The following is a 1,153,433-nucleotide window of genomic DNA, read 5'->3' on the forward strand; positions in this document are numbered from 1 at the left end:
TGTGTCTGACGCACAAAACTGTGTTAAATACATCATAAAAAGTGACCTTCTATGCTTAGATCAGTGTAACTGTTTTTAACAGTGTAACTTGAGAATCTCTAGTCATTATAGATGAAGTTCCAAACAAGGACAAATACTGGTAGTGAATTGTGAAGATGTCTTGTCAGTAATTATAGATTTCAATGTCAAAATCACATCACAGTTAGTATTCATCATTTTTTTTTTCAAAACTATAATGCAAGGAATGTTGAGTAGCATTTGATGACAAGGTCCCACATGGGAGACTTATAAAGAAGGCAAAGGCACATGGGATACAGGAGAATTTGATAAGGTGGATTCAAAATTGGCTTAGTTGTAGGACGCAGAGGGTGATGATAGAAGGATGCTTTAGTGACTGGAAGCCAGTGTCCAGTGGCGTACCACAGGGATCTGTGTTGGGTCCCCTATTATTTGTCATTTATATAAACAACATAGATGACTATGTAGGGGGTAGGATTAGTAAGTTTGTGGATGACACAAAGATTGGCCAGGTGGTTAACAGTGAGATTGAGTGTCTTGGGCTACAGGAAGATATAGACGGGATGGCCATATGGGCAGATAAGTGGCAGATGGAACTTAACCCTGAAAAGTGTGAGGTGATACACTTTGGAAGGAATAATTTGACAAGGAAGTATTCAATGAACGGCATTGCACTAGGAAGTTCTGAGGAACAAAAGGACCTTGGCGTGTGTATCCATAGATCTCTGAAGGCAGAGGGGCATGTTAGTGGGGTGGTGAAAAGTGCATATGGGACACTTGCCTTTATCAATCGAGGCATAGATTACAAAAGTAGGGAGGTCATGTTGGAGTTGTATAGAACTTTGCTGAGGCCACAGCTGGAGTACTGTGTGCAGTTCTGGTCACCACATTATAGGAAGGGTGTGATTGAATTGGTGGGGGTGCAGAGGAGATTCACCAGGATGTTGCCTGGGATGAAACGTTTAAGTTATGAAGAGAGGTTGGATAGACTTGGTTTGTTTTCATTGGAGCAGAGAAGACTGAGGGGCGACCTGATCGAGGTGTACAAGATTACGAGGGGCATGGACAGGGTGGATAGGGAGCAGCTGTTCCCCTTAGTTGAAGGGTCAGTCACAAGGGGGCATAAGTTCAAGGTGAGGGGCAGGAGGTTTAGGGGGGCTGTGAGGGAAAACCTTTTTACCCAGAAGGTGGTGACGGTCTGGATTGCGCTGCCTGGGAGGGTGGTGGAGGCGGGTTGCCTCACATCCTTTGAAAAGTACCTGGATGAGCACTTGGCATGTCATAACATTCAAGGCTATGGGTCAAGTGCTGGTAAATGGGATTAGGTAGGTAGGTCAGGTGTTTCTCACATGTCGGTGCAGACTCGATGGGCCGAAGGGCCTCTTCTGCACTGTGATTCTGTGATTCTGTAATTTTGTATGATTCATTTTATGAAAATGGACAAAAATAATTCTAAACTTAATAAGACAGTGGCTGATGGTAAGAATTGATTAACGTAAGAATTTCGAAGAACAGGTGAAGGCTATTTGGACCAACAGTTCAAAAGTTTCGACTACAGCTTTTCCTTCAACTTCGTCTTTGTCCAGAAACATATCAAATTTCCCCAAGGTAATTTCTACTGTTCACTTAAAAGTATTACAAATGTCTAATACCTTTTGTAAAAGAACCTTCTGCCTAACTTCTGACTTAACAACAACTTATATTTATATTGTACCTTTCACGTATTAAAACGTTACAAAGCACTTCACAGGAGTGCTACTGCTAACTCACAAAAAAAAATTGTGCCCTATCGTTTTGTTAATATAATTCAGTTCCTTATTTAGGTCCTTCACTTTGCCAAAGACTGTGGGACGGTTTCATGAATTTATTTACAAAAATTCTGAAATCTTTTCTCATCATTACATTGGGCAATGACCTGTATCTGCTGCTCTGGGCCTAGTTACCTAAACAGATCCCAATTCTGCTTCCTCTGATTGTGCTGCTCTCCATCCTGTTTAGGTATCACGTGAAAAGGTAAAGGGGTAGAAATTGGTATACATTGCACCTATTCTTTTGGATATAAAACTGGCACAACACTGACCAACTTAGCAGTGGGATGGCCTATACCCAAGCTATGCAGTTGTTCAGCCCACTACTAAATTTGTTAGGCCCATGTTTTAGATGTTCTAGGTGGCCAACTAAAAAAGCTGTTACGTACTTTGCATTTGGTAATTAGAGACCTGAGGTATTTTTAAAGGCCTGAGTGCCAAATTGGGCGACCATGAGTGGTACAGGGACTGGACCTACTATGTTCAGGTTTTCCAGGCTTCCATGTGCCCTATAAAAGTGGGCACCATGGAAAAGATAAGTAAAAATCTAAACTCTATTAGAAAAGCAGCTGAGGCAACTGAATGGATGGACTCAATCTTAATGAATTCAGAGAGGGCATGAAGGATCCTCCTCCTCCTTCAGGTACCATGCCCTATGAGGGCATTGGCAAGCATGGATTGGTCCATGACTATGCTTGACAAAGTACTGCAGTAATTTGCTATTGTTTTCTGCAGTAGGGCTGACCAAGAAATTCTCCTACTCTTGAACACCTGCCATCAGGCATATAGGAATCATTTGCAGGCTGATCATCAACCTGTTTGACCACCCTACATGGCCATTAAATCCTGAAATGGGACTTGAACCCAGAGGTGAACCTACTGAACCACAAGGCTTCCCACGAAGCGATATAGGATAGAAATTAGAGATAGATGCTGGTTAGGGCAAGGAAGGAGCCTGGCGTCTTATCGGGGGAGGAGAAAAGCAGCTGAGACAACTGAATGGATGGCCTCAATCTTAGTAGTTAAGAAATCCATGAACACCTCACATGTTATTAGAAGTGTGGGTGTAGACAAGAGAGAGGAGAGGTTTAATGAGAAGGTTGGCAGTGCAGAAAATAAGGCAAGGGTTTATCTTTACTTATCAGAATGGTCCTGGAATTGTGAACAGGTTTTGGCACAGAAATGAGGACCAGTAACCCAGCCAGATCCAGTGATAGCTGAACCAATTGCACGCAATTGCAATTACACTCAAATCTACACTGCTTATGCCTGAGCAGATGAAGTTTGGGACCCATAACAAAGGGGTTGACTAGATTGGGAAAGACTAAATGTTTTGTTTAACAAGGGATTAAAAGGTGGATGTGAGGAAGTGCCTGAGCAGATCAATGGCACCAGAACAATGAAGAGCCAAATAACTTAGGAATCCATTTTGGATTTAGAAAGTGCAAAGTAAGAATTGTTTCCTGGATTGACTTTCAGCTGGTCTCGTTTGAATTCTAAATTTTTATGTCACCTTCTTGTTGTTTTCCCTACTATAGCGAAGTCCCTTTCTAGTCCATGAACTCCCTTCATTACTTAAACCACTTCTTCTCCTATATGGCAGTGTCGGCCATGGCTCAGTTGGTAGAACCCTCAACTCTCAGTGGACTGTTGTGGATTCAATTAGCATTTTGGAGGCTTGAGCATTAAAATCTAGGCTGACACTTCAGTGCAGTTATGAGGGAGTACTACACTGTCGGAGGTGTGACACAGAACAAAGGCCCAGTCTGCTGCCTCAGGTGGATGTAAAAGACCCCACAGCAATATTTTGAAGAAGAGCAGGGAAGTTACCCCTGGCATCCTGTCCAATTTTTATCTCTCAATTGACATCACGAAAGCAGATTCTCTGGCAATTATCATATTGCTGCTTGTGAGATCTTGCTGTGTATAAATTGACTGCTGCTCTTCCTAGATTACAACAGTGACTACACTTTAAAAGTACTTCATTGACCGTAAAGCATTTTGGGACTTTGTGAAGTTGTGAAATGTTCTATGTAAATGCAAGTATGTGTTTTTATACAAAAGCTACTCATTGTTCTATGGATCATCTAGATTAGAGTCTGATGTAAGTCTGGTTGTGTATGGTCAGCACCGGACTAATTATTATATTTAATTTATATCCCATATTGTGGAGTGGAGGAGCAGAGGGAAAGATGTCATGCTGATGTCTCAGATGAGACAGCTCAATGAGCAGATGCACTGATTGAGTTGAAAATGTATTTCTACCCTTGCATCACATGCTTTGTTGATCATTCCGGCTTTGCCTAACATTATCCATCAACATAAATGCACTCTGAGGTTGTGTATTCCATATTGAGAGAATATGAAATGTAATATTTGGGGTTCATATCTATTCCAACATAATACTGATGTATCCCACATTATTTTATGCATGTTCTTCTAAGTGTATAGTTGATAATTTTCAGATAATAGGAATAAATAGGCAACCATAAAGCTTTATCCTCCAATGCAATTATATCATTGTCCAATGGCTAGGACCTCTCTTACCTGGTTCCACATCCAGTCATACACAGACAATGGCTTCTCAGCTGCTGTCACACCACCGAATCTGGACCCCCAATGATTTATCCTTCGCTCTTGTTTCACTTGTACATTCAGCTCCTCAGCAACAGAACATCAGGCCCCGCATGTTTGCTGATGACAGCCAGCTCTATCTCACCACCACTTTCCTCGGCCATAAGGGGAGGTGATGGCATAGTGATATCGTCACTGGACTAGTAATCCAGAGGCCCAGGGTAATGCTCTGGGGACCTGGGTTTGAATCCCACCAAGGCAGATGGTGGAATTTGAATTCAATAAAAATCTGGAATTAAAAGTCTGATGATGACCATGAAACCATTGCCGATTGTCGTAAAAACCCATCTGGTTCACTAATGCCATTTAGGGAAGGAAATCTGCTGTCCTTACGTGGTCTGGCCTACATGTGACTCCAGACCCACAGCAATGTGGTTGACTCTTAAAAGATGCCCTGGAAACAAGGGCAATTAGGGATGGGCAAGGAATAGGAGTGGGCCTAGCCAGCGATGTCCACATCCCATGAATGAATTTAAAAAATCCCCTACCTTTGATTTGTCACTCACCTTGTCTGACCGGATAAGCAGAAATTTCTTCTAATTAAATGCCAAGGACAGCGAAGCCAGGCTAGACATTCAGAAGTTGTTTCTCCTGGCTGGGGAATCTAGAAGGTGGGGGCGGGGGGAGGGTGCAGTTGCTTCAGGATAAAGGGTCGATCATAGGACCATAGAGAAGTTATGACACAGAAAGGGGCCATTCAGCCCATCGTGTTTGCGCGGCCAAAAAGAAAAAAAGGAACAAGCCGTTAATTTTAATCCCACTTTCCAGCACCTGGTCCGTAGCCTTGAAATGAGGAGGCTTGTGAACCAAAGAGTGTTATGAATGCTCTATCATTGAACATATTCAAGATTGGGATAGATAGATTTTTGATCTGCAAGGGGATCAAGGGTTATGGGGGAGAGGGTGGGAAAGTAAAGTTGCTGCAGAAGATCAACCACGATCACGTTGCACAGTGGAGCAGGCTTGAAGGGGCCAAATGTCTACTGCTGCTCTTACTTCTTATTTTCTTATGTTTTTGAATCCTGCTACAAACTCACATCCCCATCCATCGCTCTCATTGGCGACCTCCTGAGGCTAAACCAGATGGTTCACAACCTTGATGTACTGTTTGATCCTGAGCTCCGCTGCAGAGCCCGTTTCCTCTCTCTGAAAGTTCGGCGTTAGTGAAAAACTGGCGTGAGAATAGAAGAAGGAATATGTACTAAACAAGGTGCCCAAAGAACAAAGAAAAGGAACAGGCCCTTCGGCCCTCCAGGCCTGCGCCGATCATATTGCCTGTCAACTAAAACATTTTGCAGTTCCGGGGTCCGTATCCCTCTATTCCCATCCTATTCATGTATTTGTCAAGCTGCCTCTTAAACACCACTATCGTACCTGCTTCCACCACCTCCTCTGGCAGCGAATTCCAGACACTCACTACCCTCTGCGTAAAAATCTTGCCCCGCACATATCTCCTCTGTAGTTTTCTCCTCTCACATTAAATCTATGTGCCTTGTAATTGACTCATCCACCCTGGGAAAAAGCTTCTGACTATCTACTCTGTCCATGCCACTCATAATTTTGTAATATTCTATCATGTCGCCCCTCAATCTCCGTTGCTCTAGTGAGAACAATCCAAGTTTCTCCAACCTCTCCTCATAGCTAATAACCTCCAGACCAGGCAGCATCCTGGTAAAACCTCCTCTGCACCCTCTCCAATGCCTCCATATCCTTCTGGTAATGTGGTGGCCAGAATTGCATGCAATATTCCAAGTGTGGCCTAACCAAGGTTCCATACAGCTGCAGCATGACTTCCCAGCTTTTATACTCAATACCCCTGCCAATGAAGGCAAGCATGCCATATGCCTTCCTGACTAACTCATCCACCTGCGTTGCCACTTTCAGTGACCTGTGGACCTGTACACCAGGATCCCTCAACCCGTCGATGCACTTAAGGGTTCTGCCATTTACTGTATAATTCCTGCCTGTATTAGACCTTCCAAAATGCATTACCTTGCATTTGTCCGGATTAAACTCCATCTGCCATTTCTCCGCCCAAGTCTTCAACCGATCTATATCCCGTTGTATCCTTTGACAATCCTCTTCGCTATGTGCAACTCCTCCAACCTTAGTGTCGTCTGCAAACTTACTAATTAGCCCAGTTACATTTTCCTCCAAATCATTAATGTATACCACAAACAGCAAAGGTCCCAGCACTGATCCCTACGGAACTCCACTAGTCACAGCTCTCCATTCAGAAAAGCACACTTCCACTGCTACCCTCTGTCTTCTATGACCAAGCCAATTCTGTGTCCATCTTGCCAGCTCACCTCTGATCCCATGCGACTTTACCTTCTGTACCAGTCTGCCATGAGGGACCTTGTCAAAGGCCTTACTGAAATCCATGTATATAGCATCCACTGCCCTTCCATCGTCGATCATCTTTGTCACTTCCTCGAAAAACTTGATCAAGTTAGTGAGACACGACCTCCACTTCACAAAACCATGCTGCCTCTCACTAATATGCCTATTTGCCTCCAAATGGTAGTAAATCCTGTCACGAAGAATAATCTCCAATAATTTCCCTACCACTGACATAAGGCTCACCGGCCTGTAATTTCCTGGATTATCCCTGCTACCCTTCTTAAACAATGGAACAACATTGGCCATTCTCCAGTCCTCTGGGATCTCACCCGTAGCCAGTGAGGATACAAAGATTTCTGTCAAGGCCCCAGCAATCTCCTCCCTTGCCTCCCTCAGTACTCTGGGGTAGATCCCATCTGGCCCTGGGGACTTATCCACCTTAATATTCTTCAAGACGCCTAACACCTCCTCTTTTTTGATCTCAACATGATCCAGGCTTTCTACACACTCTTCCCTGGACAAATCGACCGCTAAGTCCTTCTCTTTGGTGAATACTGATGAGAAGTAATCATTTAATATCTCTACCATTTCTTCTGGCTCCACAAACAGATTCCCACCACTGTCCCTGAGTGGGCCTATCCTTTCCCTGGCTACCCTCTTGCTTTTTAGATATGTATAAAAGGACTTGGGATTTTCCTTAATCCTGGTTGCCAGTGACTTTTCATGACCCCTTTTAGCCCTCCTGACTCCTTGCTTAAGTTTCTTCCTACTTTCTTTGTATTCTCCACGGGCTTCATCTGTTCCCAGCCTTCTAGCCCTTACGAATGATCCTTATGATGGTGCCATAGCCAAAGTGACTCAGAATGAATTTGATGACTTCTTTGCAATGAATTTGACAGTTTTAAAATGCTTTGATTGTGGTCAAAGGTATCTTTGTACAATTAATTAATTCAATTAACCATTAATTTAATGTGAATAATTGGGTTTTCAGAGTGGCAACACCAACAGCCAGGCAATTCATATTTTATACTTGGCATAGAGGGTGACCCCTATGGGTCACCTCACCTTGGGATTTCAGCTCTTTTGTCCATGTTTGAACCAAGGCTGTAATGAGGTCAGGAGCTGAGTGGCCCTGTGGAATCCAAACTGGGCATCAGTGAGCATGTTATTGCTAAGCAAGTGCCACTTGATAGCACTGTTGATTGCCCCCTCCATTACTTTACTGATGATTGAGAGTAGGCTGATGGGGTGGTAATTGGCCGGGTTGGAGTTGTCCTGTTTTTTGTGTACAGGACATACCTGGGCAATTTTCCACATAGCTGAGTAGATGCCAGTGTTAAGCTGTACTGGAACAGCTTGGCCAGGGGCGTGGCAAGCTCTGGAGCACAAGTCTTCAGTACCATTGCCGGAATATTGTCAGGGCCCATAGCCTTTGCGTTATCCAGTGTCTTCAGCCATTTCTTGATATCAGGTAGAGTGAATTGAATTGGCTGAAGACTGGCATCTGTGATGCTGGGACCTCTGGAGGAGGCCAAGATGGATCATCCACTCAGCTGAAGACTGTCGCAAATGCTTAAAGGTTAATTAAAAGGTTAACTTAAAGGTTAATTAGGCTTGTTAATAAGCCCATTGACTTGAATAATATGCTAACCATCCCAAATTACATTTGGAGTGGGCAGTCGGGCAGGAGTGGACGGGCTGTTTTTTAAGGCCTGCATGAAAAAAGGAAGGGGGCCACTTCATTTGCCCAACTGACTAGTAATTTTGTCCTGAATCATTTGTTCTAAAAGTTTCCCCACCGCCAAGGTTAAACTGACTGGCCTGTAATTGCTGAGCTTATCTTTGCACATTTTTTTGGAACAAGGGTGCAACATTTGGAATTCTCCTATTCTCTGGCACAACTCCTAAGCCTCTACAATTTCCACCCTCGTTCCTTCTGTATCCTTGGATGCATCTCGCCCGGTCCTGCTGCCGGAACAACTTTAAGTAAGAACAGCTTATCCAACACCTCTTCTTTATCAATTTTAAATCCTTCCAGTATCTGAATTAGCTCCTCTTCCGCCATGACCTGTGTAGCATCTGCTCCTTGGTAAAGACAGATGCAACGTGTTCATTTAATACCTGTCATGCCCACTGCCTCCATGTGTAAATCCCCTTTTTGGTCCCTAATTGGCCCGACTCCGCCTCCTAACAACCTTTTACTATTTATATGGCTACTGAACACTTTTGGATTCCATTTTATGTTGGCTGCTAGTCTATTCTCATACTCTCTCTCAGCTTCTCTTATTTGCTTTTCCACTTTCCATCTGAACCTTCTATATTCAGCCTGATTCTCGGTTGTATTATCCACCTGACGTCAGTCATAAGCACACTTTATCTGTTTCTGAATCTCTATGTTCTTCATCATCCATGGAACTTTGGATTTGTTTGCCCTACCTTTCCCCTTCATGGGCATATACTGTGGATGGAATCTTTCATTCTGAGACTAAGCCCGGTGGCAGGTGGAAAAGTTGGCATGATTCCTGCTGGGTGGTGGGATGGGTGAGCATGCACAATCTTCTGCTTTTAAGTTCATTAATTATGCATCAGTGCAGAGCTCAGCGAATCTCGTGGGGGGACGGGCAGGAAGTTGGTCACCCCGCCATTACCTCATGGGCTCGCAGGTCCTGGCACCATATTTAAAGGGCACCCAGACAGACATTCACTCATTGCAGGCCAGGAGCTCCACACTGCTACTACAGAGTCCTGCTGCCTGAACAACTCAGAGTTAGGTTGAGTAGGTTGGGCCTGTACTCATTGGAGTTTAGAAGAATGAGAGGCGACCTTATTGAAACATATAAGATTCTTAGGGGACTTGACAGGGTAGATGCTGAGAAGTTGTTTCCCCTTGTGGGAGAGTCTAGGGCCAGAGGGCATAAGCTCAGAGTAAGGGGGCACCCATTTAAAACAGAGATGAGGAGGAATTTCTTCTCTCAGAGGGTAGTTAACCTGTGGAATTCTTTACCGCAGAGGGCTGTAGAAGCTGGGTCATTAAGTATATTCAAAGCTGAGATAGACAGATTTTTAATCAGTAAGGGAATCAAGGGTTATGGGGAAAAGTGGAGTTGAGGATTATCTGATCAGCCTTGATCTCATTGAATGGCAGAGCAGACTCGATGGGCCGGATGGCCTCCTTATGCTCCTACATCTTATTGTCCTATTATGGTCTTATGGTCCTTGCAGCTGCAATTTGTATTGGAGAAGTTGGCAGATGTGAGCAACAACATCCCAGGACATACAAGGGCACCTCCCATGTTGCCTTTCGCCTATCTATAGATGCGAACACTGCCAGCGATACACCCATGTTCGGGGCAATGCTGGCTGTTGCCGTGGTCCATGCTCACCAGCCTCTTGACCTTCTTGAGGCCCCGTTGCCTCTTGCTGCTCAGGCCCTTGCTCCTCCTTCCCTGCATCAACCTGCGATGGGCCCTCCTTCTCTTCATCTGGATGAGAGCTATCACCAAGGCAAGACACCCTACAGCTTCCATCATCGACACCTCAGTGGATGTGTGAGCGAATTGAAGTGATACATGAAGTGAGCATGTCCATGGGTTTCCCTCCATCTCAAAGCCAGCAAGCAAGTGCTAACCCTTTCACCTGGCCTCCAACTAGACATGGCATCCCCACTCCACCCCTTCCAGGTAAAGAACATTCTGGAGGACCAGAGATGGGTGTTCCTCCCGTTCATACATGAATGCATATGGTGACATTGCTTTTTGACCAGGGTAATGAGAGCCATGTGCAAGACACTTTTCCACTTGCCTCCACTGCCCTTGAATCTCAATAGTGAGACCATTGCCTTGGCAGCATAGAAAGACTAACCACATGATCCCTTATCAGCCACGACCATTCACCCGGGAGAATGAAGGTTTGGAGTGGTAAGTTGGCTGCCCTCCACCAGCCGTGCCCCTTGGAGGTATTCCATCTCCTTCCCTCCCTCCCTTCATCCCTGCCTCTGACTGCAGCTGATGGCAAATGGCACAGAACGAACAGCAGCTCCACATCTTGCTGGGATTTCGATTTGGGAACCACAAGTTGGGAACAAACCTGCTGCAAGGTGGACTTCATCATAGAGAGGAGAACACAAGTGAGAACCTTTGATATCCAGCTGCTTCATAATTATTAGGGTGTCCTTACAGTCTGACGTTGAACTCCACCCACCTGAAAAAACCATCCTCCCACATCTCTGCCTAACTGTGAGGTAAAGGTAACCTTGGACAAATGGTGTACATCACCTTATAAACTCACTCCACCACCTTCTACTTTCCCCCTTTCACCCACCAACGTCCCTCCATCACCATAGACCCAACCAATATCACCATTCCTCTCCCCTCTGCCACCCGTGAACCTCTCCCTTTACCCTGGACCCTATTATGATCCACCTCTACATGCCTTTTCTCCCCTCATAGCTGACACTCATTACCATCCCCATGCCGATGAGGCCTTCACCTACCAGACTCTCACCCTGGCCCTGGCACCCTATCGCACCCCACTTCCCCCACTGACTGTGACTGGATCCTCCTATCACCAGTATCCTGAGTTCTTCCCCCAGGACCCTACCATCGACACCATCGACCCCACCCTCTAAGACACCACCCACCGCACACCCCCCACCCCCTGGACACTCTCACCTCCCTGCTCCCCAGACATCCTCCCCTTTTCCCCTGACATTGCCACCCCCATTCCCCGAGCACTCTCCTCACCCTTCACCCATAAGCCTGCCTCCCCTGTTTAGCCTTTGCTCCACCCTTCCACACTATTGCCCCTTCCTGCCTTTGCCTGCCTCCCTTGTCCAGTCTCTTGTGTAACGTTCGCTACCAGCACTCGGTATGAGTGAAGTTACGCAAGGCCCCCAAGAACGGGAAAGCAACACCTATGGACCTCAAAGTTGTGGAAGGGATGAAGCTTGCCCAGTGCATGCCACTTATTTACAGTCGTAAAACTGAATGTTCTCAATTCTCGCTGGCAGGGAACTTAATTAGGAGGGGGAGCTTAATTCCAGCGAGGTGGCCTTTTAATGGATATGCATGAGATGCTAAAGCATGCAAATATGGATCCTGACATTGTTCGTCAGGAAGCTCGACCCGCCTTTAACCTGCCTTGAAAATCAGGAGAACAAAATTCCAACACTTTATCCCACTATCGGAAAACAGATTTTTTGCCTCCCGACAACCCGCCGTGATTCCTGCTGCTGGCGGGTGCGGAAAACTCCGCCCATTGACTGTACTTGAATATCTTTTCTTTACAGGCAGGCCAGTGTTCAGTTATAGTTTTGCCTGCTGATCTTCGATTCCAGTTTATCTGGGCCCGGTCCATTCTTATCCTATTCAAGTTGGCTTTCCCTGAGTTAATTAGTCTTACTCTGGATTGCTCCTTGTTAATTTCCATAGCCAACATAAACCTTATGATACAATGATCACTCTCCCTAAAAGCTCCCTTACTGACTCCTGATCCACTTGGCCCACCTCATTTCCAAGAACCAGGTCCAGAACTGCCTCTGAAAATCGTCTTCCTACAGATCCTTTTCACCAAGGATGAGAACTTGTATCACCATGGTTACAGTGAAGATGCAAGTTTATAACCTTATACCCAATCCCCATTCATACGTAAATATTGTCTCGTTACATTCTTTCAGACATGAAAATTTGCTTTGGAACAGGAACATCTGTTAACAAAAGAGTGCTCTCATCTCACCAGAGAGAGATAAACATTTCATATTGTCAGCAGATGGTGTTACCAAGAGAGCCTTCAATCCAGCCTTCACCACCATTCAGAATGGTCATTCTCTTGAATGCTTTTTAAACTCTGACTGTGGGGTTGATTTTAATTCAATGTGGGAATGAGATGGTTGGGGGTTAACAGTGTGAGCAGCAAGTCCCAATTAGGTATTATCACTGTGAAGCCTGGGCTTTTTTTTAATCACCTCAGTATTGTTAATATTTGAAGTACAGGAGTGACTCTGATCACCGACAAGATCTGACAGCCTAGCAATCTGCTGCGTGCTCTTTCTCCCATGATTCCCAAGGCAGACTTAAAGTGGGGGTGCACCTCTTAAAGTCAGGTTGGACCCCAAGCTTGTTTTTCTTAAAGATCTACTGTGGAGGCCTGGCTGGCTCAGAAGCAACTTGCTGTATTGCCCCCAACTTTCCTGATACCCAGTGGAGGAAGCTTAAGCCAGGCGGGAGACCAACAGGGATAAGTACACCTCTTTCATACTCCTTACCCCTGCCTTTCAACTGTTGCTCTCTATTGCATCCTTCAACATACAATCACAACAGCACACTGAAGAATCTCTCTCACTCAATCCAAACGCCTCCAACACTTCCCTTCCTCTCTTTACAATAACACTTTTCTCTTATTTACATATTATCACTTGCACAGCTGCCAGCTACTCTTAACCATCCTTCCTCACTTCACATCAGGCTGCTTCCTTTATATTCATCATCTAAACTTGCCAACATGTCCACCACATACAAAAGATCCAACACATTTACAACAATCTCAGTGCACATTCATTCTCTTTGTGTGAAGGAGAAGACTGCACATAATGTGAAGAAGAATAACAAAATGGTGGGAGAAACTTCCAACATCATCACCCTCATCACCAAGGGAGCAAGAAGCCTGGATATCACTGCCTGGGCAGGGTCATGAGTGGGGTTGTCCATCAGCGTGTCTGGACAGCACTCGTTGTTTAGGTGTTGGTTATATCTCACTAGGTTTTAATGAAGTCTTCGTAGCCTGAAGTAGGTTAATTGTAAGCCTCTATTAGCTACTAGAACTATTTCCAGATATAGTAAAGGGAACAAGCTAGGAGCTGTCTCCATGCTTGGTCTGTACGCAGCTGTGTCCAACACAACATTGATCCCTAGGTGTGGGTCATGTGTTCTCTTAAATACTGTGTAGGTGGTTATATACTCAGTCCCACATTAACCCTATATGTGCCTGACTCTTCACTACACTGGTATCCCTTCATTCAACTCAACACAGATGCAGGGAGCTAAGCTACTTCAACCTGTTTTCTCAAGACTGCCAGCTGATTATGTACAGCTTTTAACTCTCATCCGAACTCTTTACCCTTTTCTCTTTATTTTAGCTCCTCTTCAACACCAGAAGAATAGATTTCAGAGAAAAACTATCCTCCTGGGGATGGACATTCCAGCGATCCACCTCTTCCAGTCACCAGCTTGGATATTGTCACTCTGAGTGGGTTAGAGAGTGAACCAGAAAGGTCAGCAGCTGGTGAAATACGCAGTCCCAGTGAGCTGCAACAGATAGCAGTGGCCAGTACAGCCCAGGGTAGACTGCAGAGTGGCTTTTGCCATGTGAGACTACACCACAGAGACTGGATGCAGACTCCTCCATGTTCTTGGCCATAGGGCTGAAACCTTTTTGCGTTGGCTTCCAAAACCTTGTACAGCTGTTTGTGTGAGGCTAGCAGGTTTTTCTGAGGGACAACCTCCCTCAGCTCTGCTGAGGGCGACAGAAATAAGGACTTGGTGGGACCAGCCATGAGACGAAAAATGGTGGCCCACACAATCATCTTACCAAGGTTTCAAAAGGCTTATCCTAGACAGTTTCAACGCTATGACTTAGAGTGCGGAAAAGTCCGCATCTATCGCCTGTTGTGTCATATCTCATTACAACACCACTCTGTCATTTACACGTTCCATTCCAAGTCACTCACCATCCTGACTTGGAAATATATCACCTTTCTTTCGCCATCACTGGGTTAAAATCCTGGAACTCCCTTCCTAACAGCACTGTGGGTGTACCTACACCAATGGACTGCAGCGGTTCAAGAAGGCAGCTCACCGCCACCTTCTCATGGGCAACTAGGGATGGGCATTAAATGCTGGGCCAGCTAGTAAAACCCACATCCCGTGAGTGAATTAAAAAATCAGAATACCATTATAAGACCATAAGACCATAAGCCATAGGAGCAGAAATTAGGCCATTCGGCCCATCAAGTCTGCTCCGCCATTCAATCATGGCTGATAAGTTTCTCAACCTCATTCTCCCGCCTTCTCCCCGTAACCCTTGATCCCCTTACCAATCGAGAACCTATCTATCTCGGTCTTAAATACACTCAATGACCTGGCCTCCACAGCCTTCTGTGGCAATGAATTCCATAGATTCACGAGTCTCTGGCTAAAGAAGTTTCTCCTCATCTCTGTTCTAAAAGGTCTTCCCTTTACTCTGAGGCTGTGCCCTCGGGTCCTAGTCTCTCCTACTAATGGAAACATCTTCCCCACGTCCACTCTATCCAGGCCTTTCAGCATTCTGTAAGTTTCAATCAGATCCCCCCTCATCCTTCTAAACTCCATCGAGTATAGACCCAGAGCCCTCAAACATTCCTCATATGTTAAGCCTTTCATTCCTGGGATCGTTCTCGTGAACCTCCTCTGGACCCTCTCCAGGGCCAGAACATCCTTCCTGAGATACAGGGCCCAAAATTGCTCACAATATTCTAAATGTAGGCGGACTAGAGCCTTATAAAGCCTCAGCACCACATCCCTGCTTTTATATTCTAGTCCTCTCAAAATAAATGCCAACATTGCATTTGCCTTCCTAACTAGCAACTCAACCTGCAAGTTAACCTTAAGAGAATCCTGGACTAGGACTCCCAAGTCCCTTTGCACTCCAGATTTCTGAATTCTCTCCCCATTTAGAAAATAGTCTATGCCTCTATTCTTCGTACCAAAATGCATGACCTCACACTTCCCCACGTAGTAATCCATCTGCCACTTCTTTGCCCATTCTCCTAACCTGTCCAAATCCTTCTGCAGCCTCCCCGCCTCCTCAATACTACCTGTCCCTCCACCTATCTTTGTATCATCTTCAAACTTAGCCAGAATGCCCTCAGTTCCTTCATCTAGATCATTAATGTATAAAGTGAAAAGTTGTGGTCCCAACACTGATCCCTGCGGAACTCCACTAGTCACCGGCCACCATCCTGAGAAGGACCCCCTTATCCCCACTCTCTGCCTCCTGCCAGGCAGTCAATCTTCTATCCATGCTAGTACCTTGCCTCTAACACCGTGGGCTCTTATCTTACTGAGCAGCTTCCTGTGCGGCACCTTGTCAAAGGCCTTCTGGAAGTCCAAGTAGATAACATCCATTGGCTCTCCTTTGTCTAACCTACTCGTTACCTCCTCAAAGAATTCTAACAGATTTGTCAGGCATGACCTCCCCTTGATGAAACCATGCTGACTTTGCCCTATTTTACCATGCACTTCCAAGTATTCTGAAATCTTATCCTTAATAATGGACTCTAAAATCTTACCAACGACCGAGGTCAGGCTAATCGGCCTGTAATTTCCCATCTTTTGCCTCACTCCCTTCTTAAACAGGGGGGTTACATTAGCAATTTTCCAGTCCTCTGGGATCCTCCCTGACTCCAGTGATTCCTGAAAGATCACCAGTAACGCCTCCACTATCTCTTCAGCTATCTCCTTCATAACTCTGGAGTGTAATCCATCTGGTCCAGGTGATTTATCCACCTTCAGACCTTTCAGTTTTCCTAGCACCTTCCCCTTGGTAATGGCCACCAAACTCACCTCTGCCCCCCGACTCTTTTAAACTTTGGGGATGTTACTAGTGTCTTCCACTGTGAAGACTGACGCAAAGTACCTATTCAGTTCCTCCGCCATTTCTTTGTTCCCCACTACTACTTCTCCAGCGTCATTTTCCAGCGGCTCAATGTCCACTTTTGCCTCTCTCTTACCCTTTATATATCTAAAAAAATCTCTTGCAATCTTCTTTTATATTACTGGCTAGTTTACCCTCATATTTAATCTTCCCCCTCCTTATTTCTTTTTTAGTTGTCCTCTGTTGGTGTTTCTAGGCTTCCCAATCCCCTGGTTTCCCATTGCTCTTCACTGCATTGTGTGCTTTCTCTTTAGCTTTTATGCTGTCCCTGACTTCCCTTGTCATCCATGGTTGCCTCGTCCTCCCTTTAGTATGCTGCTTCTTCCTAGGGATGAATTTTTGCTGTGTCTCCCAAATTACTCCCAGAAACTCCTGCCATTGCTGTTCCACTGTCTTTCCTGCTAGGCTCATCTCCCAGTCAATTCTGGCCAGCTCCTCCCTCATGCCTCTGTAGTTGCCTTTATTCAACTGTAATACCGTTACATCTGATTCCAGCTTTTTCCTCTCAAATTGCAGGGCAAATTCTATCATATTATGGTCACTTCCTCCTAAGGGTTCCTTCACCTTAAACTCCCTTATCAAATCTGCCTCATTACACATCACTAAATCTAGAATTGCCTGTTCCCTTGTGGGCTCCACCACAAGCTGCTCCAAAAAGCCATCTCGTAGACATTCTACAAATTCCTTTTCTTGGGACCCACTACCAACCTGATTTTCCCAGTCTACCTGCATATTGAAATCCCCCATGATCACTGTAACCTTGCCTTTCTTACATGCCTTTTCTATCTCCTGGTGTATCTTGTGCCCCACATCCTGACTACTATTCGGAGGCCTGTACATAACTCCCATTATGTTTTTTTACCTTTGCCGTTCCTCAACTCTACCCACAGAGTCTACATCATCTGACCCTACGTAATTTCTTGCTATCGATTTAATTTCATTTCTTACTAACAAAGCAACCCCACCCCCTCTGCCAACCTGCCTATCTTTTCGATAGGATGTACATCCTTGGATATTTAGCTCCCAGTCCTGATCTATTTGCAGATGTCTCCGTGATGCCCACCACATCATACCTGCCAATTTCAATCTGTGCCACAAGCTCATTTACCTTATTTCATATACTGCGTGCATTCAGATACAACACCTTCAGTCCTGTATTTCCCGTCCCCTTTCTCATTGTCGCCCCTTTATCTGATGTGCTTGAAGTTAGATTCCTAGCCCTTTCCAAACACTCTGTCCTATTTTGTGTTCTGGAGACTTTAATAGCCTCTCCTGGGCTCTCCTTTCTTTTCAGTTTTTTTCATAATTTTCCATGAAATTGAATCCACCCCCCCCACATGCTAACCTGCTGCTTTGTTTCCCATCAGTCATACTTCTTGAAGTTTTACCCTTCCCTTCCCCCCTCGCTTCCTAGTTTAAAGTCCTGTTGACCACCCTATTTACCCTTTTCACTAGAAGATTGGTCCCAGATCGGTTCAGGTGGAGAACGTCCCAATGGTACAGATCCCTCCTGTTCCAATACTGATGTCAGTGCCCCACGAAATGGAACCCCTCTTTCCCACACCACTCCTTTAGCCACGTGTTTACTTCCCTTATTCTCGCGTCCCTATGCCAATTTGCACGTGGCTCGGGTAGTAATCCGGAGATTATAACCCTTGAGGGCCTGTTCTTTAATTTAGTTCCTAGTTCCTGACAATCCTCAAACAGGTCGTCTTTCCTAGTCTTACCTATGTTATTTGTCCCGACATGGACCACAACAACTGGATCCTCCCGCTCCCTCTCCAATATCCTTTCAAGCCGGTCAGAGATGTCCCTCACCCTGGCACCAGGCAGGCAACATACCATGCGGGACTCTCGATCCTGCTTACAAAGGATGCTATCAATTCCCCTAATGATAGAATCCCCTACAACTACCACTTGTCTTTTTGCTCCCCCCTCTTGAATGGCCACCTGTGCCACGGTGCCGTGGTCAGCTGGCTCATCCTCCCTACAGCCCTGTTCCTCATCCACACAGGGAGCAAGTACCTCGTACCTGTTGGACAAGGTCAAGAGCTGAGGCTCCTCTGTTCATGAACACAGGATCCCTCTACCTGCCTCACTTGCAGTCACACCCTGCTGACCCTGACCACTGACCGAACTTGAGGTACTTAATCTACCGGGTGTGACCGCCTCCTGAAACAAAGGGTCCAGGTAACTATCCCCCTCCCAGATGTGCCGCAGCGTCTGGAGCTCGGACTCCAGCTCATCAATTCTGAGCCGGAGCTCCTCCAGCAACCAACACTTGCTGCAGATGTGGTCACTGCGGCTCGCAATGGGATCTGCCAACTCCCACATCATACAGCTACAGCACATCACCTGCCCAGCCATCTTTACTTAGATAATTAATTTATTAATTATCTTTGCAGTGTTCTTTTTTCAAATTTGGTGCAGATTTCCTACCAACCAGTCAGGTCACAGCTTTCCTGTGATGTCACTTTTTCAGTTTTGGCTTCAGTTATTCTGTGCCCCATGGTCACCGCTCTGGTGCTCCTCCCGCTGAGTCTGCTCCCTGGAGACAAGGCCCCGAATCCCCGAGGTAAGCTAGATTTATACTCACCGCTCCGGTGCTCCTCCCTCCGAATCTGCTCCCTGGAGACAAGGCCGCGAATCCCCGAGGTAAGCTAGATTTATACTCACCACTCAGGTGCTCCTCCCTCTGAGTCTTCTCCCAGGATTTACTCACCAATCAGCTGCTTTTTCTTTAAACTCCACTTTCAGAAGAGTGTCCCTCACAGGTCTGGTGCACTCCTGAAGGCACTTCCTCTTCCTCTCTTCTTTTTTTTAGGTTTGAGGTGGAGGGAGGGATGGAAACACTACAGCAATGTAATGTTTGGGGCTTTTCCGTTCTTTGACAGTGGGTCCTCCTCGATTCCCTCCTGAGTCGCAGTGGCTGCGGCGACATCTCCCAGAATTTTTTTTTTTTTTTTTTTGCAAAAATATACTTTATTCATAAAATATCTTCAATCACATTCCAAACCATTTCAAAAACACCATTACAAGGGTACAATCCAGGTTAAACTTTTACAAAATGTATCACCAGGTGCATCAGTACAAACAATATTACAATCATTTACAGCCTTTCATTTTGAGCTGTACAGCCCGAGGGGCTCTAAACAGTTCCCAGTCTCTCGGTGCGCTGTGGCAGAAAGGTCTTAGACAGCAACCCTTCCCCATTGTGCCTTTGCGGCAGCTGCCCCAAGCTTTAGTGCGTCCCTCAGCACGTAGTCCTGGACTTTGGATTGTGCCAGTCCGCAACAATCGGTCGGGGACAACTCTTTGTGCTGGAAGACCAACAAGTTTCGGGCAGACCAAAGCGCGTCTTTCATCGAGTTGATGATCCTCCAGCTGCAGTTGATGTTTGTCTCGGTGTGTGTCCCTGGGAACAGCCCGTAGAGCACAGAGTCCTGTGTCACAGAACTGCTCGGGATGAACCTCGACAGCAACCACTGCATCTCTCTCCAGACTTTCTTTGCAAAGGCACAGAATGCTTCAGTCACTTCTCACCAGCGCCCTCTGTTGGATGCTCTTCCTCCTGTTGAGTGCAAGAGTCCTTCTCCTCGATTCCCTCCTGAGTCGCGGTGGCTGCGGCGACATCTCCCAGAATTTTTTTTTTTTTTGTAAAAATATACTTTATTCATAAAATATCTTCAATCACATTCCAAACCATTTCAAAAACACCATTACAAGGGTACAATCCAGGTTAAACTTTTACAAAATGTATCACCAGGTGCATCAGTACAAACAATATTACAATCATTTACAGCCTTTCATTTTGAGCTGTCCAGCCCGAGGGGCTCTAAACAGTGCCCAGTCTCTCGGTGCGCTGTGGCAGAAAGGTCTTAGACAGCGACCCTTCCCCATTGCGCCTTTGCGGCAGCTGCCCCAAGCTTTAGTGCGTCCCTCAGCACGTAGTCCTGGACTTTGGATTGTGCCAGTCCGCAACAATCGGTCGGGGACAACTCTTTGTGCTGGAAGACCAACAAGTTTCGGGCAGACCAAAGCGCCTCTTTCACCGAGTTGATGATCCTCCAGCTGCAGTTGATGTTTGTCTCGGTGTGTGTCCCTGGGAACAGCCCGTAGAGCACAGAGTCCTGTGTCACAGAACTGCTCGGGATGAACCTCGACAGCAACCACTGCATCTCTCTCCAGACTTTCTTTGCAAAGGCACAATCCACAAGGAGGTGAACAACGGTCTCTTCCCCACCACAGCCACCTCGAGGGCAACGTGCAGAGGGGGTGAGACTCCTGGCGTGTAGGAAGGATCTGACGGGGAGGGCCTTTCTCACCACCAGCCAAGCTACGTCTTGGTGCTTGTTGGAAAGTTCTGGCGATGAGGCATTCTGCCAAATGACTTTGACAGTCTGCTCGGGGAACCATCCCACAGGGTCCACCCTCTCCTTTTCCCTCAGGGCCTCTAGGACGTTACGTGCTGACCACTGCCTGATGGACTTGTGATCAAAGGTGTTTTTCTGCATAAATTTTTCCACCAGGGACAGGTGGTACGGCACGGTCCAACTACTTGGAGCGTTCCGCGGCAGCGTGGCCAGACCCATCCTTCGCAACACCGGGGACAGGTAGAACCTCAGCACGTAGTGACACTTGGTGTTTGCGTACTGAGGGTCTACGCACCGCTTGATGCAGCCACACACAAAGGTGGCCATCAGTATGAGGGCGATGTTGGGCACGTTTTTTCCCCCTTTATCTAGAGGCTTGTACATCGCGTCCCTGCGGACACGATCCATTTTCGACCTCCAGATAAAGCGGAAGATGGCTCGAGTGATCGCCATCGCGCAGGAGTCTGGAATGGGCCAGACCTGCGCCACGTACAGCAACAGCGAGAGTGCCTCACACCTGATGACCAGGTTCTTACCCGCAATGGAGAGGGAGCGTCGCTCCCACATGCCCAGTTTCCTTTTCACCATAGCCACTCGCTCCTTCCAGTTTCTAACGCATGCCCCGGTCCCTCCGAACCATATCCCCAGCACCTTCAGGCCGTCAGCCCTGACAGTGAAGGGGACAAAGGATCGGTCAGTCCAGTTCCCAAAGAACATGGCCTCGCTCTTCCCACGATTTACCTTGGCTCCCGAGGCCAGTTCGAACTGGTCGCAGATGTGCATCAGTCTGCGCACCGACAGCGGATCCGAGCAGAAGACGGCGACGTCGTCCATGTACAGGGAGGCTTTTACCTGAGTGCCTCCACTGCCTGGGATCGTCACTCCTCTTATGCCCGGATCCTTCCTGATGGACTCGGCAAAGGGTTCTATGCAACACACGAAAAGGACAGGCGAGAGAGGACAGCCCTGCCTGACTCCAGATTTAATCGGAAAGCTATCTGTTTCCCACCCATTGATTGAGACTGCGCTACTGATGTTAGTGTAGAGCAGTTGGATCCAATTTCGAATTCCCTCCCCAAAGCCCATTTTGGAGAGCACATCCCCCATGTAGGTGTGCGATATTCTGTCAAAGGCCTTCTCCTGATCCAAGCTGATGAGGCAGGTATCCACACCCCTGTCCTGTACATAGGCAATCGTATCCCTGAGCAGCGCCAGGCTGTCAGAGATCTTCCTGCCTGGCACAGAGCAGGTCTGGTCAGGGTGAATCACCAATTCCAGAGCGGATTTGACCCGATTGGCGATGACCTTGGACAGAATCTTATAGTCCACATTCAACAGTGAAATGGGTCGCCAATTTCTAATTTCCTCCCTTTCCCCCTTGTGCTTGTAGATGAGGGTGATGATGCCTTTCCTCATGGATTCTGACATACTACCGGCCAGGAGCATACTCTCGTACACTCCTAGCAGGTCTGGGCCGATCAAGTCCCACAGAGCCGAATACAACTCCGCCGGCAAGCCGTCGCTTCCGGGAGTTTTACTCTTCTCGAAGGACTCAAGGGCCTTAGTCAGTTCGTCAGGAGTTAGCGGTTTGTCCAGGCTCTCCCGCGTACTGTCGTCTAAGACCTCCGTGATAGAGGACAGGAAGGACTGGGAGGCCGTGCTGTCCGTGGGCTTCACGTCATACAATCCGGCATAAAAGGATTTGCTGATCCTCAGAATGTCGGACCGTGATGACTTTACTGAGCCGTCTTCTTCCTTCAGGCTGCTGATCACAGAGCTCTCTCTGTGTACCTTTTGGAAGAAGAAACGTGAGCACGTCTCATCCTGCTCCACGGAGCGGACTCTGGAATGGAAGATGATCTTGAAGGCCTCCGAGGCAAAGTGCGAGGCTTGCTGGCTCTTCACCTCTTGGAGCTCCTCCTTGACATCGACCCCCATCGACTGCAGCCGGAGCAGATTCTGCATGTTTGTCTGGAGTCGGGACATTTCCCTCTGTTCCTTTCTAGCTTTCTGGGTGCCTTTGAGGATGAAAAACCTCTTGATGCTTCCCTTGATCGCTTCCCACCAGTGTGTCAGGGACTCAAAGAGGGGTTTCACGGTTCTCCAACCTTTGTAATCCCTCTTGAGCTCCTCAATGTTCTCTGGGGTCAGCAGTTGCACATTTAGCTTCCATGTCCCCCTGCCCACCCTCAGGTCCTTCTCCAAGTGGCAGTCCGCCAGTAGGAGGCAGTGGTCAGAGAAGAACACCGGCTTGACCTCGGTGGATCTGACTGTGAATGCACGGGACACAAACAGGAAGTCTATCCTGGAACGAATGGACCCGTCTGGCCGCGACCAGGTGTATCTACGCTGCGCTCCGTCTGCAGGGTTGCTGAAGACGTCGTGCAGCTTGGCATCCTTAACTGTTTCCATCAGGGATCTGGACGTAGCGTCCAATCTGCTGCCGGCCCTGCCGGATCGTCCAGCCGCATCGATGATGCAGTTGAAGTCACCGCCCAGAATGACCGGCCTGGAGGTCGCCAGCAGCAGTGCGAGCTGCTGAAAAACCTCCAGCCGCTCAGCCCCTTGTGCCGGGCCGTACACGTTAATTAACCGGAGTGGAGCGTTCTTGTACATTACGTCTGCTACGAGGAGTCGCCCGCCCACCACCTCCTTGACCTCGGAGACGGTGAAGTTGCCTCCCCGCAGCAGAATACCCAGGCCGGAGGAACGAGAGTCGTTTCCGCCCGACCAGATCGATGGCCCGTGGGACCACCATCGTGACCATTGCCTGTAGGAGCTGAGGTGCGGTATCGCACACTCCTGCAGAAACAACAGGTCAGCTTTGACCTTGGCTAGGTAGTCCAAGGTCGCAACACATCGCGTAGTAGATTTAATGCTACGCACATTTATGGATACAATCTTTAAACCCATTTTAAAGCATTTATTCTCCTACCAAACCCACTGTCTCTGAGAGTCCCAGACCTTTAGTCTGCTCCTTCATACCCGTAGTGAGCTCAAATTCCTTCACTTTGGATGGGCTGAGGTAGATCTCCTTGGCCGTGTTCTGCTCCGGTGGCATCTGGAGGTTCACGTAGAGAGCGGGTTTTGAGATGACCTTTGCTGGAGAAGCTTCTCCAAAACTCACCCCCTCTGGGGTGTTGCTGTTCCCGGCTTCCTGGAGCTGGGGTGCGATGATTGCCTCACTGCTCCCAGATTCCAGGGGCTGTGGTGCACTGGCCTCCTCAGGTTGCAGGCAAAGTTGGGGTGCGCTGGTCTCCTTGTTGTCTCCAATTTTCTGGAGCTCGGGTGTCTCGTCCTACAACGCCCTGGAGCTTTGCCGCCTCTTCTGTCGGTGCCGCCCTGGCACTTCATCATCCGAAGAGCTGCTGCCCTTGTCATCCGTGTCGGATGGGAGACGCCTCTTGCCGCTTCTCTGGGAAACGCCTTTGCTTCTTCTTCGCTCCCTCTTACTTTTCTTGTTCTTGTTCTTCACCGTCCGCCACTCCCCCTGCTGCTTTTCCACTGCTGCCTCCTCCTCCATTGATTCGCTGTCCTGAGGACTGGGAGGTTCAGGGGGTAGTGCTGTTGATTGGCTCTCTGTTGCCTCAATCTCTTTCTCCACCTTGTCTCTCTCTGTGTCCTCCTTTGTCCCGTTGAGCTCCCTGGGGGCCTTGGTGGTTGGAGTGACACGAAACATTTCTTCTGCTTCCCCCTGGTCGGCTTTGGCTGCCTGTGCGTAAGTACGGCAGCGTTTGGGGCAGGTCCTGTAGAGGTGACTTGCCTCGCCACGCAGGTTGCAGCACTTGGCCTGTTTGCAGTCTTTTGTCTGGTGCCCTTCCTGTTTGCAGATCTTGCAGAGGGAGGCGCTGCAGTTGGCCGCCACATGACCAGCCTTGCCGCATGAGCGACAATGCTTGGGTTGCCCAGCGTAGACCAGGTAGCCACGGTTTCCCCCGATAGCGAAATTGGAGGGAGGGTGGAAAATGGCTCCCTTACCATTGGTCTTTAGCGTGACCTTAAACAGGCGTTTGCCTGTCCAGATCCCCAAGTCGTCTCGAATCTCGGTGCCGCTCCCCACCTTATCGAAGTACCTGGTGAGGAAGGTGACCACGTCGGCGACAGGGACAAAGGGGTTGTACACATGCACCATCACCTCACGTTCCCGTTGCAACGGCAGAGAAAAGTGCGGCTCCGCCGTCAGGATCTTCATCTCCGGCAGGTCTCTCTTCTCCTCGAACACCGTCAGGAGCCGGACGCAGTCTGCCACCCGCTTGAACGTCACGTCAAAATAACCGCCTTTGCGGGAGTCATGCAGGGTGAAGATCTCCGTAGCTTGGAAGCCGCACGCCTTCAACAGGATCCTCCTGGTGAAGAAGCCCCGATCCATAGGTGATCCTCCTTCGCTGTGGTTCACCGTGACTCGGACGGTGATAGGTAACCCACGGTATGGATCCAGAATGCTTCAGTCACTTCTCACCAGCGCCCTCTGTTGGATGCTCTTCCTCCTGTTGAGTGCAAGAGTCCTTCTCCTCGATTCCCTCCTGAGTCGCGGTGGCTGCGGTGACTTCTCCCAGAATCAGGGGAAACTCTTTCGAGTTATCAACAGTCACAGATTGCAACTCTTTTGAGTACAATCACAGTTCTTGGTTTCCGGGAGTGGGACATGAACCCACAACCCTCTGATTCAAAGGTGAGGGTGCTATGAACTGAGCCACAGCTGACGCGGTGACTTCTCCCAGAATTTTTTTTTTTTTTTTGTAAAAATATACTTTATTCATAAAAAATCTTCAATCACATTCAAAACCATTTCAAAAACAACATTACAAGGGTACAATCCAGGTTAAACTTTTACAAAATGTATCACCAGTTGCATCAGTACAAACAATATTACAGTCATTTACAGCCTTTCATTTTGATCTGTACAGCCCGAGGGGCTCTAAACAGTTCCCAGTCTCTCGGTGCGCTGTGGTAGAAAGGTCTTAGACAGCGACCCTTCCCCATTGCGCCTTTGCGGCAGCTGCCCCAAGCTTTAGTGCGTCCCTCAGCACGTAGTCCTGGACTTTGGATTGTGCCAGTCCGCAACAATCGGTCGGGGACAACTCTTTGTGCTGGAAGACCAACAAGTTTCGGGCAGACCAAAGCGCCTCTTTCACCGAGTTGATGATCCTCCAGCTGCAGTCGATGTTTGTCTCGGTGTGTGTCCCTGGGAACAGCCCGTAGAGCACAGAGTCCTGTGTCACAGAACTGCTCGGGATGAACCTCGACAGCAACCACTGCATCTCTCTCCAGACTTTCTTTGCAAAGGCACAATCCACAAGGAGGTGAACAACGGTCTCTTCCCCACCACAGCCACCTCGAGGGCATCGTGCAGAGGGGGTGAGACTCCTGGCGTGTAGGAAGGATCTGACGGGGAGGGCCTTTCTCACCACCAGCCAAGCTACGTCTTGGTGCTTGTTGGAAAGTTCTGGCGATGAGGCATTCTGCCAAATGACTTTGACAGTCTGCTCGGGGAACCATCCCACAGGGTCCACCCTCTCCTTATCCCTCAGGGCCTCTAGGACGTTACGTGCTGACCACTGCCTGATGGACTTGTGGTCAAAGGTGTTTTTCTGCATAAATTTTTCCACCAGGGACAGGTGGTACGGCACGGTCCAACTACTTGGAGCGTTCCGCGGCAGCGTGGCCAGACCCATCCTTCGCAACACCGGGGACAGGTAGAACCTCAGCACGTAGTGACACTTGGTGTTTGCGTACTGAGGGTCTACGCACCGCTTGATGCAGCCACACACAAAGGTGGCCATCAGTATGAGGGCGATGTTGGGCACGTTTTTTCCCCCTTTATCTAGAGGCTTGTACATCGCGTCCCTGCAGACACGATCCATTTTCGACCTCCAGATAAAGCGGAAGATGGCTCGAGTGATCGCCATCGCGCAGGAGTGTGGAATGGGCCAGACCTGCGCCACGTACAGCAACAGCGAGAGTACCTCACACCTGATGACCAGGTTCTTACCCGCAATGGAGAGGGAGCGTCGCTCCCACATGCCCAGTTTCCTTTTCACCATAGCCACTCGCTCCTTCCAGTTTCTAACGCATGCCCCGGTCCCTCCGAACCATATCCCCAGCACCTTCAGGCCGTCAGCCCTGACAGTGAAGGGGACAAAGGATCGGTCAGCCCAGTTCCCAAAGAACATGGCCTCGCTCTTCCCACGATTTACCTTGGCTCCCGAGGCCAGTTCGAACTGGTCGCAGACGTGCATCAGTCTGCGCACCGACAGCGGATCCGAGCAGAAGACGGCGACGTCGTCCATGTACAGGGAGGCTTTTACCTGAGTGCCTCCACTGCCTGGGATCGTCACTCCTCTTATGCCCGGATCCTTCCTGATGGACTCGGCAAAGGGTTCTATGCAGCACACAAAAAGGACAGGCGAGAGAGGGCAGCCCTGCCTGACTCCAGATTTAATCGGAAAGCTATCTGTTTCCCACCCATTGATTGAGACTGCGCTACTGATGTTAGTGTAGAGCAGTTGGATCCAATTTCGAATTCCCTCCCCAAAGCCCATTTTGGAGAGCACATCCCCCATGTAGGTGTGCGATATTCTGTCAAAGGCCTTCTCCTGATCCAAGCTGATGAGGCAGGTATCCACACCCCTGTCCTGTACATAGGCAATCGTATCCCTGAGCAGCGCCAGGCTGTCAGAGATCTTCCTGCCTGGCACAGAGCAGGTCTGGTCAGGGTGAATCACCAATTCCAGAGCGGATTTGACCCGGTTGGCGATGACCTTGGACAGAATCTTATCGTCCACATTCAACAGTGAAATGGGTCGCCAATTTCTAATTTCCTCCCTTTCCCCCTTGTGCTTGTAGATGAGGGTGATGATGCCTTTCCTCATGGATTCTGACATGCTGCCGGCCAGGAGCATACTCTCGTACACTTCTAGCAGGTCTGGGCCGATCAAGTCCCACAGAGCCGAATACAACTCCGCCGGCAGGCCGTCGCTTCCGGGGGTTTTACTCTTCTCGAAGGACTCGAGGGCCTTAGTCAGTTCGTCAGGAGTTAGCGGTTTGTCTAGGCTCTCCCGCGTACTGTGGTCTAAGACCTCCGTGATAGAGGACAGGAAGGACTGGGAGGCCGTGCTGTCCGTGGGCTTCACGTCATACAGACCGGCATAAAGGATTTGCTGATCCTCAGAATGTCGGACCGTGATGACTTTACTGAGCCGTCTTCTTCCTTCAGGCTGCTGATCACAGAGCGCTCTCTGTGTACCTTTTGGAAGAAGAAACGTGAGCACGTCTCATCCTGCTCCACGGAGCGGACTCTGGAACGGAAGATGATCTTGGAGGCCTCCGAGGCAAAGTGCGAGGCTTGCTGGCCCTTCACCTCTTGGAGCTCCTCCTTGACATCGACCCCCATCGACTGCAGCCGGAGCAGATTCTGCATCTTTTCCTGGAGTCGGGACATTTCCCTCTGTTCCTTTCTAGCTTTCTGGGTGCCTTTGCGGATGAAAAACCTCTTGATGCTTCCCTTGATCACTTCCCACCAGTGTGTCAGGGACTCAAAGAGGGGTTTCACGGTTCTCCAACCTTTGTAATCCCTCTTGAGCTCCTCAATGTTCTCTGGGGTCAGCAGTTGCACATTTAGCTTCCATGCCCCCCTGCCCACCCTCAGGTCTTCCTCCAAGTGGCAGTCCGCCAGTAGGAGGCAGTGGTCAGAGAAGAACACCGGCTTGACGTCGGTGGATCTGACTGTGAATGCACGGGACACAAACAGGAAGTCTATCCTGGAACGAATGGACCCGTCTGGCCGCGACCAGGTGTATCTACGCTGCGCTCCGTCTGCAGGGTTGCTGAAGACGTCGTGCAGCTTGGCATCCTTAACTGTTTCCATCAGGGATCTGGACGTAGCGTCCAATCTGCTTCCGGCCCTGCCGGATCGTCCAGCCGCATCGATGATGCAGTTGAAGTCCCCGCCCAGAATGACCGGCCTGGAGGTCGCCAGCAGCAGTGGGAGCTGCTGAAAAACCTCCAGCCGCTCAGCCCCTTGTGCCGGGCCGTACACGTTAATTAACCGGAGTGGAGCGTTCTTGTACATTACGTCTGCTACCAGGAGTCGCCCGCCCACCACCTCCTTGACCTCGGAGACGGTGAAGTTGCCTCCCCGCAGCAGAATACCCAGGCCGGAGGAACGAGAGTCGTTTCCGCCCGACCAGATCGATGGCCCGTGGGACCACCATCGTGACCATTGCCTGTAGGAGCTGAGGTGCGGTATCGCACACTCCTGCAGAAACAACAGGTCAGCTTTGACCTTGGCTAGGTAGTCCAAGGTCGCAACACATCGCGTAGTAGATTTAATGCTACGCACATTTATGGATACAATCTTTAAACCCATATTAAAGCATTTATTCTCCTACCAAACCCACTGTCTCTGAGAGTCCCAGACCTTTAGTCTGCTCCTTCATACCCGTAGTGAGCTCAAATTCCTTCACTTTGGATGGGCTGAGGTAGATCTCCTTGGCCGTGTTCTGCTCCGGTGGCATCTGGAGGTTCACGTGGAGAGCGGGTTTTGAGATGACCTTTGCTGGAGAAGCTTCTCCAAAACTCACCCCCTCTGGGGGGTTGCTGTTCCCGGCTTCCTGGAGCTGGGGTGCGATGATTGCCACACTGCTCCCAGATTCCAGGGGCTGTGGTGCACTGGCCTCCTCAGGTTGCAGGCAAAGTTGGGGTGCGCTGGTCTCCTTGTTGTCTCCAATTTTCTGGAGCTCGGGTGTCTCGTCCTCCAACGCCCTGGAGCTTTGCCGCCTCTTCTGTCGGTGCCGCTCTGGCACTTCATCATCCGAAGAGCTGCTGCCCTTGTCATCCGTGTCGGATGGGAGACGCCTCTTGCCGCTTCTCTGGGAAACGCCTTTGCTTCTTCTTCGCTCCCTCTTACTTTTCTTGTTCTTCACCGTCCGCCACTCCCCCTGCTGCTTTTCCACTGCTGCCTCCTCCTCCATTGATTCGCTGTCCTGAGGACTGGAAGGTTCAGGGGGTAGTGCTGTTGATTGGCTCTCTGTTGCCTCAATCTCTTTCTCCACCTTGTCTCTCTCTGTGTCCTCCTTTGTCCCGTTGAGCTCCCTGGGGGTTCTCCCAGAATGCTTCAGTCAGTTCTCACTAGCGCCCTTTGTTGGATGCTCTTCCTCCTGTTGCGTGCAAGAGTCCTTCTCCTCGATTCCTTCCTGAGTCGCGGTAGCTGTGGTGACTTCTCCCAGAATGCCTCAGTCACTTCTCACCAGCCCCCTCTGTTGGATATACCCAAATTCCCCACCAAGTTTCACATCATTCTGACTTGGGCATAGGTTACTCTTCTTTCATTGTTGCTGTTTCAAATTCCTGGAATTGTTTATCTAATAGCTTTGTGGGTGCACCTTCATGCAGCCTTCTGCCATTCAAAATAAAGGCTGCCACCAGGACAGGCTTTACTGGCAACATGCAAATTCTGAGAGTGCATTAGCTTTGGTACATCAAAATACTTATTAGCCAATCAAATGCCTTTTGCAACACTGGACAACATGGGCAAAAAGGCATCCCTGCTTTCTCGCATCGCTCTGGTGCAACTAACAGAAAACAAGCCTGATGATGCATTTTTATCATTTAAATCTCTTTGTAATGTCCCCTCCTAAATGTGGGTGGATGTCACTAAGAAATCCAACCAGCATGAAAATGAGTGGGGGCGGGGGAGGCAAAGCCTTGCGCATTTGTTATCGCTGTTTAGATCCGCTATGGGGAAATGAGAGGGTATGCAGTGCAATTCTATCTTGCACTTTATCATCTACGTTTCACTGTTTAATTCAGTGCTGCCATTGATTTGTTGTTAACTTTCCTGTTAGGTCATACTTCCAGTTGTTCTATGGTCATTGGCAGGAAGCTCCTGTAAGACACAGATATTTGATACAGCTACTAGATGCTTCAGGAAAGGTGTTCCTCAGACTCATTTAGGGGGTCTAAAATCTTATTTTGGGTGAACGAGTAGCATTTTACTTAAAAGTATCTGCTGGAATCTCCGTCCTTCCGGTGGTGTTCCACCCACAGCTTCTGTTAAGGCCGTGTCTTTTTCTGTTCTAAGCATTTGTGCCAGCCTTTCTCTATCCCTGTCAATCTAGATATCATCTGTTTCAAAGAGTGTAATTTGGGGAGAGGATTGTAGTAGAAGCTGACTCCTTTAATTACATTTTCCTGCCCTTTCCCTGTATCATTTTGTGTTCTTTCTTTTCAAAATCAATCCAAGCTTTTTCTTTCAAGTGATGTTACTGTGTCTGCCTCAACAGCCATTTTAAGTAAAGTATTCCTTGTTTGAATAAATTTTGAATTCACAAAAAAAAACATTAACATAACTTCGGCTTTCATTCTTTTGGTGATAATGATGAATTTATGCAATTTGTCACAGATTTGGCAACCCCTGGAAATCTCCCACTCTGCACCTCTCAAAAATATTCATCACCATGAGAACCTCTCTAAGGGAAGGATTTTCTCCCTCTTGGCGAGGGGGGGGTGGGCGGGGTTGTGCGGGGGCAGGTGGGCGCGCAGTTGATCGGCACCCCCGATCGGCTGGGCGCTGCCATTTTACGTGGGCAGGCCAATTAAGGCCCGCCCAGCGTGACCTGTGCCCAGAAACCCTGTGCGGACGTGGTGGGGGATTGCCTGAGTCGGGGAGTGTGCTCTTTTACGCATGCGCACAGAGGTGCCTCAGGGAGATTACTTTCACTTATAAAACATTGAATAAAGGTAAAAAAAGATTTTAAGGGCACATCCCCTCATAGGAAACTGCCACATGAGCTGGGACATGTCCATTAATTTTGGTACAAAAATTTTCAAACTCTTTAAAAATGTTCATGAAACCTCATCCCACCCGTGGATGAGGTTCTATGAAAAATGCAAAGGCCACCTGGGCTCTTCGACTGCCCGCCAACCTTAAGGTTGGACGGGCAGCTCAGCTAATTGCTTTATTGGCTTTTTAAATGGCCTTAATAGGCCTTTGACAGTTCGGTGGGCACACAGCCGATTCGGCTGTGCGCCCGCCAATTAAAAATCTAAATGACGTGCGGTGACATCAAGACGCCCGCCCAACGTCACCACGCGTCATTTTACACCTCGGCGAGTGGGCTCTGCCCTCGCTAGCCGAGCCAAAGATTCTGCCCTTAAGTCTTCCCTTTTAACCCTCTCTATTCCAGTGAGAGAGAAAAAAAACTTCCAAGCTTTTCCTCACAACTTTATCCTTTTGTTCCTCCTTTTGTCCCAATGAATCTACGTTGTACTCTTCTCATGGCACCAATGTACTATAAGGGGCAGTCAAAGAAATTGAAAACTTTAAATAGGTGGAGATAATAAGGCACTTCACATAAATCCAGTCCTTAAGTCTGAAAAGTAACTAGCCACAAAAGAAATTACATACCAAACCCAAAACAAATCCACAACAATGGCTAGGGCACAAATGGGAGGAGAATTGCACGAGGCATTGAAAATAATGCTGAACAACATTCTATTACAGCTTCACCTTTATTAAGATTGTATTAAGGTAAACTACCTACGCAAACTGGAGCAATGCAATCATGTACCTGAAGTTGGCTGTATCAGTACAAAAAAACAAATAGTTTTGAGAACATAATGAGATATGGGACAGAGCAAAAAATACATTGTGTCAGAGATATAAGTAATTGATTTGGTTCATTTTACTGTATAATAAATAGCATTTCTATTTATTGTGTCAAAATCCCACTTAAGAACCACCAACAATTAAATCAGCAATCTTCAATTATAAGAGTAACAAAATTATGTCAATATTTTTATTCAGTGAAAAGGGTCAATTTTAGCACCAATTAGGTAACTAAACATGATTTGAGAAGAGGCACCAACATAAAGATACATCACTGCTAATGTTTGTTGCCTTTTGAACCAGGAGGCAGTGGTTGGCATTGGTCACCTTGTTGATGGGATCAGTCGTGTTTGAGCACTTAACAGAGAGGACCATGTGAAGATTGACATCTTCATCCCTGCATATTAATGAACATCTCCAGAAGCTCCAGAGATGCTACTCTATGTCCAGGAACCTTTCCTGGTAAGTGGCTGAAACAGTCAGATAATCTTCATGGTGCAATGTATTGGACATAGACCAACTGAGTAAAGTGGTCTTGATGGTGGGTATTTTGGGGCACTATCCTTAACCTGAGAGCTCAAAGGCAGCCATCACAAGCAGTGCAAATAAACAGATCTCTGCAGGCTGTAAAGATTCAATGCAAAAGGCAATAGGGAAGAGTTAATGTAGTTCCCAAAGTACACGATTACCCCAAATGAACACAGAGTTGGTTATAGTGGACAGCAAAAATAGATTAAAAATGTAAGATGGTAGATACACAGTGGCAGAAATTTAAGGATATTACCTAACTCTCACCAAAGATATTTTCCATTGAGGAGGAAAACCTCTAGGGGAAGAATGAACCATCCAAGGATGACTAGGGAAGTTAAGGATGGTGTCAAATTGAAAAAAAAGGTGTATAATGCTGTAAAGATTAGTGATAGGTCAGAAGTTTAAGAAAATTTTTTAAATCGGCCAAGGATTACGAATAAAATAATAAGGAGTGAGAATATGGGAGTAAACCAGGAAAAACTATAAAAAGAGATAGCAAGAGCATCTACATGTATATAAAAAAGGAATAGAGTAGTTAAATTGAGTGAAGCTCCCTTCGAGGACGAGACTGGGAAATTAATAATGGGACCAAGAAACAAGAACAATGACTTTGAATAAATATTTAGTATCTGTCTTCACTGTAGAAGACACTAAAAGCATCCTAAGAACAGGAGAAAATCAAGAGGCAAAAGGGAGGGAGGAACTTAAAATAATCACTATCACTAGAGGAAAAGCGCTAAAGAAATAAGCACATAAGAACATAAAAAGTGGGAGCAGGAGTAGATCATTTCACCCTTCAAGCCTGCTCAGACATTCAATATGATCATGGCTGATCTAATTGTAGCTTTAGCTCCATTTTCCAGCCTGGCCCCATAATCCTTGACTCCCTTGTCAATCAAAAATCTAACTCAGCCTTGAATATAGGAAATGACACAGCTTCCACTGCTCGCAGGGAAAAGGAATCAAAACATTAACGACCCCCTGTGAGAAGAAATTCCTCCTTATCTCCATTTCAAAATTGGGAGATCCCTTATTTTAAACTGTGCCCCCTAGTTCTAGATTTCCCCACAAGAGGAAATATCCTCTCAGCATCGACCCTGTCAAACCCCCTCTGAATCTTATATATTTCAATAAGATCACGTCTCATTGTTCCAAAAGCTAATGGAACAAAAGACTGACTAGACTGATAGACATGATGGCCTGCATCGTAGGGTCTTAAAAAGAATGAATGCATTGATAGTGGATGCATTGGTTGCAATTTTCCAAAATTTTCTCCATTCTTGAAAGGTCCCAGCTGATTGGAAAACTGAAAATGTAACACCCCTATTCAACAAAGGAGGGAGACAGAAAACAGGAAATTATAGGCCAGTTGGCTTAACATCTGTCATTGCGAAAATGCTGGAATCCATTATTAAGTAATTGGTAGCAGGACATTTAGGAAATCATCATACAATCTGGCAGAGTCAACATTGTTTTGTGAAACGGAAATAGTGTTTGACAAATTTATTAGAGTTCTTTGAGGATGTAACAAGCAGGGTGAATAAAGGGGAGCCAGGAAGTAGGTGTAATGTATTTGAATTTCCAAAAGACATTTGATAAGGTGCCATATAAAAGGTTATGACACAAGATAAGAGCTCATGGTCTTTGGGGTATATATTAGCGTGGGCAGAGAGTCGGTTAACTAACAGGAAACAGAGTCGGAATAAATGGGCCATTTTCAGGTTGGCAAACTGTAACTAGTAGGGTGTCCCGGGGTCAGTGCTGTGACATCAGCAATTTTACAATTGATATTAATGATTTGGATGAAAGGACAGTGTGTGTTGAAACCAATTTGCAGGCAACGCAAATATAGGTGGGAAAGCAGATTGTGAGGTGGATACAATGCAAAGGGATAAAAATAGGTTAAGTGAGTGGAGAATATATGGTAGGTGGAACATAATGTGGGAAAATGTGAGGTTGTCCACTTTGGGAGGAAGAATAGAAAAGCAAATATTATTTGAAAGAAGAGATACTACAGAATGCTGCAGTATAGAGGGATCTGGGTGTCCTCGTACATGAATCAAAAAAAGTTAGCACGCAGGTACAGCAAGTAATTATGAAGGCAAATTAAATGCTGTCTTTCATTGTAATGCAGGTGGGATATAAAAGTAGGGATAAAAGCAAAACACTGCGGATGCTGGAAATCCAAAACAAAATTAAAAATAGCTGGAAAAACTCAGCAGGTCTGACAGCATCTGCGGAGAGGAACACAGTTAACATTTCAAGTCCGTATGACTCTTCAACAGAACTAAGGAAAAATAGAAAAGAGGTGAAATATAAACTGGTTTAAGGGGGGGTGGGACAAGTACAGCTGGATAAAGGGCCAGTGATAGGTGGAGATAGACAAAAAATGGCATAGACAAAAGGACAAAGAGGTGTTGAAGGTGGTGATATTATCTAAGGAATGTGCTAATAAGTGACATTAAGGGTAGAAAGCAGGACGAGCAAGGTACAGATAGCCCTAGTGGGGGTGGGGTTGGGGGGCAGGGATCGAAATAGGCTAAAAGGTAGAGATAAAACAATGGATGGAAATACATTTAAAAATAATGGAAATAGGTGGGAAAAGAAAAATCTATATAAATTATTGGAAAAAAGGGGGATCGGAAAGGGGGTGGGGATGGAGGAGAGAGTTCATGATCTAAAATTGTTGAACTCAATATTCAGTCCGGAAGACTGTAAAGTGCCTAGTCGGAAGATGAGGTGCTGTTCCTCCAGTTTGCGTTGAGCTTCACTGGGACATTGCAGCAGGTCAAAGACGGACATGTGGGAGTGAGAGCAGGGTGGAGTGTTGAAATGGCAAGCGACAGGGAGGTCTGGGTCATGCTTGCGGACAGACCGCAGGTGTTCCGCAAAGCGGTCACCCAGTCTGCGTTTAGTCTCTCCAATGTAGAGGAAACCGCATTGGGAGCAGCGAATGCAGTAGACTAAGTTGAGGGAAGTGCTAGTGAAATGCTGCTTCACTTGATAGGAGTGTTTGGGCCCTTGGACGGTGAGGAGAGGGGAAGTAAAGGGGCAGATGTTGCACCTTCTGCGGTTGCATGGGAAGGTGCCGTGGGAGGGGGTTGAGGTGTAGGGGGTGATGGAGGAGTGGCCCAGGGTGTCCCGGAGGGAATGATCCCTGCAGAATGCCACCAGGGGGGGTGAAGGGAAGATATGTTTGGTGGTAGCATCATGCTGGAGTTGGCAGAAATGGCGGAGGATGATCCTTTGAATGCGGAGACTGGTGGGGTGATAAGTGCGGACAAGGGGGAACCCTATCATGGTTCTGGGAGGGAGAGGAAGATGTGAGGGCGGATGAGCGGGAGATGGGCCAGACACGGTTAAGGGCCCTGTCAACCACCGTGGGTGGAAAACCTCGGTTAAGGAAGAAGGAAGACATGTCAGAGGAACTGTTTTTGAAAGTGGCATCATCAGAACAGATGTGACGGAGGCGAAGGAACTGAGAGAATGGGATGGAGTCCTTACAGGAAGCGGGGTGTGAGGAGCTGTAGTCGAGGTAGCTGTGGAAGTCGGTAGGCTTGTAATGGATATTGGTGGACAGTCCATCACCAGAAATTGAGACTGAGAGGTCAAGGAAGGGAAGGGAAGTGTTAGAGATGGACCATGTGAAAATGATGGAGGGGTGGAAAATGGAAGCAAAATTAATAAATTTTTTCAGGTCCAGACGAAAGCATGAAGCAGCACCGAAGTAATCATCGATGTACCGGAGAAAGAGTTGTGGGAGGGGGCCGGAGTAGGACTGGAAAAAGGAATGTTCCACATACCCCATAAAGAGACAGGCCCATGCAGGTACCCATAGCCACACCTTTTATTTGGAGGAAGTGAAAGGAGTTTAAGGAGAAATTGTTCAGTGAGAGAACTAGTTCAGCCAGGTGGAGGAGAGTAGTTGTGGATGGGGATTGTTCGGGCCTCTGTTCAAGGAAGAAGCGGAGAGGCCTCAGACCATGCTGGTGGGGGATGGAGGTGTAGAGGGATTGGACGTCCATGGTGAAGAGGAGGCGGTTGGGGCCAGGGAACTGGAAATTGTTGATATGATGTAGGGTGTCAGAGGAATCACGGATGTAGGTGGGAAGGGATTGGACAAGGGGAGAGAGAATGGAGTCAAGATAGCAAGAAATGAGTTCCATGGGGCAGGAACAGGCTGACATGATCGGTCTGCCGGGACAGTCCTGTTTGTGGATTTTGGGTAGGAGGTAGAAGCGGGCCATCCGAGTTTGGGAGACTATGAGGTTAGAAGCTGAGGAAGGAAGATCTCCAGAGGAGATGAGGTCAGTAACAGTCCTGGAAACAATGGCTTGATGTTCAGTGGTGGGGTCATGGTCCAGGGGGAGGTAGGAGGAAGTGTTTGTGAGTTGACGCTCAGCCTATGCGAGTTAGAGGTCAGTGCACCAGGCAACAACAGCACCACCCTTGTCAGCAGGTTTGATGATAATGTCGGGGCTGGACCTGAGAGAACGGAGTGCAGCAATTTCAGAGAGAGACAGGTTAGAGTGGGTGAGAGGAGCAGAGAAATTGAGACGACTTGTCCCACCCCCCCTTAAACCAGCTTATATTTCACCTCACTTCTATTTTTCCTTAGTTCTGTTGAAGAGTCATACAAACTCGAAACGTTAACTGTGTTCCTCTCCGCAGATGCTGTCAGACCTGCTGAGTTTTTCCAGGTATTTTTATTGTTGTTTTTGTTTTGGATTTCCAGCATCCACAGTTTTTTGCTTTTATCTTAGTCAATATTTAATGTTGCTTTTCAAGAAAGAAGATTGATATATTGGTATATTCATTATTTGTGATTTGCTCTGCTCAATATTTCGCCACTATGTACAGTATATTAACCTGTAGATGTGGCGAGCTTTAATACAAGGTAATTTGTGATTTAAAAAAAACTAACCCAAGCCAAGGTTTGGCAGATCTCTTTGCGGATAGTGAGTAAATATGGGTGAGTATGGTTCCTTTTTTCCCTGTGAACTAGAATGATTTTTAGGGCAGGTGACCTTTATCTCAGTGGTGCTATTCAGATCTTCCTGATGGACATTTTGATCCTCACTAACAAACTGAACTCTTTAAGTTATTTATTCTTTGAGACCCTCATTGAAATCTGCCTTCAGAGTTCAGCTGAGCTAAATGAGTGAAGACTTGGAGTTTGGTGAGTGGGGAAGTTTCAAGTGTTAATTTGGTTCTTAAATTTAGCTCTTAAAATCTAATTTAGTTTATAATTAGCAGTAACTGGAAAGTACTCTGTAAGCAGGCTAAGTTCTTTCTTTCTTGCTGTTCAGGCAGGGTAAACTCACTCTCAGCTGTAGGAGTGGAGGAGTTAATTAGCTAACCAGTTGAATCTGGTTACTTTAGTCCCAGTCCAGTTTAAATATTCCTGGGTACAAGGTGTTTAGGAGAGGCAAGAAGGTAAGAAAAGGCAGGGGGGAGGGGGTGCAGGGGGGAGGGGGTGCAGGGGGGAGGGGGTGCAGGGGGGAGGGGGTGCAGGGGGGAGGGGGTGCAGGGGGGAGGGGGTGCATGGCAATATTGATTAAAGGTGGTATAACAGTACCGGAGTGAGAGCATGGGAGGAATCATTCCAGATTTGTACTAAGTACATCAGTGGACAGGTAAAACAATGTTTTACCCGTCGGCAGCAATGTCAGCTTTTCACCCTGTACTGTCCCAAACCCACTGCATTAATTATATATTCACAGTAAACATGACGTTTCCATGGTGGGCTGGTGCTCATTCACCCGCCATGCCATCACCTTGCAGCTTCAGCATGCCAGGCGCCATATTTAAAGTCCAGCCGCAAGCACACTTCTCAATGCTTCCAGCCCACGACTACTGCAAAGAAGACATGGCCCCAAAAGGTAAAAAGGCTGCAGCCCCCAGGTTCAATGACGTATCCCTCGAGAGCTTTTTGCACGTAGTGGAGGCCTGCTGTGATGTCCTCTACCCTCGCTCTGGTCTCAGGATGGGCAGCAATGTCACTAATCTGGCTTGGAAGGCAGTGACAGCGGTGGTCAGCGCCAACGCCCTTCCAAAGAGGACCACTATACAGTGCCACAAGAGGATGAATGATCTCAGTTTCACCAGAATATTGAAGGGTACATGACACTTAGGAAGGACACTAAGTTAGGAAAAAGTGGAGGAGTAGCTCTGTTGATTAATGGTGTATGGTGTTATTAGCACATTAGAGAGGGATGACCTAAATTCAGGATACCAGGATATAGAAGCGGCTTGGGTTGAGATAAGAAATGATAAAGGCAAGAGGTCATCTGTGAGAGTCATGTACATGCCCCTTAATTGTAGGACAGAGTATAAAATAAGAAGTAATGGGGGCTTGTCAGAAAGGTACAGGAATAATCATGGAGAATTTTAATCTACATATAAACTGGAAAAATCAGATGAGAAAAGGTAACGTAGCTGAAGAGTTCATAGAATGCTTTCAGGATAGTTTCTTAGAACACCACACCCTGTAGCCAACCAGAGAGCAGGCTATACTAGACCTGGTGTTGAGCAAAGAGATAGGATTAATTGATAACCTCATAGGGAAGGCACCCTTAGGTAGCAGCGATTATAATATGATTGAATTTTACATTCACTATGAGGGAGAAACGAGTGCATCCAAGACTAGTATTTTAAACTTAAATAAGGGCAATTATGAGGGCATGAAAGCAGAACTAGCTAAAGTGAACTGACAAACGCGGTTTGGGATAGGTCAATAGAGGTTCAGTGGCAGACATTTAAAGGGATATTTTAGAACACACAGAATATATACATTCCAATGAGAAAAAAAACTTCCAAGGAGAAGGCCCGCCATCTGTGGTTAACTAAAAAAAGTATCAAACTTAAAGACAAAGCATATAATTACACAAGACGGATGGCAGGTCAGAAGATTGGAAAGAATGACAAAAAAGATTAATAAGGAGGGAAAAATTAGAGTATGAAAGAAAACTAGCTAGTAATATAAAGATGGATAGTAACAGCTTCTATAGATATTTAAGTAAGAAAAGAATTAACAAAGTGAGTGTTGGTCCTATAGAAAGTGCGTCAGGGAATTGATAATGGAAAATAGGGAGACGGTGGATGACTTAAACAGGTATTTTGTTCTGGTCTTCACTATAGGGGTCACAAGTAACATCCCGGAAATAGCTGTAAATCAGGAAATGAAAGGGATGGAGGAACTTGGGAAAATTACAATCACCAGGGAAGTGGTATTGAGCAAATAGTTGGGGCTGCGAGCTGACAAATCCCCAGGTCCGGATGGACTTTGCCCTAAGGCCTTGAAAGAAGTGGCTGGTGAGAGAGTTAATGCTACTGAGATAGTTTTAATTATCCAAACTTCCCTAGATTTGGGGAAGGCTCCATTAGATTGGAAAATAGCAAATGTAAATCCATTATTCAAAGAGGGAGGGAGACAGAAGGCAGGAAACTACAGGCCAGTTAGTCTAACATCTGTCATAGGGAAAATGTTAGAAGCTATTATTAAAGGTGTTATAGCAGGGCACTTTGAAAAATTGAAGGCAACCAGGCAGGATAAACATGGTTTTGTAAAAGAGAAATCATGTTTAACTAATTTATTGGAGTTTTTTGAAGGGGTCACATGTGCTGTGGATGAAGGGGAACTGGTGGATGTACTGTAGTTAGATTTCCAGAAGGAATTTAATAAAGTGCAACATCAAAAGTTATTGCAAAAAAATAAAAGCTCATGGTGTAGGGAGTAATATATTGGCATGGATAGAAGATTGGCTAGCTAGCAGGAAGCAGAGAGTTGGCAGGATGTGACGAGTGGCGTGCTGCAGGGATCAGGTCTGGGGCCTCAACCTTTTACAATTTATATAAATGACTTGGATGAAGGGGCTGAAGGAATGTTTGCTAAATTTGCAGACAGCATAAAGATAGGTAGGAAAGTAAATTGTGAAGAGGACATAAGGAGGCTACAAGGGGACATAGATAGGTTAAGTGAGTGGGCTAAGGTCTGGCAAATGGAGTATAATGTGGGCAAATGTGAAATTGTTCATTTTGGCAGGAAGAATAAAAAGGAAGTATATTATCTAAATGGTGAGAGATTGCAGAGCTCTGAGATGCAAAGGGATCTGAATGTCCTCATGCATGAATCACAAAAGGTTAGTATGCAGGTATAGCAAGTAATTAGAAAAGCTAATAGAATAGGAATTTATTGTGAGGGGAATCGATTACAAAAGTAGGGAGGTTATGCTTCAGTTGTACAAGGTACTGGTGAGACCATCTCTGGAGTATATTGTACAGTACTGGTCTCCTTATTTAAGGAAAGATGTAAATGTGTTAGAAGCAGTTCAGAGAAGGTTTGCCACGCTAATACCAGGAATGGGTGTTTTGACTTATGAGGAATGGTTGGGCATGCTAGGCTTGTATCCACTGGAATTCAGAAGAGTCGGAGGCAACTTGATTGAAACCTTGAAAATCCTGAGGGATCTTGACAGGGTAAATGTGGAGAGGATGTTTCCTTGTCATGAAAATATAATTATTTTTCATAATATTATCCTGATTTATTGTAAAGGTAAGTTAATTGTGGGGTTTGGATTAGTTTCTCTGTGTGGATGTGTGTATGTGGTGGATTTAATTGAATTGAAGACAGATAATCTGGAGCTTTGAGTTATCAAAAGGGAAGCTAGGTTTGAAATGCTAAATAAGTAAACATGGCTGAAGTTTTAGAATGTGAGGTGTGAGGAACATTTTCATTTTTAGATAAACCAGGGCAATTTGAATTTCAAAGAGAATGTAAGATGTTATACTTAGCCATAAGAAGTTAAGCCAAACAATGTGTTTATTTTTCCCAAAGGTTACTGTTAATGTGAGTACTATGAAAGATTTATATTATAGAAAAAGTAAAGTTGCAAAAACATATGGGAACAATGGAATTTGCATTAAAAGGGAGATACGTGTATAAAGGAGATGAGGTTATGTGTAAGGAGCAGGCATTCTAAGATCTAGCAAGTGTGAAAAGCCTCCAGCCTCTGGGCATCAAGTTGCTGTCTACTGGAACTGAAGCTAAGAAAACTCATTTTGAATATCACTGTCCAGTGTATTGTGTGCTTTGCGGGTCTGTTGAAATCTATGTTTTCTTACTGCTGCCTTTATGGAGGTATAGCTGGGAGCCAGGTCAATTAGCAGTTACCATAGTAGTAATTTGTATACCTATGTATGTGCTTAAGGTCTTTTCTTCTATTAATAAATGTTTAATTTAGTTTTGTAAAACCTCTTAGTCTTGGTGGACTTATTCCCACTGAATTCAAGGCATGCATCTCGAAATAAAATACAAATTGCAAAACAGTTGTGGCAGCTGTTTCAAGTTTCCCTCTGGGATTTGAGCAGCTCGGCATTTACCATCCACTGTGCCATAACATCCTCTTGTGGGAGAATCTAGAACTAGTGGTCACTGTTTAAAAATAAGACAGAGATGAGGAGAATTTTTTTTCTCTCAGACGGTAGTGAGTATTTGGAATTTGCTTCTTCAAAAGGTGGTGGAACTTTTTAATATCTTTCAGGCAGAGCTTGATAGGTTCTTGATCAACAAGACAGTGAAAGCTTATCAGGGATAGACAGGAATGTGGGGTTCATGTTACAACCAGATCAGCCACAATCTTATTGAATTGCGGAGCAGGTTTGAAGGGCTTAGTGGCCTTTTTCCTGGTCCTAATTCATATTTTTTGACCACGTTTTTAGTTCCCCACCTCACCCAATGGTATCTCCTTCTTTGGCTCACCATCCATTTCTTTCTGATTACACCTCTATGAAACACCTTGGTTTTTTTATGTTAATGGGGCTACGTAAATAAAGGGTATGCATAAATGCATTTAATGGGAAGCTAAATAAACTTGTGAGCGGGAAGGGAACAGAAGGTTGTGCTAATAAAGTTAGATGAAGAGGGGTGAGAAGAGGCGCATGTGGAGTATAAACACAGGCATGGACCACTTGTGCCTCTTTCAATTCTCTATATTTTATGTAATTTTATATCGGTTTGGTTTTAATAGTTCTCTACTTTTGAAAACTAATTTTTGGTCAATTTTAGAAAAACTTATCAACAACAATCAAAAGTGGGTATTTTTCCCCCTGTCCATAACTTAGATTCTCTTTTAATGAATGATCTCACTAAAAAATACCTTATACTCATCCACTGTTTGGTGCAATTTTACTTTAATTCATTGACAGCACAAAACAAGTTTGTATTTAACAAAGGTCAAGTGGCTCACTTTCAGTTGTCAATCTTTTTAATTATTTTCATTACATTAGATGACTTCATGTACTGTGTACCACAGTGGATTTACAATCATAAATTCAGTATATAGCATTTTATTACTTTGTTATAAGTGCATGTAATGACCTCACATTTGCCAACCCAAAATTCATACCTATTAATTTTAGTTAGGTCCATGTCCAGCCAATTATATCAAATCCCTTATTCCCCTTAAACTCTTAAGCTTCGCTACTACCACACAAAATTAGTCGAAAACAATTAGTAATATTATGAAGACCCTTGCTAAGGTAATGGAGGTAATGAATGGCGTTGAGAGATAATGCAATGGGTTGTGCTGCTATCCAATACCTTTTTCAAGTAGCTATACTTTGTGTGTGAGTTTAAGTAAGATCTGGTTATTCTACTGTGGGAAGAACCACAACTGATCTAAACCTTGTCCTTATCCAACGTCCGTGGATGAACATTGGTGGTTTACAGCAATTGCTGAATAATGATCTACAACTGAAAATCTGGTTGGTTTTCCATTCCGTGCTTCACAGACATTGGGGATAATGTGATTGTAATAATAGGAATTGGTAAGGCTATGTAATTGGTAGCTGTTCTCACATTGCTTATTTTGTACTATTGGCATAACCTAAAATGACTACCATTTATTCAGTTGTGGTGCCTTCGACAATCTCCTGGACTGCAATCAGCTTTCTCAAGTTGGGCCAAGAATTGAACCTGTGATCTTCATTTGCTGCACTTAGGGGTTATATATCTTTTTTCTTGTCATCTTTCTTGAAAAGCTTTTCAATTACACAAACACAAAAAACTATTCAGTAGCAATAATGGGAGTAATGGGAGACTTTAATTATCCTTAAATAGATTGAGATAGCCTTCATGTAAAGGGTAGGAAGAGAGCAGAGTTTCTGAAGTGTGCTCAGGGAAATTTACTGGGTCTGCAAAATGAGGAAGGAGGAAGAGGGCAGTGATACAAAAGCAAAATACTGCGGATGCTGGAAATCTGAAAGAAAAAAAGAAAATGCTGGAGATGTTCAGCAGGCTAGGCAACATCTTTGGAGAGAAAAACAGAGGCTGATAACATTTCTTCAGAACTGGGAAAAGCTAGGAATGTGATAGGGTTTTAGGCAAGTGAAAAGGCAAGGCTTGGAAACAGAACAAAGAGGATGGTCTGTGATAGAGTGGAGAGCAGGAGAAATTTAATGACAAAATAGTTGGTAGTACAGGTCAAAGGGAATAAGTAAAGAAACAATATATGTGTCCCAAAGAGGTGTGAATGACAAATTGATGAACAGCGGCAGTCTGAAAGCAAAACAAGGGGAAAACAAAATTAAAACCAAAACCAGCAAAGGAAAACAACAGACTCTTCACAGGAGCATAATAACAGTGAGTATGACAGTGAGTCAGATATGGACATATTAGATTAGATGACCAAAAGCTTGGTCAAAGAGGTGGGTTTTAAGGAGTGTCATAAAGGAGAAAAATGAGGTAGAGAGGCAGAGAGTGTAGGGAAGCAGTTCCAGAGTTTGGGGCCTAGGCAGCTAAAGACATGGTCACCAATGGTAGATTAAAATTAGGGATGCTCAACTGTCCAGAATTAGATGAGCACAGATATCTTAGAAGGTTGTGGGGCTGGAGAAGATCACAAATAGGCAGAGGGGTGAGTGGGGGTAGGGGGAGGGGGGTGGGGGGGTGTGCTGGTGTGTGGAGGAGTGGGGGGGCAGTTGGGCGATGGTGAGATCATGGAGGCATTTGCAAACAAGGGTGAGAATTTTAAAATCAAGACATTGCTTGGTTGGTTGTCATTGTAGGTCAGAGAGCACAGGGATGATAGGCAAACGTGACTTGGTGCAAATTAGGATACATGCAGCGGAGTTTTGGATGATCTCAAGGTTATGGAGGATAGATTGTGGAAGGCCAGCCAGGTCTAGAGGTAACAAATGCGTGAATGAGGGTTTCAGCAAGCAGATCAGCTGAGGTCAGGAAAAAGTTCAGCGATGTTACAGAGTTGGGAATAGACAGTCTTAGTTATGGAGTGAATATGTGGTCAGAAGCTCATCTCGGAGTCAAATATGACAAGGTTGTAAACAGTCTGGTTTAATCTCAGCTAGTTGCCAGGGAGAGGGGTGGAATTGGTAGCTATGGTGGAAGAGGAACCAAAAACAGTGGCTTCAGTCTTGTAATATTTAATTGGTGGAAATTTCTGCTCATCCAGTAGTGGATGTTAGATGGGAAATTTGACACTTTAGCAACAGTGGAGGAGTCAAGAGAGGTTATGGTGAGGTAGAATATATGAAAACTCATACTGTGCAATGGGATGATGTCAATGGGGAGAAGCATGTAGATGAAAAACAGGAGGGGGCCAAAGATAGATCCTTGGGTGTAAAGGAACAAGTTTTAACATGCTCTTCTGTGTCCATTCCAGTAACTGAATATCCTTCTCTGAACCCTAAGTTAAAGCCAAAGTTCTGCTTACCATTATATTAACATATTTGAATAACGGAAGTAGAGCCTGGATAACACTAAAGTTACATCTCTATCCTGCAAACTCTTAATTATGTTCCTTTTGAGGCTTTGGATTACCCGTTATCTAGATTAATTGCTTCAATCTGGACATATAGCACCATTTAACCATTTGACCTTAGCCCTCATTAAACACAAAACCACGCATTTTACCTTATCCCTTATCCCTCTATATCCACTTATCTAATTATGGAATCCCTCTCAACAGTTGCTGGCCCTGGATGAACCCCTTGTTAATAATTTTGGTGTTACATAAATTTCAACTGCTCTACTGTCATTTAGCAAAATGCAACTGTTTTTCTCTTCTCAACCTTTCCCGAGTCTTTAAGATCCTTTAACATTTATATTCACTTAAATAACAGCTTAACTGCTCATTAGCTTACAGTTTCAGTATAATTGCTTTTTCCTTCTATATGTCTAATCAAAAACATTTAGTGCAAATTAATGAACTCCTATAAAAAATGACCCAAATGAATATCTAATTAAAAACATTGCAGGCAGAAAGGAATAAGCTAGATAAATGGCTGATGCTACTCGATACTTATGTCAGTATCCAACAATTTCAGGAACGCATCAATATGATAGTGACAGGTAGACACTGGAGTAAATTCCAATCTACACACAGAAGATGCAATATTCTCTCAGAGGCTATCTCGGAGAGCTTGAACTCCGTACAAGCACAACATAGTTCCAATCCTTCGTAATACCAAAAGGAATATTGCTTATTGCTGTATTAAGGGAATATATGCTATTGGGATCACATGGTGCCATTCCTGGAAAGAAGATTGACGGGCACAGAATTTAATTGTAATTTACTTTATTGTGTTAAGTTCCTTTCTGGCAATTTTAGTTATCCCCATTGGGGAAGAAATTTTTTTATTCATTCATGAGATGGGGGCTAGGCCAGCATTTATTGCCCATCCCTAATTGTCCAATAAAAAGATTTATCTTTTTGCAAGTTTTAACTATGATTATTCATCTTTTTCAGACTGCACATCAATAGGTATTTCATTGGTTACAAGGTGTTTTGGGATATTCAGAGGATGAGATGGGCGGATAAATGCAAGTTTATTCCTTCTTTCCTTCTCCCCTTTGACAACTCATCAAGTGGGGCAGAGGACTATCATGAAGCGTAAAACTATTCTTAGCTTGTGGAATCAATTCTGTCTTGAAGGAGTTCCAAATCTTTTCTGCTATATCATCAGAGGTGCCATGGTCCAGAACAACTGATAAATTGAGGCTAACCTGTCAGTTCTTCTGGTTAAGTGAATGTTAAAGATCTCATAGAACCATAGAAAAGTTACAGCACACTATTCAAAGAGAATAAGGGAGCTCTAAATGAGTTTGCTAAAGATAAATCATGTGTTACAGACAGGTAAGAGAGGCAAACAGAACTCTATTTTTCTTGCTGTCTGTCGGTAAGCACAGGTTTTTTATTTTTTAAAATAGGCTGTGGCATGTTTCCCCAAACACTTGGTTTGTGAAGTCAATTTTAAAGTGACTCGCATCAAACTCTCTTTAGGGTTAAATTAGAAATATTGTTTATTCATACATTCAAATCCGTGGGATGGTTGTCACAACTACATACGCACACACAATCACACAAGAAGGAGATAGGAAAGAAAATAGGTTTCCAACTAGGAATAATTTAAATTTAAAAAAATTATATGGATATTAATTCAAATGAACATCAGAGTCTAGAGGGGTCCCTCACATAGGAGTTAAAGTCCATGTGGGTTCAGCTAGCTGAAAGCAGGAGTTGCTGAATTCCTTCAAAGTTGGTGATGATGCAGCAAGATATGATTGGTACACAGAGACTTGGTCCGCTCTACAGGTGATGGGAGGAATCTTCCAGAGAACCAGACTTTGAGGCAGGCTTTGTTGTCAGCCTGGAGTCCTGCTTTGGTGCTGACAGGCTGGATGTTAACAGCAGGCTGCCCCGTGAGCCCAGGAATGAATCATTAAAACTTTCCAAAGGCCAAAAGAGCTTGGGTCATGTAGTGTCACCCATTGATGAGTCAGTTTCAAGTTAACAATCAGTTTCTAGGTCTCTGGTCAAAATCCATTTTTCACCTTAGGAGATAGGTGGTGGCTATTAGCGCCTCTGCAGGTATAACAAGTTTTGATGGCTCTGTCTTTGTTATGTCCAGGCTGGGGGACAGACTGGCTGCTGCTCCCTTGTATCGTTAATTGTAATGGGTCCACACAATGATAGGTGTGGGATTCTACAAGGATGAGGGGTGAGCTTTGTCCTTTGGTTACTATTGGAGATTTGCAGAACTGTAGCCAACTCGCAAATTATGTGACCTGTAGCAGCCATGTTTTTGGACCAGCAAAGTCAATTTTTCAATAAGCAGAAAGTAAGATTTGTTTTACACGGTTTATGATTTCTTTCATGACTTATGGACATCACACATGTTTGACAAATTTAATAGTTGTTCACCGAAGTCACTGATTTTCCTGATAAAAAAGAATGCTGTAGATAATAGCGTATTTAGATCTTCAGCAGGCATAAGCTGTCTAAGAGTAATTTCATGTCAATAAGACATGAAAAGAAATTAAAACTGTGTGCCTCAACATTATTCTTTCTTTTTAAATTGATTTTTTTTTCAATCATTCACGGGATGTGGGCTGGATAGGCCGGCATTTACTGCCCATCCCGAAATTGCCCTTTTTTTAGAGAGCATTTTAAGAGTCAACCACATTGCTGTGGGTCTGGAGTCACATACATGCCAGACCAGGTAAGGATGGAAGATTTCCTTCCCTAAAGGACATTATTGAAGTAGATGGGTTTTTATAATGATTGGCAATGGTTCATGGTCATCATGAGACTTTTAATTCCAGCTTTTTATTGAATTCAAATTTCACCATCTGTCATGATGGGATTTGAAACCAGGTCCCCAGACCATTACTCTTCCATCCCCACCCCCTTTCCAATCCCCTTTTTTCTAATAATTATTATATTTTTAAAAAATATTTTTTTCTTTTCCCACCTATTTCCATTATTATTTTAAAATTTATTTCCATTGTTTTATCTCTACCTTTTAGCATATTTCGATCCCTTCCCCCCACCCCACCCCCACTAGGGCCATCTGTCACTTGCTCATTCTACCTTTAATGTCACCATTAGTACATCCTTTAGCTAATATCACCACCGTCAACACCCCTTTGTCCTTTTGTCTATGACATCTTTGGCAATCTCTCCTTTGCCTCCACCTATCACTGGCTCTCTATCCAGCTCCACCTGTCCCATCTCCCTTAAACAGCTTATATTTCACCTCATTTCTATTTCTCTTTAGTTCTGATGAAGAGTCATTCGGACTTGAAATGTTAACTCTGTCTTCCGCTCCACAGATGCTGTCAGACCTGCTGAGTTTTTCCAGCTATTTTTGTTTTTGTTTCAGATTTCCAGCATCCGCAGTATTTTGCTTTTATCCTCAGACCATTACCCTGGGTCTCTGGAATACTGGTCCAGTGAAAATACCATTATGCCACAGCCTCCCCAAAGGGGTCTTTTTGCTGAACCAAAAAGATGGCTGCTACAGGCCACATGACTCATAGGTTTGGCAATCTTCCTGGAAAATTCCAACAGGAATTAAAAGATCAAAAGACTCCCCCTCTCATCCTTGTGCAATCTCACAGTCCATTGTAAGGACATCATGATCACAAAACCAGGGGGCTCACAGAGTTCGAAACTCAATATTACTGCAGAGTTGTTAACAGACCTATCTCACACCTGGGACTGTCCAGGTCTATTTTAAAAGGGGACCGCAGATGTCATTTGCATCCTGATAAGCTTACCCCTCTAGCGGAGTTACCGGGTCAGCCCAGACAATGGCTGCCGAAGCAAGATCGTCAACATGGATGGTAACTCTTTCAAAGGCTAATGACTGGGACATTATAAGCCATAAATCAAAGACCAGACATAAACACCAGATAAATATCCCTTTTTAAATCATTATGGCGAAAGGAAGTCACATGACTTAAGTGACCATTTTGAAATCTCTATATTCATTTGAGAACTGAGAAATAGGCAGTCTGCTGATTAATTCCAACCAGAAAAGAACAGCTGCAGGGTTGCTGGCTGACAAAGCAGCTGGCCACCATCTCTCAACTTCTCAAAGCCTGGTTCAATTTTAAAAGTCTCTGATCATCACCTGCCAAGTGGTCTAAGGACAGAAATCCTATCGTGCTGCATCATCATCCATTTCAAGGATTTTTGTGCTGCTGTCTCCGGCCAGGAAATCATCTAAACTGAACTCTGCTATGAAGGCATCACCCTCTAAACTTGGACTTTCTTTACTCTGGAAATCATGTGAACTAATCATTTCTGTCGTTCTTTTACTGTTGTTATCCATAGTTGTAAAAACTCCCTCCTTTTCTATCCCCCTTACTGTGTGCATGTGTGTGTTTGTGTATAAGGTTGCAAATATCTCCCCTGGGGTTTGAATGTGAAATTAACTAACCTTCTGAGTTAATCACAAAGAGAATTTGCTACGCGTTACCTATAAAATTGGACCACACAAATTGAGGGTTTGGAGAAACAAATCACAGCCGACTTCAAAAATAATTCAAAAATTCCTCTGCTTACGGACAAAAGGTGAGAGAATAAGGAATTTCAGTTTGCCTCTCTCCTGTCCGTAACAGGAGGTTTGCTTCAAAAAGTGATGAACCTTGGTTGAGACACAATGGAGCAGCATACAGAGAAAGCTAGTTCACTGACAGGACACAAATGATTAGAGCTAATGATTGCTACACAGATGGTGTACCCCTGGGACCATTGCTGGATCTATTTTATTCTTCCTCCTTCTTCAGGCACCATGCCCTAAGAGGATGTTGGCAACCATGGACTTCCATCGGATTTATCCATGATTATGCTTGTCAAAGTACTGCAGTGATTTGCTGCTGCCTTCTGCAGTATGCTCAATCAGGAAACTCTCCCACTCTTACTCCCTATCATCAAACATATTGGAAGAATTTACAGGCTGATAATCAACTTGTTTGGCTACATTACGAACACGCCTTCCATGGCCATCAAGTCCTGAGGTGGGACTCCCTCCAGCGGGAGGGATGCTACCACTGCATCATAAGACTCCTTTCCGTTTTATCAGAGTATCAAATTTGTTAATGACACAAAATTAGGCAGGGATGACTTTAAAAGACTTGATTCACAGAATAGACTGGTCGAGAAGTTAAACAATGTATTTTGCGAGTGGTGGGGGTGGGTGGTGGTGAATCGAGGAATGGGAGTAAAAGCTCCATAAAAGATTCTGAAGGGGTGATGAACAGAGAAACTTATGGATGCAGGTCCAGTATTCCCTGAAAGTCTGATTGCAAATAAGTAAATCCATAAAATAAATCAATAGCATTTTGAATTTTGATCACAAGGTAACAGGGTATAAGAAAAGATAAATATTGGCCCAGATCTTCTGATCGGCATTGGAATCATTCCGTTCTACGTGATTACATAAAAAAGTAGAGATATACCTGGACCAGTCTTTTCAGGCCAGATTTCCAAGCATGGCCTGTCCCTGAAGCCTGAGTCGGAGCCAGCCAGGAAGGCCTTCATTGCAGTGCAGGAGAGTCAAAGCCATGCTCCCATGATGCGAGAGTGGCTGGGGATGCCCACTAAGGGCAGCCAGCAGATTACCTTGGGTTTTCAACTGCCAGGTACTTGATTCAAAATTCGGCACCATTTTTCATGTGTTACATTTTTGTTATTTTTTTTAATTTTATGCATTTAACGCTATTGTTATTCAATAATTCTATGTGTAATTGTTTTTTTTATTTCTTTTAAAAATTTAATGTTATTGTCACTTAATAATTCTAAGTGTAATTAACTTATTTTTATTTCTTTTAAACATTTAATGTTATTTAATCATTCTAAGTGTAGCCAACTGATGCGTACTCAAGTTTCCACATGTAGAGGGTGTCAGCATAGATTGTGCAGAAGAAAACTCAGAATTACTGAGATGAAAAAAATGAACATGCTCCTAAGTAAGGTGGAAGCAAGATGGAACTGAATCTCAGGAGGTGGATAGGCAGCACTGCCAAGGAAAGTGTAGTCTGTTGCCTGGAAGGAAGTAGCACCTGTGGTCAGTGTGAACAGCAGAGTGGCCCAGATGGTGGATCAATGCAGGAAGAAACTTCATGATTTGATGCCTGCTTCCAGGTTATAAGGTACATACGAACATACCTACGAACATACAAACTAGGAGCGGGAGTAGGCCACTCGGCCCTTCAAGCCTGCTCCGCCATTCAATAAGATCATGGCTGTTCTGATTGTAACCTCCTGCCTACCCCCAATAACCTTTCACCCCCTTGTTGATCAAGAATCTATCTAGCCCTGCTTTAAAAATATTCAAAGATTCTGCTTCCACTGCCATTTGAGGAAGAGAGTTCCAAAGATAAACAACCTTCTGAGAGAAAAAGTTCTCCTCATCTCTGTCTTCAATGAGCAACCCCTTATTTTTAAACATGGCACCTAGTTCTAGATTCTCCCACAAGAGTAATCATCCCCTCCACATGCACTCTGTCAGGGCCCCTCAGGATCTTAAAGATTTCAAACAAGTCACCTTTTACTCTTCTAAACTCCAGTGGATACAAGCTTAACCTGTCCAACCTTTCCTCATAAGACAACCCACCCATAACTGGTACTAGCCTGGTAAACCTTATCGGAACTGCTTCTAATGCATTTATGTCTTTCCTAAATAAGGAGACCAATACTGTAGTCAAAACTCCAGATGTGATCTCCAGTGCCTCGGACAACTGAAGCATAACCTTCTAATTTATTGTTTATTTGAGTGATTCTCTATAGAACTCAAACATATCAATGAGAAGCAGGAATAGGCCATTTGGCCCCTCCAGGCTGCTCTGCTAATTCAGTAACAGTTCCCTTACATTTTATTTAAGTTTCTGATGCTTGAATAACACATTGGCAGTAATATTTATAGAGTTTTCTGAAAAAAAAATATTTACATAAAAATAATGGAAAAGAGGTAAAAGATCTTAAATATTTGAGAACACAATAGTGGCAAGTAATATTCATGCCACACAAGTGTCAGACAATGACCATCTCCAACAAGAGGGAATGTAACCATCACCCCTTGACATTCAGTGGCATTACAATTACTGAATCCCCCACTGTCAACATCCTGGGGTTACCATTCACCAGAAACTGGGCTAGCAATATAAATACTATAACCACAAAAACAGGTCAGAGGCTAGGAATCCTGTGGCAAGTAACTCATCTCCTGACTCCCCAAAGCCTATCCACCATCTACAAGACTCAACTCAGGACCATGATGGAATACTCCCCACTTGCCTGGATAAGTGAAGCTCCAACAACACTCAAGAAGCTTGACCACCACCCAAGACAAAGCAGTCTGCTTGATTGGCACCCCATCAACAAACATCCATTCCCTCCACCACTGATGCACAGTGGCAGCAGTGTGTACCATCTACAAGATGCACTGCAGGAACTCACCAAGCCTCCTTGGACAGCACCTTGCAAGCTCATGATCACTACCATCTACAATGACAAGCGCAGAAGATGCATGGGAACGCCATCACCTGGAAGTTTCCCACCAAGCCAAACACCATCCTGACTTGGAAATATATTGCCGTTCCTTCACTGTCGGCTGGGTCAAAATCCTGGAACTCCCTCCCTACCAGCACTGTGGGTATACCTACACCACAGGGACTGCAGTGGTTCAAGTAGGCTGCTCACCACCACCTTCTCAAGGGCAATTAGGGATTGTCAATAAATACTGACCAAGCCTGCGACACCCACATCCCATGAGTGAATAATAAAAAACCATAACATTTTACCTGAACAGCTGAACTTTACATACAAACGTACAAATTAGGGGCAGGAGTAGGCCATTTGCTCCTCAAGGCTGCTCTGCCATTCAATAAGATCATGGATGATCTGACTGTGGCCTCAATGCCACATTCTGTCTACCCTGATAGTATTTTAACAGTAACTACCTGAAAAGTCTTTCAAGCGTTTGGTACTAGAATAAAGTCATTTGTTTACCTTAAAACAACAGTTCTCCTGGGACAGACAGGGAATTTGCAAATCTCAATGTCCAAAACGATGTTTTACCCACCAGCCGCAATGGCGGTTTTTCATGCCATAACAAGCCGTATTGATTATGCATTTCCAGGAAACACGCCGTTTCCATGGTGGGCGGGGTCTCATTCGCCCACCATGCCATCACCTCGCCGCTTCATCACACTGGGCACCATATTGAAAGCGCAGCCACATGCTCAGTGCTTCCAGCCCACGACTGCTGCACGCAAGACATGGGCCCAAAAAGCAAGAAGACTGCAGCCCCAAGATTCAATGATGCATCCCTTGAGAGCCTTTTGGATGATGTGGAGGCCCGCTGTGATGTCCTGTGCCCCAGCTCTGGCCACTAGATGGGTAGCAACATCACCAATCCAGCTTGGGAGGTGGTGGCAGCGGTGGTCAGTGGCAACCCTCCGCAAAAGAGGACAGCTATCCAGTGCCGCAAGAGGATGAATGATCTCCTCCGTCCTGCCGAGGTAAGTCACTCTTCTCATCTCTCTCAACTCACACACTCATAGACCCATTACACATCCACAGGGCCCTCACTCACTGGCAGTTCAAGGGACATCACCATTCATTCTCTCACATACACTCCCCATCCCATCCATGGGATCACTCACACACGCAGGCCAGGCATACTTATCATCTGGCCTGGCAGGCGTCCTGCTTACACTCTCACCATCTCAATTCATGCAGGACAAGATGACACACAACAAGAGGGACAGGTCACCCGCTGGTGGAGGAATGGCTGAAATCAAGGTCCTCACAGACTTTAAAAACATGCCTTCCAGCTGGTCGGCGGTGATCTGGACCATTCCTGCGCTGATGAGGTCGGTGGTGCTCTACCAAGTCAGGATCCAACAGTGCAACATCCATCAGACAACCATGCCGTAAGTGATTTGTCCTGTTTCACAGGCCATTGCCATGCACTTATTATCTCTCCTTGCTTTTGCAGGCACATCTGGGAAACTGCCAAGAGAGTCCGTGACCCAGAGCCTCCAATCAAGCTCTGAGGGAAACTCAGAAGAGGAATCTGCTGAAACACTCCCTGAAGACCCATCACAGCAGTCACTCACACCCTCCACCAGCGTTGAGATGCACAGCTCGGTGGGGCCTAGCTTTAGAGTAGCCTCAGGATCACAATCTGGTGAGCACATTGCACTGCCTGATCAACAGTAGGCGGCAGCAGGGACTTCCCAGGTGTCCGACACTAGGACAACTGCTGGAGGCCATAAACTTGCTGAGTCCAATCAGATGACGAGCCTCTGAACTTGGTGATGTCACATATGTTGGAGCTGCAAAGGCAAACTCGGGAACATCAGGAAGGGATGTCCGCTGCACTGCTTAGATTGCAAGGCACAGTGGAGGAGCCCATCCATTCAGGCTGAGGTGATAGCACCAGAATGCCAATGCTTCAAGGTCAACGCTGGTAGGATGGCAGCTGTCATGGAGACCTGGGTCTAGGATGTCGCTCCTGCATTGCTGTGCTGGTTGAACTCCATCGCCGATGCCACAGTTGGCCTCCAACAGTGTGTACATGAAAGGGGTGCGGGGCAGCCTAATCTCACTCCATCTTCCCCTTCTCCTCAAGGAGTCAGCCTGGAGCCCTCAGGCACCCATAGGGAGGAGGATCAGCAAGTGGACATTCCGTGGCCATCCACCCAAGTGACTCCGGGAGTGTCCGGCCCATCCAAATCCCCTCTTCCTGTGACCTCAGCAGCTCCAGCTCCACAGCTGGATGAGGGTGCTACTGCCATACAACAGGACCCAGAAAGCAGGCCAGGGGCCTCCAGGTATCAGCCCTCCAGAAGACACCCCCCCGGACAGGGCATAGCAGTCAGCAGGCTGACGCCACCTTCGCTGTGGATGCACCGGGAGCACCAAGACATAGTGGCAGGGTTAGGAAAGTGAAGAAGATGTAGTTGCACAACCTGGGCATGGGCATGGGTCTGAAGAAGAGCTATACAGACTCAAAACGTTAACTCTGTCTTTCTCTCCACAGATGCTGTCAGACCTGCTGAGATTTTCCAGCATTTTTTGTTTTTGTTTCAGATTTCCAGCATACGCAGTATTTTGCCTTTGTCTTAGTGTTTAATTCACTGCCACCTCTCTCCCAGGACTCCCTACCTTGAAGAAGCACTGCTCTTCTCTCCGACAGGATTTCCGCTTGTCTCTTTTGTCCAGCTCACCTTCATTGCTTTCCATTTCCCTCCTGGTGTTTGACAAGGTCTTTACTAAAACTTGCTTTCACAGCCATATCGCCTTCCTCAGTGACTGTCTCCATCTCTGACTTACCCCATGTGGATTCCAACTGAAGTTCCATTCCTCATGTTTTGAATTCACCCAGGATTACAAGTATCTCCGGGACATATAATGCTCCTCAGAGTGCTTTCTCACTGCATCCTAAGATTCACACTCAGTGCCATGCACCGCCATATGAACACACTCGACCTCTCCCTCCAGCAGCACCGACACGCCCTATTTCAAAGCTGTTCTTGCCCCCAGTTTCATTTTATTCTTCGTCTCATCCGACGCCTTAACAAGAAACTTTGCCTCTTTCTTTCAGGTGCTAAGGAACGCAAGCCCCAACAACTCATTGACACCAATGCCCATCCAGGACCCTCCACCCCTGCCCATACCTCAGACCCCATCCCATCCTCTAATTCCAGCCCTTGTCATGTATTCACCATACCCCCCGACCTTCCCCTCTCTGATGCTGAACATTCAGTACTCAGCAAAGGACGCAGTTTCATACCCTTATGCCCTTACCTCAATGAATTCCAGGCTTGGCATGATGCTGAACTCTTCTTCGGTTGCCTTCTTCTCCGTGCTCAGTTCTCTGGGCAGGAGTCCTCCCCCCGTCCAACAGATCCTTTCGTCCGCCTCCAGTATTCTTCCTCCACCTGGACCCCTCCCTCTGGTCTCTTACCTGCCCTTGGTCTTTTCATTAGTAACTGTCGGCGCGACATCGGCTATCTCAATTTCTCTGCTCCTCTCAAACACCCTAACCTGTCTCTTTCTGAACTTGCCACAATCCGTTCTCTCAGGTCCAACCCTGACTTTGTTATCAAACCTGCCGACAAGGGTGGTGCTGTTGTTGTCTGGCACACTGACCTCTACCTCGCAGAGGCTGAGCACGAGCTCTCAAATACTTCCTCCTACCTCCTCCTGGACCATGACCCCACCACTGAACGTCAAGCTATTGTTTCCAGGACTGGCACTGACCTCATCTCCTCTGCAGATCTTCCCTCCACAGCTTCCAACTCCCTAGTCTCCCAACCTTGGACAGCCCACTTCTACCTCCTACCCAAAATCCACAAACAGAACTGTTCCGGTAGACCGATCGTGTCAGCCTGTTCCTGCCACACGGAACACATTTCTTCCTGACTCTTTTCTCTCTCCCCTTGTCCAGCCTCTTCCCACCTACATCCACAATTCCTCTAATGCCCTACATCATAACAACAATTCCCAGTTTCCTGGCCCATCTGCCTCCTCTTCACCATGGACGTCCAATCCCTCTACACCTCCATTCTCCCACCCGGATGGTCTGAGGGCTCTCCGCTTCTTCCTTGAACAGAGGCACAAACAATCCCCATTCACCACTACGCTCCTCCGTCTGGCTGAACTTGTTCTCTCACTGAACAATTTCTCCTTAAACTTGTCTCACTTCCTCCAAATAAAAGGTGTGGCCAAGGGTACCCGAATGGGCCTCAGTTATGCCTGTTTCTTTATGGGGTATGTGGAACATTCCTTGTTCCAGTCCTACTCCGGCCCCCTCCCACAACTCTTTCTCCGGTACATCGATGACTATTTTGGTGCCACTTCATGCTCCCACCTGGACCTGGAAAAATGTATTAATTTTGCTTCCAATTTCCACCCTTCCATCACTTGCACATGGTCCATCTCCGGCACTTCTCTTCCCTTCCTTAATTCTCTGTCTCAATTTCTGGTGACAGACTGCCCACCAATATCCATTACAAGCCCAACGACTCCCACAGCTAAAAAAAAATACGGGTCTGAAGAAGAGTCATATGGACTCGAAACATTAACTCTGTCTTTCTCTTCACAGATGCTGTCAGACCTGCTGGACAAAATTTTACAGCAGCGGGATGTTCTGTTCCCGCCGAAGCCATTGAGGTTTAGAATGTCCCACCGCATTTTACAGCCCCGTCCCCGCTGAAATGGGGCAATAGAATTCTGCCCGCTGAGTTTTTCCAGCATTTTTTGTTTTTGATACAGGTGTTAATCACTTGTACATACTGTTCACTATTGTAAATAAATTCCCAAGAATGCCTCCCTTCCTCTTTGTCTGATGAGCAGTGTTCGTGTCACTCAGATGTGAAACCTTTCTGCACAAGATAAAGGCAGGTGTCTCAGTCCAGGGCCTCTTCCCTGTGCTCTGTGCAGCCTTCAGACCAAATTGATGGTTTGGCCTCACACTCCCTGGACACAATACTGATGCCTGCACCTTAACAGATGCATTTGTGGTTGGAGGCTTGTGATATCCCTCAGAGGTCACTTATGAAGCTCTGAAAGGAGCCACTTGAGTAGAAATTGAGCACCGCGGTCACTTTCACGGCCAGAGGCAGTGGATACCCTCCATGTCCCCGTGGTGCCAAATCCTGCAGCAGGTGGCAGATGCGACTGACCATGCGCAGTCTTCAGCAACATTGCTTCTCTGTAATCTGCAGGAATGAAAGGCGGCATCTATGGACCCTGGGTCTAGCTGGGTGCCAACATTTAATGGCTCACTGTGGCTCTTGAGCAGCATGTGCAGGAGCCCCAGGCTGCCCTTCTTGCTGAAAGTGGTGCTCCTCCCTCACTGTTGCTGTCTTCTCCTTCATCTCCGCTCTGCGTATGCCATGAGGCATACAGCTAGTTCACCAGGCTCTATGCTCCTGATATACTCCTCCTGCAGGATGAAAGAAAGAGACACGTGGTTTAGCTTGGATATGCTAAGGACCTCTCTTGGTTAAGTCTGAAGGTCTTTTAACGCATCCTGGAGAGTGTTGGCCACAGCTTTTAGTGCGCTGCATGGCTGCCTGAAACCCCAAACACCTCCGTCTCACTCCACCTGATCAACTGATGGCAGATTCAGCCACTGGACTGCAAACTGTGCTCTCAGCTCAGGCGCAGGCATTCTCCTAACCTGCGCTACTAGGTTGCACTGTTAGCTTGAACCATGGAGGAGACTGATTCAAACCAAAATGATGACATTGCAAGGGGCTGTGTGCGCCTCCACCAGTGACTGCTCCACAACCAGCTTTAACAAGGAGATTATACATCGTGCCCAGTCGTCCAACTGTTCTGCCATCCACTAAACGCTCATTAGTTTGCAGTCCAAGGGGTGAGAAGCTCTGGAGCACTGGGTGGCACTTGCATACCTGTGCATTGATTGAGTGGGCAGATAAGCTAGAGCTTACACATGTCAGTGTAGCTGCGCCTGAACCGTCTCAGCTGTGGAGGAATTGTCACTTTATACAGGTTTCCCTGATTTGTGGCCACTTCCCTCCTGCCCTGCATGTACTTGTGCACTACCTTCAACCGCAGGGCAGCCCTTGCCCCCACTCCAAGTCACCTCAAGCATAGGGCAGCGCTTGTCCCCACGCTTCCAACGTGCCTCAACTGTAGGGCAGCCCTTACCCCCACCCCCAAGTCGCCTCAACCGCAGGACAGCCTTGCCCCCAGGCCTCCAACGTGCCTCAACCTTGAAGTCCAACAGGCGACCCGGGCAAGCACTGCGCCATGTTACTGTGTACTCACCTCCGAGTTCACCTCAAAGTGCAGCCCACGAAGTGCACGCATTATGTATGCTGTTGTGAAACACACCAGCGTGCAATCACACCGACATGGGTGGATGATCCAGCGGGGGAGGGGGAGGAGTGGTGGGGAGGTGTTGGTGGGGTGATTCCGGCTGACTGGCCTTATAATGGTTTGTATATGTAATACAATGAGGTTCCCGACTTCCGATGACGAGAAACGTGGCCCGCCATCGACAGGCTGAGCAGATGATTGCAAACTGGTTTCACGACGTCATGAAACCGATTTTTTGGCCTTCTCGCCATATTCTCCGCTTACGCCGCAGAGCATGCCCGACGCCAACAGGCACGGACAATTCTGCCCATTGTTACATGTGTGCAGTTCCTATGCTTTGTTGCTGGTCCGTCGATATGGTGTCATCAGTGATGTTGTCAACGGGTATCCCTTATCACCCAGTAGCCATCATTTAATTCCCCATGAAGCAGTCATGGTCCGGTGCAATCTTGAGTTTGCCAGGAAGAATGATAACGCACACCTCCCTGGGTATCTGCATTTATGGTCAGGATTTTCATTTGGGAATCGCATGTAAATCATCACATTCAAAGTTTGGAAGTCCTTCTGGGAAACATGCTCATCTTTTGGTGCCTTCAGTGGAATATGCAATCTGAAGTGGGGTAATGAAATAATTTGATATTAGAACTGATATTAAGATGTGCATTAACAGCTTTAAAAATAGGCAAATGTAGTATAAGCATTCACAGCTCTAAAGTAGACCAGTGCAGACATGAGAGCTCTTTCTAAGCATGATGGGAAATATAGCCAACACATAGGCATGATGGGTATGGTACTGTGGGAATCCAACTAACAATCACAAGTCATAAAATGTAATGACCTTCACAGGATGGGTAAACAAATGTTAGAGAGATAAGAGCACAGACTGGGAGGCGTTAGAACTGAGTCATTTCCCAGCCTCCCAGTGAGGTAACGGAGACAACTGCAGCCTAAATAATTCTGCGCATTATGTATTTAACCAGAGGCTGTGCTAGGCAGTATAGTGAAATATGATAACTAAAAGATATAAATATGCTACGCAGCCTTTGTATCAGAGAGACATACTGAAGAACCAGGCTGTGTCCACCCAGCATATGCTTGAATAAAACCTTTGCCTAATGGAAACTCACAGGCTTGATTGGCCTCATCTTTATACCACAACAGTTCTATTGATAACCCTAATCCCTTGCAGGAAACCAACAATCTTGAAGAATGCAAGGGACCTCTCCATCATACTCACAGCAGACATGCCAAAGTTAATCTGAAGCCCGATGATAAATTGTCTCAGTAACCTGGTGAATGCAGACTGTGGCAAAACTCTGGGTGTCATACATCGTTGTTGCCTGCTGCGCCCTTCATAACCTGGCACTGCAACGGGGAAAGGAGCTGGCTGAGGGGGAAAAGGAGGAGCTGCACGTCTCCTCTGATGAGGAGGGGTTTGACAATCTTGAGAGTGAGGAGGTCCTCGAAGGCGAAGATGATGGCGATGAGGCCATTGCACTGGCCAGGCGAGGCAGGCAATTTCGGGAGACCCTCATAGCTCATATTCGTGGAGGACGATGATGGCATACAGTGACGAGACACCATAGATCTTCATATTGCATCTTTGGATGTTTGACCCTTATCTGGCTGATGGTAGTGCACATGCCATCTGTGATAAGGCTCCTGTCATGGAGATGCAGCAGATGCCCATAGTCCCTACATTCCAGGAGGGCGACGATGATATGCAGTGGGGACACGCCATAGATCCTCACATAACTTATGTGAATGTCAGACTTATATCTGGCTGATGGCAGATCGCTTGCGCTCTGTGATCAGGGTCGTATCATGGAGATGAAGTGGTGAAACTTTAACTTGCCCTGTGGCTGTCTTTGTGAGCTGAACCCTTCAGGACAAGACTGTCACCATACACAGATGCTGATGAGATGGGGAGCCAGCTGCACCTCAAAGATGCTGGGAGCACACAGAGAGAATGACGGAACTCTGTGCTGCCGGCCCAGGATTTTCTGGCAGCAATTATAAGCCCCATCGAGGCGCAGGCATGGCTGATGTGTCCAGCGACAGTGTAGGCGCACCATCAGTGTGCTGGGAAGGTTGCACAAAGCACAGGGAAGAGGTCCTGAACTGAGACACCTGTCTTTACCTTGTGCAGGAACCAAGGTTTCACATCTGAGTGACACAAACACTTGCTCATCAGAACAAGGAGCCATAGGCAAGGAGACATTCTTGGGAGTTTATTTACAATAGTGAACGTAATGTACAAGTGATTAACACACGTGCCCAGGCTGCATGACTGCATCTTCTTAACCTTCCCAGCCCTGCTGCTACAGCGGAGGTAGAGGCAGCCTGCTGACTGCTATGCCCTCTGTGATGACCTTAGCACGTGTCCTCTGGAGGGCTGAGACCTGGAGGGTGCCAGCCTGCTTTCGAGGTCCTGCTGTTGGCAGTGGTACCCTCCTTGGCCTGTGAGCTGGAGCTGCTGGAGTCACAGGGAAAGGGCATTTGGATGGGCCAGATACTCCAGGCGTCACTTGGGTGGATGGCCCCGGGGTATGCACCTGCTGATCCTCCGCCCTATGGATGCCCGAGGCCCCTTGGCTGACTCCTTGAGGAGAAGGGGAAGGTAGAATGAGATTGAGCTACCCCCTACCCTCTTACCGCATTGACACTGTTGGAAGCCAACTATGGCACCAGCAATGGAGTTCAGGCTATGCAGCAGTACAGGACACATATCCTGGAACAAGGTCTCCATGAAGACAGCCATCCTGCCAATCTTGACCTCAGCGTATTGGCATGACAGCGTGATCGATCATCTCGGACTGAGGGCGGACAAACTCCTCCATCGTGCCTTTCAATCTGAGGAGTGCAACTGTCATCCCTTTGTGCTGTTCCCATGACTATTGCTGCAGCTCCAACAACAGATTGAGGACCGAGTCCAGACGCTCATCATCTGACTGGGACTCAGCAGATCCCTTGCCTCTTACAGTCCTCTGAGTGCTGGCGACCTCGTGTGACCCTGCCTCCTCCTGCTGTGGAACAGATTGTGTGCTGTGCTCACCAGATATTGAACCCGAGCCTACTGTACATCTAGGTTTCACCTAGGTGTGTGTTGCTGCGCTGGTGGAGGATGTGGGTGAGTGCTGTGATGGGTCTTCAAGGGTGCTGTCCTCAGGGTCCTCATCCGAGATGCCGTCAGTGCTGGAGTCAGGGCCAAGGCTGTCTGAGGACAATGTGGCAGGTATGCCTAGGAGAGAAAGTGGAGATTATTAATGCATGGCCGTCACAGTACACAGAACAGTGAACTCACAGTTGAGTTACCAGAGGGTTGATCTGGTGCATGATCCTTGCCGTTGCCACAGGAATGGTCAATGTCCCCTCCGGCCAGCTGTTACGACAGGTCTTCGAAAGGAGTGAGGACTTTGATGTCCAGCACTTCACTCCCGGTGTGGGACTTCTCCCTTATATTGTGTGTGATCTTGTCCTGTAAAAAGACAGATGGAGAGAGTGTGAGCAAGGCGCATGCCTGGCCAAATGAGAAGGATGCCAGGTGTGCATGTGTGTGTGTGCTGAATGGAGCCATGGACAGGATGAGGAGGGAGCCTCCAGAGGAGATGAGGCCAGATGGAGATTTTAGGGTGCGTGTGAGAGAGTGAGTAGTGATGTCCCTTGAGCTGGCAGTGAGTGAGATGCCAATGAATGTGTGTTGGGCTTGTGAGTGTGTGAGTTTAGAATGATGAGATGGTTAGCTTACCCTCGCGGCACGGTTGAGATCGTTCTTCCACTTTCTGCACTGGGTGGCTGACCTCTTGTGGGCAGCACTGACCACCGCTGCCACCGCCTCCCAAGTCGGATTGGTGATGTTGCTGCCCCCCCTGCTGCCAGAGTGGGGGTAGAGGACATCACGGCAGACATTCACGGCATCCAAAAGGTGTCCTGTCACTGCATTGGGGAGCTGCAGTCTTCTTGCCTTTCAGGGCCTTGTCTTCTCTGCAACAGTCCTGGGCTGGAAGCACTGAAAGGCGTTCGCGTGGCTGCACTTGACATATGGCACCCAGCGTGAGGAAGCGGCGAGGTGATGGCGTGGCGGGTGAATCGGAAGCCGCCCACCAGGAAAACGGGTTTGTTTCTCGGGAATGCATGAATATTGAGGTGGGATTGGAACAATACGGCGTGATAACCCTCTGTCACGGCCAGCTGGTAAAACATTCTTTTTCCTGCCCACTACCACACTTAGTGCAAATCTGGGACGATTCTGCCCAAAGCCTTTTTAAAAGGTATTCTCAGCAGCCAAATTGCATGAAAACGTTGTCAAAGAATTGACATTTCTATCTCTTTAAATATTCTGCAGAATTACAGATTGTTGGAGCATTTATTAAACATCAAAAAATAATTTTCACTCGCCATCCCATTCTCTAGTATAGCTGCTGCCTCTCTTTGCTGCTGTTAGATATAGAATGAAAAACTCTCGAAATGAAATCCCTCTAATTATCTTCATCCAGTTATTTCCACCTTCATTAGGAGATTCTGCCTTTCAAGTCTGGCAGGCAAGAGGATTCAAAACCCTTGCTAACTTCTACATTGATAATATTTTTGCTTCTTTAGATTTTCTCTCTCAGAAATATAATCTGCCCCACACACACTTCTTTTGCTATTTACAAAGCAGAGATTTTGCGCGCAAAAAAATCACCCAGTTTCCTTTATTGCCCCCTAAATCACTGATTGATATTATGTTAGAATTAAATCCTTTTGTTAGGGGGCTCATTTCCAAATTGTATTTTCTAATTTTTTTCACGATACTGCCCTTCGATTTTTACCTTAAAGACTCTTTTGGAGCAAGATTTTGACTCAGGCTTATCAGAAGATAACAGGAAGTCTATTCTCTCTTGTGTACATTCCTCATCTGTATGTGCAAGACATGGGCTGCTGCAATTTAAAATCTTACATCGTATCCGTCTATCCAAGGTGAAATGATCTAAGGTTTATCCAAATTTTGATCTAACCTGTGATAAATGTCAGACTGCCCCAGCCCCTCTAATTCCTGTGTACTGGTTGTATCCTAAATTGGCATTGTCCTGGACAACATTTTTTACATCACTCATATTTTTAGTAGCAACATTGAACCTTCGCCTATTACAAGACTCTTTGGAGTGGAACCAAATGGCATCCCTCTTACAAAAATTCAGGCTAATGCAGTCGCCTTTTCAACATTATTGGCTAGACACATTATTCTATTAAATTGGAAACAGTCTGCCCCACCTTCGTTTACTAATTGGATACATGATCTTGTGTAGAATCTTAAACTCGAGAGAATAAGGTACACTGTAAGAGGCTTCACTGATGGGTTTTATGTAGCTTGGCAATCTTTCTTAGATTACTTTGAGGAACTACAGCTCACTACTTTCATATAACTGACCCTAATTAGGTTGTATGCATTATATCAAGTGAAAGTATATCTGACCTATGATTGTTGCTGATTTTCTTCATTTATTTTTTGGGGGTATGGGGAGGGTTTTTTTTCTCTTTCCTTTTTCTTCTTCCTCCTCTCTTCCTTCTCTTTTCCTTTCTTTCTCTTTCTCTTCCAAATGCAAGTGTATTGAATTATTGCTGTACTGTAAGCTTTTCTTTTTGTACAGTCACTCAACTAAAATAAAATAATTATCTTCCTTACATCGGCACATCCAGCCGAAGCCTCCACTGTTATGTACTTTTGAATGACTGCCTCATGACTGTTGTTTTAAGAATCGGGAGCAGTCAGGAAACTCAAAAAGTTCAATCGGAAATTCAAAACATGCGTGGATCTTCTGCACATGTCTGTGCGTTGACACTTCTGCAGGGTCCCGGCGCACAACTTCTGTCTGCCCTGCTGGCTCAACGATCTTTGGTTCAGGCGATCTAGTCCAGTAATACAATCATAGAAAGCGATGGTTAGTCCTTACTTTGAGCAGTATGTCGTTTTGGGTGCCCTATTACAGAAAGGATATTAACCATAGAAAACATACAGTGTAGATTTACCAGAACTATAAGCCAGGCTGCGAAAGCACAGCTAAAAGGAGAGAAAAATAATTAAAAGGAAAGTCTGAAAATGTGGTATGAGAACAGTGTTACAATTATGAGGTTTATAAGATTGTTATGTTTGGGACTTTGTCTTTAATTTAGGGTATAATGAAGGAGGGTCAGTTGACTTGTGCAGAAGACTGCCTGACAACAGGCCTGGGTGATGGGGCTGTTGAAGATTAAAGGAAGGCCCAGATTGTTTTACTTGGAAGGTGTAAGGCGTTCACACTAGGGCTGGGATTTTCTGGTCCTGCCATTTGGCCATTCTCCAAATTTTCCCGTCCCGCTCGCAACGATGCCCACCATGGCGGGACCGAAAAATACTGCCCTCGGAGACAATGGTAGCAGCATCTGTGCTTACAGTGGTCAGACTGCTAGTCTCCAAAGTCTCAGGAAGGTTGTCAAGGGCCTTCTCAAGGACAATTAGTTATGGGCAATAAATGCTGGCCTAGCCAGCAAAGCCCACATTCCATGAATGATTAAAAGGAAATAATTATGCTTTAAACTGTCCATATGATTCCACGATAGAATTGAGATGGGATCTAAAGAATAGCTAATCAGGATTTCTACCTGGATACAAGGTCCATGTGATCTATTCAAGTAGTCATGTTGATAAGTTTTGAGAGGGGAAAGGTGCAGAGGAAGCCATTCTGATATTGAGTTACAGGGTTTCATGAAATATTACTGAATATCACTGACAGGTTGAATAGTCTACCTGGGACCGGGAGAGAGACAGAACAATTAGAGGCTGAACGTCTCTATCGTTAACCACACAGGAATGCAGGTGGGAGCTCACACTCAGATTGGAAAGAACGAATTAATGAGGAGCTAAAAGGAGGCTGGAAAATTCACCCAGCGTTAGCTTGAGGAAGAATCTCTGAGGGAAAAATCTTACTGTGAAAGACGGTCCTGAGATTAAAAGTTACCAGGCTGAGAAATGAAAAGAACAGAAGTAAACATTCGGGAGCTAAGAATCACTTTGGATTGGTTCGGGGAGAACTGAATGTCTACTTAAAGACAATGTAAAGCATATCTGTGAAGTGTGCTTTTTTGGTTATGCTAAAACTAAAAAGGGGAAAGTTATGTTCTGTGGTTTAAAGTATAAGTTGCCTACAAAGATAGGGTTTGGTCAACCATGCTTTTAGTCTTCTGTTACAGTAAAAGTCTTAAAACTTGAAAGCTTATATAATCCCTTCAGCTATTAAATGGAAGTTTGAATTTATTTTTAAAAGCTAGTGGTCTCCACAGGATTGTTACACCATAAATGCTAAAAATTTACGAACATACAAACATACATACATATGAATTAGGAGCAGGCGTAGGCCATTTGGCCCCTCGAACTTACTCTGCCATTCAATAAGATCATGGCTGATTTGATTGTAACCTCCCTACTTACACCTGATAACTTTTCACCCCCTCGTTTATCAAGAATCTGTCGACCCCTGCCTTAAAAATACTCAAAGGCTCTGCTTCCAGAGCATGTTGAGGAAGAGAGTTCTATATATATGTCACTACCCTCTGAGAGAAAAAAATTCTCCTCATCTCTGTCTTAAATAGCTGACCCCTTATTTTTAAACAGTGACCCCCGGTTCTAGATTCTGGGACAAGAGGAAACATCCTTTCCACATACAGCATATCAGTCAGTATCAGCAATGAGAAGAACAGGCTGCGACATGTTAGACATGTAACCTTCATTGGACTGATGAAGGGAACACACTTGAATTGTCATAACCTGTCTTTTCTTATTGAATGGAAAAAGGTGTGAGAAGCTGGGAATATTTCCACTGGAACAGATAAGGATAACAGGAAATTTAATGGAGGTTCTCAAAAAATATGAAACATTTTAAAAGATGAACAGGGTAGGGCTATTTCTTCTAGTTGAAAATTCATTGACAAATGACCATCCATTTCTAATTACTGTTATGAGAATCAGGGGACAGATTCAGAGATATTTCTCTGTACAGAGGGTTATTGGAGCATGTATAGCAGAGAATCTTGTATTTTCAAGGTCAAAGCAGATATGAGCTAGTTACAGGGCTATGGGAGAGAATGTGGTTTGGATTAGCTTTGGGCCACAGTAGAAAGGAGCTGACAGAGGCAAGGGGCACGCGCTCCCTTCTGTGCTGTGAAACTTTATGATTCCCCACAGTCCTAAGCAACGTTCATTTCTGAGCCGCCACTGTAAACAGATCAACAGGACATTTATCTTATTAAAGCTAGTTCAGTTTAATGTGTTTTCCACTATCACAGCACTATACTTTAAAGGTTTTCTCTGCTTCTCCCTCAAAGGATTATATAAGGTTTGCAGATACATTAGTAAGTAACCCATCCAAGCAATGAGAAATGGCCCTTTTCTCCTTCCATTTTTTATAATGTTGGTCAACCTTGCAAGATGATTACTTTGCTCAGAAGTTACACATTGCTTTGTGAAAGATATTAAAATGTTTGCGGCTAATCATTGCTTGTAGCAGCTTAATCATTGTCAGTATGTAGGAATCACGTCAATATCTCCCTTCTGCGACCTTAACACCAACACATTTCCATGGAAAGGTTAAGTGTTATGTCACCCCAAGTTAAAATACGCCATTGATAGCAGTCCAATAATGTAGCATGTTGGTGGGCTTCCACCAAAATATCGAGGGCACATGCTTACAGTTGCCAGGAGCCTTCAGAAACAAGAGAATAGGAATATGTGCCTAATTAAAACACTACACCCTGTATCCCACCAGTTTGGTCTGAAATTTCCTTTTGAATACCTGCATTGAAATAATGGCGAAAATAAACCCCAAAACTGATTTTTGCTGCAAAAGATTGAGTAAATAGTTTTACGCTTTGCCTGAATTTCCTTGATCTTTTTGCACAATTCAACGCGAAACCTAAGAATTTTTTTGCTGATCAATATCATGGCTCACTAAATGGTTGTAAACTTTTACCAAAAATTGTAGGGATTGTCCAAAGTCATATTTTTAAGTATTTTATGATTATTTTCTTTAAAAAAAAATGAATTCTATTTTTATTTTTCCTTACTGAGACTCAAGCTGCTTTTTCTGATCTTTGAATGCATTGTTTTGGCATCAGGATGAATTACTTTCAAATTTAAACTGCTTCCATGATTGCATTTTTAAAAATATGTGCGCCTAATGGAAATAAAATAATAGTTTGTTGGTTTCAAACTTTTAATTTTCATAAAATGGAAGAAATGTGCTGTAAGTTCTGGGCTTTCCTTGAGTGAATGTTATTGTATCAGGGTTTACTGTAGATGGTGCCCGCCATTATGATAGTTGACATTGTTTGGCTGTAATTAGGACATGAAGGGCATTAAGAATGGCAGTCAGACTGAATTAGACAAGCCCTGACTTCCAATGGCAAGTTTAATTCATGCCCACCATGCAAGCATAGGAACTTCATGCTGTTCAATGTTTGAATGGTAAATCAGACAAAGCAATCGAGTTTTCATGAAATTAGGGCCTTGAAGGCAACTTCTGATTTTCGCATTTAACCATGCTTCTGCGCTTGTCTGAAGTTACTGTGTGATTTATACATTGATAACCATGAGCACTGTTCGCCTCACCACTACTTTGACAGTGAGTTCTGGTCAATAGTATACGTAGCCAACAGTAGGGGTTGTTGTAACTTGACGGTTATGCTGTTTTGAGAAATGTCAGGTCCATATGTCAGTTGTCTGATTTTAAAACGGCGGCACGGTAAGCTGAAGATCAATGAAAAAATAACTTTAGAATGGGAAATTAAATAAAATTGATGAGGTTGATTATAAATGACCACTTGTGAGATGTTGAGGAACAGTCCAGATTGATTCAACTCCTGATGCTCTCATCAGCGAGCCAAGATTCATTGAAGTAATGCTCGTTGAAAGGATCATTGTTAGTCTTCAACAGCAAGCCTGAGGTCTTCAGATATAGGAATCTTGCAAAATGCGCAAAATTGAATTTGGATAATAGAATCCTTTTGATAGGCTATAGTGGAACCAATAGTAAAATTAATTGTAAATCTTATTTTGCATCCATCCCATTTTCAGAAATGCAAAATATATGAAATTTTAAAAAATATTGTAAGTATGCAATGTTTTGTTCAGCATCCAAAAAGAAGGACCGATTCAGCTTTGGGTGCATGACTGTCTAATAAAACTGGCACATTCAGGCTTGAGATGAAGCTTATAATAAAATTGGCGATTTCATATTAGGGCAGCAGGGTCTAAACAACAAAGAGGGAAGGGAGGAGAGAACAATAGGCAGAATTCAACAATTCAAATCTATTAAATGCTTTCACTAAAACTAGCTAATTAGTTTTGTAGCCCATAAAGAACAGATTTCAGAACAGTGGAAAGGATTGTAAAGTGACAAAGCTTGAATCAAACAGTTTAGAAGCAGATATGCGAAAGGCAAAATCAAGTAAGATAGATCTGAGTCATAACTAGGTTCAAAATTGAAGGGAAAGCAGCAGGAGAGGACTGCGATCCACTAAGAGAATCCATCAACAATACAAGACTCACAACTAAGGTTGGATGTTGTTGAAGCCTTTACTTAACCAAAAACAGAAGTGTATGTAGACTTACTCTTTTTGAGACGTTTATGGAATTCATTCTGATTTCACCCAAAATGTACAACTTATTAATTAATGCAATTTTCTTTCTTGTCAAATTAAGGAGTGCCCAACACTTATGGGCCTTGATCCTTTGCTTAGATTTTCCAGTTTAAGAAAGGAAGCAATAATTAGCATTTGTGAGTACCTGGCACGAGAAATCAACTTGCAAATCACTCCTCCACAATCTTTGCACTAAACTTGTCACAATTATAACAAGGTTATGAATCAAAAGAAAAACGCAAAACAATTTGGAATAAATTCGGGAAAAAAAGCTTTTGGAAAAATGTCTAAAACAAATAGCAAGAATTCATAGAAAAATAAGTTATATTTAACATCTAGTATACTGTTAGCACATTTGGATGAGGATATATTCACCAATGGATGGTCTTCTGTTTAAGTGCAGAACATGAAGGTCAGATTTTCCATTTTTTGAGACTAAGTGTGGTGGCGGGCGGGTTTCACGATGCGTTTCCCGCTGGGCATCGCGGCAGGAACTCACACCCGATTTCATGCTTGGAAGCTCATTAATTATGCATGGTGGAAAGCTCTCCAAATCATATGCTGGGGTGGGAACGGATTCGTCTGCCAGGCCATTACCTAACGGGGTGGAAGGTCCAAATGTCATATTTAAACACACACATTTACTCTCTCCAGCCCAGCTATGTTAAGGAAAAGTTTCAATATGGCTGCGTCCAAGAAATAAGTTGCACCAAGGTTCAGCAATGACTCCCTCGAGGCACTTATCCATGGAATCTGCCAGCACCAGGATGTCCTTTACCCCAGGGATGGCTACAAGAGGCCCACCAGCCTCATTTCAGCACCCTGGGAGGCAGTGGCAAGGACGGTTAACTTGTTGTGCACCTACCCTGCAGGAAGAGGATGAATAATCTCATCCATTCCTCCAGGGTAAGTCAACCTTCAGCTCACTCCAATCTCACATGCTTTTAGTGGCATCATGCACTCAAAGGAAAATCTTTACAGTTCTGAAAGTGAGGGGAGAGCTTTCAAAGTGCTGTCAATGGAAATGGCAACAGGCTTGAAATTGAGATACCGGTTAGATAATCAGTTTGATTCAAAACCTGAATTCATTTGTCCACATTGGGCTATCAAATCCATTATGGGTCATAGCCCAAAAAAAAATCCCATTCAAATAACTGTGATTTAATCTTAAATGCAATTAATTCAAACAGATGTTATAACCATTTGTTGACTGATTGCTTTAGATATATTCCCAGTGATGCTATTGAAGGTTTCTCAAGTCACCATAACCTTGCTACTTTTTATAAGCACAACATCTTGATTCAGTTCTGAAAGCCCAGGGATCAATGCTCAGGGATCCCTCACTACTGCATTCAGTCAGTTCGATTTCCATCCAGCCCCTTCTGTGTCTATGTTTTAGTCTTCCATGTCAGACTCCATATTTCCCACCCTTGGTCTCCCCTCTGCCTGCCCCCCTCTTCAACCCCATGATAGTCCATTGTCCCCCATTGTCTCTGTTATTCTTCCCCCCTCCCTCCAATCCCACCATAGCCCATTGTCCACCATGTGTCCGTAATCCTTCCCCCACACCAACCACCCCCCGGCCCCTCCCACCCCGCCCCATCACAGTGCTGATCTCCATCTCACAGCGCAGCTCTCCTGAGCCCTCAGGAGTACGGAGGAAGCCAGTGAGCAGACCTACCCTACAGCCCACCAGTGTGGCGTCACTGTTATTGGTGAGAACTTGGAGCAGTGCTGCTGCAGGTAGGCTTTGAATGTTGCGCTCAGCTCCAAGTCACAAGAGGAGTGAGGGTGGGATGCTGCATGCCACTCATTTTCAGATGGGATGCAGACCAGTTTCAATTTTCCGCTGATGTGGCGCAAGATTGGGAGGTGGAATGTGATACGGTGACTAGCGTTTTTAAATGGCATTCCTGACCTGGATCAGCTGGAAACCCAGCCTGCCATCAGCAGGCCATGAACGTGGTGAGGGGAAAGTTCCAACCGGATTTCCCACTGGCAGAAATGCGATATTTGGCCTCTGTCCGAATTTTCTGCTTCCACCCGCCCCAGAACCCACCGCAGGCAGGACTGGAAAATTCTGTCTGAAGCAACTGCTTCTCACTGGAATTAAATCCCCTATCCTGTAAATGAGAATGTACGACAGGGATTTTCCAGTTCTGCCAGTGGCGGGAATTTTCATGGGTGGGAATAGTCTTGGGCGGGACTGGAAAATTTGGAGAGCAGCCAAAAGTGAAAATTGAATTTGGATGGGAATTTCCAGTCCTGCCAAATCTCACCCAAGGTTTCTATTCTTTTATCCACTAATGCTAGCGAACAAAACTAATTACCAGTGGATTTACTGTGTAATTGCAAACAGGATTGCTCCAACCTTATTTGGATCTGGGCACTTACAGCTTCCAATCAACTTGATTGAAAGTAGATTAATGGAACAGAAATTATTGTAAACTTTCATTGATTTTGATCTTCTACTCAAACTGGCTTGTGCACTAATGCTAGGAAATAAAGGAACATGATTTACAGTGCGAAAACCTGTGCTTGAATGGCATATAAATTAGCTTGAGCTACTTCTTTGTCTGTAACATACCACCACGCATTTAGTGCTGTTACTGGCTTTCAGAAGTGATCAAGATGTAGTGCTTATAAAAAGTAGCAAGGTTATGGTGATTTGGGAAACCTTCAATAGCATCACTGGGAATATATCTAAAACAATCAATCAACAAATGGTTATAATATCTGTTTTAAATAATTGCATTTAAGATTAAATCACAGTTATTTGAAAGGGACTTTTTTTTGGACTATGGACTATCAAATCCGTTATGGGTCAATGTGGATGAATGAATTCAGGTTTTGAATCAAACTGTGTCGCAATTTCAAACCTGTTGCCATTTCCATTGACAGCACTTTGAAAACTCTCTCCTCACTTTCAGAACTGTAAAGATTTTCCTTCACTTGAAATTTAATGCATCAAAACACCATTTCCATGAACTAATGATACATTGTAACTAATTTTAACCTTCTCTCCTAGAGTCAGTAGCAAAGGAACAGCACTCACTGTTATGGCAGTTACAGCTGACCATGGACATTTTGTGGGCTTTTGAGCAGCAACACATGGAGGTGATGTCGCTGCTCCTCAGCCCCCAGCTATAAAGTCAGGGGCAAGACAACCTCCACTTTGCCGGGTTGTCCCAATCCAATTTTACCATAGCTAGTCATTTCATTGGCTCAGGGTGACACTTACGCACCATTCAGAAGTCCTGTCTCCGAGAGCTGCCAGCCAATCAGATAGCTGGCAGCTCCCTACTGCCAGCAGTATCACTGGTGGCCACTGCTAGGACTGCAGGCAATTACAACAATTCTCAATGGAGCCAGACTAATTGGTAAGTTGGGGTCTTCTGCCAAGGCCAGTCTGACAGGCCCTGATGAAGAGGGTGGAGGGATTCGGGATGGTGGTGGAGGGGCAGGAACACATGGGGCACCAGGGAACACGGTAGGACTGGGAGGCCTCCAATGGGACAGGATACCTGAACAGGAGGATCCCCTGCCCAGCTCACAAAAAGGCCATCAGGTAAAACCTGGCGATCTCACCATGTGGTATGAACACCTTCCATGGCGGCAGGAGTGGCCCTTAAGTGGTCTTTACTTGGCCCCTAAAGAGCCTCAACTGGCAGAAGGGTGTGTGTGTAAAATACCAGTGGAAGCAGGTAGGAATGGGCACAGCGCCACCGCCATGGCACCTATTTTACAGCCACGCCTCCCCCCACCCCCCACCCCCACCCACACCTGTCAGCCCGCACCCAGTGGATCTATAAAATTCTATGCAGAGTTTCTCTTCAGCCAATCAAATCGAAGAATCCTTATTGAGACAGAATATAAACAAGTATGAATTAGAATATTTAATTCAATATAAAATGATGTACAGAAATAAAAAAAAGAGGGATTAAAGATTGCATTGGGAGAGATAAAAAGCGACAGAAAGAAAATGCAAACACATTTTAATTTTCATTTCAATAGTGTTAACATCTCCAATAATAAATTCTGAAGGAATGAGACTCCATAGTTGTAAAATTAAAATTTCAGGACCAGAGGGGTTTGTTGGCAGTAATTAAGACTTATCATACAGTTACAGATTCACTTACATCTCAAAATACCAGTGGGTAACTACAGGATAAATATTGCATGTTCACACCCTTCATGTGTTTTAATGCCAAACCTCTCAGTGAGGTACGGGTGTAGCAAAGCTTGTGGAGGAGCAAAGCAAATTGGATAGTAGCTTCTGGATTTCTGCATTTAACTCTGCATGTACAAACATCAGAATTTGCCAATTTACTCCATAACTACAGTGATGCTGATAATTCACCATTATTCCTATTACAAAAACTGGGCCAAATTATTTTGTCTGAACTCTCCCAAAAAGCAATCCTCTCAATACATTTTTTGTTTGCAGATGACTTCCGTAAAATTAATGAATTCGTGAATTCTAAGCTTCCTGGTGTGAATTTTCTGGAGCTTGAGATGGCAATTTGAGGATTTCCCCAACAGGTACTTCAAGCTCTGAGGTTCTCTGCATGACATAACATGCTCCACTTGATATCTCCAGGCTTCCTCTTACAGACATACAAGCTAAGCATATCTAGACCATGTTTTTGTATTTGAATACTCACCAATTTTTAAAAAAAGAGCTCATATTCCAGTGAACATTTGCCATTTTTTAAAAAATCACTTCAGTAACTTTATTATTTTACGAACAAGACTTTTCAGAAGAACAACAATTGTGCAAGATGTCATCATTTCCAATAGAAACACGTACCCTAGCATAATGGCCAGCTGAGGAACTATGAGTTTCAGTAGCAAAGAGCCTAAGGCGGCAGTTCTGCTAGTTGACGAATAAAGATAAATTCAGTACTTCTGTGCTCCCAGTGGGGAGCTTTGCTTGAAACGAGTATAGTGAGACCATTGAAACTACAATCTAGCACCCCACCTTGATTTGTACTCTCTGAGTGTGACATCCCCGCCCAGTAAGCAATGGGGTAGCTCAATTTACCATAACTTCAACATAAGCAATTGAAACACATCTGGCATCGCTTGGGCATAATTTAGACTTGGTGTAATAGTGCAAACTTGCGATCGCAAATCAACATTGATGCCAATGAAAATAGGAATAAAAATTGGAAGAAGGTGTAAACCAGGTGATCAATTCACTATCATCTATTTTACGTTATCACACAAAGTCAAATGTGTGAGCTAATGCTTTAGATATACTTAATAAAGCTGAACAATGTGAATTTTATACTTTGCCGTCCAGTTCAAATGTCATCAGCAAGAAGTATCAGAAAATTGTTTACTCATAAAGGACATTGCAGCTAAGTCTGATCCTGCTCTCATTTTAAAAAAAAAAAATTGTTTATGGAATGTGGTTGACACTGTCCATCTAGAGATATCCTGAGGGAATTATCCCAAATCTTCTTCTTGAACCACTGCAGTCCTTCCGTGAAGTTTCTCTCTTAATGGTGGTCAGTAGGGAATTGCAGAATTTTGGCTCTGCACTTGGTGATGGAGTGGCAACCTATGTCCAAGTCAGTCTGGTCTGTGCTTTACAGGGAGGGAATTTGAAAGGAAACTTGTCTCAGTAAATTTTGCAGTAATTCTTAAAATTTGTTTACTGTGCTACCTTATATCACAGCCTAATATTTTTAGAAACAATAAAGTTAGCAGGTTTCAAAAAGTGAATAACAATGAAACTACTGAACCAGCCATCATTTTACCCACGCTCCACAATGGTTTCTGAAATCTCAAATCATAACATTGCTGCTTTACACTCTACCCATAGTGGTTCTGATCTGTCCAATGGCAGTTCCTCTCGTTTCTTCACTCCTCACAGTCTTGCATTTTCCTTTTCAGTTGCTTGTAAGGACCTGGTATTTTCAACTTCAATGAGCAATGTGATTAGGGAAGGAAGACATGAGATGGTTTCCTACTGCTTTCCTCATTTTTGCTTAAAGGAAACACAAGCCCTCTTCCCCAAGGATACCCTGCTATCGCCCCTCGAGGTACTAGCTCTTCCGCCATCATAACCAAAAATTTGCTGGTTCCCCTCAGGCTCGTAACCCTGAGCTGGGGACACTGATCTGGACCTGGGGATGATGTGTAAAAGGGCAAGGACGACTATGCCCTGAGGAATGACCCTAACAGTTCTCCCCATAGTTCAGTAGCAAAAAACGTCACATAGACAAAGAAGGCAATAATGATAGTTCCAAGTTCAGTTCTCAGCTTCTGCTAAAAAGTTGATCCCAGTCAGTGTGGCAGTAAACTTGCATTTCAGCCTCGTCAGCTTTGGACTATTGAAGATGGAATTAAGCAGATCCTGCTTTTGATGACCACTCATTGATCCCTGTGTTGAAAGTGCAGTGGGTAAGTGGATGATCAGTTTCGATGCTTCCGCAGTTCAATATTTTGCCAACATGTGCAGGCTTACACACGTAGGATAACCAGGTGTGTAAGATTTTAGAAGCCCTGTGATCTGGCTCAAGCTCTCTTTCAAGTCTATTTAAATGTGATATTTCACTGCAGCCACGAATATGGAGTTCACACTGCCTCCACTGTATTTTATTGCAAGGAAACCTGCAAAAATGAATTACATATTCTATTTTGGTTAAAAAAAGGCAAAACAATTATTTGCCAAACACTGATGAAGACGATGCCTTGTGAAAGAGGAGGTACTGGAGGCTTTTGTTTCCCATCTTAGAAAGGAAGGGTTGTTTGACACCTAAAGCCAGCAATTGTATTATTTTATAAAACACGATTGATGCAATTATGAATGACGTTGTGATCCAATTGTTTTTTTTTTACAGTGAACATGATCACACGACATTTGTCAGTAGAACTCACATAAGCCAGTGAGGCTCCCACTGGTCCTGTCTGAGAACACAGTAATATTATAATATTCACATTGAATTAAAAAAAACCCTACCATTTATTACCAGCATTATGAATTGTTTGGAATTGTTTTTTCTCCTTCCCCCCCCCCCCCCCGCCCCCAACGACAATTATACGTCTGTGCAACAAATCACAGTATAATAAACAAATGTATCATTCATTTTCCGGTCTGACACCCACCCGCAGAATAGCCGGCTCCGCTCTGCGTCCTGGATGTTGTAGTTCCTCCGCTGGGCAGTCTCCGTGCGCTTCCTCACGGCTGCGCGCAGGCCGAGACTACAAGTCCCGACATCCACCGCGCCGCGTCTTGTGGCCCTTTGAAGCACGTGACCGCTTGGAAATTGCTGCTGGTTGTTCCTGCGTTTTGACAGCGCCGAGTCACTGCAGGGGTAGGTGATTGTTTTTGTGTTATAGGTTTAATGCAACAGAAAGCAAACATCGACAGGCATGTGTGTCTATATCCAATACGTTTACATATAAATATTTATTGCATGGGCTCGTTTGGAAAGGGTAGTGAGCTGTCTTTCAATTCTCTTGGTGTCACTTGGACTCAATAATTATTCCTACGTATTTACGAAGAAAAGCAATCGGTGCAACTGGATTTTTTAAAAAAAAAATTAAATTTTATAGACATTTTTTTGGTGCTGTTTTGGATTGTGCTCCGAGCTATGGAAATGGAGTGGGGGATACAAACAGAAACTAACGCCGTGCTTTTGTGTGTGGTGCCACTTTTGGACACACCTTGTGTTTTAAAATAAATAATTTATGCAAGGCAAAAGTTATCGTTGACTATTATATCCCTGGAAGTATTTTTAATGCTGGGACTTTGTGTACAAGTGTTGATTGATTGATTGATGTGGATGGAGAAATTGGTGTATATTAAACAGCAGCAGCAGCATCATATTTGAGAGGTTTGTTAGATTGCTGTGAAAGTTAACCAGGATTGGTGCTGCTAGTCGTGCAGTGTCTGAAAATGTTTAAGGGATATTGTAACTGTTGAGTCTCCTTTTTACAATCGATAATGTGCAGTTAGTTTGCCCTTATGGAATTTTCCAACTGTCTCTAATAGTCTGAGACATTTTACATTTTCAATTCCAAGTATTTTGGAAACTTTCAACACTGAAATGTTCTACCCCATACGTGATATTCCTATGATTGCAAGCCTGAATTATCATGTTTCTTGTTTACTGGGCCATCCATCAATTTTTCTTTCGAGTTATCAACAGTCACAGATTGCAACTCTATCAAGTACAATCACAGTTCTTGGTTTCCGGGAGTGGGACACGAACCCACAACCCTCTGATTCAAAGGCGAGGGTGCTATGAACTGAGCCACATGGGCCATTCATCAATGTTCTTTTCCAGCTTACTTACTTTTAACAAGATACCTGTTGTGCTTGCCTTTAGGTGAGTTCGCTCATGTAACATTTAATCACTTTTAGGTGTGTTTGAGTAAATTATCTATGCAAATGATGTGTCACATCCACATACTGCACTTGTTTCACATGCTAAACAACTTTTCTTATCTTAAGAAAATAAACCTCTTTAAACTGTGTGCTAAGAATAACAAGCACTTCGCAATCACCACAGTTACCAACAACTTCCCTTTTGACCTTTAAGTGTATTTACACTGATAACAATTGGATACTGTGATCCTAAAGTGACAGTGCTTCATCTTAACAGCACAATAGTGCATTGTATAACTTTCCTTTCCTGTTCTTTTTAAAACAGTGACCTGGAACATGGGGCTGGATTTTATGCTCCTTGCCAATAGACTTGTGGGCATGAGGCATGTCAAATCCAGCTTCCCACAGCCTTCCTGCTGCCTATCCACCCCACCCCTGGCCACTTAATGGCCTCAACCCACATTCCACTGTTGCTGGTATTTTACCCATAACATGCCATGTTGGAAGCCTGTGTGGGCTGGCATCGCCAGGATGGGATGGGGTGGGGTGGGGTGGGGGGCCTCCTTTGGGGCTGCTGGGGTCCAATGGAGGCAACTCCCCCTCAAAATCAGCTACCACCACCCTCCCCATCCATCTTTAACCGTGTCCTCGGCCTCTTGAACCTGGCCTCCCAATCCCACAAGACCTGGGCTTACCTGTCAGCCTGGGCTCCTCAGCATTGGGAATTGCATGTAATTCCAGTAATGTCTCCTGGTGGCACCGCTCAGACTACAAGATTAGCTGGCAGCTCTCTAAGGCGGAGCTTCTTCTGGAGAAAGGGTCTTACATTAAAGCAATTAATGCCACCGCCAAGATTAAATTGCTGCAGGGCTGTGGTCGGGATTGTGGGCTGGCTCTCTATTCGACTTTTTAACCAGGGGGTGAAGACCATGGCACCCTGTAAAGTTCAGCCTTGGAGTTTTGCTAGCTATATAATGCAACGGATATGCGAAGTCTACAATTATGCCCATTAAAGATTTAAGTGTCTCATTATCCTCCATTTAAAATTTCTGTATTGCACTTAAAAGTCAGTCAGGCCTCCAATTGATCTTAGAGGAATATACTTCCTAATTATACTTTTTGGTATAACTGAAGTCGCATAACAATTTGTGTTTCCGTAATACTTTTCTTGTACAAATATGTGATGGATTGACACTGGGCAAGTAATGAAACCATCATCAGAGCAGAGCAAATCAAGAGGATGGGGCCATAGTGTCCGAAGGCATGTAAATGGATAAGAGAGAAATTCAGTCACTTAAGAAATTCAAATTGATGTAGGAGTTAGCATGTTTAAAGCCAAATTGACCTTTTCAGCCGCACATGAAGAAAATATAGCAAATTGACCTGTTATTTGCCAGAACAATGGCAGCAAGAATCCAGAGTCATTACTTATCATAATCCTAAAGCTCATGGTTTTGTAGGCAAATTATTGACCTGTTTGGAGTTTGAAACAAAAACAGAATTACCTGGAAAAACTCAGCAGGTCTGGCAGCATCGGCGGAGAAGAAATCAGTTAACGTTTCGAGCTTTCATGGCCCTTCGGCAGAACTGAAGCATAGTTAGAAGAAGGGAGAAATATAAATTGGTTTAAGGTGGGTGCGGGGGTGGCGGGGGGGGGGTGGGGGGTGAGAGAGAGAGAGACATTGAGGGTGTGGTGATTGTGGAGATGAGCAGATAATCAAAAGATGTCACAGACAAAAGGGTCAAAGAGGTGTTGAAGGTGGTGATATTTGTCTGAGAAAAGTGCTAATTAAGAATGGAAGACAGGATATTCAAAGTACAACTCTAGTGGGGGTGGGGTGGAAAGACTAACAAGGTTTTAGTTTTAGATTTAAAAATAATGGAAATAGGTGGGGAAAGAAGAATCTATATAAATTATTGAAAAAAAAGCCGGGGTGGGGGGTGGGGGAAGAAACGGGATGGGGATGGGGGGAGGGGGAGTTTAAGATCTAAAGTTGTTGAATTCAATATTCAGCCCGGAAGGCTGTAAAGTGCCTAGTCGGAAGATGAGGTGCTGTTCCTCCAGTTTGCGTTGGGCTTCACTGGAACAATGCAGCAAGCCAAGGACAGACATGTGGGCAAGAGAACAGGGTGGAGTGTTAAAATGGCAAGCGACAGGGAGGTTTGAGTCTTTCTTGCGGACAGACCGCAGGTGTTCCGCAAAACGGTCGCCCAGTTTGCGTTTGGTCTCTCCAATGTAGAGGAGACCGCATTGGGAGCAACGAATGCAGTAGACTAAGTTAGGGGAAATGCAAGTGAAATGCTGCTTCACTTGAAAGGAGTGTTTGGGCCCTTGGACGGTGAGGAGAGAGGAAGTGAAGGGGCAGGTGTTGCATCTTCTGCGTGGGCATGGGGAGGTGCCATAAGTGGGGGTTGAGGAGTAGGGGGTGATGGAGGAGTGGACCAGGGTGTCCCGGAGGGAACGATCCCTATGGAATGCCGTCAGGGGGGGTGAAGGGAAGATGTGTTTGGTGGTGGCATCATGCTGGAGTTGGCGGAAATGGCGGAGGATGATCCTTTGAATGCGGAGGCTGGTGGGGTGATAAGTGAGGACAAGGGGGACCCTATCATGTTTCTGGGAAGGAGGAGAAGGCGTGAGGGAGGATGCGTGGGATATGGGCCGGACACGGTTGAGGGCCCTGTCAACGACCGTGGATGGAAAACCTCGGTTAAGGAAGAAGAAGGAGCAGCTTCCAACTTGATAGTCGCCTAACCTCGGACGGCCCGCTTCTACCTCCTACCCAAAATCCACAAACAGAACTGTCCTGGAAGACCGATCGTGTCAGCCTGTTCCTGCCCCACGGAACTCATTTCTCGTTATCTTGACTCCCTTCTCTCTCCCCTTGTCCAGTCCCTTCCCACCTACATCCGTGATTCCTCTGACACCTTACGTCACATCAACAATTTCCAGTTCCCTGGCCCCAACCGCTTCCTCTTCACCATGGATGTCCAATCCCTCTACACCTCCATCCCCCACCAGGATGGCCTGAGGGCCCTTAGCTTCTTCCTTGAACAGAGGCCCCAACAATCCCCATCCACCACTACTCTCCTCCGTCTGGCTGAACTTGTTCTCACACTGAACAATTTCTCCTTTAACTCCTCTCACTTCCTCCAAATAAAAGGTGTGGCTATGGGTACCTGCATGGGCCCCAGCTATGCCTGTCTCTTTATGGGGTTTGTGGAACATTCTTTGTTCCAGTCCTACTCCGGCCCCCTCCCACAACTCTTTCTCCAGTACATCGATGATTACTTCGGTGCTGCTTCATGCTCTCGTCGGGACCTGGAAAAATTTATTAATTTTGCTTCCAATCTCCACCCCTCCATCATCTTCACATGGTCCATCTCTGACACTTCTCTTCCCTTCCTTGACCTCTCTGTCTCAATTTCTGATGATAGACTGTCCACCAATATCCATTACAAGCCTACCGACTCCCACAGCTACCTCGACTACAGCTCCTCACACCCCGCTTCTTGTAAAGACTCCATCCCATTCTCTCAGTTCCTTCGCCTCCGTCGCATCTGTTCTGATGATGCTACCTTCAAAAACAGCTCCTCTGACATGTCCTCCTTCTTCCTTAACCGAGGTTTTCCATCCACGGTCGTTGACAGGGCCCTCAACCGTGTCCGGCCCATATCCTGCGCATCCTCCCTCACGCCTTCTCCTCCTTCCCAGAAACATGATAGGGTCCCCCTTGTCCTCACTTATCACCCCACCAGCCTCCGCATTCAAAGGATCATCCTCCGCCATTTCCGCCAACTCCAGCATGATGCCACAACCAAACACATCTTCCCTTCGCCCCCGCTGACGGCATTCCGTAGGGATCGTTCCCTCCGGGACACCCTGGACCACTCCTCCATCACCCCCTACTCCTCAACCCCCACTTATGGCACCTCCCCATGCCCACGCAGAAGATGCAACACCTGCCCCTTCACTTCCTCTCTCCTCACCGTCCAAGGGCCCAAACACTCCTTTCAAGTGAAGCAGCATTTCACTTGCATTTCCCCTAACTTAGTCTACTGCATTCGTTGCTCCCAATGCGGTCTCCTCTACATTGGAGAGACCAAACGCAAACTGGGCGACCGTTTTGCGGAACACCTGCGGTCTGTCCGCAAGAAAGACCCAAACCTCCCTGTCACTTGCCATTTTAACACTCCACCCTGTTCTCTTGCCCACATGTCTGTCCTTGGCTTGCTGCATTGTTCCAGTGAAGCCCAACGCAAACTGGAGGAACAGCACCTCATCTTCCGACTAGGCACTTTACAGCCTTCCGGGCTGAATATTGAATTCAACAACTTTAGATCTTAAACTCCCCCTCCCCCCATCCCCATCCCGTTTCTTCACCCCACCACCCCCCCGCTTTTTTTTCAATAATTTATATAGATTCTTCTTTCCCCACCTATTTCCATTATTTTTAAATCTAAAACTAAAACCTTGTTAGTCTTTCCACCCCGCCCCCACTAGAGCTGTACTTTGAATATCCTGTCTTCCATTCTTAATTAGCACTTTTCTCAGACAAATATCACCACCTTCAACACCTCTTTGACCCTTTTGTCTGTGACATCTTTTGATTTCTGCTCATCTCCACAATCACCACACCCTCAATGTCTCTCTCTCTCTCTCTCTCTCCGCCCCCCCCCTCCGCACCCACCTTAAACCAATTTATATTTCTCCCTTCTTCTAACTATGCTTCAGTTCTGCCGAAGGGCCATGAAGGCTCGAAACGTTAACTGATTTCTTCTCCGCCGATGCTGCCAGACCTGCTGAGTTTTTCCAGGTAATTCTGTTTTTGTTTTGGATTTCCAGCATCCGCAGTAGCTTTTAGCTTTTTGTTTTTATGTTTGGAGTTTGGGTGGGTGTAGAACATAGAGTAAGGAAAATAGGTACGTTAGATTAGTATATTACTCCAATATGATTTAGGAACTATGTGCTCATGAGTATGTGTACATAAATACCCAATGTGGCGCATCACTCTCGCTGCTGCGCTACAGTCAGGGTACTGAGCGGCCATGTATCAGTCCACAGCGCATGGTGTGATCTGAGAAATACACCCGATGAAGCTCCAGTAGTTGAATTTAAAAATGTGATTACTTTGAACTTCTGGGATCCACAAGACGCAACAAGGTATGTACTTGAAAAGGAAAGAAGTGATTAGTGACATTCCACAAGGATGGGTGCTGGGCCCTCAACTTTTCACTATTGTGTTTGTCTAAGTCATTAATAAATATGGAGAGCCATGTATCCAAATATACCGATGCCACCAATCCTTATGTCAGAGTATGTGGTATAAACAAGGGCATAAAAATTACAAAGTGATAAGATTGTGAGTGAGCAAAATTATGGCAGGTGGATTTCAATGCAGGGAACATCGCCTGCAAGTTCCCCTTCAAGCCACTCACCATCCTGAGTTGGACTATATTGATATTCCTTCACTGTCACTGGGTTAAAATCCTGGAATTCCCTACCATAGTGCTCTGGGTGTATCTACACCACGTGGACTGCAGCAATTCAAGAAATTGGCTCACCATGACCTTCGAGTGCAATGGGGGATGGGCAATAAAAATACGGCCTCTCCAGTGATGCCCATGTCCCGTGAAGGGATGAAAAACACCTCCACTCTCCAGGCCTATTCCATGTTTCTCTACCCTCCGGTGGGTTCAGCTCCCTGGCCTGGTAGAGGCATGGCGGGCTGGGCTCCGGCCCGCAGACTGCCTGTTGGACAAGCCTGACCTAGAAGGACAAGGGCAGCAGATGTATTGGAACACCAATAAGTTTCCCTCGAAGCCTTGCGCCATCCTGATTTGGAATTATATCGCTGTTCCCTCAATGTCACTGGCTCAAAATTCTTAAACAGGGCTGTCAGAAAGGCAGTTAATGTATCTACACCAGACAGAGTGTAGAAATCCAAGAAGATGGCTTCACCACCTTCTCAAGGGCAATTAGGGAGGCGTAACTCCCCACATTCCATGAATATAATAATCTAGTAGGTTAGGTTATGAAGCGATTGAAGTATGGTACAGCTATTCAAATCCTTACTTAAACCACATTTGAAGTATTGTGTTCAGTTCTGGGCTTTGGATATATTGGCCTAGGATGGAATGCAGTTTCACCAGAATGTTGCTAAAACTCTGGAATCTGGTGTAGCTGGATGTCCAAAAGGGTATTTAATAAGGTGCTGTTACCAAGGTTGCTTCACAAAGCAAGAGCTCATGCTGTCTGGGGTAACATATTAGCATGAATAGGGCATTAGTTAGCTAAGAGGAAGCAGAGAATAGAGATAAATGGATCATTTTCAGGTTGGCAAACTGTAACTAGCGGAATGCCACCCATGCTGGGCCTCAATTATTTGCAATCTATATCAGTGACTTGGATGGGGGACTGAATGTATGGTAGCTAAATTTGCTGATGCCACCAAGATAAGGAGGAGAGTAGGTTGTGATGAAGACATAAGGGGTCTGCAGAGGAACAGATTCAGTGAGTGGGCAGAAATTTTGCAGATGGGAGTATAATGTGGAAAAATATGCATTTGCCCACTTTGGCAGGAAGAATAGAAAAGCAAAATATTATTTAGAAGGTGAGAGAGAAAGACTACATAATGCTTCGGTGCAGAGGGATCAGGGTGTCCTGGTCCATGAATCACAAAATGTTGGTATGCAGGTACAGCAAGTGAAGGCAAATTGAATGTTGCCATTTAGTGCAAGGGGATTGTAGTAATTATGGTTTTATTTAATGTGTAATATACCTTTAAGAATAATATGTTAGGCAAGATCACATGGTCTATAGTAACCAATAGGAGAATAGCAGGGGCTACCTCAGGAGTCAGTGTAGAGTTGGAGTTAAAAGCACACATGTAGTTGATGCTGAGTATATTGTAGGTAAACTTAATTATTCCACCCAAGAAGTGTCTGCTGATCAACTCTGTCATTAATAGTACAACTTGGTCACCCTACAAAAGGAATCGAATATAAAAGTATGGAGGTTTTGCAACATTTGTGCAGGGCGTTGATGAGACCACATCTGGAATATTGTGTGCAATTTTAGTCTCATTAGTTAAAGGATTTAATTGAATTAATAGCAGTTCGGGGAAGGTTCACTCAACTGATTCCTGGGATGAAGGGGTTATCTTGCAAGGTGTTATGTTCTTCTATGGGGTCGCTTTGCTTTCGAACCTGTTGCACGCTTGTCTGTCGGTAGGTGAGTCGATTACAATATCCTGCAGACACAGAGACCAATATGAAATAAAGCACAAGCTATTTATTTACACAGACCATAGAGCACTAACATGATGTGTGCTTCCCCAACCAGACCCTACTGTAGACTAACATTAACATGGTAGCCCGCTATTGGGTCTTAGTCATGTAGTCAATCTGCTCACATTCTCGTAAAGGTGTATTACACCTCAGATTGCCACATGAGGAAAGGTTGGACAGGCTGGGCCTGTAACCATTGGCGTTTCGAAGAATAAGAGGTGATCTTATTGAACCACACAAGATCCTGAGGAGATTTGATAGGGTAAATACCAGGAGGATATTTTCCCTTGTGGGAAAGGCTAGAATTAGGGGGCATAATTTAAAAATAAGGGGTCTCCCATTTAGGACCAAGATGAAGAGAGAACTTTTCTGAGGATCATTAGTCCATGGAATTCTCTTTGCGAGAGAGCAGTGGAGGGAGTGTCGTGGAATATTTTTAAGAAGTGAGTTAGATCCGTGAATGACAAGGGAGTCCTAGATATAGAGGGTAGACAGGAAGGTAGAGTTGAAGCCACTAATAAGATCAGCCATGATCTTATTAAATGGTGAAGCAGGCTCTAGGGGCCTAATCCTCCTCATTTGAATGTTTATATGTATTTCAAGGGTTAACTGAGGACATATTACATAAACTTCAGGGAATACAAACTTAGTTTGTAAGTTTTTAAGGAGTGATTTTGTTTGAGGTCTTTTTTTTAGGATTTGGAAAGAAGTTACCATAGTGGATAGAAATAAAACCTTTTTCATTGATGGGACATCAAGACGAAAGGGTCATAACCTTAAAATCAGGGCCAGGCCATTCGGAAGAGAATTTGGGAAACACTTCTTCATCCAAAGGGTGGCAGAAGAACCAAAAGTAGATGTTGGTTCGCTTTCTCTTGAACTATAATTTCTCTCTCATTTTTAGTCATTAGTCATTTTTGGTTTCTAAAATCCGTCCAATCTTCTAACCTAACAGTAATCTTTGCAGAATTGTACACTTTTTTTCTTTCAATTTGATACCATGCTTAATTTCCTTGGTTAGCCATGGATGGTGCATCCCTTTCATAGAATTTTTCTTTCTCACTAGAATATATCTTTGCTGAGGGTTATGAAATATGTCCTTTAAATGTCTGCCACTATTTCTAAATTGTCCTAACTTTAACCTATTTTCCCAGTTCACTTTAACCAACTCTGTCATCATATCTTTGTAATTGCCTTTATTTAAGTTTAAAACACTAATCTTAGACCCACGCTACTTCATCGTCTCACCGCACAGTTCTAAAATAACCTGCTCTCTGGTTGGCACTAGAAAGTGCTGCTCTCAGAAATTGTCCCGAGTACACTCTATGAACCCCTCTTCCAGGCTGCTTTTTTCAGTCTGATTCGTCCAATCTATATGTAGATTAAAATCACCCGTGGTTAATGCAGTACCCTTCTCATAAGCTCCCATTATTTCATCCTGTATACTCTGTCCTACAGTGTAGCTACTGGTAAGGGGCCTGCAGACTACTTCTACAAGCAAATTCTTACCTCTACCTGTAGCTTTTGGATTCAAGCATAAGTAGGCTGCCTGGAAGCTGTATTGCCATTGTGGCCCTCAATCGTGGTGAATTTTTCAGTGTTCATCACTATTGGGACCACAAGATCCAGGCCAATATGTTTCGAAACCAACAAGGGAACAGACCATGCTAGATTTATTGGTGGGTAATGAACAAGAATTAGTTAACAATCTGATGGTAAGAAAAAAACTTTTCATGCAGAGATCATGAGCATGATTGCAGTTGATCAGTTTGTGGAGAAGGAGATGGATGCTCAAAGCAAGGTTTAAAACTTGAGTCTGGTTTCAAAGGGATGTCACATTTGCTGACTACAATAAACTGGGCTGAACTGGCAACAGGTTTACTCAAAGAAACAGTGGGAGGCAGTCAAGGAAGGATTTAGTACAATACAAAAGCACTACATAAAAGCCCATCTTGTGCAGTTTGCTCAACAAATGAGCAATAGCGTATCAAGCTAAAAGAGGAGACTGACGACAAAAGAAAAGAAACCTCGTGGACTTGGAAAGCTATAATAAGCAACATAGGAAAGCCAAAAATGTATTTGAGCTGCGAAAAGGGCAAACAAAAAAGCTTGCAAGGAATATCGAGGCTAATAGTAAAAGCTTTATATAAAATATATTTTTGAAAGAAGAAACCAGCTGAGGGAAATATGGGCCCATTGGAGAAGTGCAGGCGATGATGTAATTGACAATAAGAACATGGCAGACTTATTCAATGTGTACACTGAATATTTTACATCTGTCATTGTAGTAGAAGAGGACAAAATGTCAAAATGAATCTAAAAATAAGTTAAGGGGTGTAATTATTGAGTTTAATTAAAAAAAAATAGTAATGGGGAAAATGAGAAGACTTAAAACGGACAAATCTCAGGACCTGTATTAAAAGTATGCAAGGAAATTGCAGCTGCATTAGTCATCATCTTCCCAAGCTTTCCTGGTAGAAGTAGATTGGGGAAATAATAATTGAGACTCAATTATTTAGGATGGGAGTGACAGAGAAACTATGTAACTACAGCAATGCAAAAATAAAATACTGCAGATGCTGGAAATCTGAAATAAAGCAGAAAAAGCTGGAAATGCTCAGCAGCATCTGTGGAGAGAGAAACATTTCAGATCTTTGACTTTACATCAGGTGCCCATTGACCTGTCAGTTTAACCATCTGAGGGAAAGTTAGTGAATCTATCTCAAGAGCACCTGAACACTTGGACAAATATTAGTTGATCAAAGGGAGTCAGTATGCATTTGTGAAGGATAGGTCATGTTTGATTAATCTAGTTGTTTTTTTTAAGGAGGTCATTAGCATGTTCATTTATTTAATCATTCTCAGATGTACGCATTGCTAATCACTCTTGACAAGGTGGTGGTGAGCCGCCGCCTTGAATGACTGGTGTTAAGAGGTGTCAGCTGTGGCTCAGTTCATAGCACCCTCGCCTTTGAATCAGAGGGTTGTGGGTTTATGTCCCACTCTCGGAAAACCAAGAACTGTGATTGTACTTGAAAGAGTTGCAATCTGTGACTGTTGATAACTCGAAAGAGTTTGAATGACTGGTGTTGTGGTAAGTGAGGTACCCTGTCCCTTTAAGAGAATGCAAGAGTATTGATCATGTGACATCACTGACGAATCACTGTACGAGGCACGAGATTGTCCTGGTTCTTGTTCGCATACCGGACCACGCCCACATGACGACCAGCATTGCTCCTGTAGAACTATTAATGAAGAGACATCTCCGCACCCGCCTGACCCTTATCCGGCTGAATTTAGAAGGGAGGGTGAAGAAAAGCCAAGAGGCGCAGAAGACCAGGCACAATGGCCGTGGCCGCGAAATAACTTTCATGGTGGAAGATGCAGTCCTCGTGAAGAACTTTGGAGATGGGCCCAATTGGCTGACAGGCGAGGTGAGTGCAGTAGCTGGACCCCTCTCCTATAATGTATCGGTAAACGGCCGAATAATTAGATGACATGTGGATTATCTCCGCAAGAGAACGCCAGTCCCACAAGAAATGCAGTCTTTATCTACGCTTAAGTTTGTGCTGCAAGTAGAGGACAGGGTACCTCACTTTACCACAGGTGTCCATATGGTGATGGTACATTCACAGTGCTGCTGTGGGAGTTCCAGGGCACTAAAGATATGGCAGTGAGGAGGCATATCAAGATTTATCATGGGATTACCTAGGCTTGGCCAAGTTGCGAATATAAGTTTTAAAAGTCTTGCATTAAAAAAAAAACTAGAATGAACATGATCTTGAATGACTATCCTATGGGTCAGTCCTTGATAAAGCTAATGAATGTGACCTTTGAGTAAGGATAGAATAAGTTGATGAATGGTCTGAGTTATACTGTAATAAACTGATAACTTGATCCCAGGGTCAATATATGCAGATGACTAGGCACAGCAGCAAAATATCAGGATAGATGAGCAAAGTTTAAAGTTTGGAGTGAACTGTGGAACATCATTTGAGCTAAAGGTCAGGTCATCCAACAGAGGGCGCTGGTGAGAAGTGACTGAAGCATTCTGGGAGAAGTCATCACAGCCACCGCGACTCAGGAGGGAATCGAGGAAAAAGACTCTTGCACTCAACAGGAGGAAGGGCATCCAACAGAGGGCGCTGGTGAGAAGTGACTGAAGCATTCTGGGAGAAGTCATCGCAGCCACCACGACTCAGGAGGGAATCGAGGAGAAGGACTCTTGCACTCAACAGGAGGAAGGGCATCCAACAGAGGGCGCTGGTGAGAAGTGACTGAAGCATTCTGGGAGAAGTCATCGCACTAAAGCTTGGGGCAGCTGCCGCAAAGGCGCAATGGGGAAGGGTCGCTGTCTAAGACCTTTCTACCACAGCGCACCGAGAGACTGGGAACTGTTTAGAGCCCCTCGGGCTGTACAGATCAAAATGAAAGGCTGTAAATGATTGTAATATTGTTTGTACTGATGCACCTGGTGATACATTTTGTAAAAGTTTAACCTGGATTGTACCCTTATAATGTTGTTTTTGAAATGGTTTGGAATGTGATTGAAGATATTTTATGAATAAAGTATATTTTTACAATAAAAAAAAAAAAAATTCTGGGAGAAGTCATTGAGGAGCTCAAGAGGGATTACAAAGGTTGGAGAACCGTGAAACCCCTCTTTGAGTCCCTGACACACTGGTGGGAAGTGATCAAGGGAAGCATCAAGAGGTTTTTCATCCGCAAAGGCACCCAGAAAGCTAGAAAGGAACAGAGGGAAATGTCCCGACTCCAGGGAAAGATGCAGAATCTGCTCCGGCTGCAGTCGATGGGGGTCGATGTCAAGGAGGAGCTCCAAGAGGTGAAGGGCCAGCAAGCCTCGCACTTTGCCTCGGAGGCCTCCAAGATCATCTTCCGTTCCAGAGTCCGCTCCGTGGAGCAGGATGAGACGTGCTCACGTTTCTTCTTCCAAAAGGTACACAGAGAGCGCTCTGTGATCAGCAGCCTGAAGGAAGAAGACGGCTCAGTAAAGTCATCACGGTCCGACATTCTGAGGATCAGCAAATCCTTTTATGCCGGTCTGTATGACGTGAAGCCCACGGACAGCACGGCCTCCCAGTCCTTCCTGTCCTCTATCACGGAGGTCTTAGACCACAGTACGCGGGAGAGCCTAGACAAACCGCTAACTCCTGACGAACTGACTAAGGCCCTCGAGTCCTTCGAGAAGAGTAAAACCCCCGGAAGCGACGGCCTGCCGGCGGAGTTGTATTCGGCTCTGTGGGACTTGATCGGCCCAGACCTGCTAGAAGTGTACGAGAGTATGCTCCTGGCCGGCAGCATGTCAGAATCCATGAGGAAAGGCATCATCACCCTCATCTACAAGCACAAGGGGGAAAGGGAGGAAATTAGAAATTGGCGACCCATTTCACTGTTGAATGTGGACTATAAGATTCTGTCCAAGGTCATCGCCAACCGGGTCAAATCCGCACTGGAATTGGTGATTCACCCTGACCAGACCTGCTCTGTGCCAGGCAGGAAGATCTCTGACAGCCTGGCGCTGCTCAGGGATACGATTGCCTATGTACAGGACAGGGGTGTGGATACCTGCCTCATCAGCTTGGATCAGGAGAAGGCCTTTGACAGAATATCGCACACCTACATGGGGGATGTGCTCTCCAAAATGGGGTTTGGGGAGGGAATTCGAAATTGGATCCAACTGCTCTACACTAACATCAGTAGCGCAGTCTCAATCAATGGGTGGGAAACAGATAGCTTTCCGATTAAATCTGGAGTCAGGCAGGGCTGCCCTCTCTCGCCTGTCCTTTTCGTGTGCTGCATAGAACCCTTTGCCGAGTCCATCAGGAAGGATCCGGGCATAAGAGGAGTGACGATCCCAGGCAGTGGAGGCACTCAGGTAAAAGCCTCCCTGTACATGGACGACGTCGCCGTCTTCTGCTCGGATCCGCTGTCGGTGCGCAGACTGATGCACGTCTGCGACCAGTTCGAACTGGCCTCGGGAGCCAAGGTAAATCGTGGGAAGAGTGAGGCCATGTTCTTTGGGAACTGGGCTGACCGATCCTTTGTCCCCTTCACTGTCAGGGCTGACGGCCTGAAGGTGCTGGGGATATGGTTCGGAGGGACCGGGGCATGCGTTAGAAACTGGAAGGAGCGAGTGGCTATGGTGAAAAGGAAACTGGGCATGTGGGAGCGACGCTCCCTCTCCATTGCGGGTAAGAACCTGGTCATCAGGTGTGAGGTACTCTCGCTGTTGCTGTACGTGGCGCAGGTCTGGCCCATTCCACACTCCTGCGCGATGGCGATCACTCGAGCCATCTTCCGCTTTATCTGGAGGTCGAAAATGGATCGTGTCTGCAGGGACGCGATGTACAAGCCTCTAGATAAAGGGGGAGAAAACGTGCCCAACATCGCCCTCATACTGATGGCCACCTTTGTGTGTGGCTGCATCAAGCGGTGCGTAGACCCTCAGTACGCAAACACCAAGTGTCACTACGTGCTGAGGTTCTACCTGTCCCCGGTGTTGCGAAGGATGGGTCTGGCCACGCTGCCGCGGAACGCTCCAAGTAGTTGGACCGTGCCGTACCACCTGTCCCTGGTGGAAAAATTTATGCAGAAAAACACCTTTGACCACAAGTCCATCAGGCAGTGGTCGGCACGTAACGTCCTAGAGGCCCTGAGGGATAAGGAGAGGGTGGACCCTGTGGGATGGTTCCCCGAGCAGACTGTCAAAGTCATTTGGCAGAATGCCTCATCGCCAGAACTTTCCAACAAGCACCAAGACGTAGCTTGGCTGGTGGTGAGAAAGGCCCTCCCCGTCAGATCCTTCCTACACGCCAGGAGTCTCACCCCCTCTGCACGATGCCCTCGAGGTGGCTGTGGTGGGGAAGAGACCGTTGTTCACCTCCTTGTGGATTGTGCCTTTGCAAAGAAAGTCTGGAGAGAGATGCAGTGGTTGCTGTCGAGGTTCATCCCGAGCAGTTCTGTGACACAGGACTCTGTGCTCTACGGGCTGTTCCCAGGGACACACACCGAGACAAACATCAACTGCAGCTGGAGGATCATCAACTCGGTGAAAGACGCGCTTTGGTCTGCCCGAAACTTGTTGGTCTTCCAGCACAAAGAGTTGTCCCCGACCGATTGTTGCGGACTGGCACAATCCAAAGTCCAGGACTACGTGCTGAGGGACGCACTAAAGCTTGGGGCAGCTGCCGCAAAGGCGCAATGGGGAAGGGTGGCTGTGTAAGACCTTTCTACCACAGCGCACCGAGAGACTGGGAACTGTTTAGAGCCCCTCGGGCTGTACAGATCAAAATGAAAGGCTGTAAATGACTGTAATATTGTTTGTACTGATGCACCTGGTGATACATTTTGTAAAAGTTTAACCTGGATTGTACCCTTGTAATGTTGTTTTTGAAATGGTTTTGAATGTGATTGAAGATTTTTTATGAATAAAGTATATTTTTACAAAAAAAAAAAAAAAAATAATTCTGGGAGAAGTCATCGCAGCCACTATGACTCAGGAGAGAATCGAAGAGGACTCACTGTCAAAGAACGGAATAGCCCCAAACATTACATTGCTGTAGTGTTTCCATACCTCCCTCCTCCTCAAACCTAAAAAAAAAGAGAGGAAGAGGCAGTGCCTTCAGGAGTGCACCAGACCTGCCTTCTGAAAGTGGATTTTAAAGAAAAAGCAGCTGATTGGTGAGTAAATCCTGGGAGCAGACTCGGAGGGAGGAGCACCGGAGCAGTAAGTATAAATGTAGTTTACCTCGGGGATTCGCAGCCTTGTCTCGTGGGAGCAGACTCGGAGCGAGGAGCACCGGAGCGGTGACCTCGGGGCACAGAATAACTGAAGCCAAAACTGAAAAAGTGACATCACGGGAAAGCTGTGACCTGATTGGTTGGTAGGAAATCTGCACCAAATTTGAAAAAAAAACACTGCAAAGCTAATTAATAACTTAATTACCTAAGTCGAGATGGCTGGTCAGGTGATGTGCTGTAGCTGTATGATGTGGGAGCTGGCAGATCCCATTGTGAGCCGCAGTGACCACATCTGCAGCAAGTGTTGGTTGCAGGAGGAACTCCGGTTCAGAATTGATGAGCTGGAGTCTGAGCTCCAGACGCTGCGGCACATCCGGGAGGGGGAGAGTTACCTGGACGCTTTGTATCAGGAGGCGGTCACACCCGGTAGATTAAGTACCTCAAGTTCGGTCAGTGGTCAGGGTCAGCAGGGTGTGACTGCAAGTGAGGCAGGTAGAGGGATCCTGTGTTCATGAACAGAGGAGCCTCAGCTCTTGACCGTGCCCAACAGGTACAAGGTACTTGCTCCCTGGTTGGATAAGGATCAGGGCTGTAGGGAGGATGAGCCAGCTGACCACGGCACCATGGCACAGGAGGCCATTCAAGAGGGGGGAGCAAAAAGACAAGTGGTAGTTGTAGGGGATTCTATAATTAGGGGAATTGATAGCTTCCTTTGTAAGCAGGATCGAGAGTCCCGCATGGTATGTTGCCTGCCCGGTGCCAGGGTGAGGGACATCTCTGACCGGCTTGAAAGGATATTGGAGAGGGAGGGGGAAGATGCAGTTGTTGTGGTCCAGGTCGGGACAAATAACATCGGTAAGACTAGGAAAGAGGACCTGTTTGGGGATTATCAGGAACTAGGAACTAAATTAAAGAACAGGCCCTCAAGGGTTATAATCTCCAGATTACTACCTGAGTCACGTGCAAATTGGCATAGGGATACGAGAATAAGGGAAGTAAACACGTGGCTAAAGGAGTGGTGCGGGAAAGAGGGGTTCCATTTCGTGGGGCACTGACATCAGTATTGGAACAGGAGGGATCTGTACCGTTGGGACGGTCTCCACCTGAACCGACCTGGGACCAATGTTCCAGCGAAAAGGGTAAATAGGGTGGTCAACAGGACTTTACACTAGAAATTGGGGGGGAGGGAAGGGTAAAACTCCAAGAAGTATGATTAATGGGAAACAAAGTAGCAGATTAGCGTGTTGGGGGGGTGGATTCAACTTCATGGAAAATTAAGAAAAAACTGAATAGTAAGGTATTAAAGTATAAGGTATTAAAGTATTAAATATTAAAGTATCCAGAACACAAAATAGGAGAGAGTGTTTGGAAAGGGCTAGGAATCTAACTTCAAGCACATCAGATAAAGGGATGACAATGAGAAAGAGGACGGGAAATACAGGACTGAAGGTGTTGTATCTGAATGCACGCAGTATACGAAATAAGGTAAATGAGCTTGTGGCGCAGATTGAAATTGGCAGGTATGATGTGGTGGGCATTACGGAGTCATGGCTGCAAGGGGATCAGGACTGGGAGCTAAATATACAAGGATATACATCCTATCGACAAGATTGGCAGGTTGGCAGAGGTGGTGGGGTTGCTTTGCTAGTAAGAAATGAAATTAAATTGATAGCAAGAAATGATGTAGGGTCAGATGATGTAGAATCTGTGTGGGTAGAGTTGAGGAACCGCAAAGGTAAAAAAACATAATGGGAGTTATGTACAGGCCTCTGAACAGTAGTCAGGATGTAGGGCACAAGATACACCAGGAGATAGAAAAGGCATATAAGAAAGGCAAGGTTACAGTGATCATGGGGGATTTCAATATGCAGGTAGACTGGGAAAATTAGGTTGGTAGTGGATCCCAAGAAAAGGAATTTGTGGAATGTCTACAAGATGGCTTTTTGGAGCAGCTTGTGATGGAGCCCACTAGGGAACAGGCAATTCTAGATTTAGTGATGTGTAATAAGGCAGGTTTGATAAGGGAGCTTAAGGTGAAGGAACCCTTAGGAGGAAGTGACCATAATATGATAGAATTTACCCTGCAATTTGAGAGGAAAAAGCTGGAATCAGATGTAACGGTATTACAGTTGAATAAAGGCAACTACAGAGGCATGAGGGAGGAGCTGGCCAGAATTGACTGGGAGATGAGCCTAGCAGGAAAGACAGTGGAACAGCAATGGCAGGAGTTTCTGGGAGTAATTTGGGAGACACAGCAAAAATTCATCCCTAGGAAGAAGAAGCATACTAAAGAGAGGACGAGGCAACCGTGGCTGACAAGGGAAGTCAGAGACAGCATAAAAGCTAAAGAGAAAGCATACAATGCGGCGAAGAGCAGTGAGAAACCAGGGGATTGGGAAGCCTACAAAGACCAACAGAGGACAACTAAAAAAGAAATAAGGAGGGAGAAGATTAAATATGAGGGTAAACTAGCCAGTAATATAAAAGAAGATTGCAAGAGTTTTTTTTAGATATATAAAGGGTAAGAGAGAGGCAAAAGTGGACATTGGGCCACTGGAAAATGACGCTGGAGAAGTAGTAGTGGGGAACAAAGAAATGGCGGAGGAACTGAATAGGTACTTTGCGTCAGTCTTCACGGTGGAAGACATGAGTGACATCCCCAAAGTTCAAGAGAGTCGGGGGGCAGAGGTGAGTATGATGGCCATTACAAAGGAGAAGGTGCTAGGAAAACTGAAAGGTCTGAAGGTGGATAAATCACCTGGACCAGATGGATTACACCCTAGGGTTCTGAAGGAGATAGCTGAAGAGATAGCGGAGGCGTTAGTGGTGATCTTTCAGGAATCACTGGAGTCAGGGAGGGTCCCAGAGGACTGGAAAATCGCTAATGTAACCCCCATGTTTAAGAAGGGAGTGAGGCAAAAGACGGGAAATTAAAGGCCGATTAGCCTGACCTCGGTCGTTGGTAAGATTTTAGAGTCCATTATTAAGGATGAGATTTCAGAATACTTGGAAGTGCATGGTAAAATAGGGCAAAGTCAGCATGGTTTCATCAAGGGGAGGCCATGCCTGAAAAATCTGTTATAATTCTTTGAGGAGGTAACGAGTAGGTTAGACAAAGGAGAGCCAATGGATGTTATCTACTTGGACTTCCAGAAGGCCTTTGACAAGGTGCCGCACAGGAGGCTGCTCAGTAAGATAAGAGCCCATGGTGTTAGAGGCAAGGTACTAGCATGGATAGAAGATTGGCTGTCTGGCAGGAGGCAGAGAGTGGGAATAAGGGGGTCCTTCTCAGGATGGCGGCCAGTGACTAGTGGAGTTCCTCAGGGGTCAGTGTTGGGTCCACAACTTTTCACTTTATACATTAATGATCTAGATGAAGGAACTGAGGGCATCCTGGCTAAGTTTGCAGATGATACAAAGACAGGTGTAGGGACAGGTAGTATTGAGGAGCCGGGGAGGCTGCAGAAGGATTTGGACTGGTTAGGAGAATGGGCAAAGAAGTGGCAGATGGAATACAAGTGTGAGGTCATGCACTTTGGTAGGAAGAATAGAGGCATAGACTATTTTCTAAATGGGGAGAGAATTCAGAAATCTGGAGTGCAAAGGGACTTGGTAGTCCTAGTCCAGGATTCTCTTAAGGTTAACTTGCAGGTTGAGTCGGTAGTTAGGAAGGCAAATGCAATGTTGGCATTTATTTCGAGAGGACTAGAATATAAAAGCAGGGATGTGCTGCTGAGACTTTATAAGGCTCTGGTCAGACCACATTTCAAATATTGTGAGCAATTTTGGGCCCCGTGTCTCAGGAAGGATGTGCTGGCCCTGGAGAGGGTCCAGAGGAGGTTCACGAGAATGATCCCAGGAATGAAAGGCTTAACATATGAGGATTGTTTGAGGACTCTGGGTCTATACTCGATGGAGTTTAGAAGGATGAGGGGGAATCTGATTGAAACTTACAGAATACTGAAAGGCCTGGATAGAGTGGACGTGGGGAACATTTTTCCATTAGTAGGAGAGACTAGGACCCGAGGGCACAGCCTCAGAGTAAAGGGAAGACCTTTTAGACCAGAGATGAGGAGAAACTTCTTTAGTCAGAGAATGGTGAATCTATGGAATTCATTGCCATAGAAGGCTGTGGAGGCCAGGTCATTGAGTGTATTTAAGACCGAGATAGATAGATAGGTTCTTGATTGGTAAGGGGATCAATGGTTACGGGGAGAAGGTAGGAGAATAGGGCTGAGAAACTTATCAGCCATGATTGAATGGCGGAGCAGACTCAATGGGCCGAATGGCCTAATTTCTGCTCCTATGTCTTATGGTCTTATGGTCATCCTCTGATTGTTTTACAAATACCTCCGGAACTGCTGAGGTGATGAACAGGTCATTCGGTGTTTATGTTGTAAACTCATTTCTAATTAAGGATGCAAGAATTAGACATACAAGATAAGAACATTGAGTTAATGATGAGTTATTCCAAAGATGGTAAAAAAAGAATTTGCCTTTCAGGGCATTCTGAAAGAGCACTTCCTGTGTGTGCACACTTGTACTTAGTAAAGAAATGCTACAGTCGACTCATACTCTGTAACCGCAGTAACGGGGAGCTTGGAAGTTCTCCTGGTGCTAGAAATCCTTGCTTGCGTGCATGCTGCTCCAGCAATCAAGTGGAGAATAATCCATCTAACCTCCAGTATTTCTTTATAGATGTTGGAAAGATTTTAGGGTGTCAGGAGGGTCAGTTAGTTGCTGCAGGATGACCAACTGCTGTCATGCTTTGCACCCACAGTATTTATGTGGCTGGCCTAGTTAGGTTCCTGATCATTAATGACCCCCCAATGGTTTTAATGGTGGGGGATTAGACAATTGTAATGCTTGTGAATGTTAAGGGGCAATGGTTAGACTCTATCTTGTTTGGAGATGGTCATTATCTGAGCGGGATGATAGGGGAGTGTCTATGGATGTTTTCTGTATTCATCACAGACTTGTGATAATCTACACAAGAGATAATTATTAAAAATGAGAGCCTATGGAATTGGAGGTACCTTGTGACATGGGTCAGTAATTTTTTGGGAGCAGTAAACAAAAAGCAGGGGAAAAAAGGTTTGTTTCCTGATTGGGATGTTATGTGCATTAGGGTTAAGGAATATCCCAAGATCTACACAGGAGCCTCAGCTTTTCACCATATTGATCAATGACTAATATGATGGAATACAGAACTGACGTTCAAGTACGAAATAACACTAAGTTCAGTGGTACAGTAAGTTGTATGAATGGAAGTAGGAAGTTGAAAAGTCACAGAGACTAAGTGGGCAAAATTGTGGCCGATGGATTCAACTTGCGCGAGACAAATTGAGTGACTGAACTGTGGAGGAGCAAAGGGATTTACTTGTCCATCCACATAAATCGCTAACTGCTAGTGCACAGGTACAAAAAGAAATCAATAGGGCTAATGGAATGCTGAGCTTTTATCTCAAGGGGGTTGGAATTCAAAAGTGAGGAACTGATGGTTCAGGTGCACAGACCATTGGTCAGGCCTCATCTGTCATACTGCATTCAGTTTTGGGTATTGATCCTCAAAGGTATATTGGTTTTGGATTGGGTAGAGCACGGATGTGCCAGAATGATGCCTGCAAGGGACTCATAGGGTGAAATTATGAGGACAGGTTACATGAATCTGTTTTGCATTTACTTGAGTTTAGGAGATCGAGGGGTGACCGGATTGTAAATACCTCAATCATAAAGGGATTTGATTGGGTCGATACAGAGAACTATTTTGCGTGGGGAGGGGGTGAATTCAGAAAAGCGTAATCTTATTTTTAAAAATCCTTTAAATTAGAGCAAGGTTATCTCAGAGGGAAATATAGATTTCACAGGGTAATGGAAATCTGGAACTCGCTCCCCAAAAGATTGTTCGGACATTTTGAATTTTCAAGTTTGAAATTAATAAGATTTTTGTTGGCAAGGATGACAAGGGATCAAACCCTTCTTGGATTCGTCACCCACTCCCACCAACCCTGTCCATGTTAACAGGGATGTGATTAAAAAGTTTCAACCTTGCCTGGGGATGTATGCTGATCACAACTGTTGTCTTTATTTTGCTGAGTTCTCTGCTTCCCTGAAAGTACTGAGTCATGCTGGTACGTGACTCCTCAGATGCTGTCAACACCACTGCCTTAAACAGGTTAACATTTTAAAGTAAGTGATCCTTGGTAATAATTGGAGCGTGGCTATTGGACAGTAATGGATATCACATTCCTGTCCTCGCCCTTTTTTTTTGCAAAAATATACTTTATTCATAAAATATCTTCAATCACATTCCAAACCATTTCAAAAACAACATTACAAGGGTACAATCCAGGTTAAACTTTTACAAAATGTATCACCAGGTGCATCAGTACAAACAATATTACAATCATTTACAGCCTTTCATTTTGATCTGTACAGCCCGAGGGGCTCTAAACAGTTCCCAGTCTCTCGGTGCGCTGTGGTAGAAAGGTCTTAGACAGCGACCTTTCCCCATTGCGCCTTTGCGGCAGCTGCCCCAAGCTTTAGTGCGTCCCTCAGCACGTAGTCCTGGACTTTGGACTGTGCCAGTCTGCAACAATCGGTCGGGGACAACTCTTTGTGCTGGAAGACCAACAAGTTTCGGGCAGACCAAAGCGCGTCTTTCACCGAGTTGATGATCCTCCAGCTGCAGTTGATGTTTGTCTCGGTGTGTGTCCCTGGGAACAGCCCGTAGAGCACAGAGTCCTGTGTCACAGAACTGTTCGGGATGAACCTCGACAGCAACCACTGCATCTCTCTCCAGACTTTCTTTGCAAAGGCACAATCCACAAGGAGGTGAACAACGGTCTCTTCCCCACCACAGCCACCTCGAGGGCATCGTGCAGAGGGGGTGAGCCTCCTGGCGTGTAGGAAGGATCTGACGGGGAGGGCCTTTCTCACCACCAGCCAAGCTACGTCTTGGTGCTTGTTGGAAAGTTCTGGCGATGAGGCATTCTGCCAAATGACTTTGACAGTCTGCTCGGGGAACCATCCCACAGGGTCCACCCTCTCCTTTTCCCTCAGGGCCTCTAGGACGTTACGTGCTGACCACTGCCTGATGGACTTGGTTCAGGCACACACTCATTAGATAATAATTGTAAGTAGCAACCCTATCTGAGTTTCTCCATTTCCTTCCAGTCCCCCCCAGTCCTGAACCACTTTAGGGACATTGAAAACCAGGTGGTAATGCTGCTATATTGGATCAGACAACTTCAAGACAACGTGGCCATTCATTAAAGTAGTCTGAGTGACCATTTGAGATTTTTGAAAACTGTTTTTGTAAACAAACAAAAGTGAAGTGTTTCAAACATTCACAACTCCCATAATGGTTACATTGTAGAGGGAGGCCTTGTTGCTATTTGTGTCTATTCCGGCTCTCTGTAAGGGTTAACTTGGTTTGATCCACACCCTTGTCTTTTCCTAGTCACCCTGCAAATCTTTTCTCTTCAGATATATTTATCCAGTTGCCTTTTGAAGGTCATGATTGAATCTACATCCACCACAGCAGTGCATCAGAGATCCTTGTCATGTGCTGTTTATTATTTTTTCATAAAAATTCCTTGTCGCCTTTTGCCAATTAGCCTAAATCAGTGCCCTCTGGTTCTCAACCCTTCCGTCAATGGGACCATCTCTTCCTATCTACTCTGTCCAGACCCCTCATTATTTTGAACACCTCTATGAAATCACCTCTCAACTTTTGCCTCTCCAAGAAGAACAGTCCCACTTTCACCAATCTATTCACATAAATGAAGTTCCTCATCTCTAGAACCATTCTTGTAAATCTTTCCTGCACCCTCTCTGATGCCTTTTACAGTCTTCCTCAAGTGTGGTGCCCAGTTTTGGACAGAATGCACCAGTTGAGGCTGAAGCAGTGTTTTGTAGTGGTTCAGCATAACTTTGTTGTTTTTGTACTTGCCTCTAATTATGCTGAGGATCCCATATGCCTCATTAACTGCTTACCCATCTTGAGAGTTGTATTGTTTTTTTTTATTGCCTTTCCTCATTCTTCCTGCCAATTGGTTTGCCAACTGTGATTAAATGTATTCCTGGAGGCTTCATCAAATGACTTGCCCCCGTGCTCCAGCCATTAGGCAGCCAACACATCCATCCTTGTGATGTACTGCCTTCCTACACCAACTGGAGAGCAAAAAGACTCATTCCCAATTGGACGATGCTTGACTGTCAGCCAAATAGCTTTCTTTTTTGTCTTTTTCGATATTTTTTTTATCTGATAAAGAGAAATATTCAAAGAAAATTAAAAAAAAAACTATTTCTTATTGTCCCAATTTATTTTTCCCCTAGGGTTACACACAGCTGTGTCCTTGTGATTGTTCTTCAATTCCTGGAGACTCCGGGCCAAAGCTGGAGGGTTGGCAACCCTACCTACCACAATGAATCACTTCACACATTTCTGCATTAAATTTCATCTAATTTCATCTACGTGTCTGCCCATTCAAGTAAACTGTCCCTTCTTCTTGAATTTCGTCAATATCTTCCTCTCACTTCACAATGCTTCCAAGTTTTGTGTCATCTGCAAGTTTTAAAATTGTGCTCCAGGCCTAGGTCAAGAATATAGATCAAGAAAAGCAGTAGCCCCAATACAGACTCCTGAGGAACCCAACTATATGCCTTCATCCAGTCTGAAAAATAACCATTCACCACTACTTTGCTTCCTGCCACTCAGTCAACTTTGTATTCATGCTGCCACTGTCTCTTTTGTTCCATGGGCTTCAACTTGCTGACAAGCCAGTTTATGTGGCACTTTATTGAATGCCTTTTGGAAGTCCACATGACTCACTTCAACTGCATTACTCATTAACTTCATCGAAAATCTCTTGTCAAAATAATGAAACATGTTTTACCCTTAACAAATCCATGCTGCCTTTCCTCAGTTAATCCACATATGTCCGTGGTGGGATTTTCTGGTCCAGCAGCGGGTATCATCGTGGGCGGGACTGAAAAATTTGGAGAGCATTCAAAATTTCGGCAGGATTGGAAAATCCTACTCTAGTGCCTGTTAATTTTGTCCCAGATTATTGTATCCAAAAACCTTCCCACCACCTAGGTTAAACAGACTAGTTTGTAGTTGATGTGTTTTTTTGAACAAGGCTGTAACATTTACAATTGTCCAACCCTCTAGCACTACCCCTGTATCTGAGAAGGAATTGAAGATTATTGCCAGAACCTCTGCAATTTCCTCCCTTATTCCCCTCAGTATCCTTGAATGCATCTGATCTGATCCTGGTGACTTATCAACTTAAATACAGCCAGTCTCTCTAGTATCTCCTTATCAATTTTTAGCCAACCTAAACTTAAGGATACTGTGATCACTGTCCCAAGGTGTTCTGCTACTGACACTTGATCCACTTGTCCCAGGTCATTCCCTAGAAGCAGATCTAGCAGTACCTCCTTTCTTAACTGAAAGGATAGCGTTGTAGAAAATTCTCCTGAACACACTTTAGAAATTCTTCCACCCCTCTGCCCTTTACACTGTTACTATCTCAATCTACGTTAGGATAATTAAACACTCCCATTATAACTACAGAACATGAGGATTGCTGAAAAAAAGAGACATTTTTTTGGTTGAAGCTTTTTGTCTTGCGCTCATCAGGACAACTTACAAGAATACCAAATGTAAAAGAAACAACAATTTCTACTGTATGAAAATGGTGCTGATTGATTGACAGAGATGTTGCCATGGAGAACGCTGATTGGTCAAGGCATTGCCCTGAGGAATGAGTCAGTGAATGGCTGTCACTTATTTTGTTTAGCTGAAACAGGCACAATGTGTGCACGTGTTCTTTCAGTTTGCAAAGATCAGGGCCGTGTGTATTAATATAAGTAGCTGCCACTACACATAATTACACCATACTGTGAGCCCGACTGACAATCTTAAATTGGTTGTCAGTGTAATTATTAAAACATCGAGGACTATTTAACAAATGTTGTCCAATCGTGGAATCACATCTAATGTTGGACACTGTTTTGAGTTTTGCAAGCACAGGCTGGTTGGGTACAGTCTGTACATTGCCTGTTGCGAACAGTGGAAGGGACATGCTGTTTGATATGATCCACTAGTCTTTGGGATGTACGGCCTACATACCTAGCATCACGCTGGCACTGAAATTCATATACCATATTACTCATTTGTGTGATAGGCAGAACAACGTTTTGGCTTTACGGCAGCTTCCTGTTAGTGATGAATACCACTCATGTTGCTACTGCATAGTAGCAGCGTGAAACAGCTAGCTTCACCTGTTGCTCAAATTTTTGAGATACTTTGCCCTTCCAGGGTAATCGGGGGTAGACTGGGCAATTTTCAGGGCCATGATATAGTGCTGCATTTCAGTTTTGGTTCAGTTTTAATGACACCATGTATGTCTAAATACATGGGATCCCCTCTAGGCTCAGCTAAAACAAACATCTTTGTTGGGTTCCATGAGGATGGTATGGATGGAATGACACTTATCCTCCTACCACTTGCATATTTCCAATATGTGGATGATATTTTTGCTATATTTAAATCTGTAGCTTCATTTAATAACTTCCTTACATGTCTTAATAGGCTCCATCCTGTGCTCAAATTCACCATTTGAAATGGAGCAGTCAAATGAACTTCCTTTCCTTAACATACTAGTTGAGAAATCAGCCAGGGGATTCTCAACCACAGTCTACCGCAAGCCTACCTTCACTGGTCAATATATGCGTTGGGATTCTTATAGTTCCACGCACTATAAGATTGGGCTTGTTGGCAACCTTGTAAATAAGGCCTGAGCCATTTGCTCACCATGCAAGCTTGGTGCCGAAATAGGGGCATCAAAGGCAGGATAATGGCTACCCTGATCAGATCATTTTATGCTGTATATTGTGTAAACTCATGACTAAGGCTACCATTTTGGCCCTGAAAAGTGCCCAGTCTACCTTAGATTACTCCAAGTGGTGTTTGCCATTAAGAGGACGCTGCCATCAAGCTAAAAAGATGTTCTGCCTGTCTCATAAAAGAGTAATGTGGTATATGAATTTCAATGCTAGTGTGATGCTAGGTATGTCGGCTCTATGTCAGAAATTGGTGGATTGTATTAAATAGCATGCCCGTTGTGAACAGCAGAAGGGACAAAGTACAAACTGTACCCAACCTGCCCGTCATTGCAAAACTCAAACACAGTGTCCAACATTAGATGTGATTCCGCAATTGGACAGCATTTGCTAACTAATCCTCAATGTGCTAAGAATTACATTGACAACCAATTTAAGATTGTCAGTCAGGCTTGTAGTGTGGTGCATTTGTGTGTACTGGAAGCTACATATATTAATACATAGGGCCCTGTCCTTTACAGACAAAACACACTGTTCCTGTTTCGGCTAAACAAAAGTGACAGCTATTCGCTGATTCATTCCTCAGAGCAATGCTGTGACCAAACAGTCAAGCTGCCTGATTTAAATTTCAAACAGTGCTTGGCAGTTAACTGTCAGTCACTATCGATTAGCACATTTTATGTGGCAACACCTCTGCCAATCAGAGTCCACTTGCCAATCAATCAGCACTCTCTTCTCATCTAGTATAAATTGTAGTTCCCTTTAAATTTGGTATTCTTGCGAATTGTCCTAATGAGTTTTTTTAATTCATTCATGGGATGTGGGCTTCGCTGGCTGGACCAGCATTTAGTGCCCATGCCTAGTTGCCTTTGAGAAGATGTGGTGAGATGAAAAGCTTGGATAAAAAAAGTTGATTTTTTTTTCAGCTATACCCTCTACCATTTTCTTGTAAACTTGTTTCTCCAGATCTTACCCACTAGTTGCAGGTCGGTAGAATTCTTCCGGCTGTTTAAGAGTACGACTATTTTTTCTTAGCTCTAACTAAACAATTACTGTCTTTGATCCCTGTAAGCCATGCTCTCTCTAGCATTGAATATTGTTCTTAATCAACACTGCCACTCCTCCTCCTCCGCTTTCTTTCACTCTTGCTCTCTCTTGTGCTCTCTCTCGCTTGCGCACTCTCTCTCTCGCACTTGCTCTGTTGCTTGCGAGCTCGCTCTCTCGCGTGCTCTCTCGCTCTCTCGCCCGCGCCCTCCCTCTCGCCCGCGCCCTCCCTCTCGCCTGCGCCCTCCCTCTCGCCCGCAGCTCACCAGCCTTCTTTACCACACTCCATCATTACGTGGATGTGAATGCTTGGAGATGGAATCTGACTTTTTGCCAGTCAGAAAAACACCAAAACCTGAACCAAAGGGCCAAGTTATACCTGTTGCAGTTCCATTAGCTAATCATTTTTTGAAAATTTTCATACCATTTGCATTCTATGCCTTGATATGTTTCCCATGCCTGAACCACGTGTTCAGAGAATTGCATACAGAATTAGCTGACATATTTATTGTCATATCACATAAATAATATTATCATAAAAGCATGGGAGATGTGTGTGTCTTGGTTTGACTATGAAGACCGTAATTTAATATGCTGCTGAGAGCCCATAGATGCTGCCCTAGATCGAAGTACTGTATATAACAGAGGACCTTTTAAGTTTTTTTCTAAAGACAGTAAGAAAATGTTAGAACAATAATGTCCAAGTTTTCCTTTTGACAAATCAATTTATGAAAATGAAGAAACAAGGTATTTAAATGAAATATGAGCCACGTGCATAGAGAATGGCTCGATGATAGAATAACAAATTAATGACAACGGATATTTTTTGGCATTGTAGGATGTTCTGTTATGTCCTTTATTGCTTTCCACTTTGATATTATTTCTTTTATGCCCATAGTGAAATCATTCCTAAAAGTTAGCTGAAGATGCTAAATTAACGGACGTAGCAAACTGTGATGGAGCTTGCAGGAGGACAGAGACTGGTTAGTGGACTAGAGAGATCAATGATAGATCTAGCTCGATGTACAGAAAAATATGAAGCACATGTTAGGGGAAAATAAGTAGTCAGAGAAAGCAAACCCAAAGCAGTTAAACTCTTTTAAGGGTGGAAGAGCAAAGGGACCTGGGTGCAGTTGCATTGATTTATAAACATGAGTGTAGGTAGAAAAGGCTATTAAAAAGGAAAATGGAATTCAGCTGTTCATAAATAAGGGTATTAAATATAAAAACAAAGAATTGATGACTTTGTATGTGATTGGATCAGTCACAGTTCAATTATTGCATGCAACTCTGGACACTTCATATTATAAGACAGGTAATAAAGCCATGGAAAGGGCACACCAAAGATTTATAGGAAGGACATAAAGAATAGTAAGTTCAAGTTATGAAAAGTTCACAACATTGGAATACTTTTCATTGGAACTGAGAAGGTCAAGGAGGAGGTATTTTCTAGAGTTTTTAAATTATGGAATGTCTTGAGAGGATAAATGCTGCAAGATTATTTCTAGTAGTTACCAAATAGGTAATTAGGCTACATAGACAATAGGAGCAGAAAGAGAGGATTTTTTTTCTCAGTTGTTTATAATATTGAATGATTTACCACATGTGGCTATTAAGACTGAGCCTTTAATATAAGTTGAAAGGGAAATGGGTGAGTATTTTAAGTGTAATACCAAAAGCTTTGAGGAGAGGACAGGAAAATGAGATTAGAGTGGGCTGTGCCGGTCGAAGTGCTTGAAAAGACGTGATGGGCCAAATGGTTTCCTGTACTGTAAATTTTGAGATTCCATTGAGGTCACTGGCCATTCAACCTTTTTTGTTTTTCCAGTGCTCCAACTAAACTATGTTCATTCACATTCATATGCTCAAGTTGAGAAAATTCCTCTTATAACACATTCTCTAACAGCATTTCAAGTTGTGCAACATTTGCCCCCCTCATGTTTTCCTCTATTGTTTGGAGGTTTTAAAATGCAAACTTGACATCACCCATTCATTGCCATTTGATATTTCATTTACAATCATAAATCTTTATCTTGTAATCTGCGCAATTCATCACCTAGGTTCCTTTGTTTAAGGAGGAGCAGGTTTCGCTGTGCCTTTATAGCTGAATACTGTTGTATCGTTGTGCGTGATGCCCCATCCCTCTCACGCAATTTTACAGAATTACCCACCACTGTCTGTAGAAATTGTGCTCGTGAGGTCAGCCTTATTATAATTCTCAGTATGAGTCAACAGGTGAGAGCAGCATACACCTGTTGAGAATAATGAGAACTCCCCAGAGCACGTATGTGAATTCCTAACTCTTGTTATTCATGATGACTGACAATGATGTGTGTATCACAAAGGATGCTGCCTCTACTATTAAGCACACAAGAGATGATGATCTAGCTGCTTCTGAAGTGGAGCCGGAAGCAGACAATGAGCTGAATATTATTGGACCTGACCTGCTACATGTAGCTGCAAACAATGCTCGAGAATATTTTGAATATTTGTGGGGAAATTGCCTGAAAGTTACTGATGGTGTCACGGAAAATTTATTAATTACATGTCTTAGTTTGAAATCTTTGCAGCCTGAGGGGACAACAAGGCACACCATTAAAGTTCAGAACGGACTTTTCCCCAATAAACAACTTCATAGTAGTGGCAGGGAGTCAACTTTATTTGTTTGGATGTAAAGCTCGAGGCCTTAGTTTCTCCGCAGGAAGAAAAGTAATTTATTATGTTGCATTCAAACCTGTTCCATTTAAACAAAAACTCCCTTGATTTGCATTCATAACTAAACTTGGTGTTGAACTTACAGTATTACTGGGTGCCAAGTATATGGGTCAGGAGTAATTGGCTGCCACATGTGAGTTTTCACATCAGTGCGTGATTTCTATGCTACATCGATGCAAAACTACAACATAAATGGGGAATCAAATCTTCAATCTGTCACTGCCTCAAATTTGGGTGAACACTGTGAAATCATAACTAACACCCTCCTTTTTCTTCACTTTAGGTTTGCTGGTTACACTTTATGATCCCAGTAAGGACCATTAACGTTAAAAGAGAAAGTTGAATACCCAGTGATTAATTGAAGGAAATTAGACAACAAGATTTTTACGTTTTTAAACAACAGCAATCTTCTTATGTAATAAATTTAAAGAGAGTGCACATTACTAACTTAACACTATAGTTTATGACTACATATGCTATGAATCCAGTTTTATTTTTACGTCCATCCACCCCCACCCATCCCTAATCCGCATTCTGTGCAGTGAATGATAAAGTTAGTATTTTCTCTGCTTAAAGTGCAGGCCTGACTAATATTTACCTCCCTTTGCACTCCCAACTCAGTAAGCTGCAACCTGCACAAAGACTATATCTGCAACTGTTCTCTAAGAAAATGCCAGATAAATGAAACAAAAGAACCTTCTAACCCCCACAGGCAATTTCCATGACAATGTGGCATGCTTTTGGAGGTCCCAAACGGAAATGTAAAACAACTATTTGCCTTCAACACAACTCTTTTATTCTCATGGATTACATAATAATTTATATTCTAATGGAGTTTTATGACTCTCTTTCCTAGAATTGCCAGTTTTTAACTATCAGCCTTGAGTTGACAATGTACACCCTGGCTCCACCAAGATGTCCAGAGATGGGTCCTCCGTTGTTCAGTGTTGACATTTCTAACTCTGGTCTTATAAATACACATGGAACCCTCTGAGCCGCCACTACTACAGGTGTTCTGGAAATTTCTAAAGTTCTGCATTTTAATTATCTCACCCTTCTCAAAGCTAAAAGTTACCTCTAAAATGTGAACCATGAACTTGATGGTTATGAAAACTTGCACTGCAATACAAAGTGAACTTTAAAATCTTCGCCTTTTTTAGTGTTAGGAAGGAGCTTAATTGGCCTGTTTTTACTTAGCTCGAAACATCTTCCAATAGAAAATATGAAAGTGACTTTCATTCGAAGTGAAGTACTTTGGTCAAATGTTAAAATATCACTTCAAACATTATATTTGAAAAATTGAAACAAATACATTGAATAGGAAATATTTGAAAGGACTGAAAGATACCTTAAAATGTTGTCTCCTGAGAAATTCTGTTTCATTTGTGGAGTGGTTATAATTTTTCATTATTTTGTTAAGGAGACTCCGTATAAGGCCAAGACTGTTGTACAAGACACCACAAAGAAAAGATCAGAAGATAAGAGATATCAAGTATGATGGTAGTCCTTGATGAGCTCCAGTCTTGTCCAGTTAAATATTGCAAATGCAAAAGCTGTCATCTTGGGCCCTTAAAAAAAAAACTCTGTACCTTTGCCACCAGTCCCCTCCCCCTCCCTCTCCCCCTCCCTCTCCCTGACTCTCCCTATGGGTTTGAAACAGACTATTTTCAACTTTACAGATTTTATTGCTGTGTCAGACCCCATGTCTTTCCACCTCCATAACTTCACCGTAACCCATTAGCAACCCCATTAGTACACTTACTTAACCTACCTTTATCTTTACTCCTCTTGACAACTTATTTTCCTACCTATTTTGGTCTAATTGACAAATTTAGCCACCAGGTGTTCAGCCCCTTCCTCCATGTCATTGATTGTTAGCTTATAAATAGTTGAGGCCCCAGCACTGATACCTTTGGCACTCCACTTGTGCAGCTGGCCGACCTGAAAAAGACCCATTTATCCCTACTCTCTGCTTTCTGTTAGCTAACCAATTCTTTATCCGTGCCAATATGTTCCCCCTTACACCATGTAATCTTATCTTGTGTAGTAATCTTTGATGTGACACCTTATCAAATGCGTTCTGGAAATCCAAGTACAGTACATCTACAAGTTTCCCTTTATCCACCTTGCTTGTTAGTTCATTAAAATTTCTAATAAATTAGCTGAACACTATTTCCCTTTCACAAGCCATGTTGACTCTGCCTGATCACATGATGATTTTCTAAGTATCCTAATATAACTTCCTTAATAATGGATTCTCGCAATTTCCCTATGACAGATGTTCGGCTAACTGGCTTGTAGTATCTTGCTTTGCCTCCCTCATATAGGTAGGTAAAAAAGACAATTGTCAAAAGCATTTGTGAATTAAAGTAATTGGTTTATGCAATGATATGCATTCTATTCACATTATTTACATTAACTCTTAAATATTGTTCAAGTGTCTAATTTCATGATTCATATACCTTAGGAACAAAACATTTTTAGTTTGGGGATTCAAGTTTTAAGTGTAAGATAGTGGAAGCACTGGTAATGGGAGGCTGGTAAACATACCCAAAGTGTTTGCTATTTAAAGGGTGGCTTGTGCCTTTTTAATAGGGTCAGAATTGGAAGGGGGGAAAACACTAAACAATTGGTGACCCTTATCTGGGCTTTGCGATGGAGACAGGCTATCTCCAGCTATCTCAATAAGGGGTTTATATTATTTGTGTGGTTTCCTGGAGCAAAGGGAATGTTTGGAAACAGAAGAAAATGAGCTTGAATTTCAATCTGGGACATTCTGGGGTATCGTATGGCTGTGGGGGTAGATCGCAGGGATTTGTTTTTATTTTGTTCTGGGTTTTATCTGTGTTTACTCTCATGGAAGTAGCTTTGAGAAAAGTAAAGAATTGAAAATTTGCCAGGAGCTGTAGACCAAAATCAAAGGGCTATCAGAAATCCAAGAATGTGGATTTGGAGCAACAAAACAAGAATGCAGTGAGACCCATGCTTGCGCTGGGGTTTCCACAATTGTGAGGTGTTGAAGGAGAGTTAGAGGGTTGTATAGCCGGGTGCTAGTTGAAGGACCCCAGGAAATCTCATACCTCGGAGAATGGTGGGAACATTGAGGAGAATTAAAGTGAATTCCTGAGAGCTGTGGCACATCTTCGTTTGGCCTTGGGAGAAGTGAAGGAACTGTCACAAGGCCCTGTAAAATATAGGGGAATTCTTGGGTGGATATAAATGTATAACAGGCGGTGGTCCGTTGAAACTTTCATGTTTAGAATTTGTGTTTATGAAATATGCAGTGCAAATTTAATCGTACTTGCTTTGTTTAACTCTTTTTGTTTAAAATGTGAAACATTGTGGAGTAATTCTTACAGTTAATAGTTGGGAGTTCAACTTTCTTTTTGAAAGATACTGGTCTCCACTGAGATCATACCAGCACATACACAGAGTTGTCACTGAGGTCTATGGAGACTGCAGCCAGTAGACCTTCTAAATCTGTCGATTGTATTGGGAAATATGTTGGTTTGATTACTGTCCCTGTGAGGGGTCGGGCTTCATCTAGTGCCAGGCATGTGTTCCGTCACTATCTCCCCACGGATCCCTCAACTGAACCTCTGTAGGAGTTCCCTTGCCAAATGGCTTGCTGCATGGATTCCTCAGCAGGTCTCGGGCCCATCCTGCAGCACATCTGTCCTCCGCCCTGCGGCTCAGTTTCCTTGGCCTCAGACTCCTCTACCCTCTTCCTCCACCTCTTCCTCCTCTGAAGAAATGGGCCCTCCCTCACTCTCTTCCACTTCAAGCGCCACACCCCTTTGCTGCACTATGTTGTACAGCATGCAGCACATGACAACCATCCAGGATCCTTGGTAAACATGTATTGGAGCACAGTCTCAGAGCTGTCAAGGCTTTGGAATCTCATTTGTCAATGAGTGTCCTGGTGCAGGTGACTGTCATTGTATCTGTGACAGGCTTTGTTTAAGAATGCCTCAGTGGAGTTAGAAGCCACCTCCTCAGAGCGTTGTTTCCCAGAATCCATCTGTGGAGCTGGTGGGGGTGGGGGTGGAAGCTGAAGTAGCGTCATGGATCATGCATCATGGCAACTCCCCAGAAAGCATACACAGATGTGTAAGAAGTTCTTCCAATGGTCTCGCACCAGCTGCACATTTATTGAATGTATGCCTTCCTGTTGATAATCTGTGTGGATTCTCTGGTGCCTTAATGGCTAAATGTGTGCATTCCATGATGGCCTGAACATGGGGGAAGCTTGCTACAGAAGTGAATCATGTAACTCTCTGCTCTCTGCATTTTGTGAGTCTGTGATGGTCTAAAGTTCATGAAGTCAGCTACCCTTGCGAAGAGGGCATGTCTGCCTCGGTGAGATGCTGACTGGGAGATCCTGTACATGTCAGATGAGGAGTCTGAGGAGAAGTAGTTGAGGGCCATGGTGACCTTCAGTGCAACCGGCAGAGAATCACACTTTTGTTTACTTTACTTAAGGAAAAGTGTGATCTCTGTACGAACAAAGACTTCTTGTAATCCTAATTTCTTTTCCTCAGTCATTTTGCTAATCGTGTGACTTTAATTTTTGGTGGAGGCAGTGTTCAGTAAATTTCCATTTAATTTTAACAGAGTAATATACGAATGCTTTAGTTTAAAAAAAAATACTTTTTTTTCATTAAATATATACATTTGGATAAGGACATTTCTGAGAAAGTCATTAAAGATCTAATCTAATCTGAAAGAGTAAAATGACAGAGCCCATAGTGCCTTTCGCAACCGCAGGCCATCCCAAAATACTTCGCAGTTAAGGGAAGCACATTTTGAAGTGTACCCTGTTGTAACCCAACACTGAAGCTAATTTGTACACAACAAGGGCCACTAAACAGCATGTGATAATGATCATCAGACTCTGTTTTAGTGATATTGGTTGAGAGATAAACCTTGGCCCGGACGTAGGGAAGAACTCCCCTTCTCTTCAAAAGTGTCATGGGATTTTTTACATCCATCTGAGAGGGTAAATAAGGCCTTGGTTTAACATCTCATTAGAAAGACAGCACCTCGGACAAGCAGCACTCCTTCTATGCTCCACTGAGTGGTCACCCTGCATTACGTGTTCAAAACCCTGGAGTGGGATGAATCCTTGACCTTCCGATCCCGAGACAAGCATGCAACGACCAAGCACACTGCAATAAACGCTCTCACTCTTGGATCTATTCAGATTTAATGAAGGAGGATGTGGGAACAAATCGACTGAATGTTTGCCAGAATTAATCATTGATTCCTTCAGTCATATTCCAATTGTAGCCTCGTTTGTCTGCACATCTTGAAACGCTTCCTGTCCCTTCAGGGATGGATCTTGTGTAACTTTGGTGCACAAGTTTAATTTGCTCACAATAGTTGGAGTTCTGGGACAGCTGAGGCTGGCTTCCAGCAAAGCAACTCGGTAACAGGAAAATAATAACACTGTTTATCTTGCTAGTTGATGCTGCATGAGATATTCTTGCATTAGAGAAAACTTAATTAAAATGGTAAAATGATGCATTTTGCTTGCAGATAATTAAGGCTTTGCTGTAGTATCTGAGGAGTTGCGAGTGGTTCTGAAATATTGTGCAGTCATCAGCGAACATCCCCACTTCTGACCATTTATGATGGAAGGAAGGTCATTGATGAAGCAGCTGAAGATGGTTGGGCCTAGGATATTCCTGCAGTGAAGTCCTGGAGCTGAGATGATTGACCCCCAACAACCACAACCATCTTCCTTTGTGCTAAGTATGACTCCATCCAGGAGAGACTTTCCCCCCTGATTCCCATTGACTCCAGTTTTGCTAGGGCCCCTTGATGCCACACTCAGCCAAATGCGGCCTTGATGTCAAGGGCAGTCACTCTCACCTCACCTCAGGAGTTCAGCTCTTTTGTCCATGTTTGAACCAAGGCTGTAATGAGGTCAGGAGCCGAGTGATCCTGGTGGAACCCAAACTGAGCGTCAGTGAGCAGGTTATTTCTAACCAGTGCTGCTTGATAGCACTGTTGTTGACCCTTCACAGAATCACAGTGCAGAAGAGGCCCTTCAGCCCATCGAGTCTGCACCAACACGTGAGAAACACCTGACCTACCTACCTAACCCCATTTACCAGCACTTGGCCCATAGCCTTGAATGTTATGATGCATCACTTTACTCATGATTCTGAGTAGACTGATGGGGCAGTAATTTGCCGGGTTGGAGTTATCCTGCTTTTTGTGTACAGGACATACTGGGGCATTTTTCCAAATTGCCAGGTAGGTGCCAACGTTGTAACTGTACTGGAACAGCTTGGCTAGGGGCATGGCAAGTTCTGGAACACAAGTCTTCAGTGTAGCCAGAATATTGTCAGGGCCCATAGCCTTTGCAGTATCCAGTGCCTTCAGCCGTTTCTTCTTATCACGTGGAGTGAAGCGAATTGGCTGAAGTCTGGCCTCTGGTGCTGGGGACCTCCGGAGGAGGCCGAGATGGATCATCCACTTGGCACTTCTGGCTGAAGATTGTAGCAATGCAGCCATGGTGGGATTCGAATCCCAGTCCCCAGAACATTACCCTGGGTCTCTGGATTACTACGCTACCACCTCCCCTAACTCGAGGAAAAAATATTACTTTCCTTACTGATGCCTACAAATTTGTCTCTAATCCAAGTTATTTACAGTGTAGCCTTTAGCCACAGAAATTATTTAAGCCAATCCCTTTTCTTGATCTGATGCTTTGGTGGTTTGGCACTTTCCAGTGTGATGCTTTTGGTGCATTGAATAAGCAGCTGATGCAGAATTTTTAATTGAATATATCCAGTTGCTTAAGTTTCTCTGCTTCTGTACATAACCTGAATGATTGGCCAATTAAGCATGGTAACCGAAACTGAGGATGAATGTGATCAAATGTATTTACTTCAACCGGTTTTGCTCACAGCAAGCGATTTTTCGAAGAATGAGAAAACACGAACAATTAAGGTAAATATCATGTGTTTATTGGTGCTATGCCTTGTGCTCCCATTGTCATAGTAAACATTATGAAAGGCCGTTACCTGCTTTACAGCACCAGCCTGCCTATGTGGACAAAAAAGGCAGCATTCTGGTTGGGGGGCGGGCAGCTGAGGGTGAGGGGTTTGTGATCTGAAAGTTCTCTGCTCCCATGTAATTAACCTTTCCATGTGTCACAACAGCCATCCTCAAGGGCGATGGTGGGATTGAGGAGGAGATGGGTGTTGCTGTGAGATTTTGGTGTACATGTTTGTTTGTTTCCTTTGCTGAGGTCAGAACCTGGCTTGTTGCGCTGGGTTATGGTTATCTTGAGATATGCCTTTAAAGGGTAGCAGCATGACATCACTAGAAACATCACTAGAAGGGAAAGGCAAAATACTGCGGATGCTGGAAATCTGAAACAAAAACAAAAAGTGCTGGAACAACTCAGCAGGTCTGACAGCATCTGTGGAGAGAAAGACAGAGTTAACGTTTCAAGTCCGTACTACTCTTCTTCAGAGCTCTGAAGAGTCATACGGACTCGAAACGTTAACTCTGTCTTTCTCTCCACAGATGCTGTCAGACCTGCTGAGTTTTTCCAGCATTTTTTGTTTTTGTCATCACTAGAAGGGAAGTGTGTCATGTGATCCAGTCTTAATTTCGCTTTTGTTTTTGAGCAGAGCACATGCACAGCAGATGACTTCAAGCTTTCTACCTATGTATAAATGTTCTCACGTGCCTGTTCTAAATAAATGAATCCACAACATGCTTCTACAATCTCTTACGAGTGATTGGTGCCTATATCATTATAACAACACAACAGCTTTAGCTTGAGAGGCACTGCTATTCATCAAGCATGGATGGCCAGGTGTAACTCCTGCTCTTAACCATCTGCCGTGGACATGTTGGAAGGATTAGCAAGTTGATTATCAAACTGGCTGCATCATGAACACTCCTTCCGTAGCTAACACGCCATGGAGTAGGACTTGAACCTGGAGCTTCTGGTTCAGAAGCAAGTGTGCTAACTATTGAGCCACAAGACCTCCAGTATGCAATACATGACTGAGACTCTACTTAAAAAAAAAAGAAAATGCCAACGTTGGATACATTATATTTTGGAAAACAAAAATTGTGGCCTCTGGCTAAAATTGTCAGTAAAGTTCCAGAACATTTTCCTTACTTTAAGAATGAGCAAAATTGTTGCTCGTGTATGCTTTAGAGCTTGCATTCATAAGCTTCATAGGTCATAAGCTTTACTTCATCTTGTGATGTAAAACAAATAGCTTTCCAGGTAGGGTTGGCTGAACATACTAGCAGCAGATGAAGATAAATGAGCACTGATTGTCTTCATACATAATTTTACTCAGGTGCAAGCAGGGAAATGCAAGTGTACGGTAACCTAATTCACAGTGCAGGTGCACCTCACTTGTTCCTTTTGTGCTGAATAACAGTAGGTTACAGTACATGCTTTTTAATCTCTGCCAGCAAGCAGTCAATTATTTGCAATGTGTTATGTTTGCTTCAGTTGCTATCACACACATTGTGTTTACTACACAAATTATTGTGATCAGTATTACAAAAACAATTCACAGTTATTTATTATCTTTAACATGGAAGAATGCTCAAGGTACTGCACAGACAAACTCCGGATGAGATATTAATTAGGAGGGGGTTGATGACTCGTTTGGTCATAGAGGTAGCTTTTAAGGAGGGAGGTGGGGCATTAGAGTGATGTAGGGAGTGAATTCTAAAGCTTATGGTTAAGATGGGACATCATTGTTGGCGAGAAGGGATTTCAGGAGCCACAAGATGCTAGATATGGAAGAATATCAAATTCTTGAAGTGTTGAAGGGCTGTTGTAGAGTTTCACAGAAAGGGAATAAGCCATAAAGGAATAAAAACATCAGGTTGACAGACATGAATTATTGGTGCACCATGAGCCATTGTAGACCAATGAGTGGAAGAGTGAATGAATAGCACTTGGTGTGAGATAGGATATGGGTTGCAGAATTGCGATGAGTTGAAGGTTCGCTATAAGTGGAGCCTGGGGGTCCGTCCAGGAGTGCATTGCGTGTTTTAGTGAGTCTGGGGGTGACAAAGGCATGGATGCTGGCTGATGCAGGGGTGGATGTGGACCAAGTTACAGAGATTGTCAGGAGAAATACCTCCTGTTACTTATATGTTGTGGAAATTCAATTTCAGGTCAAAATAAGATCCTGAATTTGCCAATGATCTGGATCAATTCCAGATCGTTGCTGGGAGAGGGATAGAATTGGTGGTATGGATGCAGAGTTTTTGTCAGTGGCTGAAGACTGATTTTTTTTGTCATCCCAATGTTTCATGTCATTCAAGACTAGATTTTGGATAATGTTGTGATTGTCTAGTTCATAATTCATATACTTTAGAATACTACTTTTAGCTTTTCGAATTAAAGTCTTAACTGTAGAAAATTAAGGCACCTAGTTGCGGAACTGGTAAAAACAACTTCTATGTAAATGCAGCTCAAAGAAGCCTGGATTTATTGCACTTAAAAGCTGACCTATGTTTGTCTTGGAAGGTCAGAGTATGAGAGCTTGAACAATGACTGATCCATCCCTGAGCTTGTAATGGAGAAAGAGTCATACAACTCCATTAGAATTATAAGTTACCTATCTAGGTTGCAAAATCACAGTTGTGTTGATGGTAAAATAAGTTTTTTGCATTTGTTTTTGAATCATCCCAATGCATGTTGCCATAGAGATAATGATACAGGGTGGAGACTTGGTTAGAAAATCCGATTGTTAAATTTATCTGTGTGTTTCATGAGGGAAAAATAGCTGGAAGATTTGATCTAGCTTGCAGCTAGTGGAAGAAATCTACAGTGGTCCTCAGAGTCTTGTGGCAGAAAGTCCCTTGAATAGTTAGCTTGAAAAGATCTGTACAGAAGCCGTGGGGGCAGACTGAGGGAAAAAATATATAGTCCATGTATGTCTAAAGCCAGGATAAGGATCTGAAAAGTCCAGGTATTTAAAAAAAAATTTGGAGGTTAATTTCATCAAAAGCAAATGGAAGGATCTCTATGTAATTTGTCCATTGGAGTAGCTGAAATACTAAGGATAATTAAAGTAACTTCTGGAGTGCTGTGGCATACTTTTTTAGGTTGGTCCCAGGAAAAGTGAATGAACCTAAGAGAAGGGAACTCTTGGGAGGGAAGTATAAAGTAGAACTGAGTTTATAGCATCAGTCTTTATAAGCTGTAGTGTTAAGTTAGTTGTACTTGCTTTGTTTAATATCTCTTTATGCAATGAAGTCCTATTTTGTTTTTTAAAAAAAGTGAAATCTTGTGCCGTTGTTCTGTTGGTTAATTGGTGGATGTTTGGATTCCTTCTTTAAACATTAACGGTACCTAATAGGGTCATAACAATAAGAGCACTGACAACTCAGGCAGTGGAGGGCTCGAGTAAGGTGGTGGGACGCTAGAACCAGTGGTGTTAGTGTGTACAAAAGCAAAATGTTACAGATACCGGAAATCTGAAATAAAAACAGAAAATGCTGTAAAGTTTGAGCAGGCCAGGCAGCGGGCAGGATTTTACACCTCACAGGCGGACGCGTGCCCGACCCGATCGGGCGTAAAATCACGCGAGATGACGTTAGGCGAGCGTCCCGACGTCATCCTGCACGCGCGTAATCTTCAGGTCGGCGGGCTTGGCTCTGACACCCACGCTTGTGGCTTTCAATGCTAGTGCATATAAACACCCGTCACAAGCCCTTCTTTCATTTGGTGCTGTTCGAGGCCATAGAATGGCTAAACAGAAATAGATAGGGTCACTGGTGCAGAAGAAGGGTGCTGTTCTGAGACTCTGGGAGATGGAGGCATATTGATAATGTCACTGGACCGGTAATCCAGAGGCCCTGGCTAATGCTCTGGAAACACTGGTTCAAATCCCACCTTGGCAGCTGGTGGGATTTAAATTCAATACCTAAATCTGGAATTGAAAGCTAGTCTCCATGGTGACCATGACGATTATTATCGAGTTTTGTTAAAAAGAAAATCTGGTTCGGTTCATGAATGTCTTTTCAGGAAGGAAATATATCGCCCTTACCTGGTCGAGCCGACATGTAACTCCAGACCTACAGCAATATGTGGTCGACTCTTAATTGCTCTCTGAAGTGGACTAGCAAGCCACTCAGTTCAAGGACACTTAGGGATGGCCTAGCCAGTGATTCCCACATCCCATTAGAAATGAATTTTAAACAATTATAGCTGAGCCATCTCAATACTGCTGATTTAGAGGTACTGTCCATGTAACAGGTGCACCTTAGCACGCATGGGTGCATCTAATGCTGACAATGAGTGCCGAAGATGGAAAATTTTCCATTCAGTTATGTTGCTGAGCTCAAAAGTCGCAAGAAAAAGAAATTGGCATAAAAACGTGCCAGTAGATATAAATTCCGACCTAGGAAATTGGTAAGCTAAATTGTATTGCAATTTCGTGAGCAAGTGTTATGGTGAACAGAGCTGGGAGATATGAAGGAGATGGAACGGGAAAATAAAACTGAAATATTTGGAAATACAAGGACTAACAATATGCTGGGATAGGGGCAGAATTCAAAATTTGGCAAAAAGAAACGAGAGTGCGGTATGTAAACAAACAGGCAGGGGCTCATAGAGGTGTCTTCAATATTAGTATCAGCTCACTAGAAGGAAGCTGGAAAACTCTGGGCTAGAATTTTACTCCTTGCAGGCGGGCATGCGCCCGACTTGATTGGGTGTAAAATAGCATGAGAAGACATCGGGCAAGCCTCCCGGCGTCATCCCGTACGTGCGCAATCTTCAGGTCGGCACGCGCGGGAGTCGGAGTTGCGCCTGCCATCAATTAAGAGGCCACTTAAGGCCATTAAAAGCCCAGTTGAAGCTGATTTTACGTTGCTGTACGCTTTCGCGCTTGTTGGACGGGCAAAATGGGCAGGCGGGTAGCCCACATTTTGCAAAAAACTCATCCAAGGATGGGATAAAAAGGGTCAGTAGCATTGCCAGTGTGAGTAGTGAGGAGTTTAGGAGATAGTTTGCAGCTGGTTGCTTATTTGAACTTGACAGCTTCATCTCTGTTCTGAGCTTCATTCTAAGCATTTCTAGGCTCTATTTCGGGACTCATTGGTGTCTCCAAGGACCCCAGAGGATTTTGACTGTGTGGACCCTTCCAGGTATCAGACAACCTTCTGAGACCCTGGTAATCAGCAATGTGGTCTCTGTTGTAGGCACCTCCTCTGCGGAGGAAGAGAGGGCAGAAAGGAGAGGAGGCAAGGTGTCCCAATGCAGCTTCCAGGGGAGTGACTTGTGGGAGGAGAGGCGCAGACACAAGGGGCGCAGGGCCAGCATGTTGTCCAAGGTTGAAGGGGCCGCAGAAGATGCCACTATCCTGCTGCCAGGGTTTACAGGCGGCAATGCAGCTACCTCAATATGTCTGAGGTGCAATGCTGAAGGAGGCTCTGCCTCGCCAGGGAGACTGTGACCTCCATTTGTCAGATGATTGGGCCTGAGATCAGCTCCGACTGTGTGGGTGGAAACCCCTGTGGCCAAGGGCTCTGAGGGTCACAGTGGCCCTCAAGTTCTATCCCTCCAGCTCTTTCCGTGGTTCAGTCGGGGATCTTTATGGAGTGTTCTAATCAGCTGTCAACAGTTGTGTCAAGCTGGTGACAGAAGCTCTGTTCAGGTGGGTAATGACATCTATTCTTTTTAATATCCATTCATGGGATGTGGGTTTCGCTGGCTGGGCCAGTATTTATTGCCCATCCCTAGTTTCCTTTGAGAAGGTGGTGGTGAGCTGCCTTCTTGAACCGCTGCAGTCCATGTAGTGTAGGTACCGACAGTACTGTTAGGAAGGGAGTTCCAGGATTTTGACCCAGCGACAGTGAAGGAACGATGATATATTTCCAAGTCAGGATGGTGAGTGACTTAGAAGGGAACTTTCAGGTGGTGATGTTCCCATCCATCTGCTACCCTTGTCTTTCTAGGTGGTAGTGGTCACGGGTTTGGAAGGTGCTGTCGAAGGAGCCTTGGTGAATTCCTATAGTGCATCTTGTAGATGGTACATACTGCTGCTTCTGTGCGTCGATGGTGGAGGGAGTGAATGTTTGTGGATGTGGTGCCAATCAAGTGGCAGCTTTGTCCTGGATGGTGTCAAGCATCTTGATTCACTTCCTTATGGATGAGGACAACCAGGCTAAGCGAGCCAGAGGCTTTGTAGCGATCGCTGGGTTCCCCCACATCCAGCCATCAAGGTGCCAGCGTGTCAACTGGGTGACTTCGTCAACAGGAAGGGATTCCACTCGATGAGCGTCTAGATAGTTTGTGACCAAAAGACACAGATTCTGCAAGTCTGTGCATGGTACCCTGGCAGCTCCCTATGATGCTTGTATCCTCAGATGCTCTCAGTTGCCGAGGCTGTTCATTGCTTCAGCCCGACTGGATAGATGGCTGCTGGGTGACAAGGGCTATCTGTTGAAAAGATGGCTTATGATGCCTCTCTGCCACCCAATAACAGAGGCAGAGCAGCATTATAATAGCAGTCATGCCTCCACAAGGGTGGCGAAAGAGAGGACTATAGGTCTTCTGAAGATGTGCTTCCGATGCCTGGACCGTTCAGGGGGAGCACTACAATACCTCCCAGAGTGGGTGTCACTGATAGTGGTTCCATGTTGCACTCTCCACAATCTGGCACTGGCAAGGGGGACCCACTGGACGAAGAGGATCTTGAGGCAGCTCCACAGGCCACAGAGGATGAATCCAGTAGTGAGTCAGAAGAGGAGCATGGTGAGGAGAATGCTGAGGGAATGGAGGAAGGCCTCTGTATCCTTCAGGAAGGCAGGGACACCAGGAATACATTGATCCAAAGCTCCTGCAGCTAGGCTGCTAAAGATGTGCTTCCACCTCACGCCAGGGCTGTCACCTCCATCCTGGATGTCTGAAATGACCCTTTTATTTGAACCCAAACTCCACTTAGTGCCTGTGCAATAAAGTTTAGAGCCATTCACTTCCAGCATTACATACTGGCATACCCTGCACCAAAAAAATACAAAGATGAAGTATACTCAGCCCATTAGGACATAAACAAAATTTATCTCATTTTGACAATCAAAGACAATTAACGTAACCTTCTCTGGTCTTCAATCCCAGATCAGTAAACATAAACAAAACATTACACAACAGAAGATCACCCATAAACAGTCCCTCGTGTGCTCATGGTGCCTTAAAATTATTTGCAAGTGCTACGTCTTGGTGCCCCCACCCCGCCTTGCTGGCAGCGGCATTGGAGGCAGCTACCTGACTCTGGTGTCTTCTTGGCCTTGATCTTGACAGTCGTCCTCTGGCCAGTGGAGCCTGTGCTGGTCCCGCCTGGGAGGGAGCAGCCAGTGCCATGGCTGGCATCTCCCCAGTCATCGCAGCCTCATCGGATGCCTCGGTCACCAGCTGCTGCCGTCATCCAGAGCGCCTTGAGAGGAGCCCACAGAGATGACAATCAGCTTATGCGCCAATGTGAGGTCACTCTTGTACTCCCTGCTCACCATTGATGGATGGGCACCGAGCTGGAATACTGGTTGCCTCATCCATCTCCCACACGGACACTGACCATCTGAGGTCATTGCCTGTGTGAGGGTTTGCAGGTCCAAGCGCAACCCCAGGAACCATTGATTCTGTTCCTGGAATTGCCACTCTCTCAATGGAGGAGGCAGTCTGCTCGGCCATGAGAGTCAACGCAATGCCCATCTTCCACATGGATTCCTCCGTAACAGATTCCATGGGATGCATACCCTCATGGATGTCCGCCAGATCCTCTTACACATCCCGCTGGACATCCAGCATCTGCCACTTATGGACGACACCAGAGGCTCAACATCTTCCTTCGACAGAGCATCGTCCTGGTCCCCAGCAGTCCTCTGACTGCCGGCACCCTGGGCACTCTCTGCCTCGGCCTGCACCTTAAGCAAGTGTGAAGTGCCCTCAGCACAGTGCTCTGACATTTAGCAGAGGATCTAGTGCCCACCGAGGTGCTGCTATCTGCGCTGGTGCCTGGTTCAGAGAGTGGGTGTGACACAGGCGCATGAGAAGCCTGGCAGTCCTCCTGTGTCAGGCCGGCTCTTAGGGGTCCTGAGATTGAGTGTATCCTGGCAAATCTAAGGGAGAACAATGACACATCATTAGCTTAAGTCATCACACTGTCACTGTGCATGCCTGGCACCCTGGTGAGACATTTGAGATCTGCATCATGGTGCCATCGTCTTTCAATGATCAATGGGGAGTCCAGTTTTCAGGCTCCCATCAATGATGAGTCTACACAAGAATGTTTGTACCAACCGAAACTCTCACCCCTGTGCACTGCGCTCTTACCTTTGTCTGACATTCCAACCTCTTCATAGCTGGTTGACTGAGGCGCGTGGTGGCTCTCCAGCTCCAAGGTGTCCTGCTCGAATCTGGATAGGATTAGGAGGGGGGTGGTTTCTGTGACTTTTCTATGTTGTTATGAGTGGTCTTCTCCTGAAAGTGGAGCATGGATTAGCCCGCTCTCTACCTGTAGCACCATTGCAGCCTGGCCAACCCCAGCTGAGAAACACCTCACAGGGCACACCCCAGTCATGGCCTTCGAGCCGCAAGGCACTCAGTCCAAGCAGCCAGGGCTCACCTCATTGACCAGTTCCGATGTCATTGATAGTTGGCACTCAGACTCTAACACCCCTGAGCTCCATGGGGGGATGGCCAGCGCTTAACACTTCAACACATTGATCCATGCCAACACGCTACTTGCCCTTCCTGAGCGCAGCAGGTTGTTAAACCTTTTGTGGCACTGCACCCATGTGCGCCGCACAATGTGGTGTCTGCCGGCCTGCGCTGCAACCTCCTCCCATGCTCTTTTTCTAAGGTGCGGTGGCCTCCCCCATCCATCTCAGAAGGGACACCCTTGTCCCCAAGCAGCCACCTTCCCAGGAGGACCGTGAGGCATTCGTCCAAAAACTGACAAGTGCCCACCTGACCTGCCCTCCCATCTGACATCTTCAGCTGCACTTGATACTTTAACATCAATGTTCACAACGCAGAAGATACACTTTCCCCTGGCAGCCTTCAAGGAGTTGCCAGTGCTATTTTTAAAGCGGCCGCCGGGTCGCCATTGGATTTGGCAGTCAACAGGCCCCCTGACCCTGCCTGCCCCTTCCTGACCATTGGGAGGACACATTTCACGCTGGGTGGGCCTTAATTGGCCAGCCAGCTTGAAATCGCAGTTAGGGGCCGATTGCAGGCGGCGGCCCGATTCCCGACTGGTTGCGGGCCCACCGATTGCGCCTGCCTGCCAAGTGCAAAATTCAGGCCCTGGATTTTGTTCCCCATCTTGGATAATGAAAATTTGTTGGCCAGAGGTCTCCCTGCACAGCAGACCCTTTCCTCTGTCTTCAGAATTCTTATTCCACCTGGACCTCTCACTCTGGCCTCTTATCCTCTTGATCTTTTCATTGGGAGCTGCTGGCATGACATTCGCAGTGGAACTTTTCTATTCTGATCACTCACTCTTATTTATCTCCCTTTTAACTTGCAGCACACTCAGGTCCAAACTTAGTTGTCATCAAAACAGCTGCATTTTTTTGCCAAACAGGCTTCCACCTCCTCCTACCTCCCCCAAGACCATGACCCATCATCAAACATCAAGCCATCGTTTCCCAGATTGTTACTGACCCCATCTGCTTTGGAGATCTTCCCTCCGTGGCCTCCAACCTCTTAGTCTGTCGACAGTGAACAGCCCGCTTCACTTCTACCTCCTTCCCAAGATCCATAAACATAAAGGCACATTGTTCCAACCCATTCTTGTCCCTTGGAACTGATTTCTTCCTATCCTGACACTTTCTTTTCTCTCTTTGTCACTAACAGTTTCCAATCTATCTTTATCTCCATCCCCCACCAGTATAGCCTGAGGACTCTCCAATTCTTCCTTGAACTGAGGCCCAACCAATCCAGACCCAGCACAAGCATCCTGCCTGGCTGAACTTGTTGAACTATTGCTTCTCCTTTTGACTCCATTCACATCCTCCAAATAAAAGTGGAAGACAGAGTTAACGTTTCAAGTCCGTACGACTCTTCATCAGAACTTCATCGTTTTGATGAAGAGTCAAACGGACTCGAAACTTTAACTCTGTCTTCCACTCCACAGATGCTGTCAGACCTGCTGAGTTTTTCTAGCTGTTTTTGTTTCCGATTTCCAGCATCCGCAGTATTTTGCTTTTATCTCCGAATAAAAGTGTTGCTTTTGACGACCCTATGGGTCCTAGCTATGCCTGCCTTTTGGGGGATATGTGGAACGTGCTTTGCTCCAAACATACTTGGATCTCTTCCCTCAGCTCGTTTTCAGTTCATTGATAATTATGTATCGGTGACATTCCTAGCTTTCAGCCTGAACTGAAATAAGTCATCCTTGGTTCCAATTTCCACTTTTTTTTTCTCTCTTGCCATCATATGGTCCATTTCCACTTCATCTCTTTCCTGCCTCGAATTCTACCTCCATTTATAAGGACAGGCTGTCGACCAAAATCTACCATAGCCCACCCAGTCCCATAACTATTTTGACTACACTTTTTCCGGCTCCATTTTCTGTAAGGATTCTATTCCTTTTTCCAAAAGTCTTTCTCCATTAATTGTTGATAACCGATGAGGTTGTCTTTCACACCAGTGCTTCCGAGATGGCTATCCCTATCTCTATCTATCCCCCTATCCCTAGCCAAGGATTTCCCGAAGCCATGTCCTCCACACTTGCCTTTCTGCTCTTGCCTTTCCCTCCCTCACAAAACCACGACTGTTCCCATTCCATCAGCTTCCACCGCATCCTCCAGCATGTTGTCCTCATCAAACACACCTTACCCCCTCCTCTCGACTGACTATTATGAAGAGGGCTTTCACTCCGCGATACCCTGGCCAGTCCTTAATCATCCCTGCTCCTTTCCAAGGCACCTTTCTGTGCAAGCACAAGGGAGGCAATATTTGCCCTTTTTAACTTCTCCTTTTCTGCCCCCAAAGGCCTAATACACTCATTCCATGGTGAAATAGTCACTTACTTGCATTCCTGTCAATTTAATAAACTGCATTGTCTGCTCACGATGTAGCCCTCTTGCCAGTGGGGAGACCAAATGCAGGTTGGGTGATTGCTTTGCGATCCATTCAGTTTGCAAATGTAATCCTGATCCTCCCATCGCCTGTCATCTTAATTCTTCTCTTCACTCCCATTCTAACATCTCTGTACTTGGTCTCCAACACTATTCTAATGATGCTCGAGGAACTGCACCCCCTCTTTCAATTAGTCACTTTTACGCCTTTCTGAACTCCTTCAACAATTTCAGATCATAATTGCTGCTCCCGTATTTTTGGACAGTGGCTGCTGCTGATGGTTCTGCTATTGCCTTTTACAAATCCTCCTGACGCCTCTTTTGTTTCTTTACTTGCTCCATTACCACCCCCTTTTGGCCTTAATTGCCCTATTGTCTGTTTTTTCATTTAATCTCTCCTGCCTTTCATACCATCACAAACCTTCCCTCTTGTTCTTCCCTCCCCTCCCCTCCTTTTCCCTGCCTGCGCACTTGCTAAAAAGTGGTTACATATTCTTCTAACTTTTTCCAATGTTGGTGAAAGATCATTGACCTGAAACCTGCACTTTGTTTTTCTCTCCATAGATGCAGATAACCTGCTGAGTATATCCAGCATTTTTTTTTAATTTTCAGATTTCCAGCACTTGATATACCTATATATATATATATATATATATATAACTACAGCTGTGGGGGTGAATAATTCAGAAACTAGTTTGCTAAACAGTTTTGCTTAATTTATGCAGTCGAGAGCATTTTGTGTCCCATAGTTTTCAATTATTTAGCTGGGTTGAAGTATGAAAAGCTTTTTTGTATGGCTGTTTAGGCATGTTTCATTGTACACAGACCTCTAAGGTATTTTATGTTCTTAATGCTGCTGCTGTCTTGGAGATAGTTTCCACTTGATACATTCCCTTCAGATTGCCGGGCAAGTCATTATGTATTGGTCCCCTCTGTTCAGTTCTTTGTTAAATAAATGTAAGTGTTTTGCTGCAGTCATTTTGTTTGTTATCTCTTCTATTAAAGAAGAAGCTCTCAAACTGAGCACCATCACAAACAAGCAAGTTACCTGCAAAGTTTCTCATTAACAGGGAGTAATTAGTTTCTTAATTTATATTCCAGAGCTTCACTATGGGGTCCCGTATTTTGCCTTGTGTAATAAGTTGATGATTTGGGTTTAGGCTTTGGTTGAGGGATAAATCTTATCCAGAAGAAACTCCTCTGCTTAGAATTGTGCCATGGGAATCTTTACATCTCTGATTGGGCAGGCGAGGCCTTAGTTTAACATCATGCTTGAAAGCCAGCTCCTGCAACGGTGCAGTCCTTTTTTCACCCATTCATGGGATGTGGGCATCGCTGGCTGGGCCAGCATTTATTGCCCATTACTAATTGCCCTTGAGAAGGTGATGGTGAGCTGCTGTCTTGAACCACTGCAGACCATGTGGTGTAGGTGCACCCTTGGTGCTTTTAGGAAGGGAGTTCCAGGATTTTGACCCAGCAACAGTGAAGGAATGGCGATATATTTCCAAGCCAGGATGGTGAGTGACTTGGAGGGGAACTTGTAGGTGGTGGTGTTCCCATGTATCTGCAGCCCTTGTCCTTCTAGATGATAGTGATCGTGGGTTTGGAAGGTGCTGCCTAAGGAGCCTTGGTTAATTCCTGCAGTGCATCTTGTAGATGGTACACACTGCTGCTACTATGTGTCAGTTGCGGAGGGAGTGAATGTTTGTGGATGTGGTGCCAATCAAGCGGGCTGCTTTGTCCTAGACGGTGTAAAGCTTCTTGAGTGTTGTGGGAGCTGCACTCATCCAGGTAAGTGGGGAGTATTCCATCACACGCTTGACTTGTCCCTTGTAGATGGTGGAGAGGCTTTGGGGAGTCAGGAGGTAAGATACTCGTTGTAGGATTGCCAACCTCTGACCTGCCCTTGTCCAGGTCTTGCTGCATTTGGATGTGGACTGCTTCAGAATCTGAGGAGTTACGAATAGTGCTGAACATTGTGCAATCACCAGTGAACATCCCCACTTCTGACCTTACGATGGAAGGAAGGTAATTGATGAAGCAGCTGAAAATGGTTAGGCTGAGGACACTGCCCTGAGTAGCTGAGATGACTGACTCCCACAATGATCCTCATTTGTGCTAGGTATGACTCCAACCAGTGGAGAGCTTTCCCCCTGACCCCCATTGACTCCAGTTTTTCTAGGGCTCCTTGATGCCACAATCGGCGAGATGCGACCTTGATGTCAAGTGCAGTCACTCTCATCTTATCTTATCTCGGGAGTTCAGCTCTTTTGTCCATGTCTGAACCAAGGCCGTAATGAGGTCAGGAGCTAAGTGGCCTTGGCGGAACCCAAACTGAGCATCAATGAGCAGGTTATTGTTAAGCAAGTGCCGCTTGATAGCAATGTTGATGACCCCTTCCATTACTTTACTGATGATCGAGAGTAGACTGTTGATGCGATAATTGGTTGGGTTGGATTTGTCCTGCTTTTTGTGTACAGGACATACCTGGGCACTTTTCCACATAGCTGGGTAGATGTCAGTGTTGTAGCTGTACTGGAACAGCTTGGCTCGGGGCGCGTTAAGTTCTGGAGCACAAATCTTCAGTACTGTTACCGGAATATTGTCAGGGCTCATAGCCTTTGCAGTGTCCAATGCCTTCAGCCGTTTCTTGACATCATGTGGAGTGAATCGACTTGGCTGAAGACTGGCGTCTGTGATGCTGGGGACCTCCAGAGGAGGCCGAGATGGATGATTCATTCGGCACTTCTGTCTGAAGTTGGTTGCAAATGCTTCAGCCTTATCTTTTGCACTGATGTGCTGGCCTCCTCCATCATTGAGGATGGGGATATTTGTGAAGCCTCCAGTGAGTTGTTCAATTTCCCACCACCATTCACCTGGGTGTGGCAGGACTGCAGAACTTAGATCTGCTCCTTTGGTTGTGGGATTACCTAGCTCTGTCTATCACTTGCTGCTTATGTTGTTTGGTACACAAGTAGTCCTGTTTTGTCATTTCAGCAAGTTGACACCTCATTTTTAAGTATGCCTGTTGCTGCTCCTGGCATGCCCTTCCGCACTCTTCATTGAACCAGGGTTGATCCCTTGGTTTGATAGTAGTGATAGAGTGGGGGATATGCTGGGCCATGGGGTTACAGATTGTGGTTGAGTACAATTCTGCTGCTGCTGATGGCCCACAGCGCCTCATGGTTGCCCAGTTTTGAGTTGCTAGATCTGTTCGAAATCTATCCCATTAGCACGGTGGTAGCGCCAGACAACACCTCCCTTAGCACTCCTGTGAAGTGTGAGCCAGGATTATGTGCCCACAAACCTCTAACTTGGAGATGAGAGTACTGCCACTGAGTCAAGGCTGACAATTGAACAATGTAGTGTTAAATATTTGAAATTCAAAATTGCTGCACTACCTCGTATTCATCAAGAAATGATGGATATTGGCACTGTTTGAGCTAAAGAGATCTCTTATATTATGAGCTGATGATCAATGAAATTCTCTTCCTTTTGAAAGAACAGACATGGCTGCCATGTAAACTTTCACTCAAACTATAGAATTAAACCAAATTATAGCTATTTGGACAAAGGGCAATACACTATGTCCATTTTTCATTCATGAGCCTAGATGGCAAGTGACAGTATACTATTTAATTCTGGGATATGGGGAACATGCTGAGCTTAATCTGATTATTGTCTGGCACCCACCCACAAACATTCCCTTTCGAATAGGGATTTCTCCATAACAATCAGTCTATTATTGTGGCTTTATCTCAAATCTATTGCAAATAAACTGACCTGGAGCTGAGTTTAGTTTGCAGTTGGAGTTTGTGGCCTTGGAGGTATACAACTTCACTTCTCAGCAGGGTAATAATGCTGTGCATTACACGCATTGTATCATCCAACTTTAATGAGAGCCTGCTATGACACAGCAGAAGGTAAATGCTGAGCTGTTCAAATCCCAGAGGTAAATTGAAACAACTAATTTTCAAATTGTATATTTTGTGATTATGGGCTTTGAATTCAGTAATAAGACCACTGAGTCTTAAGAGGTTTTTGTAAAACTAAAATAAACATTTATTAATAAAAGAAAAGATTGTAAGAACATATGTATGTCTCCAAATTACTATTGCAATAATTTCTAAATCCCCTAATTAACTTAATTCCCAGCTACACTTTCGTTAAGGCAACAGTAAGACACACAGATTTTAAAAGACCCAGGCAAAGGAAACGATACCCTGAACAGTTAGATTAAACATGAGCTCTCTTAACTTCAGTCTCTGGAGGTGGCAGTTTGAGGCATAGATGCTGAAGGCTTTTCACGCTTGTAGAATCCTAGACTGCCTACCTTTACACACAGCCTGCACTCCTTTATACATATTTTCCCCTTTGAATGCAAATTCCCATTGTTTCACTATGTCTTTGGACTTTATCTTTCTGATAATAAAAATCTCTCATAGCACTAAGTTTTACCGGTAATCTTTGGGAAAAATAAACACACTCTTTCTAAACTTCACCTGGCTCGAACATTTCACTCCCTCTTTTGAAAACAATCTAGCCTGGTTTATTTAAAAATGCAAATGTTCCTTTACACTTCACATTCTCAAACTTCCCATGTTTACCTAAGTAACGTTTCAAACCTAACTTCTCTTGTTACATCAAAATACCCAGACTAGCTGCCTCTAATTCAATTAAGTCTCTCTCTCTCTCTTTCACACAGACACATCCCACTATTACTCTTTTACAATAAATTCCGATAACATTATGGAAATTATTATATCTTCCTGACAGAGCCATGGAAGATCCAAATGCATGTGTTATTATCCTATGTATATGTTCATAACACAATGGACACAACACAATTTGTACCATTTAAACTTGTACAGCATCACCCTCATTTGTTTGAAATGACTGTATTTTCTATTGGACGCTTGTACTTGTTTAGGAAGCCTTGAGTTCCAGGGACTTGCCATAACTATCACTGTCAGCTAATTATTCAATCATAGAACAGTATGGCACAGGAGGTGTCATTTGGCCCATCCAGTCTGTGCCCGCACTTTCAGTGCAGTGACTCCCATTGCCCCACTTTTTCCACAGAACCCTGCAGCCTTTTTCCTCCTTCACATTTTAATCCAATTACCTTTTGAACTTTACTATTGAATCTGAATCCATTACCCTATCTGGCAGTGCATTCTGAGTCTTAACTTCCCATTGTGTAAATAAAAAAAAAGCTACTGTTTTGTCTTGTTGCTCCTGGATCTTTAGTTAATCAGCTTAAATCTGTGCCCCCTGGTTATTGCCCATTCAGTCACAAGAAACAGGTTCTCTTTATTTACTCTATACAAGTCTTTTTCATGATTTTAAACAACTGTCAAATATCCTTTCAACCTATTCTGCTCTAAGGGGAACAACCCCCAGCTTCTCCAATCTATCCAAGTAACTGTAACCCCTCAACCTGCTGGAACTACTCTAATATTTCTCTTCTGTATCATCTCCAAAGCCTTCAGGTCCTCCCTAAAATTCTGCCCAGAATTGGACATACAAAGTACTCCACTACACTTAGGGATGTCTTTAAAGTTGTAAAAGGTGCTATAGAAATGTAAGTTGTTTCTTTAACATCCACTTGTGATGTCAGGTGGGGCCTCTGTTTAATGTCACATCCAAAAGCTGGCATTTCTGATAGCACCATGCTCCTTCAGTATTGTAATGGAAGTGTCAGATGAGATGATCTGAGCCAAATCTTCCATATTGGAACTTGAAACCACAACCTTCTGGTTTAGAGGTGAGTGTGCTACCAGCTGAGCCACACCTGACACAAGAGCAAGGTTGAAGGCTACAAGTTATATATTTTTTGGTATTTATTTACAGGATGTGGGCGCCGCTGGCTAGGCCAGCATTTATTGCCCATCCCTAATTGCCCTTGAGAGGGTGGCGATGAGCTGCCTTCTTGAACTGCAACAGTCCCTGCGGTGTAGGTACACCCACAGTGCTGTTAGGAAGGGAGTTCCAGGATTTTGACCCAGTGACAGTGAAGGAATGGCGATATATTTCCAAGTCAGGATGGTGGGTGACTTAGAGGGGAACTTCCAAGCAGTAGTGTTCCCATGTATCTGCAGCCCTTGTCTTTCTAGATGGCTGTGGCCATGGGTTTGGAAGGTGCAGTCTAAGGGGCCTTGGTGAATTCCTGCAGTGCACCTTGCAGATAGTACACACTGCTGCCACTGTGTGTTGGTGGTGGAGGGAGTGAATGTTTGTGGATGCAGCGCTAACCAAGCAGGCTGTTTTGTCCTGGATGGTGTCAAGCTTCTTGAATGTTGTTGCAGCAGCACTCATCCAGGCAATTGGACAGCATTCTATCACTTTCCTGGCTTGTGCCTTCTAGAAGGTGGACAGGCTTTGGGGAGTCAGGAGGCGAGTTACTCACCACAGGATTCCTAGCCTCTGACCTGCTCTTGTTGCCACAGTATTTATATGGCTAGTCCAGTTCAATTTCTGGTCATAGAGTCATAGAGGTCCACAGCACAGAAAAAAGCTCTTCAGCCCATCGAGCCTGCGCCAGTCAAACAAGTAACTAACTATCCTAATCCCATTTTCCAGCTCTAGGCCCAGCTTTGTATACCATGGCATCGCAAGTGCACATCCCAATACTTCTTAAATGTTATGAGGGTTTCTGCCTCTTCCACCCTTTCAGGCAGTGAGTTCCAGATTCCCACCACCCTCTGGGTAAAAAAAAATTTCCTCCCATCCCCACTAAACCTCCTTCCCCTTTCCTTAAATCTATGCCCCCTGGTTATTGATCCCTCCACCAAGGGGAAACGTTCCTTCCTGTCTACCCTATCTATGCCCTCTCATAAATTTATATACCTCAACCATGTTCCCTCTCAATCTCCTCTGCTCCAGGGAAAATAACCCCAGTCTATCCAATCCCTCCTCATAACTAAAACTCTCCAGCCCAGGCAACATCCTGGTAAATGGTCAATGGTAACTTCCAGGATGCTGATAGTGGGGGATTCAGTGATGGTAATGCTATTGAACATAAAGGGGCAATAGTTAGATTCCCTTTTGTGGTGAGGTTACAGATTGTGATTGAGTCTGCTGCTGCTGATAGCCCACAGTGCCTCATGGTTGCCCAGTGTTGAGTTGCTAGATCTGTTCGAAATCTATTCCTTTTAGCATGGTAGTAGTGCCACATAACACGATGGAGGGTATCCTCAATGTGAAGATGGGACTTTGTCTCTACAAAGACTGTGCAGTGGTCACTCCCACTGATAGTCTCATGGACAGATGCATCTGCGGCAGGCAGGTTGGTGAGGATGGGGTCAAGTATGTTTTTTTTCCCTCTTGTTGGTTCCCTCACCACCTGCCACAGACCCAGTCCAGCAGCTATGTCCCTTACGAATTGGCCGGCATGGTCTGTACTGGTGCTACTGAGCCACTCTTGACGATGGACATTGAAATTCCACACCCAGAAAACATTCTGTGCCCTTGCCACGTTCAGTGCTTTCTCCAAGTGGTGTTCAATATGGAGGACCACTGATTCATCAGATGAGGGGCTTGTGGTACGTGGTAATCAGGGGGAGGTTTTCTTGCCCATGTTTGACCTGATGCCATGAGACCTCATGGGGTCCAGAGTCAAAGTTGAGGACTCCCACCCAATTGTATACCACTGTGCCGCCACCTCTGCTGGGTCTGTCCTGCCGGTGTGACAGGACATACCCAGGGATGGTAATGGTGGTGCCTGGGACACGTTCTGTAAGTTATGTTTCCGTAATTATAACTATGTCAGGCTGGTACTAGCCCCCAGATGTTAGTAAGGAGGAGTTTGCAGGGTCAACAGGGCTGAGTTTCCAGGACCTAATCTCTATGCTGGGTGCTCCAGTTCCAGTTCCATTCCTTTTAGGCTTTGTAGCGGTTTGATACAACTGAGTGGCTTGCTCGGCCATATCAGAGTCAACCACATTGCTGTCACATGTAGGCCAGACGAGGCAAGGGTAGCAGGTTTCCTACCCTCAAGGGCATAAGTGAGCCAGTTGTGTTTTTACACCAATCTACAATGGTTTCTTGGTCATCATTGGACTTTCAATTCCAGATATTTATTGAATGCAGATTTCACCATCTGCCATGGGAAGATTCGAACCTTGTCCCCAGACCATTACCTTGGGTCTTTGGATTACTAGTCCAGTGACAATACCTCTACACTACTGCCTTCCCTGTATCAGTAAATGCAATCAAATACTTTCTTTGATTGACAGCTTTTTTCTATTCATTGCATGCCAGTAGTTAATGTTTGTGAGCCCTACAATCCCAATTCTTTTTAATGGTAAAGCAATACTGAAGGAATAGTGAAAGTACTTACCTTGTATTTACAAATAAGTAGATTGTAAAATTGACACCTTTTTCTGTGTGAGAACCCCATTTAGCCACCTAATTGTCCTTTTCAGTTGTAATTCTGCTTCTAAAGACCTATGTTGCTGCACTTCTATATCTATTCAGCACTCCATTGAGATATTTATTATTTAGAAACATAAGAGACTGTTTAACCTAGTGAGCTTGCTCTGCTGTTAACGTTGAGCTATGGCTCTTGAACCTTTTCAACTCCAATTTCCCAACTTTTTTTGTCTAACTTCCCCAATACCCTAATTCCCAGGTGAGGACCCATGTCCCTTTAATGTGTTTTGCATATCTATCCTTCTGAGACTATTTTTACAACATAATTTTGCATTTTGGTAAAAACAGAGTTTACCTACATGAAACTATTCATCATATCTGCCCACTCGCTTAACCTACATCTTCCTACAGATTTTTGCTTCCTCACAAGTCCCCCAGGATTGTGCGTTTGTGGATATTGCTTTGTTTGTCCCTATGCCTGCAGGGTTTTGTTTTAAATTGTATGACTGGAAGACCGTGAATTGAGTGAACTGGAGTCAGAAAATATGCAAGGTGTATAAGTTTTCGGAGACCGAGAAGTATGGGAACCAAAACCTTTATTATGGAATTCTGTTTGTATTTTTGTTTGGATGTAAACAAATATCAGTTTTTCACCTAGTTCAGATTTTGATTTTTTTTTTAACTTCACGTTTTTGCAAGGTAACATTTAGATAAGGATGGTTTTGAGGAATTTGTAGCCTGCGGTTTGACCTTGTTACAAATGCGAAGTTTGTAAGGTTATGTTTTAAACTATCTTTTTGTAATTTAATGTTAAACAGAATACCCTGGAAAAGGGGTTGGTAGGAAGTTGTACGGCGATAGCCCAGCTGGCTTGGTTACCATGTGGACAAGGGGGCCCAAGTCGAGAGACTTTCTGAGCAAGGTGCAAAATTCTCAGAGAGAGACAAAAGACTGCAGCCAATATGGACAGCAGTGAGGGGAGAGTTGTCCCTTCTGTGAGCTACCAAGCAGAAATGTGGGAGGAAAGACAGATGGCCACAGGATGTATCTCTTTGACCAAAGACTAGGGAATCTGGAAGATTCATCAGGCTGGGGGCGGGGGTGCCGTTACATAGAATTGCTGAAAAATGCCTGATGTTCTGTTTGGGATTTGTCCACAAACTGAGAGAAAGCAACTTTTGATGGTCCTTTGATGCTATGACATGACAAACCTATTGGAAGCTGGAAGTGTGTTAGACTGGGTCCTGTAAAAACTGCAATTCTGCGGATTGTAAGAAGTAACGTATAACTGGCGTGGGGTTTGGTCATGTTAAAAGTTAAAGGGGGCAATATCTTTGAAGTTACCAGTCTCTACAGGGGATTGTAACAACCACAAATGACAATTGTGACATTTCTTAGGACCTTCCAATTTATGGCAAGTGCTGAATATTTAAAATTTGTCTTATGAATCGCCTAATCTCATTTTGATATACATTCAGAGAATAACGACTAAACTGTATAGTTGCACTCTTGGTATTTTAGGGCGTGCCTTTGGGCAGGATGGAAGTGTGCTGCAGCGATCTGATCATGGTATCATCTGGCTGTGCTGCTTCACTAATGAAGGGTGTCGGAGAATAAATCTGAAACAGCTGCAGTTACAGACATCCATTTCTCAAGACACTGACAGCTTGAACGTTGTCAATGTTTGGATTATACTCATTATCTTATTTGACAGGCAGAGTTCTGACGAGTGATCCCAGTCATTCTTATTTATAAACATTGTGTTGGTATTAAAGATAACAGTGGGAAAACTGCAGCTTCGGTCCCTCTATCATCTTGTATAATAGTGGGTGTACAGATCAGCCATTACTGCTAACTGTGATCCTTGCCTGACAGCTATGCACATATACATTTCTTCATGGGTGCCCTGCCTGATATGACCATCCATAACTGGAGCATCTCTGGATGAAATGGCTAACTCAACACAGGCTGGGGATTAAAAATGCTGCCTATGTCTCAGGGCCACCCAGCACTGCATTAAATCTCAAAGGCGACAGGGTGCATTTCATTCTTAAGGCTGTGCCAAGTAACCATTGGACTGCTCTTCGTCAGTGATAATACATCTAGGTAACTTATTATTTACAATGTTAAAGAAAATGTCATCATCATAAAGAACATGCAAAGCGTATTTAACAGGGCTGGGGGGGTTGTGGGGGGAAGCAGAGGTGGAAATGGCTGTTTGTTTGTTTTTTTGGCACCCAGAGATCCAAGTGGAGAATGAGCAGAAAATGCTGAGTTTAATGATTTTAATTAGCTAAGCCACATGAATCAAAGAGTTGTAACATCAACTTCAACCTTGGAGGCTTGAGCACATAACCTCGGCTGACATTTCAACGTAATACTGAGGGAGAGCTGTTTAGTCAGAAGAGCTGTCTTTTGTTTGTTAAATTGAGGCCATGTTTGACTGCTCAGTTGGATGCAACCGATTCTGTGGCTGGATGCAAATGAGTCTGTCGCCTCCTTTTGACAGTACGTCTGACAATACAGCACTCCTCGCAAACGTTTTAGGTGACAGATTATCTAGTCGTTTATGACATTGGCTGTATATGGGACCATGCAGGATGCAAATTGCTGCTGTATTTGCCTATATAACTTAGCCTACACTTCAAAAATACTCCATTGGCTGTGAAGCATTGGGTATGTTCTGCAGTCATGAATGGCATTAAATAAATACACTTGTTCATTCATTCTTCAGACTAAACCACGTACTGGGAAATTGGAGTCACATCTAGGCAAGACTGGGTGGCATGTTTTCCCTGAAGGTTATGAGTGAACCATTTTGAACGTAGGAACAGAGGAAATAGGGGCAGGATTAGGCTGTTTGGCCTCTTGAGTCTGCTCTGCCATTCAACAAGATCATGGCTGATCTTCTAAATCAGTATCATTTTCCAGCGCTATTGCCCTATCCCTTGATGTCCTTAATATCTAGAAATCTATTGATCTCGACCTTGAATATACTCTGAGTCTCCACAGCCCTTTTTGGTAGAAAATTCCAAAGATTCACCATCCTTTGAGTGAAGAAATTCCTCCTTATCTCTGTCCTAAATGGCTGCCCCTTATTCTGAGACAGTGTCCCCTGGTTACATTTTGGGTTAAAACCATAAGACGTAGGAGCAGAAGTAGGCCATTCGAGTCTGCTTTGCCATTCAGTGAGATCATGGCTGATCTGATAATCCTCAACTCCACTTTCTTGCCTTTTCCCCATAACCCTTGATTGCCTTACTGATTAAAAATCTGTCTATCTCAGCTTTGAATATATTTAATGACCCAGCCTCTACAGTTGTCTGTGGTAAAGAATTCCACAGATTAACTACCCTCTGAGAGGAAAAATTCCTCCTCATCTCTGTTTTAAATGGGCGACCCCTTACCCTGAGATTATGCCCTCTTGTCCTAGACTCTCCCACAAGGGGAAACAACCTTGCAGCATCTACCCTGTCAAGCCCCCTAAGAATCTTCCCTATTTTCTAAGACTTCCCTATTTTTATACTCCATTCCCTTTGAAATAAAGGCCAACATTTCATTTGCCTTCCCTATTACCTGTTGAACTTGTATGGTAGCTTTTTGGGATTCATGCACAACGACTCCCAAATCCCTCTGTGGTGCAGCCTTCTGCAGTCTTTCTCCATTTAAATAATATTCAATTCCTCTATTCTTCCTGCCAAAGTGCATAACCTCACATTTTCCCACATTATATTCCATCTGCCAAGTTTTTGCCCACTCACTTAACCTGTCTATAGCCCTCTGCAGACTCCTTGTGTCATCCTCAGCACTTGCCTTCCCACCTATTTTTGTATCATCCGCAAATTTGGTGAAAATACATTCACTTCCCTCATCTAAGTTATTCATGTATATTGTCAATAATTGAGGCCCCAGCGCTGATCCCTGTGGCACTCCACTAGTTACAGGTTGCCGTCCTGAAAATGCCCCCCTTTCCCCAACACTCTGTCTTCTAATATTTAGCCAATCCATGCTAATATACTAGCCCCAACACAATTGGCTCTTATTTCATTAAGTAGCCTTATGTGTAGTACCTTATCGAACGCCTTTTGGAAATCCAAAAATCTGCTGGTTCCCCTTTATCTATCCTGCTTGTTACCTCCTCAAAGAATTCTAATAAATTTGTCAGGTATGATTTCCCCTTTATGAAGCCATGCTGACTCTGCTTGATTATATTATATATTTCTAAATGCTCTGATATTACATCCTTTATAATAGGTTCTAACATTTTCCCAATGACAGATGTTAAGCTAACTGGCCTATAGTTACCTGTTTTTTGTCTCCCTCCCTTTTTGAATAAGGGTGTTGCATTGGCAGTTTTCCAATCCTCTGGTTTTATGCTACTTTGGGAACGAGTCAGAAATTACGAGACTTACGTAAGTTTCAGAGCTTATAATGAGTTCTCATGCCACCATGGTTTTTGGGTTAGTCCTTAGAACCCTTAGACTACTGTGCTCTAGGCTAATAAGAGTGAGGAACACTTAAATATGGACAAGTTTCCTGTGTCTTTTGTATTGCATATCCTCATCCAAGATGCTGGGTACGGTCCCTTGTCCAAACTCATTTGGTTGCTGTTTTATAACCCATAAATGCTGGGGCATTTGGACGATGTGTCGCAGATTTTGTATTTTTTACCCTCATTCCCCCAGGCCCCTTCCTGGGGTTGTAGTTGCTTTAATGAAATGATCACCTCTGCCATGGCTGAAATCAAAAGCTTGCATGTGGAGGTTTGAAATCAGAAATTCATGTCCCTCCAAATTTAGAACATTCTTGAGTACTTTCTTTTAACGTTTCCAGCACTTTAGAATTTACTCAAATTCTACATTCCTAGCCAAAAATGGTTTCTGCTAAAATAATAAAAGGAAGTGTTACTACTGGCTACTGGCGTCAGAAGTCAAACGTAGCAAGTGTGACATAGGAGCCTACAAAAATGTAGCTGAATAATATATAAATAATAATGACTGTAGGCTAGATAGTGTACAGGGAGAGGTGAGTGAGCCCTCGGTGTCCTGACTTCCGGTTTCATCCGACTTCCAGCATTAGGTCCACACCAGCAGAGGTCTTCTGCCCGGGAGGATGCTAGGCAGGGGGATCCACTCATCCTGGTTGTACCCCTTGGAATAGGAGCCAAAGTCCTTGTTAGAACCATATGTACAAGAACTACATTTTATTTTAAAATTTTAAAGGACATTGCATTATTTGGACATTTGGGAGCTGACCTGGATTTTTTTTTTAAAAAAGATCATAAGTTCATTTTGACTGGAGCAAGCATGTCTTTTTCAAGAAATCACATGATGTCAGATAAATGACTGGCATGACATTTGTGGAGGAAAGCTATTTGTCTATTTGAGGTGTAGTGACTTTAATTGATAGAAAAAAAAATACTGTTTAAAAGGCAAAGGCCTGGTGATTTACTGGAAATCACCTGATGGAGGAGCTTTATGCTTTGAACTTGCTGTTTTGAACTCAGTTGAGAATGAACTGAGAAGGGGAAAAGCTGCCCAGCTCATGCTCTCCTTGCCTTGCTTGAAATAGTGTAGTTATCAGTATATCCATCTAGGAATCCTTATCTTGGGGGAACTTGTCTGTATTTGGAAACCCGAGAGGCTGAGGCAAGAACAATTGATTCAGCTCTCTTTTCCCCCTTGCTGAAGCTCCGTTGGTGAGAACTTCCATACATCTACTGGGACTAGAAACCCGTCCTTGCACGAGGGAGCACCAGATTGACAATGTCAAAACTCTTCGCACTTTATCCTTTTTATAATGTTTTCTTCTTCAACCGCCCACCTCTGCAGGGACCATATTTGTGTGCGTGTGTGCTCGAGGGAATTTTAAAAGGGATAGATAGTTACACTTCCAGATTAAAAATTGTATTAACCAGCTCTTGCAACTTGTTTTAAAAAAGAAGTTTCATTTTATGATGAATTAATCATTCCGGGTTTATTAAAAGAAGCCTGTTTAAATTCTCTCTTATTCTGGGTCTATCAGTGGCGAACATAAATAACTGGCCATTTTAGTGAGTGAATTAAACATTTAAATTAATGATGCAGCCTGTGGAGTAGTGGGGCTAGATAAACTGCACACTCCTCCCATCCCAGTTGTAATATCCTGAAGAAGCTGGGCGAGAGCCTAAGCCCGGAGCGCAGGCTGAAGGCAGATCCTGAGCCGGGAGCATGGGCTGGAGGAGAAGGAGGCACCAGAAGTCTCGTGAAGAGAGAGACAGAGCAAAACTGTAGCCAGGAGCTGGGCAGCAGAACAAGCCTGGTGAGTCACTGAGCTGAGGAGCTGAGGCCCTGAATAGGACAGAGGCCTGAGGATCAGCGGTGAATATCCTCCATAAATATTTGTTTCTTGTTTCCCTTGAAAGTTTATACAGTTTTGATGCTGGTAGAATAAATGAATTTGTATTTTTTCACCTTTATGCAGTCCTTAGTGTTTAGGTCACATTTACGCTTGTAACAATTAAATGATTTAGAAAGACATGCAAGTAATATGTTTCAATACAATTGACATTGGTGCTCTGGTGACTTGGATGAAACACTCTGAGAGATTATTGATCTCTCTGGTGCAAACTTCAACTCTTGTCATGCAGTGGATGGTAGTATTTTTTTAATGTGGATTCCTAATGTGGAGCTGAAGTAATGTCATCAAGCTGTTCAAGCAGCCAATCATGTTAAAGAATTTGCACAGTCAACTAGTAAATGAAAAGCACGAAGAATCAAATCATTTCAACATTTTAAGGGGTGAAATAACTATTCAAAGATATGAGGTTAAGGTAGAAGCTGACATATGAAGAAACTTTACTACAAAATTTATTAAAACCTAGCTTTTAAAACAATTGTAATTAATTGTAATGGAGATATATGAACATTCAACGAAGAAAATAATTTCTTTCAGGGGCAGAACTCTTTAGTAGTAGTTATTACTGAGATCACTGTTTTAAAAACCCAGTTATACCACCTTGAACAGGCTTAATGGGGCTTCTAACAACGACATGAGAACGGAACGGGGTAAGTTCTCGCCGAGTCAATTGATTTTGCAGGTTGCCGGCTGTGGTGTTGGGGAGAATGGTCCACAAGTTAGCTTGTGCCAGAGCAGTGAATGACGGACTGCAGCTTGCATGTTAATCTGCATTTGCACTAAATCCTGAAGTTTTGGTCCGATTCAGAGGGGTAATGACTGACAGTTCAACGTCAAAACCCTGTAAATTTCAGGCTGAAATAAAGACCATGACTTGTACTTCTAAAGCATTCCTCGGACATGTGGGTACATTAAGGAGGAAAAAAAGTGTCAGCTTGCAATGCACTTTACTTTTTTTCCAATGATAAGATAAAAGTTTACCTTAATAGAAACAGCCTTGTGATTCTCGCTCTTCCTTCCTTCCCCAGCAGAATTTAGTTGTAGGTTTCCTTTGTCTCCTGCCTGTTGCTAAAAGAGCTGGTGTTGGGAGTGTGTGGCTTTTATGAATCCTTCAGGCTCTCCACTAATGCTGCTATGGGTGGGCATAGTGCATGATCTCACTGATCATGGCTGAGCAACGTGCTGCACACAAGTACTTTCCAGGAGGGAGGAGAAGTTGGCAGGTAAATGGATTCAGTTCACTCTCGCCCACCTCCTAGTAGTAATTACAGTGCCACTGTCAGAAGCCTGCCCGTGTAGATTTTGGACCAGAAAGATGTAACAGTCTGAGGGAAGGAGTGGAAGGAAAGACAAACCAAGGGAGGAACACAAAAAGTGGCCAGGAATTGCAGTTCCCCTGCCCCACCGGTTTCTTTTTACAGATTGTAACTGTCAATATTGCAAACAGAACAAATTTTGTTCTCTCCCTGCCTGACTGACTTCATACAAAGGAACTCCTGAGCAGTTTCACATCAGATCAATTTCAGAAGAACTGAAACATCTGTATTTAAAGGGCGTCCATGTGAGAAACTAAGGCAGGGTAAAAGTAATCGGGCATACACAAGCGCTGGAGTGCGACCTGTTCTGGGATTACTAGGGTGATGTTCTAAGAGTAGCCTTGCAGCACAAGAGCATGATCTGGCATGTACATACATGTGCAGAGCAAAATTCCGGGGTGACCTGAGAACATGGATGTTCTGCAGCAATTTCTATTGATACACTGACATGTATGTGATGGGTCATCAGTGTTCTGTATTTGTATTATTTTTAAAACCACTTTTTAGTTGTAAATGATCAAATAATTTGGAGTTGACCAGAAGTGTGTTAGTGATAGAATCATAGAATGATAGAAGGAAGCCATTCCACCTATCGTGCCTGTACTAGCTCTTTGTAAGAACTAGTCAATTAATTCTGTTTCCCCTGTTCTTTCCTCATGGCCGTGCAATTTTTCCTTCAAGTATTTTGTCCAATTTCCTTTCTGGAAATTACTATTGAAGTTGCTTCCACCAGCTTTTAAAAAATGTAATAGCATGTCACCTCCAGTTCTTTTGCTAATTATCAACAATTATCTTAAATCTATGTCTGATGACAAATAAGTCTTGACAATTGGCCTGTGACAGCCCTGGGGATGGGTCCGGGAGTAAGACTGTGGGTTTGCTTGTCTGTTGAATTACATGCCTGGCTATTGTTTTTGTTTCAGCAGTGAGTGTTAGCACCTTCACTGTATTGAGCTGGGTGAGGAATTAATGAGCCAGTGCCAGGGAGCTAACTAACATCAGAGGGAATGCAAACATTAACCCTGGATGTCTCCCTGTGATCATGTCATCTGGATTGCACATGCATTGATTAAGCTCATTCATACTGTTGAGCACAGCGGTCCCTCTTAGTTAGCTAGTGCTTCTTCACTGCTGAAACCAAGGCCTGAATTTTCAGGATTGCTGGAGCTCGGACCCCCGCCATCTGAGAGGTCGGTGGGGAACACATCCTCGCTGACCCCGGTAGCCCCAATGCCATTTTACGCTCTAACGAGCATTGATTGGCATAAGGCAGGACTTCCGCTCCTCACTCGGGAGGTAGCCCTGCCTTGGAGAGCTGCTGGCCAATCAGATTGCTCTCCAGTCCCTCCAGGCACAGTGCTGCAGTGGTCGGAAGAGGCACTGCAGGGAGCTGCCTGGAACGAAGGGCAGGATATTTGGGTCGTCAGGTTGGTGGGGCGGGCGGGCCCAGGAGCAGCTGGGAAATGGCCTGCCCCCCTGCGATCGGCCCCCAAGCGCGGTTTCACGCTGGCTGGCCAGCCAATTAATGGTCAGCAAGCGTGAAAGGCGCGCTGAGATGCTCAGCACTGGCGGGGTAGTGGCAGGAGGAGGGCAAGTGCTGAAGTTGGCGCAAGCACAGGTGAGTGCTCAATGAAAGCTCCCTGAAGGAAGAGAGCTGGCTTGGGGAGCTGAAGTATTTCAAAACAATGAATAAGGTTTTTAAAACTCCAGAAAAAATTGTCCACAGAGTGAGTGAATTCACCTATAACATGTGGATTTGAAAAACTCTGCCCAAAAATGTTTGCTTTTTCTATTTCATTACAAAAACCTCATTCCGCCTATGGATGAGGTTTCCTTAAAAATACAAAGGCCGCCTGGCTGATTCGCCCGCCCGCCGACCGTAACATTGGACGGGCAGTGAAAAATACAGGTCAATGAATTAATTAATGGCCTGAATAGGTCTCTTAATTGTCGACGGGCACCTGCTGACTGAAATATCGCGCACTAATTCACACTCAGGTGCGTTGGATGTGTGCCTTCATGCCGAGCGGTAAATCCTGCCCTAAGTCCTGGCACTTGGAGGACAGGTAGGTGATGAGTCATTGGGCCGGGAGGGTAGGTAACATGTAGGGGATCGCTAAGTCGGGGGGGGTGGGGTGCGATTGGGGTCTCAGGGGAAAAGGCCAGGTTAGTGGGGGGGGAAGAGGGGGGCTGGGGGTCACCGGGCCCTAAGAGGGGAGCACCTCCAGTCAGAAGGGGCCCTCCTGATGGTGGTGTCCCTCCGACCCCCAGCCTTCCCGCCCAAGATTGAACTCAGTTTATTTCCAGCCTTCCCCCAACCCACCTTCCCCCACTCACCCCACAGCTGTCAGCCGCCTGCAGCCTGAAAATTGGGGCTGGGTGGCCACTTGAGTGCTTTAAATGGGGCATGGGCAGGCTTCCCATCCGAGACCCTGCCCGCCCCGCTGTAAAATCGCTACAGGGTCGGAGTGGGTGGGAACCCAGAGGGAACCCTGTCCATGCAATTTCACACTCCGCTCCCCTCCCCCCTCCGCCGCCTTATAACCTGGCCCAAAAGTGAAAACACTGGGAAAGCTCAAAGGCAAGGGGGACACAGAGAAAGGAACAGGCACAAGGAGAGTATTTGGGGGAAAAAATTTGCTATCAAAGCAAACAGCCAAAGCTCTTAATTAAATAAAAAGGAGCGGTGAAGTAGATAGAACCATAGAACACTACAGCACAGAAAACAGGCCATTCGGCCCTTCTAGTCTGTGCCGAAATATTATTCCGCTAGTCCCATTGACCTGCACCTAGTCCATAACCCTCCAGACCTCTCCCATCCATGTATCTATCCAATTTATTCTTAAAACTTAAGAGTGAGCCCGCATTTACCACGTCAGATGGTAGCTCGTTCCACACTCTCACCACTCTCTGAGTGAAGAAGTTCCCCCTAATGTTCCCCCTAAACCTTTCCCCTTTCACCCTAAAGCCATGTCCTCTCGTGTTTATTTCTCCTAATCTAAGTGGAAAGAGACTAATCGCATTTACTCTGTCTATACCCCTCACAATTTTGTAAACTTCTATCAAATCTCCCCTCATTCTTCTACGCTCCAAGGAATAAAGTCCTAACCTGTTTAATCTTTCCCTGTAACTCAACTCCTTAAGACCCGGCAACATCCTAGTAAATCTTCTCTGCACTCTCTCAATCTTACTGATATCCTTCCTGTGGTTAGGCGACCAGATTGTGATTCTGTTATGCACAGATATAGGATAGACCATAATAAGTACCAAGAAAAAGACAGACTTGTTCAAAGAATACTTAGGGCAAAATTTTTACCACGGTGGGCAGGCGCGCACCTGACCCGCGTAAAATGACGCTCATTGACGCCAGGCGAGTGTCCTGACGTCAACGCGTTGCCTGGCATTTCGGTCGGCAGGTGCATGCTGAAATTGGTAGCGCGCCCGCTGACAATTAAAAGGCCTGTTAAGGCCATTAAAGTCTCGATTAACTGACATTTTTCGCTGCCCATCCAACCTTATGGCAGGCGAAAGGGCCAAGCGGCTTTTGTACTTTTTAGAAAACTTCATCCACAGGTGTGGTGAGGTTTCCTAAAGCAAATAAAAATAAACTAAAAATTTTGAAATTTAATTAATAGCATGTCCCTGTTCATGGGCACACTGTGGGCAACAGTCACCCAGCACTGATTTCCTGTGAATTGGCCAATTATTGGTCAGAGGGTGGGCTTGCTAAACAATTAAGAACAGTCTCTCTAAGAGGGTGAATAGGAGGCTTTTCAGCTTGGAAGATGAAGCTTGCAGTTCAGGCCTCCAACTTCTAAACTGTTGAATTTGAAAAACGCCCTTTGCAGCTGGACCACTATTTGTAGAGAGGGATCAGGCGGGTCACAGCTGTGACCAAGCGGTGAGGGGGACCTCGAATCCTGCCTGGAGTGCTTGCCATCTCCCACTGTTTGCTGCTGGGAGGTCATTTCCAGGCAGTTGGCCTAGTCCCTGATGCCTCAATTTGGGGGATTGTGGTGGGGGAGTGGGGGTGGTGGCTTCAGGCTGAATGGAAACAGTCTCTGACGATAGGCCTCAATATACCCTTAACTGATCTTAAGTGCCTACCTGCTGCTTGTGAATTTCTGCACCACTCTCCCACTTCCAATCTCTCTCCAATCTCAGGTGAAAATCCTAATCAAAGTGACTGAGCACTTACAGTTAGCAGTTAATAAAAATAAGTTGGCTTGAATTTTTGATCAGTAGCTTATGGCTGCTTAATTTGTTCATTTTTTTTGTTCTGGAGCTTGCTAGCATTCTGGTTAAGGAGGGGGTTCTTATACATGTTGCCCATCTGGACTTCCAGTAGCCATTTGGTAAGGTTCCACACAAGAGATACAAACATATATACGAAATAAGAGCAGAAGCAGGACATCCGGCCCCTTGAGCCTGCTCTGCAATTCAATAAGGTCATGACTGATCTGTTTGTGTTTTGAGTTCCACATTCCTATCGACCCCTGATAACCTTCCATTCCCTTGTCTAACAAGAATCTATCTTCCTCTGCATTAAAAATATTCAATGACCACGTTTCCACTGCCTTCTGAGGCAGAGAGTTCCAATGCCGCACAGCCATCTGAGAGAGAAAATTTCTCCTCAACTCTGTCCTTTAAGGGTAACCTCTAATTTTAAAACTGTGCCCCCAAGCCCTGGACTCACCCACAAGAGGAAATATCCTTTCCACATCCACCTTGTCGAGACGTTCAGGATCTCATATACTTCAATCAAATCACTCCTCACTCTTCTAAACTCCAGTGGAAACAAGCCCAGCCTGTGCAACCTTTCCTCATAAGACAACCTGCTCATTTCAGGTTCAATCTAGTAAACCTCTTCTGAACTGCCTCCAACACATTTACATCCTTCCTTAAATAAGGAGACCACAATTGTACACAATATTTGAGATGTGGTCTCACCCATGCCATGTATACCTGAAGCATAACATCCTTTTATAATATAAAATAAAAATAGAAAATGCTGAAGAAACTCAGCGGGTTTGACGGCATCTGTGGAGAGAGAAATAGAGTTACAATGTTTTGAGTCTCTATGACTTCTTCAGAGCTTTACTTTTATCCTTACTTTTGTATTCAATTCCTCTTGTAATTAAGGATAGAATTCCATGAGCCTTCTTGATTACATGCTGTGCCCGCATACTAGTCCTTTGTGACTCATGCACTAGAACACCTAGATCTGCACCTCGGAATTCTGCAGCTGTTTTCCGTTTAAGTAATACTCTGCTTTTTTATTCTTGCTGCCAAAGTGAACAACTTCACATTTTCCCACATTTTACTCCATCTGCCAGATTTTTGCCCACTCACCCAACTTATCTATATCCGTCTGCAACCTCCTTATGTCTTCTTCACAACTTGCTTTCCTATCTATCTTTGTGTCATCGACAAATTTAGCTACCATACCTTGGGTCCCTTCAATTTATATAAATTGTAAGAAGTTGAGGCCCCAGCACAGGCCCCTTCGGGACTGCGCTCATCACATCCTGCCAATCAGACAAAGACCCATTTATGCATGCCCTGTTTTGTGCCAGCCAGCTAATCTTCTATCCATGTTAATATGTTATCACCTGCACCATGAGCTTTTATTTTCCGCAGTAACTTTTGAAGTGGCATCTTTTCAAATGCCCTCCGGACATCTAAGTACAGTACATCTACAGGTTCCCCTTTATCCACAGTGCATATCACACCTTCAAAAAAAACTCCAATAAATTGGTTTAACATGATTTCCCTTTCACAAAACCATGCTGACTCTTCCCGATTACCTTGAGTTTCTCTAAGTATCCAGCCATAACCTCTTTAATGATCGATTCTTACACCTTCCCCATGGCAGATGTCACACTAACTAGCCTTTAGTTTTCTGTTTTCAGCCTCCCTCCCTTCTTAAATAGAGGGGTTATATTTGCTCCTTAACTCTTGGGAATTTTAGAAAATTAACACCAGTTCATCTACTACTTCCATGAGTCACCTCAAGACCTGGAGATTTGTCAGCCCGCAGCTCCATCTGTTTGCTGAGTACTGTTCCCTAGTGGTTGTAATTTCACCAAGTTGCCCTCTCCCTTCCACCTCCTGATTTACAGCCTTCACTGGAATGCTTTTGTATCCTCTATAGTGAAGACAGGTTATTAACAAAAGTTGTGACCCTCCTATTCTACAGAACCTTTGCCAGACCACAGCTGTGGTATTGCATTGGAGGAAGTATATCCCAGATTATGTAGAATTCATAGTGCAGTTGAAGGCCATACACCCCAACTGGTCAGTGCCAGTGTTTATGCTCGACACTCATATTCTCTTGCCCTCTATCATCTAACTCTATCAACAGATTCTTCTATCACTTTCTCCCTCATGTTTATCTAACTTCCTTTTGGATGCATCTATGCTATTTGCCTCAATCACTGTAGTGGTAGCAAGTTCTACATTCTAACCATTCTTTTGGGTAGGGAAGTTTCTTCAAAATTCCTTATTGGTGACCATCTTATACTCATGAGCCTAGTTTTTGGACTCCCACACAGGTGAAAGCATCTCTATGTCTACCTATCAAGCCCTTCTATAATTTTCTAGCACTCTTTGGTCACCGCATACTTCTCTTTTCTCGTCAAAAGCATCCCTTCTTGACTTTTGTCCCCTTGTAGATCTGGCATCATCCTTGTAAATCTTGTTTGCACTTTCCTTGGGGCCTCTATATTCTTTGTCATATGGAGACCAGAACTCCAAGTGCAACCTATTCAAAGTCGAATATATGTTAAACATAACTTCTCTGCTTTTCAATTCTATTCCGCTGGTCCTTATTTGCATTTTTTTTCTAGCCTTGTTAACAAGTATAACTTTTAATGAATTTTGAATCAGTACTCCTACTTTAATGTATTTAAGTGCATTAATAACTTAATACCATACTTTGCTCCTCTACACCTAAAAGGCTTTTATTTTCCAAGGAGTATCTTATCTCCTTTATTCGTACTAACAAAATGTATTACCTCACATTTGTATATATTGAAACTTATTTGCCTTTTTAATGCACACTTTGCAAGTTTATTAACATTTTCAGATTTGCCAGAATGATTCTATGATCTGGCTTGAGGAATTATATGGATAGATTTCACAAACTTGGTTGGCACTCTCTTGAGTTGAAAAGCTTGAAGGCTGATCCAATGGAGGGTATTTAAAATGATCAAGCAATTCAGTAAGGTAGACACACACACATTTCCTGCAGTGGGGGAATCCAGAACAAGAAGGCATAATCTTCAAATTAGAACTAGGCATTTAGAAGTGCAACCAAGAAGTGTTTTTTTTAATGCAAAGGGTCGTCGAAATCCCACTTCCACCCTCCAGCAACAACCTCCCACCCACCCCCGCCAACCATCACCCAGTGCCCCCCAATCCTCTGCCACTTTGAACCAAGCAGAAGCTCAATAAACTACCCACTTAGATAATTTTAATGACAGATGGCTGATCTAACAAAGACCTTTTAATGGAGGACAGCAGAAGTTTCTGTTTAATGGCAGTATCCAGCTGGTCATAAGTAGAATGTTTGTGTTTGTTGCATTAGTAACTGTCTGGCAAAAGTAAGAGCAATAGATTGCGAGACAGCCACATGGCTGTATCTGATTTGCAATGGGCATTAGATGTGGTCCACATAGACAGAGACTGGAAAGTCTAGAGTGTACTGGTTGGCAACCTCAAGTGGAGAAGGCTCACAGAATAGCTGATTCTGCACACATTATACACGAGCTTTGGAGAAGATGGACATTTAAAAACTCATTCATGGAAGTAGAATCATTTAAAAGATCAAATCTTCTTTCTTATGGTGTAATTCCTTCATCCTGTTTTGTGCTAATCAGCTTGATGACAGTCCAGGAACTAGATTTTTTTTCCTGCCATTTTACACCTGAAGAAATTGAGCATTCTCTTCACTTTTAACATCTAAAAGCAATTCCAGAATATCCTTCAATGGAGAGAAAAATCGGGCAGTGTGTAAAACTTATTTTGCACCTGACCCGTCCTTTTTCAACCAGGTTTGTTTAAAATGGCTTTTTGTATTTAATGCAGTGCTGCAACATTTATTGTTACAATTATGAGGTTTATAAGATTGTTGTGTTTTGGGACTGCCTTTAAGGTAAAATTAAGGGAGTCATGTGAGGGGTGGGGGGCCATGTCTTGTACTGAAGACTGCCAAATAACCGACCTGGGGTACCTGGCTGTTAAAGATCAAAGGGAGGCAGGCCCAGGTTATGTTGCCAGAAAAAAAGTGTTAGGTGACACTTGGAGACAATAGTAGCAGCATTTGTGGTTTATAGTGGTTAGACTGCTAGTCCCCAAAGTCCCAGGAAGATGTTGCGAATATTAGGTTGCAAACAGCTGTGCTTTAAACAGTCCACTTACTTCCAAGATAAGAGAATTAGGGTCTCGAGGATAGCTGATCAGCATTTCTACCTGGATGCAAAGCCCATGTAACCCACATAGCCATGGAGATGGGATTTTACAGGGGAAACATTTCTAAGAAAATCCTGAAAACTCTCAGACTCAGACAATCTGCCATTCCTGGGAGAGAAGGAGCAGCGAGAGGCCAAAAGTCTCTTTGGGTCATGTGCAGAAATGTGATGGGAGCTTGCACTTGGATTGGAAGGACCAAGTTCATAAAGAGTTAAAACAATGCTGGAAGATTCTCCTCACTCATACTAGAGGGAGAATCACCAGGAAAAACCCTTACTTTGGGGTTGAAAGTTATCTGGCTGGGAAAAGAACAGAAGTGTAAACCCTTGGGAACTAAGAGCTATTTTGGACTGGGTCCTGGAAAATTGGATGATTACTTGAGGGACAGTGTAAGATATACACTGTGAAGTGGGTTTTTAGTTGTGTTAAAAGTTAACGGGGAAAGTTCTGTTTTGTAGTTCAGTGTGTAAGTTGCCTACAGAAATAGTGTTTTTTCAATAGTGCTTTAGTCTGTCCATTACAGTAAAAGTATCAAAACATGAAATCTTGAGAGTCATGCTTTCAGCTATCAATTAGAGATTTGAATTTCTTTTTTTTAAAAACTATTGGTCCCGGTAGAGATATTTGACAACAATTCTAAAATTCAGCTTCAAAACAACTTTGCTGCTACTGGGAAGTGAGTTTTTAGTTTCCAAGATGCTTAGTTTCACTATATTTAAAGCCATTCTAAATTGCCTTTGAGAAGGTGGTGATGGCTTTTTTTGGAGAAATGTGACTTCATTTGTGCAAAGAGTAGCCTAAGTCCATGGCCAAGAATTGGGCCTGCCTTTCTCCTTGTCCTGTTAGGCTGCAGGCGCTGACTCAGAATTGTTTCAGGAATGCTAGATGCTTATTGGTACCTTACTGAAAACCATTCCCCTGTAATGGAGATATTTAGTAGAGAAGGAAGGGAATGCTTCACAGCAGAGCCAATCCCCAGTCCTGAATTGAGATTTATGCCTATGTCTTGCATTGAACAGCGTACAATAAAGTTACATGAGTTTTCCTGGGCTGTACCTTCCACTATCCCATCTTCCCAGCTGCGGAGTTCTAATTAAAAAGGCACTGGAAAATATCTGCTAATGTCTCTGTCATTACTTTTTCCTGTTATGACGCAACAGTGCCTGGTAAAGCTGAGTTCTTTAAAAATCCCTGAGGAAACTTTAAACAACTGTCATAACCTATATTTTTAATTGGCATGTTTGAGATGCAACTCTAAGTTCAGGACACCGACCACCAGTTCTCAAGAGGTTTTGTATTAAACTAAATGAAACATTCTATTAAGTTACAGCACATTAAACACATATACATGGCTACAAATTACTGCTATCATAACTTTTAACAAATTCCTAAACTACTTTCCATTAAGGCAGCAGCACCCATAGACTTAACCAGACTCCAGGCAAAGCATTTTCACCTTATGAATTCAAAATGAGGTTCCCCTCATGGTTCCTCTGGAGACAGTTGTAGGCTTACAGCTACTTTGATCTTACATTGCCTATGTCCTGCACACACAAAACTGCCATCGGTTATATCCAGCACATCTTATTGAATGTAAGTTCTCATTGTAGCACTAGCCTCATTGAACTCCATCTCTTCTAACAATAAAACCCCTTTCATAGTACCGATTTTATTTGTGATATAAACATATTGCTTGGTCTCTGCTAGCTAGGTGCCAGATTTCACTCCACTTCTTGAATGGTCTATTCAAAAAAAAAAATGCAAATGGTTTTACCTCTCTTACATCTCAAAATTAGTACACATCAAAGCACCCAGACAAGCTGTCTTTAATCCAATTAAGACACAACCACAGACTAAATGTCTATATTAAAATAAAAATATTTTCCAATAATATATACATTATATAACCTCGGCTTCATGACATTTCCTTAAAAACAATGTGACAACAGTAACACTTCATGAGACATATACTGCAACTCGTGTGAGGGGTTGGGGAAGTGTGGGAGGGGGATTCAAGCTGCCTGTTTTAAATAGTAGGACATTATGAACGGTGTCCATTGATTTTTGAAGCTGACAGATAGGGCTTGTCGTTCTCTTATGTCATTTGTTTTGAATGAAGTACAGTGGAAATTTTCCATCATTGTCACTGGTCTAAGCCTGACAGCTGGATCAATGAGTTATGTATTTCAGTATATGGTAAATGGACCATGTTGTATTATTACTGCATGCAATTCGTAAGAAAAATAGAGTAATGCTACTTAATGGCACTTTGGTCTAGACATTTTAATTTTGAGGTCTTTTCTCCTTCTCCCTCAGCTTCATGATGCCTTAAGGATCCTGTTGTAATAAAAGCTTTTTTTATTCATTCACGGGGTATTGACTTTGCTGGCTGGGCCAGCATTTATTACCCACCCCTAGTTACCCTTGAGAAGGTGGTGGTGAGCAGCCTTCTTGAATCGCTGCAGTCCATGTGGTGTAGGTACACCCACAGTGCTGTTAGGGAGGGAGATCCAGGATTCTGACCCAGCGACAGCAAAGGAACGGCAATATATTTCCAAGTCAGGATGGTAAGTGACTTGCAGGGTAACTTTCAGGTGATGGTTTTCCCATCTGTCTGCTGTCCTTGTCCTTCTAGATGCTAATGGTCGTGGGTTTGGAAGGTGCTGTCTAAGGAGCCTTGGCGAATTCCTGCAGTGCATCTTGAAGATGGTACACACTGCTGCCACTGTGCGTCATTGGTGGAGGGAGTGAATGTTTGTGGATGTGGTGCCAATCAAGCAGGCTGCTTTGTCCTGGATGGTGTCATGCTTCCTGAGTGTTGTGAGAACTGCACTCATCCAGGCAAGGGGGAAGTATTCCATCACACTGCTGACTTGTGCCTGGACAGGCTTTGGGGAGTCAGGAGGCGAGTTACTCGTCGCAGGATTCCTAGCCTCTGACTATGTACTTGTTACAAAACTACTTGGCCAAAACGTATTCAAATCAGTTATAGCAGGAATCATAAAACAAAAACAGAATTACCTGGAAAAACTCAGGTCTGGCAGCATCGGCGGAGAAGAAATCAGTTAACGTTTCGAGCCTTCATGGCCCTTCGGCAGAACTGAAGCATAGTTAGAAGAAGGGAGAAATATAAATTGGTTTAAGGTGGGGGGGTGGGGGGGGGGAGAGAGACACATTGAGGGTGTGGTGATTGTGGAGATGAGCAGTTAATCAAAAGATGTCACAGACAAAAGGGTCAAAGAGGTGTTTTGTCTGAGAAAAGTGCTAATTAAGAATGGAGGACAGGATATTCAAAGTACAGCTCTAGTGGGGGTGGGGTGGAAAGGCTAACAAGGTTTTAGTTTTAGATCTAAAAATAATGGAAATAGGTGGGGAAAGAAGAATCTATATAAATTATTGAAAAAAAATAAAGCGGGGGGTTGGGGGGGGGGAAAGAAACGGGGTGGGGATGGGGGGAGGGGGAGTTTAAGATCTAAAGTTGTTGAATTCAATATTCAGCCCGGAAGGCTGTAAAGTGCCTAGTCGGAAGATGAGGTGCTGTTCCTCCAGTTTGCGTTGGGCTTCACTGGAAGAATGCAGCAAGCCAAGGACAGACATGTGGGCAAGAGAACAGGGTGGAGTGTTAAAATGGCAAGCGACAGGGAGGTTTGGGTCTTTCTTGCGGACAGACCGCAGGTGTTGCGCAAAACGGTCGCCCATTTTGCGTTTGGTCTCTCCAATGTAGAGGAGACCGCATTGGGAGCAGTCTCCTCTACATTGGAGAGACCAAACGCAAACTGGGCGACCGTTTTGCGGAACACCTGCGGTCTGTCCGCAAGAAAGACCCAAACCTCCCTGTCGCTTGCCATTTTAACACTCCACCCTGTTCTCTTGCCCAAATGTCTGTCCTTGGCTTGCTGCATTCTTCCAGTGAAGCCCAACGCAAACTGGAGGAACAGCACCTCATCTTCCGACTAGGCACTTTACAGCCTTCCGGGCTGAATATTGAATTCAACAACTTTAGATCTTAAACTCCCCCTCCCCCCATCCCCACCCCGTTTCTTCCCCCCCCCCCCCACCCCCCGCTTTATTTTTTTTCAATAATTTATATAGATTCTTCTTTCCCCACCTATTTCCATTATTTTTAAATCTAAAACTAAAACCTTGTTAGCCTTTCCACCCCACCCCCACTAGAGCTGTACTTTGAATATCCTGTCCTCCATTCTTAATTAGCACTTTTCTCAGACAAAACACCTCTTTGACCCTTTTGTCTGTGACATCTTTTGATTATCTGCTCATCTCCACAATCACCACACCCTCAATGTGTCTCTCTCCCCCCACCCCACCCCCCCACCTTAAACCAATTTATATTTCTCCCTTCTTCTAACTATGCTTCAGTTCTGCCGAAGGGCCATGAAGGCTCGAAACGTTAACTGATTTCTTCTCCGCCGATGCTGCCAGACCTGCTGAGTTTTTCCAGGTAATTCTGTTTTTGTTTTGGATTTCCAGCATCTGCAGTAGCTTTTAGCTTTTTGTTTTTATTATAGCAGGAATCATGTTGGATTAAGTAGCACTGTCCTAATTACTGAACACTAAATGTCATGTAGTGGTGGGAAGGCAATAGATTGAGTTTCACATTATCTGCTCAGCAGTTAGCCCATGCTTTTCAGTTAATTTGCACACACCTTGATGCCAGAAATAGTTTTCAAGGTGGCAACGGAGAGACAGCATTCAGATTGCACCATTTTCCAGGCCTGTCATGTTTAGCAGAATGTGTGCAGAAATAGTCCTGCCGTACTGACTTGATGCGTTAAAGACAGTAACCCAAGATTCGCCCAGCCAATACTATTCCACTAATGAACATTCATTTATAATATTGTCTCCACAAATTTTTGTCGTGGATTCAGAATGATTTTTATCCCTTTCTTTGCTTCTGCAGTGCAGAGTGGTATTATAGTGGTTGCTACTCAAATGTTTTCTTTTCCTTCTGCAACAGGTTGATGAGGGAAGTTTGTTACATGCCGCTCAGCACACACAATATAGGCTGACTGGCTAGAATAGCCAAGCAGCCTGGAGCCCCTTTCCGGAGGATGGTGCCACTCTCAAACTCTACAGTCTACACCTGCATAAAAAGGGATAGACATGATAATGAGCCAAACCAAACTTGTGTTACAGGCAATGGAGTGCACCCTCTGCATTCATATCGACTATGCTGTCCCCAACATCCGTACCCACCCGGTTCCTGGAGCATGTGAAAGATAGAGGATTGCATTTATATAGTGCATTTCACAACCGCAGCATCTCTCAAAGCACTTTTCCTACATTTCAACAGTGGCGGTAATGCAGCAACCAATTCGTGCAGAGCGAACTCTCACGTTAATGTGCTGATAATCTGTTTTTGTGATGTTGATTGAGGGATAAATGTTGGCCGGGACACCAGGGACTTCCCTGCTCCTCTGAAATATTGCCATGGATCTTTTATTTCCACTTGACGGGGCAGGCAGAGCCTCAGTTTAATGTCTCATTTGCGGTAGTTCCTCAGTACTGCATTGGAGTCTCAGCCTAGGTTGTCCTAGAGTGGCATTCAAAGGAATGGGAATGGTGATGTTCCTGACCAGTGCTGTCAATGAATTTCCAAAATGTGCTATATTCTGGGCGGGATCCATTAGATTAGCAAATGTAACTCCTTTATTCAAAAAGGGAGGGAGACAAAGCAGGAAATTACAGGCCAGTTAGCTTAATACCTGTCATAGAGAAAATGCTCGAGGCTATTATTAAAGGTGTTATGGCAGGGCACTTAGAAAAGTTCAAGGCAATCGGGCAGAGTCAACATGGTTTTGTGAAAAAGAACCCATGTTTAACCAAATTATTGGAGTTCTTTGAAGGAGTCATGTGCTGTAAATAAAACAGAACCGGTGGATGTTGTGCAATTAGATTTCCAGAAGGCATTTGATAAGGTGCCACAACAAAGGTTATTACAGAAAATTAAAGCTCATGTTGTAGGGGGTAGCATATTGGCATGGATAGAAGATTGGCTAACTAACAGGAAACAGAATAGGCATAAATGGATCTTTTTCTGGATGGCAGATTGTAACAAGTGGTGTGCCACAGGGATCAGTGCTGGGGCCTCAACTTTTTGCAATGTTATTTAAATGACTTTGATGAAGGGACTGAAGGTATGGTCGCTAAATTTGCCGATGACACAAAGATAAGTAGGAAAGTAAGCTGTGAAGAGGACGTAAAGAGGCTACAAAGGGATGTAGATAGGTTAAGTGAGAGGGCAAAGATCTGGCAGATGAAGTATGATGTGGGAAAATGTGAAGTGTCCATTTTGGCAGGAAGAATGAAAAAAGAAGCATATTATCTAAAATGGTGAGAGATTTCAGAGCTCTGAGATGCAAAGGGATCTGGGTGTCCTGGTACACAAATTACAAAAGGCTAGTATGCAGGTACAGCAAATAACTAGGAAAGCTAATAGAATTATGTTGTTTATTGCAAGGGGAATTGAATGTATAAGTAGGGAAGTTATGCTTTAGTTATACAGGACACTAGTGAGACCACATCTGGAGTACTGTGTACAGTATTGGTCTCCTTATTTAAGGAAGTATGTAAACGCGTTAGAAGCAGTTCAGCGGACTGCCTTATGAGGAAAGGTTGGACAGGCTAGCTTTGTATCCACTGGAGTTTAGAATAGTAAGAGATGACTTGATTGAAACATATAAGATCCTGAGGGGTCTTAACAGGGTGTATGTGGAAAGGATGTTTCCCCTTGTGGGAGAATCTAGAATTAGGGGTCACAGTTTAAGGATAAGAGGTCATCCATTTAAGACCAAGATGAGGAGAATTTTTTTTTTCTCAGGTTAGTGAGGCAGTGGAAGCAGAGCCTTTTAAGGCAGAGGTAGATCAATTCTTAATTAACAAGGGAGTGAAAGGCTACTGAGGGTTGCGGGAGGCGACAGTTAGATCAGCCATGATCTTATTGAATGGTAGAGCAGGCACGAGGGATTGAGTGGCCTATTCCTGCTATTAATTCATATGTTTGTATGTATGTTCGTATGTTGATGGATTGCATTTTTATCATGGAATTCATCACTATTGTGCAAGAATATCTTAAGCTAAACTTACTTTAGAAATTTTGTAATCTGAAGGGCAATATTAAACACAAGTCTAGGAATTATCCCACTTAACCCTTTGAAGGCTCCAATAGTTATGCCTAAATAAATAAGATTTTGACATTCTGCTGATTCCTGTTGATGGCTGATGTACAGACCTTATGCTATTGCAAGCATTTAATGCAAAGCAGGTGAATTTCTCACATCTGGCACCTCGGACCCAACTATTTAGCATTTCTCAATCACTAAGGGTGTGCGCATAGTAAATGTTGTGGTATCTTTGATGAACGGACCACAGGAGACTCAGGTCCAGGTTACAATCGTTTATTCAAGCAATTGCAAGGAGGGCACCATCTCAACGCAGCTTGAGACAGTACTCTGCTAAACTACAAGTGTTCACCATATTTATTGGTCACGTACAAGAACATCCTCCAGATTCCGATCTTGTCAACATATAGGTTTACATTAAACAGACAAGTCTCTGGTACAAAGGTACATGCATCATCTGACCCTGCTTTCACCCTGGCAGAGACCTGCCTCCCTATCTAAGCTGGGACCATCTGTTCTTCCCCTATCTGTTGAAGAGCACACTTAATCTATGTTATTGCCATCCTCTGACTCCAGTCTAACTCCCAGGACCTTGCTGGTGATTGCAAACTCTGAGGGTGTACAAAGTTTGAGAGTGTATAAGGTTCATCTGGTTTAACTGTTTAATTGTTGATTTACTGATTTGTGCTGGCCTGCCTATAGATTCTAATTTAAGTAATTCATTCCCTTATAATGAATTCTCCCTTACCATAAATTCTCATTTACTTTCTTCCCCCTAACAGTAAATCAAACACCTTCTATTGTCCATCCAACAAGGAACTGAAGTTCTCTTAGAGAAATTGAAGAGAGAGAGAGACACTTTGGTATTCTTAGGAAGCCCTAGCAACAAATTAGAAGGGATAGTATAAAGACTGTAGGCTTCTATTCACAAAGGAAGAACCTGACAGATGTAAGTGAATTGTTGCCTGGAAAGGAAGCTTACTAACATTAGAATGCACTATTGCATTGATAGTAGAAATTCAGGTGTTGCGCTTGACTACAGCTTCCAACATCACTTGCAGATGCTAAAAGAGCCCCAAAGCAGCTTCAAGGATTTAACTGACATTTTAAGAAAAATGTCAAGTTAGCTGCTTTCTGTGCTCACCTTTTCTAAGCTAAGTTATTTATAGTGAGACTGTGAACCACAGCTGAGAGAGTGGTAATTTACAGCGAGAATTTTCAAACCAAATTTTGTAACTTCCATTTCTCTGGACCAAACAAATGTCAAGAGAACATTTGACCACTCGTCCTCAGTGAGTTGAGCAAATATAGGCCATTATTTTGTAATTATTCACTTCTTAGGAAGGATTAGCTGAATAATATCTGGCTGCTACCGTTTTTCAAGAATTAGGGATTAATTTAAACAGGTTGACGTTCTCCTGGCAGCTCTCCACACAGTTGTGGTTTGTGTGGTGCTGAATGAACAGCTCGTGGTCAGGTTGCTCTGCCACTAACATCCTGCTTCCAGAAACTCCTTACATTACAAGTTGCTTGAAGGTCAGTTCTTCCAGGTCATGGAATTTACTGCTGGAAGCCCATACACGCATGGAAGACAGCACATATAACATTCAGACATAGCTCTTATTTTACTTTCGCCATAGATTTCATTGTAGCTATTCGTTGTTGACCATTTTTGCGTTTTGTTTTCAAAGTATTTTTGCATCCAGAGAAAATAAGTTATTTTACAGCACATTGTGTTTGCACCAATGACTTACATTTAGGGGACTTAATTAATCATTTGGGCCTGATGCTTTGTTTCACCAGTTGGCAACCAGCTCACTGGTGAAAAAATGTTTTAAGGGTATGTTTTAGAATAAGGCCTTGATTGGATTTATCTCTATGCATCCAACTGATGACTAATGCTTTCCTTCCAAAGGGTTTTAAAACATTTGCCCTCTGTTATGCTCTGATAAATTAAGATGGTAAAAGAAATAACTTTTTTCTTAAAGTTTGACACCCACCTCCATCTTTAAATATTTGGCGATAAAACTATTATCATCATTGGGCATGATGATCTATTACTGTTGAAGTTAATTGCTGTGGGCTTAGAAACTTCCATTAAACAATAGAATGGGAAGGATCTGCAATAGGATTGCAGGAGATTGCAACTAGCGGAGTAAAAGGTAGAGATAGTAATTAAGATAATGTAAGTCATCAAAACCATTGTTGGAAAATATGTTATGAATTTATTTTTTTCTGGGACATAATTGTAGAAACTGTACAATTATCTCCTTTCAATGAAAATGGCAGGTAAATTTTTAACATTTGCAATAAAACTGAATTGAGTTAGCTCAAACTGGAAGATCTGTTTTCAAGATTTGGTGTTGGAGACATTAATCTTATAATCAAACTTTATAACAAATCAAGAAATAACCAGATAAAATGAAATTAAAAATGAAACTTTATCTGCATATACGATTGGAGGCTCTTGCATTCATTTTTTGTTTTTGTTTTCAGGGTTATTTGAAATGCAGTTGTTTCTGTAGCACCTAAGATTTGATGCAGAGTTAAAAACAGAATTCAGATCCACCAGGCATCAAACATAGGAAAATCCCTTCACACAGAAAAACATATGAGCATTAGAATCATAGAATGGTTACGACACAGAACATAATGTAAGAAATAGGAGCAGAACTAGGCTATTTTGCTGCTCAATGTTGCTTCACTATTAAATGAGACTGTGACTGATTTGATTGCCTTAACTCCACTTTCCCATCTGCCCCTCCAAAACCCTCAACTCCCTTGTCCATCAAAAATCTAACTCTGCCTTGAATGTAGTCAATGACACAACCTTCACTGCTCGCTGGGGAAGGGAATTCCAAACACTACCAACCTTCTGATAGAAGAAACCCCTCATCTCCATCTTAAGTGGGAGATCCCTTGTTTTGAAACTGTGTCCCAAAGTTCTATATTTCCCCATGAGAGGAAACGTCCTCTCTGCACCTGCCCTGTCAAACACCCTCAATTTTTTTTGTTTCATTAAGATTACCTCTCATTCTTCTAAAACAAATAATGTGACTAAAGGCTGACAAGACCACAAGACCTGATGGCCTGCATCCTAGGGTTTTAAAAGGAGCGGCTTAAATGATAGTGGTTGCATTGGTTGTAATTTTCCAATGCCAACATTCTGCAGTGCCTCTCCATTTAAATAATATTCTGCTTTTCTATTCTTCCTTCCAAAGCGGACAACCTCATATTTTGCCACATTTTACTCCCTCTGGCAAATTTTTGGTCACTCTGTTTGCAGACTATGTATCCTCCTCACAACTTGCTTTCCCTCCTACATATCTTTTTATCTTCAGCAAATTTGGCTGTAATGCACTTGGTCCTGTCATCTAAGTTATTAAAGTAGGTTGAAAATAGTTGAGACCTCAGCACACACCCCAGTGGCACCCCACAAGTTACAGCTTGCCAACCTGAAAATGGCCCATTTATCATGACTATATTTTGGAAAGTGAGGGGTGACTTGATTGAAGTATATAAGATCTTGAACATTCTTGACAAGATGGATGTGGAAAGGATGTTTCCTCTTCTGGGTGAGTCCAGAACTAGGGGGCACTGTTTTAAAATTAGGGGTCGCCCTTTTAGGGATGAGAGATGAGGGGAAACATTTTCTCTGAAGGTTGTGTGACTTTGGAGCTCTGCTTCAGAAGGTGGTGGAAGCAGGGTCATTGAATATTTTTAAGGTGGAGGTGGATTATTAGGCAAGGGAATCAAAGGTTATCGGTGGTGGATGAGAATGTGGAATTTGAAACACATACAGATCAGCATGATCTTATTGAATGGTAGAGCAGGCTCGAGGGGCAGAATGGCCTACTTCTGCTCCTATTTCATATGTTCGTATGTCCTGGTAGTTAGTCAATTCTCCATCCATGCTAATATATTACCCTAACACCCTGAACTCTTCTGTGATAACCTTTTATGTGGTACCTTATTGAATGCCTTTTGGAAATCCAAGTACACATCTAGTGGTTCCATTTGTCCACTCTGCTTGTTACATCCTCAAAGAACTCTAATAAATTAGTCAAACAAGATTTCCCTTTTACAAAACCGCATTTGGCCCTGCCTGATTATGTATTATGATTTTCTAAATATCCTGTCCTTAATAATAGATTCCAGCATTTTCCGAGTGACAGATGTTAGACTAACTGATGATCTATAGTTTCCTGCCTTCTGTTTCCCTCCATTCTTGAATACACTTGCAGTTTTGCAATCCACAGGAACCTTTCCCGAATCTAGGGAGCTTTTGGAAGATGACAACCAATGCATGTGCCATCTCTGCAGCCACTCCTTTTGAGACCCTAGCCTGTAGGTCATAAGGTGCAGGGAACTTGTCAGCCTTTAGTCTAATTAGTTTTCATAATACATCTTTTCTAGTTTGTTTTAAGTTCCTCCCTCCCTTTTGCCCCTTGATTTTTCTACTGTTCTGTTTTTCTAGAATTTTGATTTTCTACTATTTTGTGTCTTCTACCATGAAGATAAGTACAAAATATTTGTTCAAAGTGACATGACTCACTGGGGATAGCGCGCTGTAATATCAAGCTCCACTGTTCCCCGAGCCACGACAAATATGAAAAGTTTGATCAAACCACTAGATTGCCCCAATTCTACCTAACTGTTTAATTTAAGTTAACAGAATACGAGCACCAGGTTTGTAAACTTAATAAGTAAATAACTGTTTATAGAACGAATTGTCTTTAACCAGTGGCAAAAGAAAGAAATATGAACTGCTAACTTCTAACACTATAGCTTAAACTCTGTTCCCTTCTTAAATCCCTATATACACATATACACACACAAGACACACAAAACATGAATTTTGAGGGTGGGATAAAACAGTTCAATAGCACCAATTACAGAGTATAGGATTTGATGGGTTGATTTTGATCGATGTCTTCCAAATTACTTTCAGTTCTTGATGACACGAGGTGGTCCTCCAGCAATTCCAGTACTTAGTTCATTGGTTGACCACTTGCTTTTCAATACCTCTAACAGTGATTTTCCCCTTTATCTCTTGACAGGGGTTTTCAGAGAGAGAGCAGGTTATACAGATATGTGGAGAAAAAGCTAACTAACTACTATTGTGGAATTACTGGAATCTTCCACACACAGGAGAAAGAGGCTTTAGGTCTTGTTTTCCTTTCAGGCTAGGAGCTATTCTTCAGTGCCCTCACATAAAACCTGGTCACCTGGTCAGGAGCCAATTAAAATGTTGTTGCCAGGCAGCTCCCTTGGTCCAGCACTCCTTGCCTGCGCCATCCTGTATTTCATGGCACACCATATTCCAGGACTACAACATTGTATATATCTCTCATCTAGTTCCAGCGGACATGTTTTTCAAACTGCAGCCATTGTAATTCTAATCTACAGTCCAACAGAAAATAAAAATATATGTTTGTTACAAAAGCCTTTGCCATTGCTATGTCTCCCATTATTAATTTCACATTCTCATCCTCTAATGGGCTAGCACTCACTGCAGCTACTCTTTTTGTTTTAAAAATACGTGAAGCTCTTAATGACTATTTCTATATTTCTTGTTAGCCTACTCTCATTTTAATTTCACATTCTTCATTTTTTTTAGTCATCCTTTGCTGTTTTCTAAAGTTTTCCCAAGCTTTCTGGCCTACCACTAATCTTCACAGCATTGTACGCTTTTACTTTCAATTTGATACCGTCTTTCGCTTAGTTAGCCAGGGACGGTGCATCCTTCTCGGTCTGTCTTTCTCAATGAAATATATCTTTGAGTTATGAAATATCTTAAAAGTCTGTCACTGCTTATCTTCCATCTTACCTTTTAAGCACTGTAGCCAACTCTGTCTTCATACATTTGTAATTGCCTTCTATTTAACAAATGAAAACTAGATAATAATAGTGAAATTAAAACAAGAGTAAACTAACAAGAAATATAAAAACAGACATTAAGAGCTTTAAGTATTTTTAAAACAAAGAGTAGTTGAAGTGAGTTTTAGTCTGTTAGAGGATGAGACTGGGGAACTAATAATGGGAAATAAGGAAATGGCCGAAGCCTTGAACAAACATTTTATATCTATCATAAACTTAAGACACTAGTTTTAGCCCCATGTTTCTTGGTCAAACTAAATGTGAAAGTCTGTCATGCTATAATCACTCTAGCCTTGAGGATCTTTCACTAGGAGATCATTAATTAACCCTGTCTCATTACACAATACCAGGTCAATAATAGTCTGTCCTCGATTGGTTCCAGGACACACACTTCAAGAAACTGTCCCAAATACTCTCCATGAACTCATCCTCAAGGTGACTTTTGCCAATTTGAATTGTCTAACCTATAGGAAAATTAAGATCTCCCATGATCATTGCAGTACCTTCCTTACAACTCTATTATTTATTGATTTACATTTAATGTTGCTACTGTTAAGGAGCCTATAAATTACTCCCACCCAGTGACTTCCTTCTTTTGCTATTTTATATCTCCACCCAAACTGATTCTACATCTTGATCTTCTGAACCAAACTGTACTTATCTCCTCCTTTGTTAATGGAACCAGCCCACCACCTTTTCCTATCTTCCTACATTTTGAAATGACACATACCCTTGAATATTCAGTTCCCAGTCTTGATCACCTTGCAACCATGTCTCTGTAATGGCTATCATAGCACAAGTAGAAATAAGTGAGTGTGATATCAATTCATCCATCTTGTTCTGAATGCTCTGTGGGTTCAGATAAAGAATTTTTAATTCTGTCTTTTTTTATCACTTTTCCCTACTCTGACCCTATTTGCTTGGACACTCTTCTGCTTGTGTACTCCGTACCTTCCTGTCATATTCTGGTTATCATTCAGTGTATCACGAGCCTGCAATATTGCCTTGCCTTTTCTCATTAACTTTCTCAATCACCCCTCACACGAATCCTTCCCCGCCTCTCCCTCCCCGCCCACATTATTATTTAAAGCCCCCTCTACAGCCTTGGTTATACATTTTGCCAGGACACTGCTCCCAACATGATTCAAGTTCATCCCAATGGAACAGCTCCCTCTTTCCTCAGGACTGGTGCTAATGCCCCATAAATCAGAACCCATTCCTCCCACACCACTCTTTGACCTTATTTACCCTATGCCAGTTTGCTCGTGGATGTGGTAACAATCTAGAGATTATTACCTTTTGTGGTCCTGTTTGTTAATTTAGCCCTTCAGCTGCTCATACACCCTGAGCAAGAACATCTTTCTTAGGAGGCTATTCAGCCCACTTTGTCTATACAGGCTCTCTGCAAGAGCGATTTAGCTCGCCCCACTTCCCTGTATCACTGCAATTTATTTTTCTTTTCAGGTACTTATCCGATTACCTTCTGAAAGTCGTATTTGAATCTCCCTCCACCACACTCTTTGGAAGTGCATTCCAGATCCTAACCACTTGTCGCATAAAACTCTTTGCTATTCATCTTTTAATTGGGATCCTCTGGTTCTTCAGCTTCCACCAATGGGAACAGTTTTTCCCTATCTAATGTGTCCAGACCCCTTATGATTTTTGAACACCTCTATAAATTGCCCCTCAACCTTTTCTTCTCTAAGGAGAATTGTCCCAGCTTCTCCAAGTTATCCAAATAACTGAAGTTCCTCACCCCTGGAAGATTCTTGTAGATCAGTTCTCTAAAGCCTTCCTGAAGTGTGGTGCACAGAATTTGAACAGTTCTATAGTTGAGGCCAAACCAGTGTTTTGTTAAGGTTCACCTTGACTTATTTTTATTCTATGGCTTTACATTTAAAAGGCCAGGATCTCACATGCCTTTAGTAGCCACTTTCTCAATCGGCCCTACCAACTTCAGTGATTTCTGCACATAGACCCCCATATCTCTCTGTTCCTGTCCCTCCTTCAGAATTACAACCTCTATTGTGTATTGCCTTTCTGCATTATTCCTACCAAAATTCACCACTGCACATTTCTCTGCATCAAATCTCATCTGTCATGTGTCCGCCAATTCCACCAGCCTGACCGTCTCCTCTTGAAATCTATCACTATCAGCCTCACAGTTTACAATTCTTCCAAGTGTTGCATCATCCACAAATTATGAAATTGTGCCTTCTACGTTTTTCAAAGGATTTTTTAAATCTCCCTAATTTACACCAAGCAAAGCAGTGATCCAAGTACCAACCCCTGGAAAACCCCATTGTCTACCTTCCTCCAGTCTGAAAACCATTCATCAACCATTAAAGCAAAAAAAAAGTTGCTTGGTTGGAATAGTTTTATGTTCTTCCTGCGAGGGAACACAAAAAGAAACCAGTAGGCAATGTCCTGACCTCAACACAATACAACCTGGATGGCCACAGGGAAAATCTGTGGTTAGGTTCACACTGCTCCTCTGCCTGAAGAGATGGCGGAGGTTGATGCTTCTGAATGGGAAACTGTCTGCTCTTATTGTCTTGGCTTTGACACACTTCATGCTGAATTGGGCCCAGTCACTCCAGTTACATTCTATTTTCAATGCCCCTTCCAACTATCCTGATGCAGCTGATGCTCCCTCGCGCTCGCCCCCTCCCCGTCCCTCTCCCTCGCCTTCTCCCCGTCCCTCTCCCTCGCCTTCTCCCCGTCGCTCGCGTTCGCCCTCTCCCTGTGCCTCGCCCTCTCCCCGTCCCTCGCTCTCGCCCTCTCCCCGTCCCTCGCTCTCGCCCTCTCCCCGTCCCTCGCTCTCGCCCTCTCCCCGTCCCTCACTCTCACCCTCTCCCCGTCCCTCGCTCTCGCCCTCTCCCCGTCCCTCGCTCTCGCCCTCTCCCCGTCCCTCGCTCTCGCCCTCTCCCCGTCCCTCGCTCTCGCCCTCTCCCCGTCCCTCGCTCTCTCCCCGTCCCTCGCCCTCTCCCCGTCCCTCGCCCTCTCCCCGTCCCTCGCCCTCTCCCCGTCCCTCGCCCTCTCCCCCATCTCTTGCCCTCGCCCTTGCCCCCGCCCTCGTCCTCTCTCCGTCCCACGCGCTCGTTCTCTCTGTCTTTCTTTCCATTTTGCAGAAAGTGCATGGGCCATAACAAAGCCGATAATCTGTTGAAACAAGGCATTTTATCCTTTAATAAAGGAGATGTTAATTCTTATGTTTCAGGCCTTCTCTCCTCTTTCCCTTAAGGGATATTGGTTAACACAGGAAGACATTTATCAGTTGACAGTCTAGGAGTAGACATTTAAAATTTAGCATCGTCAAAAGCTTTGAACAGCCAGCAATCCGTATATTCTTAACACCATTTTAATTCAATAGCAATTTTCAAAAGGGGAGGTGGTGGCTTTGTGATAATTCACTGGCCTAACAGTTCAGAGGCCCAGGCTAATGCACTTGGGACACTGGTTCAAATTCGAGCATCACAGCTGCCGGAATTTAAATTTCATTAATAAATCTGGAATTCAAAGCTAGTCTCAGTAATGGAGATCATGGAAACATTGACAATTGTCATAAAAATGTATCTGGTTCGCTAATATCCTTTAGGGAATGAAATCTGCCATCCTTAACTTGTCTGGTCTACATGTGACTTCCGAGCCACAGCAATAAATGGTTGACTTTTAAATACCCTCCGAAATGGCTTAGCAAGCCAGTCAGTTGTATCAAACCGCTAGAAAGTCAAGGAGTGATGAAACTGGATGGACTACCCCGACATAGACCTCGGCACTGGAAACGACAATGGTATACACAGCCATGTCGACCCTGCAATGTCTTCCTTACTAACCCCTGGGGGCTTGTGCCAAATTGGGAGAGCTGTCCCGCAGACCAGTCGAGCAATAGCCTGATGTCATGCTCACGAGGTCATACCTTACAGACAATGTCCCAGACACCGCCATCATCACCCCTGGGTATGTCCTGTCTTATGGTAGTACAGACTGACCAGATATGGTGGGACAGTGGTAAAGCATTGGGATGGAGTTGCCTTGGAGGACTTCAGCATTGACTCTGGAACCCATGAAGTCTCATTGCATCAGGTCAAAGAAACCTCCTGCTGATTAGCACCTTCCGTCCTCTTCCCCTTAGTATTCCTCCATGTTGAACACCAATTGGAAGAAGCACAGAGGGTGGCAAGGGCACAAAATATGCTCTGGGTGGGGAACTTCAATGGCCATCACCAAAAGTGACTTGGTAGCATAACTGCTGGCCAAGTCCTAAATGACATAGCTGCTAGCCTGGGTATGCAGCAGGTGGTGAGTGAACCAATAAGAGGGAAAAACCTACTTGATCTCATCCTCACCAATCTAACTGTTGTAGATGCATTTGTCCATGACTGTATCAGTAGGACTGTCCACCGCTTAGTCTTTTGTGGAGAAGTCCCACCTTCATATTGAGGCTACCCTCCATCATGTTGTGTGGCACTACTAGCTGTCTCCCTAGCCAAGCTGTTCCAGTACAACTACAGATAAAGGCAAAATGCCGTGGATGCTGGAAATCTGAAACAAAAACACAAAATGCTGGAAAAGCTCAGCAGGTCTAACAGCATCTTGAGAAAAACAGAGTTAATGTTTCGAGTCCATATGACTTCTAAAGAGAAGTAAAAATGTGATGAAATTTATACTGATTAAGGGGAGTGGAGCAGGTGAAGTTGGATGGCAGGCCAGCAATAGGTGGGGGCAAAGGAGAGATTGACAAAGTATGTCATGAACAAAAGGACAAAGGGGGAGTTAATGGAAGTGGTAAGGGCTAAAGGAGGTGCTGATAGTAGTGTTAAGGTAAGAAAGCAGAATGTGATAATAGCAGGACCAGGGTAAGTACTCTGAAAAGAACAACATGAACAAGTGACAGATGGTCCTTGTGGGGATGGGGTGGGGGGAGGGGATGATGGTGGGGAGAAAAAACCGAATATAGGATAAAAGGTGGGGATAAAACAATGAATAAATGAATAAAAATGAAAATAAATAATAAGTGGTTAAAAAAATAAAAATGAATATTGAAAAAGGGATAAAAAAGGAGTGAGGATAGAGGAGAGACAGTTCATGATCTGAAGTTGTTGAACTCAATGTTAAGTCTGGAAGGCTGTAAAGTGCCTAATCGGAGGATGAGGTGCTGTTCCTCCAGTTTGCGTTGAGCTTCACTGGAACATTGCAGCAGGCCAAGGACGGACATGTGGGCATGAGAGCAGGATGGTGTGTTGAAATGGCAAGTGACAGGAATGTCTGAGTCATGCTTGCGGACAGACCGAAGGTGTTCCGCAAAGCGGTCACCCAGCTTGCCCATGTACATCAAGGCCTGGACAACATTCAGGCTTAGGCAGATGTGTGGCGCAAATGTTACCTGCCACTTAAGTGCCAGGCAATGACCATCTTCAGAAAAGAGAATCTCCCATTGACATTCAACAGCATGACCATTGCTGAATTCCCCCACCATCAGCAATCTGCAGATTACCATTGACCAGAAACTGATTTGGACTTGCCATATAAATACTGTGGCTACAAGAGCAGGTCAGAGGCTGGGAATTCTACAGAAAGTTACTCACTCCTGACTCCCCAAAGCATGTCCACCATCTGCAAGGCGCAAGGCAGGAGTTTGATGACATACTCTCCACTTGCCTGGATGAGTGCAGCTCCAACAACACTGTTATGACACAGCTGATGGTAAATGCTGAGCTGCTCAAATCCCAAAGGGAAACTTTAAACAATTGCCACAGCTGTTTTGCAATTTGTATATATTTCGAGATATGTGCTTTGAATTCAGTAGTAATAAGACCACCAAATCTTATAGGTTTCTTAGAAAACTAAATTAAACCTTTATTAAATAGAAAAAAAATAATGATTTTAAGCACATACGTAGGCTTACAAATTGCTACAATGATAACTCCTAGCTCCCCTCGTTAATCTAACTCCCAGTTACACGTCCATGAAGAAAACAGTAAAACACAAGGGGCAGAATTTTTGGTTCATTGGGCGGCCATGCACCTGACCTGAACAAGCAAAAATTGACACACGATGACATCGGGTGACTGTCCTGACGTCATCGCACACTCGCGTCAGCGCGCAGAAGTCGGCAGTGCACCCGCTGACAATTAAGCGGCCTATTAATGTTCTTAATCAACCATTCGATAGGAATTATTCGCTGCCCATACAACTGTTCAGGTGACGGGCGGGCAAGAAGGCGAAGTGGCCTTTGCATTTTTGGCGAAACCTCATCCACGGGTGGGATGAGGTTTTGTCCTGTGGTTTTAAAAAAAAGCTTTTTGCACTCAGGGCAAAGCAATCCACTTGATTGGCACCTCATCCACCGCCACCTTCAGCAGTCACTCCCTCCACCACCTATGAACAGTTGCAGCAGTGTGTACCATCTACAAGATGCACCGCAGCAACTCACTTCGACAACACCTTCCAAACCCATCATGTATACCACCTAGAAGGACCAGGGCAGCAGATGCATGGGCACACCATTCGTTCATTACCCATCCCTAATTGCCCTTGTTCAGAGGGCATTTAAGAATCAACCACATTGCTGTGGGTCTGGAGTCACAGCAGCTGTCTGGACGACAACAGATTTTAACAACAGTCGCCACTGGTTTCATGGTCATCATTAGACTCTTAACTCCAGATTTTTATTCCACCATCTGTCATGGCGGGATTCAAACCCGGGCCCCCAGGCCATTAGCTTGGGACTCTGGATCACTAGTCCAGTGACAATACCACTACGCCATCGCCTCACCTCCTACTTGGAAATATATCACCATTCTTTCATTGTCACTGGAACCCCCTTCCTAACAGCAATGTTTTGTGTACCTACACCAAACTGATGTAATTGCTCAAAAAGACAGCTCACCACCACCTCCTCAGTTCGGGCAGTTAGATACGAGCAATCAATTCTGGCCTAGCCAGCGATGCCCACATCCCCCTGAAAACAATAAAATCAAGATAAATACTTGATGGGAAGAAAATTGCAGGTTTGTGGGAAAAGAGCAGGGAAATGGGGCTAATTAGTTGAACTTGCAAATTGAGGGCAGAAATTTTCGCTTGGCGGGTGGGCATGCATCCAACCCGCTTGAGTGTGAAATGACGTGCGTTGATGTCGGCTAAGCGTGCCGATGTCAAGGCGCAGTCGCGAATTAGTTCGGCCTAACGGTTGGCAGGCAGGTGAAAAGGCCAAACGGCCTTTGCAATTTTCTGGAAATCTCATCCACGGGTGGGATGAGGTTTCCAGAAGCAAATAAAAATTAAATAAAAACTTTAATTTTTCATTAATAACATGTCCCTGCTCATGTGACAGAGTCACATGAGGGGACCTGTTATATTACATTTTTATTTACTTCATTTTCTTTTTTAAAGACACTTCATCTCCCTGAGGCATCTCTGCACTCAGCTCGTCTGCCCTCTTCACAACCCACCCCCGACCACCCTCACTCCTCCCCCCACCCACACGGGCAGCGCTTAGTGATGCCGCTCGTGTTTCACACTGGCCAGGCCTTAATTGGCCCGCCAGTGTGAAATGGCAGTGCGATGCTGATTGCGGGCGGCGATCTGCTTCCCGAGCCTGCCCACAAGGGCAAGGTTCTCTGCCCTGTATATCTTAAAATGCAACTCCAATTCGGACCAGTACAAGTCATTTCCAGGTTTTACTGTTTTTTTCCTTCTAGGAGAGACATAGTACAGTCATAATGAGCCAAATTGCCTCTTCTGCCCTATATGATTCTATTAAAGTTTATTGAAGTGGGCCTATTGAAAAGAACTATTAGGTGTATTGTTGCTGTTCAGTTGGCAGATTAATGCATTCTTTGTTTATAGTGCAGTTACGGTAAACTGGCCTTAGAAACGGGAGCAGGATTAGGTCATATAGCCTACCAAGGCTGCTCTGTCATTTTGTGAGATCCCAACTGAGTTGCTCCATCCACTTCTCCTTCCCACCCTATTCCAAAATCCCTCGATTCCCTTAGTGCCCAACAATCTATCAAACACAATCTTGAATATATTGATTGAATGATGGTTAGCATCCCTTTGAGAATTCCAGAGATACACAACTTTAAATGAAGAAGTAAAAACAAAGTGCTGGGAAAACTCAGCAAGTCTGGCAGCATCCATGGAGAGAGAAACAGGGTTAACGTTTCGAGTCCCTTTGACTCTTCTTCAGATTTCCAGCATCCGCCGTATTTTGCTTTTATTTAAATGAAGAAATTTTTCTTCCTCTAAGTCCTAAATGACCCACCTGTTCTAAGTTGATGACCTGTAGTCGTGGACTCCCCAGCCATGGAAAAACAGCTTTTCAACATCAAGACTGTATATGCTGAGCTGTGAATTATTTCAGCCATGCTGGACAGATAGTGAGGGGAAAACCCATGTCTTGTTTCTAGACTCCGAATCGGCTACGAATTGGTTGAAGTTCCAGTTTGGAGCAGAATTTAATTCCTTTGAGTTGTTGATTGGAACATAATTACAAGAGTGGCTAAGTCAGACCTGTGCGCTTACAGCAGAAATCCAGGAGATGCTTTAAAAAGACCTTTGCGTTTGAGGGATGATTAAGTCCGTCAATGTACACTTGACCTCCAACACTGAAGTTTGTTTGGAAAGGGAGTTAGATGACGCTCCCTTTCCTGAATTTTTTGGGGATATGCACATCAGTGCAATTCCAGTAAAGAAGCTTAACTTCTGCCAGAAGACCTCTTCCCCCAGACTCAGGAGTAAATCTGGTAACTTGTGCTGTTGCACTAGAAAAACTAAGCATGCGAGTTGGCAGATTGTTATAAAAACCCACCTGGTTCACTTTTCTTTTAGGGTAAGGATTCCCAAACCTGTTCCACATGGAGGCTGACTCTCAATGCCCTTTGAAGTGACCTAGCAAACCACTCAATTGTGAAATTTATCACTAGTCAGGGCTACAAGGGCAATAAAGGCAACCTTGCTAGCATCACTCACATCCCAAGAACAAACTTTTTAAATAAAAGTGCAGAATTCCTCTTTGAAAAATGGCAGAATGCATGTATTTCTCTATGATTAATGATCCACCAACTCTAGTGTGTTTAGAAAAGTCAAGTTTCAAAGCAGTTTTCTGAATTTTGTCAGGTCATTTAATTATGACAAAAGGAAATGTATTCCCCAATTTTACATAAAAAGAACAATTTTTGGTCCCCCGAGGCGTTTTGATCTTGCAAATGGAGCAAGTTTCAAAGTCATTGTAAGTGTCAAACATTTTTCTGATAGCAAAATCAAGCCAAGGCACTTCACCGGAGTATTATGTTAAAGATGCAATGTAATTACAAGTTTTCTTGTGTAGGAAGGTGACCTATTTTCACTTAGTCTTAAGTTTTTCTCTTCCTGTTCCCCACCCCCACCAACTCCTATAGTGCATATTGAAATTGTGATGTTAAAAGCATAAGTTTAATGAGCATTTAGGTAAATGTATTTTTTGCCAGTGATTGTTGTTTATATTTTTGGTTTCTTTGGATCTGGGCTCAACGTTTAGTTCCCGTTCCCTCCATGAGAACACTCCCTGTACACTTCAGCCTTGCCCTTAGAATAAATTTAATCTGACACTAAAATATGAAAATGCTCGCACAAGCCGCAATGATACGTGGCTGACTGCATCATCTCATGTTCTCTGTGAAAATGTTTCTAACTTTGTCCCCTCCTCGCTAACTTTCAGAAGTATTCTGGTCCCAAAATTGAGATCTGGCAACATTTCGGTGATGAAATAATTCATGTGCTATAAGGAGGAAGTGACATAATCGCAGTGGACAGGAGTTATATTATACTGGAGTGAAAGAGCACTTATGTTCACTTCAGTGACCTATTGGTTCACAGGATAACCTATTGAATGATGCAGAGATGTGTTCATTTTATGCAGCAATTGCTCAAGGGCTTTTGATCGTTGGGAATTATGAGCACAATACAACCACAATAGAGTGCCCTTTTCAGTACAGATTACAATAACAACAGTACATGCTTTTATTGCAATAAGTGCATCTTCATAGAGCAGCAAAAAAACAATTTGCTTTACTTTGTTTCTATTGTGGCATCTTGTTTAGAAAGCACTAGATGCAGATCTTGAGTTGATTGGATATAATGAGCCACTTTTTATTCCCTGATTCATCTGTTTCAGTTGCACTCTGGTTCATGAGCTGAGTATTTGTGGAATGGAAGGGGGGAGGTGTGAGGAAGAGATCCAGTGTTTTGGTTAGTTTTTACATAAGTTATAATTTAAAAGAATTGGTTGTTCCTGAACAAAAACGGAATTACCTGGAAAAACTCAGCAGGTCTGGCAGCATCGGCGGAGAAGAAATCAGTTAACGTTTCGAGCCTTCATGGCCCTTCGGCAGAACTGAAGCAAAGCAAACTGCTTCAGTTCTGCCGAAGGGCCATGAAGGCTCGAAACGTTAACTGATTTCTTCTCCGCTGATGCTGCCAGACCTGCTGAGTTTTTCCAGGTAATTCTGTTTTTGTTTTGGATTTCCAGCATCCGCAGTAGCTTTTAGCTTTTTGTTTTTATGGTTGTTACTGAGTTTCTTTCCAAACAGTTTAAACTCCAAGGGGATAATTGTCATATATTTGCAGCACTTGTGCTGCCTCCTTTTATGGCACTGCTTTGCCCATTGGCATCTGCAAGCCTGGCAGTTGGCAAATGAAAAGGCTGGCACAGGATAGAGAGCTATGGAAAGACTGCTAAGGACTTGCCTTCGGGCAGACCACACATGATGATGATGATGATGAAGAAGCCTGGATATTGGATATCAAAGCTGAGTGTGGTTTTGGCCTCACACATACACTTTCCAGCAGCATGTATTGAATGATGTGTCCTGTTCAGAAGCACTGAGACCAGTTTTAATCCTGTCATCACCCTGACTGCAATCAGCTAATTCAACACAAACTGGTCTATTCTTAGAGGGTGTCTGAAGCCTTTGGAGTGATGTTTGGGTCAAGATCAACCATCTCAGCCTCAGAACATCACTGCGGGAGTTCCCCAGGGTCGTATCCTAGTCCCAACCATCTTCAGCTGCTTCATCAATGACCTTCCCTCCATCATAAGGTCAAACATGGCCATGTTTGCTGATGATTACGCTGTGTTTAGTCACAACTCCTCAGGGACTGAAGCAGCCCATGCCAGCATGTAGAAAGACCTGAACAACATTCAGATTTGAACGGATAAGGGGTAAGTAACGTTTGTGGCATACAAGTGCCAAGCAATGGCCATCTCCAAAAGAGCGCATCTCCCCTTGATGTTCAATGACATTATCATTGCTGACTCCCCCACCATCAATATTCTGGGGGTTACCATTGACGAGAAACTAAACTGCACCAACCATATAAATACTATAACTGCAAGCATCCAGGACAAAGCAGCCCGCTTGATCGGCACCCCAGCCACCACTTTAACGATTTACTCCCTCTTCCACAGGTGCAAAGTGCACTGCAGCAACTCGTCAAACCTCATTTGACAGCACATTCCAAACCTGCGTAGAAGGAGAAGGAGAGCAGATGCGTAGAAACATCACCACCTGAAAGTTCCCCTCCAAGCCACACAACATCCTTACTTGGAACTGTATCAACATTTCTTCACTGTCACTGGATCCAAAGCTTGGAACTCCCTATCATCAGATGGATGACGGTGGTTCAAGCAGGGGGGCTCACTGCCACCTGCCTGAGGGCATTTAGGCACGGGCAACAAATTCTGGCCTCGCCACTGTCAATTGCATTTCACGAAAGAATAAAAGAGACGTTTGTATTATGAGAGACTGAATAGAATTGACATGTATGAATGCACAGTTCAGCACAACAGTGATGCTTTTTTATATTTTCTACATAACTGGAGATCACACAATAGCTGTTAACCTTAACTATGTTGTGTCAATTCTACTGTTCACTTATTCTTTATTAAATTTGTTTGACAGGTAGACACAATGTAGTGTATTGTCTTCAAGGGCAGGAAAGATCATATGAAGGCATAAGCTAAAATCACGAACTAAGAGGCTTTGTTTGATCACTGAGTTGGCTATGAATTTAATTGGGTATCTAACAAAGTAAGATTAATCGCTTGGAAATAGGGAATGAAAGCTCAGCTACAGTCATGATGAATTCAAAAAATAATCTCCACGTAAGAGTGATAAGTCACAGGTGCATGATCCATATGATCTGAATGCACTGGGTCAGACTTTGTTATTGTGCTTGGATGTGTAGTATTGGCTGGTTGGAGTGCAAAGGGGTAAATTGGAAGACATGCCTGTAACAGTGTGCTCAATTTTCCAACCCATTCATTTAAATAAGAGCAAAACCCACGGCCAGCTCTGTTCTGGCTATGTGATCCTTCCCTGCTCAACCATTCTGGCCATGCAATCCTCCCCAGCCCAACTGCTCGGCCCATTTTCACCCAAGTTCAATAAGAAGAAAATCAGTCCCCTTCTCTTCCCTTTTGCCTTCTGTCCTGCAGGACACCTGGAGGTAAGCCATGAAACTGTTTAATTGTGTAGTTGTTGTATTCTAAAACTTGAGCAGACAGAAAATATTGCATGCATTATTAGACAAGCTAAAACATTTATTTAAAAATCAGATAGCGTTATCTGATACAGCAAATTAGAGTACAACACCATTTGGTTTAATAACATATGGTTCAGAAGAATTCTCCATATTGCAATGCTATACTGGCCGGTGCCCCAACTTTTCACCCTCTGTAAACTGGAGTACATCCAAAATTCCTCCTAAGGGAGGAATTTAATGCTCCCCTTGGGAGGGTGCATGGGGCAGTGTAATGGGGAGAGAAGGTGCAGGGCGGAGAGTCCGTCATGTTCCTGGCTCCCCTGATTAAATCCAGGACAGGAAGGGTTGAGGTTGGCCGAATCCTGCCATCACTGATATTCAGCCAGCAGTGGATGGGGGCCACACCATGTGGAAAAACCGCCAGGTAAACACTGGTGGCATGCTTGTGGTCTGGTTGGGGAGGTCCTTTCTTCCTGGGGATCATATGCCTAATGGGGGAACCTGCCACCAGCAAAGAGGGACCCTTGGGAAGACAACACCCTGCACTTCACAACCGCTCCTCGCACCTATCTTCCGCCTCCCACCCCTAACTCTGAGGTCACCCTAACATGCCCCAATGACCCCAACCCACTCAACTTTATCTGGGGGTCTCCAGCCAGTGGCTGAGCCCACCACTGAAACCATATAAAGTTCACCCAAAATCCCTTCACTCATGAACTGTTTTACTCACTACCCTACATTGGCCCTTTGTCTGGCAACACCTCATTTTTTAAATTCCCATCCTTGTTTCCAAATTCCTCCAGAGTTTCATTCCCTTCCCATCTATCTGTAACCTACAACTCTCCGAGATCTCTGTATTCCTCCAACTCTGTCCTCATGCACATCCCTGATTTTCATTGTTCAATCATTGGTAACCTTCAGCTGCCAGGGCCCCAAGCTCTGACATTCACTCCCCTAAATCTCTCGACCGCTTTAGCAATAGTACTGAAGACTTGTGCTCCAGAACTTGCCGCACCCCTAGCCAAGTAGTTCCTGTACAGCTACAACACTGACATCTGCCTGGCAAAGTGGAAAATTGCCCAGGTATGTCTCATCCACAAAAAGCAGGACAAATCCAACCCGGCCAATTACCGCGCAACAGTCTATCCTCGGTCATCAGTAAAGTGATGGAAGGGGTCATCAATAGTGCTTTCAAGTGGCACTTGCTTAGAAATAACCTCACTGAGGCTCAGCTTAGGTTCTGCCATATGGATCATGCAATCCCATGAATTATGCATTCAGATCATATGGATCATGCAATCCCATGAATTATTATTTTTTAAAAAGCTGTCTTTTCTCTTAAGGCCACCACCCCCGCTTAGCGCCCCCCCCTCCCCACCCTTAAAACCTACCTCCTTGACCAAACTTTTGGTCATCATATTTTGTTTGTGAACGATCCACTGAAGTGCTTTGGGATGTTGACTGTATTAATGGTGCCTTATAAATGTAACACGTATCCTTTTTCTCTCTGTTTTGAAAGGAGGCTTGCTATGAAACAATGCTGTGAGATTTGGCACTGTGATTTGTTAACAATTTAACATCCTTGTGCTTGTTAATGAAAAACAGGACAGTTTGCTTGATTGGTTGTTCTGTCATCAGGCCTACTGTCCACCCTTACTAACATCGGTGCCCTTGTAGTCACCGTATGTATGAACTACAGGATACACTGCAGCAAACCTCTCCCTTGAGTGTCCTATGTCACTGCAAAGGATGATCATACTGTTGAGTTGAACACCAGCACCTTCAATCGCACACATGTACGACATGGATGTATATCACCGTTGCTTTATTGTCGTTGGTCAATATCCTGGGATTGTGGAAGTGCAAGCAGCACAGGGAATTATAGCTGTTTTAGCACAAGACCTACTGTCTCTTTCTGGCACAGGCAGGATAGGCCAAATTTTTAAAAAATTCATTCATGGGTTGTGGGCTTTGCTGGCTAGGCCAGAATTTATTGCCCATCCTTAGCTGCTCTTGAGAAGGTGGTGGTGAGCTGCCCTCTTGAACCCATGCAGTCCATGTGGTGTAGGTACACCTACGGTCCTGTTAGGAAGGGAGTTCCAGGATTTTGACCCAGCAACAGTGAAGGAATGGCGATATATTTCCAAGTCAGGGTGGTGAGTGACTTGGAGGGAAACTTCCAGGTGGTGGTGTTCCCATCTGTCTGCTGCCCTTGTCCTTCTAGATGGTAGTGGTCGTGGGTTTGGAAGGTGCTGTCTAAGGAGCCTTGGTGAATTACTGCAGTGCATCTAGTAGATGGTACACACTGCTGCTACTGTGCATCAGTGTTGGAGGGTGCGAATGTTGGTGGATGTGGTGCCAATCAACCGGGCTGCTTTGCCTTGGATGGTGTTAAGCTTCTTGAGTGTAGTGAGAGCTGCACAGATCCAGGCAAGTGCGGGGTATTCCATCACATGTTTGACTTGTGCCTTGTAGATGGTGGACAGACTTTGGGGAGTCAGGAGGCGAGTTACTCTTCGCAGGATTCCTCGCCTCTGACCTATTCTTGTAGCCACAGTATTTACATGGCTAGGCCAGTTCAGTTTCTGGTCAATGGTAATCCCCATGGTGTTGATCGTGGGGGATTCAGTGATGGTAATGCCATTGAACATCAAGGGGCGATGGTTAGAATAATACAGGACCAAAATATCCCATTCCCAGAGAGAATCTGTGATTTTAAGGGTGACTAAAAATAGCTAAAAAAAATTATACCTGGAAGTATCTTTCACATCCAGAGAATAAATATAAAACAAACTGTCTTGGACCACACCCTTCAGTTAAGGAGATTCACATGAATTGCACATTTTGAGCTCTTTCATCTGAACAATTAGGATCCTGTAAGAACTAACATGCTGTTTTTATTCACTTATTTCTTTGAAAAAGGAAAGCAGACAATCTTTAATGATGCATTTTTATTTGGCAATACAACTTAATTAGGTTGCAGCTTTAGGATGACCACACTCGCGCACAACCAGTTACCCACCAAAACGGTGAAGTTATATATGAGCGTGATTTTATACAGTCATGAAATTACACAAACAATTCCTGATTCTGAAATGATTGGATGGGGCCCATTTACAAGCTCCCTCTCTGTCAATACCTGCAAAAAGCAGAATCTATCCTTTACAACTTTAACAAGTACAAAAGGAGCAACCCACATGCAAAATGAAAGAAAGTCATTTTTGTTTCCATACAGTGAAAATAAATCAGCATAGATTTCACAACTCGTGATAGATTCGCCCTCCAACAGTCTTGGGCTTTGACACTGAATTGCTGCTTTTTTATGTCCTTTGCCATTGTCTCTTTATTTTCCCGAACTTTGGTGCTGCGCTACAGCGTAGGCCTTGTTGATTCACCTCTATCTGCCAACAAAAAATTCCAACTATCGGAGTGCACGATGCAATCCAGGTTCGGGCTATGGAATAATTCTCTCTCTTTGTGGAAAACGAGGCAACTCCCACAATCGTTGATTGATGGAAGCTTGAAGTGAAAAACTAATGCTAGAAACATGCCAGCAATAATTAGAGGGCAATGTTCAGCATAACACATTGGACCGTAACCCCTGTTACTTTCAGTTAGGTAATTCAGCTAGTGGACCATGATTATTGAGAATTCTGCTGTGTACTGGCTTCTGAATATCTTTCCTCCCTCAGCACAGATCTCATTACCAGTTTCCACAATATTCAGGCCAAATGCCAGCTGGTCCCTGTTGCCATGTACAATAATGCAGCAATATTTCAATTGATTATAAAAACTAAGAGACCTGCCCGTTGATTATGATCTAGTTTTGGCCTGAAAGCTGTGTTAAATACACCATCCATTCGTATTGAGTCATAATAGCTCGTGAAGCCTCTCCATCTGCGAGCATATAAAGATACGAAAATGTTGGCCAGGGGAAAAAAAACTGGCTGGTGCACCAAAACTGCCCCACATAGTTAGGTCGCCTTATGCATTATGATTTATGACACTTTCCACACAACAACAGCCATGTAATCTCTTGGAAGAGGCATGCAAACCAGATCAAACCAGGTCGAGGCCAATTTAGGGATGAAAAGTCTGGGAAATTTCTCTCTCTCCAGGAGACCACATTAACCCAGGCCACTATTCCACCAACGTTTTGCATGCTGCTATCTCAGCCAGGAATTAGCCCCGTACTCTTTTGAAAAGGTATACAGTGAATCAGAAATTGCTGCAGGAACCAGAAGGTTGTTCAACGCTCAAGATCCAAAGTTGTTTCCCCTTCTGGGGGAAAAAAAGAATCTCATGACATTCGGTTGTCTTGCTTGGTTTTAAAACATTTCAGTTCCTCTCTCCTGTGCTCCATCCTTCTCATGGACCATTGTCACCTGATTATCTCTCACTTAGCTCTGTGGTTTTAAAAGCTTGACTCCATTGTCAGCTTTTAGTCAACTGTCTACCATCTTCCCCTCCCCCAGCGCAGAATCCATCATCTTAACTTGGTGAATCTCCCTACTGAATTCAAAAAATTGGAGTTGGCCTGTACAGCAGCCATGAGTGTAAACAACCATAACAATGTAATTTTTTTTGTCATCCCAGCACTCTGAATCAGACACTTGTCTATATTTTAACTTCAATTTGTGTGTCCTGCTGTCTTATATCTCTTGAGGGTGAATGAAGTAGCATTTTTTAATATATATATTGCAAAAAAGCCCTGCCATGGAGGTATAGTCATAGATCCTGAAACATGATGGCTGATTTTTCCCAAATTTGCTTTTGTGGAGGTGGGGGTGGGCCCATGTCTGATAACCGCAGCCAGAAATAATAAGATTGACTGGGGCCTGAATCTTGGCCTATCTAATTAGCCCCAAAAAGTGTGAGATTCAGATTTCAGTAGGGGTCATGAAGGCAAAACCAGCAAAACTTGGAAAATGACTGGTACCGGTCCAAATTGGAGTTTCATTTTAAGGTATACAAAGACCCGTTACAAGACCAGTACCACTTTTACTGCTTTTTCCTTCTGGGGAAAGAGGATCTAATGGTTAATAAGGGTTTTTTTTTATAGGATGTGGACATTTGTTGCCCATCCCTAACTGCCCTTGTTCAGAGGGCATTTAAGAGTCAACCACATTGCTATGGGTCTGGAGTCACATGTAGGCCAAACCTGGTAAGAATGGCAGATTTCCTCCCCTAGAGGAGATTAGTGAACCAGATGGGTCTGCGATGGTTTCGTGCTCATCATCAGGCTTTGAATTCCAGATTTTTTTTTTACTGAATTCAAATTTCACCATCTGCCATGGTGGAATTTGAACTCGGGTTCCTAGAGAATTACCCTTGGTCTCTGGAATACTCGTCCAGTGACGATACCAATATGCCACCACCTTCCCTTATATTTGGAGCACCACAATGGACTGACCAGGCAAGGGAGGTGAGTGATCACCCTGGATTCCTGCTCCAGTCTACTTTCCTGTCACTCCTGCTGGAAAAAGGGATTAGAGATCAGTTGAAAACTGAATCAGATTTATTATCCTGCTGTCCCAGTGGTTTGGACTTGCCCTTTGGCCAGGATATCGGGAGGTTCAGCAATGGCCATGGAACAGTCTCCAGGATGCGTCATCAAGGGGAGTGTGTGGGGAGCAGTTGCAGAGCTATACAAGAGGAAGAAAGGAAAATCAAATAAAGACTGCTTAATCGTCAGCTATTTAAAATTCGTAATCAGCTGATATCAGAGTGGCCACTAATAAAAAAAAAATACCCTTGGAATAAATCCAAGATTTGGCAGCTAACTTTTTTTTAAATGGAAATTCGATCAATATACCAGAAACTGAAAGCAGAATGAATTGTGCTTTATGCATTACTCCCACATGACTATCAGAGTTTTCACATCTCTGATATTTCCTTTATTACCTAAGTATGACTAGATGCAGAAAAAAAAGACTATGGGAAAAATACAATACCTTTCTTAGATTTGCTTCAAATGCCTCACTTGCGGATGCATGAAAAATGCCATTGTGATTATGTTGTAATTATTTTTCTCTCACATCTATGCTCAGTTTTATTGTTGTTTTCTCTCCCTGGTGTGGCATTCCTGTTTTTTTTGAAACAGAGAAAAGTAATTTGGCCCAGTAATCCCACTCTTTTTAATAGATTTTGAGAGCACTTTGCTCACGTTTCTTGCCAGATTGTTTGGTTTTCTCGTTTCCAGAAATGCATCTAATATTTTCTCTAAAATCATCTCGTCAATTCTCGTTACACACTGTTCTATCCTTTCTTTCTTTGCTGTTTCCCAAGACCCCCAAACAGCGGAACTTTTCAACAACTATTTATATTGTCTTCATTGTAATAAAATGAAGGTGAAGGCACCTCACAGGAGGCATTATAAAACAAAATATGGCACCGAGCCCCACAAGATACCAGGTCAGATGATCAAAAGCTTGGTCAAAGGGGTAGTTTTTAAGGAGTGTTTTAGAGGAGGAAAGTGAGGTGAAGAGGTGTTAGGTCCTTTCTGATATTCCTTTTGTTTCACAGCGTTTGGACTTTTAAAACTCAAAAATGCGGCATTGCCAGAACACCACTCTTGTCTAACTTAAGCGGCGAACCGAACCGGCTCTGAAGAGAGTCATGCGGACTGGAAACGTTGACTCTGTTTCTCTTCCCACAGATGTTGCCAGATCTGTGAGATTTTCCAGCATTTTCTGTTTTTGTCCAACTTAAGTTTAGTTTTGGGTGCTAGCAGTGATGAACCTGCAGTGTACTGAGATTTTCTCTTGCTGGACTTGCACGCATGGCTGACTGATTTTATGAGGTTAGCCTAATTAAATATTCATTTAGAACCTTGCTCAGAGGCCGGAATTAGTACAGGCCCTTCTCTCTTAAAAGGGCTGATGCCAATAATTAAAACGATCCAAACAGATGGCTTTGTGGGAGTAATATACATTTCAGTCTACCCAAAGGCTTTACATGATGGAGTAAAGAGGCAAATAAAAATAAATGTAGCACCAGGTCATGGATTCTCTGGAGAAACAATGGAGTGGTGGGACACTGGTCAAAAGGAATGGGGAAAAAAATCCTCAGTTTGAAAAATGCTTTTTGACTCAAAGACCTGCCTTGCTGTTTTGTTCCATGAGACTCCTTTTGCCCAATCCAACTTTTCAAAAAATCTATTTAGGGGATGTGGGTGTCGCTGGCTAGGCCAGCATTTATTGTCCATCCCTAATTGCCCTTGAGAAGGTGGTGATGAGTTGCAGGTACACCCACAGTGCTGTTAGGGAGGGAGTTCCAGGATTTTGACCAAGTTGACAGTGAAGGAACGGCGATATATTTCCAAGTCAGGATGGTGAGTGACTTGGAGGGGAACTTCCAGGTGGCGGTGTTTCCATGTATCTGCCTCCCTTGTCCTTGTAGGTGGTAGCAGCCATGGGTTTGGAAGGTGGTGTCTAAGGAGCCTTGGTGAGTTTCTGCAGTGGATCTTGTAGTACACACTGCTGCCACTGTGCATCGTTGGTGGAGGAGTGAATATTTGCAGAAGGGATGCCAAACAAGTGGGCTGTTTTATTCTGTATGGTGTTAAGCTTGTGTTGTTTGACCTGCACTCATCCAGGCAAGTGGAGTGTATTCCATTACACTCCTGACTTGTGCCTTGTAGATGGTGGACAGGCTTTGTGGAGCCTGTTGCTCACCTCAGGATTCCTAACCTCTGACCTGCTCCTGTAGCCACAGCATTTATATGGCTAGTCCAGTTTGGTATCTGGTCAATGGTACCCCCCAGCATGTTGATAGTGGGGGATTGAGCGATGGTAATGCTATTGAATGTCAAGGGACGATGGTTAGATTCTCTCTTGTTGGAGATGGTCATTGCACGGCACTTGTGTGGTGCGAATGTTACTTGCCACTTATCAGCCCAAGCCTGGGTATTGTCCCAGTCTTGCTGCATTTGAAGATGGATTGCTTCGGTGTCTGAGGAGTCGCGAATGGTGAACATTGTGCAATCTTCAGTGAACATCCCCATTTCTGGCCTTATGATGGAAGGAAGGTCATTGATGAAGCAGCTGAAGATGGTTGGGTCTAGGACACTACCCTGAGGAACTCCTCAATGTAAAGATGTGACTTCGTCTCCACAAGAACCATGCAGTGGTCACTCCTATTGATATTGTTATGGGCAGGTGCATCAGTGGCAGGCAGGTTGGTGAGGAAGAGGTCAAGTATGTTTTTTCCCCTTGTTTATTCCTTCATCACCTGCTACAGATGCATCTGCTACCGAGTCACTCTTGGCGTGGACATTGAAGTCCCCCACCCAGAGTACGTTCTGTGCCCTTGTCACCCTAAGTACTTCCTTCAAGTGGTGCTCAACATGGAGGAGCACTGATTCATCAGCTGAGGAGGATTGGGGGGTGGTAGGACAAGGTAATCAGCAGGAGGTTACCGTGCCCCTGTTTGACTGGATGCCATGAGACTTAATGGGGTGTGGAATTGATGTTGAGGACTTCTAGGGCAACTTCCTCCCGACTGTATACCACATGCCGCCACCTCTATTGGGTCTGTCCTGTCCCAGTGGCAGTTCAGACCCAGGGCAATGATGGTGGTGTCTGAGACATGATCTGTAAGGTATGATTCCGTGAGTATGACTATGTCATGCTGTTGCTTGACTAGTCCGTGAGACAGCTCTCCTAATCTTGGGTCAAGCCCCCAGATGTTAGTCAGGAGGACTTTGCAGGGTCGACAAGGCTGGGTTTTCTGTCAATGCCTGGTGGCCTCTCTGGTTTCACTCTTTTTTATTGGCTTTTTTGCAGTTTGGTACATTTGATAGGCCATTTCAAAGGGCATTAAGAGTCAACCATATAACTGCACATCTGGAGTCACATGTAGGCCAGGTGAGGGCAGCAGATTTCTTCCCTAAAGGGCATTAGTGAACCATTAGATGGCTCTTTACCACAATCGACAGTGGTTTCCTGGTCATCATTATATTGTTAATTCCAGATTTTCATTAAATTCAAATGGTGGGATTTGAATCTGGGACCCCAGAGCATTACCCTGGGTCTCTGAATTTCCACTCCAGTGACAATACCATTACACCACCACCTTTCCCTTCTGATTTCTCTTCAAATACAGCAGAGCCCCATCCCCAGAAGTTTGTTTTTGCTGTTTCAGTCTGCCTTGAAGTTCCTTTTAATTGGAGATACTCTTTGCTTGTATTTTGGCTCGAATATAAGAACAGACTGAGGGGTGTAATGTGCATAAATGATGGAAGGTGGCAGGATAGGTTGAGAGAGCTGTCAATAAAGCATACACCATCCTGTCCATAGGGGCTTAGAGTAGAAAAGCAAGGGAGTTAAGCTAAGAACAAAAACAAAAATACCTGGAAAAACTCAGCAGGTCTGACAGTATCTGCAGAGAGGGATACAGTTGACGTTTCGAGTCGGAATGACCCTTCATCAGAACTAAGGCATATAGAAATGAGATGAAATATAAGCTGGTAGAAGGGGGTGGGACAGGAGAGCTCGATAGGGGGCCAGTGATAGGTGGAGGCCAAGAAGAGACTGCCAAAGATGTCATAGACAAAAGGACAAAGGGGTGTTGATGGTGGTGATATTATCTAAAGGATGTGCTAATGGGGACATTAAGGGAAGCAAGCTAGTGGCAGATGGCCCTATTGCGGGTGGGGTGGGGAGAAGGGATCGAAATGGGCTAAAAGGTGGAGATGAAACAATAGATCGAAATAAATTTAAAAATAGGAGGGAAAAGAAAAAAATATAGTTGTAAAAAAAATTATAAATTATTGGAAAAAGGGGGATTGGAAAGGGGGTGAGGATGGAGGAGAGAGTTCATGATCTGAAATTGTTGAACTCAATATTAAGTCCGGAAGACTGCAAAGTGCCTAGTCGGAAGATGAGGTGCTGTTCCTCCAGTTTGCGTTGAGCTTCACTGGAACGTTGCAACAGGTCAAGGACAGACATGAGAGCAGGGTGGTGTGTTGAAATGGCAAGCGACAGGGAGGTCTGGATCATGCTTGCAGACAGACCGAAGGTGTTCCGCCAAGTGATCACCCAGTCTGCGTTTGGTCTCTCCAATGTAGAGGAGACCGCATTGGGAGCAGCGAATGCAGTAGACTAAATTGAGGGAAGTGCAAGTGAAGTGCTGCTCCTGTCCCACCCACTTCTACCAGTTTATATTTCATCTCATTTCTATATGTCTTAGTTCTGATGAAGGGCCATACGGACGTGAAATGTCAACTGTATCCCTCTTCACAGATGCTGTCAGACCTGCTGAGTTTTTCCAGGTATTTTTGTTTTTGTTCTAGGTTTCCAGCATCCGCAGTATTTTGCTTTTATCTTAGGAGTTAAGATAAGCCTGTACAAAATATTGGTTCGGCCTCTACTGAAGTATTGTGCCCAGTGCTGAGCACCATACTTGAGGAAAGTTACAAACATTTAAATTAGGAGCAGGTCACTCGGCTCCTCAGGCCTGCGCTGCCATTCAGTAATATCATGGCTGATCCACATTCCTGCCTTCCCCAAATAACCTTTCACCCTCTTGCTTTTCAAGAATCTATCTAATTCTGCCTTAAAAATATTTGAAGAGTCTGCTTCCATCACCTTTTGAGGAAGAGAGTTCGGAAGACACACGACCCTCAGAAAAAATTCTCACCATCCCTGTCCTAAATGGGCAACCGCTTATTTTTATTTTTAAACAGTGATTCCAGTTTTAGATTCTCCCACGAGGGGAAACATCCTTTCCACATCCTCCCTGCCAAGACGCCTCAGGATCTTAAATGTTTAAATCAAGTCATCTCTTACTCTTCTAAACCCCAGTGGATACAAGCCTGGTCTGTCCAATCTTTCCTCATAAGGCAACCCTCCCATTCCTGGTATTGGTCTAGCAAACCTTCTCTGAATTGCTTCCAATTCATTTACATCCTTCCTTGAATAGGGAGACTAATACAGTACACAGCACTCCAGATGTGGTCTCACCAGTATCCTCCACAACTGAAGCATAACCCCTCTACTTTTGCATTCAGTTCCCAATAAATGATAACATTCTATTAGCTTTTCTAATTACTTGCTGTACCTGTATACTAACCTTTTGCAATTCATGCACTAGAACACCCAGATCCCTCTGCATCTCAGAGCTCTGCAATCTCTCCCCATTTAGATAATAGGCTGTCTTTTCATTCTTCCATCCAAAATTGACAATTTCACATTTACCCATTTATACTCTGCCAGATCTTTGCCCACTCGCTTAAGCTATCTATATCCTGTTATGTTATGCCAGAAAATGCTATTCTAAGAAACTGTACCGAAAACATTCTATGAACTCCTTGGATTTTTCCAGTCTATATGTCAATTAAAAACCCCCATGATTAGCACCGTTCCTTTCTGATAAGCTCCCATTTATACCCTGACCTACCATGTGGTTACTGTTAGTGGGCCTGTACATCACTCCCACAAGTGATTTCTTGTCTTCATCATTTCTCATCTCAACCCAAACCGCTTCTACATCCTGCTTTCCTGAACTTAGGTCATCCCTCTGTATTGTGCCAATACCGCCATTGATTAACAGAGCCATCCCTACACCTTTTCCTAGCTTCCTGTCCTTTCTGAATGTCGCTTACCCTTCATTATTCAGGTTCCAATCTATATCATCCTGCAGCCATATCTCTGTAATGACTATCGGATCATACTTATTTGTTTCTATTTAAGTTCATCTGTTTTGTTTCAAATGCTACATGAGTTTAGATACAGAGCCTTTAGTTTTGTCCTTTTATTATTTTTGTAACATCTAGTCTTAACTGCTGATTTACTCTTAGATTTATACTCTATCCCTTCCTGTCATGGTCTGTTTACGCTTTCCCATATTAATACTTTGTTGCCTTGTCTCTACTCTTTCATTTACTACATCTTCCATGTTTTATCCCTTGCCCTCACTATTTAGTTTAAAACCCTCTCTACTTCCCTGGTTATCCAGCTTGCTAAAGCACTGGCTCCAGTACAGTTCAGGTATAGACTATCCCAACGATGCACCCTCGCTTTCCCAGTTTCCTCAGTACTGGTGCCAGTGCCCCATGAACCAGAACTAATTTCTCCCACACCAGCCTTTGAGTCACTATTTTTATTTATCTTATGCCAACTTGCATGTGGCTCAGGCAATTATTTTTGAGATCATGCCTTATAATTTAGTGCCTGGCTCCTCATACTCCCTGCAGAACCTCTTTCCTAGTTCTACCATGTAGTTGGTATCTGCATGGACCATGACAACTGGAAACTCCCTATCCCACTGCAAGTTCTTCTCCAGCCCTGAGAAGATATCCTGAACCCTGGCACCAGGCAGGCAACACAGCCATCTGAACTCACGCTCTCGGCTGCAGAGAATGGTATCTATTCCCCTGACTCTGCTGCCTCCTATCACTACCACATTCCTCTTTGCTCATCCCACTTGAATAGCATCCTTCACCATGGTGCATCCACTCATCCACCTTGCAGTACTTCTCATCTACACAGGTAGCAAGCATCTCATACCTGTTGGACAAAGTCAGGGGCTGAAGCTCCTCGATCATTGCATGCTGGTTCCCCTTACCTGCCTGACTCACAGTCACATCCTCCTGCACCTGACCATTGATCAAATCTAAAGTTCTGCTTAACCTAAGGGGAGTGACTGCCTCCTGAAACAAAGTGTCCAGGTAACCTCCCCCCTCCCTGATGTCCACAACTCAGACTCCAGCTCAGCAATTTGGAGCTGAAGTTGCCTAAGCTGCAGACACTTTTTGCAGATATGCTTGTCAGGGATTGCAGTGCAATTCCAAAGATTTCCACATGCTGCAGTCATAGCACACCACCAGCCCTGCCATTTCTGTCCAACCTCATTAATTTAATTTGTCAAATAATTAAATACTTACACAGATACAGAAATAAAAAGCTGTATTCACCTAGCCTGGAGACAAGGAAGGAAACTCACCAACCACTGGAATCGGAAAAAAAGCACCTCTTTTCCCCTCTTCCCTTAATTCCCGCCTGAACTAAATTCACAATTTCTCACTCAATCTACATCTTGCTCAGGCATAGTCTCATATTTCGCTTGCTCCTTTGTGCATGTGGCTTTTAAATCTCTCTGCTTCTGTGGAACCTCTGACTCACTAGTTAGCTCAACCTTCCGCTACAGTAATTAACGCCTATTGAGGGCAACTACTTTCAGCTGATTGACAGATAACTGCCACTTCAAGCAGCTCCCTGTTTAACTAGGCTATTAAACTAAATGTTTGAAAGCAAGAACGCAACTCTTAATTTTAATTTAAATTTAAATTTAAAGCAAAGAAAAGCTCACCAGAATTCCCAGCTGAACCAAATCCCCAACCTCTCACTCAATCTACGATTCACCCAGGACCAGTCTCATGTAGCGCATGCTCCTGATGTGAAGGCATTTGAGTGCAAAAAAGATTCACAAGAGTGGCTCCATGGTGATAAAGTCAGCTGCGTAGATAGATTCAAAAAGTTAGCACTGTTCTCCTTGGAGAAGAGAAGGTTGAGAGGAGATTTGATAGAGGTATTCAAAACCAGGAGGGCTCTGATCAGAGTAGATTGGGAAAAACAGTTTCCATTGGTGAAAGGATCGAGAACCAAAGGGCACAGATTTAAGGTAATTGGCACAAGAAGCAACGGTGACATGAGTACAAAGTTTTTCACGCAAGAAGTGATGAGGATCTGCAATGCACAGGGTTTGGTGGAGGCACGGTCAATTGAGGCTTTCAAAGGAGAATTAAATTGACACCAACTGAATTGACACCTGGTGAATTGTACCTTCTAAGGGCCAGCATAGGGAGGATGGGCCAGTGGCCTCCTTTTCTGTGATGTAACCATCCAAGATTCTATGTTTCTGAGGGCTCTGCTACTTAGGTGTGTCATACTGCCCTTTCCTCAGTGTGCTCCATTTACCTGCTCCTGTTCCCCCACTTTCTTCTATCAGCATGTGACATTTATGTCAGTCCATAAGCTTACAAAGTAGATCTTGCTTTCATTCCATACCGATTTGCAGTAGTGAGTTTTGACTCTTTCAAAATGGCGAAAAAAAACTCCATCATTGTTCATTTTGGAGCGCCCGGATTTGATGTCAATATGATTTGATTAACTGGAGTGCTGCATTTCTTGAGGCTACACAACCCATGGTATAATGCCGAGTTCAAAGAATGTGCACATAATGTTCCATGCACTCATGTTCAGATTAAAAGCTGAATTGCACAATGGCAACTTTTAGCTTCAAATCAAAGCGATTCATGGGAACATCCTGAAGTTGTGGAGTGCAGTACCATGCACCTAACTAAGTAGCAGAGTCCTCAAGTCAGCTACTATAATAGAAGCAATATGTAAGGAAACAAGTGAGTCCAATTAAAAGGAACTTCATGATAGGAGGCTCGATTGGCCAAATGGCCCACCCTTGCTCCTAGTTCTTATGATCTATATGGAAATAGCAGAAGCACACTTTTGAGGGATGGAGGTTTGATGTATTGGGAGAAATATCAGAACTAGTTGCATTGTATATTGGAGTTTCAAGGAACAAAGTGGCATTGAACTGAAGATTAAATGCCTTTTTAAAAAAAATTTGGAAATCAGATAATAGTGGTCTGTTAATCTTTAATTTGTACAAAGCTGCTCCTTTGTAACAAAAAAGTAGCATGTTTTAATGAGCTCTCTGTGAAATGTCTTGAGCTGCTTGCAGTCATGTGAAGTTATCTTTTCCCCCTCGAGGCTCCTCATCCGCAATAATCATATTTTTCAAGTCTGGCTTATCTTGATAGTGAAATTGTGAAGATTGCTCACTTCACAAATGTGACAAGAGCTATTGTATCAGAAGAGTGCGCTTATTATGAACAGCCTTGCTCTCCTGTCAATTGTAAGACCCCGGATTGTAGGTCGGAATTTAATGTCCTCCCCTGTGGCGAGTTTGGTGGTGGTGGTGGTTGCATTGAACTGGGTGAGCGGGATGGCAGATGGGGACCCCGCTGCCTTCCCAGCTCCGCTCTGATTAAGCCCTGGAAGGAGAGCTTGTGGACATCCTTCCTGCCTTGCTGCCAGTTGAGGCCTTAGGTGAGCATTTCATGCCCCCTTAAGGGTGTCAGCCCGCTGCCACGGATATTAACCCAGTGGTGGGCGGAGGACTCGTCGTGCGGGGAGCACGAAAAGCGAACCAGTGTGGGTGGGGTGGGGGGAAAGGGAGGCGGTGGGCAGTTCCTTATTCAAAGGCACTGAATGCCTGATCGAGGGACCTAACATTTGTGGGAGTGGGAGTGGTGTGCCCACTGATAGCCACCCCTCTGCACTGGCTGTAGACTCTCCTCACCCCTGTCTCCTTCATATTAACCCTCCTGCTAATACTCTCCTGTGGCTTGGAATCCAGTGGCAATCCTAGGCCTTGGGTAGGTGCCGTAAAGGCAGCAGCCACTGCCTCCCCAGTTGTCCTGCGGTTCAGCATAGTTGCTGGCCACTGGCTGGCAGCTCTCCATTGGCAGGACCTCTGCCCCTGGGGTCCTTGCTCCTGAGGAAAGCCCACTGCTGTCCAATTAGGTGCCTAAGTGGCACTAATATAGTGTGTCTTCCCTAAAAGAGGTGACATGGGCCTCATGCCAACTCTCCAGCCAGCTGGTGAGACACCAGTCATCTCCATTGAATACTGCCCCCTGGAATCTGCAGGTTTATGATTTGTACTTGATGTTTTTGAGAAATTACACAACACGCACAATTTTCATCTGTCGGATTTATTGTATTTTCAAGACACATTCAAAATCACCACTACCACACTACCTAACGTTAGTTATAAAAACACTACAATGAAAACACCACACCAATAATTTTACAAGAGATACAACCATACATTCAACCATCAATGGGTGATTAATCCTTGTTGATTATAGATATTCATGGGTGGGATGACTGGTCAAGTCACCACCACCTGATAGCAGTAAAAGGTGCTCTTTTTTTCACCATTCCCTTTTAAGTGGTGGAATTGAGTTGTGACATTGACAGGGCTTTATTGTCCTATGAGAGTTCTCCTTAATTCAACATATCCAGTGGTCTATCAAGTTCTTTGTTTAAACCATGGAGTGAAAGCCTGCTCTGACATTATCCACCATCCTTTATGCATTTCTGGCGCCATAATCAGGTTTTCTTTCCTTGTCCTGTACAATCCCCACCGATCAGTTTTTTATGACTCCCTTTCCTGACATCCCACCCCTGGCCTTCAAGCCAACTATCCGGGGTTTCCTTGTTCATGTTGACATGTTATCTGTTACTTATGTTTGGGCTCGTTCATAATTGCTATTCAAACCAGCCGTTGTCATTTCTCATAAAACTATTGAAACCTGTGTGTCTTACTAAGGCTGACACACTAATTAGCTTTTTGCATTCCAACGTTTCTTAATAAGGCCTTGGTTAACTGAAAGATTTAACACAATATAGCTGTCTGTTGTCTTCTTATGACAGTGGGCCTCACTGCGTACCTCCAGTGGCCTCCAAAGTGTTGTTTCCTGTCACAGTCGAGTGGTTCTTGTTTATCAGCAGAAAGAGAAGTCTACAGTCTGTAAGGAGGTTACTTTTAAAGCCTTTTGGCCTTGCAAAGCATACTAGTAAGATTTGGTGAGGTTATATCAAACCTGTATCCTACCACAGATCTGAGTCCAGTTGAGAAGAATCAGGCATCAGAACCTAGAACAACGTTTTTCTCCCCCCCAATATCAGTTACATGTAAGTAACAAGGGCAAAAGCGGTATATGTGTTTGTTTAAAAAAAAAACCTGTTTTGTTTTATAGATAGTAAACTAACTAGTTTTCTCCATGAAGTGTTTTCAATTGTAGTGGAGCTACCCAATTTCTATAACACTTGACTGATGGCATGATAGCATCTTAGCTTCAGTCCTTGTATTTGCTTTGCCGAAAATTAATCAAAGGACAAATAATTAAGTGCTCCACATCACAAGAGACATGGGAATAAGCGAGGGGAGAGGTGAAAATGGATTTTTGTTTGATTTCAAATAAAAAGGTCTTCTGATTAATGTGTTAGAAATTTCCAAACCGTGGGCCGAATCTTCTTCTGGGCTCGGGAAAACCCGACCTGTGTGATTCGCAAGCTCCGCACCCGACCCATATGTGACTTCTCGCACCATTTTTGTCTTTTCATACTGGAGTTGGGTTTTCAGTGTAGTTTGTGAACTGAGAACCTGTACAGAAGGACTGTTTGTTTCTGCAGAGGTGGGCTGGTTAGAAGGTCAGTCTCAGTCCTCCAACACAGTATCCCAGCTCCCAACAGTGTTTAAAGGCTGCGTAAGCCTCACCCCACACCTACCTCACCCCTCCCCACCCACCTAAATGCCCCCTTGCAGTTTTCATGCCACCTCTATGCCCCTATATATCCTCCATAGCTAGTGACCCACTATTTTCAGACCTTTGATTCCATATAATATCAATGGAAAACATTTTGCATTCCTTGAGGGGGGTGGGGGGGGGCGGAATGAATCTCTCACCATCAAATAAAAGTCTCCATATCATTGACACTAAGAGAAAATGCATTCTACCATGTGAAAATAATCCTTGTACTTCTGTTAGCTTGTGACAACAAACCAGGAACCACATCAAAAGCACAATTTGTTATTACAACTTCTTAAAACTGTCATTCATTAATGCAACAGATACTCTGTTGAAACCCATTAGCACTTGAAACACAGTGAACCATTGATAATGGCCACAGCAATCCAAGTAATAGACTCTCTGGGAAGGAAAGAACAGAAGGTGTTCATTTCAACCTCAAAGCAGGGTGACTGTATGTATATATATATATCAATGTAGGGAAGCAAATGGTTAGTTTTTTTTTAAGTGTCAAAACCAGGTTTTTTTAAAATCAGCCAGAGCTATTTAAATCACAGTAGAAAAGATGACAGCACAAGCTCGCGGGACATTTTGATACATTTTCAGTGCATTATAGTGCTTTTTCCATAATTTACATGCATTGAAATGCTTTTCAAAATACAGGAGGCTGGTTTATAGGACAGAGCCCTATGATGAATCACTGCAATAAAAACACATCTGCATTACAATCAGCACCGAATAGTGACAATTGAAGATGTCCAAATACTTCACACTTGCCCTCCAGAATGTTCAAGGCTCCTCAACAAGTTTTCCATGTTCAAGAGCACTCAAGCAAGTGTGATTTTGATGGGCTTCCAAAACCTGCATCCCCAGAGGAAAATGGTGTGATGGAGAAAATCCAATTTGCGTCCACCATTTAAAATGGGGAACCTGACTTCAGCAGGGGAACGTGTGTGTTTTGCACACTAGGCATTTGTGACCCACAAAAAGGCCTGGGGAATATGGCGAGGGGTCGGGAATGCAAAGGAAAACCTGACTTCCTCCGACAAATGCTGCGTGGTCATTCGCGCACCAAAATAAACCTCCGAACCCTGACAAAAATTCGCCCCAGTGTATTTTGTTTTTTTAAAAGCGGCTCTTTGGTACAAAAATGGATTGAAGTGACAAATCTCTCCCTTAATGATGACTGCTGGAAGGCTTGAAACTTTATTCCTAAATATAACACTTAATACTTCACCAAGACTGGAAACTCAGCAGGGCAGGGAAAATTAAATGCTGGAAAGACTCAGCTGGTCAGGCAGCACCTGCGGAGAGAGAAAGATCTGTGACCTTTTCCCTGAAATGTTAACTCTGTGGGCAGAATTTTACGGCGCCTCCCACTGGCAGGATTTTCCAGTCCCGCAGGAGTCAATGGACTTTAGAACATTCCGCCGCATTTTCCGGCCCGCCCCCCCATCGTGACAAGGCTGCAAAATTCCGCCCTGTTTCTCTATCAATCAGGTGCTGAACTTTTACAGCACTTTTGTTTTTACTTCAGATCTCCACAGTATTTTGCTTTTATTTTTGTGTTTGCCCCACTTGTACTGTGTTCCATGTGGTGCCATGTTTTGCCATAGGACAGTCTGTTGCATTGTACTTGTCAGTGCTTCACATTAAGGATGAAGCATATTAAACAGTCTATGCACACAATGGCATGATGTATGTCTTTGGCATTTGGGAAGCTCTGGTGCCCAGAAAATGAAAGTTACACGTTGGGTCTTTCAAACACTTTCATGCACATCTTATGCATACCTTTTGTTCTGGAAACTGTCTTGCGAAGTAAATAGAAGTAACGATGAAAAAATTTTGAATTGCACAGATCCGAGGACTTTTAAAAGGAAGGATGAGGGCTTGACAATATTAAACACTCTGTGACAGTTAACAACATTTTCTGTATACCTATCTTTTATCTACTGTTTTCTACCCTTGTCAGCCCCGTTCTCAAAAAGGTTGGTCCTGTATTTCTTGTATTAGCTGGTGGATGATGAACCTGTATGCAATTGACACAGATGCCCAGGATTTTCAAGTGCTGCATGATGTAAGCCATGCTTAAAGCACAGGTCCGTTTTATAGCTGAGGAATCAGAATTGCGATGATAACTGCCAGAGGGTGGTACTGGTAGCTCGATGCATTGATGGAGCTAGAGCTCAATGCTTACCAGTCCTGAATTTTGGAAGGATAAGAGGTGGTTGCTGAAACTCTCCACCAGCTCTTGATGAAATCACCACTCAGGGGAACATGGTCAAATGGCAATGCAGTGAAACATTTTGTAGTGAGTTGTGCTGTGCGTTGTGCTGCTTGTTGGAAGCTCTTTGTAACTGCTGCACATCTTGTGAGGATGCCAGCTGCTGCTTAATAGTTGTCGGACAATCATGTTGTTAGTACATTTTGAGGTGGGTGATGGTGGTCGAGAGGGAGCGAATGGCGGTAAGTGGGATCAATATGACTCCACGATGGGCCATTAATGTGAACTTACCAGTGACGTGCACATCCCGAGAATTAATATAACAAAGAAAACTGTTATTAAGCTCTATGGATGCCACAGGTAGATTTCCTGTTTACCCAATATGAAGTGCATTCAGAAATCCTACAAGTGAGCATAGAGTCCCAAGAATCTTACTTTGCCACCTTTCAAATAAGGCGTTGGTTACTGCAAGTATCAGATATCTGGGTTACCAAATACAAATTTACAAATTGCTCTCCATTCTGCTGAGTCTTAACTCAAAATGTTAACCCATCTATTCTCTTCTCAGATGCTGTTGGATCCTGTCTATATTTATTTCAAATTTCAAATATCGATAATTTGCTTCTACCATTGTGGATGGAATAATGGATGTTAAACGGTACCTTCTTTTGCTGCTATGCAATGGGTAACACTCAAATGTAGTTGTCTGGAACATAAACGATTTTAGGAAATGGGGTAGGAGGCTGAATCATGAAAGCTGGCTGCCCAAATTCCTCAATTGTCCCACATTGAGCACATTTGAATGTTTGGAAAGGATTATGTCAAGTTTCACCCTGTGTCTTATTATAACCCTACGCCTCCGTTAAACTTCAAAATCAGTAATTAATTTCAAATTGAAAAGGAAAAGGTGTTCAGGGCGACACTTTCTCCAGGATTTGATTGTTGTATAAAATTAACCTGTATATCTACTTCGGTGTGACAAAGTCATAAAAAATGACTTTATGAATTTACTTGGTTGGAAACCATTGATTGGATTTTAAAAAGACTGAAACCACTCTCTAATGACCTGAAACTACAGCTTCTAAGATGGCTGAGAATTTGCGTCACTGGACATGATAAATTCCAAAGCCATTAAGTGGAGCCAACCTGTCTAGAAAACCCCAGCAGATACAATTACCTTGAAGGAGTGTGAATGAGATCATCTCCTAACCCTGTTGGTAGAATACCCCAATAATCACCTGGGTAGGGACTACACATTAGATGTAACCAACTCAGGCAATGAACTCTAGCTGAGAAAGGAATCCACCACGGCCATAATCTAATCAAGTTGAAAATATCCACCTGGAATACATAGCCCTGACCATATTTGGGTCACTAGTCAGCTGGAGAGAGATGATCATGTGACAAGCCAGCTAATTCTTTTGTGTTTAATAAACTGTTTTCTCCAGACCAGAGACAGAAGCAGAATAGACACCAAAGTGGCAAGATCCCTGTCCGCCTTGTTCTCTTTCCCTCCCCACCCATCTTGCAAGCTCAAACCCTGTCTGCAGTTTGACTGTCTATGTGCTGCAGGCAGAGTTTTAAAAAAAGAACTCAACCCAGCAGCTGCTGTTTTTAGAAGAACAGATAAATTGTCCATTTATATCTTTAAACTGCTTCAATATCGAAACCAGCAGGACCACCGATCCTAGCTTGGATCCACCCAACCGGATCACTATAATCTTTTATTGGAGTGTGAGTGCGTCATATAAACTGTTAAACACACTGAATTGGCCAGCACATCCACCTGGTGCAGTTAAACGAGGAGTGGGAAAAGAGAGGGGAACTATGCTACCCCTCCTTACGTGATTGTAATACTTGGCTATCTTTGGTTTTGTGGATCCTGAACTGAAGAGTAGGAGAGGTAAGAGAACAGTGAAGGGACTTCTCAGGCAGATAGAGGAAAGTGGAAATACAAGCAGGGGGGAGATCGTAATATGGAAGATAAATTAAGTATTTTACTTTTTTTTTTAAATGGTCCCATTTTCAGCTTTTTATTTGTTTAGACTGACTTTTGAAGGCTATGCCTGTTAATGCAACGGCAGCTTTTGTTTATATAGCACCCTTAACATAATGAAATATTACGAGGTGCATTACAGGAGTCTTATCAAACAAAAATTTGACACCATTCCACCTAAGTTGACTTTAGGACAGATAACCAAAAGCTTGGTAAAAGAGGTAGGAGTAAGGAGTAAAGAGAGGTGGAGAAATTTTTTGAAGAGAGTTCCAGAACTTCGGAATGCTGAAGGCACAGCATCGGTGATGGAGCGATTAAAATTGGAGATGTGCAAGATACCTGAGGGCTGTGTGGCTGAAGGGGGTCACAGAAATGGGTAGGGGCAAGATTCTGGAAGGAAACAAGGATGAGAATTTTATTTTCTAGGCTTATCCTGAAGCCGTCAGGGAGCACAGGATTTGATGCGAGGCCGAATGTGGGCAGCGGAGTTTTGGATGAGTTTACGTTATTGGAGAGTGGAATTTGGCAGGCTGGCCAGGAGCATGATAGAATGGTCAAGTTTGGAGGTGACAAAGGCACAGATAATTTGGTAACCTTTTACTGGTTATCACTGTTTTTACTCTCTTTTGATTTGTGTTTTCATCATGGAAGTTTGGAACTGTATTTGTTTACTTGTTAAAGTAAGTTCATATTTAATGTTTTTGTTTACCTGTGTTTTAAGGGAACTCGAGCTGTGTCCATTATTTTAGTAAAAGTTTTGTAACAATGGTGAACTTTGGGTTTTAGTAGCCTTTTCTACATGCATTTTGTTTTAACCGCAGCGGATAAAACTTGTAACTTGCTTCTCTTTTTGTAACTTGCTTTCTGCTTTATTTCATTTTGAGGAGTAACTTTGAGAGCTGCGGTTGTCGCAGTGAAGAGAGCGATTTGAGCTGGCCAACAAGCCAGGGCAGCTGGATGACATTTGATTGGAATGCCGGGGCCTGTTTATTTCACTTTTTGTATTACCTGTAGCTGCGATGTTTGCCACCAGCCATGGTGGTCATTTTGATGTGCTGTGATGTGAAATGTCAGGGAGGCAGCAGTAGAATGCAAAACATGCAGGCGGGGAAAGATGAATCGGTTCCTCACAACACCGTGTATTCAACCTACCAGAGCTGATGTGTGTGTCAGTTCTCTGGCAGAGTACAATCCTGACATTTTCAGATGGAGATAACAGGGTCAAAATTTCTGTCTTTGCTAATTTAACTGACAATGTATACTAGAGTGAAAAGGGGCATTTAAAAAAAAAAATTACGTTGACTTTTTTGTTACCCTGAATTGATGGATAGAACATTTACCTTTATTCTAAAGTTTATTGGTATTTGGGATGTGAACAAATGTTAATTTTGGGAACTATCTTTTTTGAATGAGAACCTACACAAGATGGTCTTCACTTTTTCAATGTGCCTGAGTACCTATCAGGGGCTGGTCAATGTTCAACACGTCAGTATTCCTCCAGAAAATCTGCTTGTATTTTCCTCATGTGTAGCTTTATGAATATAAGATGATGATGGGCAGGAACAGACCATTTGGCCTGTCAAGCCTGCTGCACAGCCATGATGATCAGAGAATTGTGACGAGACCCTTCAAGGCCTTTGCTGAGAGTCAAAACAGAAAAACAGACAGCCAATAAGGGAAAAATATCAAGCCAATCCAGAGATCACACTGACCATGCGTACATTAACTGTAAGTCGCTGACCTATTATGATACGTTCTCTCACTCAGCCAGGAATCTATCCAGCTCGCTGTTGTGTGCTTCCCAAAGGCTCACTACTCACTGGAGGAAAAGGAACTGCCTATCCACATTATCCCTGCATAGTTTAAATGTGCATCCTCTGGTCCTCCCCAATCTGTCAATTTGAAATAATCTGTCATGGGGCACATATTCTAGCCCTTTCATAATTTAATGTACCTCTATCAGGCCTCATCGCAGTCAATGTTGCTCCAAAGTAAGTTTAGTGATCAGGGAATCATGATTTGCTGTTGTCCAGAATAAACCAAACTCACCTAATTTCATGAATGTGGGTGTAGACTTGCTCCTCATTCTGCTGATATCTGCACCACTCAGTACCGCCTGACAATACTAAATCAAACCCAGGTGCTTTCCTTCTATTTTCCAGAAGACAACCCTGTTATCTCCATCTGAAAATGTCAGGATTTTACTCTGCCAGAGACTTAACCATGCTTTGTTGATCTGCAACCACTGATAAAAAGCATGTTCCCATACATACTTAAGATGCCCAGCTTTCTACCCATTACCTTGTTTCCCTTTGCTTCAAATATTTCAGTTAAAAGGTGTAATGGTTGCAAGGTCAATCTCACCCAGTGATCTAACAACCCACTATCTCCTTTAAAGAAAAATCCTAATCTGCTCACTCCTTTGTGACCATTTCAATTTGAGGACCCCTCGTCATTGACCCTCTCTCAAAACCTTCACAGATTTTAAAGTTGTTTAAATCTCCTTTTGGCCTTTTCTCCGTTCCACTGGAAGTAGTGATAGTCTCTCCCCTTTCTCGATATCCTGGTCGAAAGCACAGTCAGGTTTTCAACATTGTAAAGCAACCGAAAAGGGAATAGCAGCTAAAGTGTCAACGTAAAAACGTCTTCCCTAAAGGATGAATGTTTGAAACTAGAGGAGTTGGAAGAGTTTGTCGGAAACAAATGTGATGTACAACAAATGGGGTCATTGAAAAAGCTTTGATGTTGCTAGGTGAACTTTGTACACAATTTGTTTACAAGAAGCCTAACATTAACTGGAATATTGGGGTTGCGTGTTTGAACCGTCTGAGCTTCCATTTGCAGAGTTAGGAGGTTGAGCAGGAAGTTGCCCACTTCCAGGTTTAGCCTACTTTACAACCTTAAGCATTGTGGTGTTATATTGGAGTGGATCCCTCTGAAGCCGAGCACCACACAGAAAGACAAACGTGCATATGGGCTGTTTTTTACAGGTCCCCGCCAGCATGTTTAAAGGCCGGGGGGTGGGGGGGAGCTCAAAGTCAAGCAGGTGGCCTTCCCACCATCTTCCTGCCCACCCCTGACCTGCTTTCCATATTAGGGTGGGCAGGGAAGGTGAGAGGCAGCCTGTTCACTCTGAAGCCTATTGAGGCTCTTGAGGGCTTCATCTGCAACCCCCGCTATTTTTAATGTGGCAGGAGGAGTCGGAGGCAAGGCAGGTAGCCCGGTGGCTTTCACTGCTCCCCTATGCCCATCAGAGGCAACCACCACCCCTTCTCACCCCCAGATCAGATCTCTCTTTAGCCTTCTGTGTCAGCCTCTCAAACTCAGCCCCCACTCTCTAACCCAGCCCCCACGCCCCCCCTTCACCACCAACACCGCCCCCCAGCCTCGCTGGGGTCTGCCAGCCAGGCCCGTCCAAAATAGTAGGACTTATCTCTGAGTCCGGGCTCCATGACTCTACTTCCTGTAGTCCCAACAGTGGCCACCGCTCAATCTTGGTGCTAATGGGTCTACAAAACTGCTGGCCTTTCAGAATGGCCAACAACTCTCTAGACTGGGACCTCCTCCCATTGGGGGGGCGGCAGTCCCAGTCTGAATCAATTAAGGCTACTCCCAGCATGATATTGCAGTGGGGCAGCCGGCTTCGGAGTCAGTAGGCTCAAGACTGACTTTTCTGTCGGCGGGGTGGCATATATCTCCATGTAACCCAGCTCTGAGAAATGGATGTAAATAGTGATCATGCTAATTTGAGAGAGGAGGAGGGGAGCTGGGGTGTGATTACACACTCAACGGAGAGGACAGAAAAAAGGCTACGTTTCAATGGAAGTGAAGACAGTATATGATGCCAGGCAGCTTGGTTTGGCACTGTGATTAATAGTTGCTATATTTCTTTGGCTGTCCAATGTTGGGTTTATACAAATTAGTCAGTGGTTTGGACATCACTCCTGAGCTGTGCTACCTTTTCCTGAGTACTTTTTAAAAAAAATAAGCACATGTGAAATGTTCATTGTACTCCTTTCTAACTTCAACCATCTTTTATTTATGAGGTTTGTCTGCCCCCTTCTATCTAGATGCTTAACGTTGTTTAAATGTTCTGTGGACTTTCAGACCGTGAGATTTCTGGTTCATTTGGGGAGCTGAGTTTTTGCCCTGTTTTCAGTTATTCCTAAATATTAGGTGGGTAGGTTAGAGCGTGAGGTGCAAGGAATACCTGGCTCTTTCAATTTGAATAATGATATTGTCTGTCATAAATTCCATCATTCCTGACTTCCCAAGTGTCCTCACAAGTGTGTTTATCAGGAACAGCTGCTCTGGCAGTGGGGTCTCTTAAATGGGCAATACTGAAGTTTAGATTTTTTTAAAATTACTGAGCGCATTTGAATTTGTTTTTCTTTTTTCTCTGGGAAACTGAAGCCGTGGGCTTCATTTGACCTGTATCTTTGGGTGACTCCCTGAAGGATATTTTTGTAAAAACCGTGGTTTGGTCTCTGAGTGGGGGGTGGATATGACCAGGGACTGCACAGGCTAGGAAGTCAGCACTGTGAGGGCAAGATGTGATGCACTGGCACAGATGTTATGACAGGGTTTCTTACTGTGATTAAATATATTGCTGGAGGTTTCATCACATGACTTGCCCCCACACTCCAGTCGTTGATGTGACACAATGCCTTCCTACACCAATTGAAAAGCAAAAGAGACTCATTACCCAATTGGATGATGCTTGATTGTCAGCCAATCAGCCTTTTTTTGACCCCCCCATTTTCAACATTTTTATCTCTAGTAAAGAGAGATGGTCAAAGAAAATGACCAAAAAGATAAAAGCAAAAAAGTGCGGATGCTGGAAATCCAAAATAAAAATAAAAATACCTGGAAAAACTCAGCAGGTCTGACAGCATCTGCAGAGAGGAACACAGTTAACGTTTCGAGTTTGTATGACTCTTCAACAGCCAAAAAGATCTTTTTTAATGTCCCAATGATTTTTCTCCAGGGTTGCACTCAGCAGTGTCTTGGAGATTGCTCTTTAATTCCTGGAGACTCCAGGCCAATCCTGGAGTGTTGGCAACCCTAATGACAGATGGCATGTGCCCAGCTCATCTCTGACCTTTGCTGCTCTTGTCAACTTTTCTTGTATTGGAGAACTATCTGAAGGAATCATGGACATGGCCACAATGCTCAGCCACTGCCATGCCTTTCCATGTAGCTTGAGCATCTGAGTGAGTTGATTATTTTATCATCTACTCCACAAATCGAATCCCTTGCTAAATTGCTAAAATATGTTGCCTGACATTCAACACCAATCATAGCTCCTGCTTCCCTTCACATTTCTAACTGCCATTAAAGGATGTCTTGCAAGTCATGGTTGATTTTGTAAATTCTTCAATAGAGCCAGGCCGCCACCTCGCTCAAGTTTTCTATCCCCTCTCTCTGGCTATATAATTGCTAGCAAGGATCTACCCTCTTTGTCTTTCCAGAAATACAATAATTAGATGAATCTGAGATTCCTGACCAGGAAAGTGTTGGCGGCTTAAAGTTCCTCGCTGTCTTACTGCAGCGGGCTTGACGTGTCGGCTTGGCTTATTTACCCATGTTCTCAAGTGGAGCTTCTCACCACATGCTTCTGAATTTGAAGTGAATGTTCTACCTGTAGAGCCAAGCTGACATCCTGATGCTTTGGTTATGCAGCTCACTGTTGACAGCTGTACCTTATATCAGGTAAGTTTACTAGCAAAGATGACAAGAGTATTTCTAGAGACTTAAATCAGGTGGTTTGCAGCATAAAGAAGGAGCTGTATATATTAATTGAAAAAATAAACAAAAAGGAAAGTTTTAAAAACCTGGAATGTTGTACCCAATTAAATAGCCGCTCTTTGATTTGATGGGTTAATATATAGATACAATTTCCTATCACTTCACATAGTTAAAAAAAACACATATGTGGTTGCTCAAGCTAACACTAACATTTTTCTTTCTGCAAATTGACAGTGTTTAATTATTCCATTCATATTAATTAACGGAAATAATATTTTAATGGGACGACAGTGAGGTTGCAGCCCAAGTGCTCTTCTGAAACTAATCTTTGTGTTGCTAAGAATGCTGAGTGGACACGATTTTCCATTGGTACTCTGCCTTTAGGTGGCACTTTGTGGATCACATTATGTAATTCATTAGATTAAGTGAGAGACCATGCTCCCCAGCATGACCACATGGCTGTTCATGGGTCAGAATACCCTGTGGAGTACAGTAAGAGGTGAAAACCTTGTTAGGAGAAACAGATACTGGAACTTTAAGAGGTGAATGTTCGAATGTTTCTTTTAAAAATGAGTCTCATCTTTCCTCTTGAAAATCATGCCTTTTTTTTTAATATTGTACTTGGTTCCTCTGTCAGGTTTGCTCCTGCAGTAATGTGCACTGTCTCTGTCATGTAGAACATATTACTGTGTATTTGGGCTCAAAGCTGTGGAGGAAGCAATTGTAAAGTTATTTTTCAAATTTAATGTTTCTACCTGTCAGGAGAGCTTCAGGATGTCTCTCGAATGTTGAGCTCTCTGATGCTTAATGTCAGCAGCCTTCAGTCCCAATGAAGGTTGCTCAAGTCTTGTTGGAACACTACCTGTGAGTTTGTGTGGGTAGAGCTAGCTTGGTGCCCTGCAAATTGGCTAAAGAATGTTCAGGGTTCGAGTTTGTTACTAATTTATTTTTAAAATTTATTTCCTTGACCCTGTGAGGTTGCTTCCAGTTCTATAACTTACCTTGTTCCTTTCCTTTCCTTGTTCCAGTCCTACTCAGGCCCCTTCCCACAACTCTTTCTCTGGTACATCGATGACTGCTTTGGCGCTGTTTTATGCTCTCATCTGGACCTGGAAAAATTTATTAATTTTGCTTTCAATTTCCATCCCTCCATCATTTTCACATGGTCCATCACTGACACTTCCCTTCCTTGACCTCTCTGTCTCAATTTCTGGTGATAGACTATCCACCAATATTCATTACAATCCCACCGACTCCCACAGCTACCTCAACTACAGCTCCTCACACCTTGCTTCCTGTAAGGACTCCATCCCATTCTCTCAATTCCTTCACCTCCGTCACATCTGTTCCAATGATGCCACTTTCCAAAACAGTTCCTCTGACATGTCTTCCTTCTTCCTTAACCAAGGTTTTCCACCCACGGTGGTTGACAGGGCCCTCAACCATGTCCGGCCCATCTCCCGCGCATCCGCCCTCACACCTTTCTCTCCCTCCCAGAACCATGATAGGGTCCCCCTTGTCCTCGCATCACCCTACTAGCCTCCGCATTCAAAGGATCATCCTCCTTCATTTCCGCCAACTCCAGCATGATGCCACCACCAAACACATCTTCCCTTCAGCCCCCCCGGTGGCATTCCGCAGGGATCGTTCCCTCCGGGACACCCTGGTCCACTCCTCCATCACCCCCTACACCTCAGCCCCCTCCCACAGCACCTTCCCATGCAACCATTGAAGGTGCACCACCTGCCCCTTTACATCCCCCCTCCTCACCGTCCAAGGGCCCAAACACTCCTTTCAAGTGAAGCAGCACTTCACTTGCACTTCCCTCACTTTAGTCTACTGCATTCGCTGCTCCTAATGCAGTCTCCTCTACATTGGAGAGACCAAACGTAGACTGTGTGACCACTCTGTGGAACACCTTCAGTCTGTCCGCAAGCATGACCCAGACCTTCCTGTCGCTTGCCATTTCAACACACCACCCTGCTCTCATGCCCACACGTCCGTCCTTGGCCTGCTACAATGTTCCAGTGAAGCTCAATGCAAACTGGAGGAACAGCACCTCATCTTCCGATTAAACACTTTACAGCCTTCCGGACTTAACATTGAGTTCAACAACTTTAGATCATGAACTTTAGATCCTCCATCCGCACCCCCTTTTTGATCCCCCTTTTTCTGATAATTATTATATTTTTTTTATATATATTTTTTTCTTTTCCCACCTATTTCTGTTATTTTAAAAATTTATTTCCATCCATTGTTTTATCTCCACCTCATAGCCTATTTCAATCCCTTACCCCCACCCCACCCCCACTAGGGCCATCTGTCACTTGCTCGTCCTGCTTTCTACCCCTAATGTCACCATTAGCACATCCTTTAGCTAATATCCCTACCGTCACCACCCCTTCGACCTTTTGTTTATGACATCTTTGGCAATCTCTCCTTTGCCTCCACCTATCACTGGCCCTCTATCCAGCTCCGCCTGTTCCACCCCCCCTTAAACGGCTTATATTTCACCACATTTCTATTTCTCTTTAGTTCTGATGAAGAGTCATATGGACTCGAAACGCTAACTCTGTCTTCCTCTCCACAGATGCTGCCAGACCTGCTGAGTTTTTCCAGCAATTTTTGTTTTTGTTTCAGATTTCCAGCATCCGTAGTATTTTGCTTTTACCTTTAAATTACCTACCTGAGTCTTAACCCAAATATTTCTCTCGCCTCTTGATCGAGGTAGCTCGGTGTAATCCTAGGTGCATTATGAATCTGATGTCTGCATGCACAAGCACCTGAAATTTATGCCCTGTCCAAACAGAAGCCAGGGAACTCTAACTCAGCTAATTACACCCCCTCAGCCTCCTCCCAATCATGGAAAAAGTAATCAGTGTGCCATCAAGTGATATCTAATCACCAATAATCCGCTCACTGAATCTTGCATCGGGCTGTATCAGAACAATTTTTCTTTGACCAGAGTCATGGATACAAGAGGGAATGTGAAAGTGGCTGCCCTCAACATTCAGGCAGAATTCAAGCAATTCTTTTGCATCAAGGAGCCTTAGAGAAACTGATTGTCGGTGAAGAAAATGTACAGTAGCTGGAGTCATTTGTGTCACTGGCTGTTAACTGGCAATTGCTACACACTACACATCACTTGTCAGAGTTCCACAGGGCAACATCCTCTGCTCACCCATCTTCAGTTTCTCAGCAATGACCTTTCTGTCATATTGCCAGGAGTTGGCTGTTTGTAAATGAATCCATGTTGTCCATTCTTTCATCGCTGGCAAGGCTAGCTGTTGTTGCCCATCCGTAATTGCTCTTGAACTGATTGGCTTGCTAGGCCATTGCAGAGGGCAGTTAATAGTCAACCACATACTGCTGTGGTTTTGAAGTCACATGTAGGCCAGACCAGGTAAGAATGGGAATTTTCTTCCCTAAAGGACGTTAGTGAACTAGATGGAATTTTTGCAACAATCAATGATGGTTTTGTTGTCACTGAGACTTGCTTTCAATTTCAGGTTCTATTAATTGAGTTTAAATTCCACCAGCTGCTGTGGTGGGATTCGAACCCATGTCCCCAGAGCATTAGCCTGGGGCTCTGAATTACAAGCTCAGCGATTTACCACTGTGCCACCATCTCCTCATTCGCATTCATATGTCCATTCATATCTTCTCCAGTAATGGTGTCGGCCATTCCTGCTGAAAATAGGACCAGAGTAACATTCAGGCTTGGGACAACAAGAAACTGGAAACATTTTCACCACCCCAGACAATGATCACCTCCAATAGGAAAAGGTGTAGTCACCTCCCTGTGAATTTCAATGGTACCATCATCACCCATTGCGCTACCATCAAGGTCGGGAGGTTTGCTATTGATGATGAACATAATTAGATCAATGATATCATTACATTAGAGAAAAGAGCAGGGCAGAGGTTGGATACTCTCATGATTGGCTCGCTGTTGACTTCTCAATGCCTCTCTATTATCTGTAAGACTCAAGACAAGAATGTGATGGAATACCTGCTACAGAAGCGAATTGATTGACAGGAAAACCCTCGAGGCTGTCACTATCCAGGACAAAGCAGTCTGTTTGATCAGTGCCTTAGCTACTGAATGTAATAACCACTCCCTCCACCACCAGAGCACAATCTATAGGAGACAATACAGCAATTCTCCTACTTTGACAGCACCTCCCAGCCCCATGATCTCTACCTCTGCAAATGGGAGTCATGACGTGTAACTCCGGAAACAACGTGAAGACTGCTGGGTGTGGAGGCAGGCTGGGCCTGCCTGGGTGTGCTACACTGACCCTTAGATGTTTGGCTTTATAAACCTTGGACAAAAAGTCCTCCAGCTCTCACCCATCAACCCACCCACACACCGCCCCCCCCACCGCCCCACACACACACGCGCACTCACACACTCTCCCTATGCCTCCATGCCAATGAATGCCACTTATGCCTTTTACCCACCCAAAATGGTCCCTCATATCTTGCACAAAAACTTATGTCCATCTACTCACCATCATGAGTCTTTATATCCTCCATGACAACCTGTGTGTCTCTACCCACACTTATAGCCCTTTATAGCCCCTATCCCAACTTGGTGCCAACTCACCGTTTTCCCTTATAGCCTCCATGCCAACTCATCCAGTATCCACCATGAGCAGAGCATGCCAAAATTAAGTAAAATGAAATTCTACATGTGTGTTCCAGACTTTATTTAAAAAACCTCTCATTCAAACATTTCATTCACTACATTTACATTCCTTCAACAACATAATCCCTTTCTTTCAGGTGCTTAATTTTCCTATGAGAAGAAACATTGGAATTCATAGTATCACTTCAAAGAGTCTATAACCACTTGCAACTGTTAATCACACTGTGAAATGGCAGGAACACCTCTGTGAAAATGGAAGGTTTGAAAGCAGTCATGCAGCCCTAATCCAGTAATGATAACCCTCAGGCTTATGTGAATCAACAGAGTGAAATAGCAAGCAATATTTTTTAAAAAACTGCTGTTTTTTTCAAAGATCCAAAGGGCAGGGGTTTTAAATGCCTTGGAAGCTTGACACTTGCTTTGATGGCTTTCTTGAAAGTTCCAATGATTTTATGCACTTTTTACACACACGTCCACTTTTAACAGTCCCAAAGGGCACCTAACATCCCCAAAGGTGTCCCAGGATCATATCCAAAAGGGTACCCCACCACTCCAAAGGATTTCACATGGCTTAGACCTGCTGCTACCAGGTCTAATCTGCACATGTTGTGTTTCCCAGTCCTGGCTAACAGAAATCAGACATGACTGGAGGTAGCTGTAGTTTTATGTGGGCTGCTGCCTCCATGAAATGCACATGTGCAAAGCCCAACCTGGCTGTATTCCTGTCCTTGCGAAAATGGAAGGTGCCATATTTGGGATTGGGACTTCTGGATTTCAGCATCCTCCACCTTTTTTGCAATGGTGTCAATGGAGAGTCTCTCCTTTGCTGCGAAAATCCATGCCTGCATATTCAAATATTCTACACTTCCTCATTGCTGATGGTGTTCAGTTGTACACAACACTTCACACAACAACAATGTTTGCGGTAAATGCATCAGTTGCAATGAATGGAATGAGGTGTTTTGGATTTGTGCTTAAGAACAGAAGCCCAGTTAAAAGGGGTAACCTGAGTTGCCTCACGCGCTGAGGAAGAGTCAGTTAATGCTATGTTTGCTACTTTGCTTTGCTACCTTAATCCAGCCAGCTCATTTAACCATTTACTGACATAGCTCTCAAAAAGCATTCTGGTAGTTTTCCTGACACCTCTACAGACAGCAGCGCTGGAGGAGTTATTTGTGAAGAAACACAAGGCGGAGCACTTCTTGCACATGCTCAGTGTCAGAGTGTCAGCTGGCTGCATTAAAACAAATAAGTTCCGGTCAGTGGCAGGAATTACAGTGATGAATTAATGGTCATTGATGGTAAATAATCTGAGAACATTCACACCATACAGTCTTTTTTTTGTCTCGTTCTCACTCTCCAAGGCACTCACCATCCTGACTTGGAATTATATTAGTGTTCCTTCACAGTCACTGGGTCAAAATCCTGGCACTCCCTAACAGCACTGTGGGTGTACCTACACCACATGGGCTGCAGCGGTTAAAGAAGGCAGCTCACCACCATCTTCTCAAGGACAATAAATGCTGGCCTAGCCAGTGATGCCCACATCCCATGAATGAATTTTTAAAAATCTCTCTCTTTTCTGCTCTCCTCTTATCCTCTCTGCTCTATTTTATTTCTTTTATTTTGTTACTTGATTATGTCATCTTACATTTTCATGGCCCCTCCTTGTTCTGCACTCAATTAAACATTTGCCATTTCTGTACTCCTTTGCTCTTGCCCCATCAGGTCTCTCTTACGATTCTCACTTGTTTCTCACTCATGCATAACAATTCTTGTCTCTTGATCTTGCTTGCTGTCCATTTGGGTTAACCTATTTATAACTTATTCAGGTTTTCTGAGCACACGCCCTGTTTGTCAAACTTTGGCTTCAAATAAAACAGGAAATCAAAACCGAAGAGGTAGGGAATATATGAATCAAATGCAAAGAAAGCAGCTGATAAACTATCCAGTAAGAAACTGCTATGGACTCCTGAAGGTGTTCAATGTCAAACAACAGCAGAATTTACCAAATTGGCTTGATTTAGCGCACATGCCAGGAAGTTTCAGTACAAAGTGTCGCTGCTCACAAGACACCTTTACTGTTCTGATCTCATTTCTGAGCTGTAGGCTTTACAAACAATTGTTCATTTGGATTGGCTGGGTGGTTAATAGTGAGGTTGAGTGTCTTGGGCTACAGGAAGACATAGGCGGGATGGTCAAATGGGCAGATAAGTGGCAGATGGAATTTAACCCTGAAAAGTGTGAGGTGATGCACTTTGGAAGGAGTAATTTGACAAGGAAGTATTCAATGAACAGCATGACACTAGGAAGTTCTGAGAAAGAAATGGACAGTGGCGTGTGCATCCATAGATCTTTGAAGGCGGAGGGGCATGTTAGTGGAGTGGTGAAAAAGGCATATGGGACACTTGCTTTTATCAATCGAGGCATAGATTACAAAAGTAGGGAGGTCATGTTGGAGTTGTATAGAACCTTGATGAGGCCACAGCTGGAATACTGTGTGCAGTTCTGGTCGCCACATTTTAGGAAGGATGTGATTGCATTGGAGGGAGTGCAGAGGAGATTCACCAGGATGTTGGCTGGGATGAAACATTTAAGTTATGAAGAGAGGTTGGATAGACTTGGGTTGTTTTCGTTGGAGCAGAGAAGACTGAGGGGCGATCTGATCAAGGTGTACAAGGTTATGAGGGGCATGGACAGAGTGGATAGGGAGCAAAACAAAAACAGAAATACCTGGAAAAACTCAGCAGGTCTGGATAGGGAGCAGTTGTTCCCCTTAGTTGAAGGGTCAGTCACGAGTGGACATAAGTTCAAGGTGAGGGGCAGGAGGTTTAGGGGGGATGTGAGGAAAAACCTTTTTACCCAGAGGGTGGTGACTGTCTGGAATGCGCTGCCTGGGAGGGTGGTGGAGGTGGTTGCCTCACATCCTTTAAAAAGTACCTGGATGAGCACTTGGCACGTCATAACATTCAAGGCTATGGGCCAAGTGCTGGTAAATGGGATTAGGTAGGTAGGTCAGGTGTTTCTCACGTGTCGGTGCAGACTCGATGGGCCGAAGTGATTCTGTGATTCTGGATTGAAGATGGAGATGGAAGCTTGAGAATTAATTATACTGAGTTTCTCTACCTGGGTCACTCCTTTTTAATGTGAGGAGTATGAGAGAGAGAGAGAGAGAGAGAGAGAGCTTGCACAGGAGCACAAGTCACTGGGTCGAAATCTCTCTATCAATGAGTCAAACATGCAATCTTCTTTTTTCCAATTAACAGCCACCAGGGAATGAGCAAAATTCACATTTTTGATCCCGTTTTGCTCACTGAGTGATTTGATTTGCAATTTTCTACATAGCCCTAGTTAGGATTTGCTACCCTTCTGATTTTAGGCAAGACATTCTGCTATTTGGGTGGGCTGATGAGGATTTTCTGAGAATTAATCTGAATGCCAAGTCTTTTTTTTTAAAAGAAAACTTCTCCCACCACTACCACCCCCACCATCCAATACATCTTTATTTCATTATGTGGAGGGATTTGTTAACATTTTTGATGAGGTTCAGTATATAAAAAAACACACAACCTGGCACTTGATGACATGATTTCATTGTTGTGCTCGTGCTTTGTTGGACTTGTTGATTTTGGTGAACTATCAGTTGACAGGCAAGATACACTTTAGGGTAAATTATTAACATTTTCTTAAACTCTATATAGTGCCACGTGAATAATGAGCTGGTTGGAGGGTAGGAAGCAAAGAGGTTCGGGTCAGGGGAAGCTTTCCAGATTGGAAAGATGCAGGATGGTTTCCACTGGAGTCTGTGCTGGCAGTGTTCATTTCACTCTGTTCATAACCAATCTGATCTTGGGAATTAAATGGTAGAATATCAGCATTCGCTATTTCAATAGTGGGCAAGGGTATGGAACATTATAGGAAAGGCAGAGACTATTGCCAAATGTTTCCTGAGATGGGTCCTTCTATCTAGGACTCTAGGCGTGGGTCTTGGTTCTTTCGACAGACAGTAGACACACTCTGGCATCTGCTTAGCACTTATTTATTAAACAGATTACTGAGGAGGCATGTTGCTCTCTGGCATGATTCCAATCTCATTCTCTCACTCTCAAGAGAGAGTCTAATATTTGACTGGTGTCAGTAGTGCATCATCTGTGTTATACATTAGCATATCCCATCTGTTAATCCTTTATACTACACCTCCCCCCAGTATACTATCCTACTTTTTCACAACAGCATGAAACTATGTCTTTATTTACAATATATTTTCAGAACTCCTTTTTAGAACGACAGATTCTAGCCAATTCCAGCTCCTACTCTCTCTTCCCCCCCCCCAACCCCAGTCACAGTCCTAGGGGATTAGGGAATTAGTACACCTTAGGGAAGATGTCTTGGAGACATGAAAGTTTCCTTCTGCACCTGGCAGGACGTCATCATCTTCAGCAGAATGGGACAACACTTTAGCAGCATTGCTGGGAAGCAGAGTGTAGGTTTCAAGATGACTGAACTGAAAGGACAATGAAGACATTTCAATGAAAGACTGATCCAAAAGAGAAGACTGAAGAGAATGGACCTCTGGACACTGAGGAACTTGTTCCTCCCTGGAAGGACTCTGGGAAGAAGCTTCAGGAGAGAAATGATCTTCAACTCCAGGGAAGACTATCACAGCTATATTATCAAAGACTGAAAAGGCACTGAAGATCTGAGATCTGAAACAACTCAGACGACAATGGAAAACAAGACCAAATTCCTGTACTACTGTCAGGAAATGAAGAAGAAATTATTTCCCAGTGATATTTTGGGAGAACAGTCTACTTTCTGTAAGCAGTGGTAAGAAGGCCACACTTCTCTCTGTGTGAGGTTGCTCCATTGTGGGCAACAGGAAGAATTGCTGAGAATACGGAGACAAGATAGCCTCATCTTCTGTAATGAGAGGAATTTGCTGTAGATAATCCACTCACGGACACAAATGCTGTATAGGATTCTGCAGCTTTAGAAGTGCTAAAGGTTCTGCTTTAGCTTCTGTGCTGACCTCCAGCTGTGAAGGGAAGAACCACCACCTGGAAGTTCCCCTCTAAGTCACTCACCACCTTGACTTGGAAATATATCGCCGTTCCTTCACTGTCGCTGGGTCAAAATCCTGGAACTCCCTCCCTAACAGCACTGTGGGTGTACCTATGGCACATGGACTGCAGCAGTTCAAGAAGGCAGCTCACCACCACCTTCTCAAGGGCAATTAGGGATGGACAATAAATTCTGGCCTAGCCAGTGACACCCACATCCCTTGAATGAATGAAAAGAAATGCTGGGACTGAAGTATGGGTGCTCTGGTCCAAAGGTGGACAAAAAAGCTGAATTCAAGAGATGAGGTGAGCATGACTGCCCTTAACATCAAGGCAGCATTTGACCAAATGTGGCATCAAGGAGCCCTAGCAAAACTGAGGTCAATGGGAATCAGGGGGAAAATTGTTCACTGGTTGGAGTCATACTTAGCACAAAGGAAGATGGCTGAGGTTGTTGGAGTTCGATTTTCTCAGTCCTGGGACATCGCTACAGGAGTTCCTCAGGGTAGTATCCTAGGCCCAGCCATCTTCAGGTGTTTCCCTCCATCATAAGGTCAGAAGTGGGGATGTTTGTGGATAATTCCACAATGTCTACCATTCATGACACCTCAGACACTAAAGTAGCCCGTGTCCACATACAGCAAGACCTGGGCAATATTCAAGCTTGGCAGGGCCAGTGGCAAGTAACATTCATGCCACAAAAGCACCAGGCAATGACAAACTCCAACAAGAGAGAATCTAACCATCGCCCCTTGACGTTCAATGCCATTATCATCGCTGAATCCCCCAATATCAACATCCCTGGGGTTTACCATTGACCAGAACCTGAACTGGACCAGCCATATAAATACTGTGGCTACAAGAGCAGGTCACAGGCTGGGAATTCTGTGGAGAATAACTCCCCTCTTGACTCCCCCAATCTGTGCAACATCTACAAGGCACAAGTCAGGAGTGTGATGGAATATTCCCAACTTGCCTGGAAGATTGCTGCTCCAACACTCTAGAAGTTTGATACCATCCAGGACAAAGACCCACACCATCCTGACTTGGAACTGTATCTCTAGGCTGAATTTTATGCCATGGATTTTATGGATTTTACATTCCCGCCAAAGTTAGTGGGGCTTAGAATGGCTCGCCGTATTTTACGGCCCCATCCCACCCCGATGGGGCGTACAGTTCCAGCCTCTGTTCCTTTACTGTCACTGGGTAGAAATCCTGGAACACTCTTCCCAACAGTGGATGTATCTACAACACATGGACTGTAAGGGTTCAAGAAGGCACACAACACCACCTCCTCAAGGGCAATTCGGGATAGGCAATAAATCCTGGCCTTGCTAGCAATGCCAAAATCCCACAAACAAATTAAAAAAATAGGAAAAATTGACTTCACCCTGGGAAGGTACCGGTTCTTAGCAGTGTGACCCTCTATGGACTCTAATCTGGACTCGGGCAATGAATTCTCTGTAAGATCCTTCATGAACAACGGGCAATAAAGCAGGCAATCCATTGGTAGATTTGGTAGAACCAAGTTCTGAATGCTGTTCAGCCTCTAAAAGCATAGCTGATTCTTCAAAAAAGAGAGAGACTTCATAAGGTGCACCCATCAATGGGAAAGATGACTCACTCTCTAGGACCTCAGTCTCTAAGAGGTCACTCAGTCATGCAAGGGATTCTTCCTCATCACTCTCTAGGAACAGCCAAGTCAAGTCTAGTATGTCATCATGGGGGTTGTCACCATCTGCTGCAGTGCCGTCTGTATCTACCACCCCTGGCCGTACTTCATGAAGAACTGAGATTAATAATTTCTGTGTCTGCCCTGGGTCTGGTGGTGGTGTTTCTATGAAAGAAAGGAACTTACTGCTGAGTGCATAACTTCCTCAGCTTCTAAAAGCTGAATTTCCACTGCTTCTAAATAAAGATTTTTGTGTGAAAAACAGTGAATCATTCAAACGATGAGCATCATGTGGTTTTCCCATGATTCCTAGAAGTGTGCCACTCAACAAGGGTGTACGTTGACTGTAAAGGACATAGAGAGAATCAACGATCTGTCACCCCTTGGAGTGAAGGGGAGCAATAATTCTGCCTTTGATTGATTGGAAGTTCTATGCCGCCTAGACCTTGTAACTTGATGTTTGATGGATAAAGGATTAATGGTTGAAGCCAGTCGAGGTCATCTGCTAATACGTTAACAGCACCAGTATCAACTTTAAAAGTAGCATTGAAGCTTTGAACTTGGACTGTAGCTTGATCCAAAGCAATATCATCCTTGGTCTGCAGAAAGTCTGAGAATTTTCCATCTCAGACTCCCACGATCACAGTCGTTCTTCAGTGCCCCATACCCACAAGATGAAGCTAGATGATATAGGTCGGTTAGGAATAATTCAGTAGATTTCTCCAGGTCGTTGCGAACGCTGGTTAATATGTGCTTGTTCAATTACTAAATTTTGCTTCAATCTAAAATTGGTGTCAAAGGCTTTAAGAATGGAGTAAAGTCTGTGATGCACACCCTGTCTGAGGATAACATTGTTTGTTACTGGACCTACTGCATAAACAAAGAAACTAACTTGAAGTTTTGGCTCTTTTTTTGTGAAGACTGATGCTGTTCAGTACTGGAGAAAATGATATTTCCATAACTCCCACTGCTGGCCTCTCTGCAGGACCTCTAGGCAGCCAAACAAGCAGGGACTGGTCACCAGATACAATCATCGTTATCTCTCTCCAGTGTGCCGCCTCCTTTGGCTGAAATTTCTCGAGCTGCTTTCAAAGATTTATTCACTCTGGTCCCTTCGATAGCACTGATATATTTCTTTCATTGATGTCTCCATGGCTGCCACCATGCTCTGAGATGGATCTTCTATCTTGGACTCTAGGTGTGGGACTTGGTTCTTAGGCACACTGTAGACATACTCTGGTATCTGCTTAACACTTGTCTATTAGTACTACATCTAAACAGGTTACGTGTTGCTCCGAGGCATGATCTCACTCTCTCTCTCTCTCTCTCTCTCTCTGTCTCTATCTATCTCTCTCTATCTATCACTGTCTCTCTCTGTCTCTCTCTGTCTCTCTCTGTCTGTCTGTCTCTCTCTGTCTGTCTGTCTCTCTCTCTATCTATCTCTCTCTCTCTCTCTCTGTCTCTCTCTCTCTGTCTTTCTCTCTCTGTCTGTCTCTCTATCTCTCTCTCCATCTCTCTCTCTCTCTATCTCAGCTGAGAGCATGGTGAAGCGTACATGATGGCAGAACAGTAAATACATCTCAAATGGTAAGATTTTAACGAGAGCAAAGGGGCAGAAGGATGATAACTGTGCAGGTATATGAATCGTTAAAAGGTGGCAGTTACTTGAGAAAGAAGAATGTTAACCGTATAGGGATTGAGCATGATAATATTAAACTAGACTGATCTTGTTTAGAGGAACACTGGTGCAGATCTAATGAGCCAAATGGCCTGCATCTGATCTGTGCTGCAACATTCAATGATTCTCGTGAAGAAAAGTCATATTCCCTCCTGTCGGGATGAAGATAGGTTACATTGGGGCATATGCCATGTCAATTCTTCTCTAACTGTGCATTTAGAGTCATAGAGGTCTACAGAACAGAAAAAGGCCCTTCGGCCCATTGAGTCTGCGCCAGTCAAACAAGTACCTAACTATTTTAATTCCATTTTCCAGCACTAGGCCTTGTATGCCATGGCATCGCAAGTGCACATCCAAATACTTCTTAAATGTTATGAGGGTTTCTGCCTCTACCACCCTTTCAGACAGTGAGTTCCAGATTCCCACCACCCTCTGGGTGAAAAAATTCTTCCTCACATCCCCTCTATACCTCCTGCCGCTTACCTTAAATCTATGCCCCCTGGTTATTGATCCCTCCACCAAGGGGAAAAGTTACTTCCTGTCTACCCTATCTATGTCCCTCATAATTTTATACACCTCAATCATGCCCCCCCTCAATCTCTTCTGTTCCAGGGAAATTAACCCCAGTCTATCCAGTCTCTCCTCATAACTAAAACTCTCCAGCCCAGGCAACGTCCTGGTAAATCTTCTCTGTACTCTCTCAAGTGCAATCACATCCTTCCTATGATGCGGATTCCAGAACTGCACGCAATACTCGAGCTGTGGCCTAACCAGCATTTTATACAGTTCCAGCATAACACCCCTGCTCTTATATTCTATGCCTCGGCTAATAAAGGCAAGTATCCCATATGCCTTCTTAACCACCTTATCCACCTGTCATGCTACCTTAAGGGACCAGTGGACATGCGCACCAAGGTCCCTCTGATCCTCAGTACTTCCCAGGGTCCTATCATTCATTGTGTATTCCCGTGCCTTGTTTGTCCTGCCTAAGTACATCACCTCACACTTATCCGGATTAAATTCCACTTGCCACTGATCAGCCCATCTGATCAGCCGGTCTATATCCTCTTGTAATCTAAGGCTAACCTCCTCACTATTTACCACCCCACCAATTTTCGTGTCATCTGCGAACTTACCGATCAACCCTCCTACATTCAAGTCTAAGTCATGTATATATACCACAGACAGCAACGGACCCAACACCGATCCCTGTGGAACCCCACTAGACACAGGCATCCAGTCACAAAAACAACCCTCGACCATCACCCTCTGCTTCCTGCCACTCAGCCAATTCTGGATCCAATTTGCCAAATTGCCTTGGATGCCATGGGCTCTTACCTTCATTATCAGTCTCCCATGTGGGACCTTATCAAAAGCCTTGCTGAAGTCCAAGTAGACTATGTCAAATGTATTGTCCTCACCTACACACATGGTCATCTCTTCGAAAACTTCAGTCAAATTGGTCAGACATCCTCCCCTTAACAAAACCATGCTGATTGTCCTCAATTAATCCCTGCCTCTCCAAATGTAGATTAATTCTGTCCCTCAGAATTGCTTCCAATAGTTTTCCCACCACTGAGGTTAGACAGACTGGCCTGTAGTTCCCTGGTTTACCCCTTCCTCTCTTCTTGAATAACGGTACCACAATGGCTATTCTCCAGTCCTCTGGCACCTCTCCTGTGGCCAGAGAGGAAAATTATTGCCAGCATCCCTGCTATCTCTTCCCTTGCCTCACTCAACAGCCTGGGATACATTTCATCCGGGCTTGGAGATTTATCTACTTTTAAGCCTGCCAGATCACTTAGAACCTCCTCCTAATTTCTTTTTCCTAATTTCTGCTAATTTCTTTAATTATATGACAGTCCTTCTGCCTGATTTCCATACCCACGTCGTCCCCCTCACTTGTGAACATCGACACAAAGTATTCATTTAGAACCCTACCTATGTCTTCTGGCTCAACACACAAATTACCACTATGGTCATTAATGGGCCCTACACTTTCTCTAGTTATCCTCTTACTCTCAATGTATTTCTAAAATAACTTTGGATTTTCCTTTATTTTACCTGCTAATGTTTTTTCATGCCCCTTTTTGCTTTCCTAATTTCCTTTTTAAGTTCCCTCTTACACATTCTATACTCCTCTGGGGCTTCTGCTGTTTTGAGCCCTCAGTATCTGCCATAAGCCTCCCTTTTTCTCTTTATCCAATCCTGTATATCCGTCGACATCCAGGGTTCCCTGGATTTGTTGGTCCCACCCTTTGTCTTTACTGGAATATGTTGGCCCTGTACTCTCCCTATTTCCTTCTTGAATGAGTCCCGCTGCTCTGACACAGATTTACCTAAAAGTAGCTGCTCCCAGTTCACTCTTGACAAAATCATATCTGATTTTATTAAAATCGGCCTTCCCCCAATTTAGAACTCTGATTTCTGGCCCATCCTTGGCCTTTTTCATACCAACCTTGAATCTAACAGAGTTATGATCACTATCTGAAAAACGCTCTCCCCCGATACCTCTACCACTTGCCCGGCTTCATTCCCTAAAATTAAGTCCAGGACTGCCGCCTCTCTTGTAGGACCTTCTACATACTGGCTGAAAAAGCTCTCCTGCGTGCATTTTAAGAATTCCGCTCCCTCTAAACCTATCACACTATGACTAACCCAGTTAATGTTGGGGAAGTTGAAATCCCCCACTATTACTACCCTATTATTTTTACACTTCTCTGAAATTTGCCAACATATCTGATCTTCTATTTCTCTCTGACTGTTTGGGGGCCTATAGTACACTCCCAGCAATGTGATTGCTCCTTTATTGTTTTTCAGTTCTACCCAAAAGGCTTCATTTGAGGAGCCTTCTAAGATGTCCTTACTGCTGTAATTGATTCCTTGATCAATATTGCGATACCCCCTCCTCTTTTACCTCCTTCCCTGTCTCGCCTGAAGACCCTATATCCTGGAATATTGAGCTGCCAATCCTGCCTCTCTCTGAACCATGTCTCTGTGACAGCAATGACATCATACTTCCATGTGTTAATTTGTGCCCTCAACTCATCTGCCTTATTCGTCAGACTCCTTACATTAAAATCACTCCCATCCAACCTTGCCAAACTCCCTTGTGCTGTAACTGGCCTATAATTTCTATGCCTTCCAGACTCTCTTGCTCTCTCTTCTAATTTTGGCTGTGCATCTCCCCCTGCTGAACCTCCTGTCAGGATCCTATCTCCCTGCCAAGTTAGTTTAAACCCTCCCCAACAGCACTAGCAAACCTCCCCGCAAGGATGTTGGTCCCATTCTGGTTCAGGTGCAACCTGTCTGCGTTGTATCGGTCCCACCACCCCCAGAAACAGTCCCAATAACCCAGAAATCTAAAGCCCTCCCTCCTGCACCATCTCACCAGCCACGCATTCACCTGGATTAGCCTCCTATTTCTATACTCACTAGCATGTGGCACTGGAAGTAATCTAGAGATTACTACCTCTAATCTGTTTCCTCGCTCCCTAAATTCTCCTGGCAGGACCTCATCCCTCTTCCTACCTATGTCGTTGGTACTAATACGTACCACGATCTCTGTCTGTTTGCCCTCCCCCTTTAGAATGCCCTGCAGCCGTTCAATGACATTTCTTTGTCTTTTTATTTAGATTTGCAATCAGACAGGGCCATCACACTATTCAAGAATTTTTATCTCTCCTTAAGATGTGAGCATCATTGGCAAGGCCAGCATTTTTACTTATCTCTAAGTGTCCTTGGTAAAGTTTTGATCCGCAGTAGGCCATATGGTGTGTAGGCATGCCCACGGTGCTGTTCGGGAGCCAGGACTTTGTCCCGGCACCACTGAATGAAGCAATTTTGTTCCAAGTCAGGATGGTAAGTGGAGGGGAACATGCAGATGGTGGAGCTCCCATGCATCTGCTGTTCTTGATCTTTTAGAGATTGGAAGGTGCTGTTGTCACGACAGTGGATTACAGCCCCTAATCACATATGGGCATATTGAGCTTTTAAGGATGACGTGTGTTTTTTGAAAAGACATACAAGCAAAGACACTGAGCAAAAGCTAGCTGGGAATGTGAAGTAACCACTTTCTGTAAAATTCCTATGTGGATTATACTTGACTGACTGACTAGTCCAGACAGAACATGGAATGTCGCACCTAAAAACGTTTCATGGTCTACTTTGGACAGACACTTGAAAGGAAGAGATAAAATGCAAAAGACTGAATTTTAATCTCCTATGGTTGCAGAGACAATGGGGACTGATTGCTACTTCTCAGCAGTAATCATCTCCTGTTGCGTTATATCTCAGGCTGTAGAAATAATCTGAGTTGAAAGAGAACAGACTCTGGGCGAAAGACATGTTTGTTTTTTTTCCCTTTCAGGAAAACACAATTAAATGGGTTAAAAAGCTAGCTGCATATCTGATCTGTGTGATCTGGTCCTGGTGTGCTAGTGAGAGTCGTAGCAGCAGAAGATTGACTAGGCACCACTTTGCAGCTTGCAGGCAAAGGCACTCGCCTCTCTCTCTCTCACTGGAGGCAAGTCAGAAAAGCCACAGTCAAAAAGGAAGCAGGATAGCTTCTTCAGCCAAACTGCAGAATCAAGTGCCTCCAAACCAACTGCTCAACTGCGAAAGTCATCTCCAGAATCACCCAACTTAATGACGGCAACATTTGCCATCTATGCCTCATGGGCAAGCCAAAGACTGATTCATACATCATTTCTTAACTTTAATTTGGACTCGACTTCTCATTTCTGATCTGTGTGTATTTGTGGTTGTGTATTTATTATTTTTTTCTTTGGTTCTTAGTAACTAATAAACTTTCCTTGACTAAAGAAAGCCTATTAAATTGGCTCCTTTTAAAACGTAAATACATTTGGACTAGGAAAAGGTATGCATGGGGTGGTGGGGGCAAGGGGCCCCTTTTTCGATTAACCCTGTTGCAACCAACTGAGGGGGTTGAATGAAGAAGGGGAGCTAGCACATCCCTCTTCACCCAGGAGCGTAACGAAATTGGGGTCCCGTTTGGGAAGTTAACTATTTGGGGTATCTTATCCGGGATCATAACAAATTTAGGGGACCTCGCCTGGGGACCAGTCTTAGCACTGTGGAGGGAGGCTTGGTAAGCTGCTGCAGTGCATTGTGTATTTAGTACGCAGTGCTACCCCTGTGCGTCGGTGGTGGAGGAAGTAGGTGGGGTGCTGGGAAAGCTGATTGCTTTGTCCTTAGTGTTGCCAAGCTTGTTGAGTGATGTTGGAGCTGTAATTATCCAGGCAAATGGAGAGTATTCAATCATACTCCTGAATGTGTCTTGTAAGATGGTAGACAGGCTTTGGGGAGACAGGAAGTGTGTTACTCACTGTAGAATTCCCAGCCTAGGGCCTGCAAGTACTTACATGACTGATCCAGTTCAGTTTCTGGGTCAGTGGTGATCCCCATATTGTTGATAGTGGGGAGTTCAGCGATGGTAATGCCATTGAATGTCAAAGGGAGATGTTTAGATTTTCTTTTGTTGGAGATTATCATTGCCGAGTATTGTGTGGTGTGAATGTTACTTGAGCCTTATCAGCTCAAAGCTGAATGTTGTCCTATCTTGCTGCATATGAACACAGACTGCTTCAGTATCTGAGGAGTTGTGAATAATTCTGAACATAACGCAATCATCAGCAAATGTCCCCAACTTCTGACTTTACGATGGAGGGAAGGTCATTGAAGCAGCTGAAGATGGGTGGGGTGAGGACACTACCCTGAGGAACTCCTGCAGTGATGTCCTGGTGCTCCAACAACCACAACCATCCACTTCAGTGCTGCCTATGATTCAAACCATTGTCGAGTTTCCCCCTGATTCCTATCAACTTCAATTTCACAAAAGCTCCTTGAGGCAACACTTGGTCAAATTCTGATTTAATGTCAAGGGCAGTCACTCTCACCTCGCTTCTGGAATTCAACTCTTTTGTCCATGTTTTACAAAGGCTGTAAAGAGGTCAGAAGTGGAGTGGCCGTGCCAAAACTCAAATTGAACATTGGTGAGTCGTCTATTGTGAAGTAAATTCTGCTTGATAGCATTGTTGATGACACCTTCCATCACTTTGCTGATGATTGAGAGTAGACCAATGGGGTGGTAATTGGCTGGGTTAGATTTGTCCTGCTTTTTGTGGACAGGACATAACTGGGTAATTTTCCACATTGTCAGGTAGATGCCAGTGCTGCAGTTGTACTGGAACAGCTTGGCTAGGTGTGTAGCTAGTTCTGGAGCACAAGTCTTCAGTACTACAGCACGGGCATTGTCAGGACCCATAAACTTTGCTGTACCCAGTTCCTTCCTCTGTTTCTTGATATCATGTGGAATATACCGACTTGGTTGAAATTGGGCATCTGTGATGCTAGGGTCCTTAGGAGGAGGGTGAGATGGATCATCCAATTTATGTTTTACCCCTTGGAGATATGCAGGTTCCATGTTCAACAGGTTTTTATTTCAAAAGCTTTAACATGTCAGTAGCTACAAGCTTCCTTTCAGTTTCTCTTTCTCTCTAACCACATCCACGGACTTGACTAATAGCACACAACACAGAGAACAGTCAACATACACACAATTAAACACCGAACAATTGAACTCAACAATCCGCTTGGCATTCCTCTTTGAAGATCACTGCAAATGCTTTAACCATGTCTTTGTGCTGCTGTGCAGCTAATGTTACACCCACCACCCTCCCCCTCTGCCCCCTCTTCCCCCACTCCGCCTCTGGATGTCTTTGGAGTCTCTTCCTCTGATTAATTGTTCAATTTTTGCCACTATTCTAAACTGGACGTAGCAAGATTGCGGAGCTTTGATCTGACCCATTGTTTATGGGATTGTTTTGCTCCTTGCATGCTGTTTCTGTTGTGTCTAATGTCCCCTGAACTTACCCTCAAAGAAAATCCATAACGGCATGAATTTTTTTGTTGTTTCAGTTGTCCATGGGGGAAGGGCAGATTAGTTTGTCTTGTAGATCTCTTTTTGACATGCCATGTATATTCTACATCTTTCAGTGCTATTTCTTCATGCCTCTTGCTATCTAGACCAGCTCTCATATAAACACATAAAGTGATGAGGTGAGAGTGACTACCCTTGACATCAAGGCCGCAGTTGACTGAGTGTGGCATCAAGGAGCCCTTGCAAAACTGAAGTCATTGGGAATCAGGGAAAACTCCACTGGTTGGTGTCATGCCTAGCACAAAGGAAGATGGATGTGGTTGTTGGAGGTCAGTCATCTCAGCTCCAGGACATCGCTGCAGGAGTTCCTCAGGGTAGTGACCTTGGGCCAACCATCTTCAGCTGCTTCATCAATGATCTTCCTTCCATCGTAAGATTAGAAGTGGGATTGTTCGCTGGGGATATTTGCTGATGATAGCACAATGTTCACCATAAGAACATAAGAACTAGGAGCAAGAGTAGGCAATTCAGCCCCTCGAGTCTGCCCCGCCATTCATTACGACCATGGCTGATCTCATTTTGGCCTCAACTCCAATTTCCTGCCCTCTCCCCATAACCTTTCAACTCATTACTAATTAAAAATCTGTCTATCTCCTCCTTAAATTTATTCAGCGTCACGGCTTCCACTGCACTATGAGGTAGTGAATTCCACAAATTCACAACCCCTCAGACACTGAAGCAGTCCATGTCCAAATGCAGCAAAACCTGGACAATATCCAGGCTCGGGCTGATAAGTGGCAAGTAACCTTTGTGCCATACAAATGCCAGGCAATGACCATCTCCAATAAGACAGAACCTAACCATCATCCCTTGACATTCAATGGCATTACCATCACTGAATTCCCCACTATCAACATCCTGGGGGTCAGTGACCAGAAACTGAACTGGACTAGCCATATAAATATTATGGCTACAAGAGCAAATCAGAGGCTAGGAGCCGTGCGATGAGTAACTCACCTCCTGACTCCCCAAAGCCTGTCCACCATCTACAAGGCAAAAGCCAGTAGTGTGATGGAATACTCCCCACTTGCCTGGATGAGTGCAGCTCCCACAACACTCAAGAAGCTTGACACCGTCCAGGACAAAGCAAAGCCCGCTTTATTGACGCCACTTCCACAAACATTCACTCCCTCCACCACTGATGCACAGTAGCAGCAGTGTGTACCATCTACAAGATGCACTACAGGCATTCACCAGGGCTCCTTAGACAACACCTTCTAAACCCACAACCACTACCATCTAGAAGGTCAAGGGCAGCAGATAGATCGGAACACCACCACCTGGAAGTTCCCCTCCAAGTCACTCATCATCCTGACTTGGAATTATATTGCTGTTCCTTCACTGTCACTGGGTCAAAATCCTGGAAAACTCTTCCTAACAGCACTGTGGGTGTACCTACAAGGACTGTAGTAGATCAAGAAGGCAGCTCACCACCAACCTCTAAAGGGCAACTAGGGATGGGCAATAAATGCTGGCCCAGCCAGCAAAGCCCACACCCCGTGAATGATTAATAAAAAAAATATTAATTAGGAGCAGGAGTAGGCCACTCGGCCTTTCGAGCTTGCTCTGCCATATAGTTAAGATCATGGCAGATCTGATTGAAACCACAACTCCAAGTTCGCGCCTACCCTCGATAATCTTTCACGCCCATGCTTATCAAGAATCCATTTAGCTCTGTCTTAAAAAAATATTCAAAGACTCTCTTCCTCAAAAAGCAGCGGAAACAGTTCCAGAGACTCACGGCCTTCAGGGGGAAAAAAAATTCTCCTCCTTTCTGCCCCAAATGGGCAACCCCTTATTTTTAAACAGTGGCCCCTAGCATTAAATTCTCCCACAAGAGGAAGCACCCCCCCCCCCACATTGACCCTGCCAAGACCTCTCAGTATCTTATGTTTCAATCAATAGCTCTTCTTCTCTCCACTTCTTGTCATGTTACTTGCTCTAAATGGTCAGAGCCTTCCTCCTCACATTCTTCTCTGGCTTTATTCTTCACAGATTCTAAGCCAGTGATCTTTCTACCTCTCTTCCCACTCAGCTAATTTACAATTATAAACAGTCCCTTGCTGTCAGCTCCTCTGTTCACCTCTTTCATATCTGCTATGCTCCTCACCTAGAAATATTCCCTGTCACTTCTCATTTCTCAGACCAATGCTGGAATTTAATTTTGCAGTAGTACCTTTGCCCTCATTCAATGATGAGAACTCGATCTCTGCCTCCTGTCATCCATAGCAGTGCCAGTCCCTGATGGTGATGGTATCCTGTCTGTCACTGCACAGCGTAAACCAGCTCTTTCCTGGTAGCCCCTGCTTTCTTTTGCATTGTCCCAGCGGCTCTGCCTCCTTCCTTTTGGTTTAACACTTATCCATTCGATAGCTTTTGTTTCTTTATTAAGAAATGTATTTTTCCCATTGCTATTTTGACCCAGGCTGAGGTTGGATTCTAAGGTGGAGCATAACAGTTTATCTTTTGCAGCTACTGCAAAAGTAGGTGCATGGGCCTCAGTAACCTCAGTGATGCTCATGTCTAGGATCGACAGACTGATGTGACTTAGTTATAAAGTTTGCGGGATGAATTCTAGAGGCTATATTTTATTCGCAGCTATATTTTTTTGCCAAGAGGAACTGAAATTAATCTCCAAGCCTAACGTTAACCTATTTAACCACAGTCAAACCTGAGGTCTGGCAGCACTACAAACACCAAGGAAAAGACTGCCTAGAATTAAATATTAATAGGCCTTAATGTTTTGTTATTTCATCGCTCTTTTATGATTATCTTCAGAGATCAGGGAAGGTTTTTTTTTAATATTTTCTCCTCTTGGAAATTTTACTAGGAATTGTTCACTGTAAGAGGTTAAATACGGGCAGGCTTTTCAACCCCTGCCAGTGCCAGGAATCGTGGCGAGCGTGGGCACTAAATTTGGTGTAATGGAAAAAGTGTTTTCCGCCGGTGGGAAATTAGTTTGGGATTTTGTTCTCCCAACTTTAATGGCAGGTTAAAAGCGGGTCGAGTTTCCCGCTGAGCTATGTTGGTAACCACATTTTAATTCATTTGCATCTCATGAATGCTTATTAAAAGGCCAACTCGCTGGAATTACATTCTCCCTCCAAGTTAAGCGCCCTACCAGTGGATAATTAGAATTGTCTGTTTCCGGACTGTATATAAGTGTCATGCACCTGGCAAACTTCAATTCTTCAGCAACTTAGAGGTACATATACGCTTCCTTTGCCTACTTTTTAAGAGAGTTTCTGCGAGATTTTGAGTGCTTATATCACAAGCTGTTCCAAGGCTGGGCAAAGGAGGCAATACCAATGGGGTTGTGGGAGACAGAGGCAGGAATGGGAGTTGTTGTGGAATATGGGCGAGGAAGGGGGAAGACGGAGGCAGAACTAGGGGGTGGTTAAAGAACAGAGTGGAGTATGGAAAGACTGTCTTGGGGCTGAGACAACGCTGCCGGGGTCATATTGAAGAGACTGTCCTGGGGCTGTGCAGGCCATGTTAGAGCGCTCTGCCTGGCACGCATGTCTTAGATCCAGTCTTGGGTAGGGAAAAGCCTCTCTGTGCAGTGATAGTCATGCACAGTATGGCGTGCAGGTTGTGGTCAGTCATCAAAGGATTTTAGCCCTGGGGGTTCGAGTCATGGTATTGTGAGGCAGAGGGCACAGTCATGGTCAAGGGAGGCAACTGTATTTTGTAAGTTGGTAGCTGAAAAGTCATGGGAGGGTTGTTGGATGGTCTCATCATTGGGTGGGAGGGTCATGGAACGCCAGGGCACATGTGACCTCAAGAAGGGGAGGGTCAGGTTGACATTAGGGCATGGGGACATCAAAGTTAAAGGGTTCAGGGGAGTACAGGAATATTAAGTATTCAGGGGTTCAAGTGTAACAGGAGGGGGCTGGGTGATAGGAAGAAGGGGAATTAGGAGGCGGTGAAAATGCAGCAGGATGGGAGGGACTTGGTCGTAATGGGGGCGGTTGGAAGCTGGTCTCCCAGCAAAGTCAGCAGCACCTTATTCAAGCTCACCTTACACTGACACAGTTTGCAAAGCAAGCTTTAAAAAATGGTCACTGAGGGGATTTGGGGTGCGTGTCAGAGATTCAGCGCAGTAAGAGGGACCAAGACCTCACGCTGTGTTTCCAAATTTTAAAACTGGACAAGATTCTTAAAATGGCTGAGATTCCAGAACAAAGAAGCCAGTTGGCAGTTTTGGGAGAACTCACTCCTCATTATCTCTGAGGAGCCACTAACAATCACATGGGGACTGCACAGCCCAACTTCAAAGGGAACTACTTCGAATGCCTTTTTGTAGTTGATAACCCAGGCTTGTCAGTGGAGATGGGATGTCTACTAAGACAATGGCCTCCCAAACATTCCTTCTGACCCATAATGGCAGGAATGTTTAGCAGTCCTGAAGACTAAGCTGAATTATAGACTCTGGATAAACATCCTCTGTTATAACGTCATATGACCTAAGCCTCTGATTGTTGAGCAAGTTAATAGTGCCTTGCTGAGCTGTATAGCTCAGTCTGCTCTTTAACATCTGATTAGCAGCAACACAGAAAGGAGCTCTGCCCAGTTTGAACAGCTGTCCCCATCTATACTACTACTGTTGGAAGTTCTGTGCCATTGCCTACAAGACTGATTTATCTGTGTGCACGCCAATCTCATCTTGTGAAGTCAACACCACCAGAAAAGTGATTTCTACAACATCGGTTTTCAGTCTGCTGACCTCCGTAGAGGAATACCTCTTTGGACTTTTATTCTGGACTCTGGAACACACGTGACCCAATATTTATTTTCTCTCTCCCTCCTTTTACTGTCTGAGTGTGGAGGAGACGTTGCAAACCAACCTTCCCACATTTTGACTGTGTGCAAATAAACTAACTCTTTGAGTTCACCCTATCTCATGTTTGCTGTGGGGTTATTAATAGAAACTTGGATTTCACAAAAACTGAGGGAAATATGCTACCGCTTATAAAGAGAGAGTTCGTCAAAACACCTTTCTGTTTGTGGATGGGTGGTGAGAAGGGAAATTAGTGCTCTTTAAATTAACCCCCCTCCTGTCCATAACAACAAATCTTGGCTGATTAAAGGGGTAAACTATAACTGTCCTCAAACCATAGAGAGCATGGTTCAGCTGTGTGCTGGACTTGAGGATCTAATGTATAGTGAAAGAGCTTGGCTCCTTTTCTAATGGTGTGCTTTTTGGTGACAATCCATTACGTTTAGTTGCTGCAGTGCATATGGTCTTACTTGGCATTTGATCCTTACAGAGGCATGTCAGAATGGATGTAGGGTCCTAAAATAAGTTACCAAGTCTGCTGTGCAGAGGTAGCATGGGCCCTACAAGCCTTCATGTTCCCAGTGTACTGGTCATGGCGTTCAAGGCACCGTGCTTGCAGTCAGGGTATAAGAACAAGTACTGGGTATCCATTGTTATTGTCAAGGCCACGGGAAGATGACCAACACAATGCTGTCTGTGGCTCCTATGACTTGGGTCATTTGACCTGAATTAAGACCCTTGCTGTGAATGCGCAGTCACCTGTCTTCCTCCAGGATAGTATCATCCTGCAAGGTGTGGCCCTGGTATGCAATGTGCAGACTAAGGAAAAGTCAAGGACTGGAAACTGCATTCGTGCCTTTTATATGGAGATACACCATCCAAAAGAACTACCATTGATTTCTCAATTGTATCCTTTCACATTTACAGGGAGCAGTGGAGAATGCAGGCTGCATGCAGTGCTGCCTTCTTGATAGCCATGATTAGAATGAGGAGGAGAAGAAGGGCCTTTCACTGATTGGCACAACTCAAGGAAAACTGTCGCTCTGAGGACATCTCCGCAGATTCGTCCTCTTCAACGTTTTTCTCATCTGCAGAGGCCGAAGATTTAGATGAGTCACATGATGCCATTGCATGGGCACAATGTGAAAAACATGCCCGTGACAACTTCATAGTTACAATATTCCAGGAGGAATAAAGTGGAGACAGTCACAAGTGCAGTTCTCTTCATGCTTCGATGCAAGTGTAGAACAACATCTTCATTGTCACTTTCAACATGTCATGAATGGTCAACAATCTCACAATGATCACTGAGGAAGTGTAAGTCACCTTCAACCCTAATGATGGGGTCACCCTTGGAAAGTGCAGTAGCCTTGGGAACATGTGACCGCTGTGGAGTATGCTTAGCACTCCACAAGCACACATCCTTAAGCAACGACACATAGTGCAGTCCTATTAACCATGGCGCCAACAAGTCAATGGCCATGGCATCCTTCAGGATGCTAAACGCTATTGTACACATTGCACTCATGCCTGCATGACAACAAGATGGTTTTACGATGAAAAACATTTGGCACTGATTAGCGCTTGACTGTCTCAAGCTACATCTGGACAGCACCATCTCTCCAAATGCTAGCTCTTGTGCATGATTAATGCAGAGACCTCGATACCGAGACCCAAGATACCAGTGGACATCAGGACGCAGTGTAACACGACAGCATACACCAAAGCTGGGAGTTAAAGTTAGCATTGTCCCCAGAGTGGGTCAGCAGGACCATCATGTGATTATTGGCAACCGCTCATTAAACTCTACATTCATCGGAAACCTGCCCTCATTGCCTTGCCATTTGGGAGAGACGTGGCCCAGTCAGTTTTGGCACAGCAGTCAATGATAACTTATTCCCTTCATCAATGCTGATGAGCACTCGAGATGTGCCGGAGCACCACTTCCACACCATGACAGCCCTCGACATTGTCCATCCCACAAAGGGCAATCGTTTATAAGAGCCCCAAGTCAATGAGTGCACGGCTAGGCCATTAATCACATATCAATTTGCATTCTGTGATCTGAGGGATTCCTTGAAGCACCGCTAGGCAGCCATTCAGGAGCAAACTATGATACTTACAGATCAGCAGATGGGTTCATCAGAATGAGCACCCATCTCCGAAAGTGCACATTCACTCCCATCTAGCAGGCATTTCCAATGTCACTCAGTGGAACCAACTTCCATTGTTCAGCGTCATGTATGGGGAGAGTGAGGCCTTAAAATGTAGTGGCGAAATTACGTTGGATGAAAAAACTGCAAAGCTGGTTCTGACAAATACTCATAACATCCATATACTTCAGATTTCAGTGCGACAGCATTAGGATAATCACTAACCTTGATCAGCAATTCTCATGGGGTCACAGTGTCTGCCTAAGTTGCAAGGGTTACATATATATTATCCAGTCATCATTTTGTTGTATGAAGTCCCTTTGTTCGTGTCGCTGATGTGAAAATAAAGGCTAATCAATGTGATGAGACTGAGTGAGACTTAATGAAAATGAGGGGCAGAATGGGATATAATGTTGGGGTGGGGTGTGGGGAAGGGTTCATTTTTTATTCTTGAATGAACACAGGACCTTCACATCGATTAACCATTCAATGCCAGAGACTTGGAGAGGGATAAATACAAAATATATTTGCAACAGTGAAGATTATTTACAGTGAACAAACACTGTGTATTCAAAACTTCTTAGTTTTCCTATCTCTACCGCTACATCTAGGTGCAGCTCCGATATCCACAGCAAAGATAGAGTAAGCCTACTGACTGCTATGCCCTGTTGTCTGAGATGACTTTGGCAGGCATCTTATCGAGGCCCAATGATTTTAGGGCCTCGGCCTGCTAGGGGTCTCCTGCTCTGGGGCAGGTATACCCTTCTCAGCCTGACCTGCTGGAGCTGATGGAGTCACAGGTGGAGGGGGTTTATAGCAGCAGGACACCCTTGGAGTGTCCTGGGTCGATGCCCCCACGGTGTCTGGCTGGCACTCCTCCTCCTGTTAGGTGCGCAAGGGCCCCTCCCTTACTCCTTGAGGAGAAGGGGTAGATGGAGAGAGGTCAAGGTGCTCGTCCCATGGCTGGAATGCGCCTATGGCTGGAGCAATGGTGTTCAGGTCTGAATGCAAATTCAGCAGAAACTGCTGGACCAGGGTCTCCAAGGTGGCTGCCACCTTCCAAGGGAGACTTTGACGCAGCCACGACATCAGACAGAACTCCTCCATCCTTCATTCCAGTCTGGTGACAGATTCTGACAACTTTGCCTGATGCTCCTTTCTGCATCTCCAACATTTCTCACAGGGCTGATTGCAGAGGCTCATCATCGGACTTGGACTGAACAGGGGCCTGGTCTCCAGCAGTCCTTCAAGTGTCGAAGACCTCGGATGTCACTGCCTCCGTCTGCTGTGTACCAGTGTCGGTGAAGTGATCACCAGACTTTGACACCCGAGCCAACTCTAAAACTAGGACCTCCCGAGTGTATCTGCGCTGGTGGAGGGTGCAGGTGAAGATAATGATGGGTCTTCAACAGATGCTGCCTCTGCCTCCTCATCTGAAGTGCTCTGGGGGCTGGTGCAGAGGCTTTTGCTGTAACTCTTCCTCTGCCTTTTCTGGCTGGTGGCTGGAATAGAGAGAAGAGATAATTAGCGGTTGGCTAGGCAGTCTCCTATACTACAGGTTACTCACAGTCTGAGGTATGCTGGATGAACCCTCAGCGGCGTATTCGGGGAGGTCGACCTCGCCTTCCACACAGGAGCAATCTCTGTCCTCTTCAGATAGCTCTACTGCTTGCTCCTCGTGGGAGGAGATATCCTGAGCTCTGGGGTTCCACTGTCCAGTCTTGGCACGCTCCCATTGATCATTGACAATCTTGTCCTGCATAAAGACAGATGGAGAGGCGTTGAGCAGTATGAATGAAAGAGCATTTCAGAAGCATGCATGCCTTTTGTGTGTGCTGAGCCCTCCCCAGTAAGGGATTAAGATGCCTGTTTGTGCAGGATTTTACAAGGGTGATCTTGAACTGGCTGCCAGATGTGCAGTACTGATGACCTGTCTGCTGCTGGTGTGTGACATTCCTGTGGACTCTAACCCTTAGGCTGCCTGATGCCCTTATGAGAGTGTGATCTTGGAGTGAGCAGAAGTTTCACCTACCCTGGTGGAGCACATCAGACTATTCATTCATTTCCTGCACTGCAGAGTGGTCCATTTTTGAGTGGCATGGACACCGACCTTCCTGGCGGTGACCTACTAGGCCGGGATTGTCAGGAGGGAGGACCTCCTGCTCACATCCCTCAGAAAGAGGACCTTCGGCCTTTCCTGGATCTCCTGAAGCAATCCTTGTCCAAATGCAGCAAAACCGGAACAATACCCAGGCTTGGGCTGACAAGTGGCAAGTAATGTTCGTGCCACAGAAGTGCCAGGCAATGACCATCTCCAACAAGAGAGAATCTAACCATTGCGCCTTTATGTTCAATGGCATTATCATCACTGAATACCCCACTGTACACCCCCCCTATCTACCCCCATCCTGGGGGTTACCATTGACCAGAAACTGAACTGGATTAGCGATATAAATACTGTGGCTACAAAAGCAGGTCAGAGGCTAGGAATCCTGAGGTGAATAACTCACTTCCTGACTCCCCAAAGCCTGTCCGCCATTTACAAGACACAAGTCAGGAGTGTCAGGAACACTCCCCGCTTGCCTGGATGGGTGCAACTCCCACAACACTCAAGAAGCTTGACACCATCCAGAAAAAAGCAGCCTGCTTGATTGGCACCACATCCACAAACATTCACTCCCTCCACCACCGATGCACAGTAGCCGCAGTGTGTACCATCTACAAGATGCAATGCAGGAATTCACCAAGGCTCCTTCAACAGCATCTTCCAAACCCACAACCGCTGTCATCTAGAAGGACAAGGGCAGCAGATAGATGGAAACACCACCACCTTGAAGTTCCCCTCCATGTCACTCAGCATCCTGACTTGGAACTATATCGCTGTTCCTTCACTGTCACTGGATCAAAACCCTGGAACTCCCTAACAGCACTGTGGGTGTACCTACACCACATGGACTGCAGTGGATCAAGAAGGCAGCTCACCACCACCTTTTCAAGGGCAACTAGGGATGGGCAATAAATGCTGGCCCAGCCAGCGAAGCCCACGTTCCGTGGCTGAATAAAAAAAAGTCCATGTGCTGTAGGTACGCCCACAGTGCTGTTAGGGAGGGAGTTCCAGGATTTTGACCTCGTGACAGTGAAGGAACACCAATATAGCTCCAAGTCAGGATTATGAGTAGCTTGGAGGGGAACTAGCAGGTGGTGGTGTTTCCATGTATCTGCTACCCTTGTCCTTCTAGGTGTTAGGTAGGGGTCACTGGTTTGGAAGGTGCTGTTGAAGGAGTCTTGCTGAGTTGTTACATGCTACTGCACTGTGGGTTGGTGGCAGAGGGAGTGAATATTTTAAGGTGGTCGACGTGGTGCCGATCAAGAGGGCTTGATTTTGAAATTTGTTCTTGAGGATCTGGTCAGATTTGAGAGACGGCAAGTGGGTTTGTTCAAATTGTTCCCCAATTGCAGTTATTCTGTCATTTATTTTACTTAGTCAGCTGAGCATTTCTTTCAAACAGACCTTTCTTTTAAAAAAAGTCAGCCTGGTATTATATAATGCATGATGTAATGCTGTTAACCTTGAGTAGCGTGTGTATTGTTTAACAGATGGTGAGCAATGTCCATGAGATAGAATGTTAGTATTGTCAAATTCCTCATAATGTCCATCAGCTTCTTCTACTGCATCATGCATTTAGTCAAAATAGATCTCTCAACTGGCTTGACTTAGTATTTTAAACTTGTCATCATTTTAAGTTGTGCATCTTGCAGAAGTTTTGTGACTAATTAGAGAAGAATTTCTGTCACAAGGACTGGAAGGTAATGGGGAAAAATTAGATAACACGACTTTTGAACTTGAGTCTTTGTCATGGGTCAGCCATATTATCGTATATCCCATGTTAATGTTACTAAACCATGTGTGACAATTATTTTGACAGTACCTGTTATGTAGTAATAGTTAGACTGATAAAGGGTGAGGTGAATTCGGTTGAGTTTACAGGCAAGTAGAAACTCCCCATCTCATGATGTTGCCAGATCAGACATTGGATGCATAAATTATTGTTTATTGCCGCTGTTAATTTTTAATATGTGTACATCAATTACTTGTGTAGATGCGGCTGTCACTTCTCTTTAAAGACACAGTTGCCCCATTGCTGACCTGCATCCGGCCAACAGAAATGCCAGAAAGCAAATCTCTGTTCCTAGTTAATAATTCTTGCCTTTTCTCCCCCCAGACTTTTCTGTCAACTTTAGTATCCTCCTCAGCAGGTTGCTATCAACAAATACAACTGGGGGAGTCGATGTCAAAACTTTCGAAATGTTTAAGAAGCTGTGTTGTGTGCAGTGAATTTACAATGGTATTTGCATTACAGTACAGTTTATGTTTTTGCAAGTACTAATTCAATTGAATGGGGCCTGTGGGTCTGGGCCATCTTTCTGCACATGAAATTGTGTAGTGACAAATTCCCTGACAACCAAATGATCAACTTGTTGTTTTTGCCTTCAGCTACCGTATGATGTTAAGTGGGTGGCTCCTTCGCTGTTGTCAACTTCAAGGTCAGGGGATGAGCTGGCAAATTCTGAAACACAGTTGTGAAGATTAGTTGACAAATAGCTGGTTGCAATCACATGGAAGGGAAATTCTGAGCTAATTGACAGATGTTTGCGTAGTGGGTAAAATCGTTTGCCTTTTATCTCCAGGCTAGCTTCCACGTATGGCTGATGGGCGTCAAGTTATTTCCCTGCTGTACAAGACTTACTTGAAACGAATTTAGACACAGAATTATGGAATCTTACAGCACAGAGGGAGGCCATTTGGCCCTGCATACCTCTGCCAGCTCTTTGAAAAAGCAAACCAATTAGCCCCAGCTCCTGCTATTTCCCTGCAAATGCTTCCTTTTCAAGTGTATATCCAATTCTCTTGTGAAAGCTCCTATTGAATCTGCTTTCATCGTCCTTGCTCTTTCAGGCAATGCATCCCAGAACATCATAGTGCACTGCATAACAAGAAAAAGCTCTCCTCATCTCCCCTCTTTGCAGTTCTCAATGGGTGTGGATGTTTCTCATTTGGTTGTAATTATCAGTTTTACTTACAATTGTCTCAAGGTGGCTGCTGTGTAAGTGAGAATAAAATATCATACTGTTAGATTCTGATCTGAGCTTGGGCACATGGAAGTTCATTTCAAGAAGAAAGATTGCAGCAGCCAACACACTCTCATGCAAGTTTATGGTTCAGACTCTCTGACCTACTGGGCTTCCCAAGCTTTGTGCATTGGATCAAAGCTCCCTCCTTCAGCTGTATTTAGAATGCTTATACACGGCAGGTTCTCAAGCAGTTGGCCAGTCTGGCAGGCCATTGAAATGCTCCTGAAGCTGATGTAATTAGCAAAGAGGCTTTGAAAATCTCAATTGAAAAAAAGCTGCTCATCTTACAACCCAATCGAGTGTCAATCAACCACAGAAGAAATTTGGACAGATGGCCAGATGTCTGTTTTTTTCCCCCAGATGGCCTCATTATGAATGCATGATTGAGCTCCGAGAATGGCTAATGGACTCAGCTCAGCAGGGGCCTGTTTACACAGATTGAAGTGGAGCGCTAGTTTTGTGTGATTGACAGCTTTATGAAGTTGTAATATATTATTCTTTCTGTGTGGCTTTTCAATGCTTGTTAATTTATTTGGAGAAGATTAAGAGGATTAAAGCGTTTGTCATTGATATTATGAATGGCTGTGCTCTCTCTGAATGGATGGTGCTCACACAGGCTTCCAAATCTTCACCCCATTGTGACAAAAGTAGCGTGGGAGACAACATTTAAATTTCCTCTAGGACTTTTTAGTGGTGATCCTGACAACACAGGATGTGCGTGTGGGGTCATGACCCAACACATTTCCCGGCGAGGGGAGGATGTCATGCGTCGGGAATGGAGGGGTAAGTTTGAAATTCTGGCCCTCAGCCTTCATTTTACCCATGTCTGACTCTATTCTGGGCAGATATGGGAGGGGAAAATCCAGCCCTCAGTATCTATTTATAAGTATTCATCACTTTTGTACCAGTAATGCTGATTTTGGCAGCAGATATGTGGTTCTCTTTCTCTAATTTCCCCCACACCCCACTGACGTCAGCACATAGTATGTTTTCAAACTGAGCTTGCTATACACTAAGTTATCTGTGCAAAGGACCTGGAGGTCAGATTTCTGTCCATCTCATCAGGTTTCTATATTTTTCTGTACTTGTTGACTTACTTGTACATTATTCCTGGGTTGTTGTGTACTCATCATTTTTTTTTTTGCAGTGGAAGCCTTCTTTTCTTTTGGTAGCTGACACTGACATTTGAAGGTTGGCATGGGGCCCCTGGGAGCAAGTCAATACTTGTAAAGCCTCACAGAAAGTATGTGACTATTTGAGTTGTGTTTTCCCTTCACTGCCCTGGACAGAAGTTTGACAGTCACTGACAGAAAGGTCCTTTTGGTGTCTCTGTTGGGATCTGACATTAGAGATCAAAGATGACAATAAATGCACAGCCCCTTGTAGAACTTCCAGCATGGATTGATCACAAACTAAGTCCTGCTTGGTTAAGGGTATTGCATTGAGTGCCACTTTCACAAGCTTCCAGTACTAATACAAACTTACCTATCATCGTCATTCCTTGATCATTGCACAATGTGTTAGTTGTGTTTTTAAATGACTCTATTATAAGATATAAAACACATAGCAGAGTGGTAGTTATGTTACAAGTTGCAGGAGGTGACCTGAAGCAGATCAGTGTGATTTTTAAGAGCATTTTCTGCTTGGTGTAAACTCTTTACTGCATAAAAATATTGCTTTCAAGTCATAGGCTGAATGGCCTCCTTCTGTATCTTTGTATCGTGCCTGTGCTGGGATGCTACGGAAAGCTAAAATCAAATTGCTGAAAAGCCCATGAATATTAAAGCTGCATGGAACGTTTGAAAGGTCGACAACAGAGAAGGTTTTGAGAATAATCTGGTGAATGAATTTTGCGTGTTTAATGAGGTAAATAGTCAAAAATGATTTTCATCACCGTGAAAGAGGGAGGCTAGAGTTTGGATTCATGCTAGTACCATAAAAGGGAGAGAGTTGAAGCAACTCCTTCATGGAAAAGGCTATTGGAATATTGTACACAGTCTCACAAGGGGCTGTTGAAGTTGAGACAATCAAAATATTTGAGGGAATCAAAGAAGCTTTTGAATTAAAATGTAATGGGGATTAAAATCAAACAGGGATGGGATAGGGATTGGAGTTGACTACTTCTATGGGGAACTGGTGTCAGCATAGGCACAATAGGCTGAATAACTGCTTTCTCTGTTGACATTTTCATGGAGAAAATGCCTCCGAATTTGCTGGCCGAGTGATATCCTCCTTGTAAAATGCAACAATTGCATGCTTGCTGGCTCTATTTCCAACAAAGAGGATGATTTCCTACATTACAGCGTGACAGCTGACATGTTTGAAGTGACACTTTACTATTGCAATTTTCTCCACAAGAATTGCATCAGTAAGGATACACACTCTCTCAGCCATTGGAGCTGAATAGTTAATTAGCTAACTGGTTGAACCTGGTTAATTTAGTCCCAGTTTAGTTTACTATAAATTCAGGGTTCTTTAGTGCAGCCAGGACAAATGGAGTGCAGCTGAGCTAAGTGATTGAAAGCTTGGAGTTTGGTGAGAGAGGGAGTTTGGTGAAGGGAGGGGGGTGAAGGAAATGTTTGTTTCCTTTTTCTATCTTTCTCACCCCATAGAAATTGGCTTTTGCTCTACTGCAGGGAAAGGAGCTAGCTGCTTGGTGAATACCTGGTGAGTAGCTAAGTTCTATTCTATCCCTAAGGTTTAAAATAGTACTTTTGGTGGTAAAGTTAATAAAATATTTAAAAAAAACAACTTTAAGTGTTAAATATAATTAAGTAATAATTTAAAACACATTAAGGATGGCAGGACAGGTGATGTGTCAAGGCTGCAGCATGTGGGAGCTCCTGGATAACATTGTGATGCAGGGCAAACACGTCTGCAGTAAGTGCCTGCGCCTTGAGGAACTTCAGCTCAGAGTCATTGAGCTAGAGGCTGAGCTGCAGACTCTGCGACACATCAAGGAGGGGGAAAGTTACCTGGATGCTTTGTGCCGGGAGGTAGTCACACCGCTTAGGATAGGGTCTTCTGATTTGGTCAGTGGTCAGGGACAGGAGGGTGTGACTGCGAGTGAGGCAGGTAAGGGGACCCAGAGGGCAGGAGTGTGAGCCTCTGCAGTTGTCCAATAGGTTTGAGATTCTCTCAGCTTGTTTGGATAAGAGCAGGGCTGCAGGGTGGTTGGGCAAACTGACCATGGCATTGTGGTACAGGAAGTCATCCAAGTGGGGGGAGCAAAAAGGAATGTTGTGGTAGTAGGGGGTGGTATAGTGAAGGGGATTGACACTGTTCTCTGTAGCAAAGAGCGGGAGTTCAGATGGCTTTGGTGCCTGCCTGGTGCCAGGGTTCGGGGCATCTGCTCAGGGCTGGAAGGAACCTGCTGTGGGAGGGGGATGATCCAGTTGTAATGGTCCATGTAGGTACCAACGACAAAGGTAGAACTAGGAAAGAGGTTCTGCGTAGAGTATGAGGAGCTAGGCACTAAATTGAAAAGAAGAACCTCAAAGGTTATAACCTTTGTATTATTACCTGAGCCGCTTGCAAATCGACATGGGGTACAGATAATTAGAGAAATGAATTTGTGGCTCAAAGACTGGTGTGGGAGAAGTGGGTTCCAGTTCGTGGGGCACTGGCTCCAGTGCTGGGGAAAGTGGGGGCTGTACCGTTGGGACGGTCTACACCTGAACTGTGCTTGGACCAGTGTTCTTACGAACTGCCTAACTAGGGAAGTAGAGTGGGTTTTAAAATAAATAGAGGGGGCAAGGGATCAAATGTGGCATATCAAAGAGTAGAGACAAGGTAAGAGGGGAAAATAGTAACATGGGAAATGTGGTTGGAGAATGGCAGGAAGGGACAGAGAGAAAAAACATAAATGTGCAAAGAATCAAGACTAGATATCACAAAGATAACAAAAAGACTAAACTAAAGGCTCAGTATCTGCGTGTAGCATTCATAACAGTAAACAAATTGATAGCGCACGTTGAAGTAAATAAATATGATCTGAGAGCCATTCCAGAGACCTAGCTGCAAGATGACAAGGATTGGGCCCTGAATATTGAGGGGTATGTGACCTTCAAGAAGAATAGGCAGCTAGGTAAAGGTGGAGGGGTAGCACTGTTATTCAAGGATGGCATTTGTACAATAGTTAGAGATGACCTTGGTTCAGGAGATCAAGAATCGGTTTGGGTGGAGATGAGGAATTGTAGGGGAAAGAAGGTACTATTGGGAGTGGTTTACAACCCCCTAATAGTAACCACAGTGTAGGACAAAGTATACAAAATAAATATTGTGTGCTTGTGATAAAGGGATAGCAATGATCATGGGTGACTTTAAGCTACATATAAAATGGAAAGATCCGATAAGCAGTAGTAGCCTGAATGAAGAATTCATAGCATGCTTTCAGGAGAGTTTCTTAGAGCAGCATGTTCTGGAACCTACCAGAGAGCAGGTTATATTAGATTTGGCACTGTGTATTGTGACAGGATTAATTAATGACCTCAGAGTGAAGGCACCCCTGGGTAGCAGTGATCACAATATGATTGAATTTTACATTCCGTTTGAAAGGGAGAAGAGTGGGCCTAAGACTAGTATTTTAAACTTAAATAAGGGCAACCTTGTGGGCATGAAAGCTTAGCTAGCTGAAGTGAACTGGGATATTAGGCTAGCAGATAGACCAATAGAGAAGCAGTGGCAGACATGTAAGGGGATATTTCAGAGTATTCAGAATAAATACGTTTCAACTATAAAGAAAAAATCTAAGGGGAGGATCCACCATCCGTGGTTAACTCAAGAAGTTAAGGAAAGCATCAAACTTAAAGAAAAAGCATACGACTCCACAAAGATGAATGGTAGGACAGGTGATTGGTCAGAATATAAAGAATGGCAGAGAATGACTAAAAGGTTAATCAGGAGAAATAAATTTTGAGTATGAGAGGAAGCTAGCTAGAAATGTAAAAATGGATAGCAAGTGTTTCTACAGGTATTTAAAAAGGAAAAGAGTACGTAAAGTGAGTGTTGATCCTCTAGAGAGTGAGAATGGAGAGTTAATAGTAGATAATAAGGAAATGGTGGATGAAATGAACAAACGTTTTGCTTCTGTCTTCACTATAGAGGGTACAAAAACATTCTAGTAAAAGCTGTAAATTGGGAGGTGGAGGGGGGAGAGGAACTTGGTGAAATTGCAAAGACTAGTGTGACAAAAGTATAATTTTCATAATATTTTTCTGGTTTGTTGTGAAATAGGTTTATGGAGATAAGTATAGTTGGGCCTGCCTGTGTGATTTAATTACATTTGGAATCAAGTAGACTGCAAGCTTGAAATCATCAAAATAAGCTAGGTGTTTGACATGCTAATGAGTAAACGTGGATAGCATGTAAAGCGTGAAGGGAATTTGCATTTTTAGATAAATGAAAGGATTTGTATTTCAAAGGGATCTTACTCTGTTTACAACTAGCCAATAAGCAAGGCTAAGGAGTGTGTTTATTTTTCTCAAAGGTTATTGACAATATTGGCAACAGGAAAGTTTTTATATTATGAGGAAGGTACAGTTTCAAAGGCATATGGAACAGTAGAATTTATATACTGAAAAGAGAGAAACATATATAAAGGAAAATGAAAGGTTATATGAAAGAAGACAATGTAAGATCTAACAGGAGTGTGTGAAATAGCCTTAACGAAGCCTCCAGCCATTTGTGTATAAGTCTGCTATGCAACGAAACTGAAGTTGGGGAAAAACCATTTGGAATTCCACTGTCAAGTGGGTGTTGCATTAACTGGCTGGTTCTGTTTTAAATCTAAAATCTATTTTGGACTGTTGCCTTAACGGGGGTTGGGTTAATTATGAATTTTAGGAGTTATTATAGTCAGAAGTAATTGTCGTTTATGTATGTGCTTGAAATCTTTTATTTTGTTAATAAATATTCTAATTTAATTTTTGAAACCTCTAAAGTATTTGGTGGACTCATTACTTCTGAATTCAGTGCACATATCTCATAATAAATACAAATGACCAAGTTTCCCTCATGGATTTGGTCTGCCTGGCACACGTTATCTGCCACCTCATAACACTAGTGAAGAAGTACTGAGCAAACTGATGGAGCTGCGATCTGAAAAGTCTCCTGGTCAAGATGGACTTCATCCTAGGGTCTTAAAAGAGGTGGCTAATGAGGTAGTAGATGCATTGGTGTTAATTTTCCAAACTCCCCTAGATTCTGGAAAGGTTCCATCAGACTGGAAAGTAGAAAATATAACCCCTCTATTCAAGAAGGGAGGGAGGAAGAAAACAAGAAACTGTAGGCCGGTTAGCATGACATCTGTTGCGGTGTAGTCGTTAGAATCGATCATTAAAGAAGTTATAGCTGGGCACTTAGAAAAGCTCAAGGTCATCGGGAAGAGTCTGTACGGTTTTGTGAAATCATGTTTAACCAATTTATTAGAGCTCTTTGAAGGAACATGTGCTGTGGATAAAAGGGAGCCTGTAGATGTGCTGCACTTGGATTTCCAGAAAGCATTTGATTAGGTGCCACATCGAAGGTTATTGCAGAAAATAAAAGCTCATAGTGTAGGGGGTAACATATTAGCATGGCTGGCTGGCAGAAAATTGAGCAGATGGGTCTTTTTCTCGTTGGCAGGATGTGATGAGTGTAGTCCCACAGGGGTCTGTACTGGGGCCTCAACATTTTACAATTTACATCGATGACTTAGATGAAGGGAGTAAAGGCATGGTCGCTAAATTTTCAGATGACACAAAGATATTGCAGAATCCGAGGTACAGCGGGATCTGAGTGTTCCTGTGCATGAGCCACAAAAAGTTAGCATGGAGGTCCAGCACGTAACCAAGAAGGTGAGTGGAATGCTCTCCTTTATTATGAGAGGAATTGAACATAAAAGTAAGGATGTTATGCTTCAGTTATTCAGGGCATTGGTGAGACTGCATCTCAAAAACTGTGTGCTGTTTTTGTCTCCTTATTTAAGGAAGGATGTAAATACGTTGGAGGTGGTTCAGAGGGGGTTTACTAGACTGATACCTGGAATGTGCGGGTTGTCTTATGAGGATAGGTTGGACAGGCAGGGCTTGTTTCCACTGGAGTTTAGGAGAGTGAGGGGTGATTTGACTGAAGTATATAAGATCCTGAATGGTCTTGACAAGTTGGACATGGAAAGGATGTTTCCTCTTCTGGGTGAGTCCAGAACAAGGGGCACTGTTTTAAAATTAGGGGTCACCCTTATAGGACAGAGATGAGGAGAATTTTTTCTGAGTTGTGCAATTTTGGAACTATAGCTCAGAAGGCAGTGGAGGCAGGGTCACCGAATATTTTTAAGGCAGAGGTAGGTGGATTCTTGGTCGGCAAGGGAATTGAAGGTTTTCGGGGTAGATGGGAATGTGGAACTCGAAACGCAAACAGATCAGCCATGATAATATTGAATGGCGGAGCAGGCTCGAGGGGCTGAATGGCCTACTTCTGCCCCTATTTCATATGTTCATATGTATGTTCATTGTTCCAGGAATGTTGGTAAGTTGGGGGGGGAAAGTTAACTTATGCAGAAAACTGTTGAAACGATTCAGAATACTTAAAGCTCATTTTTATGTAACTGCAGTACATACCACTACAATTCATGCTGTTGTTTTCAGCAATTTTTTTCTGAATCCTTCCAGCAACCCAGAGCCCCTGCACTTTTGCTTTTGACCACTTAAACCTGAAGCACTGTCAGCAGAATTTCAGTAATGCTGCTGGACTGTGGATAAAGGCAAGGACATAAATAGCAGATATACTTAAGTAAACACTAATACAGATGCATATTGAAAGTTAACATTATTAAATGCACTCTGAAATTCAATTAGCATTATAATCTCATTCTGAATATGCGCATCAAGCGATACAAATTGACCAGATAAATTTGCTACCTGCAACAGAGGACTCTTGGGCAAACTGGTCTGTACCTCTTCTGGCGATGCCTATCCAAGTGGTCTTGCAGTAGTGATGCTCTGAATCTTAAATGTCGCTCACAAGGGTACTCAAAAGAGTGGAACACACTACCGCGACGAGCATTTGAGCAAATAGCATGGCTGTATTTATGGGCAAGTTGGATTAAATTCATGAAGAAGAAAGGAATGAAGGATATGGTGATAGGGTTAGAGGAAGCAAGGTAGAAAAATGTTCCTGATATAGACCTGAGCATGGACCAGTTGGGCTGAATGGCATTTTCTGTGCTGTACATTGTCTGTAATGACCCAGCAATAGTGTTTGTTGTTTTGTTATGATGCTCACTGAAATTATATTGGCCCCTATGACACAGCAGTGGAATAGGTGAATGTGCTAGTGATTGATGGAAAAAGAAGTGCAACTCTACTGTACTGAAAAATATCTTATACTTCTGTCTTTTCTGCTTCATTTGATGGTGAGGGAACAGTTCAATATATTTGAAAGCATATTTTAGAAGGTTTGAAACTTCGTTAATTTTTGAACACTGCATGGAATCTTCTGCCCTTGAAAATTTTTCAGGAGTTGGAAACATTCCCAGGTCCCGATCTCATATGGGGCAGAGGTATACTTTTTTTATTAATTCATGAGATGTAGGCATTAATGGCTAGGCCAGCATTTATTGCCAATCTCTAACTGCCCTTGACGAGGTGGTGAACCGTTGCAGTCCAAGCGGTGTAGGTACATCCACAGTGCTGTTAGGGAGGGGTTCCCAGGATTTTGATAGTGAAGGAACAGCGATATATTTCCAAGTTAGGAGGCTGATTGGCTTGAAGTGGAAATTCCAGGTGGTGGTCTTCCCATGTGCCTGCTGCCTATGTCCTTCTAGATAGTTGTGGTCATGGGTTTGGAAGGTGCTGTCTAAGGAACCTTAGTGCGCTCCTGCAGTGCATTTTGTAGATGGTACACACTGCTGCCACTGTGCGTCAGTGGTGGAGGGAATGAATGTTTGTAGATAGGGTGCCAATCAAGTGGGCTGCTTTGTCCTGGATGGTGTCAAACTTCTTGAGTGTTGTTGGAGCTGCACTCATCCAGGGAAGTGGTGGGCATTCCATCACACTCCTGACTTGTGCCTTGTAGATGGTAGACAGGCTTTGGGGAGTGAGGAGATGAGTTACTCACTGCAGGATTCCTGACCTCTGACCTGCTCTTGTAGCCACAGTATTCATATAGCTCGTCCAGTTCAGTTTCTGGTTAATGTTAACCCCCAGGGGAATTCAGCGATGGTAGTGCCATTGAATGTCAAGGGGCAATGGTTAGATTCTGTCTTGCTGGAGATGGTCATTGCCTGGCACTTGTGTGGTGCAAATGTTACTTGCCACTTGTCAGCCCTAGCTTGGATATTGGCCTAGTCTTGCTGAGTTTGGGCATGGACTGCTTCTGTTTCTAAGGGGCTGCAAATGGTGCTCAACATTGTGCAACCGTCAGCGATCATCCCCACTTCTGACCTTATGATGGAAGGAAGGTCATTGATGAAGCAGCTGAAGGTGGTTGGGCCGAGGCCACTACCCTGAGGAACTCCTGCAGTGATGTCTTAGAACTGAGATGATTGACCTCCAACAACCACAACCATCGTCTTTTGTGCAAGGTATGACTCCGACCAGCGCAGAGTCCCCTCCCCCGCCCCCCACATTCCCGTTGATTCCAGTTTTGCTTGGACTCCTTGATGCCACACTTAGTCAAATGTGGCCTTGATGTCAAAGACAGTCACTCTCAGCTCACCTCTGGAGTTCAGCCATTTTGTCCGCATTTGAATCAAGGCTGTAATGAGGTCAGGAGCTCTTTGGCCCTGGCAGAACCCAAACTGAGCGTTAGTGAGCAGGTTATTGCTAAGCAAGTTCTGCTTGACAGTCAGAATCTTCTAAGTAACAGGCTGCCTCCATATTCGCCATCCAATTAAGGATGGTGGGTGGGTTTTCCAGGCAAGAGGCCCAATCGAAGGGGCTATGGCACTGAAGTGACATCAACAAACCCCATCCCCTCCCCACATCCCCCCCAGTAGTAGTGGATGCTGCTGAGGAAGATAGGTGAGATCAAGGATACCTCAAATGGAGGCAATCTCAAGCCTGGTTAATATTTCAAAAAATTGATTGCATACAGTTCCACAGGATGCACTGCAGCAACTCACCGAGGCTCCTTCGGCAGCACCTTGCAAACCCATAACCTCTACCATCTAGAAGAACAAGGGCAGCAGATGCATGGGAATACCACCACCTGCAACTTCCCTTCCAAGCCATAAACCATCCTGACTTGGAAATATATCATCGTCCCTTCACTGTCACTGGGTCAAAATCTTGGAACTCCCTTCCTAACAGCACTGTGGGAGTACCTACATCACAGGGACTGCAACGGTTTAAGAAGTCAGCTCATCACCACCTTCTCAAGGGTAATTAGGGATGGGCAATAAATGCTGGCCCAGCCAGCGAAGCTCACATCCCGTGAATGAATATAAAAAGAGGAGGGAGGTTGAGAAGGGCAAGAAAAATGAGACTTGGATGGGGTGCACAAAGTTTATTCAACATTATTGACTAATTTTCAAATATTTCTAAACAAAGCATACCAAAAATCACCATTTATCCCGTCATCTGTTGTAGTAGTTATAGTTACAAGGGGAACAGGATGTACTACATTCAAGCTTGTTCTTTGTTGAGTCCTAAATTCATTTTCTTGCTTGAGCTTTGACTGATGGGCCACAGTTGGTGTTTATCTCAAGAGGCGGAGATGCACCAGGGTAACAAATTGCATGGTTTGTCAGTCTTCTCCTTATCTCCTTTCTCTTGCTCTTTCTGATGTGCCTTTACTTTAGCCTTCTCTCACATTAACTTTTCCTGTTCTTTTTTTCACTCTCTTCCTCCCAAGCCATCTTGTTCACCCAGTCGCTGGCATTAGCCCAGCCCATTAATTCTGAGCAGGTTTTGGCTGCCTCTCTGTTGCACAGGCCGCAGAACCCTCCAGGCAGTGACTCTGCTTAATCGGAAGCAAATTTGGTTAAAAGCCAAGTGTTCATTACCTGAAATGGTGTATGATTGGGGGTAAATCATTGCTGCATGAATGAATTTAGTCAAACTATAGATGTCAGTGGTTTAGAATACATGTTTTATGATGAAGATCTGCATCTCTTGCAAGATTTGGTGCTTGGGCAGGAGCAGAGGTTTGTCCATCAGCAACATGCTGGACCACTGAATTCGAAGATAACCCATGCCAAATTTTTCTCATTTTCACAATTATTTTAAATATAAAATAGCTTGCATAAAATAGCATTTTCAACCTAGTATAAATGTCCCAAGGTTCATGGCAAGAACAACTATCAAAAAAAAAATTGACACTGAGCAACATGAAGAGATATTGGAACAGGTGACCAAAAACTTGGCCAAAATGGTTTGAAGGAGCGAGGGGAGAGAGGTGGAGATGCAGGGAAGTTTAAGAAGGGAATTCCAGAGTACAAGGCTTTGGTCACTGAAGCTATGGCTGCTAGCGAAAATCAAAGATATGCAAGGAGCTAGAATTGGAAGAGCGCAGAGACCTTCAAGGCTTGGCTTCAGGAGGTTGCAGAGACAGAGGGGATCGAGGCCATGGAGGGATTAGAACATAATTTATTCAAAAAAATGGATTCACATGCACTTAGTGAGACTCTAACCAGTCTGATCTACAGGGTTTTGGTTTTAAGCTTGATATCTTAACACTATATTTTGGTAACACAATCTTTTGTAATCATGGTGGATTTAGTCATTCAGCAAGATTTATCAGTGAAAAAGAATGTTAAATGCATTTCCTTTCTGTTGCTCACTTTTCCAAGGGTTTTATGGTAGGTAAAGCGCATTGAGTGTTACGTTTGTGACCTGCTGTTCAGAGTTGTATGCGGAGCACAATCTTCTCATCAGAGAATTTGATATTCATTCCAATTTATTCTGGCCCACGCACTCAGTAGGGAGTTCGATATGTTCTTAATGTGATGCTGTGCTTTGCTGCTTTGTTCACCTGAAACGGCACCTCCTGCACAGTTTACAGTAAATCATTCTAATTCGTTATAGAAAGGCTGGACTCTGAAGCAGTGCTTGGTGTCTCTACATGTAGATGGGGGTGGTGGCTCAGTACAGTTCTAAATCTGTGCAACACCGGCCAATTAGGACTTGTTTTTCAAACAGCAAATTTACCCAAGTGTTGACTGCAATTATGATTTATTATTGTCATACTGTGAGTGAAACTTTGAACATTATCTCTCCTGTACCTGCCAATACCACACCTGCCTCCTTTGCCACAAAGAAAACTTTACTGCACTTTTTGAGGTGCAATTAATTGCACATTAAGTGCAATTTTAAGCAAATCAATCTTGTAACTAGTTTATTTCCTTGGGGTAACGTAATCCAGCCCACATAGGACTAATACAACTAAATATCTATCAATAGGTCTAATACTATACAGAATATTTGTTCATTGCATGTGCCAAACAACCCTGCTCTCGAGTGAATGGTTGTTTTGCAAAATCCTCTTGATCAGGATGTATTGTAAAATGATATTCAAACAAAGCACCGTTTTTGTGGGATGCAGCTTTTTGTCAAACACTTCCTTGTCTTCATATATAAACGCATTATATAAACTTCATATATAAAATGAATGCAAATTCGGTGGTTAAATTATCCATTGGCATTGCTGTTCCTGATTCAGGAATTCAGGAAGAATATGCAGCTTGGCTGCATGGGTAGCCTTAGTAATTGCGTTGTCTAATAACACTAGCTATTGTAGGCTGAGGTAAGAGATCTGCGCAAGGTATGAGGGATGTCTGGGCCACAAGGTATTAAATTCCAACTTAGGTTGGCACATTTAGGGAGGAGGGAAGAAATTCCAAGTGATTCTTTCTGTTGCTTGGGTTTGTAGTGCCTTCACAAGACACATCAAAACTGAAGTTCAGTTTCTTTCTGAAAGAATAGATTCATTAGCCAACAGCTCCTCTGCACCTAAGCTAAACAAAATCATTGGGAATTTGGCACAAAAACCCTAAGAAAAGGGTGGATTAATTAAAAGAAGGCAGTGCAGATTGTTAAAGGCAAATCATGTTTCAACCAACTTGCTTGAGTTGATTGAGGGTAGTGGGGTTGCAGTGGTCTCAATGGACTTTGGTAAGGTGTTGGTAAAGTGCCACAAAGGCTTGCCAGCAAAGTGGCAACTTGGATACAAAGTCACCCAAATGATGATAAACAGAGAGTAATGGTGAACATTTGATTTTACATATGAGGGAGATATACTATGGGGTTCCCCAGGGGTTGGTCTTTTCTTGGCGTATATTAATGGCCTAGACTTGGCTACTCAAAGCACAATTTCAAAACTTGCAGTTGATTCAAAACTTGGAAATTTTGTGACCTGCGAAGAGGATTATGATGGATTTCGAGGAATGGACATTTGGTGGAATGAGCACATGATGGATGAATTTTAATGCAGAGATGTGTGAAATGATTTGACAGGAAGAATCAGGAGGAGCAATATAACGTGCAGGAATAGAGACACCTAGGACATGTCGTTGACGATGGCATGGCAGGTTGAGAAGGCAGTTAAAAAGGTATATTAGATCCTATGCTTTATAAATAGAAGCATAGAATACAAAAACATGGAAGTTATAATGAGCCTATACACTGGTTTGGCCTCAACTGTAAAATTGTGTCCAATTCTGGGCACTGTACTCTACTAAGCATGTGAAGGCTTTAGAGAGGGTGCAGAAAAGATTTATGAAAATCTTCCAGGGATGAGGGACTTCAGTTATGTGGATAGATTGCCGAAGCTGTGATTGTTACTTTTGGAAAAGAGAAAGTTGAGAGGAGATTTGAAGGAGATGTTCAAAATCATGAGGGGCTTCAGCAGAGTCGATAGGGAGAAACTGTTCCCATTGGCAGGAGAGCCGATAAACAGATGAGACAGATCTAAAGCGATTGGCAAGTGATCGAAAGGCAAAATGAACATGGCTTTTTTCAACCAGCGAGGGATTAGGATCTGGAATGCACCACTTGGTAGAGGCAGATTCAGCCATGGCTTTCAAAGGGAATTGGCTAAATACCTGAAAAAGGAAAATTTGCAAGATTAGGGGAAAGGGTGGTGGAGTGGGACTAGCTAATTTGCTCTTGCAGAGAAGCAGCATGGAGTTGATAGGCTGAATGACTCCCTTTATGCTGTAATCATTCTATGGTTTAGACCTTTTGGCACAGTGAGGTTTAAAGTAAATATAGGTCAGTTATAATGTGTACTCTCTGAACCCTTGTTACTTGTGACATTTTAATGCCTGTTTTTTTGAAGCCTGTCATTTTAGTGACATTGAGCTTAACTATTATTCGATAAATTGCTGGCCCCTCTATCATATCCTGTTTCACTTCAAATTTTCAAGGATGAAGTGGCATGGTTGATCTTCCTATTTTCCTCTCGGCTGTTTTTGTTTCTTTTAAACTTGAGAACGTATCATAGTTCAGAAGTGGGTAGCAGATTTCACCATATTTAAGTCCTTTTTACCATTTTTATGAGGATGTCAGTACTGGAGAAAGTCACGCATTTCATCTTTGGTATTCAATACTGACATTAAGCACTCCAGTGTCAGGTATAATACAGTAAGTAGCAGAGTAATAACAATAGCCAATTATGCCCATGTTCAAAGTATGTTTACATTCACCCTGCTGATGATGGACATACCAACCTCATCTATCTTCAATATATAGGATTTTATTTAGCTAACAACATAGAATGTGTGTAAACAGGTAAAAGGTAAAATAGAATTTGAGCTCGATTGCTGTCATGTTTTGCTGAATGTAAAACTGGCTGGGGGAAATTTGAATGGAATGGAGACTAATGGAGTTCGCTCAAGTTTGCTTTCATCTTTTTAGTTTTGGCTTCACAAGGAGATTGGGACCAAGAAGTTCCTTTAACCCGTAAATCTCAGCTTACCAGAAGACTGGAACACTGGTTTTCATTGCCGCATTTGATTGTTTTTAAAATGATTTCACCGTCTTGGCCTCAGTCTTTCATGGCAACTCATTCTAGTTGCTGCTCACATTCCATGTAAAGAAATATGAACAGATTTATCCTCTAAACGTGTCATTCACAACCTTGAATGTGTGCCCTCTTGTTGAGTATCTGAATGGGTTTAATTTCTGTTATTATCTATGTTGTATACCTCTATAAGGTCTCAAGTTTTCTTTAGGCTGAAGAGTGAAGGTTGTTCCTCATAGGCCTGACCTTGGGGACCAGTCAGGGTGTTCACTACAAACCTCCTTTGGTGAACAATGTTCTGTGCTACACGGTTTTCACTGTACATTTGCTAATACTTTGGGGGTCTCCATCACTTCACTGTTAGCAATTTGTGCCCAAGATCTCTCGAGGAATGTATGTTACTGCATGCACTCCATATTGAACAAAGAGAAATTTAGCCTTCAGTGAAATTCTTGCTGATTTGGTGACTCAAATGTGTTAATCTTTTGTAGTCTACCAGAAGGAAAATAATTGACAATGGAGAATAATGTCCACATATAGAGGTTTCAGCAATGGCTCAGTGATGGCACTTTTCTCCCCGATTGATAAGGCTCTGGACTCAAATCCTAATTTCAAGATCTGAGCATGTAATCTATGCTAACACTTCTGTGCAGTTCTGAGGATGTACTCTAATGATGGAAAGTGCTATCTTTTGGATGAGATGATAAACTGACGCCCCATCTGCCCCCGCAGTTGGATATAAATGATCCCATGGCACTATTCGAAGAAGAATACAGGAGTTCTCCCAGTGTCTTGACCAATACTTATTCCTCAACTGATAGCTGTAAAATAGATTATCTATTCATTATCTCATTCCTGCTTTGAGGGATCTTGCTGTGTACAAATTGACAGCCACCATTTCCTACATTACAACAATGACTACACCTTCAAAGGTATTTCATTGGCTGTAAAGTGCTTTGGTATGATCTGCAGATCTGAAAGACATAGAAATTCATGTTCTTCCTTTCTTTTCTTTTCTACTTGCAATCTTTCTCTCTTCCTAAGTTTAATTCTGTGAATATAATATTTTGATTGTAATTCATATCTGCTGTTGTTCATATCGGAGGTCTTGTGGCACAGTGGTAGTGTCCTTGCTTTTGAGCTACAAGCTTCAGGTTCATGCCTCACTCCAGGAAGGTGTGTTCATAACATGGCCAAACAGTTTGAGTATTAACTTGTAAATTCTTCCAGGTGGTAGGCTCTAAAGAGTGGGAGAGGTTCCTGGTCAGCCATGTGAAGGCAATACATTGGAGCCTCTACCATCACTATCCATAGCTCCAGCCAGGCTGCAACATGCATTTAAAAGTGTATGTTGCCACAGCAACTCTGACTCCTTGGTGTGGTTCAGTTGGCTGGATGGCTGGTGTGGATAAGATTGGTGCCAGCAACACAGAGCTCGATCCCCATTGTGGCTGGGATGGATTCGGGACCTGCCTCCCTTGCCGTACCCGTGGTGGAGATCATGGCACTGTGGGTCACACCTTCGGGCAAAGAACTGAAGAAGAAAAAGATAACTGTGTTTGTGGATTCACTAAAATCCAAAACACTGCTTTCATTTTTAAAAAAGCTCCATTTTCAACCCTATTCGCATTTTTGAATATATGAATGATGATATAGCTGTTACAGACTATATCTCTCCATTTGCCCCTTATTCAACGCTAAGATTCCTTCAAAATCCATTGTGTTCTAATTACTTTACCATTAGCACTTATAGTGGAGTAATATGACAAACACTATTATGAATTTTATGACTTAATATTCTATTAATTATTAATGTCATTAATGTTTTTCATTACCTTTTGCAGCTTCCACATAGCAAATGCAAATGAGAAAGGCATTGGCTTCACTCAGCTTTCTCCAACTACCTCTTGTTATTTCAATGTATGTCTCATGAAGACTGAAATGTTTACTTTCCATTAAATTTTGAGATAGGTGGGTCCTGCCCAAATATTGCAAAAGGTATTTGATAGGAATTCTCAATTTGTTCATAAATATGATGTAATGTTTGGCTCTAAATTCCCTTTGGCATATTAAATGGCCCAACACCATTCAAAGATGTGTTCGTCATCAGAATTTGACACCAAGACACACAAGTATATATTAGGACAGATGACCAAAAAACTTGGTGAAAGTGGTAGGCTCTAAGGAACAGCTTGGAGGCCTGTAGGCAGCTGAAGGTATGGCTGCTAATGGTGGAATGGCTAAAATTGGGGATGCTAAAGGGGCCAGAATTGGAAGGTTGCAGAGATCCTGGAGGGTGATAGATACACAGGACTTGATGGGAGTTAGGATAAGGGCAGCAGAGTTTTGGATGAGCTCTAGTTTATGTAGAGTCGAAGATGGGAGGCTGGTTTGGAGAACATAGCTACAATCAAGTCTAGAGGTAAAAGGCATGTATGAGGATTTCAGCAGCAGATGAATTGAGGCAGCTGGGGAGTCCAGCAATTATATTTGCATCTCTGCAAAATCCTTGATGTTAGTAATTAGCATTGTATTTTAACAAGTCCTGAAGCCATTCCCCAGAATTAGTGTTAGGGTTATAAGTATTGTGTTCAATTGTTCAGAGTTTAATTATATCCTTACTGATTGTTCACTGCTGTGTGCTGTCAGTCAAACCTGTGGATGTGGTCACAGTCATTTAAAAAACATTTCTAATATAGCTCCTGTTCCCTCTCTCAATCTGGTAAGAGCCATCTCTGCATATATCCAAAGCAGAAAACACAATAATGAGGATAGGCTAAAATCTTTCAACTTTGAAGTGGTGTCACATACAAGAAGCTAAGAAGGTAAATAAGTTAGTTCTGTGCACCGTGTTCATTCAATCTCCATAGAGAAGAAACCATAGATATACACTGGTAAAAACAACTCTCCTTACGTTTCCATCTCCCTACGCACCCACCTCTCTGCCCACTCTCCCTTTCTCTCAACTCTCTCTACCTTTTTATTTTACCAATACTAGTGTGATCATTGCTACTCTGCATTTTCCTCTTTTCCCTCTAAGCTGTAAGTAGTCCACTCTGCTGCTTGCTAATTTTTCTCCCAAAATCCCGAATGTTGAACTTGAGACTCGACTGACGCTGTGACTAAATCTCTCCCAGAACCACATACTCCTCTTGTATATTTTTCAGGGGTTTGTAATCCATGCTTGGAATTTCATAATTATGTTCTTGATATGCCTCAACAGCTACCCTCCTGGTGTTTTCACTTTGATGGTACTGCTAGATAATGATAATGGGAGGCTGACTGCATTTTTCTTTTTAAATTTCAAGATTTTCGCTATAATCTCACGCTGACTCTAGGAACTGAACTTAGATGTGAATGCGGGTATGAAAATTAGATTAATGTTTCAAATTTGGAGATTCCTTTGTCGCTATATCATTTGGTGCGTTTCTAGAGAAAATTGCGGTATAGGCTAAGTTGGTGAGGTTGCCATCTGAATGATTCTAATGTTCTATTACTAAACAAAACCTTCAGTTCCCTCCCATTGGTGTGGTTTTCTGTTTTAAATGTTGCTTGCTTAAAAAAAATTAGCTTGTATGAATCTAATTAATGGTTAAAATCACTGCAATCTTCAGGAAGAATAATCTTTTGATATATTTCTAATATCTCTCTTGACCTGTCTTTCTTCCAGCTGTTTTCTGAGGTGTATTCTTCGGAGTTCCATTCACACAGCAAAAATGTCATATGGGGCTATCGATGGCAGCAGCTTCAGTGGACACAACCCATTTGGAGGACCATCCAGGCAAGGGTACCAGCCTTTAGGTAAATCTCACCGTTTGATAACCTTTCTAGAATATTTCTGCAGTAATTTTAGTTTTGATAAACTTAGGACTGTAGCTTTGAAAATAATTCTGTTGTAAGATCACATGATCTGTGTAAGCCAATGAGTTAGCAGTGCGGGGAACCCCTCGGAGGGAGTTCTTCTTTAGTCATAGAGTTAGACACAAACATGTACTTGCTGCTGCTGTCTTATAAATAAAGTTCAATGTTTCCACCAAGAAAAGTTGCCTGGAAAATCAACTCCATAACAATTTCATAGATCATTTTTCTTGTTGACAATCAAACCCACAAGAGCCTGATGCTTTGTGTTTGTCTAGCGTCTGGAGCACCAGCAGGCTGCATCATTTTTACCATAATCCGAATATTCAGTCAGTTCAACCTTGAGGCAAGTTCAAAGCTACACGGCCCTACATCTGACACACTAACCCTGCCAGAAAGCAGCACTTCTTGGAACTATTACTACATTTCTCATACTATTAATGTGTCTTTTAGAGTTTAGTTTATGCACTTATCTGCATTACACAAAAACACCCACCTTCATTAGTGTAGCCTGCTGAAGAGGAGAGGACCACAGAAAGCGATAGTTTCCTGAGCTCCTCCAGGACTGGCAATGTCTGATATAAACACAAACCACAGTCAAAACTTCTTGGCCATGGACAGGCTGAGCTTTCAGATTGCTCACGGAGATCAACAATTTTCTTCCTATTTGCCAATTATATGAACCTCACATTGTGCAGTTCGGAAGCCAGAAATAAAATTTGCAAATTATGGGACTATTGTTTTAGTGAGCGAGCGGTAGAGCTATGGAACAGGCTCCCCTGCAAGATGGTGGAAGCAGACACATGGTAGTGATGCCTGAAATGGAAATTAGATAGTTCTTTCAAGAAACATTTTGGGCTTCAGTGTTTGATTAATTTGAGACATGATGAATGGCAAGCGTGGCATTCCGAGGTGGGCCTATGGTTCCCAAAGCACTCCTCCACTGGGGATTTTCCTTGTCTTTTGGCCAGGTCTATTATGGATTATTAGTGATTGATTGCTATGGCTAGTCAACAACTCTAGTATTGTGTAGTATACAACTATCAGGTGGTAGAAGCTGAAGTAGATGGATGTTTTTTTTTTGGTCCTGTTTCTCTGCTATGTCTGTCATGGAATCCATTGCACATTGTAAGACCGTGGATTCCACAAAGCTAGTCGTTTTCTTACATGTCACCACACCTCTTGTACAATAAATTCTGTAATCTCAAGAAAATAATCAGATCTGTTCAAAATATTTATAGGATGTTGGCAGTAACCCACTCTGATTTGTAAAGATGACATAGATATAAGTGGGAGGCTATTCGGTCACTTACGTCTGTAATTTCATTACTTTGGCGACACTAGCTTTTTAAAAAATTCTTTCACGGGATGGACAACAATTGCGAGACCAGCAATTATTGCCCATCCCTAATTGCCCTTGAGAAGGTGGGGGTGAGCTGCCTTCTTGAACCGCTGCAGATCATGTGGTGTAGTTACACCAATGGTGCTGTTAGGGAGGGAGTTCCAGGATTAACTGTGGAACGTGTTTACTTTTGTTCTTTTGCTTGTTTTTAAAAAGCAGATAAATAAATTTGAATTATTTTGCTCAAGTTAATGGCTATCTGTGTTGGAGATCGGAGCAGTCTTCTCTGCTTTACTCCGCTTTTCATATTCGGTACTTATAGCAGATATAACACGTTAGATGCAGAATATGATACTTCTGAATGATCGTATAAAATTCACCTTAATCCAAACCTCACAGGAACACTTTATTGTTGTTTTTATTGAGCTACCCGTTGTACAATTTCAGGTGATTATCAAAAGATAGAATACTGCAAATCTTTGAAACAAAAAGAGGAAATTGCTGGAAACACAGCAGCTCAGGCAGTATCTTTGGCAAAAGGAAAACAAAACTTATCACTTCAGGTATAACCTTTCATTGGAATTGGAATATATTGCAAATGAACAACTTATAAGCAGGAAGAGAGAGAGGGAAAGGGATAGGAAGACCACATGTACTAGTAAAAAGACTGGTAAAATGATGAGGAAGCAAACAAGAGATGGTTAATTAACAGAAGTGATAATGGCATTAGACAAAATTAGATTGGATAAGAAAAGTATAGAAGTAAACAGTACATATGAGACAACAACATAAATGACTGATTTTTTTTTATATAGCACCTTTAATGTAATGAAACATCCCAAAGTGCTTCACAGGAGCATTATCAAACAAAGTATGACAGAATCACATAAGATTTTTTTCATTTATGGGAGGTGGGCATCTCTGGCTAGGCCAGTATTTATTGCCTATCCCTAATTGCCCTTAAGAAGGTGGTGGTGAGCTGCCTTCTTAAACAGCTGCAGTCCATGTGGTGTAGGTACACCCACAGTGCTGTTAAGGAAGGGAGTTCAAGGATTTTGACCCAGCGACAGTGAAGGAACGGCAATATATTTCAAAGTCAGGATGGTGAGTGACTTGGAGGGGAACTTCCAGGTGGTGGTGTTCCCATGGATCTGCTGCTCTTGTCCTCCTAGATGATAGTGGTTGTGGGTTTGGAAGATGCCATCTAAGGAGTCTTGGTGAGTTCCTGCAGTGCATCTTCTAGATAGTACACACTGCTGCCACTGTGCGTCAATGGTGGAGGGAATGTTTGTGGATGTGGTGCCAATCAAGCGGGCTGCTTTGCCCTGGATGGTGTCAAGCTTCTTGAGTGTTGTTGGAGCTGCGCGCATCCAGGCAAGTGGGGAGTATTACATCACACCCCTGACTTGTGCCTTGTAGATGGTGGACAGGCTTTTGGGAGTTGGGAGATAAGTTACTCGCCGCAGGATAATCAAAAGCTTGGTCAAAGAGGTATGTTTTAAAGAGTGCCTTAAGGAAGGAATGTGAGATAGTGAGGCAGAGAGTTTAAAAAGGTATTCCACAGCTTGTGGCCTAGGCAACTAAAGGCACAGCCTCCAATGGTGGAATGATTAAAACTGGGGATGCACAAGGCCAGTATCAGAGGATAGCAGGCACCTTGGAGGGCTGTGGTGCTGGTGGTGATTCCAGAGTTAGAGGGGTGAGGCCACGGAGGAATCAGGAGTTAGTGTAGGTCAGTGGGCATAGGATTGATAAGGGAACGGGACTTGTAGTGAGTTGAAACATAGGCAGCGAATTTTGGATGACCTCGAGTTTATGGAGGGTATAATGTGGGAGACTAGCCAGGAATGCATTGGAATAGTCAAGTCTAGAGATAAAGTAAGCATGGACATGGGTTTTAGCAGCAGATGAGCTGAGACAGGTGAAGTCGGGTGAACTTACAGAGGTGGAAATAGGTGGTCTTAGTGATGGCATGAACATGAGGCTGGAAGTTCATCCTGGGATCAAATATGACACCAAGGTTGTGAACGGCTTGATCTTGGACTGTTGCCTGAGAGAGAGATGGACATGGTAGCTAGGGAACAGAGTTTGGAGGGAGGTGGGGGACTGAAATAATGGAGGAACTTTCTGTTTATGCGGATGTCAGATAAGCAGTCTGATAGTTCAGCAACAGTGGAGGAGTTGAGAAAGGTAGTGGTGAGACCCAGGGAATATAGAAGAGCTAAATCAGGAGAGCTAAATGGAAAGGCTCCAGTTGCCCAGGATTATGGTAGAAGAAAAAGATGAGCTCAACACCAGAGCTCCAAAGTATCCTGTCGGTAGTCTATTAATGGTGAAAGTTCTAGCTGCAGAAGTCCTGGTATACCCATCTGACATTAGCAGAAGCTATTGTCAAGCAATATTATAGGTGCTATGGTTAATGTCCGAAGTTGCTGAAGTCACTGTTAAGGCCAGAGCGCTGCAAAGTGCCTAATGAGAAGATTAAGGGCTGTTCCTCAAGCTTGTGTTGAGCTTCATTGGAACGTGGTAGAAGGGATTTGAAATTGACTTTGACTTCTGTCAAAAATTCTAGTGTGCCTTTGAGATTGAATGAATTTAGCAGTGGATGTGTATTTCCTCCACAGTTAAGCTTTGTAAAGTTAAGAAGGTTCAGTTTCTCAGTCAGATGTGCATTACTTCCAACCTGCATCCATCCTGTGTTGAAATGAATACCCACTATTCTACTCTAACTCAACTATTTTCTTTTCTATTCTGTTTCCTATGATACAGTCCTCTTTTCATGCCTGAGTACATACTTCTTAAGCCGTTCCTTAATTCGGAATCCTCTTTACATTGTGCTATCTGCTTGACTTGCTGTTCATCGTGTTCTGCACACAGAAATTTTCCTCGAACCTTGTTGCCCAGAACTGAACTTTGCAATCAGGATGTGCCTGAATTGGAAGCACCCTATCATTCCAACATAACTGCCTTAGATAAGTACTTTATTGGGTTTACAGAATAGCTCAGCATTCTGTTCACATTATTGATTGGTGCTCTACATCGACAAGAGATGTTGAATCTATAATCTTTCCTTTATCTCTTTTAGCCTCTGTTAGCCAGTTCAGTACTGTTCATTAAGTGTGTCTCGTATTCTTTCCTCAATTGTGTAAAACGTTGTACCTTTTCCATTGTCATCTCCTATAAGTAGTAGTTCACACTTTGCTCTATTTAGATTTCATCTGGAATAGTTTTGTTCACATGCAGATTTTAAAATCTAAGTCCTTCTATACGAATTCCCATATCAAACTGGACAGCCATTCTCTTTCCCTCCCTCCCTCCCCCCCTCCCTCAAACAAATATGCTATTAAGATGGCAGGATTGTCGTTATGTGGAGAGATTGGGCCAAATGGGCCTGTAGTCACTGGAGTTAAGAGGAATGAGGGGGGGATCTCATTGCAACATTTAAATTCTGACAGGGCTGGATAGACTGGATGCAGGGATATTGCTTCCTCTGGCTGGGGGGTCAAAATCTCAGGATATGTGGTAGGCCATTTCGGACTGAGATGAGGAGAAATTTCTCCCCTCAGATGGTGGTGAACCTGTGGAATTCTCTACCACAGAGGGCTATGGGGGCCAAGTTGCTGAATATATTTAAGAAGGAAATAGATAGATTTCTGGACTCTAAAGGTGTCAAGGGGTATGGGGAGAGAGCAGGAGTTTGGCATTGAGTTAGAGGATCAGCCATGATCATATCGAATGGTGGAGCAGGCTCAAAGGGTTGAATGACCTACTCCTTCTATTTTCTATGTTTCTATGTTTACTTCATTTAGAATCACCTGACAATTTAATCAAATTGCGTACAATAATTTATTATAAAGTTTCAGCCCTGGCTCATTCATGAGCACTCGCCTCTGAGTCAGAGGGTTGTGGGTGCAAGTCTCACTCTAGAGACTTGAGCACAAAAAGCAAGGCTAACACTCCCACGCAGTACTGAGAGAGAGCTGCACTGTCAGATGCTGCCTTTTGGATGAGATATTAGATCAAAGTCCTGTCTGCGCTCTCAAGTGGACGTAAAAGATCCCACAGTACAATTTTGGAGAAATATCAGGGTTATCCCTTGATATTTTGACCAATAGTTATCCCCCAATCAACATCCCAAAAACTGATTATCTGGTCATGATCACATTGCTGTTTGTGGGAGTTTGCTGTGCACAAGTTGACTGCTACATTACCTATATTATAACAGTGACTGCACTTCAAAACGTATTTCATTGGCTGTAAAGACTTTGGGACATTGAGTGGCCATGAAAGGCGCTATATAAATGCAAATCGTCTTTAGTATTATAGAATCCAGATTGTTTATTTAGTTTAGAAAAATCAGTCCTGGTATCACTGCCCAAACATCACAGTTGCCGTGATCTGAGTCAATTCCTTGCCCTTAAAAGTTCCAAGTTACACCTGGAATTTCCTTTTCCTTGAGCTTTCAGGAAATCTGGGGACATACTGTCACGGAGCTTCCCACCAATGACCTTCGAATGTTGCTTTCATGAAAAAGTCATTGGTCATGCAGGAACACTGGTTTCTGAAACCAAGTTGATTGCTGTTTACAAGGCTATTTTCCTTGAATTATCTTGTCTCCTCTCCTTCTGCTCTCAATCTTGGCGATACCTCCAGGCGCAGACTCGAGGGTTCTTTGTAATCAGAAAAATGTACATAACATCTAGGCCAGAATTTTTACCTTGATGGGCGGGCGGGCAGCCAAACTCTGCTGCCGAAATGGGACCCGCTGCCATTTTGAGTGGGCGAGCCAATTAAGTCTCGCCTAGCGGCCTGCCCGACAGGAAGCGCTATGCGCTTACTGTTCAGGGGGTGGAGGGATTCCCCATCTGCCAAAGCGCGCTTTTTTGTGCATGCATGCGAAAGAGTGCACATCTCCCTGAGACTAAGTGCTGTCTCAGGGAGATTACTGACAGTGTAAAAAATCTTTAAAAATAGAAAAATATTAAAATTATTAACATGTCCCCCTCATGTGACAATGTCACAAAAGATGGGACATGTTAATAAGAAGCACATAAACTTTATTGAAGTTTTTAAAAACGGACATGAAACCTCATCCCGCCAGTGGATGAGGTTTCATGTATTATCAGAAGCCCGCTGGGGCTCCTGGCCTAAGCATTTAATAAGCTTAATTATCCTGTCAATGGCCTTAATTGGCCATTGACAGATTGGCGGGCGGACAGCTGATTTCACTGTCCGCCCACCTTCCTCAATATTTAAGTGGACCGGGATGACGTCGGGGGTTCCTCCCGACGTCATCCTGCATCATTTTCCCCTCGGCGAGCGGGTCCCGCCCCCAAATCGCCGATGGGAAAATTCTGCCTCTAGTCTAAATAAACCTTCAGTTATTCCCATTCGACTCGTGATGATGACGTGACATTGTAAGTGAGTTGAATTTTTTTAACAACAACAAAAATATCGACTTAAGGATATAGGGTTGAATAAGTTTTTTTGATATTTTTGAGTATTTAATATATTGGGCTGGATTTTATGGGCCACCTGTGGGCAGGAACGATGGCAGGTGGATGTGTATAATAGAGCACCATGCCATTGATGGAGTGCTCGCTACCAGCCTGCCCATCCCCACCATGATTTTACAAGCAATTAGGAAGGTGTGGTTGGGCCAACTGCCCATTGCCCAATTGATGTCCCTAATTAAGGGTCTCATCCTGCCACTGCTCCAATTTAACAGTGGTAGGAGAGGCCTGTGCCAAACATGCTGCCCAGAAGTTCTGTCCCTGCTGGCTGCTGCTCAGTAAAAGGAAGAGGGTGGGGGGCAGTGTCTCCTTCCGGGTTCCTGGTGCCAATAGGAAGTGCCCCCCCCCTCCAAATGACAGTTTTCCTTCTGTGTGTTGACTCTCCCCACTGATGTGTCCACATTCCCCCTCCAACCCCTCTCACCTCCCTCACCATGGCCTGCCAGCCTGAGATCCTGGACTTAACTGGGGGTCTGGGTCCATCGCTGAATATCTCTTCTTCGGCCTAGCTGCAGTACTGGCAGTGGCCACCGCTCCTTTTGTCACTGCTAGTACTGCTATTCGGAGGTCAGGAGCTCTATGAGGTAGGCCGCCTTCCTGGAGAGGAACGGAAGTCTTGCCTTATAATAATTAAAGACCCGTTAGCTGAAAATTAAAAAGGGGTAAGCCAGCCAACTGGAGGGGGGCACGGCCCCGATATTTACACTGGGGAGACCACCCTTAGCGTAGCTCAATGTGTCTCAGGTATACCTTTGGCGAGTCATATCTAGATGTGAGCATAACCTGTTAAGAGCTAGCTGGTTAGCTTTGCTTGAAGGCTCCTTATCATTGATAGGGCATGGCATTTACAATTTTTGTGACAGGCCTCTTACTTATTCATTTCTAATTTTCTCTTAAATAATATAAGATAAAAAACAGAAAATGTTCGAAATTCTCAGCAGCTCAGGCTGTTCAACCTGTTGAGGTTGAAAGAGCTAAAGTGCTGGGTTTAAAGCCCCCCAGGAGGAGATTGGCATGCAGTCATAAAATTGGGCATCATGTCACAGGTACCGTTCCCAGTGCCTATCCACCTGCTCCAGTCGCAATTTTGCCAGCACAGGGGAATGTTTTCAGGAGCCGAGCCCCCCATCCCCAACCCCCACCACAACCACCCATAGTTCAGTTGAAGATCTTTAGTGGCCAAATGATGGCCACCTAAATGCTTCCCCCACTGGGATTTAACTTGTGGCAGGAGAGGACCATGCCACCTATGCAGCCTAGCAGCTTTCACTGTTCAGGCTGATGGGTGGGTAAAAAGGGGAGGTGGGGGGAGGGTGAATGCCTCCTTTGTGCCCATTGGAGATCTTCCCACCACCCACCCCTGCCACTCCCGTCCTGTGCACCATGGCCCTCCAAACCCCTCTGCCCCCCCCCACCCCTTACCAACCTCACCAGGCTGGCAGACCCTGGTGATAAATCCCACAGGCACATTTATTTTTGCATCCAGCTCCATCAGCGATCACATTTGGGGCTGAATGCTTGCCCAGCTGTGGCTACCGTCCCGGGCTATTAAATGGCAACAGGGCAAGCCCACCAAGCGGGAATTGGCTCGCCTGTGATTCTTACGCTGGGCAGCAAGCCCTCCTGCCCCCACCGTCACCCGCCATCCCAGCCCCATGTTTCAGATCAGAGACCTTTCATCAAGTTTCCTCCTGTTCGTGGAATCATCAGAATTGTTTGGACTATCCATTATTGAATGTCTGCTGGAAGATCCCAGGTTCATGTTCAGGACAGAGTTTTTTGGGGCAATGGTAATCAACAGGCTTCCCATCCCAAATCACTATCCAGTATCCTAAGTTGGTAATTGTAGATCTTGGGAAGGACAGCAGCAGCCTTGGATATTTTGCCTTCCATGTCAGTGTGCCAGCACACATGGGCACGGCTCATACATGAAGATTGATCATTTGGGTGAGGTACCAGGCAGCGGTTGGCGCTTTTAGAACCATACCCAAGCATGAGTCAATCCCTTCCAAAGAAAGAGAGAGAGAGAGTGTGATTATTATTGGAAACCTATACAAATGATTTATATAGCTCGCAGCAAATAGACAACGTGCAGTGAAATTAGGACATGTTTGTCCTAGAGATTTGAAGTCAAAGTCAATGTGTTAGAATTTCACAACCATTTACACTAAAGGGATATTAAATGTCCTAATATTCTTGTTCACCATTCTTAAAAGCCTGTAAGCTGATCTCTCCAAAGGGACTGGAATAACCAATCTCAGCGACACTCTATCAACAGTGCAGACAGTATCCAGGGCTCTGACTTAACCATTGCTTTTCCATGTCTGTGTGTATACAAACTGAGGCCAACTGAACTCTACCTATTGTTTATCCTTTCTCAAAAACCTAATTTTTGTATTAATTATGGATTTTTAATAGTGGAATATACATAATATCACCCAAAGATTTCACTTGGAAAGATTTGGAAACATTGCTGTGTTTTGTTTTTCGAACAATTGACCATTTATGCATTGGCTTCATTTAGCAGAGCAGATATTTCTTCATTTCCATAGGAATTTACAGCACTGAAAGAGATTATTTGACCTATTATGTTATTAGCATCACATGGACTGCAACAGCTCAAGAAGGCAGCTCACCACCACCTTCTCAAGGGCAATTAGGGATGGGCAATAAATGCTGGCCTAGCCAGCAACACCCACATACCATGAATGAATAAAACAAAATGTCTTTGGCTCTTGTTAGAGCAAAAATTAATCCCACTGCCTTGCTCTGGCTACGTATCTTCATACGCTTCAATTGTTTATCTGCCTTCCCCTCGTAGATGCAATGGTCTTTGTCTCAATTACTTGTTTGTAAGTACACTGTGGAATGAATCATTCATGAGTGAAACCATGCTGATGAAATGTGACACAATGGGCTGGTCGAAACGCTGGGCTGAATTCCAGGTCAGTAACCTAGAAGTGGCTGTTCTGGGACCCTGGAAGAGGTTTTCGAGGAAGTGGACAACTGTGAGGTAGCCTCAGAGAGCCACGTCCAATGAAGAATGGTGGGTGTGCTCCGCAACAGGGAGGGTCGATGTGAACGCATGAAGCTCTGGATGGCAGGCAGTCCAGTAGGGAGAAGTGGGTGCTGATGCTGCCTCAAGATGCCTTAAAGGTTATGGGGAAAAGGCAAGAAAGTGGAGTTGAGGATTATCAGATTAACCATGATCTCATTGAATGGCGGAGCAGAGTCGATGGGCTGAATGGCCTACTTCTGCTCCTACGTCTGATGATCTGGTCTCTGCATGGCAGGCCGTCCTGCAGGGAGAGGTGGCCGCTGATGCTGTAGGGGAGGGGCTGCAAGGGTACCTCAAAATTGAGGCACCACCTGAAGACTTGTAAATGATGCAAAATATACTGTGGCCCTTGCGGTCCATCAGATCCATACTGGGCTGCTTCTCAGGATGCACTGCTGGTCACCCTGGCCTGCTGCCAAGGGACCCACCGCCATTTCGTCTGCAGATTCCAGCCACATCAGGGGACCTGTCCGCCATCCGGAAAATCCAAGTGATGTGTGGAAAGTGCCCTAAATTGACACTACCCATCTCTGGAAATGGGAACATACCGGCAGACCTGGTAGCGAGAAATTGCTGGAATGCCTGGTGCCAAGACCACTTCCACCTTGCAATGAAAATTCAGCCTAATGTTTCCAGGTTTTATTTTCGCAAGCAGAGGGAAAGGCTTGCCAGTCAATTTTGTGATTTTAAAGTAATTTGCAATAATGTATCTCAGAAAATTATTCAATACTTTGCTCTAAATGGTATGAATACTTCAGGTCAAGTCATCGATATTTGCAGTGACGTAAGCTTATCTTAATAAATAAATAAATAAAAGAAGTGGCAATAATAATCAGTGAGCAGCAAACTTTTGGCAAATCACATTTATTGGTTTCAGGCTAACAAATTGGTTGGGTCAAATGTCAAGTAATGAACTTGATGTAGTGGACAGTTTCTCTCTTGAAACAGATATCTTTATTTACAGAGCTCTTTTAGAAGCTACATGCTTGAACCAGGTCCACTACTAGAAAGCTCCAACCCTAAGATTACCCTCACTTAGATCTCATTGCTTCAGTACAATCATATGACTCCTAAAGGCAGTAGGAAAGATTATACCTACACTCTACAATATCTTATGGTGATGACAAAGATAGAGGATAAACTTGGTGAAGCACTATCTGGTGAACATTAATGCCAAGTCCCGCTGAGCTCAAGATAAAATTTAAAACCGGGAGAGGAAAACAAAATAATAAAGGAACTTGCATTTATTCAGCACCTGTCATGACCTCAGGAACTCCCAAGGCACTTTACAGCTAATTAAAAACTTCTGAAGATTACTCACACTTGTAACATCGAGAAAACCTGCAGCCAACTCGTGTATGGCAAAGTCCCAAAGACAGCAATGAGATAATGACTAGATAAGCTGGTTTAGGAATATTGGCAGAAGGATAAATATTGGCCAGGACAGCGGGAGAACAATCCCCCTGCTCGAATAGTGCACCCGGATCTTTTGCGTCCATCTAAGAGAGCAAAGTGGACCTTGGTTTAACATCTCATTGGGAAGATGACACCTCCGACAGTGCAACACTCTGGCAGTACTGTACTGAGGTGCCAGCCTAGATTATATTCTCAAGTCTCTGGAATTGATCTTGAAACCACAACCTTGCGATTCAGGTGAGAGTCCGACCAACTGAGCTGAGGCCGACACTTTGAAGGATTATAACTATTAGTCCAGTTTCAGTGAAAGATAAAATAGCACCTTTCCTTAGCTGGGCAGAGGAGCACCTGTATACCATAACTTAAGCAACCAAGATGGTTATGAAGTGAGCAACCCTGTCTGAAGAACCTTCTTGATGACATTTTGTATGTGACTGATAAAGTAGCTAATGGCATTCCCTCTGGTATAGCTTCACAAAGCAAATTTCTGGAAACACCAGAACAGTGACCATTGTTATTTGTTAACAGCGCAATGAGTGACTTCAGAAGAACATAGGCAGATTAGTACATTGACCAGAATTAAGAAGCACTTTATTGTGAAGAAGTGGTGAGGTAATATATTTTGAAAGAATAAGAAGAAATATATACTCAGCAGCATAGCTTTCAAAAGGAATTGAAGAGAACAATAGACAGGGTGTGCAAATATTAAAACTTTTAAAAGTTGGGGAGCAAGCTGTAAAAGAAAACTAGATTAAAGCAGAGATGGGGCTCGGTTTAAGAAAACAATTAATAAGGCTGCAATGAAAATATTAGCATTAAAATTCTGCTCTTGTGTGCCAACGATGCAGGGAGCACACAGCCATGGGGAAAAGGCCTGATAGGTGCTGTTAACTCTTGTTGGTCTCTTTGCTCGGGTGATTAGGGTATGCAAGGACGAGTTGGACGATTGTAAGCATATGGAATGGCCACCAGAAAGAATGCGTGGAAGTTGAATCCATCATATTTATTCACTGCCCAGTAGAAATTAAATGGTCAAAGGAAAAAAATCCTTTTCCTAAATCCTATCAAATCTAAATCTAGGTTAGATTAGACAAAGAGAATCGGAACTCATTCAGAGAGCCAACATAGATGTGATGGGCAGAATGGCCTCTTTTTGTGTTGTAAAATTCAATGATCCTAAACGTTTGAAAAAGTGAAAGATTACTAATTTAAACTAAAGCTGTACAGGATCGAAATGTGAGACCGAATATGAAAAGTGACTCATAAATTGGAAGCGGAGGGGGAAACATTCCTCAAGTGCCATGAAATTGTAAACTTGTTCTGTGTAAATTATTATTATTTTTTTTTTTGCTGCTCATACCACATGGAGGCTGCCTTTCCTGAGAGCACTTGTAAATGCCAATTAGGACTCGAGCATTACATTGAGCCGCACAAGAATCGGGGTTTGCACCCCGATTGCTCCTTATCTATGTCAATGAAACCTGGCTGTAAACTGGTTAAATCTTGCTGATCGCACAAAAGTAAGGACAGTATTAGAGAATGAAGCTGCAGCAATAATTTGCAAAAAGGATTTAGAACAGTTGAGCAATTGGCAGACATGAGGCAAATGAATTATAGCATTAATAAATTTTAAGCTATACTTAAGCAATTGAAAAACTGTGGGACATAAATATGTAATGAATAAAGCTGAATTAGCACAAAGATACTTAAAAAAAAGGGCAATACTGATGCAGTATGGCAGATTGATTTAGAACAATAATAGAATGTGTGCATATATAGACAAAGCAGCAAAATAAAGTTAACAGAATTTATTACTAAGTTTTAAGAATGCACTGCTCAGATAACAGCATTTTTTCCAGTTTTGGTCAAAGCATGGTGAAAAAGATATGTTTGTCTTGATTAGTGCATTAATCCAATGAGGCAAATATGTCAGGGCTAGTGAAATACAATTGGATGAGATAATGGGAATATTAGGCTAGAGAATGAGACCATTTGTCCCTCTGTGTCTGTGCCTGTCCCAGAATCCTATTAGAGCTATCTATTCTAATATTTCTGTCAGTTTGGTTCAGCGGGTAGCAATCCTTGGAGACAGAAGCCTATGGGTTCAAGTCCCGCTACAGACTTGAGCACATAATCTAGGAAGACAGTATCCTCAGCGTCCCCACCACAAACTCCGTACCAATCACTGCCTGACCAGTGTCTTAGGCTGAACCAGACAGTCTGCAATCCTGGCATCTTAGTTGACCCTGAGCTGAACTTCAAATCACATATCCCCTCTATCACTCAAATATTCTTCCACCTCCAAAAGATCGCCCATGTGCATCCCTGCCTCGGCCCACCTGCTGCTCAAATCCTCCCGATATTCTGTAGTAGAAACAGAAAACGCTGGAAAATCTCAGCAGATCCAGCAGCATCTGTGGAAGGAAACAGCTGCTGTTTCCAATTGAGGGCCTTTCATCAGAATAGATCCTATCTTCATCCCTCTAGAACATCCTCTCACTCCAGCACTGCAGTGTTCTCCTGAGTGAATACTATTACCTTTCCTACTTTCTTCCCTTGCCTATCTTTCCTGAACACCGCCAACCCTGAAATATTTAGCACCTAGTCCTGCCTTTCATGGAGTCAGTTCTCCGTTATTGCTCCAACATCATATTTCCATGTGGCTATCTTCACCTGCAGCCCCAGAAGGGAAAAACAGTAAAAACTGGGAAATAAGAATACTAGTCCTAAAATGAAACACCAGTAAAAACTGGGAAATAAGGTTACGGGTCCGAACTGTGTTTTTTCTTCTGGGGCTTATTTATGGGGCTTAAACCTTATTTATCATGCTCTACATATTCACATACATGCCCACTAACCCTAATTTAAAACTTATGTTTCTCTTACTCTGACCCCAACTAATGTCTGTTTCCTACTCTAGTATTATCTGATTCTCCCAATCCTCTGTGCATCTTGGTGTTCCTCTCTAATATTACCTCCTGGCTCCCTCATCCCTGCCAAGTTAGTTTAAAACTCCCCAATTACACTAGCGAATTACCCTACAGGGACACAGATCCAGGTTCTACTCAGTTGCCACCTGTCCAACCTGTACACGTCCCATTTCCCCCAGAACCAGTCCCAATATCGCAGGAATCTAAAACCGTCTCTCCTGCTCCATCTCTCAGAATCACAGAATCTCACAGTGCAGGAGAGGCCCTTCGGCCCAGCGAGTCTGCACCGACACTTGGGAAACACCTGACCTACCCACCTAATCCCATTTACTAGCACTTGGCCCATAGCCTTGAATGTTATGACGTGCCAAGTGCTCACCCAGGTACTTTTTAAAGGATGTGAGGCAACCCGACTCCACCACCCTCCCAGGCAGTGCATTCCAGACTGTCACCACCCTCTGGGTAAAAAAGCTTTTCCTTACAAACCCCTAAACCTCCTTCCCCTCACCTTGAGCTGTGTCCCCTCATGACTGACCCTTCAACTAAGGGGAACAGCAGCTCCCTATCCACCCTGTCCATGCCCCTCATAATCTTGAACACCTCGATCGGGTCGCCCCTGTCTTCTCTGCTCCAACGAAAACAACCCAAGTCTATCCAACCTCTCTTCATAACTTAAGTGTATCATCTCAGGCAACATCCTGGTGAATCTCCTCTGCACCCCCTCCAATGCAATCACATCCTTCCTATAATGTGGCGACCAGAACTGCACACAGTACACCAGCTGTGGCCTCACCAAAGTTCTATACAACTTCAACATGACCTCCCTACTTTTGTAATCTATGCCTCGATTGATAAAGGCAAGTGTCCCATATGCCTTTTTCACCACCCTACTAAGATGCCCCTCCACCTTCAAAGATCTATGGACACAGACGCCACGGTCCCTTTGTTCCTCAGAACTTCCTAGTGTCATGCCGTTCATTGAATACTTCCTTGTCAAATTATTCCTTCCAAAGTGTATCACCTCACATTTTTCAGGGTTAAATTCCATCTGCCACTTATCTGCCCATTTGACCATCCCGCCTATATCTTCCTGTAGCCCAGGACACTCAACCTCACTATTAACCACCCGGCCAATCCAAATTAACAATTGTTTGTAAAGCCTACAGCTCAGAAATTAGATCAGAACAGTAAAGGTGTTTTGTGAGCAGCGACACTTTGTACTGAAACTTCCTGGCATGTGCGCTAAATCAAGCCAATTTGGTAAATTCTGCTGTTGTTTAACATTGAACACCTTCAGGAGTCCATAGCAGTTTCTTACTGGATAGTTTATCAGCTGCTTTCTTTGCATTTGATTCATATATTCCCTACCTCTTCAGTTTTGATTTCCTGTTTTATTTGAAGCCAAAGTTTGACAAACAGGGCGTGTGCTCAGAAAACCTGAATAAGTTATAAATAGGTTAACCCAAATGGACAGCAAGCAAGATCAAGAGACAAGAATTGTTATGCATGAGTGAGAAACAAGTGAGAATCATAAGAGAGACCTGATGGGGCAAGAGCAAAGGAGTACAGAAAAGACAAATGTTTAATTGAGTGCAGAACAAGGAGGGGCCTTGAAAATGTAAGATGAAGTAATCAAGAGACAAAATAAAAGAAATAAAATAGAGCAGAGAGAATAAGAGGAGAGCAGAAAAGAGAGAGATTTTAAAAAAATTCATTCATGGGATGTGGGCATCGCTGGCTAGGCCAGCATTTATTGTCCTTGAGAAGATGGTGGTGAGCTGCCTTCTTTAACCGCTGCAGCCCATGTGGTGTAGTACACCCACAGTGCTGTACTGTGGGCCAGGATTTTGACCCAGTGACTGTGAAGGAACACTAATATAATTCCAAGTCAGGATGGTGAGTGCCTTGGAGAGTGAGAACGAGACAAATAAAAAGACTGTATGGTGTGAATGTTCTCAGATTATTTACCATCAATGACCATTAATTCATCACTGTAATTCCTGCCACTGACTGGAATTTATGTTTTAATGCAGCCAGCTGACACTCTGACACTGAGCATGTGCAAGAAGTGCTCCACCTTGTGTTTCTTCACAAATAACTCCTCCAGCGCTGCTGTCTGTAGAGGTGTCAGGAAAACTACCAGAATGCTTTTTGAGGGCTATGTCATTAAATGGTTAAATAAGATGGCTGGATTAAGGTAAAGTAGCAAAGTAGCAAAGCAAAGTAGCAAACATAGCATTAACAGACTCTTCCTCAGCGCGTGAGGCAAATCAGGTTACCCCTTTTAACTGGGCTTCTGTTTTTAAGCACAAATCCAAAACACCTGATTCCATTCATTGTAACTGATGCACTTACCGCAAACATTGTTGTTGTGTGAAGTGTTGTGTACAACTGAACACCATCAGCAGTGAGGAAGTGTAGAATATTTGAATATGCAGGCATGGATTTTCGCAGCAAAGGAGAGACTCTCCATCGACACCACTGCAAAAAAGGTGGAGGATGCTGAAATCCAGAAGTCCCAATCCCAAATATGGCACCTTCTATTTTCGCAAGGACAGGAATACAGCCAGGTTGGGATTTCTTCCTGTCGTTCAAGACACTCAATCTCACTGTTAATCACCCGGCCAATCTTTGTGTCATCCGCAAACTTACTAATCCTACTCCCCACATAGTCATCTATGTGGTTTATATAAATGATGAATATTAGGGGACCCAGCACAGATCCCTGTGGTACGCCACTGGACACTGGCTTCCAGTCCCTAAAGCAGCCTTCTGTCATCACCCTCTGTCTCCTACAACTAAGCTAATTTTGAACCCACCTTATCAAATTACCCTGTATCCCATGTGCATTTGCCTTCTTTATAAGCCTTCCATGTGGGACCTTGTTGAAGGCTTTGCTGAAATCCATATAAACTACAGCCATGTGCTCACCTGCTCTTTCCTCCTATTTCTATACTCACTTATGCATGGTACAGGCATTAATCTCCCGATTACTACTTGTGGAGCCCTGCTTGCTAAATTATTTTTAGCTCTCAATACGTTGCCTGCAGGTCCTCATCCTTCTTTCCAACTATGTTGTTGGTGCCGATATGAACCACAACAACCACAGACTTTTCACCCTCCCCGCTGTGACAAACTTGCCCCTGGCACCAGGGAGGCAACATACCATCCTGGATTCATGTCTGTGGCTGCAGAAATGCCTGTCTGTTCATCTTAGTACCTTCAAAGTAGGAATGAGAAATTATAATTCTTGAAATTAATACAGTTTTTTTCTGGGATTTTTTTTTAAACTTGTGATTGACTCCAGATGACTCCTAGTGACTGGTAATGGTGATTGTTTTTTTGTGCCTACTCTGTAGTACCTTTTCTCCATATGGTAGCCTTATGTTGATGATCTTGGTTTGTTAATAATTTCTGTGAAAACTATTTGTCACTTTCTACTAAAGGGAAATGAGAAACTTTTTGTTTAGATGCCATTAAGCACAATGTGTAGTGGCAGGGCAAGAGTAGCTTTTCCAACAGAAAGCACTTAACAGTGGTGAGTTCTGCAATATTAAAGAGTGAATAATCATTGCCTCTTAGCTTATTGTCAGGAAACGTCAACACTTTGATCCATCAGAGCGCTTGAGCAGTAACTATTTTTAAGACAAGAGGCTATTCCTTCCCAAAAAGATTGGGAGAATTAGGAGAAAGTGTTTTGAAAATCTCTGCCTACAGAAACATTGCCAAGGTCATTAAGAAAATAAATGTGAAGCGGGCGGGTGTCTTTTAATGTTAGAATGTAGAATTTCATAACTGCACATTTCTCTTTGTTTGCAAATGTATAATCACACAGTAAGAAGGCAGCAGACGCCAGACACGGAGGGAGGGCATGAAACTGAGGTTGCACAATAATGGGCATTAGCGAATTGGCAGCCTGCTTTCCACCATGCTCAGTTTTCTTTTCCATTGACTTCAATGAAAGTCAGACAATTGGCTATCTATTGCCCATTTTTGAGCTGCTGTCCAAGAAAATTTTGTCCCTCAGCACATTTTCCTGGTACACATAACTGGCAGTAATCTGTATCCGGATGTGGTGCTGTGGGTAGGAATGGATAAAGTATTCACATGCTGGTGCAGAATACAGTCAGAAGGGGTTCATGAAGTTAAGTAGTGGAATCTGATGAGCTGGTGGCTGAACGTGCCCAGAAAAAGGGTGTTGATGTGTATTTGGGGCAGGAAGAGTATGAAACGCATTTGTGGAAGCAAGAATAGGAAGATCCCTAATGAGGCTGGAGTGAAAAGAAGAAAAATTGCGCAGTATGATGAGTACAGAGAGTGTCGTACAAGAGGAATTGGCATAAATTGCCAACCAGTATGCAGGGAAGGGTCCAGGTGATGGAAAACTGCAGAGGCTGCTGGCATTCTAGTACACTGGCTCCTCCTGATTGAGCAGCCTTGTTGTGCAAAGTGAAACCAGGATTGTGCTTGGTAACACCTGATGTTCTATGTGCTAAAAGAAAAAGCACTTTATGCTGGTCTTTTTTGGTAATCACAGAGCATAGAAAAAGGCCACTCTGCCCATTGGAATGAGCACCTCCCTTAAATCTTCCCTCACCTTTTCCCGCTTTAATGAGAACAATCCCAGTTACCCTCGTCTTTCTGGTTTATGCAAATTAATTAATGTTTCCGTCACTATAAAACCCAGCAGATGTGTTAATCAAAGTGTGTCAATTTGCTAATGGACATTCCTTCATTATGTACACAAATTTCATGTTATCGGTTGCAAAGTGCTCAACCTTAAATTTTCCATGTTTAAAACCTCTTTTCTGGTCTTCAACCCATCCACACAAGACAGCTAGCCAAGTGTTCTTTTAATTTCATTAATCTCTCTTTATGTTTCGAAAAATGTAATCATTATAAAAGCGATTTGGCTTCCGCTCTGGTTCTGTCAAATCATGCCCAGGCTAATTAGATGAAGACCTCCTGTTTTCTGGTTGTGAAGATTCCATTCCATTGAAGGTCCAACAGCCCGGGCCCCACACCCAGTGGGCGTGAGCTCACGCACACTATTGGCACTAACTGCAAGTTCCACTCAGAAGTCACAGGAGGCCAGTTGTGTGTGAAATAGAGAAATGTTATATGGGAACAATCGAAAGTGTTTGCTTGGACACGGGCATTTTTTTGTTGCGTTCATATAGCACTGTTCACGACCTCAGATGTCCTAAATCACTTTACAGCCAATCGAGTGTAGTTGTTCGCATTTTTTTTCATTATTCTTTCATAGGATGTGGATATCACTGACTAGGCCAGCATTTGTTGCCAATCCCTAATTTCCCTTGAGAAGGCGGTAGTGAGCTACCGCCTTGAACTGCTACAGCCCATGTGGTGTAGGTACACCCACAATGCTGCCAGGGAAGGAGTTTCAGGACTTTGACCTAGTGACAGTGAAATAATGGAGATAAATTTCCAAGTCAGGGTGGTGTGTGGCTTGGACAGGAACTTCTAGTTGGTGGTGTTCCCATGTGTGCTCTGCCCTTGTCCTTCTATATGGTAGAGGCCGTGAGTTTGGAAGGTGCTGTTGAAGGAGCCTTGGTGAATTCCTGCAGTGCACCTTGTAGATAATACACACTGCTGCTACTGTGCATTGGTGGTGGAATGAGTGACTGTTTTAAGGTGGTAGATGGGGTGACAATCAAGTGGGCTACCTTGTCCTGGATGGTGTCGAGCTTCTTGAAGCTACACTCATTCAGGCAAGTAGAGAGTATTCCATCACACTTCTGACCTGTGCCTTGTAAATGGTGGACAGGTTTTGGGAGTCAGGAGGTGAGTTACTCGCTACAGAATTCCCAGCCCCTGACCTGCTCTTGTAGCCACAGTATTTATCTGGCTGGTCCAGTTCAGTTTATGGTCAATGGTAACCTCCAGGATGTTGATAGTGGAGGATTCAGTGATGGTAATGCTATTGAACGTCAAGGGATATGGTTGGATTTTCTCTTGTTGGAGGTGGTCATTGCCTGACACTTGTGTTGTAAACATTACTTGCCACTTATCAGCCCAAGCAAATTCACGGGGTAACTATCCTTTGCTACAAGGTGCTGGTCAATTTGCATGTTAATAATTCTGTTACTATTTCAGAAAATTCTGGCCCAGTATTAAATAAATTCTAACAAATCTGAGTTATGCATTATGGGCAGAATTGTCACAGATTTGCGTGGAAATCAAGTTGTTTTACCCGTTGGGCGCAATGGTGGGTTTTCGCGCCATATTATCCCCTTCCCGCCTCATTAATTATGCAGCCACAGGAAACACGCCATCTCGCTGGCAGTTGGCCTCTGATTTGCCCGCCACACCGTTACTTTACCGCTTCCTCACGTAGGGTGCCATTTTAAAACTGTAGCCGTGCACACACTTCTCGATGCTTGCAACCAGGACTGATCCGGTGAAGACATACCCCAAAAGCCAAGAAGAGTGCAGCCCCCTAATTCAGTGACACATACCTGGGACACCTTCTTCACACTGTGGACACCCCCCCCCCCCACCCCGTAACGTCATCTACCCCCACTCTGGCTGCAGGAAGCCCATCAGTCTCACCACTCCAGCTTGGAAGTGGCGGAGGTGGTCAGTGCCAATACTGCACACAGAATGTTGGCCATTCAGTGCAGAAAACAGATGAATGATCTCATCCGTGCCTCCAGGGTAAGGCAATCATCTTAACGCTCTGAACTCTCACACTCACAAGGCCATCACACATTCACTGGCATCTCACTCACTGCCAGCTCAAGGGACAACACCACTCACTCACATACACCCTCACATCTCCATTTGGCCTCAAATCCTCTGGAAACTGCCTCTTCATCCCTCGCCATCTTGAGGCCACTTGCCCAGATCAACATGTGCCCCCCACACACACCCTGGGATACCCCCTTCCCCAGTGCAGCCCTCACCCTGCAGCCTCTTCCCTTGCTGAGGCCACTTCACCCCTTTCCCAAGCAAGCCCTAGCCCTGCAGCCATTGAAAAGCCAACCCCTGCCTTACGCTGGTCTGGTCAGTAGAGACCTGCCCGTGAGCCCCCCTAAAAGTGATGTGCTGCCTGTGAAGCCTGGCGCTAATGACCTTGAGTGTTGCCTGAGGCAAGGTGAGCAAACAAACTTCAAAGTCCCGAATGAAGTGCAGCTCGCCAGGCGCACGTCACTTATGTACAGTTGTGAAACACGTCAGCGTGCAATCATGCTGATGTGCCCAGATAATCCAGCGTGGGGGGGATGATTCCGGCGAGCCGGGCTTATAATGAGATGCTAAAGTATAGAAATTATGTTCCTGGCGTGCGGAGGTGGGAAACGCAGTCCGCCATTGACGGGTGGAGCGGACGATCGCAAACTGGTTTCACGATGGCATGAAACCGATTTTTGACTGTCTCGCCATTTTGTACCCCACTGCCTGCCATGACGCCCAATGCCAATGGGGCTGGAAAATTCCGACCTATGTCTTTGCATTGTTCAGGTGAATATTGATGTTCTTGAGCATTTTCTCTAAATGATAAATGCCTAGTGGTCCGTAGTTCTGTGATTCATATATCAATGCATTGTAGAATTTTAAGTCCGCATTTGCTTTTTCTCAGTCGTCTGTGTTGAATAGAAGCTCTAAAAGTGAATTAACCAAAGCTTCATTTGTCTGGGTTTTCTCCTTAATGACCCTGAGGTGGATCCAGTCTCCAGATACTTTGTCTTTCCTTGAAGATCTTCATAATACAGTATCTGCTTTATGATACCTATGGATAGATTCTGGAGCTGAAAATGTTTCGATTTGGAATTTGACTCATCTTCAATAATGAAGGCCAGCATGAAGAATTTCATTCACCTTCATCTCCGGACCTTCTAGATGGAATCAAATCCTAATTGGAGAAAAGAAAATACACTCAGAAAAAGAAAATGTTCTTTTAAGTCGTGTTCAGTTCCGCTCGCAGCTCTTTTAACCAATGAAACAGTTTGCAGCAAGACCCAGAAAACGTTTCGGCTTGGACTGATACGTGGCCAGTAACATTTGCACTACACAAGTGCCAAGCAATGATAATCTCCATCAAGAGAGTTTAATATCCTGAATAGTTGAATCTGCCACCGGCAACATCCCAGGGGCACATTGTTGACCTAAAGCTTAACAGGACTAGACGCATAAACCCTGTCATTGCAAGAGCAGTTCAGAAGCTGGATATTCTGAGATGTGTGACTCCTCTTAAATCTCCAAAGCCTGCCCAGCATCAAAAAGACACAAGTATTAATATAGCGATGTAATAATCACCACTTGCCTGGATGATTGCAGCTCCACTTGAGAAGCTTACTACCACCTAGGACAAAGCAGCCTTCTTGACCAGCACCCCATTCGCTACCTTAAACATTCACTCGCTCCACCACCGATGCAAAGTGGCAGCAGCGTGTACCATCCACAAGATGCACAGCAGTAACTCACCAAGGCTCCCTCGGCAGCACCTTCCATGGAAGAATATAGCCAGAGGGGGAAAAAAACATGAGAGTTAAGGAAGAGGCACATTTTAAATACATGGACAGCAGATGAGTGCATGACAAGAAAACATACAAAGAGTTTAGAGAGAAGTACAAAAAAAACCCAGAAAGAAAAAACAGTTCGGACCAGTACTTTTTGCTGTTTTTTTGCCTTCTGGGCAATTAGGAAGGTGAGCAGAACTATGAAAATATTATCAATGAGCAGAAAACAGAGATATTTAAGATATTTTTTGTATAGGCACATCAATGAAAAAAACAGAAGGTTGGGATGGCCATAGAATCAGGGGATATACAGAATAATACCAGAGGTAATGATCAAGAGATTCCAGAAATATTTAATAATTATTTTGTTTCTGTTTTTACCACAGTAATAGAATAGGTAAATGCCACAATGAATGATGAGCAAAGTAATGAGATATGTGCATTTAAAATTGTTTAAAAAGGCTGTAATAAATAAACTAATCAAACTGAGAGGATAAAGTTCCTGGTCCGGATGAATTGCATGCATGCATTTTAAAAGAGTCTAGTGTCCTGTTGAAGACAGGAAGGAAAATATATATCCACATCAACCTGGCTACTCTACAAAAATATTATTTTATTTGTTTTTAAAATGGACAATGGCTTTTCCCTGACTAGCCATGACTCATACCAGAGAAATTCCTAACCTTCAGAAACCAGCAGTGAACTGCTTATCTTTAAAGAGGCTCTAATGCTCCTGTCACTGCAGAAAATCAATTTCTAAGGCAGAGCCGGCCAACAGAGGCAGCATGTCTGCAAGGGCAAAAAGGACCCTGATTCCTCTATTAAACACATCGAGGTTCCAAACCTGGGAAAATTCATCCTTTGTCCAACATCCAGGAGATGAAGTTGGAGGTATGTCAGATGCCCACCACCCCCCATGCAATCTGTTAGAACTTGTAATATTGCCGTGTGGAACTCACAGTATCTTTACAATGCAGAAGGAAGCCATTCAACCCATTGAGTGTGCACTGGACCCCTGAAAGATTTTTCCACCTAGTCCCACTCCCCTGCCTTATCCCCGTAATCTTGAGCATTCTGTCTTTTCAGGTAGCCATCCAATTCCCTTTTGAATACCTCGATCGAACCTGCCTCCACCACCCTTTCAGGAAGTTTGCTCCACCCTCTGGGTGAAAAAAAATTTCTTCGCATCACATTTACTTCTTTTGTCAATTATTTTTGAATCGTTGAAACATTGGCCTGAATTTTGCCCTCGTCAGGCAGGGACGGCCGGGGAGCTGACCGCCGCCCGCGATTGGCTCTGCTTCCCGATTTCACACGGGCGAGCCAATTAAGGCCCGCCCTGCGTGGATCACGAGGCAGCAGCGCTGAGTGCTGCCTGTGTGGGCGGGAGGAGGAGGAGGAAGAGCTGGGCCTCTTGCGCAGCATGGAGCTGCCTCAGGGAGATTGAAGCACTTTTAATAAAAATTAATAAAAGTAAAAATTGAATGAAATATGTCCTCTCATGTGACTGTGTCACATGAGATGGGACATGTTTTTAATGTCAAAATAAAGTTTTTGTTTAATTAGCATTAGCTTTAGGAAACCCCATTCCGCTCACGGATGAGGTTTCCTAAAAAATGTAAAGGCCATTTGGCCTTTTTGCCTGCCCGCGAACTGTTAGGTTGGACGAGCAACGTAAATTTGAAGTTAATTAGTTTGTTACTGGCCTTAATAGGCCTTTCAACTATCAGTGGGCGTGCAGCCGACTCCGGTGCGTGCCCATTGAATGAAATATCACGAGACAGCGCGATGACGTCAAGACGGCCCCGATGTCATCGCGCGTCATTTTACTCTCGGGCGTATCAGGCGTGCGCCCGCACACCAAAGGTAAAATTCTGACCATAGGGAATAGAAACCAGGAGTAAGTCATTCAGCCCTTCGAGCTTGCTCTGCCATTCAATATGATCATGGCTGATTCTCTATCTCGATGTCATACTCCTGCTCTCTCCCCATGCCCCTTGATTTGCTTAGAGTCTAGAAATCTATCTGTTTCCTTCTTAAATGTGTTCAGTGACTTGGCCTCCACAGCATAGATTCACTACCCACTGAGTGAAGAAGTTTCTTCTCATCTCAGTCCTAAATGGCCTAATCCATATCCTGAGATTGTGGTTCCTTGTTCTAGACCCCCTCAGCCAGAGGAAACATCATCCCTAAATCCTGTCTGTCCAGCCCCATCAGAATGTTATACATTTCAATGAGATCCCCTCTTATTCTTCTAAACTCCAGTGAATACAGGCCTAGTCGGCCCAATCTTTCCTCATATGACAATCCTGTCATCCCAGGAATCAGTCTGTTGAACCTTCGCTGCACTTCTTCTATGGCAAGTATATCCTTTCTTAGGTAAGGAGACCAAAACTGCACACAATACTCCAGGTGTGGTCTCACCAAGGCCCTGTACAGCTGCAGTAAGGCATCTTTGCTCCTGTACTCAAGTTCCTTCACAATGAAGGCCAACATACCATTTGCCTTCTTAACTGCTTGCTGTACCTACAAGCTTGCTTTCAGTGATTGGTGTGCAAGGACACCCAGGTCCCTTTGTACATCAACATTTCCCAATCTATCACCATTTAAATAATACTCTGCCATTCTGTTTTTCCTACCAAAGTGAATAATGTTACACTTAAACCTCAATTTACTGCATCTGCCATGTATTTTCCCACTCACTCAACTTGTGTAAATTACCTTGAGGCCTCTTGACATCCTCCTCACCACTCACATTCCCACTTAGTTTTGTGTCGTCAGCAAACTTGGAAATATTACATTTGGTTTCCTCATCCAAATCATTGATATATATTGTGAATAGCTGGGCCCAAGCACTGATCCCTGCGGTACCCCACTCGTCACCACCTGCCATTCTGAAGAAGATCCATTTATTACTCCCCTCTGTTTCCTGTCTGCTAACCAATTCTCAATCCAGGCCAATATATTACCCCCAATCCCACGTGCTTTCATTTTACACACTAACCTCTAATGTGGGACTTTATCAAAAGCTTTCTGAAAATCTAAATACACCACATCCACTGGTTCTCCCTTACCTATTCTGCTAGTTACATACTCAAAAAACTCCAGTAGCTTTGTCAAACATGACTTCCCATTCATAAATTCATGTTGATGTTGTCTAATCCCATTGATATTTTCTAAGTGTCCTGTTATCACATCCTTTATAATAGACTAGCATTTTCCCTACTACTGAAGTTAGGCTAACCGGTGTGTAATTCAGTGTTTTCTCCTTCCCTTCTTTTTTTAAATAGTGGGGTTACATTTGCCACCCTCCAATCTGTTGGGACTGTTCCAGAATCTGCAGAATTTTGGGAGATGATGACCAATGCATCCACTATTTCCATGGCCACCTCCTTTAGTACCCTGGGATGTAGATTATCAGGCCCTGAGGATTTATCAGCTTTCAGTCCCATTAATATTTCCATCACTGTTTTAATAGTAATACTAATTTCCTTCAATTCCTCCTCCTCCTCACAAGGCCCTCGGTTCCTTCGCATTTCTAGGAAGTTATTTGTGTCTTCCTCTGTGAAGACAGAACAAAAGTAGTTGTCCAATTGCTCTGCCATTTCCTTGTTTTCCATTATACATTCTCCTGTTCCAGACTGTAAGGGACCTATATTTGTCTTCACTAATCTTTTTCTTTGTACTATAGAAGCTTTTACAGTCTTTTATGTTCCTTGCAAGTTTACTCTCATACTCTATTTTTTACCTCTGAATCAATCTCTTAGTCCTCCTTTGCTGAATTCTAAACTGCTCCCAATCCTCAGGCTTGCTACGTTCTCTAGCAACTTTATATGCCTCCTCTTTGGATATAATACTATCCTTAATTTATTTTGTTAGCCATGGTTGGGCTGCTTTTCTTGTTTGTGTTTTTGCACCAGAGAGGAATGTCTGACTGTTGCAATGCATACATGCATTCCTTAAATATTAGTCATTACCTATCCACTATCATGTCTTTTAATGAAGTCTCCCAATCTATCTTAACCAACTCACACCTCATACCTTCGTAGTTTCCTTTGTTTAGATTCAGAACCCTAGTTTCGGATTGGATGACTTCACTTTCCAACCTAAGGAAGAATTCTATCATGTTATGGTCACTGTTCCCTAAAGGACCCCGCACAGCAAGATTATTAATTAACCCCTTCTCATTGCACAAAACCAAATCTAGAATAGCATGTTCCCTAGTTGGTTCCTCGACATACTAGTCTAAAAAAGCATCTCGTACACACTCCAGGAATTCATCTGCCACAGCATTATTGCTAATTTGGTTTGCCCAGCCTATATGTAGATTAAAGTCACCCATGATTACTGTAGTACCTTTGTTATATGCATTTATAATTTTGTGTTTAATACCGTCCCCTCCCTTACCACTACTGTTTGGAGGCCTATATCAGCTCCCACTAATGTTTTCCACCCCTAGTTGCTTCTTTGCTCCACCGAGACTAATTCTACATTTAGATTTTTTGATTCAATATCCTCTCTCCTGATTGCACTGATTTCATCCTTAACTAATAAGTTAAGTTCTTTTGCCTGTCCTTCCTAAATATTGAATTCCCTCGGATATTCAGTTCCCAGCCTTGGTCACCCTGCAGCCGTGTCTCAGTAATCACAATCATATCGTACACCTATTTGCGCTGTTAATTTGTCTGCCTTATTGAACTGAACCCAGGCAGTCTACCATTTTACCATCTAACAGGTGGCAGCAGAAAGAGCTCTGTCAGGTTTAAAATTGCCTGTCCCTCATCTACATTGTGTACTACTGGAATATTGAAACTCTTGTATCGGTGCCTATAAGACTCATTCATCTCTACATGCCTTCCTCCATCATGGAAGTCCTGGCTTCTGGAAAGTCGTATCACCTTGCAACAGTTTCAGCCTGGTAACCTCTGAAGGAACACAGCACCACTGGACTTTTGATTCTGGACTCTGAACTCATGTGAAGTTGTAATTCTTATTTTTATCGTTGTCTTGCCCTGTACTCCTTTCTTTCCCTTATCCTTTTTTTATTGTATAAATGCAAAAGAGGCCAATGTTGCAAAACCCCTTCCCACGTTTTGTGTGTGTGAGAAAAATAAACTACCCCTCTTAGTTTACCTTATCTCGAGTTTGCTGTGGAATGATTAATAGAGGATTGGATCATTCCAAATTGAAGAGTTGCCAGCACTTATAAATGGGGAAATCAGAAATCAAAAAACCCCTTTCTGTTTACAGACGGGTAGTGAGAGGAGAAATCGGGGCTGTTTAAATTAATCCACCTCCTGTATGTAGCACTAGGGATGAAATAGCAGAGACAGTACTACACATTCATTCAAAAAAGGTGTAGTGCCAGAGGACTGTTGGATGGCTAACATAATTCTTATTCTGTTCCCCTTCTTAAATGTATGTCCATAGCATTAGAGATCAATCAGCTTAACATTGCAGGTAGGAAAAAGAATGGAATCTCTACTAAAGGAGAGAATAGAAGATCTAGAAATTATATACATAATAATGAATAGTCAGCATGGATTTCAAAAAGGAAAATCTTGCTTGACCAACCTTATTGAATATTTAAGGAGGTAACAGAGTGAGTAGACAATCGAAATGCAGTGGATTTGCAAAAGACCTTCGATAAATTGCCGCAAAATAGACTAATGAAGAAGGTCAGAGAGTACAGAATTGGGACAAGTAGCAGAATGGATTGTGAGCTAAGCAGAAAGCAGAGACCACTGCTGTTCACAACTTATATTAATGGTTTGGACTTTGGAGTCAAAAACAAAATTTCCAAATTTGCCGACACCATATTTGGGGTTGCGGGGTTTGTTGGGCAATACTGAGTAGGACTGCAAAAGGTTACAGGAGGACATTAATAAACTTGCAGAGTATTGCACTTTTGCTTGGAAGAACAGGGAGGACACTTATTAATTGGAAGGTGCAAGGCCAGGTGGTGGAGAGGAAGAAAGGGATCTCTGAGTACAAATACACTAATCATTAACAGTTGCACCACAGATTAGCAAGGGCATAAAGCCTAGTATTTGATTTTTTTATTTCTAGAGGAATAAAATTAAAAAGTAGAGATACTATGAAAAACCTGTATCAAACCATGGTTGGACCACACTTGGAGTACTGCGTGCAGTTCTGGTCATCGTATTTTTAAAAGGATGTAGAACCACATGAGAGGGTGCAGAGAAAATTTAGAAAGATGGTGCCCGAAATGTGTGGGCATACATATCAGGAAAGAATGACCAGGCTGGTTCTCTTTTCTCTCGACAAAGGAAGACTGAGGGGTGACCTAATAAATTAAAATTATGAAAGGTTATGATAGAGTGGATATAAAGAGAATGTTTCCTCTTGGAAGAACATAACTAGAGGCCAACAATATAAGATGGTCACCAAGAAATTCAACAGGAAATTCAGAAGAAACCGCTTTCCCCAGAGAGTAGTGAGAATGTGGAACTCACCATCACCGGAAGCAGTTGAAGTGATTAGAATAGATACGTTTAAGGGAAAACTGCATAAGCATATGAGGGAGAAGCGAATAGAGGGTTATGATGATAGAGTCAGGTGAGAAAGATGGGAGGAAGTTTGAGTGGAACATAAACTCTGGCATGGATTGGCAGGGCTGAAAGGCTCTTCTTTATGCTGGACAACCTCTGTAATTCCAATGGAATCCCAAATCTGTGACCTGTACCACCTAGAAAAACAAGAGCAGGAGCACAAGTGTGGGAATGCTACCACCTTCAGCTTCTCCTCCAAGTTACACATCATCCTGATTTGTAGGTATATCATGGTTCCTTTATTGTTGTCTGTTGTGGGCTTAGATTCCATCATTAATTTGGAATGATGGTTATATTTTGAATTTGTATTGGGTGTTTTTTGATCTATTCCAACAAATTGCTTGGCCTTTGAGGCTTCGTTTGTCCTCTCTTGTGGAGTTAAAGGAACCTACCTGCTCCCAACCCATTTAACTTCCTGAGGCAAAAGGTTTGCTTAAATATCTCTTAATCCTTGCACAGATTCTGAAATATTTTCCAATCTTCATACCTTTCTTAAAATTCTTTTTCACGGGATGTGGGTGCCGCTGGCTAGACCAGGATTTATTGCCCATCCCTGGTGGTGGTGAGCTGCCTTCTTGAACTGCTGCAGCCCATGTGGTGAAGGTACACCCACAGTGCTGTTAAGGAGGGAGTTCCAGGATTTTGACCCAGCGACAGTGAAGGAATGGCAATTTAGTTCCAAGTCAGGATGGTATGTGGCTTGGAGGGAAATTTCCAGGTAGTGGTGTTCCCATGCATTTGCTGCCCTTGTCCATCTAGGTGTTAGAGGCCATGGGCTTGAAAGGTGCTGTCCAAAGAGCCTTGGTGAGTTGCTGCAGTGCATTTTGTATATTGTGTACATTGCTGCCACTGTGCTTCGGTGGTGGAGGGAGTGAATGTTTAAGGCAGTGGATGGGATGCCAGTCAAGTGGGCTGCTTTGTCTTGGATGGTGTTGAGCTTCTCAAGTATTGTTGGAGTGGCATTCATCCAGACAAATGGAGAGTATTCCATTACGCTTCTGACTTGTGCCTTATAGATAGTGGACAGGCTTTGGGGAGTCAGGAAGTGAGTTACCCTCAGCAGAATTCCTAGCCTTTGACTTGCTCTTGTAGCCACAGTATTTATATGGCTAGTCCAGTTCAGTTTCAGGTTAATGGCAACCCCCAGGATGCTGATAGTGGGGGATTCAGTGACGGTAATGCCATTGAATGTCAAGGGGAGATGGTTGGATTCTCTCCTGTTGTAGATGGTCATTGACTGGCACTTTTGTGGCACAAATGTAACTTGCCACTTATCAGCTCAAGCCTGAATGCTGTCCAGGTCTTGTTGCATATAGACATGAACTGCTTCTCTGCTGTTCACTACTGATCTGCTGCCAGCCATGTAGATATTACTTCATCCCAACCCATAAGGACTACACCTTTTCAGGCCCCAAGGGAGAAGAACTTCTGTCTTGCAATAGCAACTATTTTTACTTCTGTACTGGAAGAATGGCAGGCTAAAAATTCAATGACAGCACACTTTTAATATTTTTAATGCTCTTTAATGAGCTTAGCTTCTGGAGAAACTTTCCGCTAAACAGATCTAGCTAAGAAAACACGGACGATATAAATATAATTCATTATGCAAATTTTTCTTTTGTGTTAATGAGTCCTGCCAGTCCCAACCAGGTGGCAGGATTGTATTTGTTTAGCATTTAGAAAATTACCATTTAATTGTCTGCTCCTCTTATTGCATTTTTATTTATGTAAGATATAAAGTGAAGAAAACGTGTAATTTATTGCACCCGAGGACATTGTTTTGTAGCCAAAATTAACTTGCTTTTTAATTTTTTGAAACTAGTCTGAGCTGTCTAGCACTTTGTAAAAACACGCGCCGCTCAGAAACCAGACATTCCCCAGAAATCAGCAGGACATTGAGCATAGGGTTTCAACATTCATTTCTCACTGTCAGTTTTATGTTGCAAGAACTGATCTTGGTAATGCAACAATAGAGTGACAACTAAATCAAATACACATTAGCATGTAGGTCGGAGCTCAATGCAGCAATGCTTACATCAGGCGGGTGGCGGTGTGAGACAATTATTTTATACTGAAGTGAAAAGGAGATGAATGCTCTGTGTTACAACAGTGTCCTGTCAACTGATAAAGTTTATATTTAGGCTTCTTTAGCACCTTTCAATTCTGAAATTTTCACCTTATGTTTATACAAATCTGAATCAAATGTTGGAGTTATGTTCGTGAAGTAAAAAGGTGCTTCCACTGTGCCTTTGACACCAGCACTGACCATTTTACATTCTTGGGTTTTATTTCCATTAATTTGCAATACGGTATCTTGCCTGCAGCCCTTTGGAACAGAGATCTTAAGGTTAAGCAGCTCAGTTTCTGAGTGCTGAAATTGGAAAGCAGTTAGGCTGTACCTTCAGTGCAGCTTGGCAGAGGTGGTTTAAGTGGTCCTATTGGCTCCAACACTTTGTGCTCCACCCTCACCATCCATAACATAATGTGTTTTCTCTTTTAACCGAGACCATACCCAAACCAAAAGCAATCATGAAGTTATTTGAAAATGCAAGTTTACATTGATTCTGCCTTTCACCAGAAGGTGCAGGAAACAATTCAGGTATTAGCCCATATGGAAGGAAGAAGAAAAGTAGAGTTAAGCCATTCTCGATCCCAATCCCAACTCACCACACTGCACCTTCAAACAATGAAATTGGGAACCAATGAGGCCTGAAAAGGTATCAAATGCTTTTCAGGTAGAGAATATATCGCGGCACAATAAAAATAAAACTGAAGGAGAAAAATGTAAAATACCAGCGAGGCAGAGGAAGATTCTAGTATTGACGGCTAAAAGAATCCTGAATCACATGGCCATTTAATCATTTCCTTGATGTCCAAAGTCACCAGACCAGGCCCTGCAATTACTAACCGAATTTGTGGCCATTGTTGCACTTTGTGACACGCTAATGTGAAATTGTGCAAAAATAATAGAACCGTGCTGACCTGAGGATCAAAGGTTCAATTCCCAGCATCCAACATCGCTTAAGTGCATTATTTAATCAGCACATTTTGGCTGCCTTGTCTGTTTGCAAAACCAACAGTGATTACACGTCAAAAGAATTCATCGACCAACATGGGCTGGTTGGGGCTGAATGGCCTGTTTCTGTACCATGTCTCCTATGAATGTGAAGAACCGTAGGACTTTCTGAGGATGTGAAAGATAATAGATAAATGAAAGTGTTTTGCTACCTTATTGGTGAATTAGCTGATTTTTAGCAAGAAGTAGGAGAACACTACAGTTGTCATTATTGCCTCTGGTCAACTTATCCTGATCCAATGTTCTCAAAGTGAATTGACACTGCACTTAAATAGCCACATTTAAAAGTTAATGGATAGAATACAGCACTTTCAGGAAGAAAGGGAGGGAAGATTTGGAAGGCAATTAATAAATATCATCTAAAATCAGTAATTTACTTTTAAATTAATAAGTTAAGTGATATCATTTATATTACAGTGAGAAAAATAATTTCATCAAATCAATAGCAACATTAAAAAATCTGTGGAGAGGTGGAAAACATATTGGACATTATTATATTGAAGCTGTAAGGACCCAATGTACTTTGTAGAACAGAGTTTCCATGATTTAATTATGTTACATTCACTTCTGAATTTATCCAGTATGATAGAATGCAAAACAGAATTAAATGTGTGCAGTATTAAGATCAAACTACCATGGCTTGGGCACTTATATAAGCGTGAGGGGATCTTTCTGCTGGTTAGCGTCATCTTCTGTTGTGGATGTTCAACACATGACAAAGTGAAACACCTGGGTCATAAATTCAAAACATTTGAATGAATTATTTTGGTTCTTAAATGTTTCTGACGTGCGCTCCTACTGCCAGCGCATGTACCTCATCTACTTTGGTGAGCTGTGTACTTTTGAACAGAAATGCATACAATAATGTGAGTCTATTAAGCCATTTAGCATACCAAAAAATAGATACTTTGTGATGAAGCCCCTCAGCTTATGTCTTCACATATAAAACACATCTTCCAGCTCCCCTGAGAAGTTTCTGGAAAGGAGAAGTAAATTATGATACACAGGTGCTAAAGTGAAAACCATTTGTTTGGGAACTTGGGGATGATGGAAGCAATCTTAAGCTGCTTGGAGAGGAAATCATTGTTCATTAGCTTTATTCACCTGGAATTTTTGTTCAGTGACCCTGCTACAAGCCACCTTCCTACTAACTTCAGCTGTCTTAAGATCTCAGCCACAATGCCACTCTGGCAGCAGCATTTGTGTAAATATGTGAACCATTCAAAAATGAACAGGAAGAGGCATAGTATGTAGTAGTGTTACATTTTACAACATTTCAGAGTTTAAAATGGGGTGTGTACTTCCCACAATGATGCATTACAGTCTAAAATTTATGCTGCATTTTTTTCTAAATAAATACTTTCGTGTTTCGATGTATAGTCATCGCAGTTGGTTATCCTTGATTATAGCCTGACATTCAGGTGAAGAGGCTGTCTTACCTCATTAGCGTTGCAACTCTGCCTTTGGAGGCAGGACTGTAATGTAAAAGAACAGGTGCATATGCTTCAGGAGGCACGGAATATCAGCTTGAGAGAGTTGCACGCTCTGCCTTTGGAGGGAAAGCACTTGGGGGTGGCAAATCTAAATGGTTCTTGCAGGCAGTGTGAATACCAAATTCCATTCTGTTTTCAGGGAACATTAATTGAAAATGTGAAAGCTCAAAAGCTGTTCCAATTGTACTGCTGATGCTGTGAGTCAACCCAGTGGTATGAAACCATTTGATTTCACAATGTCAGAATGCCTGCTATGTTATATAACCCCTTCCACTGTAAAGCACTTCTAATGTAGATATTGATGATCCCTGCAGTTAGCCTGTGTCCTATTTCCCATTTTAAAAAAAAGCACTACCTCCAAGGTGTCTTCCTGTAATCTTCATTCACTGCAATAATTCTTCAGGATGGATTGCAAAAAAGATGAATTGCACTGCTAGGACAAAATGTGGAGTGGGCATGGATTCAAAAGAATCATTGACCCAGTGAATCTGCTTCTTCCAATATGCCATGCACAGCATGCAGCATCACCTGCTTCCAATTTGCACTTGTTTAACATTTTGCTACGATATAGGCACGATATAAAAGCAGGTGTGGTTGTTGAATTGATGGAAGAAAATCTCTCTACAGTTTAAAATTACCAACAAAATGTGATCTAGTCATGCCCAGTAAGAATATCATATTCCAGACTTTTAAGATACGAACTTCAATCAACTTTTTGAAATTCTCTTTTAAAAAGTGGACAATGTCCATCAAAGGTCAAGTGACCATCTGTGATTTCTGCACATACTTCAAAAAGTTCTTAAAATGTAAATGGCTGTGTGTGGAGTGCCTTCCCTTGAATAGGCATGCTGGAGATGGAACTGGTTTGTGGTTTGATTTCCACTTTGGTGTTTGGATCTCTCTTTGTGTAACTCGTGGCTTGGTCTGTATTGGGAAGATTTCCCTCTGCTTATGTGTGACTTAGGTCTAACTCGTGTAGGTTTCTTCAAAAACTCCTTTATTTGCACTATAATACATTCTAAACTTCTAGGTAAGTACATCTCCCTCTTGTGCAGACTATTTCATCTTCTCTCCGTTTTCTCTTGTACATGATTGCTGATGTCACTGTTACATCATAACACACATGACTTTCTCATTACCATAACTATTAACCCATTAATCTACAGAAACATGGGTATTGGAAACAGCCCCACTGTTTAAGTATTTACCAAAATTCAAAATCAGTAGTCCCCTAGACGCAATGTCTGCAAGCTCGACCCTTAATGAAAAGAGGTGCAGAGAAACCAGTTTATCACAAGCAGGTGTGAACAGCCACTATTAAAGCTCCATTGTGTAGCAATGGCTTCTAACTTCAAATCATTTATGTGTCCGAAAGAATTAATGATCGTGGTCACATGATCAATACTAACTTCAGATAACAAGTTTATTACTCTAAGAGCAAGGCAGGGAAAATATCAGCCTGGGAACCATCAGGACAAGAGGCACCATTCCTCCAAGCAGAACAGAACCCTGCCTAACAACCAGTCAACTTGGGCAGTGCAAGGAGGACTCATTTGTTTTCATCTGCAAAGATTCTCTTCTGTAGACTTGGCCATAACCTTGTCTGAAAATCCAGAGACTTCTAACTTCCATTCATCTCCAAAGAACCATGAAAGAGAACCCATCCAGGTGTGCACCATGTACATTTTGAAGGACTATTTAGCCATGTGATTTGCTTCTTGTTATTCTGTTAATAATCTAGCTGCATGCTTTGTTCTCTAGAATCCATCTCTACTTAAGTGTGTGGGTGTCTGTGTGCTTGATGGTGAGTGCTTTTTGTTGCATTTACATTTCGGGGTGTTGTGTAAATAAAGATATCTATTCTTATTTTAAACTTACCCAGAAGCCTGCTTCATGTCTATTCCTAAAAGTCACAATACTCAAAAGGGTTTAAAACACTCGCTCTAAAGCACATAGCTTGTTGTGGACAACCGAGAGGTGAAGAGAAAGGAAAAAAGTTACCCCACCATCTCTCTTCCACCCGTAACATATCCTAAATTGTTTAAAGTAATCAAAGGCAAATATCTCCAACATTAGCTGGTCAATACGGTACAGATAGTTCAGTTTCCTGGTCAGGATCGCCTAGTCATTGATGTGGAAGATCTGACCAAACATTTTAGTTATTGATGCAAACAGCCAGCAAACATTAACTTCACCATAAGCATTGCTTGGCAATTGGGGCTGATAGATTTGTGAAACATTTTATTTAAAAAGGTAGTGATCTAGATATAATGTATTCACAATATGAAATGAATAGATTTTACTGGTAAAATTGCATTCCTTAATAAGGTTTCATTACCTGCAGTTATTTCAAGCTAAAGTTTAGTTTTGACACTCACCGTGGAGGGAGGTCACTTGGCAGTTACAGTGATGCACATCACTGTAAGACCAACAGCAAATCTAACATACCCGTCGATTATTTATTTGTAAAGCTTCAGCATAAATGTAATGACCAACATTGGTTGCATTTTAGCAACTGATTCATTGGGCTAGTTCATACAGAGGCAGTTTGACATTTCGACCTCTCCTTCTCCACCTTTCAGAAGGTGTTGATTATTGCTGGGATACAGTTTGATGAATTTTGGACATTCTATACTAGCTTGTCCAGATGGAAATTCTTCATATGTGACCCTCTGCAGGCTATTCAACCAGATAGTGAATTGCAACTGCCTGAATGGAAGCATATTGAACAAGAACCTTCAAAGAGAAATTGGATAGGCACTTGAAAAGGAAGAATAAATGCAGAGTTATGGAGAAAGAGCAAGGGAATGGGATTAATTAGATAGCTCTTTCAAAGGGCCTGCACAGACCTCTTTGATTCTATGCATTTTTTCAGTCACTTATAATCCATGCAACATCCATGTATGTGAAATATTGATGCTTCTAGGAAATTCACCCAGATGGAGTAAATTCAGGTAGCAGCCTACACATAAACATCCAGATAAACACGACTAAATGTCACACTTGTCTTGCCAAATATTAACAATGTCATTTGTTGGCACAGAACTTGAGTATTACTGAGTAAAGGGACATTCTGTCAAAGCTTTTCAGTCTACTTCATTTGTATGATAATAGTTGATGTATCTCCTGATATAGTTTAATATATTCAATCTATTTAGCTACCTACATGAACATCGTGAACTGATTCAATTTGGAATGTGCAGGCTGGGGTTTGCCTAAGCTTTGTTATTTTTTCCAAAGCTACATGAGCTGGCAGCTCCACAAAATGGACAGCCTCCTTGATTATGTGACTATTGCTGAAGTGGATGAAGACTACCTCGCCTAGCAGCTCATGCCTGAAATGTTTCCATTTTTTTTTAAGGTGCTGGATTAAATAATTTTCTTTACTGTGAATAAGGACTCCCAAGTAAATCCAACAGATTTGTAACTTTGATTTCTGCATGTCACCTTGAGAATCACCAAACCACAATTCCTCATTCCAAATTAAGCCTCAGTCATTTTCAGAGAATGGAAAGTCCAGAGTATTCCTAAAACCTTTGGCTCATCCAGTTTAGGTGTTCTTAGTTGCAGCTGGAATTTTGGACGCAAGATGATTTTGATGGTGATATACAAGTATCATATGAACTGAACTTCTCTTGGAAGTGAGCATGAGTCATTGGGGACTGGCCTGCAGAAAATAGCCCTATTTAGGTAATATTTTAGCAGCTATTCATAGTCAATGTGGAAAAAGGAGCCTAGGAAACTTGACCTAAATATTATCATTGTGTTGTTATCAATAATAGTCATAACAATTCACTGCCACTGAGTCAAAATCCTGGAATGCCCTTCCTAACAGCACTGTGGGTGTACCTTTTTACTCTTTTACAGCATGTGGGCGTCGCTGGCTGGACCAGCAGTTTTTTTATTGCCCGTCCCTAATTGCCCTTGAGAAGGTGTAGCTGAGCCGTCGTCTTGAACTGCTACAGCCCATGTGGTGTAGGTACACCCATAGTGCTGTTAGGGAAGGAGTTCCAGGATTTTGACCCAGTGACAGTGAAGGAGCGGCAACATAGTTCCAAGTCAAGATGGTGAGTGGCTTGGAGGAGAACTTGCCAATGGTGGTGTTCCCATGCATCTGCTCCCCTTGTCCTTCTAGGTGGTAGAGGCCGCGAGTTTGGAAGGTGCTGTCGAAGGACCCTCTGAGAGTTGGTGTAGGGAGTGGTTGTTGAAGGTGATGGACGGGGTGCTAATCAAGCAGGCTGCTTTGCCCTGGGGGGTGTCGAGCTTCATGGGTGTTGTGGAGCTGCACTCATCCAGGCAAGTGGAGGGTATTCCATCGTACTCTTGTCTTATGCCTTGTAGGTGGTGGACATGCTTTGGGGTGTCAGGAGGTGAATTCTACAGAATTCCCAGCCTCTGACTTGCTCTTGGAGCCACAGTATTTATATGGCTGATGCAGTTCATTTTCTGGTCCATGTACCCCCAGGATGTTGATAAGTGGGGATTCAACGATGGTAATGTCATTGAATGTGAGGGGGAGATGGTTACATTCTCTCTTGTTGGACAAGCCCTACGCTACATGGGCTGCAGCGGTTCAAGAAAATGGCTCACCACCATCTTCTCAAGGGCAATTAGGAATGGGCAATAAATGCTGACCTAGCCAGCGATGCCCACATCCTATGAATGAATATATTTTTAAAAAATCACTTAGAACAGTATAAATGCCTTAATTTTCCCATTAATTTAAACTGTTCATTTTATCACCTTTGCTTTTAAAAAGAAATATGAGAGTAACTCTTTGAGTGTAGCTGTGTTTATACTGCTCTGTGCCATAATCCACTCACAGCAGGAAATTTGTTCCTGGAGGGAGAATATTAGTTTCTTTTTAGGGCTGTGCAAGTTCGGTTAATGAAAACAAAATTGGGCCACTGGATCGTGGCGAGGCAGAAAATTATAGAGCAGCCCACATCTGATGTTGTTAGTGCAAGTAAAATAAATATATACTTTTGCGGGTAATTTTTTTCTCTGCTGACCCTAACTGGATCCTTTTTATTTTTGCAAAACTTGTCTGAAGTGATTTTTTATAATCATTGGGTTTACTATGCTCTGATGACGGAGTGTTGATACGTTCCAAGGACACATTACCCATTTCGTGCTCACCCGAAGAGATAGTATTATTTTTAGTAAATGTTATCTGTATTCTTATTCACAGCATGGCACACAACTATTCTGTGAAATGTGAGAGGCAATCTGAATAGCTGTAAATTCCCCGAGGCACCATTCTCAAACTATTATACATAAGAAAATGGACAAATGCACCCGCTATCTCTAGGCAATTGCAACTGACCCTAACAGTGCATAGCATGTGATACACTTCTATATATTTGGTGAGCCAAACATTGAGACTATTGTATGCTTGACATCTCTAATTACACTATGCTGTATGTGTTTTGTAGGAATTAACCTCTGTATTGCTCTTTTCATCTTAAAACACAAAACGAAAAATGAAATGATGAAACTAGATTGTAAACAAAGCCATCCTGCTTCTACAATTAAAGGATGAAAAGGCTCAAAATATGTACTTCAGTCCCTTCCTTAGAGCTAAAACCTGAAAGAGAATCAAGCTCCAGTCATAGGGAGGAGATTAATGGGCTGAATGACCTCAACAGAAGAGCGGCAACCTGTTCAATAATAATAATAAACGAGCCAAAAACAAAATAATGCAAGAGCCGTAGAATGTGTAGATCGCAAAAATGGTGGGAAAAATCAACTTGGAAATATCTCATTCAAGAAAAAAAGGCCAGAGGACAGAGAGGAAAAACTTGGAAGTTCCAGATGATCTGAAATAAAGTGTGGAATCATCGCAAATTGTGCAGTAGCAGGCAGGAAAAGAACATTTTACCCGCCAACTGCAATGGCAGCTTTTCACACCCCATTATCCCAATCCCGCTTCATTAATCATGCATTCCTGGGAAACACGCCGTTTTGATGGCAGGCGGGCTCTCAATTATCGGCCAGGCTGTCACCTCTCTGCTTCATCATGCCAAGTGCCATACCTCAAGTGCAGCCATGTACACAACTCTCAGTGCTTCCAGCCCAGGACTGCTGCACAGAAGACATGGCCCTGAAAGGCAAGAAGACTGCAGCCCTCAGGTTCAGTGATGCATCCCTGGAATGAGGGACGTGGAGGCCTGTCGTGATGTCCTCTGGCAGCAATCTCACCACTCTGACTTGGTAGGCGATGGCAGTGGTGATCAGTGCCAATGCTGCACAGAAGAGGTTGGCCATCCAGTGCAGAAAGAGGATGAATGATCTCACCTGTGCCACCAGGGTAAGACATCCATCTCATTACTCTAAACTCTCACACTCACAAGGCCACCACACATTTACTGGCATCCCACTCACTGCCAGCTCAAGGGATATCACCACTTATTCTTTTATACACACGCACAGACACTCACACCTCCATCTGGCCTCATCTCCTCTGGCGATTGCCTCCTCAGCCCTCACCATCTTGAGACCACTTGCATAGATCAGTTTGTGCCCCCACGCACACACCCAAGGATAGCCCCCCCCCACCCCACCCCCGCCCCCTCCGTTTCTCACCCTGCAGCCTCTTTCCTTTCCTGAAGCCACTTCTCCCCTTTTCCCAAGCAAGCTCTAGCCCTGCAGCCATTGAAAAGTCTTATGGCTGGTCTGGTAGGTAGAGACCTTCCAGTGAGCCCCCCTAAAGGTCCTGTGGTGCTGTCTGTGAAGCCTGGTGCTGTTGACTCCAGTGCTGCCCAAAGCAAGGTAGGCAAACAAACCTCGAAGGCTAATTTTACTAAGATGAGATACGATTTGGCCCAAGTGGACTGGGAGCAGCTACTTGCAGATAAAGCTGTGTCAAAGCAGTGGGAGGCTTTCAAGGAGGAAATAGTGAGAGTATAGGGCAAATATGTTCCCGTAAAGACAAAGTGGGGGGGGGGAACCAAGTGCAGTGAATCCTGGAAGTCAAAGGACATAAAGGTTAGGATTAAGAAAAAAGAGAGAAGCTTATGGCAGATACCGAGGGCTCAATACGACACAGTCCCTAGAGGAGTGTAAAAACTGCGGGGGGAGAACTTAAAATGAAATTAGGAATACGAAGAGAGTGCATGAGAAAGCATTGGTGGGTAGAATAAAGGAAAACACAAAGGGTTTTTTAAAAATATGTAAAGAGCAAGAGTATAACCAGGGAAAGGGTATGGCCAATTAGGGACCATAGAGGTAAACTTTGTGGGAACTGGAAGACTTGGGTACAGTCCTCAATGAATACTTTGTGTCAGTCTTCAATGGAAAAGGACGACACAGATATAGACATAAGGGTGGAGGACTGTGAAATATTAGAGGAAATTAACAGAGAGAGAAAGGAGGTATGAGCGAGTTTAGCAGCCTTAAAAGTGGATAAATCTGCAGGCTCGGATGAGGTGTATCCCAGGCTGTTGAGGGAGGCAAGGGAAGAGATATCAGGGGCTCTAGCATTAATTTTCAAATCCTCTCTGGCCACAGGTGACGTGCCAGAGGACTGGAAGGCTGTTAACATTGTCCCATTATTAAAAAAGGGAGGAAGCGATAGACCAGGAATTTATAGGCCAGCCAGTCTAACCCCAGTGGTGGGGAAGTTACTAAAAAGAATTCTGAGGGACAGATATACCTGCACGTGGAGCGACACGGATTAATCAGCGATAACCAGCATGGATTTGTTAAGGGAAGGCCATGCTTGACCAACTTGATAAAACTTTTTGAGATAACCAGGAGTGTTGATGAGGGTAATGTACTTGATGTGCTCTACATAGACTTTAGCAAGGCTTTTGATAAAGTCCCTCATGGCAGACTGGTCAAGAAAGTAAGAGCCCATGGGATCCAAGGCAGATCACGTTAGATCCAAAATTGATCGAGAGGCAGGAAGCAGAGGGTGATGGTAGAGAGATGTTTCTGTGACTGGAAGTCTGTTTCCAGTGGGGTTCCACAGGGCTTGGTATGATCAGTAAGCTCGCGAATGACATGAAAATTGATGGGCTGGTAAATAGCGAGGAGGATAGCTGTAAACTGCAGGAGGATATCAATGGGCTGGTCAGGTGGGCAGAGCAGTGGCAAATGGAATTCAACTCAGAAAAGTGTGAGGTTTTGCACTTGGGGAGGGCTAACAAGGCAAGGGGTTGCACTATGAAGGGTAGGACCCTAGAAAATACTGAAGATCAGAGGGACCTTGGTGTGTATATCTACGGATCCCTGAGGGTAGCAGGACAGGTAGATCAGGTGGCTAAGAAGGCATATGGGATACTTGCCTTTATTAGCCGAGGCATAGAATATAAGAGCAGGGAGGTTATGCTGGAACTGTATAAAACACTGGTTAAGCCACAACTGGAGTACTGCGTGCAATTCTGGTCACCACATTATAGGAAGAATGTGATTGCACTGGAGAGGGTGCAGAGGAGATTTACCAGGATGCTGCCTGGGCTGGAGGGTCTGAACTATGAGAAAAAATTGGATAGCCTGGGGTTGTTTTCCTTGGAGCAGCGAAAGTTCAGAGGTTTAGGGCGTATAAGGTTATGAGGGGCGTGGATAGGAAGGTACTTTTCCCATTAGTAGAAGGGTATATAACCGGGGGCATAGATTTAAGGTAAGAAGTAGAAGGCTAAGACGGATGAGGAGAAACTTTTTCACCCAGAGGGTGGTGGGAGTCTGGAACTCACTCCCTGAAAGGGTGGTTGAGTAAGAAACTCTCGTAACATTTAAGAAGTATTTGGATATTCACTTGCGTTGCCATAGTCTCCAGGGCTATGGGCCAAGTGCTGGAGAATGGAATTAGTGTAGTCAGATCTTTGTTGACCAGTGTGGATATGATGGGCTGAATGGCCTTCTGTGCTGTAAACGTCTATGAGTCTATGTGAAGTGCAGCTTGCTAGGTGCACGTTGCTTATGTGCTGCTGTGAAGCATGTCGGCGTGCATTTGTGGCAAGTGCTCAGCGCGGGGGGATGGTTCTGGCAAGCCGGGTTTATGATGATATGCAGATGTATTACAATGCAGTTCCTGACATCCGATGGTGGGAAATACGGCCTGCTGCTGAAGGGCACAGTGGACAATTGACAACTTTTTTTACTATGTTGTGAAACCGATTTTTGGCCTTCTCACCTTATTGTTCACTCACGCCACCTAAAACGACTGATGCCAAAGGGCACGGAAACTTATGCCTAAAGAAAATATGAATTGCTGGGGGAAAAATGGCCAGCACTCTGGATACAGGCTCTCCATCAAAGTTGTTGTCTTTTCAGTGTTCACCAGTGCCTCGGTATGAAAGGGTAGAGAGGCATTGACAAAGGTGCAAAAAAGATTTGCAGAGCTGGTACCAGAATGGATATGTTACAACTATCATGAAGTATGATATGAACAGGCTGGAACTCCTATCTCTGATAAAGAGAAAATTGACGTAACTGAAGCTGTTAAAATTGAGGTTTGATAGGTAAGACATAGGCCCAAATTCTAACAGTAATGGAAGCACCTTAGCCAGACTTGGGGCTTTGCCGCCATTTCGGAAGTCCCGCCAGTGAACCCAGCACCCACCATTTTCACCAAGTAGGGGAATGGGGCAGGTTGTAATTTGCACATCTGTGGTTCATGGAGGCAGCTGTACATGTAAACATGCAGCTGCCTTCAACAGGTGCAGTTTTTGTTAGTGGGATGTCCAAAGCACCATTTTGATTCTGGGGTGGGATGACAAGGGTGGGTGTTAACTTTAATCAGGCCCACCGACCCTGGCAACAGTGTGGAGACAGCCAAAAGGGCAAAAAACAATGAAACGAAAAGCCCTCACCCCTTCACCGCTTAGAGACTCCCTTTGCCCCATCCATGCTAACTCATGTCACCCCATGGCCCCTCATACCTTCCATGCCAACTTAGTGCCAATCATGCCAACCTGGGCCCTCCTACCCACTCTGCTTTGCCCTTGCACACTCCATGCCACCTCACCCAGTATCCAACATGGGTAGACCTCAGGAGGCATGCTGAGATGAAATGAAATAAAGATTGAAGTGTTAATTGATGACTTTGCTTTTTTTAAAAACACTCCCAATAAAACCTTCTTCAGTACATTTAAATTCCTTCAAGTACTTAATACATTATAGAAACAAACCTTTCCTTCAAGAACTTAATCGCACATGAAAACAAACATTTTTATTCATAGCCCCACATCAAAGACTTTAAAACAACTTGAAGCTGTCAATCAAGCTGTGAACCTACAGGCTCCTCGCTGTGAACAGTAATCCTTTAATGACAACCCTTATGCTTACATCAACAGACTGTTTTGATGGCTCAACAGTTCCACTGAGTTTATGCACTTTTTATACACATTCGTATCTAATTTTAACAATCCCAAAGCGCACCTGACCTCTTCCAAAGGGGCACTTGTCTTCTCCCACGGGACACTTTAATTCTCCCAAAAGGGTACCTAAAACTCTACAAAAGGACACCCTTTCTTTTCAAATAGCTCCAGCAGCTTTAGACATTTTGCTTAAATGTCTATAACATAAATAAGCCAAAAACAAAATAATGTCAGAGCAAACAAACGTGTAGATAGCCAAGATAGTGCAAAAAATAAATGTGGAAATAACTCATTCAAGAGAAAAAGGCCAGAGGATAGAGGGGAAAAAATAGAAGTTTCAGATGATCTGAATTAAAGGAAACATGAATTCCTGGGGGAAAAAAAAGGCCAACATTCTGGATACAGGCTCTTCATCAAAGTTGCCTACTTTTCAGTGCCTCAATATCTGAACATCTGGGACACTTTCTCCTGAGTTAGGTTTGCAGATTCAGGAATTGTCTCAACTCTGCACTCCCAACTTGGGAATAAAAATTGGTCCCTTAGGGAGGACGTGGGAAAGTCAAAAATGATGAAGGTGGGCCATGTTTCCCTTCGCTGTGCGTGGCCCATTTGATGCACTGTGTGGCCCCATTAAGACTGCCACACAGCCATATGTGCACACATCTTAAAGGGGATGTTGCTTCCACATGGCCTGTTTGTCCTCTGCGTGCCATGCCTGTACAGTTTTGAGGGAACATAGGAGGTGAGTCATCATCAGAGCAGGAGGGTGCTGAATTGGCGATAGCTCAGATGAGTGGGTTTACAGATGCACTCTTCATCGACTGCAGTGGAGCAGACAGCTCTTACTCCTCCTCCACTAGGATACGGAAGCAGGAGGCAGAGGTTGTGCTGTCTAGATCATTTGGGGAGTCCTGTGGTACGATCCAGCAAATGCCTTCAGGATCATAATGTTTTCCACAAACTGGCAATCAATGAGTTGGTAAAGATGGAGCAGGATGACTGGCCAGATGAGAAGAGTTGAAGATAGTCAAGTTTGTTCTGGCAGAACCGTCGAGAGAAACCTTATTTTGGTGGTATTCTCCTAAACATCTTAGCTATTGTAACACATTATTTCCACGCCTATCTCTTGTACAATAAAAACATTCTTGCAAAGCCAATCCATTATCCATCTCGAGATGTTCTTACTAACATAACATATGCTACAGAATTCTGGTCATCTGAATTTTTTGGGATCGGAAACAATTATTTCGAACAAACCCAATCTCCTGCTATTATTTTAATTTGTCTCATCACAATGCTTTACCTTTTTAACAATGGCTGTTTTTATGTGCAACTAACTCAATGTGAAAATCATCTGAGTTCCTACTGATGGGTATGAGGGTGGCAGTTGTGTGTCTCACTGTCTGGATCTGGGACCTGAGGGGACACTCAATCTTTGGGAGCTCCCTCATCAGATGGGGCAGCATTATGCTGCAGTGCTTCTGCTGCTGAGCGGGGGTGGGGGGTGGGGCGGGATGTGTGGAATGGGCATAGTTGGGCCCTGTCTGCTTTTTAGGGCATTATTGCAGTTATGCAAGAGGGGCTGATTGCTTGCTGTGGATATGGAACCATCTGGAGAGCATCAACATCGATGGCTTGTTATAGCCCTCTCCTACTCTTGGCCACCCTGCCCCCAAGTTTATCAATTGTCAGGGACCCACAGCTGAATTGACAGGGTGAACACCATTCAATGTACACATTTGCACTGTCTTTTGACAGCTATAGTTCAGCTGAGAGCCTGGATTACATTGTAAACATTCAGGATAGATCCCAAGAACGACAATGAAATATCAGTTTATAAGGAGCTGCACAACAGATTATGTTGAAGCTGCCACCCATTCCAAGGATGCCTGCATGCTTTCAACACTGTGCATCAGTGCCTTACATAAGCAACTTGTGAACTCTTCCTCACTTGTTGCCATGGTGTGCAAGCTGCTCGACATATCACCCAATGGCTGCAACAGTTTACCTTGATGTGAAAGCATGCTCCTATCAAATACAGCATCATGGTAATCTGGACTCAGTTCTGTTGCATCTGTGTGAGAAGGTATTTCACCCTCTGATGAGGCAGTGTCTCTTCCTTCTGCTCTTTAATGTTCAGCGGTTCCACATACCCTTCTTCCTAGCACTCTTGAGTTATATTTCTCCAAGAGGATATAGTTGGGTTGCTGCCTGCCAAGTCTTGGGATTGTGTGGGGGTGCAAGATGAGTTGCTCTTTGTGGTCCTACAAAGTGTCCATCTGCTAAAAAATTTACTTTCCTATAAAGATGTAAAGAGGGACAAACAAAAGGACAAATTACTGCTTGGTAAGTGTGCACCTGTGGACTTCATCAGTACTCTCTTCTGAAGGTAAGGGATAGACAGGCATTTCTGTAACTGTCATCATGAGTCCCACACAATATGTTACCTCCCTGGTGCCAGGTTAAAGGACAACATGGGATGGTGCAGAACATCTGCAGAGGAAAGGGAATGATCCAGAACATAGGGATGGTAGAAATTGAGGCCCTACAGTCAGACTTTGAGGGGGCTATGGAGGAAGTTTAGTAATCTCTGGATATTCCCAGTGCCCCACACATGCAAGAGCAGAAATAAGAAGATAGGGAGGATCAATGCCTGACCCGAGGCAATGCAAAAGGGAGGGCTTTAGATTCTTGGGACACTGGGACCAGTTCTGGAGCAAGAGGCACCTATACAAAGGGGACAGGTTACACCTCAACAGGACTGGGAACAGTGACCTCACTAGTGCGGGTGGGAAGGATTTAACCTAAATTAGCAGGGAAATGGGCGCCAATATATAGAAGTAAAAAGAAGGCGTAAGGTGCACAAAGTGAGAATGTTGGATAATACTAGGAGAAGGAAGTAGTGCTATATTAGATAGGACCAGACTTAGAAGGATTACAAGGAATACAAAGATAGGTTTACAATGTATGTATGTGAATGCACAAAGTGTGGTGAAAAAGACTGGTGAGCTACAAGCTAAAACAGCTGTATGGGAACATGATGTAGTGGCAATAATGGAAACCTGGCTTAAAAACGGTGAGGACTAGGTGCTTAATATTCTTGGATACGATGTGTTCAGAAAAAATATGGAAGGGAAAAAGGGAGTTGCAGTGGCAGTACTGATTAGGGAGGAAATGCTAGTGTTGGAAATAGGTGATGTCCTTGAAGGCAAAAGGATAGAATACATTTGGTTACATTTGAGAAGCGAAAAGGGAATGAGTGGGAAAGAGAAAGGAGAGAGAGAAGGTTTGCAAAAAGCAGATCATGTTTGACTAATCTGACTGTATTTTTAAATGAAATAACAGAGAAGGTTGATGAAGGGAATACAGTGGAAGTTGTCTGAATTGATTTTGAGAAAGCATTTGACAAAGTACCATGGAAGAAACTGATTAACAAAATTGTGGCTCATGGAATAGGAGGGTGTGTCAACTTGGATTAAACATTGGCTTAAGGACACAAGACAGTGAGTCATGGGGAATGGTTATTTTTCTCCAAGGTTCAGTGCAAAGACCATGCCTTTTTTTGATATATACGACTAGCAAATGGAATGCAGAGTAAAATTTCAAAAAGTGCAGATGATACAAAACTTGGAGCTGTGGCAAACAGTGAGGATGACATCCATTGACTGCAACCGTTTATAAATCGGCCAGCAGAACGGGCAGGCAAGTGTTGGATGGAATTTAATAGAGAAGTGTGAGGTGATGCATTTGGCAGAAGGGTTAGTGAGTGACAATATAGACTTCGCGGCAGAGTTTTAAAGCATGTAAAGGGACATCAAGACCCAGATGGGCAAGGGTAGTCTAGAGGAGAAGTTCGTTTTCGTTTAGTTTCTAGAAAAACTTGTTCTTGCACCAACCAGGGTTCAGGCTCTGCTAGACCTGGTATCATGCAACGAGATAGAATTAACTAATGACTTCATAGTGAAGGCGCCCCCTAGGTAGCAGTGATCATTGTATGATTAAGTTTTACATTAGTTTGAGGGAGAAAAGAGTGGGTCTAAGATTAGTATTTTAAACTTAAATAAGGGCAATTATGAGGGCATGAAAGCAGAGCTAGCTGAGGCGAACTGTTAAATTAAGTTAAAGGATAGGTCAATAGAGATGCAGTGGCAGACATTTAATGGGCTATTTCAGAATACACAGAATAGGTATATTCCAATGAGAAATAAAAATTCCCACCATCTGTGGTTAACTAAAAAAGTTAAAGACATTATCAAACTTAAAGGAAAAACATATAATTGTGCAAAGATTGGTGGCAGGTCAGAAGATTGGACAGAATATACAAATCAACAATGACTAAAAGATTGATAAGGAGGGAAAAATTAAGAGTACAAGAGAAAGCTAGCTAGAAATATAGACAGATAGTAAGTGTTTCTATAGACACTTAAAAAAAGAAAAGGGTTAACAAAGTGAACATTGGTCCTATAGAAAGTGAGTCTGGGGAATTAATAATGGAAAATAAAGAGATGGCAGATGAATTAAATAGGTATTTTGCTTCAGTCTTTAATATAGAGGGCACAAGGAACATCCCAGAAATAGCTGTAAATTAAGAAATGGAAGGGAGGGAGGAATTCAAGAAAATTATAATCAGAGAAGTGGGTATGAAGCAAATTGTTGGAACTGTGGGCTGACAAATCCCTGGGTCCTGATGGATCCTAGGGTCTTAAAAGAAGTGGCAAGTGAGATAATTGATGCATTGTTTTTAATTCCCAAAATTCCCTAGATTTAGAGAAAGTTCCATTGGATTGGAAAATAGCAAACATAACTTCTTTATTCAAAAAGGGAGGGAGGTCGAAATCAGGAAACAACAGGCCAGCTTAACATCTATCATAGGGAAAATGTTAGGAGCTATTATTAAAGACATTACAGCAGGGCACTTAGAAAAATTCAAGATAGAGTAAACATGGTTTTATGAGTAGGAAACCATGTTTAGCTAACTTATTAGAGCTCTTTGAAGAAGTTACATATGCTGTGGATAAAGGGGAACTGGTGGATGTGCTATACTTAGATTTCCAGAAGGCATTTGATAAGGAGCCACATCAAAAGTTTTTGTGGAAAATAAAAGTTTATGGTGTAGGGGGTAACATTTTGGCATGGATAGAAGATTGGCTAGCTGATAGGAAATCAAGAGTAGGTATAAATGGATCATTTACTGGTTGGCAAAACTTAAGAAGAGATGTGCCAGAGGGATCAGTGCTGGGGCCTCAATTTTTTACAATTTATATAAATGATTTAGATGAAAGGATTGAAGATATAGTTGCTAAATTTGCTGATGATACAAAGACAGGTAGGAAAGTGAGTTGCGAAGAGGTCATAAGGAGGGTACAAAGGGATATAGATAGGTTAAATGAGTGGACAAAGATCTGGCAAATGGTGTATAATGTGGGAAAACATAAAATTGTCCATTTTGGCAGGAAGAATAAAAAAGAAGCATATTCTCTAAATGGTGAGAGATTGTAGAGCTCTGAGTTGCAGAGGGATCTGGGTGTCCTAGTGCATGAATCACAAAAGGCTAGAATGCAGGTACAGCAAGTAATTAAGAAAACTAATAGAATGCTCTCATTTATTGTGCAGGGAATTGGATATAAAAGTAGGGAGGCTATGCTTCAGTTATCCAGGGCACTGGTGAGACCACATATAGAGTACTGTGTACAGTATTGGTCTTCTTATTTAAGGAACGATGTAAACATGTTCGAAGCAGTTCAGAGAAGTTTTACTAGACTAATACCAGGAATGGGCAGGTTGTCTTATGAGGAAAAGTTGGACAGGTTAAGCTTGTATGCACTGGAGTTTAGAAGAGTAAGAGGCAACTTGAGTGAAACCTTTAAGATCCTGAGGGGTCTTGACAGGATGGATGTGCAGGAGGACATGGATTAAGACCTGAATATTGAAGGGTACAGGATATTTAGGAAGGACAGGAAGCGAAGAAAAGGCGGAGGGGTGGCTCAGTCAGATTTTGAGGGGTCTTGACTGGATGGATGTGGAGAGGATGTTTCCTGTTGTGGGAGAATCTAGAACTAGGGGTCACTGTTTGAAAATAGAGGGTCGCTCATTTAAGACCGAGATGAGGAGAAGTGTTTTCCCTCGGGGGTGGGGGGGGGTGGTCGGAAGTCTTTGGAACTCTCTCCCTCAAAAGGCGATGGAAGCAGTCTTTGAATATTTTAAGGCAGAGGTAGATAGATTCTTGATCAGCAAGGGGTGGAAGGTTATTGGGGATAGGAAGGAATATGGAGCTGAAGTTATGATCAGATCAGCCGTAATCTTATTACGTGGCAGAGCAGGCTCAATGGGCCAAGCGGCCTACTGCTGCTCCTAATTCCTATGTTTGTTTGTTTGTTTTGTAACCCTCATTGTGCACAAGATTGCAGCATCATACATAATGCTGTTTTTAGATAGCTCATTAATGTGTCTGTTTGGAAGCACTGAGCTGTTGCCATGTGACTCAAACTGTGAAAATTCACACTATCAATCTCCTAGTGAGGTCAGTACACATATTCTGGCATGGCATGCATGTCCTTGGCACACCTCTGGTACTCTTACAGCATGACGAGAAGTGACAGAGCCATGAAGATGCTGGGGAAACAAGGCATCCTCCTGCCCTTTATTTCCTTCAATGGCTGTTAAACGACCGTCCCATCTCAATGTGGGGGACAGTTTTTCTCTGGTCCCATTGGCAGTGGCACTCCTAAACTTACTTTGTTAGGGTCTGCTCTAGACAGTAGAATGACCAGCTGAATCAGGCAGTAGGTCCCTTTAGCTCACAAACTGGGGTTGTTCAATGTACATTGACATTTTAATACACTTCTGGGTGGAGCATATGCTGCCCATGTTCCACCCAGTATCAGCTCATGTTTCAGCAGAGGGACCAGGACAGACCAGGAGGGGAAGAAGTTGCAATAAGTTGCTTGGAAGAGCGGTCTACAGCTACTTACCTTCCAGCCCGGAGTCTGACTGAGCTGCTGAATACTGCAGAATTCTGGAGCCAGCTGACTGCCCTGGGGCACTTGTTTTCCGCCTGCAGCCCATTGGTGTCATGTCAACGAGGCCTAGCCCCTGAACTGAACCATTCCTCCCATCAGGACTATGGAGCTGGCACAAACCCTTGTTCTTTTGTACTACCGCTAAAAATAACAATTTGTTATTGTTATCTGGCGAAAATCACTCTCATGTTCAACTTGCAGATTCTGAACCTATCCCTACTGTTCTTCCAGATTCAAAAATCCCTGCTCCCTCCATAAGTTCTCCCAAGGCTCCAAGATGTTAAGACCTCTTTAAGTAGCCACAGTTCTTTAACACCTTCATGTTCACATGTCCTCGTAAATCAGCAAATAGGGAGGCTTTGCACCCACTCACAAGATGCTTACAAATGCAAATTAGCCCCAACAGGACACCGGATTATTCCACACATAGCACTTATTCCCATACAATGCAGCAAAATTGGGCTTTCTTTTTCTGAAGTTAGCATTGTGCTTGGTTGGAATTGTGCAGTAGACCAATTGTCACAAGGGCTCCAAGGAGGAGTTATAGTGGTGCTATGGTGAGGACAAGGTTCCACATATTGATAGAATCAAGGAATTGGAAAGTAAATGCTTAATCACTGTGTAGCCTCTCCTATGTGGAGGAGGCTGCACCATGAGCAAAAGTATGGTAGATTAGAGGAAAGGATACATGCACTGTGCATTTTTTTCCCAAACTTGTGTTTGAGTGCCTAGATAATGGTGAGGTAAGAGATAAATTGAGAAGTGTTGCATCTATTTTTGGCCTAACGCAAAGATGTTATCAAGTCGGATAAAGACTCGAAGTATCCAGATGCCGTGTTCATTAGTAATGCCCTTTCCCTATAGCTGATTTACATTTTGAATTTATTAAAATTTCTGCCTAATCCAATTACACGACTGTACATGCTCATTAATCTTCCTCTTGTCTGGTATTTTTACGAATATAATTTGCTAAGTTATCTTGCCATACTTTGGAAGAATTTTAATATCTGGAAGAGATGCTGCATACTTGCGATTTACAACAAACAATTAGATTATCCACAGGTGTCTCGGGTTTTTGAATACAATTTCTTGTGTAGAGTGGTAATCTACACTGATGTGTTGCATGTAAATAAGGTGTACAGGGGAAATGGTCTCTGAAAGAATGTGGTTCCTTTTCTTCCTAATTGCTGGTTTTCAGTTGCACTGCCTTTCCAGGTGTGTGTAATGGTTTTGTAATTATTTTTTCCCTGTGCACATCTTTGAACACTAGCAAAATAGCAGCAACTGCTTCAATAATTACTATAATTTGACCCCCGCCATCAAAAATAAGTATTACAGGACCAATATGTTACCTACGCCATCAATGAAAACAGTGCAATGAATATCACAAAGTACAGAGTTTAATAATGTGGCATTTTGTGCTGAGAAATAGTGTTTTTTGTTCTTCAACTGTCTGTCATCTTGAAACGACTGCAGTTTTTCCCTATGTTTTAGCTGAGATCGAGGCCTTCAGAATCACAGAATTGTTACTGTATAGAAGGAGGCCATTCGGCCCATCGTGTCTGCACCGGCTCTCTAAATGAGCATCATGACTTAGTGCCATTCTCTTGCCTTCTCCCTGTACCCTTACACATTGTTTCTATTCAAATAATTATCCGTTGCCCTCTTGAATGCTTCGATTGAACCTGCCTCCACCACACTTCCAGGCAGTGTCTTCCACACGCAAATTGTATGTGGAGGCAGGAGAAGTAGCAGAGGTAATAAATTGAACCTTTCATCTGACTTTACAAAGGAAGAGAATGCTGCCCCAGCCAAGATGAGAGAGGAGGTAACTGATACACTCAAGGAATTTACAATTGAGAAGGGGGAGGTATTAGAAAGGCTATCTTTACTTAAAATAGATAAGGTACCAGGACCGGATGCGATGCATCTGAGGATACTGAGGGAGGTGAGAGTGGAAACTTCAGAGGCACCAGTGATAGCCTTGCAGTCTTCCTTAGACACAGAGGTGGTGCCGGAGGACTGGAGAACTGTGAACGTTACACCCTTGTTTGAAAAGGGGCACAAGGATAATGCTGGCAACTACAGTCCAATCAGTTTGACTTCAGTGGTAGAGAAACGTCTAGAAACTATAGTTTGGGACAAAGTCAGTAGTCACTTAGACAGGTGCTGCATAGTTAAGGAAAGCTAGTATGGATTCATTAAGGTCATGTTTAACTAACTTGCTGGAGTTTTTTGAGGAGGTAACAGAGAAGGTTGATAAGGGCCATGCTGTTGATGTGGTGTGTATGGATTTTCAAAAGGCATTTGATACAGTGCCACACAACAGACTTGTGAGCAAAATTCTAGCTCATCAAATAAAAGGGAATGTAGGCATTTAGATAAGAAATTGGCTGAGTAACAGGAAATAGATTCGTGATAATGGTTGTTTTTCAGATTGGAGGAAGGACTATAGTAGAGTTCCCTAGGGGTCAGTGTTGGGACCCTTGTCCTTCTTGATACATATTAATGACCTAGACTGAGGTGTACAGGGTATGATTTCAAAATTTGCGGGTGATACGAAGATTGGAAGCATTGTCAACTGTGATGAGGATAGGACATAGACATATTGGCAGATTGGGCAGATAAATGGCAGATGAAGTTCAATGCAGAGAAGTGTGAGGTGATTCATTTTGGCAGGAAGAATATTGAGAGCCAGTATAAAATAAAGGGAGAAACTCTACAGGAGGTGCAGGAACAGAGGGACCTCGGTGTACTTGTATGTAAGTCATTCAAGATGGCAGGGCATGTTGAGAGAGCAGTTAATAAAACATATGGTTTCCTAGGTTTTATTAATAGGGGCATTGAGTGCAAGAGTAAGGAGGTCATGTTAAGCTTGTATAAGACACTAGTTCGGCCTCGTGGAGTACTGCGTCCAGTTCTGGACGCCATAATTGAGGAAGGGTGTGAAAGCGTTGGAGAGAATACAGAGGAGATTCACAAGAATGATTCCATGGATAAACAACTGTAGCAATGAGGATAGATTGGAGATTTTCGGTCTGTTTTCCTTGGAGCAAAGAAGGCTGAGAGGAGACCTGATAGAGGTATTCAAGATCCTTAGGTTATGGACAGGGTAAATAGTGAGAAACTGTTCCCACTCAAGAGAACATCAAGAACTAGAGGGCACAGATTCAAAATAATGGGAAGAGGAGTAGAAGTGAGCTAAGGAATTTTTTTTTACCTTGAGGGTGGTTGGAGCATGGAATGAACTTCCTGAAAGGGTGGTGGAGGCAAGTTTGATCGAGATATTCAAAAGGGAATTGGATTGCTATCTGAAAAGAAAGAATGTGCAAAGTTACTGGGATAAGGCAGGGGAGTGGGATTAGGTGGAATGCTCGTTCAGTAAGCCAGTGCGGACTCGATGGACTGAATGGCCTCCTCCTGCACTGTAAAGATGCTGTGATTCTGTGACTCTTTAAAACACTCCAAGTTAGTTAAACACGATTCCCCCTTTAGAAATCCATGCTGGCTCTTCCTAATCAACCCACATTTTTCTATGTGACTACTAATCCTATCCTGAATAGTTATTGGTGCATTACAATTTTTTTTCGAAACACCTTTGTTCATTGGACCTAGCCATAGTCCCAAAGGACCATGGGAGTTGATCTCCATGAGATAGAGAGAGACATTTTGGCTACTCGTGGCTTGAGGGGTCCTACTTCGCAAACGTGGCGCAAGGCAAGGAGGCAGGGCCTCCATGAATTACCATTGTTGGTACAGGGATTGAACCTGTGCTGTTGGTGTCATTCTGCAACACACTGTTGCCATCTAGCCAGCTGAGCTAACCAGCCCCCAGTACCTTTGTTCATTAGTTATAAAGCTATTGGCAATCTTACTTGGGTGTGAAATCACGTAAAGTACATTTGGATATGAACAGACCTCCTTCATCTTAGGGCTTTTACAATATAGTACTGCCACATGCAGACCAGTAGGGCTCTGACTGTACCTGATAGTTTAAAGGAACCTGACTCTCTTGTTCCAACGTGACTCTAAGCCCATGACTATATTGGTCATGTTGGAAGTAAAGAGGCCAGTGTTAGTTCTGTGAATGCGAAGAGCTGGATCCATGTGTTTCCACCCTTTTGGGTGTACATGTGATAATGGAGCCAAACATGCTTACAAGACAAGCGGCTTGCTAGTCTAATCAGGCAAAACTAGGAGAGGATGTGCAGACAAACAGAATGCGGATCAAGATAAATATAGCAGCTGTCTCCCCATTTCAACTGTACCCTTTTAAAAATGTATTCTTTCATGGGATGCAAGCGTCACTGGCAAGGCCTGCCTTTCTTGCTTGTCCCTAATTGCCCTTGAAATGAGTTGCTTACTAGGCCATTTCAGAGGGCAGTTGGGCACTTAAGAGTCAGCCTCATTGCTGTGGACCTGGAGTCAAGTGTAGGCCAGACCAGGTAAGGATGGAAGATTTCCTTCCCTTAAAGGGCATTCATGAACCAGATGGGTTTTTAATGACAATCAATAATATTTCAGCTTTAATGAGTTAATTAAATTCCACCAGCTGCTGTGGTGGGATTCGAACCCCTGCACCCAGTCAGCGATTCCCCCACTTCCTTTGTAGTGTCTGTGCAAGTGAGGCAAAATGAAGTTTTAAGAGGAGGTGACTGGGATCGCTGCTCCTGGTTGCAATGGAAAGCACACAGTATTTTTTTGGAAGACTTGGGAACTTACTGATATGATGTTTTTAGAGAGATGACCGTCCTGTCCATTCTCTAACATTAAAATGTAGCCAGTTTTGGATATCAGTGTGTGACGATCTGTGCTTGTGTAGGCTTGGATGCACACAGCATTTTTTGTAAGCAAACCAGAGAGAATGATGACTGTGTGTAGTGCAACTCTGGTCTGTTGCCCTCAGCAGCTACTTTTCTCTTATTTTCATTGTACTATAATTGAAAGGATTTTCTGCTGCACTGCTTCCATCCATCTGTGTATGCCTGTATATTTCTCAGTAATGGAAACTGCAAAACTTACCTAATCCATCATGTGGTGGCAAGTGGAGATTAGGCACCTCCATAAATAGAGGGAGGGAGCAGGTGATCCCAATTCTCCCTGCAAGCTGGCTACCCAAACAGTCGCACTAGCAGACGCCTGCTCTTTTATGTTGAGACGATTTAAGGAAAAGAGACTCAAAATGTTTTGAAATTATAAAATATTTTAATTAAAAGGTAGTATATAAAAATTACATTTAATAAGCTGCAAATGGTAATCCTTAAAATAAACAAATTTTAGTCTCCCAAAATGGTGAAAATGCATTGTATAATGTTTGTAGGTTCAAGTATCACCGTAGAAACCTAAGAACAAAATCTAGGCTGACACTCCGGTAGAGGCCTGAGGGGGTAGAGATGCACTATTAGTGGGGATGGGGGCGGGGTGAGGGGGCTACTTTTCAGATAAAGCATTAAGCTGAAGCCCTGTCTTTCTTGTTAGGTAAATGTAAAATCTCCCATGGCACTGCTTTGAAGAAGATCATGAAAGTTCTCCCTGCTGTCCCTCGAGCATCACTGTAAAAAAAGAAATCAGATCACCTAATCATTCTCACATTGAAGTTTGAGTCATTGTTATATTGTAATATAGACTGAAAATGAAATGATGATGTAATTGATTAATTTGCAGCTGCATACCATGATTAAGCAGTTATGCCTGCTATGTTATGAGAATGTACATAAGGCATGATATATTAAGTTATATTATATATTATAATAATATATTAAGTTGAAGTGACCACTGTTGAATATACTAGTTTGATCTTTGTGTGAGCACAAGGGTCAGGGGAGTGAAAATATAGTAAGGAAAGCTTGGACAATTCACCTAAGTATGGAATCTTTTAAGACAGGATATAGGTTATTGAGAGAAAAAAAACGTAATTATAAGAAGTCAGATATGGGCCAGTTTTTTATTGCGTGCATTCCAATGGTGTGAATACCTATATTATCAAGACACTGACAGTAGGAATCTCATTAAGAGAATCTTGAAACTTCTAATCTCATAGATTATCTGGTCAGTGGAGCCAGAAATCTCTAAGTAGTGTGAAGATATAACTGCTTATTAACCATTTGGAATGCACGGCCACTTTGGGGGGGTCTTGTAACAGTCAAAGGGCGTTTTGGAACTCTTTCCATGCGGGGTGACATCACCTTTGCTAGAGCTAGGAATAACAAATCTCTTATCTCCACTGGTTTTGAATACATGTACAGAGGGGTATAAGAAAGGCATACCTTTTCTTTGTATTTATTTTTATCCACCTATTTTGATTTTTATTCATTTATTTATTGTTATCCCCTTTTTATCCCTTTTTCCATCCTTTTTCCCCAACCACTGCCCCCTCCCCCCCACCCCACCCCCAAAAGGGCGATCTGTTACTTGTTCTATGTTGTTCTTTCACAGAGTCCTCACCCTGGTTCTGCCATTAACACATTCTGCTTTATTATTTTTATGCCTCTATCAGCACCTCCTTGAGCCCTTACCACTATCATTAACACTCCCTTTGCCTTCTTTTCCATGACACCTTTGCCAGTCTCTCCTTAGCCCCCACCTATTGCTGGCCTTTCCAGCTTCACATGCTTCACCCCCTTAAGCAGTATAAATTTCATCATATTTCTACCTCCCTTTAGCTCTGAAGAAGGATCATATAGACTCGGAATGTTAACTCAGTTTCTGTCTTCACAGATGCTGTCAAACCTGCTGAGTTTTTCCAGCATTTTCTGTTTTTAGATTTTGTTTTCATATTTTCAGCATCCACAGTATTTTGCTTTTATGTTAGTGTTTAATTTACTGCCTTTAATTAATTAATTCACCTTAATTCTGGTCTCTCCTATCTAGGCTCCTCATAATTTTGTATACCTCAATTTGGTCACCCCTCAGCCTCCTCTGTTCTAAGGAAATCAACCCTCGCCTATCCAATCTTTCTTCATAGCTGCAATTTTCAAGCCCTGGCAACATTCTTGTAAATTTCCTTCGTATTCTCTCCAGAGCAATTGTGTCCTTCTTGTAATGTGGTGACTAGAACTGTTCACAGAATTCCAGCTGTGGTCTAACCAGCGTTTTATACAGCATTACATCCCTGCTTTTTTATTCAATACCTCATCCAATAAAGGAAAGCATTCCATATGCTTTCTTTACCACCTTATCCACCTGCCCTGTCACCTTCAGGGACCTGAGAACATGCACTCCTAGGTCTCTCACTTCCTCAACCCCTCTCAATATCCTTACATTTCTTGAGTACTCCCTTGCTTTATTTGCCTTCCCTAAATGCATTACCTCACACTTCTCTGGACTGAATTCCATTTGCTACTTTTCTGCCCGCTCAACCAAACCATTGATGTCGTCCTGGAGACACCAGCTATCCCCTTGACTATTAACTATGCGGCCAACTTCCAATGGACAATTAGATAAATAATTGAAGGGCAAAATATTGCTGAAGTATGAAGAAAGACTGGTAAGTGAAACCATGAGACATAGGAGCAGAAGTAGGCCATTCGGCCCATCAAGTTCTCCACCATTTAGTGAGATCATGACTGACCTGATAATCCTCAACTCCACTTTCTAGCCATTTTCCCATAGCCCTTGGTTCCCTTACTGATGAAAATTCTGTCTAACTCCGCCTTTAATATATTTAATGACCCAGCTTTTACAGCCCTCTGCAGTGAAGAATTCCACAGATTATTACCCTCTGAGGCAAGAAATTCTTCCTCATCTCTGTTTTAAATAGGCACCCTCTTACTCTGAGATTATGCCCTCTGGCCCTAGACTCTCCTGCAAGGGGTAACAACCTTTCATCATCTACCCTGTAAAGCCCCCTAAGAATCTTATACGTTTCAATAAGGTCACCTCTCATTCTTCTAAACTCCAATGAGTACAGCCCCAACCTACTCAACGTTTCCTCATAGGAAAATCCCTCCATACCCGGGATCAACCCAGTGAACCTTCCCTGGACTGCCTCCAATGCCAGTATATATTTCCTTAGATAAGGGGACCAAAATTGTTCATAGTATTCCAGGTGTGGTCTAACTAGTGCCTTGTATAGTTTTAACAAGACTTCCCTATTTTTATGCTCCATTCCCTTTGAAATAAAGGCCAACATTCCATTTGCCTTCCCTATTACCTGTTGTACTTGTATGTTAGCTTTTTGGGATTCATGCACAAGGACTCCCAAATCCCTCTGTGCTACAGCCTTCTGCAGTCTTTCTCCATTTAAATAATATTCAGCTCCTCTATTCTTCCTCAGTAACAAGCTGGAGAGAGGATCGAGCTCAAAATTGCCAAATAATTACGGCCTTTATGATTAGTTCAATTCTAAATAATACAGACCCATGACCACTACCACCTAGAAGGACAAGGGCAGCAGATAACTGGGAACACCACCACCTGGAAGTTCCCCTCCAAGTCACTCACCATCCTGACTTTGAAATATATTGCCGTTCCTTCACTGTCGCTGGGTCAAAATCCTTGAACTCCCTTCCTAACAGCACTGTGGGTGTACCTACACCACATGGACTGCAGCAGTTTAAGAAGGCAGCTCACCACCACCTTCTCAAGGGCAACGAGGGATGGGCAATAAATGCTGGCCCAACCAACGAAGCCCACATCCTGTGAATGAGTAAAACAAAAGAAATGTTGCCATTTGAGTGAGGCTGGCAGTAATGATTTTATGAGGAACCTTCATTTTCAGTTTCATTAGCAGACCAGGCAGGTTATAAAAAAATGGCCAAATGTACAGCTATCCTCACTATGTGTTGAATAGAACAAGCTGTATCTTCTTCGTGATGTGGGTAGATTTTAGCTAGTGTTCTCAGTTTGTATGAAGACAAGAAAGATGAAGGCTGTGTAGGAAACACTATTGTTTTGATTTGCAGTCTTTTATTCCCACTTTTTGAATTTCTACTGTAACCATGTTATTATGTATTTGCTTGTTCATTGTTTAGTGCATTTGCTTAATAGTTTAAAACTTGAGTGTGACCTGTGCAGGCATAAGAATATTTCCAGTGTTGTAAATAATTGGCAGACCAGGATTATTGTTTATTGTCTGAACATTAACTATATAGTAACCATATCAGTATACCCTTCTACTTCTTTCTCTGTAAAATGCTTATCTAGCTTCCACCTAAATGCACATATGCTGTTTGCTTCCATTTTCCCTTGTGCTCCTGCATTTCACATTCTAGCCACTCTTTGGGTAAAGAGACTTCTTCTGAATTCCCTATTGGATTTATTAGTGACCATCTTAATTTTCTGACCTGAAGTTTTGTAATCCACAAAGGGGAACACTGTCCCTCCCTCTACCCTATTAAAAACCCTTTCATAATCTTAAAGGTCCTATCAGGCCACCCCTCAGCTTTCTCTTTCTAGAGAAAAGAGCTAAGCCTTTCCTGATAATATCTTTTCAGTTCTGGTATCATCCTTGTGGATCTTGATTGCACTTTCTGCAATTCTTTAAACCCTTTTGTCTAATGTGAAGACCAAAACGACACAAAATTTGCTCAGAAGATCTAAAATATGAGGGCTAAAGAAATCTAGGATAAGGAAATCTGGGCAAATATGTAACTATAAAATCAACTAAAATAGTAACTTGAACAGCAGTGTAGGAACTGTGATTGGTTTCCACATGAGGAGGTGAGAGGCGGCGGAGGGTACTGGGGTGCGCAGACAGGTGACGCTGCATGTGTTGGGGTGAGCATCGTGTAAATCAGCCATGAGCCTTGACTAAGAATTAGGAGCGGACTGTGCTGCCAGACAAGCTGCTGAACGCTGTCCACCCACACATGACGAATGGCTATTTGGACAAGGTACAGGACTGACAATCGCAAAACTACGCCACAGAATGAGTTAACATTTCTGGAAGGGCAAAAGAATTGGAAAGAGCAAAACCTTCTTCTGTAGCCTTCTTGTGAATCTCCAGTTTGAATTACTAATGGAACAAAATGTGAATATGGGCCTAATATATATCTTGTTAAAATCCTGAATGCCTTCATTTTTAATGAACTGTTGTTTAATAAAATCATGAGCTAAATCTTGGTCATGCTCCTTTAATTTGCTGCCACCTCTTAGAACATCATTAAGTGCAACAGTTTGGAGAAAAAGAAGGGACTAGCATGCAAAGCTTTATACTATGGATTCTGATCCTCTTATTTCCAAAACTTCCCACTCCATGTATTCTGCCAAGGTCAATTTAGGCTCAAATTTCCTGTCAGTCTGATTAGTATATCTCTGAATGTAAAATCCGCATGATTGGCCAGTGTGATTTGTACATATTTCAAATTGCACCGATAGACTTCAAAGACTATACAAGTGGGGAGGAAAAAGAAAGGTAGGAAGCATAAATATTTTTAATTAATTCATTTAAATTTCTGCATAGTGTCTCTGTTGTCTTGAACCTGTCCCTTCTCACAGATGACTGGATCACAGGAGAAGGTTACTAGGCATGGAGTCTTCAACTTAGCAGAAGGTTACATGCAGGCTCTCCTGAATGAAACTGAAGGAAAGCCGTACTGGCTGCTCAGTTCCCCCCACACATCAGCCTTTGTGTGTGTGGGTTGGGAGGGGGGGTATGTGTGGGCAAAAGTGGCAGCCAGAGTTACCCAACCTCACACCTATAATGTCCAGGATAGCGGTGCAAATGCAAAAGACCTAATCAAGCAGGGAAGCTAAGGCACTCAACATTCTCTCCCATTATTCTTTGCCCATTGGCTCTGAGACAGAACCAGCTGATCAGTGACCTTACAGTGAAACCCAAAAAAAAAAATGCAGATCATTTACGCTTTTAGTTTCACACATTCAAATGATTGCAAGCCATTTTGCAGGCCAAAATGTAGCAAGACAGCTGGGTGAGGGCAAAGAGTGGGCTGAATGGTCTCAAATCTCCAGTCACTGACCTTCCAGTAGAAGGTGGATGAAGTCTGGTTTCCATACCTTTCTGGCCATAGTGATGACTGAAGTGGCCATGTGAGTACCTGTCCACAGGATACCTCTTAGTGCTTCAGATCTTCCCTCCCCATCCCTTTCATGAGGCATCTCTGCACCGGCAAAGGAAATCCTCTATTTTTTTCTTCTCACACATCATTCAAGCCACTAATAGGCTGTTGCTGTGGAGATGGAGGTGGTGGAGGAAGGGACAATGGTGGGACAGATGGAGTGGGGAGCAGATTCTGGAGAATGCAGATTCTGTCTTTGTTGCGCAACATTTCCACATTGAAATTGCCATAAACAGGCCAATGGAAAGCAGAGCCCTACACCTCTGCTCTTTTCTGGGTTTGCATTACACACACGAAGTGCCAACCTCATCTCCTCACCACTTCCCTGTTCAAACCACTCAAGCCAAATCAGAGTCACCTGCACCCCAACCTCCTGCCCGTCACCTCAAGTAGGTCTCAGCGTGGAAACATTGCACCAGGAAAAGGGAGTGCCTGATGACCAGGCGAGCTCTCTAAATGTAATCCAGTTTTGGGGAATGGGGAGAATTTGAGGAGGTGGGGGAAGTTGCCGCCTATCCAGAGAGATTGGCTAGAAGGTGGTCATGGACTGCTGAGGTCTGAAGAGGCTGGTGGGGCACCAGAGGGGCATGAGGAGTCTGGGCTCCATCAGCAGCAACATTGCACGTTTCTCACAGATATGATCTTCGAGCTGTCATGTTGAGCGTTAACAATGTGCAGACAAACACTAGAGCTGCGAGAACACAGATCATGTTCCATCACTTGGCATTGTGAGGGAGCATTGAGGGTTTCCATCTTGATGGCATCTCAGCTTCTGTTCTTGAGGTTTTTTGTTAAAAGTCTGGAGGATGCAATAACCATGCCTTCCAATTACCTAATGAAGCCTTGCAGGATCTGATGGCCATCATCGTGCCAGTCACCAGATTTCTGACGAGGGCTTCAGACCAAGACCACAAGTGCCTGGTGCAGTCCAAGTGCCTGTTGCTGGCAATTCTTCTGTTGGCAGCACCAGGCAGGGTTCCGGCCTTTCAACGTCAGACACCGTGCCATTTGTACTTGGAAGGCTGCACAGGGCGGGTGGCAGGAGCACACAGCTATCAACATGGATTGATCACAGGCACATGCCTCATCAACATAAACAGAAAATGCTGGAAAAACTCAGCAGGTCTGGCAGCATCTGCGGAGAGAGAAACAGAGTTAATGTTTCACGTCCGTATGACTCTTCTTCAGAGCTTTTGCCTTTATCACATGCCTCATCTTTCTCCAACTTTCCTGTATGGAGTTTTCTGGGACAAGGCATGGGGGAAACAGCTGGCTGATGAAGGGCTTGTCTTAAACACCGTGGTCAAGCAGGGTACCTTGAGGGAAACACGAATAATGCAGGTTTTATCCAAGTGAGTTAAATGTGAGGAGCTATTGTTCATTACGGGAACATTTAAACTTTTACAATCAAATGTCATTAATGTGGACGCTTATAAAAAGCAACCCTTTAGTAAACAGTTTTTCTTTCAAGTTGTATCACTTGCTGTGCATTTAACAAAAGAGTGTTGGACTGTGTTAGCAAGATCAAAGGGTCTTTTAAAACAGGTACATGTGCTCATTTGCAACAGATCTGACAACATACTCAAGAGAAGTTTTCTTTGGAGTAAATTAATTCTGTAGCTTTTGAGGTTAACATTTAAACACAGTTGACAGAAACCAGCCTCAGGGCACTCCTCTACATGGTGCTGTTGCAAGATGACTAAACTTGTATCCTGTGAATACTTGGACGTTTCTCACGTGTATCTCAGAATAAAAAAAACTCAATTGTCCACACTGTCTCCTACAGGTGGTTATACTGATGTGGATGAGGCACAAGGCTAAATCTTGTGGGGTACACTGGACATTACAGAGCAACACTTTACAGTTAACAATGTAATTGAAAAGATATTGTTAATGTCATGTCAATTATATTATTAGGCTTAAGAGCAACAGGTGATGGGTATTAGTTGTGTTGAGCACATAGAAAGAGGCTGTGTGAGAGAAGAGCTGTGAGATTCAACAAGTCAATAAATGCTCTCAATAAAGAAAAGCTCTGTGTCGTGGTTTTGGCTTCACCAACTAGATTGGGTCCTATTAACATTAGGGGGACTTTTGTTCCTGCATCTTGTATTCCTCTTTCTCCTCTGTCAGCAAGGGGTGGGGGTTGTCAAGATGGAAGACTAGAAAATTGTGACTGTCAAAGAGCTTATTCAATGACCTGCCTTATTTTTGAATTGTCATTGCTACTAAGTAAGAAGTTTGCAATCGCAGAAAAAAAACATTTATACGGTGCCTTTAGCATAATAAAACACCCCAAGGTACTTTACAGAGCATGATAAAACAAAATATGACACCAAGCCAATTAGGAGATATGAGTTTTAAGCTGTGCCTTAAAGGAGGAAAGCAAGGTGGAGCACTGTAGGAGGGTATTACAGAGCTTGGGGCCTAGGCAACTGAAGGCACGGCCATGAACAGTGGAGCAATTAAAATCTGGGAGGCTCAAGAGGCTAGAATTAGATGAACACAGATATCTCAGAGGGTTGTGGGCTGGAGGCAAATATAGAGATAGCGAGGAGTGAGGCCATGGAGAGGTTTTAAAACCAAGATGTTGCTTGACTGGAGCCAATGTGCACAAAATCACAGGTTAAGCCTTCAAAAGGTTGTAATAATTGCTAAAGCTAAATAACATTATTAACTCCGGTTTCCGATGATTGACAAAGGTTCATTACAAGTTTCTTCTTGTAAAAAGATCTTCACATTTCTAAAGAGCTTAACATTGTCATAAAACATTGTCTAATTATAATTATATGTTTCTCAAGGTCTAGTTAAGGTCTTTCAGTGCTCCTATTATTTGTTGAAATGCCTGAGAATAGCTTAACTTTTTCAGGCACCATTTGTATTGACTTACAACAATTTGCACTTGACGTTTACTAATCATATGAAACACATTTTGTATTAAAGCAATCTTTTAAAGTTAAAGGGAACTGTGTCTGCCTCTCCTTCTGGTCATGACCTCTGCAGAGGGTGCCACAAGTTCTGCCTTCTCAAAGCGATGCTTTCTGCGGTTATGTGTCATGTCCTTTGGCTCTGCACTCCAGGATCTTCTGCCTCATTTTATTCCTCCCAGAGTATGTCCAAACTTTGGCGCGGCTTATTTGTGCAGGGTGCAGCACAAACTGCCTGTTCCTCTGTGGAGTATTGAAGGGGACAACTCCAAGACCTGCCCAAGCAGGAAAAATGCTATGTAGCATGTAGTGGTCTTCTCAACCACCTACCTGTTGGACACATATACCTGATTACACCTCTCCTCAGATATACTCTGTGGGAAGTGAAAAGGTCCCATCAGCCATGGCAGTGAGGGGTAAGCCTCTTCAGTTATCAATGGTTCTGGGCTCCCATTCTCGAGGATACGTGCAATGACTGAGTTGAGCACAATGAATGTACTATGACAGGCCCCCGTGTGTATGTACTCAGATAAAAGATGAGCAGCCAGGCATCGCAGAACATTAGCATAATGAGGGAGCTATGGCTCTTTCTGTTCAAGTGGGTTCCAAAAGAGAACCTTTCGTGTGACATGTGTTCTATTGATGTCCCCTGCTTTCTGCAAGATGCCAGTAATGCTGTAGAAACTTAATACACCTCTATCTTTCCACCATGGTGGACATGCCACATATAATGAAGTCCCCAGCCCCACCAACATAACACCAATTACTTGCCAAATGTAGGCCCTGACTGCCCCTTGACTAATTCTACAAAGGTCTGCTCCTTGTAGATTCCTGCTAATATTTAGATCCTGTAGAAGTTTAGGACTATGGTAACATTAATTTTGATAGTCAAGGCTCTTCTGTATGTTGACAAGGGTTTCAAGTCACCATACAGCAAGTTACAGGGTTGGCCGATGGCCTTTGTTGTAAAGCTTAGCCATCGCACATTCAGCTACTTGGACCTCTCCTGGAATGAAATTTGAGGCTGATACATTTTCTGGGCCAGAGTAACTTGGATACAGGGTCAGATCTCCACTGGTGGTGTCTCCAAGCCTCTGTCTCTGGTTCTCTACCTCTGGTATCTCCTCTTGGCAGATATATGGGACTGACCCATACAGCCTAAGAAAGTCCTAGATTTGTAGACCTTTAGCTGATCTCAGTTTAAATCCAGTTGGCCTCATGACCCAAATACGAGGGAGCTGAAATATCACCTGTGGTTGCTGTTCCTCATTGTTGGCTGTTGTGCTTCTGATTGCAGCCCAGGGTTGAATGCAATGATTCCATGGAGAAATGGCCTGTGGCATTAGTGTGTGAGGCTTTTGGCATTAGTGAGCCATGCTGCAGTTGAACCAGCACATTCAGCAATAGGAGAATGGGGAAGGGACAATGTAGTAGATTTGGATTGGTGAGCCATTGACTGAGCCAGTTTTGTTGATGGAGACTTTAACATTGAGCTTTCAATATTAGCATAATCTGCAAAAATTTTTCATTACTGTAGCAGAGTATTGGCTTTGCTAGCTTGTCTCCTGGTGATCATAGAACTAGTCAGATTATAAATTTACTTTTTAGTTGCCATATGTTTATTAAAAACTGCTTTTGTGCCCCGTTTATTGCTGAAAAATACATCAAGGTTTTCTTGAGTCTAATCCTCTTCTTGCAAGCCTTTGATTTGCAATTTGTAAGGATTTGACTTTATCATTAGTGCCCACAAGGATGCTTTTAGGCATTTTGAAGTGTATAGAGTAATTAAGACCAAGTGCGCTGTGCATGGGACATGTACTGATTTTAAATACAGCAGTTAAATCCACCGTAGCCAATTTCAGAAAGATTGCAAAATGTCTCTTGAGATGAGCGTCTGAAATACTTTGAAAATACTGAGCACTCTTTTCACAATAATAATGTGTGATTAAAAGGGACATATGCCTGCTGGAAATTTGAAATAAAGCTAGGAAAAATGCTAGGAATACTCAGCAGATCAGCCAGTGTCTGAAGGATGAAAATAGATTAAAATTTCAAGGGAAGAAATATATTTTCTTCTTACCTTTTATGGAGCTATCAACTCCTTGCATGAGTCTGTTCCATGGCACTTGTGTACTTTGACCAAATGTTGTTAGTCATGCACATGTTGGGAGGCCCTATCTGTCTACAAGGCTTGTCACAATGAAGCCCAGCCTATCTTTAGCCTCCATACCAATATTTCAAACAGAGCTGGCAGGATAGTGGAAACTTGGGGTGACTTCCCCCTCTACCTCAGGAGGAGTGTGGTTAAAACGATAATATTCTTAGCGCTCTCCTGTCCCTGACTAGCTAGCTCAAAAACAAATCCAGGTTAATTCTTGGATCGACCTTGACAATATTGTCCAGTTCTTCCATTTGCGGCATGACTAAGATTGGGTACTGAACAAATGGAGAATAGTGGGTGACTTCAATGCACTGTGCCAGCTTGTTAATATATTTAGTTCATTCCTCGATTGTGGTAGAAAATAAATGAGTGTAGAACATAATTACAGGGCAGGCAAAGGAGATGACAGCTTTAAAAAAAGATTTATTTGGAACAATCTTTATATGCAAGTAAGAGGAACAGAGCTTAAATCAACAAGGTTACTAATGGTGTGATTAAACAAAGCCAGAAGAACTGTATTAAAAGTCACTTTTATTGAAAAAGACCATTACTCATAATGACATTACCGAACTGTGCTATGCTTATGCATCCTGTTTAAAAATGGGCTGCGTAGTAGCAGATGGAGCTTATATATTTTACAGTTTTGTCATCTACAATGTTCTGGAATGTGAAAAGTGCCAATGAGAATTGTACTCAGCTTGTTCTCCTCAGTTTGCTGTATTGTGTGTTCTTTCCATTCTTAAGTTTAAAAATTAATACTTTCAGATTGGGCTGATGTATGGCACAAATGTTATTTGCCACTTAAGTGCCAGGCAATGGCCATCTTCAATAATCTCCCCATGACATTCAATGGCATTACCATCACTGAATCCCTCTGTCATCCTGGGGGTTACCATGGACTAGAAACTGAACTGGACTAGCCATATAAATACTGTGGCTACAAGGGCAGGTCAGAGGCTGGGAATTCTGCAGTGAGGAACTCAGCACCTGACTTCTCAAAGCTTGTTCGCCATTGACAGGGCACAAGTCATGAGTGTGATGGAACATGCTCCAGTTGCCTTGATGAGTGCAGCAGCTCCAACAACACCCAGGAAGCTCAACACCATCCAGGGCAAAAGAGTCTGCCTGATCGACATCCCAAACACCACCTTAAACATTCACTCCCTTCACTACCAATGCACAGTGGCCGCAGTGTGTACCAAGTGTGTACCATCTACAAGATGCACTACAGCAACCCACCAAGACTCTTTTGACAGCACCTTCCAAACGCGTGATCCCTCCTGCCTAGAAGTACAAGGGCAGCAGACACATGGGAACATCACCACCTGCAAGTTCCCCTGCAAGCCTCTCGCCATCCTGACTTGAAACTATTTCTCCGTTCTCTCTCAGGGATAACAAGGAATCGACAAGAAATGTAACCTTACCAACTATTTCATGACAACCTAGAAAAATAAGTTGGGTATGTAGGATTGAAAGCTATCAAAAACTCATAGTTACAGGACTATCCTTATTGAGGATTCTTTAAATTTAACCTTTACAGTAAATTCAGTAGTGGAATCAGATTTGTGATTGATGGATTGGATTTTCTCCTAAAAAAAAGTTGTGTGGAATATCAAGTATGGAATTAAGAAGGAGCTTTAGATTATCCAAGTGGGTCGAGAATGAGGTTTCCTCTGTGCAGGTCACACATTGCTATTAAAACGCGTGACTGAAGCTCCAAAGATATTTGTGGACAGCAGGCATTGAGCATTATGAAAGCATTGCACAAATACTGCAACTTGACCATTAAACTGACATTGAATCTGCTTCACCTGCATCCACAAACATAAGCCGCTCATTCAGATTCTGCTTATTGTCCCCAAATAAAATATAGTCTAAAATATAGCGCAACTATAAAATGCTGGTTGGCCACAGCTGGAATTTTGTGTGTAATTCTGGTCACCACATCACAGGACACAATTGCTCTGGTGAGATAAAGAGGAGATTTTATAAGAATGTTGCCAGGGCTTGAAAGTTACAGCTATGAAGAGAGATTGGAAATGCAAATGTTGTTTTCCTTAGAACAGAGGAGGCTGAGGGGGACCTAACTGAGGTGTACAAAATTATGAGGGGGGCCTAGATAGGGTAGACAGTAAAGACTCGTTTCCCCTGGCTGATGGGTCAATTACCAGGGGGCTTAGCTTTAATGTGATGGTAGAAGGATTAGAGGGGACATGAGGACAAACTTTTCACCCAGAAGGTGGTGGGCGTCTGGAATTCACTGCTTAAGTTGGTTAAGGCTGAAACGCCCAACTTATTTAAAAGGTACCTGGACCTGAAGCGTTGTAATCTGCAAGGCTACAGACCAGGTGTTGGGAAGTGGGATTAAAAATGAGCGGCTAGCTTTTTTCTCTCTTTATGGCTGGCACAGACACCGTGGGCTGAATGGCTTCTTTCTGCACCATAACTTTTCTATTGTTCTATAGTCTACAACTGCCACACAGGCAGTCATTGTGGCAGTGTGCTCTTTGAATCGGCTTATAAGCTTTAATATCTGATTTATCTGTTCTAATTGATTAAGCATCTCTGCTGTGGTAACTTTTCGCAGTCCCCAATGGAGGACTTTAAGCTTTTGATTTTATTCTCGGTCTCTCCCGAGCATGGGGAGATCAAAGGAAGAAAATGAGCAGTTTGTCACTTTCTTTTAAATTGGTTAAGGAGGAGATAATGCTAATAAATCGCTTGCAGATGTTAAGGATTGTGTTCCAGATGTCTTTTTAATATTTGGTACATTTTGCCTTGTTGAAGCCTGTTCTTCCCTTAACTCAATACAAATGAACCTCATTTGCAAGAACCTGCTGGGACTACCCTTAATAGCCCTTATTATTAGGGATTCATATTATCTAGACTTTCCATTAAAACCAGCAGTACTTTCCAATTTGCAGCTCATGGATTGTTCCCTGTAATCTTGTGCTGTATATGTTTGCTGTATTGTGATGGGATTATGTGAGTAAGAAATTTGATTTGTGAACTGATAGCTGAAAGAAATGGGCTGGTGTACTCCGTTTCTCGTTAAAAATTCCAACTCTCCTTTTCATGCCACTTTCCAATTTGTTTTGCTTTGTTGTGGATTTGTAGTTATGTAATATGGCAGGGCTGCTGCTGTTATATATTTACTCTGTATAATTAGTCTGTATGCATTCTGAGAAAGATTGGGAGAGTCAGCAGCAGTAATGAAGAATGCCAATTGTGAGGTCGTTTCTGGGTTCGGACTTGAATCAATGTATGAACAATGGATTGTATCAGCTGTGTTTAACTTTCTAAATACTTTAAGTGGTCATTTCAAATCCAAAAATACATTACAAAGCATACAGATTAGAATTCACATATAACTAAATATAGCAGTTTTACAGTTATAACAGGAAATAGGGCCCAGATTTTCATTCCCGTGGTGCAGAAATGGGAGAAGTTTGGCTGCACAAACTTCTGATTTTCGGTCTGGGAGGGCAAGCTGGAAGAGAAGTTGGGACGGGGACCCTGGAAGTAGCGAGGGGTCGGAGGTGGGCCAGTGCGGGTTGGGTGACTTGGGCGCAGATAAAAAGCAGGCCCTCAGAAAGGCCCAGCTGAGAGGCTGGCTGTTCATGGTGAAGCCCCTGTGCCTCGGAGGAGGCGTCAGTGCCTTGTCAGGTGAGTGTCAAATCTGTAATTTTGTTTTATTTCACAGGATGTGGGCTTCGCTGGCTGGGCCAGCATTTATTGCCTATTCCTAGTTGCCCTTGAGAAGGTGGTGGTGAGCTGCCTTCTTGAACTGCTGCAGTCCCTGTGGTGTAGGTACACCCACAGTGCTGTTAGGAAGGGAGCTCCAGGATTTTGACCCAATGACAGTGAAAGAATGGTGATATAGTTCCAAGTCAGATGGTGTGTGGCTTGGAGGGAACCTTGCAGATTGTGATGTTCTTGGGTATCTGCTGTCCTTGTCCTTCTATGTGGTGGAAGTCATGGGTTTGGAAGTTGCTGTTGAAGGAGCCTTGGTGAGTTGCTGCACTGCATCTTGTAGATGGTGCACACTGCTGCCACTGTGTGTTGGCGGTGGAGGGGTTGAATGTTGAAGGTGGAGGTTGGGATGCCAGTCATATGGGCTGCTTTGTCCTGGATTGTGTCAAGCTTCTTGAATGTTGTTGCAGTTGCACTCATCCAGGCAAGTGGAGAGTATTCACACTCATGACTTATGACTTGTGCCCTGTAGGTAGTGGCCAGGCTTTGGGGAGGCAGGAGGTGAGTTACTCACTGCAGAATTCTCAACCTCTGATCTGCTCTTGTAGCTATACTATTTATATGGCTTGTCCAGTTTCAGATTCTGGTCAATGGTAACCCTCAGGATATTGATAGTGGGAGAATCAGTGATGTTAATACCATTGAATGTCAAGGGGAGATGGTTGGATTCCCTATTGTTGGAGATGGTTTTTGCCTGGTACTTGTGTGCTGCAAATGTTACTTGCCACTTATCAGCCCAAGCCTGAATGTTGCCCAGGTCTTGCTGCATATGGGCATGGACTGCTTCAGTATCTGAGGGCTCACGAATAGTGCTGACCATTGCGCAATCATTAGTGAACATCCTCACTTCTGACCTTATGATGGAAGGAAGGCCATTTGATGAATTAGCTGAAGATAGCGGCCTAGGACCTTGAGAAACTCCTGCAGCGATGTCTTAAACTGAGATGATTGACCTGCAGCAACCACAACTATCTTCTTTTGTGCTAGGTATGACGTCAACCAGTGGAGACTTTTCCCCTTATTCACTTCGACTCCAGTTTTGCTAGGGCTCCTTGATGCCACACTCAGTCAAGGCCTCGATGTCACGGGCAGTAACTTTCACCTCACCTCTCAAGCTTGGTTCATTTGTCCATGTTTGGACCAAGGCTGTAATGAATTCAGGAGCCGAGCGCCCCTAGTGGAGCCCAAACTGAGCATCAGCGAGCATGTTTTTGGTGTGTAAGTGCCACTTGATAGCATTGTCACAAATAAACATCCCTTTGCTGGCGATTGCGGGTAGACTGACAGGGTGATAACTGGTTGGATTTGCCTCATTTAATGCGGACAGGGCATAGCTGATCTATTTTCCACATTATCGGATAGATGCCAGTGTAGTAGCTGTACGAGAACAGCTTAGCTGGGGGCGCAGCTAGTCCTGAAGCACGTGTTCAGTACCATTGCCAGAATGTTGTCAGGGCCCATAGCCTTTTCAGTATCTAGTGCCTTTAAGCCATTTCTTGATATCACGTGGAGTGAATTGAATTGGCTGAAGACTGGCATCTGTGATGCTGGGGACATCAGGAGAAGGCCAAGATGGATTATCCACTCAGCACTTCTAGCTGAAGATCGCTGCAAATGCTTCAGCCTTATCTTTTGCACTGATGTGCAGGGCTCCCCAATCATTGGAGACAGGGATATTTGTGGAGCCTCCTCCTCCAGTGAGTTGTTTAATTATCCACCACTATTCACAACTAGATGTGGCAGGACTGTGGAGCTTAGATCTGGTCCGTTGGTTGTTGGATCACTTAGTTCTGTCTATCAGATGCTGCTTCCACTGTTTGGCATGCAAGTAGTCCACCACTTCACCAGGTTGACATCTCAATTTTAGGTATGCCTCATGCTGCTCCTGGCATACCAACCTGCACTCTTTATTAAGCCAGGGTTAATCCCCTGGCTTGATGTTAATGGTGGGATAGGGGAAACGCTGGGCCACGAGGTTAAAGATTGTGGTTGAATCCAGTTCTGTTGCTGATGGCCCACAGCGCCTCGTGGATACCCAGATTTGAGTTGTTGGATCTCAATCACATTTAGCACGGCCACACAACATGATGGAGGGTATCCTCAATGTGAAGAAGGGACTTCATCTGCACAAGGACTGTTCGGTGGTCACTGCTATTGATACTGTCATGGGCAGATGCATCTGTGACAGGTAGAATATGGAGGATGAAGTCGAGCAGGTTTTGTTGTTCGACTGTTGGTTGATCCTGGAACGGTAGCCCATCCTGAGCTTTCCCTGTGGGAGAATTGTCACCATTGCTGCCTAATCAAAGTGTACTCTACTGAACGACTGAAAGCACGGGACAGATTCTCAAGACACGGCCATAGGGATGGCATTGTCTTCCCACCACAACCTGGTACAGATATTGTGAAATCATGTATTTAGGTGCCAAGACTCAGTGGGTGGTCGAATGATGAACAGTGCCCTGCTCATTATCCCATCCACTTTCCCTCTTGCCACCCATCTATCACTATGCAGCTGCACTGTTGACCTTTGACCAGGTCCCTCACATCTGCGCAATGTCACAGTATAACAGTCTGACGAAGAGGGAGTAAACCAGTAAGGTTATCAGTGGTCAAGGATCACAGCATGCTACCTTGGAGTCACAGCCGCAACATGCATGGCACAGCGAGTATTTGTGAAGAGCTGTTTTCTCCACCAAACCTGACCAGTAATCATTGATGATGTGGTGAAAATGGTTAATGCAGGTAAGCACACAAAAGTGGATGAGGGCATTGTAATCTGAATGGCTCACAACATTTTTGTGTTAAATTTTTATTCTTAGAATGTCTCACAGAAGAGATGCAGGACACTAAAGGCATCAAGGGGTATGGGGAGAGCGCGGGAGTATGGCGTTGAGATAAAAGATCAGTCGTGATCATATTGAATAGCGGAGCAGGCTCGAAGGGCCAAATGGCCTACTCCTGCTTCTATTTTTCTATGTTTCTATGGCAGGGCTGGGTCCAGCTACCCCATGTTTTTCTGATCAGGACCTTCAGGTTTTAAAGGAAGAGGTCCAGAAGATGAGGCCAGTCCAGTGCCCTGTTGGCCCCCGTAACGCCCCAACAGCAACCGAGAAGGCCTGAATTCAAATTGTGGCTGTGGTGAGCACAGTAGGAGGCCATGAGCGCTCATGGATTCAGTGCCAGAAAAGACCCAATGACCTGTGTCCTGGCAAGGTGAGTAGCTTGCCTTATCCACACAGAGCTCCAAGGGAAGGGTCATATCTGCATACTGTAGCTAAGGTACAAGACATGGTACATACCTCTGCTTCAGCACTAAGGCTTGTGTGTGTAAGCTGCTCATGTAGGTGCATACAGAACACACATGAACGAGCATCGTGCACCGACACAATAAAGAGCAATGTCCTCCCATGCACTATATATCAGGCTAACATAAATTCATGTAGTTGCAGACCAAAATGGGCTGAAAATACCAGGGACACTGGGGGTGGGGCAGCCTGGCTGAGATGCATCCGTGCCATGGAACACATGGCCCTGGCGATTGCCAGGGTGCCTGAATAGCTGAACAACTGTCTGTTGGTGATGGTGAACTGCCCTTAGCAGGTGATAAAGGCTGTGTTGAAATCACCTTGACACATTGTGGTAATGGCGGAGGTCATGCTGTCAGTTCACTGAGGACAATGGAACATTGGCATGAGAGGGAGTGCAACGATGGGGTTGCGTTGTAAGGACAGTGTGAGTGTGGTTAAGGCAATGGCGTGCATTAGAGCATGATTTTATGATGTAATAGGCTATACCTAAGTAACTCCTGTTGCGTTTCACACTGGTCTGACTAGCCCAAACCCCATCAACTCAGACACCAGCACATCGGAGGGGTGCAGCGTGTGTTTAGAATTCATGACATAGGATGGAAGTCGCTGCACCAGAGCACACGAGGACGTGTCAAAGTCAGATATCTGTGCACAGTGCCCATTGGAGGAGGGAGGAAAGACATGATGATGCTCCAGTGGGCAGGAACTTGGAGCCCCAGGAGCCACCCTTTGGGGCACAGTATTTAGAATATCAGCAGCAAATGTGTGGACATCTGGCAGAGTTCCCTGAGGCAGTGGGAGCTCCTGGACTGCTAATGGAGGAGTCCATCACCATCATGAGCTCCACATTGTCCCGGGGGTACAACCACATGAGCTCCGATCATAAGAGACTAGCCAATCTCATGGAGAGACACATTCAGCAGCACTTGGGATGGATGCAAGAGCAGCGCCTCATCCAGGAATGGGTGCAAGAGCAGCGCCTCAGCCAGGAATGGATGCAAGAGCAGTGCCTCAGCCAGGAACGGGTGCAAGAGCAGCGCCTCAGCCAGGAATGGATGCAAGAGCAGTGCCTCAGCCAGGAACGGGTGCAAGAGCAGCGCCTCAGCCAGGAATGGATGCAAGAGCAGTGCCTCAGCCAGGAATGGATGCAAGAGCAGCGCCTCAGCCAGGAATGAATGCAAGAGCAGTGCCTCAGCCAGGAATGAATGCAAGAGCAGTGCCTCAGCCAGGAATGGATGCAAGAGCAGCGCCTCAGCCAGGAACGGGTGCAAGAGCAGTGCCTCAGCCAGGAATGGATGCAAGAGCAGTGCCTCAGCCAGGAATGGATGCAAGAGCAGCGCCTCAGCCAGGAATGGATGCAAGAGCAGCGCCTCAGCCAGGAAAGGGTGCAAGCCTCCCTTAGTAGCCTGGATCAGTCCACTCAGACAAGAGCGCTGGCATCCATGGAATACATGAGGAACTGCACACCCTTAGCAGGATGGTCACATTATTGGCGCCAGCAGCCAGCCCCCATCAAACCCACCTAAAGGCCAATTCAGTGGTGTGCAGGTCACTGAGGAGGGTGAAGGTGCCAAGAGCTCCTCAGCACTGTCATCTTCCTCCACCTCTGCAGCTCCTCTGTCAGAGCTGTCATCTGCTGCACATGTGCCAGGGGAGAAAGCAGGAGCAGGCTATTGAGTTGGATGATCAGCCATGATCATAGTGAATGGCAGAGCAGGCTTGAAGGGCCGAATGGCCTACTTCTGCTCCTAGTTTCTATGATCCTGGCTGCCCATGCAAATATGCAGAGGCCACAGTCTAAAGGATGTCCCCAGTGGGTACCTGCATGACAAGGCAGATCACCACGCTCCATAATGCTGTTTAGACAGAGAAGTGAGCAGCCTGCTTCCAACTCCTCTGAGGCAACACATGGTGGGTTGGGGAGGAACGCTTTGACCTGAGTGTGAGAGCGAATGGTGCCATTTTGCCTTGAACGCTAATAGGTTCACTGTGGTTACACTTTAAATATTGTATCAAACACATTTGAGCACTTCCTTATTATATTTACATACACTTGCACATGACTTGGTGTGTGTTTGTAAACTAGAAAGCTCAATGGTAACATTGTGAAGGTGGTTCCTCCAGTAATAATGAGAGTGGCGTGCTGAGGTCCATTTTGATGTGCTGTCAAGAGGATCTAGGTTGTCAGCTGATCATTGATGCTTTGGAGGGCTGATCCTTTCTCTGCTGTGTCACAAGATTCCAGAGTTTGTTAGGAACTAGAGATAGTTTTAAGTAAGTTATATGTGTATTTGTGCTTGTTAGGAATAAGCTGTAACTTTGTTTTAAGTTTAATTTATATTTTTCTATTTGTGGGTTAAAAAGTTGAAACCTAGGATCTAGTTTCTTTTTAGAGTGGAGGGAGCAAGGCTAAGCTCTGTTTGTATATCTGCATTTCCATTTAGTTTGTATAACCCTTGAAGTTGCGGGGTGGGGAGGAGTAGTGGTTTAGGGAAGTTCAAACAAAGTAGAAAAAAACTGTGCTGTTGCCTAGCAACAGGAGACCTAAAGAGGGACAAAGAGAAACAGAAAAGGAGTTTTAGTTCAGTTGAAACCAGGAGCCAGGAGAAGCTGGACACAGCAAAGGGAACTGCAGAGAGAGCAGGTTTCCCAAGTGAACCGAAAGTTCCCAAAACCAAGGAGTGAAACAGAAAGGAGGGGTCTCAAGAAGACTTTCTAGTCAAAGGAAAAGAGCAGGAATCTGGGAAACTTCCTGCGTGAAGTTAAGAGTGAGGCGCAGAGGAAGGCTTCAAGCTTAAAGTGAGAAAGTTCCAGGGCACAGACTTAAAGCAAAGTCGGCTTGCAAGAAGCCAGAAGATCCGAGGAGACAGCCAAAGGTTGGTGACTCCTTTATATGGGCATGTGAAGCAGTGGTGTTCTGTTGGCATGGCTTGAATGCATATGGTGATCCAAGGGAGATGAACACCGGAAAGAGGTGGACATTTGCGGGAGGCGTCTGAGAGAAACTGTCATTTGGGAGAAGATTCCAAAGCGGGTTCTTCTCGAGTGGAGATTGGAAACCTTTGGGAGAAAAACGATTGGCTCATGGTGTGACAAATGTCTGGGGGAGTTGCTGAGAGATCCATAGCATCTGTTTGGGGTGACACCCGTCACTTGGCTTCAGAGGGTGGTGTGTCTGACCACAGGTCGGGTTTAGCTTTACATGGACTGTGTACTTACTCTGAACATTAAAGTGTAAGATATAAGAGCTTTTGTAACTTGTGTCATCCTTACAAGTCTGTATACATCTGTAAAGGTATAGTTGTGGGTGAAGGAGTATTATAATATAGTTCATTTTTTTCTTGTTTTAATAAATGTTTTACTCTTTTGTTAAAAGTTCATCAGCTGACTCCTGTGACTCCATTCTCCACGTTTCCAAACAAAAAATAAATGTCAGGATCTATCAAGCCAGATTCCACCATGGGATCTGAATTGTCCAGGGGTAACATCAGCCGGGATTGTAACAAGTTCAAAAGGTCAACCACTGAGATGCTCCTTGAATCTTTCTTTGTCTATCCAAGCTTGACTTTCAATGATCAGACTCCATGAGGAGATGCTGGGCAGCAGATACAGCTCAAGCATGAGTGCTGGGTGCAAGGCTTTCATTTGCACTGCAGCATTACACACTGGCTTAGGTGTAGGCATCTCAGCTCGAGGGGCCATATATCACGTGGGTAATATCGGTTCTATGCCGTGTCCACTATTTTGGCTGCATTTGCATTCTAGGTGTCACAGGATGTGCACTGTGTTGTAAGCAGAGGGATATGGAAGCCAGGAATGATGTATGTGGCACCCACATCAGAAACTGGACCATTGGCTGGAATGGATGGTGCGCAAGTTCTTTCAAAGAGCTGGTGTTGCACAGTTATGGGCTCCTCATGCGTGAGATGCCTTATCTGCAAATATGCTACAATATAACATCCTATCAGCATGTATAGCGTTTGAAGTCTCAGGTCATAATGTCATTCTCAGTATTGTGGGTATAGTTTGATTATGACAATTTAATGCATAGGCCCTTCATTTACAGCTACTGGTGTTCATGTGAGGGGCCCAGGTGGTGAATGACTTACCATGTGTGTTTGCATATGCGGCCCATGGTTGTGATGGTGAGAGTTTCAGGCATATGAATGTGACTGAGTCAAAATCATTGTTTATTCTCTCCTTTGTGGGGGATGAGAAACCTCTTGAGTAATTGTGGAGTCAATGTACAAGGTTCTTTAGGTGGAAGTATGTTACAAGGGACTGACTGATGGCAGTTGTGATATCGGAGAACCTTATGAGAATCTATCTTGCACAAGAACCCGTATGACGATGAGCCCCTTCTACACAGTGTCAGCCCTGGTTACATGACCATGTCTCCCAGCTGCTCTGCTATTGCAGTCTCCTCATCCTCATCCATTTCAGAATTTTCTGAATGGACAGGACCTTCCTCCTCCTCCTTATCTTCTTCCTCCTCAGAGGGTGAAGATCTGCCCATGGCAATGTCATCATCGATTTCTAGGCCCCTGCACTGTGCATTGTTGTGCAGCCTGCAGCACACCACTACTGTTCTTGATACCCTTGCTGGGAAATATTGCAGAACTCCACCTGAGCGATCGAGGCACCTGAAGTGCATCTTTAAAATGCCAAAGGCCTGCTCGAAGGCACTCCTGGTGTTGTAGTTGTGCACTGCCTCCATTTGTGGGCTCCTAAATGGAGCCATTATCCAAGTTCTTAAAGGGTAGCCTTTGTCGCCTAGAAGCCAACCACGGATCTGTGAGGGTGGCTGAAATGGAGTTGGGAACTCCTTTAGTATGAAGGAGCTGTCGCAGCTGCCAGGGAATCTTGCACATGCATGAAGGAAAACCTTGTTGTGGTCACAAACCTTTGTGACATTGATTGAGGGGAATTACTTCTGGTTAACAAACATATTGAGTTGGGGCCTCTATGGCAGCATTGGTGCAACCAATAACACCCTGCATGTGAGGGAAGCCTGCCAATTGGGCAAAGGCCGTGGCCCTCTGCATCTGAGGCTCCACATATATGTAGAAATTAATGTGTTAACCCACATGAGCAAACTGGGCATTAGTTATAGCCCTAATGGAGCTATGTGTTGTTGACTGGAATATACCAGATAGGTCTCCTGATGATCCCTGGAAAGATCCTGAGGCATAGAAGTTGAGGATGACAGCCACTGGCAGGGCATGGGGGTTGCTGGATTGTGGCTCTAGTTGCTGCTGGATGATTCGACATATTGGAGGACCTTATGACCTGTCACCATGGATTAGCCCCAATCACCTTCGGCACTGGTTCTCCATCACATTAAGGTAAGATGTCCTAGGTCTGTACACTCTTCCCACAGAGTAGTGCCTGGTTGTCCTGCCTCTCCTCAACTTCTCCCTGGTGCACGTGAAGCGCCCTCTTCGTCCTGACCTTCCAACCTCCCTCTGGCCTCCAGCTGTTCGTGGTAACTGGTTTCTATGGTAACTATGCAAGGGTGTCATGTTCCTTTGAATGGAGCACAATGCGCCCTTCTCCAGCACAAAGTTCTTCCTGGCACCTGGGTGCAAAGGTCAGTAGGGCAAAAAGTAGTTGCCTGTGACACCAGGAGCTCCTACTCCCTTGGGTTAAGGTAAGACTGTTAGAATTTGTTTTCTGTCACTTCTGGGGCTGTGAATAAACACTTAGTGTATATGCACCTTTCCAAGAACAGTCTGGGGTGAGGTGCGTAAATAAAGAGGGGCTCAAAGGAAGGACTTGGCAGAAGAATGTCAGCTGAGGAAAAACTGGAAGTAGCCATAATTACATCAAAGTGGTGTTAGAGAATCCACAGATCTTGACTTTAAATGAAATCTGACAGAAGATTGGGACTAATTGGAAAGCCTTGTCTGTGTTCTAAGATAACTCAAAACAATGGGCTCCAACCATGTGCATATTTAGGCTATTCAAGGGAAGGACTTGCAATAAAGGAATGAACAAGCTGGCTAGGTTCCACCAGAGAGTTAATTGCCAATACATTAAAAAATTAGTGTCCAGAATGTTTAATTGCCACTTACATCTTGAGTGGAGCCAAGTTTTCTTTGATCCAATGATGTCATCATGTGTTCCATGGCAATTATTGCCTCTATAGTTAGTTTTATCCTTTTCATTTCTTCTGATGGTGCAGATTTAAATTAACCCTTTTTTAATGTTACTAGCTGTAATCTTCACTGCTTTAGTTGCCTTTTACTATTGTCCTTCGTTACTCCCTCCTTTCTAAGATAAGTATTACCGTCCCCCTTAATCTCTTTCCTGTTTTTTGGTTCGTGCTTTTTTTTCCCCTTCCTCCTGAAAACTTTTTGTCTACACTGTACAAGGCAGGGGGCAGAGTAATCACGTATGTGCTCAAGTATGCCAGAAAACAAACTAAAATTTGTATCTCAGATAGTTGACATGATTTCTTTATATGGTTCACTGCATGTAGATACATTGAAATATTTCCCTGGTGGTCCCCATTGTACTTTAACACCTCCACTCACGTAGTCATCAGTCAAGTAACAACCAGTTTGTCTTGACGCCGTTACCTTTCCACCTCCATGCTGATTAAGTTTATGATGGGAAGGCCCGTGGACTGCTTCCCGCCCTGCCACAAATTGAAGCACTTAAGTGGGCAATTAATGCTCCCTAACATTAACCCAATGGTGGTGATTGGCTTGCCATGTGGGAAGCCCCAAGCACACCCTGTTGAGATTGCTTGCAGGCTCCCAGCAGGGGGTCCCTCATTCAAATACACTCAGTGCCTGATCAAGGGATTCAACACTGCCTTAGCTGCTGGCCCCACACTCCCCCATGACTCCCACCTGCAAACTCCCTCCCGCCATCACTCACTTATGGCTTGGGATCCAGTGATGATACTTGGCCTCAGGTGTATGTCATACTGGCAGCAGTCACTGCCTCCCCAGTGCTGCTGCCATTCAGTAGAAGCCGGCAGGACTTACACCTCCCAGGTTCTTGGATCCAGGGAACTGGACTGCTGTCCATTTAAATGCTTGTGTGGAACTTGATATGCCTTCCTGAAAAGAGCTGGTGCAGAGTTCTCACTGGCTCTCCAACCGGCACACAAGACCTTGTTGGCTCCATTAAATACTACAAGAGTTCCCTTTAGTGGACAGTCAGTATATGCTTTAATTATTTATTCTAATTTTTTTGACATTTTGGTGTTTTATTTCTTCCTTTAGTTTCTTCATCTGCTTCAGGAAGTCCCAACTGGTTTACAGCCAATGAAGTACTTTTGAAGTGTAGTCATAGGTTGCAAGGTATGAAATGCAACCACCAGTTCTATCCCTGTACCCAGCAAATGTCTGAGGCTGAACCAGACGGTTTGCAAATGTTTGCGTTTTATTTGAGCCCCAATAAGAGCTTCCGACCACATATCTGCGCCATCAGCAAGCTTGCTTACTTTCACTCTGTATCATTACCTAACCCCATCTCTGCCTCAGCTCATCTTTGCTACCTCTGGACTTGAGAATTCTGATGCTTTCCTCATCATCTACCCTCCATAAACTTGAGCTCATCCACAAAGCTGCTGCCCTGATCCTAGCTCACACCGAGTTCTCATTCAGTATACAACCATATAAAACTTGGAAGCATTGTGAACTGTGAGGAGGATAGTGCAGATCTTCAACAGGACATAGACAAGTTGGTCGAATGGGTGGACAGTTCTCAGATGAAGTTGAATGCAGAGAAATGTGAAATGATTCATTTTGACAGGAAGAACATGGGGAGACAATATAAAATGAAGGGTAAAGCTGTAAAGTGGGTGCAGGAGCAGAGGCACCTGGGTGTACATGTCCATTAACCATTGAAGGCAGAAGGACCAGTTGAGAGAGCAGTTAATAAAGCAGACAGCATCCTGAGCTTTATTAGATAACAGAACGTAGAGCACAAAAGCAAGGAGGTTATATTGAATTAGTATAAGTCACTAATTCAGTCTCAGCTGGAGTATTGTGTCCAGTTCTGGGCACTGCATTTTAAGAAGGATGTGAAGGCACTAGAGAGTGTCCGACTCATTGGGGATAGTGCGCTGTAATATCAAGCCCCACTGTTCCCCGAGCCGCGACAAATGTGAAAAGTTTGACCAAACCACCAGATTGCCCCAATTCTACCCAACTGTTTAATTTAGGTTAACAGAATATGAGCACCAGATTAGTAAACTTAATAAGTAAATAACTGTTTATTGAACAAACTGTCATTAACCAGTGACAGAAGAAAGAAATATGAACTGCTAACTCATCACACTATAACTTAAACTCTACCCTCTTCTTAAATCCCTATACACACAGATACAAGACACATAAGACACACAAAAACATGGATTTTAAGGGTGGGATAAAACAGATCAATAGCACCAATTCCGAGTACAGGATTCAATGGGGGATTTTGTTCGATGTCTTCCAATATTCTTTCAGTTCTTGTTGATGACATAAGGTGATCTTCCAGCACATTCAATATTTATTTCACTGGTTGAGAACTTGCTTTTCAATGTCTCAAACAGTGGTTTTCCCCTGTTCCTTTAACAGGGGTTTCCTCAGAAGATATGAGGAAAATAGATTTTAGATGTTTTCTCTTTGCAAGCCCGGAGCTTTCTGCTGCCCTGCTCTTCACACAAAACCTTGGTCACCTGGTCAGGAGCCAATTAAAGTGATGTTGTCAGGCAGCTCCCTTGGTCCAGGACTCCTTTCCAGCACCATCCTGTCTTTCACGGCACACTCTGTTCCAGGACTGCAACATTGTATATATCTTTCATTCTGTTCCAGTGAATAAGTCCTTTAAACTGCAGCCATTGCAATTCTAATCCACAGTCCAACAGAAATAAAAATATATGTTCCTTACTAGTAATGATTCACAAGAATGGCTCCAGGGATGAGGAACTTCAATTGTGAAGATAGATTGGAGAAGTTAGGATTGTTTTCCTTAGAGAAAAGAAGGTTGAGGGGAGGTTTGATAGAGGTATTCAAAATCAGGAGGAGCCTGGGCAGAGTAGATAGGGAAAAATCTTCCCACTCGTGAAAGGATTGAGAGCGAGAGGGCACAGATTTAAGTAATTAATAAAAACAGCAAAAGTGATATGAGGAGAAGCTTTTTTGTACAGCAAGTGGTTAGGATTTGGAATATGCTGCCTGATTATGTGGTGGAGGCAGGTTCAATTACAGCATTCAAAAGAGAATTAGACTATTATCTGAAAAGGAAGAATGTGCAGGGTTTTGGGGAGAAGGTATGGGAATGGCACGAGGTGATTTGCTCATACGGAGAGCCGTTGCAGACACGATGGGCTGAATGGCATCCTTCTGCTCTGTAACAATTCTGTGACCCATCACCCCTGGGCTCACTTACCTATATTGGCTCTCCAGCCCAACAACAAATCCCTCCATGACATCGACCCTCCCGACCTCTGTAACCTCCTCCAGCTTTACAATTCTCTGGGATCTCTGTGCAATCTCTAATTCTAGTTTGCACATCCATGATTTTCATTACACCACCATCAGTTGTCTAGGCCTTAAGCTATGGAATTCCCTCCCTAGACTCCTCCATCTCTCTAGCCCTCTCTCTGTCTGTCAAATCCCTCTGCTGCTGAACTCCACCCTGCATGAAAAAGACCATTTCTCCTTCAAACATATCTCTTTAATCAAGCTTTTGGTTTAATATCTCCTACTATTTCCTGTTTATTGAACAAACTGTAATTAACCAGCGGCAAAAGAAAGAAATATGAACTACTAACTTCTAACACTATAACTTAAACTCTGCCCCCTTCTTAAAACCCTATACACACACATACAAGACACACAAAAACATGGATTTTAAGGGTGGGATAAAACAGCTCAATAGCACTAATTCCGGAGTACAAGAATTGTGCAAGTACAGGCTTAATATCTTCTATTGTGGCACGGTGCCCAATTTTGATTGATAATACTCCTTTGAAGTGTCCTAGGATGTTTTACTATGGAAAAGCTGCATTATAAATGCAATTGTTGTTGTTGCTTGTCTTTGATAGCTCATTGCAATGTGGTAATCACGATTAATGTTAAACGATAACTTCAACCCTGCTGCTGGATTCAGAATTGCAAGAGAATCTTGTTTATATTGGAACTGCAATTTTATGCTGTTGATTTGTAAATATGGATAGCTGTCATATTTCTCGTAAAGCTGCTCCAAGAGGATGCTTTCTACTAAGCTGAGGAGACAAGCTGTTTTGTTTTCCACTTACAACGCAGAAGTTAAAGAAAATTACTTGATAAATAATGCTGTCTACAGCTGCCTTTTGCTTCACTCCAGCACAGCAACAGAGTCCAGCTCTGTGCCAATAAATTTTACTTCCTCACCAATATTTGGAATCCACAGAATGGAGAGTGAATGTTAGTGAAAGCATGAAATAAAAAGACAGAAAATGCATTGAGCCCACAACAGGCCTGTCAGCAACTTTAAAAAAGAGAGAAGGCAGATTAACATATGCTTTGGTTAACTTTTATTAAAGTTTGCATCATCAGGCAGGAAAACCTCCACCCCCTACTAAAAAGAATAACAACTGAAGAAGGAGACATGCACTATAGTGCTGAGTTTCCAAGACAGTTTTGTGGTAGCTGTGCCTGGTGAAAGGAATTGTGCTGTTTTATTTTTAATTAAGAAATTTTTGTCTTACTGATTTATGACAGTTTTGCAATTGCGTCACTTCCAAGATGCCACTTACATATGAACATATGAATTAGGAGCAGGAGTCGGTCACTCAGCCCCTTGACCATGTTCCGCCATTCAATAAGATCACGGTTGATCTAATTGTCACCTCAACCCCACATTCCTGCCTACCCCCGACAATCTTTTACGCCCTTGTTAATCAAGAATCTATCTAGCTCTGCCTTAAAAATATTCAAAGACTCTGTTTCCATCATCTTTTGAGGAAAAGAGTTCCAAAGACACTCAGCCCTCTGAGAGAAAACATTTCTCCACAATCCTGTCTTAAATGAGGGATCCCTTATTTTTTAAACAGTGACCCCTAGTTCTAGACTCTCCCACAAGAGGAAACATCCTCTCCACATCCACCCTGTTAAGACCCCTCAGGATCTTAAAGTTTCAATCAAGTCATCTTTCACTCTTCAAAACTCCAGTAGATACAAATCTAACCTGCCCAACCTTTCCTCATAAGACAACCCGCCCATTCCAGGTATTAGTAAAATTTCCTTGAACTGCTTCTAATGCGTTTACATCTTTCCTTAAATAAGGAGACCAGTAGGGTACAGAGTACACCAGATGTGGCCTCACCAGTGCCCTGTACAACTGAAGCACAACCCCCCCACTTTTGTAATCAATTCCCCTAATTGCTTGCTGTACCTGCATACTATCCTTTTTGTGATTCATGTATTAGGAAACCCAGATCCCTCTGAATCTCAGCTCTGCAATCTCTTGCCATTTAGATAATAAGCTTCTTTTTTATTCTTCCTGCCAAAATGAACAATTTCACATTTTCCCACATTACACTCCATTTGCCAGATCTTTGCCCACTCACTTAACCTACCTATGTCCCTTTGTAGCCTCCACATGCCCTCTTCACAATTTACTTTCCTGCCTATCTTCATCATCAGCAAATTTAGCAACCATTCCTTCAGTCCCTTCATCCTTCTTTTATGTATATTGTAAAAAGTTGAGGCCCCAGCACTGATCCCTCCACACCATTCGTCACATCCTGCCAACCTGAAAAACTACCCATTTACACCAACTCTCTGTTTCCTGTTAGCCAATCTTCTATCCATGCCCATTGTTACCCCCTACACCATGAGCTTTTATTTTCGCAATAACCTTTGATGTGGCACTTAATGAAATGCTTCTGGAAATCTAAGTATAGTGCATCCATCAGTTTCCCTTTATCCACAGCACATGTGACTCCTTCACAGAACTCTAATAAATTGGTTAAACATGATTTCCCTTTCACAAAACTTGCCTGATCGCCTTGAATTTTTCTAAGTGCCCTGTTATAACATCTTTAATATTTGCTTCCAACATTTTCCCTATGTCAAATATTAGGCTAAGTGGCCTGAAGTATCCTGCTTTCTGTCTGCCTCCTTTTTTGAATACTGGAGTTGCGTTTGCTATTTTCCTATCTAATGGAACCTTCCCTGAATCTAGGAAATTTTGGAAAATTAAAACCAAAGCATCAACTATCCCACTAGCCACTTCTTTCAAGTCCTTAGACTGATGTCCATCTGGACCTGGGGATTTTTCAGCCCGCAGCCCCAACTATTTGCTCAATACCACTTCCCTGGCGATTGTAATTTTCCCAAGTTCCTCCCTCACTTCCATTTTCTGATTTCCAGCTATTTCCAGGATTTGTGTCCTCTATTGTGAAAACCGAAGCGAAATACCTGTTTAATTCATCCGCCATCTCCCTACTTTCCATTACCAATTCCCCAGACACACACTCTATAGGACCAATGCTCACTTTGTTAATTCTTATTTAAATATCTATAGAAACTCTTAACTATCCGTCTTTATATCACCTGCTAACTTTCTCTCACACACTAATTTTTTCCCTCCTTATTAATCTTTTTGTCATTCTTTGCTGTTCTTTATATTCCATCCAATCTCCTGACCTGCCCACCTGCCTTTGCACAATTATACACTTTTTCTTTAAGTTTGATGCTGTCTTTAACTTTTTTCATTAACCTTGGATGGTGGGCCCTCCCCTTTGGAATTTTTCTTTCGTATTGGAATGTATCTATTCTGTGTATTCCGAAATATCCCTTTAAATGTCTGCCACCGAACTTCTATTGACATATCCCTTAACCTCATTTGTCAGTTTACTTTAGTTAGCTCTGCTTTCATGCCGCCATAATTGCCCTTATTTAAGTTTAAAATACCAGTCTTGTACGAACTCATTGCTCCTTCAAAATGAATGTAAAACTCAATCATATTATGATTGCTGCTACCTAGGGGTGCCTTCACTAGGATGTTATCGATTAATTCTATCTTGTTGCTCAATACCAGTTCTAGTGCTCGTTGCAACGTGCTGTTCTAAGAAACTATCCCGAAAACATTCTATGAACTCTTCATTTACACTACCTTTGCCCATCTGATTTTTCCAGTCTATATGTAGATTAAAATTCTCCATGATTATTGCTGTACCTTTCTGACAAGATTCCCTTCTCTTCTTTTATACTCTGTCTTACTGCATAGTTACAATTAGGGGTCCTGTACACCACTCCCACAAGTGACTTCTTGCCTTTATCATTTCTCCTCTCAACTTAAACTGCTTCTACATACTGGCTTCCTGAACTTAGGTCACCCCTCTCTAATGCGTTAATACCATGATTAATTAATAGAGCCACCCCTCCACCTTTTCCTAACTTCCTGTCCTCCCTAAATATCACATAACCTTCAATATTCAGGTCTCAATCTATGTCTCTGTAATGGCTATCAGATCATATTTATTTCTATTTGCACTATCAGTTCATCTGTTTTGTTTCGAATGCTACGTGCGTTTAGATACCGGAGACTTTAGTTTCGTCCTTTTATTATTTTTGTAGCGTCTAGCCAGATCTGCTGATTTACTCTTAGATTTGTACCCTTTGTCCCTTCCTTTCATGGTCTGCTTACCTCTGTAAAAGTCATATGTTTGAGAACATTTCTTTAGACAAAATGTTAGGAGTGTACTTTTATATGGGTATTTTTGCGGGGTTTACATGCATGCTTAATTTGGCCCCACACAGAATCCTGTACTTGGATTGACTATCTAGTCAAGTTCATTGATAGGCCAGCTGCCCCTGGCTGTTTTATGACATGGATGGCTGTACCCTGGCGAGTCTGGTCTACTGCAGTCACACCGGTTGCACTGTTCTGTGCCCAACTGCAGCGGGGTGAGAGCAACAGATTGTCTGATTACCGTAGTGCCTCCTCAGGGAGCGCTGTGCTTTGGACTATCCAAGATAGTGATGTTCATGGAGCCTTGGCTCAAGCAGCTCCCGGTGGATGTGGACCAGGACCATCCTGGACAGTGTCTTCTAGCTGCTGTCTTTTTTTCTGGTGAGTGTGTGAAGGGGTACAGGGGGCGTGGGGCAACCAATGGGCTTTGATTCCCTAAACTAAGGTCAACTTTTACCTTAACTATATGAAAAATTACAAAATCTTGAGCCAAAAGTCATGAGTCGGCTTTTACTTGAGATCATCTTTTATACATATATACAGAGGGTCCACCAAAACCCTCTGCTGCTCATTTACAGAGCTCCACCATGCCTTGCAGAGGACTACTACTTTCTGATTAATTTCCCTGGAATCTAGTGTTTTGGAGTAATTTTTTTAAATATTCGTTCATGGGATGTGGGCTTCGCTGGCTAGGCCAGCATTTATTGTCCTTCCCTAGTTGCCCTTGAGAAGGCAGTGGTGAGCTGCCTTCTTGAACCGCTGCAGTCCATGTGGTGTAGGTACACCCACAATGCCGTTAGAAAGGGAGTTCCAGGATTTGGACCCAGCAACAGTGAAGGAACGGCGATATATTTCCAAGTCAGGAATGGTGAGTGTTTTGGAGAGGAACTTCCAGGTGGTGTGGTCCCCATGTGTCTGCTGCTCTTGTCCTTTTAAATGGTAGTGGTCGTGGGTTTGGAAGGCGCTGTCTAAGGAGGCTTGGTGAGTCCCTGATTGCATAAGGTGTAGCAAGACACAGTTAGCTGATATTGGCACAAATGAGAATTCTGGATTTGCTAACGGCATTCTTCACAAATTTATTTTAAATGATTCAACTGTGTTACTTAACTAAAATGCTGCCAGTCTCAGTGCACCTGAAAATACTTCAGACCTTCAACCACCTCCATGCATTTGGAAACATTAAGCAGCTAGATTGGCCTTCCCAGTGTGCCTGCCCCTGTTCAGTATAGTAATGGAAGAGGAGAGAAGAGGAGGAAGAGGCAAGAGGGATTGAGAGTGATATGCCATGCTATAGAAGTACTGAGGGAGTGAAATTAGGTTCACGGCCCACCATGAGACAAGATATTCCTCAGAATTACCTCTCGTATTATTTTGCAGGAAGTGTGGCAGAAACTTGTTTACAAGTGTTGTAACCATGGAACTTCTGGAGTAACAGGATCAGGTGCAGCTCTGAAAAATTTCCTGGTCAATATCACTTCAAAGTGAAACTACTTCTGATGGGGATATTAACCTCTGAAGGTCATGAATAATTTGGACCTCATCATATGTTAACAATGGTTTTTTGACACTAGTGTTGGATGCTGCCCAAAGGCATGCAAATTAATCTGTTACTGAATATAACAATGAAGTATTCACTTATTTTGTTACATATAGGAAGATGAAGCTAAACCTAAGCCTAAACCTCTTCAGTAAGCCTGATTGCAAAATGTCAGGGATCTCAAATGGATGACTTCAATCCCAGATTGATCTGAGATTTGCACTTTCCCCTTCCTCTCATTCTGCAAATTTTAATGGTACTTGCCAGACCATTAAGTGATGAAGTGTTGTTGCTGTAAAGCTTCAAGATGCTCTTGTTCACACTTCACACTTGCAAGTTTAATAATTTTATAAGAATTGTCCACTAAGCAGCCATACAGACTGCAGGAAATGTTGTGGACGCTCAACACAATATAATCCAGGAAATTAGATATATATGACCTAACACATTGCTCAGAAATTCTTAAAAGTGTTTTGCATGCATTGCCTTTTCAGTTAAGTGACCATTGTTGTGTGGACAAATGCAGCAGCAATTTGCACACAACCATACCCCACCAACGATTGGAATTGTTTGAGGGAGGAATATTCATGACTTATAGAAAGAAGTGGTTCAGAATTCACTTTATGTTAGTGAGACTGTTGTACTCCCTGACCCTCCAGTGGCAAATTTGCACCACCATTTACTTAAAAAGTCACGAGAATACACAGCACTGAGCAGAGTGTTGCTTCAGGAGTGCTGTGACCAGTGGTCAAAGTGAAAGGCCTGTGCGATGTGATGCTAATGGGGCCAGATGTTTTTGAAATAGATGGTTTTAGGCTGAGCTGATGGGCAAAAGCAGGAACAAATTGAAATTATAGAGAACAGGTTTGCCTAAAGGACTGCTTTTATATCTGTCCAGTTAGTATACAAACAACACGGAAACCAGAAGGCTTTCGTCTTCAGTTGTTCAAGTAGCCTGCAATCTTTGTGATATTTGAGGTTTAATATTGGGATTTTTAATAAGGTGTAAATGAACAGATTGTTATCACTTCACGGCTCTTAGAATTAGCAATCCAAATTACTTATCTAAAAAAACACATTCAGCGTAGTTTGGCTAGGAATCAGGACCGGCTGCTGTCAGATATCAATAATTTCTTTTGCATTTCTCTGTGCACCAGTGACTCTTGACATTACAAGAGTTGCATCACAGAAAGACACCTAATGAGAGCAACACATTTTTTCTTTTAAGCAGTAATTGCACCAAACATACCGAGACCACCAGTGCAGTGTTTTTTTTTATTACTCTTTCACGGGATGTGAACATCACAGGCGAGACCAGCATTTATTACCCATCTCTGATTGCCACTGAGAAGATGGTGGTGAGTCATTTTCTTGAACTGCTGTAGTCCATCTGGTGTGGGTACACCCACAGTACTGTGAGGAGGGGAGTTCCAGGATTCTGATCCAGTGACAATGAAGGGACGGCATTTCAATGTAAGGATGGTGTGTGACTTGGAGGAGGTGGTGCTCGCATGCATCGGCTGGCCTTGTTCTTGGTGGTAGAGGTCAGGGATTTGGAGTGAATTAAGTAGTTATGGCATTAATTCACCAGCTTGACCTCACCATTATTTTTAAGTGGTTGGAGTGTGTTCCATTTTCTTCTGCTGATGGTCTCTGTGGAGTGCCTAGTAAAGTCTCGGGGAATTGTGGCATAGCATAGGTAATGACATTTATATACATTTTGAAAAGGAATAAAACTAATGGTGAACGGTATGAGAGAGAAGAGCAAAACTTCAAGCAGAAAGAGAGGCTTGCATTTATATGGCGTCTTTCACAACTTCAGAATTTATTTAATTCATTCAAAGGATGTGGGCTTCACTGGCTAGGCCAGTATTGCCCATCCCTAATTGCCCTTGAAAAGGTAGTGGTGAGCTGCCGTCTTGAACCGCTGCAGTCCGTGTGGTGTAGGTTCTGCTAGGTAGGGAGTTCCAGGATTTTGACCCAGCAACAGTGAAGGAACAGCGATATATTTCCAAATCAGGATGGTGTGTGGCTTGGAGGGGAACTTCCAGGTGGTGATGTTCCCATGTATCTGCTGCCCTTGTCCTTCTAGATGGTAGTGGTCGTGGGTTTGGAAGCTGCTGTCTAAGGAGGCTTGGTGAGTTTCTGCAGTGCACCTTGTAAATAGCACACACTGCTGCTACTGTGCATCAGTGGTGAAGGGTATGAATTTTTGTGGATGGAGTGCCAATCAAGTGAGCTGTTTTGTCCTGGATGGTGTGAAGCTTCTTGAGTGTTGTTGGAGCTGCACTCATCCAGGCAAGTGGAGAGCATTCCATCACACTCCTGACTTGTGCCTTGTAAATTGTGGACAGGCTTTGGTGAGTCAGGAGGTGAGTTACTCACTGCAGGATTCCTAGCCTCTGACCAGCTCTTGTAGCTGCCGTATTTATATGGCTAGTCCATTTCAGTTTCTGGTCAATGGTAACCCCCAGGATGTAGATAGTGAGAGATTCAGCGATGGTAATGCCATTGAATGTCATGGGGCGATGGTTAGATTTTCTAGAGGGAGATTGTCATTGCCTGGCATTTGTACGATGTGATTATTATTTGCCGCTTGTCAGCCCAAGCCTGGATGTTGTCCAGGTCTTGCTGCGTTTGGACATGGATTGCTTCAGTATCTGAGGTATATGATGGAAGGAAAGTCATTGATGAAGCAGCTGAAGATGATTGGGCCTAGGACACTACCCTGAGGAACTCCTGCAGTGATGTCCTGGAGCTGAGAGACTGACCTCCAACAACTACAACCATCTTCCTTTGTGCTAGGTATGACTCCAACTGGCAGAGAGTTTTCCCCCTTATTCCTATTGACTCCAGCTTTGCTAAGGCTCCTTGATGCCACACTCAGCCAAATGCTGCCTTAATGTCTAGAGAAGCCATTCTCACCTCACATCTGGAGTTCAGCTCTTTTGTCCATGTTTGAACCAAGGCTGTAATGAGGTTATTCATTCATGGGATGTGGGCGTCACTGGCTAGGCCAGCATTTTTTTAAATCAGAGGGCATTTAAGAGTCAACCACGTTGCTGTGGGTCTGGAGTCACATGTAGGTCAGACCAGGTAAGGATGGCAGATTTCCTTCCCTAATGGGGAATGGTGGGTTTTTACAACAATTGACAATGGTTTCATGGCCATCACGCATTAATTCAAATTCCACCGCCTGCCCTGGCAGGATTTGAATCCCGGCCCCCAGATCATTACCCTGGGTCTCTAGATTACTAGTCCAGTGACAAAGCCACTACGCCATCACCTCCCCTTTAGCCTTGGCAGAATCAAACTGACCGTCAGTGAGCAATACCCCAAAGCACTTTACAGACAATAAAGTACTTTTGAAGTGTAGTAACTGTCATCACATAGGAAACACAGCATTCAATTTCCACAGAGCAAGGCCCACAAACAGAAATGTGATAATGACCAGATCATCTGTTTTAGTGCTATTGATTGAGGGAGAAATATTGGCTAGGACAACAGGGTGAACTCATCTGATCGTCTTCAAATAGTGCCATGAGATCTTTTATATTCATCTGAGAGAGCAGATGAGGCCTCAGTTTAATGCCTTGAACAAAAGGCTGCACTTCCAATGGTGCAGCACTTCTTCATTGTTGCTTGCTTAAACTGATAACCGCATCAACTTCTATGTTTGTTGCATTGAGGAAAATCAGACTTGTTACCTTCGTCACTGATGGTGATAATATTTTGTTCCGTTTGTTTGTCTGTAAACATTGAGGGGCTGATTTCAACAAAACTTCGCATGCAGAGGAGGTATGGCCCAAGGAAGAACTGAACAGATTTTTGCAAAGATCTGATCCTGGATTTTTTTAAAAACCTATTAACATTGAGAAATGGTCTTTTATTTAAAATGTTGTGGATTGTTTTATTTAGAATGCTGTGGATTGTCTCAGCTGTTGTGATGCAATTTGTCACAGCTGTCAAAATGTGAGCAGAGTTTTCAGAGCAGGTTGTTGGATGTGGATTGATCTGAAGCCTCCTCAATGAGTTGGGAACTCTTAATAAAGAGATTTCTCTGAGTAAAAAGATTCCACGCTGTGTTAACTCAATGTTATTACAATTACAATTATGCAGCTCTTCCGTGAGGCTTTTCAGGCAGCCTCCAGCGGGCAGCCTCAAGCGGGTGGAAGAGCTGCATAATTGTAATTGCAATAACATTGAGTTAAAGCAGTGTGGTGGAGGTATACGTCCTACTTCGTGCCCTCTTCAGTTTTCAGTTCAGATGAATGATGATGTCAAACTGAATGGTTAATTCTCCCCATAGATGCTGTCTGACCTGCTGAGTATTTTCAGCACTTTTTGTTTTTTAGTATCCCCTCTTCACTTCTTGTTCTTTGTTTCCAATCTCTTCTGTGCCCATTGCACTTGCACAATGATGATCCAATTTTCTATTATCCAAATTGGCCTTCAAAGGTCCTGCTAGGCAGTAGAATTGAAAGATAATATATAAACATGAGGCAGCTGTTTACACAAGTGGCTTTGGCATCACACTCTCAAAATCCCAGATTAAGTGCCAAGTGTCTTTATAGAAACAATTCCATGCCCCAGAGCCCAGCTGTCATGGAAGATACCCAGGTTATATTGCTGGGAGATTTGACAGCAGCTGGAGCAACAGAAAGATAACTTTTATGTCACAGTCTGCAACTTAGTTCTCGTTGCCATACTTTCCCTAATGGAAACAGAATATTAGCATGAGCTGGTGTGTGGCAACTGCTTTATTGGTGGCTATGGTTTTCCAGTGGCCAGAAACCACGACTTGACCTCCTCCCCACCCCGGCCCCAGCCCCTCTCATGTAATGTTGCCCTAAGGAGCTTAGGACACACAAAAAAAGCCTTAGCTCAATCTCATATACTCAGAAGGAATAAACCTTAGCTTGATCATTTCAAAGCCAGGGTTCCTGTCAGATACTGTGCAGCAAAGTAAATGCAATGAGAGAGAAGAATGGGGAATAAATAGGAGCCACAGCATTGGCTGTGGGCTTCTCTAAATGCAGTCAATAATTAATAAGAAATATGTGTATCTTTGAAAAATAAGACTTTTAATGCAACATTAAAAGAAAACTACAAATTTACATTTCATGTTTCCATCTGCTGCCTCAGCTTTGTGATAAGTTGGAATTCACTTTTAATCTCACAGCTCAGCCTGGCTTCCAAAGAAATGGTTTGGCTTTAATGAACTCAGAGATTTACTTCTCTTTTTGCAAAAAAAGCCTTTTCTATGATTAACTTTAATCGGAATTCTGCAAGTGGATTAATAATTCCCGGTCTTTCGAATGGCACATCGAAGGGAGATCTGAAAGGATAAGCACATCAGTCATTTCTGCATGTAAAATGCCTCGCAGAAGTTAATCATTAAAGCCCTCGCTAATTCCTTTGTAGGTGCAAATTGAAGTAAAGCAAGAGCTGTGGTATTTTACAGACTGCATCAACCAACATTTCCCAGCGTTGTCCCTTCCGCAGTCACCCGTAATGTGGAGACTCGAGGGGATTAATTTAGCTCCTATTCATTCAATTACTTTAATAGTTCTTATCACTGGACAAGCACCAAGCGCTGATTGGTGGTACTGCTGTCTTTTCTGCAGAGAGGAGGCTTCAGCCTCTTCCGGCCTATTTACAGCCACATTATTAACATGACAGATGTCTGATTATTGAAGCCATCCCTTGGAATTACCAGTGTGACAAGCAGCTATTTGTGTTGTAACAGGTAACAAGCTTGTAATAAGATGCACTGAAAGTGTCATTGCGGAACATCAGGGTCCCAGTTTGGCTGCCTGATTTGACTAAAGTTTCAGCTGAAGTGAATTCAACTGCTTGCTCATCAATCCTTGGTGTTGACCTTATTGTCTTTCTGCAAAAGCTCCTTTTTTAAAACGCACGTATAAACCTGTGTATAATTAAATAAAGCACAGATATTCTTCGGTGGCAAACTGCAAAAACTAAGTTGTGTCTAGATTTTTGCAACCGTTCACGTTCAAATAAATGCCAATGACAGAGCAGTACAAAAATTTAGCCCTCCCATTTGTGCTAATGGGATTCTGAACTAAGAGCGATGCAGTCTCTTCCCAGTGACTAGTGTGGCATGTGGCTACTGGAGGAATAGATCTGTAGCTATTATAGGAAAACACCAAGAAGCTATAATCTGTTGAATTAGTCCAAACAGGCCAAGTGCGAGGGCCTAAACTGCAGAGATGAACTAAAGTTTTAATTATGATGGAATACAGGAAAATGTTCAAAACTACATAGAAAACTTAAGAGTTGAAGACCAAAAAACGAGACTGAGAAGCGTGGTGTGTGGCCTGAATCTCAGTAAACTGAAGCAGAGCTCTAGTAGCCCAAGTATCTTGGAGGATTTTGAAGATTCTGAATGACCACTAATGCTTGTTCTGAATACCACTGCTGAGTAGGATTTGAACTGCTTTCTCATCTCTCACTGTAAGTTGACTCTCATTACATATTATGGATTCTGCAGTGTGCAAATCTTTTACTGCTGTAAGAGATCCCAAAGTGATATCAGAAACTGTAGGTATCATTTTATCACTGAGCTCTTCATTGACAGTCAAGTGTGAGCACTACACCATTGTAGAATACAGCACAGAAGGAGGCCATTCAGCCTCTCATGCCTGTGCTGACTCTGAAAGAAGCAATCATACTCAGTCGCACATCACTGCTTCTTGTCAGCAATCCTGTAAGTTCTTCATCCTCAAGTACCTACCCGGCTCTTTTTTTAAAATGTTATTTATGGAATCAGCTGCCACCATCTTTTCAGGTAGCACATTCCAGATTCTGAAGGGTCATTCGGACTCGAAACGATAACTGTGCTCCTCACCGCAGATGCTGCCAGACCTGCTGAGTTTTTCCAGGTATTTTTGTTTTTGTTCCAGATTCTGACAAGTCTGATTGAAAAAGCTTTTCATTTGTCCTCCATATCTTTTGCCAATGATTATGAATCTGTGAGCTTTAGGGATTGACGCACTTTCCAAAAAGAATAACCTTTCTCTATCAAAATTTCTCATCATCCTGAAAACCTCCATTTCATCACCTCTTATTTGAGATTTTCATTGTTAATCATTGTGACTGTAGAAAACATAGGGTTTAAACCATCAACTGGATTCTGGAATACAAACTGTATTAAGTTGTAGGTTAACCAACCACAGTAGACATTGTGTCTGATCCCAATCACATTCCCACATGAAATACTACATATACTTTCTAGGAAAAATAACTTGCTCGTGGCCAGGAACAAGATTTGATTGATTTTACTTCTCGCCACTTCACTCCCTAACCCGAAGATACTAAATTCAATTTTACTCAGTTAAAAGAACAAGATGCGATATGGGGAAGGTGGTGACGAAGTGATAGTATCACCAGGCTAGTAATCCAGAGGTCCAGGCTAATGTTTTGGGGACACGGGTTTAAATCCCACCACAGCAACTGGTGATATTTAAATTCAATCAATAAAATCGGGAATATAAAGCTAGTTTTGGTGACCATGAAACTATTGATTGTTGTAAAGACCAATCTGGTCCACTCATGTTCTTTAGGGAAGGAAATCTGCCATCCTTACCTGGCCGGGCCCATATGTGACTCCAGACCCACAGACTCTGCCCTCTGAAATGGCCTAGCAAGCCACTCAGTTCAAGAGCATTTCAGGATGGGCAACAAATGCTGGCATTAACAGTGATACCCACATTCCATGAAAGAATAAATACAAACAGGAAGATTATTTTTTACATACACTTTACAGAGTGCCAATGATCTGAAGCGATGGCAGAAGCAGATTCAATAACAGCTTTCCAAAGGGAATTGGGTAAATGTTCAAAGAGGAAAAAATTGAAGGGCTATAGATAAATAGCAAGGATGTAGAACTAATTGAATAACTATACCAAGGTGGAGGCTGCCTTCTGTGCCCTACGATACTATCAAGCCAGCTCATGCTCTGGGTGGGATCAACTAATCCAGTGTAGATGAGGCTTCTGACCCAGAACATCGCTGGTCTGTCTGGCTCATTTTTAGACTAGACTGTGTACTTAGCAACTCGCCTATCAGATGAGCGTTTTCAGATTTTTAACTTGACACCAAACTCGTAATTTTTTTAGGGTCTTGCGGAAAAATGCACAACAGGCACCCACAAAGAACAAGGTGGTTTAGCCTCACTCTTAAGCTCTGGTCACCATCCTTTAGGAAGGATGTGAAGGTCCTTGAGAGGGCGCAAAGGAGGTTTACCAGAATGGTTAGAAATGAGGGATTTTAGCTACCAAGTTAGGTTAGAGAAGATGGGGTTGTCCTCCTTGAAGCAAAGGAGGTCTGATACAAAGATTGCAAGATTATGATGGGCTTGGAAAAGATAGACAAAAGAAAGCCATGCCATTAGCTGATGGTACACCGACTAGGGGACACAGCTTTTAGGTTTTGGGTAAGAGATGAAGGGGAAATGGAAAAAGAACTTTTTTATGCAGTGAGTCGTAACCTGGAATCTGCTGCCTATGGGGGTGGTGGAAGCAGAGATAATGAATGATTTTAAAAGGAAATTGGATGGGCACTTAAGGGAAGTATATTTGCAGGGCTATGGGGAAATGTGGGGGAGTGGGACTGACAGAATTGCTGTACAAAGAGCCATTATAGACTCGATGGATAGAATGGCCTCCTTCTGTACTGTAATGACTCTGAGGGTCACAAGTCCCATTTCTGTACTATTACTCTTGAATAGCCTAATCATAATTAATAGCTACAGCCCAGTCCCCCAGTAGTTCTTCAGCTCCAGCACTTCTGAAACAGATATTTGCCACAAATTATTTTTCTTATCATGGTAATTGTATGGTACTGATTGCCTAGAAATTTCTGTGCTGCAGAAATCACATCATGAAAATAAATTGCTGATTTGAGGGGAGCGATGGTAATATTTTCAGTACTGAGCTGATTTGGTATCCCTGTTTTTCATTTGTTTTGTGTGTGGTAAAAATCAAACTTTTCCCACACGCAAAACAAATGAAAAACAGGGCCAAAAAGCTTCATGCAGTGCTAATCTTTTTAAGATCAGTTAGTGTTTTGAAACAAATTCTATCCTTTCATCTCTACAAAAAAAATGTTTCCATACGATCATTGAATGTTACAGCACAGAATGTGGCCATTTGGCCCATCATGTCTTCACTGGTCCACTGAAGGAGCAATTCACATAGTGTCACTCCCCCACCTTCTCCCCATTGCCCTGCATATTCTTCCTTTTCAGATAATGATCTGACTCCATCTTAAGTGCCTCGATTAAACCTGTGTCCACCACACACTCAGGCAGTGCATTCCAGATCCTAACCACTCATTGTGTGAAAAAGGTTCTCCTCATGTCTCCATTGCTTCTTTTGTCAATTACCTTAAATCTGTGCCTCTGATTCTTGATCCTTCTGCCAATGGGAACAATTTCTCTCTATCTTCCAGATCCATCATGATTTTGAATATCCCTATCAAATCTCATCTCAACCCCAATTTCAATCTTTCCATGTAATTGAAGTTCCTTATCCTTGGAATCATTCTCATGAGCCTTTCCTGCATCACCTCTACTGCCTTGACATCCTTCTTAAAGCCCAGACCGGGTGACAATACTCTAGTTGAGGCTGAACCAGTGTTTTACACAAGTTTAACGTAACTTACTTACTTTTGTGCTCTATGCCTTTATTGATAAAGCCTAGGATGCTGTATGCTTTATTAACCATACTCTCAACCAGTCCTGTTACCTTTAATGATTTACGCACATATACACCGAAGATACACCCAAGTCCCTGCCTGCATCCCCTTTAGAATTGTACCCTTTATTTAATACTGTCTGTCCATTTTCCTCCAACCAAAATGAATCACTTCATACTTCTTTACATTTCATTAAGTTGTTGACCCATTACACTAATCTGTCTTTGTCATTTTGAAGTTCTACACCACCCGCCTCACAGTTCAAATACTTGTAAGTTTTGTATCGTCTGCAAATTTTGGAATTGTGCCCTGAATAGCAAGTTCTGGACTGTTAATATATATTAGGAAGAGCAGGAGTCCTAACACTGATCCTTGGGGAACTGGTTAACTGCCAATTAACAGTTCCTTGGTGCATTCTGCGTGACAATGCTCCTACCAATCTGAGTCCATTTGCAAACCAATCTGCACCCTCTTCTCATGCAGTATAAATTGTTGTTTCCTTTGAGATTTAGAATTCTTACATCTGTCCTGATGAGTGCAAGATGAAAAGTTTCAACATCATGTCTCTTGTTTCAGCAATACTCAAGTTCTGTACTACCAAGCGACTAGCTAATACCTTACAATTTCCTACTCTGGTGCAATCTGTCTCTCCCAGTATTCGGTGCACCTTGGTGTTATATCCTGGTTCCTATACCTCTACTAAGTTGGTTTAAACCACCCTCCATCCCCCCACAATAACACTGGCACATTGCCCCACAAAGAAATTGGTCACACTCTGTTTAGGTGCAACCTGTCCGACCTGTACAGGTTCCACCTCCCCCAGTGTCTCAGGAATCCAAAGCTCTCCATCCTGCATCACCTTTACAGCCACGCATTTATCTGCTTTATCCTCTGTTTTCATACTTGCATATATGTGGTAGAGAGAGTGATCCAGAGTTAGCTACTTTCAAGGTCTGCTTGCTAGTTTCCTACCTAGCTCCCTAAATTCTTGCTGCAGGACCACATCTCTCTTACTGCCTATGTCATTGGACAACGTGGACCATGAGTGCTGGCTGTTCACCCTCAACCCTCAGAATGCTCCACAGCCACTCAGTGACATCCTTGATGCTGGCACCAGGGAGGCAACACACCATCCCTGAATCATGCCTGTAGCTGCAGAAAAGCCTGCCTGCTCCCCTAACTATTAAATCTCCTATCACCATTGCTCACCCAGTCTTTTTGTGGCCTCCCTGTGCAGTTGAGCCAGCCATGGTACTTGACTCTGGCTGCACTCCTCAATGAACTATCACTTTCATCAGTATTCAGAGCCTCCACATCATGGCCTCTCTTTCTCCCTGCCCCCTTCTAGTCATGACCCCTGTCCTGCCCCCTTACAATATGGCTTTGTTCCCTCCTATCAATTGTTGGGGTCCATCCCCAACTTCCCCTGGCAGCGGCCTCCTGCCGTCAGTCTTTTCTCCTGGCTGTTGACCAGAGAATCGCGCAAGAAATGGAATGAACAGGGTTTGGGGAAGCTGAAGCCATTGTTTTTGACCAGCTACTGACTCCATACCTCTCCCAAGCAACAGCCTGTGACTAAACCAGACTGTTCACCACCTTGGTGTCATATTTGACCACAAAATGAGCTTGTAACCACACATTTGTGGCATCGCTAAGACTGCCTAGGTCCACCTTGGTAATGTTGCCTGACTTTGCCCCTGCCTCAGCTCTTCTGCTGTTGAAACTTTCATTCATGCCTTTGTTACCACAGGGGAGCTGATGGTGTAGTGGTAATGTCACTGGGAAAGTAATCTAGAGACCCAGGCGAGTGATCTGGGGACCCAGGTTCAAATCCCACCATGGCAGCTGGTGAAATTTAAATTCAATTAATACACCTGGAATTGAAAACTAGCCTCAGTAATGGTGACTGTGAAACTATCATCGATTGCCATTCAATTATGCCCCTGTTGGCTTCACTGGCTATGCCAGCATTTATTGCCCATTCCTAATTGCCCTTGAGAAGATGGTGGTGAGCTGCTGCCTTGAACCATTGCAGTCCCTTTCACTAATTTCCTTTTAGGGATGGAAATCTACCATCCTTACCTGGTCTGGCCTACATCTGACTCCAAACCCATAGCAATGTGGTTAACTCTTAACTGCCCTCTGAAATGGCCAAGTAAGCCACACAGTTCAAGGGCACTTGGGGATGGGCAACAGATGCTGGCCTTGCTAGTGACGACCACATCCCATGAAAGAATAAACAAATAAAAAAGACATGACTGACTGCTCTCCCGCACTCTACACTTCATAAGCTTGAGATCATTCAGAACTTAGTTGCCATGTCCTAACCTGCAACAGGGGTGATGGGGGAACAAAACCTGTTGGTTCTTGGCTCTTGGTCAAGCAACATTTTGATTTAAAAATTCTCATCCTTGTTCTCAAATTCCTCCATGACCTCGCCTCTCCCTTTCTCTGTAATCTTCTCCAACTCTGCAAATCTCCAAGAAATCTATGGTCACTTAGTTCTGGCCTCTTGTGCACCCCTGATTTCCATCGCTCCACCTTTGGTGGCTGTGCATTCAGTTGCCTGGGTACTAAGCTCTGAAATTCCTTCCCTAAACCTCTTTGCCTCTCTATCTAGTTCTCCCCACTTTAAAACACTCCTAACAATCTATCCCTTTGTTGAAGTCTTTGACCATCAGACTCCTCATGTGGCTTGATACCATATTTTGTTTGATAATATTCCTGTGAAGTGCTTTGGGATGTTTTACTGTGCTAAAAGAGCCATATAAATGAATGTTGTTGCTTGTTGTTCTGCCATTAAGTTTGGCTTTGTGTGTTCTTTCGCCAGATTTAGCCTCCTCTACACCCATCCTGCCTCTCTAAGTATCACGGCCTACACGTTTTTCATGACATAAACTATTTTTATTTAGCTTTAGCTTGATGGTGGTTCCTTTAAGTTGCTCAAAGTAATGAATGAGCTAACAACCTATTACATTCGGCCTCACCTGAAGTCAATGCAAAAATTGTAAGGACAGATCAGTTTAGTTTCCAAGAAGATAACTTGGAGAAGCCTGATCATGCATCACGTTCCTTCATTTGTATGGTTGCCAACAGCTTTAAAATTCAACTGGCAGTTATTCAGGTCAACAAAACCCTGTTCAAATCAGAGAGTTCGTTTGGAACAACAAGGAGATAAGTCAGGACTGGAATCCATGGCATTTTGTTGGGTAAGTGTAGTAAGGGATGTGCAGCAAAGGCAGATAAATGGATTTGAGGTACAGATCAGCCATGATCTAATAGAGTGGCTGAATCAATTTGAGGGGCTGAATAGCCTATTCAAGTTTCTATTTACTTTTTTCCCTTGCTTTGAAGGTGTGACCAGGTCATTGGAGGTGCAGGGAAGATCCAGCAGTAAAAGAAATTTAAGATTTTCTGCTCTATTATCTGGGGGGAAATTTAAAAAATTTATTTTGGTACCAGAGGCAGGAAGACAATCTTCAGACTATCGAGAGCTAAGACCATAAGACCATAAGATATAGGAGCAGAAATTAGGCCACTCGGCCCATCGAGTCTGCTCTGCCATTCAATCATGGCTGATAAGTTTCTCAACCCCATTCTCCCGCCTTCTCCCCGTAACCTTTGATCCCCTTACCAATTAAGAACCTATCTATCTCAGTCTTAAATACACTCAATGACCTGGCCTCCACAGCCTTCTGTGGCAATGAATTCCATAGATTCACCACTCTCTGGCTAAAGAAGTTTCTCCTCATCTCTGTTCTAAAAGGTCTTCCCTTTGCTCTGAGGCTGTGCCCTTGGGTCCTAGTCTTTCCTACTAATGGAAACATCTTCCCCACGTCCACTCTATCCAGGCCTTTCAGTATTCTGTAAATTTCAATCAGATCCTCCCTCATCCTTCTAAACTCCATCGCATATAGACCCAGAGTCCTCAAACGTTCCTCATATGTTAAGCCTTTCATTCCTCTTGTGAACCTCGTCTGGACCCTCTCCAGGGCCAGCACATCCTTCCTGAGATACGGGGCCCAAAATTGCTCACAATATTCTAATTGTGGTCTGACCAGAGCCTTATAAAGCCTCAGCAGCACAACCCTGCTTTTATATTCTAGTCCTCTCGAAATAAATGCCAACATTGCATTTGCCTTCCTAACTACCGACTCAACCTGCAAGTTAACCTTAAGAGAATCCTGGACAAGGACTCCCAAGTCCCTTTGCACTCCAGATTTCTGAATTCTCTCCCCATTTAGAAAGTAGTCTATGCCTCTATTTTTCCTACCAAAGTGCATGACCTCACACTTCCCCACGTTGTATTCCATCTGCTACTTCTTTGCCCATTCTCCTAACCTGTCCAAATCCTTCTGCAGCCTCCCCGCCTCCTCAATACTACCTGTCCCTCCACCTATCTTTGTATCATCTGCAAACTTAGCCAGGATGCCCTCAGTTCCTTCATCTAGATCATTAATGTATAAAGTGAAAAGTTGTGGTCCAACACTGACCCCTGCGGAACTCTACTAGTCACCGGTCGGCATCCTGAGAAGGACCCCCTTATCCCCACTCTCTGCCTCCTGCCAGACAGCCAATCTTCTATCCATGCTAGTACCTTGTCTCTAACACCATGGGCTCTTATCTTACTGAGCAGCCTCCTGTGCTGCACCTTGTCAAAGGCCTTCTGGAAGTCCAAGTAGATAACATCCATTGGCTCTCCTTTGTCTAACCTACTCATTACCTCCTCAAAGAATTCTAACAGATTTGTCAGGCATGACCTCCATTTGATGAAACCATGCTCTATTTTACCCTATTTTACCATGCACTTCCAAGTATTCTGAAATCTTATCCTTAATAATGGACTCTAAAATCTCACCAACGACCGAGGTCAGGCTAATTGGCCTGTAATTTCCCGTCTTTTGCCTCACTCCCTTCTTAAACAGGGGGGTTACATTAGCGATTTTCCAGTCCTCTGGGACCCTCCCTGGCTCGAGTGATTCCTGAAAGATCACCACTAATGCCTCCACTATCTCTTCAGCTATCTCCTTCAGAACTTTGGGGTGTAATCCATCTGGTCCATGTGATTTATCCACCTTCAGACCTTTCAGTTTTCCTAGCACCTTCTCCTTGGTAATGGCCACCATACTCACCTCTGCCCCCCGACTCTCTTGAACTTTGGGGATGTTACTCGTGTCTTCCACCGTGAAGACTGATGCAAAGTACCTATTCAGTTCCTCCGCCATTTCTTTGTTCCCCACTATTACTTCTCCAGTGTCATTTTCCAGCAGCCCAATGTCCACTTTTGCCTCTCTCTTACCCTTTATATATCTAAAAAAACTCTTGCAATCTTCTTTTATGTTACTGGCTAGTTTACCCTTATATTTAATCTTCTCCCTCCTTATTTCTTTTTTAGTTGTCCTCTGTTGGTCTTTGTAGGCTTCCCGATCCCCTGGTTTCCCACTGCTCTTCGCTGCATTGTATGCTTTCTCTTTAGCTTTTATTCTGTCCCTGGCTTCCCTTGTCAGCCACGGTTGCCTCATCCTCCCTTTAGTATGCTTCTTCTTCCTGATGAATTTTTGCTTTGTCTCCCAAATTACTCCCAGAAACTCCTGCCATTGCTGTTCTAATGTCTTTCCTGTTAGGCTCATCTCCCAGTCAATTCTGGCCAGCTCCTCTCTCATGCCTCTGTAGTTGCCTTTATTCAACTGTAATACCGTTACATCTGATTCCAGCTTTTTCCTTTCAAATTGCAGGGTAAATTCTATCATATTATGGTCACTTCCTCCTAAGGGTTCCTTCACCTTAAGCTCCCTTATTAAATCTGCCTCATTACACATCACTAAATCTAGAATTGCCTGTTCCCTAGTGGGCTCTTCCACAAGCTGCTCCAAAAATCCATCTCGTAGACATTCCACAAATTCCTTTTCTTGGGATCCACTACCAACCTGATTTTCCCAGTCTACCTGCATATTGAAATCCCGCATGATCCCTGTAACCTTGCCTTTCTTACAGGCCTTTTCTATCTCCCGGTGTATCTTGTGCCCCACATCCTGACTACTGTTCGGAGGCCTGTACATAACTCCCATTATGGTTTTTTTACCTTTGCGGTTCCTCAACTCTACCCACACAGATTCTACATCATCTGACCCTACGTACGTTGTTTCTTGCTCTCGATTTAATTTCATTTCTTACTAACAAAGCAACCCCACCCCCTTCTGCCAACCTGCCTATCTTTTCGATAGGATGTACATCCTTGTATATTTAGATCCCAGTCCTGATCCCCTTGCAGCCATGTCTCCGTGATGCCCACCACATCAAACCTGCCAATTTCAATCTGTGCCATAAGCTCATTTACCTTATTTCGTATACTGCGTGCATTCAGATACAGCACCTTCAGTCCTGTATTTTCCATCCCCTTTCTCATTGTCGTCCCTTTATCTGATGTGCTTGAAGTTAGATTCCTAGCCCCTTCCAAACACTTTGTCCTATTTTGTGTTCTGGAGACTTTAATTGCCTCTCCTGGGCTCTCTTTCTTTTCAGTTTTTTCATAATTTTCCATGAAGTTGAATCCACCCCCCTACACGCTAACCTGCTACTTTGTTTCCCATTAGTCATACTTCTTGGAGTTTTACCCTTCCCTCCCCCCCCACATTCTAGTGTAAAGTCCTGTTGACCACCCTATTTACCCCTTTTGCTAGAACATTGGTCCCAGGTCGGTTCAGGTGGTGACCGTCCCAACGGTACAGATCCCTCCTGTTCCAATACTGATGCCAGTGCCCCACAAAATGGAACTCCTCTTTCCCGCACCACTCCTTTAGCCTCGTGTTTACTTCCCTTATTCTCACGTCCCTATGCCAATTTGCACGTGGCTCGGGTAGTAATCCGGAGTTTATAACCCTTGAGGACCTGTTCTTTAATTTAGTTCCTAGTTCCTGATAATCCCCAAACAGGTCCTCTTTCCTAGTCTTACCTATGTTATTTGTCCTGATGTGGACCACAACAACTGGATCCTCCCCCTCCCTCTCCAATATTCTTTCAAGCCGGTCAGAGATGTCCCTCACCCTGGCACCGGGCAGGTAACATACCATGCGGGACTCTTGATCCTGCTTACAAAGGGTGCTGTCAATTCCCCTAATTATAGAACCCCCTACAACTACCACTTGTCTTTTTGCACCCCTCTTGAATGGCCTCCTGTGCCATGGTGCCATGGTCAGCTGGCTCATCCTCCCTACAGCCCTGTTCCTCATCCACACAGGGAGCAAGTACCTCGTACCTTTTGGACAAGGTCAAGAGCTGAGGCTCCTCTGTTCCTGAACACAGGATCCCTCTACCTGCCTCACCTGCAGTCACACCCTGCTGACCCTGACCACTGACCGCTACTGAGCGCTAAGATGCGTTCATGAGTGTAGCCTAAAATATGGAAGCTAAAATATCCATAAGAAGGGCAACAAAGACCCAAAAATACAGCATTTTCATCTAAAAATGGAACATTGAACATAGCATTAGCCATTAATCACTAAGAGATTGAAGTGATGTTGTAAACTGGATGAGAAATATGTTGCTGCTTGGGACACATTCCAGAGTGATTAATAATGAGGAATATTATAGTTTCCCATTTGTCATTTATAGACCAGCTCATTATTAATTCCAGTGGTTTGTGGTTTATGTGATTATTGCTTGGACAGCTTGCCTGTAAAGTGGAGTTTTCTTCTACATATTTGTGCATACTATATAGAATATTATTGTTTTGAAGGCCCAAGGCAGCCTACTACAAATGGGAAGGTGTATTCTTCCCCTGCTCAAGGATGATCCTGTGGCCGCACAGATTAGAACCTGTGTTCAGAGCAATTTTCAGGTTTTCTGTTTGTCATCCTGGGCATGTGAGTGAACTCAGTTTAAAATTGAGGTATGCTTGTAAATACTCTTGAGAACTCGCACTTGAGAGAAATCTGGAACAAAGAAACTGGACAGACTAAACAGATTCAGAAGGAGCCAAAATATAACCAGGAAGATGAAAGGGAAATGGTATCTTTACCATTTGAGGAAATGTGGTCGGTTGTTTTATTCTTTGTTCTTGGGATGTTGGTGACTCTGGAAAATCTGCCAAAAATTGGTTATCCTACTTACCCAGAACGGTAGCAGGGATTACTTTAGAGGGTATTTTTGATTTTGGGATTTGAACTCAACAGTGCCACTCTCTATTCCACTAGGCAACCATATGTAGGATCGAGATTATATATTAAAACTCCCTGAGTGCACACTGAATCCAGTAAAAAAATATTTTTCAGACAGTTTGGTTAAATGTCTTTATGGTCCCTCAGGTTGGAGACTGGGGCTGAGGGGGAATGTAGTGGCTTGTGGAATGCAGTGTGGGCTTCAATGGAAAGAAAAATTGGGCATCAGTTTTCCGTCCACACCCAATGTAGCAATTAACTCTGTATATCAACCTAAGATTTCAGTAACATCAATTTGCTCTGATTAATGTTAATATAATGGAATAAAGTTTGGATGAAGTTTAGGTTGCAACGAATATAACTATGTTCATAATGAGAGCAGGCCCACTTGGCCCCATCAAGCCTGTTCCATCCTGAACTCATGTATAATTATCCTATCAAGGGAGCTCCGTCACTGCCTGTTAAATCGCTACTTAAAAAAATACTAATGATGAGTTTACGCCACAGCTTCACCCTCAGCTCATTTGTGCCGAGTCAGTGAATCTTTTGATTCCTTCCCATTGAAAATATCAAACATTGCTATTAATGTCTCAATCACCCTCAATATCTTAAGAAATAGCCCATTTCAGCTCATCTTATTGCACCGCAGCTATATTTCTTAAATGTGTATAAGATTAATTTTGCATAACACTGTTGCAGCCATTGGAGAAAGAAAACTTTGTGTTTTGGGTGGACTGGAGTGAGGCAAATGGACAATGAGCTAGTCTCTAATGCTTTATTTCCACCCTGAACGGATTTTGCCCGATGGACTCGAGTCAATTTGTCCTAACATTAGGTAAGGATGTGCAGTAGCGATGCCAGGAATTCTTTATATAAATGTGCAAGAAGAGACAATCATTACTTTGCTCAATTTACAGTCCAGCCCATTAAGTTAATGGGACATTGATGGCCCATTTTGAACCTGTCGAAAGAAAAGGAACAATATTTTTATCTGTGACTGATATCAACCTATGCATTGACTTGTATGATAATTGGTGAGACCAGGTCCCTTTTTTTTAATTCTTTCTTTGGACGTGGCCATGTTGGCAACATTTGTTGCCCATCCCTAATTGCTTTGTGAAGGTGGCAGTGAGCCACCGCCTTGAACTGCTGCAGTGCACCTGGTGCAGGTACACCTGCAGTGTAAGGTTCAAAATACACTGGGGCGCTGGGTGAATCACCCTTGAAACGTCACAAGTAGCCTTGCGAGAAAGCAAATTCAATTTAGGTCATCCCTGTACAATATTACTTTACGTTATGGCTCCTTCACAGTCCGGGCTAAACAATTGTGGGCGCAGGCAGCTCGCTGAGAGCGGGCAAACCTGCAGAGTTTGATTGGAAGAGCAGCAAGCATGGAAGACACAGAATCCTGCCCTTGCTGTTCCTCCAGAGACAGAATCTGTGATTGAAGGAACAGCAAGGGCGGTAGGGAGAAAAGCTGTGATTGGAGGAGCTGGAGCAGCAGCTCCCTGGCATGGCGAGAATGTCTTACGAGGAGTGATTGAGGAGACTGGGCCTGTATTGCCTAGAGTTTCGAAGAATGAGGGTTGAACTCATTGAAACTTGCAAAATTCCTACAGGGTGTGTCAGGGTGGATGTGGATAAGATGTTTCCCTTGGCTGGTGAGTTTAAAACCAGGGGACATAATCTCAGGATAAGGGACAGGCCATTTAAGACTGAGATGAGGAGGAATTTCTTCACTCAGAGAGTGGTGAATCTTTGGAATTCTCTACTTCTGTGGAAGCTCAATCATTGAGCATGCTCAGGGCAGAAATCGATAGATTTCTGGAGACTAATGACATCAAGGGATATGGCGATAGTGCGGGAAAGTGGCACTGAGGTAGATGATCAGCCAGGATCTAATTGAATGGTGGAGAAGGCTTGATGGACTGAATGGCCTACTCCTGTTCTTCTGTCCCTATGCAAGGGACAGGAGAATTGAAAGCAAAACATAACTTTCTGCTGAGTTGAAGAGGGAGAGAAAGAGACTAAATCAATTCTAATCAGAGCAGAACCTCAGAACTTGAGAGTCAATGGATAATTGACACTTTTTTGCCCCCTTTGGAATGATTTTTTTTTTTTACAATCCTTTTAAAGTTGTGTGTTTTTTATTGAGGAGGGGTAGGGGAAGGGCTGTTTCTGGCAGCTGTCGGAGAGGACACACTGATATGTGTCTTTCTGAAAAATTATTTACAAGTAAAGAGTGCCCTCCCCATCCTCACCCCTCTCCCATTTACAATCCTCCTATTTCATCATAAAAGCGAAAGGAGAAAAGAGAATTGGGATCTGGGCACCATCGTTGACAGATCTGGAGGTGAGAAGGAGGCCAGGCCACCATTTATGGTCCATCCCATTACCCTTGAAAAAGGCTGTGAAGAGCCACCCTTTGGAGAGGCGGTGGTGTGGGAGATAGCGGGGATGTCACTAGATTAATAGTCTAGAGACCAGGCTTATGCTCTGGGGACATGGTTTCAAATCCCACCACTTCAGCTGGTGGAATTCAGTTTCAATTAGTAAGATCTGGAATTAAAAGCTACCCCCTTAGTAATGGTGATCATGAAACGATCATCGCTTGTCATAAAAACCAAGCTGGATCACTAATGTCCTTTAGGAAGGAAATCTGCTGTTCTTACCTGGTCTGCCCTACGTGTGACTCCAGACCCACAGCAATGTGGTTGACTCTTAAATGCCCTCTGAAACAGCCTAGCAAGCCACTTGGTTGTATCAAATGACTACAGAATGAAATGTTTCTGCGAAGAACGTGTCTGTCTGTATACAAGCTTATTTTGGCTGTCATTGTGTTGTGTGCTTTTTTTTAATGTAAAAACTTGATGTCGAAAAAGTCAAGAGAACAGTTGATCCTCAGAGTCTAACCTTCCAAGCCTTGAGTTTGGTTGAATATCAGCCACTGGAGGAGGATGACAGGGTCCGGGGTGGTGCATGAAGAAAAACTGCTTAATTATTGTTGAATTCTTGGCCAGCTGCCCAGCCCTGAGTCTTTCGTTTCTTTAGTATCATTTAATGGAAGCTTTACCTTCAAAGAGTTTCTGAAAACCAAAAAGTAGCCCCCAAAAATCAAAAAGTAGTCCAGGAGAAAATCTCAAAAAAAGCCCTCAAAAAATTATTTTGACCCCTGCTACAGTGCTACTTCAAACAGTTAAGTTCGCATCAATTCCTATTTTATAGCTGATAGTTAATTACATATAAAATTTACAAAATCAAGTTATATTTTGCAAATGCCTCCTACCCTTCAGCTTCTTTGTGCAAAATATTAGAGGATAAAATTCATAATATAAAAGATATAAATAGCTGATTGCAGTGACAAATGAGATGCAAGACAAGAGCTTACAATTGTAAAATTATTGCACGAATTTTTGCCTCATTAAACAGGCCTACTGTGCACAGCCTGATTTGATTTATACCGATTATATGCTTTGCTAGGATGTGTGTTTGATTGCTTGATAGTTGGTCATGAGGCACAACTTCCAGTTATACTCAGGAAGCAGACCAGCAAAACTATGGAGTTCAGTGCACTTATTGGTCCTTTTGGGTTTGCCCTTGTCAGTTCCATTTAAGATGCCCCCAAGTTCTGATGAAGCATCACAACCAAAGCCTTGGCATTCACTTTCAGGTGCGCATTGAGTTGCTGTGCATTTCCAAGTATTTATGCTTTTGATTTATGTCTCAGCATGCCATTTAGCACTGCTGTGTAAAATCACCTTACAAGGTTTGATGTGTTGAAATCTGTATCACCAACACTATTCTTTTGCCCCACTAGTCTAATCTTCAGTTTGATACTTGTGCAAATATTTGCCTGTGATTTTTCTCTTGTAATTCTGAATCCACGCAGAGTAATTGTCTGTGTGTCTATGGGAGATATTCCCAATTATACAGCAGGTGATTGTCCATGTATCTAGTTATATTAGGTACAGGTGCCCGCTGTGATTTGTAAATTATGTTCTTCAGAATTGCAGAAAATTGCACTACATATCTGAAGAATTAATAATGAGAGGGGGCACAATGCAATAACTCAATTGCTGGAACTGACGCGAACAGTATTCATTTTCGTTTCACTGTTTAGAACCAAAGAACCATAGAACACAACAGCACAGAAAAACAGGCCATTCGGCCCTTCTAGTCTGTGCGGAAATATTATTCCGCTAGTTCCATTGACCTGTGCCAAGTCCATAACCCTCCAGACCTCTCCCATCCATGTATCTATCCAATTTATTCTTAAAACTTAAGAGTGAGCCCGCATTTACCACGTCAGATGGCAGCTCGTTCCACACTCTCACCACTCTCTGAGTGAAGAAGTTCCCCCTAATGTTACCCCTAAACCTTTCCCCTTTCACCCTAAAGCCATGTCCTCTCATGTTTATCTCTCCTAATCTAAATGGAAAGAGCCTACTCGCATTTACTTTGTCTATACCCTTCATAATTTTGTAAACTTCTATCAAATCTCCCCTCATTTTTCTACGCTCCAAGGTATAAAGTCCTAACCTGTTTAATCTTTCCCTGTAACTCAACTCCTGAAGACCCGGCAACATCCTAGTAAATCTTCTCTGCACTCTTTCAATCTTACTGATATCCTTCCTGTAGTTAGGCGACCAGAACTGCACACAACACTCCAAAGTTGGCCTCACCAATGTCTTATACAACCTCACCATAACATCCCAACTCCTATACTCAATACTTTGATTTATGAAGGCCAGTATGCCAAAAGCTTTCTTTACAACCATGTCTACCTGTGACGCCACTTTCAGGGAATTATGTATCTGAACTCCCAGATCCCTTTGTTCGTCCGCACTCCTCAGTGCCCTACCATTTACTATGTATGTCCTACCTTGGTTTGTCCTTCCAAAATGCAACACCTCACACTTTTCTGCATTAAATTCCATCTGCCATTTTCTGGCTCATTTTTCCAGTTGGTCCAGATCCCTCTGCAAGCTTTGAAAACCTTCCTCGCTGTCCACAACGCCTCCAATCTTAGTGTCATCAGCAAACTTGCTGATCCAATTCACCACATTATCATCCAGATCATTGATATAGACAACAAACAACAATGGTCCCAGCACAGATCCCTGAGGCACACCACTAGTCACAGACCTCCAGTCTGAGAAGCAATCATCCACTACCACTCTCTGTCTTCTCCCACACAGCCAATTTTGAATCCAGTTTACAACCTCTCCATGGATACCAAGTGTCTGAACCTTCTGAACTAACCTCCCATGTGCGACCTTGTCAAAGGCCTTACTAAAGTCCATGTAGACAACATCCACAGCCTTTCCTTCATCTACTTTCTTGGTAACCTCCTCGAAAAACTCTACAAGGTTCGTTAAACACGACCTACCACACACAAAGCCATGCTGACTATCCTTAATCAGCCCTTGGCTGTCCAAATAATTATATATCCGATCTCTCAGAACACCTTCCAATAATTTACGTACTACTGACATCTGGTTCACTGGCCTGTAATTACCTGGTTTACTTTTGGAGCCTTTTTTAAACAACGGAACAACATGAGCTACCCTCCAATCCTCCGGCACCTCACCTGTGGCTAAGGACATTTTAAATATTTCTGCCAGGGCCCCTGCAATTTCTACACTAGTCTCCCTCAAGGTCTGAGGGAATATCATGTCAGGCCTGGGGGATTTATCTACTTTTATTCGCTGTAAGGCAGAAAGCACCTCCTCCTCTTTAATCTCTGTATGTTCCATGACACTACTGCTTGTTTCCTTATACACTATGCCAGTTTCCTGAGTAAATACTGATGCAAAAAAACTGTTTAAGATCTCCCCCATCTCATGAGGCTCCGCACATAGACGACCACTCTGATCTTCAAGGGGACCAATTGTGTCCCTTACTATCCTTTTACTCTTAATATACTTGTAGAAACCCTTCGGGTTTACCTTCACATTATCGGCCAAAGCAACCTCATGTCTTCTTTTTGCCTTCCTGATTTCCTTCTTTTGTATTTTCTTACATTTTCTACACTCTACAAGTACCTCATTTGCTTCTTGTTGCCTATACCTGCTATGCACCTTTCTCTTCTTCTTAACCAGATCACCAATATCCCTTGAAAACCAAGGTTCCCTATGCCTGTTACCTTTGCCTTTAATCCTGACAGGAACATGCAAACTCTGCACTCTCAAAATTTCGCCTTTGAATGCCTTCCACTTACTGAACACATCCTTCCCAGAAAACAACTTATCCCAATCCACTCTTCCTAGATCCTTTCTCTTTTCCACAAAATTGGCCTTTCTCCAATTTAGAATCTCAACTCGAGGACCAGACCTATCCTTATCCATAATTAACTTAAAACTAATGACATTGTGGTCACAGGACCCAAAATGTTCACCTACACATACTTCTGTCACCTGACCTGTCTGGTTCCCTAATAGGAGATCAAGTATTGCATCCTCTCTCGTTGGTACCTCTATATATTGATTTAGAAAACTTTCCTGAACACATTTGACAAACTCCAAGCCATCCAGCCCTTTTACAGTATGGGAGTCCCAGTCAATATGTGGAAAGTTAAAATCTCCTACTATCACAACTTTCTGTTTCTTACATCGGTCTGCTATCTCTCTACAGATTTGCTCCTCCAATTCTCTTTGACTATTGGGCGGTCTGTAATACAACCCTATTAGTGTGGTCACACCTTTCCCGTTCCTCAGCTCCACCCATATGGCCTCAGTAGACAAGCCCTCCGGGCTGTCCTGTCTACGCACAGCTGTGATATTTTCCCTGACTAGTAATGCCACTCCTCCCCCTTACATCCCTCCCCCTCTATCACGTCTGAAAAAACGGAACCCCAGAACATTGAGCTGCCAGTCCTGCCCCTCCTGCAACCAAGTCTCACTAATAGCAATAATGTCATAATCCCACGTGCCAATCCAAGCCCTAAACTCATCTGCCTTTCCGACAATACTCCTTGAATTGAAATAGATGCACCTGAGAACATTTCTATCACGTACAAAGCTTTGATTTCTGTCTATACATGCATTCCTCGCTTGACCTTTATCCTCCTCCACCTCACTATTTGCTCTAACACTCTGGTTCCCCTCCCCCTGCAAATCTAGTTTAAACCCCCCGGAGCAGCACTAGCAAACCTACCCGCAAGGATGTTAGTCCCCCTCCAGTTCAGGTGCAAACTGTCCCGTCGGAACAGGTCCCACCTTCCCTGGAACAGAGCCCAATTGTCCAGAAACATGAAGCCCTCCCTCCTGCACCATCTCCTTAGCCACGTGTTTAGCTGCATTATCTTCCTATTTCTAGCCTCACTAGCACGTGGCATGGGTATCACTCCTGAGATCGCAACCCTGGAGGTCCTAACCTTCAACTTTGCACCTAAACTCTCTTTGCAGGGCCGCCTCCTCCTTCCTGTCCACGTCATTGGTCCCAACATGGATCACGACATCTGGCTGCTCACCCTCCCTCCTGAGAATACTGAGAACTCGATCCGAGATATCACGGACCCTGGCACCAGGGAGGCAACAGACCATCCGGGATTCTCGATCTCTCCCACAGAACCTCTTATCTGTCCCCCTAACTATCGAATCCCCTATCACTACTGCTCTCCTCTTTTCCCTCCATCCTTTCTGAGCTGAGGGTCCAGTCTCGGTGTCAGAGACGCGACCACTACAACTTGTCCCTGGTAGGTTGTCCCCACCAACAGTATCCAAAACGGTATACCTATTGTTGATGGGAACGGCCACAGGGGTGCTCTGCTCTTTCTGTCTATTCCCCTTCCCTCTCCTGACAGTCACCCAGCTTCCTGCCTCCTGACTTTTAGGGGTGACTGTCTCCCTGAAACTCCTGTCTATTACTGCCTCTGCCTCCCGAATGACCCGAAGTTCATCCAGCTCCTGCTCCAGTTCCCTAACTCGGCTTCTCAGGAGCTGCAGCTGGATGCATCTTTTGCAGGTGTAGTCATCAGGGACAATTGTGCTGTCCCAGACTTCCCACATGCTGCATTCGGAGCACTCGACTGCCCTAAGTGCTGCCTCCATTACCTACTCCTAATTTAATTAAAGGAACTTACCAGGCCTTACCTCACTGGGAGCAAGCGCGTCCTCAGCCTCTGCTCGCTGAAGCCTCTCGAGCCAACGCCTCAAAGCTCCACTCCTTCACTGAGCCGCTCACACGCTGGCCACTCCTCTTCAGCTTCCCCTCCTTTTATTTTCAATCTCCCAATCACCTCTCCTCTCGCGCTGTTTTCAATCTCCCCACTGTCTCTCCTCTCGCGCTATTTTTATTATTCCTCGTATGTATTGGGTGACCACACATCCTGGTTTTGCCAGGACAGTCCTGGTTTTCACTAAACATCCCGGTGACCTGACAATTTACTCCAAATTACTCAAACATCGCAGTTGACGGCTCCCCAAGTCTGCTCCCATTCAGATCAGCCCTTGTGTTTCTGTTTACTGTTTGCAAGCCCCTAATAAAAAGCCTCTTATGCTGCTCTGCACCCATGGAATTGGAATGCTGCCGACTCGCCAACCGTTGAGCGGCTGTGCTGGGGCGCTTGCACATGTATAGGAATCCTTCTCACTGGCATTCAGAGCCAGGAGGGAATCAGCCTCTGGATGATGACAGTAAACTGACAGCGATGTCCGCCAATCGCAAGCTACACTAGAAGTGGTAGTCGAACGGTACTCATTGGTAAACTACCAATCAGCGCTGAGGCAGGCAAGTTCAGTCATAGCACATTTTTCCAAACTTCTCATTGAAAGATCGCTGAGAAAAGAGACATGTCAAAGATTTTCATCTTGTACTCTTCAGGTCACTTGTAAGGCCACACAGGACTCGCATATTGATAGCAATGCTGTGTCCATGTGCTCATTTAAGGTTGCTAGCCTATTCACCAATGTCCCACTTAAGGAAGCCGTAGATATTTGCACTGCAGCACTATATCATGGCAATCTAGGCCCGCCACCATTGCATGAATCAGTATTTATTGAACTTATGAACTCAACAACTCACGCAGTTGAGTTCAGTTTTAATGACACCATGTATGCCCAAATAGATGGTGTTTCTGTGGGATCCCCTCTAGGCCCAGCTCTTGCAAGCATCTTTGTTGGGTTCCATGAGAAACGTGTCTTTGATGGAATAACACCTCACCTCCTACCTCTCTCATATATCCAATATGTGGATGATACTGTATTAATGTATGTAGCTTCCAGTACATGCAAATGCACCACAATGCAAACCCCACTGACAATCTTAAATTGGTTGTCAGTGTAATTCTTAGCACACTGAGGATTATTTAGCAAATGTTGTCCAATTTGTTATATTTAAATCCGTAACAGCATGTAATAATTTCCTTACATGTCTTGATGGGCTCCATCCTGCGCTCAAATTCACCTTCGAAATGGAGCAGTCAAATGAGCCCCCCTTCCTTGACGGACTAGTTGAGAAATCTGCCAGGGGATTCTCTACTATGGTCTATCGCAAGCCTAGCTTCATTGTTCAGTATACGCGTTGGGATTCTTACAGTTCCACACACTATAAGATTGGTCTTATCAGCAACCTTGTACATAGGGCCCGAGCCATTTTCTCACCATGATTCTGAAATATGGCGCACCAGAGGCATCCTGCAGGATAATGGCTACCCTGATCAGATCATTTTACGCTGTATATCACACAAACTCATGAACGGGCCTAAGGCTGTTACTTTCGGCCCTGAAAAGTGCACTTTCACCCTCAGATTACCCTGGAAGGGCAAGGTATCTCAAAAATTTGAGCAACAGGTGAAGCTAGCTGTTTCACGCTGCTGCTAAGGAGTAGCAATGCGAGTGTATTCAGCATTAAAAGGATGCTGCTGTCAAGCCAAAAAGACAATCTGCCTATCACACAAATGAATAATGTGGTACATGAATTTCAGTGTCAGTGTGATGCTAGGTATGTAGGCCGTACGTCCCAAAGACTGGTGGATCGTATCAAACAGCATGTCCCAGCCGCTGTTCACAATGGGCAAGGTACAGACCCAACCAGCCCCATGCTTGCAAAACTCAAAACTGTGTCCAACATTAGATATGATTCCGTGATTGGACAACATTTGCTAAATAATCCTCATTGTGCTAAGAATTATGCTGATAACCAATTTAAGATTGTCTGTTGGGCTGGCAGCATGGTACATTTGCATGTACTAGAAGCTGCATATATTAATACACAGGCCCTGTTCTTTACACATGGAAAGAACATGAACACATATTGTGCTTGTTTCAGCTAAACAAAATAAGTGACAGCCATTTGCCGACTTACTGCTCAAGGCAGTGCCTTGACCAATCAGGGTCAAGTTTCTTGGTCTAAATTACAAGCAATGCTTGGCAGCTAACTGTCACCATCACTGGTGTATTCTCCATGGCAATGCCTCTACAAATCAGAGTCCACTTGCCAACCAATTAGCACTCTCTTCACAGAAAGTATAAATTGTTGTTTTCTCCTTGTATTGGTATACTTGTGAAGTGTGCTGATAAGTACAAGAGGAAAAGCTTTGACATATCTCTTTTGTCAACAATACTCAAGTTCTGTATTACCAAAAAACCATTGGAAGATTGTGTGCTTTCCAATTCAGCCTCTGGGTGCAAATAAAGTCTCCCACACTTGGGTATGTCTGCTCGTTTTAAATTTCAGCTTCTGGCTAAAACCATCTTTTGTTAGTGCTCAGTGTGCAAATGAAAATAAACAAAGTTTTAAATGGAGATTGGTCTTACTATTGTACATTGCACAAGTTAGAGTGTAATAGAGGATTTTGGCTGAGATCTTAAGAAAATGAAATGAAATGTTAATGAAACAAAAGTCTCTGGTTCTTAACTACAGCATTCAATAATAGGATGTTTCTACTTGTGGGAGGGACTAGAAACAGGGGACACAGTTTTAGAAGAAGAGACCTGCCATATAAGGTGAGGAGAATATTTTTCTCTCAAAAGGTCATTAGTATTTGGAATTCTCTTCCCCAGAAAGCAGTGGAGGCTGGGTAATTGAATTTATTCAAGGCAGAGTTAGGCAGATTGCTGATATACAGGGGAGTTGAGGGTTATGAAGGGCAGACAGCAAAGTGGAATTGAGACTAACAGCCAGATCAGCTATGATCTTATTGAATGGCGAAGCAGGCTTGAAGCGCTGAATAGCCTACTTCTACTCCTAAATCCTATGTCCCTATGTTTCCTAATTGGGTGTCTGAATAGGTTCACCAACTCTGGCTGGACATATTTTAGGAGATGTTATCACATGACCTACATTGAACTGCCCCTCCTCCAGACTCCTGCCATTAGTCACTCAACATGTGCATCATCACGGAACCTCACTTTTCCAAGGCTTTTCAATGTCTCTCCGTTTTGACTTTTGAAGATGTGTAAGTATTACATTCTAGAAGCCCTTTGATAATGCCCGATCTCTGTTAAATTGATACATTTCTGCAAAACAATCTCTTGCTTTTATTCCTAAAAGCAGAGCTCTCAAGCATTTGTCAAACCAAGGACATCCTTATCCCTCTTTTCATGAATTGGTGTTAAGTGCTTCATCAAACTACCAGATATTTTCTTCCAGATATTCACTGATTTGTTGCAATCACCAACTCAAAACTCAATTCAGGAACAGTCATAAAGCAACGGTCAATTAATAAAGGATCACTTTCAATAAATAGCTAAATCATTAGCTCCACTGTGGTAAACTTAACATTTACCTTTGTTAAAAACATTCTGAATTGTAAAAAAGCACCTAAAGACTTAAAAGGGCGTCTTCAACTCTTAGGCTGGAATTTTCCGGCCCTGTTGGTGACAGGTGTCAGGTTGAAGGGGGCGGGGGGGTCAAAATATGTGAGAAAATGCCAAAAATCAGTTTTACACCATAGCAAAACCAGTTTGTGAACGTCCGCTCCACCCGTCAATGGCGGGCTGCGTTTCCCACCACCACACGTCAGGAACATCATTTTAATACGTTTGCAACTAATTGTAAGGCCTACTCGGAATCATCCCCCACGTCAAATTTACTGCCTAAATCGGTCTGACTTCAGGATGGTTCACGACTGCCTTTAAAAGGTGTGGAGCTGGCGACCTGAACCTAGAGGGGAACTCGGAGGTGAGTGCACAAAACATTGCACAGCACTTGTGAGCTTTGCCCATTGGACACCAAGGAAGAGGCACCGCGTTATTCGCAGGGGGCATGGGCAAGTCGCTTTTTCCCGGCTGGCTTTTAGTGTGGCGCCGGGAAAAGGGATCCAGTCCAGGTCAGGCTGACGGTTGGTGGGGCGCAAGGCAGCACAGACTGAAGGAAATACCCAAGCGTATGCTGGGAGGGTGTGAGGGAAGTGGCCAGGCAATTGGTCAAGCTTGTCAAAAGTGAGCCTTCCTCCACAGCTGAGACCGTTCAGCAGCAGCTCCATTGACATGCCTGGAGTCAGGACTCTGAAGGTTTTTCCGCCCACTCAAGCAATGCAAAAGAATGAAAGTGCCACTAAATTTTGCAGAGGTTTTCACCCCTCAGGCATGGACTGCAAATTAAAGTGCATTTTAGTGGACAGCAGAACAAATGGCCAAAATCCACAAACAGAACTGTCCCGGCAGATCGATCGTGTCAGCCTGTTCCTGCCCCACGGAACTCATTTCTCGTTATCTTGACTCCCTTCTCTCTCCACTTGTCCAGTCCCTTCCCACCTACATCCGTGATTCCTCTGACACCTTACATTATATCAACAATTTCCAGTTCCCTGGCCCCAACCGCTTCCTCTTCACCATGGATGTCCAATCCCTCTACACCTCTATCCCCCACCAGGATGGTCTGAGGGCCCTTAGCTTCTTCCTTGAACAGAGGCCCGAACAATCCCCATCCACCACTACTCTCCTCCGTCTGGCTGAACTTGTTCTCACACTGAACAATTTCTCCTTTAACTCCTCTCACTTCCTCCAAATAAAAGGTGTGGCTATGGGTACCTGCATGGGCCCCAGCTCTGCCTGTCTCTTTATGGGTTATGTGGAACATTCCTTGTTCCAGTCCTACTCCGGCCCCCTCCCACAACTCTTTCTCCAGTACATCGATGATTACTTCAGTGCTGCTTCATGCTCTCGTCGGGACCTGGAAAAATTTATTAATTTTGCTTCCAATCTCCACCCCTCCATCATTTTCACATGGTCCATCTCTGACACTTCCCTTCCCTTCCTTGACCTCTCTGTCTTAATTTCTGGTGATAGGCTGTCCACCAATATCCATTACAAGCCTACCGACTCCCACAGCTACCTCGACTACAGCTCCTCACACCCCGCTTCCTGTAAGGACTTCATCCCATTCTCTCAGTTCCTTCACCTCCGTCGCATCTGTTCTTATGATGCTACCTTCAAAAACAGTTTCTCTGGCATGTCCTCCTCCTTCCTTAACCGAGCTTTTCCACCCACGGTCGTTGACAGGGCCCTCAACCGTGTCCGGCCCATCTCCCGCGCATCCGCCCTCACACCTTCTCCGCCCTCACACCTTCTCCTCCCTCCCAGAAACATGATAGGGTCACCCTTGTCCTCACTTTTCACCCCACCAGCCTCCGCATTCAAAGGATCATCCTCCGCCATTTCTGCCAACTCCAGCATGATGCCACCACCAAACACATCTTCCCTTCACCCCACCGGTGGCATTCCGTAGGGATCGTTCCCTCCGGGACACCCTGGTCCACTCCTCCATCACCCCCTACTCCTCAACCCCCACCTATGGCACCTCCCCATGCCCACGCAAAAGATGCAACACCTGCCCCTTCACTTCCTCTCTCCTCACCGTCCAAGGGCCCAAACACTCCTTTCAATTGAAGCAGCATTTCACTTGCATTTCCCCTAACTTAGTCTACTGCATTCATTGCTCCCAATGCGGTCTCCTCTACATTGGAGAGACCAAACGTAAACTGGGCGACCGCTTTGCAGAACACCTGCGGTCTGTCCGCAAGAAAGACCCAAACCTCCCTGTCGCTTGCCATTTTAAAACTCCACCCTGCTCTCTTACCCACATGTCTGTCTTTGGCTTGCTGCATTGTTCCAGTGAAGCTCAACGCAAACTGGAGGAACAGCACCTCATCTTCCGACTAGGCACTTTACAGCCTTCCGGACTGAATATTGAATTCAACAACTTTAGATCTTGAACTCCCTCCTCCATCTTTCCGTTTCTTCCCCCTCCCTTTTGTTTTTTCCAATAATTTATATAGATTTTTCTTTTCCCACCTATTTCCATTATTTTTAAATCTATACCTCGTATGTCTTGTTAGTATTTCCACCCCACCCCCACTAGAGCTGTACCTTGAGTGTCCTGCCATCCATTCTTAATTAGCACATTCGTTTAGATAATATCACCACCTTCAACACCTCTTTGTTGTTTTGTCTGTGACATCTTCTGATTATCTGCTGCTATCACTACTTGCTTGTCCCTACAACCACCCCCCACCACTTCTCTCCCCCCCACCCCGCACCTTAAACCAGCTTATATTTCACCTTTCTCCTAATATTACTCAGTTCTGTTGAAGGATCATGAGGACTCGAAACGTCAACTCTTTTCTTCTCCGCCGATGCTGGCAGACCTGCTGAGTTTTTCCAGGTAATTCTGTTTTTGTTTTAGAACAAATGGCGGCCATGGCGCAGTCACTGTTGGGAGGCACTTGCAATGTCTTTACTAAGATTTGGACCAGTATCCCTCATGGTTCAAGCTAACAGTGCAGCCTTGCAGTGTGGGTTAGGAGAATGCTTGCGCCTGAACTAAGAGCACAGCATGCAGTCCAGTGGCTGAAGCTGCCACCAGTTGGACAAGTGGAATGGGCAGAGGTGGGTGGGGTTTTGGACAGCCAATGAGCGCACTACCGTGGCCAGCACTCCTCTGCATGCATGAAGGGTCCTTCAGACTTTACCAAGAGACATTCTTTGCACACCTGTGCTAACCCAGGCATCGCATTCTTTGATCCTGCAGGAGGAGGACATCAGGATCCTGGAGCCTGCTGATTTAGCAGTATGCTGCTTGGCTTACAGAGACCAGAGAAGAAGAAGAAGACAAAGAAGAAGAAGAGAACGGTGGAGGTACCTGGCTCAGCAAAGGGAGGAGCAGCTTCTTCAAGAAGGGGCAGCAGGCCCTGCTGCGCATGCAGCTGAAGATCACAGCTGAGGAGGAGATGGAGGAACTGCTTGTATCCTCAGATGAGGAGGACGTTGAAGGCAAGGATGCTGGCGATGAGGCCATCGTTCTGGTCAGATGAGGCAGACGCACTCGGGAGGCCTTCAGAGCCGCAGGATTCATGGAAGATGATGACGAGATGCAGTGAAGTCAGTCCTGACATCCTAACCTTGCATCTGTAAATGTTTGACTCCTGTGTGGCTGATGGCAGCGCACATACCCTCAGTGCTCAGGCTCATGCCATGGAGACGTAGTGGAGGCCCTGATAGTAGCTAGATTCCAGGAGGTTACTGACGACATGCAGTGAGGACACTCCATAGATCTTCACATTGCCCCTGAGAATGTCTGACTCCTGTCTGGCTGAGGGCAGCTTGTGCTCTGTGATCGGGGTCATATCATAGAGACGCAGCCGTGAAACTTTGAATGCACCGGATCCTTTGTCTGCCTTCAGCACCTGACCTCTTCAGGAGCACAGTGTCACCAGCCACAGATGCTGAAGAGATGGGGGACCAGCCCCACCTCAAAGCTGCTGAGAGCACACACAGAGAATGACAGAACTCAGTGACGCCTGCCCACGACATTCTGGCAGCAATGACAAGCACCATTAATGTGTCCAGTGAGTGTGAAGCCGAACCATCACTGCCCCACATCCTCCTCAAGTTCACACTGATGGAGGCCAACTATGGCGTCAGTGGTGGAGTTCAGCCCACGCAGCATTGCAGGACTGATGTCCTCGACCAAGGTCTCCATGGTGGCCGCCATCCTACCAGTGTTGATCTGGGTGCGTTGGCATGTCAGCGCTATACCTCAGACTGAATGCGGACGGATTTCCCATTATGCTTTGCAATCTGAGGAGTGCATCCCTTCCTGATGTTCTTGAGCTTGCCTTTGCAGCTCCAGCAACTGAGGTATGACCAAGTCCAGAGGCTCCTCATCTGACTTGGACTCAGCCAATTTCTGGCCTCTAACAGTCCTTCAAGAGCAGGAAACCCAGGAAGTCCCTGCTGCCACCTGCTGTGGATCAGGCAGTGTGATGTGCTCACCAGATTGTAACCCTGAATATACTCAAGAATTAGCTCCCACTGAGGTGTGTGTGCCTATGCTGGTGGAGGGTGTGGGTGTGAGCTGTGATGGGTCTTCAATTAGCGTCTCATCGGATTCATCTTCCAAGGTGCCTTCGGGCTTGGGTCAAGAACCTGGGTTGTGGACCTCCATGGTTGCTTCCCACATGTGCCTGCGAAAGCAAGGAGAGATGATCAGTGCATAGCAGGGGACTGTTGAAGAGTGGAACTCACTCACAGCATGGTTGTCTGATGGGTGTTGCACTGCTGGATCCTCACTATGTTGAGCACCGCCGAGTTCACCGTCAGCACAGGAACGGTCCAGATCGTCGCTGGCCAGCTGAACGACTCTACTTTCAAAGTCTGTGAAAACCTTGATGTCGGGCATTCCTCCACCAGTCTGCGACCTCTCCCTTTTGTTGTGTGCCAGCTTGTCCTGTATAAAGATAAATGGATAGAATGTAAACAGGATGCCTGCCAGCCCAGATGAGAAGGATGACTGGCATATGTGGGTGGTGAGTGGTGCCATGGATGGGATGAGAACACATTCCCAGGGCAGATGAAGGTGTGTGAGAGAGAGTGAGTGGTGATGTCCCTTGAGTTGGCAGTTAGTGAGATCCCAATGTGTGTGTGATGAGTTTGTGAGTGTATTAGTTGAGAATGAAGAGAAGAGTAACTTATCCTGGTGGATCGGAGGAGATCATTCAGCCTCTTTCAGCACTAGTTGGCTGCCCCTTTTTGCAGGGCGTTGGCACTGACCACCACCTCCCATGCTGGATTGATGACCTTGCTTGCTGGTCTTCGCCCAGTGCATGGGTAGAGGACTTCACGGCGGTCCTCCACTGCATCTAGTAGGCTCCCGAGGGAGGCGTCGCTAAATTTTTGGGCAGCGTATTTCCTCCCTTTGGCAGTCATGACTTCGCAGCAGCTTCTGATCCCTTAGAGAGTGCCAGCTCTATGCAGGTGTTCCCTTTAAATATGGCGCCCGGATTACTGAAGGCTGAGGTAACGGCGGGGGGAATCAGAGGCTGCCCCACCAGCGACCTGGTGTGCTTCCTGGGAATACATTGTCAATAAGGTTGGATGAGCCACAAATGGGACGATACGACAGCCGGCGGGTACAATGCCCTTTTTCTTGCCCGCTTCCACACTTTGTGCCAATCTGGGACCATTCTCCCCGTAGTCGTAAAGGATTCTTTACTCAAGTTTACTCAGCTTTTTATAGTTCAATAATGCCATTTAAAGTGTAAGTATCTGCATAGGCTTTCTGCCGAATGGGAGATGCGACATGGAGATGGAGAGAGAAAATGAGAGAGAGTGACAAACATTCACTCAGTCTATGTCTAACACAAAAAAATCTAGTGCATTTTGGTGCAGTGGGATGTTAAAATGTGAATGAGGTGAAAGCTGAATAAAACCTGCCTTGACGCGACCCACTTGTGGTTATAATAGTGGTGTTGCCACAGGGGCAGGGACATGTTAAATAATCAGCTGGCAAGTTGCTCATTCAAATAGTTTAATGAGGCTTAATTATTCCTCAGATTTTCTCTCTCTTCCAGCTTTAATGCTGGCTGACTGGTTTTCCCAAGCAGTTGGTAGCAGAAAGGGAGCTGACGACCACTGCATGTACCTGTTATGCAGTCAATGCATTCAGCACGCACCCTCTGTGATCAGATCCCGTGATCAATCCCCTTCTTGCCATCACTGACCACGCCCGCTCCCCCCCACCCGATCACTGTCCCCAATCTCTTCCCGAGTCCCCGTGATCACCCCTTGAGTCCCTCATCTCTGTCACAATCTCTTTACTTCCACACTCGCTATCATCCCCAATCCCCATCTCTGCTCCTAATCTCCCTAATATGCATTGCAATTCCCTCCATCTCAGCCTTCCAAGCCCGTCTGTATCCTGTCCCTAAAGGGCTTTACCCCGAGCAGTAGGAAAGCTACCTTCTCTCAGTGGCGAGTCCTCTTCTTCAATATTACTCACTGAGGAGAGACCTAATCCTGTCTAGCAGGCTATCAGTTAAAATTCCACAGCGTGTGCATCGATCCTTGAAGATGACAGGACATATTGAGAGAGTGGTTAGCAAAGCTTATGGGATGCTGAGTTTCTTTATTTGAGGCATTGGGTACAAAATCAAGAAAGTTATGCTGAACCTTTATAACTAAGATCAAAGAATAGATGCAGGAGTAGACTATTCAACCTATTAAGCCTGTCCCATCATTGATGAGATCATGGTTGATCAGATTGTGGCTGTAAATTCCACTTTCCTGCCTGTTGCCAATAACCCTCAACTCCCTTGTCAATCAAAAATCAGCCTTGAATATATTCAATGACCTGGCCTCTACTGCCCTGAGGGAGAGAAATCTAAAATTAGTGGCCCTTTAAGAGAATAAATTTCTCCTCATCTCCACATTAAATGGGAAACGCCTTACTTTGAAACTGTGCCCCCTGGTTCTAGATTCACCCATAAGAGGAAACATCTCAGCATCTACTCTGTCAAACCACCTCAGAATTTTAAATGTTTCAATAATATTACCTTTCATTCTTCATTAGAGTTTAGGTCCAACCTGCTCAACCTTTCCTCATATGACAATCACTTCATCCCAGAAATCAGCCTAGTGAACCTTTTCTGAACTGCTTCCAGTGCAAGTATATCCCTCCTTAAGTAAGGAGACCAACATTATGCATAAAAGCAAAATCTATGCATAGCACTCTAAGGTGCGGTCTCACCAATGCCCTGTACAGGTGTAGCAAGACTTCCGTACTTTTATATTTCATCCCTCTTGCAATGAAGTCTAACATTCCCTTTGTCTTCCTAATTACTTGCTGTACCTGCATACTAACTTTTTAGGATTTTTGTCCAAGGACAGCCAAACAGTGGGTGGTTAGTTACAAGTTTAGACTGCAAAGGCCGGTGTTGTTCTCCATGGAACAAAGGCAATTGAGGGGAGATTTGATATATGTGTACAAGATTATGGCAGGTTTAGGTAAGGTAGATAAGGAAAAACTCATCCCATTAGCTGATGGTATAAGGACTAGTGGACATAGGTTTAAGATTTTGGTTAAGAGATACAGGTGGAATGTGAGGAAGAATTTTTTCATGCAGTGAGTGTTAATGACCTGGGACTTGTTGCCCACACGAGTAGTGGAAGTGGAAAATCAATGATTTCAAAAGGAACTTGAAACAGCACTTGAAGGAAATTAACTTACAGGGCTCTAGTGATCGAGTGGGGGAGTGGGACTGACTGGGTTGTTTGACGGGGAGCTGGCATGGACTTGATGGGCTGAATGTCCTCTTTCTTTGCCATATATGACTCTGAGATATTTTGGTCATGAAAAGATTGAAAATAAACATGTATATTAAATATCCAGGCTTGGGCTGACAAGTGGAAAGTAACATTCGGCCATACAAGTGTCAGGCAATGACCATCTCCAACAAGGGAGAATCCAACCATTGCCCCTTGACGTTCAATGCCATTCCCATCATTGAATCCCCCCACTATCAACATTTTGAGGCTTACCATTGACCAGAAACTGAATTGAACTAGCCATATAAATACTGTGGCTACAAGAGCAGGTCAGAGGCTAGGAATCGTGCGACGAGTAACCCACCTCCTGACTTCCCAAAGCCTGTCCACCATTTACAAGGCACAAGTCAGGAGTGTGATGGAATACTCCCCTCTTGCCTGGATGAGTGCAGCTCCCACAACACTTGAGAAGCTTGACACCATCCAGGACAAAGTAGCCCACTTGATTGGTACCATATCCACAAACATTCACTCCCTCTGCCACCGACGCACAGTAGCAACAAGATGCACTGCAGGAATTCGCCAAGGCTCATTCGACAGCACCTTCTAAACCCACGGCCACTACTATCTAGAAAGAAAGGGGAACAGATAGATGGGAACAGCACCACCTGGAATTTCCCCTCCAAGTTGCACACCATCCTGACATGGAAATATATCGCTGTTCCTTCACTGTCGCTGGGTCAAAATCCTGGAACTCCCTAACAGCACTGTGGGTGTACCTACACCACATGGACTGCAGTGGTTCAAGAAGGAAGCTCACCACCACCTTCTCAAGGGTAACTAAGGATGGGCAATAAATGGTGGCCCAGCCAGCGAAGCCCACATCCTGAATAAAAAATAAATAAAAATAAAGTAGTAAAAGATGAGAAAAACTTATTAAAACTAATCGCTTTAGCCCATTGATTCTTTCATCAGTCTATTTGATTGTATTCTGAAGAACTAAATATTTTGACCTCTTTTGAATTACACTGTCAACTACCTTCATAAATTCCTTTCCACTCCCCTTTCTACTCTGACTTTATAAAACAAAAGTGAGCAGCTCATAGACTTCTTTGTTATTTAGATTGAGAATATTTGCTCAGCAGCTTCCCTTATTCCCACTGAGTACCAAGTCAAACCTCCCCTGGATCCACCCATCCGAACCCTAATCCTGCATCTTTCTCTCTTTTCTTTCCCATCTCTCGCCATGCCCTCTCTAAGCTCATCTTATCCCTGAGGTCCACCTCCTGCTATACCATACTAAACACCTTACCATTCACCTTTGCTTCCTGGCTCCTATGCTACCTAACAAGTTGTATGGTCTTCGGGTCCTGTTATCCTCCCTTTCAAAAACCATTGTCATCACCCCTTCCTTAAAAGTACCCACCCTCAACTCCTCCATCGTTGTGAGCTACTGCTCCATATCCAACCTACCCTCATTTGGTTCTATACTTATTTATCCAGCCATACCCCCTTCACCCATACCTGCAGTGTCCCCCAAATACCTTTAACCCATCTCCCTGCTATTGCGTATCTATGTGCTGCCCCTTTGTGACATAATGGACAGACATAGGGTCAAGTCTCTGCCTGTAGGATGGTGACACCCAGCTCTATCTCTTCAGCATATCTGCATCCTGTCTTAAAAGCCGCAATTTCCTCTAACCATTGGAAAGACTGAAGGGGTTTGGAGTACAAGAAGAAAGGAATTGTGCTAAAATTGTACAGAGCTTTAGCGATACCACACCTGAAGTACTGTGTGCAGTATTGGGCTCCATATTTAAGGAAGGATATACTTGGACTAGAGGCAGTACAGCAAAAATTCATTAGATTGGTTGCCCATTTAGGACAGAGATGAGGAGCCTTAGGATAAGGGCTCGATCATTTAGGATACAGATGAGATTATTTTGTCTTTGTGCAAGAAATATGAGACAAATATAGCAATCCTGTATGAAGGTAGCTGCTTGTTTCAAGACAATCTGCAGCCTGTCATTGTTAATGGGCATTCAAGGATCTATAATCTAATCAGATCAAGTTTCTTGGCTACTTCCTCAGGTTGTTTATAGTGTGTACAAATTTGCCAGTGATGTTTGATGGAAATTGTTGTATGTGATTAGAGCAACTATTAAAACCATGTCATGTCAGTCAGAAATTCCAATAAATTGTGTTTAAGGCCTGGACTATTAAATATTCACCGCTTCACAGAGGATTGTCCACATTCCATCCACCTGAGTGACAGAAATAATTAGTATAATTTTAATATAATTACTGGCCAATTGAGAATGAATAAAAGGAACATGTCAAATGTGAAAGGACTATTTGGCTAATTTGCTATTTTGCTCACTTTTGCCCCTTTTTACTTTCCTTTGTTTCAACATTAGCAGGCCTGTTTTCAGCTGCCGACACCCGAAACACTGGAATTCCTTCCCCAAATCTTTCTGCCTCTCTAACTCTTTTTGCTCTTTTAAGATGCTCCTTTAAAACCCATCTGTCTTTTGGTCAACTGCCGTAATATCATCTTATGTGCCTCGTTGCCAAATTTAGTTTGATGACACTCTAATGGACCACCCTGGGGTGTTCTATTATGTTAAACGTACTGAATCAATGCAATTGTTGTTGTTGTTCATTCCTACACCATGATATTGACGTAAAACTCAATTAGAAAGAAGCACGCCTCAGTTGAAGAAAGAACTTGCATTTATGCAGCACCTTTCACATCCTCAGGATGTTGCAAAATCCTTCGCAGTCAATCACATTGCTGTTTTGTAAACAAATGTGCCAGCCAACTTGCACACTGGAAGGCTCCACAAGCAGCAGTAAAATAAATTACCGCTTAATCTGTCTCATTTGGTGCTGTTGGCTGAAGGATAAATTTTGACCAGGACACTGGGAGAATCCCTCTGTATTTCTGTGACTGTCACTGTTTTACATCCATGTTATGTTTTGACTATGGGTCGCTTTGCTCGCGAACCGGTTGCACGCTTATCTGTCGGCAGGTGAATCGATTGCAATATACTGCAGACGCTGAGACCAATATGAAATGAAGCACATACTATTTATTTACACGAACAACAGAGCATTAACATGATGGCCAGGATTTTCCATTCGTTGGGCAAGCTCAGGGGGAGTGGGTGGGGGTGGTTGCAGAGCCGAATGCTCGCTGCGATCGGCTCCACACTGCTATTTCACGTAGGCAGGCCAATTAAGGCCTGCCCTGCATGGATTGTGAGCGGTACACTACATGTGTGGGCGGGGGGAGGAGGGAGAGTTGGGTCCAGTGCTCTTTCACGCATGCGCGCGAAAGAGAGCTGAAATCTCCCTGGGCACGGACCTGCCTCAGGGAGATTGAAGCGCTTTTGTAATAAATAAATCCATAAAACATTTAATGAAATATGTCCCCTCATGTGACATGTTTTTATTTCTCAAAGAAAGTTTTAATTTAATTTGTAAAAGCTTTAGGAAACCTCACTCCCCTCGTGGATGAGGTTTCCTAAAAAACGTAAAGGCTGCTTGGCCTTTTCGCCTGCCCGCCAACCGTAGTGTAGGACGGGCAGCGTAAAACTCAGGTTAGTTACCTGGTTAATGGCCTTAATAGGCCTATCAGTTATTGGCGGGGGCACAGCCGATTCCGGCGCGCCGAACTAAACATCGCGCGACTTCGTGATGACCTCAGGACGCATACCTGACGTCATTGCGCGTCATTTAACGTTCCGGCGTGTCGGGCGCACGCCACCACGCTGAATGGAAAATTTTGCCCGATGTGTGCTTCTCCAGCTGTAGACTAACATTTACATGGTAGCCTACACTACACAACTATTGGGTCTTGCAGTCACATAGTCAATCTGCTCACAGTCTCTTAAAGGTGTATTACACCTCAGGTTACCACAATCCAGAAAGGTGTCACCACCAACAGTATAGTGAACTCTTAACACTGCACTGATTATAAACCTAGATTATGTGTTCAGGTTGAACCTCTGACTTTGTGACTAAGAGTGGAGAGTGCTACCAGCCAAGCTAACACTTATTAAAACCACTCAAGATTGTCTTATTCTTAAAATATTGTGGAATTAAGTATTTGTATGGAAAATTATTCAACTATATCACCTTTGCTTCTGTCTAATAAATATCTTGCACATAAAATCCACTTCCTAATTTCAGACTGAGATGCATTCTGACAGCATGTTGCTTCTAGACTTGACTTTTCCTGGTCTTCCCATGTTCTATCCCCTGTAAATTTGAGTTTGTCCAAAACTCTGTTGCCCGTGCCCTACCTCTCACCATTCACCCATCCCCCACAGTGCTTGTTGACTAGCTTTGGTTCCAGGTTAAGCAACACCATGGCTCAGATACCCCCACCGCTTTGCCCTTCCCTATCTGTATAATCTCCTCCAGCCTTGCAACCCTCTGAGATATCTGCCGTCCTCTACTTCTGACCTCTTGGGCACCCCTGGTTTTAATTGCTTCACCACCATTGGTGCCTATGCCTTCAGCCTAGCCCCTAAGCTCTGGACTTCTCTCACTATACCTCATCTCTCTGCCTCAGAAAGTCCTTAAAACCTATCTCTTTGTGCACCTGCCCTAACATCTCCTTATGTCACTTTATGTCAAATTTTGTCTTCTAATTATGAAGCGCCTTGGGTCATCTTACTGCATTAAAGGGGCTATACAAATACAAGCTACTGTTACTGTTGCCAGTTGTTTGACATAGCAGGCGTGTTTATCCAGCAGTCTTGCTGGTGTGACATATTGTTACCCCCATTCATACCACCAAAATTGTCACAGCTTCAGATTACAGGACATGTGGGTTGCCTGTACGAGCACTGAGGTGAACATTGAGAGATATGGGATATGGGCTGAATTATGAGTGTTGCAAGCTGTGACTGTTTTTGCTCTGAGCTGCACCTTTCCTGGTAACTGGGAAGGTCTGTAAAGATCAGTAGCAACAAAACAGCTTGGCTGACCTACATGGGTTGGCATGGACACAAGTGTTTCAGATGCTCAGCTCTTAGCAGGCAAAATGGATGACCACACATTTGTATTTATGCTGCCAACAGGTTAACGTTTGATTGATTTTTGACAATTCCCACCCTTGATGTCATCAGTCAAATCTGATTATAAATGCACTGTAAAAAGTTACACGTGAACCCTGGTGGTGAATCATGAGCGTGTGCATCCATTTTTCTTCCTCTTTATTAGAAATGCTGCTTTTAGCTTCAGCGATTGCAAACCTTTTAAATGAAAGAACTTGTATTTATATAGTGCCTTGCATGACTTCAGGATGTCACAATATGCTTTACAGCCAATTAAATATTTAGGAAGTGTAGTCTCTTTTGTAATGAAGGAAACATAGCAATGAATTTGCACACAGCATGCTCCCATAAACAGCAGTGTGATAATGACCAGGTAACCTGTTTTTAGGTGTCTGTTGAGGAATAGGTATTGACCAGACACCTGAGATAACAGGCCTGCTTTTCTCCAAAGTAGTGCCATGGGATCTTTTCTGCCCACCTGAGAGTGCAGATGAGGCCTCAATTTAACATCTCACCAGAAAGATGGTACCTCCGACTGTGCAACACTCCCTCAGCATTGCTTTGGAATGTCAGTACAGATGGTGTGCTCCATTCTCTGGATTGAGACTTAAACCCACAACCTTCTAACTTAAGAGGTAAAGGTGCTGCTCACTGAATCATAGCAGCTAAGACCTTACAGCTCAATCATTCAGCAGCTGATTCCTGTGGCCAAACTCAGATATATGTAACCTTTCCAAGGTTCAGCCTTTTCATCAGTGGTTTGAGGCTAAGATCATCCCTGTCAGTGGACTGCAGGGTTTCAATGCAGAATTTACAGAGCTGATGGCATTTGCTGATGAGAATCATTTATTAAACAGTGGTTATTACTCCCTGTGCTTTCAGATGCAATCAATTTAGGCTTTATTTTCACTTGTTGAGTAATTTGTAGCTCCTCATGCTAATGGCTGAGCTGCTGCTTGACACAGAGCAGTCAATAAAGTGTCCTTGTTCTATTGTGGTCATTGTGCATTGTCACAGCATTCTGACAGAGCCGCAAGGTGCCTTGTCCTTGAAACAGAGGGCAATCAGCATCTCAATCACAATGTATTGTATCCTATTCCAGCACCAGTTAAGATTAGAATACTCAGCATAGACCAAGGATCGAACCTGGTACCCTTGTGATCTGTGTGGTTCAATTTGCATTGGGCATTGCACTTGAACTGAAACATGATTGGAGCATTAGAATATATCTTAGTTCCACAATGGGAAATCAAGGATACTGTTAATATGGCCCCTTTAAGATACATTTCAATGTACTGGCTCATTTTGGTGCAAGAAAGGATATTAACTACAAAATAGCTCACAATAGGAAATACCCCATAGACTAATTTACTGTTTACTTAATCTTTTGCCTCCGGCCATATATTTATATGAGTTGTTTTACTGACTACAGTGGGATTTAGTTGGCTAATTCCTCTTTCCCAAAAAGTAAGATAAAATCCTTTTATCTCATTAAATTGAATTGTCAGCCTCATTATTGATTTATCCTAGCTTGTATTAAAATACAAAGGAAATGAATACCTTTTAATTGTGATTTTTGTCTGGTTGTCCAATGGGACATTTAACACTGTAGGTGTGTTTATTCTTTATTCTTTCACGTCACTGGCTATGCCAGCATTTAGTGCCCTTCCCTAATTGCCCTTGAGAAGGTGGTGTTGAGTTGCCTTCTTGAACTGCTGCAGTCCATGTAGTTCAGGTATACTCACTATGCTGTTAGGGAGGGAGTTCCAGGGTTTTGACCCAGTGACAGTGAAAGAATGGCGATATATTTCCAAGTCAGGAGTGACTTGGAGGGGAGCTTCCAGGTGGTGGTGTTCCCATCTATCTATTGCCCTTGCCCTTCTCGGTGGTAGAGGTCGTGAGTTTGGAAGGCGCTGTTGAAGGAACCTTGGTGAGTTGATGCAGTGTTTATTTTAGATGGTACACACTGTTGCCACTGTGTGTCGGTGGTAGAGGGAGTGGTTATTTAAGGTGGTGGACGGGGTGCCAATCAAGCGGATTGCTTTGTCCTGGATGGTGTTGAGCTTCTTGAGTGTTGATAGAGCTGCACTCATCCAGGCAAGTGGAGAGTATTTCCATCACAATCCTGACTTATGCTTTGGCAAGTCAGAAGGTGAGTTACTTGCTGCAGACTTTCCAGCCTCTGACCTGCTCTTGTACAATATTTATATGGCTAGTTCAGTTCATTTTCTGGTCAATGGTAACCCCCAGGATGTTGATAGTGGGAATTTCAGCAATGGTAATGTCATTGAAGGTCAAGGACAGATGGTTAGATTCTCTCTTGTTAGAGATGGTCATGCCTGGCACTTTTGTGGCACAAATGTTATTTGCCACTTATCAAACCAAACCTGAATGTTGTATAGGGAATGAACAGCTTCAGGATCTGAGGAGTTGCAAATGGTGCTAAACATTGCACAATCATCAGGGAACATCCCCATTTCTGACCTTATGATGGAGGAAAGGTCATTGATGAAGCAGCTCAAGATGGTTGGACTGAGGCTACTACCCTGAGAAACTCCTGAAGTGAAGTCCTAGGACTGGGATGATTGACGTCCAACAACCACAGCCACCTTTCTTAGCGCTAGGTATGACTCCAACCAGCGGAAAGTTTTCTCCACTGACTCCAGTTTTGTTAGGGCTCCTTGATGCACACTCAATCAAATGCTGTCTTAATGTCAAGGGCAGTCACTTCTGGAGTTCAGCTCTTGTGTCCATGTTTGAACCATGGCTGTAATGAGGTCAGGAGCTGAATAGCCTTGGTGGAACCCAAACTGAGCATCAGTGAGCAGGTTATTGCTGAGTAAGTGCTGCGTGATAGCACTGTTGTGACACTTTCCATCACTTTGCTGTTGATTGAAATGGGCGGTAATAGGCTGGGTTGGATTTGCTCTGCTTTTTGTCGACAGGACATACCAAGGCAATTTTCCACATTGCCAGGTGAATGCCAGTGTTGTAGCTGTACTGGAACAGCTTGGTTAGGGGCACTAGTTCTGGAGCACAATTCTTCAGTCCAATTTCTGGAATGTTGTCAGGGCCCATAGTCTTTGGAAACATAGGCCATTGAATAGATAAGAATAGACTATTTTTAGGAAAAGCAGAAGTCTGTTTGGCCAAGTAGACCCATTTGTGTCTCGCAGGCCACATTATATAATTTCTGAATGGATTAACCCTTTTTCTACAAATTCCCTCTAGACAGAGTGTGGTTTCAGTGGTTACTTCAAACCATTGAAAAAATTATGGTCAGTGGGCTTCCTTTTTCAGTTTTCTATTTTCATATTTAAATAGTGAGTGATGACCACCTTATCTTGGAAGATTGATTTTTGAGGAGACATTGGGTACACCAGTAATTGGGAGCTGAACCAAAATATAAAGGTATCTCCATGGAATTGTATCTGTTGCTGCTAATTCAGATCCTTTGCATTATAGGAGTGAGATATTTTAGGTTACTTTCACCTGCAAAAATGCTGGTTGTTTTAGATTACTGTTCAAGTTTCTCATATGGTGAATAAATGGTGCTTTGCTGAACTGTAATTCATGCAGATCCCAAGTTTGGCCGCTGGCATGTGCTTGGGTAAACTATTGGGTCTGAGAGAACAGTGGAGAAACAGAAGGTGGTTTCTTTATTGCAGGTTTAGGAAGGGCGAAACAGCCATGTTTTCCCTGACTATCTGCACGATCCTTGTGAGAAAGTACAAATAAGTGGGTGCTGAGTAAGGACAGAGGGAACTCAACTGTGATGCTGCCACAGTTTTCATCACCTCTCACCATCTGTACTTGGAGACGGGAAAATAGCTACTTAGGTGAGGTGTGGGAGGGCTGCAGGCATCACTGGAAGAATACCATAGAGCCTGCTCTTTCAGGAGAGGCAATGAGAACAGTAAAAGAAAATGAAACTCCAGGGACAAAAACACAGTCCTTTATAACTTTGAAGTGTAAATGATACCCTCCATGTTTTAAAAGCAGTTCATTTCCTAACAACTTTCTGGTCAGCTTAATGCCTTGTCCTTATTGATCTATCTAGCTCCCTGCCTGCAATCAATACTTAATCTGCAGACATTTGAAATCTTGGGCCAGTTACAGAGAATTCCACGATCTCTTCTGCAATATGTACTGCGTGAACTGTGTTTTTATTTCAATCTCTAGTGCAAGCTTTCCCTGGCTTCTGCTATTAAAGCCCAAATTACTGAGATTGGGGAACAATCTTGTGTTACAAAGTTATAAATTATTGAATTTGTGGTTGCTGCGAGCGCTCCAGAGGAGCCAAGAATCCTGCTAAAGTTCAAACATGGATTTCAACATCGTGGAAAATAAGAACCTTCTTTTGCCCAAGTGTTTTGATGACTAGGAATATATCAGGTTGTCTCGTCTGACTTGTGGATGCAGCCAGGACGTAGTATTGCTCAATAAATAATTACCGCATTCAGGTCACAGATTACAGCGATCCTCTAAAATGGAAACTATCATTCAGCTGGCAGATATTGTACATATGTGGCGGGATTTTCCGCACACGCCTGCCGCTGGGATCTCCCGGTCCCGCCGCAAGTCAGTGGACTCCTGGCTGGGGCACCGCCTCTCCCGCGATGGGTCCCGCCTGTGACAGGCTGGAAAATCCCGGCCACGGAGCGTGGTGGATTTCCCTAAAAATGTGGTCGTTTTCTGACCTTGTATTGTGGGTAAAAGCTGGATAACCTTATTTGAAACAGGTGAAAGTTATTACTATCTAATCCTCATGGGAACTCAAAAATAGGAGCATGAAGGAAAACTTGACAGCAATGGTCATCTGCAGTTGTATCAATTTTTACCGTTCATCCAGAAGGGCCACCTGAGAAGTTGGACAATTTCAGGAGCTGAACTCGGGGCAAAACCATGCAAAGATAATAGTAACTTTTAGGAATAGCGAAGAAATAGCCCAAAGACTGATTTTCACCAGCTTTGCTGGGGTATTCTTAGGGTGGGAGTAGGAGGTACTGAGTGAGGTGCCATAGAAGATAAAAACAAAAAGCTAAAAGCTACTGTGGATGCTGGAAATCCAAAACAAAAACAGAATTACCTGGAAAAACTCAGCAGGTCTGGCAGCATCGGCAGAGAAGAAATCAGTTAACGTTTCGAGCCTTCATGGCCCTTCGGCAGAACTGAAGCATAGTTAGGAGAAAGGAGAAATATAAACTGGTTTAAGGTGGGGGGGGGCGGGGGGGAAGAGAGAAGTTGAGGGTGTGGTGATTGTGGAGATAAGCAAGCCGTGATAGGAGCAGATAATCAAAAGATGTCACAGACAAAAGGATCAAAGAGGTGTTGAAGGTGGTGATATTTGTCTAAGAAAAGTGCTAATTAAGAATGGAAGACAGGACACTCAAAGTACAGCTCTAGTGGGGGTGGGGTGGACAGACTAACAAGGTTTTAGTTTTAGATTTAAAAATAATGGAAATAGGTAGGGAAAGAAGAATCTATATAAATGATGTTTTTGGAACCTTTGCAGTTTCTCATGATGTTGCCCGGAACTTTCTGGCCTTGTTGGCGTCATGGTGGGGTGGAGGGGGAAACAATATACCGAGAAGGCCAAAAATCAGTTTCACAATGTTGTGAAACCAGTTTACCGTCGTCCGCTCCACCCGTCAATGGCGGCTTGCGTTTCCCATTGTCACATGTTGGGAACCTAATTTCAGCGCTTTAGCATCTCATTATAAGGCCTGCTCGCCGGAATCATCCCCCCCTACGCTGGATCATCCGGGCAATCAGGCCGACATGTTTCACAACTGTACGTAAGCGACGTGCACCTAGCTAGCTGCACTTCTCTCGGGACTTCGAGGTTTGTTTGTCCACCTTGCTTCAGGCAGCACTCACGGTCACTAGCGCCAGGCTTCACAGACAGCATCACATCACTTTTAGGGGGGCTCACGGGCAGGTCGCTACCTACCAGACCAGGGCATGGCTTTTCAACAGCTGCAGGGCCTAGGGCTTGCTTAGGGAAGAGGGGAGAAGTGGCCTCAGGCAAGGGAAGAGGCTGCATGGCGAGGGCTGCACTGGGGAAGGGGGGTATACCAGGCTGTGTGCGCAGACACATGTTGACCTGTGAAAGTGGCCTCAAGATGGTGAGGGTTGAGGAGGCAGTCTCCAGAGGTGATGAAGCTAGATGGAGATGCCAGACTGTGTGTGAGAGAGGGAGTGGTAATGTTCCTTGTGCTGGCAATGAGTAAGATGTCAGTGAATGTGTGAGTTTAGAGTGATAATATAGCCTTACCCTGGTGGCATGGATGAGATCATTCATCAGTTTTCTGCTGACCTCTAGTGTGCTGCATTGGCACTGACCACCTCTGCCAACGTCTCCCAAGTCGGAGTGGTGAGACTGATGGGCCTCTGTGTCCAGAGCAGGATTATTGGACATCATGGTTGGCTTCCACGGCATCCAGAAGGAGTCCCAGTGATGCGTCACTGAATTGAGGGCCTACACTCTTGGCTTTTGGGGCCACGGCCTGAATTTTCCGTTCGGCGGGCGTGTGCAATCAGCGGGTCCAGGAGTGGACGGCAATCGGGCCCCTGACTGTGAATGGCCCCTGACTGCGATTTCATGCTGGCTGGCCAATTGACGGCCAGCCAGCGTGAAACACGCCCAACACTGCTGTTGGGGATGTGAAGAGGGTGGGCTCCAACATCACCGCGAGTGCGGGTAAGAACCTCCAGTGAGCTCCCTGAAGGCAGGCAGCTGCCTCAGGGAGTTGCAGACCTCCACAGAATAAACAAAACAACAAAAATGTTACAAATATGTCCATGCAGCACAATCAAGCAGGCAAAAGCATACCTCATAAAAAAACAGTCCCCAGATAACACCCTTTATTTTATTTCTCCACCCTGGATTGAAGTTGGAGCAAAGATGTAAAGGCCGATTGGCCTGTCTGCCAACCGTAAAAGTGGACGGGCCACGAAAAATTAAGTTCAAATGCCTCCTTAATGGGCTTAATGGTCGGCTGGCATGCTTCCGACTGTCGGGCACGCCTGCCCAGCGGGATAATGCGAAAGTGCGCGATGATGTCAGGATGCTCCCCCATCGCCATCTTGTGCTATTACAGGGCCGGACAAGTCAGGCGCACGCCCGCCCGCCTGCGGGACGTAAACTTCTGGCCCATGTCTTCACCGGAGCTGTCCTGGGCTGTAAGCATTGAGAAGTGCGCACATGGCTGCAGTTTAAATATGGCGCCCGGCGTGAGTAAACAGTGAAGTCATGGTGTGGTGGGAAAATCAGAGCCTGCCCGCCAGCAAGACGGCATGTTTCCTGTGGCTGCATAATTAATGAGGCGGGAATGGGACATACAGCGCGAAAACCTGTCATTGCAGCCAGTGGGCTGCTACCGCATTTTGTGTAAGTCTGGGACGACTCCGCCCTTTGATCCTGAAAATCAAGCAAATTGGTCAAATTTGGAAACAACAAACCAGGAAGGGCAGTGCATGTTAAAAGATAACAAGGAGTCCTAGTAGTTTCAATTCTGGACATGTTCTGCCAAAGCAGAGCACTACTCACTGAAACTAATAAAATGCTGCACAATATAGCCAGGACAATAAAGTCAGTCAAAATCATGCTGAACTCGTGCTCTGGAAGTCCATAACTTGATTAACAATTTGATAGTCTAGCACTCGAATGTTGCTGAAAAGAAAGACATGTTGCTGAAACTTTTCATCTTGCACTCATCAGGACAAATAGAAAAATGCCAAATTTCAAGCAATCGTAACAATTTATACTACAGGAGAAAGGGGTGTCGATTGGTTGGCAAGTTGACACTGATTGGCCATTGCATTGCTATGGAGGAAGCACCAGAGAATTATAGGTTCCCCAGGCTTGCATTCTAATTCAAAAATGGCACAAGGTTTGAACCTATTCCTTTTGTTTACAGAACAGTTCCCTTCTAGCAAGTGTAAATGAGCCACATTATGAGCTCAACTAGCCATGAGATCCCCTCAAGGGCCAATGCTTGCTAACATTTTTATCAAGTTTCCATGAGAAATGTGTTTTTGATGGAATGAGCCCTAACCTTCCACCCTGTGCACAATTCCGGTATGTTGATGATATGTTTGCAAGCTTTGAATCTGCAGTCTGTCCTTACGCACCTTCATATGATCCATCCCGCTCTCAACTTCACTTTTGAGATGGAGCAGTCTAATGTGTCACTTTCCTTGATGTGCTAGTTGAGAAATCCACTAATGCATTCTCTACTACTGTTGACCTCAGGTCTACCTTCATAGGCCAATATATAAGTTGGGATTCATATAGCTCCATGTGCTAGAAGATTGTCCTTCTCAGTAACATTGTAAACAAAGCCCTAGCCATTTGCTCATCTTGCAAGCTTCACACAGAAATACAGTGCCTCAAAGCTGTCCTGTATGGCAATGGCTATCCTGATCAGATCATTAAAATAAGAGCAAAAGCTCTGAAGAAGAGTCATACAGACTCGAAACGTTAACACTGTTTATCTCTTCACAGATGCTGCCAGATCTGCGGATCTTTTTCCAGCATTTTCTGTTTTTGTTTGTGATCAGATCATTGTTTACTTTGTATCACGTAAACTCGCAAATGAGCTAAAGGTCACCACTTTCGCACCTAAAAAGTGCCCGTTCTATCTTATATTACCCTGGAAAGGCCAAGTATCTCATAAATTTGAACAATGGGCTATGGAAGCTGTTTCATGCCGCTACTATGAAGTGGCAATGCGAGTGATATTTTCGGCTAACAGGATGCTGCCGTCAGTCGAAAATGACTTTCTGCCTTCTACACAATTGAGAAACAACATGTATGAATTTCAGTACCTGTTCAATGTCAGGTGCAAAGGCTGTATGTCCCAGTGACTGGCTGATTGAATCAAGCACCAAGTGCCTTTTGTTGTTTTGTAACAGGCAGAGTACAACCAGCCTACACTTGCAAAACCCAAAACAAAACATCATCTACTGTTAGATGTGATTCCTGCACAACCCTGAGTGTGCTAATATCTACACTAACAGCTATTTAAGATAATCAGTCGAGATCGCAATATGACTCATTTATGTTTGTTGGAAGCGACATACTTTCATGCATAAGGAACCTGCAAACAAAAGGAATATGTTCAAGCATTGCACATTGTTTGAATTACTTGGAAACTTGGGGAGCTTATAGTTTCTCATTGGCTGAGGCATTGGGATGGAGAAAGCAATTAGAGTGGACTTGCCAACCAATCAGCACCCTTTTTTCCTGTAGTAGAAATTGTTGTAATCGTTTGAAATTTGGCATTCTTGCATTTGTCCTGGTGGGTGCAAGATGAAAATCTTTGGCAACATGTCTCTCTTTTCAGCAATAACTTGAGTACTGTGTCTATTTCTGGTCACTGGCTCGTAAGGGAGGCAATCAATTGTTGCCGGCAGTACAGAGAAGAGACTGATTCATGGAGTCAAAGATCTGACTTGTGAAAAAAGGATTTGGGAGAAACCAAAGCTTTCCCAGCCTGAATTCTTTTTCCAACTACATCTCTGTGAAGCATGTGGCAGTGTTTTTCCATGTTCAAGGCACTATATAAATGCAAGTTACTGTTAAAAGGGTGTATCACATTGTGATTTAATAGAAGTATGTAAGACAGAATATGGCACAAAAAATGAACACTAATTGCTTGACAAAAAAGATCATGGTCTAGCTAGTTCATCACCTACCATCCTGGTTGTCACATGATACAACAGTAATGGAGTTGATGACTGATCATAGCTATCAACCTGTATAAATTAATTTACAATCCACTCAGAAATGAGGCAAGGAAAGTCACAGTGGTGGAAAATTTGGGCACCATAAGCTCAAAGTCATCTGTTCCTCCGAAGCATGTAAACCCTATCATGTGTCATTTCTCAAATTACTAACATACTGAATGCCAAAGTGTTATTTTCTGAAAGAGATCTATCTAATTTATGATTGAATGAATCAATGCCTCCACCCTCTTCCAAGGGAGCCTGTTTCACATTTCAGCAAGGGAGTAGTGAATCTAAGCCTTCTGCATATTAGTTTTGAATTAACCCTTGGAGCAGAGGCTGTGTTCTCTAATTATGTTATTCTAGGCAAGGTGATCCATTTTAACTAATCCCTTTAGAATTTTCAAACAATAACTACATCACCTCTCAACCTACACTTCTCCAGTCAGAAGGTGCCGACAAATTAAATTGATGTTTTTTAATCAATCCCCCCATCTCTTCCGTCTTTTTGGTTGCCCACTTCTGTATCCACGCACTTGTTGCAGTATCCCTTTTTTATTGCAACAACTAAAACTATATCCCATATTCCAAGTGTATTCACACTAGTGTTTTAGTCAATCGTTCATGTGTGCTCTGCCCGAAGGCAAGTCCTTGGCTCGTTGTCTGCTGGTGCTTCATTCTGAATCATTTCCTTGGCAGTTTTTGTCAGTGGTGGTTTGCCATTCCCTTCCACCCTCAGGGGCAGGGTGAGATGGCAGGTCCCAAGGCTACCTCAGCCAGAACAGGAATCAAACCCACGCTGTTGACTTTATTCTGAGCCACAGGCTAGCCATCTCGCCAACTGAACTGACTGCCCCCTCTTTGTGTTTTGTAAAGTGGCAGCATTTCCTCACTGTTGAGCTTCAATATTGACCTTTATAATACTTCCCAACATCTTATTTGCCTTGCTGCCATCGAGCATTATTTTGACAACTTCAACTTCTTTCCAGTCAGCGTCTTCAGATTATCATTTTCCATACGTTATCTTCTTTCCATCTAAACAATAATTTCTTTCTAGATTTTTCTTTTTTGAAGCACATTACATTCGCCTGCACTGAATTTCATCTTCCATTTGTCATTTCAATGATCAAATATACTCAAATCCCCTTCTAACCTATCTCGTTCAGCTTTGCAATCTTGCATCTTCATTATTTTTGTACTATCTGCAAATGTAGCCCCTGCACTTGTGACTCCAAGCTTCTGATCACGTTTGACATGAAAAAAAAAACAGGACGCATAACAGAGCCCTGCAGAATTCCACTAGTACCATAGTAATTCCATTAGAACATGCAGTAAGGAGAAGGCAGTAGAAATTTATTTTGTGTAATTCTTCACTTCAATTTCCTCTTCCTACCATGTACGTTGTTTTCTCGGCTCTCAGGTATGCAGCATATTTTGTCTTCTGCTTGCTTGAAGATAACATTGCACCTGGTAATAAATGTAGCAAATGTGTGGTAAAGTTCCCTTGTGATTTTAAAGCATGTGTAGATTATAAGCCTTTGCTAAGCGGAGCCTTTGGACAAAAATGAATAGATAGATTTATGCTTCTATGTCTATTGTCATTTGCTTCAGACATACCACTCGTTATTGCAAAAGTTGAAAATGTCGCTTTAAAATTTGGCCTTTCTCACATGATATTGTAAATTGTGATTTGGTTCTACATGTGGCTTTTCATTAGTATCATTGATTTACCACATAAATAAAAAGAGACAGCCTTGTGTAAATTGGGGTATAGTTTTGCAAAAGAGCATTGTTTGCATTAACAATTTCAAAACTAGAGATCGCATAGATTTATAAATGCAGTTTAAAATATTCTATTGCGAATAGCTTTACAAAGTATGTTTCTTAATTCTGTTCAGTATTTTTTTTCTCTTTCATTCGTTGTGGAATGAGCATGGTACAGAATGGCTGTATTTTAAGGTCCTTGAAGATTCTTAGTTTGACTTGTATTTCTGCAATAACATGATTTTACTAAGTAAGTTTGAGTTGTGCATGTGGTAAAGTTTGATTTAAACTAATGGTTGAGGGGAAGGGGATTTGAGCAGTATTGAGGCCGGAGGAAGCAATGAATGTACCCACTTGTACATAATCCACACAATGATTCTCCAGCATGATAACATTCCCGATATCGTCTTGTTGTTCCAGAAAGTCTCTGTAATAAGAACCTTCACAATGAATGTGAAACTCACTCATTTGTAGTTTACTGGGTCAATTTTATTACCCTTTTTAAAATAGGAGTAGCTTTGCAATCTCATGCCTCCAGGCGCTTCTCTAACAAGTAACAAATTGTATCGGATTATTTACATTAATGGAAACGCAGCTCCACTGTTTTTGCCATTTCCATTTCCATGTATTAACATCTTTAGTTTCTTTTTTGGCCACTATAAGAATTATACTTTATTTTGCTTTATCTTTAATTGCTGTGTTTTACACTCATCACAGCCACCCATGAGTTAGTTTAAAGATAAGTCCAGGAAATTACTAAACCAAATTGCAAGTGTTGAACAAGAAAATACTGATTCAAAAGCATCGGAGACAACTTCAGGATTGTTATTAATAAGTTCTTCAAACAAAGAGTGACCAATACTTGTTAATTGACTTTCAGAAAGTGTAGTGCAGACATTAAATCTAGAATCGTTCAAAAAATAAATACTGTAATTTGTGTTTTTCTGAATGGATAAATGCAAATGGATCAATGGCCTTCTTCATCTGTAGTTCTCTTGAAATTATTAGAATTCTTCCTCTTTTTAATGCATTTTTGCACATGATCTCTGAAATAGGAAGACATTCCTTCCAGCTTTTCCACAGATAAATCTTTCAGGAATGCCACTCAAACTTCAGATGATATTGCTAAAGCTCTTAAACTTCATCTTGTAGTTGAACCCTGCCAAAGGAGCCACTGATGAGGAATAGAATGGGGGACAGTGTGTGGGCAATGGTGGAGAGTGGAATTGAAAGAGTAGAGGCTATTCACACTCTCAATCTGGTTCTGTGAGGTTGGGTCTTGACCCTGGCTGTTATCCTGCTTCAATAAAATATAAAAAAAACATCGATTACTTTGCAGGACAGAAAGGAAGTTGTTTATCCCACGTGCCTGTAGTTCCTAGACATCATAATGAGATGGATGATGGACATTCACTTTCACTTTATAACATTAGTAAGAGAAGTATTCTAATATCCCATGTATATTGTGGAACTAAGCAAAAGCAGTTCCTCACTATTATGTAGCTCACTATTTTGAATTTTCCCCACCCATACTGCAAATTGGATACAGAGATCCACAGCGCCCGAAGAAAAGTGTATGCATACAATTCAAGTGCCCTGAATTCTGAGTTACTGTTTCAAAGCTCACTCACAATATTACATGTTAAGCCACGGAGGATCCCACAGTCAGGGGAAGACGTCCCCAGCCTCCTCGTCCCACCAACACCCCTGTACCACTGCTCTCTGTTTGGCCTGTTGGAAGGGGCTTTATCATATCAGGACAGTTTATAAGCATGGTAGAGGGGATGCTAATGGTGCATTTGGAATTTCTCTCAGAACTAGAGTAAAGATACAAGTGCTTTAAATGGGGTAAAAATGAGGTTTCTAGGAATGAATCTGTTTATGGTCTTCTTGAAAAACAATGATAGCAGTTATTTTGAATTTTACTTACTTATTAGATACCACTTTGTAACCCATAATATTCAATTATTTAAACACATACACGTCTGAAAAGCTAATCTGTGTCTCTCTAGCCATGCTCTACTATAGCATTTGACTCCAGCTATTTCACAGTAGTTCGTTAAAATATCTAGAAACAAACTTTACCATGCTGTACACTGAGGCTCTAATCTCCTGATTGTTGGCCCTTATAAAATATTTTTTGAAATGGACATCAAAACAAAATATGCTAGTAAAAATACATACTGTAATTGATAACTAAGATTCTTTACTCCAACATTCTCCTTTTTGGTCCTCCAGTTGCTAATGTCATGGAAGCCAGGTACTCCATTGGCTTGCGAAAGCAACTATTAATTATGTGAACCTTTATAGCAAATACAGTGTCCAGTGATGGTCATTGAATAGCCATTAGGGAAGGGAACCATGCAAGATCAGAGCCCAGGAATACTAAGGCCAGTTGTAGAGGCGCCTGCTGAGATTTGCTAGCTTGGTGCAGACCAAGCCCTTATGGGTTAGTTCTGTACCTCATTTACCAAGTTAGCCATGGGGGATCAATCAGAGGATTCTCACGATGTCCAATTCAAGAGACATAAAGAAAATTATAGTCATTTGGCATCTATCCAAGATGGCCCTGCATTCCTCTTGTTTTTACATCTAATTGTTCCTTAAATGATTTTTTTGCCTGCATAAAAATATAATAAAACATGTCCCCTCACGTGAATCTGTCACATGCGCAGGGACATGTTATTGCACCAGTTTTAAAACTTTTAGTTTATCTTTATTTGCTTTTGGAAACCTCAGCCTGCACCATGGATGAGGTTTCCAAGAAAATGCAAAGGCTGCTTGGCCGTTTTGGCTGCCTGCCACCCGTTAGGTTGAACGGGCAACAAAATATTGAAGTTAATTGATTAATTAATGGCCTTAACAGGCCTTTTAATTGTCAGCGGGCGCACTGCCGGTTCCGGTGTGAGCCTGCCGACTGAACTATTGTGCGACTGCGCGTTGACGTCGGCACGCTTGGCTGACGTCAACGCATGTCATTTCACGCTCGAGCGGGTCGGGCGTGCACCCGCCAAGCGAAAATTTCTGCCCCAAATTTTGGTGAAGAAATGAAGATGACTTGTCTGATGCCATTTCGAAAATTACCTTTAAATCTGTGATCCTTAGGTTAAAGTAGTATTCCAGATTTACTTTCTCTGAACCATTTTACCATTTTATGTACCTCTGTAAAATTACAACCCAAACATCTCTATTTTAGGCTGAAGAACCCTTGGGAGGAGAACTTGAGCTCTGTAGCATTCATTTTCATTTTGGCACTAATTAAACTCCTAATTTGAAAATGGCTTCTGGCCCAATGCCTCTCACTGATATGGGAATTGTGTCGGATGCCATCTTGGTAAAAGGATTTGCACGTGTGCATCTGGAAGCAGGAAGAGCAGGCAGGTTATGATAGCTATCAGTGTGTAGTGGTGATTTGATGCCAGCTTTGCCATATTTGAGCGCCATTCTCCGGTCTATGGTCTGTCTTAACATTTCACAACGTTGAATGAGATGAAAGCCCCCCACCCCCACCCTGCCTGGGCCGAAGCAATCGGGGCTGGCTGGCTGACTGGAAACAAAAAGGGCACTGGAAGAATAGCAAAGATGGCAGCATGAACTCTGCCATTTTGAGAGAGGCTAGCAGCTTTCTACTGCATAGAACTAATGCCACTCTCCCAGATGCTGCCTTAGAACTCCTAGTAATCTGTTGGAAAACAGATTGGTGGCTTACCCTTTGAACGCTGGTATCCAGAGCATGATGGCAATCTGAGCTCTCACTGCAGCATTCATAACATCGTTGGAAGCTGAAACGTCATCCATGAGACGGTGCACCACACCATGCTGGGTTCCGCACGTGTGCTGCAAAGGTCACTTTTCCATGTTGAAAGGATGGTCTCCAAGTTCTACACAAAGTCCTATGAGGATCTCCTCCATGCTCCTTGACATTGAGTGCAGGTTTTCTGGCAGACTTCCAGTGCATCCAACATTGTGCGCAGCCATCAGCTGCCTTCTGGAGTCTGATGCATTGATGTCCTCTGCAGCACAACAGTGTGCAACCTTGCTGTCTGGTGAGCTGGCACCTGCACGGTCCCCCACCCTGGCTGTTGCACACCTGTTCCAGTAGCTGTTCCAATGCAGCTACAACACTGGCATCTACCCGCCTCTGTGAAAAATTGCCCAGGTATGTCCTGTACATAAAAAACACGACAAATCCAACCCGGCCAATTACTGCCTCATCAGTCCACTCTCGATCATCAGCAAAGTAATGGAAGGAGTCATCAACAGTGCTATCAAGTGGCACTTGCTCAGCAATAACCTACTCACTGATGCCCAGTTTGTGTTCCGCCAGAGCTACTTAGCTCCTGACCTCATTACAGCCTATGTTCAAGCATGGAGAAAAGAGCTGAACTCCCGAGGTGAGGTACGAGTGACTGCCCTTGACATCAAGGAAGCATTTGACAGAGTGTGGCTTCAAGAAGCCCTAGCAATACTGGAGTCAATGGGAATCAGGGGGAAAACTCTCCGCTGGTTGGAGTCATACCTAGTACAAAGGAAGATGGTTGTGGTTGTTGGAGGTCAGTCATCTCAGTTCCAGGTTATCACTACAGGAGTTCCTCAGGTTAGTGTCCTCAGCCCAACCATCTTCAGCTGCTTCATCAATGACCTACATTCCGTCATAAGGTCAGACATTCGCTGATGATTGCACAATGTTCAGCACCATTCGCGGCTCCTCAGATACTGAAGCAGTCCATGTCCAAATGCAACAAGACCTGGACAATATCCAGGCTTGGGCTGACAAGTGGCAAGTAACATTCACGCCACACAAGTGTCAGGCAATGACCATCTCCAGCAAGAGAGAATCCAACCATCGCCCCTTGATGTTCAATGGCATTACCGTCACTGAATGCCCCACTATCAACATCCTGGGGTTTACCATTGACCAGACATTGAACTGGACTAGCAATATAAATACTGTGGCTACAAGAGCAGTTCAGAGGCTAGGCATAGTGCAACGAGTAACCCACCTCTTGACTCCCCAAAGCCTGTCCACCATCTACAAGGCACAAGTCAGGAGTGTGATGGAATACTCCCCACTTGCCTGGATGAGTGCAGCTCCCACAACATTCAAGAAGCTTGACATCATCCAGGACAAAGCAGCCCACATGATTGGCACCACATCCAAAAGCATTCACTCCTTCCACCACCAGCGCACATTAGCAGCAGTGTGTATCACCTACAAGATGCACTGCAGGAATTCACCAAGGTTCCTTTGACAGCACTTTCCAAACCCACAAGCGCTACCGTCTAGAAGGACAAGGGCAGCAGATAGATGGGAACACCACCACCTGGAAGTTCCCCTCCAAGTCACTCACCATCCTGATTTGGAAATATACTGCCATTCCTTCACTGTCGCTGGGTCAAAATGCTGGAACTCCCTAACAGCTCTGTGGGTGTACCTACACCACATGGACTGCAGCAGTTCAAGAAGGCAGCTCAATACCACCTTCTCAAGGATAATAGGGATGGGCAATAAAATGCTGGCCCAGCCAGCGAAGCCCACATCCATTGAATGAATAAAAAAAAACAGGTGTCCAGTGTCTTGCCATGTGCAGATCCCTCCTCTATCTTAGCCTTTAAACAATCGCAACTTGTGTTTATATCGTGCCTTTAACAGAATAAAACATCCCATAACCCTTCACAGGAGCATTATGAAGCACATAAGGTGATATTAGAGCAGATGACCAAAAACCTGGTCAGAGGCAGGTTTTAAGGAGAGCTCTAAAGGAGGAAAGAGAGGTGGAGAGAGATTTAAAGAGGGAATTGCAGAGCTTAAGGACTCAGCAGCTGTAGGCACGGCTACCAGTAGGGGAGAAATTAAAATCAGGATGCACAAGAAGCCAGAATCAGAAGAGCACAGATATCTCTGGGGGTTATAGTGCTGGAGGAGATCACAGAGATAGGGAGGGATGAGACTGTTGGGGGCGGATGTTTTGAAAACAAGGATGTGAATCAAGGTGTTATTTCCACTGGAAGGGTGATGTGTGAACGGCACTTAGTGCTGTTTAGGATATGGCTATCAGAGTTTTGAAGAGGCTAGTCCGGTGTTGGAATAGTCAGATCTAGAGTTGACAAAGGCATGGATGAATCTGCTGCAGATGAGCTGAGGCTAGATTTGGAAGATGTTACGGAAGTAGAAACAGGCGCTCCTGGGATCCACAGATATGTGCTCGGAAGCTCATCTCGGGGTCAAACAGAGTGTGCAGTCTCAGAGAGTCGCCAGGAAGAGGGATGGAGACAGTGGCTAGGGAATGGAGTTCGTGGCATGAACCAAGAACAATGGCTTCAATCTTATCAATATTTAGTTGAAGGAAATTTCTGATCATCCAGTGCTAGATGTCAGCCAAGCCATGTGGTAAATAGAGATAATAAAGAGGTTGCGAGAGATGGTGGTGAGGTAGAGCTGCCTCCCACCAATGAACACAAGGAGCTGACCTGTTTTCGGATGATGTCGCTGAGGGGCTGTGTGACAAATAGGAAGGGGCAAAGGATAGATCCTTTGGGGACTCCAGAGGTTCCAGAACAGGAGTAAGAAAAGAAGCCATTGCAGATGGTTCTCTGAGTACGACTGGTTAGATAAGGATGGAACCAGGCGAGTGCAGTCCCATTCAGCTAAATGAAAGAACAGGGCCATTGGAGATGGGTGGCGTGGCAAAAGGGTGCAAACAGGTTGAGAAGGACAGGGAGAAATAGTTTGCCACATCACAGTCACAGAGGATTGGGACTGTTAAAACCAAACTTGAAATTACCGAATCACTACTTTTTGATTTATCTCGTCTTCAGTTCTTTTCAGCCTTTGCAGTGCCCTGCATTATTGATCTTGGCTCTTCACCTGACTTTCTAAATAGATCAACTCCTCATGTCAAGCGATGCTTCATTTATTTTGATTTACTCACTTTCTCTGTGCCATAATTAATGAAACGTTTATTTTACAAAAGTGCAGTTTCAGGATCTAACTAGCTCTATCCAAGGGACAGCTTGCTTGCATATTCTACCAAGGGTGGTGAACAATTACCTTTCACGAGGATCTATGCTGACTTCCCTACTAGGTGTAACTTATCCTAGTTAACATCAGTCAGTGCCTTAAGAATTGGACTGGGAAAAAGATGTTTTTTTTAAAAACGTAAAATACACTAGAAATTAGATTTTTTTCCAACCCAGATTGCATGGCATCTGACAAAAATGGATCCACTAAAGTCATGGATGTGGGCAGCAGATGATTACAAGTGAGGAATTTGGAGGTGGTTTTGGCAGTGACCATTATTTCAGGTGGCGATGATAGAGGAGACGCAACTCCGAGCAAAAACTCTTCAGTGCCTTGTTGATGTGAAGGAGGAAACATGAGGAATGTAGCTAGTAATGCAGGATGAAGTGGAAGTATTAAGAATAGTGATGATGACTGATTGGGGTACTTCAACTTATTCTCTCTTTCTCAAACCGGCTGTTAGTTGGTATAAATCAAAATGCTATTGCTCGCCAATTGCTCTCTCATATATCCTTAGCAGGCACTGCATCTTGTCAGGCATGCAGACTTTTCACAGCATCTTTGTATTAACTAACTGGTGATACTGTACCTTTCTCAACTAACAAAGGCTGATTCTCTTCCCCTAACCTAGAATCACGTTTCTGATGCTCAGTATGGAATTTACAGTAAGCTGTGCAGTATAACCCAGCTGACTTTGACAGATAATGGGCAGTTTGCCAAAATGGGGGTCTTAACACTTTTTTAAACAAGAAAGTTCACAAAACAAGAAAATAACGACTTGTACCTGATGCAAATACATGTAGGATCATCTTTAGCCAGCCGTATTGTTTTTGATAAGGTACTTGTTGCCTATATTACATACCTCTAGAACATTACTTTCAACATTCTGGTGATGCCATCCCTCATGCTGTTCCTTCCTGTATCTGCATCGTTAGAGTAAGACTCAGTGCAGTCCCTTACGATAGTATAGTTTGCTGCAGGAACTCAGAGCTGGGCACCCCTTTTCCTTGTTTAGTCTCCCCTTTCTTGCACACTCTCTGGGCTTGTAAAATGGAACCTTGAAATCACTTAGCCCTGAGCAAAAAGTTAATTTTAGGCTCTGCCAAGTCTTCAAGGGTTTTGGTACATGTATGAGTCTTTAACTGGTGTGACTTTTTTAATATATATATTTGTTCATGTGATGTGAGTTGCTATCAAGGCCAGTGTTTGTTGCCTACACCTAATTGCCCTTGAGAAGATGGTCAAGGTCTTGTTCTAAAGTGAACATACATTTTGGAGGGAGATGCGTAGAGGGAGGATGATAGCTGATCCACTGGCCAAGCTTACAGTGTCAGAACATGTACGATGAGTGTAAAAGTATCCCACTTATCGGGTGGAATCGTCCCATATTTGCACTAAATGCCATAGCGGTCAGTTGAAAAGACGTTTTACCTGCCGGCGGCGATGGTGGGTTTTTATGCTGTGTCGTCCCAAACCTGCCACATTATTTATGCCTTCCCAGGAAACACACGGTTTCCATGGCACCCGGGCTCTGGTTCGCCTGCCCGCCATCACCTCGCTGCTTCATCATGCTGGGCACCATATTTAAAGCCTAGCCTCAAGTACACATCCAACCCTGACTGCTACGTGGAAGACATAATGGCCCCAAAACACAAAAAGACTGCAGCCGCCCACTTCAGCGATGCGTCTCTGGAACGCCATTTGGACACAGTGGAGTTCTGCCGGGATGTCCTATACCCCTACTCTGGCCGCAGGATGAGCAACAGTGTCACCAACCAGGCTTGGGGGGCTGTGGCAGTAGCGGTCAATGCCAACGCCCTTCAGAAAAGGACAGCCACCCAGTGCTACAAGAGGATGAATGATCTCCTCCGTTCCGCCAGGGTAAGTCACTCTTCTAATCACTCTCAATGCACACACTCACAAACCCATCACACATCCACAGGGCCCTCACTCACCACCAGTTCAAGGGACATCACCATTCACTCTCTCACACACACCTTAATTGTCCTCATCACCCACACACGCCTGGCATATTTATCATCTGGCCTGGCAGGTGTGCTGCTTACACACTCTCCATCTTTATTCATGCAGGACAAGCTGGCACACGGCAACAGGGAGAGGTCACAGATGAGCGGAGGAATGCCTGAGATCAAGGTCCTCACAGACTTGCCACCCAGCTGGCTAGTGAGGATCTGGACCAGTCCTGTGCTGACTGTGAGGTCATCGGTGCTCTACCAAGTGATGGTCCAGCAGTGCAACATCCATCAGACAACCATGCTGTGAGTGATGTGTCCTGTTTCACAGGCCACTGCCATGTACTGATTATCTCTTCTTGCTTCTGCAGGCACCACCTGGGAAACAGCCAAGAGAGTCCATGACCCGGGGCCTCCAGTCAAGCCCCAAAGACACCTCTGAAGAGGAATCTGAAGGCAACCCCCTTGAAGTCCCATCACAGCGCTCACCCACACCCTCCACCAGTGCAGAGACACATGCCTCGGTGGGACCAAGCTTGAGAGTAGCCCTGGGATCACAATCTGGTAAGCACATCGCACTGTCTGATCCACAACAGGTGGCGGCAGGGACTTCACAGATGTCCGGAACTTGGGAGACTGCAGGAGGCCAGAAGTTTGTTGAGTCTGAGTCAGATGACAACCCTCTGGATTTGGTCATGTCACAGTTGCTTGAGCTGCAAAAGCAAGCTCGGGAACATCAGAAAGGGATGTCTGCTGATCTCCTCAGATTGTAAAGCACAATGGAGGAGCCCGTTCGCCTTCAGACTGAGACGATAGCGCCAGCACGCCAACGCACTGAGGTCAACACTGGTAGGATGGCGGCTGCCATGGAGACCTTGGTCCAGCTGCGCAGGCTCAACTCCATCGCTGAGGCCTTGGTTGGCCTCCAGCAGTGTGTATGTGAGAGGGGTGCTGGGCAGCTCGGTCTCACTCCAGCTACCTCTACTCCTCAAGGAGTCAGTCATAGGGAGGAGGATCAGCAAGTGCACACCCCAGGCCATCATCCAGGTGACTCCGATAGTGTCCAGCCCATCCGACTCCACTTTTCCTGTGACCTCAGCAGCTCCAGCTCCACAGGTCGAGGAGGGTGCCACTGCCATACAGCAGGACCCCGAAAGTAGGCTGGGGCCCTCCAAGTCTCGGCGATCCGGAGGACGCCTGCCAAGGTCATCACAGTTGCAGTCAGCAGGTTGCTTCCACCTTCTCTGTGGATGTCAGGCGAATACTAAGATGTAAAGTCAGGGTTAGGAAGTTTAAGAAGAATTAGTTGCAAAGCCTGGGCACGGGTGTTCATCACTTGTACATCCTGTTCACTATTGTCAATTAACTCCCATTCATCCAAAGATGCTGAGGGAAGTAACGGTGGAATTTTTTAAAACACTGGCCATAATCTTCCAGTCCTCCTGAGACACAGAGGCAGTGCCAGAGGCCTATGGAGAACTGCAAATATTCTACCTTCATTCAAAAAAGGCTGTAAGGACAAACCCAGCCAGCTTGTCATTTCAACCATGGTGGTGGGAAAGCTTTTGGAAATGAGAATTTGGGATGAGCTGAGCTGTTCTTGAAGTGAGCAGCCACGGACACACAGGCCAAATGATCTCATTCTGTGCTGTAACCATTCCATGACTGGGGAGATTCAAACATGAGGTTGTGGGAAAGCTAGACACAGATCTGAGTGCACCAAGTGCTCGAGCCTGAGAGGAAAGCTAGTTTGGAAAATGTGTGGTCATTTGTAAGAACACAAAAATTCTGCAATTGTAAAGGCATTGGTGCATGTTGTCTTCGGACATATACCATTGAACCAATTTATTTTTTTCTGAGACTCTTTGATATTCATATTGTTTTACTTTCTTAAGGGATGTGGGCATCACTGTTAATGTCAGCATTTATTACCCATCACTGTTGCCCTATCAAGTGAGCTGCTTTGTCCTGGATGGCATTGAGTTTCTTGAGTGTTGTTGGAGTCTCATTCATCCAGGCAAGTAGAGAGCATTCCATCACACTCCTGCCTTGTGCATCATAGATGTTGGAGAGTCAGGAAGTGAGTTACTTGCTACAGAATTCCCAACCTCTGACCTATTTTTGTAACCAAGTATTTATATGGCTGGTCCAGTTTAGTTTCTAGTCAATGGTAACCCCAAGGACTTTGACAGTGGTGGATTTGCCGATGGTAATGACATTGAATATCAAGTAGAGGTGGTTAGATTCCCTTTAATTGGAGATGGTCATTGCCTGGCACTTGTGTGGTATAAATGTTACTTGCCGCACATCAGCCCCTGAGTGTTGTCCAGGTCATGCTGGATGTGGCCGTGGACTGTTTCATTATCTGAGGAGTTGCAAATGGAACTGAACACTGCAATCACCAGTGAACGTCCCCACTTCCGACATTACAATGGAAGGAAAGTTGTTGCCGAAACAGCTGAAGGTGGTTTTGAATAGGACACTACCAAGAGGAACTCCTGTCGTGATATCCTGGAGATTGTTAGAGTCATAAGCACAAAGCAAGGTGGTTGTGGTTGTTGAAGGCCAATCATTTATGTTCCCAACAGCATTGTGGATGTACCTACACCACATAGACTGGCTCACCCCCACCTTCTCAAGGACATTTTATGGATGGGCAACAAATGTCGGCCTAACCAGTGACATCCACATCCTGTGAAAGATTTTTTAAAAAGGAGGCCATTCAGCCTATCGAGTCTGCACTTGCTATTTCAAAGAGCAACCAGTTAGTCCCAATTCCCCATTCTTTCCCCATATCCCTACAATTAATTCCTGCTTCAAGAATTTATGCAATTCTATTTTGAATGTCTATTACAACTATCCCCCATGCATATCAGACAGTGCATTCCAAATCCAAACTACTTGTTGCATCTCAACGTTTTTCTTTATCTCCTGTGTTTCTTTAGGGTCATTTATGGTTATCAGCCCTTCAACCACTGGATACAGGTTCTCTTTATTTACTCCATCTAAACCTTTCCTGAATTTGAACACCTCTACCAAATCATCTCTAGCCTTCTCCACTTCATCCACTTAACTGTAATCCGTCATCCCTGTAATTATTCTAGTAAATCTCTCCTGTACCCCCTCCCAAGCCTTCAAATCCTTCGTAAAATATGGTGCTCAGAATTGGACATAGTTCTTCAGCTGAAGCCGAACTTTTTTTTATTCGTTCATGGGATGTGGCTGTCGCTGGCTAGGCTAGCATTTATTGCCCATCCCTAATTGCCCTTGTTCAGAGGGCATTTAAAAGTCAACCACATTGTGGTGGATCTGGAGTCAAATGTAGGCCAGACCAGTTAAGGACTGCAGATTTCCTTCCCTAAAGGCAAGACTAGTGTTTTATATAAGTTTATCATAACTTCTTAGCTTTTATTCTTTGCACGCCTTTACTTATTAAAACCCAGGTCCCCATATACTTAACCAGACCTGCCACATTCAAAGTTTGGTGCCTAAACAGCCAAGGTCTTTCTCTGTCAGAGTGGGATAAAGAAAGGCCATTGAGCCATTCACCAGAGAGCAGTCACATGTAATGTCTCTAGGAATAAGAACAGCCAATTGGCCAGCATGCCTGCTCCTTTTTGATAGATTAATTCTATCTGCCACCTTCAACTTATATTCTTCAATCCCTTTAGAAACCTATCAAATTGTCTCAAACTATTTCTAATGAAAACAAAGGGTCAGCAATAATTGGAGCAGTAAATGAGAAGAAAGTACATACATTATTCCTCACTTTTCAAAAAAAAAAGTGTAAACATTACTGATGATTAAAGGCTGCCTCATAAATACAGTTCGGCTTCTGCTGAGCAGTGAACATCATATCACATTAATTTACATATACAAAAATCTTCAAGAAGGACCTGCATATGCCTCTTGGCAGGGTGCTATAATAATCTTAGCATGGACTCCACAAGCCGAAGCAATAATTTGCAATTAATTTCAACTAGGCTATGATGAAGTGTATTGCTGTCGTTCTTTGACACTCTTCTTAAAAAAAAATGACAAACACGTTCCAGGGTTGGTGGTAACACTGCAGAAAATAGAGAAAACAGAAAACTCCCCCTCACCCCCCAATGTCGCACCACTAACCAACATCACTGCTCCTAGCTTTTGCCTCTAATAGATCAACAGCCTGTGGTGAGTGTGACTTGGCCTTGGTGACGCATCTTCATTTTCTCTCACTGCAGGAGGTTAACGGTTGATTTGAAAAAAAATCAGAATGGGATCTAATTTTAATAATTTAATCATTGAGATACAGGAGTTGTTTAATGATGAGTAAGATTAAAGGTAAATGAAATGCTTGGGGATTACTTTAAATGCAGATTTATACACCAATTGTTCTGTTTATTGTTATATTTCGTCCCTCACTCCACTTGAAGGCACTGTCCCCAGCTTGAATACATTTCTACCAGTGCTGTTTGGCCTTCACTCCAGTCACTGTTTTTCAATGTGTAAACCGATGGTGAAAGTGGTGCCGACTATATCTGTCTGTGCTGCTGTCACAGCCAAGCTCAAGCCTGTCCTCGGATGACAGCAATAGATAGCATTTTCAGGAGTGAGAAGGCTGGCTGATTTTTCCATTGCCCCAGCTCTCTCATCTACTTTTTAGTAACCACACCATCTTCACTGCTGCCTCGACTGCTGTCAGTGAATGCAGCATAGTTTGGAGATCAAGCATGGCGCATTTACTCTTGAAGCCGTGCCACACTACATCATATTGAAGCCATGGTATTCTTCTGCTAGGACCGTTCGCATAGAATGGAAGGGAGGGTTTTGATTGGTCAGTTTAAGGGGCGCATCTGTTGGTTAGTTCATTTGGTGGGCAGTGTCTGGTGCACCTGGGACACACAGAGGACTGGAGTGTGTGACGCATGTGTGAATGCCAATGGTTGGTGGCAGTGGCAGCAGCAGGATGGGGAGTGGGGGATATGATTTGGTGGAAACCAAAAGCAGTAGAAGGAGGGAGGAGGGGCCCAACAAAAAAAAAGTTACCCTGGCTGGAGAGATTACTTCCACGAGGAATGGGATGGGATTGAAGGTAGGGACGATGGAATGAGGCCAGAATGGCATGGGATAGGGATAGCAGTTAAAATGTTGCTATGAAATTTGAATCCTAATAGCCAGTTTTTACGTGTGGACAGCTCTCTGCAACTTTCTTGACATTGAGAGGTTGTGATTATTTTAAAGTCTTCAGTGAGAAAATGACTAAAAAAAAAACCTAGTATTTGAAGTACTGTTGCAATAATGATACTAATTTGACTGCAATGGTTTGCCTTAAAAAAACAAATACAGATTTTGAATTTTGATTTAATCAGGATAACAGAGCTCATTCTCTTATGTAGTCTGGCTTTTTTCACTGAAAAGTGCCATGTCCAATAAAGATTAATGTTATAGCCACTTGCAATAGTGATCAGCCATCTGGCTGAAGCTGTATCAGTCACACGAGGACTCCACCTCCACTGTACGTATGATTGTCATGGCCAACGTCAGATGAACCGTACTTGAACCCCCAACAGATTATGGAGAAGTGTGGTTGATTCTGAGCATTCAGAAATTGTGGAGGATGGTGAGAAAGTGGGTGGTTGATGTGGTCCTATGATCAATAGGATGGGCTTGTTCGGCCATCTGATTTTCCTGCTTTTCCAGATAAGCTCCAAAGGACCTGCATGGAATTTCATATTGTCATAATACTTCACAGCAGGTGCATTGAAGGGAATTAAACATTTCACCAACTTGATCACTGTCCACTTATCAGAGTCCCTGATGTGCCACACCTGTATTTTGGCAACTTGTCCCAGAAATGAACAGCTGGAGGATAAATCACAGCTGCTTAATGGCCTGATTTAGAATGTCAGATGCACTAATGTTTATCTAATTGACATAATTGTTTGCTAAATAGTATGAAAATGTGTTTAATTATAAAATTACACTAAGATGCACCCCAATGTACAGCAGCTGGCTTACTAATGCCATGCCTCAGGGAGGTGAGAGCATCACGACACAGAAGAGCTGCTGATGGAAGGATGTGCATGGAGCATGTAAGAGAATGAGCTCACCACCACCTTCTTGAGGGCAATTAGGAATGGGCAACAAATGCAGGCCTAGCCGGCGACACCCATATCCCATGAGATAAAAAGGAACTTTTAGTGTGAAATTTATTTGTAGGGTGTTTAGTCTCTAATTCTTTTCAGAATATTTTTTGTGGTGTCCCAAGCCATACACCATCTCTAAATAAGAAAATGGATGACTTGGTTCTGCTTGCCAGAATCACTTGACCCATCATTAAGAGATGTACAAGAGTGGCACAGGGGAGCAGAATCCCTCTAGTCCTCTGTCCTTCCCTCTGGATACTCCCATGGACTTTTATATTCCTGGGAAGTGGGAAGGTGGCGGGGGAAAAGGGTAGTGGGTATCCCAGCCAGGGCAGGGGCATAAGATCATTCAATTAATGACAGCTCGACACCCCATCGGATTGACTGACTGGTCAGTAGCTAGGAGTGGTAGTATAGCGCGAGGAGGCTGCAACTGGGGATCTGAGGGGGGCAGTGGGAGGATGGTTTTACAGCAGATAGAGGTTAGGGGAGGCCCGGCCTGCAGAGCCCCAGGGACTATAAGGAGCTCTAAAAGAAGCTGATTTTTAATACTTACCTTGGCTAGTAGATGCCTCCTATCTTAAACCTGCTGCCAAGTGGCCGACAGCAAGGGACACCCCAATGTTCAGATAAAGCTACACCATGCCGATTATGATGGGGCTGCAAATTTTGAATGTGAACTAAGACCCCCCACCCTCTGCCTTTTTGAATGAGCTTTGCCGATGGCCTAATTTAGGCTGATAAAAATTTAAAAGACCATTTTGGAACCAGGAGATTGACCTTCTTTAAAATCTTAACCTCTCCTAGGTAACTATTTCAGCGTGGGATTGGGGAAAGGGGTTTAAAATTGAGGCTGTGGTTTCAGCCTGGCTAACCTCTACATACAGCACACAGTGAAGGTTACAAATTCAGCAGAATGGGAAATTCAACCTTCCATCCAATATTCTGAAACAGCACTTTTTTGTGCTGCCTGTTGGAATATTTGCTTTTTGAGTCTAAAAACACTTTTTCAAAGGACAGATTAAGCCTTTACTGTGAAGATGGAAGGATAGTATACATTTTTCCCTTTTGAAGGCAGCCAATAGCTCTTATCATTCCAATGCAGCATGAAATATTGATTTTGGCATCACTTGTTCCATGATCTGCTTTTGCTTGTAAAATTTTATTTAGATAGAGATGCTTACGCTAATTTTCCATTATTACAGTTAAAGAAATAATAGGAATACATCACAAAATAAATAGTAAGAAAGAGGGCAGATGTAAGAAAAAGGAAAACCAGAATTTTTTTTATTAATTAAAGGGATGTGGGCTTTACTCGCTGGGCCAGCATTTATTGCCCATCCCTAATTGCCCTTGAGAAGGTAATGCTAAGCTGCCACCTTTATCATGCAGTCCATGTGATGTAGGTACACCCACAGTGCCGCTAGTGAGGGAGCTCCAGGATTTTGACCCAGCGACAGTGAAGGAACGGCAATATATTTCCAAGTCAGGATGGTGAGTGGCTTGGAGGGGAACTTGCAGGTGGTGGTGTTCCCCTGTATCTGCTGCCCTTGTCCTTCTAGATGGTAGTGGTTGTGTGTTTGGAAGGTGTTGTCTAAGCGGCCTTAGTGTGTTTCTGCAGTGCATCTTGTGGATGGTACACACTGCTGCCACAGTGCATCGGTAGTGGAGGGAGTGAATGCTTGTGGATGGGGTGCCAACCAAGTGGGCTGCTTTGTCCTGGATGGTGTCAAGCTTCTTGAGTGTTGTGGGAGCTGCACTCATGCAGGCAAGGGGAGAGTATTCCATCACACTTCTGACGTGTGCCTTGTAGATTGTGGACAGGCTTTGGGGAGCCAGGAGGTGAGTTACTCACCGCAGAATTCCCAGCCTCCGACCTGCTCTTGTAGCCACAGTATTTATAGAGCTAGTTGAGTCCAGTTTCTGGTCAATATTAACCCCCAGGTTGTTGATAATGGGGGATTCAGTGATGGTAATGCCATTGAATGTCAAGGGGCGATGGCTGGATTCTCTCTTGTTGGAGATGGTTATTGCTGGGCACTTGGTGGCACAAATGTTACTTGCGACTTGTGAGCCCAAGCCTGGATATTGTCCAGGTCTTGCTGCATTTGGTCATGGACTGCTTCAGCATCTGAGGAGTCACGTATGGTGCTGAACATTGTGCAATCATTAGTGAATATCCCCACTTCTGACCTTAGATTGGAAGGAAGTTCATTGATAAAGCAGCTGACGATGGTTGGGGCTCGGACACTACCCTGAGGAACTCCTGCAGTGATGTCCTGGAGCTGAGATGACTGACCTCCAACAACCACAACCATCTTCTTTCCTGCTAGGTATGACTCCAACCAGCAGAGAGTTTTCCCCCTGGTTCCCACTGACTCTAGTTTTGCTGAGTTCAAGGGAGAAAATTTACCCTGCATAAAACTGGAGATAATGTGGCATGGAAAATGATCCTCTGGCCTATCAAAATCTTTGAATCCACCCACCGTGTAAGAGATTAGAAATATTATGAAAGATAGTATAGGGCTGAGAACTTTAAGGGAAAAGACATTGGGAAGCAGAAAATCCTGGCTAGAGCGGATAAAATCAGTTTCCCGTTGGTGGGAACACAGGTTGCGATCCTCCGCTCCTGACTTCAATGGTGGCGTGTGTTTCTGGCCACGCCATGTCAGGAATGTCATTTTAATACATTTGAATATCATGTATACTCATTACAATGGCTGCTCGCTGGATCAACAGGGCACATCGGTATCCAATTAGAGCGCCGTGTTTCACTACCGTATATAAGTGACATGCACCTGGCCACCTGCACTTCGCTCATGACTTCGAGGTTTGTTTGCTTACCTTTCATCGCGCGGCGCTTGCGGCACCTTGGACTCAGTGCCAGGCTTTGCCGGCAGCACTACATCAAGGGGGTTTCACAGGCAAGGCTCTGCCTACCAACCAGCACTAAGGCAGAAATGGCTTGTTACGTGCTATAGGGCAAGGGCTCAACTCGGGTAGGGTGGGAAGTGGGCAGAGGCAAGGGAAGGGGCTGGGGAGAAGAATGGTGAAGGTTGAACTCAGACACACGACTAGGGGGGGTGCAAGGTGGAAGTGCTCTCTGGGCCAAAATCGGGAAGGGTCTATCACAGAGGGACATAAGCCAGTTGGGGCCAGAATGGGAGGATGGTAGAGTGAAGAAGCACTTCAGTTTACATTCCTGACCTTACAAAGACTGTCCATGCCCCAGTCCAGAGAAAGGGAGGGCACATCAGTCCAGTGTCAGTCATGCCCAGCATGTTGTGTGGACAGCATACTCATTAAATCAGGCGCGTTGGTCCAGGAGATTTCTGACTTAATACTGGGTCTCAGATGGCACTCTCACAGTCAGGGTAGGCCACCGCAGCCTATAGATGGGAAAAGGAAGCGAAGGGGCATTCATAGTTCTTTTGGCGGTGTGGAGGGGAGGTTCTCTATATTTCACTTTTCTCTAGGCCTCAAGATGGGGAGAAGCATTGGCACATTCACCTCAACTGATTCAGGTGGTAACACAGGGATATCAACCAAAATCATAATGGGATCAAGGATTGAAGTGGGAGGGAATATTGAGAGTTATTGGAGGGAGGGAAACCTGAACATTAAGCTCCTCCAGAGCGATGATAGGGATTTCTGTAGTCACACAAGGAGGTTTCTGAGCTGGTCTGGTATTAAGACCTCAGCTTTACCATCTTGCAACCTGAAGTGATGGCACAGTACAAAATTAAACTATGGAAAAACTCTGCTAGTGAGGGCTGTGTGGAAGGGTGGGGCATTGTACTGGGCAGGCCGATTAAAGAGGCGCCCAACTGAACTGTGTATTCCCAAATAAGGAGGGGTGAACAGCTGAGACATGTTAGGAGCCTTTCAAGGACAATGCAAGGAATCAGGAGCTTGAAGCAATGAAGTACCTTCATGCGAGACTAGGTGTCAGCTGTGGCTCAGTTCATAGCACCCTCGCCTTTGAATCAGAAGGTTGTGGGTTCATGTCCCACTCCCAGAAAACCAAGAACTGTGAATGTACTCGAAAGAGTTACAATCTGTGACTGTTGATAACTCGAAAGAGTTACTCCTGAATCATGTCACTAATCAAGCTTGTATTAACCCCTTGTTCCAAGTTTGGAAATTCCCCAGAACGACAGCAAAGTCAAGAGCAAATGGGTAACTGGACAAGCTGCAGATGCATGTTAAAAGTAGGAGCTCAGAATCTTGGTGCTGGCAGGTTTACAGGTGAGATACCTCAGCACCATCACCACCCCTCCCCGCCCCACCCCACGCCAAATAACCTCAGTTCCCCACTGAACATTAGCCCTCATGTGTATTCCAAGAGTGTAGCCTTAGAGTAGAGTGAATGAGGATCCCAGCACCTGGCCAAAGCAATCTCATAGCAGTCGGTCATGTAAAAGACGGGGAGGGAGCACCTTGAACCATACCTTGTGCTGGCCAGGATTTCGGTGGTGAAGAGGCGTCGACACTGGAACCAAGTCCTTGAACCCACAGTCACCCTGTAGTCATCAACAGGAATAGAACCTTTGGAGGCTCATGCTGACTTAGGTCTTTTTCTCATTGATGCTGCCGAGAGGAGACCTTCAGGAAGATGAAGTCTGGATGTATTGTTGCCTGCGTAATCGTGCACAGTCAGGAGAGATGACAGAGAAGATTGCGACAGCAGCACCAGGCTCACTGCTGGGAGGACCTCCACCTTTGTGAGCAAGGGACAGCTCCCCCCACTCTCCTACCCCCACCAAACGTAGAGGATGAGGTTCACAGAAATGTCATGCGTTGGCGGCTCTCAAGACCGTGGGTATCCAGAACACGCATACCTTTTCTGCAGATCAGCGAGAGACAGTGTCGCCGATGCCTCTGCCTGTCCAGGAATCTGGTGGCTCACTTCTGCCATATTCTGCAGAAGTTGATGCCACAGGGACTGGGAGGACATCCATTGCCAGGCTCTGAAAGTCACCATCGCTCTTAACTTCTGTGCAGTGGCTCCACTTGGGCCCTGTGCGGGATCTCTCAAGCTTCCGCGCACAAGTGCATACAGGAGCTAACAGGCACCCTTTTTGCCAAGGACCATACTTACATTGACTTTGCTAGAACCCAGCAAGCCAGGACGCCAGACCACTGGGCTTTGCCGAGATTGCTGGATTCCCACAGGTGCTGCACTCATGTGTCTATAAAAGTTCCCCAGCAACAGGCAATCCAATATATCAACAGGAAAGGATTCCACTCGCCCAACGTGTAACTGGTCTGCGACCACAAGAAACAAATCATGTAGGTTTGTGCAAGATACCCAGGAAGCTGCCATGAGTAGATTGCAGATCCCAGACATCTTCGAGGGACCACACAGCAACCAAGGTTGGCTCCTTGGTGACAAGGTGTACCCGCAACAGACGAGGCTGATGACGCCCGTCCGGAGGCCATGAAATCCAGCTAAGTGAAGGTGCAACGATACTCGTACTGTTACCAGAACATTGGTGGAGCACACCATTGGCATCTTGAAAATGCGATTCCAATGCCTCAACAGATCTGGCGGAGCACTCCAGTGCAGCCCCCAGACGGCCTCATGGATCATCCTGGCGTGCTGTGCACTGCAAAGCAGGGGGAGGGGGTTGGGGGTGCGGGGGGCACTTGCCAGATGCTGACATGGAGGAGCTGCACATCTCATTGAAAAGGGTGAGTGCAATGAGGCCCAGGAAGGAGAGGCTGCAGAGGAAGAGGTCATGTCACAGGCCACATGAGTAGGCATGTATGTGAGACCCTCATAGCCACCAGATTCCACGAGGATGACAAGTTGCAGTGAGTACCCTCTTGGACAAGTGCCCTCCATCATGGGCCCACATGGAGACCAGTGTTGCTATCCCTCTCATTTTAACCACACACTTCAATCTGAGAGTGAATAATTACACATCAGGCTCACCATTGTCCTGGATCTTTGAATGATGATGAAGCCTCTGGAGCATGTGTCCTTGCTCTTCAGACATCTCTCCAGCACCCCAGTCGCCATGGCATTCTACTAGAGGCAGGAGCTGCTCTACAATCCTCAGTGGACTCGTAGCTGCCTGTCCTTCGGTCAGACAAAGCTCCTCAAGGAGATCCATCTGCAGCAACGGGACAATGCTTTCTGTGTAACCTAGCGATACTGATTGGTCATACTTGGGCCAAGGCAGCCAAAAACATTTCACAGGTCTTCATCCATTTTGAGATCACTCAGTCCTCTGTGCCAGCTTCTTCTCCATCACATTGACACCTGGCACTCTCAGTTAGGATGTGGGCCTGCATTCATCCTGACCTTTCTATGGATGTGGACCACCTGAGGGTGATGACGTTCACACACTTGCCTGACAGGCATTAAAATGCACCCTCTTTAACACAGACAATCTGCTGTCATAGCCAGCCCTGGCCCTTGCAAACTCCAACATGCTGAGACACCATGAAGCCTTCAAGGTCCAGCTTCGGTGATAATAAAGAGCACACTTCAGCTTCACTACATCCTCACTTCCCTCAACATGGTCTAAAGCTACCATAGTCTACATAGTCTACCATATGCACTTCCAGAGCATGCTCAAAAGTTCCATTGAGTGCTAAACATCACCATTTGGATTTATCATCATTGACCTTGTGAGAGGACACTACGCAGAATGTAGGCACAAGGCACAACGCTTCATCCCTACATTGTGGCCAGAGCCTTGTGGCCGCAATACAGACAACTACAAGGAGAGAAACGCTCAAGGTTGTAGGCTTGAGCGCCAGGACAATAATGTGGCTGCGAGCGGCAGAGCTGCTGCACATTGAAGTGGCAAGGTGCTCACTCTTATCAGTGAGCTTAACAGATGTTCACTGAGAGAGTCAGCAACACGCAAGGCAGGTAGGAGCGCACACGAGCTCTGAGCGTGGGCTCATAGACTGAAAACCCTGCCGGATGACAGACAGTACATAGAGTTCCAGGATTGTGTGCCAGCTTGTGCTGCATAAAGACAAATGGAGGTAGTGTGAGCAGGACGCATGGAAAGGCAAAGGATAAGGATGCCTGCCCTGTGTAGGTGGTGAGTGTAGCCATGCACGGGATGAGGACGTGAGTTACACAGGATTATGAGCCCTGATGGAGATGTGATGGCGAGTGTGAGAGAGTGAGAGGTGATGTCCCTCGAGCTGGCAGTGTGAGACGTCCCTGTGGAGTGTCATCCTGTGAATGCCTGATGGACTTGTGAGCTGCGAATGATGAGATGGTTGAATTATCCTGGCGGAATGGATGAGATCATTCATCCTCTTTTTGCACTGGATGGCTAACCTCTTCTGTGTGGTATTAAGCGCTGATCACCGATGCCACTGCCTCCCAAGACAGAGTGGTGGGACTGGTGGACCTCCTCTGGCCACGATGAGGGTAGAGGATATCCTGTTGGGCTTTGACTACATCCAGAAAGCGGCCCAGCGAGGTGTCACTAAATTTCGATGTGGCATGTTTCTTCCCTTTGCCATGTTTTCTGTGCAGCAGTGCTGGGCTGCAGACATTGAGAAAGCTGTGCGCAGATGCAGTTTAAATTTGGCGCCCGGAGCGATGATCCGCTGAGGTCATGGGCAGGGCGAGCGAATCACAGGCCGCTTGCCCGCCTGCCCACAATCTAGCATGTTGCCTGCTAATGTACAATTAAAAAGACGGAAGCGGACAATGCGGCAGAAAAACATGCCATTGCGGGCCGACGGGAAAAACATTGCCCGCCACCACACTTAGTGCACGGAGAGGAAAATCCCAGCCATTGTAAGACTAAGATCGATTCCTGAACACAGAATTGTAGAACAGTACTGCACACAAGAAGTCAGTCAGCCCACCAAAGAACAGCCCAGCTAGGTCTACTCCTACGCATTTTTGCCATATCCCTGCGTTACTTTCTGCTTCAATTATCTATCCAATTTCCTTTGGAAAGCCACTAAATGCCCTATCAGCTATCACATTCCAAATCCTAACCACTTGTTGTGTAGAAAGGCTTTTCCTCATAGCAGTTCATCAGTGTTCGGATGTAAGGTCGCAACCTGAAATGTTAACTCTGTTTCCCTCTCCACAGATGCTGCCAAATCTGCTGAGTATTTCCAACAATTTCTGTTTTAATTAATTTAACATCTTGTTTGCCCTCCCATTCACATTTGTGGGAAGGTTCCTAACCTGTACACATGCCATCTCCTTTCTAGAGACCAACCATTGCTCCATTACATTTCTTCCTGCCCATTTTTGACTTGAATTTACCCAGGCCACTTGCTGAAATTAGCCTTCAATGAGTTAAGCATTTGTATTCCAGGTTTCTCCTTGCCCTTTGTCAGAACTAATCTAAATCAATGATACTTTGATCGCTGTTGTCATGATGCTCTGATGTTGAGATTCTCTGCTTGACCCATATCATTACACAAGACTGTAGCCAGCAATAATGTCTCCTCCTTCACTGGCAGGAAACATACTGATCAAAAATATTCTCCTGAATACACTTCAGAAGTTTCTCCCCTTTCTGCCCCTAACGTGATAATTGTCCCCTTCAATATTGAGGTAGTCTCACATGATCACTATTCTATAGTTCTTGCACCTCTCAATAACTTCTCTATAAATCAACTTCCCTGTCTCCTCACCCTTTGGTAACATACAAAATGCATCAAGTAGCACAATTTCTTCTTTATTGTTTTTCATCTCCAGCCAAATAGATTTTGTCTTTGACTACTCAAAGACAATCTCTCTTTCTAGCACTTAATATTTCCTTCATCAAAACTTACTTCACCAAGGCGCCACAAAAATGCCCATCCTCAATGACGGTGGAGCCCAGCACATCAGTGCAAAAGACAAGGCTTAAGCATTTGAAACAATCTTCAGCCGGAAGTGCCGAGTGGATGACCCATCTCTGCCTCCTTTGTAGGTCCCCAGCATCACAGATGCCAGTCTTCAGCCAATTCGATTGACTCCACATGCTATCATGAAATGGCTGAAGGCACTGGATACTGCAAAGTCTATAGGCCCTGACAACATTCTGGCAATAATACTGAAGACTTGTGCTCCAGAATTTGCCACGCCCCTAGCCAACCTGTTCCAGGACAGGTACAACACTGACATCTACCCGGCAATGTGAAAAATTGCCCAGGAAAGTCCTGTACACAAAAAGTAGGACAAACCAACCCAGCCAATTACCGCCCCATCAGTCTGCTCTCGATCATCAGTAACGTGATGGAAGGGGTCATCAACAGTGCTAGCAAGCTGCACTTGCTTAGCAATAGCCTGCTCACTGACGTTCAGTTTCTACCAGGACCATTCAGCTCTTGACTTCATTACATTCTTGGTTCAAACATAGACAAAAGAGGTGAGGTGAGAGTGACTACCCTTGACATCAAGGCAGCATTTGACTGAGTATGGCATCAAAGAGCCCTAGCAAAACAGGAATCGGGGGAGGGTGGGGGGTAGGGGGGAGATCTCCATTGGTTGGAGTCATACCGAGCACAAAGGAAGATGGTTGTGGGTTTTGGAGGTCAGTCACCTCAGTTCCAAGACATTACTGTAGCAATTCCTCAGGGTGGTGTCCTCAGCCCAACCATCTTCAGCTGCTTCATCAATGAACTTTCTTCCATCATAAGGTCAGAAGTGGGGATGTTTGCTGATGATTGCACAATGTTCAGCACCATTCATGACTCCTCAGATACTGACGCAGTCCATGTTCAAATGCAGCAAGACCTGGACATTATCCAGGCTTGGGTTGACGAGTGACAAGTAACTCACCTCCTGTCTCTTCAAAGCCTGTCCACAATCTACAAGGCACAAGTCAAGAGTGTGATGGAATACTCTCCCCTTGCCTGGATGAGTGCAGCTCCAACAACACTCAAAAAGCTTGATACCATCCAGGACAATGCAGCCCACTTGATTGGCACCCCTTCTACAAACATTCATGCCTCCACCACTGACGCACAGTAGCAGTAGTGTATACCATCTACAAGATGCACTGCAGAAACTCACAAAAGCTCCTAGCAAACCCATGACCACTACCATCTAGAAGGACCAGGGCAGCAGATGCATGGGAACACCACAACCTGGAAGTTCCCCTCCAAGCCACTCACCACCCTGACTTGAAAACATATTGCCGTTCCTTCACTATTGCTGGCCAAAATCCTGGAACTTCCTCTCTAAAAGCACTGTGGGTGTACCTACGCCACATGGACTGCAGCAGTTCAAGAAGGCAGCTCACCACTACCTTCTCAAGGGCCATTAGCGATAGGCAATAAATGCTGGCCTAGCCAGTGACACCCGCATCCAATGAATGAATAAAAAAACTGATGACCCTCCGCCTGTTTTTACTTCTCTATCTTTTCTGAACAGCGTGGAGCAAGGACTATAGGCATCCAATCTTCCCTTTTTTTGAGCCAGATCTGTTATTGCCATTATGTCATATTTCCATGTGGCTACTTGTGCCTGCTGCTCATCAAATATATTAACAACATGTCCTGCATTTGCACACATGAATCCTAAACCTAATTCAGAAGCATAATACTGTAGGCAGGCCTGAGGCAGCATCAGAGGCAGATGAGTGCCAAGGCAGGCTGGTTAGTTGGCTCGCCTTGGCTCTCTAGGACATAAGCTTAGTCATCCACATAGTTGTTAGGCTCCCTAGTCCTCACCCCTCACCTCACTCCCACTCCCCCACTAAAATCTCCAAGACCACTTCCATGCTTCTTGTACCCCAATGCCTCAATGCCCCATCTTAACACTCTGCCCCCCATTTCCCCCATATCCCCATGCCCACCATGGAACTCCCATTGCTAGTCACCCAGTATCCACCATGCACAGACCGCCTAAGCCCTGTAATAGCAACAAAAAACCTTTGAAATAGACTTCACCAAAAATGAACCAGTTACAAACTTCTTAAACTGTCAATCAAACACATCCATTCATATTCCAGTGGAAAAACTCTAGTCCTACTGAAAAAAAAGAAATCCTTTTTGTGGTCACAAAGTTGTCAAAATAAACAAACATATATTCAAAAAAAAACCATCAAAGACAGATAATCCTATCATAAACTAATAAAACTATTAATCATCCAAAATTCTCAGACTCCTAGGGAAGTGTGTAAATAATCCTATGCTGGCCTCAGACCAAAATGGTCTTTGAAACTCAGTCAAGTATTCATAATGGCCCCAGCTTTGTCATCAAACTGTTACAGCTCAATACAATGGACTCTTTTGAAATAAAAGTAACTGATGGCTAGGTTTTTTGTAAGCTACAGCAGATGGCCTCTCATTCGAAGGAGTCAAGGAGCAGATGGTTACTTTTTTTTTCCAAAATAGAAAATGCTGGAAAACCTCAGCAGATCTGGCAGCATCTGTGGAGAGAGAAACAGAGTAATGTTTCGAGTCCAATGTGCCTCTTCAGAAGTTTTTTTTCTAACCTTCTGCACTCTGGACTTTTAAATCAGGGTTCAGATCATGGCAGCAGGGTTCCCTCACACAACTTTCAATAGTTTTGAATGCACAAGAGCTCTTTCTGCAATGTGACAGATGCTCGTATGGATCTCAATGTTTACATAAAGCTGGCCAATGTAATGGCCAATTTAGCTTTTCAACATAAGGACCTGTATCAATCACTATATACAAAACATATCTGACTTATCAGGCAACATCTAATAATGACATTTGAAGTTGTCAAGACCTTTTTAACTTACTTGTTAGAATGTTCCTGAGCCCTCAGCAAGTTTCATCCAAAGTTCACAAACCGACTTACCTGGAGCGGTTCCCACACGTTTCCAAACCCCTTTTATTATGACCAAAATTGCATGGGGGGGATTCAATTCAAATTTCCCATTCGAAGCCCTGATGTTACAGGACCTGCATGCAGGGTCACAATCCAACACATTTCCTACAGGCCTGGGTTGGGAATGAAATAGGAATGTTGAATTTTCGGCCTCCGTGTGCCTCATTTCACCGAAGCCCAAACCATTTCTGCGCGTGTGCGAGAGTGGAAAATCTGGCCCAATATTTCAGGTCTGTAACCTTTCATCAGAACTGCCAAAAAGTTAGACGTGTATTAGGTTTTGAGCAAATGAAAGGGGGGAGAGTGGGAAGAAGAACAAAAGGTATGGTCGGTGATAGGTTGGAGGTCAGAAAAGATTAGAGGACAAAAGGTTTCATTGTGCAACAGAGAGAGTTGTAATGGGGCAAGTAAAGAAACAAAAGATATTGCTTGAGGATGTATGATTGGCAAGATAGCTGTGGTCCACACGCAAAGAAAATGAAATGAGATAAACAAGAGAAAAAGAAAACAAACTTGCAAAGAAATACACACTAAAAAAAAGCAGGGACAGAAGTAATGTCCCAAAATTGCTGGACCCAATGTTTAGTCCAGAAGGCTGTACAGTACCAGTTAAAAGATGAGGTGCTGTTTCGTGAGCTTGTGCTGAGTTTCATTGAAACACTAGTAGGCCAAGGACAGATAGTTCAGAGTTGGAGAATTAAAATGACAGATGACTCGAAGCTCAGGGTGACACGTGAACTGGACGGAGACGTTCCACAAGCTGGTCATCTAGTCTGCATTTGATCTCCCCAGTGTAGAGGAGACCACCTTGTGAGCAGCAAATACAGTCTGCTAGATTAAAGAAGTGCAGGTAAAACATTGTTTTGTTTGGAAGGAATGCTTGGGATCATGGATGGTGAGCAGGTAGGAGGTAAAAGGGGACGTGTTGCATCGCCTGTGCTTGCATGGAAAGGTGCCATGGGAAGGGGAGGAGATGTTGGAGGTGACTGAGGAGTAGGCCAGCATGTTGTGGACAGGATGGTCCCTTGGAGGATGATCCGTTGACTATGAGGTTTGGTGGGGTGAAAGTTGAGGTCAACTGTTGCGGTTCTTGGAAGGAGAGGAATGGGTGAGAGCAGAAGTGCATGAAATAGAAATGTCATGGTCCAGGGCCCTGTCAGCTACTATAAGGGGAATCCTTAGTTGAGGGAAAAAGAAGACATAACAGAAATGTTAATGTGGAAGGCCGCATCATCTGAGCAGATGAAATGGAGGATCTGGGAAAATGGAATAGAGTCAATATAGGAAGTGGGATGCGAGGAAGTGTAGTCAATGTAGCTGTGGGAGTCCGTGGGCTAATAATGAACATTAATTGAAAGACTATCTCCAGAAATGGAGACTGAGAAGCCAAGAGAGGTAAGGGAAGAGCCTGATGTCACAAAAGTATAATAATTTTCATAATATTATTGTGATTTATCGTGAAAGTAGGTTAATAGTGAAGTTTGGATAACCTATCTGTGTGTGTGAGAGAGAGACTTAATTGGATTGGAGATAGCTGGTCTAGAGGCTTTGACTTGGCAAAAGAAGCTAGGTTTGAAATGCTAAATACATAAACATGGCTGAAGTTAGAATGTGAGGTGGGGAGAATTGCATTTTTAGATAAATCAGGGTAGTTTGAATTTCAAAGAGATGGTAGGATGTCATACCTAGCCAGAGAAGCTAGGCCAAGCAGTGTGTTTATTTTCCCATAAGGTTATTGACAATATTAGCACCATGAATAGATTTATATTATGAGAAAAGTAAAGTTCTAAAGACATGTGGGAACAATGGAATTTACATTAAAAGGGAGAAGCATGTATAAAGGAGAATGAGTAATGTGTCAGGGAAGGCATTGTAAGATCTACCAGAAGCGTGAGAAGCCTCCAGTATTTGTGCATCAAGCTGCTGTCTACAGAAACTGAAGCTGGGAAAAGCTACTTTGAATTCTACTATCCAGGGTATTGTGTTGACTTGCCTGAATCTGTTTAAATCTATTTGTTTTTACTGTTGCCTTAACGGGCGGTGTAACTAGAAGCCAGATTAATTAGGGGTTTTAGGAGTCGTTACAGCAGTAATTTGTAGGCCTATGTATGTGTTTGAAATCTTTTATTTTGTTAATAAATGTTTAATTTAGTTTTGTAAAATGCCTCCAGAGTCTTGATGGACTTATTACTGCTGAATTCAGGGCACGCATCTCGAAATAAAATACAAATTGCAAAATCATTGTGACTGCGTGATCATGTTTCCCTCGTGGATTTGATCCACCTGGCACACATCATCAGCTGCATCATAACACCAAGATGGACTGCGTGAAAGTGAGAGAGGTGAAAATTGGAAGTGATGTTAATGAAAATTTCCAGTTCCCGGCAAGAGCAGACTATGTCACTGCAGCAGTCATCAATGTACTGGAAAAGAAGTGAGAGTGGGGTCCTAAATAAGACTGGATTCCACAAAAAGGCAGGTCTAGCTAGGACCCATGTAGGTACCCATAACAGCACCTTTTATTTGGAGGAAGTGAGTGGAGTTGAAGAAGTTTGTCAATATGTGAACAAATTCAGCCATGCAGTGGAGGGTGGTATTGGATGAGAACTGGTTGGACATCCATTCAAAGAAGAAGCAAAGAGCTCTCAGACCATCCTGTTGGGGGATGGAGGTGTAGATGGACACCCTTAAGTGACCACCAAGCTCAGAGATGACTAATTATGAAGCATCCTCCAAGAATTCCCTGTGCTAGTCTTGCTGTTGCGCGTACAGCTTGGGACCACCATTTGATCTCTATGTTGGGGGCTTGAAGCCCTTAAATACAATATCAAGTAATTTATACTGAATGGTGCAATTTAAAAGGGAGTGCAAGGGCAGAGAGACCTGTATGTTTGTGCATATGCCTTTGAAGACAACAGAACAAGTTAAACAAAGCATATAGGATCCTAGGCTTCATAAATGGAGGTTTTTAGTGATGATGATTTATAATGATTAGCCCTCAGTTGGAGTAGTCTGTCTAGTTGTGGGTAAGTGCACCTTTAGAAGGCATTGAAGAGGGTGTAGAGTGGATCTAAATTAATGATATGTAGGATGAGGGACTTCAGTTATGTGGAAAGATTTGAGGAACTGTGATTGTTCTCCTAGAGCAGAAAAAGTAAAGGGAAGACTTAATTAAGATGTGCAAATATGAATGGCTTTGAAAGAGTAAATAAGGGGAAGCTGTTTCCACTGACAGGAGGTTCAGGGACTGGATGACACAGGTTAAAGATAAATGACAAAAAAAACAGATAGGGGAATGAAGATAATTGTTTTTATGCAGTGAGTTCATAAGAGCTGGAATGCATTGCCTGAAAAGGTAGTGGAAGCAGATTCAGTATGAACTTACGAAAGAAAACTGAATATACACTTGAAAAGAAACAATTGGAGGACCATGGGCAAAGAGCAGGGGAGTGGAACTAATTGTCTAGCTCTTTCAAGGGTTAACATGGGCTGACTGGTCTAGGAACATAGGAATTAGAAGCAGGAGTAAGTGATCTAACTCAGCCTTGAATAAATTCAATGACCCAGCCTCCACTGCTTTCTGGGGAAGAGAATTCCACAGAATAACGGCTGTCAAGAGAAAAAAAATCTCCACATCTCTGTCTTAAAAGCGAGGCCTTTTATTCTTAAACAGTGTCCCCCCACCCCCCCACCCCCCCACAAGAGGAAACATTCTCTAGGAATCCACCCTATCAAATCCCCCCAGGATCTTACATGTTTCAATAAAATTGCCTTTCATTCTTCTAAACTCCAATGGATAAAGGCTCAACTTTTCTTTGTAAGATAAGCCTTTCAGCCCAGGAATGAGTTGAGTGGATCTTCTCTGATCTGCGTTCAACACAATTACGGGGAGAATTTTCTGGTTGGCGAGCGGGCGCGTAAAATGACGCGCGGTGACGTCGGGTGGGCGTCCCAACATCACCACGCATCATTTAGATTTTCAGTTTGGCGGGCGCGCAGCTGACTCAGCTGAACTGTCCAAGGCCTATTATGGCCTGTTAAAAACTAATTGATATAATTAAATGATCTGCCCTTCCAACCTTAAGGTTGTATACATATATCTGCCTGAATGCACTATATGAACAATGAATTTTTCAGAAGCATAAAAATGTGAAGTCTAATCCAAAATTCGATCAATTTTACTGTTATCTTTCAACTCTTGTAACATCTTCGAAACAAGGAAGAATCAAATTCAAAATAAGCGAATCTTATTGTTGCAGATAAAAGTTCCCTGCCAAAGTATTGACTGCGGCCAAGTATTGCGTGCCATATGTCTGAAATCTTCTCAAGCATTGGTACCATAGTTGGCTGGTGCCATTTCTACCCTGAATTCTTTTCATAGAAGTTGATTATAAATTTTGATATTGAAGAGTTGATCTTGAGATAGGTTCATAGAATGGTTATAGCACAAAAGGAGGCCATTGGGCCCTTTGTACCTATGCTAGTTCCCTGTGAGAGCAACTCAACTCGTCTTATTCCCTTGCTCTTTGCCCATCGCCATGCAAATCTTTCAGACAATTATCCAGTTCGATTTTGAAAGCCACGATTGAATCTATCTCCATCACACTCTCAGGCAATGCATTCCGCTCTCAGGCAGTGCTTTTCCTCATGTTGCCTCTGGTTCTTTTGCCAATCACTTTAAATCGGCATCCTCTGTTTTTAAGTCTTCTGTTACTGGGAACGGTTTCTCCCTATTTGCCCAGACCCTTGATGATTTTGAATACCTCTTTCAAATCTCCTCTCAATCTTCTCTTTTCCAAGGCAAACAATACCAGCTTCACCAATCTAGTTGCGTAACTTAAGTGTCTCATTCCTACAATCATTGGGCAGAATTTTGCTATCGGCAAGCAGGGGCGGGGCCTGCTGGCCGTTGCGTAAAATGATGCGGGATGAGGTCGGGTGGAACCCCCAACGTTATCCCGGCCCATTTAAATTTTCAGGAAGGCGGGAGCACAGCAAAATCAGCTGCGGGCCCGCTGACCTGTCAATGGCCACTTGAGGATCAATTAACCAATTAAAGGACCTGCTCATCCAACCTTAAGGTTGGTGGGCAGGCCAGGTGCCCTGGCGGGAATTAGAAAAACATGAAACCCCGTCCACCGGTGGGATGAGGTTTCATGTAGGGTTTTAAGAAGTTTAATAAAGTTAATATGTAAATTATGAACACGTCCCATTTCGTGACATTGTCACACGAGGGGGACATGTTAGGGAATTTTTTTTTTTCTACTTTTCATATTTTTAAAAGCGTCAGCGATTTCCCTGAGGCAGCACTTAGCCTCAGGGAGATGTGCACTCTTTCATGCGCATGCGCGAAAGAGCGCACTCTCGCTTTTGGGGAATCCCACCCCGCCCGCACAAGGAGCGCATAGCGCTTCCCACCGGACGTCACGTTGGGTGGGCCTTAATTGGCCCACCCACGTAAAATGGCGGCGAGGCCCGCTTCTCCGGCGGGGATCAGCTCCCTGCCCGCCGGAGATTGGGTCGGGCCTGCTCGCCCGACAGGCAGAAAATTCTGCCCATTGTTGTGAATCTTTTCTGCACCCTCTCTAATGCTTTCTCCTTCTTGATGAAGTGTGATGCACAGAACTGAATGCAATACTCCAGCTGAAGCCAAACCAGGGTTTTATAAAAGTTGGACATACCTTCTTTGCTTTTTCACTCTGTCCTGTTTTTTTTAAGCCTAGAACTCCATATTTCTCAACCTACCCTTCCAACTTCAATGATTTGTGCACATTTTTCCAGCTCCATTTGCTTACGCACACACTGTAGAATTCTAAAGTGAGTGCAGGAGCAAATGAACCTGTGAAAATTATACTTTGCCTTTGATCATTCTTCCTACCAAATGTATCACTTCAGATTGTTCTGCATTAAACTTCATCTGCTACATGTCTACACATTCCACTCATCGGTGTCCTCTTGAACTCCATCATGATTCTCCTCACAGTTCACAATACTTCCAAATTTTGTGTCATCTGCAAATCTTGAAATGCCCCAACACTCAAGCCTAGGTCATTAATATAGATCAAGAAAAGCAGTGGTCCTAATACTGACCTCTATGGAACCATTCTATATCCTGTTCTCCATTCTGAAAAACAACAATGCTGTTTCCTGTCACACAACTAATTTTGTATCTATGCTGCCGCTGGCGCTGCCTATATGTGGCAATTTATCAAGTGTCTTTTAGAAGTCCATGTACACCATATTAACCCCATTATGTCATCGACCCTTCTGTTATCTTATGAAAACATTCAATCAAATTAGTTAATTTGTCCTTAACAAATCTGTGCTGGATTTACTTAACTCTCATTTGTCCAAATGACTGTTAATTTGTCCCAGATTATCATTTCTAAAAGCTCTCCCATCGCCAAGGTTGAACTGACTGGCCTGTGATTGCTGGTTTATCCTTTGGCCCTTTTTTGAACAAGATTGTAACATTTGCAATTATCCAGGCCTCTGGCAGAGGAGCTCAATATTGACAAAATAAGGAAAAGGTAAGTATAAAGGCCACCCAATGGATAATCTTTTTTTTTTATGTGCTCATTGGCTTGCCTAGATGCTGCACTGCATAGATAATATTCTTTACCTCTGATGGCAGATTTTGCAGTTGGTGAGACATTGCCTTTGGCCAGGCACTGAGGTTTCCTCAACTGCTGTGACACTTCATCTTCATTGTGATATATAACATGTCTCTACGCATATGACGGCGCAATCATAAAGAAGCTGCAACTACACTGCTACCTATTCCTGGAGCAAGGATGTCAGGCGTGTGATGTTTGACTTGAAAGATTCCCCATAGACAACAGTCAAGCCTGTTTTAGTTGCATTTTGCTCTGTTGAGGGACCAACACATCCTGACTACTAGCGTGTCCAAAACAGTGTCTGCACTCTGAAAAGCAAATAGAAAACTTTAGTTTGCCTATGCAATCTTCCAGTTTAGAGCAAGTATATGTGATATCTTCATTATAACAGTGAGATTCGGCCCGGAGAGATTCTCTCTCTCCTCCCCACTGTTCACGTATCACATTGTACCACTTCTAAGCTGTGAAAGCACTAACCTGTTTATTATAAGGGATCTTCAGTGAAATATAAATTGTTCACATCTTTGTTCATACCTGTAGGCATGGCCCAAATATTTGACCTGAAAACAGGTTTTTTTTTTGTAAAAATATACTTTATTCATAAAATATCTTCAATCACATTCCAAACCATTTCAAAAACAACATTACAAGGGTACAGTCCAGGTTAAACTTTTACAAAATGTATCACCAGGTGCATCAGTACAAACAATATTACAATCATTTACAGCCTTTCATTTTGATCTGTACAGCCCGAGGGGCTTTAAACAGTTCCCAGTCTCTTGGTGCGCTGTGGTAGAAAGGTCTTAGACAGCGACCCTTCCCCATTGCGCCTTTGCGGCAGCTGCCCCAAGCTTTAGTGCGTCCCTCAGCACGTAGTCCTGGACTTTGGATTGTGCCAGTCCGCAACAATCGGTCGGGGACAACTCTTTGCGCTGGAAGACCAACAAGTTTCGGGCAGACCAAAGCGCGTCTTTCACCGAGTTGATGATCCTCCAGCTGCAGTTGATGTTTGTCTCGGTGTGTGTCCCTGGGAACAGCCCGTAGAGCACAGAGTCCTGTGTCACAGAACTGCTCGGGATGAACCTCGACAGCAACCACTGCATCTCTCTCCAGACTTTCTTTGCAAAGGCACAATCCACAAGGAGGTGGACAACGGTCTCTTCCCCACCACAGCCACCTCGAGGGCAACGTGCAGAGGGGGTGAGCTTCCTGGCGTGTAGGAAGGATCTGACGGGGAGGGCCTTTCTCACCACCAGCCAAGCTACGTCTTGGTGCTTGTTGGAAAGTTCTGGCGATGAGGCATTCTGCCAAATGACTTTGACAGTCTGCTCGGGGAACCATCCCACAGGGTCCACCCTCTCCTTATCCCTCAGGGCCTCTAGGACGTTACGTGCTGACCACTGCCTGATGGACTTGTGGTCAAAGGTGTTTTTCTGCATAAATTTTTCCACCAGGGACAGGTGGTACGGCACGGTCCAACTACTTGGAGCGTTCCGCGGCAGCGTGGCCAGACCCATCCTTCGCAACACCGGGGACAGGTAGAACCTCAGCACGTAGTGACACTTGGTGTTTGCGTACTGAGGGTCTACGCACCGCTTGATGCAGCCGCACACAAAGGTGGCCATCAGTATGAGGGCGATGTTGGGCACGTTTTTTCCCCCTTTATCTAGAGGCTTGTACATCGCGTCCCTGCAGACACGATCCATTTTCGACCTCCAGATAAAGCGGAAGATGGCTCGAGTGATCGCCGTCGCGCAGGAGTCTGGAATGGGCCAGACCTGCGCCACGTACAGCAACAGCGAGAGTACCTCACACCTGATGACCAGGTTCTTACCCGCAATGGAGAGGGAGCGTCGCTCCCACATGCCCAGTTTCCTCTTCACCATAGCCACTCGCTCCTTCCAGTTTCTAACGCATGCCCCGGTCCCTCCGAACCATATCCCCAGCACCTTCAGGCCGTCAGCCCTGACAGTGAAGGGGACAAAGGATCGGTCAGCCCAGTTCCCAAAGAACATGGCCTCGCTCTTCCCACGATTTACCTTGGCTCCCGAGGCCAGTTCGACCTGAAAACAGGTACCTACTTTGCTGATGTCAACTTAAATTGAGGAATCTGTCCCGGCCAGAAGCCAGGATATATATATATTTATACAGATACATTTATATATCATCCTGGCCACTTTATAAACTTATTACTTTTTAAAAAAATGGACAAATGGCTGGAGTGATAAAATGGCCGCAGCTGACAGGGTAAAAGTTGGTGGAGTGGGTTTGAAAAATAACACACACCATCTCCATAAATCGTAGTTTTGGAAGATTCTAAGCTGTTCCAATGGACAAAGGCTACCTCAACATCCTCCTGGAATGTGACTTGTATTATATAAACATTCCAGCCAAGCTTACACAAAGAATTCATAGACAATGCGTCTGCACCAGTCGGCTCTGGACAAAGGCAGAGCTGTTTGGGACTCGTCATCTCCAATGTTGTGATAATGGTTCCACAGTTACCTGCTCAAAACACAATGGGCTGTAACAAGGGGGCCTCATTAGCCGAATAACGTGACCCGAAACCAACCTGTCACATGACCGAGATTTGAGCTGTTCAAATTTCTTCAATTATACAGCTTTTGAATTTTATCTTCAGTTGCGACGTAGCCTCTGAAAGGAACCAGACACCAGGCTGACCGCCTGCCTTTGACCTCCATCTCTCTCAGAGTCTGATTTCCAGGAAGAACACTGTATTTCACCTACAGAGTGAACTAATACCCAGGATACACGAATACCTTGCTGCATCTTCAACAAACTCGACCTGCAACCGAGTTCCAAGGGCCAAGACCAGGAATTCTGTCAGACAAAGCCATCTAAAGGGACCTTCCTTGGATTCTGGTCTCTGAACTGAAATGAAACCATAATTCTTATTTTTATTGTGGTCTTTGTCCTGAACCCCTTTTATTCCCTTATCCCTCTTTGATTGCCTGAGTGCAAACAGGAGTGGATACTGTGCAGCACCTTCCCGCATTATGTGCGTTTTGTAGAAATAAACCGACCCTCTCATGTTGCCTTATCTCGTGTTTGCTGTGGGGTTATTAACGGAGGATTGGATGGTTCCAAAACTGAAGGGTTGGGGAAAATATGCCATCACTTATAAAGGGGGAAATCAAAAATCAAAAACACTTTTCTCTTTATAGGTGGGTCGTGACTGGAGAAATCAGGGCTATTTAAATGAATCCCTCTCCTGTCCATGAAAGTCTTCTCAATTTCTTTAGAATGTGGCTCAACATAAAATTGTCATCCATCATAAATATTCGAGGCTCAACAAAAGTGCTGAACCCATACCATATATTCTTTAAATATGAAATATTTATATTAAATATGAAAATGAAATATCAAGTAATTTAACCATCATTCTTAGACTGCAGGTACTGCATATTCAGGAACCTGCATTGAAGAAGATTCTCAATTTTTAACATGACTTAAGCTTGCACTGTAAAAATCCACTCAACTGAACAGAAAATAAGAGCACATCTCAGTTGTAATAAAGCACTAGAAGAATGGCTTCCTAGAACAAGCACAATTGCAGGATGCTCACGTTTGAGAGTTGAGGATGTGCCCATTTTTGTGAGCAGAGATTTGTTCAGGCAGAGGGTTTCATAGACGATTAAGAAGAATTGGACATGTTGTAGTTGTATACCCAAGTCATTTGTGCCCAAAATTGAGATAGAAACAATAGAACCATAGAAAAGTTATAGCACAGAAAGAGGCCATTAAGCCCATCATGTCTGTGTCGAACAAATAGAAAGAAAAGAAACTAGTTGCTCATTTTAATCCTGCTTTCCAGCACCGGGTCCATAGCCTTGTAGGTTAAAGCACTTCAGGTGCAGATCCAGGTACCATTTAAATGAGTTTACCAACTTGGGCACTGATATCTGGTTTCTAGCCAGATTATGCATGTTGTGGGACTCAAATGTGGAGAAAAAGGCCAGACTGAAGAACTTATTTATTTTTATTCATTCATGGGATGTGAGCATCACTGGCAAGATCAGCAGTTGTACCTATCCCTCATTGCACCTGAGAAGTGAATTGCTTTCTTGAACCACTGCAGTCCATGTGGTGTAGGTATACCAATGGTGTTGTTAGGAAGGAAGTTCCAGGATTTTGACCTGACAATAGTAAAAGAAGCGGTGATTATTGCAAGTCAGGATTGTGTGTGACTTGGAGAGAAATTTTCTGGTCGTGATGTTTCCATGCCTCTGCTGGTAGAGGTTGCAGGTTTGGAATGTGCTCTCGAAGGAGCCTTGATGCGTTACTGCAGTGCGTCTTGTATATGATATACACTGCTGCCACTATGTGGCAGTGGTGGAGGGTGTGAATGCTTAAAGTGCTTGATGGGGTTAGAATCAAGCAGGCTGCTTTGTCCTAGATGGCGTCTGTAGTAAAAAGGTGTTCAGCATTCTAAGAGTTAATGTGAGACTGGAGAACAATACCATCCGCAATATTATGTAGAGAGTCACATGATAGCGGACTGAGCACAATAGTAGTCTAGCAGAATCCAGCATGGAGATAATACCTAGTCAGGGCTATACCTTGGCAATGTCTATAATTATGGGTTGCTAATAAATTCTTAAAGTTCAACCACACAAATCTCCAGACCCCTTAGTGTGACACCAAAACAAATCCTTACAACAGTGTCGAGCTTCTTGAGTGTTGTTGGAGCTGCAATCATCGAGGCAAGTGGAGATTGTTCCTTCACATTCCTGATTTGTGCCTTGTAGATGATGCACAGCCTGTGGGGAGTCAGGAGGTGAGTTACTCATTGCTGAATTTCCGGTCTCTGATGTGTAGTTGGAGCCAATAGCATTTATATGGCTGATCCAGTTAACTTTATGGCCAATAGATGTTCCAAGATGTTGATGGTGTGGGATTCAGCTATGGTAATTCCATTGAATGTCAAAGGGAGATGGTTAGATTATCTCTTTTTGGAGATGGTCATTGCCTGGCACTTGTATTGCACAAATGTGATTTGCTACCTATCAGTATGATGGTCCATGTGCTTCTGGAGAAAAATATCCTATATTTTTTTGTTGGGGTGATGATCCCTTTAAGAACTAGGTTTCTCTGGTAGATGATATTTGGTGAAGCCTCGTGTCCAGTAACTTGTCGTGTGACCAAATTGCCTTGGAGATAAACAGTAGTAAAGAGTCAGCAAGAAGTTAATTATGGGTTTTTAGTATTAGAACAATCTAGCTGCAGAGCAAGGAACGTCTCTTTCCAGCAGAGTTCATTTGAAAATTGGTGTGCTACTAAGAGTTTAAACCTCTTGACAATTGAAGGACTCCATTAACAGTGAGCTGAACTTCTGTGATAGCCAAGCTGAGAAGAGAGTGAGTTTTGGATGCAAGACTTCAGAGTTAAAGAATCCGAGAACCAGGTGAGTTCTGACCTGAGGTGGCTACAGTTAAGATGCCAGTAATGCCTCTTTTGAACAAGGAGTTTACAATCGTGGGATGTGGAGGAGATTTGAAGAAACAGCCTTGCTGGAAATAAGTGGAAGTCCCAAGAATTCTCAGCCCTTATCCAAATCTTTGAAACAGTACTCAGACCAAGTCGTTGGTCTTCCAATTTCTGATAAGTAGTACCACATGACGCTACCTGAGGATCTCCTGCAGCGATGTCCCGGGACCGAGACGATTGGCTTCCAACAACCACAACAGTCTTCCTTTGTGCCACGCGTGACACCAAGTATTGGAAAATTTCCTCTGATTCCCATTGACTTCGATTTTTGCTGGGGCTCCTTGATGCTACACTCGGTTAAATGTTGCCTTAATGCCAAGGAAAGTCATTTTGATCTTGCGTGTTGAGCTCAGCTCTTTTGTCCATGTTTGAATCATGGCTCTAATGTGGTCAGGAGTCCAGTGGTCCTGGTTGAATTCAAACAAATCATCCATGAACAGGGTTTTGATGAGTAAGTGCTGCTTGATAGCACTGTCAGTGACTCCCTCTATCACTTTGCTGATGATCGAGAGTAGATTGATTGATGGGACGGTAATTGGCTAGGTTGCATTTGTCCTGATTTGTGTGGACAGCACATACCTTGGCGATGCCTGCATTATCGGGTAGATTCCAATGCATGCACAGGAACAGCTTAGCTGGTATGTAACTAGTTCTGGAGCATAAGTCTTTAAAGCCAAAATGTTGTCAGAGTCCATTGCCGTTGCAGTATCTCGTACCTTCAGCCATTTTGTGATATCACATGGAGTAAATCCAGTTGGCTGAAGACTGGTAGCTGTGAACTGGGTACTTAAGGAGGAGCTGTTGCTGGATTATCCACATGGCATCTCTACCTGAAGAAATGGTTGCAAATGCTTCAGCCTTGACTTTTGCACTGACCTGCTGGGTTTCCCTCATCATTGAGCATGGGGATGTTTGTGGAACTTCTTCCTCTAGTGAGTTGAATATTCCTCTGCCATTCAAGACTGGATGTGGCAGGACTACAGAGCTTTGGTGTCATCCATTGGCTATGGGATCACTTTGCTCTTTCTATAGCAAGCTGTTTCTGCTGTTTATCACACGTGTAACCCTGTGCTGTAACTTCGCCAAGTTGGCATCTCATTTCTAGCTATGCCTGGTGCTGCTCCTAGCATGTCCTCCAACTCTTCTCATTGAACCAGGTTTGGCCCTCAGGCTTGATGGTAATGGCAGAATGAGGGATATACTGGGCCATGAAATTACAGATTGTGGCTGAATACAGTTTTGAGCTGCTAGGTCTGTTCTGATTCTATTCCAATTTAGTGCCTTAGTAGTGCCATACAACATGATTGAAGGTGTCCTTAGTGTGCAGATGGGACTTTGTTGCCGCAAGGACAGTGCAGTGGTCACTTCTACCAATATGGTCATGCACAAATGCATCTGCAACAGATAGATTGATGAAGACAAGATCAAGTAAATTTTTCTATCTCATTGGTTCTCTCAGCACTTGCCATAGGCCCAGTCTGGCAGATGTGTCCTTCAGGACTCAGCCAGTTGAGTCAGTAGTGGTGTTATGAAACCACTCTTTGTGATGGACTTTGAAACCCTCCACCCAGAGTGGATTCTGTGCCCTTTCTGCCTTCTTTGCTTCTTTCAAATGGTGTTCAACATGGAAGAGTACTGATAATCAGCTGAGGGAGAGTGATAGGTGCTAATTAGCAGGAGGTTTTTTGCCCATGTTTGACCTGACGCTATGAGACTTCCTGAGGTTTAGTGCCAATGTTGAGGACTCTCAGGACAACTGCATCCCAACTGTATACCACTGCGCTGGCACTTCTGGTTGGTGTGCCCTGCAATCTTGGGACAGGACATACTTGGGGATGGTAATGGAGGAGTCTGGGTCATTGGCTGAACATTATGATTCTGTGAGTATGACTATCTAGGCAGTTGCATGACTAGTCTGTGGGATTGATCCCCTTATTTTAGCACAAGACCCCAGGGGGAGAATTTTCCCCCTGTTGGGGGGGTTGTGTGGGGGCAGATGGGGGTGGGCACGAACCCGATTGGTGCCCCCGATCGGGGCCGCGCCGCCATTTTACATGGGTGGGCCAATTAAGGCCCACCCAGCGTGTCACGCACCTGGAAGCGCTGAGTGCACCCTCTGCGGGCGGGGGGTATTCCCTGAGTCTGGACATGCGCGCGAAAGAGTGCAGAAATCTCCTTGAGGAACCTCTGTGCCTCAGGGAGATTAGTTTAAGGTTTAAAAATTTAAATAAAGATGAGAAAATATTTTGAGACATGCCCCCTCGTGTGACAGTGTCACATGAGCTGGGACATGTCAAGGAACATTAATGAGAAAATTTATTTAATTTAAAAAGCCTTCATGAAACCTCATCCCGCCCGTGGATGAGGTTCCATGAAAAATGCAAAGGCCGCCTGGGCTCTTCTCCTGCCCGCCAACCTTAAGGTTGGACGGCCAGCACAGTTAGTAACTTTAATTGATATTTAAATGGCCTTAATAGGCCTAACTGAAAATCTAAATGATGCGCGGTGATGTTGGGATGCCAGCCCGATGTCACGGTGTGCCATTTTATGCGCCAGCAAGCAGGCCCCGCCCCCACTTGCTGACCCGAAAATTCTGCCCCAGGTGTTAGCAAGGAGGATTTTGCAGGGTCAACTGGGCAGCTTGTGCTTTTGCCCTTTCTGGCCTCTAGTCCAATGTGACTTCTCTGTAGTAGTTTTATACAACTGAACGGTTTGCTGGACTATTTCAGAGGCCAGTTAAGAGTCAACCACATTGCTGTGGATCTGGAGTCAATTGTAGGCCAGGCTAAGTAAGGACGGCTGACTTTTTTTTCCTTAAACAATATCAATGCTGAGTCAAGGACTATTTTGTGTTATGAACTGGAAGCCATCAATAAGAAGTGGGCTAAACACAGCACTTTCAGTTGAGCATTCTGGTTGGTATTGTAACCTATGCTCAGATGTGAAAGGCTAATATGTCACACAATATGAAGTTCCAGGATTTTGATCCAGTGACAGTGACAGAACAGCAATAACCTTCTAAGTCTGGGTGTTGTGATTTGGAGGGGAACTTGCAAGGTGGTGGTGTTCCCATGAGCCTGCTGCCCTTGTCCTTCTAGATGACAGTGGATGTTGAAGGAAGCTTGGCGAGTTACTAGAGTGAATTTTGCAGATATTTGCTTCAAATAGTGCTCAACGCCTGAAGGCCAGTGATCAAAACATTATTTTGATGCACTGGCTGGTCTATAAGTCTCTCTAATGAGTTAATGAATTCCCTGAGAGGTGTTCTTGGTGCAATCACTTATTCAAGGTAATGTTTTTGTTCAAAATTTTTCTTGGATATTGCCACTGGGGATGGCATTGGTCTTTGCACGAACCTTGCTATACTTCTGAGATCATCTTAATGTCTCTATTTAAGGCCTAATTTTGATCCCTGCAGAAATATCTGCTTCTCCATAGCCCCAACACATCTATTTAATGAGTTAGCGGATTGCACAATTTAGGGTAAATTCAATGCCATTATGACTTGGAATATACCTTCTCCCCCTCAGTGGCAGTGGCACAGTGCCATTAGAATTTCAGCTGCTAAATATTACTAAAACGCAGCATTAGTAATTCCGGCAGCTTTATCAGTCACTCAATGTGGTGCCACATTAGCAGTTGAGACCCTCGTGCCAAAATCTCAATTCTGTATGCCTTTATAACAATGTTGATAATAGTTATTTGGTAATATAGAACTTGAGTATTGCTGAAAAATGGACATGTCGCACCTTTTCATCTTGCATTCATCAGGACACTTTGCAAGAATACCAATATAAGGAGATAAAACAATTTATACTGTATGTGAAGAGAATGTTGGTTGATTGATTGGCAAGCGGCGTGGCCAAGGAGAATGCACCAGTGATGGTGACTGACCATTAACTGCCAAGCATTGTTCAAAATTTAAACCAAACAGCTAGACTCTGATTGGTCAAGGCATTGCCCTGAGCAAAGAGTCAGTGAACGGCTGTAGTTCATTTTGTTTAGCTGAAACAGGCACAATGTGCGCACATGTTCTTTCTCTCAGTGTGCTAGGAATTACGCTGACAACGAATTTAAGATTGTCAGCCAGACTCGCAATGTGGCACATTTACGCGTACTGGAAGCTACGTATATTAATACACAGGGCCCTGTTCTTTGCATACAGAAAGAACATATACACATATTGCGCCTGTTTCAGCTAAACAAAATAAGTGACAGCCATTCGCTGACTCATTCTTCAGAGCAATGCCTTGACCAATCAAGGTCAAGCAGCCTGGTTTAAGTTTTAAACCATGTTTGGCAGTTAACTGTCAGTCACCATCACTGGTGCATTCTCCATGGAAATGCCACTTGCCAACCAATCAGCACTCTCTTTACATACAGTATAATTTGTTGTTTTCCCCCTTATTCTTGCGAAGTGTCCTGATGAGTCCAATACAAAAAGTTTTGACATGTCTCTTTTTTCAGCAATATTGATAATATTAAGTTCCCTATTGTTTGGGTCAGCCAGAAATACCATTTAAAATAAGAAATGCTTGATTTAAAAGAGAAAATACTTGCCAAATATGGCCACAAATAAAGTTTTACAGATGGTTTTAATGACAACTAAGCTTGTTTTAACAAGTTGTAGACTGCAAGTTTCTGTTGGTGATGCTATTATATGGTACTTAATGAACTCGTATCAAGTTCCTCTGGTATTTTATTGGAAGCAACCTTTTTTAAAATAAATGCTGATATTTAAATATAAGGAAATCGGAGGAATTTGAATTGAGTATAGTAGGTGAGATTATATTGCAGACACTGTGTTAATTATGTGGCAATTTTTTTTGCTTCTGTTATGTCTCCAACAGCATCGCAGATTGACCCCAATGAAATTCAAGAGGTGTTTCAAGAACTTACAGCAAACATCTTCCGCATTAACACAAATGGTGAGTTTCCCTTTCGTGCCCATATGTATTACTTGACCATGGTGGTGGCTGTGTCATTCTGGTCTGATGGTTGATTAAGAAAATAGACAAATGACAGTTGGAGGCCTTGTGAAGTTCATTGGCCCTCCTGAATCAACTTCAGGAAATCCTTAAAAATGGGTGACCGGCAAATCCCCCAATCCCTGCAAATCCAGATAAGGCTAATTATTTATGTAAATTAAGCCCTACACCTGTTGTACAACCCCAATCACAACTTCCAAACAGAAATGATCAGAGGATGCATGACACAAACCAGTCCTGTTTCTTCAGCCGTGAAGAGACCTTAAAGGAATTACTGAAATTCTATCCCTAGCGGTAAGATTTTGTGGGAAAAGGAGGGTTAGGAGTGCTCCTCTAGGCCTCATTAAAATTCCTTATTTTATTGCTAGCATGTTCTTATAGCCCCTCCTCCAACATCTGCTCCCCTCCTCCCCCACCCCAAATAAAGCCTCTATAGCCGGCTAATTTTCAGCCTCGAAGAAACTGATGAGCTGCAGTGAGCAGCTTGGCACCTGCTGTGCCTCCACAAGTTACCGATGCTTGAATGTGAATCTGGTTCAGGCCTCCTGACGGTGGCGTTCGGGTTGTTACCACTGGCATATTACCGATATTGTGCCAGTGCTGCATTAAACTGAACGTTTCTCCCATTGATTTTCAGTTTTTCTTATGTTTCCTTTTATTTTCTGCCCTATTGGGTGTCCTTAAACTATGGGCTTTGTCCCTTCATCTAGGGTTCTCAATTCAAAATGAACATTACCAAGGAAAAAGATGCTACATATGCCATCATGAAAGAGGAGGCAGTTGATACGCTGGGTGGGCTAATTATTGATAAAGAGGCTGGCTGTCCTTAAAGTTGATAAGTCACCAAGATCAGATGAGATGCTTCCAAGGGTATTGAGGCAAATAAGGGAGGAAATTGCTGAGGTCCTGCCCATAATCTTTCAGTCCTTTTCTAGATACAAGGGTGGTGCCAGGGAACTGGAGAATTGCAAAGTTTACACCCTCGTTCAAAAACAACTCCAAGCTAGTCAGTTTAACCTTGGTGATGGAAAAGCTTTTGGAAACAATCATTTGGCACAAAAATAACAGTCACTTGGACAAATATGGATTAATTGAGAAAAGCTAACATGGGTTTGTTAAAGGCAAATAGTGTTTAACTAACTTTCTTCTGTTGATGAGGTAATTGAGAAGGTTAATGGGTAATGCAGTTGATGTGGTGTATATGGACTTCCAAAAGGTATTTGACAAAGTGCCACATAACAGGTTTGTCAGCAAATTTAAAGCCTGCGGGATAAAAGGAAGAGAGAATGGTAGCATGGATACAATCTTGACCGAGTGACAGGAAACAGAGTAGTGGCAGAAGTTGTTTTTTGGACTAAAGGAGGGCATACAGTGGGATTCCCCAGGGACTGGTACTTGGACCACTGCTTTTCTTGATCTATATTAAGGTCTTTGACTTGGGGTGTCAAGGGCATAATTTTTTGAGGATGGTACCAAACTTGGAAGTATTGTGAACTGTGATGAGAACAGTGATAATCTTCAAAATGGGCATAGATAGACTGGCGAAATGGACAGACATTTGGCAAATTAAATTTCGTGCAGAGAAATGTGAAGAGACACATTCCAGTGGAAAGAATGGGGAGAGGCTATATACAATTAATGATACAATTCTAAAGGGGTTCAAGAACAGAGAGATTTGGGGATATATGTGCATAAATTGTTGATGGTGGCAGGGGAGAAAGTGGTTAATAAGGCATACAGGATTTTGGACTTTATTGAATAGGGGCCATAGAATACAAAAGCAAGGAGGTTGTGGTGAACCTTCAGAAAACACTGATGTAGCCTCAACTGGATTATTGTGTCCAATTCTGGGAAGCACACTTTAGGAAGGATGTGAAGGCCGGTGCAGAAAATGTTTATGAGAATGATTCCAAGGTTGAAGGACTTCAGTAATGTGGATATAATAGACTAACAAAACTGGCATTGTTCTTCAAAAAGAGAAGATTGAGAGGATATTTCAGATTGTTCAAAATCAAGAGGATTCGGACAGAGTAGGTAAAGAGAAACTGTTCCCATTGTCAGAAGAGTTGAGAAGCAGAGGACACCAATTTAAGTTATATGGTAAAAAAAATCAAAGGAGACATGAAGAAAAATGTTTTTAGGATCTGGATGTACTGCCTGAGAGTATGTTGGAGGCAGATTCAATCATAGCCTTCAAAAAGGAATTGGATAATTACCTGAAGATTAAAAAAAATGCAGGGCTAGCAGGAAAGTGCGGAGGAGTGGAACTTGCTGAGTTGCTGTTGCAAAAAGTGAGCAGGAACATGGTGGGCTGAATGGTCTTCTTCTGTGCTATAACTATTCTATGATTTAAATAACTCTCCATCAATTGCCCCAACTGTACCAATCTCCATTTCCAGTTATCATTGTGTGTAGAAGAGCTGAACTAGTAAGTAGATATGAATGTTGTAGCAAATTACTTTATTAGTGCCAAGTAAGACCGCTACGAACCACTGTCTCCCACTCCGTTTGATAGTTATTTTTTGTGCTGTTTGTGAGGTTCCAATGGTAAATGTGACATGAAAATTGTTCCGGGCATACAGAAAAAGTAATTGGTGGACTCATCGTTATTGCAAATGTCAATATTCCAGCCTGTACCAAAAATGTTTTCAGTTTGTGTTTTAAATTTAGCTTTAAATGTTTACAACTATTTATTCCAGGTATGTCACTGTGTGGCTTAATTGTCATTTTTAAAATATTTACTGGACATTTAAGATTATATATATATACAATTAAAGACTTGGGTGCAGTTTTTAAAAAAAACTATTTTAGAATTCAGTCAGTGTGGAACTGACAGAAAACTGTTTTTTAGATCACAAAATGGCTGAATGGACATATTATTCCAGGGACACACTTTTTGGGAGGAGTACAGAGCTGAATTGACAAGGTTGCTTTTCGTGCTTCCACCAGTGTTATAGCAGTTCCCACACAATTTCTTTTGAATGTTTGACAAAAGCACAGTATCTGCAATGGAGGGAAGGTAATTACTTCTGGTACTGTCGTCTATGAAGTGATGTGGGGGAGGTGATGCATCACTGTAGACTGGAAATGTTTAAATTGGTTGGGTGCCACTGTAAATTGCCCTGTACCTCAGGTGTCCTTTTACTTTCACGGGTCTCTTAGCCATGTAATGGGTAGCGGATTAAATCAGAGCCATTTTTGCTGCTGTTTAGAATTTAAGGCCCTCACAATTGCAAAAAGAAGCTGCATTGGCCAGCGTAAAATTAAACCTTTAAGCTTGCTCTGTGGGAAGATTAAAAAAGCGAGCAAGATTGAAAGGGTTCTTGACATTTTGCGGACTAGGATCTAACTATTAAAAATGTTATAAAATAAGTCAGTTAGCTTCCAAAGGCGAATAATGGGAGTATTCCGTTTGAAATATTAGCTTGGATTTTTCTTTCAATTCTGAATAAACAATACAACTATAATACAAACTTTTGTTTATTTACAGATGCTGACTGAAATTTGTGTACACTTTGTGTTTCAAATTGGTAGCATTGAGAGTTTTTGTGCTTTCCATCTCCCTGAAGGACTTGCTTTGCATTTAAAGCGTTCTGTGTTTTTTGCATTTTTCTTTTTTATTGCAAAACTATGTTAATCTTCGTGATGCATTAATTAAGTCGCATCTGATTCCGGCTGCTGTGTAAATGCACTGGCAGCCTCTAGTGACAGATAAAGTGAAGTACTGCATTATTCCTCTTATTTTGTGTTAGGGTTGATCTCACAAGAGGGCAGGTTCAGGAATTGAGGCAAGTAGAATTTCCAATTCCCACTTTACAGATTTAGCACATTATTAATTATAAATGAGAGGCAGGGGTACGACCCATTTTGCAGGACACTAGCGAAGGTTAAAAAAAAAAATTAAATCAAGCAGTGATGCTAAACTTAATGGGGTGCGTGGGAAGGGATGGATTTTCAACTGCTAGCTTTATGTTTTCGCCACTTCAATAATAGACAACTGGCAGAGTAAAATCTGGTGGGGCCATTGGAAAACATTTTCCTCATGATACCGATTTCAGACAAGCCAGCACCCCCACCCAAAAACAAGCAAGAGACTGTTTAAATACAGAAAATGCTGGAAATACACAGTAGGTCGGGCAGCACCCGTGGCGAGAAAAACAGAGCTAGTGTTTCAGGTCATAGCAGATCAGAACTCCAGTTCTGATGAAAGGTCATCGAACTGAAACGTTGGGCTGGATTTTCCCCTTCCTGTTGGGAACTGCGAGTCCGGTCATTTCCGAACGTTGTGTTCCCGACTTCTGAATGTCCGTCCGAAATTTTTGTTTTCCTGAGTCGGGGGTGAGCTGCTACCTCCTGATGAAGGCTCAAGGTGGGAATGAAGGCAGGCAGCTACTGAGGAGGGCAGGTTAGAAGGCCTGCCTCTGTTCACTGGGACATTGGCTCAGTTCTCTACATGGCTGTTAGGCCCCTTACTTCTCATCCCTCTCAACACCGCACCCACCCCATGCATCCTCCATGCCACTCTGCTCACAGTATCCACTGTGTATAGAATTCATGCATTATATAACATCTGCATTCAAATTCCTCTGAAAAAAGTCCCTCTTGGAAATTCAGCAAACTGTCAATCAAATATACAGCAATTAGCACTTCCCTCAAAAACACTCTTTGTTCTCAAGTGCTCATTAATCTGTCAAAATAAACAGCCATTCAAAAGCCTATTCAAGACATTTAATTCTATGGTTTGCTAATACACCTGTAAATCAGATAAAGCTTCAAGTCCCTCTACAGCTGTGTAAATAACTCTTGCTCAGCTATGTGGAGTTGAAAGCTCAGCCATGCATTCTTAATGGGATTGCATTATACAGCTAAATAAACATATCCGACTGAGCTCAATACAATAGATTCTTTGAAGTTGCCTGACCAGATGTCCAAGCATATCCTCCATTTTTTTTTCAAAGGCTCATTGAAGTTTCAATCAGAGAAGTCTGTCAACTGTTCAGATTTTCTGAAGTTTGAAAAGATCGTTGTATTTCAACTATTGTAAAATTCAAACCAGAGTGTCTTAAGGATCCATTTTAATCCAATGTTCAATACTGTTGAATGCAGAAAAGGGCTTTATTCATTGGATAAAGTACTCTGATGAATGTAAATACTTACACAGTGCTGGTCAGTTAAATGGTCTTTTATCTTTTAAGGACATAAGAACATAAGAACTAGGAGCAGGAGTAGGCAATTCAGCCCCTCAAGCCTACCCCGCCATTCATTACGATCATGGCTGATCTCATTTCGCCCTCAACTCCAACTTCCCACCCTCTCCCCATAGCCTTTCAACCCATTACTAATTAAAAATATGTCTATCTCCTCAAATTTATTCAGCGTCCCGGCATCCAATGCACTCTGAGGTTGTGCATTCCACAGATTCACGACCCTTTGAGAAAAGTAATTCCTCCTCATCTCTGATTTAAATCCACCACCCCTTCGCCTAAAACTATGGGCTCTCATTCTAGAATGCCCCAGAAGGGGAAACGTCCACTCCATGTCTACTTTGTCTATCTTATATACCTCAATTAGATCTTCTCTCATCCTTCCAAACTCTAGTAAGTATAAGCCTAAACTGCTCAATCTCCCCTCATAAGACAAGCCCCGCATCTCTGGAATCAATCTAGTGAACCTCCTCTGAACCGCCTCCAGTGCAACTACATCATTACTCAAGTAAGAGGACCAATTCATGCACGAGGACATCCAGATCCCTCTGCACTGAAGCATGGACAGAGCTCCATGATCAATCACTGCATTTAAAACATACTTAAGTCATCGAACACCATCGCGTTATAACACTTGAACTTGGCAAGAGCTTTTAAACTTACCTGTCAAAAATTTCCCAATCCCACAGCAGGTTTCCCCCAAGGTTCACAAATCGACTTACCTGACGTGGATCACACAGGCTTCAGCAACTCTGTCTCAATGAAAATACCAAAATCAGGGAAAGTTGCACTTGCAACAGGCATTTAAATGCCGACCTTGATGTCATTTTACACCAGCATCTGACCACAACATGCTACATTTCCCACCTCAGGGAAAATGGTGTCCGCCATGAATGGTCTGACAAGTTTACAATTCAAGCCCCACAGCCCCCCCATTTTGGATGTCTCATTGAGGGTTTGCTCAGCATCAGCAGGGTAAAATTCGGCCCGTTAACTCTGCTTCTCTTTCCACGTAGGCTGCTTGACCTACTGAGCATTTCCAGCATTTTCTGTTTTTAATTTCAGATTCCCAGCATCTGCAGTACTTTCTTTTTGGGCAGGAAGCTGTTTAAAAAGACACATTGGAGTCCAACCCCTGCCGTAGGACTCTTTGCAATTTTTAGGGAGATATTGGAAGGATTATGTCGAGTGCACTATAATCCAATTTTTGCACGTGTTGAATGTCCTAACTAGCAATCATTAAATGGACTACTGGAGGCCCCTCAAAGAAGCTAATTATTTTCTTATAGACAGGAGGGAGTTTAATTTAAAACAGCCCTGATTTCTCCTCTCACCACCTGTCCGTAAGCAGAAATGTCTTTTTGACTTTTGATTCCTTCCTATTAAAAGTGGTGGTGTATTTTCCATAACCCCTCAGTTTTGGAGTGATCCAATCCTCTAGTTATAACCCCACAGCAAACTCGAGATAGGGTAAAATCAAAGGGTTAGTTTATTTTAACACACACACAAAACGCAAGAATCCCTATGTAACCCCCCGGTACATTCATACAATAAAAGAGGGATAAGGGAAAGAAAGAGCTACAGGAGAAAGACCACTGAGAAAATAAGAATTATTGTTTCATGTGAGCCCAGAGTCCGGAATCAAATTTGTATGGTGGATTCTTTCAGAGTCAGCCGGTTGAAGACTGATGCTGGATAATTCACTTTTCCAGCAGATTTGACTTCCACAATGAGATGGGCCTGAAGGGATGAATTAGTCTTGTAGGCGCTGGTACAGAAGTTCTTGTAGAAACACTGTAGGCGAGGGCCAGACAATTTAAACCTGGACAGAGCTCTGGTCCTGCTGCCGATTGGGTTAATGGAAGGTGGCCTCTTTCTCCTCCATAAGGCAATATTACAGGTTCTAGCGGGGGAGTGGTTCATGTGACTAACTCCCACTTCTTCCCCTTGGTTTGGACAAAGGATGTATATTCCTGGTCTCGATTCTTGAGATGGTTAATGTTTGATCCATTAATAAGGTCAACAGAGGTTCCAGACTCCTGTGTCCTCGCAGGCAGATCATCCCCGTTGGCCAGAGCTTGGCATTAGAAATGTAAATGGTCTTTGTACAACTCCTTGGGATTTGATCTTGGTAATCACAATGGGTATTAACGCCTATTTACAGATAAGGAGATCGTTCCTGTTTCTGAGACCAGAATTTCCTTTAGCTTGAGCCATAGCCAGTCCTGACCTGAGTCATTTCAAAGCCTTTGGCCAGTTTAAAAAAAAAAAATTATTTTATAGATTAGCCAGGATAAATATAGAGTGAGGTTTTAGCCCCCAACATTTTTTAAAAATGTTTTTAACCTCTTCAACAACAACTATTTGCATCTATGTAACACCTTTAAAATAGTAAAACATTCCAAGGTGCTTTAGAGTAGTTTTATCAAATAAAAATTGGCACCGTGCCACATCATGAGATGTTGGGATAGGTCACCAAAAGCTTTTACAAAAAGGTAGGGATTCTGGAGAGTCTTAAAGGAAGAGAGCAAGGTAGAAGAATGGAGAGATTTGGAGGGAATTCCAGAGTTTAGGGCCTAGGTAACTGGAAATAGGGCCATCACTAGCGAAATGTGAACACAGCTATTGGAGCTGACGGCATGTTCAAGGGCTTTAGAGGTGAAATAGAAGTTGGAGTTGTGGCATAGGTTTGCATGGCCAGAGGGGTCAAGAGTGGCTTTTTTTAGAGGGAGGAGGGCAAATTTGAAGGGGAGAGGGAACAGTACCTGAGGAGAAAGTACCGTTGACAATATTAGCTAACACTGGAACCAGGAAGGGAAGCTGGATGGTCAACAGTTTTGTTGGAATAGAGAAACAAGAGAAAGCTGTGAGTTCAGCGCCAATGCAAGGGGTGTCTAAGAGGAAGTTTAGCTCAGTGTGCTGAGGGAAGTGGCAGATGCAGCTAAATGGATACTTTCAATCTTAGTGACAAAGAAGTCCAGGAACCCCTTGCAATTGTTGGAGATAAGGTTGGAGGGGAGGAGAGAGGAATTTAAGAAGGTGGGTTGAGTTGAGAAAGGAAGCTGAGGGGGTTATCTTGGCAATGCAATCCAGCATATTCCTGAAATAGGGCAATTGTGGCAAAGGAGAGCAGGACTCCAATAGCACTTCATGTGGTTCAGCCAGATCTGACGATGGATGGCTAAGCCAGTTGTCTGTGGTAAAACATTCAAGTCTGTGTCCCCTAGACTTAAGGGACTGTAAATGATGGCCATTCCAGGGGAGAAAACGGGATGAAAGAAGAGTAAAAGTTTTATTGGGAACTAGGTCATTATAGGTGGAAGTGGGAGTGTGATTGAGCAGATTGGTAGTCTGGAAGTTTCCGGGCCCGGCACGGCGGATCCTGTCACAGCAGATGCGACAGAGCCAGCCAAAGGTCCAATGACTTCGGCGGGGCTGCAAGACCCCGCCAGAGGGTGGGCCTGGGAAATCATGGTGAATGGAGGGTCATTCTGTCCCCTGACAGACTCTAGCCATCCCTGAAGCTGGCCAATTATTCCCCGTACCAAACTGGTGAGTTGCAGCAGAATTGCCATTTGCAGCCATGGCTCTCATCGGTAAATTCTAAACAAGGCCCGCGTATGAAAGCATCCTTCTGAATGCGGCCTTGACCGACCATAAGTGGGTACCACCAATATCGCACCTCTTTTGGGCTAAATGTGAATATCTCCCTATTGATTAGTAGAAAAAGAGTGAAGATTATAAATGGTTCCTTATTTTTGAGGACTTGGGAAAAATGAGGAGAGAACAGTGAAAAGAGAAAGAATTTCAACACTGTAAGGAGGGAAGAGGAAAAACATGTACCATTATATATGTTGACAATTGGGAAGAAGGGAACAAAGTGGTAGCATATTTATTTAACATTTGTAATTGAATATGCTTTCTTGCCTGCCCACCTCCATTCTCTTTTACTTTGTGACATCTGCTTAGACATCTTTGAAGAGAGCAAACACAACACAATTAAATCCAGTTGTAATATGGGATTCAAAAATTCCCAAGATGAGGAGTTAGGTGTATAGCTTTAAAATGATGGCTTCAAAGAATAAGCAAATAAGTTTAAAGTTGATTGTGGGAGAGTGCTCAAAAATGTAGAGGAAAATTGGACCATCTTTAATGTTGAGCATTGAATACATACTGACAAGCTCAGGCTAAACAAATGTGAATCTAAATGGAAAATTACATAAATCATAAAGTAAAATACAGAGAATAAGGAAAATGATTCACTTGGATTGATAAAGAATAGGTAGAAACATAGAATCATAAACATTGAAGGAGGCCATTTAGCCCATTGTGTCTATGCCGGCTGACAAGTAACCATCCAGCCTAATCCTACTTTCCAGCTTTTGTTCTATGGCCTTGTATGGCACTTCAAGCGCATGTCCAATTTCTTTTTAAATGTTATGAGGGTTTTTGCCTTTACCTTCCTTTCAGGCAGTGAGTTTCAGATACCCATCACCCTCTGGGTGAAAAAAAAATCGCCCCTCGAATCTCTTCTAAACTTTTGTGTCGGTGCAGACTCAATGGGCCGAGGGGCCTCTTCTGAACTGTGATTCTGTGATACCTGAAATCTGTGTCCCTGGTTATGGGATGCCTCAACCTAGGGGCATAGGGGTTTCCTATCCATTCTATCTAGAGCCTTCATAACTTAATACACGTCAATTAAATCTCCCCTTAGCCTCCTTTGTTTCGAAGAAAAAGAAACCCTAGCCTATCTAATCTTTTCTCATAACTAAAATTCTCTTGACCAGGCAACATCCTCATCTAGGATTCCGATTGTAGGGGGAGTGAGCCCCTTGGTGGTCAAGAGGAACATGATTCTGAGGGGAGGGTCAGATGATGGTCTCGGAGATCCTAATCAGGGGAGTTGTACCCGTGGTGGTGCATTGGGGCATGGTGGGGCTTCTGATGGTGGTCTGGCACGGCCCGATTGTAGGGTGGGATGGGGTGGCGGATGGGTGAGTGGATTCATGGTGATCTAGATGGGGTCCCATAGTGGGCTGCTGAGGTCTGATAGCGATTGGTGGGAGAAGACAGATTGTGCAGGGCACCATGGGGTAGATTGTTGGCTGTTAATACTCCTGACCCACAAGCTCTTGTATAAAGGAACATACCTCATCGATTCACTTTCTTGAAGCTGCCAAATTTCCTGAGACCCAGGAAACCCAATAATGACTCTTAAAACAAAGATGAATCACAGAATCTTTACAGTGTAGAAGGAGGCCATTCGGCCCATTGGCTCTGCACTGGCTCGCTGAAAGAGCATTCTACCTAATCCCACTCCCCTGCTTTATTCCCGTAACCTTGCACATTCTTCCTTGTCAGATAGCAATCCAATAACCTTTTGAACACCTTGATCGAACCTGTCTCCACCACCCTTTCAGGAAGTTCGGTGGTTCCAGATACTGAAGCTCCATGTCCAAATGCAGCAAGACCTGGACAATATCCAGGTTTGGGCTGACAAGTGGCAAGTAATATTCACGCCACATAAATGTCAGGCAATGACCATCTCCAACAAGACAGGATCCAACCATCCCCCCTTGATGCTCAATGGCATTACCATTGCTGAATCCCCCACTATCAACATCCTGGGGGTTATCATTGAACAGAAATTGAACTGGACTATCCACATAAATACTGTAGCTAATGAACATGGACTGCTTCAGTATCCGAGGGGTTGCGAATGGTGCTGAACATCGTGTAATCTTCAGCAACCATTCACACTTCTGACATGATGAGAGGAAAGTCATTGATGAAGCGGCTGAGGATGGTTGGGCCAAAGGCACTACCCTGAGGAACTCCTGCGGTGATGTCCTGGAGCTGAGATGACTGACCTCTAACAACCACAACCATCTTCCTTTGTGCTAGGTATGACTCCAACCAGCAGAGAGTTTCCCCCCTGATTCCCATTGACTCCAGTTTTGCCAGGGCGCCTTGATGCCGCACTGTCAAATGCAGCCTTGATATAAAGGGCAGTCACTCTCTACCCCAGTACTGGTGCCAGTGTTCCATGGACTGAAACCTATTCTTCCCACACCAATCTTTGAGCCTCGCATTTAACTCCTTGACTTTATTTACCTTATGCCAGTTTGCCCGTGGCTCAGGTGGTAGCACCAAGATTATTGCCTTGGAGGTTCTGCTTTTTAATTTAGCTCTTAATGGTTCAAATTCTTTCAGCATAACCTCTTTTCTAGTCCTATCAATGTCCTTGGTACCAATGTGGAAGACGACAACTGGATCCCTCCCCTCCCACTCCCAAGTTCCTTCCTAGCCCTGAGGAGACGTCCTTAACCCTGGCACCGGGCAGGAAACACAGCCTTCGGGACTTGCTCACGGCTGCAGAGAACAGTATCTATCCCCCTAATTATACTGTTCCCTACCGCTGCTACGTTCCTATTTCCTACCTTTCACGGCTTGAATGGCTCCCTGTGTGCCGTGGTCAGTTCACTCACCCTCGCTGCAGTCCCCGCTCTCATCCACACAGCTTGAGAGAACCTCATAACTGTTGTACAGTTGCAGGTGCCGAGGTTCCTCAAACACTACCCCCCCCACCCCCCCCCCCCCCCCCCAACCGTGTCCCCATTCCTGCTTCATCTGTAGTCACACTCTCTTGTCCCTGATCACAGACCAAATTTGAATTACCTAATCTGAGGGGTGTGACTGCCTTCTGGAATAAAGTGTCCAGGTAACTTTCCCCCTTCCTGATGTGGTGCAATTTCTGCAGCTTGGACTCCAGCTCCTTAACTTGGATCCAAAGTTCCTTGAACTGCAAACACTTGGTACAGATGTGTTCACTCTGAATCAGCAGCAGCTCCCACATCACCCATTCTGCTATCGCATTTTAATTAATTAATTACTCTAGTATCCCTGCTCTTTACACTTGAAGAATCCCTCGCTCTTCACACTTTATTGTAATTTTTTTTACGCCAGTATCGCTCTTGTACTTGACAAGCTATTTTTAAGAAAAGGAGAAAAACTCACTAGAGACCTAAACACAAAGTAAAGACTTTTCTTTTACTTTAAAACCTAGAAATACTCACCAATCCTACTCACCAATCAGCTGCTGTCCGCGCTCTTTTCCCTCTTGTGCTCTTTAGTGGCTTCTTGTCTCTCTCTCTCTCTCCCCGATCTTTAATGGCCTCTCGCCTCTCTCTCTCCTAGCTCTTTCATTTTGAGAAATTTAATTTAAAATTGAGCCAAACTGGAATGTTCATCCATTTTCAATTTTCAACCCTTGCCTCCCATCCTCTACCTTCTGCGGTTAGCAAAATTACTTTTGGTTATCAAATTGGAATTGCAAAATCTCTTGCTTTAAATTTATTGCATCAATAAATCTTGCTGGATCATTTAAAAGCAAAAAGGCCAGTGCTTTCATGGAAGAACCTGACCTTTCTATGGGCCAATGTTTCAACCTCTCATTCTCATTAATCCTCACCTTTCCTTTGCAGTGACTTCCTTAGAGAAGAGTTTGCAAGCTCTGGGGACATCTAATGACACACAAGAGCTTAGAGATGGACTGTGAGTCACTTTTTGATATAGATTTTTACGATAAGACTAATGGCTTTATCTACTGTTATGCTCAAGCTGCATTGTGTAATTTTATATCTGTGAATAATGGACACATCCAAAATGGTCATCGATTCACCACTGTAAAACTGGACTGAGAAAGATCATCAGATGTAACTGAGACTTCCTAATATCATCATAATGTGAAATTTAAAACCAATTTTTTCTTTTCTGTCAAGGACATTTAGCTATGGAGTTGAGAGTTGAACTAGAGGACAAGCTATTCTTGAATATATAAATGTTGCTTATTTTAATATGTTCAAACTGATTATGTTTGGGGCTCTGCTGACAAACTGCAATTACTTCATAATAAAGATGAATGAGTTGTTCCGAGGGTAAGACTAAGGGAAGTAACTTTTTATTAATATTGATTTATTTTGGTTTGTTGCAAATGTTCTTATCAAAAATGAGAGAGCAGAAATTGAATTATTTTTCTTTTCCACTTCTTTCAATTGTTGATGGTGAGTAAGATTGCTTCTGGCAAGATAAATTGGTGACCACCCCCTTGGTGTTTTCCAAACCGCTTGCCATAGATTGAAAATACCAAAAGTGAATAAATAGCACTGACTTATAATGGAGGACAATCCTGGGCCATCACCCTAGGGCATACCTGAGTTCCAGTGAGCCAACAGGTTCAAATCTTGTCCATACATTGGATGAGTTGCTTCTAGAGATGTGATTAGGAACAGTATGGTAACTTCTTTTTCTTTGTTCATTCGTGGGTTGTGGGGATCGTTGTTCAACTAAGTGGCTGGCCAGGTAACCTCGGAAGACAGTTAAGAGTCAGCCACACTGCTGTAGGTCGGGAGTCATATAAAGGCCGGTTGGGGTAAGGTCAGCAGATTTGCTTCCCTGAAGGACAACAGTGAACTAGATGGGCTTTTATGTCCACCAAGTAGTTTCATTGATGGTATTCAACCAAAGCACCGGAGGTCTCACTCCTCAGCTGGAGAGCCAGCAGGAGCGCCATGTCGCCTCCTTTGGGGATGGTCTGTTGAATTAAGTGCCAGACAGGCCTTCATCAGGATCCTGGACCCCGGAGGTGGAAATCTCACCCCGCGAGACCTGCCAGCTAATCAGAGGCCGGCAGCTTGCAAGCAGTGCCAGTGGGAGCGGTGGCAGCTGCTGGCAATGTACCCAGGGAGAGTCCTAGGATTGCCGAGGGAGCAAGGAACAGGTGAGTGAGGGCAGGTTGGGGGTCGTGAAAGGGGGGATGACTCACAGTCAGCAGCATGGACAAGACGGTGGACTAAGTGGGCCCCCATTTCCTGATGCCATGTCCCTTGACCGAGTGTCTTTGAATGAAAGACCCCTCCTGGGAAGCTGCAAGCAACCCCAAAGCCGTTTGCATTTTGGGGTTCCTGCATGGCGACTACCCTGCGTGCTATTGGTTGAATGCCAGCAGTGGCTGGATGAGGCCCTTAAGTATAGACATTAATTGCCCATGGTCACCATTGCTGCTACTAGATTTGTATTCCAAATTAATTTAATGAACCAAATTCAAATTTCTGTTCTGCTGCCCTTTCTTGTTTATCCTTTGAAGTGAAGATGACCATGTTCATCATCTGGGGTGTTTGGTAGCATTCCAGTGGATACATAGGTGACTGATAAGGCCAACCTGCACCCAGAATGTGTTGCTAATAGGACAGGATACTCCAGACGATTGAGTTTTGGATGAGTTTCTAATTTGTGTTTTCTTTCTTCCTTTTTTTTCATTTATTCATGGGATGTGGGTGTCGCTGGTTAGGCCGGCATTTATTGCCCATCCCTAATTGCCCTTGTTTGTTCAAAGGGCCTTTAAGAGTCAACCACATTGCTGTGGGTCTGGAGTCACATGTCGGCCAGACCAGATAAAGACGACAGATTTCCTTCCAGATGGGTTTTTACAACAATCAACAATGGTTTCTCGGTCATTGTTAGACTTTTAATTCCAGATTTTTATTGAATTCAAATTCCACCATCTGCCGTGGCCAGACCATTACCATGGATCTCTGGATTACTACACCATCGCTTCCCCTCCTCTGATATGTGCTTGCGAAGATGGCTGCACCATTTTTTAGTTCAGCGCTCCTGGGCGAGCTTCTCCAGGACTCAAAGTCAATATCAAAACTCCTAAGTGAAGCCCTCAGAGTGTGCTTGGAGCACTTCATTTGACCGCCATGAGACCGCACATTAGAATCGAGCGCTCCATAGATTTGCTTTGGTAAACGAGTGTCACGCATTCTGGCTAGATGACCAGCCTAACTCAGTAATGACTGCCTCAATATTATGTGGCTTGCCAACTCAGGTGAGCACCTCGGTATCTGGTATTTTCTGCTGCCATCTGATCTTCAGAAGACAGCTCAAGTGCAAGTGGTTGAACTTCTTGGGATGACGCTGTTGCACAATGCAAATCTTGCATTCGTAAAGCAGAGGGCAGAACAATTGCTCTATAGACTTTCAGCCTGGTAGGCAGACTTATTCCCCTTCATTCCCAGACTGGTGATCATAGTCTGCCAAAGGTTACATTTGGTAATCCTTACATGTGCTTTGCTGTCAATATAGATGGCTCAAGAGAATGTGTTGCCGAGATAAGTAAACTTATCCATTGCTGACAGGTTCTAGTCATGGACTGATACCTTGGGCTCGAGACAGAGCTCTCCTGGAGCAGGCTGCTACATTATTTCAGTTTTCTTGTGTTGATTGTAAGGCCGAAGTTGTCACATGCATTGGAGAACAAGTCCGTGTTGCATTGTGTGTCCAACTCTGAAGCAGCAACTAGTGCACAGCCATTGGCAAACAGAAAATCACAAATTATTTCTTTGGAGACCTTGGTCTTTGCCTGGAGTCGTCTCAGTTTGAGCAACTTCCATGCGATATCTGATTTTGATGCCAGGATTAGTATCATGGAAGGCATCGGAGAACATGGCAGAGAAAAACATGCTGAAGAGTGTTGGCGTTAGCACACAGCCATATTTAATTCCATTAGTGACTGGGAATGGGTCAGAAGACTCACCATCATTCAGGACAGGCACCAAACGCTGTAATGTAACTGTTGAACCATTCCCATTGTGAATGAGTTCCTCAGGACAGCCGAATTTCTTCATTACCTTCTAAAGGCCCTCGCAGCTGACTGCATTAAGGCCTCGATCAGGTCAACACATTTGGTGCAGAGCTCCATATTCTTGGCATTTCTGCTGGAGCTGCCTAACTGCAAACACCATATCAGTGGTTCCTTGACTTTTTCTGAAACGGTGTTAATTCTATGGCAGCAGATCCTGGTTGACATGTTGCAGTCATCATGTTGGGTCAGAAGGATTCTGGTGAAGATTTTGCCGGCAGCGGTGAAGAGTGAAATTCCTCTACGATTGTCGCAAGATTGGCGAGGCCCTTTCCATTTGGAACACGTGGACTATGGAGGCACTTTCTACTCTTGCAGCTGGTTCCTTGCTGCCACATAAACTGAAAGAGTTCAGTGAGATTTTTCACTAGGCATTGACATCGAGCCCTATAAACCTGTAGCATCACCTCCTGGAGTTTTGCGGCTAAACAGGAATTTGATTGCGTTCGTTGTTTCTAACAGTGTGGGAAGGTCATCAAATTGATGGCAGTCTGTGGCAGCCTGATGATTACTTCTTCATTGATGGATGAAGGTTGATTGAGGACATGGTTTAAGTGCTCTGCCCAGTTTTTTCCTGTGAGCAGTGTTGACCCGTTGACACCAAGGATTATTGGTGATGAGCTAGTCAACAGGGCTGATAGACAGATTCAGAACATCGTAGAATCTCTTCCAGTCTTTGAGGTCTACATATGTCTGAAGCCCATCTGCTATCCGATTCAGCCCAGCATCTTGCATCTCTCTGAACTTGCACTGAACAGTCCTGCGAATGGTTCAGTAGGCGCCAAGCTTGGATAGTGGTGACTTGTCATTGAGGTAAACCCTGTGGAGGTGGTTTTTCCTCCAGTAGTTTCAAGATTACCTTGTTGTTTTCATCGAACCAATCTTGAAGCTTGCAAGAGATAGGGTCAAGGGCTTTTAGAGCAGGGGAGTACTCAATATCCCTGAAGGTCTCCAAGTCATCCTCAAGGCAATGAGTGTCCATTTTCGCTGTACACGGGTAACTGTCAAGTTTCCCTGGGAGAGATTCCTTTATGACTGCCTGTTTGAGCCATGAGGCGTTTCTGGACCTTCATGCCCTGGGGAGCGTCTAGGGAATTGATCTTAATGTTTAGCTTTGAATTGATAAGACTTTGGTCAGTCCAACAGTCAGCGCCGCACATGGATTTTGTTAATGCACATTCTGCCTGGTGATGACATGGTCAATTAGATGCCAATGCATGTCTGGGGGTGCCTCCAAGACATCTTGTTGCAATTAGGGAGGTGCAGAACTGTATTGACGATTAAAAGCTTATACTCAGCCCACGTCTTTGGCAAGAGGAGACCATTGATGTTTAGTACAGCCTACACTCTGTTTTCCAATGACCCCCTTCCCACCCTTGGTGATCTGCACCAACTCTTACGTTGAAGTCACCAAGAATGATTAGCTTGTCCAAGGAGTGGAGTGGAGTGGAGAGGAGTAGAATTTATCCTTGACTTTCTCAGGATTGGTAATGGTAGGGCTAATGAGAGTTGCTTGCATGTTGCCATGCAGAGGGAGTTTAAGCATCATTGGACTATCATTAACACACTTGGGAAGGCAAGTCAACTTAATGATGAAATGGTTCATGACAGCAAAGCCTACACCAGCGTTGTGATGTTCTACTTTACACGTTCTTTTGGAGAGACCATCTGCAACCATTCCCTTGAGCTGACCTTCAGGTAGACGAGTCTTGCTCAGGGTGATCTGTACATAGTACCTAGGTACATTGGTACCTCACCAGCTATCTACTGACAAGGGCAGTCGACTGTGGTGTTGTCCATGAAGGTGTGTGTGCTCCATGCACTCATGGTAACTGGTGTCACCACGTTTTTTGAGATTGGCTTATGACCACATTGTTGGGATGCCTGCCAGCTGCTACCTGCTGGCCGAGGAGGTGAAGCAGACAATGTTTAAAGGCATGTTTTCTAGCCCCTTCCTCATACCAGAGAGGTGATCAGTGTGGTCCTGAAAAAGGCTGCTCAGTGGCTCAGGGGGCTGCCGAGTTCCAGTTCTGCTCCCTTTCTGTAAAAACAACCCTATGATCTAAGTCACCTGTGTACAGCTTCGTGGCTACAGCTCCCAGAACTTATGGCTACATCTGCTCCTACAATGCTTGCCATCGCTACAGGACTTGTGAAGGATAGATGATGAATGATAGAAAGATGATGCACATGACTTGCATGTGAATTGGATTATCATGAGGGAGAATTGCACTTTCTCTGCCTTACTCTCTCATCCTGACCTATTTTGGTTCAGTGGCAAGACGAGTCTAGAAGGTGGAATACAGATCTGGATGAAGTGTGTGACCAGGACAGCTTCTGTGCCTTGTCGAGCTCTATAGCTTTCACAACACAGGCCGATTTGCCTTCAAGTACAGCAAGTCATTAGGAAAGCTAATAGAATGTTATCATTTATTGCGAGGGGAATTGAATACAAGAATAGGGATGTTATGCTTCAGTTGCACTGGTGAGACCACATCTGGAGTATTGTGTACAGTATTGCTCACCTTACCTAAGGAAGGCTGTAAATACACTGTAAGCAGTTCAGAGAAGGTTTACCAGACTAATATCTGGAATGGGTGGGTAGTCTTATGAGGAAAGGTTGGACAGGCTAGGCTTGTATCCGCTGGAGTTTAGAAGAGTAAGAGGTGACTTGATTGAAACATATAAGATTCTGAGGGGTCTTGACAGGGTGGATGTGGAGAGGATGTTTCCTCTTGTGGAAAAATCTAGAACTAGGGGTCACTGTTTAAAAAGGGGTTGCCCATTTAAAACAGAGATGAGGCAAATTTTTTTCACTCAGAGGGTCCTGAACCTTTGGAACTCTCTTCCTGAAAAGGCAGTGGAAACAGAGCCTTTGGATATTTATAAGTTAGAGGTGGATAGATTCTTGGTAAGCAAGGGATGATAGGTTATCGAGGGTAGGTGGGATGTAGATTCCAGGTTACTACCTGATCAGCCATGATCTTTTTAAATGGCGGAGCAGGCTCAAGGGGCTGAATGGCCTACTCCTGCTCCTTGTTTGTATATAAGACAATTGGATCTGAGATTGATCTCATCTATCAAGTCCGCCGGAATCAGTCTTTGCATGCCAGTGTAGAGAAATCCTTAAGTTGCCGAGAGTAGGTGACACAATGGCAACCCTCACCTTGTTTGTCCCACCTGTAGACGTTGTTTACTGAGGTGTGGCCGCTGTTTTATGCTATCGAGTAATTAGGAAAGTTAGAGTCACTGGTGAGAGCTGGGTGAACGTGAGGACCAATGCAGAATGAGCCATTCCAAAGAATGCGGTGAGTCCGCCTGTCAGATGTGCTACACCCCTCCCTTACACCCCTGCTATTGCTGCAGTGTTTTTTATCTAAATTCTTTTATGAGAATTGGGCATTGCTGACTAGGCCAGCATTTATTGCCTATCCCTAATTGTCCTTAAGGTGGTGGTGAGCTGCCTTCTTGAACTGCTGCAGTCCATGTGGTGTAGGTACACCCACAGTGCTGTTTGTGAGGGAGTTCCAGGATTTTGACCCAGTGACAATGAAAGAACAGTGGGGGGTGGCGGTGGAGGTATTGTCACTGGACTGGTATTCAGACACCCAGGGTAATGCTCTGGGGACCAGAGTTCGAATCCCACCACGGCAGATGGTGGAATTTGAATTCAATAAAATATCTGAAATAAAAAGACTAATGATGACCATGAAACCATTGTCGATTGTTGTAAAAACCCATCTGGTTCACTAATGTCCTTTAGGGAAGGAAATCTGCCATCCTTACTTGGCCTGGCCTACATATGACTCCAGATCCACAGCAAATGTGGTTGACTCTTAAGTGCCCTGTGAACAAGGGCAATCAGGGATGGGCAATAAATGCTGGCCCAGCCAACGACTCCCACGTCCCATGACCGAATAAAAAATATATACATTTCCAAGTCAGGATGGTGCGTGGCTTGGAGGGGAAGTTGCAGGGGGTAGCGTTCCCATATGTCTGCTGCCCTTACCCTTCTAGATGATAGAGGTTAGGGGTTTGGAAGGTGCTGTCAAAGGAATTGAACTGTCATCTGCTGGCCTAGTCCAGGCTTCTGGATTACAAGTCCAATAACACAGCCGTTAGTGTTACTTTGCCATTCTTTCTGGTCTGCACAGCTCCCATTCTGTATGACTTAGTTTGACATGGAGCAGTAAATATACTGATTGAGTTAATTGGGTATGGTGGCTAAATATTTTACGTATTGCTGCAAGAAACAAATAACAGATGCTTATTCACATGTATCCAGAAGCTACTAAGCTGCAGTTGAAACTCTTTGAGTTGTTTGTGACTCATTTATGCGTTGCAGAAATGTAGAGATGAAATAGTGCCATGTAACTCCATGCCAAACATCCATTATGATCTATTTAAAAGGTAGTTGTTAATTAACATCAGATTATGATAAATGGTGTTAGCTTTGTGTTCGCAATGAATTGTTTAATGCAGATGTCAGAGAGTATGTCTGAAAGCATATAAGTCCTATTTTCTTGTGGATAAAAGGGAATGTGCTGATTTAAACAAAGTGATACTTTGAGTTATATTCAAAACCTAATTGTTCTATTTTTTTCCCCCCAAATACAATTAAATTCATCTGAAAAAAATAATCAAATTATAGGTTTATTTTTCAAAGGAAAATATTATGGAGGTTTTCCGGAATCTGTACCTTTTTAGTTGATGGACGCAGTTCTGTTCTGACCATATTGGAAAAAGGGCAGCAAACATGCTTTTCGGGTTCTTAAAATAGATCTTTCAAAGTAAATAATTTCCCTCAATTCTGGCCAGCTAAGGAAACAGTAGTGCTTCCTCTGCCTGTGCTGTTCTTCAGTTGGATTGTTGTCTTAAGTTCAGAGATTTTTGGACCTGGTACTAAGTCTGATGGGCTGAGCTTAGCTTGCTTCACCTGGGAAAGATACATCCTACATGTACAATATTCTATAGCATTACTTTCAGATTAATGTGTGTTTTGTTAAGACCATAAGACATAGGAGCAGAAGTAGGCCATTCGGCCCATCGAGTCAGCTCCGCCATTCAATGAGATCATGGCTGATCTGATAATCCTCAACTCCACTTTCCTGACTTTCCCCCAAAACCCTTGATTTCCTTACTGATTAAAAATCTGTCTATCTCTGCCTTGAATATAGTTAACGACCCAGCTTCTACAGCCCTTTGCGGTAAATAATTCCACAGATTGACTACCCTCTGAGAGAAGAAATTCCTTCTCATCTCTGATTTAAATGGGTGCCCCCTTGCTCTGACATTATGTCCTCTGGTCCTTGAATCTCCCTCTCAGCATCTACCCTGTCAAGCCCCCTAACAACCTTGTATGTTTCAGTAAAGTCGCCTCTCATTCTTCTAAATTCCAATGAGTACAGGCCCAACCTACCGCAACCTCTCCTCATAGGAAAATTCCTCCATACCCGGGATCAATCCAGTGAACCTTCCCTGGACTGCCTCCAATGCCAGTATATATTTCCTCAGATAAGGGGACCAAAATTGTTCACAGTATTCTAGGTGTGGTCTAACTAGTGCCTTGTATAGTTTTAGCAAGACTTCCCTATTTTTATACTCCATTCTCTTTGAAATAAAGGCTAACATTCCATTTGCCTTCTCTATTACATGTTGAACTTGTATGTTAGCTTTTTGGGATTCATGCACAAGGACTCCCAAATCCCTCTGTGCTGCAGCCTTCTGCAGTCTTTCTCCATTTAAATGGTATTCTGCTCCTCTATTCTTCCTGCCAAAGTGCATAACTTCCCACATTGTATTCCATCTGCCAAGTTTTTGCCCACTCACTTAACCTGTCTATAGCCCTCTGCAGACTCCTTGTGTCACCCTCATCACTTGCCTTCCCACCTATTTTTGTGTCATCCGCAAACTTGGCAATAATGCATTTACTTCCCTCACCTAAGTCATTAATATATATTGTAAATAATTGAGGCCCCAGGACTGATCCCTGTGGCACTCAACTGGTTGCCATCCCAAAAATGCCCCCCTTATCCCAACTCTCTGTTTTCTATCAGTTAGACAATCCTCTATCCATGCTATTATACCACGCCCAACACCATGGGCTCTTATCTTATAAAGTAGCCTTATGTGTGGTACCTTATCGAACGCCTTTTGGAAATCCAAATATATTACATCTACCAGTTCCCATTTATCTATCCTGCTTGTTACCTCCTCAAAGGATTCTAATAAATTTGTCAGGCATGATTTCCCCTTCATGAAGCCATGCTGACTCTGCTTGATTAGATTATGTATTTCTAAATGCTCTGCTATTACAACCTTTATAATAGACTCCAACATTTTCCCAATGACAGATGTTAAGCTTACTGGCCTATAGATACCTGTTTTTTGTCTCCCTCCCTTCTTGAATAAGGGTGTTACATTGGCCGTTCTCCAATCCTCTGAGACTTAAAAAATGTGACACTGCTGTTCAGTGAGTGATCTCGGCGTGAGTTAAATGTGACAGCAATTCTTTGAGGGGAGGAGGGAAGGAAACAACATCTAAAAGCATTCAACTTGTGTCTGTTGTAAAAGCTCATCTCAACATTTCTTTAAAAATCAGTTGCTTCTTTGCACAATGGGGGCCTTGACAATGCAATGGCATTGTGCTGAGGGAGCCCTGCACTGTCAGAGGTGCACCTCTGAGGTGAGGTGTTAAGACAAGGCCCGACCGTCCTCACCAGCAGCCGTGAAAGATCCCACGATTTCAAAGAAGAGCTATCCCAGGTGCCCTGGAAAATATTTAAGCCTCAACCAACATCAAAAACCATGCTTTACGGTTATTACTACAGTGCTGTTCATGGGATCTTGCTGTGCACAAATTGGCTGCTGTGTTTCCTACGTTAAAACAGTGACTGCACTTCAATCAGGATTTCATTGGTGGTAAAGCTTTGGCATGTCTGGATTTTCTGAAAAAACATAGACTTGCATTTATATAGCACCTTTCTCAACTCCGGATATCCCAAATCACTTTATATCCAATTTTTAAAAAAATTGTTGGCAAGATGTGACCTCGCTGACTAGGCCAACATTTATTGCCCACCCCTAATTGCCCTTGAGAAGGTGGTGGTGAGCTGCTTCTTGAATTGCTGCAGTCCATGTGGCATAGGTACACCCACAGTGCTGTTAGGAAGGGAGTTCCAGGATTTTGACCCAGCGACAGTGAAGGAACAGCGATATATTTCCAAGTCAGGATGGTGAGTGACTTGGAGGGGAACTTCCAGGTGGTGGTGTTCCCATCTATCAGCTACCCTTGTCCTTTTAGATGGTAGTGGTCGTGGGTTTGGAAGGTGCTGTTGAAGGAGTCTTGGTAAATTCCTACAGTGCATCTTGTAGATGGTACACACTGCTGCTACTGTGTGTCAGTGGCAGAGGAAGTGAATGTTGTGGATGTGGTGCCAATCAAGCAGGCAGCTTTGTCCTGGATGGTGTCAAACTCCTTGAGTGTTGTGGGAGCTGCACTCGTCCAGGCAAGTGGAGAGTATTCCATCACATTCCTGACTTGTGCCTTGTATATGGTGGACAGACTTTGGGGAGTCAGGAGGTGAGTTACTCACTGCAGGATTCCTAGCCTCTGACCTGCTCTTGTAGCTACAGTATTTATTTGGCTAGTCCAGTTCAGTTTCTGGTCAATGGTAACCCCCCAGGATATTGGTAATACAGCAATAAACCAACAATGATGTGTTTTGAATATAACTCTGTCTCTCTTCCTCTCCCTTTTAACTCCTCTCTCTACCTCCATTCACCTGCCTCAGTGAAGAGGGCGTTTCTAGTGACGATATACTTTCTGCTTCCTACCATCAGCAGATGAGCTGACCGAGATGGTTAAAATTATGAATGGATTGGTCAAGATAGATGTGGAGAGAATGGCCTGGATTATACCGGCCCCTGGGAGGCAGGGCGGGAGGTGTTCCTGGCATCCAGTATTGCCTTACAGTTGTGTCAGACTCGGTTTCTTTATCGCAGTGCACTTTCTGGTTCCTTACATCTAGCGATGTTTGCCCAGCTGTGATCATTTCTTCCCTTAACTTTTCTGTCTCTTCTTCCAATATTTATGGGACTGGTTCTCTGGTTGAAATTGTGCTTGTGCAAAAAGGCAATGACATTCTATAACACGCAGTGAAACAATAGAACTCACAAACTATTCCTTGTTCAGTATGCACTGCATTGTTGCCTTGTCAACTACTTTCATTGGCTTTCAATACAGACTTTAAAATAAGGTTCGTCACAGGATTCAAGGCTGAATTAATAAGTACAAGATTTTCAGCTCATCAGATGGAATTTAAAAAGCGGAATGTAAGTAAGGTTTTTTTAAAAAAAAATGGATTTCTGAATTTCATTTGGTCCAGCTACCTAGCTTCATGTCTTGCGATGATGTGTATATATTTTTTTATTCATTCGTGGGATGTGGGCTATGCTGGCTGGGCCAGCATTTATTGTCCATCCCTAATTGCCCTTGAGAAGGTGGTGGTGAGCTGCCTTCTTGAACTGCTGCAGTCCATGTGGTGTAGGTACACTCACCGTGCTGTTAGAAAGGGAGTTCCAGGATTTTGACCCACCAACAGTGAAAGAACAGCGATATATTTCCAAGTCAGGATAGTGAGTGACTTGGAGGGGAACTTCCAGTGGTGGTGTTCCCATGTATCTGCTGGCCTTGCCCTTCGAGATGGTAGTGGTCATGGTTTTGGAAGGTGTTGTCGAAGGAGCCTTGGTGAATTCCTCCCTAGTTCTTGTGTCATAGCATAGGGAGGGGCTGGAACCAGCGTAAAATCCCTTGGTCTGTATGTATCAGGAAATGTCCAATGTAATGTAAATATAGATGCAATCTGCATTGTAAACTGAGTGAGACATCTTTGACTGTGATGTACTTTATTTAACTTAATTGATCTGTATTGCACTATGTGAACTGTGACATTTGTACAATTTTTTAAAATTTGCTGAATAAAGTATATTTTTGAAACCATTAAAAAAAACTGGAGCTGTCTCCCTGGGACAATTAGAGCTTTCAAGACTGAGATGGATGAATATATGGATAAGGATATCAGGAGATGTGCAGCACATTTTGAAAATGGAGTTAAGGCGTAGATCAGCCATCACCTAATTCAGTGGCTGAGCAAGCTCGAGAGGGTAACTCAATTGTGAGTGTTCCTGCGTTCAAGAGAGGAAAAAGTACAGAAGGTGAGGAAAACAACATTTGTATGTGATGATTGAGTAATGCGAATATCAGCTGGATCTCTATCTTAGGTGTACAGAAGTTTAACTGCAGACTTAATCACTGCTTGCTGAACTAGCCTTGCCAATTTACAGATTAAATGATGGAATTTGTGTTGCTACCTTAAACTGCTGTAGTGATAGTTATGTGATGCAGATTAGATTTGTGTTGTTACAAGTCACATGATAGCATGAACGGTAAATTAGAGCAGATCTGCATTGTTGAAAACCTGCCATGGTGAGCAAATAGACCATTTCCCTTCCTGATTAGATCTCGTACAATTTCCATTCCACTTCACTTTGCACATGATTCTCTTCTGCGGTCTAGTTTCCATTATATTTCAAAGCTGGATCACCTCCAAAGACTTAAAAAAAAATACTAAATTGGCAATAAAGGGATGATAATGAATGACAAATGATATCCATAGAGCTGTAGAGACCAAGAAATATTTTGGTTTTGTGCTGAATTTAATTAAGATTAATTATAATTAATAATTAAGGCATTGGTCTTCACGCCTCTGAAATTAGGAGGGGGGAAATTAGCTCATGTTCCCATGCCTCATCACAACATTAACATATGAAAATCAGGTGAGAATAGTGCAAGAAGGATGCCCTCTGAGCCACACTAAAGGGTTAATATTGGAACGCTGGGAAAAGAAAATATCTCACTGAGAAGTGCAGACAAAGGGCTTAGACAAACTGACAACAACTTAAATTAATATAGACAGACACCAAATGTCTTAATTAAGCCTGGAGCCACAGTATGGCAAACCCAAGATATAAATCATTTTGCTTGCAAAAGCAACTGTAAAATTAATAGGGAGACTTTGTGTCAGAAAAGGCTTCCTGAATGATGTAATGACAAAAAAAAATTAATGGAGTTGTGTGACAGGTATCTTGTCTTATGGCACTTCTCAGGCACCTGGGCTGGTCAGATGGACAATCATGGTCGTTTCTGATCTTGTACGGTCCTGTTCACAACTTTGTTGTATTTGACCCCAAGGTGAGCTTTTGATCACACATGCAGGCCACCACCATAAGACCACCCTTATCCACCTCAATAACGTTGCCTGACATCACTTACGTCAGCTCATCTGTTGCTGAAGCATTTATCCTTGCCTTTATTACCTCTAATCTTGACTATTCCAATACGCACTTGGCCAACCTCCAACATTCTACCCTTTGTAAATTTGAGGTCATCCAAAACACTGTTGCTCTTGTCTAACTTGCACCAATGTCCACCCATCACCCCTGTGCTTACTGATCTACATGGCTCCTGAATTTTTTAAAAATTTATTCATGGGATGTGGGTGTCGCTGGCTAGGCCAGCATTGCCCTTGTTCAGAGAGCATTTAAGAGTCAACCACATTGCTGTGGATCTGGAGTCACATGTAGGCCAGACCAGGTAAGGATGGCAGATTTCCTTCCCTAAAGGGCATGAGTGAACCAGATGGGCTTTTACAGCGTTTTAAAATTCCAGATGTTTATTGAATTTAAATTTCAGCATCTGTCATGGTGGGATTCAAACCCAGGTCCCCAGAGTTATACCCTGGGTCTCTCGATTGCCAGTGCAGTGACAATACCACTATGCCACTGCTTCCCTGCTAATCTCCTGATTAAGCAATGCCACCTTGAAGTTCTCATTCCTGTTTTCACATCCTTGGCCTTGCCCCTCCCTATCTCTGTGAGCTCCTCCAGCCTTACAACCCTCCTAAATTTCTGCAGTTCTCCAATGCTGGACTCTTGCACACCCCCCCCAATTTTAATCGCTCCACCATTGGCCGCAATGCATTTAGCTGCCAAAGCCCTAAGCTCTGGAATTTCCTTTGTAAACCACCCTGACTTTCAACATCTTTTTTCCTCCTTTAAGACAATCCTTAAAGGCTTTCACTTTGACCAAGCTTTTGGCCATCTGCCCTAATAAGTCAAATTTTATTTGATAATGCTCCTGTGACGCATGATGTTTTACTTAAAAATGCTTTACAAATATAAGTTGTTGTTGATTTACATCAGGATATTGAAATTTGACTATCATAGCTTTTGGCACTTGCCTTCAAGTTGATTGACACCTTGGAAACATTCCAGATGACAGTTAATCCCTTCAATTTTGTCACCAAGATGTTGCTCCTGGAAGTGGGTTTGTCTCAGTAGAATTTCAAATATTAAATTGAGCTGCTCTGCATCTCAAAGGCAAAAAAAAAGAAAAAGGACAGAAAAGTCGAATAGGAACAGAGAGAGTATTGAAGGACGTTCAAATCAAATGTTGAGTTTCTCAGAAAGGACAGGAAGCTAAACAGAAATTGTAAAGTACCTTTGAAAGGGTTCTACAGAAGCTGGAAAAAAAAAAAGTGTTGTTATTGAACGTTTTAAAGTGAAGAAATCTTCCAAGGGCAGAGTTTTCGGGTCGTCGGGCGGGTGAAGCGGGTGGGTCCGGGAGCAGCTGGGAAGTGGTCTGCTGCCCGCGATCGCCCCCCCCCCCCAATTAACGGGCAGCCAGCGTGAAACGCGCGCTGAGAAGCTCGGCGCTGCGGGAGGATGGCAAGCGCAAAAGTCTACGCAATGCACGAGGGAGTGTGCAATAAAAGATCCCTGAAGGCAGGGAGCTGAACAACTAACTCACAATATCATGAACAGAATAAAAATTCTGCCCAAAAATTTATACTTTTTATTTAATTGTGGAAACCTCATCCCGCCCGAGGATGAGGTTTGCTAAAAAAAAATCAAAAGGCTGCCTGGCCGATTTGCCCACCTGCCAACTGTGAGGTTGGATGGGCAGCGAAAGATATGTTTAAATTAATTGATTAAGGGCCTTAATAGGCCTCTTAATTGCTGGCGCGCCCACGGACCGAAATATCGTGCACGTGCGCGATGACTTTGGGACGCTCGCCTGACATCACGCACTATTTTACGCCCAGTTGGGTCAGGCGTGCGCCCGCGTGACATAACATCCTGCCCCAAATGACAAAATTAAACTTGTACTGTGAATTGCAAATATATCAAGTTGAGCATGATTTGAGAATAAACTGTTTAAAAAAAAAAGTCACAGAAGCATGCACATGCAAGGTTCATTAAGCCAGGATGAGAAGACAACGACTGAAGTAAGGTGCTGATGACCACAGATGGTCACTCACCACAGGCGACCTAAGAACTAAGTGCATCCCAGAGGACGTCTAACAGCCACTGCCACAAAGTCACTCTACCAGAAAGATGGTCATATGGTTGCTCTCAGCCAAGAAAGTAGCAGCCTGTATGTTAGGATCTGTTAATGTGTTAGTGACACATTTAATATGAACTGTAAATTTAATCTTAACAAAAGAATAATAGTGTGGATGATGGAACTCTGAAATAAAAACAAAAAATTACTGGCAATAGTAGGTTCGGGAGTGTCTGGCGAGAGAAACAGAGTTAACATAAATTTGATCCTGTTATGTTGTGCAAAATCTCAAAATATATGAGCCTGGCTCTGCTATACTGAAATCTAGAGAACTTGTTTACTACTAGATTACTGTCATATGTTTAAGTTAGATTTTTGCCTTAAATGATTTAAACTATGTCTTTTTTTTCATTTGCTCACTGACAAGACTGGATGTATTGCCCTGACCTGAAACTGTATGGCTTTCTAGGCCACTTCAAAGAACATTTCAAGTCAAGCATGCCGTGTTTATTTTAGTTCTCAACACTATTAGATGTGATAACTTTGATACTGTGAATAACATAGTATCAGTTACTGTATCTTTGGGCTGGATTTTATGCTCCACCACAGGCGGGCTTGAAGGTGGGGTTCATGTAAAATGCACCAGTTGGCTTTTCTACCATCTACCCTCTCGGCATTGACCTTTCTGAAATTTTACAGGGTAAAGGGTGGGGGGCGTTATATCGCCCGGCCGCCCTTGGGCCTGTTGAGGCCCTTAAATGCCCAATTAATGGCCAATTAAGGGCCTCATTCCATTGCCGCCAGTATTTTACCCACGGCGGGGGAGACCCACGCCATGTGGGAAGCCCGGCAGCTTTAGCTGCGCAGGCTGGCGTTGGGCAAGATGGGGGGGAATCCTCTTTTGTGGGCCTCCTAGACCCAACAGAAGCAACCCTCACCAACCCTCAACCCACCCACCCCCACCCCGCCAAGATCATCTCCCCGTTCACCCGCCTCCCCCAGCATCTTCAGCACAGCCCATCACCCACCTCGTGAGAACCCTGACACAGGACTGACTTGGGTCTCTCGGTATGGTCAGACTGCCTGTAGTTCCAGTAGTGAACAGCGCTCCCACTGGGGACTACAGAGCTGGTCGTCTGATTGGTCAGCTGCTCGCTAACATGGAACTTCATCCTGAAAAAGGAGCATAAGTCTCACCTTAAAGCAATTAATGCTACTCATTGCTGCAGGGCAGCTGCTGAGACGTGGGTGGGCTCCTGCCCTATTCCACCCTACCGCACCCCCCATGATTCCTTGATGTACAATTGTACAGAAGTGAGCTAAATTTGGCCATCTGTATAATAGAAATCCCGTCCAGTTCCTGATCATGTTTGTTGGGGGGAAAAGACTGGTTTAATGCTCTTTAAAACATATCAACTGAATACTTAAAGTGTGAATAATGTATTTCTTACATATTTCAGAAAATGACATTCTGGAATACAGTTTATGGATTTTTCTGAGACATGACAAGTGATAAGTATAACGGAGGAACAGGTAACTGTGGGCCTATGGTTTTCAAAGCTGTCCACTGGGGTTTTCCTGGCCTCTTTTCTGGGTCCGTTGTAAACTAATTGATTATGATTGATCGTTCTGATTAGATAATTGTATCATGCAACAACCAGGATGGTAGAAAGTAAACAAGATGGACATTGGTCTTTCTTCAGCAAGCTATGTACATACTGTATGTGATTGTTCTGCAACCTGACACAAGATCAGATGTCAGGAGATAAAGTATTTGCCTCAGGCTCTACCGCCATTTATACAGGTACAAAAGCAGTCTTAAAACATTGAAATTCAAGTCAGACTTAGTAGGTTTTAATAATGCTTTGGTACCAGCTTTTTTAAGCTTACATACATTTTATCGGCAGCTTCGTACCAAGGCTTATTATCATTACCAGGCCTACACTGCCATGAACTAACAGCATAGGATTGGGAGCCTTTCCTTGATGCCCTCTCTGCAGGAGCCTAATATGATACCCTGAAAAATAATAAATAGTTGAGAAGAGGAATATGCAAGATGATTGAATTGAGAGTGATAAAGATGGGGAGAGGTGATGGAATAACTTTTCCCCTGTTTTCTTACCCTTTGTTTAATTGCAACACGGTATATTTTTCGAGGGCATACTTTAAACCCTTTGAGTGTTATGACTTTAAAGGATAGACACAAAAAGGTTTCTGGTGAGTTTAAATCAAAAGAAAGAATAAATGTTTATTTACACAATACCTGAAATGTAAACACAACAAAAACATAATTCCCTCAAACACGCAGACATACACACACACAAACATACACACAAAGAGTTCTAAAGGTGATGCATGCACTAGATTATTAACAAAATAACAAGAAATAAATCATGTGTTCTTAATGAGTCCTTTAAAATGAAAATGTTGCAGGACTGATGGGTTCCTTCTCTTGGCTCTTTGAAGGTGAATGGAGGTTGAAAGTCTTTGGGTTTCCTTACGAAATTCTGGCCAAGCTTTTGTAGAAAAGATATATAATCTTGCAGGCAGAAACAAATTAATCACTCTTTCACTGCTTGGGTTGACAGCTTGTTCATTTTCTTCTTTATCAGTAGTGGTCCACTACGTGCTGTGTGGTCCCCAGGCAGATGTACCACTCGCTGGTCATTGGAATAAAAAGATTTTTTATTGCAAGTTGGCTTCAATCACATGACCACAGAACACTTCTGGTCAATCACAGCATTGGAAAGGAATGAGATAGACTCTTGAGGAAGGAATTGGAGGGAAAATCAGGAAATGGGGTTGAAGTGCTCCTACTTTCACTCCTACTTAGTGAAATCCATGTCACAGCATTGATGAGAAGAATGACATCCATCTATATTTTATCGATAAGAATTAAGGTTTATATTCAATTAAGAGGATATTTATGCATTTTTTTTTCATCGACAGCATTATGTGCTAGTAAATGATGGTTGAGTTTCACCTTATAAAATACAGCAGAGAATCACAACTGTTATTTCATCATGATTAACAATGAAGAGTCCACAAGCTCCATGTTTCTGTTATGCCAGTAGTCATAGATGGAAAAGAAAGTCTCCACTGAACTATCCCACTGTTACGTTCCTTCTGTTGGGTCACCTTGCTCAGCAAATGCAGTTGCATGCCTACGTACTGGTGAGTGAGTTGGTTAACAAGATACTGCAGGTGCAGAGACCAATGTTAAATGAAGCACATGCTGTTTATTAACACAAGTAACAGAGCACTAACACATGTGTGCTTCCCCAAAGAGACCCTGTTCTAAACTACTAATTAACATTGTAGCCCGCACTACACAGCAATTGAGCAATATGTGGTCAATCTGCTCACATTCTCCTAAAGGTGTATTGCACCTCAGATTACCATACCCACCTTTTTAAAAAATTCATTTAAGGGATGTGGGCTTCGCTGGCTGGGCCAGCATTTATTGCCATCCCTAGCTGCCATTGAGAAGGTAGTGGTGAGCTGCCTTCCTGAACTGCTGCAGTCCATGTGGTGTAGGTACACCCACAGTGCTGTTAGAAAAGCCTGTTGTTGAAAGGTATAGAAGTGTTCCAAGTGATTTTGTGCATGTACTCTCAGCTTCAAGTCAGCTTCATTTGTTTCCAAATAATTGGCAGATATGTCTTACTCTATATGTAAGTCACCTAAACCTGAACCTTAATTAGATTGCTGCTTTGTGATTATTGCCAGGTATCCACCATTCCCTAATGAACTAAACTAATTGCTGCCTTGCTACTAATTCCAGGAACCTTTTAGCTGTTTGAACCTCCTGATTGGATTACTGCCATGTAATGACTTCCAGGTAACCAGCTTTCTCTATCTGAATCTGTCAATTAGATCATTGTCCTTTAATCACTTCTGGGTATTTTATACTGCATATAAAGCTCCTGAACTACTCAATTAGATATACATGTGTATATAAACATTCTATGGTGTATATTAGTAAACTGTCTGAGTTTCTTGATTAACTACTGCCTCATAACCATTCTAAGATATTCTAAATACTCTTAACTAAGATGGCTGGTGCATCATGTGACATTGCATCATTTCCTGTGATGACACAACTATTTCCATAATCATTTATTTAAATGAATATACTTTACATATTAGCAAGCACACAATCACATCAGATATTTGTATTATTTATCCATTACAACTGTTAAAATTTTTACTGTTTTGTGCCGTCATTTTAACACTTTATAAATATTTGTTCCTATCTGAAATGAAAATGTTTGTAGCTCAGAATGTATGTGGAATTTGCAATTGCATGAAATTGTCCTTCAAATTAACCCAAATAATAGCCTCAACCACATGTTTACCACAAACACAAGCACTGGAGGATGTAAGATGGGTAGAACTTGTTTATCCACCAACATCTGTTCATCTGCCCATGTAATGCCATCAATCTATTGCTGCAGCCATCTGTGTGAAGAATTATGATATTTTAGTTCCTCTGCAGTGTACTGGGATTGACAAATAAAACTATTAATAGAAATAATTTCACTAAACTAGCAGCAATAATTGACAAATGTATTAAGCAGGCACAAGAATAAATTTTACCGCCACTGTTACAGTGTGATTCAGTATTTGGCCGTGGATTAGTGAGAAGCAGAGTTGAATTGTTGTGTACCTCATACCAACCTACATTTAATGATCTAACAGTTAACTTGTTAGATTTTTTTTATGAAGGCTGAGGAGCTTAGTCAGTAAATTAACCTGCAACTCATGGTACACAATCTTAAGCATTGCAAGAACTAGTTGCTACACGTTCTTTATGCTAATCCATTCTTTGGTGCGCTCCCTGTAGTGCAATTAGCCACTCTAAATCTTCACTAATCACACTGCAATTTACAGTCTCCACATTTCAGATCAAATCCACAAAGCGGTTTCAGAATGTCAGCATGAAGTCTTCCCAGACTAATTTCTATCAAGAAACTGCTTAGAAAATAGTTCAAAATAGTTTTCCATTAATGTAATTGTGCCATTTATAGTTAAACTTGAGAGGCTGACATAAAGAGCAAGAGGTTGAGATTTTCCATCCTCCTTCTCCCTTTACTTAGGGCAATGTTCAGTTAATCAGCCAAAACAGTCCCCAGCTACTCCCCTGCCTCAGCTCACCCGCTGATGAAACTAGGGCGGCCACTGATGGAGTTTAAGACTACCAAATATCAGATATAAGCAGAGGCTTAGAAGTATGCTGGTCATGTGACCAATGCAAGCCCGAATAATTCAATTTTTTTAATGAAGATATAAATCCAAACACCAACTAATCTTAAATAAATGACCCCTTTAAAGTTTTAGAGGATTGCAGTGTTGGTATATAGATCAGCAGGTGAGTGTTTTGATTTTCTATGTTGGGATTTTTTTGAGGAGTGAGGGGGCGGGGACCAGATGTCTCCATTGAGGTTGCAAAGTGCACTTGCAAAGTTCTCTTAATCCTGGACCAGTTTATCTATGGAGGTAGTGGATTGAAGCCAACCATTGTCCGGGGTTAAATGCTCTTAGGTGAAAGACTGCTGGCACCCTTTAGACCAAGTCTGTTTGTCTCGTGTTAGCCTTCCATGCTGACTGTCCTTGTTGTCCTGATTGGCTGTCTTGTTTCCAGCGTTGAGAGAGCATGTAGCTCGTTACCATGTTCGCCCTCAGGTACCTGTTACAATGCAAGTCAGGCACAGGACTGGGGCCGGGACCAGGACTGGGGCCGGGACCAGGACTGGGGCCGGGTCCAGGACTGGGGCCGGGACCAGGACGGCAGCTGGTGGAGCAAACCCTTCAACATTTGGGGGCCTGTAACCTGTTCTAAGGCTGAGGCTCTGAGGACCTGAGCATTGTTAGTGACACCAAAGTAAAAATACCACACGTAAAAGGTATCCGGTACCAGATCGGTCAGACCAGCTGAAAACCAAACTGCCTGGTTATAAAACTGGACAAATGGCCACTCTAGATGAAAACCTCATCCATGCCTTTGTTATCTCTAGACTTGACTATCTTGTCCAGCTTCACATTTACCGCCCCATAGATACTTGAGCTAATCCAAAACTCTGCTGCCTGTATCATAACTTGCACTAAGTCCCATGCACCCAGCATCTCTGTGCTCATTTACTTTCGCAATCCAGCAATGCCTCAACTATCAAATTCTTACCCTTGTTTTCCAATCCCTGCATGACCTCCTTGTGCCTACCCCTGTAACCCCTTCAAGATCTCTGCACACTTCCAATTCTGGCCTCTTGCGCACCCTCAATTTTAATCGCTCCAGCAAAGGTAGAAGTACCTTCATCTGACTAGACACTAAGCTCTGTAATTCCCTCTCTTAATCTGCCTGTCCCTCTATCCCTCTCCTTTAAGACACTCCTTAAAACCTACCTCTTGGACCAGGCTTATGGTGCTCTGCCCTAATATCTCCTTATGTGACACAGTGTCAAATTTTGTTTGTGAAATCTCCTTGAGATGCCTTACTATGTTTTAAATGCAAATTGTTATTGTTGTTGTAACAGATAAAAATCTCTAGAAGTTTCAACACATAAACGGGCCACTCGTCCAACCAGTCCATTTAACCTCCACGTGAACAAATAGTTTTAACCGCAGTTATTTACCCTGTTTTCATATCCCATCAAGTCCTTTGCCTTTATCTGCCTATTCAGTCTAATCTTAAACGTTGACGTAGTTTCTGCCTCACTAACCATGGAAGTGAATTCCAGAGACTCAACTTATTACGTGAAGGAGTTTCTCCTGTCCTCTGTTTTAAACCCGTCACCCTTTGTTCTTGATCTCTCAAATACTGAAAATAACCTGCTTCCACCTATTTTACTTTAAACACTTTTACCATATCTTTCCACAATTGGCATTGTTCTCATGATAAAGAAACAATTTTTCAACTCCTCCTCCTTATTTGGATATGCGTACGTCGGGTAGTTGCCTAGTAAATCTGTGTTATGCTGTCTCTAAATCCTTAACACCTGCCTAGGCTCCACACAGTCCCCTGACTGACTTGAATGGAGAGTAAATTCGGGCACATTGTTAAATAGCATTGCGCCTGATGCTGTCTGTCTGATGGGTTGGTTAGATTAAAATTTATTCTCCCCATCCCCTCCCACCCTCCAGTGTTGGAGATTCTGATGAAGGGACGACATCGAAAATGTTAGTTCTCTTTCTGCTATTGAAGGCTCTTTGATGTTTCTCCAACCTTTTCTGCATTTCAGTTCAGCAGAACTGTATCAAATGTTACTTTTTTTTATTTGAAAAAAAAAATTGAATAAGTGCTGAGTTCAGAATGTTTAAAAAAAGAACATTCAACTGTTGAGTTTAGGTCTTTCCAGTCCCTCTAAACATTCTGCACATCTGCAATGAACATGCCATCTGGCCTTTTCCTGGAATCAATGTTTATGATTTTTTGTCTTTACATAGATTAAATCTGTAGTGTCCCTTATGATTATTTATTGCAGCAGCTCTGCCTTCAGAAAAGCATTTTTTGAAACTCACAAATTAACATTAAAAAACATTGTTCATAGAATGGTAACAGCACAGAAGGAGGCCATTTAGCCCTATGTATCTGTGCCAGTTCTCTGCAATAGCAACTCAGCCAGTCCCATTCCCCTGCCCATTACTCATAGCCCTGCATTTTTTCTTTCTCTTCAGATAATTGTCCAATTCCCTTTTGAAAGTCATGACTGAATCTGCCTCCAACATGCCCTCAGGTAGTGCAGTCCAGATCGTAACCACACATTGTGTTTAAAAAAAAGTCATTTTCTCACATCGTCTTTGATTCTTTTGCCAGCCACATTAAAATGGTGTTCTCTAGTTCCTGACCCTTCCACCAGTGGGAACAGTTTCTCCCTATCTACTCTGTCCAGGCCCCTCATGATTTTGAATACTTCTATCAAATCTCCTCTCAGCCTTATCAAGGAGAACAGCCCCAGTTTCTCCTATCTGTCCACCTAACTGAAGTTCCTCATCCCTGGAACCATTCTTGTAAATACTTTCTGCATCATCTATAATGCCGTAGTGTCCGCCCTGAATTGTGATGCCCAGAATTGGACACAATATTACGTTTGGAGCAGTGATTTATAAAGGTTGAACATAACTTCCTTGCTTTTGAACTCTATGCCCTCTTTATAAAACCCAAGATCCTTATGCCTTACTAACCACTTCCTGCATAGCTAGTTTTCAAAGAAAAAGGATAGCGTTTTTAGATCAAAGAAAGTTGGGGGATGAGGCAAATTTAGTAATTTGGCCTTTCAAAATGTGGAAAATGTGACACTTTATTGGTAAATTTAAAAGAATCAATCCCCTCCCCCAATGGCATAGTAGCTCAATAGATACAGACCAGAACATAGGAACAGGAGTAGGCTATTAGCCCCTCAGCCTCCTTTGCTATTTCAATAAATTATGGCTGATCTATAACTCAGTGCCATTTACAAGTCTTTGTTTCATATTCCTTGGTAACCTCATACTAGAAGACCCTGGGATTGATGTCTGCTCTGTATTTAATTAACTAATCTGGGATGCCAGCCGTTCTGTTAAAGGACAAGGGTTTTAGGGAAAAAAAGGCCAGTTTGTCAAGACTGACTGACTGAACATAGTTCTCCCTTCCCACCATGTGAATGGCTCGACTGTGCTTTTGCCTGTGGAACATGCCTGTCCACGTTATGGGAACATTTTTGACCTTGACAAATAAGGTCAGGGATGTTTGGGATTAGCAGATATAAATTCCTGTCCAACCTTGTTATTCCTGTCATGCAAGATTTCTGATTTTTGAAGCCTAGGTGTCAACAGTATTGGACCTGTATGTAATAACCTTTGTTGTTGATTAGCCGGGTAGCGTTCAGTGTCAGGTTAACACATGAAGAATGGCCATTAGGGTGAGCACATTGGTTTCCATCAAAATCTATGCTAATATGCCACCTGAAGGGTCAGTGCCTTTAGAGAGAGGGTGGGAGAGAGAAGAAAGGTCTGGACGTTTCCAACTGTGCTTCAGAATAGTTCCAGTTTACATAGTTTTCCTCAGATATTTAATTGTATGAGGGAGTACTATATATCAATTGCACCTTTGTTAACTTATATACGTTATTTTTCAACTTCTCATTCTAATCACTGAAAAACGCACACAATCATAAGCCTTTGTAAATGCTGGTGGTCTTATGTCACTATGCTCAAACAGCCAGGCAGATGTATTGACCTCTGAGATCCTGCTGATGCATTGCAACTTGGAGAAATAGGTCACAGCATTGCAACCCTGAATCTCCATGTAGCCGGAGCCCGATGCTGGCTGAATCAGAGAGGTGTAAAATCTGTGGTGACAGGAAAGTCAGAATCATTGTTATACATCTCAAAGGGGTTCATTAAGAAGGAAATCTGGCCATTGATAAGCTTTTCAGGTGGATAATGGTATTATATGAGGGGAAAGGCATGCAACAAAAGAAGGAAGAAATAAACAACATCCCAGGGACAAATAAAAAAAAATACAGATAATTAAAATTGAAGCAAGACAGAATCCCAGTGCAGAAGAGGCCCTTCGGCCCATCGAGTCTACACCGACATGTGAGAAACACCTGACCTACCTACCTAGCCCCATTTACCAGCATTTGGCCCATATCCTTGAATGTTATGACATGCCAAGTGCTCATCCAGGTACCTTTTAAAGGCAACCCACCTCCACCACCCTCCCAGGCAGCGCATTCCAGACCGTCACCACCCTCTGAGTAAAAAGGTGTTTCCTCACATCCCCCCTAAACCTCCTGCCCCTCACCTTGAACTTATGTCCCCTCGTGACTGACCCTTCAACTAAGGGGAACAGCTGCTCCCTATCCACCCTGTCCACGCCCATCATAATCTTATACACCTCGATCAGGTCCCCCTCAGTCTTCTCTGCTCCAACGAAAACAACCCAAGTCTATCCAACCTCTCTTCATAACTTAAATGTTTCATCCCAGGCAACATCCTGGTGAACCTCCTCTGCATCCCCTCCAGCGCAATCACATCCTTCCTATAATGTGGCGACCAGAACTGCACATGGTACTCCAGCTGTGGCCTCACCAAGGTTCTATACAACTCCAACATGACCTCTCTACTTTTGTAATCTATGCCTCGATTGATAAAGGCAAGTGTCCCATAGGCCTTTTTCACAACCCCACTAACATGCCCCTCCACCTTCAGAGATCTATGGACACACACGCCAAGGTCCCTTTGTTCCTCAGATCTTCCTAGTGCCATTCCGTTCATTGAATACTTCTTTGTCAAATTACTCCTTCCAAAGTGTATCACCTCACATTTTTCAGGGTTAAATTCCATCTGTCACTTATCTGCCCATTTGACCATCCTGTCTATATCTTCCTGCAGCCCAAGACGCAACCTCACTGTTAACCACCCGGCCAATCTTTGTGTCATCCGCAAACTTATTAATCCTATCCCCCACATAGTCATCTATATCATTTATATAAATGACAAATAATAGGGGACCCAGCACAGATCCCTGTGGTATGCCACTGGACACTGGCTTCCAGTCACTAAAGCATCCTTCTGTCATCACCCTCTGTCTCCTACAACTAAGCCAACTTTGAATCCACCTTATCAAATTACCCTGTATCCCATGTGCATTTGCCTTCTTTATAAGTCTCCCATATGGGACCTTGTCAAAGGGTTTGCTGAAATCCATATAAATTACACCAACTGCACTACCCCCATCTACACACCTGGTCACCTCCTCAAAAAATTCAATCAAATTTATTAGGCATAACTTCCCTCTGACAAAGCCATGCTGACTATCCCTGATCAAACCTTGCCTCTCCAAGTGGAGATAGATTCTCTCCTTCAGAATTTTCCCCAATAGTTTCCCTACCACTGACGTGAGACTCACTGGCCTGTAGTTCCCTGGCTTATCTCTACGATCCTTCTTAAATAGCGGAACCACATTAGCTGTTCTCCAGTCCTCTGGCACCTCCCCTGTGGCCAGAGAGCAATTAAAAATTTGAGTCAGAGCCCCTGCGATCTCCTCCCTTGCCTCCCTCAGCAGTCTGGGACACAAATCATCCAGACCTGGAGATTTGTCCCACTTTTAAGCCTGCCAACACCTCCAATACCTTGTCACTCCCTATATCAATTTGATTAAGAACCTATCTTTTTAAAGAAATAGTCGTTTGGTAGCACAGAACTTGAGTATTGCTGAAAAAAAAGACACGTGAAGCTTTTCGTCTTGCACTCGTCAGAACAATTTATACTTTATGAGAAAATAGTGCTGATTGGTTAGCAAGTGGACTCTGATTGTTGGAGGCGTTGCCTTGGAGAATGCACCAGTGATGGTGACTATCAGTTAATTGCCAAGCATTGTTTGAAAGTTAAACCAGCCCTGATTGGTCAAGGCATTGCCCTGAGGAATGAAAGAAACACTACTAATTTCCCATTCATTATGTAGCAACAGTAGATAGAGATTAGTCAGGGTGAGAATGATTGTAAGAAAATATGTTTGTTAGAGTTTAGTTTATCGCATCCCAGTGATTTATTGTCCTTTTGTCTTGAATGACCTAAAATCAGATTATTTTCATGGCAATGATTGCAACCATCTATTTGTTTTTAAGGATTGTTTCCCCACTCCAATTAGTTGCCGACCCCAACCTTTCAGGTACTGTGTATGCTGCATGCTGGTAATTGACCGTGAGCTCTCCTCACTTGATGTCTCCACAACCTCACTTTCCTGAAAAGGAAACTGAGCACAAACCTGTGCTGATTATTTCCTGTGCTGATTATTTCCTGTGCTGCCATAAACCCAGGTGATTGGATACCAATTGTAGCAGCCGGCCTTGGTGCTCTCGATGAGGTTGGCTAACTCGACACAAATTGTTCCTTTGCTTCTGTTCATTCATGGGATGTGGGCATCACTGGCTATGCCAGCATTTATTGCCAATTCCTAACTGCCTTGGAGAGGGTGGCGATGATCCCCTCCCTTGTAGCAAGCCACTCTGCTGTAATTGCCATTTTAAAGGGCAGTTATAACTCAACCACATTGCTGTGCACCTGAAGTCACATAGAGGCCAGACTGGATAAGGATGGCAGATTTTCTTCCCTAAAGGACATTGGTGAGCCAAATGAATTTTTAGGACAACCCAGCAGTTCCTCAGTCGACATTACTGATAACTGTTTCCTATTCCAGATTTTAAAAAATACATTTTAATTAATTGAGCTTAAATCCCCCAGCTACCATGATGGGATTTCAACTCAGGATCATTAATCCAAACATTTGTCCAGTAACAACAGCTATGCTACCATACCCCACAGGCAATGCAGTGCAGTTAGGCAGTACACTCACTCACTGAGTCTCTAAGGAGTTAGGCCTATTTTTTTTTTCTTGTTTCAGCCTGTTTTTGCCATCTGGAAATCTTTTTTTTACATCCTTATATAATAATTACCATGAGATGACCAGCATTGATCGTCATTCAATTACTGGAAAATAAGTGTTCTGTATATTTTAATAATTTAAGCCATATTTATGGAATATAATGGGTCAAGGATTCTAATCTTTGCCTGAACAACTTCATACATTTGAAAATGCTCAACTCTGTTGCCTGTCAATTGAAATCAAGCTCTCAAATGTTTGAGATGCTTAGCCAAAGGCATTAGTTTATCTGGCATCTGTTCTGGTTCTGTTTTCTGTATATTTAACAGTCCCACTTTATTTGAATTATTTCTGCCTGGAAGCATAAAATAAACCAAAAATCATTTTCAGCAAAAGCGATCCGATATTGAGCCACTGTCTATTCAGCAGAAGTTGTTCAACAAGTTTTTTGGTGATCTTAAATAGCTGGCAGCCAACTGCTCCATCACCAAATGGCCATATAAACCACAACGGACTGAGGGCATCATTTATTTCCCTTTCCAATCTTGCCTACATACAGAAGTCATTAGATAACTGGGAACCAGCCTGCCTTTCCTCTTGCCCCACAGCTCAGGGGTTCCAGGGCCATTTGTAGCGCTTCAAGCTGCTTCACCAACAGAGATCAACTAACCCAGGAAGGACCGAAACTTGAACCTGGGATCATTTTCCTCCACTGCCTCAGGACAACAGGTGTTGTGTTTGGGAACTATCCGAGAAGCTGAGCCACAGCTTTCTTTTGGATCAGAGACTCGGATACTTAATTATCCATTAGTGTACTTTTGTTAAAATCACTAGCAAACTTTTAGTGTTATGGTCCTTGACCAGACCCCCAAGTTTCTGGTAAGATTCTGTTAGGTACTAATGACGTTTTTAAAGTAGACAAAGTTTGAGATTCAAGACACCTGCTCAGTGAATAAAGTCTCAAGGTTCCAAAGGGTACCTTTGCCCCAATGGCCCACAACACAGAGTCACTAGTGGATGTGGAGAGGATGTTTCCTCTTGTTGGAGAATCTAGAACTAGAGGCCATGATTTAAGACAGAGATGAGGAGAATTTTTTTGTGTGAGGGTCATGAGTCTTTGGAACTCTCCTCCTCAAAAGGCAGTGGGTGCAGAGCCTTTGAATATTTTTAAGGCAGAGCTAGATATATTCTTGATTAACAAGGGGGTGAAATGTTATCGGGGTAGGCGGGAGGTTACAATCAGGTCAGCCGTGGCCTTATTTAAGGCGGAGCATGCTTGAAGGGCTGAGTGGTCTACTCCTGCTCCTAGTTCATATGTTCCACTACCTTCATCATTTAAAGTCTGCTGCAAGCAGCCCTTTTCCTGTTTGGACCCTGTTTCTCTGCTCCTGTCTTTTTAACTGAACTGGGACATTTTCCTGTCCCTGTCCCCCCTATGGGACTCTTCTTTTGGGACCTCTCCCTGTCCCCTCTCCCTTTGGGACCTCTCCCTACCCCCTCTCCCTGTTGCCTGCCTGGGACTCTCGCCTTCTATGGCGTTCCACTCCTGGTCACCTGACCTGGGTTTTCACGCCATTTTTCTGCCTGCACAGGTGCTCTGGGCTCACAGAATGTAAAAATGGCAGAACTGCAAAGGCTATGGGCCCTGACAATATTCTGGCAATAGTACTGAAGACTTGTGCTCCAGAACATGCCGCGGCCCTAGCCAAGCTGTTCCAGTACTGCTACAACACTAGCATCTAACCAGAAATGTGGAAAATTGACCAGGCATGTTCTGTACACAAAAAGCAGGACAAATCCAACCTGGCCAATTACTGCCCCATCAGTCTACTCTCAATCATCAGGTGATGGAAGGGGTCATCAACAGTGCTATCAAGTGGCGCTTGCTTAGCAATAACCTGCTCACTGACTCTCAGTTTGGGTTTCGCCGAGTTCACTCAGCTCCTGACCTCATTGCAGCCTTGGTTCAAACACGGAAAAAAGAGATAAACTCAATGGGTTAGGTGAAAATGACTGCCCTTGACAGCAAGGCAGCAATGGACTGAGTGTGGAAGCAAGGAGCCCTAGCAAAACTGGAGTCAATGAGAATCAGGAGAAAACTCTCCACTGGTTGCAGTCATACCTAGCACAAAGGAAGATGGTTGTGGTTGTTGGAGGCCAGTCATCTCAGCTCCAGGACATCACTGTAGGAGTTCCTCAGGGCAGTGACCTCAGCCTAACCATCTTCAGCTGCTTCATCAATGACCTTCGTTCCATCATAAGGTCAGAAGTGGGGATATTTGCTGATGATTGTATAATCTCAAATGGGTTTGAGATTCCTCAGACACTGAAGCAGTCCATGTCTCAATGCAATAAGACCAGGCTTGAGCTGACAAATGGCAAGTAACATTCACGCCACACAAGTGTCAGGCAATGACCATCTCCAACAAGAGAGACTATAACCATCACCCCTTGACATTCAATGGTATTACGATCACTGAATGCCCCACTATCAACACCCTAGGGGTTACCATTGACCAGAAACTGAACTGGGCTAGCCATATAAATACTATGGCTACAAAAGCAGGTCAGAGGCAAGGAATCCTATGGCAAATAACTCACCTCCTGATTCCCAAAGTCTGACCACCATCTACAAGGCAGAAGTCAGAGTGTGACGGAGTACTCTCCACTTGCCTGGATGAGAGCAGCTCCAACAACACTCAAGAACGTTGACACCATCCAGGGAAAAGCAGCCCGCTTGGTAGGTACCCCATCCACAAACATTCACTCCCTCCATCACCGATGCACAGTAGCAGCAGTGTGTACCATCTACAAGATGCACTGCAGGATCTCACCAAGGCTCCTTAGACAGCACCTTCCAAACCCACGACCACTAACATCTAGAAGAACAGGTGCAGTTAGACACATGGGAACATCACCACCTGGAAGTTCTCCTCCAAGCCACTCACCACCCTGACTAAGAAATATGTTGCTGTTCCTTCACTGTCACTGGGTCAAAATCCTGGAACAGCACTGTGGGTGTAACTACACCACATGGACTGCAGCGACTCAGGAAGACAGCTCACCACCATCTTCTCAAGGGCAACTAGGGATGGGCAATAAATGCTGGCCCAGCCAGCGAAGCCCACATCCCGTGAATGAATACAAAAAAAAACCTGAGGTTTGGTTCACTTGGCCAGAGTGGAAGTAGCTTGAAATTTTATGTTGTACCTAACCATGTAGATGCTTCTGGGGTTGTAGCTAAGGCCTATTTAAAATTGAACCAAGCTATATCTGACCTGGAAGTGCTCCATGTTGACACTAAATACCCCAATTGGGAAAGTGATACATTTCCAGTGTTAACACCTTTCAACCTTGATGAGCACAAATTCACCAAAAAAAATAGGAAAAATTGTTTAGCCAATAGTTTATATTTTAAGTTGTAGTTTTACTGAATGTTTAAAATACCATGCAGCCTATTTGATAAGTATTGTAATTATGTGCTGAAACAGATTAGAAGACTTAACGTATATTTGACATTATAATACTGCAGTTCTTCCTATTAACTGTTATATGAAACCTGAAGCTTTGGTCTCCATCTTAGTAACATAATTGCTTCATCTTCATTGGTCATCTCATCACAGGTCGGTTATAGCTACCAGATGCATCACAGATTAAGAATACATATAATTTAATGGTCATGTCGAGCTTAATTACAGAGCACTGGGGCCAAAAGTGCCTTTGAAATTTTTCTACTGCCTACTTGAAAATGCTGACACAATTTCAGGGACCCCTTACAAGCATTGCATGCTGCAGGAACCCTTGCAATTATTGACATGTTCCCGAGACGATCTCTTAACTAACCTCAGAAACATGTCGGCTAGAATCCCAATGTTTCCCTGGAAATGGCTCAGGGTGGAACTGGTGAATTATGCAGGGTCAGGGTCAGGGTCATTGTTATAATGAGGATGGATTCCTAGCATTGTTAGAGTTTTCAATTGGGAGCTTTCAGCAACGGTGGGTGGGACGAGAATTGAATATGGCTCCGCTACGGCATTTAAATGCCTATATGACCAATGTAGCATCATGGAGCAAAGATATTCAACTGTGTCATAAGGAAGGTTATGTGATAGTAGTTAAGCAAGTCACCACACCTTCAATTTCTTTGACTCCCATAATTTCTTCAAACGAAAGAAAATGAAAGTAGGTTTTTGGATTAATTGAGGGAAGGATACTATTGGACAAGAAGGTTGAGGAAAAAGTGGAAGGATGTGGCCTTGACATCATCAGCAACCTCCACCAACCCCTGCAGGGCGCTCAAGTTCAATGGCTGCACTGATGCAGGTCTGATGCAGGCCCCTTTAGGTTTTAGCTGCCCTGAGAGAGGGCTATCTCAAAAAAAAAATCTCCTTCAGGAACTCAATAGCTATCCACCTCATACCCTCCTGGCACTGAAAGAGCACTAAGGAGATAAAGGAGGTAGAATGGAAAGGTAAAACCGTATGCACATCAAGTGGAATGAGTAAGGAGCCACTGAGATTTTTGAAACTTTTGGAAGTTCATTGCGCTATAGTTATTTTTAAGATTGAGATAATCCGATCAGCTGCCTCTGCCATGTCCCTCCCTTCCGCTAGCACAGCTGGATAAACTTCCTTTAATGGTACCCCTCCCTCACCATCACCCTTCCACCCACCCCGCCGCCACCCCCTCCCCACCCGACCCACCCTAGCCCTGAAGTCACATCTAGTTCTGTCCTATCTCTCCTCATATCCTCTCTGAGTTTATTTTGCCTATGAAGCCAATCTTTTGTTCCCTCAACCCTATTCTCACTAAACTGCTGATCACCCAACTTCCCCTCCAGGCCCTCATGTTAGCTGATATTGTAAACGGTTCTCTCTCTTCAGGCGTGGTCTCTCTCTCTTCTTTAACTCTGTGAGCATCACCCACTTCCTTGAACATGCTGTTGCCTCCCAAATCCAATCTCATCTTTCCCAGAACTCTACATTGGAATTTCTCCAATCAGGTTTCCTGTCACAGTACCAAACCAGCTCTTATTAAAGTCACAAATAACATCCTATGTGACAGTGACAAAGGTAAACTTGCCCTCCTCGTTCTTCTCGACCTGTCACCAGCCTTTGACCAGGTTGACCACACCATCCTTCTCCACCACCTCTCCGCTGTCACCCAGCTGGGTGATTCTGCTCTCACATGATTCCATTTTTATTTACCCAACCATAGCCGGAGAATCCCGTGCAATGGATGCTCTTCCTGCTCCCAACTCAACTTCATGCTGCCCCTCAGTGACTTCATCCCAAGGCACAGCATTAGTTTTCACATATAAGCTGACAACATGCAGCTTTACCACCTCTCTCTCTCTCTCTCTCTCGCTAGATCAAACCACTTGATCTATCCTCCCATTGTGTAACTTCTGTGTGTGTGTGTGTATGTGTGTGTGTGTGTGTGTGAATGAACCCTTCTATGCATGTGTGGGTGAGAGTCAGAGCATTTTTATTATTTTTATTTCGATTGGGTGTTTAAGTACAATAAATAATCTTCGCTTCTAAAAATTTAAAAGGACACCTGTCTGTGTGAGTCTTTTACAATCACAGCATGTAAACAGTTAAATGCTCACTGAATTGGCAAGCATATCCTTTTTTAATAAAAACTCCTGTTGCTGTCAAATGAGGAGTAGGAAAAGAAAGGAGCCATTCTACCCTCTCTCACCTGGGCATAACACTGCTCATCTGACATCCGTTCTGGATGAACAGAATATTCCCTCAAATTGTTTCCGGCCCCACTCCAAACTCTATTCTCTAGCCACTGAATCCTCCCTCTTCCTGACAACAAATTGAGCCAATCTGTTCGAAACCTTGGTGTCACATTTGATCCTGAGACGAGCTTCAGACCTACTGTTCATGCCATCACTAAGAACACCTGTTGTCACCTCTGTAACATTGCCTGACTTTGCCCTTGTTTCAGATCATCTGCTGGGCTGAAACCCTCATCCATGTCTTTGTTACCATTAGACTTGACTATTCAAGTGTATTCCTGGCTGGTCTCCCACATTGTATCTTCTGTACACTTGAGGTCATCCAAAATTCTGCTGCCTGTGCCTTAACTTGCAGTAAGTCCTGTTCTCCTATCACCCCTATACTCACTGACCTACATTGGCTCCCAGTCAAGCAACATCTCGATTTTAAAATTCTAATTCTTGTTTCAGATCCCTCATTGGCCTCGCCCCTCCCTATCCCTGTATTTTCCTGCAGCACCATAATCCTCTGAGATATATATGCTCATCTAATTCTGGCGTATGGAGTGTCTGCGATTTTCATGGCTCCACCACCCGGGCCATAACTTCAGCTGTCTAAGCACCAAGCTCTGGACTACCCTCCCCACAGCTCTCTGCCTCTCTGCCATACTTTCCTCCTTTAAGACACTTATTAAAACCTACCTGTATGACCAAGCCTTTGATCATCTGACCTAATGGCCCAAATTTTTTGATCAGGATCGGAAACCCCTATTTCCGACCCTGATCAGATAAAAAAAATACCCACTCGCCTTCCTTCGATTTTTCTGGGAATCTTCTGATGGGGCATCTTACCAAACTGACACAGCACAGGATACCTTGGAGACAACCGCAAAGGAAATCCGCACAGATGCCATGCCCCATTTTTATGGTACTTGTTGCCATTTCCTGGTAAGTAAAGAGTTTAACTGTCCCAAAACTTCTTTGAAAAGTTATGGAGAGAAGGTAAGTACATCAGGTGAGGGTGGGTGAAGTAAGTGTGTAAGGGGGTAGGGTTGGTGAGGTAAGGGGTTAAGTTAGGGGAGGTAAGTGTGTAAGAGGGTAAGCTGGCTAAATGGGTAGGGTGGCCACTGGATAGGATGTGAAGTTAGGTCAGGGGGATTGGGATGGGGGAGTCAGGTGGTGAGGGATGGTCGGGGAGTAGTCGGCTGGTCGGGAGGGGTCGAAAGACCGGGGAACTTGGAGGAGTCGGGTGGTGAGGTTGGATTGGGGGGAGTCGAGGTTAGTCTTGGGTTTGAGGAAGTCAAAGCTTCGGGGCAGCCGGGTGGTGAGATTGAGTCAGGTTGGGTCAGGGGGTGGTCGAAGGGGGAGTCAGGGCATCAGTTGTATAGTTACCGGGGTGTTAGACTAGGTTTTAACCTGTCTAACATTTCTTGGGTAACTATTTAGGGAAGTAAATCGGAACCCTTGAAGTCTCCAACTCTAACTCAGAGCTGGAGACTTCTTCCAATGGTCCCGGAGAGCAGGGGAATTGCCCATTGTAAGTTCAAACTCCCCAGGCAATTAGCACAGAGTAGTTGCATTGGGACCTCTGAGGGGTCCCAAAGTGCATCTTGCCAGGGCTATCAGGTCTCCATTGATCCGGAGACTGGAGGATCTGGGCCATTATTTCCTTATGTAGCTCAGCCTCATACTTAGTTTCTAATGTTCCTGTGAAGCTCCTGATTATAAGTTTTTATTGTAGTGTTCCTGGCAATGTTGAAAGCTCCTTGGACAACTCGTTACAAGTGGTGGAGATGGGACCTGTTTGTAACAGACAAGTGTCTGTATCAGTGAATTTGTGGATTGGAAAATGCAGGATGCCGAGACAGGAATATTTTTGTAATGTTTAGTTATAGTTGTGAGATTTATCTGCATTAGGTGGAGCAGCATGTATCTTGCAGCTGGCAAAGAATGTTGTCTGCATCCTCTTCCCTCAGCCCTTGCAGATGTTTCCGTCCTTCTCCAGGAAACCCACCAGGAGGTGTTATTGTAAGGTGAAGTTATGAAATATTCAGCACACACGACACCACAGCACACCTTGAAACCTGTTCTAAAGTGTCTTAAGAATGCCAGTGGCTGTGTGGGGCTTGCTGTAGCAATGCTCAGATAGTGTGTTAAGAAAATGCATAGGTATGCATGGACTTGATGGGCCGAATGTCCTCCTTCTGGACCATTATACCTCTATGTCACCAGCAATGACTATTGAGAGTAGTCTTCACTTCCAGGATGCACTGAACTCATCTTTTTGTTCAGAGTTGTGAATTGCCTCAAAATAAAGGACTTATTCGACAGAGAATCAAGTGTTAAACTGCATGATTTAGTATTTTCGGTGGGAAACTATATTGAATGAAAGTTGTTGTGTTTGTTATAATGATATAAAAGCACCAGTCCCTCAAAAGGGATTGTGCAAACATGTTGTGAGTTTATTTAATAATTTTAGACACGTGAACAGATATACATGGCCAGGAAGCTTCGGGACATCAGAGCTGTGTGTCTGTGTGGTGCTCCAGGCCGGATTAAAACTGAACCTGGATCATATGACATACTTCCCTAAAAGTGTTGGAATTCTGCCTTCCCTTAAAGGCATATTGCAACAATAGTAATCTTCAATTGATGGGGGTGTGAAAGGGGGCAGAACTGGCAACATGATTGTAATCTATGAGACAGTAAATGCCAATGTTTTCACATTCTGCTGTATATCTATGGAGAAGCAGATGTACTGAACAGCTCTCGCAAACAATGCATCTATTACTTGCTTGGTGCATCTGTACACAGCTATTTGGGAAACCTTGCTCATGGCCCCAAAGTAAATTCAGGACAGTTGTGATCATTACATCCCACAGTGTCAGCTACCTTCAGGGAAACAGTGCCATTGTTGTGTGAATAATGATATTTGCGTTCACTAGCAGTGCATTGCCTGCGGTGGAGATAATCTCCTGTTCCAGTATTAACAGGTGGCTCATTCATTTATAGCTTTCTGAGTGACACACAATTACCTCGAACATTGTCTGTGGATCAGGTGTAAATAGGAGGACCTTTTAGGTGAACCTGGGAAGTGGGAATGATGCAGATGCCTCCAAAACTGCCCCCACCCTGCCAAAAATAAAGAAATCCATTACCTTCTCTACAATGTGCGCAGGAATTAAGCTTGAAGTCCAAGATTAGTCTTACAAAAAGTTGGCAACTTGTAGATAAGTAAAGAAACCAGAGTGCTTCAACGTTTAACATCACCAGAGTTTTTAAAAATGGGTCCAGGTTCAAGCCCCACTCTAGGCCTTGAGCACAAACATCAAGGCTGACTCTCCAGTACTGAGGGAGAATTGCATTGATGGAGTTGCTGTCTTTGGATGAGACCTTAAACCGAGGCCCCGCCTGCCTGCTAAGGTGAACATAAAAGACCCCAAGGCACTATTTCGAAGAAGAGCAGGGAAGTTATTCCCGGTATCCTGGCCAATATTTATACCTCAATCGACATCAGGAAAAAAGGGATCATCTTGCCATTATCACATTGCTGTTTGTGGGAGTTCACTGAGTGCAAATTAGCTGCCCTGTTTCCTACATTAAACAGCGACTACACTTCAAAAAGCACTTCATTGGCTGTAAATCACTTTCAGACATCCAGGAGTTGGGAAAAGCGCTATATAAATGCAAGTCTTTTAAAAAAAAATTGACTACAACCTCTGGACTGGGGCCTAGCTACATTGGATGACCCTTGTTTATATACATCCTCAGCATGAAGTGGGACAGAGGTACAAACCTCAAGAAATCAAATGTTTTCTGTCATTTTTTTTACATTGAATCACACAGTGTAAACGGGTAACTCCTGCTGTTGCTGTCACCTCCAGTTGAAAAGACCAGAAATCAAGCACTTAACAAAATCTAGCCCCCAGTGTCAGCTGCCCAAAGGAAAACAATAGTGTTACTGCAGGAAATGTTTTTTATTATTAGCATACGACAGCCAAAACAGCATGCTAGGAAGCCAATAAACGCAGAATAACAGAGATGTGATGACCTCCTGGACGTCCTAAGGTCGACTTTTCCCAGTTTGAAAAACTATGCTACGGCTTGGCCACTTTAGTCAGAGATCAGAAGCATCGGTAATCCCTTGTGTGATTTTTTTTTTTGAAAAAAGGGATTATGCACTCGCTTTTTCAGAAACAGAGTTTCGCAAGGTTCAGAATGTGTAGTTGAATGTGGAATTGATTTGTAAGCAAAATATTACAGCTCAGCATTTTTAAAGGAAAACAATAAGGTGTAATTGCTCTTTATCAGACGTGCCAAAATATTTGCTAAAGCTCTAGAGCATGTATTCAGAGGCTTTTGTGCTTTCGCTTACATAGTGGAGCGTGTATTTGGAGAAACACCTTCACATCACAAACCATGAGAACATTTTCCAATGAATAGGCCTGATGCAATATGATTGCAATTCTATTTGAGTTATGCACAATGTGTAATACATGAGGTGACCTTTTTAGGACAATTACATAATGAAACTACATTTCCCCCCCATCAATGATTTATTCTCAGTTTCTGCTTACCTGGACTGCAGCGGTTCAAGAAGGCAGCTCACCACCACCTTCTCGAGGGCAGTTAGGGATGGGCAATAAATGCTGGCCCAGCCAGCGAAGCCCACATCCCGTGAATGAATAAATTTTAAAAAACCCTTGAGTTTCGTCTTTCCCATGAAAAATGTTGGTCAATTTTTTTCATGTGCCCTGATCCATTCATAGGGAAGTGGGGATTGTGAGGGTCAGGTACAGAGAACCTTGTGGTCTTAGACAGAACCTTGCCTGTCTTTTCAATAGTCCTGTGAAGTTTTGGTCTTCTGCCGTCTCAAGATGTAAATACTCGTGCATTTATTCCTGATGACATTATAGAATCCTGCAGTATCATTGATGAAGAAACTGAAAACGGTCAGGCTGAGACTGTTACTCTGCAACAGTGTCTTGGAACTATCATGACTGACTTCCAAAAAAAACCTCCTATCTTCCTTTGTGTCACCTACGACTGCAGCCAATTGACAGTTTTAATTTTGACCCCATTGATCTCAATTTTGTTACAGCTCCTTGGTGACTTGCTTGCCTGCATACTGCCTTGATATGAGCGGAAACTATTTTCACCTCTTCTTTGACATTCAGCTCCTATATCCATGCCTTTCTCGAGCTGGAAATAGGTCAGGAACTGCATGGTTCTAACTGAACACAAACTGAGTATTGACAAACAGGTCATTGGCGAAAAGCAGGTGCCCCTTGGTCATTGGTATTGATAGTTTCTTCTATCAATAGTTTATTTTTGAGGGCGGAAGCTAATATTACGATAACTGGCAGGCTAGATTTGTCCTACCTTTTGTCGTTAGGCTGTGCCTGGGCATTTTTCTACATTGTCATGTGTAATAATTGTATTGGATCACTATCTAAAAGTGAGTCCTTCTCGTGCACAGGTCTTGTGCTTACGTGGCGTTTACAGGGCAAGTGGTCTAGGCTGTGCCTAGTGTACTCAGCTCCTTATTTTTACATGGAATGAACAAAATTAGCTAGACTTTAACATTTATACTGATGGGAACCTCAGGAGAGGTTCTGAACTCTACCATGGTTGAGGATGGGAATATTTCTGGCACTTTCCTCCTCTTCCTGTGATTGTTCCTCGCTATACTTTATTGGGGCAATAGAGTTACAGAGCTTTAGTCTCTGATCCCTTGGTTGTAGGACTGCTGAACTTTAGGTTGATATATTTGCAGCTAGGGAAGAAGGTTCAGAGAACAGTCACCAAAAAGGTGTTGATAAATAGAAATGAATAGGAAAGGTTGTGGGCATGAGGTGAGAGATGGATGGGTTTTGGATGACATGCTGACTGAATATTTATAGTAAAGTGTGAAAATGTTGACGTTGAAAAGCTGTGAAAGAAAAGGGAAAATGGATTTTTTAAATGTTAAAAGGCTTTCCGCGTTGGTTAAATAAATTAATGAATAATAAATTGTATCACTTAGTTCCTGAAGTTCCCTATAAACATTAAGGGTGGAATAGTTCTGGTTGTAGTTAAAATGCATTTAAAGATACATTTATGTTTTTTATTATACAGAGACAAGGGTAATTGTTGTCTAATTCCACATCACCAGCCCTTCCTCCAGCACCAACACACTACTCAAAGGGTTGTGAATCTTTGGAATTCTCTACTCCAGAGAGATGTGGATGCTCCATCGCTGAACCTATTTAAGGCTGAGATGGACAGATTTTTTAATCTCCCAGGGCACCATGGATATGGGTAAACTGGAAGGAAAGTGGAATTAAAGCTGAAGATCAGCCATAAAAGATCAGCCATAATCATCATGAACAATGGAGTAGCCTTGATGTGCTGTATGGTTTACTCCTGCTACTTTTTCTTATGCTCATATTTCTGAAGTTCCTTTTTCACTTAGATCTGTAGAAATCGCTAGATTGAATAAAAGCCTTCTGGTTTACTTTTCACCATTATGACAGTCATATGACCTACAATTATGAAGTTACAGTAATTTATTTCTATCAATCATTCTGCACCAGACCACTGCATCTGAGGAACATTGCCATTCACATGTAACCTGCAACCTGATTTCATAAGTCCAGAGGCAATCACAAGCTGTTCCCTTAAAAGGAAACAGACACTGAAATTCTTCCAAGAACTGAGAGGCCTGAATCACCTCAAATTTTGAAATATGAACAACTTCCTAACTGAAGTAAGAGCCTTATTGGGATTGTAGTGATTTTTGTCCTGCTAGTTTTGGAGGTGGGAACACACCTGTACAAATTGTAGGATAGGACTATGCTGTGGACTCCATTTTGCATGTACTGTCACGGGGAGGATGTGCAGGATACTGTGTCCGATGCCAGGTGATGACAAAACAGCAGAACATAAAAGCACTGTTATGAAGCTATTAATGTATATAATATTATTGGAAAATATTTTTCTTTTAAAATAGAGGTTTAGTCTGTTGGTGTGTCTTAATTGGATCAAAGACAGCTAGTTTGGGTGCTTTGATGTGTAATAGTTTTGATATGTAAGAGAGATAGCGTGCATTTGCATTTTTTGAATACAGCATTCAAGAAGTGGGGTGAAAAATGATACCTAAGAGCAGATACCAAGCCATATGTTTATATTACTAATAAAATTAGTACTGTGAAAGGGGGTTTTATTGTTAGAGAGGTTTAGTTCAGAGATTATTGATACTATGAGAATTAACATTCAATGGGGCTGGTAGCTATAACTTTAGCAGTTTTCGGATATGCAGAGCAGAGGCAATGTAAGATCAAAAGGCAGCTGCAAGCCTCCAACTGGCTCCACAGGAACCAAAGTGAAAAGAACCCCATTTTGAATTTGTAAGGTGAAAATACTTTGTCTGGTGTTTGGTTAAATCTATGGGCTGTTGTTGCCTTAATGGAGATTAGTTTGGGAATTTGTTAAAAGTTATGATAGTAGTAATTTGTAGCCATATATATATATATATATATTTTAACCTGTGTAAATTAATAAAATGTTTCATGTGGTTTAACGTAAAACCTCGAGAACTGGTGGTCTGATTCCTAAATTTGGAGTCACATCTCAAACATAACACTTAAAATGATAGGTTATGACAGTTGTTTAAAGTTTCCCTCTGGAATTTTTAAATAACTCCATTTTACCAACTGCGTTGGTCATAAAACACCAGCACTGAGATAAAGAGCTGAGCAGATTTAAAGAATAAAATGGACATTACTGGGCCTTTGAGTAGAGCAGTGCTTCCGGTGGCTCCAGTTACCAGGGAGTTTACCTGAGAGCTGTGTCACCTGTAGCCTGAAGCTATAGCTATGATTGCCAATCAGTACCAGTTAAAACCACAACGGCACCAATTTCTTTGCTACTCAAGAATATCAGGGACCATTAGTGACATTGCATGCAGCGGTTCAGAAATAAAGACAGTGTGCTTTTAAAAAGTGCTTTTGCACTTTACAGCCAAAAAGTACTTTTGAAGCATCTTCACTATTGTAATTTAGGAAACACAGTCAATTTGCACACTGCAAGCTCCCACAAGCAGCAATGTGTAATGACCAGGCAATCTGGATTTTTTTCTCAGGTGTTGGTTAGGGGATTAATATTGCCCAGAGGGTGCATCCACTGGGTTACAGGTGCCTTGTTTTTCAGGACAAATGACGTCCTGTTCCCCATGGAAACCAGGGTGCAGCAGCCTTGGCTTCTACACCCTTGCTGCTTGGTCCAGGGAAGTAATGAGCATCTGTCAACTCAAGTGGAGAAATGTACCCCTTACTTTTAAGGTCAACTGCTCAATTGATTTCCAAATACTGTGCAATCATTGGCAGAGTGTCATGCACTTTAATTATATCCCAATGGCAACTCATAAAATACTTTCATCCTGTGCCAATCTGCATTCCACATGCCCTACCCCACCCCACCCCTCCCTTGTTTGAAAAAGATTAAGAATCCAAGGACTGACCGTACGTGGACCTTCAGTGCATGCTACTGCCATGCCTATCAACTTCTCTGTGATCACTAATGAAGCAAAGCAGTAATGAAGTGTTCGGTTTGTTTTATGACCTGTGGACTTGATTTAATCTGAACCTGGATGTCAACTTTCAGTTTCATGAAAGGACATCCCTATAACATATTATCAAAATAATAGGAATAGGAGTCAGCCATTCAGCTCCCTCAGCCTTCACGATTCAGTGAGATCATGGCTGATATTTCTTATTCCCATCCACCAGCCTTGGCTTCATAACTTGTAATATCTTCGATAGCAAACGTCTATCAGTCTCAGATTTAAAATCATTGATTGAGCTCGTATCTACTGCTTATTGGGGCAGAAAGTTCCATGCTTTGCAAGAAGTATTTCTTAACCTCTCTTCAGAATGGCGTGGTTCTGATGTTAAGACTCCTGCTTCTACATTCCCACATCAATGGTAAAAAGTATATCTGTACCTAGCTGATCTGTTCATTTCAAAATTCTGAAATCCTCAATCAAATCAACCTTTAACCTTCTCTATTCTAGGGAACACAAGCCTAATTTATGTAATCTCTCCTCATAATCTAACTCTGGTAACAGTCTGGTGAGGCAGCACTCTATTCCTTCTCAGGCCAATATATTCTTTCTAATTAGGGTGAAGAGCCCAGAATTGTACACAGTACTCTGGACGTTGCCTAATGAGGACTTTGTATAGCTGTAACAAAAAATCCTTCCTTTTATATTCTGGCTCTCTTATTAAAAAGGCAAATAACTCAGGAGCCTTTTAAATTAGTTTTTCTACCTAACCGTTACATTTTAGTGATCTGTGTATCTGGACCCTTAAACTTTTATAGACCTTCCTGGGTGCTAGTCTTTACCATTTAAATAATATTTGTATCTTGGCCCATATGAATAGCCTCACTTGCCTGCATTGAAATCCATCTGCCATAATTTCACCCACTCGCTTTATCAGCCAATGCCTTATTGCAATTATCTCCTCCTGTCTGCACGAAATGTACCACTAATCTTTGTGTCATCAGCAAACTTGAAAATTTGACTTCCCATTGTGTTATCCAAGTTGTTAATAAATTTAATGAATAGTTCAGGCCCCAGCACAGATCCTTATGGGACATCATTAGTCACTTCCTTCCAATTATGGTATGTGCCCATTATCCCTACTCTCTGTCTTCGAGTGCCGAACCAGATGTCAATCTCCTAATCAGGTCAATGATTTGCCTTCAATTCTATGGCTTTAGGTTTTAACAGTCTCTTATATGGAAAGATATTAGATGCCTTCTTGAAGTCCATAAAAACTACATTCAGAGATATTCCCCTGTCTACTACTACTTCAAAACATTAAATTACTTTCATTAGACATGACCGACCTTTTACAAATTCGTGTTGACTCTACCTAATCAGCTCAAGTTTCTTAAAGTGCTCAGTTACTACCTCCTTAATTATCGATTGCATTAGCTTTCCCTATGTTTGACCTGGCAGATCTATAATTTCTTGGGTTCTCTCTCATACCCTTCTTAAATAATAGAGGTCATTTGCAATCTTCCAATCTAAAGGGATAACTTTAGAATTGTGAGTGCTTCAGAAGTGTATGGCTGAACCATCTGCAATTTCCTCATCTCCTTTCTTTGAAGCCCTGGGTTAGAAACCATCAGGTCCTGGGAACTAGTTAGTCTTTAGCGCCGTTTATGTTATTTTTAGTGCTTCATTATTGCATATAAATGCAGCAAGACCTGGACAATATCCAGGCTTGGGCTGACAAGTGGCAAGTAACATTCGCGCCACACAAGTGTCAGGCAATGACCATCTCTAACAAGAGAGAATCTAACCATCGCCCCATGACGTTCAATGGCGTTACCATCACTGAATCCACCACTATCAATATCCTGGGGTTACCATTGACCAGAAACTGAACTGGACTAGCCATACAAATACTGTGGCTACAAGCGCAGGTCAAAGGCTAGGAATCCTGCGATGAGTCACAGACCCCCTGACTCCTCAAAGCTTGCCGCCATCTACAAGGCACAAGTCAGGAGTGTGATGAAATACTCCCCACTTGCCTGGATGAGTGCAGCTCCCACAACACTCAAGAAGCTTGACACTGTCCTGGACAAAGCAGCCCGCTTGATTGGCACCATATCCACATATGTTCATTCCCTCCACCACCAACGAACAGAGTGGCAGCAGTGAGTACTACTAACAAGATGCATTGCAGGAATTCACCAGGGCTCCTTAGACAGCACCTTCCAAACCCATGACCACTACCATCTAGAAGGACAAGGGCAACAGATAGATGGGAACGCCATCACTTGGAAGTTGTCCTCCAAGCCACCTGCCATCCTGACTTGGAAATATAAGACCTTCACTGTCGCAGGGTCAAAATTGTGGAACTCACTCCCTAACTACACTGTGGGTGTAACTACGCCACAGGGACTGCATCAGTTCAAGAAGAACGCTCACCATCACCTTCTGAAGGGGCAACTAGGGATGGTCAATAAATGCTGGCCCAGCCAGCGAAGCCCACATCCCATGAATGAATAATAAAAAAATGCTTTAGAATGTCAGGTACATTATCCACTTCCTCTACTGTGAAGACTGCCACAAAGTAATTTTTCAACAAGTCAGCCATTGTCTTATTTTCATTTGCAATATTAGCCCAAACAGTTTTTAAAGGGCCCGTATTATGCTTGACCAGCCTTTTTCTTATATATGTGTAAAACTTTTTTGTGCTCATCTTGATCTCCCTCGTCACCCTTTGCTGTTCTTTATAACTCTCTTAGCTCCCTGGATTGATACTATTCTTAGCATTTTTATATGCTCTTTTCTTTAGTTTTATATTATCTCTCACCTCTTCCCAAGTAGGAAAGTCATTCAATCATAGGTTATTTATTTAGTAAGTGGAGCTCTTTCTCTTCCGGATATATATTGACCCGTTCTTAAGCTAAATTGTACTTTGAACTTGTCCCACTGTTCAAATCTAGTTTCAACAATAACAGTTTTGATCAGTTTGCTGTTGTCAGCCTCTGCCTTATCATAAAATTAGCCTTACCTAAATCTAGACTCTTAGGGCCAAATTTTCACACTCGAGTCAGGACCGTGGAGTCGGGAAAATTCCCAACTCCACAAACCTAACTAGGGGGAAAGTGCCCCGAACTGTTTGATTTTCATTGTGGAGGGATGGTGCTAACTGGAGTCGGGCCCAACTCCGCTGGAAAGAGTTGGGTGTGGAGGTGGGATGTTTAAAAGAGCTGCCTTGGCACTCTGGAACTTCACCTAGCTGTAAAAAAAAACAAACAAAAGCAGCCCTCTAACACTCACCCCTCACCCCCTACACATTTCCCATACCCTATCCATGCCAACTCATGCCCACCACCCACCCACCCATGGCCCTTCATACCCTCCATGCCAACATAGTGCCAATTCATGCTAACACATGCTCTCCACCTACACCCTTTGCCCTTACAACCTCCATGCCAACTCACCCAATGCCCACCGTGGGCAGACCTCAGGAGGCATGCTGAGATGAAATAAAATAATGTTTAAGTGTCTATTGATAACTTTAAAAAACTTTTTTAAAATTGATAAAAACCCATTCAGTATATTTAAATTCCTTTTACTCAATTCCTTATGAGAACAACCATTTGCATTAAAAGCCCCATATCAAAGGCTCCATAACCATGTTGAGTTGTCAGTCAAACTGTGAATTTACAGATGCCCCCACCTCCCCAACTGTGATAACAACAGAATGTGGAACCCGTCATGCAGCAATACTCCTATAATAATAGACCTCAGACTTATGTCAACAGACAAATAGTGGAATAGAAAGTAGACAAGCAGGCTGGTTTTCTTTAAAAAATTAAAAGGCTTGGGGATTTAAATGCCTTGACAGCTTGAAAGTTCCAATGAGTTTATCCACCTTTTACACACATTCATATCTAATTTTAACAATCCCAAAGGACACTTGTCCTCTGCCAAAGTGGTTCCTGGACCAACCCAAAAGGGTCCATTACCTCTCCAAAAGGGTACCCCACCTCTCCAAATAATTCCAACAGCTTTAGACCTTTTGTTTAAACGTCTAAAGCCCACGAGCCATGTTTTGGATATCGCACTAACAAAATTTTCACCTGTCTGAAGAGAGTTGCACTTTTACATCTGCAGCTGCCTCCATGAACCACAAATGTGCAAACTACAACCCGTCCCTGTTTCCCCCCCTGGTGAAAATGGTGGGTGCTGGGTTCAAAGGTGGGACTTTGGGAATCGGGGCTCTGGTGCCATTTTCGCTAAGCCAGAGACCCTTTCTGTTATTGCAAAAATCTGGCCCTCAGTGACCATGTTATGTTTCTGCTAACACTGATTTCAATCAGTCATAATCACTGTTAGGTAAATGTTTCCTTACTTTTTTTTTGCAAAAATATACTTTATTCATAAAACATCTTCAACAACATTCCAAACCATTTCAAAATCACCATAACAAAAGTACAATCAGGTTCAACTTTTAGCTAAATGTTTCCTTACTGTTAGGTTAACTACACTTGGCTCATTATTAAATGTAGTATGGCCAGCCCCTTTGATGGTTCCAGAGCATATAGCAGTAGAACACACCATGTGAATACTGCCTAAAATTGCAAATATGTTTCAGAAATCTTTTAGGAGTGCAAGGAACTAATAAGATCTAGAATAATTGATCAGGACCATAAAACATACAGAACTTTCCTAGAAATTTTATTTTCTCACTACAAGCGTTGGGATATATAAATTTCAAGTCAAGTGCCAAGGCTTTCACCTTTTGATTTGGATCCAACTTTGTTATTTGGGTCTGCTCGCTTCTTACTGTTTCAAGCAAGGACAGGTCTCAATAATGTCAGCCATTAAACAGAATTTGTTTATCCCTTTACTCCAGCTTTCACCATTGGCGTCACTTTCGTCACTAGTAAAACTGATACTGAAGCTTTGATGAGTTCACATTTCAAGTTGAGCACTGCTGCCAAAATCCTAACCCCTTGCAACCACATCTGCCTGATTGTTGCTGTGTTCTTGACTTTAAGCACGACATTGAGGGTAAGTTTTCCAAGTCTGCATTCACGTCATTGGTCCCTTGCCTGAGATTTTTAGGCATGAACTGGCAATGGAAAAGGTGAGTACAGGCACAGAAAACCTACCCCTATTTAGGTATGCAACAATCCACACTGGTGGAGGGAAGAATGCATTTGAATTGATGACCTTGCGTTGATCGATTTGAGTTAGTTGTTCAGTAAGGCAAGGGCTCGGCATTTAGGAAATCCATCCCTGAATTTATGTAGGCTGAAGAGAGAGCTTTTGACCCTAAGGAGCACTGATGACTATTGCTTTGAGCCTGAAGCACCTTCTCCAAGGTTTTTAACGCATACATCAAAAAGATGTTTTACCATTAGAGATTGGGATAATGAAATTTGGGTCATTGGATCCTCACCATGTTTGCTTTCGGGTGCCATTATACTGGAAATACTACATTCACACTTTGCACATGGGTTTGATGTGTTGATATTTATCCAAGGAGCTCAAACCTTGTACGAATAGTAGATTTTATGCATTGATGCATTTAAGCTGTATCGGAATTCTTGTGAAAAGGGCTTCTTTGCAATTCCATCCTGCCTCGACAATTGCCACTCAGTCTTTCTCTGCAGCTGCTTCTAAATCTGAAACTGAATTGAACGCATGTTTCAGCATTTCGATATGAGGAGAATTCTGTGGCCTGAATTTTTGGATTAATTTTCCCCTTACTACCATCTGAAGAGTCCCCGCCTAATTGGAGTGCTCCGCAGCCATTTCACGCTTGAACGAGCATCTGTTGGCCGCAGGCGGGACTTCTGCCCCTCGCTCAGGGGGAGATCCTGCCCTAGAGAGCTGCCGGCCAACCTGAGAGCTGCAAGAGCTGCAGTGGACTGAAGAGGAAGTGCGTCAATATGCCTGAGCCTAAGTCCCAGGACCGGAGGACAAAGTAAATTGAAGGGGTCCCAGGACAGGGAGGATAGGTAAGGCCTGGGGGAGCACAAAGGGGTCGATTGGAGTGTCAGGGGAGAGTCTGGTAGGGGGAGGGAGGTACAATGGCTACTGGACCTTAAAGGCGGGTGAAGGAGGTCAGAAGGGGGCTCCTGATGGATGTGTCCCCTCCCCGCCCCTTCCCACCCAAGATTAAGCTCATTCTTTTTCAGGCTTCCTGACGCAAGGTAAATCCTCCCACCAGCCTAAAAATTGAGGCCGGGTGGGAACGGCCCTTAAGTGGCCAATAATTGCGGTGTCCAGTCACCACACTTATTTCACTTGGTAACCACTTTGGTGCTTCCCTCAAATTTTTCACATATACCGGCTCTCCCATAGTAAATTTCCTCTCGCTACTATGCCAGCCATGTCTAGTTTTCTGGCTTCCCTAACCCATTCCCACCTTCCCTCTAAATTCGGCATTATTAAGCTCAGTCTCGTCCTGAGACGACATTTCAACAATGACTGCATAGGTGTGACGCAAAAAGAAAGCGCGCTAGCTTGGATACCAAGTAATCACCAGTTAGCTTTTTCAAGCCTGCCTTGAACGTTTGAACTGCCCTTTCAGCCAGTCTGTTTGAGGAAGGGTGGTATGGTGCAGTTTTCACATGAGTGATACCTTTGAGGTTGATAAACCGTTGAAACTCAGCACTCGTAAATGCTGTGCCGTTATCAGAAATGACTACTTTTGGTAGTCTGTGAATGGCAAAACTTTGACATAGTTTCTCAATTGTAGCAACCGACGTTGGTGACTTCATCTCATATACGTCCAACCATTTTGAATGGGCATCGACAATGAGCAGAAACATTGTTCCCAGGAATGGTTTAACGTAGTCAATGTGCAATCGCACCCAGGGTCTACCTGGCCATTCCCATGGATGTAACAGAGCTGTCAGTGGAAACTTTTGCAGTTGTTGACATTGCACACAATGCTTAACTAAACGACAATTCGCCAACCATCCCAGGCCACCATAGATAGCTGCGTGCAATGGTCTTCATTCAGAAAATTCCTGGATGGGCATTGTGTAGTTCAATTAAATGTTGCTCCCCTCCCTTTGGAGGAACTATCACTTGTGCTCCCCACAATCTGTCGAAGTACAATTTCATTTTGTCAGATATGGGCTCTTGTGACCAACCATGTAGCACTTGTTCTCGTACTTGAGATAGGACTGGGTCCCGACTTGTCCACTCTCTGACCTGTCAAGCACATACCGGTGAGGAATCCAAGAAATTTAACAGTAAAACGAGTTCCTGTGGAACTGGGACGTGCTCATCATTTTCTTGTAAAGGTAAATAACTAAGGGCATCGGAGTTTGCATTTTGATTGTCAGGCCTATGTACGAAAGTGTATTTGTATGTTGCCAGAATTAAAGCCCATCGTTGTATTCTTACTGAGGCTATGGTGGTATAGCCTTGTCCTCACTGAACAATCCGAGCAATGGTTTGTGGTCTGAAATGATTATAAAATTGCGGCCGTGTACGTACTGGTGAAATTTTTTGACACCAGAGATGATGGACAGGCCTTCTTTTTCTATCTGCGAATATCCCCTTTCCGCTGTGGTGAGTGTTCTTGATTCATAACCTATTGGCCGTCCTGTGCTGTCATCCATCTGATGAGAGAGTGCTGGGGAGATGCGTCACATGTCAGCACCAAATCTTTCGCCTGGCCATAATGTACTAATAGATTGGACAAGTGCAACAATTGTTTCACCTTTATTAAAGCTCCTTTCTGGGGCACCTCCCAAGACCAACATTGGTTCTTTTTGAGTAGAAAATGCAGGGGGGGGGCAGCACTCTAGACAAATTGGGTAAGAACCGCCCATAATGATTGATCATATCTAGGAATGATTTGAACTCTGAGACGTTCTTTGGTGCAGGTGCTTCTCTTATGGCTCTGACTTTCTCCTCAACCGGGTGAAGGCCGTGTAAATCTACCCGGTGACCCAAATAGATTACCTCCCTCGCCTGTAATGTGCACTTTTCTTTTTTTAAATGCACTCCAGCTTGCAAGAAATGTTTTAAGACTTCTTCTAAGTTTGCCAAATCCTCTTTTTTAGTGAATCCTGTCTCGAATACATTGTCTAAATAGACTACAACCTGGGGCAGTCCCTGCAGTAAGCTTTCCATTGTTCACTGAAAGATGGCACAAGCGGAGGAGACACTGAAAGGCAATCGTGTATATTGGTACAACCCTTTGTGGGTATTAATTGTGACAAATTCCCAGGAGGCATTATCCAACTGATAAGCGTGATTCATGTCAAGCTTTGTGTACGTTGTCCCTCCTGCCAGCTGGGAACACAGGCCTTCGATTTTTGGAATGGGGTGCCTGTCTAGCTTATCTACTTTATTAATCGTCAGTTTGTAGTCTCCACAAATTCAGACACTTTGGCCAGGTTTAAGGACGGGGACTATGGGTGCTGCCCATTCTGAGTTCTGAACTGTTGTAGATCGCCCAGTTTCTCTAGTCTATTCTGTTCAATGTCGACTTTTTCTCACAGGGCATGTGGCACCGGTCTCACCTTCATGAAGTGAGGGGTTGCCTCTGGATCCACATAAACCTCGGCCTGCAGGCCCAGGAATTTCCCCAATTCACCCTCAAAGACATTAGTGTACTTTCTAAGTAGCTCTGGTAGCCCAGTTGCTTTCAACTGGAAAATTTCAGACCATTCTAACTTAATCTCCTTTAACCAATTTTGCCCCAGGAGGCTTGGCCCTTTGCCTGCTACCACCATCATGGCTAGCTGTGCCGATTGACTTCCATAATGGACAGTTACTCTGCTTATACCTTTTACTTGAATGTTTTTACCTGTATATCTTTTTAGCCTGGCGGCTGTTTCTTTTAAACTTAATTGATGTTCGTCATTATTCAAATATCTGAAGGTATGTTCCCCAATTACTGTAGTGGAAGCTCTCGTGTCCACCTCCATTATAACAGGTTTGCCATTTACTTTCACTGTGACAAATATTTGTTATGTCTTTCCAGCTTTCAGATTAAATGAGTAAATGTCTGAATTTGTTGTTTCAGGCTCTTCTATATTGTAGATTTCATTGGGCTTCTTCTTTTGTTTACAAGCCTGCTTGAATCTTCCCTTGCATTGCCTCATCATATGTCCATTTCTATGACAATAGTAACATTTGATTTTTTTAAACTGCGCTTACATTTGCTAAAAGGCTGATTGTTTCCATCTCTAATAAAATTATGTTTCGATTTCGCTGCTAAGCTATTTCTCTTTATTCTTCGGCCAGCTGGGGCTGTTTCCCGCTTCTCGGCAGAGTCTCGCTTTTTTGCGCCACTTTTGGCTAAGGTCTCCTGTCCGATGTGGAGGACGGCGCCATTTTGCGCACCCTATATTGCTTGAGAATCTCTGACAGCACTTTCCATAGCCAGCACTATCTCTAGTGCTTTCTTGAAATCCAGATTCACTTCGGACAATAATCATTCCTGAACAGAGTCCTCTTTCACACCTCACACTAAACAATCTCTAAGCATGTTGTTCAGAGTCGTACCAAACTCACAATGTTCTGTTAGCTGCTTTAAATTTGCCACGTAGGCTGCAATTGTCTCACCCGGGGCTCTATTTCACGAATTAAACCTGAACGTCTACATCATGACCGAGGACTTGGGTTGAAAATGACCCTTCACAAGGTCCACCAATTCATCAAAATTCTTTGAGCCTGGGGCACAGGGTGTTATCAAACTTCGAGTCAGACTGTAGGTTTTGCTCGCACAAGTACTCAAGAGGATTGCTCGTCTCTTTTACCCCGTAATCTAATTCACTTGACAAAAGAACGTGAGGCGTTCTATGCATTCAGACCAATCATCCGTCGCTGGTTCGTGGCATTTTGAGAGGGGATAGCTTCTTCAATTCTAACGGAGCTTGCTACTTCCAATCACTGGGCGGGTACAGTGCTGATTTCTGTCTAACTTGATTTCTTCTGTCAACCCTGTTTTATCCTCATTGCCAGTTTATTGTCGGGTGGCTGAGTTATACTATTTATGATAGAATTGATCTGCAGACACTTCTTGGGTGGAAACTTAAGTCTATTTACAACATACTCAGTAGCAACTACATGTGTGCTTTTAGCTCCAACTCTAACTCTACACTGACTGTTGAGGTAGCCCGTCATACTCTCCTATTGGTTACTACAGATTATGTGATCTCTCCTAACAAGTATTATTCTTAAAGGACATTACACAGTGAATAAAACCATAATTACTACAGTACTCTATTATTCTACTTGAAGGCTGCCAGGCAAAAGCTTGAGGAAAAATGGGAAGGAAGAGAATTTGAAAGTGTTGAGATGTCAGAATGAAGGAGTTCCAGTGGAATTTAATCTCTTGGTTTGCTCACTTTTAAGTTTAGCCTGTTTGCAATCTCTATTAGAGTTCTGAAGCTGGGCCAAGCAGGTCAGTGAAAAACTGCCACAAAATTAATGCTGGAAGCAGATTTGCAAGATGCAGGACAAAACAGGAAAGGAATACAGGTACAGTTTCTCAAAACTGGCAACCTCAGGACTGGGCTCGTGCTGGATCTTGGATCTTGCAGTTTTCAGGTTAGGCAGCTGGGGTCTGGCTCAAGTCACTTGGACCACTCTGAGCACAGGAAATGACAGACGGGTAAAGCCGATAACTAGTCGGTGCTCCACCGCGCCAATGCAGCATCCAGCACAATAAGCCGGAAAGTTATATATCTCATCTAATAATAATTAAAATGCATGCTGGCGGCTTAAAAGATGCTCGGTTATTCAGACCTGGCCGGTTTTCAGACAGCCAGATTTGAGACACTGTACCTGTGTACCATTGTGTGTCTGTTGGATTGATAAACACGCCTGAGAAATGTAAAGGATAACTGAAGGTTAAAAAAAGAGATTGAGAAATTCTCAACATTTTAAAATGATTTAATCTAACCTGCTGTAAAAAAAAAGTCAATTAAAAGTACTAGTAGTTTAATTAAAATAACCAATAAATTACAGGGTCCCAACCAACAAGGTCTGTTCTCAGTAACTCATTGCTACCAACAAGGCAGAGAAGAAGCAGCTGTCAGAGCTGTGTATTTGGTTCAGACTGCTGCCAACTGACTATATTAGGTGACATTGTTTATCAATTGAAGGCACATTGATATGCAAGAGTGGAAATTATTATGAGCACATGACGATTTCCAGTCATTGCCCATATTTAGGCCCAAGGGTTTCGTAAATCATTGCAGCGTATTAAGCTAATTGCAGTGACACAAAGCCATGTTATAGGTTCGCTACTGAACATAACATTGTAGTATTATATGTTTAATTACAATGATATATGGAGATGGAGCTCACTGTAATGAATAAAACATTTGTTAATCCTTACTGTTAAATGCCAATGAAGACATTTTGCAAGATATCTGCCTCCATTTGGGAGGTGGAAGCATTTTATTAACTGCCCCCTTGTCTGTAATTTTCCACGTTTTAGCTTCCAGTGTCACTCTGGTAACCTTGGAAGCAGATAGCTCTCCCTGCGTTCCTCAACCTGCACTAATTATAGTTCGAGGCAAGTGCAGTAATTGGATTCCCTGTAAAGGAAGTATAGATTTTATAAATATCCTACACCCTGATTGGCCTATGCTGGGATATAGCATTGCAGGTTAAAAACAATGCAACCAATGTACAATTATTGGACTTTACAAGAAAAGGTCATTGATAGCTGTGAGACAGAATGTCTGAGAAGAAGGAGAAAGATTGGAAAATGTCAGGAAAGAGGGAATGGGACAGTGGGTATGGGAAAGACAGGAGTATAATGTGAGGGAACAAAGAAGAGATTTCTTCAGGTCTGCTCTGCCATTCAATATGATCATGCCTGATCCTCTATCTCAACGCCATACTCCCATGCTCTCCTCATACCCTTTGACATCTTTAGAGTCCAGAAATCTATCTATTTCCTTCTTAAATATATTCAGTGACTTGGCCTCCAAGACCTTCTGTGGTAGAGAATTCCACAGGTTCACAACCCTCTGAGTGATGAAGTTTCTCCTCATCTCAGTCTTAAATGGACTAACCAGTATCCTTGAGACTTCAACCCCTTGTTCTAGACCCTCCAGCTTCGAATAGAGACAGCTTGATGGACAAGGTTTGAAAATGTTTTGCATAGTGTGCTTGTGGCTGCAGTGAGAGTATTGATGCGTATATGGGCAAAGGAGATTGCATTTAAAACTTGATCTTTGTCAGTGAACAATTATTTTTTCCAACTCTTGAGTTTTGAGGGATGTTCACCCTTGCACCAGGATGTATATGGAACCCATGGCAAACACATTCTGCTTCAGTTGGTTATAGCTCTCGAATAAAGTGACAAGCATCCCATCATTATTGGATTTAAGCCCAGGTCTGAGATTAAAGATATATTTTTCCAATCTACTGCACCACTCAGTCCCTCCTTACCATCTGTTGTCTAATTTTCTCCTCGGTTGCTCAGTTTAGAATCTAAGCTGTAGAGCAGGAACACACAAATGGCAAATCTGGATACCTTGTCTTTTTTTCTTTCTTGAATTCCAGTTTTGGTAAAGTGTGATATAATTTGCTGCACACACTTTCCATGTATATGCACATTTTATTTAGTCAGATGATGTGAACTTCCAAGAAATACCTCAAGTGGCTTCCATGAACATGCTTGCATTACTGGACTAAGTATTGCATTGAAAGCCTGGCACCTGTTCCGCCATTCAATTAGATCATGGCTAATTGGTAGCACAATTCCATATTCTCGCCTTTGCTGCATATCCTTACATCCCCTTGCCTAACAAATATCTATCTCAGTCACAAAATACCCAATTGCCATTGCATTCACAGCCTTTCAGCAGAGAGAGTTCCAAATTTCTAGGAACAGAAGTAGTCCATTCAACTCCTGGAGCCTGCTCTGTCACTCAGTGGATTCAACAGTTTCAATTTGCGGGATGTTTGTGCGTGTAGGGTGGCTCTGTCCTCCTGTCAGCCCCGCACTCAGTCCACTTCCTGCCTGGCTGTCATTGCTCTGCTCGGACTCTGCAATGCATGGATCTTATCTTATCTTTGTTACATGGGAAGTTTCTTTTTATATTTAAGTGTGCCATAGGAAATGCTCAGCAATGTAATCAATAACCCTCAATTTCATTTGTTTTTATTCATTCACTGGATGTGGGCTTCGCTGGCTGGGCCAGCATTTAGTGCCCATCCCTAGTTGCCTTGAGAGGGTGGTGGTGAGCTGCCTTCTTGAACCGCTGCAGTCCATGTGGTATAGGTACACCCACAGTGCTGTTAGGAAGGGAGTTCCAGGATTTTGACTCGGCGACAGTGAAGGAACGGTGATATATTTCCAAGTCAGGGTGGTGAATGGCTTGGAGGGGAATTTCTAGATGCTGTTCCCATCTATCTGTGGCCTTGTCCATCTAGATGGTAGTGGTTATGGGTTTGGAAGGTGCTATCTAAGGAGCCTTGGTGAATTTCTGCAATGCATCTTGTAGATGGTACACACTGCTGCTACTGTGCGTCAGTGTTGGAGGAAGCGAATGTTTGTGGATATGGTGCTAATTAAGTGGGCCAATCAAGTAGGGAGGTTACACTTCAGTTGTACAGGACACTGGTGAGACCACATCTGGAGAACTTTGTACAGTGTTGGCCTCCTTATTTATGTAAATAGTAATTTGGTGGTACAGGACTTGAGTATTGGTTAAAAAAAGAGACATTTCTAAGCTTTTCATCTTGTACTGATCAGGACACTTGCAAGGGTACCAATATAAGGGGGCAAACAACAATTTATACTGTTTGTGAAGGGAATGCTGATTGGTTGGCAACTGGCAGTGCCATGGAGAATGCACCACTAATGGTAACTGACAGTTAACTCCCAAGCAGTGTTTGAAATTTAAACCAGACAGCTCGACCCTGATTGGTCAAGGCATGGCCCTGAGGAATGAGTCAGCGAATGGCTGTCACTTATTTTGTTTAGCTGAAACAGGCGCAATGTATGTACATGTTCTTTCTGTCTGCAAAGAACAGGGCCCTATGCATTAATATATGTAGCCTCCAGTGCATACAAATGCACCACATTGTGGGCCCGAATAGCAATCTTAAATTGGTTGTCAACGTAATTCTTAGCAGATTGAGGATTACTTAGCAAATGTTGTCTAATCGCAGAAGCACATCTAATGTTCGATACTGTGTGTTTTGAGTTTTACAAGCACGGGCTGGTTGGGTACGGTCTGTACCCTGCCTGTTGCAAACAGCAGCTGGGGCACGTTGTTTGATACGATTCACGAGTCTTTGGGATGTATAGCCTACATACCTAACATCACACCGGCACTGAAATTCACATACCACGTTACTCATTTGTGTGATAGGCAGTACATCTTTTTGACTTGATGGCAGCATCCTGTTAGTGGTGAATACCGCTTGTATTGCTACCGCATAGCAACAGCATGAGACAGATAGCTTCACCTCAAACTTTTGAGATACCTTGCTCTTCCAGGGTAATCTGAGGTAGACTGGGGACTTTGCAGGGCTGAAAGTGACGGCCTTAGGTCTGTTCATGAGTTCATATGATATATCGCGTGAAAATGGTCTGCTCAGGGTAAGAAACATAAGACATAGGAACAGGAGTAGACCATTCGGCCCCTCAAGCCCGCTCTGCCATTCAAAAAGATCATGGCTGATCTGCTTGTGTTTCGGATTCCACATTTCCATCTACCCCTGATAACCTTAGATTCTTGTTAGGTAAGGGAGTCAATCTACCTCCGCCTTAAACATATTCAATGGCCCCGCCTCCACCACCTTCTGAGGCTGAGAATTCCAAAGTCACACAACCCTCTGAGAGTAAAAAAACCTCTCCTCATCTCTGTTCTAAAAGGGTGACCCTTAATTTTTAAAACGTGCCCCCGAGTATTGGACTCACCCACAAGAGGGAAACATCTTTTCCACATCCACTTTGTCAAGGCCGTTCAGGATCTTCTATACTTCAATCAAATCACCCCTCACTCTTCTAACCTCCAGTGGAAACAAGTCCAGTCTGTCCAACCTTTCCTCATAAGACAAACCCGCTCATTCCAGGTATCAATCTAGTGAACCTCCTCTGAACTGCCTCCAACACATTTACATCCTTCCTTAAATGAGGAGACCAAAACTACACACGGTACTCAAGATGCAGCCTTACCAATGACCTGTATAACTGAAGTGTAACATCCTTACTTTTAAATTCAATTTCACTCATAATATATGATAGCACTCCATTAGCCTTCTTAATTACTTGCTGTACCTGCATACTAACTTTTTGTGACTCACGCACTAGAACAATTACATCACTCTGTACCTCGGAATTCTGCCATCATCCTCTGTTTAAGTAATACTCTGCTTTTTCATTCTTCCTGCCAAAATGAACACTTTCACATTTTCCCACATTAAACACCATTTGCGGATCTTTGCCCATTCGATCAACCTATCCATATCCTTATGTCCTCTTCACAACATACTTTCCTAGCTGAAACAAAACCAGAAAATGCTGGAAAAACTCAGCAGGTTTGACAACATCCTGTCTTTCCTACTTTCCTACCTATCTTTGTGTCATCTGCAAATATAGCTACCATGCCATTGCTACCCTCATCTGAGTCATTGATGTAAATTGTAAAAAGTTGAGGCCCCAGCACAGACCACTGTGGGACTCCATTTGTCACATCCTGCCAATCAGAATAAGACCCATTTTTGCATAGTCTGTTTTCTGCCATGCAGCCAATCTTCTATCCATGCTAATAGGTTATCTCTTATACCATCAGCTTTTATCTTCTGTAATAACCATTAATGTGACACCTTATCAAATGCTTTCTGGAAATCCATGTACAGTCTGTCTACAGGGTCCCCTTTATCCACAAAGCATGTTACTCCTTCAAAAATCTCCAATAAATTGGTTAAACATGATTTTCCTTTCATAAAACCATGCTGACTCTTCCCGATTAGCTTCAGTTTTTCTAAGTGTCCAGCTGTAACCTCCTTAATGATCGATTCTAATAACTTCCCCATGACAGACGTCAAGCTAACTGGCCTGCAGTTTCCTGTTTTCTGCCTCACTCCTTTCTTGAATAGAGGGGTTATATTTGCTACTTTCCAGTCTGATGGAACCTTTCCAGAATCTAGCGAATTTTGGAAAATTAACACCAGCACGTCGACTACCTCCTTAGCCACTTCCTTTAAGACCCTAGGATGAAGTCCATCAGGATGCAGAGACCTGTCAGGCTGCAGCTCCATCATTTTGCTCAGTACTGTTTCCCTAATGATCACAATTTCACCAAGTTCCTCTCTCCCGTTCACCTCCTGATTTACAGCTATTACTGGAACATTTTCTGTATCCTCTGTAGCGAACACAGAAGCAAAATATTTGTTCATTTCTTCCACCATTTCCTTATTATCTACTATTAACTCCCCACTGTCACTCTCTAGAGGATCAACACTCACTTTACTTACTCTTTACCTTTATAAATTACTGTAGAATCTCTTGCTATCTGTTTTTATATTTCTAGCTAGTTTCCCCCATATGCTAATTTACTTCTCCTGATTAACCTTTTAGTCGTTCTCTGCCAATTTTTATATACTGACCAATAACCTGTCCTGCCAATCATCTTTGCGCAGTTATATGCTTTTTCCTTAAGTTTGATGCTTGTGTTATCTTTAAGGTAGCCATTATCCTGCAGGATGCCTTTAATGCATTCTGTTTGACCTTGTACATAGGACCTGAGCCATTTGCTCACCATGCAAGCTTGATGCTGAAACAGGGCGCATCAAAGGCATCCTGCAGGATAATGGCTACCCTGATCAGATAATTTTGTGCTGTATATCATGTAAACTCATGAATGGGCCTAAGCCTGTCACGTTCAGCCCTGAAAAGTGCCCAGTCAACCTCAGGTTACCCTGAAAGGGCAGGGTATCTCAAAAATTTGAGTAACAGGTGAAGCTAGCTGTTTCACACTGCTACTATGCAGTAGCAACATGAGTGGTATTCACTACTAACAGGATGCTGCCATCAAACCAAAAAGAAATTCTGTCTATCACACAAATGAGTAATGTGGTATATGAATTTCAGTCACAGTGTGATGCTAGGTATGTAGGCTGTCCATCCCAAAGACTCGCGGATGGTATCAAACAGCATACCCCAGCCGCTGTTTACAATAGGCAAGGTACAGACCGTACCCAACCAGTACATGTCTGCAAAACTCAAAACAGCGTCCAACATCAAATGTGATTCCGCAATTGGACAACATTAGCTAAATAATCCTTAATCTGCTAAGAATTGCTCTGACAACCAATTTAAGATTGTCAGTTGGGTTTGCAATGTGGTGCATTTGCATGTACTGGAAGCTACATATATTAATACACAGGGCCCTGTTCTTTTCAGGCAGAAAGAACATGTACATACATTGTGCCTATTTCAGCTAAACAAAATAAGTGACAGCCATTCACTGACTCATTCTTCAGAGCAATGCCTTGACCAATCAGGGTCAAGCTGCCTCTCTTAAATTTCAAACATTGCTTGGCAGTTAACTATCAGTCATCATCAGTGGAGCATTTTCCATGGCAATGCCACTTGCCAACCAATCAGCGCTCTCTTCGCATACAGTATAAATTGTTGTTTTCCCCCTTATATTGGTATTCTTGTGAGTTTCCTAATGAGTCCAAGATGAAAAACTTAAATATGTGTCTTCTTTCAGCAATACTCAAGGATGTAAATGCATTAGAAGCTGTTCAGAGAAACTTTACTAAACTTATACCAGGAATGGGTGGGCTGTCTTATGAGGAAAGATTGGACAGTCTAGGATTGTATCTGTTGGAGTTTAGAAGAATAAGAGATGACTTGATTGAAACCTAAGATCCTGAAGGGTCTTGACAGGGTGGATGTGGAGAGAGTGTTTCCTCTTGTAGGAGAATCTAGAACTAGCAGTCACTGTTTAAAAATAAGGGGCTGCCCATTTAAGATAGAGATGAGAAGAATTTTTTTCTCTTGGAGGGTAGTGAAACTTTGCAACTCTCTTCCTCAAAAGGCAGTGGAAACAGAGTCTTTCAAGGCAGAGTGTAGATAGATTCTTGATAAACAAGGAGGTGAAGGGTTATTGGGGGTAGGCGGGAAGTTACAGTCAGATCAGCCATAATATTAATGAATGACGGAGCAGGCTTGAAGGGCCAAGTGGCCTACTCCTGCCCCTAACTTGTATGTTTGTATGTTCGCATGTAACACCAGCTACTATGTGCTCTATCAGTTTCTCCATGATCAAGTTTTGATTGGGGGAATGAGGGGATTGGAACTCAAGCAGTTGGGAGGACAATCAGCAGCTACAAATTTCAAGCAGGAAGAGAGGTCATGGCAACCAGTTTCAGTCTTGCAAGTCCAATTTTTTGGCAGCTTTGTTGATTGAAGGAAACATTGGGGATGTACAACATATCCATCAGTATCTGAAAGAGCAACAGTAAGTTAGTGGAAACCCTTTGGCGGTTGTAACATTTTCTGTTTGCAATTTTAGATTTTTTTTTTTCATTTCTACACTAATATCCCTCACTGAGACGAGCGCAAAATTTACATAGAACATAGAGTTTTCAGAAAAAGATTTCAGATTGTGTGTCTGAGAGTAAATTGTAGTGTGAGCTTCACTTAAAGTTGGCAACTTGAGACAGGCACTACTTTTGTGCAACATTAAGTGAAGTTGGGGAAATGCAAATGAATTTGAATGCATTGTGTAATAATTATATTGTTTGAATAGATATTCAACTTAATGTAACTAATTGCATGGAAACACTTGAAGAGACCTATTCAAAAGCAATTCAAAAGCATGTGCTTTTTGCATTGAGGGAAATGCTCTATTGTAACTGTGGCAAGAGATTTTTTTTTTTTGAATCCTTTTATTTAAGAAAAAGTACAAAAGCAAGTGGGAACAAGCAGAAATCAGTAAGTCCGCCTGGAAGCAAGGACAAAATATAAAAGTTAGCGTTGCGTGAATTGAGCTGTAACTGAGGTTGAGATTGTGTTGTCTGGGCTTCGTAACAGGAATTTATCTTCACTTCACAGGAGAGAAATGCACGGGGTAAATAGAAGCACTAATCTTTCCATTTTATCCATGTAATTGTAATATCAACACACATTCTATTTTATGGGTTATTCTCCTGCTGGGATGATTGCTTCTGGCTACAGTGTGTTAGCAGCATTGACTGAAGTTGGACTGGTTTTGATTTTGGAGGTGTAGGTGTTCCTCGTCTGTTCTGTAGATTATCTCCACGCCTGTAGGTGATTTTCTGGAGTTGAGGTGCAGTGTTGCTTGTGTGTGCGCTCACGCAGAAACTGAGCTCCATGTTATTGTTGAGTCGTTATCTGAAGCAACGGGAAAATGGGCCTCTCTAAACAAAATTAAGGTCCTCTTTCAGCCAGCTCCTACAGCAAACCACCTCCACCAACCGATTCACCAGCGAGATCCTGGAAAACGTGAACTATTTTCTGTACCTTGGGAGCCTCTTCTCAACAAAGGCAGACGTTGATGACGAGATTCATCATCACCTCCAATGTGTCAGCTCAACCTTTGACAGACTGAGGAAAAGAGTATTTGAGGATCAGGATCGCAAGCCAGATTGAAGCTTCAGAGACTTGGACAACCGGCAGCAGACAATGAAGAAGAACTACCAGTGGTGCCTTCACAAGATCCTCCACAATTGGTGGCAAGAAAGATGGTCCAACAGCAACGCCCTCTCCCAAACCATCATGCCCATGCATCGAGGCACTAATCACTCGAAATCGGCTCCGCTAGGTGGGACTTGTCATTCGTAAGCCTGGCTCTGAACTGCTGAAGCAACTGCTCTACTTGGAACTCAGTCACAGCCAGAGACTCCCAGGAGGACAGCGGAAATGTCTTAGGGATGTCCTCAGGACGTCAAACACGCTCGCCTACTTATGGGAGAACCCTGGTTTGTGGCCGACCAAAATGGAGAAGACTGATTCGGGAAGGCAACAAACATATCAAGAGACTTTGGGAACGTGCAGACATGAAGCTGAGGCATCAGAGGTAGCTCACAAATCTCCAAACAACCCAAGCCTTCAAGCAGGGCCTGCCCCACATGAGTCTGCGGATCGCACATTGGACTTAGCAGCCACCTGAAACCCATTAAACCAGAGTGGAAACAAGTCATCCTCAATCCCAGGGAACAGCCCAAGAAGAGTTAATGGCATTAACACTAGGGCCAGGATTTTATGGCACCTCCTGCGGGGTGGGATATTACGGTCCTGCCGAACTGAACAGAGATTTAAATGGCTTGCCGCATCCGCTGCGGGGGCGACGCCTTGGGGGGGCCATAAATTCCTGGCCTAGGAACCTTTGCTCTGATAACAATAACTAATGTAATCTTAAACTCTTTCTTCTTCACCTCTGTTTTATGTATGCACGGGGCACACGATTGGTGTCAAGTTAACAAGAAGCCTCAACGACAGAGGCCTCCAAACAAAGCTGAATGAGAAATGATGTGTTTGCAGGAAGAGCTGGCTTTTTTAAATTATCCATTCAAGGGATGCAGGTGTCATTGGCTTGGCCAGCATTTATTGTCTATCCCTAACTACCCATGAGAAGATGGTGGTGAGTCACCTTCTTGAATTGTTGTAGTCCACGTGGCAAAGGTACACCCACAGTGCTGTTAGTCAGGCAGTTCCTAGGTTTAACTCAGTGATGGTGAAGGAAAGGTATATGATAATTCCAAGACAGGATGGCTGTGGCTTGGAGGGGAACTCAAGAGGTGGTGGTGTTCCCATGCGCCAATTACCTTTGTTCTTCTAGGTGGTAGAGGGAGCCTTGGCATGTCACATCAGCGCCTCTTGAAGAAGGCACACACAGCTGCCGCCGTGCAGGGAGCGAATGTTTGAGGCTGTGGATGGAGTGTCAATCAAGCATGCTTCTTTGTCCTGGATGACATCCAGCTTCTTAAGTATTGCTACATTTGCACTCATCCAAACAAGTGGAGTGTATTCCATCACACTCATGACTTGTGGATGGCGGAAAGAATTTTAGGAGGTAGGAGGTGAGTTACTTGGCATGGCAGCCTTTGACCTGCGCTTTTAGCCACAGTGTTTATATGGCTTAACCAATTATGTTCCTGTTCAACAGCAACCCGCAAGCTGTTTGATGTGGAAATCAGCAATGGAATCCTGTTAAATGCCAAGGAGAGGTAGTTAGGTTGTCTGTTGTTGATGGAGATGGTCATTGCCTGGTACATGTATGATGTAGATGTTACTTGCCATTTAGCAGCCCAAACCTGAATGTTGTCTAGGTCTTGCTGCCAGTGGGCACAAACTGCTTCATTATCTAAGGATTTTCAAATGAAACACGACACTAATCATCAGTGAACATCTCCACTTCTGAGCTCATCATTGAGGCAATGAAGTCAATAGCCTAGTGGTCCTGGCTGAACTCAAACTTAGCATTAATGAGTAGGTTATTTGTGAGTAAGTGCCGCTTAACCTCACTACAACCTTTGTTCAAATATGGAAAAAAAGAACTGAATTCCAGCTGAAAATGAGTGCCTTTGACATCAAGGCAGCATTTGACCGAGGGTGGCATCAGGAGCCCAAGCAAAATTCAAGTCAATGGGAATTGTGGGAAAACTCTCCACTGTCTGCATTCATACCTAGCACAAAGTAAGATAGTTGTGATTGTTGAAGGCCAATCATGTCAGCCCCAGGACCTCACTACAAGAGTTCCTCAGGGTAGTGTCATGGAGCCAACCATCTTCTGCTTCTTCATCAATGATCTTCGCTTCATCATAATGTCAGAAGTGGGGATGTTTGCTGATGATTACACAATGGTTAGTACAATTTGCAACTCCTCAGATATTGAAGCAGTCTGTGCCCGCATGCACCTAAACCTGGACAAAATTCAGGCTTGGGCTGATAAATGGCAGGTAATATTTGTGTCACACAAGTGCCAGGCAATGATCATCTCCAAGAGGAAGGATTCTAAACATCTTGCCTTGACATCCAATGGCATTACCATTGCCGAATCCCCACCATCAATATCCTTGAGGTTACCATTGACCGGAAAATTAATCAGATGCGCCATATAAATACTGTGGGTACAAGAACAGGTCAGAGACTGGGAACTCTGTGATGAGTAACTCACTTTCTGACTCCCAAAGCCTGTCCTCCATCTACAAGGCACAAGTTAGGAGTATTTGCTTGGATGAGTGGAGCTCCAACAACACTAAAGAAGCTCAACACCATCCAGGACAAAGAACTCACTTGCTTGGCACCCCATCCATCACATGAAACATTCACTTCCTTCAACACTAGTGCAAAAGTGATGGCAGTGTGTACCATCTATAAGATGCACTGCAGCAACTTGTCATATCTCCTTCAAGCATCTTCTAAACTCTCAACCTCTACCACCTGGAAGGACAAGGGCAGCAGGTGTCTGGGAACACCACCACCTACAAGTTCCCCTCCAAGTCACATACGATCCTGACTTGGAACTATATCGTTGTTCCTTCACTGCCGCTGGGTCAAAAACCTGGAACTCCCTCCCTACCAGCAATATAGATGGACCTACACCAGATGGACTGCAGCAGTTCAAAAAGGTGGCTCACCACCACCTTTTCAAGACCAATTATGGATGGACAACAAATGCTGGTCTTGCCAACAATGCTCACATCCCATGAACAGATTTTTAAAAAGTCTGTGCTACTTGCTTTCGCCCTCAGGTCTTCATCTTATCTTTCTCTCTTCTGTGTTTTGTAAGGCCTTGAAACCTTGGTCTCTATACGAGAAGTGCCAATAGAAATATATGTAATTATGTTGGTTAATAGTGAAAGTATAATTCAAGTTTTCACCCAGTAAAGAAAATCAGAAATTAAGCCGTTTTCATTTGACACAGGCAGTGTAAAGCTGAGGTATATCGAACAGTAAAATCCTATTAGTCTCTGGTCTGTGTTGCACCCTTAGCCAGAATGTTGGTAGATAGTGTTTCAGATAGTGCAACCAATCCATTATGCTAAGTGTAGAGAAAGGACCAGTAGCATTGTGATTATAGGGTACAGTAGTGCAGTGGTTATGTAACTGGACAGTAATCCAGAGGCCTGGATGAATGCTCCAGAAACATGAATTTAAATACAGTTAATAAAGTAATTCTCAAACAAAACGTTGACATCATGAATGGTGTTCATGAAAACTACAGTATTCTTCTTTAATAAAAAATCTCATCTGGTTCATTAATGTCATTTTAAGGAATGAAATCTACTGTCGTTACCTGGTCTAGGGATATGTAACTCCAGCCCACGGCAATGAATGACCTAGCAAACCACTTACTACCACCTTCTGAAGGACAGTTAGGGATGAACAATAAACGTCAGCCTTGTCAGTAACTCTACATGCTGTGAATCAATTGGAAAAAAACGCTAGAATTACTATATGTTTGTTTTGACTGGCTAAGGAAGGTTACAGAGACATTGATATGTCTGAACAATAACTGTTTATTGGATAAACATAACTATTTACAGATATACAAGACTAGGTATTATTCAGTCTAAGCTATGAGCTTTCTCTTTCCAGACTATTTGTCATGCGATGCTCTTACATCATCATGTAGGCGGCAGTTTCTCCAGTCCCACACATTAACTCTTTCAGCCCTGAGCACTCCAGTACTACATATCTAATGATCACTGTGGGAATTACGTAAGGATATAAGGGGACACAGCTTGTCATCGTGGTCAAATAGTTTGCTGTGACTTTGCATTCGGGGTTACACATGAGAAACATTTTTTTTGAGGTAATTGGGTGTGGTTAGTAACTGTGGAACTGTACCTTTAGGAGAAGAATGGAGAAACTTGGCAGGAAAAGTCCATCCCGCCGTTGGGAAAATGATTTTTGGCCTCACACCAAATTAAGTTCCCCCGCCCGCCAAGCTCCCCGCTGCTGGTGGGACCAGAAGATTCAGCCCTGAATTACTGGCATGTATGCATATTTTATTCTTACAGGGGAACAGTGCAATAAGCTCAGCAGTTTTGATAAAGAAAAGATACTAAACCAAAAGATTACGTTTTGGCCATCTGAGCTACAGAATTGACAATATTGGGTTTTGTGAACCTATTTAATCTCTTGATAGAATGGGTAACCACAGGTGTTACTTTGATAATAAAACCTGTGTCAGAGTACAACATACATAAAATTCAAAAGTTTAACCTAATGTTTCAATCTGGATTAATCAACAGTTCACACTCTATGTAGTTTAGCAACTGGTATCCATTATGATAATTGTTCTGAGGTGGGTCCTTCTACATTGGACTCTAGATGTGAGATTTGGTTCAACACAGACTTTAGACATACTCTGGTGTATGCTTAACACTTGTTTAATAGCACTGCTTCTAAACAGGTTACAGAGTAGGCATGTTGTTCCTAGGCATGATTCCAACTTCTCTCTCTCTCTCTCTCTCTCATGTCTAACACATGCCTGACTGGTATCAGAGGTACATCATCAGCTAAGTCATACAGTAGCATATCGTATCTGTTAACCCTTTATACTACACTCTCCCCCCTGCCCCCCCAAGTATATTATCCTACTTTTTAACCACAATATGAAACTGTCTTTAAATATCTGTATTATATTTACAGATATACTAAAGATTCTAGCCAATTCCAACTCCTATCTTCCTCTCCCCAAGTCACAGTCCTGTGAGATTCAATTTCCCACAGTATTCTCGGCCCTTAAGGAAGATGTCTTGGAGACATGAGAGCTTCCCTTGGCATCTGCAGGATAGGACAACATTTTAAGCAGCATTGCTGTCAGCATTGCTGGGAAGCAGAGTGTAGGTTTCGGAATGACTGAACTATAAGGACAACAAAGACTCAACGAAAGACTAATCCAAAGAGAAGACTGGAAAAGAATTGACATTTGGACCCTCTGGGACTAGACCAGGATACCCTGAAGAACTTGTTGCTCCCTCAAAGGATTCTGAGAAGAAGCTTCAGAAAAGGAATGATCTTCAACTCCAGAGAAAACTGTCGCAGCTGTATCATCGACTGCTGTAGCAAAGACTGAAAAGGGCATTGGGGATTTCATTTAACTTAGATGATACAGGAAAAAAATGACCAACTTCCTGTAAGAATGTCAGGAAACGAAGAGATGATTTCCCAATGACATTTCTGGAGGACCATGTACTTTCTGTAGGCAGTGGTAAGAGAGTCACATTTCCCTCTGTGTGAGGTTGCTCCACTATGGGCAATGGGAAGAATTGCTGAGAATAAGACAGTGTTATCTTCTATAATGAGAGGAGTTTCTTGCAGATAATCAACCCAAGATTGCTGTACAGGATTCTGCAGCTTCAGAAGTGCTAAAGATTCTGCTGCAGTTTCTGTGCTGACCTCCAGCTCTGAAGGGAAGAAGATTTTCAGCTGGGACTGCAGTATGGATATCAAGTGACTTTCACCCTGGGAACGCATCTGCTCTTTAGCACTATGACCTTCTCTGGACTCTGACCTGGACTCAGGCAAAGCATTCTCTGTAGAAGGCCCTTCATAACAAACAGGGGATAAAGTAGGCCATACATTTGTAGATTCATTGGAACTAAGATCTGAATGCTGCTCAGCCACTAAAAGCACAACTGATTCTTCTAAAAAGACAACAGAGACTTTATAAGGTGCATCCATCAACAAGAAAGATGAATCATTCTATAGGACCTCAATCTCCAAGGCGTTACTCAGTACTGCAAGACATTCTTCCTCATTGCTCTCTAAGAAGAACCAGTTCAGATCCAGCAGATCTTCATGGAGATGGGCACCGCCTGCTGCAGTGACTTTGGTATCTGTCACCTCTGACCTTTGTGAAGAACTGAGAGATTCATAACTTCCTTGTCTGCCCTGCGTCTACTGGATGGTGTCTCTGTGAAAGAAAGGACCTTATTGCTGAGTGTATAAACTTCCTCGGCTTCTGTAGGCTAAGGGTGGAATTGTCCACTCGGGACCTAAGTTCCATGGTGGGGGCGGGGAGCGAGAATGTTTTCTGCTGTGGAGGCCAGCGGGAAATCACGCTGAATCTCGCGATGCTGGGCTCATTAATTATGCAGCCTGGGGTTTCCGGATGTTTCTCATGGCAGGTTAGGTAGGAAGTCACGCGCCCCCTTGTCATATTTGGGCGCCATATTTAAAAGGCGTCTGGACAACCAGTTTTATCACGCTCTTTATAACGGACCAGGACATGACACACAGAAACCTAAGCGCATCAGCCTCCAGATTCAGCGATGCATCGCTTGAAGTGCTGCTGAACGTATTGGAGGACAGGAGGGATGTCCTTTACCCGGGGGAATGGGAAGAGGAGGCCCACCCATCTCACCATCCCTGCATGGGTGGCAGTTGCCAGGATGGTGAGTGCCAACTCCACTCACAGGAGGACCGCCCTGCAGTGTAGAAAAAGGATGACTGAGCTAATCCATGCTGCCAGGGTAAATGAACCCTCTACTGCCTATACTCACCTCACGGGGAACTGACATGGGCCTCAGTGGCAAGGCCACCATCTGTGCTGCTCATGCATAAAAGTAAGTCTCAGAGTGCTGTGGTGACGCCTCATTGCCGCATTGCAGTCCATGTCTTCAGGTAAGGAGGTGACTGTGGGTCTCTGATCCTGTCACAACAAGAGCTCAAATTTTGGGGGGTTGGCGTAGAGTGCAACAGTGTTTGCTGCTGCTGCCATGCCTCTGTTGGCCTTGTCCTTCTAGCTGCTCGTCGCTCTGGAGGGTGCAGCCGAAGAACCCTTGTAGATTAGTTGCAGTGCATCTTTCAGATGGCACACAGTTGCCTGTGGGTTGGTGATAATGATTGGCAGCATGCAAACGCCACCTGCATCCCAGTTGCTCTCAAAACATCTTTTCTCCTTGCGCAGGACACGTTAATGCACAGCAGATGCAAGAGAGAGAAGACAGGAGGGGCATGCCCAATCTCTGCCCCCACACATCATTTGAAGAGCGGGCTTCTGTGCTGTCAGGGGAGGATTGAGACTGTGAATGTGGAGACGGCAAGGTCGGCATCTGCCCGCCATCCAGTGAGGAACCATGCTTAGAGTCTTCACAGAGCACTGAGCATGACCCTTAGGATTCTGTGTTGAGGGAAGCCCATGCAGTTACTCATTTGCTCCTCTTTCCATTGCAACAGGTGCCAGCAGGAAGAGGGTTAGGCCACATACGGAAACCAAGTCAAGCTCCAACCCGCAGAGAAACAAGGAGGATAGCTACGATGATGGTATTGCGCCTGTAGAGCCATCATAGCAGTCACCTACACACTCCACCACCCCAGAGACACATTCCTCTGTGGCTACCAGAACTAGTTCAGGCAGCGTCTCACGTTTTGGTGGTCACCGCACGGACACGTGTTCGCAGCAGAAGGAGGCAGGGACAGCCAAGGTCACCACTCGGAGGACTGCTGGGGAAGAGACCTCTGCTAAGTCTGAGTCTGATGATGAACCTCTGGGGGCGGTCCTAGAAAAGATGCTGGAGATGCAGAGAGAGGCGGAGCAGCATCAGAGCAGAGGTATTGGAGACCCTCATCAGAGTGGCACGTGAGGTGGAGGAGGCCATCTATCTGCTCCCTGATGAAATTGTACTGACATGTGCATGCATCAAGGTCTCCATGGGGAAGGTAGTGGGCACCATGGAGAACGTGGCCCAGCAGAATACCCAGTTTCTGCTGGAGATGCATACAGATGTGCACTCCATCATTGTAGCCACGCGAGAGGGGGAACGGGTCACATCGAGCTCCTCCAGATACACCTTTCCCTCAAGGATTCAGATAGGGGCCCTCGGGCACCCAAAGGGGGTCCAGCCCTTCTGAATCCCATTTGTCTTGACCCCCATCAGCTCTGGCCTCTGGGATCACAGAGGATGCACCTGCCCCAGAGCAGGAGACCTAAAGTAAGCCAAGCCCTCAAGGCTCAACGATCCAGAGAATGCCTGCCAAAGTCATCAAAGACAACAGGGCATAGTGGTGAGCAGGCTGCCTCCACACCTGCTGTGGATGTTGGGGAAGCACCTAGATGCAATGGCAGGCAACTTAAATTAGGAAGTTCTGATTTCACTCTTTTAGCCCGGGTGCACTATCATTGTTCATTGTTGATGCGCAGTTGTTAATATATGTGCACTTGCACATTAAGGAGGTCTGCTGTGTTTTTATTGCATCCATTAGTTTTAAAGCCTGTGCGCACCCCCTATATTCAAGGGGACAACCCAGGCTGGGTCCATGTCCCCCGGAATCATGTGTGCACAGTGGGGTATTGATTTTTACCAGGCCCCTTGTGAGCCATGTGCGAAAAGCCTCCCATGCACGCTGTTCCTTTGCCCTTCAGACCCTATTTGATCCAAACAACTTTGCATAGTCAGAACTACATGCTGGGGTTCCCCTTCAGTTGTCCAGTTGAGCTGACCTGCAGCTTCACCCACCCGATGACCCAACTCCCATCCAGAATTTCGATATGTGGACCTCGAGGCACTGGGTTGGTTCGCAGCAGCCATGGTGCGCATGTCCTTGGAAACATGCTCCAATACCTTCTACCCTCCACCTGTTACCCAAACCCTCTCCCGCCATCACCATTGACCCCCCCACCCCGAGTGTCACAGTCAACCTCCCACAGTCATCCTTTAACCACCATCCACCCCCCTCAATTACCCTCTTTCCCATCACAGTCAATGCCTCCCCAATGAGCCCACCCCAGTCACCATGGAAATGCCCATACTTGTGCTTTCTACCCCAAAGATACTCGTATCATTTTGTGCCCCCTCCAACAACCCTAACCGCCCCTTCAACCATCATCGCAGGACCCTCACCGTACCACATACCATTGACCCCTTTAACAGTCACAATTCCATTGCTTTTCCCCACAGGATTTATCAATTGATTCCACAAACCCCTCCCTCTGAACCCTACCCCACCCCCCAACTGATGGTCTCCTTCTCCATTTGCACCCTCCCACTCACAGTCCCCTTATCCACCTGTACCCCCTCACTCATGGTCCCCTTCATTCCCCTGCTCCATGACCCCACCGCACCCATCCAAGGTCCCGCAAGACTTCATTCTCTCCCCCCACCTTTTGGGCTCCCCACCCATTTCTCCTCTTTGTGCCTCTCCTCCCTATCTTCGACTCCCCTCCCCCTCACCCACCACAAAGGCTGTCAACGTGCTCCATTAGCTGCTGCAGCTGTACACCTGCTGCTCGATGGTCTACATGCTGCTCCAGGTCTACCATCTGCTCCAGGGTCCGCCATTGCAAGACCACCTGCTCGAGGGTCCACCATTGCGAAACTTCACCGCCTATTCCAGGATCCATCGGGAAACCAATTTTTCAGCTCCAGCCATATTGTCCACCTCCAGTGATGGGAGGGGACAATTCCACCCTGAACACCCACTGCTTTTTTTAAAAAACGTTGAAGATTGTTGCATGAAATGCACGATGAACACCATCTGGTTTTTCTAGGATTCCTAAAAGTATGTCAACATCATCACTCAATAAGGATGTACGTTGATTGTGAAGAACATAGAGAGGGTCAGCGATCTGTCGCCCCTTGCAGCTAAGAGGGGCAATAATCCTGCCTTTAGTTGGGAGGCCTGTGCTGCCTGGACCTTGTAATTCGATGTCTGATGGATGGAGCGACATTGGCTGAAGCCAGTTGAGGTCATCTGCTTATATGTTAATAGTAGCTCCAGTATCAATTTTAAAAGTGTTATCGAAGCCTTGAATTTGGACTGTAACTGATCAGTCATCTGGATTAAGACTTTCCACTTTCCCTAGGGATTTTGTAATTTCATCTATTTCTTGATTTTCCATTTCTTGGAAGGAATGTGTTTCATAAATACTTTCTGGTCTTCATCTTTGATTAAAATTACTGGATTTGAAGAAACACTTGAAATGCCCAGCTTTGCCACACTGGAAGCATTCCGCGCCCCCTGCTGGGCAGTCTTGGCATCAATGCTGGGTTTTTACGCCGCAAAGCAAGCATGTCAAAATGGCTTCCAGCGTGGAGTTTCCTGCCCTTTCACTTGGTTTGGCAGGCATTCATAGAGGTGGGACCACTGCCCACAGGCCTACTCAATATATGGAATCATGTGAAGCCTCGGATTCACTATGAATTATAGCCTGATTCGGTGCTCGGAGCTGGGGCTGCCTCACACATTAAGCCGCCTGCTTGATAACAGGGTTCCATGGCGGATTAAAAAAGGTATCAAAGGCTTTAATAATGGACTCAAAGTCCATTGTGGACTCCTGCACACCCTGCCTTAGAAGAACGTCATCTACTACTGGACCTACTGCATAAAGAATGGAACTAACTTGAAGCTTTGGCTCCTTTTCGTGAAGGCCTGAAACCGCCTACCAGAATAGATGGCCTTTCCATAACTCCCCCTACTGGCCTCTCTGTGGGGCCTCAAGACAGTCAAATGGGTGGGGCAGGAGTAGGGACTGCTCACTAGGCACAGTCACTGTTGCCTCTCTCCAGTGTGCCTCCTCCTTTCGTCGAAAATCTTCAAGCTGCTTTCAAAGGTTTTTTTCACTCTATGATTCTTTTGATAAATCTGATGTGTTTTTTATATTGATATCTCCACTGCTGCCCGTAGATCTACATGTTCTGAGATGGGTCCTTCTACCTTGGATTCCGGGCATGGGACTTGGTTTTTAGACAGACTAAACATACTCTGGTATCTGCTTAACACTTAGAACATAAGAACATAAGAACTAGGAGCAGGAGTAGACAATTCAGCCCCTCGAGCCTACCCCGCCATTCATTACGATCATGGCTGATCTCATTTCGGCCTCAACTACAATTTCCCGCCCTCTCCCCATAACCTTTCAACCCGTTACTAATTAAAAATCTGTCTATCTCCATCTTAAATTTATTCAGTGTCCCGGCATCCACTGCACTCTGAGGTAGTGAATTCCACAGATTCACGACCCTTTGAGAAAAGTAATTTCTCCTCATCTCTGATTTAAATCTACCACCCCTTAGACTAAAACTATGGCCTCTCATTCTAGAATGCCCCAGAAGGGGAAACATCTGCCCCACGTCTACTTTGTCTATCCCCTTTAGCATCATATATACCTCAATTAGAGCTCCTCTCATCCTTCTAAACTCTAGCGAGTATAGGCCTAAATTGCTCAATCTCTCCTCATAAGACAAGCCCCGCATCTCTGGAATTAATCTAGTGAACCTCCTCTGAACTACCTCCAGTGCAACTACATCCTTCCTCAAGTAAGGGGATCAAAACTGTGCACAGTACTCCAGGTGTGGTCTCACCAATGCTTGTACAGTTGCAATAACACTTCCCTATTTTTATACTCTATTCCTTTAGCAATAAATGCCAAAATTCCATTTGCCTTCCTCATTACCTGCTGTACCTGCTTACAAGCTTTCAGCGATTCATGCGCGAGGACACCCAGATCCCTCTGCACTGAACCCTTCTGAAGCTTCTCTCCATTTAAATAATAAGTCGCCTTTTTATTCTTCCGACCAAAATGGATAACCTCATACTTATCCACAGAGATGCTGTCCTCTCCTGCTAATCACAATTGCAGTTTCCACCAGGTAGTACTTTTATTAGTACTACTTCTAAACAGGTTGCTGAGTAAGCATGTTGCTCCTCGACATGATCTATCTCTTGAAAGTCTAACACATGACTTACTGACATCAGTGGTACATCGTCATCTACGTAATACATTGACATATCCCATCTGTTAACTCTTTATACTACAATAATGACCCAGAACTCTCAGCCCAGAGAGTGGTGCAAGCAGACACATTCAATTATTTCAAAAAGAAATTGGATGGGAACTTTAGGGAAACAAACTTACAAAACTACAGGGATAGAGTAGAGGAATCGGACCGACTGGTTCTCTCTACAGAGAGCTGGCATGGACTAAATGGGCCGAATGGCTTCCTCCTGTGCTGAGATGATTCTATGACCCGTCCTGCATATTTCAAGTCCACAAAATTGTAGCCATGTGTTATTAGGGACAATTCTAAGCCCATTATGTATAGGACAATGCACAACTTGGAATATGGTACAAGACATGAAGCACTCAGTTAAATTTGTTTCATCTCTAGAGATCTACTGGAACAGCTTCCCAAGACTGAGTTATCCTTTATTGTATATAAAAATGAAATGGCTTCTGCCTTTACGAGACTCTTCATATGCACGTATCAGAAACTGAAATGCATTGTTGGGGAAGAAGTGACACTAGGATTTGTCTTCCAGGCTTATTTTTAAAAATGAAAAAATCTCGGTGACAAGCAAAGACCCCATAGCAAAGGACACCACCATTTTTAATAAGAGTTAGACAGGAGATGCGACAAATGGAGCAGGTGGTGTGCAGGGATATTTATCTGGCTGATATATGTTGATAGTTTACTTTTTTCTGTTACACTCTGTATAATGCTGTAGCAGCTCCCTTGTGTAATTTTTTTATGCAGCATTGTAACTCACTTATAACTCATGTATTTGCTGGCTGTTATTGCTGACAGAGAGCCGACGTCACTGCTGGCTAATGAAGCATGATGTTTCAGAATCCCCGAACACTACATATGTGACACAGTCTGAGAAGTTGAGATTCATCTGCGCTCTACAGATTGCCCCTCTCCCCATGAAGTAAATATGGCTCCTGTGAAAAGCATTTGATCCATTTTACACCTCTACAGATTCCATAAGGCATAACACTGGAGTTGCACGTTCTGCACCGGATGATGGAGAGCCTATTAAAGTACTAGGTGGCAAGCTTGCAGTTTAGTGACCTATTAGTCCAACATTAAAGAAGTCAATTTGTTCATTTAGACATTGGTGCTATTAGGGGGTGGCAGCATTAAAATCCATGTGAACCAGTTTGAATTTAAAATCAATTCTTACCGTTTAATATTTGCTCTTTGTAAGATATTCCAAGAATATGGCTCTCTCCTGGGGAATGATGTAATGAGCCAATCAATTGTACTCTTATTGGTGCAGCGGTGAATACTTTTGTAACCTTATCAGGTCTCAGATGTTAATGTTGGAAATGATATGCTCTCCCTTTTTGCACCCAGAGTCAGCGCCACTCCGAGCAGGTATAACATAGGTTAATTTCAAAGTTATTGTCTGAATTAAAAGTGACTAAGTCCCAACATCAAAAGAAAGCCTCCTACTGCATCGTTGTGAAGTTTCCATTTCCAATGGCAAGCACTCTTGAGCGCAGCCCTTGGCTTCATGTCAATTTGCAATGTGTTGGACAAATGAAACATACCCCACACTTATTTGCGATCCCCAAGCTGAGACAGCTTCAAGCGCTGCATCCAGGACCTTTATAACTTGCCTTTCCATTTCCTCAGCCTGGGCTGGATCTGAACTCGGGTCCCAGAAGCTGAAAGTGCAATGTACTTTCAAGTTTCCTGAGTTCTTAGATTTGTACAAGTGATTAATTATTTAGAGAAGAGTGTTAGGATTGCCCTGAGGCATTGGGCATTAATTCATACTAGCTATTATTTTTCCTTCCAGTCTCTTTCCCCCGATCTTCTGCAGGTGCTGATCTATCAGAGGCACATTTCTACAGGCGCTGGCTGCTCTCCAGTATTTTGTCCAAGTGCCCAAAATTCTTGTTTGAGGCTAATGAGTGATTTAGCCATGGGGTGTCTCACAGATGAGGCTGATGCTGTCCTCTCCTGCTAATCACAATTGCAGTTTCCACCAGGTATCATTGCATAGAGATTAGAACTGAGAAGCCAGATTTTTCCTGTCTATCACCCAAAGGGGCTGAGTTAAAACTTCTAATGCCTCCCTAACATAACAAATCAGCAAAATCAGCATAGACTCAAGGTGTGCTTTCGCTAAGTTAATTATAGTTAATGTGGTATGAGAACCGTTTATGATTCCTTCTCAGAGATGAGAGGAAAGCAGGAGAAACTGCACAGACACAGTGTGCAATGTGTTTTTTTTTAAAGAAGCTAACAAGTACATTTATCTACCTGTAATGAAAGCTCTTGCATGTTTCACATTGGATTGAGGACCTTCAATGGATTAAATGGTGGGATATGGTTCTCTGTGACAGTAGAAAGCATGTTAGGATCGTCAGTGCTATTCCACTGGAGCACAGCGAGTAAAACCAAGCATTGTAGTTATCTAATGTGTCTTGTGAAAAAACACAAGAGATTTTAGGGTTGAGACAAGTCCATAGAGACCAACAAGTCATCCCTTCTTTATAGATTAACACCATCTACAGACCTTCTCACCATATCCGTCAATCCATTCTCTCTCTCCCGAGATGCATCCATTTGTCTAACAAGCACACTTATCATGTCTATTTCGATGGCCTCATTCTACAAGGTACAGATGATACGATTAAGAACTCTTGAGTTGCTTTTTTATTCCCTGAACGATGAATGAGCTAAAATGGGTTGAATGGCTTCCCTCATTTGTTATCTTGTGAGCCTGGGTATTCTTGATTGATTTTGATCCACTTGACTTTCCCTTCTTGCTGCTAATGTTCTGGTATATTCAATGAGCTTGTTGCAATGGAACCTTAAATTTCTTTCAAAGCTGTTGTTGTAATGAAGCACATGATAAAAACCTGTTTTCTGAATTATTATTGGCCAAACAAACCCTACTTTGCCATGAACATAAATTTATCCTGAAGCTGCTATCAGTTTACCTTTCTATTTAATGTGCACAGCTTATACTTAGAGATCTCTAACAGCAATGTAAACTAGAAAAAAATACCCTTTCTGCGCTAAATTCAGCAGTGGTGCAAAAGCAGCAACATCTGTCTAATTATTTTGGTCAATGTATTGATCTCCCTTCAGGCTTTAATACTCTTCTAGCTGCATGTTACATTGATGATAATAAGGAATGGGTTTTTTTTTGTGTGTAGTTCATCCCCTAATATAATACCAGCTCTAATTGTTACAAATGCTGGAGGAAAATTTAGGGCTAGGGTTAGAATTAAAGAATATTTAATACTAACTTTCACTGTGTGCATTAGGTTGAACTAAAAGAGATGGGTCTAACACTGATAATTAGGAACCTTTATTGTGTGCAATAAGTCTAAGAAATTGAGATTAATGTTGGGAACTACAGGTGCAATTGCTGAGAGGATGATAGTCAGGGCCTTGGAGTGTTGCCTGTGCTACATTCCACTCAATGACTCTGCGCAGTGTTCACTCAATAAATTTGAAGAAAGCTATCTGATTCCATGGAGAACACATGTTCCCAACCGGGACCTCACCAACTAATACTCTGGGGGAGAGATTGGGCTGGGAACCAACAAAAAATATGGATTGGGTGCCCCATCCCAAGGGTAGATCAAAATTAGACCTTGGGACTCATCTGCTTATGCCAATTGGGCAACCTGATGCAGCTGGCCAATTTGGAACTTAATGACTACATCTAGCCTCATCCAGGTTTTAAGTGGCTTATGGAATGTTAACTAGATTTAAAGGAACAGTAACATGACAGAAACTTTACTGGGCCAGTCAAAAAAATACTGTGGCTACAAGAGCAGGCCAGGTCTTGGAATTCTGCTGCAGCTAACTTGCCTCCTGACTCCCCAAAGCCTGTCCACCATCTACAAGGCACAAGTCAGAGGTGTTAATGACTGCAGCTCCAACCACGTGCAAGAAGCTCTACACTATCGAGAACAAGCTTAATCTGCATCCCATTCACCACCTTAACTGTTCACTCCCTCTGCCAGTAGCTCACCATGTCTGTAGTGTGTACCATCTATAAAGATGCACTGCAGCAAATCTCAAAGGCTTCTTCGACAACATCTTCCTCAGATGCAACCTCTGCCACCTAGAAGATTCAAGCCAGCAGGTGGATGTGAGTACACCAGCACATGCAAGTTCCCCTTCAAGTGACGCATCATCCTGACTTGCAACTACATTGCTATTCATTTATCATCACCGGGTCAAAATATGGAACATCCTATGTTGAGCAGGTCTGGCAGCATCTGTGCAGAGAGGAACAGAGTTAACGCTTTGAGTTTGTATGGCCCTTCTTCAGAGAGTCATATGGATTCGAAACATTAACTCTGTTTCTCCCTCCACAGATGCTGCTAGACCTGCTGAGTTTTTCCAGCATTTTTTGTTTTTGTTTCAGGTTTCCAGCATCCGCAGTATTTTGTTTTTACCTCTATATCGAGCATTGTGGGAATACCTACACCACACAAACTGCAGCGGTTCAAGAAGGTGGCTCACCACGACCTTCTTAAGGGGAATTAGGGATGAGCAATCGATGTTGGCTTTGCCAGTGACACCTATATACCATGAATGAATAAAGAAAAGACCAAAGTCCCTAATCTTGGCCTCAGTGGTTCTGTCAATCAATCAGAGGAACATAGGACTCAGGGGTAGGCCATTCAGCTTTCTGAGCCTGCTCTCCCATTCAATAAGATCATGGCTGATCTGACTGTGGTCTCAACTCTACTAACCTGTTCCCCCTACCCCCAACCCACCCCCATAACTCTTGACTCCCTTGTCTTTCAGAAATCCACTCAGCCTTGGATAAATTCAATGACTCAGCCTCTACTGCTTTCTGGCGAAGACAGTTCAACAGGCTAATGACCTGAGAGAGAGAAAAAATTCTCCTCATCCACATCTTAAAAGGGAGACCTCTTATTTTTAAACTGTGTCCCCTAGTTTTAGTCTCCCCCACAAAAGGAAACATCCTCCTGGTCTCCACCCTATCAAATCCCCTCAGGATCTTATATGTTTCAATAAGATTGCCTCTAATTTTTTAAAACTCCAATAGGTATAGGTCCAACCTGTTCAACCTTCCTTCATAAGTCAAGCCCTTCATCCCAGGAATGAGTCGAGTGAACCTTCTTTGAACTGCCTCAAATGCATTTATATCTTTTTCCAAATAAGGAGACCAAAACTGTACACAGTATTCCAGATGAGGGCCAGGATTTTCCAGCCCTGTCGTGGTTGGATACACTGTGGGAGATTTGGTGGCCCAGCTAAAATTCCATTGACTTTCAGTGGGACCGGATAATCCCAGTTGTGGGCAGGGCTGGAAAATCCCACCTGTGGTCTCACCAAGGCTCTGTACAGCTGCAGTAAAACTTCCCTACTTTTATATTCCATTTTGCTTCTTTGCGGTACTATTAATCAGACTGCATGGTGCATGCCCTGACCATTACTGTCATAAATTGGAAAATCGGGGTCCTTTCCATGTCATGAAACTAGTGTTCCCAACCCTTCAGAATTGCCCTTGAGTAATCTGCAATTGACGATTAATCTCCCAGATACTGCTGCAAGTGACCTGGAAGAAAAATCATCAGGGTAGTATTTTTTTTTTAAATTGTTGTTGAATAATTTTATTCATTAGTTATTAAAATAGTGGTCAAGGATCTTCCAATTGGGTAACATCCTGTTTGCTTTCTAATTGGCATATGGATAGCATGGCGTGGGAGGTGCGGAGAGCGGGGGTGGTGGAGATGTGTGAGGGTAGATGAGTTTCTTAACCAATGACAGGATTGGAGGTGGGAGGCTTTTGATGTTCAAAGAGACTTGGGTGTGGTCATACAAGGAACACAAAACGTTAACATACAGGTATAGCAAGGAATTAGGAAATGGCATGTTGGGTTTTGGAGTACAGGAATAAAGAATTCTTGTTCATGTTGCACAAGGTTTTGGTGCGACCACATCTGGAGTACTGTGTGCAACTTTGGTCTTGGCATGTGAAAGGTATACTTGCATTGGAGGCGGTACAGCGAAGGTTCACTGAATTGGTCCCTGGGTTGAGGGGGTTGTCCTATGATGAGAGGCTGAGTAAATTTGGTCTCTTTTTCACTAGAGTTTAGAAGGATGAGAGATGATCTCATTGAAACATACAGGATTCTGAAGAGGGCTTTTTAGGGTAGATACTGAGAGATTTTTCCACTGGTTGGGGAATCTAAAACTCGGGACATAGTCTCAGGATAAGGGGCAGAGCATTTCGGACTGAGATGAGGAGAAATTACCTTGCTCAAAGGGTTGTGAATTTTTGGAATTCTCTACCCCAAAGGGTTGTGGATGTTCCACCGTTAAATATATTTAAGATGGACAGATTTTTGATCTCTTGGGGAATCAACGAATATGGGGAACAGGCAGTAAAGTGGAGTTGAAGCCCAAGATCAACCATGATCGTGTTGAATGATGGAGTGGGGAGTGGGCTCATTGGGCTGTTTGCTCCACTATTGCTCCTATTCCGTCTGTTCTTGTGTATGTGATGTGACTTCCTTGAATCCGCCAACCAGAGCTGACATAGGACCTCACATCAAAGGGGCTGACTGACTGAAACAGGGCCCTGCAAAATGGTGGCTTCCAGAGTGTCAGCTTTAATGTGGCAATGGGTCTACTGCCCACCTGGAAGCCATTTTCCATCCCATTAACACTGATTTCCCCAGGTAGAGCTGAGGCATAAGAAGAAGCTATGCAAACAGGACTTTAATGAAACAATGGTGCAGGCTTCAAAATCCTCAGTCGAGGGATTGATTTTAAATGAAGTATGAGATAAAGATTTTCTAAAGTGCACTGGAGAGGGATTTTTTTTAAAAAATGAGTGATTTAAATGCATGGGAAAGAACGGTAAATATAAAAGCACACAAAAGGGATTTAAAGCAGACAGGAGAGAAATGAAAACAATAGGATAGGCTTTTTAAGAAAAAATGTGAATGGGATCAAAAATGGAGAGAGGGAGATGAACCAGTTTTTGAGGGTTTAAAAAATGAGGGAGATTTCTTTAAAAACACAAGGGAGACTTTCTGAAAATAAAAGTGTGCAAAGGATATATTTTAAAATAAAGACTATAGTATAAAAACGAGGAAAAGTGATTTAAAAAAAAAACAATGGGGTATTTTTTTTAAATCATGAGGTACAAACATATTTATTGAGAGGCAGAAACATCATCAATGATAGAAATCTTTAGCTTGTGCAGTAAGTTACAATGAGAAATAGGATTGAGAGACAGAATAACAACAGAAACCTTCACTGTGGGATGTAAATTATGATGAGAGGAATAGAACACAGGAAATTGCGTTAATTTGAGTAAATTTTACAATATGCTGTCCAGCATCATATCTGGTGTTTGTAATATGCGAATATATAATCACAATGTTAGGTATGAAAGAAAATGTCAACTCCGAGAACTGCCAGAGATAAATCACTGATGTTATGTCCATTTGTGGGTTCTAAAGTGTTGAAGTTCAATCTCCATAGGTCTGTTTGGCCAATATCACCAATCCTAGCAAGGTAGCTATATTTGGAATTCAAATAATAATGATACAATATGCAGTGCTGATATTTCAGACTGTGAAATAAGAGCTCACAGTTTGACATTCTTTTGACTGTTTTCCTTCAGATGTCAGCTACAGTGAAAATCTGGCTCCCTGGAGTGTATCGAGCATGGAATAGCTCCCTCTGGTCCGCTTCCTCGCATGGCTTTTCTTTCCGTCTTTGTAGCAAATTGAATCCAGCCTGTGGTGCAGCATATTCTGGGAAAGACTAGCAGAGGAAAAGATAAAGGGTGACTGGTTGGGAGGAGTGGGTTGTTGTAAGTTTGAAGGGTTTTGAGATAGTATGCAGGTAAGAAGGCTAATGGATGCTATCCTTTATTATGTGAGGAATTGAACATAAAAGTAAGGATATTATGCTTCAGTTTCCCAGGGCATTGGTGAGATCGCACCTCGAATGCTGAGCGCAGTTTTGGCCTCCTTATTTTAGGAAGGATGTAAATGCATTCGAGGCGGTTCAAAGGAGGTTGATACCTGGAATGAATGGGTTGAGTTATGAGGAAAGGTTGGACAGACTGGGCTTGTTTCCACTGGAGTTTAGAAGAGTGAGGATTGATTTGATTGAAGTGTACAAGATCCTGGACGGCCTTGACAAGGTGGAAGTCAAAAGGATGTTTCCTCTTGTGGGTGAATCCAGAACTAGGGGGGCACAGTTTTAAAATTAGGGGCCTCCCTTTTAGGATAGAGATGAGGAGAAAGGTTTTCTCTGAGATGGTTGTGCGACTTTGGAACTCTCTGCCTGAAAAGGTGGTGGAAGGGGGGTCATTGAATATTTTTAAGGCAGAGGTACATAATTTCTTGTTAGGTAAGGGAATTAAAGGTTGCTGGGGTTAAGATGACAATGTGGAAATCGAAACATAAGAAGATCAGCCATGATCTTATTGAATGGCGGATCAGGCTTGAGGGGCCGAATGGTCTACTCCTGTTCCCATTTCTTATGTTCTTATGATGGGGAGAGCTTAGAGCTTTATTTAAAAATTGCTGAGAATCTACTTGCTAAATATATGAGATTATAAAGTAAAAATGCCACTCCAAACGGCTGTGCAGTTTAAGTTGTCATATTTGTGAGAGAAATTATAGCTTGGCGAACAAAATAGCAACAATTTGACAGTTTCAAATTGAAATTGTTATTCATGGGGACCAGAAGGTCAGGTGGACAACTTTATCCTCAACACAATTGAATTGAATGTGGTGAATTGAAAGTTCTTTGATCTTAAATTAACAAGCAAGAATATTGAGTGGACTAATCTAACAGGGTTGGAAAACAGTGTTCACATGTGGTAAAGAAATTATATACCATGAAGCTCATGGAATGGTTTGATCATGGTATTAAATGTTACAGTATGGAATCTTGATCCCACAAGGACAAGTTGTGGAAATGTAATTAATTAATTAAATCTAGTCATTTATCAGCTGCAAAAATGCAAGGTGAAAATGACCATGAGAACTCCTAGGTTGTGTAAAAACTTCACTGATTCCTTCAGGGAAGCAAATTTTCCACACCTACCTCATCTGACCTTTGCACTGGCGAGCTTGGAGGCAGGGTACCGGAATCCTGCCACCTTCTCACCTTCGTTCAAATAAAATTGTGGGCGGGAAGGCCCATGGTTGACCTTCCCACCCCACTGCTGATTGAGGCCCTTATTGCCCCAATTAATGACCACTTAAGGGCTTCATCCCACCACCACTGGTATTAACCCAGCTGCAAATGGGCCTGTTGCCATGCGGCGTGCATGACTATGCGGGCTGCCCGTCACCTCCGGGGGTGTTAGGCCTCTCGATCAAAGGCACTCAGTACCTGATTGAGACACTCAACATCAGGTAGGGGGCGCCCCATGCCCTTGCTGCCCCCCCCCCCCCCCACCCCCCACCCCCCCCCCCGCCCCCACCCCTCTCCCCACAACACCCACCTCACAAAAGCCCCCCACGTTAATTACCTGTGGCCTGTGCCACTCCTTGTTCCTGGGACTCTGGGCCTGTCCTTCTGGCAGCCGCTACGGCCTCCTCGGTGGTACTGCTGAGCTTGAGCTGCCAGCCTCTGGTTGGCTGGCAGCTTTCAGTAGGTGAGTCTTCCACTGCTGTGGTCTTGAGTGTCCGGCAGGCCTTCCTGAAAGCAGGCAGCGCAGGTCTCTTGCTGGATCTCCAGCCGACAGATGAGACCCCAACGCCTCAACAAGATTCCACCCTATGTTGTTGGTTAGGGTCACTGACATATCCAGAATGTTGCCCAGTTGTTCAAAGAAACAGCTGAAAGTTTCAAACACCACTTTCCAAGGGTGTCTAGGAATGGGCAATAAACGCAGCATTGCCAATTCAGGTTGCTCAGTCTGGTTTACGTATTCCTGGGCATCTGGCCATGTGATGTTTGATCACATGACCTGTGGTCACACGACATTTGATCACGCAACATCACCTATTCGATGCTCAATCACGAAACATTTGCCTGCTGTTTGCAAATATCACTGCATTTACCTTAGTTGAGTGCCTGAATCACCAAGACTTGGATGAAATATTTGACTTTTAGTTTTCATGGTATGAATTACATAACTTATAAATCAAAGAGTACAAAATATTAGAACAATTTAAGAATAAGTAATATTAAAATAAAGTCTACTTCTTTGATGTTTCTACATAGCATTGTCTGCTAAGTGAAGTGCCAAGTCAACAAAATGTTATGGCTTTTTTTCAATAGATAGCAAGTTTCCCTGTTTGTGTTTCTTTCTTTCCCTTTCCAAGTTGTGTTCTTTCTCTCTCCCTCTCTCTCTTTCCCAGTTTGTGTTTCTCTGTCTCCCTCTCCCCCAGTTGCTCTGTCAGGAGTCGTGGCATTCCTGAGAGATTTCTGTTGGTCCCTGTGTCATCAGCCTCACAACCGGCAATGAAGTGTTTTTTGAATAACAGAAACAAGTGGAGCTCGGGCAATGGGGTTTGATTGTAAGCTATGACAGCCAGGGTAGTGCACGTGCAATTGCATATATGCAAAGGACCTTTTCTTCCTGATTGCCAGCAGCAGTGCCTGGGAGGTCAATTGCCTATTCCCACCAAAAGTGGGAGGGTGGGGAACCCAGTGTCATATGCCCCTGAGAGCAAAAGATGATCAGGTTTAATCTCTAGCCTACGTTGCACAAACTGATTTTAGCTAGGATGCTACACATCCTTATGTCAGCTGCTCTAGGTTCTTTATGAATGTTTGGGTGTCAGATGGGAACAGGATCGGTCTCAGTTGATTCCCACTGTCGTGCTAACACTCACTTTTCTTGGTTCACATAATGAAGCCGATGTAGAGTTGAGTTATTGGAGAGCTGAGACAAGACATGAAATCATACAATGAAATAACTTATTTATATGGTTTATTGTATCTGTTGGCTCTTTGAAGCATCTCAATACCATAGACAATTGCTTTGAAATGCATTTCTGAAGTACATCAATTGTTTCACATGGAGCAAGATCTTAATTCATTTGTTCACATAAGGCAGGGTAGACTCTTGACAAGCAAGGGGGTGAAAAGTTATAGGGGGTAGGCGAGAATGTGGAGTTGGGGTTACAATCAGATCAGCCATGATCTTATTAGATTAAGGTGCAGACTCGAGGGGCGAATGGTCTAATCTTCCTAATTCATATGTTTGAATGTTTGTTTGAATGATCAATTGATCTCATTTTTGAGGGTGTTGCTTGAGGGAGGAATGTTTTCACTTGGAGAATTCCTGCTTTCTTTTGTATTGTGTCACGACCTTTAATGTCTACCATGGAAAAGTGAGTGTGTTAAAGTGAGGTACCCTGTCCCTTTAAGAGAATGCAAGTGTACTGATCATGTGACAGCACTGACAAATCACTGTACAGCGCAGGCAACTGGGAACTGCAAGATGAGATGCTTCAAAGAGCCAGCAGATACAATAAACCATATAAATAAACTGGAGGTTTCTGAGTGAGCACATATGACCCTATGTCTCAATGAACCATCACTGTTTATTCTTAGATCAGTTTCTCCCCATTATTGATTATAAGCAGCAATTGAGGAGAACATAGGAAGGCATGCAGTTAGAGTTCGGTTGGCCAACAAACTCATTTACCCAAGACATAAAAGTGGTGAAGAGGATAAGGAACAAAAGAGAATAAATTTCAAGATGGGTGAAAAAAGCTTTGGAAAGATCATTTGTACTTAACTTGTAAAATAGGTGATAGCCAGCAATCGGGGCAGAAAGCAATGCTGCAGTTTAAAATAAAAATAACCCAGTAGAATCATGATCGTGGGGGTCCTGCTAAAACTCAAAAAGAGCACGAAGCCCAGCAGAGAAAAGCCAACAGCAGCAGAGACAGAGTTAACAAAAAAGTGACTGCTCTTAAAGTGACAATGCATTTTAACTGGCAAATACATGAAAAATGGCTCTGGGCAGAAAGTTATGAGAGACTCCAGAGAGATGGCAACTCCGGGGTAAGCCAAACACCTAAATTCATCATTACCTGGAAAGCCTATTGGAAGTGCAGCCCCCTTGTAGTCTTTCATGATGCCACAGTTCGGGCATGTCCATCCATTCGACCCCATTTCAGATGACCGGTCTTAGTATGTTAAACGGCTAGCATTCCTTTTTACTGCTAACAACATTGCGGGGGAGGAAAAGAAGAGGGCGATTCTTTTGTCCTCATGCGGGAGCAAAACTTACGGGATGATCCACAGCCATACATCACCTAATGCCCCAGGCTTGACAAGATAATAAAAGTTGGACAAAACCACCTGAGACCAAAGCCCTCGGTTACTATGCAATGCTTCAAGTTCAGTTCAAGGAACAGGCTTCCAGAGGAGACAATAGTTGACTATGTGGCCACTTTAAAGGCATTATCTGAGCTTTGCAAATTCAGAACGTCTAAGTAGTGATATGTTGAGAGACCAGCTGATATGCAGGATTGGAGACGATACTATCGAAAGGCGTTTGCTAGCCAAACCTAGTCCAGACTTCAATAAAGCATTAGAATTAGCTTCTGCAATGGAGAATGCTGTTAGAAATTCCGAACTTATAAAAGATGCACAAAATGGTGCTGTCCATCTGGTCAAGTGGGACAATCCGGCAACAAAAAGCGCAAAAACTTCAGACCCCACGGAAAGGCGGGAAACACTTTCTAGCTCCGGACCATTGAAAAACAACGGTACTGCAGTGAAAACCCACAAAATGAATAAGAGAAATACATCTAGGCCTCCACTGAGCAAATGACAACTCAAACAAGTTGAGTGCTTTTTTTGCCATGGCTATGGCCACGTAATGCAGCACTGCAGAGAAAGGCTAAAACAACACTATAAGGGCAAAAGGAAAAATCGTGCAATATGCCTCATGGAAGAGCCAGAAGAAATAGAATCAGACATCCGCTCATTATATAACCTCAAAGTGGGTAGCCAATCCAACTTGCCATATTGATCAATGGACAACCCATTAAGATGGAAGTTGATACGGGTGCATCTATGTCTGTCATTGGAGAGCATACATTTAGATATCTGGGTAAAGGAACCCATCCTTTGAAGTTAGAAGTTTCGGACACAAAGCTGAGGACATACACGGGTGAAAAAATAAATGTGAAAGGGGAATGTCAAGTCAAGGTGCAGTATGAGGAACCATCTGCAAAGTTACCCATATTTGTAATGTCAGGCAGGGGACTGAGTCTGCTCGGAAGGAACTGGCTGGCAGAGATAAATCTTGAGGGCCCGCTAAATTCCCAATTCAAAACCAGAAGTGTTGCTGCAAGAAAATATGAGTACGCAAAGACCCAACGGGAGAAGACTGTAGAAGTGTTATACCAGGACAGAGTTCAAGCTGAAGTCAACATCCTTTAAAAGGAAATGGGAAATCTATTTGTCCGCTACAAAATTCAATCAGCTCCCAATTTGTGCCACAAAAAAGATATGAAGAAGAAAAGGAAGATTTAAACCTGTCTCTGGCCGAGTTAAGGAACAAAGTAGCTGAGAAGGGGCAACGATATGCAATTCCCCAGAAAACTATTAATGAGAATAGGAAAGAATTGGAAGAGCTGAAGCAGCAGCTGCGTAAATGCCATGAAGTTTTAAAACTAGAAGGCCCTTAATTTTCAGAAGAGCTGTGGGAAAACCCAAATACTGAGCCCATTCGCGTTCAGCTCATGCCTGAGTCTAGTCCAGCCAATAGCGAAATTAAAGAGAAGGCAGAGATACGGGTCAGTGCTACCGAGAAAAGGATAAGCAGTATAAAAAAGAGAAATTATTGGCAGTCCTCAGAAAGAAAAACAATATGTTTTTTTTTTCTTTTTCCACTTTCTCCTAACACATCATGTAGTTCATCACTGTATTGCTTTGTACTTGTTATCCTGTACCTGTTTCAGCTTGGAGGAGAGGGGTAGCAGGATTGAATGTGACTGCACCCAGAAGATGGTGAAATCATCCACTGAGGGACATAGTGGGCAACTGCCCCTGAAAAGGACATCTTGGAAACACCAGCCGAGGTTGTTGGGCTATGATGCTCAACCCGTCAAGGAAGGCCTCCTGAGAGACTTGACCTGTAAATAGTTATTGTGTAAATAGTTAATGTGAACTGAAGCAGGGGTGAATGCCATTGCAATAACTTGTATCTATATAATGCCATTAATGCAATAAAACATCCCATGGCATTTAACAGGGGCGTTTTAAAGCAAACTTTGACACTGAGGCACATAAAGCATTGTTTAGACACATGACCCAGAGCTTGGTCAAAAAGGCAAATTTTAAAGAGCCTCTTAGAGGAGGAAAGGAACATTTTAAGGAGGGAAATCCAAAACTTAGGGCCTTGGCAAATGAAGGCATGGCCACCAATGGTGCAGCAGTCAAAGTCGGAGATGTTCAAGGAGAGCAGATACCTCAGACATTTGTGAGGCTGGAAGCTTTTACAGTGATGGGGAGGAGGGAGAAAAAAGGCAGAGGGATTTGGCAGAATATCTTACAAAGCACCATTCACTGTGCAAGGAAAGGGAACACTTCTGAGAACTGATCACAGCATTGCTGTTGTCCGTGTAGTACACCACAATAACAGATGCTATCAGTTAATTTTATTTTGAAGACTTTGTTTTTTTCCTTCTAGCAGTGGACAAACAGGAGTGATAGCTACATGTGATATTAAGTAATAAAACCATCACCTCTTCCAACAGATGCATGAGGTTGTTTTTAACCTTTTGTACAAATTGATTCTGGAACAAAATAAATCAATAATGTATTTCCCATTTATAATGTAGCTGCAGTTTGTAAGTGTTGATTCCATGAGTGTATTCAAATTCCCAAGTACTAATGTGTTCCTAACCTCTTATCTTATCTCGTCGAACTGTCAGTTGAATGTGAAAATGATATGCTGCGCTTTTTCAGTCTTTCTTCATTTACAAAAACAAGATATGGTACTTGTGCAATTAGATTTCTTGCTATCCTTTGTTCATCGAAGCTACCCAGAGCTATTTTAATGACAGTAAATTCCACCTACCTCACCCCCTATTATTTTATACCAGCTAACTCGCAATCCCTTTTGCCTCATTCACCACCAAAATGATGCTATGTGCTGGGTCTGTCCTAATGAATTCCAGCCATCCAACAGATCCATACCACTTTTCCCAACTAAGGAATTACAGAAGGACCTTCAATTTTTGCAAGCGGGTGAAATTCAGTGCAGCTGAATGAAAGGTCTTGCATGTTGGAAAAAAAAAATGGGAGACATGCTGATTGAATGAAAGGTGTTGAATTAGCTGTGGTAGAGGTCGCACAAGATCTGGAAGCTACCACTCACCATGTGCAGTCATTACAGTGCAGCAATTAAGCAAGCAGAATGCTATATTGCAAAATTTAAAAACTTCTTGCTCAAACTGTATAATGCTCTGGCCAGACCATCTATTGAATACTGTGTTCAGTTCTGGTCACTAAGGATAAGTCAAACACCTAAGTTCGGGAAATGATTCAGATAAGGACACAGGGCTGATATCTAGTGTAGATTAATTTCAACACTGAAGATGTGGATTCCTCGACAATTGAACTTTCAGGGCTTAGATCAATAGATTTTTATTAATTAAGGGCACCAAGGGATACTGAGCAAGGAAAGGTAACTAGGATTGAGATGCAGGTTAGCCACAATATAATTGAATGGTTCGAGGGAATGAATGACCAGCTCTCATTCTCGTATTCTGAAGTCTTCAGCTTTGAAAATAAACATCGGAAGAGAGGATCTTATGGATCTTTAATTCCTTGTAATGTAAAAATGATGGAAAAATAAAAGGGAATGGGGGCCATCTGGAAGGGAAAGTAAGCTATTGATGTATGGGTAATAATGAACTAGACTGAATCAAAGAGGTTGAAGAGAATAAGATAGTAGAGAAAAAATAAATCAGGTGTGGAAAGGCCAAATATGGAAACCTTATGTTGAATAAAGAGATTCTTTGTTGAAGCTTTTCATCTTGCACTCATCAGGACAATTCACAAGAAATGCCAATGTTAGGGGAAACAACAATTTATACTGTTAGTTGTTTGGTAGTACAGAACTTGAGTATTGCTGAAAAAAGAGATATGTCAAAGCTTTTTTGTTTTGCACTCATCAGGACACTGCAAGAATACCAATATAAGGGAAAAACAACAATTAATACTGTATATGAATTGGCAAGTGGATTCTGATTGGCAGAGGTGTTGCCATGGAGAATGCACCAGTGATGGTGACTGACAGTTAACTGCCAAGCATTGTTTGAAATTTAAATCATGCCTGATTGGTCATGGCATTGCCCTGAGGAATGAGTCAGAAAATGGCTCTCATTTATTTGTTTAGCTGAAACAGGTGCAATGTGTGTACATGTTCTTTCTGTCTGCAAATAGCAGGGCCCTGTGTATTAATATATGTAACTTCCAGTACATACACATATGCTACACTGTGAACCTGACTGACAATCTTAAATTGATTGTCAGTGCAATTCTTAGCACACTGAGGATTATTTAGCAAATGTTGTCCAATCGCAGAATCACATCTAATGTTGGACAATGTGTTTTGAGTGTTACAAGCATGGGCTGGTAGGGTATGGCCCGTTGCGAACAGTGGCTGGGATATGCTGATTGATACAATCCACCAGTCTTTGGGAAGTACAGCCTTCATACCTAGCATCACGTTGGCATTGAAACTCATATACCATATTACTCATTTGTGTGATAGGCAGAATGTCTTTTTGGCTTGACAGCAGCATCCTGTTAGTGGTGAATACCACTCGTGTTGCTAATGCGTAGTAGCAATGTGTAGCAGCTAGCTTCACCTTTGCTGAAATTTCTGAGATACCTTGCTCTTCCAGGGTAATCTGAGGTAGACTGGGGTGCTTTTCAGGGCCAAAAGTGACGGTCTTCGACCTGTCCGTGAGTTTGTGTAATATATAACGCAAAATGATCTGACTAGGGTAGTTAATTTATACTATACAAGAAGAGAGTGCTGCTTGGTTGGCATGTCGACTCTGATTGGTAGAGGTGTTGCCATGGAGAATGCATCAGTTGATGGTGACTGACAGTTAACGGTCAAAAATTGTTTGAAATTTATATTAGGAATTTATATTAGACAGCTTGACTCCAATCAAGACATAGCCCTGGAGAATGAACTAGCAAGTGGTTGTCACTTATTTTGTTTAGCTGAAACAGGTGCAAAACCTGGCAGTTAACTGCCAGTCACCATCAACTGGTGCATTCCCCATGGCAACACCTCTACCAATCAGGGTCCACTTTCCAACAAATCAGCACTCTCTTCTCATAGAGTATAAATTGTTGTTTCCCCGGCATTGACATTTTCTCGTGAATAGTCCTGGTGAGTGCAAGATGAAAAGCTTTGACAAAATTGACAAAATACCTCTCTTTTTTCAGCAATACTCAAGTTCTGTACTACCAAATGACTATAAGGAAACATTGACAAACTAAAGGAAACTGTTGTACAAAGTATAGGAAACAAAGTTGATGAGTTAAAGTCAGTGATTAAAATTGGAAATAATGACATAACAGCAATGACTGAATTGCAAATGTGGTTGCGTCAGGATTGGCAATTATGAGAGAAGTTTAAATTTAGCATAATATGGGATGTATTTACTAAGTGCTTGGATAACAGAGTTAATGTCATGCTTGACCAACGTTATAAAATTCAATAGATAAGAACAGTGAGATGAAAAAATGCTATGGGTGTCATTTCTATGGATTATCAAAACAAAAACATTTTCCAAGGGACTAACCAAGTTTCCTACATTGTCACAGCGACTGCACTTCAAAGTAATTAATTGGCTGTGAAGCAATTTGGGATGTCTTGAAGTCTCAAAAGGCACGACAGAAATTCAAGTGCCTTCCTTCTTTTACACAGGGGGTTATGAGACTGTGGAATGTACTACTGGAGTTGGCGATTGAAACAGAGGCCATGGCAACATTTAAGCACAAATTAAATGTGTTTTGATAATTGAAGATGGTTGGAAACAAAAGGAGATGAAGGAATATGGGAACTGTGTGGTACATGTCAGCTGGACTACTGCTCATATTTGGTTGGGCCAAATGGCTTGTTTTAACATTGTAATTTCTATGTTATCTATGTACCGAAGCAAAGATAATTATACATAGCATTAGGGAAAATAGGGCTACATAGGTAGATAGCGAGATGGCTGAGGGGGCGGTAAAAGCAGAGGACTGGGTTTAAAGGAAGTTACTGGGATAGGAAATTTTGATGACAAGGAGTAGTGTTCCTTAGGAACCTGTTTTGAGACTGCTTTTATTTATGATATTTATGATATGGACTTAAGGATTAAGAGAATCAAATAGAAAAATGTCCTCATGGTACCAAATATTTCAGTTTGTGGGAAGGATTGTGAAAGACCTCAGAAGGACATTGATACCCAAGTATCATGGGCAGATAGAAGACAGACGCAGTTTAATGCAGAAACTAATATAGTAATTCATTGGAAATGATAATGAAAATACAGTTAAACAGTAAGATTTTGTGTGTTGTAGAGGAGCAGAATGCAGATGGACCTCACATAGCCTATTTTGCATAGGGGTACTGTAGCATAATGGTTGTGTTACTGGACCAGCAATCCAGCCTGGACTAATGATCCAGAGGCATGTGTTCAAATCCCACCACAACAGTTAAATAAATCTGGACTTTGAAAAAAAAATTGTCATAAAATCCATCTGGTTCACTATAGTAAAACCAGTAAATGCTGGAAAAACTCAGCAGGTCTGGCAGCATCTATGGAGAGAGAAAGAGAGATAATGTTTCAAGTCCGTATGACTCTTCAGAGCCAGTTCACTATAATGTCTTTAAGGAAAAAAATCTGCAGTCTTTATTAGGTCTGGCCTATTCAAGACTCCAAGCCCACAGCAATTTGGTTGGCTTTTAACTTTCCTCTGAAATGACCTAGCAAGCCACTCAATTGTATTCAAGATGACAGCTCACCACCACCTTCTTAAGGTCAGTTAGGGGTGGGCAGTAAATTCTGGTCTTCCCAGCAATGCCACATCCCATAAATGCATCAAGATAAAAATGGCAATGGCATTGATTTTACATGTAGAAGCATAGATTATAAAAGTAAGGAAGTAATGTCGAGCTTATACAAGACCTTATTCAGACCATAGATGAAGTACTGAATACAATTTTGGACCCCTTATTATAGAGATGATATAAAAGTGGAAAAGGTGCAGTGTTGCTTCACCATGATGTTACCAGGAGCAAAGGCTATAGTTTAACTGTGACATGTTCGATCTGTTTTTGCTAGAGCTGAGAAGGTCAAGAGAAGACCTGATGGAGGTCTACAGGTTATGAAAGTTCTGATGAGATAAATGGTGATTGTTGTCATTAATTTGTGAGGCAGTAACAATACGGCAGCAATTTAAATAATCATAAAAATAATTAAAGGGGTCATTAAGAAATAAATTCCTTCCATAGTGGGCACTAGAAATTTGGAATTCTCTTCCACAAACTGTTGTTGATGGAGTCCACTAATTCTTTTAAAGGGAACTTGTTGCTTAAAGTGAAACATTAAAGAATATGGATAGGGGATCATTAAAGAATAAGGATAGGGATGGAGTGTGGGTGTGTTGGAGAGTAAGCTTAAACAAAGTGGTTTATGTGAGAAAAAATACTGACATAGACTTGATGCTCTGTGCTGTAACATAATTCAAAATAGTAAATGAAATAACAAAGATTAATCCTGAGCAATATCTCTAATTATGATTACAGCAGACAGGTAAAAGGCAAGTTAAGTCAGGAAGCAAGGTTTTGCAGATTTCTGGATGGATAGTGCCATTAAAAATTCTGCATTAATTCAGTTAGATACACCTGATGGTATCTAGGGTTTTCCTCATCGGTCCCGACCTTTGTAATGAGGCAACATCCTTGTAACAATGCCTTATGGAAAACATTATGGCACAAATATTGGGGATGAGGAACAAAACACATGCACAGAAAATCCAAAATCTAAAACGTGATGGTTAAGTTTGCTTAGCATCTGAAAAGATAAAAGCAAAGTCGACATTATGGATATGACGTGGTGAAAAGTCCCAATGAAATGTTATATCTCTGTCCCAAATGCTGATATTAACACTGCAGTGTAATTCTCAGTATTTTCTTTATTTCAGTGAGAGGACCTTTAAATTATAGCTACTACAACAACCCCAGAGCAGTGCTTCCTATAATTGGAACAGAGTGGCCTGGTAATCCAAACTCTCAGAACATATAAACATTGAAAAGCAATATGTAATCAGATTCTGATTTTGTCAGTTTTCTTCTAAAAAGATAATTGGAATTATGACACAGATTCTATTACTTTTGCCCATATTCTTGTTGTAGGGAGTATGTAACACTAATTGTTACTGAGACAATCCCTTGTGGTGTTGCATATACAGTAGTGTAGCAGTACTGATGACAACATTATGAATACCCACAAAAACACAAGATCAAATTTCTGTCTTTACCTGTGGCCAAATACTACTACTTAGTCAACAATTTACATTCATATAGCACCTTTAACACAGTAACATATCCCAAGATGCTTCACATGGGTGTTATCAAAGAAAATGTGGCACCAAAACATGTAAGATGTTAAGACAGATGAACAAAAAAACTTCATCAAAGTGGTAGGTCATAAGGACGGCTTTAATGGACAAGAGAGGGGTAATGATGCAGAAAGGTGAGTAGTGTAGACAGGAACATAACATTTCAAAGATACAATGATAGATTAGGTGAGTGAGCAAAACCATAACCGACAGATTTCAATGCAACTAAGTGTGAGATTTAAAGGCCCATGTACACAGATTCACTGAAATGCAGTTATCTGGTCCAAAAAAAATCAAAAAGGCTAAAGGAATCAAATCTTAATCTTTATAATTAGAGGGCAATTACAGCTATACAAAGCCCTAGTTAAACCAAATCTGAAGCAATATGTCCAGTTCTATGTATCGCACTTTAGAAAATGTATTTTGGCCTTGGAAGGGGATTCACCAGAAGGTTACTGATTCTCCAGGAGTTAGGCCCTGATTTTCGGCAAGAGGTGGATAGCTCAAGTTGGGAAATTATCCTTTATACCGCACTCAAGTCATGAAATTATCCAACTTGCTTTGGCAGAAAGGCTTCCAAATGGCGCGGGCACGTGATAGAGTTAGGCCCGTTGCTCCCAGAAGCAGATTGGAGGCAGTCACAGGGGTGGCTGTTTTCTAAGGCAGGCTGGTTAAAATGGCTTCCTCAATCCTTGGGACTTTGTCCCAGTTGTATTATAGGTTGTTAGGTCCTTTATCCCTCACCTCTCAACCACTGCCCGTGGCCTCTTAAACCCTGAATGCTAACTCAATGCCAACTCATGCCCCTTCACCATCCTGATGGCCCCTCAGACCCATGTCCCTTCCATGCCCATTCACTTAGTATATATTTTGTACTGAACCAGTGAACCATGTAATAATAATGGTATGTGTGGAACTGCTCAGAAAAAAAACACCCATTCACAAGTCTTCTTTTGAAAAAAGTCTGTTTATAAAGCTGTAAATTAAACAGACCATTAAAGTATTAATAATAGAGGAGTCAAATACTTCATACCTCTTAAATATGTGCAAATAAACATTGAGACATTGACAAAAGAGATCACTGAACAATTTATTATAACCACTTAAAGATATCAATCAAACAACCAGTTATTACTGGCTGTCAAAACAGAACCCTGCTGAGAAATTTGTGTTATAATTCTGGGCTCTTGTCCAGGCACATATAATGAGGTCATCCAGTTCTACTGAAAGAGTTTACAAATGTCAGTGGAGGGGGCTGGTGGGGGGGGATGGTGGTGGGGGGGGGGTGGTGGGGGGTGAAATGTGAGGACTAGAGTGGCTAACAACAATGAATTGAACTGGGCACTGTCCAGTAAATGGTGATGGACCGTCTAAGCTGCTGACCTTATCATCTGCCCACCTCCGTTGAACACTCAGGAGTTGGCAACCAGATTCCAGCGCCCATCAAGACCTGGAGAGTTAAGCACTGAGTAAGTGAGCTGACTTTTAGAATTTTGGACCATGGTGTAGGGAAATTGCCGGAGTCACAGTTTCTGAACTGAAGATGAAAATCCAGCCTATGGAGTTCAAATCCCACCTCAGCAGCTGGGGGAATTTAAATTCAGTGAATTGATCAATCTGGAATAAGATACTAGTCTCATTAATATTGATCATTAAACTATCTATAGTGTTGAATTAGACTCGACCATGTGAACAATAATAAAAATGTTGACAATGAACGGAGTCTTCTGCTTTCCTTCTGGAAGTACAAATAAAGTGAAAGTGGTCCATTGCTGAGCAAAGCAGAGACTTCAGGTGTTCACTGTACTGAGTAAACTGATAATCTGCCATCCTCTGTCTAAACTGTGGATGTATAATTTCTTTTTATTTTAATTCCATGTCAATTGTTCTGTCTTGCAAAATCATCAAATGCACATCATATGAACCCTACCATAGCTTCCTTAGTAAAACATCCTCTAACCTTGAGTTAGGATTGCGGCTCAACATATTTTATTTCACTGCTGAAATCCAATGCTCTTCATACCCCGGATGGCATTACTTTTGGTTCATTGTTGCTTATCTGCGATTTAGCGGGGAGCCCAAGTCTCATGGAGGTTATAAATGGAAATGCCATATTGGTGGCGATTTCACTGAGTTTGGACTTGAAGCATTCTGTTGTGACAGCAAATCATTGGTTGATAAACCTGATTGATTCATTTTTACCCCATTTTCAACTCATTGCCAATTGCAATGGTTTTATTGTGACCTTCACTAAATCAGTGCAACTGGAGATTGAAAATGGGCAGGTGTTGTTTCTATGGTTCAGTGCCACACTAGTGGTGCAATTATCCAGTGGGGAAACTGTAGAAATCCTGCATTGTCTTAAAAAGGACAGGCGTACACAGACCTAATCAATGACTTTTCCAATAAGGAGCATTTGTGGTGAATCTATCTACTGATACTGAAGTTCTGAGGAAATTATGGATTTCCTTACCTGACAAGGTTTGAATAGTACTAACTTCCAGAGTACTTTGCTGAATTTGTCACCAAAAAAGAAAAAATATATATCTTTTTAAAAAGCCGTCCGCAAGGAAAACCTTAAGTCTTTTTTTTAATGTAAAGCATACATAAAATACCAGATTATAACAAATTTAGATAAAATAGACAAAGAAAAGCTGTTCTCATTCGCTGATGGTACAAGGACTAGGGGACACAGATTTAAGGTTTTGAGCAAGAAATCAAGTGGGAATGTGAGGAAAAACTTTTTTACCCGGCAAGTGATAATGATCTGGAACTCTCTGCCTATGAGTGCGATAAAAGTGGAGACCATCAATGATTTCAAAAGGGTACCTGGGGGATTTCAAAAGGACGGGTACCTGAGGGAAACAAACCTTCAGGAGCAACAGGGGAATTGGACTGACTAGAAATGTCTACAGAGAGCCGGCATGGACTCGACGGAGTGAATGGCCTCCTTCTGTGCCATTGTCAGTCTATAACTTTATCTCAGAAACTGCCTGCGATGCTGAGGAGTAGGCAAGAGTCCTGTGCATTTAGTTTCAGATTGGCTGAAATGCAGATCCCTTTCCCTGAGGCTGAAATTCCAGCTATTACCCAACATAAACGGAAGAACATGACAATAAGAAGGTACACAGCTTCCACTGACAAATAGCACCATTAGGAGGCAAACTGCTGAACTGACAGCTTAATTTAAATGTGAGAATGATGCCACTTTTTCCTTCATCTCTTGCAGTCTTCCCTCTATCCCCTCTTCCCATGATGAATTTCAATGATTCTTCTTTAGAATTAAGCTCTTTGAAGTGCGTGAGCTCAATTACTTGAATGCTTGCGTTCTGCCGCTGAAATATTATCACTTCAAAGCATATTTAAAATATTTAAAGGTCTTTATCCTCATCTTTTTGTTAATATTTAAAGGGTTTTGTGCTCAGAAATATATTTTTTCTTTTATGAGATCAATGAGGTACATTAAGAGATGAGAGGGTGCTATATAAGGAGCATTATAATGGGATAGTTGTCTTAATGTCAACTCCACAGATGCCTCTCCTACTAGTTGCTGGGCATGTGGACTCTTAAGAAGAAATAGTATTTATTGTATTGGTACAATGGTAATAAGCCATACAGAGCAGAAAATCCTGTACTGAGTTGACTGACCTGCAGGCTACAGCTGCAGTTGGCAACTTCCAATAAGCTGCTGCAGGGAAAAGTCGGCTCATGTCCACATTCCTGCTGGAATACCTCGACGTCAAATGAGGGCAGGAGGATTGTCTACAACTGCGGCTTAGTGGGGTCATGCCCAGCTGCAATTATCTTCTCCAGTGGACTGCTGATCAACACTTAATACCAAGGCTCACAGTTAAAGAATAGCTGCTTGGTTGAGGTATTAAAGGAGTACAGATACCTGTGCAATCTAATGTCCCCTGGGATGTGTGACCCAGGTAGAAGAGACACAAAAGGGAGGAGAAAGTTGGCAAAAGAAGCATTTATCACCTTGCCTTCCTTTCCTCAGGTCTCCTTCTGCCCATCAGGCTAATAGAGTTAGCAATTTTTGGCATGCTTCTGACAGAACAACAACAATGTAGAAAAAAATGCCCCAAGGTGATTCACGGAGAAATAAGGGAGAGTGGGCACGAAGCCAAAGGAGATGGAAGGGTGCAAATACATCTTAACGAAAGAAAGGGGACAGGCAGAAGGAGTTAGTAAGGGGGGAGGGAATAAAGAAATAGTTGGTAATGGTGAAAAAAGGCATTATCAATATCATTCCTCCTCAGGACAATCATAGGTTAGGAAATGCTTTTGGCAGACTACATGCACTCAATATAGTCCAGCTAGACCTGGTGATAGTTGGCTAAACCAGTTTTGTTCCAAATAATTTCGGAGGGGTAAATGGGTGAGTTCTCATTATAATTTATTCCTTAAGTCCATAGGGTTGACAACATTAAGGCCTGGATTTTTGCCGAGCCGGGATTACTCGGGAGCCCTTTAAAAATGGTGAGTGGGTCCCGATTCCAGGATTCCTGAGCTGTGTGATTTTCAGGAGCATCTTCTAAGGGTTTGGGCTGGATCAGGTCACAAGCCCACACCCCACACTCCTGATTTGGCCAGCTTCCTTGAGAGGATAGGCATGACCTAGTCCTCCTCAATTTTCATGGAGTTGGGCCAGGTTTTAAATGAGTTCTGGCTCATGACACCTCAGAGGAGCCATGACCCATAGTCTGCATGAGGGAACCTTTTAAAAGGTGAATTCAAAAGGTCCTCCCCATGCCCCCATCCACACCCCTGTGGTGCCTCATGTCCTTATACAAGCTATGCCCCCCACCCACACCCCTATATCCCCTCATGCCCCCTGTGTCGAGCTTTACTTTCCTTTCTACCCCCCATAACCTTTGACTCAAGAATCTATCTAACTCAGACTTAAAATATTCAATGACCATCTAGCCCCCCATGCTCCCTTATGCCAAGCGATGCCCCCCATCGGCCTGATGGCCCCTCTTGTGCTCAATGCCAAGCAATGGGACTTCCACATACATTCACCCACTATATACTGTACATAGCCACTGAACCCTAAAGTGACAATAGGATGCGTAAAAAGATACTTTTTAAGAAACAGTCATTTATTACTTTCCACTATGTTAAAAAATTCATTTCTCTAGAACCCAATAAAAGTGTCAATTATCCAGGCCGTTTAAAGTATCAATAACAGGTACTTGAAACATCAACCTTGCAATAAACATTGTGAAATTGACAGCAGGGGCAGGAGAGCTGGAGCTGTCAATCAAGCATTGTTTTCTCTGGGGCTCAGGTGTTTTAGCACTCTAATGGACGTTTGGGCTCTCAGCCAAGAATACATAATGAGGCTTGCCTGAGAGCCCAAACATTTATTAATCTCATGAAACGCCTGAGTCCCAGGGAAATATTGTGACGGTCTGGAATGCACTGGAATGGGCATATTCTCCCAAGGCGTGCAGGCCAAGCGGGAATTTTCTCAATTCCCACTTCCTGCCTTGGTGATGAGAATCCAGGCCTAAATGTCAGTATATTATTCTTCTACAGAGTGAATAAGCATGCAATAATTAAAGATACAATTATTAGCCATGTTTGTAACAAAACCTTGTGAGCTTAATACAAACATACAAACGAGGAGCAGGAGTTGGCTATTTGGCACTCGAGCCTTCTCCACCATTTGATAAGATCATGACTGATCTGATTGTAGCCTCAGCTTTACTTTCCTTTCTACCCCCCATAGTCTTTGACTCAAGAATCTATCTAACTGAGACTTAAAATATTCAATGACCCTCATCTCTGACTTCAGTGGGAGACCCCTTATGTTTAAACTGTGTCTCCTAGTTCTAGTCTCTCCCTTAAGGGGAAACAAGCTCTCAGCATCCACCCTGTCAAGTTCCCTCAGGCTCTTACAGGCAGAACTTTACGATCTCCTGCCGGCTGATTTGTAGGTAGGGGTGGTGTGGGGAGATGGTAGTCCTCAGATGGCTTCTCCACCAGGTTCCCACCTGCCCCGACCACTCTGCAATTTTACGGTGAGATGGGTGAGGCCCTTGTCCCAATTGAGGCCATAAGTTTCCAATTAATGACTAACTAATCCCAACCAGCTACAATTTTCAAGGGGTTGGGCGGGTTCAAGGGCATAGGGAAGCCCAAAAAGTGACCCTACTCAGGCGTGGGGTGGGAAAAGGGGAGGTGGTTTGGGGGAGGGGCATCTCCATCAATATCCTCCTCCTCCCCACAGCCCCTGTGGCCCCCATCCCCGGCTTCTCTACCAACACCCTCATCCCACCCCTCTGCCCAATCACCCCCAGCCCTCACCTCCCTTCCCCATCCTGAGACCTCCACACTTATCTGGTCATGGATTCCAGGACTTAGACTCTGGGGAACTCCTTGTAGTCCCAACTCCTGGCACAGCTGGAACTAGAGAGCATGCTGGTGAATTAGATTGGCTAGGAGCTCTCTGAGGCTGGACTAACTCCCATCTGAGGGGCGTTAAGTCCTGCTCCCAGCCAAGTAATGCTCCTTGCGGAGCATGCAGTATCGGCGGCGATGCAGTGGCCACTGACTCTTCAGGCGGCAGGAAGGGAAACCCCATCATCCTAAAAATCCTGGCCATATGTTTCAATAAGATCACCTCTATTTCTCCTAAACTCCAATGGTGACAGGCCCAACCTGTCCAACCTTTCCTCATAAGAACCCCTTCATCCCAGGAATCAGTCATGTGAGGCCTCTATGAATTGCTTCTAACACAATTGTATCCTTTCTTAAGTAAAGAGACCAAAACTATACACTGTACTCCAGATGTGGTCTGATCAACACCCAGTACAACGGTAGCAAAACTTCATTAATTTTCTAGAAACTAAAATCCAAAGAAAAGTTACGGCACAAAAGGAGGCCATTCAGGTATCGTGTCTCCCCCCTTGCATTCCATTTGCCTTCCTAATCACTTGCTGTACCTGCATACTAAGTTTTTGAGATTCATATACCAGCATAACTAGATCTTTCTGTACCATCGAGTTCTGCGAACCCTCTCCATTTAAATAATATGCTGTTTTTCCATGCTTCCTGCCAAAGCAGACAAGTTCACATTTTCCCACATTATACACTCCATCTGCCAAATTTTTGCCCACTCACTTAATGTATCTATATCTCTTTGCAGACGCTCTACCTCCTCTTGACAACTTACTTTCCCACCTATCTTTGTGTCATCAGAAATTTTAGCCACCATAGATTCGGTCCCTTCATTGAAGTCATTGATATTCCTTGTAAATAGATGAGCCCCCAGCACTGATAGCTGTGATTTAGCCAGAGGACTCACCCATGTTATAGTTCTGAGTTTGGATACATACTGCAGTCTTTTGAATCCGAACTCGGGACATCCATTTTTTAGTTGCCCTCCCTGGACGACAACCCATATGTTTCCACTCTGCTTAATACAGTTTCATATAAGGTGAATTTTAAAAAGCTTCTTCCCTTGACCCTTATCAATAACTCTTTTCTGAAGATTGAGTACAACTCCCCCAAGCTTGTTATCTTTCTTTCATATGAATAATTTTACTCTTGCTATAAGTCCTACCCAGTGAAATTTCTAATTATAAGTTTTTATCATTCTATATCAATCTCCTGCTTCTGAAAATGATGATATCTCAAATGTTTCCTTCTGTGGAGCTTGTTACCAACTAATTAAATTCTTTGGAATGTCTTTTACTTAGGTTTATTGTCTAAACTGACCATTGCTTTAAGGTCAGTCTTAATTCAACAGTTCAGTGGTTACTGCATCTAAATTGACGTCTACTTCTTCACTAAACGGGCAAGGGCTAAATGTTACTACAATATAAAGAGTAATCAATAGTAGTATAACATTTGCAGATCTCAAGACAGACTGATTTATCAAATTCTTAAACCTTGGACTTGAGAAAATGAAGTTTGGGGCCAAATAGGCCAATCTCAGGTGGGAAGGCTGTGACTAGTCGGGTACTGCAAGGATCAGTGCTTGGGGCCCAACTATTCACAATCCATATCAATGATTTGGATATGAGGACCAAATGTAATCATTCCAAGATTCCTGATGACTGAAAACTAGATGGAAATGTGAGTTGTGAGGAGGATGCAAAGAGGCTTCAAGGGGATTTAGACAGACTAATTGATTGGGCTGCCTGGGTCAAAATCCTGGAACTTTGATCTGAACAGCACCACTGATGTTTCTACAGCACATGGAATGCAGCAGTTCAAGAAGGCAGCTCACCACCACCTTCTCAAGGTGAGGTGAGTGTGCCTGCCCTTAATATCAAGGCAGCATTTGACCGAGTGTGGCATCAAGGAGCCCAGGACATCACTGCAGAAGTTCCTCAGGATAGTGTCCCTGGCCCAACCATCTTCAGCTGCTTCATCAATGACCTTCCTTCTAGCATAAGGTCAGGAGTGGGGATGTTTGCTGATGATTGCACAATGTTCAGCACTATTCGCGATTCCTCAGATACTGAAGCAGCCCATGTCCAAACGTAGAAAGACCTGGACAATATCCAGGCTTATTCTGACAAGTGGAAAGTAACATTCATGACACACAAGTGCCAGGCAATGATCATCTCCAACAAGAAAGAATCTAACCATTGCCCCTTGACATTCAATGGCATTACTATCACTGAATCCCCCACTATCAACATCTTGGGGGGTTACCATTGACCAGAAACTGAACTGGACTAGTCATGTAAATACTGTGGCTACAAGAGCAGGCCAGTGGCTTGGAATCCTGCAGCGAGTAATTCACCTCCTGACTCCCCAAAATCTGTCCACTATCTTCAGTGCACAAGGCAGGAATGTGATGGAATGCTCTCCACTTGCCTGGATGAGTGCAGCTCCAACATCACTTAAGAAGCTTAACACCATCCAGAACAAAGCAGCCCGCTTGATTGGCACCCTATCCATAAACATTCACTCCCTGCACCACCAACGAACAGTGGCAGCAGTGTGTACTATCTACAGCATGCACTGCAGAAACTCACCAAGGCTCCTTAGGCAGCACCTTTCAAACCCATGACTGCTACCATCTGGAAGGGCAAGCGTGGCAGATAAATGGGAACACCACCACCACCTGAAAGTTCCCCTCCAAGTCACTCACCATCCTGATTTGGAAATATATAACCGTTCCTTCACTGTCACTGAGTCAAAATCCTGGAACTCCCTCCCTAATAGCTCTATGGGTATACCTACACCATAGGGGCTGCAGCGGTTCAAGAAGGCAGCTCACCACCACCTTCTCAAGGGCAATTAGGGATGGGCAATAAATGCTGGCCTAGCCAGTGACATCCACATCCAATGAATGAATGAATAAAAAAAATGGAATATAACATGTGAAGTTATCCACTTTAGTAGGAAAAGCAGAAATGTAGAGTATATCTTAAATGGTGAGATTGTTCATAAGTCACTGAAAGCTAACATGCAAGTGCAGCAAGTAATTAGGAAGGTAAATGATAAATATAATGGCCTCTATTGCAAGAGGATTTGAGTACAGCTGTAATGAAGTCTTTTAGCAATTGTATAGAGTCTTGGGGAGACCACACCTGGAATATTGTGTACAGTTTGGTCTCTTTTCCTCAGGCCTTCTTGCCAGAGAGGGAGTGCAATCAATGTTCACCAAACTGATCCGTAGGATGTCAGGATTGTCTTATGAGGAGAAATTGAGGTGACTGTGCCTATATATTCTAGAATTTCAAAGAAGGATAGGTGATCTCATTGAAGCATACAAAATTCATACAGAGCTCGACAAGGTTGATACAGGAAGGATGTTTCCCCTGGCGTGGGGTCTAGAACCAGGTGGCACAGTCTCAGGATAAGAGGTAGGCCATTTAAGACTGATGTGTGAAGGAACTTCTTCACTCAAGCGGGCCGTTAGTCTTTGAAATTCCCTCCCTAGAGGGTCGTGGAGGCTCAATCAATGACTATATTCAAAACAGAGATCGATAGATTTTTGGATATTAAAGGTATCAGTGGATATGGGGGTAGTGTGGGAAAATGGTGTTGCATAGAAGATAAGCCATGGTCCAGTTGAATGGCAGAGCAGGCTTGAGGGGCCAAATTCATACTCCTGCTCCTATTTTCTATGTTCCTATCAAACAGTATGCTAGCGAGTAAAGGTTCTGCTGGGAAAGAGGCATGAGAAATAGAGATGTCTTGTTTTTCACTTGTTCTTGGGATGTGAGTTCTCTGCTGACAAGATTAGCATTTATTGTCCATCCCTTGCCCTTGAACTGAACGGCTTGCTAGAGGGCAGTTAAGAGTTACCCACGTTGCTGTGGTTCTGGAGTCACACGTAGATCAGACCAGGTAAGGATGGAAGATTTCTTCCCTTGAAGGATATTAATGAACTAGATGGGTTTTTAACCCAGTAGTTTCATTATTATCAATGATTCTAGAATTATATTCCAGATTTATTTTAATTAATTGAATTTAAATTGTATTAGCTGCCCTGGTTGGATTTGAACTCATGTCTCCAGAGCATTAGTCCAGGATTTTGGATTATTAGTTCAAGTAACATTAGCACTCTGCTACTGTCCCTCATCATATTTACAGCTGAATAAGCATTATCATACGAACGTACGAACAAGGAGCGGGAGTCGGCCATTCGATCCTGCTTCGTCATTTGATAAAATCATGGCTGACCTGATAGTGACTTCAAATCTGCATGCCACCTACCCCTGATAATCTATCACCCCCTTGCTTATTAAGAATGTATCCACCTCTAACTTATAAATATTCAAAGACTCTACTTCCGCCGCCTTTTCATGAAGAAAGTTCCAGAGACTCATGACCCTCTGAAAGAAAAAAAAAATGACTCATCTCCGTTTTAAATAGGCAACCCCTTACTTTTAAACAGTGACCCCCATAGTTCTAGATTCTCCCACAAGAGGAAATATCCTCTCCATATCCACCCTATTAAGTTCCCTCAGGGTCTTATATGTTTCAATCAAGTTGCCTCTTACTCTCCTAAACTCCAGCAGACACAAGCCTAGCCTGTATAATAAGACAAGCTGCCCAGTCCAGGTATTAGTCTGGTAAACCTTCCTTGAATTGCTTCCAACGCATTTATATCCTTCCTTAAATAAGGTGACCAATACTGTACACAGTACTCCAGATGTGGTCTCACTAGTGCTCTGTACAACTGAAGTATAATCCCCTTACTTTTGTATTCAATTCCCCTCGTAATAAATGATAACATTCTATTAACTTTCCTAATTGCTTGCTGTACCTGCATACTAGCCTTTTGCGCTTCATGCACTAAGACACCCAGATCCCTCTGCATCTCAGAACTCTGCAATCTCTCACCATTTAGAATATATGCCTCTCATTTATTCTTACTGCCAAAATGGACAATTTCACATTTTCCCACATTCCTCTCCATTTGCCAGATCTTTGCCCAATCACTTAACCTACATCTTTTTGTAGCCCCCTTATGTCCTCTTCACAAATTACTTTCCTACCTTTCTTTGTGTCATTAGCAAATTTGTCAAGCATCCCATCCACCCCTTCATCCAAGTTATTTATATAAATTGTAGACAGTTAAGACCCCAGCACTGATCCCTGTGGCACACCACTCGCTCCATCTTACCAGTCTGAAAAATAATCATTTATGACTACTCTCTGCTTCCTGTTAGCCAGCCAATCTTCTGTCCATGCCAATATGTTACCCCCTATACCATGAACTTTAATTTTCCGTAATAACCTTTGATGTGGCACTTTATCAAATGCCTTCTGGAAATCTAAGTACAGTATATCAGCTGGTTCCCCTTTATCCACAGCACGTTACTTTCTCAAAGAGCTCCAATAAGATGGTTAAACATGATTTCCCTTTCACAAAACCATGTTGACTCTGCCTCATTACCTTGAACTTATCCAAGTGCCTTGCTATAGCTTCTTTAATAATAGCTTCTAACATTTTCCCTATGACAAATGTTAAGCTAACTGGCCTGTAGTTTCCCACTTTCTGTCTCCCTCCCTTTTTGAATAATGGAGTTACATTTGCTATCTTTAAATCTAATGGGACCTTCCCTGAATCTAGGAAGTTTCAGAAAATTAAAACCAATGCATCAACTATCTCACTAGCCACTTCTTTTAGGACTCCAGGATGAAGTCCATCAGAACCTGGGCACTTGTCAACCCGCAGCTCCAGCAATTTACTCAGTATCACTTCTCTGGTGATTGTAATTTTCATGAGTTCCTCCCTCCCTTTCATTTCCTGATTTATAGCTGCTTCTGGGATGTTACTTGTATCCTCTATAGTGAAGACTGATGCAAAATACCTGTTCAATTCATCTGCCATTTCCTTGTTTTCCATTATCATTTCTCCACACTCACTTCCTGTAGGAACAACGCTCACTTTGTTAACTCGTTTATTTTTAAAATATCGATAGAAGCGCTTACCATCTGTTTTTACATTTCTGCCTGGCTTTCTCTTGTGCTCTAATGTTTCCCTCTTTATTGATCTTTTAGTTGTGGCTGGAAGACCCAAAGCCTAGGTAGTTGTAAGTGCAGTTGTAAATGATTTGGGGGCAAGTTCATTTTCCAAGAAAAGATGGCAAAGCAAATTGCATAGGAAAACAATTGAGGATGCGTGACACAAGGAATTGGTCAGAGATGGCTTCTACATTGTTCTGAACTGCAGGAGTTAAAAAAGTGACAAGGGATGACTAGGTCAAGGTGGTGGTTGCGAATATGGGTAGAAGCGTCCATACGGAGGGAGTGGTTAAAGACAGTCAGGAGGATAATGAACTTGGGGGAGAAATGGCAAAAGGGGCGTTGAAACAGGTGCAGAAAGTGCTGGAAATACTCAGCAGGTTTGGCAGCATCAGTGGAGAGAGAAACAGAGTAAACGTTTCTCACTCGCCACAGATGCTGCCAGACCTGCTGAGTATTTCCAGCACGTTTGTTTTTCATTTCCAATTTCCAGCATGTGCTTTATTTTGCTTTTATTGTAGAGTTGAAATTTTTTGAAATCACTGAGGATGAGGAGTTGCTGAGTCTGGGGGCTGAGGGAGTAAACAAGGACACTGATGCAGCAGCAAAACTTGGAATGGGGCTTGGAGCCATGATCGACAATGAGGACATTAAAATGGAGGTGAAAGGCATTGAGATAGGTGGCTTTTTGAAGGAGAAGAAAGTACCTAAGGAGTAAGGGAGAGACCAAGGAATTATGGAGTCATACCACCACCATAATATTTTGGGTGGGGAATTTGGTGGATAATTCTAGCCAGGCAGTGAGGTCTGGTTTAGTGTTGCTATACCTGTAAACCAAGTTTCAGTGAAAGCTAGCTTGTTAATATAATCATCCAAAATAAGGATATGGAAAGCAAAGACTTTGTTCATGATTTCCTGGGGGGAACTGTGAAGAAGGTAGTGATTGATCTGCCAGCAGGGTCCAAGGAAGTTAGTGGAGCACCAGGTAAGTGGGATGGTAAGGAGGTTGGGTGTGTTAGGTCCGAGAAGACTTAGCCCCTAGTACTGGGTCGGAAGGTCTGTGACAAAGGAGGATAGGGCCATTGGAACTGCTGCCTCTAGGAGGTAGCAACAGATAACTCAATTGACTCTTCAGAGAATACCAAGAAAGGTGTGGAGGTGGTTGTCATAGGGTTGCCAACAGTGATTAAATGTATTGCTGGAGGTTTCATCACATGACTTGCCCCCACGCTCTAGCCATTAGTCGGACAACACATTCATCCTTGTGACATACTACCTTCCTACGTCAATTGGAACTCATTGCCCAATTGGATGATGCTTGACTGTCAGCCAAACAACCTTTTTTTCATTTTCAATACTTTCATTTCTGGTAAAGAGACATGTTAAAAAATAAAGGACAAAAGAAACAATCTTTTCTAATGTCCTGATGATTTTCCTCCAGGATTGCCCACAGCAGTGTCCTGGAGATTGATCTGCAATTCCTGGATACTCCAGGCCAATCCTGGAGGGTTGGCAACTCTGGACTGTCATCTTATTCATATGGACTTAAGTTCCTGGAATGTTGACAGGAGAGCAGGAAGATATGGGAGGGATGATAGTTTGCATAGTTTGCTTTTAATGTATATAGTATTATTGGAAAATATTTTTCTTTAAAAATAGAGGTTTCGTCTGTTGGTATGTCTTAATTGGATTAAAGCCAGCTAGTCTGGGCACTTTGATGTGTACTAGTTCTGAAATATAAGAGAGGTAGAGTGCATTTGCATTTTTTTGAATAGAGCACTCAAGAAGTGGGGTGAAATCTGGCACCTAGCGGGCAGAGACCGAGCAATATGTTTATATTGCTAATAAAATTGGTACTATGAAAGGGGTTTTATTGTTAGAAGAGGTGGGTTCAAAGTGGCTGGTGATACAATGAGAATTTACATTCAATGAGCTGTACTAGGTATAACTTCAGTTTTGCATCTGCGGGGCAGAGGCAATAGAAGATCAAAGCAGCTTTAAGCCTCCAACTGACTCCACAGGAACTAAAGTGAAAGGAACCTCATTTTGAATTTGTAAGGTGAAAAGGTTTTGCCTGGTGTCTCCTTAAAAACCTGTGGGTTGTTGTTGTCTTAATGGAGTTTAGTTTAGGAATTTGTTAAAAGTTATGATAGTAGTAATTTGTATTTGCATTTAACTTGTGTAAATTAATAACATGTTTCATTTAGTTTAATATAAAACCTCTTGAGAACTGGTGGTCTGATTCCTGGATTTAGAGTTGCATCTCAAACATACCACTTAAAAATATAGGTTATGAAAATTGTTTAAAGTTTCCCTCTGGGATTTTTAAATAAGTCAGCTAACCAAAAGGCTGTCTCATAACAGTAGGCAGTTGGTGATATAGTACCAAAGAGTTGAAAATTAAGGGTTGCGTAACTGGGTCTAGAGCAGCAAATAAATTGCCCCAAAACATTGCAGTGTTTATTTTTAAAGGCAATTAAAATCCTTTAAGTCATAAGGGTTAAAACTAAAATATACACAATTGATTTAAAACTCAAAGCCTTTTCAGAGAGCTGCATAGATCTTAATATACAAAGTCATATCAACACTCAGGAAGTTCAAGATACAGAGGCCTGGTAGAAACTAGATGTGTGTACTAATTGTAAAAACGACCATCCTGCTTACTATGTGCCTTATATTGGATGTATTAAAATTGTTGCACTCTGAACCGAAATGTTCCAGCAAAACATTACAATGCCTATTCATCCAACTTTCAGTTCACAAGTGCAAAACTTCAATAAAATAACCTAAATAATGATGTGCTCCACAAAGCAAGGCTCACAAATTTAACACAGGTTGTCCTTTTTTATAATGCTTAGGTTTAGTGGGTAAAGAAGTTTATTCCTGATACTTTCATGATTTTCTGGGTTAGGGCACTGATTGCCAATCTGTACTGAGTCGGCCGATTGCTTGGTGACTGAATGGTTATGATGCATACGAGTGTCTCTAATCCTTTCCTGAAGCAGCTTCTATTGGCTTGGATTGTTGCACACTCTTTAGCAGCACAATAAAACATGGCAATTTGCCCTCAAGATCTCAACATCTGCCCTCTTCAGTCACTGACCCATAAGATCCCTGCGAGCAGTAGACCACTGGGAGCTAGGGAAGAGACTTGCAGATAAATTTACGTCTCCTTCATGGTGAGGTGGTTTTTTTTCACCATTTACTGTGCTTGCTTATTTTCATTAATTAACTTCAATTCAATTAAGGAGCAGTAGCAGAGGGGTATCATTGATGGACTTGTAATCCAGTGGCATGGATTAACGTTCTGGAGGCATGAGTTCAAATTTCACCACAGCAGCTGAGGGAATTTAAATTCAATTAATGAAATAAATCTGGGATAAAAAGCTAGTTTAAGTAATGGTGACCATGAAACTACTAATTGTCATAAAAACCCATCTGTATCACTAATTTCCTTCAGGGAAAGAAATCTGCTGCCCTTGCCATGTCTGGCCTACATGTGACTTCAGAGTGATGTGCTTGACTGTTCTCGGAGATGGAAGAGCAGATAACCCAGTTGTGTTAAACTGCTATGGAAGAGTGAAATAAAATAAAATGGGAAGGGCCATCCAGCATTGACCCAAGCATCAGATACAATGGATGCGCACACAACCAAGTTGATCCTGTAATTCCGTCTCACTAACCTCCAGGGACTTGTGCCAAAATTGAGAGCGCTGAGCCACAAACTAGTCAAGCAATAGCTTGTCATTGCCATACTTACTCAATCACACCTTACAACCAGTGTCCCAGTCTCCTTCATCAGCATCCCTGTGAATGTCCGTAACACTGTGACCTGAGGTGGGAACACAGTGGTATACAATCGGGAGGGAGTGACCCTGGAAGTCTCAATGGCATCATCAAACATGAGCAAGAAAACCACCTCCTCGTCACCACCTCCCGCCCTCACTAGCTGATGAATCAGTACTCCTCTATGTCAAGCACCGCTTAGATGAAGCACTGAGGTAGCAAGGGCAAAAAATGCACTCTGGTTGGGGCTTCAATGTCCATCACCAAGAATGGCTCAGCAGCACCAATACTAACTGAATCGTGAAGGGAATATCTCTTGGACTGGGCAGGTGATGAGGGAACAAACAAGAGGGAAAAGCCTACTTGACCTCGTCCTCACTAATCTACTCATCACAGATGCATCTGTCCACAAAATATTGGTAGGAGTGACCACCAGAACTGTCCGTGTGGAAGTGTCTTCACACTGGTGTTGGAGGGTGGGGCTGAGAGAGCTGGAAGGGAGGCTGGGACCCTTGGGAGTGGGAGAATGAGGGGAGGATTGGAGGCCTAGGGCAGAATTTAATGAGAGGGCCTGATGTCTGCCACATTTCCCAGAGCCCCAAGGAAATGGAGTCCCTAACTGGAAATGGGAACCTTGCCGCCAGGGTTCCTAGCTGCACAGTAGACATTCAAATGCTGCATTTCCCCCAGTAGGGTGGAAATCCTGCCCCTGAGAGCTGCCGGACAATCAAAGGCCGGCAGCTCTCCATTACCAGCAGTACCTTTAGCAGGTATCATCGTTAGATATGGGTGAAAGATAAGTGAGGGCGGAATGGGGATTGCGGAGAGGCGGTCACTCGCAAGGGGGTCAGCGGGAGAAGAGTCAGAAGAAAAGGCAGAGGGGTAGCTCTCAGCGGGTTCCCCCCGCTCCCCTTTTTCAATGCTGGGTCCCTCTATCAGGCACTGAGTCCTTTGAATTTGGCCCCCCTGAGGGAGCCCCGTTGGGTTTGCTTTTTGGGCTTCCTATGTGGTAACTTTGCTGCCTGCCATTGATTACCAGCAGCAGTGGGATGAAGCCTTTGAAGGCCGGGGGTGGGGTGGATTCCTGAAAGCAGGGCTCCGTCAAGCAAGCAAGCTGGACCCATGAGGCAGGTGTGAAGGAAGTTGCCTCCTGCATCTGTCAAGTCCTCGCCTGGGCAAAGCTGCTGATTTTCTCATGGCTCAGAAAGCTCAGCCGACCAGGGTTAATGTTGAAAAGCTGAATGACAATGGTGCTGGCAAACACTTTACAGGCATCGCATTTTAAGTACCAGCCCCCCTTATTTAGAAAGGGTTGGCTGCCTGCACATGCTCCAACCGTCATTATTGCTGGAAATGGGCACATTGGAGGCGCGTTTGGATCACTAATCTGATTTTTGAAGACTTTCACTCCACCCCCACTTCCCACCTCAAACCCAATATTTGTTTAATTTAACCCGCCTATGCCCCCCCCACAACATTGAATTGTAGAATTATACAGCACAGAGGGGGCCATATAACCCATCGTGCTATGCAAGCATTTCTTGCCATCTAATTAGTCCTATTTCCCTGCTCTTTACCCATAGCTCTGCAAATTTTTTCCACTTAAAAGTATTTATCTAATTCCATTTTGTAAGTTGTTAATGAATCTGCTTCCACCACCATTTTAGGTGGTGCATTACAGACCACAACTGTGTAACAAAACAAATTCCTCAGAGGTCATACTAGTTCTTTTGCCAATCATCTTAAACCTCTGCCCCTTTGCCACTGGAAACAGATTATCCTAATTTATATATCAAAATCTTTCATGATTTTGAACACCTTTATCAAATGCCCCATAATTTTCTCTATCCCAGCTTCTCTAGTCTTTCTGTATAACCAATCATCCTTAATATAATTCAAGTAAATCTCCTCTGCAACCTCACTAAGGCCTCAACAGCCTTCCTAAATTATAGTGCCCAGAATTGGATGCAACCCAGTTAAGGCCTAACCAGTGTTTACATAACTTTCTTGCTTTTGTATTCTATGCTTTTATTTACGAAACCAAGAACCTTGTACTGAATACCTTTCAAAGACCTGTGTACATATACCACCAGGTCTCCCTATTCCTGCACCCACTTGAAAATACACCATTTTCTTTATGTTACCTTGTCTCATTCTTCCTACCAAAGTGAACCACTTCACTCCTCCCTGTTAAATTTAATCTGTCACATGTCTGTCTATTCTGTGCCCTCCTGAAGTCTATTACCATCCCCCTGGCTGGTTTGCTACATTTCCAAGTCATTAATATAGATCAAAGAGCAGTGGTCTCAACATCGACCCCTGGGGAACACCACTGTGCACTTCCCTCCAGTCTGAAAAACAACCATTCAGCATTACTTATTGCCTTCTGTCCCTTAATCAATTCCTTATCAACTTCGCCACTGCCCCTTCAACTCTATGGACTTCAATTTTGCTAACAAGTCTAATATGCGGTACTTTGTCAAATACCTTTTGAAAGTCCATTTCCACAATATCAGCCATGTTACTCATAAACTCTTTCTGTTACTACATCAATCAAGTTAGTCAAAAATTATTTGCCTTTCATAAATTTGTGCTGACTTTCATTCATTAGCCCACCCTTTTCTAAATGCCAGTTATTTTTTCACAGGCTAACGTCTAAGTGTTTCCCCACTCATCAAGCTGACTGGCTTGTAGTTGTCCCCATTTTTGAACAGGAATGTGACATTGGTTGTGAACAAGCATGAGGCAGAGAAAGTTTAAGTGAACTGATGCCTTTCAAGTGTTACAATTACAGGTGCTTAAGTAGTGTTAATCCTTGAAAGAGTTATTTACACCCTGCTGAGATGCAACTTTCGACAGCTTTTCTTTTTTCTGCTAAGTAACTTAATGTAACATGCCTGGCTGTTGTCTTAGACTTTTTGGTGTGGACAGTCGCCAACATTTACTCCTGTTCTTTAATTGCCCTTGAGGAGGTGGTGACCCTCTAGGCCATTTCAGAGGGCAATTAAGAGGCAACCATATTACTGTGGATCTCGGGATAAGTATGGCAGATTGTGAACCAGATGGGATTTTTTAAAGACAGTTTCACAGTCACCATTGCTGATATTAGCTTTTTTTTATCTCAGATTTATTTAATTAGTTGTATTTAAATTCCCCAGCTGTTGTGGTGAGATTTGAATTATGTCTGCGGACCATTAGTCCAGGCCTTTGGATTATTAGCTCAGTAATATTACCACTCTACTACCGATTGTTTTTCAGATGGGAGATGCAGTGGTGTTACTGTTGGTTGCTACTGTTTTGATATAAGGTTTGTGTAATTATCTTGATTACACTTTCCAAATAACCAGGGTTTGGAAATAAAATTAAGACTTGAGTCGTAGCAACGAGAAACCACTTAGGTTGTAAATTATGGTAAAATCCCAAATGCTTGAAAATGTAGCAACCTGGGTGTTAATGATCAAAATTTCTAGACGAGGGGACTCGTGCTCCATAAAGTAAATGTTGTCAATAATTTCTAAATCCACTACTGTCATTCATTTCACTTAGTTATGCAGAAAAGTGATTATTGTGACCATGAGGGCCTACTTTCAGTTTAAGTTTTTAATTTATTCATTTATGGGATGTGGGCGTCACTGGCTAGGCCAACTTTTATTGCCCTTGAGAAGGTGGTGGTGAGCGTCTTCTTGAACCACTGCAGTCCATGTGGTGTAGGTACACCTACAGTGCTGTTAGGGAGGGAGTTCCAGGATTTTTACCCAGCGACAGTGAAGGAATGGCAATATAGTTCCAAGTTAGGATATTGTGTGATTTGGAGGGGAACTTGGAGAGCAAGTTGTGGCAACTCTTGTCTCTTTGCTGTTGTTCTCTGTCGTTTAACTGCTTACCATTGGGTCGAATCTTCCATGGAGTGGCAATCACTGTCAGATTGCCACTCTGCGCCTATTTTTTTAAACACTGCCAGAGCTCTGCATTTCTGGCCTGGACCTCTGAACTGGGCCACTTCAGAAATGTGGAGCGTACCTTTTCTGGGAGTCTTTCTTCGTAGTGCAGGATCATCAGGACCACACTCCCTTTTTACAGCACTTGCTGTTATATTCCAGTACATAGGGAGTTTCAAGGTCCCAAAGCCACTGAGATAAGTTATGAAGAGAAAGTGTAAGGTAAGTAGGTGAGGGAGCACGTGGCAGGTGGGTGGATGAGGAGGTCGGGGGGGTTGGGGTGGTCAGGGGTTGGGGAAGTCAAGTGGTTGGGTGGGGTGGGGGGGGGTTAGTTGGGTTGAGGTGTAGTCAGGTAGGGGGAGGTAATTGGGTGTTCAGGATGGTAGCTGGTTGATTGGTAGGGGTAGCCAGGTCGAGCTGGGTGTAGTCGGCAGAAGTGGGTCAAGGGTAGTTGGGTGGTCAGGGCTGTTGTCGGGTCAGGCGGCTCAAGTGGGTACTCGGTGAGGTTGGGAGGGTTGATGGAAAGTTAAGGGAGAGTTAGGGGGCCGGGGGAGTAGCAGGTGGTCCAGTGGGGTCTCAGGCAGTCAGTGATATAGTTGCCCAGGAGTTTGGACTCGTTTTTTTAAGTATTTTTAACTTTCCCTGGGTAGCCATTCCAGTTAGTGGGTCAGAAGCATCAGAAGTCTCCGACTGTAACTCAGCATTTCTGAGGGCTCCAGAGGCAGGGAAATTGCTCAACGGAAGCCCAAATTTCCCGGGAAATTCCAGGATAGTCAGTATGTCGGGACGTTGGAGGGGTATCCCACTGCACCTTGTGGGGTACATCCAGGTTACGACCATCCAGAGATTGGAAGCTGTGGGTTGCTGTGTTTTGTCAGATTTCTAATCAGGGCTGTTTTGACTTGTCAGTTTTCATGAATATGTTGTTGTACACAAATTGGCTGCATTTTCTGTAATAAGAACAGTGACTTGGTTTGAAAACTATCTTGTAAAGCCCTTTGGGATGTACTGAGGTCATGAATGCTAGTCATTTTTTGGGTGGCTTTTGCTCATTTTCAGGTTCGGTGTGTCTGATTGCAGATGGTACTGAGGCTATCTAAAAGTTTAAAAGCAAACTTCTTCCAGAAGCCAAGAGGAAGGAGATAATTCCTGCGCCAACTGTTTCAAACTCTGACTAATGTTTGTCCAGATTATTTCAGTGTGCAGTTAGGGGCTAAATGTTATACCAGAAGAAATAACCTACATAAATACTTCAACAACTGACTGAGCTATTGTTAAAAGTTGGCATCTCAGGAGCTTGATGGAAAAGACACATTAACTTTATTATTGATTTTCTGTGCCTGGGCTAAACAAAGCGAGGCACAATCATATTGGTATTGCTACATTATGTTTATAATAGATGATTTTGCTGCTCAAATATTTTTATGCCTGATTACATCCATAGATCATTGTGCGTGCCATGTTAAATTGTATCAAAAGCTATTTGTAAGATGAACACTGTTTATTGCAAGCTTCTTATCTGGTTAGTTTATTTGTAGAAGCTCCTGCTTCGTTATAATCCTTGTGCAGCTCCCCGATACAATTGTCAGTAAAGGTACTTACCAGTGTAACATTGAAAGGTACGTACCAGAAGGTACCTGGTTTGATCTTGGTCTGCACTGTGGTTGGAAAGCAACTGATTCATTACAATTGGCCCCAGCATCACTGGACCACAGTAGAAAATTAGCCTAATGTTCCCCGCTCACTGATTATCCAGTATCCCCTGCTGAAAAGAGTGTGAGTATGGATATTGTGTGAGTGTCCGACTGGGCTCAAATTTCAGAAGGGTGTCAATCCCATGCCCCCGCCCCACCATCACCACCGCCCCCCCAAACGCCCATACATATACACTTTCCCCATTCAATTTACCTAGGAATACATAAACACAGCTGTTCCAATTTCTGTATAGTTATTTATACTTCCTTCCACCAGTTCAGTTATTATTTCAAAGAGTTAGATGAAAGTCATTAAAAAAAAAGATTCAGGTTTCTTTGTTAATTATATAGAAGAAAATCAATGGGAAATTCGTTGTTATAAAAAAAAACCTGTCTGCTGTTTTTTTCTACTGTGAACGCAGGCTGTGGGTGTCACTGGCAAGGCCAGCATTTATTTTCCCATCCCTAATTATCCTTGAGAAAGGTGGTTGTGAGCTGCCTTTCTGAACCATTGCAGTCCATGTGGCGAAGATACTCCAACGGTGTTGGTTGATCAGGTAGTCCAGAATTTGGACCCAGCACCAATGAAGGGATGGCGATTTATTTCTACGTCAGGATGTTGTGTGACGTAGAGGAGAACTTGGAGGTGGGGGTGTTCCCATGTGTCTGTTGCCTTTGTCCTTCTAGATGGCAGAACTCACGGACCTGGGAGGTAATGCTGAAGAAGCCTCAGCAGTGCGTCTGGTAATTTCCCCCGTTAATTAGTAAAAACTGAACACTGATGTCTTCACTAATACAGCACTTACACTTCTAAGTACTCAATGCTGTCAATTCCAGAGTATGTGGTCAGAATTTTTTCCAGTTCCGTGGAGGCAGCTTTAGAAATGGGGCAGCTGGGAAATTTAGAGAAATGATGGCTACCCATCCGGCAATTAAAGATGATAATTGAGCCTATCAGTGTCCATTTTTAGAAGGGATTTGAATTTTGCCAGTAATTTTCCAGTGAGGAAATTGTTTTTCACTCAGAGAGTGGTTGGAGTCTGGAACAAACTACCTGAAAGGGCAGTGGAGGCAGGTTCGAGTCAGGTATTTAAAAGGGAATTGGATTGCTACCTGAGAATGTGCAAGGTTACCGGAATAAGGCAGGAGAGTGGAACTAGGTGGAATGCTCTTTCAGAGAGCCAGTGCAGACTCAATGGGCCGAATGGCCTCCTTCTGCGCTGTAAAGAAATTGTGATCCTGTGAACACACTGGACCGCCCCACCCCTCCTCCCACCGACTCTGGGTTTGTCTGCAGCTTGCTTACTTGGAGATGAGAGAACAGCAGGGGTTCAGAGCACCATGAGGTGTATATGATGTCTTAATGTGATGCTTTTGATAAAGTCCTACATGAGAAGTTAGTGTGCAAAATTAAAGCACATGGGATTGAGGGTAATATATTGCCATAGATTGAGACTTGGTTAGAAGATAGGAAACAGAGAACAGGAATAAAAGGGTCTTTTTCAGAATAACAGGTGGTGACTAGTGGGGTACCACAGGGATCAGTGCTTGGGCCCCAGCTTTTCACAATATATGTCAATTATTTGGACAAGGGAACCAAATGTAATATTTCAAAGTTTGCTGATGACACAAAACTTGGTGGGAATGTGAGTGGTGAGGAGGATGTTAAAAGGCTTCAAAGCGATTTAGACAAGTTGAATGAGGGGCAAATACATGGCAGATGCAGTATAATGTGGATAGGTGTGAAGTTATCCACTTTGGTGAGAAAAACGGAATGACAGAGTATTAATTAAAAGGTGATTGATTGGAAAACGTTGATGTACAAAAGGACCTGGGTGTCCTGGTACACCAATCACTGAAAGCAAGCATGAGGGTGCAGCAAGCAGCTAAGAAAGCAAATGGTATGTTGGCCTTCATTGTGAGGGCACTTGAGTACAGGAGCAAGTAAGCAAGATGTCTTACTGCATCTTATACAGGCCCTTGGTGAGACCACACCTGGAGTATTGTATGTAGTTTTGGTCCTCTTACCTAAGAAAGGATATACTTGCCATTGAGGGAGTGCAGCGAAGGTTCACCAGACTGATTGCTGGGATGGCAGGATTGTTGTATGAGGAGAGATTGGGCTGACTAGGTCTGTATTCACTGGAGTTTAGAAGAATAAGAGGGGATGGCATTGAAACATATAAAATTCTGACAGGGCTGGACAGACTGGATTCAGGGATGATGTTTCCTTTGGCTGGGGGTTCTAGAACAAGGGGTCACAGTCTCAGGATATGAGGTAGACCATTTTGGACAGAGATGAGAAACTTCTTCACTCAGAGGGTGGTGAACCAATGCAATTCTCTACCACAGAAGGCTGTGGCAGCCAAGTCACTGAATATATTTAAGAAGGAAATAGATTTCTAGACGCTAAAGGCATCATAGGGTATTGGGAGAGAGCGGGAGTATGGCATTGAGATAGAGGATCGACCATGATCATATTGAATGGCGGAGCAGGTTCGAAGGGCTGAATGACCTACTCCTGCTTCTATTTTTCTATGTTTCTGTGTTCACCCTGAAGGACCAAATTGGCAAGCTAAAGGCCTCCTGCCTGCAGAGACTTGCAAATCTACTCTTTTCACCTGTATTTGGATCTGCCGGATAGTGCTGGGCCTGAGGGATTGGCTGCGAGTCCCATCCTCAGTATTGCGCCTGCATTTTGTGCTGCCCTCTCCTGCTGCACATCCTTCACAGTGAGACCTTCACTTCAGGCATTCTGATTGGCCCTCCTGTGTCCCACGTCGGACAGCGAATGCCAGAAGCAGCCTTCTGATTCGTCCCGTGCTGTAAAATTAAGCTGGTGGGCACAGTGCAATAGTGAGTGGGTCGGGGCCTGGGAATAGTCCAGGCTCCCAAATATTTTCAAAGTTGGAAAAATTTAGCCCTACAAATTGTCAGCGCTGCTCTTACTTGCGCCTTTTGAGCAAGCTCAATTTTAATCGCTCCATCATTCATGGCTCTGTTTTTCCCCTTCCACTCCTTCCCTTTCCCCCTCCCACCCCTCTCCCACTCCCACCTTCTCCCCTTCCCACCACCCCCTCCCTCCAAAGGGAGTGGTAATGGGACAAATAAAGAAACAAAAGGTGTGACTAGAGGTGGTGCGAATGGCATTATAACAACCCTCTGAATGCAAAGTAAAGAAATTAAGAAAGAAGCAAATCATTTTTTCCTGCCAACTTTCGCCTCTCCTTCAGGCATCAATTCCTTGCTGAATATGGCACCAAGTGACCATTTTTTAATCTGTGAACTAAACTGCAAGTGGCCCATTCAGCCACACGGTGCATTGCTGCCAGCGAGGGCTGATGCTGTCCTCGCCCAGCTGGATCAATAGTGATTAAGAGTGAAAACCCCTGATTTTTGCTTCCCGAGCTCAGATTGAGGCCAATTGCCGCATTTCTGGAAGTGCTAGCAGTCACCAGCCTCCGTACAAACTCGGGATTGACCTGGGAAATTACTGGTCTGTATGACTGATCCACCCATTGCCTTAACTAACTCATGTATCAGGGGAAGCTACATGCATAGTTGAAATCTCTATTTCCTTATATCTAGCTAGTTGCTTTATACCTTATTGTAGTGATGGTGCTCCAGCAAGTATACCTGAGTTAATTTTGATTGCAATATAGGAAAAACTCTAGAAGTGGCTTGTTCTTGGTTTAAAAGGCAAGAGTAATATATTGTGACTGAAATATTTTGTCAAATGCAGCCCACTAAGTAGTAAAAATTGGGTCGTTATTAATGTCACTGGGATTGTTTTGCATTTATCTATACTGTTAATGCATTTAAAAAAAAGTTCCTGAGTGTGGATAATGCTTTCAAAGTTACATTTATTACCCATTTCCCGGAAAGGATAATGGACAGTTACCCACCTGGGGGTATGTGGAGGATTCCAGGATTTTGACTCAACAACACTGAAGGAGCAGTAATATATGTCCACTCAGGATGGTGTGTGGCATGAAGGAGAATTTGACCATGATGATAATGGTTTTGCTGCAGTTATTTTCAAGGGAGTGGCTTTGGGGCTTGGTGGTGCTGTCATAGTAAACTGGTTAATTGTTGCAGTGCATCCTATGGTTAGTACATCCTCATCCACAGTGTCAGTACAGAGAGAGTGGCTATTGAGGCCACTGGCTGTGGTAAAGTGAGGTACCCTGTCCCTTTAAGAGAATGTAAGTGTACTGATCATGTGACAGCACTGACAAATCACTGTACAGCGTGGGTAACTGGGAACTGGAAGTCTATTTCTGGAGGTTTCTGAGTGAGCATGTATGATCTGATGCTCTGCCCTGTGTCTCAATAAACCATCACTGTTTATTCTTACATCAGTCTCTCCCCATTATTGATTGCAAGCAGCAATTGATGAGAATATAGGAAGGCACGCAGTTAGAGTTCAGTTGGCCAAGACATAAAACTGATGATCAAGCAGACACCTTGGTCCTGGGTTGTGTTCCAGCTTCTTGAGTATTATTGCAAATGCAACGTTCCAGGTGAATCATTACCTCTGTCACAACTTGAATCTTGTGGTCATGGAGAGGCTCTAAGGGGTCAGGAGGTGAATCATTTAGTTAGAGTAGCCAACTTCTATCCTCCTTTAGCTATGCTGGTAATAAGATTGGTCCTGTTAAACCAGGTAATTCCCCCAGGATGTTGATTTTTGTGGGAATTCAAAGATAATGATGCTTTCCAAGATTGCAGTGGAGGTTCAGCTTTATGTCTTAGCGATGGTCATTGCTTAGCTGTTACATGGCATGCAAGTTACCTGCTACTTATCAGTGCAGGCCTGGATGTTGTTTCGATCCCAGTACAAGGTTGTGTGGACTATTTCACTATCAGAAGAGCTATGAATTGAATTGAACACAGTGGAATTGTCAGCTAATAAACTATTTTTTTGCAGATGATTGTGTCCCAGATTCTGCTTAAAGTCCTGGGGCAGTAATAATTAGTATGCGTCAACCACTGCTATGTAAACAGAACCAGGAGAAGATTGACTTGGAAATAATATTTGTGCACATGAAACAAAATAAGAACATTTCTGGTTCCTTGTATATGTTTTATGTCAGAAAACCCTTTTTACTAAAATTCATGCATTCAGCTGACTTATTTTAGGGCACTCTTGCTGAAATATTAGGTGACAGAGCACAGTAAAACTTTTTTTAGGTTAAAATTTCTTCCGAGTTTAAATATCTTCACGTCAGCAGCCTCCTATCAGTTGTTGATGACCTCCAAAGGAACTAGCGGAATGATTACTGGAGCTGGAGACATTATTCTAATGGACAATTTTTCCTGCTGAAGCATCAGATATGCTAACATGTCTGGCAAATCGATGTTTTATACATTTAAATGGCAAGGGTGGAAGTTATCTGTGAAGTGAAAGGTCCACACTCCTTTATAAAATATGCCACAGATTTCCCACCTAATCGCTACGCACTTTCGGATACATCATTTAGGACTGAACATATCTTCCAAATGGGCTATTTGAAATTGCTCTTTCACATAATTCCCATTAAAATTATCTCTGGCTAAGTCTCTTTTTTGGCTGCAAATCATGCCTAAGTATGATTTTTTTTAAAGCAGGTGATTTTGCACAGTATAACCTTGGATGTCAAAAATCACTTATTTAATTGAGATAAGAGGCTGGTTGAGTTTTCACAGCAGGGAGTTAGCTTAAAATGCTGTCGTCTTGATATCCAGTTAAAGCATCCTGTCAATACTTAGCTTTCTATTAGCACCACACCCTGTACTTTCCCTATGTTACAACAGTGTACACAAACATACACCATTGGCGATGAAGTGCTTTGGGACATGAAAAGCAGTATAATGTCAAGATCTTTTTTATTATTCCTTTTTTTATCCTTTGGTGAATGGGAGGAACCGGGGGAATGGGAGACGCCTGAGACATCAGTAAACAAACACCAATCTCTGGAGTTCGGTCTGTTTCAGGTACAATCCCCAACACTTATTGCGGGCAACTATGTTGGGTATATGGCACCAATCATTGCCACTTGCATGGAACTCAATGAAAGAGATGTTGCTTAACATGTTAAGTGGGCCGACTATTTCAGGAAATTTCTGAACTCATTATCAAACTCTACTTGCCTATAAATGCCTCCATGCATCGTTCCGTGTTTGTTTATTTTTGGCACTTTTTAATTTAGGCTTAGTGACCGTCACAAATGTAGAGTTCAGTTGTCTGCCAGTAGGTGTAGGAGTCAGTGATATTGGAGATGGAACACAGTGATCAGTTCTAGGCATTCAGGGCAGCGTGCACACACTTTGGAGAGAACCTGACCTTCTGTACAGGAAAGAAGTTTAAATAGAGAGTTGTGGAGTGGTGCCTGGCTGCACGAGTGAGTGTGTGTGCCCATCCACTGTGCCTCAGGTCTCCATTAACGAGGAAGGCCTTAATCTCTAGCAGCTAGTTTTGTTAACATCAACATGCTGGGTATAAATGGTAGGGATTGTAACTTTGAAAAGGAATTGAGTTCTGATGCTGAGTAAAATCGCTATGGGGTATTATAAGGATCCACTTCAGGCTTAGATAACAGAGGAAGTTAGGAATAAGAAAGAAAATCCAATCTTCTCCTATTATTTTCAAGTGGCTTAATTCAAATGGCTGGAGAATTTTAATTGCAATAAAGAAGCCTCTGGTACAATTTTAATCCAATTATTTAATTCAAATGACTAAATAATTCAATTATTTCTTTTTGGATTAAAAAAATAACAGAATTATCAAAGATAGATTGCAGGATGCTTTTCTTTATATCAGGGTAATGCTGTATGCTTGTAGGACAAGTTAGCAAAGCAAATCATTGCTGTCGAGTGGATGGATTCAAAAGGCAATTCAAGACGTTTCTACAGCTGGAACAGAGGTGGGAATTAGTGAGAAGATGGATAGGGGATTTTTTTATTCATTCATGGGGCGTGAGCATCACTGACAAGGCCAACCTTTATTGCCCATCCCCAATTGCCCTCATGAAAGTGGTAGTGAGCCGTCTTCTAGAAGGTATACCCACAATGTTGCTATGTAGGGAGTTCCAGGATCTTGACCCAATGACAATGAGACAATGGTGATATATTTCCAAGTTCCAAGATGGTGTATGACTTGGAAGGGAACTTGGAGGTGATGATGTCCCCATGCACCTGCTGCTCTTATTCTTCTAGGTGGTAGAGGTTGCGGATTTGGAAGGTGCTGCCAAGGAAGCCTTGGTGAGTTGCTGCAGTGGTACACACTGCCGTCAGCTGCACTGGTGGTGGAGGGTGTGAATTTTTAAGGTGCTGGATGGGATGCCAATCAAGTGGGCTGCTTTGTCCTGTTGATGTTGAGCATCTTAAGTGATGGATGAAGCTTATCAGCCTGGTGTCCTTGTATTTCTGAATTTTTGACTATTTAACCTATTTTGGTATTTTGTATTGAACTATTTATATTTAAAACAAAAACAGAATTACCTGGAAAAACTCAGCAGGCCTGGCAGCATTGGTGGAGAAGAAAAGAGTTGACGGGGTGAAATATAAGCTGGTTTAAGGTGGGAGGGCGGGTGGGGGGAGAGAAGTTTGGGGGGGGGTGGGGTGGTTGTAGGGACAAGCAAGCAGTGATAGGAGCAGATAATCAAAAGATGTCACAGACAAAAGGAACAAAGAGGTGTTGAAGGTGGTGATATTATCTAAGAAAATGTGCTAATTAAGAATGGATGGCAGGATACTCAAGGTACAGCTCTAGTGGGGGTGGGGTGGAAAGACTGACAAGGTATTACAGTTATAGATTTAAAAATAATGGAAATAGGTGGGAAAAGAAAAATCTATATAAATTATTGGAAAAAACAAAAGGGAGGGGGAAGAAACGGAAAGGGGGTGGGGATAGGGGAGGGAGTTTAAGATCTAAAGTTGTTGAATTCAATATTCAGCCCGGAAGGCTGTAAAGTGCCTAGTCGGAAGATGAGGTGCTGTTCCTCCAGTTTGCATTGGGCTTCACTGGAACAATGCAGTAAGCTAAGGACAGACATGTGGGCAAGAGAGTAGGGTGGAGTGTTAAAATGGCAAGCGACAGGGTGGTTTGGATCTTTCTTGCGGACAGACCGCAGGTGTTCTGCAAAACGGTCGCCCAGTTTGCGTTTGGTCTCTCCAATGTAGAGGAGACCGCATTGGGAGCAATGAATGCAGTAGACTAAGTTAGGGGAAATGCAAGTGAAATGCTGCCTTCCGGGCTGAATTCAACAACTTTAGATCTTAAACTCCCTCCCCCATCCCCACCCTCTTTCCGTTTCTTCCCCCTCCCTTTTGTTTTTTCCAATAATTTATATAGATCTTTCTTTTCCCACCTATATCCATTATTTTTAAATCTATAACTGTAATATCCTGTCAGTCTTTCCACCCACCCCCACTAGAGCTGTACCTTGAGTGTCCTGCCATCCATTCTTAATTAGCACATTTTCTTAGAAAGTATCACTTCTGTCTGTGACATCTTTTGATTATCTGCTCCTATCACCGCTTGCTTGTCCCTACAACCACCTCCCCCACCCCAACTTCTCTCCCCCCCACCCCTTAAACCAGCTTATATTTCACCCCTCTCCTAACTTTACTCAGTTCTGCTGAAGGGTCATGAGGACTCGAAACGTCAACTCTTTTCTTCTCCGCCGATGCTGCCAGACCTGCCGAGTTTTTCCAGGTAATTCTGTTTTTGTTTTGGATTTCCAGCATCTGCAGTAGTTTTTTGTTTTTATCTCTGTGTTTAATTGACTGCCACTCCTCTTCAAGAAATGTCTACCTTGAAGAAGTATTGCTCTGCTCTCCAACAGGATTTCCGCCTATCTCTTCTGCCTTGTTCACCTTCATTGCTTTCCATTTCTCTCCTGGTGTTTGACAAGGTGTTTACTAAAACCCGCTTTCACAGCCATATTTCCTTTCTCAGTGACTGTCTCCGTCTCCGACTCACTCCACGTGGATTTCAACTGAAATTCCATCCCTCTTGTTTCGAACCCACCCAGGATTACAGGTATCTCCGGGACATAAAACGTTTCTCGGAGTGCTGTTCCCGTCGCATTCTGAGATCCACACTCAGTGCCATGCACCGCCATATGAACATACTCGACCTCTCCCTCCAGCAGCACCGCCGCACCCTTTTTCAAAGCTGCGCGTGCCCCCAGTTTCATTTTATTTTTCGTCTCATCCGACGCCTCGACAAGAAACTTTTTCTCTTTCTCTCAAGTGCTAAGGAACGCAAGCTCCAACAACTCATCGACACCAACACCCATCTGGGACCCTCCACCCCTGCTTGTCCCTCTGTCCCCACCCCATCTTCCAATCCCAGCCCCAGCCGCGTATTCACTATACCCCCTGACCTTCCCCTCTCCGATGCTGAACGTTCAGTGCTCAGCAAAGGACTTAGTTTCATACCCTTACGCCCTCATCTCAATGAATTTCAGGCTCGGCATGATGCTGAACTCTACTTCCGCCGTCTTCGTCTCCGTGCTCACTTCTTTGGGCAGGAGTCCTCTCCCCATTCAACGGATCCTTTTACCCACCTCCAATATTCTCCCTCCACCTGGACCCCTCCCTCTGGATTCTTACCTTCTCTTGATCTTTTCATTGGGAACTGTTGGCGTGACATTAGTCGTCTCAATTTCTCTGCTCCTCTCACCCATTCTAATCTGTCTCTCTCTGAACTTACTGCACTCCGTTCTCTCAGGTCCAACCCCAACATTGTCATCAAACCCGCTGACAAGGGTGGTGCTGTTGTTGTCTGGCGCACTGACCTCTACCTCGTGGAGGCTGAGCGTCAACTCGCAGACACTTCATCCTACCTCTCCCTGGACCATGACCCCACCACTGAACATCAAGCCATTGTTTCCAGGACTGTCACTGACCTCATCTCCTCTGGAGATCTTCCTCCCACAGCTTCCAACCTGATAGTTGCCCAACCTCGGACGGCCCGCTTCTACCTCCTACCCAAAATCCACAAACAGGACTGTCCCGGCAGACCGATCGTGTCAGCCTGTTCCTGCCCCACAGAACTCATTTCTCGTTATCTTGACTCCCTTCTCTCTCCCCTTGTCCAGTCCCTTCCCACCTACATCCGTGATTCCTCTGACACCTTACGTCAGACCAACAATTTCCAGTCCCCTGGCCCCAACCGCTTCCTCTTCACCATGGACGTCCAATCCCTCTACACCTCCATCCCCCCACCAGGATGGTCTGAGGGCCCTTAGCTTCTTCCTTGAACAGAGGCCCGAACAATCCCCATCCACCACTACTCTCCTCCGTCTGGCTGAACTTGTTCTCACACTGAACAATTTCTCCTTTAAATCCTCTCACTTCCTCCAAATAAAAGGTGTGGCTATGGGTACCCGCATGGACCCCAGCTATGCCTGTCTCTTTATGGGGTATGTGGAACATTCCTTGTTCCAGTCCTACTCTGGCCCCCTTCCACAACTCTTTCTCCGGTACATCGATGATTACTTCGGTGCGGCTTCATGCTCTCGTCTGGACCTGGAAAAATTTATCAATTTTGCTTCCAATCTCCACCCCTCCATCATTTTCACATGTTCCATCTCTGATACTTCCCTTCCCTTCCTTGACCTCTCTGTCTCAATTTCTGATGATAGACTGTCCACCAATATCCATTACAAGCCTACCAACTCCCATAGCTACCTCGACTACAGCTCCTCACACCCCGCTTCCTCTAAGGACTCCATCCTATTCTCTCAGTTCCTTCGCCTCCGGCGCATCTGTTCTGATGATGCTACCTTCAAAAACAGTTCCTCTGACATGTCCTCCTCCTTCCTTAACCGAGGTTTTCCACGCACGGTCGTTGACAGAGCCCTCAACCGTGTCCGGCCCATCTCCCGCGCACCCGCCCTCACGCCTTCTCCTCCCTCCAAGAAACATGATAGGGTCCCCCTTGTCCTCACTTATCACCCCACCAGCCTCCGCATTCAAAGGATCATCCTCCGCCATTTCCGCCAACTCCAGCATGATGCCACCACCAAACACATCTTCCCTTCACCCCTCCAGCAGCATTCCGTAGGGATCGTTCCCTCCGGGACACCCTGGTCCACTCCTCCATCACCCCCTACTCCTCAACCCCCACTTATGGCACTTTCCCATGCCCACGCAGAAGATGTAACACCCGCCCCTTCACTTCCTCTCTCCTCACCGTCCAAGGGCCCAAACACTCCTTTCAAGTGAAGCAGCATTTCACTTGCATTTCCCCTAACTTAGTCTACTGCATTCGTTGCTCCCAATGCGGTCTCCTCTACATTGGAGAGACCAAACGCAAACTGGGCGACCGTTTTGCAGAACACCTGCGGTCTGTCCGCAAGAAAGACCCAAACCTCCCTGTCGCTTGCCATTTTAACACTCCACCCTGCTCTCTTGCCCACATGTCTATCCTTGGCTTGCTGCATTGTTCCAGTGAAGCCCAACGCAAACTGGAGGAACAGCACCTCATCTTCCGACTAGGCACTTTACAGCCTTCCGGGCTGAATATTGAGTTCAACAACTTTAGATCTTAAACTCCCTCCCCCATCCCCACCCCCTTTCCATTTCTTCCCCCTCCCTTTTGTTTTTTCCAATAATTTATATAGATTTTTCTTTTCCCACCTATTTCCATTATTTTTAAATCTATAACTGTAATACCCTGTCAGTCTTTCCACCCCACCCCCACTAGAGCTGTACCTTGAGTGTCCTGCCATCCGTTCTCAATTAGCACATTTTGTTAGATAATATCACCATCTTCAACACCTCTTTGTTCCTTTTGTCTGTGACATCTTTTGATTATCTACTCCTATCACTGCTTGCTTGTCCCTACAACCACCCCCCCGCCCCAACTTCTCCCCCCACCCCCCCCTCAAACCTTAAACCAGCTTATATTTCACCCCCCTCCTAACTTTACTCAGTTCTGCTGAAGGGTCATGAGGACTCGAAACGTCAACTCTTTTCTTCTCCGCCGATGCTGCCAGACCTGCTGAGTTTTTCCAGGTAATTCTGTTTTTGTTTTGGATTTCCAGCATCCGCAGTAGTTTTTTGTTTTTTACTTATATTCAATTCAGTTTAGGTTATACAAACAATTTATAGCAACTGGAGATGCAGATTAAGGATTGGCATAAAAGGAATAGGCCCATCTGAAACATCTTTTCAAGATGCTATTTGCCACATAGCACACCAGGGTGAGACAATGAAAAGTGATAACACTTCCTGGAGAGGAGATTGGGTGATTGTTGTTGGTATGGTTTCAATCAGCAGGGATCTTAGGAGGGGCTGCTGCCAGAGAGCCTCCCGCCTGCATCGGGGACAGGGTGGTCATAGCATTTTGATTTATGGCTCAACTAGCCTGTCCCTGGGCAAGAGAGACATATATTGCATGGTTATAGAAAGCAATCTAAAGCAGTATTAAATGTTTTGCTTGCCACAACTTAAAAGTCAGTGAACCTACAATGGTATTAACACTCTAATCACATCACTTTTTGCACACAGCTAGTTCAAACCTTATCAAATAAAAACATTCAATTTAGTACTTGTATGTGGAGCATATAAAACTATGATTAAAGTGTGCATGATGATCCTTCAAGGAAGATAATTTTGTATGAAAGTTCAATATTAAGGGTGGTGCAGTGGTTAGCGCTGCTGCCTCACAACTTCAGGGACCCAGGTTCGATTCTGATGTCTGTCTGTGCGGAGTTTGCCCATTTTCCCCGTGCCCATGTGGGTTTCCACTGTCCAAAGACGTGCTATTGGATTGGTTGGATTGGCTACGGTTAAATTGCCCTTCACTGTGTGCCCTGTGACGGACTGGTGCCCTGCCTAGTGCTCAATGCCTGTCGGGATAGGCTCTGCCGCACTGCGACCCTGATTTGGCTATAGTGGTTTTGGAAAAGTGAGTGAGTTTAACATTAACTTAAAAAGGAGCCAACTTGTAGAAACTGCGCATGAATTTCCATGGGGGTTCTCCCACTTAAGTAATTCAAATTTAGCATATGAGGCACAAAACAGAGCAAGATAGAAACATTTGGCTCCTTGAGCCCATGAGATCACATTTATGCCTTTGGGAGGGGGAGTGGGTGGAAAAACTAGGTTGTGTGACCATTTTCTTTGGGCAGAAATGTTTGCCTTCCTAGTGTAATCGATCCCTTAATTAAGATTTTATGAACAATAAATAACTGGAAGAGTTAGTAGAGGGATCTCTTTATTTATTACAGTGTAATCTGCTTGAGCTCCAGGGCTGTACAACGGAATACAGAACAAAGGCAAAGGAATTGCACAAGCAGGATTTGTTGACAGAATCAGACAGCTTAAAACAGTATTTTTCCCCAGAAAAGATGTCCTTGATCTATTTGTTATCTTAGATTAGGAGGCATTATGTGTTGAAGATGCCAGAGAGTATCAGTGTTCTAGCATTTATTGTCATGTAATTTATTACCTCTACTGACTTAGAGTGATAGTATAGCTCTGGTGTACCAGCTATCAACTCCAAGTTGTTCTCTGGATGATTTAATTTTAATTTCCAAATTGTTATTCAAACAGTCAGCAAGACAGCTAGCTCTCTGCTATCATTCCTTAAACCAAATATTTGTCTTGTACTGGTTTCAGATATACTGCAGCAGATATGAACCTTGCAGTGTCCCTCCCTGACTAATATTTTTGTTGTTCACCTGAATGTTTTTTGCCTTGATTTTTTTTTTGTATGGTATATTAAAGGGAATAACTTGTGTGAATGGCTTGCATGGCACCTTAGGGGTTGTCACGTGAGCGTGCCGCTTAAAGAGCTTTTCCCTCATGAACATAATCTCACACTACTTGCTCAAATTTGGTTCAAATGACTTCACACCAAAATTTCATAGTGTGCATTGATGTGAACCAGACCCATTTTACATTAATGGAAAGGAATGGCTCAGCAGTGCGGTTGAAAGCAGTATCATGCCCTACATTTGGGGCTGTGCTCCCAACCCATCTAACGTGAAATGAAAGGGTCTTCATGTTCTTCACTGCTTCCGTTTTTAAATTCAAATTACCGATTTTAAAGTTAACAAGGGAGTGGAGAAATGGGGCAGAATTTTACGTTTGGCAGGATTTTACAATCCCGCTGAAGTCAATGTGCTTTTGAACAGCTCGTCTCATTTTACACCCCCCACCCCCCCCCACCCCCTCCCACCGCTGCTGCGACGGGGCTGTAAAATTCCACCCCTGATCTTTCAAAGTACTTGTCCTTACAGGATAATTTCCTTATAGCACTGAGCAAAGGGAAATCAACAGCACTTCCATTAAAACCACAGAATTTAATAACCTCACTACAGACTACTGTGTAGGTGTTTCGCTATTGAGGCCGTACCCTCAGACTGAATTAAAGCTGTAGAGAACGGTCTACAGGAAACATTCCTTACAGAACACTGTGCTTCATTTATCCTTCAACACAAAACCGCAGTTCACCATTATGCTCAAAATCTCTCCTCAAAATGCTTTCGATTTTACAATACCATTATAAATGTTGCCCATGAGATTTTTTTTTAGTGCATATGGGCCACTCTAGGCCATTGTCAATGCTGGCTTCTTTCTGGTTGGCAAGCAGTGTTTTTATAAACCTACTTTAACTATCACTTTTTCCTGTGGCTCCTAGCATTCCCTGGATGAGATTGGGAACTCATAGTGAGTGGAATAGGCCAGAGACTAAAATCTACCCTCCCTGGAGCGTAGCACAGTAGCATAATGCACTTTTGTTTAGCTTTTCAGTGTAATTTGTACACAGCAATAAGTAACCATTAGCTGTGCTGTGACTGGCGGGTGAATAATCAAAAGGCTGAGAAGCGCCAAGAAAATTGTCTGCGTATATTAACTAATAGAAGTTGTGAAGTTATTTTCATTTGGCAGCACCAAGACACCAATGAACACACAGTAAAAACACAAATACAAACAGAAAGGTAAAACTAGGGAAGGTGACAGGAAAGCAGCACTGACATTTCCTGCTTTCAAAGTTGTAGGATTACCAGAGTTATAATGGTAAAAACAGCAAGGTCAGTACATTTCAGGTTTTCCTGATCGGGAAATCAGCAAGTCAGAAGAAGGTTATGGGAACTGTCATGTCAGCACAATAAGTGATGGCCTACTGAATCTGATGTTGAGGTATTTTGTCAGATTAGCATTAATAGAGCCCTGCTTTCGATCTGAGTCAAGGCATGCCTGACCTTGGAGGGCTTGAAGCTGTCACTGGGCTCCAAAATTGAAACAAATCCTATTTCCCAGCGCTGTCACATGCATTGTGCAAGCTACATAAAAAATGCAGAACTTTTGAAATGGCGGAAGTCAATCATTTCATTTACATGCTATCTCTAGCTGTTCCATCATAAACCATTTCAACGTCATTCAATTAAAGGCATTCTTTTTTACACTGCACTATAACGCACGCAGAGGCAATAAACATTAACTCATTGATTTAATTGAATATATACATAATTTTTTTTTTAAATCATAATTTTTACTAGTTAATATACGCAGGCAATTTTCTTTGACACTTCTCAGCCTTTTGATTATTCACCCGCCAGTCTCAGCACAGTTAATGGTTGCTTATTGCTGTGTACAAATTACACTGAAAAGCTAAACAAAAATGCATTATGCTGCTGTACACGCTCCAGGGAGGGAAGAATTTGGTCTCTGGCCTAGAATTCCACTCACTATGAGTTCCTAATCTTATCCAGGAAATTCTGGAGGAGCCACAGGTCAAGGTAGATATAAAAGCACTCCTTGCCAACCAGAAGCAAACCAGAATTAGAGGAGCGCAGATTTCTCGGAGCAATGTGGGCCTGGTGGAGATTGCAGAGTTGGGGAGCGGGAAGGCCATGGAGAGATTTGAAGGCAAGGATAAGAATTTTAAGGTCAAGAAATTGCTTGACTGGGAGGTAAATCAGCGAGCACAGAGCTGATAGGGGAATGTGACTTGCTGCGAGTTGAGACACGGGCAGCTGAGTTTTGAATGGCCTTAAGTTTACGGAGGGTAGAATGTGGGAGACCTGCCAAGAGTGCATTGGAATGGTCTAGTCTAAAGGTAGCAAAGGCTACCTTTTGAGGGTTTCAGCAGCAGATGAGCTGAGACAGGGGGTAAGTCAAGTGATGTTACAGCAGTTGAAACAAGCCATCTTAGTAATGGCACGAATATGCAGTTAGAAGCTCACCTCAGAATCAATGGTTGTGAACAGACTGGCTTAATTTCAGACTGTTTCTAGGGCGTGAGGCAGAGTTGGTAACCAGGGAACAGTCTTTGGAGTGGGGAGTGAAAACAATCACTTCAGTCTTCCCATTATTTAATTGGAGGAAATTTGTGCTCATCCAGTACCAGATGTCAGATAAGCAGTCTGATAATTTAGCAAAAGTGGAGGAGTCAAGAGAAGTGGTGGTGAGGTAGAGCTGGGTGTCATCAACACAGATGTGTAAACTAATGCTGTGCCTTTTGATGATGTTACTAAAGGCAGCATGTAGATGCTGGAGGACCCAGAGGCAATGGCATTGGGACAGGAAGAGAAGCTATTCCACATGATTCTCTGGCTATGATTAGAAAGATAAGAATGGAACCAAGTGAGAGCAGCCCCATACCACAGGAACGAAGTTGGAGGAGGATGGTGCAGTCAGCCATGTCAAAGGCTGCAGACAAGTCAAGAAGGACGAGGAAGGAAAGTTTATCTTTGTCACAGTCACATAGGATGTCATTTGTGACATTAATCAGTGCCGTTTCAGTACTGTGCAGGGCTGGAAAACCAATTGGAGGGATTCAGATGTGGACTTCTGGCCATCTGGGAACAGATTTGTGAGGTGACAACATGTTCAAGAACTGAGGAGAGGAAAGAGAGGTTGGAGATGACATGATAATTGCAAGGACAGCAGAGTCAAAGATTGTTTTTTTTGAGGCGAGGCATGATGATGTCAGATTTAACGGAGGGAAGGGTAACCCCTGAAGAGAGGGAACCATTTACAATATCTAACATGTGGGCCAGGAGGGGAAATTGGATAATCATCAGTTTAATGGGAATAGATCAGGGAACAGGATTTTGTTTTTGTCTTGGATTTCCGGCATCTGCAGTTTTTTATTTTTAATCCTAATATAGGCCTGATACATAGGCTATTATTCTAATGAAGATTGAATAAGTTAAATTCTGTTTTTATTACATCGTACTCCAGGATTTTCAGTCAAAACAGAAAGCAGAGGGTCTTGCCTGTGCACATAGAGGAAAATCCAGATGCTTAAGTCAGATTATTTTCTTAGGCGAGGAGGAATTTGCGAAATATTTTGATTTTGAGCCTTTTAGTTATTGTATTTTTTAGAATCTTGCAAACTACAATGAACATGGCCGGTTTTTTCTCATCCATCAAGAGATTTCTATTCAATTTTATTAATGTTTCGTTGTCATTTGGGAATTAAAAAATATACATTAGAACTCCATTCTCCTGCTCGCAGCACAAGATCAATTGCTAGGAGGGAAACATATAATTAATTTTTACTTCACAAAAAGCAATTATACCAAAAGGCAAATAGGCCACTCCTGACAGCCGCTGGTTCATCTTAGTCAGGGCTGTAGGCAGAAAAAAGTTTAAAAATTGCTCACTCCTTCTGATTGCACCAATTCTGAAGGTGGGTGGTCGAGGAGTGTGCTGGCCTTTAAACATATTTTTTTTATGTTAAGAACAATGATTAATTCTAAACTATTTTAGACTTCACAATTGATTGGCTGATGAGACACTTACATTTTCAAATCATCCAGTTTATAATTGATTTCAGATCTTGCAAGAATTCCGACCCATCGTAGATAATGGCCAGAATCACTTACAATAGCAGCTCACATGAGTGGTCAAGGCCTGCGAGTGCACCTGTAACTGTATTACACGCTGACTGATGTTATGATCTACTTGTTCTGCATGCCGCTGTGGATGTTAGGTATGCATGTACTAACCCTTTTGCCATTATGGCATCCATGTGCTTCATGTCAAAAATGTGCACCAAACTGCAGACACTATATTGAAATTTTAAGGGGGCTCAGAGTGCCCAAACAGCGGGTGCTACCAAGCCCAATTTCATTCCGATAGCTTTTGAGTACAATATCTAATTGAGCAAAGCTGATCAAAGGTGATTGAACTTGTAGCACATGCAGTTTCAAACATGTTTCTATTTTTTCTGAAGGGGCAGGTCGTCATGGCATCAATGTTTTTGCTTGATGAGGCCAATGCAGTACATGGAATTCCTGTCACCTTCTGACCTCCTCCTACCTTTGCTTCATTTTGATGAATGTAGTATTTTTGGGAGGAGCTTTGGAAGTTCATCATTTCTGGATCCAATGTTAACGAAATGATTGAGATTGATTACCATGAATAGTCAATAACGCCACTCTCACTGTATCATGCAGTTGCCAGGGTGGGAAGAGGCAAACTGGATAGATTGCTTTATTTTGTGTGTAAAAAAAATCCTACTGCTGTGAGAGAGAAGTGATTTACTGCAGTCAAAAACAACAGGTAACAAAGCCCAGTGCAATGTATCTATTCTACCCACAGCATCAAAGTAAGGTTTGCTCTGTAGGCTGCCAAATTCCAGGCAAACAATAGATTCTTATAGAATTTCACAGTTAGTTTTACACTTGAACTACCTGGACAACTGGAAAGATTGAAAATTTCTCAGACAGAGCCTGGGGACAAGGCCAACCTGGAAAACCAGCAAAAGATATGTTAAAAAAAAAATTGACAGCTTAAAATTGGCCCTGAACAGTCTTTATTACATTGCAAAACAAGGTTTTGTACTGAAATTGTAGTTGTTAGAATCTTACCATGCAGTATACAATGTGTTCTTTTTTTGTGGAAAAATACAAAGTACACAAAAGTGCAGCTTGCAAGGGGGTATTTTAAAATTAGTGAAGCTGGGGGCTGCAAATCTTGAAGGTGGGAGATTTAGTTTTGGAAGAAGAAGGTCCCAGGAGCATGTTTTCCTAGAAAATGTTGATTTCTGACATTCTATTTGGTGAACATGCTAGCATTTTTAAGCCTGTTGTAGTTCTCTACAAACCTGATCACAGGTATGATAATTGAGTTAATACAAACAATTATTTTCAAATTAACTTCAGAAGTGATAAAGGTAACTTTAACCAGCTAGCATCTGGACATTAACTGATCCTCACGTTTAGACATTAATGAACCTTATGTATATTTTTTTAAATTCCTGTCTTTCAACCTTAAGAAACTCAAGGCTTAGGACCACAGGATGATACAGCACAAAAGGAAGACATTTGGTCTATGGTGCCTGTGCCGGCCCTTTGAAAGAACTATCCAATTAACTCCACTCCCCTGCTCTTTGATCCACATAGCCCTGCAACTTTATCTCTTTTATGTATTTAACCAATTCTGTTTTGAAAATCATGATGTTGCTATAACATTCCTCTGAAACCATCAGCGGAACTTAAAATAACCAGTTCTGTATCGAATGACAGCAGGGTAAGTAAGATTAATTCTGAAAGGCTCGAGTCTACCTTCCAGCTGATGCAGAGTTATAGAAATTACAGTGTAGAATGAGGCCATTTGTCTGGACATCTTTGCTACCTAGAAAAGGAGACTTACGTTTATATAAGACTTTTCCAGACCACTGGGCGTCTCAAGGAGCTTTATATCCAATAAAATACTTTTTGAAGTGTAGTCACTGTTGTAATGTAGGAAGCACAGCAGCATATGCGCACAGTGGTATATATGCACTGCAAACTCCTAGAAACAGCAAATGCAATAATGACCAGACAATCTGTTTTTTGTGATCTTGATTGAGGGAGAAATACCATAAGACCATAAGAGCAGAAATTAGGCCATTTGGCCCATCGAGTCTGCTCCGCCATTCAATCATGGCTGATAAGTTTTTCAACCCCATTCTCCCGCCTTCTCCCCGTAACCTTTGATCCCCTCACCAATCAAGAACCTATCTATCTCGGTCTTAAATACACTCAATGACCTGGCCTCCACAGCCTTCTGTGGCATGAATTCCATAGATTCACCACTCTCTGGCTAAAGAAGTTTCTCCTCATCTCTGTTCTAAAAGGTCTTCCCTTTACTCTGAGGCTGTGCCCTCGGGTCCTAGTCTCACCTACTAATGGAAACATCTTCCCCACATCCACTATCCAGGCCTTTCAGTATTTTGTAAGTTTCAATCAGATTGCCCCTCATCCTTCTAAACTCCATCGAGTATAGACCCCGGGTCCTCAAAAGTTCCTCATATGTTAAGCCTTTCATTCCTGGGATCGTTCTCGTGAACCTCCTCTGGACCCTCTCCAGGGCCAGCACATCCTTCCTGAGATACAGGGCCCAAAATTGCTTACAATATTCTAAATGTGGTCTGACCAGAGCCTTATAAAGCCTTAGCAGCACATCCCTGCTGAATTGCATTTGCCTTCCTAACTACCGACTCAACCTGCAAGTTAACCTTAAGAGAATCCTGGACTAGGACTCCCAAGTCCCTTTGCACTCCCGATTTCTGAATTCTCTCCCCATTTAGAAAATAGTCTATGCCTCTATTCTTCCTACCAAAGTGCATGACCTCACACTTCCCCACGTTATATTCCATCTGCCACTTCTTTGCCCATTCTCCTAACCTGTCCAAATCCTTCTGCAGCCTCCCCGCCTCCTCAATACTACCTGTCCCTCCACCTATCTTTGTATCATCTGCAAACTTAGCCAGAATGCCCTCAGTTCCTTCATCTAGATCATTAATGTATAAAGTAAAAAGTTGTGGTCCCAACACTGATCCCTGTGGAACTCCACTAGTCACCGACCGCCATCCTGAGAAGGACCCCCTTATCCCCACTCTCTGCCTCCTTCCAGACAGCCAATCTTCTATCCATGCTAGTATCTTGCCTCTAACACCATGGGCTCTTATCTTACTGAGCAGCCTCCTGTGCGACACCTTGTCAAAGGCCTTCTGGAAGTCCAAGTAGATAACATCCATTGGCTCTCTTTTGTCTAACCTACTCATTACCTCCTCAAAGAATTCTAACAGATTTGTCAGGCATGACCTCCCCTTGATGAAACCATGCTGACTTTGCCCGATTTTACCATGCACTTCCAAGTATTCTGAAATCTCATCCTTAATAATGGACTCTAAAATCTTACCAATGACCGAGGTCAGGCTAATTGGCCTGTAATTTCCTGTCTTTTGCCTCACTCCCTTCTTAAACAGGGGGGTTACATTAGTGATTGTCCAGTCCTCTGGAACCCTCCCTGTCTCCAGTGATTCCTGAAAGATCACCACTAACGCCTCCACTATCTCCTTCAGAACTCTGGGGTGTAATCCATCTGGCCCAGGTGATTTATCCACCTTCAGACCTTTCAGTTTTCCTAGCACCTTCTCCTTGGTAATGCCCACCATACTCACCTCTGCCCCCCGACTCTCTTGAACTTTGGGGATGTCACTCGTGTCTTCCACTGTGAAGACTGACGCAAAGTACCTATTCAGTTCCTCCGCCATTTCTTTGTTCCCCACTACTACTTCTTCAGCGTCATTTTCCAGCAGCCCAATGTCCACTTTTGCCTCTCTCTTACCCTTTATATATCTAAAAAAAACTCTTGCAATTTTCTTTTATATTACTGGCTAGTTTACCCTCATATTTAATCTTCTCCCTCCTTATTTCTTTTTTAGTTGTTCTCTGTTGGTCTTTGTAGGCTTCCCAATCCCCTGGTTTCCCACTGCTCTTCGCCACATTGTATGCTTTCTCTTTAGCTTTTATGCTGTCCTTGACTTCCCTTGTCATCCATGGTTGCCTCGTCCTCCCTTTAGTATGCTTCTTCTTCCTAGGGATGAATTTTTGCTGTGTCTCCCAAATTACTCCCAGAAACTCCTGCCATTGCTGTTCCACTGTCTTTCCTGCTAGGCTCATCTCCCAGTCAATTCTGGCCAGCTCCTCCCTCATGCCTCTGTAGTTGCATTTATTCAACTGTAATACCGTTACATCTGATTCCAGCTTTTTCCTCTCAAATTGCAGGGTAAATTCTATCATATTATGGTCTCTTCCTCCTAAGGGTTCCTTCACCTTCAGCTCCCTTATCAAATCTGCCTCATTACACATCACTAAATATAGAATTGCCTGTTCCCTAGTGGGCTCCACCACAAGCTGCTCCAAAAAGCCATCTCGTAGACATTCCACAAATTCCTTTTCTTGGGATCCACTACCAACCTGATTTTCCCAGTCTACCTGCATATTGAAATCCCCCATGATCACTGTAAACCTTGCCTTTCTTACACGCCTTTTCTATCTCCTGGTGTATCTTGTGCCCCACATCCTGACTATTGTTCGGAGGCCTGTGCATAACTCCCATTATGGTTTTTTTACCTTTGCGGCTCCTCAACTCTACCCACACAGATTCTACATCATCTGACCCTACATCATTTCTAGCTATCGATTTAATTTAATTTCTTACTAACAAAGCAACCTGCCTATCTTTTCGATAGGATGTATATCCTTGGATATTTAGCTCCCAGTCCTGATCCCCTTGCAGCCATGTCTCCGTGATGCCCACCACATCATACCTGCCAATTTCAATCTGCGCCACAAGCTCATTTACCTTATTTTGTATACTGCGTGCATTCAGACACAACACCTTCAGACCTGTATTTCCCATCCCCTTTCTCTATGTCGTCCCTTTATCTGATGTGCTTGAAGTTAGATTCCTAGCCCTTTCCAAACACTCTGTCCTATTTTGTGTTCTGGGGAACCAGGTGTTCCAGGGCACCAGAGACCCTTGCTTTTCCTCCTGAGCAAACAAGTAGGGCCTTGGCTTAATGCCTCATCCAAATGGTAGCACCTCCGACAGTGCATTAAAATGTCAGTTTTTGCACTCAAGCCTGGAGTGGCAATGGAACCCAGAAATTTGCGTCTCAAAGGTGAGAGTTTTTCTTTATTTATTTATGGGACGTAGGTGTTGCTGGCTAGGCCAGCATTTATTGCCAATCCCTAATTGCCCTTGACAAGGTGATGGTGAGCTACCTTCTTGAACCGCTGCAGCCCATGTGGTTATAGGTACACCCAGAGTGCTGGTAGGGAGAGAGTTCCAGGATTTTGACGCAGCGATAGTGAAGGGACGGCGATATATTTCCAAGTCAGGATGGTGCTACCAACTGAGCCACAGCTGACACAAACTAATACAAGAGCAAAGTACTGCGAACCTGAAATAAAGACGAAAAATGCTGGAAATTCCCAACAAGTCAGGCAGCTGGGGAGAGAAACCGAGTAACATTTCAGGTCACTGACCTTATATCTCTTGAACCAGATGTGTTTATACAACAATTCAGTGGTTTCATGGTTACCATTATTGTACTAGCTTTTTTTTTCACAATTGCAGATTTATTTAATTAACTCGATTTACATTCACCAGATGCAGTGGTCGGATTTGAAAGCCTCCCCCTGGATCATTGGTTCATGACACGGGATGACTAGCTATAACTGCCATATCCTGATCCTATGCTATCTTTTCTTCCAAAGTAAAAACAGGGGGGAAAAAAAACAAAGAAAAAAGTGACACAATAAGAAGAAGTAAGGAAAATGATGATCAGAATGTGGCAGGAAGGGACAGGGTGCACAAACTTAAGAGTGCACCAGCGGATGAGGCTAGTAGTTTCAAAAATAATAAAAAGACAGGTCTCTGTACCTGAATGCAAATAGCATTCATAACAAAACAGACAAATTGACACCACAAATAGAAATATATATGTATGAGCTGAAAGCCATTACAGAGATATGGCTGCAAGATGACAAAGGCTGGGACCTGAATGTTCAAGAGTACATGACATTTCTAAAGACAGGATGCTAGGAAAAGGTGGAGAGGTAGCTCTGTTAATTAAGGGTAACATTGGTACAATAAGACCATAAGACATAGGAGCAGAAATTAGGCCATTCGGCCCATCGAGTCTGCTCCGCCATTCAACCATGGCTGATAAGTTTCTCAACCCCATTCTCCCGTCTTCGCCCCGTAACCTTTGATCCCCTTACCAATCAAGAACCTATCTATCTTTAGAGAGAGATGACCCTGGTTCTGGGGATCAAGATGTCAAAATCAGTTTGGGCATCTTTGTCTACATTGTTAAAGAGGGTAAGGATCCTCTACATTGCAGTTCATACCGGCCTATTTCCCTTTTAAATGCGGATGTCAAAATACTAGTTAAAGCCTTAGCCCACCATCTTGAATCTGTCCTTCCATCTATTATCTCTTCTGACCAGACATGTTTTATGCAGGGCAGGCAATCCTTTTCTTATTTAAAGTAAGTTTTCAATATTATTTATACACATGTAACTACTCCTCTCCCTGAGGTTCTTATAACTATGAATGCAGAAAAGGCTTTTGATTGATAAAAATTTGGATTCGGACCATTTAATAAAATGGATAAAGCTATAATATTCTTCACTGGTTACTTCAATACGTACAAGTAATATCCACTCTAAACTCTTTGACTTCCATCGAGGTACCAGACAATGCTTTGCCCCCTACTTTTCACTACTGCTATTGAGACTCTGGCAATTTCACTGTGGACCTGTGGAGACATACAAGGTGTTATACAGGGTGGAGTCGAGCAGAAACTCTTCGTTTCTGCTGATGACCTGCTTCTTTACATTGCTGATCCGGCCTCATCTCTCCCGCTTATTTTCTCTATTCTTGAGCAATTTGGTCATATTTCAGGTTTTAAAATTAATTGGCAAAAGAGTGAAACTTTTCCTATCAACTCTGTTGCAGAGAGTTACCTTTTTTCTCTCCTTCCTTTCAAGGTCTCAGTAAACAGTTTTAAATATTTAGGAATTTTAGTGATTTACTCCCTTCGAGACCTTTCTAAGCTCAGCTTTGACCCTTTGTTGGAACATACGAAGCAGGACTTAGCACCTTGGTCTAGCTTACTCCTTTCTTTAATTGGTCGTATAAGTACTGTAAAGATGAAGATTTTTCCAAAATTTCTATACTTATTTCAGTGCATTCCATTATTTATTCCCAAGTGTTTTTTTTTTGTTGCAATAGACCAATTAAGTTCTTCCTTTCTTTGGAATATGAGAACACCCAGAATTCATAAAGTTTATGTACAAAGTCCCAAACGTTTAGGTGGTTTGGCACTGCCAAATTTTCAGTTTTATTATTGGCCTGCTAATATCCATCATATTTCTTTTTGGCTTCATTCGGGCTCGGCTAGTTTAGCGTGGGTGCATTGGAGGCAGCCTCCTGTCCATCCACATGTCTGCCTGCTCTGTTGTGCTCCTCCATTCCTTTCTCAGCCAGTCACTTTTCTTCAAACCCTATTGTTAGACAGTCACTTAAGATGTTGACCCAGTTCAGAATACACTTTGGGCTGCAATCTCTCCCTTCATACAGCCCTATTAATGCAAACCATTTATTTCCGCCTTCATTGGGAGATTCTGCCTTTCAAGCCTGGCACACGAGAGGTGTCAAAACCCTTGCTATTTTCTACATCAATAACATTTTTGCTTCTTTTGACACTCTTGCAGAAATATGATCTGCCCCACACAGACACTTCTTTCACTATTTGCAAATCAGAGATTTTGCAAGCAAAAAAATTGCCCAGTTTCCTTTATTGCCCCCTAAATCACTGATAGATATTATGTTAGAATTAAATCCCTTTGTGAGGGAGTTCATTTCCAAATTGTATTCTCTAATTTTTTCAATACAGTGTCCTTCGCTTCTTACCTTAAAAACTCTGTGGGAGCAAGATTTTGACTCAGACTTATCAGAAGATAACTGGAAGTGTTATGTTCCTTCTGTTGGGTCGCTTTTCTCACATGCATGGTTGCACGCCTACCAGCCGGTGGGTGAGTTGGTAAACAATATACTGCAGACGCAGAGACCAATGTAAGATGAAGCACATGCTGTTTATTTATACAAGTAACAGAGCACTAACACAATGTGTGCTTCTCCAGCCAAACCCTATTCTAAACTACTGCTTAACATTGTAGCCCATGCTACACAGAAATTGGGTAACACAATCACATGGTCAATCTGCTCACATTCTCTTAAAGGCGTATTGCACCTCAGATTACCACATCCCTCCTCCTTTACTCGAAAGTACAATTTACAATCTTTGCAATATATGAACTATTTACATAAATAAACTATTTACAAATTCAGTCTCTCTAGAGGCTTCTTCAAATGTGTTGAACATCGTAGTTCTACGACATCAGATGGTTTATCCGAGGCCTCCCTCGTCGAAGTCATCTGTCCACTAGGCTCTCCAGTAGGAACCTATAAATTTGTTTCTTCAACTGTCTCAGGCTCAATGGATCCTACAGGCACTTCCAAGCCAAGGGGAGTTCCTTCAATATGTGGTATAGACTCCAGCGGGAATGCTTTCACCATCTTTTGGGCCCAATCGCATGCACTCCTGCTGCCCCTCCCCTCCAAGTTCAATAATATGAAGGTTAACTGTCAAGAAGGTTCTCAAAATCAGGATGCTGGGGAAGGCTAAATTCAACACGGTATGATCAGCTTCCTATTGTGTAAAAGTAAAAAAAAATTTCGGAACCTTGTCAGTGATTCCACTTTTTCTTCCTATGTGTCTTCTTTTGATGGGTTTTCTTCTTGGCAGTGCTGACTTTAACCTCAGTTTCCTTTTCAATTTCCCTATTGGCCAGACTAGACTCAGGTATGAGCTCCACTTGAGTGAACTCAGTGGTTGAGTCTTCCAGCATTTCCTCATCTGTCAGCTCCTTTGAAAACTCAGGGGCCTCTATTTTTAAAACTCCTTGGGCTCCACGTAGCTAATTCTTCAGCTCTTCCATTTCATTTTTATATTTGTTAGTTGTTTCCTGGAGAATTAAGCATTGTTGTATTTTCTTGGCTAATTTATTCTTCATCTCGGCCAGAGATATGCTGAATTCTTTCTGTTCTTCCTCATAACTTTTTAGTGGTACAAATTGGAACCTGAGGGAATTTTGCAATATGCGAAAGTCCTTCAGTGGGTTTTCTTTTTCTTTTTGGAGGTTACTGACTTCAACTCGAACTCTGTCCTGAAACATCACCTCCACAAGTTTCTTCAGTTGAGTCTTTACATACTCTTTTTTCCAAACAGTAACATTTCCTGCTTCTCAGTAATCTCTCAAGATTAATCTCTCTTAACCAGTTTCTTCCAAGGCCTTGGTTCTCTGCCTGCTATTACTATTGGGGTAGATTAACAGGCTGGCTTCCATACTGCACTGGAACCTTGCATATACCTCTTACTTGTACGTCTTCACCAGTATATGTCTTTAATTTAGCATCTGAATTTTCCAGATTTAGTGAGTGCTTCCTCCATTCAGATATTTGAATGTGTGTTCCCCTATAACTGTTATGGATGCCCCTGTATCCACCTCCATTTGGATGAGTTTTCCGTTGACCTCCACTGTCACGTAGATTAGCTGTTTTACTCATTTTTAAGTTGTGTAGTGAGTAAATATCTGACTCTGTTTCTTCTGGTTCTTCTACTATGTGGATTTCATGGTTTCTACCTTTTTGTTTAAAATTTTGTCTCAATCTGTCCTTGCAATTTTGCATAATGTGCCCATTATGACGGCAATAGAAACAATCGATTCTTTTAAATTGTCTTTCATTTGCAGGCTGTCTGGTTCCATTTCTGCCGTTACTGATGTAGGTTTTCTCCGTTAAACCGTTGTTTTTTTGCTGTTCTGTTAATGGTTGTTGTTTCCTGCCTTTCCATGGAGCCCAGCGTTTCTGCACCATTTCTAACTGGTGCTTCCTTCCTGAGTGATGGACGGCACCATTTTGTGCTCCCTTCATTGCTTCTGAGTCCCTGACTCGCTTTCCCTCGCAAGCGCTGACTCCAGTGCCTTGCTGAAGTCTAAATTTGTTTCTGGCAACAACCTTATTTGAATGGTGTCTTCATTAATCCCACACACTAATCAATCTCTTAACATGTTGTTAATCAATGTCCCAATTCCACAGTGCTCTGTCCGTTGTTTTAAGACTGCTACATAGCAAGTGACTGTGTCTCTCCAGGGGCGCGACTCCTCGAATTGAATTTAAAACTCTGCATTGTTACTGAGGGTTTCGGCTGAAAGTGGCTTTTCACAAGATTCACCAACTCATCAAAGCTCTTGGAATCTGGGGCGTTGGGTGCCATTAGACTATGAATTAGGCCGAATCTTTTACTGCCCGATATGTCGTTGGCCAAAAAGAAGAACGTGAGATGTTCAATATAATGTGACCAGTCATTGGTCGTCCGATCAAACGGTTCGATACAGCCAATCTGTGGCATACTAGAGGGAGATAACTTTGACGACTATGGTCAGGGCTGCACTTACAATTAGGCTGTAAGGCATGGCTGATTCACTTCAGTGGAATTTTCGCGGCTCTCCTTGGTGTCATTGACTTGTTGTATTTTGCCTCGCCGCGAGTTATGTTGCTTCTGTCGGGTCGCTTTGCTAAGCGAACGTGGTTGCACACCTATCTACTGGTAGGCGAGTTGGCAAACAATATACTGCAGACTCTCAGAGACCAATGTAAGATGAAGCACATGTTGTTTAATTACACAAGTAACAGCACTAACACAATGTGTGCTTCTCAAACCAGACCCTTTCTAAACTACTGATTAACATTGTAGCCTGCGCTACATAGCAATTAGGTAATACAGTCCCGTGGTCAATCTGCTCACATTCTCTTAAATGTGAGTTGCACCTCAGATTATCACAGGAAGCCTGTTCTCTCTTGTGTACATTCCTCATCTGTATGTGCAAGACACGGGCTGTTACAATTTAAAATCTTACATTGTATCCATCTATCCAAGTTGAAATTATCTAAGATTTGGCCAAATTTTGATCCAACCTGTGAAAAAGGTCATACTGCCCCTGCCCCTCTAATTCATGTGTACTGGTTGTGTCCTAAATTGACAAAAAATTTTAGATCACTCTCACATATTTCCAGTAGCAACATTGAACCTTCTCCTATCACAAGACTCTTTGGCGTGGAACCAAATGGCATCCCTCTTCCAAAAATTCAGACTGATGGACTCACCTTTTCAACATTATTGGCTAGACACATTATTCTATTAAATTGGAAACAGTCTGCCCCACCTTATTTTACTAATTGGATACGTCATCTTATGCAGAATCTTAAACTTGAGAAAATAAGATACACTATAAGAGGCTTCACTGATGGATTTTATGTAGCTTGGCAACCTTTCTTAGATTACTTTGAGGAACCACAATTCTCTGCTTTCATATAACTGACCCTAATTAGGTTATATGTATTACATCAAGTGAAACTATGGGGAGGGTTTTCTTTCCGTCGACAGGCTGGGCAGGACCAGGCGCGGGCCATCATGTTTGACTAACTTATTGGAAGGAACTACGTGGATAATGGGGAACCTATGGATGTGCTGTACTTAGATTTCCAGAAAGCATTTGACAAGGTACTATATCAAAGGTTACTGCATAAAATAAGAGGGCATGGTGTAGCGTAACATGGTAGCCTGGTTAGAGGATTGATTAGCTAACAGGAAACAGGTAAGCATAAATGGGTCATTTTTGCGTTGGCAAGATGTGATGAGTCGAATGCCACAGGGATCAGCTGAGGCCTCAACTATTTACAATTTATATCAATGACTTGGATGAAGAGACCAAATGTATGGTTGCTAAATTTGCTGATGACACAAAGATATTTAGGAAAGTAAGTTGTGGAAATAACATAAGCAGCCTGCAAAGGGATATAAATAGGTTAAGTGAGTGGGCAAAAATTTGGCACATGAAGTATAATTTGAGAAAATGTGAACTTGCCCACTTTGGGAGGAAAAATAGAAAAGCAACATATTATTTAAATGGAGAAAGATTGCTGAACTCTGATGTACAGAGGGATCTGAATGTCCTAGTTCACGAATCACCTTGTAGATGGTGGACAGGATGGGGAGTCAGGAGGCCTGTTACTCGTAGCAGGATTCTTAGCCTGTGACCTGCTCTTGTAGCCACAGTATTTATCTGGCTAGTCCAATTCAGTTTCTAGTCAATGGAAACCTGCAGAATAGTGGGGGATTCAGTGATGCTAATGCCATTGAACATCAAGGGGCTATGGTTAGATTCTCTCTTAGATTGTCATTGCCTGGCACTTGTGTGGCATGAATGTTACTTGCTACTTGTTAGCCCAAGCCCCGATATTATCCAGGTCTTGCTGCAATTGGACATGGACTGCTTCAGTAGCTGAGGAGTTGCGAATGGTGCTGAACATTGTGCAATCATCAGCGAACATCCCCACTTCTGACCTTATGATGGAAGAAGGTCATTGATGAAGCAGCTGAAGATGGTTGGTCCAAGGACACTACCCTGAGGAACTCCTGCAGTGATGTCCTGGAGCTGAGATGACTGACAACCACAGGAGGTGACTGCTAAGACCAATCTGTGCCTAAAAGTTTCTGCTGCCAATAGGACGGAAAATCACAGACAGTTGAGTTTTGGACAATTTGCTGGTTTGGGATTTCCTATCCTTGCATTTTCACTCTGCCTCTGATGTGCACTTCCTTTCGAAGGAAGCTGCATGATTTCTTTTTGTTTGTGCCAGGTGCAGCGATCCCGCGTGAGCTTCTCCCAGGAGAGTGTGAGAGAAGGACCCTCGGCAGGCAGTCAGCAGCACCTAGAGGAGAGTGCGAGAGGAGGAACCTGCTACAGGCAGTCAGCAGCGTCTAGAGGAGAGTGCGAGAGGAGGAACCTGGGACAGGGACTCAGCAGCACCTAGAGGATCTAGTCTATCCAGAGGATCTAGCATCTAGTGTATACTCAAGTAGGAAGAAGCGTAAAATAAAAGTAAGGGTCCATATTCTATTTAGTTAAGAAACATAGAAACTAGGAGCAGGAGTAGACCATTCAGCCCTTTGAATCTGCTCCATTATTCAACATGATCATGGCTGATCCTTAATCTCAATGCCATATTCACACTTTCTCTCCATACCCCTTGATGCCCATGGGGAACCTAGTCCCATGATTTGCACATCCTGCGTAATGTGGGAAATCCTAGACGCTCCTAGCAGCCTGGATGACCATGTGTGCAGGAGCTGCCTCTGACTGGAGCAACTTGAGCTCTGGGTTTTGGAGCTTGAGCAGCAGCTGGAGGCACTACAGTGCATTCACGAGGCTGAGAGGTTCGTGGATAGCATGTTTCAGGACGTAGTCACCCCGCAGCTTAAGGAAGTGCAAACAGAGAGGGAATGGGTGACCACCAGACAGAAGATGGGGACCAGCCAGGGAGTGGGGATATCCCCCGAGTGCATCTCACTCACAAACCGTCTTTCGGCCTTGGAAACGGTGAGAGTGTTGGTTCCTCTGTGGAGGCCAACTAGAGCCAAGGTCATGGCACTGTGGGTGGTCCAGTTACTCACCGGGGGAGGAAGAAGTGTGGAAGGGCAATAGTGGTAGGGGATTGGTTAGTGAGGGGAGTAGACAGGCACTTCTGCGGCCGTAGATGTGACTCCGGGATGGTATGTTGCCTCCCGGGTGCCAGGGTCAAGGATGTCACGGAACGGCTGCAGGGCATTCTGAAGGGGGAGGGTGAACATCCAGAGGTCGTGGTCCATGTTGGGACCAATGACATAGGTAGAAAGAGAAATGTGGTCCTGCATGCAGACTTTAGGGAGTTAAGTAGGAAATTGAAAAGCAGGACTTTGAAGGTAGTAATCTCCGGATTACTCCCAGTGCCATGCAGTATTGAATATAGGAACAGAAAGATAGAGCAGATGAACCCGTGGCTGGAGAGATGATGCAGGAGGGAGGGCTTTAGATTCCTGGGGCATTGGGACTGTTTCTGGGGGAGGTGGGACCTGCACAAGTTGGACGGGTTACATCTGAACGGGAACGAGTCCAATATCCTCACGAGGAGGTTTGCTAATACTGCTGGGGTGAGTTTAAACTAAATTAGCAGGGGGATGGGATCCTGAAAAGTAGTTCAGAGGGGAGAAAAGTTGAGATGGAATTAAAAGTTAAAACGCTAGTGAGTCTGGAAGGTAGAGGAAACATAGGCTAGATAAGAAAGAAGTGGGTTTAGCAAGGCTAAATGGAATATATTTAATGCAAGGGGCCTGTGGAATAAGACAGACAAGCTGAGGGCACAGATAGGCATGTGGGTGTATGATATCATAGCCATGACCGAGACTTGGCTAAAAGGGCAGGATTGGCAGCTCAGTATTCCTGATTGTAGGGTATTCAGACGAGATAGAGAGGGGGATAGAAGAGGAGGGAGGGGTCGCAATATTGATCAAGGAATCAATTATAGCAATGAGGAGGGATGATATCTTGGAAGGATCATCAAATGAGGCCATATGGGTAGAAGTAAAAAACACAAAAGAGGCAAACACGCTGCTGGGTGTGTACTATAGGCCCCCAAACAGTCAGGGAGAGATAGAGGATTAAATATGTAATCAAATCTCAGAAAACTGTAAGAATAATAAGGCAGTAATAGTAGGGGATTTTATCTACTCAAATATTAACTCGGGTAGTTTTAGTGTGCAAGGTAGGGAGGAAGCAAAATTCTGAAGTTGCATCCAGGAGAACATTTTTGGCCAGTAAGTAGAAAACTTAACAAGGGAGGGGGCAGTTCTGGACCTAATATTTGAAAATGAGCCCAGGTAGGTGAAGGTGTATCTGTAGGGGAGCATTTTGGAGACAGTGACCATAACTCAGTTAGATTTAGGATAGTTATGGAAAAGGATAAGGTTGGGCCAGGGATAAGAGTTCTAAACTGTGGAAAGGCTAATTTTACTAAGATGAGATATGATTTGGCCCAAGTAGACTGAGAGCAGTTACTTGTAGATAAAATGTGTCAGAGCAGTGGGGAGGTATTCAAGGAGGAAATAGTAAGAGCACAAGGCAAATATGTTCCCGTAAAGACAATGGGAGGGGACCAAGTCTGGAGAAACCTGGATGTCAAGAGACATAAAGGTTAGGATTAAGAAAAAGAGAGAAGCTTATGGCAGATACCGAAGGCAGAGACCCTAGTGGAGTATAAAAAGTCCAGAGGGGAACTTAGAAAGGAAATTGGGAGAGCTGAGAGAGTGGATGAGAAAGCATTGGTGGGTAGAATAAAGGAAAACATAAAGGGTTTTTTTTAAATAAATAAAGAGCAAGAGAATAACTAGGGAAAGAGTAGGGCCAATTAGGGATCATAGAGGTAATCTATGTGTGGACCCGGAAGACGTGGGTACAATCCTCAATGAATACTTTGCGTCAGTCTTCACAATGAAAAAGGACGACACAGTTATAGATATCAGGTGGAGGACGGTGAAATATTAGAGGAAATTAACATAGAGAGAGAGGAGGTACTAGCAGGTTTAGCGGTCTTAAAAGTGGATAAATCCCCAGGCCTGGATGAGATGTATCCCAGACTGTTGAGGGAGGCAAGGGGAGAGATATCAGGGGCCCTGGTGGTAATTTTCAAATCCTCTCTGGCCACAGGTCCGGTGTCAGAGGACTGGAGGACTGCTAGCGTTGTCCCATTATTAAAAAAGGGAGGAAGGGAAAGACCAGGAAATTACATGCCAGTCAATCTAACCTTGGTGGTGGGGAAGTTACTAGAAATAATTATGAGGGACAGAATATATCTGCACCTGGAGAGACACGGATTAATCAGGGATAGTCAGCATGGATTTGTTAAGGGAAGGTCATGTCTGACAAATTTGATCATATTTTTTGATGAGGTAACCAGGAGTGTTGATAAGGGTAATGCATTTGATGTGGTCTACATGGACTTTAGCAAGGCTTTTGGTAAGTTCTCTCATGGTAGTCTGGTCAAGAAAGTAAGAGCCCATGAGATCCAAATTGGCTGAGAGGCAGGAAGCAGAGGGTGATGGTAGAGGGATGTTTCTGTGACTGGAAATCTGTTTCCAATGAGGTTCTGCAGGACTTGGTGCTGAGGCCCTTGCTGTTTGTGGTCTACATAAATGATTTGGACTTAAATGCAGGGGGTATGATCAAGAAGTTTGCGGATGACATGAAAATTGGTGGGGTGGTAAATCGTGAGGGGGATAGCCGTAGACTGTAGGAGGATATCAATGGACTGGTCAAGTGGGCAGAGCAGTGGCAAATAGAATTCAACCCGGAAAAGTGTGAGGTAATGCACTTGGGGAGGGCTAACAAGGCAAGGGATTACACTATGAATTGTAGGACCATGGAAAGCATTGAAGATCAGAGGGCCCTTGGTCTGCATATCCACAGATCCCTTTAGGTAGCAGGGCAGGTAGATAAGGTGTTTAATAAGGCATTTTGCATACTTTCCTTTATTAGCTGAGACGTGGAATACTAGAGCAGGGAGGTTATACTGGAACTGTATAAAATGCTGGTTAGACCACAACTGGAGTACTGTGTGCAGTTCTGGTCACCACATTATAGGACGGATGTGATTGCACTGGAGAGGGTGCAGTGGAAATTTACCAGGATGCTGCCTTGGCTTGAGGGTCTGAGGCTATGAGGAAAGATTGGATAGGCTGGGGTTGTTTTCCTTGGAGCAGCGAAGTTTGAGAGGGGACCTGATAGAGGGGTATAAGATTATGAGGGGCATAGATAGGGTAGATAGGAAGGCACTTTTTCCATTAGTAGAGGGATCAATAACCAGGGGGCTTAGATTTAAGGAAAGAGGTAGAAGGCTAAGAGGGGAGTTGAAGAGAAATTATTTTCACACAGAGGATGGTGGGAGTCTGGAACTCACTGCCTGAAAGGGTGATTGAGTCAGAAACTCTTGTAACATTTAAGAAGCATTTAGATATTCATAGCCTCAAAGACTATGGGCCAAAGCGCTGGAAAAAGGGATTAATGTGGTCAGATCTTTGTTGACTGGCGCTGAATGGCCTCCTTCTGTGCTGTAAACGTCTATGAGCCTATGAGGACTCGGAGTTGATATCAAAATTCCTAAGTGAAGCCTTCAGAGTGTCCTTGGTAGCATTTCCTTTGCTGTCCATGAGAGCTGTTAGGGGGAAGAAATAAATGAGAATTTATGTAAGGGAGAATTCATTATAAGGGAATGAATTACTTTAATTAGAATCTATAGGCAGGCCAGCGCAAATCAGTAAATCAACAATTAAACAGTTAAACCAGATGAACCTTATACATTCTCAAATTTTGTATACCCTCAGGCTTTGCAATCACCAGCAAAGTCCTGGAAGTTAGACTGGAGTCAGAGAATGGCAATAACATAGATTAAGTGTGTTCTTCAACAGTTAGGGGAAGGACAGATGGTCCCATCTTAGAAAGGTGAAAATAGGGAGATACGATGCATGTACCTGTTACCAGAGATGTCTGTTTAATGTAAACCTATATATTGACGAGATCGGAATCTGGAAACTGTTCTTGTATGTGACCAATAATGTATAAATATGTTGAACACTTGTAATTTAGTAGAGTACTGTCTCAAGCTGTATTGAGATGGTATTCTTGCAATTGCTCGAATAAACGATCGCGACCTGTACCTGAGACTCCTGTGGTCCATTTGTCAAAGTGACCACAACAGAGCACATCCCAGACACAAGCTCTCCATAGAAGATTCATTTTGGTAAGTGAGCGTCAGGCATTTAAAAAATGCAAACATATGAATTAGGAGCAGGAGTAGACCACTTGGCCCCTCAAGCCTGCTCTGCCATTTAATAAGATCATGGCCAATCTGATTGTAACCTCAGCTCCACATTCCCTCCTGCCCCCGATAACCTTTCACCCCTTTGCTTATCAAGAATCTATTTACCTCTGCCTTAAAATATTCAAAGACTCTGCTTCTACTGGCTTTTGAGGAAGAGAGTTCCAATGATTTGGAACCCTCTGAGAGAAAAACAATTCTCATCTCTGCCTTAATTGGGTAGCCCCTTATTTTTGAATAGTGATCTCTAATGCTAGGTTCTCCAACAAGAGGAAACATCCTCTCCAAATCCACCCTTTCAATATCCCTCAGGATCCTATATGTTTAAATCAAGTCACCTCTTACTCTTTTGAACTCCAGTGGATACAGGCCTAGCCTGTTCAACCTTTCCACATAAGTCAACCTGCCCACCCCAGGTATTCGTCTAGTAAGCTTTCTCTACTACTTCCAACACATTTACATCCTCCCATAAATAAGGAGACCAATACTGTGCACAGTACTCCAGATGTGGTCTCACAAATGCCCTGTATAACTGAAGCATCACCTCCCTACTTTTGTATTTAATTCCCTTCGCAATAAACGATAACATTCTGACTACGTGACTAGTTTAACTCAGTTGTGACTGTCTCAATCTGATGTGGATGTTTGGTATGCCAGCTTGGCTGAGCACCTCAGTGTCTGGTATTTTGTCCTGCCATCTGATCTTTAGAAGTTTCTGAAGGCAGTTTAAGTGAAAATAGTTGATCTTCTTGGCCTGACTTTGGCACACAGTCTCGCATGCATAAAACAAAGTAGGCAGGACTATGGTTCTATAGACTTTCAGTTTTGTTGGCAGACTTGTTCCTCTTCATTTCCAGACTGATGTTCAAAGCGAAGGCTGCACTTACTTTGGCAATTCTTATATGTGTCTCATCATCAATATAGACAACCTGAGAGAGTGCGCTGCTGAGATAAGCAAATTCATCCACTGTTAACAGGCTCTGGTCATGGACTGAAACCTTGGGCTCGATATAGGGCTTTCTTGGAGCAGGCTGGTACATTACTTAGATTTCCTTCATGCTGATTGCAAGGTTGAAGTTGACAAACCTCCAGTCCCCTCCTAATTCAACCATTTGAAAGGCAACTGTCAGGCAGGGTCTGAGAATCAGGACGTTGGGCATGGCTAAATGCAACATGAAATGATCAGCTTCCTGTTGTGTTAAAAAAAAAATATTTGGGGTCTTGTTAGTAATTTTGCTTTCTCTTCCTACATGTCTTCTTTTGCTGGGCTTTCTTCTTGGCAGCACTGACTTTCATCTTGGCTTCCTCTTCAACTTCCCTATTGGCCAGACTGGGCTCAGGAATGAGCTCAACTTGAGTGAACTTGGTCTTCTAGCATTTCCTCATCTGTCAGCTCCTTTGAAATCTCAGTGGTCTCTATTTTTAAAGCTTCTTGGCTTTCATGTAGCTGGTTCTTCAGTCCTTCCATTTCTTTTTTATGATTTTTAGTTGTTTCCTGGAGAATTCTCGGCTAATTGATTCTTCATCTCGGCCAGATATATGTGGAACTCTTTCTGTTCTGCCTCACATCTTTTTAGTGGTACAAACTGGAATCTGAGGGAATCTTGCAACATACAAAGTCCTTCAGCAGGTTTTCTTTTTCTTTTTGGAGGTTACTGACTTCAACTCGAACTCTGTCCTGAGGCATCAGCTCTAGGGTTTCTTTTGTTTAGTCTTTGCATGCTCCTTTTTCCAAACAGCAACATTTCTTGCTTCTGATTGAGATCTCAGTAATCCCTCAAGATTGATCTCTCTTAACCAGTTTCTTTCCAGGAGACTCAGTCCTCTGCCTGCTATCACCATGAGGGGTAAATTAGCAGACTGGCTTCCATATTGTACCGGAGCCTTGCATAAAGCTTTCACTCATATGCTTTTGCCAGTGTATGTCTTTAGTCTGGCATCTGAGTTTTCCAGCTTAATGAGTGGTCTCCTCCATTCAGATACTTATACGTGTGTTTCCCTATGACTGTCGTGGATGCGCCTGTATCCACTTCCATTCGAATGGGTTTTCTGTTTACCTCCACTATCACATAGTGTTTTACCCATTTTTAAGTTGTGTAGCGAGTAAATATCCAACCCTGTTTCTTCTGGCTCCCCCATTATATAAATTTCATGACTTCTGCCTTTTTGTTTGAAATTTGGCCTCAATCTTGCTTTACAATATTGCATAATGTGCCCGTTGTGATGGCAGCAGAAACACTCGGTCTTTTTAAATTGTCGTTCGTTTGTAGGCTGTCTAGACCCATTTCTGCTATTATTAATGTGGTTTTTATCCGTTAAACCATTGCTTTTTGCTGGTTTGTTAATGGTGGCTGTTTCCCGCCTTTCCGCAGAGTCTTGCGTTTCTGCGCCATTTCCAGTTGGTACCTCCCTCCTGATGTGAAGAACGGCGCTATTTTGTGCTCCTTTGATTTCTTCTGAGTCCCTGACTGTGCTTTCCATTGTGAACACCAACTCCAGCACCTTGCTGAAGTCTAAATTTGTTTCTGACAACAACCTATTTTGAATGGCGTCTTCATTAATCCCACAAACTAATCGGTCTCTTAACATGTCATTAATTGACATCCCAAACTCACAGTGCTCTGTCAGTTGTTTCAAGGCTGCTACATAGCAAGTGACTGTCTCTCCAGGGGCGCGGCACCTCGAATTGAATTTAAAACGCTGTGTTTTTACCGAGGGTTTTGGCTGAAAGTGGCTTTTCACTAGATTCACCAACTCACCAAAGCTCTTGGAATCTGGGGTGTTGGGTGCTGTTAGAATACAAATTAGGCCGAATCTTTTACTGCCACATGTCGATAAGAGGATCGCCCGCCTCTTCTCCACCCCGGATATGTTGTTGGCCAAAAAGAAAAAAAACGAGCTGTTCAGTATAATGTGACCGTGGTCTGATCAAAATGTTCGATGCGGCCAAATTGTGGCACACTGGAGGGAGATAACTTTGACAACTATGGTAAGGGCTGTACTTACAATCGGCCTACAGGGCATGGCTGATTCACTACAGTTGAGTATTTGCGGCTTTCCTTGATGTCGTCGACTGGTCATGTTTTGCCTCGTCGCCAGTTGTTATGCTCTACTACGGGGTCCTTTTGTTTGTGAACGGGTTGCACGCTTATCTATTGGCAGGCAAGTCGATTAGAATATACTGCAAACACAGAGACCAATATAAAATGAAGCACATGCTATTTATTTACACAGACAGCAGAACACTAACATGATGAGTGCTTCCCCAACCAGATCCTACTGTAGACTAACATTAATATGGTAGTCCGCACTCCACAGTTATTGGGTCTTACAGTCTTGTGGTCAATCTGCTCACATTCTCTTAAAGGTGTATTACACCTCAGATTTCCACACCTTCCAAGTCACTCACTATCCTGACTTGGAAATATATCGCCATTCCTTCACTGTCACTGTGTCAAAATGCTGGAACTACCTCCTTAACAGGTGGGTGTACCTACACCACACGGACCACAGTGGTTCAAGAAGGCGGCTCACCACCACCTTCTCAAGGGCAATTAGGGATGGGCAATAAATGCTGGCCCAGCCAGCGAAGCCCACATCCCATGAAAGAATGAAAAAAGTTTGGAACGAGCACAAAATGGGGCTCCCTGCTTGTTAACTCAACTTTCCTGCTAATCTTAAAAAGAGGAAAATGAGCTCTTCTTTAAAAATGGTTGTGTTTGACCTTTGCTTTCTGCTTCGCTGGTTTTCTTACTTAATTGGATTTATAAAAGGAGGGAGTGAGTAAATTGTTAATCTGCAGTATCCCCATCAGTTATATTGTGTCAACTACAGTGACAGGTCTGGGCAGGATAATTACTGAGTACATTCGTACAATGAAATCTGTCAGTTTGATTCACTTCTTTTTGTCCCTGACAGCTCTCCTGCCAGAAGTGCTTTTCTTCCTTATAATTTTTTGGCTTGAAGTTATTTCTCACGTAATTCCCCACTGCATTTGGATATTTTAATTTAAATATCTGTACTGCAAAATGGTCGTGGCAAAGTTAGGTGTATTGTCTGACCCATCTGAATTTCCCATATGAAATATTTCAACTGCAACATGTTAAACTTGGAGATCCTTGTGGACAGCTTTTTCCTCGCCACTTTTCTCCCATTTCCATTGTCAGGCTCAGCTGGTAGTAATGCAATTTCTCCTTTGACAAGTGTTGAGCTGCAGGATGATGTTTCAGTGTAGCACTGAATGACGGCTGCAACATTGGAGGGAACTGTTACCTTTTGCATAATATCATGGAATAATGTGGCACAGAAGGAGGCAACTCAGCCCATCATGCTTGTGCTGGCTCTTCGGTGGAACAAAGGAACATTACATAATATTTACAGTACAGAAACAGGTTATCTTGCCCAACAGGTCCATGCTGATGTTTATGTTACACGCAAGCCTTTCCCTCCCCTTCTCCAACTCCATCAACGTATCTTTCTATTCCTTTCTCTTTCATGTTTATCGAACTTCCACTTAAATGCATCTATGCCAGTCACCCCAACCACTTATTATGACAGAGAATTCCACATTCCAATACTGTCTAGATAAAGACGTTTCTCCTGAATTCCTTGATGGATTTATTAGTGATTGTCTTATATTTATCGACCCTAGATCTGGTCTACGTTATCGAACCCTTTCATAATCTTAAGGCCCTTTATTGGATAACCTCCTGTCCTTTTTTCTCTCTATATATATTTTTTAACATCTTTCTGAGTGCCTCCATATCTTTTTTAGAACTTGGAAACCAGAATTGTTCAGAGATCGTCAAGTGAGGTCTACGTGCTATCCACATTTAACATAATCTCTCTATTTTTCAATTCTACCCCTCTAGAAATGAACTTCAGTGCTTTGTTTGCTTTTTTAATAACCTTATTAATCTTTATCTCTACTTTTAAGGATTTGTGTATCCACAGATCCCTCTGTTCCTCTACCTTATTTTACAGTGGGTACTGTAACCTCCTTGTTTTTCCTTGGAACAGGAGAAGGCCATTCAGCCCCTTGAACTTTGATCAGCCAATGATGAAATTGTGACTGATTTGTATCCTAACTCCATCCATCTGTCTTGATTTCATATTCCTTAATAGCATTGGTTAGTGTTGGCATTAGCAAAAATCAATCAATCTCTGATTTAAAATGATTAATTAAACTAGATTAATTTAGCTACATCTGAGATCACGGACTAAAAACCCAACCTGTTCTATTTTTTAAGCTCATCTCCAATATCCCTCAGGCTACACCGAAATCAGTAAACAACTCCATGGGAAGAATTTTCCTCTTGTCGGGCGGATGCACGTCCGACCCAAACGGGAAAAAAATAGCGCGCGATGATGCCGGGCGAGCATCCTGATGTCATCGCGTATTTGTGTGATATTTTGGTCGGTGGGGACACACGGGAGTTGGCAGCGCACCCGCCAACAATAACGAGGGCTGTTAAGCCCCTTAATTCATTAATTAAGTGGAAGTTTTCCCTGCCCGTCCAACCTTACAGTTGGCGGGTGGCAAAAAGCCCAAGCGGCCCATGGATTTTTGGAGAAACCTCATCCATGAGGTTTCCAATGTCAATTAAAAAATAAAATAAAAATGTTTAAATCTAATTTCTAACATGTCCCTGCTCACGTGACAGAGTCACATGAGAGGACATGTTTACTTTAACTTTTAAATCTCGATTTTTAACTTTATAAATCTTCAGCTCCCTGAGGCAGCTCTGTGCCGGTGGCGGACTATTGCTCAGCCTCTCCCGGGCCCGCCTGACGAGGGGAAAATCCTCCCCCATGTCTTTCTGAGGAAAGCCGCCAGACCTGTTCATTTTTCCCAATGCCTTCGGTTTTGATTTCAGATTTCCAAAGTTTCCAACTGCTTTTATTTGAACGTTGATCTCTGCTAATCTTTTTTGTGCTTCCAGAGTTCCTCATGGGGTGCCGAGGCAATTATGGTGACTGTCAAGTGCTGGAGTTTCCAGCACAATGGGACAAGTAGATGCTCACAATGGGTCCAGGATTGCAAATGAGGTGCCTGCCCCCAAATTTCAGGTGGTCAGCACTGGAGAGAGTACCAGTGTGCTAATTATGCATTTCCAAGAGCATGTGGCATTAGATCACAGATCAGCCAAACTCTTACTGAATGGCGGAACAGGCTAGAAGGGCGCACAAATTCTTATGTTTTTGATTTATTTACACATGAGCTTTGAAGACCTCTTGAATCTCAGACATATAAATAGATAGAATTTCCTATATATTATCATAAATCCAATGCTAAAATAATGTGCCTCTTGGGGTATATAATGTGATTTTCTCCTCACTGTTGGAACCAGTTACTGAGCTAGCTCCAGGAGTCAACAGATATCTATGTTGGAATTAGTAATAACCTTTATTAAATGGAGCAGAATGAGTTATCCTGCAAGCCTTGTGATTTTTGCACAGGCTGCAATTTTCAATTTTGCAAAGAGCAAAAGGGTTGTCTTTAAGCAGCTATGCCTTGGAATTGCAATCTGAATGAAAAGTACTGGAGGCTAGCAGGCTAAATAGCACCATTAGAACAAATTTCTCAGAATTCACCTCATTAAATGTGTGGTTAGCAGCTTAACAAGGGGCTTAGCAGCTTTATAATAGGTGCCTTCTGTTAATTGAATGCTAATTGCAATACATCCCAAATTATAGAAAATACACAATCTAAGTCTTCTCTGCAACTATCTTTAAAAAATAAGGCTGTTTCAAGAATGAACTATTTTAATGGAACTCTTGTTTAATGCGCTATGTTGTAGGAGCATATGTTTGCTTACCCCTTTATCTCAAATTAAATTTTAGTTTCCGAACATTTCTCATTCCATTCTCATTGCCACTGAAATACTTTTCCTGCCTTCCTTAAACTCAGGGCTGCTGCCAGAGAACCGCAAAATTCAAATATTACCCTTGTCCAAGAAAGGCACTAAGGATAAGTCATGCAATTACAGGCCAGTCAGCTGGCGAGGAAGCTTCTCGAAACGATGGGCTGAATTAAACGGTGTGCTGGACCCCCCACCCTCTCCCCCCATTTAAAAAGTTGGGAGGGGAGCCTGCCAAGGTGGCCATTTAACGGACAGGAAGTCGTGCCTCAGGCCAATTAGGAGCCACCACTTTTCCAGCACTTCAGGTCAGGAGGAGGTGTGCAGCGATGGATCAGAACTGGTGAGCTCTTGAGATCTCTTCAGGTGTCAACCTGACAAGCCCCAGCGAGGGAGGGGCGAGGGGTTGGAAGGCTGGGGTTTGAGAGGCCACTGTGGGAGGGCAACCTGATGGGCGGTAAAAGTTTGTGGAGGACTCTGATGGGCACAAGAGACCCATTCGGAGGGATGCTCCCCCCTGCCCACCACCAGCCCACACATGAAACCTGCTAGGCTGGCCGCTTGGCGTGCAGTATACGTCAGACTGCAACAAATCATAACATGCGCTCTTGCGTGTACTGCAGGGCTCCTCCAGAGTGGTCCAGGCAGCATAAACATCGTTTCAGCAACCCAATGATCGCATTTTGTGTGGCGGCATGGCTTTCGTTTTATGCACAATGCCCATGTGTGAGTATGTTGCGCATCAGAATCATGAGCTGTGCAATCAGCAAACAGCTCTTATCGCTCACTAGCCATTTTGTGATATGGTGTGGTTACTCAAATGTGGACGATACTGAAGATTGCCATAAAACCATAAGGCTGCTGGGATTCTGAGTATTCTGCACAATGCATTGAATACACCCACTCACCAGGTGGACAGCGAGGGAATGGAATTCCTTCTGTCTGTGATTCAGCTCAGAGTTTGCATGTGGTGCCCGCACAGTGGCATGTATGCAGTTAATAGTATGCTGCACTATTGGGAAGCCTGGCACCCTGGAAAAGCTGTGCGCTTGTTTTCTCCAAATAGTGGCTGATATCAGTCGTGTAATGATCATTAAAAAATTAAACAAAAAATTAAAAGGCTAATAGGGATACAGACTCTAAAAAGCAATTATACTTGTAACATTTGTGATAGTGGTATGAATTCTTAAAACTATTATTTTGAAATTACCAGGACAAGGAGAAAATAAATCTTTTAACCTCTGTACCTTTTCCAGAAATTTTAATTCTAGAAATTCTTCTTTATCTAACTTCTATGTTTCCTCATTTATGCCTCTGTGATAGTTTGTTTCAATTTGACAAGAGAGACTTAGTTTTGAACTTTCTTCGTGTACAGAGCCACCTTGACCTCCGTTATGTAACAGCGGATGGCAGACTGGGCGGTGTTGCAAATAGTCTGCTCCAACCTGGAAGGAGCCTGCCATATAAAAGTTCATGGCCACCTTCACAGTCAATGGCAATGTTATCCTCGCCATGCTCTGAAACTGCATGCAGGTGGCTGGTCTCAGTGTGCATCTTTCTGGAGAAGTGATGTCTGACATACGTTCTCACTGAGGTTGAGATAGAAGATTCTGGGTGGATCAGGCCTCCTGCTGCAAGCCCTACTCCCCTCCTCCTGTCTCTTCCTGCAGCTTCTCTTTCACTGTGCTGCCTCTTCTCATTGTCCCTGTCAGGCTGCAGGCCAAGGGGGATACAAACTACTGCACCCATGTCTGGGAGCAAGTGTCCCAGTCTTCCCAATAGGTTAGTTGAACAGAACCCTTGCAGTGAGGGCCAAGCCCTTGAGCATGTGCCACACCACTCCCTGTACATGAATGTAACTTTAAACAGCAGTACAAATCACTAAACACTTCTACAGACTCAGCAATGACCACTAGAAATCAATCAGCAACTAATCTGAAAGTAATTGCTGATCCCTTTAAATAGTGCCAGTGGGGGGGAGGGTGGGGGGGGGGCTCATTTCTGTTTCTGAACACGTGTACAGCTGTGTAAGATTAAGAGATGGCATTAGCAGGAACATTAAGGTTGCAAATAGCACCGGCATTAAATCAGCATTATACATTGACCGATGTCACGATCTGCCTACTCTGCATATTACGCACTCTGCACCAGCAATATTGCCTTCGCCAGAACGGTGTCCAGTGCAGTCAACACCAGAACTACATGCATGCACCATGGATGCCATTTGGAATTGAATGGTGCAGATGGTACCAAAAATATGAGTGTTCCGCGCCCAAAGTTTATGGCAATTACATTTTGACACGATTTCAGACTTTTTAGTTAGTGGATGTTACTTTTGGTTGCTTTTGGGGAAAAAAACATGAGTGGATTCTCATTCTCTCTGAACAAAATAATATTGTAGATTTTTTTTAATAAGAATTTTTGAAATAGATTTTCTACTCTCCTTTAATGTTTATCTTTATTTATGCCTTCTGCATTGTTATACATATATTTTGTTTTATTGTTACATTGTTATACAAGCATAATTATGCAATCTTTATTTTGCTTGCTGTGCAATGATTTATGTTTCCTGTTTCGTATGTACTATTTTGCATTCCACATAGCTTGATGAGGATTCTTCAGTCTGATTGATAGAAAAGTCTCCCTGCCACTTGCCCCGTTAGCAGATGCCATGGGATCTCTCTAGAGGGTGCCAAATTCAGCCAGACACCAGTAGATGGAAGGTTCCACTGATAAGCCCGTTAAAAGTCTGTGGGCAACTGTACGGGAGGCGAGCAGCAAAAGCCATTCCTTCCCGCTGAGAGCAAGATCCGGGCCCATAATATCACCTGAGAAGATTCTACACAGCAGGGAAGAATCCTACTCATGCACATCTGATATAACCTTGAAGGTAGAGCTGCAGAAAACCTGGGAATATACCACTATCCTGCTCAAGTTATGGGAAAGGAGTGAGGGAGTCTGGCCAAAATCCAATGCCACCATGCAGTACCAACACCCCTGAATCTCCCCACACCCTATCCCCACCACTGCCACCTTGACTGTGTCAACTACTTTAAAATTACATGAGAGTTTTGGAGTGGTAGTGAGCCCAGAATTACTATGTGTCCTTTTCAGCAATATTAAATGGGTGGCCATATATTTCATGTAATAGTGTGTTTTTGTGTGCGAACAGCATTGTGCATTACCACATGATAAATGGGGAACACAAGATTATACTTAAGGATGCTGGGAAAAAGCAAATATAGTAGTGGATGTACTGTGACACTAATAGGCATTCAAACAGTGAGCAGCTGCCTACAAGCAATCTCTTAAAGTGCAGCTGGAAAGCAATAAAAGTAAATTTGACTAGATTGTTATTTAATTCGAACTTAGAAAGGAAGATCTCACTGCAATTATTGGAGACTCCGAGTCCTCCTTTGCTGTTGTATTAACTGTTTAAAGAAGCATTGTTTTCCTGTGTGATATGAACCAGTGCAATCCAAAATGTATCGATTGTGTGAAAGTCTTTGAAATGTTTTTCTGTAGTGATAAGAAGCTTTATAATTGCAAAAAGGAGTCAAGGATGTGTAAAAGGTCATTATATCTTAACGTATTAGGATACTATCACTCAACATGACATCTAATTAGAATATGACTGTCCAAATGTTTTGGCCTCAGAATGATGTGGTGGGTTTCTTTCCATTAATATCAACTAGCTCCTTAAACCCCTCTATACTCTGCACCCTCTATCCTCCCATCCAATAAGTGTGAGGAGCTCATGGACTTATTTTGTCACTAGACAGCATGAGGGGATTATTCTGAGGGTATCCAAGGTGAGCGTGATTCTGTCCTCACAACAACAACTTGGATTTATATGGTTCCTTTAAAATCATTAAGTATCCCAAGGCACTTCACGGGAACTTAATCAACCAAAATTTTATATTGAACGCATTAAGATATTAGAATTCCAGAGCTCAGAGTCTAGGCAGCTGAAGATTCCTGAAGGTTGTGGGGTTGGAGGAGGTTACAGACATAAGGAGATGTGGGGACATGGAGGGATTTGAAAATAGGAACGATAATTTTTTAAAACTTACGGATGGTGCCTGACTGGGAGCCAATACAGGTCAGAGAGCAGAGTGGGTGAATGGGACTTGGTGAGAGTTAGATTAGAAGGGCAGCAGTGTTTTGGATGAAGTTTACAATTGGTGCAAGGTGGGAGGCCGGCCATGAAAGCATTGAAGGGTTGAGTCTAGGAGTAATAAATGCATGTATGAGGCTTACAGCAGCAGATGGGCAGTAGCAGAGACAGGCAATGTTACAGAGGTGAGAGCAGGGGGTCTTGTAGGGGTAGAGCTTGGAACCATACACACCTGCACTTTCCAGCAGAAGCCATTGGATAGCAATAGGGAATGCTACATGTGGCATATTTTTCATGACAAAATTGTTTTTGTCTTGCCACATTTTTAGTTTATTGCTCCTTCCTGTATTTTCCAGCCTAGCAAGCAGATGGACGAATTGTGCTAGGATTGATCGATTTAAAAAAATTGGAAGTGCCTCCAACTGATTTGCTCTCCCTATTTCTCCGTCTGATTGATAGTAGAACTTTCCTAGCTGCTTCCATAGCTGGATTAGGTGTCTCTTTAGGCTGTGAGAGGAGTCTGGCCTTGGTCCCTGGCTTGCTGCTTCATCCAAGACCATTTCAGTGAAATAAGCTACTAAGAGACATGAGGAAATAGCAACAGGAGTGGACCATACAGCCCCTTGATCCTGCTTATCATTCAATACCATCATGGCTGATGATCTGCCTAAACCACTTCCTCACCCAGTCCCCATATCTCTTGATTCCCTAGAAGACCAAAAATCTATCTAACTTAGCAATATTTGCTTATTCTTTTACTCCAAGGCCCTTTTAATAAAGGCCAACATGTCATTTGTCTTCCTAATTGCTTGCTGCAGCTGCATGCTAACTTTCTGCATTCCTTGTCTGAGTGCACCCAACTTTCTCTGAGGACTAATATTTGGAATTGTCCGTCTTTTAAAAAAATATTCTGCTTTTCTATTCTTCCTACCAAAGTGAAGAACCTCACATTTCCCCATATGATATTCTTTGTTGCCCACTCACTTAACCTTTTTAAATCTCGTAGTAGCCTCTTTGAGTCCTCCTCACAGTTTACATTCTCTCCTCATTTTGTATATAAGCTTACTGAAAACTAAATCTTGGTGTCTAATTTTACTAACAACTATCATCAATTGGTGTAAAAACCCATCAGGTTCACTGATGCCCTTAAGGAAAGGAAATCTGCTATCTTTACCTGGTCTGGCCTACATGTGACTCCAGACTAATTGTAATGTGATTGACTCTTAACTGTCCTCCGAAATGGCCTAGCAAGCCATTCAGTTCAAGGGCAATCAGGGATGGGCAACAAATGCTGGCCTTTCCAGCGATGCCCACATCTCATGAAAGAATAAAGAAAAAAATATTACTGTCAGTCTCTTTGTCTAAGTTATTAGTATAGATGGGAAATAGCTAAGGCACTGGCACTGATTCTTCCACTAGTTATCGCCAGCCAATTTGAAAATGTCCCATTTATCTTTACTCTCTGCTTCCTGTCTATCAAACAATCCTTCATCCATAGTAATATATTACCCCGAACTCTATGAGCCCTTATTTTGTGTATTAACCTATTGTCGGGCACCTTGTTAAACACCTTTTGGAAATCCAAGTATACTGCATGTACTGGCTTCCTTTTATCTATCCTGCTGGTTACATCTTTAAAAAACTCCAATAATTTGTGAAACATGATTTCCCTTTTTTAAAACCATATTGACTCTATTTGATCACACAGGGATTTTCTAAAGGCTTTCTTAATAACAGTTTCAACCATTTTCCATCGACTGATGTCAGGCTAACTGGTCTGTGGTTCCCTGTTTTCTCTCTCCCTCTTTTCTTGAATAGTGGAGTTACATTTGTTAACTTGCAATCCAATGAGCTGTTTTAGTATGTCGGGACTTTTGGAAAATCATAATAGTGTATCCAATATCTCTTCAGCTCCCTCTTTTAAAATCATATGAAGTAGGCTATCAGATCATGGGGATTTGTTGACTTCTCGTCCCTTAAATTTCCCTAATATCAGCAGGGAAAAGTGTTGATTGCTTTAAATTCCTTACTCTTATCAGCCCCTTAGTTTACCTTCTATTTATTGTCTGTAATGTGTGTCTTTTATTGTGAAGACACACAATATTTGTTTGCCATCTCTGACATTTCCTCATTCCCCACTGCCATTTTCTCAATCCACAGTCCATGCAGGGACATCAGGAACAAACTCTTATACATAAATTAAGCTTTGGTGCTTCATAATTCAATAACACATTTAACTCCATTCAATAGCTGTAATTACTTTATACACACAGTAATAGTTTCAAAATGTGTTATTATAATGTTTATGTAATGACGTGTTGGATGTGACTATTCAAGGACAGCAGATGAAGTTGATAATTGGCTCTACCAGGGTATCAGTTCTTAATTTTTCACAAGTGATGAAAACATAATTATACCAGTGATACTTATAGACATTCATCAAGAAGATAATGATGTTAAATATACAGCAGAGTCAATGTTTAATTAACTTTTGATTCAGGTCATGCAGTGTTTGACACATTGGCAGGTAAAGCAGAAGCATCTGAGCTTGGAGATTCAGGTGCCTGGGCAAAATCGCTATATTGAAAAGCTTGACTTGTAGTTTTGTGCCTACATTACAACAACAGCTACATTTCAAAAGTACATGATGAGCTGTATAGCAATACATAACTGTAGTCATTCTCCCTTCATTTGAACAATAAGTTCCTGCTTATTCAGTTTTAATTAACCTTATAGACCAGTTATGCCATAATGTTTTGACTTTCAATTACTCAAATTGTGTAATGCAGTTGTGGCTAATTTTGATGTAAACTAGGTATTAGTGGCTGGAAAAGGTTATTGGGCCACTTACCACTCCACTTATGCTGGCTTGTCCGGATCAAATTAACAAAGGTAGCCTGGGAGATGAGTTCACAGAATGGTATTTGGGACAGTTTCTTCGAACAATATGATCTGGAACCAACCATAGAACAGGCTATTTTAGACCTGGTGATGTGTAATGATACAGGATTAATAAATGACCTCATAGTAAAGGATTATCTAGGTAACAGTTGTCATAACATGAAGAATTTCACATTCAGTTTGGGGATGAGAAATTTGGGTCTGAAACTAGTGGCTCAACTTAAATAAAGGCAAGGAAGAGTATGAAGACAGAGTTAGCTAAAGTGGACTGGGAAAACAGGTTAAATAATAAGTCAGAAGTGAAGCAGTGGCAGACATTTAAGGAGATATTTCATAACTCTCAACAAAGATATATTGCATTGAGAAATGAGAAGGATGCACCATCCATAACTAATTAAGGAAGTTAAAGATGGTATCAAATTAAGGAAAAGATGTACAATGCTGCTAAGGTTAGTGGCAGGCCAGAAGAATGAGAACATTTTACAACATTTTAGAGACCAGCAAAGGATGACTAAAAAAAAATGTGGAGGGAGAAATTTGGAATATGAGAGAAAACTAGGAAGAAATATAAAAACAGACAGTAAGAGCTTCTACAAGTATATAAAAAAGAACAGAGTAACAACAGTGAGTGTTGCTCCTTGAGAGGTTATGACTGGGGAAATAATAATGGGAAGCAAGGAAATGGCAGAGGCAATGGAAGAGAGGTGTCTTCACAGTAGAAGACGCAAAAAACATCCCAAAAGTAGTAGAAAGGCAGGGGGCAAAAGGGAGAGAGGAATTAAAACAATCACGATCATTAGTGAAAAAGTATTAGGAAAACTAATGAGGTTAAAGGTTGACACATTTTTCCCTCCTGTCGGTTCCCTTACAACCTGCCGCAGACCAGTCTAGCAGCTATGTCCTTTAGGACTTGGTCAGCTTGGTCAGTAGTGATGCTACTGAGCTACTGGAGGGAGAGTTTAGACCCTGAGACTGTGGGGGATGGTGGGGGGTGGTGGGTAGGTTGTGGCGGGTGAACAATGTATGGAAAGTATAGACGTTGGGATTAAAATGAATTATGAACTGACAGGGATCTTGTGGTGCTGAATAACTTCAGATATTATTGAAATAATTAATTTCCTTGTATTTTTCAATGCAAGTTGCTGAGCTCATTGGAAATATTTGAGGCATTGGGTAGATTTGAGTGCCCTCAATGCCTTTGAGCGCACTTGATGCACTTCAGCACCTTTTGCCATTTGCTCGTATTTAATATCAAAGTTAGTAAAACGCCAATGATGCGTGCAAAACCTATTCCAAATTAGAAAATTTGATGTCAAGTAAACACTAGTCATTTTTGAGTGCATTTGAACACAAAACTGATGTTGAAATTTTCAGGTAGTGGAGAGCATTTTGCGAGAGTTCCTTGATGGCACACTTGATCAAAAGCTGCCTTGATGTCAAGGGCATTCACTCTCAATTTACCCTTGGAATTCAGCTCTTTTGTCCATGCTTTGGCCATGTCTGGAACTGAGTGGTCCTGGCGGGATCCAAATTGAGCATCGGTGAGCAGGTTATTGGTGTGTAAATGCCATCGATGACACTTTCTGTTACTTTTTATAAATTCATTCACGGGATGTGGGCTTTGTTGGCTGGGCCGGCATTTATTGCCCACCCCTAGTTGCCCTTGAGAAGGTGGTGGTGAGCTGCCTTCTTGAACCGCTGCAGTCCATGTGATTTAGGTGCACCCATAGTGCTTTTAGGAAGGGAGTTCCAGGATTTTGACGCAGCGACAGTGAAGGAATGGCGATATATTTCCAAGTCGGATGGTGAGTAACCTGGAGGGGAACTTCCAGGTGGTGGTGTTCCCATCTACCTGCTGCCCTTGTCCTTCTAGATATTAGTGGTCGTGTTAGTGAGTACAGGAATAGGAGGATAGAGAGGATGAATGTGTGGCTGAAGAGGTGGTGCAGGAGGGAGGGCTTTAGTTTCCTGGATCACCTGGTCTGTTTCTGGTGAAGGTGGGGCCTGTACAAGTCAGACGGGTTGCACCTGAATGGGAACGGGACCAACCCCCTTGCAAGGAGGTTTGCTAGTGCTGTTGGGGGGTTTTAAACTAATTTGGCAGGGGGGGGTGGGATACAGAGTGGAGGTACAGTCGGGGCGATACACAGCCAAATATAGAAGAGAAACTAAGTCAGCCTGGAAGGCAGAGCAAATATAGAACTGTTAAGGCACAAGGGGATACTGCAAGGATGGATTGCATCTATTTTAATGCAAGGAGTCTTACAAGCAAGAATTGAGGGGGGAGGTGGCATTGCACTCAATTACTGCAGTAAGGAGGGATGGTGCCTTAGAAGGTTCCTCAAGTGAGGCCATATGGGTAGAACTTAAAAACAAAAAGGGGGCAATCACTTTGCTGGGAATGTACTATAGGCCCCCAGTCAGTGAGAGATAGAGGAGCAGACATGTAGGCAAATCTCAGAGAAGTGTAAAAATAATAAGGCAATAATAGTAGGGGATTTCAACTTCCCCAATATTAACTGGGATAGTCTTAGTGTGAAAGGCTTAGAGGGGGTAGAATTTTTAAACTGCATCCAGGAGATCTTTTTGAGCCAGCACGTAGAAAGTCCTATAAGAGAAGAGGCGGTACTGGACCTAATCTTAGGGAATGAAGCCAGGCAAGTGGTAGAAGTGTCATGGGGGAGCATTTCACTGATAGTGACCACAACTCTGTAAGATTTAAGGTAGTTATGGAAAAGGACAAAGGTGGACCAGAAATAAAGGTCGTGAATTGGGGGAAGGCCAATTTCAATATGATAAGACAAGATCTGGCCAAAGTGGACCTGGAGCAGCTACTTATAGGAAAGTCTACATCAGACCAGTGGGAATCATTCAGAGAGGAAATAGTGAGAATTCAGGGCCAACATGTTCCTGTAAAGGTGAAGGGTAGGACCCAACAAGTCCAGGGAACCCTGGATGTGAAGGGATAAAGAGGATTGGATAAGGAAAAAAAAGGAGGCAGATACAGAGGGCTGAAAATAGTGGAAGCCCTAGAGGAGTATAGAAAGTATAGGGGGGTACTTAAAAACGTAATTAGGAGAGTGAAGAGGGTGCATGAAAAAAACACTGGCAGGCAAGATGAAGGAAAATCCCAAGGTATTTTATAAATATATTAAGGGCAAGAGGATAACCAGGGAAAGAGTAGGGCCCATTAGGGACCAAAGTGGCAATCTGTGAATGGAGCCGCAGGACATAGGTGAATTACTTTTCATCTGCGTTCGCTATGGAGAAGGACGATGTTGGTATAGAACTCGGGGAGGGGGACTGTGATATACTTGAACAAATGAGCATTAAAAGAGGCGAGGTATTCGCGGTTTTAGCGGGCTTAAAAGTGGATAAGTCCTCCCAGCCCAGATGAAATGTATGCCAGGCTGCTGTGTGAGGCAGGGGAGGAGATTGCAGGAGCTCTGACACTAATTTTTAAATCCTCTCTGGCTACAGGATAGGTGCCAGAGGACTGGAGGACAGCGAGTGTGGTACCATTGTTCAAGAAGGGTAGCAGGGATAAACCAGGTAATTACAGGCCAGTGAGCCTAACATCAGTAGTAGGGAAACTACTGAAAAAATTCCGAGGGATAGGATTAATCTGCACCTGGAGAGGTAGGGATTAATCAGAGATAGTCAGCATGGCTTTGTCAGGGGGAGATCATGGCTAACAAATTTGATTGAATTTTTCGAGGAGGTGAGAGTTGTGTAGATGAGGGTAATGTAGTTGATGTAGTCTACATGGATTTCAGTAAGGCTTTTGACAAGGTCTCGCATGGGAGAATGGTCAAGAAGGTAGGAGCCCATGGGATCCAAAGCAATTTGGCAAATTGGATCCAAAATTGGCTTAGTGGCAGGAGGCAGAGGGTGATGGCCGAAGGTTGTTTTTGCGATTGGAAGCCTGTGATGAGTGGTGTACCGCAGGGATTGATGCTGGGATCCTTGCTGTTTGTAGTGTACATTAATGATTTAGATGTGAATATGCGAGGTATAATCAGTAAGTTCGCAGATGACACGAAAATTGGTGGTGTTGTAAATAGTGAGGAGGAAAGCCTTAGATTACAGGACAATATAGATGGTCCAGTAAGATGGGCAGAGCAGTACAAATGGAATTTAATCCTGAGGTGTTGCATTTTGGGAAGACTAACACAGCAAGGGAATACACAATGAATGGTAGGCCTAGGAAGTGGGACCTTGGCGTACATGTCCATAGATCACTGAAGGGAGCAGCACAGGGAGATAAGGTGGTTAAGAAGGCATATGGGATACTTGCCTTTATTAGCCGAAGCAGGGAATATAAGAGCAGGGAAGTTATGTTGGAACTGTATAAAACGACAGTTAGGCCACAGCTGGAGTACTGTGTGCAGTTCTGGTCGCCACACTATAGGAAGGATGTGATTGCACTGGAGAAGGTGCAGAGGAGATTCACCAGGATGTTGCCTGGGCTGGAGCGTTTCAGCTATGAAGAGAGACTGGATAGGCTAGGGTTGTTTTCCTTAGGGCAAAGAAGGCTGAGTGGCGACCTGCTAGAGGTATATAAAATTATGAGGGGCATTAATAGGGTAGATAGGAGGAAACTTTTCCCCTTAGCAGAGGTGTCAATAACCAGTGGGCATAGATTTAAGGTAAGGGGCAGGAGGTTTAGAGGGGACTTTAGGGAGAATCTTTTCACTCAGAGGGTGGTTGATGGCCGGCACGGACACGATGAGCCGAAGGGATTGTTTCTGTGCTGTTTAACTCTATGACTCTAGATGCTGTTGAAGGAGCCTTGGTGAATTCCTGCAATGCATCTTGTAGATGGTACACACCGCTTCTACTATGTGACGGTGGTGGAGGGAGTGAATATTTGTGGATGTGGTGCCAATCAAGTGGACTGCTTTGTCCTGGATAGTATCAAGCTTCTTGAGCGTTGTGGGAGCTGCACTCCTCCAGGCAAGTGGGGAGTATTCCATCACACTCCTGACTTGTGTCCTTTAGATGGTGGACAGGCTTTGTGAGTCAGGAGGTGAGTTACTCGTTGCACGGTTCCTAGCCTCTGACCTGCTCTTGTAGCCATAGTATTTATACAGCTAGTCCAGTTCAGTTTCTGGTCAATGGCAATCCCCAGGATGTTGATAGTAGGGGATTCAGTGATGGTAATGCCATTGAACATCAAGGGGCAATGGTTGGATTCTCTCTTGTTGGAGATGGTCCTTGCCTGACACTTTTGTGACCGAATGCCACTTGTTAGCCCAAGCCTGGATATTGTCCAGGTCTTGCTGCATTTGGACGTGGACTGCTTCAGTGTCTGAGGAGTCACGAATGGTCTGAACATTTTGCAATCATCAGCGAATATCCCCACTTTTGACCTTATGATGGAAGGAAGGTCATTGATGAAGCAGCTGAAGATGGTTGGGCCAAGGACACTGCCCTGAGAAATTCCTGCAGGGGTGTCCTGGAGCTGAGATGACTGGCCTCCAACAACCACAACCATCTTCCTTTGTGCTAGGTATGACTCCAATTCACAATTTCATGTGAATTACGAGTAGACTGATGGTGTGGTCATAGATCCAGAATGTATTTGTCCTGCTTTTTAGCACTGGATAACTAGCAAACCTCATTACACTACCTTTAAGTCAAGTATATCCTATCTTAGATAAGGAGACCAAACTGTGCACAGGTGCAATCTCATAAAAGCCTTATATAATTGCAGTAGAACACCTTTTCTCTTATACGCTAACGTCCTTTAATTATAGGCTAACAGACTATCCTTATTTGCTTGGTGTACTTTCATCTGAACTTACTATGAATCATAGCTGAGCACTTGGAAAACAGTGGCAGAATCAGACAGAGTCAGCATGGATTTACGAAAGGGAAATCCTGCTTGACAAATCTGCTGGAATTTTTTGAGAATGTAACTAGTACAGTTGATGAGGGGGAGCCAGTGGATGTGGTTTATTTGGACTTTCAGAAGGCTTTCCACAAAGTCCCACATAAGAGATTTGCATGTAAGATTAAAGCACATGGGATTGGGGGTAGAGTATTGAGATGGATCGAAAACTGGTTGGCAGACAGGAAACAAAGAGTAGGAATAAAGGGGTATTTTTCGGAATGGCAGGCAGTGAATTAGTGGGGTATGGCAGGGATCGGTGCTGGGACCCCAGCTATTCACAATATATATTAATGATTTGGATGAGGGAGCTAAATGTAATATCTCCAAATTTGCAAATGACACAAAGCTGGGTGGGAGGGTGAGCTGTGAGGAGGATGCAGAGATGCTACAGGGTGATTTGGACAAGCTGAGTGAGTGGGCTAATGTATGGGAGATGCAATATAATGTGGATAAATATGAGGTTATCCACTTTGGTAGCAAAAACAGGAAGGCAGATTATTATCTGAATAGCTATAAATTGAGAGAGGGGGATGTACGACGAGACCTGGGGTGTCCTCGTACACCAGTCGCTGAAGGTAAGCATGCAGGTGCAGCAGACAGTAAAGAAGGCAAATGATATGTTGGCCTTCATAGTGAGAGGGTTCGAGTACAGGAGCAGGGATGTCTTGCTGCAATTATACAGGGCCTTGGTAAGACCACACTTGGAATATTGTGTGCAGTTTTGGTCTCCTTATCTGAGGAAGGATGTTCTTGCTATAGAGGGAGTGCAGCGAAAGTTTGTCAGACTGATTCCTGGGATGGTGGGACTGACATATGAGGAGAGATTGAGTTGGTTAGGATTATATTTGCTGGAGTTCAGAAGAATGAGGGGGGATCTCATAGAAACCTATAAAATTCTAACAGGACTAGACAGGGTAGATGCAGGAAGGATGTTCCCGATGGTGGGGGAGTCCAGATCCAGGGGTCACAGTCTGAGGATACGGGGTAGAGCATTTAGGACTGAGATGAGGAGAAATTTCTTCACCCAGAGAGCGGTGAGGCTGTAGAATTCGCTACCACAGAAAGCAGTTGAGGCCAAAACATTGTATGTTTCCAAGAAGGAGTTAGATATAGCTCTTGGGGTGAAAGGGATCAAAGGATATGGGGAGAAAGTGGGAGCAGGCTATTGAGTTGGATGATCAGCCATGATCATAATGAATGGTGGAGCAGGCTCGAAGGGCCGAATGGCCTACTCCTGCTCCTATTTTCTTTGTTTCTATGTACAAAGACCCTCAAAACCCTCTGAATACCAGCACTTAATAGCCTGTCACATTGATAAAAATGTTCTGCTTTTCCATTCTTTCTACCAAAGTGGATAATTTCACACTTCCCCATGTTGTACCACTGAACTGGTTGCCACCTGCTCACAGCTTACTTTCGACTTGATAACACTTTGAGTGTTCTCCTGGTGTCCTGGCCAAGGTTGATCCCTGAACTGACACCACCAAAAGCAAGATGGAACAAGCAGAACCAGAAAACCCCACTCCTGTGTCGGCAGAAACAGACCAAGTTGTTATTTCAGGTTTCAACCCTTCTTCAGAACTGAAAAATGAAAGATTTTAATGTAACCCAAAGGAAGTGGGAGGGGGAGGAGAGAACAAGGGGTGAAGAATTATCTGTCACCCGTTTAAATGAAATATGGGAGGTTGCTAAGTGATTGAGATGACCTTTACATCAGACAATGCAAGAAGCTATTAAAAACATTAAGGAAACCAAAAAGAAAGTGAGCTGATAGCTAAGGCAGTGGAAAGGCAACTAAAGGAAGAAATTAGCAGATCAGAGAGAAAAGTAAAAGCAAGATACTGCGGATGCTGCAAACTTGATATATAAATAGAAAATGCCAGGAAACACTCCACAGGTTTAATGTCAGCTGTGGGAGTGAAACCGAGTTAACTTGTCGGGTCGGTGACTTTCCATTAGAATTGAGAGCAGATCAGAGATGTTAGATGGAATTTTCCAGCCACCCCCAAGTGGCGGGTTTCCCCCCCTCCCCCGGCGAGGCCAGCGGGCCATTAAAATCTCCGTTCCCATCGTAGGGACTGAAATATCACGCTGGCGCGAGGAGCTGGAAAATTCCAGCTGTTGGCCAGGATTTTGTCAACATTGTGTCTTTCTTGCGTTGTTACATTCTTTTCAATATAAATGTACCAATCATGCACAAGGCTTGGTGAAACAATAATGTGGGTTCTTAATTTGAAGATAGGACTATATACAGAAAATGTTAACTGGGAGGCTGTGAGGCCCCTGACCTTGACCACTGCAACTTACCGACTAACTATGAGTCATGGCTCTAATACATCGCATCGCCGGAACATAGGAGCAGGAGGAGGCCATTCAGCCCATCGAGCCCCCTTCGCCATTCAATATGATCATGACTGATCATCCACTTCAATGCCTTTTTCCCCACACTATCCTCATATCCCTTTCCATCATTGGTATTTAAAAATCTGTCAATCTCTACTTTAAATATGCTCAATGACTGAGCTTCCACAGCCCTCTGGGGTAGAGAATTCCAAAAATTCACAACCCTCTGAGTAAAAACAATTCTCCTCACCTCCGCCCTAAGTGGCTTCCCCCTTATTTTGAAATTGTGTCCCCTGGTTCTGGACCTTCCAACCAGGGGAAACATCTTACCTGCGTCTAACCTGCCTATCCTTTTAAGTATTTTGTATCATGTTGCAATGATTGACAGTAGTTTAAGATATGCTCCCTTAAAGGTGCATATCATTATATTGCAACATTTGGCTTATTTCTAAACTCAAGGTTAAAGAACCAAACTATTTACATGAAAGCAAAATAAAATCCCATTGCGTCAGCACGTACTTTAACACAGAGCAATAAAATTACAAGTCTTTGAAACATATCGACAGTTGGCTTATCTATCCAGGCTGAGTTGTGGTGATCTTTGCTGGAGGCTGCTGTACAGTTTCAGAATGCTGGTTAGGGTTGCTTTGTGTGTGTTATGTCTTAGACTGTGTTCTGTTCGCATAGGAACTGCTCAGTGTTTCTGGCTGTGGTATTGTTCAGGTATGTACCTGTTTTGTCGCACTAAGATGCCTTTTGGTGTTCGCACTTGAAACAATCTTGGATCTGGACATATGCTGATGAGTTCTGCTGGATTCCGGGTGCTATCAACCGGGTGTTGGAATCCAACTTTCTGCCTGCTGTTCAGGCTGGGTAACTTGTTACTTGTATGTCGGTCATGGGCATCTTTCGTCTTCTCTTATTTTTGAAGTGGTGCATCACGTATTCCTGGGAGCATCAACGAGTGATGACTGGAGAGGCTTGTTTGCGTTTGTGTGCCGCACGGTAATTCTGCATTGGTTTTGCAGTATAAAGTTTGCAAGTTCAGAATGGGCATATTTACTCTGTTCAAACAGTGTTGTGTAGCCTGTTGGTTGATGCAAAAGTTAGGTGAACTTTGCATTGCAAAGTTAGGTGAACTTCTTCCAGTGTAAGCACAGGGTTTCAAATGGCACTCCTTGTGGTCCCTGGTCCTTGCCGTTGTCTTGGCAAAACCACAGATGGTGACAAAGGACAGTTCCTTGCATACTGATAGGCCTGCAATCACTAGACCCATGGTGTCCACAATATAAAATACCTGGGGTGACCAGGGTTGGTTGTTATGGCGACACTTGAATGTAATGGATCCCAGGGACGGAATCTCTGGGTCATTGTGCGGGGTTAGTTTGGCATTGGTTGGTTGAAGCATCACTTGTTACTCCTGTGGATACAGACATTTCAGTGTACAAAGTGGAAGGATGTTTGCACTTGCACCGATATCGAGTTTTGCATATAGGTTATGCTGACCTTGCATCTGTGTTTATATAATCTAGACAGTGGCCAAGGCTTCTGTTGGTATCGCTATGCTAATACATGCTTGATGCTTATCGTACTGAATGCCGACTCATTGTGTGTGTCAGTGTGCTGGTCATCCGTGGATCTTGTCTTTTTGCTGTTTGGTATGTGTTCTTGCTTGGCTAGAATGCTGCACCTGTCTGGCCTCTGTTTGTGGCTTCTCATGATGTCGAACCACTTGTTTTGGCCTTTGCCTTCTGCATTGGTACTTCACATGCCTTGCATTCAACTGGACTTTTTCTGGGTGCATGTATGAAGCTACACCGCCCACGTTGCTTATTCGGCTTGTCTGTATTGGTAGAAGAATTACACACAGCCTGTAGACTAAGCCTAGCCATTGGTATGGCATCATACTTGCGTTCGCTTTGTAGTAGTGCTTCCACTGTGTAATCTTTGGGTTGGTCCAAGATGTCTTTTTGGAACACTGCCATTGGGCTAGCTGCTATCACGAGTTCGATTATTCTGTTGGCTATTCTGCACTGTCGCAATCACAGTCCTTGTCTCTGCATCTACTTATGAATTGGTCAGTGGTCCCTGTCACTTTTTATCTAAAACAGATGAATTCCAGATGGCATATTCTGAAGTTAAGCTTCACTCATAATTGATCTTTGTGTGTTGACCATATTTTTTCTGGATTTTTAAGATGGCCATCAGACAGACCTGACGTATTTAGTCTAGGCCTATAGCAATTTTAATTTTACTGGCTTGTTTATCTGGTTTGAAAATATTGATGTCCAGAAAACATAGTTTGCCACATTAGGTGGAATTGCCCCAGCTTTGCACTTAGAGCGGTAGCAGGCGGGAAAAACAACGTTTTACCCGCCGCCCGCAATGGCGGCTTTTCATGGCGCATGGTCCCAAACCTTCTGCATTAATTACACATTCCTGGGATACACGCTGTTTCGATGGCGGGTTCCGATTCGCCTGCCACATTGTAATCTTGCTGCTTCATCATGCCAGGCACCACATTTAAGGTACAGCTACACTCAGTGCTTCCAGCCCAGGACTGCAACAAAGAAGACATGGCCTGAAAGGCAAGAAAACTGCAGCTCTCGAGTGCCTTTTGGATGCCCGCTGCGATGTCCTATACTCACCACTCTGTGGGACATGGCTGAACCTTGCGGCTGACCCTCCCTTCTACGCAATGTAAAGGACATTGTCTGAGATCACAGTTATTGGGAGGAATTGAAATGTTGTAGGTGAACTCAAAGCCCTGTACCAGCCAACACCCTGAGATGGACACATATTTGGACAGCAATGACCAGCACCCACCCCCCCCACCCCACCCCCCTCACCCCCTTTAGGCCCCTAATTTTCTTACCTGGACTGACTGTCCCATTGCTGTCTCCCCACCACACCCAGGACACCAGTCCCTTCCCACTTCACTCTTGCACGCCCTCAACTGCACCCTCTAACTTCCCCTGGATCCATCTTCCAATCCTCCATGTCCCGGCCCCACTCCACAACCCCCTTCACCACTGACTCACCTTTGCAAGTCTTGACCTCCATGCAAGGGTCCATTCTCCTACTCCCCTCATCTCTTCCCTAGAGTTAAACAAGGAAAGCTGCTAACTTTACACACAAGCGCACAAAACTAGCTGGTGCATTTAAACAATTGTGAACCGTGTGTTATGAGATGTTCATACGCCATTGACTTCATCACGAGGGTAGGACTTTATTGAAAACTGTTTCAGGTTAATGAATATTCAGACATACAAATGTATTACAAATTAGATAAAGGCAAAATATTGTCAATGCTGGAAATCTGAAACAAAAACAAAAAATGCTGGAAAAGCTCAGCAGGCCTGACAGCATCTGTGGAGGGAAAGAGAGAGTTAACGTTTCGAGTCCGTATGACTCTTCTTCAGAGAAAATTGGAACTCACCACAGGCCGGCATAATCTTCAACAAGCTGGAAACACCCCACTGACTTTATTGCTGCATCTCAACCCGCCATCGGGAAATTTAAATTTCGAACCCTGCCTCATTAAGTCACTGAGCACAGCACTTTTCCCACTCTTGTGGGGTCCATAAAATTCCCCCTGTTGAAAGAGCCCGCAGATCAGGTCTATAACTTAAATACAAAATGTGATGGGGTCTGCTGGTGCCATAAGACAAAAAAAGCCTTGCAGTACTGAGGATGCAAACTTTCTCCTCCATTGCTGTGTTCTATGACGAAGAGTCTTGAACCCACATCTACTCTCAGGCGGATCGAAAAGCAGTATTGAAACTCTTTCGAGTTATCAACAGTCACAGATTGCAACTCTTTCGAGTACAATCACAGTTCTTGGTTTCCAGGAGTGGGACATGAACCCACAACCCTCTGATTCAAAGGCAAGGGTGCTATGAACTGAGCCACAGCTGACACCTCTAAGCAGTATTGAAAGAGGAACAGGAGAAATTTCTAGGAGTCCCAGCCAATAATTATCCTTCAACTACACAGGTGATGTCATCATTTACTTAATTGCTGATTGTGTGACCTTGCCATTTGAAATTTGCTGCTACGTATCCTGCATTACAGTGCTTTACTGGCTTGGGACATCCCAAATATGTGAAAGATGCTATTTACCGGTGGTCAAACTTTCTGAACCTTAGAGCCGCATACAATAATCTTCAGTCATTCGAGCGCCACAAGACATGAACAACCTTTGTGGGCACATTTTTATTATTATTATGCGCACTTTTTGGAGGAAATATATTTAACAAGAATGTAATTGCAAATAGTATAAAAATTATATGTGAGGTGAGGTGCTAGTGACCACCCTTGACATCAAGGCAGCATTTGACGAGTGTGGCATCAAGGAGCCCTAGCAAAACTGGAGACAATGGGAATCAATGGGGAAAACTCTCCACTGGTTGGAGTCATACCTAGCACAAAGGAAGATGGTTGTGGTTGTTAGAGGTCAATCATCTCAGAACCAGGACATCACTGCAGAAGTTCCTCAGGGTAGTGCCCTAGGCCCAACCATCTTCAGTTGCTTGAGCAATGACCTTCTCTCCATCATAAGGTCAGAAGTAGGGATGTTTGCTGATGATTGCTCAATGCTCAGCACCATTTACGACCCCTCAGATGCTGAAGCAGTCCGAGTCCATCTCCAGCAAGACCTGGACAACATTCAGGCTTGGGTTGGTTAAGTGGTAGGTAACATGTGTGCCATACAAGTGCCAAGCAATGATTTTCTCTAACAAGAGAGAACCTAACCATCTCCTCTTGACATTCAATGACACTATCATTGCTGAATCCTCCACCATCAATATCCTAGGGGTTACCATTGGCCAGAAACTGAACTGGACCAGCCGTAAAAATACTGTGGTTGCAAGAGCAGGTCAGAGGCTGGAAATTCTATGGCAAGTAACAAGCCTCCTGATTCCCCAAAGCCTGTTCACTATCTACAAGGTACAAGTCAGAAGTGTGATGGAATGCTTTCCACTTGCCTGGAAGAACGTAGCTCCAACAGCACTCAAGAAGCTTGATAGCGCCCAGGACAAAGCAGCCTGCTTGATTAGCACCCCAACCACCACCTTAAACATTCACTTCCTCCACCACCGCTGCACTGTGGCAGCACTGGGAACTATCCACAAGACTCACTAGTTCAGCAAGGCTCGTGCGATAGCACCTTCCAAACCTGTGCCTCTGCCACCTGGACCTGGAAATTGGGAACCCGCCTGCTCTATGCAAATTGAAGGTAATTGTGCCCAGTAAAAAGGTAATTGACTGCCATAAAACGTGCAGAGAATAGAATAAAACGCTTTCAGAGTGGGATTTACGCCAGCCGTATTTTCCACTTTTTTTTCATCAAGAAGGCTGTAATGGTAGGTTGCCTGAGGGCATAGTTAAATCTTGACTGTTCAGTGTTCTTTGGCTGCTGGAAGTGTGTCGTGAAAGAAGTAGATGTATACTGACTTAAATTCATGATTTAAGAACCTGAGACCTCATACAGAGAGAGCCATCTCTGCATTGCATTGCTAAAGAGGCCAGAGTGGCCCCTCAAATTACGGGCCATGACCTTGATGTGGGTCACAGCTGATGAATTCCAATGCTGGGTATCCCGTCCTACTGCTCTGGTTGAGCAGGATATGCCTGCACCCCACCCAATATTCTTCATTGACTCAGTTGATGCTTTATTTGATGCTTTTGGCTGGTGGGTTCGAAACTCTGAGCGCCAGCCACTTCCAGGTGCATGTCGTGTTTCATTCAGCCCATTGGGTGAATTGGTGGTGATCTTCCAAAATTCTATGGATTCTGGAAAGGTTTCAGCAAACTGGAAAGTGGAAAATGTAACCCCACTATTTAAGAAGGGAGAGAGAGAGAGAACTACAAGCCTGTTAGTTTGATGTCAGTAGTGGGGAAAATGTTAGAATCTATTGCAAAGGATGTGATAATTGGACACTTGGAAAATAATAACATGATTGGGCAGAGTCAACATGGATTTATGAAAGGGAAATAATGTTTGGCAAACCTGTTGGAGTTCTTTGAGGATGTTACCTGTAGCATAGATGAATGAGAACCAGTGGATGTGGTGTATTTGGATTTTCAGAAGGCTTTCGGTAAGGTTTCAGTAAGGTCCCACACAGGAGGTGAGTGAACAAAATTAGAGCACATGGGATTGGGGTTAATATACTGGTATGGATTGAGAATTGGTTAACAGAAAGAAAAGAGGGGAGGAATAAATGGATCATTCTCAGGATGGCAGGCTGTTACTGGATGCAAGGATCAGTGCTGGGGCCACAACTGTTCACAATCTATATAAATGATTTGGAATTGAGACCAAATGTAATATTTCCATTTTTGTTGATGACACAAAACTAGGTGGGAATGTAAGTTGTGAGGAGGATGCTAGGAGGCTTCAAAGGGAATCGGACAGGTTAAGTGAGTGGGCAAGAACATGGCAGTTGGAATATCATGTGAATAAGTGTGAAGTTATCCACTTTGGTGGCATAAACTAGAAAGGCAGAGTATTCCTTAAATGGTGAGAGATTGGGAAGTGCTGCTGTCCAAAGGAACCTGGGTGTCCTTGTTTGTGAGTCACTAAAAGCTAGCATGCTGGTGCAGCAAGCAATTAGGAAGGCAAATGGTATATTAGCCTTCATCGCAAGGGAATTTGAGTACAGGAATAAAGATGTCTTGCTGCAATTGTATGGAGCATTGGTGAGACTGCACCTGGAGTATTGTGTACAGTTTTGGTCGTCTTATCTAAGGAAGGATATACTTGCCATAGAGGGAGTGCAACGGAGGTTCACCAGACTAACCCCTGGGATGGCAGGATTGTCATATTAGGAGAGATTAAGGAAACTGGGCCTGTATTCTCTAGAGTTTCAAAGAATGAGAGACGATCTCATTGAAACTTGCAAAATTCTTACAGGGTGTGACAGGGTAGATGTATATAGGATGCTTCCCCTGGCTGGTGAGTCTAGAACCAGGAGACACCATTTCAGAATAAGGGACAGGCCATTTAAGTCTGAGATGAGGAGGAATTTCTTCACTCAGAGGGTGGTGAATCTTTGGAATTTATTTTACTCCAGAGGGCCGTGGAAGCTCAATCATTGAGCATGTTCAAGACAGAAATCAATAGATCTCTGGACACTAATGACATCAAGAGATATGGGGATAGTGGAGAAAACTGGCATTGAGGTAGATGGTTAGCCATGATATGTTTGAATGGCAGAGCAGACTCGACGGGCTGAATGGTCTACTCCTGCTCCTATGTTCCTATGTTATCAGGACTAATCACTACTCCTCTGTCCTGCATTAAATTTTGATCAGAAATCTCTCTTTCCAAACAGAGACCACAGATCAGAGAGTCAGCTATGAGAGGATGGGTTAGGGACTGGAGAGGCCACTCCAAAATGGCGCTGACCAGGTTATGTGGCCCTTCATCAGTTCAGCAGGAAACTATGAAAGGAATCTTGCGATGGCGCTGGAGTGGAGACTGAATTAATTGTGGACTTGCTGAGCAGCAGAACAAATTCGAGATGAGTTGAATCAAATCCTTTATCCTCCCTCCATCCCTCCTCCCAGTGCTGCTGCCTGCTCTCAGGTTCTTCCCCTCTGTGAAGCTGTTCATGGCTGAGGCTGCACCCGACTGTTTATTTCCATCCAATGTGTGATGTGACAATTTCACAGCACAAGGAATGACCCTCACTCTGTGTGTAAAAGAGCTGCAAGCCATGGTTTGGCCACCCCTTTGCCATATGAATGTACGCTATTTCTTCTGTCTATACTGTGGGCTGCAAGTGGTCTGCTGGACTGTATTGAGGCATGGGTATTAAGGGTTATGGAGATAAAGTGGATAGATGGTTAAGATAGTGATCACTAATTGAATAGACTAGAGGGACTAAACAGCTGACTCCTCCTATATTTCCATATTGCAGTGCCACTGATCTAGTGCCCCCACCAAGAACTGGAAGAAGTTCGAAACAGTGGCAGATAAGGCCTCAGGCACAGGCACTTAACCATTGTAGGAAAGGCAGATCTTCCCCCGCATATTGACTAATTGTTTCTGTTTTGAAACAGCACTGCAGTCCAGTCTCTAACTATTAAATTATTTTCAGCTTAGGTTCTATTTTATTTAAAACCCAAGTACCATTTGTACATAATAATCCCTGGTCTGATTTATTGTTAGGTTTGCTGTTCACAATTAAGAAAATGCTCCTCTTTCCCAACTCCAGTTTATCTAATTAATTGTCAACTTTGATCTGTTTATTGAACAAGAAAATGTGATCTCTGTACAGCTTGGAAATCAATTGCGATTAGCCAATTGTGTATAAGGGCAGTGTTGTATCTGCAGACACTTCTTGGGTGGAAACTTTAAGTTTATTTACAATGTACTCAGCAGCAGCTACACATGTGCTTTCAACTCCAACTCTATCTATACACTGACTGCTGAGTAGCCTGTGCTACTCTCCTATTGGTTACTACAGATAATGTGATCTACCTTAACAGTTTTTATTCTTAAAGGTACATTACATGATAAATAAAACCATAATTACTACAGGCAGGTAAAACATTTTACTCTAGCAGGGCATCTGAAACTAAACCGACCCCTGCATGGTTCAAATGTTTCACTTTTTCTACCAAGTTAATGAAACTCACACTTACTACATCATTAAAAAGGGCTTAGACTTCAAATAGCGAGGCGGAACTTTCTGTGGTGAGTTTAGTTTGTATCTACTGCACAAATACAGCAACTTCACACCATTCAGTTTATTTCAGTGATGAGGCAGATAGCGATATCTCATTCTCACAAGGCTGATGGTGGATTGATGCAGTTTGGATGGAAACCATTGGAAATTGATATTTCTAGGTGCATATTGTCCTCGCCTGAATTTACTGTACCGTTTGTATTTAAGTAACACGGAGTGCCATAAACCTTTGTTTTAAGAATAAAATCTGGCAAAATGCTGCAAAGATAAGCAGTTTAGGCATGAATGAAACTATTGTCAGGCATGTGATCATTATAAGAATGCCAATTTGTGGTGTGAGTGGAGATCAATTCGATAAAGATGGCAAAGCAGCACTCGTAACTTTTTACAAAGCATATGCGTGGGAAACTGAGTGGTTCCGTGGGCTAGATAACTTAGGCTTGGGTTTTCCTCTTCAATGCCTGGATCCAAGAGTTTCATCTGCTGGGATCATCTATTGCAAATGCGAGGAAAGCTTGCCCATGATTGACCCTTCTATCACAGGTGCCTGATGCAATGGTTGCATTAACTGGGCACAGTTAATATGCTGAGGGGGGCAATCTGCCCATGGTGCATGTGTTTACCTCAGATTGATGAGATGAAGACCACTCCTCCCTACTGACAATTGGTACTTAGGCCTCAGCTATTTACAATCTGTACTAATGACTGAGATGAGGGGGCTGAGTGTAACGTATCAGAGTTTGCTAATTACACAAAGTTAGGTGGGAAAGTAAGCCGGGAGGAGGATGCAAAGCAGTTGCAGAGGGATATGGACAGGCTGTGTGAGTGGGCAAGAATGTGGCAGATGGAACACAATGCACTGAAGCATGAAGTTATCCACTTGGTAGAAAAATTAAGAGCAGAGTATTTATTGAATGGTAAGAGACTGGGAAACGTTTGCATTCAGAGGGACCAGGGTGTATTTTTGCCTGAAGTACAGAAAGTTAACAAAAACAGCTATGAGGAAGGCAAATGTTATGTTAGCTTTATTGCAAGGGGATTGGAGTATAAGAAGTCTCACTACAATTATACAGGATATTGGTTAGGCCATGCCTGGAGTATTATGTGCTGTTTTGGTCTCATTATCCAAGGAAGGACATAGTTGCCCTAAAGGGTGTGCAATGAAGGTTCATTGGACAGGTTCCTGGGATGAGGGGATTACCCTATGAGGTGAAATTGAGTAGAGTAGGTCCATATTCCCTAGAATTTAGAAAAAAATCAGGAGTAATCTCATTGGAACATATAAAATTCTTAAGAGGCTTGACACGGTAGATACTGCAAAAATATCCCCTTGCTGGATTATCTAGAAATCAGGGTCACAGTTTCAGTATTAAAAGGTGAGCCAGAGAGTCATAGAGGTCTACAGCACTGAAAAAGGCCCTTCGGCCCATCGAGTCTGCACCGGTCAAACAAGTACCTAACTATTCTAAATGCATTTTCCAGCACTAGGCCCATAGCCTTGTATGCCATGGCATTGCAAGTGCACATCCAAATACTTCTTAAATGTTATGAGGGTTTCTGCCTCTACCACCCTTTCAGGCAGTGAGTTCCAGATTCCCAACACCTTCTGGGTGCAAAAATTCTTCCTCACATCCCCTCTAAACCTCCTTGCCCTTAGCTTAAATCTATGCCCCCTGGTTATTGATCCCTCCACCAAGGGGAAAAGTTCCTTCCTGTCTACCCTATCTATGCCCCTCATAATTTTATACACCTCAATCATGTACCCCCTCAATCTCCTCTCCTCAAGGGAAAATAACCCCAGTCTATCCAACCTCTCCTCATAACTAAAACTCTCCAGCCCAGGCAACATCCTGGTAAATCTCCTCTGCATTCTCTCTATCATGTACAATCACTTCCTTCCAATAGTGCGGATTCCAGGACTGCATGCAATACTCTAGTTGTGGCCTAACCAGCATTTTATACAGTTCCAGCATAACCTCCCTGCCCTTATATTCTATGCCTCAGCTAATAAAGGCAAGAATCCCATATGCCTTCTTAAACACCTTATGTACCTGCCCCGCTACCTTAAGGGACTGGTGGACATGCACACCAAGGTCTCTCTGATCCTCGGTGCTCCCCAGGCTCCTACCATTCATTGTGTATTCCCGTGCCTTGTTTGTTCTGCCCAAGTGCATCACCTCACACTTATCCAGATTAAATTCCATTTGCCACTGATCAGCCCATCTGACCAGCCCATCTATATCCTCCTGTAATCTAAGGCTATCCTCCACACTATTTACCACCCCAGAAATTTTTGTTTCATCTGTGAACTTACTGATCAACCCTCCTACATTCAAGTCTAAATCGTTTATATATACCACAAACAGCAAGGGACCCAACACCGATCTCTGTGGAACCCCATTGGATACAGGCATCCAGTCACAAAAACACCCCTCGACCATCACCCTCTGCTTCCTGCCACTCAGCCAATTCTGGATCCGATTTTCCAAACTGCCTTGGATCCCAAAGGCTCTTACCTTTGTTATCAGTCTCCCATGCAGGATCTTATCAAAAGCCTTCCTGAAGTCCAAGTAGACTACATGAAATGCATTGCCCTCATCTACACGCCTGGTCACCTCTTCAAAAAATTCAATCAAATTGGTCAGACATGATCTCCCCTTAACAAAACCATGCTGACTGTCCTTGATTAATCCCTGCCTCTCCAAGTGTAGATTAATTCTGTCCCTCAGAATTGCTTCCAATAGTTTCCCCACCACTGAGGTTAGACTGACTGGCCTGTAGTTCCCTGGTTTATCCCTTCCTCCCTTCTTGAATAGCGCTACCACATTGACTGTCCTCCAGTCCTCTGGCACTTCTCCTGTGGCCAGAGAGGCATTGAAAATTATTGCCAGCACCCCTGCTATCTCCTCCCTTGCCTCTCTCAACAGCCTGGGATACATTTCATCCGGGCCTGGAGATTTATCTACTTTTAAGCCTGCCAGACCACTTAGAACCTCCTCCCTTTCTATGCTAATTCCTTTAATTATATAACAGTCCTTCTGTCTGATTTCCATACCCATGTCATCCCTCTCACTTGTGAACACCGACAAAAAGTATTCATTTAGAACCTTACCCATGTCTTCCGGCTGCACACACAAATTACCACTATGGTCCTTAATGGGTCCTACTCTTTCCCTAGTTATCCTCTTACTCTTAATGCACTTGTAAAATAACTTTGGATTTTCCTTTATTTTACCTGCCAATGTTTTCTCATGCCCCCTTTTTGCTCTCCTAGTTTCCTTTTTAAGTTCTGTTGAAAAGTCATACGGACTCGAAACGTTAACTGTGTTCCTCGCCACAGATGCTGCCAGACCTGCTGAGTTTTTCCAGGTATTTTTATTTTTGTTTTGTTTTCCTTTTTAAGTTCCCCCCTTACACATTCTATACTCCTCTAGGGCTTCTGCTGCTATGAGCCCTCGGTATCTGCCATAAGCCTCCCTTTTTCTCTTTATCCAATCCTGTATATCCCTCAACATCCAGGATTCCCTGGATTTGTTGGTCCCACCTTTATCTTTACTGGAATATGTTGGCCCTGTACTCTCCCCATTTCCTTCTTGAATGAGTCCCACTTGAGTCTCATTGAATGAGAGTTCTCTCTCAGCCGTTTAGGGCTGAGATGAGAAATTTCTTGACTCAAATGTTTGTGAATCTTTGGAATTCTCTACCACACAGAGTCGTGGATGCTGAGTCATTGAGTATTTTCAAGACAGAGGTTGATAGATTCTTAGGTATTAAGGACTATGAGTATAATGTGGAAAGGTGCAGTTGAGGCAGAAAATCAGCCATGACCTTGTTGAATGTTGGAGGAGGTTCAAAAGTCCAAACGGCCTACTCCAGCTCCAATTTCTTAGGTTACTATGTAAGGATTCTGTTTAAAATGGTTTGGGGAGGCATAGGAATCCATAGCCTAGTGATTATGGGCCCAGAGTTTGAGATTATTCCTAATTTGCCACATTTGGCATTAAGTTAGCAATTTTACTTAAAAGATAGTGACACAGTAGGTGGTGCTGGTTTGAGATAAGCCTGAGGATAGGACCTTGCGAGGTCTCTGAATTGCCAGCAAAAATAATCAGTGCATATCAGAAAATGGCGGCCAGCAGGAGATTTTACAAAATTGACCCTGCATCCAAAATAATCTTTTCTCTGCAACTCTATTGCAGGTGGCCTGGAAATGTTTCAAGCCAACACTGGGTTCTCAAAGTGAAAAGTGTGCCACTCAGCCGTGTCAATATCTCTGGCTTTGAGGTCCACAAAATTTACACTAATTTGCAAAAATCCATAAAGTATCAACATATGTGAAGACACTTGTTTAATTAGTAAAGCAACAGTCACTCTGCCAGTGTTCCTGAACCAGTTTGAATGCTTTTTAAAAATATTTATCTGGAAATAAAATTAACTGAATGAAGCAGGAGATAATGATTTGGACTATCTGCTGCTTATGAGTGGTGAAGGCACTAACTGTCTATCGTAACTTCTGGCAGTTTCGCCTGGATTAATCAGTGATGCCAATAATGGAAGAATTCCAATTAGTTATATGACAAATTAATTCCCTAAGATTTACTTCGGCATTGAACACACCATTTTATCATGGATTATGTATCATAGCATGGGAGGACAAAAATAATAATCAGTGTTATTGAATTCTAATGAGATCCATGTAAGCCTTTTGGGAAAGGTGGGCTACTGGATAGCTAGGACAAGTGATTTGTTGGGTAACTATTTATCATCACTCATATACTGACATTGTCAACTGCCTTAGAGGGTTTTTATGTAAAAATGAATAATGCGTGGGCAGCAAGTCAAGCCACATACAGGAAGTGTAGGAATGCACAGTATGACACTCTATATGAATCCTTGAATCCCAAGCCCGGGCAGCGTAACTATTTTTAAAAAACATTTAATGTATGGGAATGTTTTCTTTCCCAGCATGCATTGGGAGCAATGTGGCAACCACTGAGGTGCTATGATTTCCTGAAGGCCTCCATATAATTGAAGAGGGCAGATGCAGGATGCTGTTGGATGCACTTTATTGGGCACTTAAGTTAGAGTTCTGGCACTGTCTGGGCCTTAAAAACGGTAATATTGAAGAGGTAACTCAAATAGAAGGCCCATGTGATGCCTAACGATTTTTGTTTAAAGATATCAGGCAAGATTGTGCCAGCTTCTGATAAATTGTGTGGAATGTTTGTACTCTAAGTGCAGCGGAAGCTGTGATTTGTTCATAGCAAATTAATCTTTTGGTTTGGATCTGATTATCTCTTCAAAATGCACTTCTAGCTCATACTTGATTTGACCCTCATGCATTCTTGAGTTAATCAAAATAGGCTGTTAGGGGTGGGGGTGAGGGACTTCCTTACATGTGAGGTATGTGCCCATACAAATGGAGATGACGTTTTTTCAACCTTTGGAGCTCTAAAGAGATTACATTGAGTTTTCAGCCTTTACCAAAAATTGAATGCAAAGAACATTGTCTGTTCTAATTAACGTGAAGATGAGAAGCAGTGGATGCAGCAGTCTGCACTTGAACACCCTGTTTCAGGTCTGAAGAAGTCGAATACAATAGATGTGAGGTGATTTGCTCTGTTTGCTGGGGTAAGCGACCTCCCCTAGGCCAACAGTGATGTAGGCCTGGCAAGACTTAATGACCAGTGTCAATGCTATATTCAAAGAATCACAGAATCTTTACAGTGCAGGAGGAGGCCACTTGGCCCATCGAATCTGCACTGGCTCACTGAAACAGCATTCTACCTAAACCCACTCCCCTGTCTTATCCCCATAACTTTGCACTTTCTTTCTTTTCAGATAGCAATCCAATTCCCTTCTGAATACCTTGATCGAACCTGCCTCCACCACCCTTTCTGGAAGTTCATTCCAGACTCCGACTACCATCTGGGTAAAAAAAAAATCCTCACCTCACTTCTACTCCTTTTGCCAATTATTTTGAATCTGTGCCCTCTAGTTCTTGACGTACTCATGAGTGGGAACAGTTTCTCAATATTTACCATGTCTGTACACCTCAGGATCTGGAAGACCTCTGTAAAGCCTCCTCTCAGCCTTATTTTCTCCAAGGAAAGCAGACCCAACCTCTCCAATCTATCTATATCCCTGGAATCATTCTTGTGAATCTCCTCTGTACTCTCTCCAAGACCTTTGCATCCTTCCTCAAGTATGGCACCCAGTACTGGACACAGTACTCAGATGAGGTCTAACTATGTGTCTTTTCCAAATTTAACATGACCTTTTTACTCTTGTACTCAATGTCCCTATTAATAAAACCTAGGATACCATATGTTTTATTAACTGCTCTCTCAACATGCCTTGCCACCTTCAATGATTTATGTACGTATACACTGAGGCTCTCTGTCCCTGCACCTCCTTTAGAGTTTCTCCATTTTTTTTATACTGTCTCTCCACATTCTGCCTGCCAAAATGAATCACCTCTCACTTCTCTGCATTGAACTTCATCTGCCATTTGTCTGCCTAATCCACCAATATGCCTATGTCCTTTTGAAGTTCAAGACTATCCTCATCACAGTTGATAATGTTTCCAATCTTTGTATCAGCCGTAAATTTTGAAATCATGTCCTGCACACCACAATCTAGGTCATTAATATATTTTAAGAAGAGCAAGGGTCCCAACACTGACCCCTGGGGAACTCTACTATAGTCCTTCCTCCCAGCTGAAAAACAACCATTTATCACCACTCTCTGTTTCATGTCACTCAGCCAATTTCTTATCCAAGTGCCTGCTTTCCCTTTTTGTTCCATGAGCTAGAATTTTGCTCACAAGTCTGTTGTGTGGCACTGTATCAAATGCCTTTTGAAAATCCATATACACTACATCAACAGCATTGCCCTTATCAACCTTTTCTGTTACCTCCTCAAAAACCCCGGTAAGTTAGTTAAACACGATTTTCCCTTAATGAATCCATGCTGTCTTTCCTTAATTATCCAGCATCTGTCTAAGTGACTATTGATTTTGTCCTGAATTATAGTTTCCATATGTTTCCCTACCACTGAGGTCAAACTGAGTGGTCTGTAGTTGCCGGCATTATCCCTGCATCCCTTTTTGAACAAGGGTGTAACATTCGCAATTCTCCAGTCCTCCAGCACCGCCCCTGTGACTAAGGAAGACTTGAAGATTATCATCAGTACTCTTGAAATTTCCACTTTCACCTCCCTCAGTATCCTCGGCTGCACCTCACCCGGTTCTGGTACCCTATCAATTTTAAGTAAAGTTAGCCTTTCTAATACCACCTCCTTCTCAATTGTAAATTCCTTGAGTGTGCCAGTTAACTCCTCCCTCACCTCGGCCTGGGTAGCATCCTCTTCATTTGTAAAAGGCAGATGCAAGGTACTAGTTTAATACCTCTACTACTTCTCCTGCCTCCACATACATGTCTCCCCTTTTATCCATAATTGGCCCTACCTTTTGTTTTACCACCCTTTTATTATTTACATACTTATAGAAGACCTTGGGATTCCCTTTGATGTTAGCTGCCAGTCTCTTCATGCTCCCTCCTTGCTTTTCTGATTAGTTTTTTTCACTTCCCCTTGGGTCCTTCTATATTCAGCCTGATTCTCCATTGTATTTTCTATCTGACATCTGTCATACACATATTTCTTCCTTTTCATCTTCACCTCTATTTCTCTCATCATCCAGGGTGTTCTAGATTTATTTGTCCTACCTTTTCCCTTCAAGGAAATTCCAGCAACTTGACATTGCTTGCAATGCTATCTCTTTGAAGGTGGCCCATCGTTCAGCCACCGTCTTTTCCACCAACATTTGTTTCCAACTCACTCGACTCAGATGCATTCTCATCCCATCGAAGTTGGCTTTCCCCCAATTAATTATCCCTGCCCTGGATTGTTCCTTGTCCTTCTCCATTGTCAACCTAAACCTCATGACACAATGGTCACTGCCCCCTAGAGGCTCACTCACTGATATTTGATCCCCTTGGACCAACTCATTTCCCAGAACCAGGTCCAACAGTGCCTGCCCTCTCATGGACCAGAAACATACTGCTGCAGAAAATTATCTTGAACACACTCTAAGAACTCTCACCTTTCATGTCCTTTTGCACTATTCCTATCCCAGCCTATATTTGGATAATTGAAGTCCCCATTATAATTGTTCTATTATTCTTGCACCGCTCTGCAATTTCTTGGCAAATTTGTTTCTCTACATCCCTTCCGCTAGTTGGTGGTCTATATACTACACTGATCAATGTCATTGCACCTTTTTCATTCCTTACCTCTAGCCAGACAGATTCTGTCCTTGACCCTTCTGGAACATCCTCCAGAACTGTAATACCATCTTTAATCAATACTGACACTACCCACCAGCACCCCCGCCGCCGCTTTTCTTCCTTTCCTGTTTCTCCTAAATACCTTGCACCCAGGAATATTTAACATCCAGTCCTGCCCTTCTTTGAACCAGGCCTCTGTTATAGCAATAATATCATAGTTCAGTTTGTCAGCCTGTGCCCGTAGTTCACCAATTTATTACCCAGACTCCGTGCATTCACATACATGCACATTAATCCTGATTTAGGCTTTTTAACTTTCTCCCTTGCTTTGACCCCATCAAATAACTTACTATAGCCGACTCCAGTTCTATCAAACTCTCCAAGTATTCTATCTACCTTGATACTATTCTCTGATATATCCTCCCTATCAGTTAATACTTCTCTAATTCCCACTGCCAATTTTTCTCCTCCCCTCTCCGAATTTCCCTTCAGGTTCCCATCCCCCTGCCAATCTAGTTTAAACCCTCCCCAACAGCACTAGCAAACCTCCCCGCGAGAACATTAGTCCCGGTCCTGTTAAGGTGGAACCCATCCTTCTTGTGCAGGTCCCACCTGCCCCAGAGCTTGTCGCAATGCCTCAGAAATCTAAAGCCCTCCCTCTTACTCCATTTCTCCAGCTACGTGTTGAACTGCTCAATCTCCCTATTCTTATGCTCACGAGCACGTGGCACTGGGAGTAATCCTGACATTACTGCTCTTGGGGTCCTGCTTTTCAATTTCCTTCCTAACTCCCTAAAATCTGCCTTCAGGACCTGGTCCCTTTTCCTGCCTATGTCAGTGGCCCTAATGTGGACCACGACTTCTGGCTGCTCGCCCTCCCCCAAAAGAATGTCCTGCAGCTGCTCTGTGATACCATAAGAACTGGGAATAGCTGTGAACGAAGGGATCAAGTTAAGATTTTGCCCAACAATAATACTTACTAAGTAGATAGCGCATGTAGAATGTTGTCTGTCCAATGCAGATGGCTGGGTGGAAAATATAACAGTTTATTTTTGACATTTTGCACTGCTTTTAATTGATGGACATAAATTGGACCAAAGCTTCATTACCACTGTGTACTCCTCCATATTCCCCCATTCCCTTCTCCCCCAAGTCTCTGAGGTACTCCCATTCTGGCCTCTTGGTATCCCCAAGGTTTCTTGCTCCACCATTGGTACTCAGGTATTTAGGCTCTAAGCTCTGGAATTCCTTCTGTAAACCTCAGTGCCTCTCTTCTTTTCCTTCCTACTTAAAGTCTACCTCTTTGATCAAGATTTTGGTCACCTCTTGTAATACATCCTTACATGCCTCAGTGTCAAAATTTGTTTGATAACACTCTTTTGAAATACTTTAGGATGTTTTACTACTTTAAATGCACAATATAAATGGACCAAATGGATATAAATGTTGTTGGTACGCAATCCTTTACAGTGATTTCAGCTCTATGCATTCCCATACTTCATACAATCAAACTGGAGCTTGCATTTGAAATGTTTTGCCACTCCCATCTCCAAAGGGCTTCGCACATCAATCACACCCTTTCGAATCATGATTATATAACACATTTGACATTTTTTTAATAAGCTATCTTGGAAAGAGTTGAGGATCTAGCTTTCCATTTAAGTACTGTTCCTCCTCTGAAATCATGGTGCAGGTATCTTTGCAGCTGATGACATAGTGGAACTGACATTGGTTGTGATTGTGTAAAACGAACAGATTTCAAAGCTACAATGTGCAATTGAACTATCGGGGATAATCGGAGCAGGAAGAGGCCATTTGACCATTCCAGCCTGCTCCGCATTCAGCAGGGTCATGGCTAATCTTCTACTTTAACTCCACCTTCCTGTATCACGCCATATCCCTTAATTTCCTTAGTACCCAAAAATCTATCGATCTTTTGTGAGATGTTTTTAATTAGCATTAAAACAAACACTTCATAAATGACATAGCTGTTGCTGAAATGCAAGACTACATAGGCCTGAATCTTCTGGTCAGCATGCGTGGGCGGGTCCCGCTCGCCGACGCATAAAATGACACGCAGTGATGTCGGGCGTGCATCCTGAAATCACGGTGCGTCATTCCGATCTTCAGTCCGGCAGGCAGGCACTGGAGTCGGCTGCCCACCCGCTGAACTGTCAAAGGCCTATTAAGGCCATTTAACAGCTAGTTAAACTCATTGAATGGACTGCCCATCCAACCTTAAGGTTGGCGGGCAGGCAAAGAGCCCAGGTGGGCTTCGCATTTTGCATTTAACCTCATCCACGGGCGGGATGAGGTTTCATGAAGGGTTTATAAATCAAATAAATTTTTTTATTAAAATTCTTTGTCATGCCCCAGCTCATGTGACACTATCACATGAGCGGACATGTCTGAATATTTTTTAAAAATCTTTATTTCAGATTTTCATTGTGACATTAAACTCCCTGAGACAGCTCCATGCCTCAGAGAGATTTCTGCACTCTTTCGCGCGCATGTGTGAAAGCGCGCAGGCCCCAACTCTTCCTCCTCCCTCCGCCCGCATAGGGAGCGCTCAGCGCTTCTGGGTGCATGTCACACGTAAAATGGCAGCGCGCAGCTGATCACGGGCAGCAATGGGCTGCGCGCCCGCCTGTGCCCGCTCCAGCTCAGCCCCCCCCCCCCCGACAGGGAGAAAATTCTCCCCATAATGTAGACATAAATGTAAAATTGCTGCTATTTGTTAAATAATCGCCTTGGATAATGAACTCACTGCTTAGGCATGTGTGGAATTTGTCCTTTGGAAGAACACACACAGTTAATGAGTGAACAGGAATAATGTGTGTGATTTTTATTTGGTCACTGCCTCTGAGAGGTTACTTGAGGAAATCAAATTCACCACTTATATTTCGGCTGTTATAACCCATTAATGGATAGCGTGGATCATTCAGCTAACTGAACTTTACAAAAGTTAATTTCTCTGAACCATCCCATTTCAATTCTTTGTGGTTGGTGAATATTGGAAGAAACCTGAGTGAAGACTGATGTAGATGGTGTCACACTGGGACAAGTAGATAAGTTTTCCAATTTAGGACAACTGATAACAGAAGATGGTAAATGCGATGCTGAAGTCAGAAGAAGGATAGAGATAGCCACAAGCAATTGTGTGAAGATGAAAAATGTGTTAACAAGAAATGTTAAGCTTGTAACAAGAAAAAAGCTCAAGATGCTACATTCTATTCACTTTCCTGAATGGCTCAGAAACCAGGACTATAAGTAAAGATCTGTGGAGGGAAATAGAGGACTGTGAAATGAGGATGCTAAGATGTAAGCTTAAAATTCCATGTACAGTGTGAGGCAATTGAAGGGGTGCTTGAAATTGAAAGAGCAAGAAGGACTCAAAAATGTGACATCCAGTATCTTGGTCATTTGATCAGAATTGAAAACTGCAGAGAGGGAAAAATGGAGGGCAACAGAAAGAGGGGTCAACCTAGGCGTAGTTAGATGATGGATGCCACAGGGCAGTTGTAAATGAGCTACGATGGATGCATAAGGACGGTGCAAGACAGACAAGCGTGACATATCATGACAGCAGATCTCCTGGTAGGAGTAGCTATGAACAGCAGCAGGTGAACAGACAACTTTTATATTGGCAGGAAACAGAGCATATTATTAAAGCATGTTCTGATGAAAGATCATCAACCTGAAACGTTAACCTGGTTTCTCTTCATGGACGCTGCCTGACATGCTGAATATTTCCAACATTTTCTATTTTTATACTATTAAATTCCATTCTCAGATTTTTCGAGAGTCTATGATCTCTTAGAAAATCCTGTTTAAAGGAATCCAATGAAGGAAAAATCTGCAGCAGTTCCGTTTAGTTTCGGACTTCACTTAATTTGATTCCCTGCCAATTTCCTCTAGTTTTCTAAATTGCGTTCTGATACTGAGGTACCTTACTCAAGTGTGCGTTCTCCATGTGTGAGCCCAGGCACTAAATGCTGGAGGGCTGTTTGGTCATGTGGACATCACATAGGAGTGAAAATCAAAGCAGGACATATTGGAAATACTCAGCAGGTTTGGCAGAATCTGTGGAACAGAATCACAGAACAAGAAATAGAGATAGCGTTTCAGGTTGATGACCTTTCATCAGAACGTGATGTTAGAGATTTAGCAGTTTTTAAACAAATGCAGAGCAGAAATGCTGGCTCTGATCTTGACAGGGGCAGCTTGGATCAGTAGGGGTTGGCAGAGTCTTGGACGAGAAACCCACAATTCTGGGGCTGTAGAGTTTTGACTGATTTAGCTGACCCAGAGTAGAGTGTTTCAACCTCCATCCCAGAGATCGTATGCAGTGGGTGTATTGTGGGGGCCAAGGAGAAGCTTTTTTGACCCTCTTGACCCGCAAGCAGTACAGTAAAGGCCTTTTTTCCGAAGCTGCCCTCAGCTCATTCCAGCTCTCTGACGCTGGAGAATGCAGCCTGATAGAGTTAAACCTACAAGACAGATTACATCTGAGGCTGTCAGCCTCATTAAAATATTGAAGTTACCAACCTGCTGCCTGACGGGTGGTTGACTGCCCACCCCTGCACTCATCTTGGTTAAACCTGGAAGCCTCGATATCACCCCCTACTGACTGAGCTGACCTGAAGGACGTGCTTGCCAAACTGGGCCTGCAGCAGGTGGTGGGAGAGCCAACACGAGGGAAAAGCTGAATTGAACTCATCCTCACCAAATCTCCCTGTTGCCGATATATCCAGAGTAGTAATATTGGAAGTGACCACTGGACAGTCCTTGTGGGGCAAAATCCTGTCTTTACGCTGAAGGCACTCTGTACCGTGTTGTATGGCATTACCAGTGTGGTACTGCTAAATGGGATAGGTTCAAAACAGACCTGGCAAAATCAAAACCATGCATCAATGAGATGATGTGGGCAATCAACAGCAGCAAAATTATATTCAAACATGATCAATAACCTCATGGCCCAGACTATCCCTTACTCTATCATTACCATCAAGCCGGGTTCAATGACATGAGGCTGGTGTATTTTGCAGAGATGCACATGAGTTATTTTCTTGTTATATACTGCAAAATAATTGATATTTTCCAATCACATTTGGGAACATTGGAACAGGAATAGCCCATTCACCACTTTGAGTTTGCTCTCCCATCCAGCTAGACCATGGCTGATCAGTACCTCAACCCCATTTATCCAACTCCCTTGATACCCTTATGGATGTTTTTTTTAACCAAAAATCTATTGTTTTCACTTTTAAAAAGCTTCAATTGCTCCAGCAGCTATAGCCTGTAGTGAGAGGAAATGTCAGATTTCTACTACCTTTTGTCTGAAAAAAAATGTTCTCTAAATGACCTAGCTCGAATTTCAGGATAATGCCCCTGTATTCTTGATTCCCCATCCAGAGCAAATAGTCATCTTACTGAATCCATTTAACATTTAAACACCATGGGCAGAATTTTCAAGTCGGTGGCGGGTCCGGGAATGGCCGGGGAACGGACCGCTGACCGCGATCGGCACCCAACCATGATTTCTCGCTGGCCGACCAATTAAAGGTCAGCCAGCGTGAAGCGCGTGCTGAATTGCTCAGCGCTGCCGGGGTGGGAGCGGGAGGAGGGCGGGCACTGACGTAAGTGCAGGCGCAGGCGAGCGCGGAATGAAAGCTCTCTGAAGGCAGAGAGCTGCCTCAGGGGGCTGAAGACTTCAAAAGTATTAAATAAAGATTTTAAAATCAGGACGAAAATGCCCAAGCATCACAAACAGTCACATGAACATGTACATTATAAAAATTGTGTTGATAGATTTTTGTTTTTTTTAAATTTGATAATGGAAACCTCATTCGGCCCTTGGATGAGGTTTAATGAAAAACGCGAAGGTCACCTGGCCGATTTGCCCATCTGTCAACTGTGAGGTTAGACAGACCGCAACTTTAATGGGCTTGTTTGCCCTCTTAATTGTCAATGGGCATGCTTCCAACATTGGTGCGCGCCCGGCAAATAGAATATCGCACGGGATGATGTTGGGGCGCTCGCCTGATGTCATCACGTGCTACCTTACGCTCAAGCGGGTTGGGCGCTTGCCTGCACGCCAACCTGAAAATTTTTGCCCTTTGATCAGATCAACCTTCAATCTTCTGTATTCAAAGGGAGTTCAAGAGGATTTCAAGGATGACAATGTCAATGCAAAGGGCATTTGTTGCTGTGTGACAAAGCTTTCTGGACAGAATTAGTAGTCAGAACACACTGAATGTAACTATACATTGATGAGCAGTTTTTTGATATCAGTCTATGCACTAACATCTCCTTTGAACTTCCTACTGAGTTGTGACAGTGAAGCACATATAGGACAATAACATTAAGATCTCATGACAATGGACATTTGCTTATTAATTAGGTTTCACACTGCCCAGGGAAATTTTAACTGTAACCTGCCATGTTTTTATTATTAAAATGCATCTAATTATTTGGTATTGAGTGGCATTCCTGAATCTTAATATTTTAATCAAAGTGCTGATTTAATTTATTGATATAAAATTGTCCCTTGATCTGCAAGTTGAAGTGGATAGGTATGTTACATTTGTTAGTAAAGAGTACAACTGTGATGCAAGATTAGAGTTCTGAACTTTGTCTCTTTTTCTTCAATTTTGTATTCTTCTCCTTGGCTTGTGCTAATATTTCTTGATCTGACATCCATAAACCTGAAACTGCAGAAGGAACCAAACATACTGATTGCCTTAAAAAGACAGATTAATGTTTTGACTGATTGCGGAAAGTAATGTATATAATGTGGGATGAGTGAGTGCAATGGGCTAAATGGCTTTTCTTGTCCCAAACTTTCTTTTAATCCCTATTTAATTTATCATCATTCAACCTTGATAATGGTTTCTAACATGGGCCTTGGCCATTCATTTCCACTTTGAGATATCTGAGAGACGTTAGTCATTATATATACTCAAGTCTTTCTGTCAGTGGCAGTTCTGCCAGCAGGTAAGATCGTAACATTTTTTTTTCTCTGTGACCTTTATTCAACCTGCTTTTTGTCCCTTTCAAATTGAAATAAATTCTGGTAGTTTAAATTAACCGATGCAGTACTGCTGCTGCTGAACTATTTGACTGGTTGTTCAGTACATGAAACATGCTGACCTCACATCTGCAGTCTACTGACCTTTTATTCAATTGGATCAATTGGAAAATCACTGCAGGAGAATGCACGGGCAAGTCAGGGTTTCTCTTAACTGCTCAAAACCCCCAAGGAGAATAGAAAAGCCAACATCAAAGAATATCATCTTAGTGTGTGATTTTTTTCAGTGAGGCGTCTACTGACCTCCTTCAAGGAACAGTGAGTTTCTTCTTACTTAGCCTGTGACAAAATATATAGCATTACTTCACGGCATATTAGCAGTTGCCTCATCCATGAACTGTATCACTCCACGACTCGGTACAGTTCAACTACCGACCTGACAGATAGGAGTCCCTGAAGGCTGAGTGCTCCTCTGTTTAAGCAAACTTGTTAAACTAGATATATGGCTGCCACCTATCTGTTTTTTCACATGCACAGTTGTATCTTTGGAAAGAAATTGATGACGGTTGTGTTGGAAATTTCAACCATCAAAAAGCAGCTGTACGTTTTAAGAATTTGCAAAGGAGATTGATGCCTTACATGAACACTCAAAAACTGGTTAGATCTAGTAGATTTAAAAGCGTCAAAAAAACCTTTATGATAAAAATGTATTTATTATTATGCTTCTGCACTAAATCCAAAGAGACAGTTGCGTTGTCCTGCTGAGTTGAGTATAGGGAAGATCAGGAGTGCCCAAGCTTAATCGGGAGTGCAGATATGTATTGGTTATGTTACTGGACTAGCAATCCAGAGGCCTGGACTAAAAATCGAGAGAAAATGAGTTCATTGCACACACCATGACAGTCTGAGAATTGAATTCAGTATTTATACTTGAAAAGGAAAAGTTTTCAGGGCTATGGGTGAAGATCAGGGGCGTGAGGCTAATTGGATAATTATTTCAAAGAGACAGCACAGGCGCAATGGGCTTTATGGACTCCATCTGCGCTATATGATTCTATGAATTATTCTGCTCGGCAAACCTAGGACATAACGTGGATCTTTATGGCATATCTCAATGTACAAGCAAATCCTGATATCCAATTTTAGATCAATGAACAAATCATTGAGATGCTAGTATCTGTGCTTTTTCTCATTATGTAAGTGCCATGACAAATTTGTCAACAGGGAGCATTATATACCTGTAACTTATTGAAAGTGAACTGGACTAGCCATATAAATACTGTGGCTGCAAGAGCAGGTCAGAGACTAAGAATCTTGCAGCGAGTAATTCACCTCCTGATTCCCCAAAGCCTGTCCACCATCTACAAGGCACAAGTCAGGAGTGTGATGGAATACTCTCCATTTACCTGGATGAGTGCAGCTCCCACAACACTGAAGAAGCATGTCACCGTCCAGAACAAAGCAGCCCTCTTGAATGGCACCACACCCATAAATATTTACTCCCTCCACCACCGACACACAGTAGCAGCAGTGTGTACCATCTACAAAATGCACTGCAGGAATTCACCAAGGCCCCTTCGACAGCACCTTCCAAACCCACAACCACTACCATCTAGAAGGACAAGGGCAGCAGATAGATGGGAATGCTACCACCTGGATGTTCCCCTCCAAGCCACTCACAATCCTGACTTGGAAATATATCGTTGTTCCTTCACTGTCGCTGAGTCAAAATCCTGGAAGTCCCTTCCTAACAGCACTGTGGGTGTGCCTACACCACATGGACTGCAGCTGTTCAAAAAGGCAGCTCACCACCACCTTCACCAACTAGGGATGGAAAATAAATGCTGGCCTAGTCAGTGAAGCCCACGTCACGTGAATGAATAAAAAAAATAGAAGTGCAAATAGAGCTGTATTATTTGGGCTTCACACATGTCTAGGGCTGGTCATGCAAAGCTCACTGGTAATAATTTGGATAATCAAATATACAAGCTGCCTTAAACCTTTCGGACCAGGGGAGATCTTTGTAACAATAGTGATGTTTAAAGCGGGATATACAGAAATAGAATGGCACTGTTTCCAATTGAGTCTAAGGTTTGAACATCTCAAAAAAGTATGAATCTCAAATGCGAAGTCGCTTCAAGCTTGATGTATTACCAAATGGGATTTTTTAAAATGTAAGTCTTCAGGATATAGAGTTGCTGGCAAAGTCAGTATTTTGTGGCAATCTTACGTGTTTTATCTGACCAGCAGCATCTTCTTGGCCAATAGCAAACTTGTGTGCAAATGTCTGATCTTTTGATTGTTGGACTGACTGGAAAGTGACTCAGTGTTGTGGCTTTTATAATGCTGTAAAGGCACCGATCACTCATAAGGGATTGAGTAAACAGGTTGTGGGTTCATTTATTAAGACTAGGCCCATGAGAACAGATATACATGGATGTAAAAGCTTCAAGATGTCAGAGCTCCAGAGCAGTTTGTGTGTGTGCTCTGCTGAAAGCAAAAGCGAAACTAAAACTGGATCGCATGACACTTTCTTACTAATGATGTCATGCTGCAATCCCTTAAAGCCATATTATGACATCACCCTTTCTTTTTGAAGATATTTCCCCCCCTTCTAAAGAAGTATAACTATTTAGAATACATGTTCATGTTTAGTTACCATTACATAAGTGCAAAGGACAGATGACTCTATGAATCTTTAAAGCATAAATGTAATCTGATGGTACACCCAGATCTTGTGAGGGTCACCTTGCCTGGAGGTTTCTCTAATTGCTCACAGTGACCTGGGGAGTGTCATTCTTGAATGTTGTTCCTGGTTGCATTTGGGATCTTGTCCTAGATGCAATAGGACTGCACGGTGGTTGAGGATCTGGAATGCATCTGATTTGTTCTCAGTTACACCTCACCATTGCACCTTTGTGTGTAAAGACTTCATCGGGCCTTGATTCTGAACAAATCCTTGTCACCTAGGCTGGTTGCCATATACCTTCGATAGGATCCTGGATGCGAACTTGGCAATTCTGTGCCAGCATTTATATTGTGATTGTTGGTCATCTTCGCTTGCAGTTTTAAAATTTGCTGCCTAGTTTCTGAGAAGCTAGAATGGGTTAGATTAGGTAGGTTGGTATGCACTGGTCTGCCTAACATGAACCCTTTCTGGTGGTGGAACAGTTGCACTTTAAGGTGTCGCTCTCAGATGTAACATTGCAATATGTAGATCTTGCTTGGCCTGTCTACATTTGACAATTTGGGATTTCACTGTGTGAGTCATTCATTCAGCTAGGCCGTTAGCTCTAGGGTAACGAGGAAAAATAGTAGTGTGATCGATATTCCACTTCCCACACATATCCTGAAATGGCTTACCAATAAATTGTGGACCGTTATCCATAATGGTCTCTCTAGGCACCTTAAATAAACTGGAAACTTAAAGTGTATGTGTGACAGTTGTGCTTGACATATTATGCAGTTGTTGAATAGTGGGGCACTTGGTAAAGTAGTCAGTGATGAAAATGAAGTTAGTGCATGGACATGAAAGAGGCCAGATGTGACTTTGGACCAAGGATGGTTAGGGGGTCTCACAGAATCAATAGTGCTTTGTGCTGACTTGGCATATACTCTTAAAATGCTTCCAACTTCTTGATGATGGCTAGAATTTTCTGACCCCATAGCATCATGATGGGTGGGGGGTGGGGATAGTATGGCGAGAAGGTCAAAAATTGGTTACACGCTGTCGTGAAACCAGCTTGCAATCGTCCTCTCCACCTATCAATAGCGTGCTGCGTTTCACGCCAATGCACGTGGGGAACCTAATTTCAATACTTCAGCATCTTATTATAAGCCTTGCTCACCAGAATCATCCCCCTACACTGGATCATCTAGGTGAGTCAGCAGCGTTCACAACTATACATAAGCGACATGCACTTGGCGAGCTGCACTCCGCTTGGGACTTCGAGGTTTGTTTGTTTGTTTCAGGCAGCACTCACGGTCACCAGGGCCAGGCTTCGCAGGCAGCGCCACATCGCTTTTAGGGGTCTCAGGGGCAGGTCTCTACCTACCAGGCCAACCATAAGGTGGGGACGGCTTTTCAACATGCTGCAGGGCTAGGGCTTGCTTGGGGAAGGGGGAGAAGTGGCCCCAGGCAAGGGAAGAGGCTGCAGGCTGAGGGCTGTACTGGGGAAGGGGGTGGGGGGGTGGGGGGGGGGGGGGGGGGGGAGGTATCCCGGGGTGTGTGTGGGGGCACATGTTGATTATGCAAGTGGCCTCAAGAGGGTGGGGGCTGAGGAGGCAGTCTCCAGAGGAAATGAGGCCAGATGGAGATATGAGAGTGTGTGTGAGAGAGTAAGTGGTGATGTCCCTTGAGCTGGCAGTGAGTGAGATGCCAGTGAATGTGTGATGGCCTTTTGAGTGTGTGAATTTAGAGTGATGAGATGGTTGCCTTACCCTGGTGTCACGGATGAGATCATTCATCTGTTTTCTGCACTAGATGGCCGACTTTTTGTGTGCAGCATTGGCACTGACCACCTCTGCAACTTCCTTTCAAGCTGGAGTTGTAAGATTGATAGGCCTCCTGCAGCCAGAGTGGGGATAGAGGACTTTGCGGGGGGTGTCCACGGTGTCCAGAAGGCATCCCGGGGATGTGTCACTGAATCGGGGGACTGAGCTCCTCTTGACTTTTAGGACCATGTCCTCAGTGGAGCAGTTCTGGCCTGCAAGTGTTAAGAAGTATGCGCGCGGCTGCAGTTTAAATATGGCGCCCGGTGTGACAAAGTGGAGAGGTAGCGGCATGTTGGGCAAATCAGAGCCAACTGCCAGTGCAACGTCATGCTTCCTGTAGTTGCATAATTAAAGTGGCGGGAATGGGACAGGACGGCACGAAAACTCGCCATTGCGGCTGGCGTGAAAATGACTTTTTCCCACCCGCTACCGCACTTTGTGCAAAACTGGGACAATTCTGCCCAATTATTTCAAAGTCATTGTTCAAACTTGGCCAACAGACTGTCTCTCTTGCCAGTCTGCTCATCCAATCTGTGCCCATGTGTTAGTTAGTGATGGCATCAAAGCTCTCCATGACTTTGGTGTGAAACATGTGCTCCCCGCTCTTTGTCTCATCCTGCTCATCATCGTCATGTTTTGGTTTGTCAGTCACCTCGTGTATGTTTCTGACAGGATACCGGATGCTCATTCTTATTGCTTGAAGGTACCAGTTGTGTATGGTTTGTTTGGATCAGTGCACGGCTCTTTCTAGCTGCATCAAGCTTTTGCTCTCATGCCAATTGCTCTCATTGCTGCCGCCAATGGCCCTTCCTGCCATATAGCTTACAGAATTGCTGGGAGGCTGGACATTTCCTTTGTGCGTGTAGGCCACCTTCTGCATGGCTTGCTCGGCTTAGGTGTTCTAGTGAGTGCATCAACAACTGGGATTGTACTTAGGACCTGTAAACTCCGTCAACCTTCAAGGATTGCTTTGTGCTTACGTGGAACCTTGAGTAGCTCTTCGATGCCATATATTTTGGGATTGTCTCGCAGACTTTTCTGGAATGCTTGCATTGGAGTGGGTGCAATCACCAACTCAACAATTCTGTCTGCAAGTTTTGTGTCTAAAAAATCACAGTACATACCTTTTTCTCTGCATCTGCTTACAAAGTGGTCTATGGACTCTGTAGGTTGTTGTCAAAATGACATGAACTCTACTTGATGAACATGGAAGTTTATCTTGATTCTGAACCAGTCTTCCAAAGTAATTCACATGTTTTGGGGATCCTTTAGTTTTTCTGCTGTTAATCCTGACCTGTTCAGCTTGCATTGACCTTCATTCTCAATTGCTAGGAGAATCTTTATGGCTTGCTTGTCTGATTCAGACACACCTGAATCAAGAAACATACCTCTGTGCACTGTCTAAACATTCTGAATTCGGTTAGTAGATCACCTGCATCCCACTGGGGAATTTGGTGCACGTTCTGACAATATTCCTTTGACCTTCCTTCTCCTTTCGTACCTGGGATGAGTGTGGCTGCAGCCACTTTAGCACGCTTTTCTAAAGCTCTGCCCGTTACAATTGCAACCTTCGCTGGCCTGCTTTTGATGAATTTTTCTTTTGGTTGTTTGGCTCTCCCTCGCGCACTATCGATCCAGCTCACAACCTGGTCAATCACATTTCTCAACTGAGTTAAACTGGTGCCGTCCTTTCGATGCGCTGTCCCACTCACTGAACTGACAGGCTGTGCACTGTAATCTCACCACGACGGATCCATCTACTTACCAGCTCTTTATTTTGAGCGCAGTGTCTTCAAAGCTTTTCTGCGCAGTTAGCACGCTGCATTCAAAACACTCTCCAATGTTATGACTTTGTTGCTGTCTGACTAAAACGTTGAGAGTTGCCTCATGCCACGTAGCATGGTCTAAGACTGTTCACCACATCATACCTGTGCTGAATATTTCTGCCAGGCTGAACACCATATTGTTCAGAAAGAACCACTGCTGTATACCATGTTGTCTTTTTATAAGCATATAAAAGCACCAATCGCTCTTAAGGAATTGTGTGAACACATTGTGTGTTCATTTATTAAGAATAGGCACATGGGAACATTTACACAAGAGGTATAAAACTCAAAGACACCCACAGCAAAGCTGCCTGTGCTATGCCCTGTTCAACAGCAAAAGTGAAACTAAAATTAGATCGCATGACACACTCCCTTTCTACTGATGTCATGCTGCAAACCCTTAAGATCATGTTGCAACACAGAGAGCCAACTCGCACAGATGGAAAAAAAACAGTGATACACATATTTCTTTATCAAACTACAAGGAAGCAAAGATTTAATTTTAAAAAGTTAAGGCATAATCTTCTGTGTCATTATAAATAAGCAGGAAACACAATATATTTGATTCACACAGTAATTTTTAACCCTCTGAAATGGAGGGGCTTGGGGCAGGCGAGATGTAAAAATGTCAACAATCTGAAACCTGAAACTAAACCACTTTGAACCCATCCACTTGGAGGCACATCTCCAAGCAAATATCAGGACCAATTATCTTTTTATTATTCTTTCATGGGATTTGGGTGTCACTGCCAAGGCTAGTAATTATTGCCCATCCCTAACTGCCCTTGAACAGGTGGTAATGAGCAGCCTTCTTGAACCGTTGCAGTCCATGAGGTATAGGTGCACCTACATAGCTGTTAGCAAGAGAATTCCAGGATTTTCATCCAATGATAGAGAAGGAAAAGCAATATAGCTCCAAGTGAGGATGGTGTGTGGCTAGGAGAGGAACTTGCAGGTGGTGGTGTTCTTGTGCCCTTGTTCTTCTAGGTGGTAGCGGTCAGGAGTTTGGAAGGTGCTGTCTAAGGAGTCTTGGTGAGCTGCTGCAGTGCATCTTGTATACAGTACATACTGCTGCCGCTGTGCATCAGTGGTGGAGGGAGTGAATGTTTAAGATGGTGGATGGGGTGTTAATCAAGTAAGCTGCTTTGTCCTGGGTGGTGTCAAGCTGCTTCAGTGTTGTTGGAGCCAAAATCATCAAGGCAAGTGGGGAATATTCCATCATTTTCCTGACTTGCGCCTTGTAGATGGTGAACAGACTTTGGGAAGACAGGAGGCCAGTTACTTGCCTGAGAATTCCCTGCCTCTGACGTGCTCTTGTAGCCACAGTATTTATATGGCTTGTCCAGTTCAGTTTCTGCAGGATGTTGATCATGTGGGGTTTCAACAATGGTAACGCAATTAAATGTTAAGGGGAGATGATTAGATTCTCTCTTGTGTTGGAGATGGTCATTGACTGGCACTTGTGTGATGTGAATGTTACTTGTCACTTGTCACCCCAAGCTTGAATATTGTCCAGGTCTTGCTGCTTACGCGCTGCTTCAGTATCTGAGGAATTATGAATGGTACTGAACATTGTGCAATCATCACCAGCTGCAGTTACTTGAGCTCCGAGTTTCAGAGCTTGAGTGGCAGCTGGAGGCACTGAGGTGCATCTGTGAGGCTGAGAGTTTCGTGGATAGCACATTTTTAGACGTGGTCACCCCACAGCTTTCAGAAGTGCAGACAGAAAGGGAATGGGTGATCATCAGTCAGGAGAAAGGTGTCAGGCAGGTAGTCAGGAAATCCCCAGGGTGCATCTCGCTCAGGAACCATTTTTCTGTGTTGGAAAACAGTTGCAGTGAGGGTTCATCTGGGGAGAGCAGCCATGCTCATGACACTGTGGGTGGCTCATCTGCACAAGGAGGGGAGGAAATGGAGGGGAAGAGCAATAGTGGCAGGAGACTCAATAGTAATGGGAACAGACAGGCGTTTCTGCGGCCGTAGACGTGACTCCAGGATGGTATGTTGCCTCCCTGGTGCCAGGGTCAAGGATGTCACTGAACGGCTGCAGGGCATTCTAAAGGGGGAGGGCAAACAGACAGAGATCGTGGTACATATTGGTACTAACGACATAGGAAGAAAGAGGGATGAGATCCTGCAAGCAGAATTTAGGGAGCTAGGAAGCAGATTAACAAACAGGACCTCAAAGGTAGTAATCTCTGGATTACTTCCAGTGCCACGCGCTAGTGAGTATAGAAATGGGAGGTCAGTCCAGATAAATGTGTGGCTGGACAGTTGGTGCAGGAAGGAGGGCTTTAGATTTCTGGGACATTGGGACCATTTCTGGGAGCAGTGGGATCTGTACAAGGCAGACAGGTAGCATCTGAACCAGAATGGGACCAACATCCTTGCGGCGAGGTTTGCTAGTGCTGTTGGGGAGGGTTTAAGCTAACTTGGCAGGGGGATGAGATCTTGGAAGGAGGTTCAGCAGGGGGAGATGCACAGCCAAAATTAGAAGAGAGAGCACGTGAGTCTGGAAGGCATAGAAATTATAGGCCAGTTAAGGCATAAGGGAGTATGGCAAGGCTGGATGGTATTTATTTTAATGCAAGGAGTCTGACGAATAAAGCAGATGAGTTAAGGGCACAAATTAACACATGAAAGTATGATGCGTTGCTGTCACAGAGACATGATTGAGATAGGGGCAGGATTGGCAGCTTAATATTCCAGGATGTAGGGTCTTCAGGCGAGACAGGGAAGGAGGTAAAAGAGGAGGGGGTATTGCAATATTGATCAAGGAATCAATTCCAGCAGTAAGGAGGGATGACATCTTAGAAGGCTTCTCAAATGAAGCCATTTGGGTAGAACTGAAAAACAAAAAATGAGCAATCACATTTCTGGGAGTGTACTATAAGCCCCCAAACAGTCAGAGAGAAATAGAAGGGCAGATATGTTGGCAAATTTCAGAGAAGTGTAAAAAATAATAGGGTAGTAATAGTGAGGTATTTCAACTTCCCAATTATTAACTGGGTGGGTCATGGTGTGATAGATTTAGAGGGAGCGGAATTCTTAAAATGCATCGAGGAGAGTTTTTTAAGCCAGTACGTAGAAGATCCTACAAGAGTCCTGGGCTTAATTTTAGGGAATGAAGCCAGGCAAGTGGCAGAGATATCAGTGGGGGAACATTTTGCAGATAGTGATCATAACGCTGCTATATCCAAAGTTGTTATGAAAAAGGACAAGAATGAGCCAGAAATCAGAGATCTAAATTGGGGGAAGGCCGATTTTAATAAGATCAGATATGATTTGCCCAGTGTGGACTGGGAACAGCTACTTTTAGATAAATCTGCGTCAGAGCAGTGGGACTCATTCAAGAAGGAAATAGGGAGAGTACAGAGTCAACATATTCCAGTAATGATAAAGGGTGGGACCAACAAATCCAGGGAACCCTGGATGTCAAGGGATATACAGGATTGGATAAAGAGGGAAAGGGAGGCTTATGGCAGATACTGAGGGCTCAAAACAGTGGAAGCCCTAGAGGAGTATAGAATGTATAAGGGGGAACTTAAAAAGGAAATTAGGAGAGCATACAGGGGGCATGAAAAACATTGGCAAGTAAAATAAATGAAAATCCAAAGTTATTTTACAAGTACATTAAGAGTAAGAAGATAACTAGGGAAAGAGTAGGGCCCATTCAGGACCATAGTGGTAATTTGTATGTGGAGCCGGAAGACATAGGTAGGGCTCTAAATGAATAGGTTGTATCGGTGTTCACAAGTGAGAGGGACGACGTGTGTATGGAAATCAGACAGAAGGGACTGTGATACAATTAAAGAAATTAGCATAGAAAGGGAGGAGGTTCTAAGTGGTCTGGCAGGCTTAAAAGTAGATAAATCTCCAGGCCCGGATGAAATGTATCCCAGGCTGTTGAGTGAGGCAAGGGAGAAGATAGCAGGGGCACTGGCAATAATTTTCAATACCTATCTGGACACAGGGGAGGTGCCAGAGGGCTGGAGGACAGCTAATGTGGTACTGTTATTCAAGAAGGAAGAAAGGGATAAACAGGGAACTACAGGCCAGTCAGTCTAACCTCAGTGGTGGGGAAACTATTGGAAGCAATTCTGAGGGACAGAATTAATCTACACTTGGAGAGGGAGGGATTAATCAAGGACAGTCAGCATGGTTTTGTTAAGGGGAGGTCATGTCTGACCAATTTGATTGAATTTTTCGAAGAGATGCCCAGGTGTGCAGATGAGGGAAATGCATTTGATGTAGTCTACTTGGACTTCAGCAAGGCTTTTGATATGGTAGCGCATGGGAGACTGATAACGAAGGTAAGAGCTCATGGGATCCAAGGCAATTTGGCAAATTGGATCCAGAATTGGCTGAGTGGCAGGAAGCAGAGGGTGATGGTTGAGGGGTGGTTTTGTGACTGGATGCCTGTATCCAGTGGGGTTCCACAGGGATCGGTGTTGGGTCCCTTGCTGTTTGTGGTATATATAAACGATTTAGACTTGAATGTAGGCGGGTTGATCAGTAAGTTCAAGGATGACACGAAAATCGGTGGGATGGGAAATATTGAGGAGGATAGCCTTAGATTACTGGAGAATATAAATGGGCTGGTCAGATGGGCTGATCAGTGGCAAATGGAATTTAATCCAAATAAGTGTGAGGCGATGCACTTGGGCAGGACAAACAAGGCACAGGAATACATGATGAATGGTAGGACCCTGGGAAGTACTGAGGATCAGAGGGACCTTGGTGTGCATATCCACCAGTCCCTTAAGGTAGCTGGACAAGTAGATAAGGTGATTAAGAAGGCATATGGCATACTTGCCTTAATTAGCCGAGGCATAGAATATAAGAGCAGGGAGTTTTGCTGGAACTGTATAAAACGCTGGTTAGGCAACAGCTAGAGTATTGCATGCATTTCTGGAATCCACATTATAGGAAGGATGTGATTGCACTTGAGAGAGTGCAGAGGAGATTTACCAGGATGTTGCCTGGGCTGGAGAGCTTTAGTTATGAGGGGACATTGGATAGACTGGGGTTATTTTCCCCGGAGGAGAGGAGATTGAGGGGGGACATGATTGAGGTGTCTCAAATTATGAGGGGCATAGATAGGGTAGACAGCAAGGAACTTTTCCCCTTGGTGGCATGATCAATAACCAGGGGGCATAGATTTAATGTAAGGGGCAGGAGGTTTAGAGGGGATGTGAGGAAGAATTCTTTCACCCGGAGGATGGTGGGAATCTGGAACTCACTGCCTGAAAGGGTGGTAAAGGCAGAAACCCTCATAACATTTAACAAGTATTTGGATGTGTACTTGCAATGCCATGGCATACAAGGCTGTGGGCCTAGTGCTGGAAAATGCAATTAGAATAATTAGGTACTTGTTTGACCGGTGCAGACTCGATGGGCCGAAGGGCCTTTTTCTGTGCTGTAGACTCTCTTTGATTCTATGACTTCATCTCTGGTTCTGACCTTATGATGGAATGAAGGTCATTGATGAAGCAGCTGATGGTTAGGCCCAGGACACTGTATTGAGGAACTCCTACAGTGAAGTCCTGGGATTGAGATGATTGACCTCCAACATTGACAACCACCTTCCTTTCTGCTAGGTGTGACTCCAACCAGCGGTGAGTCTTCCCCCTAATTTCCATTGACTTCAATTTTGCCCATTGTGCATTCTTGATGCCACACTCGGTCAAATGCAGCCTTGATGTCAAGAGCAGTCAGTCTCACCCTATCTCTTGAGTTCAGCTCTTTTGTCCATGTTTGAATCAAGGCTGTAATGAGGCCAGCAGATGAGTGGCCCTGGCGGAATCCAAACTGAGTGTCCATGAGCAAGTTATTGAAGTCTAAGTGCCGCGTGATAACAGGTCATTAAGAGTAGTCTGATGGGGCGGTAATTGGCCGAATTGGAGTTCTTCCCTCTTTTTGTGGACAGGACGTACCTGGAAAATTTTCCACATTGTTGGATAGACGCCAATGTTGTGACTGTACTGGACAGCTTGGTTGGGGACAGAACTGAAAATAGTTGCAAATACTTCAACCTTGTCTTTTGCACTTATTTGCTGGACTCCCCCATCATTGAGAATAAGGATATTTATGGTGCCTCCTCTTCTGGTTAGTTGTTTAATTGTCCACCACTATTCACTACTTGATGTAGCATGACTGCAGAGCTTTGATCTTATTTGTTCGCTGTGGAATCCCTTAACATTGTTTATCACATGCTGCTTCCGCTGTTTGGGATGCAAATAGTCCTGTATTGTAGCTTCACCAGGTTGGTACCTCATCTTCTGTTGTTCCTGGCATGCTATCCTGCACTCTTCACTAAACAATGGTTGATCCCTTAGCTTGACGGTAATGGATAATGCGAGGAAAATGCTGGGTGAAGAGGTTGCAGGCTGTGGTTGAATACAATTCTGCTGCTGCTTATGGCCCACAGTGCCTCATGGATGCCCATTGCTCGATTCCTCGACCTAATCTGAATCTATCCCATTTAGCATGGTGGTAGTGCCACAAAACAGGATGATGGTTATCCTCAATATGAAGACAGGACTTAGCCTCCACAAGGACTGTGCAATGGTCAGTCCTATGAGCCCTGTCATGGACAGATGCACCTGCAGCAGGTAGATTGGCGAGGACAAGTTCTTTTCTCCCCTTGTTGATTCCCTCACCTGTCACAGGCCCAGTTTGGCACATTTGTCCTTCAGGAATTGGCTAGCTCAATCATTTGTGATACTAGTGATCCACTCTTGGTTCTGGGCGATTGAAGTCCCCTACCCAGAATACGTTCTGCACCCTTGCCACTCCCAGTGTCTCTTCCAACTAGTGTTCAACATGGTGGAGTACTGTTTCATCAGCTGAGGGAGGGTAGTACATAGTATCAGGAGGTTCCTTGCCCATGTTTGACCTGATATCATGAGACCTCATGGTGCCTGGAGTCAACCTCAGGTCACCTCCCTCCCGATTGAATACCATTGTGCCACCACATTTGGTGGGTCTCTCCTGCCAATGGGACAGGACGTAATCAGGGATGGTGATGGTGGTGTCTGGGACATTGCCTGTAAGGTACGAGTCCGTGAGTATAACTAAGTCAGGTTGTTGCTTGGCTAGTCTGTGGGACAGCTCTCAAATGCTGCCTTGACTCCAGATCCACAGCAATGTGGTTGAATCTTAAATGCTCTCTAAACAAGGGCAATTAAGGATGGGCAATAAATGCTGGCCTAGCTAGCAATGCCCACATCCCATAAACAAGTAAAAAAAATGTTAGTAAAGAGGGCTTTGCTTGGCTGACAGGGCTGGGCGTGCCCATTGTCATTTCCGGAGCCTATGTTGAGGCCGTGTGGTCCAGCTGGTTTTATTCCTTTGTGACTTTTCTCTAGTAGTTTGATTCAACTGAGTGGCTTGCTAAGCCATTTCAGAGGTTAATTAAGAGTCAACCACATTGCTGTGGTCCTGGAGTCATATGTAGGCCAGAATAAGTGAAGACAGCAGATGCCCTTCCCTAAAGCACATTAGTGAACCAGATGGGTTTTTCTGACAATCAATGTTAGTTTCATGATTGTTGATTAGCAAAGCAAAGCATCAATTTGTGTCATCAACAAGACACATTCCCAGTTAACTGACTGTTTTAGTTGGTTTTGTTTGAGGGGGCAGTGTTGACATACACGCAAAACTACCTCAGCTCTTTTTAAAATAGTGCCATGGGATTTGTAATGTCCAACTGACAAGTAGATTGGATCTTAGTTCAACATTTATGTTTTAATGTGACAGCTAGATTGGTGAGGATGAGGGTCAGGTAGATTTTCCCACCAACTGCCACGGGCCCATTCTAGCAGCTATATTCTTCAATATTCAACCAGTCGTGGTGTTATTGAGTTACTCTTGATGATGGGCATGTAAGTCCCCCACCCATACAGCGTTTTGTGTCCCTTTAATCTCAGTGCTTCTTCCAAGTGATACATGAAGGAGCATGGATCCAACAGGTGAAGGACAATGGTAGGTGGTAATCAGCAGGCGGTTTCCTTGCTCATGTTTGGCCTGATGCTGTGAGACTACTTGGAGTCCGGAGTGAACATTGTGAGCTCCCATATTAACTCCCCCCTGACCGTATATCACTGTGGTACCACCTGCTGGTCGCCATTAGAAGTTTTGCTAGTTGGGCTCTCTCTTATCTACGCTTGCCTTTGTGACCTTATAAGTCAGAATATCACTTAGATTGGTATGGTCCTTCTAACTTACAAGTTACACAGATAATACTCCAGCAGTACAACTTGGAAGCCTGATGTATGATTTGGTAGACTGCTCCTTAAGCTGCAGTTTTAACTTGCAGTCAGTTGACCCTTTTACTTCCACATCATAACTGTATTAAAATTAAGACTCATTGCACATCTCCCACTCTGTCTCATTCTTCTCCAGAACCTCAATGTTATGAAACTGCTTGTTGGCCTTTTAAACAAACCTGGGCACACCAATTCCCTACTGCCTCATTTACTCTCTTTTCTCCTCCACTTTTCATCGTTTATGGTACCTTCTCTGTTGGCCATTATCCTTGACTGAGTGTCTAGGTTTTTTCATGAAAATAACCTGTCTGACCTCAGATGTTACTCTTTACCACAAATCCCTGCTCTCCTATTCCCATAACAAAAAAATAATGTTAACTATATATCTCCCACTGTACTTCTTGATGTATTGCTGCTGCAGTCCATAATTACCTTTCTCACTGTTCTCTTCGTTACTACAACTGCAAAGCCTGACTCAACAAAGCTATGCCACCAGTGAGGAGCCCTCTTTACAGAGAGCACAGGATAGAGAAAATAAATCTATGTTTGCAATAAGTCTTGTTGGGAACATGGGATGATGGAATCATTCCCCTCCGTTCATTTCCTTGTGACAAGCTCTTGCTGTGTGTCAGCAGCCTAATCGGCGGGAGCCAACTGTGAAAGCTATGAAGTTAATATTCCTTAAGGAGTGAATCATAGCTACCTCAATCTCACTCGTCCATTCTCTGATTCAAGTCATATTGGATTTATACTTTGATATCTAAGAATTCCAGCTTCAGGAGCATCAAATGTTGTTGCCTTGTTGACTTTAATACCTTGGGCAGCTGACATTTCTTTCGGCCCCTGTTAACTATACTCCAGCAGTGTTTTGCCACAAGGTTGTTATACTCTTTTTTTTTACTCATCTATGAGATGTGGGTGTCACAAGTAAGGCCAGCATTTATTGTCCATCCCTAATTGCCCTAGAGAAGGTGGTGGTGAGCCTCCTTCTTAAACCACTACAGTCCATGTGTTTTAGGCACACCCACCATGATCCGAAATCTGGCCCAGTGATGATGAAGGAACTGCGGTATATTTCCAAGTCAGGACGTTGTGTGACTTGGACGGGAACTTGCAGGTGGTGGCGTTTCCAGGTAGTGGTAGAGGTCACAGGTTTGGAAGATGCAGTCCAAAAGCCCTTGGCAAGTTGCTGCCGTGCACCTTGTATATGGTATACACTACTGCCATGTGAGGGTGGTGAAGAGAGTGAATGTTGAATTTTGTGTTCTAACTTTCAGTTCCTTTTTAATATAAAGATCTCAATTACTTAAAATTGGTGAAACCATATGTAAATTACTGAGTTTTGACCTTAGATACAATTTCCAATGGTGGCTCAGGAGCGAAGTTAATTATCCCGATGGGCCAGTAATCATGAGTAAAGGACACAAAGATGTGCTCTCTAAAGGAATTGAGGCCTTGAATCATAGAGTAGTTACAGTACAGCAGGAGGCCAGTTGGTCCAATGTGTCCATGCTGGCTCTTTACAAGAGCAAATCAGCTAATCCATCTCTGCTGCCCTTTCCCCATAGCCTGCATTTTATTCTCTTCGGGCATCAATCCTATTCCTCTTTGAAAGCTCCAATTGTCTCCTCCACGCTCACAGGTGCATTCCAGGTCCGAACTACTCACTGTAGTGAAAAGGTTTTTCCTCATGTTGCCCACTGGTTCTTTTGCCAAACATATTTTTGTATTTCCATCTCAGGATATGGATAATGCTGGCCAAGACAACATTTATAACACATTCATTATATAGGAATGATTTATTCTTTGTATAATTGGCTTGTTGAACATGTTTAGAGGGCATTAAGAGTTGACTGCAACTCTTTGACTGACACTAAGAGTCATTAAGCGATGTGTAGGACGGAATCAGATACAGGTTGGCAATTTTTCGCTCTGAAGACGAGTCATACGGACTTGAAACGTTAACTCTGTTTTCCACTCAACAGATGCTGTTAGACCTGTTGAGATTTTCCAGCATCTTCTGTTCTTCTTACAGATTGGCAAGTTCTGTTTTTTCAAGAGGTTTATTAAACTAGTTGGGTTTTATAGGAATTTTCATGGCCATTTTTCACCCTGGAGCTGTCCTGCAAAACACTGATGCATTGAGATTTGATGTTATGACCTCTGGGTTAAAAATCCGTTATCATAACACTGTTAATAATACATGCGAGTAGAAAACATAACATTTGTTGATGATACAAAGCTGTGTTGTTTAATGACCAATGCAATAGAAAGGGAGAGCAACCAAAGATATCTAGGTAATTAGTGAATGGAAGGAAAGGTTTTAAGGTTTTCAATTTACTGTGGATGAATGTAAAGTAATGGCACAGATCTTCTAGACTCCGGATCTTCAGAGACTGGATGTATGACCCAAGATGCTCATTGGGACCCCATACAATTAAGTCCGAATGAGGTGACCTCCATGCAGTTGCCTAGGAAGTTTGAACTTCTGATGGGCAATACCCCTGCCCAGGAACCTCCACAAATGTTTTTGACACAATTAGAGTTAGAAAGTTTGGACAGCTCTGTGGGACTTACCTGAGTACCAGGTAGTGGAAATGTTAGCCAGAAAAGTCCTAGTCTAACTCCTAGGTAACTCCAGAACTGACACCCCAATCACTCACACTGGCTTGCTTGCACCCCCCGAACCAGCGGACTATCCCCTGACCCCCCTGACTAATCCCCATCCATCTGCCGTACCCCTGATCCGACTACCACCCACCTACCCGACTACCTCCCCACTCTCTGACTACCTCTGTCTATCCCACCTAACCATCCCCAACCTGACCCGACCACCCTGACCAGCCCTGGCTAACTCTCACCCAACTAACCTCCTCCCAACACCCCCCCACCCTCCCCCACCGACTCAGCGAGACTACCCCTCAACCCACCTGCCCCTCTCCCACTTGCCACGCCACCCACTTACAATCCCTCCCACCTGCCATCCTTCCGACCTGCCACCCCACTGACCTACCACTTACCCATCTGCCACCTTATCTGCCTGCCACCCTACCCACCTGCTATCCTATTTGCCTGCCACTTCACCCACCTAGCATCCTGCCCACCTACCACCCTATCCACCTGCCAACTCACTCACTTACCACCCTACCTACCTGCCACCTCACCCACCTTTCACCTCAACTACCTGCCAACTCACCCACTTAACACCCTACCCACCTGGCATCTCACCCACTTACTCAGTTACCCACTTATCCAACCCACCTACCCACCCTAACGCCCTACCAATTCACTCATTCATCCACTCGCCCATTCACTAACATTTACACTGGATCTTTAAACTTACCATGCGGCAGCTACTATGCAGTGCAGCTCTCCGAGGGATGCTGTGTTCCACTTTTCTGTAGAAACTGGGCTCAGAAGACCTGGCGAGAAATATGGAGCAGCGTTGAGGCATGGAAAAGTTCGAGCGGAGCAAAATCCAACGATGATTGCTGCTCCACGGAAGATCTGAGCCAATGTCTCTTCCTCCATTTCAGAAAACAGGCTATCCAAGAATCCACCATAAGCCCACTGATTCCCACCGCTACCAGGTGAAACAGAGATTTACTTGTACTTATTTTAGTTAGTGTATTGTATTCATTGCTCATAATCCAGTTTTCTCTACACTGGAGAGATCAAATGCAGATTGGGTGACTGCTTTGCGGATCAGTTTTATTCTTTGATCTCACTTCCTCCGAGACTTGCAATGAAGCTCAATGTAAACTTGAGGAATATAACCCCTTATTTCGACTGGGCACTTTGCAGCATTCAAAACTCAACATTAAATTAAACAATTTCAGAATCATAAACTCTGCCCTCATTTTTTTGGTTAGCAGCTATAGGCGATGCCACTTTTCATCCGCTCTTGCCCCTTCTTTACTCGTCCCATTCCCATCTCCTTTTATCTTTCACCATCATCCCGCTTGTCATTTTATCTCTTCTGGCTTCTGCCCTATCACAACCCTTCCCTTTTGTTCTTCTCCCCTCACCTCTCTCTCTGTATCTGCAATTGCTTAAACTCTGTTACGTCTCTAACTTTTTTAGTTCTGATGACCTGAAAAGTGAACTCGGTCTCTCTCTCTCTTCATAAATGCTGCTGAGTATTTCCAGCATTTCCTGTTTCTTATTCCAATTGATACAAGATTCCTTATAGCAAAGCTAATCGAGTTTAGAGATGGATCTGGAGAGTGCTTGATTATAAGCGTTTTAAATGTATAACTGAATTGATATGACCACATTTGAACTACTGTGTTCAATTGTGAGCATTTTGCCTTCAGAAGTACATTGATGAATTGGCAAAGGTTCAGAGAAAAGTAAAAATGATTATTTCTGGACTTGAAGCACTAAGTTGTGAAGATAGGCTGGCTGAATTGAATTTATACTCATTCGGGAATATAAGATTGAGAGGGACGTGACCCAGATCTTTAAATTGCTGAGGGGCATGGATAATGTGGATGTAAGCAGGCTATTTAAGTTAACTGTGGTTGCAGAATGAGAGGACTGAAACACAAAATTGGCATGCCTCAAGCAAAACTAGAGATTAGAAGCAAAGTATTTTTGCTCAATAGAATAACGTATATATGGAGCAGAGGCTCATCAAGTGTAACTAATGTGTGAGAGTGAGTGTGTGTCTGAGTAAGAATGAGGGTGAGAGACTGCATGTGTGAGACAGTGAATTTGAGAGTGAGTGTGAGAGGGCATGTGTGTGTGAGGGTGAGTGAGTGATGAGTGTGTGTGTGTGATAGAGAAAGACAGAGAGAAACTCCTGAGAGAGAGACACACATGCACACACACACACACACACATGAACAGGCATGCTGCTTGGTGTGGAGATGTACACATATGTACCCCTCCTCCTTCCCAAAAAATGTATCCACACCCTGGGCCAGGAGAGGAAGAAAAACCGCAACCTGCTTCTGCCCCTACTTTGGTATGAATTCTGCCGAGGGCAGCTCGGAGTGTGAACCACCAGAGGCGAACGCAAGGTCGCTGTTAGTTAAACCCAACTCTTTAGCTCAGTTCTGGTTCCCTCCCTCCTCCTTGATGGCCAGGGCTGAGGCCTAGTCTGCCTATTTCTCTCTCTCTCTAGCTCTGTTTCTTAAGTTAGCTCTGCTGCTTGGCATTTTTTGATAGTCATTTGTATTAATTAGTCATTTTTATATTATCAATCTATTGCTTTGACATTGATTATTTTTTTTGCTCAGCAAGTTGTTTATGTTTTCTTCATACCTTTTTTGTTTGAAATTCATGTTTAATGTTGTGCCAAACCAGGTCTCAGGCAGCTGCTGCTGGGTTTCTTACTAAAGGGGAATGAGGGGCTCACGAGAAGCCTGATTGGTCTTTGGAGGCCTGGCAAAAGGGTTTATTTTTGCTCCAATAGAAGTGGGAAGTCCTCAGCACTTATGCAGAGAAACAGAGGTCAGCGACCCTTCCAGAACTAATGCAGATTGTGGACCTGAAGCATCCACTCTGTTTCTCTCTTCACGGATGCTGCCTGGCCTGCTGAGTACTTCCAGCATTCTCTGTTTCTGTTTCAGGATCCCAGCATCTGCAGTACTTTGAACTCCTAGTATATGCTCCATGCTGGACATTTTTAAATGTGGCTAGTTTCAATTTAAAATGATGAAATATTTGTCACTCAATGCAAAATGTAATTTATCTGTTAACAAAGCCCACTTGTGTGGATAGAAATAGCAAATGAATAGGTTGATGCTAATTTACAGGAAGGTTTTGTCATTTTTAAACTTGGAAGTGAAACCAGCAGTCATGCAGCAATAGAATATATCACTGTTAATTCAAGATATTCTCTTTTGTACATGGGATTGTTGTTTGTGTTGCTTGTGAGGTCTGAGATTTTTTGGATGTTGCTGCCTGGATATTGCATATGGCCAGGTTCAAAGAAGCAGAGCTAGTTGCATGATATGAACAACCATGTTGTGTATAATTGTCTGACAAAGCCGTCGTTATAAATTATATGATATTAAAACCTGAGATTCCAAAGGGCTTTATAAATAGAGACATAGAGTACAAAAGCCCATATGTTTTGCTAAACCCATATAAAGTAGTCCAACCCAACTGTGGTGATGGTTCTCAATTCAGGGCACTCAAAGGATATGTAGGGTTAACGGGGGTGTGGGGGCGGGGGGGGGGGGGGGGTGGGGGGGGTGGTTTGTGTGTTGGGGGGAGGGGGGGGGGGGGGGGGCGCAGTGTAGACAAGGGGCCTAGAAACAGGCAAAGCACCAGGACTCATAATTTCTCTCCCTGGCCCTGGCTAATGCTACATTGATTAAATGCTTCAGAAAGTAACTAGACAAATATCTGGTTACGAATGGGAATGAAGGTTACATGAATAAGGATAGTTGAACTCATTTTATTTGCAGGCAGTCTGATATGGAGCACAGCAATGATGTTTATCTGCTTAGCTGGGGATGTATTTAACCTCCCCTATCTCATTAAGATCACTGCTCAACTTCACGTTGTTGAAAACCTACATAAGTGAATATGTCACCAAGTCATGTTGATGTTACTGAGGAGCAGTTCTTTTGATTGCTTGCAAGTCCCTGACTCCAACCTCTTGGTGTATAGGTTGTCAAGGGCAAAGGACTCAGCAAGAAATTACTTTTTTACTGATTCAGGGGAAAAATTTCAAAAGGCTTGCCAGTATCATTCCCTGTATTCCCAGTGCTATTAACCAGGGAATCCTATTTCTCTTGAGGTCCAGTTTATTAATTTCATAATGTGGGACCCATCTTTCCTCTTCATGTTCCCTGTTCTGATCTGCATACTCCAGATTCCACGCTCCTGCTCTTCCAAAATCCTACTTCAGTGGAGGCAACTGGTGATTTAAATGGCCAGCTGCCTCTGCGAATCGTGCATGCCTGAACCCCCCGGCCCGTCTCCAGCCCTCCAGCTGCAAAGATGGGAAACGTTGGGTTTGGGGCTGGAACTTAGAAATTTCGGCCATTTCCTCTGTCGTGGTGACAATCTGGGCCTTTGTATTGAAGAATAAGCAAGGCCTATATGTCAACTTGGGATATAATAGCATATTGACTTGTGAACAATGGCTCAACTTGGGACATAAGGCCTGGATTTTATGGTGGTCATGATGGCAAAACTGTAAGCACTCACTGCCATTACTCCGCTGAAATTGACAGCAACTTCAAAAGACTGAGTACCTGTGGAATGAAGTGGAAATCTAGAAGTTGCTGCCAGTGAGTCTATGTTTCTCCAGAGGACGCACCTCTGTTGAGGTCCCTCCAGAGTGTAACCCTTAAGCAGCCACAGAATAGACGAAAGCATCCATTTTTGTATTGTTTGTATCTCTGTAAAAACCCTTAAAAAAGTTAAGACTTGTTGAAAGAAACATAACTGAGTCAAGGCACGCTAAGTTGATAATTACTACTGAACACAATCATTGGGTCTCAAAAGCTAATTTTATATTTGTGGAATGCCATGTGGCACCATTATGATGAGAAAAATCCATATTTTGTATTTTTAAACTTTGTAATGATATTTTAACTTTTATCTCAATCCAAACATAATTATTTATTTTGCATTTTGCAAATGTAAGTAAAATGTGAAAGCAACCAGTGCTTTTAACTTTCTGGCCTGCTGTCTGTGAGAATCTGCCAATGTGATTGGCCGCTTACCCTCCTTGCTGACATCACTGTTGCTGCATACCTGGAGATTTCCTTGAAATTGGCATCTGATTTAAACTGCCATTAGGAAGAGATTGCTACATTTTTGTGGGCATCTTCCTTGAAGGTCAGTGGCAAGCACCATTGCTTCACCGGTGGCCATAACATCCAGCCCAATGTTGAGTCATGAACCTGAAATCGTGCCAGAGAGATGGATTGAATGAGTGGAGAGGTAATGGAGTTTGTGATGGAGAAGATCCATGAAGTTGCTTTGTAATTATAACTCATTCAGGTTTAGATATCAAGCAATTGTTCTCTCAGAACAGCCTTAGGGCAGGATTTTCCGTCCCATCGGAGGTGCGTGGCCGACCCTAATGGGAGTAAAATAGTGTGCGATGACTTCGGGCGAGCATTCTGATGTCATTGCACACTTGCGTGATATTTCACTCGGTGGGCACACATGGGTGCCGGAGTGGCACCCACCATTAATTAAGTGGCCACTTAAGGCCCATAATAGTCCAATCGACTGTGATTTTTCCTTGCCTGTGCGATTTTCTGCTTGTCACATGGGCAAAATCGGCAAGCGGCCAGCCAACATTTTCACAAACCTCACCCAAGGGCAGGATAAAAAGGGTCAACAGCATTGCCAGTGTGAATAGTGAGGAGCTTTGGAGATAATTTGTAGCTGATTGCTTATTGGTACTTGGCAGCTTCATCTCTGTTCATGGTTTCATTCTTAGCAATTCCAGGCTCCGTTTCATGACTCATTGCTGTCTGCCAGGCTCCTGGAGGAATCAGACCGTGTGGACCCTTCCTGGTATCAGACAGCCTTCCCTTACCCTGGTAATAGGGATTGTGGTCTCTGCTGGAGGCACCTCCTCTGTGGAGGAAGAGAGAGGCAGAAGGGAGAGGAGGCCAGGTATCCCAATGCAGATTCCAGGGAAGAGACCTGTTGGAGGAGAGGCACAGGAGCAAGGGGCACAGGGCCAGTAGGTAGTCCAAGGCGGAAGGGGCCACTTCCAGGATTTACAGGTGGCAATGGGCTACCTCAATATGTCTGAGGTGCAATGCCATAGGAGGTTCCGCCTCTCAAGGGAGAGCGTGACCTCCATTTGCCAGATGATTTGGCCTGAGATCAGCTTTGAACGTGTGGGTAGACACCCCATGCCAGTGGCCCTCAACTTCTATTCGTCTGGCTCCTTCCAGAGCCCTGTGGGGGATCTGTGTGGAGTGTCCCAATCAGCTGTCCACAGTTGCCTCAAGCTGGTGACAGACGCTCTGTTCAGGTGGGTACTGACCTTTACTCTTTACCATATGGGCAAGGCCAGCCAGGCAGAGTAAGCCAGAGGCTTTACTGCGACTTCTGGGGTCCCCCACATCCAGGGTGCAATTGACAGCACACGTGGCCGTCAAGGCGCTAGCGGGTGAGCCGGGTACCTTCGTCAGCAGGAAGGGCTTCCACTCCATGAACGTGCAGATAGTGTGTAATCACTGGATGCAGATTCTACAAGTCTGTGCAAGGTACCCAGGCAGCTCCCACAACGTGTACATCGTGAGACACTCCCAGGTGCCGAGGCTCTTCAGTGCTCCAGCCCGGCTGGTAGGATGGCTTCTGGGTGACAAGGGCTATCCATTGAAGAGGTGGCTCATGATGCCTCTCTCTCTAATACCCAAGAACAGAGGCAAAGAAGCGTTACAATATGAGTCATGCCTCCACAGGGGCAGTGGTAGAGAGGACCATAGGTCTTCTCAAGATGAGCTTCCAATGCCTGGACCATTCAGGGAGTGCACGACAATACACCTTAGAGCGGATGTCACTGATAGTGGTTGCATGCTGCGCTCTCCTCAATCTGGCACTGGCAAGGGGGTCCCACTGGAGGAAGAGGATCTTGACGCAGCTCCACAGGCCACAGATGATGAATCTAGTAGTGAGTCAGAAGAGGAGCATGGTGAGGAGAATGCTGAGGGCGTGGAGCCAGACCTTGGTAACCTGCAGGGAGGCAGCGACACCTGGGACACCTTGATCCTGTGCTCCTTCAGCTAGGCTATCAAAGATCATCTTCAAACACATGCCAGTGTTGCCATCTCCATTCTGGATGTCTGAAAGGACCCTGTCATTTGAACAAAGAACACTCAGTGCCTGTGCAATATAGTTCAGAGCAACCGATGTCCAGCATTACATACTGGCGCTCCCCGCACCAATGAAATAAAAAGGTGAAGCATACTCAGGCCATGACGACAAAAACACAATTTATGTCATTCTGACAGTTCAGTAATCTTAACAGAAACGTTTCTGGCATTCAACATCCAACCAGTATACATAAAGTAAACAAAAATGAACATAAAATCACCCATGACCTGTCCCTCTTGGGCTCATGGTATCTTTAACTTACGTTTGCGAGTGCTACATCTAGGTGCTCCACCCTTGCTGGCACTGGTATTGGAGACAGCCTGCTGACTCTGCTGTCTTGTTGGCCTTGATGATCTTGGTGGTCGTCCTCTGGCCAGTGGAGCCTGTGCTGGCCCCACCTGCGAGGGAGTGGCCAGTGTCATGGCTGACATCTCCCCAATTCCTGTAGCCTCATCAGATGCCACGGTCACTGTCAGAGGGGTGGAGGAGCTGCTGCCATCACCCAGAATGTCCTGAGAGGAACCCGCAGAGATGACAGGAGCTCGTGCACCAATGTGAGGTCACTGTGGACCTCCCTGGACACCATTGATGGATGGACACCTAGCTGGGAAACTGGGTGCCTCATCCATCTCCCATGCTGACACTGACGCCCTGAGCTCAGTGCCTGTGTGAGGGCTTGCAGGTCCGAGCGTAACCCTGGGAACACCTGATTGTGTCCTGGGGCTGCCTCTCCATGAGAGTCGCCATTCTCTCAATGGAGGAGGCAGTGCGCTTGGCCATGATGGTCAACGCAGTGCTCACACTACACATAGACTCCTCCACCACAAAGAGCATAGCACACACCCTCACAGGTCTCCGCCGGATCCTCCCGCACAACTTGCTGGATATCTAACACCTGCCACCTAATGGACGACTCCAGAGGCTCACCATCAGCCTTCGACTGAGCATCGCCCTGGTCCCCAGCAGTCCTCTGACTGCCGGCACCCTGGGCACTCTCTGCTTGTGCCTCAAGCGATTGTGAAGTGCCCTCACCAATGGGCACTGAGATACTAGCTGCCGCTCTAATGCCCACCGAGGCGCTGGTATCTGCGCTGGTGCCTGCTTCAGTGAGCGGGTTGACCCAGGTGAAAATGACGGCCTGTGGTCCTCCGGTGTCAGGTGTGGCCCTTCAGGGTCTGCAGATCCAACATGTGCTGGCGAACTTAAAGGGAGAAGAAGGACACGTCATTAGTTTAAGTCATCAGAATGTCACTGTGCATGCCAGGCATCCTGGTGAGACAACGGAGATCTGCATCGTGGTGCCCTCGTCTTCCAATGATCAATTGGGACTCCAGATTCCAGGCTCACATCAATAGAAAGACTACACTAGAGTGGTTGCGCGAGCCAAAACTCTCACCTCTCTGTACCTTCATCTTACCTTCATCTGGCACCCTCGCCTCTCCACGCCCGGTTGCACATCGGGCCCTCAAGCTTTAGGGCATCTTGCTCATACCTCGAGAGGATTAGGAGGCTAGTGGGGCCTCCGCCGGTCGGCGACTTTTCTATATTGTTGTGGGCCATCTTCTCCTGAAACAACACAGGAGCATTGATTAGTCCACTCTGTACCTACAGCACCATTGCAGCCTGGCCAACCCCAGCTGAGGAGCACCTGGCAGGGCATATCCGATTTCAGGTCCTCGAGCCACAAGGCACTCAGTCCAAGCAGCCAGGGCTCACACCCTTGGCCAGCTCCAGTGTGGTTGACATTTAGCACAAACACTCTAGCACCCTTGAGGTCCAAGGGGGTCAGCCAGACATCTGCACACAGACCCATGCCAACACAGTACTCACCCTTCCTGAGTGCAGCAGGTCATCAAAGCACTTCCGGCACTGCACCCAGGAGTGCCTTGCCACATCACGGGTGCTGATCATCGCTGCCACCTCCTCCCATGCCCCCTTGGTGAGGAGCGGTGGCCTCCTCCCCCCACCCCTGGGGCCATCCCCTCCAGGAGGACGGCGAGGCAATCATCGGAGAAGCGGGGTGGGCCGAGTGCCCACCTGATCTGCCCTCCCGCCAGCTGTGTCCAGCTGCACCTGTGTCCATAGTGCCGCCTCAGGGAACGACCTCCCTTAGAAGCCTTCCAGGGGCTGCCTGGGCCACTTTTAAACCGGCCCCCGGGTTGCCATTGAACCCGCTGGCCAACAGGACCCTGCCCCCACTCAGCCCTTCCCGGCCAGTGCGGAGCTGCGTTTCACGCTGGGCGAGCCTTAATTGGCCCACAGCGTGAAATCGTGGTCGGGGCCTGATCGCGATCGGCAGTCCGATTTGCGGCCGCTCCCAGGCAAAGCAATGGATAGTCTGTACCTTGTTGTCAAAAGATTCCCTGAGTCTCTTGCACTTGTTAGAGGTGAGAGTAGAGGGTCAAGAAAGAGAAGTTTCAGAAAGAAGTCACGGGCTACCTTTGCTGTCTGAGATTATCCTAGAGTAGTGGACATGTCTTGGCAGAGACAGATGAGGTTTAACGGCTTTTGATGTTACCAAGACAAATCTAGTGGTGGACGGCCAAAATACCGGTTTGCCAGATATATTTAAGTTTTGCACTTGAGAGAACAAAGCTGGGGGCTGTACTGGGGGAGCAATCAGGAAGGGAGACAGCTAAGGTTTCACGGAGAAAAGTTATTTAACTTGTTTCTTCCAGAATTGTTTTGCTGATTAAACACAAGTTTTATGACTGTGAGCAATCTGTTTTGTATTTTGACATGGAGAAAGCATAGCTTTACACAGAGCTGATGTCATCCAAATATTTTGACTTGAATTGTGGAGACTAAAGCAAAATTCAAATAGTCTTGATATCACGTTTAAATCATGATTTTACGACAGCAGATTGAAATCTTGCTATATTCCTACTTAAATCTCAATGATGATTGTGTCCTAATCGTTGTTCTTTCCACAGTTATTTCAGCTGTTTTACTTCAAACACAGCATTTATTTTATTTATTGTTTCCTCCTCCCTTCTGTCTTGCCAAAGGCACACAACACAGCAGGAGACGAATAAAACCATCAGCTCCTCAACAAAGTATATCAAGCAGCTCTCGGAAATAGTGCGCGGATCATCCAGGGTAAGTGCAGCTGAAATGAAACAATAGCTTCAAATGTTATGCAAACGAGTCCTGAAACCAAAATGTAATTGCCAGAAAATTAAAACCAGTAAGATTTGCATATATAATATAATTACCTCGCGCCTTGGCTGTTAGCCATTTTTAACTAAGACAGTCATTGCACTTTTGCATCCTGAATTATTAATTGACTTTAAATGCAGATTTTATTAATACATTAATAATGAAGTCCCATTTAATATGTAAACTCTGCCGTTTGTTTTTGTGGCTGATGTGCCAGAGATTTTTTTTGGCAGTGTTTTTTTCTGAGTTAATATAGCAAAACAGCTCAAATGGCCACAGCTGCTCTGCTTCTAATTCAACTGATGACCCATTCTGCAGAAAAACGAACAGAATTGTGGCGTTCGATCACAAAGCACTGACAGAAATATTCCCGACTTACATTATAAAGGTGGAATTTGCCTTTTTGGTCAACATTAGTCAGTGGCCCTGGTTATGAACGGCTGGAACCCCTAAAATGGACTTTCAAACCGTGGAATTTGGCTAATGCGTGGGCCATAATGATGTTTTTTCATCTTCGTTCTTGGGATGTGGGCGTCGCTGGCTGGGCCAGCATTTATTGCCCATCCCTAATTGCCCTTGAGAAGGTGGTGGTGAGCTGCCTTCATGAACCGCTGCAGCCCCTCTGGTGTTGGTCCACTCACAGTGCTGTTGGGGAGGGAGTTCCAGGATTTTGACCCAGCGACAGTGAAGGAACGGTGATATATTTCCAAGTCAGGATGTTGTGTGGCTTGGTGGGGAACTTGTCGGTGGTGGTGTTCCCATGTATCTGTTACCCTTGTCCTTCTAGATGGGAATCAGGGAAAGCTTTCCACTGGTTGGAGTCAACCTCGCACAAAGATGGTTGTGGTTGTTGGAGGTCAGTCATCTCAGTTCCAGGACATCACTGCAGGAGTTCCTCAAGGTAGTGTCCTAGACCCAACCATCTTCAACTGTTTCATCAATGACCTTCCTTCCATCATAAGGACAAAAGTGGGGATGTTCGCTGATGATTGCACAATGTTCAGTACTATTTGCGACTCCTCAGATACTGAAGCAGACCATGTCAAAATGCAGCAAGACCTTGACAATATCCAGGCTGGAGCTGACAAGTGGCAAGTAATATCTGTGCCACACAAGTGCCAGACAATGACCATCTCCAACAAGAGAGAATTTAACCATCGCCCCTGGACGTTCAATACTATTACCATCTCTGAACCCCCATTGTCAATATCCTGGGGGTTACCATTGACCAGAAACTGAACTGGACTAACCATATAAATACTGTGGCTACAAGAGCAGGCCAGAGGCTAAGAATCCTGCGACTAGTAACTCACCTCCTTAATCTCCAAAGCCTGTGCACCATCTACAAGGCACAAGTCAGGAATGTGATGGAATACTCCCACTTGTCTGGATGAGTGCAGCTCCCACAACACTCAACAAGTTCAACACCATCCGGGACAAAGCAGCCTGCTTGATTGGCACCCCATCCACATCATTCACTCCCTCCACCACTGACGCACAATGGCAGCAGTGTGTACCATCTACAAGATGCACTGCAGGAACTCTCCTTAGACTGCACCTTCCAAACCCACGATCCTTACCATCTAGAAGGATAAGGGCAACAGGTACATGGGAACACCACCACCTAGCCACTCACCATCCTGACTTGGAAATATATCGCTGTTCCTTCACTGTCGCTGGGTCAAAATCCTGGACCTCCCTCCCTAACGGCACGTAATCCCACATGGACCGCAGCAGTTCAAGAGGGCAGTTCACCACCATCTTCTCAAGGGCAATTAGGGATGGGTAACAAATGCTGGCTTAGATAGTGATGCCCACATCCCATAAGTGAATTAAAAACTTATAGGATGCATGTGGCCCAGCCTATCCAATTACCAGAAGATTGCTTTACACACACCATACACTGAGTTTTCTTGATGGAAATTTCCAGCTGATTTGTTCTCATCAGCATTTACACCGATGTTTGTTGACTGGCTTTTGCCCTAAATACAAGTTCAATGTTTATCGTTTCAACCTCGCCTGTACTTCATTGTGCCAGCAGAAACAGAGAAATTGTTATGGACATTCTAATCTACTTCTATTTTGCTGGTGACAATGGCCGAGCATGCCCTCCAGATCAGCACCCAACAGTGCAAAATAAAGATAGGCTGGCCTACCCATTTCTCCTGCCTTCCTCCCATGTGGACCTCATCGTCTCATTTTTCTAACCCCCACTCCCTTCTTCCTCATCTTGCTGTGGCTGTACCCCAGTGCCCTCTTCCCTTAAATCTGCTGGTCCTCATGGAACAATATTCAGCATCATTCTTGACTCCTCAAATAACAAAGCAGCCCATGCCCACACGCAACAAGACCTGGACAACATTCAGGCTTGAATGCTAAGTACCAAGTAACATTCGCGCCACACAAGTGCCAGGCAATGACCACCTTCAACAAGAGAGAATTTAACCATCTCCCCTTGACATTCAATGGCATTACCGTCACTGAATCCCCTACTATCAACATCCTGGGGCTTACCACTGACCAGAAACTGAACTGGACTAGCCATATAAATACTGTGGCTACAAGAACAGGTCAGAGGTTGGGGATTCTGCTATGAGGATCTCACCCCCTGATTTCCCAAAGCCCGTCCACCATTTACAAGGCTCAAATCAGCACTATGATGGAACACTCTCCACTTGACTGGATGAGTGCAGCTCTAAAATCACTCACACTCCACACCATCCAGGACAAAGCAGCCCACTTGATTGACACCCATTCCACCACTTTCAACATTCACTCCCTCCGCCACCGATGCACAGTAGCACCAGTGTGTTCCATCTACAGGATGCACTGCAGCAACACACCAAGGCTCCTTCAAAAGCACCTTCCAAACCCATGACCTCTACCACCTAGAATGACAATGGCAGCAGATGCATAGGAAGACCACCACCTGCATCTCCTCCAAGCCATACACCATCTGACTTGGAGCTATATCGCCGTTCCTGCACTGTCACTGGGTCAAAATCCAGGAACTCCCTTCCTAACAGCACTGTGGGCGTACCTACACCATGCGGTCTTCTCAAGGACATGAAGGATGGGCAGTCAATGCTGGCCTCGCCAGCGATGCCCATAGCCAGTAAAAGAATAAAAAAAAGGAAGAATAAAATGGTGCAGCACATTCAGATTACATAGTCTGCTTTACATTCAATGTGCAGTACAGGAAAGGGCAGTTCAACCCAGCAGCCTTTGCACATGCTCACAAGCCACATTCACATTCTCATCCTGTGTTTTCCTCTTTCAGACTGTAGCAATGCGTAGAAGCAATATTTCTATATCCAGCCCATTGAACCCATGCATACTTTCTGTCAATATCTCCTCTTCATCTCATTGTTGGCTGACTTGTTCTCCAGAAAGAGACTGTGAAACTTAACTGACACTCCAATACAATGCCAACCTCGGCCCAGCCCACCATAAACCTTGGCAGCTGTAGGGATCCGTCCTCACGGATTAATATCTTAACGCACAACCCCTTTGTACTGTAACTCTGGAAAAAAGGCTGCTCCTGAAATATTAACCCATCTCTTCTCTTTCAGATTTCAGTTTTGTTTCTATTTATTTCCAATTTCCAATCCTCATTCAGTTTCCCTTTGCCCCTAACATGCTGATGGTGTCTGAGCGTGAGGGGCTGGTTAGAAATTAGCCAGCTTCTCAATATGCTTGATTCAAGTTTCAGGGAGGGCAAACAGACTATTTAAATAATATTTCTCTTTTTTTTGTCTACAGCGAGAATGGTTGCAGTTGGATAGGCTTAAGAACCAGCTCTCAGACTCTATACAGCGCTATGGAGGATTGCAGAAGGTAAACAGTTAACCACTCAATATCTTTTGATTGCTTATTAATATTTAAAACCCATTGTTTTCCCCACAATTCCTACAGCTTTGTTTATTTTGGACTTGGGAGTTTACCCTTCAACACTGCATCAATTGCACCAAGAGTTTCACAGTACTGGATTGCAATGAGTGGTGTTCCTCTTCAATGTCGTGACTGCATTCATCAAGTGTTGTCAACCATTGATACCTGTAGGCCATTAAAAATAAAAAGCTATATAGAGGCTGCCATTAGAGTCAACGACTCCTCTTACCCTCTTAGCTTCCTGCTTCTTCCAGGCAAAAAAAGGATGAATTTTTACACTCTAATCAATCGCATGTAAACATTACTCTTCAATATCTCATCACTGATAAAAATAGCTTCTGTAAAAAGAATTAAGAAAGATTTCAAAAGCAACTAAACGATTAATGATAACCACAGGCAGCAACAAAGTGATTAGATGTTCATGTATGCATTTCATTAATACACTTTGAGTATGAAATTGCCTCCGTGCATCTGTCTTTATTTCAGATTTCCAGCCTTCACACATTTTCTCTTTTTATCTCTAACAACGCATGGGTAGTTCCAAATTAAATGGTGGTGATGGCCAGGGCATGGTGGGGACAGAGGCGGGGGGGTTTGATCCAGGAGTGATGAGGGGCCATTGATTGGGGCTGATCAGTGATGGGGAGGAGGCTCCGGGCCAAGGGGAGTGGCGGAGGGTGGACAATAAGGCGGAGGGAAGAGGGATTGATCCTGAGATGGGACAGGTTGGGCGGCCATTCCTAGGCTTGGGAGAGGGGGGTCGATGCTAGAGTCGGAACGGAATGGGCATAGGGATAGAGGCAGTGGTCTCCCAGGTGGCTGAGAGGGGATTGGAAGTCAGGAGAGAGATATTGAAGCCTGGGGAGCTGTCAGAGGTGCAGAGGGAGATGGCTGGAGAGTTGGAAGCCTGAGGGCTGGGGAGGCTGGACACTCAAGTGTTTAATTTAAACCCCCTCTCTCATTCCCAAACTTTCCCTTTTTTTTAGGGGGGGGGGCTTAAAATTCCCCCATATGGTACAAATGTAAGGAAGTTCTGCTAAGACTTTATAAAATGTTAGTTCGGCTTCAGCTGGAGTATTGTGTTCAATTCTGGACATTACACTTGATGAAAAGTGTCATAGCCTTCCCAGTAATTTGTTGGAAGAAATTTCTACATCCAGTGCTGAATATCTAACAAGGAGGGCTAGGTATTACGCTGCCCAACTGGCGGGTTGGAATGTGGTGCAATCCAGCAGGTGGCCTTCCCACCCACAACCTGTCTGAAATTTTACAGGGGGCAGGGCGGTGGGTGGGAGCAGTCAGACAGCCCACCTGCCCTTGGGTCTATCGAGGTCCTTAAGTGGCCAATTAATGGCCACTTAAGGGGCTCATCCCACTTCCACCAGTTACCCATGACAGTGATGGGCCCACGCCATGTGGGAAGTTCAGCTGCGCAGGCTGGTGTCTGGTAAGGCGACAGTGGGGCCTTCTTTGCAGGTCCCCTGGGCCCATCAGAGGCATCTACAACCCCCCCACCCCCCCACAGCCCCCCCCCAACAAAGACCGATCCCCTAACTTTAACCATCTACGCAGCTGTCCTGAATTAGCCCCTCTCCCCCCTCAACCCCCTTCCCACCCTCGCCCCATGCTCTGACTTCACTCCACACCCAGCCTTACCTGGGTTCCTCGGCGTGCTGGGACTGCCTGTGGCCCCAAAATGGACAGAGCTCCCACTGACACTGGTGGGACTACAGAGCTGCTGGCCATCCGATTGGCCAGCGGCTCTCTGAGGCCGGATTTATTCCTCCCGAGAAAGGGCGGATGCCTCGCCTTGAAGCAATCAATCCTGCTCCCAGCGTTAAATTGCCATGGAGCAGCCGAAGGGATAATGGGCTCCCCACCGATGTTTTAGTCAGCAAGGCGGGGACCACAGTGTCCCATAAAATCCAGCCCTTAGTGTGACAATTTAGTGACAGAGGAGGAGGGGGGTTGGGGGTCGTAATGATGAGATGGAGCTGGATATCATCAGGGTACATGTGGAAACTGATGCTGTGTTTTCAGATGACAGCACCATTTAGTATCAGGCTTGCTAATCTGTCATGTTACCTTGGCACTGAAACATTGGGCCGGGATTTGATAGGGCACTGTGTCCCCATCCCCCCAGCTAAAAATTCGGAGAGGAGCCTGCCCATAATCCCGACAGTTTCCCCGCAGTAATTTAGTGCTGGGAGTGGTGTTAATTGCTTTAAGCTGAGACCTTCGCCCATTGCTCAGGAGCAAGTCCCGCCTTAACGAGTCGCTGTCCAATTGGATGTCCGGCATCTCTGTAGCCTTACCAGCTTTAGGGGAAGTGCTGTCCACTGCTGGTTCAATAGGCTGTCCCGTCGCACCGAGGAGTCCAGCTAAATCTGAGGCCAATGGTCTTGGCTCATTAGGAGGCGGGGGGTGAGGTCACCCGGTTCAAGAAGCCAAGGAAATATTAAACTGGTATGAATGATCTTTGTGGGGGTCTCTGATGGACCCAGGGGCTTGCAGAGGACTTCCAAATGCCCCCATTCCCCTACCCTGTCCTTTGCATGAGAGTAGCCCATGCAGCTAAAGCTGCAAATAAAATACCAGTGGCAGTGGGATGAGGCCCTTAAGTGGCAATTAATTGGACATGCCCCTGGGTGCTCCCCGCATCCCCCCCCCCCTCCCCCCCCTCAAAGTTTCAGACTCATCCAGGGGTGGGGGGGCGGGGTCAGGTGCTGAATTTTATGTGCCCACCTCGCCTTCAAACCTGCCTGCGGGGGAATGTAAAATCCAGCCCATAGAATCAGGGGCACCTCAAAGTATGGGACAATAAGGAGTATGGATCCATCAGTGATTGTCACATAATAATTAAGAATACAAAGCTTGTTAAGTTCTCCATTTTGGCACATGAAGCAACAGAAGGTTCAGAACGCGACAGAATCTTCTTTACCTTTGGTTTTCTTTGCAAAAACTTAGCATCAAAGTAAGATCAATTCATTGGCATGAGACTTCCATTTCATACTACTTGTACCATCGTTTATTGTCTATAGTGCTGACTAATGCATTTTAATCAAATGTACTGTACTTTCCTATAATTGCTTCATGCGTGCCATCTTTCATTGTACTTCACTTATTTCTTAACTGCATCTAATGGAATCGTTTGTCATTCACTTGTTAGGAGAATTGCATTGGAGCCTCAGCTTGATCAGTTCACCTGCTTTCTTTCGAACACAGTAACTTGTATTTCACCTTGATGCAGTAAAGAATGATAAATATTACCTTTAACAATTAAGTGTTTTCCTACACAGCACCAATCAAAGTTTGTCAAAATTGTGCAGACCTTGTCATTTCAGATTTCAATTTGAGGCACCACAATGATTATTGATTCCTCCTGCTCTCTATAAAGTGAGAGTTGTATTAGAAACTTGTTTCTGGAAGTGTGAGTAAAATGGTCAGGATCCAACCGTTTTTGCCTCAGGCATTTTCTTTACATTTAAGGCTGATTTGCAATTTAATATGTGCCATGCAGCCGAATTACTCTGAGACTGGGGAATGGTTCAGTGCTATTTTTTAACTTGACGTGTTGATATGTGGGTCACTGATACTGTACACAAGAACATAAAAAAATACTGATGAGAAAAGCCTATTGGGCCATCTAGGCAAATCCCTTTCTTGTCCTAACCACACTGTGTTCTGCATACCCCCAGTAATTTTGCATCTGTTGCCCTGCATGACATATTTTCATCTCTCTCAGTAAATAGGTTTTTCCTACCCACAAAGCAACAGAGAAAATTTCATTGATGTAGCACCTTTCCATTTCTCACGTTGTTCCAAAGCACACCAAAGCCAATAAATTACTTATGAAGTCTTGCCACTGTTGTCATGTAAGGAAATGTCCAATTTTACACTCATCAGGACCCTATAGAGGACTACAGGATAAATGACAAGAAAATCTGTTTTGGCAGTGTTAGTTGAGGGATAAGCATTGGCAAGGACACCAGGGCTATTCTCTGTTTTCTATTCAGATCTGCTGTGATTGCTTGTGGCTTTTATTTTGTTTTATTACCTAGGAATCTGGTTGCAGGGCAAAAGCTGACAGTGCATGAAACCCAAACAGAAGAAGCTGGAAATACTCAGCAGGTCAGACAACATCTGTAGTGAGAAACAGGGTCAACATTTAAAGTTGTGATAATACTTAACCAGAACTGAGGAAAGAACTGTGGGTCATCTCGACCCGAAGTGTTAACTGTGCCTGACCTGCTGAGTATTTCCAGCAGATTCTGTTTTCATTCCAGATTTCCAACATCCACAGTGTTTTGATTTTGTTTTGGTCTACAATAAATGATGACATGAACATGAATGAACTGTTCGATGGAGTGGAAGTGAATGAAGTAATGGTTAAGCTTGCTGTTTAAAAGCTTAGGGCTTATAGAGCGAGGGGAAGAATAAGGGGGTTTCTGCAGAAGGCAGTGTCTATGTCAAAGGAAGTTTAGCGTTTTTTGAAGAGCAATGTAAAGTGGCTGTTACTAACTTTCAGAATGGTAGTAATCTCCTTAAGCATTTGTTCCTCAGTTTGTATAAGTAATTTTTTTTACCCGCTGGTTGTGAAATGTGTTTGATGCTGTCTTAGGGCTGTATAAGTGCAAATTATTAATGAGGCAAGGTTGAAAGATCAATTAATTTCTCAGTGACATAGATTTTGTTAGCGAATTTGGCAAATCTACAGTTAATTTTGGCAAAGGAAAGGCTTGTAACTATATCGCACCTTATCACACCTTTCAAATGTCTCAAAACATTTCATTTACTAAGACAGACTTTTGGAGGTCACGATCTGTTATTATGTCTATTATATTATTGTGGCCTTATGTTGCACAGATCCATTGAATGGCTGTGAGATGAATGAGTAGTTAATCTATTTTTTGTGGTGGTAGTTGAGGAAAGAGTATTGTTAAATGAGAGGTCAGTGTTCTTCACCTATTAATGCCTGTCCAAAGTCACCAGGAAAAATGGATGGGGTTTAACACTTCATGCTCTGACTCAACCGGTTAATTTCAAAAGCTTCCCTTCTATCCTGTGCTTTTGTGCTTTACAAAGTAATTTCCTATTTGGTATTGTGCTATGGTTTAGATGCACTAAATCTATTGAGCTCCCATTGTTGACCAAGTCCACAAAAGAACTTTGTTCAAGTAAGATGTATCATCTGAGGAATCTCTCACAATATAGCACTCAGTCGATGCTCCACTGGAGTAGCATCCTGGATTGTGAGTTCAAGTGCTAGAATGGGACTAAGGTGTCTTTTTGGTTCATCTGAATCAATGGATTATAGGCTTGAACTCTGTTTCAGGACATAAACTTGGCTGACATTGCAAAGCAGCACATAGAAAGCACTCCTTTGTTAGAAGTGTCATCTTTGTGATAAACTGTGACACTGAGGCCCCACATGCATGTTAAGGTGAATGTAAATGATCCAGTGATGCCTTTGAAATACAGCAGGTATTTCTGCGAGTGTCCTGGTGAGATTTTCTCCCTCAGCCGCCATCAGGTTAAAAAACAGATGAAGTGATAATGTATTTAATTTGCTATTTGTGAGTCCCTGCTGCATGCATATTGAATGCTATATTTTGCCTATGTAACCATGATTATTCAAAAGTAATTTATTGACTCTCATGCAGTTTGGAATGCCCTGTGGAACAATATGATGCTATGTAAGTGGTCATGGCCTACCACAAGGATGGTACTACCTGTTTCAATACTAACTTTCAAAAGCAAATTGCATATATACTGGAAAATATGAAAGTTGTAGAGCCACGGGGAAACAGCAGGGGAGTGGAACTAACTGGATAGCTTTCTCAAAGAACCAGGATAGGCATGATGAGCTCAATGGCCTCCTGTGCTATATGATTCCAAGAGTGCATTCTTTAATCTGTTGATTCAGAAGGTGAGTCTTACCAACTGAATCGAGCTGACACTGAAATTCTTCGGCCAAAAAACATTAGGATTACTCAACCACCAATCTTTTATCTGGGGTAAATAAATATTATTTTAATGTATCGCGTAGTGGATATCAAATCAAAGTATTGTGCGCAAGACACATTAAATTTTGGGCAAGAAGTGAGTCATGGATTACAATCATTTGGCTAAGATATACAACGTTTTTGCAATTTGTTGGTTGTAAGACCAAAAGACGTAGGAGCAGAAGTAGGCCATTTGGACCATCGAGTCTACTCCGTCATTCAATGAGATCATGGCTGATTAATCCTCAACTCCACTTTCCTGCCTTTTCTCCATAACCCTTGATTCCCTTACTGATTAAAAATCTGTCTATCTCAGCCCATCGTTAACTGAAGATTTGCAATAATTTTTGAGACCCGTTCGTTTTGTGTCTGTTCATCAGTTACAATCAGCAATGGAGCTGGTGAAAACACCAGTCGTTTTAGGGAAAGTAGTGATCAGCTTGTAAGGAAGTGGAAATGGGAGCCCAGGACTGCAAATTGGAGAATGTACTCAGAAATCCTACAGTCCAGTCTGATTTTAGTCCTCCGCTTGGTCAGTTTTAGCATCTTATTCAGATGAATGGATTAATGTTCTTTCTGCGAATAACTAAAAGGTGTGCAGAGTAAAACATCATTACCAAAATTAATCCTAGATGGATTATTTTATAGTGCTTTAGAGGTATGAAATATCTGAGCATTGTCTTTACTATCTGTCATTTTTTACATGCACTTAACAATGGCAAATGTTATCAAAATGAATCATCAATAAAATCACACACATTTGATCTGCAAAAGACCAGCAGTCAATGCAGTGAATAATTAAAGTTCATTTCAATCAATATTGCTTTGTTCAAAGAATAAGGTTTCCTTAGGTTACTATATGTGAATGACATCATAAAAAGCACGCAAGTAGGCAGTATGGGTTGCTATTTCTAGAAAAGTGCATTCATTAGAGAACAGGCTTTGCCCAAATTAATTATCAGATGAAGCCTTACAATGTTGATGACACATAATGCTGAGAATAAATCCCTCCTTGGCGTTAATAAATACGTAAGGACTTCCGATAAAAACAGTAAGAAATGATCATGAGGTCCCTTAGCGGTCAGCTTATGTGTTAGATGGTGCAAGCTTGTACAACAACCCCCTGAACCATAGGGATGCTAACTCTAAGGAGAGGCAATAATGTCCAGAAAAAATCCATGACTAAATTCAGGCAAAATCCTGGGTAATTCTTCCATGACTCCCTCAAGAAATTGCCTTGACACAATGGTTACACATGATACCTTAACTGACCGGGAAGAGGAAACATAGGTATGGTGCATTATCTCTTAATTGGCATATCCTGTGCTTGATACTAAGCATTGCTTCCCAATATGTCCTTATTAGCATAAGGCCTTACGGGGCTAACAAAGACCACTTCCATCTACTGTGCCAGTACAAAAGGTCACAGATGTCGTACTCAGCTTAATCTCATAGCCTACAGTAGCCTGCCAAAAAACTATCCACAGCCTCTTCACATTTTTGACTCCTCTACTTGTACTGCCTCCCTCAGTCGGCTAGTGCACATATCACATTCTGCTTGAAGAAGTTATATCTCAACTGTTTGTTCACCATTTTTGTCTATTCTTGGATCCATGTTCCCTTGTCCTTGCATTCATATTGAACATCTCTATGGGATCCAGTGGTTTTGTTCCCATTAGGATATTAAATACCTTCTGTTACAGCCGAAATGTCAAGTTCAATTAACTTAGTTGCCCTTCTTTGTGTTGCCTCCAATGTCTCTGCTATAGGGTGCCCAAGATCAATGCTTCATATAGGGGAGAATTTTCTCCCCGTCGGGCAGGCGGGCAGTTCGGGGGCGGACGCAGGTGGGCACATAGCCAATCGCCGCCCACGATAGGCTGCGCGCCGCCATTTTGCTTGGGTGGGCCAATTAAGGCCCACCCAGTGTGACGTGCACCCGGAAGTGCTTAGCGCTATCCGTGCGTGCGGGCGGGGGAGGAGGGAGAGTCAGGGCCTGTGTTCTTTCACTTACATGTGCGCAAAAGAGCTCAGAAATCTCCCTGAGGCTCGGAGCTGCTTCGGGGAGATTTATTTCATTGCAAAAACCCGAAAAAAAGATTTGAAAAAATTATTCGGCATGTCCCCACATGTGAAAGTGTCACATGAGCTGGGACATGTCTATGAATTTTATTAAAAATTTTTATTAAAGTTATAAAACCTTCATGAAACTTCCTGAAGTTCTATGAAAAATGCGAAGGCTGCCTCGGCTCTTCACCTGCCCGCCAACCTTAAGGCTGGATGGGCAGCCGTGAGAAGCAGTTTAATTAGCTTAATAATGGCCTTAATAGGCCCTAGACAATTCGGCGGGCGTGCAACCGATTCCTATGCGTGCCCACTGAACTGAGGATCAGAATGACGCACAGTGACATCAGGATGCAGGGCCGACATCACCGTGCGTCATTTTACACGTCGGCGAGCAGGGCCCATCCCTGCACGCTGACCAGAAGATTCAGGCCATAAGCTAATTCTCATTTCCTGGGATTTGCGCTCAGTCCCAGCATTCTGACAGCCAGTTTGCCTTTTTCCTCACAGTTGTGCTGATGGTTTAAAGGCTTTTTTCCTGAAAAAACTTCCTAATCCTTTTTAATGCAGACTGTTCCTATCGATTTTGTGCACTAGTTGTTCATTTTCTTCTGCAGCTTCACAACTTTTCACTTTTGTACTTTAAAGGGCATCTTCCAATTTTTCAGTCTAACCTTCCAATCTGTCCAGATCTTTCTGAAAACAGTCTTCTTGTTTGTCTTGTTTCTACAACAGTATTCCCTCCCAATGCCTGAATTCATAGCATTGACAAACTTGAAGAGCTTTGTTTCATACTCCATTATAAATTGAAGGAAAAAGTAGCCACAGAAGCAATCTGTGTGACGTCCCACCAGCCACATCTTTCTACATTGACAGATCTCCTACCAGCCTTTCCATCTTCTGACTCAACTAATTTGTTCACATTTAAGAAGCTTCTCTCTATTGCAAGTCTTTTGTTTTCACCTTGGAAAGTTCTTTCCTGTGTGATGCTTTATCTAAGACTCTGCTGAGGTTTATTAGTTTAGGTTTATTAATTCAATTGGGTTCCCAATGTCTCTAACTCTGTTATATCAGTACGGTATAAAAGGAGGTCAATTTACCCACCAAGTCCTTCCTGGCTGTCCGCAAAGCCATTTACCCAGCCCCTTTCCCTGTAACTCTGCAATATTTCCCTCAAGTAACTCTGCAATATTTCCCTCAAGTGCCCACCTAATTTCTTTTGGAAATCATTAATTGTCTCCACTCCCTTCATTCTTGTAGGAAGCAGATCATTTCTACTCGCTGTGGAAAAAAGTTTTTCCTCACATTCCCTCTTGTGGGCAGAATTTTCCATGCCCGCTGGTGATGGGCGTGCTCAGCAGCGTGAGCGGACAATATGGCGAGAAGGCCAGAAGTCGGTTTCACGACATCGTGCAACCAGTTTGCGATCATCTGCTCAGCTCATCGATGGCGGGACATGTTTCCTGCCACCTGATGTCAGGAACCTCATTGTAATACATCTATAAGTCATTATAAGGCCAGCCCACTGGAATCATCACCCCTCTGCTGGATCGTCCGCCCACGTCAACGTGTTTGCACGCCAAAGTGTTTCACAACAGAATATATGGCGTGCACTTGGCGGGCTGCACTTTGAGGGGAACTTGGAGGTAAGTGCACAGTAATGTTGCACAGCATTCGCGATGCTCGCTTGTTGGACTTCAAGGTTAAGGCGGTTTGGGTGGGGGGGTGGCAAGGGCTGCCTTGCAGTTAAGGCGCATGTGGTTGGGGACAGGTGCATGAGGTGCCCTGCGGTTGAAGGTAGTGCACAAGCACATGCTGGGTGAGGAGAGGGAGGGGGCCATGCTTTACGGAATCCTTGTTTAAAGTGACCATTCCTCTGCAGCTGATACAGTTCAGATGCAGCCACATTGACATGTGTGGAGTCAGGCCTCTAGCTTACCTGCCCACTCAAGCCATGCAGAGACATGAAAGTGCCACCATGTGCTCCAGAGCTTTTCACCCCTTGGGCACAGACTGCAAAGTAATGGCGTTTTAGTGGACTGCACAGCAGTTGGACTACTGAGCACATTGTACAATCTCCTTGCTAAAGCTGCCCATGGAGCAGTCACTGATGGAGGCGTTCACAGCCCCTTGCAATGTCATCATCCCGGTTTGGACCAGTCTCCCCCATGGTTCAAGCTAACAGTGCAGCCTTGCAGCGTGGGTTAGGAGAATGCCTGTGCCTGAGCTGAGAGCACAACATGCAGTCCAATGGGCAAGACTGCTGCCAATTGGCCAGGCGCAGTGGGGCGGAGGTGGGTGGGGCTTTGGGCAGCCATGCAGGGCACTAAAATCTGGCCATCCAAGTGGTGGCCAGCACTCTCCGGGATGCATTAAGGGGCCTTCAGACTAAACCAGGAGAGGTTCTTAGTACACTCAAGCTAACCCACATATCTCTCTCTTTCTTCGTGCAGGAGGAATACATCAGGAGCATGGAGCCTGGTGAACTAGCTGTATGCCTCGTGGTGTACTGGGAGCGAAGACGACTGAGAAGAAAGTGATGGAGGTGTCTGGCTGTGCAGAGGGAGGAGCTGCACCCTCGGGAAGAAAGGGTGGCTGGGGCTCCCATACACGCCGCTGAAGAGCCACAGTGAACTGTTGCTGGCAGGCACTCAGCTAGACCCAGAGTCTATAGACGCCACCTTTCATTTCTGCAGATGACCGAGAACCAATGTGGCCGAAGACTGCAGATGCCTCGGGAACTGATTGGTCAGATCTGCCAGCTACTGCAGGATTTGGTGCCACGGGGACATGGAGGGCATCCACTGCCAGTGGCCATGAAAGTGACTGTGGTGCTCAATTTTTACTCTACTGGCTCCTTTCAGAGCTCCACAGGTGACCCCTGTGGGATATCACAAGCATCCACCCAGAAATGTATCCATGAGCTCACAGATGCCACCTTCGCACAGACACACAACCATGTACATTTTGCCCGGGACCAGGAGAGCCAGGATGCAAGAGCGTTTGGATTTGCCCAGATCTCAGGTTTCCCACAGGTGCAGGATGCGAGGGACTGGACTCACGTGGCGCTCAGATCTCCATCACAACACGCGGTCAACTAACTCAACCACAATGGATTCCTTTCGCTGAATGTGCAGCTGGTGTGCGACCACCACAAACGCATCCTGCAGGTCTGCGCACGGTTTCCAGAAGTGTCTATGACTCCTGCATTCTCAGCTGATCACAGATCCCTGACGTCTTCCTGGGTCCACAGACGCTGCAGAGATGGCTCGTCGGGGACAAGGGCTATCCACAGAGGATGTGGCTGATGACACCCGTGCGGTGGTCTCAGACTGCAGCAGAGCAAAGGTACAATGAGGCTATGCTGCAACTTACAACTTGGTGGAGCAGACCATCAGAATGCTGAAAATAAGTTTCCAGTCTGGTGGAGCCCTGCAAAATAGTCCACAGAGGGTGTAATGCATTGTCATCGCCTGCTGCACCCTTTACAACCTGGTGCTGCAACGGAGAGAGGAGCTGGCTGAGGAGGAGATGGAGGAGCTGCACATCTCCTCCAGTGAGGAGGACGTTGATGAGGTGAGGGTGCGAAGGTCCTCAAAGTTGACGATGACTGCGATGAGGCCCTCGCACTGGACAGACGACTCTGGAGTCCCTCAAAGCTGCTAGATTTGTGGCACATGATGCCATCATGCAGTGAGGAGACGCCATAGATCCTCACATTGCATCTGTGAGCGTTTGACTCCACTTTGGCTTATGCCAGTGCACAGATCCTCTGTGATAAGGCTCCTGTCATGGAGACACATTGAAGGCCCTAATAATCGCTTGATTGCAGGAAGATGATGATGTCATGCAGTGAGGATACTCCCTGAACCTTCACTTAGCCTCTGAGAATGTCTGACTCCTGTCTAGCCGAGGGCAGCTCGCTTATGCTCTGTGATCAGGGTCATATCATAGTTATGCAGCCATGAAACCTTAAAAGCACCTGATCCTTTGTCCGCCTTCAGCATCTGACCCCTTCAGGAGCACAGCATCACTGGCCACAGATGCTGATGAGATGCGGGCCACCCCCACCTTGAAGGTGCTGAGAGCACACAGAGAGAATGACGGAACTCGGTGACGCCTGCCCACGACATTTTGGCAGCAATGATCAGCACTGTCGAGGGGCAGACATAATGTGTCCAGGGAGTGTGAGGCAGGCATCAATTTGGTCTGAAGGCTGTACAAAGCACAGTAAGAGGACCTGGACTGAGACGCCTGCCTTTACCTTGTGCAGAAAGGTTTCACATCAGAGTGATAAGAACACTGCTCATCAGAACAAGGATCCCTAGGCAGGGAGACATTGTTGAGAGCTCATTTACAATAGTGAACATTATGTACAAGTGGTAAACACCCGTGCCCACGCTGTGCAACTACATCTTCTTAACCTTCCTAACCCTGCCACTATGTCTTATTGCTCCCCAGACATCCACAAAGGAGGTGGAGGCAGCCTGCTGACAGCTAAACCCTGTCTGTGATGACAGGTGTCCTCTGGAGGGCTGTGACCCAGAGGGTCCCGGCCTGCTTTCGGGGTCCTGCTGTGTGGCAGTGGCACCCTCCTTGAGCTGTGGCGCTGAAGCTGCTGAGGTCACAGGAAGAGGGGATTCAGATGGGCTGGACTCTCCCGGAGTCACCTGGATGGACGGCCCCGGGGTGTACACCTGTTGACCCTCCTCCCTATGGTGATCAAGGGCACATGGCTGACTCCTTGAGGAGAAGGGGCAGCTGCAATGAGGTTGAGCTGTCCCACACCCTACTCATGTACACAGTGTTGGATGCCAACTATGGCATCAGCGATGGAGTGCAGCCCACAGAGCAGTGCAGGAGCAACGTCCTGGACCAAGGCCTCCATGATGGCTGCCATCCTACCAGTGTTGACCTTGGTGCATTGGCATGCTGACGTATTCACCTCAGTCTGAAGGCGGACGGATTCCTCCATTGTTCCTTGCTATCTGAGGAGTGCAGGGGAAATCCCTTCCTGATGTTCCCAAGCTTGTCTTTGCAGCCTCAGCCACTGAGGCCTGGCCGAGTCCAGAGTCCCATTATCTGACTCAGACTCAGACTCAGCAAATTCCTGGCTTCCAGCAATCCAACAAGTGCCGGTCACCTGGGAAGTCCCTGCCGCCACCTGTCCTGGATCAGACAGTACGGTGTGTTCACCAGATTGTGATCCCGAGGCTACTATGAAGCTCAGTCCCATCGAGGTGTGTGCCTCTGCGCTGGTGGAAGGTGTGGGTAAGCACTGTGACGGGACTACAAGGAGGGTGCCTTCAGATTCCTCTTCAGAGGTTTCAGATATGCTTGCGAATGCAAGGAGAGATAATTAGTACATGGCAGTGGCCTGTGAAACAGGACACATCACTCACAGCATGATTGTCTGATGGATGTTGCACTGCTGAACCCTCACTTAGTAGAGCATCGCCAACCTCACCGTCAGCACAGGAAAGGCCTAGATCCTTGCCAGCCAGTTAGATGGCTCTGTTTTCAAAGTCCATGAGGACTTAGGTTTCAGGCATTCCCCCACCAGTCTGCGACCTCTCTCTCTTCTCGTGTGCCAGCTTGTCCTGCATGAATAGAGATGGAGAGAGTGTAAGCAGGACACTTGCCAGAGCAGATGATAAGTATGCCTGGCCTGTGTGGATGTTGAGTGGTCCCATGGATGGGATGAGGACAATGAAGGTGTGTGAGAGATAGTGAATGGTAATGTCCCTTGAGCTGGCAGTGAGTGAGATGCCAGTGAACGTGTGGGTTTAGAATGATAAGATGGTTACCTTACCCTGGTAGCATGGAGGGGATCATTCATCCTCTTGAGGCATTGGGTGGCTGTCCTCTTTTGTAGGGCGTTGGCGCTGACCATCGCTGTCACCGCCTCCCAAGCCAGATTGGTGATGTTGCTGCCTGTCCTGTGGCCAGAGCAGGGATAGAGGACCTCACGGTTAGCCTCCATGGCATCCAAAAGGCGCTCAAGGAACGTGTGATTAAACCTGGGGGTTGCAGTCTTACAGCCTTTCCGGGCCATGTCTTCCATGCAGCAGTCCTGGGCTGGAAACACTGAGAGGTGTACGCGCGGCTGCTCTTTAATTATAGCACCCAGTGTAGTGAAGCACGAGGTGATAGCGTGGCGGGTGAATGAGAGCCTGCCCGCCATCAAAATGGCATGTTTCCCGGGAATGCGTAATTAATGCAGCAAGTTTGGGATGATACAGTGTGAAAAGCTGCCATTTTGGCCGGCGGGTAAAACGACATTTTCCCCGCCCGCTACCGCACTCAGTGCAAACCTGGGACGATTCTGCGCTGTATCTCTTGCCCAAAGCTGTAAACCTGCATCCTCTTGACTTTGACCATCAGCTTTGTCTGTCAGATCTCCACAAACCTCCTTTGCCTCCAAGAAAAATAATCCCAGCTTCTCTAAACTAACTTGGTAGGTAAATTCCCTCATTTGCCATTCCAGTAAATCTTCTCTGCACCTTGTCAAGGGCCTTCACATCCTCTTTAAAGTGTGGTGACCAGAACTGAACGCAATACTCTAGTTGTGGCCTAACTAGAGCTTCATAAGGGTTCAGCATAACTTTCCAGTCTCTGTACTTAATACCTCTATTTGCAAATATCAAGATCCCATGCGCATTGTGAACTACTCTCTCAATATCCCCTGCCACCCTCAAAGATCTATACTCCATGTCCTTCTGTTACTGTAACTGTGCCATTAAATCTCTAATGCTTCTCCCTGTCTCTTCTGCTAAATGCATCACCTCGTACTTCTCTGTATTAAATTCCTTCTGCCGCTCGTCTGCCCATTCTGCTAGCCTGTTTATGTTCTGTTGCAATATTATCCTCACTGTTTGCCACATCACCAAATTTGGTATCATCGGCAAATATTGAAACTTTACCCTGTGTTCCAAAATCCAAGTTTTTGGACCTGGCATTGACCCTTGGGAACACCAACCTCCAGTCCAAAAAATAAGCTTGGCTCGTTGTTTTCTGTCCTTACGCCATTATTTTTACCGCAAGCTGATGTTGACCTTCCTATCCCATATCTCAATTTAGGTAACTAGCTTTTTATGTAGTATTTTGTCAAAAACTTTCTTAAACTCCTTATAGACAACATCCACTGCATTCTCTACTTCATGAAAAAATTCAATTATATCAGTCAACATGATTGACATTTACAGTGCTGGCTATCGTGAATTAACTTAAACATCTCCTAGCATCTGTTTTTACTTCTAAACTGATGTTCAGCTTGTAGTTACTCGGAATGTCTTCACACCATTTTGTGAATAAGGGTGTCACATTTGTAATTTTCAAATTCTCTGGCACTTCCCCAATATCTAGGGAAGGTTAGGTGATTATGCCAAATCCTTCTGCCATATCCTTTACAACTTAACAACCTGGGAAGCAAGCCATCTGGCCAGGCGATTTATCCACTCTCGGTACAGCTGGCCTTTCCAGTATATCCTGCCTTTCAATTCTCACCTTGTCCATTACCTCTGTTTCTGCTGATATTTTGTCAGTATCCTCTTCCTTAGTAAACACCAATATGAAGTATTAAGTATTCTAGCCTTGCACTGTGCCTCTTAGCATGTATCACCTTCTTTGTCCCTATGCTCCATTTTGCCTCTTACTATCCATTTACTATTTACATTTTGGTGGAAGATCTCTGGGTTCCCTTCTATATTAACAGCCATTCTATTCTCATGTTATCTCTTTGTTAATCTTAAAATTTTCCTCTTTGCTTCTCGAATCAGCTTATTATATCTGGCATGGCTCTCACTTGAAGAATTCACTTGGCATGCATCGTACACCCTCTTTTTTTGCTACAGCATATTCTCATTCCCCCTTCTCGTGCAAGGAGTCCTGGCTTTGTTCTTCCTTAAAGATCACCCATTCTCCCATTGCAACTTTTCTTGTTAAACTTTGGTTCCATTTTTACCCTGGCTAGATCCCCTCTTGGTCCATCTCATTCCCCAGCACCAGATCCAGCAAATCCTCCTTACTGCTTGATCCAAGAACATGCTGGTCAGGGAAGTTTTCCTGAACACATTTCAGATATTCCTGCCAATCCTTACCCTGTGCTCATTATCCCAATCAATTTTTCAGTAATTAAAGTCCTTTGATACCATCACTGTATAGTTCTTGCATATCTCCGTGATTTCCCTGCAGGTTTGCTCCTCCAGTTTTCTCTCTCACAATTTAGAGGCCTATAGAATACCCCCAGTAGCTTCTCAGCTCTTAATAAAATAGATTCTGTCCTCACCCTACTTTTCCAATGCTACAATGTCTTCCCTAATTAGTACTGCCATCTCCATCCCTTTCTCCTTCGCTATTATTTTTGAACATTTTGTATCATGAACATTAAGTACCCAGTCCCCATCATTTTGATTTATCTAGCATGATTTTTAAAAAAACATTTGTTTGTAGGATGTGGGCACTGCTGGCTAGGCCAGCATTTATTGTCCATATGCAATTTAAGACTCAACCACATTGATGTGGGTCTGGAGTCACATGTAGGCCAGACTAGGTAAGGACGGCAGATTTCCTTTCCTAAAGGGAATTTTTACCACAATCCAGATTGAATTCAAATTTCACCCTCTGCCAAGGTGTGATTTGAACGGGGGTCCCCAGAGCATTACCCTGGATCTCTGGAATACTAGTCCAGTGACAATACCACTATGCCACTGCCTCCCACTACCTCTTGCGCTGAGTATTTTTTTTTAAACCGTACTGTCTTTCTTGTGATGTCTCACTATCTTTAGGATAATTCGTTACTTTACCAACTGTTAAATGTCAAGTTACAAAACTACAGTTGTTCTTTTATTTTTTTACGATATAAACTATCACCATATTTGCCTCTCTACAGCACCTTGGTACACGCCCTGTGTTCACCAGTTCTCTTCAAATATCTTAGAATATGACTGATTTCCCATCTCTTTTAATGTGTGTTCCAGTGTTCCTTGCCTGGCTATTGGTTAGTATTCTTTCTGGGTAATTTCAATACTTTTTTTCCCTTTTGCCCTTTGCGTTGTAATTGTGTATGAGGACAGCAATCCTCAGCCTCATTTGTAAACGCTGACAAAGATATAATTAAGGACTTTGTCAATTGTGTGGTCATTTGTTATAATGTCCACCACCACACCCCGGCGTCTCTTGGGACTTCACTGTTCCACTTGTCGATGTTTGCCCTTGCATACATTTAAATAAACCTTTCAAACTTTTTATCTATTTGCTGTCGGCCTAATCTCCTTAATTTTTATGGAACCTCCTAATCAATTTCTTTACATTTTTTTTACCTTTTTGCTATCCTCATCCCTGTCTTTTAATTGTTCCTCTATTTTAATCCTAGATTTTTATCCCTTTTTACTTCTCTTGTTTCCCTCATTAATTTCCGACTTGCTCTAACGCACTTATCACTCATTGAAATATATCTATCCTTCTCCTTTATTTGTGCCTCTGTACGTATCTCATGTATCAGTATATACAATTCACGATCCTTAGTTCTCTCCTCATACCCTTGAAACTTGCCTCTCTGAAACCACAGGGCTTTTCTGTTCTCTTTTCTTTTCTCACATAAATCTTAATTTAAACCCCAGCGCAATTGTACTCATTGTCATTTAGCCATTTTCTGATTTTGACCATTTTGCCAACCCTTGACTCCTGAGAGTTGTTCCATCTATGTTATAGTTTCGATGACTATGAGCGATGTAACAGTCCATAATTAATAGCAATTCACTTTTCGATTCCCAGTGTGGTCATCCCAATTAATGCAGGCAAATTGAAATTCCCATCATGATCATATTAGCTTCCTTAATCTCTCTGATTAAATGTTACGTGGCCTAAAACAAAATCCTGTAACACTGTGCTAATTTCGAGACTTAGGAGTGTTTTCTCAGCTGTGCATTTTTTAACCCAGTTATTTTTATATTCTTTCATGGGATCTGGACGTTACTCACAAGGCCAGGGTTCGTTGCCCATCCCTAATTGTCTTTGAGAACAACACATCAATCACGTGTTGTTGATCTGGAGTCTCATGTAGGGCAAGTGAGGAAGGAGATTTCCTTCCCTAAAGGACATTAATGACACAGATGGGTTTTTACAACAATCAATGATTGTTTCATGGTTGCCATTACTAAGACTAGCTTTCAATTCCAGATTTAATTAATTGAATTTAAATTCCCACCAGCTGGAGTGTATTCTCGACCCCCAAATAATGGAAGGGAGTTAAAGGAGCAAATACGTAGACAGGTTTCTGAGTACAAAAATAACAGAGCAGTAATTGTTGGACACGTCAACTACCCTAATATCAATTGGGATACGAACAGTGCAAAACTTTGGAACTGCACTCAAGAGAATGTTTTAGCCAGCACGTAACAAGCCCCGTGAGAGTTGACACAATTTTCAATTTAGTCTTAGGAAATGACGCTGGGCAAGTGGTCCCCCTTTGGAGATAGTGACCATAATATAGTTAGATTTAGCATCATTACGGAAAAGGACAAAGATAGAACAGGAGTGAAAGTCCTGAATTTGCGGAAGACAAATTTTACAAAGTTGAGAGGTGAGCTGGCAAGAGTGGACTGGATACAGCTATTGGAAGGAAAAGCTGTGTCAAATCAGTGGGAAGCATTCAAAGGTGAGATTCTATGGGCACAGTGTAGACATGTCCCCACAAAGAAAAAGGGTGGTACTACAAAATCTAGAGTCCCCTGGTTATCCAAAAACATACAAGATATAGCAGAAAAAAAAAGGTTATGACAGTCACTTAAGACTTAATACTGTAGAAAGCCTAGAGGAGTACAGAAAGTACAGGGGTGAAGTAAAAATGGAAATTAGGAAAACAAAGAGAGGATACAAAAAAATATTGGCAGGTAAAATCATAGAAATCCTAAGATGTTTTACCAGTACATTAAGAGCAAGAGAATAACTAGGGAAAAGGTAGGGCCTTTCAGAGATGTACAGGGTAACTTGTGTGTTGATGCTGAAGATGTGAGGAGGGTTCTCAATGAGTACTTTGTCTCTGCCTTCACTAAGGAGAAGGATGATGCAGAGATTCTAGTTAAAGAGGAGGCGTGAAATATTAGATACAATAAGCATAGTGCGAGAGGAAGTACTGGAGGGACTGGCATCCGTTAAGGTGGATAAATCACCAGGGTAGATGGATTGTATCCCAGGCTGTTGAATGAAGCCAAGGAGGAAATAGCAGATGCTCTGAGGATCATTTTCCAATTCTCACAAGATACAGGCAAGGCCTCAGAGGATTTGAGGCCTCTGCTCAAATTTCACCAAGTTACCTCTTTCAAATATATCAAGGAATGTTTTTAAAGCAATGGGCAGGATTTTTCATGTGGGAGCGGTCAGAGGGGCAGGCACAGAGCTGATCGCCGCCCGCAATTGGCTCCACGCCGCCATTTTACGTGGGCGGGCCAATTAAGGCCCGCCTAGTGTAATACGCAGCCGGTACTACATAATACATAATACTTAATACGCTCAGCGCTACCTTGTGCGGGCGGGGGGAGGAGGGAGAGTCAGGGCCAGCGCTCTTTCGCGTATGCACCAAAAGAGCGCTTCAATCTCCCTGAGACATGGAGCGGCCTCAGGAAGAATGAATCGATATTAAAATTATTAAATAAAAGGTTTAAAAATTCATTTAAACATGTCCCCTCATGTGACTGTGTCATGTGATTGTGTCACATGAGTTGGGACATGTTTTTCTATTTGTGAAAATTAATTAAGTTATTTAATAAAAGCTTTAGGAAACCTCATCCTGCTCGTGGATGTTTCCTGAAAAATGTAAAGGCCGCTTGGGCTGTTTGCCTACCCGCCAACCTTAAGGTTGGACGGGCAGCGTTCACAAGTGCTTTAATTAATCTCTTAAAGGCCTTAATAGGCTGTTTACATCTTGGTGGGCGCGCAGCCGACTCCGGCGTGTGCCTGCCGAACGAAATATTGCGATGGCGTCATTTTACGCGTCGACGTGTCGAGCCCCTCCCCGCACACTGATGGAAAAGTCCTGCCCAACTCTTTGATCTGGTTCATGGCAGATTTTGCTTGTATCAATGCGTAAGTCAGATTGCGCAGAAATTTGGGGAAAAGAAGCATTGTCCAAAACGGGTGAAATTTTGGGTGCAATTAAAGCCAGATTGGCTGACTGCGCCCAAAATGGAAAATGTGCTCAAAAGTTTTATACCTGAACTCAAGCTGTTCATCTTTGAAATACATAGCTACTGAAACATCCATCTTTTTTTCCCTTTTATCCCTTCACATCAATCTGTAAGTGTAATGATTACTGTGTGGTACCAATTACTTTTGCAATTTCACTCTACAATTATTGAATGTTGGAATCAAGTGGGCAACAAAGAAGATTAGATTTTTCAAATATATATATTTTATTTACTTGTCTGCAGAAAGTTGCAACACTTTTCAGATTCCCTGGGCTCTCATAACACATCAGAACCATGGGTGGCCCGATCACATTCCTGAGTCTTGATGATGAGTGTTGGCAGACTATTCAGCTGTTGAGTGCCTCGCAATTGTCCCCAATTCTCTTCCGAACCAAAATCCATACTGGTTGACTGGGGGCACTGGGTGGTCATGAGCAGAGGAATTCTGGCTGGATTTTACTCTCTCTCTAGCCCAGTAACTGGGGGATACTGTAACAACACTGGTTGAGGATCAGCATGGAGCAGTGTTTGAAATGGAGTCTTTTCATGGTCAATATCGCGTGGCAGCACTGGATACGATCCAGTTAACACCTGTCATTTAAAGAGTTATTTGTTCTTAAAGTTCCACGTTTATTTTTGGAGGTTTAAGTATTTTGATATAAAGACTACGGCACACAGAATCTCTGAGTTCATCTTTTATTTTTTTACAGAAAGTTGCTGAGAAGTCCAGAGCCTTGCTTCCCGCAGCACAGAAAAATAAGCAGGTATGTGAATCTGTTTGCTTTGCAGTTTTGTACATGGCAAATCTAATTGAAGAATGTCACTACACAAATGGAATACTTGCCATTCGCACCATCAGCTCCATTCTTATGTTCCCCAGCTCTTTGTCGCTTACTCTAAGTGACTCCATTAGCAGAAGAGGTGAATCCTGGAGAGGGCTGTGAAAACCAGCGGTTTCCAGGAATATGAAATGGAAAGCTGATTACAGTGAGCTATTTCTGTAACTCGGTTCTATTGGTCAGGTTTATAGCAGCTTGCATCCTCTTAAAACCATTGTGGTTAACTACTCCTTGACAACAAATTCATGTTACTGGGTCTTCAAACGAAAAGCTACATTAGAACTCTTGTGGTTTTTGCAGTGATAAGACGTATTTATCTTGTCAGTTGATATTTTTTTGACGGTGCCTATTCTTGACCCTTTTTCACTGGTTTGAAGAGTAAATCATCTGTTGCTTTCGACTGCTTTTTCTGAAAGTAATTGCCAGATTGCTTACAACTGTAATGTGTCTTGCCCCTAACCATTTTAATTGTCATTTCTTCAAAAAATATTTTAAATATTGTGTTTTTGTTTCCATAATTCCGCTCTTCATTTTAGTTATTACATTGCTCCAAGAAATGCATAATAGTTTGACCTGCTGCTGTGATTTCTGCTGAAGAATGTCTCGAAGGCGATGCAGATCAATTTTACATTTTTAAAAATTCATTCATGGGATGTAGGCTTCACTGGCTGGGCCAGCATTTATTGTCCATCCCTAGTTGCCCTTGAGAAGAGGGTGGTGAGCTGCCTTCTTGAACCTTTGCAGTCCATGTGGTGTAGGTACACCCACAGGTGCTGTTAGGGAGGGAGTTCCAGGATTTTGACCCAGCAACAGTGAAAGAATGAAGATGTATTTCCAAGTCAGGATGGTGAGGGACTTGGAGGGCAACTTCCAGGTGGTGGTGTTCCCATCTACCTGCTGCCCTTGTACTTCTAGATGGTAATGGTCGTGGGGTTGGAAGGTGCTGTCGAAGAAGCCTTGGTGAATTCCTGCAGTGCATCTTGTAGATGGTACACACTGCTGCTACTGTGCATCGGTGGTGAAGGGAGTGAATGTTTGAGGATGTGGTGCCAATCAAGCGGGCTGATTTGCCCTGGATGTTGTCAGGCTTCTTGAGTGTTGTGGGAGCTGCAGTCATCCAGGCAGGTGGGAAGTATTCCATCACACTCCTGACATATACCCTGTAGTTGGAGGACAGGATTTGGGGAGTCAGGAGGTGGGTTACCCATTGCAAGATTCCTAGTCTCTGACCTGCTTTTGTAGCCACAGTATTTATATGGCTTGTCCAATTCAGTTTCTGGTCAATTGCAACCCTCAGGATGTTGATAGTGGGGGTTTCAGTGATGGTAATGCCATTGAACGTCAAGGGGCCATGGTTAGCTTCTCTTTTGTTGGAGATGGTCATTACTTGGCACTTGTGTGGTATGAATGTTATTTGCCACTTGTAAGCCCAAGCCTGGATATTGTCCAGGTCTTGCTGCATTTGAACATGGACTGCTTCAGTATCTGAGGAGTTGTGAATGGTGCTGAACATTGTGCAATCATCAGCGAACATCCCCAATTCTGACGTTATGATGGAAGGAAGGTCTTTGGAGAAGCAACTAAAGATGACTGGGCCTAGGACACCACCCTGAGGAACTCCTGCAGTGGTGTCCTGGAGCTGAGATGACTGACCTCCAACAACCACAACCATCTTCCTTTGTACTAGGTATGACTGCAACCAGCGAAGAGTTTTCCCTCCGATTCCCATTGACTCCAGATTTGCTAGGGCTCCTTGATGCCACACTTGGTCAAATGGGGCCTTGATGTCAAGGGCAGTCACTCTCACCTCAGCTCTGGAGTTCAGATCTTTTGTCCATGTATGAACCAAGGCTGTAATGAGGTCAGGAGCTGAATGGCCCTGGGGAAACGCAAACTGGGAGTCAGTGAGCAGGTTATTCTAAGCAAATGCCGTTGATAGCTCTGTTGATGACCCCTTCCATTACTTCACTGATGATCGAGAGTAGACTGATGGGGCGGTAATTGGCCGGGTTAAATTTGTCCTGCTTTTTGTGTACAGGACATACCTGGGCAATTTTCCACATAGCCGGGTAGATGCCAATGCTGTACTGAAACAGCTTGGCTAGGGGCGCGGCAAGTTCTGGAGCACAAACCTTCAATACTATTGCCGGAATATTGTCAGGGCCCATAACCTTTGCAGTATCCAGTGCCTTCAGCAGTTTCTTGACATCACATGGAGTGAATTGAATTGGCTGAAGACTGACATCTGTGATCCTGGGGATCTCCGGAGGAGGTCGAGATGAATCATCCACTCGGCACTCCTGGCTGAAGATTGTTGTGAATGCTTCAGCCTTATCTTTTGCACTGCTGTGCTGGACTCCCCCATCATTGAGGAGGGGATATTTGTGGAGCCTCCTCTTCCAGCAGGTTGTCTAATTGTCCACCACCATTCATGACTGGATGTGACAGGACTGCAGAGCTTAGACCTGATCCTTTGGCTATGGGATCACTTAGCTCCGTCTATCACTTGCTGCTTTTGCTGTTTGGCACACAAGTAGTCCTGTGTTATAGCTTCAACAGGTTGACACCTCATTTTTAGATATGCCTGGTGCTGCTCCTGGCATACCCTCCTGCACCCTTCATTGAACCAGTGTTGATCCCCCGGCTTGATAGTAATGGTAGAGTGGAGGATATGCTGGGCCATGAGGTTACAATTCTGCTGCTGCTGGTGGCCCACAGCACCTCATGGATGCCCACGCTTGAGTTGCTACATCTGTTCAAAATCTGATTTAGCACGGTGGTAGTGCCACACAACACAATGGAGGGTGCCCTCAATGTGAAGGCGGGACTTCATCTCCACAAGGATTGTGCGGTGGCCACTCCTACTGATATTGTCATGGACAGATGCAGGCAGGTTGGTGAGGATAACCAAGTATCTTTTTTCCTCTTGTTGGCTCCCTCACCACCTGCTGCAGACCCAGTCTAGCAGCTATGTCCATTAGGACTCGGCCAGTAATGGTGCTACTGAGCCACTCTTGGTGATGGACATTGAAGTCCCCCACCCAGGGTACTGTCTGCACCCTTGCCACCCTCAGTGCTTCCTCCAAGTGATGTTCAACATGGAGGGGCACTGTTTCATCAGCTGAGGGAGGGTGGTACATGGTAATCAGCAGCAGGTTTCCTTGCCCATGCTTGACCTGATGCCATGAGACTTCATGGGGTCTGGAGTCAATGTTAAGGACTCCCAGAGCAACTCCCAACTGTATACCACTGTGTTGCCACCTCTGCTGCGTCTGTCCTGCCGGTGGGAGGTGGTGGTGTCTGGGACATTCTCTGTCAGGTATGTTTCTGTAAGCATAACTATGGTCAGGTTGTTGCTTTCTGGTGCCTAGGTCGATGCCGGGTGGCCCATCCAGGTTCATTCCTTTTTTGTGACTTCCTAGCAGTTTGATACAACTGCTAAAATCAACCACATTGCTGTGGGTCTGGAGTCACATGTGGGCCAGACTAGGTAAGGGCCGCAGATTTCCTTCCCTAAGGGGCATTATTGATCCAGATGGTTCTTTACAACAATCGACATCATTAGACTTTTAATTCCAGATTTTTTGTTGAATTCAAATTCCACCATCTGCCATGGCCCCAGAGCATTACCCTGGGTCTCTAGATTACTAGTCCTGTGCCAATACCACTACGCCATCACCTCCTCCCATGAATATTATTGTCACATTATTCTTGTTAACTACAAGGTGAGGTTATGGCTGGCATGGGGAAGAGTCATGCCAACAAGAAGAACTATCTTGTCACTGTTAGTGTCTATGCAATGGCAGAGGTAGCACTGACTGTCTGAGCCACCTGCCTCCATGTTGCCTGTACTGTCATCTTCTGGGTCTTCCTGTCTTGGTGCCAAAAAAACTAGTCTCCCCTTGACCGTAGTTTTCCCAGGGGAATGTCTACAGAAGTGTCTGAAAATCTGGGATAGAGTTTGGCCACAACATAATCTTTGATGATCTGCCATTTATAACAGCAAACCACTGTTGACTGTCTCACCAACGTCCTCGATTTCAAGTGCTTCTGGCCCTTAGAAGAACAATAGTATTTCCCACATGTCCCCTTCTCCCTGTGGCAACAAGCCACTCAGAAACAGGTATAATGGTGCAAACCTCCTCTGCAGATCAATAGAGGCCCATTCAGAAAAAATGCATTGGGTTTCTGGTGGTATTATGTGGGCAAATGGAAGTTCTACCCTTCCACATTTTGGTCGGGCAAAGGAAACTCCTGCCCTTACAGGGGCAGGCTTTGAATATAATCAGACTTCAGCTTAGTTAAAGGATTGCAAAGTCCTGCACCACACTCAAATATCCTATCAGTCTAATGCCACCACACATCTCACTCCCTGTAATGCAGCACAACCAACAATGTTTAGAAAGGGCTGCATTTTAGGTGCTCTGGCCCGGCGTGTTTTTGATGGGGGCGTGGAGGGTAGGGAACCACCTTTCCACAAACCAAGCTCAACCCCATAATAGAGGGGGTGGACGGGCGCCACCCGCCATATTTAAATAGGTAATCAAGGGTCAATTAGGCTTGTTACCAAGCCAATCGACCCTGATAATATGCTGCCCATGCCATAAAACATTTGGGGTGGAATTTTCCATGCCCGCTGCCGTCAGGCGTGTTCGGTGGTGTGTGCGGACAATATGACGAGAAGGCCAGAAAATTGGTTTCACCGACGTCGTGAAACCAGTTTGCTGATTGTCTGCTCAGCCCATCGAAGGTGCCATCAGACGTCGGGAACCTCAGCCTATCATTATGAGGCCAGCCTGCCTGGCTCGTACCTGCCCCCCTGCCACTGGATCGCCCACCCACGTTGGTGGGAGAACACGCTGGAGCAGAACACATCTTGACAAGTGTATCACGCAGAAGTCGAGACTTACCGCCAGGGCCCTTGCTCACATTGCGGACATCCGAGAGGTAGAAGATGCTGGAGCCCGACTGCAAACTGCACACTGGAGGAACGTCCATGGAAGCTGGGTGGATTCTCATGGACATGGCTCTGCCATGAAGCAGCTCGCGGCAGTTGGAAAGTCATAGTTGATGCTCACAGCGGATGATGATCAAGGGGATGGGAGAGGAAGGTGTAGGTTCGACTGGGAGATGAAGAGGTGTCGTGGGGTGGTTGGGATGGGGAAAATGAAGGTGTTGGGGCATTAAGGATGAGGGGGTGAATGAAGTTGTTGGGGGATGGGTGAGGTTGGGTTGTGGGAAATGAAGATGTCGGGGGCGAGAGGTTGGGAGGGGCGGAGGGAGTATGGGGGAAGAGGAGGTAATGGGGGAGAGGGGAGGGAGTCTAGTGGGAGGAAGGAGTGTGGAGAGTGGAGGGAATAAGGGTGGAGGAAGGAGTGCGGAGCGTGGAGGGAGTAAGGGTGGAGAAAGAAGTCAGGAGTGGGAGGAAAGACTAAGGGTAACGGAAGAATTAAGGGTGTCTGAAGGAGTCAGGAAGGGGGAGGGACTAAGCGAGGGAGGCGGGAGCAAGGCTGGGGGGAGGGTGTTAGGAGGACTAAGTTGGGGAATGGATTCCAGTGGCAGAAGGGGTCCGGAGGGGGGAAGGGGCTCTGGGGGAGAGGGGGTCCGGAGTAGGGGATGTCCAAGTGAATGTACAACAGAAGGGTCTGATGAGTCCACGACTGCCTCCTGGGGAGTGAACTGAGGGTGGGCATGGTATGAGGGAATGGCAAGAATGAACGAGGGAAGAATGAGGCGGTAGGGTGGGAGGGTGAGGGATCAATATTAGTGGTAGAAGGGACGGCGAGGGTGGTTGGTGGGGTCTCAGAGGCAGACACGGATCCCAGGGGTGGGAAGGAGGAGGTTGGGAGGTTAATGTGGATGGGGGTGGGATTTTCGGGAAGGAAGGGAAGGTACACGTTCACCAGGTTATCCCCAAAGGTTGTGGCTGGTAGGTTTTGGAGGGGAGGTGAAAGGTGATGCCAGGTGGGTCAACTGTGATGGGGGAAAGGAAATGGGCAACTGGAGGAGGGGAAAGGATGTGGGAGAAAAAGTAAAACTGAACTAGCACCATGCTGTCCAAATCGAAAGTGAGATGAAAGTTGTGGTGGGCAATATCAGGTGCTGCATGGGAGTGTGATCAGTGGGTGGGCAGAGATGAAGGTCAGCTCAGATGGACAACTGAAAATGAACCCCAGCAGGCAGCACTGAAAATGCTTAAGACATTGAGATGAGTGTGAAATGGGAAGGATCCTTGTGCATGGGAGAGTGCTTGCTCGAGGTTCCAAAAGGCCCTGTCATACACATAATTGGGTCCCTCCAGAATCACTCATAGGCCAGCTGCTCCCTCTGTGGTGACAGAGGACGAGGTGAGAGGCTCACAGGCAAAGGGGACTCGGTGAGAGAGGACAGCTTCAGATTCCTGAGTGGATAACCTGGGGTGTCCAGCTGCCGCTGCTCCTCCCTTCGGGTGCCCTAGGGCCCCGGCCTGACTCGTTGAGGGGAAAGAGCACCTGGAGGGACGTTGGGATGCCCTGTTTCCCTCTTGCGTTGCCACTACAGGAACTCACCCATAACTGCCCCGATGGAGTGCAGGTCTGCGCACATCTCCGTGTTATGTAGCAGGGCGTCCATGGCATCTGCCATCCTGCCCATGAGACCTCCATATGCACACATGTGGGCACCACTGCATCAGAGAGCAGGAGGACACACTCCTCTGACTCATGAGCCACTCTGGAGGGCTTCCAACAGCTCTGCGTGGTGTTCCCATGCCTTCTGCTGGCTCTCCACGATAAGTTGGAAGGCCAAATCCAGAGGTTCGTCATCTGACTTAGACCTCACAGATGCCTGTTCCCCAGCAGTCCTCCAAGTGCCGGCGAGCTTGGCTGAACCTGTCTCCTCCTGCTCCGGACACGTGTCCATGCAGTGCCCACCAGATTGTGAGTCTGAGCCTGCTCTAGATCTAGGACCCATCGAGGTATGTGTCTCTGCGTTGGTGGAGGGTGTGGGTAAGCGCTGTGATGGGTCTTCCAGGCTGCTTATTTCCAGCTCTTCAATGGTGGAGGTGTCCTCTTGGCTGGAGGTGAGGGTATGGATGGAGCTGAGGGACTGGCTGGCTCAGGGTGTCGTTGGTTGGCAGAGCTCCCTGTGAATCAAAGTAGAGATGATTAGTGCATGGCAGCAGAGTCAGAAGCAGGAGAGAGAGCATTCACAGTTGCATTGAGGGAGGGATGATATGGTGCAGGATCCTCACGTGGGTGTTCACCGCCGACCTCACCGTCGCCCCAGTCACAGTCCATATCCTCACCAGTCAGCGTGATGCCACACTCCTCAAAGCGAGTGAGGGGCCTAATTTGGGCCACTCCAACTCCCCACCCTCTCCCCGGTCTGGGACCTCTCCCTGCTGATGTGAGCAGGCTTCTATTGCATGGAAACAGATGGAGAGAGTGTGAGCAGGACACATGGCACTCTATGGAATGTTTGTATAGCGAGCGAAGCCGTGGACGGGACGAGGATGTGAGCTGGAGAGGATATGAGCCTGATGGAGATGTGAAGGTGTGTGTGAGACTTAGTGGTGTTGTCCCTTGAGGTGTGAGATCCCTGTGGATGTGTGATGTGTTTGTGAATGTGTGAGTTGCATGTGATGAGAAGAGTGAGTTACCCTGGCGGAATGGATGAGACCATTCATCCTGTAGCGGCACTGGGTGGTTGTCCTTTTTTGCAGGGCATTGGCACTGACCACTGCTGACCACTGCCTCCAATGCTGGATTGGTGATGCAGCTGCCCCTCCTGTGGCCAGACCAGGGTGGGGGGGGGGGGGGGGTAGAGGACATCATGGCGGCCCATCATGGCTGCTAAAGGCGCTTGAGGGACGCGTCATTAAACCTGCGGACTGCAGTTTTTTAGCCTTTCGGACCTATATCTTCCATGCAGCAGTCATGGGCTGGAAGCACTGAGAGGTGTGCATGCGGCTAGATTTCAGATATGGCGCCTGGCGTGATGAAGCAGCGAGGTGATAGTGTGGGGGGGTGAATGAGAGCCTTCCCCGAAATCCATCGAAATGGTGTGTTTCCCAGGAATGCATAATTAATGTGGCAGGTTTGGGATACTGCGTGAGAAACCGACTTTGCAGCCGGTGGGTAAAACATCATTTCATCCACCCACTACTGCACTTAGTGCAAATCTGGGACCACTCTGCTCTTGGAGTGGAAAGCCGGGTGGGAGCAGGCAGTCTGTTTTTTTCAATTCCATTCTGCAAAGGGCGGGAAGCAAGGGGGAGTTTGATCTTCAGGGGCTGCCCATTGTGGCTCGGGGTTGGCCGCCCTCAGATGGAAACCCCCCCCTTTCTTCCTAAACCCCCACCCCCCTCACCTCAGCCTTAAACCCAAAAACACCTGACCTTCCAAAACCCTCCCTGCCCAAGACCCCAGACTTACCAGCTTCGGAGATCCATGCGCCTTCTTACTTCTCTTCTTGCAGTCTTGGTAGTTGCCACTAACGCGTCCTTGGCGTTGCCTGGACTGATGGAGCTGCTGACCAGCCGGATTGGCCGACAGCTTCAGAGGGTGGAAATCCCGCATTGCCCTTATTGCCCTTGTTAAGCCTGTCCACAGTTATGGCTGCAGGATGGGCTGGCACGACCACCATCCCCTCCCACCCCTGCCCGCACCCCACCCACCCCATTTTATTCAGCCCGAAGTGTCAGCACGATGCTGGCAAGGGCATGTCTGGGACATTTAGAGAACAGGACCAACAGTATATTTCCTTAACTAATGAGATTTAAGGATTTAGAAAGAAAGAGAGTTGAAGAAGGAGGGTGAATTCGGATAAAGAGGAATAAAGGGGGAAGACAGATTGAATGAATAGGGAGAAAAAGAGACAGAAAGAAAAGGTAAGAAAAAATGTTAAGTTTGGCATTGTTAAAATCTCTAATAATAATTTACTATGTACAGAACCTGAGAGGTCGTTTGCCATTGCATTAACAATGATCGCAGTGCTAAAAGACTACTTACCTTCTTAATCGCTAGCCCTAACATTCTGCATTGAATTTAATGTGTGATTAGTGTGCAAATTCAGCGAGCTCTTTAAAGGGAGGCTCAGGTCTGGATGTCATTTTTATGATGCAAATGAATGAGGGATGTAAATTGATCAACAGATTCTGGAGATTCTCAGCTGATTGCAAGTTTGCTGACCTTGCTGGGTAATGTGTGCATTAATAATGGCATGCATCATTAGCACACTGATAATTTTCCAACAAGGTTCAATACATTAACTTTCCAGACTGGACTCAGGCTGAGGCCTTAGTTCAAAAGATGGATGAAAATCTAAAACAGTGGCAAGATTAGTTGCACTCATGGTAATGGAGTGGAAGTGAATTACTGACAGTAAATCAGACTACCAACTATTTGACATGGCCTAGAAATTGAGGTCTTTTGAAAAACCCTTGCACAGAAAATCTCGAGTCACCCCTGTTTGGGTTTAATTTGAATCAACCGGGGAAAGGAATTCTCTATTTGTGAGTTTTCACAAAACAGACAGTGGACCATATTTTGTTTGAGAACTAGAAGTTGAAAATAGCTTAATTTGAAGGAAATTGAAGGAAACAATTCTTAGGCTGTGGCTACCGCTCAAAGAAGTAAATTGTTCAAAGTGTATGTTCTTGTTATTCCAGTGGTATTTTTTTTCCTCTCTTTTTATCCTTCCTTTTATAAGTCACATTTTCTCTGAAGGTTTGTTCTGTGCTGATGGGAATAACATATGAATGAATTTATGTTCATTTTATACAACTGTCCTTGTCGCTCCACTCCATAACCTATGATTTCTGTATCACTTCTTTCATTTTTGTCTCGGTTTCATATATTCTTGTGTTTATCATGACCTAAATGGCATAGGATGCAGGAGTCATGACAGCTTCCAGGGAATCTTACCCACTCATGCATAATAAACTTAAGTGGCCACAAACGATCTGTACATTGAGGGAGTGGAATCCCTTCCAATTGATGAGTACTGCAGGATTATCTGGCGGTGCCTTGATTGCGATGTATCCAGTTGATGATTTGGTGAACCTGTGGAAATCCAGCCACCGATGCAAAGACAATAGCTCTCTGAGCCTGAATGGCCTCATCAGTGTCAAAGAGCACATACTGGGTAGCCTTGGTGTAGGTGGCATCTGTGAATTGGGATTTGGACTTGTGGGCTGCCTATGGTGAGATCTTGCAAATGCCTGAAAGGAGCAGGAGGTGAAGAGATACAGGGCTGTGGTGACCTTGACAGCCATGACAGGGCATGCACACCTAGCCCACTTAATTGGAAAGACGCCTTGTTCTAGCAGGTTGCAAATGTCAGAAACGAGCTGGCATGAGAGCCTGAGCCTCCTGAGGCACAGTTGCTCCGTCATATCGAGGCGGCTTTGACTATACTCACCTGCTGGAAGAGCAGTCGGAGAGGAGAGATGTCAGCTGCTTGGAACCAGCCCGCACTGAGTTCGAAAGGAGAGTGAAAAAAAATGCATTGTGACATCACAGAGAAGAAGCAATTTGATTGGTTGAAGAAGAAGCTAGCTGATTGGTGAGTATCTGTTGAGCATCTAGTAAGTGTTTATGGTTTATTCTATTCCTAACGTTTAGAATAAAGTAGGAACTGTACTTTTTGGTAAGGTTTGTTAAGTAGGATTTAAAAGTTTAAGTTTAAGTTTAAGGCATGGCAGGACAGCTCAGCCAAGCGGAATGCCCATCCTGTGGCATGTGGGGAGTCATGGACACTTCTCGTGACCCAGACGAGCCCATGTGCAGGAAGTGCCACCGGCTGCACAAGCTTGAGCTCCGCGTTTCGGAGCTTGAGCAGCGGCTGGAGTCACTGAGGTACATCCATGAGGCAGAGAACTATGTGGATAGCACGTTCAGAGAGGTGGTCTCACCGCAAGTTAGGGGCAAGCAGGCAGATAGGGAATGGGTGACCACCAGGCAGTCCAAGAGAAACAGGCAGGTAGTCCAGTCCACAGAAATCCTGCTCACTAACTGGTTTTCCCTTCTGGATATTGGTGAGGGAAATCGATCCTTGGAGGAGGGCAGCAAGCACCAAGCACATGGCAGCATGGGTGGTCCTGCTGTACAAAAGAAGAGCGGAAGGGCAGTACTGATAGGAGATTTAGTTAGGGGAGCAGACAGGCGTTTCTGCAGCTGTCAATATGACTCCAGGATGGTTTGTTGCCTCCCTGGTGCTAGGGTCAAGAATGTCACAGAACAGCTGCAGGACAATCTTGTGGGGGAGGGTAAATAGCCAGAGATCGTGGTCAACATTGGTACTAATGACATAGGTAGGAAGGGTGATGCGGTCCTGCAATTGGAATTTAGAGAGCTAGGTAGAAAATTAGCGAGCAGGGTCTCTAAAGTAGTAATTTCCGATTTACTCCCAGTGCCGCGTGCAAGTGAGTACAGCAATACGAAGATAAGACAGGTGAATGCGTGGCTGGAAAGATGGTGCAGGAGGGAGGGCTTTAGATTTCTGGGATACTGGGACTGGCTCTGGGGGAGATGGCACCTATAGAAGCCGGGCGGGTTGCATTTGAACAGAGCCGGGGCTGAGTTCCTTGCGGGTCCTTTTGCTAGTGCTGCTGGGGAGGTTTTAAACTAACTCAGCAGGGCTGTGGGAACTAAGAGAGAATATTAGAAAGTAATAGCAGAGTGCATGGAATGGTGGGAGTGACAGATAGCACTAAAATAGAGAATAATAAGTTAATAGACGGAGTCGGAGTAAGGGAGCAAGTAATGAAGTCTAAGTCAGGGTTACACTGCATGTATGTGAAGGCACGGAGCATAGTTAATAAAATTGGGGAGTTACAGGCACAGATTGCCTTGTGGGATTATGATGCTGTGATGATAATGGAGACCTGGCTTAAGGAAGAGCAGATCTGGGTGCTAAATGTTCTTGGTTACAAAGTGTTCAGAAACGATAGGAAAGGGGAAAAAAGGAGGGTGGCATTTTTGGTTAAGGAGAGTATTGCAGTGCTGGAGAAAGAGGATGTGTCAGAGGATTCAAGGACAGAATCGATTTGGCTAGAGCTAAGGAATAAGAAGGGTGCAATTACATTGCTCGGTGTAATATATAGACCACCAGCTAGTGGGAAGGATATAGAGGAACAAATCTGCAAGGAAATTACAGAGAGGTGTAAACATCATAGAGTAGTTATACTGGGGAACTTCAATTACCTGTATATCAACTGGGATAGTGGTAGTGTAAGGGGCAGTGAGGGACAAGCGTTCCTAGATTGTGTTCAGGAGAATTTCCTACAGCAGTATGTGTCCAGTCCAACAAGAAAGGAGGCACTGCTAGACCTGGTTCTTGGGAATGAGGTGGGCCAAGTAGATCAAGTGACAGTGGGGGAACATTTAGGGGACAGTGATCATTGTATTGATCATTTAGAATTGCGGTGGAAAAAGATATTGGTCAATTCAGAGTAAGAATACTCAACTGGCACAGAGCAGACTTCAATGGGCAAGAACGGAGCTGGGCTGGATGGACTAGAACCAAAGGTTGGCGGGAAAAACACTAGCTGAACAATGGGCTACACTCAAAGGGGAGGTGGTTTGGGCACAGTCAAGGTATGTTCCCTCAAAAGGGAAGGGTAGGTTAAACAAATCCAGAGCTCCCTGGATGATAAATGAGATAGAAATTAAGTTAAAGAAGTAAAAGTGTGGTTACGATGCATGTCAGGTAGCAAATACAATTGAGAACCAAGCTGAATACAGAAGGTTCAGAAGGGATGTGAAAAGGCAAATACGAGAAGCAAAGAGGGATTATGAAGAAAGACTAGCAGCTAACATAACAGGAAATCCCAAAGTATTCAATACGCATGTCAATAGTAAAACAGTGTAAAAGGAGGAGTAGGGCTGATTTGGGACCAAAAAGGGGATTTACACATAGAGGCAAGAGGCATGGCTGAGGTGTTAAATGAATACTTTGCATCTGTCTTTACCTAAGAGGCAGATGCTGCCCAGGCCGTGGTGACAAAGGAGGAAACTCAGTCACGAGAAGGGTTTAAAAGTGATAAGGAGGAGGTATTGGATAAGGTGTCGGTACTTAAAGATGATAAGGCACCGGGACCAGATGAGTTGCATCCAAGAACATTGAAGGAAGTGAGAGTGGAAATTGCAGAGGCACTGGTAATAATCTTTCAACGTTCCTTGAATTCGAGGGAGGTAGCGGAGGACTGGAAAATTGCAAACATTACGCCCTTGTTCAAAAAAGGTTGTAAAGATCTGCCCTGCAGTTACAAACTAGTTTAACTTCAGTGGTGGGGAAACTTCTAGAAACAATTATTTGGGATAGAATTAATAGTCACATGGAAAAATTTGGATTGATTGGGAAGAGTCAGCATGGATTTTTTAAAGGAAAATTGTGCCTAACGAATATGCTGGAGTTTTTTGAAGAGGTAACAGAAATGTTTGATGAGGGCAAGGCCGTTGATGTGGTGTATGTAGACTTCCAAAAGGCGTTCAATATAGTGCCACACAACAGACTTGTGAGGAAAGTTATAGGTCATGGAATAAAAGGGACAGTAGCAACGTGAATACAAAATTGGCTGAGCGATAGGGAACAGAGAGCAATGGTTAATGGGTATTTTTCAAGCTGGAAGTTTTGTAATGGAGTCCCCAGGGGTCGGTATTGGGACTCTTGCTCTTCCTGATATACATAAATGATCTAGATCTCGGTGTGCAGGGGACAACTGCAAAGTTTGCAGATGATACAAAAGTTGGTAGAATTGTGAACAGTGGACAGTGTAGAACTTCAAAAGGACAATGACACATTGGTGGAGTGGGCAGATAGGTGGCAGATGAAGTTCAATGCGGAGAAGTGTGAGGTGATACACATTGGTGCGAAGAACATGGAGATGGTATAAAATAAAGGGTGCTATTCTAAAGGATGTGCAGGAGCAGAGAGACCTGGGTGTGTAAGTACATAAGTCATTAAATGTGGCAGGACAGGTAGAGAGAGCTGTTTCTAAAGTGTACAGTATTCTAGGCTTCATTAATAGGGGCATGGCAGGGAGGTTATGATGAACTTATAGAAGACACTGGTGAGACCTTAGCTGGAGTATTGTACACAGTTCTGGGTGCCACACTATAGGAAGGATATGAATGCATTGGAGAAAGTGCAGAAGAGGTTTACAAGAATGGTTCCAGGGATGAGACACTTCAGTTATGAGGAAAGATTGGAGAAGTTGGGACTCTTTTCCTTGGAGAGGAGAAGGCTGAGAGGAGACTTGATAGAAGTTTTCAAAATAATGAGGGGCCTGGACAGAGTAGACAGGGAGAAGCTGTTCCTGCTCATAAACAGATTGAGAACCAGAGCGCACAGTTTTAAAGTGTTTTGCAAAAGGAGCAAGTGTGAGGTGAGAAAAATCGTTTTCACACAGCGAGTAGTTAGGGTTTGGAATGCACTGCATGGAAGTGTAGTGGAGGCAGGTTCAACTGAGGCATTCAAGAGGGCATTGGATGATTATTTAAATAGAAACAATGTGCAGGGTTACAGGGAAAAGGCAGAAAATTGCACTAAGTTAAAATGTTCAGACAGCCAGTGCAGACACGATGGGCTGAATGGCCTCTTTCTGCACTGTAACAATTCTGAGATTCTGTGATTGTACAGCGGCCCTGCTGGGAGGTGTCACCTTCTTGGAGTTGCAACTCTGCGTATTTCCCCTCTACCCTTTGAACATCATGTGGCTGCAGAGAGAAGGCAGCTGCTGATGTAGCTCCTGCTCCTGCTGCTGCAGGTGTTGGTATTGCTGGTCCTCATTTTTCTCTTCAGATCTTGATGTAATAGCTGCATAAGCTGCTCCCATTCTGGAGTGAAGGCTGGCAGCAGACACATCTGCAGCAAGGTTAAGTAAGATCCAAGGTAAATCGAGGGACTTCCAATAAGTTATTCATGTCTTGCAAATGAAGACAATCATACTCTCAGACAAATGCGGAGGGTACAAACCTTTTCCATAGGCATGGTTGCAGCTGTTCTGTCTCTCTGTTCAAATGCTTTTTAGCACGTTAATTTTATTGATAATGACTTCCTGTTCTGCTCTCGCAATGCGCGATTAACACATCTCAAAAAATCCATGCATAGCTGTCAATGTCAGCATAGAAATTGTCACTTAATAGCTCTTTAACTTATTTAAATATGTGACCTGACACCTTCAAGAGGGTTCCCCACTTGTTTCCAAATACGTCCCTGTTAAATGCAGACGAGAGCAGGAACAGGTAGGATTGCCTACACGTCACTTCTCAGTGCTTTAAACTCCCGCAGGTACCTGAGCCTGCCCCACCCTAGAAAATAAAATTCTGCCCAAGGCGAAGGAGTATATACCTGCGCAGGTTCCCCTGCTATAACTTTCACAGTAGAAACACTGGGAAACAGCATACGAGTGCATCCCCTGCACTTACAACTATCTTAAAATTCAGTGGTCCAGCTACACGTTTTATGCAGAGGGACATGATCAGTTTCTTCTCCCCCTAGTTCACCTAAGAGTGCGGTAAGGAGGGGGAGAGCTGAGCAAAAATCCTTCATAAGTGAGTGTCTGAAAGAAAAAAATTGGTTCATTGATCAGATGGGGACCTTTAGCCAGAACAGAATGGTCAAACTGGTTAATCCCCTTCCCAGGACTGGCAAAACAGAAGGGAAGGGTGAATATCACAGCTGGTTGCACAGCTAGTCGAGAGAAATTAGCACTGCTGTCCTAAAAGGAACTGCTCAAGTCAATCTGGTATGTTCAGGCACTAAACACAAGCCTGTACCACAGCATAACTGAAGGCAATCATTGCAGTCATGTTTTGTACAAAAAAAAAACCTTGAAGTTGAGATACTTGGATTTCAAGTATATTGGTGCTGGGGATACACAGGAACACAGTACTTGACAGACTGCCTGAACCACACTTAATGTGATTTATATTAACAGGAAGAGATTTTAATTTAAACGAACAACTAGGGCTTATGCTGCAGGGCACCATCAAGGTTGAAAAGAGCAGCAGAGATGACGAGATACATCAGTCACAGAAACATGCTCAATACTGGACGACATAAGTGGATATAAAAAGTTAGCCGGGATAGGGAGGACAGGAAAGTTGGCCAGGTTGTATGTACAGGAAAACAGGGAGTTAAGGTAATTGACCCATGCACAGCATAGAAGTTGGGATGTAAACTACTCTGGTTATATGTGCTCATTTGTGCTCATCACAACTCATCACATTATGGTGGAATTAAAAGGGAGAATGAGAACAGAAAGGGAACACTGACAGCAGACTTCAGCTAGCCCCGCATAAACTGAAAATAGTCAAATGTGAAGGACCTTGAGTTAATCATTATAATACATAACTGCTTTCTGACTCACACAGTCATTCCTCTCGTAGCCTTGGTTCTCGGGAATGATCCAGGTACAAAACGCAGGAAGCAATGTGATAACTTTCAATCTAACTTGTGAGAAGGCAGAAGCAAGAAACCAAACCCCAGTATGTAATTTGAGATAGACAGACATGATGAGTGAGTGCTGAGATTAGTAATGTAGGTGCATCATGCTGGAGGTATCACACAACTGCAACCAAGCGAACAGAGCAAAAATGAACAAAAATAGATCAACAGAGGAACATTTAAAAAATAGACCAAGGTAAAAGATGGGAAAAGGGTGATCTAGCTGCAGGTGATATACAGATTAGAAATGCTAAGAGAATTTGAAAGGCACCCAGTCACAGATACAGAGTACTCCCAATACCATCAGAATCTACAAGAGGGCAGTCAGGAAGAAGTTCAAATCCTCTAGAGCCCCGTATAGAATTAGAAATGAGGATATGTAGCGATTGAAGGTATAGCCTTTCCGACTGACTATCAGGGGTCATGTGATTGTTCTTCAAGAATCCGACAAATGACCCTTAAACACGGGTAATCCGGGGGTGGGGGGGATGAGGGGTGGGTGGGTGCGTGCGTGGCATGGGTTTCTAGTCGAGGACCTGGCTCAAGCATGTAGCTCCTGGAAAATCTCTCTGTAATAAAGTTACCTGTTTCAAGTAGAAACCTGTCCGGTACGTCAAGTCATTACATTTGGAAACGAGGGTAAAATAGCGCCGACGCTGCACCTCACCTTGTAAATGTGAATACATCAGACCTTAAGAGAAAAGAAAAGTATACTCACCAGTCATGCCACCCTTTGGCAGAATCGACCCTTATGACACATCCAGGGAAGACGGGAGCCAGTATGTAGATCATCTTGATTTTTATTTCATGGTGAACAAAATTACTGCAGAGGAGAAGCAGAAAGCAATCCTTTAGAGTGTATGTGGTAGCAAGGCATACAACCTCATCTGCAATCTGACGGTCCAAATAGCGCCCAGTTCTAAACCTTTTAACAAGTTAGTAGACCTTGTGAAGACACATTTGCAGCTGAAGCCATCCGTAATAATACAGAGGCTTAAGTTTAACTCCAGAGTAAGGGCCCCGGGAGAGTCCATTGCAAACTATGTAGCGAAGTTGAAGCAGTTGACTGAGCACTGCAACTTCGGAGACACACGCAATGATATGTTGTGGGACCAATTAGTTTGTGGAGTTCGCAGTGATGTAATTCAGCACCGTCTACTTGCAGAAGCCAACATCGATTTGAAGGCGCATTGGAAAAAGCGCTATCCGTGGAAAGTGCCACGAGGGACTTGCAGGCCTTGCAACATGTACAACATGGCACTGTTCTTCTGTTGGGGCGGGAACCTACCGCCGGGTGTGGCTCGAAAACCAGATGGACAGCAGTGAAGCGAGAGATAATCTCTGCTGCTAGAGAAACAAAAAGGCCCAGTGGAAGCATGTCAGCAGTTAATCTGTTTTAGATGTGGAGGTAACCACGTACCAGACACCTGCTGATTCAAGGAGGCAGAATGCCATTACTGCCATAAGAAAGGTCACGTAATGAAGAAATGCAGGGCAACATCGCGACAGCCATTAAGGCAGCCGACCAAAATGATTGACGTGAATAATATAACAAAACCTGAAACTGCCGATACCGATATCTATTCCCTGTACAATGTCAAAGCAGTAAAATCTGAGCCAATGTCCGTCACCATTCAAGTGAATAGGAAGCCACCAGTAATGGATGTAGATACAGGAGCCTCAACCACAGTGGTGGGAGAACACATATTTAAATACCTAAATTAAGGTGCCCAGCCACTGAATCTGGAGCAAACAATGGCTCAATTGAAGACATACACAGGAGAATCCATATAGGTAAAGGGCATGGCCATAGAACCTGTGTCTTATAGGCAACAGACAGCCCAGCTTCCGGTGATCACAGTGACAGGTGAAGGACCTCATCTTCTGGGCCGAGACTGGTTGCAAAAAATTAAGTTCAACTGGTCTGAAATATTTTGCATGAGAACAGGAGGAGCTCCTGAGTTCCTAAGGAATTACGATAACATATTTCGGAATGAGTTAGGAGAGTTGAAGGACCTTCAAGTGCTGCAAGGATCCCTCAGGTTAGAGTTGGTTTCTCTGGAAAATCATGAAGAGAGACAAAATGAATTTAGTGCCACTCTGAACAAACTGAAGAAACAGTTGGCAGAGAAGACTCAACAATGATCAATGTTCCAGGAGGAAGCCAAGAGATACAAGAAAGAGACTGAAGAGCTGAATAATCAGTTGAATGAAACAAAAGAGGCATTAAAAAGAAAAGTCGTGGACGTTTCCAAGATGCGAGTGATTAATGAAGCCACGGGTAGCTCAACCACCGAACCTGAACCAAATTAACATTTCACCAGAAAGAAATTTGGCCGACTGTGAAGTCAAAATGAGGGACAAGACAGAACTCTGCAGCAAACAGAAGAAAAGACAGAAGAAAGATCAGAAAGGCCAATCCGCTATGTCTCCAGAACCGTCTCTGCAGCCGAGAAGGATTATTCACAACTTGAAAAGGAAGGTTCATCAGTAATATTTGGAGTGAAGAAATTCCACCAGTATCTGCATGGACGACATTTCGCCATTGTGTTGAACCTTAAACTGTTAATGGGTTTATTCAGTGAAGACGAAGCTATTCTGCCAATAGCCTCAGCAAGAATTCAACGTTGGGCTTTGATATTATTGACGTATGAGTACACTATCCTGGCATGCATATTGTAAATGCAAATGCACTCATTCTCCAGTGTCATCAACAACAGAAGCTGCCCATTTCAGCTCCATTGCATCTGTGGGAGTGGCCTGGTCAACCCTGGGTTAGCCTACATATTGATTATGTAGGACCATTCTTAGGTGCCATGTTTTTATTGATTGTAGATGCACATTCTAAGTGGATGGATGTGTATGAAGTCAGATCACTGACATCAAGCACAACTATTGAAAAGCTGCGTCATAGTTTTAGTATACATGGCCTACCGGAATTCATCGTTTTGGATAACGGGACAGTCTTTACTAGTGCAGAGTTTCAGAGATTTATGAGTTTAAATGGAATTAAACATGTTAAAACAGCACTATATCATCCCTCATCAAATGGTTTAGCTGAAAGAGCTGTGCAAACTTTCAAATCTGAGATGAAGAGGTTATCCGAAGGCACTCTAGAAACTCGACTTCCCGCTTTCCGCTCAATTATCGCATGATGCCTCATTCAGCTACAGATTCAACACCATCTGAATTACTGGTGAAACACCGCCTACCTACAAGGTTGAGTCTGGTGTTTCCAAACTTAAGAGGGGAAGGTAGAGAAGAATCAGAGTAATCAAAACTTGAATCATGCTATTCTTAGCAAAGCTCGAAGATATTGGAAGTGGACCTTGTTGGGTTCCTGGTACAATTGTCCCAGAAACTAGTCCCTTGTCCTTCCAGGTGGAAGTGGAAGGCAAAATTGTTCAAAAACATGTGGAGCATCTTAGGAAGAGAGACATTCCAGCATTCAGCTATTCCACCTGTGATTAACGTTGAACCTTTAATCCCTGAGGTGACAGGCCGACCTAGAATAACATGCCCGATGTCTCTGTAGCAATGCCTAACCCTGAACTGCCACTTTCTAATGATATATCTGATGCTGCAGCTCCTGATCATGTCGATCCAGTGGGAGAACATCAAGTGGTAGAGCTACGCCGCTCTAACCGAATAAGAAAACCACCTCTGAGACTTAATCTTTAATCACCTGACATATACATATGCATATGTTGTGGATTAAAATGTCCTTTGTAAATAGGAATTGTAAAAAAAAAAACTAAAGGGGGAGGAAATGTAGTGATTGAAGGTATAGCCATTCCTACTGCCTTTAGGGGTCATGTGATTGTTCTTGGAGACTCCAGAGAATGAGCCCTAAATGCGGGTAATCCGAGGGGGGCATGGCTTTCTATTCGAGGACCTGGTTCAAGCATGTAGCTTCTGAAGAAGCTCTCTGTAATAAAGTTAGCTGTTTCAAGTAGAAACCTATTCTGTGTGTCAAGTCATTGCAATGAGCACAATATAGTAAACCTGGAAAATGACTTTTTCGAGGCTTTAATCAGAGAGGAGACCAACAATACAACAGCCAACATTGAACACAGCCCACGTGTTCTGGATTTTGGTGTTTGTGAGGCAGAATATCTTGATGGGGAAGAGATGTTTGAATCATTCCTGTAAAAACATTGAAAATTGGAGAAATTCTAACACGCAAATGTAGATTTCATATTCCTGTAGGGTGCTAGAACCCAATCTAGAAGTAGCAAGGCCCATTACCCTGAAAATAGACAAATTGATCATCAGAATCAAATAGGAAGAACACTGGGCAGAATTGTCCCAGATTTACACTAAGTGCGGTAGTGGGGCCAGCTGAGATGGTGGGTTTTCACGCCGTATCGTCCCAAACCCACCACGCTATCTATGCATTCCCAGGAAACATGCTGTTTCCTTGGCAGGTGGGCTCTCATTCGCCTATCCGCCATCACCTGGCTGCTTCATCACACTGGGTATCATAGTTGAAGTTCTGCCATGTGCACATACCTCAGAGTTTCCAGGCCACGACTGCTGCAGGGAAGGCATGGTCCTGAAAGGCAAAAAGACTAAAGGCCCTCAGGTTCAGCAAAGCGTCACTGGAACGCGTTTTGGATGCCATGCAGCCCCGCTGGGATGTCCTCTACCCCTCCTCTGGCTGCAGGATGAGCAGCAACATCACTAACCCAGCTTGGGAGGCAGTGGCAGCGCTGGTCAGTGAAAATGCCCTGCAAAAGAGGGCAGCCACCCAGTGCCGCAAGAGGATGAATGATCTCCTCTATTCTACCAGGGTAAGTCACTCTTCTCATCACTCTCAACTCACACACTCACAAACCCATCACACGTCCACAGGGCCCTCACTCACTGCTAATTCAGTAGACATTACCATTCACTCTCTCACATTCACCGTCATTGCCCTCACCCCTTCCATGGAACCACTCACCACCCACACAGGTCAGGCATACTTATCATCTGGCCTGGCAGGCGTCCCGCTTACACTTTCTTCATCTCTATTCATGCAGGTCAAGCTGGCACACAACAACAGGGAGAGGTCCGTGGCTGCATCTCTATGATATGACCCTGATCACAGCGAGCTGTCCTCGGCCAGACAGGAGTCAGACATTCTCAGAGGCTATGTGGAGATTTATGGAGTGTCCTCACTGCATGTTGTCATCATCCTCCTGCAATCGAGCGACTATTAGAGCCTGCACTGCTTCTCCATGACAGGAGCATTCTCACAAAGGGTATTCACGCTGCCACAAGCCAGACTGGAGTCAAATGTTCACAGATGCGATGTGAGGAACTATGGAGTCACCTCACTGCATGTCATCATCATCCTCCACAAATCTAGCAGCTTTGGGGGCCTCCCATGCACGCCTGCCTCATCTAGTCAGTGTAAGGGTCTCATCGCCCTCATCGCCATCGGCATCCTCCTCATCGGATGAGACCTCCAGCTCCTCCTCAGCTAGCTCATCTCCTTGTTGCAGCACCAGGGTGTAAGGGTGCAGCAGACGACGACGATGTGCAACACCCTCTGCAGACTGTATTGCAGGGCTCCACCAGACCGGCCCAGGCACCGAAACGAGTAGCCTGTCCACCTTTTACAATGCACAAGTCAGGTGTGTGATGGAATACTCTCCACTTGCCTGGATGAGTGTAGCTCCCACAGCACTCAAGAAGCTTGACACTGTCCAGGGCAAAGCAGCCCGCTTGATTGGCACCACATCCACAAACATTTACTTCCTGCACCACTGACGCACAGTAGCAGCAGTGTGTACCATCTACAAGATGCACTGCAGGAATTCACCAAGGCTCCTGAGACAGCACCTTCCAGACCCATAACCATTACCATCTAGAAGGACAAGGGCAGCAAATAGATGGGAACACCACCACCTGGAAGTTCCCCTCAAAGTCACTCACCATCCTGACTTGGAAATATATCGCTGTTCCTTCACTGTCACTGGGTCAAAATCCTGGAACTCCCTCCCTAAAAGCTCTGTGGGTGTACCCACACCACATGGACTGCAGTGGTTCAAGGAGGCAGCTCACCACCACCCTCTCAAGGGCATCAAGGGATGGGCAATAAATGTTAGCCCAGCCAGCAAAGCCCACATTCCGTAAATGAATTGAAAAAAAACCTCATCTTCAGCATCCCAATGGTCTGCTCCACCAAGTTGCGAGCTGCAGCATGAGCCTCATTATACCATCGCTCTGCTGCAGTCTGAGGCTGCCACACGGGTGTCATCGGCCATGGCCTCTGCAGGTTGCCCTTGTCCCGGAGGAGCTATACCTTACACCTTCTGTTGACCCTGGAAGACTTCAGTGATCTGTGACTTGACTGAGGATGTAAGAGTCTTGGACACTCCCTGGAAATCATGTGCAGACCTGCATATGCATTTCTGGTGGTCGCACAACAGCAGCACTTTCAGCGAATGGAAGCCCTTGCGATTGATGTAGTCCACCATGTGTTGAGCGCCACACGAGTGCAGTTGATTGCACCCTGAACCTACTGAAAACCCGAGATCTTGGTGAATCCAATCACCCTTGGCTATCCTGATCCCAGGAGAAATGCACAAGGTTGTGTGGCCTCGCAAAGATGGCACCTGTGATATCATGGATGCATTTGTGGCTGGAGAGTTGTGAGATCCCACAGAGGTCACCTGTGGAGCCCTGAAAGCTGCTGGTGTAGAAATTGAGCACTGCAGTCACTTTCACGGCCACTGGCAGTGGATGCACTCTTTGTCCCCGTGACGCCAAATCCTGCAGTAGCTGGCAGATGTGACTGACCAGTTCCCTGGACATGCACAGTCTTCAGCGACACTATTCTCAGTCATCTGCAGGAATGAAAGGCGGCGTCTATAGACCCTGGGTGTCGCGAGGTGCCTGCTAGTGTTAGCTCGCCGTGACTCTTCGGCAGCACGTGCTTGGGGGTGATGCACTTTGGAGCACATGGTGGCACTTTGATATCTCTGTATTGCTTGAGGGGGCAGATAGCTAGAAGTCCAACTGCAATCATATCAATGTGGCTGCACCTGAACTGTCTCAGTTGCAGAGGGATGGTCACTTTATACAGGTTCTCCTAATATGTGGCCACTTCCCTCGCCCACCCTACCCCCGCACCCTGAATGCTTGTGCACTATATTCAATGATAGGGCAGCCTTTGCACCACCCCACTCCCCTACTTCAGTGGCAGGGCTCCCCTTGCCCTCTGCCACTTTCCACAAGTTGCCTCAAAGGCAGGGCTGCCCTTAACACCACCCCTCCCCCAAAAAGTCACCTCAACTGTAAGGCAGCCCTTGCCCCACCCCCACAAACTCCCCAGGTCGCCTTGACGGCTGGGCTGCCCTTAACCCCTCCCCCCCTCCCCCCCAATGCCCCTCAAGCTTGAAGTCCAACAGGTGACCCTGGGGAGCGCTGCACAACATTACTGTGTACTCACTTCCGAGTTCCCCTCAAAGTGCAGCCCGCCAAATGCATGCTTTTTATGTACTGTTGTGAAACACATCGGCACTTGTGGGGGCGGGCTGGCCTAATAACGATATGTTCCTGATGTGCGATTGCAGGAAACGCGGCCCGCCATCAGTGCACTGATCGGACAGTCGCGGACTGGTTTCACACCGTCGTGAAACCGATCACGCCATATTGTCTGTTCACGCCACAGAGCATGCCCAACGCTGGCGGGCATGGAAAATTCCACCCATTGTTTTGAAAATGACCTCACAAATCACAGCCAACAAGTCTTTAAAAGGGGCAGCTCTTGCCTGACCAGACTCATGTGAGAATCAAGGTAGAATGTGGATACAGAACTGGTTAGAAAGAAGAAAGGAAAGATTGGTCATAAGCAGTGCCAAGTAAATTGTGGGCAATTATTCACTGGGGGATCAGTGCTGTTGTCTCTCCTGTATATGACATAATGGACCTGTATGTGTAGTCTAAACTCAAGGTAGTTAAACTTCCAGATGGCACCAAACTAGAGAGGACTATAAATTTAGCAGTGAAAGCAAATACAGCATTTACGTTTGGTCTAATAAGTGGTGAATAAAGTTTAACAAAGATAAATGCAAATTATTGCATACGGGGGTGAGGGTCGGAGGCAGATGGACTGTCTGGGTGGAATGAATCGAATCAATAGAAATTGAAATATGCCCAGTGGTGATATGTGACATTTCGTTCATTGTGTCCAATAAATAAAACAAACATGACCCTAGATTATATCGCCAATTAAGCTGACTTCAAATCCATGAAAGTCATCGTGCTGCAGTACAATGCTTTTCAGGTGAGACCAGGAGCATTGCGTGCAGTCTTGTTACATCAGATCAGAGAGTACACCAACTCGAATGATTCCCGGTATTTCAGCAATGATTTGTGAGGATGTCTTGATAGGTTAATCACTTCGGCTGCAAAAAAAAACATGCATTCAGCTGAAACCCTATAGAATTTCAACACGGTGAAGAATTGGGGACTATGCAGAACTAGGCAGAACAGTCACCAGTAGTGGATTGCTTAAAATTAGGGATGCACAAGAGATCAAAATAAGAGGAGTACGGATATCTTGGAGGGTTGTGGGGCTGGAGGAGATTTCCAGAGATAGATGAGAAACATGAGCCAGGTTGACTGTGTGCAGATTTTAGTTCCTCCTGTTAGAACATTCTCTGGTAAGCTGTGCTGCAGTAGGATGAAGTGCCAAAGATGAAGCATGCATTCCCGGATTCACTTGTGGTAACAAAGGCTGAGACAAGTCGGTTGTAGATGAGCAGGAATGTGGCAGCCACATTCTGTTCAGCTTATTTATATTCTTAAAAATCTCTTAATAAACACAAGAAACTGATGAGCCACATTAAATTGAAAGCAGATTCATTGAAATTAGCAACTTGTAGGCAGAGGAATTGTAATCAAGTGGCGCTCTTTAATTCAGACTTAAAGAATGTGTGCTGACATACATTGGCTCCTGGTCTGGCAATGGCTCGATTTTAAAATTCTCACCCTTGTTTTCAAATTACAACATGACCCTCATTCCCCTTCCTATTTGTAACCTCCAGCCCCACAGCACTCCAAGATCACTGTGCTTCTCCAATTCTGGCCTCTTGTGCATCCCCAATTTTAATCAGTCTGCTAAACTCTAAACCCTAAACTCAGTAATTGTGTGGCACTCTGGTTGGTGAATTACCTGGCACAGCTGAATAGCAAGCTGTGTGCGGAGGTCGTGGGAGGTGCATGTGAGACTGGTATCAGTGTGCATGGGTGAGGTGGAATATATGAATATTAGGCAGGGCTACCTGAGTGCTTCTGGGTGTGTGGCGGGGTCTGGTGCACTGAGAAGCAGGAGAAGCTGGTGGTTTGCTGTCTATGAGAGGTGATGCAAAGATGCACGTGTGGGGTCATTAAACTCCTTTCGGCATTGCTGCAAGGTCCTTGGGGACAGTTGGGCATTGACATCCTTCTCCACTTGCTCCCAAAGTAGTTGGCATGAGTGCCTCCTGGCTTCCTGTAGAAACAATGCCCCTCTCCTTGTGTCCACTCCAACACTAATGTTTCCAGTACAGTAAATCTTGAAGCCCTCTTCCTGGGCTGCTCTTCCATCTTCCTTACATTGATGTGTTTCCGTATCAATTACTTGTAGCCTTGGGTTTACCAGTGCAGCTTTGCTTCAGGAGGGACAGACTTCCTTTAAGATCTTTAAGCTAGCTGGAACACATGCTACCTCGTATACTGTTAGGCCAATATTGTGCTTGCAGCCAGCAAGCAACATAGGCTGCTTTGGGATACACATCATAATTACCTAAATGAGACGGCACAAAATCTATATGCTGCCTGCATGCACTGGAGTCGCAATGATCCTGAACAATGGCACAATCCAATTTTTAGCTCTATATTTGCTGGTAACATTCTCCACAGTCAACAGATAAAGAGAGGCACTTTGCACGCGCTTCATAAATGCTTATTCTGACTGGGAAACCTTTAGAAACATTGAAAAGTGGCATTGTGATGTCCAGATTTTTGATGTTTCAGAGTTCAATCAGTCGGGTTCTGATGAAGAGTCATATTAGACTGGAAATGTTAACCTTGTTTCCCTCTCCATAGATGTTGCCAGACCTGCTGAGTTTCTCCAGCATTTTCTGGTTTTATCTCGATAAGTCAGGGTTCTGCTATAAACATAGTTTTTATTTACATTGAGAGTAAATGGCTGAGTTTTTTTGCTTCAGTCACGTAGGCAGATTGATATCCTATACTTTTCTATTAACAATTTTCACCAATACAAAGAGGGAAGCTTACATTTGTTTAAAAACATACAATATTGCGGATGACAGATTATTTGACACACATTCAAGCTGCGAGAAATTAACAGACTTCTGCATACAGTCATTTTGGAATCCATTCAGAAAGTGAATTCCTGATGAGACCTGCTTTTTGATGAATATTGGTTTATTTTAAAAAGCCTTTGTGTCACTCCAAATAATCTTCATGCAGTACATAAACTATTAACCAAGCTTACTCCAGTTTTAGGTGAAGTATATACATATTGAATACTGTTACTCACACGTCCATATCTATGAGTAATAGGAGATTTGAATAAATTGTTGTCTCGGAAAAAGTATCTCTTTTTTTCTATGCTTGACTTAAAATTGACAATGGTTGCTGTCAGAGGTTTTAGATCTGTAATAGGCCACTTGCTCATGATTGACTAGGTGTGAATCCAACATTTAAATTTTTTGAACTTTATGTGGTCTGAAGCGTTATCAAAGGACTCTCTTCTGGCATAAAGCTTTGGGAAATGTTGGAAACATATGGCTGAATAGAGCTCTCTGTTGGCTTGAGACCTCAGCACAATAAGGAATTGCAGTGATAGGAGTAGAATACCGGTGGGGTTGGGAGGGTGATGCGGTTTCTGGACACACTCTCCCTCTTTCTCTGATCTCTCTCTCTCTCTCTCGCTCACACTCAGTCACTGCACTTAATGTGCATTTGGCACTAGGGAATTCAAACAAAAGTTCCTCAGAAATGGATAGAGGCAGATGCAGGCACAGTCGCATCACCTCATGCGAGATATCCTAGGTTTTCTACAGAATAACTGAGAACAGACTAGAATATCTGTGAGGAACAACAGCATGTGCACAGTGGGAAAGTTGAATTAAAAACTTTGTCTTTAGCACAACTTGTAGCCAAATATGGGTGGAAAGGCAGCTCCAAGTCTACATTTGCTATACATTTAACCCTTTGAAGGTTTCATCGACATTTGTAGGTTTAGAAAGCATTAGCTGCTGCGCAGCAGACATCAGCTGATCCTCCCTGTTAATGACTGAAATATTGATTTCCTACAGAGGAAGTGCTTCCTTTTAATGATCCAATGATTTTTCTTGGGCTGCTGATGAATCTTACATAATTTTCGATACTTTTTAGGTTGTACATACCCGGTGCCTTAATTCCTCTTTTTGAGAAAATGTGTGTGGAATACAGATTGAAGTCATTTGGATAATCTTTTTACACAGTGTTATTACCTTTGCTGCAATGAATCTTGTACTAATAATACAATGCCTCATGTCTCTCTAAAATAAAGATGCAGCTTTAATTAGACCTACATGTCTTAGTGGCTCATGAGGACTGGTGTATATTATTCATCATATACTTAATTTGTATCTGAATATAATTTGTATCTTTTCAAAGGCCCAGTAGTATTATTGATACAGTGCCTGGAAACATGGTTCCCTCCTGCCTCCTGGTTTTGCATCTTATGTCATTGGCCTAGTATTTGGAGCCATGAACCTATTTTTTGGGCACTAAACGGGCGTTTAATCTTTCAGTATGGGAAGTAAGAGGCATATATTTCTTATGAATTAGTAATGCTCTGCCCATCATGGTATTAAAGGCCATAAAAATAGGCATTCATCATTCACACTTGAAACATGAGTTAGGCCCTTTGCACGTTCAAATAAAGAGCCTAAGGAAGTTTGAAATTCTCCTCTGCAGCGTTGGGTTGCTCTGAATGCAACTGGCATCTGGTCGACTGTGTTCAGGAAAACCAAGTCTACATGTGTCCTTGCAGACATCACTCAGGGCAGAATTTTACAGGTCCCCCAGTGGTGGGTTTTTAGGCAGGGGGGCACGTGTAAAAATTCTCCAGATGGCCTTCCCACCACCCTCTCTCCCATCCTGAATTGTCTGCAATTTTACTGGGGGTAGGCAAGGCCTGGGCTGGGCCTCTCGACCTTTCCCTAATTGGGACCCTGAAGTGGGTAATCAATGACTCTTCAAGGGCCTTTTCCCACTCAGCCACAATTTTGAGGCTGGCGGGAAGGGTACAGGAGCACGAAGGAAGCCCAGCGAATTAGCCTGCTCAGGTCTCGGGCAGGCAGGTGGGGAGGCTCCTTCCACAACAGCCTCCTTTCCACAGAGGCCACCCCCAACAAGATCTGTGCCACGTGGTTGCTCCCTCCCCCAACTGGCCTCTCCATCAAGAACCCCATCCCTCTCTCCCCACCTCCCCAGACCTCATCTCTCCACCCTACTGTGAGAGCACCCACACTACCCTAGCCCTGGACTCTGGGACTTTGAAGCTGGGGACCGCTTGAAGTCCCAGTCCAGGCCACTCTTGCTTGCTAGTGCTGCTGGGACTACACAGCTGCCGGCCAGTCGGATTGGCCGACAGATCTCTGAGGCAGGGCTTCCTCCCAAATGAAGGGCGGAAATCCCGTCTCCAGCCAATTAACGTTCCTTTCAGCGTTTACCGGCTACCTTGCGGCCATTTTCAATAGAGATGTGTTCTCTGCTGACTCTTTGGCTGGCAGGGCAGCCATCCACAAATCCTGCCCTCAACTCTTAAAGGAATTGCTGTAAACTAAAGCCAATAAGGTACACGTTTAAAATATACTTAATTGAATGTGGAGCGAGGAAGGGGATTTCCTCCCCTCAGAAACACTGTCAAACTATGCAAGCAGCTATAGGCCACTTCTCCCACCATCACCACTGCCATGCTTCATAATTGCCGCCATTACCCTCCCTGATTGCTGCCATTATTCTCACTCCGAGCCATTGCTACTTTCCCTCCTAATCACCAGTGTCCTCCCACACCATCAATGGTACCCACATCACTGGCTTTTCCCCTTCCTAGACCCCTTTAAGCATTTACCTGAGGGCCTGAGCTTCAAGCCCTGTTCTCCAGCAAGTAATCAACACCCATTAGCTCTTTGCCAGCATGCTGACTTGATGATAATGAATCCTGAGGCCACAATATACACCTACCTTAAGGGGCCTATCTATTCAGGAGCAGGGAACACTGCCTGTATCCCTTGTGCATCTATTTTGGTGACATCTGAATTTCTAGACCCGAACGTCCAGATAATAGAGGAAGCATGAATCCCATACACCTCAATTCTGCCCTGCATATTGGAGAGACCATTCTACTTATTTGAGCTTCCAGCGCAGAGTTTCAAAATTCAGGTAGAATCCACCGTAATATTCTGTCAATTGGTGACCAAAGCATTAGAGCTGCATCCAGTTGAATTGGGGTGTGTGTTATTGGTAAGCAAAGCTCCACACCAGCACTATAAGTTTATAATATTATCCCCACAATTCCAATAGGTCTGATCTTTTCTGGTTTCCTCTCATGTTGAATTTGTGTTAGGCATTAAGCATACTTAAGGAATTTCATAATTATTAAAATGGATGCTCATCAAAGTCCTTTTTGCTCTTTATTAAAATGGGCGTCCAAAGCTTGGGTTTTTGTTTTGTCTCCGCTTAAAGCGAGTGCTGATACATTGTTGGGGAAATTGCTTTCCGGTATAGTTTTATTAGGGCAAGAAAATCAAGACTAGAGAATTAATATACACAGAGTTGAAGGGATGACTGAAGCCCACATCAATTATACCTATTTAATTAAAGTTGCTTAGAAAGCAGTTGACATCAAGGTTTACTCGTTCATTGTTTAAACATATGCATAAGCAGAAGTTGATGGAAAGAAGAGACTGGGCAACCCTTTACCTTGCAACGGAGTTCTGAATTCAATGCAGGCAGATGAGCTGAAATCCTGCTTTTCCTGCTGACTGCCAATGACTCAGGCAAAAATAAGAATCTGTTACTGTTAACCTATTTCATGGTAGAAACAGGCAGACCTACAACATGTCAATAATTGGAAGTGACAATCTGTATGTGAGACCTATTGTGCATGATTCTGACAGGGAAGCTGAACTCCATATTTCAAATGAATTTGTAATCAATTGTTCTTGTCGATCATAAATGTCAGTACCAACATTTCCCTGATGTTGGACATTGAAAGAAAGCTGACACAACAAGTTTTACCTTTCATTGAAGTTACTTTTCTATCTTTTAAATTTCTCTTTCATCATTTTTGGCATTTTATTTTAATGCCCCACTTTGAAATAATTCTTCAGGAGCTGGTGAATAGCCAGTTTTTGATATCTGCTTGGAACAGAAATCACCCTAAGAAACATTTCAGAATTAACTTCTCATTGCAAGATGTCCTTACCCTCAATTTGAGGTCAGATTTGCTTTTTGACAAATGCAGTAATATATTTTCTTTTAGAATGCACAATCCAAGCATTAACTTGAGCTCACAAACAAAAACAAAAATACCTGGAAAAACTCAGCAGGTCTGACAGCATCTGCGGAGAGGAATACAGGTGGCGTTTCGAGTCCTATGACCCTTCATCAGAACTAAGGAAATAGAGAAATGGGGTGAAATATAAGCTAGTAGAGGGGGTGGGACAGGTAGAGCTCAATAGGGGGCCAGTGATAGGTGAAGGCAAAGAAGAGATTGCCAAAGATGTCATAGACAAAAGGACAAAGGGATGTTGACAGTGGTGATATTATCTAAGGAATGTGCTAACGGGGACATGAAGGGTAGCAAGCAGGACAAGCGAGTGACAGATGGTCCTAGTGCGGGTGGGGTGGGGGGAAGGGATCGAAATGGGCTGAAAGGTGGAGCTGAAACAATATATCGAAATAAATTTAAAAATAGATGGGAAAAGAAAAATATATTTGTAAAAAAATTATTAATTATTGGAAAAAGGGGGTGGGGATGGAGGAGAGAGTTCATGATCTGAAATTGTTAAATTTAATTTAATAACTTTTAAATTTATTTCGATCTGTTGTTTTATCTCAACCTTTTAGCCCATTTCGATCCCTTCCTCCCTTTCCCTCACCCCACCCCCACTAGCGCCATCTGCCACTCGCTTGTCCTGTTTGCTACCCTTAATGTCCCCATGAGCGCATTCCTTAGCTAATATCACCACCGTCAACACCCCTTTGTCCTTTTGTCTATGACGTCTTTGGCAATCTCTTCTTTGCCTTCACCTATCAACTGGCCCCCTATCGAGCTCTACCTGTCCCACCCCCCTCTACCAGCTTATATTTCAACCCATTTCTCTATTTCCTTAATTCTGAACAAGGGTCATACGGACTTGAAACATCAACTGTATCCCTCTCCACAGATGCTGTCAGACCTGCTAAGTTTTTCCAGGTATTTTTGTTTTTGTTCTAGATTTCCAGCATCCGCAGTATTTTGCTATTAACTTGAGCTCGTTGGTCTCTCACTTTAGTGGGCACAGGCCTTCTGAGAGTGGCCAAGATTTGGAGAGTCACACATCAATAAAAGGCAACCAAAACCAAAATGCAACCCCAGATCAAGAAATAGTGATTATGCAATGGCTATCTTGAGTTTTAAAATTCAGCAGAATATTGGAAGAAAGGAAGACTGAGGGCATTGAGAAGTGTCACTGACCTGTGGTTCCAGTAAAGAATAAATTAAAAGAAGTAAAACAATAACACCTTTAACACCTTAGCATCTTTAATGTAGTTAAAATGTCCAAAGTAGATTAATACTAATATGAGGAGGAAGAGTAAAGTGTATGCTTAATGCATTTGGAGCATTGAATGAGCAAAGGAGCGTTTCATTTAATAGAAAGAAAGACTTGCATCTATACAGTACCTTTCACAACCTAAGATTGTCCCAAAACAACCTTATAGCTAGTTGAGGGGTAGTCACTGTTATAATATAAGATACTATTGTTGAAAAAAGAGACATGCTGTTGAAGCTTTTCATCTTGTCCTCATCAGGACAATTTGCAAGAATACCAAATTGTAAAGGGAATAACAATTTATACTGCATGAGAAGCGAGTGCTAATTGGTTGACAAGTGGACTCTGCTTGGTAGAGGCGTTGCCACTTATGTATGCTAGAAGCTACATATATTTACACACAGGCCCCTGCCCTTTGCAGACAAACAGATCATGTACGGATATTGCGCCTTTTTCAACTAACCAAAAGCTTTGGGGACAGCTATTCCCTGGTTAATTCCCCAGGGCGATGCCTTGACCAATTAGAGTCAACTTGCCTGGTTTGAATTTAAACAATCACAGAACCACAGAATTTTAATGGCACAGAAGGAGGCCATTTGGCCCATCCTGTCTGCACCGGCTCTGCAAATGAGCATTATGACCTAAGGCCATTGCCTTCCTTTTCCCTGTACCCCTGCACATTGTTTCTATTCAAATAATCATCCAATGCCCTCTTGAATGTCTCAAATGAACCTGCCTCCACCACACTTCCAGGCAGTGTATTCCAGACCCAAACCACTTGCTGTGTAAAAAAGTTTTTTCTCATGTCACATTTTCTTCTTTTGCAAATCACTTTAAATCAATGTCCCCTCATTCTTGTTCCTTTTACGAGCGGGAACAGCTTCTCCCTAATTACTCTGTCCAGCTCCCTCATGATTTTGAACATCTCTATCAAATCTCCTCTTAGCCTTCTTCCCTCTTTAATCTATCCTCATAGTTGAAGTTTTGCATCCCTGGAACCATTCTTGTAAACCTCTTCTGCACTCTCTCCAATGTGTTCACATCCTTCCTATAATGTGGTGCCTAGAACAGTACACAATACTCCAGCTAAGGTCTAACGAGTTCCTTATATAAGTTCAGCATAACCTCCTTGCTCTTGAACTCTATGCCCCTATTAATAAAGCCCAGGATACAATATGCTTTATTAACTGCTCTCTCCACCTATCCTGCCACTTTCAATGATGTATGCACATTTACACCCAGGTCTTTCTGCCCCCTGCACCACTTCAAAATTTCACCCCTTATTTTGTATTGTCTGTCCATGTTCTTTCTACCAAAATGCATCACCTCACACTCTCCGCATTGAACTTCATCTGCCACATATCTGCCCACTCCACCAACCTGTCTATGTCCTTTTGGATACTGCCAAGCTTCATGTCATCCGCAAACTTTGAAACTGTCCCCTGCGCACCAAGATCTAGATCATTAATCTATATCAGGAAAAGCAAGGGCCCCAGTACCGACACCTGAAAACACCACTACAAACCATCCTCCAGCCTGGAAAATATCCATTGACTATTACTCTCTGCTTCCTATTTTTCAGCCAATTTTGTATCCACATTGCTACTGTCCCTTTTATTCCATGAGCAATAACTTTTCTCACAGGTCTGTTGTGTGACACTGTATCAAATGCCTTTTGAAAATCCATTTACACCACATCAACAGCATTACTCTCATCAACCTTTTCTGTTGCCTCTTCAAAAAACTCCAGCAAGTTAGTTAAACATGATTTCTTTCCCCTTTAGAAATCCATGCTGGCTCTTCCTTATCAACCCATATTTTTCCATGTGACTACTAATTCTATCCCGAATAATTGTTTCTACAACCTTGCCCACCACTGGACAAAATTTGGCAGTTAACTCTCAGTTGCCAGTTACTGGTGCATTGTCCATGGCAAAGCCTCCATCAAGTGCGAGTCCGCTTGCCAACCAATCAGCACTCGCTTCTCATGCAGTATAAGCTATTGTTCCCTTTACAATTGGTGTTCTTGCAAATATGTCCTGATGAGTGCAAGTAAAAAGCTTTGACAGCATGCCTCATTTTTCAACAATATTCAACTTCTGTACTACCAAACGATTATGTATAATAATGTCAATAAAACAGAAAGAGAAGAAACAGGCAATTGGGAATGGAATTAGAAATTAGTGGTCAAAATGGGATTGTCTATCATAGGACTTTTTTTTTCTCTTGTCCTGTACAGGAATGCATACCAATTTGATAAATACCCCAACAGATATGTAAACAGTATTTAAGTCATGCCTGGTTTAGCTAGCGCTACCCAAATAAATGTTGAAGCATTACGGATGTTAATATAACATGGATATTAGGCTGTGATGGCGACACAACTAAAGCAGGAGCAGAAGTCTTGTATAAGTTAGGATCATTTGGCTTTAAATGAGTTTAAACTCCTTAAGAGATGGTTTACTGCACACATGTACAGGAACTGACACCGACATACACATAATCCACCGTGAACCAAATGTGATTCAACTGTCTGCTTCTCCCCCCATTGTGTGCTATAATTTCACCTTGATGAAGCACATGTTTCCATAGTGTAATCTTTCACAAATTATCACCTTGAAAAATATGGTTCATATTTTATTATTTTAAAATCAGCCCAGCGGCAATTGAGACAGATAAAAACAGTGACTTCTCACCTTTACAAGCTAAGTGCAGGCAATTCTGTCATTTTTGGCACTGTATGGCTCTTATGTGTATCTCCCTTATGCGTCAACTCCTGTACTTAGATGCTGTAAACTGTGTAAATAATATGGCCATGGTACATGATAACTTTTTTTTATTCATTCATGGGATGTGGGCATCACTGGCTAGGCCAGCATTTATTGCCCATCCCTAATTGCCCTTGAGAAGGGGGTGGTGAGTTGCCTTCCTGAACTGCTGCAGCCCATGTGGTGTAGGTACACCCACAGTGCTGTTAGGGAGCAGGTTCCAGGATTTTGACCCAGCGACAGTGAAGTAACGGCGATATGTTTCCAAGTCAGGATGGCGAGTGACTTGGAGGGGAACTTTCAGGTGGTTGTGTTCCCAAGTATCTGCTGCCCTTCTCCTTCTAGATGGTAGTGGTCATGGATTTGGAAGGTGCTGTCTAAGGAGACATGTTGAGTTCCAAGATGTTATGCTGGTGATGGAAGGAAGACGGAGGTTGAGCAAATGTGTAACTAGCACACTCTCCTATCTCCAAGACTGTATACCTTCAGTAGGTGAACCAAAGGTTCAGTTTAACATCTGTGTAATATGTGCACTTTTAATTGATTTACAACAGAATGTCCTGATAGCCAATTATAAAAACAAAAAGGCAAAGCAGGTCATTTAGGATCGATAAAAAGGACAGATTATGGTCTACTGTTTTTGCATTAAGCAATTGTCTAAAATGCCCTGATATATTAAAAACTTTGATAGAGAAAATTTCAATTGTAAAGGTTGATTTTAATTGCAAAGGGGACAACAGGCTGGCCGTCCATTTTAATTCCCATCCTTTAGAAAGGAAAATTCTAGGGAGAACCATTCAAATTTTGAATGTGCCTTCCAGTTTCCGGGCTCTCTCCAGATATGACTCTGTATTCATTGCCAAACATCACCCCATAAGCAAACCCTCAGCCCCTAGAACCAACCTTTGACCATGGTAATATAGCATTGCTCAAGTTCAACCTCTTGTTGTTATAATGTGCTTACTGGCCAGAATTCTACGTCCCGAGGTCGGGCGTAAAATTGCGCCAGATGACGTCGGGCAAGCATCCCGATGTAATTGTGCACCCACGCGATATTTCGCTTGGCGGGCGTCGGAAACGCACCTGCCGACAATTAAGTGAGCAATTAAACCCACTAACTGCCTAATTGTCAGTGATTTTTCGTGGCCTGTCTAACCTTACGGTTGGCGGACAGGTGATTTGGCCAGGCAGCCTTTACATTTTTCACCAAACCTCATCTGTGGGTGGGGCACAATTTCCATTTGGCAATAAAATTAAAATAAATGTCTGGGGACAACATATTTATGATGTATCCTTTCAGGTGCTTGATTGTGATGCATGGACATTTTTTTTTTGCAGCTTTTTAACACCTTTATTTAATTATTTGCAGGTCTGCAGCTCCTTAAGGCAGCGGTCTGCCCTCAGGGAGCTGTCTCACAGCGCTCGCCCACCCCTGTGGTGATGTTGTCACCTGACCACTTCCCACCCCGACCCAGGCAGCGCTGGGCTTTTCAGCGAGCTGTTCACACTGTCTGGCTGTTAATTAATGGCCGATCGTGGTTGGGGGAAAGTTTCCCAGCTGCTGCTCCTGGGCCCACCAATCGCACGCGCCCAATGAGGGGAATGAGGAGAAGATTCTGGCCACTGCCCTTTTTGTGTTCCAGCCTTGGATAGAAGACTGTCTGCTCCAGGGCGCGCAGTGGGGTTAAAACAACTCACCTGGTTAGAAACCCACAGAACCGGGTGCAATGATTGTTTTACGTTCCTCCCAGAATTACTCTGCATTGACTTCAATGATTCGACCGTACCAAGCTGTATGCAGTTGTAGCCTTCATGCTACAAAAATGATACTGAATTACTAGAACAGTCGCAGAAAAGACTTACAAAAGGCATTACCAGAATGCAGCTATGAGGAAGCATTGGGCAAACTGGCCGCTTTCCTCTAGAAAAGGGGAGATTAAAAAGAGACCTAGTTGAAGGTTAAAATGATGAAGGGATTCAATAGCGTACATGTGGGAAAACTGTTTCTCTTTATAGGTGAATTCAGAACAAAAGCACAGAAATATTTGATAACCACGTCACATATGAAAAAGATGAATTTCTGTACAGAGAGTGCTAAGATTGTGGCACACCCTCCCGCATGGACTGGCTGAGTCTTTGATGGTCATCTAAAGGGGAAGGGAATAAAAGGTTCAGGGAATTAAGGGGGCAGGTGGGAAGAGTGAGTGGATGCTCATTTGGAGTATTAACACTGTAGACGGTTGAGTTGAGTGGCATGTTCCTGTGCTGTAGATTGTGCTGTATTTCTGTAAAGCTCCATGTAGCTCTGGGAGTTGATTCTAGTTATTAAGCAGGTTAAGGAGTTTCAGAATCATTGGTCAACATCCATTGTATCACTGTGCCTTGAACCAGAGTGTTCTTTTTAAAAAATTTATTCACTCATGGGATGTGGGCGTTGCTGGCTAGGCCGGTATTTATTGTCCATCCTAAATTGCTCTTGAGAAGATGGTGGTGAGCTGTCACCTTGAACCACTGCAGTCCATGTAGTGTATGTACACCCACAGTGCTGTTAGGAAGGGAGTTCCAGGATTTTGACCCAATGACATTGAAGGAACGATGATATATTCCCAAATCAGGATGGTGTGTGGCTTGGAGGGGAACTTCCAGGTGGTGGTGTTACCATGCACCTGCTGGCCTTGTCCTTCTATATGGTAGCAGCCATGGGTTTGGAAGGTTCTGTCTAAGGAGCCTTGGTGAGTTCCTGCAGTGAATCTTGTACATAGTACACACTGCTGCCATGGTGCATCGGCGGTGGAGGGAGTGAATGTTTGTGGATGGGGTGCCAATCAAGCAGATTGCTTTGTCCTGGATGATGTCAAACTTCGTGAGTGATGCCAGAGTATTTACATGGCTAGTCCAGTTCAGTTTCTGGTCAATGGTAACCCTAAGATGTTGATAGTGTGGGATTCAGTAATGATAATGCCATTGAATGTCAAGGGGCAACGGTTATATTCTCTCTTGTTGGAGATGGTCATTGCCTGGCACTTGTGTGGCACAAATGTTACTTAACACTCATTAGGGTAGCTGATGACAGTTGTAATTAATGCAGAAAGAAATAAACTATCCAGGATCATTTTAACCGAAAACATCCATGGGAAGCTGATGGCCCCTGATTTTTAAGTCACAGAGGTGCTAAAGACAGCACCACTAGCCTGCCTGCCGGTTCCTTGGCTCCAGCATGCCCAGCTTTTTAAAATTAATTTATGGGATGTGGGCATCACTAGCTATGCCAGCATTTTTGCCCATCTCTAATTGCCCTTGAGAAAGTGGTGGTGATGAGCTGCTTTCTTGAACTGCTGCAGTCCATGTGTTCCAGCCCACCCCCACCACCCGCCATTTTTGCAGAGTCAGGATGGGGCAACAGAAGAGCTACCCACCTGCACATGTCTAGCCAATCCCGTTGGCCATTTACTGCCAATTAAAGGAGGCTGACTGAGATCTTCCAGCTGGCCTCTGGGTTACCACAGATGGCTGCCTGGAGGCCGGCTGCCTTCCAGCAGCAGGCCGGGGGCCCAGCTCTCCAGGTAGGCCTAGAGGCCCTCCCTGCCTAACTGCGTGTTGTAGCCAGCACCCCCACCCCCATCCTGCCCCCACCCCTCCTACTGTGGTGGGCTGCCTCTGATTGGCCCTCTAGTTTTGAGAGCCAGCCCACTGTCTTTATTTGGATGGCAAGCCTACCCTCTGGCTATTAGTTGGTCTCCCTGTGGAAAATTACAATGAGTGACTATTTCCCACACAATGCAGTCTTCTGACTCACATTAGAGCCGGTCAGCGGGATTCAGAAACCCTCAGGAAACATCCAGACCCTGGGATCAATTTGGATGCCATTTTGCACCCATCTGGTGTTACCTTCCACTGAAGTAAAAGTGGGCAGGTGGTAAGATGAATAACCCATTGAATGTCATAAGTATTCTGCTCTGCGGGTTGGGTTAAAGCTACCCCCCTCAATGATTTGAGCAATAGCTGTGAAACCGTGAGTTAACCGGTCTTACCTACAATATTATCTGGATCATTTAATGTAAACCATAGCAAGTCCAACAGATTTTAATGCAACACTTTCACTCCAGGCACCTGCCCCAGTTCACTTCCCTGTGGAATTCTGCATGTAATGAAATGAATTGTATTGACCCTGGTGCCATGAGCAGCTGGCGCCAAGGGGGTTTCTGATTATATTTAGCTATGTTATGTCATGATGAGATGAGCATAAATCCCTTTGATAGTTTACACGCAATCCCTGCGTGCCAGTCACCCTCTGGTCCCATTCCCAAGTTGCCAATCCAGTTGTGAGCTAAGAGCGATACCAGGGACAGGTTAATTGACTGTGGGTGAATGACAGCCAGACCTAGTCCCATCCTTGCCTGATATCCACTCACACGCTTTCCAGCAAATGCTACTGGACTGCATTCAGAATGGGAAAAGCTGACTGATTTATTTTCTTCCCGAGCCCAGGATAGCTGAGGCCAATTGTAGCATCCGGACACTTGTGAAAATCAACTCCCTCAGCAGAGACTGGGAATTAAAGCAAACCTTATGGTCGGTAATGCTCAGTTACACACTGCCTTCAGCTGCTGAGCCATTGGGAAGATCATAAGGGACCTTTTGTACATCTGTTTTTGGATGTTGCAAGTAAAACGTTACAGAAATAATTTTAGCTCAAGGCCTGGGTGCCAAGTGTTGTTTCAAATGTTGTAGAAGCCTTTTTAAAACAAATGGCTCAATGGAATTTTCAACAGTTAACCACCAATATTACCTTAGTCAAAAATCAAAGAAATATAAATCTTGGAGGGTGACGTTAATCTTCATTATAGCTAATGCAAAGATTTCACAACATATACGGTTCTTCAATATCATATTCAGTGGGTCACTGAGGAAAATAATGCTTCTTAACCTTCCCGCCCAGTTCTCTCCATTCTCTCCTGAAGGTGCTGGCTCAAGCTGAGCTTTAACGAATTCTAGAAGCGCTCTAGTTCGTCATGCAAGTGGCCATTGGAAACATGCATTGATCAGCCTGGGAGTCATTACCATAGAGGCCGATTCCTGTCCCCACCTGATATTCATGCTCGTGCACTTTCCAGCTGGATTCAGTATCTAGTGGTCAGGTGTGTCAACCAGGTTTATTTATACTCCCTCGGCCGGGGAGGATGGGGACATGTGTAGCGCCTTAACTATTGCTCCTGGTCTAACACAGCACACAGCAAGGGGACCAAATCTGCAACCATTATTTTCTGTATGGCTGGATTCCACTCTTCCGTAATGCACTGACTAACCAAGGCATCATGAGCACACAAAAAAATATTGGTAGGACAGTGCAGTGATATAAGGCAATTCCCTGTTTATAGTGGAATTTACTCAGGCCTGAACCTGAATCTTACCATGACGTGACACGCGTTATTGGAATCTGCTGTCAGCGTTGATTGGTTCAGTGCAGTCAAACACTTCCAATGTATCCTTTTTCTCGCTCCTCCTACCACAAGATTTGAAGAACATCACAAGAGAAATCTGTACAATGTGGATATTAACTGTCCTAAATGATGAGTCTTATCTTTCAAAGATAAAGAGTGCACATCATAGTTTGAAGCCAAATCCTTTAGATTAAGCGTGATGACAAGTCTCGTTAGTTTGGAGGCTGCACAACCAACAAGAACCCTGCAAGCTCTGAATATTTGTCGGACCTTGATTGAAATACTCGGTTGCTTATTTCTTTTCTGGTGGCACCAGAAATCTCAGTGAAGTGCGTAAATAGAGGAGACGGACGGTTGGGAGCAGGCAACACTCAAGGGGCTAGGATGACACCATAAACCATGAATGGAAAGCTCTAGCAGTGCATCAGCTGTTTTTGTTCCTTGGAAAAAACCCCGACCCCAACCTTTTTCCGAACTTTTCCATTCAGCATTTGGTAATGGTTGCATAACGTTTTGCAAGGTCAGCTCAATCAATTCCCTCAAATAAAACATATATATTGCACAATTTGACTGGCTTCTCTGGTTGCCTAATCCACACATCTGTAATGATTTAATATGAAATGAGTTATTGCAGTATCTTTGTGGCTTTTTCCCTAGTTCAGTTTCATACTCCCTCTCTGTTGTTTGGAAGCCTTTTCTTTCTGTCGCTATTTGTTATTCTTTGCTCTGACCCTTTTCTCAGCTTCTGCTGTTCCTTTCCCTGCTCTGCTGTGAAGCATTACATAGAATTACATTGAATCCAAAACACAGAAACAGGCTATTTGGTCCAACTGGTCCCTCTCCCACCCCTTTTCATCAAACACTATTGGCCGGATTTTGGCTACCAAGGCAGGTAACTCAGGTCGGGAAATTACTCGACTGGCAGGCCTGCCTTGGTAAAAAGAACCCTGAAATGCATGATGTTCACTCGCAGGGGGTGAGAGGCAGGGCCAGTGCGGGTGCAGGATAGGGTCGAGCCTGCTGACCCTGAAGCAGAGTGTAGGCAGCCACAGGGGCTGGATGAGTGCTGAAGTGGGCTGGTTAGAAGGCCTGCCTTAGTTCTCTTGGAATTCGTCCCAGTTGATTTGGAAGTTTTTTGGCCATCTAGCCCTTACCCCTCATGCCCCCACCCACTTCCCCTAGCCCCTCATGCCAGTTTAATGCCAACTCATGCCCTCAACCCACCCAATCCTCCATGGCACCTCATACCCTCCAGGCCAACTCGATACTAAAACATGGCCCTACCCACCCCCATGGCATCTCTAGCTCTACATGTCACCTCTATAACCACTCGCCCATTATCCACCATGGATAGGACTCAGGAGCCATGAGGGGATGAAAATAAAAACTTCTAAAAATCTAATATGGTTCTCACTCCTATACAATTGATAGTGAAAAAACTCTCATTCATAAAATCAATTCAAAGCTTTTAAATCTCCTCAAGTGCTTAATTTCTTATGCAAAACAATACACTTCTATTTAAAGTCCACATCAAAGACAGCTAGTCATTTAATAGACTCTTTAAAGTGTCAATCAAACTGTGAAATCAGAACCTCCTGCTGAGATACTAATGGCTTGTGAAACTCAGCCGAGCATTTGTAATTACATAATTTTAGCCCTTGGGGAAATATCAACAAGGAGCTCTGTTGAAACTGCATGACCAGATGCTAATGTTTTTTTTCTAGCCTATGCATGCCAATCAAAGCAGTCTAACAGAGATTATTTTATTAATTATCACCGGATATGTTGGAAATGGGGTCGGGACATCTGCATCTGGGTCCTGACTGCCATTTCTTTCCTGTTGGATTAGGCTGGATTTGCGGCCTGTACTGCGGCCAGGATAACAGGTGGTTGGGAGCCAAAAGTGGCCTCTTGGCTAGCGTGCTAATTCCCCAGCTCCATCCTGCCTCCTGGCTATTTTTGCTGAGGAGCGATTGGAGGACGGCTGGGCTCCCTGCCCTCATGCAGCGGGTAGCTGTCATTGCTCATTAAGAGCCAATTAAAAGAGTGCAGCTATAAATTTCTAGTCGGCCTCCATTATACCACAGACATTGGATGTCAGTTTATGCACCTGGAGGTAACCCGCCACAACACCCCCCCCCCCTCCCCCTCGCCCCAACCATGGCAGCCCATGGGTCAGCGCTCCAGCCAGGTTTGGGTGCCCTCCTTGCCTGCTTGGATGCAGGAGCAACCAAAGCTGCCCTTTAGAAGGTCTCCTCCTTCCTGCCATCCTTCTCCTCCTCCCACCCACGGGCCTGGCTCCAACAGCCTTTTTTTAATTTCAATTTTAAAAATATTAAACAGAAGGTGCCTCTATCTTGAAGTGCTCTCTCTCTCCACCCATTGCAGTCTGGTGCTCCTCTCAAGCTGCAAGGCAGCCCACCTCTCATCCTTGATTTTATGGCAAACGTGTCTCCATGGCAATTAAGGGGGTGCAATGAGTGACTGTTCAATGAGTGACCGTCCAAACCTCTTGTTTCCCATCGCTGGAGGGAAAAATCAGCACTATTTCTTTCCCTGTCAGTGTCAGGCATTATGCCCCCGGTAGGAAAATGCACAGAATTATTTTACAGGAATGCATTAATGTTCACAAAGAGCAAATAGGCTGTAAGTTTTAGTCATCTTAGATTTTGAATGTCAGGCCTTCCTAATCTGTGGGAAGAAAATAGATGAAGGCAATCTGGTGGACATAATTTACTGGTGCTTCCAGAAGACATTTAATAAAGATTTACATTGAAGCTATTAAAGAAGATTAACTCTTAGAATTATTGATATCAGTTCAGCTGGCTGAATTAAAAACCAGAAAGCTGCAAGTAGTGATGAAGAGAGCAGGCTGGCTTGGAGATAGTGACTTTTGGATTAGTGCCACTACCTGATCTGAGACTTTTGTGCAGAGGCTAGTCAAAAAAGTCTGAAGGAAAGTAGTACAAGGAGATTTGAAGTGGCAGGTTACTATGGGGCAAGAAATTCAATGGGACCTTGATACCAATAATCGTGTATTCTGTCTTGAGGCCACGATCGAGGTTCTTTGAGCACAAGGCAATTTGCCCAGACCTCTCTTCTCCTTAAAGGAATGAGAAGGCAGTTAGGCAGCTATGTGATGTTACAGAGAAGCTTCTGTGACATCAGAACAGATACGATGGCATCATAAGGAAGTAAATTATTGTAAATAATCTTTTATTTATCACCTGAATGTATTTAATTTCAAAGGAATTACCTTTGACCGAATACCTAAGAACAGCAAATGTGCACCTCGGGGAACTAGATCTACTCTACACTGCCTGACATCACTGAGCTTGGCAACGTGCTCTGAGACTGCCAAGCTCCAAAAGTGGGACTCTACAACATAGGTAAACAGAATTATAGGGCCTGAGTGGAAGCCTTGAGACCACACTGCCAAAACGGAGGTAAGAACCTCCCAAACAGTAGCTGCTTTTCCTACATTTTCTAATAACTTTTTAAAAATTTGTTCATGGGATGTAAGCATTGCTGGCTAGGCCAGCATTTATTGCCCATCCCTAATTGCACTCGTTCAGAGGGCATTTTAATAGTCAACCACATTTCTGTGGGTCTGGAGTCACATGTAGGTCAGAGTCAAGTAGGCCAGACCAAGTAAGGACAGCAGATTTCCTTCCCTAAAGGACATGAGTGAACCAGATGCCTTTTTATGACAATCAGCAATGGTTTTTGTGGTCATCATCTGCCTCTAAATTCAAGATTTTTATTGAATTCACATATCACCATTTGCTGTGGTGAGGTTCGAACTTAAACAAGGAACCACAGACGGATACCTGTTGTTCTGACACTGCCATTTGTGGAAAGCGTTTGACTTGGATCACTCAGTACATTTCGTTGTCATTTGTTTTTCAAGTACTTCATAAAAGAATTCCTTGAACAAACATCAACTCTCTTCTTGGCACACAATATTTCGCTTGATGCTTCCAGATAAAGGAAGTCACTGGACACAGAGCAGCTTTCAGCTGTCATTATCTTTCCTCTTTTGTTTCCCTCCTCAGTGGAATGATTTGTTCATTTTTCGGCAATCTTGCAGCTATAAATGGAAATTTTCCTATTTTCCTCCTGTAGAGTGTTGCCCTCACCAGCTACTCCTGGCAATAAAATTGTGAGTATTTTAATTCATCCTCAGGATATAGGTGTCACTGGCAAGGCTGGCACTTTATTCCCCATGCCTAGCAGTTAGGTCGAACCACGTGGCTTGCTGGGCCACATCAGAGAACAGTAAAGAGTGAGCCACGTCGGTGTGGTCCAACAGTCACATATTGGCCAGACTGGGTAAGGTGGGCAGGTAATGTCCCTCAAGGACATTACTGAACCAGTTGAATTTTTGTACCAATCCACCAAACGCATGGTCACTTTTACCAGTGCCAACCTTCCACTTCCAGATTTTTTTAAACTAAATCAATGGGAATCAAGATAATTTTCTGCAGCAGTATGTTTCCAGTCCAACGAGAGGACATGCAATGAGAGGAGCTGGTTCTGGGGAATGGGTTGGCCCAAGCGGATCAAATATCAATGGGAGAGCTTCTAGGTGACAGTGACCATTGTATCATAAGGTTTAGGTTAGTCATGGAAAAGGACAGGGAACAATCCAGAGCAAGGATAATTAATTGGGGGAAAGCCAACTTCGATGGAATGAGAATGCATCGGAGTCAAGTGAGTTGGAATAAAATGTTGGCAGAAAAGATGGTGGCTGAACAATGGGCCACCTTCAAAGAAATTGTATTGCAGGCAATGTCAAGGCATATTTCCTTGAAGGGGAAAGTAGGATAAATAAATCCCGAGTGCCCTGGATGACAAGAGAGATAGAGGTAAAGATGAAAAGGAAGAAGTGCGTGGATGACAGATGTCAGGTAGAAAATACTATGGAGTATGAGACTGAATATAGAAGGACCAGAGGGGAAGTGGAGAATCTAATAAGAAAAGCAAAGAGAGAGCATGATAAGAGGCTGGCAGCAAACATGAAAGTGGATCCCAAAGTCTTTTATAAGCATGTAAATAATAAAAGGGTGGTAAAACAAAGAGAAGGGCCGATTAGGGACTAAAAAGGGGACTTGCATCTGTCGGCTGAGATGAGAGAGGAGGTAACTGGTACACTAGAGGAAATTACAATTGAGAGGAAGGAGGCATTGGAAAGGCAGTCTTTGCTTAGGGCAGGATTTTCAGGTCGTCGGGTGGGTGCAGTGGGCAGGCCCGGGAGCAGCCAGGAAACGGCTGGCTGCCCGGGATCGGCCTCTGACTGCGATTTCACACTGGCTGGCCAATTAACAGCCAGCCAGCATGAAAGTTGTGCTGAGAAGCTCAGCGCTGCTGAGATGGGGACGGGAGGAGGGCGCGGGCAAAAGTCTGCGCATGCGCCGGGGAGCACGCACAGAAAGCTCTCCCTGAAGGCAGGAAGCTGCCTCAGGGAGCTGAAGAATTTTAAAATAAAAATAAAGATTTTGAAAATTGTAAAAAACCTGTCCCCACATAGGACTCACTCACAAACATAATAAAACTTATGTCAAAACATCCTCAAAATTGCAAAGGCCGCCTGGCCGATTTGTCTGCCCGCCAACTGTACATAGCACTTAATTAATACTTTAATGGCCTTAATAGGCTTCTTAATTGTCGTCGGACCCGTTGCCGACTCTCGCTGATTGCCTGCCGATTGAAATGTTGTGCAAATGCGCAATGACATTGAGATGCTCACCCGACATCATCGTGCGCTATTCGGGTGTGTCGGGCACGCGACTGTACGGTGAGCGGAAAATCCTGCCCCTAAAATAGACAAGGCACCAGCACTGAATGGGATGCATCCAAGGATATTGAGAGAAGTAAGAGTGGAAATTGCAGAGGCACTAGTGATAATCTTTCAGTCTTCCTTGGATGCAGGGGAGGTGCCTGACACCTAGAGAACTGTGAATACACCCTTGTTCAAAAAGGTGTGCAAGGATAAAGCTGTCAACTATAGATCAGTCAGTTTGACCTCAGTGATAGGGAAACTTCTGGAAACTATAGAATGGGATTAAATCAATAGTCATTTAGATAAGTACATGATAATTAAGGAAAGCCAGAATGGATTCATTAAGGGAAAGTCATGTTTGGCTAACTTACTGGAATGTTTTGAGGAGTTAACAGAGAAGGTTGATTAGGGGTAATGTTGTCAATATGGTTAATATGGATTTTCAAAAGGCATTTGATACAGTGTCACGTAACAGACTTGTGAGCAAAATTCTAGATCATGGAATAAAAGGGAAAGTAGGCACTTGGATAAGACATTGGCTGAGTGAAAGGAAACAGAGAGTAGTGATAAATGGTTGTTTTTCAGATTGGAGGAAGGTTTGCAGCGAAGTTCCCCAGGGGTCAGTGTTGGGACCCTTGCACTTCCTGATATATATTAATGACCTAGATTGTGGTGTGCAGGGCATGATTTCAAAATTTGCGGATGATACGAAGATTGGAAATGTTGTCAACTGTGATGGGGATTGTCTTGAACTTCAAAAGGACATAGACATGTTGGTGGATTGGGCAGACAAGTGGCAGATGAAGTTCAATGCAGAGAAGTGTGAGATGAATTACTTTAGCAGGAAAAATATGGTGAGACAGTATAAAATAAAGGGAGAGCCTCTAAAGGAGGTGCAGGAACAGAGGGACCTGGGTGTATATGTACATAGGTCATTGAAGATGGCAGGGCATGTGGATAAAGCAGTTAATAAAGCATATAGTTATCCTAGGTTTTATTAATAGGGGAATTGAGTACATGAGTAGGAGGTCATGTTAAGCTTGTATAAGACACTAGTTAGGCCTCATCTGGAGTATTGCATCCAGTTCTGAGCGCCATACTTGATGAAGGATGTGAAGACATTATGGCGAGCACAGAGGAGATTCACAAGAATGATTCCAGAGATAAAGAACTGTAGCTGTGAGGATAGATTGGAGAGGCCAGGACTCTTTTCCTTGGAGAAAAGAAGGCTGAGAGGAGACTTGCTAGAGGTATTCAAGATCCTGGGGGATGGTTAGACTGGGTAAATCGTGAGAAGTAGTTTGATTAACAGATTGTCGCCATTCTGAATGATTGGTAGCAAGCGCCTCCCACTTATTTACGGCAATGCTGCTGCACATCAGCAGGGGCTTCAGAGCATCTTTGGAGTGTTTTCTTTGTCCTTCCCTGGAATGTCAGACATTTGAGCATTGAGAAAACAAGTCTTGGCAATGGAGATTGTTTTTAGCAATCTGGACACAGTCCATTGAAGTTGATTTTGCAGGAGTTTTGCCTGAATGATTGTGGAGCTGGTTGCAAGAAAGACAGTAGCGTTTGTTCGGTGTTCCTCCCATTGAATCTGGTGGATACAGTAGAGGCATTGCTGATGGAATTTCTCTATTGCTTTTATGTGTCTCTGAGACACAGTCCAGTCTCACTGCAGTGCAGGATTGTGGTGGTGACAACTGCTCTGTACACTAGGATTTTTGTTGGCTTGTGGAGGTCTTTGTTGTCTAACACTTGCTGCCATAGTTTGTAGGAGGCTGAACTCGCACAGCTGACCCAGTGTTGGATCTCCTCATCAATTGTGGCTTTTTAAGAGAATCGGCTATCAAGTTGGGAAGTGCTCAACAGAATCTCTCCTTCAGCATAGTGGGTGGGGGGGGATGGAATATTTGGCTGACAAGTATTGATTGATATGAGTTTTGTTTTGACAACATTCAAGGGCAGGCCAAATCTCTTGGTATGCAGAATTGAAGAAATCGAAAGTGGCCTGCAAATCTACTGCAGAGTGGGCAACAGCACTTCAGTCATCCACAAACTGTGGATCATGTATATCAATGGTGGTCAATTTAGCTTTAGCATGGCAGCAACTGAGGTTGAAGAGTTTTTCATCCAGACAATATTTAATACTGACACCAGAAGGCAGTTGATTATTGATGAGACGACAAGCCACTGTCAGACTGATTGTAAATAGTATGGAGGCTATCACACAGCCTTGCTTAATCCGAGTCCTGATTTTGAAAGTGTGTGTTTCAGATCACCCACTCAAGCCAGTTGTAGTCATATCATCATGGAGCAGTTTATAAGATTGCAATGAAGTTCCTTGGACATCCAAATATTTGGAGCACAATCCACAGAACCTCACGATTTTACTGAGTCAAATGCTTTGATCAGATTGATGAATGCGCTGAAGAATTCTGCTATTGTTCTTGACGTTTGTCGTGGATTTGTCTGGCAACAGAGACCATCAGGGGTTCCTTGGGAATGTCTAAAGCCACACTGTGTCTCTGGGAGGATTTCCTCAGCCACAGGAAGTAGGTGATTCAAGAGAATGCGCGTCAGGATTTTCCCTGCTGTGGACAAGAGGGAAACATCTCGATACTTTCCACAACATAATTTATCTCTCTTCTTGAAGACAGCTACTATTGCTGTATTCCTGCAACAATATGGAATGGAAGTTCTTTTTTCTCCCAAGTCGGTAAAATTAGTGCATGGAGTCTTGATGTGAGCAAAGGTCCGCCAGCTTTGAAGATCTCAGCTTGAATTCCATCAGGGCCACAAACATTCTTGTTTTTAAACTCTTTGATTGCTTGTTGTACCTCTCCCATCCACCCATGGGTTCTAACGTAGAATACTGGGGCATAGCCTGGAGAGTATCAGATGTTACTATGGATTCACGGTTGTGGAGTTGTTGAAAATGTTCTTTACAGTATTGACAGATGACATTGTCATCCTTAAAAGGAGGGACATCATCCTGTGAGCGAAGGATTTTTGTCCATTTGACCTTAGTCTGTAGAAGGCCCTGGTGGCTTCTAAAAAGCTTTACATGTCAGGATGGTCAGCGTATTGTTGGATCTCTCGGGCTGTCTCTTCCCACCAAATGTCCTTTACCTTTTAGATTTGTCTTTGGGTGTCAGTTGTTGAAATGCTGCCGCCTTTGATTTCAACCTTGGGTTGTTCTGCCAGGCAATGAAGACTGTTCATTTTTTTTTTATAGGAGGTCACATATTTCAGTATTGTTTTGTCAAACCAGTCCCATTAGTCACAATTACGTGGAATCATACAAATGATCACCCAGTGAGTGGTCACCTGTCCGCTGATCATAACCTTCTGCAGCTGACCAAACTGCCTGGCTTAAGCACAGAATCATTCTATGCAACAAATTTTATACCTGCCTTTCAAAGGTAGGCAGGACGTTTCATTGACAAGATCGTACTGTCCCATCAAAATCCACCTTAAGCTACAATTGTCCAATAAGACATCTAATTATTTGTTCAGATTATGATATTAGAGACCATCTTCTTGATAAGCGTTATTTAAATTTCCTTCAGTAATTTCGTCACTCATGAATGTAATAGATATCATCAAGATCTTAATTAGTAAATACAACAGCAACTTCCTTTCCTAGTCTCTCACATTTCAAAAACATAAGACAATTAAACAGTCTGAGTCCCTTAGTTTACTGATTTGTTACAAACTGTTGCTAGGGAATTAAGGACAGGGTTTCTATGATAAAGAATATAACTAAACGTGTATTTTTGTTAAGTTGTGTTTTTTTGCATTTCAAAACAAAGCAAACTCTGACATCATCAATCAACATCAGTTTGTGTCACTCTCGCACTTTCAAAACTCTTAAGTTAGATAACAGACATTTTGGCACCATTTTATTTTCTGTACATGAAACTTCTCTAAGGTTCTAACTTGGCATTAAAGTGAAACAGAGCTTTGAACTAAGTCTGTTTATTGGTTCTGACTTTTGTGCTTTTTTGTTACATTCCATAGAATAAAAGTGTTTTTTTTTACCAGTGACTGTTGCCTGTAATGAAAACAGCTCTTAAAAGATTACTTTAGTTCTTTTGGCCTTCACATTGCATGCTTATTAGTTATGGTTGGTTCCTGTACATCTGCCCACAGCCAATAGCATTCTGTATTTCATTTAAACCGTTGATGCTGCTTCTAGGTTGAAAAGCATCCGAAAATCTCAACCAGGCATTTCGATTAAAAGTACGACTAAGTCAACAAAAAAAATGACAGTTTCTTGCCCCACTTCCTCCCAGCTTGCCACCTGGGGGACAGCAGGGGTGGGGGGTAGAAAAATTCTGCCCCATGTGCCAAGGAACAGATTTGGCTTCTAACCACAGGAGAGTGACTTACATCAGCTATGCAAATGAGCAGACTGACAGCAAATGAAATTTAACAATGACAAATACAAAGTGTTGGGCTTTGTCACATAATGTGCATCCTGATGGAATTAAACTGTCACATGGAGGTTCAGAAAAAGACTGAGGAATAATAAAAGACAAATCACTAACAATAACCAGGCTACGTCACAAAATAATTTAAAATGCTGAAATATAGAGACAGAATAGAAGAATATATGAGGTAATAGAGACTTTGACAAAAGAATAGAGAAGATTGCGCAGTATAGTTTAGAAAGAAGGTGGTTAAATAAGGGGGTCTAATCAATGAAGATAAAATATTAAGTTATATAGATCACAAAGAAAATTACTGAGTTCTCCCATCAGAGCATCTAACTGCCTCCCTTTTGCCACTGTGTACCCCATCTCTTGTATTTTTAGTTTAATTTGAAATAATGCTGTAGATTAACCTTTTCAGTTTCACTTGGCAATTTATATCCTCTCATTTGCATTCATGGTTGGGGAGCTAAAGCTTTTGTAACCTATTCTGACAACTCAGATCTTTTCACGTAATGCATCAGCCTTGTGACTTTTCATTGCAAATCTTTCCAGGATAGATGCTTCCCCTGTACTTCAGTGATCAGAACTGGAGGAGGCACTCAAGATGTAGCCTGAACAAGGCACTACAGAGCTTTGGCTTGAGAGCCTGAGGCTTGTGGTCTACTAATTTGATATCATAGATTTGACATTCCATTTGTTTTGGTTATTACTGTTGCACAATGATGGGTCTTGGTATGTATAAAGTGCATCACCCTTTCGCCTAGCTAGTGTGAGACCTGTCATTAAATGTGTTTCTTCCAATGTGTAACATCTAACACCTATTTTTATTAAACTTAACCTTCTATATAGTTCTGTCCACTTGGAATATTGACTCAGTTCTTCTGTAGATTCTTGGTTGCTTTGTTAGACTGAACTGGCCTCTCCAGCTTGCATTGGGATCCTGAATCCAGCTTATTTAACTGGATTTAGAGCTCCAACACACACCCTTAAAGGAAATGCATTTGATGACTTTCCCAGCATCATAGCACTCCTCCACTAGCGCTTCTCACCTTTGAGCCAACTTTAATTTTGACCTGGAATACCCACAGCATGAAGGTTGTGAGGCACCTGGTCACATAAAGCTTTACCACAGGATTTCTAAGTTTGTTGGTATACTACATCAGAATGCATTCCAACTTCTGTTTATGAAAGCTTGACTTTAATAAATCAAGATAGTTGGTAAATTTTTAGGAAGTGTTGTTCCAAGTGAAAATTTGAACATCCCTTTTGCATCTTACATATGTAGATCCCCAAAAAGTTTGATCGATACCAATATTCATTTCCATATTGGTTACCAGTCTTAACCATGGATGGCACCTGATGCTCTGTGCAGGAAAGGGGAGAAGATCACAGGAAGATTCCTTTTGCTCGGTGCCTCTTCTAGATTATGGGTTGCTCTGTGTTTATGTCAGACTATGTATGGATTGCCATTTGACGTTGTCTGCTTGAATGTAAATAGCCATTCTCTGTCAGATTAAATACGCTTTTAATGGAAAATTGCCTGCATGGATAAATGGCATCTCCTCATCCAATTCGATATTTGTCTGGGTCCTTTGTCAATGATATTTTGTAACCTCATCAAATGTTAGCTCATAACCCAATTGCATTATTAGGAGAGTTTGTAAAGGTTAACCTTGTTATGGCAAAAACATAATTTCTTTCATTGCACTGAATTTTTTAGATTGTATCTTTTATAACGATAGAATAAGCATGCAAGGGGTTAAAATGGGTTTGCGCAGAGCATTTTGCAAATGAGAACATGGTCATTTCAATTCCAGGTGAGTTGACCATGGAATTCTTCATTTATCTGAAGTAATAAGACTGAAGACAATCATAAATTCCAGGTTATAAATTAGCAGGAGAACCCACTTTCATCCACAAGCATCTTTGCCATGGTCATTGATTTTATTCAGTCAACATTGATAACGAATTGTTGGTTCTGATGTTTCAATGAATGATGTAATTGTTGGCTACATTTGTGTCAGGCTATTTGCAAGGGTGCTTCAAGCCAACTGTCCCCTAGCAAAGGATGGGCCCCAGCTTGGTATACTCTTTGACTGCCATCTGCTTCTGAGACCTTTTCAGAAGAGGGCAGAGTCATCGATTGGCTGGCGTTATTTATAATGGATTGCCTGTGGCCAGAGATTTCCTGATACAGATTTATGGCATCTCCGAGCCAGTCTTCAGTAGGCAGTCAGTGTGTGACAATTCAGGGTATTTAGTTCCAAAGGGCAGGATTTTTCTTGCAGGCTTCAGGACCCCAACACCAGGCTCAAATGGGGGTCTGAAGCCCGCGCTGTGAGGAAATGGTCGCCGGGCAGTAATTTTCCCTGGGTTGGTCAATTCGTGGCTAGAAGGCAGAATCACCACCCAATTAAAATGGCAAGGAGGTTCTTGAAGTTGGAGGGCCAGTAGGAGGCAGCAGGCTACCTTTTCAGGTATGTAATAGAGATGGCGCGTCAAGATGGAGATGCACTCGGTCCAACTTTTTAAACTTTAAAAAAAAATTGCTCACAGCAGTTGGCCCTCTCCACTGTGCAGCCTTTAACTGCAGCTGAAACCAGGCAGGCTGGGAGAGCCTCAGAGCCTACCTGGAGCACTGGCCCCCTAGCCCCCTGGTCTGCTGCCTGGAAGCAGTCTCCAAGCAGCTGGCCTGGTTCCCAAAACTTCAGGGAGGCTGGAGGCCGATGGGAATTTTCAGTCATCCTTTGACAATAGGCCACTAACTATCACAAAGTGGCTGCCTGCTGCTTGGGTGGGGAGGGGGGGTGGTGGTGGTGGGTGCTAACCCTGCCATGTCCGATCCTGCTTTTAGGAAAATTGCTTGGGAACGGAATGGAACTGGTAAAATGGCATCTCAGCCAGTGGTGTGACATTCCACATTTGCCCACCTCTGTGCTCACCTCTATCATTGTAGCCCAAAGTCTCTGCCAGCCTACTCGGGGAGGTAGGCAAGAGTGAGTTTATAGTAGGGAAACTTGTGTTTAAGATCCATGCTTCTACAGAAAGCATGTTATATAAATAATCGAGGTGAGTGGAGAAATGTATAGAAACATAGAACGATCCAATACTGAAGGAGACTTTGTACTGGCTCTATAGGAGCTATCCAATTTGTGAAGGGTAGATCATGACTAGCAAACCAAATTGAATTTTTGAGCAAGTATCTAAAGTGGTAGATGGGGGAATATCTGCGAATGTAGTTTATATAGACTTCCAGAAGGCAGATTAAATATGGTTGCATATTAGAGACTGTTAACGACAGCTAAAGTTCAGGGAAGTTGAAAACAAGTTGTTGATTTGATTTGGAGATTATAGCCGGAATTTTCTGGCCCTGTTGGCGTTGGTCGTCATGACGTGCGTGGCGGGGAGTGGGGGGTCAATGTGGCGAGAGGGCCAAAAATCGGTTTCATGCCATCATGAAACCAGTTCACGATCGTCCGCTCCACCCGTCAATGGTGGACCACGTTTCCACCAATTCATGTCAGGAACCTAATTTCAACACTTTAGCATCTCATTTTAAGCCCTGCTCATTGGAATTATCCCCCCATGTTGGATCATCCGGGCACCCTGCCAATGCGTTTCACAACTGTACATAAGTGACATGCACCTGGCGAGCTACACTTCACTCAGGACTTCAAGGTTTGTTTGCCTATCTTGCTTCGGGCAGCCCTCATGGTCATCAGCACCAAGCTTCACAGGCAGAGCCACATAACTTTTAGCGGGGCTCACAGGCGGGTCTTGACCTACCAGATCCGCCATAAGGTGGGGGCATCTTTTCAATGGCTGCAGGGCTTGGGTTTGCTTGGGGAAGGGGGAGAAGTGGCCTCAGGCAAAGGAAGAGGCTGCAGGGTGAGAACTATACTGAGAAAGGGAGGGGTATCCCAGGGTTTGTGTGGGGGCACATGTTGATCTGTGCAAGTTGCCTCAAGATGGTGCGGGCTGAGGAGGCAGTCTCCAGAGGAGATGAGGCCAGATCTAGATGTGAGGGTGTGTGTGAGAGAGTGAGTGGTGATGTCCCTTGAGCTGGCAGTGAGTGAGATGCCAGTGAATGTGTGGTGGCCTTGTGAGTGTGTGAGTTTAGAGTGATGAGATGGTCGCCTTACCCTATCAGCATGGATGAGATCATTCACCCTCTTTCTGCACTGAATTGCCAACTTCTTCTCTGCCGCATTGGCACTGATCACCACTGCCACTGTCTCCCAAGCCAGAGTGGTGAGATTGCTGGACCACCTGCTGCCAGAGCAGGGGGTAGAGGACATCACAGCAGGTCTCCACGGCATCCAGAATGCATCCCAGGGATGTGTCACTGAATCGGGGGGCTGCACTTTTCTTGGCTTTTTGGGGCCATGTCTTCACTGGAACAGTCCTGGGCCGCAAGCATTGAGAAATGTGCGTGCAGCTGCAGTTTAAATATGGCGTCCTGTGTGAGCATGCGCCGAGGTAACGACGTGGCTGGCAAATTGGATGCTGCCCCCCCACCCCCCCAACAAGATGGCGTGTATCCTGTGGCTGTGTAATTAATGAGGTGGGAATGGGGCGATACAGAGTGAAAACCCGCCATTGCGGCCAGTAGGTAAACAGCCTTTTTCTCACCTGCTACCGCAGTTTGTGCAAACCTGGGACGATTGTGCCCTGTCTGTTTCTCAGGTATTAGAAGGCAGAGCGCAGTGCGATATGAGCCTTGTCTGTCTGCCGGCTATAAGGGTCTTATGGGAAAGGGATTTGGACAATCACAATTTAGTTCCAATTGGGCATGCTCAGATGGCACATAACAGCCTCTAATTCTCTGCTTACAGAGACCACAGGACAGCTGCTTTATATGCAGTTTAAAATACTTTACAATCCAGGTCTAATGGGTGATATTTCAGTGTTTGTCCTGAAAAGTAGTGGGATGTGTTAGCTCATTGGGTAGAATTCTCAGGGAGTGCTTCATTAATGGAGGTGCACCCCCTCAGATGAAATGATATTTATTCTGGCACTTCAGAAGAACATTCAAGACCCCATGACACTATTCAATGTAAGATAAGAAGTTTGCTCAGAATCCTGGCCAACGTATCAGCAAGTTAACCAGTCATGTGTTTCCTGTCCTGTGGCTGACCATATTTTCACGTCCCATTCATAAAATTGCCCATCCACCCATATGGATCCCACTTTACTCGCAGGCATTCAGAAAAGGTACAAATTGTATTAACCCTTTTAAAAAAAATGCAATGAAACCAAAAACTTCCTGTCACTTTAGTTTGTTGTTCCCCATGCAGTCACAATGACTATTGTTTGAGAGGGGTTAGAGAACATATTGTGGCTGAGTCATAATTGGCAGTGTTTCATCTCGAGAAACATTGGCACTTTCAAGCAAAGTAACAAAATTGACGGTGATTCATTTTCCATCGTGATTCATTGCCGAGCAGGTGAGAGAGGGTCTCTCTCGAGCACTTTCTTATTTGCATTAAGTTCAACTCTGCTGATTACCTGATTCACATGTGAATTACCAGCGCAGACAACATGGGCAGCCCTGGAAAACTAATTGCCACAAGCAGTTGGGAAATTACACTATTCAGTGCAGTGAGGTTCTGGCATTTAAAAATCAAGTGCGACATCTGCTCGATCAATACAGATTCGACTGTACTTGCGTAGATGTAAATCATTCAGTGACATGCTTCTGTTCTCACTGTACACAGAAACATAGGGCTGGATTTTACAGGGTGCTATACTCCCCGCCGCATCCCCCCCCTCCCCCCACAACCCCCAACGATTGCCCCCGCCTTGACTGAAAAGTCAGTCGTCATCCCATGCGCCTGAAACGCGGCTGCCCCACAGCGATATTAAACTGGGAGCATCCTTAATTATGTCAGAGCGGGACTTCCACTGCCATCTGGGAGACAGTCCCACCTTAGAGAGCTGCCAGCCAATTAGTTTGGCTAGCAGCCCTCTAGTCCTGGCAGTACCAGGTTTGGGCAGTGGCCACTGCTGGGACTCCAGGCAGTCCCTGAGGAAGAAGGCTGATGGACATAAAGGTAAGTTTAGGATCTGGGATTGGCCTGGCTGGCAGATGGGGGAGGGCTGGGTAGGAGGTTTGGGGCCGGGTTTGAAAGGCCGGGGGTGATGGTTAAAGTGTGGGACGCAATCTTGACGGGGTGTGGAGGAGGGCGGGGGGCCTCCAATGGACTTAAGGGATCCCCCAAAGGAGGTACCCGGCTTTCCTGCCCGACAGCAGCCTGTATTGTTGAAGCTGCTGGGCAACCCACCTTGCCTCCGTGCACCCCTGCCACAGGCAAAATAGCAGTGGTGGCAGAATAGGGCCAAGGATGGACAAGCTGCCCAACACATTCCTCAACAACCATAACATGGGAGACAGGTCAGGGTTGATGGGAAGACCATGCGCTTTGTTTTAGGAGGCCCCATGCTGGCAGGAGGCTGTGAAATCCAGCCCATAGAATATTTTAGTGCAGATGTAAGCAATTTGGTTTTTCCACAACCTACATTGGTTCACGGGTGAACAATTCTTTGATCTTAAAATTCTCGTCCTTGTTTCAAATCCTTCCATAGCCTCGAGCCTCTGTCTATCTCTGTAACCTCTGACAATCCTATAACCCTCTGAGACATCTGCTCTTCTCCAATTCGGGCCCCTTGAGCACCCTCAATTTTAATTGTTCCTCCCTTCAGCTGCCAAGCTCTGGAATTCCCTCCGTAAACCTCTCTACCTCTCTCTCTCCTCATTTAAGATGCTCCTTAAAATGTACCTTTTTGACCAAACTTTTACTAATCTACCTTCCTGCGCCCTTATGTGGCTTAGTATCAAATGTTGCTTTATACCACTCCAGGGATGTACTTTTGGATGTCTTATTACAGAAAAGGTGCTATATTTTATTTATTGTTCTTGCCAGTGATGAGTTTTACTCCCTTCATTTTTAAGACCTATTTATTATTTAGCACACAAACAAATCCTATTTTCCTGCTTTTTCCTATATGCTTGCATGTTATTTAAATATTTATCTGGATACTTTAGGCAGCATACCTCAGGTGCCCATTTTCTGTGTTTTGCTGTCTTGAAAGTTTCTGTGTCACAGTTGTAATTGATTGGGTTAGAATGTATTCATAAAACCCTGTTTAATCACAACTAAACACTTGTGTTCCAACAGCTAGTGATGGGAGCAAAAATGGCCAAATAGGAATTTAGAAAACTAGGATTTAAAAATCAACACATTCAAGCAGCTATCAATAGCAAAGAGTGAGAGAGAAAATAACAATGTAAACGCTTGAAATAGTGTTTGAGAGTCCTTCTAACTGCTACCTTATTTTGTCAGCAAGTTTCGTAAGAATTTGCATTTATAGAACCCCGTTCATGACCTCAGGATGACCCAACACATTTCACAGGCAATGAAGTGTAGTCACTGTTGAAATACAGGGAAATGTAGGCAGCCACATTTGTGCACAGCAAGATCCAAAATCAACAATGTGTCATAGCCAGAAGACAGGGAGGAAAATGTATATATCTACGTCGACTTGGCTACTCTATAATTTTTTTTTAAATGGACAAAGGCTTTTCCCTGATTCACCAAGGCTCATACCAGAGGAATTTCTAACCTTCAGAAAGCAGCAGGGACCTTGTTATGTTTGAAGAGACACTATGACCCCTGTGACTGCAGAAAATCAAATCCAACGAAATGCACCAACATCCTTTATATTTCTAAGGCAGAGCTGGCCAAAGGAGATGGCATGTCTGCAAGGACAAAAGGGACCCTGACTGCTCTATTAAATACCTCAAGGTTCCAAATCTGGGAAAATTCACCCTTTGTCCAAAACCCAGGAGACAAAGTGGGAAGTATGTCACAAGCTGCTAGTACCTGTCATATTGCTGTGTGGAACTCAACCCAGGCAGTCTATCATTTTACCATCTAGCAGGTATCAGCAGAAAGAGCTCTGTCCAGGTTTAAAATTGCCTGGTCCTCATCTGCACTGCATATTACTGAAATATTGGAGCTCCTGTATCTGTGCCTATTAGGCACATTCATCTCTACATGCTTTCTTCCATCATGGAAGTCCTCGCTCCTGGGAAAGTTGGATCACCCTGCAACTGCTTCAGCCTGCTAACCTCTGAAGGAATACGTCACTGGACATTTGATTCTGGACTCTGGACTCACATGAAACCATAACTCTTATTTTTATAGTTGTCTTGCCCTGTACCTCTTTCTGTCCCTTATACCTCTTTTATTGTATGAGTGGAAAAAGGGGCAGACATTGTGAAAACCCCTCCTGCATTTTGTGTGTGTGTAAAGTAAACCAAATCTCTTATTTTACCTCACCCCTAGTTTGCTTTTGGGTTATTTATAGATTGGATCACTCCAAACTGAAGGGTTGTGGAAACCATGCCACCACTTATAAAGGGGGCAATCAGAAATCAAAAACACCTTTCTGTTTACAGATGGGTAATGAGAGGAGAAATCAGAGCTGTTTAAATTAATGCCCCTCCAATTCGTACACACATAGTGCTGTTAGGAAGGCAGTTCCAAGATTTTGAACCAGGGACAGTGAAGGAATGGTGATGTAGTTCCAAGTCCAAATGGTGATTGGCTTGGAGGGGTACTTGCAGGCATGGTGCTCCCATGAGTCTGCTGCCCTTGCCCTTTGATAACTTCCCCAGATGTGTGGTGGAAATTCTATTTATATCACACTTCCAGCAAAGTTGTGGTTGGGGAGCAGCTCTGAGAAAGTTTGAACCCTTATCTCTCTTGGTTGCCATCTTTCCAGAGGGTAACAGGTTATGGTTCCACCCGCATGTTGGGGGTGGGGGGGGGGGGGGGGGTGATAAATTGTTGTATTTCCTTAAAACAAAAGAAAAAATAGGAAACATTGTATACAGGATTTCCCTAAAACAAGAAAACAATAGACATGTAACTTGAAGCATAAGGGAGTGTCCTTTTATTTAAAATACAATAGTGCAATCACTCATTTTTTAAAAATTCATTCACGGGTTGTGGGCTTCGCTGGCTGGGCCAGCATTTATTGCCCATCCCTAGTTGCCCTTGAGAAGACGGTGGTGAGTTGCCTTCTTGAACCGCTGCAGTCCATGTGGTGTAGGTACACCCACAGTGCTGTTAGGAAGGGAGTTCCAGGATTTTGACCCAGCTACAGTGAAGGAACGGCAATATGTTTCCAAGTCAGGATGGTGAGTGGCTTGGAGAGGAACTTTCAATTGGTGGTGTTCCCATCTACCTGCTGCCCTTGTCCTTTTAGGTAGTGGTGGTCATGGGTTTGGAAGGTGCTGTCTAAGGAGCCTTGGTGAATCCCTGCAGTGCATCTTGTAGATGGTACACACTGCTGCTACTGTGCTTCTATGGTGGAGGGAGTGACCTGGACAACATCCAGTCTTGGGCTGACAAGTGGCAAGTAACATTTGTCACACAAGCGTCAGCCAATGACCATCTCTAACAAGAGAGAATCCACCCATCACCCCTTGATGTTCAATGGCATTACCATCATTGAATCCCCCACTATCAACACCCTGGGAGTTGTGGATGTGGTGCCAAACAAGCAGACTGCTTTGTCCTGGATGGTGTCCAGCTTCTTCAGTGTTGTAGGAGCTGCATTCATCCAGGCAAGTGGGGAGTATTCCATCACACTCCTGACTTGTGCCTTGTCGATGCTGGACAGGCTTTGGGGAGTCGGGAGGTGAGTCACATGTTGCAGGATTTCTAGCCTCTGTCCTGCTCTTGTAACCACAGTATTTATATGGCTAGCCCAGTTCAGTTTCTGGTCAATGGTAACTCCCAGGATGTTGATAGTGGGGGACTCAGTGATGGTAATGCCATTGAACATCAAGGGGTGACGGTTGGATTCTCTCTTGTTAGAGATGGTCATTGCCTGCCACTTGTGTGACGCGAATGTTACTTGCCACTTGTCAGCCCAATACTGGATGTTGTCCAGGTCTTGCTACATTTGGGCATGGACTGCTTCAGTATCTCATTTAAGTACAAGGACATTGAACAATTAATCAGGTACAATGATACAAACTATTGCAGTGAAATTATTTTACATGAATCTCCAATGAGTCAAATAATCCAAGCTGCAATAGTAAAATTAGCTTCACATAATCTAATGAATATACACTTCTGTTGATACCAAAACAGTTATATTCATGGTTTATTCAACTTTAAGAATATGCCCAATAGATCATAAGGATTAAACTATAATAAACAAAGCACTAAACAAGTATTTCAGTATTGAACTCTACCTTTGCTACATGTGTTGCGGTTATCCTAGTTGTTGGAAGTAATTAAATCTTAACTTGATTCAATGCATGCAGTAATACCAATTTTCTTTAAGAAAAGTCAATGTGAATCATAAATTAACAACTGGCCAGAGCATCTTAAACATAGTCAAACTTCCTTTTTTATGCATCTTTCATTAGTGATACTATATAACAATTTGTAAATAGAAATATATTATCTCACTTAAAACAAAAGAAAACAATCAGGACACACTGTGTATAGGGTGAAGTAGCAGAAAGGAGTGGCAAAGTTGTTATTTCAGGGCGCTGTATCTTCCACTCCTAAGCAGACTGATCCATTTTCTCTTTATGTCTATTTGGTTGTGGATTGGTCCATTGTCTCAATGGGGGTGTTTGGTTGTGAATTGACTTACAAGAGAAAAAGTTAACGCAAGGTATATTTGCAACCAATTATATATGTTATGACATGGCAGATGATGTGTGCCAGGCTGACCAAATCACTAAGGGAAACTCGGCCAGGCTATTGCAATGGTTTTGCAATTTATATTTATTACAAGAAGATGTGTGCACTGAATTCAGAAACAATGAGTCCACTAGGACTTTTATAAATTAAAAAAATTAAATTTAAATACTTATTAACAAAATAAAAGTTTTTAAGCACTTGCATAAGACTACAGTTACCTAATACTCTAACAAATCCTAAAATTCCTAATTAACTGACTCCCAAGTACACACCTTCTTTAAGGCAACAGTCTAAAATAGATTTTAATTTTTACAAAAAAGTCAGCAAGTTGCCACAGTACCCACTTGACAGTGAAATTCCAAAAGCTTGTCTCTAACTTTAGTTACTGGACACAGCAGACTTATGCAAAAATGGCTGGAGGCTTCTAACAGGCTGTTTCACACACTCCTGCTTGATCTTTCATGGCCCCCCCCAACATAGCCTTTCATTCACCTTTATAAATATTTCTCTCTCTTTAATACTTAAATTCCATTGTTCCATATGTCTTTGGAATTTTACTTTTTCCATAATATAAAAACCTTTCATGTTGCTGATATTGTCAGTAATCCTTGGGAAAAGTAAACACATTGCTTGCCCTTGCTTATCTGGCTAGGTGTAAACATCCTAACATCCCTTTGAAATCCAAACAACCCTTCCACTTATCTAAAAATGCAAATTCCCTTCACACCTGACATGCTAAGACCCCATCCATGTTTACTCATTAGCATTTCAAGTACATTTCCACACCTAACTTCTTTTGATAATTTCAAGCTGCAGTCTACCTGACTCTAAATGTAATTGAATCACAGGGATAGAACCATTAATACTCACACCTATAAACCTACTTTACATTAAAACAGAATAATACGAAAATTACTATACTTTCATAATACATTTTAAACACAGAATGTTGAATAAACAAAGTGATAGAAAGAAATTTTTTAAAAAGGGGGTGCAATTTCTTTGGAGTCTCGCGTTATTATGATTTGGAATACACTGCCTGAGAGGGCAGTGGAAACACTTTCAATAATAACTTTTACAAGGAAATTGGATTAATATTTGAAGGGGAGAAAATAGCAGGGTTATGGAGAAAGATCAGGAGAGTGGGACTAATTGGATAGCTCTTTTAAAGAGCCAGCTCAAGCACATTAGGCCACATGACCTCCTTCTCAGCTCTATGATTCTAAGATTTATCTTTGCAACATTTTCTTCACCCTCCTCTTCTGACCACACAGCCTTTTGTTAGAGAATATTTCTTCAACCAGTTGCTTCCAGTATGTCTGCCAAGCAGCCATTCTTAATGTTTGAGCTTCAATAGGGAGGGAGTATGGGTGTTCTATTCAAATAATAAAAATAGACTTCACAGATGCACACGCTTTTCCAGCATTAGGTAGCCATTAGGGGTGGGAAAGCTAATTACATTTTTTTCCTCCTCCGAGGGCTGAGAATAATTGCTACCTTGGTTTTAACCATACCAGCGAAAATCAGCTTACACATTATCGACCAGGGGTCCAGGCTCATGCCACCTTGATCCTGCGTGAGCCTGTTCCAGGTTGGCGGTGCACTTACATGAATTGAGCCATAGAGGGAGTGCTTGCCCTCCTGTCATGGACTTCACTGTTCCTCCTGTTTTAACACTGATATGTTCCTCATCAGTACACCATCTAGTGACTTCAGGTGAGCTGTAGCATTGTCTCTTCAGTCCATCTGCAGCATAGTTATAGCGGTAATTGGTTACTGGGCAACCATAAGCATCAATGAAAAGAGTTCAACTTGGGGAACAATGAATTAAACTTACATGGTCCTAAAATCTATCTTATCCATGTGACAATACGTGCATTTTTTTTTTACTTGCCCCATTATTAAAACAACTCTTCCTCTCTTAAAGCAAACATATCACATTGTTGTGTGGTTTCACAATGGCCAACAAGCCCCTGATACCTCAAAAGGTTGCTATATTAGATTTGAACTTTAATGTGTGTTGGTTCTCTATTTGAGTAGAAATATAAAAATCAGTATTGCAGCTGGCTTCAATCGTATCCTTGACCAACATCTGGACACAGAGGGAATCACTGGATAGCAATCAAGAATAATAAACATGGCTAATTTTTGTCCTCTCCTAAGTCTAGAGGCCTGCAGCACTCTTACTTTTAAAAAAAATCATTCATGGGATGTGGGCATCTCAGGCTAGGTCAGCATTTATTGCCCATCCCTAATTGCCCTTGAGAAGGTGGTGGTGAGCTGCCTTCTTGAACTGCTGCAGTCCATGTGGTGTAGGTATACCCACAGTGCTGTTAGGGAGGGAGTTCCGGGATTTTGACCCAGCGACATTGAAGGAACAGCAACATATTACCAAGTCAGGATGGTGTGTGGCTTGGAAGAGAACTTGCAGGTGGCGTTGTTCCCAAGTATCTGCTGCCCTTGTCCTCCTGGATGGTAGCGGTTGTGAACATACGAACAAGGAGCAGGAGTAGGCCATTCAGCTCCTCCAGCCTGCTCCGCCATTTAATAAGACCATGGCTGATCTGATAGTAATCTGAAATCTGCATCTCATCTACCCCTGAAAACCTGTCATCACCTTGCTTACCAAGATAAGTTTGGAAGGAGCTGTCTAAGGAGCCTTGGTGAGGTCCTGCAGTGCATCTGCTGCCACGGTGCTTTGGTGGTGGAGGGAATGAATGTTTGTGGATGGGGTGCCATTCAAGCAGGCTGCTTTGTCCTGGATAGTGTCAAACTTCTTGAGTGTTGGTGGAGCTGCACTCATCCAGGCAAGCGAAGAGTATTCCACTCCTGACTTGCGCCTTGTAGATGGTGGACAGGCTTTGGGGAGTCAGGAGATGAGTTACTCACCTCAGGAATCCTAGCCTCTGACCTGCTCATGAAGCCAAAGTATTTATATGGCTAATCCAGTTCGGTTTTTGGTCAAAGTTAATCCCCAGGATGTTGATAATGTTGGATTCAGCAATGGTAATGTCATTGAATGTCAAGGGAAGATGGTTAGATTCTCTCTTGTTGGAGATGGTCATTGCCTGGTACTTGGATGGCGTGATTGTTACTTGCCAGTGGTCAGCCCAAGCCTGGATATTGTCAGGTCTTGCTGCATTTGGACATCGATTGCTTCAGTATCTGAGGAGTCGCGAATGGTGCTGAACATTGCGCAATCATCAGCAAACTCTCCCACTTCTGACATTATGATGGAAGGAAGGTCATTGACGAAGCAGCTAAAGATGATTGGGCCTAGGACACTACCCAAGGAACCCCTGCAGTAATGTCCTGAAACTGAGATAATCGACCTCCAACAACCACAACCATCTTCCTTTTGTGCTCGGTATGACTTCAACCAGCGGAGAGTTTTCCCCCTGAGTCCCAATGACTCCAGTTTTATTAAGGCTCCTTGATGCCACACTCAGTCAAATGCTGCCTTGATGTCAAGGGCAGTGACTCTCCCCTCACCTCTGGACTTCAGCTCTTTTGTACATGTTTGATCCAAGGCTGTAATGAGGTCAAGAACTGAGTGACCCTGATGGAACCCAAACTGAGCGTCAATGAGCAGGTTATTGCTAAGCATGTGTCACTTGACAGCACTGTTGATGACCCCTTCTAACACTTTACTGATGATGGGGGGTAGACTGATGGGGCAGTAATTGGATGGTTTGGATTTGTCCTGCTTTTTATGTACAGAACATACCTGGGCAATTTTCCACATTGCCGGGTGGATGCCAGTGTTCTAGCTGTATTGGAATAGCTTGGCTAGGGGTGCAGCAAGTTCTGGAGCTCAAGTCTTCAGTACTATTGCTGGAATATTGTCAGGGCCCATAGTCTTTTCAGTATCCATTGCCTTCAGCTGTTTCTTTATATCATGTGGAATGAATCGAATTGGTTAAAGATTGGCATCTGTGATTCTGGGGACCTCTGGAGGAGACCAAGATGGATCATCCACTCGGCACTTCTGGCTGAAGGTTATTGCAAATGCTTTAGCCTTATCTTTTGCACTGATGCATTGGGCTCTCCCAGCATTGGGGATGGGGTTATTTGTGGACCCTCCTCCTCCAATGAGTTGTTTAGTTGTCCACGGCCATTCACGACTAGATGTGGCAGGACTGCAGAGCTTAGATCTGATCCGTTAGCTGTGGAATCACTTAGTTCTCTATTGCATGCTGCTTATGCTATTTGTAATGCAACTAGCCCTGTGTTATATCTTCAACAGATTGACATCTCATTTTTAGGTATGCCTGGTGCTGCTCCTGGCATGCCCTCCTGCACATTTCATTGAACAAGTGTTGATCCCCTGGCTTCATGGTAATGGTAGAGTGGGAGATATGCCGGGCCATGAGATCACAGATTGTGTTCGAGTACAATTCTGCTCCTGCTGATGGCCCACAGCGCCTCATGGTTGCCCAGTATTGAGTTGCTAGATCTGTTTGAAATCTATCCCATTTAGCACCGCACAACACAATGGAGGGTCTCCTCAATATGAAGATGGGATTTCATCTCCACAAGGACTGTGCGGTGGTCACTCCTACCGATACTATCATGGACAGATGCATCTGCAGCTGGCAGGTTGGTGAGGACGAAGTCAAGTATGTTTATCCCTCTTGTTGGTTCCCTCACCACCTGCCACTGATCCAGTTTAGCAGCTATGTCCTTTAGGCATCAGCCAGCTCGGTCTGCACTGTTGTACCTAGCCATTCTTGTTGCTGGACATTGAAGTTTCCCACCCAGAGTACCTTTTTCCCCCTTTCCACACTCAGTGCTTCCACCCAGTGGTATTCAACATGGAGGAGCACTGAGTTATCAGCTGAGGGAGGGCGGTATGTGGTAATCAGCAGGAGGTTTCCTTGCCCATGTTTAACCTGATGCCATAGGACTTCATGTGGTCTGGAGTCAACGTTGAGGACTCCTAGGGCAACTTTCTCCTGGCTGTATACCACTGTGCTGTCATCTCTGCTGGGTCTGTCCTGCTGGTGGGACAGGACATATCCAGGAATGGAGATGGTGTCTAGGACATGCTCTGTAAGGTACGATTTCGTGAGTATGACTATGTCAGGCTATCGCTTGACGAGTCTGTGAGACAGCTCTCCCAATTTTGGCACAACCCCCTAGATGTTCCTAAGTGCTGGGTTCAGTTTGCCATTGTTGTTTCCGGTGCCTAGGTCAATGCTGGATGGACCATCCGATTTCATTCCCTATTTACTTTCTAGCTGTTTGATGTGACTGAGTCGCTTGCTAGGCCGTTTCAGAGGGCACTTATGAGTCAACCACATTGCTGCGGGTCTGGAGTCACATGTAGGCCAGAGCAGGTGAAAAAAGGATGGCAGATTTCCTTCCCTTTAGTGAAGCAGATGGGAATTTACAACAATCAACCACGGTTTCATGTCATCATTAGACTTTTAATTCCAAACTTCTTATTGAATTCAGATTCCAGCATCTGCCATGGCAGGATTCAAGTCCGGGTCCCCAGAGCAATACCCTGGGTCTCTGGATTACTAGCCCAGTGACAATACCATTACGCCACTGCATTCCCCTATTGCACCACCTGCTCCCTACTGCTAACTTATCATTCCAGATCAGGGACCAAACTGAGAAGCACCCATTCAGTACCACACTGTAGTATATTTAACCACCAAGCCATTTAGGAAGCTCTTGTGGCATACAAATTCTCTTCTAAATTGATCTGTGGTCCAGTTTGGAGATGTAAATTATCCAGTCACAGTTCCACATTGGCAAGTTGTTTTGGGACAAGGTACAAAATAACTGTAAGATAAAAGCAAAAAACTGCGGATGCTAGAAATCCAAAACAAAAACAAAAACACCTGGACAAACTCAGCAGGTCTGGCAGCATCTGCGGAGAGGAACACAGTTAACGTTTCGAATCCTCATGACTCTTCAACAGAACTAAGGAAAAGTAGAAAAGGGGTGAAATATAAGCTGGTTTAAGGAGGAGGGGGTGGGACAAGAAGAGCTGGATAGAGGGCCAGTGATAGGTGGAGATAACTAAAAGATGTCACAGACAAAAGGACAAAGAGATGTTGAAGGTGGTGATATTATCTAAAGGAATGTGCTAATTAAAGGGAGAAAGCAGGACGAGCAAGGCACAGATAGCCCTAGTGGGTATGGGGTGGGGTGAAGGAATCAAAAAAGGCTAAAAGGTAGAGATAAAACAATGGATGGAAATACATTTAAAAATAATGGAAATAAGTGGGAAAAGAAAAATCTATATAAATTATTAGAAAAAACAAAAACAAAAAGGAGGGGGAAAATATTCCTTTGGGACCCAATTGTCCTTGGCAACCTTGACCCTGCTTTTATGTCCCGATGATACCAGGAAGTGTCAACCCCATTCAGAGCCTGGGCACTGAGTGCCCACTCTCCCAGTCACCTGTCAGCACTAAGGGCAACCACTTACCGAGTGCCCATTAGCCTTTGCCCCGACTGACCCTCTTATGGGGCAAGGGTGATGCCCTGGAGTAGCCATGACAGATTCCCCACTGTACCCACCTCCCCTCAGTTACTTTGAGACTGAAAGGTTCCAAGGCCAGTCCACCTCTTTAAATATCCCACCCTCCCCCTTCAGCAAACTCTAGATGAGCCTTTTAACAGTCTTAATTAGCCTGAGTTGGAGGCCAAGTGGGTTTCCTGTCCCTCCCTCCCCCCACCCCCACATTGATCCCTATTGCCAGCACTGGGGTTTGTGCCGTCAAATTGACGCGCTGTCCAGCGCCAGTATTTTTGGGGCCCTGATCATGTCTTGTTAACGTAACCTTTTACACGTCTGAACTAAACGGGTAATTTTACAAAACCTCCATTGATTGACAAGGGTGAAGAAAACTCCATTTCTCAAATATCTTGCCTGCAATATTTCCAGGAGGCAGTGGTCTGCACCTCACTTGAAAAGTCAGCGGTAAGCCCACCTCCGCAAGGCCAGGAAGCCACAACCTGAGTTTACGGCTGTCTGGCCATTGAATGGATCAGGTCGTGGCTTCCACCCCATCTGAGAGCATGCCATGCTCAAAGAGCAGCATGGAGGGTGGACTGCAAGGCAAGTGAGGCAATTTTGTTGGGACCAGTGAGACAAAGGACAGGGGTGGGTGGCGGGGGCAGGTTATTTCCATTATCGGGAGAGCCTCCGTTGGGCACAGGGTAACTGAACTGGAGGGCCCGCCACCCACCAACACCGCCTCCCCCACCCCCACCCTCCCCTCCCCCACACCACCACCACATCTCAGAGCCGAGAGCCAGGGTTTAACTGGCAGCCTTGCTATGGTGTTTGGGCAGCCACCCATTGCTGGTAAGATACCAGTGGTGGCAGGAGGAGGCTTAATTAGTCACTTAAGAGCCTTAATGACACCACATGCGGGCTGCCCCGCGCCTTCTCTGATGCTGCTAAAATTCCGACAGAGACAGTTCGGCGATGGGTACGGTGCCTCCACCATGCCACCCGATTTTCACACTCCCCACACTACACCCCTGGGGTGGAGGGCATAGAGTTTCAACCTTTGTTTCCACTTCTTTGGACTTTTCTTCTCCATTTCTCGCGGTCAGCTAACTATACTTTCAGGTGTTTGAGAAAATTTATTTGGCAATATCCTTCTTATTCTAGTGAGGCCTGTACCTGCATCTCCCGATCCCTTACCGAGTAGCTCCTAATTTCCAATAAAGATTCCTCTTTTTATTCCACTTCAAATCATGGAAACAAAGGAACTTAGCCTTTTCCACCATTTGGTGGGATCATGGCTGATCTGCAACCTGATGTCATTGGTGGGAAGCTTTTAGAAACAATAATTTGAGGCAAAATTAATATTGGGCAAATGCAGGTTAATTAAGGAAAAGAGGCATAGATTTTTAAAGAGCAAATCATGTTTAACTAACTTGCTTGATTTTGATGAGGTAATGCTGTTGATATGGTGGGACTTACAAAAGGCATTTGATAGAGGGCCACACAACACACTTGTGATCAAAGTTGGAACTCATAGAATAAAAAAGACAATAGGAAAATAGATTATGAAATTGGCTGAGTGATAGCAATAAACAACAGTGGTGAACAGTAATTTTTCAGATTGGATGAAGTGGCGTTTCCCAGGGATCGGTGTGAGGACCCCTTCTTTTCCTCTTTTTAATGATTTACCCAAAGGATGTTGGCTTCACTGGCTAAGCCAGCATTTATTGCCCATGCCTAATTTTCCTTATTTGAAGGCACTTAAGGGTCAACCATGTTGTTGTGGGTCTGGAGTCTCATGTAGGCCAGACCAGGTAAGGACATCAGTGAACCAGATGGGTTTTTACAACAATCAGCAATGGTTTCATGGTCATCATCAGACTTTTAATTCCAAATTTTTATTGAATTCAAATTTCACCATCTGCTGTGGGATTCGAACCCATGTCCCCAAAGTAATATCCTGGGGTGACAATACCAATATGCTACCACCTTCCTTGCCTTTGCAGATGTTATGAAACTTGAAAGTACTGTGTGCCATGAGGAGGATAGTGTAGAACTTCAAAAGGACATAAACAGTTTAGTGGAATGGGCAGGTAAGTGGCAGCTGAAATTTACTTTTCGCATTGGTGGAAGGATCGTGAACCAGAGGGTCCAGATTTAAAATAATTGTCAAAAGAAGCAATGGTGACATGAGGAAAAAAATGTTTTCACTCAGTGAGTGGTTAGGATCTGGAATGCACTGTCTGAGAGTGTGGTGGAGGCATGTTCATTTGAGGCTTTTAAAAGGGAATTGGATCATTATCAGAAAAGGAAAATTTTGCAGGGCTACAGGAAAATGGCAGGGGAGTGGTACTAGGTGAATTGCTCCTTCAGAGGGCTAGCACAGGCATGATGAACTGAATGGCCTCCTTTTGTGCTGTAACCGTTCCATGCTTCTAAAACACCATCCAGTTTACATCTTGAAGGAGTCCTATTGTTTCATGCTTGTGTTATGCTACCATACAATTGAATCTACTCAGTATGGCACCCTCTTGAGTGGAAAGCATTTGGAATGCTTATGGAAGTACCCAGCACGGTGGTACTAACGAAATTTGCCAAGGCAGAGACAAACCGGTAACAACAATGAACAAAATCTTTCTTTATTGATAAGCAATGCAATTTATACTATTGTGGAGGTTTTGGCTTGTTATTATGGCAATGATAAGGGCATCTATTGCAAATTTCTGTCATTATTTAAGTTTGAAACTAAAAGATGATACGGAATTCTTCTTGCAGATTGCCAGGAATCCCTTTGCAGAGATCAGTGATGAGGATGAGTTCCTCGGGAGAGGGCCCAGTAAATGGCAGACTACGGATGAAACTTCAGATGCAGCTCAGGCCCAGAGCCAGGCATTCCTTTCAGAGATCACAGAGGATGAAGTGGAATCTGTGAAACAAAGAGAGGAGGCAATCTTACAGATTGAGGTGAGTGAGGATTTGCATCTCATAAATGTCATAACCACATCCAACCCTAGGCCGTGCAGGAAGTCGGCTAATGCCTTGGGTTCTGACATTTGCATTGCTCTTATTGAACGTGCATTGGGTGCATTAATGACCTTCCTATCCTTAAACATCGAGGTCAACAGGAAGAGATAAACTAAGATTTCAAAATTCAGACTCTTAGAGACGTTTTTGACTCTACCTTCCCAGCAGAAACCAGATGGGTGGATGGTTAAAATGCCCTGGATGATTTCCTCACTGAATTCGTGACATCTCCTGGCGAGTCCTGGTTTTAACCAGCTCCTCTGAGCAAGCAGCAAAGACACCCACAGGGTCTTTGCTTAAACACGTAGATTGGAGTCCGGGTGTCATTGTGCGCTGATTGCAATTTTAACTCTGGCCTAAGCAGAGAGGCCATCGTGGCTTTCCCAGGAATGGAATGAATCTCCGTGACTAGAAGATGCCACTAATGGAAAGTTGAGGGTCTCCCTGCCTCAAGGCTCCCACCCACCTTCCCTTCAGCAAGACCCTTCCAAAAAAACCCTTGTGATTTGCCTTCTCAGTGACGGATGGTGCTGCATGGTGGCTTCCTGCTTCCTTGAATTCCACTGCTGCGCTGCGAGCTAGCTGATGTTTTCTCCCTGTTTTGAGTGGGCAGCTAGCTGGTAGAATAACCATGGGCAATTTAAGGAAGGTTTGCCACTCGCCCCCTCCCCCATCCACCCGAATCACCATTCCCAATTTAACTGCACACCAAGGTAGGAATGTTATGTTGGAGAAATTTCATGGCACTTCAACTTATCCTTAAAGGGAATCTCCAGAACTTGTTTGTAAAATCACCAAGTTCCTTTCTAAAACAAAATGCTATAAACTCCAAGGATTATCTAGTGACAATTTGCAGTAAGTCTCCAAATATAGTACCACTCCTCCCAGCTCATATCACACACACTATCATCAGATTTAGTGACAGTTCAGGCTTTTTATATTGAAAAATGCACAGAAACTCTCTTTTTTTTCTCTTGACTGCACAGTCAAGAGGAAACCAGAGTGGCCAGTGGGAGTTAAATGTGTGTGTGGTGTCAGAAACATATAGATGACGTGAACAGCCTTGTAACATAAATGGGCTGTAATTTCCGAGCTCCCCAGCACCAGATTTGGGGGGGCACCCCAAAGATGCACTGGGGAATCCCTCTCAGAACTTCAAAGGTCAGGGTTTGCATGGCAATTGCCCAAAGTGCAAACCTCCTCTGGACAATTGCCCTGCTCTGGGAACCATCCGAAAATGTGATTTAAGTCGCAAACTTCAGATGGTTCCGACTGTGTTACACAAATAGTTACTCAGGAAAAGTCAGAAGAATTAAAACCTCTTTGAAATTCTGGGTAACTATTGGAAAGACGCAATGAACCCCCAACCCCCTGACTATGGTCTCCACCCCTACACTCCCAACATGGTATTCTCAACCCCCACCCCCAACTCTTCAATAAATTATATGGAAGTGATTAGAATTGTCTTTTGGTTTCTTCTGTTGTGCTGCTAGAAACTGAAATGCTTCACGTTGATGCATTGCATCTTTCCTGGTGATGTGCTTATTTATTTGGGAATAGAAAACACAGGCCAAGAGGAAATGATGGGAAAATGTCTAGGTTCATGTTGATAAAGACTCTCTTGGCCATTTGACATCAGCTATTTAAATACTCATTGAAGCTGCATGGCTTGGCAGCAAAACTCTGACAGTGATCAGGAGAGACACAGTGGGTTCCCTTTGTGCATTATGTGTGGTATGGCATATTTATAGTGCCCCCACAGTGAGCACATAGGCAGTCCTTCCCTAAGTATCTTGACTACAATCTGAATAAATATTATAAATTTTAGAAACGCACTACTATAAAATTTCCTTTTATCCTGATCTAAAAGTACGGAGTGCTTTCTGGTGTAAAGCATCACTCCATTTACTTCTGCCTGTCAGCATGATTTTCTTCCCCTCTCTGTCTTTCATTTTTTTAATATACACTATTACAGAGCGATTTGGATGAATCTCTAAACCGAAGCCCATCTGCCCTCTCAGATACCTGAAAGATTTTATTGGAGTTTTCCCGGTCATCTCACCATCATTCCTTTACCAATAGCACCAGAAACAGATTATCTGGCCCACGCTGGTTGTGGGATCTTGTATGCAAATTGGCTTTTTTATAACTCATTCATGGGATATGGGCATCACTGGCTAGACCATCACTTATTGCCCTGCCCTAATTGTCCTTTAGAAGTGGTGGTGAGCTGCCTTCTTGAACCACTACAGTCCATATGGCTGCTGCATTTTCCTTCATTATAACAGTCATTCCACTTCAAAGCTATGTCATTGACTATGAAGTGTTTTGGAATAGTCTGAGGTTACTTAAGACTTAATGTAGATGAAATACCTTTCTTGATTGCACTTAATAACTTTCCTATCCTATTTCTCTTATTCCAAACTTGTCATCCAACATTTTCTCCCACCTCTCTGCATTCTCACCAAGTTAACAACAAAAATTATCACCTTGTCTTATACTCTAACTCACTTTTTCCTAGGATCTTCAAACCAATGGAATCTTTACCCCACTCTGTCCCCATCTTAGGAACATAGGAACATTCAGCCAGTCGGGCCTGCTCTGTCATTCAGTTAGATTATGGCTGACCATCTACCTCTTTCCTGCACTATCTCTATATCCCTTGATGTCATTAGTCTCCAGAAACCTATCGACTTCTGTCTTGAACGTGCTCAATGATTGAGCTTCCACAGCCGTCTGGGATAGAGAATTCCAAAGATTCACCTTCCTCGAAGTGAAGAAATTCCTCCTTATCTCAGCCTTAAATGGCCTACCCTTACCCTGAGATTTTGACCCCTGCTTTGGACTCACCAGCCAAGGGAAACATCTTATCTACATCCACACTGTCATGCCCTGTAAGAATTTTGTAAGTTTCAATGAGGTCACCCCTCATTCTTTGAAACTCAAGGGAATATAGTCCCAGTCTCCTCAACCTCTCCTCATACGGCAATCTTGCCATCCTAAGGGTCAATCTGGTCAACCTCTGTTGCATTCCCTCTATGGCAAATATGTCCTTCCTTAGATAAGAGGGCTAAAACTGTACACAATACTCCAGGTGAGTTCTCACCCAGGCTCTATATCACTGTAGCCAAACATCTTTACTTCTGTACTCAAATCTCCTTGTGCTGAAGGCCAACATACCATTTGCCTTCCTAATTGCTTGCTGCACCTGCATGCTAGCTTTTAGTGACTCGTGCAAGTGACAAGCCATTAACTCAGTTAACCATTGGGATAGTTTAAAAATAACTCTCAGGCAATTGTGATTACAATATTTTTCCCCTTCTGTTGACCAGTTATTTCCTTCTGTATTTTGGTTTAAAAAGTGAATGTTGATGACATAAGGGGGAAAATTGTGTTAAAGGAGCTATTCAACCCTGAAGTGTCAGTGATTTAATTTAGCTTCAGTAGAAATGTAAGCCTAGAAATCAGGCTGCTTGATCATTGTGTTTATACAAGATTCCTCTGCCCAGTATTTTAACATAGGCAGGTTTATTTCTCCAATGACATAGCAGAGAGATGAAGCTAATACATTGCGTACTATGTTGCAACCTATTGTTAATATGTCAGTGATTTTTATGCCTTGAGTCTATGAGTTCACTAGTTGAGTAAACTTGAATTGCATGCCTTAATATGCACTTATTAGTTGATGCTCGCTATCAATAACGGAGAGAGACTGACATGAGAACAAACTGTGATTGCTCATTGCAACAGAAGTACGAGCACTAAATCCTTGCATGCTCCCACAACCACCTCCGGCTCTAGACTTACAGTTAACCAGTAGACCACGCTGTACAGTGATTGGTCAGTTCTGTCACATGGTTAGTCCACTTGCATTCTCTTAAAGGCACATGGCACTCCACTTTACCACAGTGATCATGCCACTTTTAACCATGGGAATGTTATATTCTTTTTATTTGCACTGTCTGCCTCACTAACAAATTGTCCTAAGTAGTAGCATCAGCGTTTTCTATTTACATATTCAGCAATGTCAAACAAAATAAAACTCAGAAAGGAGTTAAACAGAGAGACAAGGTGCTAGTTAGGTTGAAGCAGAGGGAAATACATCAAATATAACTGCCAACAATGAGCTGCATTTATGTGGTGCTTTTAAACTGTAAGGAGGAAATAATATTGAGATGGAGAATTAAGATCACTGAAATAGAATTTTCGGCTGAATGGGGAAGGGAAATGAGAGTGAATTGGTTCTCTTTCCTGTGACTAATAATGGCTTAAAGAAAATAATGGGCATTGAAGTCAATAAGTGACAAATTGAATTTGAGGGCGCAATAACTACTTCAGTAATCCCCCTCCCTCCAGATAGGCAGGAGAAGATTTAGCCTAACTCCCTTAACCTGACCACTCCAGTGGTCCCTGCCAGGTAGCTTGTGCCTGTGGATGGAAATGCAGGTAGATTTGGGCTGAATTACTCTCCTTGGTGGAATGGGCTGCCATCACTCATTGCTCTGGCATGCACAGGAAGAGGATTGAAGCAGTCTCACCACTAGCTGTTCTTACAGCTTGTCTGTTTACAGTGGATACTGCCCATCGGTAAAATGGAAAGCATGGAGTGGTGAGCCACAACACCCAGAATGTCATTCTGCAGACTGGGTGAACCATGTAGTATATGGGTGTTAGAGCAGAGCAAGGGTTAATGTCGGACTGGGGAAACAGTACCACCCACAATATGATGTTGAGAGTCACATGGTGGTAGACTGTGTGTAGTAGAGTCTGGAAGGAGCCAGCATGGAGACAGCACCCATGCAGGACTGTACTTTGGAGATGTATGTAGTTATGGGTCACCAATAAACTGTGTTCAACCGCAAAAGCTTCTGGACCTCTTAGTGAGACACCAAACAGCCTTACAACAAACCAGACTACGCACGATGGACAATTAATCCTCCAAGTCAACATGGGCAATTGTAATTCATTTTTTAAGATGGCTCTCATTTGTGCAATTTGTTCTGCAAAGATTAAAGAAAGACATTTATCCAGTATCGACATCCTTACAGATAGTTTAAACGATTAGATTAAATATAGCTGTTTATTATTGGCTTCTTATTTTTTGCACCAGTAAAAGTATATCCTAGTACCAGCCAAGCACAACTCATTTGTTATCATCAGTTATCATATCACAAGGAGGAAGATCATAACAAACTTTACACACATGAGCAGCGCTGTCTTATTCAAAGATATATTGATCAGAGAGTGGCAAAATAATACCAGTACTCTGATAACTCGATAGAAACTTTGGGAAGGACTGATTGCAGTCTTTGCCCTTTTCTCACGATCTAAAAACAGTAAAGGTCATAAATCCAGACTGACCTCCAGTCACTAGCCTTCTGTCTGCCTCTTAAGCATGTTTAGGTTTGATAAATAGCTCAAGTAGCAATCTGTAGCAGTCTAAAAGTTATTGACCAACAACTTAGTCCTAATATTTGAACTAGCAGGTTAGGCACAGCAAATATGCTTCAGTAGCTTTGCAAAACAATTAGAAGAAACAAAAATGATTTGTATTTATATCGCATCTCTCATGACCTCAGGACCCCAAGTGCTTTAGAGCCAATGAAGTACTTTTGAATTGTAGTTACTGTTGTAGGAAACATTGCAACCAATTTGCGCACAGCAAGCTCCCACAAACAGTAATGTGACTGTGACATCATCCCTAATAATAGATATAGGTGATTTCCAAGATTTTTTAGAATGAGCTGCTTTTAAGGTGCTTGCTGTGACCTTCCATGTAACTTGTGCAGTGGACCTCATTATTCACCTTGATTGTGAATGAGTTTATTTTAATTCTTTCACTGGACGTGGGGGTCGCTGGCTGGGCCAGCGTTTTTATTGCTCATCCCTAATTGCCCTTGAGAAGGTGGTGGTGAGCTGCCTTCTTGAACCGCTGCAGTCGATGTGGTGTAGGGACACCGAGCAGTTAGGGAAGAATTCCGGGATTTTGACAGATTAATGAAGGTTTGAAACTGAACTTCTAAAAAGCATTCAAAGATAATTTCTGTGAGGACATGCGTAATACAGTGTCTATTCCTCCCTAGACATTTTTAAAACCCCAAGTATTTTTTTTAAGCAATTTAAGAGAGAGTGAGGAGACAGTGATCAGCAGAGGGATGAGGCAGCGATTAGGAGAGGGATAAAGCAGTGACAGGGAGACAGAAGCAAGGGGAGAGCTGTGATTGTACAGCATTTATTTACCACTCCAAATTGGCTGTACCTGAATGACTTGCTAGGTTATTTCAGAGGGCAGCTAAGAGTCAACCATGTTGCTGTAGGTCTGGAGTCACATATAGACCAGACTGAGTAAGGATGGCAGATTTCTTTCCCTAAAGGACATTAGTGGACCAAATGGGTTTTTACAACAGTTTGGGAGTTATATGGTCATTATTAATGAAGCTAGCATTTTATTTTAGGTTTATTTATTCACTGAATTTAAATTCCCCAGCTGCCGTCATGGGATTCCAATCCAAGGGCAGGATTCTCAGCTCGGTGTGCGGGCACGTGTCCAACACACACGGGCATCAAATAGCGCGCAGTGACGTCAGGCGAGCATCCCAACATCATCACACGCTCGCACGATATTTCGGTCGGCGGGTGCGCGCAAGAGTCGTGCCCGCCGACAAGAGGGCTAGTAAGCCCCTTAATCAATTAATTAAATAGAACTTTTCACAACCCATCCAACCTTACATTTGGCAGGCGGGCAAAGAGGCCAGGTGGCCTTTGCATTTTTTGCGAAATCTCATTCACAGGCGGGATGAGGTTTTGAACAGTGACGAAAAAACAATAAAATAATTCTAAAACTCATATTCCACATGTACCTGTTCATGTGACAGAGTCACATGAAGGGACATGTTTTCCTTATTTTTAAACTCTTATTTTTAATGTTAAAAACCTTCAGCTCCCTGAGGTAGCTCTGTGCCTTCGGGCAGCCTTCACTGAGCGCACCCCCGTGCATGTGCACACTTCAGCGCTTGCGCTCCTCCCGCCCCCACCCCACAGCGCTGAGGTTATCAGCGTGCGCTTCACGTTGGCTGGCCGTTAATTGGCCAGCCAGCATGAAATTGCAGTCGGGGCCCGATTGCGGGTCATTGACCATTGTTCGGACACTCCCCGGCCCACCTGCTGCACCTGCCTGACGAGGGGAAAATCCACCCCCATGTCTCCGAATCATTAGACCAAGCCTCTCTTATGTATCCAGAACCTTAGCCATTATGTTATCAATCCATGCAGCCGAGTTTTGCAAAGGGGCTTCAAACAGGGGCTTAAGGCCTGTTTGGAGCCACTTGGAATCTGGCACCTCATAAAAAAAAATAACATGGTGAATGAGAAATGCCAGCCAAGTCTAGTTGGCTCAGACAGGCCATCACAGACAACTTTGTCAACACCGGCCTTTTCTGTTGATTTGTGTTGACAGTTGCGCGGAATGACGGGCCGAATGGCCTCCTTCTGTGCCACAGCAATTCTGTATCGTAACATTGCTACCACTTGCAAATTTACTTTTCTGGAAGTGTGCTTGAGTTTACTTCTGTCTTTGCATGGGCGTCTCCAAATATTAAGAAGGAAGAAGAAGAAAAGTCCACCTCACATTTGAAGTTCTCACACCTCCTTGGAAAATAAAGAACCACTGTCAGGGGATTGCTGCTGTTTCTCAAATCACATCAAGGGAGTTTGCCACATTGCCAGCCGCATAGTTTCAGACAAAACATGACACCGAGCCACATAAGGAGATAATAGGACAGACGACCAAAAGTTTTTTCGATGAGTCACATTTTATGGAGAATCTTAGGAGAGACAGCTAGCGAGGCAGAAAGGTTTTGGAAGGGAATTCTGGAGCTTTGGGCCTAGGCAGCTGAAAACACATTTACTGAGGGAAACAGGTGTTGATGTGAAGGCGCCTTCAACCATTTAGATGTTCCAGTCTAAATATGAGTTTCATTATTAGCTTTGTAATCTTCTTTGCTACAGCACTTGTTGATTGATTGTCTTTATATATTTTTTTAATAACATTTGTTGTACAGTTCGCTTGTGGAGTATTTTTGCCATTAATTTTCAGCTCCATATTTTGCATTTGTGACCTGTTGCCAGTTGTAATTTATCTCACCATAACCATAATTCTGGAGATGGAGACTTTTTTTTAATGCATTCACAGGACCTGAGCATTACTGGTAAATGCAGCAACTGTTGTCCATCACGTAATTGTCCTTGAAAAGGTGGCGGTGAACCATGCCATCTATGTGGTGGAACCACACAGTGCTGTTAAGTAGGAAGTTTTAGGATTTTGACCCAGCAACATTGAATGAATGGTAATATCTTTCCAAGTCAGGTTGGGTGAGACTTGGAGGGATACTTAGAGCTGGTAGTGTTCCAAAATGCCTATTGCCCTTGCCCTCCCAGGCTTTAGAAGTCATGGCCCGGATCTTCTGTTCCCAGGGGCATCAAATTTCAGAGGTATCCCAATGCCCTAGAAGATGTGCTGTCAACCATGCCCTTGCAGCCCCTCCCTGCCCCATCCTGGAGGTCTCTGAGCAATGACTGCACGGGAATTGCCCAGGAAGTTTAAACTTCCGATGGGGAATTACCCTGCTACTGGAGCCATCTGAAACTCCAATTTAAATCGGAGACTTCAGATGGTTCCGAACCTGTACCGACACCATCTGTATTCTCCCACATGAAAGTTGTTCAGCCATGCATAAGAAAAAGATTTAACACTCATTTTGATCTATTTTTAGCTAAATTTTACTGTCTCTTTGGGTTTAATGTTCTACGAATACTTTTTGCCCTTTAAATCTCTTAATTGGTTTGGGAGCCTGTTAGCCTGGTAATGTTCCCTGAGTCTAACTCTTTCTTTTAAAGCTTTAAAACATGTACCGCAAAATGACTCTTGTTTTTTTTTGGTTGATCTGAGTCAACATATAAAGCAAGATCAGATACTGAACAGGCGGAAGCTTCATCTTGTCTCAGCGTGGAATATGAAAACTTCTCCTTTGAGTCCCAGCAGTATTAACACATACTAACTTCAGTGGAATGGGTTAGGGAAAGCAAATGTGAGTTTTTTTCAAACCCAAAATGGTTCTGCAAAGAATGTCTGTCCAACCAACAGTGGTGAATCTAGCACTGCAGTGATGAGGAACTTGAGAACAGACTTAACTAGAATAAAACCATATTAAGAAATCCAGATATCCCAATACTGGACTCACAACATATTTTAACTGCACTTCACTATAACTGTGTCACTTCTCTTAATGTTTTTTGCTTAAAGTCTTCCATAACATTATGGCACAATAACTTTAACATAGAACTTCCATCCTATGCCAGCTCCCTCATTGTGCAGTGTAGTGATTCGACGGAGCGGACAGGTTTGAACAAGAAACAGATAAGCTTTATTACAGAGAGCTTTTCAGGTGCTACATGCTCAATCAGGACTCTCGTCAGGAAGCCCCCCCCACCGACTGCCTGCGCTTGGGGCTCATTGGTCGCAGCATCCCAGAACATCATGTGACCCCCGATAGACAGCAGGAGAGGCCATACCCTCAGTTACTACATGCAGACATTTGGCATTCATCAGTTAGGTCTCTCTCTATTTCATTTCCACCTTTGGCTGAACAAAAGGTCTTTTCCAGCTGGTACTGTCCTGCCAATTCCAAAGGTTAAAGTCAATTAGTAAGAGATGAGAGGCAAAGCTGTGCATAGCTCTGACTGCAGCTATGCACTAGGCAAGCACTTTGAAGAGGAATATACTTTTTATACATTGCTGTGAACTGCATCCCTGGTGAAGATGAAGAAATTGAGTGAATTGGCATGCTCTGTAAAAAGAAAGAATTTGAGTAAACATTGTTACCAATGATGGAATAGAGAGCGAAAACACCATGAAATAGCAGCACGTTGAAAGATATATATATATATATTGTGATATGAGAGGTTATGACTTTCGAGAAAGACTGGGTTTTTTTGCTGTAGAAAAGAGAAGGCTGCGGAGTGACCTTAAAATTGTGAAGATTTTTTTTCACTTTATTATTTCATGGCCAGCATTTGTTGCCCATCGCTAATTGCTCTTAAACTGAATGGCTTGTTAGACCATTTCGGAGTGCAATTAAGAGTCAACCACATTGCTGTGGGTCTGGAATCACATGTAGGCCAGGCCAGGTAATAATGGCAGATTTTCTTCCCTAAAGGACATTAGTGAACCAGATGGGTTTTCCTTTGGGTGCAGACATGATGGCTAAATGGCCTCCTCCTTTGCTGCAGCAATTCTGTGATTCTGAGACAATTGATGGTAGTTTCATGATCACCATTACTGAGAAAAGTTTTCACGTCCAGATTTAATTCATTGAATTTAAATTCCACCCCTGGCTGTGATGGGATTTGAACCTGTGTTCCCCGAGGATTAGCCTGGGCCACTAGTCCTGGATTACTAGTCCAGTGACATTATCACTATGCCATCATCTCCCCCAGGGTAGGGTAGATGTAGCAAAATGTTTCCACTTATGGTGGAGTCCAAATTTTTAATCATTAATTTAAGATAGTTACTGATAAATCCAATAAGGATTTCAGAAGAAACTTCTTTACCCAGAATGTGAAACTATGGTTTGTGCTGTGGTGGTCAATTCTGGGTTAAACATCACCTAGTGTGGTTGAGAAACCCCACTCTGGCATGGCACTCTCTGCCACATTGGCTTCAGAGGAAGACAGTGAGCTGAGTAGGTGCAGGATTTGCTGACCTCTATTTTCTCTGCCAGCTGAGCTTTCCGTATCTCCTCACCCTTTCTAATACCCCTCCAAACAGTCAGCCTCCAGAGGTCACGGCTGTCGGCAGCTGACTCTCAGTTGTCAGTGTCAATGTTCACGATCCTCAAATCTTCCTCGCAATTGGCCTTTTAGCCGAGTTATGGAAACCCAGCTGTTTGTGTCCCAGTGGCCATTTTACTGCACAGAAGGTCTTTCGGTATTTGCCGTCATCCGTCTGATGAATGTGGCCGAGCCAGCGCTGACTTTGTTGGCTTAGCAATGAGTCTATGCTAATGGAATTAACACACCTCAGGACCTCTGAGTTGGTGACCATGCCCTGCATGGAGAGATGTTGAGGATAAGTCTGAGACAGCAAAGGTGGAAACTGTTCAGCCTTTTCTCCTGCCTTGCATATGTTGTTCAGGTCTCACCATTGTATAGGAGTGTGCTGAGAAGGCAGGCTTGGTAGACTCGCAGTTTGGTGTTCTCTGACAGTTTGCTGCTGTTCCAGACTCTCTTACTCAGCTTGGACATAACAGCTGAAGTTTTTGTAATGCATGTTGATTTCAGCATCAAATGACAGATTGCTGGTGATTGTGGAGCCTAGATATGTGAAGCTATCAACAGCCTCCAGCATCACATTGTCAATGATGATAGATGGCGGTATGGCAACATCCTCAAGCATGACATTTGTTTTCCTGATGCTGGTGCTCAAACCAAGCTCTTTACAGGCATAAGAGAGTTTGTCCATTTGCTGCTGCATGTGTTCCTCAGTATGGAATGTTAGGGTCACATCATAGGCCTAGAGTAACTCTCTGATGAGGGCTTTCTGCACCTTTGTCTTGGATCTCAGGAAGGCAAGGCTAACCAGTTCCACCAGGTCTATGTAAGTAGACACCCTTTATAGATGACCTGAAGGCATATGACAGCAGTAAGGAGAAGAATGCCAAAGAGTGTCAATGGCTAAACGCAACCGTGTTTGACTCCACTACGATGTGCACATTTTTTCAAAGTTTCTCCTACTATTAATCTGCAAAGGTTCCGATGTTGCTCCATCATAGCTGACCTTACTCACCATGTTGCCATAGAAAAAGGGGATCACATTGAGCAGCTTCGGTAGGCAGCCAATTTTTTTCAGCAGCTTAAATAGACCGCCTCTGCTCACGTGTCTTTGTGAGACCAATGAAGGCAATATATAGTGGCTTTCTTTGTTCATGGCATTTCTCTTGCAACTCCTGGACTGAGAAGATCAAGTCAACTGTGGACTTTCCAGTTTTGAAACCACACTGAGGTTCAGGATGGATGTGTCCAGCCAATATCTTCAGTCTTAACAAGACCAACACCGACAAATACCTTTTCCCAAAATGCTCTGCAAAGAGATACCTGTGCAGTTGTTGCAACCACTGCGGTCATCCTAGTTCTTGTACAGGATTGCATTTTTTTGTATCACGTTATCTTTGCATCATGGAGTAGTTGAAGCAGAAAGCATAGATGGATTTAAAGGGAAGCTAGATAAGTACAAGAGTGAGAAATTAATAGCAAGATATGCTGACAGTGTTGGATGAAATAGCAGGAGCAGGCCCAGTTAGAGCATAAAGATTGGCACTGACCAGTTAGACTCTATAGCCTGTTTCTGCGCCGTTAATTCTACATAGCTCCTTGTAATGTTACAGTTTCAAAATTCTGATGAGCAGGACATTTGTGAATTCTATGCAATATTATAGTTTGAAAATTTTGATGGCCAAAACTAGTTCAAAACCAGTACCCTTGGAAGATGATGGAAAGTTTATTTCACATGTGTTGGCTTGGCAGGGTTCAAGTTGTGTCTTTCAGCCAGTGTCAAGTTGTGAGCCTGCGATTCTATTTTAGTTCTGGAAGCAGCCAGTGAATTGATTGTATGCTGTGCACATTGTTTCAAAGTTTCTCCTGCTATTAATCTGCAAAGTCATAATGGTTCTTCAGCGGGACAAAGGAACATTGAGGGCCTTGTTGTTGAGTATGAGAATCAGCACAGCCAGAAGCTGGCTTACTATGGAAGAGTAGCAATCAATAGGTTAGCAGGCTGCGGGGAAATGTGTTGAAATGCTACATTAAAGTACCTGCAGAATAAATTCCATTGACATTCAAGGCAAAACAGGGGAAAACTCTGCATAACTGTGCTCAGTGCTATATACAGATTTTACAGCCAGTGCAATAAGGGGACAGGACTCATGAGAAGCTGATGTCTATGAAGATTGCCATGTGCTAAATTAAAGATTGTGGTTGCCAAATGATCTGCTCTCCATTTAAGCCTATGTGTACCTGTCTGTGTTATTTTTCTAGTTAGCTGATTAATGAGCTGATGAAAGGAAAATACACTCCCTTACTCATTTTCTATCCCTTTTTCTGCCTGAAGATATAAACTCACCCTGCAAATCAGCCCCATAGTGTTTAGTATCTCATCTAAATCAAATTCCCAAAACACATATATATCAATTTAAAAGAGTGCCTGAATAGTACAACTTGCTATTAATTTGACAGATGAGGCATAATGTTTGGAATGCTAGGTCAGTTTGAAGGCAAGTTGTTTTTTTTACACATTGACTCAATTTTCTTCCACACAGGTAGTGCTCTTTAAAAAGCTTCTCAAAATCCAGCTTTTTGACCAGGATTTAGCCATGCCTTAATCTCTCCCTCCATGGCTTGTATCTTTTCCCTGCCAACTTGCATTTATGAAGAATTGTTTTTCTTTGTGTTAAAGGTGCTATATAAATGTAAACATTTGTTTGAAGTTGATATGCAGGCTACTGCGTTGTATCTGTACACCAATGAACTGAACTTTTTTCATCAAGACAATATCCCTTTAAATGTTGGTACCAATGTGCACATATTTATATAACATGTTAAATATATTTTATTAATAGTGTTAAATGGGATGTAGATTTTCTGATATTGAGAGTTGGATTTTTTAAAAAATGAAGTATGAAATCTTGGAATTTCTTACCTATATCACTGAAGTTTGCAGTTGAGTCTACCTCCCAGTGTCATATGGTGCCTTGGAACCGTCCAGCCTTGCCAGGTCCTCCAGGCTCCTTTGTGCCAAACAGAGGCAGCGCGATCAGTAGTAGACACTCTCCTGCGGGTGTGAACAATATGCTCCTCTTTCCCCAGAGGAAGCAGCTCGGAGACCATGAGGCAGGAGAGGTGAGGGGTGTGTCTCAGAGCCCGTGGTTGTCGGTTGTGGTCAGTGGTCTATAGCAGTTCTCTCAGGAAAGCACCAGTGGTCAGGATGAGTTGTCTTGGTTCTCCAAGCAGAAAGGCCAGGTAAATGCAGGTGACGATCTCCTCTTGAATGCTGCATTGGTCTAGATCTCCCTGTTGGCTTCAAGTAGTTAGGTGGAGGATGAGTCCTGCATGGTGACCTCTGACCCATGCTGGGAAGCTCAAAGAATGGGCAGAATATCACTGATGACAAAATGACATAGAGGCCTGGCCCCTGTCCCTGGGCTATACTGCATACCCTTGCTTTTTGCATGGAGTACAGCAGACAGAGAAAAATCCATGGAGAAACTTTTACCTTGTTTTATATACACGCACACGTACACACACACATGCACATGTACACAAACACGCGCACGTACACACACGCACATACACACATGCACACAAGCGCGCACACACATGTCAAATGGGGGTAAGAAGCTCGTATTGTGTACGAGCTAAGATTTTCTCTGAATTAGCCAATTAATGGCTAAAGGGTGAGCTCACCATCCAATTAACGTTGGAGTTAGAGAGCCAACACAAGGCCCTCCAGCACTGAAGAAGCAACAAGCTGACTTTTCAGGTAAGTCAAAGAGAGTTCGCCCCAAGATAGGCTCTCCCCCAACTATCTCCAGGTTTTTTTTTTAACTCTAAAATTCTCTTAGCAGCCCAGCCATCATTATGGAAGGGGAACCACTCCATTATGCGGCCTGCAGTTGCAGCTGGGGCCAGGCAGGCTGGGAGGGCCTCAAAGCCTGTCTGGAGTACTGGTGCCCCAGTTGGCTGTCTCCAGGTAGCTACAATGCTCCTTGACGCTACCAGGGACATGAAGGCCGACTGGAAAATTCCAGTTAGCCTCTGACAATAGGCATTAATAGGTCACATGGCTCAATTAGAAACACCCCCCACCACCCCCCTCCCCCACCTCCCATCCCGTCTCTGCAAAAGTGCCCAGAGGCAGGATGGTGCCAGCAAACTGGCATGCTGACTACCTGGGTGAAATTGCATGCCCGCTTGTAGAGTAAAGGGTTAACAGAGCACATGATGCTGACGTAATGATGATGTAACATCACATGATTGAGTAACAGAGATGTGGAGGGAGGAGAAGGTCCAACCTCATGCAGAGTTTCCAATATGTACATAGCAGCTGTAAATAAAGAGTAATGGTTTTAACAAACTACAGTCTCGAGCAGTTTACTTTGCGAAAATAGACAAGCCCCAATGAACCCTGTCTAGGCCCCAAACACATGACGAAACATTGCCCGCCTCTACGCTTGCCCCCACTGGGGGATAAAAGTCCTGCTCATAGTCCCAGCACATAGAGACAGGCATGCAGTCACACAGTGTGTCCTAAATGACAGCTTTTTATGCAGTTCTTCAAAGGGGAAAGGGCCTTAGCAAATCTGACTCTGATCTTGTCCACTCACACACGATTTCTATTAGGAATAACAGATTAGCAATAATGAGCAGGAAAACCGCTGATTTGTTTCTTTTTGGTGTGTCCAGCCCTCTCGGATTGCGTGGGAGTCTCCCAGATCTGAGTGAATGAGTACCTGTTCATGCAGCAATTTACGGCATTTACGCAAGATGTGAAATTGCTATGATTTACTGATGCCTGTCAACATCAGACTAGTCCAAAGTGTGAGATATTCAGTCACGAGACACATACTCAAGGAGTAAACCGATGCCAATGACATAAATATGGATAAAAGTATAAAACTGTGCCTGTTACATGGGTCATTTGGTGCCAGTCATGAAATGCGTGTGTCCCTATTTTGTCTTTCTCTCTGTCAGCCTTTGCTCGATATTAAATTGCTCGATATTAAGTTTCATTTTTCTTTGTCTTTCCCAACTACTTATTTTACTGAATACATTCTATAAATTCTACCCCTCCCAGTTTGGTACCATCTTCAAATGTGACCACGTACGATTGAATTTCTGAGTCCAGGTAATTTATGAAAATTGAATCTTCAGGTTTAGTCATGATAATCGACTATTATTTTGCATGGAATGGAACAAAGACAAATGGATCTGTAGTTGCCTGTGTCTATGTTGTCACTTCTCTTGAATATGAATACCACATTAGCCTATTTCCTATACCACTACTTTTCTAACTCCTATTGATCCACTCGTAATGATTGCCAGTACCTCACAAATCTTTTTACTTGTCTCTCCCAGAACTCTGGAATGAATACCGTCTACCTTGTGAATTGATTCATTTTGAGCCTTGTTAGCCCTTCATGGGTGTCCATCTCATTTCTATTTGGGAGATTGATTTTACTTGGGGTACCTTTGTCTAAGGAGAATAAGTCGTTCGTGTCTTTTCCCTTGTGAATACTTGATGGAAGGAATCATTCAAAATGTTTATCATTTTGTGCTCATCTTCAGTTTTGTATCTATTTGCACCTTTTGTGGTTTTGACCTCTTCACTGACTGTCCACTTTTTGTTGTGGTACAGAAGAATTTTTACTGCTTTTTAAAACTTAGTTGCAATGCTTTTTCGAACTTTTCCTTTGTCACTTTAATCACAATTTTAACATGTTTCTGTATTTTCTTCTCCTCACCTCAGTGAGCTAGTTCCTCTTTCTTTCTGCAGAATTTTGATGCCATATTTCTCATATTAGTACATGTTCACCCTGAATGCTGGGCATTATACCTTGGTACTAAAACAAAATACTCTGGATGCAGAAATGCGCAGCAGGCATATAGTAGTATTTAAAAAACAGAGAGAGAGAGACATACGCACACACAGACAAAACCACAGGGAGACACACACACACACACACACAGATGTGGTATAAAAGTTTGGCACATATCAGGGGGCGGTGGTGGCGTAGTCGTATTGTCGCTGGACTAGTAATCCCACTAGGTTCTGAACTGGCGACAGGTCATCAACCTGAAACATTAACTCTGTTTCTGTCTCCACAGATATTGCCTGATCAATTGAGTGTTTCCAGCACTGTCTGTTATTATACCCTGGTACTTGAATGCCAGTCTTCAGTTTTCTGTGTGTCTAATTTCTATGTCTTTTCATTGAAATCCTGAATTCCCATCCGTTTTCAATCTCGCTGCTTCACGTTTCCCTTCCCTGATCAATCTTTGGAGATGTGCAGCAATCAACTTATAACCGAGACAGTTTTCTGAAATGCTTTCCAATGTGATTCAGATGAATCACCCTTTATCTCAACATTCAAAAAGGTGCTTAGTCTCGGTACTTCGTCTCAGTGCTTAGTATGCAGCCATTGGTACAAAGCCCTATTTACAGATCATATCAATGTGCCAATTTTCTATTTCCATTATCGGGAAAGATGTGATTTCAAATTTAGTGGAGCCACATTTTTGTGTGTATGTAATCTTCCTGTTTGATTTTCAACCATATCTTGATTGAACCCTGTTTCCCTCTTACGAGATGACTTTAAAAACACAATTAGCACTACAGCGTGAAGTTTGTTGGCCTTATTTATGTTATCTAAAACCTCACTGATGTTTCTTTCAATAGTGAAGTTTAACCATTTTCTCTTCCTTGCCTGAAATATTTAGCTCTTAATCATACCCAGCTTGTAGCCAGGTCTCTATAAAGGCTACTGTATCATATTCAGCTTGTAGCCAGGTCTCTCTAAAGGCTTCTGTATCATATTCAGCTTGTAGCCAGGTCTCTATAAAGGCTACTGTATCATACCCAGTTTGTAGCCAGGTCTCTATAAAGGCTACTGTATCATACCCAGCTTGTAGCCAAGTCTCTGTAAAGGCTACTGTATCATACCCAGCTTGTAGCTAGGTCTCTATAAAGGCTACTGTATCATATTCAGCTTGTAACCAAGGACGGAATAATACAGTTGCGCGCCGAGGGTGGATTCCACAGCCGTAAGTCGGCAGTGTTCTGACTTCCAGGCTCACCGTTGGTGCGTGCTTGATAATAAAGTAATTGCTGTGAATTAGCAGCAAGGACAGGTTTGCAGACATTATCCCACTCAATGAGTACTGGAGGGCGGGATGTGAGGCTGCAGACCGTGACTCAGAATAAGGTAACGGCCAGCACTTTAAAGAGCCCCCTGGCACAGGACAGTTGCTCAATCCAGTGCATCTGCTGTACGTCTTCTGTCCAGTCTGCCCAGGTAAATCGATTTAAATTCTAGAAAAAATCAAAGCAAAATACTGTGGATGCTGGAAATCTGAAATAAAAACAGAAAATGCTGGAAAAACTCAGCAGGCCTGGCAGCATCTGTGGAGGGAGAAGCAGAGTTAATGTTTCGAGTTTGCATGACTTCTTCAGGGCTGAAGAGAGGTAAAAATGGGAAGAATTTTATACTGTTGAAGAGAGGGTGTGGAGCAGTTGGAGCAAAATAGACGTTTAGGGATAGGTGAGAGCTCAGGAGAGATTGACAAATACGTCATAGACACAAGACAAAGGGAGTGGCAATGACAGTGTTAAAGATTAAGGCAGGTGCTAACAGTGTCATTAAGGTCAGATAGCAGAATGCATTAATAGCACAAGAAGTGTCAGCGCTCTCTGAAAGCAAAACAACAGAACAAGTTACAGGCAGGCCCTCCAGGGGAGGGCATTGAGAAAAATGGAGGAGAGAGTTCATGGTCTGATGTTGTTGAACTCAATGTTAAGTCCAGAAGGTTGTAAAGTGCCTAATTGGACGATAAGGTGCTGTTCCTCCAGTTCCCCAACACAAACTGAAGAAACAACACCTCATCTTCTGATTAGGCACTTTACAGCTTCTGGAGTCAACATTGCATTCACACCTTAAGACCATGAACTCTGTCTTCCATTTTGCTATTTTTTCCCAACCCCTTTTCCCCACAGTGCCAGCCTGTTACTTGTTCTTATGTGTTGCTTTCAGAAAGCTCTGTCCCTTTTTCTGCTAGTAACACATACTGCTATCTCACCTTTATGTCACAATGAGCGACTGCCATAGTCTTTAATCATCAGCTATCATTACCACCCTTTTTGTCCTGTGTCCATGACATCTTTGCCAAATCTCTCGAGCTCCCACCTATCCCTGACCTCCTACTTAGCTCCACCTGCTCCGCCCACTTTCTTCAACAGTATGAAGCTCATAACATTTCTACCAACCTTCAGCTCTGAAGAAGAGTCATATGGATTTGAAATGGTAACTCTGTTTCTCCACAGATGCTGCCCCGACTTGCTGCGTTTTTCCAGCATTTTCTGTTTTTATTTGAAATTTTAGCTCATCTCTGCCAACCATGTCAATCTTCATAGGTGGCAGAAGTTTTAAAAACCAGCAAGAATCTCACCTTTTTTGCATTGAGGAGTTATGCATTTATTACATATTGCGATGCATAGATAGATGTCTATGCCATCGGAATGAGAGGAGAGGCATTCTAGAAGGGGAAAAGCTGCCACCAGATTCAGGGAGGCTGCCCTTGGTGCCCTCCTGCATGCAGTACATGATAGACGTGATCAGCTCATGCTGAGTACTGGGAAGAGCAGACTCATGCTGCATGGGAGGGGGTGTTCCAACAAGGTCAACAGTTTTGACGTGGTGAGGAGGACTTGGTCCCAGAGCCACAAAAGGATCAATGACTTCATGAGGTCCGTTGCAGGTCGCTGAATCTCTGCATGTGAACCCATGGGGTGGGCGGGGGAGGTGGGAGCAGGGGTTGGGGAGGGGGGTGCGCGGCAGGGAAGCATGTGTTCATCTGTGTCTCAGCTGAGGGTTTCTGAGTTCTCCCTGACCCTTGAGGTCTGGTACTGCTCTGACCCCTTCCTGAGACATGACAGGACCCTGAGCCTTCCTGTATCCCTTTCTTCATCTCTCCCTAATCCTTCTCTCCTCCTCGCTGGAGGCTTTGTCTCCAACTGAGACAACAACCCCATCTGTCTCAGACACTTTTCACCCCTTACCCCTCGGTAATTGGCAGGAAAATATCCCGTCAAAAGAGTCCTCTCAATCAGAGGAGAATTCTCCTCATGAAAAAAATATCCAAAAGGTTCCTCTGTGCACTCCAATGAGCAGCCCCTGCAGTCAATAGAGTTTGAATTGCAAAGTTGAGACTCCGGTCTCAGCTGCAGTTTTAAAACCTGCCCAAACAAGCTTTGCCTGAAATAGAACGGAATCTCCATCTGTCGTAAATCTCGTCCTTAAGGCGTATTATTGCATTCTGACTATTATTGCTGTGAGATGGTTAGTTAATTAGTTAATTGCCTTTAAAATTGATACTTAAATAACCCGGGCGGGTTCCTGACTTTTTGACCCGCCCACCTACCAGTATTATCGGAAACTGGCATGACGACGTTGTTAAACGGATGACTCCCGATGTCATCGTGCCCCATCATACGCTCCGCAAAGCAGGAAATGCTCCTGATCTTGGAGCATAAAATCCAGCCCCAATTCTCTATAAAGGCTACTATATCACACCTAGCTTATGTCCAGGTCTCTATAAAGCCTACTGTGTCATACCCAGCTTGTAACCAGGTCTCTATAAAGGCTACTGTATAAGTTGTATAGACCTGGAAAGCGCTGCCTGAAAGGGTGGTAGAAACAGATTCAATAGTCACTTCCAATAGTTGAAAATGAGATGTGAAATAAAATGAAAATTTACAGAGCTGTGGGCAAGGAGCACAGGAGTGGAACAAATTTGATAGCTCTTTCACAAAGCCAGCACAAGAATGATGAGCCGAATGGCTCACTTCTGTGCTGTATGATTCAAAGTGAAGATCCTCGGCAGTCACAATCAAGAGTCCAGGAAGTTGCGTTGTCTACCTGGTGCCAGGGTGGAGCATGTCTTGAAGAGACTGGAAAGAAACTTGGAAAGGGAGGTGGAAGAAGCAGATGTTCAGATCTACACTGGAGTAAACAACATAGGAAAGAAGAGGAAGTATCAGAAATTAAGAGCAGGCTCTCTTGATTACTACCCAAGCCACACGTTAATTGGCATAGGGATATTAAAATTATTGTCAATATACAGAGTATCAGTGATCAAAAGTGGTTAAAATATGTGAGAAATACTCCATCAGGGCATTTGAAAGAATGTATGGTCAGCTATCCACAAACAACAAGCTACGTTCACAAATTTATGTAGTGAAATGATTAAAACAAAAGAGTTAGAGGCACAAATTCAGTTTAAAAGGCAGCTTTAACATAACATCTAATGAAACACCCCAAAGCTCTTCACAGGAACGTTATAAAATCAAGTATGAAAAATATGTTCCTTCATTTTTTGACTCATCCCTTAGTTATCCAGATATCCCTGCTTTTTATTTCTCTCTCTCTCTCTTATACTGGCCATTTCCCCACAAAGGTTTAAGTTATCACATGAATGTGTTTGACTGTTAAACAAGGGCAATTAGGGATGGACAATAAATGCTCGCCTAGCCAGCAAAGCACACATTCCATGAACAAATTTTAAAAAGATGATCAAAATAGCCTGATTCTATATTTTCTTGTTGCAAATTTTGTACCCATCCTTCTAACCCCAGATGTGTTTCTAAGATGTTCGCTTTTAAAAACCTGGTCTTCCTTAATTTTCGTATCTTGCGACAGCTTTGCTTCATGACACCTCAGAAACCCATTCCAATCCTATGTCCCAACATGCACTTTCCTTCCTCTGTATCTGCTCCGCTGCCAGTCGCAATACCTTCAAACAACGTACGAACAGGCTATCTGGTCATAATCACACTGATGTTTCTGGGACCTTCCCGTTTGCAAGTGGTTGTAAAGTGATTTGGGATGCACCAGGGTCTTGAAAGATACTATATAAATTCAAGATCTCTTTTTTAGATAATAGCAATAATTGAAACACTAAATTTGTTGTTGATCTAAAACTTTGTGGGGAAATGACCAGTATAAGAGAGAGAAAGAGATACCAACCAAGGATATCTGGATAACTAAAGGATGAGCCAAAAAATAAAGGAAAATATTTTTCATGCTTGGTTTTATAATGTTCCTGTGAAGAGCTTTGGGATGTTTCAATTGATGTTTCATTATGTGAAAGGTGCTATATAAGTATAAGTTGTTATTGTTTTCAGTTTACCATGGAGAAATGGAGCTCTCTTCCAAAGTCCTCTTCCCTTGGCATCTGTCTCCACCCTAAGTAATTTTCCTGAAGCTGACACCTTCAACTATATTGTCAATCACACGGTATTACACTTGCACCATTTTCTACTCAGTCTCCAACACCCTTTAAGTATATTTGTGTGATGGCCACTACATGAAAAACACTGTATAAGAGAAAATTATTTTCAGACAGTAACAATAACAGAATTATACATGAAAAAGCATGTTTCCTTTGACATCTGTGGGGAGAAAAATAGGTAATAATTATTTGCTTAACCTTATGGGCAAAACCATGGAAACTGTATTTGTTAGCATGATGAAAAGCACTTGGTTCTTTTACTTTAGTTGTGGCATCCACTATTCAGATATACCATTATTGTAATGATGGATTCAATTTAATATGCTTCTGTGGAAAAAGGATCTTGATGTTATGAGACATTCTAATCAGATATGTACCTTTCATATATATTGAAATAAATTATTTTCAGTTGCAGCTATTACCTACTTGCTGCACTGACTTTGAGTTAGAAATTAAGCAGGAATATTGGGCTGTAACTTCTGAGCTATCCACTGTCATATTTGGGGAGGAGCCCAAAGATGCACTGGGGGATCCCCTTCTGAAGTTCCCAGATAAGGTTTGTATGGCAATTACCCAGAAGTGCAAACTTCCACTGGGCAATTGCCCTGCACTGGGAACCATCCACAAATGTGATTTAAATGGCAAATTTCAGATGGTTCTGAGTTACATCAGTAGTTACCCAGAAAAAGTTAGAAGGATTAAAACCACTTTTAAAATCTGGAAAAGCATCGTACTGACCCAGGGGACTCCCCTGACTACCCCCCGCCCCCCACTCCCCCACCCCCCCACTACAAGGCTCCCCCACCCCCAAGTGACTACAACTGCCGACAGGAACTCCCGAACCCACGGGAACTCTTCCACCCCACCACCACCCAACCAGGTCAGACTCTCATGCCCCAGCTCCCGCACCCCTAGGCCCCACCTAACCTCCGAAGCCCCCCCCCTCCGATCTCCGACAACCCCCCATACCGATCTCCCACCTCCCTTACCTCAGCCACTCCCCCAGACCCAGCCCAACCCAACCCGCCAAACCATCCCCAAGGCCCGAATTCTGAACACCCCCCTCCAACCTCCCTACCCCCCTGCAACCTCCCTATCCCGACCTCTGACCCCCCAACCCCCACCTCCGACCCCACCCTAACCTCCATAATGGGCCTGAACTTCTCTCAGAGTGGCAATCCGATTCTGATTGCCATCCTGTTACCAATTTCTTATCTTAATTTTTTTTCAATCCTATCTTGCCCGACCTTCCAACTCAGGCCAGTCGCAATCCAGGCAGTGCAGCGCGTCTCCGAGGCCTAGCATTGAACTGCAGCTGAGTTGAAGGGAAGGAGGCCAACACCGCCCCCCCACTTCCCCCCCCTCAACCCCAGCCCCACCGATCTCCAACAATCACCTTCAACCCCCCTCAGACCTCCAACCACCCTCCTCGACAATCCCCCACCTCCGACCCCCCCCAAAAACTCCGATCCTCCGACCAAGCCCCTCTGACCCCCCACTGACCTCTGACTACCCACCAACCTCTGACCCCCTAATCTCCGACCAACATCCCCTAACCTCCCCCCTCTGACATCCCAGCAACTCTGACCAACCCTCAACCTCCGAACCCCCACCTCTGAACCCTCCGACCACCCCACCTCCAATCCCCCTCCCCCAACCTCCGACCACCCCACCTCCAACCACTCTTATCTGATCCAGAAGCTCCCCCGCATCTCCGACCACCACCTCCGATCACCCCCGACCTTCAATCTCCCCCCCCCCCGCCCCACCCCACACCTCCCTAACCTCCGACCCAATTCCCCCAAATCCTCTCCACTTACCTTAAACACCAACCTTCTCCCTGTTCTGTCACGGACCTTTAAACTTCAATGGGCATTTAACTCTCCTGATTTACAGCAGCTCGTAAAAAAGGGGACATGATCTCCTTCCCTTCGTCTCAGCTGCATTTCGATGCTAGGCCTTAGGGACACGCTGCACTGCCTGGATCTCGCCTGGCCAGAGCCGGAAGGCCAGGCAAGATAGGATTGAAAAAAAATTAAGGTAAGAAATTGGTCACAAAGTGGCAATCTGATGACGATTGCCACTCTGAGGAAGTTCAAGCCCATTATGATCCATATGTCAGATCTAATGAAGATACAATCGTGACAAACTTCTCGTACCATATCAGCCCACTCTGAGTACTGCCCGCCTCTTGATGGACTGGAATACACACAGGTTTCGGCCTTACTGTTGTCAGGTTGAATTTAGTGAATTAAAATACCACCTTACTTACCCCTAAACAACCGCTAACTGTATGAGTCCCAGGTCTGCCCAATGCTCAGAAACCATTCCTACATATGGCAAGCCTCTTCCAGCACTTCCCCTGTACTTGTTCATAGCGGCACTTTATCATAAGCACTTTAAAAGGTTTGACAACACTTTTCGCTGTGTTAGTATCTGTTAAGGACTGAAATTTGGGCTTCTCCTCATAACTAAAGGTTGGATGTAGGTATTTCCAAATGTCAAGTCTTCCAAATGTATGTTTTATTAGCCCCTTGCTATTAAAGCTACTTTAGATTGATGTTCATGAATAGGCAAGTGGCCAATCTTTCAAGCAGACTCTGGATCTAGGACTCACATCTTCACTTTATATGTATTGAAGTGTGTGAGAAACATTCAATTTTGTCATGATATGTCCTGACACTTGTGCTGCAGAACATCTTTCATATTTTACCAGTTGGTTTTCTGCCCGATTCCAGGTAAGTACGATGGTTGTGGTGGAGATCACAGGAGGACATTAGAGACTGGGTTGGGATGTTGGCAGAGATCATAGGGGTGGGCAGGGGTAAGTTTGGACCTGGAGAAAGCACTCCTGATCCTCCTGGCTACATAAACACTGCTGTAAATGTACCTAGCTTATGGATCTGGTCCATCTCACCTCCTTTTATCTGCCGGGATTCCTGAATCCCTGGAAACCCAAAAGACTGATAAAATGGAGGCACATAACATCCTTAATAGATTTCAGTGACTGACCCACCCCCAATTCATCTCAATTTAAACAAGATGTAGTAGATTGGAATCGAGTTTGAAATTTTAAAAAATGTGTACCTTCCAAATTCATTCTTTGAGTTAAAATTACCTCACCCCCCCACCCCCGGGTTTAATTTCATTTTAATTATCCAATTCTTGATGGATTCAATGCCAGTTGACAATTGCAACGGTTAGACAATGTTTCATATTAACCTTATGACTAAAAACAGGTTAACCTTTATTTTATTCTTAATTATGATGGGCTAGTGATTTCTGAAGAATTGTGAATCTGGCCATTCTTCTTTCTGAGTTTTTAATTGATCCTTCATATTTCGATATATATGGTATGTCGTATAAAAATGTCAGCCTTTGCTCTAGAGATTGGTTGCAGATTGCTAAAATCCAAATTGTGAGAGAATAGTTTTTGTGATTTTTATTGAAACCAGTAACAAATTAGAGTACGCTACATTTCTTCCCCCGCCCCTCCTTTTTTCATGAACCATGGGTTCCCAAACTCAGACTCAGTCATCATAACTGAATTGGCCACCAAGAGCAGATAATCTCTGCTTCAGTGAGCTTCTTCTGCTGTCTATTTTCACTCCTGTAAGAAAACAACAGAAACAACTTCCATTGTATTGCATGTCCCTGAAGAATCTGCACCCGGGTGACAGGTGCATGATGCATGAAGTCATTGTACACCTGTATTGGGACAGAGGTGTCTTTGGGCAGCAGCGTCTGTGATTGAGTGTTCCTCTTCAGCATACCCTCTGATCACCCCAAATTGGGAGGGGGTTAGAAAAGAGGCTGTAAAAATCGACTGTCCCACATTCTGCTGGCTGGGGAACAACACCCTCTTTATGGCATCGCCATCTTTATGGTCAAACTTTGTAACTTGGAGTGTTAGAACCTACATGGATAATCTCAAGAGCGACTACTTAGAAAGAAGAACTGCATCACATGAGCTATCAAGACTCCAAATTGACATTGTCACCCTCAGTGAGACCCGTCTTCCTGGGGAGGGGCAGCTGAAGGAACAAGCAGGGGCATACATCTACCACTGGAAGGAAAAGGTTGAAAGTGACCCTTGGGTCCACAGAGCTGGTATTGCAAGCCTGAATAGGATCCTGGATGCACTGCCAGAACTCCCCCATTGTATAAACAAAAGGCTCATGACACTTCAGAGAAGACTGAGGGGGCAACCTGATCAAGTTGTACAAGATTATGAGGGCCATGGACAGGGTGGATAGGGAGCAGCTGTTCTCCTTAGTTAAAGGGTCAGTCATGAGGAGGCATAAGTTCAAGGTGAGGGGCCAGGAAGTTTAGTGGGGGGATGTGAGGAAAAACTTTTTTACCCAGAGGGTGGTGACGGTCTGGAATGTGCTGCCTGGGAGGGTGGTGGAGGCGGGTTGCCTCACATCCTTTAAAAAGTACCTGGATGAGCACTTGGCATGCCAAAACACTCAAGGCTATGGGCCAAGTGCTGGTAAATGGGATTAGGTTGGTAGGTCAGGTGTTTCTCACATGTTGGTGCAGACTCGATGGGCCGAAGGGCGTCTTCTGCACTGTGATTTTGTGATTCTGTATCCATAATCAATATGTCACCGTCATCAGCGCTTATGCCCTGAACCTTGACTCTGATGAAGATGTTAAGGAAAAGTTATTTTCTGACCTTGATGAAGTCCTCAATTCCATCCCAAAAGAACAAAAGCTCATCTTCCTGGGTGACTTTAATGCCAAGGTTGGCTGTGACTCCATTGCCTGGAGAGCAACATTTGGGGGAAAAAAGGGGTGGGAAAGGCCATTGCAAATGGTGTCTTCCTGCTGACAAAGGGTGCTCAGCATGGTCTCATTATAACAAACACCTTCTTCTGCCAGGAGGATGAATACAAAAACCCCATGGAGGCTTCCTAGATTAAAGGACAGGCACCTAGTGGATTGTGTTAGGGCTGTACTACGTCATTGTTTGAGTCAAAGATCTATATCGCTCTATATCGGTATCACTTGATCCAACTAGGGGACTGATGCCTGCTGGACAGATCATCGACACGTTCGATCGATGATGAGCATCCACCTTGCACCAAGACATCGCAAGACCCAAAAGCCCAAGACGAAGAAGATCAATGCCTCAGCCCTAAAACAGCCCAACCAAAGGGGACAATTCTAAGTACAGCTCACAGCCAATTTGGAAACTCTTCACATGTCCAACTCAATTTCAAAATAGAAGGATCAAACAAAGGCATCTGTAGTAGACTCCTGTGTCCAGATCATTGGGTTCGAGCATTGTCCTTCCGGATAAAAATGAGCAGCTTTCATTGCCTGGCAGAACAATCTAAGCTCGCAGGTCAAGAAGGCAGCATTCCAACAGCTAAAGGCTGACACCCTAAGACAAATCTGAAAAATAAAGGACATGTAGTGGGAAGAGAAGGCCCGAGAGGTCCAAAAATATGCTGACCATCATGGCATGTGAAGCCTTCTTGAAGCCATCTATAAACCAAGATCAAATGGATAAAATCCCCTTCACTCGCAGGATGATATTTCTCTTCTAAAGGATGACAATGCCAACCATCAATGCCATAAAGAACATTTTCAACAACTCCTCAACTGTGAATCCACAGTGACAGCTGATACTCTCCGGGCTAACTCCTGTTATCCCTGTGGTAGAATCTATCTGAACCACCATCGATGGGAGAGCTGCAGCAAGCAATCAAATGGATGAAAAAGAACAAAGCTTATGGCCCTGAGAGCATTCCAGCTAAGGTCTTCAAAGCGGGTGGGATTTTGTTCACATCAAGACTCCATGCACTAATACTTGCCCTGTCTTTGAATGTTGCCAAAACAAAACTCATATGTTAACCCACACCTGGTCAACCAAGTATTCCACCTCCCATATGTGTTTGAAGGAGAGTCTCTGGAATATGTTGGGCACTTCCCATACCTTGGTAGCCACCTTTCTCAAAAAGCCACCATTGACGAGGAGATCCAATGCTGGATCAGCTGCGCCAGCTCAGCCTCCTACAAACTATGGCAGCGAGTGTTTGACAACAAAGATCTCCACAAGTCAGCAAAAGCACCAATGTGCAGAGCAGTTGATGTCACCACATTCCTGTACTGTAGTGAGGGCTAGACTGTGTATCAGTGACACATTGGAGTACTAAAGAAACTCCGTCAGCAGTGCCTCCACCGCATCCTCTGGATTCAATGGGAGGACCACCGAACGACCACCAGTGGTTTTCTTGAAGCCAGCTCCACAAGCATTCAGCCGAAACTCCTGTAAAATCAACTTCGATGGACTGGACCGGATGGCCGAAAAGCATCACCCCAGCCAGGTCCTGTTTTCTCAACTCTCAGTGGCCAGCGTTCCAGGAGAGAGCAAAGAAAATGGTTCAAAGACACTCTGAAGCTCTCGCTAAAGAATGGCAGGACTGACATTAATGATTGGAAGGAGCTTGCTGCCAATCTTTAAGAATGAAAACAACCTGTCCACCACACTGCATCACGCTTTGAGTCCAAACGCCTTAATGATGAGGCAGAGCGACGGCACAGAAGAAAAGAAAAGGGAGCAAACCCTGCACTTCGGATCTCACTACCTTGTGGGGCATCCTGCCTCGTGTGCCCAAAAACCTGTAGGCTGAGAATCGGCCCCTTCAGTCACATGATGACCCATGGCAGAAACTCACAACCCTGAGTAGACATCATCCTCGAATCGAGGGACAGCCAATAACGATGATGGATGGAAGGACAAAGGCTAGGGAGTTGGTAGCGTGAAAGTGCAATTGTAAACGAATTGGGGAGGAGCTTTTTCCAAGGCCTGACACAGAAGGAAGTGACCGGGGCACGTGTCAGGTGAGAGGCATAAGGAAGTAGTCAAAGATAGCCTTTTTCATCATCAAGAACATGGGAGTTGAGAGCCCACATGAGTGAAGGCAAGGGAGAGGTTGTTTCATTGAATATGGGGCGGAGCGTTTGTATGGAGAGTGAAGTTTAGTCATTTGGAGGATTATGTTTACTATAGCTGAAAGTAAGGAATAATCAGCAAGCTTTGGAGGGAATGTCAGCATATGAGTGTGCTTGGTGGGCTTTCTCACTCCAGACTTCATTGTATGAATTTACCCAAGTCTGCTAGGTGAGAATGATACATGTAGTAAAGGTTAAAATTACGTTTCTGTACTCACCACATCGCTTTCAACCATTCAAGCCTTTTGAGATTATAACTGGTGATTATTTTATTTCCCCCTTCAGGACAAGGGAGGAGGCTTCAGGCAAGAGGTGCTTAATCGAAATATAAAAGTTATTCTCCAATGATGTCACCCAGATCATTCAGGCCTTGGAGGAAACAGCTGCTCCCTCCTTGATCTTATTTCATCCACTAGGACTTCAGGGAGACATCTGAATAATGGGGTTCAGCATTTGACTCCTATTCTCCAGAAAATGCATTTCCACAATATTCAAACAGAAATGCGGGCTGGGGATGCATCCCTGTTTTAAGTAGGCGTCAAGTCACCATGGAAGTTTCACATCGGTCAGAAGGCCAACCCATGAAATGAGGCCTATGAGTTAAAATTGCCTGGGTGTGATGCTTGATCACTGCATCCCCCACCTACTCCTACCCATTGCCTCGCACACAACTACAATTTGCACCCATTTTAAAACTGAGGATACTGTTCGTACGCATATCTTTGTGAACCATTTAAAAGTGGAAAATGAGAAGTTGCTTTCGAGATCTTTATCCATGCAGACTGTTCTGGCCTTTTTGATTTCATTTAAGGCAGAAAGAGAGGATGCTAAAAGAATAAAATGCTTCCCCGTATTACATTCAGAAACCGTGCTGAGTACACATTTGTCGGCTGTGGTTTATGCTGGAGAAGAGTGATCTTTCAATTTGCACACTGATTTAATGATTTTCTTCAATTTGTTCAACAGGCAGATATGCTTGATGTGAATCAGATTATCAAGGATCTAGCACTATTGGTACATGAACAGGGTGATAACATTGGTGAGTATTATCTACTGTTTGAACAAAATAATTGCTGCCCCTCCCCCCACCTCTTTTATATTTAGTTCATTTTAATTTAAGTAGAAGCAAGCTTTCTCTCGCTCAAGTGTTACAACACATGGTTGTGCTTCAGACACAGAATCATACAGTGCACAAGGAGACCCTTCAGGCCATCATGCCTATGCTGGCTCCTTGAAAGTTCCGCTCCACTGACCTTTTCCCGCAGACCTGCAAATTTTTGGTTTCATTTTCAAGTATATATACAATTGCCTTTCAGGCAATGTATTCCTGATCACAACAGCTTGCTGAATAAAACCTCCCTTTCATCTCAGGCTGTATCTTCTGTCAATTATCTTAAAAATTCCACGAGGGCAAATGTGCACCTTTACCACAGGTGGCAATCTGGATCACCCATCTGTTGTACAACCTGCCTTATTTTCATCACATGAGGTTCTACAAAGGTTGGGAAATCTGCTCCATCAGATTATCAGGCAGGTGCTGAAAACAAAAATGACCCTCAGGTTGCTTTACATCCTCAGTCCCCCTGTGGGAGTACCATTACCACAAATACTGCATCAATTCATGAAAAAAGGCCAAACACCACTTTACTGCAACTAGAGAAAGCCATTACCCACATCCTAAGAAATCAAAAAAATTAACCAAAAATCAAATGAATATGTTTGGAAGAGAGTTAGATCCCATTGTGCAGTACAGCAGGTTTTATTTCTGGATCACACTGCCTTGTTTGATTGCTACTAATATGTCTTCTCGGAAGCTGACTCATTCATTATCTATCCCTCCCTTGTATAATTGTTATTGAGTTTAAAAAATAAAACAAGTAAGACTATACACTCAATAATATGGGCCAAATCGGCATCAATTTTCTTGATTTTAAACGCCGATTATGTTTTGCAGCTAAATCGTGTCAGCAGAAACAAAATTAGCATTTAGAAACAAAGATGAATATTTATTGATTAGATTGTGAAAGAACAAAAGAGATAGACAGACGTATGACCATGTCAAAGTGGCATAAAATAATGTGACAGCAAGTATTTTCCTCCTGAAACAAACCTAGATTGATAAGCTAAGGCAATCAATGGACATGGAGCAAAGGCTATATTGGAGCGAGGTACAGCCACTAATTGAATGGTGGACCAAGCTCTAAATGCTGAATGACGCATTCATTGTCCTATGTTCCTAGCCTGAACTAACACCCAAGACACAAAGCTAACTGCACACACACTGTCCTTCAAAGATTAACTTTAAGCAGGCGAGACAAGATAAAGAGCAACTAGATAATCCTGTTTATCTCATGCTTGAAGGAAAGTATAATATTGAGGACAAATGCTATCCATGGTGATTAATTGCACATTCACATCCAATTAGGGATTTTATTTTTTAAAAGCATTTCCTTTTGAATAATTCCATTTGCATGACTATTTTATGGAATGCAGAATCCCTTCAGTTCGGTAAACAAGCATGAATGATACGTTGGTATGCCATAAGCCGCGAGGTAGCTGCTTGAGGTGCGTGCACTCTTCTTGTGACTCACAATTGAGAGCAGTCAGTCTGCATTTCTTCAGCTCTGCAAAATCACAGAAAACACTGAATCTCAACACAATGATACCAATGAATAGGAGAACATGGTCATCAGGTTTATTCGCCCCACTCTTGGCTTTTTCAACAGGATAAATATAATTCGAGGGCAACGAAATTAGATTTTTTAAAGTATAAATAATTGTCGCCATGAAGGTTGAGGGAGACTGGACATTTCCATTTTGGGAAATCTGTGTAAGTTCAGGTACCCCAAGGTCAAGTATAGCATAGGCTACATAATGAAATGCTTTTTACTCCATCAAACAGCATGCATTTGTCACCCCTTATTAGAGGGAATAATATGGGGGAGAAATTCAACTCATGCCATCAAATTTGAGCCAGAGAAATGCATGTGCAGTAATTATAGTTCTGATAAAAGTAGGTCTGTAGCTTTAAGAATAATCCTGTGTTGTAAGATCACATGATCTGTATAAACCAATGAGTTAGCAACATGGGGAGCCTCTGGGAGGGCATTCTTCTTTAGTTATAGAGTTAGATGCAGACATGTAGCTGTTGTTGCTGTCTTGTAAATAAAGTTCAATGTTTCACCAAGAAAAGTTGCTGGAAAATAACTCTATAACAAACTGGTGATGAAGATAAATCAGATCCAGTACTGTCCCTCACCCAGTAGTTGTGAGTATCTAGGATAAATAAAAAGAAAGGAAGATATACTTATCCAAGATGCCACAGTTTGGCAGAATCAATCCCTTTGAACCAGCCACAGGTGACTGGCCTCAATATATAGAACATCTTGCTTTCTATTTTCAAGCCAACAAAATCACAGGGGAGGAACAGAGGAGAGCAATTCTCCTGAGTATTTGTGGGAGCAAAACCTACAGTTTAATTCAAAGCTTGACAGCCCCCAGTGCCCCAGATTTGAAGACCTTCAGTGAATTAGACCTCATTAAGGACATTTCCAACCCAAGCCCTCAGATACAATGCAGTGTTTTAGGTTAAAATTCATGGAATAGAGCCCCGGGGAAGACCATTACTACCTACTTGGAAAAATTAAAGCAGCTAACGGAATATTGTGATTTTTGTGAAACCCTGAATGATATGCTCAGGGATCGTTTGGTTTGTGACATGCAAGGGATTGTTATTCAGTGAAGGTTGCTGGCTGAAGTGGATCTTGATTTTAAGAAAGCGTTAGAAATAGCACTTGCGATGGAAAGTGCTGTAAGGGATTCACAAATGATTCAGTTGGGCAGGATCGGTCAGCTGAAAGTGGTGCAAAAGCCAGGACTCAGCCGCGAAGCGGGAAATAGCCTCCGCTAACCGAAAATTTAAAGGAAACAGCTTAGCAGCAAATTCAAAAACTAATTTTTATTGACCTGGAAACAATCACTCTCCTAACGATTGGCAATTTAAAGAAATGGAGTGTTATTTTTATCACAAAGGGGGCACACATTGAAACATTGCAAAGCTAGACTAAAATGGGCTTCCAGACAAACAAACAAAGCCCAATGAAGTATATAGTGTGGAAGAGCCAGAAACAACCAATTCTGACATTTATTCCTTATTCAGCATGAAAGTTGGGAAGACAGAGCCAATTACTGTCACATTGCAAGTGAATGTTAAACCCTTAAAAATGGAAGTTGACACGGGTGCTTCTACCACTGTAGTAGGAGAACACGCTTTCAGATATTTAAATAAAGGTACTCAACAATTAAATTTGGAACAAACCTCTGCCAAGTTGAAAATGTACACGGGCGAAGAAATCCAGGTAAAAGGTATCACCAGAGTAACTTTATTACAGACACCAAATCGCACAACTATTAGTATTTGAAGGTGATGGACCATGCCTTCTAGGTCAAAACTGGTTGAGGGAAATTAATCTTGATTGGCCAGTGAGATTTCAAAAGGAAGCAAGAAGAGCTCCTGAGTTGGAAAAGGAAGAAGGTGATACTTCACCTTCTCCGAAAAGGGGAAGGTGAAGAAAAGTCAAGGGAACTAAAAAGCAACTCATGATTTGCATTGTAGTGAGCAACAATTTACTGTTGAAGAAGCAATATATGTAAGGAATTTCAGTGGAGGATCGAAGTGGGTACCTGGTAAAGTAAGCTCTATGACTGGATGATTGTCATACCACGTGGAAGTGGAGGGCCGGATCACCCATAAGCATATTCATCATTTAAGAAGAAGGGAGATACCCCAACAAAACCGGTAACCATCGCTGAACCTGTGGTTCCTGTTGATGTTGCTCAACCAAGGATAGGCATGCCTGATGTCACTGTCAGAGTGGAAGACACTGAACTATCTGTGCCTAATGAGGTACCTGATGTTAATGCAGTTCCAGAGAATGTGATTCCTGCCAAAGAATCGGAAGTATGAAGCTACGATGTTCCACACAGATCAGGAAACCACCTGAAAGACTGCACTTGTAATTTCATGACCTATATAAATATTATAATGTCATGAGATAAATATCCTTATAAATACAAAGTGGACAGAAAAGTTAAAGGGATAGGAATGTAGTAATTATAGTTCTGATAAAATAGGACTGTACCTTTAAGAATAATTCTGTGTTGTAAGATCTCATAATCTGTTTAAACCAATGAGTTAGCAGTGAGGGGAACCTCTAGGAGGGAGTTATTCTTTAGTTATGGAGTTTGATGCACACATGTAGCTGCTGCTGTCTTGTAAATAAAGTTCAATGTTTCCACCAAGAAAAGTTGCCTGAAAAATCAACTCTATAACACCAGGAATTGAAAATTGGGAGAGGGGAGATGTCACATTGATCCCCCTGTTGATGACCAAGGCCCACTTGATGCAATATCTAATGACTGAGCAGCCTGCCTGCCTTTTTGGTAAGGCATTCAATGCTCTAACAACGATCTGCATAAAAAGTCGCCCACCACCGCCTCTGCCACTCTTCTACTACCGCTACCCTTATCCCTTTGTTCTTTTGATGGTGCTCTTAAAGTTACTGAGTCATTGGCTGGTGGAAGTACTTACCTCATCAAAATTCTTAATAATTTTGAACACCTTGATCAGATCTTAATTTAATCTTCTTGGGTCTACTAAAAAGAGTCTCAATTTATTGAGTCTCTCCACAGAATGAAAGCTTTTAATTCCCAGTAGCACCTTAATGAATCTTTTGCGTGTCACCTTTGTGGTTGTTTCATGAATGTTTAATTTAGTCCCAATAAATTAAAGTGCCCCATGAAGAAATTCCCGAGTCTCAACAACATCTATCTTATTTACTACATTCCAGTTTTATTGAGGTTACAATTTTCCTACTTGAGGCAATGTAATGGTACAGCTTTCTCAAAAGCATTGCTGATCACACCATATTTATACCATTTTAATCTTTAATTTACAGATAGCATTGAAGCCAACATCGAGCGGGCAGCTTCAAATGTTGATGCAGCTAATGACCAGCTAGCAAAAGCAAATCAGCACCAGGTAAGCCTGTGTTTAAATCTTGGTAAAAGACTCTGAATTGGGCTGGCCTGGACTCCTGTCAATTTTTTCAAATCCTTCCTCTTTGGGTCCTCAGAGTAGGCCCACTTAAGATATCTTAAGCATAGGAGTACTGAGACCTGAAAAATGATTGTAGAAAATTGGACAAAGAATTGTGATTAAGCCATGACCTTAAGCAGACAAAGAGAATGTGAATGTATAATCCTGTGTCTGAATACATCCAACCATGTACAAGGCTATGGCAATAACAGCAATTTCAAAGTTCTTCTAAATATTGTCAATAATGTCAGTGGTAGTAATGCCAGTGTTGGTTTCTGCATCAATAACTTCCATTAAAACTAAGGATTCTTCTGAGCAGGGGTAACCCTAGCAATCTTATTGCACTCTTGGGGTAATTTTACCTTGGGATGAAGATGTAAAATGGATGCTATCGAGTTGACCATCCCTTATACCTTTGCTCATTTTTTTCTTTCCATTGACTACAGCTGAAAAGAAAATTGGGCATGATGTGTAATCAGTGGCCAACTTAATATCACTCATTTTTCCAAATTTAAAATGTCTCATGGTATCTGTCTCGTAACTTTTCCATTCCTGTACTCTTTGGTGTTTTTAATGATGTTATATTCCCTTCTATCAAAACTGGATGTAATAGCTTATTTTGTTGTGTTTGCAAACAATCTATAAGAATTCAGTGGAAAGACCCATTTTCAGTCCATGTTACAAGAATGTGTACATCCTCTCTTTTATCAGTCACTCACTCATCAGTACTCAATAGTTCTAATGATTCCTATAAAATATATAGATTCAAACCTGTTAAAAATAATGGTATAAAATGAAAAGCATTGTTTTTTTTTCAAAATACCATTGACTCTTGATATATGTGTATATTTTTCAATGATCAGTGTGTTGTGACAATAGCGATACATTATACAATGGAAAAGTGATACTGAAAAAGCAAGAAACATTTTTTAGAGCTTTGTGCATTTATCATTCCCTAACATTGTGGCATAGTAGTCAACGTGTACTCTATACTTGTTGACTGAATTGAGATAGATTTCTGCCCACGCCAGTGATGAGGAAATCTTCAGAAAGAAATTACGCTAGACCACATTAGAGCACTAGAATGCCACCATACTATTCTGAGATTGTTAACGCACTGTATGATCTTTGCTGAAATATTTCAAATTTTTTGTCTCCACTCAACAACTCACATTTATGCAGCAGCTTTAGCTTAGCAAAACTTAAAAAGCCGATAAAATTTGACACTGAGTCATATCAGAACACAGATAATCCAAAACATGGTCATAAAGGAAGAGACAGAGGTAGAGAGGCTTAGGGAGAGAATTACAGAGCTTGGGGTCGAGACAGCTGAATGTGCAACTGACATTGATGGGGTGAGGATATTGAGGGTGCTGAAGAGGTGAGAGTTGGAGAGTAACAAGAAGAATTTGTATTAAATCTTGTACCTCTAATGTAGTAAAACACCCAAGGCACTTCACAAATTGGCTATTAAACAAAATTTGACACTGAGCCACAAAAGGAGATATTAAGGCAGATGACCAAAAGCTTGACCAAAGACACAGGTTTTAAGGAGCATCCAAAAGGAGGGAGAGAGTTAGAGAGACAGAGGCATTTAGGCAGAGAATTCCAGAGGTTTGGGCCTTAGCTGCCAATAGCGGAGCAATTTGGGATATACAAGATGAGTGCAGGTACCTAGGAGAGTTGTGGGGCTGGAAGAGATTACAGAGACAGAGAAGGCCAAGGCTGTGGAGGGATTTGAAAACAAGAACTTTAAATTGAGGTAGATTATTGCAGAGTTGCGGGGCACGAGGAGGTTGCAGAGATAGGGGTGGGAAAGGCCTTGGAGGGATGGTCAATCATGGTGTCTTCCTTTGTCATGAAGGTGGCAACAGTGCAAATTTTAGACTTTTTTAATGAAATCAGTTCTATTCCTCATTTGGTTTTCCCCGGCTCCCACCACCAGTTTTGTTGGGTAGATTAGCATTAGTAGACCAAGGGCAGAATCTTCTGGCTGGCGTGCGGGTGGCAGAGTCCGCACGCCAGCGCTTAAAATGTCGCGCGCTGACATTGCGCGAGCGTCCTGACATCAGCGTATGGCATTGCGATATTTCGGTCGGCGGGCGCACTATGCAGCGGGACGCATGCCCGACATTAATTAAAGGCCTTGTTAAGGCCATTAACTCTCCAATTGACCAGGATTTTGAGGGGCCCGTGCGAACTTCGGGTCGGCGCACGGGCCCAACGGGCGGGCGGGTAAGTGATTTTTTTTACAAACCTCATCCAGTGGCGGGATGAGGTTTGATATCGGCTTTAAAAACTTTTAATAAAGTGTTTGTGTTCTTCACTAACATGTCCCATCTCGTGTGACATTTTCACATGAGGGGGACATGTTAATGATCTTTTAATTGTTCTATTTTTAGAGTTTCACAGAGTTTTAGCGATCTCCATGAGGCAGCACTTTGCCTCAGGGAGCAGTGCGCTCTTTTGTGCGCATGCTCGAAAGAGCGCGCTCTGGCAGTTGGGGAATTACCCCCCCACCCCCGCCCGCACAGGAAGCACATAGCGCTTCCCGTCGGGCGACACGCTGGCCTGCCCACTTAAAATGGCAGCGGGGCCCGTTTCGGGGGCGGCGATCAGCTCCCTGCCCACCGCCGAGTCGGTCGGGCCTGCCCGCCCATCAAGGGCAAAACTCAGCACCAAGTGAGACATTTTAAATTCATTCTTTGAAAAGTGTGAGCATTGATGTTAGTTGGAACATGATTTTTCCTTATATTGCAGGTCCAGTTAATGTTAATATCAGTGATCCTAGCTATTCAGCTGAAATTCAGAATAAAGCTTCATGTATTCTGTCCTGGCCAGATGGTTTAACCCTAACATGAAGAAACTACCCTGTATTATACCAGTGTTCCTTTTCTGTTTCTCACCCAGTCATCCTTGTAGTCACACTGAGTTAGGCTACCAATATCTGTATTTTGAGCCCTCTGAAATCTGGTTCAAGATTTTCCTTTTTGCTGGTGCAATGTTAGTGAGGTTAGCTTTGCATCGCTGTCCTGTGAACATCTTGAGGTTAGTCTTATGTGAAATGTTTTGAGAAAGACCAGACTATATAGTTGACTCTGCCAGAGGCTCCAGCATTGAAGGGTAGATCAAGGTGGAAAATCACTGATGCTGCAGGGCTCCAATGTAAAACTGGAACACACTGGCGAGTCCTGCTGATGGGGGTAGTGTGCCTGTTGACCTGTTATTGACTGTGTTCACTGGTGCAGATCATTTGATCCTTCAGCCACCTCTGCTGAGTCCTAACCAGTGCTGGATGCCAATAAGATGCTGAAGGGAATTTGTACAAAGTTCCTCAGAAGTTGATGGAAAATTTTGGCTCATGACATCACACTATCAGTACCGCCTTACTTGAAAATGCCCATCCAAGCACTTCTGGTATCTTTTGCAAGTGAAGTTGGAAGATGATTACAGCTGCAGAAGTTGTTGGGGGCCCAGTGGTTTGCTGCCTCACCCAGTGTTCTGCCGCAGCTGTCCGTGTGATACTGGAACGCAACTCAAGAGGAACATCCTGCCATTGGTGCCTTAACCCCTTGTGCCATCCAGTCACACCAAAGTTATGTTTACTGTCTCACAATTTGGAATAAACCTGGGATTATTCAAAGAGCTGCTTTGAAACCGGGGCACATTAGGATTGTTTTGTTTAAAGTTTGGAATTGTGCAGTTCTCAAACATGATGGAGTTACAGTTTGAAACTGGAATAGGACTGCACTCATGATCCGAAGCCCATAGTCATACTGAAGATGAGCTTTATGCTAAGAGACATTTTCTAACTGCTCAGCAGAGTACAAGAAGTCTGGTTCTATTGTGCCTGTGAAATGTAGTGAAGTATTTTCTGCTCCACTTCAGAAGTGGAGCAGAATCGTTTGGTTTAGAAATGTCACTTTCTTAGACCTAATGAAGCGTATTTTACCTGTGGGGAACAAGGGCAGAGGGGTAGGTAGGCCGTACAGTGACTGAACTCGTCAAGTGGTTGACTCCTGACAAGGTTTTTATGGCTGAGAGGTAATCACTAAACAGACATGACTTAACTTGCTGCATCGTACATGTGATTCCATATGTGAGATCGAATTATCTTGACTGTTAGAATTTAAAACTGATTCAAAGGAATCTGATGGTTCCTGCACAATCTCCCTCAAGAACCATCCAAATAATGAGTATCCTGTAAAAACTGAAACATTAGAAATAATCAGTATAATGTGATGTAGTAAAATAAGTTGGACATATATCTTATCATCAATGATGGAACAGCAATAATTTGAGCATCCTATGGTCACTGCATATAGCAAAATTGTAAATGTGCTCAAAAATGCATGCTTATTATATCATTGTATATGAAAAACAAAGCGGTTTTATTGTGGCGTACAAATTATTGCTGTTCCATCATTAATCATTTGGCATACATAATCCTCTTTAAAAACATAAATCTCTTGCCACTTTAAACTGTGCTTGTGCATCAAATGAAAAATCTTCAAACAGCTACATTTTTTGATTGCAGGTGAGCTTACTTTTTGGATTAGGTTTTACCGACATTTAACTATACATCATTGTTCACGCATTGAAGGGATGTTTTGTGTGTTTCTAGAAGAGAAATCCCAGTCGTGACTTCCTACAATGGGTGAAGAAAAGCTCTTATTTGGAACAATGCATTAATGGCTGAGCCCTCATTCTGAGATTGTGTCCCCCTCCCCCCACCTAAGTTCTAGACTCCCCAGGAAGGGAAACAATCCTCCAGCACCTACACTGGGTGAATGCTTTTAATATACTCAGTCTTTTTTTCCATGAGAAAGAAAATTGCGGGAACTGTATAATGGGCTGCCTTTGAGCTATTGCTCTTTTTGTACCCTCACCCAATTCTACCCCCATGACATAAATAATTTTAAGTGTGCTAACAATTAATCTGTGTGTGCCTCTCCCTTGGTTAAAGAAAGAAATAACTTTCATTCTTTTATCACCATTAACATTCCCAGGTTACCCCAAGAGAACCAAGGGAGTGCTTATGAAATATGTCCACTATTGTTGGGTAGGTAAACGTGGTAGCCAATTTATGCACAGGAAGGTCCCACAAGCAACTAGATAATCTATTTTGGCCATGTTGGCTGAGGGTTAATTGTTGGCCATTTCACCAGCAGAAAACCACTGCTCTTCTTTGAGCAGTACCATGGGACCATTTGCATCGCATGGTCAAAGGTAAAATCAGACCTTGGTTTAACACCTGAACTGAAAGACCTGACTGTGCTCTCAGTACTCACTCAATATTTCACTGAACTGTAAAAAGAAGATTTCTCATATGGTACTATCTTCTACGCAGTAGTAGAATTGAGCCAGGCCTGGAATGTGTTCTGGGAGATTACACGAGAAAATGGCGCCTTTGTATCCCTTAATATTACTTTTGACATTGTTACATTATGATATTGAGTCATGTCAGGCAGCATCACCCACAAGTGCCAGCCTTTAGGATACAACAGAGCAACAGTTTATTTTCCCCAATCTTGGACGATATTCTCCCAGTCCTCGGGCATTTGGGTGGCCTGCTCATCATAAATCTATTTTATACCAAATTTATAGAGGACAAATTTTTAACTTCTTCACCTGAATAGTAAGCTGGTAAATCAAATCGCCTGCCACCTTTTCATCCCTTTGAAATCTGTACACTATAAAAGGGATGGATTTTATAACAGATGGGTTAGGATATCACCTAGGCTGTGATGATGAAATTCTCTTCCTAAGTGCTTAAAAAAAGTTAATATTTTTAGTAACTAATTTTTTTTGCTGCCATTAACATTCATGGACTGCAATTCTAAAGGTATAAATATTTTTTTTAATGTATATTAAGCTCCCTGTGGTGCACTCCACAGATCTGTTGAGTGCAAGCAAGCCACTTACTTTTCTTTTGCTTGACATATGTTTAATAAAACAAGATATATTTGAAGACATTAAGGGTTTTGCACTTCAGCGCTCCTGGCACATGCTGCAAACGCATATCAAGAAACCATGTCCTTCCAGGCCCTGGTTTGCTGATCATTAATTTCAAAGGATATAAAAATTGTAGAATGTGATGTGGAATTTCCCTGTCAGTTGCTGCAGCACACTCTTTTGCACAACAAATGTTTCAGTCAAAGTAGCATGGATATTAAAGGCATTGAAGTAACTTCAATGTGATTCCCAAAATGTAACTGTGTGACACACACTTTATTTTCTTGCAAGATATTTTCATTCCTGATCCAAGCCCCTGCAATGAAACATTTGAAAAATAGAGACTTGCTACAATATTTTTTTGCATAAATAGCTTTCATTTATTTTATGGGCAGAATTTCCCCATCGGCGAGCAGGGGTGGGGCCTGCTCACCGACACATAAAATGATGCGCGGTGATGTCGGGCAGGTGTCCCGACATCACCGTGCGCCATTTAGATTGTCAGTTCAGCGGGAGCGCAGCCGACGCGGCTGCGTGCCTGCCGAACTGTGAAAGGCCATTAACAAAGTAATTAAAGCTGTTAAGGATGCTGCCCGTCCAATCTTAAGGTTGGCAGTTTCACATGAGTGGACATGTCCTTAAAAAAGTCTTTCAACTTTATTAAATTTTTCAGAAGTGCCTCAGGGAGATTTCCGTGCTGTTTCGCGTGCAAGCGCGAAAGAGCATAGGCCCTGACTCACGGAATCCCCCCGCCCACACAGGGTGTGCTCAGTGCTTCTGGGTGCACGTCATGCTGGGTGGGCCTTAATTGGCCCGCCCACATAAAATGGCAGCGCGCACCCAATCGGTGACGCCAATCGGGTTCATGCTCGCTCCCGCCCACCCCCACACATCCCCCACAACGGGGGAAAATTCTTCCCTTATGTCTTGCTACATAAATGCAAGGCTGTTTTTAATGTTGAGTGATTTCTTAACATGATACTACCAAATATGGACTTAAATGCTACCTAGGCATAAACTGTCCTGCCCTTTGTTTCTTATTGCGAACCTTCGGTGAAATACCAAGGATAGTAGTGCAGGACACCACCAAAGTTGAAACGAATGGGAGAAAAAGTGTATTAGTTCACGAAGCAGTACCTCAGTGATGGCAAATTGGCATTTACAGATAGTGAGAGGAATGGAAGGCTGAGGGAATTCAAGACTTTCTCACTTCGACATCTAAGAAAAGACATAAAGATAGTAGAAATTCTGAAATTCCAGATCTATTTTTATTATTAATTGACTTGTCTTGTTCTTTAGAGTGTATTATTTGTCGAGTATGTGATAAGCGACTGGTTGAACGTTGCCTGAATGCTATGGGGACAATTTTAACCTACCGGGCCTGGCGGGAAACCGCCAGATTTGAGTGCAACCTTTGCTTTACGCTTTGCCCAATTTTGCTCTCCATTGAGTTCAATGGAGCCGAATGTCAGGTGGCGTGTAAATCCGGCATGCCACGCAATCTGTTGCCCCGAGACCAGTTAGGTTAAAATGGCTCTATAAATGAAGCAGAATTAAAACAGAAATAAGTGGAACAGAGCAGTGACCAAACATTTACTTGCCTCGAGGAACTGAAGCCTTGAGATACAATGAATGACGAAGAAAACAAAGGTTTTATCCCTTCATTTTGCAGCTTTACTAAATGCTGACACTATTCAACTTCCGCAGATACTTAAACAATAATATTTATGTTGATGTAAAAGATCAATCAAGGTTAATTAATTTTGAAGTACATGAGTTTGATAAAATGAACCTCGACTCTGCACTTCCCTGATAGGTTAATAAACTTTCATGGCAGTTTTTTGCAATGTATTCAGTTTTATATTTTTAATTAAGATTGCAAATTATTTAGTGGCTTACAAGTCCCCGTGTATTGACTGGCTTTTCCTTCATTATCTTGGTACATGCAAGCCAACAAAATAGGAAAGAATAAAAATCCAGTTGAGAATTGACTTAAATGCCAACAGGCTTGAGTGTCTCTCGCCAGTAAACAGAGGTTACTTTTATTATTTCTGAAATGAGTATTAGAGCCCACCATTTACAAGGTTGATGTTGATGTGTGGTAGGATTGGCCGGATGTTGCAAGCTGATATTGTACAGCAATTTCAGCAGTGATTGTGTTCCCGCCTGTGGTGTAAACTTGTGGAAATTTACCGCTGATATTTTGGGCTGGATTTTCATGGAGTCGGGCTGACTCTGAGGCATTTAGAAATGGTGGGTGGGACTTGGATGCAGAACTCCTGGTCCTATTTCCAACACATTACATTTTTGCTGGCAGGGGGTCGGGTGCGAATCACACAGGCGGGTAACTCAAACTCTGGAGGGCCATTTTAAATTAGTGCAGAATTCAAACAGACCCTATTATGGCTTTTCTAAGGGCCTTAACCCACAGTGTGGGAGTCATGAATTGATTGAAGGTTGAATAAGGTGTGTTTAAGTGTCATGATCTGAAGTTTTTTTTAAAAATCCTCAGCTACTTCAAACATGAAAAAAACGGGCTGAAGCTATCAGTTAGAGTTTAAAAAAAAACTTTGATGGACTGCTCTGACTTACAAGCCAATTGGTATAGGCTAGAGAAAACCATTCCCACCTATTCCAGCGATTTCAATAGAATTCTTTGTTGACTTCCCAAGAGTGTCATTACAAATAATATCATTATGAATGCTTGGCTGAATTTTTTTTTTAAACTACAAAAGGACTTATCCGGGCAGGGCAACTGAGTTCACATTTTGATAGTTTTATGGGGCTGTTAAAGGATTTGTTTAAAGTGGTTGCTGAATAGAAATGCGTTTTTATAAGAGATTGAACACTCGAGGGGGTTTACAATCTTTGAATGCGTTTCATGAATGGGAGTTGTTTTCAGTATCAAGTGGTTGTGATTGGGAGCTGTATTAGATTATTAGAAGTTTTATTTCATCCCCCACATGGTTCCTGATGTCTGCCCATGGTGGATGCTGGGGGATTGGCTAAGGATGTGGCATGGGGATATGAGATGGCATGATGGGCACATGGGGATGGGCAGAGGGCATGAGTTAGCATAGATAGATGAGGTGACAGGGTTTGAGGGGTAAGGGATAGAGGACCTAACAGCTTCTAAAATAACTGGGATAAGGTACCAGAGAACCAAGGCGGGCCTTCTAACAAGCTGTCCCCGGCACTCTTCCCCATGTTCCCGTGGCCACCTATGATCTGCTTCTGGGGTCAGTAGGTCCAAAACTATCCCACCAACCCTCCCCCCCCCCCCCCCTCCCCCAACCCTCCCCCCATCTCCCCGGTGCGGAAATTGGCTGCAACTGAGCCCTTTAAAACAAAAGGGTAATTTCCCGACTCAAGCTACCTGCCTCAGTAGCGAAAATCTGGCCCATTGTCTCCACTTCTCTCCCCTTCTCTCATGACTGCATTGACTTAATGGATACAATTCAATATGGCCTGCCCACATCAAACAGCCATCCTTCTATGAAGTGAACCAGACCCGAGCTCAATACTTTCTTCAGCTGGAATTGCACGTGTTCCAGTAGGAAACGTCAATCAGAAGAGCAGAAGTTCCACAAATTTCCACCTTCGTAGCTCAGGGATAATGGGGATTGGTGTAGCTCGCCCATCACCATTTCATTTTGGATTAGCTAACTCAACATAGGCAGGGGAACAAGCTTTTGGACCATCCTATTTTGGCATAGTTCTATATCACGATGTATTAACCTGCTGAACCCACATAGCTCCATCCATCACTGTCTTCAATTAACAAGCAATCAACAGAACAGGTTTAATAAGATTTCCTTACAGCTTGTGCACATCAGGCCCCCACTGTTCTCTTCAAAGTCTGTCATAGCAATGACAACAAAGACTTGACCTGACTTTCGTGCTGTGTTGGTCTGTTAAAAATTTCATCCTTGTATTAGATATTGCCAGGTTTACCACCGTAGCTCATGTCCTCTACAATCGGGGCATACACTTACTACCCATTATCTCGTTATATAATAGCATAACTCAAGTGACTTAACATTAAAACCTCTTATTGTATGTAATAGCTTCTGTGATCTTGCACATCCTGTGTCTGCAGTATTCCCACCTTCTGGGGGGCACTTTCATGATCACTTGAATGACACAAGGCCAATCGTAATCTAAACTGGTTTATTTTATATAAAGGTCATCTCTGAACAGAGCAATGTTTTCAGGTAACTTCGAACTGTAGTCTATCACTTCTCATTACATCAAAAATAATGTAATTCACAAACTTAGCCCCTGATATGGGCCTATAGCTTCATGTTATTAATAGGTATTTACTGAGTTGACAGGTATTATTGATAGAAAAAAAATGAATTCTCTGTTTCAAAGCTCCGGCTTACTGCGGACTCAGTCTTCCAGAGAGATAAAGGCAACTTTGGCCCATTTTCCATCTCTTTTTGTTGAGGATTAGCTCATCACCCTTCCAATTAAAACAGCCACCAACCTCCTTGGTCTGGGTTCCATGACAACGTGGAATGAGCATGCACACACTGCCTGCCATATAAGACTCTCAGGCAGAAGCATAAGCAAAATACTGAGGATGCTGGAAATCTGAAATAAAAACAGAAAATGCTGGAAATAATCAGCAGGTCCGGCAGCATCTGTGGAGAGAGAGAGAAAGCTGATATTTTGGATTGATAATCTTTCATCAGAACTGGGAAAAATTAGAAATGTAATTGGTTTTAAGCAGGTGAAATGGGGAAGGGTGGAAAAGAGCAAAAGGCATTAGGAAAAATGTATAACTTTAAGTTTAATTTATATTTGTATTTGTGTGTTAAGAAAGGTGAAACGTGGTTCTAGAGTTTCTTTGTGAGCTAGGTACTGGGAAGTCTGGACACCCTGTTTGTATATATGTATTTTTAATGAGGTTTTACAACCCTTGAAGTGAAGAGGTAGGTTACAAAGGGGTTAGTAAGCTTAGTGAATTTAGAAACGTAAAGTAGAAAAAAAACTGCTGTTGCCTAGTGACAGAGGTCCAGGGGTACACAGAAAGACAGGGAAAGACAGAAGGGCAGATTAGTTAGTGTGTGCCTACCAGAGAGTGAAGGCAGAAGTTCTAAGCTCTCTAATAAGAAATCCTGCAAGGCTGTTGGGGAATTGAGTTTAGGGAACGCGTGTGTTTCCTTTGAAGTTAGAGGAAGAGAGCATTTGGATTTGTGTTTTTTCTTGGATCGGGGAGAGATACCAGCTGAGGGGAAAACATCTAGAGAATCTCGAGAGAAATCTGCTGGAGGAAAACTGTTTGCAACTGTGCAGGCCCAAGGAAGAAGCCATGGTGTTGTGATAGTGGTAAATCTTCCTTGGGATTTTATGTCTGTAAGGGTATTGCTGGGATAAAATAAGTAGTGTGAATTTAAATCATTTTCTGGGTTTGTATTGAAAATCTTTTTTGTCTGGAGTGATATAGTTCATTTTTCTTGTTTAATAAACATTTCATTCTTCGTGCTTAAAGCACACTGGCAGATTCTTGTGAATGTGTTCAGTAACTGACCTCCACAGTTTCTAACAAAAAAGCAAAGTTAGGATCTATCAAGCCAGGTTTCACCCTGGGATCTAACTTGTCCAGTATTAACATCAGCAGGGATCTTAACAAGAGGAAGGTCTGTGATAGGGTGCAAGACAGAAGAGATTAAATAACTAAAGAGTTAGTGGTGCAGGTCAAAGGGAGTGGTAACAGAAAAAGTAAAGAAGCAAAATATATGTCTAGAGGAGGTGTGAATGGCAACATGATGAATAGCTGCTGTTTGAAAACAAAAAAACAAGAGAGAAACAAGAGTAAGAGTGAAACATGCAAAGGAAAGGAAATAAAAGGGGGCAGTGATCATGTACTGAAACTGCTGAACTCTTCGTTGAGTCCAGAAGCTTGTAAAGTGCTTAATTGAAAGATCAAGTGTTGTTTCTCTCGCTTACACTGAGCTTCATTGGAACACTGCAGTAGACCAAGGACAGCTTGTGAGCAAGGTGAAAAATTAAAATGGAAGAAAACTCAGGATCGTACTTCCAACTGAGCAGAGATTTTCTGAAAAGTGTTCACCCAATCTGACGTTCCCTAATATAGGGCAGACCTCATTGTGAGCAGTGAATACTGTAAGATGTATACATAAATCTCTGTTTTACTCAGAAGGAGATTTTGAGGCCTTGGACAGTGAGGAGAGAAGAGGTAAAAGTGCAGAAGTTGCATCTCTTGTGCTTCTATAGAAAAGGTGCCATGGGAAGGGAACGGAGTGTTGGGGGTATTTGAAGAGTGGACCAGGGTGTTGCAGATGGAAGGGTCCCTTCAGAATGCTGAAAGGAGAGGGGAGGGGAAGATATGTTTATTGATGGCATCATGCTGGAGCTGGTGGAAATGGAGGATGATCCATTTGGGTGGAAGGTGAGGGCAAGAGGTATCCTACCATGGCTCTGAGAGGGAGGGGGAAGTTTGGGAAATGGAATAGACACAGCCGAACGCCCTGTCAGCCATGAGGTGGGGAGCTCTTGCTTGAGGAAAAAGGGCTGGCATGGAAGGTTGCATCATGTGAGAGAGATGTAGAAACTGGGAGGATAGAACAAAGTTCTTACAAGAAGGAAGATGTGAGGAAGTGTAGTTGAGGTAGCTGTGAGGATCAGTGGGCTTATAATGCATATTTGTTGATAGCCTATCACCAGAAATGAAGATACAGACATCAAAGAAAGAAGAGTCAAAGTTGGGCCATGTGAAGGTGAGAGAAGGTTGAAAATTGGAAGAAAAGTTGATTGTTATGGCAGGACAGATGGTAAACGCTATGCTGCTCAAATCCCCAAGGGAAACTTAAAACAACTGCCACAACTGTTTTGCAATTTTTATTTTTATTTCAAGATGTGTGCCTTGAATTCAGTAGTATAAGTCTTAGAGGATTTTTTACAAATCTAAATTAAACATTTATTAATAAAAGAAATAATTTTAAGCACATACATAGGTCTATGATTTACTACTGTGATAACTTCTAGCTCCCCTAATTAATCTGACTTGCAGTTACACCCCTGTAAAGGCAACAGTAAAAACAAAATAGATTTTAACAGACCCAGGCGAAGCACACAATACCCTTGGCAGGGATATTCATAACAAATTCTCTTAGCTTTGGGTCCTATAGGCAGTAGCTTGGTACATAGAGGCTGGAGGATTTTCACATTTGTTAGATCTTAGAATTCCTTCCTCTTACACATATATGTATCTTATGTATATATATTTTCCCCTTTGGGTACAAATGTCATTGTTTCAATATGTCTTTGGACTTTACATTTCTAATAATAAAAATCTTTTAAACTATCAGTTTTGCTAGTAAGCATTGAGAAAAAATAAACACACTGTTTGGCTTCGTCTGGCTAAGTGTAATACTTCACACTGTCTTTTGAAATTCAAATTACTCTGGTTTATCTAAAAAACCAAATTTTCCTTTACACCTCACACTCTAAAACTTCAGCCATATTTACTTATTTAGTATTTCAAACCTAGCTTCTCTTTTGACAGATAAAAGCTTTCCGACCAGCTGTCTTTAATTCAATTAAGTCTCTCTCTCTCTCTCACACACAGACTATCCAAATTCCACTATTCCTACTTTACAATAAATCCCAATAACATTGTGAAAATTATTATATTTTCATGATATTGATGAAGTTCCCCAGTTCAGGGTGAGAGCAGGAAAGGGCACCAATACAGTCATCAACATACAGGAAAACGAGATAAACCAGGGACCCTCTTAGGTGCCCATTTCATGTCTGTAAAATGGGCAGAACATGATCGATTTTCTAAATTAAATTGTCTACGGAGACATACACATTCTAGGAATTAATCAAGGTGTAGGGCTTTGATCTCAGCAAAAATTCAATTGTACATGATCAAAGCATTAACAGTTCTGTGAGAGCCTACTCATCAGTGTTCTGCGTATTAATTAAGCATCATTGTGTCTTTAATAATGGATGATTGACTGCTCCGGCTTCAAAGACTTCTGGACTGATTTAATACTGGAAAATCCATCCATAATTGTTGAGTTCACATGTTTAGCCAGAACTAAAGGACAAAGTGAGATTTGCTTTATCTATGTACAGCATAGCTACATCAAAGTCTCAGAGAGAGTCTTTGTCCAAAATCCATACTGCTTCATCAAATGGTGTAAGAATTTTTTTTTTAATTCTAGTTCTGTGCTTATATATATTTGAATCAAAAATAGGAAAAGTCTCTTAAACCCTGCCCATCTAGTCATCATGTGGTATACCCACTATTGACCCAGCCCCTAAATATGCAATCTCTAATCAAAACAATTAAAGAAACCGGCAACCTTTCAGGAAAAGCGCGAGAAACTTGCTTTCCTTGTTCTTGCTGTGGCTCGTTGTTTCTGCATATTGCTTAACCTGTAAATAAATCTGACCAAATTTAGCCTGAAATAAAAACAGAAAATGCTGGAAATGTTCAAGTCTGCCAGCATTTGTGGAGAGAGAAACAAAGTTAATGTTTTAGGTCATTGACCTTTCATCAGTACCTCAGAACCTGTTAATCCTGCTATGCTATTGCAGATGGCACAAATAAGGATGTAGGTTCCAGTTGATTTTCACAGCAAAAGGCATAGCTCCTCAAACGTGTTGGGATCTACACCATAATAGGTGACACTTGTCCAACCTGATAGGAAAGTCAGTCAGATTTTTGGGTGCATTCCCAAATGCATGACCAAAGATCTTGGGCAGAATCTCCCGGTCAGCGTGCGGGGGCGGGACTGCACGCCGATGTGTAAAATGAGGGGGGGGTGACATTGGGCGTGCGTCCCGACGTCACCCCGCGTCATTTAGATTTTCAGTTCAGCGGGTGCGCAGCCAGCCAAACTACCAAAGGCCTATTAAGGCCTGTTAATTGCCTCAGTGAGGTTGTTGTCAGGGCTGCCTGTCCAACCTTATGGTTGGTGGGCAGGCCGGGAGCCCAGGCGGGCTTCCAAAAAACCATGAAAGCTCATCCACGGGTGGGAAGAGGTTTCATGAGGGTTTCAGAAATGTTAATTAAGTTTTAACATTCAAGTAATCGACTTTGCCTCAGGGAGATCTGTGGGCTCTGTCGTGCATGCGCAAGAGAGTGCACAGACCTGCTCAGGGAATCTCCCCCCCCTCCCCATCCGCATAGGGAGCGCACAGCACTTCAGGGCAGACGTCAAGCTGGGCAGGCCTTAATTGGCCCACCCACGTAAAACGGCAGCACGCCCCCACCTGGGGGTGCCGATCGGGAACCCGCCCACCCGCAAACGTGCCCACACAACCCCCCAGACAGACAAAAAATTCTGCCCCATCTCCCTAAATGCATTACTTCAAACCTCTCTGGATTGAATTCCATTTTCCGCGTTCTTGCCCAACTGATTAGCCCATTGATATTTTCCAGGAACCTATAACTTTCTTCTTCACCATCAACCACATGGCTAATTTTTGTATCAGCTGTAAATTTCTTAATCATGCCCCCTGCATTTAAGTTTAAATTGTTGATATATGTCATGCAAAGCCAGGGCGATACAACTGAGGCCCTAACGAACCCCACTGGAAATCGCCTTTCAGTCACGAAAACACTCTTGACACCTGACTTATTATATCATTGCACAGTCCCAGTAATATCATATAAGAAAAATCTGCAGCAACTGCAAAAACAATACCTGAACTAAAACAAATGTAATTTAAACTTTCTCTGATTCATGTTCTGTTATTCTACACAAACAGTGCACTCAATTGAATTTGCGTCTGATTCAATTGACATACATAGGAAGGTAGTGAGACCATTCATTCCTTTAGGTATTTCATATGAGATCATCATCATCAGTGTCACATTTAATTTAACATTCACAGCGTCTCAAAGATATAAATGGATGTGTTAAAATTGTATAACCATCTAAATCCTCGAATGTTGAATTTGCTATGATGAGTTTAAATCTTAAAGCAGAAATGATGAGAACAACATTGTCAGTTCTGAGTAAGTCAAGATTTTGCATTGTTTTAATATTATGAATAGGACAGAGCAAACATTCAAACCCTCAGAAATCTCATTAATTTTATCACTGGGTGGTGGAAGTTAATTGTGATATCTTATTTGGTCAATGCAAAAATAATACCTACCAAGTATTTAGAGGTCATGCGGCGCAGTGGTAGTGTCCCTATCTCTGGGCCAGAAGCTCCAGGTTCAAGCTGCACTTCAGGGCTTGATGGCCATGGAAGGTGCATTCATAACATGGCTAAACAGGCGGATTATTAGCCTGTAAATCCTTCCAATACACCTGATGGAGGGTGGAAAGAGCAGGTCAGCCATACTACAGAAGACAACAGCAAACCACTGCAGTACTTTGCTAAGCATTATCATGGACCAATCCAATGATTTCCAATGCTCTCTTTAGGCATGGCATCTGAAGGAGGAGGAGGATCAAATAATCAATTGAATGCATAAATAGATGGATTTTTTTTTTGAAAAGGCCTTGATTGTTTGGCAATAGGACCTAGAAAAAATAGAAAGACCTGCATTTATACAGCATCTTTTATGACCTCTCAAAGTGCCTTACAATTAAGTACTTTTGAAGCACAGACACTATTATAATATGGTAAAAACAGCAGCTAATTTGAACACAGTCTTCCATACTTAGGGCAGAATTTTCTGCCTGTCGGGCAGCCGGGCCCGACCCAATCTCCGGCGGGCGGGAAGCTGATCCCTGCCGGAGAAGCGAGCCCTGCCGCCATTTTACAGCGTGACGCCCGGCGGGAAGCGGAATGCATTTCCTGTGCGGGCGAGGAGGGATTCCCCAAAAGCGAAAGTGTGCTCTTTCGCACATGCGCATGAAAGAGTGCACATCTCCCTGAGGCAAAGTGCTGCCTCAGGGAGATCGCTTACACTTTTAAATATATGAAAAATAGAAAAAAAAACTCCCTAACATGTCCCCCTCATGTGACAATGTCACATGAGATGGGACATGTTCATAATTTATATAATAAGTTTATTAAACTTTTTAAAACCCTACATGAAACCTCATCCCACCGGTGGATGAGGTTGCATGTTTTTTCTATTGCCCGCCGGGGCTCCTGGCCTGCCCGTCAACCTTAAGGTTGGACAGGCAGGTCCTTTAATTGTACATTTGATCCTGTCAATGGCCTCAATTGGCCATTGACAGGTCGGCGGGCCCGCAGCTGATTTTGCTGCGCCCCCGCCTTCCTGAAAATTTAAATGGGACGGGATGACGTTAGGGGTTCCACCCAAAGTTATCCCGCGTCATTTTCTGTGTCGGCGAGCGGGCACTGCCCCCTGCTCACCGACGGTAAAATTCTGCCCTTAGACTTAGTTCCTCTTGTTCCGTGTGAGACAACGGGCAGCAATGGGAAGGGGGAGGCGGTGGCATAGTGGTCTTGTCACCAGACTAGTATTCCAGTGACCCAGGGTAATGCTCTGGAGACCCAGGTTTGAATCCCACCACGGCAGATGGTGAAGTTTGAATTCAACAAAAATCTGGAATTAAAAGTCTGATGATGACCGTTGCTGATTGTTGTCAAAACCCATCTGGGTTCACTCATGTCCCTTAGGGGAGGAAATCTGCCATTCTTACCTGGCCTGGCCTACATGTGACTCCAGACCCATGGCAATGTGGTTGACTCTTAAATGCCCTCTGAACAAGGGCAATTAGGGATGGGCAATAAATGCAGTGACACCCACATCCTATGAATAATTGGATCAAAAAAATAGATTTAAAAAGCCCTGGCTCGTTGCAATTTCTTTCGCTCCACTCTTGGTGTTCCAGAGTGGTTCCTGCTTAACTGCACTGCGCCAGGTCTCCTTTGACCAGCCCAGTCTTTGTTTTTCATCTGCTGGTGTCCATTCCATTGTCACTGTAGCAGGGCATACGTCCGGGAGGTGCAATATGTCACAACGTCCCGCAGGTGCTTCTGACCAGTTTTCTGTAGCAGTTCTTCGTTGATGATTAACCGCACCGTGATAACCTGCTTTGGCGGTCTTGGCTTTCAACACCAGGAAGTCACGCCTTAAAAAAAAAATCTACAATGTTGTCAGTAGTGTCTGGAATTTTCTGTGTGTGTGCGCTCTGATACTCGCCCAAACTGCATGCAAATCAGATATGCGACCTAAAAGATAGTGCAGTTTTTCTGGTGTGATTTACATCCATAAGTTTTAAAAAAAGGCCAAGTCACTGCAGTCTATTGATCCTTCCACCCAAGCGCATTTCCTCTGGACAATACCAACCCCTTTCCCGCATTACCCATCCTTAAATGCGAGTTTTTTATGATTGGACTCAACAGGAAGGAAAGTCCTTTTCTTTTTTTTGCAATGTTTTGAGAATTATTTTTATTATTCATAGTCACTGACATAGGCATTATATTTGTTAGTTCTGTAATTGGATTGTTACATCATCAGCATAAGTCACATTAGAAATGGAAAGGCTTCCCTGTTTTCAGTTTCTTAAACATTTGTGCCTAATGTGCAAAAATGATGATTAAATGAGACGGAACTTTAATGTTCATACTTAAAGAAGAAAGGTACAATGTGATTCAGCACTTTGCTTGGGCTTTGATTGTTTCCACTGATTCAGGCTGATTTATACCCATTCAGACGTACTCTACTGAGATTTGCAGGAAATCTGAGTGCTGTGTGACACTGGCAGAATGGGCACATTTTTGACTCTATCTACTGGATTTCTCCAGTGAGGGACACTCCCAGGACCAGGTCTATTCACCATTTTTAGGAGATAATTATAGCACACATGTTTTGTTTTAATTTTCACTGCAAATATGAAAACAGCAATTGCTCATGGAACCGATTTAATTAATTGCACTGTGATTTAAAAAAAAATATTTACCCAGCTGTTATGGGAAAGAGAAATGCTAAGGAGCCAAAAAATGGAGAGGCTCAATAAGGTGGTATTGTTCTCCTTAGAACAGGGAAGATTAAGGGGAGAGGCATTCAAAATTGTGAAGGGTCTGGATAGAGTAAATAAAGAAACATTTTCCACTGGCATAAGGGTTGAAAAACAGAGGACACAGATTTAAGGCAATTGACAAAAGAACCAGAGGTGAGATGAGGAATTTTTATTTTAAGCAGCGAGTGGCAGAGCAGTCTCAAAGGGCTGAATGGCCTACTTCTGCTCCTATTTAGTATGTTCGAGCCATTAAAGTCTTCAAAGCATCACATGAAAGGCTGGAGGAAGCAAAATCAGTGATAACTATCAAATGGGAATTGGATAAATACTTAAATTGGGAATACTGGAGGCTGGAATGTTGAGTTGGGTCCATGATCAGACCGGCCATGATCTTATTGAATGGTGAAGCAGGCTCGAGGGACCAAATAGCCTACTCCTGCTCCTAATTTATGTTCGTATGAATGGGAGAAAATTGTACAGCTGTGGGGAAAGAGCTGGGAATGAGACCAATTTTATATCTCTTTCGAAGAGTAAGCAATCGCATAATGGACTGAAAGGCCTCCTTATGTGCTTATGACAATTCTTAAAATCTACCTCTTTGATCAATCTTTTGTCCCCTTTGTGGCTCAGTGTCATACTTTGTTTTATAATGATCCTGTGAAGCAGTTTGGGATTATGTTAAAGGTGCTATATAATTGTAAGATTCAATTAAAGAACGATTGTTACTTGGGTTATTAAAAATGCTTTTACTGAGCTATCAGCCTCGAGTCAGCTAGAGTGAGACAATTAAATAAATCTTGATTTCCATGCAGTGCAGATGGAGAGAGGAAGAAGAGTGCGTCGGATAATACATTTTGTGCCTTAAAAGGAGCAAACAACGAAGCTCAAAATAATTCATGGGCAAGTGCAGATTTTCTTTTTCCCAGATATGCCCTCAGTGTATGTGCTTTCTTATTTTCTCCTGAAATATTTTCTCTTCAGTTTCCTTTAGTTAACACGCAATAAAATCAAAGAATGTAGCGTCAGCAAAGTACTGTAATCGGACTTCTATTTTACTCATGAGAAGAAGCTGAACAACTCACTTGTGAAATGGAAGATGGATCTTACTGCGAGCCATGTCTCATCCACTGTGTATTGTGAGATGAGATAGGGATTGCGTCCTGAGTTACAAATCATTTATTATTGCTCTGTTATTTTTTGTAATAGCTAATATGTTTCTGCTAAGAGGAGTAAAAAAAAAACGGCCTCGCCATGCCACTTGTGTTGTAATTCCTCATGAATGTCACAATTGGAGAGATAATGAGGGATTTTAACGCCTGGGGTAAAACATTTCGCTCATTGGGCGAGCGTCCCAATGTCATCGCGCACTCGCGAGGTATTTTGGTCGGCGGGCACGTGCAGGAGTCGGTGGCACACTCATCAACAATTAAGTGGTCTGTTAAGGTCATTAAAGCCATAATTAAAAGAAATTTTCGCTGCCCAGCCAGCCTTGTGGTTGGTGGGCAGGAGAATTGGCCAGGCGGCCTTTGAATTATTTGCAAAACCTCACCCACGGGCTGGATGAGGTTTTGATCAGTGATTTAAAAAAAAATAAACATTTTTCAAACTAATTTCTAACATGGCCCTGCTCAAGTGACAGAGGGAGGGAACACGTTTCTAACATTTTTAAATTTTTTACTTTTTATGTTAAAAACCTTCAGCTCCCTGAGGCATTGAAGAATGGATGCTACTGAAACGTAATTGGGTGAGAGGAGTGCGTTTAGCAAGATAGAGTGAAAGGGGAGATTTAAACCACTGCAGGTGGGCGGACCAGCAAATTTACTCATTGTTCCTGACCTATTTGGGTCACTAAACCACCTCCTGTACTGCATCCATGATTGGGAAACAGCACTCCTGGTGCTTCCTTCATCCAACCGCACCTTTTTGGCAGCCGCAGGTCTCTTTTTCCCTTTACTGCTGTGAATATGCCCTGTCAGCTCCTGTACACAGCAGTAATGCCAGGGAAGCATTGTTGAACCTGGATGCTAGTCTTGATCTTTGGGAATACATGCTAAACACCTAGCCCTCTCAAGTTCCATTTCTGCATTGGCCTGTTAAACACTGGACTGCAGATCACATCATACGGATCTGCATCATGCTGCTGTCCAGCTCAGAGACACAAAGCCTGGAGGTCAACACTTATTATCTCAATCAAGCAGATATTGGCAAATTCATTGCCATTTGGATTTCGAACCCACCCCACTGCCCACCCGCTCTTCACTCATAACCGGCCCTTACATTAATTCTGCAAAGAAATTGGCTGGCACATTACTATACAACATTTAAGGCTGGAGAATAATAGTATGGCTAATGATGCGTTTTGGGGGGAATTTTATGGAGGTGATAGGAATCTCGGCCGTCAGCTGGAAACCAGCAAGAGACCTATGTTGCCTTCCCTGTGAAGACCCCTCGGTATTATGTGCCAATCCAGCAGTTGAAAGGTCACCAGTGGGCCTTCCACAGGATCAAGACCCTGGGGTGTAGAAGGTCACCAGCAAAGGCAGGGCATGACTCTCAGCAGGTTTCCCCCCTTTCCCGATGCCGGGTCCCTCGATGAGTGCCTTTGATCGAGGGACACCCCTCGATGGTCAACTTCACCAAGTCTTCTGAATTAAACACAGAGCATCTCATGACTGGCATTTGACCTCTATACTGGAAAATGACACTGCCAATAACGTACACAGGTGATTGCATACTTCTAGCAGAAAGAGATCACACCAGACAAGGAAGAGAACCAATAGCATTCATGAAGAGAGGGGTACTGCAAGTGATAGATAACTGACAATGTGCATGGAGAGTCACTGTAGACAGAGAGAGCTGCCAACACTCGAGAGATGATGAACAGTGCAGACAGAGAGCGATGGAGTTAACAACACATAGGGATATTGTCAGTATATAGCTGACAGCACCTAGGAGAAGAGAAAGAGAGAGAGGTAACTGCATATTAGGAGAAAGAAAATTGCTGAGGAGAGAAAGATAACAGTCAGCACATGGGGAAAGAACAGTTCAGACAAAAAGGGCTGAGGGCATCTTGAGGAAGAGGGACTTTGAAGAGACAGATGGTGATATGCAGTGCCAAGGGAATGCTACAAAGACAGAAAGCTCAGTGCAAAGAAAGTAATAGCATCTTTGTATAGCCCTATGGGATCTTTTGCATCCACCTGAGACATTTAACATCCAAACTGAAAGGCAGCATCTTTGACAGTGAGGAACTCCCTCATAACTGCACTGCAGTGTCAGCCTTGATCTTTGTTCTCAAGTCTTGGAGTCAGACTTGACCCACTACTGATGGAATGAAAGTCAATAATGAAGCAACTGAAGATGGTTCAGGAGTTCCTCAGGGGTAGGGTCCTGGCTCAACCATCTTCAGCTGTTTCATCAATGACTTTCCCTCCATCATCAGGTCAGAAGTGGGGATGTCCGTAGGTCATTGCAATCAGCACCATTCGAGACTCGCAAGACCTGGACAATATCTAGGCTTGGGCTGATAAGTGGCAAGTAACATTTGCCAGGCAATGACCATCTCCAGCAAGAGAGAATCCAACCATCTCCCCTTGACATTCAATATCATTACCACCACTGAATCCCCCACTATCAACATCTATTGACCAGAAACTGAACTGGACCAGCCATTTAAATGCTGTGGCTAAAAGAGCAAGTCAGAGGCGGGGAATTCTGCGGCAAGTAACTCACGTCCTGACTTCCCAAAGCCTCTTCATCACAAGTTACAAATCTGGAAAATGATGGAATACTCTCCACTTGCCTGGATTAGTGTAGCTCCCACAACATTCAAGAAACTCAACATCATCCAGGACAAAGCAGCCTATTTGATTGGCACTGCATCCACCGCTTCAACATCCACTCCTTCCACCACCGAGTCACAGTGACAGTAGTGTGTTTCATCTACAAGATGCACTGTAGCAGCTGACCAAGGCTTCTTCGACAGTACCTTCCATACCCACGATCTCTACCACCTAGAAGAACAAGGGCAGCCAATGCATGGAAACACCATCACTTTCAGGCCAGGGTTTCCCGGTCGGCGAGCGGGGAGCGGGGCCTACTCGCCGATGTGTAAAATTACGCGGGATGAAGTTGGGCGGAACTCCCGACATCACCCTGTCCCATTTCAATTTTCAGGTCGGCGGGGGCTCAGCCGAATCAGCTGTATACCCGCCGACCTGTCAATGACAATTGAGGCCATTGACAAAGTCATTAACGTAATTAGCGGACCTGCCCGTCCAACCTTAAGGTTGGCGGGGGGGCATTGGAAAAAGTATGAAACCTTATCCATGGGCGGGATGAGGTTTCATGTAGGTTTTTAAAAATTTAATAAAAGTGTAACTGAAAGTGATGGACATGTCCCAACTCAGGTGACAGTGTCACAGTGACAGTAGTGTGTTTCATTACAGTGTCACATGAGGGGACATGTTGGGGAATTTTTTTTTTTCTGCTTTTAACATTTTTTATTGTAGAACCGATCTCCCTGAGGCAGCACTTAGCTTCAGTGAGATGAGTGCGCTCTTTTGTGCGCATGCACGCACTCTCGGCTCGGAATCCCTCCCAGCCCGCACAGGGAGCGCATAGCACTTCCTTGCAGACGTCACGCTGGGCGGGCCTTAATCGGCCCACCCACGTAAAATGGCAGTGCGCCCCCGATTAAAGAATGCGCTGATCGGAGGCGCACTTCCACACGCCCGCTCCTGAACTTCCCCCCCGATGGGGGGACATTTCTGCCCTCAAGGTTCTCTCCAAGTCAGGCAGTATCCTGCCTTGGAACAGTTCCTTCACTGTTGCTGGATCAAGTCCTGGCACTCCCTCCCTGACAGCTCTGCGGATGTTCCGACAATGTAAAGACTGTGACTTTGGAACTCTGCCTTAGCAGGTGGTGGCGGCGGGGTCACTAAATATTTTTAAGGCAGAGGTAGATAGTTTCTTGTTAGGCAAGGGAATCGAAGGTTATCGGGGGTAGATGGAAATGTGGAACTTGAAACACAAACAGATCAGCCATGATCTTATTGAATGGCAGAGCAGGCTTGAGGGGCCAAATTGCCCACTTCTGCTCCTATTCTGTATGGTCGTGTGCAGCAGTTCAAGAAGGCAGCTCACCACTCAAGGGCAATTAGGAGATGGGCAATAAATGCTGGCCTAGGGAGCAATGCCCACATCCCATGAACGAGTAATTTAAAAAAAACCTTCTGACTCAGAGGCCAGAGTGCTACCAGCTAAGCCATGGCTGACACATGAGAGACTAATTGTAGCAGAACATAACCCTGTCTGTACAAACTAATGTTCAGAAGGGGGGGGCATTGGGATCGAGGCTGGGTTTCTGGTCTTAAACCATTGCTGCCTGTCCAGCCAAAGTCAACAGAGACTGAGGATTCAGTTGGGGTGGGGCTGGTGGTGGGTGTGAGGGAAACATCCTGACCTATACAGCTCAGCTACAGCTAGTCAATCAGTGGAGCCAATGAGAGAGCCCAAAACAAGCTTCTGGAAAGTCTTGACCTCAACTCCACCATTGTAGAGAGGGTAGTTAAAGTAAAGCCATGGGTTCCTGCTTCTGATCTTTATTTAGTGAGCCCTTTTGGAAAGTGCAGAGGGTCAGACTTTGCTGCATTGCCCCATAAAGTGAAATAGCCTGCCAATACACACAGCTGAAGAATGGCCACTTGGGTGAAGGATTGAAGCCCAAAATTATGGATCTCTGTGAGACTGCTTATGTGGCTAATATTTTTGAACCAAATAATATTTGGTTATAAATAATATTATTATAATAATATAATAATATTTTCAAACCATGAACAATTAAGATGCACTCAGACTCATTGACGACTACAGCACAGAAGGAGGCCATTCGGCCCATTGTGTCCGCACTGGTCAACAAAGATCTGACTACAATAATCCCATTTTCCGGTGCCTAGCCCATAGCCCTGGAGGCTATAGCAATGCAAGTGAATACCTAAATACTTCTTATATGTTTCGAGAGTTTCTGACTCTGTACCTCTGTACTCTGTAGCCTTTTGTTTTAATCAGTTCATGTTTGCCATGAATGCAGTCTGCCATAGTTGGAATTTGACTACATTAGGAAGGCAATTAATAAGAACTTAATTTTTTAGGAAGAATTTTAACCAGTTTGCCATTTTTTTTGACTGATCTCAACTCTTATCTACAAACCTTCTCACCATGTTCCTTCATCTTTGCTCTCACCTGTAAAGCATCTAGTCGCCTCCTTACCCTGAAGCTAAATATAGTGCCTCTGCTGCCCCCCTAAGCGAGAGCAGGTAACTCAACACAGATTAGTAATTGAATCTGGAATGTTTTGAGCTTGTTTTTATCAATACCGCTCCAGGAAGCATCCTTCCCAACTGTTAATGCTTGTAATTGATGCTTGTGTTTCTAAAGTTAGAATGCTAACTAGTGGGGAATAAAGGCTTTAGTACAGTTGGCGGTGCTAGCCTGGGAATAGGGTAATTACAGATAGCTTATATCTTTTGTCCCCATCTATTATGTGACATTGGACTTGCTTAACTGCCCTCACTGGCTACGAATTGGAGAAAATGTTTCCCTTCCATGACAGGGTTTTCCCTCGTTGGGACCGACACAGGATAGGAATGAATTTTTAAAAAAAGTTTGTCTCATGCCAACACCCGCCCCGCCCCCCCCAACTAACAAACAGCCCGCTGCAACGTGTGGAACGCTTCTTGCTTCATCGGCCGAGCTTATATTTGTACCTGACCGGTTGTGAAGGCAGAGATTGAAGAGTGGTGTTTTAGTCTCTGACAGTAGTAATAGGACCCATTATTCTTAAAATACATTACAGCTCTGTGTCATAACACAACTGCTACCTCCACCCGCTTCCGATTTGCTGATTTACTGCCACGTGTGAAATGATTCATGTCAGAAGAGAAAGATTTGCCGTGAAATTAGCTGGATATCAAAATAAACAAAACTCATGGTGTGGCTCCACTTTCATAGTGTTAGCTCCTCAATGTGAAGCATAACTCTTTAAAGGGGGGGGGGGGTGTGGAGGTGAGTGATACGGATGATAAATATTTACCTTAAGACAGATGGCAGCTCCATCTTTTAAAGTAATTAATTGTTGACATAATCCCACATAATCCTAGTTACAGAGCTCCTCTGTGCAGCCTTATGTTCATCCATTTGAGAGGTGCTTCATGTCTACTTTCAGTAGTTTTAGTCCGTTTGAAGACTGATTGAAGATTAGCTTCATCTTCAGCTTTCTTTTAGTCTTCATCCAGAACTTGTCACAATTTATCAAACACTTGGCACTTTGATTTTTCTTTTTCAAAATGTTTTTGTGAACTGACTAAATTAATGCACCCTAACTAGAAAGTGAAAAAAAAAAGAAACACCTCATTTTTCCAGCTTTGTCCATCTCTGAGCATTTCACACACACTGCATTACTTTGAAGCATGGTTACTGTTGTCGTGCAGCCATTGTGCACACTGCGAAATCCGCAACCTGTAATGAGACAAGTGGCCAGTTAATCTGCCTTTGGTAATGTTGGTTGCAGAAGCACAGTTGGCTAGGAGAATTTCCGATTTTCTGTGAATAGTGCCATGAGATCTCTTTGTCCTTGTGCATGTTTGACCTGAGCCCAAGATAGATACCCTAATATTTCCTAGCATTTTCCCCCCAGAGGACACCCATTTCCTCTGTGTGCAAATGTTAGGGTAAAAGGAGCAGAGAGTTGTTACACTGGGGAGAGAGAGGGATATAGAGCTGGGCTCAGGCATGGAATAGGTGGGAGGCCATTGGCCAGAAGTAAATAGGAAGCAGACAATATCTCTGATCAATACTTCCTGCTGAACTGTGCAGGAATCACCTGTTTCAGGAGCATCCTTGGGTCTAAGAGTTAGATTAAATTAGGTTAAGGGAGAGGGAGAGAGAATGGTGTCAACATGAACAGTGGGTGGAAGAAGATGCTGCATTACAATAAGAGAGTCAAAAGAACAAAGTGCCAGCATGAACTGCAAAAGAAGAGAATGGAGTCTAACAAACTTAGGTTGCATACACTAGGCGGAGCTTTTCCAATCCATCGTGAGGGCTTAGAAGGTCTTAGAAAATGACATTGGGTCTGAATCCCGACTTCATCGTGCCCTTTTCCTGCTTTCCCCTTGGTGGGTCCTGAGTCCTGTGGGAAACCGGTCTGATTTACTGCCCTTTTGCCCAGAGTGCACCCGGGTTCCACGCTGGGCCTGAACCTTGTCAGGATCTTCGAGGCGTGTGCACAGCAGCAAGAACTTTTTCAGTGACACTGACAAGCTGGGAAGGCTTTGATCAATTACACGGAAGAGCTCCAAATACAGCCATTGAGAGATTGTTGTTCAAAGCACTTCTTCTCTCAGAGAGTGTTTTCACTGCTTGATAAGTGATTGCAAGGAGACAAAGCAGACGATGTGAGTGTTTGTAATGGCTTGTTTGGAGGGTAGGTTGCCATTTGGGGAAGGTAACTGTGAGGCATGGCTGCGAAGGATCAATAGGCTGAGGGTGACTGTGGGTGTTGGCTGTTTGCATGCGAATGTGAGGTGCCTGGAGGGAGAGGGGAATGAGTGGAGCTGCAAGGCATGTTGACTTAAGGAGTGCTATACAAGAAAATGCTAGGCAAGTCAGAGTGTGGGGCTTGGCACCTGAAAGTGTTATGCGACTCACCTGTCATGCCCTTCCAGATCCTTTTGGTGCACTGTCTGCAGGTTGGAGGGGACACACTATTGCTGGCTTCCTCAACCACTTCCATACCTGCCTACTTGGTTGGAGAGATTGTCCTCTTCCTCCAGTCTTTGGGAGAGTTCACCTCACTGCAGCTACTCAGATCCCATAGCAGGACCTCCAGGCAATAGTGAGAGACGCGGTGGAGAGGTGATTGGGGGCAGCCTTTCGAAGCCTCCTCCCTGGTTGCTGCAGCCTCAAAAATTCAACTGATGATAACCCCTTCTAACCCATGCTATTGGCCCTTTAATTAGAAACCCTTCCTTTGACTGAAGAGTTAGGGAGCCTGAAGGTTTTAATGCTGCTGTTCTGGAAAAGAGCTTAGGCAGAACCCATCCCCAACAGCAATGTCCAGCACAGTTAACTAGTCCAGGCATATCAATGTTACTACTACAAGAGAAGGGCAGAGAGAATTCTGCAACAAGTGTCTTGTGTCAGATGCCTCAGAGTTTCTTTACCATCTATGAAGTTCTTATAAAGGATGTGATGGAATATTTGTTTTTTTGGCTAAAGGGCTGCATCACAAAAACAGTCAAGAAACTTTGCACCATCTGTGATAGAGCATTCCACTCAAACAGTGCTCCCGACACTGACACAGACTGGCTGCAATTTGTAACCATGTACCATGTAGAGGTTCCACTAAAGGAATGCACCAAGCAAGACTTGGACCACACCTCCCTGCTCCACAATTAGAGCAGCACAAAAATCAAGAGCAGCAATATCACGGAAGCACCATGACCTCCAAATTCCCCTCCAAAATTGTACATCATGCCTGACTTTGACACATATTGTACTCCTTGCCTGTTAGCATGTTTCTGGTAAGGGCACCATAAAAACCTTCTTTTAACTGTAATACAAAATGAGACAATTTATGATAACATTAAAAAGAATTTACATTTAGGGATGTTAAAAAGATGTTACATTTATCCAGTGCGGTTGCTCACCTAGTTCGCAGGAATCCCCACTATAGTTATTACTCTGAATGCCATAAAAGACACCACATGCAAGATCCATGCTAACAGATTAATCACTACTTTCTAGCAGTGTTTGCTTAACTTAATCAAAGCAGAAGTTCACTCCAAGCAGTTAGAAGGCAACAGAAAGAATAAAAAACAACAAAGATATACAGGAAGAATTGGAATATGAAACAAACACGAGCAATAGCAATGTTGGTCATTTGTGTGGCTATGTGTAATAGATACATATTATATATAAATATTATATATTTGTTGACGATACAAAGTAGGGAAGTCTTGCAGAAGGTTCACCATGCTGATTCCTGGGATGAAGGGGTTATATTATGAGGACGGATTGAGCAGGTTGGCCCTAGACTCATTGGAGTTCTGAAGAATGAGAGGGGATCTTATTGAAACATATATGATTCTGAGGGGGCTTGTGAGCATAGATGCTGAGGGATTGTTTCCTCTTGTGGGGGAATCTATAACCAGGGTGTACAATTTAAAAATAAGGGCTCTCCCATTTAACTCTGAGGTAAGGAGGAATTTCTTCTCTTAGAGGGAGAATCTTTTGGAAATCTTTAGAATTCTCTTCACCTGAAAGCAGGGCTGAGTTAGACAGATTTTCGACCTACAAGGGAGTTTCAGCCGCCAATTGGAACAGTGGGACAGACAGGAAGGTGGAGTTAAAGCCACAATCTGATCAGCCATGATCTTATTGAATAGTGGAGCAGACTCAAGGGGTCAAATAGCCAATCCCTGTTCCTATTTCTTATGATTTTATAGTACATTGTGTGGTTTTCAATATGTTATAATACTGTATTTTAACTGAGTTATAATATTGGCTTCTAACAATGGTGTCTATACTATATGAAAATGTGCTGTGTTTTGCAATCTGATCAAAGGGCATTAACATGCCTTTTTGAAGGGTAGGTCATGTCAGACTAATTTGGTTGAATTTTCTGAGCAAGTCACTAGCATGAAGAAAAGAGGAGTGTCTATGGATACTGCTTGTATGGAGTTCCAGAAGGAATTTCATAAGCTTCTGCATAGAAGATTATTAGCAAAAAGGAAGGTATACAGAATTAGAAGTAGCCTGTGATATAGGTTGGTATCTGATTGTGAAGTAGGAAAAAGAATATGGATAAAAGGAGCGAGTGGTATTCCCCAGGGATTTATAATAGGCCCTCAGCTTTTCACTGTTTATTAACAACTTAGATGTGTAAATAGCATAATGCATATCCAAGTTCACAGATGACACAAAGTCGGGGGACCCATTAATTTGTGTACTTGGAAGTAGAAAGCAGAGGGGTCTTTTATTTATTCTTTCATGAGTTGCAGGCATCACTGGCAAGGCTAGCATTTGCTGCCCATCACTAATTGCTCTTGAGCTGTGTGGCCATTGCAGAGGGCAGTTAAGAGTCAACCGCATTGCTGTGGACCTGGAGCCACATGTAGGCCAGACCAGGTAAAGATGGCAGGTTTCCTTCTCTAAAGGGCATTTTACAACAATCGATGATGGTTTCAAAGTCATCATTCCTGAGTCTAGCTTTATATTCCAGCTTTACTAACCAACTCAAATTCTTCCAGCTGCCGTGGTGGGATTTGAACCCCTTTCCCAGAATATCAGCCTGGGCCTCTTCAGTGACATTACCCCTATGCCATGTTGGCAGCTTTAGTGATTGAGAAATCATGGTGGACGGAGTTTAAATTGGGTAGGCATGCGATCATTTTCTTTGCATCTATGAAATGGCAAGAGTCTAGAATCTACGGAGGAGTAAAGAAGTTTTTCCTCAACTACAGAAATAAGCCATAGTTTTTAAGATTATGCCCCCCGCTTATTCAGCTGGATTCCCCCACAAGAGAAAATAATTTCTACATAACTACTCTATAAAAATCCCAATCATTTTAACGTATTCACACAAACGGTGGTGAAAATTTGAAACCTCCTCCCCATAAAGGTTATGGATGCTAGGTCAATTGAAATGCTTAAGACTGAAATCAATAGTTTTTTGTTAGGTAAGTTTATCAAGGTGATGTGGAGAAAAGGTAGGTAAATGGGGATGAGGTACATAGCAGACAAGAAGGGCTGAATAGCCTACTCTTGCTCCTATGCAAGACTTCTTCATACAGCATGATAAAATAACATATTTAACATTTTATTTTTGTAAATTGGGTGACACATTAACAGGGGGAGACAGACATGGAATAACTCATCCATGAGATGAGAGGTTTTCTATCTAGAGCATTTAAATGTAATCTATTAAGTTGTTGTTTGTATTCTGCCTCTCTTGTCTATGGCCTGCAGAACATTAAAGGAGGAAAACGTTCATCCCATTCTGCATACATATCAGGTTACTTCAGTCATTTCGAAGTTCCATGTAACAAGCCTAGTCTTGCTCATTCTGTAATACACGCTGTCGCCTAATGCTTTGCCAGCATCAAAACCTAATTGCAGCACGTGAGCCAACAAGCATTGAGAGCCCACAGCGACTGGTAGCACAGAGTTTTGAAGTTGTTTTTTTTTAATTTATTTCAAAGTACTTTAATAGAGATGGTAATCTGGTTGCATAATTGGAGAGGGGAAGGAGGGCATTGGCTGAACCAGATGTAACAGTTTAACATCTGATTGAGTCAAAGTTACTGAACAGATTTGAAGAAAGACATTTGTTTCCAGAGCCTCGTCAGTTCAATTATTTCACTAAGGCATATTGATATTAGATGAAACAAATGCTAATAGCTAGTCTGTAGAGTTTTGCACTGTAGGTCTGAATTCCCCCTGTTTTTAATATTTGATTTCTTGTAGCAAATTGCTGTGACCTTGGTGTAAGTTCCTCATGTAAATGTGTAAATTCCCAATGACCAAGACCATAGCAATTTGCAATGATTGTGATACTGAATCATAAAAGGACCTTCCCAGGTTTCATTTGTGGTTTATGTTGAGCCTTGGCTGATCTTAGCCTGGCCAAAAGTTGGGGTACAACACTCGAGTTGGGGTGCTTCAATTTGCCTCAGTGTTCATGGAGAAAACAAAAAAAATCAGCCAGGATTGCCAACCCAGTACTACATCCCACTAGAAGCTGCATATCAAGTGTTAGGATATGACTGAGTTCTCTGGTCATGCTCTTCGCAATCCATTATCTTTCCTACCTATATTGTATTTCCTGCTTATTCAAAGTCCTGTCAACCTGTGGAATGATGCCTCAGCATGAGTCAGCACCTTCAGGAGAAAGTGGGTAAATTTATGCACATGACACCTTTAAATCTACTTCACTTCCTTCATAGTTTGTCTTTGGTGGACTGGTTATTCCAAATTTTCCCTGTCATTTTTTTCCATTTGGCATAGGAACAGTTGAGAAGAAACAACATTCTTGGCCAATTCTCTGGCTGCTCCTGATTTAGTGACATGAGGAAAAACCTTTTCACGCAGAGAGTGGTTAGGACCTTAAATGCACTGCCTGAGAGTGTGGTGGAGGCAGGTTCAATCGAGGCATTCAAAAGGGAATTAGATTGCTATCTGAAAAGAAAGAAGGTGCAGGGTTACGGGGAGAAAGCGGGGGGATGTGCTAAGTCACTTGATCATTCGGAGAGCTGGTGCAGACATGATGGGCCGAATAACCTCCTTGTGCTGTGATTCTGGTTAAATACAGTATTTGTCACCAAGGTGGAAGAAGAGTTGAAACGCTGAGGGCTTGATTTCTCTGAGGTTTTGTGATGGACAAATGATACAGTCTTCCATTGTGTGATGAATTTGCCATTTAGGTTCAAAGATGGGTTCAGATCTTTGCACACACGACGACTCCATCTTCAGGCACCCAGATTAAAAGAAAGAACTTGGATTTGCATAGCACCTTTAATGTCATCCGAAAGTGCTTCACATCCAATGACTCGCATTTCAAATGTAGTTACTGTTGTTATGTAGGCAAGTATAGCAGCTAACTTACATGCAACAATGGCTAACAAACAAAAAATAAAAAACTGTGGATGTTGGAAATCTGAAATGAAAACAGAAAAAGTTGGAAACACTCAGCAGGTCAGATAATGGCCAGAATTTTCCAGTCCCGCCCTTGGCGGGAATTCTCACGGGACAGAAAATTTGACGTCCAGCCAAAAGTCCGCTGACTTTGGCACCAGAAAATGCCGGCCATCATGTGAGAAAAGAGAAATGGAGTTAATGTTTCCAAGCGATGACTTTTCATCAGAATTAAAATGAATGAGCAATGATTCTGTTTCTGGTGGTGTTGGTTGAGGGAGAATAGTGCCATTGGATCTTCTGTATCTATTTCATGATTCCAATGTACCTCTGGCTGGCCTCCCACATTTACGCTGTACTCACCAAGGCTCCTTCGGCAGCACCTTCCACGACTTCTACCACCTAGAAGAACAAGGGCAGCAGACCCGTGGGAACGCTACCACCTGCAAGTTCCTCTCCAAGGCCCACACCATCCTCCCTTGGAACTATATTGCCATTCATTCACTGTCACTCCGTCAAAATCCTGGAGCTCCCTTGCTAACAGCATGGTGGTTGTACCTACACCACAAGGACTGCAATGGCTCAAGAAGGCTGCTCACCATCACTTTCTCAAGGGCAATTAGAGATGGGCAACAAATGCTGGCCTAGCCAGTGATGACCACATTCTATGAAGGAATACATTTTTAAAAGCCCTCCATAAATGTGAAGTCATCCAAAATTCTGCTGCCCATGTCCTTACTTGCACCAGCCCTCATTCGTCTATCCCCCCCTGTGCTTGCTGACCTACATTGGTTCCTGGTTAAGCAATACCTAATTTTTCAAACTCTCACCCTTATTTTCAAATCCTTCCATGGCCTCACTTCTCCTGATGTTTATAATTTCTTCAGCCACGTAAGCCTCCAAGATATCTGTGCTCATCCAATTCTGACAAGTTAAGTATCCCTGACTTTAATTGAAACACCATTGGTGGTTATGCCTGCAGCTGTCTATGCCCTAAGCTCTGAAATTCGCTTCCTAAACCTCTCCACCTCGCTATCTCTCTTTCTTCCCTTAAGGCACTCTTTAAAATTTACTTCTTTGACCGAGCTTTTGGCCATTCTGTCAAAATTATCGCTGTTTCTGGTTCGATACCTGCCTTATGACACTCCTGTGAATCGCCTTGGAATACTTTATTATTTTAATGGCGCTATATTGTTTATTTGAACAAAATGACGGGGCCCAGTTTAACATGCGGTCTGAAAGTTAGTAAATCTAATGCAACACTCAGCAAAAGTGTCAGCCGAGATTATTAGATCAAATTTTGGAATGGAAATGGAATCTGTAACCTTTTCACCCAGGTAACAGTGCCACCAACAGTTAATCAAGCCGACACTGAAGACACAGTCAGATGCAGTTTTTCAATATGTGAAAAAATAGAAATATCTCTTTTGTCAAAAGCTGTCCTGTGTGCTTCTAAACCACAGTATATGTGTTATTAATGCATTTGCTTCATGGACTGAAGGACCCACAATCAAGTTTATGGGCAGAATCTTTGGTTGGCATGCGGGGGCAGGCCTGACACCCCATTGCGTAAAATGATGCGCGATTACATCGGGCGTGCGTCCCGATGTCACCACACGCCATTGCGATATTTCATTTGGCGGGCGCGCGCCGGAGTTAGCTGCGCGCCCGCCGAAATGTTAAGGGCCTATTAAGGCCATTAAGAAATTAATTAAAGTATCTAAGAACACTGCCCATCCAACCTTAAGGTTGGCGGGCAAGTGAAAAGCCCAAGCGGTTTTGAGGAAGCCTCATCCATGGACGGGATGAGGTTTCCTGGAGCTTTTACAGAACAAATAAATACATTTTCCCACCTTTACAAACAAGTCACAACTCACATGACACAGTCACATGAGGAGACATGTTTGAATAAATTTTTAAATTTGAATACATTTTTTTCAAATCGATTCAGCTCTGTGCCTCAGGGAGATTGCTGCGTGCATCCGCGAAAGAGCGCTGATCCCGACTCTCCCTCCCCCCCCGCCCGCACAGGTAGCGCTGAGTGCTACGGGCCGCGTATTATGCTGGGTAGGCCTTATTTGTCCCGCCTGCATAAAATGGCGGCGCATGAGAGGAGGTGGCCCCCCCCCACACATGACCAAGCGTGCCTGGGAGGAGGTGGTGGAGGTAGTGAGCTCCCGCGACGTGATGCGACGCACCTGGGTCCAGTGCCGCAAGCATTTCAACGACCTTTTGCACTCTGGAAGGGTGAGAACCATGTTGGCATCGGTCACTTAACCCAACATGTAGGCTTCCCCCCTGCCCCACCACCCCCCCTCCCCCCACAACTCTGAGCGCAGTTATTGCATTGAATCATTGACGGCATGTGTCCTTTGCTGGGTGGGCCAGCAGATGTTGCCCATGCCGAGGTCACCCTGAGCGGGTGGTGATGAGATGGGTTCTGCACCCACAGCATGTGGTACACTGAGACCCACATTACTGTTTTTGGGGCAACCTGGAGGATCTGCACCTAGGCGCAGTGCTTCAACTGCAAAACATGTCAAAGTCAAGGTGCTGAGATGCTGGGAGAGGAGCTTCAAGGTGGTGGGGCACTGATGCATCTGTTTCCCCTTGCGTTCCACGTGCTTGCATCTCCTTGCTTTGTAACGTTGGACTGTGTGATGCCAAATGTGATGTAGGTTGCATTTGGCCAAGGGATGGGTGGGGGAACAGGCCTGACATCTTTGTGTGAGTGTGCGGCACCTGCGGGGTGAGGGGGCACTGGAGCCCTACGATGTCCCACTCTGGCTGGAGTGGGATGGCAGTGAAGAGATTCCAGGTACAAGTTGCACTAATCAATGCTCTTCTCTCCTTTTCAGGAGAAGAATGCTCATAATGCTGCCGAACGGTTAAGGACTGGTGGAGGGCCGGCCCGGTTGGCCATCATTTCCAGGCTCAAGTAGGAGACCCTTGATCTGGAGAGGCACCATGCGCCCAGGTCCACCGGTGTCGGTGAGGCTGAGGTGCCACAGGCAGGTATGTTAGCCTAGCCCATTAGTGTCCCAGCAGCAGCCATGACACTGCTGAATGTTCAGTGATTGAAGTTTGCAACATGGCTTGGCCATTGCTTATGGAAGGATGAGCGCTTAACGATCCGGGGGACAGGGATGCACATTGACATTGTCTCCACATTAACTAACCAAATGTCCTTGTTCTTCCTTTCAGCATCAGTGGATCAGGGCCAGGAAGAGGCGGCACAGGGAACCCCTCTCACACCTGAGGGCTCTGAAGTCTCGGACTCACCAGCATCACACCATCTCTGCCAGGCAGGCACCAGCACAGATACTAGCACCTCGTTGGGGATTAGATCTTCGGCTAGTCTCCCGGGGCACAGCGGTGAGGGCACTTCTCAGTTGCTGGAGGAGCTGGCAGAGACAGAGAGTGCCCATGGTGCCAGCAGTCAGGGGACTGCAGGGAACCAGGTACATGCTCAATCGGTGCCTGATGATGATGGGCCTCTGGAGTCATCCCTGAGGCAGCAAACACTGGAAATCCAGCAGGGTGTGTGGGAAGATCTGGTGGAGATAAATGACGCTATGCTTGGCTTGGTCTCCATGGTAGAGGAGTCCAAGAGGACCATCGCCAATGCAATGAGCTTCATGGCCGAGCGCCATGCTTCCTCCATGGAAAGAATGGCGACTCTCGCGGAGAGGCTCCTTCAGGAGGCCAATATCAGGGGTCCCTGAGGATGCGCTCGGACCAGCAAGCCCTCACATTGGAATTGACCTCAGCTGGTCAGTGCCAGTGTGGGAGATGGTCTGGGCTCCAAGTCTCCCAGCTCAGTGCTCATCCATCTACGGTGAGCAGGGAGGTCCGAAGCGACCTCATGTTGGTGCAGCAACTGCATGTCATCTCTGCGGGCTCCTCTCAGGGCGCTCCGGATGAGGGCAGCAGCTCTTCCGCCCCTCTGCCAGTGACCGTTGCACCCGATGATGCTGCGACGACAGGGGAGATGCCAGCTGTGGAACTGGCCACTCCTTCCCAGGTGGGGCCAGCACAGGCTCCATGGGCCAGAGGACATCTGCCAAGGTCATCGAGGCCAACAGGACAGTGCAGTGAACAGCCTGTCTCAGATGCCAGTGCCAGCAAGGGGACAGCACCTAGATGTAGCACCCGAAAGCGTAAATTTAAGGCACCCTCGGCACACCACGGGTTTCTCACTGGTGCTTTTGTGTTACCCCACAAAGAGGTTATGATTAGTTGCTGTGGTGTTTAACACCTTTGCCATTTTGTTTACTTAAGATCATTTTGTTATATCTTCAAATTTAGACATGTGGCCATGGCTGAGGGTGCCTCTTTTCCACTGTAGGTGGATGGTTACCCATGATGTTATGAGGGGGTTGTGTCACATTGAGCTTTATTGACAATGCCCTTAGCTAATGTTCCTATCCAGGTAGTTTTAGCACTCAGGTATAGAGTATGGAGCCTGCAGCACAGGCTTTTTTTGGAGGTCCATCTGTGCTGTTCTAGCTGAAGGTTCATTGGATTTAAGCCTCCTGGGTGTCCCTGCCTCCCTGGGGTATACCCAGGTCAGCGCTAACCCCCTCAGAATTTCCCTATGCATGCTCATCCTCGGACTCACTGCTGGATTCATCGTGTGCAGCCGCAGCAACTACATTTTCTATGTCCACAGCATCGCTCCTTTCCAGCGCAAGATTGTGGAGAGCGCAACATACAACCACTATCAGCAACATACGACCTGGGGATACTGGAGTACACCCCCTGAATGGTCCAGGCATCGGAAGCGCATCTTGAGAAAGCCGATGGTTCTCTCCACCACAGCCCTTGTGGAGGCGTGGCTCCTATTGTACCGCTGCTCAGCTTCTGTTCTTGGATGGTGGAGAGACGTCATGAGACACCTTCTGAGGGGATAGCCCTTGTCACCCAGCAGCCATCCATCAAGCCGGGCTGGAGCACTGAAGAGCCCTGGCACCTTGGAGTGTCTAAAGATGTAGGCATCATGGGAGCTGCCTGGGTACCTTGCACAGACTTGTAGAATTTGCATCCTGTGATCACACACTATCTGCACGTTCATGGAGTGGAAGCCCTTCCTGTTGACGAAGGCACCGGGCTCACCTGCTGGCATCTTGATGGCCACATGTGTACAGTCTATAGCACCCTGGACACGGGGGAAGCCAGCAATGACTTGCTGTGTGTCTGGCTTACCTGGTCCTAATGGTAGTGAATGAAAATCAATGCCCGCCTGAATAGAGCATCTGTCACCTGCTTGACACAAGTGTGGACAGCTGATTGGGAGACACCGCAAAGATCACCAACCGATCCCTGGAAAGCGCTGGAGGCATAGAAGTTGAAGGCAGCTGTGACATTTAGAGCCACTGGCATGAGGTGTCTACCCACACAGTTAGCAAAGATCTCAGGGCCTATCATCTGACAGATGGAGTTGACTGTCTCCCTTGAGAGACGGACCCTCCTTTGGCACTGCACCTCAGACATATTGAGGTAGCTGCTTCGCCGCCTGTACACCCTGGCAGCAGGATAGTGGCGTCTTCTGCGGCCCCTTCTGCCTTCGACTTCCTGTTGGCCCTGCGCCCCTTGTGCCTGCACCTCTCCTCCCAAAGGTGGCTCTCCTGGAGGCTGAATGTGCACTCCTGGCCTCCTCCCCCGTCTGGCCCTCCCTGCCTCCTCGCAAGAGGTGCCTCCAGTGGAGAGCACAACTCCCATTCCCAAGCTAAGGGAAGGCTTCCTGAAACCTGCAGGCCCCAAAAAGGATCTTCACTGTAGAGTGCTGACCTGAAGGTTGTAAGTCCTGTCCACGCAGCTGGTATGAGTTTTGAAGAATTTCTGCTCACAGAGGCAAGTATCAGTAACTTTCCAAATTAAATATCTGACAGAGCACATTCGCGACCCCACTGACCCCTCTTATCCCGCCCATGGATGAGGTTTATACAAATGTGCCCTACCCCCCTGCCCGCTGTGCCCGTGCAACGGCCTGAAGATCGCACGTGCCCTGAAAAATCACCGTCAATTGATGCCTCAAGGGCCTTACGTGGCCTGTTAATTAATGGCGGGCGTGCGTCGGAGATCATCAGCGATGGTGTGCTGTGACATCGGGACATTTGCCTGATGTCACCGTGGGTCATTTTATGCATCGGCATCCGAGGCCCGCCCCCGCACGCCGATGGGAAAATTCTGCCCAATAGGATCGAGATGCAGTTTGAGATTTTGAAGCCACATGCAGGGGCAGAATGAAATCTACAGAATCCAAGGGACACAAGTTTCTAGATGTTACTTAGGACATCTGTAAAAAGGCATAGGCCTGGATTTTCCCGATGGAGGGAATAAAAATAATCGCCATTGGACCCGGCGACCGTAGCAGCCCCGCCAACGCCGGCCCACTCCCGCCGGCCTCGGGAGCCGCGTTTCACGCTGGGCGGGTCTTAATTGGCCCACCCGCGTAAAATGGTGGTGCGGACCCAATCGCAGGCAGCGATCGGGTCCATACCCACCCCTGCCTGCTGCCACATGACCCGCCTGATGGGCAGAAAATTCTGCCCATTAAGTAAGCTACCTTGAACGGCTTAAAGGAAGGAATAACTATTATTCAAATAGAAATGAACCTTAATAGCAATATTCTGTTACCATGCCATTCAGAACATCAGGTATCATCAGTGAACAAGATGAGGGGCCATTCAGTTTTCCACAGAATACTGCAAGAATGGCAAATAATTGGAAAAAATCTCAGCACAAAAGTAGGCCTCAAGGCACTTGAGAACATGTTGCTCTTAGAAGCATCACTATTAAATGATTTATGTAACTTGAAAGCAGGGGATATCATGATGTTCTCCTGAAATCCCTGATGTTAAATGTTAAAAGCAACTGCTTGATTGGTGTCTCTCAGTCATCTCATTACTATATTCTGCTACCTGTACATTGCTCGTTTTTGATTGCGATACTGGTACACTATTGTTCCTTATCCTCCTCCATCTCTCCTGTGATGCCATCTCCTTTTCCATCATCTTGCTTCTATGAGTCATTTCTGTTGCTTTGCCCTCCCTTTTCCATTCCTGCCTAGCCCAAGGTAACCAGCACATCTCCTTTGATGGCTCCTCTAATTCTCAGAGAATACCTTAATACCAAGACCAAAGATTTGCTGTTAAGCTCATGCCAAACATTCAGCACCCATACCCCGGCTCAGTCCTCTTTCCTGGCTGAACCTAATGATGTGCTGCCTTGATGTCCTGTTTGACACTCAGCTACCCTTCAACCTTCACATTCTATCCTTCACCAAGACCACCTTTTCTCCTCTGCTTCCATCTTTACCTTAGTCCTTTTTCTACTGAGACCCTAATTTTGCAGAAACCCTTTACCTTTTGTCCCCTCCAGGTCCAACTTCCCCAACATTTTTCTTGCAGGTTTCACAAGTTCTATTAGGCATAGACTAGAACCCGTCTAAATTCTGCCACGCACTTCCTATGTCATGCTAAGCCTTGTCCCGTCACCTTGTCCTCGCCAATCTCATTGGTTCCCAAGCATCAAACTCAGAATCAGGTTGTCATTTAAATCTATCTATGGTCTTGTCCCTCCCTATAATTTCTCTCTCCCTTACTTCAGTAGCATTTCAAAATCAACTTTGGAACCTAAATTCTTTAAATCTTCTCCCACCATCCAGTTTCACCTCTGCAAAGCATCTGCACATTCTATTCTGTTAAAAGTGTTTTACAAGTACAAGATGTTGTAGGTAAAAGCACTTGAATCGTCTGTTGTCCCCACTTCCTGCTGTCTACAGATTGATGAGCATCTCTCAGTCAAAATAAACATTGATGTTGATGAAGTCTTCCAATGTACTTCAAAAGTTATCTTCAAACGTGCAGCAGCAAGTGAAGAGTAAGAGGTGATAATGCCTTTAAATAGCCGTGAAATCCTCAGCAAAGACTTGTTCACCCCCAGTCAGCTGGTCACTGCTTGGACTGGGAGTTAGGTCAGGTACTATACACAAAAATGCCATGCTATCTCATTAATGAGTGCTAAAATGGAATGAAAGTAACAATCAGCCTCTTAACAACCCTTTGGATGGCTGTCCCTAGCACAAGCTTCAAGTCCTTTACCAAGATGGTGTCTTTCATTAACCATTATTTTATTGTCAAGATTAAATCTGATATTGATAGATTTTTGTTAACCAAAGGGATGAGGGGATGTGGAGCAAAGGTCGCCATATAAAGTTAGGTCATAGATCAGCCATGATATCATTGAATGACAGAATAGGCTCCAAGGGCTAGATGGCCTCCCACTGTTCTTATGTTCTCCTTAGAGAAGAGAAAGTTGAGAGGAGATTTTGTAGAGTTGTTCAAAATAATGAGAGGTCAGAGAGAGTAGATAGAGAGAGACTATACCCATTGGTAGAATCTGCACATTGATTTAAGGTGATTGACAAAAGAACCAATGATGACATGAGGAAGAGCCTTTTTATGCAGTGAGTGGTTAGGATTTGGAATGCCTGAGAGAGTGATGGAGGCAGTTTCAAACCTAGTTTGAAAAAGATATTGAATAAACACTGGAAGAAAGAAAATTTTCAGAGATAAGGGGCAAAGGAGGGGAAGTGGGACCAGGTGAGCTCCTCTTGCAGAGAGCCAGCATGGACACAGTGGGCTGAATGGCCTTCTCCTGTGCTATAACCAATCTATTATTCTATGATCCTGTGTGGGCAAAGCCAACTTTTCCATTCGCGATCCTATTTTGGCCACCTCATTGGCTCATTAGTGCCTGAAAGAACCATCAAAAATCACATCCAGAATCCTTATTCAACAATTGATGTCCAAGCGACAATATCTAAGGCAACTTCTTTACATATCTGAAAACTTAGAAAGGAAGGTTTGGTTGAATGTGCAACTTCTTGCCTCTGTATAACTTCAAACTTGTGGACTCCAAGGAAGTCTATTGATATAAGCAACATTTCTGAGCATTTGTTGCAAGCCATTCATAGATACGACAATTAATAATATTTCCATCTAGTACATGTATCCATACCGTTGCGACCATTTGAGGAGGGATGAAATTATTCCCCTATTCTCCCACTCCAGGTCTGACTGAAACAGTGTTTTTTTTGTGGATTTAGAGAGGATGTGCTTTGCTAATATTGCAGGATTCCCACTATTTATGCTTTCAGATTGTAAAGAATTAAGCAGAATGGTTTTTCTAAGTTAAACAAAGAACAAGATAAGTTTATTGAAACTATTTCCCGAATTAAAAGAAAACTAGGTAAATTGCAACCACCATTCATACATCATGCACATTTGCCTGGGCCCGCCCACACTCACATACACACAAACACTAGTATAGATAGCAGAATAAGAGATTAAAATAAAGGAGTATATGGTTAGCTGTCCTTTGGCTGGTCTCGATTGGATGATTCCACATTGTGGCCTTTTGTTCAGTTGTCTTCCTGGGTGTGGTTGTACAGAGCACGTTTCCAAGTTTTATTCCCAAAGGATCTCGGTTTGCAGTGGATTTATTTTCTTAGGATGGTTACTTTGCATCCAGATACAATTCTTTCGAGAGAGAAAGAGAGAGAGCAAACAACTGTGGCAGCCTGTGTCAGTACAGTATGGTCTTGGTAACTCTGCTGCTTGGTAAATCAGCCTCTTAAAGTACTCTGCTGGCTGTATATTCCAGAGAAATTCTATTAGTCCATGTCTGCTGCAGTCATAGTTTTAGAATAGGTAATTGCATTTCGATGCCTCATCTCAGAAATATTTGCAAAGTTTCAGGATTGTCTAAAGTCAACAGGAGATGGGGTCTTTCACACTTCCCAGAGTGTTGAGTGTCCTTTCTTTCCATCCCACTTGGTAGAATGCAAGCTGTATATTGTAGTTGTCTGGACAGTCTCCATTGTAATCTAGAGAATTTCAGTTTTTCTTAAAACCCAGTCAGAAAAAGAGAAAATTCAAAATTGTATTTTTAATGAAACATCCTCGTCACGATACCACAAAACATTTCAGCATGTTCACAAGCTAGTTTGGTTGGGAACAAGAGGTAAGAAATCTGAAATCTGATTCTCAATTAAATGTTCCTTCAATGAGATTGAAGTACAGCAAACAGGTTTAATGGCATATTTGGGATTTTTTATTGTGGGGTAAAGTTCATTGAAGCTGACAACATAGAAGCAACAGCTTGTGCATAATCTTACTTGTGGTCAGTTGCTCAGAAGTCACAATCGTGCAGTATGTTTCTGGCTGCAGACTTTCCCTAATGTCAAGGCTGAGTGGTATTTGATGTTTTGTGGCATTTCTGCTCTTATCTTAGCAGAGGGAGAATGCTACCTCTCTGGGAAGTCAGTCTTTATCTTTCGAAAGGATCTTGTCACCTTATTTATTTCAATGTGGCAACAGTAGTGTAATATTTAACTCAAGGGTCATATGTAACTGAGCACTGATGTTAATGCCTTCGCTTAGTATTGTGAAGATTCTATTCACACATTCAACTTATTATGATAAGGAGAGAAGAGTTGGGAATGTGATTTTAAATGTCCTTGAAGCTGTGGTCAAAGTACAAGATTCTTAAGTTCTGAAGAAGGGTCATATGGACTCGCAACGTTAACTCTGTTTCTCTCTCCACAGATGCTGCTAGACCTGCTGAGTTTCTCCAGCATTTTCTGTTTTTGTTTCAGATTTCCAGCATCCACAGTATTTTGCTATTATTTTAGATCCTTAAGTGTGTTTTTTTTTGTTTAAAATTTGGTGGGTAACAAGGAATATGAATAATTTTTCAGAGTAGGTTATCGATTAGTTCCTCAATGTATAACAGCCATAAAAACAGGAATAAACATGGAGTGTAGAGAGGCTGTTAAGCCCATTGGACCTGTCCTTCCACAGGCCTTGATCTACTCTAAGCATTGACTCAACCTTTGTGATCTAATTAACTCGGAAAAGTGTAGCGCACCCTCCTCCTGAACAATACCCAAACCTTCCCAAAACTACCTTGAGAATGCTTATCTACTCCATGTCATTCATCCGTGACGAATTGCATTCCTTGCCTGATGGTCTCAAAGATCCAACAAATGGAGAATCTTCAAGTACCACACAGCGGTTAATTATTTTTAGCTATATTAATACCCTGGGAACCTTAGTGCTCTTCTTAACAAGGTATTTGATCAGCTTTTTTGGGAGTTTATTCTATATCAGCACTTCCATACTCCCATGTTGATAAGGAGGCGAGTGAGGGGAGGTACTTTCTTGATGCAACCTTGCTTGAAGGCTGTGAGCATCATGCAATCCAAATCTGGATTGGGCAACAGCAAATGGTCAGGGCTTTTAAAAAGTTTGATAGCATCACAATCGCAGATGGGGCACGCCCCGCACATGTAATTGCAGTGCCAGTGACATCAGCGCCAGCAATGTCCTGGGCGGCTGCTTGGATCAAAAATAGCAGGGGAAAAAACTCAGCCAATAAGGGATTACACCTTGAACTGCAAACAATGCTGTATCCTCTTTCTGGCGGAAAAAAAAGCCTTTTTTTTAATAAAAATGGACAGTGTGCTGTTTTACTGTGTATCCATCCCCTGTTGTATCTTTCCTGGGACTGTTTGATGGGGCAAATGTACAAGACAGTTTCTTCTGTATCTGACTGGTGCCGCAAGTCGGAACAGCAAGAGCTCGTGGAAAGGGGCGGCAATTGAGGCGGCAGAGGGGGAGGAGAGGGGCAGCAAGAAACAGCAAGAGCTCGGGAAAGGGGGGCGATTGAGGCGGCAGAGGGGGAGGAGAGGGGCAGCAAGGAACGGTAAGAGCTCGGGAAAGGGGGGCGATTGAGGCGGCAGAGGGGGAAGAGAGGGGCAGCAAGGAACAGCAAGAGTTCGGGGGAGGGACTGCGAGCAAGAGGCAGCGAGGGCTCAGACCAGCAGTGCACTAGACGAGTGGCGGAGGGACGGGGAGTGAGGTGGTGAGGTCTCGGGTCAGCGATGCAGGCACTAGACAGCACAGGTGCAAACCAGTACTGGCACCAGCTGACCGGCGCATACCGATGATATCAGCCGTGGCAGAAACCGTGCTTGTTGGCTGTTAAATTTTTTGGGATGTCCTGATGTCATGAAAGGTGCTACCTAAATGCAAAACCCATTCTTTTAACTAGGAAAGTAACCTCAGAACTGAAACTATATTCCTTATCTCAAGCCTTGTCCAATTTTGGACTTAGTTAAACTCCAGTAAAGATCTTCATCTCCTCACATCAATGAAGATTATTTGTTGTTCCTTCTGTAACTTGTAAGACAAAAGCATTTCTCCGAAGCAAATTTGCAGCTTGAGCCTTTGTCTATGCAGCTGAAGATTTCATTTGACAACATCAACTTTAACATGAAAAGATTTCACAATATTTTTATAGCCCTCTTCCAAATCTTTATGAAGCTGGAGCCTGAGGCTTCTGTTTGAAGCAGCAATTAAAAAGAAACTTTGCTGCCTTTGTGATATTCAGCATTAAAATATTTCAAATAGAACCACTGAAGTTTGTTAATGAGTATGGCAGTCTAATCTAATCCAATTACAAAAGCAATCCACACAATATTGAATAGCTGAAGAAAAGTCGAAAATTTATCGGAAATAATTTCCAGAGCAGATGACTCCCATTTTATTATTATTTTTTTTAAATATTGAGAACAAACCTGTGCACTTGGCTCAATGGCTCAGTGATTAAATGCAAGTTATTTTTTTTTTCCCCTGAGCAATGTAGTTGAGACGGTATTGAATTTGAGCCTTGCATTAGCTTTTACTGCCTCTGGGTTTAGGAGAGGCAAAATCAGCTAGGTTTTTAATTAGCATCCCCTGCTGAAAAAGCACACTGTGGGTGCCAGGCAAGGAGGACGTCATGCCAACACTTGCCAGTGTTTATGTTCACTTATGAAGCATGGCAAGTTAGGTGAGATACTGGAAAGCTGCAGGTCGCCATAGAAACACGCACTAGACTGAGTCAGTACTTCAAGGAAATGAAGGGAGTATATTGGAACAAATGTCAGACTGACAATGCAGGCTGACAGAGAGCCGACTTTCATATTGAGAAAACAAGGTGAAAGGCTAAAATCTGTGGTGGGTAAGGCTGAAAAGAGTAGGAGAGAATGAGGATGCCATTCCTTCTGCCCATAATTTTTGCTAAGAAGACTTGTGTACAAGATATAATTTCTCTTCTTGTACAGATACACTTTTTTTTTGCTGGTGTGCTTTCAACAGGAGGAATTTCATGCTGTAGCTGAGGTAATTAAGAAGTAGAATTTGGGTTTGAAAATGCTGTGGATTCTATAGACTGCGGAGGATGAGCTGCTTCACGGCTTTGGGAAGGAGCAAATTTGAGTGGGAGATAGTGTGATGGTGTTATTTCAACAAGTGAGGATGCAAAGAGGAGAAAAAGCACAGAGGGCAACATAGCTCGAGCCCAAAAAGCGAGAAAATAAAATCCAGAGGATAACTGGCCACGGTAGTATTGCCCCAAGTAGAAGCAAGAAAGAAGAGTGGTGAGAGAGGTGCCGTCTCTCAGGCGACATGTCAACCTGGAAAACTGGCGAAGTCTGAGCAAGTTTTTTTAAAATAAAAATAGTCCTTGAAGAGCTGGAAACAATTAGTTTCACAAACTTTGTAATTTAATTAAGCTGCGCTTACACCCAACAATCCTTCGCCTTTATTGGAAGAAAATAAAACATAAGTACTTGAAAACATGAATGGGACTTCCAAACATTGAAACTGGGGATGTATTTCTGTGGAGGATAGAGCAACAGGGGAACTGTTCCCTGTAATTACCCTGATACCTTGTGGAACCCAGTAGTTAAAACTGAGGTTGGTGTATTTGATGTATAGTTTATCGCTATATTTGCAAGCCTGCTAATCAAAACTAGAGATGAACCTGCAAGAGATCTGAATAACTTCCTTTCTGATTTTTCAGGCTCGGTCCAAAGGGATTAATTGACATATTTTACGAACAGCTGCACACTGAGCTAAGGTAGCACAATGAAGCAGAGTCCAAAATTTATCAGAAGTAATTGGCAAGATTAATGGGCATGTCCTCTAAATCTGTCAGGTACTTTTCAGTGTGGTGACAAGGGGACTGTTTCCAGTTTAGCACAGGGTCCTGTTGCTAAATACATTCCAGTATTACAGTGCTTCCACCAAATCACATCATAGTCAATTTTAATTTGTACAGCCCTGTGTAAACAGGGAGATAACTGCCTGAAATTGACATTGGATTATTTATCACACTGTTAGGCTATGCTCTGGCTGCCACCAGTTTAGAAGGGCCCTTCTAATAGGAAGGTGGAGTGCCCACGTGTTGGAAATAGTAAGTCCTTTTAATATGCAAATTGACACACGCACAGGACCCCAGTTGCAATTCTGAGGGACACATGGACAGTAGTTTCAAAATATGATCCAACTCTTTTGTTAAAATTTAATTTTCATGTGCCCTGGAGGAGCAATAGCTCTCTGCAAGAATACAATGGTGTTCTGTAAATGCAGCCTGGCACCCCATCTTCTGCCAGCTCTTCCCAACATCCCAACCTTCGCACCTCCTACTTGCAGATCAGAAGTGATTCTGGCTGGAGATTCTTGTTTGAGGTATACCACTTGCCAGGGTTGTTGGGGGTGGGGGTGGGGGTAAGGGGTGGTGGTGTGGTTGGTGGTGGGGGGCATGTTAATGGACAGCAGCCAGGCAACCACAAAAAAGGTCAAAATCTGATCCATCACTAGCTTGCTGATAAATGCTCTGTTTGGTATTAGAATGGGTTTCAATCAAAGAGTCTATACAGATGAGTCTCAGGAGTTAAAATTGCCCTGGCCTCACACTGCAGAGAGCTGGACATTTTGTAAGCTCCGCTCTCTGACTATGGAGCATGGCAGAGTTGCCATCTACTGACAGCCGAGAGTGCTTCTAGCTTTCAGCTCCAGTTCCCCTTCAGATGGAAGGAACATCCACTGTGAGTTGACACTGCAACATTTATTGGCAGACGCTGAGATTTTTTTTTTTGTTGATTACCCATCTAACAAAATATTGACTATATGTAAATGTGTTTGAAAGAACATTATATTTTCCCATTCGTCAACAAGATTTAATCAAATCAACAGAGAGTTCATTCATAGGGATCATGCAAACAGGGTTATAAACTCATGAGGATTAACAAAATCAGCTTAATCAGGGGCTAATTATGTTGAATTTGAAGCTCCTCTATGAAACAAGCATGAAGCTGAATATGATGAGCTGTTGATAAAATTGATTTCGTTAGACCAGAGAAGTTGTTTACTGTGGGAAATATTCTGTTCATAGCAAGTAAATTAAGAATTGGATGGCTGTGCGGTTTATAAATTTATCCTTTTACCACTGCAACATGGGCTTGAATCTATCCCAGACTTCAAGGATTTAATTCTCCCTCTGATAATCCTAACAAGCCCTTCCATTTTATTTTTTGTATCCCATAGCGTCTTAATTTACCAAGTTGCTCATTGAAGGAGGAAAGAGCAGATGCTGACTCTTCAGATATCGTTAGGAAATGAAGGAACGGTTGGAGGGTTATCTGAAGAGGGAGGTTTGAAAGTGGAAACAGAAATAACCAGTTGAGACAAAATTAGAACGTATATATTGACAGTTCATAAATCTCCCACCAAAGGATAAAGAGAGAGACGATGCATAGGTTTTAGCACTCAAAGCTGACAAGTCCCCAGGTCCTGATGGATTCCATCCTAGGGTCTTGAAAGAAGTGGCTGCTGAGATAATAGTTGCATTGGTTGTAATTTTCCAAAATTCCCTAGATTCTGGAAAGGCCCATCAGATTGGAAAATAATGACTGTAACTCCTCCATTCAAGAAAGGAGGGAGGCAGAAAGTAGGAAACTACAGGCCAGTTAGCTTAACATCTGTCATAGGGAAAATGTTGGAATTTATTGTTTGGGAGGCGATAGCAGGGTACTTACAAAATCTCAATGTAATCATGCAGAGTCAACATGGTTTTGTGAAAGGGAAATCGTGTTTAACTAATTTATTAGAGCCCGTTGAGGAAGTAACAATCAACATGGATAAAGGGGAGTCTGTGGATGTGGCGTATTTAGATTTCCAGAAGGCATTTGACAAGTTGCCACATCAAAGATTAGGACACAAAATTATACTCCATCTGTGTATGTAATGTAGGGGGTAAGATAGAGTCATAGAGGTCTACAGCACAGAAAAAGGCCCTTCGGCCCATCGAGTCTGCACCGGTCAAACAAGTACCTAACTATTCTATTACTATTTTCCAGCACTAGACCCATAGCCTTGGTTGCCATGGCATTGCAAGTGCAGATCCAAATACTTCTTAAATTTTATGAGGGTTTCTGCCTCTACCACCCTTTCAGGCAGTGAGTTCCAGATTCCCACCACCCTCTGGGTGAAAAAGTTCTTCCTCATATCTCCTCTAAACCTCTTGCCCATTCCCTTAAATCTATGCCCCCTGGTTATTGATCCCTCCACCAAGGGGAAAAGTTCCTTCCTGTCTACCCTATCTACGCCCCTCATAATTTTATATACCTCAATCATGTCCCCCCTCAATCTCCTCTGCTCCACAGAAAATAAGCCCAGTCTATCCAATCTCTCCTCATAACTAAAACTCTCCAGCCCAGGCAACATCCTGATAAATTTCCTCTGCACTCTCTCTAGTGCAATCACATCCTTCCTATAATGTGGATTCCAGAACTGCATGCAATACTCTAGCTCTGGCTTAACCAGTGTTTTATATAGTTCCAGCATAACCTTCCTGCTCTTATATTCTATGTCTCAGCTAATAAAGGCAAGTATTCCATATGCCTTCTTAACCACCTTAGCTACCTGTCTTGCTACCTTAAGGGACCGGTGCACATGCACACCCAGGTCCCTCTGATCCTCGGTACTTCCCAAGGTCCTACCATTCATCGTGTATTCCCGTGCCTTGTTTGTCCTGCCCAAGTGCATCACCTCACACTTATCCTGATTAAATTCCATTTGCTACTGATCAGCCCATCTGACCTGACCGTCTATATCCTCCTGTAATCTAAGGCTACTCTCCTCACTCTACCACCCCACCAATTTTCGTGTCATCCTCGAACTTACTGATCAACCCTCCTACATTCAAGTCTAAATCATTCATATATACCACAAACAGCAAAGCACCCAACACCGATCTCTGTGGAACCCCATTGGACACAGGCATCCACTCACAAAAACACCCCTCGACCATCACCCTCTGCTTCCTGCCACTCAGCCAATTCTGGATCCAATTTGCCAAATTGCCTTGGATCCCATGGGCTCTTACCTTCGTTATCAGTCTGCCATGCAGGACCTTATCAAAAGCCTTGCTGAAGTCCAAGTAAATATGTCAAATGCATTGCCCTCATCTACACACACCTGGTCACCTCTTTGAAAAAATTCAATCAAATTGGTCAGATATGACCTCCCCTTAACAAAACCATGCTGACTGTCCTTGATTAATCCCTGCCTCTCCAAGTGTAGATTAATTCTGACCCTCAGAATTACTTCCAATAGATTCCCCACCACTGAGGTCAGACTGACTGGCTTGTAGTTCCCTGGTTTATCCCTTCCCCTCTTCTTGAATAACGGTACCACATTGGCTGTCCTCCAGTCCTCTGGCACCTATCCTGTGGCCAGAGAGGTATTGAAAATTCTTGCCAGCACCCCTGTTATCTCCTCCCTTGCCTCACTCAACAGCCTGGGATACATTTCATCCGGGCCTGGAGATTTATCTACTTTTAAGCCTGCCAGAGCACTTAGAACCTCCTCCCTTTCTATGCTAATTTCTTTAATTATATCACAGTCCTTCTGCCTGATTTTCATACCCACGTCGTCCCTCTCACTTGTGAACATCGACACAAAGTATTCATTTAGAGCCCTACCTACGTCTTCCGGCTCCACACACAAATTACCATTATGGTCCTTCATGGGCCCTACTCTTTCCCTAATTATCCTCTTACTCTTAATGTACTTGTAAAATAACTTTGGATTTTCCTTTATTTTACCTGCTAATTTTTTATCATGCCTCCTTCTTGTTCTCCTAATTTCCTTTATAAGTTCCCCCTTACACATTCTATACTCCTCGTGGACTTCTGCTGTTTTGAGCCCTTGGTATCTGCCATAAGCCTCCCTTTTTCTCTTTATCCAATCCTGCATATTCCTCAACATCCAGGATTCCCTGGATTTGTTGGTTCCACCCTTTATCTCTACTGGAATATGTTGGCCCTGTACTCTCCCGGTTTCCTTCTTGAATGAGTCCCACTGCTCTGACGCAGATTTATCTAAAAGTAGATGCTCCCAGTCCACTCTAGCCCAATCATACCTGATCTTATTAAAATTGGCCTTCCCCCAATTTAGAACTCTGATTTCTGGCCCATCCTTGTCCTTTTCTATAACAACCTTGAACCTAATGGAGTTATGATCACTATCTGCAAAATGTTCCCCCACTGATACCTCTACCACTTGCCCGGCTTCATTCCCTAAAATTAAGTCCAGGACCGCCCCCTCTCTTGTAGGACCTTCTATGTACAGGCTTAAAAAGCTCTCCTGGATGCATTTTAAGAATTCCACTCCCTCTAAACCTATCACACTATGACTAACCCAGTTAATTTTGGGGAAGTTGAAATCCCCCACTATTACTATCCTATTATTTTTACACTTCTCTGAAACTTGCCTACATATCTGCTCTTCTATTTCTCTCTGACTGTTTGGGGGCCTATAGTACACTCCCAGCAATGTGATTGCTCTTTTTTTGTTTTTCAGTTCTACCCCTATGGCTTCATTTGTGGAGCCTTCTTCATCCCTCCTTACTGCTGTAATTGATTCCTTGATCAATATTGCGATACCCCCTCCTCTTTTACCTCCTCCCCTGTCTCACCTGAAGATCCTGTATCTTGGAATATTGAGCAGCCAATCCTTGCCTCTCTCAACCATGTCTCTGTGACAGCAATGACATCATACCTCCATGTGTTAATTTGTGCCCTCAACTCATCTGCCGATGGAAGCGGGAAGAGGGTGGGTGCTGATGTTACCCACGAGTGTTGGTGAGCACTTCCACTGAGCTCCCTGAAGGCAGACAGCTGCCTCAGAGAGCTGCAGAACTCCAAATAATGAAAGAAAGCACAAAAAATGTCCATGCAGCACAATGAAGCACCTGAAAATATGCCTCATAAAAATGCTGTCCCCAGATATTTCTTCTTATTTTATATCCTAACGGAGATTTCACCCTGCCCTTGGATGAGGTTTCATCAAAAATGTGAAGGCCGCCAGGCCGATTGGCTTGTCCGCCAACCGTAAGGTTGGACGAGCCACAAAAAAAGTCACTTACGATTGTGCCGGTAATGAGCTTAATTGCCCGCTTAATCGACGGCAGGCGCTCTTCCGACTGCCATGCGTTTCTGCTGAGCAAAATATCGCGCAAGTGTGCGATGATGTCAGGACATTCGCCTGATGTCATCTTGCGTGATTTTACACCTGGTCGGGTCAGGCGTGCATCTGCCCGCAAAATGTAAAATTATGCCCAATGACTTGGATGAAGGGACCAAGTATAGTTGCTAAATTTGATGATGACACAAGGATAGGTGGGAAAATAAGTTGTGAAGAGGACTTAAGGAGCTTGCAAAGTGATATAGAAAGGTTAAGTAAGTGGGCAAAGACGTGACAGATGGAGTATAATGTGGGTAAATGTGAAATTGTCTATTTTGGCAGAGAGATGGAGAAAGATTTTGGCGTGATCCAATTTCTATTAATAGCTCCACAGCAAACTTGAGATAGGACAAACTCAAAGGGTTAGTTTATTTACACACATTCAAAACATTGCTTCCTGTGCATTCATACAGTTAGAAGGGGATAGAGCAAAGAAAGATTTACAGTGCAGAGACTACAGAGAAAATAAATATTGTTTCATGTGGTTTCCAGAGTCCAGAATCAAAGTCCAATGATGAATTCCTTCACGGAGATCGGTGAACTGAAAGCTGATGCTGGTTAATTCACTTTTCCGGTAGTGTCGACTTCACACGATGAGATAGGTATGCAGAGATGATTCAGTACTGTAAGCAACGGTGCAAGCTTTCCAGTTGAAGCAGTGTAGATGGGTGTCAGTTGTCCAACCTGGGCTAGAGCTCCTTGTCTGTGATGCTGCTAGTTAGATGGTAAAATGGCAGGCTGATTTTGCAGTACTGCAAGGCAACATTGCTGGTTCCACAAGCTATGTTCATGTCACATGACTCCCACCTCTCCACTCTACCTTTGAAAAGGGTGTGTATCCTTCGACTGTGCCCCCAAGATTGTGTAATGTCTGAACCATTAAGAATGGAAAGGAATTTTGTGTGGCTCTTTGTCTTAGCAGATGAGTCAACTCCTGTTGGCCAGCCTGTGGTATGAAATGCAGGTGGCCTTTGTATAACTCTCTTTGAATTTTGTCTGTGCAGCCCACAATGTGTCATTGGTGGCTCCTCAGAGATAATGAGGTATGAGTTTCTCCAATACTGCCAAAGGCTCCTTTTGTTCAAGGGTCACATGCAGGCATAGGTTCAGCCATGTTAGTTCTTGGTCCAGCTTTAAATTTTAAGAGATCGCAATGAGCATATCTCTATACATTTTATAACAAAAAATATACAGCGTGAGGCCTTAGTCCCACACAGAAGGCAAGTGGAATGTTGCCATTTATTGCAAGGGGAATGGAATGTAAGAGTAGGGATGTTTTGCTACAGTTGTATAGGGCATTGGTGAGACCACATCTGTATTCTGTACAGTTTTGGTCTCCTTATTTTAATAAATGACATAATTGCATTAAAGTAGTTCAGAGAAAGTTTACTCATCTGGTTCCTAGCATGGGCTGGTGGGTGGTGGGGGTGGGGGTTGGTAGTGGTGTGGTGGCAGGGGGTTATCTTATGAGGAAATGATGAACAGGTTGGGACTGTATCCATTGGAGTTTAGAAGAATGAGAAGCGATCTTATTGAAGCATGCAAAATCCTGAGGGCATTTGACAGGGTGGATGCTGAAAGGTCCTTTCCCCTTGTGGAAGAGACGAGAATTAGAGGACACAGTTTAAAAATTAAGGGTTGCATTTAAGACAGATGTGAGGAGAATTTTTTTCTTTGAGAATTATGAGTATGTGGAACTCTCTTCACACAAATCAAGGTTGCTTTCCATCAGCCAGTTTCATCCTAATATGCTTGGTCCTCTGCCTGCTACTACCATCAAGGGTAATCCCAATGTTTGAGCTCTGTAGTGCACTATGACTTTACATATGCCCTGGACCAGTATGTTTCTCCTGTGTATGTTCTTAATTTATCATCAGTTTCTTCTAAATTTAGCTTAAGTTTTCCATGATTCAGGTATTTAAAAGTATGCTCACCGATCACCGTAGTAGCTGCACCAGTGTCCACCTCCATTCTGATAGGCTTCTTATTCACATTCATGGTTACATAGATAGGCTCTGTTCTTCCTACCTTTAAATTATATAACAAATAGATGTCAGGGTCCATTACTTCAGGCTTTTCAACGCTGTTTATCTCATTAGATTTTTGCTTTTGTCTGCCTGATTCTATCTTTACAATGTCTTATGAGGTGTCCATATCGATGGCAGAAGAAACATTTGACCTTTTTAAACTGTGGTTCATTACGAAGTTGTCTGCTTCCATCTCTATTACTTTAATGCCACGTTTTTGCTGATAAGTTATCCCTTTTAATTTCTCTGCTAGCGGCAGTTACTTCCCGCTTCTGAGTAAAGCTCTGCACTTCCGCGCTCCTTTTGGTTGAGGCTTCCCGCCCAACATGGAGGACAGCACCATTTTGCGCTCCTCATATGACGTCTGAGTCTCGCACTGCACTTTCTATTGCCAGAGTGATTTCCAATGCCTTCTGAAAATCTAAATTTTATTCAGCCAGTAATCTCTTCTGAATCGCACTTTTGCTTATAACGCACACCAAACAATCTCTAAGGAGATCATTGGTAGAAGTACCGAACTCGCAATATTCAGTTAATTACTTTAGACTTGCCACATAACAAACAACTGTCTCCCCCACAGCTCTAACTCTTGAGTTGAATTTAAACTGTTGTTTGGTCACCGACGGCTTGGGCTGGTAATGATTCTCTACGAGGCTCACTAAGTCATCAAAATGTTTTGCCTCTGGAGCACTGGGTGCCAACAGATTTCGAATGAATCTGTACGCGTTACTGCCACATGTTACAGAGGGACTGCGCGTCTCTTCTCCTCCCTCACAATGTTGTTCACCTCGAAGAAGAATGCAAGGTGTTCAACACAGCGAGACCAGTCATTCGAGGTTGGGTCAAAAAGCTCCACGTTTCCAAATTGCAGCATGCTCTGAGGGGATTACTTTGACAATCGAGAAGGAAATTTTCTTTTACTTACAACTACCATGCGAGGTACGGCCCGATTTTGATTCTTCTCATTTCCTTCACTCTTCCTCGCTTTTTATCACATTTTTCCCATGGTTTTTCGTGCTTTTGCTCTTGTCACCAGTTTGTTGGATCCATTGCCCTTTGGTTTGTTGGGGCTAAAGGACCCAGGTTGCACGCTTGTTCTGAGGTAACCGAATTGGTACAGAGACAGAGAACATCAGGAGATTGTTGTTAGAATAAACACATGCTGTTTATTTACAAGCTAATCTCAGCAGCTACATTTGAGTGCTCACAACTCAAAACCCTGTCTTCACTCTTCAGTGTCTAACTCAAGACTCTCTCACAGTGGTAGCCCATGCTTTATTGGGTATTAAGATCATGTGATCTTACATTACAGCACTTGTCTTAAAGGTGTATTACATATCAGGTTACTACAACAGGATAGCGATACAGGTAATGGCAACCTGTTCAAACTCAAGTTACTCAAAAATTTGAGCAACAAGTGAAGCTAGCCATTTCACACTGCTACTATGCAGTAGCAGCATGCATAGTATTTTATATGAACAGGATACTGCCAAAAAGATGTTCTGCCTACCACACAATTGAGTAATATAGTTTCTGAATTTCAGTGCTGATGCAATATCAGGTACACAGGCCCTATATCGTAATGACCGGTGAATTGCATCCTACAGCCCCTTCGATGGTGCAGAGTACTAATGGTGCTCAACCACCCTGTGCTTGCAAAACTCAGAACATAATGTTTAAAGTTAGACATGATTCTGCGATTGGACAGCATTTGCTGAACAATTCAAAATGTGCTAAGAGTTACACTAAGAACGAATTTAATATTATCAGTTGGGCTCACAATGTGGCTCATTTACGCGTGCTAGAAGCTACATATATTCATATACAAGGGCCTGTCCTTTGCAGGCAAAAGGGACATGTCCAGGCATTGTACCTCTTTTGAATTGAACAAAAGCATGGGGGCCAATAGTTCCATGATGCATTCTCCATGGCAATGTGTTGATCAATCAGAGTCAATTTGCTAACCAATCAGCATCCTTTTCTCACGCAGTATAAATTGTTGTTCCCTTTTAAATTTGGCATTCTTACATGCATTCTTATGAGTGCAAGATGAAAAGCTTTGACAGTATATCTCTTTTTCAGCAATACTCTAGTTTTCACTGCCAAGCAACTATTAGCCAAGAATGTTAAGTTCCTTTCACTTGCCATCAAAAGTATGTCAGAAACTTTAGATTTAATTTTCTGCTCTATTTATGGTGAATAAATGAAATCCTTTGTGGGTTAAAGTGAATGAAACCGGTATGCAAACAGGGAAAGTCAGTCAACATCGGAAACAAAAACAGATTAACTTTTTGGGTGGGACCCTCGAGAACTCATTAGAAACTTTAACCTATTTTTGTCTCCTGTAATTGCTTAATCATCTGCCCTAAACTATAAATAGAGGCACACAGTGCCAGAGTAAAATGGTGATGATAAATGTCTACTTGGCAGTCGTTAGACCACAGGACACCCAACTACAGAAATGATATTAAAACCATAGATAGCATTCAGCAAAGATTCACCAGGATTATGACAGGAATGGAAGACTATAGCTATGAGACCACACCTACAATGCTGTGTATGGTTTTGTTCTCCCTATCTAAGGGTGGATATAGTTGCCTTAGAGGTGGTACAACAAACTAGACCAATGCAAAAGCATTGGGGAGACCAAATGAAGATTGGATGACCAGTTTGTGGAACACCTGTCATAACATTTCCCTTCGCTCAGTGACACCATTTGTCTGATTATGATCCTGCAAAGTGCCTTGGGATATGTTGCTACATTAGAAACACCATAAAAATGCAAGACTTTGGTGTAGGACCTAAACCCCTTAAGGAATTAGCACCTTCAGGTTGTGAAGGGAAGGGATCAAAATTAATGTAGAAAATAAAGGAAAAAATCTCAAATTATTTGTGTATCTGGATTATGTCAGTTTTAAAATCTAGACATGTGTGCGGGCTTTATGGCAGTAGGTGAAACTATGCTTAACACACTCCGTTTAATCTCAGGCTTCCAATCTAGCCTTGATGGTTGGATGGTTGAATGTTTCTGCTCTCTGTTGACCATATGTGTATGGTCAGTTTCACCTCATCCCATGCCCACAGCACAAAGGGGCCTGTCATTTGGAACTATTCAGCACTAAATTAGCAAATTCATCACATCAGGATGAGCATAGTTAAAATAAAATTCCTTTGTCTGTTATAGTTTAGGTTTTGCCAGGTGGTTACATTGAGATAAATCAGGCTGTGAATATGCTGATCGTTTACATGCACCTTTTAGATCCATTGTTATAGATGGTAATGTCAAATCAATAGTGGCCACTAGTGTATACAGGGGGTGGGGGTGGGGTTGAGCACTTATTGGATAATTGCACTGGTGCAGGTTATAGAGTTAGGAACTATACTTTTGTAATTTTGATGCTGCCATCAGTCCAAAAGACTTTCCACACAATTGTGTAACATTGTACGAGTTTCAGTGCCAGTGTGGTGCCAGGTATGTAGGCCATACATCCCAATGACTGCTTGATTGAATCAAATAGCATGTTCCTGCAGTTGAGCAAAATATGCGGATTACAGACCTTACCTAACCAGCCGATGCTTGCAAAGCCCAAAATAAAACACCTACTATTAGATGTGATTCCGCAATTGGGTAACACTGGCTGGACAATCCTGAGCTACACTAACAGCCAATTTAAGATAATCAGTCTAACTCACATCTGACCCCTCTCATTCAGCTGGCTATTGGATGAGTGTTCAAGATTCCATTTAAAGTCACATTGACTCTTTCTCAATTTGCAAATAAATTTAAGAAATAGCATATGTTAGTTAATGGAGTGCACTAAGTGTTGTATATTTGTGCATCTTATATTTGATGTCAGATTTGACTTTTTCCAATTGTAATAGATAGATAAACAGCATATTGCTGACATATTAATATTGCTGTTTCCAAGCAATTACATCTATCCACTTAAGGGTTAGTTCTTGTGTGAAGCCACTCCTGGTGTCAGCTGTGGCTCAGTTCATAGCACCCTCGCCTTTGAATCAGAGGGTTGTGGGTTCATGTCCCACTCCCGGAAACCAAGAACTGTGATTGTACTCGAAAAGAGTTGCAATCTGTGAATGTTGATAACTCGAAAGAGTTTGAATTCCCTCTTACACATAGAGCATAGTTTTGATTGTAGCCTTCAGAAGTTGATACAAGTTATGGGACTGACTATTGGCACTGGTAATTGATAAATGAGGTTCAAGGTGGTCCTTCGTATGCCTGACACTAGACTCTCAAAGCAACTGCTCTACACTGAACTCAGTCTTGGATTCTATGACCGACCAAAATGGAGAATGTTCATTCGGGAAGGCACTGAACATATTCAGGACACTTTGTTCAGAACGTGCAGAGTTAAGCAATGGCATTGGAGAGAGCGCACAAACCTCCAAACAACTCATCTACCTGACTCTCCAAGCACATGCTGCCCCGAATCTGCAGGTCGCGCATTGGACTCATCAGCCATTTCAAAACCCATTGAAGCAGAGTGGAAGCAAAATATCCTTGATCCTGAGGGACTGCCTAAGTAGAAGATCAGCTCCAGGTTGACCCTGGGCTTATGACATCATCTGAACCACTTGATGAGCCCACTGCAAGGTACTCTATATATAACTGAATGAATGGTACTCCCTACACTCCTGGCATTGCTATTTTCAACATGTATGATTAAACAGACTACAGATCTCCATTCACACTTCCCTGCAATTTGATTCAATTTCATAGGGGAACAAAATGGTGAAACCAGTGAATTACTCAAGCCAATTCTAACAAAAAAACAAACATATTTTAAAATTACCCACCAGAGGATTTTCATTTAAACACTCTTTAAACATATTAAAATCATATCCTTCTTTATTTAAGCTGAAGACATCTGAAACTTTCGACACTGCAGTAAAACAAATGATAGCTTCAGTATTCTATTCCCAACAAAGTCATGGATCTTGCTCCCACTGTCCTTTTCCTGCCACTCAATATAGCCTAGAGACATGGCTATCACAGTCACTAGATACTTTCTTCCGTGATATCTGAGCCAAATTGTTCCTTCTGTTATCTCAAGTATTAGTAATGGCTCCTGATTTTAGCTTTGGCCACCATAAGACACTATTAGTCTTCAGAGCCCTGGGCAATATTTCTCCTTGAAAGCTTGGAAATGTGGGGATTCATTTTATTGAATAGATTGCTGTTTGGAAAACAAAATGACCATTTATATGGGTGACAGCAGAACTGTAAGGTTAACGTCGCAAGTGACAGTTGTTGCTTCATGTATTGCAGTCTGTAAGCTCACCAGGTTAGTTATAAGCCTGAATTTTCAGCTCGGCGGGCGGGTACGATCGGCACCCTGACCACGATTTCACGCTGACTGGCCAATTAACGGCCAGCCAACGGGAAACGCACGCTGAAAAGCTCAGCGCTGCCGGGGTGTGAGTGGGAAGAGGGCCGGCGATGACATCAACGCAGGCACAGGGCAGTGCTGAGAGAAAGCTCCCAGAGGGCAGAGAGCTGTCTTGCGGAGCTGAAGACCTGAAACAGCAAAAATAAGGGCTTTAAAAGCTGAAAAAGGTGTCCATGCATTGTAATCAATCACCTGAAAAGTTAGCTACTGAAAGTGCTGTCCACAGAAATTTATTTATATTTTAATTCATCATGGAAATCTCATCCTGCCTGTGGATAAAGTTTGTTGAAAAATGCAAAGGCCGCCTGGCTGATTCGCCTGTCCGCCAACTGTAAAGTTGGATGGGCTGCATAAAATGACAGACATTCTGCCGTTAATGGGCTTAATTGCCCTCTTAATTGTCGGCAGGTGCACCTCCGACTTTTGCACGCACCCGCTGACTGAAATATCGCGTGAGTGCGGGATGACGTCGGGATGCTCGCCGATCCTGCCCGATCAGCGTATAATTCAGCCCATAGAGTTTTACAAATTCAGAATTAATCTGATCTCTTTATCATGTCAAAACGTTCTTCGCAAATAGACCTTTATTCAAAAAGCCTCCTGTGTACTGCATCCAACTTGTCCATCAGTTGTAATGTCAACAGATGAGTTGTATAATTCTGACTGCGCGCACAAAATGTTCTCAATACTTGATAACATAACAAGCATTTGCTTCATTTAATATATAAAAAATAATCAATGTTCTAATTTCTATATTTCGTTGAAACTAAAATGCTGTTTGATTCATGCAAAGCAAATAGTTTGAAATTGGCAAGGATGTCATTCCTGCTTATTCCATCTGCTAACCCTTTGTGTCAATGCAAGGTTCAGTCGAGCAGGGACATTCAGTTTCACTGATTTGCCCCATTCATGCTCCATTTATCAGTGTCAAACCTGGGCTTCTGTGCCCTGGCTACAGGACCTGCCTTTGCATTTATTTCTTGGATCAGTCTGTCAGATCACATACACCATCTGCATTTGTCAGTTCTTTGCACAATGCCAAACACTGAACAATTTTATTGTAAATGCTAAGACATGGTAAAATAACACACTTGTCAAAATTTTCATTCAGTTGTCCTGAATGCCAAAGCACTCAGTTTCTCATCATACTTAACCTGTTTGGATGTATGTGGGGTCTCTTTGGGGTCAAGTTGACTCCAAGATGATACACTTGGCGATGGAATATTGGAACCGAATCCTACTCTGGCAGACTCAGTAATCTGATAACTGAGTCAGGCAGGTTTTTAGTACTCCAAGACACTGTTTTTAGTTGGCCAGCCATCTTGGATGAAATCTATAGTGATAGGCCCATTACTGCAATAAGCTGGAGGTAAAATCACAAATCATGTTGGGTAGGATGGCCCATCAGGTCAAACAGCAGGAAGTTTGCCAGTACTCTGCTTGGATGGGTCAGAAGTCCAAATCTATCCCTTTGGTTCTCATTACTACTAAGTTATCTTTAGCATAACTCAACATCAAATTCTGGCTATGTGCACAATCCCAACATCCAGTTCAAGTCTGAGCTTATTTTGTTTTTGTAGCAGATCCACTCTACTATCATATTACCCCTGTGACATCGCTTCCTTACAATCCTCTTCCATCCACATTTGCTCAAACCATAACCCATGCTTTCATCACCTTGAGAATTAGCTCTGATGTTCTCAACAGCTTCACTTTTCTCAGAACACTATACCTGTTTCCTCTCCTGTTTAAAGAAGCTGTAATGGTTTGTGATTTTGTGGCCATTTATCCATGAAAAAGACTTTGACAGTCCAATGCTGCATTGGCCATCTATGTGCCATTGAGAGGCTATTTAAGTATGGAATAGCTCAGTGTTTTGAAGATCTCTTAAGCAAATAGCTTATTTGTTAGCAATATTGAATAAATTAGAAGATATCTAGTTCCTTGCTATTGACAAGATTGTTTTGGCTTCCTCCAGTCTTTGAAGGAAAGGCTGTGAATGAAGTAAAGCAGCTGAAAAATCACCAAAAAGGCTAGGTAGCACATAGACTTGCAAGAGAGGATTGACCTTTTGTTGGTAGGAGAAATAGCAGAGTGTGCTGCAGCTGAACAGGCTTATGGCCAGCAGGATGGCAGTGCAAAGGAGGCTATAGAGAATCGCATGGAAAAGAATATAGGGCGGACTGTAAAGTTGTGCTGCCAATTTGTCATCACTAGCCAAAAGCAATTTCAACTCTGATTTAGAAAAAACAGGGGAGGGAAGTAACAAGCAACTGTTCAAGGGACGATAGAATTACTGACATAAGTGTCTCTTTAGTTCAGTGACCCAACCTGTAAAATGGAAGTTAGAAATCAAACATTCAGTACAAAGACAATTAAACAAATACGAGTGACTGGGATCGGGATTTGGAGCTTTAAAGAGAATGTAGAATTTCCCTGCTACACCTAGCTTTATGTTTGTGACAAATCCTTTATTCTCAAATGATATCTACTAATCCTACTTCAGAAGAGTCAATGTTGATGCATTTAACAAGATATGAGACAAGTACATGAGGGAAAAATGAAAAGAAAAACCTGTTGATAGGGTCAAATTAATTATATGGAATGGGAGGAGGCTCATGTGAAGTATGGTTAATGGGCCAAATGGCCTTTCACTATGCTATTAATTAATGTAATCCTACATTAAGGGACAATGAAAGAAATAATAATAAAATGTTAAAATTAACAAACTCACTCAGAGTAGCCACAGGATGGTCAGGTTGGAAAATTGAAACATCAGATCGATACAATGTTAAATGGCATTACATCACTTTTTTCCCAACCATCTGAAAACATTTGACTCCTCAATGTAGTACAATAGCAAAGGAAACTTCATTTCGTGTTTAGTTAGCAACTATAGCAAATTTCCTAAACAAGTTTACAATATTTGGAAGGGAATGCGTCAAGCTGACCTGATTAAATTGTTCACAGCGGTTCTCAAAGTAGCTGAAGCAAATTAAAAGGAGGCAACTGAGAAGAGAAATGAGTGGTGTTCCTGGAGAGATAAGGGATACAGTGAGAAGGGGGAAGTAGGTGAGGTAGATCTCTCAAAAAGCAACAGGGTGGTCAGGTCTTAATGAACTTTCACTTGTCGCTAAAATACTTCTGTTTTTAGCGACTTTTACAATATAGTTGATAAACTGATCTTTTCAAAAAAAACTCTAAGAAATACGACAGTTTGTATTTGCAAGGCACTCATTAATGTAAGGCACTTGACATCAAATTTATCTTGCTTCATGTAGTCATTACACCCTTTTGCTTCATCTATGCAATTTGTGTTGTGAAGTTCAGGAATTAAGCCTTTCTTTTAGAGGAGGTAGGTGTAATTTATGCTTTTCAAAAGATATGAATCTTTATAATGAATTCTAAATTCAAAGTAATTTCATTTTGGCCTAATCTTATTTAAAAGGAAATGTGATATCCAGTAAGGCTGTAAGAAAACCTTTGAATATTACCTGTAGAAGTGAGCATCGATTTAATCATTAATTGGAACACATTCTATGAACATTAATCTTACTGTTTCTTATTAATGCACATAGTACAAGTTGATTATGATGAAACTGGGGCCATAAAGAGTCACAATGTAAGCTTTTAGCACATTAGAAATTTGTGGGTTTCATTTATTGTTTAACATTGAACATGAAAAATAACTTTTTAAACTCATGTTGAAGATTCTTTTAGATTTTTCCCATCAGTATTAATTTAAGATATTTAGATCCTCTATGAAGAAAGGTTTTATCTTTTTTTGCCAACATTTACCAAAGGTTATATGAAAATATGTGTTGAAAATCTGTACTGCTGCATTTTCCACAAAATATTTGAATGGGCGTGAAGGATAGTAGTTTTATTGCTGGAATATTAATCCAGAGTTAAAAGCAAAATACTGTGGCTGCTGGAAATCTGAAACAAAAATAGAAAACGCTGGAAAAACTGCTGGAATGACCCTTCTTCAGAGCCACCGGTAGCTCTGAAAACATGAATTGCACCTACTGGTAGCCCTGAAGAAGGGTCATACGGACTTGAAACGTCAACTCTGTTTCTCTCTCCACAGATGCTGTTAGACCTGCTGAGTTTTTCCAGCATTTTCTGTTTTTTGTTGTAGTAATCCAGAGCCCCGGACTAATGGTCCAGAGACTTGATTTCAAATCCTATTTAGAATCAAAAGCCAGCATCAATAATAGTGATCATAAAACTACTAGATTCTGATTTTTTAAAAAAACAACTGACTCACTGATGTACTTTAGGGAAGGAAATCTGCCACCTTTACCAAGTCTGGCATTTATGTGACTCTAGACCCACAGCAATGGCCTCTGAAACGGCCTAGCAAGCCACTTGGCTGTATCAAAATCTCTATAATGGATTGCAGAGGATTAAGAAGGTGGCCCATCACCACCTTCTGAAGGCCAATTAGGGATGGGAAATAAATACTGGTCTTTCCAGTAACTCAACACTGCTGTGCAGTAGTCCCACCCAATGGCCGTCATCCCATGAATTAATAAATAATTAAACTAAAATTAGATTGAGTGGGCATTTGCAATAATTATATGTGATCCATACTACTATTAAACTACTAACCACAATAATGCATATCCATAACTTAACACATGGTAAAATGTGAGAGAGTTTATGTGACCTGTTCCCAGCCCTTAACACCAGCTATTGTTTGCTAAAAAGAATAGAAGTTTATTCTGGGTTGTTTAAGATTTTTGGGTGGGACTGCTGCACGGTCGTCTTGAGTTATGTCTTACACTTTTTGCATTTCATGATGCTTCAGGGAAGTAAGGCTAGTGTTGCTATGGTAACGCCTCTCCATTCTCAAATATGGAAAAAGATTTGAGTGTGATTATCAATCATTCCCTTCAAGTACCCAGACAATGTGAAGCTGTTATTCACAGGCAAAAAATCAAATGCTGAAGTGCATTTCAAGAACATTGGATTATAACTCCAAACATGTCATTTTAACTCTTCATACGTTATTATTAAGATTGCGTCCAGAATAGCGTGCCATTTTCAGTAAACAACTTTCAATGGGTATGGGTGTTGCATTGAAGAGAAGACAGAATCTAAATGGATGATTCATTACCTTCCATTTTAAATTACGATGAAAGGCCCGCAGATTAAATTTAATTTCAATCACAAAAAATATGACTCAGGTCCTTAACATGTGAAGTGGCGTGGATAATGTGTGCATGAGCATAAAAAATTAAAAGTCAGCGATGAGCATGGATCTCAAGGACATGATTGGTGAACTAGTAGCTCATGGACTCAGGAGCAGTGATTTTTTTTTTCTGTTGTTTTTCGGTGGTAGCATTTATTGTTGCATTTGAGAAGATGGTGGTGAGTCTTCTGCTTGAGCAGCTGCAATCTGTCTGGGGAAGGGGCTCTCACAAATCTGTCAGGTAAGAAGGAAAGCAAGGTAGAGAGGCAGAGAAGTTCAGGAAGGGAATTTCCAGGCTTAGGGCCTTTGCAACTGAAGGCACATCTACCATTGGGAGAGCAATTAAAATTGGGGATGTTCAGGGGGCCAGAATTAGATAGATAGCTCAGAGGGGTGTAGGGCTGGAAGTGATTTCTGATACAGGAAGAGGCCATGAAGAGTTTTGAAAATAAAGATGGGGATTTTAAAATTGCGGCATTCCTTATCCAAGGGCCAAGAGGAGGCACATTGCTGATCGATGCACAGGATTTGGTACAAGGAAGAAGAACATAGCAGAGTTTTGCTTGCTGTCAAGAAGATAAAATAATGTATATACTGTTATTGGAAATTATTTTAAAATAGAGTTCTAGCAGTGTCAATGTCTATGGCCAGGATTTCCCGGTCGGCGAGCGGAGGTGGAACTCCCAACGTCACCCCACGTCAGTTCCATTTCCAGGTCGGCAGGGGCACAGCTGAGTCAGCTGCACACCCGCTGACCTGTCAATGGCCCATTGAGGCCATTTAGAAACTAATTAAAGTCATTAATGGACCTGCCCGTCCAACCTTAGGGTTGACGGGCAGGCTGGGAGCCCTGGCGGGCTTCAGAAAAAGCATGAAACCTCATCCACGGGCAGCATGAGGTTTCATGAGGGTATTTAAACTTTTAATAAAGGTTTCAATAAAAGTTATGGACATGTCCCAATTCATGTCACATGAGGGGACATGTCAGGGAAATTTTTCTATCATTTGTACTACAAATTTTAATTCGGAGCCGATCTCCCTGAGGCAGCACTTACCCTCAGGGAGATCAGCGCACTCCCGGCTGAGGGAATCCCCCCCCCCGCACCCCGCACAGGGAGTGCATAGCGCTTCCTGGCGGACGTCACACTGGGCGGCTCTTAATTGGCCCACCCATGTAAAATGGCGGTGTGCCTTCCCCATCGGGAGCACCGATCGGAGGCACCCGCACCCGCTTTTGCACTTCCCCCGCCCCCGCCAAACGGGGGGATAATTTTTCCCATAGGGAAGTTAGAAGGTGAAGTGTAAAAGGGGCAATTTGCATTTTTAGGCTGTTCAAAAAATTGGGTGAAATATTACACCGAGCCAGAAGAAGCTAAGCAATGAGTTTATTTTTTCCAAAGCTTACTAATAAAATTGGTGTTATGAAAGGGTTTTATTGTTAGAAAAGGTAAGGTTCAAAAAACCTAGTGACACAATGGGCAGGATTGCACCGTCGGCGAGCAGGGGGCGGGGCCCGCTCGCTGACGTGTAAAATGACGATGGATGACATCAGACGGAACCCCTGACGTCATCCCACCCCATTTAAATTTTCAGGAAGGCGGGGGCGCAGCAAAATCAGCTGCGGGCCCGCCGACCTGTCAATGGCAACTTGAGGCCATTGACAGGATCAATTAAGCAATTAAAGGAACTGCCCATCCAACCTTAAGGTTGGCGGGTCGGCCACGAGCCCCGGCGGCAACTAGAAAAAACGTGAAACCTCATCCAGCGGCGAGATGAGGTTTCATGTAGGGTTTTAAAAATTGTTACAAAGTAGTTATGGAAATTATGAACATGTTCCAACTCATAGCGCTTCCCGGCGGATGTCAAATGGCGGTGCGGCCCCGATTGCTGGTGGCGATCAGCTCCGCGCCCGCCCACGATTGGGTCAGGCCCACCCACCCGATGAACGGAAAATTCAGCCCAATGAGAATTTGCATTCAAAGAGATAAATATGTATAAAGGAAGAGAAGGCTGTTGGTAAAAGGAGAGCGATTCTAAGATGTAAAGCCTCTAGCCTGTAAGCCTCAAGCCGATATCTGCAAGGACCCAGAGCTGAAAGAAACTCATTGTGACTGTGACTGTCCAGAGTGTGTTTTGCCAGGGCTCTGTTTAAATCTATGTGTTTCACTGTTGCCTTGATGGAGGTGTAACTGGGAGTCAGCTTAATTAGGGGATTTTTGGAAGTTATTATAGTAGTAATTTGTAGACATACGTATGTGCTTGCAATCTTTTAATTAATAAATGTTTAATTTAGTTTTATAAAAACCTTTTGAGACTCAGTGGTCTTATTATAAATGAATTCAAAGCCTGCATCTTGAACCATACAAATTGCAAAAATTGGTTATGACAGTTGCTTCAAGTTTCCCTCAGGCATTTGAACAACTCAGCATTTATCATCTACTGTGTCATAATATTGACCTCAAGTTTACAGAGAATTAGAATGAGGGAGGCCTGCGAGCTAACAGTCTAGAGATAACAAAGGCATGGGCTGGGATTTTCCGGATCCGGTGTGGTGGGGCCTGCTGTGGCGGGCCATTCAAACTTCCATTCACTCCGGCAGGGCCCGAAGATCCCGCAGGCAGGAAGGGTCAGAAAACACCATCCATGGATGAGTGTTTGAGCAGGTAAACTGAAGCAGGATTGGAGTTGGATGACTTTATGGAGGTGCAAATATGAAGCCTTAGGGCTGCACGGATATGTGGTCAGATGCCCATCTCAATCAAATAAGAAACCAAGTTTGCTAGTGTGCCTGATTTCACTTCAGACAGTTGCCAGAGACTGAGATTGGGTCGGTGGCTAGGGAGCAAAGTTTGTAGCAGCGATGGAAAACCATGGCTTCAGTCTTCCCAATATTTCATTGGAGGAAATTTCTGCTCATCCAGTGCTGGATGTCAGATTGGCAGTCTGATCATTTCAAGACAGTGTCGAGGGAGGTGATGGAGAGATAGAACTGAAGGTTGTCAGTGTACATGTGAAAACTGACACTAAGGGGCAGCATGCAGATGAGAAATAATAGGTCGCTGGGGTCACCAGAAGTAATTGTGCAGGGCTGGGAATAGAAACTATTGTAGTTGATTCACTGGCTATAACTAGATAGGTAAGAATGGAACTAGGCAAGTGCAATGTCCCTAGCTGCTCAAAGGTGGAGAGGTGTCAGAGGGGGAATGCTGTGGTCAACCAAGACTGAAGACAGGTTGAGAGAACAAAGAGGAATAGTTTCCCTTTGTCACAGTCACGTAGGATGTCATTTATGATTTTGATAGTCACAATTTCAGCACTGTGGCAGGGGCGGAAATCTGATTGGGAAGATTCAAATCTGTAGTTGCGGGGAGGATGTGCGTGGATTTGCCAGGTGGAAATATGTTCAAAGTCTTTGGAGAAGAAAGGAAGGTTAGATCAAGGCAGTCATTTATAAGGGAAGTGGGATCAAAGGTTTTTTTTTTAGGAGAGGGTTGATGATGGCAGATTTGAAGAAGAGAGGAACATCACCTGAAGCAAGAGAACCATCAACAATGTCAGCTAACATGGGAGCAAGGAAGGGAAGTTGGTGGTCTGCGGTTCAGTGGGAATCGGATTGAGAGAGCAGGAGTTGGGTCTCGAGGGTTTGATGATCTTGGACAGGGCATGACGGGAGATAGGAGGGAAAGTAGAAAAAGATGCGAGTTCAGGACTAGGGCAGCAGCTGATGCAGTGGGCTGGAGGAAGAGAGGAAATTAGCAGAGGAAACTGATTGGATTGTCTCAGTCTTATGAGAGGTCTATGAGCTCCTCATACTTGTTGGAGATGTGGAAGAGACAGTGGGGAGGGGTTTAAGCAGCCAGTGTGCAGTGGCGAAAAGAAGCTGGAGATTACCTCTGCAGTGCAGGATGATCCTGGAATAGTGAGCTGTTTTAACAGAAGAGTGCAGCACTGGAAATTGCTTTATGTGGTCCAGACATATCCATTGGTGAATGTTTAAGATAGTTGTCCACCACATCCATTCAAATCTGTGCCCCTTGGACTTAAGGGAGTGGAGGTGAGGGCCACACTGGGGGAGCAACCAGGTGAGTGATGAGAACAATAATTTTAGGGAGGATTAGGACATCAAATATGGAGGTGAGAGTCAAAAGTTAGACAGTTGGAACACAAGAAGACAGCTAATTCATATGCTTTTCCTTTCTGATGTCAACCTGAAACAAAAGGAAAATAAAATAAATCTTTATAATGAAACAAAGCTGTCAATCTTAGAATATAGACACCTTCAGGAAAAAAACAAAACAGAGAGTCTTTCTCACAGAACTCCCGGGATAATTGCAATGTCTATGAGTTGTAAATGTAGGTTGATATCAGCCCAGTGATCTTATTTATTTGCCTGTCACCTGAGGAAACTCCGTTGCCTTTTGTTAAGCAGTATGCCGAGCTCGATATTAAATGACACAGCCTGCTGAAATCTTAATGTTGCGCAGCACACAGGTAATCTACATAAACTGGGATGAATTATTCTTTTGGTAACTGCTGACCACTCGTGTGTTCCAGACAATTCCTATACTGATAAATATGGTCAATAGTCCCAGAAGCTATACACCTCAGAGCATTAAAAAAAAATTGTCACAAACCAGACCACTACAAATTATTTTATAACATGTGTGTATATAAAGAGAGAGATTCTTTTAATCTATACCAAGCCATTGAGTCTGTCAATTCTTTTACCAAACAATTGAATGGGTCAGGAAGATTGGAATTAATAGCTGTCTTGGTTCCAGTTCTATTATTTTATTTTCTTGTGTTCCACTGTAGTTTTTACACTAGGTCGTTTGTGGTATATTAGGTTTTGCCAAAGACCTATTATTTTGTCAGTGAATAAAGGCATTGTGCAATTGTTGTGTAGCTGAGTGTGAACCTGCCTTAGTTGATTGTCTCTGAGTTAGATGTTCAGAGTCTGAGCAGAGACTAGGCTGACATTTCATACATATGAACAGGAGCAGGAGTAGGCCATTCGGCCTCTCCAACCTTCTCCGCCATTGCGTGAGATCATGGCTGATCTGATTGTGACCTCAGCTCCACATTCCTCCTACCACTGATAATCTTTGACTCTCTTGTCAATCAAGAATCTAACTACCTCTGCCATAAAAATATTAATTGACCCTGTGTCCACCCCTCACTGGGTAAGAGAGTTTGAAAGATTCTCAGCTCTCTGAGAAAAAAAATCCTCTCCTCTCCATCTTAAATGGGAGACCCCTTATTTTTAAAACTGTGTCCCCTAGTTCTAGTTTCTCCCACAAGGGACAACATACTTTAGCGTTTTCTAAACTCCAATGGATATAGCCCCAACCTTCCAACCTTTCCTTGTAAGATAGCCCCACCCCCATCTCATATATTAGTCCAGCAAACCTTCTCTGAACTGCTTCTAATGCATTTATATCCCTTCTTAAATAAGGAGGCCAAGACTCTGCACAGTATTCTAGATCTGGTCTCACCAACGCCCTGTACAACTGTAGCAAAACATGTTTACTTTTAAGTTCCAACATTTCATTTGCCTTCCTAATCACTTGCTGTACCTGCATACTAACTTTTCCTGATTCATGTACCAAGACCATTTCAATGGCATACTGAGGTTGCATTGTCAGAGATGCCACCCTTGGGTCAGATGCCCCTCCTACCCCAGCTTTCCTGAGGCAGTAATTATTGCCATTAAAACTTCAACAGCTTTTTCTCAGCAACAAAACAAATTTGCAAACCATTAGTGTTAGCCAGCAGTGACCACAAGCCATGATCACATCCCAACCCTGCCTATCCTTAACATTATTGGTTTGTGAATTTGGGTCAATATATTCTCAGGTGTTTTTGATTACAGAACTTTATAAATAAATCCATATATTGGTTCCTGCATATATTCCTACTGCAGGTTCTTAAGTAAAGTACACCTTGGGCAGGATTTTCCCCCCCGTTGCGGGGGGAAGTTGAAGTGCGGACGCGCAAGAGACGTGCCTCCGATTGGCGCCCCCAGCGGGAGGTGGGGGTGGTGGTGGGGGGGGGGGGGGGGGCGCCATTTTACACGGGCGGGCCAATTAAGGCCCGCCCAGCGTGACGTCCACACGGAAGCGCTATGCACTCCCTATGTGGGCAGGGGGGGGCGATTCCCTAAACTCAAGAGTGTGCTCTTTCGCGCACGCGCACGAAAGAGCGCACTCATCTCCCTGAGGCTAAGTGCTGCCTCAGGGAGATCGGCTCTACGATAAAAAATATTAAAAACAGAAAAAAAAAATCGCTGACATGTCCCCTCATGTGACACTGTCACATGAGTTGGGACATGCCCATAACTTTTTTAAAAACTTTAATTAAATTTTTAAAAACCTACATGAAACCTCATCCCGCCTGTGGATGAGGTTTCATGCTTCTCCTAATTCCCACCGGGGCTCCTGGCCTGCCCCGCCAACCTTAATTAAATTAGTTTAATGTCTCTGTCAATGTCCTCAATCGGCCATTGACATGTCGGCGGGCGCCCAGCTGATTTGCTGTGCCCCAGCCTACCTGAAAATTGAAGGGGGGTGCGGTGACGTCGGGAGTTCCGCCCAACGTTACCGTATCATTTTACACGTCAGCGACCGTGCCCCGCCCCCGCTCGCTGATGCGAAAATCCTTCCCCTTGACTACCTGCTAAAATATTGTCCAGCCTGACATTTGGAGAAAAAAAGAATGAATGAAACTGCAGTGTAAAAGAAAGCAGAGCTAATGGTGGAGAAAACAGAAAGGAATTTTTTTGGCCAGTACTGATACTGGAGCAGTTTCTGCTAATTTGCTGACTTATTTTCTATGGTGTTCTTCTGATCTGCCTCTGTGTTAGATGCAATGACATTGGCAATTGAGTTTAAATGATCTTAAAACCACTCAGTGGGTTCACAGTGAGACCAACCTATGCCCAGGAAGCTTATCAGTTACCCAGCACTTGACAGAAATCTCATATAGAAGGCCAAAGTCTTCAGCTTGCCTGCCCAAAAAACACAATTTCCTATGCATGTCACTCTCAGCATTTCCCTTGCTGCAGAACAAATGAAAACAAACAAACTCTCAGTGTGATAGCAAATTCTTAGATACAGTGGCATTGGTCTAATTAAACTGTGAGCTGCATAACTTTAGCCAAAGGCTAGCATTATCACCATGAATGTTAGTGTAATGCTGCCTCTGTTGGTGTCTCTTGCTTTATTTCACTGTCCAATGAGAGAAATCAATGGAAAAATTACATTCCCAAATGGACTTTGGAGGAATAAAGGGAATCTCAGAAAAATGGGGCCAGAGAAAGAGTGAAGAAAAGGAAGAGGAGCGGAAAGAGAAATACTTGACATAGGAACAGACATCATCCATTTAGCCTCTTGAGCTTGCCCTGCTGATCAATGAGATCATGGCTGATCAGTAACCTAACACCATCTACCTGTCTTTGCTCCATATCTCTTAACAAAAGAGATTTGGTTAACAAAAACCTAGCAGTTTCCAGACTTAAAGTTAACAATTTATCTAGCGTCAACTTCCATTTACGTAAGAGAGTTCCAAACTGCACCACCCATTGCGTGAAAAAGTGTTTCCTACCTTAACCACTGAAAGGCCTGCCTCTAATTTTAGGCTATGCCCCCTTAAACTCCCCAACCGGGAATAGTTTCTCTCCATCTACCCTATCAATTTCCCTTAAATTTCTTTAACTCAATTAAATCACCCCTTAAGCTTTTAAATTCCAGGGAATACCACAAGAGTTTGTGTAACCTCTCCTTATTATTTAACCCTTGGTGTCCCTCAGTCCCTCTTTCTCAGGGAGAGACCCTTTTGATGACCCATATGATAGTTGCAGCTAGTGTCATGTTTTTGATGTGAATGAGTCTTCAGGTATTTGACATGTGATAGCAATCTTAGACCTAGGATTTGTTCAGTGTTGATGGTGTTAATCACTAGTCAGTTGTCTTGTTGGACTCCTCTTTCTCCTGTGATAGTAGCAGTGTGCACAGTTCAGGAAACTGGGGACTGACTGTAATGTGAATGTGCAGCCCTGTTTCTGTGAATCATTGGAGTCAGTGAACAATTCCCAAGTGAATGTGAAAGGTTAAGCAAACACCAAGAAACAGTTTTTTTGATTTGTTTTGTTTTTAGAACGTTACCTGCTGGCGAAATGTGTGTGTATTGCAAGCGGTCGGCTCAAACCATCAATTATATACTGCTAGGTCAAAGCAAAATGATCTTGGGTTCAGTTGACAGACTAAAACAATAAGCTGCTCAATTCCCCATCTATGGTGAAGCCTTAAGCAGTTGTAAAAAAAAAATAGTTCACTCAGGTTAACATTTTCAGGAAGTCTGTTTGTTTGAATTTGCTATTCCATCTCACACTAGGCCAGTTACAAGTGGGAGATTACGCGCTGCATTTTTTTTTTCTGTGACGTACCTAAGATTAGAATTCGTCCTAAATTGAAATCTTATTTTTGGAGGTTTAATTTCAGCAGTGCACTGGTAACACATCAAACCATTGGGAGAATTTTATTGGCCCGCAGAAGGCGGGAAAAGGCAGCAGGAATGGGTGGGTGGGTGGTGGGGGTGTCCGGATAGTAAAATTGGGGAGAGTGGTATAAATTGGCTCCCTGACCATGTGCTACCATTGGAGAATTTTACCGATGGTGGTTAAGTGGGCGGGCAGGTTTCCCACCTCAAGGAGGTGGAAGGCCAATTTGAATATGTAAAGGCCTTATTTAACACTATTTTGCCAGGCTGTCGGCATTTTGTACTTTCTGTAGGCTGCAGGGCCCCTTCCTTCCTTAGAAGTAGCCACCTTTCCTGCTGGACCTGCTGAAGCCTTGGAGCTGCTGGCTGATCAGACTGGAGTATTAACTGGCTGTGGGGCTGCCGACATTGGCGGGGTTGTGTTCCCCAAAGACTTTATCAGTGGCGATACTATGCAGTGGCTACATGAGTGCTATTTTTCACGAACAGGATGTTGCTATCAGTCCAAAATAATATTCTGCCTAACACATAATTAAGCAAATGTCATGCATGAATTTCAGTGCCGGCCCGACGACAGGTATTTAGGCCGAATGTCCCATGGATTGGCTGACTGAATCAAACAACATGTTCCTTTGTTTTTTCATAATAGGCAGAGCACATACAGCATGCAACTAGCCCGCACTTGCAAAATCCAAAACAACATCCAAGTTAGATGTGATTCTGTAATTGGACAGCATTTATTGAACAGTCCTGAGTATGCTAACAGCTACACTAACAGCCAGTTTAAGATGATCAGCAATGTTTGTAATGTGGCTTATTTACACTTGCTAGAAGCAACTTGCAACACACAGGGACACATTTTCTTCAAACAAAAGCAATATATTCAAGCTTTGTGCCTTTTCTGAATTACCTGGGAGCTTGGGTAACCTATAGGTTCCTACTGCTTTCTCTGCGCCAATGCCTGGGCCAATTAGAGTTGACTTGCCAGCAAATCAGCACCCTTTTCTCCTGTAGTATAAATTGTTATAACTGTTTGAAATTTGGTATTCTTGTTTTTATCCTGATGAGTGCAAGATGAAAAGCTTCAGCAATGTGTCTCTCTTTTCAGCCAAATTCAACATCTGAAAAGTCCTGCCCCATGTATTGAAAAGATGTAACCACTGCATCAATGTAACCCTGTGTGAATAAGTTAATTAGGACAATCAGAGAGGCATTTATAACTTTGGGCTGGATTTCCCTGTGGGCTTGGGAAAACCCAACCTGTGCACTTCACGCCTTCTGAAATGCACGCCCAAACTTTATGTGACTTTGCCTGAGATTTTTGTCTTTTCTTTGCACTTTGCATAGTGCAATTTGGGAGCCGCAATGGAGTGCATGATGAGTGTGGGTGTGGGGGGCAGGCCCGATAAAAGCCCTGCCTTAGCTCTCCGACATAGCAGGCCAGCTCCCAACATTGTTTAAAGGCCCCTTTATTCCCACCACTCATCCATCCCGATACCCATCATCCCTCATCTCTCCCCATGTCATATTCCTGCCCCCACCCTCACCCTATGCCACCAAATGCCCCCTCAGATTCCCCATGCTACCTCCATTCTCCCACACACCTCCATGCCCCCTCACCCTGCCACCCACTCTTATGCCACCCTGTGCCTGCACAGAGTGCCCACCCCACTTTCATGCCAACTCCATGAATCCTCCAAAGCCACTCAGTATCCATAATGTACAGTCCTCATGAACCATGTAGTAGCAGTGTGAACTATTTAAAAATAATTGGTGAAAATATCAAATCTCTAACAATCTCACAAAACCCTGAATTCAAACATACAGTCATTGATACCAGAAGAAATACTTCGGTATAAATAAAATTGTAATCCTCTAAGTGCCTGTTAGGCTTGTAAACAAACAAGAACCACATCAAAGGCATATAATTTTATTACAGCCTCTTAAAAGTGCCAATCATTCTTGGATCAACTGAAGTTGATACCGGCTTTTGAAACCCAGCCAAGCATTCATGATGATTACAGTTATCATAAGAAAAGCTTCCAGCTACATTGCCTAAAATTAACAGAAAAGATACTGCCCCGTTTCTACCTCAAAGCAGATTGCCTGTCAATCGATAGAGGGGAGCAGTTGCAGAGATTTTATTAATCTTTCAAAAGCAGAGTTTTTTTAACAGCCTGAGCTGTTAGTTGATTTAATTCACAGCAAAAAAAGGTTAGAATACATTTTTTGAAGACATTATGTAATTTTGGACAATTGGAAAGAGTACTTTAACACATGGCAACAATTACACAATGCTGGTCAATGAAAATGTCAACTTACCTTTGCAGGGCAGATCCCAATGATGAATCACTGCATTAAAAATCATCTACATTACAAAACAGCATCAAATAGTGACATTTGAAGGTTAAAACCTTTTACACTTAAATGTTGTTGAAAAGAAAGACATGTTTCCAAAACTTTTTCTTTTGCACTCATCAAGAAAATTGCAAGAATGCCAAATTTCAAATGATCACAACAATTTATACCAGAGGAGAAAAGGGATGTTGATTGGTTGGCACATCACCTCTGATTGGCTGAGGCATTGCTATGGATAAAGCAACAGGAAACTGTAGGCTCCCCATGCTTCTGGGTATTTCAAAGAATGGGTTCTTGTGTCTCAATGTATGTTACTTCTGACAAGCGTAAATGAGAATGTTACGAGCTTGACTGATTATCTTAAATTAGTTGTTAGTGTAGCTATTAGCGCACTCAGGATTGTTCAGCAAGTGTTGCCCAATTGTGGAATCACAACTAACAAGAGACATTTTGTTTTAGGTTTTCAGGTGTGGGCTGGCTGATTATGGTCTGTACTCTGCTATTCTGAACAGGCAGAGGAACATGTTTGTTTCGATCAGCCAATCGTTGGGACATATGGCCTATGTACCTGGCATCGCACCGGCACTGCTCCATCTCAAAAGTTCATTGGAGCATGAGATGGAGGGCATTAAGGTGTGTTAGGACATGACTGCAGATTCAAAGTTCACAAACATATGTATCAGAATGATGTGCGGGGTAGGAGGTTAGGTTAATTCCATCAAAAACACATTTCTCATGGAAAACTAAGAAAATGTTATTGAGTGTTTGACCTAAAGGGGATCCCAGGGCTGCATCATCTATTTGAACATATATGCTGCCAGTAAAACTGAACTCAGTTGCACGGACCATTAAGTTCATAAGTTCAATGAATACAGTCTCAGAAAACGGCAGCACATTTGGATTACCGTAATATAATGATGTGGTGCAAATGTTAATGGCTTCTTTCAGTGGCATAATTGTAAATAAGCTAACAATATCAAACAAGCACATGGACAAGGTATTGCTATCAATATGTAGGCCCTGCAGGGTCTTAACGAAGGGGCAGGAATCCTTCACTATATATGTGGAAAACTCAAACAACTGGCCATAGTAATTCACTCAACAATTTGGCCAACTAATGCTGCACAGAACCAGCCATTGATAAAATAAGGCATAATGGGGCATCATTTTTGGGTGTCTTCGGCAGCCCATACATGCATGGACATAGTGAACCATGAGGACAAAGCCTATCATAGACATCGCAAGGCAGCTTGTTACTCCTCCTGAAGTCCCACAAGCGTTTATGGAGCTTACTTTCAAGAAAGGCTGTCTGATCATGTTTGGTGGCAAATCCAATAGATATGAACTTGGAACTGTCATTAAGAACGTCATGCATCTTGTCACCATGTTTGTTGCGCTTGTTTAGAATGACTTCTCAGCTTGTTTGTCCCAAAGAAGAGTCATATTGGACTCAAAATGTTAACTCTGTTTTCTGTTCACAGATGCTGCCAGATCTGCTGAGTTTTCCCAGCACTTTCTGTTTTTACACCTGCCCCTTTGTCAGGCTTACAAATATGTATGTCTGGATTAGTGCTGAGGCCTTGCAACGCTACCAGTCATTCACGCTGCATCTAAAAATCAGACATGTCATTAGGTATTCCACACTATGTGTGCACTAGATCCTTATCCTCGATAATCTGGCATTCTTACATTTGTCCTGATGAGCGCCAGATGAAAATCTTCTGCAAGGTATCTCCCTTTTTAGCAATATTGACGTTCTGTACTGCCAAGTGGCTGATTTTACACTTACCTGTCAGAATTTTCCTAACTCCTCAGCAGGCTCCCCAGTCAATGTGACCTCTCTAAAAAGACTTTTGTTTAGAGCCCCCAAAACCCAACAGCACTGCACAAATATGGTATGTGGGAGAAATACAATTTTCCTGTGGTCCTCACAATGGTGACACTGACCTCGGAAGAAGAGCATGTGTGTTTTACACCCAGGCCTTCCTGACCCACAAATAGGACACGTGAAAATGGCACAGGGACAGGGTCATGAAGGCAGAGGAAAATTATATTTCTTCTGAAATGGAGCTAAGTACAGCATTTTGCACCCCGATTCCCACCTCTGTTTGGAAACAAAAATTGGCCCCTTCATACTAGATCAAACTCTTTGTTAAATACAGCTACTATTTGTCACTCCTTGTTGTGTCTGTACGCTCTCATCATTCTGTCCAGCTCCATTACCACGTCCTTTGGTGATGGCCAACTCTCCCACTAACTGTGTGGGGACTCTGTCAAGCTATCTTTCTAGTTGCTGTCCATGGTCCCATAACTTAAAAAAAATACCCATCCCTAAATTCTCCATATCTCCAACTCACCTCCTTTCAGCCCATGGTTGATCTCCCTCTCTGGAATTTCCATTCTCAGCCCCTCCATTCTTTTCTCTTGCTCTCTCCCTTTCAAACCATACCTACAATCAACCTCTTTAAGAAAGTTTTTGTCATTCCTCCTAACCTCTGATTCATTGGTACAGCATCCATTTTCCTCGCAGCACTATGAGTGCAGTGAATAGTTTTCTTCATTATGTATGAATACAAATTGTTGATATCTAGTATTCATTCCATCATTGTCAGAACGCATGAGGTTTTAACTATTTACTTTTCTCTCCTTTGTACCCCAATGGGGAGGAGGGGGGGTGGTGGCGGCGGGGTGGCGTGGCGATGGCATAGTGGTATTGTCATTGGACTAGCAATCCAGAGACCCAGGGTAGTGCCCTGGGGACCTGGGTTCAAATCCCACCACAGCAGATGGTGGAATTTGAATTCAATAAAAATCTGTAGTTAAAAGTCTAATGATGACCATGAAACCATTGTCAATTTTTGTAAAAACCCACCTGGTTCTCTAATTTAGGGAAGGAAATCTGCAATCCTTACCTGGTCTGGCCTACCTGTGAGCCCAGACAGTTGACTCTTAAATGCCTTCTGAACAAGGGCAACTAGGGGTGGGCAGTAAATGTTGGCCCAGCCAGTGATGCCCACATCCCATGAACTAATAACGGAAAAAAAATGAAATGCATAGATTAACGCAGTCACAATTTTATTAATAGTTTAAAAAATTATTAATATTGATATTATCTTTTCAATTCTAACAATCTGGTTAATAACAACAATAACTTGTACTTATACAGTGCCTTTAACATAGTAAAATGTCCCAAGATACTTTATCAGAGACAATGTGAGCCCAAGGAAATATTAGGACAGGTGACTGAAAGCTTGGCCAGGTAGGTTTTAAGGAGGATCTTAAAGAAGTGTAGAGAGTTGGAGGGAATTCCAGAGCTTAGGGCAGAGGCAACTGAAGGCATGGCAACCGATGTTGAGGTGCAGAAAATCAAGAATTCACTAGAAGCCAGAATCGGAGGAGTACAGAGGCCCTGGAAGTTTGTAGCACTGAAGGGGGTTGTAGAGATCGGGAGGGTAGAGACATTGGAGGTTTAAGAACAGATGAGAATTTTGAACTTGAAATGTGCTGGTCTAGGAGACAATGTAAGTCACCGAGCAGAGGGCTGATGTGTGCAGGATGATTGGTGTAAATTAGGAAATGGACAACGGTATTTTGGATGAACTGAAGTTTGCAGATAATACAAAGCTTGGCAAAGCATTAGGCAGTGATGAGGATAGTTATAGACCTCAGGATAACATACAGGATGGTGAAATGGGAAGGAGCATGGCAGATCGAGATCACTGCAGTGGAGTGATGCACCTTTGGAGAACTAATATGGAGAAATAGTGTGCTGTAAATGGCACAATTATGATAAGTGTGGGTGATCAAAGAGGTCTCCGTGTCCATATACTCAAATCCTTAAAGGTAGCAGGGCAAGGTAACTTAAAAGTAAGGTGGTTACAAAAGCATTTAGGCTACTTAGATTTATAAATGGAGGAATAGAAGAGATCATGCTAGAACTTCATAAAACACTGATCAGGCCTCAGCTGGAGTTTTGTGGACAATTTTGGACACCACACTTTAGGAAAGATTAGGGTACATCCTAGGGTAGGTTTGCAGGGGTGAGGGACTTTAGTTGTGAGGAGAGCTTGGAAAAGTTATAACTGTTCTCCTTTGAACATAGAAGATTAAGAGGTGACATAATAGAGATTTACAAGATGATGAGAGATTCTTGATAGAGTAGATAGAGAAAAATTATTCCCTTGGGTGAGTGGGTCAACAGTCAAAGGTCATAGATTTCAAAATATTGGATAAAATCTAGAGGGAGGATGAGGAGCAATGTTTTCAGCCAGAGGGCAGAATCGTCCCAGATTTGAAGTAAGTGCAGTAGGGAGCAGGTAAAAGGATGTTTTACCCGCCAGCCACAACGGCAGCTTCTCACGTTGTATCATCCCAAACCCGCCGCATTAATTATGCATTCCTGGGAAACATGCCAATTCCATGGTGGGCGGGCTCTGATTTGCCCGCCAAGCGATCACCTCGCCGCTTCATCACGCCGGCACCACATTTAAAGTACATCCACGTGCACACATCTCAGTGCTTCCAGCCCAGGACTGCTGCAAATAAGACATGGCCCTGAAAGGCAAGAAGACTGCAGCTCCCAGGTTTAGTGACGCACCCCTCGAGCCCCTTTTGGATGCTGTGAAGGCCCGCTGTGATGTCCTTTACTCCGGCTCTGGCCACTGGAGGGGCAGCAACATTACCACTCCAGCTTGGTAGGCAATGGCAGTGGTGATCAGTGTCAATGCAGCACAGAAGAGTTTGGCCATCCAATGCAGATACAGGATGAATGATCTTATCCATGCTGCCCGAGTAAGGCAACCATCTCATCACTCTAAACTCACACATTCAAGCCCATCGCACATTCACTGGCATCTCACTCACTGCCAGCTCAAGGAACATCACCACTCACTCTCTCACACACACCCTCCCATCTCCACCTGGCCTCATCTCCACTGGAGACTGCCTCCTCAGCCCCCACCATCTTGAGGCCACTTGCACAGATCAACTTGTGCCCCGACACACACCCTGGGATACCCCCCTTCCCCAGTACAGCCCTCACCCTGCAGCCTCTTCCCTTGCCTGAGGCCACGTCTCCCCCTTCCCCTTGCAGGCCCTAGCCCTGCAGCTGTACAAAGCCACTCCCGGCTTATAGCTGGTCTGGTAGGTAGAGACCCACCCGTGAGCCCCCCTAAAAGTTCTGTGGTGCTGCCTGCGAAGCCTGGTGCTGATGACTATGAGTGAAGCTGCCTGAAGTAAGATAGGCAAACAAACCTCCAAAGTCTCGAGTGAAGTGTAGCTTGCCAGGTGCACGTCACTTTTGTGCAGCTGTGAGACACATCGGCATGCAATCATGCAGGTGTGGGCGAATGATCCAGGGCGGGGACGATAAGTCCAGTGGGCTAACCTTATAATGATATGCAGATGTATTACAATGAGGTTTCCGATGTCCAATGGCGAGAAACGTGGCACGCCATCAATGGGCTGAGTGGACGATCTCAAACTGGTTTCACAACGTCGTGAAACCAATTTTTGGCCATATTGACCGCCCACACCACCGAGTGTGCCCAACGCCAGCGGGCACGGACGATTCCGCCCAGAGAATTGTTGGGATGTGGAACACTTTACGTGAAAAGGCAGTGGAAGTTAATTCCATAAATAATTTTAAAAGGGAGTTGGACAGGCACAGGAGGATGAGGAGCTTGGAGAGATTAGGATCAAGGGAGCAGGAGGTGGATCTCATGGACAAGATTATCTCAGAGAAGGCATTCGGGAAGATGCAGCTGTTATCTTGTCATTTACATTTGATTCATTAAATTATTTTGAATTCCATTCTCTTGGACAGCTCCTTTTAGAAATACATTATAACCTATTGGCAAACAATGCTGTCTGCAATATATAATGCCAACCCTTTAGCCACTGCAAAATCTATTAATAATTAGGTACTCTTAGTTTTCCTGCTTCCTGTTCAACGTGTGTATCTAATTGCTCTGACATACTGCCCTTGACAGGTCAATGAAAATGCCCTATATTTGTTTGCGTTATTTTAAAAAAGGAACTTCAGCTCAAATTTCACAGGAAATGAGTAGACAACCAGCCTTGCCCGATAGATGGTCCGTTCCTTTCAAATCTCAGCTGTATAGAAGGTCATCCCTTTGCACATTGCGGATGCTGCAGGACCTCAGAAATGTGACCTCTTTTGGCATAATTCCTTGAATTATTGGTTTTAAGGATTGAAGCCAGTGTTCTGTCTGAAATGTCACTGAGTGAGACCCCTCTTTTTGCAGATAATTTTGTTTTTTGGCAACATTTTCCTGGGATCTAGTCTGTTCCACTCACCATATCAAACAATGGGGAGCTGTGATGAGAGCCCCAGGAAGAGTATTGTGGCACTCCTCGCCTCAAACAGGGATCTTGAAAGTAAAAGAAGATATAGAGGACATCTCCCCTATTTTGTTGCCCTGTAACAGTTGTGTGAGGTTTCTGGTGAATGTCAGCTACATCTTTGATAAATCTCTTCTGGAAGGGACCTGACTTAAGACGTTGATGACTAGTAAGCCAGAATTGTGGCATTTTATTTGGATATCCATAACATCAAAGTGAACTATTTTGTTTAGGCTAATAGGAATAGCATTGGAAGCAATGCTATCAGGACAACTATAAAGAACACAGAGACAGAGGACCAGAGTAAGTAAAAAAGACAGGCACCCTGCCAAATCAAAAACATGCACCAATCAAGCTAAATGATACTTTTTTGAGACACAGACAGAAACTCATCATCATGAGTCGGAGATTCCAAATCAAGCCACTGAAAAATTCACATAGTCAGCACTGAGTTTACTGGGATAAAAGCAAAATACTGTGGATGCTGGAAATCTAGAACAAAAACAAAAATACCTGGAAAAACTCAGCTGGTCTGACAGCATCTGCAGAGAGGGATACAGTTGACGTTTCAAGTCCACATGACGGGAGGAACAGCACCTAACTTTCCGACCAGGCACTTTACAGTCTTCCGGACTTAATATTGAGTTCAACAATTTCAGATCCTGAAACTCGAGGAGTAGGTACACCTACTCCACACCGACCGCAGAGGTTTAAGACTGACCCTCACCACAACTTGCTCAATGGCAGTTAGAAATGATAATGTTGCCAGTAATGCCCACATTCCACAAACAAAGTAAGTTCTTGAGGCTTGACTTTAACTAACCTGCGCTAAGTTAAATGGCAGTTAGTGGCTGTCAGAAACTTCAGGATTCCACCCCATGTTCTTTACAATGAGGAGTTTACTTTTGCTGCTAAATATATAATCATATGAGAGCATGCGGAATTTAATAGTGCCGAAAAGATCCTTGGAATGTACAAAGTAAATCGATGTGAGAGCTAATTAGAAGTACGTGGAAATTGAACAGGCTGATTGTTATGATAAAAAGGTGGGATTATCTTCGGGCTGTTGGGTGCAATGGACATTTTCTGTTATTGGAAATTCTTGTGGGACCTATAACATCATAGAGAGCAGAAATTTACCCCTGTCGGGGGGCTTGTGTGGGAGCGGGCACAAACCCGATCGGCGCCCCCGATCAGGGCTGTGCCACCATTTTACATCAGCGGGCCAATTAAGGCCCACACAGCGTGACGCTCGCCCGGAAGCGCTGAGTGCTCCCTGTGCAGGCGGGGGTCGGCCGGGATTCCCTGAGTGGGGACCTGCGCTCTTTCGTGCATGCACGCGAAAGAGCGCAGAAATCTCCCTGAAGCACAGGGGAGATTAGTTTGAGTTTTAAAAATTTAAATAAAGAAATGGAAATATTTTAAGACATGTCCCCTCATGTGACAGTGTCACATGAGCTGGGATATGTTCATGAATTTTGATTAAAAAATTTATTTAATTAATGAAACCTTCATGAAACCTCATCCCACCTGTGGATGAGGTTCCATGAAAAATGCGTAGGCCGCCAAGGCTCTTCCTCTGCCTGACAACGCTAAGGTTGGACGGGCAGCCCTGTTAATTATTTTAATGACTATTTAAATGGTCTTAATAGGCCTTTGACAGTTCGGCTGTGCAACCGCCAAACTGAAAATCTAAATGACACGCGGTGATGTCAGGACACACGCCCGACATCACCGTGCATCATTTTATGCATCGACGAGTGGGCCCTGCCCCTGCTCACCGACCCAAAAATTCTTCCCAGAGCCTGGGAACCCACTTTCCATGCAACCATTGTGTAAAGAGACTGAGCGTGTTCATGGAATATTTCAAAATACTATGTTGTGTAGGAGTTAAACAAAACATGGCCTGAATACAAAACTCTGCTCCATTGCTTACTCAACCACCTTTTTGTTTTGGTCCCTAACGAACTGTAGTAAAACCTACTACAACCTTGATCATAACCTAAACTGTTCAACAAAATGATGGCAGGTATTGTTGGCAGTGCTATCAAGCAGCACTTACTCAGCAATAACCTGCTCACCGATGCTCATTTTGGATTCTGCCAGGGCCATTCAGCTCATGACCTCATTCCGGCATTGATCTAAACATGGACAAAAGGGCTGAACTTGAGAGGTGAGCTGAGAGTGACTGCCCTTGACAGCTAAGCAGCATTTGATGAAATGTGGCATCAAGGAGCCCTAGCCAAAATTGAAGTCAATGAGAATCAGGTGGAAAAAACTTAATTGGTTGGAGTCATACCTAGCACAGAGGAAGATGGTTGTGGTTATTGGAGGTCAGTCATCCCAGTCCTGGGACATCACTGCAGGAGTTCCTCAGGATAGTGTCCTAGGCCCAACCATCTTCAGCTGCTTCATCAAAGACCTCTCCATCATAGGGTCAGAAGTGGGGACGTTTGCTGATGATTGCACAATGTTCAGCACCATTTGCAACTCCCCAGATACGGTAGAATTCCTGTTCAGATGCAGCAAGACGTGAACAATATTCAGACTTGGGCTAATAAGTGGAAAGTAACATTCACATCACACAAGTGCCAGGCAATGACCATCTCCAACAATTGAGAATCTAACCATCTCTTGTTGACACTCAATGGCATTACCATTGCTGAATTCCCCACTATCAACATCCTGGTGTGACCATTGACCAGAAACTGAACTGGACCAGCCATATAAATACTATGGCCACAAGAGCAGGTCGGATACTGGGAATTCTGCAGAGAGTAACTCACCTGCTGACTCCCCAAAGCCTGTCCACCATATACAAGATACAATTCAGTCCCCCCTCAACCCCTGCCCTTGCACTCTCGCCTCTGACCCTCTGACTCCCCTCTGACCCACCCTGACCTGACCTCACCACTCTACCCATCCTGCCACCCTACCACCTTACCCAGCTGGCACCCAACTCATCTTTCCACCTACCACTCCGACACCTACCCATGCTATCTAGTTGGCACCCTGCCCACCCTGCCACTCTACTCGCCTTACCCACTTACAACTTACCTCACACACTCTTGCAACTTACCTCACACATTCATACAACTTACCTCACACACTCATGCACTAACACAAGGAAAAGCTACCTAAATACCCCAAAGCTTTTCACCGTGTTAGTTAATGAAGACTTACCAAAATATGGCACTTTGCGCATGACTAGGTGTGCCATGGCTAGGGGCGTGGCCTTGTTTCCCCGGACGATCTTCCATTACAAGGAAACATAGAAACATAGAAAATCGGAGCAGGAGTAGGTCATTCGGCCCTTCAAGCCTGCTCCTCCATTCAATATGATCATGGCTGATCCTCTATCTCAACACCATACTCCTGCCCTCTCCCCATACCCTTTGACAACTTTAACGTCTAGAAATCTATTTATTTCCTTCTTAAATATATTCAGTGACTTGGCCTCCACAGCCCTTTGTGGTAGGGAATTCCACAGGTTCACCACCCTCTGAGTGAAGACGTTTCTCCTCACCTCAGTCCTAAATGGCCTACCCCATATCCTGAGACTGTGACCCCTTGTTCTAGAGCCCCCCCAACAGTAAAAATATCATCGCTGCATCCAGTCTGTCCAGCCCTGTCAGAATGTTATAGGTTTCAATGAAATCCCCTAGGACTCTGAAAACAGGTACACTCCTCATTTCTGAAGCGTCTCGGTTTGGAAGTCCGGGCCAGAAATGCGGAGCTCCATCTTTGTGCAAAAAAAGTAGGAGCAGAGTAACCTCAATCCGATGACGAATAACTTATTTGAGGCCTGAGAGTTTTATTCAGCATCAAAGCCTACGTAGCACCTGACCTGAGAGTGGTTAATAGTGAGACTGAGTGTGAAAATAGACAAAAAAAAAATCAAGTCCATTCCCCAACACTGGCATTCCTCCATTTGGTAAAATGTCACGGTCCCATCAAAGAGGAATAGGAAGTTAGAACAACTTGATATGAATTGAAATAAGAACTCGGGTCATAGCAATAGCTAAGAAAACAGTGAATCAAGCATAATATTAAAATTAATCATGTTTATTGAGGAAAGAACTTGCAATTATATAGCGCCTTTCTTAAACTCAGGAAGTCCCCAAGTGCTTTACAACCAATGAAGAGTTGCTAACTATTGATTTGCTAAGTATATGACAGTGCCAATTTGGACTGAAGCATTTATAAAGCAATAGACAGATTACTAATTCGACAGGGGCAATCAAATGACTTTACTTTGTTTCAAATCCTATGGATCTTGAAAATTAAACTAAAAAAATAGCACCAGCATAGTCAGAATTGTATTTGTTGATTCCTATATCATATGAAGTCTAGGGCCAGCATTAGTACATATCACATGTGTGTGCATTTCAAATTTGCAAAACGAAACTAAAATTAACACATCAGAGGTTAGAAAAGATACTGTAACTTTTAATAGCACTTCCTTGCTGCATGAAATCCAGTTGAGCCATAAGTGACTTGAGGAGGTGGATGCATCTGAAGTATGATGCACCTGATAAAAATCTAATATCTCTGAAAAACTAATTACATAGTTCAGACGTGTGATATTTTAAACTAAAGAATATGACCTTTCATTTAATTGGTAATTTTGAAGACTTGTTTGATGTGCAGTCCAGTGGATTTCATATAGATATTCATTGTCTGGTGCCCTACTCCACGAACGCTCCCACACTGGAACCATTTTATTTTGTTGCTAGTTCCAAGCATATCACTGAGATTCTGATTTCAAAGAGGGAACTGTTTCTTGTTTTAAAAAATAAATTCCAACCTCTGTCCCAGTTTTTGCCCATGCTCTCCTGAAGGTGCTTGCCCACATTGTTGGTGTTGTGTATTCGACGCTGGTCACCCTCAGCCACTTTACTCAAGAGTTACAATCCAGGTATGGCCTAAGATAGTGTTTGTCATTAAGCTGTCTGACGGTGGAACATGAAACTGTCCTCATACAATGTCCTCACGTCTGCAGACCCAGAAACAGATAGAAATCAGAGACTGCTGGTTGTTATTTCCCTTCTCTGATTCAGAGCAAAAAGACCAAGTGTAGCGTCCCCTCAATGGCCTCAGCTAACAGAAGTTTTGGTAGTGTGGTGGACAGAGTGACCATGTACTACATTTATGCAGGACATTTAATACCTGAACATTGTGTCCCATGGCATTGACTCCAATGAGTTGGAGATTCATTGAAGTCAATGCAAATAAAAGAATCGGGAGAGCAGTATTAAGGGCTGTCATGTCGCTTAAGTGAGTCAAGTTGCTTTTTTATTATAAAGCATCGTGGGAGTGTTAATTGGTATTCTTAGGGTTGAAAGGTACAGCTGTATGCATATTTGCAAGAACTGCTTTATTTGATAAGGCAAGATTGTACAGGTTAGTGGAGAATTTTTTTATTTTGTTAATGTATATTTGGGACTGAAATTTGCACTGACCGGGTGTGCGCCCGGCCCAACGAGCCTGACGTCATCACGCACTTGCGCGATATTTCGGTCGGTGGGCACCCACGGGAGATGGCAGCATGCCCGCCGATAGTTAACAGGCCCATGAAGGCCATTAAAGTTCTAACTGAATGAAACTTTTTGATGCCCGTCCAACCTTACAGTTGGAGAAAAGGCCAAGCGGACTTTGGATTTTCCAGGAAGCCTCATCCACGGGCAGGATGAGGTTTCCAACAGCAATTAAAAATAACTTAAAATGTCTTAAATTCATCCACAGTATGTCCCGGCTCAGGTGACAGAGTCACACGAGGGGACATGTTTTTAACATTGCTAAGTTTATTATTTTTGATTTCACAAATCTTCAGCTCCCTCAAGCAGCTCTGTTCCTCAGGGAGCTTTCATTGCACGCCCTCACAAACCTCCGTGCTCAACCTCCTCCCGCCCTCACCCCGTACTCAACTACCTCCTGCCCTCACCCCGGCAGCGCTTAGCGCTGAAGCGCATGTTTCATGCTGGCTGGCCGTTAATTGGCCAGCTTACGTGGAATCAATAATGGGACCCGCTTCGCGACTGCTCCCAGGCCCACCCACCACACCTGCCCAACAAGGTCAAAATCCTGACCTTGGTGTTGAGACTAAAAGAAACATTGATTAAAATTAAGAAATTTGTGGAAAATAAAGTAACTAATTTCAAACTTGGAAAGGAACATTGATACATAACATGAAATTGCATTTTGGAAGCATTTTATATTTTTGCAGAGGCTAATAAATAGAGTACTAAAGTTAAAGTAAATGAATGTCATGCACAAAAAAAAGTGTGAAAATATATTTATACTTATGCTGAGCCTGGAAATCCTGCCCTGCTGCCAGAAGACACCCGGACACACTTTCATTCACCCACCTGCAATTCTGGGGAAATGGAGTCACTTGAATATTGGGACAAACAGCTGTCTGCCTTGGCTGAAGTGCTCCCAAGTTCCTTTTGTACCTTGCACGTCATCCTATAACAATGTGCTACGCTCCAAATGGCATTTGTGCTCCTCCTGATTTGCATTTGCATATGGCATTGTGGAGCCCCCTTGTTTGGCACAGGGTATTGGCTGCTGGCCTTACAATAAGCAAAACTTGTTGTCATGGTGCACTCCTCCTTAAATGATGTTGTGGAGGGGGCAAGCTGAAGAAGCATGCATCAACATCTGAAGCTGCTATGGCTGCCAGATAATACAGGCTATTTTTATCTCTCCTCTGCCACCATGCTGAAACCCATAAATGGACGGGTGTGGATCAGGTGATGTTAGAATGTTAAAAATCTGAAATGGAACCTAGCCACAAATCTGCCCACTTCCTGTTATACAGAGGTTGATGAGGGGTGGACAAGCACTCTGCTCTCAGGTGGGGGGTGGTGGTCAGTCACTAAAATTTTTTAAGGAGGTGGTAAGCTTCTATTTTTACAGGATTTTATATATTCACCCATTTTATCTGTGTTTCCTGTGCCTCCGAAAATCAGGCAGGTAGGAAAAAGAAGGAAGGGCTGGCTTCATTATAGCACTTCTTGTGGGCCAGGAAGAGCAGGTGTGACTCCTGTGGGCCCAACAAACTGACACTGTATGCACCCATCCCATCTCCACAGTCTCCTCTTGACACCCCTACCAACCCCCTTCAAATCTTCTCAACCAATCCTTTCCCATCACTGACCCCCGACCTCCCCTGTGATCTCTTACAGATTACTTCTATAATGCTATTTATGTCAATACTTATAACGGGAGCTTATCTGATGTTAACACTTAGATTATCTTTGTTTGATAACATGGTTACAATGTGCAAACGATCTGACACCATATTTTGCCTATGCACAAACTGAGTCAGTCAAAATGATCTATTAAAAATCAGATTGGCCGGCAGCTCTCTAGGGCAGGGCTCCCTCGCTGATGGATGCATAAGTCCCACTCGGACCCTATTAATGCTGCCCCCAGCGTAAGATCACTGCGATGCAGCCGGATTCTGGTCTGTGAGGTGCTGATTGACCTTTGGATCAGGTGAGGTGGGTAACCTTCCCCTCCGCCCTCTTAAAAAGGCATTACTAATGTTTTTTACTTTGTTAACTGTTAAAATGTTCACGTTCTAATCAATGTTATGACTATCTCCAACAAAAGAGCGACAAGAGAGCCTAATAACTTCCTTTGACCGACAATGACATTATCATTGCCAAATGTCACAGCAAAAAACACTCTGTGGGCTGCCATTGACCAGAAACCCAACTGGACTAGCCACATAAATACCGTGGCTACAAGAGCAGGTCAGATGTTGGGTATTCAGCGGCGAGTAACTCACCTCCTGACTTTCCAAATTCTGTCCACCACTTACAACACACGAATCAGGAGTATGATGAAACACTCTCCACTTGCCTGGATGGGTGCAGATGTAACAAGACCTCAGCCCCATCCAGGACAGAGCAGTCCATTTGATCAGCACCCATCCACCACCGTAAACCTCAAATCTTTCTACCACCGGTGGAGTGGCTGCCGTATGGACTACCTGCAAAATGCACTACAGCTACTTGCCAAAGGTTGTTCAACAGCACTTCTCAAACCTCTGATCTCCACCAGCTAGAAGGAGAAGGACAGCAGGTGCATGGGAGCACCATCACCTTTGTCATGTTCCTTCTGTTGGGTCGCTTTGCTCGCGAACACAGTTGCATGCCTATCTACCGGTGGGTGAATGGCAAACAATATACTTCAGATACAGAGACCAATATAAGATGAAGCACATGCTGTTTATTTACACAAGTAACAGAGCACCAACACAATGCGTGTTTCTCAAACCAGACCCTATTCTAAACTACTGCTTAACATTGTGACCCGTGCTACACAGCCATTGGGTAATACAGTCATGTGGTCAATCTGCTCACATTCTCTTAAAGGTGTATTGCACCTCAGATTACCACAGTCTCCAAGTTCCCCTCCAAGCCACACATCATCCTGATTTGAAACTGTATCACCATTCCTTCATTGTCACTGTGCCAATATCCAGGGAACTTCCACTGAATAATACTGTGGGAGTACCTTCACCACATGGCTTGCTGTGATCAAGAAATAGGACCACCGCCATCACCTTCTCAAGGGCAATGACAGATGAGAAATAAATGTTGGCTCTGCCAGTGATATCCTCATTTTTTTATCTTCATTCACGGGATGTGGGCTTCGCTGGCTCGGCCAGCATTAATTGTCCATCCCTAATTGCCCTTGAGAAGGTGATGGCGAACTGCCTTCTTGAGTCACTACAGTCCATGTGGCGTAGGTACACCCACAGTGCTGTTAGGGAGGGAGTTCCAGGATTTTGACCAGGTGACAGTGAAGGAATGGCGATATATTTCCAAGTCAGGATGGTGGGTGACTTGGAGGGGAACTTCCAGGTAGTGGTGTTCCCATCTATCTGCTGCCCTTGTCCTTCTAGATAGACATGGTCGTGGGTTTGGAAGGTGCTGTTGAAGGAGCCTTGGTGAATGCCTGTACTGTATCTTGTAGGTGGTACTGCTGCTACTGTGCGTAGGTCATGGAGGGAGTGAATGTTTGTGGATGTGGTGCCAATCAAGCGGGCTGCTTTGTCCTGAACGGTGTCCAGCTTCTTCAGCGTTGTGGGAGCTGCACTCATCCGGGCAAGTGAGGAGTATTCCACCACACTCCTGACTTGCACCTTGTAGATGGTGTGGACAGGCTTTGGGGAGTCAGGAGTTGCCCATCACAGGATTCCTAGCCTCTGACCTGCTCTTGTAGCCACAGTATTTATATGACTAGTCCAGATCAGTTTCTGGTCAATGGTAAGCCCCCAGGATGTTGATAGTGGGGGATTCAGTGATGGTAATGCCATTGAACATCAAGGGGCAATGGTTGGACTCTCTCCTGTTGGAGATGGCCATTGCCTGAAACTAGTGTGGCATGAATGTTACTTGCCACTTGTCAGCCCAAGCCTGGATATTGTCCAGGTCTTGCTATATTTGGACATGGACTGCTTCCGTAGCTGAGGAGTTGCGAAAGGTGCTAAACATTGTGCAATCATCAGTGAATATACCCACTTCGGACCTTTTGATGGAAGGAAGGTCATTGATGAAGCAGCTGAAGATGGTTGGGACTAGGAAACTACCCTGAGGAACTCCTGCAGTGATGTCCTGGAGCTGAGATGACTGACCTCCAACAACCACAACCATCTTCCTTTGTGCTAGGTATGACTCCAACCAGCAGAGACTTTTCCCCCTGATTCCCATTGACTCCAGTTTTGCTAGAGCACCTTGATGCCACACTCTGTCAAATGCGGCCTTGCTGTCAAGGGCAGTGACTCTCATCTCATCTCGGGAGCTCAGCTCTTTTGTCTGTGTTTGAACCATGGCTGTAATGAGGTCAGGAGCTGAGTGGCCCTGGCAGAACCCAAACTGGGCGTCAGTGAGCAGGTTATTGCTAAGCAAATGTCGCTTGATAGCACTGTTGATGACCCCTTCCATTACTTTACTGATGATCGAGAGTAGACTGATGGGACGGTAATTGGCCAGGTTGGATTTGTCCTTATTTTTGTGTACAGGACATACATGGGCAATTTCCCACTTTGGTGGGTAGATGCCAATGTTGTAGCTGTACTGGAACAGCTTGGCTAGGGGCACGGCAAGCTCTGGAGCACAAGTCTTAGGTACTATTGCCGGAATATTGTCAGGGCCTGTAGCCTTTGCAGTATTCAGTGCCTTCAGCCGTTGAATGAATCGAATTGGCTGAAGACTGGCATCTGTGATGCTGGGGACCTCCGGAGGAGGCTGATAGGATCATCCACTCGGCACTTCTGACTGAAGATTGTAGCAAGAAGATTATAGATTGTACCAATCTTTCACCCTTATCTTTTGCACTGATGTACTAGGCTCCTCCATCATTGAGGATGGGAATACTTGTGGAGCCTCTTCCCCCAGTGTGTTGTTTAATTGCCCACCACCATTCATGACTGGATGCAGCAGGACTGCAGAGCTTAGATCTAATCTGCTGGTTGTGGGATCGCTTAGCTCTGTCCATCACTTGCTGCTTATGCTGCTTGGCATGCAAGTAGTCCTGTGTTATAGCTTCACCAGGTTGACACGTCATTTTTAGGTATGCCTAGTGCTGCTCCTCGCAAGCCCAACTGCAATCTTCATTGAACCCCTGGCTTGATGGTAATGGTAGAGTGGGGGATATGCTGGGCCATGAGGTTGTTCGAATACAATTCTGCTGCTGCTGAATGCCCACAGCACCTCATGGATTCCCAGTCTTGAGTTGCTATATCTGTTCAAAATCTATCCTATTTAGCATGGTGGTAGTGCCACATAACACGATGGAGGGTATCCTCAATGTGAAGGCACGACTTCATCTCCACAACGACTGTGCGGTAGTCACTCCTACCAATACTGTCATGGACAGGTGCATCTGTGGCAGGCAGGTTGGTGAGGATGAGGTCAAGTATGTTTTTCCCTCTTATTGATTCCCTCGCCACCTGCTGCAGACCCAGTCTAGCAGCTATGCCCTTTAGGACTCGGCCAGCTGGGACAATAGTGGTGCGACCGAGATACTCTTGGTGATGGACATTGGTGAAGTCCCCCACCCAGAGTACATTCTGCACTCTCCAAGTGGCATTCAACATAGAGGAGCACTAATTCATCAGAGGTACATGGTAATCAGCAGGAGGTTTCCTTGCCCATGTTTGTCATGATGTCATGAGACTTCATGGGGTCCGGAGTCAATGTTGAGGACTCCCAGGGCAACTCCCTCCCGACTGTATACCACAGTGCTGGGTCTGTCCTGCTGGTGGGACAGGACATACGCTGGGATGGTGCTGGTGGTATCTGAGACATTGTAAGATTTGATTCTGTGAGGATCACTATGTCAGGCTGTTGCTTGACTAGTCTGTGAGACAGCTCTCCCAATTTTGGCAACGACCCCAGGTGTTAGTAAGGAGGACTTTGCAGAGCCGACAGGGCTGCCGTTGTCGTTTCCAGTGCCTAGGTCAATGCTGGGTTGTCCGTTGGGTTACATTCCTTTGTTGTGGTTTGGTCCAGCTGAGTGGCTTGCTAGGCCATTTCAGAGGACATTTAAGAGTCAACCACATTGGCCAGATGTTGCATGTAGGCCAGATTTCCTTCCCTAAAGGATATTAGTGAGCCAGATGGGTTTTTACAACAATCGACAATGGTTTCATGGCTTTCATTAGACTTTTAATTCCAGATTTTTATTGAATTCAAATTCCACCATCAGCCATAGTGGGATTTGAACCCGGGTCCCCAGAGCATTACCCTGGGTCTCTGGATTACTAAGATAAAAGTAAAATACTGTGGATGCTGGAAATCTGAACCAAAAACAGGAAATGCTGGAAAAATTCAGCTCTGAAGAAGGGTCATACGGACTTGAAACGTTAACTCTGTTTCTCTCTCCAAAAATGCTGCTAGACCTACTTAGTTTTTCCAGCATTTTCTGTTTTTGCCTCTGGATCCACTAGACAAAACCACTATGCCATCACCCATTTGAGAATGAATACATTAAAAAAAGCATAAAGAGGTAGAAAGACAGAGAGAAATACAGATATTCCTTTCCAGGAACCAATCATAAGACACAAAATTTAACATTTGCAGAGAACTCTTGGAGTACTTGAAACTGGTGCTACCAAACCCGTGATTGGAAGGAGTGAAGCCTATAAAATTATATTTTGACTTTATCTGTGAATGTTCATTCGACTCAAAGATGCAAGGTCCTTAACTGCATTCTGGAGTTAAAAGGATGAGTCAGGGCTTGGTGAGGTTCACATGAAGAGCAGCCAATCAAGAGGAACCAACACATTGCAGAACAAATGTTCGACAAAACCTAAGTGAATAATTCAAAAACCAGACAACGCATCCAAAATCAGCCTCAGGCTTGTGGCACCGGAGTAGGGCTTCCTGAGAAAACATTTCTCAGGGTTTTTCTATAACACTGCAAAACCAACTTTCTGAATAAGAATAAGCATGCTATGCAAATGTTATTTCTCTTTGTGGATTCCATTTGTTGCAGATGCTTTTTATAGTACAACTGTTCTGCTGGAGAAAAATTCAAATTGGTAGCTCAAGCCAACTTGTGAAAACAATTTTATTTGCTGCGCTTCATACGTCCTAAGTATATTTTTAACTGTTAATTTACCAACTCACCTCCCTTCCATGTGATTTTTTTTATTCCGTCTAGCTCTCATTTGCACAATTTTACACAAGCAGCTTCTAATGAAAAATCATATGATAAGACGTGATGTGTTCCCTTTGAGGTGTAATGAGCACAGATGTGATCGATGTACAGATATGTATAAATGATGGTCTGCTGTCCGTCAATGCGAGTATGATGTCTACTTAGGGTCGCGAGTGTCTACCATGGGGCTTCATGTGACTGAACAGACCAATTTTCGACCCGCAGATCTTTGGGCACATGTGGCAGGTAGTGGGATCTGGAGTGCAGCATTTTCTTCCTTTTCTTTCCTTCCCTGCAGCCAATCTGTCTCATCATTAAGATGCTCTGACTCAAAGCGTGATGTAGGTGGATGGATTAGCTAACACCATTCCGAATGTTTGGTAGCAAACTCCGCCTGGTCATTAATGTCAACGCTGCTGTGCTTCAAGGAGAGCTTCAGAGTGTCTTTGAATCATTTTCTTTGTCCTTCCCTGGAACGTTGGTCATTGGAGAGTTGAGGGTACAGGACCTGGTGGGAGAAATGGTGCAGGAGTTTTGCCTGAATGCTGGTGGAGCTGGCTTCAAGAAAACCACTAGCATTGGTTTGATGATCCTCCCATTGAACCCAGGGGATGCGGCGGAGACATTGCTGATGGATTTCTCTAGCGCTCTTACGTGTCACTGATACACATTCCAGATCTCACTACAGTCCAGGAGTTAAATGATGACAACTGTTTTTATAAACTAGGACTTTTGTTGACTTGTGGAGGTCTTTGTTGTCAAGCACTTGCTGCCATTGTTTGTAGAAGGCTGAGCTGGCACAGTTGATCGAGTTTTGGAGCTCTTCATCAATTGTGACCTTTTGAGAGAGGTGATTGCCAAGGTGCTCAACGTATCCCAGAGTCTTCTCTTCAACATTTATGGGGGTTGGAATATTTGGCTGATCAAGTGTGGGTTTATATACGAATAATATCAGGATATAACACACTAATAATTTGTGTGAGGAGCTGTTGGAATTGGAATAAGCAGGTTATAATGTAGAAATGAACAAATTTTGTTCTGAATGTTAAGGAGAATGAAGCATGCGTCATACTTCAAACTATGTCCTATGCACAGACTTGATTGTACTCTCTTCTCGTATTATAAAGTAATAAATATTCTGAGCTTTGGGCGTATTAATCTCAGAATTTATTGATTAGCAAGTGCACAGTCAGGAGGAAGTTCTGTATTACAATCTGAACTCTATCAGCTTCAGACTCAACTTTACCTGTTAGTCAATCTCACATTCTAATTACTCCTAGTATAAGCAATTGGATTTCAATACCTGGACACATAGCTGGTAACTCATGCTTGTATTATCAGTCTCCACAATTTCATTAAATGGAGGATTGTGATTGTTTGACTAACTCATTCTGACACTTGCCAGGTAATAGTTTCCTATCTCAGTCTCAGGAAAAGCACATTTTTATCTAATGCACTTTTTCAAACCAGCCTTTCCTTTGGTCTTCCTGAGACTGTGCTCAGTTCTTGACAGTTTTGTACTATGGTCTTGCTTCTATAGGCATCTGGTTTGAAACTGTCTCAGTCTCATTTCATTCAGAATTTTTATAGAGAGGACTGCAGTATTCACTTAATTCATCAGGGTGGGCATTGTTTGACACTCAATTTGTGTTCATTTTTCAGGAAAATTAACACAACCCAGATCACCGCTAACATTATTCGTTAGAGCACGGTGCGGGCGGGTCACAGAATGGTGATGTTGGTGTCAGAATCAGTAAAGTGGTGCAGGTTGCCGAAATCTGAGGAAAGTCTTAGTTTTGCTAGAGACCTCAGAGCTCTCACTGTCGATTAGCTGAGCATTTTCTAGTTGTTAGTTAAGCTTCATTAAGCAAGTGGATTTTATGGTGTTGGAATGCCATATCATATCAACGGAAAGACTATATAACACCCAGTGGATATTAGCTTAACAATAATTTATGATGTGAAAATCCTCTTGGTACCACATAACACACTTATAACTCTAGCATTTATAGTACTGTTTCCTTTAAAAAATATATAGGACAGAATTCTCTCATCCCACCCACGGCGGGTTTTATGGTGGGCAGGAGAATCCAGTGGCTGCAAATCCACCGTCGTAAAAGCAAGTCCCAATTCTCCTGATGGTATGTTCATGGCGGGTTGATTATCCCGCTGACGAGTGGCGTGAGCGCTATTTGCATTCATTAGCATGCCATGAACGCTCATTTAAAACAGCTACTCACAGGAATCTTGCCATGCCTTCCAATCTTCCATCACGCCAGCAGGAAATTGCACCTGCCTCAGATCAACTTGAGAAAGGGTGGCGTGCACAAGTTGCACCTGAGTTCGCTGGTAACTTTTGAGGTGAGTGAAACATACTTACCATAGCGCTGCACCCATCTTGCTGCGATGAATGCCACTCTGCTGTGGCTGTAGAATTGGTCTGTTCCTTCTCTTTACTTTCCTTGTCCCAAGGAGCACCACTGCGCTGTGGTGCTCATGCAGTCCTCCACTTTCAGAGACTAGCACTTCAACCAGAGGTGGGCTGTGAGGCGAACGTCGGGCTGACGAACACGAGGGGGTGAGTGGGGAGGGTAGCCTGTGGAATGGCAGTGAGAGAGAAGGGCGAACATAATGGGGGCAATGAGGAGGAAAGGCTGTGGAATGGCAGTGGGAGAGAAGGGCAAACACTATGGGGGCCTTTTTGGGGTGACCCTCTAACCTCTTGTTGCTGCAGGAGTCTGCTTAGAAGGAAAGGAGGAATACCTCCTTGTGATGAAAACCAATTGAAGCCAATGACTTCATTTACACCCTCATGGCAGACTGGTATAGAAGGTAAAGTTGCACGGGATCAGAGGTGAGCTGGCAAGATGGATACAGAATTGGCTTGGTCATAGAATACAGAGGGTAGCAGTGGAAGGGTGCTTTTCTGAATGGAGAGCTGTGAGAAGTGGAGTTCCACAGGGATTAGTGCTGGGACCTTTGCTGTTTGTAGTATACATAAATGATTTGGAGGAAAATGTAACTGGGCTAATTAGTAAGTCTGCAGACGACACTAAGGTTGGAGGAGTTGCAGATGGTGAAGAGGATTGTCAAAGGATACAACGGGATATAGATCGGTTGGAGACTTGGGCGGAGAAATGGCAGATGGAGTTTAATCTGGACAAATGCAAGGTAATGCATTTTTGAAGGTCTAATACAGGTAGGAATTATACAGTAAATGGCAGAACCCTTAAGTGCATCGATGGGCAGATGTATCTGGGTGTACAGGTCCACAGGTCACTGAAAGTGGCAACACAGGTGGATAAGGTAGTCAGGAAGGCATATGGCATGCTTGCCTTCATTGGCAGGGGTATTGAGTATAAAAGCTGGGAAGTCATGCTGCAGCTTGGTTAGGCCACACTTGGAATATTGCATGCAATTCTGGTCGCCACATTACCAGAAGGATATGGAGGTGTTGGAGACAGTGCAGAGGAGGTTTACCAGGATGCTGTCTGGTCTGGAGGTTATTAGCTATGAGGAGAGGTTGGAGAAACTCAGATTGTTCTCACTAGAGCGACGGAGATTGAGGGGCGACTTGATAGAAGTTTACAAAATTATGAGTGGCATGGACAGAGTAGATAGTCAGAAGCTTTTTCCCAGGGTGGAAGAGTCAATTACTAGGGGACATAGATTTATGGTGAGAGGAGAAAACTATAGAGGAGATATGCGGGGCAAGTTTTTTACGCAGAGGGTAGTGAGTGTCTGGAATTCGCTGCCAGAGGAGGTGGTGGAAGCAAGTATGATAATGGTGTTTAAGAGGCAGCTTGACAAATACATGAATAGGATGGGAATAGAGGGATACGGACCCCGGAAGTGCAAAACGTTTTAGTTGACGGGCAATATGATCGGCGCAGGCTTGGAGGGCCGAAGGGCCTGTTCCTGTGCTGTACTTTCCTTTGTTCTTTGTTCTTTGTACACTGTTAAAGGGCTACTCAGAACTCAGTGATTTCACATCACAGTTACTGCATCTCAAGAGTAACACACAGGAATGTAGAATTTGGGAATGCAAGCAATAGTGAAGGAGGTACAGCTGTATCATATATGGAACTCCATCAATCCTGTCACGTATTCATCAGATGTGACACTCCTAATGGGCCAAAGGGCATCCACTCATTGACCATGAGCAACTGAATGGTCATTAATACGCCACATCAGAGACTGGAGCATAGAGCTAGGTTGGGTCATTCATCTCACTTAAACTTTAGCATGCCACACAGATGTCAAGATGTTACATCTGCAATGCCATCTTGGTCACCTTGATGTGTGTGTTAGTGTCTCAGGGACAAGGCGGCATCAGCCACCATGCAAGTGGGGCAGGAAAAACTATGGACCCTTACATGTCATCCAGACATGTAATCTTCTGAGTTTCACTTTCTTGCCCCTCGAATCATTAATGCCTTCAATGTTTCCTTTCAGAGAGAAGGCAAAAGCACATATGGATTCAGGGCTCATTGCTGAGTTTGTCAGGGTCCTAATGCAATGGAGGAGGTGAAGGAGGGAGAGGCGACTCCAAACGCAGCTCTAGCATGAGGGACATGGCCAAGCGGAGCGAGAGCATGAACAGGAGGGTCAGGAGGAGAGACCCAGACAAAGGGGGCGACTCACCAGACCTAGGGCTTATTGCCCTATTTACAAATGGGCGACAGGCAATGTCATGCATACCTGCGCTTGTTCCAAGCTCTGGTACATCACATATGCCACATTCTTCGTGAAGACCTGATGCCACATGGAGTTGAGGGTAACCCCTGCCAGTGGCTTTGAAGGTGACCTCAGCACTCAATTCCTTGGCCTCTGGTTCTTTCCAAGGATTCAAGGTGGCCATGTGGTTTCTCTCAGTCTGCAACACATTGATGCGTAAAGGAGGTCACAGTTGCCGTTTACAGGAAGGCCCATCATTATATCAGGTTTGCTCTGGACGAAGGTAGCTAGGCTGCGATATTCACAGACTTCCCTAGAGTGCAGGGTTCAATAGACTGCACCCATGTGGCTATACGGGCTCCATGACAACAAGCCCTAATGTTTCTAAACTGCAAGGGCTGTCATTCCATCAATGTACAACTAGTGTGTGATCACCGGAAACATATACTGCATATTTGTGCATGGTACCCTGGGAGTTGCCATGACTCCTACATCCTGAGTCACTCCCGGGTGCCTGAGATATTTGAGAGGCCATTACATCTGCAGGGGTGGCTGATTGGGGATAAGTGGTACCCACTGAAACGCTGGCTGATGACACCTATGCGTTGCCCTCAGATATGTTCTGAGGAGAGGTTAAATGCTGCTCACAGCTTCACACACTCCCTTATAGAACAGACCATAGGGCTTCTGAAGATGCATTTCAGATGCTTGGACACCTCAGGTGCCCCACTACAATACACTCCCTACAGGGTTTCCAGTATCATCGCAGTGTGTTGCGCCCTTCACAATCTGGCAAGGCAAAGAGGTGAACTCCTGCCAGAGGATTACCTGGAGGAAGATGAGAGCTCATCTGAGGATGAGGATCCGGAGACCTAAGAACCTCAGGAGGCTGCTGGGGGTCAGTATGTGTGTGATCATGCCATGGAGGAAGGAAGACGTGGGAAACGTGCCTGTGATATGTTAATTGCTGACAGGTTGCAGGAAGAGTAAAGTTAAATGAGGGAATACATTCACATCTCTCCTAGCCCTCAATGCCATTTTCTTCCAACTCAGGGGATGTCCACTCACTTGCAGCGAGAAAAAGTCTCACATTCATACTTGCCTCATGAATCGACAGGCCATGATCTTTGCTTTGGTCCATGGGGCCCTGTGAGTGAGCTCACTCTGGGAACTTAGAGTCCACTTAGGAACAAGAGGGATGTGAGGGAAGACTTGAGGCCTTCACCGCTATCTACTGATGCCAACACTGCTGCAACTCAGATGTGGGTGTGCCTCGCGATTTCCAGCTCCCGTGCATGTCATTTCTCCTGCCACTACCACAGAGGAGACACAAATGCCGTTAGAATATCAATGCTGATGAGCTGCCCTCACTCAATGGTGTTCCTCGAAGAAGTCGGGTTAGAAACACTTACATCCCACATTTCCAATAAAGATTTAAACATATCTCCCTGACATCACATGAGGGTGCAGAGACTAGTTTGCTGAGGTTGACATCCCTGGAATGTGAATCTCACAGTGGGACACTATCACTGAGTGGGAGGAAGGCTAAACCTCGAAATGGGAGGATTCCAAAGTACAAATCACAATGCCTCCAGTGGCCAGGAACTTTCACATAACCATCAAATGTAATAACAAAAGTGCAATTTATTTACATATCTAGCACACCAAAAATGTGACCCAAAAATGACATAAATTTTTCTTAACTTTTCTAACTCTAGCGCTAGGCCTGGGTGCAGCCCCGACATCCGCAGCAGAGGTGGAGGCAGCCTGCTGACTGCTACGTCCTGATGTCTGTGATGACTTTGGCGGAAGTCCTCTGGCGGCCGGTGGCCTGGGGGGCCCAGGCCTGATAAGGGTCACCTGCTCAGAGGTAGAAGTGCCCTCGACGGTTTTAGAAGCTGGAGTGGATGTGGTCACAGGCAAAGGGGGCTGTGAGCAGCTGCCCACCCTTGGAGTGTCCTGAGAGGAGGCCCCCGGGGTGTCCAGCTGGTGCTTATCCTCCCTTTGGGTGCCTAAGGGCGCCGCCCTGACTCCTGCAGTAGATGGTGCACCTGAACGGGGGTCATGGTGCTTCATCCCCATGGCGCCTACATCCTGATGGTGCCCACCAGGGCATCTTGCCATGGATTCCAGAGCCGAACGCAAACCTGGCAAGAATTTCTGGACCAAGGCCTCCATGATGGTCACCAGCCTTCCCATGGTGACCTCGAGGCACTTGCATGTCGGAGCCATGGCATCAGACAGAATGCAAACGGACTCCTTCATCGTTCGCTCTAGTCTGCTGAGTGACTGCCGAATCTCTGCCTGATGTTCCGCTGCCTGTCGTTGCATCTCCAGTGTAGATTTGGCGGCCGCTTCCAGAGGCCCATCATCTGACTCGGACCGAGTGACTGACTGGTCTCCAGCAGCTCTCCGAGTGCCAGAGATTTGGGCTGTCTCTGCCTCCGACTGCTGCGGGGACATGTTAGTGAGGTGTTCCCCAGAAAGTGACCCGAAGTCTTATCTACATTTGTACTGATGTGTGTCTCTGAGTTGGTGGCGGGTGTGTGTGAGTGCCGTGGCAGTTCTTCCGAAGTTTCCTCCTCGGGTGAAGTCTGGGAGCTCGCACTGGTGCTGGACTGGCTTGTGGGTCTTGATCTACTGGTGCCGAGAAAATAGAAAATAGAGTTTCAGTTATTGAGTATGAGCTAGGTAAGACTGCATGTGACTCACTCTGAATGTCAGGATTTGATGAGGTGATGGAGCTGTGATCCGTTCTGAGTTGGTGGGAGAGGGCGATCTCCCCTTCCCCTCATATGCGATCCCTGTCGCCCCCAGCCAACCTGGCTGCAGCCTCCTCAAATTCACTGAGGGCGATGATGTCGCCTGTCCCTCCCCCATTCTGCAATGTGTCGCCCCTGTTGTGTGCCAGCTTGGTCTGTATGAAGAAGAAAAAAAGGCATGTGATGAGAAGGGATGGAGCTGAAGTTGGGTGAGATGCATGCCCCCTGTGTGTGGTGAGCCCTCCCCAGAAGGGCCAGAGGATGGAGTGTGAGCAACATGATAGACGGGATGGTGGTGATGCGAAAGCCTTGGTGAGAGAACAAGTGTTGATATGTATGTTCCTCGCTAATGGTTGCATGAGATTCCTTGTCATGAAACTAACGGTTTTTTAAAATATGTTATTGCGGTTTATTGTAAAGTAGGTTTATGGGTGAAAGTGTGTATGATTCCGTCTGTGTGATTTAATTGAATTAGAATCAGACAGGCTGCAAGTTTAAAATTATCAAAAGGAGTTAGGGGTAAAAGACATTTGAAATGCTAATAAGTAAACATCGTTGAGGGCTTAACATACAGGGTGTGAAGGAAATTTTCATTTTTAGATAAGTGAAGAGTTGTTTGGGTTTCAAAGGGATGGTAGGATGTTTACAACTAACAAGATTAGCAAGGCCAAGCCGTATGTTTATTTTCCCAAAGGTACTGACCATATTGTCAACATGAAAGATTTTTATATTTGGGAAAAGTAAATTTCCAAAGACATATCAAACAATGGAATTTACAGATTAATGAGAGAGGAACATATATAAAGGGGAATGGAAGGCTATGCTGTGGGGCCATGTAAGATCTAAGAGGACTGTGTAAAAGAGCCTTGAGGAAGCCTCCAGCCACTTTAGCAGAAGTCTGCTGTGTCCAGTAACCAAAGGTGGAGGAAAGCCTCTGGAATTCCACTGTCAAGTGGATGCTGTGGTAAACATGTTGGCTTGCTATTTAAATTTAAAATCTATTAAAGGCGGTGTACAGTCGGGAGTTAGGCTAATTAGGAATATTGGGATTTATTATAGTATTAAGTAACTGTAATATTATGTATATGCTTGAAATCTTTTAATAAATGTTTTAATTTAGTTTTTTTTTTAAATCTCTAAAGATGTTAGTGGATCATTACTTCTGAATGCACAATTCTTCTTGTAATAAGTACAAATTGCAAAACTGTTGTGATAGCTTGGCCAAGTTTCCCAAGTGGATTTGGTCTGCCTGGCACACCTCAACTGCCACGTCATAACACCCTGAAGAGAGTAACTGTTGGGATGCATGATGCCGTGATCAGAGTTTGATATTGGAGGGCATTGAACGATGACTTACCCTGGCGGAATGGATCAAACTATTCTTCCTCTTCCTGCACCGGGTGGCGTTTCGGGCGCGGCTGACAGCCACGCTGTCTTGTTCCACGACGGCCTCCCAGGCTGGCGAGGCGGGCCTGCTTTGCTTCCTGCAGCCATCCCTGGGATACAGCGCATGTCTTTGCGCCTGCACACCTCTGATTAAGGCCTGGAGGGCCTTGTACGTGAAGCGGCATATTGCCGCCTTCTTCAGGTTCCTTTCCTTCCTCTTCTGACTGTTGGACATCCCTGGTGGGCGAGAGAGAGTGAGATTGTTTGTACTAGCCTTTAAATGTAATGCCTTCAACCTGACAGCTGACAGCGGATGCACAAATCTGGTCCCGACCCGGCAGGTTATTCGGACCCATACACACTTTTACATAATTAATGAGGCTCCAAGCACAGAAGCGCGTGAGTTCCCGCCATTCCCGACAGCAGGTTGGGTGCTGCCAAAACCGCCCACCACTGCATGTAGTCTCATTTATGGAAAATTCGACCCATGGTTTTTATGCTCTTAACAGAATGCACGTAAGAACAGAATAAATAGGAGCAGGAGTAGACCACAAGGCCCATTGAGCCTGTTCTACCATTCAATATGACCATGCCTGATGTTGGGCTTCAATTCTACATTTCCACCCACTTTTATCAATCCTTTGATTCCCTGAGGGACCAAAAATCTGTCTATCCCAGCCCTAACTGTATTCAATGATGAAGCATCCACAACCCTCCAGGGTAGAGAATTCCAAAGATTCACAACATTTTGAGTGAAGTAATTTCTTCTCATCTCAGTGTTAAATGATTGGCTCCTTATCCTGAGACTGTGCCCCTGTGTTTTAGATTCCCTGACCGGCAGAAATAATCTCTCAATGTCCACTCTCATAAGCCCCTTCAGAATGTTGTATGTTTCAATGAGAATGCCTCTCATTCTTCAAAACCCCAGGGAAGATGGACTCAATTTACTCAGCCTCTTATCATAGGACAACCTTTTCATCCCAGGGCCAATCGAGTGAACTTTTGATGCACTGCCTCCAATGCAAGTATATCCTTCCCCACGTTTGGAGACCAAAACTGCATAAGGCATTCCAGGTGTGATCTCACCAAAGCTCCTGAACAACTGTGGGAAGACTTCTTTACTCCTGTACTCCAATTCCCTTACAATAAATGCGGTTTGCCTTCCTAATTGCTTACTGTACCTGCAATGATAATGTTCTGTGTTCCTTGCACAAGTATACCCAAGTCCCTCTAAACATCAACAATCATTTACAAGTTTCACACCTTTTGAAAAATATCCTGCTTTTCAATTCTTCTGACCAAAGTGAATAACTTCACACTTCCCCACATTTAACTCCATCTGCCATGATGTTGGCCATTCATTTAACCATTATATGTATATATGTTTGCAGCCTCTCTGTGTCCTCCCCCATAGCTTACCTTCTACCTAGCTTGGTATCATCAGAAAACTTAGATACATTACTCTCTGTCTCTTCATCTAAGTCATTAATATATATTGCAAATAATAGCACTAATCCTTGTGGCACTTCACTAGTCATAGCCTGCAAACTTGAAAATGCCCCATTTATGCACATTCTTTGCCTCCTGTTTAATAAATAATCTTCTGTCGGTGCTAATATATTACCCCCAACTCCATGAGCTCTTATCTTTCATATTAACCTTTTGTGCGGCACCTTATCGAATGTCTTTTAGAAATTCAGCTATACTACATTTACCGGTTTCCCTTTATCAACCCAAATAGTTAGATCCTCAAAATCTTTAAAAAAAAAATTGTCAAACACGACTTCCGTTTGGAAAAACATGTTGACTTCTCATCATACAATACTTTTCTAAGTGGATTGTTAAGACTTCTTTAATAATAGATTCCAGCATTTTCCCATCTGACCTGTAGTTCCCCGTTTTCTCTCTCCCTCTTTTCTTGAAAAGTGCTGTTACGTTTGCCAACTTCCAATCTGATGGAACAATTCCTGAACCTAAGAAATTTTGAAAAATCATAGTGAGCGCATCCACTGTCCCTGCAGTGATCTCTTCTAGAACCCTAGTGTCTGGGCCATCAGGTCCTGGGGGTTTGTTGGATTTTAGTCCATTAATTTTCTCCAATAATTTTTTCTGCTGATTTTAATTATCTTGATTTCCTCACTCTTTTTATCCTCTAGTTTATCCTCTATTTCTGATATGAAACTTGGATCTTCCACTTTGAAGGCAGAGACAAAATACTTGGCCAATGCCTCTGCCATTTCTTCATCCCCAATGATAACTTCTCCTGTCTCTGCTTCTAAGAGACCAATATTTGCTTTAGCTACTCTCTTCCTTTTTAGTTACTTATAAAAGCTCTTGCAATCTTTTCATATTTCATTTTTTACAAGTTTACTCTCATGTTCTATTTTTCCCTTTTTATTCACTTTTTGGTGGCAGTTTGAGGCTTTCTAAAACATCCTCAATCCTCAGATTTGTTACTGTTCTCTGCAACATTATAAGACTCTTGTTTTAATCTAATACTATCCCTAACTTGCCGAATGAGCTACAGAAGGGTCCTTTTTGCTGAGTTTTTGTTTTTCAATGGGATGTATTTTTGTTGAACATTTTGAATTGTTTCTTTAAATGTTCATTTATTATCATACCTTTTAGTTTATTTACTTAATCAATCTTAGCCAGTTCTCCCCTTATGCCTATGTAAGTGGCTTTGTTTAAGTTTAAGATTCTTGTTTACGATTGAAGTATGTCACTTTCAAAGTTAACATGAAATTCAATGGTTTTATGATCATTATTTCCCAGTGGATCTTTTACTATGACATTATGAACTAATTCTTCCTCATTACTCTCATATAGTTGATTCATCTCAGAGTTAGCATTCTTTGTTACTAAACTGCAACTATTGCAAATCTTGTTTGATCCAAATATCTGTTTTAATTTATATAATTCAGGTTTACTCAACAGCACAGGGATCTCATTAGAGACTGCATCCGTACTCATAAAATGTCTTATTCCAGCTATTTTACATGAAATTATAACTCTCTTTAATGGCCTCAATGTGTTCTCGTCACCAAATCTGAAGTAGTACTTTTATATTTCTTAACTTTGCACCTCTCTTCATTTTGCCTGCTTTTCGTTATGTTGACACCTGCATCCAGTATCGGACCGCTTTGAAACCTGGTAAACATTGTGTCATCTATTCTTTATGTCACTGTGGAATGTTCCATTTTTCCCACCAAAGTTAAAGGCATTGACTGTTCTCCCAGTCTGAAAAAGCCTCATAGGTATTTGAGATTTTTTACATAACTTTTATCTAAGAGCTCTAATAGAAGGCTCAGACCTTCATCAATAGCCAACTGATGGCCATCCAGCTCACAAAATACTTCTAATTTTACTTCTGGTAGGAAAGACAATGCCAAGGACATACTTTGTTTCCTCATTGTTAGGAACGTATCCCCCGTGTCAATATATCCACTTCATTTTTCCACTGGTCAAACAGTTCGCACTCCAAGAATATGAGAGAGTAATCATACCCCAACAATTTACACTTGTTTTCTGTCATTTTTCACAATGAAAATCAGGATGACGCTTTTTTTTTGTCTGAAAATGCTTTCCTTAGCTTTCAGATTTCACCCTTAGATAACCATCCTCTGCTAGGTACCATATACTATTCCAGAGAGTCAGTCAGTGAAGGATAGAATGGGAGATGATCTTTACACACACTTTTATATATATTTACAGAGTTACACTTTACAAGCATGCACCTCCTAACCCGACAGTCACAGCTTTAGTCCATGTTCATTTATAGGAGGCTTAAGTGAATGCCCAGTTGATGCTGACCACTACATATAATTAAATGCAATTAATTATATAATTAAAAGGATAGGTCCTGAGGGATGGAGGGGGGAGGCCTCACGGCAGGAGGGAGAAGAGCCTTCAGTGGGGATGGGGAGGAATTGGGGCCTGGTTCGAGGGACAGCTAAGATTGAGGCATGGTTTGAGGTAGAGGCATCATGTCAAGGTGGATGATGGGGGAAGGTCTGTACTCTGAGGCCCTGGGCGTAGGTTGTTGGGGAGCCCCAATTGTAGATGCTGTTCAAGTAGACACCTTGATCCAGGTGACAAGCATTCTTACCTCTTGAACCCATCAAGTCCTCACCTTGAGAAAGCTGTTGGGCTCCCCACAGCTTGCGAACCCGGCCGACAGTTGTAAGGTACAAAAACTGCACGGCCACCTATTATCATATTTAAAGTTGCAGCTTTGAATCCTTGAATCGGACTGGGCGCCCAGTCTAGCTTCCAATCTTAGTTAGAGACAGAAATGGGTGGGTTGGAAGTGGGCTTGTTTCACGAAGCAGATTTTTCTAGTTTCAGCCCCCTCACCAAACATAAACACGTCCATTTTTTCAGTTGAAATTCTCCCCACTATACCCACAAATCCAGGCCAGAGGCTAGGAATTAGGCAGCGAGTAACTCACCTCCTGACTCTCCCCAGTCTGTCTACCATCTACAAGGCACAAGTCAGGACTGTGATAGAATACTCTCCCACTTCACTGGGTGAGTGCAGCTGCAATAATGCTCAAGAAGCTCGACACCATCTAGGACAAAGCAGCCCATGATTGGCACCCCATTCACCACTTTAAACACTGGTGCACAGTGGAAACAATATGTACCACATACAAGATGCACTTCTGCACCTTGCCAGGCTCTTTTGGCAGCATCTTCCAAACCCATGACCTCCATCACCTACAAGGGCAACAGGCACATGGGAACACTGCGTCCTGCAAGTCCTCCCTCCAAGCCACCCACTATTCTGACTTGAAACTATATTGCCGTTCCTTCGTTGGGTCAAAACCCTGGGACACCCTCCCTTACTGCACATGGGAGTACCTACACCACATGGACTGCGGCAGTTCAAGAAGATGGCTCACCAAGGACAATTAGAGTTGGGTAATAAATGCGGCCTTGCCAGTGACGCCCACATCCCATGATTGAATGAAAAAATCTACTACATAAGCTTACTTGTGGGTATTATACAGTCTCTAAATCTTATGCAGAACCATATATATTACAGACATCGATTAATCTTACCACTCTGACACAATAATCTGTCATGTTCTACTATTTATGCATTGTCACAAAATGCCACAGCCTTTCATCTTAATATTGCAGGATAATTTGCACTGACAAGACAAAGTAATGGGAAGAATGGCAGGTGATGGCATCACAGCTGGGGCCAAATTAACAATGTGTTGAATTATAGCTTCAGCTTTGTGTTTCTGTCGTAGTCATCAGGGCATTTGCATGCAGACCTACATTTTGAAACTGAGAAAGCTTGTTTCTGAAGGAATGAGCTAATACAGAAGGGGTCAGAATGCTTCCTGTGACCACATACAGGTTTTTTTTTAGGAATTATCCGTGTTTGAAGCAATAAAACAAACAGCTATGTTAACCTTATTCATGGTGGACATGAGGGAATGGAATCTTAGGGCAGCCAGGTAGCTACAAAACGATTGAAGAAACCATCATTCTGATCCTTAGCATCTGAATGCTTTGGTGCATTTTGCTTGTTAGCTACCAAATGGTGAGAGAGAAAAATGCATTTATGAGTCAAGTTTGAAGGTGGGAGGCAGGGGTCAATTTTGCGCAACCGAAATGTGGCTTCTTGTGGGTCAAATAAGGAGCAACATTGATTGGCTTCCCCATACTTGACTGATCTGCTCTGACAGTCAGGGAGGACATTTGGGATTGGGATTGGGAATGGGATAATAAAAGAAGGTGCATGCATTAAGCAGTGGCACTGATTGCAAAACATGGAAATTTTGACGAAAAGGTTCTTCATTGTATAGGAGAGGATAAATCTTAAAGTAGCCAGAAATTAAATTTTCCCTTTTATTTTCCACTTTGTACTAATCTTTCTCACCATCTTAATCCTAGAGGGTTGACTCTCAATTCTGAGACTATGATACCTTGTTCTCGACTCTGAAGCCGGGGGAACAGCATCTCAGCATCTACCTTGTCAGATCCTCGAAGAATTTTACATATTTTAATGAGATCCTTTCTCATTATCCTGAACTCCAGAGCATATAGGCCCATTCTACTCGATCTCTCCTGATAGAACATCCCAGGGATTAATCTCACGAACCTTTGTTTCCACCCTAAACCCCTCACCGACCCCAAGCTTAAGTATAACCTTCTTTAAGTAAGGAGACCAAAACTGTACACAGTGCTCCAGGTATGGTCTCGCTAAAACCATATAGTATTGCAAGATGGGGCACTAATATTGGGGAAAGTGGGAGCTGTACCGTTGGGACAACCTTCACCTGAACCATGCAAGAACCACTGTCCTGGCGAGTCGTATAACTATTGGGATAAAGAGGGCTTTAAACTAAATAACAGGGGCAAGGGAGCAAGTGTGGGAAGATGTGATCAATTAAAGAGAGAAGACGAGGCAAGAGAGCAAGGTGGCAGTAAGAAAAGTGTTAATCAGACTGTGGCAGGACGGGACAAAGCATACAAACATCAGAGAGCACCAGCAGATAAGGGCAGAGATTACAAAAATGGTAAAAAAAAACAGAATTAAAGACTCTGCACCTGCATGCACATAGCATTCATAACAAAACACATGAATTGACAGCTAAAATAGAAATAAACAACTAAAATAGAAATAAATATGTATGATATATTAGCCATTACAGAGACATGGCTGTAAGATAACAAAGTCTGGGACCTGAATATTCAAAGGGACATGATATTTCGGAAAGTCAGGAAACTAGGAAAAGTGGAAGGGGAGCTCTGTTAATTAACGATGACATCAGTACAGTACAGCGTGATGACCTTAGTTCTAAAGATCAAGGTGTAGAATCAGTTTGGGTGGAGATAAGAAATAGTAAAGGTGGGAAGTCACTTGTGGGAGTAATTTATAGGCCCTCTAAGAGTAACCACACTGTAGTTAGAATAACTGGGGGCTTGTGAGAAAGATAGGGTCATAATCATGGGTGATTTTAATCTACATATTCATTGGGCAAATCAGATTGGCAAAGGTAGCCTGGAAGATGAGCTCACAGAGTGTTTTAAGGATAATTTCTTAGAGCAACATGTGCTAGAACCAACCAGAGAGCAGGCTATTCTAGATCTGGTAATTTGCAGTGAGACAGGATTAAATGATGACCTCATAGTAAAGGTGTCCCTTGGTACCGGTGATCATAATGTAATTGAATTACACATTCAGTTTGAGGGAGGCAAAAGTGGGTGTAAGGCTAGTGTCTTGAATTTAAATAAGGGCAATGATGAGGGTATGAAGACAGAGCTGGCGAAAGTGAACTGAGAAATTCGGTTAAGGGATAATTCAGTAGGGATGCAGACATTTAAGGAGCTATTTTGTAACACTCAGCAAAGATACAGTGAGAAAGAAAAACTCCAAGGGAAGGATAAACCATCCGTGACTAACTAAAGGAGTTAAAGATAGTATCAAATTGAAAGAAAATGCTTACAGTTCTGCAAAGGTTAGAGGCAGGTTAGAAGATTGGACTAAACATAAAAACCAGCAAAGAAAGGCTAAAATAGAAAACTAGCTAGAAATATAAAAACAGGTGGTAAAAGTTTTTACAAGTATTTAGAAAGGAAAATAGTAAGTAAAAGTCCTCTACAAAGTAAGTCTGGGGAACTAATAATGGAAAATAAGGAAATTGCAGATGAATTGAACAGATATTTTGCATCTGTCTTCATTGTAGAGGATAGGAATAACATTCCAGAAATAAGTGCATCAAGAGACAAAAGGGGGTGGGGAGGGGGAGAGGAAATTAAAACAATTACACTCACCAGGGAAAGGTTGCTGAGAACATTATTAGAACCAAAAACTAACAAGTCCCGAGGTCCAGATGGATATCATCCTACTGTCTTAAAAGAAGTAACTGCTGAAATAGTAGATGCATTGGTTTTAATTTTTCAAAATTCCCTAGGTTCTGGAAAGGTCCCATCAGAATGGAAAATAGCAAATGTAACTCCTCTATTTAAGATAAGAGGGAAGCAGAAAGCAGAAAACTACAGGCCAGTTAACTTAACATCTGTCATAGAGAAAATACTGAAATCTATTATTAAGGAGGTTATAGTCACGCACTTAGAAAATCTCCTTGCAATCAGGCAGAGTCAACATAGCTTTGTGAAGGGGAAATAGTGTTTGACTAATTTATTGGAGTTCTTTAAGGAAGTAACAAGCATCATGGATAAAGGGGAACCTGTGGATGTGGTGTACTTAGAGTTCCACAAGACATTTGGCAAGGTGCCAGATCAAAGGATACTATACAAAATAAGAGCTCATCATGTAAGGGGTAACATATTAGCATGGATAGAAGATTGGTTAACTAAAAGGAAGCAGAGAGTAGGCATAAATGGGCCATTTTCAGGTTGGCAAGATGTAATGAGTAGAGTGCCACAGGCCAGACTTGAACTAAGGAACACAGTTTAAAAATAAGGGGTCATCCATTTAAAACTGAGATAAGGAGAATTTTTTTCTCTGAGGGTCGTGAGTCTGTGGAACTCGCTTCCCCAGAGAACGGTGGCGACAGCATCATTGAACATTTTTAAGGCTGCTTTAGATAGATTCTTGATTGACAAGGGAGTCAAAGATTATTGGGGGTAGGAAGGAAAGTGGAGCTGAGGCAACATCAGATCAGCCATGATCTTATTGAATGGCAGGGCAGATTCATGGGGCCGAATGTCCTACTCGTGCTCCTAATTCGTATGTTTGTACGTAAGACTTCCTTACTTTAATGCTCCAATCCTTTGCAATAATGGCTAACATATCATTTTATTTCTTAGTTTTCTTAGTTATTTGCTGTACCTGTATGTTGACTTTCTGTGACTGGTGTACGAGACTTCCAAATCTGTCTGCATATCAACATTTTACTGGACTCTTACCTTTTAACAAAGGTTCTGCTTTTCCATTCTTTTTACCCAATTGGACATTTTTACACTCCCAACATTAAGCATCTTCTTGCCTGATCGCTCAACTGGAGTTTAAATAAAAGCCTTGCATGTGAAACGTGATCAAATAGTTTTTGGAAGTCTCGTTATAACAGTTTGTAGGGCTTTCCAACAAACATTTTGGTTGTCACTTCAACAGGGAGATTGGTTAGGCAAGAACTCTCCCTTCTAACCCAGGCTGGCTGCTTTTTACCAGGTCATTCATGGGCAGATTATCCTCAAGTTTTCACCTGAGAATACATTTCAACACTTTACTAATAGTTCTGTGGGCACCTTTGACTGCCCGTCACCCCTTTCAGTACGAGCACAGTTAGTCTGTACCATAATCTACCACCACTGTCATAAATACTGGCTCTGATAGAGCTAGCTACTGGAACTAAAACTTTCAAATTTTTATTTAATTTATAAATACCTTACAGTTTTAGAAGAACTAAGTTTCTAGGCATGGATAGGGAATGAATATTCAAGCATCTGCGGCCCACACAAATGTTCGTTCTGTTTTAATTATTTTTGAATGTCCTTGGTCAAATGGTGAACCAAGTCCTCACACCTGTCACCGTATTGTAAGAATGTCCAAACCAAACTATTGTGAAATATACGCCTGTAGGGCTGGATTTTAAGTGACACCCCAGGCATGTTTTTGGTGGAGTGGGGTTTGGGGGGGGTGTCATGTAAAATAGGGCAGGTGCCAACCCCACCGGCTGACGCCCACCCCTGAGCTCACTTCCATAATACATGGGGGAGAGTGGATGGGTGGGCGAGCGGGCACCGAAATCAGCAGCCCGCCACCATGCTTAAATGAATAACCAAGAGTCAATTGAGCTTGTTAATCAGCCAACTGACCCCGATTAAACACTGCCCATGCCATAGCACAATTGGCGTGGGCAATCCGACGGGAGTGGGCAGGCTGTCTTTTTCGAAATTTTTTTGAAAAGTTGGGAAAAGAAGGTGGGGTACCTTCTTCGAGTGGTACCTTTGGTGCATTGAGGAGCAGCCCCCCTGATATAGTACACCTTCCTTTCTTCTCCTACCTGCCTGCTCTATAAAACAAACTCTTCTCAACCCCCCCCCCCACCCCCCACCTCCCTAAACTGCCCAAACCCTCCCAGCCCAAGACCCCGGACTTACCTTGCTCCTGGATCCATTGCAACTTCTTCTTGGCCCTGCTTGCAGTCCCGGCGGCATCCACTGATGCACTCTTGGCGCTGCTGAGCCTGCTGGAGCTGCTAGCCAATTGGACTGACCGGCAACTCCCAAGGGCGGAGCTTCCTCCCCAGTGAGGGGTGGAAGTCCCTCTGGCAGCCTATATAGCCCTTGCTATATGGCTGCAGGGCAGGCTGTCATGGAATTAATTGGCTCCACGTTGACTTTGCGGGTAGGGGGGTGGGGGTCAGCCCTACAGGTGTACATTCCACAATTGGTTTGGACGTTCTTACAATACGGTGACAGCTTTCTGTGGAGCGTGAGCCACCCGCTCCCAATTAATATGCTGCCTGCAGAGTTTCATGATGTCAGACATGACATGCATACTCCTTTACTATAATGATACACCTTACTCCGTTAAGTTGAGAGAATTCAGATGAAATTGACAAAGTGAAGAGTTAGGTGCACTTTAATAAACTTAGTCATCAGCAGCAGTGTAGCTGAGATTAAAATGGACACTTGCCAACGAAAGACAAATGATCCAGATTTTGCTCTCTGCAAAAAGTATGAGAAACTGAAAATGCTAACACTTGTGCTATTACCATTTGCCCTTGTTTCGTTAAGCTGACTATGTAAACATTTTAGCACTCAGGTATATTAATATCTATAATGAACGATACCTCTGGTGGACAGGAGAAACTGCATCTAGCTCAGCAGCATGCAAAATTAATTTAAATTTAAAGATTTTGTACAAAGGCATTGTCACAGAAAGAAATAGCCATCTTTTGATCTAACACCAACAACGCGTACTTATGTAGCACCCTTGATGTCATAAAACAGCCCGATGTACTACATAGGAGCATTATGAAGCAAAATTCGACACCAAGCCACATAAAGAGATGCTAGGTCAGAGGACCAAAAGCTTGGTCAAAGCAGTAGGTTTTAAGGAGTGTCTCAAAGGACAAAAGTAAAGCCTGGAGGCTTGCGAGGAAATTCCAAGGCTTAATGCCTTGGCAGCTGAAGGCATGCCACTGATGGCGAAGTTTTTAAAATTGGAGATGCTCAGGAGGCCAGAATTAGATGGTCGCAGATACCTCAGAGGATTGTAGGGCTGGAGGGGATTATAGAGGTAGGGAGCTGTGGAACATATGGAAGGAATTGCAAATGAGGATGTGAATTTTAAAATTGAGGCGTTGCTTAACTGGGGGCCAATATAGGTCAGTGAGCACAGGGGTGACGGGTGAATGGGACTTGGTACAAATTAGGACATGGGCCACGGAGTTTTGAATGATCTCCAGTTTATGGAGTGTATAATATGGGAGGCAGATTAGAAGTGCATTAGAATCCCCAAAGTTGTGTCCAGTTGTTCGGTGTTTGACTGTGTCTGTTGATTGCCCACTGTGCTGTGTACTGTTAGTCAAGCCTGTGAGTGTGGTCACAGGGAAAATGAAAGCAGGCAATAAGTATGAGAAAGCACACATTTTAAAAGCATTGTAATAAAGCTCCTGATCACAAACAGAATCTGGTGAGAGTCATCTCTGCATCTCTTTGAGGCACAAAATACAATAACTGGCGACAAAGGAGGAAAATAGTTTAAATTTCCTGGTTCCAGGACCATTGCTCCCTTCACCGGGAATCTTCACCTGCAATCGGAATCGGTGAATTTCTGAGTTTGAGATGTGCTTGCAATGGGTATGAATGATCCACAGGTAGCAGCGCAAGGCGATACTCGTCCATTCCCTCTAGGCAGAAGGCGAACAATTATTCAACAGTCTCACAGAAAACACATCTAGGTTTGAGATGCTCTCAAAAAATACTCTGGGCCAAAGAAAAATGTGATGATATACATTCTGCCAGAGATGCCAAGGGAATGATGAGCCCACAAAACAATATGTGGCAGTACTATGGCAGTTGGCTTCCACATGTAAATTTGGCACACTAACCAATGAACTAATTTGTGACCAATTTATTTTATTTTAAAAAATGTCAATTCCATGAATTAGGGAATGTACCCTCATGGATGATAACTTAACCTTAGAAAAATCAATGATTTTAGCAGCACTAGTCAAATCTGCCATGTTTGATTCGAAGACGGTACACAGAGATATACTCTGAGAGTCAGGATCACAGACACAGCTTGCCCACCCAGCTCATGTATAAGGACAAATAGACCTCAGCAGTCTCATCAACACTTGCCCCATCATGGCCTGATTTGCCCAAATTATGGAGATACACATTGGTTCACAACACAATGTCCAGCTCGAGGGAGAAAGTGTAACTCATGTTTAAAAATGTATCACTTCGCAAAGGTTTGCAGGTCATCAGGTCGACACATAGAAGAATCGATCCCGAAGAATGAAGTATGGCATGTGTGTACCTCAATGGATGTTAAAGCGCCAGGTCGTTTTAAGGATTGCTTAATAGAGACTGCAGGCATCTCAGTGTCGTTCCTCATTGATCTTGGCGTATAAGTATCTATATTGAGTGACAAACTCTACCATCATTATTTTTCACATCTTTTTCTCATTCCTGTGACAGACAGTCTTCAAACTGATGATGACTCCATTATTCTGGTTTTGAGAATGATCACAGTTCCAAGTGCACTACAAAAAATCACCTGGACAAGTTCACATTCTATGTAGGCAAAGGCAGAAGCCATATGAGGTTAAACCTATTCAATAAACTTGGCTTTAAACTTGAAGAATCCACTAGAGCAGCCATTAACAAGATCGATGACACTGACCATATGCAACAGCATCCTTCCTTATTTACCATGTTTGGGGAGATGAAGGGGTACTGTCGTGTTCCTTGCATCGACACCTCAATTCCGCCAATTTTGCAAAATTTGAGATGGTTGCCATTTGCAATCCTTGCAAAAGTGTCACAGGAGCTGAAATGATTTGAAGCAGATGGTATCATTGAGCGAATCAACTCCTCCCTTTGGATATTGAAACTAGTCATGGCACAATGCAAAAATGGCAAACTTAGACTCTCGTCAAATTTAAGGTGGTTAACAAAGTTATCGTTTCAGGCAAGTATCTACTTCCTATGCTCCAAGAACTATCGGCATCATTTCATGACTCCACAGTCTTCATAAAGCTCGGCATGCAATGGAGCTATCTTCAGATACCACTAAACAGAGAAAAGCTTACAGCTTTTGTTATTCACACAAAGGTGTGCTTCAGTGCCACAGAATATACCATGTGGACGAAGTCTCGCTCTTAGCACATTCCCGAAAATATTTTTTTCAGACTTGTCAGACGTTGAGGGTGTGATCAACCTACTCGACATGCTGTTGTGCAAGAAAGGGCCAAAGCAGAACACGATCAACTCAACAATGACAAATGTACAATCGCGGCATCCGCGATTGACTTTTCTTATTCATACAAGGGTTGTGGGCTTCGCTGACTAGGCCAGCATTTATTACCCATCCCTAATTGCCTTTGAGAAGGTGGTGGTGAGCTGCCTTCTTGAACCGCTGCTGTCTGTTAGGGAGGGAGTTCCAGGATTTCGACCCAGCGACAGTGAAGGAACGGCGATATATTTCCAAGTCAGGTTGGTGCAAAAGATCCAGGTGCTGGACCCTGGTTTCTGTGAACAGTACATCATCTACATATTGATGAGGTGATTGAGCTGGCCAAACTCACTGAGGCACTTGGCAACACATTGTTGAAAAATCGAGGGGGGATTATGGAGGCCCTGAGGCAAACACATCCCTGTGTACAGCTGTACCTTAAAGGTAAATACAAACTTAAATTGGCCTTCCTCCAAACCAGTATAGACCAGAATCTGTGAAAATTGTCCAGCACTGTGAAAAAGCTGAACATCATTAGGTATAACTGCGATCAAGTCTGTCACTGCTGCAGTAATGGGCACTCAAGCAGAAATATCGCAGTCAACGTGTGATAGCCAATGGTCATTCTCTATGACCTAAATGGTTTCCTCACCGGCCAGATAGGAAAATTCACATGAGTCGCTATGAGTCTACCAGGGTATTCCTGCCCTCTCTAAGTCCTTCTCAGTTTCTTGTAGGTACATATCCTGCTTCTTTGGTCCTACCATGGGCTCCCTTTCCATCTCCATTCCTGAATTATCATCCTTCCGCAATTGTGTTTGTGGGAGGAAAATGCTTCGTTAATTTGATAAAGTATACTCCCTGGAACTCCGGCGACACTTTTCCCCATAATCTTCCAGATCCTCTCCCATTAGTGCGCTGACAGAATACATCATTTCATCTTTCTACCTCATTATCACTGGGACACCCTCTCGCTTACTTCCTCTTCACTGCTCCACAAGAAGTTATTACCCATGTCTAATATTATATTCTGCATCCTACTCAGCACGCCTACTCCGAGTTGATCTCATCCAGGAAGTACGCATTTCCAATCAGTTTTAAAGTTGTCCACCCAAAAATGTAGCCTGTTTGTTCCCAGAGAACCCCTTCAATATGAACGGGGTCCTGCTCGGTCAAGATGAGTGCACTGGGTCCAGGGTGTCCCATCATCTAACAAGCCCCCCCGTATCCACTTGGTAGCAACCTTTATTTCCTTCCACCCAGGCATTGACATAATGTCAGCTCCATTCATCATATTAAGCAGGTCCAAATACTCAGGCTGAGCGCAGCCGCCTCATTGGGAGTTCTGGATCTTTTCTGGCTCCCCTTTCCAGGTGGCGGCGTATGCACAGCCCTCAATATGCCACCTTTACTAATGTTTCCATCACCTTATCCTCAAAGGATCAGTTGAGTTGGGACTTTCCCTGCAGTCCCTTCTTTTTTTTTAACTCTTTAACTCTTGGGCAAAATATCCAACTCCCTTACAATTATAGTACTAGTTCCCTCCTTGAGGCCTCAAGTGTCTTTCCCTTCCTGTTAGCACTGCTTACTGCTCAGGTGGTCCTTTGGTTTCATGTTACTTACTTTTTGTCTTCCCTGCTCCCCCAGCCTCTTTCTTTGCTGAGGAAAAAACTTCTGTCTCAAATATGAGGATCATCCTCTTTAAGATTTCCTGCTCAGTTTGATCCCCAGTCAGGCTTTACCAGGCACTGAACTGGGTCTCGATGAACGGAAGATGTTTTGTTATCAACATTCGCAACCAATGCTTGCGAGGCCCCCCACCCCCATTTAAACCTACCTCTATCCAAGTCCGCACTTTGACTCTGTTCACAAATGGGCCGTAATCAGTCCACGAATGCTTCAGTGGGGGGTGGGGCTGCCCTGAATTCTGTTTCATACTGCTCACTTGTCATACAGTCCCTCACAGTATGCCCTAGAGACCACAAAATTGCAAAAGGCACTCTGTGCCTGATCGAGGGACCAGGTATCGGAAAGGGGGGCCTGCTGAGAGCCACCCAGACCCCCCCCCTGCCCTTGCTTTTGAGCCTCCTCCACCCTGTAACCTCCCCCCCGCCCCCGCCCCCCGCAAGGTCCCCTTCCAGCCATCACCTGTGGCTTGAGGTCCCTCGCTGATCGTGGGCCTCGGCTGGATGTGCTACTGGCAGCAGCCACTGCCTCCCTGATGATGCTGCCTGCAATGACCACTGCCAGTTTGTGATTGACTGCTAACTCTCAGGAGACGGGACTTCCGTCCCGAGGGCCCTTGATCCCGGGAAAGGGCCGCCACTGCTCAGTTAGTGCCTTTTATTATTTAATTAGCCAATGCAAATCCTTAAAGCCAAGCGATAGCCTCCTCATTTTCTGAGTTTAAGGTGATTAGTCCATAGAGGGCACACCCCTCGGTAACGTGCAGCACTGTTTGTGTCTTTCCACGAGTGCTTAAGAGTTTTATACCGAGTCCCCGGTGGTGGGGATTGGCTGCACAGGGGCCCTGGCCTGTCCTGAGTGTATTTAGTAAGGACCACTGTCGCTGTGGCAATTCAAAGCCTGCCATTCAACAGATGGAGTTTGTCACTAGTAACTTGTTAATTACTTCCTGCGTTTTCCATTCCTTGATCCAAAGGATCTCCGCTGGTAGATCTTGCTCAGGAAGGTGCTCCTTAAGGGGTGCCGAGATGGAAGGTGGGCAGTCGGTGGGTTGAACAGGTCACCATGGAGTGGTGAGTGAGGTGCAGCACGGGTGGTTTCGACCAGCCTGTGTGCTTTCATCAGTCGGCGGATGTTAGTACCTGAGAGGCACTTAATACAGCGAACCTTCCTGAAAAGAGATGATGCGGGGCTTTTGCCGGCTTTCCTCCATTAAATACCACCCAAAGATTGGGTGAGGTCTGTCACAAAATAGACTGGACTATAACTTAATTACTGTCTTTGCTATAATTCAGACACAGCTTATTCCTGTTCCACAGGCAGTACTTCCTTCAGGTGTTTTCATGCTAAGATAAAAGTTCAGGATGGTTGCAATACATTATCCGATTTAGAGGGAAATGTACTGTCAACTGAGCTATCTACCACACACAGACAGCATCAATAAGAGGCAACAAAAAATGTGTAAGTAATGGCCAGCTGCAAATCTGAGACTGTAGCAATCAATCTTTTGAAGTCCAATATATACAGAGCTGTCAGCCTTGGATAAATGTGAGGTATGAGATTTTCAGTCATCAAGTATACACCTGAGGCATCATCAAACATCAAGAACATGAACATAGCTAAAAGCTACAAGTTGAGTATGTCACGTGAGACAGACAAGTGGCATAAGTATGCTTTTTCTCTCTGTTATCCTTTTTCCCTGTCTTTCTCTTCCTTTGTTCTATCTCTTTTTTTCCTTTGTGTCCATTTTTCTGACCTCTTTTATGGGCTGTGTGCTTCACTGGTAAGATCAGCATTTGTTGCCCATTCCTAATTGTCCTTGAACTGACTAGCTCCCTTAACCATTTCAGAGAGCAGTTAAGAGTCAACCACTTATTGTGGGTCTGGAGTCACTTGTAGGCCAGACCAGGTAAGGTTTTGCAGATTTCCTTCTCTGAATGAAATTAGTGGACCAGATGGGTTTTTGTGACAACGATGATAATTTCATGGTCACCATTACTGAGACAAGTTTTACATTCCAGATTTTATTATTAATTGAATTCAAATTCTACAAGCTGCTGTGCTGGGGTTAAAACCCATGTACCCAGAGCATTTGCTTGGGCCGCTGGATTGCTAGTCCAGTGACACTACTACTACATCACCATCTCCTCACCAACTCTTTCTTTTTCTAAAATTCACCTGGCTGTGTGACTTGCAAGCTTTCTTACACACCCCATGAGGGAAAGGTGGAGAAGTAATAGAGTTAATAATGTGTGTAGGCATGATACGTCACCCTGAGGCAGAATGGTGCATTGAATCTTGCATTGATAGTCCCAGCAATTATACAAGTGTTGGTAAACCTGTAAATGCCCTGTAACAATTGAAATCTCTGGAGAGTGCATGGCTCTGTTTCATTTTCAAGAGTTGCTATTATTATTTCCTGTTAAATACCCAGTGGTCGCTTACTGCTTAATTATGGATAGTAATATTTAACTGACTAGATTAGTGGCATTTAATATGTTTATTGTCACAACCTGTTTGGCATGACTATTAAATTAGTTTACCCTCCTATCCAAAGTAAATAGCTCTGATTTTCCCACTAGCAGGTCTGTCTAGTTCCTATAATTGTGTCCTGCAGCCAAGAAGAATGACCAGAAGGGGTTCACTTAGTTCTTGTCTACGTTAGATTCACTCCTCTCAATTTGGCCACAGAACTCTGAGATGAACAACCAAATCCACCAGTGCTCCTTTTCCTGATAATTAAGGGATGATTCCTGCTGGAAAGTGTGGCTGGGAACATTAGGTGAGAGCAGGATTAGGATCTACCTTGATCCCCTTGTGACTCATAGAGTCATCACAACATAGAAGGAGGCCATTCAGCCCATTGAGTTGATTCCAGCTCACCATACAGCAATCCAGTCAGCCCCATTCCTCCTCTCTTTGCCTATAGCCTGCAAGCTTGTTTCTTTCTCTGAAATGGTCAATTCAATTTCCTTTTTAAGTCATCGTTCACCTCCGCTTCCATCACACTCGTGGGCAGCGAGTTCTAAGTCATTACAACTTACGTAAAGAAAAGTTATTCCTCACATCCCTTCTTTGCATTTCTTGCCCAAAATCTCGAATCTGTGTCTTTTAGTCCTTTTATCATCAGTTAATGGAAACAGTTTTCCCTTGTCTGCCTCATCTAAGCCTGTCAAATCTTCTCTCAATGTTCTTTGCTCCAAGGAGAACAACCCCAGCTTAGGAACATAAGAACAGGAGGAGGCCATTGAGCTCATTGAGCCTGCTCCGCCATTCAATACGATCATGGCTGATCGAACACTTCAATGCCGTTTACCCACACTATCCTCATTCTGTTATTTTTAATCAGGAATCTATCAATCTTTACCTTAAACATACTCAATGACTGAGCTTCCATGGCCCTCTGGGGTAGAGAATTCCAAAGATTCACAACCCTCTGAGTAAATAGATTTCTTCTCATCTAGGTCCTAAGTAGCTTCCCCCTTATTTTGAAATTGTGTTCCCTGGTTCGAGACTCCCCAACCAGAGGAAACATCTTACCTGCATGAATATTTCAATTAAATAAAATGCAATAAATCAAATGTCACTTAAGTGCACAAAGTGCATTAATTGCCCCAATAAGAGGTTTTGGATTCTAGTAACATTGAGGCTGAATTAAGATTTGTACTATTTTAAGTTCTATATTACCTGCTGACCCTGCTGTCTTGTTGGCCTTGATGACCTTGGTGGTCATCCTCTGGCTAGTGGAGCCTGTGCTGGCCCCACCTTGGGAGGGGTAGTCAGTGCCACGGCTGGGATCTCCCCAGTCATCGCAGCCTCATCAGGTGCGATGATCACTGGTGGAGGGGTGGAGGAGCTGCTGCTGTCATCCAAAGTGCCCTGAGAGGAGCCCGCAGAGACGACAAGCTGCTCGTGCGCCAATGTGAGGTCACTCTGGACCCCCCTGCTCACCATTGATGGACGGGCACATGGCTGGGATACAGGGTGTCTCATCCATCTCCCACACTGGCACTGACCATCTGACATCATTGCCTGTGTGAGGGCTTGCAGGTCCGAGCGCAACCCCAGGAACCCCTGACTCTGTCCCTGGAGCTGCCTCTCCATGAGGGTCGCCACTCTCTCATAGAGTCATAGAGTTAAACAACACAGAAACAGGCCCTTCGGCCCATTGTGTCCATGCCAGCCATCAAGCACCTACCTATTATAACCCCATTTTCCAGTACTGGGTCCATAGCCCTGTATGCTATGGCATCTCATGTGCTCATCTAAATACTTCTTAAATGTTGTGAGGGTTTCTTACTCTACCACCCCCTCAGGCAGTGTGTTCCAGATTCCAACCACCCTCTGGGTGAAAAAACATTTCCTCAAATCCCCTCTAAACCTCCTGCCCTTTAGCTTAAATCTATGCCCCCTGGTTATTGACACCTCCGCTAAGGGTAAAAGTTTCTTCCTATCTACTCATTCTATGCCCCTCATAATTTTGTATACCTCTATCAGGTCGCCACTCAGCCTTCTCTACTCTAAGGAAAACAACCTTAGCCTATGTAGTCTCTCTTCATAACTGAAACGCCCCAGCCCAGGCAACATCCTGGTGAATCTTCCCTACACCCTCTCCAGTGCAATCACATCCTTCCTATAATGTGGCGACCATAACTGCACACATTACTCCAGCTGCGGCCTAACTAGCATTTTATACAGCTCGAACATAACCTCCCTGCTCTTATATTCTGTGCCTTGGCTACCTTACCGTATACCTTCTTAATGACCTTATCTACCTGGGCTGCTGCCGTCAGGGATCTATAGACATGTACACCAAGGTCTCTCTGATCTTTTGTCCTTCCTAGGGTCCTACCGTTCATTGTTTATCCCCTTGTCATCTTAGTCCTCCCAAAATGTATTATCTCACATTTTGCAGGATTAAATTCCATTTGCCAGTGCTCTGCCCATCTTACCAGCCCATCTATATCATCCTGTAATCTAAGGCTTTCTTCCTCACTATTTACAACACCATAATTTTCATAAAAGCAAAAAACTGCGGATGCTGGAAATCCAAAACAAAAACAAAAATACCTGGAAAAACTCAGCAGGTCTGACAGCATCTGCGGAGAGGAACACAGTTAACATTTCGAGTCCGTATGACTCTTCAACAGAACTAAGGAAGAATAGAAAAGAGGTGAAATATAAGCTGGTTTAAGGGGGGGTGGGACAAGTAGAGCTGGATAGACGGCCAGTGATAGGTGGAGATAACCAAAAGATGTCATAGACAAAAGGACAAAGAGGTGTTGAAGGTGGTGATATTATCTAAGGAATGTGATAATAGGTGACGTTAAGGGTAGAAAGCAGAATGAGCAAGGTACAGATAGTCTTAGTGGGGGTGGGGTGGGGGGAAGGGATCGAAATAGGCACAATTACCTATAACCACAAAAAATAACCACAATTTTCATGTCATCTGCAAACATACCCCCTATACTCATTTCTAAATCATTAACGTATGCTACAAACAGCAAGGACCCCAGCACCGATCCCTGTGGTACACCACTCATCACAGGCTTCCAATTTGCAAAAAACAATCTTTGACCATCACCCTCTGCCTCCTGTCATTAAGCCAATTTTGGATCCAATTTGCCAAATTGCCCTGGATCCCATCGGCTCTTACCTTTTTGACCATTCTTCCATGCGGGACCTTGTCAAAAGCCTTACTGAAGTCCACATAGACTACGTCAACTGCACTACCCTCATCTACACAACTAGTCACCTCCTCAAAAATGGAGGAGGCAGTGTGCTCAGCCATAAAGGTCAACACGGTGCAATGTTCCACATGGAGTCCTCCACAACGGAGACCATGGCACGCAGACCCTCATGGATCTTTGCCAGATCCTCCCCCACATCCCGCTGGACATCCAGCATCTGCCAAAGAATGGACAACTCCAGAGACTCATCATCTGCCTTCGACTGAGCATCACCCTGGTCCCCAAGAGTCCTCCAACTGCCAGCACCCTGGGCACTCTCTGCCTCCGCCTTCACCTCAAGCGAGTGTAAAGTGCCCTCACCAATGTGCACTGAGATACTAGCTGCCGAATTAATGGCCACTGAGGTGCTGGTACCTGCACTGGTGCCTAGTTCAGATAGCGGGTGTGACGCAGCTGCAAATGAAGCCCTGTAGTCCTCCGGCATCAAGAGTGGCCATTCAAGTTCCAGAGAGCGAGCGCGTGCTGGCAAATCTAAAAGGGAGAACAAGGATATGTCATTACTTAAAGTCATCACACTGTCACTGTGCATGCCAGGCACCCTGGTGAGACCATGGAGATCTGCATCATGGTGCCCTTGTCTTCCAATGATCAATGTGGACTCCAGGGTTGAGGCTTCTATCAATGAAGAGACTACACTAGAACGGTTGCACAATCCAAAACTCCCACCTCTGTGCACTGCACTCTTACCTTTGTCTGGCAACCCCCGCCTCTCCACACCCAGTTGCACGTGAAGCATGCTGGCTCTTGAGCTCAAGGAGATCGTATTGAGAACCAGAGGGCACAGTTTAAAAATGTTTTGCAAAAGGAGCAAATACGAGGTGATAAAAAGACTTTTTCACACAGCGAGTAGTTAGGGTTTAGAGTGCACTGCCTGGAAATGTGGTGGAGGCAGGTTCAATTGAGGCATTCAAGAGGGCATTGGATGATTAAATAGAAACAATGTGCAGGGTTACGGGGAAAAGGCGGGAGATTGACACAAAGTCAAAATTCTCAGAGAGCCAGTGCAGACACGATGGGCCGAATGGCCTTCTTCTACACCGTAACAATCCTGTGATTCTGTGTCCTGCTTAAACCTGGTCAGCAGCAGCAGGTTGCACGGGCCTCCACCTGTATGTGACCTCTCTGTTTGTTTGTGGCTTGTCTTCTCCTGAAAGGACAGAGGAGCACTGATTAGTCCACGCTCTACCTGCAGCGCCATTGCAGCCTGGCCAACACCACGTGAGGAACACCTCAAGGGCACATTCGAGTCATGGCCCTTGAGCCACAAGGCACTCAGTCCAAGCAGCCAGGGCTCACCCCCTTGGCCAGCTCCAGCGTCATTGGCAGTTGGCACTCAGACTCTAGCACTACTGAGGTCCACGGGGACACACACCTTAACAGTTCTGTGCACTGATCCATGCCAACACGGCACTCACCCTTCCTAAGTGCAGCAGGTCATTCAAACTCTTCTGGCACTGCACCCATGTGCGCCACACCACGTCATGGCTGCTAACCAGCGCTGCAACCTCCTCCCGTGCCCTCTTTGTGAGGTGCGGTGGCCTCCTCCTCCCATCCCTGGGGACCAGGTTGTTACTCCTGGCAGGAGGACTGCGAGGCACTCATGCAAAAAAGCAAGGAGGGGTGGGGGTGCGGAGTGGCCACCCGACCTGCCCTCCCGCCTGACATCTCCGGCCTCACTCGACTCCATCACTTGAGTTTTCTAACGCAGACCAGATGTTCTTCTATGGCAGCCTTCCAGGGGCTGCCCGCGGCCTTTTTAAACCGGCCGCCAGGTTGCCCCCGCTCGGCCCTCCCCAACCAGTGGGGAGACGCGTTTCATGGTGGGCGGATCTTAATTGGCCCGCCAGCATGAAATCGCGGTCAGGGGCCCGATCATGAGTGGCGGCCCGTTTCCTGACCAATCCCGGGCAGGCTGATCACGCCCACCCGCCCGCCGAACTCAAAATTCTGCCCAGTGTTACTATTTTACATCCACAGCCTGCCCATCACATCAACTTCATGGTAAATTTAAAAGAAACCAGTTTATCTCAGGGGCTTTTTGGTTTCATCAGGTAATGCAGCCCAGGCTGGACACTGTAGCCCCGATTTTAACTCACGGCTGGGATTGAGACATATCTCCCTCACCTTGGCAGCATGAAGCATGGGAGATTTCGGGAAGGAATGACTTGAGGATTGAGATTGGTAGGGCAGTGAGAATTTGTTTAAGAAGTTGAGCCTAGAATCACCACGTATGAATAAGAGTATCATCAGTTGTCCAGATACAACAGAGTCGGACACGGGTGATGTTTGAAGGTGGAAATAATTGATCTTGATGCTGGATAGAATATAGTATTTGAAGCTTAGCTATAAGACATATAGGACTTAAGATTCTTAAATTCTTAATCTTAATTAGTTAAATCTTAATTCAGCCTCAATGTTACTAGAATCCAAAACCTCTTATTGGGGCAATTAATGCACTTTAGTGCACTTATGTGACATTTGATTTATTGCATTTTATTTAATTGAAATATTCATGGGCAGGATATTTGAGGTCCGATAGGGCGGGACAGGAGACGGGTAGGCCCAGAAAGTCCTGCCACCAGCCTGCTTAGTTGCCAACATGGTTCCAAACTGGAGATATTCTGAAAAACAAACTGGGTGGGGACGAGACAGCTACCCGCTCACAAGGGGCGGGTAGCCAGTTTGGCTAGTTCAGGGGCCTATTAAAGCTTCACACTGCAGTCAAAACATTGCCAGTTAAATGAAGCCGCTTCCCTGCAGTCGAAGGCTTCATCCCATCTCTCCCACACCCAGCATGTGGCCATCCAGCAGAGAGGTTGCTCCTCCATGGTCACAACCAAGTAGCTGTAACCTTTTTCAATTGAAGTTTTAATGCATGGTCTTCAGAGCGGACCACCATCTTGTGACACTCTCTTTCTCTCTACAGAGGAATTGGTACATCCTATCGCAGCTGGTGGGGTTGCTGATGTTTCATTGCTGGAAGGCTTCCTATTGGCACTGTAGCTTCAAGAGCCTGCTAAGGATGGCGAGTGAGGCCTCTGGCCATTAACTGGCCAATCTTGCAAAAATCATTGTTGGGTGACTATTCCCAACATGGTGGGAGGCCAGGATCTGCATTTGGTGCTGGTTCCAAACAGAAAATCTAGCCAATGTTCTGCAGACACAATCAAACTGATTACTAGAGAAACTTAACTAACCTGAATTACCAGACTTGTTCCCAGGATGATGGAGCTGTCCTATGAAGAGTGATTGGGGAAACTGGGTCTGTATTCTCTAGAGTTTTGAAGAATGAGAGGTGATCTCATTGAAACTGCAGAGATCTACTTCCGAGAGGCTTCTTTAGTTGAACAACAAACTTTATTCACAGAGCTGTTGGATTAGCTGCCTGCTTCTCGCAAGGCTACAACACACTCGCCCAGGCCATGAAAACTCCACCCGCTTATGAGATTCCCCGCACTCGGTGTTGATTGGCTGTTCTCACCACGTGACCCTTACTCAGTAAGGCTGGCCTTGAAGCACCAATCACCACATCCCTACCCCTTTAATTCCTCATTTCACATTCCTTACACAAATTATTTAATACAGGTGAATAGAAAACACTATCAAAAGTCTTAGAAATAATCACACTTGCACTTTGTCATGAATTCAGATTATGCAATTACATATATAGGCCCAGCAATTACAAATCAAGTCATTGAGGGGGTTTTCTTTTTTGGATAGGCTGGCGTAACTCTATAGCCTGAGGCTCTCCTACAAGATTAACACTAACAGGAAATGCGATAACGGGTACCTCTTTGGCACAGGCAGTTCATTACTATTTGATTCAACGGAGACATCAGTTACGTCTGTAATAGGTCGATCGGGTACATCGGTGCATTTGGGTTCAATAACATTCCTTGGTGGCAGCTCTGACTGTGGAAGTGTCTCCCTGCTCCTCAGGTGGTCCACATGTTTACCTTTATCAAATGTCATGCTTTATCAAATATCCACTTTTGCGACAGTAATAGCACTTGGCCTCCTCAAATCTACATGTTTCAGGAGTGTGGTTACCCCTACACCGGTAACATTTCAGCTTCAGGATCGCTGTCTGATTGCCTCCGGTATTTCCCTTTCATTTCTGGGTGATTGGGAATCAATCCCGCTTCGCGGCTGCTTCTGCGGTTTTGGCTGCAGGTTCCCGCCCTAACTGCTAAACGGTGCCATTTTTCAAGCTCTATAGCTCCTGCGAATCTTTTTCAGTGTCTTCCATGGTCTGCGCCACCTCCATTGCTCAAGTAAAAGTTATATCGCCTTCTGCAAGCCATCGACACTGAATGGCGTCGTTGCGCACGCCACAAACTAATTGATCCCGTAGCATGTAGTTCACAGTCGCTCCAAAAGCACAATGCTCTGACAATTTCTTCAAGTTAGAAATATAAGTCATGATCGATTCGCCTGGGGCCCTCACTCTTGTATTAAATTTGAATCTTTGCATAATGACCAATGGTTTGTGCTAAAAATGGCGCTTCAATAAATCCACGAGCTCACTGAACGATTTGGAGTCGGGCTCGTTTGGGGCTGTGAGACTGTGAATAAGGTTGTAGGTTTGACTCCCACAGACACTCAAGAGAATTGCTTTGCACTGTACCTCCTCCCCTGTTTCGTTGACCTGGAAATAAAACACAAAGCGCTCAATGTACTGACTCCAGTCCTCTGTGGAGGAGTCAAATGGGTTGATCCTCCCGAAGAGAGGCACCCTGGTGAGTATATATTTTTTTCTTTCTTTCCTCCTTGTACAGCAAGAGGTGGTACCAGGATCATTTTTCCTGGTCGCCAGGTGTAGAAATGTGCTACCGAGAAGCTTCTTTAGTTGAACAGTGAACTTTATTGACAGAGCTGCTGGATTACCTGCCTGCTTCTGACAAGGCTACAATACTTTCCCCCAGACCAGGTAAAGTCCACCTCTTATGAGATTCCCTGCGTTCAGTGTTGACTGGCTGTTCTGACCACGTGACCCTTATTCAGTAAGACTGGCCTTAAAGCAACAATCACCACAGAAACCTACAAGATACTTAAAGGAATGGACAGAGTAGATGCAGGTAAGATGTTTCCCCTGGTTGGGGAGTCTACAACCAAGGAACACAATTTCAAAACAAGGGGGAAGCCATTTAGGAAAGAGATGAGGAGAATTGTTTTTTACTCAGTGTGTTCCGAATCTTTGGAATTCTCTACCCCAAAGGGCTGTGGAAGCTCAACCATTGAGTATGTTTAAAGCCCAGACTGACAGATTTCCAAATACCAATGATATAAAGGAATATGGGATAGTGTGGGGGGAAAAGGCATTGAAGCGGATGATCAGCCATGATCATACTGAATGGTGGAACAGGCTCAATGGACTGAATGGCCTCCTCCTGCTCCAATGTTCCTGAATTAAGCAGTTTTCACTTTGGCCTTTAAGAACATACTGATATTGAATACAGCTGAAAGAAATGCTACTTAAATGTTATTTTCATTAAGTTTTGGTAAGTCTCTCGTCAAGTTGTCATCATGTTGGTTTGTCATTTAATATTGTAATTTTGTAATGAAGTCTTATTATTTGTTGGTCTAGCAATTTGATACTGTATCCATTTGAAAGGCATAATGTGGATGCCAAATCATCCAATATGGTGGGAAGCCTTCATGCCAGATATGTGCTGTCCACCATAGTGGAACAGGCATCAAAAGAAGTGTCCAGAGCCCAAGCCAGAAATAGCTGTTAGGCCCTTTGCATGTGTAATTGAGGGGCCTAATGCATGTTTAAATGTCTTCTTTAACAAATTGGTTTGGCTTGAATGCAGCCGACATTCGAATAACAGGCTTAAATGCAGCCAGTGGTCTTTAGAAAAGCCACTGCAAGGATTCGCCAAAAAGATAAGTTTTCCAAAAAAAAAATTACTTGTATGTGGAACCAGGAGGTGAAGGAATAATTATTCTGGCTCCATGTCATGCCCATGGTTATTGCTGGCCACCGCTTGCAACTCTCCTGGATATATGGCCTGTTAAGTTGGAACTACCTTGAACCCAAAGAGATGCTGCCAGCCCTACCCTAACACGGTTTAATGATTAGTTGGTCATGACACAAGAGATGAACATGGGTTTGAGCTCTTGCTTGGAATTTATGCTGAAGCAATGAAGAGATTTATTATTTTCCACAAATTGAGATTTTGACAGGTGGAAGCTGAATGCAGAAGTTTAAGGTCGCAAGAAATTAAAATGCAAATTAATTTTCCCTACTCTTCTGGGATGCTTAATGACAATCCGACTTTGTAGGAATAACATTTGTTACTGAAACTATGTTCAGTGTCTACGGGAGTGAGATTGCAACTAAATTCCTAGCATCTGAAAAAAATGTTAACATTGCAGCAACTTACTAGTCACCCTCATCATGCCATATTTGTGCCTGCAACATCTTAACAGGCACGTATTGGCCATGCTCAAAGGCAAGAGAAGGCTACATTGAGGTCCAAAAGTCAGATTCCAGTATTGTTGTGATTGCAAATACAAACAGGAATAAAATCATGGGATCTAACCATATTGGAGAATGAAGTTCACTAGAAAGGCATAGACAGGTCATAATTTGTTTCTTTATTTTAAGCACTGTCTGCTGTTTATGTTTGAGCTCAGTATTCATGACCTTTAAGGAGAGTCATCATAATTTATATGTTGGCGAAGATAAGTGAGGTGATCTAGAGATTCTCAAATTTTATTCATATCCACAAAAATATATTATGAACGAGTGTGTAAATCTAGAGGCTGAAGGTTCAGTAAATACAAAACAAAAACTGCAGAACAGAGCGCAAAATGCAAAGTGAGCTCCACAATGATTCAATACTACACCTGGAATATCTCCATTAAAATAGGTTTTCTTTTCAGAACATTTAACTGAAGGTTTGAACTCCAAATTTAAAGGGGGTAAAGCTCTTCTAAAAGCTGCAGTCTTTGTTATAAGATCCTAATGATTTCACGTGAATTTTCTAGGATTGGCTGACAATTTTAAAATTTCTTTCAGAGAAGAGCTCGAAAGATGAAATGCTGCTTCATTCTGGCTGGCGTGATTATTTTGTCCGTCATCGTCATCATTATTGTGGTTTCAGTGAAGCACTGAACTTGGTACAATACAACTACAGGTAAGGGCTCTGTTTATTTAAGTTAATAACTTACTCAATTGTAAAGTTACTTCAAGATATGAGCTAAGATTGGCGCTTGCCCTTATAGTTCATGCTTGAAGCTATATTTAATTTTGATAATGAGTTCAGTGAGCCTTTGGGACTTGGGATTTTAGATCTGGAGTTCTTGTGTATAAGGGGAATATCATGGCAGCAAAGCTGCGCTATTCAAATGTGGTGCTTAAACAAATTATGGAGTAGACCTTTCCATTTTTCTTTGGTGCCCTATGTGTAAAATCAGACTGCAAGCATGACAAGTTACTTAACATGTCAATTTTTGGTGGTATTTTGTGAGTGGAATTGGCAAAATAATTGTTCATGACCCCCCTCATGCAGGAGATTTGTCCTCAGATGCGCTGACCGATGTCCAGTCATCTGCTAATCCTGGAATGAGTCTTGTATGCTTTGGGCCTCAGGCTGCAGCCAAAAACTGCAGTTAGATTCATAAAGTACAAAATCTGGAGCAATGGTCTGATTAGGACATATGTAGATCGAAATGGAGTAAATCATTCAATCCTTTTGAGTGTGTTCTAGTATTCATGGCCGATATACTTGAATTCTATTTGATCCATGCCCCTTGATACCCAACAGAAACATATCCATCCCAGTCTTGAAAGTATAAATCGACACAGCATCCGTGGGCCAGAATTTTTGGCCCCCATTGGCGGCAGGCACCATGGCGGGAGGGGGACAATATGGCGGGAAGGCCAAAAATCGGCTTCACGTTGTCGTGAAATCAGTTAGTCATTGCCGCCAATGGCGGTCTGCCTTTCATGCCGTTCAACTTCGGGAATGTAATTTCAATGCATTTGCACCTGATCATCTTGCCTGCCTGCTAGAATCATCCCCCAAGCGCCCCCCCATGTCAAATTTACCCCCCACGTTGGTGTGACTTCAGAACGATGTGATCCACGACAGCATTTAAAAGGCGTGCACCTGGTGAGCTGAACTTCGAGGGGAACTCGGAGGTGAATGCACGCTAACGTTACACAACGCTCACGAGAGTTACCCATTCGACTTCAAGGAAGAGTTGCTGTGTAGTCAGGCGAGGTCACAGGGAAGTCACTTTTTCCTGGCTGACAGTATGGTGCCAGGGCAAGGGCTGCACTGTGGTTGGGGTGAGGGGTGACGGGGGTGGGGCGTTGGTAGCAAGACTGTTAGTAGTGAAGAAGGACATGCCGGGGCGGGGGATGGGGGTTGTTGGTAGGGAAGCGGTCAAGCATTAGGGAAACCGTGTATAAAGTGAGCATTCTTCCGCAGCTGAGACGGTTCAGACAAAGCCACATTGTCATGTTTGGGGTCGGGCCTCTAACTTATCTGCCCCCTCAAGCAACACGGAGGCATGAACATGGCATCAAAAGCTCCTGAGTTTCTCACCCCTTGGTTGCAGATTGCAAATTAATGAGCATTTTAGGGAGCTGCTAAACAATTAGACGACTGGACAAGTTGGACAATCTCCTTGCTAAAGTTGGCCATGGAGCAGTCACTGGCAGAGGCGCTCGCAGCCCCTTACAATATCAGCATCCCGGTTTGTACGAAGGAGAGGAGAGCAATGTAGGTGCCTGGCTGGGCAGAGGGAGGAATAGCACCCTCAAGAAGAAGGGGTGGCTGGGGCTCCTGCGCGCGCCACTGAAGAGACACAGCGAGCCATTACGGGTCGGTGCCCAGCCAAACCCAGCGCTTGTCATTCCTGCAGATAACTGAGCACCAGTGTCGCTGAGGACGTCCAGGGAACTGGTCGGTCACATATGACACCTGCTGCAGGATTTGGCGCCACGGGGACGTGGAAGGCATCCACTGCCAATAGCCATGAAAGTGACCGTGGCGCTCAATTTTAACACCAGTGGCTCCTTTCAGGGCTCCACAAGTGACCTTTGCGGCTCTAGAAAACCTCCACACAGAGGTGCATCCAGGAAGTTACGGACAGCATCTTCGCGAAGGCGTGCAACTTTGTGCATTTTGACTGGGATCAGGAAAGCCAGGAAGCAAGAGCGTTGGGATTTGTGCAGATCTCTGGTTTTCCACAGGCGCAGGGTGCCATCGACTGCACTCACATGGCGATTCGATCTCTGTGGCATCAAATATGCAAACCGCAAGGGGTTCCACTCGCTGAGAGTTCAGCTGGTCTGCAACCACAGCAAATGCATCCTACAGGTCTGTGCATGATTCCCAGGGAATATCCAGAACTCCCACATTCTCAGGCCTCAGATCCCTGACATCTTCCAGGGTCCACAGAGACTGTAGGGTTGGCTCCTCGGGGACAAGTGCTACCCACAGAGGACGTGGCTGATGACACCCATGCGGCGGCCTCGGAGCGCAGCAGAGGGAAGGTACAACGAAGCTCGTGCTGCAACTCTTGCTTTGGTGGAGGAAACAATCGGGATGCTGAAAATGAGGTTCCGGTGCCTGGTCCGGTCTGGTGGAGCCCTGTGTTATAATCCACAGAGGGCGTCATGAATCGTCATTGCCTGCTGTGCGGTACATAACCTGGTGCTGCGGGTGGGGAACAGGGAGGAGGGGCTGCCTGAGGAGGAGATGGAGGAGCTGAACATCTCCTCCAATGAGGAGGACGTTGATGGAGATGAGGGTGATGAGGTCCTCGAAGGCAAGAATGACAGGGATGAGGTTATCGTGCTTTCCATACAAGGCAGGTGCACTCGGGGACTCTCATAGCCGTTAGATTTGTGGAGGATGATGACAACATGCAGTGAGGATACTCCATAGATCCTCACACTGCATCTGTGAGCATTTGACTGCTGTCTGGCTGATGACAGCACACATACCCTCTGCGATAAAACTCCTTTCATGGAGACGCAATGGATGCCCATAGCCCCTACATTCCAGGAGGATGATGATGACAAGCAGTGAGGACACTCCATCGATCCTCACATAACTTATGTGAATGTCTGACCCCTGTCTGGCTGATGGCAGCTCACTTGCGCTCTCTGATCAAGGTCATGTCATGGAGGTGCAGCAGGGAAACTTTAACTTCTCCTGATCCTGTGGCATCCATCTTGAATCCTTCAGGACCAGACTGTCACTAGACACAGGTGCTGATGAGTTGGGGGGGCAGCTGCATCTCAAAGATACTGGAAGCACACAGAGAGAATGACAGAACCCTGCACTGCCAGCCCAGGACATTCCAGCAGCAATGATAAGCCCAGTCGAGGTGCAGGCATGGCTGACGTGTCCAGTGGCTGTGATGGCCCACCGTCAGTGTGCTGGGAAGGTTGCACAAAGCATAGGGAGGAGGCCCTGGACTGAAATACCTGCCTTTATCTTGGGCAGGAACCACGCTTTCACTTTAGACTGACACGAACATTGCTTATCTTAACAAGTAGCCATAGACATGGTGACACTATTAGGAGTTTATTTACAATAGCTAACATTCTGTGCTAGTGATTAACGCCTGTGCCAATGTAGTGAAACAACATTTTCTTAACCTTCCTAACTTTGCTGCTACATCTTGGTGCTCTCCTGACACCCACAGTGGAGGCGGAAGCAGCCTGCTGACTGCAATGTCTTGTCTGTGATGACCTTGGCGGGAGTCCTCTGGAGGGCCAAAACCAGGAGGGCCCTGACCTACCTTCGGGGTCCTGCTGTGTGGCAGTGGCACCCTCCTCAGGCTGTGGAGCTGCAGCTGCTGGGGTCACAGGAAAAGGAGATTCGGATGGGCCAGTCACTCCTGGGGTCACCAAGATGGATGGCCTTGAGGTGTACACCTGCTGATCATCCTCCATATGGATGCTGAGGGCCCCTGGCTGACTCCTTAGCAGAAGGGGAAGCTGGAGTGAGATCAGGCATCCCTCTTGCATTTACGCTGTTGGAGGCCAACTATGGCATCACCGATGGAGTTGAGTCTGCACAGCAATGCAGGACTGATGTCCTGGGCCAAAGTCTCCATGGCAGCCGCCATCCGACCAATGTTGATCTTTGTGCATTGACATGCTGGCGCTAACACCTCAGACTGAAGGCGGAAAGACTCTTCCATAATGCCTTGCAACCTGAGGAGCGCAACGGAAATCCCTTCCTGATGTTCCCAAGCTTGCCTTTGCAACTCCAGCTACTGAGGTATGACCGGGTTCAAAGGCTCCTCATCTGACTTGGACTCAGCAGATTTCTGGTCTTCAGCAATCCTCCGATTGCCAGAAACCTGGGCAGTCCCTGTCACTGCCTGCTATGGATCAGACAGTGCGATGTACTGAAGAGATTGTGATCCCGAGATAACTCGAAAACTAGGTCCCACTGAGGTGTGTGTCTTGCGCTGATGGAGGGCATGGGTGAGCACTGTGGGTCTTCACTTAGGGTGTCAACAGATTCTCCTTCCAAGGTGTCTTCAGGGCTTGAGTCGAGGACTTGGGTCATGGACCCCATAGCTACTTTCCAGATGTGCCTGCGAAAACAAGGAGAGATAATTAATGTATGGCAGGGGACTGTGGAACAGGGGAATTGACTCAAAGCATAGCTATCTGATGGATGTTGTACTGCTGGACCCACATTTGGTTGAGCACTGCCTACCTCACTGTCTGCACAGTTCAGATCGTCACCGGCTGGATAACTCTACTTTCAAAGTCTGTGAGGACCTTGATGTCAGGCATTCCTCCTCCAGTCTATGACCACCCCCTTTTGTTGTGTGCCAACTTGTCCTGCATTAATACAGATGGAGAGAGTGTAAGCAGGACGCTAGCCAGGCCAGATGGTAAGAATGCCCGGCATGTGTGGGTGGTGAGTGATGCCATGGCCATGATGAAGGCACGATCTCCAGGGCAGATGAAAGTGCGTATGAGAGAGTGAATGGTGATGTCCCTTGAACTGGTAGTGAGTGAGATCAGTGTGGATGTGTGTGAGTTGAGAGTGATGAGAAGAGTGACTTACCCTGGTGGAATGGAGGAGATTATTCATCCTCTTTCGGCACTGTTTGTCCACTTTTGCAAGGCATTGGCACTGACCAGCACTGCCACTGCCTCCCACGATGGATTGGTGACCTTGCTTGCTGGTCTTCGCCCAGAGAGGGGGAAGAGGACTTCATATCGGGTCTCCAAAACGTCCAGCAGGTGCCCCAGAGAGGCGCCACTAAATTTAGGGGCTGTGGCCTTCTTTACTTTCAATGCCATCTGTCACCTGGAGCAGTCCAGGTCTGAAGATATGAAGTGGGCTGCATTCTGATTTGCTTTAAATATGGCGGCCGAAGAGAGGGAGCGCTGAGGTCACAGAGTGGCAGGAAAATCCAAGCCTGCCCACCAGCGATCCAGCATGTTCCCCGTGAAGGCATAATTAATGATGCGGCACTCACCAGGTCAATGGGATGATAGGGTGCAAAAGCTGCCACTGCAGTCAACCGGTAAAACGTCTTTTTTCCCACCCACTACCACACTTTGTCCAAAACTGGGATGATTCTCTGCCCATAGTTTTTTTCATTCATGGGATGTGGGCGTCACATGACCAGCATTTATTGCCCATCCCTTATTGCCCTTGTGAAGGTGGTGGTCCACCTTAAACGGCTGCAGTCCATGTGGTGTAGGTACGCCCACAGTGCTGTTAGGGAGGGAGCTCCAGGATTCTGACTCAGCGACAGTGAAGGAATGGCGATATAGTTCCAAGTCAGGATGGTGTGTGACTTGGAGGGGAACTTGCAGGTGATGGTGTTCCTGATCACCTGCTGCCCTTGTATTTCTAGGTGGCTGAGGTTGCGGGTTTGAAAGGTGCTGACGAAAAAGCCTTGGTGACTTGCCAAGGAGAGACTTCCAGATTTCCATTACCCTTTGTGTGAAAAGATGCTCCCTGGTTTACTCCTGAATCGCATGGCTTCCATTTTAAGATTGTGCCCTCTTGCTCTGGATCCCTGTACCAGAGGAAAAAAATTCCCTGTATCTGCCATATTAAATTCCCTTTATCATTTTGAAGACTCTGATTCAGTCACCTCAAAGCACTGTAAACGCAAAAAATACAACCCTCACTTATGCAACCTGCCCTCATAATTTGACCTATTAATTCTGTGTATCATTCTGCTGAGTCTCAGCTGCACCCCATCCAAGATCAGTATGTCTTTTAATGAGGCTTGTTGCCCAAAACTAAACATTATACTCCCGCTGAGGTCTCACCAAGACTCTGTACAACCAAAGCATAATTTCCTTGTCTTTGTATTTCTTGAGATAAATGCTAACATTCAATTAACCATTTTGATTACTTTTTGCACCTGTGCATTCACATTTAAAGATTTCCGTGAATGGATACTTACCATCTTCTGTAAACTTGGATATACGATTCCCTATTCCTTCAGGCAAAGTTATGACCTCTGATGTCCTCCAAGTATCTATCCTTAGCCCCCTCCTATTTCTGATCTATGTGCCATCCCTCGGCAACATCATCTGAAGGCACAGCATTAATTTTCACATGTACACTGCTGATACCCAGTTCTACCTCACCATCACCTCTCTCAACTCCTCCTCTGTTGCAAAATTATCAGATTGCTTATCCAACACCCAGTACTGAATGAGCAGAAATTTCCCCCAGTTAAATATTAGGAAGATTGAAGCCATTATTTACAGTGCCCATTCCTAACTCCCTTCCCTAGCTACTGACTCCATCTTTCTCCCTGGCAACAGTTTGAGATTAAGCCAATCTGCTTACAACATTGATGTAAGATTTGATCCTGAGATGAGCTTCCAATTGCAAATCTGCGCTACCAATAAGATTGCTTTTTTTTCCCACCTCCGCAACATCGCCTCTGCCTAAGATCACCTGCTGCTGAAACCCTTATTCATGACGTTGTTACTTCCAGATTCAACTATTCCAATGCAATTCTGGCTGGTCTCCCACATTCTACCCTCCGTAAACTTGAGGTTATCCAAAACTCTGCTGCCCGTGTCTCAACTCGCAGCAGGTCCCGTTCCCCTATTACCCCTGTGTTCGCTGATGTACATTGGCTCCTGGCCAAGCAACCTCTTGACTTTAAAATTCTCATCGCTGCTTTCAAATCCGTCCATGGCCTCGCCCCTCCCTAACTCTGTGATCTCCTCCAGCCCCACACCCCTCCGAGATATCTGTACTTTTCTACCTCCGACTTTTTTTTCATTCCCAGTTTTAGTTGCTCCACTATTCCCAAGGCCCCAGGCTCTGAAATTCCCTCTCTACACCTTTCCACCTCTCTACCTCACTTTCCTCCTTTAAGGCACTCCTTAAAGCCTACCAATCTTTGGATCATCTGACCTAATATCCCGTTCTGTGGCTCAGTGTCATACTTTTTTTTGTAATGTTTCTGTGAAGTGCCTTGGGACATGTTATTTTATTAGAAGCGCTATATAAATATAATTTGTTGTTAATATATTTGGTAAAACGCCAGGGTCCGAGTACAGATTCCTAGAGAACATCACTTTTCACAAATAGAAATTATAAGTGCTGCAAGCACTCAGCACCTTTGGCAATATCTGTGGAGAGAGGAACAAAGGTAACGTTTCAGGTCTGTAACCTTTCATCAGAACAGACCTGAAACATTAACTCTGTTTTGCTCGCCACAGATACTGCCTGACCTTCTGAATGTTTCCAGCATTTCCTCTTTTTATTTCTGATTTCTAGCATCCGCAGTATTTTGCTTTTGTATCATTTTTCATATCCTTCCAATCAGTGAATTTATCCCTACTGTTTTATCCCTCCTGTTTTCTTTCCATTTTAACCCATCATAAGGTTATCTTGTGCCCATGCATTTCCACTTTTATTAATAACGAGAACAATTATATGCTGACCCTCTTTGATCAGTTGACACTTGTCTGAGTGCTCGGTCACTCTATCCTGATGGTAGATTCCAATAACTTTTCTACAACTGTTGTTAAACTGCCAGAGTTGTAGTTACATTGTTTCTCCCTCCCCTTCAATCATAAAGAAGGGAAGATTTGCAAGTTTCCCAATACAATCTCAAACTATCATGGTGGATTCTGAACTCACGCTCTCAGTTATTAGTCCAGACCTCTGAGTTATTCAATAATACAATCATTACACTTTATCCTTAAAACTGCTTAACAGGTTGCACTCAATCATCATGCAAATGGTTCTAAGTGGCATCAATGTAGGCACGCAACCACTTCACCCAACCCCTTGACTTATCTTGCCTTTGGTTCATGATCCCTAGAAACCAGAAAGAAGAGAGAGAAAAATGTGAAAAAGAAGTGACACAAAACAGGGCAGACTGGCATTTTATCAAGTCCAAAGTATGTGCCTGAGAAATATCTGTGGCATATGAATCTTAAATATACTTGTACTGCTTGTCTAGAAAAACTTACATCCTATTGCCATATTGTATCAACTTTTCCATCAAGAACTCTAATGTTGACAATGTAAACTTTGGCCAGAATTTTCCAACTGGAAATTCCCACCGAAAGTCAATGGACTTTTTGCTGGTCCAAATTTTCTGTCCCACCTGCAATGGGTCCCACCATGGGCAGGACCAGAAAATCTTGGCCAATGGAAACTTTTCATGCTGTCATTACATTCTGCTGCCAGTGGTGGTGCTGTAGTGCTGCAGGCTTGCAGTCCCTCAGAGTCATATATAGCGTCATAGAGGTCTACAGCACAGAAAAAAGGTCCTTCGGCCCATTGCGTCTGTGCCGGTCAAACAAGTGCCTAACAATTCTAATCCCATTTTCCAGCACTAGGCCCATAGCCTATAGAGCTATACTGCCTGTAATCCAGGTCAGTTCTTATGCTTCAATCTACTTGCTCCTCTGTTTCACAGATTACCGTAAAAATTGCCTTAACTGCAAATAATAATATCAAATCAAATTCAAAAAATAAGGACACAATGGGCAGGGTTTTGCTGGAGTGGGACACCTTGTGGCATGCACTGTTAGTTGGACCTTCTCCTACACTTCAAACTCAAAACTTTTTGCGCCTTAGCCTGCTGGAAGTGCAAGCTGATCATGGCGAGGGCAACAGAACCTCTGGAACCTTAATTAACAGCAGGACCTACAGTGTATCACCTTAATCTATGAGATTTAAAGATTGAGGAATAGACAGAGGAACAATGGGGAAGGAGGGTGATATAGAGTCAGATCAGGAGAGAAATAGAAATAAAAAGAGGGAAAGAATTATTAAGAAAGGGAGAAAAAAGAAACACAAAGGAAAAGTAAGAGAAATTATGGGTCAGAAATTTACGTTGATCAGGCAGGCACCCGACCTGAACACACGTGAAATTGCATGAAAGGATGTCGGGCATGCGTCCCGATGTCATCGCGCACACGAGCAATATTGAGGTCGTTGGGCACTCGCGGGAGTCGGAGCAGCGCCCGCTGACAATTAGAGGGCCAATTAAGGCCATTAAAAACCCTACTGCCCACAATTTTACACTGCCTGTGAAATTTTGCCCTTGTCACATGGGCAAAACGGGCAGGCAGCCAGCCCGTTTTTAACAAAACCTCATTCAAGGGCACGATGAAATGTCCGGGGTGCAATATAATCAAAAGAGGTACCTGGGGACTGATGTTTTTTAAGTTCTGCTGTCAGGTGCTTGAATGTGTTGCATAGACACAGTTTGGTGCATTTTTTTTCTTGTCCTTTAATCTGTCCAGGTCTGCAGCTCCCTGAGGCAGCTCCGCAGCAGCTCTCTGCCTTCAGGGAGCTCACTAGAAGACCCCATCCGCACCCTCACTTTTGTCAGCACCCACCCTCACTGTTCCAATTGTTGACGTTGACATTTTGAGTCCGTATGACCCTTCTTCAGAGCTACTGAAGAAAGATCAAACGGACTTGAAATGTCAACTCTGTTTTTCTCTCCACAGATGCTGTCAGACCTGCTGAGTTTTTCCAGCGTTTTCTGTTTCTCTTTGTGTGAAGATAGTTCTCCTCATCTTAATCCTAAATGGCTGACTTCGTATTCTGAGACTGTGACCCCTAGCTCTAGGCTCTCCAGCAAGGGGAAACATCCACCCAGCACCTATCTTGTCAACGCCTTCGGAATTTTTTTTATATGTTTCAATGAGATCACCTCTCATTCTTCCAAATTCAAGGGAATATAGACCTAGTCTACTCAACCTCTCCTCATAAAATAATCCCCTCATCCCAGAAACCTTGGTTGGACTCCCTCCAAGTCAAATATGCCCTTCGTTAGATAAGAAGACCAAAACTGTACACAATAATTCAGGTTGTAAAGAATTCCAGGAAGAGGCTAGGATTTGTAAGCTAATTACATGCCTCTGTTTTATTTTCAGGGTTTTCCAGTTTTATCCTTTGTGCTTCTCCATCAGCGAGAGAAAGAGAATAAATGAAATGGAATAATACAAAGCCAAACAATACAAATATTGTCAATGTAAGAGCAGTTTCCTGGTGACATACGCATTTACACTAACAAATATCATGAATTGCCCACAACTACAGAGTGGAAATTATTAGGCAGATTTTTTATCACAAATGGGTAATAGTAATAAAATTTCAAATTATTAAATGTTTTGGTGGTTCGTGTGCTTTTTTTTTTGTTCCGAGAATTGTGTGGTTCCTAGGCTTTTTTAAAATTGATGAAGCCAAAGTTAAAAGACGGGCGCATAATGATAGACTTTACCATGGTTAAAAGGATAAGAAAAGACAATAAGGTAAGTCAACAAACAGTGGTAAGGTGATGCCAAAGTTGCCATGGTACAGATTCCTGGTGAACACGCTTGTCATATCCTGACAATCAGAGGACATGCCCTTTATCCCTAATCTTTGTCTCCAATCTCAAACCAATTACTAACCCATGTCACAATGTTACAACCCATGCCTCAATGGAAAATTCTCTTTCTTGCTTTCAAATCCCTCCAGGAATCCATAATTTCCTCCAGCCCCACAACTCTCTGTGGTATCTCCGTTCTTCTATTCTGCCCACTTGAGCAACCCCAGTTTTACTCACTCCATTATTGATGACCATGCCTTCAGCTGGCCAGGACTTAAACAGTGGAATGCCCTCCACAACCCTCTCCAACCTCTCAACCTTCCTTTTCTTCTTTAATATGCTCCTTAAAGCCACATCTTTCACCAAGCTTTCAGTCATCTATCTGAATATCTGACCTGATTCGTTGTCATATTTAGTTTTATATTGTGAAGCACCTTGGGACATTTCATTATGTTAAAGGTGGTATATAAATACAAGTTGTTGTTGTTCTTGTTGAATATCTCCAAATTCCATGTGCTTTCATTGGAAGTAATAAAATTAGTGGATGATGGTGGGAACAACTTGGTTCTATAATTGGTCAAGTAATAGGAAACAAAAGGTGCTAATCAACAATAGTTGGATTGCTGTGTGTAGAAAAGTTTCGCGGAGATCAATAAATGCTCAGTGTTAAGAATTACAAAAGAGACCAAACATATTGAGCTGGATTTTCATGGGACCTCCCCAACTCCGCGGACCTTTAAAGATGTCATCCAGGACCCAATTCTGGGATTGCCGGCCCCATTCCCAGTGTTTCCAATTTTTAACAGTGCATGTAAAGCGTGTGGGCTGATTTGGGTCATGAGTCCACACTCTGCATTGCCAACCTGGTCGACTCCATTGCAGTGATAGGCATGCCCTCATTCTCCACAATTTTCATGGAAAAGGACCAGTCATGGTTCATGGAAACTCAGAGGTGTCATGAACTGTAGTCTGGATGAGAGAACCTTTTGAAAGGTAAGTTCAAAAAGTTCTCCTCATGCCAAACTATGCTCCTCAACCAAAGCTATGGCCCACCATATGAAGCTAGGCATCCCAACCACCCCCTGTGGCTCCTCATGCCTCCCATACCAAGGGATGCCCCCACCCACCTCCATGGCCCCTCATATGACCCCCCCCCATTGCCCCTCATGCCTCCCATGCCCAGGTATGCCTTACAACCAACCCCTATGGCCCCTCATGACTCCATGCCAAGCTTTGGTACTTCCATGCACATTCACCCATTATGTATAGAACCAATGAATCAGATGGTGACAATCGGATGTGTAAAAGAAAGCTTTTTTAAAAATTAATTAATTGATAACTTTCCACTTTCTGAAAAAAAAACTCATTTTTGCTTCAGCCCAATAGAAGTGTCAATTTATCCAGACCCTTTAAAGTGGCAATAGCGGAAACTGCAAGTACTTGAAATTTATTTATCTTGTATAAATAAACATTGCGAATTGACAGCATATGTCACAGAGCCACAGCTGTCAATCAAGCAGTGATTTCCCTGGGGCTCAGGTCTTTCTGTACCCTAATAGATGTCTGGGCTTCTCAGTCAAGAATGCATAATGAGGTACTTTGTTTAAAAAATGGCCTGCCAACTGTATTATTGTGTGGACAGCTTACTATCTGCATCAGTTGGCTTGGTAACAAGTTTAATTGACTATTTATTTTAAATTGATAGTTAGGCTGCTAATTTAAGTGACTTTGCACCCATTGTGTTATGGGGCAGAGCTCAAGGGTGGGTGGGAGGGTGGTGGGCTTGCCACCCCTTGTGTTTTATGTGCACTCCCAACCCCAGCTGAAAACATGCCCTTCAGAGGACTGTAAAATCTAGTGCCTGATTCCTGGTGCAGGTCTACTAGCCACAATAGTGCCTTAACATAACAGTAAGACTAACCAAAGGAAATAGGTGCAAAGTGCAAATGTGCAGTGCCCAGTTTTTAGGTGCAATGATTGGCCTTAGAGACCCAAAATGGTGTCTGCACAGCGCGCATGCACTTCTGGTGTGAATCACACTGAATGCCATATTGATGAGGGAGTGAGCATCCATCAAAAGAAAGCAGAGTAGACAAATTGTGATGTTGTTCAACATGCAATGATGCCGGCACTGCTGTTTTGGAGTTCCACGCTTCAGCTAACACTGTCTTTTAATCACTCACGGTTGAACACACATTCAGCAACAGAAAGGTATGAACAGTTGCTTTTTTAGTTGCTGATTGATTTCTGTTGGCTGTGGCTACAAAAGTTTACAAGCATTAGTGCTTTCTAGATTTTATAAATTTGCTGAAGTGTTCAGGGAATGGTGCTGAAGGACTTGCAAAAACTAAAAAACTGTGGATGCTGGAAATCTGAAATAAATGTTGAAGGACTTGATCCTGACTTCAGGCTTCTGCATAAACCAGAGGCTCTGAGACAGTAGTCAGCATTCCCCTTTGAATACAGCATGAACAAGAGAATGAGCAGCAGGTATGCCCATCAGGGAAAGCTGCTAGAAGAGGGTTGAGGAGGTCGGTGAACAGCACTCTCAGCAGGAGGCCATATTCCCACTGGGTGCTTATGGAGAAACTTTCCTACCTGAGCCCAAGGAAGGAACAATGTGTGAGTCTTGATCACTGAAATCTACCATCTGCTGCAGCCACAATTACAACCTAAGAGCAGGACAAGGATGGCATTGCCAGCGGCTGCGAAGATGACAGTGGCCTTGAGTTGGAGATATTTGCAATACCTTGCAGTTTGCTGTTCGCTGGGAAGTGTGAGAGGTCACTTATGCTTTGTGGAGAGCTGAAAACATTTCATTCTCTCTTGCCACAGAGCAGGACTTTGGAGCGAGTACGCAGCCTCACTAGGTTTGCAGGATCCCCCATGGTGCTGGTTACCATATGCTGCATGCAGGTCACTAAATTAGCAGGCGTGCATTTCAACTCTGCCCTATATTGGAGCCAAAAGAGATTCTACCCCCTCAATTACCAGCTGGTGTGTGATCATGGGCAGCGATCCATGCAAGTCAATGCCCAGTGTACTGTCAGTAGTCATGATGCCCTCATTCTGCGGCTATCTGCTCTGCCATCTGCACCACGAGAAACCAAAGGGTGACTCCTGGGCGACAAGGGACGACCCGCTGATGACATAGCTAATGACTCCAGTGGACAAACCATGACAAACATGCTGCCGCATCAAATGTGATAAAGCAGACCATTGGCATATTGACACAATGGATGGAATCTTGTGAGGGTGATGAGTGTCTTGGCCTTCGGTTAGAGAGCCAGCAAGACTCTACAGCACCACTTTTCGGGAAGGTGCAACGCATCTTGTGCCAATCAGGCAATTAACAGAACTGCAGTGGGCCTTCCCTGGGTTCAAGGCCCCTGAGGGGGAAGAAGTCCCACCCACCAAGAGCTGCGGGCCAATCAGAGACTGCCAGCTCTTCTGTACTCAGCAGCGCCATTGGAGAGGTGATGGCTGCTGCTGGTACTACACCCACTTGAGGCCCAGGATCAAGGAGGGACCCAAGCGCAAGTGAGTGATGACAAGAGGGGTGGTTGAGGAGGGGTGGGTTGGCAGCAAGGTAGGGAATGGTTCTCAGTAGCCCTACCCCTACTTCCCGATGTCATTTGCCTCAATCTGGGACTGAATGCCTTTGAACGAGGATCTCCTTTTGGGACCCCGCAATCAAACACATCAGGGTTTGCTTGTCGAACCCCCCACATGGCAAGTCCCATGCCCATGCCTGGGTTAACACCAGTGGTGTTAACCCTTAAGTGGGCACTAATGTGGTCCCTCCCCCCCGCCCCCCAGCAGGTGGAGGTAAGAAGATATCCCCACCCCACCCCCCACCCACCTGCTTAAATGGCCGCTGTGCCACCAAACCTGCCTTGAAGAAAGGAGGGACATTGTGGTAAAGTGGGGTACCATGTATCTTTAAGAGAATGCAAGTGGACTAACCATGTGACAGTACTGACCAATCAGTGTACAGCGTGGGCTACCGGTTAACTGTAAGTCTAGAGCTAGAGGTGGTTGTGGGAGCACACAGGGATTTATTGCTCTGCCTTCAGTTGCAATAAAGAATCACAGTTTGTTCTTATGTTGGTCTCTCTCCATTATTGATAGCGAGCGTCAACTAACAAGTGTATATGAAGGCGTGCAATTTGAGTTCACTTGATTAGTGAACTCATAGACTCAATACATAAAACTGCCGATGAGGATGAACATAGCAAAATTGTAAGGTCCCTGAGCGAGAATCCGCAAGATGGGTCAACAAAACAGTAGAAAGACAATCTGTACTTAAGTTGTAAAATAGACGGCAATCAGAGCAGAAAGTGGTCCTGCAGCCTTAAATTTTAAAAAAGAGAAAAAAAAACCTGCAGAATTGCGATTGCGGGGTTCCTGCTAAAACTTGAAAAGAGTGCGAAACACAGCACAAAAAAAAGGACAAAAAACAGTGACTGCTCTTAAAGTGGCAGTACGTTTAAAGAGGTAAATGCAAGAAAAATGGCTGTGGACAGAAAATTATAAGAAACCCCAGAGTGAGGGGGAACGCTGCAGAAGGCAAAACATGATCGATTGACGACAGTCAAGAAAGCTGCAGTAAGCCAAACACCTGAATTTGTCATTAACTGGGAAGCCATCGGAAGCACAGTCCCCTTGCAGTCGTTCACGATGCCGCAGTTCAGGCGTGTCGATCCATTCGACCCCATTTCAGATGACTGGTCTCAGTATGTTGAATGCCTAGCATTCATTTTTTACCGCTAATGACGTTGTGGGGAGGGAAAAAAAAGGGCAATTCTTTTGTCCACATGCGAGAGCAAGACGTATGGGCTGATCCACAGCCTCACGTCCCCTAAAACCCCCGATTCAAAGACTTTTGAAACCACCTGAGAACAAAGTCCTCAGTCACTATGCAGCACTTCAAGTTCAATTCAAGGAATAGGCTTCTAGGGGAGACAATAGCTGACTATGTTGCCATTTTAAAGACATTAACTGACCTTTGCGAATTCGGAATGTCCATTAGTGATATGTTGAGAGACCGACTGATACGCGGGATTGGAGGTGATACTATTCAATGGCGTTTGCTAGCTGAAGCTAATCTAGACAGCCATGGAGAGTGCTGTTAGAAATCTGGAAGCTATAAGAGATACACGAAATGGCACCATCCATCTGGTCGGGTGGGACAGACCAGCAACAAAAGGCATGAAAACATCAGACCCCACAGAAAGGCGGGAAATACCCCCATGCACAGATCAGTGAAAAACAGCAGTACCACAGTGAAAACCTACAAAATGAATGAGAGAAATGCATCCAGGCATCCAGAAGGCGATCAAAAATTCAAACAAGTTGAATGCTTTTTCTGCCACCGCTGTGGTCACATAATGAGGCAGCATTTTAAAGACGAAGGGAGAAATCGTGAACTATGTCTCATGGAAGAACCAGAAGAAATAGAATCAAACATCCATTCATTATATAACCTGAAAGTGGGTAGAACCAAGCCAGTCCAAGTAGTTATTATAGTCAATGGACAATTCATTAAGATGGGAGTTGATACTGGAGCACAGATGTCCGTCATTGGAGAACATACATTCAGATACTTGAGTAAAGGAACCCACCTTTTAAGATTGGAAGTTTCAGATACTAAACTGGGAACATACACGAGTGAAGAAATAAGACTGAAAGGGTTATATCTAGTCTCGGTGATGTATGGAGATCAATCTGAAAGGTTGCCCATGATAGTGGTAGCTGGAGAGGGCTCCAGCTTAATAGGCTGCAACTGGCTTGAAAAGGTTCAATTGAAATGGGCCAAAATTTTTCAAATTACAAAAAAGGCTTACAGGAATTGTTGCAAAAGTATGCTTCCGTTTTCAACAATGAGTTGAACAATGTAGACGCAAACGCAACCCCTAGATTTATAAGAGGCAGACCAGTTCCTTATGCTCTACTGGACAAGGTTGAAACTGAACTGAACAGACTGGAAAAATCGGGCACCCTACAACCAATTTTCTGAGTGGGCGGCACCCATCGTTGTTATACTGAAGCTGGACCAAAGCGTATGTTTATGCGGTGACTATAAGCTAACTGTCAATAAAGTGGTCAAAACTTGATGGACACTCGATACCCAAGATTGTGGAATTGTATTCGAAGTTGGCAGGGGGGACTACATATTCGAAATTAGACATGAGTCATGCCTACCAGCAGGTAGAGTTGGAAAAGGACTCTAGGGAATTCGTCACCATTAATACACACTGAGGATTGTATCAATACACACGTCTATCCTTTGGGGTCTATTCGGCATGTGCTATTTTCCAAAGAACAATGGAAAACTTGCTTCAAGGATTGCCCCATATTATTGTTTACTTGGATGACATACTGGCCATGGGACTGACCGATGATAAACACTTAGCAAATCTAAAGGAGTGCTTCACACAAGTGGGGATATGTTTAAAACGAGAGAAGCGTGTGTTCCCAGCTAAGGAGATAGTTTACTTGGGCCACGAGGTTGATGCGCAGGGCTTGTATCCTGTGGAAGAGAAAGTCCAGGCCATTTATGAAGCTCCTGAGACATACCACGGAGCTTAGGACCTTCTTAGACATGGTAAACTACGACGGCCGATTCCTCCCAAATCTCTCTACTGTGCTGGCCCCGTTGTTGGGCCTGCTTACGAACCAGAAATGGAGTTGGCAAGTCCCGCACCAGGATGCCTTCCTGAAAGTGAAGCGATTGTACAGATCGTCAGCCTCATTGGTCCACTTTGAGACCAAGAGGAATTCATTTTAACATGTGACACATCCCATTATGGAATAGGGGCTGTCCTTTCATATCAGATGGTGGATGGTTCTGAACGACCCATTGGTTATATATCTCGCACACTCATGGAAGAATTTTTGGGTTGGCGAGCAGGGGCGGGGCCCGCTCGCCAAAGCGTGAAATGATGCGAGGTGACGTCGGGCGCACGTCCCGACATCACTGCACGTCATTTAGATTGTCGGTTCCAGACTGTCAAAGGCCTATTAAGGCCATTAAGAAAGTAATTAAAGTTGTTAAGAATGCTGTGGCTGACGGGCAGACGAAGAGCCCAGGCGGCCTTCACATTTTTGATGAAACCTCATTCACGGGTGGGATGAGGTTTCATGAAGGGTTTATTAATTAAATAAAACCTTTTGAAAGAATTAACGGACATGTCCCAGCTCATGTGACAGCTTCACATGAGGGGACATGTCCTTAATTTCTTTTTTTACCTTTCTTCAATGTTTTATAAGTGAAAGTAATCTCCCTAAGGCACCTCTGTGCCTGCGCGAAAGAGCGCAGGCCCCGACTCCAGGAATCTCCCCCCTCCGCCTGCACAGGGAGCGCACAATGCATCATGCTGGGCCGGTGGCGCCGATTGGGTTTGGGATCGCCCCTGCACAAACCCCCCCAACGGGAGGAAATTTCTGCCCTCAGTGTCACAATATTCCCAAATTGAAAAAGAGGGCTTATCAATTGTGTTCGGCTTCCGGAAGTTTCATCAATATTTACACAACTTCCATGGTCGCCTTTTCCATATTATAACCAACTACAAGCCCCTACTGGGATTATTTGGAGAAGATAAAGCGATACCCCCATCCAGAGCTCGCATCCAGAGATGGGCACTAATATTAGCCACCTATGAATACACTTTTTCACCGTTCGGGTAGTCAAATCACACATGCCGACGCACTAAGCTGCCACCCCTTGCCAGATAATAACAGGGAGGCTCCAATTCCCCAGGAACTGGTCTTAGTGCTAAGTTTTCTTGGGTCCCCCCTCGTTCAGACCAGACAAATCTGTGAGTGGAGAAGTCAGGACCCATTATTGTCCAACGACCGGGAGCAGCTCTTGAATGGTTGGTCAGGTGGATCTAAATCCAAGGAGATGAAACCGTAGCCTGATCGCAAATATGAACTCTCCTGCCAGGACGGCATATTACTCTGGGCAGTAAGGGTTATCGTGCCCCCGAGGGGGGCGAAGGCCGTTATTAGCCAAGCTACATCGTACTCACCCGGGCATTAGTAGAATGAAGATGCTCGCACGCATCTATTTGCAGTGGTCAGGCATGGACTTGGATATTGAAACCCAGGTCAAAAGCTATCCTCAATACCAGCAGGTGGAAAAGCTCCCACCCTTAGCTTCATTGCACCCATGGGAATGGCCGGGCTGGTCTTGGGTGTGGGACCCTACTCGGGCACAATGTCCCTTTTACTGATTGACTCGCACTCCACGCGGATGGACATTTATGAAGTCTGGTTGCCTACGTCGGCTGCCACCATAGACAGTTTGCGGTAGAGTGTTGCAGTGCATGGGTTGCCGGAGGTCCTTTTGTCTGACAGTGGGACCGCTTTTACCAGCGGGGAGTTCCACAGGTTCACGACCCTTAACGGCAATACCCGTATCAAAACCTCACCCCGCCACCCAGCATCGAACGACATCTCTGAGCGAGCAGTCCAAACCTTTAAATCCGGGATGAAAAAGATGGAAGGGGATTCCATCAGCACGAGTTTGTCCCGGTTCTTGGTCGCATACCAGACCATGCCACACACAACGACCGGCATTGCCCCTGCAGAACTGCTAGTGAAGAGACTTCTCTGCATCTGCCTGACCCTTATGCTGGCTAATTTAGAGGAGAGGGTAGAGGAAAGCCGAGAGGCGCAGAAGACCAGGCACGCTGGTCATGGTTGCGAAAGAACTTTTATGGTGGGAGATGTGAAGAACTTTGGAGATTGGCTAATAGGAGAGGTGAGTGTAGTAACTGGATCCCTATCCTATAATGTATCGGTAAACGGCCGAATAATCAGATGACACGTGGATCATCTCCGCAAAAGAACGTCAGTCCCACAAGAAGAAACGCAGTCTTCCTCCAAGCTAGAGTCTGTTCCACATGTAGAGGACAGGTCACATGATTTGGAAGTACCGGTGGGGCCTGTGGGACCCGAGGGGGTTGGGGAGACAAACCTGCCAATTCCCACTGAGGAACCTAGTGGACAACTGTCCCCTGAAAAGGAGGTCTTGGAATAAACCAGCCCAGGTTGTTGAACTGTGATGCTCAACATGTCCGAGAAAGCCTCCTGAGAGACTTGATTTGTAAACAATTATTAGTGTAAATAGTTCAAATGTTATTAAGTTTGTCAACTGTACTTTTTAAATAAAGGGGGTGGGATGCGGTAACATCAAGTACCATTTATCTTTAAGAGAATACAAGTGGACTAACCATGTGACAGTACTGACCAATCACTGCGCAGCACGGGCTACTGGTTAACTGTAAGCCTCGAGCTGGAGGTGGTTATGGGAGCACACAAGGATTTATTGCTCTGCCTTCTATTTCAATAAACAATTACAGTTTGTTATTATGTCGGTCTCTCTTCATTATTGATAGCGAGCATCAACTAACAGGTATATATGAAGACGTGTAGTTCGAGCTTATTTGACTAGTGAACTCATAGACTCAAAACATAAAAGGCATAAAATTCTGCCTAACGCTTCCATTGCCTGGACTGCTCTGAAGGACAGTATCCGACAGAGCGGGTGTCAAGACTCATGGTGGTGTGTCAAATGTTGGACAATCTCCCCACCATGAGGGCAAAGCCCTTGCCACCAGCTATACAACAAGCAACTGAGGAACAGAGGGAAGAGGAAGGGAGGAGGTAATGCAACAACCCCTTCTGGTCAGCTGTCCATGAACAAGTAATCCAACTTCACTCCTATTCCCAAGTCACCAACAGTCCTATATCTCACCATCGTTCTGTTACCACCATCACATCATCCACTTGGCAACAATCCAAGAAATAAAAGCCAACATAAAATAAACATTTCAAATAAGATCAGTCCATGAGTACAAAAGTCAATTAATCCTCCTTTTGTATTCCCTTGGTGCCTGTCTTCTGTGTGTCTTTGACTGACCTACTCTTCCTACACAGTGATACTCCAATGACTGTAATTTGGCTGGTGGAAGGCTGCTGACCTTTTGTGGGGGTGACAGCAGATAACCTTGAAAGACGACCTTGAGGAGCTCTAGGCCTAGAAAGCTTCTCTTCGGACTACACCATTAGGACATGGGTGTCTGAAATCTGGGTTGGCTGGCTAACAGGGCATTGACAGAGAGGCAGTGGTGTCAGGATGAATGCTGTCACCCTGAGAGAGAGGACAACAGAATCACACTCTAAAGAGCCAATACCTCTTCTTCAGGGCAGCGTCTTCGAATTCCTGATAATCTGTTAGACACTATGCAAGCGCTTTGAACACAGCCATACTGTCAGCAGTCTGAGCTTGCCTGGCAGCAAGCTGACCCCGCATGACCTCAGTCTGGGTTGTTACTGCAGAACCCAGACATTGTGTGCTGCCGCTTTCTGCTGCAATGCTGAGACATCGGCCATCAGATGCTGCATCAAGTGGGTCCACAAGTGAACTAATGGAGATGGCCATCACTTCCACACTAGAAAAAATGGGCTCCAAGTTCTGCACAAAGCCTTGTGCAAAGTTGGTGGCTGACTCCTCCATGCTCGTTGACATTGAATGCAAGCTTTCTGGTAGCCTCGCCAAAGCACCAAGCATTTCATTGTGCAGACCCATTAACCTTTCTCTGTACAAAAGTGAGATACAGATGCTGGAAATCTGAAAGAAAGAAAGAAAATGCTATAAATACTCAGCAGGTCAGGCAGCATCTGTGGAGAGAGAACGAGAGTTAACGTTTTACATCAATGACATTTTATCAGAACCTCTGGCCTTTATATGACTGCAGAGAAAGGCAGCTTGGATGGTAGCTACGGGTTGAGGAGGTTGCAGGGGTAGGAGGAGACTTGGGACTCAGGGGAGAGATGGACAGATTGGTTTACCATCTATCCCAACCTTGGCTTTTCATCCATCTGCTCACCAGTGTCCTCCTGATCCTTGAAACTTCTGATACAAGAGTTACTGCTGCAAAACCACAAAAAAAGATTAACAACATGGGGCTAAACTTATAAAGGAAATCAGTAAGGTTTTTATAAGTTTTTTAGTTGTTCATGGGATGTGAGCATCATTAGCAAGGCGACCATTTGTTGCCCATACCTAATTGCCCTTGAGAAGGCGGTATTGAGCGCCTTCTTGAACTACTGCAGTCCATGTGGTGTAAATACACCCAACATGGTGTTAGGAAGGGAGTTCCAGGATTTTGATTCAGTCACAGCAAAGGAATGGCGATATAGTTCCATGTCAAGATGGTGTGTGGCCTGGAGGGAAACTTGCAGGTAGTGGCATTCCTATGCGTCTGCTGCCCTTGTCTTCCTAGATGGTAGAGGTTTTGGGTTTGGGAGATGCTGTTTAATGATGTTTCACAAGTTGCTGCAGTGTTTCGTGTACATGGTGCACACTGCTGTCACTGTGCATTGGTGGAGGGAGTGAATGTTTAAGATGGTGGATGGGCTGCCAATCAAGTGAGTTGATTTTTCCTGGAATGTGTCAAGGTGTTGGAGCTGCACTCATTCAGGCAAGTGGAGAGTATTGCATCACATTCCTGACTTGTGCCTTGTAGATGGTGGACAGGCTTTGGGGAGTCAGCTGAGTTCCTTGCTGGAGAATTCCCAGCCTCTGACCTGCTCTTGTAGCCACAGTATTCATATTCCAGTTCAGTTTCTGATCAATGGTAACCTCCAGGATGTTGATAGTAGGGGATTCAGCGATGGTAATGCCATTGAATGGCATGGGGAGATAGTTAGACTTTCTCTTGCTGGAGATGGTCATTGCCTGGCACTTGCATGATACAAATGTTCCTTATTTATGTGATCAGATATCATGTGTCCTGATGATAAATGATCTGGCATCGTGCTGTCAGATTTCATATGGCAACGACATGATATGATAAAATCTCCAGGAATAGTTCCTCTCAGATTTGGCAATCCTACTGAACCAGCACATTAGGTACTAATGAGCTGCTAACAGCCCTTGCCCATTCATCCCCCACCCTCTCCTCACCTGACACAACATCTCCCACCACTTCAAATATTACCAGCTACCTCATCTTGAGGAGCTGGGACCCAAGCAGGGCTCTACAGGAATTAATCATTGACTGGGACCTCCCTTGTATTCCAGCCCTAAAGCAGTCACCTTGCCATGTGGATGCTCAACATAGCAGATCCCAGAATCAGGGCACCACTCCATTAATGGAAAAGAACCCTGGGTATGGCATCGGATTGGGAAACCCAACAAAGAGAAAATACAATGAAATCACACCCTGTTGGCAGGCAGAATTAGGTACAATCACAGGTGAGGGTGAAAAAGAGGAGGTACAGCCAATCCCAATTTATTTGGTTCAGCCTGTTTACTGTACATGCATTCTTCAAATAAAGGACACCTGATGCAAATCCCTTCAGTGTCCATAGTTTATGACTTTCACTGTATAATTTTACATTGCCCATCTTTCCCTGAACTCCATGTTTGAATCCCTATAATTAAGTTACCCTGTCACAAAGCTGAAACAGCTCTTGTCAAAATTGCAAATGACATCCTATGTGTCTGTGACCAAAGTAAACTATCCCTCATCATCACTCACAATCTGTCTGCAGCCTTTGACACAGATGACCACACCATCCTCCTCCAATGCCTCACCCAGCTGGGTTGGAATGCACTCACCTGTTTCCATTCTCAACTATCTAATCATAATAGGAGTATTACTAGCAATGGCTTCTCTTCCTGCTCTTGTACCACTATTTCTGACATTGCCCAAGGATCTGTCCTTGGACTTCTCCTATTTCTCAACTACATGTTGGCCCCCAGCAGCATTATCTGAAAACACAGTGTCCCATTTTGCATGTATGTCGAGAACACCCAGCTCTGTCTCGCCATCACTCCTCTCGATTCCACCACTGTTGCTAAACAATCAGACTGCTTAATCGACATCCAGTACTAGATGAGGAAAAATTTCCTCCAATTAAACATTGAGAAGACTAAAGTCCCCAGTACAAACACCGTTCCTTAGCTAAAAACTCCAACCCTCTCCCTGGAAACTAAGTGAGTCTGAACCAGGCTGGTCCCTGGTTTCATATTTGCCTCCAAGAGGGCTTCCAATAACATAATTGCCCCATCGTTAAGCCTATTTTCACCTCTGTGACCTCATCCAACTTTGTTCTTGTCTCAGCTTTTCTGCTGCTGAAACCTTCATTCAGGCTTAGGTACCTCTGGATTTGACTATTCCAATGCACTCCTGGCTGGCCTACCACTTCCTTCCTCCCTAACCTTGAAACCATCCAAAACTCTGCTGCCCACGTCCTTACTCACATCAAGTCCCATTTACCTGTCATCTGTGATCTACATTGGCTTTCAATTAAGCCATACCTTGATTTTAAAATTCTCATTCTTGTTTTCAAATCCGCCCATGGCCTTGCCCTCCCTATCTCTATAATCTCCTCCAACCCACAACCCTCCGCGATACCTGTGCTCATCTGGTTCTGGCTTCTTGAGTATTGGCACTAATAATTGCTCCACCAGTGGTGGCTGTGCCTTCAGCTGCCTGGTGCCTAAGCTCTACAATTTTCTCCTGAAACATCTCTGTCTCCCTCCCTACTTCTCTTTCTTTCTTAAGTCCCTCCTTAAAACCTACCACTTTGACGAAGTTTTTGGCCAGCTAACTTAATATCACATTAAGTGGTTCGGTGGCTAGTGTTTTTATAATGCAACTGTGAAGCGCTTGGGACACTTTATTATATTGAAGGTGCTGTACAAATACAAGTTGTTGTTGCATAAAGGAAATCTTCCCATTAGATGTTTATAGGGAATTCTTTTAAAAAAAATGCTGCTCATACATAATTAGAGTGCCATTAAGAACAGATTGAACTGGATCTTAATACCACAACAGTAATATTGCAAAACAAGAACAGGGTTGGGAATACTCGATTAACCTCGAGAGGATTGAGCACATACCATAAATGGTCTAAAGGTTCCCTCTATAATTGGGAAAAATAAACAGAATACTGCAACAGATATTCCCAGGATTTTAATAATAGATCTGTCATATGAAGTGAAACTTAGAAAGCCTCATCTCCTCTTGTTACAAAAATGAAATGTAAAAGAGAAGACATTACCATTGAAAAATATTTCAGGGCATAAATATTGTAGATGTAAAGATATATTTTGTGCCAAAATAGATTAGGTTAACTGAAAGGTCTGATTATAATGCTAAGTAAACCACAAGTGAAACTGATTTGAAGGAATAATATTGTCATCCTTAGTATCATTGACTTATGCAACAGACTGACATCTTGGGCTACTGATTGCTAATGTGAGAGGAGTTGAATTAATTCTTGATTCATCAGGCTGTTGGTGAGGTATACATGTGAGAAGGAAATTTTATCAAATCATTTATTGAAATGCGATCTGCAAAATGCAGCAATCAAAGTGACCTTTTTATAAATTATACATGCGCGTCCTTAATCATTGGGTATGAATAAAAAGAAACAAGTGCATTTATTTAGTGCCTCTCACAACCGCCAGATGTCTCAAAGCACAAAACCAAGAAAGTATTTTTGAAGTGTAGTCACTGCTGTAATGTAGGAGGCATAGCAGCCAATTTGTGCACAGTAAGCTTACACAAACAGCAATGTGATAATGAACAGCTAATCCGTTGCTTATGTGTTGTTGACTGAGGGATAGATATTAACCAGGACACCTTGAAAATGGTGCTACCTGAGAGGGCAGGTGGGGCCTCCATTTAACATCTCATTTAAAGGTCAATACCTCCCAACAGTGCAACATTCCCACAATATTGTATATGCAGTGTCAGCCTTGATATTTGTGCTCAAGTACTGAAGTGGAACTTGAACCTACCGACAAAGGCAGGGGTGTTACTAACTGAGCCACCACTGTCACACAAATAATGAATTTTGTGTTATATTATCATTTCTGCTGGGTTAAAAGCCATGTGTTCTATTCTACATGAATCCAAGCATCATAATTTCAAATTCCTAATGTTAGTATGAAGCCCATTGAGAATAATTCAATAAATGGGACTGATTACATTACGGTAATGCACCCGACCTGATTACACAATTAAGATCATTGAGAGCATCATCATTATTATGATGTTTGCATAAATATAATAATGGTCTGGAAATTCTCAAAATGGAGTAACCAGCAGGTTGCACTGAAATTTGCATTCATCACCCCAGTGGCAAATTCTGCTAAATTAAAAGACATGGAAATGAGTGTGAACAATTAGGACCTGAGCAAACTGGCAAACTCCCACCATCTTTAAGTCCCTCTTTATGTATGAAAATTAAAGTTTAAAGCCATCAAGCCATTTATGTACATTAGCCACAGCAGGGGCTAAATTGGACAGCCCCAAAAAGTGCACGCAGGCATTGTGCAATTAATCCATGCCCATTGATTGAAATGCTGGTACATGCCAACTTCATGCTACCTGCTCATAAGAATGGTTACCTATGCTAACTGAGCGTTTATTGCCTGCACGTATCCCCAGGGTGCCCAAAATCATAACTTCTGAGCACTTCTTAAAGCTGCTCTGGACTGCTTAAAGGGGAAATGTGTTGTGGCTGGAGCAGGTGCTGCAGTCACACAGGAAGTGACTCTGACCTGGGAAACAGTAAAGTACAACACAACACGGGAGAGATCGTGCTCCAGGTTTGCGCGGGTGCTGTACTGGACACCCTGGAGGAGGTGGAAAGCAGGAAAGATTCCTGCACTGCAGGAGGCCAGGAGACTTCCCCAGACAATGTCCAAAAGGCAATGGGGGCAGACAACCATGGACATCAATTCCAGGATCCTCCCCCATGCACCGGGATACAGTGCTGCAAGATGGTCAATGGTCTAAAGGTCAAAAATGGCATCTTCAAATGCCATATCCACTAGCCCCCAACATTCCTCAATTTGCCACAAACCCACCACTCATCTACTGATAATCTCTATAAACTAATACTTGCACATAACATTCATATACTCCACCACACCCTCGCACGCTTAGCACTGCTGAATACCTCACATACACATACCTCACAGCTTGCAAACACTTGCAGCCATTCAACCATGGCAACCACATGCAGCAACCATACAGATTGCATGACAGTTACTGACACCCTACCCTTTCTCTTTTTTTTATATATTCATTCATGGAAGTGAGCTTCGCTGACTGGGCCAGCATTCATTGTCCATCCCTAGTTGCCCTTGAGAAAGTGGTGGTCAGCTGTCTTCTTGAAATGCTGCAGTCCATGTGATGTGGGCACACCCACAATGCTGTTACGAAGGGAGTTCCAGAATTTTGACCCAGCGACAGTGAAGGAATGGCGATACATCTCCAAGTCAGGATGGCGAGTGACTTGGAGGGGAAATTCTAGGTGGTGGTTTTGCCATCTATCTGCTGCCCTTGTCCTTCTAGGTGGTAGTGGTCATGGGTTTGGAAGGTGCTGTCGAAGGAGCCTTGGTGAATTTCTGCAGTGCATCTTGTAGATGGTACACACTGCTGCTATTGTGCATCGGGACTGGAGTGAGTGAATGTTTGTGGCTGTATGCCAATCAAGTGGGTTGCTTTGTCCTGGATGGTGTCAAGCTTCTTGAGTGTTGTGGGAACTGCACTCATTCAGGCAAGTGGGGAGTATTCCATCACACTCTTGATTTGTGCCTTGTAGATGGTGGACAGGCTTTGAGGAGGCAGGAGATGGGTTACTCATCACACTATTCCTAGCCCCTGACCTGCTGTTGTAGCCACAGTATTTATATGGCTAGTCCAGTTCAGTTTCTGATCAATGGTAACCCCCAGGATGTTGATAGTGGAGGATTCAGTGATGGTAATGCCATTGAACATCAAGGGGCAATGGCTGAATTCTCTCTTGCTGGAGATGGTCATTGCCTGATGCTTGTGTGGTGCTAATGTTACTTGCCAGTTGTCAGACCAAGCCTGGATATTGTCGAGGTCTTGCTGCATTTGGACATGGACTGCTCCAGTATCTGAGGAGTCACGAATGGTGCTGAACATTGTGCAATCATCAGCAAACATCCCCACTTCTGACCTTATGATGGAAGGAAGGTCATTGATGAAGCAGCTGAAGATGGTTGGGCCGAGGTCACTACCCTGAGGAACCCTTGCAGTGATGTCCTGGAGCTGAGATGGCTGACCTCCAACAACCACAACCATCTTCCTCTGTGCTAGGCATGACTCCAACCAGTGGAGAGTTTTCCTCCTGATTCCCAATGACTCCAGTTTTGCTAGGGTTCCTTGATGCCACACTCTGTCAAATGCTGCCTTGATGGCAAGGGCAGTCACGCTCACCTCACCTCGGGAGTTCAGGTCTTTTGTCCATGTTTGAACCAAGGCTGTAATGAGGTCAGGAGCTGAGTGGCCCTGGCGGAACCCAAACTGGGCGTCAGTGAGCAGGTTATTGCTAAGCAAGTGCCGCTTGATGGCACTGTTGATGATCCCTTGCAGGACAAGGTAGCGCACAACCACAGGCAGCAGGAACTAACTGGAATGGGACAGGAGCTCATCCTAATCCTCATGGTGCTGGCCATTATTAGAATGGCAGTTGCCAAGGCCAGGGCCGGTGGTGAAGCTGAATCAATTGAAGCTAACAGTGTCCTCATACCTAATCTCCTAGTCACATCCTACTTCCTCCTTATCCTGCAACCTTCCTGAGTCACAAACTTGATCTTACTTCCCTCCAACCCTCCCCCTCCCTCTCACCTGACCACAACCTTACCCTTGTGCTTTTGTCCTTTCAGATATCCAAGAAGTGAAACATGGCCAGCTAGTGGAGGACCAGAGAGCAGACAATAATGATGAAGCTACTGTCTCAGATACTAACACTGCGCATCATCATTTAGATGATTGCAGAGAGGTGGCATCTGCACCTGGTGAGACACTGGCACGAGAGGCTTGCAGCCAGTGCAAAAGTGAAGGTTAGCACAGGCGTTAGGTCCATGGAGTGTGAAATCACACACTTTCTGATACAGAGGACTTCCTTGGCGGGCTCCAGAGGAAGGCTGATAGTTATGCACAATGAAATGTTTGGTGCATTGAGAAAGCTTCCACTAAGTCATATAGAGGACATTGGCACCAACAGCAGAGGGTTTTTCGTACATCTTGGAGTCCATCTTTTCCAGCAGGGAGGTGGTGGCCAATGGCACATTTGTGGACCGAACCATGATGCAGTGCCTGATGGATGATGACCCAGTTTACTTCCAGCGAGTGCACGCGCTAAACACCTTCACCAATATGGTGACTGGCACAACTCGTGGCAGAGTGTGCACACTCGTATCAGATGCCATTTTGGTCATCAAATAGCACCTGAGCCCAATTTTGTGACCATGTTCCATAAAATGTGATCAAGGAAGTTTATTTTAATGCAAATCATTGTAATTCCATAAAGGTGCATTCAAAGATAAGAAATTATAATTTAGGTCTAAGCGAGAATTTAATAAAAAAAAGTGCTGAAAGGAATTGACAATAAAGCATGTTGTTGGGTTCTCTTGCACCTCCATATTTTAGATGTAAATTTACAATCCATTCGGAATGAGTGTAAATTCACGAAATTTGCACAAAGTACATTTTTGAGCAGGGGCGGTAAGTTATATTAATGGGACAGACAGTTTCCACAGAAATTTGGGCATAGTATTAAAATGGACGGAAGACACTTTTGCCTTGATTTCCTTGACCTATAGTTCTGAAGTTTAACATTACATCAAAATCCTTGAAAGTGTTATTGTCTTCCAGAGATTTGCTGCAACTCAATGTTTCAACCTCTCCAATCGATCCACCCCATTTCCTCATTCCAAGTTTTCAGGAAACTCTAGGCCATTGAGAAGGTATGGTGGCGCAGTGGGTAGTGTCCCTACCTTTGGGCTTAAAGCTCTGGGTTCAAGTCCCACTTCAGGACTTGATAGCCAAGGAAGGTGTCTTCATAACATGACCAAGCAGGTTGATTATCAGCCTGTAAATCCTTCCAATACTCCTGATGGCAGATCGTAAGAGCAGGAGAGGTTCCCAGTAAGCCTTACTGCAGAAGGTAGTGGCAAGCCACTACAATATATTACCTGGCATAATCATGGACCAATCCAATTGGTCCATTGCCGCCAACCCCCTGTTAGGGCATGGTACCTGAAGGAGGAGAAGGATGGGCCATTATTTTTCAGTAACTCCCGTCATATCTTTTATTTCCTATTAATGAGTGAAATGGTTCAAATTATCTGAGGCCAAAGTGTTGTCTCACAGGGTTACAAAATGATCAAACTCATTACTTATCTCTACCTTTCCCACTTCACACAATCTTCGGACTATTAAAACATAAAGTGGGCATTGGCTGACTACCTCCTGGTTTACCTGATCTTTTCTTCCATTGTTCAGCCTTAGTGGTGTCTGCAGGCTGGTTTTTCAGCTAGCTTTATTAATTTAAAAAAAAACAGCATGGAAGATCTATAAGAATTAATTTGATGTTGTGATGTGAAAACCAGATTATTCACACTTAAATTTTTGCTGGGAGCTGTGCCATGATAATCAGGCAGGCTCATTCTAGCTTCCTTTCATACTTCAAGCTACACTGGGTGGGGGGTGGCCTGATAAATCACAGCAGTAGGAAGTGCTTGGGCGCAGAAATGAATTAGAAAAGCCACATATGTTTTTGCTATTGGTTAATTTAGGCCATTTAGACTACTGATGGTTGCTTGCTGTAGGGAAACATCTGTAATTGAACCAGCTGCAAATCTAAAAAGTCATATTTTTTAACATAAAATTTAATAATCAGATCTGTGGCTTTCACAGTGAAGTTTGGATAGATATAATGTGCTGCTGTTTGACAATAGAGTCACATTGTGGAAGGGGTGGGTAGGGAGAGGTTGGTGATGGAAATGCTTAAGGACTTGTGCCTTTCCTCATGTTTAGAGAATCATGTTCACAATGATGTCAAAGTCCTTTTTTTATTTATTTGCGGGATGTGGACATCGCTGGCTAGGCCAGCATTTATTGCCCGTCCCTAATTGCCCTTGAGAAGGCGGTGGTGAGCTGCCTTCTTGAACCACCAGTTACCAGGAAGCAAGGCAATAGCTCCAGACAATTACGCCTTGGATTCCAGAAATGTACATAGTTTATCGATAGTTTCCGTAACCATGGGCAGAATTTTCCCATTGGCGTGCAGGGACGGGCCCCACACGTCCACGCGTAAAATGACGCGTGGTGACATTGGGCGAGCGTCCCGACACCACCATGCGCCATCACGATATTTCGTTGGGTGGGCACGCAATGATATTCGCTGCGTGCCCACCATTAATTAATGGCCCACTTAAGGCCCTTGACTCATCAATCGATGCCGATTTTTTGGCACCCATGCAATCTTTGGGTCAGCGCATGGGCACAATGGGCAGGTAGGTCGGACACGTTTGTATTAACCTCATCCACGGGCGGGATAAGAGGGCTCACTAGGATCACGAGTGTGCTCTTTCAAGTATTGATTTTTCAAAGTTATTGAAACTTGCCTGTATGATCTGCAATACTTCAAAACGCACACCAGCTGCTTTGTCTGGACTCTTAACCTTCAGGTCAGCACACTAAAGTGAGGAATATTTTTTGGGCCTGCAAGTTTCAGGAAGCCTTCCCTTAGCCTGGGAATGGGAGCCAAACTGTCCACAGGAGGCACCTCCTCTGAGGAGGAAGGGAGGGCTTGAAGGGGGAGGAGGCCAGGAGTGCACATTCAGCCTCCAGGGGAGCTACCTTTGGGAGGACAGGCGCAGGCACAAGGGGTGCAAGGCCAAGAGGCAGATCAAGGCAGAAGGGGCTGCAGCAGATGCCACTATCCTGCTGCCAGGGTATACAGGCGGCGAAGCAGCTACCTCAATATGTTTGAGGTGCAGTGCCAAAGGAGGCTCTGTCTCTCAAGGGAGACAGTCAACTCTATCTGTCAGATGAAAGGCCCTGAGATCTCCATTAACTGTGTGGGTAGACACCCTATGCCAGTGGCTCTAAAGATTACAGCTGCCCTCAACTTCTATGCCTCTGGCTCCTTCCAGGGCTCAGTGGGTGATCTTTGCGGTGTCTCCCAATCAGCTGTCCACACTTGTGCCAAGCAGGTCACAGACGCTCTGTTCAGGCGTGCATTGACCTTCATCCACTTCCATTGGGACCTGGCAAGCCAGACACAGCGAACCAGATGCTTCGCAGCCATTGCTGACTTCCCCCGTGTCCAGGGTGCAATAGACTGGGTACAAGTGGCCATCAAGACGCCAGCAGGTGAACCCAGTGACTTCATCAACAGGAAGGGCTTCCACTCCATGAACATGCAGATAGTGTGTGATCACAGGATGCAGATTCTACAAGTCTGTGGTGGAGAGAGCCATCGGTCTTCTCAAAATGTGCTTCCGATGCCTGGACTGCTCAGGGGCTGCACTCCAGCTCCCCCCCAGATCGTGTGTCACTGATAGTGGTTGCATGCTACACTCTCCACAATCTTGCGCTGGAAAGGGGGGAACGCAGTGGACGATGAAGACGTAGACGCAGTGGCTGCGGCTGCACACGATGAGTCCAGCAGTGAGTCCGAGGATGAGCACGCACAGGGAAATGCTGAGGGGGTAGACGCTGACCCGAGCAAACTGCAGGGAGGCAGGGACACCCAGGAGGCTTTAATTAACCTTTAGCTAGCTCACCACAGATGGACCTCCAGGACAAGCCTGGGCTGTAGGCTCCATACTCGTTACCTAAGTGCCAAATCTGCCAGGTTAGGAACAGTAACTAAGGGCCTTGTTAATAAAGCTGAATGTCCCACAAAGCATTCATTACATTTTTGGAAACCATACACATGCAGAAGGAAAGAGACACCCTCAGCCATGGTCACATGTCTGAATTTAATATCACAAGCAAAGAAACTTAAGCCAAAAAAATGACAATGGTGGTTCCAATTCAAAGCAAATCATAAAGACCTCATCTTGGGCCAACACAAAAGCACCAGTGATAAACCCGTGGTGTGCCTAAAGTGCCTTATGTTTACGTTTCCAGGTGCTACGTCTTGGTGCTGCCCCATTGCTGGGAGTGGCATCTGAGACAGCCTGCTGACTCTGCTGTCCTGTTGGCCTCGATCACCTTGGCGGTCGTCCTCTGGCTCGTGGAGCCTGTGCCGGCCCTGCCTGGGAGGGAGCTGCTAGTTCCACAGCTGGCATCCCCCCCCAGTTGTCGCAGCCTCACCGGATGCAACGGTCACTGGCAGAGGGGTGGAGGAGCTGCCGCCCTCATCCGGAGCACCCTGAGAGGTGCCCGCAGAGACGACAGGCAGCTGCTGCGCCGACGTGAGGTCACTTCGGACCTCCCTGCTCACCGTGGATGGATGGATACCAAGCTGGGAAGCTTGGTGCCCAGACCATCTCCCACGCTGGCACTGACCAGCTGAGGTCAATGCCAATGTGAAGGCTTGCTGGTCAGAGTGCATCCCCAGGAAGCCCTGATGGGTCTCTTGGAGGAGCCTCTCCATGAGGGTCGCCACTCTCTCTGTGGAGGACTCATGGCGCTCGGACATGTGGCTCATTTCTTCGGCGATCGTCCGCGTAGACTCCTCCACCATGGAGACCAAGCAAAGCATAGCCTCATGTGTCGCTCCCAGATACTCCCGCACACCCAGCTGCATTTCCTGCCCCTGCTGCGTTGCAGATGACTCCAGAGGCACATCATCTGGCACCAACAGAGCATGTGCCTTGTCCCCTGCTGTTCTCCGACTGCTGGCGCCATGGGCACTCCCTGTCTCTGCCAGGTCCTCCAGTGACTGTTAAGTGCCCTCACCGCTGTGCCCCGGGACACTAGCCGATGTACTAACAATGTGGTGTTAGTATCTGCGCTGGTGCCTGCCTGGCAGAGATGGTGTGATGCTGGTGAGACTTCAGGGCCCTCAGGTGTGAGAGGGGGCCTCTGCTGCTCCTCCTCCCAGCCCTGCGCCGCTGATGCTGAAAGGAAGAACAAGGACATTGGATCAGTTAACATGGAGACAATGACAAAGTGCATCCCTGTCCCCCAGATCATTATGCGCTCATCCTTCCATAAGCAATGGTCAAGCCATGTTGCAAAATTAAATCACTTAACATTCAGCACTGCTATGGCTGTTGGGAGAACAATGCTGACCTCTCTGCTGGACATACATACCTGGCCGTGGCACCCCAGCCTCACCGACATCAGTGGAGCTGGGCACATGGCGCCTCTCCAAATCCAGGGCCTCCTGCTAAACCAGCTGAGAATGGCTAACTGTGCCTGGCTGCCACCAGTTCCTTGCACACTCTGCAGCATTATGAGCATTCTTCTCCCGGAAGTGAGAGAAGAGCATTGATTTGTGCAAATTGTACCTGGACTCTCTTAGCGCACGGCCCACCCCAACCAGAGTGGGACATTTCAGGGCTCCAGTGTCTCCTCACCCCACAGCTGCTGAACACTCACACAAAGGTGCTAGGCCTGTTCCCCACACCCCCACCCCCTCCTTGGCCACATACTTCCTACATCACATTAGGCACCACACGCTATATCCTTCCATAGCAAGGAGGCGCAAGCACATGGAGTGCAGAGTGTAGCAGATTGATCAGTGCCACGCCACCTTGAAGCTCCCCTCCCAGCATGTCATCACCCTGACTTGGACATGTCCTGCAGTTCAAGCACAGCGCCTAGGTACAGCTCCTCCAGATTGCCCCCAAAACAATCATGTGGTTCTCAGTGTACCACATGCTGCGGGTGCAGAACCCATCTCTTCACCACCCTCTCAGGCTGACCTCAGCATGGGCAATATCTGCTGGCCTACCCAGCAAAGGACACATGCCATCAATGATTCAATGCAGTCACTATACTCAGCTTTTGAGGCGGGGGTTGGGGGCAGCAGGGGGGAAGCCTACCTGCTGGGTTAAGTGACCGATGCCAACATTGTCCTCACCCTTCCTGAGCGCAACAGGTTGTTGAAGTGCTTGTGACACTGGATCCAGGTGTGTTACACCACGTCGCGGGAGCTCACCACCTCTGCCACCTCCTCCCAGGCACGTTTGGTCATGTTGGGGGGGGCCTCCTCCTCCCGTCCTGGGGAACCAGCACCTCCCGCCGTGCTGCCACCTCCTCAAGGAGGGCAACAAGGCAGTCTTCTGAAAAACGAGGGGCACACTACCCTCCAGCCTGGCCTGCCCTGATGGTCTATTCTCCGGACTTGCATCACCTCCATTGCCCCTCTGCACAGCCCTTCACCCAGCCATTGTGAGCAGCCTTTCCAAGGTGCCAGGCCTTCTTTTATAGAGGCCGCCAGGTCACCATTGGACCCGGCGGGCTGAGTGCTGTGTGCAGGAGTCGTGAAGTATGCCTTAATTGGCCCACCCGTGAAAAATTGTGGTGCGGACTCGATTGTGCTCGGCGATCAGATCCGCACCCGCTCCCGCTTCACCCCCCACCCCACCGCCAACCAGAAAATTCAGCTCCATGTACAATTCTGTCAGGGATCCCGAGATTCAACAAACGCAGCTACTATCTACAATGATTTCAGAGATTCCATGATTTAATATTATAACCAAATACAACGATATTGCAGCTCCCTAAATTTTCAGGAGTTTCATTTTACAGGTGTCATCTCCTTGATTCACAAGAAGCTCTTCCAAAATATGCAAGTCTAGTGTTTTGAGCTGTAGATGTATTTTTTTTCAGCATTTCATTGAGACTGACTAGAAAATAGGAACAAAGAATAAGGCCTGGGAATCTGTAGTCCATGGCTGGTCCCAAAACATTTTAAATGCCATGATCCAACTCCCTCTAATTTGTATTAATTCTCCCTTTTTTCATACTATTTATTTGTGCACTTTTCCTGTTCTAAGCTTGACCCTATGTCCCCTAGTTCTGCTTCTTATTAGAGTTCAATTTCTCAATCCCTTAATGACCTAGTATATTTCCCTCAAGCCTTCTTCCCTTCAACTTGCAAGGGAATTAGATTGGGTTTTGATGATGTATCCTTTTCAGTACTGCCTTTTCAGTACTGCTGTAGTACGGCATAACATATGTATAAAACAAAAACAGAATTACCTGGAAAAACTCAGCAGGTCTGGCAGCATCGGCGGAGAAGAAAAGAGTTGACGTTTCGAGTCCTCATGACCCTTCTTATCCAGATATCACTATTTGAACATCTTGTGCAAGTTGCCTTCTAACTTACTGAGGTTTCCATTCTATTGTAGCAGTTACTTTCCTCTCTGCAGCTCCACGCCATGGAGCAAGAACCACCAATAACTTTCAATGTCTCCAGTACTCTAGCCTGAAAACTGAATCTATTACTCTTCTCCAGCCTCATTACCTGGTAGTTGTTAACATTGAAATGCTTGTTGGCAGTCATCAGTATTCCTGCTTAACCAATCTCTCTCCCTTTTCATTAGAAAGGTTACGCTTTCCTCCATATAATTTTTCTTTCCAAACTAAATCTGATGATAGAACTCTGTTATCTACTGTTTGGTCAATCTGAGAAAATACAATGCATGAGTCAGAAAACTAGCCTTCTCTTTTCACAGATATTGCCATACCTACTGAGTATTTCTGTTTTGTATTTCAGATTTCTAGCAACTGCATTATTTTGCTTTTGACTCAAGCAAAGGTCCATCTTTTAGTTCTGCTCACTGTTTTATGCCATTTAATAATGCTTTAGCTTGCAGTCTTTTTCTCATGTTAACTAGAACTGTGAAGAAATTGCATTTTCAATTATGTTTAGCTCAAGGTTTGCTTTGTTATTATGTACCCAGTCCTATGTTGCTGGTTTTATATATAGTACATCGACCCTATATATTTCCATTAACATTTCAAACACTGATAAGGAGATATTCACTTTAAAAAAAAAACACGAAAACAAATTAGTCTCCCTCAGATTGCCTTCACATCGTGTAGTCTAACTCCTTAGACCATATTTGTTCCTTTCCCAGAATTGTTTCCAATATATCTATCCATTGTCATTGACCACCCCAAACACATCATCTTTTTATGATCATACCAGTATGTTTCAGAGTGTTAGTATCACTTCTAAGAACTGACAACAATGTTGTTAGGTTCAATTGAATCAGTCAAACTAATGTGAGATTTCCAAGATGGGGCCGAGATTTAAGATAATTAATTTGTGTCAGCTTTCACTACTGAAGGCGGCACTGAGTTATGAATATTACAGCACCGTGTTGATTCTAGCTCCTTCCTCCTTGAAAAAATCTACCTTCGGTTCCCCTGACCTCACATCCCCAACCTCACTTTCCTTTCCAAAATCATTGAAAGTGTTATTGTCTCCCAGAGATGCAACTCTATGTTTCAACCTCTCCGATCAGGTTCCACCCCATCACGGTACTGAATAAGCCCTAATCAAAGTCACAATTACATCTTGTGTGACTGTGATCACAGTGTACATCATCTGTCTCGACTTATCTGCTGCCTTTGATACAGTTAACCACACCATCCTCTTCCAACACCTCTGCTTTGGCATCTAGCTGAGCGGGACTATCTTCAACTGGTTCTAGTTGTAACCAGAGAAACTCGTGCAATGGTTTCTCAACCTGTCCCTAATGGTACGTCTCGAATCCCACAAGATTTTATACTTGACCTTTTCCTGCTTGTCATCTACATACTGCCTTTTGGCGACATCATCCAATGGTTCCACATGTACACTGATGACACCCAGCTTTACCTAACTACTACCTCTCTTGACCTCTCCACCGCACCTCTATTGTCAGATTGCTTAAGATCTAGTCCTGGATGAGCGTTATTTTTTTTTCCAATTAAACATTGGGGAAATTCAGGAGATTATCTTTGGCTTGTACCACAAACTTCCCTCACCAGCAGGTTCACAATCCTTCCCTAGTTACTGATTCAGGTTGAACCAGATTGTTTGCAACTTTGATATCCTATTTGACCGAGTTGAGATTAAACTCATGTCCTCTCCATCACAAATATCACCTACCTCCACTTCCTTAACCTTGCCTGTCAGAACCTATGCCCCAGCTTATTTGTTGAAACTCTCATCTATGCTTTTGTTACCTCAAAACTTCTATTCCTACACTCCCCAAATAGGCTTCCTATCTTTCACCCTGCACAAACTTGAACTCATTCTAAACACTGCTTCCCAAATCCTAACTTACACTAGTCCCATTCAATTATGCTCATTATAAAGTTATGCTTACTGATTCCCAGTCCACCAATGCCTCACTTTTAACATTCTTATTTTCATGTTCAAATCATTCCTAGCCTTAACCATCCCTAATTCATCCTTTCAAGAATTCTGTATTCTTCTGACTTTATTCTCTTGTGCATCACCCATTTTCTGTGCCTCAGCATTGGCAGCTGTGCCTTCAGCTGCTTTGGCCCTACATCTGGAATTCCCTTTTGAAACCTCTCTACTTCTCGCTCCTCATTTAAGACCATCCTTATAACCCACATCTTTGAGGAAGCTTTTAATTAACCCTTCTAATCTCTCAACATTTGTCATTTTTTTTGCCTGATGCTTCTACGACAATTTGCATTTATATAGCACTTTGAGATACTTTCCTAACTTAAAGGTGCTATATAAATGCAAGTTTTCATTGTTTACTCATGAGAAGATGAGCTATGATTAATCAAAAATAGCCTTGACATTCTTAGATCAGAAGCTTCAGTGCAACAGAATATGCAATTGAGAGATCAGTAACTCTCTCAAAGAAGCTCTCCTTGCTTCCTCTAAGGTAATGCAGTTACAAAGTGCATATGAAGCATTTATGGTCAACTGGAGTATGAATTGCAATTCATGTTTTCCTCAGCAAATTTAGAAACATAGATATTTTTGGAAAGAACAGCAATCATTTTCAAGATCGTGAAAGGATATATTTCATCACCTCATGATAATTTGCAGTTTATAATGTGAAGAACTTTGTCAGATCATTATCATCTTTCCTTGATGGCTGCTTGCAGTTATATATTTAAGAATTGCTGATGTTTATTCATAAAGGGATTTCACAGTCATATTTCTAGTGCATTATATATAAAATAACCAAGGTACATTAAGGAATTTAAAATAAAACATAAAAATGAGGTGCCAACTTAGCGAAGCAACAACACTAGATTACCTGCTTGCTAGATAGCAGAAACAGCATGCTGTGGACAGAGCTAAGTGACGCCAAAACCGACGAATCAGATCAAAGCTCTGTAATCATGAATGGTGGTGGGCAATTAAATAACTAATGGGAGAAATAGGCTCCATGAACATCCCTGTCCTCAATAATGGGAGATCCCAGTACATGAGTGCAAAAGCCAAGGCTGATCATTTGCAACCATCTTTGGCCAGAAGTGCCAAGTTGCTAATCCACCTTGGCCTCCTGCTGAGGTCCTCAGCATTACAGATGCCAGTCTCCAGCCAATTCAATTCACTCTATGTGATATCTGAGCAGATGAGGCACAGCAAAGGCTATGGGCCTCAGCTGTATCACTGAAGGTATGTGCTACAGAAATAACTGTGCCAAGCTGCCCCAGTACAGCTGCAACACTGGCATCTGATGGACAACTTAGAAAACTGTCCAGTATGTTCTGTCCACAAAGAACAAGACTAATCCAACCAGGCCAATTACTACTCCACCTATCTAATTTCCATTAAGTGGCACTTACTCACCAATAACCTGCTCAAAAATGCTTAGTTTGGGTTCCGCCAGGGCCAGTAAGCTCCAGACATCATTACAGCCTTGGTTGAAGCATGGACAAAAGAGCTGAATTGCAGAAGTGAGGTGAGAGTGACTGCCCTTGACATCAAAGCAGCATTTGTCCGAGTGCGGCATTAAGGAGTTCTAGCAAAATTGACATAAATGGGAACCAAGGGGAATACTCTCCACTAGCTGGAATCATATCAAGCAAAAAGGAAGATGGTTGTGGTTGTTGGAGGCCAATCATCTCTATCCCAAGGTACGCTGCAGGGTTCCTCTGCATAATGTCCTAGGCCCAATCATCTTCTGTTACTTCATCAATAATAAAGATGGAGAAAGTAGTGTATGAGAGAAAGCTAGCCACCAATATAAAAACAGGCAGTAAGACTTTCTACAGATATTTGAATAGGATAAGAGTAACTAAAGCTAGCATTAGCCCTCTAAAGAGTGACTCTGGGGAATTGACAATGGAAAACAAGGAGGCATTGAACAAGTATTTTGTCTCTGTCTTCACTGTAGAAGATTTAGAAAATTTCTCAAACGTATTCGAAAATCAGGAGGTGAAAGGGAGGGAAGAACTTAAAACAATCACAATCACCAGGAAAAAGGTGCTGGGAAAACTATTAGACCTAAAGACTGACAGGTCCCCAGGACCAGATGGCCTGCATCCAAGGGTTCTAAAAGAAGTGGCTGTAGAGATAGTAGAGGCATTGGTTGTAATCTTCCAAATTTCCTTAGATTGTGAAAGGGTCCCAACAGATTAGAAAATAGTTAATATAGCACCTTTGTTCAAGAAAGGAGGGAGACAGAAAGGAGGAAACTATAGACCAGTTAACCTATGGTCTGCCACAGGGAAACTGCTAGAATCCATTATTAAGGAGGTTATAGCAGGATGCTTAGAAAATCATAATGGGATCAGACAGAGTCAACATAGTTTTGTGAAAGAGAAACTGTGTTTAATTAATTTATTAGAACTTTTGAAAGAAAGTAACAAGCAAGGTGGATAAAGGGGAACCTATAAGTGTGGTGTACTTGGGTTTCCAAAAGGCATCTGATGAAGGTGCCAGATCAAAGTTTACTACACAAGATAAGAACTCATGGTGTAGGGGGTAACATGTTGGCATGGATAGAGGATGGGTTGGCAAATTGGCAACAGTGATTAAGGATAAATAGGTCATTCTTGGATTGGAAAACTGTAGCCAGTGAAGTGCCACAGGGATCATAAGGATCTCAGGGGAGAGGCTGGTGGGGGGGTAGGAGGACCAGAGGCCACCAGACCTTAAGGGAGGGTGCCCGACTTCAGATGGAGGCGCTCGTCCACCTTCACGCCCGAGATCTAAGTCAGTTGATTTTTTGGCTTCCCACACACAAGGTCAATCATCTCGCCTGCCGAAAAGTTGAGGCTGAAAGGGAACGGTCCTAGACTGGCCAATAATTGGCCCAGTTGAGGGAATCCTGTTCCTTCAAATTCACGCTCCCCCTCTTCCTAAAAAGCCGCCGATGTGGTAAGGTAAAGTTCCGGCCGTAAGATCCTGACTTTATTGGGTGGATGTTTTCTCTTGTGGGAAAGACTAGAACTATGGGACACAGCTTAAGAATAAGAGATCTCCCTTTAAAAGACGGAGATGAGGAGAAATCTTTTCTCTCAGAGGGCCATTAATCTGTGAAATTCTCTTCCCCATTCAGCAGCGGAGGCTGGGTCATTGAATTTATTCAAGTGTGATGGATAGATTTTTGATGGGCAAGGAAGTTAAGGGTTATGGGAGGCAGATAGGAAAATGGAGTTGAGACCACAACCAGTTCAGCCATGATCCATTGGCAAAGAAGGCTCAAAGGGCTGAATAGCCTTCCCCTGCTCCTAAGTTCTATGCTTCTATGACCTTCCCTCCATAACAAGGTCAGAAATTTCATTGATGATGGCCCAGTGTTTAGTTCCTCAGATGATGAAGCAATCCATACTCGCATGTAACAAGACCGGGACAACATTCAAATCAAAGCAAAATATTGCAGATGCTGGAAATCTGTGGAGAGCTCTGAAGAGGAGTCATACAGACTCGAAACAATAACTCTGTTTCTCTCTCCAAAGATACTGCCAGACCTGCTCATTTTTTCCAGTATTTTCTGTTTTTATTTTGGACAACATTTGACTTTGGGCTGATAAGTGGCAAGTAATAATATCGCCACAGAGAATCAAATCACCTCCTCTTGACATTCAACAGCAGCGCCAACATTGAATCCCCCACCATCAACATCCTGGGTGCTTACTAGTGAGCAGAAACCTAACTGGATCAACCACTTAAAACTGTGGCTACAAAAGCAGGTCAAAGACTGGGGGCACAATTTTCTGCCTACCGGGTGGGCGGGCCCGACCCAATCTCCGGCGGGCGGGGAGCCAATCCCTGCCAGAGAAGCGGGCCCCGCCGCCATTTTAAGTGGGCAGGCTAATTAAGACCCACCCAGTGTGATGCCTGGCGGGAAGCGCTATGCACTTCCTGTGCGGGTGGGGGGGATTCCCCAAAAGCGAGAGTGCGCTCTTTCACACATGCGCACAAAAGAGCGCACATCTCCCTGAGGCAAAGTGCTGCCTCAGGGAGATCACTTACACTTGTTCAAACATTAAAACTAGAAAAATAAAAAAATACTTAACATGCCCCCCTCATGTGACAATGTCACATGAGATGGGACATGTTAATAAATTTCACTAAAACTTTATTAAAGTTTTTTTAAACCCTACATGAAACCTCACCCCACTGGTGGATGAGGGTTCATGTTTTTTCTATTGCCCGCTGGGGCTCCTGGCCTGCCTACCAACCTTAAGGTTGAACGGGCAGGTCCTTTCATTGTTTTAATTATCCTATCAATGGCCTCAATTTTGCTGTGCCCCCGCCTTCCTGAAAATTTAAATGGGGCGGGATGACATCTAGGGTTCCCCGCGATGTCATCCCATGTCATTTTGCGCGTCGGCGAGTGGGCCCCGTCCCCTGCTTGCCGACGGCAAAATCCAGCCCTGGGAGTTCTGTGGCGAATAATTCACCTCATGACTACCCAGAGCCTGCCCACAAGGCATAAGTCAGGAGTGTGATGGAACATTCTCCACTTGCCTGAATGAATGCAGATCCAACAACACTCATGAAGCTCAACGTCATCCAGGAAAAAGCAGCCCCTTGATTCTCACCCCATCTACAACGCTAAACATTCACTCCCCCCACCACTGGCACACCATGTTTGTACCGTCTACAAGGTGCACTGCTGTAACTTGCCCAGTCTCCTTTGTCAGTACTTTCCAAATTGTGGTCTCCACCACTTAGAGAACAAGGGCAGCAGATGCATGGGAACCCCACCACTTGCAAGTTTCCCTGTCAAGTCTCTCACCAACCTGATTTGGAACAATATCGCCGTTCCTTCACTGTCACTGCATCAAAATTGTGGAGCTCTCTCCTGCACTGTGGACTGCAACTGTTCAAGAATGTGACTCACTAACACCTTCTCAAGGGCAGTTAGAGATGGGCAATAAATGCTGGCTTTGCTAGTGATGTTCACATCCCATGAATGAATTAAAAAAAGAGAAGATTGCTCAGTCATTAACTATTAGCCAGCAAGATGGTATCAAGGGCCTATATATAAGACAATAAAAAGAATCAAATGGGATGTTGAAAATAATTTCCTTACACAGTGTGGAGTTAGGATGTGGAAGTATTAGTCACAAGCTGTTGTCTGCTGCTTATGGTATCTTTCATGGCACAGCTGCTAGGTTGTTTTCACTGCTGGATCCCATAGTTGTTCTATTCATTTTAATGATGCATTGATTGAGACTGATTTGGGGCTGCCAGACATAGGGAAACTCTTTTCATAGGAAACTACATAGTTGCTTGAGAAACGGAACTGTTAGGGGAGAAATTTGACTTGCAACAAAACAGGCGCTAACTCAACAGAGTGACAGCCAGTCTGAGGTCCAGACAACAATAGACTTTGGGCTTCATTTTATTTTTCTTAGCAGGCTGCCATATGAGCACCCTGGTGAAGTTCGCTGGCAAATGAGGTCATGAACATTGTCAACTCCTTTTATGTTAGGTTCAGATTGTGGGGTTTTGAGGCAGTTGGAGGGGTGCAAGATGATACCTGTGAGGGCTTCTTACAGGCTTATAAATGAGCCAGAGTTTTCTGTTGGCTCAAGAGGAGTGTTCCTAGGCCCAGAAAACAAAAAATGGAATATTTCCTCTGATCTATGCTTTTTGCAGCCTCTAGTTGTCCCTGTAGAGATCGCTGTTGACGCTGCTCAACACCTGGTGCAACTCAGTGGAGCATGCACTGCTCAATATAATAAAAACCATCATCTCCACAGTGTGAGTTATTGCAGATTGAATCACTTGATACAGTCAGGGAACATGGTGCTAAAGTTTACAACCATGAAATAGTAAGTACTTCTGTAGATATTGTTACAATGAGTTTCAAAATTATCCTTATGGGAGACCGTCTGCAATATTGGCATGTTGCTGGTGATTATCCACGACTTTCTCTCCCCTAATTTTCATAAGACAGTCGCAGCAATCTAAGTGGAAAAAAAACCTGTTAGTACAAAATTCTCTGATCGTTCGTAAAGATATGAGATAGTCAATAAATACAGAAAAATATATAATACCATACTCCTGAAGCACAGCTCCTCTGGTGGATGACTTGGCCCTAGCTGCAGCTAAGTTCATAATTTTATGATTTTGTTGACTACGGGAATTCTTTGGGGACATGCTGGAGTCCATGGATGTCACTTATAAAATTTATGTTGTAGAGAATACCAGTGGTATTTCCTGGCAATAATGTACCCTGAGAGACAAAGCAGCAAGCAACTTTCACACCACACGAGTGACAGACAATGACTACCTCCAACAACATTGAATCTAACCAAGTCTCCTTTACATTAATTGGCACAGCCATTGCTGAATCCTCCACCATCAGCATCCTGGATGTTACCATTGACCAGAAACTTAACTGTACCAGCCATGTAAAAACACTGGTTACAAAAACAGGCCAGAGGCTGTGACGAGTAACTCACCTCCTGACTCCCCAAAGCCTGTCCACCGTCTACAAGGCATAAGTCAGGAGTGTGATTGAGTACTCCCCTCTTGGCTGGATGAATGCTGCTCCGTCAATACTCAAGAAGCTAGACACCATCTAGCACAAAGCAGCCAATTGATCGACACCTCATCCACTGTCTTAAGCAGTCATTCCCTCCGCTACCAGTGCACCACAGTTGTAATGTGTACTATTTATTAGAAGCACTGCAGCAACTCACTAAGGCTCTTTCATATGCACTAGCTCTATGATCTAGAAGGACAAGGGCAGCAGACCCATGGGAATGCCATCACCTGCAAGTCCCGCACCAAGCCACATGCCATTCTGACTTGGAACTATATTGTCATTCCTTCACTGTCGCTGGGTCAAAATGCTGGAACTCCCTTCCTGACAGCACTGTGGGTGTACCTACACCACATGGACTGCAGTGGTTCAAGAAGGTGGTTCACCACCACCATCTCAAGGGCAACTAAGGATGGGCAATACATGCTGGCCTCACCAGCATGACTGATTAAAAGAAATAAACTATGCAAACGTTTCTCTCAGTTTCAGACACTACCTAAGCCGTAGATTGTATTAATGTCAAGTACTCTTGTCCAACTGTACAGAGTGGGATTCTCCCAATCATCATAGAAAAGAGCAGGATTCGTTCCCTTTGGAATGGAGGATGCTTGATCTTGTCAGGTCTTTTGGGGTCAGACTTATTTAGCTATTTGTAGCAAGCCTGGCAGTAGGGAATTAGGAGTGTGACTTCAACAGAAAAATTGCATATCAAAAGCTCAAAAGAGCTACCGGTGTAAATCAGAGGGATCATAGAATCCAAAAATGATAAAGCACAGAAGACGGCCATCGTACCTGTGCCAGCCCTTTCAAGGAGATGTCCAGTTAATCCCGCTCCCCTATTCTTTCTTTATAGTTCCATATTTTTCCCTTCAAGTATCTCCAAACTCCTTTTGAGAGTCACTAATGAATCTACCTCCAGCACCCTTTCAAGCAGCACATTCCAGATCATCATAACTTTCTGCATATTCAAAAATAACCAATCACCTTAAATCTGCATCCCCTGTTGACCCTACTGCTACTGAAGAAGATGTTTTTCTTATTCACTGCATGAAAACCCATCATGATACTGTTCACCTCCATCTCCCTTTAATCTTCTCTTCTAGATAGAACAACCCAGTTTCTCTAGTCTCTTGTCATAATTGAAGTCTTTCATCTTGAACCATACTAGTAAATCTTCCCTGCACCCTCTGCAAGGCCTCCGTATACTTCCTATAGTGTTGTGGACAGAATTGGACACAATATTCCAGCTGGGGCCTAATCAATGTGTTTTTTAGAGGTTTAACATAATTTCCTTACTTTTCTACGCTATGCCTATTTATAAAGCTAAGCCTTTTTAACATTCTCCTCAATTTGCCCTGACACCTCAGAGATTTCTGTCTGTACATTCCCAGGTTTCTCTGTCCCTGCTGCTTCTTTTAAAATTGTGTCATTTGGTTTATATTGCTTTCTACCAAAATCTATCGCTTCACACTTCTCTGCTTTAAATTTCATGTAGCATGTGTCTACCCATTTCATCAGTCAGTCTGAGGCTGGAATTTTCTGGTCCCATCCCCAGCAGGAATCGTTGCCGGCGGGACAGAAAATTTGGCGGACCAGCCAAGGGTCCATTTTGCTCGGGAGGAAATTTTGGCACCGGAAAATCCCAGCCTATGTCTTCTTGAGGACTATTTATGTCCTCCTCACTATCTGCTACATTTTTGAATCTTGTGTCACATAGAAACTTTGAAATTATGCCCTCTATACCCAAGTTCAGGTCATTAATATATATCAAAAAGTGGAATGTATCCAATGAAAGGCAAATAGGTGCATGCACAGCAACAAAAACAATTTAACTTTGTGAAAGAATAATTTTACTTGCTGTGTAAATGCTATAAAGATGTTAACTTTTGATGGCTTTACAAATATTTATAGAACAAAAACCAGTGACGGCCAAATAAATGTCAATGCGGGGAATGGAATCTGTTGCCTGGTAAAGCAGGTTGGCACTTGGACATCCTGTGGATGCTGAAGTGGCAGCAGGTGCTGCATAAGTTGGCCTGTGTCTGCCAGTCCAGGGCCACCTCCAAAGGAGGCAGGAGTGCATCTTGCCTATTAGGGGGCTGATGACCATGCTTGGTACTACATACATTCAAGATTTACTTATTGTGCGCCTAGGACAGCACAGCCAGTAGCCCAGAAGAAGAAATCTCCTCTCAGCTCTCACCTGTGCAACAGTCCAGTGCATTATGATGAATCAGAGGTGGTGCAGTAAATGTTGCTCAGATAGCCACATGCCTGCCATCAATAACACCCCTTTGGGAAATCCAACAGTGCCATGACATTAGGAAGCTGTGATTTGGTCCTGTTGTTAATCAATTGGAAAGCATATGAATATTTCTGCCCCCATTTGATAGATATACAGCCAGTATATTAGCTGCTACTTCAGATGATGGTCTGCTGACCCGGAAACAGTTGGAGGCAGAGAGGTTGTATACTTAGGTTGGAGGGTATATGATTATAGTTGATAGCACAGTTTTGCATCTGGCTTTGCTTTGGCCCAGAGCCTGCAAAGACAATTCTTATCAACCATTGGCAGCTAAAGGTATGAGGACAGTTGGTAGCATAAGGATTGGTGTGAGACGTGCAGTCTGGTGCCTGCCAACACCTTTCATTTTGTACCATTTTGAACATAATTTAGTGCAACTGGGACACTTTCAAAGTAGCCCCCACCATTATTTTTTAATTTCCAACTTGGTGCGTGACTCTATTAGCATACTTTAAATTGCTGTTACTCCCTCGGGGTTGGTTTAAATGAAACAAGTCTCTTTTTATGTCTGCTTTTCTTCTTCTGAAACTCCTAAAATTGTTTCAATTATAGTGAGGCATCTGATGATTTTTTCAAACACTATCCGGATGTTTTTGTTTGCACAGGAACATTCCAATCATGTTCTGGTGCCAGAATAAAATATTACAGAAGAATCCTAACGCCCACTGCAAGTAAGCAGGTGGAGCACATGGTGGGGTATCATTGTGAATGAAGAGAAATTGTGTACTGCAGCATACTAGTACTTATATGTATTAAGGGCTGGTTTAAATATCAAAATTAAAACGTCACATACTTAGCAAAAAGTCATTCTGCCGGCTGGGAAACATCACTCAGGGTGTGACCTGTGGATTGAAAAAAATACCCAGTGTCACCTCAGTTCAAACCATGTGCGTAAAAGGAAACCCACCACTCCAGGTCTCCTTCAATCCTGTCCACCAACAACAAGCACCTCTACTCATTTTAATGGAACAATAAACTTAAACTGTCCTTGGCATCAATCTAGACCCAACCTACCTTGGACAAGGATGCTACTGGATGCCTGCTACTGCATACTTTGTTGATGGGTGCTTTCCAAGTGTCAGGTGGCCTTCAGAGCATTCTGCCCATCATGTGGCATGAAAGAGACCTAAGCAGAAGTGCTTTGTTGGAGGTAAACAATTAATGTATTTGCTTATATGCATTAGAGAGTATATGTGTTTGTATACGGACGTATGTGTATGCTTACAGTGAATTTTCCTTGTCTTTAATGAAAAGTTTTTGCTCGTGTGCAAATCAAAATTTTGGGAAACTCTTCTAAGCATCCGTTGCTGACATGAGTGGCTGAATTTTCCCAGCTCTCTGCAGCGGGCTGCCAATTGTGACACCTCTTAAAATGACGTTGGGAGGGGAGCCCATACCTTCCCACTGCCACGGGATATTCTCGGGTGTGGGAACTTCAGCAGTGGCCAATTAAACCAATTAAGTGGGCAGTTAAAGGATGCTTCCCACCCTGCCGGCATTTTACCGGCATTGGGAGGGGCCAGCATGTGGGAATAAACCATGGTGGCCTCCCCACGGGCTTCCAGTGGGAGGGACTGTTAAGCTCCAATAGCTGTTAGACAATGAAGATCAAGACCAAGGCCAAGATTGACTCCTTTGGATGGAGTTTCACTTCTAATGCATAAAACTCTTTACAGAGAGAACTTGTCTCACCTGTTATCTTTATGGTCACTCCATGGTCTATTGAGGGGCCCCCTGGTAGCAGGGGTCACCCCGGTAGCTACAGCACCACCACTGAGTGTTCACTCCTACGATTGATGGGGTTTGCCTGCCTGGCCCCAGCACATGGGCCTTTGAGGGCACTTCAACATGGAAGTGCCCTCTTCTTCCTGCAGCCGCCTCTACTGGTGGCGTTGCCAAAGCTGCTGAGCTCTCGAGCTGCCTGCTCTCTGATTGGGGTCAACAGCTTTGAGAGGCAGGGTTCTGTCCTCAATTCGACAGCGGTCCCTATGGCAGCCTTTTAACTGGCTGCCGCCTGTAAAATGCCATCTAGGGTCCTGCTGTCTGTGAGGCCTCGGGTCCTACTTTTAGTCCCGGCTTTGATGGAATTGTGGCCGATGTTTCAGACTTGTATATTATGGCTTTTAAAGTGGCTTGGAGTCATCAAGCTGGACTCTACATACAAGGGCACGACTGAAGTGAGGAAAATAAACTCTGTTAATGTTACCTTCATAAAATGGGCTGCATTTTGAGTATGATTTCCTTGGATAGAGTGAGTGAATTCCTTCTTTGCGTATAGGCAAAACTCTTTAAAAAAGATTTTTACTTAGTTCATGGAAGTTTAGACAAACACAGTGCTTGAGGACTGCAGTCAGTGTTTTGTTGCTGTTTAGGGGTCGCACAGATTTTTTGCAGGTGTTAAATTTTACTTGTAACTAGATGAACATGTCTGTAAACAATTTAAGGAATACAATTCTACACACAGAACAAATCCTTTGGTCTAACAACAGCAATGATAATAAAAAAAAATACAGTCATATACTTTTAGATGTTTAATGTGCTGAGTTAGATGAAAGTACTGGACAAGCACTTTATTACCAAACCTAGCAGATCATTTGTGGCATTATTCACACCGTCATGCTGTTACAAGGAGGAAAGTACACAATTCAACTGAGAAAATTCCCAAGAAATTTGTAAGAAATGACCCCAGACCCAAAGAAGTAATTATTTTTTGACTGTTCCTTAATTTTCCTTAATCACTGCCAGTAGCTAAATTGACACCATACTACAAAAATGTCTGCATGAATTGCAGGGAAATAGGTCTTTGCTTTTCATTTTTCCTTCTTTATCAAATATCTCTGCAACAGTGCCTAGTGGTGGCAAAATATTCTATTTGATTTTGCATGTTTAAATGAGGACTTTTATTCACAACATCTGTCCGAGCCTGAATAATGCTACAGTCCTTCCAACGTTTGCTGCTGTGATAATGTAAATGATTGTTTTTGAGTTCTCAGAATAAAGAAAGAAAAGAAATGCAGCTGCTCTAACTACTTGCAACATATGACAAAATATAAAGACCTAATCCTTCATCATTTGGCAACTTCCTCCCTCAGTGTATTTGTGTTCTTACTATTCTTGCTGACTGTGTTTGTGGGAGATCTATTCCCTAGTTTGTACCATTTTTGCTTTTAGATTTATCTCAGAAAAAGTCACAAATTACTATAGTTGTGACTTTTTATTCTAAAAGCAAATTAAGATGAACTTGAAGCCCATTTTAATGGCCATCCAGTTTTCTCATTTCTTTGGATGTGGAGATGGATATATCTGTCCCCTAGCCTCCGATTTCCCAGGCCTTCAATCTCCGATCCCTCTCCCAAGTTTGGAACCCACCCCTGGGGTCAGTGTTTGGGTTCCCAGCTTCCAGTTTTGGACTTGAACCTTCCAAGTTTTGTGTCCAGTTCTTCTGTGCTGCCCACCTTACTGGAAGCCAAACCTATCAATCAGGTTGACTTCAGTGCAGGGAGAACCTATTAGTGATGCCGCAAGCAGTCTTTGGAATTAAAACTCCATAACTCCATGGCTCATGAGTTTACTGCATGCTACTGGGCCCTTCCCCACCCCCATGCCTACCTCCCGGCTTTTAATGGGTCAAAAAGTTAAACCCCCCACCATCATATTGTATGAGGCTGGGGCTATGTGTACTAGACTAGCTAGGAGGCATGACAAGTTCCCTCCCCCGAAGGACATTAATGAACCCATTTGGTTTTCATGACAATGCACCAGCTTTCATGGCCAATTTTGTTTCAGGCACCAGTCCAGTAATGGAGAGATTTATTGAATTCAATTCCACAGCTTGCTACCGTGGGACTTGAACTCTTGAATCGAAGAACTGCTAGTTTTATCGACTAGTAGTCATGTTCTATTAAATCCAAAGAGTTGCAACAGGGGCTGGAGATTAAGCATTCAATGGCTAGTCTTTGTTGCCAATCAAATAAGAAGAAAAATAATCCTTGGGTTCTACACACTGTTGGAACTCTGGCCTCTTAGCTGAGTTCAATGCCTCTGAAAACTCTTATGAATTCCAGGCTCAAGTATGCACATCCCTCCAATGGAAACACTTTTTAATCAACATTTCAAACACATTTAATGCGGTTGAATCTGCAGTTTTAATGATTTTCTTGTGAAGGCTGTGCTATTGAAGCCTTTATTATATCAGAAGCCTTTTCTCGCAATAGAAAGTCCTTGGGTTAGCTGAGGACTCAAGATAATAAATTGAAAGGACTTTTTAAAGTATTGACCTCTTATTGACTGTTTTTTTGCACCAATTTGATTAGTAATTTTCATCCCTGCTTATTAATGTTGTCTGCTAACTCCTTTTTAATTTGTTTCTCTTTAATTTGAGCCAATCAGGTACAAGCAAGTTGCATAGTTTGCATCATAAATATGATGTCTGCAATGTGACAGACAAGGGATGTTATTCTAGCAGATCTACTTTAGTTTTGCTCATGGGTATCTTAGAGTGTTAAACTGGAAGTAGGGTCAAGGTATACTCTAGTGTAAGGATTTGAAAAATGTTTGGAAAAGTTCCCCTCCAGAGTCAACAAAACAAGGGAATTTTTGGTTGCTCATTGAAAATTAACAGTGTTCTCTTAAGCACTGCAGATAGATAAACCAAAACTGCAGCTACCAAAGTTATTTATAAGAATGAAATTGAAGACATCATCCTATAGAATGTAAGCAACTGGTATCGGTCGCATCTCCGCAGGCAGCTCATCCAAGTGAAGACTTCAATTTTAGGCTCCTTAACCTCACCAGCAGTGGCACTTTGATATCTTCCAGGGAGGAGAGGTGATCGGGATTCCTGTGAAGATTCCAACACCTTTCCCACTCACCAGAGTCGGATTTTGAAAAGGGAGCCTCAATAGGAATGCCTAATAGCAAGCAACATGAATTTTGGAGTGGAGAGTGGACCTGTGAACATTGGGACACAGGCTGTCACACTGCTAAACTAGTGTGCTGTGTGCCTGTTTAATGTCCAAAGAACAGGCACAATGCATACCAATAACGCTTAGTTTTGGATTATTTCAATGCCAAGATTAATTCAATCTCATCAGCCAATTGTTACTGATATAACTTTTATTTTTGACAACTATATTAATAGCCATATAATTGGTGCATTGAGCTCTTAAACTTTAACTTTAGAGCAAAGAATGAAGAAGCTCGGTATTGCAGATAGTATCTGGCGATAGGCTGTCCACCAATATTCATTACAAGCCCACCGACTCCCACAGCTACCTTGACTACTACTCCTCACACCCTGCTTCCTGTGAGGACTCCATCCCATTCTCTCAGTTCCTTCGCCTCCGTTGCATCTGTTCCGATGATGCCACTTTCCAAAACAGTGCTTCTGACATGCCTTCCTTCTTCCTTAACCGAGGTTTCCCACCCACGGTGGTTGACAAGGCCCTCAACCGTGTCCGACCCATCTCCCGTGCCTCTGCCCTCACACCTTCCTCTCCCTCCCAGAACCATGATAGTGTCCCCCTTGTCCTCACTTTTCACCCCACCAGCCTTCGCATTCAAAGGATCATCCGCTGCCATTTCCGTGAACTCCAGCATGATGCCACCACCAAACACATCTTCCCTTCACCCCCCTGTTGGCATTCCATAGGGATCATTCCCTCCAGGACACCCTGGTCCACTCCTCCATCACCTCCAATACCTCAACCCCCTCCCATGGCACCTTTCCATGCAATCGCAGAAGGTGCAACACCTGCCCCTTTACTTCCCCTCCTCACCGTCCAAGGGCCAAAACACTCCTTTCAAGTGAAGCAGCACTTCACTTGCACTTCCCTCAATTTGGTCTACTGCATTCGCTGCTCCCAATGCAGTCTCCTTTACATTGGAGAGACCAAACGCAGACTGGGTGACCGCTTTGCGGAACACCTTCGGTCTGTCCGCAAGCATGACCCAGACCTTCCTGTTACTTGCCATTTCAACACTCCACCCTGCTCTCATGCCCACATGTCCGTCCTTGGCCTGCTGCAGTGTTCCAGTGAAGCTCAACGCAACTTGGAGGAACAGCACCTCATCTTCCAACTAGGCACCATACAGCCTTCCGGACTGAATATTGAGTTCAACAACTTCAGATCATGAACTCCCTCCTCCATCCTCACACCTTTTTGATCCCCTTTTTTCAAATTTTTATTTTTTATTTTTATATATATTTTTCCCCCACCTATTATTATTATTATTATTTTAAAAATTTATTTCCATTCACTGTTTTATCCCCACCTTTTAGCCTATTTTGATCTTTTCTCCCACACAGTCCACTCCCCCCACTCCACCCCCACCAGGGCCATCTGTCACTTGCTCATCCTGCTTTCTACTCTTAATGTCACCATTAGCACCTCCTTTAGCCAGTATCACTGCCATCAACATACTTTCGACCTTTTGCTTATGACATCTTTTGCAATCTCTCCTTTGCCTCCACCTATCACTGGCCTTCTATCCAGCTTCACCTTTCCCACCCCCCCCCCCCCCCCCTTAAACAGTATATATTTCACCACGTTTTTACTTGTCTTTAGTTCTGAAGAAGAGTCATACGGACTCGAAACGTTAACTCTGTCTTTCTCTCCACAGATGCTGTCAGACCTGCTGAGTTTATCCAGCAATTTTTGTTTTTGTTTCAGATTTCCAGCATACGCAGTATTTTGCTTTTATATTATTGCAGGCAGTATTCTTTTTTCAGGCCTTGATTGTTTGAATACTGTGGTACCTTTGGCTGTCATCCAAACCAGAAGCGATTAAGTTGTGTTTGAAGGCACGGTATTGATGTCTGTCACCAGGTTGCAGACGATGTCAGTAATTTACTGTCATTGTGTTCCGGGTCAGTTTCCTTGTTTGATTAAAGCATCAACATTTGTTGTCAGGCAAAACCAGGTGTTCCTCAGGTGAAAATAGCAGATCTGAACGGAGTCCCAAATTCACTTGATTTTATATTTCTATTACGAATTTTATTGCTGGTGAATTGCAACGATAGATCACTTCCTGCTCTTTTGAGAAATGTTTGATTTCTCCAAATAGCACTGCAAAGCTGGTGCAATAACATTTTCGAATCATTGCTTTTGTGCTTTAAAATGCTAACAGTTATCTCACATACTCTTGGGAGCTGCCAGATTTCAATTTTCTGGCAGCTTTTTCAATCTCTTCGACTGTCATATCTTCCAGATTTATATCATAGTGTTCTACCTACATTGGTTGAACCTTTCTGCACAATGTCATTTGGATCTTCTGTGTTTAATAGCTCACAAAAGCGTTGTGGTCCATCATTTCAGCTGGGCTTCATCCTTTGCAACATTTCTATTCAAGGGTCTGGGAACAGTCAAGGTCCTGAAAAAGGTATACTACCTAGAGTACCTTCATTCTCTATTCTAAAGTTATAGTTTAAGAGTTCAATGCACCAATCATATGGCTATTAATATAGTTGGCAAAAATAATGGTTATATCAGTAGCAATTGGATGGTGAGATTGAATCAGTCTTGGTGCTCTTGAATGCTGATATTCTTGCTTGCTGACTCAAATATTACTAGCTAAGTTTATCCAACTTTCTAAATACTGTTAATTTACTAACCCTTTCAGTTTACAAAAGATTTACCACCATTCGATATTGCAAGTTAATTTGTTCAATCATTAACTTGACAGCTATGTTGAATTTTTTCTACTTATGCTCTCATGCACAGAATGGTACCAATTCTCAATGGTACATCCCAGGGGCTGAGATTTGTAAATGCCTTTGGTAATCTTTCCAGCCATACACATAAATCCCAGTAGGAGCTTGAAATACCAGCAGCCAACCATAATATTGTGATTTTAGCTGTGGCTCAGTTGGTAGCACTCTTACCTCTGAGTCGCAAGTTCCAGGTTCAAGTCCTACTCTAGGGCTTGAGCATCAAGATTGACACTCCAGTGAAACACCGAGGGAATGCTGCGCTGTTGGAGGTGTTGTCTTTCTGATGGGAAGTTAAACTCAGGGCCCATCTACCTGGTTAGGTGAATGTAAAAGATCTAATCGCACTATTTCGAAGAGCAGTAGGGGATATATTCTGGTGTCCAACAAGTATGTATCCCTCAATTAAAAAAATTGATTATTTGATCATGATCACATCACTGATTGTGGGAGCTTGCTGTGTGCAAACACAGGCTACCTGTATTAGAACAGTGACTGCACTCCAAAAGCACTTCACTGGCTGTGAAGTGCTTTGAGACGTCTGGTGGTCATGAAAAGTGCTATGTAAATGCAAGTCTATTGATTTTTTCTCTGACTCTATTCCTATCAAAGTTCCATGTTTCTCTTTTCCTGCACTTTCTATTTCTGTTGCAATGTTAAGTAAACTTCTGCAGAAGGAATTATTGCGTGCATCATATCTTTCTTTATTATCATCTTTGTCAATTTGTGATTTTCAAAGTTCAACGTTGAGCAATTTGTCCCCTGCTGAATTCGTGAGCAATATGTAAATATTGCTACAACATACACTGCAGCAACTCATCAAGCCTCCTTAGACAGCACTTTCCAAACCCATGACCGCTACCATCTAGAAGGACAAGGGCAGCTGATAGATCGGAACACCACCTGGAAGTTCCCGTCCAAGTCACCCACCATCCTGACTTGGAAATATATCGCCATTCCTTCACTGTGGCTGGGTCAAAATCCTGGAACTCCCTCCCTAACAGCACTGTGGGTGTACCTACACCACATGGACTGCAGCAGTTCAAGAAGGCAGCTCACCATCACCTTCTCAAGAGCAACTAGGGATGAGCAATAAATGCTGGCCTAGCCAGCGATGCCCACTTACCATGAATGACTTTTTAAAAATTCTGTATTTCTCAGATATTTGTTGAAATAGTTAAAACCATTTTCAATTTTACCTTCCTTTTCCTGATATACAGTCTAGTATTCTCCAGACAAATACTCACTGTGCTTATTATGGTGTAGTGTTTTAATATATTGGAATGAAAGTATAAAAATTAGGAAGTTAAGAATAGAAAGGGATGTCAGGTGAACATTTTCAACCCATAGCACAGGAATGTTCTGGAATAGAATCAATGAGATTATGCTCCCTTGCATTGGATTCTCATGTCAGTGAAAATAGTTTCTCTGTATCAGCCCCATTGTATGCCTTTTATGATTTTAAAGAACTTGGCCAGAATTTCACACCCCCTGTGTCTAGGGATGGGTTGGCAGGCTGGTATGGCATACAATCGGGCACCATGGCAGCAGCACCATGTACATCACTCACCCACCACCACTGGGATTTTACCCGCTGCGGGGAAGGTATCAAACAACCCATTAGCCTGTGGGCCGAGTGAGGCCCTTAAGTGGCCAACTGATGGCTTTTTAAAATTCATTCATGGGATGTGGGTTTGCTGGCTGGGCCGTCATTTATTGCTCATCCCTAGTTGCCCTTGAGAGGGTGGTAGTGAGCTGCCTTCTTGAACCGCTGCAGTCCACGTGGTGTGGGTACACCCACAGTGCTGTTAGGAAGGGAGTTCCAGGATTTTGACCTATCTAAGGGTTTCCTCCTGCTGCCAGTGGGATTTTACCCAGGGCAGTGGGTACCAGGGCCAAGTGTCCAAGCCACCAGGTGGTGACCTTTCTGCCAGGCTTGGTGGAGGATGCCCTGCATTTCCCCCCCACAACCCTGACAAACTTGGCCCTTCAACCCCTAGGCTTGCCAGCTGGGCCCCGGTAAACCCCTGACTTATCTTTATGTCTGGATCCATGGTCTCTCTTATTCGGGACTGCAGCAGTGGCCACCTCTCCTGGTGCTGCAACTGGGATTAGTTACTTGTCCAGCAGCTCTCGGAGTCAGGACTTCCTCACAGGTGGGGATGGAAGTCTTGCCTCTGGTGGTCCTAAATTGGCTGCAGGAAGACCTGGTCAAATGGAGGCGGCTGGCCCTCAGGTTTTACACTGCGGTTAAGGCCACTGCCTCCACATAAAGGTCTGGCACTAGATTGGATCACCCTTCAGCCTTCTAAACTCAAGGGAATTAAAAATAAAGTTTATGCAGCCTGTCCTCAGTTGTAACCCTTTAAACCCTGGTATCATTGTAGAAAATTTGTGCTTGACCATTTCCAAGATTAACATATTTTCCTGAGGTTCGATGAACAAAGTTCAATGTAGCATCTCAGATGGGCTGTGACCATGGCTCTGTACAACTGAACTATTACTGCATCACCATTGTATTACACCACTTTTAGGAAAGGCAAGCATCCCATTAGCCTTCTGAATGCTTTTTGTACCAGTGATTTATCTACGTGGACACAAAAGATCTTTTACCCTCTAGAGATCCTAGCCTCTGACCAATAAGGAAATAGATTTATTTTATTCTTTCACAGGTGGTGGTGAGCTGCCTTCTTGAACTGCTGCAGTCCATGTGTTGTAGGAACACCTACAGGCTGTTAGAAAGGGAGTTCCAGGATTTTGACCCAGCAACAATGAAGGAACGGTAATATAGTTCCAAGTCAGGATGGTGTGTGGCTTGTACGGGAATTTGTAAGTGGTGGTGTTCCCATGCATCTGCTGCCCTTGTCCATCTCGATGGTTGAGGTCCACGGATTTGGAAGGAGCCTTGGTGAATTCCTGCAGTGCATCTTGTAGATGGTACACACTGCTGCTATTGTGATTTAATGGTGGAGGGAGTGAATGTTTAAGGTGGTAGATGGAATGCCAATCAAGTGGGCTGCTTTGTCCTGGATGGTGTTGAGTTTCATGAGTGTTGTTGGAGCTGTACTCATCCAGGCAAGTGGAAAGTATTCCATCACACTCCTGAATTGGGCCTTGTTGATGGTGGATGGGCTTTGGGAAGTCAGGAGGTGAATTACTTACCACAGAATTCCCAGTCCCTGACCTGGTCTTGTAGCCACAGTATTCATATGGCTGGTCCAGTTCAGTTTCTGGTCAATGGTAAGTCCCCAGGATGTTAATAGTGGGGGATTCAACAATGGTAATGCCATTGAATGTCATGGGGTGATGGTTAGATACTCTGTTGTTGGGGGTGGTCCTTGCCTGGCACCTGTTTGGCATGGATGTTACTTGGCACATGTCAGCCCAAGCCTGGATATTGTGCAGGTCTTGCTGCATTTGGACATGGACTGCTTCGGTATCTGAGGAGTTGTGAATGATGCTGAACATTGTGCAATCATCAGCGAACATCACCACTTCTGACCTCAAGATGGAGGGAAGGTCATTAATGAAGCAGCTGAAGATGATTGGGTCTAGGACACTATCCTGAGGAAGTCTTGCAGCAATGTCTGGGGACTGAGATAATTGACCTCCAACAATCGCAACCACCTTCCTTTGTGTTAGGTATGACTCCAACAGTGGAGAGTTTTCCCTTGATTCCCATTGACTCCAGTTTTGCTAGGGCTCCTTGATGCCACACGGTCAAATGCTGCTTTGATGTCAAGGGCAGTCACTCTCACCTCACTGTTTGCTGGATTCAAAGAGGATGACTTCATCCATGCCCACATTGAAGTTTTTCTCACCCACTTATTCTGCCTAAATGTATCAGATGTAAACTTCTACACTTGATAGGTTACTCAATGGTTCAAAGATAGCAATCATGAGAAATTACCAGACAACACTTAAAGCTCAAATTAAACACTAATGACTTTTCTCGGCTTTCTAGAAATACTAATTAACAATACAGTCCAGCCGTTAGCATAAGTCTGTTCACAAAATATCCATTAGTTAAGCACTCATTAGTTACAAATATGTTACAAGGAATCATACTGTCAGGGGCAGGTGATGGCATAGTGGTATTGTCACTGGACTATATTCCAGAGACCCAGGGTAATGCTCTGGGGACCTGGGTTTGAAACTCACCATGGCAGATGGTGAAATTTCAGTTAAATAAAAATCTGGAATTAAAAGTCTGATGGTGACCACAAAATCATTGCCAATTGTCGAAAAACCCGTCTTCTTCACTAATGCTCTTTAGGGAAGGAAATCTGTCGCCTTTACTGGTCTGGCCTACATGTGACTCCAGACCCACAACAATGTTGTTGACCCTTAAATGCCCTCTGAACAAGGGCAATTTAGGATGGACAATAAATGCTGGACTAGCCAGTGATGCCCACATCCCATGAACAAATAAAAAAAAAATACAAACAACCACTCAGTGAGTGGTCACCCCCCTTGCCGATTACCCTTCATCAGCTGACCAAACTGTTCATCTTGAGCACAGAATCACTCTTTGCAATGTTTTAATTTTTACCTTTTTTCCCAAGATGGTCAGGATATTTCATTGACAAGATCTTATTGAGGTGGCAATATTCCTTCTCATAAGATAATGGATTGCTCTGTGGTGGTCAGCTCTGAGTTAAGCATGACCTGGTATGGCTTAAGAACCCAACTGGTAGTCTTTGCCGCATTTGCTGCAGAGGGAGACTGCACTGAGAAAACGCACAATTCACTGGCCTTTGTTTTTTCCTACACCCTTTTTTCAGCCAGCATTTTGTTTCTGATCATCACTTCCAATGTCTCTCCTTACCGTCAGCTTCCAGAGGTCAAAGCCTTACTGTCCTATCAAAATCCATCTTAAGTTACAATTGTTCAGTGAGGCATCTAATTCTTACTTCAAGTTACAATATTAGAGATTACCTTGATGATGAGCATCTGTTTAAACTCCCTTCAGCAATTTCATCAGTTGTGAATGTTGTAGATACCCTATATAGATACCTATATAGATACAACGGTAACATGCTTTCCTGGACTCTCACACATTTTGAAACCACAAGATAATTAGTCAATCCTCTTAAATTACTGACTTTTTACAAATTGTTGCTTGGAGATTTAGTGACAGAGATTTTATTATAAAGTATAAAGCAGAGTTAGTTTCTCTGCATTTCATAAGAAGGCAAACTCTGTCATCATCAACCAATGTCAGTTTTTTGTCACACTCGCACAGTTTTCAAAACACTTTGGACCACTTAAGGCAGACGAATTAGCATTGTTAAAAACATGGCATGCCTCCACCCCCCCGCCACAGCTTTCTATCATCCTCCAGCCCTGCGACCCTTAAAAACATTCCTCCAACGTTGGCCTCTTTTGCATCTCTCAGTTCTTACCTCAAACACTGACACGTCAAACTCTTATCTTTGTCTTCCCAGAGACCATGGCTCCATGACTTTTGTGCACGTGCAGTTTCTCCAAAGTTCTAACTTGGCAGCAAAGCGAAACATAGATTTGAAATATGTCTGTTTGTTGGTTTTAACCTGATCTTACAACTTTTGTGTCTTTTGCTAAACATTCTATAACCTTCAAGTATTTTCAACCATTGACTCAGTTTATCTGTAATGAAACCAGCCTGCATCTGTTAATAAGCTCCAGAGTGCACACTGGTCAGATTAGATTAGTTTCTAAACATGTCCATACAGCTACCAGAATTCTGTGTTTCATTTAAACTGTCATATTTCTTTTGTTGAATAGTCTTGCAAGCCTCAAGTGTGAATTTTGATTAAAATAATATTACCATCTCTCACATACCCATTTATATTGTCATGCTTCCATTCTCACAATGAATTGTGTCTCTTAGCATTGTCAGCTGTTAATTTAGATATATGGCTCTATTCCTTCAGCCAAGTCATTAATATATTAAGAAGAGCTGATATCCATGTATCGATCTTAGGGTAACACCACTTTTCATGTCCTGCCAAATAGATGCATTGTGAAAAGATGAAACCATCATCCATGCTTTAGTTACCTCCAGGCTTGACTATTTAGATGGTCTCCTTGCCTTCATCCTATCTTCCATCTTCCATAAACTTAGGTTCATCCAGAACTGCTGCCCATATCCTAAGTAAAAACAGAAAATGCTGGAAAAACTCAGCAGGCCGGGCAGCATCTGTGGAGAAAGAAACAGAGTTAATGTTTCAAGCTCGATATGAATCTTTGGGTCCAATAAGACTCAAATTGATTTTGAAACGTTAACTGTGCTTTTCTTTCTCCACAGATGCTGTCAGACCTGCTGAGTTTTTCCAGCATTTTCTGTTTTTCTTTCAGATTTTCAGCATCCACAGTATTTTGCCCATATCCTAAGTCTGGTTCACCCATCACACCTGTGGTCACGAAACTAAATTGACTCCTAATTCACAAAAACCTCCAATTTAAAATTCTCATCCTTATTTTCAAATCCTTGCACACCCCACTTTCAGCCCCATCTTTCTACCATCCTCCAGTCTTACAATCCACAAAAGTGTTCCTCCAACTTTGGCCTCTTGTGCTCACTTACTTCAAACCCCCAAAACACTGAGGGCAAAGCTGTCAGCTACTTAGGCCCTAAGCTTAAACATTCCCTCCCTATACCTATCTTCCTGTACATCTCTCTTACCTCCATTAAGACTTTCCTTAAAGCTTCCCTTTTTTTTTAAACTAACCTTTGGTGCAACTGTCCTAATGTCTGCTTCCGTGACTCATCGTCAATTTTTGCTCATTGTGCTCCTGTGCAGCACATTGGAACATTTTACTGTGTTAATGGGCTGTGTGAATGCAAGTATTGATATTTGTTACTTTTGAAAGGAGAAGGGAAGAAGGGATCAGTGATCTAGGAAGAAGACAATGGTTTACTGTATCTCATGATGTTTCACCGCCCCCAGTCTATCCAATAATAAAAGTCCAATTTCAGAAATTCACATCTGAACCATTAACATGCTCGTACCATATCTTGTGCGTATTGTTTTTACAATCGTGGTAACACATTTATAATAATCAGATTAAGGTCTTCAAAAAAGCAATTTCAAGAATGTAGTACAAGTACTTATAATTAATAAAATAATAATTAACCTGCAATCATTGCAATTGGAATTTCTACCCAATGCCATGTAATACAGTTATCATTACCTTCGAACCAAACCAGTGCAGTCTCCTCTTTTGCAAAATGGAGAACAGTATGTTTTATACTCATGGCTAAAGTATTTAATGAGTACTCTACACCTCTCTTCATAAAGGAACTGGGTGATGTGAAGGAGAGGAGGGAAGTTATAGAAAGGAAAATACTGATATATGGAAACTGTTTAATAAAAAGATTAGCATTACTGAAAGTTGCTGAGTCAACTGGTTCAGATGGAATGCACGTTAGGGTTCAGAAAGATTTGAAGCAGATGCATTGGTCACAATCTTTCAATTTTCATTGGATACAGAAGTAGTGCCAGCGGATTAAAGGGTTGCTAATTTTATATCACTATTCAGAAAGGTAGGAAGGATAAACTAGAAATCTACAGACTAGTCAGCTTAACATTAGTGGTGGGAGGTTCTTGGAAATCATTATCAGGGACAAAATAAACTTTCATTGAAAGAGCATCAGCTAATCACTTCACGCTTCTCTGCTTCTTTGCTTTGTGTAAGAGGAATTGTATTTGACTAACTTTAATAAGCTAACAAAAGTTGATCAAGGTAGTGCGGTAAATGAGGGATTTCAGAAAGCATTTGACAAAGTGCCACAAACTATCCTTGTTAAGAAGATGGAAGCTCATGGAGTTAAGAGGAAAATGGCGGTCTGGGTATGGACTTGCTTTTGTGACAGGAAGCAGAGGGTCATGGAGGATAGATGTTTTTTAGCTTAGTAGGTGGTTTGCAGTGATGTTCCCCATGGGTAAATTTTGGGTCTCGAGCTCTTTTTATGTTTAATGGATGATGTAGATTCGGACATAGGGCATGATATTACAAAGTTTACAGTTGATAAAAAATCTTGGCTCATTGGTAAATAGTGAGGAAAATAGTTGAGAACATCAGGATGATATAAACATGATGGCAAAATAGGTAGAAGCATGGCAGACTGTCTTCAATGCTTAGAAGCATAAAGTTATGCACTTTGGCAGGAAGAATATGGAAAGCTAGTATACAATAAATGTTACAATTTTGAAAAGTGCAGATTGTTGTAGGGTGTTGGATAACACTTGGTAGGCCTTAATGAAGTCTTTGTAGTCTTAAGTAGGTTAACTATATGAATTTATTAACTACAAGAACTGTGTATATATATATATATATATAAAGAAAAGGTTCAAGCTAGGAGCTGTCTCCATGCTTGCTTGTGCACACAACTCTGTCCAACATTAGGCTGATCCCTAGGTGTGAATCATGTGTTCTCTTACATCACTGTTGGGCGGTACTGTACTCAGTCCCATGTTAACTCTACATGCGCCAGACACTTATGCTACACTTCCCCCCAAGTCCTTATCCAATATATTTCAAGTTATTCTAGCTTATCCCATGCACTTACATCATTATTATTACCCCCATCTTCCCCATTCAAGTTTCCAAGTTCATAGGTTCGGGCAATCTGGAGGCTTATTAACCATTTCAGATCTCATTTGCATTACTGTCAGAGTAGGAGTAGGCTCTGTCGCTGCAGTTAGATTCTGTTGATTTGGAGGTTGTTCTGGAATCTGGGTATTGTATCATCCTCTTTTTCCATCCTTAGTGTCAGACCATTCTTTGTCAATTCGGTGAGAGGTGGGTGTTGCTCCAACGTGTTTCTGGCAGAGTGGATGAACATTGATCTCATCTCATCATCATTCATTCCTCTTCTTCCTTCATCGTAATGGCCTTTGTGACCTCCTCTGTGATGGAAGATGCCCATTCCTGTCATGAGGATGTGGTTTTTTTTTAGTAAGCTCACCTTTGTGTTCGGCTGTGTGATGTGCTGTCAGCAGTGGATGGCTGCTACTTGACTCCAGCATCATCTGTGGCACTGTCATCTGGCTGGGAGTTGCAGTGTTTGCTCTGTGGTCACAGCTTTGACCTCACCAACAGTCTTCGGAGCCGGAAGCTGAGGCTTTTCTGGTTGTTGGCTGCTTTCTTGTTTACTCTCCACTGGAGGGGTTGTGGTAACCATTTGAGTGGTTGGCTGGTCTGACCAATGACGGCAACAACAGACCTGAGGATTGGGAGCAGTTTAGAATTCAGCAAAGGAGGGCCAATTGATTGATTTAGAAGGGGAAAATAGAGTACGAGAGTAAGCTTGCGGGGAATATAAAAACTGACTGTAAAAGGTATGTGAGGAGAAAAAGATTGGTGAAGACAAATGTAGGTCCCTTACAGTCAGAAACAGGGGAATTTATAAAGGCGAAAAAAGAAATGGCTGACCAACTAAATACATACTTTGGTTCTGTCTTCACAAAGAAGGACACAAATAACATACCAGAAATGTTGGGGAACACAGGTTTTAGTGAAAGGGAGGAACTGTAAGAAATCAGTATTACTAGGGTCATGGTGTTGGGGAAATTGTTGCGATTGAAGGCCGATAAATCCCCAGGGCCTGATAATCTACATCCCAAAGTACTTAAGGAAGTGGCCCTAGAAATAGTGGATGCATTGGTGGTCATCTTCAGATATTCTATAGACTCTGGAACCATTCCCAAAGATTGGAGGGTAGCTAATGTAACACCACTATTTAAAAAGGGAGGCAGAGAGAAAACAGGGAATTATAGACCAGTCAGCCTGACTCCAGTAGTGGGGAAAATTCTAGAGTCCATTATAAAAGATTTAATAGCTGAGCACTTGGAAAACAGTGGCAGAATTGGACAGAGTCAGCATGGATTTATGAAAGGGGAACGATACTTGACAAACCTACTGTAATTTTTCGAGGATGTAACTAGTAGAGTTGATGAGGGGGAGCCAGTGGATGTGGTTTATTTGGACTTTCAAAAGGCTTTCGACAAAGTCCCACATAAGAGATTGGCGTGTAAAATTAAAGCCAATTGGGGTTAGTTTATTGAGATGGATAGAAAACTGGTTGGCAGACAGGAACTAAAGAGTAGGAATAAAGGGGTCTTTTTCCGAATGGCAGGCAGTGACTAGTGGGGTACCGCAGGGGTCGGTACTGGGACCCCAGCTATGATTTAGATGAGGGAACTAAATGTAATATCTCCAAATTTGCAGATGACACAAAACTGGGTGGGAGTGTGAGCTGTGAGGAGGATGCAGAGATGCTTCAGTGTGATTTGGACAAGCTGAGTGAGTGGGCAAATGCATGGCAGATGCAATATAATGTGGATAAATGTGAGGTTATCCACTTTGGTAGCAAAAACAGGAAGGCAGGTTATTATCTGAATGGCTATAAATTGAGAGAGGGGAATGTGCATCGAGACCTGGTGGGGTGTTCTCATACACCAGTCACTGAAGGTAAGCATGCAGGTGCAGCAGGTGGTAAAGAAGGCAAATGGTATGTTGGCCTTCATAGTGAGGGAATTCAGGTACAGGTGTAGGGATGTCTTGCTGCAATTATACAAGGCCTTGGTGAGACCACACCTGGAATATTGTGTGCAGTTTTGGTCTCCTTATCTGAGGAAGGATGTTATTGCTATAGAGGGAGTGCAGTGAAGGTTTACCAGACTGATTCCTGGGATGGCGGGACTGACATATAAGGAGAGATTGTGTCAGTTAGGATTATATTTACTGGAGTTCAGAAGAATGAGGGGGGATCTCATAGAAACCTATAAAATTCTAACAGGACTAGACAGGGTAGATGCAGGAAGGATGTTCCCGATGGTGGGGGAGCCCAGAACCAGGGATCACAGTCTGAGGATGCGGGGTAGATCATTTATGACTGAGATGAGGAGAAAATTCTTCACCCAGAGAGTGGTGAGCCTGTGGAATTCGCTACCACAGAAAGTAGTTGAGGCCAAAACATTGTATGTTTTCAAGGAGGAGTTAAATATAGCTCTTGAGGTGAAAGGGATCAAACGATATGGCGAGAAAGCGGGAGCAGGCTATTGAGTTGGATAATCAACCAAGATCATAATGAATGGCGGTGCAGGCTCGAAGGGCCAAATGGCCTACTCCTGCTCCTAGTTTCTATGTATGTTTCTAGCACTTGTAATGAAAGAAGGCAATTCACAGCTGAAGTCCCAGTCAGGATACTCTTTCTTGTTTGAGCTCTCAGGAACTTGCTGTTATATGTAATTTATGACACTGGTTGTGTTGGAGGTAGTGGCATGGTAGTATTTTTTTTATTCATTCATGGGATGTGGGCTTCTCTGGCTGGGCCAGTATTTATTGCCCATCCCTAGTTGCCGTTGAGAAGGTGGCGGTGAGCTTGAACCACTGCAGTCCATGTGGTGTAGGTACACCTACAGTGCTGTTAAGGAGGGAGTTCCAGGATTTTGACCCCGCGACAGTGAAGGAACGACAATATATTTCCAAGTCAGGATGGTAAGTAACTTGGAGGGGAACTTCCTGGTGGTGGCATTCCTATCTATCTGCTGCCCTTGTGCTTCTAGATGGTAGTGGTCGTGGGTTAGGAAGGAACTGTCAAAGGAGCCTTGGTGAATTTCTGCAGTGTACCTTGTAGATAGTACACACTACTGCTATTGTGCGTCAGTGGTGGGGGGAGTGAAAACTTGTGGATGTGGTGCCAATCAAGCGGGCTGCTTTGTCCTGGATGGTGTCAAGCTTCTTGAGTGTTGTGGAAGCTGCACTCATCTATCACACTCCTGAATTGTGCCTTGTAGTTGGTGGACAGGCTTTGGGGTGTCAGGAGCTGAGTTACTCGTTGCACGATTCCTAAGCTCTGACCTGCTCTTTTAGCCACAGTATTTATATGGCTAGTCCAGTTCAGTTTCTGGTCAATGGTAACCCCCAGGATGTTGATAGCGGGGGGTTCAGTGATGGTAATGCTACTGAACATCAAGGGGCGATGGTTGGATTCTCTCTTGTTGGAGATGGCCATTACCTGACATGTGTATGGCACGAATGTTACTTGACACTTGTCAGCCCAAGCCTGGATATTGTCCAGGTCTTGCTACACTTGGATGTGGACTGCTTCAGTGTGAGAGGAATCGCGAATGGTACTGAACATTGTGCAATCATCAGCGAACATCCTCACTTCTGAGCTTATGATGGAAGGAAGGTCATTGATGAAATAGCTGAAGATGGTTGTTCCAAGGGCACTACGCTGAGCAACTCCTGCACTGATGTCCTGGAGCTGAGATGACTGATCTCCAACAACCACAACCATATTCCTTTGTACTCGGTATGACTCCAACCAACGGAGAGTTTGCCCCTGATTCCCATTGGTTCCAGTTTTGCTTGGGCTCCTTGATGCCACACTTAGTCAAATACTGACTTGATGCCAAGGGCAGTCACTCTCACCTCATCTCGGGAGTTCAGGTCTTTTGTCCATGTTTGAACCAAGGCTGTAATGAGGTCAGGAGCTGAGTGGCCCTGGCGGAACCCAAACTGGGCGTCAGTGAGCTGGTTATTGCTAAGCAGATGCCGCTTGATAGCACTGTTGATGACCTCTTCCATTACTTTACTGATGACGGGGAGTAGACTGAGGGGGTGGTGATTGGCCGGGTTGGATTTGTCCTACGTTTTGTGTACAGGACGTACCTGAGCAATTTTCCACATAGATGGGTAGATGCCAGTGTTGTAGCTGTACTGGAACAGCTTGGCTAGGGGCACGTTAAGTTCTGGAGCACAAGCCTTCAATATTATCTGCTAGAATATTGTCAGGGCCTAGTATTGTCACAGGACTATTAACCCAGAGACCCAGGGTAATGCTCTGGGGACCAAGGTTTGAATCCCACCACGGCAGAGGGTGAATTATGAATTCAATAAAAAAATCTGGAATTAGAAGCCTATTGGTGACCCTGGAGCCATTGTCGATTTTGTTAAAAACCCATCTGGTTCACTAATGGCTTTTAGTGAAGGAAATCTGCTGACATTACCTGGTCTGGCCTATATGTGACTCCATACCTACAGCAATGTGGTTGACTCTTAAAAGCCACTCAGTTCTCAAGGGCAATTAGGGATGATCAATAAATGCTAGCCTAGCCAGTGACACCCACATCCCATGAACGAATAAAAATAATCTTCAGCCAATTTGAGGAGATTCAGGACTACATGCATCTGAGCTCAAGGTTGGTTATCAGCCTGAAAAGCTGTTCGCCACCATACCTTAGTGGTTCCAGAATCATGCCTATGACTGTAAGTCAGATTCCTGCAGGCCCATAGAGTAATGTGCGTGTTGTTGATAGCCAGTGGTCTCTCAGCCACGGTTCATTGTCCGTTAGGACCGTAACACCGGCTCCCGTGTCCATTTTAAAGTTTGTGAGATGGCCATTCACCGAAATGTCCACATTCCAAAATGGAGATTCAGGATCTTTGGCCTCATCCAAGAAGCATGGTTATGTGTTCTCTGATGTGCAGTCTTGACCTCATGAATCACCTTTGGGTCTTCTGTGCCAAAGTGTCCAATTCTGTTACATTGAAAGCATTGGGCTTAAACTGCTGGACATGGTAAATGCCTGTGGAGGTGCTTTGCTTCACAGAAATGGTGGCTTTGTACAGCTGCAGTGCTAGCGTTTGCTTGGGGAAGGGGGATAAGTGGCCTCAGGCAAGGGAAGAAGCTTCAGGACAAGGGCTGTACTGGGGAAGGGGTAATCCCCGAGTTAGTGTCGGGGCATAAGTTGATCTGTGCAAGTGGCCTCAAGATGGTAAGGGCTGAGCAGGCAGTCTCCTGAGCAGATGAGACCAGATGGAGATGTGAGGGTGTCTGTGAAAGAGTAGTGATATCCCTTGAACTGGCAGTGAGTGAGGTCCCAGTAAATGTGTGATGGGCTTGAGTGTGTGAGTTTAGAGTGATGAGATGGTTGCTGGCGGCACAGATGAGATCATTCACCCACTACCTGCATTGGATGGCCAACCTCTTCTGTGCAGCATTGGAATTGATCACCACTGCTATTGCCTACTAAGCTGGAGTGGTAATGTTGCTGCTTACCCTCTGGCCAAAGTGGTGGTAGAGGACATCATGGCGGGCCCCCACAGCATCCAAAAGGCACTCTTGGGATGCGTCGCTGAGCCTGGGGCTGCAATCTTCTTGCCTTTTGGGGCCATGTCTTATTTGCAGCAGTCCTGGGCAGGAACCACTGAGAGGTGTGCACATGGTTGTACTTTAAATGTGGCACCCGGTGTGATGAAGCACCGAGCTGATGGCATGGTAGGCGAATCAGAACCTGCTTGCCATGGAAACGGCATGATTCCCGGGAATGCATAATTAATGCGGCGGGTTTGGGATGATACAGCGTGAGAAGCTGTCATTGCGGCCAACGGGTAAATCCTCGTTTCACCCGCCTGCTACATCACTTAGTGCCAATCTGGGATGACTCCGCCCTTAGAACGTAAAAGCAAAGAGCTATTGCTAAAAATGTATACATCACTGGGTTGGCCTCAGCTGGAGTATTCAGGAAAGATGTAAAGGCTTTAAAAAGGCTAGAAGGGAGGTTTACCAGGAAGTTTCCAGTGAGGAAGGTTTTCAGTTATGAGGAGGGACAGGAAAAGTTAGGACTGTTCTCCTCAGAACAGAAAAGATTAAGAGGTGTCTGATTAGATGCTTTCAAGGAGATGAGGGGTTTTCGCCAGACTAGATAAAGGCTGTTCCCTCTAGTAAGTGGGTCAGTGACCAAAGGTAATAGACCTAAAACAATTTGCAAAAGACGTAGAGGGAAGATACGGCAAAAGTTTTTCACTCAGAGAGTTATTGAGTTTGGAGCTACCTGGAAAGGCGGTGGAAGTTGTTTTCATAAATAATTTTGGAAGGGAATGGGGCAAGTACTTGAGGAAAAGGAACTTACAGGGTTAGAGACATGAAAGAGGGGTGAAGTGCTAAGCATGCCCGCTCTTTCAAGGAGCCAACACAGGCACGATGGGTTGAATGTCTTCAATCTGTGCTGTAAATGTCCATGATTCTATAATTTGTTTGCTGGTTATAGGCAAGGAGACTGTTTAAGCAGCGCAACTTAATTACCATTCATTATGTGAGGATGTCAATTAGCTCGCAGAATTGTCAGCAGCATTTTTATTGGAGTGTGACATTTTTCTCAAATGTTTACTGCCATGACAATTACAAAATATTGAGACCTGACAACAAAATGGGAAATTCAGTGACCGACACATCTGCAATTTTATCAACTATTTCCGACAGGAATACTCAAGTAGTAAATTCAGATGAACGCCAGTGATATGTAATAATAATTAAGATGATTTTTATATGTTGTTCAGTGGCAAACTATTTTATTATTTTTCCTCTTGCACTGACTCATCTAAAAGCCTATAAATGCATCAACGCTCAATTGAACATACACTGAATGATACATAGCATAAGGAAGCATATGCAGTGATGCCCATTATAATCACAAGCATTCCCAGGCTTCTCTCCAATTCAGCTTCTGGGTGCATTATAAGGCAATAGCTTAATTTGGATTAATTCATAAAAAATTCTGCCCAGTGTGGAAACTAAACAAGCCAGATCAGAGAAGGACGGATTTCTACTGGGATGCCGGTGGGATACTATAATTTGCCTCAGAACCCCTATGGAGGGGCAATTCACTCAGAGCATCTGCTCATGATCACTATCCAGTGACTTCTACTCAGTGATCATACTGGATATTTCGTGAGGGCAGCATTAAGTTTGAATGTGTTTTTATTTCATTTGTTCATAGGATGTGAGCATTGCTGACAAGGCCACCAGTTATTGTCCATCCCTTAACTGTTCTTGAGAAGGTGTTGGTGAGCCGCCGTCTCAAATCACAGCAGTCCTGCTGGTGTAGGTACACCCACGGTGCTGTTAGTGAGGGAGTCTCAGGTTTTTGACCCAGCGACAGTGAAGGAACGGCAATATAGTTCTAAGTTAAGATGGTGTGTGGCTTGAGGAGAACTTACATGTGGTGGTGTTCCCATGGGTCTGAAGCCTTGTTCAACTAGGCAGTACAGGTTGCGCTTTTGGAAGGTGCTGTTGAAGAAGCCTTGGTGATTTTCTGTAGTGCATCTTGTAGATGGTACACACTGCAGCCATGGTGTGTTGGTGGTGGAGGGAGTAAATGTTTAAGATGGTGTGTGGGGTGCCGATCAAACAGGCTGCTTTGTCCTGGATAGCGTCGAGCCTCTTAAGTGTTATTGGAGCTGCACTCATCCAGGTAAGTGGGGAGTATTCTATCACACCCCTGACTTGTGCCTTGTAGATGGTGGACAGGCTTTGGGAAGTCAGGAAGTGAGTTACTCACTGCAGAATCTCCAATCACAAGATCAGTGAGCATCCCCACTTCTGACCTTATAATAGAGGAAAGGTCATTGACAAAGCAGCTGAAGATGGTTTGGCCTAGGAGACTATCCTAAGGAAGACCAAGAGTGAAGCCCTGGGACTGTGATGATTGGTTTCCAACAATCATAAACATCTTCCCTTGTGCTGAGTATGACTCAAGCCAGTGGAGAGTTTTCCCCCTGATTCCATTGGCATAAATTTTGCCATGGCTTCTTGATCAAATGCTGCCTTGACATCAAGGGCAGTCACTGTCACCGCACCTCTGGAGTTCAGCTCTTTTGTCCATGTTTGGATCAAGGCTGTAATGAGGTCTGGAGCTAAGTGGCCTGGCAGAATTCAAACTGAGCATTGATAAGTAGGTTATTGTTGAGTAAGTGCCACTTGATTGATTCCATCACTTAGCTGATGGCTGAGAACAGAGTGATGGGGCAGGAATTGACTGGATTAGATTTGTCTTGCTTTTTGTGGACAGGACATACCTGGACAATCTTCCACATTGTCCATTATGTGCCAGTGTTGTAGCTGTACTGGACCAGCTTGGGATGTAGCTCATTTTTGAGTACAAGTCTTCACTACTGCAGCCAGGATGTTGTCAGGGCCCATTGCTGTTGCTCTATCTAGTGCCTTCAGCCATTTCTTGTTAATACGTGGAGTGAATCAAATTTGCTGAAGACTGGCATCTGTGATCTGGGGGACCTCAGGGGGAGGTTGAGATGGATCAATCACTCAGCCTTTCAGGCTGAATATGGTTGCAAATGCTTCAGCCCGTCTTTTGCACTGGCGCACTGAGCTTCCCCAACATTGAGCGCTGGGATATTTGTGGAGCTTTTCTTTTTCCTGTTAGTTGTTTAATTGTCTACCACCATTCATCAGTGGATGTAGCAAAACTGCACATCTTTGATCTGATCCATTGGCTGTGGGATAATTTAGCTGTGCCTGTAGTAGGCTGCTTCTGCTGTTTGACGTGCATGATATCCTATGTGGTGGCATCACCTCAATTTTAGGCATGCCTGGTGATGCTCCTGGTATGCTCTCCTGCAGTCAAGCAGATTTGATCTCCTGGCTTAAGGATAACGCTAGAGTGCAAGGCTATGAGATTACAGTTTGTAGTTGAATACAATTCATCTGATGCTGATGGCCCGCAGCATCTCATGGATGTACAATTTTGAGTTGCTTGTTCTGTTCTGATTCTATCCTATTCAGTATGTAGTGCTACACAACATGATGGAGCATATCCTCAGTGTGAAGAAGGGACTTGGTCTCCACATGGATTATGCGGTAGTCATTCTTACCACTACAGTCATGTACAGATGTGCACCTGCGTCAGGTAGATTGGTGAGGATGAGGTGAAGTAGGTTCTTACCTTTTGTTGGTTCTCTAACCAACTGCCAGAGGCCCAGTTTGACAGATAAGTAATTTAAGCCACAGCCAGCTTGATCAGTAATCGTGCTACCGAGCCACTCTTGGTGTCCCTCAGCCAGAGTACATTGTTGAGGCTTCCCAGAGCCACTCCAACCCGACTGTATGCTACTGTGCTGCCACCTGCGATTCTGTCCTATTGGTGGGACAGAACATATCCAGGGATGGTGATGGAGGAGTCTGCCACATTGTAAGGTATGATTTGATGAATATGATTATGTCAGGCTGTTGCTTGACTAGCCTTTTAGACAGCTGTCCCAATTTTGGCACAAGCCCTTAAATGTTAGTAAGGAGGACTTTACAGGGTCAACAGGGCAGGGTGCCTTTGTCATCTCTGATGCCTTGGTTCATGCTGGGTGGTCCGTCCAATTTTATTCTTATTTGAATTTCCTGTCGTAGTTTGGTGCAACTGAGTGACTTTTACCATTTCAGAGGGCAGTTAAGAGTCAACCACAGTCCAATGGCCTGGAATCAGATGTAGGCCAGACTGAGTAAGGACAGCAGATTTCCTTCTCTGAAGGAGATTAGTGACCCAGATGGGTTTTTACAACAATCTAGTTGTTTCATGACTATCATTACTGAGACTAGATTTTTATTGCAGTTGGAATTTAAATTCCCCCAGCTGCCATGGCGATATTTAACTCATTTTTAAAAAAATTCGTTCATGGGGTGGGCATGTTGGCGAGGCCAGCATTTATTGCCCACCCCTAATTGCTTTTGTTCAGAGGGCATTTTAAGAGTCAACCACATTGCTGTGGACCTGGAATCACATGTAGGCCAGACCAGGTAAGGACGGCAGATTTCCTTCTCTAAAGGACATTAGTGATCCAGATGGGTTTTTACGACAACCGGCAATGGTTTCATGGTCCACCATCAGACTTTTAATTTCAGGTTTTTATTGAACTCAAATTTCACCATCTACCGTGGTGGGATTCGAACCCGGGTCTCCATGGCATTACCCTGGGCCTCTGGATTACTAGTCCAGTAACATGATTCCGTGATTGGACAGCACTTGCTGACAGCAATGCTGCCATTCTGCATTGTTAGATAGCGTGTCCATGCTCATTATCTTGCTGCACATGTGAAGAATTTTTTTTGGTAAGTTATCAGAAGGCCCACGCAGCCATGTTCCAGCATCAGTCAGCTCCATCAGGACAGAATAAGAGGAGATAAAGCAGACAAGTAACTTGAAAAGGCTCTTGATTGAACAGTGCAAAGCTGAAATCCTGGTGAAATTTTCATAGCATCTTCTGAAATGGCACATGAAAGGTATTCAGATCAGCAGTCAATCCAGTGGCCCCTCCCTCCTTAGTTTGGTTTTTCAGTGTTATCAACCATCTTTAGCTAAAGGTTTGCTGATAATATTAATTTACTTCAGGTAAATAGTCACTTGGTAGCGCAGAACTTGAGTATGGCTGAAAAAGAAAAATTCCGTTGAAACTTTTCATCTTGTACTCAACAGGACAGATGCAAGAATACCACATGGTGAAAGGGTGCTGATTGGTTGGCAAGTCAACTCTGGTTGAGGCATTGTCATGGAGAATATATCAGGGAACTATTATCCCTACACTCTTGTTTAATTCAAAAAAGGAGCAAATTTAGACATGTTCCTTCAGGCTGCAGAGGGCAGGTTCCTACATATAAATATATGTAGCTTCTAGCAAGCATAAGTGAATCACATTGCAAACATGATTGATAATCGTAAATTGGTTCTGAGTGTAATTCTTAGCACACTTGGGATTGATCAGCAAGTGCTGTCCAATCACGGAATCACGTCTAACATTAAACAGTGTGTTCTGAGTTTTGCAAGGTTGAGTACACCTAGTACTCTGCCTATTCCAAACAGCTGAAGGGACAAGCTGTTTGATACAATCCACCAGCTATTTTGATGCCCGGCCTACTTACCTGCCATTTCACCATCACTGAAATTCATAAACCACATTACTCATTTGTATTGTCATGAAAATATAATAATTTTCAAAATATTATTGTGATTTATTGTGAAGGTAGGTTAATAGTGGGGTTTGGATTAGTTTTTCTGTGTGAGGTCGTGTAGATTTTAGTTGAAATGAGACAGCTAGTCTAGAGCTTTTGAGCTATTAAAAGAAAAGCTAGGTTTGAAATGCTAAATATGTAAACATGGCTGAAGTTTTAGAATGTGAGGTGTCAAGAACATTTGCATTTTTAGATAAACCAGTGTAGTGAATTTCAAAGAGATGGTAAGGTGTTACACCTAGTCAATAGAGGCTAAGCCAACAGCGTATTCATTTTCCCCCAAGTTACTGATAATATGAGAACTATGCAAGATTTATATTATGGAATAAGTAAAGTTGCAAAGACATATTGGGACAATGACATTTACATTAAAAAGAGAGAAACCTGTATAAAGAAGATGAGGTTATGTGTAAGGAGTAGGCACTCTAAGATCTAACAAGTGTGAAAAGCCTCCAGCTTCTATGCATCAAACTGCTGTCTACAGGAACCGAAGCTAAGAAAAGTCATTGTGAATATCCCTGCCCAGGGTTTTGTGTGCTTTGCCTGGATCTGTTGAAATCTATCTTGTTTTACTGTTGCCTTAACAGATGTGTAACTGGGAGTCAGATTAATTAGGGGAGCAAGGAGTTATTATAGAAGTAATTTGTAGACCTATGTATGTGCTTAAAAACCTTTTCTTCTATTAATAAATGTTTAACTTAGTTTTGTAAAAAAGCTTCCAAGTCTTGGTGGGCTTATTACTACTGAATTAAAAGGCACACATCTCAAAATTGCAAATAGTTGTGGCAGCTGTTTCAAATTTCCCTCTGGGATGTGAGCAACTCAGCAATTACCATCCGCTGTACCATAACAGTATAGTAGGCAGAATATCTTTTTGGCTTGATGGCAGCATCCTGTTAGTGGAGAATACCACTTGTGTTGATTCTAGATAGGCTAGCTTCACCTGTTGCTCAAATCTTCAAAATACCTTCCAGGGTAATTTGAGGTAGACTGGGCACTTTTCAGGTCCGAAAGTGCAAGAGAAGAAACTTCAACAGCATGTCTTTTTTTTCAGCAATATTTACTTCAGGTACTTTCTGGAAACAGAAAATGTTAAGGCTGTCAAAACTCCTTGTTTTGTATGTCACAACTCGTTGTACAGGGAGTGCATCACAGCCACTCACTGAGGCATCTTTAGGTGGAAACCAGACTAATAGACTGCCTGTCCTAATCAGTGACTGCACATCTGAGGCTTCTGAAAATGTGAGGACGAAAAACAGGCCATGGAATAGTCTGCGATCATGTTGGAAACAGATTAGTGTTGTGGGAAGAAAATGCTCAAAGAAGCCGAAAATGCTCAGGAGATAGCTGTGACTACAATAATTTCTTTACCAAAGTACTTTTGTGAAACCACAAGGCAGAAAATTGCAATCTAGCTAGTCAGGATGTTTTGCAAAGTCTTAATAGCACAGTACACATTCCAATCTAGGTTTAGCATGGCAATAAATGATTACCAGCAATGAACGAGAAATGTCAGGATCACAAGTAATCAAACATTAGATCCAATTAATTTATTTACCCAGTGTTTCATGACTTGAAAACAGCTAGGGCAATGGATTGCAACTGGACTAGTTTTTATTGTTACCTGCTGGCAATAAAATTAATGTCACTTTTTATATTCCTAACAGAATTGCCAATTAAAATGATTGTTCAAACTTTGCTGATGCATTATGATGCATCATGAAGCAACACTAATGAGGTTTTTTTTCAACACTGCTGCTTAGCCCAATAGACATCATGAATCTCTCATACTGTTGCAGTATTCGGAATGGTCACTTAAGAAAAGGTTATAATTGCAACAATTTCTTTAGAGAAAGTCATTTGCTCCAATGGGTACAAGCAATTCATGTGCTTTCTATATGGCTGTAGAGAGCAGAACTGAGAGGATAAAACACAATGGAGCCCATCTTCATTCCCCTCTGACCCTTCACTCCCACCCATCCAATGGGATTGGGGGTGTAGCATGATCGAAATGATATTGCTGAAATAAGAGGCATTTTTTGTCAAAGCTTTTCATCTTGCATTCATCAGGACAATTCACAAGAATACCAAATGTAAAGGGAACAACAATTTATACTGTATGAGAGGAGAGTGCTGAATGGAGAATGCACCAGTGATGGTGACTCACAGTTAACTGCCAAGAATTGTTTGAAATTTAAACCAGACGGCTTGACTTTGATTGGTCAAGGCATTGCCGTAAGGAATGAACCAGTGAATACATTTTCTTAAACAAAAACAGAATTACCTGGAAAAGCTCAGCAGGTCTGGCAGCATCGGCGGAGAAGAAAAGAGTTGATGTTTCGAGTCCTCACGACCCTTCAACAGAACTGAGTAATATTAGGAGAGGGGTGAAATATAAGCTGGTTTAAGGTGGGGGGGTGGGAGTAGAGAAGTTGGGGGGGTGGTTGTAGGGATAAGCAAGCAGTGATAGGAGCAGATAATCAAAAGATGTCACAGACAAAGGAACAAAGAGGTATTGAAGGTGGTGATATTATCTAAACATTTTCTTTCTGTCTGCAAAGACCAGGGCCCTGTGTATTATTATGTGTAGCTTCCAGTACATGCAAATATGCCACATTGTGAGCCCAACTGACTATCTTAAATTGGTTGTCAGCGCAATTCTTAGCACGCTGAGAATGGTTTAGCATATATTGTCCAATCACGGAATTGCATCTAATGTTGGGCACTGTGTTTTGAGTTTTGCAAGCATGGGCTGGTTGGGTACAGTCTGTCCCTTGCCCGTTGCGAACAGCAGAAGGGACATGAATGTCTTTGGGATAAATGGCCTACATACCTAGCATCACACTGGCAGTGAAATTCATACACCACATTACTCATTTGTGTTTTAGGCAGAATGTCTTTTTGACATGATGGCAGCATCCTGTTCTTGATGAATACCACACATATTGCTACTGCTTAGTAGCAGCGTGAAACAGCTAGTTTCACCTGTTGCTCAAGTTTTTGAGATACCTTGCCCTTCCAGGGTAATCTGAAGTAGATTGGGCACTTTTAGATTACCCTGGAAGGACAAGGTATCTAAAAAATTTGAGCAACAGGTGAAGCTAGCTGTTTCATGCTGCTACTATGCAGTAGAAATACGAGTGGTATTCACCATGAACAGGATGCTCCCATCAAGCCAAAAAGATGTTCTATCACACAAATGAGTAATGTGGTATATGAATTTCAGTTCCAGTGTGAAGCTAGGTATGTAGGCCGCATGTCCCAAAGACTGGCGGATCGTATCAAACAGCATGTCCCAGTCACTGTTTGCAATGGGCAAGGTACAGACTGTACCCAACCAGCCCCTGATTGCAAATTCAAAACAGTGTCCAGCATTAGGTGTGATTCTGCTATTGGACAAAATTTGCTAAATCACTCTCGGTTTCCTAAGAATTACATTGACAACCAATTTAAGATTGTCAGTTGGGCTCACAGTATGACACATTTGCATGTACTGGAAGCTATATATATTAATACACAGGGCCTTGCCCTTTGCAGACAGAAAGAACATGTATACACACCTGTTTCTACAACAGTGAGTACACTTCAAAAGTAATTCATTGGCTGTAAAGTGCTTTGGAAGGTCCAATGGTCATGAAAGAAGACAGATAAGGGCAAGTCATTTTTTAATTCTTTTTTAAGAATATTTTTCCAACTATCTTCTAAGTGATCTGTGGTAAAACCACTGAGGACCTCCATCACCCATTGCAAAGTCCCCCCACCACCCCTCATTAATAGGCAATAACCTGAAGGTTGGAGAGAATGGGATGTTAAGTACTTTGCTATCATTTTTATAGTTGTTTGGTAGTACAGAACTTGAGTATTGCTGAAAAAAAGAGTCTTTTTTGTCAAAGATTTTAATCTTGCACTCATCAGGACAATTTGCAAGAGCACCAAATGTGAAGCTAAACAAAATAAGTGACAGCTATTCGCTGGTTCATTCCTCAGCACAATGCTTTGACCACTCAAAAGTCGTGCTGCCTGGTTTAAATTTCACACAATGCTTGGCAGTTAACTGTCAGTCGCCATCAACTGATGCATTCTCCATGGCAAAACCTCTACCAATCAGAGTCCACTTGCCAACCACTTGCCAACTCCCTTCTCATACAGTATAAATTGTTGTTCCCGTAGTGTAAGAAATGTGGCAGCCAATTTGGCACAGCAAACAGCAATGTGATAATGACCAGATAATCTGCTTTTTTTGTGATGTTGATAAGTATTGGGATAAATATTTACCAGGACACTGGGGATAAATGAATGCTTGAGAGGGTAGATGGAGCCTCGGTTTAATGGCACATCTAATTTTTAAAAGATTTTTTCATTCTTCTCCTGGACCCACAAAAATTAACTTCCTTCCCTGATGCACAAGTCTCCCAGCAATCCCATTCCCCTAACCTACCTTGACCAGCTGAGCTCTATAGAGGGCACCACCAAATTTCTCACTCATCCTGATTGGAGAGCTTCTCCAGAACTGCAAGTGTTTTCCTGAAAAAATTCAAATCAGTCCAACCACGACTTTACAAAGTACTATTGAATACTTACAGCACAGAAACAAATTTTTCATCCCAACAGGTCAATGGTGGTATATATGCTCCACCAGAGCCTCCTTTTACCCTCTTTCATCTAACCTCATCAGCATATCCTTCTGTTCCATTGTCTCTCGAGTGCTTAACAATTTCCCCTTAAATACATCTATGTTAATCACTTCAACTGTTTCTTTTGGTAAAGAATTCCACATTTGAACAATTCTTAGGGTAAAGTGGTTTCTCCTGAATTGTCCCTTGGATTTATTCGTGACTATTTTATATTTATGGCCTCTAGTTCTAGTCTCCCCCGCCACTCCACAAATGGAAACATCTTCTTTACGTCTACCCTATCCAACCCTTTCATAATCTTAAAGACCTCTATCAGGTCCATCCCTCAATCTTCTCTTTTCCAGAGGAAAGAGCCCTTTCCTGTTCAATCTTTTCTGATAGCTATAATAGTTCAGTTTGGGTTCATTCTAGTAAATCTTTTTCTATTTTCACCTTATCCAATGCTTCTATATACATCTTTTAAAATATGGAGACCAGAACTGTTCGCAATACTCCATGTGCTCTATGCAAGTTCAATATAACTTCTATGATTTCCAATTCTATCCCTCTATAAATAAATCGCAGTACTTTGTTGCATTTTTATGGCCTTCTGAACCTGCATCACTACTTTTAGTGATTTATATATTTGTACCACCAGATCCCTCTGCTTCTCCACCTCTCTGTCCTCTCCTTTAAGACTGTCATTAAAACCTATATCTTTGATCAGGATTTTAGTCATTCCCCCCTCTAACATTTCATTCTTTAGCTCAGCATTTATATTAGGCCTGATTACTTCTGGGGAGCAGCTTGGCTCTATTCTTAGTGATAAAGATGCTTTAAAGGGTAGCAGGGCCATTTGAAACCTCAGGGGTGATCGTCCCTGTCATCTTGAGAGTCATCCCAAGCCCAGGGAAAGGTCCCGTGCTCAGAGTTACGAGTCATGGACAATGGCAGAACCAACAAATTTTCATTGGTGACAGTGGAAGTGCTGGAACCTCAAGTACTTGCTTACAGTCGGAGGATCTTCCGGGAAGAGGACTTGTTTTTCCTTTGAGAACATATGAGAAAGGCAACAGGAAAACGCCTAGGCTAGGATTTTTCCCTTGTCGAGTGGGCTAGGCAGGGCCAGGGGGGACCGATCAGGAAGCCGATTGAGGGGGGGTCAATTAAGGCCAGCCCGGTGTGAGATGTGCATGGCGCTGCCTATGTGGGGGTGTGGGGGGGTGTGGCGAGGAGGGCAAGCTTGCAACTTCATGCGCGCTGGAAAAGCTCCCTGAGGCACAGAGCTGCTTCAGGGAGATGAAGGTGTGGAATCCCAGTGGGAATGGCTCCCTGATCCTGTTTCTCTCTGCAAAGAGCCACACCTCCATTTCGTGTTTTACATGGTGGTGCTACTGCCATCTTGAAATGAGATTGTGGAAAACCATAGCTTCTAGCATGGTATCCAACCCTCTGTGACACTCTAAACATTTGTTTTTAATGGCCTGCATTTCTAGCTGAGCAGTTTGCCTCCCTGGCAGTTATGATATTGTATTTAATGATGACTATGGTCAAATGAGGCTCCCCAACATTTTTTTTAACGTCCCTGAGTCTCTTGTTCATTAAACACTGACACTTTTAGAGGATGTCATTAAAATCAAGTTTTATGGACCATTCCTGAATATGAACAAGTTGCACATATTTATGATAATCCATAAATTTTCATTACAAACTGTCAGTGCACCAGAAATCTTGAGGGATCTGGTATTTTATTGTGTGAAGAGGCAATATACTTGAAATAAAGCAGGATCACAGCAGCATTAGGAGACCTAGCTATAAATTGTACATAGCTATGTCTCTGTGCATGTTATTAATCTCAGTCCACAACATGTTGGTATCCGCAGGATCGCCACACACTGAAAATTTGAAAACCTTTGTGCTGCAATAAGAATAGCAAACAGATTACAACTGCATTTACTTGATATGATGGAAAAGATAGAGAAGCTTGGCAGATCAGTCATCCAACCCAGTATCAATTTACATAGAAACATAGGAACATCGGAACAGGAGAAGGCCATTCAGCCTGTTGAGCCTGCTCGGCATTCAATAAGATCGAACACTTCAAAGCCTTTTACCCACACTATCCCCATAACCCTTTACATTATTGTTAATCAAAAACCTATCAATCTTTACCTTAAACACACACAATGACTGAGCTTCCACAGCCCTCTGGGGTAGAGAATTCCAAAGATTCACAACCCTCTGAGTAAAAGATTTCTCCTCACCTCGGTCCTAAGAGGCTTCCCCCTTATCTTGAAATGGTGTCCCCTGTTTCTAGACTCCCCAACCAGGGGAAACATCTTATCTGCATCTACCCTGTCCATTCCTTTAAGTATTTTGTAGGTTTCAATGAGATCACCTCTCATTCCTCGAAACTCTAGAGAATGCAGGACCAGTTTCCCCAGTCTCTCTTCATAAGACAATCCCGCCATCCCCAGAACAAGTCTGGTGAACCTTCTATAACAATAATAACCTTTCGGAGGTAGCCACTTTACATGTTCCTCACAACACACATTCCTGCCTAGCTTTGTATCATCTGCGAACTTGGAAATATTACATTGGGTTCCCACATCCAAATCATTGATATATATTGTAAACAGCTGGGGACCAAGCACTGATCCTTGCGGTACCCCACTAGTCACAGCCTGCCAACGCGATAATGACCTGTTTATTCCTACTCTCTGTTTTCTGCCTGTTAGCCAATCCTTAACCCATGCTAGTATATTGCCTCCTATCCCATATGCTTTTATTTTGCTAATCAACCTCATGTGGGGGCTTTATCATAAGCCTTCTGAAGATCCAAATATGCTACGTCCATCAACTCCTTTATCAATTTTGTTAGTAACATCCTCAAAAAACTTCAACAAGTTTGTCAAACATGATTTCCCATTCGCAAATCCATGCTGACTATGCCCAATCAGATCATGATTATCCAAGTATCCATTTATCACGTCCTTTATAATAGATTCTAGCATTTTCCTGACTACTGATGTAAGGCTAACAGGTCTGTAGTTCCCTGTTTTCTCTCTCCTTCCCTTCTTAAATAGTGGGGTGACATTTGCTACCTTCCAATCTTCAGAAACCATTCCAGAATCTATAGAATTTTGGAAAATGATCACCAATGTATCCACTATCTCTATAGCAACTTCTTTCAACACTTTGGGATGCAGAATATCAGGTCCCGGGGACTTATCACCTTTCAGTCCCACTTATTTCTCGAATACAACCTTCTTACTTATACCAATGTCCTTCACTCCCCATTCTCCCTAGTCCCTTGGATCTCTAAAGCTGGGAGATTTCCTGTATCTTCCTCAGTGAAAACAGACACAAAGTAACCATTTTGCTTCTCTGCCGTTTCCCTATTCCCCATTATAAATTCTGCTGACTCTGCCTGTAATGGACCCACATTTGCCTTAGCCAAATGCTTCTTTTTTGTATACTTGTAGAAACTTTTACAGTCCCTTTTTATGTTTTTTGCTAGATTGCATTCATATTCTAGCCTCCATTTCTTTACCAATTTCTTGGTCTTCCTTTGCTGTATGAAGAACTTAAGAAATAGGAGCAGGAGTAGACCATTCGGCCCCTAGCGCCTGCTCCATCATTCAAGAAGATCATGGCTGATCATCTTGTATTTCGATTTCCACATTCCCATCTAACCCCAATAACCTTTGACTCCCTTGCCTAACAAAAATCTATCTACCTCTGCCTTATAAATATTCAATGACCCCGCCTCCACCGCCTTCTGAGGCGGAGAATTCCAAAGTCGCACAACCCTCTGAGAGAAAAAAATTCTCCTCATCTCTGTCCTAAAAGGGTGACCCCTAATTTTAAAACAGTGCCCCCTAGTTCTGGATTCACCCACAAGAGGAAACATCCTTTCGATGTCCATTTTGTCAAGGCCGTTCAGGATCTTCTACACTTCAATCAAATCACCCCTCACACTTCTAAACTCCAGTGGAAACAAGCCCTGTCTGTCCAAACTTTCCTCATAAGACAACCCACTCATTCCAAGTATCAATCTAGTAAACCTCTAGTGAACCTATAGTGAACACAGAAGCAAAATATTTATTCATTTCTTCCACCATTTCCTTATTATCTACTATTAACTCCCCACTGTCACTCTCTAGGGGATCAACACTCACTTTACTTATTCTTTTCCTTTTTAAATACATGTAGAAACTCTTGCTATCCGTTTTTACACTTCTAGCTAGCTTCCTCTTATACTCTAATTTCTTTCTCCTGATTAACCTTTTAGTTATTCTCTGCCCTTCTTTATATTCTGTCCAATCATCTGTCCTGCCACTCATCTTTGCGGAATTGTATGCTTTTTCCTTAAGTTTGATGTTTTCTTTAACATCTCTAGTTAATCACGGATGGTGGGTCCTCCCCTTAGAATTTTTCTTACTAGTATGGAATGTATTTATTCTGAATACCCGGAAATATCCCCTTAAATGTCTGCCACTGCTTCTCTATTGATCTGTCCTCTAGCCTAGTTTCCTAGTTCACTTCAGCTAGCTCAGCTTTTACCCCCACATAGTTGCCCTTATTCAAGTTTAAGATATTAATCTTAGACCCACTCTTCCCCCTTTCAAACTGGATATAAAATTCAATCATATTATGGTCGCTGCTACCTCGGGGTACCTTCACTCTGAGGTCATTAATTAATCCTGTCATGTTACGCAATACCAAGTCTAATATAACCTGCTCTCTGGTTGGTTTCAGAACATGCTGCTCTAAGAAACTATCTCAAAATCCTCATCCAAGCTACTGCCACCAATCTGATTTTTCCAGCTTATGTGTAGATTAAAATCACCCATGGTTATTGTCATTCCTTTATCACAAGCACACAATATTTTCTCTTGAATACTTTGTCCTACACTGTGGCTACTGTTAGTAGACCACTCCTACTAATGACTTTTACCCTCTACTATTCTTCATCTCCGCCCAAAGCAATTCTACATCCTGACCTCCTGAACCAAGGACATCTCTAACTATTGCACCAATGCCCTCTTTGATTAACAGTGCTATCCCTCTACTTTTACTTAGCTTCCTATTCTTCTTGAATGTCATGTACCCTTCAATATTTAGGACCCAATCTTTGTCGTCCTGCAGCCACGTCTCCGCAATTGCTATCAGGTCATATTTATTTACTTTGTGTGGGCCATCAATTCATTTACTTTATTATGATCGCTACATGTATTCAGATGGAGAGCCTTCAGTTTTGTCTTTTTGTTACTTTTGTAACACCTAGTCTTGACTGTTGATGTATTCTTTGTTTTTTCTCTCTGTCCCTTCCTGCCATTCTCTGACCCTCATTCTCATATTACTATTTTGCTCTCCTGTCTTGACCCTACGCCTTGAACTGCTACCCCCACGCAAGCTTGTTCCCTCACCCCTCTTTTTTAGTTTAAAGCCCTCTCTATTTCCCTAGTTATGCGATTTGCGAGGACACTCGTCCCAGCACAGTTCAGGTGTAAACCGTCCCAATGGCACAGCCCCCACTTTCCCCAGTATTGATGCCAGTGCCCCACAAACCGGGACCCACTTCTCCCACAGCAGTCTTTGAGCCACGCATTCGCCTCTCTTATTTTATTTGCCCTATGCCAATTTGCACATGGCTCCGGTAATAATCCAGAGATTATTACCTTTGAGGTTCTGCTTCTTAATTTGGCACCTAGCTCCCCATGCTGACTTTGCAGAACCTCTTTCCTAGTTCTACCTATGTCATTGGTACCTACATGGACCACGCCAACTAGATCCTCCCCCTCCCACTACAAGTTTCTCTCCAGCCCTGAGCAGATGTACCGAACCCTGGCACCGGGCGGGCAACATAGCCCTCCGGACTTTCGCTCTTTGCTGCAGAGAACAGTGTCAATCCCCCTCACTATACTATCCCATACTGCTACTACATTCCTTTTTGCTCCCCCCGCTGGAACGGCTTCCTGTACCACAGTGCCATGACCAGTCAGCTCATCCACCTTGCAGACTTCACTTTCATCCACACAGGTTGTGAGCACCTCAAATCTGTTTGACAATTGCAAAGCTGAAGCTCCTCCCCTGCTGTCTGCTCAGTCCCATTACCTGCCTCACTGACAGTCACATCCTCCTGTCCCTTACTGCTGACCAAAACAGATGACCCTCTTCTACGAGGTGTAACTGTCTTCTGGAACAAAGTATCCAGGTATTTCTCTCCCTCCCATATGTTGTGCAGTGTCTGCATTTCAGCTTCCAGATCAATAATCCTGATCCGGAATTCCTCAAGCTGCTTACACTTCCTGGAGGCGTGTTTGTCATGGATCACCTTGATGTCCAAAAGTTCCCACATCTCACAGCTGCAACATAACACCTGTCCCGCCATTCTAACTTATGTTATTTAGTTAATTTACTTAAATTTCTTTCTTCCTATGTATGCTAAAATTCAATGTATTTATTGAATGCTAGTACCACTGACAACTAAAGGTTATATGCTTTTTTAACTACAAGGTATGTGTTTTAGATTTTTGTTTAAATTACTTTATTTGTATTGCTTTTTCTATCTTTATTGTTTGATTTTAATTTTAATGTATTCAAATTTTGGTTTATTATTTTAAAGTTTTAATTCTTTTTATTTATAGATCTACCTGAACTCGCCTGTCCTAAACTAGTTTCTCACACACTGTCCATTAGACTGAGCACTTACCAGCCAATCAACTTACTAGCTTCCTGTGATGTCACAGTTGCTTCATTCCTTTATCCTCGACTGCGTCCTTTCAAACTGAAGTCCCCGCCGCTCTCTGCATCCTTTTCAAACTGAAGTCTCTCCTGCTCTGCACGTCCTTTTCAAACTGAAGTCTCTCCCACTCTCCGCGTCCTTTTTAAACTGAAGTCCCCGCCGCTCTCCGCGTCATTTTCAAACTGAAGTCCCCGCCGCTCTCCGCGTCATTTTCAAACTGAAGTCCCCGCCGCTCTCTGCGTCCTTTTCAAACTGAAGTCTCTCCCGCTCTCTGCGTCCTTTTCAAACTGAAGTCTCTCCCGCTCTCTGCGTCCTTTTCAAACTGAAGTCTCTCCCGCTCTCTGCATCCTTTTCAAACTGAAGTCTCTCCCGCTCTCTGCATCCTTTTCAAACTGAAGCCCCTGGTGCTCTCCGCGTCCTTTTCACACTCAAATTCCCGCCACTCTCCACATCCTTTTGAAACTGAAGCGTCTCCCGCTCTCCGTGCCCTTTTCAAATTGAAGTCTCTCCCACTCAACATGTCCTTTTCAAACTGAAGTCCCCGCCGCTCCCCACGCCCTTTTCAAACTGAAATCTCTCCCGCTCTCCGCATCCTTTTCAAACTGAAGTCCCCCTCACTCTCTGTGCCTTTTTCAAACTGAAGTCCCCGCCGCTCTCCACGCTCTTTTTAAACTGAAATCCCGGCCACTCTTAGCGTCCTTTTTAAACTGAAATCTCTCCCGCTCTCCACGTCCTTTTTAAACTGAAGTTCCCCCCACTCTCTGTGCCCTTTTTAAACTGAAATCCCCGCCGCTCCCCGCGTCCTTTTCAAACTGAAGTCCCCCTCACTCTCTATGCCCTTTTCAAACTGAAGTCCCCCCCACTCTCTGTGTCCTTTTTAAACTGAAGCCTCCACCATTCTCCATGCCGTTTTTAAACTGAAGTCCCTGCTGCTCTCCGCGTTCTTTTCAATTTGAAGTCTCTCCCACTCAACGCACCCTTTACAAACTGAAATCCTGGCCACTCTTAGCGCCCCTTTCAATCTGAAGTCTCTCTCGCTGAACACGTCCTTTTTAAACTGATGTCCCCACTGCTCTCCGTGTCCTTTTCAAACTGAAGTCTCTCCCGCTCGCCGCGCCCTTTTTAAACTCAAGTCTCTCCTGCTCTCCACACCCTTTTTTAACTGAAGCCCCCACCGCTCTCCGTGCCCTTTTTAAACTGAAGTCTCTCCCGCTCTCCACGTCCTTTTGAAACTGAAGTCTCTCCCGCTCTCTGCGTCCTTTTGAAACTGAAGTCTCTCCCGCTCTCCGCGCCCTTTTTAACTCAAGTCTTTCCTGCTCTCCGCACCCTTTTTAAACTGAAGTCCCCGCCAGCCTGAAGTCCCCGCCTCTCTCTGTGCTCTTTTCAAGGTGAAGTCTCTCCCGCTCTCCACGTCCTTTTCAAACTAAAACCTACTAATCCTCAGGTTTACTGCTACTTTTGGTAAATTTATAAGCCTTTTCCTTTAATCTCATACAATCCTTAACTTCCTTTGTCAGCCACGGTTGACTGACTTTTTTTTGCATTTTTGCACCTTAAAGGAATGTCTAGGTGCTGTAAGCTATGTAATAGTTTTTTAAAGACTATCCATTGCCTATGTACATTCATACCTTCTAATGTATTTTCCCAATCTACTCAGCCAATTTGTGCCTAATGCCTTCATAATTTCCATCACTCAACTTGAACACCCTTGCCTCAGAATGAACATCTTTCAAACATAATGTAAAATTCTATCATCTTGTGCTCACTCATTCCTAAAGGTTCTTTCAGAACAAGATTATTAATGAGCTCTTTCTCATTACATAATAGCAGATCTAAAACAGCCTGTCCTCTAGTCGGCCCCTCAACATACTGCTCTAGAAAACCATCCCTAACACACTCCAGAATCTCGTCTTCCACAGCATTAGTGCTCAATTGGTTTACCCAGTCTATGTGTGGATTGAAGTCACCTATGATTACTGTGTTGCCCATGCTATATGCTCTCTCATCTCCTGATTAATACCATGCCCCACATTACCACTACTGTTTGGTGGCCTATAAACAACTCCAGCCAATGCTTGTTAACCTTTGCTGTTTCTTAGCTCCACCCAAACAGATTCCACACGTTGTTCTTCCATTCCAAGATCCTCCCTTACTAATGCACTGATTCCATCCCTTATTAACAGCGCAACTCCAGCACCTTTCCTGTCTTGTCTGCCCTTCCTAAATGTCAAATATCCTTGAATATTTAGTTCCAAGCCTTGGTCACAATGCAGCCATGGTTCTGTAATGGCAATTATATCATACCCTTTTACCTCTGTTTGTGCCTTTAGATCATCTATCTTATTGTGATTGCTGCGTACATGCAGGTAGAGTGCCCTTAACTTTGTCTTTTTGACATCATTCCTCATTTGAAGCATACTCAATGCTTTCCTTTGTTTCTCCTGCCTTCTAGACTCACTACTACTTCCTGTTACCAACTTTACTTTCTTTCAATTTGGGCCACCCCTCAGGTTCCCCACTGCACACCCCCCTCCCCCGGACAAGCTAGTTTAAACCCAAGCCAACAGCACTAACAAATCTCCCTGCGAGTATATCAGTCCCAGCCCTGTCCAGTTTGTACAGGTCCCATCTGCCCCCGAACCAGTCCTAATGCCTCAGAAATCTGATGCCCTCCCTCCTACACCAGCTCTCAAGCCATGTATTTAATCAACCTGTCCTCCTACTCCTATGCTCACTCGCATGTGACACTGGGGGTGATCCTGAGGTTACTGCTGTTGAGGTCCTGCTTTTTAATTTCCTTCCTAACTCCCTGAAATCTTCTTTGAAGACCTCACCCCTCTTCCTACCTATGTCATTGGTACCAATGTGGACCGCGACTTCTGGCTGATCCCTGAAGGATGTCCTGCAGCCTCTCCATGACATCCTTGACCCTGGCACCAGAGAGGCAACACCCCATCCTGGAGTCACTTTTACTGCTGCAGAAACGCGTGTCTGATCCCCTGGCCATGGAATCCCCTATCGCTATTGCCCTTCCATTCTTACTCCCTCCCCTACTGTACAGCTGAGTAGCCAGTGGTGCCACAGGCTTGGCCCTGGCTGTACTCCCCTGAGGAACCATCAGCCCTCACCAGCATCCGAAATGGAAAACCGATTGGCAAGCAGGATAGACCCAGGGGACTCCTGCACTACCTGCCTGGTTCTTTTAGACTGCCTGGCGGTCACCCATTCCCTCTCATCCCTCTCTCTATTATCGCTTAGCCTGGGGTTTTATTTTTGATTTTTACTATGACTGAGACTTTCAATATTTTCATAAATTAACTCTTCTTCTTATCATCACCCTGACCACATGGTAGGCGGGAAAGGTTGATTTTACTTCCTCGCCTGTGTGCGTTTGAAACATCCAGGAGTCAGTAGGAGATTCAATGAAGCTCCTTAAGTAAATTAAAAACAAGGCCAAGCTTGATAAAAAGATAAAAGTTAATGCAGTACAAAATATGAAAACTGTGTTTTTGTGGATTCATGTCTCTGTCACACAGTTTTAAGTACGCCAATTTAGTGAAAACCAAGATCTTTGGCATTCTAATGCTGCCCACTCACTCATATAATCATTTGCAAACACCAACTTGTCACCACAGGGAGATATTCAATCTGTGCTAGAGTTTTTGAATTGTTACACACCCATAGCTTCACTGCTACCAGCTTTCATTCTCCAATTTTTGCTGCTCCAAATTTTTTGCTTCTTCATATGAAGAAGCTTTACAACAGAGTTACCTCCTCTAGTCCCATTATCCTGTTCCTTTATCACACTCTTGAATATTATTTTTTCTTTTCGCAGAATTTAGCTAACTCCCTTAATCGGTTTTAAGAGCCACTTGTCTTTGTCCCTGAATAACCCTTTGTGTGAAACCATCTATTCTAATCTTCCTCTGCATATTTTAAGTACTAATCTTAAATTTTTCCTCTCCATTTATCAATTTCAGGAAATACTTTTTTTATTATATACCTTCTCAACCCATTTTGTGGTTTTGATCACTTCATTACATTGCTTTTTAACCTCATGCACCGATCATCCAATGTTAAAAAGAAAATCTCTACATAAAAATGGATTTCTTTTCATACATCATTCCATTTATGCAGGGGAAGCTCCTCCAATTTCACCTTTAAAAAAATATATAATTACTCGACACATAACCTTTAAAAGCTAAAAGCTGTACATGATCAATAAACATGTAAGTGATGAATTACTATATTCATTTAGTTCACAACGCAAATATGTTGCAAGCAGAGTCATTATAACAACAACCTTTGGCACCTTTAACATAATTTTCCAGCATGCTTCACAGGAGTATTATGAAGCAAATTTTGACACCGAGCTACATATGGGGATATTAGGGCAGATGACCCAAAGCTTGATCAAAGAGGTGGGTTTTGAGGATCTTCTTAAAGGAGTAAGTGGAGACTTTTAGGGAGGGAATTCCAGAGCATGGGGCCTTGGTAGCTGAAGGCATGGCTTCCATGATGGAGCCATTAAAATTGAGGGTACTCAAGAGGCTAGAATTAGAAGTGCACAAATATCTTGGAGGATTGTGGATCTGGAGAAGATTGCATAGATACGGAGGGGCCAGGGTGTGTTGTCGACATTGTTCCATCTATGAGAGATGATGGATGTCCAGCAAATGATCAATTTCAGATGGGGTGTCTTCACTCAGTGCACCTTTGCTGATCACCGTGAAGGCCAATCCTTGAGAGGCAAGTTCTGCCACAAGTGCCACACCTGAAACTGCCAAGTGACGTTCTGTGTTGTTGTTTTCGACACTGGCACTTGTTTCCAAGCTGCTGTAGCCATGGTGATTGTGTCCACAGCATGGCAGCCTACAGGAGGTGTCACCATTTCCCTCTTTCACCAGCCAGTGACTCCCAGGTCTGATAGTCGATGTTTAGAGTCTTCATGGCACACTTACAAGCTCTCTTTGGTCGACTTGCTCCGACTACCTCACCATATTGAAGGCCCTCAGATATGCAACCGTCTTCCATCCTGCAGACATGCCCGATCCACCGAAGCCGCCTCTATTTAATGAGTGCTAATACACTCTGGAGCTCTGCCTTTGAGAGGACTGCTGCATTTGTGATTTTGCCCTGCCAGGATATACCCACAAAGCGCTGCAGACAGTGAAGATTAAAATTATTTAGCTTCTTTTCCTTGTAGCTGTAAGTTAGCTATGTCTCACAGCCATACAACAAGATGCTGAGAACTCATAAACCATCAGCTTGGCCCTAAGGGTCAATTGATGTTGTTCCATGAATGTTTTGTGAGTCAGGCAAAGATGGTAGCTGCTTTCTCTTTGCCTATATTGAGCTCTGTATCAGGGGACAAATTACCTGTCACTGTGGACCAGGGGTAGCAGAATTTGCTAACCACTTCCAGTGGCATGTTATTTAGTGTGGTCAGGGGCGGAGATGCATGACCACAGTTTCCTTTACATTTCTCGTCATAGAGAACAAACAGCCATGGGAAAGACAGTTCATGGACTAGACCTTCTCCATCAGGAAATTTCCCACCTCAGGAAAATGTGCCCTGAATGGCTTGTTTTTCTTTCTGGGGCTTTGGGTGTGTACTGGAGTTGGGCCTGCCACCCCTGGGTTCAGGTCATAGGTAGCCACAGGGCTGCTGAGTGTTAAAGGTGGGCTGGTTAAAAGACCCACCTCAGTTTTCTAGGACTTTGTCCCAGTTGTTTTGTTAAATATTAGGCCCTTTAGCACTTGCCTCTCACCATGACCCACCTGTGCCAACCGATGTCACCTCACCCACCTTCATATGGCCTCTCATACCCTCCATGCCAACCCATTTCCCTGCACCGATCCCCATGCCTCATTGTGCATGCTTGGCTGAGAGCCCAAACTTCCATTATTTTGTTGAAACAGGTGCACAGAAGGAAAACATTGCTTGACTGATAGATTTACAGGCTTTCACTTCTGTGATCTATTTTGTGACTGGCTCAATGTTTATTTACACAAGATATAGAGGTGTCAAGTGCTTATAATTATTACTGCAACTTTAAAGACCTTGTTGATTGACACAGTTATAGGGTTGTTGCAGCAGCATTTTATTTAAGAAAGGTTTGAATGGCTGTTTTTGTAAGCATTTCCAAACAGTATTATTACTATAGGGTTCATTGGTTCTGTAGAGAGGGTGTACCGGGTGAATGGGCTTGGAAGTGATATGAGTTTGCATGGAGGGTATGAGGGGCCATTGGGAGTTGGTGGGGGCATGAGTATCACCTTTGGAAGTTATCTTTCAGGCTCTGTTTCATGACTCTTCTGGGAAGCTGTGAACCATGAGTCCTTGAGAAGCTGGCCCCCAACTCCACAAAAATTGTGGGATGCTAAGAGATGCCGATCCCCACAATGGAGTGGGCCAGGCAAAGAATGCAGTGGAAATTGGCGGTGCCAGGAATGGGCGAGGGAATCCTAGATTTGGGTCCCTCTTACCATTTTTAAACTTCCATGGAAATCCGGCCCTTCAAAGTTTTGCTAAACCGGGGGCCAATGTCTGGCAACAAGCAAAGAGCAGCAGACAAGACCAGTTAATATACCAAACTGCAGGAAAGAGTAACAGGCACTAAAGGCAGGGTTTTCTGGTCCCCCCCCATCCCTGGGATCGTCCGGTCCTGCCGACAGTCAATGGACTTTTGGCAGGTCCGCCAAATGTCCCAGGGCAGGTCCCACCACGACAGGGCTGGAAAATCCCAGCATAACTCCGTCAATAGTATCTGAAACCTAAATATGTAGAATTTAACAGTGATAAGGGAACCTACATAATGTATAATGGGCAAGTGATGGACCAACTGAAGGATTCAGTCACATAATCACAAATTTTGCATGCAGATCATTATGTATTAATGAATGAAATGTGTGTTAATATGTCCTCACATCAACAACTTGTGCTCTGATGCAGGTAACATTTTTACAACCAACGAAATTAAGAAGACAAATATCCAATGGCAACCCAGTTTTTCTGAACACACTTCAGCGTTTTATGCATTAGTTCATTAAAATTGCACACTGTAGATTTTTATCACAGCTTGACAAGGTTGTAAGACATGAAACCATGTTCACAATGTACATTGAGTTTGGTGATGATGAATAGATAACACGGAACCTGAATAGGTTTCATTATGAGCCCAAATATCAGTATTGCTAAAATGATATTTTGCGCTCCCATTTTAATAATATGATTGAGAGTAGGACTTGAAACATTCTGATGTAGGTCAGGTTTAATGGTTTGCTACTCAGAAAATCATTTAGAATGTGGCTGGCAGAAGCTGGGATTCCAACATCCCATAATTGCCAGGATTTAGTAAGCCAAGGACAGGTGGCAAGTTGCAATTTTGTTGCTTGCTGAGAGATACTGATTGAAATCAACAATTTGGAGTAGGCTGGATGTGAAATTCACCATAAGGCCAGAGTTTTGTCAAGCTACGTGCGTGCAAATAAATAATTAAATATCAGGGAGAAAATATAGTGCGAGCTTGTCATCTACAAATCACCAGTGCTTTGAATTGAAAAAGAAAGGGGTAGAAATTTGTCTCAGTGTAGTGCAGGATAGATAGTATGAGATTGGCTGCCCGTTAATACACAGCGCCTGATAGTTAGTTCCATTGCAGTCAAAGTTAAATATCAGGTGCAGAGTAGAGTTTGCATTTATAAAGTGTTCCAAAGTGCTCCACAGTCAAGGAAGTACTTTTCAAGTGAAGTTAAAGTAGGTAATATAATGACCAACATGTGCACAATGGGGATCCACAGCAGCAGTGAGATAAATGAGGTCATCATTGATGGCTTTTTTTGAGGGATTTATGTTTGCCAAGTACATTCCCCTGCTCCACTTCAAATAGTTATCATGGGATGATTTATATCCACCTGAGCAGACAGACAGGACCTCATTTTAATGCCTCATCCAATAATGTAGCACCCCCTTCAGGACTGCACTAAACTGGTGCCCTGTATCATGTGCTCATGTCTCTGGAGTGGGGAGTGACTTTGATCTTCTGACTCAAAAGTGAGAGTGCTATGCCTGAGCCAGTGTTAACATTTCAGAAGTTGTGTATTGTTATGAATGCCAGACTCATTGAGCAGAGGTCGGGAACTCCAAGTCCCAACATAACTCGGAGTTTTCGCGCATGCACAGACTAGAAGCGGATATGAAGGAAAATGGCACGAAAACCCAGATCATGCCACTGAGAGTGAAGCACCATTGATGACAAGAGTCCAGTGCACAGTGAGAGGGAAGAGGGAGAGGTCCCAAAAGGAATTCCCAGGTAAGGGACAGAGACAGAGGACAGAGAGAGGTCCCAGTTAAGTTAAAAAGAGAGAAACTGAAAGAAAGGCTCCAAGTAGGGAAACAGCTGCGGTTAATAGACTTTAAGTGAAGGGGCTCAGGAGAAACCCTGAAAATTCAGAGAAGGCAGCAGAAGGTTGTTAACTCTGCGCTGTGGGCTATTGGGACAAAGGTACCCCTTTGGAGCATCCTGCTCAGCATGACCGAAGAGCTGAAGTTGTGCTTGTGAGTTGATGCTGGAGTGCAGACTTCAGAATCCAAGCAAATGGAATCTCGGGAGACAGAATTCCATGAGGTAGGCCATTTTTGATGTCGTACAAGTAGGACTGACCTTTGGAGAGAATTCCCAGGTTAGTTCTTCAAAGGTAAAGACTAAAATCTCTCTTAAGAGAGAGAGAGTTCCAGTGAGATAGATTGACTCACAGTGATTACTGACATCTGGGTGGGTTGTTGAGAAATCCATAGAATCTGTCTTGGTCACATCTGTCATTTATTGTGCAGTGTGGTGTGTTCAACCACAGTTTGATGGTTGTTCACATGACCTCATAGTTACCCCGAGTGTTAGAGCATACGATAGATTTTGTAAATTTTTATTTCTTTCTGACCTTGTATAGTAAACTTTATTTTTGTTTGTTCAAAACCTGTGAAATCTTGTGGCTTCATTCACTCAGCAAGTGTCTTGAATCTCAAACTTTGCTTAATTCAGACAAAATGTCAGTGGCCCTGAATTGGATCTTCCCAAAAACTCGGGGGTCTGGTCTAGGATTATAACAGTATGAAAACATTAGGTTGAACACTTCAGAATGCTATAGATTTAAAAGCTGCAGTGCGCTGTGGAGCATTTTAGTGACACACCATACAGTAGAGTTAACACTCTGTTGTAGTTACAGACTCCCACCCACAATTTTTCAAATAATTAATTTCCGATGCCAACAGGGACGTCAGTGGAAATGAGCCGCATTCTTGGCAAGGAGACAGCAGTAATTGGAGGATGAATTTATTTAAGTTACTTTTGGCATTGAGATCCTGAAGACAATTACAGGTGGACAATGCTGAAAGGCTATTGAATGGATGGAATATTAATTGCCATTTTGGCCAGGGAATGGTACACAGAGCACAGGAAGGGACTCTAAAGAGGGCCAAGAAAATAACTAGAAATTACAGCTGAAAGCAAATAAGGCTCAACGCATTCATATAACTTTTTATTATATGTTATTTTAACAGAAACAGGGGCAGGATTTTCCCTCAGGCTTCAGGCTCCTGACGCAGGGATCAAATGGGGATGCTGAGCCCGCACTTGCCAGCTGCAAGATCAGTATTTCAACATTCCTGGAAGCGGCCTCCTAACTGACTGTCTTCACACGCACCATCCAATTCAGGACGGTGAGCTCTCAATGCTGCCAGCCCTATCAGAGGGCCTGGCAGCTCGACAGCCTCGGCAGTCCCATCGGGAGAGGTTGGCACTGGTGAGGCAGGTAGGAGGCCTCGTGGGTTCCAGTGAGATCCTCAGAGGCATAAAATTAAATAAATAATACAGAACGGGGAAGGCAGAAGGCCCTGAGGATTGGAGGGGAAAGCCCTCCAGAAGGAATCATTTGGGCCGCAGGTGATGCCTTTCATGCCAGCTGACCCTCTTTGGGGAATAGAGCCTCTGGCTCTGATGGCCTCCACCCACCCCACCACCCCTCCACTAACTCGCTCCGCCATCATACCGCCCCAGACGACCATTGAGCAGGAGGCATCCCCTCACAGTGGGGGGCTGCTCCATTGAAAAAAAATCAGCCTTAATTGTGGCTTTAAGTATTTAAATTGGTAGCTGATTCGCATCCCAGCCTACCTCTGGGGAATGTCCCCAGAGTGGGCAGTTGTCCCAGTGCAGCTCCCTGCTATTTTTCCAGCTCACCAGCCTCCAACCACGTCTCCAAGGAATCAGAAAAGTTCAGCTCATTAACTCATTTTAATGCCTTAATTAAAATAGTGCATCTGGAATATTACATATGCATAATAAGCATTCATCCAATATCTTGACTGTAATTTCTAGCCTTATAAGTGTTGGACCAGGAATAAACCTTTTTTAAAATAATTAATTACTACGGCGGTTAAAACTTAATTCATTGCAAATACTCATGCAGTGACAAAAGCTTAGGTGGTTTGAAGCTCTTTCCATTAGTTATCCTGTCTCTCATTTAAAATATAAAATAGCTCCTATTTATGGTGTAGTAAAAGACACTCTCGCTTACTTTACACAATCTTCATCACTGACCAATTATCCTGACCATTATTCTTGGAGATATTTATCAAGGTAAACCCTCTACATTTGTTTATGGGTGTTGCATCTCAGCAGTGGAAAAAAGAGAAGATGGAGTAGAAGATAAAAAGCAAGACTTTCATTTATATAGCATCTTTAATGACCACAGGATATCCCTATGCTCTTTACAGCCAATGCAGCACTTTTGAAGTGTTGCAATGTAGGAATTTCAGAAATGCACAAACATTGTGATAATGACCAAATCATCTGTTTTTGTAATGATGATTGAGGGATAAATATTGGCCAGGGCACCGTGGGGAACACCTCTGTTCATTTTTGAAATAGTGTCATGGCATCTTTTTCATCCACTTGAGAGGGCAAGTGGGCCTCAGTTTACTATCTCATCCAAAAGACAGTACCAACAACAGTGCAGCACTCCCTCAGTACTGCAATGGAGTATCAGCCTTGATTTTTGTTCCTGGAGTGGGACCTGAACCTACAACGTTCCTGATTCAGAGATGAAAATGCTACTCACTGAACCATGGCTAGCACTAGGGATTGAGTGGAAGAGAGAAAGAAAGAAAGGGGAAGGCATGTTGGTAAATGTTAGAGAATGGCACTTGATGCAGTTCTGCGGTAAGTCAATGTTTTGAGATGAAAATATCCAGTAGTAAATGGATGTCCTTGTAAAAGAAAATAAATTGGAACACACAAAGCTACAAACAAGACTCAGAAAATAGAACAGAAGTTAGGAAACCATAACAAGGTCATCTGTTTCAAAAGAACTGCATTTTTGATAGGAAAAATAAACTGATAAAAAATCTGACAATACTGAATATCTAAAATAAAAACAGGAATACCGGAATCCATCATTATCTATGAAGATGAAAAGAAGTTAAAATTTTAGGTATAACTCTGGTATCAGAAAGCATGAACTTGAACTGTTAACTTATCTTAACTTTTCAAAAAACGATAGATCTGCTGAGTATTTCCAGGAATTTCTATTTTTCAATATTTACCGCTCCTTTCATTTATAACCTTTTCTCCCAGAAAAAGCAGGCATTTTTTTTTACTATTCCACTGAACACAACCATCTCATTTATAGTTTAATAAACCATTCTTGCTTACTAAGATTTAATTTCCATAGCTGCTTGAGGCAAACAAATGCATTCCACTCAGATACCAGCACCATATAATCATAGTTAAATTACATTGTGGCCAAATGCATGGTGGCCTTTTGATCCTCATTTTTTTAGTCATCATTTATCTGGTACTATCACTACCACAGTGAACACATTACAAACACACAGGCCGGGATTTTCTGTGCCCGCTGGCGCCAGGCGTGTTCGGTGTTGTGAGCGCATAATATGGCGAGAAGGCCAAAAATCGGTCTCATTACGTCATGAAACCAGTTTGTGATCGTCCGCTCTGCCCTCTGATGGCAAGCCGCATTCCCTGCCATTGGACCTTGGGATCCTCATTGTAATACATCGGCATATCAGCATATCATTATAAGGCCAGCCCGCTGGACCCATTCCCCCCCACCCCCCACTGGATCGTCTGCCCAAGTCAGCAGGAAAACACACCGATGTGTTTCACAACAGCATATATAAGGCGTGCGCTTGGCGGGCTGCGCTTGGCTCAGGGCTTCAAGGTTTGTTTGCCTACCTTGCTCGCAGTCATCAGTGCCAGGCTTCACAGATATCAGTACATCACTTTTAGGTGAGCTCGTGGGTAGGTCTCTACCTACCAGATCAGTCACATGTGGGTGGTTTTTCAATGGGTGCAGGGCAAGGTCTTGCTTGGGGAAGGGGGAGAATTGGCCTCAGGCAAGGGAAGAGGCTGCAGGACGAGAGCTGTACTGGGGAAGGAGAGTATCCCAGGGTGCATGCAGGGTCACATGTTGATCACCAACTGGCCTCAAGATGGTGAGGGCTGAGGAGGCAGCCTCCAGAGGAGATGAGGCCAGGTGCACATGTGAGGGTGTGTGTGAGAGACTGAGTAGTGGTGTCCCTTGAGCTGGCAGTGAGAGAGATGCCAGTGAATGTGTGATGGGCTTGAGTGATGAGATGGTTGCCATACCCTGGCTGCACGGATTAGATCATTCATCCTCTATCTGCATTGGATAGCTAACCTCTTCTGTGCAATAAACACAGATAATGCTGGAAAAACTCAGCAGGTCTGACAGTATCTGTGGAGAGAGAAACAGAGTTAACATTTCGAGTCCACATGACTCTTCTTCAGAGCTAAAGAGAAGTAGAAACGTGATGGAATTTATACTGTTTAAGGGGGGTGGAGCAGGTGAAGCAGGATAGAAGGTCAGTGATAGGTGGGGGCTAAGCAGAGATTGACAACGATGTCATGGACACAAGGCAAAGGGACTGTTAATGGTACTGGCGAAGACTAAAAAAGGAGCTGATAGTGGCATAAAGGTAAGATAGTAGAATGTGATAATAGCAGAACAAGGGTAAGCACTCTGCGAAAGAACAACATGGACCAAGTAACAAATAGCCTTTTTGGTGGGGGTGGGGGGAAGGTGACGGTGGCAGGGGAATAAGGATAACAAAGGGGAGATATAAAAGGGATAAAACAATGAACGAGTGAATGATAATTAAAATAAATAAATAAAAAATAAAAATTAATTTTTAAAAAGGGAATGAAGATAGAGAAGAGAGTTCGTGGTCTGAAGTTGATGAACTCAATATTCTGTGAAACATTGGCATTGATCACCACTGCCATTGCCTCCCATGCCGGAGTGGTATGTAGCTGCCCCTCCTGTGGCCAGAGCAGGGGTAGAGGACATCATAGCGAGCCTCCAAGGCGTCCAAAAGGCGCTTGAGGGCTGCAGCCTTCTTTCGGGGACATGTCTTCTTTGCTGCAGTCCTGGGCTGGAAGCACTGAGTGTGTCTGTACTTCAAATAGTGCCTGGTGTGATGAAGAGGCTAGGTGACAACATGGCAGGCGAATCGGAGCACGCCTGCTGTCAAAACAGCGTGTATCCCGGGAATGCATAATTTATGCGGCGGGATGGTTTGATACGTCGTGAAAAGCCAGCATTGCGCCCGCTACTGCACTTAGCGCAAATCTGGGATGATTCTGCCCACAGCATTGCAATCTAACCTATTATTGATGAGTGTGCAATCAGTTAAGGGTTCGATGTTGTAGTATATTCATATGTTATGAGCACCCACAGTGTGGCAAGACTAGGGTGGCCAACTGTAATTAAATTCCTGGAGGTTTCATCACATGACTTGCTCCCACACTCCAGCCATTTGTTGGCCAACATATCCATCCTTGTGTGATGCACTGCCTCCCTACAACAATTGGAAAGCAAAAAGACTAATTAACCAGTTTGATTGCATGTTAGCCAAACTGTCTTTTTTTCCCCATTTTCAATACTTCTATATCTGTAAAGAGAAATGTTCAAAGAAAATGAAAAAATAAACAATCTTTTTCAATCTCCCAATGTTTTTCCCCAGGATTGCACACAGCAACCTTGGAATCATATTCGGAATCAAAAAGTTTCACCAGTTTTTGTTGGGTATAAACTTCACACTAGTAACAGCTGATAAACCTCTAGTAGCTAGAGTAGGAACAAAGTCTGCAAAACTGATGATGGCAGCATCATGGATACATCAGTGAGCTGTACCTCTCACACAGTGCAGCTACAATATTGAATATTGCCGGTTGAAAGAGAATGCTCTTGTGACACACTGTCGCTTTTACTGCTTTCTTCACAATTGGAGTAGTGGATGATGACTTTCCAATCACAGAAGCCGAAATTGCATCCTGAACTCAGAAATACTCAACGTTGAGGCGAGCCTACAACCATGGATATGAACATATGAAATAGGAGAAGTAGGCCATTCGGCTCCTCGATCCTGCTCTGCCATTCAATAAGATCATGGCTGATCGGTTTGTGTTTTGAGTTCTACATTCCCATCTACCCCAATAACCTTTGATTCCCTTGCCTAGCAAGAATCTATCCCTACTTATGCCTTAAAAATATTCAGTGACCCCACCTTCACTGCCTTTTGAGACAGTTCCAAAGTCACAAAATGCTCTGAGAGAAAAAAAATTCTCTTCAGCTCTGTTCTATAAGGGTGACCTCTAATTTTAAGACAGTGCCCCCGAATTCTGGATCCATCCACAAGAAGAAACATCCTTTCCATGCCCACTTTGTCAAGACCATTCAGGATCTTATATACTTCAATCAAGTTACCCTTTACTCCTCTAAACTCCAGTAGAATCAAGCCCAGCCTTTACAACCTTTCCTCATAAGACAACTCGCTCATTCCAGGTATCAATCCAGTAAACCTCCTGAGAACCGCCTCCAATGTGTTTACATATTTCACTAAGGAGACTAAAACTGTGCACAGTTGTCAAGATGCGGTCTCACCAATTCCCTGTATAACTGAAGCATAACATCCTTACTTTTATATTCAATCCCTTTCATAATAAAGGATAGCATTCCATTAGCCTTCTTAATTACTTGCTGTACCTGCACTAACTTTTTGTGACTCATGCATGAGAACACCTAGATCCCTCTGTACTCAGAATGGTGCAGTCATTCTCCAATTAGGTAATACTCTGCTTTTTTATTCTTCCTGCCAAATTGAACAACTTCACACTTTCCCATATTATACACCATCCACCAGGTTTTTGCCCAGTCACTCAAATTATCTATATCCATCTGCAAGCTCCTTATGCATTCTTCAGAACAAACTCTCCTACCTATCTTTGTGATGCCTGCAAATTTAGCTACCATGCCTTTGCTCCCCTCATCTAAGTCATTGATGTAAATTGTAAAAAGTTGAGGCCCCAAAACAGACCCCTGCGGGACTTCACTCGTCACATCCTGCCAATCAGTTAAGACCCATTTATGCATACTTTCTGTTTTCTGCTAGCTAGCCAATTTTCTATCCAGGCTAATATGTTACCCCTACACCATGAGCTTTTATTTTCCACAGTAACCTTTAACGTGGGACCCTATCAAATGCCTTTTAGAAATCAAAGTACAGCATGTCTACAGGCTCCCCTTCATCCACAGCGCATGTTACTCCTTCAAAGAACTCTAATAAATTGGTTAAACATGATTCCCCCTTCACAAATCCATGCTGACTCTTCCTGATTGCTTTGTATTTTTCTAAGTGCCCAGCTATAATATCTTTAATGATCGCCTCGAACACGTTCCCCATGACAATGTCAAGTTAAGTGGCCTATAGTTTCCTGATTTTTTCCTCCCTTCCTTCTTGAAAAGAAGGGTTAAATTTACTGCTTTCCAGTCTGATGGAGCCTTTCCAGAATCTAGCGAATTTTGGAAAATTAACACCAACACATCTACTACCTCATTAGCCACCTCTTTTAAGACCCTAGGATGAAGTCCATCTAGAATCAGAGCCTTGTCAGCTTGCAGTTCCATCAGTTTGCTCAGTACCGCTTCCCTAATGATTGTAATTCCACCAAGTTCCCTTTCCCTTCTACCTCATGATCATCTGAACCAAGGCCATCTCTAACTATCGTACAAACGCCATCCTGATTAACAGTGCTACCCCTCCACTTTTACCTAGCTTCCTGTTCTTCTTGAATGTCATGTACCCCTCTGTATTCAGGACTCAATCCTTGTCATCCTACAGCCACGTCTCTGTAATGGCTATCAGATCATATTTATTTACTTCAATGTGCTCTCTCAATTCATTTACTTTGTTATGAATGCTACATGCATTTAGATACAGTGCCTTTAGTTTTGTCTTTTTGTTATCTTTGTAAATTTGATTCTTGGTGCATTCTTATGTTTTTTTCTCTTTGTCCCTTCCTGCCATTCTCCAACCCTCATTTCCAATATTACTATTTTCCTCTCTTACTCTTATACCGTATATTTTCACATTTGATCCCTTGCCCCCATTATTTCATTTAAAACCCTCTTTACTTCCCTAGTTATGTGGTTCACAAGAACACCGGTCCCAGCATGGTTCAGGTGTAGACCGCCCCGACGGTACAGATCCCACTTTCCCCAGTAGTGGAGCCAGTGCCCCACTACCAGGAACCCACTTCTCTCACATCAGTCTTTGAGCCATGTGTTTATCTCTCTAATTTTATGTACCCTATGCCAATTTGCATGCAGCCCAGGTAATTATCTAGCGATTATGACCTTTGAGAATATGCTTTTCAATTTAGTATCTAGTTCCTCATACTCTCTATGCAGAACCTCTTTTCTACTTTTACCTATGTCATTGGTACCTACATGAGTCACGACAACTGGATCCTTCCCTTCCCACTGTAAGTCCCTCTCCAGCCCTGAGCAGATGTCCTGACCCCTGGCACTGTGCAGGGAACACAACCATCTGGACTCTCACTCTTTGCTGCAGAAAACAGTGTCAACCCCCTCACTATACTGCCCCCTACTACCCCTACATTCCTTTGTGCTCCCCCAACTTGAATGGCTTCCTGTACCACGGTGCCATGGTCAGTTTGGCCATCCACCCTGCAGCCCCTGCTCTCATCCAAACAAGCTGAGAGAACCTCAATCTGTTGAACAATTGCAGATGGCTCACCCTCCTGTATCCCTGCCCTCTGGGCCCCCTTACCTGCCTCATTCACAGTCACACCCTCCTGTCCCTAACCACTGACCAAATCAGAAGACCCTACCCTAAGCCGTTTGACCGCCTCCTGGTACAAATCATCCAGGTACCTTCCGCCTCCCTGGTGTGTCACAATGTCTGCAGCTCAGCCTCCAGCTGACTCTGAGCCAAAGTTCCTCAAGCCACAGACACTGACTGCAGACATGTTTGCCCTGGATCACAATGTTATCCAGGAGCTCCCACATGCGACAGTCTTGACACATCACCAGTTCTGCTATCATCAATGTGTTTTAAATAATTGCTTAATTATATTATGCACTTATTTATGTTTTTTATTTATATAATTTATTAACTTTGGCACCAATTTGTGTCCTGTTTTAAACCTTGTGGACAGAATAGAACTTAATCACTTATCAGATACTCACCAGCTAGCTCCTTTCCCTGTGGTAGAGTAAGAACCAATTTGTACAGTTGAGAAAGATAGAAAAGGAAGCAAGTACCTCCTTCCCCCACCCTTCCCCGAAATCTGCTCACCAAACCTCACGTCTTCACTCAGTTTCCTTAGCTGCACTCCATTTGATGCACTAAAGAGGCCTGTATTCATAGTCAACTGAACTGGCACTAAAATAACCAGATTCAACCAGTTAGCTTATTAACTACTCAGTTCTCATAGCAGTGAGTGAGTTTACCCTGTCTAAGCTGTAAGAAAAAATAACTTAGCCTGATTACAGTGATTTCTAGTTACTGCTAATTACAGGCTAGATTAGATTTTGAGAGCAAAATTTAAGAATAAAATAAACAGTTTAAACTTCCCCATTCACCAAACTCCAAGTCTGTCCTCTGTTTCCTCAGCTGCACTCCATTTGCCTACAAAGCAGCCATTGAATGGTTGGACAGAGTTTGTCCAGTATACAGAGGAGGAACAAGATCATTCCACAATTGTTGTAATGAGTTGTCACGTGGCAGCGCTGCATTAAAGTGGGGCCACAGAGTGGTGGTACTTAGTTCTTTGAGGAATAGGATTCTGCCAGAATTCACAGGGCGACTTAGTAAGAAATCTATAGCAACGAGTTTTGTTCATTGGCCTAGTCTAGACAGTGATATGGAATCAACAGTAAGAATGTAAAAACCTAAGAATAGGAGCAGGAGTAGGCCATTCAGCCCTTCGAGCCCATTCTGCCACTCAATGAGATCATGGCTGATCTTCTACTTCAGCACCACTTTCTGCACTATCCCCGTATTCCTTGATGTTGTAAATATGTAGAAATCTACTGATCTCAGGATTGAACATACTCAATGACTGAGCCTCTCGAGGCAGAGAATTCCAAAGATTCACCACCCTCTGAGTGAAGAAATTTCTCCTAATTTCAGTCCTAGATGGCTAATTAAGCAAATATACCATCTGTCAAATTTGGAGAAAGAAGCTGCCAAAAACTCCTTTGAATGATGGTCAGGGTCAACTTGTCCATTTCAAAGAGTTTGTGTAGACTTTTGTGAAGAGGATTGCAACTAAAATTGAGTTAAGAGAGGAGGAAAACTTAAACAACATGAAAGCTAACTATGAAAATATCCTTAAACAGGAATATTAATAAACTTGCTAAGGTTATGAATCACAAAGATATAAATTTGGATGATAAAAAGTCAAAACGCAGCTAATATCCAAAAAAAAAGAAACAGGATTTTCTCTTAGTCCAGAACCAAAGCCAAACAGTCCAAAACCTAATCTTCCCACCACAACCTGTAAGTTGCTTGAATATTGCTGAAAAGAGAGCCATGTTGCTTTGCGTCTTGCACTCATCAGGACAAACACAAGAATGCCAAATTTCAAGCAATCACAACAATTTACCCTTTAGGAGAAAAGGGTGCTGATTGGTTGGCATGTCAACTCTGATTAATTGAGGCATTGCCTGCAACCTGTAAGGAGATCAAGAAGGCTTTGTAAACCAGCTACTAAACTTAATTTGCAAAAATAGTTAAAAGACAAAAGTCTGTTGTAATCATGCCAAGTGTGCATATTCACAAAGATTTGATTGTTTGCTTTTCACTGTTAAATTGTATAGTTTGTGAAATAGGAAATAGTTTATTAAAAATGTGGCTTATTTATGCTTGCTAGAAGCTACATATATTCAAAAGCAGGGACCTGTCCTCTGCAGACAAAAGGAACATGTCCGGACATTAAGTCTTTTTTAAATTAAACAAATGCCTGGAGGACAATAGTTCCCTGGTGCATTCTCCATGGCAATGCCTTGACTAATCAGAGTCAATATGTCAACCAATTGGCCCCTTTTTCTCATGCAGTGTAAATTGTTGTTCCCTTTGAAATTTGGAATTCTTGTGTCCATCCTGATGAGTGCAAGATGAAGAGATTTGACAAGATGGGCAGGATTCTTACCTCGTTGGGCGGGTGGGCTCGGGAGCAGCCGCGAAGCTGACTGCCATCTGTGATTGGCCTTGACCGCTATTACACGCTGGCTGGCTAATTAATGGCCAGCCAGTGTAAATTGTGCGCTGCAACACTCAGCGTTGCCTATGTGCGGGGGGAGGAGGATGAGCACAAAAGTCAGTGCATGCACGTGGGTGCGCTCAGTGAAAGCTCCCTGAAGGCACAGAGCTGCCTCAGGGAACTGATGACTTTTAACATTAAAAATAGACAATTCAAAAATAAGGAAAACATGTCCCCTCATGTCACTGTCACATGAGCAGTTAAAAATGAGTTTTAAAAGTTTTTATTTATTTTTTAATCACTGGTTGAAACCTCATTCCGCCTCTGGATGAGGTTTCGCAAAAATGCAAAGGCCACTTGGCCTATTCACCCACCAGCCAACCAAACGGTTAAGAGACCAGCCTGTTAACATCACTCTGCTTGGAATGGACAAGAACAGATTGCAGTATCTTCCTTCATGACGTTACTTAACCTCAGCATAATGGTAGGTAGTATGAATTATTATGAATCGAAGTCTTAATCCCACAATCAATGGACTGAAGCACTGTACTATCCCTCCCAACACTTACTAATACTATTTGTAGCTATAGAGGTTTGCAGAACAAGAGGAGGTTGCTTGATCTTTTTTTTCAAGCAGTGTGAGTGCCACTGAGGCCAGCATTTATTGCCCATCCCTAATTGCCCTTGAGAAGGTGATGGTGCACTGCCTTCCTGAATGCTGCAACCCATCAAGTGTATGGAAGCCCACAATGATGTTAGAGAGGGTGGAGGAATACCCAGCAACAGTGCAGGAACCAATATAGTTTCAATTCAGGATGGTGTGTGGTTTGGAGCGGAATTTGCAGGTGCTGGTGTTCCTATGAACCTGTTGCCCTTGCCCTATTAGGTGGTAGAGGTTGTGGGTTTTGAAAGTGCTGTCGAAGGAACTTTGGTGAGTTGCACCAGTGCATCTTATAGATGGTACACACTGCTGCCATTTTGCATCAGCGGTGGAGGGATTGGATGTTGAAAGTAGTGGATGGGGTGCCAATCAAGTGGGCTGCTTTGTCCTGGATAGTGTAAAAGTTGTTGAGTATTGTTTGAGTGCACTCATCCAGGCAAGTTAAGAGTATTCCATCACACTCCTGACTTGTGCCTTGTAGATGGTGGACAGGCTTTGGGGAGTCAGGAGGTGAGTTACTTGCTGCAGAATTCCTAGCCTCTGACCTGGTCTTATAGTCACAGGATTTATATGGCTGGTCCAGTTCAGTTTCTGCTGAATGTAACCCCAGGATGCTGGTTATGGTGGATTCAGCAATGGTAACACGATTGAACATCAAGGGGAATAGGTTAGATTCTGTTGTGTTGGAGGTGGTCATTGCCTCGCATTTGTGTGGCATGAGATTATCCATGTCAAAGTCTTGATGCATTTGAGTATGGGAGCATGGTACTAAACGGTCTTAAGTTCAGCTCTTTGTCCATGTCTGGAATGAGGTCAGGAGCCAAATGGTCCTGCCAGAACCCAAGCTGAGCATCAGTGAGCAGGTTATTTTTAAAATATTTGTTCATGGGATGTGGATGTCACTGGTTAGGTCAGCATTTATTACCCATTGCCCTTGTTTGGAGGACATTTAAGAGTCAACCACATTGGTGTGGGTCTGGAGTGGCAGCAGATTTCCTTTCCTAAAGGGCATTAGTGAACCAGATAGGTTCATGGTTATCCAGATTTTTATTGAATGCAAATTCCACCATCTGCCGTGGTGGGATTCAAACCTGGGTCCCCAGAGCATTACCCTGGGTCTCTGGATTACCAGTTCAGTGACAATACCACTATGCCACCACCTCCCCAAATATTTACTTGCTAAGCAAGTGTCCCTTGATAGCACTAACAATGACAGCTTCCATCACATTGCTGTTGACCAAGACTAGGGTGATGGGGCAGCAATTGGCAGGGTTGGATTTTTTCCTGCTTTTTGCAGATAGCACAACCCTGTGCAATTTTTCATATTGTTAAGTAGATGCCAGTGATGCAGCCGAAATAAAAACAGTAAGTGCAAGTCTGGCAGCATCTGTGGAGAGAAACAGGGTTAACATTTCAAGTCCAATATGACTCTTCTTCAGAACTATGTTGTAGCTGTGGTGGAACAGCTTTGATAGGGGCCATACAATTGTCAGGATTTTATCGGGGTCCATAGCCTTTGCAGTTTCCAATGTCTTCAGACATGACTTGATATCACATGTGAACCAAGTTTGCTCAGAATTGCCACCTGTGATGCTGGAAACCTCAGGAGGAAGCTTAGCACTCGGCACCTTCAGCTGAAGATAGTGCAAATGCTTCAGACTTATCTTTTGCACTGATGTGTTGGGCTCCCCCATCATTGGGGATGGGGATATTTGTGTACCCTTCTCTTCCGGTTAATTGTTTAATTGTCCACCACCATTCATGACTTAATGTGGCAGACGCAGTGCTTAAATCTGATCCGTTGGTTGTGGAATCGCTTAGCCCTGTCTATCGCATGCTGCTTCTTGGTTTGGCATGCAAGTGGTCCTGTTACCAGGTTGAATGCTCATTTTTAGGTATGCCTGGTGCTGCTCCTGGCATGCACTCCTGCACTCTTCAATAAACCAGGGTTTACCCCTTGGCTTGATGGTAATTGTAGAGTGAGGGATGTGCCAGGCCATGTGGGTACAGGTTGTGGTTGAATACAATTCTGCTGCTACTAATGGCCCACAGTGCCTCATGTTTGCCCAGTTTGTGCTGCTAGATCTGTTCAAAATCTATCCCATTTAGCATGGTGGTAGTAGCAAGCAATATGATCACAATGTGATTGAGGATATGCTCAGTGTCAAGTCGGGACTTGGTTTACACAGGAACTTGCACTGGTCACACTTACCTGTAGTGTCATGTGATGCATCTGTGACAGATAGATCGGTGAGGGCAAGGTAAAGTAGGTTTTTCCCTCTTATTGGTTCCCTCACCATCTGCTGCAGGCCCAGCCTTACAGATATGCAGTCTGGAGGGAGTATACCTGGGGGTTTTCAATATTGGTTCTGGACCCCATGAAGTCTCATGGCATCAGGTCAAACATGGACAAGAAAGCCACCTTCCGATTACCACCTACTTACCCTCCCTCAGCTGATGCATCAATACTCCTCCATTTGAACACCACTTGAAAGAAGACTTGAGGGAGGCAAGAGCGCAAAATGTACAAAATGCACAAAATACTCTGCAGGAATTCACCAAAGCTCCTTCGACAGCACCTTCTAAACCCACAACTACTACCACCTAGAAGGACGAGGGCAGCTGTTAGATGGGAATACCACCAACTGGAAGTTCCTCTCCAAGTCACTCACCATCCTGACTTGGAAAAATATCACTATTCCTTCACTGTCGCTGGGTCAAAATCCTGGAACTCCCTCCCTAACAGCACAGTGGGTGTACCTACACCACATGGACTGCAGCAGTTCAAGAAGACCACCACCTTCTCAAGGGCAACTAGGGATGGGCAATAAATGCTGGCCCAGCCAGCGGAGCCCAGCCCACATCCCAGGAATGAACAAAAAAACCTCTTCAATGTCCATCACCAAGAGTGGCTCCATAGCACCATGACTGCCCGAGCTTTTTTTAATATTCATTCATGGGATGTGGGCAGGATTTTGCCCTTGGCGGGGGGTGCTCGGTGGGGGTGGGCATGGGCAGTCAGGCCACCGACCGCCACCTGCGATCGCCTCCGCACTGCGATTTCACGCAGGCGGGCCAATTAAGACCCGCCCATCGTGGATCGTGAGCGGCCTGTGTGGGCCGGGGGGAGGACCGAGATTGGACATGTTTTTAATTCCAAAATAAAGTTTTTATTTCATTTTTATTTGCTTTAGGAAACCTCACCCCGCTTGTGGATGGGATTTCCTAAAAAATGCAAAAGCTACTTGGCTTTTTCGCCTGACTGCCGACTGTAAGGTTGGATGGGCAGCGTAGATATGAATTTAATTAGCTTGTTAAATAGCCTTAATAAGCCTTTTAATTACTGGTGGGTGTGCAGCTGACTCTGGCGTGCACCCACCGAACAAAATATCGCTCGAGCGTAGTATTCTGCCCTATATTTCCAAGTCAGGATGGTGAGTGGCTTAGAGGGGAACTTCCAGGTGGTGGTGTTCCCATCTACCTGCTGCCCTTGTCCTTCTAGATGGTAGTTGTCATGGGTTTGGAAGGTGATGTCTAAGGAGCCTTGGTGAATTCCTGCAGTGCATCTTGTAGATGGCACACACTGCTGCTACTGTGCATTGGTGGTGAGAGGAGTGAATGTTTGTGGATGTGGTGCCAATCAAGTGGGTTGCTTTGTCCTGGATGGTGTCAAGCTTCTTGAGTGTTTTGGGAACTGCACTCAGCCAGTTAAGTGGGGAGTATTCCATCACACTCCTGACTTGTGCCTTGTAAATGGCGGACAGGCTTTGGGGAGTCAGGAGGTGAGTTACTCGTAGCAGGATCCCTAGCCTCTGACCTGCTCTTGTAGCCACAAAATTTATATGGTTAGTCCAGTTTAGTTTGTGGTCAATGGTAACCCCCAGGATGTTGAAAATGGGGGAGTCTGTGATGGTAATGCCATTGAATGTCAAGGGGCGATGGTTAGATTCTCTCTTGTTGGAGATGGTCATTGCCTGGCACTTGTGTGGCACGAATGTTACTTGCCACTTATCAGCCCAGGCCAAGATATTGTCCAGGTCTTGCTGCATTTGGACATGGACTGCTTCATTATCTGAGGAGTCGCGAATGGTGCTACACATTGTGCAGTCATCAGCGAACATCCCCACTTCTGACCTTATGATGGAAGGAAGGTGTTTGATGAAGCAGCTGAAGATGGTTGGGCATAGGACACTATCCTGAGGAACTCCTGCAGTGATATCCTGGAGCTGAGATGATTGACCTCCAACAAACACAACCATCTTCCTTTGCACTTGGTATGAGAGTTTTCCCCCTGATTCCCATTGACTCCAGTTTTGCTCAGGCTCCTTGATCCCACACTCAGTCAAATGCTGCCTTGATGTCAAGGGCAATCATTCTCACCTCACCTGTGGAGTTCAGCTCTTTTGTCCATGTTTGAACCAAGGCTGTAATGAGGTCAGAAGCTGAGTGGCCCTGGAGGAACCCAAACTGGGCGTCAGTGAGCAGGTTGTTGCTAAGCAAGTGACACTTGCTAGCACTGTCGATGGCCCCTTCCGATGATCGAAAGTAGACTGATGGGGCAGTAATTGGCCAGGTTGGATTTGTCCTGCTTTTTGTGTACTGGACATACCTGGGAAATTTTCCACATTGGTGGGTAGATGTCAGTGTTGTAGCTGTACTGGAACAGTTTGTCTAGGGGCTCGGCAAGTTCTGGAGAACAAGCCTTCAGTACTATTGCCGGAATAATGCCTGGGGCGATAGCCTTTGCAGTATCCAGTGCCTTCAGCCATTTCTTGATATCCACATGGAGTGAATTGAATTGGCTGAAGACTGGCATCTGCGATGCAGGGGACCTCCAGAGGAGGTCAAAATGGTTCATCCACTCAGCACTTCTGGCTGAAGATTGTTGAAAATGTTTCAGCCTTATCTTTTGCATTGATGTGCTGGGCTCCCCCATCATATGAGGATATATTGGGAATATTTGTAGAGCCTCCTCCTCCTCCAGTGAGTTGTATAATTGTCCACCACCATTCACAACTGGATGTAGCAGGGCTGCAGAGCTTAGATCTGATCCGCTGGGTTTGGAGTCACTTACCTACACCACTTGCTGTTTATGCTGTTTGGCACGCAAGCAATCCTGTGTTGTGGCTTCACCAGGCTGACACCTCATTTTTAGGTATGCCTGGTGCTGCTCCTGGCAAGCCCTCCGGCAATCTTCATATTCAAGGCTGAGTTAGACATATTTTTGATAGTCAAGAAGTGGGGTCAGGCAGGAAAGTGGAGCTGAGGCCACAATTAGATTATCCATGATCATATTGACTGGCAGAGTGCGTGGGGCTGAATGACCTACTCCTGCTCCTATTTCTTAACTGCATAAATTTTTGAATATTTCGTCTTGAGAATTATGAATAAAGGTACAGAGTCCAGCAGCACAGACTATTTGATAAACGAATGTATTGTTAGGACTCACACAGCTGATGTCAGAAACACCTGTGAAGCCTTTCAGTTTGGAACCAGCTAGCTCAGTTATGGAGCCTTCTCTTGTTTCAGGTAAGTTCAAAGACCTTCCACACATTAGCAACCCTCCCCCCACCGGGTACCTGGAGGTTCCAATTTCCCACTCCAATGAATCCCGCTGTCCCCTCCTTTTGCTAGATTTCCTTCAGTGGTTTGATTTACCTCTCACAACATGCAATCTAATTCAAGTACTACTTAGTTGCCCATTCTCATCCATTTCAGTGTCTTCCCTGCTGCAAATTCAGGCAGGCAGAATAAAAATAAATCAAAACAGTTGAAATGAAAACAATTCCCTTTTTACAGTTAAGATTCTCTACTCGACTTGTGAGGAGAATCTCCAATTTCATGCATTACTTACAAGCCAATTATGACCAAAAGGATTTTTACTTTGCTTGAAGCCATTGCTTTTCTTGTTCTTTTCAGCCCTGTTCTTTTTTCATTCATTCACAGGATGTGGGCATCGCTGGCTAGACCAGCATTTGTTGCCCTTGAGAAGGTGGTGGTGAGCTTACTTCTTGAACTGCTGCAGCCCATGTAGTATAGGTACACCCGCAGTGCCATTAGGGAGGGAGTTTCAGGATTTTGACCCAGTGACAGCGAAGGAACGGCAACATCCAAGTCAGGATGGTGTGGGGCTTGGAGGGGAATTTGCAGGTGGTGATGTTCCCATGTGTCTGCTGCCCTTGTCTTTCTAGGCTGTAGAGGCTGTAGGTTTGGAAGGTGCTGTCTAAGGAGTGTTGATGAGTTACAAATTCTTATCTGCCATGGATGCCTTCTTAGGTTTACTGGAAATGCTCATTCCTGAAAGTGGTCTAAACAGGGTTATTTTAACCTAACCCACAGGATGGGAAAACTAAAGGATCTGGTGAAATGCTCCATTATCTTTAAGGGAGAGTAAAATCGGGGGGTTGTTAAATTGGTGTTACTCTGTCAGTTTCCCATGCAGTGGGTTAGTTTAAAATTGCCCCCCTTATTCCAATGGAGTTGACTCATATTATCCTACATCCATTTACACAACCCGGGGTATACCAGTAGCGCTTCCCCCAGCAAACTTTCCTAAGATGGACTGAGCAAACACTTTACTGCAAGGGTCACATGCAAACTGCAAGTTGAGAGATTAGGTAAGTAGCCTGCTCCTAGACACCTCTCGGTTCTGCTTTGAATCAGTCACTAGACATTGCACAAGAGACACCAGGGTCTGCTTTGCTGAGGAAAATAATGTAGCTCTCTGCTGGCACCAATGTTCTCACAACAAGGCTGAGATTGGACAGTATGTGAGGGAGAGACAAAACCATACCATTGTCATGGAGACAGGTGCTGGTGCTGAAATGTAGAGCCAATTTAAGTCAGACTGACTTTTATTGTTTAATTCTTTGAAATGATCAGGAGAAGCCGACAACATGCAAATTTTATTTCAGGATCAGATAAAGTTTAGACATTGGCCCATATAATTAAACATAAAATGTGTTGATCAAAATCAATGACTGTTCATGTTCATTTGATTTATTTAAAATCATGGAAACTCATCAGTGAACTACTCAGCAGATAATTGTCTGTGTCATACATTAGACTGTCTGTCTTCAGCTGCACTCCAGGGCATTTACGTATATAATTAGTCAGAGTTTCATAAAAACCCACACAATGCATTGTCTAGAAAAGTTATTTTCTGTTTTTCCACTAGTCAATTTGAATATAGACCTGTCATTATTATGTATTTTAATATAAGGACAATCGGTATGATTAGGAGAAAAAAAAAATTTCTAGAGACAAATGTTGAAGTGTCCACTTAGAGAATGAGCTGAGTAAATAGTGATTGATGTCATACTGTTATATTATTCGGAAACAGCTACAAACTAATCGTTATGTGAATATATATCCCGAGCTGCCACATTTTACTGCTGTGCTGGAGTCATGTGCGGAGTAACTGTTTCAGCCTATCAGTCCACTGGCTGCATGGAGCGATGCACAAAATACACTCGGTGAAGCTCCAGCACTTTGAGTCCAAAGTGTGATTATTTCTAGCTTATGGGAACCAGGAGATATAACAGTTGAACTTGTGATGCTGATTGCCTTCCATTGGCGTGCAAAGTTGGGAACACCTCCACCCCTCCCCCCCCACCTCCCCCCACCCCACACCTCCGCCCCCACAAAGTCTGTTGGGGTCATTGGCAGAAATTCCTGGCTGATGCATCCTGGCCCTTACTCCAGGATGTGCCTCCCTGCAGCTTTTCAGTCCCAAAAGCTTCATAGCTTTTCTGTCTGCACTGAGACTGTATGGGTAGCCACCAACCATAAAGGTTAACCATCCCCTTGCCAGTTACCATAAAGGCTCGGCCTTTATCCTATCCTGTCCTTTCTCTTTCAGATACTGAAACACTTGCTGCATATTTCTAGCATTTCAAGTTTTTAATTTTTTAGCATTTGCAGAATTTTTTATAGCTAATTCATCTGTGACACTTGGCTACCTAAGTCTGCATTTCACAAGAATTCATTGTATCAATCGTTTTGAGATGTTTTGATGCAATAACACTAGCTCACCAGAACCGGAAGCTATCGGGGATGAATAGCTTTGAAGCAAGTACAGAGCCAGAGAAAAGGAGACCTGGGAAAGGACAAAAGGGAAATGGCTGTGATGGAGTGGAGGGCATGTGTGATTAATAACTGAAGAGATGATGGTGCAAGGCAAAGGGGGGTTTGGTAATGGGGACAAACAGAATCCAAAAATGCGTCCAGAAGAGAGGTAAATTGTTTCAATGGAATAGCAGAGGGGGAAGCAAGCATAGAAAATCTAACAAAGTGAAGAAGAGCCCCGTGGCCTGGACAAAGACAGAGAAAGGCAGGTAGACCCAGTGGTGTAGCCCACCCCACTGGCCATGCACCATAAGGAATCCCCCTCTGACTGTTTGTTGCAGACAGTTAGAAAAATTGGTTCATTGAATAATAAATCATAATTTTTAACAATGGTAGTTTACATGCCATTTGGCAACATTGTTAGATTGAAGTTGTTTGTATACTGCATATGTAGGATCTCTAGGGACACTTTTCTGTTCTTTGTTGGATCTTCTGATGCTGCAGTGATATTGCTGAGTAAGTTGATCACTACCCATCTCTAACAAAGCCCTCCCAGGACAATGAGACCAGGGCTGGAGTGGGCAGCTGTTGTGTTCTCTCAAAACTCCACCCTAAAGATGAAAATTCAGTCCCACGTTTTGGGGCCAGTGATGGGGCTTGGGGACCAGAAGGAGGGGGAGAGTGGCTTGACCTCACAATCTACTGGTTCAAAATGTACAGCACTAGTACTGAGATAGGGCTGACACTTAATTGAAGGATTCAAATGGTTTATGCCGGCAATGATAACTGGGATTGATTACAAGGCTGCAATCTAATTGAGGAGTTGAAATCATTTGTAGAGAGAATAGTTGATACTTGGGAGCGATTATATGGCTGTAATAAAATTGAAGGAGTCCAGTAGTTTATGTGGAGGAAAGTAGACAATTGGGAGTGATTTCAGGCTGGTAATCTAATTCAAAGTTTGATATCATGTCATCAGCCATGAGGGTGGAGCTAGAATGGTTTACTACCATCATTTAAACCCTATAGATTAGATTACTGCCTTGAAATCTCTCCTATGTATATGTTAGCTTTCATTAATAAAGGTGAAATAAATCTCAAAATTGCTTCTGATCAAATCATTTTCTAAATATGTGGGACTCTGCCATTCATCTTGCCAATCCAATTACTAATAGCTTGTCCTTTATTGTGGAGTTAGCGAGAACAAGGAAATCTATCAAACAGTGTTTATGCTGAGGAAGAGTGCAGCCTGAATGTTATGTCACACAGTAAGAATCTCTCTCATTATCTAATGACCCACACTCGTTTAGAGCCACTGGCATGGGGTGTCCACCCACACAGTTAGCGGAGATCTCAGGCCCAATCATCTGACAGATATAGTTGACTGTCTCCCTTGAGAGACGGAGCCTCCTTCGGCACTGCCCCTCAGACATATTGAAGTAGCTGCTTTGCCGCCTGTATACCCTGGCAGTAGGATAGTGGCGTCTTCTGTGGCCCTTTCTGCCTTGGTCTACCTCTTGGCCCCGCGCCCCTGTCCTCTCAAAGGTGGCTCCCCTGGAGGCTAAATGTGCACTCCTGGCCTCCTCCCCCTTCTTGCCCTCCCTTCCTCCTCAGAGGAGCTGCCTCCAGTGGACAGTTCAGCTCCCATTCCCAGGCTATGGGAAGGCTTCCTGAAACCTGCAGGCCCAGAAAAGCTTCCTCACTGCAGTGTGCTGACCTGAGGGTTAAGAGTTCAGACAAAGCAGCTGGTATGCGTTTTGAAGTATTGCAGATCATACAGGCAAGTTTCAAAAACTTTGAAAAATAAATACTTGACAATGCACACTCATGACCCCAGTGAGCCCTCTTATCCCGCCCATGGATGAGGGTTATACAAATATCTCCTACCTGCCTGCCCATTGCGCCCGTGTGCCAACCCAAAGATTGCATGGGCACCGAAAAATCGGCATCGATTGGTGAGTCAAGGGCCTTAAGTGGCGCATTAATTAATGGCGGGCGAGCACCGGACATCGTCACGTGCCCGCCCAACGAAATATCGCGATGGCGCGCGTCATTTTACGCGCCCACCCCCTGCACACCAATGGGAAAATTCAGCCCCATGAGGTGTAAATGAATGCAAATGTGGTTCCCGACAAAGCTCAGCAGGAAACTCGACCCGCTTTTAACCTGACACCAAAGTCACAAGAACGAAATTCCAAACTAATTTCCCACCGGCGGGAAGCTGAATTTTTCAGTCACTCCAAATTTAGTGCCCCACGCCCGCCATGATTCCTGGCGGGAGCAGAAAATTCCACCCCAAGGTGGCTGGAAGCCTATTAGCATAAATAAAAGCCCAATTAGGGGCCATTTATGGTGCCGCTGGCAAAATGCCGATGGTGGGGCGACAAATCCCCAGCTGCATAGGGCGGCTGCCAACTAATTGATTTGGGCTTCCCAGAGGCATCCCCGGGGAGAAGGTTTAATGGAACAAAGCGGGGGCCGTGGGCAGGGAAGACAGCTCGCACAGTCCCAACAATTTTCTCCAGCACTGGGCCCCATAGTTTTATTTCCGTTTGTTTTTCATTACCTCTTGGAGGCTCCAAGCCTCCTCCTGCGTTTCTCTGCAACGACGACTTCTCCCAGTGGCTCTGCTGAGGTTTCGGAACTATCGGCTCTCTGATTGGGCCAGCAGCAGCAGGAGACCACCCATTATTTTTAATTGAATGGCAGGCCCGCAGGTGGCCTATTAGGAGGCCGCCTGTGGTAAGATCATTGAGCAGGTCCCACTGCTGGAAAATGTGGGCTTCGGAGCTGCTTTTTACACCAACATCAGGATTCCGACTCCCCATGTAATATTCAGAGAGTCAGATTTAGTAGGAATATATGATGTTGGAGGACAGTTAACCACAAACACTACTTTTGGTCATGCATGATGGAGTTCAAAGTGCACGATTACCGATTGATCACTCTAACATCCTCTGAAAGATGAGAAGATTTAATTCAATAGGCAAAAACTTCACTGAGAAGAAGTTAAATCACCTCAACATCCTGAATTCACTCAAAAATTATAGAATTGAACAAATTCATTTGCTTAGGATTCTGTCAGCATTTTTTTTTTATCACTTTGACATGTAAAAATAGCCTACCTTGGACTAAAATTAAGGAAAATACCATGTTACACATGTCCACTGGGCAGCGCTTCAGCATTATAACCTCTGAAAGCAAACTAGCTGAGAATCTCCCCGATTCAAGATTGTAAACGGTGCCATAATTTCATTAGCCAGTAGGTGAATTGAGTGACAGATGGCAGGGTTGATAGCTCGGACTCTATAGGCTGCTCCTTTAGCCCAGACTGTGGAGCCCGTGCTGTTTTTTATTAGTTACTTGGTTTACACAGCAGGGCAGCCAGAGTTGGGATTTTCCACAGGAATGTGATCCAGAACCGTTGAGCAGAGAGTGTGCTGCATACACCAGACCGCATTCTTCAGGCATTCATTCTAAATCCTTCCATCTGCAGGTTTGGGAAGTGATGAACAGAGAGGACCCATGATGATGAACAACAGTGCATGAGGAAACAAAAAAACACACCACCCATTTGATATAAAATGACCAACTCATGATTGCTCAAGGCCACGCTATATTCTTTTGTTCACTACTGCTTCAAAGAACATTTTATTTTATTATCTCAGGTGATGTGTTTCTCTAAATAGGGGTTAGGAGTCATAGAATGCTTTTGCAGTGTGGCATGATGTAGCCCAAAGCAGATTCAGGCTTTTAAATGACAGCCAGTGCAGAACTATCTCCCATACCATTAATTCACACAGATTTGAACCGGCTGCTTGGATTATGCCGCACGACTTAATCCTTGAGGAGCAACAGTGGTCAATTATGTGTGATCTTGCGTGAGATTGTGGGGCCCATTATCTGGAAATGATGAAGATGGGTGAGAAATTTCAGTCAATATGATTAAAGCACGACTGAAGTATTGTTTTTTTTTAAAAAATAGTTTTACCTCTTTAAAGAGACAACAGCTTCCCAGGAAAGTGTTTGGAAAATTGCTTTTGGAGAGGCACAACAAGATGGTATTAATTACTTCAATGCATCATCGTTTTGTGTGCAAAGGATGTCATCAATGTAAAAATAACACTCATCCCACAAAACGGCAACCATTTCACTATGTAAGAAAGCAAGAACGAACTTGTGCTTATATGGCACTTTCACAAGCTCAGGGCATCACAAAGTGTTCAGTGGGGTACACTGGAAGTGAGGCGCTGCGGCCAGTCTGAGCACATCCAGATCCCGCCGATAGCAATGAGATAAATAACCAGATAATCGGTTTGACTGATATTGATTGAGGGATAAATATTGGCTAGGACACTGAGGGGACAAAAAGAAAGAATGGTAAAAGGGAATGTGAAGAGGTTAAAAAAGAATTCAAAATAACAGTTCAGTAGGCAAAGAGAAATTACAAAATAAACTTATCAAAGAATATAAAAATAAGTAATAAAGTGGCCACATAAATAACAAAAGCAAACTTGAGGTCAGGATAGGGGCACTAAGCAATGTATCAGGTAAACTCACAGGTAGTAACAGTGAACTGGCAGAAATACTGGGCTGAATTTTACGTTCCCCTGCCGCCATGTTTGTAGGTGAGGGGTGGCTGTAAAATTCTTCTGATGGCCTTCCCACCAGTCTCTTCTCTACCACTATGCCACTGCCTCCTCTGCCTGTGGGGAGGTGGCGACATAGTGGTATTTTCACTGGACTAGTATTCCAGAGACCCACGGTAATGCTCTGGGGACCCGGGTTTGAATCCCGCCACAGCAGATGGTGAAATTTGAATTGCTGATTGTTGTAAAAACCGATGCCCTTTAAGGAAGGAAATCTGTTGCCCTTACATGTGACTTGCTACATGTGACTGCAGACCCACAGCAATGTGGTTGACTCTTAAATGCCCTCTGAACAAAGGCAATTAGCGATAGGCAATAAATGCTAGCCTAGCCAGCGACACCCACATCCCACAAATTAATGATAAAAAAAGTTCTCTCTGCAATGTTATGGTGGGACAGGTAAGGCCTAGCCTAGGCTGGTCTGCCTGCCCTTGCCTCAATTGAAGCTCTTAAGTAGCCAATTAATGACAACTTAAGGGGCGTTTTTCCACACAGCCTCAATTTTTAGGCTGGTGGGAAGAATTCAGGAGTGGGGGGAAACCCAAAGAGCGACCCTGTTCAGGCCTCGGTCAGCCAGGGGTGGTTGTGGGGGGGCAATCTCCATCAATAGCCTCCTTTCAACATGGGGCAGCTCCCCCACCCCCATCAAAACGTCGGACCCCCTGCAGGTGCTCCCTCACCACCCCCCCCCCACTCTCCACCAACACCACCCCCACACCTTTTGGCCCAACAACCATCCCAGCTCCCACCACCCTCCCCGCCCCCCCCCCCCAACCTCCCGCTCACCGGGCTTCACCTCCCCTCCTTGCCTTAAGAACACCACACTTACCGATCTTGGACTCCCGGCATTTCAACTCCGGGGATTGGTTGGCGCTCCTGTCCAATGCAGCTTCTGGCACTGCAGGGACTGGAGAGATGCCAGCAAGTCAGATTGGCAGTCAGCTTTCTGAGGTGGGCCTTCCTCCAGGCTGAGGGGCAGGAATCCCATCTTCAGTCAATTAGTGCTCTCTGGAGTATTAAATGGCTGTGAGGCAGCCAATATTGGTGGCGATATGTTCACCGCTGACTCCTCGGATGGCATGAAGGGAAACCTGAATCTAAAAATCCTTGTCACTGAATAATTTACTTTGCCTCAGTATTTACCGGGCAGACTAACAAGCTTGGCATCATGAGATCAAAAAGGATATCAAGACATTTAAGATAGATTGTTGGTAAATTTGAGAGGGGATATAAACCTGGGTAGAGATGGATTACCTCCTTGCCTATTCAAAGAAGATAAGGAAGAATAACAGAAGTGCAGGTATATAAACAAAAAAAAAATTGAAAATACTCAACAGGCCAGGTAGCATCGGTGGAGAGAGAAACAGTTAATATTTTAGGTCGATTAGAAATGAAAACAGCTAGGTCTGTGAGCGGGGGTTGGTCGGAGGGCAGTAAGGCAGGAGAGATTAACTGACCAAAGGGATGATGGTGCAAGGCGAAAGGAGATGATAATGGGATAAGTAAAACAAAAGATGAGCCTAGAGGAAGTGTAAATGGCAATAGCAGGACCATCACTGCCAGCTGTCAAATAACATGGGGGCAGAGCTTATGATCTGAAATTGCTGAAATCAGTGTTAGGTTTGGAAGGCTGTAAAGTGCCTTCTCGAAGATGATTTGCTGTTTCTCAGAATTAAAATGAGTTTCATCCTCCGTCAAAGACAGAGAGGTCAGAGCGGGAGTGGGTGGAGAATTAAAATGACAGGTGACAGGAAACTCAGTATCACATTTGCAGATTGAATGGAAGTGTTTTGCAAAGTGGTCAACCAATCAGAGTTTGATCTCCCTAACATAGAGGAGACCGCATCTGCATGAGCAGGGAGTACAGCATATTAAATTGAAAGAAGTACAAGTAAATCGCTGTTTGACCCAGATGGAGTGTTTAGGGCCCTTTCTAAATGGTTATGGAGGAGGTAAAAGGCCAGTTGCAGCATTTCCTGCACTTTCTTGCGAAGGTGATGTGGGAAAGGGAAGGGGTATTGGGGGATAGAAGAGTGGACCAGGGTGGGATGCAGGAAATGACCAGCTCCCGGGGGTGGGAAGGTACCCTCAGTCAAAGACTAGTGTCTAATCGAGGGACTCTACAATGGGAAGGAGGGAGCCCCTGCTGAGAGCCCCCTTCTGCTCTTACTGCCAACTTACCTACAACCTCCTCCTACATGACCCACCCTCACCACACAAACCCCCTCCCACCATAACGCACCTGTGGCCTGGGTCCTGGGTCCTGGGCCTCTGTTGGTTGCCATTCCAACAGCAGCCACCATTTCCCCAGTGGCGCTGCTGTGCAAAAAGGATGCTGGCCTCTGCTTGGTTGGTAGCTCTCCGTGGGCATGACTTCTGTTCTTGGGGCCCTGATCCCAGGAAAAGGCCCTCTCGTGGCCTGTCAAGTGCCTGATTGGCGTGTAATATCGGTGGGCCTTCCCCGGAAAATCTGATGCGGGACTCTCACCGGCTCTCCAGTTGGCGGCCGAGACCCCCATCACCAGCACATGATTCTGCCCATTAATTCTGTTCCTTCCTCCACAGATGCTGCCAGACCTGCTGTGTATTTCCAGTATTTTCTATCTTTATTTCTGATTCCCAACATCTGTAGTATTTGTAAAAACATTAAGAGAAAATGGAATAGTTCCAGAGGACTTGCGGACACCTAACATTATTCAAAAAGACACAACACAACCAGACGACTGGCGATGTATTCGCTTAACAATGGTGGTAGAAAAGATGTTTGCTTAAAAGGGGGGATAATAAAATGCCTAGAAACTGAATATATAATGAAGTCAAAATGGATTTCAAAGGGGAAGGTTATGATCGACCTTACTGAATTCTTTGAAGAAGTAACAGAAGAAACAGACACTAGTAATGCATTGGATGAAATACACATGGGCCAGAATTTTTTGTGGTTTGAGTGGGTGCACGCCCGATCCACAACACATGAAATCATGTGAGAAGAGGTTGGCTGGACATCCTGCTATGATATTCCGTTTGGTGAAAGCGATTTAACGTGGCCAGTCTACTTTTATGGTTGGCGAATGGACCAATCGGCCAGGCAACCTTCACATTTTTATTACAACCTCGATCCAGTGTAGGGTGAAATATAATAAAAAGAGATGTCTAGGGACTGATGTTTTTTGAGTTCTGCTGTCAGGTGCTTGAATGTGCTGCATAGACACCGTTTGCTGCATTTTTTTCTTCTCATTTAATCTGTCCAGGTCTGCAGCTCCCTGAGGCAGCTCCGCAGCAGCTGTCTGCCTTCAGGGAGCTCGTTAGAAGTGCCCACCCAGACCTTCACTTTTCTCAGCGCCCACCCTCTTCCCACCCCAACCCCCCCAACACCCCTGGCAGCACTGAGTCTTTCCCAGCATGCATTTCACACTGGCTGCCCATTAATTGGCCAGCCAGCGTAAAATCGCCTTCGGGAGCTGATTGTGGCCAAAAGCCCATTTTGTGTTCACTCCCAGGCCCGCTGATTGCGCGCATCTCAACGAGCACAAGATTCAGGCCATGAACTTTCAGAACATCTTCAATTAGGTATCTCAAGACATGTGCAGTCAGGCAGCAAGTTGCAGAATGTATAGCAAGCTGGCTACAAAAGACAAAACAGAAAGCAGGAGTTAAAGACAGTTACTCAGACTGGTAGAGGTTCAAGACGGATTAGTGCTAGGATCATTTATATAAATTATTTAAACTTGGAAATAAAAAGTACTGTTACGATCTCCACAGAGACCAATAACTTTTATAAAAGAGATTTGAATTCCCAGTGACCTTTAAAGGAATCACACAACAAGAATTCAAGTTTCAAAACTTTTACCATAACAAACAAATTAAAATCAAAAAAATAAACATTACTTAGGAAGCAACTAAATCCTAAGCTACAAAAAGATATCCCCCCCCTTAATTTCCTAACATGACCGAAAAGCCCATGCCTTTAACATTACACTGCACTCTCTGCAGAATTGTAGTCTTTACAGGAACCAGTCTGAAGTTACACCAAGCTCCCAACAGGCATGCATCTCCCCACTTTGCTGAGGTGTAACATCCAGTGTCTGTTGAAAGCCATTTCCCTCAGTTTTCTGAGAATCCCCAAACCAACTTCCAGCAGCATGGCTTACGCCGGGAATTCCTTCTCCCACCTCTGCCAGGACCTACCTTCCAGTGATCCTAAGCTCTGCAGGTTCTGTCTCTTCAACCAGAGTGCAAGCTCCCACAAGCATTCTGCCTGGTAGCTAGCAAAGAACATTATTTTCCCCTGCTTCCCACAAAGGCTACAGTTTTCCTGTTTCTGTCTCTCCGGGACACTCTCTCTCCCTTTGCCTCTGTGTCCAGGGTCTCTGAACCAGTAAATCTGAGAGTCTGTAGGTATACATCCAAGCTAAACCAGCTTATTATGCGTTAGCGTTCAGGTGTCAAATCCGGCACTTAGGTTTCGATAGGACTTGACCTGGGCCCCTGGTCACCATGTTTCTTCATAGAATTCATGAGCCAAATCGCCATCTTCATCATAGTACATTGAGCTCCTGTGGCTGAAGACGAAACCAGGTCACATTGGCTTATCGCCAGGCAGAACTAATGGGAGGTCACATGCTCTATTTTATTTCGAATAAAAAGTGACAGTTTAAAACAGAACCATCTTATAAAACCTCACATTCATAACAGTACAATACATTTTGATTTAAAGAATAAGGATATCACCAACCCATCAGAAAACAGTCTAAATGGAATACAGGGACAAAGCAGTCTGGGGTACAGATTTTAAAATCATTACAAGTAGCAGTGTGGGTTAACAATGCATAAAAATACAATCAAAGCATTGGATTTAATTTTCAAACGAATATAATTCAAAATCAAAACAATTATGCTAAATTGGACCACACTTAAGAGTACTGTGCACAACTCTGGTCTCAAAATTCCAAAGGGATATAGAAGTTGATGATGAAAACAAAATTACAATGTTATGGCATTAGAAATAGGCAGTCTGATTGAGGGGCTGATACATGGTCGGAAGGAGTGGAGAGGTTGTGTTTAAGGGGAAGCTAGATAAGTACATGAGGAAGGAAGGTGGAAGAATATGTTAGATGAATAAGTGTGGGAGGAAGTTCATATGGAGCATAAATACCAGCATAGACCTGTGGGCTAAATGGCCTGTTTCCATACTGTAAAATTCCATGTAATTTCTAAAATTGTTTTTCCTGGTTGATTATCTGGCGGAATGGATTGTAGAACTGGAAATTAATTAGATGAATATGGACCGGTCCTAAAGCGGGTGGATGATTTGCTCTACCAGATTACTGCCCAAATGGTGAGGCTGAAAATAATCAAGTCAGAATCAGTCTGGGCAGGAGGTTTCTGCTTGATATTTAACCATGGTGTGCGTTGCAACCATGCTGATTCTGCCTTCGGCTGACAGCCATAAACAGACATTCGTTCCAATGATCATTGGACAGTCATTGGCTGATTTCATCCCCTTGCATTTCCCTAATGCAAAGCATTAGATTAAAATGCACCGATAAGAATGTCCCTGCTGCTATCCAGACTGAAAACTCTTCATTTGAAAAATGCAGAGAGAAAAAAGGAATTACAAAGCTGATAAACAAATCATCAGTGACGTTGTGCCATAGCAACTGGCTTGAAAGTGATCTTCCGGCATCTTCAACAGACTTCCAACAGATATGGGGAGGGGGCTGGCGATATATTTTTCCATAATTATACATATGCATCAGTGATGCCATGTCCAGGGATACTCTCTGCATTACACAAGGACCTTAATGGAATAGGTTACTCTGTGGTAGTTCACTACAAGTGACATGACATACGAAGCAATTTTGCTGTCAAAATGAATGGCACGTTAACTAGACTGTTCTGGGATATTTTTGAGCCCTTAAGGCAAAGTAAAAAATAAAAAGTGTAGCTTCTGCAGGAAACACACTGGCCTATATGAGATTCTCTCAGCCTGTGTCGTGACATTTATTTTCAGTGCATCTCCTGCCTCTTCCTAGTGACAAAATTAACAAGGGAACGATGCAACAGAAAACTGCGCTTTTATTGCTGACAGCTCTCTTAAGGGTCAGTTCCAAATGTCATAGATCATCTGAGTGAGGAACGGCAACAGCTCCTGTGTGAAATGAACTTCTAATGGGAAATTTTATTGAGTTTTTGTACTCGGAGCTTGCGTGTGATGACTGACTGCAAACAGTTGTGTCAGGGTTTGGTATTAAATCCTTAGACTGTAAGCAGGCTTTTTTCTGGCTGCATTTGTTTCTTTTGGAGTTCAGGCAGTTGACACTGAAATGCCACCCACCCTCGTCCCTCATTAATATGCTGATTATGTACACAATCAAGCATCAAGAATAATTTTAGCAATGTAATACTACTAAAACAAGTACTATTCCACATAACAATAAAAGACAATTTAAGTGTGTTGCTCTGGGCTTGCCATGCTGGTCCCATCTGCCTACCCAATCTTTCTAATTGTAACCCTTAATTAAGGGCTTGATATTATGAACTTGGGCTTCTAAAGTTTTGACTGTTCGGCTTATGCATCAGATATTTGGGAGTAATCTCCTCAGCCTTTCATCCAAATTCCTGATATACACTTCCAAGAGATGTTATTCTGATTCAGGAGCACAGCCTCATGCAAGTAGATTTGATGTAAGATATTCTAACTATTTAACACCTTGAACATTTTTTTTAACAGAAAAGGAGAGACTTGCATGTATATAGCACTTTTCACAACCACAAGATGTCTTTACGCTTTACAGCCAATGAAGTAATTTTGAAGTGTAGTCACTGTTGTAATGTAGGAAACGCAGTAGCCAATTTGCACACAACAAGCTCCCAGAAACAGCAGGTGATAATGAGCAGATAATCTGTTTTTGTTATGTTGATTGAGGAATGAGTATTGGCCAGGGTACCAAGGACTGCCCCGCTTTTCTTCAAAATAGTACATTGGATCTTTGACATCTACCTGAGAGGGCAGACAGGGCCTCAATTTAACAGCTGATCCGGAAGACATCTCCAATGATGTGACACTCCCTCAGTAATGCACTGTAGTGTCAGCTTTGATTTTCGAACCAAAATCCTGCAGTGGGCACTGAACTCGCAATCTGGTAACTCAGAGGCAAGAGTACCACCAACTGAGCCACAGCTGGCACTTTTTGCTTCCTCTTATCTTTGCACTTTCTCAAATGCTTTTGGACTTGTTAGCAATTTGTATCATAACAAGAGACTTGTAATTCGTTAGAGATATCACAGTCAATCGAGAAGCCACAATTTGGAGATTGGCCTACAGAACTTTGCAGTTGGGAAAATGTTGGGACTTGACAATTCTTCCAGGGACCAAATAATGTGCTGTTATGATTAATCATGACGGTCGGTATTCTTTTGAGTGTTCGCAGAGTAATACAAAAATTAGTCAATGCAGAAAAACAATCCTGTTTGTGTGATTATCAGCACCTATGAACATCTTTGTTGCCCGTTATCCCCAGCAAAACACTTGTTCTTTCTCGTCTCAATCATTTCCCCTGCCACAATCTTCACTCCTTCAAGTCCATGGGGCACAGATTTGAGTACATATGCTGCTCAACTGGTTTAACCCTCTGCCACCAGATCAGTCTGCAACACATCAAACACTATTGGCTGTCACTCTCCTCTTCCAAAATCATTCACTACTCCAGGATCATTCTGGAGCTCAAAGATAAGTCCCAGCTTATTTTTTCCATCATGAATTGTCTTCTTAAATCTCTCTTCCTTGTCTTTTCCACCCCCAACTCGAACAACAATTTTGAGAAGATCATGGACTTCTTTGTCACTAAGGTTGAAATTATCTCTACACCTGCTACTTTTACATGAAACTCTTTCGAGTTATCAACAGATCGCATGTAACTCTTTCGAGTACATTCACAGTTCTTGGTTTCCGGGAGTGGGACATGAACCCACAACCTTCTGATTCAAAGGCGAGGGTGCTATGAACTGAGCCACAGCTGACACCTCTACTTTTACATGAATCCAAACCTAGCACCAAAATCAATCAGTCAATCAATCAATCAATCTCTCTCTCTCTCTCTCTCTCCTCCCTCTCTCTCCATCCCCCATGACATTGTAAATGCTTTCCCTACCTCAGGTCATGTGCCCTCTCTTTCAAAACAACCATCATCACCTGTCCTTAAAAAAAACATTCTCCACCACTCTATCCTTGGAAATGACCACATCATCTCTGATTATTCTTTCTCTCCAAAGTCCTTGAACGAGTTACGGATTGCTTAGGAACCCATGGTGACTTTTAAAGATAGATGAATTTCCTAAATGAGCAATGGAAATATCCGAAGGACAAGATTTCACATCTTAAGACTTTTACTATAACAAACTAAAATTGACATAAATCAAGCACTACTTAACAGGCAAAAATATATCAAACTCACATTAACTAAGAACACAATCAAGATATATCTTGCAACTCCTTTCACTGTGCACTACACTTCTGGCAGACAGATAGCATTACAAGAACAAGTCCCAAGTCACTCCCAGCTTTCCGTGCCATGCCAGGTGGAATCTTCCAGTGTCCATTGAAAATCGCCTCACTCAGCCTGAGTATTCCAGAACTGACTTCTGCCAGTAAGGACCACCTCGGCGACTCCCTGTTCCTTAAATCTCCAGAAGATCAGTCAGTTCCACCTTCTTCTTTTCAAAAAGAGAACCAACTCTCACCAGCATCATGCTTGGGCGCTAACACAAACACAGTCTTTTCCTGCTCTTCACAGCAGCTGCATTGTCTCGTCCTCTCTGTTTCTGTGTCTCTGTATCCAAAAATCAACTGTCCATTTCCTGTGTCCAGGTGTGAAAACTTGATTTTCAAAAGGTTTCAATGTGGGCTTCTTTCCCCTGTCAATCAGATCACATGAGTTTGTCTCTGGGCAGAGGCTTAGTATGAGTCCCTTATCAGAATATTCTGTTTCACCTTAAGCTAAAGGCAACATTTTAAAACACAACCACCTTGTAAAGCCCTGCATTCGTAACAGTGCTGTTAGTTCCCAAATCTGTGCCCATCTTTCCCGCAACTCGATGGCTGAACCTCTCTAAACAGGGTTCCACCCTCCGCAGGGAACAAAATTTATGACTGTGATTGTGGTGCCTTATCCTTCCTTGACGTCCTTACCGCTGTTGCCTTCGCCAACCATACCACACTCCAAAAATGTATTTTCTTCATTGCCCAATGGGATTCCCTCACTTGATTCTATTTTTAACCAAACATTGCCGGAGCACCTCCAGCAGTGGTACCCCTTCCTGACCCTGCACCATCACCTCTGCAGACCCCTGAGGATTTTCCTTGGGCCTTTCCTTTTCCTCATCTACATGCTCCCACTTGACAACATTATCCAAAGATGTGGGATCAACTTTGACACCATGATAGTCCTACCATCCCACCACCTCTCTCGACCACTCTCCTGCCTCTGTATTGTCAGGCTCCTTGTCTAACATCCAGTTTTGCATGAGCAGCAATTTCAGTTAAACATTTGTAAGACTGAAGCCATCATCTGTAACCCCCGAAAGTTGCAGTCAAAGCTTAGCTATATTAGCTTCTAAATTTTGTTTTAAACTATTGCAAGGTTCCTTTTTATTCTTTGAAAATAAGCATCTCTTAAACAGACTGAGAAAAACTTTTCAACGTGGACATAATCATCCTTTCAATCACTGAATTAAATCCCTAAGTAAAGTTGCTAACTGCAATTTAAAAACAAAACTGCTAGTAATGGGTTGCCTTATTAAAATGTTAATATTCAGAGGCTAACATCTTTATCTTTATTATCAAATTAATGTTACACCTCCTGTTCTCAGTAAACTATCTGCTAATACAACCTAGGGCTTTATTTTTTCCACAAGAATATCGACGCACTAGAGTGCATTCCCTGTATTCCAAATACTCAGGTCTTGGAGCTTTGGTTCAAATATAAAAATAGGAGATCAGGTTCAGGAATCTCCTCTGTGATGACCTCTTATGAGAAACAGTTACTTTCAGGAAGTCCTTTAGGAAGCATTTGAATTGCTTGTTTGAATTATTAATGGTTAGGGCTTTAAATCACTAGAGCACTAAATAATTGAAGGAAATATTCCAACATATTTTTACCAGAATCATGCTTGTATTTTTCCCACTTGAGGTAAATAATATCCAAAACGGTTAACTAGTGATTAATAAGCCTTTGATGAGTATTCTTCTAGATTTAATAATTACCAAATAAGAATTGCATTTTGTGTATGTGAACACTAGAGGGTCCATTGATGGGAGCCAGCATACTTCGCCAATTACACTCCAAGATCTCCTCATACACACATTGTATGTTTTATCTACAGAGAATGCCCTAAAGTGTCTAAAACAAAAGCATCCTTTTTATTACCACAACAACTTGAGTGTTTGCTGGACATGACAAAGAAAACAAACCTGTGAGACATCAGACATAGAAAGATTCTAATTATATAAGGTTATAAATTATAAAATTATAAAAACCATTAACTTCGAAAAAAGTAAAGTCTGAATAGAAAGAAATGAAACTGTCGTAAATGTTCCTTTTAAACAGAAATTATTCATAAACCAAAAAACATGGTTATTGTCATTGACAGGGATGGCATTTTACATGAATGAGATCAAAATTGCAGCTGCCGATTTTGACTATTAGCCCATGAACATTACATAATAACTTTGAAGACAGTATATAGACCTTAGCTACATGAGGCTTTGAATTGTTATTTTTGAAAGTGCGATTATGTTGTGGTGCATTTGTCTAGAGCTAATTTGCACAGACAGTATTTGTTTGGAAATAGGACCTACCCAAATGATAAAGGCTTTAGACAATAAAATTCTTCTAATTAACAAGGGAAATGCCTGTTCCCCATAATTAACAACCTACCACCAAAATTGCATTCTCAGAAATACGACACACAATTTAATGAAAGGGCCGTAAATTACAGAGATAAATAAGCTTTCTCCCACTTTCATTAGTGAAGAAGCTTCACCCCAGTGTCTAATGCACAACTCATGTAATCTTTCTTTCTTTTTGGCTGTTTCTAAAATAAACAATACAGCTTGCAAGTTAAGAATGAAGGGATTGAATCTGAAGAGTATATTGTATTAACTTTCGATAGTGTTATCAAACAGCACGACCATAAGGTAAATAAGGCAGAAGAATCATGAATAAAATAGATGGATGGGTAGCATTTCTCTCGTCTTTGCAAAGGTAACTGGCCAGAGCAGCATTGTAAAACCTTGGATCAAACTCATATACATCTGGAAAAAAATCCAACAATGAACCTTCAGTCACACTGTGGGTTCTAATTGAAAACAGGAACTTGCTGGCAAACACAAATCTAGAAATTTCACACTGGAAATATTAACAGTTGAACTCTCAATGTTTGAACTCTCTGTGTTTGTATGACAATCCTTTGCTATTATAGCTGTTATGATCTCTATAGTGACCAATATCTTTTAAAGAGAAATTTGAACCCCCAGTTAACAGCTGAAAGAATGACACATCAAGATTTCATGTTTTAGAATCTTTTACTGTAACAAATTACTTAAAACACTTATTGACTAAACACTATTTTCTTTTCATAGTCAACTTATACTTTAAACTACAGAAAAGATATTCCCCATTTAACCTTTATCGTGACCAATAATCCCCTGCTACATTTATATGTTATACTGTCCCATAAGTGGGCACTTCATTCTCCAGGAGCCAGTCGAAAATTATTCTCAGCTCCTGATGGCTTGCTTCCTTTTTACTTTCCTGGTCTAATAACTTCTAATAAATGCCTTTCACTATATGGTTTATGCCGCAGATTCCTTCCTCTAGCTCTAATCTAGTTGAATCTTCCAGCCTCCTTTAAAATCTCATGAACTCGGTCTTCAAACTGAGCCTGAGCTCCCACCTGCATTCCGCTTGGTGAGTGATAGAGTCAGCATTTTCTCTGCTTAAAGTGCAGGCCAGCCTGTTTCTATCTCCTGCTCTCTACCTCTCAGATAGCCACATAAGACAAACTGCAAATTGCTGACTGTCTGTGATATTCATGGGCTTGTAGGGAAGTCTGCAACCTAATCTCAAAAATAGCTGTTCTACTCTCATTCCCATGGCAATGGGAAACACATTAGCTTTGTATCTAAGTAGAAATGCTTAGTAGTTATCCTTGATTCCAATTCGTTTTCATCTTATAAGTAGATAGATAGTTTACAGCACCACTGTTTATAACTTGATACCTATAACAGCTTTTTGGGGCTTTGGGAGACTCAGGGTGTACTCATGCTATACCCAGAGACTGGCCATTGTCTACCAAGTGCACATAGCTTGCACCTTCTTCTCAGTAAAGCAATCTTAGTTTTCTATTGATCTCTAACAATCAAAGCACCCATGCTTACTGTCAGGCACACTCCATAACTGGTCTCATGACCCCCATCATTTCCCCTAATATTAAAGCTACAGTTGTAAAATATAATTATCTTATAAATCAAATGATACAATCCTAAAACATAATGATCTTATAAACCTTACAATTGAAAGGAAGCAAAGGCACTAACCTTTTAAAACAAGTAGGTGAATACTTGAGTTAAAATAAGTGAGAGAGGAATATCAAATCAATGTTTAAGTATTTATCCACTTTCAATCTGGAACCTATCACAAAACATGTTTTCATTTGAATAAAAGTTTTCTCCTACACCCACCAAGTTCTTCTCTCACCTCTCCTGATGGCCTTAACTAGTTACGGATCTTATGGACAGCACTGACTTTCCAGTAACTCATTCGAATAGCCAGCATTTATTGCCCATCCCTAATTGCCCTGAGAAGGTGACGTTGAGCCTCCTTCTTGAACCGCTGTAGGCCATCTGGTCTAGGTACACCTAGAGTGTAGTTAGGGAGGGAGTTCCAGGATTTTCACCCAGCGACAGTGAAGGAACGGTGATATATTTCCAAGCCAGTATGGTGATTGACTTGGAGGGGAACTTCCAGGTGATGGTGTTCCCATGTATATGCTGTCCCTGTCCTTCTAGATGGTAGTGGTTGTGGATTTGGAAGATAATCCCTAAGGGGCCTTGATGAATTCCTTCAGTGCATCTTGTAGATGGTACACACTGCTGTCACTGTGCATCAGTGGTGGAGGAAGTGAATGTTTGTGGATGTGGTGCCACTCAAGCGGGCTGCTTTGTCCTGGATGTTGTCAAGCTTCTTGAGTTTTGTTGGAGCTGTGCTCATCCCAGCAAATGGAGTATTCCATCACACTTCTGACTTGTGCCTTGTAGATGGTGGACAGGCTTTGAGGAGTTAGGAGTTGAATTACTCGCTGAAGGATTCCTAGCTTCTGAGCTGCTCCCCTGTAGCCACAGTTTTATATGGCTAGTTAAGTTCAGTTTCTGGTCAATGGTAACCCCCAGGATGTTGATAGTGGGGGATTCAGCAATGTCAAGGGGTGATGGTTAGATTCTCTTGTTGGAGATGGGCATTGCCTGGCAACTGTGTGGCCCAAGCCTGGATATTGTCCAGGTCTCGCTGCATTTGGACATGGCCTGCTTCAGCATCTGAGGAGTCGCGAATGGTGCTGAACATTGTGCAATCATCAGCGAACATCCCCACTTCTGACCTTATGATGGAAGTAAGGTCATTGATGAAGCAGCTGAAGATGGTCGGGCCTAAGACACTACCCTGAGGAACTCCTGCAGTGATATCCTGTGACTGAAATGATTGACCTCCAACCACCACAACCATCTTCCTTTGTGCTAAGTGTGACTCCAACCAGCAAGGTGTTTCCCCCACCCCGATCACCTCCCCCCCAACCCCACAACACCTCACTGATTCCCATTGACTCCAGTTTTGCTAGGGCTCCTTGATGCCACACGCGGTCAAATGCTGCCAAGGGCAGTCACTCGCACCTCACCTCTGGAGTTCACTCTTTTGTCCATGTTTGAACCAAGGCTGTAATGAGGTCAGGAGCTGAGTAACCCTGCCAGAACACAAACTGAGCGTCAGTGAGCAGGTTATTTCTAAATAAGTGTATTCTTTAATATTCATTCATGGGATGTAGGTGTTGCTGGCTCGACCACCATGTATTGCCCATCCCTAATTGCCTTTGTTCAGAGGGCAGTTAAAAATCAACCACATTGCTGCGGGTCTGGAGTCACATGTAAGGCTGGCAGATTTCCTTCCCTAAAGGGCATTTCTGAGTCAGATGGGTTTTTAATGACAATTGGCACTAGTTTTGTGCTCATCATCAGCTTTTTAATTCCAGATTTTATTGAATTCAAATTTCGTCATCTGCCATGGTGAGATTCAAGCTCCGGTCCCCAGAGCGTAACCTTGGGTACCTGGAATACTAGTCAGTGACAATACTACTATGCCACCACCTCCGCTTGATAGCACAATTGATGGCCCCTTCCATCACTTTACTGACCATGAAGAGCAAACTGGTGGGGTGGTAATTGACCGGATTGGATTTGTCCTGCTTTTTGTGTACAGGACATACCTGGGCAATTTTCCACATAGCTGCGTAGATGCCCGTGTTGTAGCTGTACTGAAACAACTTGCAATTGCACCTGCTGCCATTGTCCTTCTAGACAGTGCAACTCACAGTTTTGCTCTTGAAGATGAAAATCACCTCATCTATCTGTGCTTAAAGCTGATTAGGCATCAGCACCGTACGACTGGAGTTCCTCAGAGAACGGTGTTTGGACCGCCGCTCTTCCAGATATCTACTAATGAGCTAAACATTGGTGTACAGGGCACAATATCAAAATCTGAGGATGATACAAAACATGACAGTATTGTGAACGCTGAGGAGGAAAGTGCAGAACTTCAAAAGGACATAGGCAAGTTGGTGGAATGTGCGGACTAGTGGGAGATGAAATTTAATGCAGAGAAGTGTGAAATTATTCATTTTGCAGGGAAAATGCAGAGAGACAATATAAAATAAAGTGTACCATTCTAAAGTAGTGTAGGAGCAGAGGAACCTGGTATGTGCATTAATCATTGGAGGTGTCAGGACAGGTTAATAAAGCATACAGTATCCTGAACTTGATCAATAGGGGCATTGAACACAAATGCAAGGAAGTTATGTTAAACCTCTATATAAAAACTGGTTCGACCTCAATTACTTCCATTCTGGGCAACACACTTCAGGAAGGACATAAGGGCATTAGAGAGGGTGGAGAAAAGATTCACGAGAATGGTTCCAAGGATGAGGAACTTCAGTTAGGTAGAAAGGTTGGAGAAACTGGGACTGTTCTCCTTGGAGAGGAGTAGTTTGAGAGGAGATTTGACAGAGGTATTCAAAATCATGACAGTAATGATAGATAAGAAGAAACTGTTCCCATTGGTGGAACGATCAAGAACCAGAGGGCACAGATTTAAGGTAATTAGTAAAAGTAGCAATGGCATCGTGAGGAAAAATCTCTTCATGTCACGAGTGGTTGAGATCTGGAATGCACTGCCTGAGAGTACGGTGGAGGCAGGGTCGATCGAAGCATTCAAGAGGGAATGGGATCATTATCTGAAAAGGGAAAATAGTCAGTGCTACAGGGAAAAAGGCAGGGGAGTGGTACTTGGTGAATTGCTCCTTCAGAGGACCAGCACAGACATGACAGGCTGGATGGCCTCCTTCTGTGCTGTAACCATTCAATGATTCTATGATCTATCTGCATGTCGCGAGAAAGGAAGAATATAACATAATGTTGTAAAAACTGAAAATGCTGGAAACACTCAACAGACCTGGCAGCATCTGTAGAGTGAGAAACAGAGTTAATGGGTGGTATTTCATCCATGCGACGGGGGTCTTGCACGCTGGCTAGATAGCCAACGAGGCCCTGCTTCACCTCTTTTAGGGAAGGCATGCTGTTTAACTGGACAGTGGAAGGCCTTCCCTAGGATCAAGGGCTCTGTAGGTGGAAATCCTGCCAGCTGCTGACCAATCAGAGGCCAGCAACTCTATTGAACAGCTGCGCCATTGGGGTGGCAATGTCTACTGTTGATATGACACCCACCTGAGGCCCAGGGTTGCCAATGGACCAAAGCACAGGTAAGTGGTGGTGGGAGTGGGGAGTCATGGGGTGGAGTTCACAGGGGTGAGGGGACAGCAAGGGCAAGGGGGTGGCTGTCAGCGGGCCCCTCCCTTCCAGATGCCAGGTCCCTTGTGGGACATTCACAGGAGCCCATAAGCAACCCCAATGGGCTTTGGTTGTCATGCTCCCAGCATAGCAAGCCCCCTGCCCACCGCTGGGTTCATACTAGTGATAGTAAGATGAGGCCCTTAAATGAGCATTAATTGCCCACTTAAGGGTTTCAATTGCCAGCAAGGCAGGAAGGCCATCCAGAGCGCTTCCGACGATGGACCTAATCGAGGTGGAGGCAGGATTGTGGCGGGCTCCACACCCCCACTTTCTCCTGCCTCATTATAGGCTTCCCCATCCACCTAACTCACCATTGGGAGGAGGGCATTAAATTCCGCCCTTATTAGGTCAAGGACTTTTCTTCAGAACCGAAGAGAGATAAAAATGTAATAGATTTTAAGCAAGTGAAATGGGGTGGGGGGGGAAGAAGAACACACTGTAGGTTACCTTGCTCAGTGCCATGCTCCTCCATCACTTCTTAATTAGAACCCGCAACATGGTGAGAAGATTCTTTCTTCATATTGTTGAAAACTGAAAGCTGAAACTTGCTTTTAATCCAGTCTTCCTAAAAATATCTGATGATTGTTTTTGGCTTAGCAACAAATGAGGGACATCATTGTTTAGAAATTGTGTTTTTTTTTGTTTTCATAACATTTTGGACCAGGCTAACATCAAGCATTTGGAGATGAGATGTAGACCGAGTTTGATGCGGGTACAGAGATTCCCTGCTTTAATCAGAAGCCTCAAAAAAGCACCTCCTCTTACACCAGTGGAACAATTGTATTTCTCCACAAGAGCCATTCAGTGAGGTTGCCAATTAGAGTGCATTATATGACGCCAGTGCATGTGAGAAGGTTATGGCACTCTGCCGGCAATTCTCTGATGTGGATTGGCTGCATGTGAGACTACAAAGGTGTTATGAGAAGTCACAAAATTTATCCCTTGGTTGATACCTCCAAACCTCAATTTATTGAGCAGCCTTACTTATACCAAAGAGAAGAGATATCTCTAAACTCCCTACAGATGGATTGGGACAATCCCAATTGAAATAAAGCTGCACTTTTTTATTAATTCACGGGATGTGGGAATTGCTGGCTAGGCCAGCATTTATTGCCCATCCCTAATTGCCCTTGTTCAGAGGGCATTTACATCAACCTCAATACTGGCCTAGAGTCACATGTGGGCCAGACCTGGTAAGGACAGCAGATTTCCTTCCCTAAAGGACATTAGTGAGCCAGATGGGTTTTTACGACAATTGACAATGTTTCATGGTCATCATTAGACTTTTAATTCCAGGTTTTTATTGAATTAAAATTCCACCATCTGCCATGGTGGAATTTAAACCCAGTTCCCCAGAGCATTACCCTGGGTCTTTGGATTACTAGTCCAGCGACAACACCGCAATTCCATTGCCTCCCCTAACTGCACTTATGATTCAAGCCACATAAGATTTGAGCACAATGGTGCTTCCATATAATTTGAATGTATTATATATACATTGTAGACAAGATATTTCCCCGATGAGTGTTCTCCTTAATTCAAACACTCAACGTTACTTGAGTCACTGTGCTGCTTTTCCTTTGCTGTCAGTTTTGGCTGCCACTCAAAACATAGTTGTGTCCTCCTGTTCGTTCCTCGGTATTCAGTCAGTGTGACAGACATCTTTTACCTTTCATTACTGTTGGTGGCCCTGGCTGTCATCTGATATTTAACAGCCCCTGTGAGCCATTATAGTGGATACCCATGTATTCTCACACTTGGCTCAGATTTCAAGTTTTAGATTAATACATCAACATTGGCAGGACCACTTGACTGGAGAGGTGCCTTTTGTCATCCATGGTAGATACAGATCGTCTGTGACAGCTGCAAGCTCCAGGAAGTGCTTCTCAATCTAGCCCCTACTCCTCAGGTTTGTATCATGTGGTAATGAGACATTTGGTGACATTCATTTATGTACGCTCCTGTACGCACTCTGTAATTTTCAGATTATTTATGTAGTCATGCTGCCCTTGAAACTAGGCTTGAACTCAAGCCAAGGAAACAAGGAAAGCTGCTTTCAGAAGTATTATTCCAAATGCATGCATTCTTCAATAATCTGGCCACTCGTAAAGACTGAAATGCTGCTGCAAATTCATTTGCAAATTAAATAAACTGGGTGACAATACTGCGTGGGAGTGGGCAAGATTAGTTCACAAGCAAGAATGTCATGATAATTGCATATTGAAGCCATACAGCTGTGTTACCATATCCTTGCCCATATTATGAAAATCACGGCATAGAATGAGAATGGTTAATTAAACCATTAAAGTAATTAAAGTAATGGTTTGAAATACTTTTTGGCCTTTGTGAAAGTTTCAATAAGTGTGGCACTTGTTATGCAATAATGGAGCATTTGGACCTTTCTATATTAATGGTGTGACAAATTATTAACACATACGTTTCCCTGCACAAGCTGGTAATGATTACTCAATGCCCAAGAATGGTCTTATCCTGAAGAACTTTGCAAAAGATACCCACCTTCCATCCTACATTTATTAAGGAGCCTGGGTGAAGAACAATGGCTAGAAGTGTGGAGCACAGCCATAGTTGTAAAAAACCAGGAGAGGAGATGAAGTAAATCAAGAAGCAGTGGTTAGGTTACATCAAAGCTTGGGTTTCAAAAGGCACTAAATTATAACTTGAGCAGGAGAACTGATATATGGAACCAAGCGTTAAAAATTTACAACAGAATTTGTCCTTCCCAACTGAACCTTCATCCACTAGGCATTTCATAGTTTCCACATTCTTACTTCTCTAAATCTTGAGAGTGAGATTTTTAGTGGAGTAGTAAAAGATACATCTGATGGAAAAATGAATGGAACAATTCATCTCATCTGAGTTCAATTTTTCACTCAAACAGGGATCCACTTATTTGGAGCTTTTTTTGCCTCCAAGCTACATGCTCAGATAGAAGTATATTTCCTTCAGCTTGACCCAGCTCCCAATGTTCTCCAAGCCTAGTCTGAAGTCACAACCCCAATTGAAAAAAGATAAAGAAAGATTTCCATTTCTACAGTGCCTTTCACAACCTGAGGCTGGTCCCAAATCACTTAACAGCCAATGCCATCCTTTTGAAGTGTAGTCACTGTTATTAATGTAGGAAGCATGGCAACCAATATTGCAGCAAGCACTCACAAACAAGCAATCTGATAATGAACAAATAGTCTGTTTTAATGATGTTAGTTGAGGGATCAAAGTTGTCCTGGACATTGGGATAAACTCCCTTATTCTTCAAAGTAGTCCCATGGGATCATTTACATCTACATTTACACCTGAGTGAGGATCTTTATCCAACACGAAGATAAAAATAAAATACTGCAGATGCTGGAAATCTAAAATAAAAAAAGAAAAATGCTGGAAAAACTCAGCAGGTCTGACAGCATCTGCGGAGAAAGAAATGGAGGGTCGCAAATGTAACCCCACTATTTAAAAAAGAAGGGGAGGAGAAAACAGCGAATTACAGGCTGGCTAGCCTTACTTCAATAGTAGGGAAAATGCTAGTCTATTATAAAGGATGTGATAACAGGACACTTAGAAAATATCAATGGGATTAGGCAAAGTTGACATGATTTATGAAAGGGAAATCATGTTTGACAAACCTACTGGAGTTTTTTGAGGACGTAACTAGTGGTATAGATAAGGGAGAACCAGTGGATGTGGGGTATTTGGATTTTCAGAAAGCTTTTGATAAAGTCCCACATAAGAAGTTAGTGTGCAAAATTAAAGCACATGGGATTGGGGGTAATATATTGGCCTGGATTGAGAATTGGTTAACAGACAGGAAACAGAGAGTAGGAATAAATGGGTATTTTTCGGAATGGCAGGCGGTGACTAGTGAGGTACTGCAGGGATCAGTGCTTGGGCCCCAGCTATTCACAATATATGTCAATGGTTTGGATGAGGGAACCAAATGAAATATTTCTAAGTTTGCTGATGACACAAAACTAGGTGGGAATGTGAGTGGTGAGGAGGATGTTAAGAGGCTTCATTGTGATTTAGACAAGTTGAATGAGTGGGCAAATACATGGCAGATGCAGTATCATGTGAATTAGTGTGAAGTTGTCCATTTGGTAGGAAAAACATAATGGCAGAGTATTATTTAAATGGTGATAGATTGGAAAATGTTGATGTACAAAGGGACCTGGGTGTCCTTGTGCACCAATCACTGAAAGCAAGCATGCAGGTGCAGCAAGCAGTTAAGAAGGCAAATGGTATGTTGGCCTTCATTGCAAAAGGACTTGAGTACAGGAGCAAGGATGTCTTACTACAGGGCTTTGGTGAGACCACACCTGGAGTATTGTATGCAGTTTGGGTCTCCTTACTAAGAAAGGATATACTTGCCATAGATGGAGTGCAGTGAAGGTTCACCAGACTGATTCCTGGGATGGCAGGATTGTCGTATGAGGAGAGATTGGGCTGACTGCGGCTGTATTCACTGGAGTTTAGAAGAATGAGAGGGGATCTCATTGAAACACATAAAATTCTGACAGAGCTGGACTGACTAGATGCAGAGATGTTGTTTCCCCTGGCTGGGGGTCTGGAACATGGGGTTACAATCTCAGGATACGAGGTAGGCCATTTAGGACTGAGATGAGGAGAAACTTCTTTACTCAGAGTGGTGAACCTGTGGAATTCTTTACTACAGAGAGCTGCGGAGGCCAAGTCACTGAAGGAAGTAAATAGATTCCTAGACTCTAAAGGCATCAAGGGGTATAGGGAGAGAGTAGGAGTATGGCATTAAGATAAAGGATCAGCCAGGATCATATTGAATGGGGGAGCAGTCTCGAAGGGCCAAATGTCCTACTCCTGCTTCTATTTTTCTATTTTCTATTTTTCTGTTCTATCTGCACAGATGCTCTCAGGCCTGCTGGGTTTTTCCAGCATTTTCTGCCTTTGTCCAACATCTCATCTGAAAGACAGTACCTCCAGAAGTGACGCACTCCCTCAATATTGAATTAACGTGTCAGGCTTTGGACTCAGGTCCCTGGAGTAGGGCTTTAATCCATATCCTTATGACTAAGAATTGGGTATTTTGTATCTGTCTTCACAGTAGAACGTACAAAAAGCATCCCACAACAAAGAAAAAAATCAAGAGGCAAAAGGGAGGGAGGAACTTAAAGCAATCACGATCTCTAGAGAAAAAGTACTGGGAAAATTAATGGGACTAAAGGCTGACAAGTCCCCTGGACCTGATGGCCTGTATCCGAGGGTTTTAAAAGAAATGGCTGCAGAGATAATGGATGCATCAGTTGTAATCTTCCAAAATTCCCTAGATTCTGGAAAGGTCTCAGCAGATTGGAAAACTGCAAGTGTGACACCTTAATTTAAGAAAGGAGGGAGAGAGAAAGTAGGAGACTATAGACCAGTAAGCCTAACATCTGGCGTTAGGAAAATGCTAGAATCCATTATTAAGGAGGTAGTAGCAGGATATTTAGAAATTTATAATGCAATCAGGCAGAGTCAACATTGTTTTATGAATGGGAAATCATGTTTGACAAATTTATTATAGTTCTTCGCGGATTGCAGAATCACAGAATTGTTACAATGCAGAAGGAGGCCATTCAGCCCATCATGTCTGCACCGGCTCTCTGAGCACTTTAACTTAATGCCAATCTCCTGCCTTTTCCCTGTAACACTGCACATGGTTACTGTTTAAATAATCATCCAATGCCCTCTTGAATGCCTCAATTGAATCTGCCTCCACCACACTTCCAGGCAGTGCATTCCAAACCCTAACTATTCACTGTGTTTTTCTCACCTCGCATTTGCTTCTTTTGCAAAACACTTTAAAACTGTGTCCTCTGATTCTCGATCCATTTACGAGGAAAAACAGTTTCTCCCTATCGACTCTGTCCAGATCACTCATGATTTTGAAAACTCCTATCAAGTCTCCTCTTAGCCTTCTCCTCTCCAAAGAAAACAGTCCCAACTTCTCCAATCTCTCCTCATAACTGAAGTGTCTCAACCCTAGAACCATTTTCATAAACCTCTTCTGCACTCTCTCTAATGTGTTCACATCCTTCATATAGTGTGGCACCCAGAACTGTACACAATACTCCAGCTGAGGTCTAACCAGTGTCTTATATAAGTTCATCAAAACCTCCCTAATCTAATATTCTATGATCCTATTAATGAAGCCTGAAGCTTTAGAAACAGCTCTCTCTACCTGTCCTGCTACCTTTAATGACTTATGTACATATACACCCAGGTCTCTCTGCTCCTGCACACCCTTTAGAATAGTACCCTTTATTTTATACTATCTCCAGGCTCCTTGTACAAAAGTGTATCATCTCACGCTTCTCTGCATTGAACTTCATCTGCCACCTATCTGCTCACTTCACCAATGTGTCAATGTCCTTTTGAAGTTCTACACTGTCCTCCTCATGATTTACAATTCCCCTAAGTTTTGTGTTGTCCACAAACTTTGAAATTGTCCCCTGCACATCAAGATCTAGATCATTTATATATATATTGGGAAAAGCAAGGGTCCCAATACCAATCCCTAGGGAACTCCACTCCGAACCTTCTTCCAGCCCGGAAAATACCGATTAACCATTACTCTTTGTTTCCTACCCTCAGCAAATTTTGTATCCATGTTGCTACTGCCCCTTTTATTCCATGACTTATAACTTTCCTCACAAATCTGTTGTGTGGCACTGCATCAAACGCCTTTTGGAAGTCCAAATACACCACATCAACAGCCTTGCCATCATCAAACATTTCTGTTACTTTAAAAACTCCAGCAAGTTAGTTAGACACTATTTTCCTTTAGCAAATCCATGCTGACACTTACAAATCAATCCACATTTTTCAATGTGACTATTAATTCTATCCCGAATAATTTTTTCTAGAAGTTTCCCCACCATCGATGTTAAACTGACTGGTCTGTAATTGCAGGGCAGATCATTATAACCTCTTTTGAACAAGGGAATAATGTTTGCAATTCTCCAGTCCTCTGGCACCTCCCCCAAATCCAGGGAACATTGAAAGATTATTGCCAGTGTCTCTGCAATTTCTACTCTTAATTCCATCAATACTTTTGGATGCATCTCATCCGGTCCCAGTGTCTTATCAACTTTAAGTACTGACAACTTATCCAATACCTCCTCCTTATCAATTTTAAACCCTACTAGTGACTGAGTTTCCTCCTCTGTCACCATGGCCTGGGCAACATCTACCTTGTAGGTAAAGACAGGTGCAAAGTATTTATCTAATACCTCTGCCATGCTTCTTGCCTCTATGTGTAAATCCCCTTTTTGGTCCCTAATCGGCCCTACTCCTCCTTTTACACCCTTTTACTATTGATGTGCTTATAGAATACTTTGGGATTTCCTTTTATGTTAGCTGCCAGTCTTTTTTCATAATCTCTCTTTGCTTCTTGTACTTGCTTTTTTACATCCCTTCTGAACCTTCTGTATACAGCTTGGTTCTCAATTGTATTTGCTACCTGACACCTGTCGTAAGCACACTTTTTCTTCTTTAACTTAATTTCTATCTCATTTATCATCCAGGGAGCTCTGGATTTGTTTGTCCTACCCTTCCCTTTTGAGGGAACATACCTTGACTCTGCCCAAACCATCTCCTCTTTGAACGTAGCCCATTGTTCTGCTACTGTTTTTCCTGCCAACCTTTGGTTCCAGTCTATCCAACACAGCTCTGTTCTTGCCCATTGAAGTCATCTCTCTGCCAGTTGATTATTCTTACTCTGGATTGACCAATATCCTTTTCCACCATCATCCTAAACCTTATGATACAATGATCACTTCCCCCTAAATGTTCCTTCACTGTCACTTCATCTACTTGGCCCACCTCATCCCCAAGGTCTAGCAGTGCCTCCTTCCTTGTTGGACTGGACACATACTGCTGTAGGAAATTCTCCTGAACATAATCTAGGAACGCTTGTCCCTCACTGCCCCTTACACTACCACTATCCCAGTCTATATATGGGTAATTAAAGTCCCCCATTATAACTACACTACGATGTTTACACCTTTCTGTAATTTCCTTGCAGGTTTCTTCCTCTATACCCTTCCCACTAGCTGGTGGTCTATATATTACACTGAGCAATGTAATTGCACCCTTCTTATTCCTTAGCTCTAGCCAAATTGATTCTGTCCTTGAATCCTCTGACACATCCTCTTTCTCCAGTACTGCAATACACTCCTGAACCAAAAATGCCACCCCTCCTCCTTTTTTCCCTTTTCTAAACACCTTGTAACCAGGAATATTTAGCACCCAGATCTGCCCATCCTTAAGCTAAGTCTCCATTATCGCCACAACATCATAATCCCACAAGGCAATCTGTGCCTGTGTAACTCCCACAATCTGTGTAACTCCCTAATTTTATTAACTATGCTCCGTGCATTCACATACATGCAGTGTAACCCTGATTTAGACTTCATTACTTGCTCTTTAACTCTGACCCCATCTATTAACTTACTATTCTCTATTTTAGTGCTATCTGCCTCTCCCAGCATTCTGTGCACCCTGGTATTACTCTTTCTAATATTCTCTCCTGGTTCCCACACCCCTGCTGAGTTACTTTTAAACTCTCCCCAACAGCACCAGCAAAACGACCTTGTAACAAGCAGGTTGGATAAAGGGGAACCAATAGATATAATGTACTTGGATCTCCCAAAGGCTTTTAATAAATTGTCATATAAAAGGTTACTATACAAGATAAGAGCTCATTGTATTGGAGGTGATATATTAGCATGGATAGAGAATTGGCTAACAAACAGGTAACAGAGAGTCGGGATAAATGGATCATTTTCAATTTGGCATACTGTAACTAGCGGAGTGCCAGGTTCTCATCTATTTACGCTCTACATTGATGTCTTGGTTGAAGTGACAAACTGTATTGTGGCTGATTTTGCTAATGCAAAGACAGGTAGGAAAGAAAGCTGAGAGAAGGATACAACAAATCTACAAAGGAATATAGATAGGTGAAATGGGTGGGCAAAAATTTGGCAGACGAAGTATAATGTGGGAAATGTGAGATGGTCCACTTTGGCAGGAAGAATAGAAAAGTAGACTCTTTTTTAAATGGAGAGAGACTGCAGAATTCTGCAGTACAGAGGGATCTGGGTGTCCTTGTACATGAATCACAAAAGGTTAGCCTGCAGGTACAGCAAGCAATTAGGAAGGCAATAGAATGTTGATCTTTATTGCAAGGCGGAATATAAAAGTAGGAAAATGTTGCTGCAACTGTACAGGGCTTTGGTGAGACCGTGCCTGGAATACTGTGTAAAATTTTGGCCTTGCTTCAGAAGGGATATTCTTGCATTGGAAGCAGCTCAGAGAATTTTTACTAGGTTGATTCCTGATGGGATGAAGAGGATGTCTTACGAGCAAAGATTGACCAGATTGGGTCTATACTCAGGGAAGTTTAGAAGAGTGAGAGGTTATCTTATTGAAACATATAAGATTCCCAGGGGGCTTGACAAGGTAGATGCTGAAAGGATGTTTCCCCTTGTGGGAGAAACTAGAACTAGGAGGCGCTGGTTGAAATTAAGTGGTATCCCATTTAAGACTGAGATGAGGAGGAATTTATTCTCTCAGAGAGTCCCATCCCAAGGACCAATTTAGTGAACCTTTGCTGTACCACCTCAAATGCAAGTATATAATTTCTTAATTATGGAATTCTCTTCAGAAGAACACAAGAAGTAGGTGCGGGAGTAGACCACATGGTTCATTGATCCTGCACCAGCACTTAATATCTAATCATGAGCTTCAACTCCATTTTCCTGCCCGCTCCCCATATCCCTAAATTCCCTGAGAGACCAAAAATCTGTCTATACCAGCCTTAAATATATTCAACAATGGAGCCACAACCCTCTGGGGTAGAGAATTCCAAAGATTCACAACCCTTTGAGCGAAGTAATTTCTCCTCATCTGAGCCCTAAATGATTGGCCTCTTATTCTGAGACTGTGCCTCCTGTGTTTTAGATTCCCCGACTAGCAGAAAAAATCTCTCAGTGTCTACACTGTCAAGCCCCTTCAGAATCTTGTATGTTTCAATGAGATTGCATCTCATTCTTCTAAACTCTGGAGAATAAAAGCCCAATTTACTCATCCTCTCATCATACAACAGCCTCCCATTCCAAGAGCCAACTTAGTGAGCCTTTGCTGTACCACTTCCAATGCAAGTATATCATTTCTTAATTATGGAGACCAAAACTGCATCCAGTACTCCAGATGTGGTCTCACCAAAACCCTGTACAACTGTAGCAAGATTTATTTATTCTTGTGCTCCAATCCCCTTGCAATAAAGGCCAACAAGTTATTTGCCTTCCTAATTTCTTGCTGTACTAGCACACTAACTTTCTGCATTTCTGTATGAGCACACCCAAGTCTCTTTGAACATCAACACTTGCAAGTTTCACAGCTTATAAAAATTATTCTTATTTTTTATTCTTACAACAAAAGTGAATAACTTCACACTTTCCTACATTATACTCATCTTCCATCTTGTTGCCCACTCATCCAATCTGCCTATATCTCTTTGCAGCCACTCTGTGTCCTCCCCACAGCTTAATTTTCCATCTAGCTTAGTATCATCAGCAAACTTAGATACATTACTCTTGGACTCTTCATCTAGTCATTAAAATAGATTGTAAATAGCTGAGGCCCCAGCACTGATCCTTGTGGCCGTTACCTGCCAACTTGAAAAAGCCTATTTATGCACACTCTCTGCTTTCTATCCCTTAACCAATCCTTTAACCATGCTAATTTTTACCCCCAACTCCACAAACCCTATTAGTCTTTTATGTGGCACCTTATGGAATGCCTTTTGGAAATTCTGATATACTGCATCCAAGGCCATGGGGAGAAATCATGGGCCCTGGTGCTTTTCCTGTTTCTGGGCCCCTTATTGATCCTTCCTGACTTTAACCCTCCCCCTCAATCATGCATGATATTTTGTCTCCTTTCAAGATTCATCAATTAATTTACTAAACAATCACAGAAAGGTCCTAGTAAAGTGATAATGTCCATTGTTGGAATATTTGTCTAAGACTTACACAGCCTGGGTCTTTAATATTGGAGCAGCAATGATATAATGCAGTGTTAGTTTGTGTGCACACTATATGTAATCCCACCACAACTATTAGACAAACTAGAGAGCACAAATTTTACTTCAACAGTATTATGCAATATTGTCCCATTAGTTATGTATAACACTGTGTAGATGATAATACTGATTTTGGTGATTGCCTCAGCCCTCATTAACATGTTCTGCCCATTGCACCATATGGAAACGGTGACAGTAAATTCATATTTGGGGAAAGATTCAAGACTTACAACTCAGAAAAACTGCACAAGGCCTTTTTCATTCTGTAGAAGTAGAAGAAGACTTTCTTCTGCCTGGGTGCTTGATAGTATTCAATATAACTATTTCATACAAGGAGCGTAATTGGATTCTATTTTATCATTAATCTCACAGGGTAGAAAGTTTAAATGACTCCTGAGCAACAAAGTGAAATGATTAAACTATATAGATATTTACTGTCAGTGAAAAGCATTGGAGTCCTCGGGTGTCTCTATGCAGCAACACTATTAAGTGGCCAAAGGACAAAGACTGAATGGTTCACACTTGTATCTGTGTTTTCTTGATCAGCAAGTCTGAAGACTTTGCTGATTGCTGCTTCTCAGTCCAAAAGATTTTCAATATCTACTATGCAACACAACTTTATCACAATATTTCAATATCACAAAGAACTCATAAAAACACAAAGATAGAGTAGCATAATATATAAGTAGACAAATGGACTAGATTTAAGTCAACAGAAAAGACTCTTGAGAATCATGTGCAGTGTAAAGTGGGTCACTGATTCACTATGATATCATAATGTATTCCTGTAATGGCAATTTCACCCCACAAAACCTGCTCACAGTAAACTTTCATTAGCCACAAAATAAACAGAACTCCAGCCATGATTCCACCATCTGTTTGCAAGATGATTATAGATTACAAAGGCCGTCTAGCCCAGCTCATTTCATCCATCCAGAACGACATACAAACATGCATATGAGGAGCTGGAGTCGGCCATTTGGCCCCTTGACCCTGCTCCGCCATTTATATACATGCAAACGTACGAAGTAGGAGCAGAAGTAGGCCACTTGGCCCCTTGCACCTGTTCCAACATTCAATAAGATCATGGCTGATCTGGTGGTAACCTCAACTCCAAATTCCCACCTACCCCCGATAATCTTCACCCCCTTGCTTATTAAGAATCTTTCTACCTGTGCCTTTAAGATATTTAAAGACTTTACTTCCACCACCTTTTGAGGAAGAGAGGCCCAAAGGCTCATAACTCTCTCAAAAAAAAATTCTCCTCAAATCTGTCTTAAATGGGCAACCCCCTATTTTTAAACAGTGACCCCTAGTTCTAGATTCTCCCTCAGGAGGAAACATCCTTTCCACATCCAACCTGTCAAGGCCCCTCAGGATCTTAAATGTTTCAATCAAGTCACCTCTTACTCTTCTAACCTCCAGCAGATACAAGCCTAGCCTTTCCAACCTTTCCTCATAGGACAACCCACCCATCCCAGGTATTAGTCCAGTAAAGCTTCTCTGAACTGCTTCCAATTGGAAGCAGTTTAAATATTTAAATAAAAATTATTTAAACATAATTTTAAAATGTTCCTTCTGTCCACGAACTTCGTCGTTGTCATGGCGATGATGTCATGACATTTCCTAAAAAAGAAGACCAATACTGTACATTTGATAACATTATCTACATTATATCAGTGACAACAACTCAAAAGTACTTAATTGGCTGTAAAGCAATTTGGGACACCATGAAAAATGCTGTATAAATGTGGGTTTTGTCTTTCTTTCATTACATCTGCATGCAGTAGGTAGAGAGAATGTAGCAATGATGAAATTGGAGGCCCAATGCTGAGTCTATAAGGATAATTAATCACAGAGCAATGAACTAATGTCAGGAAAGTGGCTACAAATAACTCACTACACTTACAAAGCAATTCAACTCTGTAGCTAATACAGCCTCACCATTCTGATTTTTTTGGTGCCAAACCACTGTTGTACAATTGTGTTGTACATTGTGAAATTACAATCTATTCATGGGTTCTGCATGATGTTCCATTACATTTGTACTAAGTAAATGTGCAAATAGTATTTTTTTTAAATTGAAATTATTGTTTGAGGTATGAGAGAAACAGTCAAATTAAGTGGATAAATGTAAATAATAAATAAGAAACTCCAACTGCAAAAAAAGTGTGACAGCAAAATCTTGAGAGAAATCATTTCTAGAAGATTGTAAAAATCCTTTATGCCATTTCTCTGGGATTTCAATGGATTTTTTTTTGCCCAGAGTTTCAGTAGAGGCTCGAGAATCCTCATCCCCAGAGAGCTTTTAGTTTCACAGAGTGACCACCTTCTGCTAGATTTTAAACAGGATGGTGCAGGGTGGGGTGAATCTAGGATGGTGTAGAGATTTGTAAGACCTTTCTTTAAGCAATTTCTTAGTGACAAATAGGGATTTCATACCCAGACTTTGCAAGAGTAATCAAATGGATGATAGTGAGTCAACACCCTGTTCCTTGTATCCCTCTCAGCTTTTAGTTTCTTACAGTTAGTTTGATGGGGCCCAAGATTCTCAAGCTTCCGGTACACTAACACAGCATGTCATCAGAATCGTGTCTACTTTAGGGCATAATAAAAATTTAGAATGCTATTTATATGTTGGTTTAAGTTCAAAGGATAATTTTGAGATGTGTAAAGTATTTAATTTTGTGGTACTAAATCTTAAAAGTGACAAACTCCCAGCCTCAACCCCCCTAACACTGTCCCCACACCCCCTCCAACCTCCCATCCACGCCCCCTCCAATCTCCCCTCCCAAAACCCCCTCCAACCTCCCTCCCCACACCACACCAACCATCCTCCACCCCCCTCTAATCTCCATCCCCCCCCATGCCTCCAACCTACCCCCGCCACCCCCTCTATTTACACCACTGAGCCTGGGATCCCCTAGGTGCCCGGGTCCCAGTGATTGTCACTGTCTGCACCCGCTTCAGTGCATCTACTGGTTCCCCTTTATTTACTCTAATAGTTACAACCTCAAAAAAACTCAAATAAATTCGTCAAACAGGACTTCCCTTTAGTAAAACCATGCTGACTTGTTCTAATAATACTGTGCTTTTCAAAGTGCCATTGTTAAGACTTCCTTCGTAATAGATCCCAGCATTCTCCCAACAACTGATGTCAGGCTAACTGCTCTGTAGTTCATTGTTTCTCTCTCCTGCCTTTCCTGAAAAGCAGTGTAACATTTTCCAACTTCCAATCTAAGGGGACTGTCCCCAAATCTAAGTAATTTTGGAAAATCGTGGTGAGTACATCCACTCTCTCTGTAGCTATCTTTTTTAGAACCCCAGGGTAGGCTATCAGTTCTCGGGGCTCATTGGATTTTAGTCCCTTAAGTTTCTTCAGTACTTTTTCTCTGCTGATATTAATTTATTTTCTTTCCCCAGTCTTTTTAGCTCTTAGATTACTATCTATTTCTGGTATGAAACATGTGTCTTCTACTGTGAAGACAGGCACAAAATATTTTTTCAATGCCTCTACCATTTCCTCATTCCCCATGATAATTTCTCCTGACTCTGCTTCTAAGGGACTAATGTTTACTTTACAACAAAAACAAAAAAAATGCTGGAAAAACTCAGCAGGTCTGACAGCATCTGTGGAGAGAAAGACAGAGTTAACGTTTCGAGTCCGTATGACTTCTTCAGAGATAAGAGGAATAAAAATGTGGTGAAATTTATACTGTTTAATGGGAGAAGGTGAAGCTGGATAGAAGGCCAGCAATAGGTGGAGGCAAAGGAGAGATTGCCAAAGATGTCATAAACAAAAGGTCAAAGGGGTGTTAATGGTGGTGGTACTGGCTAAAGGAGATGCTAATGCTGACATTAAGGATAGAAAGCAGGATGTGATAATGGCTGGACAGGGGTAAGCGCTCTGGAAAGAACAACATAAGCAAGTGACAGTTTACTTTAGCTGCTTTAACTTCCCCAGAGAACCATACGGGCTAGATCGCTGAGTCTATTCAAAGCTAAGTTAGACAGGTTTTTGATTTAGAAGGGAGTCGGGTTATGGGAGGCTGGCAGGAAAATAGAGTTCCAGCCACAATTAGATCGGCCATGATCTTACTGAAAGACAGAGCAGGCTTCAGCGGCCAAACGGCCTTCCCCAGCTCCTTTTCCTGATGATCGTATGATCGTATGAACCAATGGACCTGCTCAGAGATGATAACGGAGCCTACAGTTATAAAAGCAATCATGTCAATTAAAGATGGGAAAATACCAAGTGGATGAAAATAAACACAGTGAACCCTAGCTAGAGAGAAATAAGAACAAAACAGAGTAAACATGCCAAGAGAAAGTTGGATACATCAGGATTCACAAGCATATGGAAGGGCAATCAGGGAAGCTGCGGGATGTGTGATTTACAACGACGGTGGGTTAGTTTGCTGGACTTCTCACCCACTGAGCAGCCAGACATTAGGTTCTGGTCAACAGCCTTGACGCTAAAAGGATCTTAGTGTGCGCCAGGTGTTCTCTAAGATTCTGTAGCTGTTCAGAGAATCAAGTAAGAAAATAATCAAAAGAGGCAGAATCAGGGGCTTAAGAGAAAGCATTGTATTTTCCAACCCTGTCAACAAAATCTGGATAATTAACTGTAACTGTGCTTGTAGCTGAATAATATTCAGAGCATCAATATGCTGTGCCATGTGCAGCAGGAAAAAAGCCATTCCCCATGTCAGGAGTTAACACCAGGTTCACCACCTGTTTTCAAGACCAGATCCTTGCAGGGTGCAGGAGTGGGACCATAACATGAGTTCTGAGGTCTGGTTATGCTGATGGTGAAACCTCATTGAAAACCTCTGAGGCAGAAATTTTTGCTCGGTGGGCACCCAACCCGCTCGAGCGTGAAATGACGCTTGTTGACGTCAGCTGAGCGCGCCAACGGCAATGCACAATCGCGCGATAGTTCGGTTGGCGGGCGCGCCAGAGCCAGCAGCGCGCCCGCCGACAATTAAAAGGCTTGTTAAGGCATTAAGCAATCAATTAACTTAAATTTTTCACTGCCTGTCCAACCTAACCGTTGGCGGGCAGGTAAAAAGGCCAAGTGGCCTTTGCATTTTTTTGGAAACCGCATCCACAGAGGTTTCCAAAAGCAACTAAAGATAAAATAAAAGTTTTTAAATTGATTTAATAACATGTCCCTGCTCATGAGCCACATGAGGACATCTTTTATTACATTTTTATTTTCTTCATTTTCTTTTCATAACAGCGCTTCAGATTATGAAGCGTTCACACGCGCGCATGCGCCAAGTTTGCACTCGGCCCACCCGCACCCCCCTCCGCCGACCGCTTCTTGACCACTCTCGCCCGCCCCGACCGAGCCCACCCGCCAAGGGCAAAATCCTGCCCTTAATCTTAACAATAAATCTCTCCATATTGTAAATAAGCATGTTTCCAGACAAATCAATTTACATTTATAAACTCCAGCACTGCTCGCTTAAACTGGACCATTTGCTTCAAAAATTGACCAACAGCAAATTGACCTATTACTTCATCTGAGCTAAACCATAGTGTGGAGGCTGTGTGTCGAAGCTTTGACTGGCAATATAGTGGCTGGCTTTTAAATTAAAAGTAAGATGAAGTAATGGCAAACTTCCTCATTTTCGTTCAGAAGCTGCGTTTATTTGTGCTCCAACACTAGAGGGAGCACTTCCTGCACATGTGCAGTTGCAGTCATTGTCAGTGACGAGAGGGCGGAATTTTCCCTCCTGGGATGAAGTCCCGTGGTGGGGGCGGGGGCTGGAATAGGGAGTCTTTCCCGCCATGAAGGCCAGTGGGAATCCGCGCCAAATCACATGATGCCGGCCTCATTAATTAAACAGCCGGGGGTTTCCCAACTTTTTGTGTGGTGGGGCGGACTGCATGGCGCATGCCCTGCTGTCACATCCCTGTGCCATATTTAAAGGGTGCCCACACCTCAAACTACCCATCGCTCAAGGAGGAGATGGCCCGAAGATTACAGGAAGCTCCGGCCCCCAGATTCAATGATGCCTCCCTGGAAGTTCTGCTGAATTAAGTGGAGGCCAGGAGAGGCGTCCTCTACCCAAATGATTGGAGGAGGAGGCCGAGCCAACAGGAGATCCTGGCATGGGAGGAAGTCTCCAGGGTGGTCAGTGCCAGGGTCTGCACCAGAGGATTGCCCTGCAATGCAGGAAACGCGTGAATGACCTCATCTGCTCCGCCAGGGTAAGTGAATATTCAGGTAAAAGCAAAATACTGCGGATGCTGGAAATCCAAAACAAAAATACCTGGAAAAACTCAGCAGGTCTGGCAGCATCTGCGGAGAGGAACACAGTTAATGTTTCGAGTCCGCATGACTTTTCAACAGAACTAAGGAAAAATAGAACAGGGTTGAAATATAAACTGGTTTAAGGGGGGCAGGGGGCGTGGGACAAGAGAGCTGGATAGAGGGCCAGTGATAGGTGGAGATAACCAAAAGATGTCACAGAAAAAAGGAAAAAGAGGTGTTGAAGGTGGTGATATTATCTAAAGGAATGTGCTAATTAAGGGTAGAGAGCAGGACAAGCAAGGTACAGATAGCCCTAGTGGGGGTGGGGTGGGGGGAAGGGACCGAAATAGGCTAAAAGTTGGAGATAAAACAATGGATGGAAATACACTTAAAAATAATGTAAGAAGGTGGGAAAAAGAAAAATCTATATAAATTATTGGAAAAAACAAAAAGGATGGGGAAAATCGGAAAGGGGGTGGGGATGGAGGAGAGAGTTCATGATCTAAAATTGTTGAACTCAATATTCAGTCCGGAAGGCTGTAAAGTGCCTAGTGGAAGATGAGGTGCTGTTCCTCCAGTTTGTGTTGAGCTTCACTGGAATAATGCAGCAAGCCAAGGACGGGCATGTGGGCATGAGAGCAGGGTGGAGTGTTGAAATGACAAGCGACAGGGAGGTCTGGGTAATGCTTGCGGACAGACCAAAGGTGTTCTGCAAAGCGGTCACCCAGTCTGCGTTTGGTCTCTCCAATGTAGAGGAAACTGCATTGGGAGCAACGAATGCAGTAGACTAAGTTGAGGGAAGTGCAAGTGAAATGCTGCTTCACATGAAAGGAGTGTTTGGGCCCTTGGACGGTGAGGAGAGGGGAAGTAAAGGGGCAGGTATTGCACCTTCTGCGGTTGCATGGGAAGGTGCCGTGGGAGGGGGTTGAGGTATAGGGGGTGATGGAGGAGTGGACTAGGGTGTCCCGGAGGGAACGATCCCTGCGGAATGCCGCCGGGAGGGTGAAGGGAAGATGTGTTTGGTGGTGGCATCATGCTGGAGTTGGCGGAAATGGCGGAGGATGATCCTTTGAATGCGGAGGCTGGTGGGGTGATAAGTGAGGACAAGGGGGACCCTATCATGTTTCTGGAAGGGAGAAGAAGGAGTGAGGGCGGATGCGCGGGAGATGGGCCGGACACGGTTGAGGGCCCTGTCAACCACTGTGGGTGGAAAACATTTAACTTTTCACACCCACCTCACTGAATGGTACAAGAGTCATGGGCCTCAGTGGAACATCATAAGGTGATGCCTCATAGCCCCACTGCAGTCCATCTAGTCTGCAGGTGGAGATACCAATGCAGGTCCTCAACCCTTCCACACAGAGAGCTCACCTGCTGCTTGGGAGGGGAGGTCGGGTGGGGAGGAGGCTCAGGCTTTGAGGGCACCAGCTAGCATCGCTAGTGACATGCTTCTGTGAGCCTTATCCTTCTACCTGCATGGGCTCACCGCTCTGGAGGGTGCTGCCCCCGAATCCTTGTGGACGACCTGCAGCGCAGCAGTTACCTGGCACCTTATCCAGTGGGTTATTTGTAAGACTGGAAGCATGAGTAAGCTACGAGAAACCTAATAGCTCTCAACCCCATCTTCTCTCTTTGCGTATAAAAAGCCAAGGCACAATAGGAGAGAGAGGGAGAAGATGGGAGGGGGCCGACCTGACATCAAGAGCCTGATGGACTTTGAGGGGCGGAAAGCTGAGCTGGCAGGGGAGGAACGAGACTGAGCCGACGGAGACGGAGAGATTGGCTTGCGGCCTCCATCCAGTAAAGATCCATGAATGCTAATCAGGAGATTGTGCCAAATATGGGCTTACTGACATTGAGGAGGCAAAATAAATGAGACACTCGAGGCTTTGAAAAGAAAACTAAAGCAGTAGGCCTGATGTAGAGAACCAGAAAAGACCAGTGTGGTCTATCCAGCTTGTACCATGTTTCAAAGACATGCGCATTGATACAAACAGTTGGAAAACCTCGGAGGAAATTTTCTCAGCCAAGTTTCCATATTCCAGAAGTTTTAGGGAAGATTTTCACCCTTCCCACCTTGATGGTTGGGGCAGTCAAAGTTACCCACAGGACTCACTCACCATTGTTCTTCACCAATCCTACAGACCGCAACTTAACTTGTTCTTCAAAGCGGGATATCCCGAGAAAATTTGAGGATCCTTCTTTAAATACAAAGCTCAGGCTTGCCAGAGAGGATGTTTCCCCTTGTGATATATAGAACTAGGGGGACACTGTTTAAAAATAACGGGTCTCCCATTTAAGACGGAGCTGAGGAGAAAATGTTTCACTCAAGAGCATTGTGAGCTTTGCAACTCACTTCCTCAGAGAGTGGCAGAGGTAGGGTCACTAAATATTTTGAGGCAAGAGATAGATTCTTGATGAAAAGGGGAGTCCAAGGTTGTCAAGGGTAGGTCGGAGTGTTGAGTTGAGGCCACAATCAGATCAGCTGTGATTTTATTGAATGACGGAGCAGGCTCGAGGGGCCGAATGGCCTACCCCTGCTCCTAATTCATATGTTTGTGTGTTAATGTCAAAATCAGAGACTGACAGCTATTTTAACTGTGACCATTCTGTGAGCGGGGAAAGCAGCTGATGCTTTCCTGCCGGGCCAGCCTAGTTGGTATCAGAGCAAGGCCAAAAAGTTAAGCCTTCGTTTTTTTTTCTGCTATTTTATTTATGGGGCTCTAATGGGGCACAAGCAGTCCTCTGGGCACCAGAAGCTACTTTTAGGCTAATTCTCCAGCCCCTGTCTGAATCAGCTTAGCTGGTTGCCAGAGACTGTTTCTTTGATTCTCAGTGGTGGTCTCCCGCTGACTGACATTGTATCCAGCTTTGGTTGGGAAACTGACCTCGGGCCTGCAGAAGCTATCGGGTGGGCTTTGCTGCATCGCTGGCTTCTGCCTGCCAGATACCCACCAAGAGTTAAATTCTGGGCTTTTGCATGAGGTGAAGATGGGAAGGGAACTAACCCAAAAGAAAAGAGCATAAAAGATCCCAACCTTTGGAGGGGGGAGGTGTAACAGCTAGCCCCTGGGCCCACCACCATTTAGGGCTCCGGTGAAGAAGGTGGCTACCTTGTCTGAGTGGAGGCCAGAGTCTCCACACAAGCAACCTTCCGGCAGCTGTTTAGAGTTGGCAGAGACTTAGGAGCATTGGCAGAGGCTAAGGAGCAGGTTGTGTCCCTGCCCTCTGGGTTCAGGATGGTTAACACTGCAGGGAGACCTGAAGGCAGAGGGGCAGAAGATAATGATACTCCAGGCAATATTCACATTCCAGCAATCCCAGTGGGAGTAGGGGGTGGGGGGGGCGTTGGAGCATTACTCACAGGGACTAAGTTCTGGGAAATCATGGGTTAAAGCCTGTGGATTTTCCATGCCTTAAAATTAATGGATGGAAAATCCCTATTTGACACAATATTTTCTATATTTATTGTGCTGGACTTTCCCACTAGGTTTGCTGGATTACAGAACCAAACACATTCTTCAAAGAAATGAGCCAGAATCTTGAGGTCGGCGGGCGGGAGCGGTCGTGGGGCCCTGGAGCGGCCAGGAAACAGCCCGCTGCCTGTGATTGGCCGCCAGCTGCAATTTCACTCTGGCGGACCAATTAAAGGCCCACCGAGCTTGAACGGTGGCTCCCCAATGGTCGGGACCTGTCGGCCGCTGGGTCCAATGGCGACCTGGCGGTCGGTTTAACACTGGTATAGTCAGGCCCTGGGAGGCTGCTGGAGAGGGAGACATCTTCGGAGTCGCCAGCAGGAGATTAAAAATTATGGATTCCAATGCGGCTGCAGACGCCAGTCCGGACGGCAGGTGGGGTGGGCACTCGCCCTTAGGAGGGACACCCTTGTCCCCAGGGCTGGAAGGAGGAGGCCACCGCACCTTACGAAAAGAGGTGGGAGGAGGTGGTGGCGTTGGTCAGCAACCATGATGCTGTGCGGCGCACCTGGACCCAGTGCCACAAGAGGTTAAGTGACCTGCTGCGCTCAGGAAGGGTGAGTACCGTGTTGGCATGGATCAGTGTGTTGAAGAGTTGAGGGCTGGTCATTCCCCCAGTGGAGCTCAGGGGTGTTAGAGTCTTGAGTGCGAATTATCAAGGACACCGGAGCTGGCCAAGGAGGTGAGTCTTCGCTGCTCGGACTGAGTGCCTTGCGGCTCGAGGGCCACAACTCTGATGTGCCCTGCAAGGTGCTCCACAGGTGCGGCTGGCCAGGCTGCAATGGCGCTGCAGGTAGAGAGTAGACCAATCAATGCTCCTCTGTCCTTTCAGGAGAAGATGGCCCATAACAACATTGAAAGGTCACTGACAGGCTAACCTCCTAATCCTAACCAGATATGAACAGGACAGCTTGGAGCTGCAGAGGCGACACGCACCTCGGTCAACTGGCTGTGGAGAGGCTGGTGTGCCAGACAAAGTGCACAGAGGTGAGAGTTTCTGATGGTGCAAACATTCTTGTGTAGTCTCATCATTGATGGGAGCCTAAAAACTGGAGTCCCCATTGATCACTGAAAGACGATGGCACCATGATACAGGTCTCCATTGTCTCACTGGCATGCACAGTGATAGTGTGATGACTTAAAATAATGATATGTCGTTCTCTCTTAGGTTTGTCATCATGCACCCAATCGCAGGACCCTGAAGACCCACCCCTGACACAGAGGATCGCCAGGCTCCACATGCACCTGCGTCACACCCGCTCTCTGAACCAGGCACTGGTGCAGCTACCAGCACCTCGGTGGCTGTTTTATGTTCGGCTAGAATGTCGGTGCACAGCGGTGAGGGCACTTCACGCTCACTTGAGGTGCAGGCCGAGGCAGAGAGTGCCCAGGGCGCTGGCAGTCAGAGGACTGCTGGGGACCAGGACGATGCTCAGTCAAAGGTAGATGATGAGATTCTGAAGTTGTCCATTAGGCAGCAGATGCTGGATGTCCAGTGGGGTGTGCGGGAGGATCTGGAGGAGATCCATGAGGATATGTGTGCCATGGTCTCCGTTATGGAGGAGTCTATGCTGAGCATGAGCACTGCGTTGAGCCTCATTGCCGAGCGCACTGCCTCCTTCATTGAGAGAGTGGTGAGCCTCAAGGAGAGGCAGCTCCAGGAACAGAATCATTGGTTCCTGGGGTTGCGCTCGGACCTGCAAGCCCTCACACAGGCAATCACCTCAGGTGGTCAGTGTCCGTGTGAGAGGTGGATGAGACACCCAGTATCCCAGCTAGGTGCCCGTCCATCAATGGTGAGCAGGGAGATCCAGAGCGACTTCACGTTAGCACATGAGCTGCCTGTCATCTCTGCGGGCTACTTTCAGGGCACTCTGGATGGCTGCAGCAGCTCCTCTGCCCCTCTGCCAGTGACCATGGCATCTGATGAGGCTGCGGTGACTGGGGAGATGCCTGCCAGGAAAATGGCCCTCCCTCCCAGACGGACCAGCACAAGTTCCGCTGGCCAGAGGACAACCTCAAAGGCCATCAAAGCCAACAGGACAGCAGACCCATCAGGCTGTCTCCAATGTTGGTGCCAGCGAGCAGGGAACATCAAGACGTAGCACTCACAAATGTAAGTTTAAGGCCCCATGAGCACAAGAGGGATGGGTCATGGGTGATCTGCTGTGCAATGGTTTGTTTAGTTTAACTGGTCTGGGGTCGAAGACCAGAGAAGGTTCTGTTAATTTGTTTTGACTGTCAACATGAGATGAATTTTCTTTTGTAACAATGGCCTGAGTAAACTTCACCTTTTTTATTTATGTAATGCTGGACATGGGTGGCTTGAAACTTTAATACACAGGTACTTTGGTCTCAAAGGAAAGGGCCATTTCAGACATCCGGGATGGAGGCGGCAGCCCTGGCATGAGGTTGTAGCGCCTATTTTGCAGCCTAGCTGAAGGAACGTTGGATCAAGGCGTCCCTGGTGTCCCGGCCTCCATGCCCTCAATGTTCTCTTCACCGTGCTGCTCTTCTGACTCACTGCTGGATTCACCATCTGTGGCCTGTAGAGCTGCGTCAAGATCCCCTTCCTCCAGTGGGTCCCCCCTTGCCAGTGCCAGATTGTGGAGAGTGCAGCCTGCTAGCACTATCAGTGACAGCTGCTTTGGGGGTTATTGTAGTGCGCCTCCTGATCGGTCCAGGCACCAAAAGCGAGTCTTCAGAAGACCCATGGTTCTCTCTGTGACTGCCCTTGTGGAGCCACAGCTCCTGTTATACCGCTGCTCTACCTCTGTTCTTGGGTGGCGGAGAGACGCCATAAGCCACCTTTTCAAGACCCTTGTCACCCAGCAGCCATCTATCCAGTTGGGCTAGAGCACTGAAGAGCCTCGGCACCTGGGAGTGTCTCAAATTGTAAGCGTCATGGGAGCTGTCAGGTTACCTTGCAGAGACTTGAAGTCTGCATCCTACGGTCACACACTATCTGCATGTTCAAGGAGTGGAATCCCTTCCTGTCAGCGAAGACTCCCGGCTCACTCGCTGGTGCCTTGATGGCCACATGTGTGCTGTCTGGATGTGGGGGATCCTAGCAATCACTGCAAAGCCTCTGGCTTGCTCAGCCTGGCTGGCCTTATTCGCACGGAAATGAATGAACATCAGTGCCCACCTGGACAGAGCTTCTGTCACCAGCTTAACGCAACTGTGGACAGCTGATTGGGAGACTCCACAAAGGTCCCCCACTGAGCCCTGGAAAGAGCCGGTGGCATAGAGGTTGAGGGCCACTGTGACCTTCAGAGCCACTGGCATGGAGTGTCTACCCACACAGTTGGAGCTGATCTCAGGCCCGATCATCTGACAGATGGGGGTCACCCTCTCCCTTGAGAGGTGGAGCCTCCTTCGGCATTGCACCTCGGACATATTGAGGTAGCTGCATCGCCGCCTGTGAACCCTGGCAGCAGGATAGCAGCATTTTCTGCAGGCCCTTCCGCCTTGGACTACCAGCTAGCTCTGCGCCCTCTATGCCTCTCCTCCCACAGGTCGCTCCCCTGGAAGCTGCATAGGGACACCTGGCCTCTTCCTTCTGCCCCTCTCATCCTCCTCAGAGGAGGTGCCTCCAGTGGAGACCACAATCCCCATTACCAGGGTAACGGAAGGCTGTCTGATACCTGGAAGGGTACACGTGATCTGAATTCTCCGGGGTCCTTGGAGACACCAAGGAGTCCTAAAATGAAGCCTGGAAATGCTAACGATGAAGCCCCGAACAGAGATGAAGCTGCCATATACCAATAAGTCACCAGCAGCAAACTATCTACCAAACTCCTCACTACTCACACTGGCAATGCTGCTGACCCTTTTAATCCTATTGTTGGATGAGGTTTTTGAAATTGTTGGCTGGCCGCCTGCCCATTTTGCCCATGCGATGAGCGCGAAATCGAATAGGTAGCAAAAAATCGGTGTCAGTTGACTTTCTAATGGCCTCAAGTGGCCTCATAATTAATGGCAGTCGAGGATCTGGTGCCAGCGTGTGCCCGCCGAGCGAAATATCGCACGAGTGCGCAATGTCGTCGGGACGCTCACCCGACATCATAGTGCGCTATTTGATGCCCGAGCGTGTCGGTCACGCGCCCGCACACCTAGTGAAAAATTCTGTCCATGGAGTACACTGACCTGCCAGTGAAGTCTAATACAATAATTTGAGAAGGTCCCAAATGAACGTTCTAGCCACAATCCGTGTATCAGGCAGTGGTCAGCAGGAGTGCCACCTTCTAGAATAATTTTAGAGGACTGGTGAACAGCAGTGTCGAACAGCTGAGCATTTCCTACCAGCTGAATAGCAAATTGTATAAAAACTCTGGTGCATTGCCCACCTTTCTGCCGTGCTCAGTGCTTGTGTGCGTTGCTCAGAAGCTGCATTGGAAGGTGATAATGGGATGGAAACTACATCAGAACCACATCGGAAAACTATGAAGAGTGAGTCGAGAACAAAATTGCGTCGTTTCACAGATAAGAAATACAGACGTATGAAACAAGAGTCATTTTGTCCTCGGTCTGAATGATTTTAACATACAGTGATCCCTGGGAGAATTTTCCATTTCTACTGAAATATAATTTGCACCTCCTCCCTTCCCCAGTTGGAGCAGAGCAGGCTTTTCTAATACAATTCACACGATTATAGAATTATACATTACGTGAAACAGGCCATTCGGCCCATCATGCCTGTGCTCTAATTTTAACTCGAAGCTGGAGCCCTGTGGACCCAGGCCAATCCAAAGCGCAAACTGTCCCAGCATCAGCAACGTGTGGCCTAGGAGGTTTTAATTAATGGTGTGAAAATAGATAATTGCATGAGTTTTGTGACTCAGGCAGTTTCTCTTACATTTCCATGTTTATGTTAAAGGGAAAGGAACAGAAGGAAATTAAATGTGAGGAGGATGTTTGTGCGTGTGTGTTGTTTGGGGAATGGTGGGGCATTGGGTATGCAAACATTGAAGAAATAAAATTGGCGACAGGTGAATATTTGCTTTCAAATTTTGGAATATTTGCATTAAAATATACATTCTTGTCTGGTTTAATCAATGCCACATTCTGTAATTAATAAGATTTTTAATCTTAGGAAAATGAAAATGAAAATGACATTTGGTTCTTCAACAGATCGACTAGGCCGTCACTTTCTCAAACTTTACCTCATCTTGCCCTCCCATATCTAACCCGCTGGCCCCCTTACCCCCATAAAAATATACAAGAGGTACTTTACCAAAACCTGAACTGGACTAGCCATATAAACACTGTGGCTACAAGAGCGGGGCAGAGGCTTGGGACTCTGTGCTGAGTAACTCACCTCCTGACTCCCCAAAGCCTATCCACAATCTACAAGGCACAAGTCAGGAGTGCGAAGGAATACTCTCCACTTGCTTGGATGAGTGCAACTCCAATAACATTCAAGAAGCTTGACACCATTCCCACTTGATTGGCACCCCATCCACCAGAATAAAAATTCACTCCCTCCACCACTGACTCACAGTGGCAAAAGCGTGTACCATCTACAAGATGCACTGCAGCAACTCACCACGTTTCCTTCGACAGCACCTTCCAAACCCACGATCTCTACCACCAGACAAGGGCAGCAGATGCATGGGAATAGCATCACCTAGAAGTTCGCTTCCAAGTCACATACCATCCTGAACAAAAACAGAATTACCTGGAAAAACTCAGCAGGTCTGGCAGCATCGGCGGAGAAGAAATCAGTTAACGTTTCGAGCCTTCATGGCCCTTCGGCAGAACTGAAGCATAGTTAGAAGAAGGGAGAAATATAAATTGGTTTAAAGTGGGTGGGGGGTGGGGGGGGGGCGTGGAGAGAGAGACATTGAGGGTGTGGTGATTGTGGAGATGAGCAGATAATCAAAAGATGTCACAGACAAAAGGGTCAAAGAGGTGTCGAAGGTGGTGACATTTGTCTGAGAAAAGTGCTAATTAAGAATGGAAGACAGGATATTCAAAGTACAGCTCTAGTGGGGGTGGGGTGGAAAGACTAACAAGGTTTTAGTTTAGATTTAAAAATAATGGAAATAGGTGGGGAAAGAAGAATCTATATAAATTATTGAAAAAAAGTGGGGGGGTGGAGAAACGGGGTGGGGATGGAGGGAGGGGGAGTTTAAGATCTAAAGTTGTTGAATTCAATATTCAGCCCGGAAGGCTGTAAAGTGCCTAGTCGGAAGATGAGGTGCTGTTCCTCCAGTTTGCGTTGGGCTTCACTGGAACAATGCAGCAAGCCAAGGACAGACATGTGGGCAAGAGAACAGGGTGGAGTGTTAAAATGGCAAGCGACAGGGAGGTTTGGGTCTTTCTTGCAGACAGACCGCAGGTGTTCCGCAAAACGGTCGCCCAGTTTGCGTTTGGTCTCTCCAATGTAGAGGAGACCGCATTGGGAGCAACGAATGCAGTAGACTTTTAGCTTTTTGTTTTTACCATCCTGACTTGGAAATATATCGCCGCTCCTTCAATTTTGCTGGGTCAAAATACTAGAACTCCCTTCCTAACAGCACTATGTGTGTTCCTACACCACATAGACTGCAGCGGTTCAAGAAGGCAGTTCACCACCACCTTCCCAAGGGCAATTAGGGATGGGCAATAAATGCTGGCCTAGCCAGCAACACGCACATCCCATGAATGAATTTTTTTTTTTAAATCAAATCCCTACTCTTTCAGAGAGGTACATACTCCTGTCCTGCACTCCTGGTGTATACTATCACTTATTTACTTCTCACCACTCAATTTAATCTGCTCTGAAAAATTCCATCACTTTCTGCTTCTCTTTAGCTCATACAGACTCAAAACATGAACTCTGTTTCAAAAATAAAAATTGATGGAAAAACTCAGCAGGTCTGACAGCATCTGTGGAGAGGAAGACAGAGTTAACGTTTCGAGTTCGTATGACTCTTCATCAGAACTCTGTTTCTCTCTCCACAGACGCTTTGAGACCTGCTGAGTTTTTCCAGCATTTTCTGTTTTTATTAACCTGCTACAGTTCTTCCCCCACTCAATTTTTCCATCTTCTGTTCATATAGCACTCTTTCCCTCATTATCTTTAATTTTTCCAGCACTCTTCTATCGCATTAACCCAGTTCAGGTTAACCATGTTCTTCTATTCTTCCCATTAAAGTGGGGCTATTCCTCCTCCCTCCCCATTCAAGCTTGCAGTATTCCATCCATCCTAGCTCAGATCACCACTTCTTTTCTCTCCAGCCCCTTTAGTTCATGCTAACCTGTCCTCTGCACCAATGCCCTGAAGAACTGTTTCATACACCATGAAGTAGGCTTCGTAGTCTTGAGTATATTACCAGCAAGTCTTCATTAATAAGTCATAACTATATACGTATATACATTAGAGAGTACAGATATGGGGAAGAATTTTCCTGTCGGCGAGCGGGGGCGGGGCCCGCTTACCAATGTGTAAAATGGTGTGTGGTGACGTCAGGTGGGCATGCCCGCCGACCTGTCAAAGGCCTATCAAGGCCATTAACAAAGTAATTAAAGTTGTTAAGAATGGTGATGGGCAGGCGAAGAGCCCAGGCGGCCTTTGCATTTTTCAAGAAACCTCATCCACGGGCGGGGTGAGGTTTCATGAAGGGTTTATTATTTAAAATAAACATTTTTGAAAAAAACTAATGGACATGTCCCAGCTCATGTGACAGTTTCACATGAGGGGACATGTCCTTCAAATTTTTTTTCACCTTTATTAAATATTCCAGAACTTAAGCTAATCTCACAGAGGCATCTCCATGCCTCAGGGAGATTTCTGCGCTCATTCGCGTGTATGCGCGAAAGAGCGCAGGCCCTGACTCAGGGAATTCCCCCTCCGCCAACACAGGGAGCGCACAGCACTTCCGGGTGTGTGTCACGCTGGGAGGCCTGCCCACATAAAATGGTGGCGTGCACCCGATCGGGGGCGCCAATCAGGTTCGCGCTCACTCCCGCCCGCCCCTGCACAACCCTCCCGACGGGGGGAAAATTCAGTCCATGGAGCTGACTCCATCCTCGGTCCTTACACATCTCTGCTCATCTCTAGACTGACCCTGGCTCTGGCTCCTGTGCCTTCTTACATCATTGTGTGGGCGGCACTGTACACAGTCCCACCTTAACCCTGTATGTACCAGACCCTACTACTACATTCCCCAATCCATGCTGGTACTGACTCTTCCCCTCTCAGTTAATGCTTGAACTTTCCTTCCATACCCACCCCAAAAAAACACTTACAGCTTTCCCCTCTTCCCCTCCTAAGCAATGGCCCCACCGTCTGCCCCCTTGCATTTCCATTCAGTCCTCTCTGTTTGACCCTTCCCTTTCTCTATCATACTAACCCTTTGCCCAAGTTCTCCCATCCACAGGCATCAATCCTTGGTGCTGGTCCTACTTGACCCCTACTACAAAATGAGGTTGGTTGCTGTATATTATAAGAAAGAATACCCATTTTCACAAGAATTCTCTTCCATGTTTTACGGAGCTCAGAATCACTTTGTGACAGGAGTTGGTAGGAGTCACTTTATTTTTTTTAAATCAAACTGAGAGGCTTACGTAAATTCTACCACCATTTTGTAGCGTAATCTTGTGCAAACTAACTTTGCACATCTTCGGGAGACTTTCCACTCCCATTTTATGTTCAGCTGGAGAATATTTAAAGCGTGGTTCAGGTCTCAAGAATGTGACCACAGAGTGTTAGTTAACTATTGGCACCTCTCTGTTCACATCATACCAAAAGCACAATGTCCAATTTGGATCTTGGAGAGTTTGAATCATACAAGTGGGGTTATTCCTCCCGAAAGGGGAGAGCCAAAAGAGAAGATTCTGGCCGGCAGTGTGTTATTTATGCTCATGTTTTCTTTAGAATAAAGGTTCTGAGGCAGCCAAATTCAAACTTTCAAAGTAATTGAACATATTGACAAACCTGCACCGTTGTTCACTGTGATAGAGAGTTTAAATGTCAAGCAGCATTACAATTGAGAAAGTTAAGAGTAGCAAAGGGGAGTTATAAAATCTTTTTTTTTCTGCAGGAGAAAAGATTTTGCATGGGATAAGTTAATAGAAAAGACCATTGAAAAACATATTATAAATGGGTTCAAGAGGTTATTTGTTGTGTTTCTGGAAAGAAAAAGCACTGAAGAGTTTATAAGAATGTAGATTGTTCAGGTTAGTCAAACAAAATGGATAGTGTATTGCTGTGAAAAGAGACTCATCTAAGCTTTTTGTCTTGCACTCAATATGAGGGGAATAACAACAATTTATGCTGTATGTGAAAAGAGTGCTGATTGGTTGACAAGTGGCGTTGCCATAGATAATGCATCACTGATGGTGACTGATCGTTAACTGCCAAGCATTGTTTGAAATTTAAACCAGATAGCTTGACCCTGATTGGTCAAAGTATTGCCCTGAGGAATGAGTCAGCGAATGGCTGTCACTTCTTTTGTTTAGCTGAAACAGGCGCAGTGTACGGACATGTTCTTTCTGTCTGTGTATTAATATATGTAGCTTCCAGTAACCGCAAATGTGCCACACTGTGTTCCTGACTGACAATCTTAAATTGGTTGTCAGTGTAATTCTTAGCAAGTTGAGGATTATTTAGCAAATGTTGTCCAATCACGGAATCACACCTAATGTTGGACACTGTGTTTTGAGTTTTGCAGGAATGGGCTGGTGTATCCTGCGCATTGTGAACTGTAGCTGGGACATGCTGTTTGATATGATCCGCCGGGTCTTTGGGATGTGTGGCCTACATACCTGGCATCACACTGGCATTGAAATTTATATACCACATTACTCATTTGTGTGACAGGCAGAACGTCTTTTTGCCTTGCGCACAATCTATAAGATTGGTCTTATCAGCAACCTTGGAAACAGGGACTGAGCCATTTGCTCACCATGCAAGCTTGATGCTGAAATAGGGCGCGTTAAAGGTATCCCGCAGGATAATGGACACTCTGATCAGATCATTTTGCACTGTGTACCTCGCAAATTCATGAACAGGCCTAAGGCCGTCGCTTTCGGCCCTGAAAAATGCTCAGTCTACCTCAGGTTACCCTGGAAGGGCAAGGTGTCTCAAAATGTGAGCAACAGGTGAAGCTAGCTTACCACTAACAGGATGCTGCCATCAAGCCAAAAGGACCTTCAGTCACCATCAGTGGTGCATTCTCCATTGCCAACCAATCAGCACTCTCTTCACTGCAGTATATTGGTATCCTTGCGAGTGTCCTGATGAGTGCAAGACAAAAAGCTTAGACATGTCTCTTTTTTCAACAAGTTCCGTACTACCAAACAACTAAAATGGATAGACTTGTTGGGTCTAGGATTTTTTGCTGACCTTAAAATTCTTATGTTCTGCTGCCAACAGATTCAAAATGCCTTGAGATTCTTTATTTCAACACACTCCCACCCCCGCACCCCACCCCCCCTACCCAGAGGACAGGTTTAGCACTTCAGATGTGCAGGGGAACTTGAATATAAGTATCCAAAATCACATTTTGAGTTTAATCCTGGACAACTTTTTTGTAAGAATTATCTAGAAGTATTGGTGTTTTTTTTTTTCTCTCTGTCATTTGTATGTGTTCCTGCATCAAGAAGTGAAAGGTTCAAATTGACCTGCCAATAATCTATCCACCCAATTATCTTGATTGAGCTCAGTGCTCTTGACTTCCGTTCCTGAGAAAGCACAATCAATCGTCAGGCTAAAATGAAGGCAATCCAACAGCGTTCAGAAATTCCTTGACTCCTTTTGTGTCCTTTCTGCTTTGCCATTGCATTCCTGCCGACTACTATGAGAAAATTAAATGAAACAAACTGTTTTTTTTAGAAAACACAGCATTGTGGATTTTGAAGCTCAAGGTCTGATCTTGAATGTTTACGTTGATCTCATTCTCCTAGCGGAGAGCCGGGCTAGGCGAGAGATCTAGTCAGCAGTTGTAGCTCTACCTCCTGACCCATGCTTCCTTCGTGTATGGTTTCCGGCTGGGAGCAAGGGATGGTGAATTTACATCTGTTGCACGGTGAAAGCATTGCTAAGGACAAGAGAAGTCAGTGAACATTAATATAAATGAGATACAGTATATTAAGCTAAATCTGGAAATAAGCAAGAACTAAGTACTGCACGATTAGCTGTCAGCTTAAAGGGGAGAAAAAAAACAGTTGTTAGATTTCCTTCGAATCATAGAGTCGTTTCGTAGCCTATTTAATATAAAGATTACGCATTCTTCAGAGGATGGTGGGCTCACAGCAGGCGCTTGCTGGGATAAAGATTTTAAGGCAGTTCAGAAAGAGTCTGGCAAGAAACGAGTGTCAGAAGTAACAGCATTGTGGATGGAGTGAAAGCCTCAGTGCTTTGATGTGATGTTCTGCTGTTGCGATGAAAAAAAATCCTTTTGCAAGCCTATTTAAAAATGAAAGGAGCAAGCAAACATGAAAGAGTGTTTTAGCATTGTGAAAGGCTGTTTAAACTTACTTTGAATGACGACTTCGAACATATCCGTGGATGTATTTAGCAGACATCACCTGACATGTTTTAATAGATCAGAGCTGTGTTTTCTTAAGAACTTAAATGGAAAGCCAACAACATGTCTCCCAGTTGAATGGCTACTAAGTTAAGAGGTGCCAGTTATGTGGATGGGTGCAGGATGTTAGGAAACGATAGAGAAGGGTTGAGTGGGTGGGGAATAAGTGTTTCATTTGGGGAGCAGGTGTATGATCATTCACATTGGGCCACAAAAAAGACAAATTGGGGTATTTTCTACATGGAGAGAGATCAGGAATGTGGTGGAACAAAAGGATTTGAGTGTTCATGTACGGAAGTAAATAAAAGGCAGCGCACAAATACATGAAGTATTCAACAAGACTAATGGCCTTCATCTCATGGGAAGTCAAAGCAAAGGAACTTATGCTTCAATTGTGCTTCGCCTCGTGTGAGGTGAGGTGAGAGTTACTGCCCTTGACATCAAAGCTGCATTTGACTGAGCGTGGCATCAAGGAGCCGTAGCAAAACTGGAGTCAATAGGAATCAGGAGGAAAACTCTTTGCTGGTTGGAGTCATACCTAGCACAAAGGAAGATGGTTGTGGTTGTTGGAGGTCAGTCATCTCAGCTCCAGGACATCACTGCAGGAGTTCCTTAGGGTCCCAGGAATGAAAGGCTTAACATATGAGGAACGTTTGAGGACTCTGGGTCTATACTCGATGGAGTTTAGAAGGATGAGGGGGGATCTGATTGAAACTTACAGAATACTGAAAGGCCTGGACAGAGTGGACGCGGGGAAGATGTTTCCATTAGTAGGAGAGACTAGGACCCGTGGGCACAGCCTCAGAGTAAAGGGAAGACCTTTTAGAACAGAGATGAGGAGAAACTTCTTTAGCCAGAGAGTGGTGAATCTATGGAATTCATTGCCACAGAAGGCAGTGGAGGCCAGGTCATTGAGTGTATTTAAGACCGAGATAGATAGGTTCTTGATTGGTAAGGGGATCAAAGGTTACGGGGAGAAGGCGGGAGAATGGGGTTGAGAAACTTATCAGCCATGATTGAATGGTGGAGCAGACTCGATGGGCCGAATGGCCTAATTTCTGCTCCTATGTCTTATGGTCTTATGGTAGTGTCCTCGGCCCAACCATCTTCAGCTACTTCATCAATGCCCTTCCTTCTGTCATAAGGTCAGAAGTGGGGATGTTCGTTGATGATTGCAAAATGTTCAGCATTGCTCGTGACTCCTCAGATACTGAAGCAGCCCATGTCCAAATGCAGCATGGTCTGGACAATATCCAGGCTTAGGCTGATAAGTGGCAAATAACATTTGTGCCAGGCAACTGTCAGGCAATAATCATCTTCAACAAGAGAGGATCCAACCATTGCCTCTTGATGTTCAATGGAATTACTATCACTGAATCCCCCACTATCAACATCCTGAGGGTTACCATTAGCCAGAAACTGAACTGGACTAGCCAAATAAAAACTGTGGCTACAACAGCAGGTCAGAGGCTAGGAATCGTGTGACGAGTAACTCAACTCCTAACTCCCCAAAGCCACCAAAGTCCACCATCTACAAGGCACAAGTCAGGAGTGTGATGGAATACTCCCCACTTGCCTGGATGAGTGCAGCTCCCACAGCACTCAAGAAGCTTGACACCATCCAAGACAAAGCAGCCCGCTTGATTGGCACCACATCCACAAATATTCATTCTCTCCACCACCGATGCACAATAGCAGCAGTTTTTACCATCTACAGGATGCACTGCAGGAATTCACCAAGGCTTCTTCGACAGCACCTTCCAAACTTATGCCCACTACCATCTAGAAGGGCAAGGGCAGCAGATAGATGTGAACACCACCACCTGGAAGTTCCCCTCCAAGCCACTCACCATCCTGACTTGGAAATATATCGCTGTTCCTTCACTGTCACTGGGTCAAAATCCTGGAGCTCCCTCCCTAACAGCACTGTGGGTGTACATACACCACATGGATTGCAGTGGTTCAAGAAGGCAGCTCACCTCCACCTTCTGAAGGGCAACTAGGGATGAGAAATAAGTGCTGGTCCCACCAGCGAAGCCCACACTCCGTCAATGGATAATAATAAAAAAAATGCCTTTAAGGGATAACAGCATGCCATTCACTAGTATATCGCGTAATTCTGTTTTAGTTTTCATTTCACTTTCACTTTTGAGCAGAGCAACAGAACAGACAGCTTTGCTGCTGATGTGTCTTCAAACTTTATACCTCGTATAAATGTTCACATGTGCCTAGTCTTAATAAATGAATCTACAACTTTTTTACCTAACCCCTTATGTGTGATTGGTGCTTTTATATCATTATAAAAACACAACATGGTGGCAGTGGTGGGATCCTTCTGAATGGCATGGTGCACAGCCTGGCAGCAAGATTCAGTATAGGTACGACATGGTGAACAGTCTTAGATAATGCTACATATCATGAGACAGCCCTTCACATTTTAGTCAGACTGCAATGAAACAGCAGCATCGGAGAGTGTTGAAACCAAAGTGTTGTGGTCGCACAGGAAGGCTTTGAAGACGCAGTGCAGAGATATTACTCAAATAAAAAGCTGGTAAGCAGATGATCCCTTGTGGTGAATCTCAGTGCAGTTCCACGAGTGGGACAGTGTGTCGAGAGGACTAGCACTGAGTTAGTTCAGTTGGGAAAGGTGAGTGATCAGGGTGTGGACTGGATCAATACTGAGCGACGGAGAGTCAAACAAAAAAAAAAATACAAGTGAAAGCCATAAAAATCAAGCCAGAGGAGGTTGAAATTATAACTGGCGGAGTTTCAGAGAAGTGCATGAAAGCAGTTACAACGAAACTCATCCCAGTTACTAAGGGAGAAGGATGGTCAAAGGGATATTGTGAAAATGTTCACAAAGTTCCCCAGTTTGAATTGGGATGCAGCTGACCTACCATCTGAATTTAAAGTGTTTAACCAGCGTACAGAGCTATGGCTTCTTGATTCAGCTTCATTTGAGCCAGACAAGCAAGCCATAAAAATTTACCTAGCAATTGGAAATGAATGTTTACAAAGGCTGAACATGTCAGGATTAACAACAGAAGAACTCAAAGATCCCCAAAAGATATGGACTACATTGGAAGATCGGTTCAGAATCAGGTTAAACTCCCATATTCATCCACTAGAGTTCATGTCATTTCAACAACAACCTATTAATCCATAGACACCTTTGTTAGCAAATGCAGAGAAAACTGTATGCGCTGTGAATTTTCAGGCCCAGAGCTAGCAGACAGAATTGTTAAGTTGGTAATTGCGTCTGCTCCCATGGAAACTTGCTGGACAAGCTCAAAATGTATAGCATCGAAAAACTACTCAAGGGTGGACATAAGTATGAAGTGATCCTTGAAAATCGACAATGCTTACAGACTAAGCACAATGCCAATTGTCAATGCACTTATTAAACCTAGCAAGACATGTGAAAGTTGTGACCTTCTGCATGCACCAAGGAAATGCCCAACTTTTAATCAATTCTGCAAGGCATATGGCAGAAAAGGCCATTGACAGGGGCAGTGCACTAAAACAAGGGCTGATGCAGCTACAAAGAGCTGTGCACTGATCCAAACAGACCATACTCAATGGATACCCTCAAGCAATAAGAATGACCATTGGTATCCCATCAGAAACATATACATGAGATCACAGACAAACCAGAAAATGATGAGGCAAAGAGCGGTGAACATGTTTTACACTGTCAATCTCATGGAAAACATAGATGCCATCGCGCTGCCAGACGTATTTGCCAATATTCAAATTATCTGTCCTAAGAAAGTTGGTAACTACTCATTATTGGCCAAAATTGACAGAGGTGCAAGTACCAACATACTGTCCCTCGAATCCTGAATGACATGTACTCATAGATGTGGAGGGCAAAACCCACTCCTGTGCAAATTTCAGCCTACAATGGTTCACTTATTCCATGTGGAATGCAAGTATATTCAATCCTCCTGAGTGTCACAGACATTCTACATTGTGGAAACTAAAGGGCCGGCAATTGTAGGTCTACAGGCATGCTGTGACCAAACACAAGTAACAATCCATGGAATTAATCAGACCTTACCAGGCAGACCAATCTCAGAAGCTACTCCTAGCACCTAAGTTCATGACCTAACATCAAAATATCCAGAATATTTTGGCAAAATTGACAGTTTTAAGGGAACTGCAACATTACGCTTGCAGGAGAATGCAAGTCCGTCAATTGATCTCGTACATTTTGCGTAATGCAAATGCAAACAGCTACAATAAGAAAAGACAAAAGATTCCACAATACAGAAACTGTGGAAAACCATTACTGAAGGATGGCCAGGTTCAATTCAGCATGTCCATGGATACATGAGATCGTTTTGGCCTTATTGGGCCAAGCTAGGCATCTCCTAGAGAGTCATTTTTAAAGGCGGGCAGGTCATTATACTGGAATCTTTGCAACCTGATATTCTTCAACAGCTTCATTACTCACATATGGGCATTGATTGGGTGAGAAGTCTCGCAAGAGATATAGTCTATTATCTGGGTATGAACAATGACTGGCCAGAAATTTCCTGCCATCGAGGGGGTTGTGCGGGGCTGGGTGGGGGCAGATGGGGACCCGATCAATGCCCCTGATTGGGTCCACACCGCCATTTTACATGGGTGGGCCAATTAAGGCCCGCCCATTGTGATGTGCGCCCGGAAGCACTGAGCGCTCCCTGTGCGGGCGGGGGGCGATTTCCTGAGTGGTTCCCGAAAGTGGGGGTGAAAGAGCGCAGAGATCTTCCTGAGGCACGGAGGTCTTAAAGTTGGACGGGCAGCTCATTTAATTGTTTTAATTTGTTTTTAACAGGCCTTAATAGGCCTTTGATATTTCGACAGGTGCGCAGCTGAGTCGGTTTTTTCCCCTCGGAACTGAAAAGCCAAATGACGTGTGGTGACATCGGGATGCCTGCCCGATGTCACCGTGCGTCATTTTACGCATCGGCAAGCGGGCCTCACCCCACCCCCCGGCTCGCCGATGGGAAAATACTGCCCATTGAAGCCATCGTCAAGAAGTGTGAGGCATGTCAAGAGCATATGCCAAGTCAGCACAAAGGACCACTGATTCCACCTGCAGTTCCTATCTATCCTTGGTCGAAAATTGCGTCTGACCTTTTCATGTCCGTGGCATTGAATTCATCATCACTGTAGATCACTTTACCAAGGACCCCATCATTTAATAATTACACAATATGTTAAGCACAGCTGTTGCACACGCTCTAAGTGCTATTTTCAGTTTATTTAATGTGGCTAAAGTGATCATTACAGATGACAGTCTGCAATTTTTAGTAAGCCATTTCATGATATGTGTGAGAAGTAGAATATCGATCACACTACTCTTTGCCCCAGATCAAACGGCCTAGCTGAATTTGCACGGTGAAATCCCTTATTTTCAATTCTAGACAGACCAAGCAGGATCTACACATTCCAATGTTGCATCTGAGAGCGACACTATCTGAATGCAACTATTCCATCACCGGCAGAACTCAGGGGCTGAATTTTACCCCCGTCGGGGGCGAAGTTGAAGGGTGGGTGCGCACAGGCGTGCTTCCGATCGACGCCTGCGCACAGTTGGGGGGGGATCCCAAAATCAAGAGTGTTGAGCATGTGCACGAAAGAGTGCACTCATCTCCCTGAGGCTAAGTGCAGCCTCAGGAAAATCAGCTCTAAATGTAAAAAACCTAAAAATAGAAAAGTAAAATTTCCCTAACATGTCCCCTCATGTGACACTGTCACATGAGTTGGGACATGTCCATAATTTTCACAAAAACTTTATTAAAATTTTCACAAACCTACATGAAACCTCATCCTGCCCGTGGATGAGGTTTCATGCTTTTTCTAATTTGCGCCGGGGCTCCTGACCTGCCCGCCAACCTTAAGATTGGATTACTCAATTGACTCTGTCAATGGCCTCAATTGGCCATTGACAGGTTGGCTGGCGCACAGCTGATTTCGCTGCGCCCCCACCTACCTAAAAATTTAAATGGGGCGCGGTGACATTGGGAGTTCCCCCCGACGTCACCACGTGTCATTTTACACGTCAGCGAGCGGGCCCCACCCCCGCTCGCTGATGTGGAAAACCCCGCCCCATGTGTGGCAGACCAGTGCATACCAATTTACCTACTCTTGTTCAGAATCAAGATCCTATGAAGTCACGACACACAAGGGAACAATGGTGAGGCATAACTGGGGACAATTCAGATCCGTTCTAGCTCCTCAACCACTGTGCAGATCTATTGCATAAAGGACAAGATCCCAAATGCAACCAGGAACAGCATCCAAGAAAAACAATCCCACAAGTGAGTGTAAGCAATTAAAGACAGCTCCAGACAAGGTTCCCATTTCAAGATATGGGCATTCCAGCCAATTACCTCTACTCATATTCTCATGGAGACATAGATTCATCAGTTCCATACGCTTATGTATTGGTAGCTGAACATGAACATGTATTGTAAATAGTTGTACTTCTTTCAAAGGGGGAAAATACCTTTAAAAGAAAAGGGGAATGTTGTAATATGCCTTTAAAGAATAGCAGCATGGTATTCATTAGGAAGGAAGTGTTTCATGTGATTCTGCTTTAGTTTCATTTTTGCTTTCAAACGGAGCACAGCACAGACAGGGGCACAACATGAACGGTAGAAACCTGGAATAAGAAGGGAAGGTAGGTAAAACTGCAGCACCCAAATAATAATAGACATATGGAATAAGACCATTGAGTACTTGGGAGGCATGTAAATGCATCACCTGGGAGAAGGAGCTGCGATATGAGGTGAGATAACAGTAGATGGGGTATCTTTAGTGGAAAATGTCAGGCTATTAACCATTTTCCTTTTCATCAACATTTTTTACCCAAGGTTTCTGTAGGATTCTTCCAATCTCCCAACATTACATTGGGCGAACACCCCAAATAAATATTGTAAACTGCCATTCATATCATAGGAACACAGGACTTAGGAGCAGGAGGAGGCCATTTGGTCCTTTGAATCTGCTCTACCATTCGATAAGATCATGGCTAACCTTGTTATGGTTTTAATCCCATTTTCCTGACTGCCCTCCCCATAACCCTTGACTCCCTTGTCTGTCAAAAATCTATCTAAATCAGCCTTGAATAAATTCAGTGACCCAGCCCTTTTCCCAGAGTTTCTGCTGCTGTTATGTTGGGAGATTGGAAGACCCAATGCACCGAGCCAACGCACCCCCCACTACTGCCACAGATATTGTATTCCTTTTTACTCATATGCTCTTGAGAAAGATTTACTGCGGTCTTGTCACTTGGTGCATTTAGCATATTGGTCGCAAAGAACAGGTCGAAGTGATGTCTCTAGTGTGGGTGAAGAAAGCTAACCTGCTTTCTGCTTTTGTGGGCTAGTTTGTTTCACATTTTCAGCCTACACCACGGACTAGCAGCGATGTCAAAAAGAGAGCCCATTATGTAAGTCTGCTCCACTGTCTTTTGGTTACCTCGGGAGAGTCGAAGACTAAGGGAGTAAATCCTAACAAAAAATCTGAAGTGGAGCCCAAAGGCAAACTGACGTCTAAATATGTCTTCTTTCTGGCAACTCCTGCAACCAATCCAGTGCCAAGCGTAACATTTTACATTCCTTTCGACTTAACCAGGGAGGTTTGAGAAGTTGACTCTGATGTTTGGGCAGCTGAGGGTGTCGATAGATTTTGTCCATGCTTGCACCCTGGAGAGGGCATCCCAGTTTCACTGCAGAGTGTTAAACCAACACAGGGGATAGCAGTTACAAGGGAAAACCCCTACGACTGGAGTAGAGATTGGGTGCTACAGGCTGTCTCTGACAATGGGAAGGACCATCGTGTTTCATGGGTTAGCCACCGTCCACTTGAAGTGGGGCAGCCCCGGACTAGTAAGGTGCTGACCTGCCAACGATCCATCTGCTTCAATGGGTGAATGGAGCTTAGAGCCTCTGCTCAATGAGCAGATGGAATCTAACACACCATGGGGAAAAGAACAAACAAAAAGAAAGAAAATGCCAACTCTTCAATTGGCAAGCTGGAACACCAGCACCATGTGCCCAGGACTGACAGATGACTTGCAGCTGGTCGAGAACATGCACATGATAGTTGTGATTGAAATGAAATTTGATAGGTTGGAATATTGACATAGTTTCCCTACAAGAGACCAGGCTCACCTAGAGTGGATCACTGAAAGAAAAACCTTCTGCCAGGGGAAGAGTTCAGAGAAAACGCATGAGCAAGGTGCAGGCTTCACTGTAAGGATCTCTCAACTCTTGATGCTAGAACCCCCTCACAAAGGGTTAAGAACGTGGTCTCTTCATCTGACTCTAACCTCAAGCAGGACCAACTAGCCACATAAGTATAAATGCTCCAACACTGCACATGCTCCAGTACAGAAGTGAAAGACCAGTTCCATGAGGACCTTGACATTGCTATCAGCAGAATCCCTAAGTCAGAACATTTTTACCTACTAAGGGATTTCAACACAAGAGTGGGCGTGTGCCATGAGGCCTGACCCTCGTGCCTTGGATATCGTGGCCTGGGAAATAAGAATGGAGAGATGCTACTTGAACTTTTCCGCTACTGCGAGCTTCAGAACAAACTATTCCACAAGGTGCCCTGCTGACATTCAAGATAGGGCACCGGCTGGATCTGATCATCACCTCACGTGACTCTCTGAGCAGCATTCTCAATACCCATAGCTAACACAGCACTGACTGATACAGATCACTCCCTGGTGTGCACTAGGGTGAGGATGTAACCCCTGAAGTTTGTTCATTCAAATCAGAAATGCAGCCCTCATTGCAATGTCAGCCACACTGCCTGCCCAGATAAAAAACAACAGTTCCACAATTTGGTTGAACGGGCCCTCTCCGGCATTCCAGAGTGCAGAAGCGATATGGAACATACTTTGAGACACTTTCTACAATACCACAATCTCAATATATAGGAAGCAAGAACGGAAAAATACTGACTGGTTCGAGGCTTACGTCACTGTGATGGAACCTGAAGCCAAGCGGTCCACTCTCAGTAATTACAAGAGAGATCCAAGCGAGATAATTCTGAATGCATTCAGAGTTACTCAAAGTAAAGTCCAACCACTGCTAGACAAATCTGCCGGAATATCCAGATACCCTTTGACACAGGGAATGTCAGGGCAATATAGGGAGGGATCAAAAAGGCAACAGGTCCATTGAAAAAAAAGACTGGGGAGGTCATTACTGACCACAATAAACTGTTAGAGAGATGGGTGAAATATTAACATTAGTTGCATTCCGGAGAGAACGCTGCCACTGAAAAAGCTCTAGACTCCATAGAAAGCCTGCCTGACTGGATATTGAACTCACAGTGGAGGAGATTAGCAAAGCTATTGACCCACTTGCCGTGGGCAAAGCTCCAGGTGCTGATGCTTTACTGCATGAACACACCGAGCATGGGAAACCGACACTGCTGCAGCATCTGTCTCTCCTGGAGTGGGGAGGAAGTGCCCCAGGATACGCATGATGTAAAGATTGTGACCCTGTACAAGGACAAGGGCAACCTCAATGATTGCAACAAACATTGAGGCACCTCCCTGCTGAACATCAAGGGAAAAGTATTTGCCCATGTTGCCCTTATCAGACTGCAGATCCTGGCTGAATGCATCTATCCTGAATCTCAGTGTGGATTCAGAACTGGAAGATCTACAATTGATGTGAGGTTCTCAGTCCAGCAGCTGCAAGAGAACAAAGGAGATCATTATGTCTTGTCTTCACTGATCTTACCAAGGCATTCAAACACATGAGCAGCGATGGTCTATTTAAGCTGCTGGAGAAAAGTGACTGCCTGCTGAAGATACTCAATGTAATCCCCTCTTTCTATGACAACATGATAGATAAGGTCAGCCATAAAGGGCAACACTGGAACCCTTTGAGATCAGCAGTGGGGTCAAACAGGGTTGTGATCTGGCACTAACACTGTTTGGCATATTCTTCCCTTTGCTGCTGTCATATGCCTGGAGATCATCTACAGAGGGTGCCTACTTACATATAAGAATTGATTGAAAGCCTGAGATCCCAGACAAAGATACGTCGAGCCTTCATCAGGCAGTTGTTCTATGCTGATGATGCTGCACTGACATTCCATACATAAGAACGCATGTAGGCAGACTCTCTCACACCGGTAAAGAGTTTGGCTTGACTATCAGCATCAGGAAGATGAATGTCCAGGATGTTGCCATACCCCCTTCTATCAGCATTGAGGATGTGATGCTGGAGGTTGTTGATAACTTCACATATTTAGGCTCCACAATCACTGGCAATCTGTCACTTGATGCTGAAATCAGCACACACATCACAAAAGTTGTAGCTGTTATGTCCAAGCTAAGTAAGAGAATGTGGAACAACAGCAACCTGACTGAGAACACCAAACTGTGAGTATACCAAGTCCGTGTCCTCAGCGCACCCCTCTACAGTAGTGAGTCCTGGACAGTATGTAGACAGGAGAAAATGCTGAACAGTCTCCACCTTTGCTGTCCCAGACGTATCCTTGGCCTCTCTTGGCAGGACATGGTCACCAACTCAGAGGTCCTGGAGCATGCTAATTCCATTAGTATACACTCGCTACTAAGCCAACAACATTGGTGCTGGCTCAGGCATGTTCATCAGATGGATGATGGCCGTACACCCAAAGATCTTCTGTATGGCCACCGCATCTCCATGACAAGGACACCTGCAATTGATGGTAGGCATTGCTACTGAGGACACTTGTTGACGGCTGTGACCTTTGGAGGCTGACTGTTTGGACGGGTATTGGAAGAGGTTAGAAACCAGGAGCCCAGCTGATCCAGAGAAAATGGAGACCAGCGAATTGTGTACCTTCTCAGCTTTCTGTCTTCCTCTCCTACATATACAGCAGAACAGGGTGGGGCTACTGAGCCACACCAGGTGATAGTTAACACAGAGTTGACCACCACGGCGCAAAACATCGTCTTATGAGACAGAAGACAGACACCAGCAAAGAACTACAGGAAAATAAAATATATTTTATTGTATATATTTATTTGTGTTTACATAGCATCTTTAATGAAGTAAAACTTTCCAAGCTGATTTACAGGAGTGGCAAACAAAATTTGACACAGAGCTCAAGGCCTTGGCAGCTGAAGGTATTGCGCCAATGCTGGAATAGTTAAGATCGGGATACCCTAGAGGCCAACACTGAAGGAGCATAGAGAGCTACAGGGCTTGTACGGCTGGAGGAGATTAAGCGATAGGGAGAGGCGAGGCCATTGAGGGATTTGAAAACAGGGTTGGGAATCTTAAAAAGGCACATTGTGATTCCTTCCACCTCAACAACCACCAGCGACCAACCTGAAAACCATGTATATTATTGTTAGTGTCTTAACCCGCATATTCTTTGTCAATGCTATTTACCGGTAATTTTCTTCTAGTTCTTTAGAAGGGTCTGAAATGTTAAGTTGCCCGTTCTCTCTACAGGCAGTGACTAACATGCTGAGTGTTTCCAAAATCCTCTGCTTTTGACTTCGTACTTGGTGTTTTTCGTCGTGGAGCTGAAAAGAAAACAGGTCTCTCCAAACAAAAGTTTGGAAGGACAAAATCTGTAATCTTGTTGCGCATTTTTCACAGTCTAAGTGGATGACAACTTCACACAGCCATCGTTCAGCTTCACTGAAATCCTAGTGAAAAAAATCCCTATGGTGCAGCTGCAAAACATAAGTCACACTTCTGTCACCGCAATCTTAGTGAAATCGCTGCTGAAGTTATTCTGCCAACTTGAGCAATTTAGCATTTCTCTGCTCAATGTGAGACTCAAGCTGTAATATCAATAACAACAACTTATTTTGTTTTGTAATGTTCCTGTGAAGCACCTTGGGACATTTTATTACATTAAAGGCGCTATATAAATATATGACACCGAGCCACACGAAGCTTGGTCAAAGAGGCAGGTTTTAAGGGATGTAGAGGCTGAAAGTTGTAGGGAGGAAATTCCACAGCTTGGGGCTCGGGCAACTCAAGAAGCTGCCAGCAATGGCGGAGTAATTAAAATCAAGGATCCTGAAGAGGCCTGAATGAGTGGAGCGCAGGTACTTCAGAGAGATGTGGAGCCAGAGTTGATTACAGAACGTAGAGTCCCACACCAAATACGAAGTCAAGCACAAAGAATTTTGGAAACACTTAGTATGTCAGTCACTGTCTGTGAAGAGATCAGCAAGTTAACATTTCAGACCCTTCAACAGAACCAGAAGAAAATTACTGATGAATAGCATTTTAAAAGAATGTGCAAGTTAAGTTACTAATAATAACATGCTTGGCTTTCAGGTCATCACTGGACTTTGGAGTGGGGGCCAAAAACAATGGCTTTATTCTTCCCAATATTTAGTTGGAGAAAGGTTCTGCTCATCCACACTGATAATCAGTCAGGGGAGATGGTTGCGTAGTGGTGATGTCACTGGACTGGCAATTCAGAGGCCTAGGCTAAGACTCTGGGGACATGGGTTCAAATCCTACCACAGCAGCTGTTGGAATTTTAATTCAATTAATAAACCTGAAATATAAAACAGCCTCTGTAATGGTGACCATGAAGCCATTGTCGATTGTTGTAAAAACCCAGCTGGTTCACAAATGTCCTTTAGGGAAGGAAATCTGTCATCCATACCTTATCTGGCCTACATGTGACTCCATACCCACAGCAGCATGGTTGACACTTAACTGCCCTCTGAAAGGTCTTAGCAAGCCACTCAGTTTAAGGGCAATTGAAGATGGGCAGCAAATGCTGGTCGTGCCAGTGATGCCCACAGCCCATGAAAAGAATAAATTAAAAAATAGCAAAAGTCAAGAGAGGTGGGGGTGAGGCAGAGCTGGGTGTCATCAACATATGCGTAAAAATTAACATTGTGTTTTTGGATGATGTTGCTGAGGGACAGCATGTAAATAAAAAATGTGGTGGGCTGGGGACTAAGGATAGAAATTGAAGGACATCAGAAGGAATGGTGCACGGACAGGAAGTGAAGTCATTGCAAGTGACACTCTGGCTATGATTAGATAGATAAGAATGGGACCAGGCGCGGGCAGTCCCGTCCAGTTTGGTGACAGTGGAAAAGCGATGGAGGAGGAGGTGTGGCCAACCCAATCAAAGGCTGCAGACAGGTCAAGAAGAGGAAGAACAGGCTACCTTTGTCACAGTCACTTAGGATGTCATTTGTGTGTTGTTAGTGTGGCAGGAAAATAAATCTGGTTGGAGGGATCCAAAAATGGAATTTTGGGAAAAATGGGCATGGATTGGGAGGCAACAACACATTCAAGGATTTTGGAGAGCCCAGAGGGAAATTGGGAATGACTTTGCAAGGACGGTGGGGTCAAGCCTAGGTTTCTTGAGGAGATGGGTAATGACAGAAGATTTAAAGAAGAGAGAGAGGGACAACATCCAAAGAGAGGGAAATGTTAACAATATTGAGCTAACATGGGGATAGTGTGAGTGAGGTTGAGGGGGTGGTGTTGGGTGGTCAGTAATTTAGTGAAAATAGGATCGAGGGAACAAGACGTGGTTTGCACGGACAAGATGAGCTCGGAGGGGATACGTTCCAGAGTCAAACAGACATGGATGGGGAGGTGGGCTGATGCTGAGGCAGCTGGGTTTACAAGGCCCACCTTCACAGAAACATTGGCCCAGTTCTTCAGATCAGTTCATAAGCCCCCTCACCCTCACCCCGACCAATCTTCACACCTGCAAACCCGCACTCCCTCACCCTTTCACCTCCTCACTCTGCTTCACCCCCCCACCCCCTACCCACAAACCTTCTTCCACCCCCCCTCATTCCCTGCGGGGGCAGCTCGGTCTCACTCCAGCTACCCCTTCCCCTCAAGGAGTCAGCCAGGGGCCCATGGGCACCCATAGGGAGGAGGATCAGCAGGTGCACACACTGTGCCCATCCACCCATGTGACTCCGGGAGTGACTGGTCCATCCACATCCCCTCTTCCTGTGACCTCAGCAGCTTCAGCTGCACAGACTGAGGAGAGTTCCGCTGCCAAACAGCAGGACCCCAAAAGCAGTCCGGGGCCCTCCAAGTTTTGGCCCTCCATCGGACGTCTGCCAAAGTCATTACAGACAGGGCGTAGAGGTCAGCAGGCTGCCTCCACCTCCTCTGTGGATGTCCGGGGACCACCAAGACATAGGGCAGGGTTAGGACAGTTAAGGAAAATTAGTTGCACAGCCTGTGCAAGGGTGTTAATTACTTGTACATACTGTTCTCTATTGTCAATAAACTCCCAAGAATGTTTCCCTGCCTATGGCTCCTTGTTCTGATGAGCAGTGTTCTTGTCACTCAGATGTGAAATCTTTCTGCACAAGATAAAAGCAGAAGACTCAGTCCAGGGCCTCTTCTCTCTGCTCTGTGCAGCCTTCAGACCAAAGCAATGGTCTGGCCGCACACTCCTGGAAACATTACTGATACCTGCACCTCGGCAGTGCTGCCAGAATGTAGTGGGCAGGCGCCACAGAGTTCTCTCATTCTCTCGATGTGCTCTCAGCACCTTTAAGGTGGGGCTGGACCCAATTGTTCAGCATCTGCGACCAGTGATGCTGTGCTCCAGCTCCTGAAGGGCTCAGGTGCTGAAGGCGGACAAAGCATCAGATGCTACTAAAGTTTCATGACTGCGTCTCTATGATATGACACTGATCACAGAGCGCAAACGATCTGCCCTCAGCCGGAAAGGAGCCAGACATTCTCAGAGGCTATGTGAAGATCTCTGGGGCAGAATTTTATGGCCCCGTTTTGGCGGGGACGGGGCCATAAAATGCGGTGAGCCATTATAAACCCCATTGACTGCAGCGGGAACGTAAAATCCCGCTGCCATAAAATTTGCCCCTGGAATGCCCTCACTGCATGCCGTCATCATCCTCCTGAAATCGAGTGACCATTAGGGCCTCCACTGCATCTCCATGACAGGCACATTCTACCAGAGGGTATTCTTGCTGCCATAAGCCAGACTGGAGTCAAACATTCACAGATGCGATGTGAGGATCTATGGGGTCACCTCACTGCATGTCGTCATCATCCTCCACAAATCTAGCAGCTATGAGGGCCTCCCGAGTGCGCCTGCCTTGTCTAGCCAGTGCGAGGGCCTCATCCCTGTCATTGTCGCCTCCGAGGACCTCCTCACCCTCACCTCCGCTGGCGTCCTCCTCATTGGAGGAGACATGCAGCTCCTCCATCCCCTCCACAGCCAGCTCCTCTCCCCATTGGAGCGTCAGGATGTAAAGGGTGCAGCAGATGACGACGATGCATGACACGCTCTGCGGACTGTATTGCTGGGCTCCAGCAGACTGGTCCAGGCACCGGAACCTCATCTTCAGCATCCCGATGGTCTGCTCCACCAAGTTGCGAGCTGCAGCCTGAGCCTTATTATAGCGTCGCTCTGCTGCAGTCTGAGGCCGCCGCATGGGTGTCATCAACCACGGCCTCTGCGGGTAGCCCTGGTCCCCGAGGAGCCATCCCTGCAGCCTCTGTGGACCCTGGAAGACTCCAGGGATCTGTGACTGACTGAGGATGTAGGTGTCGTGCACACTCCCGGGAAACTCTGCACATATCTGCGGGATGCGTTTCTGGAGGTAGCACACCAGCTGCATGTTCAGTGAGTGGAACCCCTTGCGGTTAATGTAGTCTGCCATGTGCATTGACGGAGATCTGAGTGCCACATGGGTGCAGTCGTTTGCACCCTGCACCTGTGGGAATCCTGAGATCCAATGGCCCTTGCATCCTGGCTGTCCCGGCCCTGGATGAAATGCACAAAGTTATGTGTCCTCGAGAAGATGGCATCCATAACCTCATGGAATGCATTTGAGGATGGAGGCTTGTGAGGTCCCACAGAGGTCACCTGTGGAGCCCTGAAAGGAGCCACTGGCATAGAAATTGAGGGCCGCTGTCACTTTCACAGCCACTGGCACTGGATGCCCTCCATTTCCCCTTGGCGCCAAGTCCTGCAGCAAGTGGCAGATATGAGTGACCAGGTCCCTAGACATGCGCAGTCATCAGCGACACTGGTTCTCAGTCATCTGCAGGAATGGCAGGCGGTGTCTAAAGATCCTGGGTGTCGCCAGGCGCCGACCAGCCACACCTCGCTGTCGCTCCTGGGCAGCGTGTGCGGGAGCCCCTGCTGCCCCTTCTTCATGAGGTTGCTGATCCTGCCTTTGTGCAGCCAGGAGCTTCAGTCACTTTCCCCTCCATGTTCTTCGCTCTCTGTAGGCCATCAGGCATAGAGCTAGGTCACCAGGATCCATGCTCCTGATGTGGTCCTCCTGTGGCATGAAAGAGAGAGACGTGGACAGCATGGCTGTACTTAGCACCTTCCCTGGCCCTGTGTGACGGCCGTTTAATGCTTCCCAGAGAGCACTGGCTACCCCTTGGATGGCCACAGATGAGTGTGCTGCATGGCTGCCCTGTCAGCCTGCGACATGGAAGAGACAGCTCCTAACCGGGATGCTGAGATTGCAAGGGGCTGTGAGCACCTCCAGCAGTGACTGTTACATGGCCAGCGGTGTTGAGGAAATTGTCCAACTGCTCTGCAATCCAGTAAAGTGGTCGTGGACTCAGTCTGTGCCGGTGTGGGAGGTGGGGGGGGGGGGGGGGGGGGGGGGTGGTAAGGGGTGCGGGGGTTAAGGTCTGGAGCACTTGGTGACCCTTTGGTGCCTCTGTGTTCTTTTGTGGGCGGGCAGGTTAGGAGCTCAACCCCAATCATATTACTGTGGCTGCGCCTGAACTGTCTCAGTTGCAGAGGAATGGTCAGTTTATACAGATATCCCTACTGCAGGACCACTTCCCTCGCCTACCCTGCCCATCTAGATCAATATCTCGCACACAGGATCCAACGCCAGGGCAGAAGTTGGCCCTGGACATGACACCCCTGCTGACAACAGTCGCCTCCGTGGCAGGGCAGCACTTCCCCCAATCCCCCCACCCCCCCATCGGTGCCTCTGAAACCTGCAGAGCAACAGGCGATCCTGGCGAGCTGCGGAAAATGATGCGGTTCACTCACCTCGGCTCCCCCAAAGTGAAGGCCGCCAAGTGCACGTCGCCTGTGTGCTGTTGTGAAGCACACGTTGACGTGATTTCCCGCTGACGTGGACGGACAATCTGGCGGGGGTCCAAGTGCCTGGTGGGATGGCCTTTTAATGATATGCTGATGTATTACAATGAGCTCCCCGATGCCCATTGGCAGGAGACGCGCCCCGCCATCGCGACCTGCCTTCCCGCCGTCGTGAAACCGATCGTGCCATGTTGCCTGCGCACGCCCGCTGCCAGTGGGCACAGAAAACTCCACCCATAATTTCTAACATCTGGCTTTGAAATTTAGCAACATTTTGTATCTGCGCTATGAGTCTCTCAGTACAGCAACATGATGTTTTGAATAAAGTGAATGAGTGTGAGCTATTGCCAGTGTGAAAATGCGCTTCAGGACATTCATTTGTCTCTTTGATGTGGGTGTGCACTGCCGCAATGACACGCTCATTCTGTATTTGGAATATAAGATGTAGAATGTGAACTCATCAAGCCTGCTCCTTTCACAGTCAACACGCTAACTATGCTACCATTCCCTCTATCATCCTTCAAGAAGAAATGAAGTCAGCAAAAGAAGCTTCCTTTAAGTTAAAGGCATCAAATTCATTCAGAAAGAAGAAGCCTCAATATAGGCGGGTGCCATTTGTCAACTGATTACAGCAAATTCTAAGGATGTATTTAAGAATGCTACATTTTAATTATTTGAAAAAATATATTAATTATTACCTAAAAATGAGTTTATCACCAAAATAATAATTTTTAATAATCTCCGCCTGCACATTAGCTGATTTATAGTCAGTGAAAATGATTTTTAAAAAACCTATATTGCACCATTTAAAATTTTCATTCGTGTGCATGAATCAGTTTGTTAGTAAATTAATATTTTCTCATACGAGAAAGCTTGAAATTTGTGCCTACTAGTGCCAGTGTGCCAGAGAAAATTAGTGCAATCTGAAGAGCCTCCTCAAACCAATGCAATCGGAAGAAGCTTGTCATGTTGCCGGGGGTCATAGCTGATTTGTGAACAAGGCCTGATCCAGCAAATTGAATCTTAACCCAGCAGAAAGTATGAATGCAAACAGTTTTGGGTGCAGCTAATGCTTAAAACGCCACAAGCTTTTATGTTGATTTGGCCAATTATGCCCAGATTATGCAGAAACTAGCACAGAAGAGTGGAGACTACCCCATGGTTTTAAAATAGCTCTGACAGCTTTCTTATTTTCTGTTGATTTTCTGAGATCGAGTGCTGATGAGATCAGTGGGGAAATGTCATTTGGCAAGTGTTGCTGAACCTAACCATGCTCGCGATGATCTCGCAGACACGTTCACCTGACTGAAGCACTGCAGTCTAAAGCTACACCTTGATTAATGATTAATGGGGAAAGGGGGCCGTGAGCCACTGCTTTCAGTATGGTGCAGTCGAAGTGATTACAGATCTCCTGTTTTATGTACTTGTCTGAAACAGATGACAGAAGTTAGCATCCCATTAGGAAACGGGAACAAAAAAAGGATGCTGACTTCCATTCTGTGAATTGTTTTGAATAAGCATATTGGGATGGTTATCAGTTTCAAATAATGAGGAATCCCAGCAATAAATCAGAATTTCTCCTGTTATGAACTTTTGATTAATGTTTAAAAAAATTCTTTGATCGATTGTTTTTAAATTTCTGTTCTCCTTTCTTCAGAATGACACCTTTTGGTGGGGTACAAAGTGGTTGTCCTTTGTATATGAGCCAGACAGTGAGGGCCCCATTTTAATGCACTCGAATCACACCCGCTTTTACAGAATTAACAATTAGCATTACCAGCGAGTCTCAGGATGATGAGGAGCAACTGCTGCTCAATCTAATCCTTTCATGAGCCAGTGTTTAAGCAATCCTCACTCTTTAATATGTAAAACTCTGGTCTTTTTTTTTTTTGGTTTTAAATGAAATAAAATCTAATAAAGGGAAACAGGGCTTTGAAACATTTAAGTTATAGATGTGGCTTTGATAATTATAGACAAAAGCAGGCTTCGCAAAACAGGTATCACCTCCTTGAAGTGCAGTTCATGATTCAAGTAGCATCAGCTCATATCCCTGTGAGGCTTTTTTTAAAATTCAGCTACATTACCTTTTTAGGTTACTGTGATCAATGGCTCGGTAGCTGTTTATTTTAGATTAGTTAATATTCTTCATTTGAATGGTGGATAAAGGGTTGTCTTACAAATAGATTAATTAATGTGTAAACAATAACACAGTGCAATTTCAAACCCAAAACGTGTGTTAAACTCAACCTCAAAAAGCCAGTCCATTTCCCAGCCCAGTCATCCTTGTGGTCGAACCACCAGATTCATTACGGTTCGTTTGTCTTTGTCATTAGTTGTTTTCTGCTACATTCTTTTACATAACATCCATTGATATATAATACATCCAGCAACTTACATTTCTATAACAGTTGTCAATTATGGAAAGGCATGAGCCTGCGGTGAAAATAGGGAGTGAGAGCAATAATTAACCACTGATTTAACTCATTCTTTCCCAGAACCTTAAGCAGCTAAAAAGTCTTCTCCTTTAGATTTTTCCAAACCCCTACCATCTCCACATTTTTCAGCCTAAATTTGGTTTTGTCAAATTGGAATCCATTAATTTGCATTGGCACGTAACATAATGGGAAAAGAACAGTGAGTTTAATGTGGACACCCATTATTCGTGTGTAAATAACCTTGCAGTTTGTGGCAAGGAAGAGTAGCCATGAGTTGTAAATCACCACAAACAGCTGGATGATTTGCATCACTTTGCCATTAGCCTCACAAAATGACATTGTGTCCTCAGCCTCTCTGTAAGTCTCAAAAGTTTGCTGCATTTGTGCAGTCAATGCAAATTAAACTCGGTGCAGAGATCTATGGCTCGCACTTAACTGCGAGCATAAGGGCCTTTTTAATGGTAAGATTTATGTCCCGGTAGTGCCGCACAACATCTCCAGCCCAGAAAAGGAACAACTGAAACTGTACAGCCTCATTTCTGCAGGTTTTTAAAACATAAAATTCAAAATTCATCTTTTTTCTTAATTTATCTTTCTCTGATTTTTCTCACTCTCTTAACCTGAGCTTTATTTTACTCTTTGTATTTATCGTTCAGTACTACCCATTTGACTCTAATTCAGTACTTCCTCTCCATTGTACCTCTGTGTATTTCGCTATCCTTAAATCTCATTGTTTAAGGACTAGAACGTTCGCCCCGTCATTCAGTAAGAACCCAGATAACCCATTATCAACTCACACTTACAGAAAATTGTGGAGCAAAAGTGTTTCAAGCTGAAGGGTGAGGGAAGTAGATGCCCTGCTCCAACAAGTTCTGGGCCATTGTCTATTCTCCTATCCTTTCCAATCTTAGTGGTGTGCTGCACCTTGCTTTCTCAGCACCAAAATAGAGTAATTGGATTGGCTGTAGTCAAACCTTGCACACATCTTAAACAATCCCACTGATCCAACTTGATGGGCTGGCGATAATGTGCAGTAAACAAATTAAATCCCAGCTTTTGTTTGCGATGAACTCAACAGTTGGCGGAGTTTGCTGCCACAGGCATAGCCACGATCCGCATTGATTGTCATGAAAGCGCCGCTCCTATCAGCCTGCTGGTTAATGGTCAGTCATCGCCTCCTCCTTTTACTGCACACACCCCCACCCCCCACCCCCCACCCCCCCAACTAAGGGCGTGCTGAAGCCCTACCCAACACCTGTACTGCACTTTGCCTGATGCACTCTGGAAGCTGTAGTCCACGCATTTAGGAAGGTGCTGTTTACGCCATAAGGTGTCAGGCGTGGTGATGTGGGGTGCGCGGTGAAGAAAGTTGCAAAACAGGACCAGGTGACCCCAGCTGGCACAGAAAAAAGGCCTCACATGACCGCGTTTTTTTGAGGGTAGGTGTTTGGTGCAGCTGGGATAAGAAGAAAGTAAAGGCTAGATCCAGCAGCTGACATTAGGAAAATATGAGGGCGCTGCAGCTATTTCTGCTATTTAAAGTAAGTGATTGTCCTGAACTGGCCATACAGTGCATAGTGTTGTCATTAAAAGTTTGGATAAAGGCGTTTCTGGACAATCCGTGCCACCAAGACTGTCAGCAGCAGGGCTGAGGAGGTTCTGCAGAGGTCTGCCATTTGGTTGAGGACTTCACCCGTGGTTGGTTGGCTCCTGCTGTTGGCTGAGGATCTGAGGCTAAATCCCCTCAAAAAAGAAGGTGGGATTCTACCTGAGAAAGCTCAGAGCTTTGAAGGATTTTGTGGCTGGAATTGGTGCCATATAAACTGAGTGAACTGCCAAGTAAATCCATGAGATCTACCTTCCTTGCAGCTGCTATTTAACGTGTAATTTATAGTTCATATTTACCACCATTTGCCTGATGATTCATATTTAACTTGCATTGATTTTGCTTTGATGTATAGGGTATAAGTTATAAAAAATGAAATCTTGTCCCTCGGTTGGGGTCATTCGATAAATCTGGTTCCTTTGGTTTGTTGGTCCCCATGGGGATCAAAGCAGTTTGCATCTATGGGCAGCATCTTCCGGTTGGCGAGCGGGGGTGGGGCCTGCTCGCCGACGCATAAAATGATGCGGGGATATGCCGGGCGTGCGTCCCGACGTCACCCCGCGTTATTTAGATTTTCAGTTCTGCGGTTGTGCCCGCTGACCTGTCAATGGCCTATTAAAGCCATTAAAAAACTCAGTAACATGATTGATGCACCTGCCTGTCCAATCTTAAGGTTAGCGGGCAGGCTGGGAGCCCTGGCAGGCTTCGGAAAAAACATGAAACCTCATCCACGGGCGGGGTGAGGTTTCATGAGGGTATTTAAATTTTTATTAAATGTTTAAATAAAAGTTATGGACATGCCCCAACTCATGTGACAGGGAAATTATTTTATCACCTTTATTGAAAGTTTTAAATCGGAGCCAATCTCCCTGAGGCAGCACTTTGCCTCAGGGAAATCTGTGTACTCTTTTGTGCACATGTGCGAAAGAGCGCACTCCCAGCTGAGGGAATCCCCCCCCTCCCCCCCCGCCCACATAGGGGGTGCATAGTGCTTCCTGGTGGACATCACGCTGGGCGGGCCTTAACTGGCCTGCCCACGTAAAATGGCAGCGTGCTCCCGAAGCCCGCCCGCCCACGCCCTCTCCCACTATTCCCCCCACCCCCCGACAGGGGGAAAATGTTGCCCTATGTCTTACAATAATAAGCATTGATTATGAAACTTTCTTCTGCTGACAGTTGAGGCGATTTACGGAACTGATCACTTTCTGTTTCTTTTTCTTAATCCTGGATGTTGCATTCAGTATTCGCCTCTTCTCTCCTCCGCCCCTCCCTGCCATTCATTTGCTCCCAATTGCTATGAGAATCAAAAAGATGCCTCAAAGTCTTATTGCCAGTAATCAGAAACAATTACATCAAGATAAAAACATTTCATTTACACTTCAATAGCTGGGGGTGAAACTAATTCTAACTTTATAAAATGCAATTCACGAGAAATGGGCCTTGATGGTGACAGAAAAGGCAACAGCCCCATCCCCGGAGTTCTTTCAAAATTCTCTGCACAGCAGAAGAGAACAACGTTGCAAAAACTGATCCTTTTTTTGCCTCGGTTTTTACCTTCACTTCCCTGAAGCTAGTATTTCAGGCTGTGGCACATAAATTCTGGCCTCCTTCAACTATCTCTTTTGCAAGCCCAAAGGGTGTTGACAGCTTGCATACTCTAAGAGACATTTAAATCAAGGCAAGTCCCCATGCTCGCCCAACATTCACATAAGCACACTTCCCAGCAGAGGTGATTGGATTGTGATCGGTGACTGATTATATTTCCCTCTCTCCCCCAAAAGTGTTAAATCCAATTGTAGACACCCCTTACTGCACCTGGCTCAGATTGTTGCCTCCGCATAGTGGCCCAACTTGGCGACCCTCTGAAACAAAAACAAAAAATGCTGGAAAAACCCAGCAGGTCTGACAGCATCGGTGGAGAGAAAGACAGAGTTAATGTTTCGCATCTGACTGACTCCTCTTCAGAGCTGAAGAGAAGTACAAATGTGGTGAAATATATACAGTTTAAGGGGGGGTGGAACAGATGAAGCTGGGTAGAAGGTCAGCGGTAGGTGGAGGCAAAGGAGAGACTGCAAAATATGTCATAAACAAAATGTCAAAGAGGTGTTAATGGTGATGGTACTGGCTAAAGGAGGTGCTAATAGTGATGGTACTGGCTAAAGGAGGTGCTAATGGTGACATTAAGAGTGGAAAGCAGAATGAGCAAGTGACAGATGGCCCTAGTGGGGGTGGGGTGGGGGGGAAGGGACAATGGTAGGAAAAAATCGAAAATAGGCTAAAAGGTGGGGATAAAACAATGAATGAAAATGGAAATAATTTTTTTTTAAATAATGAAAATAAGTGGAAAAATAAATAAATAAAAGTTGGAAGATAAAAATGAATATTGACAAAAGGGATGAGGATGTTAAGTTGAAGGCTGTAAAATGGCAACCTTCAGATCCATGCGGCTCAGTCCCATACTGCAAGCTGTTTATATACTTTGAACATTCGGGTCATCAGATCAAAGTAAAACTCTGTTTACATCGATTAGGTACTGGTTAAAATCCCTACACACAGAACAAACGTATTCATATCATTGTAAGAATTGAAACAATTTATTAACAATGGTGCAAGTTGTTAGAAGTTACCATGGGATTAAAAAAAATGAACTTGATTGAAGCATGAGCCTTTTTTGAACTTTGCTTTGTAGCAGGTACAGAGATCGAACACAGTAGTCATAAATTCTGAAGGCAGCCTTGCAGTTATTTGGCATGGAGTACAAAGAATTTAAATTTCCATTTATTTTTCTCCCTCTACAATTTCTTTTGAACTTGCTATATGACAGAAATTTCAACCAATTAACATGCTAAACTGGGAAAAAAAAAATGATTATTTATGAACTTTACATAAGAAGGATTAGTTGAAGTTGTTGAGCACATCCTCTACGTAAATTAACTTTGTCCTGATTCCAACTGAAAAAAGATACAGCAAGTCCATAAGGTTAATCAGGGGCTGCCTTAGAGAGCAGTGAATCTGACCTGCCATTTTTAAAATATCTTTTCCTGCTTTAATCCTGATTCTAATGGTGCCTGAGTTAGCAAGCTTTCTCGCACTGGGACTATTTGCTATTGAGTTGCTTGGGACTGCAGCTCCCAGATAAGTGAAGCATTATTTCTCTCTGTGCTTTGCATGGCTGGTTTGTCTCTTTAAGCATTAACTGACCTGAAACTTTGATTACCTTGCCTCTCGGTTTTTTGCGAAACAAACATTCCCAGTTATGGTAATAAGCCAATCATGGTGCTCAGTGAAAGCAGTTAAGAGAGCAAACGCATTTAGCAATGTGTCCCTTGGTAAGTAGGCTGCACCAGAAATAATTGGTTGAGGGCAGAGTAAACTTGGACCTAGATTACACATGGATCAGCAAACTCATCATTGACATAATAAGTGGAAAGAAATCTAATGGGAAGAGCTCATTGCAACTAATAAAATCAGAAGTAAGATAATGTTTACCATTTTTTTTCCTGACAATCCTCATTCCACTGACCAAGTAGACTGTCAGTTTGCACCCTATACCCAAGAACACAAGAATAGTAATTAGGAGCAGGGGTAGGCCATTTGGCCCCTCAGGTTTGCTGCGCCATTCAATAAGATCATGGCTGATCTGTTTGTGGCCTCAACTCCACTTTCCTACCTGCCCCCTATAACCCTTGTCGATCAAAAATCTAACTAACCAAATCCAATCGTGAGATGAGAGCTGAGCGTTTGCAGGAGCTGATTAGTTTCCTCTTGATTCTTCCCTCCCCTCTCAGGGACACACTCAATTTCTGCTAAGCACCCATCTCAACTGGCCGGGCAATGGAGAACAAGGGGTTTTGTTAGGGAGAGTCACTGTTCTATCGTAACATTGAATGCAAGACTAAATGTAGGAATCTTTTAAAAATAATGATCGTCAGAAATGGTATGTTAAAGTGTCTCAGATTCAGTTAAAAAGCATTTCTTGATTTCTTCTTTCACAGGGTGTGGGCGTCGCTGGTTAGGCCAGCGTTTATTGCCCATCCCTAATTGCCCTTGAGAAGGTGGTGGTGAGCTGCCTTCTTAAACTACTTATAATAATAAGCAGCTTGTGTAACTGTTGACACTTGAGGAGAATAATTGACCAAAAGAATCTTAAATTTCATTGACTGTCATTTTTTGACATGAACAGTACTGCACAGAAGGAGGCTATTCAACCCACTGAGCTTGCGCTTTTGAAGGGCAATCTAGTTAGTTCCACTCGCCCAATGTTGTGACAATTGGAAAATCGGTATCAAGTAATTTGAATTTGAACTAATATCATTTTTGTTTTCTTCTACTTATATTCTATCATTTTATTAAATTTGTGTGAAAACCTTGAGAAAGGCGAAAGTCAACCTTCAGAAATTAAAGGAAGTAACAGTTGCACAAGACATTTCAAGTTTTTGTTTTGCAAATTGGTGTAGTGTGAAAATAATTATATACAAACATACAAACATATGAATTAAGAGCAGGAGTAGGCCATTCGGCCTCCTAAGCCTACCCTGCCATTCACTAAGATCGTGGCTGATCTGTTTGTGGCCTCAACTCCACATTCCCGCCTACCCCCGATAACCTTTGACTCCTTTGTCAGTCAAGAATCTATCTACCTCTGCCTTCAAAATATTCATTGACCCTGCTTCCACTGCTTTCTGGGAAAGAAAGTTGCAAACATTCAGGACCCTCTGAGAGAAACATTTCTTCTCATCTCCGTCTTAAATGGCAGACTTCTTATTTTTAAGCTGTGTCCCCTAGTTTTAGTCTCTCCCACAAGGCGAAACATCCTTTCAACATCCATCCTGTCAATTTCTTTCAGGATCTTCAATGTTTAAATAAGGTCACCTCTCATCTTCTAAACTCCACTGGAGACATGATCCCAGGTATCAGTTGAATGAACCTTCTCTGAATTGCTTCTAATGCATTTATATCCTTCCTGAAATAAGGAGACCAAACTGTACACTCTACTCTAGATGTGGTCTCACCAATGTCCTGTACAACTGGATCAAAGCATCCCTACTTTTATATTCCATTCCCCTTGCAATAAATGACAACATTCCATTTGACTTCCTAATCACTTGATGTACCTGCATACTAACTTTTTCTGATTCATGTATCAGGACACCCAGATCCCTCTGTACTTCAGAGTTCTGCAACCTCTCTCCATTTAAATAACATGCTACTCTGCTATTCTTCCTGCTAAAGTGGACAAGTTCACATTTTCCCACATTATATTCCATCTGCCAATTTTTTGCCAACTCACACAACCTATCTATGTTCGTTTGCAGACTCCTTATGCCCTCTTCACAATTTACTTTTCTACCTATCTTTGTAACATCAGCAAATTTAGCATTTGGTCCCTTCATCCAAGTTATTGATATAAGTTGTAAATAGTTGAGGCCTCAGCCCTGTGTTACTCCACTCGTCACATCTTGCCAACCTGGAAAAGACCCTTTTATCCCTACTCTCTGCTTCCTGTTGCCTAACCAATCCTCTATCCATCCTAATATGTTACCTGCTACACCATGGCCTCTTAATTTGCATAGTAACCTTTGATGTGGCACCTTATCAAATGTCTTCTGGAAATCTAAGCACAGCACAACCGCAGGTTCCTATTTATCCATATTGTTCATTACTTCCTCCTTTATCCACGTGCTTGTTACTTCGATAAAAGCGAAAAACTGCGGATACTGGAAATCCAAAACAAAAATAAAAATAACTGGAAAAACTTCTCCAACCGAGAAGGTGCAACACCTGCCCCTTTACTTCCCCTCTCCTCACCGTCCAAGGGCCCAAACACTCTTTTCAAGTGAAGCAGCATTTCACTTGCACTTCCCTCAATTTAGACTACTGCATTCGCTGCTCCCAATGCGGTTTCCTCTACATTGGAGAGACCAAACGCATCCTATTTCTAAGCTGTCCATGCCCCCAGTTTCATTTTATTCTTCGTCTCATCTGACGCCTCAACAAGAAACTTTGTCTCTTTCTTTCAGGAGCAAAGGAACTCAAGCTCCAACAACTTATCGACACCAACGCCCACCCAGGACCCTCCATCCCTGCCTGTCCCTCTGTCCCCATCCCGTCTTCCAATCCTAGGCCCAGCCGTGTATTCACCATACCCCCTAACCTTCCCCTCTCTGATGCTGAGCGTTCAGTGCTCAGCAAAGGACTCAGTTTCATACCATTGCGCCCTCATCTCAATGAATTTCGGGCTCGGCACGATGCTGAACTCTTCTTCCGTCGTCTTCGTTTCCGTGCTCACTTCTTTGGGCAGGAGTCCTCTCCCCGTTCAACGGATCCTTTTACCCACCTCCAATATTCTCCCTCCACCTGGACCCGTCCCTCTGGATTCTTACCTTCTCTTGATCTTTTCATTAAGAACTGTTAGCGTGATATCAGTCATCTCAATTTCTCTGCTCCTCTCACCCACTCTAACCTGTATCTCTCTGAACTTGCTGCACTCTGTTCTCTCAGGTCCAACCCTGACATTGTCATCAAACCTGCTGACAAGGGTGGTGCTGTTGTTGTCTGGCGCACTGACCTCTACCTCGCAGAGGCTGAGCGTCAACTCGCAGACACTTCCTCCTACCTCCCCCTGGACCATGACCCCACCACTGAACATCAAGCCAATGTTTCCAGGACTGTTACTGACCTCATCTCCTCTGGAGATCTTCCTTCCACAGCTTCCAACTTCATAGTCTCCCAACCTCGGATGGCCCGCTTCTACCTCCTACCCAAAATCCACAAACAGGACTGCCCTGGCAGACCGATCATGTCAGCCTGTTCCTGCCCCACGGAACTCATTTCTTGCTATCTTGACTCCATTTTCTCTCCCCTTGTCCAGTCCCTTCCCACCTACATCCGTGATTCCTCTGACACCCTACATCATATCAACAATTTCCAGTTCCCTGGCCCCAACCGCCTCCTCTTCACCATGGACGTCCAATCCCTCTACACCTCCATCCCCCGCCGGGATTGTCTGATGGCTCTCCGCTTCTTCCTCGAACAGAGGCCCGAACAATCCCCATCCACCACTACTCTCCTCTGTCTGGCTGAACCTGTTCTCTCACCGAACAATTTCTCCTTAAACTCCTCTCACTTCCTTCAAATAAAAGGTGGGGCTATGGGTACCCACATGGGCCCCAGTTATGCCTGTCTCTTTATGGGGTGTGTGGAACATTCCTTGTTCCAGTCCTACTCCGGCCATCTCCCATAACTCTTTCTCCGGTACATCGATGATTACTTCGGTGCTGCTTCATGCTCTCATCGGGACCTGGAAAAATTTATTAATTTTGTTTCCAATTTCCACCCCTCCATCATTTTCACATGGTCCATCTCTGACACTTCCCTTCCCTTCCTTGACCTCTTTGTCACTATTTCTGGTGATAGACTGTTCACCAATATTCATTACAAGCCTACCGACTCCCACAGCTACCTCGACTACAGCTCCTCACACCCCGCTTCCTGTAAGGGCTCCAGCCCATTCTCTCAGTTCCTTTGCCTCCGTCGCATCTGTTCTGATGATGCCACTTTCAAAAATAGTTCCTCTGACATGTCTTCCTTCTTCCTTAACCGAGGTTTTCCACCCACGGTGGTTGACAGGGCCCTCAACCGTGTCCGGCCCATCTCCCGCGCATCCGCGCTCACACCTTCCTCTCCCTCCAAGAACCATGATAGGGTCCCCCTTGTCCTCACTTATCACCCCACCAGCCTCCGCATTCAAAGGATCATTCTCCGCCATTTCCGTCAACTCCAGCATGATTCCACCACCAAACACATCTTCCCTTCACCCCCCCGGTGCCATTCCACAGGGATCATTCCCTCCGAGACACCCTGGTCCACTCCTCCATCACCCCCTACACCTCAACCCCCTCCCACGGCACCTTCCCATGTAACCGCAGAAGGTGCAACACCTGCCCCTTTACTTCCCCTCTCCTCATCGTCCAAGGGCCCAAACACTCCTTTCAAGTGAAGCAGCATTTCACTCGCACTTCCCTCAATTTAGTCTACTGCATTCGCTGCTCCCAATGCAGTTTCCTCTACATTGGAGAGACCAAACGCAGACTGGGTGACCGCTTTGAGGAACACCTCCAGTCTGTCCGCAAGCATGACCCAAACCTCCCCGTCGCTTGCCATTTCAACACTCCACCCTGCTCTCATGCCCACATGTCCGGCCTTGGCCTGCTGCATTGTTCCAGTGAAGCTCAACGCAAACTGGAGGAACAACACCTCATCTTCCGACTAGGCACTTTACAGCCTTCCGGACTGAATATTGAGTTCAACAATTTTAGATCATGAACTCTCTCCTCCATCCCCACCCCCATTCCGATCCCCCTTTTTTCCAATAATTTATATAGGTTTTTCTTTTCCCACCTATTTCCATTATTTTTAAATGTATTTCCATCCATTGTTTTATCTCTACCTTTTAGCCTATTTCAATCCCTTCCCCCTTGCCACCCCCACTAGAGCTATCTGTACCTTGCTCATCCTGCTTTCTACCCTTAATGTCACCTATTAGCACATTCCTTAGATAATATCACCACCTTCAATACCTCTTTGCCCTTCTATGCTATGACATCTTTTGGTTATCTCCACCTATCACTGGCCCTCTATCCAGCTCTAATTGTCCCAACCCCCCTTAAACCAGCTTATATTTCACCTCTTTTCTATTTTTCCTGGTTCTGTTGAAGAGTCATTCGGACTCGAAACGTTAACTGTGTTCCTCTCCGCAGATGCTGTCAGACTTGCTGAGTTTTTCCAGGTATTTTTATTTTTGTTTTGCTTGTTACTTCCTTTGCTTGAAACATGACATCTTCAGGAATTTTTGAATTTTGAGGCAGGAGCTGGCCAAGCCACTGATTCCTCAACGGGGGAAATTCCAGTCGGTCTCTGAGAAAAGGCTTTTTAAAAAGCTCAATTGGCTGCCTGCCACTTGTGGCCACAAGTGACTACCCTTCAAAAATAAGCACTTCATTGCCTATAAAGCACTCTATGAGATGTCCGTTGCTCATGAAGAGCACTATATAAACGCGTGTCTCTCTTTCTATTCCACAGGTATGGTAGGCCAGTAACCACTGCTTTGGTTTGAAGTAGTTTTGTCATTTAGAAGGATCATGCAATAGCAATATTTTCAATTATTGAGATTTACTTACTGATGATAATTCAAGTCCGTCACAGTCAGACTAAATAATGTTCCCTGTTAACCATCAACTTACACCACAGAAAATATGAAAAGGTCATTGAATGTAATCAAAATTCTCATGAAATGTTTGATATTTGAAACGTGTACTGATGCTTGCATTCCTGCCTTCACATTTCAATATATAAATAATTACTTTTCTTTCAGATATTATCTCCTTACCATATTATGATAAGATGACATTTCTGGAGCTAAAAATCCAAACTTGAATCCTCAGCTTAAGGAGGCGCAATTCTATTTGAGTTATTCTTGGGAGCGTCCTGAATATTTCATGGCATTAAGTGCAATTGGAATGAATGAATTAACCTTAAAGCTATCAGTATTCATAAAACCTTCAGAGATGGTGCTATGGCTTTGCTCAGGATTGGATTAGATTGATAATGACTAGGTTGCACTTTCGATAAAGATACTCTAGAACTTGAGATCCAAACAGATAAACTAGAAACAAATTGAAGGGAAAAGCAAAGTGGCTGAAGTTTATTGCCAGGGATATCAAAAGAAACTACACAAAGCAAGGAAGAGTGACTCAGATCACTATCTATAGTAATATCATAAACGCATTCAAGGCTATATCTCAAACCTGAGAATGAATTTTCCATGAAGTTTTTTGAGTGCGTGTTAAGCACACTGAAATCACTGAACAAGTCTGTAGGAGGTCCACGAGCCATATTTATGCAGTGCTATTTGACTGGCAAACAATGCAACAGACTGCCGTGGAGAATGTGGTCACTCCAGGGCTCTTTAGCATGAAGCCACCAAAGACAAAGGGCCCAAGAGCAGCCACTGTTTCTCTGATGAATTCTCTGACTTTGGCAGTAGGCACCTGGGCTCAGCGTTCTGCGTTGCCTGATTTCAACATGCTGGGAAATCAAATTGAGCAAGCGATTGCACAGACAACCTGCGATTTCTCAGCAGAAAAGAAGAGGCAGGAGCTGTCTTTCAGGGTGACACCATACGTGGTCCAGCCAGCCAGATTGCTGAGATGACTCAAATACTATGGCAGATACTCATGCGAGACCAGGTCAGCAACATAATGCGATGCGGCAGCAGATGCTACAGGACCAACTCACCATCCAACACATGGAGGTACTGGACCATCCCGAGAAACACACACTAAGGCTCAACAGCCAGGCACCACAAATCTTCCTCTCACTGATGAGGCATGAGATTGGAAAGTAGAAAACATCAACCATACTTTCACAATGTAGAAAGCAGCAGAGTAAGACACTGAATGCAGATGCAACCTCACAATATTCACAACAATAAAGGAGGGGGTTTATTTTAACTGTGTGCTCAGCGGTCATTTGGAGGAAGTGGCAGGGAAAAAGGAATGGAATGTATTATCCTTAAAGCAGGGCAGAGGATTAAGGTGTGTTGAGCTTTTTTGTTCACTTTACTGATCATTCATAGATATCAGGTGGAATTTTCTGTGCCCGCTGGCGTCGGGTGTGCTCAGCGGTGTGAGTGGACGATATGAAGAGAAGGCCAGAAATTGGTTTCACAACATGTGGACCGCATTTCCTGCCATTGGACATCGGGAGCCTCGTTGTGATACATCTGCATTTCATTATAAGGCCCACCCGCCGGTATCATTGGCCCCCTCCCCCAGCTGGATCATCCATCCATGCCAGTGGGAAAACATGCCGACGTTTCACAACATCGTATATAAGACATGCACTTAGCGGCCTGCACTTTGTGGGGAACTCGGGAGGTCAGTACACAGTAATGTTGCACAGCGCTCATAAGGATCGCCTGTTGGACTTTAAAGTTGAGGCGACTTGGGGGAAGGCAAGGGCTGCCCTGTGGCTGAGGCAACTTTGGGGGGGGGGGGGGGGTGGGCGGGGGTAGCGCAAGGGCTGCCCTGTGGTTGAAGGTAGTGCACAAGCACATGCGGAGTGGAGGGGAGGGAAGTGGCCATGCATTACCTTGTATAAAGTGACCATTCCTCCACAGTTGAGACAGTTCAGACGCAGACACATTGAAATGCGTGGAGTTGGACCTCTAGCTTCGCTGCCCACTCAAGCAACACAGAGGCATGAAAGTTCCACCAAGCGCTCCAGAGATTTTCATCCACCGAGCACAGGCTGCAAACTAGTGAGCATTTTAGTGGACTGCAGAACAGTTGGATGACTGGGCAAGTTGCGCAATCTCCTTGCGAAAGCTGCCCGTGGAGCAGTCACTGGTGGACAGCCCCTTGCAATGTCTTCATTCCGGTTTGGATCTATCACACCCATGGTTCAAGCTAACAGTGCAGCCTTGCAGTGCGGGTTAGGAGAATGCCTGCGCCTGAGCTGAGAGCACAGCATCCAGTCCAATGGGCAAAGCTGCCGCTAATCGGTCAGGTGGAGTGGGGCAGAGGATGGTGGGGTTTCGGGCAGCCATGCAGCGCACTAATCACTGGCCATCCAAGTGGTGGCCAGCACTCTCTGGGAAGCATTAAGGGGCCTTCAGACTTACCCAAGACAAGTTCTTACAACACCCGCACGTCTCTCTCTTTCATCCTGCAGGAGGAGTACATCAGGGGCATGGAGCCTGGTGAACTAGTGGTATGCCTTGTGCGGTACAGAGAATGAAGACGACTGAGAAGACTGGCTGAGCAGAGGGAGGAGCAGCACCCTCAGGAAGAAGGGTGCTCACGCTGCCGAAGAGCCACAGCGAGCCATCCTGGATCAGTGCCTAGCTAGACCAAGGGTCTATAGATGCTGCCTTTCATTCCTGCAGATGACCGAGAACCAGTGTTGCTGAAGACTGCGCATGTCTAGGGAGCTGGTCGGTGACATCTGCCAGCTGCTGCAGGATTTGGCACCATGGGGACGTGGAGGTCATCCACTGCCCATGGCCTTGAAAGTGACCACATTGCTCAATTTTTACACCCAGTGGCTCCTTTCATGACTTCACAGGTGACCTCTGTGGGATATCACAAGCCTCCACCTGTAAATGCATCCATGACGTCACAGATGCCATCTTCGCAAGGGCACCCAACTTTGTACATTTTGCCAGGGACCAGGAAAGCCAGGGTGCAAGAACGATTGCGTTTGCCCGGATCTCAGTTTTCCCACAGGTGCAGGGTACCATCGACTGCACTCACGTGGTGCTCAGATCTCTGTTGCAACAAGTGGTCAACTATGTCAACCACAAGGCCTTCCATTCGCTGAATGTGCAGCTGGTGTGCGCCCACCACAAATGCACCCTGCAGATCCGCGCTTGGTTTCCAGGGAGTGTCCACGACTCCTACATTCTCATTTGGTCACAGATCTTTGACGTCTTCTAGGGTCCACGGAGGCTGCAGGGATGGCTTCTTGGGGACAAGGGCTACCCGCAGAGAACGCGGTTGATGACATCCGTGCGGCGGCCTAAGACTGCAGCAGAGTGAAGGTACAACAAGGCTCATGCTGCAACTTGCAACTTGGTGGAGAAGACCATCAAGATGCTGAAAATGAGGTTCCGGTACCTGGACCGGTCAGGTGGAGCCCTGCAGTGAGTGAGGGTCCTGTGGATGTTTGATGGGTTTATGAGTGTTGAGAAGACTGACTTACCCCGGTGGAATGGAGGAGATCATTCATCTTCTTATGGCACTGGGTGGCTGTCCTCTATTGCAGGTTGTTGGCACTGACCACGGCAGCCACCACCTCCCGTGCTGGATTGGTGATGCCGCTGCCCCTCCTCTGGCCAGACCAGGAGTAGAGGACATCATGGCTGGCCTCCACTTGTCACTAAACTGGGGTCTGCAGCCTTTCTCCCTTTTAGGGCCATCCTTTTTCTGTGCAGCAGTCCTGGGCTAGAAGCACTGAGAGATGTGAGCGCACTTTAAATATGGCATCTGGCATGATAAGTAGCGAGGTGATGGCATGGCGGATGAATGATAGCCGGCCTGCCTTGGAAACGGTGTGTTTCCCGGGAATGCATAATTAATGCGGCGGGTTTGGGAGGATACGGCGTGAGAATCCACCATTGCGGCCGGCGGGCAAAATGACGTTTTCCCCACCCACTACAACACTTAGTGCAAATCTGGGATGATTGCACCAGTGGTGCCCATTGGGTGGAACAGGAATTCATGTAAGAATCTTCCTGACTGCAGTTGTAGTCCAGTTGGAGTCTTCAGGCTCATTGATGGTTTATGTATCTATGTGCATCATATTAATATTTGGCACTTGTTCATGGCAACCTCAAGGAGTCATGGGCCAAGCCTGAGGAACCATCCATCCATGACAGCTTGCTGCAAAACATTATAACTGCTTTCAGGGTAATGGACATTCCCATCCATACATTGAAGTCTATAATCACAAAACAAAGGCACATATTAATTAAATTCAGAAAGGTTGTGGGTTTGTTGGGCAGGGGCCCAAAATGGCCACATGTGTACTATAAATGTACTTTTGGGAAACCTATGATATGGAATATGTGCAGCAATCTTTAGAATGCATTTTACTAGAGCCTTTAACATCAATGATGCTTTCCATAGGAAAAATAAAGAAAGGGCCAACAAGGCATCTTTCACAAATTTTAGTTACTGACATACAACTGCTAGCAAAATTTGGTTGTTTAAAGGATCCAGTAGTGTTGATGTTCAAGGTTGTAGTCATTAGCAGTCCTGAACCTTTGCCCTGGAAATTGTCTTAAGTCCTGGCTTGAGGAGACTTTATTTATTTATTGTTATTCATTCATGGCCGTCCCTGGCTAGGCCAGCATTTATTGCCCATCCCTAATTGTTGTTGTTCTGGAGTCACATGTAGGCCAGATTAGGGAAGGGCAGTAGATTCCTTCCCCAAAGGACATTAGTGAACCAGATAGGTTTTTCCGATAATCGGCATGGTTTCATGGTCATCATCAGACTTTTAATTCCAGATTCCTGAATTCAAGTTTCACCATCTGCCATGGCGGGATTCGAAACCAGGTCCCCAGAGCATTTCTCTGGAATACTAGTCCAGTGAAAATACCTGTGGCGTTTCCTAGTGAAGCATAAGGGGTGAAGGCAGACCTCGACAGTAGTTGTACCTTGAATATGTGCAGTTAGGTAAGAATGAATGGAAAAATCAGTTATCAATGCATATCTAACTCAGAACTCCTTGAGTGCTCTTTCAAAAACAGAAAACAAAGAGGAATCTTCAACAGCACATTCATCTTCCAAATTAAAATTGTGGCAGTTGAAATTATAAACAGTAATGATACCCCTCCTTACGAGTGCAATATTTAAAATGGCTGAAAGTGCTTTCAATACAGTACCATTGGAAATGGATACTCCATGGGGAGAATTTTCGCCACCCGTGATCGGCTGCGCACCGCCATTTTATGTGGGCGGGCCAGTTAAGGCCTGCCCAGTGTGACGCGCACCCGGAACCACTTAGCGCTACCTGTGCAAGTGGGGGGAGGAGAGAGACTTGGGGAGACAGAGCTGCCTCAGGGAGACTCCTGTGCTCTTTTGTGCGCATGTGCAGGCCCTGACTCAGCCTACCCACCCCGCCCGCACAGGGAGCGCACAGCGCTTCCGGGCGCGTGTCACGCTCGGCGGGCCTTAGTTGGCCCGCCCACATAAAATGGTGGTGCGCAGCCGATCACAGGCGGCGATCGGCTGTGCACCTCGCCCGCGCCTGCTCACACTCTGGCCTGCCCGACGGGGAGAAAATTCTCCCCCATGTTTTTGTATTATCCCTATAGAGTTAATGTTGCTGGTAAGATGGAGCCTTACCCACTGGGAATAGAATGTCTAGTTTACCCTCCATTAATTGTAACGAACAACAAAATTCACAGGAAACGTGTCTGTAATTGTCCTTCTCAAGAGCAATTAGGGATAGGCAATAAATGCTGGCCTAGACAGCGACATCCATCTGTGAATGAATAAAACTAAAAATCCTGATTATCATTTCCAGCAGGTGTAGGTTCCACCTGGAGACAGGAATTCATAACACTGCCCAGTGAATGTATGAACTAGACCATTTTATCACTTACCTGTTATCCATTTATTGTGTTAATTTAAAATGGCAAATTATTTGTCAGTAAAGTGCTTTGTCTCTTTTTTATTGCAGATGGGCCAGCTTTATTCGTCATCATAATAACAAGACAATTGGAAGTAAAACAGCCCAATGGACATGAATCATTGTCATCTAAATCCAATACAGACTGTTATATTGCACTTCAGAGGCACATGGGACACAACAAAGTGGAAGCAAGTTATGACATTAAATTAATACTGGGAGAGACTATCTTAAAATACCAAATTGGTAATTTGGCATGCTAGCAATTCCCTTCCTCATACAATTGATTCTTTGACATTTCTGCACAAATTCTTAAGATTTAGCACATATATCTATTTAACCTTCACACCAGAATGCATAGTTGTGATGGAATGTTCCAAGAGGCAGAGGAATCAGGTGAGAAGCAATCCTGCATGTTGAAAATGCTTGCTGGCTACTGTCTAACTTCAGACAGGACTGGCACCTATCCCGTATTGAATCAGGCAATCCAGTTTTTAATAAACCTTATCAATTTCATTATCCACCCAGAAGGATGCCAGATCACCTGCTCCAGTTATTTAATGTCCTGACTTTCATTGTCACAGTCAGACTTCCTTGCTGCCCTCATTTAGTGCCTTGTCTGGAGCAGTGCAGTCGTGAGATGTGCCTTTGTTAGGAGCTGGTATTTTGAATGCGGCGTCTGCACATTCATGAAATATGAATGGACAAATAAACTCAGTTTTTCCTCTATCTAATGATGTTGGTTAGTCAGTAGTGCTGTGGTGTAAATCATGGCTCAGTTGTAGCGCTCTCTCTCCAAGCCAGAAGTTCCTGGGTTCAAGTCTCACCCCAGAGATTGCAGCAAAACAACCCAGGCTGATGCTCGAGTGCAGTATTAAAAAAAATGCTGCATTGTTGGAGCTGCTTTCTATTGGGTGAGAACTTAAACCAAGGTTCCAGCTGCTCTCTCAGGTGGATGTAAGTGATCCTGTTTCACCATTTTGGAATGTTGTTCTGGCCAATATTTATTCCTCAATCAAAATCACTGAAAATAGGTTATCCGGTTATTATCATATTGCTGTTTGCCCAAGTTTGCTGTGCACAAATTGCCAGCTGCATTACAATAATGACTACACTTCAAAAGTGTAGCACCATATTAATGCAGCCATAATGTTTTATTGCTTGTTGAAGTTCATACAGTTATTTCAGTTCACACACTGCAACAATCAGGAGTGCTGTAGCAAAGTAGGCTTAGTTTATCCCAGCTGTGGGGCTCCGTGTGGCAAAATACTGTGGATGCTGGAAATCTGAATTAAAAACAAAAAATGCTGGAAAAACTCAGCAGGCCTGGTAACATCTGTGGAGAGAGAAATGGAGTTCACGTTTCAAGTCTGTATGACATTCATCACATTTCTACTTCTCTTTAGCTCTGAAGTAGGGACATACAGACTCGAAACGTTAACTCTGTTTTTCTCTCTCCGCAGATACTGTCAGGCCAGGCGAGTTTTTCCAGCATTTTTTGTTTTTATTGGCTCTGATTATTCATTCTGCATCCTACTTTTTTAGCCACCGTGTACTTGTTTTTGGAACTGACTTTCAAATCCACTTCACCTTACCACCCCTCTGTCCTTTGCTTCAAAGGTCTAAAAATATCAAGGGCAATTAGGGATGGGCAATGAATGCTGGCCTAGCCAGCAAAGCGCGCATCCCATGAAAGAAAAAAAACATGTTTTTAACTCAAAACAAAAACAAAAATACCTGGAAAAACTCAGCAGGTCTGACAGCATCTGCGGAGAGGAACACAGTTAACGTTTCGAGTCCGTATGACTCTTCAACAGAACATGTTTTTAACTGCCTTGCCTGGAATTCTTTCCCATCTCTGTCTCAGTGTTCTTCTCCCCATACTCAACTTGTTAAGTCACTGGAACTTTCTTCCAAATGAAGCTCACAAGGGAAAGGAAACATGTTTTGCAGTTTTTAAGACCTATGAACATTTGAATAAAAAACGTTGTTGCGTTTGAACTATGGTAATCACTCTGGTGATGAAGATGTCACTGAAAATGTAATTCCTGATGACAGAAATGAGCATAAAACTGTGTGATTACTGTGAGGATCGGCATTAAGTGTCCATGATTGGCACAGGATGATGCCCTGTGCAGCAGCAAATCATGCCGATGCATATTTTGCTCACCACATATCTAGGAACTTACTGTCACCATTAGATTATGTGTGAAATCAAGTTTTAATGCGATCTTCTATGGTTCTCTAATTTTCCAAACAGTAGCTCTGGAATATAATCATAAGATTACAACACTGTTTAACAGTTCACTGGCAATCACAAAACTTACAATCATATGACCATATAAGAAACGAAGTAAAGACATCAGGCCCACCAATTCAAACTGACCATTCGATACTCCAACCTCAGACACCCTTCACTAAAACTTCCCCAATCACCTGTATTCTGGGAGAGGCAAAGGACCTGTGGCTGCTCCAAAAAAAAGGTAAATTCATTCCAGACTTAAGGAGGTTACAGTTGCCGATGACCTATCATAATAACAATTTACACTATCTAACTGGAAACAGCCTCTTCTCTCGGGTACTTTTCAAGTTTTCTTTTAAACATGTTAGAGATTCTGCAATCACCGCATGTCCCGGTAATTTATTCAAGGGCAATGGCACTTTTGAAACAAATTTTGCTAATGGCTAACCTAATAACCTGCCTGCAGATTTTATAAGCATAATCGCGACACATGTCAAATGAGTAAAGCGACAGGAATCTATCCAAACTCTTCATCATTTTGAAAACCTCAACGATTCCCTTTGAGGCCTGCACTTCTCCAAAGTAAACCCAAGTCTTTAAAACTCCTTACACGTGTAGAAATCAAAACTGGGAAGTGAAAGTGTACCAGAGCCTTATATAATAACCTATAGTGCCATTCATTTTTATGTGGTAGTCCTGGAAACACAACATAAATTCTATTGCCTTTTCCTGTAGGCAACTTGCACTCATTGTGCAATTTTAGTGAGTGATTGCCTATTATCCAAGTTTCTTTCTTGATCCATTAACTTTAACAAGCAGCCCTTAGTGATTTAAACACGCGTTATCTGGCTCCAAGCGCATGACACTACATTTTAAATAAAATCTGCTATGGATAGGCCTGTTCATCCAACTTATCTAAACTGTCTGACAAAAAGACTTCTTTCTTCTTGACCATAACCCAGTGAACAGTTATTTCTAGATCTGAAATAAGCTGCATGTTGCCTCATTGAATATGTACTTGAAGTCACCTCATGCCAACAAATTTTCTGTCAGCAGGTTTAGCACTGTTTTGTGTGGCATGATGGCAGAGGCTGGCTTAATTATTGAATCAGTAAGATGTGATTTAGTGATCCTTGTGAGACACTATCAAATCTACAAGGATGATTTCCTGTGTGTACTGTATGCAACAAAGGCATAACCTGTACTTTGTAAAACAGATTTTTGATTTTGTTGCACAAAGAAGATATCCTCATGCTCAAAAAACTAATTGCAAACTTGGATTAAAGGGATTATTCAGCTTTATTATTTTGTGAATGCACTGGAGGTGATTTTCTGGATCCAGTACGTGGTAGTAGCACCTATTGGAAGATTGCAAGCCTGCTGAGCTTTATTTTTATGGTACGCTTTAGCTGCAGGCAAGATTCTCCAACAGCTCCATCACAAAATTAGCCCCTAGACAAACTCATCGACATCTTGAGATTTGAAACTCTTTCGAGTTATCAACAGTCACAGATTGCAACTCTTTCGAGTACAATCACAGTTCTTGGTTTCCAGGAGTGGGACATGAACCCACAACCCTCTGATTCAAAGGCGAGGGTGCTATGAACTGAGCCACAGCTGTGCAACATAAACTTGGGCTAGACTGTTGATTTTAAACAATGTACAATTATCAACCAGATTAAATTTAGTTAACTAAGGAGTTAACACTATTAGTTAATCGTATTCAGTGGGCGGAGTTCTCCCAGCTTTGCACTAAGTACGGTAGCGGGAGGCAAAATGGCGTCCTACCCGCTGATGGCGATGGTGGGTTTTCGCGCCGCATCGTCCCAAACCAGCCCCATTAGTTATGCATTCCTGGGAAACACGCCGTTTCCATGGCGGGCAGGCTCTCATTCGCCCTCCCGCATCATGCCGGCCGCCATGTTTAAAAGGCAGCCGCCAGCACGGCGCTCATCGCTACAGGCTCACCACCGCTGCCCGGGAGACCTGGCCAGCAAAGGAAAAAAGACTGCAGCCCCCCACTTCAACGACAGGTCCCTTGAGCAACTGCTGGATGTCGTGGGGGCCTGCCGGGATGTCCTGTAGCCCAGCTCTGGCCACAGAATGGGCAGCAACATCACCAACCCAGCTAGTCTCCCCGTTGCAGCGACAGGCTGTAACTGGTGCAGCAGACGATGCTGATGTGTGACGCCCTCTGCGGGCTGTACTGCAGGGCTCCATCAGACCGGTCCAGGCACCGGAACCGTATCTTCAGCATCCCGATGTTTTGCTACACCAAGTTGTGAGCTGCTGCATGAGCGTCATTATAGCGTCGCTCTGCTGCAGCCTGAGACTGCTGCATGGGTGTCATCAGCCACACCATCTGCGAGTAGCCCTTGAGTCTGAGAAGCCATCCACGCAGCCTCTGTGGATCCTGGAAGACTGCAGGGATCTGTGAGCGACTGAGGATGTAGGCATTGTGCACACTCCTTGGAAACCGTGCGCATACCTGCAGGATGCACTTCTGGTGGTCGCACACCAGCTGCACGTTCAGTGAATGGAAGCCCTTGCGGTTGATGAAGTCCACCGAGTCTAGCGATGGAGACCTGAGCACCACATGAGTGCAGTCAATCACACCCTGCACCTGTGGGCATCCCAAGATCTGGGCGAATCCAATGGCCCTTGCATCCTGGCTGTCCGGGTGAAATATACAAAATTGTGTTCCCCTGAGAAGATGGCATCCGTGACCTCATGGATGCATTTGTGGGTGGCAGATTGTGAGATCACCTGTGGAGCCCTGAAAGGAGCCACTGGCATAGAAATTAAGCGCCGTGGTCACTTTCACAGCCACTGGCAGTGGATGCCCTCCATGTGCCCTTGGCGCCAGGTCCTGCAGTAAGTGGCAGATGTGAGCGACTAGGTCCCCAGACATGCGCAGTTGTCAGCCACACTGGTTCTCGGTCCTCTGCAGGAACGGCAGGCAGCGTCTATGGGCCCTGGGTGTCGCTAGGCGCCAACCAGCCACGCCTCGCTGTCGCTCCTGGGCAGCGAGTGCAGGAGCCCCTGCTGCCCCTTCTTCATGAGGTTCCTGCTTCTGCCTTTATGCAGCCAGGAGCCTCAGTCACTCTCTCCTCCATCTTCTACAGTCTCTGTAGGCCATCAGGCATACAGCTAGGTCACCAGGATCCATGATCCTGTCATGGTTCTCCTGCAGCATGAAAGAGAGAGAGAGAGAGAGACACGGTTAGCAGGGGTATACTTAGCCCTTTCCTGGCCCTGTGTGACCGCCCCTTAACGCTTCCCGGGATGTGCTGGCCACCTCTCGGATGGCCAGAGATGAGTGCGCTGCATGGCTGCCCTGTCAACCTGCAACATGGGGGACACTGGTCCAAACTGGGATATTGAGATTGCAAGGGGCTGTGAGTGTCTCGAGCAGTGACTGCTACATGGCCAACGTTGGCGAGGAGATTGTACAACGTGTGCAAGTCCAACTGCTGCACGGTCCAATAAAGTGGTCGCAGACTCACAGTCTGTGCCAGGGTTGTGGGGATTAAGGTTTGGAGGGCTTGGTGGCCCTTCGGTGCCTCTGCATTGCTTATGTGGGTGGGTAGGCTAGGAGCCCAACCCCAATTATATCACTCTGGCTGTGGCTGAACTGTCTCAGTTGCAGAGGAATGGTCAGTTCATACAGGCATTCCTAGTGTGTGACCACTTCCCTCACCTACCCTGCCCACCCCCATGCACCCCCCACAATGATTTCTTGTGCGCGGGATCCAATGCCAGGGTAGCATTTGCTGCCCCCACTACTGCCTCTCCACCCCCCCCCCACCCCCCACCCCCGCCCAACAACAGCAGCAGTCACCTCTGGGGCCAGGCAGCAGTTGTCCCTAGAGACCACACCCCCGAAAACAGTTGCCTCCGAGGGAGGGCAGCACTTAACCCGGCACCCCTGAAGCCCGCAAAGCAACAGGCGACCCTGACGAGCTGTGGAAAATGTTCACTCACCTCAGTTCCCCCAAAGTGAAGGCTGCCAAGTGCGTGACGCCTGTGTGCTTACCTGTGTCCACCTGCTTTCCCACCGACATGGACGGGTGATCGGGTGGGTGGGATGGCCTTTTAATGATATGCTGATGCATTACAATGAGCTCCTGATGACCCATTGGCGGGAAACGCGGCCTGCCGTCAATGGCAGACTGAGCGGACGACCTGCGTTCCCGCCGTCATGAACCAGGTCGCGCCATATTGTCCGCGCCTAACACCTATCATTCCACCGAGCATGGAAAATTCCGCCCTATGTCTATGCGCAGAGGCTGCAGATTGTGGCTGTTTGTCTTGAGGCTGCCCTGCATCAAGAACTGCTGGCATTCCGTATTTTATCTGCAGAGGAGGGGGGCCCTCAGCCATAATATACCGGCGTAAAGCAACACCAGAGTTTCATCCATAACAAAAGCAGGAGAGTATCTTTTTGTGCCAAAGGTATGGATTTTCTAATGATAGGCTAAGGATGAAATAGTTGTCTAGGTGCCAGAAATGAGGGTTCTAGGCACAGGAGTCAAACATGTAGAATTTATTAAGGTAAAGAAAATACTCACAGACTAGACACAGCAATACCTTTTCAGACATAGTTGACATTGAGCTCAATTTTACAGACCTCCTTCTGCTTCATCTTTTTGTTCTTCTAGCTTCTAACCATGAAATTGCTTTTGATACTTTTTTCTAAGCATTGAACTATATTTTGTAC

General features: G+C 43.9%; 1 protein-coding gene across 2 annotated transcripts; it reads left to right on the forward strand.

The window, feature by feature from the left end:
- Positions 1–77,566: 77,566 nt before the first annotated feature.
- On the forward strand, positions 77,567–953,522 carry tsnare1 (T-SNARE Domain Containing 1). 2 transcript variants are annotated; one of them, XM_078540971.1, is made up of 12 exons: positions 77,567–77,646; positions 254,522–254,652; positions 442,128–442,205; positions 454,954–455,023; positions 680,495–680,585; positions 684,408–684,482; positions 705,501–705,554; positions 776,283–776,471; positions 806,574–806,646; positions 811,565–811,647; positions 942,934–943,051; positions 953,290–953,522. In XM_078540971.1, the coding sequence occupies exons 2-11, from the start codon at positions 254,568–254,570 to the stop codon at positions 943,027–943,029; spliced, it is 894 nt and encodes a 297-aa protein (XP_078397097.1). In that variant the 5' UTR covers positions 77,567–77,646; positions 254,522–254,567; the 3' UTR covers positions 943,030–943,051; positions 953,290–953,522. The 2 variants fall into 2 exon arrangements, with proteins under 2 accessions (XP_078397097.1, XP_078397098.1); XM_078540972.1 differs by lacking the exon at positions 77,567–77,646 and adding an exon at positions 136,873–136,892.
- The last annotated feature ends 199,911 nt before the right edge of the window (positions 953,523–1,153,433 follow it).

Source organism: Cetorhinus maximus, chromosome 4, assembly GCF_964194155.1.
Source record: "Cetorhinus maximus chromosome 4, sCetMax3.hap1.1, whole genome shotgun sequence".
Lineage (NCBI taxonomy): Eukaryota > Metazoa > Chordata > Chondrichthyes > Lamniformes > Cetorhinidae > Cetorhinus > Cetorhinus maximus.

What these genes read in the sequence shown, in the direction of transcription:
- tsnare1 (XM_078540971.1), top strand. Translation starts at nt 254,568, where the DNA reads ATGTCATATGGGGCTATCGATGGCAGCAGCTTCAGTGGACACAACCCA. An exon ending in GCTATGGAGGATTGCAGAAG is followed by an intron (nt 684,483 to 705,500) that starts GTAAACAGTTAA and finishes ATTTTTTTACAG; the next exon opens with AAAGTTGCTGAGAAGTCCAG. An exon ending in AGGCAATCTTACAGATTGAG is followed by an intron (nt 776,472 to 806,573) that starts GTGAGTGAGGAT and finishes TTTGTTCAACAG; the next exon opens with GCAGATATGCTTGATGTGAA.